We start from the raw sequence: 1,153,433 nt of genomic DNA, 5'->3' as shown, positions 1-1,153,433 counted from the left end.
GGCCTAAATGCATGCTGGTTGTCATGGATACCGAGTTTCAAGTTAAAAGTTTTACACCATGTGACCTGGAAAAATCAGTTTAACAATGTTGCACAGTGGTTGTTCACTTGACATGATGCTGCAAAATCGAAAGATGTAAAGGCTGTCACTGGTGTATGTTTAAAGGGATTGGAGGAAACGTAGGATGCAAATGAGTCTGACCAATCACTCTGTACTCCTGTACATGAAATAGGCCAGCAAGGCAGATATAAGGCAGGCAGAACCCATGAGAGGGCACTTGCCTGCACAACATGTCAGTCGATACCACTGCTGCTGTATTGTCTCCCTCTGGCACCATGTCAAGGACTGTGGAGAGGGCCCAGCCTTTCACCCAGGAGGAGAACGAGGCCCTGCTGGATGTGATCCTCCCACAGTACCCCATGCTGTATGGTCGACCAGGGGAGCGGGTGAGTGCTGACTCCAGTACCTTTGCCTGTGCACCTTTATTGTGTCTGTCACTTCTGGCATTGTGGCCAGGTGTGACAGACATGCAATGTTGGGTGGAGTGGGTCCGGGGGGGGGGGGGGATGGCTTATGTCTCTCATGCAGGGCTTGATGTAGTTCATGTGTGCACACTTGCATTGTGCTTACTGTGACATTCACTGCATAGTGCATGGCACATTCCGCCAGTCAAATCCTCTTGGGCATTCTTGTGCTATTGTCCTGCGGTGATTCAGTGGTCACCCCGGTGTGACAGGTGACTGCACCCACAGATGTGTGTGAGTTGAGTGGAGCTGTGGTGAGAGTGGTGAGGGTGTCCAAATGATGTGTACGCCCACTGGACATTGATGTGTGTGAATGTTTCTTGTCATGTGGATGAGTGTCTATGTGGAGTGTTGCACCACAGCTGCATGGAGGAGGCAACTGCTCAATCCATCTGATGTGTGAAGTAAGCCGTGCTGTGTGTCTGACTTGCTGAGCTAGCCCCACACCTGTGACACCACCCTGGCAAGTGGCACGTGTGCAGAGTGAGGTTTGCATCCGCTGTTGCCAATGGCAGGTGATTGATGTGTGCCTGTGTGTGTCTGTGTACTCTGCTGATGTTTCGTCAGTGGCCTGGCGCATGTGACTGCTTTGCTTTGCTGTCCATCAGCCTTGTGTTGCTTGGGATGCACAGTGTGTGCCATGATTCGGGCTTGGTTCGCACCCCTCATGCCACCTGTGTACTTACTATGCCATGTAGTGCATTGCTGCGTCCCGAGTGGAAAAAGTCCCTATGACTAAGGTGCTATTACTTGCCAGCATACTATGCCCTGTTCTACAAATCTAAGATGTTCAACTGTGTGTCTCTGTGACATGGTGCAGGTGTAGTGATGTTGTCCCACTTTGTCATCTACACAGGTATCCCCCTACCACAAGGGGAAGATCTGGAAGGACGCCGTCAAGGCCGTGCAACAGGCGGCGGGTCGCAATCGGCGCCTGCCACAAGTGAGGAAGAGATGGCAGGACATCCGGTGCTGGACCCGGAGGATCGCCCGGGTCATGCTGAAGGAGGAGGCTCCTCGCAAGCATGGCGGGCGCCGGCGCCTGACCCACCAGATGCGGCGTGTCCTGGCGGTGGTCTTCCCTGACCTGGATAGGCGGATACGGGAGTTACAGCAGCAGGAAGGGGGTAGGTACATGTGTGTTTGTTGTGTGTCGCCAGCTTTTGTTGCTGCTCATTCACCTGGAGGCACTGCCAGGGTATAAATGTGCAGTGCATATCCTGTTCCCCCACAGTCAACCTGTGCTGTTCTTCCTCCCTTCCCCTCCTTGACATGTGTTACCTGGTCTGTGTGTGATCACTATTGCACATGGTCATCTAGGCTGCCAGTTTATCAAGGTGCACACTGCTTTCAGCATCATGTGTTGGGGTGGTCTGCCTGTGCCCTGTCCTGTACAGTCATTAGGGGGTGCATATTTGTTGGCACTGATGCTGAGTCCCAACATAGGAGTGTGAGGTTTCAAATGAACAGACTTGCTGCATGCTTTACCGATGTTGTGGCCTCAGACATGATGTGCATGAGTGGGATATATGCATAGTGCCGGGACGGTTGCTCCTGTAACAGTCAGCTCATTCCAGGACCATGGAGCAGTGTGCACACTACAGTCCCCTGTCACAGCCTGCCCTCCTACTCATGTGTGTCATCCAACACTGTGCACATTCACTGTGGGTTCATAATGGCTCTGCCTCTGTGGCATTGTTCCCTGGCCTAGGTAGTAGTTTTCACATGTGTGATACATTTGCCCACTGGACAGGGATACAGCAGTTTGCTTGTGCATACTCACACTGGGCAGTGCCTGTGTGGCTATTCACAACAATCTGTTGATGTTTGTTTGTGACCAATATGTTTTGCCAGCCCTACAAGGTGATGTCGTGTTAATGAAGCTAGTTTTCAAGCACAGTTATTGTAACCCTGAATAAGAGCTCTCACTTCTTGATTGGTATCAGTCACATTGACTCAGGTATGGGTGGGTGTGCACGGGAGGGGCGTACATGTACAACCCTGATGTTTCATTGCCAGTTCTGACTTGTGTGTGATGATTCGCAGTACAGAAAGTCATCGTGCAGTGCCCCCGTGATGTTGGCCAGTGCTTGCTGTTGGTGCTTCATTGCCTGTATCAGTTCTTGGCAATCATGTATCCTGCTTGGACATTTTTGGCACCTGTGTGTGGTTCAGATGCTACACAGTTGTGACTTTGTGTGCTGACATCTGTGGGTACATTCTGGCTTGCCATGAGGGGTATCCCACAGTACAGATAGGCTTTTTTGCTAAACAATTGCAGGCCCATTAGCTTATGCATTGTCCTGGGTGTGGACATGTGTGCCCCTTCAGATGACAGTCAGTAGGTCATATGTGTAGCCAACTGTGTAATCAGGTGACGGATAGCCATGTGACAAATGACATTATTCAAGTTGTTACTCTGGGAAAATGTCCATTGGCACTCACTACACCTGTCAACATGTCTCAATGTTTCATATGCTTGACCTTGTTGTTTGGTTTTGAAGGACAATGATGTGCCTGCATGACAGATGTCTCCCAGGGAAGTGTACAAGACACCACCTTTACATTTTCCAGGGACACGCTGGCACATTTTAAAGTAATGCACAGTTTGGACAACACTTGTTTGGAGTTCATACATATACATGTTCCCACAGTGTGCTAGCATTTGGGTTAGTCCTTGGTTGTTGCTGATACCAAATTACGAGTGTCAAGTCATCCAGCCACCCTGGTGCCATGTATATGTACTTACTGCTACGCCATTTCTGCCTAACAGTGGCTGATTTGAATGAGTCTGGCAGATCAGACAATGACTGTGTACATGTAGTTTGGTGTGCAACTCTTTGTGTGACTTCTGCTATACAGACACATGTGTGTTGTGTTCACAGGGTGCCACATTCACACATGCTAGACATGTCCCTTTTGTAAAGGGTTGTGATTCTCCAGGAGTCACAATGTATTTCTTTGGGGTGTCAAAAGTACTCACAGGTCTCTGAGTGTGGGGACACCTTCTGCATTGGCATGTGGTATTTGGCCTTGGGTGTGACAATACTGTTTGTTTCCCAGTGGACAAGAGGTGGCATGCCTTCATAGTCTTGCTGTGTTCAACTGATCCCAGACACAAGCTTCTCATGATCTTGTGAATTCAAGTTATTTGCTGTTGTGTCCTAATTTTCATTGTTTGCAAGTGGCATGGTGCGTCAAACAACTGGGGAGTGCAGGGCTTACATATGTGGGGAGTATCCTAGATGTTACTCATGATGCCTTTCCTGATATGCACTGTTGCCTATTTTGTTTGGACTCATGTGTCAGATGTATACAGGTGACTGATTTTTTCCTGTCTCTTCACCTTGCCCACAGCATCATCGGAGGACACCGAGGGAGACACCGGCACAGACGTGGAGGAGGGATCGAGCAGTGGTGCCACCACTGCTGTGGAGTCGGTGGAATCTAGTGGCACGGAGGGCGAGGGGAGTGAGGCGGAGGACCTGCCCAGTACCAACACAGACTATGAGGCAGACGGGTCCGAGGCTGAGCTCCCAGAGGGGGCGGAGGCTGCTCCCAGCGCTGAAAGCAGCAGTACATCTCTCGCCGCCCCCTCCATTCCCATCACCGCCCTCCCACTTGCTCGGGTCCCTTCTGTCCGTGCTAGGCCACACCGTGTCTCCTTCGTGCCAGGCACCGCACCCCCTGCCCCTGTCCCCCTGCTGCCCTCACTGCCGAGTCTGTGGACATTCAGCGGCAGTTGCAAGTTGGGCAGACATCGATCCTGACTGTCCTCCATGGCCACACCAGACTGCTGACCCAGATGGTGTCGTACATGAAGGGCATGTCATCAGCGATGTCTGACCAACGGATGTTGCTGAGGTCCAGACGTAAAAAAAGCAGTGTTAACCGCGGTTAGCGCTGCTTTTTTTGTCTCTAACAGGGTTAGCGACATTCTTGATAATAGGAGAAATGTCGCTTAGCGACATTTCTCCTATTATTTTACTCTGGAACGCCCCCTTTGCATCTCATTAGAGATGCAAGGGGAAGCGTAGAGTAAAAGGGTGCTAACATGCAAATTTGCATGTTAGCATCCTGTTGTTGATAGGGCGCTAGTTTTATCTCTCCTTTTTTGGCTTTTAAAGCCAAAAAAGCAGAGATAAAGCCCATGTTGATATGCCCCTTAGTTTGTTGGGCAGTGACATGACTATACAGTCTTGTGGCATGATCTCAGTGTGTGTATTGTGCTGCATCTGCCAGGGGTGGGTATGCATGTGTTATTTGTCTTCACACCCACATGTGGTGTGTCATGCAGTGGGGGTAAGACCTCCTTCCTCCTGGGAGTGGGACAATGCTGTCAGTGATGTGTTGTCATGGCACTATCCTCATTGTCCTAAGTTAGGGTTACGTACATTCACCCATGGAGCTGTGGTCATCTGATAATGATGTACACCCCCCATGTCTCTGTCCACTGCTGGGAGTCCTCTGCACCCATCCCCATGTCTCTGTCCACTGCTGGGAGTCCTCTGCACCCACCCCTCATATGTCTGGGCACTGCTGGGAGTGATAGGCACCCAACCCTCATATGTCTGGGCACTGCTGGGAGTCCTCTGCACCCACCCCTCACATGTATGGATACTGCTGGGAGTGATAGGCACCCACCCTTCATATGTCTGGGCACTGCTGGGAGTGATAGGAACCCACCCCTCATATGTCTGGGCACTGCTGAGAGTGATAGGCACCCACCCCTCATATGTCTGGGCACTGCTGGGAGTCCTCTGCACCCACCCCTCACATGTATGGGCACTGCTGGGAGTGATAGGCACACACCCCTCATATGTCTGGGCACTGCTGGGAGTGATAGGCACCCACCCCTCATATGTCTGGGCACTGCTGGGAGTCCTCTGCACCCACCCATCCACCTGCGCCCTTGCTGTGGTACACTGCTGTCCTGGCCATGCACCACACCCAATTTACAGCTGATGTGCTGCACCAAGCCGTGGCGTGTGTACGCCTTGTATCCATCATGTATTGGGGCTGTAGGGGTATGTGTGTATGGCCCGTACCCACGCTCTGGGGCGTGGGTACGGTCCGTACTCCGTACACACGTACCCCTACATCACCACTGCAATGGTGGTACGGGCCGTACCCATGCTCTGGGGGCGTGGGTACGGGCCGTACCACCATTGTAGTGGTGATGTAGGGGTACGCGTGTACGGCCCGTACCCATGCTCTGGGGGCGTGGGTACGGGCCGTACCACCATTGTGGCGGTGACGTAGGGGTACGCGTGGTACGGCCCGTACCCACGCTCTGGGTGCGTTGGTACGGTGCGTACACGCGTACCCCTACGTCACCACTGCAATGGTGGTACGGCCCGTACCCATGCTCTGGGGGCGTGGGCACGGGCCGTACCACCATTGTGGCGGTGACGTAGGGGTACGCGTGGTACTGGCCGTACCCACGCTCTGGGGAGTGTGGGTACGGTCCGTACACGCGTACCCCTACATCACCACTACAATGGTGGTACGGGCCGTACCCACGCTCTGGGGGGCGTGGGTACGTCCCGTACCACCATTGTGGTGGTGACGGCTACGCGTCCACGTCCACTTCCGTTGTGGCGGGACGTGGGATTGGTGGACACGCCCCCCAAAGTGACCAGACCATGGAGGTAATTATTGTGCAGGATGTCTTAGTGATTTGTGGGGTGTGGGTTATGTTTCCTGCCCCTTGCACCCCCCCCCCCCTTTGCCCCTGGGGGTTGTTCTGACCTTCTGCGGTGCCTGCGTCAGTTTCTGTACACGAGGTGGTAGGCTATGAGGGCTGGGATGACGCGTAGGTTGGGGTCCATCGCTGTCCGTCGCGTACCGGGGCTCCTTGTTCGCGTCGTCCTCAATTTCCCGGCAGTTTTTGGCTCCCGTAAAAAATGCTGCGTGCGGAGTGACGTTGGCACGAATCGTACTTGCTGGTCCGTAGAACGCTGCCTGACTCCGTCCAGACGTTGCGTATGCTCCGTCCAGATTCAGATTTGTATGTATTTTTTTGCCGGTCGGTGTTTGTTACGACTCGTACGGTAATGGTATTTCTGTGCGAATCGTACTTGCGAGTTTGTAAGCTGTTTTCCCGGGTACGAGTCGGACGGAAAAAACGCTCCGTACGACCATTCGTACCCGGATTTTACTGGATCGGAATCGGCACCTTAATGTACTATAATTAAATTACTTCCCACCCTAATCCCCTATAAACCCACAACCCGCTACGGAATTAAATTACACAAAAATTAAATAACATAAATTTCATTACTTTAGAAATATTCAAACATACATTCCAAAATTAATACATACTTTTAACACATATACTAACACTTAAAACACTATAAAGAAATTCGATATTTTTAACAACTATATTGACTGTCGATATTACTTACTTCTATATTATTTAAATCGATATTTCTTACCTGATTTTCGATATTCTTCACCACTATATTTTGGCAATTCAATATTCTGTCCATTCTATATTAAAAACTCGATATTCTGTTCTGACGATAGATTTTAATTGATATTATGTCTGTTTACCATGTCTAGTAGGCAGACAAAAAAACAGACTTGTAATTGTGTGTAATGTGTGTGCTTACAAGTAGGATGTGAGTTTTTGTGAGAAAGATTGTATGTATGTTTGAGTGTGTGTTCGTATGTGTGAGTGAGTGTGTGTGTGAATGTGAGCAACAATGACAGGTAGTGAGTGAGAATGAGTATCAATGAGTATGAGTGAGTCAGACTGAGTGAGTCAGAGTGACTGCAGGTGAGAGTGGGTGAGCAAGATAAGAATGCCTAAGAACAGGTGGAGGGAGTTTAAGAAGGTGTGAATGAGAATAATTGTGAATGAGAATGAGTGTCAGTGAGTTTAACTAAGTGAAAATGAGGGTGTCAAAGCAAGTGAAAATAAGTGAGAATGAGTGGGTGAGCTTAAGAATTGGAAAGGATCAATGAGTGAGAGTAAGGGTGATTGTGAGGGAGTGTGAAGGAATGAGTGATTCGAAATGAGTAGAGTGAGTAAGAATGAGGGAGTGAGGGTAATGGTTTGTGCAAGTGGCAAATGAGTGTGTGAGAAAGTGTGAGTCAGTCAATAATAATGAGTGAATATGAATGATTAAGAGTAAGAGAGTGAGTGAGAATGAATGTCTGAGTGCAAGTGAGTGAGAATGAGTGACTGTGAGTGAATGAGTGACTGTGTGAATTTAAATGAGAATATGTGAGAAAGTGGTGTTTTGTTTGAGAGTCTAATGTTGGCCCTGTAATGCTGAAGGAAATTCTTGCTTTATAGAGGTACCCATGGCAGAACATTGATACTGGCTTATAGTAGCATAACAGGCAAGTGAGACAAAATATTGGCACTGGTATACTAGAGGTAATTTTTGACATGATGGGCACCAATGATACATCACTAGACCTGGCATACTAGAGGTAGATCTTGGTGCCCATGGAAAAAGGGTGATGCTGGCATAAGGAACACCCATGGCAAAATGCTGGTGCTAGCACATTGAAGATAGTTATTGGCATAAGGGAGGACAACTGTGGAAGATGGGGTGGGCAGCCATGACAAAAATGCTGACACTGACATACTGGAGGTAATCCTTGGCATAAGTCACCCATGGAACATGAAAGGCATAATGGCAAACTTATGGCACAGCCATGTATGTATCTTTTGGCATAGTGCCCCCTTAACAGAATACTGGCCTTGGGAAAATGAAGGATATTTTTGAGTATAGGGCACTCATAGCACATTTTTTGAAAAATGGGGTCTACTCCTGGGGAGTGTCAGGTTTCATTGGCTCAGCACATCATGAAAGGACTTCAATCTTTAATTAGTGCACTTTCAATGACGTTTTTCACATTCATGTAAAAACTGTGACTTAAAATGCACTGTTTGACCCCAGTTGGTTCAAACTTTACTCAGGGGTGCGACTCCCGCCACCCTCTTAGAAGAGGTCTGACTCACTTGCTATCATTCTTGGTAAGTATTAAGCTCCAGCACAGATCATGTTAGGACCCTAGAGTAGACTGTATCTAAAATAGACATTTCTCTGATGTAGTTATTACGGAACGTCCGCAATGTTGCTGCCAATCCCCGAAAGAGTAAAATTCAAGGCTCTTTGCATTGCCCATATGACTATGTGGGGAACTGACTCGGCCATCAACAGATTCCTAAAATCAGGACAAGAAGTGGAGGAAGATCCTTTTCATAAAATGTGGCAAAACTCTGGAATGCTCTTCCCCCGCACCTTCGCTTAGAACCCCACCACTTTCCGTTTCGTAAACTGCTAAAAACCTGGCTATTCCAACAGTCGGCCCTATAATTCCACCTGTCTCTCTGTTCAGTCGCTAGCACTGGGGTGCCCGAGGGTAGCTATGCGCTCTACAAATGCTGAATAATAATGTCAATTATTGTATTTTCATCATGGTTATGGTCATGTGACATCACTTTCTGGAAGATTCAGGGTCAAATGTCATTCAAAGGCCCTTCCTGTTATGTCATCAAAGTGTGTTTGCCATCACTTCTGCCACCTCTGGCATTTTGGTGAATCAGCTTCCATGGGTCTCGCAATGAAGGCAATAGGGACTGTTTTGGTAAACAGTCTCATGCAGAAGGTGTTAAGGCTACATTCTTGGATAGGAAACTGGTCTGTTCTTATTAAAATTATAGCAATAAGCTCTCGTTTTGACAGAACAAAGAGAGCAGGAAACACTTTGAATGTTTGCTTTTGTGTTAGATGACCTTTTTATAAGCCTACATATGAAATGTTGCCTTAATCCGCTGAGAAAGTAATTAAAGCCTGATTACTGTTGGGAAATTAGAAAGTTGAAGGTATTGGAGAAGAAAGTTCTTTAAAACGCAAATGTATTAGAAAACTTTGTATTAACTTCTAGATGTGAGTATTTATATAAAGATTAGTACTAATCGTTTATTCATGATCCCCAGGTAAATGCTCTCTCCTAGAGTTTACATTTTAATAGGAATTCTTGCATTTAGAAGTTTCCAAATCAAGTATTTTCTCCCGCCTAAAAAACAACAAAGCCTGCATGCTGCAGACTATCAGAGGAACTTCTAATGCACCTGAACTCATATTTTGGACATCATTGTAAATGGCTCTGCAATGTCGATTCAGGCACAAAGTGATGTTTGCTTCGAACTGGGATTATAATTAGTGTGATAGTAGCAAGCTCTTCTATTGCTCATATTTTGGCAAGCAAAACCAAGGTGCAGACCTCAGAATAGATAGGTAAGCTGGTAATTAACATACACGTTTGTTTAGGTGTTTACCTTGTGCGGTACTACCACCCCAAATACCAGGGTTCATGGAATAATGCCTTTTGTGGCCCATTTGCCAGAGCAAAAAAATGAGGTCAAATTCTGGTGTTGTTCTGGTTTCTCTTTTGTAGACATCCTTACATTTTAGAGAAAAATAACAATGTGTCCTTCCAGATTAGTGAATTTAATATCAGAGACGTATGTGTGATGAGACCAGCACAGAAAAGCAGATTTCTGAATACTACATAAGATGGACTTTTCGAGTTTTTTTTTTTTTTGAGAGATCATCATCATAGAACGGGTGGCACAGAGACACTTAGGGGCAGATCTATATTGGAGATGCGCCACTTTTACGCCGCCGTTGCGTCACTTTTGTGACGCAGCGGCGGTGTAAACCCTGCGTCACGTTGCGCCATATTTACATCGTGACGCATCTATGGAGATGCGTCACGATGTAAAGCCCTGCGCCACGTAAAACCTGCGTCAGGTTTCACGTGGGCGTGTCGACAGAGGGGGGGGCGTTCCGTCGCAGGAACGCCCCTGAAAAGTGACTCAGTCAAATCTATAAGATTTGACTGAGTCACTTTCCCAACGCTGATGCGCCAAAACCCTGCGCCTGCTTGAAGCAGGCGTAAGGCTTGACGCACCATGTTAGGGATAGGGTAGGTTGGAACAGTGCTGGAGTTGCGTCGCGCTTGCGACGCAACTGAAGCACTGCGCCAACCTTACGCCATCGGATGTGTCACGCATCTGTTTATTCCTGCGCCATGATGCGCCGCAATGCGGCGCATCATGTGTGGCGCAAGGGTAAACTTGCGTGACGCATCATTCCTGGCGCATCCTTGCTGATTTGCAGGGATGCGCCAGGAAACATAAATCTGCCCCTTACTTTTTACTGCCATTCTGATATGAGCACTCATTCAACATCTTCCCAACAGGACAGAAACATGTTGATTAATATTGATTCGCCCATCATCTTCACCCAACAAATCAATGCAGTTGGCAATGGATGAGTTCAACTCGCCCTCTTCTGAAAATTCACTGAGCTCCTGTAAGCTTAACAGCACGTTAAGCTTTTCACATGCCCTGCTCAGACCTAATTGGACAAGGCAACACATATCTCTTCACTCAACTGCATTGCAATATCAGGCAGCCAGGTGCATGTATGCAAATTATCCCACACTATGCCAGCTCAGGAGACTAGCCATTGGTTCCAGATAAAATTCATGATCAAGTTCAAAACTGTATGCATTATGCAAAAAACTGGCATGCGATTACTGAACAGGTTATGAGTCAGAAAACTGTCCTTCTTTTCAACAAGGACTCGTTTTAGAGACTTGAATAAGGTGGAAGATCTTTGGGGTCCAGAGTCTAAAATAGTGGTACAGTCTTAGCCAGGAGAGGCCTGTGCAGGTATGAGTGGTGTTGTGGTGGGGCCAGATTGGGGGGGATTCGACAGACGACCATGAGGGAATATTAAATAAATCATCAATTTTCCCTTGTCATTGTCTGTCGATATCCTCTCCCCCACCCGGCCTCACCACCCCACCGCTCTTACCCGCCGCGGCTGGTCTTAGCCCGACATCAAATGAAAGCTAGTTACCTTTGGCTTAGTAAATTTCTGAAAATCAATTTTTAAACAGGTTTTCAACTAAGTGCCACATGAGAGCATCAACAGAATGGCAGATCATAGTACGCCCTACTCTAATGTCCATGTATACTGAACTTCTCATTTCAATGTTTTTCTTTATGTTCTTTGCTCAATAGTGGCCTTTTGCCAAATGTAGCACATTCCGGCCTTCATTTACAAAAGAATGGTGCAGCGCAGTGCCGCAAGCAATTTTGCAGCGCCATGCTGCGTCATTCTAAAAGTGCAAGAATGTGCCATATTTACAAGAATACGGTGCCTTCCTGTACTGACCCCTGCACCGGCGCTAATAAAGCAGCCTAGCGCCCACACAGTCACCCTTGCGCCATGTTGCAAGGGTGCCTGCATTTCGGGGATGATTGATTTTGTGCCGTAAGAGACTCCTTTCTGCACAAAATCAATCAATGGAGGCTATTTCCTCCATCTATGTATGCCCAAGAATGCAGCACCCATAGGAAGAGGAAAAATGAGGAAAAGTAAGGATATTTCTCCTTGTTGCACCTCCCTAACACCACCCCTAGGGTGGCTTTAGAATCTGATGCATTCCTAGGTTTACGATTCCTTGTAAATCTGAGAATGCTTCAGATTCCATGGGTGTAGCGTTATAACAACCACACCAACAACCATGGAACGCCTCTTTCACATAATGTTCTTGGTGAAAGGGGCCCATATTTACAAGGCCATGAAAAGCCACGCAAAGTGGCTTTGCGTGGCCTTGTAAATATGCTGCGGCACATTGCGCCACCAGAGTGTCAAAAAAGTGAGGCTCTGGAGGTGCAAAAGTGCTGCTCGTGCCTCGTAGATGAGGCCCTCTGAATCTAAACACAACACGCGGTAGTAAATTGTGATGATTGGATGTGGTAATATTGTTACAGCATATTTTTACACATTACTTTTGGCAAGTTTCTAAATCTAGGAATTCCTTGAGGTCAGAAGTCACTGCTTCTTAGAATATCCTCTGCATTTTGTGCATCAGTGGGAAGTGGTGAGCCTGCTGAATCTCAGTGTCCCAATTCCAGCTTGCTAACTCAGGGAAGGCTCCTTTCAGTAAGTTTACCATTGAACATTATAAGGATATCGCAAGTCATGTAGTAGATCCTTGATCAGGTAGAGGAATGAGGCTGAAGGTTGAGTTCCTTTATAAGGTTATGGGACTACAAGGTGACTTGCATTATTCCTATCATTTATGGTGCGTGGTACTTTATTCCTTATAATAAATGTTCCCAGCATCACCTTTCCCACAATCCCCTCAAATCCTTGGAGCGTAGCTCTTTCATATGAAAAAGAGAGCATGTTTGCTACTTGAAGTGTAAAAATAGAATCTCTAGTGCAAATTTACACATCAACAATTTGGTATATATTTGTTGCAAAATAATATTAGAAACAGTTAAATAAAAGTCATTTAAAAAAAAAAAGGTGCAGCAGTTTGGAAGTCTAGAAGCATGCAAAAAGATTCTAACTTATTTATAGTTACCTAAGAAATGTAAAAAAATAAACATGTTGCCATAAATATCTCCTTTCTGCTTGCCACTATAGAAGTAGAAAAACAGAGCAGAGAAAGGCGAGATTTTATTGTGTTCCTTAAAGAGCTGCTTTAATTATGCTCCATGACCTGACCTGCCTTTCCCTTGGTTGCCAGCTCTGGCAGCAGAGACTGTGGCATCAGAACTATAATATCTTCTTAGAGTTGAGTTCTGAAGTAATTTCTTTATAAAAAATGACTAGGTGTGTTACATGTTGCCCATTATAAAGAAATTATGGACATGTTTGCAGAATCCGATGTATTATACTGAGGGAGCGGGGTTTTATATATCTCAGTTTTCAGGTATAATCATTAAATAACCTCAAATACTGGTTGTATGGACCTGTGTTGGTCAACAAAGGGAAATGAGGATGATTCATCTACATAACAATAAATCATTAATGACTTTCAATTTAGACAATAAAGAGAATTATTGTGAGTTAAAGGGATCTATTTTTCAAATCTTTATAGTCTTTCATCTTTTTATTTATTAGGTATCAATCTTTAGAATTCATGTATAATGTCACAAGGACAACCCTATGTGTCCGCGGGGACCAGGGTCAGTATACCTTATATGAACAGAGTCTACCCTGGGGCTCTTCGTGTGAAGCTGGAACCCTCTTTTGTAAATACGTGAAAATCCACACTCAACGTATTATTTAGCAGCCTAATGGTAAGTTCTCATTTGGGTTGCATAAAACAGATAATGAGACTGAAAAAGTTTCTGTTGCTGGCGTATGTCCTACACGACATACGTCTGACGTAGGGGATTCTGCAGGACCACAGCGAGGAGGAGGAGGGCAGCCCGGAGACACCACTATAAAGGTAAGTGTGTTTTATTTACTTTAATTTTAATTTTAATTTTATAAATATTTATTGAGGGGGGTTGGACACGCGGAGCAGAGCTCCGCTGAGTTTTTGTCCAACTCCATGGAGCTCCGCGTAGAGCACCTCCACCTGCTCCGCCCGGGGTTGATATTTACAAGCCCCTATCGCCACCATAACATCACTTTTTTGATGTTGTTGTAGCGATACAGGCTTCACCTTATTTACAAGGTAACGTGTACTCTGCTTTGTAAATAAAACCCCCTTTCACACTATATTTAGCTTGAAAGGTGTAGGCAATGGGTATTGCGGTGGGCATTCCGCCGCAACACCCATTGAATTTGACGCTGTCCCATATTTACACGTGTGATGTGCATATGGGGTAGTGCCAAAATTAAGACCAGGGAAAACCTGGTCATAACAAGACGCAGCGAGGAGAAATGCGTTATTTCTCCTCATTTTTACTGTTTTTATGTGTGCTGCATTGTGCCTTCCTGCACATAAGCAATCATTTTTAAAAGTTGCGACTTCTATGAGTGCTGCTTTGTTACAAATCGCCATTTAAGATTGTTTATGTGCAGGAAGGGACACCTTCCTGCACATGAACAATCATTCTCCACAACACAAGCACTCTTGCACTACGGTGCAAGGGTGCCTGCATTGGTGGTGGGGTGGGAAGCTACATTTAGCATCGGTGCAGGGTGAAATGCAAGGCTGCACCATATTGTTGTAAATACTGTGCAGCCCTGCATTTCAGAAGTTGTGCAACATTAAGCCAAGAAGGCTAACATCTTGCTCTGTCACTTCCTTGTACATATGCCCCAAAGTCTGGGGGATGGAAGAAAGGTGCTGTCCACAGAGAGCAACAAAGACAGCCCATTCACCCACATTTTTTACTCTCCTGTTATTTGTTTGTGGGACATGTTTATAAGCATTAACCCCTTCAGCGCTCATGACGGAGCCACTCCGTCATGAGCCACGGGTGCCGTGTGCTCATGACGGAGTGGTTCCATCATGGCGCGGCCGTTGGCCGCCGCTCCTCCCACGCTGCGCTGATTCCCCGCCTGTGCGGGCGATTAGCGCAGTGGGCGGAGTCATGACGGAACCACTCCGTCATGAGCACAGCTCAACCGTGGCTCATGACGGAGTGGCTCCGTCATGAGCACAGCGCCACCGCGCTGCCCCCAAACCCCCCCCAGCACTGCGGCGGAATTCCCGCCGCAGCGAAGGGGTTAAACCAGGGCCAAGATTTACAAACACTTTGCATCTGGTTTTCTTTACTTTTTTAACATAGACCCGAAGCAAATGTTTGGGTTGGTATTTATAATCCAACGCAAATCATATTTTGCACTATATTGTCACCCAAAGTAACACAACATAATGCACTATCATGCATTACTTTGCCTTATGGAGGAGTTCAACGGGTGGAGCACGGGCACTTCCATGTATACACCCATAGATTTTGACGCAAATCCATATCTACAAGGACATGCATTTGCACCAAAATCTTGCACCTCCCTGAAGCTGGTGTCACAAAGTGAAACATAGTTTTAACTCTTCTCATTCTTTCCACCTCCTCTATTTTCTGCATCATACAAGCAAAAAGAAAATTGTCTTTCAGCATAGTTTTTGTGAAGAAAGGGTCCCCTTCCTGCACAAAAACAACTATGCTGACCACATCACAGACACCCTTTTAACATGACACTGTTCTGCTCACTCTGGTTCACACAATGGAGTGCAGCAACTTCACTTGATGCACTGCCTTGTCTGAATTGTAAATCTGAGACCGGGTTTCCTGCAAAATCAACTCCTTAGAGGTTGAACTCAACCAGCTGCCCATCAGCGGATGCCACCAAGTTGGATTATGGGAAAATGGCAGAAAGTGACCTTCACAAAAATCCCTCAGAGAAGGGAAACAATACTCCAGTTTGGTTTGCAGTGATTTTCCACCTTTAAGGATACCCAGACTCCAACTGACAATTGACTGATGCTGACTCACAAGGACATGAAACTAAAAGAGTTGAAGCTTGCATCCAAACAAGACCTGCAGGGATCCTCGAGACAGAACTGTATGGATGCTGATGTTAATGGTAATTCCAGAACATGACACTACTAGAAACATGCCAGGAGAACATGCCAACATTTATGCTGGCTGGCCCTGCTGTTGCTGGCCTACCTTGCTTTACTGGAAGCCCTCAGCCAGCACAATGAGTCCAGATATGCAGATACAGCATAAAGTTCAGTAACAAAGATTTGTGCCTTCGATTATACTTTTGGTGATGAAGCTTGAGGACAAAAAATCATTGTAAACTTTCATGATGGGGCTTGCCAGTAGTTCCACAAAAGCCTTGTGGAACCAAACACTAAAGGCTTCAAGCCATGAGTCTTGTTGTTTGATAGCTGTGTAATAAAACCCTTAACCTTTTTAGTGGTGATTGGTTCTTAGAATGCCTCATAGTCTAGTGACTCCTTGACAGGGGTGAGTATTTTTTCAAGTACTGATCTTGGGAATCTGTATCTATGTAGGGAGAATGGAAAAAGTTAGCATAATAGGCATGAAAGGACTGTGCTATGCTACTAAGAGGCTGTAGTCATTGGCTCCAAGCAGTACGGCATGCCAAACCAATTTGCCTCTCACCATTTGACGTGCAGCCTTCAGGCTTCTATTCTCTCTCTGTACTCAATATTGAGATCCCTTGATCCAGCTTCTTCTGCCTCCCGCCTTCACAGGGTATTCACCACACTACTCTCTCTTTGCTTTAGTAGTCAGGCTACCTTTGGTGCAGGCCTCTTCTGGTTTCCTGCCCTCCTCTGAATCATTCGCCCTTGGCATCACTTCACTTTGCAACAGTTTCTATCTTTTGCCCCTTTTTGCGCTGGTCATTCTACTCTCTTGGGTTTACCCGGCTTTACAGTCGTTCCCCACACCTGCCTTCAAACATGGCCCAACAACAAAACTGCATCCATCACTCAGGGGGGAGTGGAGCCAGCGCAACCCGTACTGAAGTTGGAACTAGCTTGTATGTCCAACATCTTGGTACATGGTTCCTACAAATTAAGTAGGACTCGGCATCCGAACAACATAACTGTAAGAATATGGGGACTGATTCCACACATATTATCAGAGTATGTTGCCCCAATTCCTAGCTAGCTCACAGTGCACTATATGAATCCCCAGCCTTACCAGGGTACAAGATGTTATCTGCAACCTCAGAACATGACCACTCTAAACAGATCTACCCTTTTGTTGTTACTCACGCATACTCAAGGGAGACACAAGAAAGATACAAATTGGCTTTTAAAACATTTATTGAAACAATTATATTCTAGTGTAAAAAGCGTGAGCTGAAGTTACAAGTAGGATAAAACAAAGCATTGTAACCAGCATTACAAGAATGGTGAGCAAGATAAACAGTTCAACCATTATAACATTACAGTGTAACTATGATTATATTTATACTCCTATATAAATGCTACCTACACTATCAGGAGCTTAATGAGAGTACCCTCTGCCAGATTTCTTGGGACAACCCAACCCCCCATACATGTATGATGTATCAGGAAGCCGATCTGGTGTAGAGCAAGCTACCGTCCTTTGCAAGATGAAACTTAGTCTGCAGAGCAGCATCTCAGTCACAGCGCACAGCGTTCCAGGATAATCTACAGAAATGCTCCTCTGCCAAATTTAGCTCAGAGGCGGTTTAAAAAATAAAAGCATGGTTCCAATCGCACTGTGACAAAGGTGCAGCGCTGATGTGATTGTTTGTCTTGAGACCCTGAGCTGTCTCCAACCGGACAACCAAATGCAATGGGATCGTGTTCAATGTTCCTTAGCTTTGGACAAAGTGTAGAAATGACATGATAAAATACTTACTAAGATATGTTCTGCATGCAGAATAATCTCGAAGTATATTTTCGTATAAGTGCAAGGCATGTAAAAAGACACAGTTTAGAAAAAGATGCCAAGCTTAGACGCAAAACTAAAATGGAGACTTGTGCGTGAGCCCTGTTGAACCTCACAACAGTCTTTGGTGCTCCCCGCTGTCCCACCTCTGGTTAGGGACCCGTATCAAGGCTCTCTTAGAACACCCATAAGCTCAGCTTTTGGGGCAAAGGCAAGTAACAACCACTCTTGGCCCTTTCCACAATATTAAAAATTAAACGCAACAAGTAGGAAAGCCCAAGTCCAGCATTTAATACAAAATAGTAGGCAGCAAAGCAAAAATATCAAACACAATTGTCAATTTAACTGACTGGAACTCATGCTAGAAAAATGGTCAATTGGAGGAATGCCCTAAAACATGCAAAACATGATCTAGTTTAAATACATTTCGCTTAAAACAAACAATGAATTAGTTTCAACCGAAACTTATCTAACCTGCAGGTGTTTGGAACTTTTCCTTTGAGGAAGCACTTGAATGGCCTTGGAAGGAAGATAGCATTCATATCCATAAGTACTGACTCTATTCTTCCTGCAAACCCCCACTACCCGAGCCACATTTGAAAACGAGCTTATGCTTGCTAAAATAAGCAAGGTCCCACATGAGGCACAATGACTTCTGGGCCTGCCATGACCTGGAACAGTTGTCAGTAAACATTATACAGTATAAAACTATGAACCAGAAAGAAATAATGCACACAGGATATAGAGACAATGTAATGTAATATGTTTTCACACACTTCTTTGTATGAATGTACTGCATAAAATCCTTTCTCTTTACAAATATATTATGTGTAATGTAGCATAATAAAATATGTTTTTATAAGCAACTTTCCTCTTTGTGTAATGGGACGATTGCCCACTCTCCCTAACACCATTCATTTATGCTCTCCTTCACTGAACATCTTGGATTATGCTGCCAGCTTTTAAATTGAATATCTGTGCTCCCTTTCCATCAGGGAACAAACAGTCAGTCCAGGCAAATCCACAGTTCTTTCTCCACAAGAGTCAAGCTGTAATGATAGTTGCTTGATCGTAGTTGTCAGTCTGTCTCTCTCTGAATCATCTGCATGTCTGCACAGCAGGGGGCACGGATCAGTACAGTGGTACTTTTCAAAGTAGGAAAGGGTGTACAAGTCTCAAGTTCAGCGGTAAACATCACAGGTGGCAGTTAAACCTTTGGAGAACCACTTCTTGTTTGCAATGAGGTCCTCCCTTCAGGTTTGGCACACAAAAAGCAGGCAAGCCCCAGGAGCAACCCTAATAAAAGCACATCAGTTAACTTGAGTTCTCACCCTTGTTCTTTCAGCAGTTTTGGCAGAGGGCTTTGCTAGCAACAGTGGTAATTTGGGCTGAAGCACTTGTCTCCAGTCAAGGCCTCGCTCTACACATTAGGCAGTGGTCATCATAGTCATGATTTTTGAGTGGATCCAATTGTGTTCTATTAATGTCAAACATCCCTAATATCCCCAGGGCCTTTAGGATTCAACTAAGATTCAACTTTTAAATTCAACTCCAGCAAATTAAGTATTTAGAGCTGGAGTTCAGTTGTTTTCAGACAGAGTTGAACTTCCACTGTGTCCAAGCCTCTGACTCCTAATGACATCCTTCACAAGCATTACGATGTGGTTCATTCCTATAACGCTCCCTCTATCTCTCTCTCACCCGATGCATCCCCTTATTGTTTGATTGTCCCGAATCACTCCACGCAGAATCTATTTAATACCTGTCTGAATACTGTTCTGACTCCCTTCCCCGTCTTTGCTCACCCTCCATTAGCTGGATCGCCTTCCCCTGTCAAAAGTTACCCCATTACTGGGGGTCCCCCCCCCCAACTTTATTGCTCAGACTCTCAACAGCATAGAACGCAAACTTAATGCTCTGGGTACTGAATTAACACGGCTCAGAGGAGATCTCTCCATCCTTAACTCCAGGGCTTACCCCAAATCTCCTGATACTCGTCTGTCTTGCTCTCATAACCTCTCCCAACAAACCCAATGGCTGACCATACCCCTTTGCAGACGAGCTCTCATGCCTCGCCATGCTTTGTGCTCCCTCTCCACTTCTGCCCTAAATGACCTGTGCAATTCCTATCTCCCTAAGCCTCAGCTGACGGATCACCTCCCTTACTACACCATCCCAGTAATTTGGGGTGTTAACGGAGTCCCTTCCACTCCCCCCTCACCTAGACCTCTTGCACAATGCACCACCATCCACTCCCTTAAACCTACTAAGGATAACCTGAATCCCCTCTCTTGCATGCTTGTTAACTGCAGATCAGCAGTTCTTCATGTTACTGAGATTTCTGATACCATTCTCAGTGAGGATATTGACATTTCCTTCCTCACTGAAACTTGGCTCAATGACCACTTGATGGCTATTCTTGACTTACTCACCCCCACCCAGCTACTCCATCATTAGACAGGATAGACCTGGCAGAAAAGGGGGTGCCTTAATCCATACAACAGAGTTGCAACTCTCCCTTCTGAATAATACCAATCACTCAACATTTGAATACCTGGGTGTAAAACTCACAGTGAAAGGCACTCCTGCAATTAGATTACATAACATCTACCACCCTGCGGGTGAGCCCCTCCTCTTTGCTGAAGAATTATCTGACCTCCTCGCTCACTTCTCCCTTTCTGCCTCTAAAAATCTGTTTTTAGGAGATTTCAAAATCCATTGGAATAATGCCAATGATCCCACAGTTAGGCGCCTCACTAACCTTCACGAGATCAATGACCTTAAGCAACTATGTAACAAGCCTAAGGCCCCCCCTCCACCCGAGGCGCCACCTAACAAAATAAGTGCAGATGTAAGGCACACACATGCCCTAGGGGCATGTGTGTGCCACATGGCACTTTAAAAAATGCAGTTTTGTGCATTTTTCAAAGTATGCACATGGTTAACATCAACTTCAAATTGATGTTAATTAGCGTTTCCTAAATGTACAGTTTGCATTTAGGAAAGGCGTCTTGCATGTATATTATGGAATCACAAATTGCGATTCCCTATTTGCATTCACAATTTAGGTAATCGCAAGATATTGCGATTACCTAAATTGCGCAAACTTTCATGCATAGCAAAAGGCCATTTTGCAATCGCAAACGGCCGATTTTTGCGAATCGCACTGTTTGCAATCGCAAAATTGCTTGATGCATTTGCCCCTACATCCTCAGTTCCAGAGATCAGGGGATGTACAACCGGTGTGCCCCCTGAATATCGAAACCATAATATCAATGACACAATATCGAAGACATAATATTGTAAATAAAATATCAAAAGGTAAGTAAGCCTAGATTTTCGATACCTAACTCCAAATATATGAACTCACGCTGTACACAAATCTTCAGGGTATATACATGTGGTGTTGTGAATAGTAAATCTTTACTCCTCTAATGCACTTACTTTTTGATATTTTGAACCTCAATATTCTGCCCTTGATCTTCATATACCACAATGATATTGTTATTGATATTCAGTAGTAGAATCGAAATACCAAACTAACTTTTTCAGAATACTCTGTGTGATTGGGGTGGGGGTTTTGTATTATTCTTAACTTTAATAGCAGTGAAAAAGGCTTGTGACAAACGATCTTGAGCTGATTAATTTTTATCCAAGGAACAATGAGCAGAGTTGCTTCCGCATTTCTCTAGTCATGAAACCATTCACTTACTGGTTCCTCAATTACTCCAGTTGGCTCCTCAATTTTTTTTTTGAGTAAAGGAGAGGACAAACTCCCCTCACCACTGCAATGAACCATGTCCACTGTATTTAAAGCTCTACAGTGGGGTCATTTGAGACTTCTCCTTGTTTATTAAGAAAACAAACATCTAGGTAAGCATGAATAACCAAATAATATCCCTTAAAGTCTAAAACCCTGAAGTGGTGGAAACAGTAGGTTGTCTACAAAGATAGATAGGGTTGTACACTGATTTCCTGATTTATAAGAAATAATCACAAATCATGGTCCAGTCCAATACTGGAGGACATTAAATTGCTAGTAAAGCTGCAAGAGAGAGAATTTCTGATGAAATTCTGCAATTCGAACCTGCAGTTAAACATCCTAAAGCTCAACTATTATCGAAAAATCCCCTTCCAATACGAGATCATCCTGAATTGTGTAGTCACAATAGTCAAATCAGATTAATCCTATTTAGGCCTGACGCTTCCTGAGCAATGAATACATCCTCACATCCTGCCTTGAAAAGGAAGTGGCAGAATAGCTTTCCTTACGATCAATGAATCATACTGTTTTACAGCATCTCCCTTTGCATTGGATCTCTGAGTTGAGCCTTCGGAAAGAAAGAAGGACCTAGCAGACTCCAATTAAAAAAATATTATATATCAATGAGAAGCTATATCCTAAAACCATTTTTTGGGTAGATAATTCCTGACCCGGATCAAACCTATTTCCAACTTGGTATAATCAGGAGATCCCATTCATTTTCCTGTTTTTTTATTCCCTCAACCCAGAAAACAGGAAAGAGTAAAATGTGTCCTGACCACTCTCAGGCTTAAAGTGAGAAAAAAGTAAAGTTATGGTTTCAGTATTTATTCCACTCAAACTTCATCTTTTTTTATCCCCAAAATATCAATGTTGTTTATAACTGAAAAGCTGAGCATACAGGAATTTCCCATGAGTTTATCTCCACTAAAGGGATTTCCCAATGCCAGATTTTCTGAGCTTCTTTTGCCTTCCACTCCCTAAAAAATAGGTGAAGTCTAGTAGCTAATGAATGACATAGTTTTATAAAGTGTGCATTAACCGTAGGTGTCTTAGCGCTAAGGGTAGGACAACAAAACCAACCAGCCCGGGAGTACAGCCACTCTGACTGCAGCTTATCCCGCGGCTTTGGTAAAAAGCCAAGTTTTCAGCTGCTTCCTAAATTGCAACAGGGTAGGTTGGAGACATAAAGTAAGAGGAAGTGAGGTCCATAGTTTCCCAGCACAAATGGAAAATGCTCTTCCTCCACAACTTGCTTTGTTTATTCTGGGAATAGTGACTGTTCGTGAAGAGCTGGATCTTAAATTCTGATTAGGAGTATAACAAGAGAACTGTTAATGTTCCACTGGCAGCAACATCTAAAGTTCTTATAATATTAAAAGCAACATCAGAGAACCTTAGCTAGCATTTCCATGTGATTCAAAAGCTGTGTGCAGCCTTGCCCCTTAGGAAACATGAAACATACACTGCATAGGTCTCAGAGCACATTCATACATTTCAACCAGGGAAGGCTCCTCCAATACTCTCTCTGTTATATTTATGACTGGGTCAGATACAACAATGTTGATTGTTACAAAAATCAAAGGCACTCATTTTATCGCTCTCACAACGATGAGAGGCAGAAAAGACACACTGGGACTTGAACCTGTCCCTAAGAGGTCAAACAGAAGTTTCTGGAGTAAATGTATTAGACTGCTAAGTCTTCAGATCAACATCCTCTGACAAAACTGAAGGTAACTCACAAAGCCCACCTGAAAATTGGGAACCATTGTACATCTCAGGAGATGTAAACAACTTCCCCATGATTCATGTAGGCATTTGGTAGGGATTATACTATCTCCTATAATTTCTTCACTGCCATGAGGAACACCTAAGATCTCCTGAACAGTAGTAGGAGAAGGGTGGTTTTATCATGTGAGAATAATTGCCCACCTTCGCTCAAGCAGGAGTAACATAAACTAGGCAACACAGAAGCATTTATCCTTAAATAGAGAATTTCAGTCCTCATAATAGAGGACCAAAACACAATGACTTGCAATCCACCAGCATCAATAATATTTTTATCTTTTTCCTTATTATAGGCCTTACCTCTGGAGAAATAGCCAGAAATATAAAATGCATCCACACACTTTAACATAATACTTGCATAAAGCGCACAATAGTCACTTAAAACAGCTTGACATTAAAAAAATAAAATGTTAATTTTTGCTCAACTCAAACGCACTCACTCCATTTAACTCTATGGAGGAAAGGCTGAAAGGACCAGCCAGCCCTGAACGTAGTGATCATAAGGTCAAACATGAAATTGTGGTACAAGAGCATTAGCCATAGTGAGACTCCTGTTCCGTTTCATTTCTTTTTTTCCCAAAATTCTTCGAATGGAGAAAATGAATGGCCTTTTACTTATAACTATGAATATTGGGACCGTTTGTAATGGTCAAAGACAAGCATACATATGAGCAGGTTTGAACATTTGCCCTTCAAAACATGAGTCTTGTCCTTTAATCACTACACCAAAAATAAAACTCGCAAAAGGAGCATAAAAACAAATACAATCCCAGGTGATATTTCTCTGTACTTCTTCTGCCATTCACAGAAGGGCTGCCTCCCCAAAATAGAACCCCCCAAGACAAGCTTAGAGAACTTAAGGAGACGTCTCCGAATTGGCTGCATGAAATCTTACAAAGTGATTTTTTCTTGCTTTGCATTTTCAGGTGGAACCCATGTTTTTCTTCTCTGAAGCTGGGATCCTGCAATGCATCACTCTTTAAAAAACTAGTGATTTATTGATTTGGCAATTTATAAAGCGCAAACAAATGCCCGAAGGTTTCAAGGCGCTAATGCGGTTAGAATACTGGAGGGCAAGATCATAATCCCTGAGCTAAAGGGACATTACAGGGCAAAAAGCCAGATGCTCAATCCCTTAAGGAAAGGAAAACGGGCTTCCAGGAAGGGGATGGAGTGAGGGTGAGTATTCCAAAGCTTAGATGCAGCCACAGCAAAAGCTCTCCTTCCCCATCTTGACCTCCGAAACCTAGGAATAGGCAACAGATATTTTCCAAAAGAACGCAAGTGTAACATTCTGCTTAGTGAGTCTCTTCTTTATCTTCTCTTCCTCCTTATAGTAGTCTCTAGAAGGAACATATTGTTGAAAAGTATAGTGGAAAAACACAAGCAAAGAAGATGTGAGCCCCGGTGCTGCAACCAGCTCCTCCATGATATGGCAAGACAAGTTCCCTGTGACTCAGCAAGTGAGCACTAGTCAAAGAAAACAATGTGGGCCAGTGCACGTCCATTCCCCTTTAAACTAAGTGCAACTTGAGCTATGCCCAGGTAATGATAAGTTAAATATAAAAGAAGTGTACTTCTCCTAGCACAACAGAAGAATGCACAGTATGGGAGATGCCGACACAGCAGGAGAGTTCCAGTCACTGAAAACAATGCTAACCACTGCTATTCTTATTTAAACAAACAAAAAGCCAAAAACCCTGGGTACTAGCAGTCAGCTTATTCCTTCTTGGAATGTCATGGTGAGGAATGTTACAGGTGTAGTAAAGAATGTTAAATTGTGATGATTTGTCTTTGAGGAACGTTGGTGAAATAAGATGGAATAATTGGAAGTAGACGAGGTGTAGCATATGAATAATGCTTTATTAATCAGATGATAAGTATCAAGGGGGGACCCCACCAGGAGCAGCTCACTTGCTGCTCAGCCCGTCCTCAAGTGATTCCCACTTAGGCATTCCAACACTGCATTCTAACCATGCACCAACATTCCACTCTGGCTGAGCAGCAAGACCTACAATACTAGTCTACTACATCACCTTCCCCCTTTTAACAGAAACAAAATAATTTTGTAAATACAGTACAATATGAATCAACATAGGGGTAAAATTGTTAACAATGCATCTAAATGAAACAAAAAACATGCAATAATTCATACAAGAAAATACATTGCATTAATTAAGAGCAAAAAGACATAGCATGCCTCAACCCCATTAACGGAGCAAAGAAAAATAGAATAGCAAATGGTAGAAAAAAGGTAGGAAAAATCAAGCATTCCAAAAGAATATAAGGAAAGACTGTGAAGAAAAAATATATTATTCTTCCAGATCGTCGCCAGATGAAATAAGATGGAATAATTGGAAGTAGACGAGGTGTAGCATATGAATAATGCTTTATTAATCAGATGATAAGTATCAAGGGGGGACCCCACCAGGAGCAGCTCACTTGCTGCTCAGCCCGTCCTCAAGTGATTCCCACTCAGGCATTCCAACACTGCATTCTAACCATGCACCAACATTCCACTCTGGCTGAGCAGCAAGACCTACAATACTAGTCTACTACAGTTGGGGCAGAGTTATTGTGACACTGCCTGAGCAACCGGTGTATGTTGTATATTCTGGTGAGGATAGACCTACAATAACTCTTGAGTCAGAGAGGGAAACAGATTGCAGGCGAGAGCCTGAGGGGTACCACCAGGATTTTTTGCCTATTGACTTTTATATCACTCTGGAAGATGGAAATATGGCTATAAATGCAAGTAAGAGTGGTAAGGCCCCAGGCCCGGATGGGGTGCCAATCGACTTATTTAAGTCAACCCCCCAGTTGTGGTCCCCAATATTAACACAGGTTTTGCAAGCATCTTGTGATAAAGGATTCATAGATACATGGTCCGAATCGATAATTGTCCTAATTTTTAAGATGGAGGATTGGGAAACTCCCGCCTGCTACTGCCTGATTTCTTTATTAGATTCCCTTATGAAGGTAGCAGGAAGGATTGTTTTAGATTGGCTGCAAATATGAGCAGAAGAAAATACAATTTTAAGCGATGTACAGTACGGTTTTAGATTTGGTTTAGGAATCAAGGAGCAGGCTCTTAATCTCAGTATTCTAATTGGAAGGTATACGGAGGCTAAATCAGGGAAATGTTATTTGGCATTCGTCGACCTTACAGACGCATTTGATTGTGTTATACATAGCAAATTGTGGGGTATTCTGAGTGATCTTAAGGTCGACCCAATAATAATCCAGTTTTTAAGACAGCTATACTCTGGCGCTACAGCCAAAGTCTGTTATGGACTTAAGGGAGAGTGTGCTGCATTGTTCAAAGAGGAGAGGGGAGTGAGGCAAGGATGCATTTTGGCACCACTCCTGTTTACTCTCTATACCAACGCATTGGAACAGGAGTTGGTGTCAAAGGCCAGGGACCCGTCATATATAAATAAGCATCCGATAGTCTCCCTTCTCTACCCGGACGATGAAGTACTTATGGCACGTACTCAGATTGGCTTACAAAGGGCTCTCAATTTCTATACTAGTTTTATGGATAACCTGGGTTTAAAAATGAATGCAAAGAAAAGCTTTATAATGACCTGTGGGAGAGGGAACCAAAAGTATAGAAGCTTTCAAGCCGGGGGAAGCAGGGTAGAACTCATTAATTCTTTTACATATCTGGGTGTCTTATTTAACCGCACTGGGTCTTGGACCCAGGCGATCAAGACCAGGAGCCTTTTGTTCATGAAGTCCACTGCGGCATTAACCAATTTTACTAAAATCTGGGTAAAAGGCCCCCTGTAATTCTCCTGAAAATTTATCAGGCTAAATGCGTGAGCATAGCTATCTTTGGGGCGGGTATATGGGGATTCCATGACTGTGCACCAATTAAATACGTTGAAAACGCCTTCTTAAGATTTATCCTGGCAGTTCTTTCCAGAACCCCAGTTTTTAACTGTCACAGCGAGCTAGGAGTATCATACATTTCAGACTTAATTAAGGTACAACCAGTGTTGCTCTGGCATAGAATTTGGACCTCTACCAGCACAGGCCTAAATAAGGAAATCCTAACCGATGCAATGAAACTAGATCATGCCAGTAAGATCATTTGGTTAAAATATGTTTTAAAAAAATGACATTGGGCTCCCAAAGTATTTTTCCTTGCCTGAAGTGATGAATTCCATACATCGGAAGGGCTTCAAAAAAGTTTGTATGACTTTTTTGGAGGAGAACAGGCTAGCATTGGAAATGAACAAACCCAAGGTGGTTCAACATCAAATGATTACTATAACGTATAATATCCAACCGTACCTATTGTGTTGTATAGGGGGATACGATAGGTACGTGCTAACACGTTTTAGATTTAGGACCTTCCACCGCTTGATTAGTTACCCAGACATGAACAACTGGCCAAGGGAACTATGCCTGTGTCCCTGTGATAACATCTCCCTACAAACAACTATCCATGTAATTTTATTTTGTAAATTTTACGTAAACGAACAACGCAGATGGATTGTGTCTTTATTAAGTATCTTTATTAAAACAAGGTGGATGGAGGCAATGTCGCCCTGCCTTTCTGTATTTACAGATGCTGGATAATGAGTATTGTATTGGAACTATGGTGGGTTATCTAAAAAGTATACTGAGAGCAAGGAAAATTTTAAATGCTTAGACTTCTGATGAATGAATATGTATGGGAGTACTTAAATCTGAGATGGATTTTTTCTTAGTATAGATGCCAAATATTTTTACTTTTATGAATAAGAAACAGTTAAAGTAAAATGAATTGATTTTTGAACCTGTATATATTTATGTATTTTTAGAAGCGTGATGTGGTGTTTTAACCTGTTTGATTTCATGATTTTATATGCCTAAAATCGAATAAATCTCGTTTTGATTTGATTTGAACTGTTGAGTCATTCTTGAAAGGAAACCCTACAAAATTGGGAATGACAGGTTGTCTCACTGGAGGAAAGGACCATATGTGCTAGAAAAGCTGAAATCCTTTGAGTCAAAATATTCTACTTGAATCCTGTGCTCGTTGCTACAATTTCAGGTCAAGTAGTGTGGCGTCACCTTGTGGTGATTGTTGGGGCCGCATTCAGGCAGCTCTGGCACAGTTTTAGGGTTTTAAATGTGCTATCTAATTTCGGAGAGTTGAGCCACGAGCTGCTGCCTCGCTCTGTATTTACGCTGGCTGTACTGGACTGGTTTGCCACAAGACAGGTGACAGTGCTGCACATCTCCAGAGCATTACAAGAACCCAGATACTTCATCCTGCGTTATTGCGCTGACTCAGCTCATAAACGCCTGCAACATAAATATTGCATTCTTGAAGCAGCAGGGACGCTGACAGAGCAATTCCATTTGTAAGTGCAAACATAATTTGTCAGCCCACCACTAGTTTTTTGGATTCATGTGATGAGCTTTCCATGAGGTGGACTCAATGGAAGGAGTATTGATTTTAATTATACACAACCGTTGATAAAGGAAAAATCATGCAAACAATGTTGCCAGTGTGCACTCCTACTTGCCAAGTTAAATCGTTTTTTACAAATTCATACGCTCAAAAGTGCATCCACACCTGGTGCCTTGTCCAAAGGCATCGAAATCAAATGGAATACAAGTCTGTGGGAGGAAAACCTTCCCCCTGGCGACTGATGATCCCTGATGAAGGGTCTTGTTACTGACCCGAAATGCATTGGGTAGCTGATCTCATCATGTTATATATGATCATGAAATGAAATGAAATGATTTCATCGTTCATGAATCAATAAACCGTGAACAAACTTTCTTTGAGGAGTTTCAAGATTGTTTCATTGGACTATATTTTGAAAAATTTGCAGATAACAATCTTTTTTGTTATTGTTTTAGTGCTCCCACCAGTGGGAAGGCTTTCCTCCCACAGACTTGTATTCCAAAGGAAAAATCATGTCTGCTGAGCAAAGTCCTAGGATCCTCAAGGGATTAAAACTTATAACCAGATGTTTAAGGAAGATACAGCTGAAAATGCTAATGACTTCAATTCTGCTTTTCTCCATATTGATAATTACTTCTCTCCTGTATCAGAACTACTAAATACAAATTATTTCAGAGAAAACAAAACAAACAAGAGCCTATTCATGACTTTGACACTGTTCTCAAAAGACAGGCATTGGTTTGCAACAAGAGGAACTAATGAAGGACAAAGTGGTCATGCATGCATATAACTGTCTATTCAAGAGCAGTTGTAGGTAATGGTGACTCAAAATTGAAAGATATTTTAGTTAATTCACGTAAGGCTGAAATGTGGAGAAGATTAAAGAATGAATCTAAAATGTCTAGAAAACGAGGTAGTGACTAAAGTAAAAGATCAACATGAGAAATGGAAGGAAAAATCGGATACAAATAATGGATTACAGAAAGCAAAATTTAAAGATTCTACATAATATTACAGATGTAAGAGCAAGGAATATTTAGAGTAAAATTTGCCCTGCATTAAAAAAAATGCAGAAATTGTGGGGTACAAGGGCATTATGCCAAATTATGTCACAAAAAGAACCATAAAGTCAATTGTGTGGATGATAAAAAGGTGGTATCTAGAATGCATATACTGATCCAGACAATAATACTACGATTTGATGTTGAAACTTGGGTTTCAATGTGAGTGAGTTCCACAGAAAAACAAAATAAACCAGAATGTTGCATGACAATCAGCAAGGTTCCATTGACAATAGTTGCAGACTTTGGGGCTCCATACAACACTGTGAATGAAGATATGATGAAAGATGAATTTGTTGAAAACGTCCGCAACAAAATTTACTTCCAGACATGAAACAAGATTATCCTGTTATTATTTAAATTTAAAAACAAATGCACTATGGATAAACTATATATTGTTAAGAAGGGAAGGACCTTCATTTCTAGTCTGGGCAGATCAGGGTAATCTGCATATTGTACTAGACCCTAAAAGTCTCAAACAAGTATTGATGATAGACAAATAGGAGACAAATGATAAGGTTATCCTTAATACAAATCCAGATGTTTTAAGTGTTCAATTGGGAGAACAATGGGCTTTGAACACAAGATCTTATTAAAGATTAACATGCACTTGAAGGTGCATAAAGCAAGGAACAAATCAATGTTGTGATGGGAGGAGGTTTCTAAGAAACTAGAGAAATATTTGGCTTCGATATAATTGAACCAATTGAAGCATCTGAACAGATTTCCCCTTTGGTGATCGTCAAAATAAGATTTTATGTTGACCTTCGCCACGTAAATATTAACACCATAATTGATAGGTTTCCTTTACCTAAAATTGCTGAAATGTTAGCTATGGTGGAGGGTGCTAATGGGTTTTCAATTATGGATCTAGCCTCAGCCCGCCACTAGATTTTCCCCAGTTTCTGTAGCAGAAAAATTACTGCTTTCATAAACCCAGATGGCTGTTTCAAATTTAACCACATGCTATTTGGATTGGCTTCCTCCCCAGTCGTTTTCCACAACTGTTCAGAAAGGAAAAAGGAATCTTTTTTTTTTCAAGATGATATTATATTTCGCGGAAAAAACAAAGCAGAGCATGAAGAGATGAAGTGTTGAGTATTTTGCAATAAAATTGACCTAGTGTGGAGTATTCCAAGTGCAAATTTTCAGAGCGTAGTGTAACTGATTTAGGACATGCCATAGGAAAAGCTGATATTAAGCTTTCCTTGGTGGAAGCTAATGTATATCCTTCTGCTCCAAATTGCAAAAATGATGCAGGGTCCTTTTTAGGGCTTCTTTGTTTCCAGTTTTGCAGAAAAATTCTTTAATATTGGGCAGCTGTTATAGAACAAGGTAAAGTTTGAAAGGTCAAGGTCATGTCAGGATAGTTCTGAAACCATTGAAAATACTATTGTGAATACCACTCCCTTAAAGGGTTTCAATCCCACTGCAGCTTCGTAAAAATGGCTGTTGGTTACAAGGGTTTCTCAAATGAACAAAGAAAGGAAGAGGAAGAGTTATAGCTTATGCTTTTTTATTCATTTTTATCCACACAAGAGACATCCTCTGATTGAAGAGAAGCTCTGGTGTGTGCTTGAGCCTTAGAACATTTAGGGCTTAATTTCATTTGAAGCAAACCATTTACTCTGAGAGGTGATCAAGGCCTCTTATAAACAAACATGACAACAAAAGGAACTGTTAATGCCTCTGCAATGATTGCCAGATTGGCAATAAGAGTGCAAGATTCTGTGTACTAAATAGTACGCATTTTAGGAAAAGAAAACAAGGAGGCAGATTTTTTATCCAGAGTGCCTTTTCGATTTGTAGAATGTACGGATGAGGTCTGGAATGAAAATCAGTTTGTTTTTGTGTATAACAGTGGTTTCCCCACTATTAGTAAGGAAGTAAGGACGAATGGGTGTTTGGATGTGAGAAAGATGCTGCTTTAAAGCAGGTGATGTTGTGTGTGAGTAAGGGCCTGCCTTCTAAATATAAGCTAAACAACTCAGAACATTTTGGGAAGTGATATAAGAGTTATCTCGGAATTATAGTATGGTATTTAGAGGGGATTGAGTTGTGACACCAGAAGATTTGAGATGCCTAAATGTAAAATTGTGACATGAAGTTCTTTTGGGATTCTAAGAGCCAAACTATTAGTCAAGAGGTTATATTGGTGGCTTGGCATTGATATGGTTGTGGAAACCATCAGTTTTTCCCATAAGAGAAACTATCTTACTAGTTTTGCCACTCCAACCATCTAATACAGCAAATAAGGTGTTATCATTGGACTCAACAGGGGCCGTACTACAGAAGGTGCCCCGTGGGCGCAACAGGCGTTTGCACCCACTTTGTGCGCCCCTGGGGCACTTTGATATTACAGAAATTTCTGCGGACCCTTCTGTAATACTGGTAGTGCCAGCCCTACCTTCAGGAGGCATTCCCTCATTTGCATGGGGACATTAGCCATGCAAATGAGGGAATCCCTTTGCCTCTGTGCCTGCACCCGCACCTTGTTACTGATGCTGGTGCAGTGTCAAAGAAGCTGTCAGGAGATGCACTGACAGTGCGCTCCCTGAGATCAGCCCTCTGGAAGGGGGAAAAGGGGTGCCATGGACCCCCTACACATCCCCTTATGGGTGGGTTGCTGCCTGCACATTGAAACATGGGGCGGCTGCCTTGGGGGAAGCGCATTTTATGTAATAGAGCACACTTTCCCTGTTTGCGCCAGGCGCACCTGTTTAAGGTTGGCCAGGAGCAAATAGGGAAAGTGCACCCTAATTCATAAAATGGACCCAGATCTGCTTGCCAACTGCATAATCCTTCCAAAATTAATCTAAAGTTTGTGGACCACATGCAATATCCAATTGGCAGATATAGTTGACATACTGAGCCCAGTCTGTACTAGATGAGGGTTCTGTTACTACTCATGCATGGCATATTTCTCTATGAGCTAACAGCACCAAATAAAAAATCAATTTCATCCTGCCTTTACTATACAATATTTGCCCGGCTCTCTCCCAAATATCACTTCCTTTCTTCCAAAAGGGAGCCAACATCAGCCAATCTACAAACATATGAGTGTTGTCTGTAAGTGGGAACTCATACTTCGGGCACAGCAGTTCATAGGATGCAACCTTGGTCATCTTACGGGGAGACCAATAAGCCCTGTGGAGGGTGCAAAAAATGATTCTTCTTGAGAGTGGCGAATTTAACAGTTGCATAATAAATTTTCAAAGAAACTTGCCATTGGTCTTCGGACTCCATCTCTGACCAGTCATCTTTTCATATTCGATTCAGTCTTGGGCATTGGGCATCCATCAGGAGAAACATGGCAGTGGGCTGACGCCAGTCATGGGAGCGTAGAGAGTGGAGGATGGTTGCACAATGCTTCACTGCTAATTAATAATGCGCAAGAAATCACTGTTGCCACCATCACTCTTTTATTCATCATTTTGATATTTTGAACCCCCTTGATGACTTCCAGGTACCTGTTGTTCTCTTCTCCGAGTCTACTTGGATGTAAGGTGCTGGTTTGGATATGGGGTGCCCAAGCCATTGCGGCTCCGGTTCATGTGTGTCATTACATTGCATACCAATACCACGCGTGCCATTACAACGCGGGTATTACTACGCGATGTCAATGACAACGACATGCCATTACATCGCAAACTTTTACCACGAGTATGCTTTTACCACGCATGCCATTACAATGCAAAGACATGCGTGGTAAAGCTATACTAGTGGTTAAAGCTTGCAAGGTAAGTGACTCTACACTACCCCTGCACAACCCTCCCCCGACCCCCAGTCCTCTCCATACAATAACACTACACTACCCTGCACAACCCCCAACACTACCCTAAAACACTACACTACAGAAACACTACAACACTACATTAAACCCTAAACTACTACACTACACAAACACTACAACACTACCCTAAAACCTAAAACACTACACAACTACACTACACAAACACTACACTACCCTAAACCCTAAAACACTACACTACTCAAACACTACAACACTACCCTAAACCCTAAAACACTACACTACACAAACACTACAACACTACCCTAAAACCTAAAACACTACACTACACAAATACTACAACACTACCCTAAAACCTAAAACACTACATAAACACTACACAAACACTGCAACACTACCCTAAACCCTAAAATACTACACTACACAAACACTACAACACTACCCTAAACCCTAAAATACTACACTACACAAACACTACAACACTACCCTAAACCCTAAAACACTACACTACACAAACACTACAACACTACCCTAAAACCTAAAACACTACACAAACACTACAATATTAACCTAAACCCTAAAACACTACACAAACAAACACTACAACACTACCCTAAACACTACACACACTACAACACTACCCTAAACCCTAAAACACTACACTACACAAACACTACAACACTGCACTAAACCCTAAACCACTACACAACACAAACACTACAACACTACTCCTAGCACAACCCCCTACACTACCCAAACACCATTACACTACCCTAAATCCTGAAACAGTACGACACTACAACACTACCCTAAATCACTACCCACACTACTCCCACCCCTACGCTACCCTAAACCCTAAAACACTATGACATTACAACACTACCATAAACCACTACGCACACTACTCCCACCCCAAGCACAATCACCCTTACCTCTCTTTCCTTGTGGTTCTTCTCCAGCATCGCCGTCTCTGCTTCTGGTTCCTGCTTCACGTCGAGGGGCGGTGCACATCGTTGTGAGGAAACAGAAGAGCTTCTGTTTCCTCACAACGAGGTGGATCGGCATTACATCGCATGCGTTGTAACAGCGCATGCGATGTAAAAACATGGGTAGTAATGGCTACGCGTTGTTACATCGCATGCGTTGTTATGCTTGCGATGTAATGGCATTGCGGGGAAACAGCCACATTGTAATGGCTGTTTCCCCTCAGGTTAATCTTAGAGGAACAGCTGGCAGAGCCAGTACAAGCAGAGCTGCCGTTAGCAGGGGTGGAGCATCCCATAAGCTCACCTTGTGGAAGGGAGGTCAGGGAACATGCTTGGTGGTCAGGGAGCAGCTGGGAAGGCCAGAAAACTCTAGGTTTTGGATGTTAGTGGTACAAGAGGAGCAGCAGTGAAGAAAGCAGCAGCTTGTATCAACTTCTCAGGTACACACAAGCGATCCCGGTCGCAACATTGAGACAGCAGGGGGGCATTATATGGACAAGCAGCTATAAAAGAGCGACCCAAGCAAAAAAGCAGGCAACGAGCCAGAGCTAGGGGGAAGAGCGCCTAAGTTTAGCACTAAAATAGTGTTCAATATTTTAGACAACCAGCCCAGCAAAAACAGATATTAGCAGCGCTCAGCAGGTATAGAAGAGGCGCTGGGAAAGGGGGAAGATGCCACAAAGGATTTCAAAAGAGGGGCTGGCACTGCTAAGTGTGTGCCATTAAAAGCATTGAAGAGGCCTGTACCAAAGACAGAGTTGAGAGTTAAGAACCCAACCACCTCGTTAAACTCCTTTTTCTAAATTATGGAGAGCAGTAAGACAAATGGTCAATCCACTGAGCTAGTTGAGGATGGAGCAGAGAAGACAAGCTCGGAGTATCTCATTACTCTGCATGGGAGAGAAGCACTCCCTTATTGACCTTTAGGTCTTCTTGCTTTGAATAGGTTTGATGTATTGGTAGATACAGGAGAGTGGGATGTGGCTGAGAGGTTCATACAATCGGCACCCAGAATAAAGTGAATGGAGATGTAGGCTCAGATAAGATCATTGAATTGGGTTGAGCGGACACTTCAGTGGAGGGTATTTTGTTGGGACTTAAGTCCGAAACTGCGCAGAGATTTGCAACCTCACCAAGAAATCAAAAAGAAATACAAGGACTGTGTTGTGCCCTGGAGTCTAAGTTGGACAAACTGGCTGAACGCACATGGATTTTGGAAAAGAGCATGGACTGAATCAACGAATACTTGCAGTAAAACAGCATGGAGATAGAGGAGTTAAACATCAAAACAGGTCACTAAAGGCAGATGTAGAGAGGCTGGAAATGCATTCCAGGCGGAGCAATCTTCGGTTGTTGAATATTCTGGAAGGCCTGGAAGCTAATGATTTAAAGGGATTTGAAGTTAAATAACTGAGGACACGTACACTGCATGACAAGCTAGAAATCAGTCTAGAGGTAGAGTTCAAAGACTCCATAGGGACCCCTTTACAAAAAACCCCAATAAAAAAGGCAACCGGAGCATTCTAGCACATTTCTTTGACCTACACAGTGAAAGGGCAGTACTGAGGAACAAGTCCCTTACATATGAAAGCTGCTCATACTAGATCAGGTTTATATAGGTAAGATCACTGCACATAGACAATGGAACTTAGGCAGTATGATGAAGGAGCTGCAGAAGTTAGGAGTGAGGGTTCAAATGAGATTCCCTGCCACCTTAAGAATAATGAGGAAGAACAAAATGTGCCATGTGATTCTTGGGAACGTGTTGTCATTTATATTATGGGTCCTGTAGGTATCAATCAACAGTATCTCTCAGCTATGACTGATACTTTTTTGTGCTGGCCTGTAACTGTTTCAAAGTTTGAGGATTAAGCATTTTTAATTGAATGCATTCCAGCAGTCATTTTGAGTGATAATGGGGTTCAGTTTTTATCCCACAAGGTGAAGAGTTATTTAGTAAGGTTAGGTATGCAGCACAGAACTACTTCTTTATACAATACCACTAGCAATGAAATGATTGAAAAATTCAACCGAGTTATCATGGGTGTTATTCAATTTGCATCTCAGGGTACAGTGATTGGGAAATACATTTGGAGAAAGCTATTTAGGCATATGGTGTAACTGTTAACTATGCCACTGGCATATATCCTTCAATATCATGAGAGGTAGAACACCTAGGAATAAGTGGAATCCAGCATGGTTATTAAAGAATTAGCAAGTATACTCATTTTTTGATGACATAAGGAAAATAATTAAATAAGAACCCAAGGAAATATCAGAAACATTTTAACCTCAAAGATAGGGGCCTATTATGATGTGGCCTGTAAAGGCTCCAACCAATGGTTGAAGCCTTCCGGGCCGCATCATAATCAGCCCCTTGGTTTAGTTTCTGACCGCCACATTACAATGCTGGCAGTTGGAAACTAAACCAGCTGGCCATTTTGGCTGGCTTCCGATTGGCTGAAGGTGCCCGTCGTCCAGTCGGAGCTCGTTCGTAATCCCAAAGGGCAGGCAATCCCCCGTTGGGGTTATGATGCACGGTTTCCGACACGGTTTCAATGCCGGCCTGTCCGACATCGAAAACAAGTCTGAAAGCACGTTTGGGAGCCACTAGCAGGGCCCCCTTGGGTACACGCCTCTGGTTGTGGGGCCGAGGGGCATCTATGGTGCCTCCCTGTTGATACCTGCACTCCTTGGCAGGCACTCTGAGGTGCCTGCCACAGAGTACACGGATGAGCAGCACCTCCCATTACCCGATGGGAGAATGTATTACAGCCGGTTTACAACCGTAATTCATGCTCTCATAGGGAAATGTAGGAATGCGTCCTAACAGTGTTTGGTTGCATCCTAATAAGGCAGTCAGGACTGCTGACCAGAGGTCGGTCGGTCCCAGGACCGAGACGGTGTTGGGCAGACTAAAGTCTGCCCAACATCCTAATTAGCCCCGTGATGTCAGGAAGCTTAATTTGCATGTTGAACAACGAGTTAAAGTAAAGCAGCTGGGCAGGGTCACAAAAGGTGAAATTAAGTCTTTGATCCCATGGGAATTGTGGAAAGGTTGTGTAATTCTGTGAAACTGAGTGATGCCAAGGTGTGGTATCTTACCCGCATTGCAATTAGCTTTAAAGAAGGTTTGAGAGACCAGTATGAGAATGCTGATTATAAGAAGAGGAAATTGTTCGGTGATGGACTGGATAAATTGCAAACTTCTAGTGATAGACTGGATATGTTGCAACCTTCTGGAGCTGATGTTTTCGTGAGTACAGATGATGTAAGGCCACATGATGTATCTGAAGTAACTGTCACCTAGAGCCTAAGGTTGTTAGGAAAGAGGATTCATGTTAGCAAGATTCCACACTTTGGGGTAAGTAGAGTATCCCTTCTCCTGGTCATATTAGTACAAATATCCCTGCACATTTGGTTCCATTTGGCTGTGTTAGATACTAAGGAGGAGCATTAAACCTCCTGCATGATTAAAAGATATTGTATCTGCAGGTGGGGTGTAACTTCAACTGCTATTGTAATAAGACGTGTGTGGTACATTTTGCCTATGTTATTTTATTATTCTTTATTTTCTCTGGTTTTATTTTTATACATGGATTCTTTTATTCATTTGATAGAGCGGAGAATATGCACTGAATATGGTCCTTCTTGGAACGTCATGGTAAGGAATGTTAAAGGTGTAATAAAGAAAGTTAACTTGTGTTGATTTGTAATGGGTAAATATTGGGACAGGGTTGTTGGGACACTGCCTGAGCAACAAGTAAAGGTTGTATGCTCTGATGAGAATAATACAACCCTAGCGAAAGCACTAAAGCACTCTAAACAAGCTTAACATGAGCGATGTGTGGACCCATGCAGTGCTAATGTAAAAAAACACAAGTGTTTGTCACCCAACACAAAAAGAGATCATGAAGCCCGGCATTTGCTGGGCCACCTGGACTGGCATTCAAACAAACAATCCAGGGGGATATTTACAAAGAAATAGCGCATTGCAGAAGCTGCAAGCAATTTAGTAGCAAGGCGCCATTTTAAAACTGCAGGGTTACGGCTCACCCCTGTTTTTTTCCCTTGAGCTGGTGCTAAAAAAAGCTGTCTAGCGCCAACACAGACACAGACATCTTTTTGCCATGATACAAGGGTGCCTTCATTGCAGGTATGATTCTCTGCAACTCAGGCACACTTACGCCATGGTGCATGGGTGTCTCTGTTGCAGGGATGATTGTTTATGTGCAGAAATGGACACCTTCCTGCACATAAACAATCTTTCAAAGCGATTTGCTTTTTTTATGTGTGCTGCAGAATGCAGCACACATAGAAAGAGAAAAAAAAGGAGAAATATAAGTATTTCTCCTTGTTGCGCCAATCTAATGCCTGCTATTCAGTTGCGTTCCTTTTTGGTGCTGCCTCACATGTACATATCCTTTTAAATCTGGGCAGCATAAAAAAGCAATGGGTGTTGCGGCGGAAGGCCCACAGCAACACCCATTGCACGCCCCTTTCATGCAGATCCCTCTGTGAAAGAGTACGATATTTACAAAGCGTCATTAAGCCATGCAAAGTGGCTTAACACCGCTTTGTAAATAAGGGGTAGGGCATTGTGCAACCGGAACTTCCTAAAAAGTGACGCTCCGGTGGCACAATGCCCATGTAAATATGCCCCCCAGTGTGTTACTCGCAAATTAACTGTTGCGCAAAACAATCCCATGCACCGCTGAAATCAGTACATATAACTACAATAAATATATAAAGTAGAAAGTCGACAAAGCAACACTCAAATCTAGGTGAAAGCAGTACTCTGTAAGGGGCACAAGAAAAAAAAACAAGCATTTTTGGAATCTGTGGTATTTATAGGTGGATGACTGCAGTCAATTCAATTCAAAACTTTATTCGATATATTTACAACAACCATAAAAGTGTACATAAATAAAAAGCTGTATGTATTGCACATAAATAGCATGGTGGTTTATTAAAGATCATACAAAGCAACACTCAATATACAATATAAATGAGTTGAGCATATCTAAATGCACTGCAGACATCTATGGAAATGGAAAGCAGCCTAGAAATGAGTGTCCGTTTGGAAGCTAGAGGATAATAACTCTACCCTAGCGGTTCTTAGCCTGTGGTCCATGAACCCTTGGGGGTCAATGATGCTTATTCAGGGTGTCTGCGACTGTTTAGAAAATCACATAATATTGTCAAAATAATACAGTACATCTTCTTAAAAAAGCGAAATTGAAAATTGAAAGGTTTGAAATGCTCTTTAAGTGTCAAGGAATTTGAAACTGGAAATTAAAATTAAGTTTGTATTGTTATCTTTATTCGTGGGAGAAGTACAAGTACTGCAAACAGAATCTAGCATCCATCAACAACACTAGTGTGCACCGACAAAAAGCGGCCATGCATTCAGAGCAGGAAAGACAAAGTGATATGCTATAACCTACTGTCTTTCAGAAGTTAAACTACCATATGAAAAGGCCCAACCTTCCCCTTAAAATTTAAATTTAGATTTTCGCATTTTTTTGTTCGGAAGTTAAATACCATTTTAAAAATAGTGCATTTGTTTAATGTACACTCGTTTCTGTATTTTTACATATTTTTGGGAGATTCCAAATCATAGAAATTGCTTAGTCTGGCTTCCAGTAATGATGCAGTGGGGTCCACAGAAGTCAAAAGGTTAAGAACAGCTGAGCTTGCCATTACAGAGCACACATTTAGCTCAGAATCAATCCTAGTTAGTGCTTGAGCTGCAGACATCACAGCTAGGAAACAGGGGCCAGTGGTCACCTCTCTATGGGGCATATTATCAAGAAACGGCATTAAAATTATCGCCGCTTTAGCGGCAGAAAACTGCCGCTAAAGCGGAGATAATGGGCTTGATAATATGCCCTTGGGAATTCCCATAGAAGCCCATGTTCACACCAGAACATGGGCTTCTATGGAAATTCTCAAGGGCATATTATCAAGCCCATTATCGCCGCTGTAGCGGCAGTTTTCTGCCGCTAAAGCGGCGATAATTTTAACGCAGTTTCTTGATAATATGCCCCACGGTGCGTTCAGATTTGATGGAAGACCCTCAAATAACTCAAGAACGTCTGATGCCCACCAGACGGCTCACACGGGCAACAGCCATTTGCATAATTGCTGAAAATAAAACTGTTGCTGACGCGCTCTATTTTCGCTCGCCCAAGCCCTCACGTAAATATTTATTCCCTCACAAGCCCATAAATGTGGCTAGTGCTGACAGCCTGCCTACAATCCTGCTGAAAGGCAGAAATAGCATCCCGGTCTCGCAAGAGCCGTCTCCCCGAGAACAGATTAATTACAGGAATACTCACACGGGTTTCCCACGCAGTTAAGAATAAGATGGACTTGCAATGCGCTTCCTGTGTCTACGTTGGAAGAACGAGCCAAGCACTACGTAGTCAAAAACAACTGCAAAACATTCAAACAATAAAACAGAACGTGAGGCGATGCCCTAAAGATGCATTTTCGATGCAGTATGTTTTTAAAGTTAAATCACATAGGGGCATATTATCAACGGGCAGTGATAATTATCGCTGGCCGTACATAGCGATAGAAATATTAGCGCCGGCTATCGCTGAAAATTATCGCGATGATAACGCTATATTTACAACGCATAGCGCTATGGTGATCATTTTTCAGCGCTAGTGGTGTTTTCAATGGAACATCGCTGGATTTCCAGCGATGTTCCATTGAAAACAGCGATAACATTGCTGACACGACCCTGTGGTCGTATCAGCATAATCCATCTCCCATTAAAAGTATGCCTTAGTCAGGAATTTAACAGACGTTAAGGGGCAGATCAGCAACAACCGGCGATAATTATCGCTAAGGGCACTTAGCGCTAGGATAATTATCGCCGGCTAACGTGGATTTTTATCGCTGAGATAGCGTGCTATTAGCAACACTTATCTCAAAAGCGATAAAAATCCTCACGCTAACTGCCTAACGTGAGATTATTGCTGGAAACCCAGCTATAATCTCACGAAATGTGGCGTTAGCTTGTTGATAGGGCCTCACAAACTCAGCCATGATATCCACCTTCCATAGGATATCATGGCTAAGTCAGTCCTGAAGCAGGCGTAAGGAAAGTAGCGATAACAGGGGTTATCGCTACTTTTCTTGCCGCTATGCTTCATAGCGTGGGGCTTGATGATAGGAGAAATGTCGCTTAGCGACATTTCTCCTGTCATGTCAGGTCAGGAACGCCCACTTTGCATCTCATTAGAGATGCAAAGCTGGGCGTTAGGAATTTGTGCGCTAATGCAAGGTTTCATGTGTTAGCGTGACCTTGCTATTTAGGCGATAATTTTCTATAGCCGCGTTGTAGATATGCCCCCAGATTTCTGAGTTAAGGCTGAGGTAGCGCGATTTTTTTTATCGCTGCACCTCCTTGTTAATATCGCAAAGCTGCTTTCACGATATTAAAATGTGTTGTTTTCACAGCCACGCCTTCTTTGCATCTCATTAGCGAGGCGAGGCTGTGAAAAAACGGGTTCTACATCAAGGAAACACGCGCTAGCGTGTCCTTGATGATATTGCGATATAATTATCGCCGCTTTTCGCCCAAAAACGGACGCTAAAGCGGCGATAATTATATCGCCAGCCCTTGCTAATATGCCCCATAGTACTTTACCACAGGAAAACATCAGTTTCTCTTCAGTCAGTCCCTGCTGGTCAATTTGCACCACACAGACTACAACTTTCTTAGCGCTTTTTTTGCCTCCCATGCAGCATCCGTCTCAGTTCCACATGTATCGCGTGTTATGGCTGCTGTCATATCTCTGTAAAGCGCTCTGATACCTTCGGTGTAGTTTACACTATACAAAACTCAAAAAAAAAAAAAAAAAAAAAAAATTATGATGGTTATCCACTGTGTGCGATGGTAATAAATGGGCTTTTGAGGCAGAATCTGTGAATGTGAGGCAAATGTGCATGGCAATTAATGAGAAACTGTTGCTTGGGATGCAAAAAAAAAAAACAATAAAATGAGAAACAAATGTTTGGAAAGCAAACACATGTTTACTAAAAATGAAATCTGATGTTTAGAGGCCAAATTTGTATTTTTTTTCTGAAAATTAAAAGCCTTTGTTTAGTTGAATTAAGTATGTTTACTAAAATGTATAATTCTGTAATGAATCGAAAATGTGGGAATTATCTGACAACTCAGAAGCTAAAGCTGATGTTTAGTGACACTGCAGAATTTCTAAAATATATCTAAAGCTGGTAGATGAGTGACAATCCATGCTGATGTCACCTACTTGGTACCAATGATGCAGCGGAGATTACCAGCTCTATACATACATACTCACAACACTCATTTGGGCGCATATACATACATTCAATGAGCTGGCAATTATCCACTGGTCATCAATTTTATTTTACCCTAGGAAACCTTTACACCAGTATTCTTACCATTCCTGTCTCCTGAGTAAATGCACATTCGAAAGATCTAGTAGTAGATTAGAATAGGGAGGAAATAATATGATACATTTATCTTTTATTCAAAGAACCACAGACTCAGAAGGAGTTTTAAATGTGTATCTGAATTAACAATTTTGTGAGTCAAATCAAAATACACACAGATATACCAGAATTCTCCATCAGGAAAAATAGTACAGTTAGTTCATAATCAGTTTACATTATTTAAATCTTGCAATGACAGTACCTGAGGAGAGAAAGAATAGAGAGCAAGTACGGAGTATTTACCCCACAATTATATTTACCTATAATGGTGTGAGGACCCCGACATTCAGAGTGTCAAGGATTCGGGACCGGTTCGGGACCGGGAAGGTGACCTCCTCTAGTATAACACCAGCGTTACACCCCTCTCTTGTGCTACTCTCTCCGGCTCGGGCTCGTCTGTACCCCTTCCTAGTTGTGCCTCCTCTGTTGTTACGCAAATTTTCCCTAGTGTTGGATTCTTCAGTCAAGTTGCTTCAAAATCGGGCAGCATCTCAGCATAGCATCAGCATCTCAGCATCAAGTGTGTCTAACTATCTAGAACTTACCTCTGTTATACCAATTCAAATGTATGATCCACCCCCAAATGTTTCAATTTCATGTGCACCCGCAATTTGATTGGGCCAAACAGTTGGGTGAGAACATCACACCATACTAAGTGTAATATTTTTCTTTAGTCTATTGTTCAGCTCCCCGCCCCTTAATTTTAATACCCACCAGCTTTATTCCCACAAGCATTTCATATGTGGATCGATAAGTCGGTAATACAATGTTGCGTCTTCTTCCTCTCGTAGGGTCAAGAGTTGTTCTTCCCATGTCCTTGCTGGGCTTAGGGTTTGGCAGCCAGTCAATAACCTCATTTGTTTTAGGACAAGCAGACGTTGGGCATGCGTAGAAGCCCCAAGGAAACAGAGACATGGTCACCCTCCAAGCCCCAAATACAAACTATTAATAAAGTCAGAGAAGAACATGTTAGAATACAAACTTAAATTAATTTACTGTATACCACTTACTTCTAATCTAACCCCATTTACTTAATAAATCTTTTGCATTAATAGTTTAGTAAAACTTACATAGGTTATTTTCAGCACAGCATGTGCGTTAGTGCATTACTTTAACGCAGCCATATTAAAAGCTATTACGTAGCTGCAAAGATTTTCCCCCAAGCGACAGAAGATGTCATACTACGTAGATGTAGTAGACGCATGCACAGAAGAGTTCCCGCGTTTTTAGCAGCCTTTTTAGGACATTTGGGTTATTCATTATCGAAGCACATAGAAAAGCTTCCCCTAGATACAAAATGTAAAATGTGGTGGAAAATTAGTATTCACGGACAGGTTGGTTACAATGTTACAGGTTTTTCGAGAGGATTGCATAAGAGCAAGTTTCTTTTTATACGAAACCTTGCTCCATCAATCCCCTCTCCTCACTAAGGAGCATTCATATACTCTTTTTCCTGTGCACACAATTGCTATGCATCTGTGTATCATGTAATTGTTCTTCCCCGTATGTAACTCATGTAACTTCTATTCTGCCAACTATGTAAAGCGCTCTGAAACCTTCGAGTCAAGTTCGCACTATATAAAACTATTTAAATAAATAAAATAGATAAATAAATGGCACACTACATGCCTGAAATATCAGGCCATTTCCCATGTACAAACCCTTTGATTCAATAAATCACAGGCTTTACACAGAAGGGTAAGGACATATTGTGAGTCAGAAATGCATTTCTAACTGGCAAAAGTCCCTCTGTGATTGATTGGTAGGAGTTGAATGTGTGAAAGGTGACCCTCCGCCTCTGACCTTCTTGCGATGAAATATTGTAACAGTTTATGACTTCAATTGTGGTTGCAAACCATTGATTAGAGGCCGACTCCCTGAAGGATATGTATCCCATTCACAAAATGGAAGTAGGGATAACTTCAACTGAGTGAGGATTGTGTTCAGTTCAGTTCAGTGAACTTTATTCAGCAAAAGCCATAAAAGTCACAAAAAGAGTACAAAAGATATCTCTTAAAATTGTTAAAATACAGGATCTTCCATGACATCAATAACAGGTTTAAACAGAGATATTCATCATTAGATTGGTAACATGTCTCTTTATAGCTTGTCCTAGTTACTAACAGGAGAAACTTATAAAATTAATTAAAACTACACAGTGGATTTGTGATATAAAAGGTTTTTACAAGCGTACCATTTATAATATACAAGATGGTATAAAGTGTTGTGTGCTTTAGAATTCTATTTCGTTGCGGTATGGGAGAGTCGTACAAGCAATTTTAACAATTTTAAGGAATGACAAAGTGTATATTATTCAGATGTAGATTTCTGTGTAGCGTTTCCTAATCATCAAGGCTGACAATATAATTTAAATCTGTGTAGCAGATCTCCAATGTAGATAGTCTCTGAAAAAAATCCAGCCCTAATTCATGTTGTCTGATGTTTGATTGACGCAATACAGAAACCAGGAAAGATGGGGGCAGGGATTAATATAATGAACAAAACAATATAAAGTGACTTGTGCTATGTCTTGCAGGATTGTTACAATGCCATGGAGGTAGATCATACTGCCAATCATTTTTCAAAGGTAAAGCTACCTCAAAATGGAGATGGTTCAACCTGAAATGGGTGAGATAAAGTTGATGAATTGGATGAACAAGCCAAAATAAATATGGTTCAAGGGTCCTAGTAGTTGGCACCATTTAATAATACTGCTGTTTGCAACTCCTGAGCCTCTGCTAATCTCACTTCCATACACTGCTCAAGATAACATTTTTTAGCTCTCTTTACAATTGAGTTTAAGTTTTTGCAGATTAGTGAATGCTTCTGACATACCTAGTTTCCCAAACATTTTCTTCAAATATGCAAACCAGGTGATTGGCACCATCTAGGGCTAAGCAGTCAGTCATGCGAACATCTAGGGTTGCCTCCAGTTTCGCCCAGCACTTGGTCGTGGGGATGTCTATCCCCCAAAGTCGTTCACTGAACACTAAATGTTATTTTTTAAATGCTCACCTGATCTGTAATAGAGCCTATCAGTCACAGCTCATAATGAAGGTGCTGTGGTAAAGCAGTTGGTGTGCAATGCAAATAATACAAACTGCATTGCAACCCCACTTATAAACACAGAGCACAAAGTTGAAATTTAGGATGATATGGTATGTGCAGCCAATCTGCCAAGTCAGCCCCTACATGTGGGCAGGGGACCAGACAGTAGGTGAACTATGCTGGCCTGTGACGATGAGGTCATGATTGATGGTGCATTCAGGGTCCTTAGAAGGCATGCCTTTTAATTGGGATAGGGGAGACAGCGGTCTCTCAGGGCCCCCCAGGGGGTGCTTCCGGCAAGATGGCAAGGGTTAGGGAACCTTGTGGGCAGGCGGACCCCTGCGCAAGATCACTCTGGGAGGACCTCACAGGTGGACCAGTCATGATCTCACTCGTAGGGTCAATGCAGGATATGCAGGGACACTGACTAGTTATGGTAGGAATGGCAATGTTTTAGAGTCTTTGTGAAGGTTAGCCATCCAAAATTGTAAATAATACTGGATGGAGTGTTATGGGAGTTTCTGTGTATTAATGTGTACAAATTATATTTAAAGTTTAATGTTTGATGTGTTCTGTGGCCAGGGTTTAAGACCCAACCCAAAATGTTTCTAAGGATGTGTTTGTGTTTAATATGTGCCAAAGGGGGACGATGAGGATAAGGGGGCCCAGGGGTGAGAAGAGACACAAGGGGTGGATTGTTCTCAATTCAAGGTCTAGGGGCTGGGACTCGGCGATACCTGACCATATCAAATCAGAGTTTCTGTACAAATTGGACACTGTCCTGCAAATTTTGCACATATACTTTATTCCAGGCCTGGAGGAAATTGTGCACTCAAATCAGTGCTTCAAGAAAACACAATGCACCAGAAGTAGCCACAAATGAGGTTTTCACATGTTAACTCCAATTCCAAGGGGAAACACTCAGGGCCTGATTCCCAAAGGTAAGTTTTGTGCAAGTTTATTTTTTCATTGTGTTCAAACAAATCTGGTTACTAGTTATAATGGCCTTACACATAGGATGATAGGTCTGTCCTATCTTTTTTGTGCAGAATCTTCGCCCCAACTGTGGAGTCTCTGCAGTTGTAAGATAGATAGCTAGACAGATAGGGATACTTTTTTGAGAAGTTAATGAACATCCTTACAATAGAGTCCCATGTTCTTCAACAAGTGCTATATAAGCTTAAGTACTAACAGGAGAGAACTAAAAAGCAACATCAAAGACACTCAAAAAAGCAACAATTTAAAACAGAAAGGGCTAAGAACACCTGTTTTAAAAACCCTCTGCACCCAATCCCAAGACCTAAAGTGCTAGCTTTGGCCTCTAGTGTAAAGTGTGATTCTAAGGCCTGGGTAAAGTGCAATATTTTTTAGCAGCATGTTAAATTAAAAGGCCTGCATTGGCAATATTATTGTCTGACTTAATGTAAACCTACTATTAACTCATAGTTTGTGAATACCAAAAAAGTAAACTTACACCAAAGTGCAAGTTTACCTTTGTGAATCAAGCTCTCATACTCAGTTGGAAAAACTGACCAGATCCCATGGGCTAACAGTATTCCCAGTGGCAGATTCTGTGCCTCGTTTGTCCACAGCATTCAAAACAATCCAATACATTCGCTTTTTTAATAACATTTTGTAGTTATTTAATACTGGACTCATTCTATATATGAAACAATCCTATCAAATCTAAGCCGGCTTGGTAAGCTTCAGGGTGGATTTGTGCAAAGGCTGCAATGACCATTTGTGCTTGGTACTGCAGTCATAATTACAGATTGATTGAAGTTTCTATGATAAACTGCATTTAATTGCCACAAATCCCTAGCTATTTGTGAATTTTAGGTCGTTTATAAAAAAGCAATAATCTTGCGACCCAAGAGGCAGTTGAGTTCAGCTCAGCTGACTGAGTTGCGCCACATAATCAATAGTGAAGATCGTTTTAATTATCCTGTAAATTCTGAGTCCTAGGGGCATGTTACATAAATATTGTTCTGGTACACACATGAATCTACTCCTATTTGACACCCCTGTGGTGCCTACATAAGAGGGAATGGAGAAATTAGGTTGCTGATTTACTATCCGTTTCCTTCTGATAGCTCTAAAATTGCATTTTTAGCTCAAATGTGCCTGATGATTTCATCAATGCGTGAATCTATGTAAATATGGAGCTGCACATTTTTTTTACTGTACACGCAAAGCAGTACTACTGATTTTCATCAGCACTATATTGTCCAGCTTTTAATAAACGTGTGACCGGATTTGATCCAGTTGATCTTTCGTAAATCTTTTTTTTTTACCACATCAAAAAAAGGCATAAAGTAAATGTTGCATTTTCTCTCTGCTTACATGGCAAAAAATGGAACAAATAAAGTTGTGTCTACCTTGAAAATATGCGAGGCAAATTAATTTGTGAACACAGTGGGATTTACGCAAAATTTGGTTGCTCCTTTTCCCATTATTGAAATTGAAAGAATCCTTTTACATTCATTTTAGAAGATGTTAGTAAATATAATGTATTTTTTCTTTTTGTAAACATTGTTATGGTTTTAGTTAGCTACAACAATACATTTGACTTGATTTGAAATTGAAGGTAGTTCAAAAGTGTATTTCCTCCTAAATCTATACCAGTGCAAAGTTTATACAATCTGTCCTGGTCAGTTCTGGTCTGCATGTAAACAAATTACAGAAATGCATGTGTCTCTCTGTGGGTCAGTGGTCCTCTGCTCCCTCTCCCTGTTTGTAGCTTCAGGTCTCTCTTCCGACTCCTGCCATGTCCAGTCCTCTGTGGTGGATTACTTTATTGCCTCAGCCTGGAAGTGCCCCTCTCTCATTACCCGTTAGGATCCCTTTTGACTCTTGGTCTCTTATGTAAAGTTACAGCAAGTGTTCGACCTAGTCAAAGACAGCAAAGTTACCAGATTTTGCTTGACATTCCAGAAGACAATAATGGCTTCCACTGGCTAGTAAAGTCCCTAAATCTGGATGTCCCACCCACCATGGGTGTGGCATCCAGGAGCAGGGAATTGTGACACTGATTGCTACAGGCAAAGGGTATGTGTTGCCCAGTGTGACAATAGCTGGTGTTAGTCCTGAGAGGAGCGGTTCAGCGGCGCAACGGTGCCCCACCACAGTTCCACTAGCAGCCAGAACCAACAGTATGGCTATTTCTCTATCTTAAACATGGTTTGCATGCTTTGCAATTTAGAAGCTGGTGAAGTTTTTAAAGAATTATTAGAAATTGAGAGACTTCTTCTTTGCAGTTTTGCACAACCTTACCCTAACCCTTGTCCGCTTTTGCCTGCTTCCATTTCCGCACTGTGCCGATTCTGCCTTGCTTCCCAATGACAGCATCTGACTGCTTATCTCCCTCTGTGTGTTAGTGGCATGCGGGTGAATGGCATCTCTACATAAAACCTGTCACTCAATCAGAATGCTTAATAAATCCATCCCAACCAAATGAACAGCCAGTAACCCTGTAGCGAAAACTGCATGAAAAATGCGATCAGCTAGCCAGGGCCGGATTGGCCATAGCTGGCATTGGGCGTTTCCCCGGGAGGCTGGAAGGGTGGGGGGCCTTTTTTACAGTGGTGGGGGCTGGTTTTGATACTGGGGGACAGTTTTGCATCGGAGTTACAAAATCGGCTCCCCAGTAACAAAAGCAGCAGTGCTTTAAACTTTCAGCCCCCCCCCCCTTAAAGGGCTGGTCCAACACAATTGCCAGGGCTTCTATGGGTTCCCAGTCCGGCCCTGCGGCTAGCTGCTGTGTCCATGCAAAGTTACGAGATTACACACATTGTTCTGTTCACTCTCAGAAAAAGGCAAAAGACCACAATGGAAATCCTTCTGTCCTGCAAAGAACATGGCAAATCAACTCACGAAATGTTGATGAGCGACTGCCCCACTGCAACCCCGTGTCCAGATTTCCCAGCCCGTGAGTAGGAACATTGTAGTCTTCTCTTCTCTGGCTAGTGGCCCCTACACTTATGGGCTCTTTCACAGGCTTTGATATCCAGAATAGTCTATGAAGAGCTGTACACTGTCCTGCCTCTCATTGCTCTCCCACTAACATTTTCCCCATTCATTCTATGGAAGCTGCTCTGCTTCTTCTAAAACCCTGCTTATGGCCTTTTGCACCTTTCCACTTTCCCTGCAGGTTCTGAATCCCCAATCTGTGCACATTGTTCTTAGGAGCACTTCCCTGGCGCCCAGTTCAGCCCCTTGCATGTTCCTAAGAACCTTCATTTAAGCTCACACTAGTAGGGGCTAAATTCGCCAGCCGTGTCCCGGTACCCAAAAGACCTGCTCGCATATCGCTCTACTCATAAATTGCCTACCATCTCTCCCCACACTCTCCACTCACCTGCGTTCCACTGAACTCTTCAAACCCCCATCATGCCTCCACCGATAAACCTTATTGGTGCTTCAGTGCCAGGATGCCACCCTAGTGATATTAGAGAACCCTTGGAGCCTCCCTCTCCTAATTTCATGCATGCCTGTCATTTTCCACCTGCTGTGACAGAGAACTGGAATCATCTCCATAATACAACTTGGCGTGGGGGCTTGGACAGTTTCCTCCTTCAAATAGATTATGAACACATTTGCCTCCCATATTTGTAAATTATATTGACAGGTCCGTAGAACTATGTGGAATGCTGGCTTAAAGTAGATTATGGGCCCATTTGGAGGCTTAATTTGATATAAAGCTTTTTCTCAATGTATACTCAAGTTACAAATACAATTATAAACCAATGAGACAACTATCACCTTATTTCATCGCCAGAGTACACCATAATGAGTGTCCCATATGGCAGCTTAGTTGGCACTGTATATGAGCGAATGACCTACCAGATTTGGCTCGGATTCATCGGAATGATCCCCACTAATACTGACTGACTTTTCAGCTGCAGGATGCTACATATACTGCTGCTGGGACACGTGATGCCCACTTTGGAGATGCATGGGGCCCTACTATGTCCTCTGGACTTGAGGAGACTACACCAACTCACCTTCGGAGCCTCCCACCCACAAAGATTCTTTCTAAGTTGAATGTTCTATTACTGAGTACACCACAGTGGCTGACTGTAATTAATGCTCCTACTATATATGTAGTGTCAGGCATCGCATTTTCGCTGTGTCTCTTTTTTCTTTTTTCTTTCCAAGTTCACCATGTTTTAGTACAGGGCACAGATACTTCATGGGCAGAAGTATGGGGTGGAGGGAGTTGGGTGGGTCTTGTTGATGATTAGGGAAATGTTTTCTTATGCTACTAATGCCTTTTTCCCCTTAGGTTTTGGTTCAGTGAGCCTTCCAACATTGTGATACAAATGTTCAGACCTGCGAGTGAGAACCCTGCTGGGGGCAATTCTAACCCCTGTCGGGCTCGACTCACCAACATATCTTCCCACAACCTTCCTACATGATCACAGTTCTTTCCTGGAATGATAACTGCCTCTTAGACCGTATCAAGTGGTCGGCTGCCTTGGCCTATGTTAAAAGGTACACGCTGACTGTAGTTCTATTACAAGAAACCCACCTGTTGGGGACTCATTACCCCCTTCTTGGGCGATTTTGATATGATAGAGTGTTTCACTCAGGCTTCACAAGGGGCTCCAGGGGGGTAGCGCTCCTCCTTTATAGATCCCTTCCACTGATGGTAACTAAGGTACACACCGATACACGGGGGAGATACATTGGAATTGAGGGCCGCATGACTGCTAGACAATATAACTTTGTCTCCTGTTATGCCCCTCCACAATTGTTCAGTCCACCTTTCAGGTACTACGCTCCTTGCTGACTATGCTGCCCCCAAGGACCACTCTGGTGGGAAGAGATTTTAATAATGTCCCAGATCCTGAATGCAATACATCCCTGGCAGGAGGTCCTGATCTTCATGTCTCACAGCCTTGGCTGATTCAATAGGCCTATGCGATGTCTGGCATTCCTGGTACCTCTTCGACACGAGCTTACACTCACCGCTCAGCAGCCCGTAACACCGAAGCCCGGATTGACCTGCTGTGGCTACCAGTGAATGCTCTCCTATCACTGTGCTCTAGCCAACTTCTCCCATGCGGTATATCAGACCACACACCCCCCCTAGCAGAGTGGGGCACTCAGCCTACGATGCTGAGACCCATCTGACAATTTAGAGCATGGCACTTCAGAGCTCTTGAGTATACCTCTTTCATAGAAGACAAACTCCAAAACTACTTCCAGACTAACAACAGCTCAGTGTCATTCAAAAGTGACACTCTGGACTGTTTGCAAGCCCTCCAAAGGAGGACTGTTCAAAAGCTAAATTATATTAAGCTAAGTCCAGAGACAAGAAGTGGTGCAGCATTAACAGGTGACTACCTAGAAACTCAAATAGGAACTCTGGAACGTCAGGCCCGGCGGCCTGACTCGGGGGAGGCACAGTGTCTACTAGACCTTGCATTAATTAGGAAATTGTTTAAGTTCTATATGAGGTGTGGGTTCTTGTGTTTGATGGGGTAAAGGGTGAGAAGTTAATTAAATATAATTAATTTATTATTAGTTAATTGTTATTAAATATTCAATTGATAAACAATAATGTAAATTATGTAATTATGTGCACATTGTAGGGTTTGTAGGGATAAATGGCGGAAAGTTAAAGAAATATATATATTCTATTATTAGTTAAGTACAATTAATTGTTTAATTGATAATTCATTATTTAAATGTTTTAATTCTTATAATTTTAAGATATATTTTAGGTGTGTGTTGTTTACTTTGTAGAGGTATAGGGTATTGTGCAATCCAACATTTTTCCTACTGTTGCAGAGACTGAAGTGGGAGCAGTAATTTGTACCTCTCCTGAGTCCAACGCTTTTCCTACTGTTACACAGACTGAAGTGGGAATAGTAAATTTTACTCTTCTGCAATCCAACACTTCCCCTACTGTTGCACAGACTGGAATGGGAATAGTAAATTGTTACCCCTCCTGAATCCAACCTTTTCCCTACTGTTGCAATGACTGGAGCGGGAATAGTACATTTTACCCCTCCTGAGTCCAACGCTTCCCCTACTGTTGCACTGACTCGACTGGGAATAGTACATTTTACTCCTCCGCAATCCAAGACTTTACCTACTGTCGCAGTGATTGGAGTGGGAATAATAAAATTCTACCCCTCCTGAGTCCAACAATATCCCTGCTGTTGCACAGATTGAAGTGGGAATAGAAAATGTTACCCTCCCGTTATACAACACTTTCCCTAGTGTTCTATGAACTGACCATGGCAGTGGGACCACCAGCTTCAAGTTGACAGAAACTAAGGATTTGGGGTGCGTACACACCCCTTTCTTGTTCTTTCACTCACAGCATCATCTTCACCCCGAGGATTATGGCCGTTTGTGGCGATATACTGGTGAGTCCTTTTTGCACCATATATCTATTGCCTGGACAAGCCATATATGGGCCAGACTCCGGTAATGGGTAAGTGGCATTTTTCCACATGTATCATGCATATGTGTGCATCGGACACAAAAGCAGTCAAAATGCTCACACAGACATCGATACATATGGAAATGTAATCACCACTGCTGCGAAATTTCTGCAGCCACACCGTGGGCACCGCGGTAAACTCGTAATACAGCAGTCTAAGGACCGCTGGTGCTGCAGTCTCCTGGTGGCAGCGGTGTTTGGGAGGTCCGACTGCAAACATCGTAATAAGGCCCTTAACTACCATTACGTCGACAAATTTACCTTGTCCTACATTACCTTTATTTATTATGAGGTATATGATTGTCTTGATACCTCTTCATTATGACTTTTACTTTGTCACTCATATCTATGCCTATCTCTTACAAAAAAATATTTCGTTTCTTAGGTTATAATTCATTTAAAGTAAAATCAATAATATAGTCTAAGCCTAACCCCACTACTATGCCTGACGCCAAACCTAATGTATGCTAAATATGTTAAATATTGTATTATAACTTTTTTATATAATTTAAAATAATTCATTTCAATATCTTTTTACATGGTCAATCAATCAATCATTTGTAAAGCGCACTACATACCCGCGAGGGTCTCAAGGCGCTGGGGGGGGGAGCCACTACTGATCGAACAGCCAGGTCTTGAGTATCCTCCTGAAGGTCAGCAGGTCTGGGGTCTGTGGTAGGCTCAGTGGGAGGATGATCCATGTCTTGGCGGCGAGGTGGGAGAAGGATCTCCCGCCGGTGGTTGTTCTTCGGATGTGCGGAACGGTGGCGAGTGAGAGGTCGGCGGATCGTAGCTGGTGGTTGGGGATGTAGAAGGAGAGCCGTCTGTTGAGGTAGGCTGGGCCGGTCTTGTGGAGAGCTTTGTGTGTGTGGATGAGGAGCTTGAAGGATATCCTCTTGTTGACGGGGAGCCAGTGCAGGTTTCTCAAGTGGGGGGTGATGTGGCCGTGTCATGGTACGTCGAGGATCAGTCATGCCGAGGCGTTTTGGATGCGTTGTAGTCATTTGATGAGCTTGGTCGGGGCTCCTGCGTAGAGGGCGTTTCCGTAGTCGAGTCTGCTGCTGACGAGGGCCTGGGTGACTGTCTTTCTTGTAGTTGTCGGGATCCATCTGTAGATCTTGCGGAACATGCGGAGGGTGTTGAAGCAGGAGGAGACGGCATTGACTTGCTTGGTCATTGAGAGCGTTGAGTTGAGGATGATTCCCAGGTTGCGTGCATGGTCGGTGGGTGTCGGGGCTGCCCCCAGTGCCGTCGGCCACCAGGAGTCGTCCCAGGCTGAGGGGATTAAGCCGAGGATGAGGACCTCCGTCTTGTTCGAGTTCAGCTTCAGGCGGCTGATCTTCATCCAGTCGGCGACGGCCTTCATTCCTTTGTGGAGGTTGGCTTTGGCGATGATGGGGTCCTTGGTGAGGGAGAGGATCAGTTGAGTGTCGTCTGTGCAGGAGATTATGTTGAGGTCGTGCTGTCGGGCGATGTGTGCGAGCGGGGCCATGTAAATGTTGAACAGTGTCGGGCTGAGGGAGGATCCCTGGGGTACGCCACAGATGATCTCGGAGATTTGGGACAGAATGGAGGGAAGCGGGCGCTCTGGGTTCTACCGCAGAGGAAGGAGGTGGTCCATTCCAGAGCCTTGTCTTGGATCCCTGCGGCGTGGAGGCATGCACGTAGTGTGCGGTGGCAGACTGTGTCGAAAGCGGCGGAGAGGTCTAGGAGGATGAGTGCTGCAGTCTCACCGTTGTCCAGGAGGGTCCTGATGTCGTCGGTGGCGGCGATGAGGGCAGTCTTGGTGCTGTGGTTGTTGAGGAACCCTGACTGGGAAGGGTCCAGGATTCTGTTTTCTTCGAGGTATCGGGTTAGCTGTCTGTTGACAATTTTCTTGATGACCTTGGCCAGGAAGGGGAGCAGAGAGATGGGCCGGAAGTTCTTGAGGTCTCTTGGGTCTGCCTTAGGTTTTTTGAGTAGGGCGTTTATCTCGGCGTGTTTCCAGCTCTCTGGGAAGGTCGCGGTCTCGAGGGAGAGGTTGATGATGTTGCGCAGGTGGGGTGCGATGGAGCTGCTTGCTTTGTTGAAGACGTGGTGCGGGAATGGGTCTGACGGAGAGCCGGAGTGGATTGTGCTCATGGTCTTGATGGTGTCATCGACTCTCACGCTGGCCCAGGCTAGCAGGGGGTCGTGGTCGATGGTGTGCTGAGGGTCTGTTGTGTTGCTGTCTGTTGAGGCTGTCGTGGATGTCTGCTATCTTGCGGTGAAAGAAGGTGGCGAGGGAGTCGCACAGGGCTTGCGACGGCGGGATGTCGTTGGTGTTGGAGCTGGGGTTGGAGAGTTCCTTCACGATGTTGAAGAACTCCTTGCTATTGTGAGCGTTGTTGTCGAGGCGGTCTTTGAAGGAGGTCCTCTTGGCCGCCCTGATGAGGTGGTGGTGGTTGCGGGTGGCGTCCTTGTGTGCTGTGTGGCTATCCGGAGTTTGTTCACTGTGCCATGCCTTCTCTAGTTTCCGGCAGGCTTGCTTGGAGGCAAGGAATTCTGGGGTGAACCAGCTGGCCCTCTTGCTGGTGTCTCTGTGGGGGGGTTTCTTCAGCAGGGCGAGGGTGTTGGCGCAGTCCTCGAGCCAGCGTCTGAGGCTGTGGGCAGCGTCGTCAGTGTTGGAGGGTTCGGTGGGTGGGCTGAGGGCGAGGTTTGCATGTAGTTGGTCTTCTGTGATTTTGCTCCAGCAGCGGCGGGGAATCTGTTGGGTGCGGTGGTGTGTGGTGGGTTTCTGGAAGGGGAGGTGGATGCAGCGGTGGTCAGTCCAGAGGAGTTCAGTGGTGTGGCTGACGGAGACGTGCGGGTTTGAGGAGAAGACAGGCTCGAGCGTGTGGCCAGCGGAGTGGGTGGGCGTTGTGACGAGTTGCTTCAGTCCGAGGTTGGCGAGGTTATCGATCAGCGTTGTGGAGTTGTTGTCATTGTTGTTCTCAAGGTGAAAGTTCAGGTCTCCGAGGAGGATGTAGTCGGTGGAGGTCAGGGCGTGCGTGCTGATGAATTCGGCGATGGAGTCGCTGAACTGGGGACGGGGTCCGGGTGGTTGGTAGACGAGGATGCCTCTGAGAGTGGAGTTAGGGTCTGTGTGAATCTGGAAGTGCATGTGTTCGGCGGTGCTGAGCGCGTCGTCGGTGCTAGTCAAGACCCTGATGCTGTTCTTGTGGACGATGGCGATTCCTTCTCCGACTCCATTGGTGCGGTCTCTGCGGGTGATCTTGTAGCCGTCTGGGATGGCTATGGCGATGTCGGGTGCGTAGGAGTCGTTCAGCCAGGTCTCTGTCAGGAAGGCGACATGTTGAGCAGGTCCCAGAGCTCGACGGCGTGTTTGCGTGCGGAGCGGGTGCTCAGTAGTATGCATCGGAGGTGGTTGGGGTCTTTCATGGCGGGTGGTTTGTCGGCTCTGAGGCTGGTGTAGCTGCAGTACCGGCAGTACCGGCAGGTGAAGGGACCATGTGTGCGTTTCCGGGCGGCCTTGAAGCAGGTGTGGTTCCGTCCGTAGTTGAGAGCGTGCAGAGTGCTGGCATCGTAGTGGCGGCGGTCGTCATGGCAGGTGCGGGAGCCAGGGGTTCTGGCGCTGGGCGCGGTCCAGGCGCAGACGGACGCAGACGGGCTTGCCTTAGGCGCTCTTTCGGCGTGCCAGTGGCGCGGCCGGCTTATATGGGAAGGTGAGAGGGAGGAGCAGCTGGGAGGCGGGAGGCAGGGGCAGCGAATGGGCAGAGGGGTTGGGCCGCATAGGACGCAGCAGCGGGGGCGGTGAGGGACGATGAAGGGAACAGAAGGCAAAAGGGCCCAAAAAACGAGGGAAAACGAGTGTCACAGAGGGCAAGAGGGCACAGAAATACAGGAAAAACGAGTGTCACAGAAGGCAAAAAGGGCAGAGAAATAGAGGAAAAACGAGTGTCACAGAGGGCAAAAGGGACAGGGAAATACAGGAAAAACGAGTGTCACAGAAGGCAAAAAGGGCAGGAAAAATACAGGAAAAACAAGTGTCACAGAAGGCAAGAGGGCACAGAAATACAGGAAAAACGAGTGTCACAGAAGGCAAAAAGGGCAGGGAAATAAAGGAAAAACGAGTGGCACAGAAGGCAAAAAGGGCGGAGAAATACAGGAAAAACAAGTGTCACAAAAGGCAAGAGGGCAGAGAAATACAGGAAAAACGAGTGTCACAGAAGGCAAAAAGGGCAGAGAAATACAGGAAAAACGAGTGTCACAGAAGGCAAAAAGGGTAGAGAAATACAGGGAAAACGAGTGTCACAGAAGGCAAGAGAGCACAGAAATACAGGGGCAGATGAGAAACAGAAGGCAAAAACGGGCGGAGAGGCACGGGGTCAGCGAGGGATACAGAGGAAAAACCGGGCAGAGATACGGGGGCAGCGAGGGGTACAGAAGGAAAAACCGGGCAGAGACACGGGGCCAGCGAGGGGAACAGAGGGAGGAAAACGGACCACGAACCGGCAGCGGGGGAAGACAGAACAACAGCGGAAGATGAACAAACCTACGGCCTACCACTGGCCACCCGGGATGAGGTGCAGGTGGTAGCCTGCGGGTGGTGGAGGACCTCGAACTTCCTCAGCAGCAGCGGCAGCTGGGGCAGGGACACACCGGCGGGGCTGTGTGGAGGGGGAGCGACCTACCTGGTGGGGTCAAGGGTCGCTCTTTTCCTAATACTGTATTTCCATAACTCTTTCACACAAATGTAACCTCAATCATAGCAAATTTTAAGCTTTTAATAATTTGAATGAAATTAATTTACATTGATTTTTAGATAATGTGGAGCTTTTATCATAAACTATCATACTGATCATAACATAAATAATATTTAATAATGCATGCTATCAAGGAACTTTAATTTAATTATAGCAATTTAGTTTAATTTCCAAAAACAATGTTTTGGATAACCTGTGCCCTATTTATTCCTAACCTTTATATCACTAATGATAAACTTTTAAAATTGACTTAATTATAAATAATTAAATATATGTTAAGTATTATTTTTAATATTTACCCTTTCTCTAACGCTAATTCCATGCCAATGCCTAAATCTCACAACTGGTAATTATTGCATTATATATGTAAGGACAATCTGAAAGAGAACTACAGATGTAAAGGTGATAAAAGAGATAAACCTCACAGACATGAGAGAACCTATAGCATAGGCAGCCCCTCAAATAAATGGCATAACATGGACAACATGTTGTGGCAGCCATTTCAGGACATAGAGATATTGGGCCTCATGTAGGTAAATAAATTTTACCGGTTCTTAAATACCGAGCCGTACCGAATCGGTAAATTAGAATCGGTAAGTTATATGTAGGTAAAAATTCGGTAACAGTTACCGATTCGGTAACATTCGGTAAATACGAATCGGAATTCACCGATTCGGTAAATACCGAGGTGATAATTACCGAATCGGAAAATACCGAGGTGGTATCTACCGATTCGGAAAATACCGAGGTGGTATCTACCGAATCGGAAAATACCGAATCGGTATGTACGGATTCGGTAAATAACATCACATGACTTGACGAAACAGCTAATCCTGTGCAACGACAGCCCACCCAACCAGGAACTGCCCACACCCAGGCAGGTGTACACAATTAGCCGACGTGGCCACACCCAGGCAGGTGTACATAATTAGCCGACCCTGGAGAGGCTTGGAGTGCAGAGGAGAGGCAGGGAGCAGTTGCATGTGCGAGCGGGAAACGAACAGCATGTCCAGCCAGAGAACACAGAAAGACGGAGGGGAAAGGAGGAGGAAGCTCAAATTCAGCCCCAAGGAACTCCAGGTGCTGGTGGAGGAGGTGGTGAAGCAGCACCAGAAGCTGTTTGGGAGGCAATCCCTGCAAGTGCCTGAGGCCGAAAAGCGCAACATATGGCTGGCCATCCAGGCGCAGGTCAATGCTGTGGGAGTGACCCACAGGGACATTGAGGTCCTCAAAAAGCGCTGGTATGACCTGAGGATTGTGACCAAGAGGAAGATGGGCGACATCCAGAAGGAGGCCAGCCAGACCAGAGGTGGAACCAACAGGGCACCTGCCCTCACCGAACTGGAGGAGCTGGTGGCGGCCACAATCGAGCAAGAGAGCGTCGTGGGTCTTGGGGACGCCGACAGCTCTGCCAGAGCCGCAACACACCAAGGTAAGACGAAAGCACAGCAATGTAGCCTCCCCTACCCCTATCCCACATCCCCCATTGTGAAACGAGAATCACACTGCAGTCCACATGTGTCAGTGCAGACAGGCAATGCATTCCGGGAGATGTAGTCAGGGCAACACTAACCATGACGTAAATGTCACAGGGCAACAAGGCATGTCACGCACTCGAGGCACAAGGAGACAGAGGACAGATTGGAATGTGAAATGATTTATTGTGACGCTTGCAATGCAGCCCTTCGGGGACACTGAGCCAATGTTGTTTTTCTGTCCACAGATGTGACATCATGCAGCACAGGGCATGCTGCAGGGGAGACGGCACACTGGCCACAAAAATCACCTCTAGCCAGCATGAGTTCAGACCAGGGAGCAGGCCCACTGGCAGCCGAACCACCAACACAGCCAGCCTCGCCGCACACAGAGCCAGCATCACCTCACCGAGAGCCAGCATCACCACAACCACAGCCAGCATCGCCACTCATGTTCGAATCACCGGCCACATCTCCGCTTGCAGGTGTGAGAATGAGGAGGCGTCCAGCAGCCAGGCTACGAGCCTTCGACACCTCGTCAGACGACAGCATGGGCCCAGAAGACCGCACCGGGCACCAGGAAGGGAGCCATCCCACTGTGCCCCACACCTCACAGGCAGCACAGACGGGAGCAAGAGGGCGCCGCAGGTCACGTGTCCAGAGTCCACCAGCACCCACTGACGGCCATGGTGTCTTCTTGGGGCTCGAGGGCCAAATGTTGAAGCAACAGCGCCTGCAATCAAAGGCAGTTATGTCAGTCCAGAGGCACATGCGGGTGATGAAGACAAGCTTAGTCAACATGGACACAAACATTGGCGGCATGGCTGCGGGCATTCGGGACATGTCCCAGTCAATCCAGCAGTTGTGCAGCAAATTAGATGCTGACATCGAAGCACGGCGCCGGGAACGCCAGAGAAGGGACACTACCAGCAGGGCACTCAACCGTCTGGCAACTGCGACTTCCCTACTTTGCCGGCGCTCTGTGACGATGCAGGAGGGCCTAACACAGTGCTGCAGCGACCTGTCTCGGGGGATGGTGCAGGTGACAAGTGCACTAGGGGTGCTATTGACTAGTCAGGCGTCGACAACTGCTGCAGGGGATGCTGCGGAGAGCATCGACACCAGCAGCAGCATCACACCCCCCGTCCCCGAAGCACGCAGGAGCAGCAGGCGGCTTGGGGTTGGCTCTAGTGAGGATGCACAGGCCGTGCAATCCACCACTGCAGCGCGTATGCGCAAACATTGATGTGGCCCTGCTTAGCCACTTCCCATTGGGTGACGTAACCCTGGACATACTCCTTGTATAGATGGTATATTGCCAGATTGGCCTGTTCATTTGTTCATGGCGTGGTGCCACATTAAACTACGTCATGACTTCTCACAACTCGCTGTGTCCCCTCACTTACTCAGAAATAGTTGCATGTGATCTCTGCCCGTCTCTCTCTCCCATCGATTGCAGTTGGCACTCTAGCTGCGTTGCCCTGTGGCTGGCCTGACTCATCCTCGTTGTCCTCAAAATATGTTAGTTCCACATCTGTCCCTTTTTTCGTGGCAAGGTTGTGCAGCATTGCACAAGTGGCAATAATCTTGCAGCAGGTGATGGGTTTGTACTGGCGTGCGCCTCCGCTCTTGTGGAGGCAGCGGAACCTGCTCTTCAGTAGTCCAAACGTGCGCTCCACCACATTGCGTGTTGTTTTGTGGGCCACGTTGTATCGTCTCTCACTCTGGGTTGCTGGGTGTAGGTAGGGAGTGAGGATGAATGAACGGCATGCATATGCACTGTCGCCTGGATGAGTAGAAGGGAACCATCAGTTACATGCCTCTATACACTCTGATTTGCAGGTTTCAAGGGGCGTCACTGTTACTTACCCAGCAGGTATCCCTCTCCGAATTCTCCGGCACTCAGTCGTGTGTAGATCCCACTATTCTGGAAGATGTAAGAGTCGTGGGTGCTCCCAGGAAACTTTGCAACAATATCTGTGATGATGTTCCCTGCATCACAGATCACCTGCACATTGATGGAGTGGGTGGACTTCCTGTTCCTGTAGATGTGCTCTGTATCAGCTGGTGGACAGATTGGGATGTGTGTACCATCAATACAGCCGATGACATGGGGGAACTGTGCCATGTGATAAAAGTCTGTTTTTGTTTTCTGCAGTGCAGCCTGTGTGTTTGGGAAGCTTATGTAGTGGTGCATTCTCTGCATCATGGCATCCAGGAACTTCCTGAAGAAACGGGACAGGCAACTCTGGGATACACCACCCACCGCAGCTATCACCACCTGATAACTGCCGGATGCCAGTAGATGTAGGCTGCAGAGCACCTGCACATGTGGTGGTATGGCGTGCGCCCTTCTTGTTGGCTGGTCCAGGAGTGGGTGCAGGTCCCTTATCAGGTCCATGATGGTTTCGGGGTGTAGCCTGTACCTCTCATGTATCTCTGCATCAGTCAGCTGTAATAGTGTGATGCGCTGTCTGTAGATTTGTTCCTCCCGTCGCCACACCCTCAGTCCTGCTGCCTGTAGACGTAGGCGCCTTGCAATGACGTACATGGCGGCCATGTTGTCCACGCTGTTGCATTTTGGGATTGCTTATGTGCATTGTTGATGGTTACCACCTGCTTTCAATCCGTGTTAATTACCGACTCTTATTTACCGATTTTCCTGGATTTCTTAATTACCGACTGCTCCTACATGTCATTTTAAATTTTTACCACTTCATATTTACCACTTCATATTTACCGATTCGTTAATTATGTATTCGGTAAATATGAATCGGTATTTTAGAATTCGGTAACTATGAATCGGTATTTACCGCCTCATATTTACCGAAAAGTGGTTTTTGGACTCCTACATCTCACTTGTCTGAATACCGGTCGGTAACGGCATATTTACCGAAAATCGGCCGTTACCGACCGGTATTTCGCTACCTACATGAGGCCCTTAGTCCCTAATTGGAATGTATAATAGGGAACACATATGAATGGTGATAACAGCTTTTAGTCACAATATAAAACATGTGTTGGTGCTACCATTACAATTTTAGGAATTGTGTGTTCTAAGGTGATTTTACCCTGTGAACAATGCTGATCCTCTGCTAGGATTTGATACAACAAATATGAGAGAAAAAACATGCTTCTCTCATAAAGGTTATGGACGGTGCCCCACAAGCAAAAATGAAAACACATTTTCCATACGTTCCCAATATCTTCCTCAGCAATGTGAGACAACACTAAAAGTCGGGCAAAGAAGGGCTCTCTTCCTCTATCCTTCATGGGTCTCAGTTCTGCATTTGATCTGATTAACAGGGCGCAACTTTGGGCAGAGCTGGGATCCATGGGGGTGGATGAGTGTCTGGTTAACTTTCTCAGAGAACTTCACTGTGGACTGACAGCTTCAGTTCATTATGGTATCAATGGTGAATGCACCAATCACTTTGCACTTAGATGGAGGGTCCATCAGTGTTGTATTTTGGCCCCCTTTCTTTTTACTTTTTATGTCAATCACTCAGAAAAGGCACTTACTGTACAGGGTGAAGGTGTTCCAAGCGCCGGGGACAGATTGCTCCCGGCTCTTTTATAAGCTGATGATGCTGTTTTAATTGCTTGCACCGCAGGAAGTTTACGGCAGCTTTTAGATTTTTTTGTTGATTTTATGAGTAGCCTGTATTTGTGTACTAATTTTAACAAATCACATGTAACGATCCTAGGACTGACAAACACGAAAAGGGTACGTTTTTCAATGCAGGGTCACACTTTAAGTAAGGTTGACAATTTTACATATCTAGGTATTTTAATAGATTCTAAACTCAGTTGGCAACCTTTATATAAAAAAAGTTGGTAATTATATGAGAGCTTGTGCTGGGCCTATGAATTTTAATCTCATTTGGGTCAAAAGCCATTCAAAATGTTGGATGTTTATAAAGCTAAATACTTACCAATGTCAACCCTTGGCAGTGAAATCTGTGGCTATGTCTTTTTTGTTTATTGAGTGGATTTACGCATTACAATCGATGCAAAGATGAAAACAATTTCATTAAACAAATCAGTCCAATAGAACAATCCATACATGGATAAAGTGCAATAAAGATAAAGTGCTAACATTACAACTAGAAATACAGTGCAAATAACGCAAAACTAAGAAAAGAACAGCAGCCATTCTAAATTACATCGATGACAGAAACTTAAGCTTTGATCACACTCGAGTCGAGTAAAAAAAGAAAGTTCATATAAATACAAAAGATCAGTTCCCATCTGAAAGAGATAAGACATGCATTGTAGAAAAGATTAAGAACATTAGGGGTGAGAGTGCCACCAAGTGATCCTAGTATAGATTGTTAAAGAAACCTTGACCAGGTCGCTGCAAATCTACGAAAGGACCCGATACGTTTAGCGCATGCTTCTTCCCAGATATATGTCCTAGCCATCTTTTCGTGCCAATGATGAATCAAAGGGATCTTATCGGACTTCCAATTCTGGAGGATTAGGGACCTAGTCACTGATACAGCTAAAGAGAAAAAATATTGCTGGGACTTTGACAAGTGATGGAGCTCTATTGAAGAACCAAATAAGACCAATTTGAGAGAAGGGGTAATGTGGACCACTAGGGCTAACAATTGATTTATAATTTGAAGTACATCGGACCAAAATTGTTGTAGATAAGAGAATTAAACAAATTATGGTTCCAAGAACCTATCTTTAGATCCCCGCACCTAAAACAATACTCTGAGGAAGCCGGGAAAATCTTGTGCAATCTTTTTGGCTTATAGTAGGTTAGCTATCTTGACAAAAAGGCCATTCTTTTATAGTTGGCAGCTTGCAGCGCTCTATGCCCTACTTCACATAAGGTCTGCCATTCTTTTTTGCTGACACTGCACCCGGTTTCCTTTGATAGTTTAGAAAAAAGTTACCAATCTCTTTCTGCTCCCCTAGCTGTGATAACCAAGGATACCTATTGCCGACTCCAGTTAAGCCCTGAGCATATAGCTGGTTTAAGATCCTAGAAGCCGTATTATTGGTCATAGCTTAATTTGTTCATAAAAAGCTTGATATTTGATTAAAGCTAAAAGAAAGGGCTAAAAACTTAGGGCCCAGCTGCTGAGACAGCAGCTCCAAGTGATCAAGTTTGATAGATTGAAAAAAATCCCCCAAACGTTCAAAGCCCTCCTCCTTCCATAATTGCATGGTCCCCTGAGAGAGCTGTAAGCCGGAAGCCTGGCAGCCATACATTTTTAGATATGAATGATATCTAGGAATTTTATGTTATTTACAAAATATTTGTATGCGATAAATTAGATCTGAAATTGTCTTATATCTAGATTTTTCAGCAATTTTGGAGAACTAATAAAAGGTAATTTAGTTGCACTTTCAACCAACATCGTATTTAGCATGACATTTTCAAATTTAGATGATATAATTGGGAACTGAACAAAAACATTTAACAATGCTGCATAATAATAAAGCTCAAAATGTGGGAGGGCGAGTCCCCCCTGAGTTGGATCCAACTGTAATATTGCTAGTAAAGTTCTTGGCTGTTTATTTGCCCATATGAAATTCCGAATTAATTCATGTACATCACTAAAATAGGATTTAGGTATTTTAATAGAAAGGTGAATGAACAAAAATAAAAATAATGGTAAAATGGACATTTTAACCAAGGATACACGACCTATTAAAGTTAAAGGAAGAAGAGACCATCTGTCTAATAACCTCTTAGCTTTTTTAAGTGTCCTTCCATAGTTTAGCATGAATAATTGATCATAATGATTAGTCATGAATAAACCTAAATATCTAATAATTTTAGAGGCTGCCTGTTGAGGGAGAAAAGGAAGCATTACAGAGGAAGCAATAAGCCAGCTTACCTCAGACCTTGCTTGATTTAACCTGTACCCACCTATTCGTGTGAAAGCTATTATTTCATCAAATGTGTTGAAAATATTAGATGACTCTGCTGATAGGTAAAGAATAATATCATCTGTGAATAATTACGTTTTTGGCATTGCCATTAAAGGAGGTCCTCTCTGGGGTTTATTACGGATTTTTATAGCCACACGTTCTATAAAAAGTGAGAATAGAAGAGAGGACAGAGGGCATCTCTGTCTATTCCCACGCCTGATCCTAACTACGCCAACCTCTTTTTTATTTATAAAAATGTTAGACTCTGAACCTATATAAAGCTCTTTTAGCATTTTAACCAGCTGCTCAGGGAGACCACATTTTTGTAATATAAAAAACAAAGCCTGTCAGTCAACTAGGTCGAATGCTTTTTCTGCATCAAGCATTAAGATCGCTGCCTTGACCTTGTTGACTGACAGGCAATTGATTGCTTGTGTTAAGAAGCAGGTGTTAAAGGCCATAGATCTATTAGGTATAAAACCTGTCTGATCCGGATGGACCACCTGTTCTGGAGCCAGCCTTGACGCCCAACTTTTACTAAAGACTTTTTAATCTACGTTTAATAGACTAATGGGGCGATATGCACTAGAATCGCTAGTATCTTTATCTTTCTTATGAAAGCAAACCACCACTGCCTCTTCAAGGTTTTGGATATGGGCACACTATTTTTATCAGATTATAAAATGTAGTGAGAAAGGGCAAAAGCAGAGGCTCAATGGTCTTCAAATCTTCAATGGGGATGCCGTCATTGCCTGTGGCTTTTGCATTAGCTATAGTTTAATATATTACTAAATTCGTGTGAAAGCTATTATTTCATCAAATGTGTTGAAAATATTAGATGACTCTGCTGATAGGTAAAGAATAATATCATCTGTGAATAATTACGTTTTTGGCATTGCCATTAAAGGAGGTCCTCTCTGGGGTTTATTACGGATTTTTATAGCCACACGTTCTATAAAAAGTGAGAATAGAAGAGAGGACAGAGGGCATCTCTGTCTATTCCCACGCCTGATCCTAACTACGCCAACCTCTTTTTTATTTATAAAAATGTTAGACTCTGAACCTATATAAAGCTCTTTTAGCATTTTAACCAGCTGCTCAGGGAGACCACATTTTTGTAATATAAAAAACAAAGCCTGTCAGTCAACTAGGTCGAATGCTTTTTCTGCATCAAGCATTAAGATCGCTGCCTTGACCTTGTTGACTGACAGGCAATTGATTGCTTGTGTTAAGAAGCAGGTGTTAAAGGCCATAGATCTATTAGGTATAAAACCTGTCTGATCCGGATGGACCACCTGTTCTGGAGCCAGCCTTGACGCCCAACTTTTACTAAAGACTTTTTAATCTACGTTTAATAGACTAATGGGGCGATATGCACTAGAATCGCTAGTATCTTTATCTTTCTTATGAAAGCAAACCACCACTGCCTCTTCAAGGTTTTGGATATGGGCACACTATTTTTATCAGATTATAAAATGTAGTGAGAAAGGGCAAAAGCAGAGGCTCAATGGTCTTCAAATCTTCAATGGGGATGCCGTCATTGCCTGTGGCTTTTGCATTAGCTATAGTTTAATATATTACTAAATTCAGTTTGTGAGATAGGCTTATCGAGGGAGTCGTTCATGCTCTTTGAGATAGAAGGCAATTGTAGAGATTCAAAATATTGTATGAGTGAAGCTAGGCTAATTTCCTGTGTTTCCTCATAAATAGTTGCAAAATGTTGCAGAAAAACCTTGGCAATTTTATCCTTTGAGTCTTCTACTATACCCCTATCCGGATCCCTGATCTGAGTGACTACATTTTGACTATTCTGAATTTTTGTAGCCCAGGCCAAATATTGTCCTATATGTTGGCTTTCCACATAGAGTTTTTGTTTATAAGCCTTACTCCCCTTGATTGCCTGTAGATTAAAAAATTGCCTGAGCTTGTCTTTGGCTACTGCTAGGTCTTGGAGAGATGCCATTTTTGGGGATTCTGATCTAGCCTTACTTATGCTATCACTGGCTCTTTCGACCGCTGACTGTAGCAAGATCACCTCTTAGGATCGTTGTTTACTCGCTGCAGCCGTATATGCTATTACCTGGCCTCTGAAGGCTGCTTTAAAAACCTCCCACACAAAAAACACAGGGGCAGAATTCTCATTAATTTCAAAGAAGTTTTTAATGAAAAGCTGCATCTCAGCCATCCAATCCCCATCTTCAAGAAGGGATTTATCGAAAAACCACCACTTAATACTGCTAGACTAATTCATTCAGATGAATTATCATAGAAATAACTGAATGATCCGAAAAGGAGTTGGAAATGATGTCAGACTCCCCTCTGAATAGCAAGCTGCAATTTAAAAAAAAATCTATTCGAGAGGCAGTCTTGTACCTAGAGGAATAGCAAGTATAGTGTGACTACCCTGAATGGCTATGGCGCCACAGATCCAACAGAACAAAATCCTGTTTCATCCTGTTGATCAACTTGGTTGATTTGGGTTTTAATTGCTTCTTAGCAGGAGTTGAAGTGTCTAGGCGGATATCCTGAATATAGTTGAAGTCTCTTCCCCAAATTATAGAACCTTCAGAAGCAGCAAATAAATCACAGATTTGGAGCAGAGCCGAAGTGTCATCAAATAAAGGACCATAATAATTCAAGAGATTAAACAGTAAGCCTCTAAGCTTAATTCTTTAAAAAATCCATCAGCCTTGAACATCTCAACCAACTTTTAGTACTTCACAATTACAATTATTAGAAAATATAACAGCAACCCCACGAACAGACATACTTGCGGAAGCAAAATAAGCTTGTTTATACCCCTTAGGAAGAATCAATTTGGGTGTGTTTGACTTAAAATGAGTTTCCTTAATGAACAGAACCTGGGGAGAGAAAGACAGCAACCAAGTCAACATAGAGCTTGCTTTTCTAGAATTCAACAATCCATTCGCATTACACAAAATTATTTTGATGCTATCCATTTGTTATGAAAGTTATGGCTTTTCATAGCACCAAAGAAACGGGACCTTGAGCATTGGAAACAGACAAAATAAACACAAATAAACATGAAGAAAAAATAACATTTATCCACTTGTTTTTCTCTGCAACCCCAACTCAACCCACACCTGACCCACTCTGCCCATCCACGAAGCGGTAGTCCCTCTTGCATCCCGCCTCGTGGGATCCCTATCTGAAAGGTTGCCATGGAATTGCATCCTAAGCCTGTCGATATCTGCTCCCCCAACCACCCCCCCAGCCTCTGTCAACACCGCTGAGAAGGCACCCCCCCAAAAAAAAAGGTTACTTCAAATTCGAAATGCATGTTTAGTTTATGTTTGACTTTAGAAAATCCTGGGCTTCAGAAAGAATATTAAAGATCTTGAATTGTCCTTTCCAAAGAACCTTGAGTTTGGTGGATCGAACTTAGGAGGCCTGGGCACCTATCGACCTAAATTCAAAGGCTAATTCTGGAAAGGCCTTTCTCTGCCTAGCTGAGGCCACAGAAAGTTCGGAAAAAATCTTCAGAGAAGCGTTTTGAAGCACTGTAAACATTTTCTACTGAATTGCTCTTGAAAAAATGTGTTCCTTGATCCAGAAATCCAAAAAGTTGATCAAGATAGTTTGTGGATATTAAGCCCCTGGTGACTGATGGAAAGGAACTCTATGTGCCCACATAATTGTCAAATCCTCAGTTGGAGATGGTAAAATATGCTCTTTAATCAACATGTTGATGAGCTGAGGAACAAAATGTATTTCTTCTGGAATTCCTATGAACCTGAGATTGGAGCGTTCTGCATGATTCTCCAGAGATTCTAGTTTCATCTCCAATCCTGCGATTTTTGCAAACTCAGGTGTAGAACGAGACTGCAGAAGCGCCAGCTTATCTTCAATATCTGAAATTCTTTGCTTAGCTGCCTGTAGCTGTTTTGGAAGTGCCAGTAAGGTTTCCTCCATCTTAGTAAGCCTTTGATTTAATAACTCTGTATCCAAAGCTTGCTGTACCTTTAGCCCATGAATCTCCACCAAAATAGTATTGAGTACCTTTCGAACAGTCTCTGGTAGAAACTCCTGCGGAACGCTGGCATTTTTGATGCAGGATGCTTGCTAGGGAGCATTAGGCTCAAGAGTGGTAACCGCTTGAGAACTGAAACTCTGTACTGTAGAGGGCCCAGAAGGAAGATTATCCGAGGTCAAGAGGACAGCTGGAGCGCTACAGTTTGGCCTCTCTTTCTCATTTTGGGAGTCGCCCCCCTCAATTGTTAACAACGGCATTGAACCACCTGATGTCATGCTGCCATTGGAGTTGCCTGGTGATAACCCCATACTGGCATCAGCATGGCCCTCCATGCCGGCAGGCTTAAGCCCTATTTTTTGAAATAGTGGAAAGGTTTTAGCTGTAGGAGAAGGCCGCCTCTCTTCATTTTTATCATGCTCCGCGCTTGTAATTAGATAAGCTCGATAAGAAGTTAAGTTTACTGAGCCACTAGAAATTGAAAAGGAAGTGCGTGCTGCGTCTGCTCAAGCCTCTGCGATGCTTAACTTGTGCAGGAGTGAACCACCAGCTGCACCCTTGCCCCCCTCTTCCAACGTCTGAACCGGATTAAAAGAGAAAACCATAGCGCCTGACGGAGTCTCCATCTGTTTATCTCGCCATCTGCCAACTCGGCTTTGTGAGGCTTACTTACGTTATTTTGGAGGTATAGGAGGGACTGGAAAAGCAATTTTAATGCGAAGTTGTCGCATGACAGTAGGGCACATATAATGTTAATGAATACAAATCACCTAAGCCGCAGAATACTTCATGTCAGGCAAGACCCCCTTTAGGCCAGAACCAGCAAGGAACACATACCTTGAGGTTTGCCTTGCCGCCTCCTATTCCAGAAAACAGCCTTGTGTGCTCCTATACAATCCCATACAATCGGAGGTAAAAATCCTGATGGATGACAGAGAAGTCCGAACTCCGCAGCCTGCACAAAGACCGGAGTTGGCCAATCCTCTAGACAGCAACACGCAAGCAACACATGAGCGGCAGCTCCCGAGGCTCTTTCATCCGTACCACCGGCTCCTTCAGCTTTTCGGAGCCATCATCGCAGGAGCTCCGTGTGTAGTAGCGAACAGCAGCATCTGATGAAGGAAGAGGGTGGGGCAGAGGAGAGCCGATTCCTCAGGCGTCAGCAGCAGGACATGGGAGAGCCGCGGCCAATGCAAACTTGTGTTTTCAATCTGTGGCTATGTCAACATAGATTCTCTTGGGATTGCTGAGAACAAATATATCAGAGGGCTTTTGTGTTTGGGGCAATATATTCCTACAGAAATTTTACATGAAAAGTTAGGTATGAGTTATGTCATAGATTACATTTGGTTGCGACCGCTCTTGCTTTGGTGTAGTGTTTGGTTAAAAGCTGCTTTGAGTTTGAACAGATTAATCATACTTGACTGTATTAAATTAGATAATACATCTAGTATACCCTAGTTGGTGTATATCAGAGAATTTTTTTTACATCTCGGAAGACAAGAACTATATTTTAATCCATCCAGCATTACCAAACAAGATGTTGTCTGGTTAAAATGTATTATGGTTAAACAGTATCCGGGATAGAGCCACACTTACTCTACAATATGCCCACCCATCAGCGTCGACTATTGACTTTTTTTATTTAGATATTTTTCATCAGTTATTGTATCCCGAGGGAATTTGGCATAAGCACACTGATCCCCCATACTGTATCTGTAATTTTCCTAATGTGTGTGATACTTTGCACATTGTTATGATATGTCCTAGGTCCATCATAAGTCTTCATCTTCGTCATAAGTTTCTAAAACTGTTCTTTTTTACTTATGATTTCTATCAGGTTAGGCCTGCTTTTTTTTTTTTTTACAACTTTTGGCTTCCCAAGTAATTTGCCATAATGTGTCAATGTTTCTTCTGGGGGTTTATAAAGCTGTACGCTAGGGGACACTCTCAGAGATGTTGACTGATGAAATGTTTATGTCAAGCAAATGTTTTACTTTTATGTGCTTTACTGTGTTTTTGTAGTGATAATTGTTATGCACTAATGCTTTTTTATTGTAAAATAAAATAAAGTTTATGATGATGCTGATGATGTGAGACAAAACTCTGATATTCTGAGAAAAATGTGCTATCAACAACAGCAGCAGTCTGTCAGTTGATTTTATGGCAAGACAAGAGGCTAGCATTATGCATACAACTTTTATTCACTACCTTCTGAGCAGCAACCATTACAAGTTTCAATACCAGGACACAACTACATCACAAAGTAAAACAGAACTCTCAAGTCCATATAATTGCCCGTGACTCCTATGAACTTCCTCTTTTGTTTGCTGCTTTCGAGCAGATAAGTATCACTCATAACATTACGACTTTACTATTAGTGATTCTGTATTATTATTGGATTGTAGAATTGAATTTTAGATAGTATATATATGTGTATATGTAGTATTGTCTGATATAAACCCAATTTATGGATTTGGGGGTTTTGTTTTGTATAGAAATTTCTACAAGGCTTATTTAGATTTTTTTTCCATATTAGTCATAACTGCAGATTTGAAGCGATATAAATCATTTTAGAGAACCAAGCTTACTTGTCTGTTCTCTGTCTTTATCAGCTCACGGATCCGTCCTGGATCTGCTGCGGCCGCCCGTTGAGTGCGGAGAGCACTAGAATACTCTTCGTGATGTGCTGCCATATTGCCTGTGGCCGACGCATCAGGTGTAAGGGCTCAGCGTGTACTGAATCTTATTATTTTTTAAAGATGTTTGTGCTTGTGTACCTTTGGACGCTTACGCGTTAGAGTTAGTAGAGTGTCTCCCAGTGAGCTGTTCATTGCTAAGCAATGAGCATTGCCGGTGGATTATGAGCACGAAACGAGTGGCAGAAAGTGCACACAGGTATAAAAGAAATATTTGTGAGGTTATAGAAATTTTTCTGTTATCCTATATATTTAAAGAATGTTTAAAAAAAATGACAGAGCAGAAATCTGTACAGACTTCCCAGATTGAGACCATAAGAAAAGATGTGTCCCAGGAACTGCAACAGGCAGTTAGAGACATGGTTAGAGAAGTTTTCAAATCCAATTAATTTGGTGAAACTCAGGAGAATGAGGAATACTATTCAATTTTCTGATGAGGAGGAACAAACCCACAGGGGATGGTGAGAAATGAGTCAGCAGGAGAAAATACTTATCAAGTGATTTGGAGAGAGGAGTCCCTAGTGGCTCAAAGAGAAGGAAAGTCCGACTTGACAAACATGATAGGCAGTCTAGCACTCCAATGGATGGGGACAAACTACATGAGTTTGATCAAATCGATGAGTGTCATGATTATGTTGAATACATACTGGACTTGGATTATAAGGATCTGGACGATAGTTTCAATGCGAACCCAAGGAGAAGAGAGAAGGGAAAAACATGATGTTGGATCCCATGGGTGAAAAACTATTCAATCCAATCGAAATAAAACACCCTAGAAGTAAGGAATGGTGGTCTTTATATCATGTGGCTGACTAGATTAAGTAACAGCTAAGAAGACTATTAGTAAGGGAAGAAAGGAATGTCTTAAGGGCAAAATGCTCAAGACCCATAATTGATGAGAAAGTCACTATGACTCCAAATGTTGATCCGGAGATGATCACTTACCTATTCAAAGTGGAAAAGAACCCAAGGAAGGGCTTGAAGAAATCCCTTAAATCTTGTTAATACAAGATTCTCTACATCCTTCGTCCTCTGGCAAAGATTTTTTATCGAATTGAGGAAGCATACATTAAAGGAACAGAGGATGGTGCCAAAGGGCAATATGTTTTTTAGGTAACATATATGTGGGGCTGCTAGCTAAAAGAATGAAAACCATCCTCATGAGCATAATCCTAAACTGGCAGATGTTTGTGTTAAAGACTCCGGTGAGGAGGCGAAGGGCCTCTTATTCAGAGATGGTATGGTGAAGAGCACCGCTAAGTTTGTTCAAACCTTTAAGAACGTTGAGAAGGCACATTACTCCATGTAGAGGGTGTTTTCCAAGAACTGTTTATATGGTCAGGCTAAAATGAGAGGGCCACCTCCTAGCCGAGGGTTAAATCCCATTATCCAGGAAACCAAGGCAATGGATATCAAGGGGGACCTATTACAGGCAGCCTTCTGGCTTCAATCCTCAGAGAGGAAGAAGTATTAGACCTAGAGCATCAAGGGCCTTGGGTCAAGGCCAGAGCTCTTCAACATGTCAAGGTGAGTATGATGACAAATTTTTGTTCTACCCAAGTAAAGGTTGAGGGGAGGTTGAAGTTGTTCACAGAACAATGGGAACAAATAACAGGTGATCCATGGGTCATTTCAATGATGAAAGGTTATCTAATAGTTTTGAATACGTAAAACCATATGGAGAAACAACCAAAAGGATTCAGAGGATATTGTAACACAAGACGCGCCTCAGATATTAACAAAAAATGCAATAGTGGAAGTAGATGAGGACTGGACGGGTTACATCATACCCTTTTCTAGTGTAAAAAAGGACAAAAGGTGGAGACCCATGATAAATTTGAGAAGGGTCAACCAATTTCTGACATACAGATATTTCAAGATGGAGGGTATTTATCTGTTAAGGGACATGTTCTTGGAAAGAGACTGGATGGTCCAATTAGATCTCAAAGACACATACTTCACAACTCTAATTCATGGAGGGTCAATTGTACCTTTTGGCCTATCATCAGCCCCATGGTGTTTTACAAAGATATTGAGACCAATCATTGGTTATTTAAGAAAGAGGGCGTGGGATTGATAATTTATCTAGACGATATTTTGATAATTAATCAGAATGTAGAAGAATTGAAGAAACATCTTACAATGGTAAAAGGTCTGTTAGAGTAGTTAGGATTTATAATCAATATAGAGAAGTCTGTTTTTGTGACGAGTCAGTCATTAGTTTTTGGGTTTTATTGCAGACACTTTGGGAAATCAATTGCAGCTTTCTTTAAGTCTGATAAAGAAAATAAAGGAAGATATCAAAAAGTTATCAAAAAAGGGAACATAAATTTGAGGGCTTAAGCACGGGTGATTGGATATTTGTTGTCATCAATTTAAGCAGTTTTTCCTGGTCCCTTACATTACAGGGCTTCACAGACTAAAGAGAACTGTTTTGGCAAAAGACTTAAGGTATGGGGACAGAGTACATTAAATATGGAAACAAAGAAAGAATAAAGTTGGTGGATGGAAAATGTGGAAGCGTGGAAGGGGCATGCAATATTTGGGGCAAGACCAGATTTTGTTCTGGAGACTGATGCCAGTATGTCAGGATGGGGGCACATTGCTCAGATCAGGAGGCAGGTAGCATTTGGGATATATTGGAAAGGATGAAACATATCAATTATCTCGAATTGAGGGCAGGGTTGTTTGCCCTTCGCAGTTTCAAACAGTTGCAAGGGAAATCAGTTTGTTGAACATGGGCAATATGACAGCAGTAAAATATTTCAAAAAGTTAGTAGAGTGCAGATCAAAGTGATTAGCAGGGATTTCTGTTTTGAGCACAAAAGCAGAATATTTTACGGGCATGCACAATGTGGTGCCAGACTGGAATTCAAGGAACCTAACAGATTTTGGTGATTAGAAATTAGAGATTGGTTATTTCAAGAAAATACAGGGTTTGCTTGGCCCTCTGGATGTGGATCCAGGCTGACTTTCCATTACCAAATGAAGTCAAATGGAGACCGGATCCGGGAGCGATGGCAGTGGATGTATTCATGAAGGATTGGTCAGGGATGAAGTCCTATGCTTCTCCCCTTTCTCAGTGATACAAAGAGTTTAGTTCCAGTGCAGGAGACAGAAGTGTCAGATTGTCCTAGTGATGCTTTTTGGAGGACTCAGGAATAGTTCCAGAGTGCATTGGAATTAACTATGGAGAGCCCCTTTTTAATAAAATCCACAAAAGGTTTGATGGAAGGTGTGGAAGGGAGAGAGCATTGGTTAGTTTTATCGGGTTTGCTCAACCTTCTAGTTTGGAAAGTTTCAGGGGATCTGGAAGATTCACAGGAGATATGTCTACGTTTGCCGCAAATTCTATAAGGGATGTCATGGCAAGTAAAGCTTTTATGTCAGGTGGAAGGTTAGATGAAATTATGAAGGCAGCAGATTGGTCTAATGCAGATATATTTAGGAAATTCTATTTTAAAACTATAGACCATGCTTCATGCTGCGCTTTGAAACATTTTGAACATGCATAATGCTAGCCTCCTGACTTGCCATAAAAGGTCAATTTTTAAAGGTTCACTGTATAAAGAATCGTGATTTTATTAAAGACAAAGGAGGCTAGCATTATCCAACCACACTCTCCCAGGTAGTATGTAGGAAAGGAGACTGTTATAGATTGTTGATATTGTATATTGCATTAAATATTTTTTTGTATTAATGAGTACTGTTGGATTAAAAATTGGGAATTCGGATACACTTATGTTTGTATATATTTTTTCAGATCAGTGAAGAAATAATGTTTTGTGGCTACAGAAGAAGAGGATAGGTCAAAGAAGATAAACAAAAGAGGAAGATCATAGGAGTAACAGGCATTTATATGGACTTGAGAGTTCTGTTTTACTTTGTGATGTAGTTGTGTTCCGTTATTGGAGCTTTTAATGGTTGCTGCTCAGAAGGTGGTGATTAAAAGTTGTATGCATAATGCTAGCCTCCTTTATCTTTAATAAAATCGTGATTCTTTATAACTTTATACAGTAAACATTTAAGAATCAACATTCCCCAGTGTCCTACTGCCACCTCACCACAGTGGTCTCATGAACAATTGTAGTACGAGCATTCTGTACTTACATGGCAAAAGTGTGGAACACCTGAATTTCATCTTGATGGAATCAAAGCTGTAAGACTGAAAGCAATTCCTTTACAAAATAATGAAATGAGGGGACTCATTTTGTCATTGAAATTATGGTTAGGGAGCTACAAAGCTAAAATGAGAACACCTTTTCTATAAATTCTCAAATATCTTCCTTATAAATGTCAGAAGAAAACCTGGTATGCTGAGTGATACATGGGCTTCCAACACCAGAGGCAGTCTGCCAACTTGATGATGACGATCGCAAACGAGTAAAAATCCCGATGGGAAGTGGATTTTCCTCACTCGTGCTCGCCAACTTGACGTTGACGAACGCGAGCGAGGATAAAACCTCATTTTTTCGGAACGCCGCGATCTCCACGTAACGCAGAGTGTGGAACTCTCCCCAAACTCTGTGAGCGGACGGAGTTCACAGCGCAGACATACTAATATATTTCGAGCTGGATAACCAATCTTCACCAAACTCTCCAAAACATAGTTTGTCCACCTCAGTTTCTTCCTGGAAAGTGACGGGGTGATTTGTCTACTCAGGGACGAGAAAAATGTGTATTTCCCATAGGAATTTTTTTAAGTGATACAGAAAAAAGGGCTGAACATAATTACACCAAATTTGGCAGAAAGCTAGTTCTTTAGCCAGAAAGAGTGCTTTTTGTGATTTTGTGTTTTAATTTAATTAAGCAAACACGAGGAGAGGATGGACGGAAGGCTGAAACTTTTCAGACACTCACACCCAGTCACAGATCTGGGTTGAATCCATCATTGTTCTTTAGCTAACTTCGCCACCTCAGTTCAGACCGAGATATATGCAAATCAGTGTTGACCCTGTGCCTCATGGGAACAGTCCAGCCCGAACTTTTTGAACCATCATAGCAGGAATTAAAAAATAACATTCAACTGCAAGTCTGGGTGTTCTTTCATATAATAGTGTCACCAAATCACCCCATGTCCTTTTCTGAGCAATTTAATCAGTTAAATATAGACCAAATTACTTTTTATGCAAAACCCTTATAAATGAGAGAAACACAAATTGAGGTCTGAAATGCTTCATTTAATTTCAGCCTTTTATTCACTTTATGTAACTACAGATAGTGGTCAACCACACGCAAATCAATATCGGACAGCTTCAAAACAGACACAGCAGCCTACAATGTAAGACTGTTATATATTTCACTTCTTGGGACTCGACAGTCAGGTATAAAATATGTCATATGGAATTTTTAAATTATCATACAATATTAAGGTAATAATTTAAAAAAACTGTATAACAATTAAAATCATGTTTTTGGGTAATCTAGGCTGGTGATTGTGTGTGATAATCTGAATACCATGAGCATGTGTTCTACCCATGAAAGAACTGTGTCAGTAACACAGGGGTTAGGGGGCAACATTAGATCACTTCCTGTTTTTTCTACTTTCCCTCTTCTCATCTAAAAAATACATTCTTAACCTTCCTTCTTTATGGGTGTGGATTCTTTCTTGACCTGCATACATTAGGAGTGCTGCCAAAGGGTGCACGATGAACCATTTGAAGGTATATACATACAATATATGGGTGGAGGGAGAACACTGCCTCTCATCCCAGCACAGTTCACCCCATTGAATTCTGGTAAATGCAGTATGCTCACTTCAATGTTGCTATAGTCTTTCACCAAAGTCGGTGCAGGCAGTTATCTCTAGACACATGTTTCTGGATTTAGCCGTTCATCAGCAGAGAGCAGAAGTAGTATAGTACAGAGAAAAGTTATTTGGGGTGCTAAAATGCTGTCCAAGTATTCACAATGCACAGTATCACTCCAAAGGGACACTGGTGCATCCCGGGTAAGCTCGACAGCTTCTTGGCTCATGGGAACCTTTTAAACACAAGGGGGGAGGGAGCTCACTGCCTCTCATTCCAGCACAGTTCATCCATTGCATTTTGGTAAATGCAGTAGGCTTACTTTAAGGTTGCTGTAGTTTTACACCAAAGTTGGTGCAGGTAGTGCTGTTATCTCTGGACATGTGTTTCTGGGTTTAGCTGTTTATCAGTAGAGAACAGAAGTATTAGAGAGGAGAGAAAAGTAATATAAGATTGCTGAAATGTTGCCCAAGTCTTCACAGGTCATAGTACCACTCCACAGGCACACAGGTGCATCCCAGTTAAGCGTGTCAGCCAGTTGGCTCAAGAAAGACTTTTAAACACATGGTGAGGGGGGGCACACTGCCTTTCATCCCAGCACAGTTCGCCCATTGCATTCTGGTAAATGAAGTCGGTTTACTTCAAAGTTGCTGTATTGTTTCACAACAAATGAACAGAAGCTCAGGGGCAACACACCAGTACAGAGGAATGCACTGACAACAAGGACAGATATGACCGGTGTGGGGCCTCTTCGACTCTAATATAGATGGACGCCTGATGAAAGAAACCCGTCCAGTCCTCTTCTGTGATGATTTTCCAAATACAGCAGGATGATCTGGTGGTGATACGTCTGCAGTGGTGCAGGACAGAGGTGCTGAAACTGACAAGGACATGGTCTGTCCAGGTCATTGGTGATGGCTTGTCGAGTGTCATGGTGCTGATGGAGGTAAAAATCAGGTTCAAGAGGTGTGGCTGGGCCCAGTAACGTGCTATGTAAGGCTGAGGTTTCCAGGGTTTTATAGTAGAGCTGTAGAGTTTTGGTCAGTTTGATCTTCCAGTTGAAATTCAGGTCTCCGAGGAGGATGAAGGTGTTGGAGTCAGTGCTGAGATGTGCGATGTCGCTTGCAAAGTGGTGCGTGTTCCTGGTGGTCTATGTATGAGGGTTCTGCACAGGCTGAAGTTAGCTGTGATTTGTAGCTTGAATGTGAGGTATTCCATGTAGCTGGTGGATGTGTCTGTGGATGTGGTGTAGCAGATTGTATCTTTGAAAATGATGTCAACTCCACCTTCCAGCTTGTGCTGATAGTCATGCCTAGTAATCTTGCAGCCAGCGGGGTTGGCTGCAGTGATATCCGGTACAGAATCTGGGGTCAGTTATGTTTCATTGAGGAAGAGCAGGTCAGGGTGGTCACACAGCAGGTCCCATATCTCTGTGATGTGTTTATGAGTGAGCAGGTGTTGTGGAGCCTGCATTTGAGTGTTGCATGCTGTGTGGGCAGTTGGTGTAAGATTGAGCAATTGGGGTGCTGGGTGCTGTTGGTGTTCGAGTGGTGAGTGTAGGGTATGTGGGAGTGCGTGAGAACTTGCAGGAGGTGCAGGTGAAAGCTCTGTCTGTGTTGTGTGGTGCAGTTTGGCAGCATTGCAGCAAGTGGCGGCCATGGTTGGTTGAGAACATGGATAAACGCGGCAGTGTCGTGGTTGGTAGGGAAAGGATCAGGGTTGCAGCTCCTGGGTGCAGTCCAAGCATGGACAGACACAAATCTGTTTGCCTTTGGCAAGCCAGCTGTGCACTTGCTGTCAGCGTCTGCTGCAAGTCTGTGCTGTAGTCACAGTGAAGTAGGTCCTGGGAAGGGGGAGGAGTGCATGGGCAATGGGTGGGGCAGAGTGGGGCACAGGAATCAGGAGAGTGCTGGGTTAGAGAAATTTGTGCCAAACAAGGGCACAGGCATGGACAATGAGGCAAACAAAGATACAACGCAGAACTAAAAGAGGCAGAACGACAGGCAAAAAACTGAGAAAAATCACAAAGAAGAGGCTCGAAAGAGAGAGGGGTTGTGGAAAGGAGGCAAGTGAGGCAGGAGCCCCAGTTGCGCTATCTGTGTTTGGAAGGCCCAGGCACTTGTAAGTTCTAGGGTGCTAGGAAGCAGCTTCCTTCTAAAGAAGTATATTTGTTCCTAACATTCACTGTGTCTTTTCAGATTGCCACATCTCACAAGATAGAGTGAAGTGGAGACATTTGGTCTGAGAGACACAAATCTGGGAGGGTTATGGGCCTCATTTAGACCCTGACAGTTGTTCTGCCTTTCTGCCACGGGATAGAGGCCATAACCGCTGCCACTTCAGCAAAGGGCCGTCGGACCTATTGAAAGATGCACCATTGCCAGGCATCGACTTCTGTGCTGTAAATGGAGTCACCACTGTGGCTCAAATCAAAGCACTGACTATTTGTCAAGCAGGCACCATGTTTTAAACACCCCCTCCTCAAAATTATTTGCTGAGATAAAACGAATTCCCAACAAAAAATAAATGGCCCCAACATGGATGAAGTTTTTCCCTGCTTATGGCGACCCTTATTTATTTTCCCTGTTCATGCCTGCAGTGAATCATATGGCAGATACAGGAAGGAAAAATGAGTGAGACATAGCCCCACTCAATAGGATGGGATGAACATCACTGTGATCTGGATCTGGCAGTCCCTTCAGGAATGGCTGCCAAGCCAAAGGTTTAGGCCGGCAGAGCGAGAGGATGCTCTGCCAGTGAAAACACAGGGCTTCCCCTAACTCTAAATAGCAAGGAGAAGTGTGAGTCTGGAAAGGGAGATGCACTGCCAATTTATGGTGGTGCTTCTCCTCTTCCAAACTCTACAAGAGGCCTTAATTCTGTTGACTTCGACACTAGGAGACAGCAGAGGCATAGGATCAGACATAGAGAGGGAACAGAAGATACTTACTCCAGCATCCTGTTGAACTAGCGTTTGTTTTCAGAGCACTGTAAAACATCACATACAAATATTTCTAAGAGGATGGATTTACCGAATAACAGAATGACCTTCACGCATGTGTAGCTGATTGCACGTAATGTTGTCCCACCTGTGTCATGCTAGCGTACTGGTGTGCCGCAGAGTGTTTTTAGACTCCATCTTGTTACTAACCTTCACACATAGAGTGAGACTAAGCTACTGACCCTCTTTCTTTCATTTTGGGCATGTATGGTACACATAACCAAAAGACAAAGCCCACTTCATCCTCAGAAAATCATTGACTCCCTGTAGGCATCACGAGTGCCAAGATGGCTCAGGTACCCTCAAAACAAAAAGTAGAGGAATCAGCTAATAAAAAGTTGCCAAACAAAATTGGTGAACTCCACCAAATGTGACAAATAAAGGTTTGTCAGAAGGGTCTGAGGTGTCTAAGTGGTCCATGATAGGCCAGGGCCTTGAGTTAACACAAATGGTGAGATAAAATGTGTGCACCATGGCTAGGGGGCATCACCTGTTTGACTGGGGAACAACAAAGACATGTCTGATGAGTTCCAGCTCTTTTTAGTGGAGCTGTGCCGTAATTTTGAGACATTTAATGTAAAAATAGTTGCATTGGTAACTTCATATGCAAGTATTGGATTCTCCAGTGAAGGGATCTTTCTGAATACCAGAGCACTACAACGTATTTTGATTAGGTTGCTTGAGATCTCCTTCTAACAGTGAATAATTATTTAACCACGTCAAATGCTCAGCATTAAAATTTATATGTTGTTTATTTTTTAATATCTTATTCCTTAGTATTTTGGGAGAGGTCTGTAAAAATGTGGAATATGTGCTTCTGAATCAGATCAAGCATTAGCTTAAAAAGAGGATGTCTTGTGTATATTTGAGGCAACAACATGGCAAATGTAGTTCACTTATGTCACCCAGTTCTATTGGGCCCAAGATACAGACATAAAATATAGAAATACTCAAATATCTACTAATGTTACACCAAATGTAATAACGTAATGGCTGGTCTTTAATCTGTCCATCTTGTAGTTTTTATGTTTCTTTCAGTTCTGTTTCAGCCCTGTTCTACATTCAGGTTCTTCATTCCTGATACATAATTAGGCAGGACCTCTTGAGAAATGGCAGCCGGCGGGAATTTCACAACCTTGGAACCCATTCTACCGAAATTCACTTGCTAACCTAGTCATTTTTCACATGCAGCTATTAAATCAAATCTCACGTCGTCTCATCTCTTGCCAGTTAGCACAGGGTTTGGAATACAAATCAAAATATACTCTAGAAAGAAGGTTAACATATCTTATGTGTCCCCATTGGAAACATCTCCAGATGATGTTTTCTATATTTTTTTGTCTAAGAGGAATCAAAAAAACTCGCTAAGAGTCATGCTATGGACAGGTGTTGACTCACTGCAATCCATGTCAGAGGTGGCTTTTAAAACACCATATAAACATTGCTGTAATTTTTTTGTCACCTTAGTGAGCCAGGAGTGGCTCATTCCTTATGGACGTTGGGATCCGCCCATTTGAACAACACATAGCAGTCACCCTTACAAGAAAAAGAAAATCATCTTGCTACATAATGAAATGGCCCAACGTTAAGCAAACTATGGGGCATATCAACAAGCAGGTGATAAAAAATTATCGCTGCATTTGCGTCTGTTTTCGGACGAAAGGGGCGATAATTTTATCGCCTTATCAGGAAGGTCACGCTATTGCCTGAAACATTGCCTGATCGCCATTTCCCTTAACGCCCATCTTTGAAACTGACTTAGCCATGATATCCTATGGAAGGTGGATATCATGGCTAAGTATGTGAGGCCCTATCAGCAAGCTATCGCCAAAAGTTGTGTGATTATCGCTGGATTTCCAGCGATAATCTCACTTTTGGCTGTTAGCGCTCTGATAATTATCGCCGGCCCTTGCTGATATGTCCCTTAGTAACATTATGCGCTTTGCCTAAGTGCAGCCCCAATTTAAAATCGGTTCTGAAAAAGTCCATTTCATTTTTGTCTACTTTTCTTCCCAAATCTGCTGGGTCTTTTACTGAAGCAGCTCCTCTGCAAGTCATGCCCTTGCTAGGAAGATAGCTCAAGGGGTACAGCGCCTACTGCAAGACTCTGAAATCATACTCTACAGGAAGCTGTTACAGTAGAGGGTCAGAATTACAAGTTTGAAAGGAGTCAAGGGTTCAAAGTTGTAAGAGGCATACAGACTCCAAAGATTCTGATTGGAAAAAACTTGTGTGACAGTGCCGGTGATTACCCTCTGCCACTGCCAGGCAAATACGTTACAATTAAAAGTAAGGGAAGATGAGCTAAGGCTAATGAGGTGAGAGTACTACAGGTCATGCTCCCTCCTGGGTGCCACGCATTGGATTTTTTTTTTTTCGAGACATGCCTGATTTTTTTTTTGAGAGCTGCAAGTTATTCTAGGAAAATGCATTTTAAGTGTTAAATAGAAAGGAATCAATTCGCCAAGCCCACTGCATCCACCATCAAATGGCTGTCATGGCTTTTCTACACAATAGCATGTTGTTCCCCAGTTACCCAAGCCAACAGTCATGTCCTCAGACAGAGACATTGTGAGCTTCACCAGGCATAGCAAAGCCCTATACAATGGCACTACAATGGAATTCCTTCTCCACACTGCTAAAGCATTCACTATGAATGTGGATTACTGGACTGTGTTGAGCCATTCATTTGGTCATCAAACAATCAAATATTGGTGTCTGTAATACCAGCCAGTCAAGCCCAAAAAAGCAGTTGCATGTTTAGGTCTCGCTTAGGCAGCGTTTGCGCTGTCTCTTAGAGACATGCTGTATTCAGGTATGGCCTTGGAGCTCCGCCCATTTTCTGCCTATCTTTTCAATTGGCTCCTGTTTCTGTCCTTTCTAAATGGTTGCTTTTGATTCATGAATAGGCTTAGTAGTCCCTCCTTAGTACCACCCTGTCTGCATTTGTAACCTACCATTAAGACTCGCCTTTTCACTAGTATTGTTACTTGGGGTGATTTAATTGCAGACTATGAACACTATTTTCTTAACTGACTTTCTCATGCTCTCCCACAACCGTTTTTTTCTAACCAGAGGGGCTCACCTAACTAGATCTTAAGTGAACACAACATAATATTTTTTTTTATAAGCATCACAGCATGACGCACAGTTTTTTAATGTATTTTTTCAGCCACTGAGATTATTATGTTTTAAGTTCACCACTGAAAATATTATGCATTCATTTACAGTGTTAACAATAGCAGCCGCGGCTTGGCTTGCACAACTTGCTGGAAAATGAAAAAACGTGAACACACTGAGATTTGCGATGTTCCCATTAAATATGACATACCAAGGTACGGAATTTTCATTAACGTCCCCAATATATTAATCTAACTCAATTCATTGGATAACAAAATAAATCCCTTAAAATTAACCATGCCGAATTTAAGCACAGGCATATATGTACACTTCTGGGATACATGGATAATGAGGACATCGACAAAAATTCACACGCTGCCTTCATCCGACTGCCATGTTGGAAAGGACATTTCCCCTTTCGTTTGATAAGTAGGTTGCATTTTTCCGGCTTAAAATATGGTTCTGAAATATGAATATGCACATTTCCTGTGTTTCTACTCTTCTCTTTTCTCTATTCCAAATGTTAAATAATGAAGTTCTATTACCATTTTGGGTACCTGTTTTTATTTACTGTTTTCTGGCTCGGAAAATGAAAATGTACATCCCCTAGTTAAGTCCGCCTCCACTTTCTATGGCCATGAGTGTGTGCAATTCATTGAGTGTATACAACTAAGTTCCGTGACAAACGTGACCGCTAACATCTCAAACTACCCTGCCCCTCCTTCCTCGTCTCAATTAATGCCAGCGTGAACCAATCACAGTTTTCTATATTGTCAGATATGTCTTCACACACCCCGTGGGAGGAACGGGCAAGCAGAATTTAGAGGCCTTGAGGATTTTTTACACTCGATAAAGTGAGACCACTAAAAATGTTGTCTCACCAATTTCAGGAATGACAACTACATATAAACCCTGCATGCATTATTACAAACTGCGGCACAAAGGGCTCCTTGTAGTATATATACTGTGAATGTGGAACAGGGTGATAATTGCATGGTTGTTATTTTAGGCTTGTTCTCCCAGTGAAAATGAAGTGTGAAAATAAAAAAACAAGAAGACGGGCTGCTTCACACTGGTGTAAAGGATGTTCTCTCTAGTCAACAACATTACTGATGACTTTGCAACCCCTCTAGAATAGTCACCATTTCTTGTATTACCATTAGAAGGCACATATAAGAACTGCCAGTCCTCTGCAGAGGATGTGGTATGTTTGTCATCAACAGAAGATGCCTTCTACAATACTGTGGTATGCTGTAAAAGTTCTGGCCTATATTGAGGCTGAAAACAAAACAACAGTCATGTTTGTTTTGGAAAAGGCACAAAGTAAAACCCTGCCAAGATCAATTTAACACAAATTATTGCACACACAACCTAGCAAGCCTTCTTTGGAATTACATTCAGCTCCCTAAGAAAATTCATTTCTTGATAACTCAAGACACAGCTATTGACTGTAGTTGTGGAACGCTTTTCTTTGGTAGTACCATCGAGGCCGCTATCTACACCAACACGTGCACCAAGTTGGGCACTAACCCAATGAGATGCATGTGCCAACTCTCCTGTAAAAAACTAATGAAATGTTCATAACCCACCTGACAAGTTGATCTAGGATGACAGCCACTACAGATTGGCACAGAAAACCGAGCTAAAGAATTCCAGATACACACCCAGAAAGTCCAACAAACTCACCAGAATGAGACAACCAATCCCTCGGTAGCCACAGAAGATAAAGCAAACCCCACCCACACACACACAATAAGGTAAACTCAGAATTGCATCATCCAAAACTGCTAGCAAATAAAAAAAAGCCTAAAGGGATAATATGAATCTCATTTTTATACTACCAAAAACTTGGCAATCCCATACGAATGGCCAGTACCATTACAAATAACAATATGCACACTCCCACTGGATAGCACAGATAAAGACTCAAAACGAAATACATTTGTGCAGGATACTGAATTGGAAGCACAAAGCAAAATGAAGTGATGCTGGATGATGCATAGGAGCGACGCCATTCTTTTGGTTATTCATTTTTATAGACCTCTTTGTGTGGGGTCGACTGGGTTTCACCAATTGTATTACAGAGGCAGTATTCGCCTTATTTTTTAGTTTTCAGACTTGGAAAGACGCACTGAAACGTTTGACAAAATGAGTGCCCGTGACGCGAAGGCCTTAAATTTTGCAAGTCTCACCAACCCGTATGAACTCAGCCTTGTCATAACTTAAGAACGCAGCACGTTTCCAGATACTGAGCACACAAATTATGTTTCATAATTTTTAATCTTGGAAACACAATCCACATAAATACACTCTACACCATGCCACATAGTTCCAATCAACATCATTTCACTCAGCGCCACACACTTCTACGCCACACAATTCAACTCTTCACATTTCCATTCAACACCACAGAATTCAACAACAAACCACATGAATCAAAACGCCACTTACATCCAATCCACACAATTCCACATCATGCCACAAATTTCAACAGCTCACCGCATAATTAAACTCCACTACATACCACTCCACAACACACATTTTTCTCATAATTACACTCCATAACACATAATCCTACTCCACATAATTCAAGTACACTCCATACCACATAATTACTATCCACATAATTCCACTGCACACAATGCCACATAATTCTACTACACAAAAACCACTCCAGAAAATTCCAATCCAACCTACATTATTCCACTCCACTCTACATGTATCCACTCCAAACCAAAACACATGGGTAAAACACATTGTCATTTACAACACCAATAGCTCTAACTCACACATGCGAGAGCTATTGCATTGCAAATGCTTGTTTTAGTAGTTATCTAGCTTGATGTCCACTCAATCTATACCCTACATCTCTTCACTTTACCATTGGGCCATTTATTTCCTCCCTCTCTTTTCTTTGTTTGTCTCTCTTTCTCTCTACTTGTTTTTCTCTCTTCTTTTTTATTTCCCTTCTTTCTCTCTTTGTCTATTTCTTCCTTACGTATTTCTCTCTTACTCTTCTTTCTTCCCTCCTCATTCCTCCTTTGTTCTCTCCCTCCCTTACAGGGCTTGAAGTAAAAATATAGAAGTGCTGAAGTTCTTGATCCTAAACTAACTGATTGCCAATAAGGAGTTTCAGCACACTCCTTCCAAATTGAAGAGTAGTTAACCCAGTAAATCATTGCTTTCTTCCATGGTTTCATTCTATAACCGGCGAGATCTTTAGCCATTCCAGGCTTTCTTAGCAAACGTGCTCTGCGTTCTGCTATTCCTGAGCCCATGATGCAAATGGAAAACGTGAAACAAGTCCCAGAATATATAAGTTATTGCCTAAATATGGCAAACTAGCTAAAGGTGGCAACAATGAAAAGTGGCTTGTTGACAGCTGTGATTGAGTCCTAACTTCCGGATTAATAAAATAATCATTAGTATGGCTTTATTTAAATGTATTCAATTTTTCCACCTCAAAAGAGTGGAAGATTTAGTTGGCTCTGAGGGATTCAAGCCTGTGTTGGAAAGGTTGCAGGAGGCTATGACGCTGAGCTATGTTACTGAGAGTGAATTTGCTAGTTTTAGGTTGCAAGCATGTCTGTGTTGAGGTCACTTTTAATCCAAGAGCTGTCCCACAGGCAATATAATCTGTGAGTTTCAGAGTAAACGAGATCATGCAATAGGCACATTAACAACTTGAGAGCATATAAATTACTGATTTCAATGACATCTCTACAGCTGTCAATGTTACTAATGCTGAAACCAGCCATCCCCTGGTTACTTCTGTACTACGTTTTCCCATTCAAAGCACTGCCTCTAGGCATTTTGAAAAATAATAAAGCATGCTCTGATTTTTTCATAGTCTCCCCATAGTTCTTTAGCCAATTTCAAGGGAATTGTTCCCACAATATAATGTTTTTCAACCTTTCTTCCTAAGATTTCTTGTAGGTAGTGAGCTCCCACCACACGGTGATGGTAATGCTTCCCTACCGCACCAAGAAAATATTGGAACATTTCATAAGCACCCCTTCAAAAGCACTGGAATGTTAGTTAACTTAGGACAAAAATGTGGTGTAAAATGCAGCTGCCGGTGCTACTGGACTTGGGTGGTGGGCAGGGGCAGGGGATTGGGGGGCCAAAAAAAACTTTAAAAATAAACCACACCGGACGGACGGACAGCCACCACCTCTCCTCCGTCCTCTTCTTCCTGCTCCGGCCCTGCAGCAGGATACAGGAAGCAGCAGGTAGCACCCGGCTCCCAATAGCCAATCACAACACTGATTGGTCCGAACGCCGTAGATCAGCGCTCAGCGCTCAGCAAGGGGGGGGGGGGGGGGCCTGGGCATGTTCTCCATGCAGGTTGTAATGCAGCCTGCATGGAGAATATGGGAAGTGTGCATGACTGTTTTAGGCTGCCCGAGAGGAGTGACCAAATAGTCATGCGCACTTAGGAATGGGCAAGCCACTCCTCTCCTGCTCCTCTGTCCTCGGAGCAGCCCTGCCCCACCCAGAAAGCTGCAGCAGCAGAAAGAAACATAAAACAATAATAACGCGAGTTATTATCATTTTAGGTTTCCTGCTGCGGAGCAGGGGGTTACGCTCCTCCGCCTTAGCGGAGGAGCCGCCACTGGTAAAATTCTCCTTTTGTCCTCGTTTTTTTTCAAATAGTTTTGGAACCAACCAGGAGAAAGAACGGATTATTTTGTTTGAAATTGGGATGGGTATTTATGCCCCAACACTTTCGATACTCATCAGCACTAATTGGTTGCAACCCAGAGAAACCCACTTGTTGCGATGAAAGACACTTGAGATACTTAAAAGCTAAAAACGTGGATCAAAATATTAAATACTGAAATCGAGTTGCATGCCTTGGAAAACATCTCTGCCTCAGATGAACGCCTACTGCTCCATTTAAATGATAGAAGGAATGATTTGAATGCTATAGTTCCTGTACACAGATAATATCTTTTGTGGTCCTCGACGTTTCATTTTAATGCTAACATAATAGTCTGAATTTTGATTGGGGCTCACGTAGAGCTAAATACTCAGCATAGTTTTCTCTAATCAAAAAGAACCGAAATGAGCAATCCCATAGCTGATCACCTTCTCTAATTGTAGGCTCAGATAGTCACTGAGGCCCAGAATTACGAACACCATTACCATTAAAAGTGTTTTTCGAATGTACATAAGCCATCTAGCGAATCGGTAAAAGGTTACCGAATCGCTAAATGGGTTCAGCTAACCATACTGATTCACTATTTGCTAGGGGTGTAGGGCCAGACTGGCCGTAGCTGACACCGGGCAGTTCCCCGGTGGGCTGGGGAGGTGGGGGCCATTATTTTGCTCGTGGGTGCCTGTTTTATCACTGGGGGGGTGGATGGAGCAGCTGTGCTGCAATTTCGGCCCCCGTAACAAAAGAGGAAAGCGGGAGAGCGGTGCTTCTTGCTAGCACCCCCTGCTGGCACACACCCCCTCCCCTACTTCCCCCTGCTCCCAAGGCTGGTCGAGCAGCAATCTAGCAGTGCTGGTTGCTGTTCCCAGTCTAGCCCTGAAACAGCGTGTTTAGGACACCGCTTGAAAATAGCAGTTCTCAATTGAAAGTATTAATGTTTTGTGATCAAAATCAAGTTACAAAACATTACAATGTTTAACTGCCCCCTCAAAGAAGGTGGAAACCCATTAGCAAACTTGAAGAGATACTTACAGGATCCCTTTTTCTTTGTGACTATCGGCAAACATATTTTATGAGAGTGGGCAGTAGTCCCATGGAAAGGGGGATGCATTAAAAAGATTATTGCTTTATTTCTGACAACATGGTCTGCTGACCCCAGCAGCTACTACCCTGTGATGGCATCGAATTGTAGTGGGTTACAATTTGCAACCTACCTCATTAACATCAATGAGGTAGGTTGAATTTCATTCCACTACAATTCACTATTTTGAGAACCAACATAATAGTACATTAGTCGATTTAAAATACCATTGAATTCCCTAAGTGATGTTGCCCAAATTTCACTCATTTTTACTGAAACCAGTATATATACATCTAGCCACAAATTTACTCTCCAGATATCTCCTTGTTCAAATTTGATTCTAATCCATAGATGCAATCCTTTTTGGTTGTGTGCTTTGTACGAATTATGTTTTTTTAATTCTCCATTATTTTAATTGCCATAACTATTCATAACTATTACAAAAAGTAACTCCCCTCTGCTTATTGATTGGCAGCAAGTATTATTTGAAATCTGGGACACGATCTATACAGCATTTTTATATTTGCAAATGGTCTGACTTGCAGAATTGGGCTGCTTGCAACCGCATAAAGGTTTTTTGTTACATATGAAAGCCAAATTGCAAACAGTAACATGTTGTCGAATTGTAATTTGGATTTGCGTCCAAATTGGTATTTTGAAAGGACGTGTTTGGGGTGTCCATTCAAAATAGTGATTCTGAATGGGATGCATCTATGTCTCTCTCTCTCTATATATATATAAGGCAATGGGTCAGCCCACTTGAGCCATTGGTTAATTGTATTGTGAGTTATGGCATGCTGCCCTTTCACAACTAACACCTCTTCACACAGAGTAGTTCCCTTCTGTGGCAGGGACTACTTGGGTAATGAGTGCTTTATTTACACCAATAGCCAATAATTTTTTTGTTTGATTAGCAAGCTTCCTCAACATTAAGGTTTTGCAAAAAACATGAATTGTTAAGGTCTAAAGGCTGGCTGGCAACACCAGACCGACTGGCTTTGCCAAAGCTTGTTCTAGTAGTGCGATCTCTATGAATTACATTTTTGAAAGTTCACACTCACTAGTCCATCCCTGTCACAGTGGTTTCAACGACCAGACTCACATACATCTTAGCACTGTATTGAAAAAACAAATGTGAAATCTCCTGAAGTGCTGTTACTGTGCCCGGGCCTACCCATTTGGTCAGTGTGCCTAGGCGCTCTGCCAAACGCAGTGTCCTGGTGCACCCCGCTCCACATTCAACTGCCTAGAATTGTGTACCAGTCAACCCATGGCCACCTTGTTCCCTGTCACTATGTTTTGCTCCAGTCCCAATTTCCATTTACTCCCAGCACTTGTATTTTGCTCCACATTGAAGAATTGTGGATCTCTGAAGTGGAGAGGTCATCCATTGAAGCACACCCGGCTTCACCACCAGCTAAAACATTGAGGGTCATAGGCATGGGGTGATGGTTTACCCCTTTCCTGGTCAATTACGTGACAGCCACAGGCAATTTCTGTTTCAGCTGAGCAACATTTCTCACAAAAAAAAAATCTTGTTCACAAAAGACTCCCCATAGTGAGGGACAGAATTCTTATGGACAACGCTAAGCTAAACATCTAGGACTGATTAAAACAATAAAATATTGGGAACTCCATTGAAACAATGAAGCGACTCACAGATAATAATGGTTGAAATGCGCATTCTGTTCCAACATTCCAATGTTTGCCTTACTGTTTCTCCTTTTTGAATTCAGTGCATTCTATTCTTATTGGTGGAATGTTCTAATAGCCTTATAGCCCATGTACATCGGGCTATACTGGTTGTTAAAGGTTCTATTCATCATCGTAGGCCATAGCCTATGGCTCGGGCCTGTAATTTGGGTTCAGGGCCTTTAAAAACCTGCATAGTCCGCAGTAGCAAACTTTAAGGCTACACTTTTGCTCATCTCAGTGAAATTAGATACACTGAGTTGTTGTGAAATAAAACATGGGTTATCTTTATAAATTAATAAAAAATAAAAAATTGTGGTGATAGGACAGGTACATATTTTAAAAAGCAATCCCCATAGAGTGCACTCTGCACTACAAGTCAGAGACTATTTAAAAGAGTATTTCTAAGTATCGCCCTCTCCTGCAAATCAAGGACACCACATCATCTAAAGGTTCAGGAGACTTAGGTAGCCTTTGAGAAAAATAGGTTTTTTAATGTCTGCTGAAAGTGTCCTTTGAGGTTGCACATTTAAATGCACATTCAATGTAACCCGGAGAGGTCATAATACTGCCATAAGTAGCTCTTGGTTCTCTATAAGGAGCATTTATAAAGGGAGAGAAAATGAGGTTTCACGGCCTAATTAGGGAAATTTGCAGTGCTTCATACAGAGAGGCCAGGACCCAAGTCACAGCCTGAATTCACTGTGTGTGCTGCAAAGGGCACACATATTAAAACAGACAGGTACCAATGCATTCACAGAAATACAAATGTAAGAGGACATTTTAATAAAACAAATTATAGTCTCTGTGCTATTGGATTCTATGTTGGATAGCACAGATCATCAGATGCAACCATTGATCTTTTTTAGGTCTTGCTGAAGGGATTGTTCGCCTAGACCGCTCATGTTTAGAGCTGGAAAAAACCCTCAGGCTGCAACACTATTGCTACATTTGGAGGCGTGGTGTTATCATGGTGCATTATCTGAGGCCCTGACTCCGAGTTGCATGGTCCTGGGATGATTTTACCACACAGTAAAATTGCATGGAATTTTACCAATACTGTGTGGTAAAACTGCCCCAGTACAGGGGACTTGTGAGTTAGCCCCCTGGGAATGGAAATTACATTGCATGGCTGATATTTCTGACTGTAAAATCGCACAGATTTTGCCATTTTGTGGGGTTTTTCCACTTACGTTTACCACCTGCTCTGAATGTTGCCTGGTTAAAAAAAAAAACACAGAGCATCATTAGACTTGGATGGTGCTGTAGCCAAAGTCTCATGTGATAATTTTCGGATGGAAAAATTGGGTAAGATTCTTGAACACCCAGTGCAAGTGGGTACTGGACAACCCAACAACTACTAATCAGGCAGAAAGAAATTATCACATGAAAGAATGCTTTAATTTTGTTCCTCAGACTCATAATCAGGCCCAAAGTGTACAGCCAGTGCTTAATTTGTATAACAATGAGTACTGATGCCCAAAGCTCTGCTAAGGAGCTCATGCCAGTGCCATTAAATTTTGGCACACCAAGTGTCAAGGCTGCATAGACTTGAATCCACAGCATGCCTCTTTAATCCACCACCAGACACACCCTGCCTATTTATCTCACTCTTCCTTCGTGGTGTATTTCTACTTGTTTCTCCTTTTTGTTTTACCTCTATTGCTCTTGGTCAATGTCTGAAGGTGGAAAATAAGTACTGTAGCCCCCCACCAGCAACCACCAGCTCAAATTAAGTACAGCACGTGCTAATGTCACATTTGGTGTGCCACGTGTTCCCACCACAGTTGCTCCCATTGGCATCCATAGTAGACATAAAGGACACTTGTGAATAAATAACATATGAATCTATCAAATATGATGAAATGCCCAAAAGCAGTTGACATGACATCCAGGGTTGATGGCATGTCAATGGCTTTGCCTTGCACCATCCGATTAGGTCATTTCGTGATTTGGAGCAGGTCCCCGCTTGGTTTTGGCATGTGGTATTTTTTTTTAAGTAATTGAAGATAGTGATTAAATATGCCCTTGCAGTGGAGGGTTATGTAATTCTTTTTATTGCATATTTCACCATTTATTGTGGTGCTCTAAATGAAGGATTTAGTGGCATAAGTACAGGGCTACAGAGAAATGATCTTGACAAAAAAGCACCACTTAGTAAACTATAACTGCGTCTGTTATAGTTAGTGATGTGGAGATAACAGCTGACTCACTTCCACAAAAAATGCCTTTTGTCAAAAGCACCCCGCCTGCCCTCTGTCTCCTCCTCGCTCGCCATCTCCAATATAGGGGACCGGGACAGTTGCAGAAAAGTGCGTGTGTGTTTGTGTGTATGTGTGTGTGTACTGACACATTTGTTGCTGAATCTTTGTTCTGAGTTGAAAGAAAATGTATCCAGATTCTTCTATAAATGCATTTTTTCCTGCACATTATAGGGAATGTTACATGCTGATGTGTGTGTGGTACCTGTTTTGATGGTTGCACTTCCGCTGCCTGTGCTTTAGCTGCTCTGTATGTGTGCAGAATGGTGCAAGGATGATCTAGTACTGAGTCTGTTTTTTGTGTGTGTATGTGTGTGTTTGTGTACCTGTGAACACAGAATGCACACCATAACTCAAACCACCCAACATGTTTTGTTCTTGGCAGAGAGGTTTCTAGCACATGGCGTCCGCAAAGTGGTATTCTGAGCATGGTGTACGGCTTGAGATATGGTTTGTATTGTGTATTGTATACCATTACTGGTGAATTTTATGGTTTTTCCTTTTTATTTTCACTGAATCATACCAAACCTTAAACTGTGGCTTGTGAGTGGATTTCTTGGGTTATTACGTTGCACTGTATTTGCCTCCCATGTTCCCATTTCACACAGTGAATAAGTAGTAGAAAAATCTAAAAATACCTTTTAAATGTAAAGAACACCTCAATCATAACTACACAGTGAGAACCAACACTAGATACATGGAATAACTTGTGTTGCCCGCCATGTTGTTTCCTCGACCGCACTTTACTTTACTTTTGTCTGTAATGCTATGCACATAGGTATTGAGTCTGACAGTAGGCTCAAGTTATGGCTTGTGTTGTGTTTGTTGATAACCATAACTGATGAATTTCAGTAGTGCTACTCTTTTGAGCAAGAACCAGAAGTTCAGTTTTAACTATTTCTTTCAATGAATTCCTTTGGTTTTATTATGATATATTTAATTTCCATACGCTGCTGAGTATACTGCTATCCCTGCTGACTTCGCCGTTCAACCGAGACCATGGGCCCTGCGTTTAAACTGCTGTAGGAGGTCTACACCTACAGCACAGTTGTTGAACAGGTGCTGCAAGGATTGGGTGCAGAGCTTGCCTTGCCCAATCCACTCTGGATCTGAGCAGTAGCAGATGGTTGCCCAACACTAATGGATATACACCAAACCAACAAAATCAAGTTTGGTGTGGATCCATTCAGCCCTTCAGGCTGTATGTGTGAGCAAAATTTCCTAAAGGAGCCAAAATGGAAAAAAGACTCCTTTATTGACTCTCCCATGAACTTTTCCCCCCCGAAGGGATCTTCAAGAGACTTGGCATACCAAAACTTTGCTCACTTAGGGGGTGATTTAGAGTTCGGTGGATGGGTTACTCCGTTACCAATGGGACGGATATACCGTCCGTCGCATTACAAGTGCTGTTGGATATAATGAACACTAAATCAGGCCCATGGATAGTAAGTTGCCAAACTTCTTACAAATTCATCCACAAGGATTTTTTTCTTGTATTATCAGAGCTTAAATAAATTGGCTATTTAAAACTGATGGAAATAAGTGATACCAGTGTTTACAACAAATGCACGTTTCTGGTAGGGCTCACCCATGACATTACAGCACTATTGAAGAACTCATCTGATATTGACTTTATCAATTGTTTCTATTGAGGGATTTTGAATTTTTCAACAAGTATGTAATATCCATGAAAAATTGACATATTATAATGTATCCTATAAATATTATTACAAGTTTTTGTACTTGATCTATTGGTTGTAGATATGTCTGTCCTTTCTTTGCTTTTACGCAACTTGACACTTTACAGAATAGAGGTAGGACTACCTATTAACATTGTGAGAAACATTTCACACCGGAACAAAAACGCTTTGCTGTACAGTCCAAACTGCTGAAGATATTTACACAAAACTGGCATGAAAGTAGAACTCCACTCAGAAAACATGCTTTTGTTGATGTAGGTTAGTTGTAATGTAATCTGTGCAGTAGGTTTTGAGATATTATTGTTTGAAAAAGCACATCAAAGAGCAGGTGACAGACCGATTAGGCCATCATCCTTGTGTTGCATGTGGTCAATAAACTACCTGAGCACTGCACTCTGTACCTTCTTCTCAAACTGAGCAGTTTCCTGTAGAGATAAAAAAAATCCTTACTCTTTATTTATCACTGATGCAGACCTCTCCCTTTGGCCAATGTGTTCCCGGCCTCCTGTCTATCCACTCATACCTATTAACCACCCCTAATTTCCAGAGCATGCCCCTCCTTGATATAATCTTCCCTATGACAAAATGTAATATACCTCATCTAACTTCTGTGGAGTCTCCTCCAATGTCAAATCCTACTCATCATCCAAAAATATCTGCCCTCCATTGGTTTCAGTGAGATCACCCTTTACAAACAGGAGTTCGCCCCCTTTGTAACTCAGTATATGGAGAGGTATGCTTCCAAAGTACTGCACCTCTTTGCCGGCAAGCCCATGCCCATAGACAGAGGTGCGTGTTTCAGCCATTGAGTCAGATGTTCCCTCTCACTCTGAGGGCTTATGTAGCTGTTTCCCAGTAGCCACTCTAAACCTTCATGTTGCTCAGAAACTGCTATGGGTCTTTCCCCTGACAGAGGCCACTGGAACTCTGCCACTGTTTTGTTGTGCATGGAGGTGTGTAGAAAATACTAACTCCAGGAACACACAAAAAAGGAATAAAATCAAGTGTGGTGGTGGCGTTGGGGAGCAAGAGTTGTTATTAAGGATAGTGACTTCAATAACAGCAGACTCACTGCAAATCATCTTGTGGTCGGTCAGAACATATGCATTATTTTTACAAAAGCTGCTCCAAAAAAGATTCATAGCTATGTAAAAGGTTAGGAAAGCTGTTTAATGCACTTCCTGGCAAAATCGACGTGCATTCTCTGGTCCCATGCTTGAATTCTCCTAAACAGTGGTGGCTCCTCCGCAATGGTGGAGGAGTGTCACCCCACAGGCTCAAAGCCAACAGCTGAAAAATAAAAATGATATTTTATTATTGATTTAATTTTCAGCTGCTGGCTGAGCCAAGTGTGTGCAGGGAGGGGCGGGCTGGGCCATTGGAGGGAGGAGAAGTGGAATTCACTTATAAATGCGTATTGTCAGTTTGGCCGGTCGTCTTAGGGTGGCCAAACAGACATGCATAGTTAGGTTTCACTCACCCAGCTAGAATCCACAGCTGGGTGGAGAAATAGCACAGACTTCCTGTGCCTGAGCGAGCCTTAAACCAGCCAACTCAGGCCAATGTAGCACGAGAGTAGCGCAGGGATTGGATGGGGAGTCTCAGATGGTGTCCTACGGACTGCTGGGAGCAGGAAGCAGAGGAGCACCGAGGCACGAGGTGGCTAGCTGCCACTGGCATACTGAAACTTGAGGGGGCTCCCTGCAAGGTACGTGGAGGGGCACGCTCCGGACTTAATCAGGAGCTCTCCGGCCAGAGAACTGTGCTGCGGGGACCTCTGGAGCTTGGGGGCACCCAGCACTGTGGGGGCCTGTGTTACACCACTGCTGCCAGCATCAGGTACATTTTTCTTATTATTATTAATACCCCCCACTGGTACCCCGCTGCCTCACCACCTTTTATTGACAGGAGCCGTGACTGCTCCTAAAAGCATTAAATGCAATACACAGGCCACTCATTTTCATTCAATGTTACCTAGCACTATTGGTTAATAATGTTGTTACAGTAATTATTTAGAATTTACAGATCACAAATTACAATGATGGTAGAATAGATGAGTACATTAGTTGACAACATCTGCCTGTAACGTGCAAGACATAGCTTTCAATCCTTGCATGTTTCCAATCAATCTTTCATTATTCTAAAATTGTTGAAATATGTACCATTAGGTAGTAATTAACATTAATTATTAAGTACCACAAAATAATTACATTTGCATTGTGTGCTGCACAAATGGCCACAATTAGTATACTAGGGCCCAGGTTTTCAAAACAGTCACGGAATGCAGCGCAGCAGCCATAAATGTAGTGCTGCACTGCGTGACAGGGAGGGACCAGGAGAGCGCCATATCTATGGCAGTGGTCGAAGTGGGGAAAAAAAGTAGGGGAACTGTGGGCGGAGAATCAGAGGGCGGGATTAACCTGAGGATTGGATCAGTGGGCGGAGTTAGAGGTGGGGCCAGGATTGGCAAAACATCCCAATCTTTAGTATTTGTTTGGCATTTCACTGACTAGTTACAGCTTATTATGTTATGTAATTCAACCAATGGATACACACGATTATTTAACGATTAATATGAGTTATTGACATTAAAATAAATTCACAAAGTGGGATATGTTTCTAACCACAGAATGTCCCAAATATGCTTAAAAGTGGAAGCACAAGCCATTTGATTTGTTTCCGAGCCATGGATTTTCTGTCGTCAGCAATAGACACAGAGACAATCAATTTCACGTCTGTAAATCACTGTATGGGAATTGTTACATAAGACAAAAGACTACAAGGTGTAGGAGTCACATGACTACCATATTAGTAGGCAGTATAGTTTAATAGTGATTGATCTGGAGAAACACAAACTCAGAATTTAAAACTTAATACCATGTTTGGGGGTTCACTTTAATAATCATTATTGATTTCTATCCAAATGAACACTTTTTGCAACATTAGGATAATCAAAGGCTTAGGGAAAAAAACCATAATGCTCTAATTTATACCTTGCACTTTGTATGCAGCTCTTAGATGAAAGTTAATAGCTCACTGTTCTTTGTTAGGATTTTAACTTATAAACTGCAAGTAGCAAAAGGATCTTACTGACAAAAGCAGTAACCCACTGGCCTATTTACAATATGTGCACTTTGTGATGGGCATGGGACATGTTCTTAGCAGCAGGCACATTAACCCTATCTTTCCATGAGTCAAACCTTCCACTAGACAAAACTCCGATCTCGCTCTAGGAAGACGTTTATTCACCGGAGTTATCATGACATTTTTATTATTGCCGAAAATTGCTGTAGGCCAGGAAGGAGGCAGCAAGTGCTTTTAAACCCATAATATACAACGCCCCCACTCAAAGTCAGCACCCGTTGCGGTCACACCGTTTGCACTGCCCTATAGCCAGCTCTTCTCAGGGGTCCTGTGACCTCAGTGACAGAGTCACTGTTGCTCTAGGGTCTGCTACTTCATAGGCCTGCCTGCAAGACTGGAGGTGAACTTCAGCATAGATTGTGGAGGGCAAGTCTTCAAGGTGAACCCACACTTGCCACTGCTAGGGTCCACCTACTGGTGTTAAGACACCAGGGCTTTTCCGGATTTGCAGGGCCTTCTAAGGTCTAGCATGGGAATGTGCTCCCTCAGGAGAATGGTCTGGGGGGCTGGTCATATAGGCTGAACCTGGTTCCCCAGTTCTAAATTCTGCAGCTCTGCCCCCAGTTCTACATCCTCTCCCTCACTGAACACCATACCGCCCCACTGAGAGAAATTCACACTGCCTTCAACTACAATCCAATTTGACCTGCTATAAACAAGTGGATGCGACTCAATTCAAATTACGTACTAGGCAAGAGCAATATGCTGCCTAAAGGAACAAGCATTTGCAATGCAATAGGTCTCGCATTTGCAAGAGTTTAAGCTACTGGCACTGTAAATGACAATACTTATTATTTATGTTTTAAAAACCAACACATAAATAAAAGGCATTGTCATTTACAATGCCAAATAGCTCAAACTCTCGCAAATGTGAGACCCATTGCACTGCCACAGTGAAAGCGCGCATGGCGCTCTGGTCATACATAGAAGCAGCAACTAAGCTGCATTTGATTGCAAGCCCTGAAGTAATCAAGAGAAACTAAAGAGGACACAGAAAAGTTCCCCCTGTTTGGATGATAAAAGGACTGCCTCCAGAGATTAAACTTCCCCTCCTTCCTGGGTGCTGTCTAGGTCATTATCCCACTGGAAGGCGTAATACAGGCTCATACAGCCGCGTGTGTCGTACTTAAAGGATTGCCTCCGAAAAGCAGCCGAGTTGAGGGTCATTTCGAGAAATCTGGACGTACAATTCAAACACGACTGTCTACTACAAGCCGAGCCATTCTGACAATCATAAGTCAAAAAAAAAATCTTCATAGCATACTAATGCTATATTAAAATGTGAAAGACTAGTTTGTCAGGGCATGCATTGTCACTCTTTTTTTTGCTGTCTTGTACTACCTAAGAAGTTTAAAGGCGGGGTTTGGGGGGGGGGGGGCACTCTTAGCTTCAGCCTCTGTCCAGTGTGATTTTCAAGGTATGGCTTATAAATCAAAGCACCAACTTAATATGCATCCTTCTTGTCTTGAGTAATAAATGTGGTGGGGCAAAGACGAATATCGAACCCAGCATTGAACCAAAGTCACAAAAGCGAGTTTTAACTTAGAGTAATGTACTCGAATATTGAACAATAATGAAACAGATTGTACAATCATGTACGATCAGTACTGAACATCAGTTTTAAAACATTTATTGACCAACATCGACAGGTAGGCACTGCCCAAATCCGTGGAAATGGTTTTATATTCAGAGAATTCTGATTTCTTAATGAGTGCAGATTTTACAAATTCCTTGTACATTTTGGAAACTGCTCGCATATTCTGAATATTTTGGAAACTATTTTCAGATGTGTTTCTAGACCTGCACTTGCAGGCAAACAGAGCACCCAGAATCAGAAAGAAATGAGAAAATACTGAAACAGGGAGGGCGGGCTTCAGCTGGTATCATATGCTAGGAAAACTACTTGTAGCGATTGAGGCATTTGTTGTGCAGCAGCAAAGTTGAGTTGCAGGCTAACCTCAGGGGTCGTTACCTGAGGAGTCAATCTTGAGGAGAAACAGCCCCGTTCGCGGCGCTCAGTCTCCCAGCGGAGGCTCTCCCCTTACACTCGGGGCTTTCTCCCATGCATTTCAATGGTGGCATCTTGAGCACCCAGGCTCTAGCGCTGATATGCATGCAAAGGGATCCGGGGGGGATGTGGTAAGATGTGGGAGGGCCAAGAACCCTGACAGCATGCTTTGCCAATGCAGAATTTTAGGCTCTGCCAATTATTTTTACTGATGCTGCATCAACAAAAAGAGAAATGATTATTGCCAATGCTGAATAGCATTGGTGAAAAAAAAAGTCCAACAGTATGTAAGCTCACATGTCATCACACATATACACATAGGTGGCATGACGCTGCAGCGACTCACCATGAGTGTGTTTATGCTTTCATGCATCGACATGCATGTGTGCACTTAAGTTATGTAGGGTTGTTGCTATCACTGTTAAAGCAGGTGAAGTGGCACTGGGCCCCAAGGTCACAGCTCAAGCAATGGTGGGGGGGGGGGGTTCTTCCTTGCAATAAGACCCATGGCACACTGGCTACACCACTTAAGGAATGACAAAGCCGCCATTTATGTTTTCTTTGCAGTTCCAAGATGCTTCTTTGCCAATCTTGAAAGGGGTGAATAAAAAAATAAAAAAATAGGTTAAATATGCGCAAATGACCCTTTTCATAAATGAGTGACATAGCAGCATATTGCAGTTGCTGGATAGGGACAACATTTTAAAGGGATATGATGGGAAGGGATGGGGAGCAATGTTAGTTTGGGCTGGGTGGGTGAAACTAAACATTGCTGAGTGACGAGAGTAACAGGTGGTAGGTGAGGTGATTTCAAGCGCTAGATCGAAGCGCTGTAGAAAACTAATGTTGCCAGTTGTGGGTGTGCCGGCAGAGGAGGCTGGGTCTGCGCATGAAAGTGAGTGATCGCGATCGCGATCAAAGCGGCCGTGCGGCTGCGAAAGTGAAAGTAAGTGCGGCGCGCGCGCCCGCGCACATGCACTGTAGCTCTAGGCTTGCCTGGTAGCACTTTTTGGGGCCCACATACATAATGTCTCTTCGAGCCAGCGCATGCGCTGGGCTCAGCGAGATGCGCTGGGCTCAGCGAGACCTAAAAAAAGCGCTATGATGCAGCCAACACAGGCAACATCATAGCGCTATTTTGTGTTAGGAGAAGCAGGGAAATTAACTCACCTTGGGGGTGAAGAGACTCAGCTTTTGCTCAACATTCTGTGATTCTGGCCTTTCAATGACTTTCAGACATGATGAACAGCAGATGTGCTGATGGACAGCACCGCTAAAAGACATTCAAAATTGACGAGGAAAATAGCTCGGGCACTGCCAATTGGCTGGAGAACCCGCACGTGAACGAGTTTGCTGAAGATTTAGACTGCGCCTCCTTACAGGAAAGCCATTCATTTCCGAAGCCATCTTCCTTGATTGACTTAAGTGAGGGTCAGTTGTTAAAAGTGCTGCATGGATCACCAGTTTCCTTTAGGGACTCATTCAGGAAGCACTCACCTGAGGCTAGAGTGGAGCTCGCGGCTAATCACGGCGGCGCAAGGTCATTCCTGTGGGTGACTGACTTCACCGTAGTCTCCTCTCGCTGTCCCCCTCTTAAATCTTGTGAATTTGCAATGGATCGATTTACACAAGTGCTGCGTTCACAGCCAAAGCTCAACATATTGTGTATGCGCAACTGCTTTCCGAGAATGTAAACGCTAACCTGGGAAAACATGACTAAACCCCCACCGAGGCCATGGTTGCATTGTAGGGAGGAGACATTCTGAGGCTACAGCAGGGTGAGGGGTACACGGTTAAAGCGCTGCAGCTGAAGACGGCCTCTCCTAATCAAAAGCTCATGTGAGTTTATTTGGGAGGGATTCATGTCGGAAAGAAAAAAACATTCATGAAGGGCTGATGTGATTGGTAATCGAATATTAAATACAAGAAAAATAGCCTTTCTGTAACGAGGCCCGATTAATAACCCCCTGGTGGCCTGCACTTGTAAAACTGGTTTAATCTTCCTGAGTGTTTTTCACCAGATGTTAGCTTGATCGCGATCAAAGCGGCCGTGCGGCTGCGAAAGTGAAAGTAAGTGCGGCGCGCGCGCCCGCGCACATGCACTGTAGCTCTAGGCTTGCCTGGTAGCACTTTTTGGGGCCCACATACATAATGTCTCTTCGAGCCAGCGCATGCGCTGGGCTCAGCGAGACCTAAAAAGTAACAACATCCTGGAAAAAGTAAACACTCATAGGGAATGAAAGATTAAATAAAGCATGTGAAATGTAAGCAGAAACAACATGGTGAACTTAACGCTTTTACACTCACTATTCAGAAATCAGTGAGTGCTTCTGCCTGAAAACTACAGGGCCCAGAAAGGACCCATTTCAATGCCACTGCTTATATGCTTACAAAACGTAAGCAGTGTGGTTTAAAAAGACCACATTTGTGCACACAAAGCCGCCCTACACATTTTGTTTTCCAATCCACCCATCAACCAGGTATTGTAGTACCTCCAGGTTTGGCACACTTCCCAACCGGGGAAAAACAACGCTTCACTGGCAAACTCGGTAAAGTGACGCTAATGTTTTTCGGGTTTGAATAAAACCGATCTGGACACTTTAAGAACACTCGGTCTTGCTTTATTTAGTTATAGATGTTTTTTATTTCCTTGGCTGCACTTTGGAATAGAAAAATGGCAAAACTTCCAGCAAAAGTGTTTTTTTTTCTTGCATCCATTTCACAGGGGAAATGAACGACAGGAAGAAAGAGAGGGTGAGAACCATTTCTTGAGTCACGGTTTTCGGTAAGTGAGGAGGAGTTAGTCAGAGAGGGAATAAGAGTAAGAAAGAGAGGGGGGGCAGCTGCCAGCAGTAGAGCACAAGCAGACACCTACCTTGTCTTGTCTGGGTAGGAAGCAAGAGACAGAGACCTTATCCTTCTCTGCTCCCCGCCCGTCCCCGAACAGCCACAAATGCCGAGACTTCTCTGCAAACCTTGGATGTTTCTTATGTCCAGGGACGCATGTTCAAAATAAAAAAGTAGGGGAACGGAATTTATAGAATTAAAGAAGTAGGGGCACGCCATGCCCTGCTGTTCCCGCCCACTTCGACCACTGATCTACGGAGATATTGCTCTTTCCTCTCCCCTCCTAGCGCCGGCAGAGATTTTAGCTGCTGTGCACCATAGTGGAAGGGTGTGTGCATGAAGCTACCATAGGTGTTGCACTGGAAGGTTTCCCTTCTAGTACAAAATACTATGCTTGGACACACTAAAACTTGTCCTACTTTGTATGTGTGCTGCACAGTGCAGCATGCATGCAAAGTCGGAAAAGAAAGGAGAAATAAAAACATTTCTCCTTTTAACGCCTCCTTTCAAATAGCATTAACTTTTGGTACTAATCACTGTCTACTATTGTTTTTAGATAAGGTTTTGCGTCAAAGGCAAAGGTGGTTGCATGGGACCGCCCATGTGCCACCCATGTAACGCCCCCTTGGTGCTAAGTAATGCAAAGCAGTGCTACAAGCTGGTTTGCGTTACTGCCAGGGTACTTTCAAGCGCAAAACAAGTTTTGCGCTGAACTGTAAATTAGGAAAACTACATTTTATGCTGGTTAGCCTCACTTTTGTTATGTTAATCCAGAGTAAAAGGTTTATAAATCTACCACTAACAGTGACACAACTCCCGCTCCCACAGAACACGCATAGCTTCTCCACAGAGGCCGAGAGTTTGAGAAATCGAAAAAAAATTCAAATGGCCATTTACGTCTTACCATCTTGAGAAGTTACCAGCTGAGTGTTTCTATGTTTGTCCTGAAGCGGGGAGAGGGCCAATTTGGCTGTATATAGGGGGGGTCTGTCTGTTGTGGAACAACTTCTCACAGTAAGGACACAATCACAAAATAAAGTCATAACTCTCCAAGATACGAACTAGTTGCAGCCAGCTTGCCCATTGCCCTGTCGGCGACTAATCCCACATGTTTGCTCAGAGTGTACAGGTGCGCTGCTGGAATCGAGACACTGCACCGGGAGGATTCACTGGGGCTGGCCTTAAACCTGGATTCAACTCATAAAGAGTTCTGGAACCCGAATTGGGGCAGTTCCCACTCTGCTTCAAGAATGGCAACTAGGAACGGACTTCTCTATAGATCGGTGCATCATACTACAACATCAACTGCCTGGTGGCCAGCTGGCAGCATCAGTGACGTAGCTAGCCCTTTGGCCACCCGTGGAGGTCACTGCGTTTGCCGCCCCGTGGCAGCCGCATTGAAGAGTGGGGGAGGGGGTGCTGGCGAGATTACTCTGTTTCATTTCCCGCCCCGCGGCGGCCGATTGACGGGCAGCGGTGGGAGGTGGGGGGGGGGGGGGATTGCCACCCCGAGAAGACAGGTAAGAGCGGGGGGAGGCTATTGCCCTCAAAACTCGAGCCGCCCGGTGGGCTGACGGCCCCCCTTTGCTAGGCCACTTGGTGGCATGCCGGCCCTTTGGCACCCCCCCTAAAGTACCCTTGGCAGTGATGTAGGCTGTTTTCCAGCTCCGAGGCATCCCTGTAAGACATCAGGAAAAGAACAATGCATTTGGCACTGCTAAAGATAGGCATAGTTCAGAAATATCGAGGGTGGACTTTCGAGTGGCCACAATATTGTGACCAAACTATCAGGGACTGAAATATCAACGGTAAGTTTGTCTAGATGTTCTACACCTGAGAGAGAGAGATAGATAGATAGATAGATAGATAGATAGATAGATAGATAGATAGATAGATAGATAGATAGATAGATAGATAGATAGATAGATAGATAGATAGATAGATAGATGGATGGATGGATGGATGGATGGATGGATGGATGGATGGATGGATGGATGGATGGATGGATGGATGGATGGATGGATGGATGGATGGATGGATGGATGGATGGATGGATGGATGGATGGATGGATGGATGGATGGATGGATGGATGGATGGATGGATAGATAGATAGATAGATAGATAGATAGATAGATAGATAGATAGATAGATAGATAGATAGATAGATAGATAGATAGATAGATAGATAGATAGATAGATAGATAGATAGATAGATAGATAGATAGATAGATAGACTGACTTACCTTCTCGATTTTTTGGGCCTTTGATAGTTTGATAATGAAATTGTGGCCACTCCATATTCTATGCTCCATATTCCAGTCCACCTTCTTGAACAAGACTGTGTTAAATACGTGAAATAAATGTGTCATGTTCAAGGAATGGTGCCAAAATCATGTCTGTGCACCATTCTCGGAGCATTTTTGGAGGTTTGCTCTCATCAGGACTGTCCACAATTCAGATATTTTTTATATTGATTTACCAAGAAGGGTTAGGCACGTCGCTTTGCAAACAACAGTGTCCCTTTCAGCAAAGCTGTCATTTCAACAATAATTCGGTTATTTCATCATCAAGATGGATGCTTACGGCAGCAGGAAAACCCTGACATGCTAATTTAGTGAGCATCTGTGGAGAAGGATGTAAATAAAAAAACAACTTGGTTGCTGACACAAACTGTTTCTGTGATATAATGGGCCCGCCGACTGCGTACTCTGCGCTCGACTGTGAGACAACTGGTCCAAGTTCTTAAATGCAGCTCTTTTGCTCCTGAGCGTTGCATCCAACATGTAAAATGCAACAGTAAGCCATAACTCCAGTTTTTTTCTTTCTTGTTAATTCTGCGAGAGGCCTTGCACCACAGGGCAGGGGTGTTATAATAGTGTCAACTGATTTATTAAAACAGCGGCAGAGCAATTTTGTAAATCCCTAATGAAGGTTACTGGCGCAATTTAAGCCGGGAAACTGTACGCGGTCACGTGATCTCATACATTTTCCATTAGCGGAAAACATGTTCTCCTCAGTTTTCTCCCCAATTATAAAGTCGAATGCTTTCTGTTAAGTTGGGCTCTCCCAAAAGTGTTCTGCCAAACTTTTCGTGTTTTCTCTTCTCGTTTATTCCCTGGACTGTACCACTTTATGAGAAGCTGGCTCAGCAAAAAAATAGGGCTGTAGCCACGAGCTCCTGTTCACATGACAACCATGTGATGACTTATAGCAAAATATAAAAGAATTTCAACCCAATCACTGAACAAAAGTGTTGCAAATGCCTTGTTGTGTGTTTATGGTGCTCCGTGGTGGTGGTGGTGTGGGGGAGGGGTTGTAGGGGGGGTCACAGAGACATGGTCATCTCAGCATATGATAAGGATGAGAAGGCTATTATTTTTGCTGTTTAGTATATCAAAAGTTTGATCCATGGTCACTAAAAAGTACAATACTTTCACGGTGTTTGAAATCTAGCCTACTCTGTTTTACAAATTCGGTCTAAGTCACAGACGACAGGAACTTAGGGACATTGTAATGTGTTTGCTATTTGGTAGCCTGTGTAAATGCAAATATGTGTGAATAGGGCTGAAGAGGTAAGGTAGCTGGTGGTTGATGAGTCTGACAAGCACGAAATATAATGAAGCGCGCACTTAGGACTCGGCCCCCCGGGCGCCCGGGCACGCCCTCCTTGGTGGTCCTCATCGAAGAAGCAAACGGGACGGCAGCATCAACTATTTCCGGGTCAGCGTCATGACGTCACTTCCGGCCGGAGGGGGGAGGGGGCGAAGGCCTATTCAGGGCAACTGGCCCTTGTCCTCGCCCTCTCTTTCTTTCTGCGCCGGCCTTGGAATGCAGGGGGCTCCGTTAATCAGATTTGGATGCGAGGTGGGGCCTATGAGGAGGGGTAGTACAGTATAAAACCCCTCAAAAAATGTATTGTACTAATTGAATTTATTATTGGAGAAATCCACAGTAGTAGCGGGTTAACCCGCCTCTAAAAACTATGGAAATAGATTACATAGACTTCCTTCGAAAGCCACTGAGTCTTCAGCGGGGAGGTTTGCTTTGGGAGATTCTGGGGCCTCAAAACGTCTTCGGTATTATCAATGGGTATTTATCACGTACAGGCAGGCCTTATCCCCGATACAGGTAGATCAAAGTTTATAAGGGTTCTACCATTCTAAAACAGAGATATTCAAATCAGAATACATGGTGCCATGGCGCACCCGGGCCTCTTTGTCAGTAATTTCCGGTACACTTTGTTCTTTGATCGACGTGTGGTTGCTTGGCTATTTGACATGCATACGGTGTGGTTTTTGGAAACCAATCACGAGTCGGGAATTTATGCATCGAAGCCCAAGCCCGTTTGCTATAATGCAGCGTTTGCACTGAGCAGCGTTTAGGGGCGCTATGGTATCGGGTTTCCCATGTGGCTGCGCGGTGGTATTAGATATAAACGAAAGACAAACACGAAGATCTCCTGCTCTCGGGATTGTCACACAAGTGCGAGGCTTGTGGGCCCCGGGCTCTGCTAATGTTAGGGTATGGGGGGAGGGGCCTGGAAGCGACTAGCGTAATCTCAGTTTGCCCCTCCCCTGATATAACCACACAAATATGACACGCTGGCGTCCATAACTGCGGCAGCAGTGGGTTTATCATTGTCGGGAATCTGAACATCTGAGTATGGGGTATGGTGCTATCCTGCGTCCTGATGGAAACCGCTCCTTGACCAAAAATAGACATATAGGGATTTGTGGACGCACACATGGTTTCACACACGTGTGGGCTGCCATTTATTAAATTATAGGTTGATCCCGCCCTTGCGGGGGCCGTGGCGAATGCTATAAAAATGGTAAAGTACGTACTAATTTACAGTACTGGTTGGCGCCTTCGCTTGGTCCCTTCCCCCGTGGCAGCATGGCTCCCGTCAGGGGAGAATGTTCATGTGCGAGGGGTGGGTTTTTTGTGTGTACCTTACGCAGGTAGGTTCGTAGGACTGGCGGGAGAGGTCCGGTATTACGTCTTGGGTCGGGTCTCCATGACACTGGGCCCAACATGTGTCCCATTGGAGGCAGGGTACGGCCGGGACCTGGCTGGCAGACACTAGTGCTTCTAGATGTCTTGGTCAGGTACAGGGTTCACCTAAGAGCACCTCGGAATACGGGTGGGTCACGTACCTCTACAGGATACGCAGGGGCGAGGTGTTCGGAATCGCCGCCCTGGTAGGCAGCATGTAGCTGGTTTGAAGATTAGTCACACCTTATCAGGGGCTGGTAGTTGGGGCGCATCATTCAGCTGACTTCAGGCAAGAATCCTTCCCTTAGAGTAACACCGCACTAGATAGACTTGCAGGGGCACGTCCGTTATACGGTTTTGAGTATTGGGGCTCCCAATAACGCAGAGGGGCGGATGTTGTGTAAACCAGGCATAACACGTTGATGGTGTTCATCTATGACACGGCTGGAGCTCAGGTGCAGCGCGTATATCCCGTGGGTTCGAGGTTGCGCTGTGCAAGACTTGGGAAAGACGTTTGAAAGGTAGGGCCTTCAGCACACCGGCAATTAGAGGGCATCCCTATTTTCGCTGTGTCGCTCAGGTTGTCAGGTGACCCACCGGAGTTGAGGAGGAAGCCTGCCTAGATAGTTAGGTCAGAGGTAGTGGGCACTGATGGAGTTCACGAGGGGAGCCTGTATCTGGCGTATGGACGCAACGGGTGGTGGTCACTTTCAGGGCAAAACTTGGGGTAATTCCTTCCTGAGGATATGGTGTTAGCAAGAGGCGGGTGAGGGTTCCCCTACTTCAAGAGCAGTCATCTGATATCCTTACCTGATTTCTCGCAACACGGCGGGGGGGTAGGGCGCCGGTGGCGGCTCCCCCAGAGGAAGCTGACTGGTACTGGCATCGTGACTCAGGGCGGTGGGAGGCTGGAAATGCCCGGACACTGGGTTAGCCTAGGTAGGCAGCCCCCCTACCGACAGAAGTCTGTAACCGGAGCAAGTTAAGATCGGTTCTGAGGCGGCGGGGGGACGTGCAAAGGGGTATACATGGCCGTTGGGTATCACGACAAACTCGGGTAGAGTTGGTACATATCGCTTACAGGGTTATTTCCCGCAGCGGTCGGATTATGGTAGTGGGCCACAAGAGTCAGACTTGGACCCGTGACATGCACAGCAGGATAGATAATTCACTGGCCAGGGCTTAGGTAGGGTGGTTGAAGAGAGTAACTGTAATGGTTAAGGTCTGAGATGCTTACTCTCAATGTTACAGGTTAAATTCCCATTGATTCTGTGCAGACAGATATCTTTTCGACATGGCTGATCCTCAGAGCCCACACAGTGGCAGCGGGCGCAAGACGTCGTGTGGGACTCCTGTCCCCTGAGTGGGTTATCTTGCATTGCAGAGGTTACAAGACGAATCCGGCCATTTGAATCTGGCATGCTCTTGGCCTGGAGTTGATGAGAACTTAGGGGCCATATGTTGCGGTGGGGTGGGGAGGGCGAAGGGCCTCTGTTTTACAAATTCGGTCTAAGTCACGGACGACAGGAACTTAGGGACATTGTAATGTGTTTGCTATTTGGTAGCCTGTGTAAATGCAAATATGTGTGAATAGGGCTGAAGAGGTAAGGTAGCTGGTGGTTGATGAGTCTGATGCCTGACGCTCAAAGCACACCAGCTTACAGCAGCTCTAGGCGGGCTTGCGTCCTGCAAGGGTGTGTTACACGGACGCTTCAGGCCGCCTCCATCCCGTGAAGTTGGAGTGTAGCGGCAGGCGGCGTTCCATACAATGGGATTTGTTTGGCAGCGTCTGGTTTGTTGGTTGCTTGCCTCGTTTGTCCCACCCTGCCCTTGGGTTTGGGGCTAGGGCGGGGTACAGGCGAGCAAGGGACGTGGCTGTTCATGGCCGGCACAGTGTTCCGACAGTCCGGCTTATTCTTCATGGGGGTACAGTCGGCTCTGGGAGCTGATTCCACAGCCCGGAGATCGGGTGAGATGGTGTTTCCAAGCACGACTGACTACTTAGAAGTGTAGAAAAGGCCACTTTAATGAAACAGGTTTCCAACTTTTTAACAAAACCTTGGCTTTAAGCCTTACATACTAAAGTCAGTGTGGCCTCACTATACATCTTCATAACTATCCAAAACTCCTCCCCCTCCCCTAAGCAACCCTTCCCAATGAAACCTACCAAAATCCAATCACAACTCTCCTCACTCAAACTCCCCGCATCCAAATTTTCATGCTTAGAAGCACTGTAGCCATCTTAATCAATTCATAAACTCCCCTCTACCCCCGGAAACTTCAACTGGGTCTGAACATGAACAATGTTTCTTGAAATACCTTTTAAAGTTGTGTACCAATACCCCTAAAATGTTGCGGAAACCCCGCCCCGAGGCCAAACATGGAGTCTCTGTCGCCCCTATACCAGGCCCGCTTCTAGCGGGTGGGCCGGGTGGGCCAGGCCCACCCAAACATGAGCCTGGCCCACCCAAACAGGAGCCTTGGCCCTGGCAGTGAGGGCTTGAAGGCAGGTGCACAACGCACACCTCGTGTGTGTCAGCCCGGGCCGAGACAGCGTCGCCGGCGCGCACACACACAGACAGTTTTAGAGATTATCGCAACCGCACCCGAGTACTTCACAGGTCTTTAAAAGACCATTTACAAGTTAACGAGGCTTTGTTTATTTTTTCACCCCTTCATCTCCACATAGCAAAGGCCACAATGTTCTGCTGCGTGGATATTTCTTTTTCTATGCAGCGCAGGAGAAAATAAGTTTGTTTATTCCTTTCCTGACCCCTGCAGCTGCATATCAGATCAGGCTGTGACACAAAGTTTGACTAATGGAGTAGCTAAGAGATGTGTTACTATATGTTTTTCTTTTTAAAATCTGCACAGGCCCAGCAGGACACATACTTGGTGTGCGCTTCATTTAAACAGTTTTTATCATTATCGTGGCCGATGCAGGACAACAATAAGACAATAAAAGATGCCCAGGTAACGCTGGTGATTAATGATCCTGTTAGTAGTTTTTAAATGTAGATGAACTGTATTTTATGTGGAAGCTCAGTGGGTTACTGCCTTTGTCACATAGATCCTTGTGCTACTTGCAGTTCAGAAGTTACAATCCAAACATAGACCAGTGACCAATGAACTGTCATCAAAGAGCTGCATACAAACATGAATGGTATAGTTAGAACGTCGCTTTCTTTTTTTGTGATATGGTTAGAACTTCCCCAGTCTTTCATTAGTCTAATGTTGCTAAAATGAGTATGTTTGAGCAGATATACATTTTTATCAGTAAAGCTGACCCCCATGGAATACTCTTCAAATCCTAAGGTTGTGTTTCCCCAGATCAAACCCTCTTAAAATATCCGGCCCACCAGTATGGATGACGTGATTCATACACCTGGTAATCCTCATTGGCTTATGTGACATTCCCTGTAGACTGATTTATATACTTGTATGATTCATTGTCTCTGTATAATGTGTGCGTGGTGTAAAGTACTGACACACACTACACTGATATGAGTAGCGCTATACAACAAATGAAATGCATATGAGAGAGGGGCTACGTAAAGATGAGGGGCACTGTTGGAGGGTGGCAGTGAGGGAATCCGAGGAGGAGGTCAATAGCGGGAGGGGCTATGGAGCGATGAGGGGCACTGGTGGAGGGTGGCAGTGAGGGAATCCGAGAAAGAGGTCATGGGGTGGAGGGGGGAGCTAGAGAGAGATGAGGGGCACTGCTGGAGGGTGGCAGTGAGGGAGTCTGAGAAGGAGGTCATGAGGGGGATGGGCTACAGCGAGATGAGGGGCACTAGTGGAGGGTGGCAGTGAGAGAATCCGAGGAGGGGGTCAATAGGGGGGGTCCATCGAGGGATGAGGGGCACTGTTGGAAGGTGGTAGTAAAGGTTATTTACGGAGAAAGAGGTTATTGGTACGGCGCCAAAAAAGACTTTCGCATCAGCGCAGAAGCCGGCCCTGTCATGGCCTTTCTGTTTTTGTTTAATTAGCAGTCGGGTCATAAGGGCTACTGTGGAACATACTTTAAAGTGCGTGCTAATTATATTTACTGCTATATTCAATTTTTAAGTTTGAAGGTGATTTTACTAATGTTTTTACTGGGAAAAATGAAAGTGAAGCCCGATGGTGCCTGATATGGGGCTGGGGCCCAAGGTCAGCTGCAAGATAAGGTGCACTGGAGAGGAGTAGTGGATAATCAAGACTGTAAGGGAGTGCGCTGCAGAGTCAGGGGTTAGGTGAAGGAAGTAATGAGGGATTCTCCCTGAAGGCTCGCACAGAGGGAGCCTGTAAGGGAGTGCGTTGCAGAGTCCGGGGTCAGGTGGAGGTAGTAATGAAGAGGGATTCTCCATGAAGACTCGCACAGAGGGAGCCTGAGTAGTGTCACTTGCCTGATACTCCCACCTCAGAAACCTCCTCTTCCCATCAAAGGAACATTACATGAAAAAAACACTTTTTGAGAGTGATAATATTTAGAAAGAGATTTGGAAAAGAGTGCGTTTTACTGGGCCTTGTAAGACTAAGATGAGATAAAGGAGGGTCCTGAAGCAGGCCTGCCTAGACATATATGCGACAAATCGAGCCCGCAGTGGCCCACCCAAATGCACCCTTGGCCCACCCAAATAAAAATTCCTGGAGCCGGGCCTGCCCTATACCCTAATACCTACCCAAAAATTCTGGGAGAGTAGGGCATTCTGTAACACAACAAAACAACATTTAGAGAAGGGAGACATCTCGGAGAAAAAAGCAACAGGCAGGAGCCCCTGAAGAACCAGAGCCACTGTGCAGCAGAGTGTGGCGTGGAGCCAGGAGAAAGGGCGAAGAGCTGGGAAACATACAGGAAGCAGAGTTGAGAAAAGAGCTATTACCCCACTGGGTCTTGGAGCTTCCCAAGCTGAAACTGAGTCTGAATTTTTTGTTTTTTCCTGACCAGTTACCATTCATAGTGCGCCAGAGATCTCTAATTAGTAACAGTGCTTTACTCCTTACAGAGATATTGTCATCCCTTTGGCCCTATTGAGTGGTCATATTAGCACAGAATCCAGGTCTTTTGGAATGACAATAAAAAAACAACATCCCTGTAAAATAATCCCAAGGTGCTCACAGAGGGTATTTAATGACTACACCACACAAGGTTGCAAGGGGTGGCAACACCCAGCAGAGGAAGGGTTTAGTGCATGAATGCTTGTAGTCTTTAGACGGTATGCAACCAATTTCTCATTACTTAACTAGCAAACTGTTTATCACCAGCTTGAACTGAGAGGAAGCTGGTGCCACAGACAGCTCTCCGGCTAATTAATCACTAGGAGTGTGAGCCAATTAATCCTAACTCCCACTTGCGTCCCAAGGAGGGACCCAAGAATTGGGTGAGCGTGATAACAACAGTAGGGGCCATTGCGATGATCGAGATAAAAAACCCATTTATGGGGCTACTTAGTGCCAAGAGGGAGCTAGGGCATAGGATAAATTGGAGACCCTATGGCCGTTTGCTTCCTATTCCTTTCTTATCAGCCAATATACTTTCCCTGATGTACCAACAGTGACCAATACATTTTCTCCTAGCAAGCACGTCGCATCGGGTGGCCATAACCCTTTTAATATCCCAACTGGAGTGGGAATCTATTAGTGGGATAAAAATGGGCTTTCCGCCAGTATTCAATTATCAAACACCCCATTGATCCAATACTTATCTAATGCTATTGTTCTCAAGGGGGAGCATATTATTTCAGAATCACTGCTGGCCCTGCAAAGGATACTGACAACAATACTTGCCTGGCCGGAGAAACTTGTATTGGGCTCCAATTATGCTTCTCTGATCCTGTCAGAGATATTAAAAGCCTTGACCAGTAATGCAGGGGGAACTTGTGATGGGATTTACCCCCCAATAAAGAGGCAGCGTCTCAAACAGATGGAGTAACCACCTACATAAATTCTGCATTAAAGCCTAAACCTTCAAAGAAACTTCCAAGAAATCTGTTAGCCCAAATGGAATCATGTCAGAAAGGGCTGTCTGATTTGGAGAATGAAGAGATTGGAAACTCAACTTCAAATTGTGCTACAAACAACACATCGCATTACTACGAGACTACAAAAGGATCCAGTAAGAAAATGAAGGTGGCTGATGCAGTCTACTCTCTAAAACAATTGTTTAAAGAGGAGGGCGAGTCTGTGAGCAGAACAGGAATTGTGAGTACATGTTGCAAAGATCCATCTATATCGTCTACCAGCATTCTACAGAATGCCTTACCAGCAGATAAATACCCTATATTTGCCTGTGGAAATATACTTACACCTTGTGGTTGAAAAAAAAACATTAACACCACTAAAAGATGAAGCAAAGAAGGATTACTAGCAAGGGGCGAGGTAGTGTGAGGTGTGACTGTATTCAGGAAGAACAAGAAAATAAGGGTAATGAGTGGAGGGGCCAGATATGAACTCTACGCCAATAGGCGATGTTTGCACCCAAGCTGTGGGAGGGTTTGCAGACCCTACTTTATCTATCCCTTCTTAACCAACTACTTCCCTTACTCTCAGCCTCCCCACACTGACGGCCACCCGAGCACCTGGGATGCTGAATTTGCTGGCAGAGCCTTACTAACTATTTGCACAAAATGGGCCAACAAATTGCGAAAAAGACTGAAAGAACTCTTTGTGGCATAAATCTTGTGCAGGCTCTGAACCGATTTTTGACTCCCCTTGTTTGGACTTTATTGAGATATTCTGTGATGTTTCTGCCAGGTCACCTCTCAATAGATCACGTATATTAGAGATATCGTTTATCTGATTCCGCCATTGCAATGACTTATATCTGGTGATGTGATCTTTGAGAACTCTATGATCCAGGACAACACCTATGGTAATTATTTTACTTGTGTTGAATTTGGATCGCCGTAAGCGGCAAGAATGATTATGGTCAATGCAAAGAACTTCGGTATTGACGTAGTACTGTCCCAAATAGTGTCTGGGAATGCTTTTGTTGAACCTCGTCCAAGAGTCCATTATATCTTACAGCAAGCAGTCAAGAGCGATGCTAAGCAGCTGGTGGTCATGATGAATAAAGAAGAGAGGGTAGCGTATGATAGACCAAGAAGGAGCAATAATAAAGAATAAAGAGACTTGATTTCTCAGGGAACAACACTTGGGCATGGCTCCCAGCAGCTTTAACAAGCAGCACTGTTGCTTCTAAGGCAACTACTGCCCTGAAATATACGGGAGTGTTTAGCACATTGTCTCTTACCAGGCCACCCACTCAAAGGGAGAGATTAACAAGTGGGACAATGGGGAGAAAAGAATCTAACACACTAAGAATTATTAGTTGGAATGTATTCAGTTTATCGACCAAAACAGAGGATTCTGAGTGGCAAGCATTTATTTGATCAAATGACATCTGTTACTTTCAGCTATTTAATATCCCTTGGAGGATTATAACACGTACTATACTCCTGCAATCAAACAGAACATGGGTCGCCCGTCAGGTGGCCCAGGGATATAGGTGTCCTCTAAACTATCTAGTCTCATGAGCCGCATCGTCCCTATAAGTATATCTAGCAATGTATTGTCAATTGTATTTTTATTGTAGAGCTAATTAAAACCTTAGCAAACAAGCATCTCTATGCCAAGTAATCGGAGTAGCAATTAAACAAAAAAAAAATACAAAAACAATCAGTACAGTATAAAGTGTCTGATGCAGAGCAGATTTGTTTTAAAAAAAATTAAGTATATCATCACAATCAGTCAATAACTTTATTTTGGCCGTTGCGGCCATAAAAGTTCCACATGCATACAGTACAATACAGAAATAGTAAAACATTCAAATTTAAAATAGTAATCTGGAATGACATGAAGATTTTTCCTTTGAGAGGCCAGACTTCCTACTACTCCGAGGGATGAAAGAAGTCCATGAAAGTGCATGTATATTGAGTATAAGAAATTAATAACCATCATACAAAGCAGGTACCTAGGATTGATAAAATCAGCCTTATTGCCACTTATCAAATCAACGCATTAAAAGTGCCAGTGCCTAAAGTGCAAAGAGACCGAAATTTTATTACAAATTTTCAAAAGCTAGTTCAGCTCAGACCATCCAATGCAAATAATGAAAAGGACTTTAAAAAAGTCATAAAAACAGCTAAGATTATATCATAGAACTGTATCGGCAAAAGTCTATACAGAAAGATTTAACGGCATGACCCGTCATGCGTGTACAGTTCTAAGATTGGTTCAAAGCCAGTCAGATACATATATAAAATCATTTAAAAATATTAAAAAGCAGAAGAGCTACATCAATTGCATGGTCAATACGTACCTCCTACTGATCCACATTTTGCCTAGAAATTTAGTAACGGCACAGACAATTAATATGCTAGAATCAGATTTTAGGATACGTAATGCATCACTGTGACAGCATGTACCTGGCTGTCTACAAAGAGGAGCTATCCACCTAGATCTCAAATAGTGATACCTAGGACACACAAAAAGGATGTGACTGATGGACTCTGCTGCAAGAGAGCAGCCTGGACAGTGCTGGGATCTGGAAAAAGGCTGGCACCAGGAGGCAACGAAAGTGTTAACAGGAAGGGAACCAAATCTAAATTGCATGTAGAGTTTCCTATCCTGAGGATTTGTGATAACCTCCAAATATTTCTCGTAGGAGCCTTCTATCTTGAACTCCATAAAATCAAGTGTCAAGTGACCCCTGGATGGATGGAAAATGAGGGATTGCGCCACCCAATCCCAGTAATATTTCTTGAACTGGGCTTTTGTTGGAAAAGATTTTGGAGTATTGGTATCCCATGAGCCTCCCATTTCTGGAGTGGACAACAACAATTTCACCCTAGTTAGCCAGCCAATTTTCTTATAGCGGTCCAACGCACAGACCTCGTCCAAAGCAGCAGCATATAGGTGTAGATAAGGGGCGGTTTTTAAATACAGCCAAAAGAGCAGAGGACATAGCTGTGCTTTTTGTACAATCGCAAATCTGCCCATGACTAATCTCAGCAGTTGCACGGGGGTACTCTGTGGGAGGGAGCAAAGTGATCTCAAGAATTTATTTTTGGTCACTAAGAGTGAATCCAGCTTTTCAAACTCCCAGAGTTCCGCCTATAGACAACTGTTCTAACTGCTTTGTGATCATAAATGCATAGTGGTGCGGTTATTGGCTTGTTCGATGAAATCTTATGCTCTCTGATCAGAGCCCCTGCGATACGCCTTGTCTGAAGGTTCTGCCTCTTAACATGATGTCTCCTGGGAAGGTCGTCAGAGAGAGTGACACCCAGATAGTCAAAGGTACTCACTCTCTCTATAGGTTCCCCTCTAGAAACAACTTTCCCTTAAAGGATCGGTGAGGTTTAATCATTAAGAGCTTGGTCTTTGCGGTGTTAATCTCAAGACCTCTTAGCCCACAAAATAACTAGAATCTTTTTAGAAGGGATTACAGGTCACTCGGGGTCTTGGAAACTATCAGAGTGTCGTCTGCAAAAAGTAAGGTCATCATCTTAAGCCCCCCCCCCTCCAGAGTCGACGCATTTGATGGGCTCTCAGCGAGAAACTGTACAACGCCATTAGTAAAGAGGGAGAAGAGAGTGGGGGCCATTACACACCCGTGTCTGGCCCCTCGATCGACCCTAATCTGGTCTGACAGTTGGCCTTGGTTCCCCAGCGTTCCCTTGCATAGTTGTTCTCATGCAGGCGAACGGTCAGTGCTAAGATTTCAGGAGGGATGCCCATATCATTCAAGACACACTAAAGTTTGTGTCTGGGAATAAGGTCGAATTACATCATGACAATCATTTTAATGCCAGTAAAGGAGAACAAGGTGCAAAGGGCAATGGTGAAACATCCCAAAATTTGCCTCAGATATTGTCTCCTGTCTTTCCACAAATGCATTACACATTACCAGTAAAAGAGATAACATTTTCATTGGCTTCAAAGGCTGTCACAAAGTGCTCACAAAGTACATTTTAGGGACTACAATCATGCATGGAGAGTCCTAATGCAAGAAGCACATAACATGTATGCCAGGAAGAGTATAATGACATGTATTTGTAACGTGCTAAAAAGAAAAGTGCAGTGTACGAAAGCCAGTAAAGTAGTGTCCCCAGGTTACTGCGCATAACAAGAGTGACAAGTAGCATTGCAACTTTTGTTGTAAGCATGCACGGAAAAGAAAGTGCACTGTGCAATGAGTAAAAAAGGAGTATCTCTTGTGTGTGTCTCCTATCGTTTCGCAAAGTGCAATGTGCAGAGTCAGTGAAGCAATGTCCTATGGTTACTTAGGGTGTAAACTGCAAGACTACCTTCTGAGGATGCAGGCAAGCATAGAAAGTGCTGCTGTAGGCAGGGCACTTATCCCAGGATTAAATGGCAAAGGCAAGGAATGCCCCAAGGTTGCTTCAAGTATTGCCTCAGAGCGTAGAGCAGCAATGCATTAGGAGAATCCAAGCAAAGTACAGAAAGTGCTAGTTCGAGTGGCAGATTGCACCAAAATGTCATATAAAGGAAAACGTAGCAGAAATGGGCCAGCCAACCTTATTGACTTCAAAGCATTTAGAGAGGTCAAAAAGCGGTGCTGCCTGGCAGAGCTACAGTGTAGGAGAGATAAGTGTTCACGGACAGAAACACTTTTGAAAACAATTAATCAATCAATCAGGAAATTTGTAGAGTGCACTACTCACCCGTGAGGGTCTCAAGGCGCTAGGGGTGGGTGCTGCTACTGCTTGAATAGCCAGGTCTTGAGTAGCCTTCTGAAGGTTAGTAGGTCTTGGTTCTGCCGTAGGAGGATGGGGAGGGTGTTCCAGGTCTTGGCGGCGAGGTAGGAGAATGATCTGCCACTGGAGGTCGCTCTTCAGATGCGGGGGACGGTAGCGAGGGCGCGGTCGGCGGAGCGAAGCTGGCGGTTTGGGGTGTAGAAGGCGAGTCGTCTGTTGAGGTATGCTGGTCCGGTGTCGTGGAGTGCCTTGTGTGCGTGGATGAGGAGCTTGAAGGTGATCCTCTTGTTGACAGGCAGCCAGCGCAGGTCTCTCAGGTGGGGTGTGATGTGGCTGTGTCGAGGGATGTTGAGGATCATGCGGACAGAGGTGTTCTGTATGCGTTGCAATCGTTTGAGCAGTTTGGCTGGGGTTCCCGCGCAGAGGGGGTTTCCGTAATCCAGCCTGAATCTGATGAGGGCCTGGGTGACTGTTCTTCTTGTGTCGGTGGAGATCCACGTGTAGATCTTGCAGAGCATGCAAAGGGTGTTGAAGCAGGAGGATAAGACAGCGTTGACTTGCTTGGACATGGAGAGCTTTGAGTCGAGGATGAACCCCAGGTTGCATGCATGGTCGGTGGGTTTCGGTGCTGCTCTCAGGGCTGTCGGCCACCAGGAGTCGTCCCAGGCTGAGGGGGTGGAGCCGAGGATGAGGACCTCCATCTTGTCCGAGTTCAGCTTCAGATGGCTGTTCTTCATCCATTCGGCGACAGCTTTCATTCCTTCGTGGAGGTTGGTTTTAGCAGTGAGGGGTCCTTGGTGAGGGAGAGGATCAGCTGTGTGTCTTCGGCATAGCAGATGATGTTGAGGTCGTGCAGCCTGGCGACGTGGGCGAGCAGGGCCCTGTAGATGTTGAAAAAAGTCGGGCTGAGCGATGATCCTTGGGGTATGCTGCAGATGATCTTGGAGGCTTCGGAACGGAAGGGGGGGAGGTTGGGTTCGGCCGGAGAGGAAGGAGGTGGTCCATTCCAGAGCCTTATTTTGGATCCCTGCGTTGTGGAGACATGTGCGTAGGGTGCAGTGGCAGACTGTGTCGAAGGCAGCTGATAGGTCCAGGAGGATGAGGGCCGCAGTTTTGCCGCTGTCCAGCAGGGCCCTGATGTCATTGGTGTAGGCAATGAGGGAAGGTTCAGTGCTGTGGTTGCTGCTAAACCCGGATTGGGACGGGTCCAGGATGTTGTTCTCCTCGAGGTAGCGGGTCAGCTGTTTGTTGACAGTTTTCTCGATGACCTTCGCCGGAAATGGGAGCAGGGATAACAGCAAAATAATATACAAGCCACATACCTTCAACCGTGGCTGTAACCTACGCTTTTCACGCACTATCACTCTACTATCATTACTGTATAGTTCGCTCATTAATTACTCCGTATTATGTCTTACCTTTTAGATGTACTTATAACAATGCATTAATCTATGATGTAAATACTACCAGCTGTTATTACAATCCTTTTAGACTTTTAACCAATCAAATGTTTTTACCTATGACGCAATATGTATTGTATTTGTAAATGATTTTAGGTAATCATACAATAAAAAATTGTCACATATCACAGTGCCTCAGATATTGTACTGGTACAGTAGCTAAAATGACCAGATTGTAAAGATCAGGTTTTTGCAGCACAAATAGCCCAATTTAGCTGCGACAATCAGGAGGAACGTAACAGTATTAACATTTAGTATAGTATTGACAGGATTCAGATTAGCTATTACCGCCTGACAGCAAGTTCAAACTCATAGACGAACAAAATCATTGTGGATTAATATATTTTTCTTTGCTGCAGCAGGGAGGGGCAGATGCATTGAATTCTAATTCAGGTAGTTGGTGGAGGTTTGTACCCTCTTAATCCTGAGATGATTCTGGAGAATAATATCCAATGATTGTGTTCCTATAAACAGTGGTTGCTTCTTTTTTATTTTCTTAATTGCACATTGTTAATGCTGAAAAAAGACAAAAACAGCCGACACATGTTTCGCCTGGTGGCCGGTTGGCCGAGGGCTTTTTAAAGGCAGGATTCTTTAATAATGTTCAATGAAACAATCAATCAGGTTGTCAAACGTGCTCCTTTCCTTGACCACAGAGACCACATTTGACAACCTGGTGCGAGTATATAGCTGCTCTAGCAATATAGTACATATTAGATTGGGTATGAACCACCCAATGGAAGGGATCGTGGATGTTGTGAATGTCTATTTACCCCCAGTGAGGAAGGATAGAAGTAGACCTCTGTTGGATGCTCTTTAGGACTCAATCCTAAGGGCTTGATCGTGCCATAGTGAATTACCCCAACATACTATATCAATATGTGGAGATTTTACCACCTCATTGAGATGTCATTTAAAAGGGAGTGCTCTCCCTGAGGGAGATCTGTTGTGGGGAATACCTGAAGGAATTATGGTAAGTAACAGGGTGTGGAAGCCCTGGGGAGAAGGGTTTAGGTTGAGGTTAATGTTCATGGCCTGCAGCATAAGACAACTTAATGGCCCCACCACCTCTGACATCCCTGCAAATGTGATCTTCCATGGCAATAGAGGCTCATACATTATAGATTCTATTTTAGTCAATATTGAATCCTGGTCAGCAGTGAGGGATATGCGGGTAGCACCTCGCCCAGACAGTGATCATAACCCACTTGTCCAATCTCTCTGCGTTGGAACCAAACTGGAGGCTCCTACACCTTAAAGAGCATTTAAGGGACGACGGTTTAGAAGGGCTTTCCGGTGGAATCCTGAAAAATATAATCTTTTTGTGCAGGATTTTCCTAACTTTATTCCAGCCTAGCTTTGAGAAGCTGTTGAGGACAGGAGATGAAGAAATTGAAGATAAAACGGCATCAGTCCTATTTGAACAAACTATTGAGGTGATGTCACCTTTTATGACAATTACTAAAAGTGTGGAACATGTGAGTGGTAATAACTGCATTGGTAGCTGGTTTGACCATGAATGCTGGACAAGTAAGAAGGAGCTGTCTTATACCCTGGTGAGGCACCACAATAGCTTGAGATGAGACTTAAGATCTGGAACAAGATTAAACAGGAAGCCAGGGAAAAGAACTCCAGGGACTTTTGGTCATCACATGGGAGTATAATCAGGGTAGGAATAAGAAGGTTATGTGCATCGGGTGCAGGAATGGGTTACGCACTTTCCCAGTCTTTACACCACCACTTGGCTGGGGAATTGTCCCAGCCTACATCTATGCTTACTCAACCACCCCTGGGAGTGGGTGGATGGGATTTTTCTGAGTCTGAGGCCAAAGAGGCTAAACTATTACAACAACATTTTTAAAAAGCAGAGGGCCCTGATTGTGTTCCCATAGACTTCTACAAGACCAATATTTCACTATGGCTCCTGATACTTTCTAGGGTTTTTAATGCTTTACTGAGATCTGGAAACACACCTAAACCATGGAGTGGAGCGATAATTGTCCTGCTATTCAAAAATAGTACTCAAATGGATCCATTTAATTAATGCCTGAAATCACTATTAGACAAAGGCCGGAAAGAACTATGGGAGGGTGCTTTCCAACCACATACAAAATTGCATGCAAGACTACCAGCAGTGACCACCTCAATGCATCAAACAAGGTCACCAGCAATAATGCCAAAAAAGAGCTTTATCAATATTAATTTAGAATGCCTCTACATGTCACAGTAGTCATATATGAAATCTCCCCTTGCCCTTAAAAAAGGATATCAGAAATACGGCTACTCAATGAGCATGTATTATCATTTAAGAATTAGCCCCATATTTTGTATCAAACATCAGCTTATTCACTCTGAAAATACTAACATTTTACATTTAAACACTTCCTTTTAAAACAGATCGAATCCTACTAAACAAGCACTTTTTATTAGGTCGAGCATTTGAGACCTCCTGTATATACTTTAGTATATACTCGTTGGACCTGGCCCTTTTGGCCGGATGGTCCCTAAACTTTTCGCCTTCCACCTGTACTTTTTCTGACCTGTTGTTGGCTATTCTATGACTCTGGGCACTTTACCACTGCTGTTCAGTGCTAAAGTGCATATGCTCTCCCTATGTAAAAGGTATATGTTGGTTGGATTCCATGATTGGCTTATTTGGTTTACTGTCAGACCCCAGTAAAGTGCACCAGGAGTGCCCAGGGCTTGTAAATACAAATGCTGCTGGTGGGCTTGCAGCACTGGTTGTGCCACCCACAGAAGCGGCCTAGTAAAATGTGTCTAAGGTCTGCCATTGCAGAACCTGCGTGCAGTCTGGTACTGTCATGCTGACTGGGCAAGTGCACCCACTTCCCAGTCCCTAAACCTTCCCTTAACTTCATATTAGTCACCCCTATGGTAGGCCCAAGGGCAGGGTGCATTGTAAGCATAAGGTAGGACAAGCTCTGATGTGGGTGGCATGTCCCAATAGTGAATTACAGCCATTTTCGTTTTTCACTATTGTAAGGCTACCTGTTCTCCATAGGCCAGACTGGGCTGTTAGAATTGTTACATCCTATGATCCTAACAGACCCAGGGAACATGGTAGAAAATCGAGTTTAGTATGCCGGAACTCAGAATAATAAAATAGATCTTTTAGTAAAGGTTATTTTAACATTCTGTGTTTGCAAATACCACTTTTAGGAAGTTGGTATTTGCTTGCCTAACCATTTCAGCCTGCCTCTGCTATGATGTGTATCTGCCTGTCTGGTTTGTGTGAGTGACAGGGCTGGGGAAACCCAGAGGGGCAGGGCTAGGTAGCCTGGTGGTGAATAGAGAGATTGACATCCAGATGGGTGGGAGGAGTGCACCTGGACTCTGAATAGGGCTGTGCTCTGCAATCACAATGCTGGCTCCACCTCCTGTGGAGCGGCTGATGTCTCTGCACTGCACCCTGAATAGAAAGGCAGAGTCATGTCAACAAAGTGCTCAGGAACTGGTTTGGACTGGGCAAAGGCCCCTCTACCCCAGAGGAACAAAGGAATTAGGGGTATAAGTATTGGGACCCTGCTCCCAAGAAATTAGATCCTGCTTGACAAGAAGAACCTCTGCCTGAGGAGAAGGAACTGGGAAAGCTGTAAGGAGGAGTACTGTCCCTGACCTGGGGGATTGGCCTGCAGTGGTTGCCTTGCTGCTGAAAGGAGAGGAGAAAAGACTACAAAGACTTTAATTCAACTTGTGCTTAAACGATCTCCAAGGGCTTGTACTGAGCTTGCCCCCTGAACGAAGTCCCAGGAGCAGTGGACTGCACCCCCAGCTCCCCAGAGTCTTTTGGAAGTGCCTGCTGCTGTTGTTGGGCCTTCTGAGGGACTGTGTGTCGCAAGCAGCTGGAAGCGCGACTCGAGAAGGAGAAGCGTGCTGCCGTCGGAGCTGTTGTCGTCGCATCTCGCAAAGGGTGTCGCCGCTGCAGCATCGCATCGAGCGAAGCGTCTCGCATCATTCCGGAAGTGTCTCGCAACGCCGAAGAAGCGTGTCGCCATCGCAGCTATCGTAGCTGACGCATTGCACTGCATCAAGAGAAGAGTCTCGCATCGAGGAAGAAGCGTGTCGCCATCGCAGCCATCGTAGTTGTCGCATTGCACTGCATCAAGAAAAGCGCCTCGCATCCACGGAGAAGCATGCCGCCGTCGGAGCTGCTGTCGTCGCATCGCGTAAAGGGGTGACGCCGCTGCAGCATCGCATCGAGCGGAAGCGTCTTGCAAACGTCAGAGAAGAGTGCTGCTGTCAAGGCCGCTGTCGTCGCATCGCGTAAAGGGGTGACGCCGCTGCAGCCGACGCATCGAGACGAGTCTTCTCGCAATATCAGAGAAGCGTAACGCATCTGGAAGATCTTCACGTCTTTATTTCTTTGCACCAAAAACTTCATCGCATCTGCATCGTTGCAACACTTTCGTTGCCCTGTGTGTCGCATCTAAGGTACATTGACTTAAAGTGTCGCATTTAAGAACTTAAGAGAACTAAGCAAACTTCTACCATCTAAAGTAACAGTATTGTGTATTTTTGTCGTTTAATGGTCTTATGGTAACACTATATAAAGAATCCTTATTTTTAATATAAAAACCTGTGTGGTGTCCATTTGTAGTGTTGTCACTTGGTTACTGTATGTGTTCACAAATGCTTAACCTATAACGCTCTGAGATAAGCCTTGTCTGCTCACGCCAAGCTACCTAGAGGGTGAGCGGGGGTTATTTTAGGAGTGTAACCCCTTACCCTGACTAGAGGAAAGGTTCCCTGCTTGTCACAAGTACCTACCTGTGCCAACCAGAGAACCCAGATTCTAACAATACTTATATGTGTATGTACTTTGTGGGCTCTGGAGATCAGCCCCTGGACTTGTCTGCTTCCGCTTGGGGACTTTTTTCCTGTTCAACTGCTTCTATTTAACTGTCTTGAAAGAAAACGACCAGTAGAGGTCAGTAAAATAACAGAATTGCTTTCTTCTAGGGACTTTCTTTTTAAAAATTTTCTGGCAACTGCCTCTATTTAACGTTCTTGATAGAAAACGACCAGCAGAGGTCAGTAAAATACCAGAATCACTTTAGCATTCTCTAGATTCCAGTCCATAGAAATTGTCTTCCACGAGCACCCGTAGACAATAATATTTTTTTCAAATCTTGTACTTTGAGTGACATGACCACAGAAGGCCCTATTTTATATTAAAAACAGAGCTTTGGACTATACAATTTCCAGCTGAAAGGCAATATTTCTCTCCATGTGTTCCCATACCTGGCATGTCACGCAGTTTGGTGCTTACTTTCCCTCCATGTTAAAGAACAGTAGATGTTTCAGCACCCAGGCTAATGTGCTGTATAGCTAAATACATATAAGGTCCCAAAGGCAAGACCAATTGCATTGCAAATGTTAATTTAGTAAGTTGGGCTACATGTAGGGGAGCTACCAGTAACTCCAGATCTACTCATTGGAAAACCCTGCTCTAGCTGATCATGGTTAAAAGTAATGTGGAAGAATTCAAGGTTGCAAGGAATATGACCTTCAACCTAATCAAGTATAAAAGTAATTAATAACAATAAGCAACTTAATTTTACAATAACAATTGAATCTTGAATTACAAATGTATCCTTACTAGGCAAGCATCCATCCCAAACTCTGCTATGGCTAGCTGGCTATATAATGCACAGTGTTTAGAAATATAGAAATCATGGTTGCTTCCTGGAAACCCTGCTCAATATCAGTAATGGGACATGTGGCATTACTAACCACCTGGACATTTACGGAGTTTTGCATTTTTTTCAATTGCGATAGATATATTCTGATGGAGGACAAATGAGAATATGTCTAACATCTATATATCTAATTCTGTTTGGGAAAAGTGGAATAGAAAAACAAGCCTCATTTGTGGCTTGCTGCAGGGGTTAATGAAAATAAATATTAGCATTCATTTGTCAAGCATAGCATCAGTTAAATTCCATATTGTTACTGAAACAGCACTCTCGATATGCCCCAAGCAACTCTTACAGTGTGCTGATATTCCAAGATGCAAAGAGGTGAAGGCTACATAAATACTGAATAGATGGAGGGGTACTCTAATACAGAAGGGAGAGCAAGTTGCTGTTTGGATAAAGTGCTAATTTGCATTCATGTTAAATCCCCTCTATTTCAGATAAAAGAACCTCACCCATATTTTGTGACATGCTTCATCATTGGGCCTTTGTTCATCCACAATATTTTTGTCCGAAGGGCTTCTACCAAAATATGAGAGAGCTCTTGCTTTGACAATTATGGGTCTTAAATCAATTTATTTGTGATGTGGTGAAGTAAAAGTGTATAGAATAATCTGTTAATTGTATTGGTAGTTATTGTGTATAAGAATAAAAAACTTGAAAGAGATAGAAGGTTGTCGGACATTATTTTTCTTCCAGTTTATATATAGTCAACATGTTTCATCCTATAAGATTTGCCCCTCGGGATCAGTAGTCCTTCATGAGGACTAAGGAGATCCCTATTAATCCCTATATGAGTAATCATAAAGATGTGTATGTGTGTGCGTGTGTGTGTGTGTGTGTGCACGTGTGTAGGTGCAAAAATAAACATAAAACATGCAAAAAATTCCTATTTAGTTAAACATATAAGAAATATGAAAATAATTCATTTCATTTTTAAGTTTTCACAGCATGAAATAAGTGATACACCGCCACACATGGATACAGAACTGCACACTGCTGGTAGGGTGGGTTGTATACACTCTTGAATATCTGTGAGAAGTTACCGTATACTACGAAATTTTGTGCAACATGAAAGCATGAGAAAACATTTCCCCGTCGTCACACGCTGTGGGGAGGGAGGGGGGGGGGGGGGCATTCGATCTGGCATGAATTATATTTGTGGCTGAAAAATTTGTAAGAACTTTAAAAAGGCTCAGCTGGATCAGATAATGTCACGTACTTCCATTGGATCTACAGACCTTACTTCGTTAAGGGACCAATGTCGCCGGATCCTGTGTGCTTCTCATCTTCACAAAGATATCAGGTGTGAGAAGCTGCACTGTATATAAGGCCATAAAAGTGTTCTGATCCAGGGTCCGAGTCATGGTATTTTTGTAAAACATCACGACGTCAAGAATAAATGTTTTACATTTGTTTCGCCGCATGTGTTATGTGATGGGGAGGGAAGGCTTTGAATCTCTCTGTTCTTGATTCTCATAGTGGTGAATTCACTCTTAGAAATGGGTGGCGATCTTTCGAATTCAACAAGACTATGGCATATATTAATTAAAAGCCAACACATATGTATACACAAGATGAGCACAGTATGTGATAAATATATATGTGACATGTGTTGTTGTATATTGTTTTTTCCATCTGCTATGTTTGTAACACAGGGCCTGATTCACAGAACTAATCTGAGACAAAATCCTAAACTTACTACTTTTGGTAATCACAGAAGGCATTTAGTAGTAGTAAAGTTAGGTTTAGACTTAAGTTGGACTTAAGACAAACTTAAGACAGCCTTAAGACAGACTTAAGACAGACTTAAGACAAACTTAAGACAGACTTAAGACAGACTGAAGACAGACTTCAGATAAAATCCTAACTTTACAACTACTAAATGCCTTCTGTGAATACCAAAAGTAGTAAATTTAGGATTTTGTTTCAGATTAGTTCTGTGAATCGGGCCCTCAATGTGTATGTTCCAAGAGAAAAAGAAAGTGCCTTTGGATCCAAAATTTTCAGTTGTCATAGTGATGGTTAAAACACTATTGGGCATATTCTCAAGGATCTAACTCCGAGTTAGGGCACTTTATCGCCGCCAAAGTGGCGATAAATTCATCGCACTATTCACAAGCTGGTGCTAACAGCCGATATCACCAGTTTTCCGGTGATGGCAGCCGCAAAAAACATCGCCACAGATGACACCGGCAACTGACGCAAATGAGATGCAGAGTAGGCGTTCCCGTGCAAAAAGCCGCGACAACGCCACTTCGCAACATTCTCAACGACCAGTCAGATCGGCGATAAGTTCACAAAACATGCAATAAGGCACGTTAGCAGCAGGGATTTAACACCTGCACCTACCTGGTGTAAAGTCGGACGACAATCTGCACCATGAAGGGGAGCCCAGCCCAGAGCCACACCTGCAGAACGACAGATGCCATGGAGCCACTGATCATGCAGCTCCGAGCCCCGAGATGGCCACAACACCCATGGCAACCCCCCGGACAAAGAGATATCACATCAACTGTACGAAATCCGGAACAAAACAATTTGCCTGATGTCCCACAATCACAACAATCATGTGTGGTCAGAAAAAGGCAAATCAGTCAGTCATCTTTGAATTTCAAAACAAAACAATTTATTCAAATTAAACCAAATACAACTATGTGGAAGAGTCATGCCGTGTCTTCTCTGGACAATCTGTAAGTCACAGCCTGCACGACAAAATTTAAAGATAAGAAGGTGTGTCCTGCGCTCATCCAAGGACAGAGAAAGAAAGAGAGAGCGCATGAAAGGGAGAGAGAGAGAGTGAAAGGAAGAGAGAGAGAGAAAGAGAGAGAAAGAGAAAGAGAGAGAAAGAGAGAGAGAAAGAGCAAGAAAAAGAGCGAGAAAGAGAGAGAAAGAGAAGGAGAGTGAGAAAGAGAGCGAGAAAAAGAGCGAGAAAGAGAGAAAGAGAAGGAGAGCGAGAAGGAGAGAGAAAGAGAAGAGAGAGAAAGAGAGAGAGAAAGAGCGAGAAAGAGCTAGAAAGAGCGAGACAGCGAAAGGAGGAGAGGGAGAGAGTGTGCCGACACTGCGGACCCAGGCCTCACTGCTCACCTGCTCCCACTGGTATGTCTGCTACCATGTGCCGGTACACACTGCAGTCCACCAGGTTCCTTATCTGAAACAGATTACCAAATCATGAAAGGCGGAGTCTACATCATTGCACACGCCATCAGCGCTTGCCCGCACCTGCGCACACAGTCTGCTGCACACCAGCCTCTCCCGCCGCCCAGCGCAACCAGGCCTCACTGCTCACCTTCCACCAACGGTGTGTCTCCAAGAGGGCCCACCACGTGCCGGTGCAAGCTCCAAGCCCGGGTCCCGCGACCTTGTCAGCCTCCACATCATGCAGCCCCGCACCGTGTGCCACAAGGTCACACACCTGATTCTGGGTCTTGATTAAACAATGGCAGAGATCACATCAGTGAACAGGGCATCATCACAGCCTGCACACCCGCCCAGCTCTTTAGGTACCACCAACTCTGTGAACTGCGAGGCAACGCCACTTAGCGGAAGGCCCGTGCTGCCCCCTGGCTCAGGTCTACACTGCGGTCCCCCTGTCTCAGGTATACACTGCGGTCCAGCAGGGCTCACACAAATCCCTACCAGTCCGGACCGCCAGGACGGCGCATCATCACAGGCTGCACACCCGCTAAGCACTTACGGTGCCCCTACCTCATTGCACCGAAAGTCACCGTACCGTGGCGGTAGGCCCATGCAGGCCGCAGTGCATCTGGTGCCACCAACTCAGTGCAATGCAAGTCATGGACCCTCTATAATTGAGTCCCGTGATATGCCAGGCGGATGCAGCCATGTCACCTCCGGCAGTGGGGAAGAATTGGGACATGTAGGGACGTCGCCCCCGACCTTTATACGTAAGCCGAGTGGGCTGGGTCGGCGTATGCAGGCCAGGGTAGGGGTGTGAATAATTATCCCTGGGATCTGAGCGTGGTTCCTTTCTGGGATGGACAGGAAACCAACTGATGCGTGTGTCTCTGCCGCTGTGTCAGCGCCACACGGCCCTCAATCGACAATGTTGCAATTGAGTCTAGAACAAAGTATTGTTCCCGAGCACAAGAAAATAAATATTCAGACAAATAATATTGATGTCTCCAAGAGAATTCAGTCCATATAATCAGGCGATAGTCTTCTTTATTTTCTTATTTCTCAGGATCTCTCCTTATGGTCATAACATAAAAGTTCATGGTAACAGGTAAGCATAGATGTTGCAGCAAACACGTGTTTCGTCTTGGGTAAATGGCCCAACGACTTCCTCAGGGCTACAAAAATGATAAAAATTCTATTCAAACAATATATCATTTAAATTGTAAGCAGATGATACTTAGTGTGAGAATAATAATAAACCTTTTTATTATATCTAACATAAAAACCATCTCAAAAGGAAACCCGAAATATTCAAAATAAAGACTCATCAAAATTGCACCCAGTGACAAGAGACACAAATGAGACGGTGCAGCCAGAAAGTGAGAAAAAAACTAGAGTGAAACAGAAGACCACTAAGAAGTTAGTTAAGATAGAACCAAAATCAATTTGTGCGAAATAAAAGCAACAAAATTATATAACTTGACAGTATTGATATCACTCATCAAAGACAATCTTTAAAAGAGCAATACACCACACATTAGGTAATACCTGTATGTGGTCCTATATAGTATATGTCTAAATGTAGCTGGTATCCATCATAAGTCAGCAATGCAACATATGCAAATATCTAGAAAAAGAACACGAAATGGCATTAGCATATATATTATTGCTAAAGCGCCAAAATCAATGATTGGTTAAATTTATGAGAGAATAAATATCATCACACATGACTAAGTATACCACAATTGTGAACCTGAAAAGCACACCTGAACACTGAAGTGTACAGGAAGAACAATCTCAAAGAGCATAATAACAGCCTTCATTTTGATATATTATATCAAAGACATCAACTAGCATACAGTATTCTGTGCGCCAAAGTTAAAATTATATTTATTCTACAATAACTCTTATAAATTTAACCAATCGATGATTTTGGCGCTTTAGCAATAATATATATGCTAATGTCATTTCATGTTCTTTTTCTAGATATTTGCATATATTGTATTGCTGACTTATGGTGGATACCAGCTACATTTAGACATATACTATATGGGACCACATACAGGTTATACCTAATGTGTGGTGTATTGCTCTTTTAAAGATTGTCTTTGGTGAGTGATATCAATACTGTCAAGTTATATAATTTTGTTGCTTTTATTTCGCACAAATTGATTGTTTCTGTGGACACAGGTGTGATAACTGGTTGCACGTCTGCTTCAAATTGAATAGTAGTGGTTGTTTCTGTGGTGTATGCATACTTTACAAATAGGAAGGTGTAACTGGTTTTGATCAGTTCGAATAGACCTTTCAAGACATGGAGCCTGATTTTGGTTTTATCTTAACTAACTTCTTAGTGGTCTTCTGTTTCACTCTAGTTTTTTTCATTTTTTTCTCACTTTCTGGCTGCACCGTCTCATTTGTGTCTCTTGTTACTGGGTGCAATTTTGATGAGTCTTTATTTTGAATATTTCGGGTTTCCTTTTGAGATGGTTTTTATGTTAGATATAATAAAAAGGTTTATTATTATTCTCGCACTAAGTATCATCTGCTTACAATTTAAATGATGTATTGTTTGAATAGAATTTTTTAAATTTTATATCCCTGAGGAAGTCGTTGGGCCATTTACCCAAGACGAAACACGTGTTGGCTGCAACATCTATGCTTACCTGTTACCATGAACTTTTATGTTATGACCATAAGGAGAGATCCTGAGAAATAAGAAAATTAAGAAGACTATCGCCTGATTATATGGACTGAATTCTCTTTGACACATCAATATTATTTGTCTGAATATTTATTTTCTTGTGCTCGGGAACGATACTTTGTCCTAGTTTCAATCCTCTGTGTACCTGCAGTAACGGAGGATCATTGGGACGTAGGTGGCCGTTTCCCTTTCTGTTCCCTTGAGCAATTTTGTCCGTTCTTTACATAAAATCATTGGTTTTGCGCAAGATTAACCTAGCCACGCTCCTAAGTTTCACATGTTGCAATTGAGCATGCACCCGGAGGGCGGCCGTGCACAAAGGAATTGTACAAGGAGCGCAAGACCGCTCGGGCTTCTGGATCATACATGCCAACTGTTGTGTGTGTTTGGCCGGTGGCCCACCATAAGCCTAAGGCCTAGCCTCATTTCCAGCACGAAAGCAACATCACATTTCCAGAATGCAAGCAGTTGTCGGACTAACATTAGGGATGAAAGCACCTTTGTCTCAATACATAATGCGGAAGGACATCTGCACCTCCGAAATTGGTCTTGCATGCTGCCGGCAACTCCTGATAGAGATACCATAACAAATGATGTCGGCTCCCACAATATGCACAGCGCAAATGAAAGAGCAAGGTATCCACACCACAGATACAGAAGTCCTGGCTCGAGGTACTCCTGCATGGAATGCCCTTGACCCTTATGTACACAACTACCCATGCGTCCAAACATTGCACACACATCCGACTCATTGCTCCGAGCTGTGGCATGTCATCCACATAACTGCCGCATGTCAGAAGAGTGCCGGTACTACGAGAGCCACCAATGGCAGGACATCCCGGGCACATGCACAACGGCTGTCACGTGTAACTGTACCGTGACCGAATGCTGCCTGTTAGTGTCTCATGCATTGGTCTGCATGTTATGGCCCTTGTCCTGCCTGTAGTGACACCCACATGTAAAATAATTCTAAGCAACTTCACTAGTGTCCAATTGTGATGAGTGTTGATTAGAATGACAAATCATGTGCCTCAATGAGCATTATCTGTACACAGTGAGGGACTGACTGATGCATTTCACTATGGGGTGAGTCCCTATTGCCAGCTCCACCTCTGTGAGCCAGACATTGTGGTTGGGATAGTTGCTGAGAGACCTGTGCTCTTACGTGTCTTCAGCAATGTGAGCATGGTGTCCAACTTCTTGCCATGTGTATCAATGTGACCCATCACTTCAGGCTGTGCCTACCCATTTGAGTGTGAATATGTATGAGAAGAGATGTTCTATTGTCAAATGTGATGGGGGACACTACTTTAGGCCTGCCAACGACTTAGACATTACATACACAGCCCGATTCCTACCATTGCATGGGGCAAAGTTGTGAAAGTGCACAAGTGTTGTTTCTGTGCATTGAGGCCACAGCTAGTGCACACATTCCCAGTCATCTCACGGCCTATGTGTGTCACAGTCACACATGCGCACTGCTTTCATTTCCCAGGGTGTACCTTTTCGTTCAATCAATGTCCTTACATTCATCCATACTTTCAGACTTGATCGATTATGGACATGACACATCTGTGACATTTTGAATGGTTTATTCACATTTGTTGGGGTTGTCAGAGCTGAAGCAGTACATGGCCATGCAAACACCACATTACAATCTAGACCAGGGTTTGGCCAGCCAGAGTCATTTAGGGACTGACATGTACATCGGAAGAGGTAGAGAACAGTCCGCAGTGTGATTGCTGTGTCATTGTTGAGCAAACAGAATATGGCAGTCCATGTCGTGGTCCAAGGTGAGTGTTGCAGAGTGTTTCGGGGGACAGTGGGAGGTGTTGTTACAGGGCATGATGCAGAGGGCAGCAGCAATGAGACAAGGCATATGGCGGAAAGGATTACTACTGTCTCCTTCTTACTACTGCACAGGTGGAATCACCCGCATCTTCGTCCTCTATGTCATCTGTCTGACATGTGGGTGCTGATGTTTGGTCTGCAGCACTGTGTGCCACTGACACATCTGGGGCCGGAAATGTGTGTGTTGAAGTACCAGCAACATTCATCTGCGACTGCCTTAGTGGCAACAATGCCATGATGAGGATCTGCGGGGCATGGAAGATACCAACAACCTTTCGCTGGTGTGCATCCGTGGCAGCCATTCTTTCCACATGCATATGCTCCATGTTCTCCATTATCCTCATCATCTATGCAAACTCTCGTCTGACATTGCTGAGGCCACTCTGAGTAGGCAGTTGTTCTCCTCTCAGAGGCATGACTCCAGCGGTGTCGGGCATGGATTGTTGGACACCATTGTGCGAAATGTGGGTGTCCGTTAGTGAGTGTAAGTGGTCCCTGATGTGACTCAGACACCCACGTATGTCATTCAGTTTGGCTGTCATGTTGGTGAAGCCCACCCGCACATATTCAGTCACCTCCTTCTGGCAGTCTAACACATGGCCTTGGAAAGCCATGTGTTCTTGGGTGAGGTGCTGGGAGCCAGCCGTGGTGGTGGGTGCTTCCTGATGTGTGGTCTGTGCAGGGGGTGGGGTCACCTCGATGCAGCTGGCCTGCACTGCTCCTGGGGGCGGGGTGCGGAGGCTGTCCACGAGCCATTGGAGGGTGTCAGGGCAAATGTCCAGGGGGTCCTCTTCATCATCACTGAAGAGATGTCTGCTCTGCTCTGCAGGAGGTGTTGATTGTCCCTCTGCAATGTAAAGGGGAGATGCTGGTTGACAGTGTGTTCCATGTATGTTGAAGCATTGTACATGTTTACAATGTGCATTGTGACTGTTTGGGAGCAGCTGCCTATTTCATGCTGGACAGTGGACATTTTAACTACATCAGGTATATAAGGTTGTACACATACATTATCATCTCATAGTTTCCTGCTCTGCCAGATGTGATTGACCAGTTTGTACGCACAAGCGGAGCCAGTTGTGTCCTCTGTTCTGCAGGGAAAGTGGTGCACTTTGTACCACATTGTCGTCAATGTTGATGTGCTGATATTGCTATGTGTGCGTGCTGCATTGTGGGTAAGTCGCCCCTGCAGCTGTGATTTTGCTGCCCCTTACTCCTTTGGGGCGGTGTGCCTTTGACTTCTGTGCTCCTACAGTGCTGAGATGTTGCAGACTTGGCTGATTTGGGCTCTTGGGCTTGTTTTATCCGCAGATGTGTTGCTGCCAACAGGGGTTGTGTGTACACGTTTATGTGTCAGGGTGTGACCTGCTCATTTCCGGATGTGTTCCACACTCGGCCATCTCAGTGTCGTGGCGTGCAGCATGTCATGATAATTGGACTGCAGCCATGCTATTTGTCATGCAGTGTCACTTGAATTGTCAGTGTGGCTCACAGACACACAGATTTGCTGGTTTTCACACGTGTGTATAGGTTGGTTGTGGGATTGGTGGTGTGTGGGGGACACACCTTAATGCCCATAGTGGACGTGGGCCTACTTGCTGTTTTTATGTGTGCTGCAGTGTGCCAAGGGGATCAGGCACATGCTCTAGAGTCATTGTGGGTGTGCAGTGTGCTCTAATCAATTGTGCATGTGTGCCATGGTGCCCATCTCCCCCCGTCCCCCAGTCCCTGTTCGGTAGTCACCCTGGTGTTGTTGTGTAAGGTTATGTTGAGCAGTGTCCGGACCCCCAACTCCTGCCACCATCTCCCCACTGATGACTGTGGACACCGTTTCCTCCATCTCATCCAGCTCCTGGTGTTCCGCTGGACTGCCACCTCCAGTCTGCATTGCTGCCTGATGGTTGTCAGTGAGTTTCTTCTTGGTTTTGCACATCGCATCATTCCAGCGCCTCTTGACCTCTCCAATTGTCCTCTTCCTCACTCCGACTGCATTCACCTTGTCCAGGATGTCCTGCCATATTGCATTTTTGTTTCCCAATGGCGCGTTGGGGGTGACGAACAGTTGTTGGTGGTGTTCTATCACCTCCGTAATGATGATCTTGTTTTCCTGCGGACTGAACCTCGTCTTCCTGGTCTTCTTCCCCTTGCCCTTCCATGATCCCGAGGTCCCAGGTGGGTCTTCCTAGGGGCTTGTGGGGTTCTGGTCGTCCTCTGTTCTTGCTCCTGCTTCCTCCATGGTGCTACGCAGTTTGTATTATTTTGTTTGTGTTTTTCAGTGTTTTTCAGTGTTTTTATAGTGCATTTTGCCTCATGACGCGTGGGAATTGCAGGCCTGTCGCTGGTTATCGCTGATTGGCCACATCGCAACTTTTTCCGCATTCGTGTTTCACGTTGTTTTGGCCTCGCTTTTGTTTTAATGCGGTCATGTGGCACGTTATCATGAGACTATCGCATGGTGCTGCCGGGTTGATAATACAACGATAACACAGCGTTATTTTCCCGCGATAGACTGCGATGTGCAAAGTTGCATTAAGCAAATTTGACTATAGTTATCACGCGATCTTGAGAATATCCCCCTCTATTCATCCCTATTTATGTTGTCCTTGTTAGATACACAATATTTTAAACGTTTTGAGGGCAGATAAAAATGTATTGCTCATCTACACGACTGAAGTGTGTGGAGGGGTAGCTACACAACACTGGGTGGACCTTCCTAAAACAAGCTATAACTCAGAAATGAAACTTAAAATCACTTCCTTACTGGTAGCTACTACACACCTCATCTGTTTGCTCAACCAAAGTAAGATTTGGCCTACAAATCTTCTTCTTCTTCTACTCGTCTGCTGGGCTCCTCGTATGTACACCCATCTCACTGCAGTATAAGGCACTGCCTTTATGAATGATTTCAATGCATTTTGGGTGAGTTTTTATACCTTGTAGTTAGTTACCTACCTTATTCAACAAGATGATAATCTACATAAGCAATTTGCTGTTTTACCCATTTGCAAATTGTGTATGTTTATAATATTCAATTCCTGCAAAATGCAAAAAAGAGTGGCAACATAAAAAATTAGTAAATATTCAGTTTGCTGAGAATTGTTGTGAAACTACATTTTCCGACTCATGACCCATCAAACATTGCCTATTTAACTGCCACATACCATTTTGCAAATGGTTTATGATTCATCAAACATTCATACCCAAGTGCCTAAATTCCATGTTTCAAAAACAAGTTTGAACTTACAGCAATATTGATCGACTAAGTGCCTCCAAAGGGAGAGTTTTGAAGAGTCCTTGCAGGGTCAGATTTAGTGGCCAGCAGAATTTTGTGTTGCTTAGAAAACGGAATTTTTGAATTTGACATAATTTGTGTCCTTTTTTAATTATCTTTCCCAGAAAAACTTTTGCAAGTATTTTCACCTACTGGAGAGTAGATCGAGCACAAAAAATCTTGTGGGAATTGTAAAAATTGCATGTGGAGGGGTGACGGAGTGGTCAGGGGTATTTAATTGAAGAGCCGGTCTGCAGCTTTTTGCAGAATTCAAGAAGCAAGTGGGAGGGCCTAATGTTTAGAGGGAGGGCATTCCATGTTTTGGGTGCGATGTGTGGGAAGGCAAGGCCTCTGGTTTTGCTTTTGCAGATGCCGGGTTGGTGTGCGAGGGAGAGTGCATCAGAGCACAGGTGTCTTTTGGGTTGATGGTAGTATAGACTGCTGTTGAGGTATGCAGGTACTATGTTGAGCAGAGCCCTGTATGTGTGTGTGTGAGGAGTTTGAATTGGCAGTGTTTGTGTATTGGTAGCCAGTGAAGCTCTCTTAGGTGTCGGGGTGATGTGGGTGCAACGAAGGAGGTCCAGGATGAGTCTGGCTTCAGCATTCTGGATGGTCTGAAGTCAGTGGAGGAGGTGTTTGAAGCTTCCGGCATAGATTACATTCCCATAGTCTAGTCTGTTTGTGATGAGGGCTTGAGCGACAGTGCATCTGCTGTTCCTGGGGGCCTATTTGAAGATTCTTATGAACAGGTGGAGAATGTGGAAACAGCAGGAACTAACTGTGTTTACCTGGGCAGCAAAGCTGAGTTTACTGTTTAAAATAATTCCCAGGTTTCTTGTGTAGTTGGTAGGAGTTGGTTTGCGGCCAAACTCTGACGCCCACCATGTGGGACCCAGGGGGAGTCTCTGTTGCCGAAGATTAGCACTTCCGTTTTGTCAGAGTTTAGTTTTAGGCAGTTGTTTTTCATCAACTCTGCTATGCTGATCATAAATTCACTGAAGTTCAATCAATCAATCAGGGGTTTATAAAGTGCGCTACTCATCTGTGGTGGTCTCAAGGCGCTGGGGGGAGGGGGGTGCAGCTCCGGATCAGTCGAAGAGCCAGGTCTTGAGGCACTTTCTGAAGGTGTGCAGAGTGGGGGAGCTTCTGATGTTGACAAGTTGATTCTGTTGGAGGTGGATTTGTCACACACTGATAAGATGAGTTGAGTGTCATCAGTGTAGGAGACGATGGAGATGTAATATGCTCTTATGGCATCGGTGAGTGGCGTCAGTAAATGTTGAACAGGGTTTGGCTGAGAGATGAGCCCTGTGGAACTCTGCAGATCAGGTTCTTGGGTTCTGATGTATTGAATGGGAGTCTTACGCTCTGAGTTCTTCCTGTGAGGAAGAAGAATATCCATTTGAGACCTGGTCCTTGAAGACCTCTTTTGATGAAGCTTGAGTGTGGTGCTGTGTAGTGCCGTGTTGACTGTGTTTGAGAGGTCAAGTAGAATGAGGGTGGTGGTTTCTCCTCAGTCCAGCAGGGTGCGAATCTCATCTTTGGTGGCGATGAGTGCTGTGGCTGCTTTGAAAGCAGGGCTGGGCGAGAAGGTTATGAGAGTTCTAGGTGGCCGGTAAGTTGTTGGTTGATTGTTTTCTCTATCACATTGGCTGTGAGTGGGAGTAGGGAGATGAAGCAGAAGTTATTCAGTGTGCTGGGGTTGGCTGAAGGTTTCTTAAGGAGGGCTATGATTGCTGAATATTTCCAGTCTCTGGGAAGGTGATGGATTCAATTGAGGTTTTAATGATATGGGTGAGATTTGTGCTGATCAGGGGTACTCCCATATTGTAGATGTGATGGGGACACCATTCTGTGTGTGGTGGGATACTGTGTTGAATACTGTGGAGAGGTTGAGGAGGATCAGGGCTGCCGATTCTCCCTGGTTGAGGTGGGTGCGGATGTCATCAGTGGCAGCGATCTGGGCAGTCTTGGCTCTAAGGTTTGCCGGAACTGGATTGGGAGATGTCGAGAACTGTATCCCACACACACACATTAAGAGACTGCACCACATCAGGATCCAGGGAGACGCCCTCAGATGGATCGAATCAATCCTCACAGGACAAATTCAGGGAATCTGCCTACCTCCTTTCTCCTCGAAACCCAAGAGCACCATCTATGGAATCCCTCAAGGTTCATCTCTCAGGGGGAACAACCTTTACAACGCAACTTTTACAACGCACTACCATTACAACGCATTTTTTACAACGCATAATCCATTACAACGCATGACATTACAACGCATGACACTACAACGCATTTTTAAAAACTACCTTTACAACGCATTCCATTACAACGCATACTACCATTACAACGCATACCATTACAACGCATAATATTACACTATACTATCCAACACTTACCCTACTGATGCACCCCCTGGAGTTAGAATAGTAATTTTTACCCCTACACTATCCAACACTTACCCTACTGTTGCACCCCCTGGAGTTAGAATAGTAATTTTTACCCCTATACTATCCAACACTTACCCTACTGATGCACCCCCTGGAGTTAGAATAGTAATTTTTACCCCTATACTATCCAACACTTACCCTACTGATGCACCCCCTGGAGTTAGAATAGTAATTTTTACCCCTATACTATCCAACACTTACCCTACTGATGCACCCCCTGGAGTTAGAATAGTAATTTTTACCCCTATACTATCCAACACTTACCCTACTGATGCACCCCCTGGAGTTAGAATAGTAATTTTTACCCCTATACTATCCAACACTTACCCTACTGATGCACCCCCTGGAGTTAGAATAGTAATTTTTACCCCTATACTATCCAACACTTACCCTACTGTTGCACCCCCTGGAGTTAGAATAGTAATTTTTACCCCTACACTATCCAACACTTACCCTACTGTTGCACCCCCTGGAGATAGAATAGTAATTTTTACCCCTACACTATCCAACACTTACCCTACTGTTGCACCCCCTGGAGTTAGAATAGTAATTTTTACCCCTATACTATCCAACACTTACCCTACTGTTGCACCCCCTGGAGTTAGAATCGTAATTTTTACCCCTACACTATCCAACACTTACCCTACTGTTGCACCCCCTGGAGTTAGAATAGTAATTTTTACCCCTATACTATCTAATACTTACCTTAAATGTAATTTAATATTATGCGTTGTAATGGTATGCGTTGTAAAGGTAGTATGCGTTGTAATGGTAATGCGTTGTAAAGGTATTTTTTTAAAATGCGTTGTAGTGTCCTGCGTTGTAATGTCATGCGTTGTAATGGATTATGCGTTGTAAAAAATGCGTTGTAAGTGCATGCGTTGTAAAAGTGTGCGTTGTAACGTCATACATCCATCTCTCAGCCCTACGCTCTTCAACACCTACATGACACCTCTAGCTGACATCGTCAGAACCCATGATCTCAATTTGCCTACGACACCTAGCTCATCCCCTTGCTCTCAGCAGACCCCATCACCATGAAGACCAACTTCCACAAATGCATGAAGAATGTCGCTGACTGGATGAAGGTGAACTGTCTGAAACTCAACACTGACAAGACCAAATTGCTGATCTTTGGCAATAACGCCTCTCCTTGGAACAACATCTGGTGGCTTGCTGAAATCGGACCCACTCCCACACTGACAGACTAAGCCCGCAACCTTGGCATCATCCTGGACAGCAAACTCACAATGAAATGACATAGCAACGCAGTCTCCTCCACCTGCTTCCACAAACTTCGCATGCTCTGAAGAATCTTCAAATGGCTCCCCATCGGCACGAGAAAAACCTTCACTCAAGCCCTAATCACCATTTGGATGGACTACGGCCACACACTGTACGCAGGAACCACTACCGAACTCTTGATTAGACTCCAGACAATACAGAACTCAGCGGCCAGACTTCTCCTCAACCTGCCCATAGAGACCCATCTCACCCCACATCTTAGGAACCTCCACTGGCTCCCCTTCAGAAAAGATGCCAATTCAATATTGGGCAGTAACAAACTACAGGAGGTAGCCCGTAAACCCAGTAGATACCCGGGCAATGGTGCGTAACATACAACAATGTCTCATAGGGTATTATTTATCAGACAATTATAAGGGAGCACAAATAGTTGCGATGAGCACAGAAGGAGGACAGGGACACAATAATTTGTAGAGACAAAAACTTTGTTCACAGCTCCCCCCACCAGAGGCCCATACTCCATACACCCAGGTCGACCTGCAGCAATAGGACCTTCTAAACAAAATGCTCTACCATCCAATGGATATATGCTGACGCTTGCTCTCCTTCCGCTGCCCTCATCACACTCCCCACCTGGACTTACAACACCCAGTGGACCTAATCGGTGCACTACCACGGGATCTCCTTCTTCATCGCCCAGGAAACCCTCCAACTCCGCTGCGATCGCTTACTGTTACACTCCTATGTAATTATCTGTAACCTGGTCCTGATGATGGCCTAACATTGTATATAGGCCGAAGCGCCGTCGACTTTCTACAGCGATATCTACTGCGCCTCTTTTATATTTATCCAGTCAAATCACTCTGTATTCATTTACATTCACTGTATGGGTATTACTGCGAATACACCTTGTATGTAATTTGCTTTGTTGTGAGCCCCCTGCCCACTGTACATATTTCCTCATGTGTCACTTGCGCGGTTCACCATTTCACGAGCACTTGTGCACAATATAAACACAGGTTACATGTCATTTAATGGAACACAGTGATTTATTTGCCTTTAAATATATGATATCTTACACAGTAAGTTGTTTTGTCTCTGCAAATTATTGTCTCCCTTTTCTCCTTCTGCGCTCATGGCAACTATTGGTGCTCCCTTATAATTGTCTGACAAATAATACCCTATGAGACATTGTTGTATGTTACAATTCAAGATTGGGGGCATGATTTAGATTTAGGCGGATGGGTTACTCCATCACAATGGTGACGGACATCCTGTCCTCCAAACTATAAATCCCATGGGATATAATGGGATTTATATTTTGGTGGATGAGATATCTGTCACCGTGGTGACATAGTAACTCCTCCAATAAAATCTAAACCAGGCCCTTAGACACATGCCTACAAAGCCTTCCACAACCTAGGACAAGCATACATTAGCTACCGCCCGTACTTCCACCAACAATTCAGAGTGTTTCGCTCCGCCTCCCTCTACCACGCACAGAGACACTGCGCATTCGCTGAAGCTACAGCAGAAGCCGTTCCTTCTACTACCTCACCGCAAAATCCTGGAATGGCCTTACCCTCCACCTCTGGACATACGCCCCGCTTGCGGAATTCTAGAAGGGACTCAAGACATGGGTTTTCGACTGAGCTCAGCAAACCAAGAACCTGGACACCCTCGCGGGTTATTAGAAGATCTCTACAAATATTGATGGATTGACTCTGTAGGTGCCCCAGAGTAGACTGTTTTCATAATTGCTGTGGTCTTCCTCAGTGAGTGTTCTCGAGTTGGTTAGGTTGGTGCCTTGGTTGGTGATGACGTCCTTGGGGTTTGATTGTTTGAAGTTATTGTAGATCTTTTGAATGTTTCTGTGAAAGAAGTTGAAGAGTTTGCCGAAGAGCTCCTGTGAGGAAGTGATTGAGTTTGCTGTGTCCTCTGTGGTGATAAACTTCTTGATGATGGAGAAGATGTCTTTACCATTGTTTCAGCTGGCCTCCATCCTTTCAATGTGGACACTTTTCTTGGTTTCTCTCAGGAGATGGTGGTAGTGCCTGAGTGCTGCTTTGCAGGTAGATCTGGTGTTGGCTTCATGATCGGATCTCCATTTCCTTTCCAGCTAATTTCAGTATCTTTGGATTCCGGGAGTTCATCCCTGTACCAGGTGGAATGCCTCTTGGTCCGGTGGTGTTTTTGAGTTTTGATGGGAATGAGTGCGCCTGCGCAGGTTTTGGTCCATTTGTTAAAGATGGTGTTGAAGTCCAGGTTACCAGTGATGTTGGCTTGATTTGTTTAGAGGACATTGTGCCTGTTAGCTTCTGTTATTTGGTTCCATCTGGACAGGGTGATGTTGGTGGGTGCTTTGACTTGTAGTGTGATGTGGATATGTATTTAATGTTGCTCCCAGCAGCAAAGATAGGATCTAGAGTGTGTCCTGCAAAGTGTGTGAGATCTGAGACTAGCTAGGAGAATTTGATATTCAGGCTTTCCAGGAGGTCAGTAGAGGAGGGACCGTTGAGGTCTACCAAGTGGAGATTGAAGTCACAGAGTAGAAAGAAATCCTTGGATTTATTGGTGAGGGAAGCAATAAGGTCTGAGATGAGGTTACTGAAATAGTGGTCCGTAGTTCTGGGTGCCTTTCATGATGAAACTGTCGTGTTTATAGGATGAAGAGCATGAGTTTCCTGAAGAGGGTGTCTGTGTAAGTGGTGCATTTGATGGTGTCCTTGAATATGATTGTGTGTCCACCTCCTGGTTTTTGGTGATGATCTGGTTGTGTGATCTTGTATCTTTTTGAAATGGACAGAGTGATGTAGGGCGATGACGAACGGTCTAGCCATGTTTCATTCAGGAGGTCCCAGATTTCGATGGAGTGTTTCCTGAGAGAGCAGGAGTTGAGGAGCATGCATGACTGAATACCAAGTAGGAGTATGTTTGTTATATAATCACATAATATAATATTCACATAAACTGACAGGGGACATTAGGAACTGAGGATTCACAAATATAACCCCAGCGATCCAAGGAAAATATAAATGTAAACTAAACATAATATGTTCACTTCACACATTTGTTTGTCACAGCTTCCCAAAAAGTACTCACATAAAGATATTCTGCAATCTAACACAATCTCCATCCCACAAATATCATGTTGTCTAACATATGCTGAGAACCGCATAACAAATATGTGAATATTATATTAGGTCGTTATATAACAAATATACTACTACTTGATATTGTAGTTGCAGCTCCCTGCCTCCATTAGATCCTTGACGGATCTTTTGCAATTTAGAAAAGCCCCAAAAGTTGGCTCTTTCTTAAGTAATCCCTGTCTGTATTTTACCACACATTACACGTGACACCATTCTTAATGCAGCCTCCCCCCTTTTCTCCCCTCCAGAGTCCCAGTGAGTCTAGTTAGCACTGGGATACCATTATCGTCACAGTGAGTATTTAAGGTGATTGAATACATAATTTGTATATATCAAGAAGATGAGCTTTTTGAGTAATGATGGTTCAGTAATTTATTTATACTGTGTAATGAGATTTGATATATGTGGGTTGGAGAGGCATAAGAAATGTTGATGTTTTTATTTTTGTTTCTGGTGGTTTTAAGAAGGGATATCTATGCTTATTCACAGCCCTGATGAAGTCCTCCTGAAAGGATGAAATACGTTTCTTGGGCTAGAAACATGTTTGAAGAATAAAATTGTTGGGATTTAAATTAAGGCTCCAGTGTATTAATGGTCAGAATGAAGAATCACCTGTTCTGGTGGACTCCCTTGCACTATTTCGATACAAGTTACAATTAACTACAGACTGTTAATCCGATATTTTGCAGCACTCCCTATGTAGGTTGGAATTGATTTAAAAATGGTTAGGGTTCATGAGCAAAAGGACTTTATGAGGTGAAGCGCAACCATTTTGGATTGTTTGACTAATATCGATTATGCGGTACTGTGGGGCTATTACTGCTTTCTTTGGAGTTGTGAGTGAAAATTACCTTCCTCCTCCATTTTCCTAGCTCCAGTCCTCCTTCTAGGCTCCTGGTTGACAGAATTCACCCAGCGTCAAAAAACTCCCGACTAGTGCACCTCCCAACATAGTTGCACAGGAAGACTACCTCCTCTGTCTCAAATAGGAGGGACCTAGCCAGAAGTTTCCTGTTTTTCATTCTGCCTCTGATGGACACGGAAGTTGCCTGGTTCAGATTCCTTGTGTTATTATTTTTTATTGCCTTCCTATTGCAGTGCATGCTCTAGCGGTTGCACTGATTTATGCATGATACAACACCATGTCCTATTACTGCCATGCTACCTCCTCTGCATGATGATTAGGAGTTGGTCTCTGATGAAGTAAAGACTCTCTGTTACCAAGGGTAGCTACTGAATGTCAAGGGCTCTTTGCCAGAAGCTATTGTTCTGAGGATTTCTTCCTCTTTTACAATGTTTTGGCCTGCCTCCTGCCCAATTCAAGATAGCGGTGGTCCCCCAAGTTTACGCATGATCCCATGACCCATTACTTGGCAACTAGGTAGGCAAGAATTCTATTTCACATGTGCCTGCCACTCCATATTCTGCATAGCAGTAATCATGGAGTGGAAGCACCCTAAAAATAAGAGCACTGACACATAGTTTGCTTCTTCTGCTTCTGAGGAGGAGTCAGTGCCCTATGTTAATGCAGGTTCCTTGGCTGATTTTATCATTCTGCAACAGATGGTCACCAAAGCTGTTGAAGTAGTCTTTCCACTAGAAAGATTCTACCCCCTCTCCTGTCCCAGACTCCTAGGATTGTGGGGTCAGATGTTGAGTCTGGCCATTCGGAGGCTGAAAAGAGAGGAAGATATATTCAGGGATCTAAATTAAAGACTATCCTCTTGCATATAAAGCATCATTGTTTGTATCCAGATGCTTCTGATCTGCCCAAAAGGAGGATTTCTTCTCTCAGTGTAGAAGAAAGGAGTCAGAATCCTTGCCAGTTCACAAGGTGATCAGAGGCTTATTGTCCAGAGAATGGTCATGTGTTGAAAAGTTCACTTTTTCAAGATTTTTGGCCAAGTTCCAGCGTTTATAGGAGTTTACTGAAGACTTTCCTTTCTTAAAGTTGACTCTTTTATGGTCAGACTCGCTTCTAGTGGTTCGATCATTTCCAAGCAAGCTTTCCCTCTGGATCAGGTAGACAACAAAATGGAGGCAGCAATTAAGAAACCTTATTCAGCTGTCAATTCTGCTATCAGAGCAAGGGCACATACCATGCATTTGGTGCAATCTTTCATAGAGGGCTTTCATGCATTAGCAGAAGAACTGGATCAAGAAGAGGATATCAATTCTATTTTTTATATCATTATGTAGATTTTAGAGATACAAATATAGTGCAGCAATGATTTGTATAACAATAGCCACACAGCCGAGGCTGTAGGAACCAGTAGTGATGAACATGGAGTCTTCTTAAGGTTTATAGCAAACTCTTTATTTGAGTATAGCCTGCCAAAGCGTGATTCCCCTTTGCCAGCCAAATACCAACTGTCAAGCATGGAATCCTGCTCAGGCAAAGCACAAGGGAATATAGAATATAGGATTCAAAGGATCTATACCTTGACTTAAAGGGTTTTAAAGTATAAACTATTAATAGACGTCCCCTCCCGTTCAACTCAAAACCAAAAATGAAAAACAAGTAAAAAGAAGGGGAAAGGGAAAGACCACAATGTAGCATATACACCATGGACTCTGACTGTGAACATAAAACTCACAACAATGTGACATGAGGAATACTACCACATTACTCAATGCCCCTGTATGTAATCTTCCAAATATTGTGGCAGTCTATGGCATCTCTGAACATGTCCTTCACTACCACCAGATTGAGATGGATTCGCTCTACTATTTCTGATATCCCCACCACCATTTTCACCCCCCATCACACAGCTAATGGAGTTTCTGAACAATTCTGCTTCTTCCATCAACATGAAACTGCTAATCCCTGCCTGGTCACAATGTTCCACATTGTATATCACACCACCTTTCTGATACAAAGCCACCTTGAGATGGATGTATTTGTTTGCATTTTCCAACACTACATACCACTCAAACACCTGTTTCACTTCAAATGGACCCCAAAATTTGGACAAGCTCCCTCAATGACTCCTTTGGTCACCACACCAGGTTTACCAACCTTTTCACCATGATCACAATTTAATAACCATGCAGGGGTTATTTTGGTGCCTGGTTTCTTACCTCTCATGCTTTCAAATGGTGTCAACTAAGTCACTCTATTCTCTGCAGTGTCATGTGTCTACACTATGTAATTAACCATTTCCTCCTCATTAAACACCCCTTTTATCACCATCCAAAATCACTGCTTTGACCAAATGGATTGTCCTCTCTACAACACCAACGCATTGAGGAATCTACAGTGCCATGCAATGATATTTAATACCACAGCATTCCAAACCTTTTCTCATATCTTGAGAAGTGAGTTGGGTACCATTATCTGTATTAAGTAACTGTGGGAAACTCTCCTCCACAAACACCCTCCCCAGAACAGAAGTGGTACAATTAGTGGTCACTTCCTCATAAACTTGACCACCATTAATTTAGAGTGTACATCCACCAAAACCAAAACATTCTTTACTTCACCAGATAAAGGCCCAAAGAATTCCAAACACACCATGTTTGAAAGTCTTCACAGATCCTTAATGGGAGTTGGTACAGTTTGCACACCAGTTTTAAGTCTTTCTTTTACTTTCCTTACAAGCCATACAGTGTTCAACCCCAAATGTAATTTGGTTGTTCATCCCTGGCCACCAATGTTCCTTTACTCTGCTCTTGGTTAAAGTTTGTCCTAGATGCCTCTCATGTGCTATGCCAATTACCTTCCTCCTCAGACCTTCAGGTGGATTACATTTATCATTCCTCATTATAACATTCTGATCTCACAATGTCAACTCATCAAGCACATTTACATAAGACCTCACGGCAGGAATGACAGTGTTCTCCCTACGCCCTCCTTTAACAATCAGATGTTTAACAGCCTTCATAACCTCATCCACCTCCATACACTCACCCCACTCTCTTGAAGTGATTGCCCCACAACCACACTCCTTTATATCCAACATCCATGCCACAGTCCCCTCTTTCTCTTTTGCCAGCACTGCTCCTTTGCCAACTCCAGTCCACACTTCCGACATAAGTGACAGACAGTCTGTTTGAGCATTCCGCCAACCAGAAATGTACTCAATCTCATACCAATACTCTTGTAACCTAGGGGCAAGTGTCGCCAGTCTCACAGAACCATTTCCAGCCCCTTCTGGTGTTAGAACCTTGATTAAAGGTTTGTGATCCATGCAGAGTTGAAACCCAAAACCCCCTAAGTATTTTCTGATGTATTCAATGCCCCAGGCAGCAGCTAATGCCTCAAACTCTATGACTATATAATTGCTTTCACTATTGGTCAGATAGTGCTGACGCAAAAGCCACAGTCTTCTCCACTTCTTCATGTAACTGGGACAATACAGCACCCATGCCACAAGTACTTGTATCCACAGTCAAGATAGACTTCAAGTGGGTATCAAATGGTACTAAAATACCTGCCTCAAAATTCTTTCCGAATGTAATCAAAGAATTCTGGCTGGTCCTTTCCCCACTCAAATGCACAACCTTTTCTCAACAAATGCTTTAAACCCTCAGTCTTCTCAGCAACATTCTCCACAAATTTTGAGTAGTACTCAATGAGATACATGAAAGATCACAACTGGTCTTTATCTTGCGGTATGGGAGATGATCTAATAGGTCTATGCAAGTCCTACTTAGCTTTGACCCCCCCTCGCCCTGAATAGTGTGATCCAAGTATTCAATTTCCTCCAGAAATTTGCATTTGTCTTTCCATAGGGTGAATTTAGCATCCAGCAGCCTATTCAAGACTGATTTTAAAGCCCTACTATGTTCTTGCACAGTCTTACCGAATACCAGTATGTCATCCTGAAAATAGATAACAGTCTAAAGCTCCTTAAACACCTCAGCCATCATTGATTGAAAGATACTAGCAGTTGACGATAAACCAAAGGGCATTCTGGTAAACTGAAACGTGCCCTCAATCATAACAAATGCTGTCAAATTCTTAAATGTCTCATGCAAGTGGAACTGATGATATGCACTCTTAAGATCAAGTTTAGAGATAAACTTCTCTCCTTTAAACAATAAAATTAGTTCATTTTGTTAGGCAAAGCAAAAGTGTCAGTGACTATATTCTGGTGTACGATCCTGAAATCCACACAAAATCTCAACTGGCCATCAGCTTTTCCAGTTATTACTACAGGTGAGACCCAACTTGAAGCTTCCATGCATTCAATAATACCCTCCCTCATCATGTTCCCCAACATATTTTTTTACTTAATTCCTAATCACAACAGGAAACCTTCTCAGCCTGTGTTTTACTGGGATGGCTCCCTGTTTAATGATGATTTTGTGGCCATATCCCTTCAATTGACCCAATATTTCTCTAAACACATCTTTCACATCACCAAGCACATCATCGATGCCAAGGTCGTTCACCACCATAACATGATTAGGAGCATAAGAACTAATTACGATAAATAAATCATATTGATGCACCCAACCAAGTATTGGTGGTCCATCTTCTGCGACATACACTTTCCCTCAAGAACTTTATTGGGGCTTGGAAATATCCCAAGACATCAATTTTCTCCCCTTGATGTCCCCTGGAATCAAGGTTCTTGGCAGTCAACACCAAATGTGGACATTCCTTGACAAACATACTTTTCGGGATGATGGCATATAAGGACCCTGAATCTACCATCAATATCACATTCCTTTCCTTGACCATAAAGCTTGCTTTAAGTCTGATTCTTCTGCCTTCATTGTCTCCCTCCTGAGTCAAACTCAGTACACAATCTTCCTGCCTTTCTTCTCTCAGTGTGCCTGTTAGCACTACAGATAACGTATTGGTTTCTTTACACATACAGGGCAAAAAGGCCTTCACAATCAATTTTCCTTCACTCCCTATTGACAGCATGACATGTTTTAGAATCTCCAGAATGGAAGGTACGTCCACTCCTATAACACACTTTAGAGGAATTAAGGTTACCACTGCCCCCCTTCTGGAACTTGTTGACTGGTTTGTTGTTAGAGTGTATAACACAAGTGCTCTCTTAGATATCTTCCCTTTTGTCCACCTATTCTTCACCACTCGCTATATCTTTCTTACTCTTTCCCCTCATACACAATACAGATTCCTCTACTACTTAAGCTATGCTGAGAGCATCTTTCGAAGAAGGGCTTTTTTGCTTCCCAAAACTGTTCTTGTGTCTATTTGTTCAGAAATTTCACAATTAACTAGCCATGAATTAGTTCTTCAGTCATTTGGCCAAAGCGACACTTGCCAGAAAGTGCGCTCAAACTTGACACAAAGTCATCCATTGACTCTCCTGACTTTTATGGATGAGTATAAAATGTGTATCTTGACATGACTATGTTATTTTCTTTGGCAAATCTGCGCACAAAATGTAACTTTGCCTCTTTGTACACATCACAAATTGGTTGGTCATTAATTTCAAGCACTTTGGGAAGAAACGCAAAGATGTGATGACCTTCTTTTCCCAACGTACTTAACAATAGAGTTTTTTTCCTTTCAGGTATAAAGTCTTAATCATCCATTGCAATAAGTTAATTTCCAAATAAAGCTATCCAGTCCTCCCACTGAAAAAAGCGTCCCATGGTGTGGCAAAAAAGGAGGAGGAACTACAACTGAAGAGGATTCCATACTGGTAACTGTGTCAACTGTAGTGAAACTAAACAGTCCTCTTTTCATGTAGACTGTTTCTGAAGAACTGCACTTTCCTCTAATGGCCACGTCATTTCGCTGCCTCACCGATGTAAGGCTCATCTTTCTGTTATTCAAGATCGAGTGTGCGCACAGTACAATGTCCCTGTATGATCGAGTTACTGTCCAAAATCAACTTCAATCAGATAAGGAAGTAGAGATTCAATGTGCACACCTCCTCATAGTGAAGATACAATGTGAGCACCGCACTACGCACAAAGCTGCTTTAGCTCCTGCTACGGAACGAAGTGAACATGTGTGCATGAAAGGGAACAGGTTCATACTGAGCAGGGCTCGAGCATCTGCTGAATGCTGTGAGTGTCTCACACGGCGATACGCCTCAAAATCGCAGCTCGAGCTCCTGCTGAGCACTGCGGGTTTGTGATGTGGCAATAATCATAAAAGCCACAGGAGTGCATTGAGCTACTCACTACAGGTGCACAGTGTCGGACAGATGTCCACCTTCTCTTAGGTTATAGAGTCCTTGAGTATCACGTATTTCCCTTCCGAGCTGGAAACATAGAGTGGGTCTGACAATAACCTCACAGACTCTTTTTCTGGCCACTCATCCGCAAATATGTAGTGATGAACACGGAGTCTTCATTGAGGTTTACAGCAAACTCTTTATTTGAGTACAGCCTGACATAGCTGGATTCTCACTTGCTGGCCAAAGACCAACTATACTATCAAGCGTGAAATCCTGCTCAGGCAAAGCACAAAGGTATATAGAATATGTTAGAGTCGGGGATCTCTGGTTGGCGCAAGGTTGCCCTTGTGTCAAGCAGGAACCCTCTCCTCCACGTCAGGGCGCAGGATAACCCCTCGCGAATGACCCTTGCTCACCCTCTAGGTGCGTGGCGTGAGCAGCCAAGGCGATTCCTCAGGCGTTGTTGGTTAAGCACTTACAATCATACACACAGTAAATACAGTAATCCCCCCAGAAACGGACACCAGACTTGGATATATATAAAAATACGATTCTTTATGTAAAAATAAGGTATATATATCTCAGCAGACTTATCACAAGACCAATAACGTTTTCGCTATGCCACCAGGTTATACAGCAGGCAAATGTTCTTGGTTCGTAGTTTCAAATGGATAGTTTGTAGTCTCTTTACTTGTAGCTCCAGTACTCACAGAGATCGGCTCCTGCGAACGGGGAAATAAGGCATTGCGGGCCCCGAGCCCGATACTGGACTTCTTCCGTGATTAGGAGAGTCGGCACAGGTCGGTGCGACTCTCAGCTTGGGACGTGTTCTTGGGTCCTCAATCAGCAGGTGTGGGCAAGTAGGCAGGCGCGGCCCGCGATCCTTTAGCACGGCGGTGCAGGAGGGTCTCCACAGCGGGGGCGGCGCGGCCTGAGGTGTCCAGGGATAGCGAAGCGGGGTCGCAGGGCACGGTCAGTGCAGCTGGATGACCCGGCGTAGATCACAGTCGTCGGACGGCTTCCGGCAGGAGGGGTGATAGTGCGTTCAGCGCACTCCAATGGCAGGCGGTGACAGGGATGCAGGCGGCCTGGCCCGGGAACAGAGAGCGGCTCGGGACGGAGCGGGGCTCTCACGGGTTGGAGGCAGGCGAGCTTCTGAGTGTCACGGCCCTAGGAGGGACGATGAGGGGCGCAGTCTCTTTCCAGCGGGATGCACACACGGCTCGAATTGGAGGATGAGCAAGAAGCACAGAGAACCCACTGTTCCTGGGGTTCAGTTCAGGGGGCAAGCTCAGATCAAGCCCTTGGAGAATGTTCAAGCACAAAGTAGCAAAGTCTTTTCAGTAAGTCTCTTCCTCTCCTTTCTCAGCAAGGCAAGCAGCAGGCCAGCTCCTCCAGCGTCTTCTTCTCCTTCTAGTCGGGCAGAGGTTCTTTGTGGTAAACCGGATTCTGATTTCTTAGGAGCCAGGCTCCTACTTTTATACCATGATTCTTTTGTTCTTTAGCGCCAGGGGGCCTAGGCCTGGCTCAGTCCAGTTCTGGAGCACTTTGTTATGGTGACTCCGCTCTTTCCTTTCAGCAGCAGGGCAGAGACATCAGCCGCCCCACAGGGGGTGGCGCCGGCTTTGTGGTGGCAGAGCACAGGTCTATTCAAGAGTCAAGGTGTACTCCTCCCACCCATCCAGGTGTAATCTCTCTACCCACCACCTGGCAGCCAACCTGTCTCTGGGGATTCCCCAACCCTGCTCCTTACTGTTGCCAGGCAGAACACATACACACAGCAGAGGCAGACTGAGATGGTCAGGTCAGTAAATACTAACTTTCTAAAAGTAGTATTTACAAACCCAGGACATTAAAATAAACTTGACTACAAGAAGTATTTTATTATTCTGAGTTCAGGCATACTAAACTTGACATTCTACCATGCTCTCTGAGTCCACTGGGGTCACAGCGTTGGCGTGATCCCAGCAGCCCATTCTGGCCTATGGAGAGCAGGTAGCCTTCAATAGTGAAAAACGAAAAGGGCTGTAATTCACTACTAAGACATGCCACACACATCAGGGCATGTCCTACCTTATGCCTACAATGCACCCTGCCCTTGGGCCTACCAGAGGGGTGGCTAATATGTAGGTAAGGGAAGGTTTAGGGACTGGCAAGTGGGGGCACTTGCGCAGTCAGCGCGACGGTCCCGGACCGCGCACAGGGTCTGCGGTGGCAGACCCTAGACACATTTTACAAGGCCGCTTCCGTGGGTGGCGCAACCAGCGCTGCAAGCCCACCAGCAGCATTGGCATTCACAGCCCTGGCACCCCTGGTGCACTTTACTGGGGACTGACAGTGAATCCAATAAACCAATCATGAACATCAATTACAGGTACACTTTACTTAGGGAGCACTTGCACTGCGGCACGGATTAGCCGTGGCGCAGTGCCCTGAGCGGACAACACCAGCAAAACAGTCGAGGCACACCATCAAAAAGTGGAAGGGAAACTCACGCCAAGGTGCCAGGTCTAACACGTGTCCCCTCCAGCTGAAATGTGGGGAGAACTACCCTTGCCCAGGGGGTTCCTCGTCACTAAGGCGGAAATACCTGGACAGACCGTCAGCGTTGGCGTGATCTGTACCAGGACGGTGTTCCACCGTAAAGTCCATACCCTGTAGGGAGATGGACCACCTCAACAGCTTCGGGTTTTCACCCCTCATTTGCATCAACCATCTGAGGGGCCTGTGGTCCGTCTGAACCCGGAAGTGAGACCCAAACAAGTAGGGTCTTAGCTTCTTCAGCGCCCAGACCACAGCAAATGCTTCTCGCTCAATTGCACTCCACCTACTTTCCCGTGGAAGTAACCTCCTACTGATGAAGGCTACGGGTTGGTCCCAGCCCTCCTCAGTCATCTGTGAGAGAACAGCCCCTACACCATGCTCTGAAGCGTCTGTCTGTACTAGGAATTCCTTGGAGAAGTCAGGAGCCAGGAGCACGGGCGCCGTGCACATGGCAGTCTTCAGGGTGTCGAAAGCTTTCTGACAGGTGTCAGTCCAAATCACGTTCCTGGGCTGCTTCTTGGAAGTCAGCTCTGTCAAGGGGGCAACGATCGTTCCATAGCCCTTGACAAACCTCCTGTAGTACCCAGTGAGCCCCAGGAAGGCCCTCACTGCGGTCTGCGTCTTGGGGGGTTCCCAAGCCAGGATGGTCTCGATTTTGGGTTGCAAGGGTGCCACCTTGCCACTCCCCACTTGGTGTCCCAAGTACACCACGGAACCCTGCCCGATCTGGCACTTGCTTGCCTTGATCGTGAGGCCTGCTCGGCGCAGAGCCATCAACACTTCCCAGAGGTGGCGCAGGTGTTCGGGCCAGGTGGCACTGAACACTGCGATGTCATCCAGGTAGGCGGCACTGAACGCATCCAACCCAACCAGTACCTGGTTGACCAACCTCTGAAAGGTGGCAGGGGCATTCTTCATCCCAAATGGCATGACTCGGAACTGGAAGTGCCCATCTGGTGTAGAGAATGCGGACCTCTCTTTGGCCCCATCGGTCAAGGCGATCTGCCAGTACCCAGACGTTAAATCAAACGTACTGAGGAACCGGGCAGCCCCTAACCGATCGATGAGCTCGTCAGCTCTGGGGATGGGGTGCGCGTCAGTCTTCGTGACTGAATTGAGTCCTCTGTAGTCCACACAGAACCGGAGTTCAGGTGTGGCTCCCGGCGCAGCAGCCTTTGGGACCAAGACCACGGGGCTGGACCAAGGACTGCTGGAGGACTCAACCACCCCTAGCGCAAGCATTTTGGAGACCTCCTCCTTAATGCAAGCTCTGACCCGGTCAGTTACCCTGTAAGCCTTGTGCTTTACAGGTAAGCTGTCTCCTGTGTCCACATCATGGACGCACCAATCTGTGACACCAGGAACCAGGGAGAATCGGTCGGAAAACTGTCCCAGCAAGTGGCGGCAGTCTTCCTGTTGTTCGGGCGTCAGGGTGGGTGAGAGGTTGACTCCATCCACTGACCCATCTTTCTCAGAGGCCACTAAGAGGTCAGGAAGAGGCTCGGTCTCCTCTTCCATTCCATCATCAGTGGCCAGCAGCATGCCCACTTCGGTCCTCTCTAAGTGGGGCTTAAGGCGGGTAACATGTAGGACCCTCAAAGGGTTCCTGGGAGTCTGCATGTCCACCAAGTAGGTGATAGGACTTTTGCGCTCCACAACCTCAAATGGACCTGTCCACTTATCCTGAAGTGCACACGGCTCCACTGGGGCCAAGACCCACACCTTTTGTCCAGGTTGAAGCTCTACCAGAGTGGCATTCCGGTCGTACCACCGCTTCATCTCCTCCTGGCTGGCTTCCAGATTTGCCTCAGCAAGTTGCCTGAAACGCCGAGTCTGGTTTCGGAAGGCCAGCATGTAACTATATACATTCTGGGGAGGTTTCCTGGGAGATTGCTCCCAGCCTTCCTTTACCAAACTCAGAGGTCCTCTTACCGGGTGACCATACAGAAGCTCAAAGGGGCTGAACCCTAGAGACTTCTGCGGCACCTCTCGGTAAGCGAAGAGCAGGCATGGCAAGAGGACGTCCCACTTACGCCTCATTGGACCGTCCAGGCCCATGATCATGCCTTTGAGGGTTCGGTTGAATCTCTCAACCAACCCATTTCCTTGGGGATGGTAAGGAGTGGTGAACTTGTAAGTTACCCCACACTCCTTCCACAGGGATTTCATATATGTGGATATGAAATTGGTCCCCCTGTCGCTCACTACCTCTAGAGGGAATCCCACTCGGGAGAAAATTCCCATCAGTGCCCGTCCCACCACGGGGGCCGTCACTGTCCTCAGAGGGATGGCTTCAGGGTACCGGGTGGCATGGTCCACCAAGACCAGGATGAACCTGTTGCCCAGGGCTGTCTTGGGGTCCAGAGGCCCCACAATATCAATACCCACTCGTTGGAATGGCGTACCGACCACAGGGAAAGGTTGCAGAGGAGCCTTGTGCTTCCCTCCGCTCTTACCACTTGCCTGGCAAGTCTGACAGGTTCTGCAGTAGGAATCGGAATTCTTGTGCATTTGGGGCCAGTAAAAGTGGGTGACAAGCCTGTCATAGGTCTTGTCCATCCCCAAATGTCCTGCTAAAGGCACATCATGAGCCAGCCCCAGTAGGAAGGTTCTGAACTTCTGGGGTACCACCAGCACACGGGCTGACCCAGGTTCAGCAGCCTTAGGCTCGGAATACAGGAGGTCACTCTCCCAGTACACGTAGTGTGTTTTGGCCTGAACACCATTGGCCTGGTCTGCAGCCTGCTGCCGCATACCTACGAGAGAAGGGCATTCTTTCTGCTCCCTGCAGAATTCCTCCCTGGAGGGACCTCCTTCTTGCTGCCAATGGGTCAGCTCAGGCAGATCTCCCAGTTCGGCAATCTGTTCCCCGGTAGGCTCCAGAGTATCCCCCTCAGGGTCTACTTCCTCCTGGGCCGTGGGAACTTCGGGGGCCGGTTTCCCGCGCCTCCTGCGCCTTCTCCCTAAGGCCGGTTCCTGGACCTCTCCCTCAGGCTCCAGGACCCTCTCAACACCCCTACTGGCTGCCATGGACCGGGTGGTCACGCACGCCCAGTCGGGTAGACCCACCATCCTCAGATGCGTGGTCTTCTCCACCTTTTCCCAAGGGGAACTCTCCAGGTCGTTCCCTAGCAGACAGTCTACAGGCATGTCAGTTCTCACAGCGACTTGTAGAGTACCAGAGACCTCCCCCCACTCAAAGGGAACTTGAGCCATTGGACAACGACTCTCTATGTTGTCAGCATTGACAACCCTACAGTAGGCATTGGGTACAATTTGCTCTTGAGACACCAGGTGTTGCCTCACCGAGGTCACGCTGGCTCCTGTATCTCTAAGAGCCTCAACCTTCTTTCCATTGATGGTCACCACCTGCCCATATTTCTTAGTGTTAGAGGGCAGGTAGGTTACAGGGACCATCTCACTGTCTCCTAGCGAGACTAGGGTCATCTGCCCGGGACCCCCACCCTCCTGGACTGCTACCTCCTCCCCAAAGTTAACACTAGCTACTTGCCGGGGTGGAGCACCAGTGGGTGCGGTCTTACCAAACAGGCGACACTTAGGATCAGAGGCAATGTGACCCGGGTCACCACACTTATAACAATTGAAGGGCCCCTTTGGAACAGGTCTACCTGTCGGGGCCCCGTTCTGCTGCGGGGGTGGGGGAGGCTGAGAACCCTTCTGCTGGTTCCCTTGGGAATTACTTTGGGGGCCTTTTTGGAACCCCTTCTGTTTACCCTTGTCCCCCCCACTCTTCTGCTGGGGACCCTGCCCACCTTTGGCGGAGTCTCCCACTTGACCCTTGTGGACCCTGGTGCTGAGCCAGCGGTCCGCCTCCTCAGCAAGCTTCCTCGGGTTGGACAGCTTGCTATCTATCAGGTGCTGGCGTAGCTCAGGAAAACATTGACTGGACAAGTGCTCCCATGCAATTAAATCAAGCAGCCCTTGATAATCATTCACTTTGCTACCCTTCACCCAACCATCCAGCGCTCTGCAGAAAAAGGTCACATACTCCACATACGTACTCTCAGGGATCTTCTTGGTCTCCCTGAACCTCTGTCTATATAGCTCAGGAGTTAACCCATACCTGGTCATTAAAGCTTCCTTCATATGGGGGTATGAGGTCTGGACTTCTAAGGGCAAATCTAACAGTGTGTCCCGCCCTTCCGCAAGGAACCTTCCCCACAACCCCGCTCCCCAGTCTTTCTCAGGGACCCGGTGTGAGGACATGGCCACCTCGTAGGCTCTAAACCACTGCCCTATGTCATCCTTTCTAAAATACTCCTTTACTACATCTTTGGGGATGTACACCTTGGACTCTACCTGCGCTGGTGGAGTGCTGCCACCAGAAGGAGCGGTGTCCAAACTTTTCGCCTTCAGCTCCAACTCCTTCAATCTGATATCATGATCCATTTGGCGTTGTTGTGCCTCCAGGGCCAACTTCCGCTTTTCCATTTCCATTTGTCCTGCCAACTTTGCCATCTCCATTGCATGCGCCCTGTCTGCTGCCCTGTCTGCCAGCTCCTCTGGCGACCGGACTCTGCTGGGCTCCTCAAGGTTGTCGGGTGGAACGATGTCCCCCGCATTCCGTGGGTCTCGTGACTCCTTCCAGGCTCTCAGCGCCTTGGCGTACTGGGTTCTCCTCTTGAATCCAGCATGGGGGACTCGGAATTTTACACTGTAGCCTTTCAATTGCTCTATCGTGTAGCCTTCCAGTCTCTCCCAATCCACCTCATCGATTCCAGAAATCACAGAGAGTGCTCTCCCAGCGGAGTGTGAGCCAGGCATGGTTGCAGTAATGGCAGATGTCTCAACAAAGTTCAACAATTACAAACCTGTGGCTGCGTTATTTGGTCTGCTCTCACTATCTGGTGATTAATAATTCACTGTATGCAAATTACAAGTGCAAATCCGAAATCCCAACCGCTGCCAACAATGTTAGAGTCGGGGATCTCTGGTTGGCGCAAGGTTGCCCTTGTGTCAAGCAGGAACCCTCTCCTCCACGTCAGGGCGCAGGATAACCCCTCGCGAATGACCCTTGCTCACCCTCTAGGTGCGTGGCGTGAGCAGCCAAGGCGATTCCTCAGGCGTTGTTGGTTAAGCACTTACAATCATACACACAGTAAATACAGTAATCCCCCCAGAAACGGACACCAGACTTGGATATATATAAAAATACGATTCTTTATGTAAAAATAAGGTATATATATCTCAGCAGACTTATCACAAGACCAATAACGTTTTCGCTATGCCACCAGGTTATACAGCAGGCAAATGTTCTTGGTTCGTAGTTTCAAATGGATAGTTTGTAGTCTCTTTACTTGTAGCTCCAGTACTCACAGAGATCGGCTCCTGCGAACGGGGAAATAAGGCGTTGCGGGCCCCGAGCCCGATACTGGACTTCTTCCGTGATTAGGAGAGTCGGCACAGGTCGGTGCGACTCTCAGCTTGGGACGTGTTCTTGGGTCCTCAATCAGCAGGTGTGGGCAAGTAGGCAGGCGCGGCCCGCGATCCTTTAGCACGGCGGTGCAGGAGGGTCTCCACAGCGGGGGCGGCGCGGCCTGAGGTGTCCGGGGATAGCGAAGCGGGGTCGCAGGGCACGGTCAGTGCAGCTGGATGACCCGGCGTAGATCACAGTCGTCGGACGGCTTCCGGCAGGAGGGGTGATAGTGCGTTCAGCGCACTCCAATGGCAGGCGGTGACAGGGATGCAGGCGGCCTGGCCCGGGAACAGAGAGCGGCTCGGGACGGAGCGGGGCTCTCACGGGTTGGAGGCAGGCGAGCTTCTGAGTGTCACGGCCCTAGGAGGGACGATGAGGGGCGCAGTCTCTTTCCAGCGGGATGCACACACGGCTCGAATTGGAGGATGAGCAAGAAGCACAGAGAACCCACTGTTCCTGGGGTTCAGTTCAGGGGGCAAGCTCAGATCAAGCCCTTGGAGAATGTTCAAGCACAAAGTAGCAAAGTCTTTTCAGTAAGTCTCTTCCTCTCCTTTCTCAGCAAGGCAAGCAGCAGGCCAGCTCCTCCAGCGTCTTCTTCTCCTTCTAGTCGGGCAGAGGTTCTTTGTGGTAAACCGGATTCTGATTTCTTAGGAGCCAGGCTCCTACTTTTATACCATGATTCTTTTGTTCTTTAGCGCCAGGGGGCCTAGGCCTGGCTCAGTCCAGTTCTGGAGCACTTTGTTATGGTGACTCCGCTCTTTCCTTTCAGCAGCAGGGCAGAGACATCAGCCGCCCCACAGGGGGTGGCGCCGGCTTTGTGGTGGCAGAGCACAGGTCTATTCAAGAGTCAAGGTGTACTCCTCCCACCCATCCAGGTGTAATCTCTCTACCCACCACCTGGCAGCCAACCTGTCTCTGGGGATTCCCCAACCCTGCTCCTTACTGTTGCCAGGCAGAACACATACACACAGCAGAGGCGGACTGAGATGGTCAGGTCAGTAAATACTAACTTTCTAAAAGTAGTATTTACAAACCCAGGACATTAAAATAAACTTGACTACAAGAAGTATTTTATTATTCTGAGTTCAGGCATACTAAACTTGACATTCTACCATGCTCTCTGAGTCCACTGGGGTCACAGCGTTGGCGTGATCCCAGCAGCCCATTCTGGCCTATGGAGAGCAGGTAGCCTTCAATAGTGAAAAACGAAAAGGGCTGTAATTCACTACTAAGACATGCCACACACATCAGGGCATGTCCTACCTTATGCCTACAATGCACCCTGCCCTTGGGCCTACCAGAGGGGTGGCTAATATGTAGGTAAGGGAAGGTTTAGGGACTGGCAAGTGGGGGCACTTGCGCAGTCAGCGCGACGGTCCCGGACCGCGCACAGGGTCTGCGGTGGCAGACCCTAGACACATTTTACAAGGCCGCTTCCGTGGGTGGCGCAACCAGCGCTGCAAGCCCACCAGCAGCATTGGCATTCACAGCCCTGGCACCCCTGGTGCACTTTACTGGGGACTGACAGTGAATCCAATAAACCAATCATGAACATCAATTACAGGTACACTTTACTTAGGGAGCACTTGCACTGCGGCACGGATTAGCCGTGGCACAGTGCCCTGAGCGGACAACACCAGCAAAACAGTCGAGGCACACCATCAAAAAGTGGAAGGGAAACTCACGCCAAGGTGCCAGGTCTAACAGAATATAAGACAACAAAGGTTCTACACCATGACTTAAAGAGTCTTAAAGGGTTAAACTATTACAACAAATCAAAGACTGACAACAATATTCTGTGAAAGATAATGTTCTGGGGTGACCCGGCAGAAGAGGAAAGGGAGGAAGGGAAGGTGGAAGGTAGCACAGGAAAAGGGAGGGGGAGATGAAAATGGTGGGCTCAATATTGTGAATATTTGCATGGGGGATAAGGGCTGCATGCTGTGGTGCCAGCCACAGGTCCTGTAAACAATCCTTTGTGGTTGAGGCGCATGTTTTTCTCCCTATTGAATATTAATCATAGCCAATGCTCAGGTTCAGTTGGATGTCCTCATGCAGTGTCAAAATGGGAAGATTTTGTGCTGTGGCGCATGAAATGATCATAGTCAAACAGGACCAAGCATGGTCAGGCGGAAGCATTTAGGCATGGGGTACAAACCTCTACATAGCAAGTTTATCCAACAGGTTATAGATGAGCCTCTCATATGAGGTAATTTTAAACATCTTGGCCAGCCACTTCCCATGTGTGGGTTTATGTGGGGAGCACCAGTGACGAAGGATGCAGAGTTTAGTGGTGGTTAATTCCATATAAAGAAATCCTTATTCATTGTTGGTCAATGTGAGGGTGTCAGCAGTGTAATGAAGCAATATCATGTTTCAGGGCATCAGAAAAGGAATGTGAACAGATCTGCTTAATATGTCTCCCCTGGGAGCGGTAGGTCACAGATGTCCTGGCAATCATATAAGATGTGTAGAGTGTCATAACGAGGTTGTCTACGGTGCACAGACAAAATATCGAGATTTTAATATCGACCTACATTAATATCGAGTTCTAAAAATCATAGGGACAGATTATCGACAGCAAGAATATCGGTGACCAGAATATCGACCTGAAGGTAAGAAATATTGTTTTTGTTAATATCGAAGTTATTAATATTGATAGTAAAAATATCGATGGTAATAATATCGATGTTTATATTAGTGTTATGTATTTTAGTATGCATTTTATATGTATGTATTCTACATGTTTTGATATGTTTTGTATTATTTTTTTAAACATATGTATTAATTGTTTAGAAGTTAGTGATATTTTATAAAGTGAATTCTGTGTTTTAGTACCGTAGCGGGTTGTGGGTTTATAGGGGAATAGGGCGAGAAGTAATTTCATTGTAAGTAAGTAATTATTAATTTTTTTATTGGCATTGATATTTAATCTATTGTTAATTAATTATTAATTGGTAATGCATTTTTATTAATTGATTAATTGCTAATTATATTAATTGTATACATTTTGTATTGGAGCAGGTTATTTTAAACCCCTACGCTATCCAACACTTTTCCTACTGTTGCACTCTCTGGAGTGGGAGTAGTTATTTTTACCTCTATGCTAACCAACACTTTCCCTACTATTGCACTCTCTGGAGTGGGAACAGTCATTTTTACCCCTACGCTACCAACACTATCCCTACTGTTGCAATTTCTGGAGTTGGAATAGTAATTTTAATCCTTTTGCTATCCAACACTTTCCCTACTGTTGCACTCTCTGGAGTGGGAATAGTATTTTTTATCCCTATGCTATCCAACACTTTCCCTGCTGTTGCACTCTCTGGAGTTGGAATAGTAATTTTTACCCCTGCGCTATCCAACACTTTCCCTACTATTGCACTCTCTGGAGTGGGAACAGTCATTTTTACCCCTACGCTATCCAACACTATCCCTACTGTTGCACTTTCTGGAGTTGGAATAGTAATTTTAACCCTTGTGGTATCCAACACTTTCCTTACTGTTGCACTCTCTGGAGTGGGAATCGTCATTTTTACCCCTACGCTATCCAACACTGTCCCTACTGTTGAGCTCACTGGAGTGGGAATAGTAATTTTAACCCTTTTGGTATCCAACACTTTCCCTACTGTTGCACTCTCTGGAGTGGGAATCGTCATTTTTACCCCTACGCTATCCAACACTTTCCCTACTGTTGCGCTCAATGGAGTGGGAATAGTAATTTTAACCCTTTTGGTATCCAACACTTTCCCTACTGTTGCACTCTCTGGAGTTGGAATAGTCATTTTTACCCCTACGTTATCCAACACTTTCCCTACTGTTGCACTCTCAGGAGTGGAAATAGTCATTTTTACCCCTACGCTATCCAACACTTTCCCTACTGGTGCACTCTCTGGAGTGGGAATAGTAATTTTTACCCCCACGCCATCCAACACTTTCCCTACTGTTGCACTCTCTGGAGTTAGAATAGCAATTATAACCCCGAAGCTATCCAACACTTTCCCTACTGTTGCACTCTCTGGAGTTGGAATAGTAATTTTTACCTCTACGCTATCCAACGCTTTCCCTACTATTGCACTCACTGGAGTGGGAATAGTATTTTTACCCCTACGCTATCCAACACTTTCCCTACTGTTGCACTTACTGGAGTGGGAATAGTAATTTTAAACCTTTCGCTATCCAACACTTTCCCTACTGTTGCACTCTCTGGAGTGGGAATAGAAATTTTTACCCCTATGCTATCCAACACCTTCCCGACTGTTGCGCTCACTGGAGTGGGAATAGTAATTTTTAGCCTTACGCTATCCAACACTTTCTCTACTGTTGCCCTCAGTGGAGTAGGAATAGCAATATTAATCCTTTCGCTATCCAACACTTTCCCTACTGTTGCACTCTCTGGAGTTAGAATAGCAATTATAACCCCTAAGCTATCCAACACTTTCCCTACTGTTGCACTCTCGGGAGTTGGAATAGTAATTTTTACCTCTACGCTATCCAATGCTTTCCCTACTATTGCACTCACTGGAGTGGGAATAGTAATTTTTACCCCTACACTAGCCAACACTTTCCCTTCTGTTGCACTCTCCGGAGTTGGAACAGCAATTTTTATCCCTACGCTATCCAACACTTTTCCTACTGTTGCATTCTCTGGAGTTGGAATTGTAATTTTTACCCCTACGCTATCCAACACTTTCCCTGCTGTTGCACTCTCTGGAGTGGGAATAGTAATTTTTACCCCTACGCTATCCAACACTTTCCCTACTTTTGTACTCTCTGGAGTTGGAAGAGTAATTTTTACCCCTTTTGCTATCCAACACTTTCCATACTGTTGCACTCTCTGGAGTTGGAATAGTAATTTTTACCCCTTCTCTATCCAACACTTTCCCTACTGTTGCACTTTCTGGAGTGGGAATAGTAATTTTAACCCTTTCGCTATCCAATATTTTCCCTACTGTTGCACTCTCTGGAGTTGGAAGAGTAATTTTTACCCCTTTTGCTATCCAACACTTTCCTTACTGTTGCACTCTCTGGAGTTGGAATAGTAATTTTTACCCCTACTCTATCCAACACTTTCCCTACTGTTGCACTTACTGGAGTGGGAATAGTAATTTTAACCCTTTCGCTATCCAACATTTTCCCTACTGTTGCACTCTCTGGAGTGTGAATAGTAATTGTTACCCCTACGCTATCCAACACCTTCCCTAATGTTGCGCTCACTGGAGTGGGAATAGTAATTTTTACCCTTACGCTATCCAACACTTTCTCTACTGTTGCACTCAGTGGAGTAGGAATAGCAATTTTAATCCTTTCGCTATCCAACACTTTCCCTATTGTTGCACACTCTGGAGTAAGAATAGTATTTTTTACCCCTACGCTATCCAACACTTTCCCTTCTGTTGCACTCTCTGGAGTTGGAACAGCAATTTTTATCCCTACGCTATCCAAAAATTTTCCTACGGTTGCATTCTCTGGAGTTGGAATAGTAATTTTTACCCCTACACTATCCAACACTTTCCCTACTGTTGCACTCTCTGGAGTGGGAATAGTAATTTTTACCACTACGCTATCCAACACTTTCTCTACTATTGCACTCACTGGGGTGGGAATAGTAATTTTTACCCTTACGCTATCCAACACTTTCCCTACTGTTGCACTCACTGGAGTGGGAATAGTAATTTTAATTCTTTCGTTATCCAACACTTTCCCTACAGTTGCACACTCTGTATTGGGAATAATAATTTTTACCCCTTCGCTATCCAACACTTTCCATACTGTTGCACTCTCTGGAGTGGGAATAGTAACTTTTTACCTCTACCCTATCCAACACTTTCCCTACTATTGCGCTCACTGGAGTGGAAATAGTAACTTTTTTCCCTTACGCTATCCAACACATTCCCTAATGTTGCACTGACTGGAGTGGGAATAGTAATTTTAATCCTTTCGCTATCCAACACTTTCCCTACTGTTGCACTCTCTGGAGTGGGAATAGCATTTTTTTATCCCTACGCTATCCAACACTTTCCCTGCTCTGGAGTTGGAATTGTAATGTTTACCCCTATGCTATCCAACACTTTCCCTACTATTGTACTCTCTGGAGTGGGAGCAGTCAGTTTTTACCCCTACGCTATCCAACACTATCCCTACTGTTGCACTTTCTGGAGTTAGAATAGTAATTTTAGCCCTTTTGCTATCCAACACTTTCCTTACTGTTGCACTCTCTGGAGTGGGAATAGTAATTTTTACCCCTATGCTATCCAACACTTTCCCTACTGTTGCGCTCACTGGAGTGGGAATAGTAGTTTTTACCCTTACGCTATCCAACACTTTCCCTACTGTTGCACTCTCTGGAGTTGGAATAGTAATTTTTACCCCTGCGTTATCCAACAGTTTCCCTACTGTTGCACTCTCAGGAGTGGGAATAGTAAGTTTTTACCCCTACGCTATCCAACACTTTCCCTACTGTTGCACTCTCTGGACTTGGAACAGCAATTTTTATCCCTACGCTATCCAACACTTTTCCTACTGTTGCATTCTCTGGAGTTGGAATAGTAATTTTTACCCCTACACTATCCAACACTTTCCCTACTGTTGCACTCTCTGGAGCGGGACTAATAATTTTTACCCCTACGCTATCCAACACTTTCCCTACTGTTGCACTCTCTGGAGTTGGAAGAGTAATTTTTACCTCTATGCTATCCAACACTTTCCCTACTGTTGCACTCTTTGGAGTGGGAATAATAATTTTTACCACTACGCTATCCAACACTTTCTCTACTGTTGCGCTCAGTGGAGTAGGAATAGCAATTTTAATCCTTTCGCTATCCAACACTTTCCCTATTGTTGCACTCTCTGGAGTAAGAATAGTAATTTTTACCCCTACGCTATCCAACACTTTCCCTTCTGTTGCACTCTCTGGAGTTAGAACAGAAATTTTTATCCCTACGCTATCCAAAAATGTTCCTACTGTTGCATTCTCTGGAGTTGGAATAGTAATTTTTACCCCTACACTATCCAACACTTTCCCTACTGTTTCACTCTCTGGAGTGGGAATAGTAATTTTTACCACTACGCTATCCAACACTTTCCCTACTATTGCACTCACTGGGGTGGGAATAGTAATTTTTACCCTTACGCTATCCAACACTTTCCCTACTGTTGCACTCACTGGAGTGGGAATAGTAATTTTAATTCTTTCGTTATCCAACACTTTCACTACAGTTCCACACTCTGGAGTGGGAATAGTAATTTTTACCCCTTCGCTATCCAACACTTTCCCTACTGTTGCACTCTCTGGAGTGGGAATAGTAACTTTTTACCTCTACCCTATCCAACACTTTCCCTACTATTGCGCTCACTGGAGTGGGAATAGTAACTTTTTACCCTTACGCTATCCAACACATTCCCTAATGTTGCACTGACTGGAGTGGGAATAGTAATTTTAATCCTTTCGCTATCCAACACTTTCCCTACTGTTGCACTCTCTGGAGTGGGAATAGCATTTTTTTTATCCCTACGCTAGCCAACACTTTCCCTGCTCTGGAGTTGAAATTGAAATTTTACCCCTATGCTATCCAACACTTTCCCCACTATTGTACTCTCTGGAGTGGGAGCAGTCAGTTTTTACCCCTAAGGATCCAACACTATCCCTACTGTTGCACTTTCTGGAGTTGGAATAGTAATTTTAGCCCTTTTGCTATCCAACACTTTCCTTACTGTTGCACTCTCTGGAGTGGGAATAGTAATTTTTACCCCTACGCTATCCAACACTTTCCCTACTGTTGCGCTCACTGGAGTGGGAATAGTAATTTTTACCCTTACGCTATCCAACACTTTCCCTACTGTTGCACTCTCTGGAGTTGGAATAGTAATTTTTACCCCTACGTTATCCAACACTTTCCCTACTGTTGCACTCTCAGGAGTGGGAATAGTAATTTTTACCCCTACGCTATCCAACACTTTCCCTACTGTTGCACTCTCTGGAGTTGGAACAGCAATTTTTATCCCTACGCTATCCAACACTTTTCCTACTGTTGCATTCTCTGGAGTTGGAATAGTAATTTTTACCCCTACACTATCCAACACTTTCCCTACTGTTGCACTCTCTGGAGTGGGAATAGTAATTTTTACCCCTACACTATCCAACACTTTCCCTACTGTTGCACTCTCTGGAGTTGGAAGAGTAATTTTTACCTCTATGCTATCCAACACTTTCCCTACTGTTGCACTCTTTGGAGTGGGAATAGTAATTTTTACAACTACGCTATCCAACACTTTCCCTACTATTGCACTCACTGGGGTGGGAATAGTAATTTTTACCCTTTCGCTATCCAACACTTTCCCTACTGTTGCACTCACTGGAGTGGGAATAGTAATTTTAATTCTTTCGTTATCCAACACTTTCCCTACAGTTGCACTCTCTGGAGCGGGAATAGTAATTTTTACCCCTTCGCTATCCAACACTTTCCCTACTGTTGCACACTCTGGAGTGGGAATAGTAACTTTTTACCGCTACGCTATCCAACACTTTCCCTTCTATTGCGCTCACTGGAGTGGGAATAGTAATTTTTACCCTTACGCTATCCAACACATTCCCTAATGTTACACTGACTGGAGTGGGAATCGTAATTTTAATCCTTTTCGCTATCCAACACTTTTCCTACTGTTGCACTCTCTGGAGTGGGAATAGCATTTTTATCCCTACGCTATCCAACACTTTCCCTGCTCTGGAGTTGGAATTGTAATTTTTACCCCTATGCTATCCAACACTTTCCCTACTATTGCACTCTCTGGAGTGGGAACAGTCATTTTTACCCCTACGCTATCCAACACTATCCCTACTGTTGCACTTTCTGGAGTTGGAATAGTAATTTTAGCCCTTTTGCTATCCAACACTTTCCTTACTGTTGCACTCTCTGGAGCGGGAATAGTATTTTTTACCCCTACGCTATCCAACACTTTCCCTACTGTAGCGCTCACTGGAGTGGGAATAGTAATTTTTACCCTTACGCTATCCAACACTTTCCCTACTGTTGCACTCTCTGGAGTTGGAATAGTACTTTTTACCCCTACGTTATCCAACACTTTCCCTACTGTTGCACTCTCAGGAGTGGGAATAGTAATTTTTACCCCTACGCTATTCAACACTTTCACGACTGTTGCACTCTCTGGAGTGGGAATAGTAATTTTTACCCCCACGCCATCCAACACTTTCCCTACTGTTGCACTCTCTGGAGTTAGAATAGCAATTATAACCCCAACACTATCCAACACTTTCCCTACTGTTGCACTCTCTGGAGATGGAATAGTAATTTTTACCTCTTCGCTATACAACACTTTCCCTACTATTGCACTCACTGGAGTGGGAATAGTAATTTTTACCCCTATGCTATCCAACACTTTCCCTACTGTTGCACTTACTGGAGTGGGAATAGTAATTTTAACCCTTTCGCCATCCAACACTTTCCCTAATGTTGCACTCTCTGGAGTGGGAATAGTAATTTTTACCCTTACGCTATCCAACACTTTCTCTACTGTTGCACTCAGTGGAGTAGGAATAGCAACTTTAATCCTTTCGCTATGCAACACTTTCTCTAATGTTGGACTCTCTGGAGTGGGAATAGTAATATTTACCCCTACGCTATTCTACACTTTCCCTTCAGTTGCACTCTCCGGAGTAGGAATAGCAATTTTTACGCCTACGCTATCCAACACTTTTCCTATTGTTGCACTCTCTGGAGTTGGAATAGTAATTTTTACCCCTACGCTATCCAACACTTTCCCTACTGTTGCACTCTCTGGAGTGAGAATAGTAATTTTTACCCCTACGCTATCCAACACTTTCCCTACTGATGCACTCTCTGGAGTTGGAAGAGTAATTTTTACCCCTTTTGCTATCCAACACTTTCCCTACTGTTGCACTCTCTGGAGTTGGAATAGTAATTTTTACCCCTAGTCTATCCAACACTTTCCCTACTGTTGCACCTTCTGGAGTGGGAATAGTAACTTTTTACCTCTACGCTATCCAACACTTTCCCTTCTATTGCGCTCACTGGAGTGGGAATAGTAATTTTTACCCTTACGCTATCCAACACATTCCCTAATGTTGCACTGACTGGAGTGGGAATAGTAATTTTAATCCTTTCGCTATCCAACACTTTTCCTACTGTTGCACTCTCTGGAGTGGGAATAGCATTTTTATCCCTACGCTATCCAACACTTTCCCTGCTCTGGAGTTGGAATTGTAATTTTTACCCCTATGCTATCCAACACTTTCCCTACTATTGCACTCTCTGGAGTGAGAACAGTCATTTTTACCCCTACGCTATCCAACACTATCCCTACTGTTGCACTTTCTGGAGTTGGAATAGTAATTTTAGCCCTTTTGCTATCCAACACTTTCCTCACTGTTGCACTCTCTGGAGTGGGAATAGTAATTTTTACCCCTACGCTATCCAACACTTTCCCTACTGTTGCGCTCACTGGAGTGGGAATAGTAATTTTTACCCTTACGCTATCCAACACTTTCCCTACTGTTGCACTCTCTGGAGTTGGAATAGTACTTTTTACCCCTACGTTATCCAACACTTTCCCTACTGTTGCACTCTCAGGAGTGGGAATAGTAATTTTTACCCCTACGCCATCCAACACTTTCCCTACTGTTGCACTCTCTGGAGTTAGAATAGCAATTATAACCCCAGCACTATCCAACACTTTCCCTACTGTTGCACTCTCTGGAGATGGAATAGTAATTTTTACCTCTTCGCTATACAACACTTTCCCTACTATTGCACTCACTGGAGTGGGAATAGTAATTTTTACCCCTATGCTATCCAACACTTTCCCTACTGTTGCACTTACTGGAGTGGGAATAGTAATTTTAACCCTTTCGCTATCCAACACTTTCCCTACTGTTGCACTCTCTGGAGTGGGAATAGTAATTTTTACCCCTACGCTATCCAACACCTTCCCTACTGTTGCGCTCACTGAAGTGGGAATAGTAATTTTTATCCGTACGCTATCCAACACTTTCTCTACTGTTGCACTCAGTGGAGTAGGAATAGCAACTTTAATCCTTTCGCTATCCAACACTTTCTCTAATGTTGGACTCTCTGGAGTGGGAATAGTAATATTTACCCCTACGCTATTCTACACTTTCCCTTCAGTTGCACTCTCCGGAGTAGGAATAGCAATTTTTACGCCTACGCTATCCAACACTTTTCCTATTGTTGCACTCTCTGGAGTTGGAATAGTAATTTTTACCGCTACGCTATCCAACACTTTCCCTACTGTTGCACTCTCTGGAGTGGGAATAGTAATTTTTACCCCTACGCTATCCAACACTTTCCCTACTGTTGCACTCTCTGGAGTTGGAAGAGTAATTTTTACCCCTTTTGCTATCCAACACTTTCCCTACTGTTGCACTCTCTGGAGTTGGAATAGTAATTTTTACCCCTAGTCTATCCAACACTTTCCCTACTGTTGCACCTTCTGGAGTTAGAATAGCAATTAGAACCCCTACTCTATCCAACACTTTACCTACTGTTGCACCTTCTGGAGTTAGAATAGCAATTAAAACCCCTATGCTATCCAACACTTTCCCTACTGTTGCACTCTCTGGAGTGGGAATAGCATTTTTTTATCCCTACGCTAGCCAACACTTTCCCTGCTCTGGAGTTGAAATTGTAATTTTTACCCCTATGCTATCCAACACTTTCCCTACTATTGTACTCTCTGGAGTGGGAGCAGTCAGTTTTTACCCCTACGCTATCCAACACTATCCCTACTGTTGCACTTACTGGAGTGGGAATAGTAATTTTAACCCTTTCGCTATCCAACACTTTCCCTACTGTTGCACTCTCTGGAGTTGGAATAGTAATTTTTACCGCTACGCTATCCAACACTTTCCCTACTGTTGCACTCTCTGGAGTGGGAATAGTAATTTTTACCCCTACGCTATCCAACACTTTCCCTACTGTTGCACTCTCAGGAGTTGGAAGAGTAATTTTTACCCCTTTTGCTATCCAACACTTTCCCTACTGTTGCACTCTCTGGAGTTGGAATAGTAATTTTTACCCCTAGTCTATCCAACACTTTCCCTACTGTTGCACCTTCTGGAGTTAGAATAGCAATTAGAACCCCTACTCTATCCAACACTTTACCTACTGTTGCACCTTCTGGAGTTAGAATAGCAATTAAAACCCCTATGCTATCCAACACTTTCTCTACTGTTGCACTCTGTGGAGTGGGAATAGCATTTTTTTATCCCTACGCTAGCCAACACTTTCCCTGCTCTGGAGTTGAAATTGTAATTTTTACCCCTATGCTATCCAACACTTTCCCTACTATTGTACTCTCTGGAGTGGGAGCAGTCAGTTTTTACCCCTACGCTATCCAACACTATCCCTACTGTTGCACTTTCTGGAGTTGGAATAGTAATTTTAGCCCTTTTGCTATCCAACACTTTCCTTACTGTTGCACTCTCTGGAGTGGGAATAGTAATTTTTACCCCTACGCTATCCAACACTTTCCCTACTGTTGCGCTCACTGGAGTGGGAATAGTAATTTTTACCCTTACGCTATCCGACACTTTCCCTACTGTTGCACTCTCTGGAGTTGGAATAGTAATTTTTACCCCTACGTTATCCAACACTTTCCCTACTGTTGCACTCTCAGGAGTGCGAATAGTAATTTTTACCCCTACGCTATCCAACACTTTCCCTACTGTTGCACTCTCTGGAGTTGGAAGAGTAATTTTTACCCCTTTCGCTATCCAACACTTTCCCTACTGTTGCACTCTCTGGAGTTGGAATAGTAATTTTTACCCCTAGTCTATCCAACACTTTCCCTACTGTTGCACCTGCTGGAGTTAGAATAGCAATTAGAACCCCTACTCTATCCAACACTTTCCCTACTGTTGCACCTTCTGGAGTTAGAATAGCAATTAGAACCCCTATGCTATCCAACACTTTCCCTACTGTTGCACTCTCTGGAGTGGGAATAGTAATTTTTACCTCTACGTCATCCAACACTTTCCCTACTATTGCACTCACTGGAGTGGGAATAGTAATTTTTACCCTTACGCTATCCAACACTTTCCCTACTGTTGCACTCACTGGAGTGGGACTAGTAATTTTAATTCTTTCGTTATCCAACACTTTCCCTACTGTTGCACTCTCTAGAGTGGAAATAGTAATTTTTACCCCTTCGCTATCCAACACTTTCCCTACTGTTGCACTCTCTGGAGTGGGAATAGTAACTTTTTACCTCTACCCTATCCAACACTTTCCCTACTATTGCGCTCACTGGAGTGGGAATAGTAACTTTTTACCCTTACGCTATCCAACACATTCCCTAATGTTGCACTGACTGGAGTGGGAATAGTAATTTTAATCCTTTCGCTATCCAACACTTTCCCTACTGTTGCACTCTCTGGAGTGGGAATAGTATTTTTTTTATCCCTACGCTAGCCAACACTTTCCCTGCTCTGGAGTTGAAATTGTAATTTTACCCCTATGCTATCCAACACTTTCCCCACTATTGTACTCTCTGGAGTGGGAGCAGTCAGCTTTTACCCCTACGCTATCCAACACTATCCCTACTGTTGCACTTTCTGGAGTTGGAATAGTAATTTTAGCCCTTTTGCTATCCAACACTTTCCTTACTGTTGCACTCTCTGGAGTGGGAATAGTAATTTTTACCCCTACGCTATCCAACACTTTCCCTACTGTTGCGATCACTGGAGTGGGAATAGTAATTTTTACCCTTACGCTATCCAACACTTTCCCTACTGTTGCACTCTCTGGAGTTGGAATAGTAATTTTTACCCCTACGTTATCCAACACTTTCCCTACTGTTGCACTCTCAGGAGTGGGAATAGTAATTTTTACCCCTACGCTATCCAACACTTTCCCTACTGTTGCACTCTCTGGAGTTGGAACAGCAATTTTTATCCCTGCGCTATCCAACACTTTTCCTACTGTTGCATTCTCTGGAGTTGGAATAGTAATTTTTACCCCTACACTATCCAACACTTTCCCTACTGTTGCACTCTCTGGAGTGGGAATAGTAATTTTTACCCCTACACTATCCAACACTTTCCCTACTGTTGCACTCTCTGGAGTTGGAAGAGTAATTTTTACCTCTATGCTATCCAACACTTTCCCTACTGTTGCACTCTTTGGAGTGGGAATAGTAATTTTTACAACTACGCTATCCAACACTTTCCCTACTATTGCACTCACTGGGGTGGGAATAGTAATTTTTACCCTTTCGCTATCCAACACTTTCCCTACTGTTGCACTCACTGGAGTGGGAATAGTAATTTTAATTCTTTCGTTATCCAACACTTTCCCTACAGTTGCACTCTCTGGAGCGGGAATAGTAATTTTTACCCCTTCGCTATCCAACACTTTCCCTACTGTTGCACACTCTGGAGTGGGAATAGTAACTTTTTACCTCTACGCTATCCAACACTTTCCCTTCTATTGCGCTCACTGGAGTGGGAATAGTAATTTTTACCCTTACGCTATCCAACACATTCCCTAATGTTACACTGACTGGAGTGGGAATAGTAATTTTAATCCTTTCGCTATCCAACACTTTTCCTACTGTTGCACTCTCTGGAGTGGGAATAGCATTTTTATCAATACGCTATCCAACACTTTCCCTGCTCTGGAGTTGGAATTGTAATTTTTACCCCTATGCTATCCAACACTTTCCCTACTATTGCACTCTCTGGAGTGGGAACAGTCATTTTTACCCCTACGCTATCCAACACTATCCCTACTGTTGCACTTTCTGGAGTTGGAATAGTAATTTTAGCCCTTTTGCTATCCAACACTTTCCTTACTGTTGCACTCTCTGGAGTGGGAATAGTATTTTTTACCCCTACGCTATCCAACACTTTCCCTACTGTTGCGCTCACTGGAGTGGGAATAGTCATTTTTACCCTTACGCTATCCAACACTTTCCCTACTGTTGCACTCTCTGGAGTTGGAATAGTACTTTTTACCCCTACGTTATCCAACACTTTCCCTACTGTTGCACTCTCAGGAGTGGCAATAGTAATTTTTACCCCTACGCTATTCAACACTTTCACGACTGTTGCACTTCTGGTGTTGGAATAGTAATTTTTACCCCCACGCCATCCAACACTTTCCCTACTGTTGCACTCTCTGTAGTTAGAATAGCAATTATAACCCCAACACTATCCAACACTTTCCCTACTGTTGCACTCTCTGGAGATGGAATAGTAATTTTTACCTCTTCGCTATACAACACTTTCCCTACTATTGCACTCACTGGAGTGGGAATAGTAATTTTTACCCCTATGCTATCCAACACTTTCCCTACTGTTGCACTTACTGGAGTGGGAATAGTAATTTTAACCCTTTCGCTATCCAACACTTTCCCTAATGTTGCACTCTCTGGAGTGGGAATAGTAATTTTTACCCCTACGCTATCCAACACCTTCCCTACTGTTGCGCTCACTGAAGTGGGAATAGTAATTGTTATCCTTACGCTATCCAACACTTTCTCTACTGTTGCACTCAGTGGAGTAGGAATAGCAACTTTAATCCTTTCGCTATGCAACACTTTCTCTAATGTTGGACTCTCTGGAGTGGGAATAGTAATATTTACCCCTACGCTATTCTACACTTTCCCTTCAGTTGCACTCTCCGGAGTAGGAATAGCAATTTTTACGCCTACGCTATCCAACACTTTTCTTATTGTTGCACTCTCTGGAGTTGGAATAGTAATTTTTACCCCTTTTGCTATCCAACACTTTCCCTACTGTTGCACTCTCTGGAGTGGGAATAGTAATTTCTACCCCTAGTCTATCCAACACTTTCCCTACTGTTGCACCTTCTGGAGTGGGAATAGTAACTTTTTACCTCTACGCTATCCAACACTTTCCCTTCTATTGCGCTCACTGGAGTGGGAATAGTAATTTTTACCCTTACGCTATCCAACACATTCCCTAATGTTACACTGACTGGAGTGGGAATAGTAATTTTAATCCTTTCGCTATCCAACACTTTTCCCACTGTTGCACTCTCTGGAGTGGGAATAGCATTTTTATCCCTACGCTATCCAACACTTTCCCTGCTCTGGAGTTGGAATTGTAATTTTTACCCCTATGCTATCCAACACTTTCCCTACTATTGCACTCTCTGGAGTGGGAACAGTCATTTTTACCCCTACGCTATCCAACACTATCCCTACTGTTGCACTTTCTGGAGTTGGAATAGTAATTTTAGCCCTTTTGCTATCCAACACTTTCCTCACTGTTGCACTCTCTGGAGTGGGAATAGTAATTTTTACCCCTACGCTATCCAACACTTTCCCTACTGTTGCGCTCACTGGAGTGGGAATAGTAATTTTTACCCTTACGCTATCCAACACTTTCCCTACTGTTGCACTCTCTGGAGTTTGAATAGTACTTTTTACCCCTACGTTATCCAACACTTTACCTACTGTTGCACTCTCAGGAGTGGGAATAGTAATTTTTACCCCTACGCTATTCAACACTTTCACGACTGTTGCACTCTCTGGAGATGGAATAGTAATTTTTACCTCTTCGCTATACAACACTTTCCCTACTATTGCACTCACTGGGTGGGAATAGTAATTTTTACCCCTATGCTATCCAACACTTTCCCTACTGTTGCACTTACTGGAGTGGGAAAAGTAATTTTAACCCTTTCGCTATCCAACACTTTCCCTACTGTTGCACTCTCAGGACTGGGAATAGTAATTTTTACCCCTACGCTATCCAACACCTTCCCTACTGTTGCGCTCACTGAAGTGGGAATAGTAATTTTTATCCTTACGCTATCCAACACTTTCTCTACTGTTGCACTCAGTGGAGTAGGAATAGCAACTTTAATCCTTTCGCTATCCAACACTTTCTCTAATGTTGGACTCTCTGGAGTGGGAATAGTAATATTTACCCCTACGCTATTCTACACTTTCCCTTCAGTTGCAAACTCCGGAATAGGAATAGCAATTTTTACGCCTACGCTATCCAACACTTTTCCTATTCTTGCACTCTCTGGAGTTGGAATAGTAATTTTTACCGCTACGCTATCCAACACTTTCCCTACTGTTGCACTCTCTGGAGTGGGAATAGTAATTTTTACCCCTACGCTATCCAACACTTTCCCTACTGTTGCACTCTCTGGAGTTGGAAGAGTAATTTTTACCCCTTTTGCTATCCAACACTTTCCCTACTGTTGCACTCTCTGGAGTTGGAATAGTAATTTTTACCCCTAGTCTATCCAACACTTTCCCTCCTGTTGCACCTTCTGGAGTTAGAATAGTAATTTTTACCCCTACGCTATCCAACACTTTCCCTACTGTTGCACTCTCTGGAGTTGGAATAGTAATTTTAGCCCTTTTGCTATCCAACACTTTCCTTACTGTTGCACTCTCTGGAGTGGGAATAGTAATTTTTACCCCTACGCTATCCAACACTTTCCCTACTGTTGCGCTCACTGGAGTGGGAATAGTAATTTTTACCCTTATGCTATCCAACACTTTCCCTACTGTTGCACTCTCTGTAGTTGGAATAGTAATTTTTACCCCTACGTTATCCAACACTTTCCCTACTGTTGCACTCTCAGGAGTGCGAATAGTAATTTTTACCCCTACGCTATCCAACACTTTCCCTACTGTTGCACTCTCTGGAGTGGGAATAGTAATTTTTACCCCTACGCTATCCAACACTTTCCCTACTGTTGCACTCTCTGGAGTTGGAAGAGTAATTTTTACCCCTTTCGCTATCCAACACTTTCCCTACTGTTGCACTCTCTGGAGTTGGAATAGTAATTTTTACCTCTATGCTATCCAACACTTTCCCTACTGTTGCACTCTTTGGAGTGGGAATAGTAATTTTTACAACTACGCTATCCAACACTTTCCCTACTATTGCACTCACTGGGGTGGGAATAGTAATTTTTACCCTTTCGCTATCCAACACTTTCCCTACTGTTGCACTCACTGGAGTGGGAATAGTAATTTTAATTCTTTCGTTATCCAACACTTTCCCTACAGTTGCACTCTCTGGAGCGGGAATAGTAATTTTTACCCCTTCGCTATCCAACACTTTCCCTACTGTTGCACACTCTGGAGTGGGAATAGTAACTTTTTACCTCTACGCTATCCAACACTTTCCCTTCTATTGCGCTCACTGGAGTGGGAATAGTAATTTTTACCCTTACGCTATCCAACACATTCCCTAATGTTACACTGACTGGAGTGGGAATAGTAATTTTAATCCTTTCGCTATCCAACACTTTTCCTACTGTTGCACTCTCTGGAGTGGGAATAGCATTTTTATCAATACGCTATCCAACACTTTCCCTGCTCTGGAGTTGGAATTGTAATTTTTACCCCTATGCTATCCAACACTTTCCCTACTATTGCACTCTCTGGAGTGGGAGCAGTCATTTTTACCCCTACGCTATCCAACACTATCCCTACTGTTGCACTTTCTGGAGTTGGAATAGTAATTTTAGCCCTTTTGCTATCCAACACTTTCCTTACTGTTGCACTCTCTGGAGTGGGAATAGTATTTTTTACCCCTACGCTATCCAACACTTTCCCTACTGTTGCGCTCACTGGAGTGGGAATAGTCATTTTTACCCTTACGCTATCCAACACTTTCCCTACTGTTGCACTCTCTGGAGTTGGAATAGTACTTTTTACCCCTACGTTATCCAACACTTTCCCTACTGTTGCACTCTCAGGAGTGGCAATAGTAATTTTTACCCCTACGCTATTCAACACTTTCACGACTGTTGCACTTCTGGTGTTGGAATAGTAATTTTTACCCCCACGCCATCCAACACTTTCCCTACTGTTGCACTCTCTGGAGTTAGAATAGCAATTATAACCCCAACACTATCCAACACTTTCCCTACTGTTGCACTCTCTGGAGATGGAATAGTAATTTTTACCTCTTCGCTATACAACACTTTCCCTACTATTGCACTCACTGGAGTGGGAATAGTAATTTTTACCCCTATGCTATCCAACACTTTCCCTACTGTTGCACTTACTGGAGTGGGAATAGTAATTTTAACCCTTTCGCTATCCAACACTTTCCCTAATGTTGCACTCTCTGGAGTGGGAATAGTAATTTTTACCCCTACGCTATCCAACACCTTCCCTACTGTTGCGCTCACTGAAGTGGGAATAGTAATTGTTATCCTTACGCTATCCAACACTTTCTCTACTGTTGCACTCAGTGGAGTAGGAATAGCAACTTTAATCCTTTCGCTATGCAACACTTTCTCTAATGTTGGACTCTCTGGAGTGGGAATAGTAATATTTACCCCTACGCTATTCTACACTTTCCCTTCAGTTGCACTCTCCGGAGTAGGAATAGCAATTTTTACGCCTACGCTATCCAACACTTTTCTTATTGTTGCACTCTCTGGAGTTGGAATAGTAATTTTTACCCCTTTTGCTATCCAACACTTTCCCTACTGTTGCACTCTCTGGAGTGGGAATAGTAATTTCTACCCCTAGTCTATCCAACACTTTCCCTACTGTTGCACCTTCTGGAGTGGGAATAGTAACTTTTTACCTCTACGCTATCCAACACTTTCCCTTCTATTGCGCTCACTGGAGTGGGAATAGTAATTTTTACCCTTACGCTATCCAACACATTCCCTAATGTTACACTGACTGGAGTGGGAATAGTAATTTTAATCCTTTCGCTATCCAACACTTTTCCCACTGTTGCACTCTCTGGAGTGGGAATAGCATTTTTATCCCTACGCTATCCAACACTTTCCCTGCTCTGGAGTTGGAATTGTAATTTTTACCCCTATGCTATCCAACACTTTCCCTACTATTGCACTCTCTGGAGTGGGAACAGTCATTTTTACCCCTACGCTATCCAACACTATCCCTACTGTTGCACTTTCTGGAGTTGGAATAGTAATTTTAGCCCTTTTGCTATCCAACACTTTCCTCACTGTTGCACTCTCTGGAGTGGGAATAGTAATTTTTACCCCTACGCTATCCAACACTTTCCCTACTGTTGCGCTCACTGGAGTGGGAATAGTAATTTTTACCCTTACGCTATCCAACACTTTCCCTACTGTTGCACTCTCTGGAGTTTGAATAGTACTTTTTACCCCTACGTTATCCAACACTTTACCTACTGTTGCACTCTCAGGAGTGGGAATAGTAATTTTTACCCCTACGCTATTCAACACTTTCACGACTGTTGCACTCTCTGGAGATGGAATAGTAATTTTTACCTCTTCGCTATACAACACTTTCCCTACTATTGCACTCACTGGGTGGGAATAGTAATTTTTACCCCTATGCTATCCAACACTTTCCCTACTGTTGCACTTACTGGAGTGGGAAAAGTAATTTTAACCCTTTCGCTATCCAACACTTTCCCTACTGTTGCACTCTCAGGAGTGGGAATAGTAATTTTTACCCCTACGCTATCCAACACCTTCCCTACTGTTGCGCTCACTGAAGTGGGAATAGTAATTTTTATCCTTACGCTATCCAACACTTTCTCTACTGTTGCACTCAGTGGAGTAGGAATAGCAACTTTAATCCTTTCGCTATCCAACACTTTCTCTAATGTTGGACTCTCTGGAGTGGGAATAGTAATATTTACCCCTACGCTATTCTACACTTTCCCTTCAGTTGCAAACTCCGGAATAGGAATAGCAATTTTTACGCCTACGCTATCCAACACTTTTCCTATTCTTGCACTCTCTGGAGTTGGAATAGTAATTTTTACCGCTACGCTATCCAACACTTTCCCTACTGTTGCACTCTCTGGAGTGGGAATAGTAATTTTTACCCCTACGCTATCCAACACTTTCCCTACTGTTGCACTCTCTGGAGTTGGAAGAGTAATTTTTACCCCTTTTGCTATCCAACACTTTCCCTACTGTTGCACTCTCTGGAGTTGGAATAGTAATTTTTACCCCTAGTCTATCCAACACTTTCCCTCCTGTTGCACCTTCTGGAGTTAGAATAGTAATTTTTACCCCTACGCTATCCAACACTTTCCCTACTGTTGCACTCTCTGGAGTTGGAATAGTAATTTTAGCCCTTTTGCTATCCAACACTTTCCTTACTGTTGCACTCTCTGGAGTGGGAATAGTAATTTTTACCCCTACGCTATCCAACACTTTCCCTACTGTTGCGCTCACTGGAGTGGGAATAGTAATTTTTACCCTTATGCTATCCAACACTTTCCCTACTGTTGCACTCTCTGTAGTTGGAATAGTAATTTTTACCCCTACGTTATCCAACACTTTCCCTACTGTTGCACTCTCAGGAGTGCGAATAGTAATTTTTACCCCTACGCTATCCAACACTTTCCCTACTGTTGCACTCTCTGGAGTGGGAATAGTAATTTTTACCCCTACGCTATCCAACACTTTCCCTACTGTTGCACTCTCTGGAGTTGGAAGAGTAATTTTTACCCCTTTCGCTATCCAACACTTTCCCTACTGTTGCACTCTCTGGAGTTGGAATAGTAATTTTTACCCCTAGTCTATCCAACACTTTCCCTACTGTTGCACCTGCTGGAGTTAGAATAGCAATTAGAACCCCTACTCTATCCAACACTTTCCCTACTGTTGCACCATCTGGAGTTAGAATAGCAATTAGAACCCCTATGCTATCCAACACTTTCCCTACTGTTGCACTCTCTGGAGTGGGAATAGTAATTTTTACCTCTACGTCATCCAACACTTTCCCTACTATTGCACTCACTGGAGTGGGAATAGTAATTTTTACCCTTACGCTATCCAACACTTTCCCTACTGTTGCACTCACTGGAGTGGGACTAGTAATTTTAATTCTTTCGTTATCCAACACTTTCCCTACTGTTGCACTCTCTAGAGTGGGAATAGTAATTTTTACCCCTTCGCTATCCAACACTTTCCCTACTGTTGCACTCTCTAGAGTGGGAATAGTAATTTTTACATCTACGCTATCCAACACTTTACCTACTATTGCGCTCACTGGAGTGGGAATAGTAATTTTTACCCTTATGCTGTCCAACACTTTCCCTACTGTTGTACTCACTGGAGTGGGAATAGTAATTTTAATCCTTTCGCTATCCAACACTTTCCCTACTGTTGCACTCTCTGGAGTGGGAATAGTAATTTTGACCCCTTCGCTATCCAACACTTTCCCTACTGTTGCACTCTCTGGAGTGGGAAGAGCAATGTTTTTTTTCACTCGGCTATCCAATATTTTTCCGTATTGTTTTAGTTAATGTTGTGTATAATTTTTTTTTTTATGTCATTTTTTGATTTGTTAAATATATTTTAATTTTATTTAAAAATATTGTTTTTGTATGTGTATATGTATTTATAAATTATAAAAATGTTTCTAACAATGTATAAGTTATTAAAATAATTATTTATGAATATTATTAAGTAAGTATATATATTATGTTTTATATGTATATATTTAATTTAGTTTAACATTATACGTATCAGTTTTAAAAAAACATTTTTAAGTAATTTTAATCATGTTAATTTTAATTATATATATTATTTACTTTATTATCCATAATTTTTTTTACATTTATAAAAAACGATATTTTTCACAACGATATTTTTGACATCGATATTTTTTGTCTCAATATTTTTGTACTTACCATGATGTAGATAGGATGTCGATAATCTTGACTTTGATATTTTTGTCACAATATTTTTATACCTCGATATTTTTCGGTCTATATTTTGTCAGTGATTTGTTGCCTACATCACGAGCACTGTGAATTATACTGTAAGTCCGCATAATCAATATTTGTGGGGGCAAGTAACAATCCTGAATACTCTTGAAGGGACAACATTTCATCCTATCCTCCCTCAACCTCCGGTCCAAGTTCTCCAAGACCTCCACGAGTCATCTTCTGTATAGTCTGTTTGGAGACTATCCTGCTAAGTGCCTGTTAATTGCCTTGTCTGGGGCATGCTGTACCAGCATGTTATAGAAGCCAAACATTATCCCTTTAAAATGACCCCAACAGAAGAGTTAAGAGACTACCCAGGAGTACGGTATCACTAATGGTGGCATGCTCAGTTTGATGAAAAGGCAATGGCAGAGTTGTAGGTATCTCCACTTCTGATTTGGCGAGGTGGAATTCCTCCCTCATTTCCTCATAGGATTTGAGGGAATAGTGATTAATAACCTGGGACGAACACATGATGCCTGCCTGTTGCTGTAATGTCCAATTGAGCATTGCTCCTAAAATTTAGATGCCTCTGTTCTGCCAGATTGTTGCCTTGTCATGAATGTAGTCGTTGGTTGAGAGTAGATTATGGGTATGCTCCCAGTAGTAGACCATTGTCTCGATCATAGGATTCGGGATTGTGTCATGGTTGCACCATGTTTATAGAGCAAATGCAGTCCAGGAGGACTATGGGAGCGGTTTCTTTTGATCAGGACAAAGAGAGGGGGTTGGTGCATGTCGCTACATGTTGGTGAGTTGTGCAAAGAGTAGCACAAGACTGTAGTGCTCTACCATGAGGAGATGTAGACCACCGCATTTCCTGTGAGCTATCAGTTTGGAGATTGCTAATCGGGATTTCTCAGCACCCCTTTGATACCTTTGACATCTCTGTTTATCGAGCATAGTAGAAAAATAGAGATTGGGAGAGCAGAAGCATGCCCAGAACATACCTGACTCTACAGAGTGTCACCATTTTGATGGCTAGGGTCCTGCCCAGAGCGATAATTGAGATGTGACCACTTGGCATAGTCTGCCGTGGCACGCACTATAAGGGGCTCGAGTTTATCCAGTATCATGCACTCCAAGCCTCTGTTGATGTATAACCCTAGGTATTTGAGGTAGGATGGCTTCCATCTGAACTGATAGCCCAGTATAGATGCCTTCGCCATGGTCTTTGATATGGGAACGACTTCACTCTTGTCCTAGTTGACCTTATCCCCAACTGTTGCCGCAAATGCAGTGATAAGCCTCAGAAGGGCTGGGAGACAGGTGGGGAAGTGTCATCAGGGTGTCATCTGTGTGGAGTAGCAAGGAGGAGGGGCTTCCCAGCATGGTTAGACCCACAATATCTGTCAATTGGTGTATGACTGCGGATAAGGGCTCATGGGCAGGTAAATGGGGTAACGGTGAAAAGGGGTACCCCTGTTGCGTCCTCCGTCGCACCAGGAAGAGGTCTGATAAGAAACCCCGGCAACTCAGCTGAGCTGTGGAGCAGTCATATAGCCAACAGACCTTGGCGATAAAAATATCACTGAGTCTGAATTTGCAAAGACTCATGAAGAGGTACCTCCATTTAATGCAGTCAAATACCTTTTCAGTGGTGGCAGACATACCCACAGCCATGCTCTGCCACTAGGCAGCTGCTCCACCCGCACCCCACAATTCACCGCAGCTTTGTTTCTTCTTCTCCTCTGGGTCTGTTTGAAGCCTGGCATGACGCAGCTGCTGTGCTGACTTACGATCGCGGTCGGATTTCAAAGTAAGGAGGTGGCTCGTACATTCCCTCTGCGAAGCAGTCAGGAGTTGCCAGGCATAGAGCTTTATGGGCAATCCTGTTCTGGCTGCCTTTTGCCCCTTAAATGTTTTTTTTATTACTCTTTGGAGGTGTCTCGGAAGAGAGAGCTTTGGTCTTGCTTCCTTTTCAAGAGACAAAGAAGTTTATTTGGAATTCATTTCTACATCTGCCTTGATGGAACAGCTGTATTGAGGTGGTGGGACAGCTGGATTGAGGAAGTCGGTTGACCAGTCGCCATCCTGACTCTGAGGCCACTCTGAGGCAACAACTACAAAGGACGTTTGTAAGCACCTTGATAGCGTTTTCTTTTCTATTTTTTTTTTACGTTGAGGATTTCCACTGCAGTATTGAGGGCAACCAGGTTTCACACTAAGGGTAGCCATTTAAGGGTGCTATAACTAGAAGGACGCTCCGGTAGTGGTCACTGGGTTGGCCCCACCTCTTCAAAATCCATTCAAGCCTGCCCTAAGGTTTTCCATCTATTATAATGGGAAAACATCTCAAATTTTCGAACATTTTGATGAACTCGGATACTGCCGCGGCCTAAAAACCAAATAACGTACCGCTAAAATGAAGACTGCCTCAGCTACAGCAAGAGCAGAGCGTAGTCAAAAATCATGTTGTGGTTCCGCAGTTGCAGATAGCCCCTTAAGCTCAGAGGAAGATTTGGTGAATCAGGGACTGGTGGCCAGGAATACCTCATCAGCCTTCCACCATGTCTCGCAGTACCCAGCACAAGATGAACTATCCAATTTGTCCAATCCTGGTAGGATAGTAGGGGAAGGTAAAGAGATCATTAAATGTAGCCCTTAAATGGGAGGGAGAAAGAAAATATATTTCTTCTTCTGAGGCACGATTGGAAGATGATCTGGTCTTAACTCAAGAGAAGGGGAAAGAATAGCCACTTTTTTCTAAAACCAAAGTGACAACAGCTATGCTTCGGGGACCCTCCATAAATTAGCAATATGATCAATCTTCCATTTCGAGGTTCACTGCTCCCGCTGTATAACATGCTGTTCTCTAAGATGAAACTACTGCTCACTCAGCCCCTTCTCAACAGAATATCCTCAGGGACTTGCACTTGTACTCCCTGTCTCCTACAATAGATTCAAGGAGGGTGGCGACCCCACAAGAGTAATCTCAGGGTGCTACGGTAAGAAACTCTAAGATCCATCGCCCAAATCAGGTGTAGAGCAATGAGCAGTCTGTGCAATGGGACCTAAAAACTTTGCTAAACCTTATATGAGACAAAATAAGAGATCTAAAAGCATCACAAGCACCAGAGATTGCATCCCTGCATCTTTGCCTGATGAAAGTAAAGGAAGCAGTTGCAAGCTTTCGATTTAGGATGCAGGAGACTGAGACTAGGATATCACAGCTCAAGGACCAGATGACTATACTACTGCAGCAATCAGAACTAGTGGGAAAGATAAATTGTTGCTAGAAAATAAGATTGATGAACTGGAAAACCATTTGCGATGCTCCAACCTATGGCTGGTAGGTGTGCCCGAAGATTGTGAAGGGGCCCAAGTCGTTCAATGAGTTGAGACATTCACCAAGAAAAATGTGGTACCAGAAATTTCAGGGGATTTGACAATCATAAGAACTCACAGGGGACCCGCTCATCCATTTCCAAACTCAAATTTGCCAAGGACAATCCTAGTCAACTTTGCAGATTACCATACTAACAAACAAATTATTTATAGAGCTATACAAAGAAAAAAACTTTCCACCAATGAAGTACCCTGTTGGCGAATCTTCTCCGATATGTCTGCAGCAGCAGGATGGTGTTGAAAGGAGTTTGTGAAGATCCTATATTTATTTAAGGTCCATGGGAATGCAAAAGGCAGTAGAGCAGCAGTCAAAACTCCAGGTGTAAGTAAAAGGCAAATTCAACAGGCCCGATTCACAAAAGTAATCTGAGATGAAAGTCTAAACTTACGACTTTTGGTATTCACAGAAGGCACTTATGATTTTTGGTATTCACAGAAATCACTTACAACTCCTCTCTTTACGTCCGCACTCGGGACGGAATTTCCACACCGGGGCAGAATCTCCGCATCCAGACCAGAATACCCATATTCGAGCCAGATAATCATTATCCACAATGCTAAACACCTTTCCAAGTGCCTACCATCAAACACCATGCTCCAGCTAAAACACTGCAGCCCAACAGTCAATCCAAGCCATGCAGCACATATGAAAGCAGAGCAGACACACACAAATCTTCCAACATGTCGCTGAATTTGTTTGTTGCTCTGCCCCTTGCCGTGAAGACTTGAGGAGGAGGTGGAGAAGAGTAGAAAGGATATTCAGACAAAGGATAAACCTATTTGGAATGTCCAGCAAAGATGTCAGGGCCAGACACGTTTCCCTCCAGAAGTCATCTTGGAGATGGTATGTGAGTGGGAGCAGGAACTTGACTCTGTGACCTGCTGCTCCTATGCCATTCAAGCATATCTCAAGATACTTTCTGCCCTCCATTTCTTTCCAACGGAATGGTTCCAAAGGGTCTCCAGTGACCTTGTGGCCATCTCTCAGGCAAGCCAGATGCTGTGCTTGTATCAGGTACTGAGCTGCATCAATTCAAGAGCCCACCTCCACATACAAATGCTCCATACACTGGACAGGAGACAAAGGGCAGCTAGGAATTTCTATCTAATTTCTCGCTTCCCACATATGCTGAGTGCAATTGATTGTACCCATGTGGCTCTTCAGCCAACCCGCCACATTGCACACATATTCTGCAACAGATAATGATGGCATTCCATCAATGTGCAGGGTGTCTGTGATGTCAGTGGGAGATTCATTGATGTGCATGCAGTGTTTTCAGGCAGTACCCATGACAGCTTTGTATTTTGCATGTCACCTCTTGCCCACTGGATGGCTGCAGGAGAATTTGGCAACATGTGGCTACTGAGTAAGTACCGTAAGTACCAAGCACTAAAAATGAGGGTTATATGTAAATGAAATGTATGAATGCCACCTTACATTAACAAAAATTGTACAATAAGAATCATCAAGCCACATGCACGGTCGCAACAGACACTGTTTGTACCAAAGTATAAATCATGTTCAGTTTAAATTTAAGAGGAAGATGTAACCTATTGCCCTATCTTCCCTCCTCTTGCGATACTGGGTATGCACTCTACCCTCACCTCCTCAGACTGTACAGACATCCAACCACTGTACCTCAGCGTAGGTACAATAGGACACACATACGAACTCGAGCCATCATACAGCGCATGTTTGGTCTGTTAGTCGCAATTCACATGTCTTGACCGTACAGGGGGTGTGCTGATGTACTCCTCTGAAGTCGTGCACAAGATCATATTAGTCTGTTGTGTTTTGCACAACATAGCTTTAAGTCATGTCTTACACATACCTCTTGTACCACGGCTTGCTCTGAATCCAGGCAGTCGGCCCATTGCACATAACAGAGGTCTGAGTATGCAAGTCCGTGATCAGCTGGTTGCCACTTTTTTCACATGAGTAACCTGTTGTGTTATGGACAAAATGTGGTTTGCAGTCTGTTGTCAATTATGAAAGTTGGATTATTACGACTCTGTCCAAAACTCCCATCCTGAGACCACAGCTGTCGACAGGAGTCAAATGATTGACCGTGCATCAGGTCATGTGCTGATGCCAGCAATCAGTGTAATGGATGTCACTAAGGAATCTATTGACTCTGAGGATAAGATGTATATGTTCTGAGAGACCTTCCCAGACCTTTTGAGAATGGGTGTCTGAATCACAAAAGGGCCTAACTATTGCATTGTTGAGTTTTTGCCCCCAACAGATTGGACTCCCCCACAAATGATGGGCCCCCAACGTGAGTGATGATGTTCTGAGTAAATCTGGCACTATGTGTCTGGGATTCCCAGCACTGCTGCCCCCAAATTTAACGTAACACAACAGACAACTCTTGTGTTGAGCACTAAATATGGACTATATGTAGCAGAATGCAAAGATTAAAACTATCCTGGGGTGTGATGTTGTGTCAGCCACCCCACCCCCTTTTCCCAGCCCAAATCTCATGTAATGGTCTGTTCTACCTTTTGTCTAATGTCTATGATTTTCGCTTAAACTGTCATTTCAGGTTTCTCAGCAAAAGAACAATAGGATGACAGAGGATTTGATCTGTGATGGTGAATGAATCAGAATGAACACAAAATGGCTGTCAACAACTTCCTGTGATGTATTTCCTGTCTATCACTTCCTGTATGTCATTTCCTGTATGAAAGAATGGGTTCTGGTTTTTTTTGCAACTTCTGGCACAAATGCATGCTCTCTGTCCCTGGTGCGTAAACCTCATAGGCGGGCCCTACGCCTGCAATCATAAAGTACATACTCAGGCCAGAAGGTCCGAAAATGAACCAGAACCCATTCTTTCCTACAGTAAATGACATACAGGAAGTGGTAGACAGGAAATACCTCACAGGAAGTTGCTGACAGCCATTCTGTGCTCATTTTGAGTCATCCTCTCTCACAGATCAGATCCTCTGCCATCCTGCTGCTCAGTTCAACCTAATTACCCCCAAAATGGCTGAGGGTTATGAGGAGAAAGCACCCCGTTTCACTGAAAGGGAATTAGACATTTTAGCTGAGGGGGTGCTTAACAAATCTCCTCAGCTCTATGGGGGGCCAGAGGACCAGATGAGTAATGCAGCGCAGGCCTCACTATGGGCCAACATAGGGGAGCACTGCAGTGCAGTGGGCGTATACACCAGGACGGCCAGGGCATGCCGCAAGCGCTGGGAGGACCTAAAACGCTGGGCTGGCACAAGGTCGAGGAGCTATTGGACCAGTCTTCCCAGCACCATGTGCATCGTCCCCGCCTCTTGCCACTGTATAGGAGGGTCCTGCGTGTAGCTTGGCCGACCATCCATGCTCAGCTAGAGGAGCGTGAGCAGCAGAGACCCGGTAAGTGCATAATATGCAAGATGTGTCTGAACGTATGATGTGAGTGAAGACAGAGCTGTACCATCATGCGTCCCATGCCTCCATTTACCTATACAGTGTCTATGCAGCAGTCATCATGAAGCAAAAGGCTCACTGTAGCACACTGACTGCACAGGGCAGGGTGCATTCTGGGAGTGGTAGTTTAATTACAACTGGGGAATTCAGCCACACATGTGCATTTGTACAGAAATGTGCACTGCCAGCACCACTTACAGTGAACCAAGGGCATCATAACTGATGTGTGCATTGGATGAGGAATGGTACAGATGCTGTGAGGGACTATGTCTGGGTTATCGCCTAGGTGCAGGTTGGTGTGGTGCATGTGCCTGTACAGAATGAAGTTCATGTGCAGGGGCGGATGGTGTCTGTACAGTTGGTGTTTGTGAGTGCACTGGGGGTGGTTGTGCAGGTGGTGGTAGTGCCTGTTCAGGGGGTGGTGGTGGATGTGCAGGTGTGGGGAGTGACTGTTCAGGGGATGGTGGTAGATGTGCAGGTGGGGGAGTGCCTGGATAGAGAGTGGTGGTGGGTGTGTACCCTTGCTGTTGTTCTGTGCAGTTTGTGGTACAGGTGTGTGTGTGTGTGATGTGCTGCAGGCAGATGTGATGGCTCCCCTCCCTGTGTTGACTGTGAAGGGAGACTATGGATCACTTCCAGCATGCCCTCCATCATCTTCATGGCCAAGGCATGGTGTCTTGCACTCTCTTACCTGTGGATGGATATCATGTCTCTGATATTCTTGGAAATGTCTTGCCAAGATCTATCCATCCTATCCAGAACATGGGTCAGTCTATTTACCACCTGAGGGATTTGGCACATGTCCTGCAGGGCCTGAGACATGTCTGACAGGGTAGCCCCTATGGCACAAATGTCCTGCCTCACATCTGCCTGCTGTTGGAAGAAGTCCTGCTCCCACTGGCCACCATGGCCAGGTGAAGGCCCTCTCTGCAGGGGTCGGCCATGGATGGGACCGCCAGGTCCAATGGCAGGGGGGAGGTTGGCATGTGGAAGCGTATGAACAGGAGAATGGTGCCCAGGGGATACCTGCACCAAAACAGGGTTGGTACTTCCCTCCGATGGTGGAGAGTATGCCTGGGTTGCACTGTATAGGGAGGAGTTTGTAGGGGAATCACCACGTCTGTACTGGATGTGAGGGCTGTGAGGGAGTGATGTATGTGTTGGGATGCATGTGAGCTGTGGCTGGTTAGCTCTATGCTGAGCACAGGCAATCTTTCTTTGTAGAGGCTGAGGCACTTTGCCCGGAGGAGGGTTTGAGCCCTTGCCAAATTTGGCCGAAGTGGGAAATTTTCTGGCCATGGAATCTGAATTGTCATCCTCTGAGAGGATGGACAGATAGTCTTCATCATCATCAAATTCTTCAGCCTCCTCGGGTTCTTCATCCTCCTCCTCTTGCACAGTACTTGCAGCAGACATTACTATCTGCAGGAGCAGTGGATTTTCCCCTTTGATTGCCCGTCACCCAACACTGGTGGAAGGTCCATCCTCCTCACCATCTTCATCACATGGAACACAGAGGTTGCAACAGGATAAGTAATTGACCTAGTATAAGATGTGGTGCAACACAAGGGTTGGTTCTACTGTACTTCGCATCAACAGATGAAGCACATGTGGGCTGGTTTGGGTACTCCTAAACATGACAGCTCACACCATAGCACTGGGGAGATGAACGGAGATGTACAATGCACAATAAAATTCACCAGCTCCAGCCACAGCTTTGTATCCCTTTGAGATCCCCCTTGATGTCAGCTGCTGAACCTGGATCCTCATAGGTGTAGTTGATTAAACGGTCCCTGATCCAGCAGCTGGAGAAGGAAGTAAACCATACTCAATGATCTGCATTACTAATTTACAAACAGGCACATGTGACATTAATAAAAATGAAATGGTATGTATGTAACTTTGTAAACACCGATTGCAGATTCTATGCAGAAGGAGATTTGGATCTTTGTCATGGTTTTGGAATCTATGATAGGGAAACACTTCACGCCACACTTACCTGATGGACAGGTGCGAGAGGGTTTCACTGCTGCAGCCAGGATGTCTTGCATTCCCCGGGATGGTGTTGTACGGTGCACTGGTGTCATCCTGTCAGCAGCTGTGATGAAACATACATATCCATATTTCAGTACACCAGAAGTTAGCTATCAGCTAACATGTATGTGTCATTCTCAATGACCATTGATATGATATTCCTGGCCAATGTGCAGCATCTTTACCTCATGGACTTTACAAGTGGGCCCCTGCTCACATGCAGCAGCTGTCAGCTGTTACCTCCACACAGCAGTGACATCAATGAGATGACACATCAACGGATAAATGTGTATGAGAAGGTTACTGATATTTGAAGAAAGGGGATAAATAATCAGGACACCTCCACATTACATTGATTACACCTTCACCGTTAAGACCATCATGCCTCATGAGTGTGGTGTTGTCTGTTGACAAGTCGAAAGGTGTGTACATCACCAGGCTGACCAATTACACATTTGCACATCAGAACAAACATTGCATTACAGAGATCATATGTGAGATGTGCAATAGTCAGGTACATTTTGTGGCTCATTTGTGCTTTCCTACACATGAAGTCACAAAACTTGTTTTTGACTGAGAGATCACAAATTTGTTATGTCCATCCTTTCAGTGTCCTCTGTTTCCATAATCCATTTACAACATCATGGTAGTACTTAGCTGACAACGGATGATGTTTTGTACAGCAGACATCCTAACCTCATATATTATACACTCACTTATATAGGTGAATACAGTAGAAGAGGAGACAATCAAAATGCAACATTTGACTAGGATCCCACATTGTGGGTAAATTGAGAAACTTTGATGGTTTCCACCTACACTGGATTTGAGTTGTGCTTTTCAGCCAAAAGATTTGAAAATTTCACTTCCTCAATATTTATCTTAGCAGTCCATACATCCATCGCAAAAGTACACAATTAGCACCAGTGTGACCCTCATCCACACCAAATTCAATAGGATTTGTCCATTAATATTTTTCAAGAGAGTTGTCACATCATTGAATTACAATTAAGTTGTTTCTAGTACACTTCATATGACACTATATACTATTTTATGTCCAATCTGTACTCACTTGGCATACATTTTGTGTCATCCTTTCACTAACCACCATGGTGTGATCTGGTATGTGGTTAAATTCCATATGTAGGCATGTTGTGATGCAAGGCAACAGTGATGTAGAACACATACAACATACAGCGGAGATTAATGGCACATTTTATGAGCATGAGCATTCAGGTACATTATTCTTGGGTTTACTTACCATGGCATCGCAGCTTCCCAGTGTGTGGTCCCTGACCAGATGTCACAGCCAACCTTGTAGCATAAGTCAATGGGGGTACTGGAATCTGGAACAACATCGTTGGACCTACAATGATAAGTGTGTTTGCAACTTTACATTTCAGCTGCCACATGTGATGCACTCAATTCCAGGCACAAAGGATAAGAGCAAGCAGTGTGGGCACTACCGTTGCAGAAGTGTGTGGCACTAAATATAATGAGTGATCCCACATTCAACTTATAATGGCCCCACTGCCTAGAAGCAACATCTATCAAATTGACACCACAACTGTTCCTAAAGTAAGGTCCACTATTGAGTTTTGTTTATGGCCAAAAAACATGCCATCTGATGTTAACAAATATAACCAGCTAGGTTGACTGTACAATTTCATGCATTGAAAAAACATTATCATTTGAAACTCGACGCATTCTCAATACTCCTGACAATTGAATCTCACTTCTTGTTCATCATTGTTACATTTGTTAACATTGGAGTTCTAGATTTTGTCTACAAAAACAATTACAATATAGTGGAGACTCTTTTTTGACTTGTTGTGGCACTCATTTCCAGGATTGAGTTCACAGTTCTGGAACTGTTGATGGAATACATGTAATGTTCCAAAATCACAAAGTTATAATGAGCCTAGATATATTATTTCTTGTTGTTTGCTATTCACAAACGTAATTTGCTAAAGGTAAATGTCCTTTACTAATTCCAATATTTGTAAAGCTAGATTTTCATCTCCGGTTACCTTTGAGATTTGGGCCTATATGACCCTCTGTTGGCTACTGACAATGTCTGCATTTTGACCATCTGCTGACCAGTTTGACTTACTAGTTAGTGAGGGTGGTATGCCTTGCTCTGGATGATGTTGTTTCCTCCCAGAAAATGCAGGGACCTCTGCTACCGTGGTTGTCTGTATTCTGCTGAATGTGTCAATAGGTGAGAAGAGAGAAAAGTAACCAAATCTAAAATGTACATGTGTAACTTGTCTGACATTTCCTCATATCTTCTGTATGCTAACAGTATTGTGACTACTGCCGCGGCTGGTGCAGGTAGAGGCAGTGGGGCATTGGGGGTGTAATGGTGGGGCAGGGTGGGAAATAGACAACCAAAAGGAAGAAGGGTACGAAGTTCCTGGGTGCCTTAAAAATCTTGGCCAGAGACCTTGTTATAGTCACTTGTGGCAGGTACACCTGTCAGTCCAGTAGTGGGAGGAGAGGAATTCCTCCTTTTGGGTCTTTTAGGTCTACCACTCGGTTTCTACTTGAACCAGACACATATCTCTGAGGTGTCCAGAGCCCGCTGGAATTGATGAGGCACTTACTAAATAGCGATTAGGTTGCCCATTGAACTCTCGGGCACATTTCCCGCTGATCCCTGCTAGAATAAAGTTGATTACATAGGACCCCTGACCTGTTTTAATCATCCTACTCACTACTACATCCAAACACACTAGGGCCCTCACACCCGCGGCACCAAATGGCAAGGAACAAAAGATCTCCGATAAAGAGCCCCTTTATGGGTGCCCGTCTGGTATTGCAGCGTCGACCCGCCGAGGAGCAGGCCCATATGACGAAGCATGACACCTAGCTTGCTGGGTGTGTGAGGGCACCAGTTCTGAAAGGAGGAATTCCTCTCCACCCACTACTGGACTTACAGGTCAACCTGCCACAAGTGACTATAACTAGGTCTCTGACCAAGATTTTTAAGGCACGAAGGAACTTCGTACCCTTCTTCCTTTTGACAGTCTAGGGCATGTACGCTGGACCTTACCAAAGGCCCATTGTCCCCTCTCTTTGGAATAAATGGGAAATAGACAACGGAATAGTGGAAAGAAATGTCTTAGAATAAGGATTCACTCACCTTGTGCTCTGTGATGCGGCAAGCACAAGGTGAGTTAATTTTTGGATGATTTTTGTCATTATTTCCCTGTTCCGTTGTCTGTAGATTTTCCTCTGCACTGCACGCCCCACCCTGAAGTTCTTGGCTGATCTGGCCGCGTCTGGATAAGTGGAAGGGTCACTTTGTCTATTTTCACTTAACAGTGTTAGGTATATATGGCAGTAGTACTAAGCCCATGTTTTCAATAGTGGGAATGGGATTTGCTATTTCTAATCCAAAGGATTCTGATACTTGTGGTGCAACATACAGAGGGAAACACATTAGCCTCTGACTGACTATATTTTTATATAAACTTTGGACAACTTCCTTAATCACAATGGGGGTGCAACATAGACAGTCATTTTATATACTTGTTCTTGTCATCACATTTACCTGATACCACGTTGTGGACATCACTCACAGGAAGACCATGGAGCATGTGGGGGTGGATTGTAGTGAGGACATCCTTCTCAAGTGTGGTGAGACAGATGCAGGTTCCAGATTGTGGGCCAGGGAGAATTCTGACCAACTCAATCCTGGTGTGCTTCTCCTTCACCCTCCTCTTTTTGTCCTGCCACTTCTTCTTGATGTCACGGACTGTGTGCACATCCTCCCCCAATGCTGTGACAGCAGTGGCTAAATACTGCCATAGAGCTGCCTTCTGTGTGCCACTGGTGCAGTAAGGGGGAGACCATGTAGCCATTTGTGGTGCCTCACAAAGAACTCCAGAATCATGGTGGTCTCCTCATCTGTGAAGTTTTTCTTCCTCCTCAGTTGGTACATTTGATAGTAGTGATGCACAGAGAAGGAAAACAGGAACTCTTTGTGGCCAAACCTGTTCCTTGAATGTGTTCTGCTTTTATGTGGTTGGTGGTGCTGGTCTTGCTGTTGGTGTTAATTGACTTCCTCTGGCACAGGTGGAGGGATGGTAAGCCCTTAGACAGGTGTTTAGCATTGAAGAAAATGATCATCTGGCCCGAATGCAGGTATTCTGCCCCTGGTGCGGAAATTCCGCCCGGGTCCGGAAATTCTGGCCCGAGTGCAGACGTAAAGATAGGAGTCATAAGTCATTTCTGTGAATATCAAAAATCGTAAGTGCCTTCTGTGAATACCAAATGATGTAAATTTAGACTTTTGTCTCAGATTACTCTTGTGAATCAGGCCCCAAATGTTTACAAACTTAGAAGAGGCTCAAGAAATGTTGCAATCAATTTCTACCCAGAAAACTTTGAGGAAAGGGGGGAAAGAAAAAAACAAGGAAGAGATGCATTATCATGATTAATGATGGGAGGTGGGGGTGGGGGTGGGTCGTTCACTCAGGATGCTCCAACATGGCACCAAACTGGGGGCGCTAATTTTGGCGCTCTACTAGGGAGAATTGAGAGGGGTACTGCTGGCTATTCTCCTCCTTTCAGGGGTGGGGGGCAAGTTGAGAGAGGGTGTAGGTGGTGAAGAGCACAGGTATTAGAAAAGAGCAGAATCTTAGATTGGAAAGTAATTCAGGTAACGTTTTTGTTTATCAGGCTTCTACCTATGAGAAGGCGTTTTGGAAATGGGGGTTGATGTACAAATTATTTCAGTGAATGTTAATGGGCTATCAAATAAAAAAGTATGGGGCCTTACTTAGATGGCTTCCTTCCTTTTCACCCTAAATTTAGTTTTTTCAAGAAACTCATTTAACGTCGAATTTCCCGAAGTTGTTTGTTCACAAAGTCATATTTTGCTTCTGCAGGGTTGGCCATGAGGGGTGTTGCAATTTATTTTAGGCGAGGGTTAGCTTGGGATATTATGCAAGTCCAGAGGGACCTCCATGGCAGTTGTATTTGGATCACAGTCAGGGTAAATGGCCATATATGTGATCTTGTGAATTACTATACCCGATAATAGATGATCCAAAACCAATTACTTAAATCAATGATCTGATTAGAGGAGTGGCAGGTCTAATAATAGTAGGGGGTGTATTTTAACTTTAATCAGGTTCTAGCTAAGGATACCTCGAATAAAACAAAAAAAAATGCAGAAGCCGATTACTAAGAAGGTAATAGATGTCATAATCAAAGACGATCAACTGAGAGATCCATGGAGCAGAACCCATTCGTAAATGTCACAATATACTTATCATTCCCAACAATTTCATTCTGCCTTGTGTATAGAATAGTTCCTTATTTCTCATTCTCTTAGGTGTCCTGATTCTCAAATATGGGCAAACTCTTTTCAAACCATTCAGCCATTAGTGTCAAGATATAATTAGATGCAAGGCGAGGGGAAAGATCCAGGTGGCAGATGCATAGTCTCCTTCTCTTTAATCAGGAATGGCTGATAAACATTAATAAATGGATCAAAGAGTGTTTTCAGATTATTAAGGGCACCGCAACACTTTTTTCTGTTTGAGGTGCCTTTAAGCCATCTATCTGTGGGCCGATGGTTGCCTTTATGGCTGCTCAATCTAAAATGTGGAGGCTACGTATTTCGGAACTTCAACCTGCGGTTGATACCGCAGTGCAGATGAGGTCAAGTTTACCGACCGAGCAAACAGCAGTGGATCTGCGGCTGTCTACCGCTAAACAAGCGCTAAGGGAATTCTTTGCTCTTGATGAGATGAATAGCTCCTAGACGTTTCAACAATGAGTCTATGAAGAATGCCAGATGGTGGGCTGATTTTTGGCTTGGTCATCTAGGGTGAAGCAGGAAGCTGCTATAATTACAGAATTTCTGGAAACTGGATCGGGGTTCTGGCTTCTGAAAATGAAGAGATTGCGGAATACTTCCTTGCCCATTATAAGAAGCTATATGCGACTAAATATACGGTTTAACAAGAAGCTATACAGAATTGTCAAATATATCCAGGGAGACTAATTAGTGGCAGATATCACAGCACAAGAATCTTGTCAAGTTATAGCCTCAATGCCATTGGGAAAGGCCTGCAGCAATGATAGTCTTCCAATAAAGTTTTAAAAAGTCTTTCAGGAAGAATTAATAACGTTTTTAGTGGAGCTTTTTAATGCAGTGAAAAATGGCTGTGAGGACCCTCCAACATTTAAGGAATCGATTATTATTAGCTTTATTGAAAAGGGGAAGAATCCCCAGGATGTTAACTCATACAGACATATAAGTCTATGAAATTCTGATTACAAAATCTTGATGAAAGTCTGAGCTAACTGAATTATGCCTGTCACTCAGAAGGTTATTCATAAACATCAGACCGGCTTCTTGCCAAGAAGGCAAATGCCTTCCAATACAACCTTTTTAATGCATGCAAATTATTTTTTTAACACCTATCAGATACCCACACTTATTATGATGATAGATGCTGAAAAAAGCATTCGACCTTGTCAATTGGGATACACTTTTATTTGCTCTTAAAAGGGAGGGATTTTCTAGCTTAATCATCAATATGCTATAGAAGATATATCAGGGCGCATTGGCACAGATTTACTTGAACTCCAGCATAGCCGTAACTATAGATATAAATCAAAGAACCCATCAGGGTTGTCCCCTAACACCCGTACTTTTTACTGTTTTTATCGAACCATTGGCAGTCAGGATAAGGGCAAATCAGGGAATTGAAGCACCAATAGAAGGCATGCCCAAGCTCAAATTGTTTGCAGATTATATCATTTTGTATCTCAAACCTGAAGAGCAAACAATAGGAATATTATTGGTCGAGTTTGAGCAGTTTCAATCTATTGGTGGCTATAAAATCAACTATAATAAAACAGAAATACTGATGTTTAACACATTAGGCAATACTCTCCCCGGTAATTTTCAACGTTCTGTACCTTCATGTAATTCGATTCGATATTTAGGGGTTTATGTAACTAATTTCTCCGTTGAACTCTACAAATTTAACTATGAGGTGATGTTAAAAAAATATAGATTTACTGGATAGATGGTCCCTTCTCCCTCTTACTCTTATAAGCTGGGTTGCCCTTATTAAAATGTCAATCTTTCCTTTATTAATCTTTTTATTCATGAATGTCCCGATAAACATCAATATGGCATATTCTAAAGAGCATGATGTACTCTTTATACAGTTTGTCTGGAATAAAAAGGTACCCAGATTAAATTTCCAGTACTACAATTGGGAATAAATCAGGGGAGATTGGCATAGCCCCAGTTATGGATATATTGTTCTATCTCATCCTTGATAGCGTTGCCAGTAAGTAGTGATCGACACTTCACATTAAGTTGCGGGAAGTGAATGCCATTGAAGAACCCGTCTATTTGGGCGCCCTCAGTGATAGCCTCCAGGGTGTAGAGGTTTCCATAATACTCAGCAAATGTGTCCTCTATCCCTTGGGGTATCTGACAACTTGATCAGACCGGTTTCTGATGACTGGGATGGCCATCATCACTTCCTATTGCCTCAGCTGCACTGCAAGCAACCTTCCAGCTTTCTTGTCTGGCTCATAGTGACAGGCCTGGAGTCTGTGCCTCAGAGGTGAAAAGACCATTAAGATCCATTTTTGCCTTTTGGAGCCATCGTCTTAGGGCATCGAGGGATGGGCCAAGTATGGTCAAGTCAGATCCCAAATCGTGACCTCAAGGAAGACCTGTTGTGCCACTCTGTGCTTGTTTTGAGCGGTGCGCAGGAGTTGCCCACTGAAGGTGGCTTTTGCCACTGGCCACAGCATATGCGTGGACATGATGGATGGAATGTTATGGTTCAGGTATGTATTAATATGCAATTTAAGGATCTCTTTCTTCAAAGGCATCTTGTATTAAGAGGTGTTGAGGTGCCAGGGTTTATGAATTGGCCTTCTCAGCCCCAGATTGATCAGTAAGCATGTCAGGGATTGGTCTGAGACTGCACTTTCAAGTATCATGGCATCCTCAACCATTGCAGTTAGGGGGTGGGAGATGAGAAAGAAATCCAGTCTGGATTGGGTACTGTGAATGGGGGCGACATGTGTACTCCTGCTCAGCCAAGTGTAGAAGGTGCCAAGCACCTAGAAGTCCCCGGTCAGACAGAACGCCACATTTGCTCGCCATATCAGTGTTGTTGGCCATATTAATCGACCCTATGCGGTCCATAATAAAATCAAGGACCAGTTCCAGTCACCTCCGAGAAACATGAGTGTGATGCCTAGTTCAGTCAGAATACGGTTCAGTAGGAGCAATAATGTCTCTTTAGTCCCCACCGGGGTATAAACTGAGTCCATGCTCACTACTTTGTCATTTACTCTAAGGCGTGCAAAGCATGTTGATCTTCTGGGTCGTCCATGTTTTAAGCACCGTGGAAGGGATCGTTTTGCACAATAGAATGGTCACCCTGGACTCCCAAAGTATTTGAGCCCTTCCATCATCCGGCTGAGGTGTGTACCTGCTATAGATGACCTTAACCATCCGGTTCCATTTGAGTTTGTCTGTTTCTACACTGATGTGGTGGGTTTCCTGCAGGTGGGGAATGTCCACATGTCTGAAGTTCATATATACATGCAACTTCTTGTGCTTAATGTAGTGTGTGAGGCTATGTTCCACGACAGGACAGTCAAAGTCTTCATCACCATAACGTGGAGGGAATGTAAATAGCTGCAGATGAGTGGTGATGATAGGAGGTGTTGTCTGGTAGGCTAAGTGCAGACTAGCAGAAGTAGTATAATAGGGAGTACAGTGACATGGCAGAGAGGAAGGTGGGGGTAAGTTTGTGCCCTAGGGTCAAGTGGGGCTAAGAGTCCCACCAAAAGGTGGTGTCAAAACTCACTCAATCAGCGATTGAGAGGGAGCCTGTGTACCCATCCATATTAGGATGGTAGGGAAGAGAGATGATGAAGGGGGGGGTGATATGTGGTAGTGGAGGGGGGTAGAGGAAGTGGAAGGGGAGTGTGTATTATGGAAAAAGGGAAGAACGGGAGATAGAGGGAGTAGGAAGGTAGTCTGAGCTCCCTATATAGCATGAAAGGAGAAGAACTGTGCCGGCAGGTCGGAACCTCAGAGATGCCGGTAACCCAGAAGCCCACAAGGCCCATGGGAAGGGGAAAAATAACCAAAAACCTGCATCAGCGAGAGCCAAGTGGCATTGGTGCCAGGTAGTAAACTAAAGTAAACTGTACCTGACAGGGGGAATACCTAGAGGGGTAACCGATGTGGAAGAGCAGGGGAATGGTGCAAGACTACAAGCGTGTCTAAACACGAAGTGCGTCTCACCCCATGTCAGGTGAGGGGTAGGCAAAGAGTATCTTCTCCATGCAGGGCTAAATACCGGTCCCCACTCTCCTAGGGCACAAGAATAAGTGATGACAAGGGGACTCACTAAGCAGGTATGGGGTCAGGAAATAGGTGAATTAACAGGTGGACCGTATACCAAAGGGATCATGACCCAGCAGATCACATCTGACAAACGTCGTAACATTATAAACAGTAGATGGTGCAAAGAACAGAGACTACTCATCAATTAAATCAGGCTGCGGCCACAGTTAAAATCATTGCTCATCATTGCCATGTTCTTGATCTGGGCAAGACTTTAGCGGTGAAAGAGAGACATGTTTCGGCCTTAGGGCCAGATGTACGACCATTCATTTTTGCGAGTCGCAAAATGAATGTACGACAGTGTCTCAGATACTGTTTGCAATTCCAAATGAGGCTTCAAATTGCATGCCTCATTAATATTCATGAGGCTGTCGTAATTTGCGACCCCATTTGGAATGGCTCACACTCACTGGGATGGTGGCCTACTGGGGTCTGCACACCACCATGTCTGTGACTGCTTTTATAGTAAAGGAAAAGGGAATGCATTTAGAAAAAGAAAAATGAAAATTTTCAGTTTCAATTTTTAATGGCAGGCAGTGGTCCCTGAGACCACTTCCTGCTCTTAAAAAATTGTTTTCGCACCCATTCACAGAGGGGAAGGGGCCCCCTGTGGACCCCTTCCCATTTACGAGTGGCTTACCACCCTTTTGAAAAGGGTGGTAAACTGCAAGTTTTTTGTGACCGCTAATGCGGTTCCAAAACAATCTTACATGCCATTGCACTTGCTATTAGGAAGGGACGCCCTTGGCACAGCCCTTCCTAATAGCGAGTCGCAAACCATATTTTGAGAGTCGCAAATAGGTTAGTGACTCACAAAATATGGTTTGTACATGGGGCTGACCTTTTTTGCGGTTGAAAACCGGTGAATTCCTGTTTGCGACCGCAAAAAAGGGTTGCACATCTGCCCCTTAGTCCAGTGTAACATTCACTCCTTTACACTGACCTGCTCCCTGCTGACGAGAGGCAACTACCTCGAAACACGTGTCCAGGGATGGCTAACGCAACACATACTGTTCTTTATACATCGTGGCATAGGCGTACCCGCCGTCGCCACTACATTTACCACAGTCCTTTGGGGCTACTTGCTGGTGTGACGAGCAGTGTGCGACCAACCTTTGCATAATTTAACATTCACCACTGCCCTGATCACCCTATGCTTCCCACTTTGGGATTGCAATCCTCTGTCCTACAGGCAGCCCTTTTGGTGGGTCCTCCTTTCAACACTGGGCAGGGGGACACACTTACCAAAGGGGGGTAGGTGTTGTGTTCATATCACAATCTGGCAGACTGTCCAAGAAAGCATGAACATTCCCTGGCTCTAGAAAGTCCTTGGATTTGTCATCAAGTGTGATCCACATCTGTGTGAGCTGGAAAAGCTCATATTTTATATCCTATTTTCACATCACAGGTCAGAGTGAAGGGAAAGTTTGCTATTTCTCATTTGTCTGCAGAAGTCAGTTGATATGTGGATCGTGTGGCCTTCATAATCATAGGGTCCATGTTTGAGAGCTGCAGCAATGCTCTAGTGGGCTTGCCGTGCCTTAGGTAACATGTGATGATCCGTTGGGCTCTATCTCCATTAAAAGGCCTACGGGTGCGTATATGGTATGCCCTCTGTAGCTCTAGTGGCGCTGTGAAAGTCAAGCCAGTTATATATGGGATCAGGTCACAGAGGAAGCTTCCCACATCATCCAACTTCACCTGGTCAGGGAACCCAAAGAAACAGATATTGTCCCTACAACTCCTATCTTCCAGATTGACAACCTTGTTAACACCAGAGTTCCAAGTCCCAGGAGTCTGAATCGGCCTTCCGGTATTCAAGTGTAGTGAGACAATTATATATGCCATCCAATTGGCCCTGGAATGCTCCAATCTCAGCTCTGATGGATTTCGTGTCAATGGTGAGGTCTGTGATTTTATTGTCCATCATTTGCAGCCATTGCCCCATAACAGTAATCTCCTTAAGGATTAGATCCATTGTGATGTCTTTGTGTCCTGCCGCCGGCAGAGTGGCAGGGATGCTTTATGCCACATTACCTCGGTGAAGATCAGTTTCCAGGACGTCTTCTCGGACGTCATGAGTGTGTGTTGCAGCATAGGTCTCAGTAGGGGTTTCTGGCTGAGCGGAGTGTGCCCAAGGTGGTAGCAGCTATGCAGGCAGGGGCTAGAAACCCATTGGTGCAACATGGTAAAGCAGGTGGCGGTCTGCATCAGTATCCAGTGGTCCCCCTCACCATCAAATCACTCGCCACCAAGATGTTCAACTCAGACCCACGTGCCACCAGCTACCTACCTCATAGAACCTGACATTTCTAGTTCTGCTACGGGAGAAGGGTTAGTCTCCACACAACGATAATATGATTAGGTATCTCCTCAAAGGGTTTAGGGCTATAGAGGGCTTCTAGGGCCAGGCAATCCAATGTTGATGTTGGAGGTCAGTGTCTCCCAGCCTGGGGGTGGTATACTGTGACTGGTGTCTGACATGGACAGAACCCGCAAACCGAAGGCAGTCTCTCAGAGAGCCGCCGCCTGGGTGGTCGGGTCAGATGGGGGCCCTATGGAGATTATGCTCTGGGCAGGGAGGAGGCCGAGCTGAAGAAGATAGAGCCCATATGTATGGGAGCATCCCTAAATGGCAAGAAGCAAGTAGGCCCAGAGCCCATCCTGGCGTCAAAGTCATTTACCAGCATGGCCTCATCTCTTGGGGATGAAATTCCCCTCCGTCAACCACAGCAAGGTGCAGGCTTCAGTTCTAAGCATCAAATAGGACCAGGCACCTAGTGAAGATCGGTGGTAAGTGAGTCCAGGGTACCTCACTCCTCTATCCCAAAGCTTCTCCAAAGAACAGAAATAGGCCTCCTCAGCACCCCCTCTGGGCTACATTGGGTGATTGGGCTTGTGGTGGTGCTCCGGTTGTTTCCCTCTCCCAGTGGGGCTGGACATACCCCCACACCTGTGCTGTGTCTGCAACAAGCTGATGCATCACGCTCCTCAGTCCCCAGTAGGGAGGATCCATGAAGGCAGCCAGTATTGTGTGTTTCCTGCATGGTCCATTGTTGTTTTCCCTATGTCAGCCCAGTTGTGCACATTGCAGGCTTCATCTTCTTTTGCACGCGTTACTATAAAAACATGTTTGCTTTTGTGCCACATTGTATTTTCACACATAACCTGCATATGTTTTCGTGTTTTGATCTTTTCCTGGGATTTTGTCTGAACACCATAGACAAGGTCAAGCAATAATGCCCCTTGTTGTTCTCCCTGGTCAAACACTAGCACCTAGACATAACAAGAGAATTCAGCTGCTGCTTGTGAGCACACATTTCATATAACTTAGCATGAGTATTCTAAAAAATACACACTGAGCAAAGGTCCCGAGGCAAGATTACTGCGTCAGCTGGGATGTAGAACATCTATCTGTTTATGCTAAGGTACGGTGTTTGCCACTCATCCCAGAGATCTTTGATATATAATCATTTAAGTTCAGTAGGTATGGGAAGTTTAGGCTGATCTGTCTTATAACATGACAAGGTTTTTTATGGTATATGGTTGCATAACCATGCTAACTGTATTTTTGGTATGCATTTGTTGTCTACCTGTTGTGCAAATACTGCATATTAGAGCACGATAGTTAAAATAAACATTGTAAATTTTCTTTGTGTCTCTTATTTATCTTATTGTGGACAAGTACGAGTAAGAGAGAGCATAAGGGTGTGTCCTGTTACCGCAATCGCAGAGAGGGTCAGAAGTGTTGTTTTCTGAGGTGCCAATTCACTTGTCTCTAGTAGGTTAGTAGAGCAAGTGAAAAACTATAGCTAGTCGGAGTCGGGCTCATAGATACTGAGGTAGTATGGTGACTCAGTCCCTACATGCCGATGTTCTATGGTCCCAAGCATAGTTCTGTTCCTGAGCAGAATCCCTGCAACATGGTGCCTCCAAAGGTTTAGTCAAGAAAAATTCTTACAGGAATCCAAAGTAGTGCTTATGCTTGCCCAGAATACCCTCGCACCTTTTCACCAGGGACGTCTGTGGTGTTTGGGATCTTTCCTCCACAGTTTTCAGGTAGCACCTAGTTTTGTTGGTTTTTCAAGCTTGAATATTAAAAGGTTCTATACCCTAGTTGTGGTATGCTTTGAATCCATTATAGATTACTGATGGCGCAACCAGTTGCTATTACGGCTAACTTCCAACCAGCAGTCTATGCGCATCTCACATAGCATGGATTCCTAATGTGGGAGCTCCTTTTTGTAATATAAGCAGACACTGTATTTTGCTTTGAAGTTTTTTTATTCCTGTGTCACATTTCCGGCTGTGGACCCTAACACTGACACTTTTCATGAATACACTGTACAACAGGCACCTGCAGCATGCAGACCTAATGCACTTGTTGAAATTCCTCTTACAGTCCGCGAACACCAGACTTGGTTTAATGGCACTCTTCCCCATGTGCCGTGGCTAGTTCAAATGGGTCCTTTCAGTAATTGCCACTTGGATGGCATTAGCAGGATATACACCATATCCAGATTTAAGTAGTCCAAACCTGTGCTTTGTATAATGTTCTTATCGTCCTAAATTGACGTATGTCTCAGTTTATTTCACATATGTTGCTAGCTGATCCAGCTAGATTTGGCCTGCAAGCGCAAGCCCAGATGCTTACAGCTACTGTAATGAGCCCTGTAATTGTTCATTCAGCTATGGGCAAATGACCCACTCATCATGAGGAAATACCACTTTGGATTGCCCAAAAAAATCGACCAACTTGAAGCTGTGTTTCCCCTTACTGGACCACAAGACAAGCATCGAATTTTGACTGTGGGCTTACACACTGGACTGGTTCCCACTCTAGCTAACTGCAACACCAGGGGGCCAATTTTTGCCACAATCTCCACTCTTTGTCATGGCACTCCCTCAATGGCCGTTCTACCGAATGTCCTCAAACAAATTTAGAATGAGCATGGGGCAGGTCTTGCCCTCGATTTGGGGATGAAATTTATGGGTAATTTTCCCACTGTCTCTGAAATTATTTTTTCTTATGTGAAAGTTGAAGCAGCGTCTGTGGCTATTCACCAGCGGCTTGCCGCAGTGGCAGTAGCAGACCGTGAACATGAGCTGCTGTCATTATTGCTAATGTATATACATCTTTAGGCCTTAATAGTTTGGGAGCCAGACCTTCAGTACCACCTCTTGGCAAGCCAGACGCAGACAAGGATGCCAGACCCTCCTGTGAGTTTTCTAAAAAACCATGGGATAAATCTAAGCAACAATCAAAAGAAAGACCACGCGGAGGTTCTCCATCCCTGGAGTTCTCTGAAAGACGATGTGACTTTCGTGATCACACTTAAATAAAGCCTCCAGAAAGGTATCAAGTTCATGATGCAGTAGCTCATCGTTCCTTTCAGGAATCGTCTGACCAGCAGTACGACAGAGGAGCGCAATCTGAACACAGACAAGAAGAGTATGTGAAACCAAAAAGAGAGACACAATGCTCATCTGAAGTGAAGATAAAGAAGTAGGATAGGCCTCCTCCTTATAAAGCCCATTTTCAGGAGAAGAAAGTTGCAGCCTTAACTGTTAAATATGCCACAGACTGTGAGAACCCTCCTCCAGAACAGGAGTTGGGCGGTGACTCTCCTCGACAGCGCGGCAGAAGTCACCAAAGAACACCGGGCACTCCACCAGTTTAGTGAAAGCAACTGAAACATTTGTTGCAGTTGAGACCGCAGACACCCCGTATCCTCTTCAGATAGACCATATCACTGAGATATTCAAATTGAAGGTGATCTTAAACTTATCATAAACACAATACTCTGGGACAATTTAACAACGCCTTATGATATTTTACTGGTGGGGGTTGATTGGCCCCTGCCATTTGTGCTTGCATCACCCCCAGAAGAGGATGTAATTCTACCTTCTTTTTCACATTTTGCCCCTGCCGAAGTCAACCAAGCTTATGCATCCAAATGGGACCTGGCCTTGGCCTCGGCCCTTTATCGTAAACATGTTGGTTGGGATAAAAATTATCCTTTTTATATCATTCCTATAAGGTGTACCCAACCGGTACAACCACATATCCTACAAAAAGCGCCCGTTAAAGAAATTCTTTCCCAACAGGAATACCAGAGGATAATTGAGCCCTGTGCCTCTCCAATGATTAATCCTCTTTTTCTTGTTCTGAAACCAGATCATTCCCATCGCACAGTCTTAGATTACTGACATTTTAACAGTCACACAAGCAAATTTGCAGTGCAAAACACACACAAGTATGACACTCACTACTAATGTGGTTAGTAAAAAAATATAAAAACCACTTTGGACATTTCCGATGGTTTTTTCAGTCACAATTTGGCTCCTGAGAGCTGAGACTGGTCCACCTTTATCACATAGGGATTTCAATAGCACTATGCACAACTTCTTATGGGCAAAAGAGTAGCCCGGGAGTTTTTGCAGCACAAATTGTCTCAATTCTTCATGGTATTGTCCCTGATGCTCTGTCATACTCAGATGATATCTACCGGACAGACAATGAATTAAACTTCCATTTAGCCAGAGTAAATCGCATAATATTGGGATTTGCTGAACTTTAATACAAGTTCAACTTTAAAAAGTCTAAATAGCTTTTCATAGTGTCCTTTTCTTGGGATATAAACTAACGAATGAGGGAAAGAATCTTGCTTCTCATTTCTGGAAAAATATGCAAAAAATGTACAACCTACAAACACACTTAAAAAATTGCAATCTTTGCTAGGATTTTTTACTATTGGCAGAATATAAAGCCTCTTTATGCTTTGATACGCCCTGATTTTTTCACTTTCTCATCGGAACAAACAGACATACTCAGATCTCTACAATCTGACTTGCTTAAAACATGGCACTTGCATACACGTGTCAATACCACAAACCTGGCCATCTGAATTTTACCGGGTGAAATTGGATTTACATATATCATTTGCGAGCAGGATACTAAATTTGCAATACCCCCCCTTAGTTTAACCCCAATTAAGAAGTGGACCCAAAGGGCCATACAATTGAGCGCCCTAACATTGGAGCACAATTTAAGAGCTGTAAATGGTAGGATGCGCTCCGATCTGTGCGGGGCCAATACATATAATAGGCCCAGTTGTCCGTCAAGGATTGACTATATCCTGCTGGATATACGGCTCTGGCACGATCTAGCGGACATGGAAATTCTACCGTCCCAGGACAGTAACCACAACCCGCTATGCTTGCTTTTAAGTAATAATTGGACAGTTTCCAGGTCCCACAATGAAGCGAGACTGACAACAAAAGAAGTGGTGCCCTCTAACTGTAACCGACGCCTTAAATGGCATAGGGTCTCACAGGAGGAGGATAAACTGTGTAAAATAAGAGACCTCATAGAGCAGAAGTTTTTAGAGCTTGATCTGCTCAGAGAGTCCTTTGTGGGAGCACAGAACTCTCCCCTTCCAAATTTCTACCAAGAAATTATTGAAAAGTTGGGAATGTTCTTTACCATATCGGAGCCTTGCAAGCACAATAAAATCCCTAGGCCTTCCAACCCGTGGTATTCAAGTGCATGTAGAGAAAAGAGACGCATGTTAACTGTAGCCCTTCAAAGCAACAACACTTCTTCTGTCAGATCTGCCAGGAAAGAGTATGCTAGGACAATTGAGCAAGCCAAGCGCATTTGGGAAGATGCGCACTGGCAGGATCTTAAATCCGCCTCCCTTTTGAAAGATGCCACATTGTTCTGGGGACTCATCGACAAAGGTAGCCGAAAGGCGCTGATCCGATGCCCAATCACATCACGGAACAGCAGTGGCACACACATTTCCTTGGCCTGTATAGCAAGGGCGATAGTTTTTTATCTTCTAACCGCGAGAAGCTCCCTCTATTTCTGGAGGATCCCTCATTAGATGTGATCCCTGAGGCTGTTAGTCCATCCGATCTTTTTAAGTTTAACGAGGTCTCCCTTGTTATCACAGGGTTAGCTTCAGGAAAGGCGGCAGGCCCTGACTGCATCCCCGGTGATATCCTCCTCCAAGAACCAAAACTATGGGCTGATTTCATCTTGCTCATATTGAATTTAATTGCTAGAGGTCACCCTGTCCCGGACTCTTGGAAGGGTGCCGAAGTGGTAGCCATATTCAAAAAGGGGAACAGGGAGGATCCTGCCAATTACAGGCCGATAAGTTTAATCGGCGCAATACAGAAGGTGGTTGGCAGGGTCCTCCTTATGAGGGTAAGGTCGTGGATGGACGATGTCAGTGTGCTCTCGCACTTTCAGGCAGGTTTTAGACAGAGGGTGGGCACGATGGATCAGGTCTTTCGGTTCTACATGATCCATTGGAAAGTAGTGGTCATTGGGAAAGGCAGCCTATATTTGGCCTTCATGGATCTTAAGACCGCGTTTGACCTGGTCCCTCGTGCCAAACTCTGGCAGGTGCTGTCCGACTTGGGCTTTCCACCCTTGATTCTTGATATTATCAAGCGCCTCCACGAGGGGAACTACGCAAAAAATCAGGTGGGGCAATCAGGGCCAACTGACAGAAAGGGTGGCGGTGAATAAGGGAGTACGCCAGGGTTGTGTGCTGGCTCCAACCTTGTTTTCCCTCTTTATAAATGGGGTGGTTGACCATTTGAGGGAGGATCCATCAGATGCCCCAACCCTGGCAGGGGAGAAATCCCCTACCCTCCTCTTCGCCGATCACACCCTTTTGATGTCAAAAAGCCCAAGTGGCCTGCAAAAGCTGCTTGATAGGTTCAGCCAGTTTTGTGATGCACTGGGTTTAGTGATTAATGCCACCAAAACAAAATTAATGACACTATCCCCATCTAAACGTTTTAGGAATGGCATCACACTCAACGGCATGCCACTAGATACTGTAGAATCTTTTGATTATTTGGGCATCCGGATTAACAACACGATGAAATGGAACAGTCATTTAGCTAAAATGCTCTTTAACCATAAGAGGGTGGTGGGGGCAATTCTAAGAGAACAGCGGCTTTCCTTCAGTAGACCAGTAGTCCCGGCCCTTGTGGTCTACGATGGGAAAGCTCTACCCTCAGCACTATACGGGGCGGAGATTTGGGGGTTTGAGAATGTCAGTGACCTGGAGAAATCCGAGAACCATTTTTTTAGAGGACTGGTCTCTCTCCCATCTTCCACCCCCTGACACCACTTCGGAAGGATTTGGGCAAGCGCTCTATTAAGGACATAGCAAGATTGCGCCCGCTGCTCTTTTGGGTCCGCTTGAGACGCACCCCTGAACTGGCCAGCTATGCCGCTGCCCTGAATGAGATCATTAATCTAAATACAGGCAACAAGATCAAATGAATCTGTAAACTAAAGCAGTTGACCACAGAAATTGGATATGGGGAGGCATGGTCTAGCCAGACTCCACCCGCAAAGCAAATCATTAAAAAAGCCTATTGGGATTGGGTGAAGGGAGAGGAAGCTCGAAACCCCAACCGAGGGATCCTCACTGACCAGTTCCTAGAGCACAAGCTTGATGCAAAAACCGAGCAGTATCTCGATTTTATACAATCTCCACGAGACAGAATGCTCTACATCAGAGGTCTTCAAACTTTTGGATGCCGAGACCCCCCTGTCAACATTTTGAGGCGTAAGGACCCCCTCCTGACAAAAATGTCTAAACCTGTTGACTAAATTGCGTGGGATGAAAATGTAAATGAGGTTATGTGATGCCGCGTATTTTGGGATAGCATTGCTTCATTATTTTGATATTTGTTACACACAGTAACGCTGAGGAAAGATTTCACCCAATCAGTACCCATTTATAACCAAAATACAGCAATTATCATCAGAAAGATTTCAAGACAACCTTTGTGAAGGGCCTTCCACTCTGCAGCAATACGTGCTGCCACATTAGAAACTCACCTGGCCCTGACCGGAAGAAGCAGGGGTCCCTTAAAACCCTGGCGGTTTTGTGTAGAGTTAAGCCGTTTACCCATGCAGCTTTCCTCTCACCCTCTCCCTTCCATCCCTCTCTCCTCTCCTAACCCCGGATCCCTCTCTCACTTTGCAGGTCATTTTCTTTCACCCCTTTTTACAACTTCTGAACTCTCCCCATTCAACCTCTCACTTCACCTTTAATCACCTCTTGCCATTCTGTCCTTTCACTGCCCTCATCTCTAACAGTCTCTCACATTTATCTCATGGCCTCTCTGGCCCTGTCACCTCCCGTGCCCCTCAGCACTTCTCATTCACCTCGTCTCTTCATTCAAATTTTTGTCTATTTGTATCTTACACCTCTCCAGTCCCCCCATTCCTCTTTCACATCTCCCCTTTGTTCTAACAGAAGCCCGAACCTTTGGATCACACTCACTTCTTGCGTGTCCACACTTCTCTTCGGCAATTCACATTTCTCCTCATCCCTGACCTCTTCAATCAAATTCTCTCACTCCCTTGCTGTCCTCTCTCATTTTGGGTGCGGATGCAAGTTCAGAATGGGATGAATGAATGTATGATTACTGATGGGCTTGTTTGAGTGAGTTGCATATTGAGTAGTGAGGGGGACAGGTGAGTGAAGTGTCACATGAGTGCAGGATGAGTAGTGTACTCGTGTGACTGCAGGTTGAGGTATAGTGTGAGCAGGACAAGTGCATTTTGAGTGCAGAGTGATCACTGTGAGTGCAAGGTGAGCGGGTGAATGGTGCAAGTGCATGGTGATCAGTGGGAGTGCATTGTGATCACTGTGAGTGCAAGGTGAGCGTGACAATAAAGGGCGAGAATGAGGAATGAGTTGTCTGAATGCAGGGTGCATTCCCAGACCCATGAAGTAACTCAGCATGTTATTGACGGGGGCGTAGACTTTAAGATCTAAGTTAAACTATTGCGGCATTAATCGGGGATCGAGGGTGAAGGAAATAAATAATGTGCTGATCCTGCAACAAACTTCCAGTCCTATGGTTAGAGTTACCAGCAGATTATATTGATGGCCCAGTCGGTACAAAAAAAAGCAGTCACCTAAAGCGGTATTTTCAGCGCTTATCTGTGCATACTTCCCAGGGCCGGCTTTAGTGCTGGTGGTGCCCTGTGCGACAATGTTTGTTGGTGCCCCCCCAATGACCACCCCCACCACGGATTCTCTCACTAGCACCCTTTAACAGTGACCAAGTCTCCATAACCCCACACTCTCAGGTGCATTGAATTAGTCATATAGTGCCACTCATACCAGTGTAGGGTGTCCGAGCACTTTGCATCACACACACATTACACAGAGACAATCAATCATAAGTGTGTAAATCAGTGTATAGGAAATGTTACATAAGCCAAAGGACTAAAAGTATAGGAGTCACATGTCATCCATACTGGTAGGCAGTATAGTTCAAGAGTGCTTGGTGCGGAGAAGCACAAACGCAGAGTCGAAAACAGCATAGTTGGGAGTTTCCTTTAATAATAAGAATTGATTTCTAGCCAAATTAACCCTTTTTGCAACATTAATCAATGGTCTAATAATGTATTCTTTGTAGTGTGCATGCTGTTCTAGGATGAAAGTTAATAGCTCACTATCCTATATTAGGACTTTAAGTTATAAATTGCAAGTAACAAAAGGATGCCTCTTTTGAAAGCAGTAACCTGCTGATCTCTTCACATCATACGCACTCTGTAATCTACTTGGTACACGTTCTTTGCAGCAGGCATATTAACCCTCTGCACTAACTTCACCCAAGTCAAAACCTCAACTATACAAAATGCTGATCTCTCTCCAGGAAGATAATTAATCACACAAGTTATCTTGACATTTATGTGAGGCCTGGTAATTGCCGGGAAAGAAACGCTGCAGCAGGTGCTTCAAAAGCACAATAAACTTTCACTCACGGCGCCCCCAGGAAGCCAACTTTGTATTCCTTTCCATGAAATGCATTCTCACACTACGGCAGTGAATGTAAAATCCAAATGTAAGGAATAGGCACAGTGGGGACCCAGGGGGTACTGGAACCAGCAAAAAACCTAAGCCTCTGTAACCAGTTTACAAAGGCATGTTAAAATGCAAATGGTCTTTAAAGACCTGTGAAAAACACACGGGGGTGCCGGAGATAGGAATCCAGACACTGCCCAGCTGAGCCCCCAGCAGCTCAAGTTTCACTGCAGCAGCCCGGGCTGAGACACAGGACGGGGGAAGTGTGGGGGGGGGGGCTGAAGCCCTTGGGCCTGGGCAGAAGTGTGACTGGGAAGGCGCGACCCCCTTTGCATCACTCCACGGCCCCCCTGGGGGTCGCGCCCCACAGTTTGAAGACCCCTGCTCTACATGAAGCTTAGGTTTGGAACCCTCCCACTTAACACTTTGATAGCAGGTTGGAAAAACCAGAGCGCAACATCTGCCAACTGTCCCGGGTGCTCCACCCCCAATGAATCCATCCCCCATTTCCTCTTTGCATGCCCGGTTTATAGGGCGGCAAGGAGGAAATGGCTTAGTCCAATCTGCAGAAATTTGGGTTTTGTGGACTACAGGATGGCGCTACGTTTTATCTTAACCGATGCCTCTTCCCTTGCTCTGGTCTGTGGGGTAGCCTCATTTTTGGGGTGTGCCTGGTTGATACGTACCAAATTTTCAAGGCCTTGCAAGAGTTAGGCCTTTAGAGATATATGAGTATTTTGTTTTGTTACATCAGGAAGTGTTTTTTATGGTCTTTTATCTGTACATATTCCCTTTTTATAAACTACTTTTATATTGTTATATGCTGTATAATGATGGACTTTTATGATGAATCAATTTTGCTCGTACTTTTATGATATTTTATATCGAATAAAGTGATATACTAACATATCACCTTCAATTAAGGTGAAACACACGCTGTAGGGAATTCTCTGGCTGATGAAGTGACAAAATCAGAATCAGCTACAGCTAAAATAGCAGCAGTAATTCCCTCTAAAACTCATACTGATAATTATATTTTGTATGCTGTGAATAGACTTAAGACCAGCACTTATTTACCAAAGGACTTTCCAGCTTAACACTCTTATCACTTGAATGACCAGAATGTTCCTTTTGTAACTATTCCTTGAGTTGGCAATCATTTGATTCCCAATGAAGACCACAGACATGTTTTGATTGTCGCTGCACATGAAGGTGTAGCTTCCGCTCATGCAGGAGTGGCTGCCACTATGTCGCTGATGTAGTCTAACGGCTAGGGTGGTCGACCTTGAAGGTGGGGAAACAGTTTTGAGTCTCTGCAGGGGCGCTCAACATCCTGTGGTTATTTTGTTACACTCCTTTTTAATTGAGATGTGTGGAGTGAGTTGAATTACATCATACTCTTCACACAATCCCTTTTTAGAATTCACATCTTTCTTTTTGCACTGCACTTCTACTTTATCTGGTGGTCACAGTTTGTCACGTGTCTTCCTGACGTTTCTCTATCAACCCAAGGGAGCAATAGAGCCTTTAACTAACGAGGTAGTCTCTACGATCAAGAGACATACCTCTGCTTGAGTTGGATACCATGTGATATAAACTGATCATGAGAGGTGCCTTTGCTCTCACTATTTGTCTCATTGGTTGAGTAAGTTTGATGGTTATCCACGCTCTGCTCTGATAACGTATGGGTTTGATTTGACTCTACACACTTTTCTCCTTTTTCAATCTTTGTGCTGTCTACTATCAGACCCCCCATTCTGTTATGTTTGTATAGTCTTATTATGGGGATTAGAATGTGGGCAGGTCTTTAAATATCCTTTCCCTTAGACCCTGTTTCCAGGTGGTAGTTTTGATGTTTTTGAGCAGCTTTTTGGCTGCGGGTCTTGCTTTAGGATTATACTGCTGTCTGTAGGTAGTCCTGTTTTATCCATTGCAGATTTATTTAACTGCACAGCCTACAATTTTCTGTGTGTTCTTTCTCTTTAGTATTTAGCCCCTCTAATGTATCCCAAACTTAGTTTTGGTTACCATAAAGATGGCCGAGTTTAGCGGCTTGGCATACGATGATGCAATATACCAATCCATTCTAGACAACACACCCAGTATACTCGAGGGATCTAATGCCCCCCTCTTAGATACAGGCAATGATTGGGGCAGGGTCCTCGTTCTTAAGAAATCTCATTCACGCTCTTCCATACATGGCGCCATTATGGCGGAATATTTAAGAGCCAATTGTGCTCCCCCGGGGTTGATAGTAACCAATGCCCCTAGACTATTTTTGGATGATAAGGTGTTTCTAAAAGACTGGTCACTTATAGCATGGCGCTGTACGCGTGATTGGCTGATTTTAATTATCAGCACAGCCAAGAGGGTGGCTAATTCCATCCTTATAGAGATACAGGCCTTGGAAGCCCAAATTAAAATTACTATCACTGCCACCTTATTTAAAAAGAACTTGGACGAATCCAATAAGAACAACAAGGAGTTTAAAGACTCTATTCTTTTCACCAAAATCGAAAAATTTAAAAAAGATTTGGCCAAGTTCAAACACGAAAAGGTCTACCCTTACACCAGCGAAAATTATTCACCTCCAGAGTTTAGGAGCAATGGGAGAAGATACGGTTCTTCCTATTCAGGCTCCAGCTCAGATGAAACCTCTAGCGACACTGATGGACCTAACCACGCACTAGAGGCAGAGGTAGATACACTAGACCTTACCACCAAAGGGGCTATGGTACACCACAATTCCAACAGTGGTGGCCGCCCACTCCTTGGGGCTTCCCGCCACAAGCCTTTCCACCACCTATGACACCTTATCAACCAGAATATGACAACCAGTCTTTTTTAGGGTATGGCCCCCCAAGATCGCGAGGCAGACGAAGAAACGCACAGGCCCAAGTTCATTGGGATCTAGCCTCAGGCCCACCCTCAGGTCCCCATGCCGGGACACGGAGCAACACGAGGAAGAATTCGGCTCCACCCACGAGCAGTACAAACCTAACCTCGTAGTGAATTCGAGTAAACGCACCCTGTCAACAGATGAGCAGTCTGTCCTAAACAGAGGTCTTGGCTTCGTTACCACCTCCATAGGGGACCCTTTTCAGATCCAATGCGAATTGGCACAGTTTTTCAGAAAACTTAGGCTCCATCATTTTTTTAGGGACAAAACATTAGCCGATCCTGATGAAATAGAACAAAACACGGGCCTTAGAGTTAAGTCGACATTTAACCCCCCTACACACCTTGTTCCTCCTCAGGTTCTCACCTTTGAAAAAGCAGTTACGTGTGAGATTACTGCCCTGTGTAATACAAGGCACGAGAGATTTAGTAACTTACCACGCTGTGAACGACAGGCACTTACCTCCTTGTCGAAAGCAGAAGAGATCACCATCAAACCTGCAGATAAGGGTGGCTCGATCGTTATTCTGGACACTGTTGACTACAGAGCAGAATGCCTCCACCAATTGGGTGATCAGCAGTCTTACAGGATTCTCAGTCAAGATCCAACTGCGAGACTACTTCTATCCATCAGTGAAATCACCGAAGAAGCTCTCTGTGAAGGGTGGATTACTAACCGTGAAGCACAGTTCCTACAGACCAAGTTTCCTGTTATCCCCTACTTTTATGTACTGCCAAAAGTGCACAAGGCTCAGAGACCACCACCTGGGCGACCAATCATCTCGGGACAGGGTTCCCTTCTGGAACCACTGTCTATGTTTGTGGACCACTTCTTAAGACCTATCGTCCAGAAGATGCCGACGTATCTGCAGGATACCAAGGATGTCCTGCGTTTGCTTCCAACGGTAGAGTTCGACCCGGAGCGAGACTTTTTAGTCTCCTTCGACGTCGAATCTTTATATACATCTATTCCTCAAGATGAAACGCTGGATACAATATGCTCCATTCTAGAGGCGACTGATCTACAGTCTATTACACCTGTATCCTTCATCATGGCCTTGGCCAGAATGGCGATGAAAGAAAACTTTTTTAAGTTTGAGAATACCATCTATCTGCAAACGTCAGGGACCAGCATGGGCAGCGTTTTCGCGCCCAGCTTAGCGAATTTATATGTCCATGCGTTCGAGCAAGAACATGTCCTGGCTCCCACTAACCCTTTCTTTTCATCAATCCGCTTATGGAAGCGGTATATTGATGATGTCTTGGTGGTGTGGAGAGGAGATCAACAGTCTATTGGCCACTTCCATCAGTGGCTAAACACACGTAATGATTACCTGAAGTTCACGGTTGAAGTGAACAAGAGCCGTTTGGCTTTTCTGGACCTATCTATTTTTGTTACCTCTGAAGGTTTGGAAAGTGAACTATATCGCAAGCCCATGGCACGCAATTCGCTTTTGCGATATGACAGTCAGCACCCTAAGGCCCTAAGGGACAATTTACCCTATGGCCAGTTCCTTAGGGTGAGAAGGAACTGCTCTACAGCAGAGGGCTTTGCCAAACATGCCAATCTCCTAACGGAGCAACTTATGGAGAGACAATATCCACGTAAGCTAGTCAAACGGTCCCTCAAAAGAGCCTCAAATAACAATCGGGAAGCACTGTTGGAACCACCAGTACCGAAGCCACCTTTGGAACGTCTGACTTTAGTCAGCACTTTCTGCACACTATCTAATGACATCAAGAAAAGCATTAAAAAACATTGGCGGATATTGAATAGTTGCAAGGAGAAGATTGCCATGCCACTCTTTGCTTTTAAAAGATCAGGCAATATAAAGGACCGTTTGGTCCATACACGACCATCGAGCGGGCCCATTAGAACACTGGGCACTTTATGGGACCTACCAGCTGTGACAGGACATCACCCCTGCGGGGTGTGCTCGGTGTGTCCACAAACTACTCACAGTTCTTCAGTGGATATTGGGACCAACAGACCTTGGATGCAGACCCACTTTACCAACTGCAATAGCAGTAATGTCATCTATCTACTCACATGTCCTTGTCAAATCAGATATGTGGGTATGACCACCCGTAAGGTGAGGCTACGTATGTTAGAGCACAAGAGCACTTTTAGGTGCCGCAAGTCGAATACGAGACTCACCAGGCACTATGCAGAAGTCAATCATACTGCAGAGGAGTTCCACTGGACAATACTGGAGAAACCAATAATTCCACAACACATTAGCGATGTCTCCAGATTTTTGTTCATTAAAGAACAAAAATGGGTTCACAGGCTCTGTTCTGACACTTTGGGACTAAATGATGACATTCCCTGGACCAGTATCCAGAATTAGGCATTAGCTTACTTAAACTATGAGGTCAAGATTTCTTAAGTATTTTGATATTTTGGATATAGCGTTGACAGCGCATGCAACTTACTGATGTACCTGATGATGAATATGTTTATTTTCTTATTCTTTTGACTCTTAGTAATGCGAGAGAGTGATACAGGATTTATAACAAAACTCTAAAAATAAAAATAAAAAATAATAAATAAAAAATAAAAATTATAAAACAAGTGCTATTAAATTGTAAACCACTGCAGTACACCAGCATGTATAGAGCGCAACAGTACATACAATAAGTCATTGCAGCCACCATTAGATACAGCTTAGACATCGTATCATTTTTTGACATCAGCTGAAACTCAGCATTTGCAGCGTGTCTCCTGATTTATAGCTGTTTTATAGCTGCTCTGCACTAACATCAGATTGGACATGGCGCACAGTTGTAGTTTTAAAACACATAGAGGTGTCTGCTGACTCGGTACTGACTACATTACCCATGAGGTATCTAATATACAGGAGCCCTCCTCCCCCTGCAACGCTATAATACCGCTGTTTGGTGGTTTCGCAACATGCATGGTATTTCCTGGTCAGTCTTGTAATGGATTGGTTAACATCAATATTTGGAAAGGATTAGAAGGGGTTAACGCAGCAGTAACCTTGTACCACAAGCGTATTGGATGTTCCCCGACATTGCGCGTATTTTCTTTATGCACGTTTGCAAGCCGTGTTTTTGGAAGCTGATTACTACATTTCCCATGAGGCAGCTAACTTTTCTGTAGTTCTGTAAAACTTTCCATGGCGCCCTCCGTAGTGTCCGGTTACACAGCGTGAGGCGTGCCCTTCGAACTCACGGTATTTCAACACACCCCCTGATCCTGCACGCTGCCTCCCACCCTGCTCGGCAATTCCTGGGGCAACGACGGACAGGTGAGGGCTGCGAACCGAGTGTTCGTTTCTTTTTGGTTTGCTTTTCTCTTTTCCAGCAGATTTGGCTGAGATATGTTCAGGCGCCACCCGTATTCGTCTGAATAGGGGCGTCTGATGAGTGTAATTAGACAGACTGGCAGCCATTCTGTTGTATTTTGGAATTGCGAGATGCATATAATGACAAGCTAGATATTCATCCTTATGCCAGTCAGGGTCATTTATGATGGCCAAACCATGCACTTTTGTAATTGTAATTTTAATGGCACCACCTCTGAGAGTTGGGTTATTGGGATGGAGAATTATGTACTGATGGGGTGAGCCTACCATGAAAGCGCTAGGAGACTTTGCGTTTTATTTAACGCGAAAGAGTGATTGGGAGTGATTTTGGCTCTCCTTTGTCTCAAAACAATTTTTTTTTGTTCTTTTACCCACGATTTAGAGCGGGGCCTCCTTAACCTGAGCCAGGTTCCAGGGTAGGTGAGGTGAATTCCCTGATCACGCTGGGTAAGCATTGCGTAGATTTTTTCACAGCAATTTACCAGGCACACTTAATTAATTTGCCTGCTTGTAGATGGCACACTTTTTTGAATTGGTTTATTATGTGTGTTAATTGTCCTGTCTCCCCAGGTGATGCTCGCACCCTGTGATACAGAGGATTAGGACTACGTGAGGTAGTATTTATTACTACTTCTCTGTTTTGGTTTAGTTTCACATCTTATCACATGCACTATTTGAATTCCATCAACTGAATGCAGTAGCATAAAATTTATACAGGTCCTGAAGAAAGCCGTGGGCCACAAGCCCTTGATGGCTGAAACATGTCGACCCTCGTTTAGCAGCGACTAGTTAGCACTGCTGGTTATTTTGTTACACTCCTTTTTAATTGAGATGTGTGGAGTGAGTTGAATTACATCATACTCTTCACACAATCCCTTTTTAGAATTCACATCTTTCTTTTTGCACTGCACTTCTACTTTATCTGGTGGTCACAGTTTGTCACGTGTCTTCCTGACGTTTCTCTATCAACCCAAGGGAGCAATAGAGCCTTTAACTAACGAGGTAGTCTCTACGATCAGGAGACATACCTCTGCTTGAGTTGGATACCATGTGATATAAACTGATCATGAGAGGTGCCTTTGCTCTCACTATTTGTCTCATTGGTTGAGTAAGTTTGATGGTTATCCACGCTCTGCTCTGATAACGTATGGGTTTGATTTGACTCTACACACTTTTCTCCTTCTTCAATCTTTGTGCTGTCTACTATCAGACCCCCCATTCTGTTATGTTTGTATATTCTGAGCAAATCACTTAATCTCCCTGTGCATAACCACAAAAAAAAATGAATGTGTCCTAATGTGTGCAACTGATACTCGTGTAAAGCGCTCTGATACCTTCGGGTCTAGTTTGCGCTATGTAAAACAAACAAAAAACAGCGCTATTTGTGGCTGGGCTTATACTAACAGACTAAAAATTGAGTCCTCTGTTGCTACATTTGTCAGCAAATTAAGATTTCGACTGCGTCTCATCCACCACAGACACAGCTCTTAAATTCTAACAAGCTATTGGGCTGTATTTATCTTGATCATTGTGGTCCACTGATTTCAGATACTGTGTTCTAATTTATCTTAGTTGCAGTTCTCTAGGTTCCTCTGGGTTTGGCCACAGCGCTCGGCCGATGCTAGGACAGTTATTAAAGACTTGAAAGTCTTCTTCAGGACTTCTGCTTGTGGTGCATTCCATTCAGACCAGGGTTCGCCTCTAAAGCGTACCGTAATTCAATGACGTGCATGGATGTACAGGTGCATTCTTCTCCATATAGGCCCTAGGACAATTCTATTTTGAAAAGAATGAACCGTGACTTGAAGCAGTCTTTAAAGGCTAGAGTATTAGGTACAGGGTGTGGTTGGTTGAGCCATCTCTATGGGGTTCAATGAGGACTTAATAACCTCCCCAAAAGATCTCTGTGTGGGCGGACCCTGTATGAAGTGCTTTTTGGCATAAAGATGTATGTTCGTGACCTTGGCGGTCCAGACATTGTGGCAGCTGCCTCAACCTTTGAGGTAGGTAGAGAACAATTGTACTGGCTTACAGGCCTAAACGGAGCTCTCCCTAGTGAGGGTAACTGGGGCTGCGAGCTGCGTGTTACCAGAATGTGGTGACAATCTTTATACTAGCATCTTGAATGCACTTTGGAGCGATTTTATATTTGTTGTGTCTTCATCTTTGGGGGCTTTTAATAGCGTTAAGGGGAATTTTAAGCCAGGCACACTGACATTCTTACCATCTTGTGATTTCCTTTCACTTTGCACAGCCGCTTTTCAGCTGACACTCGGCGGCGGTGGGCGCCATCTTTGGTGAGGCTGGGGGAGCGCTCTAGTCGCGCCGTCCTCCCGCCCTCCTGGAATATTTAGTAGGGCTTCCCAGCGAGCTTGGTGCCTAAACGGAGCTCTCCCTAGTGAGGGTAACTGGGGCTGCGAGCTGCGTGTTACCAGAACGTGGTGACAATCTTTATACTAGCAACGATCTTGAATGCACTTTGGAGCGATTTTATATTTGTTGTGTCTTCATCTTTGGGGGCTTTTAATAGCGTTAAGGGGAATTTTAAGCCTGGCACACTGACATTCTTACCATCTTGTGATTTCCTTTCACTTTGCACAGCCGCTTTTCAGCTGACACTCGGCGGCGGTGGGCGCCATCTTTGGTGAGGCTGGGGGAGCGCTCTAGTCGCGCCGTCCTCCCGCCCTCCTGGAATATTTAGTAGGGCTTCCCAGCGAGCTCGGTGCCTAAACGGAGCTCTCCCTAGTGAGGGTAACTGGGGCTGCGAGCTGCGTGTTACCAGAACGTGGTGACAATCTTTATACTAGCAACGATCTTGAATGCACTTTGGAGCGATTTTATATTTGTTGCGTCTTCATCTTTGGGGGCTTTTAATAGCGTTAAGGGGAATTTTAAGCCAGGCACACTGACATTCTTACCATCTTGTGATTTCCTTTCACTTTGCACAGCCGCTTTTCAGCTGACACTCGGCGGCGGTGGGCGCCATCTTTGGTGAGGCTGGGGGAGCGCTCTAGTCGCGCTGTCCTCCCGCCCTACTTTCTCTCTATATAATGTGCAGACCGGCCAGACGGCGCAGCGGGCTGGCGCAGCGGGCCAAGAAACCGTCCGGTGAATGTCGCGCTTTATAAGTAATTTTTACATTACATTACATTACAGCGGGCGCGCCGGATGCGTGCCGAAGCCGCGCCTAAGCCAAGCCCGTCTGCGCCCGTCCGCGCCAGGATCGCGCCGGCCGCAGGGCACGCCAGGCAACAGCCACTCACCGTTAGGTACGACAATAGGGCATTATTAGCACTTCGTCCTAAGATGGGGGCTCTGTGTAAGGGTTGTCCCCCCACTGATTTTCTCTGGGGCCCCTTCTCATGTTTACATTGTAAATGGACTCCTCCCGGGACATCCCTAGAGATGCCCAAAAATTCTGTTCCCTCTATGCACGGCGGTAATAGCTTCAAGGGAGGTCTTATCAATGCCCGCTCTCTGTGTGGCCACAGCCAAGACATACACGATTTAATAATGTGTCATGATCTTGATGCCCTTTTTATAACAGAAACATGGCTCAACGACTCTTCCAATCCTGATTTGGTTACTGCCCTTCCTCCAGATTTCACTATCTTCAGGCAGGACAGACCAATTGGGCGAGGAGGGGGGGTTGCATTCATTGTTAAAAAGTCCTTCTTGTGTCATACATTTGATCTGGGCCTTCTCAAAGGAAGTGAGAGCATCGGCTTCTCGATTAAACTTAATGCCTCTACCTCCTTCTCGGGAGGCCTAATCTATCGCCCTCCAGGCAATGCCACCCCCTTTCTGGACTCCCTAGATGAAGTTCTCGGGTCACTCATGTTACGCTACCCCCACTTCACTCTATTAGGAGACATGAATATGCATCTGGAATCACGTGTCAACCCTCATGCTATTTGTTTCCAGCATACCCTGAATATTTTTGGACTGGCTCAACTAGTGACTGCACCTACCCACCTAGCCGGCCACACTCTTGATGGTATCTGCTCCAACTTAAGTACCATGACTACGTCCCCCCCCATTCCGCAAATTTGGACCGACCATAGTCTCATTCCCTTTGACATCAAGAAACAAGTTCTAGCTTCATTAACAACAAAGCGCCCTCAACCTTCCTTCTCGGTAAATTGGAGAAAGGTGATTGATCGTATTAAGCTGGACACCCAGCCATTGGCCCAGGCTCCTAAACTGATGGGAGACGTATCGGTCGATTCTCGCAACTTCCACGTCTGGATGGATCAGATTATTTCGGAAAATTCTGACTCCAAAGGCGATCGCGTGAACTGTCTTAAAAGGAAGTTAAGTGCCCCTTGGTACACCCAGGCCTTAACTGAAAGTCATCTACTTTGTAGAATAAAAGAAAGGAAGTGGAGGAAAACATACGACGAGGCCTCAAGAGCCCTTTATGTTCAGCAGAGGAAATCATACCTCTCTAGCATAAAGGTTGCCAAAAAGGTGTATTACACTAAAGCTATCAACGATGCCCACCAGAAGCAAAAAACCGTCTTCTCTATAGTTAAATCCTTTACTCACCCCAAAGCTCTTCAGCCCGAAATCCCGCCCTCCGAAACTCTGTGCAACCAAATTGCAGATTTCTTCGGGGAAAAAATTGCAAATATTCAAAAGTATTTCTCGCCTCCTTTGATCTCCTCCACTCTAAGTTCCCAAAAACATGTAGTCGACAATCGCCATTCCCTTTGTAGCTTCCAACCTGTCTCCCTTCAACAGACCCGCAAGGCGATCTTGGCTTGCAAATCAGGAGCACCAACCGACTCCTGTCCCCCTCGCATTTTGCATCATCTAATTGAGGTAGTCAATCCTACCATCATTATAAACGCATCCTTAGAATCAGGGATAGTGCCTAATGAATGGAAAAAGGCCATAGTGAAACCCCTGATGAAAAAGCAGAACAAATCTCCAACGGATCTGACGAACATGCGCCCCATCTCACTCCTGCCTGTTCTAGGAAAGATCACTGAACGGATAGTGCATTGGGAGCTAAAAGCATTTGTGGAGAACCATAACATCCTGCATCCCCAGCAATCTGGGTTTCGCCCTGGCCACTCCACCGAAACGGCCCTGATAGAACTCTCTGATTCCATCAAGTTCCTGCAGGATGAGGGAAGGCAAGCCGTCCTCATCCTGCTTGATCTAACAGCAGCTTTCGACACTATCTCTCACGTCATCTTGAGTGATAGGATGCGAGAGATTGGCGTGACAGACACAGCCTTGGCATGGGTAAAATCCTTCTTGTCCAATAGGTCCCAATCTATATCTTTGGGTCCCTACCTATCCAGTGAAAAAACCATTACATCGGGAGTACCGCAGGGGTCCATATTAAGTCCACTTCTTTTTAACATCTATATGGCACCCCTCCTCGCTGTGATAGAGTCTCATGGGATCCTCGTCACGTCATATGCTGACGACACCCAACTGGTCGTCTCTATCGACAAAAACCGCACGGATACAGAGCTGCGATTTCAGAATTGTCTCACGGAGGTATTTCAGTGGTTGAATAAAAACCACTTGAAGTGCAACAGTGGGAAAACTGAAATCATACCATTGGGCCAGGATTTACTCTTCTGCCCGAAGGACTGGTGGCCCAAAGACTCAGAGGCCCCACCTAGTGCTGTGTCTTCTGCGCGCAATCTGGGCGTGCAATTTGATGCAACCTTATCCTATGACGATCACGTCAGGATCACGGCCGGTTGCTGTTTCAGACTCATTAAATCTCTAAAGAAATTTTTTGACTTCCTCCCCGTTGCTTCTAGGAAATCGGTCGTGGTAGCACTGATACTCTCCCGACTAGATTACTGCAATGGGTTGATGGCAGGAGTGAAAAAGTCCACTCTGAAGAAGTTGCAAAGTGTACAGCACGCGGCGGCAAGACTAGTGTTAAAACTTCCCAGGAAATCTTCAGCTTCAACTGCATTAAATTCTCTTCACTAGTTGCCACTGCATAAGAGAATCCTTTTCAAACTCTTACTTACGGTTTTCAAATCCTTGAAAAACATAGGTCCCAAATACCTCGTTAATCGTTTCATTCATTATGATCCTGAACGATGCCTGCGATCCTCAGGGGCCAACCTTGCTAAGATCCCGAGGTACAAATACAAAACTAGGGGTGGAAAAACCTTCACAGTCCTAGCAGCAAGGGCTTGGAACAAACTGCCCGTAAATCTTAGACTGACCGAGACCGAGTGTCTCTTTAGGAAACAACTGAAGACCTGGGTTTATCAGCAATCTGATACCTATGTGTTGGCAGCTATTTAGATCTTTCACCACTTGTCCCCTATACGCATGCTCAGCGCCAAGATGCTCCCTTCAGAGCGAAAGATTGCGCTTTACAAATATCCAAATACAAATACAAATACAGGACCTACAAAAGTTCTGTGACCCTCAGTCAGGCAAACACTGGCCTAAACTGCTGACTTGGAGCTCTGAAGACCAAACTCCGGTTTCCAGCTGGCTTCCAAAAGTTGGAGATCTGGTTCAGTAAAAAGGTGGCAATCAAAAAGGAACCCAGCCCTAAGTACTGTGCTCCAGTCCTTGGCATAACAAGGTACACAAACTGTCATCTTGCCATCGCTTCCGGGCTCCAAAGGCAAAAACTTTGTCTCCATTGAACATGTCAAACTACACCATGTAGCCAATTCTCCATAGTATGCCACGGGTAGTCATATTCTTCCACAAGACTTTTCTTTGCAGTCCATGAGCTACCACCAATGCTGATTCTCCCCAGCTGAGGGGGGGGGGGGGTGACTGAGTCTTCCACCGACATCCTGGCAGAATTGATAACTGTTTCTACTAATGCATCTTCTATAACAGATGTCGTTTAAACTGATCCACCATTGGTAAATACTTCAGAATCAGATTTTTCTGGTCCTACTGAGGAATTATGGCCTCCAGTTTTCCAGTTGAGTGTCTCCGGGTACTATATGGGTCATGATTATTTTTCTTCAGACATTTCTTCCGTTTTGCATCCGCCTCCAGCACTGATTTGTGTTTTCATTTCATGGTTGAAATGCACTTATCTTGTCCCTCCATCGATATATGTCTGGATCATACTCTCCTTAGTTTTTTCTTCATGTAGATTGGATTTGTGACTGTTTTTATCCTGTTAATCAATGGCCATTACCTCCCGGAATGTTCTACCACGTAACTGGTAAACGGGGTTTTGGACCCTGTTTCTTCTTTACATAAACTGAACAGAGATTTGTCCCTAGGCAACATTTCAGCCATTCCACTGACTGATGCCCTAAGGAGACCCTGCAGATACAATATGTGTTCAAAGTTTCAATGGGGGATGTAATAGTAGCTCGGTTACATCTGGATTTTTAGGATAATGGTACTGTAAATTCTATGCTGTCAGAGCTACAATATTGTACGGTTATTGAATCAGAGGACTTGTATCTTACTTCTTCCAACTATGCCGATATGTTCTATTATCATCATCATGGACATCGTTTCCTGCACAGAAACAATAGTCAGCATATAATTTTAACTATACCCAATGGGAGCATTGTCCAACTCCTCCACCAGGGAGCTCCAAATAGCATAAAGAAAAATGTATGTATTTTACAAGATATGATACTTCAGACTCCACGTCCTATTATTTTGAATTGGTTTCTATCCTCCTAAAAAAATATATGCCGTCACAGACCAAGCTAATATATACAGCTTCATTTGTCAACCAATAGCTTTCAAAGGCTATGATTGTTGGAAGTACACCATTGACTTAAAATTGATTTGGGGAATAAAATCATGGCAGGTTCCGGGAAGGGAAACTTTGTTTTGTGCCTATTTAATTCCCACACAAATGATGTTTCTGCATGAAACAATCCAGCAGACTACATGTCTGGGAATGGCAAAAATAAAAGAGCTGAATGTCCTAACTATTCGCTCTATTACCCGCATTGATAATTAGCAAAGTTTGACAAATTAAGCAATTAAATCGGATGGTGCAGAATGGTACATTTAATCATCATTCTCAGGTCCTATAGGCTAGTTGTTGTGGCCAATAGACACTAATACTTGTCATGAACATTTTTTCAATTCCACACCTAGGTTCAAATCAAACAGACCTGATCCCCGATAACCTCAATCACCCCGTTTTGATATAGGTACCATCTATTTGGTGGGGAAATTGTGTCAACAATGGTTGGAACATTCCACACTGTTTGCAGTGAAACAACATCATTCTCTCCTGTCCAAAGACATGAATTTATCATATTTTCTTTTAGATCCCAAGTCCCCATGTACGAAAAGATTTATTTATGCTACTTATAATGAGATTTGGAAATTATCTCAGGTGGAAGCTGCTGCACATTTAAGACAAATCGACCAAGATAATTTGGATAAAGTGCTTGCTGTGGTTGATAATAGTATTAATACTTTGTCTTCTTTTATTTACAATTTGAATAACTTTGTTTCATCTGGTATGATATAGTGTAAAGTGGTATGTCAACATTGTATCATGGGCAAAGTCAACCTAAATCAACTATGAAGTTTAGCTGGACGCTTCAAACACTTACAAATTTGCACATAGCATGGCACTACTTGAATTGCAGTGATTTGTTCCTGCCTTTTATAACACGGAAACAACAACTGATGGCCATGAGAGACGCAACCTACACAATGCTGCATTTATAGAAATAAGAACAACTGCCATTTACTGTAGCTACAACTCCTTTGGCTGTGTGGTTAATACACAGTGTATTGCTCTGCCCATCTCGACATTTCAATTCACAGCTTGCATGAAACATTTCTCTGTGGGTAGATATAAACCCCTTAGAAGTAGCTTCATTCATCAATCAATCAATCATAGCATTTGTAAAGCGCACTACTTACCCGTGAGGGTCTCAAGGCGCTGGAGGGTGGGGAATGCTGCTACTGCTCGAAAAGCCAGGTCTTGAGGAGTCTTCTGAAGGTCAGCAGGTCTTGGGTCTGCCGTAGGTGGATGGGGAGGGTGTTCCAGGTCTTGGCGGCGAGGTGGGAGAACGATCTGCCGCCGGAGGTCGCTCTTCGGATGCGAGGGACTGTGGCGAGGGCGAGGTCGGCGGAGCGGAGCTGGCGGGTGGGGGTGTAGAAGCTGAGTTGTTTGTTGAGGTACGCTGGTCCGATGTTGCGGAGTGCCTTGTGTGCTTGGGTGTAGTTTGAAGGTTATCCTCTTGTTGACGGGGAGCCAGTGCAGGTCTCTCAGGTGGGGTGTGATGTGGCTGCGGCGAGGGATGTCGAGGATCAGGCGTGCAGAGGCATTCTGGCTGCGTTGAAGCCATTTCAGGAGTTTTGCCGAGGCTCCTGCATAGTGGGCGTTTCCGTAGACCAACCTGCTACTGATGAGGGCCTGGGTGACCGTTCTTCTCGCTTCGGTGGGGATCCACTTGTAGATCTTGTGGAGCATGCGGAGGGTGTTGAAGCAGGAGGAAGAGACGGCGTTGACCTGCTTAGTCATGGAAAGGGTGGAGTCGAGGATGATTCCTAGGTTGCGTGCGTGGTCGGAGGGTGTTGGAGCTGTTCCCAGTGCGGTCGGCCACCAGGAGTCGTCCCAGGCCGAAGGGGTGGATCCGAGGATGAGGACCTCTGTCTTGTCTGAGTTCAGCTTCAGTCGGCTGTTCCTCATCCATTTGGCGATGGCCTTCATTCCTTCGTGAAAGTTGGTTTTGGCGGTGTGGGGGTCCTTGGTGACGGAGATAATTCATGAATTATAGCCCCCCCTTTTACATATCATTGTCAAAGTGCCAATAGGGAAGGTTTTATTACAGGATAAGACCGTGACTCTACTATCGGTCATTCACTCATCTGTAAACGTGTTAAAATACACAGCACATGTAATATTTCAGTGCCCAATTCGGCCTGCTTTTTAAAAGGAATACCAGTTCCTGCAATGTTCACGTTTTTATGGTACTTTCTAACAGTAGTTATTTAATGCTTAGTGATCAAGATTGTTGTGGAATGAAAGCTGGAGTTCTGTATATTTTATCCGTTTCACAGTCAGTCACTTATGCTGCAATGTCGTGTTTCCCTTTCCGCAGGGGATCGTAGATAGCTCGTTGTGGTTTTCCATTCCAACTTTGAAGGCAGACTTCAACAAGGTAAGCAGACTCAAAGCATTATTGTTCCAACAAGAAGAAGCTATCACATCTGCTTGCGAGACCTTCGAATTGCAGATGGCTAGAACTTCTATTGAAATACAGTCATTATTAAATACTAACCTTCCACCGCATTTCAGAGCATTTGTACATCGCATTTTTTATGTCTGAGGTACAGTCGGCCTCGCCAACATTTTTTGAATAGTCGGTTCCAGCCTCGTTAGATCGTTCCAAACTATCTTTGGAATAATACCAGTTTTTATTCATTCCATTTTTTCCAGTGCATTCAGAAGATTCCCATTGTTGTTATTCTTCATTAGCGGTATTCTAATCCTGCTCCAACTTCTATGCAATGAATGTTCCTTTTTCAGACCCACTGGAACTGGAACCGCTCCCACACTACAGTAAGCGTATTTCTTCAGATCTTTGGAATGCTTCTACTGCAGGAGCTGGATCTTATTGGTCCTTTCCATTCCAGCCTGCCTGGTTTACCTGCGTGCAACCTGTGTTCCACTGCCTCCGGTGCCCCTTGGAATGGGGACTAGATAGTTGCCTGGCTTCGTGGACACTCGCTGCCTTGGACATTGGACTGCTGATGAGTTTCTTAGTGACCCATTTTCAGGACTGTCCTCTAGGTTTGCGACTTCTCCACAATGCGAGGTTTGAGCCACTCACTTTCGAGAAAGCATGTACATCGGCACATGAATCACAGGATACAGGCTCTACTAACACAGATGCAGGTTGCCCGGTAATTGCCTCAGCTGAGACCAAGGGTCATGTTTGTTCTTTGAAGCTCGTGGCTTGGCTGTTGACCAAACATCATTTACAGAGTCCGGCTCCTTCAAGGAGTCCTTGACCTTTTGTTTGGCGAGTGACACAATGGATTCCTCCGGAACACCATGATTTGATTATTTTTCCAAATTTGAAAATTCCTATACTTCTTTTTCAATTTTTCCTATTTTTAAAATGTGCTCTGGGTTTGCTTATTTTTCTCTCACATTTATACCACTTGATGATTTTCTATAGTGCTATTTTTCTGACCAAAGGGCAGGTGTTGTGTGTTTCCTGCATGGCCCAATGTAGTTTTTTTCTATTTTAGCCTAGTTGTGCATGTTGTAGACCTCATTTGCTTTTGCATACATTACTTTATAAACACTCATGCTGTTGTGCCCCGTTGTATTTTCACACAGAACCTGCATATGTTTTCGTGTTCTGTTCTTTTATTGGGATTTTGTCTGAACATCGTCAACAAGGTCAAATAACAATGCCCCTTGTTGTTCTCTCTGGTCATACACTAGAACCTAGACATAACAAGAGAATGCAGCTCCTGTTTGTGAGCACTCATGTCTTGTCATATAACTAGAGACAAGAGTTCTAAAAAAACACACACTGAGCGAAGGTCCTGAGGCAAGATTACTGCATCAGATGAAATGTAAAACATCCATCTGTGTGTGCTAAAGTACGGGGTCTGCCACTCATCCCAGAGATCTTTGATATATAATCACTTAGCTTCAGTAGCCATGGAAAGTTTAGGCTGATGTCTTATACCATGACAGGGTTTTTTATGGTATATTGTTGCATAACAATGCTAACAGTATTTTTGGTATGCATTTTTTTTCAAATTGTGGTGAAAATACTGCATAGTAAAGCACAATAGTTTAAATAAATATTATAAACTTCCTTTGTGTCTCTTATTTATCTTATTGTGGACATGCAGCACAAGTGAGAGAGCGAAAGGGTGTGTCCTATTACAGCGTTCCCTGAGAGAGTCGAGAGTGTTCTGTTCTGGGGTGCCAATTCACTTGTCTCTCTGGAAGGTTAGGAGGGTAAGTGAAGCACTATAGCTAGTCAGACCCAGGATCATAGATACAGAGGTAGAATGGTGACTCAGTCCCTTCATGCTGATGTTCTATGGTCCCAAGCATAGTTCTGTACCTGAGCATAATCCCTGCAAAACCAGGCTTGCTCTGTGAATTTATCCCCCCATCACTGGTATCCTGGAAGACAGCCATTGTCAAAAAAAAGCTGTCCACGTTCCTGAGGTCTCGCTGTGCTCCAGAGCCTCAGCGTTATGCGGGCATCTTTATCAGTGCCTTTACTCCTGCCCTAGAAATCAATACTAGATTGGCATTGATGGAACAGCAAGTCAGGTTCCTCTCCTATATTACTTTTACCTCTCTATCGGCCACAGCAGCTTCAGCTGGTCTCTCCATCTCAGCAAGACCTTATACCTGGATGAGATCCTAGAAGGCAAACAATGCTCAGAAAGCTCTATTAAGCCACTTTCCCTTCACTAGAACTAATTTATTTGGTTCTTAGTGATGGGAACCTGTGAAAAGATAGGCAGAGGACCATAAATTACTGGCTATCGTTAAGCCTTCTACTAGGGGTGGGGGTTTTGATATTGAAGAAGATTTGGACAATGTGCTTCTTCAAAAGAGGGAATAAGCCTTTAAGTCCTCACTTCTGGAGCAAGTGGGGGAAGGATTCAGGCTTCCGCAACAGTATGGAGAAAGAATGTGTCTGATGCTTGGGTCCTGGAATTGATTGGGAATGTTAACAAGATAGAATTTTTTTCTCTTCCTGAAGATTGTTTCATTTCTAATCCAACTTCGTAAACACGTGAAGCATCAAGCTCTAAAGAAGGGGATTCAGAACATGCTGGAGTAAGGTGCAGTGATCTCAGTGCCATTACTAGAAAGATGGAAAGGTTGCTATTCCATCATGTTCCTTGTCCAGAAGAGTTTAGGGGAATTCCATTCAGTCCTGAACTTAAAGAATGTCAACTAGTTTGCCTCACCAAAGGCTTTAAATGGTGAGTCTCAAAGTTATTTTGCCTCTCATGTTATCAGAGATATTTCTGGCCCCTATTAATTTAATAAATGCCTATTTACATATTCCTATGAGTCCCGGTTTGCAAAGGTTTCTAGGAGTCTTCACTCTGTGTCAGCATTATTAATTTTTGCATCATTCTGTTTGGCCTGGCCTCAGCTCCAAGAGTCTTTACTAAGCCTCTGGAACCATTAATAGTCAACTTTCATTCCCGGAGACTGTTGGTTTTCCTTTTTCTACGGGTCAAGAGCCAGTTCAGGTAATGTGTGACACTGTAACAGACCAGAGTTAGCTAAGCAACTTGGCAACATCTCATCTTGTGCCTTCCCAAGAGCTGCAATTTATGGGAGCCCTGTTTAAGACCAATATTGGGAAGGTCTTTCTGCCTCTATCACCAATAGAAGCTAAGGGGATGATTGAGGAATCTCATGGACCTTCATCAGGCTCCGGCACGGCAATGGTTGACAGTAAAAGAGGACATGCAGCAGTTCCGTTTTTTTTACTGTGATCCCGTCTCCGACTTTACCATTTGGAATATAAATTTCACTACTGCCATCCAGCTACCCTGAACTACGAGACTCTGGCACCAGACCTCTCAAATATCCACAAGCTCCAATGGTGGTTGGATACAAACAACCTGAACAGTAGGGTTCTTCTGTCTATCCCCTCCCCAGCCTGTGACAGTCACCATGAATGCAAGCTGTTTAGAGTGGAAGATGACTTTGGAGGATCAGTCAGTCCAGGGTATGTAGACAGCTTTGGAATTTCCCAGTTCTTGAATTGGAATGAGCTTGAGACAGTATACAGAGCATTACTAGCCTTTGCCCCCCACCCCCCCCTCGAATTGCGGCAAGTCTGTGTTGATTCGAACAGGGTCTCTCTTTTGGCTCAATTGGCAGAAAAGATCAGAGTTTGTTCAGAGACCATGTTAATCTCTTTTTCCTGGGCAGGGAGAATAGAAATGCAGATCTGAGCTGCACATTTCCCTCTTCAGTAACATTATCATGCCTCTTCTCTTACTGGATAAAATAGAGTGGTTTTGGGAATCTTGGCTGGATATGTTTGCCTCTCCTCAGGATGCTCAACTGCTGATGTTTAGCCCTTATTCCATCCAGTGAGACCTTGAAGGTGGACATAATGCTTTTTGTGACCCAGGTACTCTTATTTGCCTTTCCTTCCTTTCCCATTTAATTAATGTTCTAGCCAGGATAAAGAAGGGGAGAGCAGAGGTGCTACTGGTGGTTCCAACCTAAAGCCACCATCCTTGGCTCCCATTGCTCAGGCAGTTATCATCCAACCCACCTTAGATTTTCCCTCTGAATCCTTCCCCTTTCAGATTTCCATCCCTCCCAGGAAAGACTCTCCTCTATCTGTCCCTGTGGGCTTGGAGGTGAAAAGCTTTAGATTGGAGACATATGAAGTCAATCCAGACATTACTCTTTCAGTTCAGAACTCCAAAAGTGGTAGTAAACGGAGACTGTATGAGAGGCATTGGAAGCATTTTTCCAGAAGGTGCAAAAGGAATAACCTTAGAACTATTTTCTGTGAAAGAGGAAATATCCTAGAGTTCTTGGGATCTTCCTCTGGTCTTAAATATGCAACAGAATCCCCTTTCAAGCCACTCTCTTCCATTTTCATGCAGATCTTGACCTTAAAGGTATTTTTTCTTGTCGCAATAACTTTTGGAAAAAGGTTGGGCTGGTTAGGTGCTCTGTCATGACTATTTATTTGTTTCTTTCCGGACATAGTGATACTGCGTCCCCATCCTTGCTTCATTCCTAAGGTCTTTTCCTATCATTTATTGCAGGATAATGTCCTTCCTACAGTCTTTTCCTCCCCTCTCCTTCTTCTGACAAAGAGGCCCTTTTTAACATTTTAGACCTCTAGAGGGAGTTCTCTATTTATCTCTAGAGAATGGCTGCTTTTAGGAAAGTGATTACCTTTATGTTACCTTTGGACTTGCAGACAAGGTAATTGTCCGATGATTGCCACCTTAGGTTGTTGGATTCAAACCCTTATTTCTTTAGCCGACCAAAAGGCAGGACTTTCTCTTCCTCAAGGTGTCCATGGATGTTCCACCAGGTAATCTAGCTTTATCTTGGGCTGCCTTCAAGAGGTCTCAGAGAGACATTTGTGATGACATCAAATCGGAAATTCCCCACACTTTCATCACACATTATAAATTGAGAATGAGGGAGTTATTTCTTCTTCCTTTGGTTCTAAAGTAATTTGTGCAATTTCATAATATGTTGGTGCAAATATTTCAGAAAAAAATACACTGAGTGTTTTATACCACTTTCTGGGTATTTACAATTCGTTTTATGTTGTGCTTAGGTATACGCTCCAAAAGTGAGGACTGGAACAAGGAAGACAGAGAAGGAAGGAAATAACTCCATTTCCTACAGATAATCTTCATTACTCCCAGTCATGGTCTTCCTTTTTCCAGGCTTAACTTCCCTCCCTCCCTCACTGGTGATAAGGGAACTGGGTCAATCCCAAAAATTATTTTGTATCATTATTGCAATTCACTGTTGTCTTGGTATTTTCAGGAAGTTCCTGGCTAGGCCCCTCCTATCTGAGGCACAGGAGATAGTCTTCATTTAGAATTATAATGGAAGGAGCACGAGCCAGGAGTTTTTTTTAAGTGAGTAAATTCTATACACCAAGGAGACTAAGTAGTGGATAAGTGAGGATTGAGACAAGGAAGACTGACTTGGAGTAAGGAAGATTACAGGTAAGTAACCGAGTCATTATGTCACAGTGCTGACAACTCTAAGCTCCAGTGAAAGCAAAAGCAAACCAAGAAACTTTGCAAATATGGTGAAATATGGTGAAATCAAGATTTTTGCAAAGGTTTTCCCATGAAGAAAACTGGAGACTCTGATAATAAACCCCTAAGGTGATAGTAACATACACCGAGCTGAAATTCAATAACGCAGAAAACATGTGCATCCATTAACGTTTCAAGAAACAGATTTGCAGTTGTCTCTAGAGCCCTGTTTGTATATTATTCCCTGAGCCACAGAGGCTTATTAGAACGCAGACCTTTCCTTGTGTACGAAATTAGAACAGAAATCAAATTGCATTACATACTTACCTGGTAAATTTAGAGCCTCAGATGTAGTGGTTAGTTGATGTAGTGTTGCTTTATGCAGTACTCGGCAACCAACTATCATTCTGTTCAAGGGTTTGCTAGAGAGCTGACAAGCAAGATGGCCGCACTCCCATGAGGCTCCTATGGTCCAGGGCCTTGACCCAATGTCATCCTCCTCTAGACGGCATCATTGCACTATATAACTATGCGAGCCACCTGCTAGATGAAGCCAGGAGCAGTTGGATGCTGATTTCAGCCATGACATTGCTGCCTATATGCCACAAATACCCAGCGGAACCGTGCAGGCATGCTAATGCTGGATTGCGGTAATGGTGGTCATCGGAGCATCCGGTGCCTAAGGTGTGCCTGGATGCCGTGGAGGAATACGGAGTGGATGATGACCAAAGATCCAGAGACTATTTCACTGAGAATCTCACCTCTGGGGGGGACTGACAAATTTAGCGTCTGTAGCGTGGCTCACCCGTTTGAGTACAGCCAGGAGAATACCATGGTCATATTCGGTCTGCGCTCTGCTTGGTGGGCTGCTCTGGGAGCTCCCAATCTAGTTGGAGGGAGCAATCTGAAGTGGTGAACTGTGGCAGCCCCCAGCAACATCTCTTGGATCCCCTACATACCTGAGCAATCTGGGCCGCACTGCAGAGCGGAGTTTCTGTGGATGAGGGGGCTGGACTAAGTGCCAGTGTAGGGCACTACGAGTCGCGGAGGTGCGCTACAGTTGCAGTCTTGTGGCTGCACTGCATGTGGCCCTGGCACACATTTCATGACTCCTGGGCCCTTTGCGTCCCCAAGCAGAATCCATTGCCATGGGATAGAGCGGGCGACAGAGTGGGGCAGCCCCATTCTCGTTGGTGAGAGGTGTGGATTTCATCCCTGCCAAGAACAAAGATTTAGAAGCATGATCTCACAGGATCAATTTGCGGATTATGGATGTCCCGAAATCCACAAACACGGGAAGGATAGAGGACTTTGTTGAGTGCTTGCTGAACACACTCTTTGGTACTGAACCTTTTTCTAAAGTACTAATTGTAGAATGTGCTCATTGTGCGTTAACGGCCTGCCCACCGCCTGAAACAATCCAGAGACCCAATAACACTAGAATGCTAAACTACTGTGACAGGAATACAGCCCTCCACCTGGCACAGGAACAATGCACATTGCATTTTGAGGGTAATGTTGTGGCCCTCTACCCAGACTTGCCATCGAGGTTCAGGAGCCTCGGAACAAAATTAACATCCATCAAACGGAAACTAAAACTTGCTCATATTCCATATGCAATGCTCTATCCTGCTCGTCTTTCTATCAGGGCAAGGACAGCATCTTCACTACTCCACAAGAGGCCAGTGACTTCATTTGCAATAACACTGCATGCACCTCCCCGATGGGGCATCCATCGTCTATGACCAGGCCATCATCACTGCTGGCAGACCTCAACTAGCTATTCACTTAGTGGAGGTCCTTCTCCTAAGCAACAAAGCCCTGACATGCACTGTGCCACCTGGTGCACCGGGGGTGATGGTGGTTGGGGGGGGTCGCTGCAGCAAGTTCTGATGGCATGACTTGACAAGTAACACTCTCTCCCTTTTCTATCTGGCCCCCTCCATGCCTCCTTCTTCCTCCACACTTTCTGTTGCTACTACTATGGGTGCCCATGGCACCTAGCTCGTCTCTTTGGACACCCTTGTTTACTCGAGGTAGACCTGCGAGGCTCTCTAGTTGACCTCTCACAGGATACCCCTACATTCAGTCTCTGGATACTCATACTTTATCTATCACTGTCTCACTCTTAGATCTTTGTATTCATTCTCTACTTCTCTACACTATGACTCCTTGTTATACAATAAAAAATATATATTTCCTCGCTACCATCTACCCTCCTCATCTTATTTTCTTATTCCCTTATTTATTTACTTTTATTTTCTTCCTACTCTAACTACCTTTGTACTGACTGTTCATGCTCACTGGTACGCCAGATGACTTAAACTTCTCAGTTCCCAATGATTTTGATTACATGGATGGGCAGAGCATCCCTGGCGGGATTGGTCTGCGAGTGTGGGAGGAGGAACGGCTGAGGGTTGTTCTGTTTGAATTACTGTGCTCATCTTTGTATATTGAATTTGTCATATTTGATGACTCTTATAAGGATGGCTATAGATCCATGGCTTGGCACATCCGCAACTCAATGCTGTCCTGAAGATGATGGACATCGAACAGGTACAGAGTAATACAGCATGTGTTAAACATAACTGCATGACATGGAACATTAGGAGAATGGGGGACCCCCGCAAGAGACCGCACATAATAACCTTTCTGGATAGACATGGTATTCACATTGCCCTTTTACAGGAGTCCCAGTTAGTGGACTCCACATGCCCTTCCTTTGCAGCCTGCTGGGCCTCATAGGCAATTCTCTACTTACTCTTCATACTCGAAGGGCACTCTGACTCTAATCCACGAAGACACGCAGTGAACTCCACAAGGTTTTTTAAATGACACTCAGGGACATTATACACTGATGTGGGGTAGATTGGCCCATACACTAGTCACCATAGTTAATGGTTATTAGCCAAACACTGGTGTTGCCTCCTTTTTTTATAGACTGTGGGGGAAAATAGTTCACATTGGTTCCACCCATGTGCTCTGTGGGGGAGACTTTAACGTTGCATTGAACACGTCTCTAAAAATATTCTATGCCCTAGCAGCTCACCACAGCACCACTGTCGAGCATATTTTTTAATAATAGATGAACATACGCTATTGGACGCCTGGAGGACACTTCATTCTATGGTGAGAGAAGGAACTTACTTCTCTAGAGTTCATAACAGTCGGTCTAGGCTGGACTACAGGCTTATCTCTAGTGGTCTAGGTACATGGGTAAACAAGGTCTCACACTTAGTGCATACCTAATCAGACCATTCCCTGGTTTTACTGAAGATGTGCCCCCCCCCCGCAAAAATAACACCATATATTGAGTGGAGACTATCCTCTACAGTTTTGCTGGACACCGCATTCAGAAAGGAACTGAGACAGTAGCTGACTTTTTTGACAGGAACAAGGACTGGGTCCCAGAAATGGGAAATGTCTGGGAAGCATTCAAAGTTACAGTGTGCGGTTTGTGTATCACCAAAAGTGTACGTGTCACACATTCCATTAGAGACAACTTGTGTAAATTTGAGACAGAGAGATATCAAGTCTTTGGAGACCCGACTGGGCTTCTCAGACGACCGTGATGTGTCCAAAAAGATTAGAACAGCACTGACAGAATTCAAGGAGAGGGCTGAAAGAGAATGCTTGTACCGTGCCAAATGCAACAGGGCGTGGGCATATGGGGAGGGGGAATGCCCTTGGCACACACTGGCAACAATGACTTGTAACTCACATTTCACAAGTGATATACTCGAAAATTAAAGATCGAGAAGACATTAGAGACACCCCGGACATGTTTCATATCTTTTCTACCTTCTATGAAAACTTGTATCCATCGCCTCGGAAACGGGAAGTTGACATAGATAGTTATCTCGAGGAAGTGGCGTTGGGCTTGATAAGCGACAGCCAAAGAGAATTTCTAGCTACAGACATTGAAGACGATTAGATCAGAGAAGCAATTATGCAATTACAATCTGGTAAAGGCCTGTAGCCTGACGGCATCCCCACAGATGTTTATAAGATGTATATGACTGTCCTCCTGCCAATCCTAAACTCTGTCTTTCTGGAGGTGAAAAAATCAGGCATGCCCTCCCCTCCCCCATCCTTGAGAAAAGTAAAAACTATCACCCTGCTCAAACCAGGGAAAACCCCTGAAAATTGTGAGTCCTACTGGTCCTTTTCACTCATCAATTACAATGCCAAAATTCTTGCCAAAATAGTAGTGAATCACCTCAGTCTTCCAATGCAATTTCTGGTTAGACTGGACCAATCTGACTTTATTCCTGGGCGACCTACAACATACAATTTGCGCAGTTATTTGCGCTCCTACAAGATATAAATCTGAATGTTGCCATGGTGGCGACGTTCCTCAATGTCACCAAGGCATTTGATTTACTGGAATGGGATTATTTGATTACCGTCCTCCAGCACATGGGGTTCCCCTCGTCTTTCTTGGCATGGATTGCCCTTCTTTTTTCTGAGTGGACAGCTACGGTTCAGATCAGCAGTGCTATCTTGCCTCCATTCCTCATCACGCGGGGCACTCGGCAGGGGTGTCCTCTTTCGCCATTCCTCTTCACTCTGACGGTGGAGCCCCTCACTGCTAAGCTTCGACAGTATCACCGTGAATACGCGATGAGATATCCCACCAGACACTTGCTGGTATCATTATACGTGGATGATATCACATACTTGAGGGACCCACAGGACAGCTTGAATGGGCTACTGTGTGAGTTTGTACATTTTGGGGGACTGGCAGGCATTCAAATCAACTGGGAAAAATCCACTATATTTCACCTCACTCCGGCCTCAAGATGATTCCACCCTGACTTTCCTTTGGTATGATGTGTTACTGAGCTCCGATGCTTGGGTAAATTCGTGTCACGGGATAGGAAAAAGACCATTCGAGCCAATTATGGCACAGCTCTCTCCATTAAAACAGATAACATTGTTCACTGGATATCGTTCCCCCTTTCTCTTGGTCAGACGTGACTCCCTCATGAAAATGGTCATACTCCCTAAACTCTTACGTATATTTCTCAACATTCTTTATCTGCCAGGATGACATTTCTTTAAGGAATGGAATGGAATGGAATGGAATGAGATTTTTAAAGCGCATGGCTGCCCGAGAGCGTCCCAGCGCTGACATGCAACTAACATTACTGGCCTTGGCGGGGAGAGAGCCATGTCTCCATTGGGAAATGCTCACACAGTCCTTTTCTGAGGGGGGGCCTCGAAGAACATGATATGAAGCTTTACCACTTGTGTGCCCAAGCACACTACGCCATGCATTGGTACAGGCCTACCCCTTTTTTACCACACCTAGCTATAGAACAGGGATATATGGATCCGATACCTCCCTCTTCCTACTTGGTGACACGGGCAGCTCCCTCAGACTCAATGGTTGCCGGTACAACTGGGGCATGGAGCCAACTGGCTTGACACCTTGCAAAACCCATGCTTGATTCCCCGTTAACTCTTATACATTATCACACATCCTTTCCGCTAACACATGAAACAGCATGCAGACAGATGCTTCAAAATGTCGGGGTCTCCACATGGAGTGATGTCTACTTTGATGGCATATTTATTACCAGTGAACAATTATTTACAAAGGGATCACCAACCCCACTGGACCTAGCTCTTTACATCCAGTTAAGGCATACATCAAAGCTGCTACCCCTGGCTTCCCGCAGGAACCACCCACACTAAAAACTCTACACACGCTGCTTAAGACCTCCACCCAGAGACATTTAGTGTCCATCTTCTATCATACGGCTCAGCTTGAGGCACCAATGCTAGCTAGGTACTTATGCACTGGTTAGGATCTTGAGCTGAGTACACCCCACACAGATGAGCAATGTCAGGACAGCTGTATTCAGACAGGAAGAATTGCCTCTAGCAGTAGACTTTATTGTAAATATTTTACATACAATATATTACACACCAGTTAGGAGATGCAGATATCATCCCCATCCAGATGACAATTGCACCCACTGTGACGTGGTGGTGCGGATTTCAGTGGCGTAACAAGCACTTTGGCTACCCGTGGCGGTCCCAGTGTTTGCCGCCCCGCTGCGGCCCAATCAAAGATCAGCAGGATCTTCAAATGAAGAAGTCTTGTTCTGAAAGGTAACCTTATACAAACAAGGATGGAATTAGCCATAATGTGCATCAAGAGTGCAAAGAGCGGGCGAAGATCTAGGAATTCCTTCTGTCATTTAACAGTAGACTTAGAAACACCTTGAGATAAAAACAGTCTTGCACAAGACCAAAGTAGTTGTTTCTTGAGCTTGGCTGCATTTAAGACTTGTAATAGATCAGTGAATTTCAAAAATAAAAGAATTACTCCACTGGGTTTCAAAGGAGCAGATGAGGAAGATAGGCGCGGACCCAGTCTTTGTGCTAGTTGGATATTTAAATTGGTTGATGCAGGAAGGTCCAGAAGCTGTGTAAAAAAGGTAGTAAGCTAAGTAACAGAGTCGTCTCCCTCAATGCCCTCTGGAAGGCCATATTAATTAAGATTATTGTGCTGATTCCTATTTTCAATATCCTCAGCAGACTTTTTGAGTAAAAAAAATCCTCTCTCTCTAAAGAAGTAATTCTTGCAGATGAATCCTGTACGTCGCTGACCTGTTGTTCCACCAAGGGTAAACGAGAATCCATGGATGACCATTTATTGTCCAGAGTCTGTAGACAAATATTTGTTTCCTCAACAATTGTTACAAAACAATGTCCAAAGATACAGTGGACAGAGATTTAGGCGGAGAGAGGGAGGGTCCTGCTTGAGCCTTTTAATGGCAGAAGATGGTAATGTACTTTAGGGGCAGAAATTGGCAAAGCCGCAGGTTGAGATGAGGCAGACTAAGCTATTTCCCCAAAGGGACGTAGACGATTAATGGAAGGAACAGTATGAGTAGAACTGGAGAAGGGTTCACTAATGGCGTGTCTCTTGTTAGAGTGCTATAACTTTTGAGTTAAAAAACAATAATGGGCATAGAGCACTCAATAAGCAGCAAAATCCCTCTTAAAAACTATTCCTCCCCATGAAAAAGTACATCCAATATGGCAAAAATGAGAAGGAGAGTCAAATATAGTGCAACATTAATATCACTGATGTAAATTAGCCAAGCTTTGAGATGAAATCTTCAAGATGTGCAGAAACAAAATGGTGGCTGCTAGGCAGCCTTGACAGTCACCTGATAGGATTAGGGTCCAGCCTTGAGCATGGTAGCGAGGAGACAGCAGCTTCACATGCAGCAGGTATTCATATTTCAAAGGGCACCCATTTCAAAAGAAAAGAGGTGCGAAAACTGCAGTAATTACACCGGCGGCGCCCGAGGCAGCGCGGAGCTCCAGAGTCAGGTAGACATCTTGGGACGCGTTGCGCACGCCTCCTCCTACGTAGTAATTTATAATATTTAAAATATCTGACATTTTTATATTTATTGTTAACTTTGTAAAAATGTAAATTATTAAAAATTGTATGCATTCTGTGCAGAGTAATTGCAAATGTGAATATTATATGGATACTTATTGTTTCAATTTCTTATATTTGATTAAAAAAGATAAGTCATATGTGTATTTGATTAATATTGCTTCTAAGAGTATTGTAAAAAAAGTACATTCATTATTCAATGTTTTATGTGTAATGTAAACATTTTGTGGCATGTTCCTTTTGGAAAAAAGTACTTGAAAAAATCTTTTTTATTATTCATAGTTTTGTATATTTTTTCTTTACATTGGTTGTATATTGGTTACATACTTAGTTACTTTTCTGTCACTTTTTATTTAAATATGAGTGACGCAAAATGATTCAATACAAATCACATTTATTAAATAATTTATTAATTTTGTTTGTGTATACTTTATTATTATTGTATGTTTTGTTTTGTAAGATTTCAAAACAATATTTTTAATATAAAATATGTATGATTTTAATCTATTTCTTATGCTATCATTATTTAGTTATACCTTTTTGGGGAATGATTAATATATAATGTATTATATCTAGTGTTCAACACCTTCAAAAAATTAATTTCGATTGGACTGGAAATAAGTAATATGACCACTTTAGGGGCAAAACATTTTCCTTAAATGGTTTAGATTGGAATGGGAATAGTAAATGTCACCCTTTTAGTGTCCACGTCCTTCCCCCAAATAGTTTAGATTGAATTGAGAATAGTAAATGTGATCACTAAAGCACCTTACCCTAATTGGCTTGGATTGGAGTAGAAATTGTAAATGTCACCCCTTTAGTGTCCAACACCTTCTTCTAAATGGCTTTGATTGGAGTAGGAATAGCAAAAAGTGATCACTTTAGTGTCCAACAACTTCCCCTAAATAGCTTAGGGCCTGATTATGACTTTGGATCAGTTGCGCCGGCTCTCCACCGACACAGCTGTGCCAAAGCAGCGCAAGGACTGCCTGCCTCATTATGAGTTGAACTTGTGTAAGGCAGATGGGCCTTTACCTTTCCCATCGTGGTGCCTGGAAAACAGTAAAAAGGTTCCAGTCCAGTCCATGCCGTGCTGGAACTCTGGGGAATACAACCAGGGGGCACATATTGTGCCCCCCTGAATATATCCCCATGGCAGGGGGAATGGGGGCCCTGTAGATCCCCTATTGTTCCTCCACTGCCAACCTTTTCATTGCGGGGCTCCTACCATGAAATGGCTGGCGGTGGCAGAACTCATAATATGCTGAGCGGGACTGCGCCTGTCCCGCTCAGCATGTTACATTGTGGCGCAGCTCCACCACCGCCAGGGAACAGTCGGTGGTCCTACATTGCAATGACTTCTGAAGTCGTAATGCACGAGTCTGATAGTCTTGTGACAGCCAGACTCGTAATCAACCCCTAAGATTGGAGTGGAAATAGTAAATATGACCACTTTGGTGTACAGCACCTTCCCCTAAATGGTTTAGTTTGGAATGGCAATAGTAAATGTTGCCACTTTAGTGTCCAAACCCTTTCCCTACATGACTTAGATTGGAGTAGGAATAGTAAATTTGAACACTTTACTGACCAACACCTCCACTTAATGGCTTGCATTGGAGTGAGAATAGAAAACGTTACCCCTTTAGTGTCCAACACCTTCTCCTAAATGGCTTTGAGTGGGATAGGAAAAGTAAATGTGACCACTTTAGCTCCCAACACCTTCCCCTAAATAGCTTAGATTTCAATGGGAATAGTAAATGTCACTGGTTTAGTGTCCAAAACATCCCCTTAAATGCCTGTGATTTTAGAGGGACTAATAAATGTCACCCCTTTAGTGTCCAAGACCTTCCCCTAAATGGTTTAGATTGGAGTGGGAATAGCAAATGTGACCACTTTATTGTTCAACACCTTCCCGTCAATAACTGGATTGGAGCAAAAGTAGTAAATGTCACCTCTTTAGTGTCTAACACCTTCTCCTTGATGGGTTGGATTGGAGTAGGAATAGTAAATGCCACCTCTTTGGTGTTCAAAAGCTTCCCTCAAAATGGCTTGAACTGGAGGGCCTCATTGTGAGTTTTGAGGTGCGGAACGCCCAACTCCTGCACCACCAAACCCGTGGTTGAACCGCCTGCCAGATTAGCAGTTTTCTCCTGTGTGGCGGGCGGTTCTTTGGTGTTCCTACCGCAGTGTCTATAAGTTTATTTTTATTTGTTATTTAAAGTATAATAGAGTTATTATGTTATTTTGTAATATGTTGCTTTATTCTTTGGGATATCAGTGTAGTCTATATTGTGTGTTTTGATATTTTTGACTTTTTATATATTTATTTATAGTTAACAATATCTTTGTTCATGATATTTGTGGTTTAAATATCAGTACAAATAAATATTTTTCACTACAAAATTTTGGTGAGAGACATTTGTGGTGTTGGTATTTAAGTATAGGATGGCAATGTTTTTGTAAACAATGCATTTTTTCCAATATCTTTGGGAATCAGTATTGTTTTTATTTATATTATGTCATTGATCTCCTGCAGAACTACTGCCTGCCACCTCCAACTACATCTGTCAACAGCCCTCTCATCAGCTGAACAGTCAGCCAGGGTGGAAACAATGCATACCAGCCAGGAGACAGAGCAATAGTCCTACATTACTTTAATTGAGGTTCAGGGAATAAGGGTTGCAAACATAATGAAATGGCAAAGAATCACTGTCCTTCTTATACTTTTTGCTGTTTGTAAAGAAAAGAAGAACTACTCTGTTGTGTTTTCTGCTGAGACAGGAACCAGGACAGTGCAAACTGTCAGGTCCCCTGAAATAAGTGCCGGTGGAGTCCAAAAGCAAACATTAGCACAAATTAACCACTACGAATGCAAACAGTTGTACAGCTCAAATCCAGCGAAAGGACAACAGAGATCTATAGAGGGTGGAAGGCAGAGTTACAATCACAGATGGATCTTAAGGGGGATGCAGGGTTCTGAGAGGAGAGGTTTTAAATCATTGCATCACCACTCCGAGAATCATCCTTCACACAGTGTGGAGATTGGCATTTCTTTTACACCGTGTTCTTTAGTGCCATATGGTTTACAGACTAATAATTGACCGAGAATGGACATTAAATAATGAAAAGAGATTGTAGTAACAACACTGTCCAATATTGATCTTAGTTCCCTGCAGTGATGCTGAATTACTTAACATAGGGAACTTCAAGCCTAGAACTTAAAAAATTTAAGGATGCTTTGTTTGACCATGTGGCTCAGATGACTTACTTGCCTGATTTCGTTTATTGACTTTGGTGATTGCTTCACAACTACAGAGCTGCATCTATAGAATTGTAATGAAATAATTTGATTAACAATAAAGGTTTTTGACTTGACTTAACTTGACAACACTGTTAGGGCCCGATTACGAGTTTGGCGGTGCGGCGGCGGGAACGTCAAAGGAAGTTCCAACACAGCATGGACTGTGAATCTACATTTCGTACTAGAACTGGAGGTGCATGCACACAGGGGACACATGTTGTGCCACCCTGTACGCATCCACATGGAGTGAGGCACACCTTTCTTTCCTCACCACCATTTTCATGGAGGAATCAGTGGAGGTGGGGAAAGTTGTAATATGCTTAATGGGACTGCGGCGGTCCTGACAATTATATTAAAGCCGCAAGACCATCGTGCCTCCACCAGGGAACAGCGGTTCCATGGTCCAGTTGGCGGTTCCAGGGTGGCATGGCCGCCAAGGCCATAATGTGGCAGTTGGAAGACTGCCTCCTCGCCACAAGTCTGGCAGTCCGAGGACCGCCAGACTCGTAATTAGGCCCTTGGTGTTCACCAAATTTGGATTAGAAAATGAGCACATTGTCTCCAAGAAATTGCAATTTCGGACCAGATCAGAAACTCAAATAAAGCACACATTTGATTTGTATACCAAAATGTAAATTTCTCCCTTCTGCAACAAGACCCAACATTTTTAAAACCCAGACACAGTAAAAATGTTGTATTGTTGTTTGCTCCTTTCACTATAATGTACTTTGAGCAGACTTGCACAGGGTTTTCAATTGCTTTAATACGGCTCACGAACTGTTCAGCGGTTTGTTTTCCACTGTGTTCAAGAAAATCCTGCTTGTGCTTGCACCAGAGGGATTTTCTTTTTTTAAATCAGAGTTAGGCATGGGGGAGAATGCTTCCCTCCCATCTCAAGTATGATTTTTTAAATATTTGTTTTATTTACAGGCCAGCGCACATAGCAAGCTGATGACACATAAACAATAGTGAAAGAAGGCGGTGCAATCATGCATGGTCTGCTTACATTTTCATCAGTTCTAGGCGGGCATACGTCCACCCCTCAAGCACCCATCTCTGTGGTGCAACTACCAGTGATCCCCCCCCCCCCTTTGCAGCAGTACTTCTCCCAACTGGATCCTTGCATGTGTCATTTTGCACATGCATACATGCAGTGATGATCACCCCCAAGGAGGGATTCATCCACTAGATGCTGCTCAGGGAATTGTTTTTGGGGGAGTGCACAGCTCCCTTGTGTGTCTAATTTTCAGAAATATCGGGATTAGTAGGCTTTGTCTGGGAGGTAGCCACGCCTGGGCCCAAATACTACTGCTACCCACTGTTGGACTTCACCTTTTCTGCAGAGTCTCCTCAAAAGTTTTTGCCTTCACACTCCTATTTTCTGAAAACTTTTATCTGGCTTTTAGGACTCTGAGCACTTTATCACTGCTAACCAGTGCTAAAATGCTTGTGCTTTCTCCTTAAAAGTAGAATTGGCTTGAACCCAATTGGTATAGTCAATTTACTTGTAAGTCCCTAGTAAAGTGACACTATCTGTGGCCAGGGCCTATAAATTAAATGCTACTAGTGGGCCGGCAGCATGTATTTTGCCACCCACTTAACTAGGCCTTTATACATGTCTCGGGCCTGCCATTGCATCCTATGTGTGAAGTTTTTACTGTTATGTTGACTTGCCAAAATAAACCTTTTAACAGGCCCAAGCCTTCCTTTTCAACACATGTAAGTACCCCATAGGGTAGGCCTTGGACAGCACAGAGGGCAGGGTGCATTGTATTTAAAAGGTTGGACATGTCCTTTTTAGTTTTACATGTCCTGGTAGTGAAAAGCTCTAAAAATCCGTTTTTCTCTACTGTAAGGCCTACTCTCCCACAGCATAACACTTGAGTTACTGTATTATATGTAATATGCTGTAACTTCCAAATGGAAACAGGTAACCAGTTAAAGTTTAGTGTCTTTGGAATTGAAATGAAAAATCATCTCTTATGGTAAAGTAAGATTTTAAATTACAATTTTGAAAATGCCACTTTTAGAAAGTTGGCATTTTCCTACCCCAGCCATTCAGTACCTGCAGCCTGTCTCTGGGTCACATGACTAAGTTTAGATGACAGTTGGACTGTGTGTATTCTTTCTAGACAGCCTCACACAATAGAGAGCTTAGGTGTGCCTGGATGGGCCATGACTTGCAGGATGGGAGGATGGGGCTGGTCACAGACCTTCTTACCCTTAAATAGGCTGTGTCCTGCCTCTACACAAAGGGCTGCATACCCTCTACAGTTAGTCTGGAGCCAGGGCAGATGAAGCAAGTAACCTGTGCACTTCAAAGGGAAATCTCTAGAAGACTCTCACACTTCAGAAGATGCACCTGGCATAAATATTGGACCTCAGACATCAACTCTTCAGTACACTTCTGGACCTGTGGACCCTGCCAAAAAGAAGGACTGCTGTGCTGCTGAAAGGACTGCCACTCTACTGGACTGCCGCTCTGAGAAACTGCTGCTTTGCTGTGCTGATATGCTACCTGCTGCCCTCTTTCCTGGGTGAAAAGGACTGAACCTGTATCTTTTGAACCCAAAACCCCAGAGTGACTCCAATGGCTAGTTGGATGGACTCCTGACTAGAGCCTCAGAGACAGAAAGCTCCAACCAACTTGAACAAAGCACTTGGACACTGCCATCTGTGAGCCCTAACCTGCCAAGTGGTGCCACCCCAGTCCTGGGCCCTTGGAAGTGAGTATGAAAGTGCTCTGCCAGCCCATCTGTTGATTTAGCAGATCTGACGCGTCTCCTCTGCTGTACAGCGCAACACCAACCAGTACTAACGCATTGCCTCTGCTGCCAGGCTTATCCCATTGCAAGGCCTCTGCATCAGCCTAGCAGCCTGCGTCAGAACCGCTGCTCCATGATGTATCCCTGACGCAGGCCCTCGCATCACAAATCTCTTGTTGACGGCAGCCTCGATGATGAAGCAGGTTCTCACACCACAGCTTCAGAGCTCCTCAAAATCAACACATTGCTTCAGGTGTGCAACACATCCTCAGTGCCAGACGGTTCACTGATACAACATCGACTCCTAAAACATCGAACTACAAAAATATTGCGGGAAAAATATCGTATACAAAAATATCGACACACTATACATAAAAAATAAATTACACAAACATCGATTAAAAACATATCGTAAAAAAAATTATCGATGACAAAAATATCGACAACAAAAATAAAGCACACAAAAATATTGATATCATTAAAATTAAATGAAACACACCAAAATCATCGATATAAACAATATCGACAACACAAACATCAATAGAATACATATAAACTATATAGAAAATAACATTTAAACATACAAATATACTATTTACAATTATATAATTAAATTACATATACCAAATATTTAAAATAAACATTAAAAATAAATAAAAAATGAATAACATAGAATAAAACAAATACAATAACAATGCAAACACAAATAAACAAATAAATAAACAATACAACATTAACAATATATCACACCTACAGAAAATAAACTAACATTAATATATATCATATATATAAAAAAATGCATTAATTTACATATATATTTAAATACCAACAATAAACAAAATAAAAACAAATATTAAATATACATATTAAATATTAAACTAATTAAATTGTAACTTCTAAAAAAATCAAAAAGGCTATCTGGACCAATAAATGTAAACTAAACCAACACAAACCAATAGAAAATGCTAACTAATTAAATAAACACTAGAAAACCAATGAATTAATCAACACAAAATTAACCATAAATCGGACAAAGAAGGAGGAAGTGTGAAACTTTACAAGTGAGAGAGCACAGAACGAAAAACAACTACACAATCTATTCCAAAAATCCATCAATACAGGTAAGAACAAAACTTTATAACTAAATAAAAATAATTAACATTTTTTATGTAATTAACTAAAACTATTACAGTTTTGCTTTAATTATCACAGATTAAATTTCACTAAAAATCCACCTAAAAAATAAAAGACTAAGGTTTTCGTGCACAACAAAATTTAAATCAACATAATAAAAAATAAATGACAAAGTAAGTATATAACTTAACCAACAAATAAAGTCAAGTATTTAGAACTAATACATTTAATAAAAATACAAAACAAACCTAACAAATACTTTTCTTTTAACAGCTTTTACAAAACTCAACAAAACCACAACATCAACAAACACATTTCATCAACTAAAAAGAGTATATTTCATTTTACAAAAAGAATAAAAATAAAGACTAAATAATAAAAGTAATTAAATAAACTAAAACTATAAACTTTTCTTTTTTATTTCACAGATTACACTTCACTTTTTTTTTATTTCACAGATTACACTTCACTATACCTCCACCAAAAAACGTGAAAACAAACATTAACTTCGAAGAAAAGTACAAAACAAACATTAAAGGAAAAGATAAAAGTAAGTAATTATATAAAATGACTAACAAATAGAGCAAACTGATAAACGATAAATTAAATAAAAAAGTAAATATAACTAACAAATACTTTTCTCTTTACAGCTTCTACAAACGTCAACAACCAAAAACATCGAAGAAATAATCATCAACTACAATTAGGAAGTATTATTTGATTTTTCTACTAAAGGTCCGATTCCGATCTCGGTCGGAAGGGCACCGAATCGGGGTCGGCAGTAGCGGATCCGATTCGGAGGCTTATTTTCCGACCGAGTCATACACAGGTCCGGACATCCAAGTACGATGCGAACAAGCGCAAAATCACCGTCCGAATCGTTTCCGACTCCGAACCGCTCTGCACGACTTGGTCGCAAGCAAACCGTGCCGCGCAATAGAGACGTTTCACAACCGAGCTAGTACGATGCTTGATTCGGACAGCCGGATCGAATCGGAGCGTTCGGCTCACAAAAGCTCCCGGAGGTGGGCTTCGGAGGTCCACATGTCACCCGCAGCCTTACGACTCGGACACAGGGGGAGACCCATGGGTCTCCCCAACACAGGCATGTATGGTGCGGATGGCACCTACGTGTACCCACTGTAGGGGGTGCACTTGTGTGCGATGTACCCATTCAGTCAATGGGAGCCCATGTACACGTCGCACGACCGACTCCCATTGACTTCTATGGGAGACCGACCGAACCGAGTCCGACAGCATACGGCCACATCGTACTCGCTCGGTCAGACTGCAGGAGTCCGGCTCGGTCGGAAAACACTCCGGATCCGGCTCGGTCGGAGAGCTCTCCGACCCAGATCGGAATCGGCCCCTAAATAGAAAAAGATACTATAAAATCGAAATAATAAAAATATATCCAACATTTTAATAAAATTTACATTTTGCTTTCATACCAACAGTAAAAAAACTGTGAATAAACAACGACCATCAAAACATATCCATCAAGAATAGTAAAGCAACACTAATGTAAGTATATTTTCAAATATAATAATTATACTAACATGTTTACTATTCAAAATTGCATCATTAATAAATATATCTATACATATATTTACAGATAGACAAAAAAATGGCAGAAGGAGCAAAATTCATAACTTCGCAGAAGGGAAAACTACTTCTTTGCTACATGGGCTACACTTATACACAGGAAAAAGTAATTGAAAACAAAACACATTGGAAATGTAGAAAATAATACTGCAATTCTTCCAAGGTTGAATCTATGTTTTCGGCATTCGTTTGGGCAAAAAGGCCTCCTCGTATAGCAATCAATACTCTCTATGCGGATTTAGATCAAGGAGGACTCTCTCTGCCAAATATCAGAGATTATTACAATGCTTATTTTATACAGTATTTGTCGAGATTTGGGAATCAAACTCAAGGTCAAAACTTATTTGTTAATTGTTTTTTCGATTTAATTTGCTTTGAAAATGAGCTACCCCCCCCCCCCGCAGATTTTTAAATCTCCCAAATTAGTTTGTTATAAGATTCTTTTATGGTTTCTTAAAAAACGTACTGCTATGTTCCATAGAGATTCACTCCCACTATTTAACGCAACTACTCTACTGTCCAGTATTTTTCCACTGATGGGCATCAAAGGTGGATCTGACACAGTGGATAATTGGGCCAGAGCAGGATTTAGTATAACTGATTTTAAAAAAAATGGAGGCTGGATAACCCCTAGAGAGATGTCAAGTCTTATTCAGACAAACTTTTTGTTGGTTTTGTCATACAATATTATTTTTAAATTTTTGGGACAACTTGATATTGAACAGCTTAATCAACCAACGCAATTGGTTAAAGATCTCCTTATAAATGAATGTATAAAGAGACCAGGGGAGTGTAAACGTTGCTTAGCATACAGTAGGGAAACGGATTTAAGTCAAAAAGTAATTAAAAAATGGAAGGAACAAGAAAATCATGTATTATCTATGAATACTTGGAAGACCATTAACCATTTTAATTTTAATATACTTCGAGGAGCTAATTGGCGTAGAATGTTATTCTTGGGAAAATGGTTATTATATCGTACTCCTGCTGCGATTTCCAAAATGTTTTCAAACTATCCTTCAAATTGTTTTAGATGTATACAATATACTTCTGCCAACTGGTCTCATGTAAAGGCTCATTGTACCAACATAAGGGAATTTTGGGATGATATTTTTGGGTTTTGTCAGATTTATTTCAAAATTATGCTTCCTTTTAATGAAAAACTGATACTTTATGGTTTTGATTCAGATCTTAAAATACCGGCCCAATTGTCTAAACTGCTGTATATAGTAACGGCAGTTGCAAGATCTTTACTACTGCAAAACTGGCGGTCAAAACAGATTCCAAGTAAATTGGAGTGGATGCAGAAAATGAGAAGAGTAAGAAAGAGTGAACAAATCTATGCTCTGCGGGTAGGAGGAGGGGGAAAATTTGATAAAATTTGATAAAATTTGGGATTCTTGGTAGTTTTAAATCCGCTGGGCAGGGAGGCAGGGAGGAGGGAGGGGGGACAGGGACATCTTGGGAATGTTGGTTTGTGTTCTGTTCTAGGTTTAGCTACCACACATTGGCATACTTTGCAACTCAGACCGGTTAGAGATCCAGGGGGAGATGCGCGGAGACTACTACTTGCCACCACCATACATGACGAGGGAATCACATAATACCGCCCAAGAGGCCACAGTTAGCTCCACAGGGGAACAAGCACGGTGACACAGTCCCACACTTACAATTCTATCGTGGAACGTGAACGGGCTGGGAGATAAGATTAAACGTGGGCTTGTCTTACAGTATCTCAAGCGCAAGGGGCCGGCAGTGGCACTCCTACAAGAAACGCATCTGGTAGGCTCGACCACGAGAGCACTGGACAGATGGGGTTTTAAGATGGCGATACATTCTGAGTTCACGTCTGGGTCCCGCGGGGTTGGCATATTGGTAAACAAACGCTTTCCAATGATTTTAGTCGACTCCCGTAGGGAGGAACAGGGCCGATTCGCGGCGCTCACCTGCCAATGGGAGGGTAAAGTGTATAATTTGGTAACTGTGTACATCCCGCCAACACTCCACCAGGATACGCTCCGGGCATTGGGGGAATTCCTGCTGACATTACCACTGGGGAAACTCATTATGGGCGGGGATTTCAACGCAACTATGAACCCGCTACTGGACAGGTCATCATTCAGAGACCGCGGTGGCGCAACCCCCAAACTGCGAGAATTCACGGAGGCACTCGGCCTCATAGACACCTGGAGGGCTCAATGTCCTGAAGACCGACAATACACCTTTCACTCGGGGGCTCACAACACCCTTTCCCGCATAGACTATATCTTCGCGTCACCCATGGGGTTTAGGGGCATGACTGACGTTTCCCATCTGCCCAGGGGCATCTCGGACTATTCTCCGGTAGTGATCACATTTACACTTTCTACCCCACGTAACGGCAGGATATTCCCAATTTATCCGGGATACCTCAAAATCCCCAAAATTCGCAAAGCCCTTCAGGCGACGACCAAACATTATTTCGCTGAAAACAAGGACCCAGAGATAGGCCCTGCGACACTGTGGGAGGCGTACAAAACAGTCCTTCGCGGACAAGCAATCTCAATGATTACAGACTATAAGAGGACCCAGCAGCTTGAGGTGCATAGGCTCGAGCAGGGGGTGGCAGAGGCGGAGGCCAACCATGCCACGCACACCGACGGCGACACTGCACATAGTGCCCATATGGCGCGGCAGGAATATCGCTCCTATCTTTTAGAAGCCGCACGAGCCAAACAGACGGCTGCACGACATACTGTTTACGAACTGGGAGACAAGGCGGGCAAACAGTTGGCCTGGCTTGAGAGGCGGGAACGGGCCGCGCGCTGGGTGGCGCGGATCAGGCTGGATTCGGGAGACTACACGTCTGAGCCGCGGCAAATTGTAGAGGCCCTGGCGGCTCACTACAAGACGGTATATACGCCGGAGGCCTCGTCCACAGTGGCGGAAAATGAGGCCTTCCTCGGGGACATCGCGATGCCGCGACTGGCCCCGTCGGAAGTAGAGGCCCTAGAGGCAGACCTGAAGGCAGAAGAGCTCACGTTGGCAATACTCGCTCTCCGTGCCGGGAAGGCTATGGGCCCAAATGGAATTCCGGTAGAATTCTATAAATTGAACGCTGCCCACGTAGTCCCGCATCTATTGGCCATGTACAACGAAAGCCTGTCGACAGGGATACTCCCCCCGGACCAGAGAGTAGCTACCATAGTGGCAATTCCGAAACCTACTGAGCCGGCGCATGAGTGCGCCTCCTATCGCCCAATCTCATTGCTGAATGCGGAGTCAAAAATTCTGGCAAAGGTGCTGGCGACAAGACTGCAGCCCTACCTCACAACCCTAATACACCCGGACCAATCGGGATTTATGCCACGCCGGAATACCACCTTAAATCTACGGCGGCTCCACGGAATTCTTGCGCGCCGCACCTCGATAGAGGAGGACGCAGCCATCCTCTCGCTGGATGCACGAATGGCGTTTGACCGGGTGGAATGGCCGTTCCTCTTCGCTGTCCTTCGCCACGTAGGATTCGGCCCCAAGATGTGCGCATGGATTCAGCTTCTGTATACCGAGCCACTGGCACAGGTGGTGGTCAATGGCCATGTCCCAGACCCCTTTCCGTTGGGGCGGGGGACGCGACAGGGCTGTCCTCTTTCCCCGCTCCTTTTTGCTTTGGCTCTGGAGCCACTTGCGGCATGGCTGCGGCAGGACCCGGTGATCCGGGGACTAAGGTGGACAATGGGATGGGAGGATCGCATTTCCCTCTACGCTGACGACGTCCTGTTGTACTTAGCCTCCCCAGCCCGCTCGATCGCTTGTCTCCTGGATATCTGTGCGTCGTACGGGAGGGTATCGGGCTACGAGATAAACTGGGAAAAGTCCATTGTCTACATGCTCCGCGGCTCCCCGCCTCGGCTCCCGCGGGGTTGTGCAATTCGGGTGGTGACGGACGGGTTCAAATATCTGGGAATCTATGTGACAGCTGATAGGGAACGCTTTGTAGCTGAAAATCTAACGAAGCCACTGCTTCGGTTTCGAAGCGATGTCAAACATTGGCGCTCCTTGCCCTTGACATTGCTAGGAATGGCCGCCCTCTTCAAAATGATGGCTCTCCCTAGATTTCTGTATGTACTTCAAAATACCCCCTTCCCGGTGCCACCAACCTATTTCGCCGCCGTCACTGCGGAAGTCACCAGCCTACTATGGGAGGACAGGACGCCGTGGATAGCACTCCACAAGCTCACCAGGGGGTGGTATGACGGCGGGATAGCCCTCCCAGACATACGACTGTACTATTGGGCATCGCAGCTTACGGTGATAAACCAGTGGTTGCATGTGCCAGGGGAAGACCCGGCATATCGTATGGATCGGCACCTGCTGGGGGCTGAAGGGGTCATGGGGGCGCTCTACAACCACAAAAGGGGCCGATACCCCCCAGGCCCCACGACACACACCCTCCAGCTATGGTTTGCGGCGCAGCGGGCTCTGGGCTGGGCTGGGAAAATAACCCAAGCTACTCCGTTGTGGGAGGCAAAACAGTTGGGGGTACTACGCACCACCAAGGGGTTCCATCAATGGGACCTAATTGGCATCTCCAGGGTGGGTGACCTTTGGAGGAAGGGAGAAATGGTCACATTTACACAACTGCAAGCAGATTTCGACCTAGCTGCCACTGAAGGGTTCAGATACATGCAAATCCGCCACGCACTCCAGGCGGCGGTCCCGCCTGGGACCCGACTTCCGGAGTCGTCGCCGCTGGAGGACCGGCTCCTCACAGAACACCTGACACAGAGGGCGACCTCCCTAACGTACCGACACCTGATAAACAACCGGCCAGATCCTTTCGAAGCTCTTAAAACCCGATGGGAGGCTGAGCTGGGGGAGTTTGACGAAACGGACTGGCAGGAGGCGCTTTCCTCCCCTAGGGAGGTGGGCGTCTCATCCAGACTGCGACTGGTCCAACTTAAAATTCTGCACCGCACATACTACACTCGTACACTCCTGTTTAAACTTAACCGAACCGACTCCCCACTATGTCTTAGGCAGTGTGGGATGGAGGGAACCCTCCTACATACCCTGTGGGAATGCCCGGCCATAACTCAGTACTGGAAGGAAATTCTGCGCACACTCTCCCAAGTGACCAAGTTCCCGACACTCCCGGAGCCGCGGAGGTGTCTCCTCAACGTCTGGGAACCGACAGATCTCCACAGGGTCGCACAACTCTGGGTAACACTGGGACTTATGTTGGCGAAGCGCAATATAGCTCAAAGATGGGGCTCTAGCCAAGCTCCAACCCTCGCCCAACGGTCCCGGGATATGGACTCCACAATGGTGGTCGAAAAAACTGTCTATATTCACAGAGGCTGCCCCAAAAAATGGACCCAGGTCTGGGGTGGGTGGAATGCCTATAGAAGGAATATATGTAAACCCCCGAGCGACACCTCAGACTCAGACTTAAGTGATCACGAATAGACGATACGTACTTGGTCGACGCAATGTGATAAAAACTGTATTGCGACGCCAGAAGGCGCTCACTCATTTTCAAAATGTCATGAATGTTTCCTTACACTCGCACTGGACAATTACTCTACTGAACCTGATGCCAATGTGTACTGTTTTATGTTTAAATTCCAATAAAAATATTTACAAAAAAAACAAAAAACTTGGGGTTCTTTTTTTGATTCTGATTGATTATTACTTAGTGGACGATGTTAAACTTTATCATTTGATCATCTTTTAGTCTGAATCTGTTTTTTTACTGTATTTGATCCTGTGTATGTTTGATCAGCAATGTCTTTATTGTCACTAAAGTACTTCAATAAAAAAAAATAAAAAAAAAATACTGCAATTCCTGCCATGGGAGAGCTATAAACCAGTAGTTAGTACTAAAGAACACAACCATCTCCCCAATGTAACTGAAATTGAAGTCAGAGATGCCCTAGAAACAATAAGAGGAGCAAGCACAAGTTCCCAACAAACCAGTACCCGAATATTTAAAAATGTTTTAACTTGAGTTCCTGAACATGTCACAGGACAACTATTGTTGATCCCCACTATGAACAAGCATTTGCAATGCAATAGGTCTCAGATTTACGCAAGCTTGAGCTCTTGGCATTGTAAATGACAATGCCTTCTATTTTTGTTTTAAATAACAAAACATAAATAAAAGGTATTGTCATTTACAATGCCACCAGCTCAAACTTGTGTAAATGCGAGACCCATTGCATTGCAAATGCTTTTTAGAGTTATGCGTGATGCATATTTTGACTGAGTCTTCGACACCACAGAGCTGCATAATGAAAGGCCCCGGCCAGGCACAAGGGACGGACTAGACAGCAGCGCGAGTACTGATTGCAGAACTGAAAGTCATTGAAGACGGTGATAGACTGTCCAGGCCGAGTGGTTCATTAAAGAGTGATTTTGCCCGCCCTTTGCTCATCTGTTCCCCAGCACGGGGGGCAGATTGGCGGCCGGTATGTGTCCTGGCTGTCTTCAGCCCCATAGCCACTTCCTTTGTGCGCGCGGCCTCAGCACGGACAGGTCTGTCAGACAGCACAGCCGACGGCTATGGTCTGCAGACAATGCTGCTCTGTTATGCCTACTTATCAAGCAGGGAATCTGCCTTTGAAGGGGAGGGTTGGGGGCAGGGCGAGGGAGGGGGAGGGGGGTTGTGGGAGTGGGCCCTCTTCTGATTGATTTTGTATCCTGCTGCTTTGAATATCTGAAGGGGCTTCCACCCCGACTGGGCATATGGAGGTATCTGTTTATGATTATATATGACGTGAAGAGGCTGCCTGAGGGCACTGCCCCCTTCTGACATCACGGGCAAAAAATGTTGCTGAGGGAAAGTTCACAACAGCAGGGGCCTTCCGTGGAGCTACCACGAATGCATGCATACATAAAAAGAAATACATTGCACGGACTCCGCACACACCGTTGCACTGCAGACCTGTACATCAACAAAGCCCTGGACCTCACTAACACATGCCATACCTGCTGTGGCAGAGGAAGCTACTGTCCTGCTCACACAGAAACCAAACCGGCTTCTCAATCGGGTCACCAAAGCCATCATCAGCATCCTGGTGTACCCTGCGCAGCAGAGAAAACACACAGAACCGATGTCCTTCACAATTAATCGAAGACACAAGGACGGCCTCCAAAGAGGATGACAGAACAGAATAACGAAACCAACCCATGATTCCTTTAGGACGCCTGACAATGTAGGAGGAGCCGTGTCCTCTGCAGCGGCCATATTAAGGACGGTCAAAAATCGGCATTCTGTAGTCCTCGTCGCCTTATCCAAGCATTTCAATTAGGGTATTTCAGTAACGCCTGAATCTGCTCTATTTGCTTCATTTTTGCCCACGAAAATTGATTTGCATTACTGAATTGCCGTCATTGAAAACGAGTGGTGCGCGCGCGCGCACCACTGTGAGCCATATGTTTTCAATTATCGCGCCCGTGTCTGGGCACGATAATTGAAAACATATGGGCTTTGGTGCGCGTAACAGACACCAATAGGCCATGGGCGGAGCAATGCGCCCACCTTTGGCCTATTGCGTGCTCTGTTTTAAAAAACACGCACGCAAAGCCCAATTGCGGAACCCAAAAGGAAAAGCACACGCACGAGCATGTGCAATTCCAGGGTCCGTTTTGGAACCCTCCACAAAAGGGCTCTCGCAAGCGCGAGCAGTGCTGCCCACTGCATTGCTAGGGGCAAGCCCTAAAAAGACTTTGAACAAGCAATGATTCAGTCAATTTTTAAAATATAGCCACACACTGCAATACAAGGTTGCTATTACCTCTTCAACCCGAGTATCTGAAGACACCTACAAAAATCTACTCAGAGTATAGATTAATCCACCAATAGCAACTTTGCCTACCAAATAAAAAAATAATAGCCCTGGTCTATGTCCCAGCAACTGAAGTAGCCAACCATTATAACATATTTCTGGAAAGCCCATTCTATCAAGCAAACAAAAGTAAACTGACTCCCTTCCTAGACTACTTTGAAGACACTTGGGTGGAAGGCTACATAGGTCAGGGCACCGTAGACAACCAAAGTTCCAGATCCCCTGGTGGAAAGTCTACACCAGCACTGTAGCTCAAAAAGCTAAAACCGACAACGCAGTGGAAGGATGGCATAATGCCTTCCAAGCCACATTAGGAAGAGGACAACCAACACTACATAAAGTAATTGAAGCTATCAAAAAAGAAAAGAGCTATCAAGAGCTAAGGCTAGAGCAATCCCTAACTAAAATCACCCTTAAACTCAGTAAACAAACAAAAACAATGTACCTACAACACAAAACTCGACTATATTCAAACACCCAAGGTCTAAAATACCTAGACATTATTGCTAAATATATACTTAAAACAAAAAACAATACTAAACATCATAATGATCTTAAAACAACAAAACATTTAAACAACATAATTCTTTTTTAATTAATAATTATAATTATGTCATATAAAATTTAAAATCGAACACATAATTATATGACATAATATAATTATTAAAATAAACAAATCAAACAAACCAATGTAACAAAATACATTTCCCACCCAAAATAATTTTTTTTAATGTACAGTTATGACGCAGAAGACAATCCTCGAAAAAGATAAAATTCATAGCAGATAAATCAAAAGACGAATCCATTCGATAATAAAACCCCCCAAAAAATGCAAAAGTACAACAGTAGTAAAAAGGCGCCAATGCCGCAATCCTCTTAATTATGAAACCCTCAAAAACCTGAAAATTAGTTTGGAAAAAAAACGTTCCAACAAACCCCCAAAAAAAGGAAATGTGAAGTAATTTGTTTTAAAAAAAAATACATTTTCCTTTAAAAAAAATAATAAACGCATCGTCAGCTCCAACCGTTCACCAAAGAGAAAAGCTGTAAAACACCCGCATACAACAACAAATACAAACCCACAAGCATTAACATCAACATTAAATACAAGATAACAGAATTAAACAGCACATAACTAACACTACATAACACCGTAATTCTACCCAACACTACATCAAGCACATAAAACACTAAACTACCAAAACAACAACTAACTAAACCAAAAACAAACAAATAACGCCCTAACAAATTTAATTACACTACTACTACCTTGCCCCTGCCCTAAAACTAACCTAAAAGTATATAAAATTAAACTTAAACTGACGTAACACAGCATCCAACCCCTAGGTTCTGTCTTCCAAAATGAGCTAAAAACCAAACAGATAGACAGATAAGTGAGGAAATAGAAAAAAATGGCTGTGTAGTAAAAATAAAAAAAGACTAACTCCCCAAAGACAACAATGGAGAAATATTTAAAAAATGCAAAAAATGAAATGTATATTTTCATTGATTGTAATGTTTTTTTCAAATGTTAAAAAATATACAGAAATTTGTAAAATATACATTAAGGTGCCGATTCCGATCCTGTAAAACCCGGGTATGAATGGTCGTACGGAGCGTTTTCTCTGTACGACTCGTACCTGGGAAATCCTCCTTACAAACCAGCAAGTACGAATCGTACAGAAATACCATTTCCGTACGATTCGTACAAAAGTACGTGCGGCGAAAAAATACCCACAATTCCAATCCGGGACATCGCGTACGTGACGTCCGGACGGAGTCAGGCAGCGTTTTACGGACCAGCAAGTACGATTCGTGCCGTCACTCCGCACGGACCATATTTTACGGCAGCCAAAAACTGCTGGGAAATTGAGGACGAAGCGAAGAAGGAGCACCGGTACGCGCCGTACCCACGCGCTCAGAGCGTGGGTACGGCGCGTAAACCTCATTCACCACAACAATGGTGGTACGGGCCGTACCCACGCCCCCACAGCGTGGGTACAGCTTGTACCACCATTGAAGTGGTGATGGAGGGGTACGCGCCGTACCCACGCCCTCAGAACGTGGGTACGGCCCGTACCACCTTTGGAGTGGTGATGGAGAAGTACGCGCCGTACCCACGCCATCAGAGCGTGGGTACGGGCCGTACACCCTATGAATGCGGGGTTAGGGTTCGTCCCACCCGTACCCCTACGGCACCAGTACAGAATGTATACAAGGCGTACACACGCCACGCATGTTGGCATAGGGCCTGGTGCAGGATATAAGCAGTATGTTGGTGTGTGTGTATGCACAGGACAGCAGTGTACTGCACCAAGGGGGCGGGTGGGTGGCTGGGTGGGTGGCTGCAGAGGCCTCCCAGCAGTGCCCAGACATATGAGGGGTGGGTGCAGAGGCCTCCCAGCAGTGCCCAGACATATGAGGGGTGGGTGCCTATCACTTCCAGCAGTGCCCAGACATATGAGGGGTGGGTGCAGAGGCCTCCCAGCAGTGCCCAGACATATGAGGGGTGGGTGCATATCACTCCCAGCACTGCGCAGACATATGAGGGGTGGGTGCATATCACTCCCAGCAGTGCCCTGACATCTGAGGGGAGGGTGCAGAGGCCTCCCAGCAGTGCCCAGACATATGAGGGATGGGTGCATATCACTCCCAGTAGTGCCCAGACATATGAGGGGAGGGTGCAGAGGCCTCCCAGCAGTGGACAGACATATGAGGGGTGGGTGCATATCACTCCCAGCAGTGCCCAGACATATGAGGGGTGGGTGCGGAGGCCTCCCAGCAGTGCCCAGACATATGAGGGGTGGGTGCAGAGGCCTCCCAGCAGTGCCCAGACATATGAGGGGTGGGTGCATATCACTCCCAGCAGTGCCCAGACATATGAGGGGATGGGTGCATATCACTCCCAGCAGTGCCCAGACATATGAGGGGTGGGTGCAGAGGCCTCCCAGCAGTGGACAGACATATGAGGGGTGGGTGCATATCACTCCCAGCAGTGCCCAGACATATGAGGGGTGGGTGCGGAGGCCTCCCAGCAGTGCCCAGACATATGAGGGGTGGGTGCATATCACTCCCAGCAGTGCCCAGACATATGAGGGGTGGGTGCAGAGGCCTCCTAGCAGTGCCCAGACATATGAGGGGTGGGTGCAGAGGCCTCCCAGCAGTGCCCAGACATATGAGGGGTGGGCGCAGAGGCCTCCCAGCAGTGCTCAGACATATGAGGGGTGGGTGCAGAGGCCTCCCAGCAGTGCCCATGCATATGAGGGGTGGGTGCATATCACTCCCAGCAGTGCCCAGACATATGAGGGGTGGGTGCATATCACTCCCAGCAGTGCCCAGACATATGAGGGGTGGGTGCATATCACTCCCAGCAGTGCCCAGACATATGAGGGGTGGGTGCAGAGGCCTCGCAGCAGTGCCCAGACATATGAGGGGTGGGTGCATATCACTCCCAGCAGTGCCCAGACATATGAGGGGTTGGTGCAGAGGCCTCCCAGCAGTGCCCAGATATATGAGGGGTTGGTGCAGAGGCCTCCCAGCAGTGCCCAGACATATGAGGGGTGGGTGCATATCACTCCCAGCACTGCCCAGACATATGAGGGGTGGGTGCATATCACTCCCAGCAGTGCCCAGACATATGAGGGGAGGGTGCGGAGGCCTCCCAGCAGTGCCCAGACATATGAGGGATGGGTGCATATCACTCCCAGCAGTGCCCAGACATATGAGGGGTGGGTGCAGAGGCCTCCCAGCAGTGGACAGACATATGAGGGGTGGGTGCATATCACTCCCAGCAGTGCCCAGACATATGAGGGGTGGGTGCGGAGGCCTCCCAGCAGTGCCCAGACATATGAGGGGTGGGTGCAGAGGCCTCCCAGCAGTGCCCAGACATATGAGGGGTGGGTGCATATCACTCCCAGCAGTGCCCAGACATATGAGGGGAGGGTGCAGAGGCCTCCCAGCAGTGCCCAGACATATGAGGGATGGGTGCATATCACTCCCAGCAGTGCCCAGACATATGAGGGGTGGGTGCAGAGGCCTCCCAGCAGTGGACAGACATATGAGGGGTGGGTGCATATCACTCCCAGCAGTGCCCAGACATATGAGGGGTGGGTGCTGAGGCCTCCCAGCAGTGCCCAGACATATGAGGGGTGGGTGCATATCACTCCCAGCAGTGCCCAGACATATGAGGGGTGGGTGCAGAGGCCTCCTAGCAGTGCCCAGACATATGAGGGGTGGGTGCAGAGGCCTCCCAGCAGTGCCCAGACATATGAGGGGTGGGCGCAGAGGCCTCCCAGCAGTGCCCAGACATATGAGGGGTGGGTGCAGAGGCCTCCCAGCAGTGCACATGCATATGAGGGGTGGGTGCATATCACTCCCAGCAGTGCCCAGACATATGAGGGGTGGGTGCATATCACTCCCAGCAGTGCCCAGACATATGAGGGGTGGGTGCATATCACTCCCAGCAGTGCCCAGACATATGAGGGGTGGGTGCAGAGGCCTCGCAGCAGTGCCCAGACATATGAGGGGTGGGTGCATATCACTCCCAGCAGTGCCCAGACATATGAGGGGTGGGTGCAGAGGCCTCCCAGCAGTGGACAGACATATGAGGGGTGGGTGCATATCACTCCCAGCAGTGCCCAGACATATGAGGGGTGGGTGCATATCACTCCCAGAAGTGCCCAGACATATGAGGGGTGGGTGTAGAGGCCTCCCAGCAGTGCCCAGACATATGAGGGGTGGGTGCAGAGGCCTCCCAGCAGTGCCCAGACATTGGAGGGGTGGGTGCATATCGCTCCCAGCAGTGCCCAGACATATGAGGGGTGGGTGTAGAGGCCTCCCAGCAGTGCCCAGACATATGAGGGGTGGGTGCAGAGGCCTCCCAGCAGTGCCCAGACATATGAGGGGTGGGTGCAGAGGTCTCCCTGCAGTGCCCAGACATATGAGGGGTGGGTGCATATCACTTCCAGCAGTGCCCAGACATATGAGGGGTGGGTGCATATCACTCCCAGCAGTGCCCAGACATATGAGGGGTGGGTGCAGAGGCCTCCCAGCAGTGCCCAGACATATGAGGTGTGGGTGCACATCACTCCCAGCAGTGCCCAGACATATGAGGGGTGGGTGCAGAGGCCTCCCAGCAGTGCCCAGACATTGGAGGGGTGGGTGCATATCACTCCCAGCAGTGCCCAGACATATGAGGGGTGGGTGCATATCACTCCCAGTAGTGCCCAGACATATGAGGGGTGGGTGCATATCACAACCAGCAGTGCCCAGACATGTGAGGGGTGGGTGCAGAGGCCTCTCAGCAGTGCCCAGACATATGAGGGGTGGGTGCATATCACTCCCAGCAGTGCCCAGACATATGAGGGGTGGGTGCTGAGGCCTCCCAGCAGTGCCCAGACATATGAGGGGTGGGTGCAGAGGCCTCCCAGCAGTGCCCAGACATATGAGGGGTAGGTGCGGAGGCCTCCCAGCAGTGCCCAGACATATGAGGGGTGGGTGCAGAGGTCTCCCTGCAGTGCCCAGACATATGAGGGGTGGGTGCATATCACTTCCAGCAGTGCCCAGACATATGAAGGGTGGGTGCATATCACTCCCAGCAGTGCCCAGACATATGAGGGGTGGGTGCAGAGGCCTCCCAGCAGTGCCCAGACATATGAGGGGTGGGTGCATATCACTCCCAGCAGTGCCCGGACATATGAGGGGTGGGTGCAGAGGCCTCCCAGCAGTGGACAGACATATGAGGGGTGGGTGCATATCACTCCCAGCAGTGCCCAGACATATGAGGAGTGGGTGCATATCACTCCCAGCAGTGCCCAGACATATGAGGGGTGGGTGCAGAGGCCTCCCAGCAGTGCCCAGACATATGAGAGGTGGGTGCAGAGGCCTCCCAGCAGTGCCCAGACATATGAGGGGTGGGTGCAGAGGCCTCCCAGCCTCCCAGCAGTGCCCAGACATATGAGGGGTGGGTGCAGAGGCCTCCCAGCAGTGCCCAGACATATGAGGGGTGGGTGCAGAGGCCTCCCAGCAGTGCCCAGACATATGAGGGGTGGGTGCATCATCCTCAGATGACCACAACTCCATGGGTCCATGAACGCATCCCCAATGTGCGACTATGTTGAGAGTGCCATATCAACACATCACTGACAGCAGTGTCCCACTCCCATGAGGATGGATGTCATTCCCCCACTGCATGACACACCACATGTGGGTGCGATGACAAATGACACATGCATACCCACCCCTGGCAGATGCAGCACAATACACACACTGAGATCATGTCACAAGACTGTATAGTTATGTGAAACCCACTAAACTAAGAGAGCCAAAGGGAACACACACTGTCACGCACATTCCAGGACTGATAGGAATGTACAGGTGCTGGCACAGCCACCAAGTTGTTGTCTCCCATGGAAGGAATAGGGTGGACTTCCCACAGATACAATGCCCACAATTGTCAGCCAGGTGACCAAATACCCTGCAGAACAAGTACCATATGTGTGCTAGGCTGGGAGTACACACATGTATAGTGCGGAAAAGGGACCATTTCCCCATGGAGGCATGGCAACATACTCTATACACAAGTACAGTGACTACCAAGGATGGCACAGACGATGCAGCCAGATACATTGCTGAGCAGGCATGGACATTGTTGAAGGGATCCATCAGCCACCAAGGGAATGTAGACACAGGTCAGCACAACAATGGTGCAACTCCCTGCAGGGAAGATGTCAGGTGCCACAGAGGAAGGAACACTCCTTGGGACAATGTCTCAAAACACAAAGAGCATTGTCAAGAATTCCTGTCATGCGAGGGGAGGAAAACGGTAACCAGCGAAAACGGACTACATCTCCCAGGATGCTTAGCGGTTGAGAGGTTATGTAAACAGGAGAGCTGTTACATAACTCAAGGAAAACACGCCCTTATGTAAACAGGAGAGCTGTTACATAACTCAAGGAAAAACACGCCCTTATGTAAACAGGAGAGCTGTTACATAACTCAAGGAAAACACGCCCTATAAAGGGAGGAACCGGGAGGTACAACGCTGTCGGATATTGTGTTTACACCGACGTACCTGCTTAGTGAAGAGCAGTGTTCCGGAGTGGTGCTCTAGTAAGGCAAGAACGGAGGTAGGTCGAGTCGTTACTCCCTGGGCCGTGTCTTGCCCCATCGTCACCTGTGAAGGACCCGGAAGCTCTACCGGATAACCATTGAGCTTCGCTTTTTGACTCGGCTGAGTCAAAGCGCAGTGGCGCTTTTGCTGGTTGGAGTCGTAACTCCCAGCCCGACCAGAGATACAGGGACTGCCAGCTGTAACGCACACCAGGAGGTGTTTGCCGCGTTACAGACTCAGAGGTCCACGGGATCGATCGAGCGGCTGCTCTCGGTTCAGTCTTCTTTGCTTGTGATTGGGGTATCGGTGACGCATCACCAGGAGGTGACTCCGCGTCCCGGTGCAGTCTGAGGAAGAGGTTGAGCGGCTGCTCCCTTCAGGTAGAGACCCCGGCTGGGTGTTTCCCTGACTCCTCGATTCTCCCCAACACTCTTCGTGCCCCTCACAGCCTACCGATTGGCATTGTCGGCCATTTCATTTCTGCCCTCTGTTGGCATACGCCGGGATCGGCGTATATGCAGAGGACGGTTAGGACCATCCGTGCTGTGGGCTGGTAACGTACTTAGCCTGGAGGATTCCAGTGACTATAACCTTTGTTTATTCCTTGTATTATTTTTGCCTTCATTAAAATAACTAAACCTTCACAAGTGGTTGCGTTCTCATTATCGTGTCTGTTAAACGATCCTGAGACGTTCAGGGCGTTACAAAATATCCGACCTTAATAACACTAACTGTCTCCCGGTCGATAACAGACATGGCAACACTTGATGATGTGCTGGCTGCTTTAGCGACCGTGCAAATTGAATTGGCTGCCTCCAGGCAAGAAACAGCCGATGTAAAAGCCAGACTGGATGCTATCCAATTGGACCCGCTCACGCCCAGCACCTCCCTCACGAACCAGACCCCTGCGGTAGTAGTGGAAATGCCGGTAGCCGTCCCCTTGGCAACACCAGAGAGGTACAGTGGGGATCCTAACACAGTGCAGGTATTCCTCACACAAGTGGCGCTACATTTATCGGGCAAACCAAGGGCGTTCCCCACGAGTCAGGCTCGTGTGGCTTTCCTTATATCCTATTTGGCTGGAAACGCGGCACAATGGGCCGTACCTCTGGTGAGCAGGGACGACCCCATCTTATGTGATTGGGGTGCTTTTCGCGAGGAATTCCTGAAGGTCTTCGACAGAAGGGCTGACTCGTACACTGCGGACCGTGAAATGCTTGAGTTAAGACAGGGATCCAACGACCTGGTGCAGTATCTCAACGCGTTCCGAAGGCTGGTTGCGGAAACCAAGTGGCCTGTTGCTAAACAGACGGCGCTCTTCCATCACGGGCTGTGCGATGAGCTCAAGGACGCCGTGGCTCATATTGACCCACAACCCAAGACTTGTGATGGCCTTATCAACCTGGTATTACGGCTGGAACATAGGCTAAGTGAAAGAAAGGGGGATCATGGGAGAAAAGGAAAATCCCTTCCATCCTATGTGACAGTGGGAAGTCCTGAAACTGCCACCGCATCCAAGGGAGAACCCATGGACATCGGCGCAATACGAGCGAGCCTCACAGCCACGGAGAAAGAGTCACGCCGTAAACAAGGATTGTGCCTATATTGTGGCAAAAAAGGCCACTACGTACGTGAATGCCCTGCCAAACCGAAGACGTCACGTTATCGGGCCAACCGGTCGGTAACAGCCGTGGTGGACGTACCGGCGGAAAACTAGAGGACTCCCAGACCAAAGAAGGGGCATCTCGGAGTCACTCATCCATCCCTTCACTTTCCAACTCGGTCACTAAGGGACAACGACACCTGTTTCTCACGGTGCACGTGGGAGTGCATGACCAGTGGATACCCGTTGTGGCCATGGTGGATTCAGGGGCCACTGGCATGTTTATGGACCACAACGAGGCATGCAGGCTAGGGCTAGTGCTTCTTCCCAAAGCTGTACCGGAAGACGTCTATGCTGTAGACGGAAGGCGATTGGTGACGGGGCCCATCGGGCAGCACACGGGGGTCCTTCCGATGAGATGTGGGAGGAACCATTTGGAACAAATCGATTTTAACATCATCCGAGCGCCCCAATATGGCGTCATATTGGGATTGCCGTGGCTACAGAAACACAACCCCTCTGTGGATTGGCCAACACATCGCATCGAACTGACGTCACCGTATTGCATCCTGCATTGTGGAATAAGAACGGAATCCTTTGACGCAGATGAGAGCGGGAGTCAGACGGTGGCTACAGCGGCAGAAAAAGATGTGGCTCTCCCCCAGGCTTATCACAGTTTTGAGGATGTATTTGATGAGGTGAGGGCGGAAGTGCTACCACCACATAGACAGTTTGACTGACAGATCGACCTGGTGCCAGGGGCCAGCGTTCCCAGCGGCAGGCTGTATGCCCTGACGGAGCCTGAAAACGTGCATCTCCGGGGGTACCTGGATAAACTCCTCAAGCTAGGATTCATCCGCCCGTCCAAGTCTCCGGCCGCCTCGCCACTCATCTTCATCCCGAAGGCTAATGGGGAGCTGAGAGCCTGTGTGGACTTTAGGGCATTGAATGCGATAACCGTAAAGAATCGGTACCCCTTGCCTCTCATCAGTGTACTTCTGGAACAGGTCAAGAAAGCTTGTATCTACACCAAGTTGGATTTGAAAGGGGCATACCATCTGGTGCGCATGAGGGACGGAGACGAGTGGAAGACCGCCTTTAAGACCAGGTTCGGCCTTTTTGAGTACCTCGTCATGCCGTTCGGTCTGTGCAACGCCCCGGCAGCCTTTCAGTACTTTTTGAATGAGGTATTCAGAGAGGAGTTGGATATCTACGTGGTCGTATATATCGACGACATCCTCATCTATTCGTCCAGTGTGGAGGAGCACGTACACCACGTCAAAGCTGTGCTCCAAAAGCTGAGGGAAAACATGCTGTTTTGTAAACTCAGCAAGTGTGACTTCCACGTCACATCCGTGGAATTCCTCGGAGTGATGCTGAGTCCAGAGGGACAGGAGATGGCAGAACGAAAGATCAAGGCGGTGAAAGAATGGCCGGTGCCCCAAAGCGTGAAGGACGTCCAAAGTTTCATTGGCTTCGCCAACTTTTACAGGCGGTTTATAGATGGATTTTCAGGATTGGTGGCCCCAATCACACAGCTACTGAGGAAGTCCAAGGAGTTTGTCTGGTCTCCTGAAGCGAACACAGCCTTTGAGGCCCTGAAAAGCGCCTTTGGTAAGGCGCCGGTGTTGGCTCACCCCGATCCGGATCTCCCCTACGTGGTGGAAGCGGACGCATCGGATGTGGCGCTGGGGGCTATCTTGTCCCAACGCAACCACGACACAGGGGCACTTCATCCCCTGCAAGAGAGTCCCTACGGCCGGGTAATTGGCGTCACTACTCCTAAAGAATGTGGTACGACTGCATGGATTACCTGGGGTGATCGTGTCGGACCGGGGGTCGCAGTTTACTGCGCAATTCTGGAAGACTTGGTGCACTGCGCTGCATGTTAAGACCGCCCTGTCCACCAGCTACCACCCTCAAACGGACGGCCAAACCGAGCGCCTGAACCAAACGCTCAAACAGTATCTGCGATGTTTTGTGGACCAGGGCAGGGAAGAATGGGTCGACTTGCTATGGGTTGCAGAGATAGCCTATAACAACGCCACTCACAGCTCCACACAGTCATCTCCGTTCTATAGCAACTATGGCCAACATCCCAGGTTCTTGCCATTTCTACATCCGTTCAGAGAGGACAGGATTCCCGCCACAGCGGACAGGGTGGCACACATAAAAGACACGTTGATGCGCTCAAGGGCTGTCCTAATAGAGGCCAAGAGAAGATACAAGGCTGCGGCAGACAGGAAGAGAAGGCCCGGGCCACTGTACCGCACTGGAGACTACGTCTGGATATCCACAAGAAACATGAGGTTTCGAAAGAACAGTGTGTTCCATCCCAAGTACATGGGCCCCTATCGAATTACCAAGTGTATGGGTCCCGTGAACGTGAAGGTGTGCTTGCCCCAGTCATTGCGGATACACCCTGTCTTTCATGTATCATTGCTCAAACCAGCACCCTCCAAGCCGTCTGGGACACCTAGGCCGGTATGCGTGGTGTCGGAGGTGGAGTATGAAGTGTCGGGCATACGGGCGTCCAAATGGCGCAGGGGGAAGCTGTGGTACCTGGTTGCGTGGAAAGGCTATGGCCCGGAGGAGCAGTCATGGGAACCGGCTGAAGGGGTTCATGCTCCGCGCTTGGTCTCCTTGTTCCATCGGCGTTTTCCTGCCAGCGCTGGACCCGTGGGGAGCCGCTGAGAGGGAGGATGTACTGTCAAGTATTCCTGTCATGCGAGGGGAGGAAAACGGTAACCAGCGAAAACGGACTACATCTCCCAGGATGCTTAGCGGTTGAGAGGTTATGTAAACAGGAGAGCTGTTACATAACTCAAGGAAAACACGCCCTTATGTAAACAGGAGAGCTGTTACATAACTCAAGGAAAAACACGCCCTTATGTAAACAGGAGAGCTGTTACATAACTCAAGGAAAACACGCCCTTATGTAAACAGGAGAGCTGTTACATAACTCAAGGAAAACACGCTCTATAAAGGGAGGAACCGGGAGGTACAACGCTGTCGGATATTGTGTTTACACCGACGTACCTGCTTAGCGAAGAGCAGTGTTCCGGAGTGGTGCTCCAGTAAGGCAAGAACGGAGGTAGGTCGAGTCGTTACTCCCTGGGCCGTGTCTTGCCCCATCGTCACCTGTGAAGGACCCGGAAGCTCTACCGGATAACCATTGAGCTTCGCTTTTTGAGTCGGCTGAGTCAAAGCGCAGTGGCGCTTTTGCTGGTTGGAGTCGTAACTCCCAGCCCGACCAGAGATACAGGGACTGCCAGCTGTAACGCACACCAGGAGGTGTTTGCCGCGTTACAGACTCGGAAGTCCACGGGATCGATCGAGCGGCTGCTCTCGGTTCAGTCTTCTTTGCTTGTGATTGGGGTATCGGTGACGCATCACCAGGAGGTGACTCCGCGTCCCGGTGCAGTCTGAGGAAGAGGTTGAGCGGCTGCTCCCTTCAGGTAGAGACCCCGGCTGGGTGTTTCCCTGACTCCTCGATTCTCCCCAACACTCTTCGTGCCCCTCACAGCCTACCGATTGGCATTGTCGGCCATTTCATTTCTGCCCTCTGTTGGCATACGCCGGGATCGGCGTATATGCAGAGGACGGTTAGGACCATCCGTGCTGTGGGCTGGTAACGTACTTAGCCTGCAGGATTCCAGTGACTATAACCTTTGTTTATTCCTTGTATTATTTTTGCCTTCATTAAAATAACTAAACCTTCACAAGTGGTTGCGTTCTCATTATCGTGTCTGTTAAACGATCCTGAGACGTTCAGGGCGTTACAAGCATACACGACCAAAGAATCATTGCAGAGACCCTGTGATGCCACGCAGATACCAGGGTCCACCCCATGAGCAGCAGACTACTACATTTCCCAGATACCCAACACATGATCACCACCCCAACTCATGGAGCATCAGCACCAACATCAATACCTGAAAAGCAATCGTGTGCAAAGTAAAAACAAAATGCTTTATTCAGCATGAAAACAAAAAGTAGAAAAGGACACTATTTACAAAGGCCATAGGCCAGTCCAGACACGAAGTCCTGGGGGGGGGACACATGGCCACGCGTCTCCCCTAGCTTGCCTGCACATTAGATACCTCTGGTTGATCGACTGAGGTGGGGGCATCATGTGAGGAAGGACCAGGCACCGCAGGGACAGGAGGGGGTAGGGCAGGTGTTGGGGGTGCAGGGACGGATGACTCCACCACAGGGGGTGGGGCAGCGCCAAAGGTGGAGGTCAATATTGCGCTGCACACGTCCGCAAGCTCTTGCAGCGTCTCCCCTGCACCCGAAGGAACCACAGGCCCCAAGGAGGGGGGGGGCTCGGAGGGATGGTTTGCAGCGCTACTGGGGGAGGTGGTGGACAGGGAGGGGACTCAACTCCCCTACCCGTGGAGTGCCTTGCCCGTTTGCGCGCAGGTGAAACAGTGGGGCTGAGGCCCAGCAAAGCCAAGTAGGCCTCCTTCTCAGACTGTGGGGCAGGGGAGCCGAGGCGAGTGACATTGGAGGGACTGGGGAGTGAGGCATGCGGACTCCCACTGTGGCTGCGTGTCTGCCTGTGTGCCCTAGACCCAGTGGGTGTGCCTTCTTCCCCCCCCTGAGTGTGCGTGACAGGAGGTGTGCGCTTGCCCTTCCCTGTTGGTGTGCTGCCTGTGTCTGGTGTGCTGCCTGCCTGGGAAGGTGTGTGTGTGCTTGGGACAGGAATGGGAGTGGGAAGTGTGGATGGCGCAGGGGTAGGTGGGGGGAGCAAGCACTGCAGGACACTCACTGCTGCCATCAGTGACGAGTCCATGGACCTCAGCAACATTCGTTGGTCAGACATCACTGATGACATGCCCTCCATGTACGACACCATCTGTGTCAGCAGTCTGGTGTGGCCATGGAGGACAGTCAGGATCGATGTCTGCCCAACCTGCAACTGCCACTGCATGTCCACAGACTCGGCAGTGAGGGCAGCAGGGGAGACAGGGGCAGGGGGTGCTGTGCCTGGCACGAAGGAGACACGTTGTTGCCCTACACGGACAGAAGGGACCGGAGCAACTGGGAGTGCGGTGATGGGAATGGAGGGGGCGGTGACAGTTGTAGTGCTGCTGCCAGCTGTTGGAGCAGCCTCCGCCCCCTCAGGGAGTTCAGCCTCGGACCCGTCTGCGTCGTAGTCGGTGTTGGTACTACCCAGGTCCTCCGCCGCACTCCCCTCACCCTCCGTGCCACTTGATGCTGTCGACTCGCCAGGAGTGGTGGCACTGGTGCTGGATCCCTCCTCCACGTCCGTGCAGGTGTCTCCCTCGGTGTCCCCCGATGATGCTGTGGGCAAGGTGAAGAGACAGGAAATAATCAGTCACCTGTGTACATCTGACACATGAGTCCAAACTAAATAGGTCACAGTGCAAATCATGAAAAGCATCATGAGGAACATCTAGAATACCCAGCACATATGTAAGCCCTGCACTCCCCAGTTGGTTCACCCAACATGCCCCCTGAAATAATGAAAATCAGGACACCACAGCAAATAACTGGATATCCAATTATACAGAGAAGCTAGTGTCTGTGAACAGTGGAGCACAGGCAGACCATGACGGCATGCCACCTCCTGGTCACTGTGAACGAAATAGTATTGGTGCACCCAATGCCAAATAACAGACGCCAATGCTGAAGGGGTCCCCACACTCATAGACCCGTGAGTACTGTAGAAAAGCAAAAGTAATTCTATCTGATCCATTGGGAAGCACAAAACTTTACACAATTGACATATTTGGAATGTGTGAGTGTCCCACCTGTGGAACAGAACACACATGTGCATGAATATCAGAAGTCACACAAGGAGGTACACAAAAAACTACATTTACACAGTCCTTGTATGAGCTGCCCGCCTAATGCCAAGAAGCCAATGTTAAGAAGAAATGTGGTATCAGGAAGTACATATACATGGCACCACGGTGGTCGGGATGACTTGACACCGGTAAGTTGGCATCAGCAACAACCAAGGACTAACCCAAATGCTAACACACTGTGGGAACATGGATATGTATAATTCCTAAACAAATTTTGGACAGAAATGTGCCCATGTTCTAATTGTGCCAGCGTGTTCCACAAAAGTGTAAAAGTGGTACTTGTGCACTCCCTTGGGAGACATCTGTCATGCAGGCACATCATTGTCCTGCACAAAAATCAAAGTGAAGCATATAAACTATTGGGACATGTTGACAAGTGTAGTGAGTGCCAGGACACATGACTTCTTGAATAACAACTTAAAATATGCCACCTGTCACATGGCCATCCGTACCATGATGACACAGTTGGCAACACATCTGACACACTACCTGTCATGTGGAGTGGCACACATGTCCAGACACAGGACAATGCATTAGCAAATGGCCCTGAAATTGTGTTGGAATAAGGAGCACCTGCACTGAGGAGACACCCTGATGTGAACGAAGAATGTCCACACAGATGTCAGCACACACAGACCAAACCACATAGCATCTGGAGCACACACCCGTGCCAATAATTGATGAGCAGAAAACATGTTTTTAACTTGTGACACGTGCTGCAAAGCACAAACATGACACCCTGCACAACATGCCTGGGTCACTGCACGTTGAGTGCCTGTCCAGACAATCATCACACACTGGTCAGACCTGGCAAGGAGACATAACGTTTGGACATGTAGTCCTTGCCCACAAAAACACCCCATACCTGAGACAATGTGATTGAGACAGTTCAAGAAGTGACACCTCTCAATCTCGGTTTACTAAAAAGTGCATCAGGAAATCCTAAATGTACTCCACATCACCTCGTGAGGCTGCCAAAAGACCTCAACAGATTGTTGTACATAGACACACAGGCACTGGCCAGTGTGAGGATGCAGAAGCAAAATGGGGTCAGCCTGTACAATGGGCAAATGTAGCACACTTTAGATAAATACAAATGAGGCCAGGGAACAATGCCACAGAGGCAAAACTATGCTGAACACATTGAGAATGGGCACAGTGTTGGATGACACACATGATACCGAGGCAAGGGTGTCTTAGGGTACTGTAGTGGGCACACTGCTCCATGGTCCTGGAATTATCTGACTGTAACATGAGCTACCGTCCCGGCACTATGCATATCTCCCACTCCTGCACATCATGTCTGAGGCCACAACATCGGTCATGCATGCTGCAAGTCTGTTCATTTGAACACTCACACTCCTATGTTGAGACTCAGCATCAGTGCCAACTGATATGGACCCCCAAACTACTGAACAGGACAGGGCACAGGCAAGGTAACAACACATGTCTCCGACCCCACCCCCACATGATGCAGACAGTAATGTGCACTTGGATTAACTGCCAGCCTAGATGACCATGTGCAATAGTGATTACACACAGACCAGGGAACACATGTCAAGGAGGGGAAAGGAGGAAGAACAGCAGCGGATGACTTTGGGGAACAGAAAATGCAATGCACATATTAACCCTGGCAGTGTATCCATGCGACTGAGCACTTCCCAAAGGTGGTGACACACAACAAACACACATGTACCTACCCCCTTGCTGCTGCTGCTTCGCCTGTATCCGCCTATCCATGTCAGGGAAGACCACCGCCAGGACACGCTTCATTTGGTGGGTCAGGCGCCGGCGCCCGCGGTTCTTGCCTTCTGGTGAGTCCCCCAGCAGGACCAGGGCGATCCTCCTGGTCCAGCACCGGATGTCCTGCCAGCGTTTCCTCACCTGTGCCAGGCGCCGACTGCGACCCTCCACGGAGATCACGGCCCTGACGGCCCGCTTCCATATCTTCCCCTTCTCGTAGGCGGTTACCTGTGAGGATGTCAAAGTGAGAATAGATCACTACACCTGCTCCATGTCACAGAGACACACATTAGAACATCTTTGATTTGTTGAACAGGGCATAGTATGCTGCAAAATAATAACACCTTTGTCATAGGGACATTGGCCTCTGTGTAAGGCCCAATGCACTACAAGTGCGACACACTCCCTGATCATGGCACACACTGTACATCACAAGCAACACAAAGCTGATGGCCAGCACCTCCAAGCAGTCACATGCCCCAGGCCACTGACCCAACATCAGCAGACTACACAGACACACACAGGCACAGATAATTCACCTGCCAGTGGCAACAGCCGATACAAACCTCACTCTGCACATGTGCCACTTGCCTGGGAGGTGTCACAGGCGTGGGGCTAGCCCAGCAAGTCAGACACACAGCACGGATCACTTCTCACATCAGATGGGTAGAGCTGTTGCCTCCTCCATGCAGCTGTGGTGCAACACTCCACATAGACACTCACCCACATGACAAGGAACATTCACACACATCAATGTCCAGATCATTTGGACACTCTCACCACAGCTCCACTCAACTCACACACATCTGTGGGTACAGTCACCTGTCACACGGGAGGAACACTGAATCACCTCAGGACTATAGAACAAGAAGGGCCAAGAGGATTAGCTATGCTAATGTGCCATGCAGCATGCAGTGAATGTCACAGTAAGCACAATGCAAGTGAGGAGTGCACACATGAACCACATCATGCTCTGCATGACAGACATGAGCCATTCCCCCCCTGGGACCCACTCTAAACAACATTTCATGTCTGTCACACCTGGACACAATGCCAGAAGTGCCAGTCACAAAAAGAAGGGGCACAGTCAAAGGTAGCGGAGTCAGCACTCACATGCTCCCCTGGTCTCCCATACAGGCTGGTGTACTGTGGGAGGATGACATCCAGTAATACCTCATTCTCCTCCTGGGTGAATGGCTGGGCCCTCTCCACAGTCCGCGACATGGTGCCAGAGGACTCAAAAGCAGCAGCAGTGGTGTTGAATCAAAGGTTGTGCAGGCAAGTGCCCTCTCATGGGTTCTGGCTGACTTATATCTGCCTTGCTGGGTTATTTCAGTAACAGGAGTACAGAGTGATTGGTCAGACTCATTTGCATCCTACATTTCCTCCAATCCCTTTAAACATACACCAGTGACAGCATTAGCATTTTTTCAAATTTGCAGCATCATGTCAAGTCAACAACCACTTTGCAACAATGTATAATGTGGCCAACTGCTTTTTCCAGGCCACATGATGGAAACATTTGATCTTTAAACTGGGTATCCATGACAACCAGCATGCATGTAGGCCCTAATACCTGTCCCTTATGTGTCCCCATTGTAATTTTCAAATCCCCACACAGGTACGGTGCGTTTCACATGTACCCCTAGGGCACCACTACTCTAGTGATACGGCCCGTACCCGCGTGTGTACGGCCCGTAGCACTATGGCGTACGCCTACGCCAACACTACCATTGTGCTACGGGCCGTACACACGCGGGTATGGCCCATAGCACTATGGTGTACGCCTATGCCAACAATACCATAGTGCTACGGGCCGTACACACGTGGGTATGGCCCGTAGCACTATGGCGTATGCCTACGCCAACACTACCATAGTGCTACGGGCCGTACACACGCGTGTATGGCCCGTAGCACTATGGCGTACGCCTACGGCAACACTACCATAGTGCTACGGGCCGTACCCGTGTGTATACGGCCCGTAGCACTATGGTAGTGTTGGCGTAGGTGTACGCCATAGTGCTACGGGCCGTACCCGCGTGTGTACGGCCCGTAGCACTATGGTAGTGTTGGCGTAGGCGTACGCCATAGTGCTACGGGCCGTACTCACGCGGGTACGGCCCGTAGCACTATGGCGTACACCTACGCCAACACTACCATAGTGCTACGGGCCCTACACACGCGTGTACAGGCCGTATCTCTATGGCGTACGCCTACGCCGACACTCCCATAGGGATAGGACCAGTGTGTACACGTACGTGTGTACGGTCTGTACACACACACGTACTCCTACCCAAACCCCATATAGTGATACGACCATACACACGCCCTCAGAGCGTGTGTACAGTGCGTTTCACAGCTTACACTGGTGATAGGAGGCGCACAGGAAAGGAACGGAGGTGTCTGACTCGCACAAGGATGGACATCAAGTCATTGTGAGTGCAGTCCTTCATGTGTAGGGCCTAGGTGTGTCAGGCAGTGAAGTGGCACATGTCTCCTCATGTTTTAACCCAATAGTTGTGTGATGACCTGTGTACACAAGTCATGTGTGATGGGGCACTATGTGGCGCACTTCCCCTTCACACCTTTTACATGTGTGCATGTAGTTCAAACTTGTCAAGCACTGCATCACTGGCATGGCACAGTCACCAATACCCGCAACTGTCCCCTGATGCCAGGTACACGGATGATGACACCTGACATCTCACTACCAGCATGCCACGATGTGACTATGTCATGTGTGTGTCATGTGTTCCCATGATCTTGCTGTTGGTGTTCCGTCAACGGCATCTGCTGTAGCTGCATCCAACATGTGTCTGTGTGTAGATGCCCATGTCACACTATTACGCACACCAGGACACATGTGGAATAACACGTAACGTGTCTGTATGCATCGAACAGGGACTTGCAAGTTTAGGACATATCTGCGTAGTCTCAATGTCTGTGTGATCATTTTTGACATGTACCCCTTCATGGCAAGGTGTGTGGTCTGTCCTTTTTCCATGACATGACATGTGACCTGTGCGTCTAGCTTGCCGCCAGCTGTCTGTATGAGATAACATCCTTCAAATGCACATATGTGGATGTATGTCACTCCTGTAATGTGTCTGGCTGTTCACTCACACTGGCCCACAGCTACTTTCATGGCATGTCATGTAGACCTTGACAGTCCACGTTTGAAGCTGGCTCTTGGTAGGAGTATCGCCTGGCTGGCATACGTGTGCAGGATGTATTGCACAGGCCAGACTCTGTATGTAGCATATGTGTATTAGCTGTTGAACATGTGCTCAGTTCATTGACATTGGTGTAGTAATGTACTCAATCTTGGTTATTCCTTCCAAATTTCTTCAGGGCACCGCCTCTCCCCCGACCAATGCCAGACTTGGCTGCCATGAGGGAACGTGACTGCATACGCTGCTACAGATTCCCCAAACAGTTAATTGAGGATCTGACAAACAGGCTGGCACCACACCTCCAACCGCGACACAGTTATCCCACTGCGCTGACCCCCAAAATGAAGGTGATGTCAGCCCTACATTTCTTTGCCACCGGTACGTTTCAATTCACCATAGCTGATGTGGGTGGCATGTCCCAGACCATGTTCAGCCGTGTCCTGCATGATGTTTTAGAAGCCATGTTGGAGCACCTGGATGAATTCATCCATTTTCCAACTCGTGAACAGTTGACAGGTATCAAGGGTGAGTTCTATGCCCTGGGAGGGATGCCCCATGTAATTGGGTCCATTGATGGGACACATGTGGCTTTGGTAGCACCACAGGCACAGGAGGTAGCCTATAGAAACCGTAAACATTATCACTCTATTAATGCCCTTGTGATGTGTCTTGCTAACATGCTGATTTCCCATGTCTGTGCACATTTTCCAGGGTCAGCACACAATGCCTACATCATGAGGCATAGCAGGGTGCCAGAAATGATGCTGCAGCTGCACAACGAACGAGCATGTCTTGTTGGTGGGTAGACTCTGTTTGTCCAGTATTCAGCGGTATCTTAGTATGTGACGGCATCTCCTGACCCACTTCTTTACATGATGTTTCCATGTGGGGGACTCTGGCTATCCCAACATGCCATGGCTGGTGACGCCTCTCCGCAACCCGAGAACAGCTGCAGATCACCGTTACAACAATGCCCATGGGCAGACCAGGCGAGTGATTGAGAGGACGTTTGGCCTCCTGAAGAGCCGATTCCGTTGCCTCCACAAGACCGGCGGGTCCCTCCCATATGCACCGGTGAAGGTCTGCAAAATCTTCCTCGTGTGCTGCATGCTGCACAACATGGCAGTGGAGAAAGCTGTGCCACTGGATCCCGATGAGCAGGAACATCCACCCGTGGACGATGACGGCCTTGGTCACGAGGCAAGTGAGGAGGAGGAGGAGGACATCCGGAGTCAGCTCATACGCAACTTCTTCTCATAATGGTGAGTCCCTGGGTCTGAGTGTGCACGCTTGGAGCCTTGTGTGGCATGTGTTGCAATGTGTGTGTCCAGCTGACTGTATGCTAAGTGACTTTGAGGTGTGTGCTGATGTGTCACTCGAGTGCTGATGTAATTCCACACATTTTAGCTGACACACTCAATTGACAACTAGCATGGTGTCAACCTTATTCATGTAGAGTACATGACCATGCATGCGGATGACTATGTTTTTCCTGACTTCTTGTGTGTCTCTCATCCCCAGGTATTTGCGCATGCTGTCTGCTCGTGGCATCGTTGTGCTCCTGCTATTCCTCATGAGTAATGCAACGTGTGCTGAATCAGCGTTACATGCACGGACATGGTGAAAAGTCTCCTTTGGGTAAGGATTGCAGCAAGGCTTTTTGGGTGTGGTAGTTGTTTGTAATGTGTGGGCACTGCTCCTGTGCAGGTTTTGTTACTATGCATACATGTCAACTTACCATGGGGCACATGACATGTAGCATGACTCACATGAATTGATAGTCACACTTCGTGACAGTCATCTGTTATGGGATTGTGGATTTTGATGAAGGCATCAATGTGTGCACAACTTCCCTCTGAAACATACGGGAGGCTACGGGTTAACATATTGCGGGACATCCCCATAAGAGGCTCAATGGGGAATTGCAGCCTCTCCGTGTGCAGCAGGGGATGTTTGGCTCACCCCCTTCACTTGTGTGCCACTCCCATGGATTTACAGCATCTGTGGTGCGAAGGGGGTGTCCAGTGTAGGTCCCACATGTTAATCCAAAAGACCTGTGAGTCTGTTAATATTGATGCATTTCCATAGGTGTGAGCCTGAGTAATAAAGGTGTTCCTCAGCCTCCAAGGTGCCTCATCTCTGTCAATGCAGGTCTCTTGCCACTGTGCATGCGCCATCTCTGGCATGGTTGTCAAGGATTGTGCATATGAGTCTATGTGTAGATTAGCAACCTGCATGCTGTTCTACATGTATTTGATTCTCTATTGTGCATGAAGTCCATGGCTGTGTATGTGTTTTGGTATGTTGGTCCTCACAATGGGCCGTCAACACCTTCTGGGGTGTGTTTCCTGTGCGCAGCTTGGCCTTCAGTTTCATGATCCGGTGTCAGTCATCTTTGGGGATTATGCATCCTTTGTCTCTAGGTGTGCCTTTGAAAACCGGTCACTCCTTCCTTGACATACATCTGTTGCAGTAGTCCTTTCTGACATCCTAGTCTTTGTGTGGAAATTGTGGCATAGTTCCCAGGACATGCTGCCTGCTGTTGCAGCCACTGCAGTAAGGGCACATGAAGTTTCCTGATTTGGCAACACACACACATCAAAGATGCTCCTCCCTTCCTCCATCAACCCATTCATTTGGCTGTCATCAGCTTGTCTGTGCCACAGTGGCGGCCACGCGGTGCAAAAGGCTGGACCGTCTGCACATGCAACGTGCACATTGCACGAGCCTCATGTCCTTGCATGACCCACATCACACTACAGTCTGATGTTGCAGCCACCCTCCAAGCAATGTCCATCCACACATCTGCCGCCAGCTCTCAGGCATACACTAAGCGCACACACAACACCTTTGCATGATGAGTGTGCAACTCCGACTGCCTACACAGCGCTGCCATGCCTTCCAGGCCCTGTCACGCCCACCAGGTCATGTCCCTCCTACTCCCCACTGGCTCTGTACCCCGGCAAGGCCATGGGAGTGGGACTCAAGGCTTCTGCATGTAGTATGCTGTCGTTGTGAGGCACATGGCACAGGTATCATCTCTCAGCGTGTCAATCTACAATGTGTCCAGGACCCCCTCTCCACCATTACATGCGCACACAACCTCATCATCAACTCGTATGCCATTGACAGCCAGGTGCTCCTCACCCTCACCAAGGACGCAGAAATTGCCAGTTCCAATATTCTAGATTGCATGAGATCCATTGATGAATGGCAGAACAGCAGCCACCTGAGGCTGGACTTGTACAGGACTGAGGTCAACATCTGAGGATTGTCCCCTTACAGCTGGGTCAACTGCTTGTGTCCCACCCGCAGAAGCCCCGCACAAGCACCCAGTGTCCATGCACACAAGATGATGTGCATCATGGATTTCTTGCTCACATTTGCCATGGTAATCACCAGCATAAGTGCCTCAGACTGCACCACCCTCTGCATTATGCACATGAGCTCCAGATAGATCCACTCCAAGGAAAGACGGACCTTCCCCCAGGTCCACGACAACATCCGTGTCAAATACTGCCCTGCCCTCTACGGGGCAGCCACATCCAAACTCCCAGGACACTTGTCCACATCCAGGCTGCATCTGCACACCTCAGCTGCAACATCCCGCGCCCCAGCCACATCACCGTCTAGCAGAGATAGCTGCAATGGATCACTGTGTGCTGCAGGATGACCTTCAGACTCCCCACCCACACTCAGGAGGCAGGCCACAACCCCGACCCAACACCAACCTTGTACCACTGTCATCCGAGAACCCGTAGTGCCATCTCCGTGCATCCAACCTTGACCTGGCCACCATTCTTCAGATCCACCGTACTCCAGCATGCAGGACATAGTTCTCCCACCTGGGAACACATACCTGGGACTCCCTCCCCGGGAGCCTCCGAATGAGGCATGACCTCTACGCCTTAATGATACTCTTCCAAATAGGTCTGTCGGCACATTATTGCATGCACCCCCTGAGCAGCTTGAGGCCATCACAGGTGAGTATTGTGCTCCATGTCTGCATTGAATGATACATTGTGACCCATGTGTGTCCTGTACCAGACTCCGATCCCAGGGTATGAATGTGTGGAGTTAGTTCAACACTCAGGCATAGTTTGACATTTACACACACATATGTTGGGGAATAATGCCATATGACAGCAACATCTCATGACAAAATAAAGTATTTATTTTTGGTGGGGTAAGTCTTTTGGTAGATGAAGTAAGGTGCTCTACCGGGTGCATAGAATCCAAAGTTCACAGGGGGAGATGGCATCCTTGTCAGTTGGAGTCATCAGAGTCCAGACCACAGTGTTGGTCATCATTGGTCAGACTGTGACCAGCAAGTCCATGTGGCAGAGAATGTCATTGGATGAGGTGGTGCTGTTGCGCCAGAGGGCCAGGTGCCAGGCCAGGTGACCTGGGAGATGTGGATGGTCCGCTGACTCTCACGGTCTTTTCCGTGGATGACCCACCTTCCTGGGGGGACCCTCAGATGCAGGCCTTGACGATGTCTGTGATGCTGGTGGTGGTCTTCGCCTGGTGGCACAGGAAGGGTTGCCCATGTTGTCGGCAATCCGACGGAGTGAACGGCTCATGTCCGTTTGCACCGCCAGGAGCTCAGCCAGTCTTGCCTCCATCCGTCCTTGGTGTTGTTGTTGACTGGCATGTTGCTCGGCCTGCAGGTTCTTCATCTCGTCGAGGGTCCCCTTCATCTCTGTGAGGCTCGACACTACCTGGCTGATGCCCCTGGTGTCACGCCGGTATGTGTCCAGGATGTGCCGTATGTGTGGCATACCGGTTCCCTCAGCTGCCTGGTCAGGTTCTCGCCTCCGCCTGCCTCCACTCCCACCACCCCTGCCCACACGAGCCTGGCCTGCTGTTGTGGGAACATCGGGTCTACGGGATCCCTGAGGGATGGCATTAGCTGGGTTGTCTGCCTCCTTCTGGGTGCCCGGAGAACCTTGTCCCTCCTGGTCAGACTGGCTGTGTTGTTCAGTGCGAGCAGGGCTCCTGGGAGTCTCCTGGGATGTGGCAGGAATGGGGGTGGGGGTTGGCGCAGATGTACCTGATGCAGGTGCTGCAGGGGCTTGGGCACCAGAGGGGCCAGGTTGGTCGGGGTCATCCATGGAGTGGTGAGAGTCGTCGCTGCCGGTGGGATCATCTTCATGCTGAGCCTGGGACTGTGATTGTTCCCCCCCCATTGTTGGGGGGGGGTCGATGACGTTGCCCTGTTTGTGAGAGAGAGAGAATGTTAATGCTGTTTCATGCCACATCCATGTTTCATACATATTCAAGTTGCCACAGTTCTCCCAGGTAGTTGGATGTGCCTAGCATTCGTCTCAATGTACACTTGGGGATGGGTATGTTGCGGTGGACAGATTGATATGTTCTCCTGAGTGTTTGACCAGTAGATTTTAGGCTAGGATGCTTATTTGGCTATGGATTGGTCTTGTAGTGTCACATGTCCATTGTGGGAGTGGGTAGATCCGTTGCCTGCCCCGGGGGTGTGTGCTTGTGTGAGGGGGGTGTGTGACCGGGCCTGCTGTTGTGTGTAGTGTGATTTGTCATTGGGTCTCCCAGGTGATGTGTCTGTCCCCTCATGGTGCATGCTGGCATGACAGTGAGTGTGAGTTCCTGTGCTAGATATCTGAGCTTGTGGAGTTGGTGTTTGAGTGTACAGTGGTCACAGGAGGGCCTTGTGCTGCATACAGCAGGGCCAAGTGTAAGCTACCTTTTTCATCACTTTGCCAGTCCCTGTGCATTGGGCATGGTGCTTGGGTATGTACCTAGGCCATATGGGCTGTGTGCATTGGTGTCTGCTTCTGAGTTGCACAATGTGTTGTGTGAGCCCCACCCTCCCAGCATCCCGGACATCCAGTCTTGGGTTTGTGGTTGGTGTGGCCTGGGACATGGCATTGCCTTTATTTGTGAATGGGGCATGGAGACGTTAGAGGCATGAGCGTGGTTTTTGAGTGTGGTTGTGTGCGGTGAGGGCTTGGGGGAAGTTGCGTGCATTTGGTGTGTTTGTGGTGTGGATGGCATTCCCCCCATGTTACGTGAGTTGTTTGTGTACTCACCAGGCTCTGCGACGCCTTCGACTCCGTGTACTCCCACCGGCGGAAGCATGGCCATCACCTTCTCCTCCCAGGGATGGTAATGTAAGGGTCTGCGGGCAGCCCACCTCCAGTGATGTTACTCTGGGCGTATTCCTCGTTCATTTTCCTCTTGACTGCCCCGCGCAGATCGTACCACCTGGCTTGGCATTCATGCCTGGTCCTTCGGATGGGCGCAGCAGCATTCACCTTATCGACAATCCTCTGCCACAGGCTTGTTTTTTGGGCTATGCTGGTCTGTCTGACCAATGTTCCAAACAGCTGTGGCTCCACTCTGATGACTTCGTTGACGAGGAGGTCCAGCTCCGCCCTTGTGAACTTTGGATTCTTGTCTGTGGGCATGGTGTGGGGTGTGGGTGTGGATGGTTGTGGGTGTGTGGGTGTGAATGTGACGGTGTGTGTGTGAATGTGAATGAGGTTGTGTGAAGGTGTGTAAGTTAAGGTGTAGTTAAGGTGTAAGTAAGGTGCAGTTGTTTGTCTGTGGGGTCTGTCAGCAGTGGGTCTGTTGCAAAGGCTCATGGGTTGAGTGTGTGGGCCCTTTTTATTGGTCCATTTGTGGGTGTGGCTGGGTTTGAATTTGTGGTGGGTGTGTTATAAGAAGTGGTTGTGATTTAGGGCCTCTGTTTGCCTGTTTGGATGTTCCAGGTCAGTCATAGAGATGTATTTTGTCATGTTGACGTGTTTTGTGGTGTTGTGCGAGTCGAATTGACCCTCCTTGTGCTGTTTTACAGTGTCCTGGTTCTGTACGAGTCTTTTTCGCGTAGGTAAGGTCCGTACATACGCGATGCTGGGTGAGGGTGCTGGGGTACGGTGCGTACAGGTATGGGGCTGGGGTACGAGCCTGGGGTGCATCGCGTACAGGTGGGGGGCTGTGCTACGGTGTTGGGGTACAGTGTGTACAGGTGCGGGGCTGTGCTACGGTGATGGAGTACGGTGCGTACAGGTGCAGGGCTGTGCTACGGTGTTGGGGTACGGTGCATACAGGTGCGGGGCTGTGCTACGGTGTTGGGGTACGGTGCGTACTGGTGCAGGGATGTGCTACGGTGTTGGGGTACGGTGCATACAGGTGCGGGGATGTGCTAGGGTGTTGGGGTACGGTGCGTACAGGTGCGGGGCTGTGCTACGGTGTTTGGGTACAGTGCGTACTGGTGCGGGGATGTGCTAGGGTGTTGGGGTACGGTGCGTACAGTTGCGGGGATGTGCTAGGGTGTTGGGGTATGGTGCGTACAGGTGCGGGGCTGTGCTACGGTGTTGGGGTACGGTGTGTACAGGTGCGGGGATGTGCTAGGGTGTTGGGGTACGGTGCGTACAGATGCGGGGCTGTGCTACGGTGTTGGGGTACGGTGCGTAGAGGTACGGGGCTGGGCTACGGTGTTGGGGTATGGTGCGTACAGGTACGGAGCTGGGAGATGGGCCTGGGGTGCAGTGCGTACAGGTGGGGGGCTGGGGTACGGTCCTGGGGTATGGGGCGTACAGGTGCAGGGCTGGGAGACGGGCCTGGGGTGCGGCACGTACAGGTAGGGGGCTGGGGTACGGTCCTGGGGTACGGGGCGTACAGGTGCGGGGCTGGGAGACGGGCCTGGGGTGCAGCGCGTACAGGTGCGGGGCTGTGCTACGGTGTTGGGGTACGGTGCGGAGGGGGGGTACGGTGCTGACATACGGGGGTACGGTGCTGACATGTGCGGGGTGAGGGGGGCTGTACGACTCGTATCCGGGCACAAGTTTACCCGTGTACATGTGTGCTACAGCGTTCGCTCCGTACGGGGCCTTTTACATGCGGTTGTGTGTTCGGACGGGCGGTACGGATCGTACTTGCGCGCTCGGACTTTTGTTTTACGATTTGCACTTAAAAATTTCCGGCTCCCTATCGGACACGTTTTCCGACGCTATTCGGACGTAAAAATTTACGTCTCCCTCTTGGACCATTTTCCAGACGCAATTCGTATGTATTTTTCACGTACGAATCGTACTTCGCAGTTTGTACGGTACTTGTATGATTCGTACGTGAAAATATACGGATACGAGTCGTAGGCAAAATTCTTTACCCGGATTGGAATCGGCACCTAAATATTATATTAACAAAAAACTAAAAATATATTATTTGATATATATTAAAATATATGTTTGCTTCATGTACTGTAAATGTGCAAAAAATATGAAAATGTTGAAAAATATACATATGTCAACAAATATTTTTGTTAAATAATGTGTAAATTATTAAAATAATATTCAATATGCTAAATAATAAAATATACAAAACATAATTTCGTAACATACATATTATAACATTTTACAAAAAACAGAAAATTCTCTAAAATGTTTTAAAATAATGTAAACCAAAATGAATACAAATTATTTTTTTCATAAAAAATAATAAACAATAAAAATGAAACTGTTTATACTTAAAGAACTAAACATATGTTTCTTTACTATTACATGACTATGCTACAAAAAAGTAAACATTTTCAAAACTGTTAAAAAATGGATGTAAAAATATAATTTTCATTTTGCAATTGTACATGAAAAATGAATTTTGAAAATATATTATACTTTATAATAAAATCTGAATAACATCAAAATTTTTGATTTATGTTTTTAATATTATGATAGATTTTATAACAAAACTACATATAACAATGTAATTGTGAATAAAACAAATACATGTGTTTGCAAATAAAAATGTTTCCAATAAAAACTAACATAGGTGTTCTTTCTCATTTCAATATACATATAAACTGTAAAAAAAAAAATGAAAATATAATAAACAAGAAAAAATTTCTAACTTCAAAATAAACTAAACGAAAACAAATGCTGGATAATAACCCCCCGAATCATACCGTTCCAACTCCAAAACCAACTATACTCAGGGAAAGTGCTGGATAATAAAACAAAAAAAATACTATTCCAACTTCCAAACCAACTAAACTCAGGGAAAGTGCTGGATAATAAATCATAATAACTTATTATTCCAACTCCAAAACCAACTAACCTCAGGGAAAGTGCTGGATAATAAAACCCCCAAAAATCTACAGTCCTACTCCAAAACCAACTAACCTGAAGGAAAGAACTGGATAATAAGCCACAAGAAAATTCATATTTGTAACTCAAAATAATGTATTATTTAAAAAAAAAAACTGATAAATTTCCAAATTTTGAAAACTATATATTAATTTTAAAATATAAAATCATTTTTTTTTAATTATTAACTTTTTTCCCTCTGTTTAAAATTTATCAAAATTGTATTTTAATTAGTCACTCCATTTTTTTAAAATAAATTTAAAATAAAAACGTATTAACTAATATATTTATACAACAGATTATAAATGAAAATTTGAAACACCGCTTCTCACAACAAATAAAAATGATTATTATTACATTAGAAATTACAAATCAACTTAAATAATTATTAATTCAATATGATCCAGTTTTTTAACTCTTTTTGTACTAACAAGAATTTAAAAAATAATTTATATTATTAAATTAAAATTTTAAATATTTAACTAATATAATTTTAAATATATTTACATTTTTAAAAAGTAACAAACATTTGTTAAATTATAGACATCAAAATATTTGCTCCACAAAAAATAAATTTTGAAAAAATTTAATAATTTACATTTATTTTTACAATTATTTTTCATTTTTCTTTTTTTTAAATGTATACTTTTAACCAACAATCTTAAATTACTCCCCACCCTTATTCCATATAAACCCGGCACCCTGCTCCGAAAATGTTTAAAAAAATTGAAAAGTATTTACATTTTACACAATTTTTTTTTAATTACTCCACACCTTTCTCCCCTATAAACCCAACATCCTGCGCCTAAAAATTATTTTAAAATGAATAAAAATAAATATTTTAACATAAAAAAAGGAATTAAACATTATAAAATAACGAATACTAAATTACTAAAAAAAACAAGTAAACCAAAAATATTCGATATTATTTACAACTATATATTTGCAATCGATATTTACTAAATGGATATTTATACATTACACAAAAATCGATATTTATATCAACGACAAAAAGTTACCTCGATATTTTGCACCATTGATATTCTTGGTTCAATATTCTTGCAAGTCGAAATTTTGGAATCAATATTCTGTCTCTGCACCGTACCAGAATCCCTCATCAACAGGATCTCGCATCACAGCTTCGAAGCTCCCAGGGACCGACACTTTGCCTCAGCTGCATGAAACCTCCTCACGCATGACCTTGCAGTGCTCTGCAACCAGGATTTAAGGTACTCTTGTTCAGCTGACCTAACTGGGTCCCTGCAGCTGGCTCAGGCTCCGTTGCAGTCAACCTGAACTTGTGACTTTGTCCCTGTCTAGTGTAACCAGATAGCTACAGTTGGGGCTTTGTGCTTTTTGGTGCTAGTTTTACTGAGATGTTTAAACCTGAATATTTCTTGCTGTACTGACTGGATTTTTGTTATTTTGGTATTCATTTATTTATTAGAATTTACTCTATTTTTCTAATTAGGTCTGAGATTTTCCTTGTGTTGTGTGTACACTTTATTACTGTTTGAAGTGCTGCATAAATACTTTATACTTAGCCTCTAAGTTAAGCCTGCATGATCTGTGCCAAGCTACCAAAGGGTTGAGCACAGGTTAATTTGGGGTGTTCTTGTGACTTCAATCTGAGAATGATTGTGGGTCCTGCTAGAGCAGAGTTTCACCACCCCCCCCCCCTCCCCAACCAGTAACACAATTTCTAACACCCATATCCCCAAATAGGTTGAATATGATGGCAAAATGCAATGTCTCCATGTTTCAGTTTGGGGTCTTTCCTGTAACGCGGGTTAGGCCCAACCACACAAGTGCAGTACCTTTTTTATCAGGAGAGTAGAAACATTGTCTGGAAGGAATAGTGTGGATTCTGGAAGATTCCATAAATTTCTCTCCCAGAAAAGTGAAGAAAATATGTGATTTTAGCCAAAGTTTAAGGTTTGCAGTGCATTCTGTATACAAAACTGTAGTGGGATGCATGCAAGTGAGGAAGCTGAAAACTTTTAAGAAAACATTTACCACCTATTAATTAATATAGAATAGTTCCTTAACATTAACATATAAATGTGTAATAAAATAGATGTTAGGAAAATGTGCCTTTATTAAACGTGCAAAAGTGAAAATGCTGCTTATTTCTGCAGATAGCTCCGATCTCTAATGTTCTCACAATGCTAAGAACTCACTATCCTGTTATTCTTCTCTATCCCTTTAATAATATAAATGCTTTCGCAAAAGATGAATTAACCGAATTGTAGACCCTGGCCTCTTTATGAAGTGTACTGTTTCCTGAAAATGGTATTTCTCTTTTTCATAATACCATATGATGTCACTGAATTCTGATTGTTTCCTCTGCAACTTATCCATAATGACCAAGGTGCCAATTACGATCCGGTAAAAAATTTCTCCGTACGACTCGTATCCGGTCTTTTTACCGTACGAATCGTACAAGTGCCGTACAAACTGCCAATTACGATTCGCATGGGAAAAAGACCATACGATTCGCATTGGGAATTATTCCCCACACGTCCTCGTGTCAGAAAATGTGTCCGACACGTCCTCGGACGATTTACCGTACAAATGTGAAAGGTGAAGTCCGACCGCGGAATCACGATCCATCCCGTGCGTCCGATGTTACAACCGTATGGAAAAAACACCGTCCACACCGAACTCCCATAGCAACCATGGAGACATGTGCCCGCATACGCGCCCAACACTCCCCCCAGCCCCCGTACGTTTGAGTCGTACCCCCCCGTGTATGTACACCCCCACCCGTGTATGTACACCCGTGTACGTGTCGTACCCCCCCGTGTATGTACACCCGTGTACGTTCGAGTCGTACCCCCCCGTGTATGTACACCCGTGTACGTTCGAGTCGTACCCCCCCGTATGTACACCCGTGTACGTGTCGTACCCCGCGTGTACGTTCGTGTCGTACCCCCGGTATTTACACCCGTGTACGTTCGTGTCGTACCCCCCGTGTATGTACACCCGTGTACGTGTCGTACCCCCCGTGTATTAACACCCGTGTACGTGTCGTGCCCCCGTGTATGTACACCCGTGTACGTTAGAGTCGTACCCCCCGTGTATGTACACCCGTGTACGTTAGAGTCGTACCCCCGTGTATGTACACCCCCACCCGTGTATGTACACCCATGTACGTGTCGTACCCCCCGTGTATGTACACCCGTGTACGTGTCGTACCCCCCGTGTACGTTCGTGTCGTACCCCCCCCGGTATTTACACCCGTGTACGTTCGTGTCATACCCCCCGTGTATGTACACCCGTGTACGTGTCGTACCCCCGTGTATGTACACCTGTGTACGAGTCGTACCCCCCCTGTATGTACACCCGTGTACGTGTCGTACCCCCCGTGTATTTACACCCGTTTACGTTCGAGTCGTACCCCCCGTGTATGTACACCTGTGTACGAGTCGTACCCCCCCTGTATGTACACCCGTGTACGTGTCGTACCCCCCGTGTATTTACACCCGTGTACGTTCGAGTCGTACCCCCCGTGTATGTACACCCGTGTACGTTCGTGTCGTACCCCCAGTATTCACACCCGTGTACGTTCGTATCGTACCCCCGTGTATGTACACCCGTGTACGTGTCGTACCCCCCCCGTGTAAGTTCGTGTCGTACCTCCCCCGGTATTTACACCCGTGTACGTTCGTGTCGTACCCCCGTGTATGTACACCCGTGTACGTGTCGTACCCCCCGTGTATGTACACCCATGTACGTGTCGTACCCCCCCTGTATGTACACCCGTGTACGTGTTGTACCCCCCGTGTACGTTCGTGTCGTACCCCCGGTATTTACACCCGTGTACGTGTCGTACCCCCCCCGTGTAAGTTCGTGTCGTACCTCCCCCGGTATTTACACCCGTGTACGTTCGTGTCGTACCCCCGTGTATGTACACCCGTGTACGTGTCGTACCCCCCGTGTATGTACACCCATGTACGTGTCGTACCCCCCCTGTATGTACACCCGTGTACGTGTCGTACCCCCCGTGTACGTTCGTGTCGTACCCCCCCCCGGTATTTACACCCGTGTACGTTCGTGTCATACCCCCCGTGTATGTACACCCGTGTACGTGTCGTACCCCCGTGTATGTACACCTGTGTACGAGTCGTACCCCCCCTGTATGTACACCCGTGTACGTGTCGTACCCCCCCGTGTATTTACACCCGTTTACGTTCGAGTCGTACCCCCCCGTGTATGTACACCTGTGTACGAGTCGTACCCCCCCTGTATGTACACCCGTGTACGTGTCGTACCCCCCGTGTATTTACACCCGTGTACGTTCGAGTCGTACCCCCCGTGTATGTACACCCGTGTACGTTCGTGTCGTACCCCCAGTATTCACACCCGTGTACGTTCGTATCGTACCCCCGTGTATGTACACCCGTGTACGTGTCGTACCCCCCCCCGTGTAAGTTCGTGTCGTACCTCCCCCGGTATTTACACCCGTGTACGTTCGTGTCGTACCCCCGTGTAGGTACACCCGTGTACGTGTCGTACCCCCCGTGTATGTACACCCATGTACGTGTCGTACCCCCCCTGTATGTACACCCGTGTACGTGTTGTACCCCCCGTGTACGTTCGTGTCGTACCCCCGGTATTTACACCCGTGTACGTTTGTGTCGTACCCCCGTGTATGTACACCCGTGTACATGTCGTACCCCCCGTGTATGTACACCCGTGTACGTAAGAGTCGTACCCCCCCTGTATGTACACCCGTGTACGTGTCGTACCCCCGTGTATGTACACCCGTGTACGTTAGAGTCGTACCCCCACCTGCGTATGCATGGAGCGTACCCCCACCCCAACATTCTAAGTACGGAGCGCACCCCAGGCCCCAACATCACCACCTTCACACAAAATCGCGCATGTATGAGTCGTACCAAGCCACACACAAGGACAGCACTGTACAACAAAATGGCCCATGTACACACCGTACACACGCTAAAAACGCATGTACACAACCAGGACAAACCAAAACGACACAAGAATACACCCTTCGAATGGCACAAAGCCACAAAACATGTCCAACAACCACTAAAACAACACATTCACTGACCTGCAACTGCCAAAAACGAAAACAGAGGCCCAAAACACAACCACTCCTTATAACACACCCACCCAAAGTTCAAACACAGCCACACCCACCAATGGACCAATAAAAAGGCCCACACACACACACCATGAGCCTTTGCAACAGACTCACTGCTGCCAGACCCCACAGACAACCTACAGCACCATACTAGAAGCTTTACCACACCTTACACTTGCACACCTTCACACACACACCTTCACAAACACCCCCTCATCACATTCACACACACACCTGCACAACCACACCCACACACCCACAACCATCCACACCCCCCCACCATCCACACCCACACCCCTCACCATGCCCACTAACAAGAATCCAAAGTTCACTAGCCGAGAGTTGGAGGTCCTTGTCGATGAAATCCTCAGAGTTGAGCCACACCTCTTTGGAACATTGGTCAGACAGACCAGCACTTCAGCAAAAACAGCCATGTGGCAGACGATCGTCGATGCTGTGAATGCTGTTGCGGACACCAGAAGGAACAAGCAGGAATGCCAAGCCAGGTGGTACGATCTGCGGAGGAGGGTCCGAGCCAAGATGACCGATGAACACAACCAGGCCAACGTCACTGGAGGAGGGCCGGCCCGCAGACCCGTACACTACCATCCCTGGGAGGAGAGGGTGATGGCCATACTGCCGGTGGTGGCAGTGGACGGAGTAGATGGACTCTGAGAGTCGGGTGAGTACACAAACAACTCACCTCACATGGGGGGAACGTCATTCACAACCAAACTCACAAACAGGCACGCAACCACCCCAAGCTATCGCATGACTCAACCACACTCCATGAACACGCACATGCCACTCGCGCCACCATGCCCCATGCACCCAGCTGGACAATGTCAAGTCACAGGCCACAGAAGACACCAACACATGACACGGTAAGCCGGATGGCGGGAGGGTGGGCCCAAAAAATCACATAGTGCAACTCAGAAGCAGACAACAATGCCCCCTGCCCATATGGCCTAGGTCACAGCCAGACAAACAGTGTGTCCCAACACAGGAATGACTTGCCAGCAAATGGCGGACGCCTTGCATCAACACATGGGGGTGACGGCACGTTCTTGCACATGACAGCAGCTAATGAACAGCCAACACTGTGAAAGAGTGGCAGCACACACCACCACAGCAGCAGTGCAGACACAGACACTACACCCAATGGGTGCCTGGAGATCAGAAACAAACTCACATCAACAATCCAAGGGCCATTCAAAGATCTGCTAACAGTGTGTGCACAGTAAGCTGAGCTGAGGTGACAGAGGGTGACACACAGAGGGAGGGAGAGGGGGACAGAGAGGGAGGGAGACACAGGGACACGGACAGAGGGAGGAGGCTGACACACAGAGGGAGGGAGAGGGGGACAGAGAGGGAGGGAGACACAGGGACACGGACAGAGGGAGGAGGCTGACACACAGAGGGAGGGAGAGGGGGACAGAGAGGGAGGGAGACACAGGGAGACGGACAGAGGGAGGAGGCTGACACACAGAGGGAGGGAGAGGGGGACAGAGCGGGAGGGAGACACAGGGAGACGGACAGAGGGAGGAGGCTGACACACAGAGGGAGGGAGAGGGGGACAGAGAGGGAGGGAGACACAGGGAGAGCAAATCAGCCTTGTGGTGTGTGGGAATGTCTGCTAGTCAGCAGGTGGACTGCGTGCATGTAGACAAGGTTGGCCAATGCTAGAACCCCCCCTCTCCTCCATTGCAAAACACAGGGCCATGTCACAACCTGTGCACGAGCACAACGACAGCTACCTGCATCATATAAGTGTGTGGAACAACTCCATGTGCCCACGTACAGTGCTACACGGAAGGCGCCAATGCACGGCTCGCCACACCTGCCCACTCCACTGCTGACTGCAGTCATACTTGACGCAGCAAGTAAGACTGTGCCACACATAGGTAAAGTCGCCAAAGCTGTGCTCAAGGGACATCAATCAATCAATGTTTCTTTATTTTGATTGAATTTACAATCATAAAAAGTACATTTAAAACAGTACAACATTATAAAAATCGGTTTGCTCATTGACTGCTATGAAAGGCAGGCATTTTATATATAAGCACTAACACTCTAAGTACAAAGATAATAACACAGTAGTCAGTAAAAATGTAGAAATTCGGTTTGCTCAGTGGCTGTTAAGGAAAGCAGGCATTTAGAAGTAAACGCTAACACTCTATATACAAGAATAATAACAGAATAGTCAATAAAATCTTAGGGAACAGTTGCCAATAGTAGGGAATGAATTTTCAAGCAGGCTTTGAGAAAGCAGGCTACGGTTTTGGCGACGTACGGGGTATCTAGGTATTGAAGTGCCAAAAGAGCCGGTCTGCATCTTCTCAGTCCTAAGTGTCGGAGCAATGGAACCAGCCATCGTTTCCGCGGGGACTTATAGAAACCGCAGAAAAAGGTTACATGCAGAGTTGACTGGCGAGTAAGACCGTCACAGGGACAGTTTGTTGGTTCCCGTGACCAGTCTAAGGGTACAGGCAATAAGACAAGGCGATAAAACACATCAAACCGAAATCTAGTTAAAACATACCTCTCATAGTTTGACAGAAAAAATGACAAATAAAGTTGAATGCCATGCGGAAATTGGACCATCGTTAAATGAGCATTTGACTCTTTGACGAGTTCAGAACACAAACGAAGATTGCTTAAGTGGTCAGCACATAGCTTTTTCAAGGATTTTCTAGATATATCCGATAAGGATTCAGGGTCAGTAAAATAAGCAGGGTGATTCAAATCTGTCAAAAATCTTGAAACATATAGCAGCCAAGGAATCTTTTTCCAATGGGACAAAGTGAGACAGTCAGATATTAATGACCTAGTTAGATGACATTGCTCCTGAGTCCATATACGGTGCCATAGTAGAATCGGCTGGTAGCTAATGATATCAGTCAGATACTCCCGACCGAGTTCCACATGTGTGCCGAATGTAGGAGCACTACGGGGGAGGGCTAATATGTATTTCAGAAAGTAGTTTTCTATAATTTGTAACTCATCTGTAGACACATAGCCCCAGACTCCGGCACCATATGTAGCCACACTCATGCATTTAGCTTGATAGATCTGCAAAAGCACAGTAGGAGCGGGCTTACCCAGTTTCCTAGAGAACGAAGTCAGTGCAGAAGTGGTGCGTTGAAACTGCAGTTTTTTGCTGGATATAGCAGATTTCCAGGACAGATGGTTATCAATAAGAATACCTAGATAGGGGTAGGTAGTGGCAGTTTCTAGTCTGGTCTTCTCAATAAAGAGTGATTTACATTTTTGGGCTCTCTTCCCGATATTCATTACAAAAGTCTTAGATTTATTGACTTTGAGACCAAGAGAAGACATAAATTCGCAATATTTTTCTAGTTGGATCTGAAGTTGATTGGGTGTCCTTGCTAGGATAACTGAATCGTCTGCATACAATAATGCAGGGATAGGGCGGGAGCTTATGCAGGGTAGATCTTTACTATCAACCAACATCGCTTGCTCCAGTCCGTTAGTATAGATGTTGAATAGGAATGGAGCAAGGACGCATCCCTGCCTTACGCCTTTTTCGATATTAAAGGGTTCGGTAAGCTCCCCTTTGGTACCGTATCTCACACAAGCTTTTGCATCCGAGTATAGCTCTCGGAGAAAATTCAGAAGTGCGAGATCTATGCCCAGATTTTTCAAAATCGCCCATAGCTTGGAATGGATTACGCAATCGAATGCGGAACTCAAATCCACATAGACTAGATGAAGTTTACCGCCTTTGGCCCCAACGTATTTGCCTATGAGTAAAGTCAGGTTTAAGGCCTGTTCCACAGTGCCCAGGCCCTCCTGAAACCCAAACTGTAAGTCAGTTAAGATCTTATTCTCTGTAGCCCAGTCCCTTAATCGCTCCAGAATTAATCTGCCAGCTACCTTGCCTAGGGAATCCAAAAGGGAGATGGGCCTGTAACAGGCTGGATTGTCCCGATCTCCCTTTTTGAAAATGGGCAGGAGCACAGAGGTAGACCAAGAATCAATAAGGCCGATCTGGGTAACTGCAGACATGACCTGTGTGACAATTGGAGACCAAAGATCTATATTGCTCACAAATATGTCTAAAGGGACCCCGTCTGGACCGGGCGCCTTACCGGTCTTTGAAGCAGTCAGTGCTGCGATTATCTCCTCTAAATCGAAGTGGAGATCAATGGGGAAGATGTTATTACTAGTAGGAGCTTCCACATCTGGTCTGGGAACCTCCGTTGTCAAAGAGTTATCCGCAAAGATCTGCGAGTAGTGTGCTACCCATTTATCAGCAGGTACTGCCACATCTAGATGCTGTATCGCAGTTTCATCAGCTAGAAAAGGGGCCTTAACTGTTCTCCAGAACATAGTGGAGTCCTTGGTTAGAGTACTCTGGTGTAGTTGGGCCCAGAGATTCTTTTTTATTTCCCGTTTACGGGATTGCTGTGCCATCTTGTAGTGATTCCTCAGGGAGGCAATTTGGGGCTGGTCCCTAGTCTGTTTGCGTAGAGCATTTTTCAATGCACGCTGCGCTTTACGGCAACGGAAATCAAACCACCCTCTTGAATCCTTATCATTGTCACGGGTCCTGTGGGGACGGGTGAGCTCTTGTCTGATAACTTCTAATATCTTAATGAAGCTGGAGAGGATCAGTTTGGGGGAAGATGACGTCTCCAAACAATGGTGGATAAAAGGAAGAGTTTTTTGGATGATCTTACTAGTGATGTCTGTGGGATTGGTCATCGTCCATTTGACAGTATAACCGTTGATTTTATTCATCTCCAGAGAGTGCTGCGCTAAGAGGCTTGTTTTTGGGCAGGCTGAGGATGGAGTATTTAATACTATTGTTATGCTATTTGAGTAGTGGTCGCTTGAGGGGTCGGTGCCAGTTATAAATTGCTTCAATCGGTTTTTTAAGGGTTGAGAGCATAAGATAAAATCGATGGTTGTAGTAGCACCTCTACCATGAAAAGTCGTCTTGAACTCTACAGCAGGACATACTAAAATGTTCGCAAATTCAAGTTCTAGTGCGAAGATACAGGTGTTTAGTGCATGACCCACTGCACTGTGGGTGAAGTGGGCCAGGGGGACATCATGCTTGTCTAAAAGCCCACAAATACCTTTGCCATGATTGTTACACAGATACACATTGAAATCCCCACCCCATACAATATGACAATTTAACTCTTGACTCATAGCTTTTTGGTCTTGTAAATACGAAGTAATTTCCGACAGAGATTTTACACAGTCGTTGGGTGGAGAGTTATTATACATATTGATGAGATAATAACAGGAGTTATTGTCTGGAACTATTTTAAGGATTTGAAAAATTGACGAAACTGACTGAACTTCCGTGATCGTAAAAGGAATTAAATTGGAAACATAGATGGCTAAGCCGCCCTTAGGTCTCCCATGAGTGGACGGTAACGAAGGAAGGTGAAATGTTTTAAAACCCTGAATATGAATAGGGTCAATTGCCCAAGTTTCTTCTAGGCAGATTAACTTAAATTTGTTAGTTACTTCCACCCAGGACTGAAGATGGATTTTCGATCTTAGGCCAGCTACGTTCCAGAATATAATTGGAAGGTCCTGGGTTGATAGTAAAGTAGAATTTAGAGGCTGAGGTTCAGCAGAGGGATGTGGGAGTTGGGACAGGGGCTGAGTGGTTATAGCAGAAAGAGGAGGGTTGGGTTTAAACTCACTGGGTTGGGGGGTAGTAGATTGTAGATTTGGGAGCGGGTCTGCGGGGGTAGCTGACATGGTGTAACACGTGACCTGGTGAGGAGAAGATGACTGCTGGTGGATCGGGGTATACTGGGGAGGGGAAGAGTCAGACTGGGTACCATACGAAGATGACGAGAAGGAGCCGGCCGCCCGAATGATCTTACAGGGGTCTTTTGGGTTAGGGAAGACGCTGTTGTAGCTGCTGCCTATCATGGGTAGAGATGGTAGTCAATCCACCATATCCAGGCAATCATATCGATTGGATAGTAGTGGACCTCTCCAGTTACTAAAGTGGCCTGGTGGTGGGTTGCTAAAGCCATACCCCGACCACTGGTTTCGGTCTCTGATTCCGCCCCAGTTTCCTACCCTCGTCCAGGACCACGGAGGGCCTGCGTTACGTCGTGTTTTAGGGGGATAGAAGTACGACAAATTATGGGTAGCTATCCCTTCGGTAGAGGTTTGATCACCCCAAGAGCAGACATGCTCGACTGTATTAGGATTTTCAAAATTTACTATTATACAGTCACCCTGAATGTTTTTTGGTTGGTTGCCTAACCAAGGCACTCTACGCACTGTAGTAACTCTGTTGTCCATAAAGATTGGAAGCGGTCTATTGTTTGACAACCAGAAGATTACTTTATTTTTTAGGGACCAAATCGGTTCGTCCTGATTTGGGGGGAGTTCCGGAACCCCAGTCATTATTACTACATATGGAGAGGCCTCGGGTGGAAGATGGATGGGGGGAATCTTTCTATTACGATTATTAGGAATGGTGTTGAATCCAGTAGCAATATTGGAGTGGGCAGGAGCGGGAGTGGGGCCTATTGAGGTGGAAAGGGAAGAAGGAGGGTTTGATAGGGAAAGTACTGTTGATTTAGGATTGGTTACGGGGCGGGGTGGTAAAGGATTAGAGGATTTAGGAGGTGTTTGCGGCTTGTTTATGGATGTTAGGGAATGATTTTGAGTAGGCTTCTCGGAAAGTTTCTGTTTATTAGAATTGGGGTTCTGCGCGAAGGTGCCTGGTTTTGATGCTTTGGCGTTTGGAGTGTTTGAAGTAATGGGCCTGCCTTTCACCAAGTTGGAATCCTTCTTTTTACCTGTACTTTGGGATAGTACAAGGGACAGCTGGGTAAGTTGAGACTGCACCATATGTAAAGCCTTTTCTATGGGTTCCAAGTGAAATTTAAATAGATCACCAATTCTGGTGAGCAATAGGCTATCGTTGGTACATGCATTGGTTGTAAGATTGCCATGCACCATGTCACCTCCACTGTAAATGCTACTTGAGCTGGTGGAGCTAATGTTCAAATTAGCAGGAATAGAGTCCTCTTTTTGAACATTTGACAGTGAAGGAGAATGATGGAGGGATGAAGGGTTAGGGTTTTGCGGAGGAGAATTAGAGGCAAGAGGAGTTACAGGGATGGTTGTAACGGAAGGAATAGTGGAACGAGGAAGCTTAGTGGTTGTCTTCCTCTTTGATTTTTTAGGGATAGCTCCTTCTCGTATACCTCTAGCCATTGAGGAGGAGGGGGTGTTATCTGGTTGGGTAGCAAAAATAACAGGAGATTTTTCCAGGGATAGATGGGAATCAGACAAGACCAAAGATGCAGAAAGGTCCACTGTGCAGGGAACGGTGTGCGTTTCTGCATGCACTGTCACTGGAGGGGGTAGAACAACAGGACGTAAGGGGGTTTTTGCAGTGCCCAGTAGGCCCATCGAAGAGCGTCTGGCAATCGTCAGGTCCTGTGAAATCCTTCGATCCAGTAAGATAATGCCTTGCTCAATAGCATCGTTGGCTTTAGTTATAAATTGGTCAATTGGGCCAATAACCTCACCAGCGGATTGAGCCTGTTTTTTAACTGTGTTCCTAGTGGTTCTCGGAGACATTGTATCATGAACAGTTATTACGATATTAAGGAACAATGAATATTCTCAAGCCAATATTAATAAAATCAATATAAAATATCAATGGCAGGATATTAAAACACCAACTGTAAATGGGGTGGCCCAGTCCAGTCCTGCCCGGTCTTGAACGGGCTTAAACGGGCCCGCCCTTGGCCCGGGCTTGGCCCGCGCTTCTCCCCGCGCGCGTCCCGCGTTGCGTTTGGAGCTGGTCAATTTATAATAAGACAATTAGGGGGCGTGGCCACCGGGGGAAGAGGCACCAGCTGTTAGATGTAGGGGCTGCTGGTCCTCGCAGTCCCCCGGTAAAGGCAACAGGTAGCCCTGGAGTCAAGTGCACGCTGGGAGCGTGCAGGCTGTCCGCCGAATGCGGAGAAGCTCCCACCAGCGGCACGACCCTGCTTAGCGGAACAAATAGCAGTGCGTCCTCTGTTGGCAGCGTTTCCTGGACCTTCCTAATGGCAGAGAGAGTGATTTCAAGATGAGCGGCACCCGCGAAGCGGGTGTCGCGAAATGTAAGTAGGCGGCTGAGGGGGGCGTGGCCACCGGGGGAAGAGGCACCAGCTGTTAGATGTAGGGGCTGCTGGTCCTCGCAGTTCCCCGGTAAAGGCAACAGGTAGCCCTGGAGTCAAGTGCACGCTGGGAGCGTGCAGGCTGTCCGCCGAATGCGGAGAAGCTCCCACCAGCGGCACGACCCTGCTTAGCGGAACAAATAGCAGTGCGTCCTCTGTTGGCAGCGTTTCCTGGACCTTCCTAATGGCAGAGAGAGTGATTTCAAGATGAGCGGCACCATGCACAAGTGCACTGTGAGTGGAATGCAAGACATAACCAAATTCCCAGAGGAAATGTTCAAACTTTGAAACGAATGAAACATGGATGTTGCATGGAACAAAATTAACATTGTCCCTCTCACACACAGGTCAACGTCGTGGATCACCCCCCAACACTGGGGGGGAAGACTCACAGGACCCGGCTCGGCGGGATGAAGGAGCCACCGGCAGCGACGACTCTCACCACTCTGTGGACGAACCCGACCCCGACCAACCTGGCCCCTCTGGTGTCCAACGACCTGCAGCACCTGCGTCAGGTACAACCGGGCCAACCACCACCCCCACTCCTGCCACATCCCAGGAGACACCCAGGATCCCTGCCCCACCACCACAAAGCAGCCAGGCTGGCCAGGAGGGACACGGTGTCCCGGGCACCCAGGAGGAGGCAGGCGACAACGCCAATGCCACCCCTCAGGGGTCCCGGAGACCCGATGTGCCCACAAGGGCATGCCAGGTGCAAGTGGGCAGGGGTGGTGGGAGTGGAGGACGGCGGAGGCGCCAGCCTGACCAGTTGGCTGGGGAACCGGTATATTCCTATGTCCGAAACATCCTGGACACATACCGGCAGGACACCACGGGCATGGCCCAGGTTGTGTCCATCCTCGAGGAGATCAAGACCCAGCAGGCCCAGCAACATGCGGAGCAACATGCCTGTCTACAGCAACACCAACGGCGGATGGAGGACAGACAGGCTGAGCTCGTGATGGTGTTCACGGGAATTCACAGTACACTCCGTCGGATGGCCGACAACATGGGCAACCCTCCCTGTGCCAGCAGGCGTAGAACATCACCACCCACAGGGAGGGATCAGGAGGAGGAGGAGGAAACATCCGATGGAGCATCCCAAACATCGTCACGGCCTGCTTCTGAGGGTCCCCGCAGGAGGGCGGGTTGTCCACGTAAAAGACCGTGAGGGTCGGCGCTACAGCACCATCTCCCAGGACACCTGGCCTGGCACCTGGCCCACTGGAGCAACAGCAGCACAGCATCAAAAGACATTCTCTGCCACATGGCCTTGCTGGTCACTGTCTGACCAATGTTGACAAAGACTGTGGCATGGACTCTGAGGATTTCAAATGGCAAGGACACCAACTCCCCTAGTGAACTTTGGATTCCACACACCCGGAAAGCCCCTCATGTCAACCCCCCCCCCCCCCACTAAAATAAAAAGTCACACCATGAAGAGAAGATGCCTACTGGTTGCATTATTACCTTACATGTGTCTTGTAAAGTCTAACCATGCCTGAGTTCTCATTTGACTTCAACCATCCACACCCTGGGGCCTGAGTCTGGCACAGGACACACGGGTCACTGTGTATTAGGCAAGACAGACATGGAGCACCATACACACCCGTGATGGGCCCAACCAGCTGAGGGGGGGGCCGCACAACCGTGCCGACAGACATATTGAGTACAGCAACAGCCATGCGCAGAGGTCAGGGATCATGTGGAGTGTCCTGGGGGGCACCCAGGTATGTGTGGACAGGTGGCAGAACCATGTCCTGCAAGCTTGAGTCAGGTGGATGCAGAGAATGGTGGCCTGGCCAACGTTGGATGCATGGGGATGGCACATGTCACAATACCCACACAGTCATGGACATCATGCACCATACACAGTCTAATCCCACACAAACAGCTTGCATCTTGCTACTCTACACATAGACACATAGCCACTATCACGGTAAACCATGCCAGACATGCCGTATGCCCCATGGCAACACACCAGCATTGACTGAGAAGAGGCACCTTGGAGGCATAGGGACACCTTTAATAGTCATGTATTCGGGATTGCAGAGGCAACTCGGAGTACACATGAACAGGTCATGTGGAGTAACATGTGGGTCCAACACTGGCACCCCCCTTCTGCACCACAAATGCGTGATATCCATGGAACTGGCACACAAGTGTCGGCTAACAGCTAAACACCCCCTGCTGCTCACGGAGAGCCTGCCATACACCATTGAACCACTGATGTGGAAGTCCCACACCATGTCAAGCCAATGCAAACCGTATGTGTCCGAGGGCAGTGTAACACACATTGATGCCATCATCACATTCCACAATCCCATCACTGATGACTGTCAACAAGTCTGACCATCTATTCAGGTGTACCCATCTGCATGTCATGTGTACCATGGTGATGCGACATGTCTGCAGAGGAACCAAACATCGACAGGGGCAGTGTGCATACATCGTGAACAACTGCCACACCCAATACACCCCTGATGCATCCCTTACCCTAAGGAGACTTCCAAACTTGTCCGTGCGTGTAACGCTGAGTCAGCACACGATGACGTGTCCATGAGGAATAGCAGTGCCACAACAATGCAAGCAGCAGACGGCATGCACAAGTACCTGGGGAAGAGAGACACACAAGAAGTCAGCCACAAAAAGCACAGCCACTTGCATGTGCATGTACTCGACACATGTATGGATGACAACATGCTAGGTCACAATTATGACTGGGGAAATACACTCATCGCTGGCACCATCACTCCAGTGACACATCCACACACACCTCTGACTCATGTGGCATACATGCAGATGGACACACACATCGCAACACATGCCACACGGGGACCAATGCGTGCACACTCAGACACTGGTACTCACCACTAAGCAAAGAAGTCGCGTATGAGCCGAGTCCGGATGTCCTCTTGCGGCTCCACATCCTCCACATCACTAGCCCCGTTGCCAAGCCCTTCGTCCTCCACGGGTGGATGGTCCTGATCATCTTGATCCAGGATGAGTGGCACAGCTTTCTCAACTGCCATGTTGTGCAGCATGCAGCAGACCATGAAGATTTTGAAGACCTTCGCCGGGGCATATGGGAGGGCGCCGCCGGTCTTGTGGAGGCATCGGAAGTGGCTCTTCAGGAGGCCAAATGTCCTCTCTATCACTCGCCTTGTCCGGCCATGGGCGGTGTTGTAGCGGAGCTGGGCTGGTGTGATGGGGTTGCGGAGAGGGGTGATCAGCCATGGCATGTTTGGATAGCCAGCGTCCCCTACATGGAAAGCACATGGACATAAGTAGGACAGGAGAAGCGGTCGTGCTGGAAGTCTACGCAAAATACAGGACAGACAGAGTGTACCCACCAACAACACATGCTCGTTCGTTGCGCAGCTGCGTCATCATTTCAGGCACCCTGCTACGCCTCATGATGTAGGCATCGTGTGATGATCCTGGAAAACGAGCACAGACATGTGAAATCACCATGTTGGATAGACACACCACAAGGGCATTGATGGAGTGGTAGTGCTTGCGATTCCTGTACGCTACCTCCTGTGCCTGTGGTGGTACCAAAGCCACATGTGTCCCATCTATGGACCCAATGACATGGGGCATCCCTCCCAGGGCATAGAATCCACGCTTGACCCCAGTCACCATTTCAGGGATTGGGAAATGGATGAAGTCACCCAGGTGAAGCAACATGGCCTCTAAGAAATCATGCAGCACACGGCAGAACATGCTCTGGGACATGCCACCAACATGAGCTATGGTATTTTGAAAGGTACCCGTGGCCAGAAAATGTAGGGCTGCCATTACCTTCAGCTTGGGTGTCAGTGCCGTAGGATACCTGTGCAGCGGTTGCAGGTGTGGTGCCAGTCTCGCCGTCAACTCCAGAATCAACCGTTGGGGGAAGCGGTAGCACCGGATACAGTCATTCTCCCGCATGGCAGCCAAGTCCGGAATTGGTCGGGGAAGAGGCGGCGCTCTGCAGTAATTTGGAAGTGACAAGGAAGAGTGAGTGCACTACAACAACAATTTATATGTACTGAGCACATGTTAATCTGTCAATACACATATGCTACATACGGAGTCAGGTATGTGCTACATGCCCTGGACACGTATGGCTGCCAGGTGACACTCCTACCAAGACCCAGCTACACACGGAGATTGTGAACCTCCACATGCCATGGCATGGGACTAGCTGTGTCCCAGTGTAAGTGAACAGCCAGACGCAAGACAGGAGTGACATACATCCACACATCAGCAGAAGTAGGATGTCGATTGCAGAGACTGGTAGCGGAACACTAGAGCCACAGGTCACATGACATTACACTAGAACAGGCCACACACCTTGCCATGAAGGTGTACATGTGATGACTCACCACACATTCATAAAGAGGATGGAGACATGTCCTTGTTACGCTACTCTGTGTCCCATGCATACATACGCACCTCACATTGTGTACCACATGTGGCCTGGTGTGCGGAACAGTGTGCCATGTCAATCTACACACAGACACATGTTGGTTGCTGCAACAGCTGATGCTTTTGAGAGAGCACCAACATCAACCCAATGTGAACCCCCCACACATACATGACATAGTCACAAGGTGCACCGTGGGTAGTGACCTGTCTGGTGTGGTAACCCCTGTAGCGGGCATCAGGGGAAACTTGTGTGTGTTGTTGACCGTGCCATGCCAGTGACGCTCATCCCAAGTGTGCAGTACGACATGCACACATGTCAAAGGAGTCAAGGGCATGCCCGGCACACATTGCACCGTCACACATAACATCTGTACACATCTCATCATACATCTGGTGCCTTCTCGACTCAGGAGTGAGTTGCCACATCACAGCCTTTCACACCTGTGCCCCACACATGTAGTACTGCCCAGACAATGGCTTGATGTCCATCCATGGACAAGTATGTCAGCCCTATTCCTTCCTGTGTGCTGCCTGTCACCACTGTGATGTGTGAAAGGCACCGTACTTTCGCAAAGAGGGCCTGTGTACATTCCCTATCACTATGGGAGTGCTGCCGTATGTGTACCCATAGTGATAGTGAGCGTACGAAGGCGTGTACGGGCCGTACCACTATGGGTGTTCTCGCGTATGCGTACTCATAGTGATAGTGAGCGTACAGGCGTGTGTCCGGTCCGTACCACTATGAGTACGCATATGCGAGAATACCCATAGTGATAGTGAGCGTACAGTCGTGTGTACGGGCCGTACCACTATGAGTACGCATACGCAAGAACACCCATAGTGATAGTGAGCGTACAGGCGTGTGTACGGGCCGTACCACTATGGGTGTTCTCGCGTATGCGTACTCATAGTGGTACGGCCCATACACACGCCTGTACGCTCACTATCACTATGGGTGTTCTCGCGTATGCGTACTCATAGTGGTACGGACCGTACACACGCCTGTGCGCTCACTATCACTATGGGTGTTCTCGCGTATGCGTACTCATAGTGGTACGGCCCGTACACACGCCTGTACGCTCACTATCACTATGGGTGTTCTCGGGTATGCGTACTCATAGTGGTACGGACCGGACACACGCCTGTACACTCACTATCACTATGGGTGTTCTTGCGTATGCGTACTCATAGTGGTACGGCCCGTACACACGCCTGTACGCTCACTATCACTATGGGTGTTCTCGCGTATGCGTACTCATAGTGGTACGGACCGGACACACGCCTGTACGCTCACTATCACTATGAGTACGCATACGCGAGAACACCCATAGTGATAGTGAGCGTACAGGCGTGTGTACGGTCCGTACCACTATGAGTACGCATACGTGAGAACACCCATAGTGATAGTGAGCATACAGGCGTGTGTACGGGCCGTACCACTATGAGTACGCATACGCGAGAACACCCATAGTGATACGGAGCGTACACACGCCTGTACGGGCCGTTGCTATGCATTTGTGGTGCCCTAGGGCCCCGGAACGCACCGTACCTGTGTGTGAAGCTCAAAATTACATAGGGGACACATGAGGGACAAGTATAAAGGCCTACATGCATGCTGGTTGTCATGGAGACCAAGTTTAAAGTTTGAATATTTGGAAGCAGGTGCACAGCAGTAGTCAGTTTGAATGAATCTACTTTGTTGCAATGTGCTTCAGGAGTTGACATCATGCTGAAGAAAAAAACCACAAGGAGAACCCACTGACTGTGCTAGGTTTGAAGGGATTGGAGGAAACATAGGATGCAAATGTGAGTGACCAATCACTCTGTACTCCTGTGCATGAAACAGGCCAGCAAGGCAGAAATAAGGCAGCCAGGTCCCATGAGGGAGCACTTGCCTGCACATCTTTGTATTCCACGACCCAGCTGCTGCTACTGATTCCCTGGAACCATGTCAAGGTCTGTGGAGAGGTCACAGCCCTTCACCCTGGAAGAGAACCTGGCTTTGCTGGATGTGATCCTCCCACAGTACCCCATGCTGTATGGGCAACCAGGGTATCAGGTGAGTGCAGAGTCCACCAGCACAGACTGTGTCCCTTTTTTGTGAGTGTGACTTCTGGCATTGTGTCCAGGTGTGGCACACATGCTATGTACTGTAGGGGGGGTCCCGGGGGGGGAATGCCTGATGTCTCCCAGCCAGTGCATGCTGTGGTGCATGTCTGCCGTCCTCACTTGCATTGTGTTTACTGTGACAATCACTGCATGGTGCATGCCACATTCTGCCTGTCTTGTCCTCCTGGGAATGTAGCCTCTACAGTCCTCATGTGATTATGTGGTCAGCCCAGTGTGACAGGTGACTGTACCCACAGATGTGTGTTAGTTCTGTGTACCTGTGCTGAGAGTGTCCACATGATGTGTTCGTACCCTGGACATTGGTGTGTGTGTAAGTCCCCTGTCATGTGGGTGGGTGCATATGTGGAGTGTGGCACCCGGGCTGCATGAGGGATGGATATACCCTGCCCATGTGATGTGAGCAGGGAGCAGTGCTGTGTGTCTGACGTGCAGAGCCAGCCCCACACCTGTGAGCCCCCCCCGTCTAGTGGCACATGTGCAGAGTGAGGTTTGTCGCTGCATTTGGCAATGGCAGGTGAATGTCCTGTGCCTGTGTGTGTCTGTGTACTCTGCTGCGGTAGCGTCAGTGGCCTGTGGCATTTGACTGCTTAGAGGTGCTGCACATTATCCTGGTGTACCTTCTGATGCACAGTGTGAGCCTGGATCATTGATTGTGTGGTTGCCCTCATTCCACCTGTGTACTTTCAATGGCACGTACTGCTTTAGCCCTTCCCCAGAGGATCATGTCCCTATGACAAAGGTGCAATGCGTTGGATGCATACTATGCCTTGTTGTAAACAGCAAGATTGTTCAAATATGTATCTCTGTGTCATGTGCCTGGTGTATTGATGTAGTGTCACTTGTTCATCCTCACAGGTAGGCGCCTCTGCCAAGAAGCAGATATGGCTGACCGCCGTCAGTGCCGTGAGGAGTGCGGATGGTCGCAAGCGGCGCCTGCCCCAGGTGAGGAAATGCTGGCAGGATATCCGGTGCTGGACGCGGAGGATCGCACGGGTCCTGCTGGGGGACTCACCTGAGACCCATAAGAACCGCGGGCACCGCCGTCTGACCCACATCCACAAGCGTGTGCTGGCGGTGGTCTTTCCAGACTTGGACAGGCGCTTACAGGAGAAGCAGCAGCAGGAAGGGGGTAGGTACATGTGTGTTTGTTGTGTGTCACCAGCATTTGTAAGTGCACAGTTGCATGGATACACTGCCAGGGTTTAAAAGTGCTGTGCAGATCCGGTTACCCACAGTATAGCGGTGCTCTCCTGCCTCCCTTCCCCTCCTTGCAATGTGTTCCCTGGTCTGTGTGTAGGCACTCTTTCACAAGGTTATCTAGGCTGGCACTTGATCCACGTGAACAATGCCTGTAGCATCATGTGTGGGGGTGGTGTGTAACAGGTTTTGGGACCTTGCCTGTGCCCTGTCCAGTTCAGTACATGTGGGTTCCATGTCAGTTGGCACTGATGCTGAGTCCAGACATGGGAGTTAGTCTCTCAAGTGTAATGCCTTACAGCGCGCATGTCCTATGTTGTGGCCTGTGACATGATGTGCATGAGTGTGCGATACGCATGGTGCAGGGATGGTGGCGTGTGTTGCAGTCATTCCCATTCAGGACCATGGAGTTGTGTGGCCACTACTGTCCCCTGGGTCATATTTTCCTAGGTGTCGTGTGTCATCACAAAACGTGGACACTCTCAGTGTCTACAGCATAGGTTGTGCTCTGTGCCATTGTCCCCTGGCGCCATGTATAATGACGTAAAATGTAGTACAAGTGTCCGCTGTACAGCCTGACCTGATTTTCCTTGTTCATACTCACGGTGGCCAGTGCCTGTGTGTCTTGTTACAATCATCTGATGGTGGCCAATTGTACATGATTATTTGGACAGGCGCACCTTGGGTATTTGGCGTCCAATCTTGCATTTATGCAGCCCCTGTGTATTTCACCCAGACTAAGAGATGTAAGTGCCACCTGTGTCTCAACAAATTGACTCATGTAGGGGGTGGTTGGTGCGGGCAAAGCCTACATGTCAAAACCAGAGTTCTCCTTGCTAGGTCTGGCCAGTGTGCGATGTTTGTCTGGACATACACTCAAGGTGCAGTGAGCCAGTCATGGTGGGCATGTTTTCAGTATTACCTATGCAGCATGTGCCTCAAGTTCATGGATATGGTCGCTCCTCATCCCTACTTTCGGCAACGCTGTGTGGTGCAGATGCAGTGCTGGATTGTCCCCAGGGCCTGGCTCCTATGTCAAACTCCATTTTATGTCATTTACTATTGTGTCATGCTCTCCATGGATTCTCATTGGCATGGTGGGTCAACCAACTGTGTGTTGCATGCCCTACATCTGTACCTTGTTTTGTAGGTGTTACTGATCTTTCTTTGCAGGCTATGCACTGTAACCTATGTAGATTGGACTCATGTGACATATGTATACAGGTGTGTGATTAATTGCTGTCTCTTCACCTTGCCCACAGCATCGTCGGGGGACACGGAGGGAGACATGAGCACAGACGGAGCGGAGGGACCGAGCACCAGTGCCAGCGTTGACATCGTGCCTGGCACATTGAGTGGTACAGAGGCGGAGGAGAGTGAGGCCGAGGACCTGTCCACTGGCACAACTGAATATGAAGCTGACGGGTCTGAGGATGATCTCTCCGAGTGGGCGGAGGCTGCACCAGCAGCTGACAGCGGCACAACATCGCACCCCGCCCCCTCCATTGCCATCAGCCGCCTCCCACTTGCTTGTGTCCCTTCCCAGCGTGCCCGGTCACCACATGTCTCCTTCCTGCCAGGCACCGCACCCCCTGCCCCTGTCTCCACTGCTGCCTCCAATGCTGAGTCTGTGGACATCCAGCGGCAGTTGCAGGTTGGTCAGGCTGCGATCCTTAATGTCCTCCATGGCCACAGCCAAGTGCTGCACAACATGGAGGCATACTTGGAGGGCATTTTTTCATCGCAGGCTGACCAACGCCAGTTGCTGAGGTCCATAGACTCAACACTGACTGCAGCAGTGGGTCTCCTGCAGCGCTACGTCCCACCCCCTACCCCTGCCCCATCCACACTTCCCACTCCCATGCCTGTCCCACGTACACCCAGACGTCAGCATGCACCCACCCCACCAGACACAGGCACCACACCAGCAGGGAAGGCAAAGCGCACACCTCCTGGCACGCACACACAGGGTGAAGTAGGCACACCCACTGGGTCGGGGGGCAAACGCAAGTCATGCAGCCAGAGTGGGAGTCCGCATTCCACCCAATCCACTCCCTCCAAATCCCCTCCCCTCAGCTCTCCTGGCCACATATCCGGCAAGGACTCCTTCATGGCCGCTCTGTCCCAGAGCCCCACTGTGACACCACCCCGCAAGCGGTCAAGAGAGTCCCCGGTCAGGGTGGTTGAGTCCCCCCCCCTCTCCACACCCTCCCCCAGTGGCGATGCGACCCATCCCTCCGCCCCCCCCCTCCTTGGGGCCTGTGGTTACTTCGGGTGCAGGGGAGACGCTGGAGGACCTTGCTAAGGTGTGGAGCGAGATCCTGGCCTCCGCCTTTGGCCCTGCCCCACCCCCTGTGGTGGAGTCCTCCATCCCTGCACCCACGATGCCTACCCTTTGCCCTCATGTCCCTGCGGTGCCTGGTACTTCCCCCCCACATGATGCACTCCCTGTGCTGTGGAAGACGAAGGAGTCTGACTGTGCAGGCAAGCTAGGGGACACGCGTCCCACTGTGTCCCCCATCCAGCTGTGACTCATGGACTGCCCTATGGGCTTTGTAAATATTGAACTTTATCCACTCACAAATTTTTTCGTAATGCTGAATAAAGCCAATTTTTTTTCCTTAGATCACTACAGCTTTTGTGGTATTGCTGTTGGTGGGGCTGCTACATGATTTTGGGTGGTGAACATGTGTTGGGTGTGTGGGAAATTTAGTAGTGTGCTGGTCATAGTGGGGACCCTGGTATCTGTGTGCCATCACAAGGTGTTAGCTAAGTGTCTTTGTTCATGTAAGCAGTTACTGCATGGTGAAATTGTCCCAAGGTGTGTTCCTTCCTCTGTGTACCCTGACATCTTCCCTGCAGGGTGTTTCCACTATGTGGTGCTGAGCTGTGTCTACATCAGCTGGGGGTGTGACGGACTCCTTCAACTTTGCACAGGCATGCAGAGCGATGTCTCCACCTGCATCATTCGTGGCATCCTTGGTGATCACTGTACTTGTGTATGTAGTCTGTTGACATGACTTCATGTGGACATGTTCCCTTTTAGGCTGTATGCATGTGTATACTCCCAGCCTCGCACACATGTGGTACATGTACTGCAGGATCTTTGTGCACCTGACTGACATTTGTGGGCATAGGATCTGTGGGTACTCCACCCTTTTCTTTGCAGGGGCACTGCTGTGAGTGTTAGGCACCCACCACTCTTGTGACTGGGCACTGCTGGGAGGACTCTGCACCCACCCCTCCTGTGTCTGGGCACTGCTGGGAGTGATGGGCACCCACCCCTCCTGTGTCTGGGCACTGCTGGGAGGACTCTGCACCCACCTCTCCTGTGTCTGGGCACTGCTGGGAGTGATGGGCACCCACCCCTCCTGTCTCTGGGCACTGCTGGGAGTGTTAGGCACCCACCCCTCCTGTATCTGGGCACTGCTGGGAAGACTCTGCACCCACCCCTCCTGTGTCTGGGCACTGCTGGGAGGACTCTGCACCCACCCCTCCTATGTCTGGGCACTGCTGGGAGTGATGGGCACCCACCCCTCCTGTGTCTGGGCACTGCTGGGAGGACTCTGCACCCACCCCTCCTGTGTCTGGGCACTGCTGGGAGTGATGGGCACCCACCCCTCCTGTCTCTGGGCACTGCTGGGAGTGTTAGGCACCCACCCCTCCTGTCTCTGGGCACTGCTGGGAGTGTTAGGCACCCACCCCTCCTGTGTCTGGGCACTGCTGGGAGGACTCTACACCCACCCCTTCTGCATCTGGGCACTGCTGGGAGGACTCTGCACACACCCCTCCTGTGTCTGGGCACTGCTGGGAGGACTCTGCACACACCCCTCCTGTCTCTGGGCACTGCTGGGAGGACTCTGCACCCACCCCTCCTGTCTCTGGGCACTGCTGGGAGTGATAGGCACCCACCCCTCCTATGTCTGGGCACTGCTGGGAGGACTCTCCACCCACCCCTCCTGTGTCTGGGCACTGCTGGGAGGACTCTACACCCACCCCTCCTGCGTCTGGGCACTGCTGGGAGGACTCTGCACACACCCCATCTGTGTCTGGGCACTGCTGGGAATGATAGGCACACACCCCTCCTGTGTCTGGGCACTGCTGCGAGGACTCTGCACCCACCCCTCCTGTGTCTGGGCACTGCTGGGAGGACTCTGCACCCACCCCTCCTATGTCTGGGCACTGCTGGGAGGACTCTGCACACACCCCTCCTGTCTCTGGGCACTGCTGGGAGGACTCTGCACCCACCCCTCCTGTCTCTGGGCACTGCTGGGAGTGATAGGCACCCACCCCTCCTATGTCTGGGCACTGCTGGGAGGACTCTGCACACACCCCTCCTGTCTCTGGGCACTGCTGGGAGGACTCTGCACCCACCCCTCCTGTGTCTGGGCACTGCTGGGAGGACTCTGCACCCACCCCTCCTATTTCACGATATGTACGCTTAGAACATACACAGGTGTGGGTTAGCTCCATGCATACGAGGTGGGGGTACGTGTCGTACATACACTGTTGCGGTGGGGGTACGCTCCATGCATACGCGGGTGAGGGTACGGGTCGTACTTACACTGTTGCGGTGGGGGTACGCACCATACGTACGCGGGTGAGGGTACAGGTCGTACTTACACTGTTGGGGTGGGGGTACGCTCCATACCTACGCGGGTGAGGGTACGGGTTGTACTTACACTGTTGGGGTGGGGGTACGCTCCATACGTACGCGGGTGAGGGTACGGGTCGTACTTACACTGTTGGGGTGGGGGTACGCTCCATACGTACGCGGGTGAGGGTACGGGTCGTACTTACACTGTTGCGGTGGGGGGTACGCTCCATACGTCCGCGGGTGAGGGTACGGGTCATACTTACACTGTTGGGGTGGGGGGTACGCTCCATGCATACGGGGGTGGGGGTATGGTCCGTACATATCCTTCCCCACGCTATGTGATGCTTGTGCGGGCCGTACCCAGGCCTTTGCCACGTGGGTACAGCCTTCCCGCCATTGTTGGGATGACGTAGGTGTGGGCGGGGTACGACTCGTACCCACGCTCTTAAGGCGTGGGTACGGGACGTACCTGTATTGTTGTGTTGCCGGTTCGCGTCGTCAAGCACTTCCGTTGTGGCGGACGATGGCTTTGCTGGACACGCCCCCACCCCCTCGTAGTGACCAGGGCCTGGGGGTCAGGTATGTCCAGGGCATGTGTGCTGTGTGACTTTGGTGGGGGTTTTGTGGCCTGCCCCTGGTCCTGCCCCCCCTCTCCCCCCTCCCTTTGTTGTTCTGACCTTCTGCGGCGTCTGCGTCCGAACCTGTAGAGGAGGTCGACTGCTATGAGGGCCGGGATGACACGTAGGTTCGGGTCCATGTCTGTCCGTTGCGTACAGGTACTCCTTGTTCGCGTCGTCCTGATTTCCCGGCAGTTTTTGGCAGCCGGAAAATATTCACCGTGCGGGATGACGTCGGTGCGAATCGTAATTCCTGGTTCGTGAATGGCAGGCTGCGTGCGTCCCGACGTCACGTCGGCGCTTTCCCGGATCGCATTTGTATGTTTATTTTCGTCGGTCGGGGTTTTGTACGAATCGTACGGAAATGGAGTTTCCGTGCGATTCGTAATTCCATGTTTGTAAGTTTTGACGACCGGGTACGCGTCAGACGGAGAATATGCTCCGTCCGACGGTTCGTACCCGGTTTTTACAGGATCGTGATCGGCACCCAAGCGTGTTAGTGAAAGAAAATACTTTCTGCAGCTTAAATTTCGTGATCTAACTAGGATATACTAGATGTAAATATTTCACTGCATAGAGCAGCTAAATGTTATGTTCTATCTAGTAAGTGTTTCTAGCTAGAGAATCAAGGCATTATATGCACTCCTACCCTGCCAGGCACCTTAGCACTTTATGGTGCTGGCTCGAATTACCAGAAGCTATTACTAACGGTGATTTTCTTTGATTATCCTTGCTCTAAGTGAGGAGACATTCTATCCCTATGACAATCATAGCTATTGCTGTGGTTATTTCCTTCTGTCTTAACGGTTGCTACTGCAGCTGTTTGGAGAACTCGTCTGAGTCTCTGGAACTACTCTTTATGGGGATGTATACCTTTCTTAGTTATCTGACTTTGCAGAATTGACTCGCTCTTTTCCAAAGGAAGCTCTTTACGGGTTCTCCTTAGGATAGGATAGTTCTTTTAGTTCAGAAAAGGGACTAAATTCTGAAGGGAACACACTGTTATTTTCTAAGCATGTTCTAACTTAACTTGTTTTTGATCATTTCTGTAATTTGACTAATCTGAATAAAAAGAGAAAAAGTACCGAATAATCTCTTAACGAGAAAACAAACTTTATAAACTTCACCAAACCTCTCTATGTGCTGAACATCAAATGCAAATAATGTTGACTATTTTGTGTGATGGTCCATTCTAATATGGTGGCGAAGATTCATCGACTTAGGAAGGAGTGGAAATTCCAGGTTCTTTAAGTAAGTTTTAAGGTGATGTTACTTATGGACATTTTTATACAATTTCCGTGCTCACACATGTCACACCACCCTGTACTCACTGGGAGCGTATTTTCCAGAAATGTCTGCGCTTAATACATTTCCCTAGGGGGCGGCTGGACCCAGACCCAAATTCTAGGCTACCCACGTCACCCAAAAATTTTGAAGCCTTTACTGTCATGGGGGATAAGCCCACCCATACAAGTAGGGTGCCAAATTTATTAGGAGATTTGGGGAAACTGACCGGTAGGAACTTTGTGGATTCCCACAGATGATGGAACTTTCCCTCACAGAAATATGAGGGAAATTAGGGGCTCATTACGATGGCGGACGGACTTTAGTCCATCCGCCATCGTCCGGGGGCTTGGGACCATCTGCCTATATGGCGGCAGTCCAGCACATGGAATTACAATGCGACCACCACTGTGGTGGTCGCATTGTGCAATTTTACCATTGCGGAGGGTGCTGCTGGCTGCAGCACTAGCCGCAATGGTAAAAATGCAAGTTTTGCATTTCCCTGCACTAAGTGGCAGGCACGATGCGGTGCCTGCCACATGGTGCAGGAAAAGTTGGGGGGCACCATAGGTGCCCCCCAAGTACAAAACTTGAGTGCTCCTGCTGAAGGGGGTCCCGCTACGGGCCCCCAAAATACATCCCAGCCAGCCTGTGAATGGCGGTTGAACCGCCATACAAAGGCTGACGGGGATGCAGCATCCTAATCTGGAGGACGGTGCCTGTTAGACACCGCCACCATTTTAGAGATGCTTGGTGAGTCCACCAGGCAATGGTAATGATTGCCTGTGGCGGACTCATGGCGGACGGACATTGCGTCCGCCAGCACACTGCCTGCCATCGTAATATGGCGGGCAGAGAAGTGCTTCGAGGTGGCAGTAAAAACGTCAACGGCAGGCTGCCAGTGGTGGTTTCACCCCCATCGTAATGAGCCCCTTAGTAATTTTAGCCAAAGTTTAGGGTTTGCAGGGCATTTTGAATAAAAAAAATAATGGAGTTCATGCAAGACACACCATCCTGAGCTCACCTGAGTATCTATTTTTCAAAAAGTTCTAGGTGTAGTAGGCTTCCATTGTTGGCGGCCGAGCTCAGACCATATTTAGCCAGCTACCAACATCGGCTAATAGGTCATATTTTGTGATGAAAATTTGATGTCTCTATGTTGTGTTTGTGACTTTCCCGTCACAGGCACTAGGCCCACCCACGCAAGTGGGGTACCGTTTTATTAGGAGAAGTGTGGGAACACTGCGAATAGTTAAGCATTTGCTATTTTCAATTGAATGTATCTCCATTTGTGGCTTTTAAATGTAAGTCAGTGTGCAAGGAAGAATATACAATGCAAAATGCCCTCTGAATCGCATGATAGTATAGGTAACTACAAATTCAGAGTTGTACAAATAACCAATATTTCTAAACTCAGTATCTAAAGCCTGGGTCTGAATGAGATAGGAAATAGGCACGGGCCCCTAAATGACTATTAGAGAATCCGATAGCTAAACAATTGGCCCACATTTGCAGATCAGACCTGCAGTATAGGTATTTAGGAGACTGCATGCATTTGCAGCCGCGGTCGGTAGTAGGAGGACCTGCAGGGCGGTGACGTGGGGAGGGGGAGGGGCAGGGTGGGGGGTAGTAAACTATGGATTACGGAGGTTTACAGGTAAGTAAACATATAAATTAATAAAAACGAATTTTGTTGCGTGCACTGCATCCCCAAATGCGATGCAGTGCACGCAACGAAATTCGTTTTATTAATTTATATGTTAATTTACCTGTAAACTTCCGTTATCCATAGTTTCCTACCCCCACCCTGCTCCTCCCCTTCCCACGTCACCGCCCTGCAGGTCCTCCTACTACCGACCGCGGCTGTGCATTTGTGATTAATGTAGGCAATGTTTGCAGCAATATCAGTGAAATGAACAGTAAAAACCGGCCCACCAGATCATATAACAGACCCACAAACAGTAACAAAAAAATGGTTTATAAACTGGCCTATCAGACCAGCCCCTCTGACAGTGCCAGATAGCCCAATAGGCAAGTCGTACTCTGTACAGGGCACATTTCAGAAGTTAATAGGTTTTCTTTATTCACATTTTTATTCATTAGATCTTACCATATGAATTGTTATATGAATTGTTATGGTTGGTACACAGTAAAAAATCACTACAAGCTAGCTGTAGCTCTGCTGTTGGCTCTGGTTATTGTGTGTTTTTGGAACACCAAAAAACACTAAATATAGTTGCAACCAGAAGGGTCTGACGGACGAGATAGTATTTTGCTTTTGTAAAGCATGCATCAGGCCTAAAAATTACAGATGAAAACGTTGTCACTTCTTTCCTTTTTACCTATTTCTACCACAAACTGCAAGTAGGTTGAAACAACAAAAATATCAAAAAAGGACAACAAATTATAAAAATGCAAAAACTGCGGTAATTTTTGAAACTCTGCTTGTTCCTGAAAGCTGGGAAATTGATGATCTTAGCACAACAAACCTTTCCTTGATGTCATTTTTAGGGGGTAACCCCTTTCTTGTACCACATTTTTCACTTCAAAAAAAAAAAAAGCAATTTTTTAGATATACTGTCGGTCCCTCCAGGACAGACCAGAAACCCAGAGAAGCTGTAGAATCCTCAACGTATGGGTAAAAAGGACGCAAATTTGGCCTGTTACCCTTTGTGGAAAAAAGTTATGAAGGGTTAAACATAAAGGGGCCTATTACGATGTCGGTGAAACAGGACACACCGAACTCTGGTAGGCGGTCACAACCACCTCATTATGATGCAACGCCACCTTGTGAGGTCGCATTCCAACATTTCCCTATAGGAGCATGTGTTACGCCCATAAACCAGCCATAGTACATGCTCCCATGGGGAAATGTGAGGTTGTGTTAATCCCTGCACCCTGTGGCAGGCACCTCAAGGGGCCAGCCATGGGGTGCAGCGCTTAACAGGGGGGGCACCATAGGTGCTTCCTCGGCTACCAACCGGAGGACGCAACGGAAAGGGGGCCCTGCTAAGGGTCCCCAAACACGCTTTCCAACAGAATTTCCATGTCGAAAAGGCCTGCATGGAAACCATGTCGTAAACAATGCATCGTAATCCTGACGGCGCAAACCGCTGTCCATTTAAAATACGGGGCTGTTCCAACTGGCCAACGGACCGACGGGCTAAGCCAGCCGGAATGACCGGCCGGTTTCAATTGCTACCGGCTGAATCAAAATCAGCCTGTCGGAATTGAAACTGATGATGTTGGTCGTAAGGCTTCCGACCTGGGGTCGGAGGCCTTAAGACCAACATCGTAATAGGCCCCCAAGTGTTCCAAGCATCAAACAAGGGCATACCACGGGAGTGTGAAAAGTCTCAGCAAGAGGGGAGCCGTCGAACAATCTACTGAGAAGTCCTCACGTTGTGTGACTGCTGAATATAATGCAAGTTATAAGTGAAGCTGCTCTGCTTTTCAACATCAGCTTTCTTATCTATAGACCTCCAGATACTTAAAACTGGCGAGGCATGGACTGCCCATAGCGTCCCATGACAAAAGCGTGCAGGGCTGAGCTAAGGATGAGCCTTCCGCATCTGGATTTCTGAGAGGCCCTTTGTCTCCTGGGCTCCTGGTTTAGACTGTTGACGGCACCAGCTGTTTCTCTTCACACTCCAGTTCATTGCCGACTGTTCATCAATTTATAGTTTATATAACATACAACTTTTTTTTTCAAGAAGGAAGAGTTGTTTTATTTCCTTTGGAATAATGTTTGATTTTGTATTTCGTCGCAAGGGAGGTTATGAAAGATAATAATGCACATTGTGGATATACTATTAAGGATCAGATGAAAGCATGTTAGAACAAAGGTATATTTGTGCGTGTGTTTTAGTGTTACTTTTCGTCAAATAGTCATCAAAGTCATGACATCAACTCTACTTTATTTGGGATGGCATGGGATTGCATGGTATCAACTCTTGCCTGCTGACTAGAGAAGTCAAACACACAAGACAAATCTTTGAGGCTAAGACACACACACACACACACACAAACACACAAAATACATCTACAACTCCATGTGGATCCAAAATCATTACCCATGCCTTTTAATGATTTCATCATTTAAAGGTTGTTCAAAATATGCTTTCAAGCCAGACATTTTGGCTGGGCATTTAGAGCAAAGTGCTTCCAGACATGTTCACATTTTCAAAATATAAAAAGAAAAATACACTATTGCGTACTCCTATGCATGTAAACATACGAAACAGGCCCATCTAGTATACAATTTCAGAAAATGCAATATTCCAGTGCAGAAGAGAGCACTCTTGGGAAAATAATCAACACTGATTAACACGAGACGCTACAAAAGCTAAAATCAATCATTGTTAAAATACAAAATTGTCTGAACTCAGAAAAAAATCCATAAATCTAGGCAATTAAATCATCAAACCTATATTGGGTCACATGATACTACAATTTGTCACTCGTGCTGTCTTATGCTGATACTCTCCATTGCGCTGGGAAAGATGCATAAATTGCCTTGACATCTTTTTATGAAAAAAATTGTATGCCATCACATTTTTTCAGATTTTTTACATCTAGTGCTCTATTATTTTGCAAAAATAACAGTGAGCGGCAAAGCTCGCCTTCATAGTACTGGCCATAATGTAAACCTCTGCGCCAATGTAAACCCCAAGGCCTCCTTGGCTTTAAGGATAGTGCTGAGGATGGAGACATGCAGCCCCAGGCCTTGGAATGATCTCAGTGTGACCTGCGGGTTGTATAAACAACCATGAAGTGAACAAAGCTTTACTGAAAACTTACCACTATCTAGCATTCTGTTACAACTGTAGCAGTTAACAACAGCTTCTGCTACTTACATGTTTTTATAGGACAGTCTTTATACTGTGCCACCTTCTATTTCTTCAAAATATTTGATTTTTAAAATATATTAGCCAAGAAACTTAAAATTCTAGCCACAGGAAAATATAAAACGTACTACCACACGTAAATGATGGGTTACGTTTTAGTCTCTTTTACCTTTCCTTTTCTTCTTTTTGGGATTGTGCAGCTAACCTGTGACTTGCAGTAGCGGTCTGTGGAGGGAGTTCGGTGGGGCAGTGAGGCCGGGGCGAGGGAGGGGCAGGGTGGGGAAATGTAAACACCGGAATATGGATGAACGGAGTTAAGTACACATTTAAATAAATAAAACAAATTCCTTTGCGCGCGCTGCATCGCAAAATGCGATGCAGCGCACGCAACGAAATTCGTTTTATTTATTTAAATGTGTACTTACCTCCGTTCATCCATATTCCGGTGTTTACATTTCCCCACTCTGCCCCTCCCTCGCCCCCGCCTCACTGCCCCACCAAACTCCCTCCACGGACCGCTACTGGTGACTTGGTGGCCTTTTCTATGGCAGTTCTGGCGCTTTCAAGCAGTCAGTTTAGGCCTATCTGTGGAGCCCTGTCTCCTGATTGGGTCCCTATGGCAAGATGCAACGGGATAAAAAACACTAAGGGCCTCCTTTATGAAAATCTGCGCTCTCCTTGCGACACCATGGATCCGCCGTATTTACTGTTTGGCGCTCCATGTCGCAAGGATTGACAGATGCGTCAGGAATCATGACGTATCTGACAGCGCAAAACTAAGGCATTGCTGGAGTTGCGTTGGAAGCATGAGGCAACTCCAGCAATGCATGAGGGAGGCCTATACCTATTGCACTGCTTCACCATTACACCTGCTATGAGGCAGGTGTAAGGTTTTGACACAGTGGCATTCACGAAGTGGCTCAGTGAAATCTCATAGATTTCACTGTACCACCACTACGAGGCTTTCTTGTGGAGTAATGCTCACCCTGCATACATTATATGGCGCAGGGGTTTACAAAGTGATGCATTTGCCTAGATGCGTCACTCTGTAAATATGGCGTAACGTGGTGCATTAATTACGGCGCCTCGGCGTCGCAAAAAATAACGGGCAGTGGAACAAAATAGTTGCAAGGGGCTCATAAATAAGCCCCTACGTAAAGTATACAAATACCTCCTACAATAAAAGTGGCACCTTAAAATACAAAAAAACTAACAACAAGCATTGGCAAAGCCAATAGGGATAATTCACTCACCCACATGTATTATCAAGCATGCACATGAATGTTTAATGAAGCTACGGCAGCCACAGGTATCACTTTGCAGGTGCATACATAAAGAAAATGCTGCAGCCATTTTTTTGGGTTTAATTTACCATTCTTACAGGGTGGACTCCCATTGTGGAACAGAATATTTTTTTAAAAAACTATAAAGTGGGCCAAAGCACGTTTTTATTATTTGTTTTTGGAAAGGAGAGACCCAGCAGCAAATTGCAGCTGCTGGGCCAGCAAAAAAGAAAATAATTATAATTATAATTATTATAATATTAATAATGCTAATAATAATAAGAAGAACAAGAAGAAGAAGAACAAGAACAAGAAGAACAAGAACAAGAAGAAGAAGAAGAAGAAGAAGAAGAAAAAGAAGAAGAAGAAGAAGAAGAAGAAGTAGAAGAAGACGACGAGTAATAAAATAGTGGAGGAGGTGGGAAAGAGTAAGTGCTAGCAAGTGGTGAGAGAAGTGGGGAAACAGGGGGGAGTGTATTAATTTAAAACAACAAGCAGGACAGGGAGGGATTGGATAGTGACAGGGAGTGGTGGGAAAGCACAGATTTTCTGAGGAGAGCAGAGCAACTTGGAGATCATGGGAGGCTGGGATTTAAGTGGAGAGCAGCCATCAACAGAGAAAGAGAGCACAAAAAAACATGCATTACCATGGAGTGCTAAAAAAAATGAAAAATGTAATTCTCTGAATTTAAGCATTGGAAGGATACAATTCATCAAAAGGATGGTGCAGAAACTATGCTCTTTGGAAGGACAAACACAAGAAGAGAAAGGAAAGTCATTAAATAAGAAGCAATCAAATGAACCGTACAAGATGGCCAAACAATGGTAAGCAAAAGTCTGACTCAAAGCCCACTGTAGATATTGGTACTGTTTACAATAGGTTTTCACCAACTTTTAGCTTTTAGCCATCTGTAGGTGAGACTTAAAAAGTATACAGAAAGTCATATTTTTTTTTTTTAATAATTGGGGTTGAGCTTGATGAATACCGGACAAGTGTTCTGATCGCCTCAACTGTACCAATGAGAGGCATTAAGCAGAGATTAATTTTGGATCTGACCTAATCGCCTCTCCTGAGGTAAAGTTATGGAGGTGAAGACAGCCTTGTAAAGCGGGTCCATCCAGGGCATTCATTGATAACTCATTGGAGCCAAATCACTGCTCCAATAGAGACACATTTTATTTTGCAAGCTTCTAACAGTAGTTTTATAGAGTAGCTATCCAACTTTTTGCTAGGTAAATCTAAACATAGTGTTTGCTACAGATGTAGTGACGTTTTTTCTCATCCGTGTAATCTGTTTGAGGCTTTGAGGTTGGGTGGAAAAGAGACCATGTTTGAAAAGCTTTGTTCCAAATAGCCCTGATTTATAATTTGATGTTGCTTTGTGGCACCTTTCATATCTTTTGGAGGAGACTGGATTGGTTCAACTTGCCCCTGGAACTACTCCCCAAGAGGTCAATCTACCTCACATGGTTGTATTTGGATGAAAATCCAGGGAGTTGTAGAGAATAAAAGGACGGCTACACAAGCGGGGCGGTGAGGCGGGGCGGGGGTAGTAAACTTCAGAATATGGCCGAACGGAGTTGAGTAAATAAATAAATAAATAAAACAAATTACATTGAGTGTGCTGCAACACCAAATCTGCGATGCAGCGCGCAATGTAATTTATGCGCTTTATTTAATTATGTATTTACTCAACTCTGTTCGGCCGTATTCCGAAGTTTACTACCCCCCACGCTGCCCCTCCCCGCCCTGCCCCACCGCCCTGCAGCACTCCCTCGAGTAGCTGCCACTGGGTGCCGCCCTCTTAATGGTATACAAATTGCTCAGTGATTTAATCCTTTGAAGAGGCTCCAATTTAAATGGAATTGCAACCCCTTCAGTCCACTTCAGTAGAATCATTAAGACTAGAACTGGGGCTTACACTTATCAGTATTTGGTCAAATGTGTACTGTCATTATTCACTACCATTTTAACATCAATGGATCAACAGTGAAGGTCTCTTTGGGGGAAGTTGAAGGATTGAAATTAGTGGTTTGAGAAACTCGCTTGGTTTGCTGTAGCGTAATTACGTGAAATTACTGCAAAATTACATGAGATGACATTGAAATTACATGCGTGAAAGGCATCTTGCACTAAAAAAGTTAAATGTCATTTTGAGTTCATTTGCTAGTTGCTCTGGTTCAAAACAGTGTAGCTCTTATTTGAATTTGAAAAATTTCACTCAAAAATTACCCAAACAGTCAGCTCAAGTAAAAAAAATTGCCTGAAATGTTTCATCACCACCCACATTAAAGAAAAAGCTGCTTGCGTCAAAACACTGCAGCTCACTTTTGGATTTGGGTTTTTACGCTCAAAAATTGTCTCAACAGTCCGCTTCAGTAAAAAGTCTGACTGAAATACCGCTCAAATTCAAAAATTACCCAAATGGTACATCTTGCGTTAAAATATCTCCATGAAATTACAGGAAGTAGTAATGTTGCCTAGATTTTGTTAAGCAAAATCTGAAAAATTACGCCAATTTAAAGTCTGCGTAACTAACATTTCACCAAGGTCTAATTTAAATATAGAATGTCATCAACAGAACAGAAAGATGTTCTTTGTCTCTGACACAGAGTGTCCACACATAGAATATGCTACCAGTTGAGGAATTCCATTGTATAGAAGGTATTGGAGGCAATGATGGTGCAGTCAAGTACAGTGGAGGGCGACGGGGGAGGTCTCCACCTAAAAGCATTAGTTTTTGTCATTTTCATTTTTTATTTTATTTATACAGCACACACCACAAAGTTAATTGACTCTTGGCATTTTAGAAGCAAGGGCATTTGCTGAATTAATTCTATATTATTGGGGGGAGGGAATATATGAAATTTTGCCCAGGGACAAAAAATTAGATGTGCTTGTACCTTGGGTATAAAGTTCCATGAAGTTGCACCACACGGATGACATTCGATGCAATCACATTGTACCTGCTCAAAGACCCAGGAAGCCTTGTGTAACCAGATAATGGCTGGGCCTATGAAGGTTTTAAATGGCTGGTCCTGCAGTGAGTCGTGTAGTGGCATTTTTAAGCACTTCAGTGAAAAAAATCAACAAATTATAGGAATTAATTCCTTTTTACTTTTGACTCCACCTCCTTTGCTTCTGGGTTTGTACTTGCTTCTTGTGCTTGGCACACAATCGTCATTCACACGTTCTTTTCAGATTACATTTTTTTGTATATATTTGAATTGTCTTGATTTTTTTTTAGATGTAATTCAATGCTTTAAATGCATTGTTGCTCGTGTGATGCAGTGCATGGTTGAGGCTCTGTCATGTTTTAACACACGGTTTTCGGCCCACACTTGATCACTGAAAAGGGTTCAAGGAACTGTCTGGGAAAATTCCTGTTAACTGATTACAATTGATTTCACTGGACTTAATTGCTGGCTCAGGGGTTCTTAAACATTTATGAATCTGCTACGTAAAAATGTTTGTTAATTCCCGGTGCAACCGGAATGTGATTATTGTAGTGTAAATGTGTATATTTTAATTTCTTGTTTGGCCCATAGTGGTGATTACGTATGTTAATCTTTTTTCAAAAAATGTAATTCAGATTATTTGCAGTTTGGCTGGCACTGAGAAAGATTTGTGTTACAATGGATTGGTTTTATTTTTTTATTTTTAATTAAGCATAGGCCTGTGTGCAAAAATGTATATTGTGCAGCTGGATGCAGTATGGACTCTATGTAACTAACTGGTCAAGAGGAGTCTCCAGCAGGGATGGGTGGTCAGCCCTCTTCAACGACTCCACGATAACTCAGGGCACCTGGAATTAAGCCTCTCTTCTGATTTTTCTGCATAAACATTGATGTGATTTACTTGCCACATAATTTATCGTCTGCGGCATAGTTTGCAAATTTCGTCAAACAATGTTTCAAGTGCGAACGGATTAAAAATTACACAAAAAAGCTCACACGATGCGACACAGTGAAAATCCCTTTTTAAAAGCTGCACAGTGGAAATCTCTTTGTAAAAGTTAATGGGTCATTTTCAGTTGCTGATTCGTGTGTAAAGGTCTTTATGTGATACACGAGGTGAAACGTTTGATCTAGACATTATTAATGTGCGCCAAAATGGCAAATTAGTGAAACAGTACTGCTACTGAATGTGCCACATATTGCCATATAATTTGCATTTTCGTGCTGCAATTTTTAGTCAGCTCTGACTCATAATTTAGTCTTCTAGTGCCACATAGTTTCATACGCCCTGCGTTTATTCATGACCCCGCCTATGCCAAGATTGGTCTTTGAGACATAAAAAGATACTCTCCCAAAATAACTAAAAAGTATAAGAAAGAATGTGGGTTATCTGATCAAAAAGACAAGATAGGACTTCTGTACATTTACATAAATGTGGAAACGCCTAAAGGGTACCCTTTATGGCTTTATTGAAATGAATTTCGATGAAGTCTATTAAGTTGAGCGATTGCTGATCTCAAAATAATATTTAACTCTCCAAGATATATTTAGAAGATAATTGGATTTATCCCTAGAAAGAAGTTGTGCGCCTTTGTGTATGTACTCCCCGCCTGCCCGTGGGAGAGAAGGGATTCCCTACGCTTTGTTTCTCTTGCAAGTGATGGTTCAAGCGCTCGCACAGCGTGCAGACTCCACATGCTTTTGGCGCTAATCGCCTCAGCCTGTGATGGGAGCGCACAGATTTCACTCTCGCACTTACTCCGTGAAAGGGAGAGTGTGGGGACGTTTTCCAGGCACGTGAAACACGCTGGCTCCCCCAACTTGATTAGAAACCATGCACGAGCCAATGATGACATAAAATGGACCTGGAACTGAGACAACATTGCATCTATGTCTTTCTTGCGAAGTTGAATGTGCGGAGTTCTGCCCTTAGCTGTATGTTACCGCCGTAACTGATGAAAGTAACAAGGCGTCTAAAAACGGAACAAAGCGGACGATTTTACTGTGCGCTCCGAGGAGACTCGCGGTTTTGGCCGAGGTTAGGGTTCCACGTGGTGAGTATTTAAAAGGGCGCTTTGTAGCTTCGTCTCCTCCCGAGAGCATGATGAACTCATTTCATCTTCACACACAGGAGGAACGGCCGCGTCAACAGGGTGGCGCACCCTCAGCCATCGAGTCACGTTTGTTTCTTCCGTGGGCACAGCGTGCCGTTTGCCGCGATGTGTTGATTCCTGCACCTCTTTCAATATCGTCGGCTGAGGGATGATGGTGCTGGTGTCTGGGGCGCAGGTGGACGCGTTCCTGTCCAACCTCTGCCAGTGCCCCCTTCTCGCCCTTGCATTCCGGTGCCCGGGCACAAGACATGAGGCGGGGAGGTCTGTTGTGTTGCTTGAACCCACCACACACAGTCCCTTCTCCATCCACCCCATACGCGGTGAGGTGGATAGGGCGCTGCCCCGCCCCCTGTGAAGAGCTGCTCCTCGGCACGCCCCCACCGCTCGCACCCTCAGCTGTCAGAGCCCTTCCCTGTGCATCTTCTCACGCGTCCTCCTGACAGCTCCGCTTCCTCCGCCCTCTCGCACGCAGCGCCCTCTGGAGGCTGCTCTCCGCCTCCGCGGCTGCCTCTGACTTGGGGAAAGTGCGGTGCGCGCTACTTTCGTCCCTCGTCGGACAGGGAGCAGGAAGCACCGGGGGCAGGGAGTGGAGCCGCAACCGGGAAGGAGGCAGCGCCGGGAGTAGGGAGAGGAGCTGGACTGCAGGAGGGAACGGGGAGTGGAGCATCTATCGCCGCCGGAGCGCAGAACCGGAGAACGGCTGCTGGTCTGTGTGGCGCAGCGCGCATCCCGAGCGGAGACCCTCGCTGGAGAAGAGAGGGCTCTGGGTGCCACCGGGGTCTGCGGGAGGCGCTGCCGGTGCCTGGAGTTTGGAGCGTGGAGCGGCGGCTGCTGCTGCTGCCGGTAGCCGCCGCTGGAGATGTGCAGAGCGGCCGGAGCGGTGCTGGTGTGGGGCCACGGGGGCAGCTACCGGTCGGCCCCCATATGGATCCTGCTGCTGGCGGTGGGAGGCGCCCTGCGGACCCGGGCCAGCCAGGGAAGTCAAGGTAAGATAATGTGGCTGAGAGTGGAGAGGTGAGGGGGTGGATTTGCACACCTGGGCACCCCGCGCAGTGCACTGAGCCCGGGATGCTCAGATCATGCACGCCTCCTTGTGCGCCGGCTCGGGTCCGTAGGCAGTGGCGTGCAGGTGCTCGGTGCTTCTTGGATGCTCTGCGCTCTTCTTGCGGCTGCGTTTGGCAACTCGCGCCTGACTGTGATGGGGCAGGTGGAACAGCGGTGTCGCCGTGCCACCTGCCCTGGCTCTTGGAAGACGTGGTCCTCTGCGGGGTGAGCGCTCCCGCCTGACTCTTGGCTTCTCGTTTCGACTTCCTTCCCAGGTGGCGAGTGCACCTCTGACCCGGCCAGAACGCCCACCCCCACAGTTCGGAGTGACATTGGACCAACAGGGCAAGCCACTGGGGGTTCAGGTGGTTTGTTTTGCGCCACGCGCCAGGACTCCCTTCCCACGCTGTCACCTATAGCTGTGCGCCTGGTCTGGGTGGGTACCCGCTGGACCCAGTGCCGCCGTGCTCTGCCCAGTCTAGGGCCGGGAGCCCTGACAGCTGGCACCAGCAGCAGGAGTCCCTTGTCTACCCAGCGTATTTTCCCGGTTATCCAGCAGTGCGGACAGATTGCCCTGGGATGGATTCTTAAAGAGGCCGAGAAGACGCGGCCCCTCCGCTGGGAGTCGGCTCCTCGTTGTGAATATTAAGAGCGTAGCTGTGTGGTCCGTCCGGTCCCTCTCCGCCCTCCTCATTTTATGACTCTACGAATGAACTCCATCTAACCGTTTGGAATTTGCGTAATTGCGCAGCTCGGGGGACGCCAAATGAACGCTGCCTGCCCTCTTGGGGTCGGGCACTGGCTGCTGGCCGGGGAAGGAGGGTCACAGATTCAGTCGTGGCCCCCTTTGGTCAGCCGGCAGAGGAGCGCTGCTTTGGGGATACCTCGGACTCAGCGCTGCCTCCCTGCATCCAAGTATCCGCGGCCTGAGCGCATCCCTCTACACTCCCTCACTCGTTTGCAAGCCTCACGATTCAAACAATCCTTACAGCGCGATCCCCTCCTCTCGCCATGCCCTCAACCCTCCTTGTATACTTCTTTTGTATACTTTAGAGTGTCACGTCACCCTAGGTGGGAAGGGTATGCCCAGACATTGGTCCCTGCGCACTGTGTCACTGGAACCAAGACGTACCGGCTGACGAGCCCTAAAAGTGACCGTGGGCTGCTTGAGTTTCGTTTCAGGGAGGCCCTGGCCTGGGAGGTTGGACTGGGCTGCTCCCACCAGAGCGGGGTCAAGACTGATATGCATATGCCTGGGTCCAACCCAGGTGGCATGGTGTGCAGTTTAAGTATGGACTGGGGTGGGTCTGAGTGATTATCAGTGGCTGAGATTAATTCAAGCGTTCCATCCATCACTTTTGTGTATGTATACTCGTCCTTGCGGACTATCACTCCGGTACTCACTCGTATCCCTCGAAACCCCCGGGACACCGGCGTAATCAGCTCGGGCTTCCAACGCCCTCTCTCGGGTGTCCCTGTCACCCCTTAGCTCCGGTGCTCAGCTGACCCCTGCAGTCCCTCTTTCGACCCAGCTAGGTCTTTACCTACACATACTCAGCTCACTCCTTCAGCATACCTGCTCCGGCGCACAGCTGTCTCGCGCGCCCTTCACCCCACTGGCTGGCCGGCAGGATATTGCGTGCCCACTGTCGATGACTCCCACCTTCGGCCAGGGAGCCCTGGTGCCTAGGGGAGGTGGGGGCTGGCACCGACGCGCCCTGATTCTGATCGGTTTTTGGGGGGCCGATGCCCTGATGTGTCCGAGCCCGGGTTGTCAGCCCTACACACTGTGGCATGGTGCCACCGGTCATACATGGTGGAAGATTATTTTTCCGATTAACAGTATTATTACCAAAGTACATATATGCCCATGCATAACAGAATTCGGGAATAACCCCTTAAAATTGAGGCTTTGGAACCGGAAGCGGAAATGTACCCATTGACTTGAACCAGGGACATCCCAGGGTAGAGAACGTTTAAAAAAGAAAAGTAACGCCTGCCCTTCTTCTTCCTGTGGGTGTGTTGGCATGCATGCATGCATGGTGCGCCCTTAGATGTGGAGCCCGACATGTTAGGGCAGGCCGCTCAATGAAGTTGCACCATATGTTCCGTAGAAGCGCCAACATACACTGGATGAGGAGCTATAGATGATACAGAAAATGCATTGATAGGTCAGCACTCGTTTAATCTGGGCCTTCACGTAGTCATGCGCCCTTGAAGAAAACCGCCCCATGACACACACACACGTGTGCAGCCTTTTGTTGCTGTGATGTTTTCATTCCTCTTATTACAAGCTGTTCTTGTAGTGCTTATAGCGCTAAAATCATGTTTGCTGCAACGATAAGAGGTAGGAGGAGCCTTCTTAACTGTTCAGTTGTATAGCTCTTATTGTAGCGCTACTAAATCCCAGTGAGTTTCAGGGCGCTTTTAAAAAGTGCACCAGAGAATAATTGCGTACAAAGATGGCATAAGGAGAGAGTAGTGAACATACTGTGTATTTGCATCAGTATGTAGGTACTGCACATGACACATACAACATTAGTAAATGTTTATTAGCGAGACTGCAAACCACATCGGTGTGTGAAAATACTGGCCCGTGTATCTAGTGTTTTTTCACTTCATCCGTATTTGAACAAAACTCTCTCTCGCTGTCGGAATTGCGCAGACCATCTGGGCAGTTTGTCTTCCGGTGACAGGGGTGAGTTCTGACCTTTCTTAGCACTGGCCAAGAACTCTTATCGTTCGGAACATGGCCTGTAAATGCCCATCTGTTTCACATCGAGCTTTGTACAGTGCACAGCCTTTTACTCAGCTGCCCCGTTTTTGCAGATAAGGGACCCACGACGCAGGCGACTTGCCCAGGATCACACTGGGCTAGCGGATAATGAATTGTTGTACATCAGATCTCCGATGCCACACTCAGCACCTGGGACACTCATAATACTGATACAATCTGATGCTGTCCCGTGCCGGCTTCTCTTTGCTATTATTCTGTCCCCTGCCCTAAGATGGGCAGGGCATGCGTTGTTTGCGCACAGAAGACCCGCGCCGGCTGCTCCGCGGGCTGCCTTCTGCGGATGAGAGATAAACAGAGGTGAGCTCCCCCAAGACACGGGAGCTGGTGTGAGGGGCATCTCTGCCTCCCAGAGCAGCTTCAGAGCCAGGAATCCCTTATCTGCCCTGCGCACAGGCCCCCGCCGTGCCAGCGCTTGGCTGCCAGAGATGCGGGCTCACGGCTTTGACCTGTCCGTCTTTACCGAGAGCAGCCAGGGGCAGCTACACGGAGCTGCTAATTAGGGGAGCCTCCAATACCACTGTGACCTTGGGCTGAGCAGTCCCCATCCCTGCGTTTTTCTACAGCGCCGCGAAGTCTCTGTTTGTGGAGCACTGTGATTAACAGCTGCTACACTTATGTAGCTAATTCCTGCGCATGCTTCGGTCTCTTTTTGCTGATAGCAGGTGTCAATTATTACCTGCTTGGATGGTACTCATTTAATCGACCCTAGAAGGATGAAAGTTTGAGATTATGCACTGGGACTCTGATCGGTGACCTTCAGTTACGCATAGATCTCCCCAAGAGATGCTTTATTTCGCTGAGGTATCTCACTGATTCCCTGCACGTGCTCTCCTTGTGCAGCTTCACCCGCACCATGGCGCCCAAGCTTCCCCTGTACGTCTTTAATCAGAGCTCATGTCTTGTGCACAAAGCCAAATAATGCGCTTGCAAGCAAAGCGGCGCCGGAGTCCAAGGAGGTGGTGGACGCTGTAAGAGAGTGAGTAGAACAGGAGTGGAGCGCGCACACCTTACCCTTGGTGAGGCCCTGGCCTTGCCATCTCTCTCATCGCCGCCATTTTGAAGACAGGGTTGCAGTGGTATGGGAGCATGACGTGCATAGAAGGACACCTTGTTATGACTGACTTTTAGCCTCTAAGCGGCAGGAGGCCACGTGTGGATCATTTCCACTTTACACAAATGTAACATAGTACAATACAACAAAAGACAGGAACACCACGAGCCACGTTGTGACACAATCCAACGTGTTTCCTCTCCAGTCCTGCACCGTGACCTTTGACCAGAGTGCGCGTGAAAGGATGCTTGTGACCAGGGGGAGCAGTGGCTTTCCTGGCTTTTTCATGGATGCAGTGCTGTTGACGGTTATTTCCACTATTATCTTTTCAGACGAGACTGTTCTGTACATGGAAAAAAATACACCAGCAATTTTACATAAACATCACTTGTGTTTTTTTCCCTGAGTGGGGGATTAGAACCTCTTTTTTCTACCCAGCGCTACAAGAGACAGTTTTAATGTTAACTAATTTGAAGAGGTTATCCAACACCTACTCTTCCCGTATTTTATAGCAGTGATTCACGATGTGCGCCCACAAGTGTAATAATAAACGTCAAGGAGTCCGGCCCTTTGTCGTACTGGACGTATTACCACAATGCACTCACATTGTCTTCTGGAGACCACGTTCCTCCCCTTGCCGACACACAGCAGCAATGTGTGTGTGGCTAGGAGGCCGGCCTCCCGCGTGAGCGCTGTGCACGCGCTTGTGATGGAAGCGCGCGCGCTCCTGCGTGTGTGCGTGTTGGGGGTGGTGTGGGGTTTATTAACATTCGAGCTGATGATAAACCGTGACACTTTTAAGACGTACATTCACTTTCTAGTTTCTTCTCAGTGTTGACGGCACCGTTTCCAAGAACAGCGTTCTGTGGTCATTATTGCACATTAAAGTGTGATTTGTTGCGCTTGTTCATTAACGGTTTATGGTAATATTCAGCTTTCCTTGTTATAGGCTGTTCGGGTGTGGTGAAATGGTGTGCAGTACAGCCGCCCAGCTCTCAATAAGGTCACACGCACGCGCAAACATTACGGGGCATTCATTTTAATACTAGCCCAGCTTGGGTCCCTGCAGGGAGTCGCCATTATCACCCAGTCACGGTACACTTTAGCAAAGACCACTGAATTTATGTGGTAAGGACACTTTAGCAAAGACAACTGAACGTATGTGGTAAGGGTGGACCAAGTTAAGTAGGTAGGTTGACCAAGTTATACAACAGGGACTAGCAAATTATGTGGCAGGATTATTTCACTATTTTGTCATTTTAACACACATTAACACTATCTGGGAAAAAGTATCAGCTATAATACCAGTTTGACACCTGAATACAGGAGCCTGGAATTTAAAGGTAACCAAGATATATCAGTCACTGCCCAGACCACACGTGGCAACTTTTTATGTAACTTTTCTTGCATGTGAGTTTATGTTGGAATCCGCAATTATGCAGCCAGCGATGGATTACATGATAGGCATGACAAATTCATAATTATGTGGAAACTGCTGTTGCCGCAGAATATTTTACGTCTGGTGGCTTTGATTACGACATAACTCAGCATACGTCTGTGCTGTCGGTGTACACACTTCCAAAGTGGACCTCAGTAAAGGTGCCAATGCCCTGGCATCTGGAAGCAGAAAGGCTGCTAAGACAGAAGGATCCACAAATTGCAGCTGAACCTAGACCTGCAAGAGTGGGACAGATATCTATTGTACATGTTTCAATTATCTTGCTTTCTAAACTTAGGGGGCTATTAAAAAAGCAAAAAAAAAAAAACAAGTGTTGTTTGGGGGTATTTTTCACTTGGTTTGCATTGGCCCATGAAACATAAATTGGATTTCTGACAGTCATTTGAGCTATTTTTTTCCTCCTCGTCCTGTAACCATTTTTAAATAGCATCGCATGTATTCGCACATTGTTGTATAGATTTGGACCTTTTCTACTTATCCCGACATTTTAACTGGGCTGTTGCTCACAGGGTCGCCACTGAAGTTAATTGGATTTACTTCAATTTTTCTTCTGAAAGTTTAGCCCAGCGGGCTACGGGGTCAGTGTATTTTTCCTAAACCACTTCCAGCACGATAACAGTGCCCCGTCTCCGAATTGTACACACGGCTACAATATAAACAGAGATCAATCATCGTTTGGTCTGAAATATGGAAGCAATTAGTGCGGACATGGCAGCCTGTTGACACGAGCTGTGCAAAAGAGTGACCACACGCAAGTAAAGAGGAAAAAAGTGTTTTGACGTGTTTTATTTTTTTAAGATGCCCGACAGCCCTGCAGTGCTGAAAGAAGAAAAGCATGCAATATTTAGTAAAGAGTGCACACTGTACGGATGTGTGCAATGTGGCTATTAATCAACCGTAAACAATGGGGAAAAAGTTCAGTGGGGATGTAAATCACAAACATATAGCCAGTTTCTCGCAGACTCCTTAGGGTCAGTTTTCCTCCTAAGAGACCACGGATGTTTACAGTAAGGGCAACATGAATGTGAATATATTAGATTATGGAGCTGTGGGACAAAGCTTGAACGTGATTGGCCAATTTCTAAGAGCTGCAGCGTTGATAGGAAATTGAACAGGGACAGTGGGAAATAAACTATTTACCCAGGAGTACGCAGTGCAGTACAGCGTGAAAGCCAGGGTTAGATTTTACGTCACCTGGCCCGCTTAATCAGCATTTAGCCACTAGCCCACACCACTTCAAGCCCAGAACTGGCAGGAAAGGAACACTTGATCTGAGGCCTTCGCCACATCATATTATCGGAATGCCCTTTGTGAGAAGTGTCTGCAGGATAAAAGGGCAAAGGCGCAGAACGCACCAACACGGTGACGGTAATAGGTCTAAATAACACGAGGAGGCCCTGCCCTCAGGGGCTCAAAGCACGAGCCACACACGATACTGTTTAACCTGGAAATCATTGGGCGCGCGGCGGCTGCGTGGCCCGTGACCCCGGACGTTACGTCTGACCCCAGCTCGTGTACGCTGCTGGGTCAGAATTGATTGCTGTTTATTGCAGATTTAGTGTGATGGGTATCCGTCGTCGCATGCTGGAGATGGGTGTATGTGTGAGGGAGAGGGTCTCACAGAAGCAGATTTCCAGAGTAGGGCCTGCGATGGCAAATAGGAACGCGGCGTCTCGCGAAGAGTATGTGGCAACATTGTGGGCACTCTGTGAAAGATGTGCCTGCCTCGAGCAGCCAGCCCTCAGAACCAGTGCAAGGCAAATCGCATTGCTATCCCTAGCTCTTCTGAGGACTATTTTGATTATTTAATTTTTAAATTGTTTCGAGTTAATATAGTAGAACCGGACCTGGGCCAAGGACATTACAGCACTTTACAGGAGAACCAGCTTCCATTTTACATTTTTAGGTACTGGAAGATAGAGCGATTTACCCAGAATTACAGGCTGTCAATGCCTGAAATGGAAAACTAGAAGTGCAGGTGCTCTATAGCAGAGTGCCTGCTTGTTTCTGAGAAGTGCCGGTACTCTCCAAATAAAAGTATTTCGCTTACTTTGAGAAGTGCAGGTACTCTCCTTCTCAAAATAAAAAAGTGCAGGTACTCAGTACCAGCCAGTACCGGCCCATTTAAAGCACTGCAGTCTGGTGAGCTGAGGCTGTGAGTAGAACCTGGTTCTCCAGTTCAAAACTCTGCCCGCTAGACCATGGTTATGCTGCACAGTGACCTTAAAACTGACACATTGACTTTCTGTGGAAGGTGTTTCTGGGTGTCACACAAGAACACTGCCTGAAAATGAGGTCCTTTAAATCACCTATGTTCTCAACCCTCTTTCCAGCAGTGACATCATCGAGGGGACACTCGCCCTGAAGGTGCCTCCCTTTGGCACTAGTGTAGGGACAGAATTGCTCTTGTGGTAGTGGAGCACCACTAACTGATGTCCATCTATTGTCACACAGTGGGTGTAGTGACAAGCTACCCCAGTGCCTTGAGACCCTCACGGGTGAATAGTTGTGCTTTACCAACCGTGATTAATTGATTGTTTACACAGAGGACGGTCAAGGGTACTTAGGACTCTTTTTCACGCTCAAAACACACCAAAAGAGTCCTATAGACTTCAACGGTGCCACCAGTCCCGCAAATCTCTCTCACTTCCCAAAAAAATGCACCTCTCCATGGACTCCGAAGGGATCACCCACCACAAGCCTCTGACTTCACACTCATTGGAAATCACTGGTGTAAAAGTGCAAGTCATTCCAAAGATTTGCAAAGCCCTGGGACGTGTCCACCTGGATGGTCATTTCAGCAAGTATTGCCCCTGCTATTGGCAAGCAAGCAGTAGCGTTTGTCTAACAGGAACGTTTCTTGGTGTTTGGTTCTGAAGCCTGGGTACAGAAAAGGTAGAAGATTTTCCAGTGGTCTAGCTTAATGTGAACCAATATTGTTCCTGGGTGCTTGTGCTATGTTCACCAAAATTGCATCTTGGCGTAAATGGTGAAAAAAAGGGTAGCTAGCTGAAACCATAACAGTATAAATGAGTTTTGAGAGCTCCCTCGAAGGGGAAAAATCCGTGATCAGTCGTGAGTGTACAAACTGCTTATTCTCCAGCTTGGGGCATATGATACAAAGGCAGACATTGAAGTAAAAATACAGTAATAGGCTCCATTTTTGTACGAATATTACTGGTTGGAAGAACCCATTTCACATCCTTTGTACAGCTTCAAAAGGTTTAATTTGCTTGGCTAATTGTAAGACTACTTCAAATTTTCGAAGGCAACTTATATATCCCAGTCATCTGGGAACTTGGCCCTGCCTGCGTGGAGGCATTTTCTTATGACTAAATAGGCTTAGAGATTCCCACAGACGTCCAGAAGATGCTCTTGAAAATAACGTGGTTCACTAAAAGTTAATGTTCAAAATCAGCCATTCCCGCCACTGCCTGCTGCTTGAGGGGGAAGGACAGGGTGTAAGGAAACAGACTAAATTGGAGAAGTTAGACTGGCAGGGCAAGATTGGCACAGGCAGGAGTGTGAGATGAATCCAACCCTCCTTATAATACTGTATGAGAACTATGCCATCTCTGCCTATAGTGTAACGCTACTGAAAATGGTATACTTTGTGTGGGGATATGTCAGTCAGTCAGTAAATTCTTTATTACAGCACATAGCCATAAAAGAATAAATACAATCATATTACATTACAATAAATAAAAACAAGACAACTTACACAACATGCCAGTGCATGAATTCCTTCATCCAATATTAACCAAGCACTGATGTATGTCCATCCTTGTGAACGCTCACTGTACACTTTTCAGTAAGGTGTTTAAAAAAAAAAAACTTTTTGATTAAAACACGTTTTTATTTTCGAATTATGAAGCGAAGCCTTGGAAACTATGCTCAGAGCAAAAGCACAAACACTGTTTTTCTGCCCAGACAAGGGTGTGTGTTTATACAATGTTATGAGAGCTGATTTAGGGAGCATCGCACACTAAATTGCTAGCAGTAGCCTTTAGGTAAACCTGCTAGAAACATTAACCCAGACAGCAATAGCATAAAACCAGAAATACTGGTGCGCATAGATGAGTCTGGAGTTACTTGCTGTAGGCTAGAAGACTGATTTCAATGGAAATACAAGATGGAAGGGGCTACACAATGATGCGCCCAGGAGACCGAGACCGCATCCCTGCATATGAGAGCATTTAGCATGCAAGGGTTGTGATTGGTCGGATGAGGAATAGTGCCACAGAGACATTCAAGATCACTGCCGCACACTCATTCGAATGTCAGAGCATGTAAAGGCCTCTCAGGAAGGGAGTGAAATTGAGTGAGAACCTGTGTCTGTTGAGAACACACTCCCTATACGATCTCGCAGTGAACCTTCTATCTGCAGATAAGGTAACCAGCAAGAAATGAGAAAGTTACCATTTTAAATCATTTGTTTGACATTTTGGTATTTGTTGGAATTATAGAGCTGGCTAATAATTTGATATTAATGCTCTAGAACTGTTTGATATAGAAGTGGCTAGTGTTTTGCTGCAGATTTGCATTATTTAATTGGTTGGTAATTTGGAACAGGGAGGTATGTTGGAAAATGATGGTATTTTGTAATTGGTGAGGTGTTTTGGAAAATTATGCTACTTTGGAACTAGCACGCATTTGGAGCTGGAGTTTGAAATTAGGTGGCATTTTGTAATTAAACTGCTAAATGGGATAGTGTGAAAAAAAGTTCCCTACTTGGCCACAGCCTGTAGGATAAAGGTCAGTGCTTGTCCTCCCAAACTTTAATACCAGTGGACAAGAATGGAATGCAATCCTAATTATGTGAAATAAAATGTTATTGTGAAATTGAAAGTTGTAAAACTATAATTGATGTTCATAATCTCATGTCAGTGGCCCTTTGATGTTTATTTATGACCCTTTTACACCTCCTAATCTTATTTAATGGTCAGAATACCCGAAACCGTAGATTAGTACCAGGACACACTTACCAGGGAGCTTTTCGTGTCATATAAATCTCATTCATTCATTATTCATTCATTCATTTATTCATTCATTTCCAACTTGGTTCGCACTATAAAAATAGCAGTACATACATATCATATGTTCTGTACGATAACACTGCAGTAGGCCCAGCTTTTTTATTTCTCACAGGATTTGTGTCTCCAAGCTGGTCTTTGTTTTAGCATCCGTGCAATCGTTCCTCAGCCAAGGCTTAGCTGGAAAACACTATGCACAGTATGCAGGTGAACTTTACGGTATTTTAACCCTCCGATGTCCTGTGTACATTTTGTCACCTTACGTCTCTAGTTTAATTTTAGTTGCAGTGATGGGGTCTTTGGTGTAAAGCACGTGGCGAGTCACATCACAAACAGACAGAAGGGATGTAGCTGGCATTTCTTCCCAGGCATCTCTTTGTCAAGTTTGGATGTTGGGCCTTAGAACTGCTGCAGATCTCTTAAGAGCTCTCTAGACTTTTAGGTCTGGCCCTGAGACAGATTTAACTGTCTCACCAGTATCATGATGTTACAAAAATCATAAATATTACAAATATACATAGGGTGGCTTTGGGTCAGCCCTTTTCATCCTTTGGCCATTCACATTTTTCTCCTGCCCACCACAGCATACAGCACCGGGAAATGAATCAGCCCACTTCAGGGCTGGCTCTCTCACTCTGTGAGTGACGCATTTAGCCTGATCACATGTGCACATCTCCCTAAAAGGGCATACACTTCAGGTCCATGTATGGTGGCCAAAACTTTACTTTGTCAATGCGTTTTTTCTTTCATTTTTACTGCCCATAATATTTTTCATTTATGGTAGTCTTCCCTGTGTGTTTAAACCATGTCTGTAGGTTACAGTAATTCAAAGTCAATAGTTTATTTTTGTTTATACCACTAAGAGCCATATTTTCCTGTGATGTACATTAGAACTAAAAATAGTTTCCGAAACTTTTCAAAATCCTGAACACTAGCAAGCACATCACTGTACTAATACAACTATTGTTGTAATGTAATTGATTTATTATAATTACATGGCCAACAGGTATAGGGGTGACTTTTTTGTTTCTCCTTTTTAGTTTTATGTCAAGTGTTTGTGAAAAATAAATTAGCAATCGCATCATTTTGACAGGGCCATAAGTGTTGGCTTTGCCAGTGCTAGTTTACTTTTGATGTTTTTTCCTTCAGCTTTAGCTTTTCAGAAACTTTTTTTTATATATGCATAATGAGAACTTTCTTGTGATTTTCTCCATGTTTCTCTTCCACATTGATTTCTTTTTTTACCTTCCCTTATTGCAGCTAATGGTATTCATTTTCAATAGCTTTGCACATAGGCCCTCCTCACACTTTACAATTTTTCCCTGGCATTTGTTTTGCATTGCATTGTTTACTCCAGGAAAGGCCCTTCCCACAGTGAATGTGTTCAGTGTGTTTGCCATCCGTTTGTTCACAAACATCACCTGTTCAGCGTGCTGACAAGTTCAAATACTTGGGGCTGTCGCGACGGTTTTCACATAGGCACTGCACATCTGCAAAACTCACCTTTCTCTATACTGCTGTATTTTCTGTTTATTTTTCTACATACTGGCACTGAATAACAATGTCGGGCGCCTGTACAGTTACATGCTTGTAGAAAGTAAACACACATAAAGTATCAGAATATATGCAAGCAAAAACGTGCTGTTTGTGCCAGAAATTCCAGGTGCACATTAACGACCAGTTACCCATGATCATGCTACCAAACGATCACACCTGAAACCAGTTGACACAATAGGTATCAGTGGTTCTCCTCACAAAATTAATATTGTTTTTTCCCACTATGTACCACATTTTGCCAGTGGTGTTGGAACAATTTTTCAGAGTAGGGTGCTCTGCTATCAATATTATATCACTGAAGTCATAGGGATTGTGAAAAATCCATGTGTTACTCAAAGAACAAGTGTAGCCAATGAGCCACGACCTTTCAGCGGGAGAGTGGTACGGGTGTGGTAAGTGTCTTTCTTGGCAAAACCAAAGGGGATGAAGGACGGAGTGCTGAACATTGCAAGCACTCACCCCCAGTCAATTGATCTGGGTATAATCCACCATCATTCTTTAGCTCACTCCGCCACCCCAGTTCAGACATGGCCATATGCAAATCAGTCTGACCCTGTGCCTCATGGGAACAGTCCAGCCCAAACTGCCAAGCCATGTCTTCCCTGGACCGGAAACAAGCATCCTGGGACCGGTTTCTGGTAAATCAGCCATCATCAGCCAGGCTTGCTTGAATCCAGTGGCAAAGTGAGCAAGGGATTCACGTCTGAGCATACCCTGCCACCTTAGGGCGAACAAAGCAAAACCAAAGGGGATGATGGACGGAGTGTTGAACATTGCAAGCACTCACCCCCAGTCAATTGATCTGGGTTTAATCCATCCTCATTCTTTAGCTCACTCCGCCACCCTAGCTCAGACATGGCCATATGCAAATCAGTCTGACCCTGTGCCTCATGGGAACAGTCCAACCCGAACTGCCAAGCCATGTCTTCCCTGGACTGGAAACAAGCATCCTGGGACCGGTTGCTTGCAATGTTCAACACTCTGTCCATCATCCCCTTTGGTTTTGCTTTGTTCGCCCTAAATTGGCAGGGTATGCCCAGACGTGGGTCCCTTGCTCACTTTGCCACTGGATTCAAGCTAGCCTGGCTGATGACAGCTGATTAGTCAGACATCGGTCCCAGGATGCTTGTTTCCGGTCCAGGGAAGACATGGCTTGGCAGTTTGGGCTGGACTGTTCCCATGAGGCACAGGGTCAGACTGATTTGCATATGACCACGTCTGAACTGGGGTGGCGGAGTGAGCTAAACAATGATGATGGATTAAACCCAGATCAGTTGACTGGAGGTGAGTGCTTGCAATGTTCAACACTCTGTCCATCATCCCCTTTGGTTTTGAAGTGTCTTTCTTGCTCATTTACCTTCTGAACTCTAGCATTGTTATTTTCGAGAAGCTGGGAGGTGCTAGTGTGAAGCACTGCTGCAGCTTTTGTTACTGGGTAATCACAAAACAATGGGGTAACCAAAAATTAACCCGAAGGACCTGGGTAACTTATGATACAGACAAACAATGGTCCGATCGGAAAAAGCAACAAGAGGCATAGGAGAACTGAATATATCAAAAGATCTCCTACCACTATATGGAAAAGAAGAAAAATAGTCTTGTAGATTCAATCAATAGTTACGAGGTTAGGGCAGCAGACATGATTTCAACATTAACAGATTAAGACACATACACATAATTGCATTTCTGAAAGTTTAGTTACATATAAGTCAGTCCCAAACAACATTCTTATTTACACATTATATCGAAAACTCTTAAATCCACAAATGGATTTTGTTACGGGGGCCGATAATGAAGCACCGCTGCAAAATCGGCCCCCACCACTCTAAAACCGTCCCCCATCCTTCCGGCCCAACAGGGAAAATGCCCAGTGCCCGCTGCGGCCAGTCCGGCTGTGTTCCCCCACTACCAGCGTCTCACACTATTTTTGTCAGCCATTTACCAGAGATTCTGAGAAATGTCCAGAGATTACAGATAGGAATAAAGCTGGAGACAGGGTGAACATATTTTAGAAACCAAACCCTGGACATTTCACAAACATAGAATCAGGCTGACAATTTTGCATTATCAAGGGCCTGGGAATGACTTAATTGATGGCGCTGCCAGCATGGAAACAGAGACTTTGAGGCACTTAGAGGTAATTAAATGAAACATTTGAACAGTGTTATCTTTGTTAAGCAAACTCCTATCTGCTAAGGGGTAAAATTCCCTCCCTTTTTGTTCAGTCAACCCTTCAAAAGCAGAGACGTGCTAAATTTACTGAAATTTTCCGGGACATACAGTGAAAATCTGGGACACGAGAGCCTGATTTAAAGTTTGGCAGATGGAGGATACTCTGATGTGATGGCGTAGTACATTATCTCTGCCATCTCGAGGGACCTCCCGCCTGTTTAGAGTTGTCTGCTGGCTTTGCTGACAACTGAGGTGTTTCCTGTTAATGTAGGAAAAGTTTGACTGGCCCTGCCACCAGCCATGACTGCCTTCTGTCATAATTTTCATAATTTTTTTGTTTTTCAAAAATTCCCAAAGTGGGAGTTTGGTTTTTAAAATATATATTTTTTAAACAAATGATCTCACACCCTAGGAGTTTTCTCCCAGGTTGTGGGGGTCATTATTGTGTTTCTCCTCTCCCTTACCACCTGGTTTTTCCTGATGGTGACAGAGAAGGGGAAAAAAGCCCATAACACATTCCATCCTAAATAGGCTGGACAATGTAAAGTCCTTCCTCCAACAGCCAGTACTCCATTGGGCCACTAGAAGAAGTGTTCCTTTAATGGAGCCGACGCGGCCTACAGCAACGAAATATTGATGCGCCGCCTGGCACTAAAGGAGGTGGGCAGATCGTGAGTTTGGCGGACAGGGTCTCCATTGCATCAGGCCCTTGGTCTTCCTAGCTTGACAGGTGATTAGCACAGCACCAACCCAATCTATAATGCAGCTTAAAAAAAACACCTAGGGTGATAACCAGCGGGTGGCTTCATCACATAAGCCGAATTATTTTACTTGGGCTATGAGCGAGAGAGACAAAATACTGCTTTTCACAGGGTAATACTAATTCAAATCCTATCTCTGGCCTTGTTTTACAAGCAACTGTAAGGAAGCAGTGTGTTGCCCAAAAGTGAAAGATGTGCAACTAAAGACCAGCAAAACAGTTTAACGCTTTGTCATCTTGATGTTTGGCTTACAACTCTCACAAAATGTGCGCAATTATGGCCGTAGATTTAGCTCAGTCAAGTTTGGGGATGTGGCTTAACAGCTAGAGCGGCCGACTTTGAAGCCTAGAGTGGCCAACTTTGAAGCTGGGGAACCGGGTTCGAATCTGGAGGGACAAACGCCCTGTCATTCTAGGCAAATCACTTAATCTCCCCATGCATAAAAATGAATGTGTCCCTCTGGAATGCAATTGGTGCCCATGCAAAGTGCTCTGATTCCTTAGGGTCGAGTTCGCGCTATATAAAACTGCAAAAAATGTTAAAATGATCCAGAGGGACGAGTACAATATCCGGACTTTAGGGCACCGCCTGGCAGTTTTTATGTCAGAATAGATTCCATGGCTACCAAAGCATTCCATCTAAATTAGTTTATAATCGTAAACTGAAAGCCAGGGTCTTCACTGTTGATGTTGTTCCAATGCGGTTGCCTTTCTTCCCTCCATAGTGGGTACTTTTATTACCATTACATTATGTTGTAGTGCACATTGCAAGTCATCCTGTCATGACGTGTGGCTAGCGGATAATGCCACATTTCTTATATCGCTGTGGTCGGGGGGTGTACTGCCTGAGCCAGGGTCAAAAACCAGTCCTGACATCAGGCAAGCAACAGAACATAGGGACTGCAGAAGCCCACTGGCCCATACAGACAAGCAAGGCCTCCCTGAAGCCAGCAGAGTGACAACTGTCTAATATTCAGAGTGTGTGTGGATTGCCATAATGCTCACCTCGGCACCTCTAAAATCTAAGCACACTGTTGGCACACTAGTAAGAGAGGGTGAGATAGAGAACTGGGAAGTGGAGCGGTAGGGACAGGCACACAATTGAGTTTCTTCTCCTTGTTCCATGTTGGGGGTGGGGAGAGGGGGCTAATGGGGCGGGTAATCAGGGGCAGGGGTTTAAGGAAGACAATTGTTCAACTACATGCAATTTCTAGGCTACAAGGGTAACTGCTGTGAAGATTGACTCTTCCAATCAGCAGTCACACAAATTTAGACTTGAACAGTGGTGGCTCCTCCGCTAAGGTGGAGGAGCGTCAACCCACTGCTATTATCTGAGCAGGGCAAAAATAAAAATTAAATGATAATAACAATACGTTAGTATAATTTTATTTTTTTCCGTGTGGGACTGGAGGCAAGTCGGGGCAGGGCTAAGCAAAGTGAGGAGTGGTTTGCACAGTGGTGTAGCAAGGGGGATGGTGGTCCGCCCAGGGCGGTATGAGTTTTTGGGGCGGTGGCCTCCCCCGCAGCTGTCGCCAGAATCTAGTGGCACAGTGTCTAGCTGCACCACTGGGTTTGCTCTCCCTAAGTGTGCATGAATGTTTAGCCGGCCCTCTTGGGCAGACCAAACATTCATGGACATTTAGCATATTCTCCACCTGGCTGTGTTGCACAGCCCAATGAAGAGCATACCCAGGGTCCCAGGCACTGCCTGAGAGGCCAAACAGGCCGCTCAGACTAATCACGATGCTGCTGAAGCAGTGTTATGATCGGCTGGGAAAGTCTGCTTCTGGTGCTGCCAGTTCAGAGGAAGAGGATGGACGAGAGGCGTGTGGTGGCTGCGGCAAAGGGAAGGGAAGTTTATTTTAAAAGCATTTTTTTATCCGTCTCACCAGGGCCGGACTGGGAACCAAAATCGGCCCTGGCAAAGTGCTCAGCCGCCCCCCCGGGGGCTGGGGGTGCCGCCGAGCTCTTTGCCAGGGCCGGTTTTCGGCCGATTTTGTTACAGGGCTGATTTTGCAGCTACGCTTCAAAAACGGCCCCCATGGGCCCAAAACCGGCCCCCACCCGTGCGGTGCACCAGGGGATTGCCCAGTGCCTTCTACGGCCAGTCCGGCCCTGCGTCTCACCACCCCCGTTCCAAGGCAGCCGCCACTGGACTTGAACTGCCCTGTGGCAGCGATTCATGTAATGAGGATAATTCACTAAGATTTTCCACAAATTTAAGATGAACATACGTGTGAAAAAAGTTGTATCTATGTTTGGAACTAGAGTATCCTAAGTGGCAAAATTAGGATTTTTATGTGTGCGATGAGTCCCAAGCCCCTAGTCACAGCTAAACGCTGAGTTTTTATATATACATGGGTATAAATTACACCTCTTTTGGGCCCATTTTCATCCTAAAAAAGTTGACATTCAGAAGAAACAGTAATAGAACACACATAGGACTTTAAAAAAATCTACTTTAATGCATTTTATGAGCTTTTTAATATTTTAACCAACCCCCTCATCAGGATATTTCGAGTGTAATTTACATATGCAGAGAATATGTGAAATGCATTTGCACTTGTTTGTGAATACCCACCAACTTACAACCGGGTGCGTTTTCATTACTTCTGTAGTAATAGTGTTTACTGTATAATTACTTAACATCATTACAAAGCAACGTCGGCATTGCAACATTAAAACCAAATAAATAAATTCACATTTTTGTGGTGTAAAACCGGAGGTAAAAACTCAAAGGGAGTCAGGCTGATCGCATATGGTGTTAATGGACGTGCAGTGTCACGCTAGGTGCAGTAGGCCATAGTGCGTAAGATTGGGCCATGCTTTATCGTGCCAGCCATCGAGAAATGTGTAATCTGCTACTTTATTAGGCAAAGTTTGAAACCCCACAATATATCGCCCTAATCGCTCATAGTTAGCGGAGCATACAGTGCGTGCTTAAGAGCAGTGTGATCTGATGCGTAAAATAGGGCCATGCCCTATCATACTCTTGTTTTGGTGGGCATGCAGATTGTCATAGAGCAACACCCCTAAGAGAGGGCTTTGCCAATGCTTAGGTGTCGCGTTCTAGGTCATAAAGTGCAAAACATCATGAGTGCCAATAAAGTGTTTTTCATTGTTTATGCACGGGGTTTCCCTGACCAACCTTCTTTCGGACCCCTGGGCACGCCCACAAGTCTCACACACATACAAGTTATGTAGACCCTCATATTTGGCAGACATTTAACTGTAGGTACAACTTTGTAAATAAACCACACTTTTTTCTAGAACTATTTCTGAGGTTCATCTTGAAAACATCTTGATAACCTAGAGCCGTTGGGTTTTCTTTTATGAGTGTTATATATTTTAAGACACAATGGTGCACACCACCACAGATGGTCGCTTGGTACTGGTCTTAAAAGGACCAGTTACCATACTATCCGTACTTCAGCTTTTTCTAGAAGACAGTAAGTTGGGTGGGCTGTCCTAGGTCAGTTGGAAGACTATTCCAGAAGCAAGCGTCTTGGACTGAAAAGGAACAACCCTTCTTGTTGCAAGTTAAAATGTTGAAGCCTCTATCAAATGCCGATTTTTTTACGTAGAGTTCTCTGACGTGTACGCACTGCTTGTGTTTGGCTGATATATATGCCAGGCTAAATTGATTTAGGCATTTGAAGGCCAAAGAACCTATTTCAAATTAATTTTTGCTGCCCTGTTTTGTCATGGAAGTCACTTCTGGCTGTCCGACACCAGGTCTTGCTTTCGCGGTCCAATAACTGACCTGAATCTGCATTCTGCACTAGTTGTGACTGGTCTATCAGACATGCTAGGATGCCTGCATATTGGACATTGTAGTATTCCAGGCATTTGTTTACTAATGCTCCCATCAGTACTGCTCTCTCAGTTGCAGAAAGCAACTCATGAGCACTGATTTAATTTGTAGAGGCAGGGGCATATCTGCATCGAACTTGAAGCCCAGGGTTTTACCTCTAACATCAGACTATAGATCATGTGCCAAAAACTGTCTGAATGCTGAAGGAGGACGTGGTCCGCTTTTATCTCCCAAGGTGATCATTTCAGTTTTAAGTGTTGTGTTGGAGAGCATTGGAAGTCATTCATAGTTTGATCTTATTTAGCAGGGGCTCAGTAGGGTGGTGGTATCAGAGTTTCTCGACAACTTGATACACGGCTCAGTGTCATCGGCATAGGAGTGAGCATAGATCCACACGTCTGGAAGAGTTTAAAGAGCAGACAAAGGTGGACGTTGTATAAAACTGGCGAGGGGGATCTCTGAGGCACCCCACAGCTATCGTTGCCCATTCTTGAGAGAAACAGACCAAGTTTGGCTTGTTGGTTCAGCTGATGATGGAGGGTAAAGCCTTTGATTAGGAGGACAGGCAGTTTAATAAAATGCTATGTTCCACCATGTGGAAAGCTGTTGACAGGTCCAGCTTGGCCAGGAGCACTGTCGCTCCTTCGTTAAAAAATTAGTCAGTCATCGCAGAAACCTTGCAGGGCTCTGTCAGTACCATGCCCATGTCTAAAGCCTCACTTCATTGGGAATAGAAGATGGTGGAAGTCAAGATAATTAAGGAGGTGTTGGGTAGTCAATTTTGTCTGTGACTTTTGCTACAATTGCCAAGTTAGTAATGGGTAAATACCATGACATTTATAATCGGGATAGGTGAGGTTTCTTTATAGTTTAACTATTTGTTGTTTTATTAGCACAAACGAAACCCACTGGGACAGCAACGCACTTCACACAGGAAATACTATTCGTAGTATTTCCTGTGTGAAGTGCTTTGCTGTCCTGGTGGGACTAAATGGTTACAGTATGGCATCAGAGATGCAATATAGTATAGGTGTGTTTATAGTATAGTAACTATGACATAACACTTATTGCAGTCAGAGTAACAGTTTCCATATATCCAAATAAATCGAGTTTCATTGTTGAGAAATGTCTGTCCCTGTGAGAGGAGCCTGGACCCTACGGACCCTCAGCTAAATTGCAAACTTTTGAAATGTGGCAATCTCATAACAAATTACTCGAACAGGGCTCTGAGGGCACAGCTACCGTATGTGAAAGCGGGTCTGCATAACGCTTAAACAACCAGATGACTGCGAGTAGAAGACAGCTATATGACTCTTTAAAATCTGGAACTCTGGTATTTTGCACAAATCGAAATAAAACTTCACTTGTCACCTTCACGCCGATAACACTTTCTAACAACTCAGTTGAAAGTTATTGATTATTTATTTGAACAAAACTTAATAATAACACCTGAGTTGCTAAATTATTTTATTATTTCACATTGTTGGTATAAAGTGAACGTTTAAGAAGTCGACAAACTAGAAAAAGTAACTATGAAGTATTTTATCCAAAACAGTTTTATTATTTTGTATTATCTGTAAAATATTGTGATCGTTTGTATCCACTTATAACAATATAAAATGAAATTGAAATGTGTCTGTCCCAGTCAACCTCTGTGCCCAGAACATACATTTCCATATCTCTATCTAGCTGAAAGATATCTTAGAGAAAGGTTTATCACAGTTACAGTGTTTTTTAACTTTGCAAACTTTTTTAAGTTCATAAAGATTGCAGAGTTTTACAACAACATTTACAAACATGTAGAAGAAAACCCATACAACTGTGCACACTCCTTATTTATTACTAGTGTGGACTACTTCCTGATAAGAAATTGGATTGTGTAGTTTGAATGTTGATGTGTTATCCCTGTGTTTGATTTTCGGTATTAGCCCACAGGGTTCACCTTTTTTTCACTTCTGAGGCTTCCACTGCAAAATTTTCCAACATCTTGAGTTACTAACGCTCCCTCAACGATAAGTCCTAAGTGACTGGCAGAGCACATTTCACAGAAAAGAGCCCTATATACTGAGGAATCTAACTTGGTGCCTTTGCTGATTGTACCTATCACCAACACCTATTAAGACATAAGTCCGCCCAACACCAACAAAGAAGCAAGACCACCCGACTAGGAGTCGGAGGTCCTGGTGGCCGCATTACGATGCTACCGCCCTCATGGCGGTCGCAATCTGCATATTTTGTATTGCAGCGTGTGCTACGTGTTGCAGCACACACTGCAATACAAAAAAAACATATTGAAAACATACCTGCACTATGTGGCAGGCACTATGCGGTGTCTGCAGATGATGCAGGGATGATTAGGCGGGCACCATAGGTGTCCCCCAGAGCCCATAGCGGAGGGCCATGGGGGAAGGGGGCCTGCTAGGGGCCCCCAAAGTCACTTTCCGCCTGCCTTTTCAAGGCAGGCTAACCGCCATGAAACTGCCGTCGGAAAGGCACATTCATATCTCCATGGAGGTGCCTGGGCAGGCACCGCCCCATTGACTGACCGGATCGTTGATCCTATTAGACCCTCTGTCTTTCCCCCTGCCAGTGGCGATCCGACCAGCTGCATCCTAATGCGGCTGTCGGATCCAATGGGCTGGATGGTGGAGGGACCACCACAAGAGCGCCTGAGGATGGCAGTCCCACCGCCATCATAATCAGGCCCTAAGTATCTAAGAAAGTTTTGTTTTTAATTCGGGGTAAATGTAGTGAATGGAATCTGTGGTATTAACTCTGTGATTTATTTTAGAATTGGAGCACAATTTGAGCTTTGTGTTTGTACCCTGATTGTGAAATGACTTCAAAAACTCTTTAATGCTTTTTATACCCTCTGGTGGCATATCTTTCATTGTTGCACATATTCATGGTTGTGGAATGCCTGTAAACAGAAACAAAGATATCCTTTTCCCCTCTGTCGTTGAGGTGTTGTCATCTTCCAATTGTTAGTGTGAGGGATTTGACTGTCTTTTAAAACATTTTAATACTGCTAGCACGTCATATAATTCGTTCCAAATGACTATATATACTGATTCATATAAGTTTTCTTCACAAACGTTTTTTCCATGTATAAGTGTGACATGCATTACACTGCAGGAGAACCTCACTGGAGGTTCAGAAAGTCGGTGTTGCATGTGTGGGTGCCATCTCCGTGTGCACAGATGTTACACAAAGCACGCAGCACTTCAGAGTTGCAAGTATGTCCTAGATGCACAGAAGCAGGTATCGCCTGGTAATGCCATTAGCACGGCTAGGGCAAAGCAATTCAATGAAATAAGCAAACACACACACAGTCATAACTTTGAGGATCTTCACACGTGTTTCAACACCATTCCTACAACTCTTTTTATTTCCTGTCTTACACCTAAAATATCTAAGTCCAAGTGGTAGAGCAAGTGTGCGAAACTGCACCACTTTTCCCTATTTTCGCAGTGGTTATGGAATGACTTTTCGTGGAAAGTTGTTGCATGCAAAAAAGAGAATTAGATGATGTTCTTAAAATAATTCCAGTGTCCTCACCTTGCTCTAAATGCGGTACCTCTGCAGAGGAAGGGTCAGGGAGCACAGGAAATCCTGAAATGTCTTGTACACAAGTTCCTGGATCATTTGTAACTTCCGCCCGCGCCTGGTCATTTTGTGAACAAGGGAAGCAGTCCTAAAGCTTCACAGTGCAATGGTGTATGCTGTGCAACTGGGGACCTGAGCTGTTCTTAGAGAGGGAGATCCTCAGTATTCTGAAGAGGTTAAAATAATAATAACACCAATCAAGACACGTTTGGATGTTTCACTATCACGTAATTAATTACCTTAATTTAATTTGCTGTTATTTCAAGAAATATTTTTCTGAAGTTGTTTAACAGAGACAGTGCCTCGTGTGAATTCACATCAGTGCTTAATTTGTAACAAAATAAGTGCCTGGGCACTCGTTAGGAGGCCGCTGCCGCTTGCACAACCGCTTACCCGTGCCAGCGCTGCCAATGAGAGTACCAACACAACTCCTAACCATCACACTCCTACAAGTGTGACAATTCAGACTATTTCATGCCTGCAAAACTTTACGAATGGCTTGGGAGGCAGGTATTAGTCACTTTTAATGTATAATGAATGAATAAAGAACAGTTGTTGTGCTCATCTCGAAAGTAGAAAAACGGCTTCACCATGTGGCAGGCTGTCATAAGTGCCAGTGCTGACAATTTAGTCCCGGTGCCGAGCACTGGAAAGCACCACCTCAAATTAAGTTCCTGAATTCACTACAATTTGTGTACTTCTTGTTCTAGGAAATGCAATTTACTGCAGTGTTCTCCTGAACATTTAATTTGCAGTGCTTCCTATCAAATGTCTAACATTTCTTATGCTATAATCAGGGCAATAAAAATTATGCGATCCTACGGCTGCTTCATTTTTCACATAATTATGGATTTGCTGCCCTTGCCACATAATCTATCATTATCTGCATAATTTGCAGATTTAAACAACAAAAATATTTTCCAGCTCAAACGGATCTAAAAATGCCAACACGAGCGCTGCTGCATAGTGGCTGGCCTTTTGCCACAGACTCAGGCCACCTTTCACTTGATGACTGATGTGTTTTGGTATTAAACTAGAATTAACTAAGTGAAACCTTTCTCCATAGTGTTAATGCGTAAAAATGCCAAAATAGTGAAGTAACAGTGCTTTAAAGTGCGCCACATAATGTGACCTAATTTGCCTTTTCTTGCCACATTGTTTATTCAACCCTGCTGCATAATTTAGTCCTCTCAGGCTGCATATTTCCTATGATTACTGATTCATGAATGACTACCATTTTCCAAAGCTTTGGAATCATTCTCCCCTGTGATGTGACTCCGGAGTCTTGGAATGTGAATGTAAGGGAATTTAGGGAACTCACCTGGAAGAGGCAGAGTTCACAATGTGATGTAAGCAGGCACTGAGATCCAGTAGAGCCTGATCGAGGAGCAGCTACAGGATGAATAAAGTGGTCCACCACCTAGGGCTATTCTTTGTCTTCCCTTCGATAGAGTGACACGAGTGACATGAGTGCCAAGGCTAACTGTAGGAAAGTAGTATCTGCTTTTATGGTTACCCCCACTTCTTGCTTGCTGTAATGCTGTTTATGACTAGTCTGACTGGGACCCTGCTAATCAGGACCCCCGTCTCTCTGCTTTCTCCCCTAAATTGTTATGGTAAGTACCTAGGTACATCCCAGATTGGATACTGGGGAACCCTTATCAGTCCCTAGTTTATGGTACTAAGGAACCCAGGGCATAGATACCCCAGAGGCCCCCCATAGGCTGAATCATGTATAATGCCACCTATGGGAGACCATTCAAACTATCCCTACAGGCCTGCCATTGCAACCTGTGTAAGCTGGTGCTAGCACCACTTACAAAAGATATAGGTTTCCCTAAATCTAAGATCACTGCACTTAAAACCTATAAGTCACCCCTACAGCAGGCCTTTTTAATCCTGAAGGCAGGGTGCTTGGTTCTAAGTGTAGGGGTGCCACTGCATGAGCAGGATACTCCTACAGCCTTCGGAGTCCATTTTCCTGGGTTATAAGTGAGACAGCCATATAACATATAGAGAGGCACCGCATGATTACGCGATGACCCTCTTGAAACTGGCTGTAACAAACCCTATTGTGTTTGGTATCAAACATGTTGGAATCATACCTCCCACACCATAAACGGTGTGGGAGGTATGATTCCAAGCATTGTAAAGGCTCTCCGTTAGGTCCTCAGTGCTCACAGTACCATTCTTCTAGACCCAGAGAGCACAACATGGCTGCTGCCGACCAGAGACACGATTCTGGCCTCCTGCTGCTGAGCCAAGCTCGAGCAGGGAAAGGCAGAACAATAGGCATCCTGTCACAGGGAGGTGTGACCACCTCCCAGACAGTGTTTAGTGTATTGGGGCAGGGTGGGAGCACTTGTCAGCACCACATAATCTGCGTGCAGGGCACATTTGGTGCCCTCCATGCATAGTCCAGTTCAAACCAGTTCAGGGAGCTGTTGGCTCCCGCTGTGGCGTGAAACTGGACTAAGGACAGGGAAGTATCTTCCCTCTTGTCCAGCCCCCTGTATCATCCCAGCCCTTTCCTTAGGGTATTTAAGGGCTTACCGGTGGGCGGGTCCCTAGATTTGCCATGGGACACAGTACAATTCAGACACCACTTCAACTTCGACCATCTGGGCACTCTGGACTTTGTTCTGGGCATCAAGGCTGCAACCCGGGAAGACTCCTGCAGCTCCTGATCTCTTTGCCCTGCTTGTCTGCTGCAACGTCCATGTCTGTGCCCTATACAGGAACCCGTCCATGGCCTGTGGACATCTAAGACACCTGAAGGAATCTCCCTTAAAGTGAAGAAGTCACTTCCCTGCATTTGCAGGCACCGCAACCAAACTGACTGGTCTGCTTAACCTGGGCTCCTACGGACTCCGAAAGGCTCAGCAACACAGGTGGTGGTTCTTCATATCCCTCAAGGTCTACCCTGTCCTCTCACCAAGTTTGAGGCCAGTATCTCTCTCCGGAGCCGCAGGAACCGGACCCTTGTGCAGCTGGTTGACATGCAATTGCAAAGGCTTGATGGCTTTCTTCCACAAAGATCTTCAGACTTCAAGTAGCCCCAACCTCAAGCATCTCCAGTGACCAAGATTTTCATCCTCATCGTATCACTTGCACCGCGGGCCTGCATCTTTGGTGAGCTGCTTGAGGTCCTCTACGACTCCAGTGCCGTCGGCCTGTGGGTCCTCTTGAGGGTCACTTTTGAATTATTTTGGGCCCCCCTGATTGCTCGGGGCCTGCCCTGACTCCCCTGCTAGTGGTGATTCTCTTGGACCCTGCTGGTCCCGACATTGCACCTTCTTCTACTTCCATGTAGTTTGCAGTTGCCAAGGCTTGTTGGTGCTCTCGCCGGACACCGACCCCTCAACTCTCAACCTCCGACATGGGACATGGGACAGCTCGTGAATGGCTCCTGGTCTTCCACAGCATCGCCTGGTACTTACCGCTGCTGTTCCAAGGTCACTGTCATCTTTCCTGGAGCACTCAACATCAGTGGGCATTCGTCTTCCGTGCCTTCTGGTCACTTCCAAGTGGCATACACTCTGTCTCCTCTGCTTTCAGGTACTTCTCGACTTGAATCCACATTTGGGTTCCATTGGATACTTTCACCTTCTCCAGCAGCGTCATCTTCCTGAAGTCCTCCATTGGGTTTGACAGTGGTTTCCGATGCCACTTTACACCTATGCACCCGGCTTCCCAGGGCAGGTACCCTGGTTCCTAAGGTATCCACGGCAGGGGTGGCTCTTCAACCTTCTGTCTTCCACAAGGTTTCTTCAGGGTCCACTGGGAAGGGTCCTTTGTCTCTAAAATTGCAACACAACTTACACTTTGATATGTACGGAGTACGCATTCGTGTTCTTATACTGCACACGACCTCCGTGGGGTCCTAGATACTCACCTTGGGTCCCTGGCACTTCTATGTCCTCGACTATTGTCTTGACTCGAGTCGTGGTTCGCATACCACTATTTTAGTATATGGTTTGGTCCCCCCCCCCCGGTGACCACTGTGTTTTCTGTGCTACTTACCTGTTTCTATTGCAAAGTATTGTGTGCATTGGGTATATCTCTGGCTAGGAGATATCTGTATGTGTTAGTGGGTGTCTTATAATAAATACATATTTTTATAAATACACTGTGTGGTTCTCTTTCACTTAATCTATACCTATAAGATTGTTTTCTTGTAAAACAAGCTGCTTTACACTCCTTCTGGACTAAGCCTGAAGGTAGCTCTCCACAGCTGCCACTTAGCTTTTTAAGGTTTTCTAAGACCACTAAAATCATCATACGGGTTGTCTGGATCAGTGCAAGGTGTCCACATACATAACTGTACATCATATACTGAGCCAGCCTCCCACACTGTCCCACTGACAGATATGCATGGGTGGTGCTTATAAAATCCGTTCCGATATTATTCGTTCTGTGCTTATTTGAAAAATGGTGGCCGGTGGTCTATCAACTCACTTCTTTGAAGCACTTTAATTGAAGTATTTTCTTTGGATTGCACATATAATCTGCAGCATCAGACAGAGAAAAGAGCTGGGAACTGTCAGAAATTGGACTCTTACCAGGAGCCAGTGGTTAATTTGTACCAAAAAAAGTGCTGGGGCTCTCGCCAGGAGGTAGCTTGCACCAGCCCATTACTCCTGTTAGCGCTGTCTCAAACAGAACCAACTACCAACCATGAAAGTGGGGAGAGGATGTGGCGTAATGGCCAAAGCTGCAGCCTTTGGAGCAGGGGCACCATGTTCAAGTCTCAGTGTCGGCTCAACTGCCTACGATTCTGGGCAAATCACTTAAGCTCCCCATAAATAAATGTGTCCTTAACTGGTGCTCATGAAAAGCAGCAGTGTTGATGATGAAGTGCTGGTGCTGAGAAAGCACTGGCTGAAGTTAAGCAGGACCTGGAGGCTTAGTGTTTGCAAACTGTCCGTCAGAATATGGTGCACACAAATGTTTGGGTTGGAATGGGTAGGAAAACAGGCCCAGGCTCCAAAATAGAAGTGACCTCTGCCAATGAATTAGAAAGCTAAATAAGTAACCCATGTCTCCAAATTGTGATAGCTTTGAACTTGTAAAGATACGCAGTATAAGTGTCTTGTTATTCTTTTTTTTTTTTTACAGAGTTTTATATAGCGCAAACTTGACCCAAAGGTATCGGGTATCAGAGCACTTTACATAGCACCAGTGGCGTTACATGAGGACACATTCATTTTTGTTAGGCACGGGGAGATTAAGTAAGTTGCCCAGAATCACAGAATGTTCAGCGCCATTGTCGAGACTTGAACTCAGTTCCCCAGATTTGAGGTCGACTGCCCTAGCCATTAGGCAATATATACATATTTATATCAAGAAATATGCATATCTAGATACATACATATAATCCAATTAAATGTATACATCGGGATATGCTGTACATTTGTGTTTGAGTATGGTGAAAAGAGCCAAATCTTGAGTAGTCTTCTGAAGATAAGATAGTTATCTGTGGATCTTATGTTTAGGGGTAATGAATTCCATAGTTTGGCTGCTTGAACAGAGAAAGATGTGCCTCCTAAGGTTTTTTTCTTGTATGGTTGGATTTTGAGGCGAAGAGCTAATCTGTAGTGAGGTTCTTTTGTTAAATGTATTTGGTGATTTTGTTCCTGATGAAAAGCGGTCCTGTTCCATGTATTGCTTTGTGGGTGATACAAAGCAGCTTGAATATGGATCTTCGGGAAACCGGTAACCAATGTAGGGCCCTCAAGGTTGGGAAGATGTGGGCTTGTGGCTTTGCATGTAGGAGTAGTCTGGCAGCAGAGTTCTGAATCCGTTGCAGTCTTTTAATTGCTGATAAAGATGATCTGTGGTAGAGGGCATTGGCGTAATCAAGTTTAGACAGTACAAGAGAGATAGTGGCTTGGGCCTTGTATGGAAATCTCAGGTGGGGAAGATGCATCGCAGAGTTTTCCTAGTAGTGAAGCTTGGTCTTGCTAATTTGTTCACTTGGGCATTCATTGATAACTTGGAGTCCATGGTAAGTCCAAGGTTTCTTACTTCCTTAGATATTTTAGGAGGTGGTCCCAGATCGGCAGGCAAAGCACAACGATAGTCATAATTTTTCCATTCGCCACATGTGAGTATTTCCATTTTGGAAGCATTCAATTTGAGATGGCTCCATGTCATCCACTGATCAATGGCTCTGAGGCAACAGAAGATTTGTGAGTTTCCAGTGTCTTTGGGGCTTTCCAGTTTAAGGCGTATTTGTGTGTCATCTGCATAGTTATTTTTTTAATTTCAAATATTTTTTATTGAAGAACCAAAAACAATACAATAACTCTTCCGTGCACCAAGATCAGTACAGTCATGTCATATGTACAAATACAAAAAATGAAAATGAATGACAAAACGATAAATAAAGAATAAAACCCCAATCCAGCTCGCATCATCAAATACCAATACAGTCTATTACATTGCTTCATGTGTGGCGCGCAGCGCCCCGGGACTCGTTGGATCAAACACGCTGCACCCAACCACAACCCCACTCCGAGGAAACAAGCAAAATATACCTCTCAGGGTGGGTCATAATGAAAGGAGGATGCATCCAATGCCCTCCAGAGCTTTTTGTTTGAGGGGCTCCAGGTAGAAGCTTGAAGCGCCGGATTACTTGACCCCCTCAGGAAAGACAACCACTCCTGCCAGATTTTAAAGCTCACTTCAGACGCATTTTTCCATTTGCAAAGAATCACTTTACATGCCATTGTTAACATTAAGTCCATCAATTGGCGATCTTGGTCAGTTGTTATTTGTGGGTCCAGTGCCCCCAGAATGACGTAAATAAATTCCTGTACAGGTTTTATCTTAAAGACATGGGAAATGCAATCAAATACTCTCCCCCAATAATCCTTTAATGAAGAACAGGAGAAAAGCATATGCGCAAGATCCCCGGTGCCTAGCTGACAGTTCCAGCACACAGGCGAATCTCTTAATTTACATCTGAACAGCCTGTCGGGAGTCCAATAGGCCCTGTTGAGAAGCATATACTTCGTCTGAAATAGAATGGGTGAGACTTTATGTGTAAGGGCTAACTTATGAATCACCTCCCAGTCAAAGGATATGCCCGATAGATTTGGCTCCGCTTCCCATACGCTTTCCACTCTTTTGTGTTTTTTCATGGGTAGGGGCAACAACAATTTATATACTTTCGATACAAAGTGACCCTCGTGTATTAGTCGTGGGATCTGCTGTATAAGCCAAGGGACATACGGAGAGAAGCTGTTTGCTGTCAGAATCGATTTAAGTTTAAGAAAATCATAAAAATCCATCGGACTAAGATCATGCCTGCTCTGTAAGGTCGAGAATGGCAGAGGAGCCCCATCCTCATACAAGTCCTTCACTAAGTTAATGCCCTTCTTGGACCATGACTCCCAAAATATAGTCCTACCCTTAATCTTAAGATGTGCATTCCTCCACAAGGACATATACGAGGACCTGGCGACTGTCAGGTTTGTTTTATGTGTTTGATCGAATCTAAGTAAGGCCCTTCTAGTATTAAGCATGATGTACTTGGAGTGAGGAAGGTGTGACAGGTTCATCGTAAGGAGGGCCTCCAAAGGCGCGTGATCTACCAAAGCCTCCTCTATATTTATCCATAATGGTGTGTAAGTAGGGGATTTCAACAGCCACTGTGCGCCCTGTTTGCACAGAAACGCCGTCTGATAGCTCCTGAAGGAGGGGAGACCGAGTCCGCCTTTATCCTTTGCTAATTGTAACTTCTTCAGAGAGACTCTGGCCTTCTTACCCTGCCACAGAAAATTCCCAAACACATGATCTACCTTAGTAAGAAAAGCATTAGAGAACGTCATAGGGAGCATGCTTGCCAAATAATTGACCAACGGAGTCGACATCATTTTAAGCGTCTCTGCTCTACCCCACCAAGAGAGAAACTTTGGTGACCAACCATCAAGCAGTGTAGAAATCTTTTTCAAGGTCAAGTCTTCATTTACTTTCAGCGTGGAAATCAGGTCCTTGTCAAAATCCAGCCCAAGATACTTAAAGCATCGAGGTTGCCACGTAAGCCCGGAATCTCCAATAATCCCCTTATCCCCAACACTGTTCAAAAGTTTGACCTCCGTTTTATCTTTGTTAAGTTTGTATCCAGATACTCTGGAAAAATCTTCAATGTCAGCCATGAGAGCCGGAATTGCTTCGTCCGCTCTTTCCGACATTATCAGGACATCATCCGCATAGGCCGTTAGTTTTATAGTGCAATCACCAAATGGTATACCGGCTATATTCGGATCATGCCGTATATGGTATAAGAACGGTTCAATCGCCAACAGAAAGAGTGAAGGAGACAGGGGGCAACCCTGTCTCGTACCTTGTTTTAAGTGGAAGGGAGAGGAAAAGGATCCACCAGCCCTAACACGTGCAGTCGGGCAACAGTAGAGGGACATTACCAGTTTAGTGAATGACTCTCCTAGATTGAACTTACAGAGAACAGCTCGCAGAAAGGACCAATCCACCTTATCGAACGCTTTTTCAGCATCCAGTGTTATCGCTGCAGTCGGCGTGTCTAAGAGTTTCGCCTTTTCTAATACATGCGCCAGAATTCTTGTGTTGTCACTGGACAAACGGTTCTTAAGGAATCCGGCTTGAGATGGGTGGATCAGCTTCGGAAGAACCCCCTGCAGGCGAGCAGAAAGTATCATGGCCAGGAGTTTGCAATCAATATTAATCAGTGAGATCGGTCTATAATTTTTCGGTAGCGAGGGGTCTTTCCCATCTTTAGGAAGTACCGCTATTATGGCCTCAGCCAAAGTACCTCTCACTTCACCAGAGTCATTAATACCTTTGAATAGTTGGAGGAGGGGGCCAACCAAAAGGGAGGGGAAAGTTTTATAAAATTTTGCCGTAAATCCGTCAGGGCCAGGGGCTTTCCCAACCTTTAAACGTTTAATCGCAGCCTCTATTTCTACAGAGCTGATTGGACCATTCAGATTGATCCGATCTTCCTCCGAAAGCTGTGGGAGATCACACGCATCTAAGTATTCCTTAATTTTAGGTTCCTCTACCGCCTCATTTTTGGCGTAGAGGTCCTCATAAAAAACTCTAAACACCTCCGTTATTTTATCAGGATCCGAGTACGAGTGCCCAGAAGCATCCTTAATGACACTAATCGAGTTCTTCTGGACCTTGAACTTCAAGTATGAGGCGAGGGACTTACCCGCCTTATTAGACTCACAAAGCTTAAATCTCCTGCCCTTGTCGAGCCAGACTCCCGCCCTCTCACTAACTATTTTATTATACTCATATTTTTATTCGCCAATGCAGCAAGAGACATCTCATCCCTATCTTTTAAATGTTTGATCTCTAAGTTCCTAATGTCCATCTCCAAAGCTTCTAACTTCTCATTGTAAGATTTATTCATTTCTGACCTAAGTTTGATACACACTCCCCTTATAGTACTTTTTAGAGCCTCCCACCTAATGAGATCGGACGTGTCCCCTTGCTTGTTAATCTGAAGATATGATGTTATAGCCTCCTGTACTGTGGCCCGGTGTTTGTCACTAGCTAGGATTTCATCATTCAGCCTCCAAGCTGTCTGACGAGAGGATGGTTTAACATTAGTGAGTGTTAAGGAAATGCATGAATGATCCGATAAAACCCTGGGCTCAATGGTTGTGGAATCCAATCTAGGGACGCCATTTTGTGTGATAAAGAGGAAGTCAATCCGTGAGTATGAGTCGTGTGGTGGAGAATAGAAAGTATAATCTCTCTCCGTGGGGTTCTGGAGTCTCCATGTGTCTATCAAGTGGAAACGCTTACACATACTAAGAAAAGCTTTATGGGCTTTCGTAGATTTAAAGACACAGCGTGAATCCCTATCCAAAATTGCATCTATAGGGAGATTGAAATCCCCAGCTACTATGTGCAACGCAGTATCCGGAATAGTTTCAAGGTGTTTATTTAGTTTGTCCCAAAAGACCAGATCGCTAGTGTTGGGTGCGTACACGCTGGTGACATAGAACTCTGTATTATCCTTACTCATCTTGGCCGTGACCCATCTACCATCTGCACTAACTTCGGACGATAAAACCTCCACCTTCGATTTCTTTGCAACAAGTATCAGGACACCATTCTTTTTATTTACAGCCTCTGCACCCACCACCTCATTATAGAATTTATTTCTCATGTGGTAAAACTGCTTTGCCTCAAGCTTCGTCTCCTGGAGCAAGACGATATCACCCTTCAGTCTTTTAACATAATCTAATATCTTCTGTCTCTTCACAGGCTGGTTCAGGCCCTTAACGTTAAGCGACAGTACCTTTAGTCTGTCTAAATTACATGCTCCCACCGGCGAGCCAAATGAGCTATTTATCATCAGGAGGTTGCAACAACATCACAACAAACACATATTTCACGGTGAAATCGTATTTAAATCCGCAGTAAAGCCCAGTACCCCTCACACCCACAAGAAGCAAAAAGATGAGGACCATGCAAGCCGGAGTAAACAACAATAAAAGTAAAAAACAAAGAACACATACCCCTACCCAACAAACCCCCTGCCCCCCACCCTTCCCACCCCAACTGAACAAGATAGACATGGTGACTGGAAGGAGAATGCGTCGGAACTCCCCCGTGCATACCTGTAAACTGAGAGAAAGCACCATGGACTTGAGGAACTATCCCTCTTAGATTAAGGCCTGATACAACCCATTAGGCAACAACACCCCCCCACCAGCATAACCCACTTGTACCTCATCAATCAATCCGGACCAGTAATTTAAAGTCCCCAACAATCCCTACCAACCCCCGTAATAAACCTGTAAAACACTACGCATGACCGTTAACTATGTTGGCCCAGTAAACTGAAACTCCTCTATACAGAAGGTTATAACTCTAAGACATCACACATGGCTAGATACCCTGTGCATCAACCACTGCGTACTGCCAAAAACACTGTTTTGGAGAAAGCCCGGAGACAGAAAATATGCCCTAGGCAGCCTGGCCCCCAGACAGCATTAGAACGTACAAAGCTATGTTCACCCATAACCTGAGGCTGAGGCCTGTGCCGCCGTCCCCAATGAGGCACTTGTGTCCATGTCCTGATCATCCGGGCCCTCCAGCATGCGTTTCAGTTTCAAAGGATCAGAGAAGAAATTAGGGGACCCTTGGATCAAAACACGGTACTTTGCAGGGCCAGCGAACCCATATTGAAAGCCCCTTTTCTTTAGCATTGGTCGCAGCGCCAAGAACGCCTTCCTAAGCTCCACCGTCTCTTTACTGTAATCCTGGGAAATGTACACCTTGGCTGATTTCCATAAGATATGATTGTTTTTCCTCATGAAACCAAGAATCTGTTCCACGTGTTGATAACGTAATGGCTTGCACACAATTGCTCTGGGCCCTTTCTGGTTTTTATTTATCTGGCCTGGTACTCTATGAGCCCTATCGAACTCCAGTGGATGGTGGAAGGACAGATTAGTAGCCTGGGAGAACCAAGACTCCAGGAAAGCTCCGCAACTAGCATGCTGATCCTCCGACCCCTCCGGAAGGCCAAAAATGCGTAGGTTCCCCCGTCTGTTCCTGTCCTCCAACTCCGCCAGTTTCCGCATAGTGAGATCCGATGAAATGCACAAGCGGGTGATGGCTGCACACGACTTTACTTCGAGATCCTCAAGCCTGCTGATCCTCGACTCTGCCTCCACCAATTTTGCATTGGTTTCACGATTATCCTGCCTGATAGCCGCCACCTCATCTTTAGTAGCCTTAGCCAGTTCCCTAACTTCCTCCAGCTTATTGAGAATCAGATCCGTCGAATCGGGATTACCTTTCGCCCCTTTGCTGGGTGAACTAGGATTTGATTGGTCAGATTTGAGCCTCTTCGTGCTCTTCATCGATTCTTTGCTATCCGCCATGGTAGACCACCGAAAAGACACCTCTGCCAGATAGAAAGATTCAAATTACATCAACCTGCTCCAGTGGAGTGACTCTTGATAGGCGTTCACTCTGCCGTCCGAAATGGCGTCTTCCCTTCTTCTAGCAATGTGATTGGAGGAACTCAGAACATGGCGCTGATCACGACATGGAGACCAGTGTAGATGGACAGGAAATGGCCGCACCACCACGTATCGAAACCATGGTGCCAGGCAAAAGATCGCAGGCGAGATCACCCAGTGGCCAGGAAGTCATGCAGGCTCAGAGCAACCCAGTCGCGGACAAGAAGTAGAGCTCCGGATTCACCCAGTAGGCCTAGCTCCACCCTGGAGGGAGCCGTTTATTCCATGCGCTCCGCCACAATGACATACACGCCGTAATCATTTGTACACAGGCCGTACTGAAGGTAGTAGAATCGGTCTCACAACTCCACAGCCCACATCTTCAGGGTAGGCACACATCCCTCGCAGAACGCAGATAACTCAAAATACTCAAGCGCCCCATAGACTCTACAAGAGAAGCACGAGGGTTCTCCTTCCATGTCGCGGTATCCGCCATTTTGTCAATGCGACATACATCAACGACTGTTTATCGCGCTGCGCAGCTCCTCCATATCACCATAAGTGCGCTCCAGCACCTACAACGGCTGAGATCCGATAGCCTTCACACTTGATCTCGCTCCACTTCGGCGACCGCCCAGCCGCCGACACCTCTCCGGTCACGCGGTCCCGTAGTCTGCCGAAGTCCTCACAGGCATCGATCGGATCGCTTAAGGTCGTGGCCGGGCCGCTTCCCAGCAGCAAAACGGCTCCAAATTTCTCCTCTCAGGCCTCCTCACCTTCCGCTCACATCTTCCGCCCTCCGTTGCTGGAGAAGAGCGGTGAGGCCCGTTCCTCTGCCCTCATTCGTGTATCGCACGGGCAGAGAGAATCACCGAGCCGCCATCTCCTTCGGCGTCCAAACCACGCCCCCTGTCATCTGCATAGTTATAGCATGTGAGCTGAAATTCATTGATCATTGCCAGAAATGACTTCATGTAGATGTTGAAAAGCAAGGGTGAGATGATAGAGTCTTGAGGAATACCTTCTTTTGTGAAGTATGGTTTGGTTGAGAAAGGTGGAGAATGGATGACAATTGTTCTGTTTTGAAGGTAGGATGTGATCCTGTCGAGGTCAGTACCCTCTATGCCGGCTTCGTAGAGTCTTTGGATTAGAGTGTCATGGTCAATTGTGTGAAGGCAGCTGAGAGGTCCAAAAGAAGTAGTGCAGCAACCCCATTGCAGTCTACTGTGTTCTTAATGTCATCCTAGATGGCGATGAGGGCGGAGTCTGTGCCTCTTCCTGCACAGAATCCTGTTTGGAAGTCAGAAAGGATTGAGTTATCTTCAATGAACTTTGACATCTGAGCGAATGCTGCTCTTTCAATCAGTTTGCCCAGGAAAGGTCTATTTGTAATCAGTCTGTGGCTGTCGGGGTCAAGCAGGTCCAGGTTAGTTTTCTTAAATAATGGACATTTGTATGCCTTTTTTAGGTCTTCTGGAAAGATTCTTGGAGTTACGAAATTATTGATGAGTCTTCTTACTGGTGTGGCAGCAGAGGTAGTTAGAAACATTTTCTTAAATATTTGTAGTGGGCAAGGGTCAGAAGGGCTGCCGGCAGGCCTGCTTGCTTTGACCAGACCCATAAATTCACTTTGTGATATTTGTTTGAAGGAATGGAGAGGCTGAGTTAGCTTACACTTGGAGGGTATTTTTGGAAATGGGTTGGTGCTGGTGGTTTTGCTTTGTTTTAAATAGGAGTCCAATGTGCCTGCTTTGGTGATGTAATGATTTGCCAGCTTGTTCGTGAACTCTTGAGTAATGGGATGAGTTCTGTCTATGCATTTAGGTTTACGAAATTCTGTGGGAATTTTGTAAAATTCTTTATTTGCACATTTAGCATTTTGAATTCTGCATGGAAGACTGCATGGATTGGCGCTTGCTGCATACAAAAGTTTTTAATACCAGGGAAATCAACAGTGAAAACCGGCCCAGCATATCATAAAACATGCCCACAAATAGACATAAAACTGGACCATGCACTGACTTGTCAGGCCATCTCTTCAGGCATTGCCTGAATGCCCTATAGGCAGGGACACCGGAATGATGAGATTTTGCTGCCTTGACGGTTTCTACATAAATATGTATTTGCCGCATTTGTAACATAAGCCACCATCTGTTGCATAATCTGCAGTTTTCAGCAGAATCATTTGTTTCTAGCTCAAAAGAATGTTACGAAAAATGTGGCAACATGTATTGTCGTGCAGTGGAAGTCCCTTCGCAAAGATTGACTGGTCACCTTTCTGTTGCTTATTTCTGTATTTGAGTTTCAAAGTGATACCTTTTCCCAGAAAGGGTTAACATGTATAAAAAAAGCGAAAATAATGAGACAATTCTAACAAAACATGTGCTGCATTACGCTGCTTAATTTGCTTTTTCTTGCCACATAATCTAGTCAACCCTGCTGCATTATTTGGCCCTCCTCTGCTGCATAATTCCAGTAGCTCCGTTTATAGGCCTGTCTGCACCTACAGATGTTGCTGCTGGTACTTCATTGATGACTATATCCTCCAGGAAAGCTATAAGGCTGATAATTTTGAAACGTTGCTGAGATACCACACTTCCTAGGTCATATTCAAATTGACAGAGTTGAATTTCAACAATGTGCTTCTTTGAAATTGTGAACCATTATTTTTTTTACTGTTAAAAAGGTTTTTTTTGTCACTGTGATTTTCCACTTCCTTCTCACTCTCCTACCCTCTCTTTCTCTATCTCTCACCGCTCTCTTCTCTCTGGGCCTTATTCACCAAGGCAAACTTACACTTTGTGTATGTTTGTTATTTATTTGCTTTTCACCAACTCAGATTTAAGGGAAAAGTTTGAGTGCTGCGGCACTGGCGACCGTAAAGATTTTGAACAGGTGCAGCAGCAAGCCTGGGATAGTACACCGCCTGGTGAGAGCATGGCTTTTAGAAGAGGGTGCTGCTGCCTGTGTGCCTGCCTAAAGCATATTTCCTTGGGCTGTGGCTGGGCTGCTCCAAATAACACTGGCCTATGATTTAACAGCAACCTCTTTGAATACAAACTGCAGGGGGTTGGAGGTGGTGAGGGCTGGTTTTGTGCCCGTGGGGGGCGGTTTTGTCCCTGGGGGCTGGTTTGGTAGCAATGCTGCAGTATCAGTATCGACCCCCTGTAACAAAAGCAGGAGCGGTGCTTCTTCCAACCCCGTCCACCCCACCCCTCCGCTCCCAGGGTCCGTCAAGCAGCAATCTGCCAGAGCTGGTTGCTGTTCCCAGCCCGGCCCTGGCTGCAGCAGCACTTTCAGGATGCTGTCTTGAAATAGCACCTATACAAGAATAATGTCAGAATTTTCATATTCACTAATTCATTCAGCTATAAATTCATCTGAGTAACTTAAGTACCCACTTCAGAAATCTGTCTGTAGCCTATATGTCACTCATGCCATAGCTGTTCATGTTCTGTGAGCGAGAGAAGCTTGCTTTGTTACTTCCTCACTTTCCCTGTTCTGTGAGGCAGTAAAGCTTGTGCTGCGCTCCCTGACATGTAACTATTCTGTGACGGGAAAGGTTTGTGCTGATGTAGCCCTAGCTGTACCTGTCTTCTGAAGTTGGAAAGCTTGCACTGCTTCTGCCGAAGGTGCACCTGTTCTATGAAGAGGGTTGCTTAAAATTCTGCTGCCCTATCATCTAACCTCTCTGTGCCCATGACGAGATGGTCTCGTCATGGAGCACAGTCGCGCTGTGCCCATGACGAGACTATCTCGTCATGACACCCACCCACTAGGGAAGCGCCAGGCACAGGAGGGGAAAAGGCCTGGCACCCAAGGGGCTAAAAACACAATGTATATTTTGCATGCACTTGCATATTAAGCGCAGGCCATCCAGGGCACACACTAGTTGCAGAGCCCTGACTCCGAGGATCTGGTTTCAGTCACAGCTGCCCAGATTGACCAAACCATGTGGCTCTGTGAAATCACATTTCTTCCATCTACCTCCTTTTTCTATGGTCTTCACATTTGAGAGCACTTTCAAATAATTCAGTTCAGGATGTGCACTGTCAAAAGCCTCTCTCATATACGGTATATGAGACCATAATGTCACTTCATCAGGAACAATAATAAAGGTCTCGTATAGGTGGCACTCAACAACATTTAATTCATTCATTCACTAATAAAACTGTCATTAAGGCATAAGAATGTGATGTCCATTCTGGATCGGAAACTGCACAATGTCTAATCAGTAAACCTGGTTTAAATCCTGGTGTCCAAGCTTGACCAAACAGGTTGACCCTAGGTGATTACTTTTCTTTCCTGTGCCTTGTTTTTCATGATCACCACATATATGGGCACTTTCCAATAATTCACTTGTACAACAATTTCTCTTGTATATGGTTTAATAGGCCCTAATGTTTCCCCATAGACAACTGACATGCCTCTTGAGTCATTAATAAATCTGTCACGGCAGAAGTGGTGTAGTTCACTACTTCTAATAAAGGCCACTCAGTATAGTGATATATCTAAAGTGCTAAAGTGAAACAATAAAAAAAACACGTTTTTTAATGTAACTGTTCACACCTCTGCTATAAGGAAAGTGGCTGTCTGTGATACTTGCAGCATGGGATGTCCAGGATGAGTTAAGAGCTGCTCTCCCCAGGCTCCACTGCTCTGATTTTCCAGACAGGAAGCAACACAGATGGGGCTTCTCAGAATTATGGGACCTGCCCGTCACTGTCCCACTACCACTTTTAAAACGGTACAGCTGGCAAGCAGGAGATGCTTTGGTGTTTGGCATGTGGTTCATTGTCTCAAGGCCTATTGTTAGAAATTGGGTCTTTAGTTGGCAGAGTGTGCACCCTGTTCAATTAGGGAACACCATCCTAGTCAGGTTGAGTCAGATACACAACCTAAAGAAGAGGTCTTCAAACTTTTGATGCTGAGACCCCCTTGTCAAAGTTTTTTAGGTGCAAGGACCCCCTTCTGACAAAAATTTCTAGAACCTTCTCCTCATCATCGACAACCATAAATCCCCCAATTCCCACAGCAAATAATTTTTACGGTGGGGAAATAATATTAAACGGTGTTTAGCAAACCAAACGGTCAGTGGGCGTGGCGGTGTAGTCAAAGGTTTAGCTAAAAACGAAGGGCCTTGTTTATGAGGAATTGGCGTAGGGCAGTGTTGCAAGTCTTCTTACGGCGCTGCCCTATGCCAATGTGAAAGGGGAGGAATGCACCATATTTATGAAATACAGTGCATTCTTATCCTTTTCTCCTGCGTTGGTACACAAATTGCTGCCTAACACCAACATAGGCAGGGTTGTTTCTGTGCAGGAAGGGGCACCTTTCTTAACACAAACAATCCTGAGAGACGTTTCCTCTTTCTATGTCAGTTGCAAAATGCAGCGCACATGGAAAGAGGAAAAACGAGGAGAAAAGAAAACATTTCTCCTCGTTAAGCCTCCACTGGGGAGGAGTCTGTTTTTGGCGCTGCCCCAGGTTTATGTGTTTTTGTAAATATGGGGCAGCATCAAAATCTATGGGCGTTGCATGGGACCCCATGAAAAGCCCATGGAACACCTCCTTGACGCAGAAAAAGGCAACGCAGTGGCTTGCGCTGCTATGTCTTACTCCATATCTATGAGGCCATGCAAAGCCATGCAGGGTGACTTTCCACTGCCTCATAGGTATGGTTGAGACACTTGCGCCACCGGAGCGTCAAAAAAAGTAATGCTCTTGTGATGCAAGCCTCTCATAAACATGCAACAAAATATTCTGTAGGTTTTTTAGGTCTTTCACAATTGGCTATCTACATATTAAATAATGGGCAGCGTAAATGAAAAATAAATAAAAAAGTTGTTAGTGGGAAATGCACTGCAGTACATTATGAAACCTCTAATAGTTAATGCATTGCAGAGGTCTGTGTATAACCAGAGAGCCACAGAATTAAATCTTGATTGGTGCAGTGGATAATAGTGATGTGTATTTTTAGTGCACTGAGGTCCCAGCCTGTGACAGAAAGCTCTGTAAATATGCGAGTCATTATTTTATACTTGCATTAGACACAGTGTATGATAGAATGCTGCAAAACGTGCAAATAGTTTTATTATAAAACGGTGCTTCCAAAATGTAGATTTTAGTAATATTAGAGGGTATGTCATGCAATAGTTCACCATAAACTCACCGCCCTTAATTTACCCTAAATGTTGATGAACTACGACACATTAGGGTGATTTTGTATAGCCTTTGACAGTGGTTATGGTATCCAATGACAAAGTTTAATGTCTCCAAATAACTCTTGTGTTGTGTTTTTAAATAATTTTTGGGGGTATATTGTCATTTAATATGATGTTCTCTGAGGGAAAAGGATTTTTCTATTTCTCTCCCTGTATGAAATATTTTTACATTTTGTATTAGGTTTTACATAAATTGATTACATTAATGTATAACTTGCAGGTTTTGTGCCAATATATGGATTTTTGGTTCCAACAGTGACCCACCTGGTTGAATGATTAATGCTTGTTGGCCGCAAGAGGACTTTGTTTTTGGTGGAAGAGTTTGAAGTCTGGTTTAATTACTCCCAGAGGACGTTCCTTTTAGAGTTTCTGCGTGAATCCTAGTCCTTTGGGTTCCAAAGCAGCCCTCTCTTTTTTAAGAAGGAATACTAGAGGGTGTGTAATGCAATAGTTTTTTTTTTACATAGTGGTCCCTTTAACACCTCTTTAGGGGTACTAAGAGCTATGTAAATGCAGTTAAAATTAAAAGCAAGCACTTCCTAGCCCAATTGTTAACTCTTTGCACTTCCACTCAAAGATTTGTTTTTTTGTCATCACAAACCTTGGCAGTATTTGATCAATTAAAGCCAGAACTACTCGTCCTTTACACTTGCAGATTAACTGATTTACATTTCATTCAGGCAAGCAGCTGATAACCATCTAAATTAGCTGTCCCAGGACGGCTGTCTTTTTCCAAAAGGAAAGCAAACCTTACAGGAACCCGTCCATGGCAAACCTGCAGGGACTAGTGAAGCTGGGGAATGCGCAACCCCCTTTCCAGGACTCCAGGGCCCCCCTGGGGTCGTGCCCCACAGATTGTAGACCTCTGACCTAAAGTAACCTGTGCGCACCCTCTGGTAGCTTGGCTCAGAGCTGTTAGGCTTAACGTAAGAGGCAATGTGTAAAGTATTTGTTCAACACGTCCTTTACAGTAACACAGTTAAAACACCACAAAAAGACTCCACAGCAGTTTAGAAAAATAGTGAATATTTATTTGAGTAAAACAAGACACAAAAGACAAAAATTCAATAAGTAGAAGTCGAGATATGAATGTTTAAAGATAAAATCCAAAAACAGTTCTTCGAAGTCAACAGCGCTAAAAGGAAACTTGAGGTCGTGCTAGATCAAGGTAAATCCAAAGTTCCAGGCCAACTGTGATGGAGAGCAGACCGGCTACAGGACCCATGCAGGGCCTGCAGAAAAAGTACCATGGATGGAGCAAGCATTGGCGCTAAATACTCTATATGTCAGTTCTGATTCACGCAGTCGGGGCGATGCGTAGAAGTCGAGCCTTGCAGTCGGTGTTGAACGATTGGCCATGCGTCGAAGTCGAGCTTTGCAGCAGTGTCTTTTGATTGGCACTGCGACTTCATTGAGGTTTGCAGTTGGGACCCGCTTCATCATTGAATCAGCACTGCATTGGCTTCAGAGGTCACTGTGTCGATTCCGATTGGTGCAAATGCGCCAGTGCATCAATTTTTTTAGAAAATAGCTGCAGATGCCACTTCTGAGGCTCAGGACTTGCGTGGGCATCTCAGGTAAGGGAAGAGTACAGCAGCACCAATAGAAGAAGTCTTTTATGATCCTGATACTTCAGAAAACAGGAGTCAAGCCGGCAAGCCCTTGGAGAAACTTAGGTTCAAGGATATAGAGAACAGGTCCAGTTCTTCTCACTCAAAGGCAAGAAGCATCAGGCCAACACAGCAGAGCAGGTAGCAAAGTGGCAGTACCTCCTACAGCAAAGCAGGCAGCAGGCCAACACAGCAATGTAGTTAGCAAAGTGGCAGTCTATTCAAGATTGGTTAAAACCGATTCAGTTAACTACACTAGGAACAATCCAACGAGATAACTTAGAGGCTGAAATAACACACCAAGAAGTTACAAAGGCACTTTTAGAATGTAAAAAAGGTATAGCTGCTGGGCCATATGGCCATGCCGCTGAACTTTATAAAAAACTAGGGGATGCAATAATTCCTGTCATGTCTGAGGTATTTAATAAAATTCTAATTGATGGAGTTCAACCACCCACTACATGGGGAGAAGCAAATATCATTTTAATTTTAAAATCTGATAAACCCCCTACAAAATGTGGGTCATATAGACCTATTTCCTTGTAAAATTCAGACTACAAGGCATTTTCTAAAATATTGGCAGACAGATTAGGGGCAGTAGTGGGGGATTTACTGCATACTGATCAAAAGGGTTTTGTAAAAGGCAGGAACCTTTTTGACCTTAAACATGATTTTATTGGTGCGATAGACTTTGCTTCTAATTTTTCTCTCCCCTTGGCGGCAATGACGCTAGATGCAATCAAGGCATTTGACAGAGTTAACTGGAAGTATCTCACGGCAGTTCTTGAGAAGTTGAATCTCGGGCCAAGATTTTGTCAAACCATTCGCCTTATATACAGTGAGCCTTCGGCCAGGCTGGCGGTAAGTGAACAGATCGTTTAAAATCAAAAGAGGAACTAGACAGGGCTGCCCCGTCTCCCCTCTTCTTTTTGACCTATATATAGAGCCGTTTGCTCAGCGTCTTAGGGATGAGGCAGCTATTTCACCATTTAAGAGCGGTTCATGGGAAAGGAAGGTAGCCCTGTATGCCGACGATATTCTTATCCTCTCGTCGGACTTAGAATCTTCTTTTCCTCAGGTCATTAATCTAGCGCGAGATTTCGGCCATATCTCTGGCTATGAGATCAACGCAGATAAAACGGAGATTATGACTTGGAACTTGCCGGAGTGCCGATACCAAACTAAAAGTGAGATGCGTTACTTAGGAGTTAAAATATTCCGAGAGATAGACAAGATAGCTAAAGTAAACCTTGGGAATATCTTAAAAGAGAGTCAAAAACTTATGAAATGCTGGGTTCATTTTCCATTGTCTATTCTGGGAAGAGTGAATCTGATAAAAATGACAATTTTACCAAAATTAACGTTCTTATTTAATACTATCCCACTAAATTTTGAGAAACAATTGATAGATAAGTTCCAGCAAGCTATCAATGTGTTTGTGTGGGTCTATAAATCTTCTAGAATATCGTGGAAAAAGCTACGACGGAGAAGGGAGAAAGGAGGTCTTACTCTCCCCGATATTCAGTATTATGCTTGGGCCTTTCAGCTAGTACACTCTAGAATGCTGCTAAAATCCCCAGATTCTCCAGGAGAGGTAAAATGTTTTTAGCTATGTTACAACAATCGGGGCTTCCATATGAAGGTTTTCTATTCAAATATGGGGACACATTTTTTTTAAGACGGTTAGACTGAAAGTCCTAAGCTGTGCAGCTCAGATTTGGGCCAGAATTAAAAAACTAATGGGCCTCGAATATTACTCAAGGCTAGCTCCTTTGTGGGATAGTCCAGGAACTCCTAATTGTCTTAAAGATTTGTTGGCTGTCCCTTTAATAACAGCTGGGCTATTAGTATGGGGAGATCTAGCGGTAGATGGATCGCTTTTACTTTGTGCGGAACTAAATGACAAACAGGAGGACGGTATGTCTAGATTTAAATACTTGCAGCTAAAAAGCTGGTCCGAGAATCTAAAAAGTCCGATAGGGCTGGGGAACCCCTTGGAAGAACATCTGGTTAATAAACCAGCAGGGAAGAAAGAGATCTCATTCTTTTATTGAGCAATCGAAGAAGCCATTGATGGAGATTTCAAGTTAGCCGGAGAGCTGTGGGAGGAATCCATCCCAGAGACAGACTGGGTGGATCTGTGGCAAACTTCTTATAACACTCTCTTCTCGGTTGTCAAACCAGCTTGACTGAGGAGGAACCAGTAGTTCACCACACACAGAGCCTATCTTTCCCCGGCGAGGCTCTTCAAAATGTCTAAAGGCCCACCTGCTAGATGTAAAAAATGTAATTTGGAGAGTGTTCCAGATGTACATATGTTTTGGGCTTGCCCATCTCTTTCTGTATTTTGGGAAGGAGTTGGAGACTCCTTAACATCTATTTTGGGTCACCCAATACAAATTTCCCTTAAGCTCATTATTTTTGGCATATTAAGTGACATCACTGGCTGTAATAGAGGTTTTCTATTTTTTGCTATACTATTAGCCAGACGGGAAATATGTAATAGATGGGTCGAGACTATACCCCCAACACATTCGGACTGGTTATCCGCCCTATATAAAACATCAAAGACAGACCTGGCCAGATTGAAGAACTCTAAGAAGAGAGGTATCTGGGACTGTTTGTTAAATTGAACTTCAGTTTAATTAGCCTTCTTTTTGTTTTTGTTTTTGTGTACAATACATTATCATTTTTTGTTTTTATCTTTTGTCCTATGATTAACCCTAAGGGAAGCTCTCAGACTGTGCTCAATTGTGCTATTACCCTATGGTCCCCAGTTTTCGATCAAAGGTAGGCCACCAGCATCAGCCGTCGGTTCTAAGAAACTTGTAGAGAGTATGACCACCCTCTCATTAACAACGGAGGTCAGTAACTGGAAGGAAGTCGGTACACTACTGGTAGGTGGGGGACGAAAGGGCGTGAATGATCACCCCAAGGCCTACTTCTCTTAATAGAGGAACAGTGGCGACCTTCTGATCTCAAGTTAGCTGGGGTCGGAGGCGAATGAGAAAAAAAAAGTGGCAGTCCTCCCTACTGCACAGCAGCTCTTATTCCAGGTAGAATGTCTTTGTTTCCAGAAAAATTCTGATTTGGTGGTGTCAGGGTCCAGTACATATACCCAAATGTGCCTTTGAAGTGAGGGAAACTTTAAAGATGCATTTGAAGATCACAAGGTCCCTGCTTTTCCTGCCCTGGCTCCAGACTCTCTACAGGGAGGGGTGTATGCAGCTGTTTGAGTGGGCACAGGTACAGCACTATTCAGGTGTCAGCTCCTCTCTCCCACTCTACCTTAGGAAGGCCCATCAGCCTGGTGATGGGCCATCAGGATGCAAATGTCACACCCCAGCTCCCTTTGTGTGACTGTCTAGAGGGGATGCATAAAGCCTAGCTGTCATCTAACCCAGACATGTATTTAGAGACAGGCAGAGACACAGGTTGGTTAAACAAAGAATATGCCAAAACCGGTCCAGGGAGGAACTGGCCTGGCAGTTTGGGCTGGATTGTTCCCATTGGACGCATGGTCAAGACTGATTTGCATATGGCTGGGTCAAACTGGAATGGCATGGGGAGCAAAAAAACGATGGATTTAGGACCAGATCTCTGTACTGGGGTGAATGTATGACATTGGCCTGCATTCTGTCCATCAATTGTTCTTTTTGCACTTTCTAAAAATGGCTTTATCAAACTTACAATTTAAAATCCAACTTCACCATAAACTGTGATTTTAAATTGTGAGTCAAGAGACACCAAACTCTAAATTTCTATCTTTCCCAATTAGAAATTACACTAAAAAGATGCTTTAAGGCACTCCCAATGTTAACCTGAGGGAGAGTTAGGCCTTGCAGTAGGGAAAAACTAATTTACCAGTTTTTTGCTACCAGAAAATGAAAAACTCAAATGTGCATGCCCTACCTTTTAAATATACAGACACACAAGGGAGTCTCATAGGAACATTAACCCACCCAATAGTGGGGGGGGACATACTATTCTATTATAGATTATAACACACACTATGTGCATGGATAGGTATAAAAGGCAGGAACCGACAAAGTGAAGATGGAGCAGTGCACTGTTAGGACGAGAACTCTCACTCACCCTTAGGTGACATGCTTCATCATTGGGATCCCTCCTCACACTGGGACCGCAAGGAACCCAATGTGGGCTACAACTCCTCAAGGGGAGGAGCGGAGATGTTTTCTTATAAAGACGAGCAATGTTAATGTATAGGAGTGAGCACCAAAACATGTAGATGGAAAAGAGAAGTTGGATCCAGTGCTCTGCCCTCCTGTTTTTATTTTTGTGGCAGGGAGACACAAGTAAACAACATATTAGCTCACCCGCATAGAATCTTAATACAAGTCTAACAGTGTACCAAAGGGAGAACATAAATGTTGACATATGTGACATAACCACACCCAAACTAAGGAACCAATGGCTAGGAGACTGTACAAACAGTAAACAGTAATACTCATGAATGTGTAAGATATGAAGCTCACTAAGGGAGAGTACCATGCTAGTTAGGTGAGGGTTAATCGTCCTTTATGAGTCATGAATGTAAGTTAGTTCTATAAGAGGTTTGGCTGTTTCTTACAGATCTTTTGCACTTCATTTATGTTTATGGAAATTGCACAACAGCCCTTTAACAGTCCTTGTGCCTGTCCTGTATGTGTGAGAGAATTGTGTTATTATTTAAGTTAGAGAAGGCTGTGCTGCTGCTATCCATGTTGTACCTTTAGTGTGTTCTGAGCACGCAGAAGAAAAAAAAGATGAAAATGCCAGTGCTTGTTTAAATGCATGATGTGAGTGAAAGTGTAAACTAATAAAATATGTGAGCAGAGTTTACTTTTCAATTTAGGTGTGAGACAAGCTTTTTTTGAATGGAGTAGTCAGACAGGAAGAATAATGTCCTGTCAACACTCTTCTTAAAACCTCCTTGGCCTAGAACATGGTGGGATTAAAGTAGCAAGTTTACAGCACTACAGTGACGTCCCCTGCGCTTAAGACGTGCAGCACGGGCTGTAGGTGCTGCCCTGCCGCCAGTGCACTGTGGAGACTCCGCAAATGGGCAGTCGGGGGCAAAGTCTCCTTAGTCATAAACTTACTATTAAATTGGAGATTGTGAATAGAAAAAATAGTTAACTTACACAAAAGTGTAAGTTTACCTTTGTGAATCAGGCCCATTTTCTTGGTCTCTATCTCTCTCTCGCTCACTCTCTTTTTCTTTCTCTCTTGCTTCCATTTTCTCTCACTTTCAAATGTTTTCTCTTTCACCCTCTTTCTTTCTTTCTCTCTCTTTCCTTATCTCACCTTCTCTTCCATCAGTCTGTTCTCATGTTTTTTCCAGTTTCATTAATGACAGGCTTTACTGTTGTATACATAGGTTGGCTCGGAGAAATTTGCTTCTTCGTGTGTACTAAACTCTTCTGTTTATACCGTTTAATACATTTACTAACATTAAAAACGGGTACGCGCAAAATGACAGACTTTAAGAAAAAAAAAAGTTCCCAAAATTCGATAGATAAAGATTAACAAAAAACATTTCTCAGTTCCTTACCTATGTTCTTTTTTGTGATGTTTGTTGTTTATAAAGGAAGCTAACTCGTTTATTCTTTTCATTGCAGTTAATTTATTGGACTCCCGATCTGTCATGGGTGAATTGGAATGGATAGCCCACCCGAAAAGTGGGGTAAGTTTTTTCCCGCTTGATTTATTTGTCACTGGATATATGATGCTCTAGCTTTAGCGTGACAGCCATTTTACTGCCGCAACAGAATTCCAAAGCTGGGCCCGTAGATCAAAGATACGTATTAATGTAGCTTTTTAAGGGTACTGTCATTCATTAGCGTGTTGGCAACTTAAAATTTGTCACACTTAGTAACATCCTAAAATTAAGATTTTTTATTGACTTTATTTGCGCTTTTTTGGCAAGTAGAATGCTACTCTGGAACTCATAAATGATTAGTGGTGAATTAGTATAGTTAAATATGAAAGTAATTTTAGTGGTGGATATGTTAGTCCGTTATTTGGATTGAGAAGGGTAGTGGAGGGATAGAAGAGGAAAAAGGCTTGCATTTATACTGCGCTTGCTACCCCTGAAGAGGTGTTGGAGTGATTTTCGGTGAGTAGTACACTACTCCGGAACCCAAACAGGATTAGTGAGAATTAGCATAGGGAAATATGCAATTATTTTGAGTGGTGGATATATTTGTCTGTTATTTGGATTGAAAAGGAATAGTGGAGGGATAAAAGAGTGAAGGGTAAATTTTTGTTTTATAGTTTATAGCCGTACGAGGGGTTTGGGATGAGTAAAGGGGAGGAGGTAGAGGGGCGTTAGTATAGGGAAATATCATATTAATTTTGAGTGGTGGACATGTTTGTCTGTTATTTGGATTGAAAAGGAATAGTGGAGGGATAGAAGAGGGAAGGGCCTAGAATTTGTATTATTATTATTTTTGGGGAGTTCATAGCAGTAGGAGGGGGTTTGTAATGAGTAATGAGGAGGTGGAGGGGGAAGAGTCAAAGGTAAGGGTTTAGAAGGGCTTGTTTGGGGGATCTGAATCGGAAGAGTCTGGAAAGGGTTATTTTGGGGATCATAGTTGTGGTATGGGGTTTGAGTAAATGAGAGAGTGGGGGTATGATATAGTTGCCTATGATGTACATGTGAAATTAATATTGGTGTAGGTGCAAACAGTAGCATGCAAGTGAGGGAATGTTTGTATACCTTTAAATAGAGCTCCGAACATACCTAATTTCATTTCTGGCCACAGTCATTCAAGGAGCAATGATCACAGCAACTCAGACCACAAAAATGTGTACTGCACAAATGTCGACATCAAAATAGCTGCGGCTGTCATCTTGCCTTGCCCTTAATATGTAAATCTCATATGAACAGTATGTCAAGGACCTGGAAACCCCTCAACAGCCACTTATATCAGGAATAGATTAATTTAATGTTCTAAATCCAGTATTTGCATACTTGAAGTCAAGTGATCGACTGCAGGTTGACCAGTTCTGTGCAAGTCAAAATGTTGGTATTTAAGAATAACTGCAGAAGATAGTGGTGGAATTTCTATTAGTGTTGTAGATATTTGGGGATCAGAATTATGAATGGATATCCAGCACATTGCTCCTACCATATGTGCATTGGCATCTCACTGTTTCCTGTGTTGGTGCATTTCCTCATTGTTGTAAAATCTGCACACTTAATTGTACGCCAGGGAGTAGCAAATGTGCCAAAGGCCCTAGAGCAAGCAAGGAAAACGGGCAATCATGACTGCTGTTTTGGTTGTTAAACAGAGCAATAATCCGGGTTTGGTGGGCCCCTCAGGCCCCATTGATAGCTAGGCTTTTGATTGTACATGCAGGCCCATACTGAGAACCAAAAGCAGTCATGACAAAAAAACACTGCTCCCTTCCTCCTCTTACATCTCTCTCTGTCTGCTAAAATCTCCTTGCGCAGTAGTTACGTGGAGAATCTGAAGGTGCTAGCAGCGAACCCCTGCCTTAAAAAATGGCTGCCGCGGAATTGCCTGGTGGGAAAAAAGGGGCAGGATGGGGCTGTGTACGCGTTGGCTGTGTCTTTGTGGCTCACTTTGTCCCATTGTTTGGAATGTTATTCTGAATTGTGATCATTGAGACCTTTCCACACTAGGGGTGAACTCACAAGGAATGTGCAAGTCGGCGACATGCTGATGGAAATCCCTGTGTCAGTTTTTCAGGGAAATAGTGCACTGATCTTTTGCCAGGTCATAGAGTATCACAGGGCATTCACAGTGCGGCTTAGTGAAATCCAAAGGCATTCTTGTTTTCTTCACTCTGGGGCATTTAGAGTGAATCTCTGAATAGAAGCTGATTGTGAGGCATTAATAGTAACTCTTCCAAATAGTTGCCAAAGAATGGCCTACAATACATTTATTTAGAACATTTTTAAGTAGACATCATGGTCTTCAAACCTAGCATCCCTCTCAAATGGTGATCTCTCTTATACTTATTGTTATTTTTACATGGCAATTTCTTTTTGTACATCTCCAATAGCTGTATGTTGATGAGAACAAGAAAATATTGTCTGCTTCAACAATTAATATTCCGAATACAAATTACAGGGTAAATCTAGCCCAATTTTACACTCTAATTCATCTTCTGAATATTTGTTTATCATTTTCTTGAGACTGCTTTGGCTGTGATTGGCAGGCGGGTGAATTTATAATTGACCCCACATTGGTGTGATTCATGTTCAGGTTTCTTAGCCTTCTCTAACTTTAAATAACCTTTCTGACTATTACTTATGCTGCCACCTTATGTATTCATGGAACATTCAATGACATCACATGCCGGATCTATTGGAAGGTGGTTCACTCAGCCCTCGCAACATATCTGGACAGTACCTGCTCTGAAGAATGCATGCTTGAAGTTTTAAGGTTTACCAACAGCACATCACTGGGATGTAACACTCAGCACCTGTCTGTGTGACTGTGGGTTCGGGAGTGTGTCACAGCTGTGTGTAACAACTTGAAGCATATTCTTATCCATCAACCACAAGGCGAGTGCCGTGCACAATGGACCGCATTAGCAGTTCTAGTGGCCATTTCTTCAATAATCAGTGACTGTTTCTCAGTGGTCAAGAGTGTTGGTGCTCTGCGGGGGAGGATCGTGAGGATTGAGAATGGTTGTGCTACAGACGTGAACGGGGCTGTTGTGCCTATGATAATAATGGAAACGCGAAAGTACCAAAGGTTTGCGCCAGCTATGGTACCACACCTTCCAGTGGTTAATGCTTGCTGTCAGCAGCAGGTTACTATTAGAATAAGGAGAAAGTACCTTGCCCATTTCTTCTGTTGAACTACTTCCTTATATCTGGTTGCAGGCTGTGCAAGGGACACAGGACACCGATATTACCGACCCCCCCACCTGTAGTTCATGGCACCTCACTTTGCATTGGCACCCCCTGTCTCAGTGGCGTAGCAAGGGGACACTGGCTCTTATGAAAGTAAGGTTGGGTAAAATGGGCCTCCCAGTCCCCTCTGCCCCAATGTCACTGCATCTGTTGCACCGTGGGCGGCTACACCTCTAACCTGTCTATATATGTGTCATAAAGACAGAATGACCAGTGCTAGATGCAATGTACATTGTACCAGTAGGGGCAGGCGGTGTCAGTTTGTCTCCTCTATTTAAATATGCAATACTCTGGGAATCGCAGTCTGCCAGACAGAATGGCTCACCCCAAATCTGCATCTGTCCTGCTGGGGGAACACGGTGATAGAGGTGCGCTGCTGACACTTGATTTTTTGGGGGCAAGACACACTCAATGCCTGCACTGCCCGTGCTGGGCCCGGTCTACCCAAAACCCCCTCTTAGACCCCGCAGCCTGAGGCTGAGACTGCAGAGTATCACCAGAGCTGCAGGCCCGGCCAGCCCCCCTACACTGCCGAGATGTAAACAGACACATGGACCCACTCCTCCCTCTGACTTCCTAAATCTGGTGCCACCTGACGCTCAGGGTCCCTCCTGCTAGGCCTCTCTCCAATGCCAGTGACCCATGCCGTGCTGGGGGATCTAGGTTGCACCTTTGGAACTCCTGGTTAGTGTGCCATCAGTGTTTGGATTTCACACCTCACACTGGCCTCATCTATACCTACTTGGGGTCCGACCCCGGGGGATGCGACGAGGCCTTTTCCAGGTTCTGTGGTGCAGCATCCTGGGGCATAGGCACACCTGCAGCTTTCTTAGTGTCGCTGTGCCACTGCCTGAGAGCGAGGTGTGCCCCCGCCAGCACCAGTGGCCTATCTCGCACCCCCCGGGCACCCTGCAGTGGCCTTGCCACTCTGAACACATATGCGTGGCCATCTCTGAACACGTATTGGACTCTGTCCAGGCCTGCTGGGGGGTGCAGCTGGGCCAGGCCTGGGATCTAGTGCCCAGGACTGGAGGCTGTTGGTGGGTATGGGTGGATGCCGTTGCCCTTTAAGGAGTAGGGTTGCTGGGGGAAGCACCTGGTGCCCCCTGGTGGCTTCTCAGAGCTCATTCCAACTTCCCGATACTGCCGGTGCCCAACAGTGCCTACACACAACATTTTGGTGCTCTCTGCCTTGAGTCTCACCAAATAGCATGCATGCACTTCTGTGTGTCCTTCTACACCGGAGGGGACCCTCATAGTGGTGCTGTGGGCATGCACAGCCCACTGTGACAACCGCGTACACACATCGATCCACGCACTGGGTCCTCCCTTTGTGCACTTTTGCCGCTTATAATGATGGGTAGAGGACACCTGAAACAGCGTAAGCTCCTATTGGAGCACACCAAGCCTCCGAAGCATGGGTTGTCGCAGTCTGACACTGACGAGCCCCCAGGCAAGTCAACAGGCTTTGTGCTGTTTTGTGATAGGGATTCGCTGGATGGAGACCCATCTGTTATGAGTGTGGGGGGGGGGGGGGTTGGGAACAAATTGTTTCAGTCATTTCACGTTGTGTTTGTTCTAAATTGCAATATGAGTACCAGTGACAATGCAGAGCTTCATGGCCCCCCATTTTATATTTGATCGTCCCGTATACTCATTCATGACAATCGTAGGGTAATTACGGCTCAGGGTTGCATTGGGGAAAGAGGCGTGGAGGAATTCTACTCCATCATATGCAGAGCCCTTCATCTGTTGCAGTTTATAAAAATATCCCCTACTAATCTACAGTCATCAAATTGACCACTATACAATCTCCCCTTATTGATTTGGGAGCCATGCCCACCCATCCGATTCTCCTTACCATGAGTATATGTCTGTTAAGAGCATAGTCCTTCCTTGTAAATCTGGTCAAACAGTGTAAGACTTAGCCATAAGCTAACCTGTAGTCTCGCTCTGCGATTGACTTAACTCAGGGACATTTGCCAAGATTGAAACATACAAGCAAGCTGCAGGGGGAAGGTCTAGTTTCTGTACCCTATTTTCCTCATAACTCTTTTGTATATCAGTACCTCTTTGACCCAGTATAACACTGTGACTTATCCCTTTATCAGTGCCTTTCTTATCTCAGGGCCTAACAACTTCCTGGGTCACTAGACCATCTAACTCTGTAGTACCTTGCCTCTGTGAGGTATGAGGTTGCTGAATAGACCTTAAGGTATCTCTATGGCCAACCGCTTGTGTGGTTTGAGTGTTAAGTTCCACCTCCCTTCTATCACCATCCAAAGCATTAATTTCCCTAGGCTGCTGGGCAAAGAAGTGGAATTTTCCATTACCACAGGCCCACCACCTGTTCTCAAGACACTTGATGTTAGGGTGGTACATTAAGAGGATGCGCTTTTCCATCTCCCAGCGTACCCCCAAGTGTTAGACTAGCCCTAACATAAGAATCTGCCATAGGGCATGAAGGGGGTTAATCAGCTCCCCTGGGGCAGGGGTCATTGCTCTTCGATGTGGTGGGGAATCCTTTTTGCCTTATCTGAATGGCGGAGTCCAAGGTAGCCATAGTTTGGGGAGTTACATTGATGTCCATACCACTCCTAACCTCCTCTAAGGAGAGAGTCCTTTCAGTTAGCTCAATCTCCTTTGTTAGGATGTTAGTGGCCCGCACCAAAAAGGAATCATGGTCATGGGTGGTTATTATTTCACCCCAGGCTTCGATTGTTTAGTTTTTCTTTTACCCATGTTCCTTCAGGCACTTAATCATGAAACCTAAATACTTAGAGGGGGAGCCCCGCCTCTCTCAGGCACTGACGGGCGTGAATGAGTCCGCCCTTGGGCCGGGCGTGCCCACACATGCGTCCCACGCCGCGAGATTGTGTCGCTCTTATGAGTGCTTGATGGGCTTTCAGGGGAAGCTAAGGAGTCTACTTTCCTCCCGCGATGCACTCGGGCTCCACAGACATGGCTTTTTTCCTGTTCCTTTCTCCAGCAGTAGCCACATCAATTCACTATCATGCTCTCTTTCTCTCACAAATATGCACTGAATGACATGAGGAGTAGTGACATTAATAGAACCATGAGGCACTATATCTCCGTACAATTGGTCCAATAGGGAACAATCCATGTAAGTCTAAACTGAACTACAGTGTCCTATCTCTCAACTGAAGCTATTGTTACATCTCTCAACTGGAGCTGAGTAAACCAACCTTGAAGTGGGTCCGCACTGTCCTTAGCAAACATTGTTGCTTTTGTACCAATTTGATGTGCAATGAAGATAGTAAAACATATTTGATCTTACCTCCGAATATAGCATTATCTTTTTATGTTTTATCTGCTAAAAATAGGCATTTACAAATGAATTAAAACCAAACCTTGTAGTAATAGATGCTCATCTGTAATGTGCATGCCCTCACTCACTTCCAGAATGGGCAGGTCATGTTTGACTAGAATGTGTTCTGACATTATTTGAGAGCAATTGTCTGAATGCTGTGAAAGGGAACTCTGACACATGCGCTAAACAATCAATTGCAACAGACAAATCTGTGGAAATGTTGGGCAGAACTCATGGACTTTCACGGAGTTACATAAAAGCACCACGAGATTTCTCTGAGTTCTGGGAACAGGCAGAATTTGCCACCCTGCGCTGATTTTAAGCACTGGGAGCTTGTTCTATGCTGTAAACTCAGCCAGAGGGCGTTGCTTCGTTCTGTCACTCGAGTAGAGTTTCTACTCGAGTCGCAGCTTTCTCAGCGCGAACGGTTGCAACCTGCTGCAAGTGTTCTAGCACCTGAAAATCATGATAGGTGACGCAAATTCTCGCTTGCTCTCTTCAACTTAACATTGGCGAGCCACGTGTGAGAAAAAACTCCTTGTCGTAACTCCGCATTACAGGCAGGCTGTGACAAAACTCTGCGAATGCAGCCGGCGGAGAAGAATTTTCACCCACCTCTTGTCAAAAAGTGCTTCTAACCTGCACGTGGTACCAGTTATAATATGGAACTGATGAGGGAGTTGCACAGAGTGAACTTTGAAACTCTCTGACCCGACATGAGCAAATCTGCATAAGTCATTGAATAAGTCAAGTCATTACGAAGGTCATATACACTGCACAACATTTGTACAACTACAACATCTCAAACACTTGCAGCGGAAACTCCCCATTTCAGGCAAAATCGCACTCGTGAAACATAATTCTGCAGGAGCTTGTAGCTTGGGAGGGCTGATGCTAATGTGCCAACTCAGCCATTTGTATTTCTGCAGCAGATAAAGCGAGGGCCATTGTAACTGGATCACATGTGTATGTAGCTTGTCAGTAAAGCATCCGGACATCTTTCCAACCGTGTAACGCTCTCAATAAACACTGCATTGTTAATATGCACCCAGATCCGCTGCCTGCCCGCCAAAAGGGCATTTTTGATGGAATTTTGCCATTTGCTACTTTCCAGAGAAAACTTGTCAGACTGCAATAAGCCGAAGGCAGCCAACCCTTGCTGCTTTCCCCGTGCACGTTTTCAGGTTGGGCCTGAATGTCTCATATTGTGGCGAGGGCATTGGAGCTCAGATGCCAAGGTCTGAATAGATCTGGGTTGAAAACGCGAGAGAGCTAAAGGTGTTTGCAATAGAGGCAACACTCAAAGCCGCCGTTAAAACAATAATTCTCTGCAAGGTACAAGGACAAAAGAGGACTGGTATTTCCTCAATGGTATTACGTTTTCCCTTATTGGCCAATTGCATAATTACTGCCATGTGCCCTGAGTTTTGATAGACCCATGTACCCACTTTAAAATGTATTGTCGAGACTGGTTTCTGGAAATGCTGCATGTCTACACTGTCAATCCACAGTGGGATGAATTCTGTCTTATAATGTGTTTTGAAGAGTGAACGTCATTGTTATCTGTTACTGTTATTGGTCACAGATCGGGGGTAGTAAGGGTATTGAGGTCTGTTCAGACAGGTCAGAATTTGTATGAGTATAATGCTTCCTCATAGGAATAAAGTTGGTGTCTTTTTTATTTACTTTGAAGGTAAAAGAGGAGTTGAGTTTCTCTAATTACTTTGAACAATTTTGATGGGTACAGCAAGGTGGATTTTGGTGTACAGCAAAAAATGATGCCACTTTGCTTGGGTAACTAGCTTAAAATGACCTCATTTATACTGGTTCTACCAGTTCTTGTGGGTCAGTGAAGTAAAAAATACTTTTGTAGATTTATATAGTGTGGCTTATCATGCCAAGACTCGAACACGGATCCCCTGTTCCCGAGTCAGCAGCTGTGGCCGCTACACCATATCCTCTCCGGTGACAGGCTCAGCCTTTCATTTTCAGAAGGAGTACTATTATGTTGGGTATCATTCACCATACATTATCTGGCAGCAACAAGACCCCTCCTATGGAGGGAAGCCTATTGTCTTGTGCTGTTACTGACTGTTAGCACAAACTGTCATTGCTGGAAGGTGAGAGCGATGAGGAGTCAGCAGTTGTAACACTGTGTTTCAAGGGCTTAGTTCACGACAGTGCAGTGATGGTCTAGTTTCAATGGCCTCTAGGCAGTCTTTTAAGTGTACCCAGTGCTTGTTACTGATAGTGTATTAATGAACTGTGTTGCCCAGTGGCGGCTCCTAATGAATAGTACTAGAGGGGTGGCAGGGCGACTGAGGGGGGGATTTGAATCTTTTTTTTTTACTTACCTGCCGCCGCCTCTTCTCCGTCCTTCTGTCGACGAAGCAGGAAGCACACAGGCTCCAGACTCCCCTAGCAAATCACAACGCTGCTGTCACCAGCATGACAGCAGAGTCATGATTGGTCCGGGCACCCTGGTTCGTTGCTTAGACAGGGAGTGGGAGCCTGCGAATGTTCTTCACCCAGGATGTGCAATCCAACCAGGTGGAGAAATGCTAAATGCGCATGACTGTTTGGCTTGCCCAAGACACCCGGCCAAACCATCATGTGCACTTATAAAGTGCCCACCACTCCTCCCCACTCCTGGCTGTGACGACAGTCCAGCCCCGCCACGTACTGCACCTAAAATGCAACTGAACTGAGCCAGTGCAGAAAGATAAAATGATAATAACATTGTGTTATTATCTTTTTATTTTTATTTTTTGCACTGCTCAGAGAGCTTTAGGGGAGGAACTGCTGCTGGTGATGCCTTAGTTGTTAATCTTAGCTCTAGGAAGCATGGTGCAAGAGTCAGAGAGGACAGATATAAGAATGACCCTTGAACTTAGAGTTTGTCTAGCTGAGAGAAGTGTTGTAAGGAGTAGACTTTGTCATGGTCTCTGGATGATACCTTCGTAGGCAATCCAGAGAACCCCATGGTCCAGACACAACAACCTTTACTAAAGAAATGTTTCAGGTATAACAAACACTACCCCACAGGACAAATTGCCCGCTCCCCCCCACATGCTTGGTGACCGGGTTTACAGACTTCAAGGCTTTTTTTCATTCGGTTGCTCATGCCTTGGTTTTTCTCATTCACTGTTATAATTGTGGTAATGATAGGAGATCAATTTCCAAACAAGTAGTTAAGGGTATTCTCCTTTCTTGATGTCATGGTGGGATGATGTGTACTGCAGTTTTGGAGCACCACAAGAAGTTTAAGTAAATCAATATCTCACTCCCACTTCCCCTACAAATATGTGTGGGCCTGCACAGACCCAAGCTCGGGGTAGTCCCTTGCATCACATACAATATGTTTTCACTATAGACCAATTGAGAAAGGTGGCTGCAGGTCATTCGTTTAGTTGTTGTCATCTGAACAAGGTAACAAAGGACAGCTCCGCCCTTTCTCAGGTCCTAGCTGATGTAATAGTCATTCCACTCCTGTCATATGCGTTCCCTAAATTCAACTCCTCCATCTCCTTGTGGCACATATGTAGTGCATCATTTGTGCCATTGTTAGCAGGTGTTGGGCATCAACACTCATTTTTGCGAGCTTGTTTTTCATCATTAGACTGTAACCAGGAGCATAAGAGAGAAAGGCAGAAAAAGGGGGAAGAGTATGGTGGGAAAACAGTGACACGGCGAGAAAGCAAGGATCAAAAAGAAGGTGCTTCAGTGAGGCACAAAAATAGGCGGTGTAGAATGGTGTTAGAAAGAGGTATGAGATGGAACCAAGATGAGGCAGCCTTAGTATTCTGCAACCATAGCATTCGGCATCACCACCTGTAGGCTTCTAAGAAAATCTATAACACTCTTAAGAGTGAGGTTCCATGAGAAATGCATCATGGGGCTAATACAAATCGCATGGCCTCTACATCTTGTACAGTTAATGCATCCTCCCTGAAGGTCAGGTGCGGCCTGTGCAGGTAGGAGCGGTGGGGCAGGGGGATGTTAGGTGAGTCGACAGAGGATGACGAGGTACACTTAAATTTAAAAAAAACAAAAAACTACTTACCTTGCGCTCGCCCCATCGCCGACTCGGCAATGCAGCGAGCATAAGGTATGTGGTTTTCATTTTTTAAAATGCATGTTTACCTCGTCGTCGTCTATCGACTCCCCCCCCCCCCCCCCGCCTCACCGCTCTTACCTACATGGGTCACGCCTGCTGAAGGTAGATGATGTACCATTACCTCTTGCGTATTAGGCTTAAGTGGTCTGTATTTTTCAGTGCGGAGGGAATCTAAGCCGCTGGGAGGTAGTATCACACAACATGGCACTGTGACATTGGTAGGGTCGACATTGGCATGTATCACATGTAGGTTAAATGTTCTTTTCTTGTGAGTTCTGGTATCCTATCAAAAGACATCATGGACACATGGGGAAAATCAAATTTCAACAGGTATCAAACCAAATCAAAATGTATTGTTTAGTGAATTAAAGCCATAACAATCATTTACCGCAATAAAACATAAAACACGATAAAAAGAGTTAATTGTGAAGAAAAGATTGACAATGTTAAAACCATGCAGCTTATAGTGGTTAAAGCATGCCGGCTTCATTGTTAGCAATGAGTAAAGCTTTAAACAGGAAATTAAGAGAGTAGTCTCGGATTGGTTCCTTTTTTGATTCAGAAGGGTCGCACATTGATTGACAAGCCTACAACATCCCTCTTCAAGTACATCATAGAAGATGTGCGTAGGGAAGTCTTAAATATTTATATTTTCTGGGACTTCACCGATATCAATTAAAGTCTGGCCAATGCTGAATTTCTCTTCACAAACTTATGTTTCATACATTTGGTAATATCCAGAAGGAAGCAGTCTCTGTGGGGTTGCATGACTTGGTGCTTTAGTTGCCGTGGTCAAGTAGCTTACCCGGGTGTAGTGAAGACCACTGGCGTAGTCTTCAGAAGTTCATTCTGCTGGGGTGGGCTTGTATCAAATTTCAACACAGGGTTGCACTGATAGTCAAGCCAAGAGCAGCCCTCCTCCCCAAAAGCATCATGGTAGATGTAGTTCAGAACAGTGTATTTACTCGTATTTTTCATAATATTCACTGAGCACTTCAAGCTCAGGCAGTGCTGAATAGCTCTTTTCATGGGGAAAATCAATCGCAGGCTGAACTACCGTTACTGGGTAGGTACCAGGTCTTTTTTCGACTGCACCACAAAAAAAGCCAGTAAGTGTAAGCTTAAAAAGCCAAGGAAATCAGAGGAAAAGCTTATTGTATAACCAACACTGGAACACAAGCTCTGCATCTGCAAGATCCGTTCATGCTACGCGTGCATTTTGTTTACTTTTTATTTTCATTTTTTTCTATGCAGAAATCAATAAAAAAAATATTAGAAGAAAAAAATGTTGTTTTAGAACAGAGTATGAGCACTAACCATAAGGCCGAAGAATAAAAAGTGGCAATCGGTTCAATGCCATTTGCATCGAGATATCATTCACTGGCGATCTATCATGAAAAGAAGGAACCTATGCATTTCATTTTGGAATTCTTAGTTTATTGTAAATGTTCATCTCTAACGTTTTGTATGAAGACAACTAGTTTTATGTTCTCTCCTACCGTGACAGCTCACATTAGAGATGTACTGTGTGTTTGTGGTGTGCTTGTAAATAAATGAGATGTTACTTTTACTCTCTGTGTTTTTTCCTCTGGGTCTTTGGGGCCAGACATCCTTATTCATCACTCGGGTCCCCTGTGTTGCACTTCTGGTCGATGCACTCTGCAGATGGTTCTTTATGACACATCCTGGCCCCAAGCCTGCAGCATGCATTGCGAAAGAGGGAGTGTTTTCAAAGACCCGACCTCTCTAAAATGGCGGCAAAGCTGTGTATTGTCATGTGGAGCTGCTGTGAGGTGGCATAACCCTGGATATCCAGCACCCTGCAGAAGGGAATATGACCAGGAATTCCTCGCTGTGTCCCTGAGTGCAAAATATCTTTACACAGTAAATTAGGTTTGTAGAAGCAGTAGTTTGTGAGAGAAAACTCCACATCCTCTTTCACAAATTCAGGGCTGGCGGAATTTTCCATGACTAAATTGCAATATCAGTGCGGGAGATTTTCATAATTTGTAGATTGGTGTAATTAGAGACATTCACGTAGGAATGGTGACCCCACATGTTCCAACGAAAAGCTACAAACAAACTTGTTTCACCAGACCAGTGAAAAAGACGCGAAAGTGCCTTCCTATGGTGGGAAAAGAGAGGTACCCACCCCGTAAAGGCAAAAGGGTTAGAGACAAGAAGAAATCATTTTCCTTAATAGACAAAAAAATAGTTGTCCAATAGCACCTTTGTTCTTCATTTACTCATGCAGGATTTGCCCTTTTCTAAAAATTCTACATAAGGACATTTTGCACTTTGGTGTATCCTTGAAAACCCACAACTGTTATAGGTTTCCAGAAGGTCTCAGAGGTTTAATAAAACTTTCAAAATACCTCCAAATTTATGTGCAACTGTACAGGAATACATTTCCAACTTGTGCAGCTATTACTTTGTGAATCAGAAACCGATTCCTTGAAAGACATTTTCACTCTTTATCAAGTGGATGTGAAGGCTGTTATTTCTTACACTGCAACACAGTTCAATGCAACCTCACATCCATGAGAACATGCCAGTTCACTGTCTTACAACTAGATCAACAGCATTTTCCACTATGATATCCTAATTATGTTACCACCTTGATTTTCAACTCATGTGAGAAAAAAGGTTCATCTAAACTCAATAATACGGTTAGCAGTGTTTATCCTTTCTCTAAAAGGTACATTGTGGAATGTGTAGGTTCTAACAACGGCATTCTAAAGCAAAGTCTTGTCATCAAAGTACTGATAGTACCCTTCTCACAAATCTTGAAATGTATAGGGAGCATTTGACACAAACCGGTGTGTTTGGGGGTTGCTGGCCTTCTTTCCTGAACATGTTCTCCATCGAAATCACAATTTTTATAGACATTAAGAGCTTGATTCACAAACTGCATTTTGTAGTACATAAAATAGTACTACTGTAGTACTAACAAATGCTATCCACATACTTACAGCCAAAGTCCTCAGCTGCTGCCTCACCTATCTTTTCTGTGCAGAGCTCTCCGTCCAGATGGCAGAAATCTCTATACACGTTGGTATGTTTTTGAAATAAATGTGTAAGGGATAAGGGGGACTTTCTGCAAAACGGAGAAATACTTTATTAGCAAATCGGAGGGGTGTCAGAGACTAAGGGAGGGGTTTAAGGAGGGCAATGCTTATATAGACACACAACAGAGTCAGATAATTAAAGTTAAACTATAATCCTAAAGTTACTACAACCCTAAACCTGTCGGCTACTAACCCTAGATGTAAACCTGCACTCCGAAATGGTGAATAGCAAAATACTGTAGAGTTATACCAAGGAGTGGTAGTTAATTTACATGTGTGTAAACATACAGATGTATATTTACCTTTATGAATTGGGACCACAGTCTGTAATGTTGATTTAACGCTTCTCATTGTGTACACAACTACGTCTGGCTGAGTTGTTCCACCAAACTTTATCTTATTTTAAAAAAAACAAAGGTATTTATTTGGGATGATTTCTGCAGCATAGGCATGCAACTATGGATGAAGCTTTGCATGCATTTCAACAATGTATACATTTAAGGACAAGACACGTATAAAAAAAAAGCAAGAAGATGCTTGGTTGGGCAATGCTACATATTTGAACACAGGTAACAAGATGGCCTGGGCAAATTCTTGTTTTTTCTTCATTGTGAAGCTTTGCTGCTGAATTCCTACATGAGGCAAAGTATTTTCCTTCATTTCCTGCAATGGAGGTACTTCATTTTTAACTCTGGGCGGCTGCACATTTCTTTGACTTCTGGAGAACCGCTGTCATGTCTAGACCTTTTATGTTTTGCTTGGCAGATATTTGTAGTAATTACTTATTCTTATGTTTCCTTTTGTTAATGGTAGTGTGTATTTGCTGCGCTATGTACGACTTTCCAGTGTAAGGCCATAATGCTATATTCCTGTAGCAGCTAAAGACCCTTGTACCAAGAGACGTGCAATACCACTCTGAATATTATAGAAGCTTTACAACCACATTCCAATCTACATCCTGGTCTATAATACCACGCATTGTACCTTTTCCCATCTGCTTCTAATTGTTGCAACATCCATGTAGAATTTCTAGTTCCAAAGCTAGCCAACTTGGTAATGCTTATAAATAAATACCAGTATTGCTGACTTAGAAGATGGCAGCAAAACATTCCAGATGGCGAGGCATTTCAAAATTATTTGTAGTATTTTTAATGGTATTAAGTCTTAAGATTTGATTAAAGGCTATTGCTGCTAGTTTTCTCATTAGTCATTATATCATTAATACGTAACTTGAATGATATTTTGTATCAATAGAATGGGAGGGATTGCGCAATCTTTTCCTTCTGATGGAATTTAGCTGAAATATTCTTGACTGTGTAAGATGTTAATACATCTACAAAAACAGAAGATTACACAGACTAGAACTCACTAAGCCTCTGCAAGATTCATGGCGAGTTTTATGGTAAGGGAAAAATAGGTATTTTTTTATTTGTATTTTTGCAATTTTATATAGAGCGGACATGGCCCGAAGGCATCAGAGCGCTTTACAATAGCATGATACAAGGGAACAGCAGGTTAAAGTTACAATAATTACATTCAGACATATTGCATTGGTAGCTGCGACCAGGACAAAAGCAGCCATTGAACAGGGATGTACACGATTCAAGCATTGATTAAAATGGTTGGGAGACACAATGACTGTAGTTCCTCTCCTGTAAAGAGTGCTTAGGTATGATCAAGGGCACTTAACCTAGGTGTCTGTCAAATAGGAGGAGCTTGAGGTCCTTTTTGAAGGTGGCTATGCAGGTTGTTAGGCGAAGGGAGGGAGGTAAGGAGTTCCAGATTCTTGTGGCACTACCAGAGAAGACTGGCTCATGTATCGTTCTCAACTGATGGTGGTGGGTTCCAGGAGCAGGGATTGGACATTTCTGGAACTCCTATTTGTTCCAGAGATTTTCAGTGTATCACTTAGATAGGGGGGTGAAGAGGGGTGCAGAGCTATGTGGGTAAAGCCGGCAGTTTTGAATTGGGCCTAAGCTTTAATGGTAAGCCATCGGAGGGTTAGCAGGGCCGGGGAAATATGGTCACATTTCTTGAGACCTGACACGAAGCGCACTGCTGCATGTAGAGTCGCTCTCAGTGTGCCTAGATGAACTTTGGGAATACCTGAGAGAAGGGCATTTCCGTAATCTAGTCTGGAGAGGACGAGAGACTGCTTCACTGTTTTGAGGTCTTGTTCCAGTATCAATTGTCTGACGCCCCACAGCTGCCTGAGTTGGTATGGTGCGCTTTTGTCCATGTCTGTGGTGTGGCTGTGGAGGTTTAGATGATTGTCAAGGGTGATACCCAGGGATCTAGCACTCTGGACAATGGCAGGGAAGCCATCCAGGACGGGAAAGTTGGCCATCCATTCCTATACTGGGGTTTTTGTTTTCAGAGGTGAGATCAAAAGAAATTCAGTTTTAGTTGGGTTGAGTTTTAGATGATGGTTATACATCCAGTTTTGAATCTTGAGAAGCGAGATTGAAACGAGGGCAAGGTCTTCAGGGGAAGAGATTTTCGTGTATATTTGAGTGTCGTCAGCATAGAGATGGAAGGGAATCGCAGCATTTCTGAGAATCACACATAGTGGGTTTAGGTACAGGTTGAAGAGGGTTGGGGAGAGGATCAAGCATTGAGGAATCCCTTGATGTACACTGACTGGTCTTGAGAACGCATTGCCATTTTTCACAATTTGGGAGCGGTTGATTAGGTAAGAGGAGAACCAATTGAGGACTATTCCTCCACAGCCCATGCGTTGTTCAAGAGTGTGAAGGAGGTCCAGATGGTTGACAATATCGAATGCAGCAGACAAGTCCAGGAGGTAGGAGTTTCCGGAGTCGAGGATTCTAAGAGAGTCGTCCACTATTTGTAGGATTGTAGTTTCTGTACTGTGGCCCTGGTGGGAACCTGATTGGAGAGAGTCTAGGAGATTGTTCGAATGTGTGAAGTGAGCTGGGTAGCAACGCAACTTTCAATGACTTTGCCAAAAAAAGGAAGTGTGGAGACTGGGCGGTAGTTGTTCATGTTCTCTGAGTCAAGAGATTGTTTTTTCAAGAGAGGAGAGACTTAACCCTTCTAGAATGATGGCAGCAGTGGTGTGAAGCCATCCACACAAGCAGAAGATGCCACATGTTCTGCAAGGAAAAATTGCATAGACTGGACCTGCGCAAGTATTTATGAAGGGAACCAGAAGCCCACATTGCCTCCGAATTTTACCTCGGATGTCCCGTTAAGGTAGTATTGGCTGACTATGAGCTACAAAATGAGATTGTGCTGTACCTTTGTGGGCAGTAATGGGTCTTCAAGTCCCTTTGCTCACTTGCTAGTTTTATTACTGTCAGCTCTTCAGGGGAGTTGTGTTGGGAATCGCTTTGCCAAGTACAATTGAGGTGTTTTAGTTAGCCCTCCAACTGAGTGGTCTTCTAGCTCCCTTTTCCCTGGGCCAGCAGGTTTCCATGGATTCTGCCAAGCCTGTGAAGCCTGTGAGATTTCCTGGAGATTAACCCCTATCTCCAACAAAAAGCAAATAGGGCAACACCTGCAAACGACTGGCCTTGCTCTGGGCAGTTGTGAGCCTCACGCTGATGTCTGCATGATCCCCAAGGGGTCACATTGTTGGCAGGGGCCACTGATGGGGATGGTTCCTCAACAAACTCCCTTATGTAATGTTTGTTATGTTACTGGCCAATCATATGGCTATGTTTATGGTATGAATAGCTCATCTGTTTACCCATACTTGAGCTAAGAGGATTATCCCTCCATTTTGGGTATTTTTTTATTGTAAACCTCTTCACTACATGGACATATTTACCTTAAGCCATTGTAAGATCGTGCACCAAACTTAAAAAATTGTTTACTGGACCAGTGATGATTTTTTCACGTTACAAGCGTCTGGGGTGCTCATTACATCTAGGTATACAGTTGTATCAACACAGTTGCATTAGCACAAACTGATTTTTGTCTCATTGATTGTAATTGTATTGTAATGAAAATGCCGAATTCCCACTTTAATCTAAGTTACTGCATTATTCTGATGGGAGCACAAGTTTTTTAAGAGGTATCTAACATAGTTTATGTCACATGATTTTTTTATAGTGCAAAGTTCCCAATTGCTGTGTTGTTTTAGCACTGGCAGGTGTATTGGGTCCTGTGGTAGTAATCCTTTCTCAATGGTGGGCAAAGCCCTAGGGCTTCCAGTCTTCCTCCCACAAACATGTATGTGAGTGTCCTTGACATGAGTGTTAATGATGTTCCCAGTTCTATAAGGCATGTTGTGTCTCAGAATCGTCCACTGAGGTAATACATCCTTGCTATACCTGTTTTTCAGTTGCATTATTAGGGTATGCTGTCTTCTACTTTAATGAGTACTATTCTGGATTTCTCTGCAGGGGCTGGGTGGCATTGCACCAATATATGCCTACAGGATTTATGGGTCATGTTTCTGATTAATGGTATGGTAGCCATCCTCGTCTTACTCCATAGGTGGATTGTTGTGCATGTCATTGTCTGCAAGTCCATGGGCGGTGTCTAGCAGTTTTCCCAGTGCTCTCAGTGTGCCTCTCGACTTGGTAATGTCACCCCATTGGCCTGGTCCAGGGTTTTTTTTAGGAACCACTGAGTTCTTCATCATGTAGGAACAAAGGTGAATGGAGAGAGGAGAAGGTTTTGGACTGGAAAAAAGGAGGGATTTGTTGGACTGATGATGACATCTGTAAAAAAAGATTGCCTTGTTGGGAAGTGGAGCCAGTGGACTGCTGAGATAGTGGACAGTGAAGGAATGTGTAAGTGTAACTCCGTAAGGGTAACAATAAGCCAGAGGAAGATGGACTACTGCATGCTGGACACACAGGTCTGGGAGACGAAGGAAGATTTGGTGATATCCACATGTTTATAAGAGTGAGTGTAATTTCCTTCCTTATGGAACCTTCCCAAATAATACTTTATTTTAGATGACAAATGTACAGATCATTACATAAGGATTTTGTCCTGGACTTCAAAGGTACACATTAAAACTAGCTGTCCAGTCCAGTTTTATAACTTTGCCCATTTTAGATTAAGGGGGTCGTTTAAAGTCAAACCCCGCTGTAAATCATAAAATTCGCAGTTCACCTGTCTCATTTAGAGAAGGGCCAAGCACATAGTTCCCATGTCAGAGCTTCAGTTGGATCTACAGGTGAGAACCCTTGATCTGATGTCCTGTCTGCCATTGGAGCTTGCACAAGACGTGTTGTTTCGGGAAAGGGACATTGAATCAATGGCTTCAGTGCACAGGGAGAAGACTTCCTGAGTATTAGGCCCCTGATTGATTGTTTGTCAAGGTTGTATGATGGAACCACAACCCTCTAAACCACCCACGCCTTAGGAACGCAGTTTCCTTCTCTACACAAAGATTAAAAAAAATAACCACATACAATTCTAGGGAATAAATGTTTGTGTCTCATTCGCTGCTTTTGACTCAAAGATTAAACACACTTTTCTTTCTACGTGATGAATGCAGAAAATGTCCAGTGGAAAGGGCAAGGGGAACATAATATGCTAAGTCCCTTAAATCCAACATTAAAACATGCCAGAATTTAGAGTAATACAGGTACAATTACCACTCTTATACAGACCCCTTCTGTTCCCTTTCTCCCTGTGATCTCCTTCTTTATTCCTCCTCATCTTCAAACTTATGCGATACCAAAGGGGATGATGGATGGAGCGTTTGAGCAAATCAAACACTCACCCCCAGTCAACTGATCTGGGTTTAATCCATCATCATTATTTAGCTCACTCCGCCACCCCAGTTCAGACATGGCCATATGCAAATCAGTCTGACCCTGTGCCTTATGGGAACAGTCCAGCCCGAACTGCCAAGCCATGTCTTCCCTGGACCGGAAACAAGCATCCTGGGACTGGTTTCGGGTTCATAACCCTCATCAGCCAGGCTATCTTGAATCCAGTGGCAAAGTGAGCAAGGGACCCACGTCTGGGCATACCCTGCCAACTTAGGGCGAACAAAGCGATACCAAAGCTTGCAATGTTCAACATCATCCCCTTTGGTTTTGCCATCTTCAAACTTATGTCCTCCAGCTTTCATTGTGGCTTTCTCCAATTAAGAAACAAGAATCGCTGAAGTCTTATGATCTTCCTACTGAAGCTCTGCAGAGAGAGTCAAACAGGCTTGACCCACTTCATGAATATTAATGAGGTGGGCATGTTACAACACTTCGAGGTGATGCCCCGAAACCGGTCCCAGGAAGCTTGTTTCCGATCCAGAGAGGACCTGGCTTGGCAGTTCGGGCTGGACTGTTCCCATGAGGGACAGGGTCAAGACTGATTTGCATATGGCGTGCTGAGCAAAAGAAAGATGGATTCATCCCAGATCTTTGTGACTGGGGGTGAATGTTTGCATTGTTCAGCATTCCGTTAATCTTTTGTACCTTTTGCAAACACTGTACACGGCAATTTTGTGTAGCACCAGTAAATGCAGAGCAACACAGTACGGTCACATTGATTCCATAAGACAATACTCATTTGTGCATATGTCTGAAAAGAATATGAGGGAGAGTACATGACTTAAACAACCTGCATAAGAAGTTATTTGTAGTCTTGGGTCAAGAATTCCCTAGGATCAAGAATTTAATGGCGCACCCACCTAATCCTGCAATATATTAAATTAGGAGAATTTGTGATGAAGGGCAAATGATTGTACTTCTGATTATCTACACCAACAATAACGTGGAAGACTAATATTGAGGACAGAATATCGAGGGAATAAATATCTATCGAAAGGTAAGTGGATATAGGGAAGGATAGATTTACTATTCCTAACTCCATATCTACGTACCTGAAAGATATATGTACCACATGGGTACATATAAGTGGAGATAGATATAGAAGATCTAGACTTACTTACCTTTTGATATTTTATTTTTGATCTTTTGTCCCATCGATATCGTCGATTCGATATTCAGGGTTGCACGTACCTGGGAAATGACTTAATCGCCACATGCCTTGTTCTTTTTTAAAGAACTCTAATGCCCTCAGACCAAGATTGTGCTATAAAAAAAGGAAAAAATAGTATTCTAAATGACATGCAGTAGCAATCATATTATGCATTATTTAATTTAAAAATAGAAATACAAGGCATGTGAGAGCCTTTCTGCATTTATGCACATTATTGTTGAGCATTAGATGTCTTTATGAGAGCAGGCAGTCCCAGTTGCCTGTTTTGAGTTTACTTAAACTTCTGCTTAATATTTAATGCCCAAAGCCACTTCCATTTGTTATGCATGCCTAATCGTTTTACAAGCTGATGCATATAGTTTATTAAAATACTCTGCTCTAGCCACAATAGAGATTTAAATGAAGATGTCAGTGACCATGATTTATTCTGAGATGTGAAGAGAGACAACATTCAGTCGGTATTCTTAGTTTGTGTTTCACTGGCTCTCTGTACTTCTGAGGTCACTTGGGGTCATGCGGCGGCGCAAAGCCAGGCTGGAAATATGGTCTCCTTACTGAGTGGCCGACCTTAGCACTTTTTCAGTGCTTTAGAACTTGACAACATATTGTGTGGATCAGTATCTCTACCTGAGCCCCAAATAATATATTTTTTTAATAAAGCTGTGGAAATTCCCACTAGACTGCATACTGCCTGCACAGTAACACTATATGTCCCCACCCCTCACCTAATCACATTCTTTTTCTCGTAATTGGTTGTTGTGTGGACATTACACACCATGATTGACACCCAGTGCTGACAGTAATTCACTGGCAGGCAGTAGAATGGACCTAGGGAGCCATTTTTGCTGACATAGGCACAGAAGCATGGAGATGCAAAGGGGCGCTAACATCCCTTACACCCAAAGGGTTGTGGTGGTTTTTCTCTAACACCCACTGCTCTCTTGGTTTTGTCCCACATTTGCTTCTTTAGACACCATTTTAGGTTTCAATAATGTTTTATTCATTATTTCCTAGTATAAAACGTATGGCTTCCATGAACAAGCATTTCCTGCATGCATCCACCCTCCCCGTAACCCCCCTCCCCCGAAGTGACACCGTCGCTAAGGTACATTTCACTATGCCCGACACCCTACACAATTTTAGAACCTCTTTTGTTCTGGGTGGTATTGATTTGATTTTTATAAAACGCAAACAATTACCCGGAGGTCTCTCTGCGCTAAAGGGGGGAGGACAGAGAGAATGCAATAGAAAGAGCTGTTTACTGAGGTCAACGATTGGGTACCAGAATGAACCTCCCCCAAAAATGCCTAACTGACCTAATGAGGTTCAAACACGAGCAACCCCTCGAGCAACCTCTTGGATGCACAAAAGTAGCTACCAAAATGACAATCAAAGTTGGTGGTAATAGTTCTGCCTCTGGTACAGCCGCAATGACTCTTTATGTTTGGAAGTTACTTTGGTTAGAGGACCGAGGAGTCACTGCTACATTTTATTATATGTTATACATTCAAACATATGCTGGGCTGGTTAGGAACGTATAGCATTAAAAACACGTTACATTAAATTGTACGAAAATGATTAGCCAAGAGCAAAGCCTAAAACAAATTCTACGAAAATGTAAATCAATCTAAAAGAAAAAATGTAAGCAGCAAACCCACCATGCATCACAATGTACAAATGTACAGTATATATGTATTTTTAAATACCACTCACCCACAACCTCCACCAGTCTTAATGCCCACTATCAACAGTCAAAAACTAAAACATACAAACGCACCAAGAGGAGGAGAAAAACAAATAAAAAGGCACTGTACACCCAAGAAGAACTCAGTTTAAGCAACCCAGTGAACTGACATCAATAGTTAGTTACTGTTCTGCTTGTCATCTATTCTGTTGAAGGCAGAAAGTCAATTACACATCCTTTCAATATTGAACAGAAGGGCACCGTTTTTTTTTACACCTGGTGTGCAATCTAACATATTTTTTAATTTGTTAAATTTGCATTCTTAGCATACAATTTTGTATATTGTGGGGTTGGGAAAAAATGTAACACTTTTGGTTAATTAAGAAATCTGAAAATCAAGATTCTGTTGCTGCAATCTGTAATATTGTATGAATATCAAAGCAAATCAACAGTTGTGTATCATCAACTCTTACATCATTGTGCACAGCATATCTGATGCGTGCATCATGCTTCTGTCACAGTCTACACTTGAGCATAGTCGCGTCGCATGGTGAATTTGTGTTATAATCCAGAAAGGGCAGTGGGTGATCTTTCAGACTGACTGACTACAGGAACCCATGTTGTCAATATACCCATGTATGTTTTTGCAATTCGTTTTTTTCTTTGGAAGCAGGACGTGAGCAACTGTTCAATTTGTCGGCGTGGATCATGATGGAGAAGTCATTGTGCGTCCGCTTGGGTCTGACATACATTTGTATGCATTCGATAGTTGGGTTTCCAGCTCTAATTGCTGTGTAAAGATTTTCTGGAACATTGTCCTCCAGGGAGTGCAGAAAGGAGGAAACAGGAGCATTCTGGTCTCATTGAATGATGTCAGCTTGATCTGATTGTGTCTGGCATTTTCAGGGCACCGCAGCTAAGAACCTCTTTTATCCATTCTCGCCTTCGGCATCCAAACCATGACTAAAATAGGCATGAAGTGAAACACATTGGAAAACATAAACTGCCCCGTTCATAGGATGAGGTGATTAAATGATCAGATGAGCCAATTGGAGGTCCGATTCTAGATGAAATGATTATCTCTAGCCTACATCTTAACCCTTTCCGGGATAATGAAAATCTAAAGGAAGATTGATCATAGGCGGGTCCGACCAACAAACTTCAATGGTTCTGTTTGCGATAAAAACTTTTAGAAGACAGTTTTTACCATAAGGAACTAGGCACACATTTTAGGATCGCAATTAGAGTGCAAAAAGAAAGTGATTCCTTCATTCGTTACAAAATCAAGAAGATTTCAAATGATTCTCTTTTTTTATAACTTTGTGAGTCTGCTCACAGGGTTGTTTGCTTGTGAAAAAGGTATTCCCCAGCAACACATGTTCTGGACAAGGCAGGCAGCGAACATCAGCCATAGTCTCAGTAGTGTCCAAAAGATGATTTCAAATGTCTTTAAAAATGGATGGATGAGATCATAGTGACCAATTAAGGACATGTTGCATGGACAGAAATATATAAATGAATGCCAGTTACAAGCACCTGCCCCCTCCCTCCTCTAGTTCACTCAAATACCTACCTGTCTACTCCTTCCACAGCGCCTCTCCTGAAGATGTAAGGAAACAGAGACATTTTCCCTACTAGATGTGTCTTTCCTGTCAGTTTTTGCCTTTAATATCCACACCAAATTTCCAACTTCATTGCTCCTGATCCTTGTAAAGATACATGGGTAAGGAGATAGAAAGGGAGACCAGCGGGGTAAGCCTCAATTCCTCCTCGCACATTGTATTGCTCAGGAAGAATAGTGCAGGAAATTAGAAATAACTGCAGCGCAAGAAGCAATGGCAATGCAAGCTAGGCAACACTTTGGTGTTTGCCAGAAATTATCTTGTGTTTGGTGTGACATAAACTACATAAAGGAGCCTGGACAAGTTGCATGGTGGTCTAAAAAGCAGTAGTGTAAACAAGCACTGGCAAATCCAATAGGTCTGTCATTGGGTGCTACTTTTTGGCTCTATTAATGCTTGTTTTGTTGTGTCATGGTTTTTGTAATACTTTATTTTTGGGGTAGCTGTCATGCCCTTAACAATATTTAAAAAAAATAGCTGAAAGCAAAAATCCAAATACAAATAATTTGAATTGCACAATTAATTAAAATCATTGCAATTCTTACAAAACGATGTTAAAAGCAATTTCTGTTCTCTGTTAAAAAAGAGTTTGTGTCTGGCATGGCTAAAATTCATCACGATCATCTACAGGTAAAATAGATTTAATTTCAGACATTAATTTTACAAAACGGGCAGCCATCTGAGCACAGTCACCCTTCATGCACTCCTAGGGCCTTTTGGTATGTCCACACATTGAGGATGCGCCAGATTGGACACAGCCAAAAAATTCGCAAGGGGCGCAGGGTCTTACAAATGCATAAAACCTGGATTAAAGTTTCTTCCCCATTGCAGTAGAAATGGCATTGAGAGGACGTATCTTCCTTATACCTCTGGCCATACTTATACGCCATCAGGGGGATTAGGCCAAAACGTAGTCTCATTAAGTGGTGTTTCACGAATGGCTTCATGGGGGATGATAAATAGTGTGGTAGGGTTTCACGATCGTAGAGTTTTGACGCCCAGCTACCATGGAAGATATTTTTCATGGCAAGTGCATCATGTTCCTCTGACAACATATTTGCTTGTTTGGTCAACACTTTTGCGGCCACACCTATGGGTAGCGAGCTAGACCATAAATCATGGGCTTCCTGTGCATCCAAACAGTGTGTTAAAAATTCACTCCAAGTGGTTCTAGGGTTATTTAGCAGGGACCAGATGTGACTCTTTAATATGAGGTCGCTGGCCTTTTTAGTTCTTAAGTAGTAGGCAATAAATCTTGCTTTCATGCTCCAATGTTGAGATGGCAGGCTAAACTCCAAGCTGGTTTGGGCATGGGAGGTCGAGTTTGGTAGATGGAACACTCTCCGAAAACAGACTTATTGCGCTCTGTCAGGCCAAGTGAACATTTTGTCTTTAAAAGTTAGCGCACCAAAGGCTAAAGTCGATAAAGGTTTGGCACCTATCACATACATTAACGGCGAGAGAGCCGAAGAGTGGAGGGCTTTCTTAGTTCTTAAGAAGGCCCCCTCCAGGCAGCGGTCCAATCCTTGCATTGCGGATATATGTGGTGCCGGTCTTCCTCTATGATCTCTCCAGACTCCCAGGTACTTATTTGCAGCCACTATACCAGAAGCGCTTTCTTGCTCGTTGTCGCAATACCATCATCATCATATCCTCATATGCTAAAACAGAGTGACAGGAACATTACCCGTCCCCCACCGTCTCGAAATTAAAACTAGAATGCAAACCTTTAAAACTTCTCTGCAAAGAGCATTCTACGAGCAAAACATAGCTGGGATTTAACCTACTACCACACGCCCCTTTAGTTGACGTCACACGTAGACGCACGCATTTACGATCACGTGCCACACGTAAATGCGATCACCTGATTGGTTAGCGCTAGTATTTCTTCCGCTTTCGCTCTGCACTCACCAATATCCGGGCCGAGCAGGACGAAGCCAGGTATTCCACGGGAGTGTGCGAGCATGGAAGTAAGTGGATATTTCTTTCCCCCGTCATCCATTCGGTCCCAGAGAGGTCCACCTGTGAGTACCTAGACAATTCAGTTTCTTCTGTTTTTACCCTCACAGATACTATAGCTCACTACCCCCCTCTCGGACCCATGACGCTAACAATACCTTTGTACTGAGTAAGAGTTCAGCCCCGTTTTTCCATGTTGTTGTTGTTTTTACCAACTTTATTTGTAGTCATGCACTGGAGCAACGGCGCCTGGCAAACACTATGTGCGCTCGTTTCAGCATGCACTCCACTTGAACGAGTCAGCTATTTTTCGGCATACACAATGGCTAAATAGCCCCTGTCGACTGCATATCGCTGGTCGACCAGTCAATACAGTTCTATTTGAACTTTTTCACAGACACAAATAGTGCTAAGTATCGTAATGAAAGACACCTATAAATGTATAGGTCCTCTTAGCCCTTAAGGAGCACCGCACCCTACTGTGGGAGTTTTTTATAACCACATAATGTTATTTAACACAGACTCCCGCGTCACAGCATGGGCCCACCATTTGTGTTCACCTGAATCACATAAAGTATAAGCAATTCAAGTGACACAAAGTGTCTGTCTTTATATATCTTTATGTGTGTTATGTCTGTTTTTGTCTGTTTTTTCTTTACAGGCGTTACTAGCCCCTGAATTATAGGATGGCTTTTTGCGGTATAAGAGTAAGTTGTACCGTATAATAACACCACTGGTTAGGGTGCACCTTAGCGTGTGCATACCGCCGTGGTGCTCCCCATGGTCCTGACGAATGCTTAGCCAACTAGGCATGTTAAGCAGAAACATGTTGACCTATCCATAATTAGGACGAGCCTTGTCCCACCTAATAGGCCGGCTCTTGTCCGACTCACTTGCTTTTATCCGGTTTTTGGTTTGCCAGAATTAAATTGGTTATTGGTTAAAACCATTTACCTTTTAAACTTTCACCTTCCGTTCTATCACAACCAGCTCCGCTGTAATTCAGGCGTTGCAGCACACCAGAGAGGCATTCGGCCTCTCTGGTGGGAACCCGATGATGAAGCATGTCACCAACTAGGTTGGTGAGTGAGGGTTCTTTTAAAACACTATTTTGGTTTTTGCCCACGCCTTTTCTCTTGGTTTGCTCCTTACCTAACTCACTCTTTTGTTGTTGATTTATTATTAACCAGGGGGATCAAGAGTGATTTTCCCTCACCCTCTTGTTGTTATTGTGATATTTGGCAGCGCACAGCTGCGAGGGTATTTTTCCCTACGTTTTGCCTTTTATTAGCGACTCCTCAACACAGCATCATGGATAATCTGGGCCTCTCTTACTCGAATGAGGAAGTGGATGCCCTTCTGGCAGATCCCTCACTTTTTTCCGATCCCTCTATCGCTCAGACTATCTCACAAACTACCGAGTGGGATAAGTTAAGTGAGCAGAAAAGAGGGCGGATACGCACCATCCTTCACGGCACGATTCTCACTGAATATCTCCGCAATAATATAGCACCCAAGGGTCTACTAGTTACCAATGCCCCTCGCATTTTCCTAGATGATGCTCAGTTTAGGAAGGAATGGGCCCAAATCGCTTGGCACTGCACCAGGGATTGGTTGGTGCTGATAATAAAAACGGCACTTAGGCTCTCGGAGGCCATAATGGTAGAAATCCAACTAACGGAAACCCATTTCAAATCAACACTAGTTGGCTACAAGAAACGGCTTGATGAACTCAACAAAGAGATGAATGAATATAAGGAGTCTCTCACCCATTCCAAAGCCCAAAAATTCCAGAAAGATCTGGCTAAATGGTCCTATGTGCGAGCCTACCCTTATACTAGCCCAGATTACACCCCACCGACCAAGAATGACTTTGGCACTGACAGCTCACTTGATGGTTCAACGGGAAGTGATTCAAGCAGCGGCAGCTATAAAGCTCGGCAGCGGGGAAGAGGGAGGAACAGACGACAACACAACAATCAGTCTTGGCTCCCCTACCAACAACCCCCATTTCAACCACCCCCGTTCCACCCGATGATGGGTTGGAACCCCGGTTTCTTTCCACCTCCACAGTTCCAACAGAACCAATATCGCCCCCCTTTTTTAGAGAGGGGCAGGAGAGGCCGTGGCAGAAGAAGAGGTTCCACCCAAGTCCACTGGCAACAAGACGAAGCAGTGGGGGACAACACGAGAAGCAAGACCCAACGAGCAGGCCCCAGCAATCAATGAGTCTCATCACGAACCTCTCAACCGTTACACTCACGTCAGAAGAAACTTCAGTACTGGAAAAAGGGCTTGGTTTTATACCCACAGCCAACTTTGATCGTTTCAAATTGAGATGCGAACTCTCCAACTTTTTCAGGAAACTCAAGCTCAGGAGCTTTTTTGAGAAACTACCTTTGGACAACACCGATTCTTCACCGAGTGACACAGGATTTAAGGTCAAATCTACCTTTACTCCTCCTCCTCACTCTATTCCGCCCGAAATTACAGCATTTGAGCAGGCGGTATCTAATGACGTTGAAGCCTTCATTGAACCCAACCGTTTCAAGAACATGACGGCGGGCGAATTCCAAGCACTAATGTCTCTACAATCAAACACGGATATCGTGATCAAATCAGCAGACAAGGGTGGGGGAGTAGTCATTCAGGATTCCACTGCCTATGACAGGGAATGCAGACGTCTCCTAGATGACCCTATCAGCTACACACTCCTGACTACGGACCCATCCCTGGAACTTCAAGGTATCATTCACGATTTGGTTCAGGGTGCTGAAGCTGATGGCAGTATCACCAAACAGGAAGCGACTTTCCTCACTACCAGTGAAGGGAAGATCCCGTATTTTTACACCCTGCCCAAAACACATAAGAACAAAACACCTCCTCCCGGCCGACCCATTGTGTCTGGTATCGGTTCATTGCTGGAACCCCTGTCACGTTATTGTGATTTCTTTCTGAAACCACTGATTCAATCAACCAGCACCTACCTAAAAGACACTAAGAGTCTGCTAGCAATACTTCAAAGGATTGTTCTCCCAGAGGGAGCACTTTTTCTGGTGACAATGGATATTGAAAGTTTATATACTTGTATCCCCCAGGATGATACCATCAATGTTGTAAGGAGCACTCTTGAGTCCAGTGACTGGAACTACACCACCCCGCGAGAATTCATTGTAAGCTGTGCTACTCTCGCACTGAAGAGGAATTTCTTTGAATACAAGGGTGACTTGTTCCAGCAAACCAAAGGAACTTCAATGGGCAGCACTTTTGCGCCTTCGGTAGCCGGGTTATACGTATTCAATTTTGAATGCAAGTTCATTCTAGCTCAACATAACCCTTTTCTGCCAAATCTTTTCTTTTGGAAAAGGTACATTGATGACGTGCTTATCATTTGGCAGGGCTCTGAGGAGCGCCTCCAGGATTTCTTTAGATGGGTAAATACTTGCGATCCCCATCTTAAATTTACCTACACACACAGTAAGGACGAGATGATTTTCCTGGATGTGGTCATCACCAGAACCGGCGATACCTTAGTAACCGAAACTCATCACAAGCCCACGGCGAAAAATAATTTGCTACACTTCTCGAGTTACCATCCTCGCCCACTGAGGGAAAACCTCCCCTTTGGGCAGTATCTGCGTTTACGCCGGAATTGTAGCGAATTGTCTGTTTACAAGAAACAGGCACAAGAACTCACCTGGAAACTGAAATCCCGTGGTTACCCTGATAAGATCCTCTCTAAAAGTAATAAGCGGGCCCGTAACCAAAATCGTGATGCTCTACTAGAAGACCATGTAAGAGACGATCAAGACACCATACCTCTCACGTGTGTGACCACTTTCAATGCAGCATCAAACGCAGTCAGTAAATCCATAAAAAAACATTGGAACATCCTGACGAGCAACAAACACAACTGGGAAAAGCCCTTATTCTCTTACAAAAGAGCAAGAAGTCTGAAGGATGCTTTGGTTCATACTCGCCCGAGGCCACAAGACAGAGAACAGACTGTGTCCATCACCAGCGCATGGGGCCTCCCTCCCATTGTGGGCCACTACCCGTGCGGCTCATGTAGTGTTTGCCACCTGACTTCCCCTTCAAAATATCTTGAACTAGAACCAGGGAAACGATGGGAGCAGATGACACACACTAACTGCAACTCCACAGACGTGGTTTACCTGATTACCTGTCCCTGCGGATTGAGATATGTCGGGATGACCGGCAGGAAGATAAAACAGCGCATCTGCGAACATCGCAGCACCATTCGCTGTCGGAAATTGAGTACTAAACTAACAGAGCATTTTCTTGTGGCCAATCACACAACCAACGACATGGCCTGGTCAGTCATTGAGAAACTGAAACCTGGACAAAATACTCAGCAACGACTCTTCGAAAAGGAGCAGAGATGGGTGTATCGCCTTTCGACTCACCTTACAGGTCTGAATGACACCATCCCATGGAACTCTATCTTCAAGAATTAATGTATTGGATATTTGCCCACAAAACACAGGATGACACCTTGTTGGCCTCCGTGTAGCATAGCTTATGATGCCTTTAAATACCCCTTTACTTTTGATCCATCGCACTGATCAAAAGGGTAGTTTTAAATAAGTGTGTACCCAATCGAGCCTCGCACTGACATGACCTCTCAGGCGGCTGCGACTTTGGAGACCCACACATTAACATAGAATCACTGTAAAGGTTTTTAGACACTACTTACTTTCTTGTAGCCAACAACCAGCAGCTTACCGCAATTCCTAACCAACAAACTATGAGATAATTTCAGCATATGAATGCACGCAAATGCCGATTGTGTCTTCATATGCTAGCTATTTTATTCTCGAGCATTAGCCGTCACCCGCTCTTGAATATGAGACTAGTTTGCCACCTTTATCTTTACTAAAATAACCACTCACGATGAATTGACATCTAGGAGTTCGTCCGCTGCCACACGCATCTACCATTCGCAAGCTTTTAAGGATGGAACACATTTCTTGCAGTTAGAATGCACGCATACGATTTATGATTCCTCATATCCTCATATGCTAAAACAGAGTGACAGGAACATTACCCGTCCCCCACCGTCTCGAAATTAAAACTAGAATGCAAACCTTTAAAACTTCTCTGCAAAGAGCATTCTACGAGCAAAACATAGCTGGGATTTAACCTACTACCACACGCCCCTTTAGTTGACGTCACACGTAGACGCACGCATTTACGATCACGTGCCACACGTAAATGCGATCACCTGATTGGTTAGCGCTAGTATTTCTTCCGCTTTCGCTCTGCACTCACCAATATCCGGGCCGAGCAGGACGAAGCCAGGTATTCCACGGGAGTGTGCGAGCATGGAAGTAAGTGGATATTTCTTTCCCCCGTCATCCATTCGGTCCCAGAGAGGTCCACCTGTGAGTACCTAGACAATTCAGTTTCTTCTGTTTTTACCCTCACAGATACTATAGCTCACTACCCCCCTCTCGGACCCATGACGCTAACAATACCTTTGTACTGAGTAAGAGTTCAGCCCCGTTTTTCCATGTTGTTGTTGTTTTTACCAACTTTATTTGTAGTCATGCACTGGAGCAACGGCGCCTGGCAAACACTATGTGCGCTCGTTTCAGCATGCACTCCACTTGAACGAGTCAGCTATTTTTCGGCATACACAATGGCTAAATAGCCCCTGTCGACTGCATATCGCTGGTCGACCAGTCAATACAGTTCTATTTGAACTTTTTCACAGACACAAATAGTGCTAAGTATCGTAATGAAAGACACCTATAAATGTATAGGTCCTCTTAGCCCTTAAGGAGCACCGCACCCTACTGTGGGAGTTTTTTATAACCACATAATGTTATTTAACACAGACTCCCGCGTCACAGCATGGGCCCACCATTTGTGTTCACCTGAATCACATAAAGTATAAGCAATTCAAGTGACACAAAGTGTCTGTCTTTATATATCTTTATGTGTGTTATGTCTGTTTTTGTCTGTTTTTTCTTTACAGGCGTTACTAGCCCCTGAATTATAGGATGGCTTTTTGCGGTATAAGAGTAAGTTGTACCGTATAATAACACCACTGGTTAGGGTGCACCTTAGCGTGTGCATACCGCCGTGGTGCTCCCCATGGTCCTGACGAATGCTTAGCCAACTAGGCATGTTAAGCAGAAACATGTTGACCTATCCATAATTAGGACGAGCCTTGTCCCACCTAATAGGCCGGCTCTTGTCCGACTCACTTGCTTTTATCCGGTTTTTGGTTTGCCAGAATTAAATTGGTTATTGGTTAAAACCATTTACCTTTTAAACTTTCACCTTCCGTTCTATCACAACCAGCTCCGCTGTAATTCAGGCGTTGCAGCACACCAGAGAGGCATTCGGCCTCTCTGGTGGGAACCCGATGATGAAGCATGTCACCAACTAGGTTGGTGAGTGAGGGTTCTTTTAAAACACTATTTTGGTTTTTGCCCACGCCTTTTCTCTTGGTTTGCTCCTTACCTAACTCACTCTTTTGTTGTTGATTTATTATTAACCAGGGGGATCAAGAGTGATTTTCCCTCACCCTCTTGTTGTTATTGCAATACCATCATCACCTTTGTTTTGGCGATGTTGATCTCTAAAGCTTTTGTTTTGCAGTACGACGACAATGAGTCAAAGAGCCTCTGGAGCCCACCTGGGTTTGATCAAGGAGAACTGTATCGTCTGCATATTGCATTGAATGAATTTTGTTGGATGCGATTTTGGGCGGAAATGCTCGAGAGAGAGCCAGCCACCCACGCAGGTCTCTAAGGTACAGATTAAAGACTAGTGGGGCCAATATGCATCCTTGCTTTAAGCCTCTGTTGGTCATGATTTTATTGGTTGTTGACCATCCAGAAGAAACTTATTTTTACCCAGGTGTCAGTGTGCAGAGCAATGAGAGCATTCAATAGGGATTGCAAGATGCCCCAGTTCTTTAATTTCTCCAACAATCTGGGACGAACAACGTTGTCAAAAGTTGGGTGGAAGTCGATGAACCCCAGCAATAGCAACTTTCCTTTTGTAGCGAGCATGCCCTCCATCATGTGAGCTAGACAGATCAAGTTGTCTTCAATGTGGCAGCCCTTTTGGAGGCCGGTTTGAGTGTAGGGTATCAGTTTGCGGTCTTCCACCAAGGTTGTCAATTCTCGAAGTAGAGTACTTGCATAGGCCTTACCTTTGACATCAAGGAGAGCGATCATCCAGTAGTTGTCAGGGCTAAACTGAGGACCTTTTTTGTGGATAGGGACAAGAAGAGAGCCTCTCCAGCAGTCAGGAATAGGCCCGCTCATTCTGCTTGCCACTAATAGGGTAGCCAAGAGTACAGCCAACTTGTGCGTCGAGACTTTGTACACCTTTGTTGGTATGCCATTTGGGCTGGGCGCCTCTCCTGGGTGCATTTTTTAAATAATAAATGCGACTTGGGCTGGCGTGATCTTAATGGTGGGCTCCGGCCCTATGTGAGGGTTGATGTGGTTAGAGCTGTGGTGGCCTAGCCAATTGTTGCTAATGGGTTCTACGTAGTGTTTCAATGTGAGCCTTCCATTCAGCAGCAGCAATATTTGTTACGGTTGATGGTTGGGCGTATGTGGCACCCTTGTTTACCCAGCTCCATTATCTTCTTTGGTCCTTTGATTTTATTATTTCATGAGCGGTTGCCCAGAGGTGTTCTTCTTTCGTCTTCAGGTAGGTGTATCTTGCTTTCCTGTACACCTTGCGAGTGATCGATATCTTCTCGCGAAGAAACTTGTGTTCAGTGTCATCATAGGCACGACTGCGCACTAAGTTGTTTAATTTGCGTTTAATTTTCATTTGTTTTGCTTGTGTTCAGTAAAGTGAAGGGTTTTTGTAGTGGGTTTGTTTGTCCTTTTAGTTGTCTTTGTGGCTAAGTTTTCTCTAAGGTCTTCCATTGCCATTTCCCACGATGTTGCAGTCAGTTGATCGTTGGACTCTGGATTCAGTTTGTCTAGGAAATGGTCCACCCTCTTTTCAATTATAGCCTGAAAGTCTAAGGTCCAACGTACCTTTCCTACAGGTTCCAAGTTGCCTTCTTTCCCAATCAGCTGGGTTACTGTCCGGAGGCACTGCGGGAATGACACTTTGCACGTGAGAATGGTATAATCACTTTCCATGAGGGAGTTACCACGAATTCCTGCACTAGATGAAAGTGATCGATCGAAGTCCAAATGTAGGCCAGAGTGGCCATTTTAGAGAAAGATACGTGCTTGTAAGCGGCAGGCAAATCTGATTCGAGTCTTCCATTTAGTATACGGAGGCCTAGTTGGTTTAGGTAAGCTGCTACTTTTGTGCTGCGTCCATCCTTCCATTGGTACTGATGCCTTATGTCCGGAATGGCCCACATTTGATCGTCCAGTGAAGTTAGGGAAGAGGAGTCCAAGACTGTCTCCATTAGGTTTGCATTGAAGTCTCCCATTATTAGCCACATGTCGTTAGGAAAGTGAGAGAAAAGGTCTCTCACAGCAGGGAGCATTTTGCTCAGGGTTTTCCTCTCGCTTGATTTTAGAAGGATGTAAGTAAATGCAGCCAAGGATCACTGTTTGTTGTTTGGAGTTGTGATCTTACAATTGCTGGGTCTGAGTTTTAAGGAAAATGTAATCTCCATGCCCTTTACATGGTAAGGAAACCTGTAAAGCCAGGTTGTTCTTCACAGAGATTGACACCCCTCCTGATGCATGGCGACCTGCTTGGGATGCTATTGCATAGGATTCATAAGCGGTGAAGTCCTCCCAGGAGATAGTTGCAAGGACCAAATTTCTTGTAGAGCGATGATGTCGCACCTCTTCAAGTGGGAGGTTGTTGTCCTTTCAGCTTTTTCCTTGGTTAGTCCTCGAATGTTCCAGGAACAGATTTTAAGGTGGTAAGCAGCCTCCTTATTAGTTTTTTTTTCAGCCGAGATGCTAGGTTCTCACCCTAGGGCCTGGGTAAGCCAGGACCAGTTTTGAAAGCAAAAAGATTTTTGAAGATTCAGAAATCACACATTTCCATAGCGGAGCCTGGCACTAATGGAACTACTTTGTGTTTGCATATGCTCCTTGTGAAAGTGCAGAATACCACCCTCACACTGAAGTTAACCAATGGCTGATGTGGTTGACCCATTTCTCCTTTCTCTATGTTGCAGTGGGCAGAAGAGAACTATGAATGACACAACAGACCATTGGATGGAAAGGGCTGGTTGAAAGTCCCTGTAGAAAGTACGTTATATGCATTTTTGTAGTAAAACCAAGTCGTGACTGATACCAGACCAAAAAAGAGATAAAATTGCCCCTTTAATGGGCATTAATGAGTTCATGGTTTGGGAAAAACTATTTTCCATTGCTTACCTTCTAAAGACCTGAATCTGCTGATTAACAAATGTGCGTTCTGTTGGCTTCAAACTAGTGCGGGGTCTCCCTTTTATGCAGACTGAAGCTAATGTGTTATTGAGGCCATGTTTTCCCAGTTATTGTGGAGTTTTCACTGAGTGACCAGCCTTAGGAATATGTAGTTGGAACTGGTTCAGATACAGGAAAGACTAAAAGTGTAAGGTTTTTTAAAATTATTACCTATTAGTAGGGAAGCTATGAAGTGGATACATGTAAGTGCTATTTCCTTTGCACAGATGTTTTTTGTAACTGCTACGGCCTGAAGTAAAGTGGTTTATTTTTGTCACCACTGTACCTTAAAGGCACAAGGAGAGGAGAGGCAACAGCCAGGGTTGGATTGGAATCGAAAATCGGCCAGGGCACACTAAAAAAATGTGGCTCACATTTGCGTATTGCCCTTTACGCAAAACACTGCTTCAGCAAAGTTTTATGAAAAGAAAGGGGGTGGGGGGCATGCTTTATTAACTTCACTTAGATAAAAAAAATGCACAGATTAGTTCACACTGCTGAGCCGCACATGAATGCAAGTGATACCACTTCTGCTCAGGCCCCCTGCCCCCGCTCAGTCAGCATACATTATACAGCATACACTAATGGGCCGGCCCAGCGAGAGAAAGGGAGTGATACCTCTGCCCATCTACCTCTAGAAAGGCCACTCAGACACCCACTGGAGGGCGCTCTGAGGCTGTTGCCAAGAGCCTCAGAGTGCCCTCCAGTGTTAGTGCCAAATGGCAACAAGGCTAGAGAAGTTGCCTTTTTACCTGTGTTTGAGGCCCATGCCAGCAAGCAATATGCTATTTTGCCTCAAGGACTGGAAAACGTTGCACCGCTCCTAGGGCCATATGTAGGTAGCATCACATTTACCGATTCATAAATACAGAATTTTACCGATTCGGTATTTATGAATCGGTAAATGTGATGTAGGTAATGATTCTGTAAATTTTACCGAATCGGAAAAATTAGGTAAATATGAATCGGTATTTACCGATTCGGTAATAGGGCATACCTTCCCATTGATTCCTATGGGCCTGGAGGCCCATAGGAATCAATGGGAAGCCAGTCACCATTACCGATTCGGTAAATACCGATTCGGTAATGGGGGGAGTATATACAAGGGTGGCAGGGTGTCACATTGACACCCTGTTGCACCCCTGATTCTTGCATGTGTGCACATGTGGCGCACATACTGCCACATGGCACTCTTACATCTGCAAAATATTGCGTTTTGCAAGGTATTCGTTATTTATCACCAACCTGTATTTGGTGGTAAATAACGAATTCTTAATACTAATTTGCACTCTTTAGAGTGCTCCCTACATTCAGGATTCGGTATTTACCGATTAGGTATTTTACCGATTCGGTAATTTACTGAATCCTGAATTATGCCTCCTACATCCCAAATAGCTAAATACCGGTCGGTAACGGGATATTTACCGAATTTCGGCCGTTACCGACCGGTATTTAGCTACCTACATGAGGCCCCTAGAGTCCCTTGAAAGCATCCCCAGAGCAGATAGCTTCTGGAAAGGCCTGTGCCTTAGAGACGCTTACGTGAAGATTAGCACCTTCCTGTCAAAGTGTATTTCACAGTAATTCTGCGTATTTCAGAGTTTAATTTCTGCAACGTGGGACTCCGGTTCATGCTTCAGAGCAAAGCTCTGCATAAGGGTGTTTATTTCCCTCAAATGAAGAATGTTCTGTTCTCCCGGGTAAACAGAGGCTTTGACTAAATGAACTGTCGGAAGCGCGCCAGTAAATATTGGCATTCCACCACACACAGTCATAGCTGCATGATCGCATGTGGGGGCACCTTTGGAATGATGACAGGAACTGCGACGCCTCTCCTGCGCGCGCGCGGGATTCTGAACGCCTCGCACTTCATGACTAGATATCGCGTCGCAACATGTCACACGTTCAGGCTCAAAACGTCGAAACCGAAAATACCTGAAGAACAGAAGAAAAAAAACGAGCCTGCTGCTTGTGATAAATAATTTAGCTGATTAGCAGCTGAAAATAAGCCTGCAAATCACGGCCACTGCCATCATTACGTATAATGCACGCTCATTTACTTTGTCACAAATCCTTCTGACTGCACACTTAAAGCCGTAATCAGAAGTGTAATCCTCTGGGATTAAGTTTTTTAATTATACGGGCTCCTGCGGATTACTCTTCGCTATATTTACATGCTAAATTGAAAACTGCTTTTTCTTGTGTATGAGAAGGTAAACACCACTACAGCCGCGTCATTCGTCTCTCCATGAAATGGGAACTGCGCGATTAAGAGGCCTTTAGGGGTACTTGCATTGAATGAGTAACAGAGGAACGAAGATTAGCCACGACCAAAAGGTACCCACATTGCACGGATCGGTGACTAGAACGGGGACCCATGGTGGCTCACAAAAGCCCGTTTGAGCCTTGAAGAAGCCTCAGTCCTGCACCCTACCAAGGGAATTCCAGATTAGCAGAATGGCCTGACAGGCCCTAATGAGAAATCGCTTCCCTCTAACTCTTGGGTACTCACAAACATTTCCCTGGGGGCCGCAAGTACGGTCTGTGGCATGCCCGAGGGCCACACTGATGCAAGCAGGGCAAGGGTCTGTGGGTGATGAAAGGTGGCTACAGGGGGGACTCGAAACAGATTGATGGTGTGGACAACAAACAGCCTTCACGTGAAGTTTGTCTGCCACCAACGCTCTATTGGCATGCACTAAAAATTAAAGTCAAAGCTCATGCATGTTAAAAAAAAATATATATATTTTTTAAGTTTGCCCAGAGTTTGTCATGTTTTTACACGTTTAGTGCAAGATGTCTTCTTTTCCATTACTTTAGTTAGCATGTAAATAAAAGAAACCCATTTCTTTCACAGTTTTCAGAATGTTCCTGCTCGGTCAAGTGACCAGCAGCCCAGTGCTGCTATTCACTAGGGGCCGCAATTAAAGGTCAGGAAGGCCGCATGCGGCCCCCGGGCCGTACTTTGAGTATCCCTGCTCTAACTCGTAGCGCCTTGATGGCGCGTAAAAAACTACCCGAGCAACCGACCGACCATAGCGTAACACCTGAATGGAAGATTCACAACAACTTGCAGCTTGCTTTAATGCAGTGCTTAATTTGTGCCGGTGGTGGGCACCAGCACTCATTTTTAGAGAGCAGGACCATTTTTAAATCATCGGAAATTGATCTAGAGAAAAGAAAAAGGAAGGAAGAAAAGGGAGACAGAAGGGGAGAAAAAGGAAAACAGTGAAATAGTGAGAATGCAAGGAAAAAAAAGAACATGCAAGAGTCAGATACGAAGGAAGCATAGAGTGGTGTAAGAATTTCTCTGTAATTAAGCACTGACAAAGACCAGCCTTTTGAAAAGGTACAGATACTATTGGACGGGACTGTGACACGTGGACCTGCTCCCCATCATACCACAGTCCGATGAAACGAAATATCCAGAGTTCAATTAACTATCCCCAAGCAAGTTTCTTTGTTTAGGAACAACAGCTATAAGCTGCACACTGTGCCAAATCCAGAATGAAAGCAGCTATAGTCGGCCTGACTAAAAAAAAGATGTTTAAAACATAACCCAGTGCTCAAAAAGACTTGTTTGATGCAGGAGGTGATGCTGCATCTTACTGCAAAAAGGCGAAAATGCAAACAGACAAGCAGCATCTTTTAGTACCCATTTCATATTGTTGAAAAAAAAGAAATGGGCACAGAGCTCAGAAAATGCTGTGTTAAATCTCAATGGAGTCAACATCTGTGCTCTTCATAGATCCCAGTATTCCTCATTCTGTTGGACTCCTTGGTCTGGTATACTCTCCACAGGGTGTCTCTGCCTGAGTACTCTTTTTTTCCAAAGTGGACCTGGAGGTGCCTCCATATAATCAAAGTAGTTTTGAATAGATCTCAAGTGCTCCTGGTGTGCTAGCGTTAAAAAACAATTCTTTACTCTAATTTGACTGTTCTGCTGTTTCTTTTTGTTGTTGTTGTTGATTTGACATCCATTTATGTACTGCTGGATTAATTATATTGTCTGCTGCCTGCTGTGATGGTATGTCATTGCTGATATTCCTGTTTCACTCTATGGATTTTCTGATAGGTGACCTCAGCGCACTTCTAAATATATAGCACACAATATAGGGTTAACTGGCACAAACTCTCGTCCTGGTTCAGTTCCTTCCTGTGTAACGACAATCAGCATTTGAGCCTCAACACAGTTTTATATACCCTTGGGTCAGTATGATTTTGAGTTGTTCCACGGCCAAGTGAAGCAAGACAATTAGCACCCACTATGGATTCTTAACCTATGTCCTTGCCATTCACAGGTCTATTCTAGCTTGCAGGATGGAGAGTGGGGGCGTCTTTTATTTTTGGGCGAGAGATTTTTCCCCTAGTAGACTGGTGGTAACTCTAAGAGAAGCTAATCTGTCCCAGCTTTCTCAATTGACCACAATTGTACCACAGGTGCCCAAAGTAGAGCATTTTCCAGAATGCTTCTGTTGGTCTTGTGCAAGTTTGAATTATGGAAATTTAGCCAAAGTTTTAGGAATCACATGAACGCGCCATTGCACATTCTGTTTTTTTGCTCAAGTAACTGGTTTGAACAGAAACTGTCTTGTTAAAAACCATTGTGAGTAGAAAGCATGTCCATGGCTTAATTTGAGCCGGTGGTTTCCAGTACTTGCCACCGGACCTTAATACTTAACACCGGCATTAATGACGGTCCGCCACATGTTGGCGCTGTTGGTCTAATTTTGACATGAGCACAACAACAGGGTGTAATAATTCAATATACATTGAAAAATGAAGAATACCTAATGCCTACATCATTCTAATGACATTGGGTGGCCTGTAATAGTCTTAATTGTCACACTTTTAGGAATGTGATGGTACTGTCATTGGCAGCTCTGGCAGGGGCAGTGGGTGATGCAAGCTGCAGTGGCCTCCTGAGAAGGGCCCTGTCACTTACATTTTCACAAATTAAGTAATGAATATGCCACAGGCGACATTTTCTCCTTGAACCAGTCCCGTGGCGGCATCTCATGTGACTTTTACATACAAGCTTTGCCCTTGCACAGAGTTCTCACTTGAAATACCCAGAAGTGTATTTTGTGAAAGGTATGCTTACACTCGTGCTGGCATGTGAGTATTTTAAAACAGTTCAACCCTTGACTTACAAAAGTGGTCTACAACTCTGTGCCTTGATCTTCTTCAGGTGGACTGGATCTTTGCCACCGTTTTAGAATGAAGCATAAATCAGTATCAAATTCCAACTCCACTTATTATGTTAAGTCAATATCGAGAGTTCAGATGAATTTTAAAAGATTTATTTATCTTTTAAAGTTTAGTAGTTTGAGTTTTAATCTCTTTATTCAGATTTAAATTTAATTAAATCTGTTTACAAAATTATCAAAAGAATAATGATTAGTAGCCAACACAAAATATTACAGCGTGTTATATAAAGGAAATTTGCCTAAGTCCCCATTAGATTCCAAAATCACAATCCATGAAGAGTACTTTTAGAAAAGAATGAGAATTTTAAGGAGCATTAAGAAAATAATTTAGATTTTAGTTGATCTCCTCAAACAGTAGTTACGGAAAACTCGTCGGAGTCTTCTCTCAATCAGGAGTTAGTCACAGCAGTGACTCTTAAAGAAATTTAGAAGACACCATCAGCAGTAGCTCACAGTGTAAAAGACAAAAGGATAGTCACAGAGCAATTAGCCTGGACCAGTCTGAAGAGCATAAAGCTCTCAGTGAGTGCTCCAAGCAAAAGGTGGTGGAAGATCTTCTGAAGTCTCCTAACTAGGAACACATAAATTAAACACACAAACATATGTATCCATCTTCTTAGGAGCTACCTCATCTTTAGCCAATGGTGAATGGATCTTCCGATGGTCTGCTACCTCCGTCTTCATTCCCACGGTAACATATGAGAACAGCAAACATTATCTACAAGCAGCCTACAAAGTTGCAAATGCCTAAGTACATTTAGTTTCACATTGAGTTCTCACGAGAATCCTCCAGCCTACTCTATTAGCTATTTAGAACTTCACTGTGTGACAATGAAGTAGTCTAAAGCGAAACATTCTAGTTGTAACTTCTATGGATTTACATCATGAGCTTCACATTTTCCTACATACACTATTGTTTCAATATACTGTTGTTTTTCATTATTATGAACAAGTGACAGCTAAAATGAGAACATGCAGCTTAGGAAGGAAAGAATAATTTTTTATAAAATTAGCACATTGTACGACAATGACGTGTCTAATAAGGCTCATGTGAATTATTTATTTAATACTGCACCGTGCCACATTCTGTTAAAACAGATGTTTATTTAGGAAAAGATAAAATAAAGCTGATACAGAAAATAGAGAATAAATGCGGCCTAGCTGGACTTGACAATGAAAATACGATAGAAATGGATGCTTACTACAAAACAAATTCAGGCTAAACATCTTACGTGTTAATTTGCACGTTAAGAGAAAGGCACATTTTCATTTTTCTGTTTCTTTAAGCATTACTCATGTTAATGTTTTACAAGCTGATCACATTATTTTAAGCTACATTTTCTTGCTTTCTCATTCGCCTAATTCTCCAAAACGTTTGCATAATTTTGTTTTTAAATGTTGGATTTCATGTATCTCTGACTTAAATGTAATGACACCATTGTTCCTTATTGTTTCAATATCCTCAGGAAAGAAAGTGAGGAGGTGATGCCAGTAAGACAGAAATGCTTTATTTAGTATGGATATACAGAGCACTGTTGGCTGCTTTCTCCGCCAACCGTCCACTCACCCGCTTGCACACTCTCCCTCACGTGCTACCGCCTTAACATTCTACTACACACCCATTCTATGTTGCGGGGTGCAGCAGCGGAGTGCCGACAGCCAACACAACACTCATCACCATGTGACTCTAGCAAACCCACCAGAATCAGTTGTGATTTTTAACCTTCCATTTGATCATTCAAAGGCATCTTTCGATTGCCTGGGTTGAGCATGTAAGACCAAGGCCTTTTCTGCTTTCTGCCAGTGATCTGCTAGGAGAGAAAATTGTTATAGTTTGGCAACTATCCAATACTTGCAGACCAGTGACCAGTGACCATGACTATCAGAAATATAGAAAATGCACAACAGCAAACCTGCACCTTTCCCTGTCTTGGAAACTATTAATACTGAGCCTGCATCATTCTGATAAGTTCTGGTCACTTTGTGACAAAAGCGAATATATTTTTGCCTATCACATATTCTTCCCATCAAGGGAGGAACCAGAAAAATAAAATACCCACGACTTTGAACCTTGCCCCAAATAGCTCCGAGTGAGTGGGTGAGGTACGCAAGTCTGGCATTTGTTTGGACGATTTGATCTCTCTTAGGGAATTCTGAAGTTCTTAAATTTCCTTTCTTTCTATTGTCCATTATTTATTTCAGTCCTTTTTATTACTTTCTCTTCGTCTTTTATTTACTTTCCATTCTGTCCATCCTATTTTCTGCCTTTTCCATTCTTCCTTTCTTCTTTCCGTCTTTGTATCCATCCATCCTTCTCATGCTATCCCTCATCCATCCTTCTCACTTGCCACTCTTCCATCCACCAATCTCACCTTCCATCTTTCACTCGATATATTTCTCCATCTCCATCCATCCATCCATCCATCCATCCATCCATCCATCCATCCATCCATCCATCCATCCATCCATCCATCCATCCATCCATCCATGTCTTAATTCATACTTCTTTATAGCTATTCTTGATCCATCCTTTGTTCACTACATCCATCTTTGTCTATTAATCCCTCCGTCCAGGGGCTTTGCTATCTGAGGGGCAGCAGCTGCAGTGACACTGGAGGTCAAGAGTGAAGGAGGGGGCCAAGTTCTTCCTTTCATTGGTGGCAGTTAATTTATCTGGCCTGCCTGTGTTGTATTTGCGAGAGCCTCTGTCTAGGCCTGCCTCAGTGTTTGCTTTTTCCCTGCAGGAGTTTTGGTCTGAGGTGGAGGGAGATGTAACAGAGCAAAGAATGGAGAATAGAGGAGGAGGGGGAGAATGTGAAAGGCAGCAAGAAAAAGACGCAGTGAAAAAAAAGTGAAGTTGGTAAGGACGAAAAAGATATAAACGATGGGAGATAAATCAAGAAAAAGTTTAAGCAGAGCAGCAAAGGGGGAAAATAGGATGTGGGTGAGACCAGGAGGAAGGAGGGGAAAGGGAGAGAAATAAATAACACAATGTAAATGGGATGGAAGGTATGGAAAGCATAGAGAAGATGGGAGGTGCGGGAGACAAAATGGTAGGATGCAGAAAAGAGGGCAGAATGAGGAAGACGTAAGGGAGGGTAAAATGTGGGAGTGGGTAAATAGCAATGAGGAGAAAAAAGTGTGAATGGGTGGTAGGATATAAGGACAACTGAGAAAGATGGCCAAGAGAGAGAAAGAATGGAAAGAGAGAACAGAGAAAATGAAAGAAAGGAAGGAATTGAAAGGAGACAGATGAGAATAGCTATTGCTAGTGCAGTGGGCCCTGTGGCACCGGTGCTTGAGTCTACAAGGGGTTCCCTGCACCCCAATCAGAGCTATCTTTTAATATGGACCCAGTGGAAGAGGGAGCACATTTTTCTGGCATGCATTAGAGCCCTTTGGAGCTTTGCTATGCCACTAACTCCTCTCTATAGCTTCTGCTTTACATTCGTCCACCCATCCTCTCTCTGTCCTTCTCATATCTTTCCTTCTCTCCGACCCTTCTACCCTCTCTTCCCTTTACTGCAAGAGGTCGTTTTTAAAAGCTTCTTGCAGACTGGTGTCTCTAATTAAAGTCAAAGGAGCCATAAACAGCAACTTCAATATTTTATGTTGTACAAAACTGTCCAGTGACACTTACCCCATCTGAAGCTGCAAAGTGGGGTGGGGATTGGAGGTTAATGACACCCCCTGGTGCCCATCTTCCAAACTAAATGGGCTGCCATGCAACACTTGTAGAAATGAAGGCTCTTAATTCACTAAAATACCAAGGGTGAGAAGAAGACATTATGCACCTCTGGATCTCAGGGTTGCCCCTTTGTCCCACTTTTAGCGGCTCAAATGCCTCGATGTTGCTGCTGAAGGACTACAGGAAGTGCAAGATGTGGCCACCAAAGACTGCCGACATTTGTGGTTGTCCACACCATTTTCTTCCTCATCCCCTCCACAGCTGCCATGCCCAGAGATAAGGGGTCGCGAGGGCCACTGCGACCCTTGGCTCCAGCGGCGTAATGCAATATGATGAGGCCCCTGCAGAGTGTGATTAGGGCCTCTTAAGTCTCCCATATCTCACAAATAATAATTGGTCTTAGGTTGAATGAGGGGGCCCCACTGCACCGCAGTGACTGCAGGGGCTTTCGTTACGCCTCTGCTTGGGCAGGGCCAGACTAGGAACCCAAAGCAAACTGGTAATTTTGTCAGCCTTGTGGGGTGGAGGACGCAAGTGTGAAGCACTGCTGCTTTTGGTACTTGGGACCGATATTACAGCATCGCTGCAAAACTGGCCCACAGTAACATAAAAACAGCCCCCACTGCTGCAAAACCCACCCCTACCTTTCCAGCCTCCCAAGGAAATGCCAGAACCCGCTACGGCCGGTCCGGTCCTGTGCTTGACTCCCCCTAATCAATTTCTCTAACGCAATGAAGTTAACATTGTGTAATGCTGCAACAGAAATGGCAGACTCTCTTTGTAAAGCTGATCTGTTATGCTCCCCAGTTTGCCTCAACATTTGCTTCTCAGTGATTCCAAGAAAATTAATCAATCAATCAATCAGTAGATTTGTACAGCGCTACTTTTCACCTGTGAGGGTATCCAGGCACTGGCAGGGTCCAGTTGATTACCCAAATAGTAAGGTCTTCAGGGACTTTCAAAACAGAGGCAATGGCGAGAAGAGCAGCGGTAAAGTAAAGCTTCCAGGCACTGTAATGCTAGCAAAGAAAATGACCAACCTGGCCCTCCAATATGGTGATGCATCTTTGAAAAATGTGGTGGGGGCTCTAATAATTGAACTACGCTGCCCTTTTCACAGGCATGCAAAGGCTGTGTCCATGTGGGATTTAAGACTTGAGCGAAAAGGGCTCTCCTTCACTCCAAAGACCAATAATACACCTCTGAATGCCCCCGTAAAAAAGCAGATCAAACTCCATTTCAAAGCCATTTTCCTGCTCATGAAGTAGGGAAAAAACTGCTTCCCAGAATCGGCTCCACACTGCTTAAATTCGTGAGTTCACTGCACCTGACAGGTAAGAGAAGGCAATTTGTTTCTTACCTCTGTTTGTGTGCCTACTCGCTGGTTTATGTTTTCCTAATGACTTCATTTTTCACTCTGCTCTGTCTAATAGTTTGCTGGGAACAGGGCCTGTGTGCTGCGCTGCAGGAAGGGTTGTCAGAGCACATACAGTTTTATGCTGACTTAATAAAGCTGTCGGTTCTGTGGCGCGCGTTGTTCAGACAGCGGGGTTTCTTCGCTGTAATGTAGCAATTGCTCTGCAGTGCGCCCTATTACGACCCACTAATTGTAAAACGCAGCACTTGCACGCAAGAGCGTTTGACCAAATGATGTGTTAACATAGACTATACAGGGTGAGAACCTTCAGGGGCATTACAAAACTTGAGGGGGCCCCTTGCAAAGTACAGGGAGGGGCCCTCCCTCAGGACTCACTCAGGAGTTCTCAGGCCAGGGTACTGTGCTGAGGGGGACCCTGGAGCACGGCCTCCCGCACTGTGGGGAACTTTGTTACGTCACTGATAACCTTATATTGTTTTGGTGGTCTGTCTGTCGGTTTGCAGTTTGTGACAGTTGTAGGAAGGTCTGGACTGGTCATATGCAGGGCCGGACTGGCCGTAGCGGGCACTGGGCATTTCCCCAGTGGGCCGGAGGGGTGGGGACCGGTTTTGTTCCTGTGGGGGCTGGTTTTGTTACCGGGGGCCAGTTTTGCAGCAGTGCTGCAATATCGCCCCCCTATAACAAAAGTGGGAGCGGTGCTTCTCACTAGCACCCATCCCCCACCCCCCATCCCCCCCACCCACTCCCGGGGCTGGTCGAGCAGCAATCTGCCAGGGCTGGTTGCTGTTCCCAGTCCGGTCCTGGTCATATGGGACACAGGGAAAATCATCCCCAGTAGGCTGAGGACAGTGCGCTTCTTTCATTGTGGTTGAGTTGGGGGTTCCTCTGCCCATTCAGCTTCGAAGACTGCCCTGAGGGAACAGCACACAATTTCCTACAAAGACATGCACAATTTTGATGTTGTGGAGAAATACATCTCTGGGTCCTAGGTAAGATTCTGACGTACTTTAATATTTAACAAGATTACTTCAGCCTTTAGTTTGGAATTAAGTTTGGTTAAAATAAACAAAGTGCATCCAGTGTCACAACTGAAACCCATTTCGATTTTTGTTGCGCTGAGACCAAGTGACCGTTGACCCTCTGTGGTTTATCAGTCAGTGGGTGCTGTCACTCGAGACTGAAGAACTGAAGGTGTAATGAAATATGGTGAAGCTTAAAAAACCTGAAATACAGTCTGAAACACTCTACTCCTTGCTGTGATAAGAGTGGGCATTCCATCTCTATACCAAAGGCCCCCCCCTCTCTTAGGAAGTTTCCCGCCTCAGTTGTCCAGGGTAGAGCAAGTGTCATCATTTTGAACGTGGCCAGAAGAGCTCAAGAGTACTCTGAGAGAGGGGAGGGAGGCGAGGTGAGAGGTGGGAGCAAGGGTCAACACTAAGGTTTGTGGCGAATGATGATTGGTCTGGTTTTCCCATCAGAGGCGCTCAGCACTTAAACTCCCGGTGGACCCTGGTATACATTATCCCGCAATTGACTGAGAAACCTTAACGTTGAAGCAGCAGAACTGTCATTGGTTGTCAACAACTTACTCAACAGTGATCCTGGTTTCCCTGAAAATATTGTGTTCACGATAATAGTTGGTGACAGTGCCTGACCATGGCCAATCATACTTTGATGATTCCCCTGAGGCTCATCTTACTATCCGAAGGATGCTGTGCTTAATTTGTAAAATAATAAGTGCCAGGGCCCTGACCAGCTATTTGAGAATCGCAAAATGCTTTTTTGATACATCTAGCTCTAAGTGCCTAATTTAAAGTTTAGCAGATGGTTATTCCATCCTAAACATGATGAATAGCCTGTCTGCCTTATTACAAGTGCATTACATCCGTTGGCACTTGTAATAAGGCGGACAGGATAGACTTCACGTTCGCTGTGGTGCACCTGTCTGACAAACTCTAAATCCGGCCCTCAGGGCCTTACAAATGTAAGCGTATACACCATGCTTTGATCCTATGCTGGCCACAATTACCAGTGAGAGGCTGCATTCACTTTTTTCTGTAATGAGCAGTAATTTACAAAATTCATGTCATCCAGGTTGTAGTGTCGAGTCACTTGAGGGAATCTGTGCTCACAAAATGCTTTTTGGTTGCCACTGTGTTCTTTGGTATCTTTCTGTTCTTTTGTCATGTACGTAACAGCTTCTCTGTTGATAGCGACAAATTCCATAACATGTTGGAAGCCTCAGTGCTTTATCTGTCAATAGCACATAACTGAAAATGTGTCCTGGCCTCTCTATCCCTCCAACGCCAATGGTGTGAATAGCAAGGCGAAGAAAAGTATCCATGGCTCGGAATGCTAGCAAAGAAAATCCCTATTCCAGCCTCCATTTGTGTATCAGGGTATTGGGCACACTCACATCCATGGGACCTGGTGCCACTGTACGTGCTGACTTAACTACACCCACAACCAGGGCTTTAAGTGCTGAGCACCTGCAGTTTTTTTTAAAGGGGGCCGCGAAACTGGTCACTATAGGGCTCTGTTTTGTGCCCTGGCACAGGCGGTCCGTTTTTTTCCGGACTGCAGTGACAGCAGGCACCTCGATATGCGCGTGCTCACACTGCTCACTTCTCACTAGTGGAGAAGGTACGTCATGACGTCATGCCAGGTGAGCTTTGTAGGGGAAGGGAAATCCTTTAAAGAGAGTCATTTTCTCTCTGGGTTTCCCTTCTATTTTTGAAACGCAGGAGCAGCAACATCGTTGTGGTGTCACCAGGGCTTTAATTTGAAGTTTTTTCAATATAATATACAACAAGCCATAGTTGCTGCTTATTTATATTATGCAACTAACAACCGTTGACAAAGCCAATAGTCCTGACTTATTGTGAGTTAGATGTTACTTGTTGTATCATATATATGGATGCAATGACAGAAACAGCAAAATACAAGTCCGGCGACGCACTATGCTAAGCACAGATGTTTACCCTATGTGTTTTTAAGCCACACCCTTAATTACATAAGCCACGCCCCTTTGAGCCCCCCCCCAACCCCCCAGTTTTTTCATCCCTCTTAAAGCCCTGCCTACAGCCAGTTTCCCAGCCCCTTACATCCGCCCCAGACACTCGCTGCCTCATTATCTCACCCGTGCAGGTTCTTCCTCGCTCTTTCACAGATTTTCCATCTTGCTCTTTCTCCTGCTTTCTTTCTTTTGTGTTTTTTCCCTTTCACCCTGGGTCAAAGTCTAGCGAGGAAAACGAAGGGCCCAAAAATGAGTGCCAATGGGCCACACCTGCAACCACCGGCTCAAATTAAGCACAGGGCTGTAGCGAGAAAGTGAAGCAGCAAATCAGAGTGGTGGCCCCGCTAGTGACAGCGGCGGCGTTGACGGCCCAGAGTCTGCGATTCCACAGAGGGGCATTAATGCAGCTCACGCCACCCACACAGAAAGGTCTACGGTGTTTATTAGGGGGAATGTAATCATTTAAGCCCGATTAGGTTTCCAGGCCCTAATGTGGCTGTTTGGCCAACCGAAATGAGATGTAAATTTGTGCTGAATAGCCCCTGATTACAGAAGGATGATTAATGCAAGATTTGAGATTGATTTATGGGTGCCGTTGTCAGGATTTAAGCCATGAATGTAATATTATCTGTGGGGAAAGCTTTGCGCAGATTAGAGCCCTGGGAGCTGGGCTAAAATACTGAATTCCCCGCACGGTCCAGTGCATTTCATCGGCTGGCGGTAATCCGCTGCTGAAAATAGTCAACTATGACATTTTGTTTTGACAGGCTGGCACGCGGCGAGTTTTATCCACCTGGCTTGAAGCACAAAGACCCTTAAAGGTTGCTGGGATTGGTTTATTGTGTGAGGCGCAATATTGGTCAAGCAGTGCCTTCCCTTTCACTGATCCCCCGGGACTTGCTTTCTCATTCGTGGCAGAAGGACAGGATTGCCATTTTCTATGTGTGACTGGCAGATTCGGCGATAAAAAGCACTTTGTAAAAAAGGAGACTTTGCGGCTCTAAGTGTAAATGTTTTTTATTTTACTCTCCTCTTTGCCGTAGATTCCAGATGCAAGCAAAGCCTGCAATCCATTTATTTTCTGATTTCAGGTGGTCGTCCCCTATTCTCTGAAGGCATCCGCATAAAAAACACGTGAATCATATTCGGAGCTGTGGGGGTGATTGAAAGCAGGCGCGCAACACCCATTGGGCTCACCGGGCTTCGCCCCCCCCCCCCCCCCCCTTCCCCCCGTCATGTGTGTCAGCCCGGCTGAGACAGCCTCGCGGGCTGGCGTCCGTCTAATTGCAGCTGGACCCGAGTACTTCACAGGTCTTTAAAAGACCATTTACTCGTTAATGAGGCTTTTGTTGTGTTCTCACTCTGCCTATGGCTGGAAGACTTAGCCCCCCTCCTCCCCAAAATCTTTTTCAGCCCCCCCCCGAAATTTGGCTCTAGTTGCCCGCCTGATTGAAAGTGCTTTGTATTTGAATGTTTTATCCATGCCAGCGCCTGGTATCTGCCAACCTTCACCTCCTCAACCACCACCCCTTCCACTGCGCATAGTTTCAACTTCAGTGGCTCCACCTTCTGGCTAAAGCCCACTGGATGGCCCCTGACCCCACTTCAGGGCTTCCTTCACCCTGGCCCCCATTAACCCGTTCCCTGCTCATGACGGAACCACTCCCTCATGAGCCACGGGTGCAGTGTGCTCATGACGGAGTGGTTCCGTCATGCTGCGGCCGTTGGCGGCCGCTCCGCCCACGCGGCACTGATTCCCCGCCTGTGCGGGCGATCAATGCAAGTGGGCGGAGTCATGACGGAACCACGCCGTCATGAGCACAGCTCGCCCGTGACTCATGACGGCGTGGTTCCGTCATGAGCATGGCGGCGCCGCGCTGACCCCAAACCCCCCCAAGCTCCGTGGCAGAATTCGTTCCGCGGCGAAGGGGTTAAGGTCTCACTTTCTTCTGACCACGGCTGATTGTGAATTTCACCTACCCTGATTAGCTCAACTCTTCTTACTTTGGCCCGTGCAGGTAAGAGAGGTGGGGTGGTAGGGCCAGGTAGGTGGGATTTAGACAGACGAGCACGAGGAAAAATTAATTACTTATTTAATTTTCCCTCGTGGTCGTCTGTTGAAATCCCCCCAAACCGGCCCTACCGCCCCACCGCTCTTACCTGCACGGGGCGCAGCTGCTTTGGCGCCAACTTTCTTCCTGCGGCCTCCCCATCACACCCACCCCTGCTCCCTCATATTGTATAATATGTAAATCTGTATCATATGCATTGTTTGAATTATTTATTATTCAGCACTCTTGACACAGTAATCAATGTCTGCGTCAACACCAGTGCAAACTTGTCATCATGTGCTGTTGGATTTATGTGTATAGCATTAACTGTCAAAATGCTTCTTTTGTTCCAATAAATGAAAAAACAAATACAGGCATACATAAATTAAAAAACATATTGCATTATGTTTTGGCTAGCAGAGTTAACAGCTCTCATGGGGAAGAAATCTTAGCTATGACTGCACAAAGAAAATATTCTTCTTAGGCATTTTACACAGCTTTCTCCACATTTGGTGAATATTGTTAGTTATTTTAATCTGTATTTTGTTGCTACTGGTATGTTAATTTTCCCAAAGCGACATACCTCAATGAGTTCTTTTTACGTTTGGTTTTGGGACTGCTTCAGTTTTTCTCCAGCCTAATGTAATAAAAAAAATCATATTACTGCATACGCCAATACATACATAGTGGGGCTTTGGGTCAGCTGTCTTCATCGATTGGTCTGTTTAGCTGTCATTTACATATTGCTTCCACCAACCAAAACATACAACATATGGCAATGAGTCACTCCACCTCAGCCATTGGTTTTTTGCACTTTTAGTGCTGGCATTCAGCCTTATCACAAGTGCACATCTCCCTTCAAAGAACTCCTTACTTTGTCATCCAGTACTTTTTTCACTGCATTCTGTATTTTTGTTAAAAACATTTTTAGTGGTTCTTATACATCTAAATATGTTTTTAGATTATAGTAATTTAATTCCAGTATTACTTTTCCTTCGTGGCAATAGGAATTATATGTTCTTTAAGCCCGCTACTCTTCAATGTCTATATGGCCCCCCTTATTACTCTGATTAACGCTTTCGGGATTGAGGTTATGTCATACGCAGATGACACTCAAATGATTATCTCTTTGGAGAATGATTCCACACAGGCTGAAATCAATTATAAACTCTGTCTGACTGCGGCCCTTCAATGGATGCTGAACAATCATTTGAAATGTAACACTGATAAAACGGAGATTCTCCCTATAGGGGCGGATGTCCTTTTCCAGCCATCCAAATGGTGGCCTGATAGAGCGATTCCACCGCCTGAGGTTACGAAGGTCATTAGGAATTTAGGAGTACAATTCGATAACTCTCTCTCATCCCTACCTCACACCAAAGCGGTAGCAGGCATGTGTTTTGGTTTAATCAAAACCTTCATTTTTGTTTTCAAGTTTCTCCCTTTATCTGCAAGAAAGTCTGTTGCTGTGGCTCTGAACTCTCTCGCATTGACTATTGTAATGGCCTTCAGGCCGGAGTTAACAGGTCAGTCCTAAAGAAGCTTCAGGTGGTACAACATGCCGCAGCCCGCCTGGTGCTTAAACTTCCTAGAAAGTCCTCAGCCTCTGCAGCCTTGAATAGACTTCATTGGCTTCCGGTTCCCAAAAGAATCCTTTTTAAGATTCTTCTTATTACGTTTAGGGCAAAAATGAATGTTGGCCCTAAATTTTTGTCGGCACGCTTTACTCCATACACTACCACCAGGTTGCTCAGGTCCTCTTCAGCTAACCTCCTTAAATTGCCCAACTTCAGATATAAATTAAAGGGCGCAAGAACCCTGGCCTTTCTGGGTGCCAGAGCCTGGAATAAGCTCCCAGCCCAGATTAAACTTTGCAACACTGAACTCCTATTCAGGAAAGCCCTTAAAACCTGGATCTATGGCCTTACGGAGAATTGTTGTCTTGATTTGATCTAATGTTCTGAGCGGGTTAAGTTCTTTTCTTTTTTCATCACCATATGACGTCAGCGCCAAGATACTCCTCGCGGAGTGATAGCTGTGCATTACAAATACAATCTCAAATCAAATCAAAATTCTGATGATGTGCATTACAACTGCAAACGGTTTCTAGATCTGTTCTTAGCATACATGGTCCACTTTTATAGATCGATTTTTTAAAAATTTGCCTCCAGTTTAAGGTAGTGGCTTTTTTAAAACAAAATTTGTGGTACATGCTTGCAGTAAAAAATGAGCTGTGTTCGAGCCTGTCAAGGCCCAACCTGCTAATGCTTGTTGGTTATACTTTGACTATAAATAGTTTCGAAAGAGGAATAGAGATGAGTAAAATTGCTTTCTTTCAATCCAAACCTTATAATTCTAAATATTTATTGCTGCACAGGCAAGTGCCTGTGTGCAGTCGTATGAATCTCTGCAGAGGTCAAGCTTGCTGCCATGAAGGGCACCTGTGCTAATTGCCATTCTGTTAACAGTGGGCATGGGAGCCTTAACTGCATCAGCCTGATCACTGCCCCTGCCTCGCAGCCAAGCTCTCCATCCTATGACCCTCTGGGGGAGGGGCAGGCAGAGAAGGGGTGTTTGAAAAAAGAGAGGGGGAGGCAGGAGCTGACTGTAGAATATTAGAATATTCAGAGCAGAGGAGCGGCGCTCATCTGTGCGTTTGAGCCCCATTTCGTAGAATTGAAAAGCCCCTTTATTTGGGGCATTCATCATAGTCCATCTCTAATTGCTTCTGAACCTGCTCTTAGAGCCTGCACTGAGCCAATAGGTGGCAGGATCTGCATGTTAAAGAAGACTGGGGCCGTACTGAAGAAAGGGCCCCAGGGGCGCACTGGGTGTTTGTGCCCCTTCTTACAGCCCGGGGTGACTGTGCTATAATCGAATAATCGAATGGACATCAGCTGCTTCTGTAATATGGATAGATGTGCGGCGTTCAATCACGAGGCGGCTGTAACCCCATGCAAATGAGGGACCCCTTTGTCACTGCACCTGTGGCGTATTATGAATGAAGACATCGGGGCAAAGAAGTTGTTAGGAGGTGAACTAGCTGTGCGCCGCACAGAGGCAGCATAAAGTCAGAATCCTCCTTGGGGACCCCCGGCATCCCCACATAAGCAGGTCCCTCCTGCAGGGGGATGCCGGCTCACATTCTGAAGTGAGTCTGGTTCACCCCAAGTGAAATACTAGCTGTAGTCCTGTTCACGGCCCTGCCATTCACTGAGGTGATCCCCTCACCGAATTTGTGACCTGTCAGAGTTCGCTCCTGATTTGAGGATAGCGTATTTATTTGTAATAAGGCACTCTGCCTCTGCCTGTGTCTGGAACATGTTGGGGCATATTAGCAATACCGGCCATGAAATTATCGCCGTTTTAGTGGCAGGAAACTGCCGCTAAAACGGCAATAATGGGCTTTATAATATGTCTTGGGTGACCAACTTGCATTGGTGCAAATTCAGACCGGTGAGTGTAAAAATTCAGGACAAAGGGTCAAAATTCAGGACACAAATTCAGGACAGGAGGCCAAAATTCAGGACAAAACTTAAGGAAAATAGGTAAGTTTTACAGACACATCAGAGGAGGTCGCACAATAGTATATAAGTAAGTCCAGCCATATCCAAACATATTCAACCATTTGCAAACCTATCCATCATGTATCCTTCCATCTATCATTTCACTCATCCATCTCTTCATCCAATCTTTCACTCATTGATCCATTATCCATCCATCCACCCTTTCACCCTATCCATCTGTACAATTATCCATCCACTCTTCTACCCACCCATCCATCTACTCATCCACTCACTCATCCATCCATTGTCCCTATCAATCATCCATCCTTTCTCTCATCCATCTATCCTTTCACTCCTTCACTCATCTATTCATCCTTTTGTCCATCTACCCTCCCTTTCACTCACTCATCCATCCCTACATCCACCCTTTCACTCATCCGTCCATCCATTCACCCCTGCACTTATCTATTCATCAATCCATCCATCATTTCACTCATCCATCCACCCACTCACTCATCATCCACCTTTTCACTCATCCATCCACCCTTTTACCCATCCAGCTACCCTTCCACCCATACATTCAGCTATTTACCTTTTCTCTCACCCATCCTTCCACTCACTCATCAATCCATCCATCCTCTCTCATCCATCTATTCAATCTTTCATTCATCCATTCACCCTTTCAATAATTCATCCAGCCATCCCTTCACTTACTCACTCGCCCAACTTTTCTTATTAATTTTGAGCTGAACCTTTTGAGAAGAGGCCCATCAAGAACTTCACCCTCGCTGCAGGAGCCATTCCAGGACTGGGACAGAAGTCACCCAGGGCGGAGACGGGATCTACCACAGGGGGGGACAGGAGCCATCACAGGCGGGGGGGCAGGAGCCACCACACGGCGGGACAGGAGCCATCACTGGGGGGGGCAGGAGCCATCACAGGAGGGGGAACAGGATACACCAGGGTGGGCACAGGGGTGGGCATGCAGTATTCTAGTATCATCTTGGTCTCTTCCAGGGTGGTATAGGGCTCCTCACCCCCTCCTGGACAGGACAACGAGAAGACAGACTCTCTTTCCAAAATGTTAGTTTTGCCATCCCCCACTGTGATGTACAGTACTTAAAGGAGATACTCTAAGAGAACTGATTTAAATGATTGTCCTCCATACTTTGTTAATCAGTGTGGGTGCGATTGTGCCATTTCTTTTTTTTAAATTACATTATAGACTGCATGTTTGAAGAACCAAGGTTTGCTTACACTTTAGTGACAGTAATTAAGCTCTATGAAGAGAACCACGTGCTGCCTCGGTGTAATCAGGGCCGGTTCTAGGATATTTGGGGCTCTGGGCAGAAAGGGAATGTGTGAGGCCCCTCTAAATTGCAGAGACATGACGCATTCAGGGCTGTTTGCATCTGAATAGATGCCCCTGCTCCTGAAGCTGCAGCCCCTCCCTCTCAGTCACCTTCAAGCACCTCTTAACAGCTCATCAAGGGCTGAAGGTGTGAGGGTTGCCATCCCGCTGTGCCTCTCCAATGCTGCTGGGTATCTGAGCTTTGGTACTGCATTGGAGTCTGTTACACTTGACCTCAACAGCATCGGAGTCAAAGGGAGGTGTGTGGAAGCTGTGCCGGCTAAGGGTGGTGCGACCGGTGCCCGGTTAAAATTACGGACAAATGGCATCCGTTAAAGAATCCTTCACGGACAACGGACAGACGGCCGAAATTACGGACTGTCCGTGAAATTTACGGACGGTTGGTCACCCTAAATATACCGTAGAGAATTCCAATAGAAGCCCAGGTTAGATGTGCAGGACATCTAACCTGGGCTTCTATTGGAATTCTATAACGCATATTAGCAAGCCCATTATCGCCGTTTTAGCAGCAGTTTCCTGCCGCTAAAACGGCGATAATTGCATCGCTGGTCTTGCTAATATGCCCCGTTGTTCGGGTTTACAATGGCGCAAACAGGGGGTGAGCGCCCAATAGAAAATACGGGCTGTGATGTTCTAACATCTTAAAGAGCATAACAGAGTTTTTCTTCAATCTGATTTAAATAGCTCATTTCAAATAAAAAAGCCCTGTAATGGATAACCCACTTCAGCAGTTCACAGTCATCAGAAGGTGAGACTAGCAGATTGAAGTGATCTACCCAGAGAGTACTGTTGAATTTGTTTGCCTCATGCAAGAAAGGTAACGCTCCCTTAAAATTGTTTGGACACACATTTGCCACCTGCAGTTGTTAATAGGAGGGCCGCACAAGCATCTGCAACCCCTTCTGTAGTTTGAAAGTACTCGAACCCCAGTTCTTTGGTATTTATAATGGTCAGAAGATTCTTTACTTCTTTATCACGGGTGCTGGTTGCCTGCATTGTTAACTGTCATAGTATGCCATGTAAGGCACTTCCAGTAGAGGCCACTCTTTTAATTTGGGGAAATGCCACCACTGTTTCATCAAATGCTGTGGTGGCCAGCACCACTTGAGGGAGCGGGGCGGGCACGGGGGGTGGGGGGTGGGCTGGGTTTAGAGGAAGCACAGGTTACAATAAAAAAAACACTTACCTTCCAGCCGGGTCCTGCGTCTTCTCTGCTCCTGCTCCCGTCTTCCAGGAACAGGAAGCACCCAGCACACAGGCTACCCAGACCAATCACAACACTGCAATGCAGTGTTGTGATTGGTCTGAGCGCCGTGATAAGGCACTCAGCCAGGCGCTGGAGGGGTGGGCATGTTCTCCATGCAGGCTGTATTACAGCCTGCATGGAGTACACTGAAAGTGCGCAAGACTGTTTTGGGCGGCCCGAGAGTGCAGACCAAAGAGTCATTGCACACTTAGGAGGGTTGTACCCTCCTCCCCTGTTCTTCAGTCCTGCCCCACCCCCTCACGCACGCTGACATTATGTTATTATCATTGTATTTTTTCCTTTCTTTTCCTACTAGAAGGCAGTGGGGTGACTCTCCTCCGCCGGTTCACAATGAGTTGGCTTTGAGTAGGTGTGACTTATTCTTGTAGTACGTCTGACTTAATACAGAATTCCAGGAATATGCTACAAGGGTAAATCACAACTAAATATTTGTGAATACGCCCAATAGAGTGTGGGCCTACGGAGAATGTATTTTGGAAAGAACACATTGCCAACACAGTATATAGAGCAGCAGAGGCCGCTGCAGGTAAGAGCACTGGGGCCAGGTGAGGGGGATTTCGAGAGATGACCTCAAGGGAAAAATATTTATTTATTTAATATTTCCTTATGGACAGCTCTCAAAATTCCCCCTCACCTGGCCCCACCGTTCACCGCTCTAACCTGCAGTGGCTACAGTAGAGGATTCGTTTGAATAGTCTGTGGGTTCTCGTGCAGCACCGCCAAACCTCTTTCCCCATTGGTCTTTTGGCTCCTATAACCCTGCGTGGAAGTGTCTGCAAATGTAGAGCAGTTGGATTGTGCACCGTGACCTGGATTGTGTCTTTCCACAGCTTTCTTCATGGTTCCAGGTATCCAATGGAGAGCTTTATATTCTGAGTGTGAATAGAAGTGAATACACTTTTCCACACAGTTCTTACATTTAATTATTTTTGTTCTATGATGTTGTGCTGTGAAGAAGAGTAACACTTTATAGAGACCAATTTTATTGCATCAGGAGTATCTCAAACTTGAGGTGCTAAAATGGAACAAGACAGTGTGGGGTCTTGTTGAAAAAAAAGAGGATGTGATGTGATTTGAGGGATGGAAACATGCAATGGGAACATTATGGGATGGTGCACCATACATTGTATTTTTACATCTATATAGAGCATATATTTGGACTCTTCGGACATTATACACTTCTCCGATCCACTTGATCTTATGCACGTCGAAGTCATTTTTTCAGAATTGAAGTCATGATCAGAAACATGGACTCGCTGGTACAAGATTGCAACGCAGCCACATCTCCTAAATTAGTTAATTAACCTCACTTCAACATAAATAATCCTTCGCTTGCTTTGCAGAAAGCAGATACTTGTTAGGTGATTTATTTAGCTGTCTGTTCCAATTTCAGCTAGATTCATCAATAGTATGGGTAACTACCAAGATGAGATTTAAGACATTAGCACTTTAAGCCTTTTTTCTTCGTGCTATTTTACAATGTTAATTAAATGCAAACAAGACCAGTTTCAGGATGTCTCTCAATAATATATCCTATCCTGTATCAAATGGAACCAAAATAGTCAGTGAAGTTGTCATGAACATTGTAAACATCATCCGTTCCTGAAGAAGCCTTCAGAACATTTTCAAAGGGGTCAAAATAAGAAAACTTATTTAAATTGCATCTTTGTGCAGAATGCTGATAATGATTTCAGTCTTACAGTTGGGTCTGTGTTCTTATACCAGCTCCAACAGTAACCAGACTTCTGCTTTTAGGCATCACATTCTTTTTCAGCAGAGCATGGGGTAAATATTTTTGCAGGTTCTGTACAGATCACAAAGGTTCAACAGTACATGGCAACTGTGTTGTCCTACTTGGATATAAATCACCTGACTATTAAAAATGGCGGACACTGTTTTGAGCAATAACAGGTACTTTTAGGGACAGGAGGCTATGTATTCCAGAAGACAGAGACATGGCTGTAGGTATGTTTGTCTCATTGGTGCTAAAGCATATTTTGATATTTGTGAAATAGTTCTTGAGAACCGTAGACAAGTGACACCCCTTCTTGAATAAATGTTATTCAGATGTAGTACTGCCACAATTTTTTTTCGTAATCCTGTGTAACTTATCATTGATTTATGCTCTGCATGGTTTTCTTACTTAAAAGTAAGGACAAGGTTGTAGTAAAAAGCAATGAGTTGCAATAGTCCTATAGGACCAAAATCAGCCAATGTCATCTTGTTTTATTTTCCTTTAGTTGTTCGCATTGATGCGCTGAAGGCGGCAGTAAAAAGTTCCTTATTTACAGAATTTTAAGCAAAGTCAAATATAGATATCATATTGTGGTCTATTACTGTGAGTACCAAGCCAAAACCCATTTATAAGTTAGTTGGGCATTTAAAAAAAAACAACAAATATATATATATACATATATGTATCAGAGTAGCAATTCTCTCAAAAGAGTCCCAAAAGGTTGTACCCGGTAAGGCAAGGTTGCAAAAAATGGCGTGTTCTCAGACACTGCTGATTAAAATTGTTTCTGTTTAAGCCGTGGGAGAGATTAAAGCTTTAGTTATGCTTTGTTCTCGTCGCAGGTCAGACCCTTCTCTGATTACCCATGCTGGAGAGGGCCAGCACTTTCTTCTGGGGAGATTACTCTAACCGCCAGCCAGGTAGAAATCCTGCTTGGATTATGGCTCTGACAACTCGCATTGCTCAGGCAAGCGATCAAAGTGCCAGCAACAGCTTTTCTCTGGCGGCAGCTTCTGAGTGCGCATCATGTGATGAAGAATCACAGGGCACGGCGAAGGATACAGCAAACGTTATCCCCACGCATCGTCTGTCCTTGAAATACAGGAAAACAGGCCAAATGACTGGCAATTCTCATGGTCATAGAATTGAGGAACAACATTATCAGGCCAAATACATCACACCAGATCAAAACTCTGCCTAAACAAATGCTTACCATTGAGAATTGATCAAATAAGGTATTTCCCTAATTGGTTTCATTGGTGTGTTTGCCTCTCCGCGCTTCTCTTTTCTGATTTATGCTGTATTGGAAGGTGGGGCGGATCCAAATTCTCAGAGAGCTTTAGTGGAAGGGGAGTTATAGAAAAGCTGCTGTGCTGTGTCTTATGAGGAGCTTGAAACTGTCATATCGTGTTTTGCCGGATGAGTGGCCACAAGGTAGATGCAAAGACACATACCTGTAATTTAGCCTCTCCTGAAGCTGAAAGAATGCACTGCTGTTGTGGCAGAAAATTGTTTTGTTTTGATTTTAATGTCAGTCAATGTGATAGCCTATAGGTCAGTGTTTGAAAGTTACCAGTCTGACATGAGCCTCAAAGACGTGGGCTTCAGGAGAATTCACAAAGTTTTGAAATTACCTTACTATACTCAGAGGAACACCCAATTTACACATGAATAGAGAAAGTAGACATTTGTGTGAATATTGAGGTGAAGTGCACTAATAATTTTAAAAGTCAAAGCGGGGTGATGGAGCTGGCTAGGCTCAAAGATGTAATTCTAAAAAGAAAACCCCAGTTAAGTTAAGTTCAAGTAACTCTCCACTGAAGAAAAACAAAGTGTTTTCTTATAAAGCCCTCACCCGCCAGGGTTACCCCTTGGTGGCATGCTTCATCATCGGGTCCACCCCGTTCGGCTGCGGATCGGGGCGTGCTACAACCTACGACCTACTTGGGAGCACTCTGTTGTTATATACAATGATAAATAATTTGTTCTAAAAAGGAAAGGGAGTGGGGATTGTTGATGTATAGTTAAAAATGCCCGGTTAGTAGGCGTCCCCTAATTTGTTTAACTTCTAGTCGGTATGGTTAAAAAATAGGGGGAATTTTAGGATAAGAGATGTGTAATGGATCTATTCTCCTAAAAGGTCGACATGTTTTGAGCCGTGCCCCTAGTTGGCTCTTCTTCAGGAGCTCGGGAAGCTAGTTCCCTGGTACCACTCCTGTCAGTTCACACTGGACGCACACTATTTGTGCGCAGAAAATATGAACATATATATATGCCTATGTATATGTATACGTGTTGAAAAAACAGTGTGATTATTTATCATTTCCTGTGATGCTGGAGTGATCACTTTTTTCTTTCACCTTGAGGTACTCACACAAGAAAAATTAAAATCACTCAATATCAAATGAATGAAATACGTATACAGCCATAGGCTGGTACACCTAACTCTCCATTTGTATTCCCACAGATTATCAAACAATGAACGCCTAATAGGTGGTAACTGTATATATATTTTCATATTTTCTGCATGCAAATGTTTTAACCATACCGACTAGAGGTTAAAATAAATGCAGTGGCACCTACTAGCCAGGTATTTTTAACTATACACCAACAATCCCCACTCCCCTTCCGTTTTAGAACAACTTCTTTATCATTGTATATAACAACAGAAAGTGCTCCCATGCAGGTCGTAGGACGACTCGATCTGCAGCGGAATGAGATAAACCCAATGATGAAGCATGCCACCAAGGGGTAACCCTGGTGGGTGAGGGTTTTACAAGAAAAACCTTTTTTTTCAGTAGAGATTTATTTGAACTTAACTGAACAGGGTTTTTCTTTATGGCATTAGTTGTGGGTAGAGGAGACAAAACCCAGTGTATCCTCTCCCCCCCCCCTTTTTTCTTGGTACATAGACTCAAAGATGGCCACAGTTTTTTTGGCCTCTGCAGGCACCTGAACTGTTGTGTCTGTTCCGCAGGCCTGCAAGGGATAGCAGAACCAGGCTTTCTGGCGAGTGAAGATTCGAGGAACCTGGTGATTCATTCCGAGCTGGTGAAGGGCTCATTATCTGGGTACCCAGTCTCCTGCCCCTTCTCTGAGATCCATATGGAGAGTAAGATGGAGATGGTAGAGGGCAGAAAGGTAACCAGCATATAGAGGTGGGTGACTTCAGGAGGTTAGATTGATGTGATGGGGCAAGGTGATGGGATCAGCGGCATAATCGGAGCCACAAGAAGATATTCCAGCTCCTTTAGGGTGGACAGCACTCAAAAAATGACAAGATGTGGTACTGATTTGGCATCCTTGGAAATTTGGTCCAGGCCTATGAGGAGTCTGTGGTCCCGACAAATGTAGCTGCTGCAGTGAGATCGTAACATACACTGCTCCGTTGCCTGTTCCCCGCAGGGATAGTGAGTGACTGAGAGACGTATATTCAGACAGTGTGATCCATCAGGTGTCGTTAAGTGTGGGTCTAGTAATTATGATTGTACCACCCACGCGGACAGAGAAAGTATCCTAAAGGTAAGGGTGCATCACAGGGACCTAGCTTAGGCTTGCATAAAGTCTGTTTTTCCTGACCTCAGTCCCACAACATTTGGGGTAAAACCTATCCTGTTGCGGATTCAAAATGAGTGCCAACATTTAGGCCTGCAATCAACTGTTAGTTACCATGCCAGACTAAAGGTGTTACACCATGGTAAGAAGGGGGTATACGTTTGATTTTATGCAGGAGGTGCGTGAGAGCCTTGCTGGCTTGCAAAAATAAAGTGAAAATAAAATTGGGCGCTTGCTTTCTCTGACTGTAAAGATATTGTGTTCATAGTAAGGCTGCTGGTTGTCAGACCTGAATTAGTCATTAGTCAACTTCCTTGGATTAAAATAAATAAATTGCAAAGTAAGGTTGGAATGTTTGCACATGTTATATTGCAGATGAGGTGCAGTGGAAATTATGTCTTCTTAATGACATGAGGATCTTCTCCAGAGTACATACCAGAGAAACTTTGGGTAAATTATGTATGATTGTTTTCATTTTTACTTTTATTGACAACACCTAATAGCATTCCATTCTAGCCCTCATTGCAACAAGGACAAACATGCTCTGGGAATTAATGGAAGCAGTGAATTTATTTCATTTTTTGTTAATCCTAATTCGGACCTTAGAGTCACAACTCTGCTACTGTAACAACCTCTTATTAGGAAAAAGCACAATCCATGGCTTAATTAATACTATGAAGATTACAAAAAATTATGGTTGGAATGCTATAATTAATCTAAGCCACTGGTAATTACTTGGGGCCGCATCACAGTCCATTATGTTTTTGACCACCCTGGCACCTCAGATTAGACCCAACCATATGCAAATCGTTGAGTGTGTCTGTGTGTTCGTGTGTGTAGACCTGATAGTGGGTACTATATTCCTTGGCTGTGTGGTATATCTAGGCCATGTTGGATATGTATTAGCAGATCTGCCCATTGTGTTTGTATTGGATATCAGTGTGTGGTGTGCTGTGTTGGAAGGGCTTTTTTGAAGACAGTTTTAGCCAATTGTATAGTCTATCTTTGCTGTGTTGAATGTATGTGGCTGCCATAGGTTACTGTTTAGTGTCAGGCGTTTAGGTTTTTGTTTGTTTGCCCATTGGCATTTACATAATGCAAACCGAGCCAGAGAGTTAGTGGTGTTCTTTACTTTTTTTCATGTTTACCATTCAATCTATAGCTGTCTGGGGCGCTTGATTGAAATACATGTATTTTGGACGCACTCCAGCAAACCTTTCGGTTGTGCTACTTGAATTAATTAACCCTTCTTCTACTTCTGGCTTCTTATGTTTATATGTTGTGCAGTTTATCGGTTGCATCAAAACTCCATGAAGTCCGTTGCTTGACAGCCTAAATTCTGCAAGCCCACTGCATTATGGTCGTTGTAGTCAATTATTTATATTTATACCACCTCCCATTTTACTTCTCTTTACTGTCATTTTATGTGTTCATCTGTTCCGATTTTCATCAGTTGTTACAACCAGAGTGTGTGAGGCAGACGCTTTCCGACAACAGAACTAGAGGAGGGTGCTTAATTGCAGGTTTCTCGAGATTATACCCCTGCAGATGGCATGCTACAGAAAAAACATCACGTTAAAAACAAACTTTTCATTTTATTAAAAGGAGCTGAAATGTAAACTGATGGGTTTGGGAGAGCATCAAGATATTCTGGAATGGCAGCAGAAATATTAACAATGTGGAAATATATCTTTAAGGCCTTTCTCCACACTGGTGCCAAGCTCAGCCATAAAAAGCAGTAGCCCTGAGCAGGCCCCTTTAAATAACGAATACACAAAACTAACTGTAATAGTTTCAGGTCTGAAAAAGATTTATTGACCAGAGAACGGATTAAGAGATAATGAATGAATAAACCACTTCGCATTCATTATCCTTGACATTTCTCGTATCTGATTAAGCTCGCATTAAAAAGAAGACTTTTTTTCCTGAAGGAAACTTCTAGTAGTTTCAAAAAGGAAGTGAGTGTTGAATGTGACAGAGAAAAAAACCTTTATACATATCGTAGGACAAGCTAAAATATGTTGTTCCTTCTTTAGAGATGCGTGCATGGTCATGTAAATACTTCACACACCAATAATGGGTGTGATAAATGCTGGCTAAATGACTACTTCTACAGAGTGGTGGGTGCAGACACAATAGTCCAACACAGAAACCAACCAGATCCTGTTATGCAAATCTGCCAATCCACGTTTTAAGGCCTGTTGCCAGACAATGATGTGAGCACCACTAGAGGGCGACTTTGGCTCTGCCCACATTGGTACCCAGGAGTACATGTTTTTATCTGGAAGAAGTTGTGTGCTTCCACACAAAAAAGTGCTTGCCTTCCACAGAGCTGTGATCCTTTTGTTAATTTATCCAGCTTCCTGAGCTTGAATTTTCAGGGGCACACACATGACCCTGTAAAGCTACTGAAGTGCCTTAGATTACTGGATAATGGATGGTATTTTTCTCTTGCAGCAGCACTGATGGAAGGAGGGAAGTCATTAAACTAGATCTACCTTGACTGTGCTACTGAGACCCGGCCATTTAACCAACACCAATATTATTCTTTGCTTCCACACAAATACATATCCATTCCCGCGCTATCTGCTTCTAATGCTTCACAATACCATGCACCATTCCTTTAAAGCCAGACCTACTGGCATTGCCAGTGCTTGTTACAAGATGGCGTACGTAGGGAGGCATGCCAGTGAAGCATACATTGTTGTTAAAAAAAAATCAACAGCTCCCTGATAACTTATAGCTGCAAGATTTTCTTCTACCAAGTACCATAAAATACACATGAGTACACAGCACACAATAAAAATAAAATCCAAAAAGGGGTTAGTAGATAAACGTGAGGGAGCAGTCAAGTCTGGTGGAGTAGTGTTCCTAGGAGGCCTAGTGGTCTAACACAGTAGAATAAAGTTTAATGTGGAAGGTTAATGGAAAGAGGATGTGGCCTAACGGCTAGAGCGGTGAACCTCGAAGGTGGGGACCCAGGTTCGAGTCTCGGCAGGGACACTCAACATCCTGTGTTTCTGGGCAAATCACATAATCTCCCTGTGCCTTACAAAATAAATGAATGTGCCAGTCCTTAACACAACTGGTGCTCATGTAAAGCGCTCGGATACCTTTGAGTCTAGTTTGTGCTATATAAAACTCCCCCCCATAAAATGTGGTAGAAGGCAACACAGTTTGGTGGAATAAATGACCGTGGGTTCTGTGGCAGGGTAGTGGCCCTATGATGTAGTGCAGTCAGGTGGGCAACTAGAGCCAAATTGGGGGAAGGGGGCTGAAAAAGATTTCGGAGGAGGGGGGGGGGGCTAATTCTTCCAGCCATAGGCAGAGTGGCTCTAAGAAGGGGTGAAAAAAGAACTGTTGATGGACAGAATGCAGAAAAATGTCATACATTCGCCCCAGTACAGAGATCTGGGGCTAAATCCATCGTTTTTTTGCTCACCATGCCATTCCAGTTTGGACCCATCCATATGCTAATCAGTCTTGACCCTGTGCCCCATGGGAACAGTCCAGCCCGAACTGCCAGGTCAGGTCCTCCCTGGACTGGAAACAAGCATCCTAGGACCGGTTTCGGGGTTTCACCCCTCTTCAGCCAGGATAGCTTGATTCCAGTGGCATGGAGAGCACGGGACTCACATCTGAGCATACCCGTCCCACTCGGGGTGACAAATGCAGAAAGAACTGTTGATGGACAGAATGCAGAACAATGTCATACATTCACCCCAGTACAGAGATCTAGGCCTAAATCCATCGTTTTTTTGCTCACCATGCCATTCCAGTTTGGACCCAGCCATATGCAAATCAGTCTTGACCCTGTGCCCCATGGGAACAGTCCAGCCCGAACTGCCAGGCCCTCCCTGGACTGGAAACAAGCATGGGGAATAAATGACCATGGGTTCTGTGGCAGGGTAGTGGCCCTATGATGTAGTGCAGTCAGGCGGGCAACTAGAGCCAAAATTGGGTGGGGGAGGCTGAAAAAGATTTCGGAGGGGGGGGCTAATTCTTCCAGCCATAGGCAGAGTGGGCCTAAGAAGGGGTGAAAACACAACAAAAGCCTCATTAACAAGTAAATGGTCTTTTAAAGACCTGTGAAGTACTCGGGTGCGACTGCAATTAGAACAATCTCCAGCCCGTGAAGCTGTCTCAGACCGGGCTGACACACACGACGAAGCGGGGGCTGAAGCCCGGTGAGCCCAATGGGTGTTGCGCGCCTGAGTGCAGTCTACTGCATTAGTGTCCCTTGGAAGTAGTACAGTGTTCTGTGTTAGTGTCCCTAGGTTGTAGCACAGTGCCTTGTGTTAGACTCCCTCGAATTTCTTATGGTGTGCTGTGTTAACGTGATAAGGATACAGTGGAATGTGATGAGTTAGTGCCCCTAGGATGCAGTAGAACACTAGGGGGCACAATCCCTAGGATGGAGTGCAGTGGGGCCGATTAGCTCATTTGGATTCAAGGCAGTATGGTGACCCCAGGGCCTAACACACACCTACATAACAAAAGGCTCAAGGTTTTATGGCTACCGAGTAAATGGTAGCCAGAGATATAACCTAATATTGCAACATTCAGTCTGTCAGCCATCTTGCTGGTAAGTGAAGATTGAAGGTAAACCAGACCCCCATAACAACTCTCTCTTGCAGCCATGTGCATATGTGCTTGCCTAATGCTCTTTCTGTTGTACATGCTTTGTGCTGGCGGCGAGAGCTCAAGCTCCCTTCGGCAAGAACTAAAAAGTGGGAAATGTTTCGGAAGACAGAGAGGTGCTATGCCTAGCAATCTATCAGCTGGAGGGATGTCTCCGCTTTTGATACATTTGTTCATCGGTGTGCGACTGCCTTTTAAAGCACATACAGACCACTCAATCTTGTTCTGAATTGTGTGTTTGAAGAGCATGAAAGAAATACTTTGCTTTCATTATCCATGCCTCTTTCAGGCAGCAGCCTACAACAGAAGGTCAGACGTGGCCGCAAAGAATACTAATTCAGTAGAGGCAGAGAAGGCGATTTTTTAAAAAGGAAATTTTAATCCCAGCATGCTGCCTGCCTGTCACAAATACCATTTTAGGGCAGTTTACATGCCAGGCTCTGCTTCTGGGTACATATGGAGCTGCAAGGTTAAAATGCTGGACCTATTGTCATTCAAATCCACAATGATCATGCAATTTTGATATTGGGGAGTAGTGTACTCCGTGTTCTTCGCCACTGTACGTAAGATTATATCATTCAGAAATCATTCATAACATCATGTATGACATCATTGACTTCTAGAAAGAGGAAGCCATTTTAGTCCCATGGGGTACTCCTCCATGCCAGGATGTCAACCTGTGCACGTTTGGTGGTGTTTCCTTTCAAAAATCTACTTCAAGAAAGAATGCGTAATACATTACATATTATAAACAAATGGAAGGTGCTAAGTTACTATGGGTACCTTTTCTGAAGTTTTCCTGAATGTCAGTTTAAATGATCAGTAACAAAAGATCCTCCCATCTATGCTTCTGTACAGTGTGTTCCCAAAACACGTAACTGGTGACCTGGGCTCCACATTGCAAATACGTGGGCCCTTTTGTTCGTAATTTGTCACTGCGCCAAGACTTTAATTGGTCTGTTGGGTGGTAATTCCTAGAAAGCAATGGAAGTGGAAGTGATTCACCATCATGGTAAGTGGAAACTGCTCTACTGGGCAGGACGCAGCCATATGTTGCCTCCCTCCCTCCTGAGGATGGGTGTCTCTTGTCTCTCCTGGAAGATGCAAGTTGTCCTCCCACCCACCCATATTCCACCAGATCATCTGGAGATCCTCCAGTGAGCTTCGCAAACTTGGCCAAGGATTAAGTGAACAAAAGATTGGTCCAATCCTGGGTATTTTTTGACTGTTACTTCTGCCAGTGTAATTCCAAATTGGTATCGGTATCCAGCAGTTATGAGGGGTGGCTGCATTTGCATAAGGTATGCCACCAGGCAGTATAGGCCACAAGCATCACATCGACTAACATTGATAGCCAGAGATTTCTCCCAGTAGTTTTTTCCACTCAGAGGAGCCTCTGCCCTATACTGCCTGTTTACGTGTAATTTTATTCCATAGCACCTGGCTGTAGTTGGAGCTACTACTCAGCGGAATGGCCTGTTTCCATACAGAGTTCCAGAGTCTTCTGAAACCCTGGTACCCAGTCCAAGGCGAGATGTGACCAACGACCTCCCCTCATGCTTGCCAATTGAAGCAGCAAATGGTACTTGAGTTCTCTTACAATAAGCAAAGAAGTGCCAGGAAAAGGTGCAGGTGCCCTTAAACTTTTCAACCATCTATAGGGAAAAGAACCAGGTGAGGTGCCTGGGGCTGGCAGGCTGACAAGAGTGGCTGCATCCCGCCTGCTTTCTCCGGTATTTTGAAAGTGATTGAAATGTTAAACCTCCTCCCTAGATGATCAGAGTAGACCTTCAAAAGGACTTTTCAGGATGTACTTCAAGTGCCCAAAATGTACACCTACAAAGCGAGTTTGGTTCTTTCTTTAAGCAATAAAAGGTGTCCTTTGCCTAAAGGATCTCAATCTAGCACTGGCGGAGATGAAACACAGTTTTAAGAAGATTTTTCAGAGCTTTGCATTTACTTCCGGTTAAATCAAATGTCTCAGTGCCTTTAATATTTTATGAGATGCTACAGCATTCAAGCCTCTGAATTTTTGACCACGGCCTGCTTTCAGGAATAATTTTTTATGAACCCCCAGTCTGTCAATGCTCTTATTGCATCGCCTAAAGATCCGCTTCATGTATATCAAAGGAATGCAGAACAATACCTAAAGTCGCTCTTATAAGCTGAGCCCTGGGGATTTTTCTGAAAATGTCGCGCACAAATATAAATATATATAATATATATTGAGCCTTCTAGGTTCACATTCCTGTAGACCATATTTATGGTTATTGAACTGCCTCCCAAGTGACTGCAGTTTGTTTTCAAGAATTATTTTCATTAAATCTAAAAAACGTTAATATATTATAAAAACACTACTCTTTACAAATTTGCCTTTCCTCTGTTAACTGTCTTCTGAGTGTATGGACAGCCAGGCGAACATTGGGAGCAAATAATTTTTATTTTTCTGCACAATTAACATAAATCTCCAAGATGTCACAGTGAACCAACATGCTGCTGCACAGAGGAGCCTTCTCCTCGTTTCTTGAATTCCGCAAGAAGCTGAAGACCGGGCTTTTTGAGTAGTCCCACTAGGCCCTAGATTTGGTTAGATTCACACCTGCTCAGCACCAGGACACCCACCTGGGTGATAGAGCATTCTTGAAAATCGGCATAACATAATAGAAACTGTTACTTTTTAGGGGAACGTGCTTGCCCAGATTATCTTGCAATTGAGGGAAAAATTAAAAAAAACACTGCCTGACCCCTCTCCACCCAGCCTGCAGTGCACCCTGGACAAGATTCTAGGGGCCCCTGAAGAATCGAAGTCCACCCTTTAACAGGAAATAGGGAAGGTATCAGTTGAAATAGGCCTGCTTCTCGCTGACCACTAGAAGTTGACTGCTAGGGGGAAAGACAATGAATCCGCCTTAGCAAGCCATGAAAGCCCAAAATCACTTAGAGGGGTGGTTCCTTGTCTGGTTGGGTCGTGCATAGAGTAGGGGCGCCCCAATTACTCACCTAGTGTCGACAGGGGGAATGGTCATGTTCCAGCCGAAACAAATAAATGATGCATTCAGGTCTTACTAGGTGTCCCTCTATCGTCTGCCAGAGTTGGGCCCTCCAACAGCATTGGAATACTTTGTGGGGGACTCCCAACTCGGTCCCTCCCACAGGTGGAAAAAGAATCACTAGGGGGCATATGTATCAACCGAATTTTTAATCGCAAACGCTGCGATTCGCAAAAAACAACGTTTGCGATTAAAAATTCGCAAAACGGGATGTATGAGGCAAATTCTCATCACAAATTTAAGGAATCGCTAATTTAGCGATTTCTTAAGTTTGTGTAAGCATTTAAGAAATCGCAAATTGCGATTTCTTAAATGATATGTACCACGCACCAAAGCATTGCGAATTATCCTTAAGAAATCGCAAATTACCACCAACTTCTAGTTGGTGGTAATTTGCGATTTCTGTTAAAAATTCACTTTTTGTAATCTTACAAAGTGCCACGTGGCGCACATACATGCCCTTAGGGCATGTATGTGCGCCATATGCACACACATGCTCATTTCAGGGGTGCATCAGGGTGTCATCATGACACCCTTGCACCTTTGAAATTATTCTCAAATTGCGATTAGCAAATTGCGAATCGCAATTTGAGAATTACTTCCTATTCATTCCTATGGGTCTCCTGGCCCATAGAAATGAATAGGAAGGTATTCCTTAATTGCGATTTCGCAATTTTCTAATCGCAATTAAGGAATTTTAAGAAATCGCTAAAGTTTTGCGATTTTTTAAATACATACCGTTTTGCAATTCTCAAATAGCGATTCTTTAAAAATCGCTATTTGAGAATCGCAAATGGAGATGTTGATACATATTCCCCCCGGTGCCTTAGTGTCAGACGTGGAGGTAAAAATGCCATTAAAGATATGGCAATAGGTAAGACGCCTGGTGAAGATGAGCTCCCCTTGGAGTTTTACAAGGTGTTAGTGTACGAACTGGCACCCAAGTTGGCAGAAATGTATGCGTAGGTCTATGAAACGAGTATCCTCCCAGCAATGACGAGGAAAGCACTGGTGGTGCCCCTGCCCAAAACTAAATCGCGGGATTATGGAGCCCTCAGACTACCGCCTTCTCTCTGTGTTGAACTCTGATTTCAAGATTCTCAGTAAGGTATTACCATCACAGCTGTTACCCCATATGCCGGCCGTGATTCATGAAGACCAAAATGATTTTATACCAACCCGTAACATTTCTCACAACCTCCGTAGATTTTACTCAATTCTGTATGCCCATGTGCAGCCACCAGATCTTGCTGCAGCGATTGAGTTGGTGGATCTCAAGAAGGCCTATGACACAGTGACTTCTTGGAGGACACTATGTATTGTATTGGACTCAGTGCTAATTGGATAAAATGGGTTGGACTACCCTACACTCACCAAATGGCTAGGATTAAAACAGGGTGCATGATTTCAGAAGCCTATGAAATATTTAGGAGAACTCAACAGGGTTGCCCCCTGTCACCCCTCTTGCTTGCCCTGGCTGTGGAGCCACTGGCAGAAAGGTTTCGCAAGGAAGGTATGGATTGGGGCAATAAACTAGATGACTCTGTTCATGAAATTTAATTATTTGCAGATGACCTGCTTATTTTCCGCCGGCATGGCGTGAATGATATCCCCAGGCTCTGCGGCTCCTGGAGGAATTTGGAAGGTGCTCAAGCCTCTGGGTAAACCGTAGTAAAACGTGTGTGTTTCCGGTGGTTGTTGGGTTGGATCGCCCTATTTCTTGCCCACCTGATATACTTTAGGCTCTGCAAACCTTTAAATATTTGGGCATCTAGGTCTACCATGACCTGGACGACCTCCTTGAGGGGAATTTGGGGGGGGGGGGCTATGAGGGGAATTTGGTTTCTGAAGTCCTATGTCTCCTTTTGGCACACCCTCAAACTAACAACAATGGAATGTATTATGCTCTCTAAAATGGCCATGCTCTGAGGCTTCTTTAGTTTTTTGTCAGCCTCTAGGTTAAAATCCCATTGTACTGGTTTCAGAAGCTTGACACACTCCTACTGAAACTGATTTGGGATGGCGGGCGCCAGAGAGTTGTATTAGCTACCCTCCACCGCCCTCCACTTGGGAGTCGCCTGACAGTACCAGATTTTGAATTGTACTTTCTTGCGGCCCAGCTTCAGTGGATCCCAAAATGGCTTGATGGTTTGAGTTTATCAGAACTTTGTCAATTGGGCACTGAACCCAATCAAGTTAGTGAAGCTGTTGCGCCCGGCACTTCTGATTCCCGCCCGGGTGTCCTTTATCTACTGCCCTAAGCTGCTGGTGACGTGGGCTGCGGTGTACTTGTGTGGCGATCCCCTATGCCCCTAATCTCCTGTTGGTGGGCCTACCCCACAGCAACCTAATGACTTTCTTTAGTTCAAGGCAAATGGGCTCCTGGACCGAGATGGGATTGGTGACTCTGGGAGACGGCTTCCTGACGAATGTCTTAATTCCGTTTGGAGAGCTGATGGAACAGAATTACAGAAGGGTGAATTCAGGTTCCTTGGCACACACTAAATTATCCACACTATTTCGAAAAGACCCTCAAGTAATGCAGTGCTTTAAAGGGGATGATTTATTTTTTATTTATTTATTTTTATTTAATGCGATTTTATATAGCGCAAACATTGCCCGAAGGTGTCAGAGCTCTTTACAAAAGAACCAGTTGCAATACATAAGGATTTAGGATTACATGAGTTACATAATAGATACAAACAGAAAAAATTGCAAATGTACAAGCTGTAAAGTCACACAAGGAAGAGATACAAACAGAAAAAATTGCAAATGTACAAGTTGTAAAGTCACTCAAGGAAGAGATACAAACGGATAAACTGTAAGAATCACATAGGAATGGTAGTGAGTACAAAGGTCTACCACATATACTAGTGGTTAGAGTTATATATATATATGTATACAAATAGTAGATTTTCTCAGGATTACATTTTACCAGCGATTAGGCTTGGATAAGTATATATTACATTTTAACAGAGTGAACGGAGAAATAAAAAATCAAAAGGGGTAGAGAGCGGTAGGTGGGGGAGAAGAGTCGGAGGCTGAGATTGGTGAGAGGAGAGAGGGAGACCTGAGGGGGAGAAAGAGATAAGGCAGTCCAGCAAAAGAAAAATGTCTGAAGGTAGGCAGGATGGAATCCAATGGACCAAAGGAAAGGACAAGAATCAACAAAATGGCGGACCCGGGTCATGGGCATCGATGGAAACCATCTCAAAATGGCAAGATGCACCCAGGTCAAGACCCAAAAAACAGGAGAGCAGAGTTCCATTAAGTGGAGTCGGAGGGGGGACACAGTCACAGCACCAAGGGAGGGCGGAGGGCAGTAGAATGTCTGCTGTTTGCGTGCACAGGCACAGTACCACAAGGGCATCAGGCTGACGACCAGCGCATCAAGGAGATCAGAGAACTGGAGCGAGCTTCTGAATAGCTAGGGACCACAGAGACCGAAATAGAAGAGTGTCCCGCACGTTGCCTGCCCCTCTGAGAACAGTGATGAATTCAGGCCAAAATCCAGGTGGAGGGAAGCCGGAGCCACCGTTAAACAGCAAGCGCTGCCGAGGAGCACTCCACCGTCTTGTGCTCAGCAAGCGCGCATCTGACCTAGAGAGTTTAAGGCCGGTGGGGGGACAGGTCATCGGAGCCCCCCACCGTCAATACCAGAACATTTAGGGGAACCCAGGGTGATCAGCAGTGCCCCCGCTCACCGTCTACCATCCTGCGGTGCGTGACAGCAGACTGTTGGGATCCCATGCATCCAGCGCTGCGCTCTCCCATCAAGAAGCACATCGACAGCCGCCAACTCCTCTCCGATCTCCCGCACCGCGAGTGGCTAGGCGAGGCTCGCTGGAGTTATGTGTAATGTGGGGAGGTGCCGGCAGCCGCGGGCAGTGGATCAGACTCGGCAGCAGTGATGGCGCAGCTCCGCTGATACCATCTGCGGCTCCTCTTCATCACCGGCGGGGACGGCAGCCAGGTGGCACTGGAGAATCGCGGTGCTGCAGCCAACCGATCCCTAGGTGTGTTGGAGTCGAGATGGGCCACTTTCAGGGATATTTTGCCAAAAAGGCGATCCCTAGCCCGGGAGCTCCTGGCCGGAGCTCCCTACTCATCAGCCATCTTGGACTCCACCCATGATGCCTGGTGGAACAGGCAGGCCTGCCTGTGGGACAATTTCTGACCTATGAAGCGCTTACTCATGCTCAACGGGACCTGTGCGGGGGATGCAGGAGCGGAATTTCCCACATGTGCAGTCACTCAACTATTGTTGATACTGGGATCATGTTCTCACCTAGGCTAATGGTGTTATAATGCTTTAAATGGACCAGTAACAAAACCTTTGGATACACTGCAGGCTTGCTGGACTGCTGACGTGGAACGGGACATGTCTAACACTGAATGGAGGAAGGTGCTTGCATATCCACAGAAAGTCTCTCACAACAGGTGTCTTAAATACGTACAATTTCATTACACTCATAGGATGTACCTTTATCCTAATAGGATTCAGACTATCTATGGCAGGGAGCCTAGAGGGTGCCCTCGCTGTGCTACTTTGGACGCTGACTTTAAGCACATGACTTAGGGTTGTCCTGGGCTTGCAGGGTTCTGGGGGGGAGGTAATTTTAAATTTAAATAAGACCCTATCTAGGTCATTTGCTAAAACACCTGCTGTTTGTTTGCTGGGCCTCTTCTGCGGGCTGGGCCCCAAGAAGGCGGGGAACAGATTTGTAGTCTTGGCCCCGGCTCTGTCCAAGCAAAGAGTGGCCACGGCCTGGGAATTGCCCAGGGGACTTAATGTGGGAACATGGGTGTCTGACGTCACATGCTGAGCAGAGACTGAGGAAAGGGCGCTTCAGAGAGAGGAAGCGAGGGGTGTCCATAATAGACCTATTGAACTGCTGTGGAGGGAAGTAGTTGACAAGTGGGAGTCACCTGGGGCTGGGACATCAGTTGATCCTGAGTAGTGGCGGACTGTGGGGTCGAGTCCTGGCAGCAAAATGTGAACCCAGACACTTTTAAAATGTATTTTTATTTTACTTGCATCGCACTCACTACATAACTCAAGCGCTTCAGATGGTGCATTATATCGTTATACATGGTGAAAAAATAAACTTTCTTGTAGTGGTGGACTCTTAGTTTTGGAGGGCATTGACCATTTGCAGTTGGTGTGGGGGGTTGCAAGTTGTGTGTGAACAGGCTGGATTGTGGTACCGTGCTGTGGATCCTGTCTGTTTGGTGGCATGCCTGGGTGTCCAATAGGCATTAGCACAACATATTAGACACTATAAATTTGATGCAGAGTGTGGCCAGATCATGGCTCTAGATGGTTTCAATCAATCTTAGAAGGCGTGTGCCAACATGTGAAACTCGACTGCTTCTATCTGAAAGTTAAAAACTGTGGAGTGCCACAGGGTTGATTCCCATCATCCACCCTTTTTAACATATATCTGCACGCACTTATTAACCTCTTCTCGCAATGTCTGGTGGTTGTTCAATCTTATTATGGCGGCACCAAGTATACGTTAGGTTCCCTCCTGCCCCACTGCCTGGAAGTTCTGCTCTATAATATTCATAGCTGGAAGAATACTAATTATACTTACCATACCAGTGCAAGTTGAGATCTTTGAGGAACAGGGTGGTTCTTCACTTCGCTATATTAGCCCTTGCAGTATCTTTGGCTTAAATCTGCAGGTAGCAGATAAAGTAAAGAATTTCGGTGTTTGATGCTGAGGCCTCTTCTAAACCCCAAGTCAATGCAGCCATCAAGAACTGTTATTTTCAGCTGAGGAATAAGAAACCTGTCCCCCCTACCCTCACAACGCAATTGACAAACATGTGTGCTGTAGTGAAAGGGTTTGCAGTGAAGTCACAGTTAGAAAACAGCAATGCTGTTTATTGCAGCATTCCCAAGAGCCTGTGGAGTAAGCTTCAGAGAGTGCAGAATTCAGACATCTTGGCCATAGCATATATATAAGCAGGCGAGACCTTGACTCAGATGCACGTAGAGCACTCAACTGGCTCCCATGATCAGAGTACATTTGCTTGACATTTGCTTGCTTTATATTCAGGTGTTTAAGGCAGTACCACTTATTTAGCTCATTTGTAAAATATCACATCATACTAGAGCTGGACTGACAACACAAACCAGCCCTGGCAATTAAGTTGGACCGGCGGGGGGGATTAAAGGGGGGTGCTGGTGGGAAACACTGCTACTGCTTTTGTTACAGGGGAGCGATATTGCAGCACAGCTGCAAAACAGGCCCCCACTGGTCCAAACTGGGTCCCCACTTTTCAGGCCCACCGGGAATATGCCAGGTGCCTGCTACGACCAGTCCGGCCCTGCCTCATACTAAATTACCAGCTAGCAGAGCAAAAATTAAGCTCCACTGAGAGTTCTAATATTAAGTCTTTCCACTGGGTGAATGCTCCTTCTAGGTTTAAGTCCGCATTACTTGGATTTCATTACCATCAGACATAAAATTGTCCTTCTCACCTACAAAGTAGAAGAAAAATCTGAAGAATTGCCTTTTTTTGCATAGGCTGCTTATATTACTCGCACCAAGCGATGCAATTGAATGAGTGTATTTGAAAGTTTTCAGTCAGAATGTGGAGGACAGTCATTGTGTTAGAATAAGCGTGCCTCACTTTTCTATCTGTAATATATTGAACATAGCTAATTTTAATGGGCTGGTAATACTACCTTGATATGCAGTGTAGTTCATTTGTAATGCTACTGCCATTTATTAATGCAGAGTAAGTATTACATAGCTAGAAGTTACTGAACAAGGACTGCCCAGGATTAAGTAAACCTTTTGGATGACCTAGTGATGGAATAAAAATAAATCAAGGTGGAATTATCCAGAGTATTGTACTTATGCTTGTAATCAACGTGTGGCAATCTGTTAGTGTCCAGTTCCTCATCTAATTCCTGATGCAGTTCATCAGAAGCTGGGAGGAGGATCTACTCTCTAGAGAGAAATTATTATTGTAGTGGAGTATGGGATTCACTGTGTGAGTTTGAAAATATCGGACTGCCCCTTTACTGTTAGGAGAGCCTATGAGATAATACAAAAATTGTGCTTGTGATGGTGGGGGTGCTAATTGCCCCTGCATCACCTGGAACAAGTAGATTCCATACTCTCATATATTCTGGGGTATAGGACTTGCGTAGCCCGGCACCACAAACCTTCTGCACTGAACCCCTCCACTGCATATTGAATTCCAATCTTCCTTAAAGGGAAACAGCCAATGTCAATGTACTTGGAGGTGAAAAAACAATTTTTCAAGGCAAATATATTCAAATTCATTCGTAGATTTTGCCTGTCAAATTCAGTCATTATATCAAGAGGATCAAATATCAAAACTCCCCCCTTGTGAGGCATAAGGGGAGGTCTTAGCATACATCGGCTCCTAGTATGGGCTCTGTGGTGGCTGTTTGCTATCTATGATGAACTGAAATGTAATAAACTGAACAGAAGATTAAAGTTGAAGTACACCATCTTGGGATTTCCATTTTGAATATTATTTGTTTTATTATTACTCTGGGGTTAACTTGATTAAAGGAAGATCCCATACTCCACTACCCCAAAAAGTACTCTCTGTTAATACAGGGAGCCCAGTACCACTGGTCTATTCCCTGGGGAGTGAGGTTGGCCGATGATGAAGCATGACACCCAGGAGGGTGGTGTGTGAGGCCTTACTTTACAATTTGTATGAATCCTTGGTCCTTACATAAGGGGAAGCATACCATACATTTAGGTTTCCAGAAATAATCTGAAAAAAGGTCCTTAGGTGAAAACCCATGATGGTCTTGACAGATTGGTCTTGTCTGCTTTTTTGGTAGCTTAGACTGTGGTGTGGGAGAACGTAGACGAGGACCACCCAGTGTTGCCTCTCGTTACCTCTATTCTAGCATTGGGATCATATAGTTTAGGACAAAGTAAGTACTTCCTTCAGCAGTCCCTAAAAGTACTCCTTAGAGACGCTGAAGTGTATGTTTCATGTGCATCAAGAACAACACTCGTCAACTGTTGCATTTGCAGGCAGTTTCGAACAGTTTTACTAGTTAATTATTTTACATTGCACAAAATTCATGCTACTCAATTAATTCCCAAGCCTTATGACAAACTATGTAGAAAGCTATCCAGAAAGACGACTTCCAGTTGAAATAAACTCCCCACAACAATTCCTCATTTTTATTATTCCTTTCCTCATCATTTTAGGTGGCTTGTCACCTCTGCTGAGATGCCACAACTCAGTTGTCATAGCTTTAAAGATAAAACCTGTCCCGAATTGCCCCTAGTCATCCAGAGTCTTACAGGAGTAAATTGTGAGTGGTTGTACTCCTGGCCTGTAATGCTGTTGCATTAAAACTCATTATCACACCTCTCTAAACAGTAGATACATGAACATAAGTAAGTGGGCATACACTGGGTTCTCTTGAAAATCAGGGGCTTAAAATATTGTTAATGAGTGATCGTGTGCAAACCCTGCCGCATAATTTGGTACTCTTCTGCCGCATAATTCCGGTGGTCCTGGTATGTATATATATATATATATATATATATATATATATATATATATATATATATATTATTTAGGGTATCCTTTATCAGCCACTTCACTGCATCCTTCAGGTGTCCTCAAGATCAAGCTGTGGGCTCTCAACTCTATACTTTATGGACATCGATACATAGAGACTTTCCCTACTTTTGTGATTTTTTTTTTTAATAATCCTCCATAAACGCCTCATTGCCTGTACTGTGGCATCCACTATGTTGTAACAGAAGTTTGTAACAGAGATACAAAAAAACTTTGGGCAACAACACGGGCCTGTCATTTTCTTCCCAAGGGAAATATCGAGGCAGTTAGACCCAGAATTACCAATTTCCAAGTAAATCCTAAATTTCTTTGGAAATATTCAGAGTTCGACCCACAAACTCTGTTACTTCCTCACTGCTGGCATTAAGGGGACGCCTACTGCAGTTAATCCAAGGTATACTGAATTCACACGCCCCCCCCCCCCCAACTAGGCACTGGAACACTAGTGAAGAGGCCTGTGGTACTTAATAAAACAGATGCACTTTTCACCCAACTCGATGACGTCAGAAGACTGAGAATCTGAACCTCTGACCTGCAGATAACAGGGAAACATCTGCGGTGTCTACAACACGACGAAAAAAAGAGCTCTCAAAACCTGCGATGAACCACTTTATACATTGTGAAATGCTATGTTGCTGCAGAGATTCCATAATTTGCGGAAATGAGTGGGAAAGGTGGAAATCCGTCAGATTTGCTCGTTTCTGGTGTTCTGGGGGCTTGAATTCTTCATTCACCCGTCCCAGGGATGGAGCACACACTTGAATGCGTTCTATTCTGCGCGCCTTCCGCAGACATAGCCACGGTAAACCTGGTAGACATGTCCTTCTTTTTTTCCCCTCTGATACAGAAATAGGTCTTCCATAAATGATTCAACACTCTGCAGTTGCAATGCATTCGTGCTCGTTTCCTTAAGGCTGTTAAAGGCACAGAGAAAACCATTTTATCAGCAACATAATGTGCACTTGTTCGTGTTATCGCCGGATTGCTGACAGCAAATCGTTGTGCCTCGGGTACAGGGTGTGCACGGAGTGATGCACCATTTTATGTTGTTTAATATTCCTTCTTCTCAGAGAATGCGCGGGCACGGCTTCCATAGCAGTCCCCTGTCTTCACTGACGCAGACCTGAACACAACCGCAGTGTTACTAACGTGGCGATACCAAAGGGGATGATGGTTGGAGCGCTTGAGCAAATCAAACACTCACCCCTAGTCAACTGATCTGGGTTTAATCCATCATCATTCTTTAGCTCACTCCGCCACCCCAGTTCAGACATGGCCATATGCAAATCAGTCTGACCCTGTGCCTCATGGGAACAGTCCAGCCCGAACTGCCAAGCCATGTCTTCCCTGGACCGGAAACAAGCATCCTGGGACCGGTTTTGGTTTCATAATCCTCATCAGCTAGGCTATCTTGAATCCAGTGGCAAAGTGAGCAAAGGACCCACGTCTGGGCATACCCTGCCAACTTAGGGCGAACAAAGCGATACCAAAGGAGATGAGGTACAGAGCGCTGTTACTAACATGGCCACTTTCTGCACGTTCCGGTATTCTCACTTCCATTTAAGACAGAACTTCCTGCTTCTTTCTATGCCTTTAAATTGCCTTGGTGAGAGTTTACTGAGTTGTGTGATCCAAACATGCACATGGCTAATCCTTCTAAGAGAAATATCCCCAACAGGAGTACTATACATGCATGCTTCACATTATACGCTTGCTTCACACACACTCAATCCCCTTATCTCACGGACGAGAGAACACAGACAGACACTCTCTCAGGTGCACTCTCACACAAACATAGAAATACACTGTCTTTCACACAAACACACACACAAGCGCACCCACCAGTGCTCAATTTGAGCCGGTGGTTGCTGATGCTTGAAACCTGCACTTAATTGTCAACCCCGGTGCTTATTACAGTCTGCCATGTAGTGGCGCTGTTTATCTAATTTACGGATGAGCTTAACAGTTGTTTATTAACTAAATAAACAGTAAAATGGCTAATACCTGCCGCCGAAGCCGTTCATATTGCTTTGGGGGCCTGGCATAGTGTGTGCTGGCACACTTTTAGGAGTGTGATGAATAGTTGTGTTGGTTTTGTCATTTGCAAAACTGTCACTGGCAATGGGTGGTGAAAGCTGCAGCGGCCTCCTGACAAGGGCCCTGACACTTATTATTTTTTACAAATTAAGCACTGGCATACACACACACAAACTCTCTCTTCCAACAAAAATGGAATATGTGGTGAATGTTTATGTTATGGTTGGTCCACTAGCACGTGATATAGGGAAGAAGCTGGGTGCCCAGGGAGCACAACTAATTCATTTGCAGTTGGTGGTTGCAGGCAGGACCCATGGGCACTAATTTTCAGGGATCAGCACTTATTTTCCCTCTCCGAGAGCACCAGAGGATAAAAACACTCAACACTGAAAGAAGGAGGAAAAGAAAAGAAAGACCTAAAAAGGGAGAAATCATTCAAGAATGAGAAACACGGGCAGGGAGTGTCTTGATGTGAATTAAAGATACATGAAATGGAATAAGGACTATGCAGCCTTGGTATTCATCACACTAACATTAAAGAGCACTGGAAGGGGTCTTCTGAGCAAATCCTTGGACCCTGGCATTTATGTTTTTTACAAGTTTAGCACGGAGCAGGAACCATATATAGTACACCCATTCACCTTGTCCCCACAAAGGTTATTTTATATCTGCTTTGTAGTATTTCCTGCCAAGGGAGCAGGAGGCAAATAGATTGTAAACATGCTCTACACTTTGCTGTAGATAACCTCAAGTCAAGTGAGTTATCTCTTTCTACAATAAATATAATATCAGGCAACAGGAGAGAGATTTGCGATTTCTTAATGCACTGTGGGGTCTATTTACCAAATGCTTGCGTAGCGAAGCAGGCACAAATGCTGTGCTTGTTGCTTGAGAGCACCATATCTACAGAGATATGGCACTCTCCTCCCCTCTCCCTAGCATTGGCACACAACCCGGCTGCGGAGCGCCACACACACACCTTTGAACCACAGCACAAGGGTGACTGTGTGAGTCTAGCATAGGCTTGTACCTCAAGAATACCCTTCCAGTACAAAACACTATGGCTTAGACTTTAATTTTAAAACGTTTCACACTTGGTATGTATGCTGTGCAGTGCAGCACACATGCAAAGTCAGAAAATAAATGAGAAATTAAAGCATTTCTTCTTGATAGGAACTATTTGAAATGGGTATTATTTTTTGATGCAAAACCCTGTCTACTTTTTTAGTAGATAGGGTTTTCGTCTAAAACCATGAGTGGTTCCATGGGAGCACCCATGAAACACCCCCTTGGCGCTGAGTGATGCAAAGCAACACTATGTGCTGCTTTGCATTACTTTGAAGTGAACTTCCAGCAAAGAGCAAGTTTTGCACTGGGAAGTAAATTGGGGTAAAAACATTTTGCATCGATTTTCATCATTTTTGTGATGCAAAGAGGGGATCATCTTAGTAAATTTAGCCCAGTAAATAGTGTGATTAGAAGTAAAAGTGTTATATCTTGTGGCTACAGTCACAGCCTTTTATATTTTGCAATATGAGTACTCTTTATGGAGCCCAATTAATTATTTTTTGGATTCATGTAAATTAATTGGAAACTACTTGTGCTAACTTCGTAACAACTATGTGAAGCATGATTTCTATTCACAGACAAAAAAATAAAATAAGTATCATTCTTATGTGAGTACCTTAGAGTACCACACTCACTACTGACAACTGACTGCAAAAAAGGCACCTTGGTTTTCAGTGATCCTAATGCTCTTGTCTCATTGATTCATTCTGTGAAAGGAAGTACAGCCCCCGGATGACTTTTAGAAACCTTACTACAGACCTACCAACGTATAATTATTTTTCTCCGTATGAGGAGTGGAAGCAAACTTGGCAGGGGCTGGGTATTTTACCAAGCACTGTTGTGAGGCACTTCTACCCTCTCCCACCTTCCCTCACAAAATGGAAAATGTTAGACCTGGCATCTTTTGGCATGGTTTCCCCAGACTTTTTTTTTTCGACCTCTTGTTTTGACTGTGTGCTAAACTTCGTTTTTGCTGGCTTTAGGACTCTGTGCACTTTTTAACTGCTGACCAGTGCTAAAGTGCAGGTGCTCTGTGTCTAAAATGCAATGGCATTTGGTTTCTCCATGGTTGGCATATTTGATGTACTGTTAAATCCCTAGTACAGTGCACTACAGGTGCCCAGGGCCTGTAAATCAAATGCTACTAGTAGGCCTTCAGCACTGACTGTGCCATGCACATGAGTTGCCTTCAAACATGTCACAGGCCTGCCACCGCAGAGCTTGTGTGTGCAGTTTTCAACTACCATGTCGACCTGGCAAGTTAACCTACTTGCTTGGTCCAAACCTTCTCTTTATTTACATGTAAATCACCCATAAGGTAGCCCAATAGGTAGCCCCATGGGCAGGGTGCAGTGTATTTAAAAGGTAGGACATGTTGAGTTTCACATGTCCTGTTAGTGAAAAACTGCTAAATGTGTTTCTCACTACAGGAAGGCCTATCTCTCCCATATGAAGGCATTGGAGCTGCCCTGTAACTCTTTACAAGTGTAACTTCCAATTGAGAAAAGATAGGAAAAGTAAATTTGATGTCTCTGGACTCGCCATTTAAAAACACATCCTTTAGTGAAGTTGGTTTTTAAATTGCTGGCCAGAAAATGCCACTTTTAGAAAGTTGGAATTTTTTTCTTTAACCATTCTGTGCCTCTGCCTGTCTCTGGGATACATGTCTGGGATGGGTGGCTGCTGGGCTTTGTGCATTCCCTCATAACAGTCACACACAAAGGGAACTGAAGTGTGCCCTGCATATCCTGATGGCCCATCTCCATGCTGATGGGTCATTCTGAGCTAGAGGGAGGAGCTGACATTTGCACCTGAATAGGGCTGTGTCCTTTCCCACACAAAGTGTTGCACCCCCCCCCCCTGTATTGGGTTCGGGGCCAGGACGAGAATGGACAGGAATGGGCAGGGTCTTGCGCACTACAAAGACCTTTCTTTGAAGCTTCCCTACTTCAAAGGCAAAAATAGGTAGAAGTACTAGATCTCTGACTCCAAATACTCAGAACACTTCTGGAACTGAGGACATTCTACCAGGAAGAAGAGCTGTTGTGCTGCCAGGAGAGACTGCCACTTTGCTGCTTGCTTTGCTTTGATGGCATTCTGCCTGATGCTTCTTGCCTGGGAGTGAGAGGACTAGACTTGACTCGCTACATTCTGCATTTCTGAAGGTTCCCGCAGGGCTTGCTGGGCTTATGAATTTTCAGGGATATCAAAGTCTTCACCTGCATCTTGCTCTGCTGCGAATCCAGTCCTGGGCCTTTGGAAGTGAGTGTTTGGTGCTTCAGCCCAAGAAATCAATGCAGCGACACCGAAGCGTTGATCGGAACAAGCACATTTCAGTGTAATATAGCTGCATCACCATTGCCTGTACCAAAGCCATGGACACAGCTCAACAACTGCACACCGCAACGATCTCAACTTATATCTCAGCTCCAACTTTGCCGAAGCAGCACCTCGAAATCACCACTGCTGAGTGAGTCTCGGACACCACATCGCTGCCGTCTGCAATGTACCATACCCGGCCCCAGCACTTCTTCGCGCCAACTCATCTCCTACAGTCCAGCGGTCCGATACACAGCGGTCTGATGCACAGTGCTCTTGACATCGACGCATCAATGATGTTGCCCAACTTCGGAAACAACGCATCGCTTTCAACAGCGATGCATCTCCTTCTTTGCTTAACGCATTGTCCCCATACTTTGACACATCCATGGTACTGTCAGTGGGTCTGCGTGACTCCTGTATCCGGCCCCTGAAAACGTGTTGGATGTAATGACAGTGTGCTATCACACCATGCATACTTTACTCTGTGCCACTCCACTCTACTCTGCACCACCCATGCCACTGCACTCTACTCTGCACCGCTCCACTTTCCACCACTGCTCTCTATGCCACTTTACTCTATTCCACTCCACTCTAGTCTGTACCACTCTACTCTACACCACTGTAGTCTGGGATACTTCACTCCACTCTATGCAACTGCACTCTACGCCAGTGTGCTCAACACGGTACCACTCCACTCTTCACCCCTGCACTCTATGCTAATCCACTGTATGCCACACTGATCTACTCTGCACCACTGCACTCTACACCACTTTACGTCATTACTCTATGCCACTCTACCCTGTACCACTCCACTCTACTATGAAACAATCTACTCTACGACACAGCACTCTATGATACTCTGCACCACTATACTCTACTCTGCACCACTCTACACTACTCTACACTGTACTACTGTATGCCACTGCACTCTGCTCCACTCTACTGTACTGTGCACCAGTGTGCTCTATGCCACTGTATTTGACACCACTGCATTCTGTGAGGCTCTATTTTGCACCACTCCATTCATATTCTTAGCCACTATTCTCTACTATGCACCACTCTAATGTATGCCACTGCATTCTACAATGCTGAATTCTATGCCACTGCACTCTACACCATTGCACTCTACTTTGCAACACTCTACACCAATGCAGTCTACACCAGTTTGCTCTGTGTCACTCCACTCCACTCTACACAACTGTACTCTATGCCACTCTCCTCTACTCTGCGCCACTGCACTCTATGACATTGCACTCTATGCCACTGCACTCTACCTCACTCTACTCTGCACTACTGCATTCTATGTCAATCCAATTTACGCCACTCTGCTCTGCATCACTCTACTCTGTGCCACTCTACTCTGCATCACTCTACTCTACATCAATCAATAGGGAAGGAAGAGGTGAGGATTATGGGTTCACTTTGTCTCCAATGCCAGCATAAATAATCAAAAGAAGTGAACCTCAATAAAAAAAAATGAGGTGCAAGAAAATCGTGAAGTACTCAGTTGAAAACCCTCATCCATGTATTCAACCTCAAATGTGATGTATTTTCTCCTTTATGGTGATGTCGTGGTTTGCATCATCATAGGGTCCTATCTCACTGAGTGTCCTGTTCTCCAGGTGAAAAACTCCTCTTCCTGAAGGTAAACAGTCTTTGTTAGGACAGATGTGATGTGTTGGTGAATTAAAATAATCTCCAATCCCAAGAAGTATATTTAATAAAGATTAAAAAGGGGATAGGGATAAGGTTAAAAGAAAGGCAATTCCGTTAGGAAGAATTACTGATCCTACACATCTAGTGCATCAGGTCGACATGTTTCAGCCGCTGGCAGCTCGAACGGGTCAGCGTCTTTCATCAGGACCAGGTGAGTGAACGTTGGTTCCAGATTATGAGCAACCTAGGGAAGTGCTTTTAATTTACATACATGTTGTCCAGAGGGCCATTCCATTTGGACGTAACACAGTTGGGGCCTAATCAAGTAGCCTAAAAATTAAAGAAAAGGCACAAAGGTAAATGGAAAAGGGTGGTATACAAAACATCCTTCTTCAAAGATCTTATATTGTGTCTTTTCCTCATTTCATTTGATAACTTTATTTCGGTCAGAAGACCATAAAAGCGTACAAACATACATCCTCAATTACATATACACGATAAGACAATAAATAACATTCAAAGTTAAAAATCCTGTTTTTTTAAAAAGAGATTAAACTTGAAGTCATCAATATGAGAGTAGTTAAGTTAAGAACGTTAGTCTCCTTCGCCACATGCTGTAGTGATAGCGGGATACAGCGAAGACAATTTTTGGGTCGGTGTCATAAACTAGAATCCTGTAGGCCTGCTTAAAATGGCGAGGACCCAGATTCCTACAAATGGGGATCAGCCAACTTTTCCTGATTAAGTGATACGCGGGGCAAAAGAACAGAGCGTGTAAAACAGACTCAGATTTATGGTTACAAGCGGGACAGCTTTCCAAATTTTGTGCCTGCCACTTGGAAGTAAGAGACCTAACCGGTAAGGTACCATACCTTAGCTGGATGTACAGTTTGCGGGCAAGTGGGGGTTCTATTTGGTCCATGAATTCCTCGAGTTTGGAGTCTTGTTTAACCAGGAGGAATTCCAAGGTCAACCTACCCGTAATTGAGGAACTCTGGTGTGGGGAAGAGTTTTCCAAGGACACCAAAGAAAGAATTTCCTTCTTTGATATCGCAGGGCAACTTTCCTCCGGACTCGCCCACATTTCCAGAAGTCCTAATGAAGTACAAACTTTATTAATATACAAAAGCCAAGGGATCTTTTCATTTATACCCTATGAACAATGTGGCAACAACCACCTGCAAAAAATGTATAACACAGAAGGCAAAATGAACCTTACTAATGCTTGTGTATTAACAGCAAAGGTAGACACATATTAAAGAGGGGTATAATTGGCCTGCTTGTATTATAGCACAGGCTGGTAACAGTGTAGTGAGGTACTTATAGAGAGTTATCATAGTGGGCTATTGCTAGGGCCACTGGAATTATGTGATTGTGCGACCGCTGCCATTTTCACATAGTTATAGATTTGCTGCATTTGCCATCTAATCCATCATCTGCAGCATAATCTGCAAATTAAAACAAAATAAATTGTTTCTTGCTCAAATGGTTAAAAAGTTACGAAAATGTGACAACGTTTGTTGCCGCGCAGTGGAAGGACCTTTGCAAACATGGGCTGGTCACCTTTCTGTTGCCTATTGATATATTTGAGTGTTAAATTTGTATTACTGTAATGCAACCCAAGGCCCAGAAAGTGTACCAAGTTTAAAAACAAGCATTTGCAATGTAATAGGTCTCACATTTACGAGAGTTTGAGCTATTGGCAATGTAATAGCTTAAACTCTTGCAAATGCGAATGCGAGACCTATTGCATTGCAAATTACTAGCGCCCATGTGGCGCTTTCACATTCATGGAGGCCGCGACCCAGGTCTTCTCTGAACTGAAAACAAGCGTCCAGAGACCGGTTTTGGGGTTACACCCCTTATCAGCCAGGCTAGCTTGAGTCCAGTGGCAAAGGGAGCAAGGGACCCACATTTGGGCATACCCTGCCAATCGCCTTGTTTTTGCTTTGTTCGCCCTAAGTTGGCAGGGTATGCCCGGAGGTGGGCCCCTTGCTCACTTTGCCACTGGATTCTAGCTAGCCTGGCTGATGAGGGGTGTTACCCCGAAATCGGTCGCAGGATGCTTGTTTCCAGTTCAGGGAATACCTTGCTTGGCAGTTCGGGCTGGACTGTTCCCATGAGGCACAGGGTCAAGACTGATGTGCATATAGCTGGGTCTGAACTGTGGTAGCGAAGAGAGCTAAAGAAGGATGTTGGATTCAACCCAGATTTGTGACTGGGGTGAGTGTCTGAAACGCTTCAGCGCTCCATCTATCATCTATCATCTCCTTGTGTTTGCTAGATATCTGTGTCGGCAGGGGCACATGATCATATAGATCACATGTGTGGAATTACAGTTTGTATGTTCCCTTAAAGACCATTTCAGGTGATCGTTCATTTGCAGGTCTTTTCTTGCTTTCGTTAGATGGCATACACTGCACTCTATGCCACTCCTCTCTGCAGCACTCCACTCTACGCCACTGCACTCTATGGTGCTATACACTACTCTGCACCACTCTGTGCCACTCTACTCAGCACCACTCTACGCCATTGCCCTCTATGCCACTCTACTCTACTTTGCACCACTCCACTCTGTGCCACTCCACGCAACTGAACTCTACGCCACTGTATTCTACTATGCAACACTTTAATCATACTCCAATGCTGCATTGTACTCCAGTGAATTCTATGCTGCTGCTCTTTATGCCACTATACCTTGCAACTCTATGCCAATGCACTCTAAACCTCTCCACTCGACTCTATGCCTCTTCACTGTATACCACTCTACGTGACTCCTCTCTATGCCACTCCAGTACACAAAACTCTATGCCATGCCACTCAACTTCACTCTCCGCTATTCCACTCTACGACACTCAACATCACACTCCTCTATGCAACTAACCGTAAAATCATGCTGAACAGCAGCCACACTGGTGTACAACATGGCTTAAAAACATTGGCAAAGCCAATAGCTCTTGCATAGGTGAGATCTATCGGCTTTTCCAATGCTTATTTATTTCTGTTCCACATTTGGCCCAAAATCTGGTCAGAGTGAAAAATGAATAAATAATAGGACAACGCGCCTATTAACATTCAGAATAAGAGGCCAATGACAAAATAATACCTACTCCCAGCAAGCAAAATGTAGAGGTTCCTAATAGATTTCATAAATCTAGTTTCACATCGAAATTTCCCTGCAATTCTGATCAAATTGTGGGCTGCAAGCAGACAGCTACAAACCCACCAGAATAAATGAAATATACCTTTCCTTTCACAAAGAAGTGTCATGTTCTCAGCTGAACAAGTTGTTTTGGCAGGTAAGTCCTGTATTATTTTTGGCGGCTCGTTTTCTTTCAGCAAGGTGTCAGCTTTTGAAAGCATTCTGCAATTTTTGACAAATAATGTGAAACTTATCAGGGGCTGGATATAAAATGCCACTTGAGTCATTCTCTGTTTCTGTGAAAAAAACAGAACGAAACTCTCTACTAACTTGAGGTACGAAAAAATGTAACTATATTGTGATTTTACCTCACCGTGTTTGTTTGTGGTTGGCAATTTTATACTGGTTATTTTGCAAAACTCTTTTTGGCAACATTGTGTGTGAAACTGTCATTTGTGTAATGTACCTATTTCTTTGTGGAGGTAAATGGCTTTTACTTCAGTGAATTTAAATGTGGAAGACATAGTTTGGTCTTAAATCATTTTATTGGGCATTACAGTTCAATGTACATGTGATTTTCCTCTTTCTACTTCTTTACTGCTACCTTTAATATGGAAGGACATAGTTATATATATTATTCGTGTGCCTTTTCTATGAACCAAGCCCCAGCTTAATGTCTTAATGATTAAATGCAAGGCATACTCATTCTTCTTATTCTTGACGTAAGCCATACCACTGGGACACCCTCAGCTTTTATATACAACCTTCTCAGGTACTATTCATCAGTACATCCCTCTGTGCCATGCCTGGAACCCTTAGCTCCTCCTGTTCATGTGTAATATCTCTTGGTGCGATCATAATCTCGATGAAATAATATCTGACTATACAAAGCCATGGGCGGTGGCAGAGCCCTCTCTTTCTTTCTCAGTACCGCGGATACCTCTGTGCTTACTTGCTCCTAAAATGCTTGAATCAGAATGTAACCAATGTTTTGTGTATATAAATTCACCTGTAATAAAATGACATATTTTCTCAACTGTAATAGGTATTACATTTGAGTTCTGAAATCATGATTGCCTGCTGCTCGAACCAGCAGTGACAGTGACAGGCTAGTCACAGAGCATTATTAAAGCTGCTTGAAATAAGCAAAACACACATGCTTATCGTTCTTGTGATGTGTTTTTTCTGAAATGAACAGTGATCAGCAGAAAGGTGATATTTCTGGTAACAGCTTTAGTTTTTGCATGCTACAGTTCATTACAGGAAATATTAAATTTGTCTGCATGCTACTCATTCTGGGGTACAGCATTTTTAAATCTGACTTACATTCAAACTGATTCTGACATTTGTTTTTAACAAATTGCTCACTGCTTTTCAATATGTTTAATTTCATTCCATATATTCGCTTTTATTCTTAATTTCTGTAACAATAATACTTATTTTTTATGGAAAATCAAGACTCCAATGATTTAAGGAGTTTGTCAGAAGGGTGGGGGTGTTACCATATATTATACGAAATAAAGTACTCCTTGCCGCACATTAATGAATGTTACAAGTCATCTTGGATTTCCATGGCCTTATAAATAAACTCTTCGTTTGGCCTCTTTCTTCTATGTGGTTACAGAATTTCTCTGTGATTTGAGATATCCTTCCAGTGTATAGCAGGATGTACTTTATCTCATATATTAATATTTTAAATTGTACCAGCTTCAGAGTTGCTGTAAGACCACCAATCAGCAGTGTTTTAGGCGCATATCACCAGGTTCTATTTGTTGAATTCCCAGTGAATCAGATCTGTCCATTTTGCTATAGTAAAGCTTGACAGCACTGTGGATTTATCACCAGACAAGCAAAGAGTCAGTGGGTTTATTGGGATTGCAATTTACTTTTCTGTGGTCATTTAGTTAGTAAACCCCACAACATCATGGAATTTTATAGGAAATAATTTGACTACATCCCATTCTGATTTAGTGCCAAAGACATATTTTGCTATTACTTCAGTGTGTTGCCATCTAGATCTGTGGTGAGAGAGGTTTCTCATGTGAGTTCTTTGTTGAGTAACTCTCTGTCGCCAGACCAACGTGCGGTTTTCCAAAATGGTTCCACCTCCAATAAGAGTTTTACTATTTGGCTTGTTTTCTTATGAGCGAAAAAAGGTGAGCTTTTCCACTGACAATAACTGGAATGTCTTCTTGAGACATCTGGAAAATCTGCTTAAATGTTTCAACTGCAGCATATGCGTGGAGTTCATTGCTCTATGGAGGCACTCAAAGGTGATGTGCGATGCTCTATAGAACTACTTGATAAATAAATTGTACTGATGAAATATCGGCACCTCCTGAGATTCCCTGTGACTTGGGCAAGTCTAATCACAACCCTCCTAGGCCAAGGAATCCTCGGGATTTCAGCTTTGAGAACAGAGTACAGAGTCTAAAGAATACTCCTCCGTTGAAGACCAACATCTCCAACAGCTTCTTTGTGGAATGCCAGTTCATTTGGCACTGACCTGCTTGTAAAAGCATATTTAGATACATCTTTTCCTCTTCAATCGATCAATAAATCAAGGGTATCAAGGCACTGGGGGGAGGGGGGATTTCGGGCAGCTCCGGCTGATCCGAAGTGCCAGGTCTTGAGGCTCTTCCGGAATGCTTACAGAGTGGGGGTTCATCTGATGCTGAAGCGGAGTTCCAGGTCTTGGCTGCCATGTAGGAGGATCTTCCTCCCTTTCTGGCTCTGCGGATACGTGGGATTTTGGCCAGGGCAAGATCGGTGGAGCGGAGGTTCCTCTTGGGGGCATAGAAGGAGATTCGTTTGTTGAGGTATTGGGCTCCGGTGTTGTGGAGAACTTTGTAGGCGTGTGTGAGCAGCTTGAAAGTCACTCTATTTTCAACAGGGAGCCAGTGGAGATCTTGAAGGAGCTGGGTGATGTGGTCTTGTTGAGGGATTCTGAGGACGAGTCTGGCTGCGGTGTTCTGGACGGTCTGGAGTTTATGGAGTAGAGATTTGTTGATTCTGGCATAGAGGTCGTTCCCGTAGTCCAGTCTGCGAGTTATGAGTGAGTGGGTGACATTCTTTTTGGACTCGGTGGGGATCCATTTGAAGGTCTTGCTGAGTATGCAGAGGGTGTTGCAACACATGGAGGATTCAGCGTTGAACTGTCGGTTCATGGTGAGGCGAGTCGAGGATGATGCCGAAATTGCGGGCATGGTCCATGGGTGTGGGAGGGTTGCCAAGGGCAGAGGGCCACCAGGTGTTATCCCACACGGAGAGGGTGGATCAGAGGACGAGGACTTCTGTTTTCCCCGAGTTAAACTTGAGGCAGCTGCTGCTCATCCAGGATGCAACATCCTTCATACTTTACTGGAAACTGTGTCTGGTGATGTCAGGTACCTTGGTGAGGGAGAGGATGAGCTGGGTGTCGTCGGAGTAGTATACTATACTGAGTCTGTGTTTTCTGACGATGGTTGCGAGTGGGGCCATGTAGATGTTCAAGAGACTGGGGCTGAGGGAGGATCCTTGGGGTACTCCGCATCTGATCTCTGTGAGTTCGGAGAGGAAAGGCAGGAGTCTGATTGTTTGAGTTTGGCCGGTGAGGAAGGAGTGGATCCAGTCTAGGACATTTCCATGTATGACGGCGTCGTGGAGTCTGGTGGCTAGTGTGTGGTGGGAGACAGTGTTGAATGCTGCTGAGAGGTCTAGTAGAATGAGGGCTGTTGTCTGGCCTTGGTCGAGGAGAATGCGTATGTCATCACTAGCAGCTTGGAGGGCGGTCTCTGTGCTGTGGTTGCTGCGGAATCCGGATTGAGAAGTGTTTTAGGATCGAGTTGGATTCTATGAAGTGTGTGAGCTGGTTGTTGACGATCTTTTCTGTCACTTTGGCAGCGAAGGGGAGGAGAGAGCTGGGTCTGTAGTTCTTGAGGTCTATCGGGTCTGCGGAGGGCTTCTTAAGGAGGGGTTTGACTTCTTCACATTTCCAGTCGTCGGGGAAAGTGCCTGTTTCGAGTGTGCATTTGATAATACGTCATTTGATAGTACGTCATAGTTCAGGTGCTATGGTGGAGGTGGCCCTGTGGAAGATGGGCGGCGGGCAGGGGTCGGTGGGAGCTCTGGAGGGTATGCTCCGCTTTGTCTTTGCGGTCTCTTAAGTACCTTCAGTAGAAAATCTGTTCTTTGTGTTACAGTATTGTTGGTTAAGGAAGCTCATTAATTCATCCTTGCTTACACTTGTATGAAGAATTGCTAAAACAATTGGGGACCGCTGAAGACGTACCTCCTCCAGAGTCTATGTCAGACTCGCACACATTTGTTGAATCTGATCAGTTAGACTGTGTTAGCCAATTGTGAGTCACAGTTCAGATATTTAATTGCTGAACCTGTAGATTAATATTTAATTCATGGGTGTGATGTGGTAGCCAGTTTAGAGGATATATTTAGAGAGGTATATGGTGAGACAGAGTAGTGCATTGGAGAGGAGTAGGAGTAAAGCCATGAATATATAGATACTTAACTACTTAGAAAGGGTATAGATGTATAATGAAGATAATATATAAAGATTTAAAGTTATATTGTACAAACTCAGACTTTCAAGTGTTGTTGTACTTGAAGCTAATTTATATTTGTATTTTCATAACTATTTTGTTTATTTGATATTTTCCTCAATTTTTTAATGTTGAAGCACTTGTAGTGTTCTTCTTTGCGTTTTATTGATGGATAGCAGTTTACATGTCAGCGTAATCTGCCCCTAGAGAGAGTGTGTCTGTGATTATTTGTATCCAATGGATAAGTGAAGAATATTCTTGCTGTGGAGTCATCCCTGTGATTGTCATTCCGACTTGACCCGATGGTGTATTGTTTTAGCTGATTGTGCATGGTTCTTTTTTCCTCTGTCTTTGCCACAGTGTCTCCTTCTCATTATTCACCTAAATCCGATTGAAATGGCCTTTACTAGTTCAAGAAGTGTATGGATTGTAGAATTAATTCACTATGTTGCTATTCACAATGTAATTCTGTTGGAGTGAAGAGCCATGTTTTGACAGTCTCTCTAAAAGCCATTGTCCTACATTGAACAAATTTGAGAGCAAGATTCCACAGATCAGGTTTATGGACAGAAGTATTTCCAACCAATTATTGTTTTTCTGAAAGCGGACGGGGGAACTTAGTGGGCTCAACTTAATCTTAAAGTGTGCGGTCAAGGTATTTGAATTCCTCTTTCTGGAGGTATTCTAGCCCTCATCACATGTGCTATATATGTAATGCAGAGGGCCTTGAATGTGGTCAAGTTGATTAACGGATGCCAGGGAGATGCGCAATGTGGAGGGAACATGCCCTATCTGTCTGATATGTAGGAGGACCTTGGTTACTGTGTTTTGGACCTTCTGTGATCTTTAAGTGAGGTAAGTCAGTCGCCTTGTGAAGAGTCCGTTTGGAGAGTTCATATGCAGCAGGATCTTCGAGACTGCCTTTAGATGTATGCCAGGTATGGTTTGAATTGCAATAATGTTTGTGTGTGAAAGAAACATGTCTACCATACCTTGTTGATGCTCTTGTTAATGGTAAGAGCATACAATTTCATTTTGTATTTTTACCATGGATTGGGGGGACTTATTGGCTGGCTTGTGCAGCAGAAGTGGGCCAACCACTAGGCTGATACATATGACATTTTCAGATTTAGGCTGAATGTGGTACAGGTGGTTTACTGCCACTCACAAGTTGAAATGTTTGCTTAAAGGCCACGAGAATATGATCTTCTCCAAGAGTCTCACAAATTCATCCCTGTGTGTAAAGCACAGTTACGCATTTATGGGTAGTTTCATACAGAAGCTTTTTTCCTGCATAAGTAAGACTTCAATGCCATTCCTGGTTCCTGCTTCTTTCAGATTAGGCTAACGCCTCATTTAACTCAGAAAAATTAGACTCCGAAACTTCCCAAAGTTGCATTATGTTTCCAGTCAATTGCATGTATAAGGCTGATTCTGCACCCAGTTGATGAACACGATGTGCTTTGCTAGCTTTCATAACACACGAATGTAAATTTATCATGAGTGGCAGTTGGCCAAGGAATGGAATTGAAAATCTTTTTATCATAGAACAGGAATTTACTTTTGGAAAGTAGCAAATTATTGTACTGTTCAGTTGCCTCTACATAAACATTATTCTTATGCTTATTTACAATTTCTTGGTGAGCACAATGGTGTCATTTAGCATAACTGTAAACCCTACAATTGTGGTAAAAGACATGATGATTTCTCTGAATTCAGCGAACGATGAGGATGCTCACGTCACAACAATTACACGCAAAAAAATTTAAATGTAGAAAATGTGTGAGAAGCGTGGCCAAGAACCCAGCTGAGCCAAAATCAGAGTAAGTTGCCTATGAGTCACTAGGCACTTGATCCGGCGTGAAGATCCACTTTGTGCAATGCAGCGCATAGAACATAAGAGCCAACGGTATGAAAGAGATGGCTCCGTAAGTGAGATTCATGGCTGTCAGAACTGCACTGGTAGGTGGATAACTGCTGTCGAAAGCATCAACCTCGAACATCTCTGTGAGCCTAATGTTCCGTTCCCACTTGGCTTTAGCCGTTCATGGAAGGTACGATGAATACCAATTGAGTTGGAGTGAGCGCTGTGCTCAGCGGGCTGCAGAACACCCCGAGGTCTTGGGAGAGAAGATGCTGTGCACATGTAAAGGACAAATAATGGGTGGCTGAGGGGGTCGGTTTGTTCAATTTGTATCATTTTCTATGAAATCCTTAACAGAATGCTACAAAATTGATACATTGGTCCCACTGAATATTTTTTGCTATGTATGGCTTCAAATGGAAACAATCAGAGCGAATAACAGATCGAAATCCGGTTATTCACTGCTATGATATAACAAGGGTGGGAAGCAAAAGATGTAATCGATTCCTCAGTGCTCCACTGCCTCGTCCGGGTCTCTAGAGACTCAAGCACGGCAATGGAATGGCATCTAGTGGGCTCACCTGACTTCCATTGCCTCTCGTGCTTCTCCACAGTCCTCAGGAAGGCAGGAGAAGGTGTCATCTGGAACACTGCATGCAACAATTGCCACAAATTCCTATCAGCGTAGGTCTCTGCAGACACATGCTCACAGGGAAAAACATCCTGTGCAGCGGGGTGCCAGCTCGCTCCACTCTGAATGTGATAGTGAAGAGCAAAGCTTTGGGAGGTAGGGGAGGGCTGGCACATATGAGAGTGCGGTCTGAGTGGCAGGTGGGTAGTTTTTTCTTACATTTGGGCAGGGAGGGGGAGGGTAAATATAAAGGTAAGTTGGGTTGGGTGGCTGGAGCCCAGGTATTTTTTTCAATTTGGGTTTGGAGAGGGAAAATGTAGAGGGTGCTAGTGGTGGGTGCCAAGTGGCCAGGTATTTGTTTCTTAATTAGGCAGCTGGGGAGTGTCAAATAATTGGGCTGTGGATAGGTGCCAAGAGACTAGGTGTTTTCTTTATCTTTAGGAGGGGGAGGCATGTTATGTATGAGTCCCCCATTACTCCTCTGTTCCTGTGTAGGTGATGAAAACAGGGGCAGGTAATTCAAGGGGGCATACCTAACATAACATTGCAGGTGGGTAAGTAGTGAATAACATGGGTGCTTTTCAACGTCTTGTTCTGAGAGGCATAATAAGCAACAAGATCTTCCCTCCAACTTTCTATTTGATGTCACTTAGAACCCCTCAGTGAAAAACATTCCCTTTATCCACGGTTACCCATAAATAGTTCTACATAGAGCGACATATGGTTGTGGTTAAGCAGCTTTAGGTGCGGAAGTAGAAGAAGTGAACTAAGAAGAGGGGGTACAATGTAAAGAAATTACCTAAAAGGAAGATACATTGTTTTTTGTTATGCTATCTGCTTTCGTGTAACACACATTCATCCAGTGGTATAATCTTGCTGCCCTTTCGGCAGTGTAGATAATTTCCATGGTTCAAAGGGTAGCAATGCATACTGGATTCTGATTCCGCTTGTGATGTTGTATTCCGGGTATTGTGTTCTGTAGGCCTGGGCTAAAATTCCGTTCCGCTCGCGGAAATTGTGATAATTTGACATTTTCGCGTTCCGCGGAGAGCGCAAAAATGTCAAAATTTCCGCAATCCGCATCTTATCGGAAATTTTTTTCTTGCTCGCGCTGTAAAAAAATACATTCTCGCGTGCGCGCGATCGCCTTACCTGAATCCCCCCGTTCGCTGACAAGTTTTCCGATCCGGTCGCGTTCTCCACGAGATGTTGGATTGTTGGTAGCCATTTGCGCTGTCTCGCGACAGTTTGTGTCTGCATTAACGTCATTTGTCGCGCGATCACGTCATTCATCGCGCGATCATTTCTTTCTTCTCGCGATCATGCACCGCGAGAGTATGAGATGATTGAGATCTTGAACACATCATTCTCCCGTGAGCAACCGCATGGGTAAGTTGGAGAGCTGCGATCACGCAGAAAATACAGCGAACGGGCGGGAAAAAAACTTCTGCGTCTTCGCGATATTTCCGCGTGTTTGCGGAGATTTTTAACATTTTCGCGATAGTTTGCGAAAGTGAATTTTGCAAATTCCGCCCACCCCTAGTGTTCTGGTTATATTCCGGGTTAGGTGGCTATATCTTATTCTTTGGGACGTGGCTAGGTTTATGATTTTAACAAGAAAGATTGAAAGAATTAGAAAGATAGAGAATCATTAAAGTGGCTCTTCTTAAAAACCAGTAATTAACCACAGTGTCAGGTTTCATGTATATGTGTTTGCTGTGGGAGGTGGCCAAATGCTGAAAAAAACTGGGATTACCTTCTACAAATTAAACTATTTCAGATCCCTACATCTAAATTAGAACGGAAGGAGCCCTGCAGCGAGTGAAATGCATGTGTAATGAATTCATAGAGCAACACTGCACGCGCACAGGTTTCTGACAACTAGAATTATATGCTACTACACCGAGCAAAGCGGAAAGCCAAATTGTTCAACCACGCCGCCCCTCCATTAGTCTCTGCTCAACCCAGCCAAGAGCGCTTGTGCCAGCTAGCATATATTACACACTAAGGCCTGATTACAAGTTGTACGGAATGGAATTTCCATGTGGAATTCCACTGTGCACAATAATAAGTGGGCCGGTGTCCCACCGGTGTGACTGGCCAGTGTTCCTGCCAGTGTGACTGGGATCAGCAGGTCTAATTTTAATGGCTGGAAATTCCAGGTAGTAAAATCACTTGGCAAAGGGCTGCTTTGCAGCCCAGTCCCGTTCCATGGCCCCCGCCCTAACCTCAGCTGAGGCAAATGCTCAGCCAAGGCCCCTCCACCAGACAACATCTTATTCTTCAACCCCCCCATGCTTCTTCCTCACCCTACACCACACAGGAGCCCTCAGAGATATTGTCAATCTGCTGAAGAGCAGCTGATAAATATCTGCATTAAACCCCTCTCATTGAGAATACCATACAGAATGTCAACTGGAAAATCTTGGTCTGAACAGTTATTCCCCATTTTGCAGGTCTAACTCGTAATTACAGGGATTCCAGGAAGGCACTCCGCCCGTATCAGGATTGGTATACAATAGAACCCACAACTGCCTTTCAAACAGAAAACAATCCAGGTGCATGCATAGAAGGTTGTGGTAGAATAGTGTTTTGAGAACTAGAATATAGGCTAATGAGACCATTGGCAAACTGAAAATAGGAGGTCGGTGGGAAATACATATATAATGCTAATAGGAGAGCTAGTCAAGGGTTTAAAAAGGTTAGTAATGGAGAATTTATATATCATACAATCTGCTAGCTACAATCTGAAGTTACCTGAAATAATTGAGATAGGAGTTGTGATGGTTAGGTCTATGAAATTAAGAAAAATGCACAAATAATTAGTTTCTTTTCTTGCAGCTATGTTCTACTTGTCTGTAGGGTGTGGGAATTGTGAGAGCAATGTCTGCTGAAGTTATGAGAGAAAGTAGAAAACTAGGTTGAGGTTTCTGCTTTTGCTTTAGTAACAATGTGCTTGTTTATTCTTTTTCTGCACAGTGGGAGGAAATTGGTGAGGTGGATGAAAATTATGCTCCGATACACACCTATCAAGTGTGCAAAGTGATGGACCTCAACCAGAACAATTGGCTTTTGACCAGTTGGATCTCAAACGAAGGTGCGGCCAGGATCTTCATCGAGCTAAAATTCACTCTTCGGGACTGTAACAGCCTTCCTGGGGGGCTCGGGACCTGCAAGGAAACATTTAATATGTACTATTTTGAATCCGATGATGAGGATGGGAGGAATATCAGAGAAAACCAGTACATCAAGATTGATACTATTGCAGCCGATGAGAGTTTTACTGAGCTCGATTTAGGAGACCGTGTCATGAAGCTCAACACAGAAGTAAGAGATGTGGGACCTCTGACCAAGAAAGGATTTTACCTAGCTTTTCAAGATGTCGGGGCTTGCATTGCACTGGTGTCTGTGCGGGTGTACTATAAAAAGTGCCCCTCCGTGGTACGGAACCTGGCAATTTTTCCAGACACAATTACAGGGTCTGACTCTTCGCAACTGCTGGAAGTATCCGGATTATGCGTGAACAACTCAGTAACGGATGAGCCTCCCAGAATGCACTGCAGCGCTGAGGGAGAGTGGCTAGTTCCAATTGGAAAATGCTTGTGCCAGCCAGGGTATGAAGAGAAAAACGGCACTTGTCAAGGTAAGAATCAAAGTTAGGGCGATCAACCCATCTAGAAAATTTGCTACTTGCACAAATGCTGCATTTACTTTAATATCTTAACATCTGTAGACCAGGCTCATTTTGTTTATGTTATTTACCTGTTGCTGTTTCACTTTAAAAAGATGTTGAAATACTTTAACTAGTATTTATACTGCCTGATTGCATTGACTATGATGAAGACTCATATCTCTCAGTATTGAGAAGCCTTGTTGTTTGCTAGTGTCTTCACAACTAAGTCTAAGATGAGCAATAATAGAAAATTCTTCGACTTGAAGGAGAATCTGCTGGTGCTATTTCCTCCTCTAGATGAATAGTGTGATTAAGGAAATTTCATCAGTGAGCTCTCCTCTAGATTTGGCACTCAGTGTTGAAATTGAAGGATTTTTCATTACCGCCCAAGTTTAGGTGAGGCCGCTAGCAATGAAATGCGAATGACGATCACAAACGACCGCCAGCTCCCTCACAGATTCATATTATTGCTGCCAACAGGCCACAATGTTCTTGCATTGCATTTACGCCAGTATGCTCAGTCACTGAAAACATTCAAACACTTCAAACACATGTGCTTCCGTGTTTGTCATGGTAGCTGAGAAGGCTACGCTTTGTGCGTTACTAGTGGAATTAACATATTTTGGAAGACTTTCTGAATAGCTTAATGGAGCAAATGGCTGACTCCTAAAGCAACCATAGTAAAGCCTGTCTTTTGCTGTGACTCTATATGTTTATTTGTATTAATTTGCAACCAGAAGCAAGAACTATTTATATCCAATATCAAATGAAAATCAATCAATCTATCTATCTATCTATCTATCTATCTATCTATCTATCTATCTATCTATCTATCTATCTATCTATCTATCTATCTATCTATCTATCTATCTATCTATCTATCTATCTATCCATCCATCCATCCATCCATCCATCCATCCATCCATCCATCCATCCATCCATCCATCCATCCATCCATCCATCCATCCATCCATCCATCCATCCATCCATCCATTTTGTTGTTTTATACTTCACCAATTAGACATGTTTATTTTCTTTCCACAAATGTGATCTCATTTAGCTAAAGGTAAGTCGTTCTAGCATGTTTTGTGTAAGCTGTGCACATTACTACAACTCCCACCAGGTCTTTCACTTCAGGATTAATAACAAGGGAATTTCAGTTTAGAGTTTCTTAAACTCTCCATATAGAGGGAGACAGGAAGTAACACTGCGTTGGCGCATGAGCATTACAAATACCTACAATTCGAAGGATGCTCACTGCTACCTTGATGTCTCATTGAACTTCTTTGGGGGTTTGATGTAACCAAACAATTAGAAGACAGAGAAGCTCAGATTCGTGCATGGTGTTAATCAATTACCATCATCATCAATCAACTTTATTTCGGTTTACTGTACCATAAAAGTGCATAATACAAGATAATAAATATACCAAAACACATTATATTACCAATTTCAACTCATTGCAGTATAAATATGTCGAACAATGATACTACATCAATTGTCAGACAGCTACCACAATACTCAGACAATGGAACACAAACTTCAAAAAAAGTCCTTAACCCATTAAGGGTCTGCTATGTCACCCCGAATTATCTGAGTTATTGCCTAGTGTGGGGAGCTCAGATATACTCAATGAGATAGATAAGATAAAACTCTGCGCTATGATAATGGATGAAGTATAATTTGTAATTCAATTACTTATACTTAAAGAAAGTGTTTCCCTTTGATTTCATTAATGCTGTAACTTAATCCTCCTAGAGTAAGCTGTTGTATTATTGTAGTATTTGTAGAGTAGTTTGTACCCCTGATGAGGCCATGAAGTGCTCCGACTGCAGTGGATTCCTTGATCCCTTTAAAAGTGCATGTTTGATAGGGTGCTGAATGTAGCTTGGCCGTGGGATTTCTGGCGCGATTCAAAGACGTGGTTCAAAGATGGGGTGGCAAACATCATTCAGCATAAGCATCAGGTGTTGTGGATAGTGTGAGAATAGGTGCGTGCCTACCATTTTAGGAGTGATCAGTATCCCAAAGTTGAGACCTGCATAAAGTACATAGGACATGTAGAGGTGGAGCCCACCCGGGAGTCTGTTGTATGGGGAACACCCGTAAGTGACAGTGCCCCAACCCCTGGTAGTAGCCAGGCTACGGGGTTCCCACAGAATAGACTGCAGCACAATTCCATGGGATCAGATAAACTAACAAAGTATGTACACCATGTGGCAGTCACATAGTGAGACGGGCATAACTCTTGGAGACACTGGTTAAACACCCCATGAGCTTCCCTTCTAGACGCAGGGTCACAACCCAAGAATGGTTAGGCACCCAGGGTATGTAAGATTACAGTAAATGGAATAGGGTTTTTGTTGCAAATTTAACCCTCAGGTACCAAGTGGAAGAGCAACTAAACTTGCCTACTTGAATAGAAAATACACTACATTTTAAAAGTGCAAACTCCTCCCAGAGGTCAAATTTTGAGGAGGGGCTCATGCCTCAAAACCTCTGTGTACTTTAAAGGGATGTGCCCTCGTACTGGATTACCTAAATTCACTGGGTGGGGCTAATTTGCATAGGGGATACCATTTAGCACCATATTACATATTGTAGGACGCTGGTATTTTGCACAATTTATTTTTTGCAGCAGTAAGTGCTGTTTAGCAGCAACAAATAATAATGTTTGGGTTCTGATTCAAAATATTACCACATGGCCAAATTCACAATTTTTGTTTGTGAACTGAGTAGAAATCAGGTGCACAAAAAATCAACAGAGTGAAGATGCCCTAATTCTGAATCAGAGAATCAGAAACAACAAACATTTGCATATGATAATGTGTGTCAGAACTGCAGACAATCCGATAGTAAGGGATCTTGCTCACAGCAATAAAATTGAGCCGTCGGGGTTGGAAAACGGCAACATGCGCTGATCACACACAATCTAAAAAGTGTGTGGATAGTCACAAACATTTTATGGATTCATGCCTGCACTGAAAACGCATGTAAATATATTCTTGTAATACGTAGACGGTGTAAGTGCTTTTCCAGGTTGGGAAAGTGATGGAAACCCTCGCTTATTGCATAGTGGTGTGGTTAATGAGACAGCCTTGGAGGGAAACTATTTCCCCTATGGATATAAAGAAAAAATTGAGTAATGCAGATCTCGGCCAGGAATATTTTAGCCGATTATCTAGTTTGGGAAAATTCCCAGGAGATTTTGGGATTTATTTACTAAGACAATGCTAAATCTTTTTTTTCAACTATTTACTTACCAGCGTGAAACCTGTTTTATGCTGGATAATTACTTGAAAGTAATGCAAAGCAGTGCGTAGCGATGCTCTGCATTACTTGGCGCCAAGGGGGCATACCATGGATGGGGCATGGGCATTCGCATGCCACCACCCAAGGGTTGGAAGTATCACCACACTTTAACATACCTAATTGAAGACAATTAAGCCTTGAAAAAGTTGTGTGTATATGTAAACAGAAGGGACGAAACACGTGTTGGCTTTCGATCTGAGGTACAACTAGCATGTGAACACTCTACATAAAAATAATAAAAGATTCAAGAAACAACTGTGAACTTTGTATATACTTGTGTTGACATACAAAAGCTACTGCTGTCATTTTCTGTGTGACTGATTTTTACGTGTGCTAGCAATCTCAAAATACTAAAGTTATAGCTTTGGCCGCAGGATTTGGGGAGGCAGGTGGTTCTCTCCACCCTTTAGCACCGTACCAATATAGAGAGAGTACTTATACTTAGTGAATATATCCTGTGGGCGCCTTTTCCCTATAAACAATACCACCGATGCTTTTTTTTGATTTCTTACTTGGTCCAGTTACTCTGGATCCATAGTAAGTCAGGCCCCGGGACATCAGGAGTAAAAAGCCTCCACCCCAACTGTCGAGCCCAGTAAACCAAAAGGGGTTTTGATAGTGAGGTTTTTTTAAACTATAAAGTTTGAAAATGTTTTATTTCATATTGTTCAGATCCAAATTGCTACTGGGAAAATCAGCTTCAGGTTTTGTTTTTAGCCTTTGAATGCTTACCGAGGCAGAGATTTCCATAGATCCATACCGACCTTTGAGTCTACCTGTTCCTCCACAGACCGCGGCTTCTTTGTATGCGCTGTATTCCCTTCAGAGACTTCTAAATAAATTACATATGGCGTTTATCAACTGATGGAACGTGCTGTAATTTGCAGTGTAATTGTTAGTGCATTGTCGCGCTCTAATTTGCACTTCAATTTTAAATTTCTTAAAAGGCAGCGCGCTAGAAGACATAAATAGAGATAACGCAGAGACTGAAAGGTCATTTTCAGCAATCTGCACTGGCTGGTGCTATTTCGAACTCTCACTTTAATTGAAAGTTAATCATGCGAACATCCTTATAATTTAAAAATATTGTTTTCACAACCACTGTGAGCCAACGTGCCATTTTCCACTTGAGCATTTGTCAATGAAGTTTCTGGGAAATAAGTTTTAACTCAAATGAACCGTCCAAGTCTTCCTGATTCTGGAGGGAGGGATTTGATGAGGAGGCTAACCGGAAGTTTTAAATGCACAGCAATGTTTGTGGATCGCATTACTCTTTTTTTGGAGCATTTCAAGTGTAATTTTCAGGAAGCATCTACTGCTCCTTTTACATTATTTTTCTTTTCTAATCACTTGAATGGAAAATTTCAATGTATGCGTAAACATTTTTCTTTAGACCTCCTCAGCCTCTCTTAGTGTTTCTGGGGGAGCATCAAAATGAAATGGCCCCAGTGGAAATCTTATTTCCTCAATTACATATCCATACTTGAAGAGGACTCTGAGGAAGAATGTTCAGCAAGAAGGAAACAGAAGATTTTATTACACATGTTAGGGGTAGAGGAACTAAGAATTTATGATCAAATGGATAAAAAAAAACAGGTCTGCGGATTACGCTGATGTGCTTGCACATGCACTAGAAGATTTAGACAGTTATTTCACACCATCAGTATGTATTTCTGTGGACATAGCTAATGTTTTTTTAAAGCCATCAGGGGGCTCAGAAATCTATAGATGACTTTGTTGCAGATTGAAAATGATTGTCAATTCCCTGCGAATTTAAACCTTGCATGATGAGTTGATAAGGGATCAGATTGTCATGCACGCTAACGATTCCAATGTACAGAAACAGCTGTGGGCTAACAGAGAAACAACTTTGAAGGAAGCATTGCTAGTGCAAAAAAAGCAGAACTTTCTAAACGATGTGCCAAAGCCGCTCTAAAGACCACAAGCAAAGAGAATTCCGTGCGTGCTGTTAAGTCATCTGGTGTTTCTGGTAATGAACGCAAGAAATATAGGGGGAATCCTGCAGGAAATAGCATAAAATATTGAAACCTGAGGAAACCCAATCAATCACTAAGACATGTTATAGATGTGGGAGCAAAGACAATCTAGCATACTTTACATGTTGTCGAACCCTGAAATAACATTGTTCCACATGTGGTATAATGGGACACTGTGCCACAATGTGTCGTAAGAAGGGAGCATCTGCCTCAGTGAAGTTTGTGGTAAACTCTGATTTGTCAGGCGGGGTGGATGTTAACACATTATGTGCTCTTTGGATAGATTATGATTAGGGCTCCCGGTTATATGGTATTTATTTTTTCAACATTTCCATCTTTATTTATCCATATTTATTTTTTGCTCATTTTTTCTGCATTTATCCATTTTTATTTTGTGTTTAATGTAGAAATGAAGCGGCAATAGGTATTTTTCCACATTAATTTAAAGTGTAAATGTATACTCGCATTTGAATGTCCTAATGGTTTCAACGGTATACAGTTCAATCGCTTTGTCTGAAAACACTTGCATTGTAGAATAGCATAAATAACTGTAGAACTGCTCTTAATTAAGAAATCGGTACAACTACTGACCTGGCACTCATGATCGACAGTAGAAAAAACTCATCCAAGAAGGCCTATTTTCCGTATTTATCTATATTTAAAAATAAATACAGACAGGAATATAAATAGTTTTCTGTCTGTATTTATCTGTAAAAATCAGTAAAAACGGAAAATAGGGAGCCCTATTTATGATTAAGGCTCTCTGTTTTCCGTTTTTACAGATTTTTACAGATAAATACAGGCAGAAAACTATTTATTTTCTTGTCTGTATTTATTTTTAAATGAGGATAAAAACGGAAATTGGATAGCTTTTTAAGTGATTCTAAATACACTCTGCCATGACTTCAGGCCAATAGCTGTGTGGATTGCTAGGTAAGGGAGTTAAAACAGAAAGAAATGTTAGCAAAGAGACTTAAACAGCAGTAGATATGCGCAAGGTTGATACTGAAATGTGCATGTATTTTCATATAAGTGCATTGATTTATCTTCTGCGGGCGTTCATATCACTGTAACCTGGCAGGCTTTGGCATTCAAGCATGAGTGCATATTTATCGGTGAAATAAATGTGGAAATATACCAGTTTCACCTTCATTTTTTTCACAGGAATTATACAGATACAATTAGAAAAAAATAAATATGGCAATGCAGACAGAAATGTAAAAAAAAAATACCTTAGAACCGGGATCCCAAATTATGATGTACTAGGCCTTTATAATGATGGTAAGAAAAAAAACCTTCTTGTTCTATTTCACTAAGAGGGATTCCTATTGAGGTTATGACTGCTTCAGGCTCACCTTTCACCATCATAAATCGCACAGTATGGGAAGATAAGTTCCAAACAATTCTGGGCAGTGTTTTGGTACCAACCGATGTAACCTGTAAGCTTCACAGGCAAACCCATACCCATGGTGGGGTATTCTAAACTAAGGACCTGATTCACAAAAGGGCTCCGCACTCGTGGCGGAGGCCCCGCAGTCGTGGGGGAGTCTCCACACTCAGAGCTCGTCTCTCTGGTACCCCTAAATTCCTGATGAAGAAATTATTCTCCATTGGTCTGTGCTCACTATGGAGCACTATCACCTTGCTGGCAATATCTCTCCCCTAGGTCTCGCATTACTGAAAGTTTGAGCTAGTGACGTTACATTATTATTAGCAACATCAATAGTTCAAACTTCAGTAATGCAAGACGTATTGCATTGCAAATGCTTGTTCAATTTATAGCCTGTCTATATTTTGTATGTGTCATTTGGCTAATGCTTGATGTAATGTGCATCATTGATTTGTGTTTCCCCAAAATAGTTTTTGGTTTGCTTATCGTTGTAAAACTGTCAGTAAACACACTGTAGCAGCATTCTGACAGTCCTGACGTACTGTCCTTGCTCCATAAACTGCAAATAAGTTATATAAAATGAAATAACACTGAGGCGTTTGCCATTGTACATTGCCTCTGCAGCAACCCTGTGGCTTTGCCCTTCAATACAATATTGCAGTGTTGGGGAGGTTGGCTTCAATGGTGACTTGGCTCACTAATGGAGTGGTTGTAGGCTGTGAGCTCTCTTCTGCTTACTGATAAAACACTTGTTCTCAACACTGTCATCTTCTATGCTATCATTACCATTCTACGCTTCTTCCGCCATTAATAAAAGTCCTAAGGTTTGACTGTGTTCAACCAACAGAACTTCAGAATCCCCAAACACAATTTTCTTGTCTAACCATTGTCTACGGGTAGTTACCCTGCACCCAATTCGCTTGTGGCGCTCATGAGATACTTCTTTCCTTATTTGGTCATCAGGCGATATGAATAGTTGGTCCCTTTAATATTCGAGCGCCGTAGAGTTAAAGTTCTTTAAAACCTTTACCTGCATAATCCTCTCTTCGAACATATCAAACGAATTTGCACCATACATTACTGACTGATAAGCCCCAAGTTTAATTCAACATTGAAATAATCTGTTGGTTCCTGGATTTGCCAGTTGGGATAGTTTTCGTCCCTGTAGGGAACAATAAGCCAACAGTTAAATTCAGAAGGCTTAAATATGAAAAGAAAGGCAGCTCCAGTGAGCTTCTCTCACATTTCCTAGACATGCACACCACTTATGTGTGGGAGAGAGGCATGCAGTATCAGTATGACTCTTCAAGACAAGAATGTGTAATGACTAAAATCAGGTTTTTAAAAGCTGCTATCAAAGTGAAGACCTAAACTGAAGACCAACACTCTTTCAAGCAAATACCAGTGCACTTGCTTTCAGGTAAAAACTGCTTTTAGAGTATACAGCAAATGTTAATAGGCATCCTCCCAATAGGCTGTTGAGAGAAGTCCGATGGGTAAGGTGCCATGCATGCGCTCTTGATGACACCAAAGCTGTTCTGTGACCCTATGGAAATGTGAGTTTAAGGGACTTTTTGGGAAACGTTTATGGTGCATGCTTGGGTGACATAATTTCTGAAACATGTCACTCAGTAGTAATTATTTTTTACAGTGACTGGAAAATCTGGGTGTTGCAAATATCTAGATACATTATATTGAATATGACAGTGCTCTAAAAGGCATTTAGGAGATCTTGTACTGTATCGGTAATGAGAAAATAACATTCATTTCTGGCTATCTCTCTGGCACCACTACCATTGATTGTAAATGTCAAACGAAAAACAAATTGGCAAACACTTTAGGGACTAGTTTACTACTACTAAATTGACCAGGCGCTGGAAACCATGAAAACAACATTCACTTGAAACTGGCACTCGTTCGGGAGAATAGATACCAGGTGGTAAAAGCTCACTAATTCCTGTACAACTAAACAAAACAAGAACCGCTTCAGATTACCACTCCACGTCAGTATTTCTCTAAAGCCCTTCACCAGCCTGTAGTCATCAAAACATAGGCCCAGATTGTGAAAACTGACATGGAATGCAGCGCAGCACTCAAAGAGGCTGCGCTGTATTGCGTGAAAGGGAGAGGGCAGGAGAGCACCATATTCACTGTGATATGGCACTCTTCTCCCCTCTTCCTAGAGCTGGCGCTGATTTCAAATGCAGTGCACCAGGCATACACCTTAGCTCCATGGTGCTAGGGTGCTTGCCAGAGTCTAGCATAGGTTTTATACAGGAAGGGAACGCTTGCTGAACAAAATACTATGCCTAAACACACTTCATGCTTTTTCCTACTTTGTGTGTGTGCTTCACAGTGCAGAATGCATGCAAGTCAGAAAATAAAGGAGAAATGAAATTATTTCTCCTTTAAACGCCTGCTTTACAGCAGTGTTAATTTTTTTACGCTAAACCCTGTCCACTGATATTAGTAGATTGGGTTTAGTGTCAAAAAGCATGGGTGGTTGCTTGGGAATGCCCATGTACCACCCATGTAACGCCCCCTTAACTTAAAGTAAGGCAAAGCAGCGTTTGGGGCTGCTTTGAGTAACTTTTCTATACAAACCAACGCTATACTGATTAGCGTTGGTTTGCTAATCCTCAAGTAGGTTTAGTGTCGGGTTAGCATTACAAAAGTAACGTTATCCCGTTGCTTAACCTTTGTGAATCTGGGCCATAGTGACTTGTGAATTCATAATTGAGGCCCATTATGTATGTCAATCTGCAAATAACTACCCTTTCTAAGGGACTTCAGCAAATGATTATGTGAATAAGACCTGCCCATGAAATTTAAAAAATCATCTTCACAGATAAAAATGTCAATTTACCACAGCTGATGGCTCACCTGCATCTTGCAAAAGTGCCACCATTTAAATTCGGATGTGAAATTGTTTTACTGGATCTTGTGGATTCAAGAATCAATCTCAAGATTCCCTGAATCTTCCATGAAACCTACTGCACCAACGAGTAGGTTTGTAGAAACTAGCGTTCGACTATTGACCTAACAGGAGCCTGGACTCAGCAGCTGAACATGTGTTTACCTATTCAGCTTTTAAATCGCTGAAATGGAAAGGTAGGACCCTGGGACTCTACATGTCCAAACTGTGAAATATTTTGAACTTAAGCCTAATGGCAGAATCAAACTGCATGTGCTTCATGTAAAGAATGTAAACAACAACTGAATTGCACAGAAATGGTTATCATGATTGCAGAAAGTTGGCTTGTGATCATCCCTTTACCATTTGGACATTTTGGACTACGTTTCTGGCCCTACGATATATCCTTTCACAACCACAGCACTCTGAAGTGACAGAAAGATTACATTCAATCTTCATAAAACTAATTAATAAAAAGGAAATAAACTGAGCCATTGTACACCTATGATTGTCTAAAAGAAATGTTCAAATCTTCATTCCCACTTGATATGTCCTCCCTATCTGAGAAATCCTCTTTAGCAAACCAAGAACACACTTAAGACTAAGAGGCAGTTGTTTGTTCTCTCTCATAAACATGACCTGAAAACTGGACCATAGTACACTCCTCTGATCACTAACAATGCAAACACCCAGTCAACCCCATTTAAACTCCTTTTCCCTATGGTGTTTTAACTTATTTAGCAGTGCTACAAAAGTGTTGTTTTTCTAAATTTGCAACTCACTATAATGCTTCTGTTGACGGTCTGCCATTCTCCTAAATGCATATTGCCAATCACTGGCGTCAAAATTGCTCCACTTCAATACCCATAGAACATCCTGATACGACACTTGTTACTTTTTTAATTCCAGAGCCTTTTCAGTTCATTTTGTCCATTTTAAAAACCTTATATCACAACCTTGACAACAAAATATGGAACTAACTGATTCCATTCATATGCTGCCATTCCCTTTTCTAATCAAAGATCATTTGTCAGGGAAAACGGCAGACCCCGTCACATTGACCAATGCACTTGATCTGAAAAATTTAACTATGGAGCGCTTTTGTTCCACCATGGCCTAAACTTCTGCTGCATGAACCAAACTGGCTTCTGTTAAGGTTCTAGCTCTCCTATTCCAATAGTGACCTGGTACTTTAGATCTCATTAGTACTTAAAAAATAATTTCTCTGTAGACATACACCAAAGAATTCAAGAAACCTCAATACAAGGACATAATGGATACCAGAAGAGTCAAATTATTTGTAAAGGACGGAAAAAGAAGCAGTTGTGCCCTAGTTATCAGCTCTCCTGCACCAGGATGAATGACATTGACCTCTCGACTAAGCAGTGCTTTTTTCTCTTTAACATTCCATCACTCTGAGAGGAAGGCCCTTTTATTCGTCCTTTTGCCCAAAGAGCTTTCTCAAAATTATTGATTAACTTTAGAAATATGATTTGTTTCAATGGGCCATATCTGTATTTGCCTAAGTGGTCTTCCAGAGAGCAGTCCAATGAGCTAGCAATCCATCAACCGTCAGCTACCTCTAGGCTATTTTATGACTAAGGTCCTTCTGTAGACCAGGAGATGGCAGTGATGAAAAACCATGCACTATCTCTGGTACATACTGAATTTACTGGTTCCAGGGCAGTGCCACGGATGCCCGCTCACAGAGAAGAGATGTTATTCACCCTTCAGGCAATCTCTAATTCTCTGTGACTGGAATCTCATGCTGCCAAACCTCAATGTGCGGCCAGTGCTATCAAACGTGTTATGGAGGCAGTTTACATTGCTTTGCTTAAATCGGAAGCATACATGTTTCTCTTTTGGTTAGGTTACTTTTGATGGTACATGAGATGATCCAGTATTGTTAATGTCCACGTCACAATTGTGTGTAAAAGCCTTTGTCAGTGAGATGGAATAGGTTAGAGGTGTAGCTACCATTAGTGCAGCAGGTGCAGTTGCATCAGGGCCCCAAGGCCTAAGGGGTCTATTGAACCCTGATAATTGCTGTATTTTACTACTCCAACAGCATTCAAAGTGGTCAACCATCTTGTTTGTACCAGGGCCTAAGGCATCCTTACCATACTACAGGAAAAGCTCAATGCTCAGGCCATTCTTAGCACGTAGGTAGTTTGGGTCTGTTCTCCAGCTTGTAATCAGTCATGGCTATGGCCCCGATGAGACGAAAGCCGTGCAACCGTCTAGTACAGGCCTCTATTGGCCATGTAGTGGTTTGCGAGTTTCTTCAGGCATTCTGGACCTTTGGCTCAGTAGCCCTAGTAGATGGTGCAAAGGACTATGAACTTCATCCTAGCATCAAGCAAGAGGCAATTAAGCTATTTCAATGGTCGATTTATATGGTGGTGCCAGCACCGGAATGGCCGTAGCAGGCACCGGGCGTTTCCCCGGTGGTCCGCCAGGACAATAAGTTCCGGCACGTTCTGGCTTCCTGCTTTTGGAGCATTGGCAGTCCATTGACGAGTTTCTTCGGTAAATCTCGGTGTAAACTTTGTTTTAAAGACTTAACAGTTTTGGATTCAGGAGAGTGCTTAAGGCGCTTGCTTTTAAAATCATTCATTCATTAAAAGGATGGCAGAGGTCGTCCTTTGAATGTATGTTGTTATGTGTTTATTTGTGTCTAGGCCACCAGTGAGATACATTCATGCTTATTGGCTAGCTTGAATTCGGTCAACAATTAAGTGTACAACATTTTCTATAAAATAACTGCTGGATTCATTAAAGCCAGCTGCGATTTACAGTGTAGCCAGCAAACTATCATATTATAGGAGGGTGGCATACCACTGAACACACACCTCCTGGAGCGCCATTTTAAAGCAAGCAAAAGCCAGTTTATGGTGGCACAGCGTTCTCTTGACAGCGCCCTTTGTACTCCAAGACTCTGGCATTTTAATTGCTGTTTTCAGAGGGAGAACAACCACTGTGTTGTTAACATAATCACAGAGTTGGGTTGGCTAAGCGCGCATCCATGGGAAAGGACAGCAGGCCATTCAAGAATGCTGGAGTCCGTTTGGAACTCCCTGGTTAAAGTTGTGAAATAGCAGCGCGTATCGAAAAGTCACCACTCCAAAGAAACGAGAACGGTAATTATAAAATGAGTGTTTAAAAGAAAAAATAAAGAAAGACGCTTGCGTTTTTATAACTATGTTAAATCGGACACTTCTTTGGCAGAATAAAACTTTTAGAAACTTAGCTTCAGGGATTATATTTCCATGCCTGCTGCAGATTTTTAACATTTCACCATTTTTATGCACAGGTTGGTTGCTCAGATGTAATTGCATTTTGGAAATACCTTGAAACTTTCTTCCTCCTTTTTTGTGCAGTAGTTTATAAATGTTTATATTGTCGTGGTGTTGACTTAATATGTTACATTAGATGTATGTAATGATTTTTTATTTTATTCTATATAGATTCATGCATTTTTATGTTTCAAAATATTGAATCACTGAAAGACTTTTAACGCGTGACAGAGCCTTTCATGTACATTTCAGCATTCTTGGTGGTGTGTACGGGCCTGTGTGTTCAGGGAGAGAGACCACATGTCCACAGTCGCATCTGGTGCCGCAATCTTCTCTTATTCATTAATTTTACAACATCCATCGATTCTAGTGTGTCCTCAACGTAGAAGATGTGCTAGAAAGACTAGCTCCATAATCACATGAAGTGACCTAAATAAAACTGAATAAACATTATAATCAAATCTGCACTTCATTAAGCATGGTGCTGGTGATTAACTCGTTTTTTTTTCAAATAAAGATAGCAAACAGAATTAGAAAGGAGGCAAGACCAAAAAGAGGACCCCTAAAAAGAGGGAAATGGAGCACTGAAACAAAAATAGAGATATCTGTGAAAGCAAACGACCTTAATCAAAGGAGGGAGTGTAGTATGAAAACCTCGTGTAAACCTCGGTCCTAAGGAGGTAGAATACATTTCAGAATTCATTGTAGAGAACACAGTTACACGAGATAAATTCTAAAGTAAAATCGGTGTCTTTTTTAAAAGTACATTAATAGCCTCATAGTAGGAACAAGTCTTCTAATATTCATCCTAAAATATGTCCAGAACCATGTTTCAAAAGTGTTCTGATTGAACATAACATTGTTGTGGGGTTAGTTGATTTCTGCACCAAACATGTACAAAACAGCTTTATTTGTTAGAATATGTGCTCATAAATAGCACAGAACACTACCAATGTTGGTTAATTGTTGCTAATGTGTGAACAAGCCAGCAAGTTATGTAGGGATGGTGCAACGTTAGGGTCAGAGGACTCTGTCTTTTAGTGCCACCACAATTGAACAGAGCAAATGACTAAAAAACAGCCATAACTAACTGTGACAAAGAAAGCACCCAAACAGCAACATATTGTTTGCCCAGTGACTCCAAATATCCTTTCATTTTAGCCAAAGTTACAGTAGGTAATTCATACATAGTTTACAGGTTTCGTTCTCATTTGCAGTGTGAGAATACTTTTATGTTCTTTTTGCCAATTTGTGCTCCTAGCCTTTGGTTTGATAGACCTTCCTTTCAGCTCATCTTATAGAAAAAATAGCAGCATCCATGTGAAATGTTGACGTCGGGTAGGAGGTTTAGGCTCATTATGCTCTGAATTCCCTCGGATCCACAAAAGGAGGTAGAATTCGCCCACTCAAGTGTGTGAGGGTTCAAGCTGCATGTTTGTTTCTGTCCCCGGCCCTCACTTGGCTAAGTTAGGAAGTGGAAGGTGCAGCCAACAGCTCTGATCACTTTGTCACTGGCAGTCTCCACTTCACAGACTTACCTTCGAGAAAGACTCCATGGTTTTCAATTAGAGGTTCTGGTCTTCACCAGGGGTGTGAATGACAGTGTCTACAGGGAGATCTAGGGGTCTGGTCAAGATGAGATATTAAAGTAGGCAGGCAGAACTTGGACCTCGGTGTTTTAGGCACAGTAAGGGACACTCACATAGGCCCATCTGCAGGAAAGTTAGACAATGATGTTCTGAATTCCAATCAGTGCCTTTAGGGGAAAACATCCTGGAATATTGACACCTGGAGATTCTGGTGGGGGATAAAGGAAATATAGACATAATCTAATTTAGGAGTCATATTTCCCTTTGGGTTGTTGAGATGCGGATGAAGGAGGCTCACCAACTACTCCAGAAGCTACTAGACAAGCCTCCATGTGCATTGGTATTCATGCCAGTTGAAGAAAAGACAAAACGCAAAAGCTGCAGGAAAGCCTCCGCTGGGTGAGGTGGTCATGATGTGGATAACAGCAGGCACGTTGTCATGAATGGTATATGATCAAGGCTGGATTCTTGTCCTGAGAAGAGGCATACATCAGTGTTAAAGGTTCATCAGAACTTATATGTCTCAGAGCTTTCACCAAATGTGACTGTCCTGAGAGGCCACCTTGTGAAGTAGATGCCAGTAAAACGGATATTTTAGTGGTAAGGAAACAACCTTCCATCTGGTCCTCGAGTTGGTGGCCCAGTATGTTGGGATCTCCACCCTCTCTGAGCCACAAAGTCAAACTCTTGTAGTTTGGTTTGACTCCACACTATCCTTTTCTGACCAATATTCCACCGTCAAAGGTACCTGTTTTGGGATTCTTAAAATACTTTAGAAAGTCCTAGGGCTCATCCCGGTCTGTGCCAAAAAGACGGCGGTCCAGGCCCTGGTGACATCCAGATTAAACTACTGTTATTTTATCTATCTGGGGCATCGAAAAGGAGCATACATATGCTCCAATGAGTGCAAAAAGCGGCAGCTCAGGTGCTGTTAAATATTCTCAGATTTGCACCCACTGGCTGTGCCCTGGAAATTCTCCACTGGCTTCCTATTGAGGAAAGGATCTCCTTCAAAGCCCTGTGTTATGCCCACAGAATACTACAGGGTAAAGGCCCGAAATATCTCCGTCCTATGATACATTGGTATCACCCCACGCGCTGCCTGAGATCGGCTGGAACTGGACTGGTTAGCATTCCTAAATACAACAGAAAATGCTTCGGTGGCATCTCTTTCAGGCACCTGGCTGCCAAGCAGTGGAACTCTCTGCCTCTGTACCTCAGACTGGAAAAATCAGAATCAGCTTTTAGGAAACATCTTAAAAGTTGGCTGTTTAGGAAAAATCTTAATCCTTAGTAATACTTAGCCCAGTCGTCTTTTAATGAGCTCAGCCTTGTTGGAATCCAGTGCGGGGACACCCTGTAATGGAGTAACGAAGCGCTTTACAAGCTGCAAAGAATTTGTACAAAAAGTACTTTAATTTCAAACCATAGGATGTTATAAAGGGGACTAGTGGTGGAGTGGCGATAACATGTTATCCCGACTGTGGCATAGGCGCCAAGTATGGATAATACTGTGAAATACTGAGTCACATGCCACCTGTACGGAGAGAGATTATGCAGAAAATGAGATGGTACCTCCGACTCAATTGATTTAATAATGTGTTGTGGGATTACTTCATTAATGCATTTAAAACACTATAAAACCTTGTATCTTTGGAGCACAAACTGAACACATTTCTAAGGATGTTGAATGCGAGCAACAGAATGTTTCTGAAGTCGGCATAGCATGACACAACTCTCTTAGCAGCAAGGCATCTCAAGACATGAAGAAAACCAATGATTTGCATGTATTTGCATATATTTATTGAAAAGGCTGGTACTCATGGCCTTGTGCTGATGAGATGGAAGAAAATAAAAGAACGGTTAGATAAAATTAGTTAAGCATCTCTTTCATCTAATATAGATTCCGGGGCTGAATTCTGGACTGCCCTCCGTGAGTACCAGGCGCAGCAGGTTCAGCTAAGAGCGGTGGTGAGTTGACAGGTGACGGAATAGGGAAAATATATTTTTTTATACCACTTACCTTGCGCTCACCGCATCGCCGACTTAGCGATGCGGCTAGCGCAAGGTAAGTGGCTGTATTTATTTTATTTTCCCTATTCCGTTGTCTGTTTACTCCCCCCGGCCCCATCGCTCTTACCTGAACCTGCCACGTCTGGTGAGTACCAACAGTGACAAAAACCCTAAGCCCTACTGAGGGTACCAGCAACGTTTATTAGGTGATGGATGTAAATTGTAACTACATATTTTTTTCCTAACAGCGCCTACCGTAGATCTTTGCAGTTTGTTGCATAATATTTTCTAGATGCACGTAAGAAGCCTCTACAGTAGGTGGTCCGTGCTAGCCCTTCAACAGTTCATGCATGTTCTCACAAATATTAATTTAGCAGGTGATGAGAAAAACTAGTTGTTCCAGGTACTATGAACCCTGTTATCACAAGGAGGCTCTTTCTAACAAGCAATAAACTGACAACACACAGGTGCGACCAGGTTGAGATTAGGGAGATCAAGTTGTTACTGTGTTGTATCTGCATGAAAGGAGCCCCCAACCACAGTGAGAAGAAATGTCCGGCTATGCTGACTGTGATGTCTGTTTATTTCCCCCAGTTTTACAAGACCTGCAGCATACAGCACTCTCTAGTTTCCCTATTCCACACACAAGAAGCTAATCCAGTACTTGGCTAAAACCGGTATTAGACTGGCCTGTTGTGTTTGGTTTTGTTCCATGGACCGGACCGTGACGGGACCAAAACACAGCCCATGCAATGGTCCTTTCCAGCAGGCCCATTCAGCAGTGCCAGGCTTGCCAGAAAGGCCGGTCCAACACCGGCTAAGATCTAGTGTAGTATCTCTTCGACCTTGGGGTCAGGGTCTGCAGTAAACACAAGAAAGGGGCTATTCAATGGGAGGTTCCACCTTTCTTCTTGGCTGCACTCTGCCAGGTAGCGCCACAATCCCGCATAACAGGTGGTATTATGCACAACATCTAGTGTTTTTTTTTTTTTTTTAAAACAAGTCCTTGCAATGGAATGAAAAGAAGGCCCCGAAAAATCCTGGGCTGGATGACTTATTTAAAAGTAGACCAACAAACTCGCAAGCTCTATTCCTATGGCCCCCGTGGTCCTGCTCCGAAGCTTTACTTTCACCCTTCTCCGTCTCAGAGAATGTCACTTAAAAGCTTTCCCCCCACTCTGCTCCACCAGACCGACCTAAATTATTTATTTATTTTTCAGACTTTTCAGAATGGCTCCTACATTTATTTTGCTCTCAGAGTTCAAGCATGATTTAATACGTCAACACTCGTTTGCTTAACTGGCCCTGATTGTCTGACATACTTTTTGCCTGCAAACGGGGGCACTCATGCTTTCAGGCGCGCTGCCATCCAGACAAATGAAGTGTCACAACAGTTCGAAGTTTAGCCCGTATTGTGACAGCGGCGGCTTCCCCTGACAAAGCCGGCGACAGGGAAGTTAGACGGCGGTAATACCAACAGAGACATATCTGAGGGCTGCGCAGTGTGGGCCCACACACGCTCCCGCGGGGGCGCAGAGTAGCTTATGCTTCAAAGGCTCCGTTGACCGTTCATGTGGAAGAGCCGGCCATTGCAGTGGGTTCTGTCTGCGCAGGAACTACGCAGACGCACTCTCGCCGCGCGCCGGCCAATCACTCCACATTAGCTCCAGTGTTGCGAGGGGGAAAACGCGAGAGAGGTTTGGATACGTACTACGCATGCTGCGTGTAAAGCATAACCTTATGTGACTCAAGAAACGTACTCATCACATCCAAGTTGTGTTTAGAGAGCAGGGTCAGTGCTAGAAATGGAAACAGTTAACTCCTCAAGCCAACAAATAGGGGTCTAGCTGTGTCCGCCTAAAGGGGGTAGGGTCACGAGGAATTGAACCTTAAATAGCAGATTCTGAAAGTTCATTTAGAGATTTCAAAAAATAAACTGTGCCGAAAAGAAATTGGCAACAAGAACAAATGTGAGAGTAAGTCGATTCTGGCTTACTTAATTGGTCACATTAGAAAATATCTTACTTGGTGAAGGGACCGCAGAGATTTTTGTTTGCCCATCAATTTTCATGGGATAATAATAACGGTCAGGGCCGACTGGTGCGACCACACTGGGCGCTGACCTGAAAGGGTGCGCTACAATAATTTAAAATTTGAAAGCACCTGCTGAACAGGTCCTGTGGGTCCAGCTTTCAGGCAGCAATATAAATGTCAAGATTACTAATGTTGAATGTTCCTACTAGAGAGAGAGAGAGATCAGAGTTTTGTGTAGTAACAGTTTTGACTCAAAGGAGTGAAAAGGGTTAATATGCCTGCTGCAAAGAACAGTTCTGCATTTTATGAGGATAGCTGAGGGGGTTAGGAAAGCCAGCGCTTCAAATCAAATGAAATGTATGTGAGAGAGGGGCTATGGAGAGATGAGGGGTACTTTTGCAGGTTGGTAATGAGGGTATCCGAGGAGGAGGTCATGGGCGCGGGGGGCGCCAGAAAAGATTGTCACTGGGTGCCACCAGCGCTAAAGCCGGCTCTATAACATTGTTGCTAAATGCCCTCCCTGACGAGATCTATGTTTTGCCCAGTCACAGTGTGGATTCGTACTGTATATCACACATTTGTTTTTTAAATAGATAGGCAAGTGGGTTACTGCTTGTGACACAAGGCTCATTTAGATACTTGCACTTCATAAGTGCAATCCTTATAACATGGCACAGTGATCTATGGGCCAGCGTCAAGGCGCTGCATGTAAACTGCAAGGCATGTGTGAAGAACCAAATTGTTGTTTCTATCTCAATCTCTCATTCTTCTAAGGTTGCTGAAAAACGGGCCTGTCAAGTAGTTACAAAGACTTATTATTACAGACAACCCCAACCACTGCGTTAAGTTTTAAAACCTGACTTTATCTTTCTCCGCATCTTGCACTCTTAACATATAATGCCTACCAGTATGGGTATGGACAATATGCGACACCTATACTTTGTATCCCTCATTGCCTTATGTAAAATTTTCAGTACAGTGATTTACACACTTATCTGATTTATTGTTTCTGTATGATATGTTTCTGTGATGTAAAGTGCTTGGACACCTACATTGGATGAGTAGCGTTTTAGAAAAAGTCAATAAAAAAATAAATATATATTTGCTGTTTAAACTGGATTTAATATAGCTACTCATAAAGACATGTATATCTAACATTCTTGCAGTGTGCGCCTATCCTGATGTAAAGTGCTTGGACACCTTCCTTGGATGAGTAGCGCTTTAGAAAAAGTAATTACAAAAATAAATATATATGTTATATATATATATATATATACAAATATATATATATATATATATATATATATATATATATATATATATATATATATATATATATATATATATATATACTCATAAAAAACCAATGAAATTCCCCCGTTATAGTTACTGCAGGCAACTATAACTCACACGACCGTAATCCTCTGCTGATGCTAATACTGTATTTAGACACTTATTTACCCATGTCTTCTTCCATTAATCTTTAGCTATACATATATTACAAATATTTATTTTTCAGAAAGACACATATGTCATCAGTGATGTAATATCTGACGTCATCAGCAGAGGATTGCGGTCGCGTGAGTTATAGTTGCCTGCAGTAACTATAACGGGGGAATTTCATTGTTTTTTTATGAGTGAAATGTCCAGCTAACTATAACATGTGTGAAACCTATGGTTTTTTAAGTGAATTTGCAAGGTTTTTTAAATGCTAATTCCTAACTATAACGTGTGTGAAACCTATGTTTTTTTCAGTGAATTTGTACGGTTTTTTAAATGCTAATTTATTTATGTATTATTTTTTTTATATATTTATTTTACAATAAACTACGTATTAAAAATTATTCTTTTTTTTTTTTTGGGTTTTCACCCCGCGAATTATTATTTTTTTTTGTAAAATGTTTTTTTTTTTTTTTGTGTTTTTCAGGGTGCGCGCACTGTGCGCGCACCCCCGCGATTTAAAAAAAAAAAAATTTTTTGCCTTCGGGGTCCTTCAGGGACCCCCTGACAAAGGCTAGGGGGTCAGGAACTCTCTACCCTGCCCCCTTTTCACGTTCGCCACCTTCCTTTTTCACTCTCGCACTGAAAACAAACAAAATGGCGGCCGACACTTCCTGATTTCGACCGATTCGAACGTTGACTAACATGTAACCACCAATCAGAATTACGCTCGCGCACGTTAGGGTGCTCGCACGGTGCTCGCACGGTGCGCGCACCCTGTGCGCATATAGATATATATATGCTTTTAAATGCTATTTTCTCCGGAAATACTGAACAGATTTACACCAGACCTGCAAAAGGCACTTCCTTGACCTTATGGCTACCTCTCTGCCAAATTTCAAGTAATTCTGTTCAGCCGTTCGGGCTGTAGCTGTGTCTAAAGGTCCTATGGAAAAATGCATGGGAAAAACGCGTTTTGGGACCCCCCTTTTATCTCAGCCCCTGCTTGACGAATCCCCCCGAGACTTTCAGGGTAGGAGCGGAGCGTAGCGCCCCACCTATTTTGAAAAATTTGCGAGGATTCGTCGACCGGCGCCAAAGTTATTTAAAATAGAATGTTGCGGATTTCCTATGGAAACGTGGTCCTAACTATAACTACCTACTGGCGACCGCCAGTAGGTAATATATATATATATATATATAAATATATATATATATATATACTGGTTTTAATATAGCTACTCATACAGACATGTATATCTAACATACTTGCAGCTTGTGTCTATCCCTTACATACAGGGATTGAACAAAGTCAAAAACTTCCCTCCAAATAATAGTTGCTCCTAAGTATTAGTATTTGTGAAGTGATAACAAGTTGTGTGCCTTTGTTTCCCTCCATTGCAATTGCATCTAGGTGTTAGGCTGCAGATTGCTCCCAGACAGGATAATATTTGAACTAAAGAAGGGCTAATGGCTCCTTAATTCGTCTCTTTGTTTTAGGCCCAGCTGGAAGCAAGAATAAGAAAGCCCTTGATCGCCTACAGCTTGTTACTCCAAGCGGAAAGCAGACAACAATCAGGCTCTGCTGAATGTGTCCCAGTATCGCCACCAGTCAAATTTAGCATATTTCAGTGGATCACGCTCAGATCTTTCATCCAGTTTAACTTTAGGTGTTGGATCTGGGATCTGGCTGCACTCCCCTCATTTCGTGCACTGATCAGGGTAAAATGTATTGTATTGAGGGTGATGGGGTTAGCCCCCTCAAAGGAAACATCATGCATACTGTCTCTCGTAATCAACTTCGACATCATACACCCACACTTGGAACCTGATAGAGACATGCCACCCTTAAGATATTTTGCCCTGTGTGATAATCTAGAAAAGGAGGAATAGCCTTGGTAAGGGAGCGGGAAAATGGGGAGTGGGACTTTGGATTTCCGTCATTGTCTAAAGAGCCACCAGCGACCCACGCAACCTATCCACCACGGCAAGAATTAACTCTACTGTAACCACCTCCCATGTCCTGGGGAGGTTTTAAGTGGTGTTGTGCCGTGCAAATCATTCACACCAGAGCGGGGAACCTATTCTAAGAAATAGTTTCCAGTTCATTTGGCTCTCACCCAGTCAAGTGTGATGAGACATGAAACCGTGTGTCACACAACAGCACCATGTGGGTTGACATGCCTGCATTTGCATGAATTTGTAGTGGTACAGAGCAGATTTTCACGCACATCTGTACTGACTGACCAATGGAAAAATTACATTTGAATTGATGGGCTGACACATAATTGACATTTGCACTGCCCTACACAAAAATATAATTTTTGCTGTTATCATTTTGTGAATATAATGCTTCTGATCCCATCGTTTGATGGAAACTCCAGTACCAAATCGTACTGTTCCGATGCATTTTTCCATTACATGGAGCCCAGGCTTCAATAGCAGAAGTATGTGCAAATTGCAGCATACTTTAGCCACATTAGAGGGAAAGACCTAGGGGCAGATTTACAAGCCCCTTGCGCCACTTTTGCGTCACTTTTAACATGGGAAAAGTGACACAAAAGTGGCACAAGGGTCTTGTAAATCTGCCCCCTAGTTTGATGTAAGCATCTTTTGACTACGATGCCAGATTTTCAGGATGAAAGGCTAAATTATTTCCATTTGGATGTTTGTATGAGAAGTTTACTTTGCTGGATACCTTGAAAATCTGGCATGGTTCAGGCATTTCTGGGCCTACGATGGACACCCATGGCTGTTCTAGAATCTCAAAATCCATTTTTATCACACACCTTCATTCTAATAGAAACATGTTTGCAGTTTGTGGCCACCTCCCCTACCTTGTTATCAGATCGGAGGAGTCATAAGATTTAAAAGTGTGCTTTTCTGGTTGGCATGTTTCACAGAAACGAGAGCAACAACAGTGGCAAAACTTGTGTATCTAAAGCCATGCTGCATTTTGCTTGCATCTCCTTGAGGAGCAGTAAGCCCTCTATGGGGCTCCCAAGAATTATTTGTTTTCTTTTTTTGTCAATTATTTAATTGCGGTTATTTATGTATTATATCTTGAGCTGTTCCTAAAATCATTTTGTTTGTCATAGCAGAGCAGTCAGGAGTAACTTTAACATAACAAACAATGGCAAAGCCAATAGGTGTGGATTTAATGTGCTAGCATGCAGTGTTAACAAATTAGAGATAGACACACAAGAGGGAGCTATCAGAAGCAGAGATAGCTGTGGATATTACACAGTCTCCAATGCAGTTCAATGCAAACATTCAAGTAGAGGTGAGAGGATACACCCGAGCAGCTACTAGTATTAGGTGAGAGATGAATACTCCGCTGGACTGAGCTAAGAAGTGTCGGACAAAGGGTCAAGCCAATGGCTGGAAGAGGTAGACCGAAGAAAGGGGTGGAAACAAAGCCCACTTTGTATATTGTTAGCTGTAGGGATGTTCAACAGTTACAGTGTCAAAAGCAAGAGCTAAAAATAACATTACCTGACTTCCCTTACATTTAACTTTCTACCTCTCTTTCTCTCTCTCTCTCTCTCTCTCTCTCTCTCTCTCTCTCTCTCTCTCTCTCTCTCTCTCTCCCTCTCTCTCTCTCTCTATATATATATATATATATATATATATATATATATTACCTACTGGCGATAGCCAGTAGGTAGTTATAGTTAGGACCACGTTTCCATAGGAAAACCTCAACATTCTATTTTGAATAACTTTGGCGCCGGTCGACGAATCCTCGCAAATTTTTCAAAATAGGTGGGGCGCTACGCTCCGCTCCTACCGTGAAAGTCTCGGGGGGATCCGTCAAGCGGGGGCTGAGATAAAAGGGGGGTCCCAAAACGCGTTTTTCCCATGCATTTTTCCATAGGACCTTTAGAACGAGCTACAGCCCGAACGGCTGAACAGAATTACTCAAAATTTGGCAGAGAGGTAGTCCCTAGGTCAAGGAAGTGCCTTTTGTAGGTTTGGTGTAAATCTGTTCAGTAGATTCTGAGAAAATAGCCTTTAAATCAATATATATATCTGAGCCAGCTTACGGTACGCTTACCGTACGCTTACGGTAAGCGTACGGTGGCGTGCGCAAGCGCGATTCTGATTGGCTCTTAGATCTTAGTAAACATTCGAATCGGCCGAAACCAGGAAGCGGCGGCCGCCATTTTGTCTCTCGCACTGAGAGTGATTTTTAAAATATCAAGCCCAAAAACATGTAAAGGGGCTGTTTTGACAACTCCCTCCCACATAGTCATGTTGAGGGAGTCCCCAAACATCCCCCAAGTGCAAAAACGGTTTTATTTTTTTTTCGGCAATTTCGCGGGGTACGCTTACCGTACGCTTACCGTAAGCGTACGGTAAAAAAATAAAAATAAAAAAACCACTATCCACACTTACCCCACCCCCTGTGCTTTTGGTGGCCGAAGGCCACCAAAAGCACAGGGCTTATGTTAAGGGCAAAAAACACTATCCACACTTACCCCACCCCCTGTGCTTTTGGTGGCCGAAGGCCACCAAATGTACAGGGCTTATTATAAGGGAAAAAAACTTAGCATTTAAAAAACCGTACTAATTCACTGAAAAAACCATAGGTTTCACACACGTTATAGTTAGGAATTAGCATTTAAAAAACCTTGCAAATTCACTGAAAAAACCATAGGTTTCACACATGTTATAGTTAGCGGAAATTTTACTGATAAAAAACCAGTGAAATTCCCCCGTTATAGTTAGCGCAGGCAACTATAACTCACGCGACTGCAATCTTCTGCTGATGACATATGTGTCTTTATGAAAAAAAAATATTTGTAATATATGTATAGCTAAAAATGTATGGAAGAAGACATGGGCAAATAAGTGTCTAAATACAGTATTAGCATCAGCAGAGGATTGCAGTCGCGTGAGTTATAGTTGCCTGCGCTAACTATAACGGGGGAATTTCACTGGTTTTTTATCAGTAAAATTTCCGCTAACTATAACATGTGTGAAACCTATGGTTTTTTCAGTGAATATATATATATATATATATATATATATATATATATATATATATATATATATATATATATATATTACCTACTGGCGGTCGCCAGTAGGTAGTTATAGTTAGGACCACGTTTCCATAGGAAAACCTCAACATTCTATTTTGAATAACTTTGGCGCCGGTTGACGAATCCTCGCGAATTTCTCAAAATAGGTGGGGCGCTACGCTCCGCTCCTACCCTGAAAGTCTCGGGGGGATCCGTCAAGCGGGGGCTGAGATAAAAGGGGGGTCCCAAAACGCGTTTTTCCCATGCATTTTTCCATAGGACCTTTAGAACGAGCTACAGCCCGAACGGCTGAACAGAATTACTCAAAATTTGGCAGAGAGGTAGTCCCTAGGTCAAGGAAGTGCCTTTTGTAGGTTTGGTGTAAATCTGTTCAGTAGATTCTGAGAAAATAGCCTTTAAATCAATATATATATCTGAGCCCGCTTACGGTACGCTTACCGTACGCTTACGGTAAGCGTACGGTGGCGTGCGCGAGCGCGATTCTGATTGGCTCTTAGATCTTAGTAAACATTCGAATCGGTCGAAACCAGGAAGCGGCGGCCGCCATTTTGTGTATTTCACTCTGAAAAAAAAGAGTGAAAACAAGGAAAGGGGGCAATGAGGAGAGTTACAGACCCCCTAACATTTGTAAGGGGGTCAAAGAAGGACAGAAAAGTACAAAAAAAACATTTATTGATTTTAAAAAAAAACACGGGGTACGCGTACGGTAAGCTTACGGTAAGCGTACGGTAAAAAAAAATAAAAATAAATAAATGAAAAGCAGATTTAAGAGTTTAGATATTAGGGAGCTCTAAAAAGAGCTGTTGTGTTTATGAAGTCATTTTTTTAGTGGTAAATATTTTTTCAGTGAGTATGGTAAGTCAATAATAATAATTGTAGTCTCTCAAGGACAATGTAATGTGATAAATGATTTTTAGTGTTTTTAAAAAAAAAAAAAAAAAAAGTACGCGCACCGTACGCGTACGGTAAAAAAAAAATAAAAAAAAGTTTTTAAAAACATATGTAAAAAAAAGATGAAAGATAAGGTTGGCTCTTAAAAGAACCGTTGTGTTCATGCAGGGACAGAGGAAAGGAAGCATGGGAAAATTATTCAAAGCGACAAATGTGCTGATCTATTTTGTTGTTCACTAGGGAAACACTGGTCTCCCTATGGCAAATTAGATCTTTACAAAATGTGCAATGAATATCAACCTTCCGAAATCGAGGGTTCATTTCCAGAGGGCCAGCAAAAGGAGATTCGCCCCCCACAGATGAAGGGCTCACCTGACCTGCAGAAGAAGGAGTCAGCCCTGCAGATGATGGTTCAGGCTGAGCTACTGTGGATGTACTGGCTCGTCTTTCTGAAGAGTTACCTCCAAAAAGATGACCATGTGTCCTTCTGTGTACATCCTGGAGGTGTCTCTTCATGGTGTGATTCCCAAAGGAATACTTCCTGTTAGGATTACCTCTAGAAAGTACACGCTTACACAGCTTACAAGTCACTAAGGGTGCATTTACCTTTTGCTGGCCTTCAGGAAAAGTAAAATAATCCCATACATAAGAGGGCTTTTGTTTCCTCGATCTCTGCCTCAAGACAGTGCTGCTAGTGCTAGCCTCACTCTCAGAAGAGCTCTGCTGTTCTGCCATTGTATCCCAAAGACAAACCAGCTCCTTCTCCCAAGGGATCACAAGCAGAAATGAGGGGAATGGGTGTGGTGTAGGAGAGTTCTAGAACTGAAAGTAGTTTCAACCAATCAAAAGTTGTGTTTCATGATCACATGACCTACCGTACGCCCAGCTCCTTCTCCCAAGGGATCACAAGCAGAAATGAGGGGAATGGGTGTGGTGTAGGAGAGTTCTAGAACTGAAAGTAGTTTCAACCAATCAAAAGTTGTGTTTCATGATCACATGACCTACCGTACGCTTACGGTACGCTTACGGTACGCTTACGGCAAAAAGTACGCATGCGCGTAAAAAAGACACGCGCTTGCGCGCATGCGCATAACAGTCACTACCCGACACTTCCGCGTAACGTGCGCGTGTGGCGTAAGCGCGCACGCGTCCCACACGCAGTACGCGCGGCTACGCAAAGTGCGTAACTATACGCAAGCAGCGTAGATAGATTACGGACGTTGCGTAAACCGTACGCTTACCGTGAGCTTACGGTACGCGTACTAAAAAAATATTTTTTTTTTAAAAAAAAGTACTGCAAATAAATTTTACATGTTTATTTTAAAAAATATATTTAAAAAAACATATTAAAGAATTTTAAAAATTTAATCATAGTCTTTATAAAAGGTAAGATAATTAAATTAAAAATATGTTAGAAAAAAAAAAAAAAAAAAATTAGCATTTAAAAAACCTTGCAAATTCACTGAAAAAACCATGGGTTTCACACACGTTATAGTTAGGAATTAGCATTTAAAAAACCTTAGAAATTCAGTGAAAAAACCATAGGTTTCACACACGTTATAGTTAGGAATTAGCATTTAAAAAACCTTAGAAATTCAGTGAAAAAACCATAGGTTTCACACATGTTATAGTTAGCTGGACATTTTACTCGTAAAAAACCAATGAAATTGCCCCGTTATAGTTAGTTCAGCTAACTATAACTCGCGCGCCCGCAATGCACTGCTGATGACGTCACATATTACATCACTCATGACATGGTCAGTGACATCACTGATGACATCTCAAATGACATCTCAAATGACATCACTGATGACATCACTGATGACATCATCCTTGTGATAGAGTGGTAGACCTCCTCTCACCCTAATATAACCTTTGACACACACATTCAAAAATAGAGACTAAAATTTTCAAAACAATGGACATACCAATACCAGTTACAACAACCTCTTCAGTAATTCTAAGATCCACATACACATCCACTCATTCACCAACAGTCCAATACAGTCACTCATACATGTACTCACTCATCATATGTACTCATACACCTATACATCCTGTTACACAATGCCACTCATGCATAGAGTTACTCACACACATAGTCACTCGTGCTAATAAAGAATCAAACATACATTTACTTGCATATACAGTTATACACACACCACCATACTTACTTCTACGGAAACTTACACATACTTAGTCTTTTAAACAATCACTTATAGAAACACATACTTATTCATACAGGAACTCTTCCAATCTCTCACCCTTGCATATACTCACATATATACACCAATAGTCACATATACTAGTTTTAAACATATGTAGTTACTCATAAAGACACTATTGAGACAGTCATTCACTCACTAACACACCCATACACACACTCATCCACCCATGCAGTCCTGCACACATGGTCTGTTCAACACATACAAACAGTGAGTCACTCATTCATGCACCTATGCACTACGTAATACCCCCCACCGAACCATGCAGACACTCAGACTGATACTCAAAAAACCAACTAATAACCTATATAGACACCCATGTAGCTACTCACCAACCCATGCAGCCACTTATACACAAAGTGAGAGACTGATACAGATATATACATATTTAAACATTACTCACTAAGCCATGTATTCACTAAGATACACTTAATCAGTCAGTTAAACAATCAATTTTTCAAAAACAAATCATCCTTTTACACACTTATATACCCATTTATTCTTCCATCGACCTTGAGATATACATATATAAAACATATTTAATTTTCAGAAAAACACACATTCACTGGATGATGTCATCAGTGATGTCATTTGAGATGTCATCAGTGATGTCATGAGTGATGTCACTGACCATGTCATGAGTGATGTAATATGTGACGTCATCAGCAGTGCATTGCGGGCGCGCGAGTTATAGTTAGCTGAACTAACTATAACGGGGCAATTTCATTGGTTTTTTACGAGTAAAATGTCCAGCTAACTATAACATGTGTGAAACCTATGGTTTTTTCACTGAATTTCTAAGGTTTTTTAAATGCTAATTCCTAACTATATCGTGTGTGAAACTTATGGTTTTTTCACTGAATATATATATATATATATATATATATAAAACAAAGTACTGAGATATCATCAGAAGCTACAATTCACAATACTTCTTCTTGATTGGTTTTATAAGTTGTTTTTATTCTTTCTTCAAGGTCATTTTTCATGTCAATACATCTACAACAGTCTTAAATACTGTAAGCAGTCAGACAAAAGCCAACAAGTGTTTCGCGCTCCACTGTGCTTCTTCAGGGCTTTAAGTTCTGTTCTTGGAACTTATTATTCACTCACTTCCATGCTCCAATTATTAAATAAATATCTTCATCCATTATTATTCTCTCCTTCTTTTCTTTAAGACATGTAGTAATTCATTTCATAAATCCACAAAGGTTTAAATCCTTCTGACATGAAAACCTCAGTTCCCCCTTGATAAGGGTCGACGATAGGCTGGAGGCCTCCAATCCATCTCCTTCAAACCACAATTGTTTCCATTTGTGCATTCCTCCCGACAGCCATAAACCCAGCAAGGCTGAGCACCCTTCTGCATAAATCTGCATTTCGATGGCCGGCTTGGGCCGATGGGAGGAAAGGGAGCTCACACTAGGCTATCAAGGAGTAATGACCTGATCCCACACAAATGACTGGTGATCCCCATAGATAACCTGGCAGACAAGACTGGCTTGAAAGGGGTGCTTTTGCACTTCAAACACCCTCTTTGACGTTTCCCCCACATCAAAGGCACATTTGGGTTTAAGTACTGGCTCTCTGACCCTACCAAATCAGACACTTCTAGACTTACACTGAAACTCAGTCAGAAGAACTGCAGTGCTGCTTAAAGGACTCAACTGGACTGTTTTTCTGGAAGGACTGCTTTCCTGCTTGTTGCTCTGCTGCCTGCTGCTCTCTGACTCTGCTGGAAGGAAATCTGGGCTCTGCCTTCTCTCCAAACTGATCTCCAAGGGCTTGTTAGCTTAACTCCTGTTTTCGAAGTCTCAGGGACACAAAAGACTTCCTGCAATTCTGCTTGATTCTTCCTTTTGTGAGCCCTACATTTGCCTGAGGTGTGCCCTCCAAGTTCTGGGCCTCAGAAGTGGGTTCTGCTGCTGAGTTTCTGCCAATTCCGAAGCACGCAGCACAAAGCCCCACAAAGCCTCTCCGCACAGCTGACAGCTCTCGGAACCACCGCCGGATGATGGGAAGCCTCGCTGCACAGCCTCTCGGAACCGATACCGGATGACATAAAGCCTCACCACAGAGATTGCACCCCAGGATTCAAGGTGGGTCCCTGTAGGTGGCACATGCTCCATCATGGCCGACCTGAACTTTGGATTTCCACTGGTCCCTTGTAACCTGAAGTCAATCGCTTTATTGCATTTATTTGTTCAACATCCAATATTTCGACTTCTACTTAATGGATTTTTATTGTTTTGGTCTTGTTTTACTAGGATTAATATTCTCTATTTTTCCAGGCTTTTGTGTGGTGTATTTACAGTGTTGTTGTATGGGTTATTGCACAAATACTTTACACATTGCCTTCTAAGTTAATCCTGCCTGCTCTGTGCCAAACTACCAGGAGGTGAGCACATGATAATTTGGTATTGTGTTGTGACGTACCCTGACTAGGTTTGTGGTCCGTACTTGGACAGGGTGCATACCTATACCAACTCAAGACCCGATTTCTAACATGTATGTTGAGTCTGTTTGATTTGATTGAGGCCGAGTAAGTGCATTTGTTGGACTCTGGCAATTCATGAAATAACTGGGCTTAAATCTCAGCTTCTTTTCTTGGCCAAATTGTGTGATCCAAGGCAAATAGCTTCACCTCACTATGCATCATTTTCCTTCCATTCAGGATCTGTACTCTTCGAAAAACTTAGTTGTATTAGTTTACTATATAATAATCTTGCTTCGCATTTAATATTTTAGGACACTGTTGTATCCCTTTAATTGTGTATTCTATCTTCTATATTCCCATTCTGTATTCTATATTCCATCTCCATTGTGCTGCTGCTGTCCGGGCCATTCTTATCTGGAAACTGGACCGGACAACAGCTTCACTGGAGATCCTGCTGCCCTCCGTGGGTGTTTACTCTATGGAGTTATTTACCAATAAACTCCTTCTCTAATTCAACTTGTTTCCTCCATAATGTTGTGACTATAATACAACAGACACCTAAAAGGTAAACACGACAAGTTGACACATATTGGTTAACTTGTGGCAACGTCTGCAGGTCATGGGTTGTTTCTAGAATGTTTCAGGTTTACAAACACAGACTTTCAATAAATCTGACACACCTTAGTCATATAATCATATGTACCTAATTGAGAAACTCAGAAATGTTATCAAAATACTCTTTTTATTATCAGTCTTTCACATATTTTTTCACAATATTTGTTGCCTGAATTACATCCTGAACCTTTTGATGGCTCAGCTTGTGATTTGGCTCCTAGAGCCAAACCAGACCCCGGCTCTGGCTCGGCTCTCTCTTTGAATGTGATGGCTTGCTCACCTATAGTTGTAATTGAACATTTCTGGGCAGCCAAGTCCGAGACACCCTTGATCAATAATAAGATGATGCAGATATCACAGTTAATTGAATGGCCAGGGAGACCTACACACGTAAAAGCTGTTTCCCAGAGGGTAAAACATGAATCAACAAGCATTTGAAGACTAGGAATCAATCAAATATGAGAACATTGGATGGCAACGTTGTCTTACTTTATGGATGAAGGCAGACTCCTTGAACTAAACTGAAATCTTTTTTATTTATGTTAAGCGACCAGCTCAAACCTCTCTTTTTGTTTTCTATATTCCATATTCCATTTTCAATTTAACATTATTTATTTCCTTGTACATGCAATAAACCCATTTTATTTATTTCCTTATACATGCATTAAACCCATTTCATTTTATTGCCTGAGAGTCCGTGCCGACAGCCTGTCTACATGTATTAGCTTTTCTTTTGATTCCGGCAGAGATGGTGGGTGATATAGACTCATGGACCTTTCAGTTGCCCTTATATGCACATACAAGGCGATATAAAGGAGCCCAGAGAATCTTGTCAGTAGAGGCTGACAGTCCCAGGGAGCCAAGAAAATGTACTGTAAACACAAGCGTACATGAGTCAGTGAGCCTGGGGGTGGGAGCCATTCATTTCCAATCACTGAGGTGCGCCCAACGAGAAAAATCAGGTGACCCGTGCATGTGGGGAGCTGGTAAGTGATTCCAGAGTTCAGAATACGCTATGTAAACTGTTGGGCAGACAGTGGCGTAGCTAGGCCTCAGGCCACCCATGGCACTCCCTGCATTTGCCACCTGCGGCGGCCTGATCGAAGAGCGGGGGTGGGGGAGGGGAGTTCAGGGGGTGCCGCCAATTCTTGCAGTCGCGTCGGCTGCAGGTAAGAGCTGGGGAGGGGGGCCGGACGCCGACCCCAAAACTCGTGCAGCCTGGGGCGGACCGCCCCACCTGCTCTCTTAGCTACGCCACTGTGGGCAGATAGCCTCCCCCAATCCCAGTGAGGTAGCTCCCGGGGCTCTGTGTAGGCGGCAGTGATATGTGTGCATGTATAAATGTGTAACCTGCAGAACACACTTTCTAATGGCTGTAGGAGAGAGGGGTGGTTTCATGCACTTGCTGCGCAAGTCAGTTTCTAAATAAATGTGTACGCGGTGTGTGTGTATATGTAGGTGTGTGTTTGCGCATGCACTCATGCGTAACACCTCAAGATCTTTTTTATTTTTTCTTAATAGTGTGAACCCAAGTCCAAAAAGTAGCAGAGAACTTTACGGAGGACCTGTTCAGTAGAAACGTCTCACACTTAAGGTGCTGCATATAGAACAGTGCACTGGGTTGTGCTGCAAGCAAACTACAAAACACAGATTGCAAAGTGGAGGTGAAAGATGGCAGCATAGTAGAGGAGTAGCTATCAGTGGTGGAGCAGGTGCAGTGGCACCAGGGCTCAAAGGCCTGAGGAGTCCACTGAACCCCGATACTCATATGCTTTCACTACCCAAACTAAAGTAAGTGGGTCAATTTTCCTTCTTTGCACTAGGGCCCATGGCACTCTTACTACACCACTACAAAGTGGTATTGGGGCATTACTACACAATACAGAATGTTTTTTTAGAAGTTAAAAAAGAGCTGTAACATTTACACATTTGGTAGGGGTGAAAGTCAGGTTGTCTTACTAAGGAGGGGCTGCTGGCAACTATAAACAGATTTGGAGGACAAATCCCTCGATTTTATGATAAAAATACCAAAATTGATAGGATTCCAGTGTACTTGTGGTCTACTCATCCATGCCACCTCAGCCTCCCCTCAGAAAAGATGGCAAACAGCTGTTGAAGAGAGGCACATTGATATTCTCGGGCCGAAAGGCCTCTGTGCGTTATTTTCTCTTGCCTTGTGGTGCGCGGTAAGGTGAGGAAGGTTCATTTAAAGATAGAGTTTGCTGATCCCAGAAGAAACCCAACACATCCACTGCCTCAGTCCACTCAGAGCCAATCCCCATCCGAATCTAAATCCAAATGTGCTCTATTAGCTCGAGAGGTGACACCAATGAGCAGGACCCCCCAAAATGGCAGGTGATCCACGCAGTGCTTAGGCCCGCACGTGGATATGTTTGAAAGTTACTGGTCCAAACGTACGTGGTTAGTCACCTGCTCAGAAGTTGTCTCCAAACGTCTGAAGTTCAAATTCGGCTCTTGTCGGTTAGGGATTGAGTCTGAGTCAAGCGGCCATACAAAACATTTTTACTGCTTCGGATCCATTCCTGAAAGAAAATTTAGTATAGTCCATATTGGAAAAATCATCATCATAATTGGCAGCAGTTGATGGCAGTATCATATGAAAGCCAATGGTCAAGTGGGTACCAAATGGTAGCACTAATTTCCTTTGGGGTATCTTCTCTTGCCAGAATCTACATTGTACTTATATTGGGATCTGCCAACCATGGAAAAGCTTTCAACGAGTGAATGAGTAGGGGCTTTTAAGGGGTGTTGTCCAGTGAAGGGATGGGGTTCGGCCTTTTAGTGTCTGGGCAGCTGCAGAAGAGCCTTGGGACAAGGAGGGCTGTGGAGGGGGCTCGAAACTGGCTGAGTCTCAGTCACTTCTTCTTTCCAGATGAACACAAATGCTTCTGATACAACCTCCCAAGGCCTGGAGGAGGGTTTACAAAACAAAAAGGGGTTATGTAATGGATCTCAGCTATGTAGAGCCTTCACAGGTCATCTGCTCTGCATAGGGGTTTCCAGTTCACCTTTTATTCACCATGTGCTCTGCATGTTGTGTGCGGAAGTGTGACTTTCACCTTTCAGTGCTTTTGTGTCTGTCACATTCTACCTCCGACCTTCCACTGTCAATGTTTCTGAAAAAGAAAGAAAAGCGCATTCCAAAATCTACAGGCAATCGATGTTCTCTTTTTGTTTTCTTGCGTGCCACTTCCATTCAGTGCCAGCCATTTTTTCCTAAACAAGTCAGCTTTCCTCGCTCCAGTGTATCATTTCCAAGTGCCACAAGGAAGAAACATGGGTCATATTCAAATTAGGCTAATTGTTCCGTAATTTCATACCAGAGTATCAGACTAATTAGTACCAAAGACATAGGCCCTACCATCCCATCTAAATTAATTGCGCACCCCCTCCTTTGATCCTTAGCGGCCAGCATGGTCCTACTATAGGGTGCTGTAGGGATGTTGACGTTTGTGTCCCTAGTGCTAATAGGATTTAAATTAGTCAAAGTTAGGTTCGGTATGATCTCTGCTGTCAGTGCTACAGCCGGTGCCTCTATAGAGGAACCCCACCTCTGAGTCCCTTTCAATAGGGCCTCCGTTGTGAGATGGAGGTCCTTTAGTTGCAACTCCAGGCCGCATATTTTGCGGTCCATCTGCTTTAGCGTCTCCATTATTGGTTTTAACAGGGACGAAACTAGGGACTCTATTCTTAGCCATGACACTTCATCCAAACCATGGTTCAAGCCCTAGTTTACTGATTTTTTACATTTTATGCCTTCCCGCCCTGCCCCCTGTGGCATCTCCACCTCGCCCTCCCCCCGCCCTCCCCCCCACCCAATCCCGTACCTTTTCTTATAGCGAGGTAAGGAGAGGGCTGGAAGCATGTAGTTTGGCCAAAGCACCTGGGACTGACGGCGTGGCCATAGACATATTCCGGGAAAACTTAGATCTATGGTCACCACTTTTGACGAACGCCATGAACAGTATTACCCGGGTTGGCCCCCCTTATCTTGGTCTTCGGGGGTGATCATCCCTATCTATCAGAAAGGAGACAGGTCTGACCCGAATAACTACAGACCAATCTACCTGATGGACACAACATCTAAACTAATGGGCCGACTCCTATTGTCAAGGCTAGAAGCCTGGGCAGGGGAACATAACATCTTAATTCAAGCCCAATATGGATTGCTGCAGGGGAGAGGAACGGTGGATCAAGCTTTAAACCTAGGCATGACAATAGATAAATATACACATATAAAGGAAGGCAAACTATACATGGCGTTCATGGACCTGAGCGCAGCTTTTGACTGCGTGGTCCATGATAACCTATGGAGCATAATGTGGTTGATGGGGGTGGACAGGGCTATATTAAATTTTTTAAGGCAGTTATATGCCAACGCAACGGCGTCAGTTCGCTTCACAAAAAACGGAGATTGCACTCGCCCTTTTAAAATCAACAGGGGAGTGCGACAGGGCTGTGTACTGACCCCGTTCCTTTTCCCCCTGTACACCAATGGCGTAGAAAACCCCCTCTTAGCGGCAACTGATGATGTACCTAGCTTTGGGAACCAAAGATTGCCACTGTTGGCATATGCAGATGACGCCGTTTTAATAGCCAGAACGGGACTGGGTCTACAGAGATTAATAACGGCATACGTCTCTTTTATGGGCTCACTGCGAAAGAAAGGGAACCACACAAAATCCTTCGTAATTGTGGCAGGGGCCCAAAAAAGAGATAAAATGCGGTGCTTTCATGCGGAAGGGAACAAAATCAAACTGGTAGACTCTTTTCCCTACTTGGGGATCCTCTTCGATAAAGATCTTTCAGGGAGGAAACTCGTGCAAGGTAGAAAAAGGGTCATGGAGAGGGGTCTTACAGCCTTAAAATCTTTTGCAAAAAAACTGGGGGCAAAACCATTACCTACGTTCAAAAATATATCCGGGCACGGGTAAAAGCAGCAGTAACCTATGGAGCAGGAGTATGGGGGGTGGCGAATCCATCTATCCTGCAGATTACAGAGAATATATTTTTCAAATCTGTGGTAGGTCCCCCCCCCTCCCTTATGAATTGTATATTACATATGTAGTTGGACCTCCCCCATATTGCAGAACAGATACATTTGGCACCATTACTTTTATGGCACTCTCAATGGAGGAGGGAATCTGTACCGCTTACCCAACTAATAACAAAGAGCTGTTTAGATATGGATTATTGGAAGAATTCCAGGTGGTTAAGATATGTGGAGCAGACCTTAAGTGAGATTGGCCTTCCAGAACTTTTTAAGTATCCGACAACATGCAAGGTTATCATGAAGCAGAAACTAACGAATAGGTTTTGCAAGATGGCCGAGTATAAGAGGAATGAATTGGCTAAAGGCAAATAAACTTTTAAGTTATACTGTGAAAACACCCCAGTCACTGAGGGTCGGTTCTCCTACTTAGCCGCATCTAACATGCCACAACATCGATACATTCTAGTAAGGCTTAGAAAAAACCTCATCCCGTGTATGTTGGGTTATCCCGATAAAACCTACAGTATTAATGAGTAATGCACTTGCCCATGTGACAATGCATCAGAACAATCCGAGATGCATTTAATTCTTTTTTGTACCTTATATAAAAAAGAAAGGGAAACTTATCTAAAGCCACTGTTAAAGAAAGCTAGATTCACACAGTTTCGGGTGGCTTTATACGTTTTAAAGTCTTTACCAGACCCGTTTGTTTGTTTTTCAATGGCTTCTGTTTTTATGGGCATGCTGGAGGAAGAGAAAGGGGATGGTTGTCAGATTAGTATCTTGAGTTTTATAATATTAATTGATGTATATATTGTGAGGTTTTCTCTTTTTTAATTGGGGTGATTTATGAGAGAATTCTAATGGTTTTAGATTGTGATTTTAATGCATTGGGGATTAAAAGTGTATTTTAATGAATTGCGGAATTAAATTGTATTGTAATAATGGGAAGCTAAGACATTTTATGTATTTATTCTTTTATGGTCAATTTTTAGTTTTGATCGAATAAAGACTGCATTGAGCATTCCAAAATCTACAGGCAATCGATGTTCTCTTTTTGTTTTCTTGCGTGCCACTTCCATTCAGTGCCAGCCATTTTTTCCTAACCAAGTCAGCTTTCCTCGCTCCAGTGTATCATTTCCAAATGCCACAAGGAAGAAACCTGGGTCATATTCAAATTAGCCTCATTGTTCCGTAATTTCATACCAGAGTATCAGGCTAATTAGTACCAAAGGCGACATGCATTATTCATCGGCTTCAGCCCATTTTTATTCTGCTGGCTTTTTTTTTCTCAGACGAAGCTTGTTTCACTTTTAATAATCAAGCCTCCATACAACAGTACCATATTACATTTTTCAGGCTCCTGCTTGGTGTCTTTTGAATTACTGGCAATTTCTATCTGCCAAATATTACAAGATTTACATTTCTGAGGTTGCAGTTAATACAGCTCACTTGGTCTGAACCTCCTAATACTGAATACCTCAAGAGTCTGTCCAACCCATTAACTGGCACCCCATATCCTTTTATTTCTCCACTGTCACCTTCTTACGAAAGTTATAGGGACAGTGGTTTTAGTTGAATTCAGTGATTTCACTACTGAATATAGACCCTGAGAATACTGTGTTACAAGAATATCCAGAAAAGTCAAATTTATGCGTCAAAATGCGCCTGAATATTCCGACAGCTCACCATCGTAGCTTGACACTAAAAGAGCACCATTGCCTTCCAGTGACCAAAAGAAAAGCACTCAAATGAGATTGAGCAACATGAGGCACATGGCTAAAGCAATCAAATAAATGGGCCCCAAATTCTGGAATGCCTTGAGCCCACATCTGAGGAGCTAAACAAGTCTGCCTTGCTTTAAGAGAACCATAAAGAAAAGACTCTTTGAGCAGCTTCTCTGCATACATTAGTGGGCTGATTATGAGTTTGGCAGTGCAGGAGCAGACTGCCATGCCAGCGGCCCGCTCCAGAGCCACCAAACGTGTGGACCCACCGCCCGCCAGATTATGAGTTTCCTCGTGTCGGACATAGTCCCACAGCAGTGTCTCTGGAAAAGGGCACCGCAATGGCAACTCCAAAAAGAAGTTCCTGCTGTGCAGGGACTTGGGTGCATGCACACAGGGGGGCACATTTTGTGCTCCCCTGCATGCATTCCCATGCACATGTGCAACAGGGGGCCCTGTAGGGTCCCCTTTGTTTCAGGCCCCCCAACCTTTTCATGGAGGAAAGACCTCCATGACACTTCCGGCGGTCCTAAAGCTTGTAATATGCATGGTGGTGCCGCAGCGGCACCACAAGCATATTACTGAGGCCCTTACAGCCGCGCCACTGCCAGGTAACGGTGGTTCCTTGGTGGCTGCAGAGATGCAAAGTTGGTCCGGCTGCCCAACTCATAATGGAGCGGTCGGACCACTGGTGCAGCTTTAGCTTGACTGCCACTGCCGTGCCCTCGCGAGTCTTGGACCACCAGACTCGTAATTAGGCTTTTAGTTGTCAGCAGGGACATGCCTCCTGCTTAAATGGGCAGAGCCACCAACAATAGAAATGGGAGCCACTTAATTCACCAACTGCATTCCTGCCATAGAAGTGCTCTGTCAAGGCTCTGCTTGCCTCCTTGCCCAACTGAAGGTGTCCAGATAGGTCCCACAACCAACAGCCGTGAAGAGGTCATAAGGCAGGAAGATTGACCTTTTCTGGAACAACACCCTGTCTTATTCACCTCTCATCTCAGAAGCTCCAACAACGAACGAGCACAGAACCGATAGTGCTGGCAGGCCATGACAAGCATGGCACCACAACTGTATCAATCATGCATAGTATATTTTGAGGCAAAGGCTAATTTCTAGTGAGAAAACCTGATGATATTGTGGATAGCACAAAGGTGCACCTAAAAATGCGATGACTGGGAAAAAAAACAAAGGCAAATCAATGCGCAACGAGAACTGTCGAAGCCTCTTATTGAATCAGCCTTCTCCTCCCCTTAGTGCTATTGTTTCATTCCCTTATTATATTTACCTGGCAGTTCTCCACTCTCCATTTTCCCCAAATTACATTCCTGTGTAACTTTCTCCTGAAATTTCAATTTTTAAGTATTGACAAAAAACATCTGCCTTAGCTATCTCTATCCCTATCCTTAGACCACTGCAAACACTCACTGTGGGCTCATAGCTCACTACTCTCTTTCTGTTTGAAAACAAGAACAGTTGTTTTGCTAGCTGATTAATTCTTGCTTAGAGACAGCTTTCACTTCTAGCCTCATGTAACCAAAATAAATTGTGAATATAAAATCCGTATCTATAAACATACTTAGTTGGCTTTTGGTTCAGTGCTCTTTGTTCATAGGCCCATTTGGCTTCTATGCTTATTTTGCTCCTGGCTGGCGCAGCACACAGCATGGGGCAGTGGGTTAGCAGACTTAAGCTGCTGGCTCTCTTGCGCTGTGAGAGACGGTGTACTGCCTTCTCACAAGTGCACAACTGCCTATAGAGAAGTACATTTCAGTTTCAGAGCGTTTAAGGGCCTTATTATTATGCAGTCCATGCCGTGCAGGTACTTGGGTGCATGCACGCAGGGGGGGCACATCATGTGCCCCCATGAATGCACCCCATGGTGCAGAGGCACAAGGGGGCACTGTAGGACCCCCTTTGTTTCTTCATTGCCATACTTTTCATGTTGCTCGCACCGCCGTGAAAAGTTTGGCGTGCGGAAACTCGTAATATGCTTCGTGGGGCCACAAGACTGCCGTGCCACTGCCTGGAATCTCTGATCACTGGAGGTTGTGGTGGTCCCAGGGCGGCCCGACCACAGTGGTCGTAATTGGGTGGTCAGAAGACTGCAACTGCCGCGCCCCCACAAGTCTATCAGTCCGTGGACCGCCAGACTCGTAATGAGGCCCTAAGCCTCTTCTTCAATTCTCTATGCTTTCTTTTATCTTTTTAGTCATTCTTGGGTATTTGTAATATGTGTTTAGGTTATAAGGATTCAAATCCACTAGTCCATTTTTTTTTTGCACCACCAATAATCATATTTTCCTGTGATGTGTATTGAAATGAAAAAGGGGTACTAGCTCTCTTCTAAGCACACTTGCCTGCCAGGAAGCACTCATAATGTGTGATTAAAATTGTATGCAATGGTTAATACACTTTCTTTTTTACCTTTGTATTGTATTGGAAGCAGGCGGCCACCACATTTAGGGAGCTGTGTATTTTCTTTTTTTGTGATTAAAAATGAATACATTACAACCGCACCACCTTGCCAAGGCTAGACCAGTAGACTTTGCCAATGCCTTATGTGTACATTTCCTGCCCTTTTGACCAGATAAGAACAGGGAATGTGACCAAGGAGAGAACAGCAGCAGTTGCATAGTTTTAGAGTAGATGTTCTGCTTTTCAGTAGGCAAAAAGGAATGCAAGGTACATTAATTAATACTTCTATTTGTTCTTCCATCCTTATAAAAGCGGCTTACATATATTGTTACCAGTGTAAAAATGTCAACGTTTATATCTCACAGCAAATCCCAATTTAATTATGAGTTTAATCGGACAGCATTTTTACACGAGTATGTTTTATGAATGTGATTTGTCTAAAAAGCCTCTATAGTAAAGCCTCCAGCGTTTTTAGGAAATTTGTCACCTTCTGTTTTTCCTTTATTGCATTGTCATTGGCAGCCCTTCAATTAACAGCATTCTAAAGCAAGGCTTGCTTACAGTTCACAATTAATTTGTAACATTGCATGTCACCAATAAGTGACTATAAGCGTTGAGGGTCGGTCTGGGACAAAAAATAGGCAAATGAACCAAAATAAAAGCTGCCTCCATTAGCGAACCAGATAGCGAAAAAAGTGGCCTACATAAGCCAATCAGACCAGTTTTTAAATGGTAAAGACATGCTGAATGGGTATTTTGCAGGACACAGGAGACTGTATTTATTTGTGTTTGCTGCACGCCATTTTTAGGGTAATATCCAGTGGGGTAGCTAGCCCTTTGGCCGCCCAAGCTGTCCCTGCATTTGCCACTCTGCATCGGCCGCATTGAAGAGTGGAAGGGGTGGGTTCTGGCGAGAATCCTCTGTTTCGCTTGCCGCCCGTGGCGAGCGATTGAAGGACAGGGGGAGTATTGCCTTCATGAGACAGCAGGTAAAAGCGGGGGGAAACCGCTGCCCCCAAAACTCTTTCCCTGGTAATATCGGGGGCATCAATTGTAAAAAGCTGCCCACCTGGCCATCAACTGGGCTCACACACTCATCTGACAGGGCAGCCCATGGGGTAGAACCTGATTACCCTATAGTCCTGTCCGACCCTGTAAGTGTCAGCATAATGAGCTAACATTCTGTTTGGTGGGAAATATCGATAATAAGTTAGAGATCTTGATAATGTAGAATTGCTGTCAGCAGTAAATTACAGCCTATCAAAGTTTGTGCTCCGCCGCAATTACCATCCAGCAGAAATTGAATTATTATTTTTGCACCAATTATACTGCCTGGTGCTAAAAAACACAAGTACTACTAGAGCATATATATTCCAAGCATGTCACAGCATAGAACTACTGTCTGGGGAACATGTACTATTAGGAGTTAAAGATACAACTGGCCAACAAATGTATTTTTTTATCAAACCGATAGGGACAGGGACGTGGCTAATGTAATCTCCTTTGGTTTTGCTAATGTAAGAAAAAACATAGTGTGTGCCTAAGCTTAGAAGACGATTGGTGGCCAACCTGTTTTAAGGCCAGCTCAGAAAATATTGTACGTTGTGGGTAGATTCTAATAGTTACGGCATTGTTTTCTGCTACAATGGGATATGCCAACAACTTGCAGTCAGTCTATTCCTTGTCCTTGCCTACCTAGCATACGGTATTTTTGTTCTAATGGATAGACTTTTCAGTTTATTGATATTTACACATTAGTTCTAGCAGAATTCCTACTGTGTTTTGTAAGATGGTATAATATGCCTAAATAATCATGTTCATGTCTTATATGAACTAAGTAGGAAATGAGGCATAGCAAAGAAAAAGAAAGCGGGAATAATGTATGAGTAAAGAAAAGACAACAGGCCTTGTGCTACTACCTGATGATTTAGAATTCCATCCCAATCCGGGTCTAACAAATTTGGTTCACAGTTTACTTCTGGACCGAACTGCAGGGCCATATCTTCAAGCAACGTAAATTCCTGGTTTGGAAGGGCCTCGGAAGGTGCTGTCTCTTGCCCCCACCTGAAGAGCACAGGCCCCCAATGCATCTACCTACATACATTTTCTGGTTCAGAAGGTGCTGTCCCCTGCCCCACCTAAAGACCACAGGCCCCCACAGTATCTACCTACATCAATTTACTGGTTCGAAAGGGTGTCGGAAGGGACTGTCCCGTGCCCCTGCGTGAAGAGCACAGGCCGCTACAGTATCTACCTACATCGATTCCCAGGTTCGGAAGATGCTGTCCCTTACCCCCGACTGAAGATCACAGGCCCCCACAGTATCTACCGACATCAATTTCCTGGTTCGGAAGGGCGTCGGAAGGTGCTGTCCCTTGTCCCCGCCTGAAGAGCACAGGCCCCCACAGTATCTACCTACATCAATTTCCTGGTTCGGAAGGGCGTCGGAATGTGCTGTCCTTTGCCCCCACCTGAAGAGTACAGGCCCCTACAGAATCTACCTACATCATCATTTTCCTGGTTCGGAAGGGCCTCGGAAGGTGCTGTCCCCTGCCCCACCTGAAGACCACGGGCCCTCACAGTATCTTCCTACATCAATTTCCTGGTTCGGGAGATGCTGTCCCTTACCCTCGCCTGAGGAGCACAGGCCCCCACAGCATCTTTCTACATCAATTTCCTGGTTCGGGAGATGCTGTCCCTTACCCTCGCCTGAGGAGCACAGGCCCCCACAGCATCTTTCTACATCAATATCCTGGTTTGGAAGGGCGCTGGAAGGTCCTGTCCCCGCCTGGAGTGCACAGGCCCCCAGAGCATCTACCTTGCCTCCTGGTGGGTATTGTGTTTTGTGCTTGAATGCTGCCACTTCTGAAAACTGAAAATGGAAGGCGTTGCTATTGTAAGTGTGTTGAATAACAGGTGTTAGCATTGCCAAGCTTAAAGGTACCTAAAAAGGAGGTAGCCTGGATCAGCCTTTCAGGTATTCAAGCTCGGTACTTTCAAATGGCTGCAAAGCCCAGCGGGGAGCACTGAACTCCCTGAGACATCTTGCTGCCTTCGAGGATCACCCGTTCAAAGCCAGCGAATCCCATCTTCTTTCTTTTATCGTCATTACGGATTTGCTGCCGCTCCCTTTCAATGCAAATGTTTCCCGTCTATCATCTTCTGAAGTAGAACCCCGGGGTGCCCGTGTGGAGTCCGGGGAGCCCTCGGCAGCCGGTAGGTGTTTATGCAGAAGGCCTCTCAGACACCGCGCAGGCAGGCAGGGCGGCATGTCGGTGCTCCTGCTGGGCCGCGAACGCCATCTTTCCTCAGCCTCTAAAACTGGTAATTAGCATACTTCAACCTGTCACCACAGTACAACTTTATGAATCAGCCAGAAGCAGGCTCTGCCTTTTTTTTTTTTTTTATCGCTGCCCACGCAATAATTCGTTCCCCAGAGGCTAGAAATTTTCCCTCAGCGTTGTGTAATCCTCGCCGGTCGGGAACCAGCGCCAGCTCGTGGCCTTGATTTTTCAGCTTTATGTCGCGCGCCGCGGCGCGGGTCTCGTCGAAAATAGATGGTTTTGAGGATAACGCTTGGCAGATTTTTTTTTCTTTATATGTCATTTCTTTTTTTTTTTTAGTTCTTGACATTTTTCCTGATCTTTCGGAAGTGTGCTTTAGGCTGGGGGAGACGGACAGGAATTGATAAGGGAGATAAAAAGCAAGCTGCAGACGCTCTTAAATATGGCTGGAAAAGAATAACACCTGCACCTCCATTGGCTTCAGCCCCCCTTGGTATTCGTGGACACCTTAGGAAGCTTGCTACCCTCACCTTGATCCGAATTCGAAGCGGTGACTTGCAAACTGCACACAGAAATATCCTGCAGAGGCATTCATCTACTGGTTTACATCACCAGATCTGTGTAAAAAAACAGTGAACAGATATGCAGGTGTACATACACATGCGTGTTCTCTTAATTTAGGAGAGAAACTCCCGATTTTCTACGGGGAAAAAAAAGCTGTGCGAAAATTGCCATTTTTTGTGAAATACGTGTAATTTTCTCGAAATTAGGCGAAAAACGCAAAACATATTTAGCCAGTGTGTGGGCTAACTGTTCTCTGCGGGAGCATGCCTCGTACAGTAAAGTCATGTGAGGTTCCAGCTGGAAACTAATTCCAGGAGAAGTCTCGTTTCAGGTGAAAGAGCCCTACAGCGAGAGAATTTCTACTCAAAGCAGTCTCGTCTGAACAAAAATCACACAACATTTTCACGTTTTATAAAATGGCAAACGTTTTGCACATTTCACTTAAAAAGTAATTAAGGAATTGAGCAAGATTACACCAGTGCAACAAAAAGTTCATCCAGGCCTAGAAAAATTAGGTTTTTTTCTGCCTCTGAAAACGTCCTGCAGCACAATACACTTTAACAGGGAAAATAAAATACCCCAATTATTTTTTCCAAATTCACCTTAATTGAGATGTTCCTCAATGTGGACATAATTGATCTGAACAGTGCTGGCCGGCACAATGAAGAGATGGAGGGGTGGGTGGCGGACGTGTGGGGGTGTTTAGTAATAAAAACAAAGATGAAAAACCCACATACCTGGAGCTGCGGCCGCCTTGCCTATCCGTGCTCTCTTCCTGGTCCCAGGCTCCCAGCATACACAGGGACAGACTCCTTCTGCAATCCCCACACTGCCAGTATTGTTCTGAGCGGGCTGAAAAGACACTCTGCTCAGACCAGGAAGTCTGTGGGGTTTCTTCAGCCCAGCTGTCCAATGAAGCTGGGCTGGAGAAACCTAAGTGCGCATGTGTGTTTGGCCAGCCTAAGACGGCCGACCAAACACATATGCACACTTAGAGAGTGCACATAGCACTCCTCCTCCCCCCTCCCAGGCCTCAGCCTCAACCCTCACTGAACGCACTGTCTCAGAGCCGGCAAATGAAAAATAAAGCGATTTAGGTAATCATTTTATTTTTCACCTGCTGGCTCGGAGCCAGTGGGTACGACGCTCCTCCGCCATTGCAGAAGAGCCGCCCCTGTATCTGAATGTTCTTGTTTAATCACAATAACTGTAGAAACCTTAAACTTAAGCCAGTTTTTTTAAAGATTAGCATGCTCACTTTCTGTTTATATATATATATATATTTTTTCCCTCTGATTGTGAGTGGGGTCTTCAGGAGGGCAAGCCAGTAAATACAAACAGAGATCCGAGTCAGCAGAGAGCCAGAGGTTTGGCCTGGCCCTACGACTCAAAATTAAAAAAAAAACAAGTTATGTTTTTTAACGTGAGTGTTCCACTTTAAAAAAATTTAATTATACAAGTGTGTTGGGCGCATTGATTGCATTTATGAAGTAACAGTTTCTAAACAAAACTGCCTTAGAGTGGAAAAAGGTAGTGCCTGGGGTTCTTGACCTGGTTGACCTGGCCCTGTTTTGGTTTGCCATTTCCCATAGGCAAGAGCTGAGACAGAGTCAGTCATTTTGACTGATCTAGGCCCGATCCGTACTTACTTGCCCACCTTCAGAGAACCAACTTCAAAGACAGGACTGGACTGTACATAAAAACTGCTAAGCTTTAATATAGCAGCGACAGTGGAGGCGTGTGCAAAATGGCCAACCCGATGAAGATGTAAGTTTCTAGATTGAGGCAGCCATCTTTGAAAATGGCCGTCACAGAGCAATCTGTCCAGTGTTGGAACATTAGAAGTGAACTGATAAATCTTAAATGGCAAAAGGAGTTTAATCGTATATTTGTTTACTAATGACCCTGTTTCTCCATAGTGCATGGTCTCCATCAAGTTTTTGTTGGCACAGTAACCACCCCCTTCCCTCCTGACTGGCGCCCTCTTGTGGCTATTTGTGTTGGCACTAGAAGATAACTGTTCGGTACTTGCCTTAATGAAGCACCAATCCTCCCAGTCGGACTGGAATTTCTAAAAACTAGTACGTTTGCCACTGATAACACCATTTCCATTTTTGGAGATGACCTTAATCGTGAACCACGGCTGTTGTTGTGGCAACACCTTTGTGAATGTTAAGGTCTGCAGCCCTTTGAAGGACCAACTGACGCACACGGCGCCACTGATGGAGGGATTCAGGACAAAGAGGCATTGTCACTCGCATCCATGTAGGAGCATTTTGGGAGCTTTGGGTATATGATTACAATGTAATTTCGCTGCTGCAATTGTGCATAACAATGTGCTACTGTACATTACCTGCATTGCAGGGGTTAACGCGGTAGGTATTGCGTGGAGGGACACAATCTGCCCCGCAAAGCATTTCGTTGTCTGCAGGGAAGGTGTTCTCAATGCCAGGGAAAGCAAAAAAAAGGGAAAAAACACTTTCTACTGATTGCCAGTTCATACTGTAGGTGAACTAATGAGCTTGTTAATTTAAGAATACTGCCTGAAGTCAGCGGAGTCTGGATAATTCCAATCTTTGAAACTGTTAAAATGAAAACAATTATGTTTACTATACTACTCTGAATTCCTACATCCATTGTTTGTGCATGCTATTTTTGGGTTTCTGCACTTGGACGTACGCCCTCCATACTTTGCTTCATTACTGGGCGTGTGTTGCATGAACATAGAAAGCATTGTCACCTACAAACCAGAAGAAACCTCCTGTCATTTCCCTGTCATAATCTATCACTATAATCTAACAGGGTTTTACTTGATTGTTGGATTGGAAATCATTGACCCACTCACACTGTGCCACCCTTCTCCTCGTCTCATCATTTTCTGATGTACCAAGTGTGTTCCTGTTATGTGCGGTATATGATTTTGTAATTTGGTGGCTTACCAGCAAAGTACTCAACTCTGCTGGAGATATGGTGCTCACAAAGGGCACTCCTTTCAGCACTGGTGACAACTGACATAATTCCCAGGCCATAACACAACTACTATTTGTTGGAAGATGATGGTAGAGAAGTGTGGTGCAGGCCTTTGTTCTTGCCCCTCTGGTTGGAGTGACTGAATGTAGTCTGGCATCTCCCGAAACCTTAGAAATAATATGCTTCCCCTTGGGGTCAAATCAAGATATTCTCACAAGATTAAAATCTCCTATAATCCAATCTCATGTGTTCGCACCTACATACAATCCGAAGAACATACTCATATGCCACCAAGTTAGAAAATTAACATCATAGACTTTAATTAAAAATATCTTTTTAAAGAAGAAGACATTTTTCAATACATCTAATGCATGACATTCAAACATTAAAAATGTTCACATCGCCCAGAGATGGGTTCTTAGGATGACTGATAAATACATTATGTTTTGGAGTACCTGAGATTGAGTCCTCCCAGTATACGTGTATGCCGAAGAAGGCTGATTGTCATAATAGGCAGGAACTGGAATAGCTATCTCCCCGTTCCGCATAATTTCTCCATCCTCCTTCTCTCTGCCCAGACCCATGTAGCCAGGTTGTTGCGTATCTTGTTCTAATTCACAAATCTCAAATCAATATAAGAGGGAATGGTCCTTTGTACTTACCTAGCGGTGAATACCAATTTGAGGAGGGTAGCCTGGAAGGAAGCCTGTGCTCAAGGGTAAGACCTTCCGAAGGAACGATATGTGCTGAATGACCATCCCTTCCCCTGTGGTGAGCTCTGGCCGAACAGGACTGAAGCCACGAAATATGTCTGTGAGACTTTCTCAGCTAATGCTTCCCAGCACCATAGGAATAATACTTTGAGAACATTGTGGGATGTGTGTGTTTTAGAAGCCTAACTACTGTCTGAGCAAGATGCACTTACACACCATTGGATTTCTCCCAAAAATGCAAGTGCTGCACCAGAAATGAGCAGCTCTTTGGGTCCCCCCAACTCCCAGTGTGTGAGGGTAAAAGCTGGCCCTGTGAGCCAAGACAGTGTGTTCGCCTTGACTGCCAGGCCAGCCAGGTAGAGATTGCGCCAGGGACAGGAAGGTTGGGTGAACCATAAGTAAGACCTGATAAAAGGAATGTGGTGAAAGCTTGCATCACTGTTAACTGGATGGGAAAAATAGGTAGACTTCTCAACTGAGGGTCTTATTAGGGTAAAGAGCCAGGCATGAAGAGCAGAGTCCCGCCAAGTTAAGAGACCTCATTACTGCTCTGTCCTTCCCAAAGAAGGCTATTGCCTAGTCCAGTGCTTTCGTCACCCTTTGGTATGAGACCAAAGATGCTTTGGACCTGCCAAAGTATCATTTCACCCATCTGAGACCAGCATGCTGTTTCTGTGCTGAACTCATGAAGGCTGCCCAAATGCCCCTCTGCAGATAATGTCTCACCACGTACAGTGACCACCCCCCTTCACGTGATAACCACCACCGTTCCCAGCCCTGAACTTTCAACTACAATTCAATTTTTTCTGCTGTGTTAGCCTACTTAGATCAATGGAAGCAAAACGACTACAGCACCCAGAATGCACTAGACCATCACACAGAAATCCAGCACTGAAAATGGTGTCTGTAATGACCTGGTAAGTGAAAGTCACCCAAGCACCGTACCACCCTTTTGCGAAATGACATCAAGTTCAGAAGTGCCTTCCGGCACTGCAGGACCTCTATCACAGGAATTCCAGAAGGACACAGACACTTTCTCCAACAAGCTACCAGCTGGTTGCATTGTACCTGCCCATCTGCTGTCGAGAGAGAGCCTATGTACACCTGAAACAGACTTGGCTTCCTAGGACACCGAACAGGCAGATAGACCTCCAGAAAAAGACAGTAGGACACACAACCCTCCTGCACAAGCATCTGCTCAACTGTTCTGTTACAGCTAGCCTTTCACTCATAAATGCTGGGTTCATGTCCACAGTGTCACCATTAGCTTCTTGGAAAGCCAGATTGTCCACATTACTCTATTGAATGTAATTATGTGGCTAACAAAAACATTTTTATCCATTGTGCGAGACTTTATTTTGAATTAAAGGTCTATACATTTTAACAGAGCTATAGCACTACTAACATATTAATTTTTTCTGCCAGGTTAGTAACTTAACAAGTGTATTTTAGTGCACATTCACCTCCATGGGCCTCTTGACAGAACATGGATGTTTATTGCTACCCAGTTCAGTGGTTCATTTTGACTGCTCTTGAAGAATGAAAGGGCCCATCGGGATTCAAACCTGTGATGACCAGAGTACCAACAATTCCTTTTTCCTTGATGCCTTACTCTACTGAGCCACCAAACCCTGTTCTGTTGGAGAGAGCTCCCCCATGAGAGTCAAAGGCTGTAGAGAAAGGTTATGGCAGTCAGTGCCTTCACAGTAGTACCTGGTTCCAGAAATTCAAAGTCAACAAGCAGTGCTTGTTACATGGATGTGTGGGGGGGATGGGTGATTGGTCGTGAGGGAAGGGGGGTCGCATGGGGAGGGGGGGTTTAAATAATCATTTAAAAAAATTAAACATACCTTTCCCTGGTCCCTCATCTTCACTGCTCGGTCCGCTCCTGCTTTCCTGCCTCTGGCAGGAACAGGAAGCAGGCAGCCTCCCTCCCCTCCCCTAAGCCAATCACAATGCTGCAATGGCAGCGTTGTGATTGGTCGTGATTGCAGCCAGCCAGGTGTCTATGGGGAGGCCATTTTTTCCATGTAGTGGAGAAAAGGCAGAGTGCGCATGACTGGTTTGGTCGGCCCCGAGGGCCGACCAAACAGTCAGCACCCTCAGCAGTGGGCAAGCCACTCCTTCCCTGCCCTAGAGCAGACCCGCCCACCTGCCCGCCCCTAACCAGACCCTTCTGCTTTCTCGCAGTTTTACCATTTTATGTTTCTGCTTCTCCCACTGCCAGAAAGCAGTGGGGCGACGCTCCTCTGCCTTGGTGGAGGAGCTGCCCCTGGTTCTTCAGCCATGGATACCTCGTAAAATATTTTTTCGTTAAATTGAATCTCTTCTGCAGAATTCTGAGCTTTCACTAGGAGATGTGTACCCTCCCAGAAGGCTCTGTGGAGCTTCTATACATACAATATAAGCTATTGAACGAAGAGAAGGAGTCTCAAAGGAAGTCAGAAAGGCAAAAGACACCAGTATAATTGCAAAAAGGACCTGAGGGACTGAGTGTGATGAGAGGCACATTAAGAGTTGCGTGCTGTGGGGGCAATTAGACCCAGATGAATTCAGTAAAGTGATGATGGCCTCTTCCTGCCTTTTGGGCTCTTTATCATAGTGAGGGGGGTGGTTTTCAAGCTAGGGCATTATAGGACCAATATAATCAACGCCAAGATTGATGGCTTGCACGCCGTCCTTTTTGCAGGGAATATGTTCTAGCAATAGGTTGGTTATGGTCTTTTGAGTGCTAAGTGACACTGCATGATTAAACGATGGAGTCTCAGAACCTGTCTGGTGCCAGTTGCAGTGCGTAATATGTGCTGCTGGTCACAGGAGGCCAATTAAGTTTTTTTATTTGGGAGTCAGGAACATTTGTAGAGAGCGGTTATTTAGGTGTCTGTGGAGCTCTTGATCAGATGGGAAATAAGCCACAGAAACTGACGTCATCTGGGTTGTATGACGGAACAACGTAGGGAAATACTCTGCATGCCTTTACCATGCATTTTTTACCCCTCAATTTTTTAGATTGCATATTCTTTTACAATGCATGCCTTCACCACGCATTGTCTATGTATATATTTATATATATAAACAATGTGATTGTGGGGGGAGAACCCCAAACCCCCCAAAACTTACCTTAAATGCATAGTAAAGGAAAACGTTGCAAAAGCAAATGCGTTCTAAAAACATGCGTGGTAAAAAATGCGTGGTAAAGGTACAACATGGTGAAATCCTTGTTGTAAAGGCTGTTTCCCGTCATCTGTTCACTTAAGAAGGTCTACATTGATTCGTATTTGTTCCTGTACATCTTGACACGCATATGTTGTCCATTACAATCTTCGTCTTCCTACCTACTGAAGCATGATATGAATGCTCCCGATTTATGTGAAAAGAGTTATTTGTGACCTTTTCGACCTTGACCACAGCCGGCAGGTTACATACTAAACATGCATCACAGCTTGCATCAGTAGCTTTGAAACAAATTGAGTGCAACTGTACTGCCCACGGTGGATCCAGGAGGACCAGATCCAAGGCCAGAATTTCAGTTTAATATAAGAAGTTTATGGGGGAATATTTGGATTGATCTCCACTTAGGTCATTAATTACTCCAGACATCTTACAAGTCTACGATTTTTTTGCCCATTGCCCCACTCCAGGTAAGAACCATCCTCATGCAAATCAGTCCTGGGCATGCTGCAGTAGAAACAGCCTCACCCAAACTGCCATGCCCGCAATCTCTGACCGGTTTCCACCGGTTTGGATTTTGTCCGTGCACCTTGAGTCTTATGCAGTGAGCAAGACTTGCATGTCTGGACATGAACATCTAGTTCTACACATTGATGAAAACAAAAAGGTGATGGGTGGAATTCAAGCAGTCACCCCTTCACGTTGTTGCAAAGAGTGTGTCCAGATATCGGTCCTGTGCTCATTGTGCCACAAGAATCAAGGGATTCTACACCGTTAGGATCTAAGTAGGCTGAAAATGTTCTGGGATTGCTTGCGCTCCTGTCTAGAGGGGACCTTGTCTAGCTTGAGCTGGATTGATCCTACTACAGTAGGACCAATGCTGATTTGCATATGGCCGCTCTCTGTCAGAGGGCATAAATGATGAACTCCATGCGTACCAAATGATTTCCGGCGGCTGAGTTTAATTCAAGTATTACTTCCATCACTCTACTATTTTTTGCAGTTGATACCCGACGTGCAATGGGTATACCTGGTTATGGGCCCGGTGTACAAGATTCAATCTATACCTCATAGATGAGGCCAAAGCAGGCAAAAACCAGGCTGGGTTGCTTGTGTTCTTATCTAGAGGGAACTGGGCCTAGCAATTCAGGCTTGAATGTCCCTACTGGAGCAGCATCCAGGCTGATTTATGTATGAATGGTGTATGTCTAGAGTGGGACAGTGGGCAACAAATCATGGACTGGAATGAAGCAGGAAGCGATTGGCAGTCACTAAGATTCATTCACTCATTCCTCCTGTCACTTTTTTGTTTGGTGTAGAACCTTTGAATGGCCACACACGACAGATTTACGTACACTGAATCTGAACAAAACCAATTTACTTAGCCAGTTTTATTCTGAAAATGTGGAATAGAGCCAATTCCCACAGACTTACACTAAATACCCCTGAAGGTTAATGCTATAAACTTCTTGGCTCCAGAAAAGCAAGACCGTTATTAGAAAGGATTTCCAAAAGCAGAGTTTACTTTCTGAATTTTACTGTAAAGAGAAGCTTACTAGAATCTCGAAATAAACTTTATTTGAAGTTGTATAAACTAAACAGTGGTTTAAAAGCTTTGAATGTAGCTCCTGGACTCTGGCTCTAGTGAGCTGCGGAAAACACACCTGGCAGCAGTGCAGCATTGGTAGCGCATGAACAATGTGATTGAATGTCCCGCACACACTACAGTTTTGGGGTTTTCTCAAATGTTATCCTAAAACGAGGGTGGATGGATCCACTAGCCCTGAACCCCAGTATCATTTCGCCTCCTGTGCTGGTGATCGCTTCTCTTCTGACACCTAAAAATCAACCATACTTTCTCTGGTGGGATCCTCTCTTATTCTTTAGCCAACTATCATAAGTTTGGTATGAATTTTCGTATAGCACAGGTGTGGGGTCATATTTGTTGTGAAGCTTTATGTTTCTCTGCCTTGAGATCCATCTCTTGGTTAAGGATGTAACCCACTACTTCCTCCTTTGTAAAGTGAGGATCCCTTTCCCGACTTCAGACAATCTTCTAATTGTGTGAAATAAAATTAATCACTATGCGCGGTAATTTCATACATGATGGCGACTGAGGCAGTGTCTGAATGCCAACGAGGCCCAAGTGAAATCCATTTTGCTGGTGTATTCTTCCACATTTTTGCGAATTTCTCCTCAAACTTATCACACAAAATTGATAAAATTATGCTTTTTCACCACGTGGATTAATTACTGCGTGGTCAATTTTTGGCATGCGAACAATTCAAACAACAGACGGCGGGTAGCTATTTTTCATGACACTTGTGTATTTTGCACTTTGTTTAACACAAAAAGCGTCCTCATGTCCAAAATGGACACACACATGGATTTTGATCTAAACTACAGTGCTAAGTGGTGGTTTTCCACCTCATGAAATTTCACAATATTTTTGTGGCATTTTTCGTAATTACGCAAAAGCAAATCACGCGAATTTCGCGTACCCTTCAGCCCATCATGGCCACAGCACAGACCCGCTGGGGCTAGAAGGCACAGGTGTGTACCCTCGCTCTCATAACACTGACACTGGACATGTGGCCCTGTTTCTCATTTTTCTTCCTCACAGTCTTTCTGAAAATATTTCCCTCTGAAAGGAAGCCTGCATTCCTCCGGGGAAGATGTTCACATTATCATATTTCTGGTCAAGCAAGTTTGCATCACTGCGCCGACGTGTTCAAGGAACGACATCTCCTGCTGCAGCCCTCATATCTCATCCCAGCCTATGGCCACAGGTAATCTCTCGTCCTGTGACTCCGCACGTGCTGGCCATTAATGGAGGGATCGCTGCTCTCTCGCTCGCGCCACAAACGGCTAATTGAAACCCCCCAGGCTTCAAGTAGCTGTCGGTAGCAGCGTGCACACAAATAATAAATACATTAATAGGAATCTGTCTGAGGCTGATATATTTTTACAGGCATAAAGTGGGCAACTGTTTCCAACTTCATTTTGTATCCTGTGGCAATGTTGCTAGACGAGCATTTCCGTTCAAGGGGAAACAAAGACTTCTTACGGTTCTTGCATAAAGGCATTGCTTTTACAATGGCTATATGCTGGGTTACTGCAACAAGCAGGCACCGGATAGTAGGGTGGGCCGAAATTCGTGCTTAATTTGTAAAAAAGAATTAGGTGCCGGGACCCCCTTCCGGAGGCCACCGCAGTTTGCACCGCACATTGCCACTGTACTAACACAGCTACTAACCATCACACTGCTACAAGTGACAGTCCAGACTGTCCGAGGCTGCCAAAGCTTTAAGAATAGCTTTGGTGGCAGGTATTGGTTGTTTGTAATGTATATTAAATTAGCAAACAACTGTTTTTCGGCTCATCTTTAAATTGCACAAACAGCGCTATCATGTGGCAGCTGTCATAATTGCTGGTTTCAGCAAGTAAGTGCTGGTGCCGAGCACTGGAAACCATCAGCTCAAATTAAGCACTGATGGAAATGTTTGCGCTTAGCCATAACTGCAGTGGTGGTACTTCCTTTTCTGTACACCACATTGTGTGTGTGTTAGACAGTTCTTCAGAAGTTGTTTTGTGGCTGAAGTTTGGCCATTCTAGTTTAAATTCATGAAACAGTCGTACGTCAGCATTCCGTTTCTTGTTTTCATGCTGAAATGTTATTCTCTCGTTCAGCATAACAGTATAAAACCTGTAGTTTGCAATTTGAGGATTTTCCTGGTTAACCTCATAAAAAAGTGTTGCACCTCGGCATCAAAATAGTATAATTTATGTCGAAGTACAAATGTTTTCCAAATTCCAAAGTGAACTCTTGTACCCACCAATTTTTAAGAAGTTGCTGGTGTGCACATTTTGTACACTTTTATCTCTATGAATTTCCTGCTGTGCACAAATATTTTCACGCTGCATGTAATCCAGCCCTAACTATCTCAAGAAACTCAGTCAGGCAACAAAACCAATCAAATTAACAATTCGGCCAGCTCTGACTATCAAAGTGGTTTATAGTTTGGTCTAGCCTTGGTGACTGAGCATTGTTGCACTAGTATCTGAACGATTTTGCACCGGAATTCGTATCAATCGATCAGTGCAAAAAGAAGACCTAATTTAGAGTTTAGTGGACTGGTACCCCATCACAAATGTGACGGACATCCTGTCCACCATATTATGTGTGCCATAGGATATAATGCACTTGTAATAATGTAGCCAGGATATTGCTCACGTCTCTGTCAGAGTAACTCATCCACCAAACTCTAAATCAGGCCTTTAATTTTAATTTGGTGCAAATATCATCCTGTGCTGGTCAGTCAGTGCAAATTTCGTTTCTTTTATGGTGATTTTGTGTACGAATAAAGATTTATTGATTGATTGATTCAGTGTAAATTTCCTTTTGCACTGGTCACTGAGTGTGATTTCCTGTGAAATATTGCCCGGTCATGAGTGTAAATTTGCTTGTCACCCCTGCTGTGCCTGGGAGTCTGTCAGCTGACCAGCTCCTATTGCACTGCAGTATTTACAGTTCCGCACTGCATTCGGACACAAAACGCCTGCTCACTGAAGCTCCATGCGGCAGCAATGGATTTTGCTGCTGGGCTTCTGCTTTAATATATTCAGGTTTCATCATTTTCTGAGACATTGAGGCTGTTAACTTTGTGATAAATCACCCAGAAGTGGAAAAACAAGTGCTTTCTATCACAGGCTGGATGTGCTGAAACATTAAATATTGATGAATCAATTAAAGAACACTGTAGCATTCTAATGAAAAAATATGATGATCCATGAGGGTCCTCCTAGACTAAAATATGGAGGGAATTGAGCGGGGGTTTTACAAAAGGTGAATTTATGGATAATGCCGCACGGGTTCTCCGCTTCTGATTTTGTCATATGGCTGCTGCAGAGTGGAAGTGATAGAAGGAGGGCTGGGATTGCAGATGGAAGTCAGAGAGAGAGAGAGATAAACAGAATAAATTTTAAAAAAACGAAAGAAAAGGAGGGAATAAGACAAGAATGGGGTGAGAGATTGAATCAGAGATCCAGCGAGACACAAAGAGAGAAAAGGAATGGTTGAAAGAAAGACATGATAAGACAGTAAGAAATAGAGAGTAAAAAAAAGAATGAAGGACCTATTTCTTGATTAATGCAAGGAGAACTCAGCTCCATTTTTCACTGAGGTATGAATAACATTTAAAATGTAGTAATATTGTACATGCAGTCATTCAAGATTCAAGGTATTGCTATCCAAATACTCAGAGAAGAACAAAGACATCAACATTTGAAAGCAAAAATTGACTGCATTTATTTAATGTGTTGATACTAATGTGCATATCAATATCTGGCAGCTCTTTCCTGGTAGTGTGGGCACTCTATTTTGTATATCATGAGGATGAACAACAGGCCCAATGCCCCCAGGGCCCTGCTAGGTGCTATCCAGGAAGCCGAAGAGCCAGTTCCACCCTCTCGGACACTCACACCAGCAGAGCGAGCTGCGGGTCATTGGACACTTCCAAGTCCCTCCTTTTCCAGTAGAAAGCTAAGTGCATATGGCTGGTGGTTCCACCCAACAGGAGCCAATGAACCCAAGACCAGGGCTTTAAATGGAAGGAAAAAACTGGGGGGGAGGTGTCTCAAAGGGGCGTGGCCAATGTAATTAAGGGCGTGGTTTAAAAACATGTAAGCTTAGCATAGTGTGCCGCCCGACCTGTATTTTGCTGTTTCTGTCATTGTATCCAGATATATGATACAACAAGTAACATCATAACTACAACAAGTCAGGACTATTGGCTTTGTCAATGGTTGCTAGTTGCATAAGATAACTAAGCAGCAACTATGGCTTCTATATAATATTGAAAAAGCTTCCACTTAAAGCCCTGGTAACACCACAACAATGTTGCTGCTCCTCAGTTCCAAAAAGAGGGGGAAATCCAGAGAGAAAATGACTCTTTAAAGGATTTCCCTTCTCCTACAACGCTGACCTGGAATGACGTCATGCCGTAACTTCTCCACTAGTGAGTGAGAAGTGAGCAGTGTGAGCAGCGCACATTGATGAGCCTTCTGTCACTGCAGTCTGGAAAAAAACAGACATCCTGTGCCAGGGCACAAAACAGAGCCCGATAGAGACCTGTTACGAGGCCCCCTTTAAAAAACTGCCAGTGCTCAGCACCGGTGAGACCCGGCCCACTTAAAGCCCTGACCAAGACTACACCCCAGCAACACCTTATAGACACATTTAATTTTTTTATGGGAGAAAAAAGGTAGAGAGCTGGTGGGGTGGATGGATCTGAATAAGCAACCAATGCTTATTTTGCTATTGTCCATTCTGGAGCAATGCCCTGCAGTGATGAGCCCTCTGACTCCCACACATGCTGTAACCACTGTCTTCTGCAGAGGGAAGGGATCAGTGGCTTGGTGGTAGTTGCACCTCCTTTCCCGTTGCACCTCTTTTCCTGCTTAAGGGTCATGGTTGGCATATTTCCACCACAACCATTGCTGAAAAATCACATTTATGGGTTCCGGAGTAGCGTGCTACTCGCCGAAAAACCACTTTGATGCCTTGTCAGTGGTAGTAAGCACTTTATAAATGCAATTACAATACAATACAATCTCTCTGCATCATAATAAAAGTATAAAAAGTCCTGAAAACATGACGTGATAATCTTTTTTTTAAAAATTGTTTTTTACAGAGTTTTATATAGCACAAACTTGACCCGAATTGGGTATCAGAGCGCTTTACATAGCACCAGATGCATTACATGAAGACACATTCTTTTGTAAAAAAATTTTTAGGCACTAGGAGATTAAGTGATTTGCCAAGAATCACAGGATGTTCAGAGTCATTGCCGAGACTTGAACACAGTTCCCCAGATTTGATGTCGACCGCCCTAGCTTTTAGGCCAACTCCTCACCCTCTAATCTTTGGGGGAAAAAATTGCTAACCAAATTGAATGAATGGGAAATCCTCAGCAAGGAATGATGTTTCTGAATTCTGGTTTGCCTACTCATGTGCTCTACATGTAAGAGATTCTTCCAAGGGAATAATAAAGTTCAGAAAGGTCTTTGTTGGGAATAGAAATTTGTAGCGGCTTCAAGGAGATGATCCTGGATGTAAGCACAAACCTTGAAAAGGAGAAAGACACTTTGCCCATCATTCGAAGATGGTTGTAAGTATAGAGATGGACGTAAATTCTATTTGCGTCTGAGTCCATATTTAGAGTCCCTTGAAATGTGCTCGTAGATCCAGAGGTTATCCCTGCACAAATCCCCCAGATATTCCATGGGGGAATTATCTTGGTACAACGTATTGTTCTACCATGCAGTAAAAGCGCAAACACGCTCTATTCCCCATATGGACCGGGAAAAATCTGAATTGGTTGTGAAACTGATCAAGGAAAAAACTGCAATGTATGCAAACAGTATTTCGTCAGGGAAATTTTATTTCACCACAATTTCTGCAGGACTCCGAATGAGCCTCTATATGGTAAGGTGCAATTTGTAAACACATTTAAAACCTTTTTGGATCAATATTTCATAAAACGCCCATCTGATAAAAACTCATATTCCAATATTTGCTTAGAGTCTTATTCCATGGAGAGTAATGAACCAATCACAAATTGTTCCTTTTGAAGTCAGTCCTTTCTTTAGCTTCCTTAGCCTGACACAGGGAGGTGTGCGGTGGAGCGGCAACCAGCACACTTCACAAACAGCATCACAAGTGTGCTCTCTCCTCAGAGGTATCTTCTCGCTGGTGTCAATTTCCGAATTGATGGCTCTTTGTCTTGAGGCACATTTGCTAGACGCTGCTCTAATTTCACTAGTTTTGTTACACAAAGAAAGACTTGGATGATGCTGGGTCTGGTTGTCACTGTCTGTCCTCTTCTTTTGATCCGTGGATCGATTTCACGTTTACTAGTCATTATTCTTCATAAGGCACAGAATATTAAATTTAATCTGAATGTGTGAGCAGGATTTTAGTTTCTCAAATAACTAATTCGTTCATTTGTAGGTTTCTAAAAAGTTAAGAAATGCGAAATAAATTTAATTCAATCGGAATTTTTAACTATTCTCCCTTCCATCTCTCATACTTGGTTGATTCTCTTCGACCAGTTGAGGTTCAGCATAGCTACAGCTTTTCAGTGACTCAGCAAGAGTTCCTACCTTATATCATGGTGTTCACTGTTTCAGGAACTGTACCCATTTCTGACTTTGCAAAAATAATGAAAAATAATAACCCAGCGTATGCTGTTAAACTCGACTAGGAGATCATACTAAAGAAAAAGGACGAATGTGCTGAGTAACCCGCATGGGGACTTCAGTTGTTCCGTCTGGGGCATCAGGTAACCTAAACCCTAGAAATTCTTAGAAGACCCATTGTTATGGGTGCACCTTGCCGGAAGCGCTGGTGAGACCGTCAGTTCTTTGAAATACCCATGTAAAATATTCCTAACTGAATTCTAGAGCGCTGTAAAGACCATACAATACATTTTGTTAAAGTGAATAATTGAAGCACTAAACTAGAAGCTGTGCTAGAAATAAGGTTACAATCACAGATATAGCTGCAAACCTGAAACCTTTTGATGACTTGTCGTTTTGCTTGCATCCCTCCCTTATATGTGTACCCATTTGTCACAAAAAAGTAAAGAAACTTGAAATGAATTGCAAAATTTAAATAAATGACTAGTTCAGTACTTTTTAGTATAGTAACCCTAAAAACACATAAAAAATCAAATCCTGTTGCAAATCTATTTTGATGATATACTGCATTTTACTTAAATTAAAGATAATGGGCATATTTGCTTTTTTCTGCATGTGAGTGGTATTCAATATTCACATTAAATGTATTAATTACAGGGGACGGAGCCTAACCAGGTAGCAAGATGGCTGCTCTTTAGAGAGCTCTGCCGGTCGATGGCAGAATCCCACAGGCATCCTTGTTCAGCCTGAACCACAGCCCCCAACCACAATGGCAACCCACATAGATCCAAAGTGAGGACGCAGGTGCCATTGGTGAGCCTCCAGGATGCCTGTGACACCCACACTGCTCCAGGTCACATTGTGGCTCTGGACTCAGCCTGTCACTTGGGACTGCTGCACTGGCTGCGCCCATATGGGCAGCGGCTGCTTGGAGCCCCCGGAGGAGCTGTGCAGTGCAGCACCCTTGGAGCACCCCTGGAGGCTGTGTTGAGCCCCAAGACTCTGGTGAGGCCTTGGACAGCCGGCGTGCCCCACTCATCTAGGCCTGTTGTTGGGGCCGGGGGGGGGGGGGGAGGGGGAGCGGAGCAGCGAACTAGGAGATTGCTGCCTCCCGCTGCTCATCAACGACTGGCCTGAACTGAGACGCGGTGTTCCGGAGTGAGGTCCGTACTGTAATCATAGGCTACTTCAGTAATAATATAGGATCGATGAAATCTCCATCGACTCTTTGAGAGGCCTTAAAAGTGGTAGCCCCTGGTACTTGCATTGCAAAACAATCAGGCATTCTCTGGGCAATGCGAGAGCAACTAACCATACTGGAACGGAGCCTCTGGTCCCTGCAGCTGGGATACTATACTTCCATCATCCAACCACCATGGCAGCTATTTGGGTGAAACTCTCCAAATTCGAAGAAGAGGCCCTACGTGAGACAAATTATCTAGGCTGTAAGGTGGCCTGCATACCGATATGAGGAGTGTGACTGGGTAAGATAAAAGCCAGTATGCTGTACAAACCCTGGGCCTCCATCTATGTGGTGAAGCTCCTAGACGAGCGGCAGGAAAGACAGTCCACTCCTGCTGGGCTTCTCTTTCTACTCCAGGCTCTACAATGCAATACCGATGCCTGATACGTAGGAGCATGCTGCTTACCTAGACTTGATCCAGCTGCTTTGGCTGGGCCGGGCTCATCGTTTGTATCTAGATTCCCCCTTCTCGGCGGAGGAGTTCATACAGGTCATTCAGAACCTTACCAGTGATAAGGCTGGATGGATGGACTTACTGCCTTATTCTACGAAGAATATGCGGCCTTACTAGCTCCTCACTTACTAGCGATCTATGAGGATTCTCAAGAGTCCTGGGTGCTGCTGCTATCCCTGTGAGAAGCAGTTATAGTCTCACTTCTAAAACCTGACAAGCCAGCATACGGTTGCAACTCATACTAGCTTTTCTCTATGATAAACATAGACAATAACATTTTTGCAAAACTGCTTGTGAACTGATTCCTCCCCCTGCTGCCTGTTATTGTGCACTTGGATCAGTCTGAGTTTGTGCCAGGCCGGTCCTCCTCACACAATCTCTGCACAATGTTTGCACTCATCTACATTATTGACCCTGAGTTTGCCTCCGCACCACTGGATGCCATGAAGATATTCGAATCCTTGAAATGGGCGCACCTATTCCAGCTACTTTCCAACTCGGCATCAGCCTGCACTTTATCCGCTTGATCCATCTTCTATACACATCCCCTACGGTCCACCTTTGACTTAACTGTATGCAGTCTGAGCCTTTCCAGATTACCCGCAGGACTCACCAGGGGTGCTTGCTGTCTCCGATCCTATTCGCCATGGCGATGGAGCCCCCTGTGTCCCAGCTCCGGAAACACCACGCCTACAGAGCCCTTGGTTTCGTGGCCAGGGGCTTAGTGGTATTCATTTATGCGTATGATGTGACGTTATACATTTGAAAACCCCAGGAGAACTTAGCGCCAGTTATTCGCGAGGTCATACGCTTTGGTGGATACTCCAGTATTCATGTCAACTGGGATAAGTCGGCACTATTCCCTCTCACTGAGTGCACACAACCGTTTATCTCTGAATACCGCCTGCAATGAGCCTCTGAATTGGTCTGCTATCTGGGCATCTGGCTCATCCGGGACCAAGATGAACTCCGGAAAGCCAACCTTGGCTGTTCTGTGGCGTGGCTGGAAGAGAGGATTCTGGTATTGACCTACTTACCATTATCTGTGATGAGACGGATAACCATTGCAAACAATGGTTGTCCGGCCTAAGTAGTTTACCTATTCATAAATATACCGATCCCACTTACGGCACATTTCCTACGGCAGCTGCACTCCAATCTCGTTGCCTTGATTTGGGATAGCAAGCAACTGAAGATCTCTTGGGACACGCTCACTTTACCTTTCCAACAAGGGGGTTTGGGGGTGCCCGATATGTCTCTTTATGAACTCAGTGCCCAGACTCAATACATTCATTTTTGACTCTACTCCACGCAATTTCAACCACTCACGGCTATTGTGGTGGAAAATGTGGCACCCTTCCGCCTAGTCACGGTCCTTTACAAGCCATGCAATCCTCAGCATAATGAGATTGATACGGTGGAGTGCGTGCTTTGGGCGTGGGATGGCATGCAACAATGTGTCAGACTCCCCTGTCTGTACGTACCCTCCATTACCAATGCGCACAACCCTCTACTGCAGCCACTGCAGAACGAAGGCTAAAGAACGGTGATGGATCAAACCCAGATCTGTTGACTGGGTGTGAGTGTTTGATTGAATGCCAGAAACCGGTCCTAGGAAGCTTGTTTCCAGTCCAGGGAAGGCATGACTTGACAGTTCGGGCTGGACTGTTCCCATGAGGCACAGGGTCAGACTGATTTGCATATCGCCATGTCTGAACTGGGGTGGCAGAGTGGGCTAAAGAACGGTGATGGATCAAACCCAGATCTGTTGACTGGGTGTGACTGTTTGGTTGGTTCTGATGCTCCATCCATCACCACCCCCTTTTGTACGCACTGCAGAACGAAAGTGCGCTGACGAGGTCTCACAACCTACGCTGATCTATATCCAGATGACTACTTTCTACTCCCGTTTGTACCCTCTGGACCCTCACACTCCTGGGTGCTTGAGATCCTCCTTTATCATCAGCTCCAAGCCTCTTGTTGAGTTGTCATGTGGTACATACCATCTTCCCTGCCCCTTCATGCTGCAAGCCCCTTAACACATACTTACCAACCCATCACATCGCAGACTGGTCAGTCATCTTTACTCCATTATGCAAGAAATTGCACCTGTGCTAGTCCTGGCAGCCGGCACGGCCTGGGAAAAGGACACTAATCCCCCTATCACTGATGCCCAGTAGTCTTTTTGCTGTGGTCAAACGTCAGCCCTCTCCGGATTGCATCTCATCCATGTCAAATTCCTCTGTTGACTTTATTGCACCCCGATGCAGCTCCACCGCATGGGACTGGTGGTGGACACGCACTGATTACGGTGTGATGCCCCTCAGGCCTCCTGTCTCCAGGTTGCAGACTACTGGACTGGGGTTTTTCTGCTCTTCTCACTATAATGGGTCACTTCCCCCTCAGACTCACCTGATTGGCCTCCTGGGATACGGGATATGTCAAGGACGTCCCCCCCTGGGTTCCGGAACCTAACTCCTATGCTCCATCTCCTGGCCAAATGGCGGGTGCCCATGCGAGATGGCTTGCTCCCACAACGGAGGCATGGTTTCAAAACGAGACCTACTGCCAGGAACAACTCTGCACCTTCTGGGAGGTTATACCACCGTGCTCACGCCCCAAAGACATCTGGGAACCATTGCTAATATATCTAAGACTGAGAGACTCGCCCCCCGGCTGGATGTGGAAAGCCCCTCCCTGAGCAATGACCCTTAGCTTCTCCAAGCACCGAACACGAACATCCCTGATGCCATGCCCTCACCCGCTCACTCACCCCCTTGATGTCTGAATGTTGGGAGCCTGGAGAACCCAAGATCCTCTCCCAATTTTGCCCTGGTTAGACTGCATTTATTGTGGGCAATGCTATGCTAAAACTGTGCATGTGCTCCTCCACTGGTGGGTCAATGTGATGATTCTACATGTACTTTAACATGCTCACATGACATGCCCGCTCCCTCTTTTCCCTATTTCTCTCCCTGATGTTGCTGGATTGTTGTTCTCTCTCAAAATGCCAATAAAGAAATACAAAAATGATTAATTCCATTTTATGGTGCATTTATTGAAATCAAAAAAATGTCATTCAAAATCATCACTAAACTAATTTCTCCCCAGAATATCTACTGCATATTTCAAACTGTTAACAGAAATCATCTTTTCAAACTAACACTGCCCACTCGTGCAGTTACTTCCACAGTTTTAGGCACAGTTCTCCTATGGGCTGATGAATTGCAAAACCAAATAATTCCTGTCAATTTAAATTTTTGATGCTCAATTTGCTGAATTTGACCCATGCTAGGACACTTGCCTTTTCAATAGCAGTAGGCAAAAAATTCCGCTCCACTGGCGGAGTTCGCAGAGATTTGTCCACTTGCGTTATGCTTAAAGCACAGAGTTTCGGCAAAATTTCACCAACCTCCGCATGGCGGAGTTTTTTCTGGCTGGCGCCTCCCCAATGTAAAGTTAACAAGTGAGAATTTACACCACAGTATGATTTTCGGATGCTAGAATGGCACCCAGAGAGATTATCTCAACACGGGAGATCGCGAGCAGTCGCGACCATTCACGGTGAGAAAGCAGTGTCTAAAGTAGAAAATCTCGAGCGGAAGCAAAGAAACAGGGCAGTCTGACGCGTCGCATGGTGCCGTTCACACTGACTTTGCAGCACAGAACAATCGGCCAGTGCTAAAAATCCATTCAAGCAGTGTGACATACTGATTTCTGACCGCTGGCGGAACTCCGTGGAATCTCCCGGAGTTTTTATGTAACTCAGTGGAATTCTGTGGAGTGAAACTCTGAAAGTTCTGCCCACCCCTACTTTTCAATCCAATTGTATTCCCCAAATTTGGGGGAAATGAAGTGGGTAACTGAATGCAGTTACACAGTTTGTTTTGATTTTCAAAGACTTGGAGTCAATCAAAGTTTATTATTTTAATTGAAGGCTCTAGTTAATTATCTCAGAAACAAAAAGCTTTGAATTCAAAATTATTTATTGCCACATTAATTGAGTAAAAGTACTTTAAAAAGAGGGATCACAATTTGAAATATGCTAATGCACAAATTTTGTTTCAGGAAACTCCCCTTAGAACGCATTTAGAACTATTCAGAAAAGGTTTGCTTACATTTGAATGGGAAGCTCAAATTCATATTGCTTCAGATGATGCCTCTACGAAGGAAGTCACCGTTTTGTTTGCAAAGGATAGCCATGTTCTTGTTAGGGCATGACAGAAGGACTCCAGAAACAGATCAAAAAAATGCTGCTTAATTTGTGTTTTTTCTGTTCATTTAGTCCCATGTTAGTAGCTGGCTAGAAAGGAACATTGAATATGTTATGGATTTTTATAGCCAAAATCCTTATTCAAAATTAGATAGATTAAGTTTATATGGGAGAAAAGTGGATCCTAAAAACTCCTTTCGGCTTTTTCAGTCCTGTTGGACTCTTAATTGAAAACTCATTTGCCAAGTGTGGCTTTGTTATTGAAAGCGAAGGTGACGTTTTATTCATCCGTTTTAGAAGCAGTCACTGGAATTGGGGTTCTTATTACATATTTAAGTCCATGGTCCGTATTCACAAAAAGACTTTAAAGTACAGGTACAGAAGTACATCTCAGTCTGAATGTAGTTTTACTTTTTTTTTCAGTTCAGAAACATTTCCGCAGTCGCGGCTCGCAATTCTTGTGGGTGGGGAGACCGGGTTCGTGCGGGGGTTACCGCGAGGGAGGAATGGGGGGGAGTAAAATAAAAACAAAAGCGTACCTGACTGGTCCCGCGCCGCCTCTGCTCCTGGGCCGGGTCCGTGTTTTCCTGCTCCTGAACAGGAAGAGGCATGCTCCATCCCCTCCTATAAGCCAATCACAACAATGCAATGGCAGCATTATGATTGGTGCGGAGTCCCGGACATCTCCCAGCCGGGCACCGGTAGGGAGGCCATTTTCTCTATGTAGGTGCAGCCTACATAGAGAAAATCTAGAGTGCGCATGACTGCTTTGGTTGGCCCCAGGGCCGACCAAACAGTCAGGGTACTCAGAGTGGTGCAAGCCACTCCTCCCCGACCCGCCCGCCCCCAACCAGGCATATCCTCCCGCCCGCCCCCAATCAGGCATACCCCTGCCTTCTGCTTTCTCGCAGCGAGAGAAGTAGAAAATAAAATGGTATTTAAAATACCATTTTATTTTCTGCTTCTCGCGCTGCGAGAAAGCAGTGGGGCGGCGCTCCTGTGCCCTAATGGAGGAGCTATCCCTGCATTTCCGGAAGAACGCCTGAATAGCTGCACCAGACACTGTGAACTGGGAATGTCATGTGACACATTCCCCAGACTCCAAGAAAATTACACACACGGGTGGGGATGTGGCCCATTATGCAAATGAACTCTTTTTTTCTTAATGGAGAACATTATCCCCATGGAGAAAGCCTTTTTCCCATGTTCCTAGCAAATCTGAGTAATCCGTTCCCCTTCCCACCCTGAAAGGGGAGAAGTAACTTTCTAGATTAGATTAGATTAGAAGTTTGTAAATGGCATGGTTACTCCAACGGGGTGTCCCTGCGCTAAGAATTCTTCCTCCTCGTCAGTAAGAAGCCCCCCTCAGCTGCCTCCCTGCTAATCGGCCAGTTCTGTCCATTTCCATGACTGGACAGGGTTGCCTCAAAGTTTGTAAATGAACTCAAATTTACATGTTGGTGTTCGCATACTTAGGCCCATTCCCGTCTGCTTGAATGAGGTTGACCATCACAGATTTCTCCATGCTTGTGGTGGAGAAATTCCTAGTAGTGAATGCACTTAGACCTGCCAAGAATGCTTTTGTGAATCCCTAGCAGTCATAAAGTAGGTATTTTCAGCAGAAAATAGTGTTATGAATAGCACCCCATGTATAAAATCAAAGGGATAATATGACAACAACTCTCGACAAAAGAAAATGACGTATTCTATTCATAAATCCCTTGCCATTAACTGGAAAAAAACTTTCATAGAAGGATGCTAAGATACCACAGTAAACGGCACTGAAATTGATGGTCATGGGTTTCCAGCTGTTTTTCGGTGACTACCTTAACTGGTAAATACCGATAATTTCGAGACTGTGTAATTTTTAACAATATTTTTTAGCAAATACCATTTATTTGTCTATGAATAGAGAGTGAAGGTCAGTGAGTTAAGGGTTGTGCACCGAACAGGCCAGTCAAATCTAAACGAGACTGATAAAATAATTAATTAATTAGCATTGGCGATCAAGCTGCTTCTAAAGCAGTCTACAGTCAGCTCCTTTTCGGTTGGAATATAGAAATGTATTTGTCCCAGTTCCAATTTGATCAACATGAACAATCTGCTAGGACACCTTTTGTATATGTAGGCCCTTCACTAGATAGCTACACTTGGTATGTGCTGGGGAATGAGGTGGATGAGAGTAAGAAACACTAACTGAAGTTCTGTTGCACTATTCCCAGAAACACTCTAGGGTTTGGGTGCAGTCATTCATATCAGATATGTGCATCTCAAATACCAGTAGATCAGACTCGCCTCCAAGTTCCACATATCAAAAGCATCTATGAGGACAAAGCCTGTCCTATGTCAGTTTCACCTCCAACAGGCCAGTATAAATGGGACAGGTTTGGTCACCTTTGCAGCTGGTGTCTCTGAACAAGTCCTAGGGATAGGATCAGAGCTGACCTCATGCCAGGTTAGGGCCTATGAAAAGTAGGCAGAAATAGTGTCCAGTTAATCACATGTTAGCCAGGACCCCAAAAACTCTCCGATATCGCACAGAGCATGTCAGAAAAAGTTCTGAGAAATATTTAAATAACACTTGTAGAATTAACGCATTCCCAAAATGTCTGTTTAATTTTCACCAATGGGGGACCGGTTTGTTCAGAAAGGATCTCACCAAGTGATATTTTCTGCTCAAATCAGCCTGCTGCAAGCATCTTGCATTAATTAATCTCACATGAAGTATGGTTTACATGAATAAGTCAACAAGGCACTGGCACACCACATCTCTCTCAAAATAAACGTATATTCAGGACAATTTTTTTTAAATATCTCAAAGCTTCACAAACGAAAACTGAATCATTCCGTACATACCTAGTCAGGCTGGTGCCTACATGAAGTCAATGTCTTTGGAAGGCCAGTGATCCTGTGGCAGTGTAGTGTATGTCAGTGCAGTACCTCCAGGGCAAAGTGTATCAAGATCGCAGTGACTTACATCTTAAATTTGTGATTTGGAATTGAAGACGGTCGGAGATTTAGTCAGTTACAAACCTATCTTATGTCATTTAGAGGTTGGCAAGCCAAAGGCCATAACAAGGTTGAGCCATCTGAGAAGCTGTGTGGAGCATGGGATCACTCACTTGTCACTAGTCCCTCCTTTAAATATTGAAATTCAGTAGGGCTGAGTAGAGGACCAATCCCATATCAAGAGGTTCTATTTAGGGTATGCCTGCTTATCACATTAAGGCTAATGCATCTGAGTAGTTGGTAGGGCTGTTGTATAGTCAGATACATTTGGACATGGACCAAGGGATCGGTTGAAGACACTCATATTTGAGCTCAGCTCATAATAATTTGAGCCTAGTGAGTTAGGTATCAGGATGGAAGGCTACAGCCCCCACTTCTCTGCACACAAACTGGATGGAATGGAAGTATTAGTCACAACATCAAACTCAGAAAAGTCATGAAATGCACCAATGAAGGAGCCAGGCAATCATAATTCCCCAAACATGCAAATATGCATTACTGAGAAAAATATATATGTCAGCACTTATGACACTGACATTACCAATGACCTCAAACATAGCAGTGACTTCCTCCATAATATCTTTGATTATATATGACTTTAATTCTGCAGCTAATTAACTGTGGTTCACAGGAGCTTACTGATGCGCATCTTACCATTTGATGTGCCACAGTACGGGTCTTTACCTCAGCATGCAAGTAAATGCTGTATGAGATACAAGATGCCAAAAGTTTCACTCCCCCTCCAAACACAAGTGAAGAGTAGATCCTTTCCTGTGCCTGCAGCTTACAAATGAAATCACTGAACCTGTCCTGTACTCATGACTTAAGTGCTAAGAAAAAGCCACAGCTGAAGTGCTTCCTTTTGAAACTTGGTAAGAGAAATGTCAAAAGAGAAAGGATACAAAAAAATTGTAACTCTGACAATTTACCCAAGAGATCCTGTTGTCAGTTCTCCTTTGTGTCGCGACATGAACTAAGGTGAACTGCGCAGTGGATAGCTTGTATCTTTTTTCCCCCAAAATCTATATTTTGTTATCTTTTGTTGTTGGTGTAGTTAGGATTGCACAGAATTTTTTCATGAGTCTTGTCTTAAATGTGTCATTCGTTATATGGTCCTAGAAGTGGAAAAAATTATTTGATGTGGCAATCTAAAAGCAATTTACAAGTGAATATGTACAGATCCTGTCACATACAGCAAGGTGCACTACTCAAGCCTATACGGTGCAATACTGTTTTTTGAAAATGTTTTTTGTGCACGAATTCAAATTTCTAACAATTGCTACTTGCCCTGTACATACATTATAAAACAATGTAATTACATATTACTAATGAACCAAAAGAAAAAGCAAAAGAAAGTGACAAAAACAACAGGAATCAATTTTCAGATCAACCTTTCGTTGATGTCATTTTATGCTGTACAATTATTTTTTATTTCACATTTAATGTGTCACGTTTAACAAATACTTTTTTGTGCCGAGTTCCCAATGCATTTCGGGAATCCCTTCATCAGGGGAAATCTACAATAACAAATTATACAAAGTTTATAATTTCCCTGTTAATCAATTCAATACTTTTGTATCAGAGCTTCTGAGGTGAATACCCTTCACCAGGCAAATGGTGCGTAAATCCATGCCTTCAATTCATGCTGTTGCTCACAAGCCAATGCTTACCTCTTGAGTATAAAAAAAACCCAAAAAAATTAAAATCAAGTGAATCATCCCTTAATCTCATGCACTATACTCCATGGTAACCCTGAATCATGTGCCTCTTCAATAAACTCTTCACCATCGTAAAGTGAAGATGAGCTATGCACCCTTAAATTGTGTGTTACCATGACTAACTCAAGAAACGTCAGAACAACTGACACCTACCCGGTCCTGAGTCAACCTTGACGACCAATATGGGAAGTATTGCTATAAATTTAAACATATGTGCGACTTAAAATACTATCTTATGGTGCGGTCAGGTTCTGGGAGCAATAGACTGCGGGACAGTTACTGATGTAACTTGTTTCCTCTTTTAGATTTCGAAACACTTAACTACTTGGACATGACTGGCGGTACCACGTCTTTCAAAGACATTGGCAAGAAGCGTTTGGAAGTTTAAATCAAGCACGTTTTTGCCTGCATTGGCCGCAACATAAGATAGTATTTTAATTCGCACATGCGTTTACATTTATAGCAATACTTCCCACATTGGTCGTCAAGGTTGACTCAGGACCAGGTAGGTGTCAGTTGTTCTGACGTTTCTTGAGTTAGATCTGTACACATTCACTTGTAGATATTTCAGCCTGACAGGAGCAGGTCAGGAGACAAGGTAGCACACTCTTTAAAAAACTTGATTAATAATTTACCTATTGTTATTCACTTTGAAACAAAGTAGGTGTGCAGGTTATACCCAAACTTAAAATCTAAATTCAATCACAGAAAAAGTCAGCAAGAAATATGAGTATAATTTATTAATATTGAATTGTTGAGGCAGTATTAAAATTGTGCAGCTCCTTAGCTAGTGCATTGTCTGACTTTAGTCATTTATTGTATTAATATATTGAGCTCACTGTATGGCTAGGTTATTCTTGCATAGTTATGGTAGTACAAGAAAGCTTACTGAATAGAGCTCCCAACACAGTAGAGGACTCTACAAAATGCAGAGGAACTTTTCCTTGGAGAGTAATGTGGCAGGAGTGAACTAGAATGGACCCCTGTGGACCACTTTATCCCAGCCTTTTGGAAATAAAGGAATCTATTTTAAAATTATTCTACTCCTTGCTGTTATACACACTAATACTTGGGCCTGCATCTCAAAAAACATTTTTGGCCGGTGCTTGTTCATGTGTTTGGTGGTAAGTAAGGCAATGCTTGGTACAAACTGTATTATGGAAGATGGTTTGGGAAAGCGACTAGAGTTCTTGCACATATTTTAGCAAACAAACTACATTGGAGCAGCACCACGACACCTTATAAAAAAAACACACTGTAACAACAGCACTACAGCTCAACAATAACACAGCAATTCAATGCAATGCAGCTCAAAAAAATCAACAAATATGCAACACAATGAATACACAAAAACACAACTTAACACTAAGGCTATACTCAAATTCAACATAGCCTACCTAAACAACACAACAGCACAACACCAACATGTAATAATACCCAATGCAAAACATAACAGCAGCACAAATTTATAATTGTGTTAGGGTGTGTTTTTTTGTCTTCCAGGCTGTAACGTGGTGTTACTGTGCTGCGTTGGGGTGATGGTTTTCTATTTTGTTGTGTTGTGCCCTGTTGCATTTTTGTTGTACTGTTTTGCTTTGCTTTATGGGGTGTTGTGCTCTGTAGCTACTTTACTGACAGCAACAAATTTTCTGATGCTTCCATCATGAACCAATACATCTGTTTATAATTCCAGTGACAAACATTTACCATTGGTAACATACTTCTTTTCCAGATGTTCAGATATGTAAGACACCTGTCAGCACAAAACTCCTGCAGAGACCTTGTCTTAAATTAGCACTCCCAGTGCTCACTTTATGCAATACATCTCATGGTTTAATGCTCTTTATGACCACTGGCAAAAACAGAAATGGATTTGATATAAAACAGACTTTTTAAAAGTACTGACTAACCTTAAATCAGTGTGATTGGCATCATGTTACGGGTAATGATTTACTTGTATGTGCATAGATTTTCTAGGCACCTCTTTCCCCATTGTGTTTTATTGTGAAATGTATAGATGTGTGGTTTATAATGCTGTATTATGAGAAAAACAGTATTATACTGAAAGAGAACCTCTGCACTTTCAAGTCTCACTGAAGGAAAAGAAACTATAAGTTGAAGGTGTTTACATGTGGCTTTTCAGCAATGCATTCTGACTAATGCTTCTCACCTTTTTGGGAAGAGCTTATGCAGCAGGACTCAGTCAAACTTATAATTGCTCAGTATTAATTTGCAATAAATCAAGGTCGCAGATAGGGTGTGTGCACAAGTGTAGACCTATATGTGTCATGCTGCTGTCACTCTGCATGTTTAAAATGACAAGTACTCTGGAGTATCACAGCTTGATTTGATTTGATTTGAGATTGTATTTGTAGAGCGCGCTATACCGGCCGCTCCTGATAATAAGGGTATGCGGAAAAAAAATTCTCCAAAAAGGTTTTTGAATTTCCCAATTGTTACACTTTGAGAAGTTTGCAAGATTTCCTGGTTTAAACTTGTCTTTAACCATGCTCAGTTTTCTGCACATTGGGAAATAACTGTCCGTTTAATCAACCTCAGACAAATTGGAAACTGTATACACATTACACACTTTTTCCTTGGAGAGTTTTCTTTGAGCACAGTTTTTCTATATAAAGTGGAAGTTTGGGTTGCTTTTATAAAAAAAAAGCATTTTTTTGTCAACTTGACAAACAAATGCCTTTTTTTGTAAAAGCGCCCCATACCGCCCTTTCACATTATTGGCGGCAGCACCCCTTTTTTTAGATGCGGCTCGTCTAAAGAAAGATGCGCAACCGTCATTAAAGTGAAAGGGCAGCATGGGGCGCTTTTAATAAAGAAAAAGTATTTGCAATGTAATAGGTCTCGCATTTGCGAGACTTTAAGCTATTGTAATTTACAATGCCAATAGCTCAAACTCTTGTAAATGGGAGACCTATTGCATTGCAAATGCTTGTATTAAGAATGGAAAAAAGACCAAAATCCGGTTTTTAGGTCTCGCGCCTAGCGTTGCAGTGCGCAGAAATGCTCGCGCAGCGAGAGACCTCTTGTAGGGGGTTTCAAAACTGACCTAGGAATTGCACACGCTCGTGCGTGTGCTTTTTCTTTTGGGACACACTATTGGCCTTTGCGCGCGTCTTTTTAACAAAGACAGCACGCAATTGGCCAAAGGTGGGCACATTGCTCCGCCCATGGCCTATTGGTGTCGGCTACCCGCACCGCCTCCATGTGGTTTCAATTATCGCGCCCAGACACGGGCGCGTTAATTGAAACCACATGTCTCGCTGTGGCGCACGCGCGCACCGTTTTTTCCTTAGTTGGGCACGAGACTCAGGCGAGAGCAAAGGCCTACAAGGGCGACAGAAGTGGCGAGAGGTTGAGGAAGAAACCACTACCAAACGTTAATCATAGTGCTAATTTCTCCAGGTGAGGCTAATGAATTAAAATATTGCCTTTCTCAATTAATCCACCATGGCTTGACTAGTGAAAAGTTAATTGCTCTTAATGAGTAGAGAGCATTATGCTGAATGTTGAGGACTGCAGTGTTTCGTTTCCTGCTGTGAAGCAAAATTGAATACTTTACGGGACGCACCCCCCCCACGCCATGCACAGCTCTGAGCTCTAAGACCCACACGAGGTGCACCTCCCTCCTTCCCCCATCGTCCCCTCACAGCCTTAAGCAGCGTTGACTCAATTCTGCTTTCGGCACCTCTGCCTTGCTTTCCTGCCATTTCTTTTTCCTGTTTATGTTTATACAATATTTCGACAGTGCTGCTGAGGATAGCCAGCCTCAGGTAAGTACCTCACACCCCCTTAGGATGAGCCACCCTTGGTCGCCTGCATGAGATTATTATATTATTTTCCTAATTCTGTTCAAACATAAGCCACATGTGGGAGCACGGAAAAAGTTTGGATTCTGGCACAGTAATGTATTTGGAGTCAGGCTGCGCGGAGGCAATAAGAGCTATAGGATATTTCCTAACCAATGCTTCTACCACGTGGCTTACAGCACCTCGAAGTACCATGAATTGTGAGCATTTTTATCTGTCAAGACTAATGGTAATCATTTAATTGAACTCAAGAAGTTGAAAAGTAGCCACGAGTAGAGCTGGCACCTGTTGCATAATGGTAGCGTTTGGATGCTAGTGCTTTTAAGCGTGTTGATCCATTCATGCACAGATCTCAGTAGCATAAATCCCATGGTACAATTTCCTTGGTTCTTCGCGATAAAACGTACTTGCATTATATTTGGGCATCACACGACAGGGAGCTCAATGGTATCAATTTACACACTAATCATCCCCTTTTAGTGAATCTGAAGAGAACAGGAATCTGTGCAGCACAGATAATACGCTGTACAAACCGTTTTGGAAAGACGGAGATCTAAGAATGCCACCCAGTTTAAAATAAGTCTCTTTTCTACCTTGTAGTGGAGGAATGAAGGAACCGCCCCTTCCCCAGCTCTGAGCCCTAATGTGCACTGCCAACAACACTCAAAGAGGTCTCTATTAAATGAGTGATATGCGGCCAATTCTTTTTCATTTTAAAGATTTTCTTTGTAATGCTTTATTCGTTGAAAAATCCAGCGTTGTAATGCCTGCGTCGAAATATGTTGTAAAGCCTTGTCGTTCTTAAGCCTTCGTTGTAAAGGACGTATCCCAATGGATATATCTTCTAAAGGATTCGTAGTCACAACTTTTACAATACTACTGTTTTTGGGAAGACAACCAAAAATTAAATAATGCCATTGGCAGTCTGTGGTGTAACCTTAGGTGCTATAGAGACGCCTCTACCAAGCAAGGTAGAGGAGTGCCCCCCACCCCTTCAGATTTGGATTCTTCTCTATCTTCTGCAGTGATGGACCGGTTAGGAATACGCATGGAGAAGACCACTTCAAGCGCAGCCATCCCCTGCTCCTGTAGCTGCGACGGCATGGAGGTATTATCGCTTGTGGCAATGAGCAGTTCCTCATGGTCTCCTCCACCTCCTTGGACATAATGCTGATTAGCACCAAGTAGGTGAGGGGGCTTCAGAGACTTTGAATTCTCCCTCCCAACTTCTGGCCTTGTTGGGCTCTATAAAACAAGCATTGGCATAGCCAATAGGTCATGCCTTTCGGACCTTATAAGTGTTTAGCCATGCAACAGTTGATGCTGTTGTACCAATGATATTGTGCTGCATACTTATAAGGTCCCAAAGGCGAGACCTATTGTTTTAACAGGCATTTGCAATGCAATAGGTCTCGCATTTACGCGAGTTTGAGCTATTCGCATTGTAAATTGCAATATCTTTTATTTATGTTTTGGTTTTTAAAACAAATATAAGGCATTGTTATTTGCAATGCTAGTAGCTTAAACTCTCGCAAATGCGAGACCTATTGCATTGCAAATGCTTGTTTTATGATTGTCTCTGCATGCTGTCAGTCATGAACGCTTGGCCAATGGCTGTGCATAGTGGCAGCAGCAGAAGTCGTAAAAAGGATAGATTACATGAAGAACCTTAAATAGCAGCAGATGTGAACGTGTGATAGAGTTACAGTAATAATATTTTCACGTGAGTCTTTTTTTAATCATATACGGCTACTTAGATCCAAACATCCAAGCGTGTCTCCGCTTACCAGTGAAATACATGTGGAGATATACTAGTTGCTATTTCAATTTTCACAAACCAAACATATAAATGGATAGGTACGAATAAGATGAGAAATAAATTAGAATGGATATATATAGACGGAAATATCCTAAATCTAAATACCATAAAACAGGGAGCCATAATTATTACCCACTTTATTAGTGCCCATTTGTTGACCTAGAAGGGTTGAAATGCTGAGCTGGCGATGCTGTCATTCAAATGTGCAGCCCAGTGACTCATGTGTGGCAGTGAGCACGAACACTCCTTCTAGAGGACTGTGAGTTACTTCTCACAATCAGACTTTGCCCTAGAGCAACAGAGAGAAAAAAAAGACAAGTGAAAACGAAAGATGACAAAGACAGAAACACAGTGACAAAGTTAGAAAGTAGGAATGCACTTGTAAGAGAGCAAAAAGGATACAGGATGTGTATAGTGGTGGAATGAGGGGCTAGGAAGGGAGTCTGGGCTATTTGCAATGATAGCATTTCGTAACACCAGCGGAAGGGCTTCCAAGAAAAGCATTGAGCCACTGTATTTGTTATTTTTAAAATGTTTGCAAATGAAGTAGTGGTGTGACCACCGGCTGACACACAGATCTGATCAGCAAGCCCTTCATTCACTGAGCTATTTGTGCGACTTTAGCCAGGAATCCCTGAAGAACGCAGCAGTTCAAGCTAAGGTTAGAAACCCGTGCTTTGCCTTTCAAACTTTGAATGTTTGACTTTCTCCCCAGATCCGGACATTTGTCTGAAGTCGGGGAGTGGAGGTTTGAGGAGAAATGCTGAAACGTGTTTCTTCAGAGGATTGTTGTATGTATTGCAAAGAGCGGCTGTGTGACAGCGGGAAGAAGCGCTGGAGGAGGGGGTTAGGCGCTACAAAGTCAGTATTGGATTTTATCAGTGGTGAGGCATGGAGAAGAAAGGTTAACCACTGGGGTTTGAAAACACGTTGAATGCAGCAAACCCTACACGCCCACAGACCCGACAGAGCTGGGCGACTTCCGGTTTTTGAAGCCCACAATGGCATTATCATGGCTGTCTTCCGCATAACATTGCCTCTGCTTCTATAAATCAAAGGAGAAATACATTCCCTCCGAATTTTGTCATCTCCCACTTTCATATTCCAAAATGTTGCCCTGTATGGCAAACATTTTGCAATCACATTACAAACCCTTCTTCGTGTTTTTGCCTGCCATTAAAGTTATTGCATCGAAGCCTCACGTTTAATGTTTTTTTTGTTTCCCTTCTTATTTGGTTTCCCTGCACCTGAAGAACTTCGTTTTCAATGTCCATTTTCTATAGCATGCGCTTTTAAACACTGCTGGTTACAGCAAATCACTAAAGTCGTTTTTAGGAAGCAGCATTCAATGCCTTTCCTTATTAACAGTACAGCTCTTCCTGTCATATTTCCTCAGACAAATGTGAAATTCTAAATTCAGCTCATTGTATTTTAACCCGTCTGCTCTTTATCACGGTTTAGGTAGGAAGGAGCTAATAGCAACGCAGCATTCTATTTACACAAACGTTATTAGTAGATCCAAGATGTTTGTTTAACTATTTGTAGAAACAAATGCTAAAATAACCGTATTTTACTTAAAAATACCCCGACTGATACACAAGCACATGGGCTATATACCAGCAGCTTATTTATTGTAATTATGGCGCGGATGATACAGGGTTTCCGGTTTTCGTTTGAGAGTATTACTGTTTTATTTTATGTTTCACTGTTTTGCTTTACTTCTGTTTAATTATTTGAGCTGTGCAGTAGACGAAATGATGGTGATCTACTCCATATTTGTAAATGCTGCCTAATATTCTACTCGACAGAATACGGTAAAATAGAAAAGTTGGAGTGCATTAAAGATAGTTTTGTTTTACTGAATATTGGTCGTTGTAATGTAAAATGTAAATGTGCTGTACTTGTATAGCGCACTGTTACCCTGGGGTGTCCTGGCACTGTACTCATACCGCTGTGGAACCCTTCCTGTCTTTTCCCTGTGAAATGTCCTCTCGTGGCCACCCCCAAGGTGAAGCCAGACATCCCAGCGCTGTTGGGGCTGTTGTGGAGATTAAGCAAGCTATTGCCCAGAGTTGCACCCATGATTAGAATAGGCACCAAGGCGAGAATTAACAGGTCCGAGGAAATTGAGCCCAAGTCCCGCCGAGGTGGGAATTGAACCCTGGTCCCCGGCCAGACCTCTGCATCAGGGTCTGCCGCTCTAACCATTGAGCCACACTTCTCCACATGCCCATAAGAAAGACTGGCGGCCAAATGGTACTAACAGAGACATTCAAAACAGAGCCAGAAAAATACTTTGAGTGCACCTTTCAGTGTTAAGAGGACCGATGCTTACTGCAGAGACACAAAGTAGGTTTGCCAGCTTCATTCAGTCTGTGTATTTAGTTTTCACCTACAGGTCAATTACAATAGCCATCAGAAGATGTTCAGAGCCAGAACTTATGAGCAAAATGGATCTTCTGTGTTAACAGGTCTGGTTAATGAAACAAGCATTGACAAAGCCTACCAGTCTGCTCTTCAAAAGCCTGCAATTTGCAAACATATGCATTAAGGATCAAACGAGAAAAAGTAAAAAAAATAAATATATATCACTGTCTAAAGTTGGCGTGCATATGTTTGCAAAAAATAAATAATGACCCATCAAAAAATAAATTAAATAAAAAACACGAAAAAAAAGCAAAAATGAAATCGAAGATTGGCCTAACAGCCCTGGCACTGAGATGGACTATATGTTTGGCAGATGTACATGTGGATAAGGTAAAATGTTGTCTCATAGTCAAGAACCATTGGCTAAAATGGACTGACCCATTTCCCCAAGCTGTGTGCTGTGGTGCCAAGAAGCAAAATGCGAATGACACTTGAACAGAAATATTTTCCATATTTGTGGAAAGAACATCATAATGACAGCCTTTGCCAAGCTTCAAAAATCTCTGTGATAAGGAAATTATCATAGTTTTAATTAGTAGTCTATTTGTGAATGCTAATGAAAGCCTAAACATTATAAGTGCACGGATCTTTTTTGGAAAAAGAAAATCAAAGTGACAGAGAGATAAGAAACACAAGTTACAAACAGTAAAATACTCCACAGAGCTGGACAGCCTGGCCAGGAATAGCAGGAGTGTCCAAAAATGAGTCCGCCAAATTTTAAAGATACCCAATTGAAACAAAGTTCATGTAGGCAGTATAAAGGTGAAACACTTACAATTCAAGGGTGCCCAGAGCAGTTCCCAAAGAGCCAAATACAGTTCAGATTTTCATGATGTTGGCATACAATACATATACGTGAAATTAATTAAAAACATAATCATTTCCATCAAGAGGGTTTGATTTAACCCACATTTTAAAGATCACCACTATGTAAGTGAGTTTGTGCAAGATGTATTGTAAATAAATGTATGTTACAAAGACACTCTGAAAATGAGACCTAGATGTGGCCCAGGGGTTGGCATCAGATTTATGTAGCCAACAGTTGCCACAAAATCTGGTATGAAGTGGCTTTTACAGACCAATGTTAGGCACCCAACCAAGAACCAGATTCTTCTTAACTTGTAACTAATCTCATCATCATCATCATTCGGTTTGTTTGTACAAAACCATCAAAGTACACAAAAAATAAAAACATTGTCAATTTACAGTTTTAAAAATATAAAAACAGTTACATTTTCAGGTAGCTTATTAAAAAGAACACTAAAAGATGGCAAGCCGAATATACATCAGTATACATTAAGAAACAGCTAAGGGGCATGCTTCTTGATGAAATGAGGGGAATGTTCCTAAAGTGCACAATGCATAGGTACATATTTTGCAGAACAATTGATAATACGGTGCAATTTATCATTAAAATTTCTGGCGGATTATCCAGTAGACAAATAAAAAGCGACTGACAGAAAAAACTATCAGTTCTGATACATCTGATTTTAAAATTCTGTACGCAATCTGATACTGCCTAGCTCCTAGATTAAGGCAGATTGGTTTTATCCACCTCCTGTGTATCTGCTGGTATCTAGGGGAGAAAAGCAAAGTGTGTTCTTCAGTTTCTCTGACAGTAGTACAGGAAGGATATAAATCCAATACTAGGCCAGACGCTTCCTTACTAGGAAATTTTAGGAGCAGATTGACGTATCTGAATCTCACATATAGACTTCTTGCAAGAGGGGGAGAGATTCAATCCAGAAAGGGTTCAAATTGTTGGTGTGACTTTACAGCTAAAAATTTAGATGTTAACTGACCATTGGTCAAATTATTAGTATAGTTGAAGTATAGTTGACAGCCACCACCTCCCAGTATCTGGCTTTTAATCTCAGTAAATCGTCTCTTATAGCCCTATCCGGATGTTCCCACAGGTCCTTCATACTCAATGACTTGGACCAGTCTGCAATGTGTTTAAATCATGGTAAACTTGAAGCACCATTGATCATCATAACCTCCCAAAGATAATTTAGATAATCGATACGTTGGGGGGTTATGCATAGGCGCAGCCAGTAGGTTAAAGGATTCAGAGCAGCCAGATCCCCAATTCTCTTCAGCCCAAGGTCACAGAAGAGGGGAATGAGAAGAGTTATAATCGGTAACAAGATCAGGGATCTAACAAAGATGTTTTCACAAATCGTCAGCTTATTGGCGTTGGTGTAGCCCCAGATCTCGGCTTTGTACAGGGCTCCACTTTGGGCTTTTGCACAATAAATTTCCAGTGCTGGGGATAGGGGTTGAGTGTAAGGTTGTTTATTAAATCTTAAAATAGATTTAAGCCTTTGGTAACTAATCTACCTGAAGCTGGTTTTTATCCTAAAACATCTTGAAATGCATAGAACTACATGAACTCTTCACTCAAAAATATCTAAGTGGTCAAATTAGGCATGAATGACAATTCTGCAAAAAAAAAAATGTGCTGACAATTTCAGGAGCATGGTACATAAAACATGCATTGGCAAAGCAAATCTGTCTGGCTTTCAACTAGTAAAGGCATGCAAAGGCTGACGTACAAATGCTGTTGTGATGGTAATCGGTGGGGGTGATAATGCAAATGTTGTTTATAATAGTCTTAATCATCTTAGTGGTGATGGTGGTAGTCGGGGTGGTTATTGCTCTTACTTGTGTTCTGACAAAATTGGTTTTTTTAAATGACTACAGTAATATGTACAAAACAAGCATTGGCAAGGCCATTATAACTGGTGTGGGCTGCCAGCCATTTGACTTTGCACATGCTCCCGTTGTTGTGTCATTGCTTTTTTAAGATGTTATTGTTGGGGTTGTTTGCCGGGCCACAACTAAAATAAAATAAAAAATGCCTAAGAGCAAAATATTTTTTTGGTATCAAAAAGCACTCTTTGGTAATGACTTTATAGAAACTATTTTGTATGTGGATGTTCTCCTTGTGAAAGAACGGAATGATTTCACTCACAGTCAAAGTTAGCCAATGGCTTGAGTGGGCTGCCTTTTGCCCCATGCTGGATGTTGTAGTGAGCAGAAGCAAAACAAATGTGAATGCCACAACAACAAACCATTGGATGAAGAGGGCTGGCTGAAAGTATCCATCCATCCACCCATCCATCAATCCGTGTAGATAAATGTCGTTATCTTAAAAATCTCTCATTGATCCACCCTCCAGGACCGACATTGGAGAACCCTGATTTAGATGATGCAAAGCTACACATATTTCTACAAAAGGCGCCTTCCAAATGTATTCTCTTTGACATGCCCGGAAAGCAGGCTGGCATGTGCAGTAACTGAATGGTGTTACCTTTAGATTGAATAAGTATGTAAATGGCTTCCAAAGAGTGTGTACACCTGTTTGCAGTGTTAGTGCTATGTTACTTCCTTTGTGGGTAGAATAACTCCCTTTGTGTGAGCTCTGCTTTGTTTTTAATGGGGGTGAGTGGAGGGGTGGTAATTTGATTCATGCAACCTACATAGAGCCAGATATTTCTATCCCACTGCTCCAGGTTGGAATGTCAGAACAATTTATTTTCCTTACTGAGCAGAGATTTAAGCGATATATAACTGTACTTTTCGCTCACTTAGTATTGGTACTGGTTTAAGAATTAGAGACATGCATTATTTTCCTTATTAATTCTTGTCCCTACTGTGTGTTAAATATTTCAGCAACATTCCACTTATCTAAATTAATATTTTAAACAAGGCACTGAGCTGGGAGGGATAATAATTCAAGGCAGTATTTGTTAGGGCACATTAATGTTCTTAGTTAACGTGATTTATAGTTTTTGTTTAAAACACGAGTAAAATATTGCATTGTGCAAATTCGTTCACCTTGTACGCATTTAATTTTTAAATGTACTAAAGATTTTAATGTAAATGTGTTATTTATTATAACATACTTTTCGAAGATGTATGTCCGTTTCTATTGTGTGCAATTTATGTTTTGACACATCAATAAGTGGTGAGGTTTTCTAATTTGATCTACTTCAGTCAAATGCCTATTTACATTTTCTTTATTTTTGAATGAAGAGGCACCCTGACGAAGTTTTGGGAAGCTGAGAGTAGGGGTGACCGAAACTTGCGTAATTTGACTTACATGAAAACTTAGTGAGATTCCGCAGAGTTCCGCCAACGGGCGGATATAGGCATGTTGCCCTGCTCGGACTGTGATTTGACTGGGAGCGTGATCCATGCTAAAAAATCAGCGCAGTCAGCACCATGTGATGCACCAAAGTGCACATCTACTCCAGTGGATTTTGCTGTCGCTCAAGTAGATTTTCGACCTGAACAGCAGCCTTCTGACTGCAAATGGTCCTGACCGCAAATGACCAGTCGCGTTAGAAAAATCTCACCGGATGTCCTCCTAGCAACTGGAAATTTCTTTAGGGGAGGCCAGATCTGGCTTGCACTGCAGCTTACCATTCTGGAGCCGTGGCCGAGAATTAATTCCACCACATGGCGATCGACGGAATTTGTTCTTAACTCCCCGTTAGAAGAGTAATAACGAGATGACTAAATCCCACCAGTTCCATGGGCGGAATGGAAGATTTCACCCACCCCTAGCTGAGAGTATGGTGTGAAGTGACAGAGAACCCATTGCCATAGAATGAGACCTTTTTATTGGGAATAATAATAAAATTCAAATATTTATGCTCAAAATGATCTAAAAAATTATTTTTTATGACTACTACAGGCAGTGGCAGGCCGATTACATACATTCTGAAGTCAGTGGTACTGATTAACATGAATGCTCAAAACCATCCTTTTGAAAATCAAAGTTTCCTTCTCTCGTGTCTGGTTGAATATCCAAGAGGATTTTAAGGAGACAAGGGTGGTATTTAACCTTTTCTCCCCATGGTCAACACTAATTATGTGTTACAGTGGTGGGCTGCCATCACTGCAGTCAGGAACTACTTGTAGTGGTAAGTTTGAGAGCCCAGCTTTTTATACCTGCGAGCAAAGGTTTGCATAAAGGTTTATAGACAAAATAATGGTAATGTCATATGCTCTCACTAAATGAGGCAATAATGATAACATGGTAGGGTCACAATCAATTCTTGATGGCACTCATTGGTGTCCCTTTCAGTCGCTCATTTGCCTATAAATAAACCCACCAATCCCTCAATTTCCTCAGGACCTCCCAGAGTGCATACAACCAATGAGAAGGAGTCACTGAGATCCCGTATTCTGTCATTGTCGTGGGATGAGGGAGTATGGCAGCATTCCCCGTTGGAAATTCAACTTTTACAGAATCGGGATTGAGAGAATTTTGTCAAAGTAGCATTAATTTACTAGCAGTGCACATCTTACTTAAGAAGCAAGCATGCAAACACTTTAGGCTGATTAATGACCTCGTATTTGTTTCTGTGTACTTTTCACCCAAAGTGGAAAGAGAAGAAGAGAAGAAATGGGCTTGTGAAGCGCTTGGATATGCAATAATACTTTGTAGTGACTTCAATGCAAGGATGCGAGAACATTAACCGTGTGTCTCTTGGCTACAGGAGAATGGAATGGCATTTATAATATTCCAAACATAGGGGCCAATTACGATGGCAGACGGACATCGTGGTGGTGACCTGGACCATCCTCAATACATGCGGAGGTCCCGCACAACCAATTAGGATGGCCCTACCACCATGGCCGTCGAATTTTGCACTTTAACATTGTGGCGGGTGCTGCTGCACCCGCCACAATGTCCAAAATGCATGTTGTGTATTTCACTGCACTACGTGGCAGGCACCATATGGTGCCTGTCACTTGGTGCAGTGAAATGTAGAGGGGTACCCCCCTAGTGCACCCACACCTCCCCCCAACACAAAGGGGGCCCGCAACAGGCCCCCGAAACCAATCCCCACCAGCCTTTCCATGGCGGTGAAAGGCTGCCTGAAGACAGCATCTTAATTTGGCGGACGGTGCCTGCTAGGCACCACCACCATTTTAGCCTATCTGAACCGTCCTCCAGGCAATTGTAACGATTGCCTGTGTCGGTTCCATGGTGGACGGTCTTTGCGTCCGCCACTGTCACAGTCTAAATCGCAGTCCGATGGCGGAAGGCCCGCCACCGAACGGCTGGTGATGGTCCTTCCGCCATCGCAATGAGCCCCATAGTGTTTATGAGTCTTACTATAAATACTAGAGGTTTAGCATAACTTTCCCCTTTGTGTATTGTAATTATTTTAAAGATTTAATCATGAACGTTGGTATCTCTGCTGGTACAGTGTGCAGAGTTTCCTGTCTATCACTGTTAACTTCTTGTCTAACATATTATGCATTTCTTGGTGAAAATTGGAAATTGGTTTCAACTGATATTTAGATTATCTTTCATTGATCAAATAATGATGATTTCACTCATTGTCTGATTTGGAGTATGATTTAGCCTCAGGTAATTTTGAAGTAAGTAAGAAAGTTAGAGCCGGATCAATGAAATTGGTCCTCAATTTAAATTTACTGGGTAGGGTAATTAATTCAGAAGAATTTAAATGATTCCAGAGGTCACTGCTATCTATGATTGTTATTATAAAATTGTATCGAAAAGCTTTGAAGACATTAATTACTTACAAAGTGATCTTTGACCCGGTAGGTAATCAACCTTCTGATGGTGACCCGGTCTGGGTCCCCACTAGACCCTTGTCCAGTATCAGTGATTAAAAGCTCCCCAGATGTTATTGTCTCCACCCTTACGCCACTGTTTAATATCATTATGGGGTCAGGCTGGTACCCAAAATCCTGGAAATCAGCCTCTATACTTCCACTGATAAAAAAACCTAACCTGGACCCTAGTGATCCTAACAACTATAGACCCATCTCACGACTCCCTGTGCTGGCAAAACTGATAGAGAAGGCTATTAATGTGCAATTGAGCACGTTCCTTCAAAGCAACAATGTGCTTGATCCGACGCAGTTTGGCTTCCGTGCAGGACACAGCACGGAGCAAGCCCTAATCAAAGCCACAGAGAAGGTTCGAGAGGCGGTGGACTAGGGAGGCGTAGCGATTCTGATTATGCTGGATTTGTCAGTGGCCTTCGACATGGTCCATCACGAAATTCTGATGGACCGTCTGTCAATGGCTGGGGTACAAGGCAGGGCCTGGAAATTCCTGAATTTTTTCCTGACCGAGAGAACGCAAACTGTGGACTTGGGGAGGGATAGGTCAAAGCCTTTTTCCCTTCCTTGTGGGGTGCCACAAGGGTCCTCCCTTAGTCCCACGCTTCTTAACATATATGTCAGCCCGCTGGCAGCCCTGATAAGATGATTCGGGCTGCAAGCTACATCCTACGCGGACGACACTCAAATTGTGTTGTCCTTACAGCGAGGCAAAGAAGCTGAAACGACCTCAAGATGCCACGATTGTATGAAATCAATAACTGGGTAGATGGCCGCGAACTGTCTGAAACTTAATGCTGGCAAAACAGAGGTTGTTATATTTGGGAATAAACCCAACCTCTGGACGCAAGACTTGTGGCTCGTCAAAATGGGTAAGCCTCCAGGACCATCGGTGAAAGCCAATAATCTGTGGGTGACTATGGACAATAAACTCACCTTCGGCGATCAGGTCAGTGGGGTGGTTTCGACGTGTTTTTTCCTCCTCAGAATCCTGAGGAAAATAAAATTCTTCCTACCAGAGGACAGCTTTAGGACTGCAGTCTCAGCCATTATTTTATCACGGCTGGACTATTGCAACAGTCTGTACTTGAACCTTCAAAAGAAGCACTTGTACAGACTCCAGCTGGCACAAAATATGGCAGCAACACTGCTAACAGGCACGCCTAGGTTTGTTTCTGTTAGAAACTGACTTTGTCACCTGCACTGGCTTCCAGTTAAACAGCGTGCACAATTTAAATCACTTTGCACAGTTTTTAAGTCTTTGATGGGCACTGGCCCAGAATATCTGAGAAGTCGCATTAAATGGAATGTCCCTGGAAGAACGTTGCGCTCCTCTGTAGGAAAACAAGTGATCATCCCCCAAGTGAAAAGAGTGAACGGTGGCGGCAGCGGTTTCATAGTTGGTGCCGCAAAAGCCTGGAACAACCTACCACTGCAGGTCAGGAACTCCACTGAGCTCCTTTCCTTCAGGAAGGGGTTAAAAACGTGGCTGTTCTCTGAATAACCCTACGTATCCATTGAAACCAGTTAGACAGTGCTCAGCACCAGGACACCCTTGGGTATAAGCGCTCTTTAGAAGCTTTAATAACATAACATAACATCTAGAAGAGCCTTGGGTAAATCACAAAATCCACAAATAAATGTGAACTGGCAAAAAGACTGTGCTTGATTTGATGTGGAGACTAGATTGAAATGCAATGAGGTAATGTTATAAGAAACTAACCTGACATAAATCTAGGTACCTTCAAGTGAAAACAGACACTTAGCTATTAATATAATTATGAAAAACACAGTCAATACCAGAGGCTATTGGATAATCACTAATATACCCAAAAAACTGAAAAAGATGACAATTTCTTGAAGATGGTAGCTGGAAGACGAGACACAATTTCTTATATTAATTGCTCCTATGGGGTTAAGCAGTATTATTTAAACGAGCATTTAAACCAACCCTGCTTATCTCTTTAATATGGAGGTAAGCAATGAGACCTGCTCATGATCGTCTGACAAATTCTAATGAGTATACGATTATGAAATAGATGAAAAATTAATGTTTTCTTTGACCAGATGGAGGTCCAGAGCATCCCCGTTTGAGCACCACAAGTGATAGCTGAGCTACTCAAAATGGTATGTATTATGTGTATTGGAAAATGCGATTTTCCAAGCATGTTGAGTGGTCCCCAGTTTGCTAAGAGTTTTCAAAAAAGGTGACCAAATGGATACAGGTGTCTGGAAGCTCTTGAGTATGTCATCCTTTTCAAGTAAGGGTTTGGTACAAGCACGGTACCTGCATTTTGTTAAGTGGCCTGCTGTGGCCTGCTGATAAGACAGTGCTTCTTCTAGCTCATATTGTCTTTTCGGTCTAAATGTGCCATGGTACACTATTATATAGAGCTGACTCAACCACTTTATCCTCCCTTTGTAGATTTTAAATCTGTTTTTGACTCCAGTGATCGGAACCTTATGGACAAACTTAAAATCACTTGATATTCATGAGTTTTTAGTGTATTCTTCTAAACTTGTCTTTTGAGTCACAGACTTGAATCCCAAAGATATAAGGACTCCTCAGAGGGTTCAACCTGGCCATTAAGCTGAACAGGAGTGCATTCAGGCACCGCAATCATTTACATACAGGATTGTATAGTGTAGCTTGGCTGTTCAATAATCTTTCACCCAAATGTGGATTACCTAGTTCCTGAGTGGGGTTCTAATAACTTGTTGTCAAATGAGAGTCACTGATTACCCTTACAATTTTATATAAAGAACATCAATAATCAGTTAGGGTGGGGGTTCAGTAAATTAAAGGTAGATGACTTGATTTCAATCAACTTGAATTAGTTTATTCCATCTCTACCCCATTTTATTAATAGACAATTGCCTCCAGTGGAAATTTCATCAGGTGAATAAAGGCCCAGGCAATTTTGATCATGTATACTTTCCATTTCTTTAGCAAAAGACATGGTGGATATCAGTACATATACTTAAACTAACAAGTCGAGTCAAAATTGATCCATTCTTAACATATATATATATATATATATATATATATATATATATATATATATATATATATATATATATATATATATATATATATATATATATATATATATATAAAAAAGTTCACCAGTCCTGTATCACTGCACAGCTTCACAAATTTAACAGGTACAGACCACAAAGTGCGCCGTAGAGAATTTCGTGCTTGTTTATTCTTCCATAGTCAGCATGACGCGTTTCGGCTGTGAACCCACAGCCTTGATCACATGACCCTCCGGTGAAACACATGATTTATGTAAGGTGACACATTGGATGTTCAAATTACGTTACGTGACGGTTGAAGCAAGGAACTAAACAAAATACTTATATTCACACAAGTATATGTTAAATTCATAAATATATAAATAACTTAATAAATAAATTATTATCAAAGTTAAATATATAAAATGTAGAAATACGTAATGTATAAAACAAATTTAGTATTTAAATAAATAAGCTGTTCTTTAAAAGCCTAAATCCTGAGTCTAATTTTAGCCTAGTGACTAAAATAATAGCTCCATTTTATTAATTTTGTCCATGTACACATTCCCTTTCACGTTTGTAACTTAAAACCTGATAAAGTGCTGGTGCTAAAATAATATGGTGTCGCAAAATTAGTGCAAATAATAATTTTCATTCTTTAAAATGATATTAAATTCATATCACATCCAATATGCCAATTATCATAAAAAAAAGAGATAATGGCAAGTAAAAACATTACAGATTAAATAAATGTAAACAATATAATGATCGATGCTTCAAATTATCAGTTCCTAGATTAAAGTATGTGTTGTAATATTAAGATTAAGATGTATAAACATAATACTCTTAAAAATATTATAATCACATAATAATTCATCCAAAATTACAGAAATTAGCCCCCATAAATTCATAATACTCTAATGGATTTGAATTATAGTATAGAGATGCGTAAATGCACATTAAGACTAAAGATCATAACACATAATTGAAACAGCGAAGAATTATAACATTATAAGAAGTTATGGACATCCTCTCCTGTATTGAGTCCCTTCGGAATTCTGGTATATAACAAAAGAATGTATTTAGACTCCAATTGTCTTAACTGCTTTTCTCTGTTGCCGCCTCTTATGTTCTTTTTTACAGAGTCAATGACATAGTAGCACACGTCATTTAGGTTTTTGTTGTGAACCAATTTAAAGTGCCGTGCTACTGGGTAACTATCGTCTGCATTGACTATTGCTCTAAGATGTTGTAGGATGCGATTGAAAACCTGTAATTTAGTACTTCCCACATACTTCAATTTGCAGGTACATTCCAATACGTATAATGCATAGTCTGTGCGGCATGTAAAAAGATTTTGAATTTTGATAGGGCTATTCTCAAATACACTCCAATATTCTGTAGTATTTATGCCAAATTTGCAGGCCCTGCATGAAATGCATTTGTGGAAACCTGTTTTAGTGGATAGCCAGTTGCTAGAATTAATCACCTCAGGATTAGATTTGACCAGAGCATCTCTCATTGAGGGAGCTCTTCTAAAAGTAATAAGTGGTTTCTCAGGCAGAAGAGGGGCTAAAGTTATATCGGTTTTTAATAAAGGCCAATGTTTAACTATAATCCCCCTAATTTTCTTTTCTTCTACACTAAAAGTAGTTATAAGCCTGGTTCCTCCTTGATTATCTTTAGGATCATCACCTAAGTTTTTAGTTCTAGATTGAGCAGTGGTATTTAGGCACTCCTCTCTCGTATGACTGTTCGCCTTAATTCTGGCCTGTTTCAACTCTTTCAAACAATATCCACGAGCAAGAAATCTTTTTAGGGAATCTTCTTGACACTTTTCTAAATCTGAATCGGAACTACAGATTCTGCGCATACGTAAAAATTCTCCATAAGGTATGCTTTTGATGAGATGACCAGGGTGGGCACTACTCGCATGTAAAATAGCATTACCAGCTGTTTTCTTTCTATGTAATCTGGTTTGAATTACATTGTTGTCAATATAAATTTCAACGTCCAAAAATTGGACAGAAGATTTGCTAATGTCGGCAGTAAATTGTAAATTTAAACTATTGTTGTTAATAGTGTTAAGATATATCCATATATATATATATATATATATATATATATAAATATTTGAAAAAACAACCTTTCCATTTAGAATCCTGGTGAATTCTTCTTTGCCCCGTTGGAATTGCAATAAAAAACAATTAATTATGTGCATAAACGGGGTATGCTGTCATAAAGTAGAAGTCGTTGTGCTCAAAATCAAAACGTTGAATCCATCATCAAAAAGAACAGTGCGTTTTGTGCAACTGACTAATAATTTCAAATTTTAAAACGGTGATGTAGAAATGCGTGAAATGGATGTCCAGTTATGCAACGCTCAAAACAAACAACAGGTCTGTGATACACACACCACAAAATATATTCTCTTTATCCCTGTAGGTGCACGCTTCTCGTTAGAGGATTAATTTGTGTGATATGGTTTTAGAAATCTGTCGAAAATATCACTTATTATAATTAGTCTCCTGTCATTCTCATTCCGACCGTCGCGTAAAAAATGTCCGCCAGCAGCAGAATAGCAAAGACAATATTGCGGATTGACGTGGCTGGCATTGCTAACTGGCAGATGTGTGCAGACACTTTTATGCAGTGGGGTCACAAACACCCTGCCCCACTGCTGTGAATCAAATTGGAGTGCTGCTGCGCTGTCTCTCGGGATTTCAGTCAGTCGGTTAGGAAAATTACTTGAAAATAGCTGAGCATTCTTCATGGAAGCCCCAATCAGCTTCCCTTTATTATCATTTTGATTACCGCCTCCGCAAACAGTTTTGTTGCGACTTTTTTCTGCTGTGCTCTTGAAAAAAAAAAGTTTGCCTTACTCTTGTGCAAGTGCAAGTTGCATGGCAAAAAATAAATTATTTCGCTCTTCAAGGAGTGTGGAGTGACAGTTATTCCAGGAAATAGCATTGGTTTAGGTTTGGAAAATGAAAAAAAAACATTATAGGTTTTACGACGCTGGATGTACCTTGAATGCTTTCCCATAATCACTTAAGCAGACATGCGATGGCTGCCTCGGCATGCCCCCAACCCTTGAAAAATGATTTAAAAACCCATCTCAGAGCAAGTCTCCAGATCAGTTGGGACTGAGTTCTTTAGTTATTCAGCATTAAATGCTGTCAACCTGTGACCCCATAAGACTCTAGATTATAGACTGAATAAGTGTGCATGTCTCATCTGTGTCAATAAAGCATGTGTTTCACACTGGCATTTTGGATCATGTGATATTATGGTATGTTGTAGAGATTTCTACACTGCAATCTGTTGTTAGTAAGGTCTTGAAGTGTTGTCTTCATGCCCTGGTCATAAGGATACCATCACAAAGCAGAGTTGTTTGAGTTCTAATTTAGTATATCACTATTTCTATTTGTGGGTTTTGTCAAACACCAATGACCACTTCACGGTGGACTCTGAGCACTTTTTGGTACAGCACAATTAAGACGAGCTGACAGGCTTTATCATAAAACATTTTCAAAAACCAGTTGCGGGGAGCAAGTCGACCATCTAGCAATCTAGTACCTAAAGTTAACCCTTCGTCGAATAGGTTAGCAGCCAGAGCATAGCGCATGAGTCCTGTGAGTCTGGGTGAAGAGGCCAATTTGGTCTTAGACATTTGACCAGACATAAATAATTATTAATTTGACAATATGCTATTTTTCTTTGCATGTTTAGTTGTTTGTGTTTTATAGTATTTAGTACTGTATTAGCTGGAGGACTTTATCAATTTTGATACATGCTATTTAAGAAAACTGGTATGTGCATTTCCTTGCTTTAAGTATGTGTATGAGGTAATTAAAAGTATGGTGTCCTGTCAGCAACAACTGTATTCTATAATGTGACTAACTGTAGGGTGACGGGAGGTGTTCGTTTATTGTGTTATGTGTTGCTGTGGAGTCGTATTCTGTTTATGATGACTGGGGAATTGTTGTGAGCTTGGTGAGATCCAACTATATGGTGTCTCTGGCCTATGTTGCAAGTAGGTGTTCTGTTGAAACTGTGATTTTTGTGTAATATGGTCAGTTCTGTTGTGAGTCCAGCAGTACCCAACTTTGTGAAATAGCCGAACTGTGGTGGATGTCAATCAATCAATCAAGCATTTATATAGCGCACTACTCACCCAGAGGGTCTCAAGGCGCTAGGGGAGGGGGGTCCGCTACTGCTCGAACAGCCAGGTCTTGAGTTGCTTCCTGAAGGCGAGGTGGTCCTGGGTCAGGCGCAGGTGGGTCGGGAGGGAGTTCCACGTCCTGGCGGCGAGGAAGGAGAAGGACCGTCCCCCTGTGGTGGCTCTTCGGATGCGGGGGACGGTGACGAGGGCGTGGCCTGTCGATCGAAGCTGGCGTTTGGGAGCGTAGAAGTTGAGGCGGCTGTTGAGGTATCCTGGGCCTTGGTTGTGTAGGGCTTTGTGTGCGTGGGTGAGGAGACGGAAGGTGATTCTCTTGGTGACCGGGAGCCAGTGCAGGTCTCTCAGGTGTCCGGAGATGTGGCTGCAACGGGGGATGTCCAGGATGAGTCGTGCTGAGGCGTTCTGGATCCGCTGAAGTCTTTTCTGGAGTTTGGCGGTGGTTCCGGCGTAGAGGGAGTTGCCGTAGTCCAGAAGGCTGGTGACGAGGGCCTGGTGACCGTCTTCCTGGTCTCGGTGGGGATCCACCGGAAGATCTTTCGTAGCATGCGCAGGATGTTGAAGCACGATGAGGAGACGGCGTTGACTTGTCTGGTCATGGAGAGGGTGGAGTCCAGGATGAAGCCCAGGTTGCGTGCGTGGTCTGTTGGTTTGGGTGCGCTGCCTAGGGCGGGGGGCCACCAGGAGTCGTCCCAGGCGGAGGGTGAGGATCCCAGGATGAGGACTTCCGTCTTGTCCGAGTTCAGTTTCAGGCGGCTGTTCTTCATCCATTCGGCTACCTCTTTCATCCCTTCGTGGACGTTGGTTCTGGCGGTGGCGGGGTCGTTGGTGAGGGAGAGAATCAGCTGGGTGTCGTCGGCGTAGGAGATGATGTTGAGGTTGTGCTGGCGTGCGATGTCTGCGAGGGGGCTCATGTACACGTTGAAGAGGGTTGGACTGAGCGAGGAGCCTTGAGGAACGCCGCAGATGACTTCGGTGGCTTCAGATCTGAACGGGGGTGGCGGACTCTCTGTGTCCTTCCGGCGAGGAAGGAGATGATCCACTCCAGTGCCTTCTCCTGGATTCCGACGTTGCTGAGTCGCTGCACTAGTGTACGGTCGCAGACAGTGTCGAAGGCCGTGGAGAGGTCTAGGAGGATGAGGGCCACTGTTTCTCCGTTGTCAAGCAGAGCTCGGATGTCATCGGTGGCTGCGATCAGGGCGGTCTCGGTGCTGTGGTTGGCCCGGAAGCCAGACTGCGAGAGGTCGAGGGATCCGTTCGTCTCGAGGAAGGCGGCCAGCTGCTTGTTGACGGTCTTCTCGATGACTTTTGCAGGAAACGGGAGCAGCGAGATGGGGCGGTAGTTCTTGAGGTCGGTGGGGTCGGCTGATGGCTTCTTTAGTAGAGCGCTGAGTTCGGCGTGCTTCCAGCTCTCCGGGAAGGTAGCGGTGTCAAAGGAGGTGTTGATGATGTCCCGCAGGTGGGGTGCGATGACAGCGTCGGCCTTGTTGAAGACGTGGTGAGGGCAGGGGTCGGTAGGAGATCCGGAGTGGATGGAGTTCATCGTGCGGACGGTGTCTTCGGTGCTGATCGGTGTCCAGGCGCGGAGGGTGGTGGTGGGGGGCGGTGGTTCGGTCGTGGCGTGCGTCGGTTGAGTGCTGAAGCTGTTGTGTATGTCCGCGATCTTGTTGTGGAAGTAGGAGGCGAGGGAGTTGCAGAGGTCTTGCGAAGGGGTGATGTCGTTGTTACCGGGTTGGGGTTGGTGAGCTCTTTGACGATGTTGAAGAGTTCCTTGCTATTGTGTGCATTGTTGTCCAGTCGTTCCTTGAATGCGGTTTTCTTGGTGGCGTGGATGAGTTGGTGGTGTTTTCGGGTGGCGAGCTTGAGGGCAGTCATGTTGTCCGGTGTTGGGTCTCTGCGCCAGGTTCTCTCGAGGGCTCGGCAGTTCTTCTTGGAGCTCTTGAGTTCGTCGGTGAACCATGGGGCTTTCTTGCTACCGGGTCTGCTAGTCAGGGTCTTCAGAGGGGTGAGGTCGTCTGCGCAGTCGCTGATCCACTTTGTGAGGTTGGTGGCCGCTTGGCTTGGGTTTGTTGTGCTGGTGGGTGGGTTCTTGCTCAGGGCGGTCGCGAGCTGGTCGGCTGTGATCTTGTTCCAGCTTCTGCGTGCAACCTGTTGCTGGTGGTGGTGGATCGTGGTCCTTCTGAAGCTGAAGTGGACGCAGCTGTGGTCCGTCCAGTGGAGTCCGGTGGCGTGGCTGAAGGCGATGTCCTTGCTGGATGAGAAGACGGGGTCGAGTGTGTGTCCGGCGTAGTGGGTGGGGGTGGTGACCAGCTGCTTGAGTCCGAGGTTGGCGAGGTTGTCCAGCAGGGTGGTGGTGTTGCGGTCGTTGTTGTTCTCCAGGTGGAAGTTGAGGTCCCCGAGGAGGATGTAGTCAGCGGAGGGGAGGGCGTGCGGGCTGATGAAGTCGGCGATGTCTTCGCTGAATTGTGTGCGTGGTCCCGGGGGTCTGTAGATGAGGGTGCCTCTGAGGGTGGTCTTGGGGTTGATGTGGACCTGGAAGTGCAGGTGCTCGGCGGGTGCGAGGGTGTCGTCGGTGTTGGTCGTGATGCGGATGGTGTTCCTGTGGATGATGGCGATGCCTCCTCCGGTGTGGTTGATGCGGTCCCTTCGGATGATCTTGTAGCCGTCTGGGATGGCGATGGCAATGTCGGGCGTTGAGGAGGCGTTCATCCAGGTTTCCGTGAGGAAGGCGACGTCTGGGGCTGTGGTGTCGAGCAGGTTCCAGAGCTTGACGGCGTGTCTGTGGACGGAGCGGGTGTTGAGCAGGATGCATTTCAGGTGGCTGCTGCTGTTGCTCGTCTTGGTCTTGGTTGGTGCTGGAGTAGTGCAGGTCCGGATGCAGGTGAACTTGCAGGAGTTGCAGCAGAAGGGTCCGTGGGTGCGTCTCGGGGTGGCTCGGTAGCATCCTGGGCTTCGGCCGGCGTTGAGTGCGTTGAGGGTGGCGGCGTCGTACGTCCGGCGGGTGGGCTGGGGTCCGCGGGGGCCAGGAGTCCTGGCGCTGGGCGCGGGCCAGGCGCGAACGGGCGCAGACGGGCTTACCTTTGGCACACCTTCGGCGCTCAATCGGTGCTCCCGCTGCGCGCGTCCGCTGCGCGGTCGCTCTCGGGGCGTCATAAGAAGGGGGACGGGAGGGCGGGTCAGCTGGGCTGGGCGAGCGGGGCGGCCAATGGGCCGGTGGTGGGCGGGGCCGCAGGGGGCCCGCGGCGGGAAAAAGTGGCGAGCGGGCGGCTCAGCGGTGGCTGGGCCGCTCGGGGGACTGCGGGGCCGACGGTTGCGGCGGCAAGGAGGCTGGCAAGGAGGCTGGCTGGCGTGGGCAGGAGCCGGAGGCGGTGGGAGCAAGGGGGTGACCCGGCCTTGTGAGAGGCACAGCAGTCACAGCGGATGTGTGTCAGCGTCCTATCTAAAGATACTAAATAAAGATTTTCAAAGTTTGAACAATGAGCAACATTTACTTATGGGAAGAGGATTTTCTTTGAGAGCATGTGTGATGTTGCTTTGTTTTTCTCATGACCCAAGATGTGTTCAGATGAAGAGTTGGTTCTCTTGCTGAGCCAAGTCAGTGATGTGGTAGTGTGCATACCATTGCTTCAGCTCTGCCGCCTAGTTGTACATGACATACAAGGCATTTACCTACGCTTTTTTCTAGCTGCTTTGGGAGGTTTGAGACAGGACATTAATCTATAATCTGCTGCATAATATGCAGATTATAACAACAACAACACATTTCTACCTCAAACGGATCAAAAATTACTAAAAACATGGTGACATGTGTTCCTGCACAGTGGAAGGCCCTTCACAAACGTTGACCAGTCATCTTTTTGTTGCTTTTGTATGTATTTGGGTGTTAAACTGGTGACATCTTTCCCCAGATAGTGTTTACTTGTTCAAAAATGACAAAATAATGAAGTAATCATCGCTAAAGACGCAGAAGAATGGCGTACTATTAAACAGACTAGGACCTTACTCTACCAAAGAATCTGTTCCCTAACTCGGCTTCGACAATCTAATTTTTCTAGTCTTGCGCAAAAAAAATTAAATGAGGCCAAACGTGAACTAAGTACGCTTTTTGCTACACAGAGTGAACAGCAATTACTTATACAATCTCAAAGGAGCTATGAGGACAGTAATTTTTCTGGCAAACTCCTTGCGTGGCAGGCTAAGGAGCAAGCAGCTGCAAATTTAATTCGTACTTTGAAGTCTCCTATCACCTTGATAGACACATCACAGCCTGATGTTATTGGTACTATAATGCTTTCTCACTATAAACAGATATATAGTCATCATCAGGAAATAGACCATTCTAGGCTCTTAAATTTTTTAGCAAGATATGATATGCCTTCTCTATCTCAGGCAGACAGTGGAGCAATGATGAGTTTATTTTCAAAGTCAGAACTGGAATTAGTGGTAAAGAACCTCCCAATTGGTAAGGCCTGTGGCCCGGATGGCCTCCCCGCTGAATTTTTTAAGGTTTTCTTCTGCGCCTTTTCTGATTTTTTACTACAATAAGTTAATTATATGTTAATGGGTGGGCAAGTTCCAGATTCTTTTGGGGAGGGCACAGTTGTTAGTTTTCTCAAAAAAGGCAAAGATCCCAAAGATCCCAATTCATATAGGCCTATTACATTACTTAACACTGATTATAAGATCCTTACTAAATTATTATCAATACGTTTTAATCACATTGCCAAGGATCTTATTCACCCGGATCAGAATGGCTTTGTGGCAGGCCGACAATTAGCTACAAATACACATTTTCTTACTGAGGCTTTAGATTATTTTCAGATAAATAAAATTTCCGCTTTAATTTTATTATTAGACGCGGAAAAAGCTTTTGATTTAGTGGTATGGACAACTTTATTTGTTATTTTAAACCACTTTGGAATTCCTCCACAGATTATTAGCTTAATTCAAAATTTGTACACGGGTGCCAAAGCCAATATAATTATTAATTCAGTTATGGTTGGCAAAGTATCGGTCCAACGGGGCACCAGGCAAGGTTGCCCCTTGTCCCCTATTCTTTTTGCATTTTTTATTGAACCATTAGCCACTGCTATTCGGGAATCCGTAAATATCTCCCCTCCTATTCCTTCTATGGCAAAAATCAAACTATATGCCGATGATATTTTGTTACTGATTAAGTCGGATATTCAATCTCAAACTGCCGCTCTTCAGCTTTTTGAGGAATTCGAACATCTGGGTGGTTATCGAATTAATAAAAAAAAAACTGAAATATTAGTTTGTGGTGGGGGTGAGGTTGAGCTACACACCGATTTACTCGGATGTATTAATTCAAGACCGAAGAGGTATTTAGGAGTTATGTATTCTGTTTTGGTTTCCGATTTAGTTATGTTGAATTTTGATCCTCTTCTACGCAAGGTTCAATCTTTATTTAATAGATGGGACTCGTTGCCATTTTCCATCCTAGGGCGAGTGGCACTTATAAAAATGTCTATTCTTCCGTTATTTAATTTTTTATTTTCTGCCATTCCCTGTTTTTTGCCCAGTGGTTTCTTCTCAAAAGTACAATCATTATTCACAGGGTTTATATGGGCAAAAAAAAGTCCCAGGATAGCAATGCGGATTCTTTACGCCGATACGGAATTGGGAGGTTTAGCCGTACCCAATATTAAAGATTACTATAGCGCATATTTTGCCCAATATTTAGAGCGGTTTAAATCTGGAATGCAGACCCCAACTGTGTTTATTAATTTTCTTTTTAATAGAATTTGTCATGAGGTTCAGATTCCTTCTCCGTTACATATTTCTAAATTACCGAAACTTACTCGTTATAAGACGATGCTTTGGTTCTTTAAGCGTCAGGATGTCTTTCTCAAAAGATATTCTCTCCCGCAATTTAATATTAGAACCCCCTTAAGAAATGCTCTCCTTTTTTTGGGAATGAAAATTGGAGTCGACATTGCACTACAATGGGCACTTTTGGGATTTCATTCTTTGTTAGATTTCTTGAGGGAGGGGACATGGCTGCTACCTGGAGAGATGCAGCTTATTATTCCAGGGAATTTTATGTTACTTGGTTCGTATGTTTCAATCTTTAAAACGTTGGTACAAGTTGAACCAATAAGCATTGGTTCCTCCAATCAGCTATGGGACGATTTGTTTATGACTTCTAGGACGAGGAAGCCAGGGGTATGGAAACGTGTTTTAGCACAATATACTGCGGACGATCTTAGCCAAAAAGCAATTAAAAAATGGCAAGAACAGGAGAATCATGTACTTACTATTAATACTTGGAAAATTATAAATAAACTGAATTTTAGTGTTCTTCGAGGATCTAATTGGAGAAGAATGCTATTCTTCAGTAAATGGCTTCTGTATCGTACTCCTGCTGCCATTGCTAAAATGTTTCCTAACACTACTGCCACCTGTTTTAGATGCCAGCAATATACTCCTGCAAACTGGTCCCACACTATAGCTAACTGTGTTAAAATTATGCCTTTTTGGAATGAGATATTCGAATACTTGCAAAAGTATTGTGGGATTCTGATTACTTATAATGTTAAATTAATATTGTATGGATACGATTCTGATCTTGGTTTGACAGAACAGAGGGTTAAACTATTATTTATTGCAATGGCAGTTGCAAGGTCATTAGTCCTGCAGAACTGGAAGTCAACTCAAGTTCCTCTTTTTAGTGCCTGGCTGCAAAAAATTAGGAATGTTAGAAAGACTGAAATGCGATATGCACAGCGAATAGGTGGGATTATGAAGTTCGATAGAATTTGGAGTCTTTACTTTATGTAATGGTCGATTTTCGTATTTCGTAAATTATTTTCTCCATGTTATTCTGTATTTTTATTTTCTGCTTGCCAATTTATATCTTTATTCTCTGTTCGCCAACTTATGTTATTGTCAAATTGTAACTCTGACACAAGATTTTCAATAAAAAAAAATAAAAAATAAAAAAAAATAATGAAGTAATACTATTACAAAATGTGCCACATTATGCATAATTTGCCCATTGTTGTCGCATAATTTAGATAATGCAGCTGCATAATTTGGTCCTCCTCTGCTGCATAATTTCATTAGCCCTGCTCATGGTCTATCTTAAATACATGGAGCATCCTTAAATGTAATCCTTTGACAGAGAGCACGACTTTAAGTTACATCAGCTGTAATATCGGTAGGGGGTTAGGCAAGTGAATGTTCTTTAGACACCACCACGAGTCCCAAGAGATGTAGGAAACACACTCTACTGTGCAGTGGCGTAGGAAGAGGGGTGCGGTGGATGCGGGCCGCCCCAGGTGTCATCACTGAGGGGGGTGACAAAAATATGTGTTTTTACACACATATTTTTTCCATTTTGTCAAACCGCGGGTGACAAGAAATCACTGAGGGGGTGACAAAAGAGAAAAAATATGTATTTTAAACATATTTTTGCCATTTTGTCAACAAAATGGCACAAAATGACTCAAAATTTTCCGCATCGGGTACCACCTGACCTTGCTACACCACTGCTACAGTGGACGGCACGGGACTGGAGTAATAATTAGCTAAATGAAAATGTGGCAGCAGTGATACATGGTAATGAAGTGGAAGCTAAAAATGTGGCCTTTGATGTGTCTTGCTTTCATGCTCCTTGCAGGATAAATGCCCATAATAGTGGATATTAAATAGAGTGCTGGTACGAGACTGAAATATCTAGTGGACAGAGAATGTCATATTGAACGACTCCATATCTGTTCCCTCAGACCATGCAGATATCTTCATCAGGGTTTTCAAACCGATTTACACTATGCCCAGAGTCAGGGAGAGGTGCAGTGGTGGCTTCTAAATGTGTAGGTGGGGTACAAAGCCATACACTGTGCTTCCCAAGCCCAGTGTCCAATGCCTCCCACCTCACTGGCTTTCAAATGGACCACCAAACACACACACCAGCGCTCTAGCATCCAGAGACAGTCACTCAGAAATACTCATACACTCCCTGGCACACACAAGACACACTCATACAAACACTTATCTTGCCTGCTCCTCTTCGACATGAGTGTGCATGGTGCTTGATTCCTGACTCCTCCATCTCCTTACTCCTGCAGTGACGTAACACAGGCCCGCGCAGCCCCTGCCATGCGGGGGGCCCAGCGGGCCCCCTCAGCACATTACTCTGGCCGGAGAGCTCATGATTGAGCCCGGAGGAGGCCCCTCCACGTGCCTTTCAGGGGGGTCCCCTCAAGTTTCGTTATGCCAGTGTACTCCAGCCTAGCTAGTAGAGCACCAATACCATGAGCACAAGTTTATAGCCAATCCGCGTCCGGAATAGAGTTGAAAGTACTGAGGTAGACCTTTTTTCTCTATTCCGATTTCTGATTGGGTAAGAGGACTTTTGCTTTACAAGCCCTAAAATTCCATTAGCTGCCTGACGCTAGTGCAGTGTGTCAGATACGTATTGTGTCTGTGTGAGGCCAGGCTGTACCAGCCTCCGCCTGGCATGTGCAATACTGCAGTGGAGCCTTCTTCTGCAGCTAAGGGTATATTACAGCTTTTGATTGCAAACAAATGGACTGTTTTTTTCATGCAAAAGCTGTAACTTGCCAAGCAGTTAGTGGAAGAGAGTGAGGCAGTGGGCTGACGTCAAGATGCCCTCTATAGGTGAGCCGCCAATGGAGAGGCGGACTATAGGAATAGTACATACAGGATGTCCCCCTGGTTAACGAACGTGCATGTCCATATGAACGTACTTGAAAATAACGACTTCTCGTAAAATGTGGTGGCTTAAGAGCGTTGATGTCTTCAGTGCTCTGCTACTTGTAGGAGCAGATCCAGGACAGCATGAAAGTTTCCGCTCAGCGGAAAATGTGCAGCCTCTATGCCCTACAAATAGCATCTGAACCGAGTGAGATGTTGGATTGGTCCCATGCTCATTCCATCACCGCCAACTCTACCAAGACTTGAGGGAGCGGTGACAAGTGCGATTGCAGCTTCACTACCCCACGCGCATCTCAAGTGGAACCACTGATTCACTTTTTACTTGCAAGTGGGCAACTGTTTGAATGCCTTGTACTGCGGCCAGCACAAACTTTGCACACATTTCAACCAATTACGTAAAGCTGAAAGGCTTTCTAACCCCGTGCCATGCCCTGGTGCCATCCAGCGCCTGTTACCAATTCCCAAAATACCTACATCATGAATAAATTATAATACTAATGATACCAGTAATGAGAAAGTAAACAAAAAAAGTGGCCAACATCTTGCTCATTTTGGCAATAAACACTTAGGTTTCTGAATCATCCACTCGTTTTCTCCAGATCATCCCGGTGGGAGAATATACATAACAAATTGGCTTCTTTATTTCTGTTGCTCAATTAGGTCTAATGTAATCCATTCCTTTTTAATATTCCTAAATTCTGTTTGCTTACCCTGTAGAGAAATAACTTGGGCACGCTGCCTGGTGAGGAAAGCCCTGAATACCTGAGATAAGCATTTCTCCAGAAATTATTGATATCCTCTTCATTGCCTGAGCCAAATAACTACCTAATGACTCTGTAATTATGCTATTGTTTGCTGATTGCACGGCAATTATACTTAGATCTTAGTATGTAATTTATTGCATTTAAAATGATGCACAAACCCTCTGCACAGAAATAACATGGCCATACACTTCATTTAGTTGTGTACGGTAGTGATCACTGCTCCAGAAGTAGAAAAAAATAAATGCACACATCATACACTGGGATTGCGGAGATTTTACGTATCCCACATGAATACAACAGCTAAATCGTCAAAGTTTTTGGAGCTTATACTGATGTTGTGAAAGAAATTCCTTAACCGTACAAGAATTTACAATATAATATGTTTTGTTACTAGAACGTAAAGAGGAAAGGTGTGAGCAGTGCCAGTGCTCCAGGCAAAAGTTCTGTGCTTGATTTGAGCCGGTGGTTTCTGGTGCTTAGCACTGGCTCTTAATTGTCAACACCAGCACTTGTCATAGTCCACCACATGGTGGCACTGTTGTTCTAATTTTGAGATGAGCACAACAGTTGTTGAATTATTCAACAAAATATGACTAGTACCTGCCGCTTAGGCCATTCGACTAGCTTTGGGTGGCATAGAATAGTCTGAATTGTCACACTTGTAGGAGCGTGGTGGTTACTAGGTGTGTTGGCACTATCATTAGCAGTGCTGGCAGGGGTGGTGCAAGCCACAGAAGCCTCCTGACAGGGACCCTGGCACTCCTTTCTCTATGTTTTTTTTTTAGGTTTTTTTTACAAATTAAGCACTGGGCAAATTAGAATTTTGGGTCATATTCAGTCATTTGACACCATTTAAAGGCGGTGTATTGGTGACCTTATAAAAACGTGAATAAACGTCAACACCTGTTTCACACAATTTTTGTATCAACTTTACAGTTATCTCTCAGGACTCCAAATTTGATCCTCAGGTATTGGGAAGGGTATCAACAACAGCACATCTCTGTTGTAGTTGGCATCATTTCAGCAAAAGAAAATCACCAAGACATGGTGATGTCACAAACTCTGCCAGTTGGTGTTTGCAGACTCGCAAAACCTGAGTCTTGCTTTACTCAGAATTTCTTTCTGTACAAATTAAGCCTGCTGTCTCTCAAGTGGGTGCTTGATGACACCTTTTTTCAATATTGTGCTCTTAGGTGTATTTTTCAAGTGCAGTCCTCGATGATTGCTGGGAAGGCCTAAATTGGTTGCAGTTGTATATCTACATGGCTTATTTCTTTCATCACGGAGCCTTTGGAATAGTGCATACTTCTTGACATTGAGATGCGATGTCTGTGGATGGTAATTAGTGGCATAAAACAAAGTATACGGCCCCTGAGTCTTGCATATCTCATAGATAATCATTTGTCTTGTGCTGAGTTGGATCCCCCTGGTGGGGTTGGGACCCACCTTCTCCATAGGGGCTGAAGGGGCCTTTGTTATGCCCCTGCTGGTAACCAATTATCTGCTTCATGCATCTAGGAGCAGTGCATATGAGGTCTGATTGGATGTAGGTGGGTTGGTGGGCCTCAGGTAAGGGTATGTGTGGCCCTACATGCCCCAAAGGTCTAGCGCCCTAGTCAATAGTTTCTATGGGCCCACTTTCTGAAGAATTGAAAGAAAACATCAATGTCAATTAGAGGCAGCAGGGTACAAGAGCTGCAATCTAGTGTGTGATCTCCCCGGCAGTACCCCTGGTAAACCTGGTCTCTGTGGTCATGAAGAAAATATCTGGGACATAAAGTAAATATGGTCCTGAGTGCCCTATTTCCTGTATCCTCTCTTTGACCTTCAACGAGACCCAAAATAGCAAATAGAGGATGTTAAAGGATGAAGCGCAGCACAATAGGTCAACACAGTTAGGTCATCAAGAGTGAAAGTGCACGTGATCTCACTTCCTCTACCGGTTGCATTTTGTTGAATAGAGGTGCATGGAAAAAAGGACCAAGCGGGATACCATGTGCTCTACGGTGCCAAGTTTACCAATAGAACAGTCTGGGATGCTCTGAGTGACGAGAGAGGAATACATTATAAAAAGTGAAGCATCATAAAAGTGAACTACGCCCGCCATACATTCTGGTCCAACTGCTGGGAGCACGTGGACATGCTATATGGCTGGTGCTCTGTGCTGGTTGTCACATTATTTTACCTCTTCCTGTGCGGTGTCAGTATTTTGCTATTATTTTACTTTGTATCTTTTCGTCTTGTTGAGGGATGTTCATGGACATCATTAAGGGGTTGCCAGAGGTCGCAGCTGTGACCCCTGGCTTGCCCTTTGCTCCCCCTGGCACTGCCTTTGAGGCCCCTGGCCTCAGAGTGGCAAAATCAGTGCCTGGAACCCAGGAGCTATTGGTTGTCATTTGGAGCGCCATTTTTTTCTGGTTTTCTGTCAATTTTCTTTATTACACAAATAGTGAATAATATTATTCACTATTAGTGTAGTAAAAAATGGAGTATAATGAGAATTTGCTTTGAAAAATATGCTATTAAGTGTTGCTGTATGCATGGTTGCAGGTGAGTGTGTTTATCTAAGAGAGTGTGTAAATGTTTGTGTGTGTTTAAGCATGTGTGTGTCTGTGAGTCAACGTAAAGGCCAAATGCTGTGTGATGTCCCTCCCGCTACCCCTGGCATTTTGGTGAATTGTCGCTCATGGGGATGTCTCCAGGCGCGCTGGGGAAGCCGCTGTTCGTGGGAAAGAATCCGATGGACTACTCAATCCGTCTCCACGAGGCAGGTTTCCGGGATGTTGTGTGCTGCCCTTCCTGTTGGCTAAAAAAAGTTTTATGAACAATGCTTTGCCTTATTTCTTTTTTATCTGTGACACAATGAAATGATAAATCAAGACCAGAGATATCAAGATCCCGTGCGAGTTAACATTCATTCATTATCATGAATGGAGACTTATGGCCAGTGAAATGTCCCTTGTCAAGATCATACTTTTGCCCATAGCAGAACGCATCCCCCAGTGCTTGATTGTTTATTTATCCACTTATTGATTTATTAAACAAAGCCTGTTTGGGATAATATTTTGCCATATACACTAATCAATTTCTGGAAATATTGCAGATCAAGAAATCTACATTTTATTCATTATAATGGCCCTGAATTTCATTGCAGTTCATTACAAGTACAAGGTCTTTGTTTCGGCGCAAGAAATGTCACAATATTATCAGTACACTCGCGAAAAAATATTCACTAATCCATCAATACTTAATTTTACAAAACTGTCCTCAAATTTAAAATTAGCCGAGCTTTTTCTTTAAAGGGTTCTAATTTCCTCAGACTCGAAGGTTTCTTATTCAGATAGTCTGGCATGTTTCAACCCATTGAAGAAAGAGTTATTATATTCCTTTCAAATCAATTTGGTACAAGTAACTCTATGATTTGGTGTTTCCTGTTGCTTAGATCTCTGAGATCCCCTGTGAGTCAGACCTTGCGGGAACACAATAGCGTCAAATAAGTAGATCTAGCCATGTATCCTCGATCAGATACTTGTCTTACAGGTATGTCAATCGTAAACCTTGCCTACAGCAATGCACATATTCCTCATACTGAGCCATACTCATTCTTGGGCATAGCCAACATTACGTATATGTCCTTCTAAAGAATCAATGTAAACTCAATGTCCTTGTGTTGCGCTGAAGATCCCCCTTGCAGATGGAGTCGTGGGAAATAGAGAAGGTCTCCAGTAGAAAGCGATCACAGCAGCCGCCTCATTGCCTTCTTTTTATTTATCACTGCAAGAGGAAAGGACAATGGGGCGGAACCTGGAATCACATCATACAGTGTTAAAAACCTGGCTTTTCTAGGTTTAAGCTCCTATTTTTTTCTCCAACGCCAGTGCCAGGACTCCTTTGGGCACGTGCATGCTTTGTAACCCTGATATAAACATCGGTAGTGCCAATGGTAGTGATTAATTTGTAAAACAATAAGTGCCAGGGCCCTCAACAGGAGACAACTGCAGCTTGCGACTCCTATTGCCCCTGCTAGCGCTGTCAATGACAGTACCAACATAACTGCTAACCATCACACTGTTACAAGTGTGACAAATCAGACTATTCCATGCCCCCAATGCTAGAAGAATGGCTTGGACGGCAGGTATTAGTCATTTTCATGTTATATTGAACAAATAAACAACTGTTCACGTCCTGATCTCTAAATGAGATATACAGCACCACCATGTGGCAGACTGTCAAAAGTTCCAGTGCTGGCAATTAAGTGCCGGTGCCGAGCACCAGAAACCACAGGCTCAAATTAAGCACTGACCAATGACACTGCCGACCTGTATTCCAAATTCTCTGGAGCAATACAGCTCAGAGCTTGTGGGAGCCCCAAGTCTAATATGAATGGCACTGGTTCTTTACACATAGACTTTGATGCCACATGGGTCCTCTTGTAATTAAATGATTGTGATTATGATATTAAGGTGTGTCCCTTTTATTTAGTGGAGGTTGCCCAAGCCCTGCAAATAAATAAATGCCAATCTTTAATAAACTGACTTCTCTGGAATTAAGATATGGTGATCACATGAAGATATTGATAATTTCTCTATAAATGTGTAAGAGGTCAGTTGTTGTGTTTGACTTATAAATCTCCCCTGAAAAGGCTTATCTTTGACAGTCAGCTGGTCTGCCACTCCTACGTCATATGTATATCTGTATGAATTTGTTTTTTGCTGAGCAGCCAACACAGTCTCACTGTTCTCCAAACAGTATGTGAAAATGGATTGGTGGTGCCCGTAGGGGTGCCCGTATGCCTAAATCTGGCTTGCATAATGAGAAGATGGCCAATGGCAGTAAAGCTGATGAACAGCATTTTGCTGGGTGGGCTGGCCTTTAAACAGACTTGGGAAAGTGATGATTTTTTCCACTTGAAATGCAGATAATGTTTGTGAAATTTACATGTTTGTCTGTGTGAAAACTGTATCTAAAGTATGGTCTTGTATACACAAGTTCTGTGAGATCCCTGCGCAATATATTTGCATATCTTGTTCAATAGTTCCTTCAAGACATTTTCTGCTCAACCCAGTCTACTCAAAAAGCATTAAGTGCGAAAAAATATAGGAAACGCAATAATCGGGATTTCAACAAGAATGCGTTTGCATACTAAAAATTTGAGCTGGAACTAGTGTCAACAATTCCCAAATGTATCTAACTGAACAATTGAAGACAATGATTGGTCAGGTGTTTTTATGCATCATTGACATTCACAGAGAGTGCAACTCCTACCACTGAAAATAAATGATAGAGAAACAGTGTACACATGAGACCCATGAGATGCTGCCATATTTAAGGAATACCAGCAAGATGGAATGCCACCCAAATAATTACAGTGCAAAAACACAAGACGTAACCAAAACTAGGCAGGATTTTGCAAAGTCAGCATTTTTGGTATTGGCTGGCAACCTGTTGCCTTTGCAAATGCTTATTTTGTGTTATCATGTTTTTTGTAAAAACTTACTGTTGGGGATCTGCAGATCCCCAGCTCATATAGATAAGTTGGCTAAAAGCAACAATATTTTTTTGCTCTTAAAAAACACATTGTCATAATAGATTGTGGTACTGAAGGGTACCAAATGTGCTCTTGTGAAAAAGAGGAATGCTGTCAGTCACAGTGAAGTTAGCCAATGCCTGAAGTGGGCCAAGCCATTACCCAATGCTATATGCTGAGGTGGGCAGAAAAGATATGTGAATGGCACAAGTACAGACCAATAGATGAAGAGTGATGGCTGAAGCCCCCTATAAATAGGTATATGCTATATATTTATGTGTATATTGTTAATAAAATTAAAAGGTTTTAGCTAAACACAGACGGTAAAAATGTGACAGTGACAGAAATAAAGCTCTGTAGTAAAGGCCAATATTAAAGCTTTTGTTACTTCGGTTATTCAAAGAACACAAGAAAGATGCGATTGGTGTGAGCAGAGAAAACATTTATTTAATTCCCCCTGTTTACGTTTTTGGTTTTATTGCAAAACATGATCAATCATCAGAGACAAAGAGAAAGAGTCATTGCTTTTTCAGCAAAACATTGGATGGCGGCCATCTTTGTAAGTGCTATTTATATAGAGCTATCTGTGCACTGTGACAGCAGACATCCAATACAGGAAACCGTATTAGGCGCTGCATTCCACCCTGAACCCCACACCCACATTAGGGTTCTGCAAAGTGTTTACCTAAGCTCTCAAGTAGATCCCTATTGTTGTGGTACCCATAGTTCATACAGTGTTCTATCCATTCTATATTTGCTACCTTGTGCTTTTTTCCCCCACAACTGGCCATATTCCTGCAGGAAAGCTAGTTGATCCTGAAAATGGATGAGCCTTTTCCTCACAAGATGACAGTACAGAACTGTTTCACTCACGACTTTGAAACATGGCGGATGTTTTGAAAGTTTATTTTTCTGGAAGAAACTTTAAAGAAGTGTTCTAATTCGGTTTTTTTAAGTGAAAATGCTTATACTGAAATCGTTGGAACTGGAGGTAGTTACATTAGTATTTTCAAGAATCAGGTTGAAGTTTGTGTGTTAAAAACTAAACAAAATGAGTCTAAACCATACTTGAAAATAATTCCCTAATTCTAAATCCTCGGGTTTATTCGTTTTGCTTCACCACATTACACGGAAATTGTTTTAAAATGTTAAGGGTTCTTGGGCCTTGAATGAACTTTTCAAATGAGATCCTAATGCCTGCGACATAACAGAGATTGCACCTATATAAGGTTTATACGTCCGTCTAAGAACACACCAAAGGCCTGAAGGCTTGAATAAAGCATCTGTATTTGTCTGTCGACACTGAGAAGCACACCTGGCTGTTATGGGAGTACGGATTTTGAGTATGGAAAGGAAGTGGAGAAGAGTGTACCGCATAAAGCTTAATTTTCGTTATTCATATAGAAACAACGTTGGCATTAACGCTGGTTCTGAATGGCCAGGACAACAAACTGTTGGTGTTCGTGTGTTCCATTGATTACAATGACTAGAGCGGCACCGAAAATGCACTCACGCAGCTTTCATCAATCTTCCTTATCCTCTTCACAACAACAGGAAATGTCGGGTTTTTTTCGTTGAACATTGTATAGTATCTAAGTGTTCACTTTTCATTTCCGAATCCATATCTCTGTTTGTGAGGGAAGTTACAAGCATAAAAAAGTTGCGTGGGGGCTCTGAGACATGACTCGGTGACCGAACATTCCATGGAGAAAGCGAATGTGCCTCTGTGTATGCACTATACAAAAGCCAACCCCATTGGCTTTGCCAATGCCTGCATTGAAAGACTGATTTCTTAGGCAAAGTGTTGCTAGTTCGTTTAGAGCAGTGATACTCAAAGTATGGCCCAGGGTCTCATGCGGCCCCCCTGACCTTTACATGCGGCCCCTTGATCAACACCAGCACCACTCGACTCAGCATTATCATTAAAAAATCTGTTAAATGTACATTATATAAAGGTTACTTGAAGTTAAATAAAGGACCTAGCTAGGTTGTCCTGCACCACTTAACTTTAGAAACACCTTCATTTTCAAAGCCATCTTGCACCAAAAATACCCCCGGCCCTGGATCACCACCCTCCTAGCATCGATGCTACCCTCAGTCACATCACTGACCAAACTTTGTGGCCCTTGCGAAAATGTTTGTGAGTACCAATGGTTTAGAGAGTATCACCTCAGATGGATAGAAGGAATGGCCTTCAGGTCTATGATTCAAACTCCTACGCTTCAGATCGCTGCATTTATCAGCAGACCACGTCCGGCTCACTGAGCTATCCCGCCATCATTAATCAGGCGAAAATAGTTACCACCAATCCCTTGCTCAGGCCTATTCCACCTAATTTAAACATCTCCTATCCTGCCAACCCTGGAGTGAGGCAGGTGCTAAAAACGCTTATTTCAAATTCACTTTTAAGATGAAGTGTGTAACTTTCATCGGTTTGCTTTATCTTCAACTTTTCAGCAAAATATATGTCAGCCATCAATATTCAATGAAGAGGCATTTGGATCACGCATCAGTATGCAGACATGGCCAGGTCCCCTGTTTAAATATTGATGCCTTGACATATATTTTGCTGAAACCTGAAGATTAATTGTTAGCGTTCTTTTCGGGAAAAACACACCAAGCAACACATGTAAATAGCAGTACATTTGCTCTTATCCTCAAAAAGTCTCCTAGTGCATTGAGAAGCGGAAAAGGCCTGATCTGTCTCCACAAAATATTCCGCACTAGTGTCTGGAACATAGAAGCATCAGATGATGGTGCAAGGGTCTCCTTTGCTAAAATCCACCTGTGATTCAAGGAGAATTTGAAGTGAAGCCCTACATTTATTTTGGTGCTGAATTGCATTTAAGAATCCGATTCCTGCTGCTTGTTCGAATTTTATTTTCGTATGGAAAGTGGTTGCTCCCGCTCAGAGATTCCTGTAGCCTATCAGTAGCAGAAGTACAGCCATTTGTAAAATTAAATTAACTGACAGGATTGGGACTCTTCTGTGCCCTGCCATTTCAAAGCCCCCTTCTGATCCAGCAATTTGAGCTCGTATACGGTGGTTTCCTCTAATTTTTTCTTGTTGGTCTATGTTTGAGAGCTTCATCTTACAAAATGGCAGCCAAAATGGCAGCTTAGAGCTGAAACCCAGACGTACTAAGCTTAGTACATTTGCTTTGATTTTAATGAGATTTTGGGTGACTTTGTACAATTTAAACTAACACCTCAGTATTGTGATTTTCAATGATGTTACGGGTCAGGCATACGCCTCGTGCGAGTAAAGTGAAAGCTAAGGGTGCCTGCACGCGACACACAAAGTCATTCTATTATTTTTGCAAGTGTTCTATTTTTGTATTTTCAACAATGCGTGGTGGACAGTGATCCATAGTTAGTTTAAAATTATTACGTACATTTTGAAATAAGAGATGCGCTATATCCACTGCGTCGCCTTTCTCTGTTCCCAGGAAGGAGAACAATGACCTCAAGTGTTCAAGACGTCACATCTGAAAACGAGGCCCGAGGCAGACACACGGATGCTTTTCACATATGTTCAGTTTTGACATTCAGAATCCAAGTATCCAGCAGCGATATTGAATACATGAGGAACAGTGAGGCACTAATGTTGCGGAAGATGTCCAAAATGCTACTACTTTTATTTACATTCCAGTGGGTGAGAACGAGATGGTGTCCCTTTTTTGTCACCTTTTCCCAAAAACTCTTCTAGTTCCCTACCTTAGATAAGGTATTACGTAGACCTTAATTTGTAAAAAAAAAAAAAAGCACAGGTTCACCGGGCCAGAGTTTTCCTAAGGAGCCCTCTGCTGGCACTGCTAAACACCACCTTATCCATCTTTCTTCCACCACCCTACACTTTTTGTTTATTTATTTCAATCTGCAGGTTATTTTTTTAACACTGCTCACTACATATGTCACTGTTTTATTTTTCTCTCTGGTTCATAGTCTAATGATGAAAGTAAGGCCCTTGGCCCCAAAAATGGGTGCCATTATTTATTACCCGCAGCCACCTGCACAAACTATTGTCAGGTATTTTTCAAGACATATCTGCATCGGCAGCATTTGCATAACTGACCAGTGTTAAAAAATAAATTGTGTACTTTTTATTTGGTGCAAATGTCGGTTCACGACACCTGCAAATGTGTGTTGTATTCGCACACAATTGTGCCACCCAGGTCCAGTTCGGCGCCTCATTCACAATCCCACCCAAAATGTGGATCATAGTTTGTGAAATGTGTCTTTCCTTCTTTCCAGGAGTAGGAGCCGCCCTCCCTAGCTTGACCATTGGTGCTCAAAGCCCTGCCCTTGCCAACCCTGGGCTCTGCTAAGGGTCAAGAAGGTAGTGGTAGGACGAGAAATAGACCATTCCAAGCCATATTGACTTTCTGTGAGTTTCATTCCTTGCCCTCCCCCGAGTCCCTTTGAAACAAGGGGAACCATGTTAAAACCATGAACGACAGCACAAAGGGTTAACCCTCTGATATCATAAGTGGTCAAATGGGGCATGACGTCACTTTTATTCAGGGTGACCAGACATCCCGAATTTTCCCGGACAGTCCTGGTTTTCAAAGGACTGTCCCGGTGTCCCGACGCTTTCCTTAATAATTTTAAGCCTATGTCCCCGTTTTTGGGACAAAGGTCAAGTCGTACTGACAGGTGTGCTCTCCTTAACTAAATTGTTTGTTTATTTAAGGCAGCGAATAAGGTCGGCTGCAGCAGATGGGTAGACACAGTGGGGATGGAAGGCCGGGGGCTCAGGGTACTCAGGGTATACAGGTTGTGGCATAGCTAATGTAGTATGTGTGTATATGTGTGTGTATACATATATATGTATGTGCATATATATATGTATGTGCATATACATATGCGTGCATATGTATACATGCATGTGCATATATATATATATATATATATATATATATATATATATATATATATATTCACTGAAAAAACCATAGGTTCCAGGCCTGATCCTAACTATATCTACCTACTGGCGACCACCAGTAGGTAATATATATATATATATATGTATGTGCATATATATATGCATGTGCATATTACCTACTGGCGATAGCCAGTAGGTAGTTATAGTTAGGACCACGTTTCCATAGGAAAACCTCAACATTCTATTTTGAATAACTTTGGCGCCGGTCGACGAATCCTCGCGAATTTCTCAAAATAGGTGGGGCGCTACGCTCCGCTCCTACCCTGAAAGTCTCGGGGGGATTCATCAAGCGGGGGCTGAGATAAAAGGGGGGTCCCAAAACGCGTTTTTCCCATGCATTTTTCCATAGGACCTTTAGAACGAGCTACAGCCCGAATGGCTGAACAGAATTACTCAAAATTTGGCAGAGAGGTAGTCCCTAGGTCAAGGAAGTGCCTTTTGTAGGTTTGGTGTAAATCTGTTCAGTAGATTCTGAGAAAATAGCCTTTAAATCAATATATATATCTGAGCCAGCTTACGGTACGCTTACCGTACGCTTACGGTAAGCGTACGGTGGCGTGCGCGATTCTGATTGGCTCTTAGATCTTAGTAAACATTCGAATCGGCCGAAACCAGGAAGCGGCGGCCGCCATTTTGTCTCTCGCACTGAGAGAGATTTTTAAAATCGGAAGCCCAAAAACATGTAAAGGGGCTGTTTTGACAACTCCCTCCCACATAGTCATGTTGAGGGAGTCCCCAAACATCCCCCAAGTGCAAAAACGGTTTTATTTTTTTTTCGGCAATTTCGCGGGGTACGCTTACCGTACGCTTACGGTAAGCGTACGGTAAAAAAAAAAAAAAAAAAAAACACTATCCACACTTACCCCACCCCCTGTGCTTTTGGTGGCCGAAGGCCACCAAATGTGCTGGGCTTATTACAATGGAAAAAAACACTATCCACACTTACCCCACCCCCTGTGCTTTTGGTGGCCGTAGGCCACCAAATGTACAGGGCTTATTATAAGGGAAAAAAACTTAGCATTTAAAAAACCGTACTAATTCACTGAAAAAACCATAGGTTTCACACACGTTATAGTTAGGAATTAGCATTTAAAAAACCTTGCAAATTCACTGAAAAAACCATAGGTTTCACACATGTTATAGTTAGTGGAAATTTTACTGATAAAAAACCAATGAAATTGCCCCGTTATAGTTAGCGCAGGCAACTATAACTCACGCGACCGCAATCCTCTGCTGATGACATATGTGTCTTTATGAAAAAAAAATATTTGTAATATATGTATAGCTAAAAATGTATGGAAGAAGACATGGGCAAATAAGTGTCTAAATACAGTATTAGCATCAGCAGAGGATTGCGGTCGCGTGAGTTATAGTTGCCTGCGCTAACTATAACGGGGCAATTTCATTGGTTTTTTATCAGTAAAATTTCCACTAACTATAACATGTGTGAAACCTATGGTTTTTTCAGTGAATTTGCAAGGTTTTTTAAATGCTAATTCCTAACTATAACGTGTGTGAAACCTATGGTTTTTTCAGTGAATATATATATGTATGTGCATATATATGCATGTGCATATATATATATATATATATATATATATATATATATATATATATATATATATGTGTGCATATATATATGTGTATATATGTGTGTTTGTGTGTGTATATATATATATATATATCACTGAAAAAACCATAGGTTTCACACACGTTATAGTTAGGAATTAGCATTTAAAAAACCTTGCAAATTCACTGAAAAAACCATAGGTTTCACACATGTTATAGTTAGCTGGACATTTTACTGATAAAAAACCAATGAAATTCCCCCGTTATAGTTAGTGCAGGCAACTATAACTCACGCAACCGCAATCCTCTGCTGATGCTAATACTGTATTTAGACACTTATTTGCCCATGTCTTCTTCCATTAAATTTTAGCTATACATATATTACAAATATATTTTTTTCATAAAGACACATATGTCATCAGCAGAGGATTGCGGTTGCGTGAGTTATAGTTGCCTGCACTAACTATAACGGGGGAATTTCATTGGTTTTTTATCAGTAAAATGTCCAGCTAACTATAACATGTGTGAAAACTATGTTTTTTTCAGTGAATGTGCAAGGTTTTTTAAATGCTAATTCCTAACTATAACGTGTGTGAAACCTATGGTTTTTTCAGTGAATTTGTACGTTTTTTTAAATGCTAAGTTACTTTACGCCATTCGTGGCGTGCGCGCCCAGTTAACGCAGTTCGTTCCGTGCGCGCACGGTGCGCTTCGCGCACCGCGCGCCCACTTTATGCAGTTAGTGCCGTGCACGCACGGTGGTCACGCGGTGCGCTGCGCGCACCGCGTGCCCACGTTACACGGGATGGGCCATGTACGCACGATGCGCTTCGCGCACCGTGCGCACATGGAGGACATATTATGCGCTTCGTTGTGAAAGTTATTCTTTCATATTTTATGCAAAAATATATGCCATGCACAAATGGTGCCCTGCGGGCACAATTTGCACACAGGGTGGGGATAGTGTGGATAGTTTTTTTTTTTTTAATTTTTTTTTACCGTACGCGTACGGTTAGCGTAATCGGCGATTTTTCGAAGAAAAAAAATTTGAATTTTTGGCCTTGGGGGTTCTTTGGGGACACATACATCAATGCTAGGTGGTTAGTAACTAAATACACTGCCCCTTTAGATGTTTTTTGACTTTGTTTTTGCTGCCCCACTCAGAGTGCGATGGAGAAAATGGCGGCCGCCGCTTCCTGGTTTCGTCCGATTCGAATGTTTACTTAGATCAAACAGCCAATCAGAATCGCGCTCGCGCACGGCACCGTACGCGTACGGTAAGCTTACCGTAAGCGCACGGTAAGCGCACCGTAAGCTGGCTCAGATATATATATTGATTTAAATGCTATTTTCTCAGGATCTACTGAACAGATTTACACCAAACCTACAAAAGGCACTTCCTTGACCTGACGACTACCTCTCTGCCAAATTTCAAGTAACTCTGTTCAGCCGTTCGGGCTGTAGCTGTGTCTAAAGGTCCTATGGAAAAATGCATGGGAAAAACGTGTTTTGGGATCCCCCTTTTTTCTCAGCCCCCGCTTGACGAATCCCCCCGAGACTTTCAGGGTAGGAGCGGAGCGTAGCGCCCCACCTATTTTGAAAATTTCGCGAGGATTCGTCGACCGGCGCCAAAGTTATTCCAAATAGAATGTTGCGGATTTCCTATGGAAACAGGGTCCTAACCATAACTATCTACTGGCGACCGCCAGTAGATAATATATATATATATATATATATATATTACCTACTGGCGGTCGCCAGTAGGTAGTTATAGTTAGGACCCCTTTTCCATAGGAAATCCGCAACATTCTATTTTGAATAACTTTGTCGCCGGTCGATGAATCCTCGCGAATTTCTCAAAATAGGTGGGGCGCTACGCTCCGCTCCTACCCTGAAAGTCTCAGGGGGATTCGTCAAGCGGGGGCTGAGATAAAAGGGGGGTCCCAAAACGCGTTTTTCCCATGCATTTTTCCATAGGACCTTTAGAACGAGCTACAGCCCGAACGGCTGAACAGAATTACTAGAAATTTGGCAGAGAGGTAGCCATAAGGTCAAGGAAGTGCCTTTTGCAGGTCTGGTGTAAATCTGTTCAGTATTTCCTGAGTAAATAGCATTTAAAAGCATATATATATGTGGGCGGAGCCTAACCACACATCTCATCCTGAGATCTGATTGGCTGTCAGCACTTCATCCAAGAAGTGTTGGCAGCCATCTTGGGACAAATATACATGATAGCACCTCATTAAAAAGCATTGCAGTCAATAGAAGGTTTTAAGACTTTAGTTACATTATAAATCATTTGTTGATGGTACCATACTCATTTTAGGAATTGTGGTATGTTCTAAGGTGATTTCACCATGTGAAAAAGCCTTCTGCTGGGATATCATGATTGAGAGAAAAATATTTTCTCATGCTTTTACCACAGAGGTTTGGAAGGTGATCTATAGGCTAAACTGAGAGCTTATTTTTTGTAAATTCACATTATCTTTCTCAGTCATGTGAGAATGAAGTCTGATATTCTCAGTAAAACATGTACATCCAACAAGGGCAGAGACTGTCAGTTGATTCCTTTGTGTTCTACTGCAGCTTCCCAGAGTGTTCCAAAGAACTACTAGAGCGCTAACAGTCCTACTTATGATAAACGTATGGCACACCTGAAGCCATCTTGCTTGGATTAAAGTGGTAACTCTTAAAACATTTAATTTAAAAAGGAACAAAATGAGGGGGTTCATTTTTCCATAAAAAGTATGATTAGTGCTGCAGAAAGAAAAATTAGGGCACATTTTGAGTGACTTCTCAAATCCTCTTCTATTTCATTAAAAAATTCTGACATGCAGACTGAAACATGCACTTTCAATACCAGCAGCAGTTTTCCCTGGTGAGCAGTAGCTTTACTACAGTGATCTAATGAGCAAAAAGAGTGCTAACATTCTGAATTTATGGCAAATGTGTGACACATCTGAATGCCTTCTTGATGGAATCAAAGTAAAAAACTGAAAGTATTTCCTACTGAGGAGACTGCAGTAAATGAGGAAATTAGGAAACTTCATAACAAATAAGTCTCCCAAGATGGCCACCAGAGACAAAAGAGCCCAAATGTAGCCCAAAAATCACCCAGATGTAGCCCAAGTATAGCCCAATGACAGAATGTCCCAGAATGTTCTTAAAAACAACTAGAGCGCTTACTGTCTTCATTATGACAAAAGTATGGCACACCTGAAGCCATCTTGATTGGAATAAACTGGTAACACTTAAAACATTTAATTTAAAAAGGAACACAATGAGGAGGTTCATTTTGCCATAGAAATTATGATTAATACTGAAGAAAGAAAATGAGGGCACATTTTGAGTGACTTCTCAAATCCTCTTCTATTTCATTAAAAAATTCTGACATGCAGACTGAAACATGCACTTTTAATACCAGGAGCAGACTTCCATGGTGGAGTAGTTTTACTACAGTGATCTAATGAGCAACTAGAGTGCTAACATTCAGAATTTATGGCAAATGTGTGACATATCTGAATACCTTCATGATGGAATCAAAGTAAAAAACTGAAAGCATTTCCTACTGAGGAGACTGCAGTACATGAGGAAATTAGGAAACTTCATAACAAATAAATCTCCCAAGATGGCCACCGGAGACAAAAGAGCCCAAATGTAGCCCAAAATCAACCAGATGTAGCCCAAATATAGCCCAATGACAGAAGTGTGCAAAACACTTATTATTTTGTGTTTTTGCAGTGTTATATAGTGCAGACTTGTCAGGTATTGGAGTGCTTTACATGAGCATTGGTTACATCACACAAGAACAAATTCATTTTGGTTGTAGACATGGGGAGACTAAGTGATTTGACCAGAATCACAGAATGTCGAGCTGAAGCAGAAACTTCAACCTGGTTCCCCAGTTGCAAAGTCTGCAGTTCTGGAAGTAACACCACATCCTCTCCCCTAAGTGCAACATTTAATCAAGTGGTCAACTGGATAAAAAAACATAAAGATAACAAATAATTTAAAAGTGCTTTGTCGCTATTTGAAAACTCAGAAAATATGTCTTTATTTTAGTCTTTTAGAGCACTAACCATAATTTTGATGCCAATAAGACCCTCTCATATATGTAATTTCTAAAGGAAATGCTCTAGGTATTACAGTTTTGATTACATCAAGATGATGTCAGGCGTTCCACACTTTTGTAATAAATATAGAATGTTAGCAATCTAGTTGTTCATTAGGATACTGTTGAGAGGCAGAGGCCAGGGGCACGGACTCTGAAAATTGAAGGCAGGTAGGAGGGTGCAAAGGCAACAATTTAACCACACCGAGCAGGCAGGAAGGGCCGTGGAAGCACAACAGACTATGGAGGGCAGTGGAAAGGGGGGCAGGGGCAACAAACCAACAATACAGGACTTGCAAGAGAGGCTGTTGGAGGGAAGATCTATTACGGGTCAAGGAAGCTAGGGGCGGTCCCCAGATCCCCGGGAGCCACCACAGAACTGAGCAGGAGAGTGAGTCAGGGACAAAAGGGGCACCTTAATTTGAGCCGGGGTGCCTAGGAACACTTGCTCCAAAAATGAAGAAAACAGACATATGAGACATGGAATTGGAGGCAGAATACAATGGCAGTTTAATGAGAAGATGCAACTTCAAAGAAACCGCAGAATAGAGACATAAAGTACAAAAAACAGAATCCAGATAATCATACAGCTGTCATAATATTCTCTGTATCTCAATTAATGTACTGACAGAGAGAGAGAGAAAACACATCTATAAATGCATCATGAGAAACAAGTTACACCAAGGAAAATGTTACCTAGGAACACTCACGTTTACTCTTAGAGCAAGCATTCCTGCAATTACAATACAAAATCTTTTAAATGCAAAAGTAAAGAGAACAATGGTTAAACATAACATGACATTTCATATAGGTAAAATAGAATAAGATACTTCAAGCAAAGCAGAGCAAGACATTTTAAGCAAAGGAAGACAAGAGCTCCCAGCTCTTGGGGAAAACCTGCACTGCCTGTTAACCTACATACAGACGGCGAGGTAGTCCGTCGATATCTGTGGGTGCTCCCTTTTTATATCATTTTGTGGGCTCCTTTGCACGCTACATCTACCTACGTATGCTACCCAAAAGCTTCGACTGCAGATTTTACCAGACATTTCGTCATTTACCCACTTAATGCTGACAATGGACTGGGTGAAAAGGTCAGTCTCTCAGGCCAATCGCTTATCGTAAGTTCCATAGAGCAAGCAGAAAATAATGGGTATTGTACGGGAATTCAATATATTCATGTATAAAATCTCCTCAGTTCTCCTAACTTGACGCTCTGCGGTTGCCACTTCCTTAAAAGCGGGAAACCTGCCCAGGAAGCAAGTACCAGTCCAGGATGCAGCCTACTGTATGTCGACAGCTTCAGGGGGATGTTGAACTTTGATACCGAGCACGGAGCACTCGGGTAGGGTGGGGGCTACTAGTTTGGATCAGAAGGCCTCGCAGACCTGCCTTCAGACTGCTATACACTAAAATTGCAGAGCTATGGTCAATTTAACAAAGAGGCCTACATATTGAACAGAAGGGCCTACACAGGGGTTTTATGCTGGCTGAGTGGTAAGGATGTCTCAGGATAATTATATAGCAATACAGGACCCGCTGGTCAAATTAATACGGCCTACAAATGCAGCTGGCAGGGCAAGGACAAGGGTCTCATACTTCAGGTGTGGACAGAACGGGCCAGGGGCCCCCCTGTGATACAAAATCTACCCTCCTTCAAGGCTGTGGCAATGTAATAGACCATTGTGGGCAGAAGGAAGAGGCAATGGTAGTACAACCATACATGCCAACAGACCCGATTCAGCCAGGAAACGTCCAATGTTTTTAAGCTCAAATGGGCTTTATTTGATCTGTCTCCTGTCTACAATATCCTCTTTTTCAATGTAACTCAAAGGGGAAAATCAATACCCCAGTTTTTTTTCAAAATCTCCCTCTTACCAAGTTCAAAATGTTCGCAAGTATGGTACATTGGATCATGGAAGGAAATGGGATAGGGACATGGACTTGGATAACAGAGGACAGGAGGGACATGGAGAGGTGCACCAAACTGACCCTGCAGGGCAGGCATCAGGGTTTGCAGCAGCACAATACACCACACAGGGCATGCAGGACGGGAGTGCAGCACAACAATCCATAGAAAGCAAGAGGGAGGGGACAGGACCATGCACATGGACAACAGAGAACAGAGGGGCAAGAGGCAATGGTAGCTAGCTGACCATAATGGACAGACAGGAGAGAAAGCTGCAGCATAACAGACCATAAAGGGCAGGAGGGACGGATCAGGGGCATTACAATGGAACAGACAAGCCAGGAGGGAGGGAGTAGGGCTGGGGGCAAGGGGGCAGGGCAGGAGCAGCAAGATAGCCATGGAGGTCAGGCAGGATGGGCACTAGAAGCAAGACACACCATGAAGAGCAACAGTGAGACTGTGATGGCATACACACAGACCATGGAGGGAAGGTGGGAGGGGGTCAGGGGCAGCTAACTGACCACACAGGGAAGGTGGGAGGGGCCATGGCAGCACAGAAGACCATGCATGGCAAGTGGGAGGGTTAGTGGCAGCACAATGGCTATGATGGGCAAGAAGGAGGGTGGAGGGGCATGCACAAAGGACAATGGAGGATAGAAGGGAGGGTCAGGACCTGTGCACAGACAAGAAAGTTCAGGGGAAGGGACCTCACAACAGACCACACGGGGCAGGCAGGAGGAGCAGTTGCAGCACAACAGACCAGGGAGGGCAGAAGGGTGTGGCAGTACAATGGACCATGTAGGACAGGAGGAAGAGGATAGGGGCATGGCATGTGGACAGGCAGGGTGGAGGTGGCAGGGACAGGTTACAGTCATCTGACAATGCTAGGCAGGTGGGAGGGGAGTGGCAGCTCAACAGAACACTCAGAGTAGATAGGAGTGGCAGGTCCATGGGACATGGTGGGCAAAAAGGATGGAGCAGGGGCATGCACAAAGACATCGGAGGGCAGGGGGAAGGAGAATAGGGGCAGCAAGCTAAGCACAGAGTTTAAGCAGGAGGTCAATGATGGGGCATAGAATTGGGCAATGGAGGGCAGGAGGACTGGACTGGTACATCATACTAAATTGAGGGCAGTGGCAGCACATCAGACCATGCATGGCAGGAGGGAGGAGGCTAGTCCATGGATTCACACAACAGAGGATAGGGAGGAAGGGGATGGGGCAGCAAGCTAACTGTTCAGAGAAGGCGGGTATTAGGAACTTTATTGTTTTTAAAACATTGTGTCTGTGCGAACTACTTAAAATATGAACAAGTATGCAGCATAATCTCACTTTTATTCAGGAAGAAGAGGACGTTTGTGACTGTGACTCCGGGCTCACTTGGCAGAAACACCCCCTGACCCTCCACCCCCTATCGCAAAATGTAATGCCCGTGAAAAGGGTAGGTGAACACAGTGTTATATAGAACATAGTCCTGAGAGCACGATTGAAAATGAAAACTAGATATAGTGTATGGTATAAACTATGCACCAAAAAGTGTGATATAAGATGAACCGGGCGTGAAATATAATTTGCAATACATTGTGCGCAATGACAGATTCATTGGAGAGCGCGAGATAGCACAGGCACTAGCGCGTGCTATGCGATATGCGCCTTGGAGTGTAATATGCACAGGGCAGTGTTGTGTAACCTAACTAGTCTCTAAAGTTGTAATATAAAATATGTGCTGGGGAGTGTAACGTTGCATATGCACTGTGACAAATATATGGATCCCAGATTGTAATATGTATGGCATAGCACTGTGCGTTATAACATAGGCATCGAGAAAGGCACGTTAGATGGGGCAATATAACCCGTGCGAAGACAAGTGTGGCATGACATATTCACGGGGTGGTGTTACAGTGCACATGGGCTAGAGAGTGTCATAGCATATGCACTAGCTAGTGGAATACAACACAGAGGTGTGTGGCACTCGGCAGGCAATGGTGGGTGTAACACAGCATTGGGCTCTGTCAGGAGCACGCTGTGACTCTCAAGTGATGTTCGTCCCCTTTCCAGAGAGTAAAATAAAAAGTATTACACATCCGGCAGTGGATGTGTGTTTTATTAACCGTGAGGGGGGTTTCTTGCATAGTTTTGGTCGAATTTTTGTCGAATCCCCTTTGAATGGCTTGGTGTGCATGTGTATTAAATGTGCCCGTCAATAGCTACCCATGTTTGTATAAATAAACGACACGGGTGTCTACCAGGATTAGGCACGGTAGGGCATCAGACATGTCAGAGCTTCACTAGTGGTGTAAATACATTCCACGTGGATTCATTGCATGCATAGTCGCCTTTTAATGAATATCACGCAAATCATCATGGTGATAGGTACGTACGGTTTGTCCAGCATGTCCTAGGTGTGTCTATAAATATATATTTTTTAAAAATAATAAAAAACAGTGGCCGGCCCTGGGGATTGGGGTCAAAAAAATATAATTAGGAGACTGGCCCTGGGGGATGGGGTCATCAGGGCCAATAAATTAGAATAAGAAGGGGAACCAAACAGCCCCCCTTCTTAAAAAACTAAAATAAATAAAAGACTGGCATCGTGCCGGAGGCCATGCCCCCTCCGTGCAGCACTCTGCAAACGCGCCCCCAACAGGCATCTCCAGTATGCGCCAGGGAGCTGCGCTGCAGCCAGGTGTTCTGAGGCCAAGCCCCTTTTTACACCTCTCTGCAACGCAGCTCTGTGGCGCTTACTGGAGGTACCTAGTGGTCTAGTTTGACCCTAGGGACCCTTAGGATTCAGGGGGACTCTCAACTTAGAACAGCCACAGGGCGCGTTTACACAGTGGTGAAGGGAGGGGACGGGGCCTGAGGTGACGTGTGCAAACACGCACTATGGCATGTTTTAAATTGGGGATATAATTTCCCTTCAATACTGAGGGCCCCTGGGGGCTAACTAGCCCACCAAGTGCTTCCAGTAAGCGCCACTGAGCTGCATTGCAGAGAGGTGGTCCAGGCCGTGCCACTTTTTACACCTCTCTGCAACGCAGCTCTGTGGCACTTACTGGAGGTACCTAGTGGGCTAGTTGGACCCTAGGGACCCTCAGGATTCAAATGAACTTAATCTCCCAACTAAAAATGGACACAGGGCGTGTTTACACAGTGGTGAAGGGAGGGGACGGGGCCTGAGTTAATGTGTGCAAAAACGCCCTGTGGCCTGTTTTAAGAGGTAGATTTAATCCCCATGCCCTATTATACACTAGGGGCTTACAGAGGAGGTCATGCTAATCACAGGGGGACCCCAACGCATAATGTTCCCTAGTGTATGTAGGTGTTTTCACTGTATTCTAAGTGTCTTTTAACATAGCACTGGCTCTAGGACTGGTTAGTCAGACTCAGTTACCACCAGTATCCGTCTGAAAAAGTTGAGGGTACAGGATGATTTTGCAACAAGGCTTCTTTCTGCTCTTCTTTTTGTTCTTTCTGCACGTTATCCTTCTTCCTGCACTTATCTTCGTATTTGAGGACTTCTGTTGCTTCTTTCTGCACTTCTTTTGTTTCTTTCTGTGCATTTTTTCTTCTTTCTTCACATGTCCTATCTCTGTAGGCATAGTTAGAAATTAGCATTTAAAAAACCTTTGAAATTCACTGAAAAAACCATGGGTTTCACACACGTTATAGTTAGGAATTAGCATTTAAAAAACCTTAGAAATTCAATGAAAAAACCAAAGGTTTCACACATGTTATAGTTAGCTGGACATTTCACTCGTAAAAAACCATTGAAATTCCCCCGTTATAGTTAGTTCAGCTAACTATAACTCGCGCGCCCGCAATGCACTACTGATGACGTCACATATTACATCACTCATGACATGGTCACTGACATCACTCATGACATCACTGATGACATCTCAAATGACATCACTGATGACATCACTGATGACATCATCCAGTGATTGTGTGTTTTTATGAAAATTATATATTTTTTATATTTATGTATATCTCAAGGTCAAAGGAAGAATAAATGGGTATATAAGTGTCTAAATGGATACTTTTTTTTGGAATTTTTTTTGTGTAACTGACTGTTTAAGTGTATCATAGTGAATACATGGCTTACTGAGTAATCTTTAAATATTTAAATATCTGTATCAGTTTCTTACTTTGTGTATAAGTGGCTGCATGGGTTGGTGAGTAGCTACATGAGTGTCTATATAGGTTATTTGTTGGTTTTTTATCACTATGAGTGTCTGAGTTTCTGTATGGTTCGGTGGGGGGTATTACTTAGTGCATAGGTGCATGAATGAGTGACTCACTGTTTGTATGTGTTGAATACAGCATTTGTGCAGGACTGTATGGGTGGATGAGTGTGTGCATGGGTGTGTTAGTGAGTGAATGACTGTCTCAATAGTGTCTTTATGAGTAACTACATATGTTTTAAACTAGTATATATGACTATTGGTGTATATAAGTGAGTATATGTGAGAGTGAGAGATTGGAAGAGTTCCTGTATGAATAAGTATGTGTTTCTATAAGTGATTTTTAAAAGAGTAAGTATATGTAAGTTTCTGTAGAAGTAAGTGTGGTGGTGTGTGTATAACTGTATATGCAAGTAAATGGATGATTGATTCTTTATTAGCATGAGTGACTATGTGTGTGAGTTACTCTATGGATGAGTGGCATTGTGTAACGGGATGTACAGGTGTATGAGTTCATATGATGAGTGAGTACATGTATGAGTGACTGTAGAGGACTGTTGGTGAATTACTGTATGTGTATGTGGTTCTTAGAATTACTGAATAGGTTGTTGTAACTGATATTGATATGTTCATTATTTTGAACATTTTAGTTTCTATTTTTGAATGTGTGTTTCAATGGTTATATTAGGGGGAGAGGAGGTCTGCCACTCTATCACAAGGATGATGTCATCAGTGATGTCATCAGTGATGTCATTTGAGATGTCATCAGTGATGTCATGAGTGATGTCAGTGACCATGTCATGAGTGATGTAATATGTGACGTCATCAGTAGTGCATTGCGGGCGCGCGAGTTATAGTTAGCTGAACTAACTATAACGGGGGAATTTCAATGGTTTTTTACGAGTGAAATGTCCAGCTAACTATAACATGTGTGAAACCTTTGGTTTTTTCATTGAATATATATATATATATATATATATCTTGCTTCCGAACCATCAGGATTTCTCCAAACATGGAGAAAATATTTATATAATGTGCGTGTATGTGTTGTGTGTACACGTTTACAAAGCTACGCAAAATCGGGCCACGCCAGACAAAAAAATTAAGACTAAAGTCCTACTTTTATGTCTGGCTTGTCCCGGTTTTCCCTTCAAAAAATCTGGTCACCCTACTTTTATTGCTCCTGGCATTTTGGTGAATTAACGTCCACGTGAAAACCTCCTTTAAATAACTGAACTCACAGATCACAGTAACACTGGTCTAATGTATAAAAACCCTATATTTTTCGCAACAGCTTTCAAACGTGGAACTAAAGGTCGCTTGAAGGTTGTCACTGTAAATTGCCTTGACAAATCGCTTTTGCACAACAGAGGAGTCTGGCTTATGTCTCTTCTAATATCCTGTTTATGAAACCTCCGTTTCTCAAATATTTCTTTTCCAATATCCCCACATCCCTGATAGCTGGGATGCATTTTTATAAGATTTCAGTGCTTGTTATTACTTTGCAGCTCCCAGATAACTAAAATAATGCAAGATATACAAGGAATATGAGAAAGCGAAATCTCATTTGGGAGATAAATATACGCAAAGATTTTTATGAGGAATAGAAAAAGTGTAAAACTTAGTAAATGTAAAGTTTATATTATGGTAGGTAACGCCAGTGGAATTCTACTGTGCAGTCTATAGACATAATGCCGACATGTTGGGTTTGTGAAATGCGTTTTCAGTCTACCGAACATCCCTTTAAGCATATATGTATTGCTATGATGGTGGAGTAGCAAGATTAGGAACTTTAGTACGTGGTTATTTACCAATACCATGCAAATTGTTAGTGCTTGAAAGCGGGAGAACTGCGGTGTGAAGCACTATATCATAAATAAGGCTCCTATTTTTCCATTTTTACTGATTTTTACAAATACGTACAGACAGAAAACGATGTGTTTCCTGTCTGCATTTATTTCTAAAAACGGAAAAATACTGAAAATTGTGGTTCTTGTGAGAATCTCCATGTGGCCTTTCATGAACACCAGGCAGATAGACAGCACCAGATAGAGCGCACGGGGAGTTAAAAACCAGGATGAGATTTCCTTAAATACAGGCGTATGTTAACATACTAATAGTATAATGCTAATATGCAGCTGTGAATGTAGTGTTTTATTATATATGGCTACTTAATTTGCTAAAACATGACAGGCATCCACATATGAAGGCACGTCTAAGAGTTAAATAAATGTGGAAATATACCATTTTATGACTCCATTCATCTCAAAACACAAAATAAATATGGATAAATACCAATAAGATGTCCCAAAAATAAATATGGATGAATACAGACAGAAATTAAAATAAAATTAAATACCATAAAACCGGGAGCCCTAATCATAAGCAAGGTATTTTACGGGCTCAGTCAGTATTTTGCAGCCTATTGGCATGATGTCTGTCTGAACCTATGTGGGCAGCACCTCTGATGCTATCCACTTTGCAACTGTAATGGCACAAGAAGGGGTGGGAGGAAAAACAAGAAATTGGGTATTTTTGCACTTGACTCTTGTTTATTGCAATTCCCACTCTCCTACTCAAAACTGACTCCTGCTTTGACTAACCAAACACGTTGTTGAAAGGAACTAAGATGAAGGTGCTCAGGGGACATGACAGAGATGGATTTGAGTCTCTAAATGATGCCTTTTTATTTGATGCCCAATCACTGAAGCAATTTGTATTTCCTTCTTTATCAACTGGAGGTTCAAGGTCCACACTTGTTGGTAAAGGAGAGAAAAGCAAGCACTTCAAGAAAGTGCTACCATTTGCTCTTGAGGCTAGTTTCTGTACATACGGCATTTAATACATATACCACCATGATGTGCTAAATATCTTTAGATGTAGCTGGAAATGTCTGGAGGATGAAGCACTGTGTGGTCTGCATGTTTAGAATTGTAGGTGCTGATTGTTATGCTTACAAGGAACTTTCATATATTCACTGAAAAAAAGGTTGCACAGTTTTGTCATCAATGATGTCATTTCAAATGTTGCAGTCAAATCATCAATAATGTTATAGAACATATCATTAGGGATGTAATATGTGGGATAATTAACTGTGCATGGTGAAGGTGCGAGTTATAGTTACCCGAATTATGCTTACTAGAGATAAAATAACTGGTTAATTTCAATGTTTTCTTCCTGTTTAAAATGTTACGTTGTCAATGAAAGTTTCACTTAACCATAACGACACTTTAACCTTTATTTTTTCAAGTGAATTTTTAGGGCTTGTTTTAACGTAAAGTAATATTTTATCGCTATACGTAAAGCCAACCCCCCGCTGCACATAGCTTTTGTCCAGCGTGTCAGGGGGTTGGCCACTGTGGCCAAACGCTCACAGGCAAGCAACTACAGAACTACCTAAGCATGAGGTTGGCCACAGGGCGTGGCCTACAACCAGGCTCTGCATCCAGCCCCCCGTGGGAATCCAACCCCATGCCGTGCAGGGCCTTCAGGCATGCTCAGCATGCAGTTGGTCTCGCAGATCCTGGCCACACTCAGGCAGGCCCCGTCTCTCAGGGCCAATCTGTAAAAAAGAAAATGGGACAGGGGGCACACAGTTCCCCTTCCTGGGCCGTTGTAGGCCACTGGGACCCCATCCCCTGGGGATGTATCTTTTTGATTTAGGGGAGGGGGACACGCAGCTCCTCTCCCTGAGCCTTTACAGGCTTGGGAACCTCCTTCCACTGTTCTCTTCTTGTTTTAAGGGAGGGTTTGTGTGCCACCCGTCCCTGATCTGTTATGGGCCCCAGAGACCATATCCCTGGGGCCTTTAATTTTTATTAAAAACACACCCTCCCATAATTTGGAAGTTGGCACCGGGGGATGGGGACCCTGGGACACAAGAATGGCTCAGGAATCCCGCAGGAGTCCTGAGAGACTCCTGCTGGATAGTAGCAAAAATGTAGATTTAAAAGAAATAATTGGCCTGGCAGGGATGGGGAGGGGCAAGGTATCCCTACCCTGCCCTCTTATGTTTTTTTTTAAGCTATATTCAGGACACAGGACTAAGTCCCCTGAGTCGTGTAATGGCTACAGCAACATTTTCTATCATGTCGGGCAAGCCAATAAGAGCACTGCTCTTGCGGGTGCCTCACTCTCCTGGTAGCAAGATGGCCCAAGGGATATAAAACCCCCTCGGCCAATCAGAAGAATCTATGTTTTTTTATTGATTTCAAGGGACTAATACTCAAAATGCACTCAGTAATGTCAATAAATCAATGTCCTGTCAAATACTTGCTTTTATATAAACATGAAGTGTTTTATTTCTAACTCTATGCACTGAAAGAAATAACAACATTTGTAAGCAACAACACAATCTCCTTGAGTTCGGGGCTCTAGTGGTTGTCTGGCACTTCCGTGTCCCACCCTCTTCCTTGCAATGTGGTCAGAGTTATTCCCCATTCACTGGTGGCCGCATCCTGGAATACGACTTGGAATTAGTCCTAAGTGTCTGTGATGTTGCAGCACTTTCAGCAGTGAGTCTCCTGGGGCTGATTCAAGTCTTACTCTCTCCTGCAGCACGGAAGTGTTTAGCGGGTTCTCTGACCACTGGCACTTGCAAGCTCTTGTCCTGTTTTTGAAAAGTCAGACTACTCGCGGTACATGTGATAGCAGGCGCAGGCTGTCTCCGGAGCAGCACTACTAGCTTTCCCAAGTGATTGGAGATGCTGCCAGCCTGCAAAAATGCGGTATGGCAGTCTTCCCCAGACAGGGAAAGAGAGGATTCGATCTTGCAGCTCCTGACGGGAGCCCAACGATGATGCAATGTCTTCCTCAGTGTCCTCCACAGTCCTCGGGGTCAATCAGGGGCAGATCTCTATGCGCAAGCTCAACCCGCTGATCGCATCCTCTTTCTTTTCCCAGATAACGTTCCAATTTCTTCTCAAAGTTAACACCGGCAGCCCCTCCTGGCATAAGGGGCTGCCACTGCAGTTAACTGGACACAACACAGACACGTTCAGTGCAATCGCTCACACCTCCTGGAATACGGAGTCACCGAAAAGGTGGTCAAAAGTCTTTGGTGCGCTTGTCTCACAATCATTTCAACAATGGTCCCCCTCTGGCATACGGGGTTACCGCAATGAGTTGCTATGGGATTCTCACTCCCCACATGGCGTTTGAGGCACTTTGATTTATGAGTTGTGTTCACTAACCTGCATCTATGCCTCCCCCCCCCTCCAAGGTGCTTGGCCCAGTTGCTCAGGATCCATTGTAGATTGGGCACCAAGACATCAGGAATAAAAGGCCTCAACCACCACAGTTGGGATCAGTAACCCCTGTGTGCCCTGTGGCCCTCTGAAAGGGGTTCTGGCCGCTAGGAGGTAATAGGCGTGGAAGCTCTGTATTCTGGTGTGCATCGATGTACAGGTTTTCAGGTTTTAAAGATGATCTGATGAATAAAACACACCCATCGTCTCATATTGCCATTGCACATGTGGGTGGTGCCATGCAGTTTCATTTTATTTTACTTGGATTATAATTTCCCTTCAAAGCCAAGCACATTTTTGCTTTTTGTACACTGCAGGCCTTACTTGATTTGCTGGGATTGTCTGGACTTTGTAAAAGAGACCAATTAAGAAGAGGGCCATTTTAGATTGTCTTGGAAGCGAAAGATGGGCGTGTGTTTCAAGATGGGCATGTGTTTCGCTCTAACCCAGTGTTTCCCAAACTGGGGTCCGAGGACCCCCAGGGGTCCGTGGCACATTCCCAGGGGGTCCTCAGCCAGCAATTTTAAAAGCATGTCAAAGTTCTTTGTGAAATTAGCAGTTTTTCGAGCAACTATAAAAGTGTCAAGAAAATGCCAGTGATTAATGTATCTGCTGGAGAGAGATGAGAGTTTTGTCCAGTGGCAGCTTTGACTTATCTAATGTGACAGAGAGTTAATATGCCTACTGCAAAGAACGTGTACAATGCATTTTAAAAAACAGTATTTTATGTGCATAGGTCAATGGGTTACTGATTTTGTCACAGACATTCTTTCGTCACTGTGCAATTCATAAGGGACAATCGTAATCTAGCACAGTGTCCTATAAACTGTCAAAGAGCTGCTTGCAAACTGCATGGTAAAAGTTAGCAACATATGTTTATTCCCAGTCTATCATTATCCTGATGCTGCTATGTTCCCACTTCCTGCACATGAACAATTTTGTAATGCTGCTTTGTCACTTCTATGTGTGCTGCCTAATGCAGCACACATGGAAGTTACAAAACTTCATTTTTATTAAAGATTGTTTATGTGCAGGAAGGGTCACCTTCCTGAACATAAACAATCAAAGGTGTTTTGCTTTTTCCGTTGGAAAAAGCAAAAACGAGGAGAAATAAGGCATTTCTCCTCATTTCGCAAAGTTAAGACCAGGTTTTTCATGGTCTTAATTCTGGTGTTGTCTCCTATTTAAGCTGACCTTGTAAATAGAGGGCAGCATCAAAATCAATGGGTGTCGGAGTGAAACGCCCACTGCAACTCCCACTACCCATCTTTTTCACGCTAAGCATTGCGTGAAAGGGGGCCTTATTTACAAGGCAGCGTTAAGCCACAATAAGTGGCTTAACGAGGCGAAGCCCCTATTGCCACAGGAACATTGCTAAAAGTGACGTTCCCATGGTGATAGGGACTTGTAAATATGCCCCTGAAATCCTTAGTAATACGAGTATTTGTTTTGTGTGCACACGTGTTTTTATTTTTTTTTAATTACAGTTTTAATGTTTGAAATTTAAATCCTACAAATTGCTTGGGGGTCCCCGGCTTTCAGTGGTGACTCAATGGGGGTCCTCAGGAGTCAAAAGTTTGAGAACCACTGCTCTAACCGACAGATCCTATGGCTCATTGTTCTTAGGCTGACAGCAGGCATTGCTTTACCTTGCATGAGATAAAGCGAGCTCTTTGTCGCGGCATCTGCAGACGCTGCTACTCCATTGAATTCCTGCCTTTGTGTTTGTGTGTGTTCAGCATCACTGCTTTGGAAGCATCTGGGGTTGAGGCCTAACAAAGATGCCACAGTTTAAGGTCCTTAACCTTTCCCCATTGAAAATCCTAATTTACACTTCTGCTAACTAATCTGGAGGAAAAAAAGTTCTCCCATGCTAAGACTTGGCAGACACACTTGCCTTGACTTATGAAAAATTACTCTGCAACTTTGCAGATGTTTGAGTTTGTCTTGTCTTGCTCGGGGGCAAGGACCGGGGGCTAATTGGCTCCACAATGAAGTTTCGAAAGCATGGTTTGCAAAACTTTTGGAGACTCTGGAGAGTGGTGTGGCCAAATCTCTCTGTGGACAAACATTCTTTCCGTGAACTGAGGTGAGCCCCAGTCTAAGGAGTATTTTTTTAACCCTCTGAAGAAATTCACATTCGAAGCACACTTTGTGAGTTCTGTGCAGAAGTCAGAACATGCCTCAAGAGACTAAAATAATTTATTTCAATAAACACTATTTGATGTGTAGTTTGAGGCACGAACAGCGTTTAAGGGGCTATAGCAGTGTCGCTGATCACAGGGCACAGGAAGAGATGGAGTTGTAGCTAATGCACGTCAGCCGGCAGTGGAAAAAACACTTGAAACAGTTTTTTAGCCCAGCGGAGGGAAATCTGAGGTAAAGCCCCACAGATACGATGTGATTGGTATATATGAACCACAGTCCCCAGAGAGGAACGGTAGGAGAATACACGCGTGCCACGATGGATTACACAGGTATCGCTTTTACATATCATTCCTTGGAGCAGAAACGCAATGTCAAATTAACATCCTGGTTGAAATGGAAACAAAACTGCGCCAAACAGAGAGCGCAAAACGGATTGGGCCGTGATCAGGACATGGACTATCAGACGTGGCACTATGGCCCAGGTTTACCACCACTTTGTGCCTTGCACAAATTGTAAAAATGAGATTTAGTTTCCAGCCCAAAGCTTGTTTTGTGTTGGCAAGTAGTCCTAAGGGAGGCGCTATGTGCTACTTTGCACTAGTTATGCGCTATTTTGCGTCAAGCAGGTGTCCTATGGTTGGTACATGGGCGTTCTCACACTACCACCCATGGATTTTGACACAAAGCCATATCTACTGAAAAAGGTATGCAGGTCTTTGCACCAAAAATGTAGGCCTCTTCGAGGCAGGCGTACGGTTGCAAAAAACTTCTCTTTTCTCCAAACATATCCAAATTTGTAAGTGTGCTGCACTGCACTGCCCACATGCAAACTTGGAAATGTTTTAAAGTATGTGCATGAATAGTATTTTGAACTGGAACTGTACAGCTGCGGCCCGTGCAGGTAAGAGCGGTGGGGTGGTAGGGCCGGGTGGGTGGGGATTTCGACAGACGACAAGGGAAAATTAATTATTTATTTAATTTTCCCTCATGGTTGTCTGTCGAAATCCCCCCCACCAGGCCCTACCGCCCCACCGCTCTTACCTGCACAGGCCGCGGCTGGAAGTGTACCCTTCCAGTACAAAATGTATGCTAGCCGTCACGCACATACCCTTGTACTAAGGTGCAAGGGTGTGTGCATGGGGCAAGATTGCCTAAAGTATTTCAGTGCAGGAGAGAAAAACAGCTCCTGCCTTTTGACGGAACACTAGTTGCTGCACTGCATTGCATTAAATATAATTGAATCTAGCTTCGTTCGTGTTCAAATTAATGGACCAGGTATATGATCATTACGCTTTAAACAGGTTGCCATTTTTAGGTCTCGCCTGACCCAGCGCATGCGCTAGTCTGGCGAGACTTATTGAGAGGGCTCCAAAAAGTGCTACCAGGCCAGGCTAGAGCTACAGTGCAGGTGCGCGGGCGCGCGCGCCACGCTTTGCCGCGATTTACTTTCACTTTCGCGGCCGCCTGGCCGCTTTGATGTATTTAGTTATGCAACTGTTGCATGGCTAAACACTTATAAGGTCCCAAAGGTGAGACCTATTGGCTATGCCAATGCTTGATTAGCTTTGCCGTAATTGCATCTGCCTTATTGGAGAGTGCAATTCTATTTATTTTTGTGTAGTTGTTATTTGTTCAATTTCGTCACTCAAATAGCAGTTCACAGCATAGTTAATGGGGAGGAACGTCACTAGAGACATGTACAGTTCAGAAGAGGAGGGCATTAAAATGCACAGGTACAGAAAACCTATGGAGTCTTGGGGCTGCCTCACATAAACAGTTTGTATCAGCAGCTTTTGAGACTGTTGTTGACACTGGCCCCATCCCATATGAAGAGCAGTGATGCAAGGATGGTGATTGAATTTGTCAGTGGTAAAAGATGTCAGCTGTATATTTATTGGTTGTGCAAAGTGGGATGTGTGGACATACCACACGCAGCAATGTAATATACATTATAGGATGCACAATGGTGCTATGGGGCTAAGCTCAAGCACAGAGCTTTGTACTTCTGACAAATTAAAGTACCTCCTACAGGTGACACATTCAATTACTGCAGACAATAAACTGTCTACATTATGCAGTCATTACCTCTGACAAATTGAAATACACAGACAGATAACTGTTTTGGTGATGCAGCCCTCGGTGTTGATGCATGGCGGAGATTTCAGTGCAAATGATGGCACGCGCTACTCGCAAAATCTGGAAAAGAAGATTCACGAGGAAATTGGGCTTTTTTTCACGGTATAATCCCTTTTAGTGCTTGCTGGTATATTTCATTAGCTTGACACTCAGCACCTCCATCTAGAACCGCGTGCTAACTAATCAATTAATGTCAGCTGTCATATGCTGCAATTACGCCACCTCTGAAAGTGCACGGAGAATAATTTGAAAGAAGCTGGGATGCGAGCAGACTCCTGGAAGAATTTAGTGTGGAGCATAGAGTCTTCAAAAAGCTGCCTTCTGATTTTACCGGTAGTATTTGATCATGCTTCATGTGAGAGATTTTCCGCTTGACTCAAATCCCACATAGGGAAGCAGTGGAGACAAGCTTGAGAAACCTGTTGGACTTGAGTAATGGGCTCTGCGAGGAAACGCACCTAATCGTAAAAGTGTCACTTATGCTGAAGGTCAATTGAGCAGCATAAGTAGCACATTGTGGTACTATTCCTGACCATTGACACTTTGTCATAATCATCCATTTTAGGTGGGTCACTGTAATGGCTCTGAGGTAGCGTCAAAATATACCATGAGAAAAGAAGCCCAATTTCCTCTTGAAACTCCTTTTTCAGAACTTGCGAGAAGCATGAGCCCTCATTTGTACTAAAATCTCAGCAAGCATCAATACCAAAGTCATTTCTCAACTCCAACTGGTTTCGCAAGCGATTCTCCACAGCTTACATTTGTAGGATTTGACCCTAGTAGAACATCTTCATCGTGAAGCCAGATAAAATGCTCCTACAATGAAACAACCTACCATGCTAAATCCTTATCAGATGCAGAATGGTAAAGATTGTCTTGCCGGGGGATGCCAAGATGCTGGCTCTAATGTGTCATAGGGTTCATTGTTTGAAGTGACCTGACCTAAACCATCACAGACAGGGCACACGAGATTCCATTCAATAGGGTGTTTCTATAGCCAATTGATAACTAAGTTCTCAACTGTTGTGGCCCATTTGGCAAACTCACAGCTGGGTGGAACATCATGACTATGTTTTAGGTCAGGGAGGGCGTTCTAGTGTGCGCCTGTTTTTCAATGGTTAATGGTGCCATACATTTTCCCTTGTTCATCGGAGTCTTTATTAACCCGTTCCGTGCTCATGACGGAACCACTCCGTCATGAGCCACGGGCGCCGTGTGCTCATGACGGAGTGGTTCCGTCATGCTGCGGCCGTTGGCGGCCGCTCCGCCCACGCGGCGCTAATTCCCCGCCTGTGCGGGCGATTAGCGCCGTGGGCGGAGTCATGACGGAACCACTCCGCCATGAGCACAGCTCACCCGTGACTCATGACGGCGTGGTTCCGTCATGAGCACGGCGCCGCCGCTGTGCCCCCAAACCCCCCCCCCAGCGCCGCGGCGGAATTCCTGCCGCGGCGAAGGGGTTAATAGTTTTGGTATGAAAGTCTATGGAAGGGTGCGGTCCCCGAGGCTCTCTGAATGCATTAATGTTGTTGTAAACATATCTGATTTTACTCTCTGAAATATTTGTGTCGTTTCCTCTGTGGTGTTCAGGACATTTGAAAAGGGGATTCGGTTGTCAGGGTGAAGTAGTGGCTTTGAGTCAAAATAATATCTTTCACTCACTGGGTTTTTTAGAACACTGGTCACAAATCTTTGAGCGGCCAGCTATGCTGCTAGCAGCCTGGAAAGATGACTTCGATCGTCTGATTTGTGCTTAATTCAGATTAAATGAATTGTTTGACTTGGCGATCGAGCCGTTCACATTCTTGAAAAAACTTGCAATGCCATTCTGCTAGGGATGAGAAGAAGAGAATGAGGAAAACTGCAACCCTGCTTTTTTTCAGGAAAAAAAAATCTTCCTTGTTTTTCAGTCTGAGTGTTAGGTCGGTTGCCATTTTGATTTAGTGTCCTTCTTTTGCTAAAAAAGAGCTACTCTTGATGTGCAAAGGAGCTACTCATGATGTTATTACACTTTAGCAGATACATTACCACCAGCTTTCTTTCCTGCTCTTAATGTTGAAAGTAAAAGCTACCTACCAGTTTTAAATTTTGACTTCCTGACAGGCACTGAACAACTTCTACGGATAACCGGTTCATAGAGTCTACCTCACTTCACGTCACGTCTTAGCACTTCACTTAATTCCGCCTCACTTCAGTTTAATTTACTTCACCTATGTGCACAATCTGAGACAAACCCTCTTGATGCCCGGTCTGCAAGGAGGTGGACTGTGGTGCAGCCCGTGTGAAGCGTTGCTACTAAGGTCTCTTAACAAGATGATCAACAGGAGGTTTCAGTTTATATAGGATACCTCTGGAAATGCACTGAGGAGACATGCCAGCGTTATTGGCATGACTTCATCTTTAAAGCATGGCTCAAACTGTGTTTGGTATTACCTCGTGTACAATTTTTACACAATGGGATACCTGTCATGAAAAAAGAGACAGGTCAAAAAATGTCTCACAGTGAGCTAAAAGGAAAATTGCGTTACACAAATTGTCCTAACTCTAAATGTATTGTATTGTAATTGCATTTATATAGCACTTACTACCCCTGACGAGGCGTCAAAGCTCTTTTTCATCGAGTACTCCGGAGCCCATAAAGGATTAGTAGTGAATTAGCATAGTGAAATATGAAATTAATTTGAGTGGTGGATATGTTAATTATTTGGATTGAGACGGATAATGAAGGGATAAAATAGGGAAAAGGGTTTGCATTTATATAGCGCTTTCTACCCCTGATGGGGTGTGTGCATTTTCTTTCAAATTTCACAAGTGTAATTAGAAAGTCTACACAGACCTACCTCCTAGTACCCCCAAATATACCTTAGAGGTATTTGTCGTAAGCTCTACTCTGACTAAACTGCTACTTTTCCTCCAGGAAACAGAACAGTCGCTACGTGATGCGCCATCTGCCCTTCCTTCCTGGCCTAGCGCCTCCTGCGTCGCTTCCCTCCAACCCCTTAAGAAGGTCAGGGCGCCGGACCTTCCTTGAATTCTAACGAGGCGCGAGCGCCTCTCGAGCGCGGCAACTTCTAATCTCGTCCGCCGCGAGACAGCAAAACAGACCAGAAAATGATCTGATTTTCCGATTTCATGGCCAAGGTTACCCCGGGAAGTGCCGAAAGTGGCATTTAAATCCCGTTACCAAGGTGGCATGTCGGGCTACGCACTAATAACAGGGCAATCGTGTGGAAAGACATCGCGCTAACAATTTTGCCGTCGCTAAGTGTGGAAATTGAACTGTGGCCAAGCTCTTGAAATCAGCGGCGAACGCTTCAGGGACCTTGGCATCGACAGGGAAAAAGGACCCCTGCGGACACAGACCAGCGAGCCACCGTACGCTCGCGGCTTGCTACAGCATGATTGGAACACAAGTGAAGTTTATGCTTTTTCCCCCTCGAGAAATAAAACAACTGATTGGCTCTCCCATGAGGGAAGAAAGGAAGGTAAATGTGTAAATAAATTATATTGAAGCACAGGGATGTTTCATAGGTATTCCAATTATGCCGCTATTCAACTAAGTCAAGTGCTGCCGGTATTCTGTGTTTGGGGACCAGCATATTTAACCACTCTGTAAGGTGAACTATTGTGTTTAGAAAAAAAAAGATATGAAAAATGTTAGAGGTGTTCAGAAATGTATCAATTAGCAATCGTCAAGCAACTCCATGAATTTCAGAAAATATCTATGGACCATAGCAATTCACTTTGTTTTTTACCTGAGGCACTGGTGATATAGTAATGATCAAATGTGCCTGGGTGAGAAAAACATAAACTTTTTTCAAACACAAACTTCGACAGACTAACCAACCTTGAAAATCATTTTACCCCGCGAGAGTGGGGGGAGTCTGAACAGGGCTTTGAACCCGCCACGACTTGAACTGCCACCGAGGGCCTCAGGTTGAGGGTCCAAGGAGAGGGGGCAGGGCTTGGATCGGAACCTCAATGAGGGGACACTATAGGTTCACCCTAAAATGCTTACAAAGGCTCATGTCCTGGGGAGATTCTAAAACCCCAAAAGGACGTCAGCTTTGCAAAACTTTCATGCATGAGCTCGAAATCCACTTTCTGTCGCTATTTTCAGCTCACCTGGCATTTCGCCATGTGCCATTGGGTCTTCACCGTTGGACAGTGTTACAAAAGCAGTTATTGTGTGGCACACTCTGGGATCGTGTGAGTTGGCAGCTTCTGTCACAAAATTATGTGTTGTGTGTGCCCTTGTGTATGTGTGTCCGTGCATGCACCTTCCTTTGTGTGTTTCTGCATACCTGTCAACTCACACGGTGCCACCGCGTGGCACACAATATCGGCTCCAATCACACGGACTCCTGGTGAGGAGCCGATACCACATGGTGGCAGGAAAAAACAAACTGAAAACCACTGTAAATAGTGGGTTTTCCAGCTCATTTTCCGAGGCTTTGAACTGCCAACGTCCATTAAGGGGTGTGAAAACACACCAGGACATTGGCACCAGGCTCAGCACGTTGTTTTTTCTGGAGGAGAGGGCTTGGGGTCGAGGTGGGGTTCAAAACCGCCTCGTAGGTACTTCTCGGTACCAGGCCCCGCCTCCTCCTCACACGGTGAGATTGCTCTTCAAGTTGGCAGGTATGTTTCTGTGTGCATATGCATGCAGTTGCTAAACAGTGCAAAACATGTGGGTGGTGCACATTGTAGCTGGAGGGGGCTTGGGGGCGGGGTGGGGTTCAAAAGAGCCTCATAGGTATTTTTCGGCACAAGGCCCACCCCCTTCAAGGCCCCTCCCTCCTCACACTGTGAGATTGTTCTTTAAGCTGGCTGGTATGTTTCTGTGTGCATATACATGCAGTTGCTAAACAGTGCAAAACATGTGTGTGGTGCACATTGCAGCCGTGTAACATTCTAATGTTTGCTATTACATTCGATGGGCCTCGTTGCAGGCAGCAACAAAAGAATTAGATGCCAAAGACATTTGAATAATCCAGTTCCCGGGCTGTACACCGATAGGGTGCATGGACGCCAGTTGAAACCTGGAGGTTGAGGTGCAAACATTTGTTGCCTCTTCTCTCTTCTAGACTCAATGAAAATTGAGCAGCGACATTGAGGGGGAAGCAGCATTGTGAAAGTGATGGGCTAAATGATTGCTGTTAAACTGGAGTGTGATTCTGCATGCCTGGTAAAGATCCAAGAACCTGAAGAAATATACTACATTGTAACCTGAGAATAGGCTTGCACATATGTTTGTGTTGATTTATAGGCACGGCCTCAGGAATTATGCGGCAAGGGAGGACAAAATTAAGCAGCAGGGTTATCTAAAGCTAGCAAAAGAAGACCAATTTTGCAGCATATTTTGGGATAGTATTACTTCAGTATTTTATCAATTTTGCACTTGTTAGCACTGCTGGGGCATAGGCATTGGTTGCACCTCTATAGTATCAGTTTAACACCCAAATATTGCAATCACTAACAGAAAGCTGAGCAGTCAACCTTTGCATAGGGCCTTACACTGTGCGGCAACACATGTAGCACCGATTTTAGTAATTTATCATCCTTTATTTTGTTACTAAAATCTGCAGATTATTCAGCAGATGATGGATTACGTGGTCATATGGACAATCTATAATTATGCTGAAAACACTACAGACGCAAAATCACATAATTCCAGTGGCCCTGCTTATTGTGAAGATCTGCACAGGAACTGCCTTGAAGTGACATGCATGCTTAGTCAGAGTAATGGTAAACATCACATTTATAGGTCTGGCCTAGAAATAGCTTTTTGAAGCCGATCATAATGGGAATATATCTATATATACATACATTGAGGGGCCTTGGGCAAGACCTTTTTATCTATGTGTATAGGCAGCTAACATTCACTCTATGCTTGCATCCACAACCTCGTACAGCCCGCTGACTCTCCTTACACCATGATATCCTGCGTAGCCATTGGCATTACTCTAAAGCTTTCCCAAATTTTAAGTCCCTGAATCTGTCACTGTTATGTATTATGATTACATCACTGCTCATTTGCATGAAGTGTGGTGATGCTTCTTCTGTCATGTCATTCAGGTTCTAGAATCTGAGCTGAGATATGACAGTTTGCGTGGGATCAGCCAGGGGTCAGTTGTACAGTAATTTGCTCCTAAATAAATCTTCCCACATCCTTCCTGAAGGGAGCTTCTTCCTAAAAGTCACCAACTACACGTCCTGAAGATTGTTTGTTTTAGCACTCAGAGAGTATCCCAGAATTCAAAAGTATGGCCGGATCTTTCCTTCTGAGCAGAGTTTGACACCTTTCCAGTCCCTAAGTGTTTCATGCACGGTGATCATCAAGTGTGTTGACACCCAAAAACGTCAAATGCAAAGTAGCACTGTTTGCAGATTGTGTCTCGATGGAACATATTTGTTGAGCTTAAGGGGGACATCCAGTGTAGAGAAAAAAGAGTTCTCTTGACCTGGCACTGCATCACTAATAGTCACCAATAGACATTCCGGAATGCTGTTGTGACTGATGAAGTCTGCTTGGCTTTGTCAACCTATTGTGACACCTTTCACTAGGATCCCCCATTAGGCCTCACCCATCTCCTCCACTCACTTTTCAAACTCCCATACATGTTCAGTCCCACAAGCTACCACCAATGTATAACAAAAATAATGTGCCAGTGGGGGCCGCCTTCCCACCCCACTGCTCCTCATTGCTGGCTTTTGGGCTTCAATGATGGTCTTGTTTAAGATGAAAGACATTCCTGCTGCCTCTGGTCACCTGCCTAGCTGTCCCGCCCTCCCTACAGCAATAGCCATATTTCCAGTTTGTAGCTCCAGTCGGCATCCCAAGCTTTTTTTCAATAGTATTTTCAATGCTTCATCAATGGCTACTCCTCATGCTGTCCTATTGACATGTGTTCCCCTATTCCAGAGAGATCTACTGTACTTTGTAATTGCTAGAATATTCAGAAGAGTAGAATATTGACTCATCTAAAATACGGTTGATATGGACACAGTTCACCAATAGAGTTATCAGCATTTAGTTTCCTTTGCTAATGCAGTGGCAGGCACCATGTGGGCACAAGTGTATTGTACTATGGGAACGATCTTCTAATGTCTGATTGTTGACAGTAGTGTAGCTTAGTCAATGAAACTCATGGGGTGTGAATCTCAAATTTCCTAACTAAAAAGCAGTGAGCCCCAGGGTGAAGGGGTGAGATGATCAAGATTCCCAATGAATAGTTCCCACAAGGGGCAGGGGCAGTACTGATCCACATTGGGTGGGCCTCTGTCTAAAGTGGCACAGTGAACAAAATAAGATTGGTTAAAATGCCTCTTGAGCTACTGCAAGTGGTCAGACTGTTTGCAAGCATTCCTCCCATCACCTTTTGTATGGTTTATAGGGATGTGCAAAATTCGCCTAATTTGCTTTAGCATAATTACGTGAAATTTCGACAAAATTTCATTACATTACATCTAATTACGCAAAATGCAAATCTATCATTTTGTGCTGAAAGACAGTGCAAACAGAAGCACCATGAACAACAGCCACAGGCATTATGTTGTTCCCATGCATTCACTATCCATTTGTACTGCAAATGGCACTTCTGAGTGCATTTCTACTGTGAATAGCACATACCTACGCGAAGTGGTTAAAGCACTTCATTTCAGGAATTCCACTTAACTATTGTACCATGAATCTCCTTAAATTACAAGAAGTACACCAGCTTAATTTAAATTCCACCCAGGCCTAGTGTTTGACTGCCAGTAGTATGTCTGGAAACCTGAGTTTGGCTCATCTTTCCAAGCCTACCACTGCCAAAGTTTGTGAATTGTAAAAGGCACAACATTTTCAACCATTGAAGTATGTCTGGGGGTTCCAATGTACTACTTTTTTTGGTAAACCAGCCACTATATATATTTATATCCCATCCCACAACCTGAGCAATTTAAAACCTCTTAGTGAAATTAAGATGGCAAGAAAATCCAACACAGACACAACTCATTGCCCTTTAACCCAAATCGAAGTCAAGAATACATTTATTTGGGGGGGTCTCAGACCCCAAACAGCCCCCTTCCCAGAAGCTACTCCTCTGATTGTTGAAGGTGAAGCAGGGGACATGGTATTTTGAGGTTTGATGTGTTAGTTCTAAGAATTTATTTTACATAGTTTCCTTGTTGATATAATTATGGATATTTTTTCAACAGGACTGTTCTTTTTCTTCAGTGGGTCTTGCTGTTGAAGGTATGATGAAGATGGCATTGAGCAGATGACAAATTCTGGAATTTGCTTGTCTTTTGGGTCCTGTCCAAGGAAATTGCAATCACATTCAAATGAGTCCCAAAAAATTGTTAGGCTCAAATACTACAGCCATCTGTTGTGTCTACACTTACAATAGATAGGTTGTTCCCATATTTGTTTGCTGATCTCCAATTGTTTCTACCCATAACAGAAAGAGGTGATGTGTCCCATATATTTTTCTGTATTTGATGTGAGGAGGTTTCCTTCCCCATCACCTGTGTCATGATTGGAAAATTTAGGAAACTAGCATTTTTTGTATCCCTTTCTGCTGACGCTTATTCTCATACCTGGACAGCACCCAGACCATAACACCAGCTCCTCTATTTTTCCCACCGGAGCTACTGTTTTGACAGCACGTGTGTAGAAACCACGACCCAACCTCAGGGAAGCAGCAGGAGGAGGCCGTGCTACTGACTCCTCCGTCGACCGCATTCTTCCATTTTGCTGGCGGTGCGAGATGGCAACTGATCCTCACCCTTCATAGTGTCCTCTGATTAGCGATGGTGTTGTTGCCCTGATCCTTCCTTGGTGCAGCCCACAAAGGTTGAACCAAAGTAGGATCCTGGCACTTCCAGTTCTCCATGTTGGGTACGCCTGGTTTTCTCAATCAAGTTACATGTGTGACTTTCTCTCTTTCCAAATCCCTTTTCAGTCTGCGCCTGTGGTGACATCCTTCTAGTTTGTAATGTCACATAATGGAAGACTTGTGCTTGACCTCTGGACTACAGTACTGGCCTGGTGGGCCCTGGAAAGTTTAAAGGAGGCAGATAAGAGTGGGACATCCTGTCACAGTAACAACAGATGCACTTTATTGTACATCTCCTCTTTCAATTAAAAAAACTAACTTGGATCAGATTTAGGCCCATTTTAGCCTTGTCATAAAAGGCATTAATCAACCATGGATGACCGTGGGTTAATTTGTTAGCAACCACACATTTAGCCGAGGTAGACCTCCCTCTCTTCTATTGTTTTTTTTAAAAAAAAATCTCTAGTTAAGTGCCTTCAGATTCAACTCTTTGGTAGGATTCGCTAAATCAAATTTTTTCATATTCAGCATTTTGGTTTTCTCTCTTTTCATGTCATTGGTGACCAAAGATTCAGCTCATCCTCGTTGGCCCACTTTGCTTTCCACATCAGGCTTGTCCAAATGTGGGCTTATGGCAAATTCACGAGAACAATATGATCCTGTTAGTGCGTGTTAACAGGAATGTACCGCTCGTGGTCATACGTGGGATCGTGCCCACACTGCAGTAATGGTGCAATTTCCGCACGCACCAATAGCGTCTCGCTCTGGGCCACAAACAGAAACGGCGACTTCAAATAAAAGAAACCTTCAGCAGCAATGCGGGTGATCTTAGCCTCGCTGTTAAAAACACTTCCAGAAGGGCAGGCCCTGTTGACCACAGAAGGAGTCTATCAGCTCTCATTTCCACCCATGAGGGAATATATCCATTTCATGGCACACAGAGCGTTTTTGTTCCCCTCTTCCAGACCTTGTTATAGCCTGTGATTGCCTTGCCACCCAGCAACAGCCCAATAACAAGCGACTTCTGATGGTTGTCATTCTGCAGGGGAAGTGAATGAAGGCAGATGACAGTGATAAATTGCTTGCCGTGTTTATTTCAGAAGGGGTTAGAACAGGGCAATTGTCTGCCTAGGGCTGTGTGGAGCAGGTGCACACCCACCTTTCCACGCCAAATGGGAGAATATTGCATTGCTATTCACATCACAGCCAATATGCATTAATATTTATTATATGGCCATGAGAAGCTCGCAGCTGATGGACCTGTACGCGCGACATTAAATTCAATGATAAATTCATAAGGCCTCTTTCACAGTGTGCAGGCCAAATAGGACCCCCAAAAAACACCTCAGGGATACATCGGTACCACATGGTATTAGATTGGATTTTGCGCCCAACTATGGTTTGCCAGCTGGTAATAATGAATAACAAGCATTAGGGGTCTTTAGGGCTAGTATCAAAGTGCATGGCAATGTACGGCTGTATTCCCCCATGCCACACTATTTTGGCCGTATTCAATTTTAGCTGGTGGAAATTTCAGTGGTAAAAACAAAGAACCCAGCATAATTTGCACAACTCCCATAATTTGCAATGAGGTGCAAACGTCATTTGCGCAAAATTTCAAAGTCTGCATTATTGAGAATGAGGAAGGTAATTGAGCTCTGTTTGTGGTGAGATGTTGGTAAAATAGTTTTTAAAGGGCTTAATCATATTTTCATCCCTTTCCATGCCACCAGAGTTCAACTCTTGTAGTTTTCAACATAAATGTGAATATAAGAGACTACATTTTTTGAATCGCAATGAGATATACCTACCCTAGGTGCTCTTTAGTTGGGGAAATGTTGGGATATTTAAAAAAGGTTAAAGGTCGAGCATGTGTAATGTATATTAATGCTCCAACTAGGGGTGTAACGCAGGCCCCTGCAGCCCCTGAGGGTCCCCCGACCCTTCTGATGTCCCTAAACATTCAAGGGGAACCCCATGGAGCCCAAGGCCTATGAATATGTGGGAGATATTGGAGGCTCTGGGGCCCCTCATCACATTCTGTAGGGGGCCTCATCATTTTGTGCTATGCCCTGGCTCTAACAGGCATATCTATTTTACTGAATAACGTGATTTTAAAACTGGTGTAGAATTTATTTGATTTCTTTTTACATTTTTATATATTTTGATAGTAATGCTTTCACAAAAGTCATATACGATTTTCGAATCATACATATGAAATTTCGAAACATTTTCTTGGACTGGGAGAAGGGTAAATATATTGTGAAACAGAGAAAGAATACAATGACAAAAAGCAGAAAAAATGGGACAAAGGTTTGCGCAGTTCTAAGGAGCCTCCCAACCCCTTGCTGTTACACTTTTTTTCTTGTTCGACAAAAGAGCGGAAGCTGCGGGCAGTGTGGTCATTTATAGCAGAGACTGTTCAACTTCCTCCTTTTATTACAGATTTTCCTCGTGAATCATGCGCCACTGGTGCTTAAATATGATGGTTGCAGTTGCGTAGTCTTTAGCGCAAAATACATGAAAGAACATGACATATAAATGCTATATAGTGCAGATTATGGAACCAAAAACATGGGTCTAATCTTGACTTGGCTATTGTCTTCTTAGGAAAATATTTTTATTTTATTGTGTCTACATCTTCCAGGCCTGGGAAAGCTTAGAAAGAGACTGAACACCCAGGCTAAGTGTTATCATTAAAAAAGTGGACTATTCTATTCAGGTTGGAAGTGCATAGATTGGATATAGTTAGCAGTTTATACTATAAATAATACATGTATTAAATGGGATCAGGAGAAGGCAAAGCAGTGGGTCGGTAAGCATTAGCATGTTGGCCTGGTATGTACAAAGAGTGTTAATGACCATCAGGTTTAATAGTAATAATCCATATTTGTAGGGTGACCAGGTGTCCCGGATTTGCCCGGACAGTCCTGGTTTCCAGCCAGCTGTCCGTGCAGATTTCAAGAAATTAAGCTCATGTCCCGGTTTTTAGAGAGGGTCGGCTGAAAACGGTGGGAGGTATCTTTTTATGTTTTGCAAAGCAGGGATAGTTAGCAGCTCCTATAAGAGAACAATTTAATTAACAGGCATGCTACTGGCTTTAAAATTGGCATTTTATGTCTGTTCTTACGGCCTCTTCTGTAATTCTCTGCTAAGGAGGCTGTCATTCGCACAGAATGACAGCTAGGTTGAAGGGAAATTGTAGTCCTTCTTCTATTTTTTGGGGAAATGTCCCGGTTTTTGGCTTTAAACTTCAGGTCACCCTACATATTTGTAAAGTGTGAGCATTTCACCCCTTAAGGTTTAAAGGCGCTGGGGGCCGTTGGGGAGATTAAGTGAGCTACTGCCCAGAGTCACATGGTGCTGAGCTGAGCTGCCGCCGGCGATCGAACCGTGAGCCCCACGTTCCGGAGTCAGCCTCTCTGGCCTCTGTGCCACACCTCTCCCTTTCAAACATCACAGAGGCTGTATAGCTCCTTTTTGTTGATAACTTCCCAAACAGTAAGTACCCTTAGGAAAAACTGCTGTGTGGGCAATGAGTAATGCAGGTTAATAATAATAAACCACAAACAATCACCCATAAGGGTCTCTAGGCGCTGGGTGCTGTCGGGAAGATTAAGCAAGCTATTGCCCAGAGTCACATGGTGCTGGGCTAATCTGCCTCCGGCGCCGGGGATCGAACCGTGATCCCCAGATTCCGGAGTCAGTCACCCTGGCCGCGGCACCACACCTCTTCCCTTGGTTACAGTGAACAAGCTATCCTGTAGATTCTTACTGTCTTCTTCATGCTCCAGCTTAGTCTGTGTGGTGTGTCTTTGAAATTTGTGTGTGTGTTAGTGCGCTATGCAAGCGTGCTTTGGAGTCCAACAGCACATACACTACTTGATTCTACCAGCTGAGCAGTGTAGCCCTGATTAAAAAATGTTGATTTTGAATAGGTTCACACAAGTCTTGCTAGATCTTTCATTTGGTACACACCCTTTTCAACACAATCACTATTGGATCATACCTTTCTCGGGATCTCTCCTTTGCCAGAGTTCAACTTTTGTCCACGATCTCTGCAAAACTATGCTTTCTAGGCCTTTAAATGTTGAGAGTATGTAAGAAGCAATACGCAAATTAGCAAAAACTATTCGAAATAAGGTATTATACACTCATTTGCATGCATGGATTTAAAATGGCGACCACGCTGTGCTCATTGCTCATTGCCTTTGAAGCAACATGATGAGGTCAACTCTTTGGCTGGGACAGGCAGCTCTCGCGCCATCAAAGAACAGCTTAATCATGTCACGTCTGGCCTTTTCAGGGTATGCAGTGTTTTGGGTATAATTTCACAGTTAGAAATCTATCTTGACTAAAGCAGAAACAAACTATGGCACTTGCTGATTAATCAGACTAATCCGGGTTCTGTTCAGTAAAAGCCTGCTGTGCGAAGAAGGGTCATGCGAAGGTTTAACGAGCTGGCTATCGCAGTGGATGAACACCCGCTCAATTGCCCGTCAACTCTGGGATGGAAAGATGGCTGGACACAAGACTCTCATTTACCACCTAGTAAATCTACTTTAATAAGATATTTTCAACGATGGCACATTCTAAATATATAGTAGGTAATAAACAAATGTATAGAAAGAGATAGGTAAGATGCCGAAGCTTGGAGTAGGCCTACTCAAGTATTTCCCTATTCAAGTGCATTCCCATCTATCTTAGGGTGTCTTACCATTATAGGTTAGCAAGCTTGCAAATTTATAAGGATAGTCATCCCCGAGGTTTGTCTGACGTAGTCCTAAGAACCAAGCCAGAACCAAGCAATCGAAAATCCAGTCCTATTAATCATGCAGCAATTAACATTTAAAATAATTTTTTATTTTCAATGAAAAAAAGTCTATTTTGTAAATTTTAAGTGTACAAGTTAAATACATTAGGATATATCACTGCAGTGAGTGGTGTTTATTTAGGTGATTCCTAAAACTAAATTAAACAAGTTTTAAGAGAATCCCCTTAGACTACTCACCTGATGCCATTTCTATCACCAGCACTATAAATGAGTCAGAGTGAGATCTGTACTATATGAGGGGCAATGTTATCATTTGTGGAGCAGTATTGCCATCCATCAAACCACAGGGGTGGTTTCATAGATAGAATATCATCCTGAGAACAGATTCATATCATCCTGAGAACGGATTCATATCTAGAGACTCCCAATAAGGCGCGGTGAAGAGATTTATCAAGGATCAAACAACTAGGAAACTCGGTACTTGAGTCTCTACCATCTTTCTGTATCCAGTTTTACATGAAAGAACATGATTGTAGTTAAAGTTGTCTTTAAAGAAACACACAAAGTCACTGTGTTCAATAATGTTAACCTGCAAAGTACAGAAATCATGCGAGAAATCATTCATGCACTATATAGACATCTTCCTTGAAAGAAGTTAAGCGAAACAGCCCATGCATGTTATCCTTTGTAACTTCATGGCAGGTCAACTCTAATATGGCTCGGTAGTCTCATGTGACCAGGAGGCAAGTCAGTACCAGAGCTTAGGGCTGGGCCAGGCTTCAACCAAGTATATGTGTCATACATTTATATATATGGAATTATGGTTCAACAGTGACTTACTTACGTTTCCCTCTCCCTAAATGAGCTTGATGTATGAAACTCCTAAATGATGGATGCATGGGATTAGGATGATTATGGAATTATGACTTTTTTTATCAATGCCTGCCGAATAACAATTACTTAAAGTACATGGCACATCGGCCTGCATGATCCTTGAAAAAACTGGACATACTGGTGCAATTCGCTGCTGTGGGTGGATAAGTTTTGGTTGCGGATAGGTTCTCAGATAGTTGCAGCAAGTGTGTTAATTGTGTTTGTGAGTGCTCAAGAAGTTGCTAGTTGGAGAGTGGTTTAAAAAATGTGTATTACTTGTCCATAAAAATCTGACAAACCCTGGTTGTACCCTTATTTCAAATTGTCTAGATTTCCACGTGTGTGTGTCTATCTACATGCATTATGCACATGTGTCATGCACTACGGCGCTTCCATTTCATTCCCTTATACTTTAGTGAATCATGAGCAAGGCTCCTGGAACTATGCAATTCTAAGGCTGCTGCATTTTCCACATAATGATGGACTTGATGCATTTGCCATTTAACCTATTATCAGCTGCATAATCTGCATATTTTAACAACAAAAGAGTTTTCTAGTTCAAACGGATCAAAAGTTGCTGAAATTGCGGCAACCAGTCTTGCCACACAATGGAAGGCCCTATGCAAAGGTTGACTGGTCATCTTTATTACTGTATTCTGATGTGAAACTGGTACTAATTAGGTGAAATCTTTGCCCAGACAATTTTAACATGTGACAAAATGACAAAATAGTGAAGTAATACGATCACAAAATGTGCCACAATAGGTTGCATAACTTACTTTTTCTTGCTGCATAATTTAGTAAACCCTACTGCATAATACAGTACTCCCCTGCTGCATAATTCTAGTGGCCCTAACCAAGAGTAAATAGCTTTTCTATAAAATATGATTTTTGTTTTCTGGCGTATTACGAATTTCTTCTAGGGAAATTTAGCTTACTTTCCAAGCATGGCAGGGCAATCAAATGACTTCTGTATTGCGTGCATCACAGATGTGCAATTTTCTCTGGCAACAAGCATATCCTTTATCCAGAAATTGCACCAGAGTGTTGTGCAGGCTGAGGTAGCAGTGGAGGAGATGTGCAGCATGAGCGTCAATGCTGGCAAACTATATGCTAAATGTATGTGGTGGATTGCTGACATCCCCCACCCGATGAGGAACAGGTCCCAATGATGAAGCATGCCACCTAAGTGGGGGTGGGACCCCAAGATCCCAATACAGGATGCTCTGTAATTATGGGCTCATGCAATTCCAGGGACGTCACTCTTAATTCTTATTGCTTTATGGATTGAGAGGTCATATGACGGACCTACCAACCACTCCTCCCCTCTTTATACAAATGAATTGTTAACATCCACTGACCTACACCCCTCTCGCCAACAGGATGCTGAAGAATATTCCAAGATGGCCATAAAGAGCATGCAAAGGATTTCATTTCTACCCCCAAGAACTCACTAGAAGTCAAATCAGGGAATTCTACGCCCATGCAGTGCATAATAATGAGTGTTCAGGTCGGTGAAATACACACTGGCCAAACATGTCTCCTGGCTGCATAATTTATTAAAATCAGTCTTGTGCATGCATGTCCTCGGGACCACGCGCCTATCCACATGCCATGAAGAAATTCGGCATCATTGACTTGACTTGACCTGATAGTGGATGGCACTAATGTTATCTATGATGTGCTTTTGTAAAGCGCTCTGATACCTTTGGGTCTAGCTAGCGCTATATAAAACTCTCAAATAAGTAGTTAAATAAATATGTGCATGCAGCCTTAGATGTGTACACATGAAGGGCCTTTTATGCAAACCACACATTACATTGTGCCTCCACACCAGTGGAAAATGTGCATATTTCCAACCTTTGCAAGGTTGGAGGGAAGAGTAGTGGATCTGATGTTTGTGTTACAACCTGACTGCAGTCAACATAACTTTGTTGCCATTTGATGAGATTGACCTTTCCAGGCCACAGCACATTACCTCTGGTCTTTGTGGGGTGACTCAAAGGTCAGCACACTGACAGCAGTTTTCCAATCACTTTAAATTGGCCTGAAATGCCGTTTTAGGCTGGATTACTGCACAGAATGAATAAAAAAAAGTTTTGTTTGGAAATAGGGAGAGGCACACAGGAGTAAATCAGAGTGTTATTAATGAGCAGATTGGACAGCAGGAGGTGCGATTACTGCCCTGCTGCGCATCCTTGGAAAATCAGAATTTGTTTTGTCATCTCACCCTTTAAAGCGATCTGGATTACTGCTCAAGCAGAATTATTATATTATCAGGCGGATATATTTGTATTTTCTGTGAAATTGGACCACGAAGTGGACTCAGGTCAGGAATGCCCATGAAGCACCCATGCCACAATGCCCACTTTCTCCTATTGAGTGATCCTTTAAACATGAGGTGGTCTTGCTCCTGTAGTACAGCAAAAAAAAAAATTTTGTTGGAACTGATGATAGTGCATTAATGAAGCTAATGCAAACATATGAAACAATTTCATAAAGGATACCAGCGTCAGGACAAAGGTTGGTGTTACCACAGGGCTGCAGCCGAGCATCCATGCTTCCAAGATTCATCTCTGCCAAGTGAGGAGCATAACTTGTTATTTGGAAAATTACAGTGTAGGCAACGTTACAAAACCAGAGCTAGATTGTGATTGTGAACATTCTAAATTTGAGCAATTGAGATCTCCTCTTCAAATTCCCTGCTTTCTGCAGTTTCCGAGATCTGCGTGGACAGTGGGCAGTCTCCATATACTGGTATCTAAAAGAACAGCCGAAAGAGTTAGTGGGTCGGCAGTGTCTGATCAGTATGATGCGATACTGGAAATTTCGCTGTAAGAACTATGATGAGAATGCACCTGTTTTTCCACTATCGAGTGTTCAATACAGTAGGTGTCGTGATTGACAAATATCTTGTGATAGTAGTCAGGATAGAAAAAAATATAATATTCATTTTTTTTCCGCAAATCAATTTCTTTGGTCAAAAAATCATTTCTTTTATATTACGAACTGGTTTGCTGTCTTTTTCACATCTTGCTTTTGAATACAAACTATATCCTTTTCTCACAACTTGATTTTAATAGTCTTAGAACAAGTAAATTGTTTGTTTCAGAATTATGTTTGTAATACTGCAAATAATTAATATTGCAATAAAATGTATTTATTTCTAAATTCAGTTATGCATAGCATACCATGGAATAATAAATACATCCTTGAAACTGATATTAGTTAAAAAAAAACTTCTAGACCACTAGAGTGCAATTCATCATTAGATGGATAACTAATTACGATTGCGAGATGACAGTTATGGGTACAACTTAAATGATTTTAGTTAGCCTTTTTCTTTAAAAGCCTGGTTTCTAAAAATATTTGACCACAGAAAGCTAGGTCTTTATATCTAGGAAGCTTTTGCAGCTATTCCGAACATTCGTCTGGCGTGGCCACCCTATGTTGATTCAAAATTGGTACTATCCAAGTTTTTGTAAAATGGGTATGCTAATAGCAAAAAAAGATGTATCTCAACCTGATGAGAAGAATCATCACATGAGCAATAATTACTATTGTTTCTTCTGTTCCATTTAGAAGTATGTCTCAGGGAGAATTCCAAGTTTTAGTTTAACAGAAAGGGTGATTGGGAAAGCTAGAGATGTCCATTCTAAAAACAACTCTTTACTGAGAAAATGTGAAAATGACATGAATTGCAGGGCAGGCGAGTTATTTTATCCTACTTTCATGTTGTCAAGTTTTTATCAGAATGTGCCTCGTTTTGTCACAGTTGGGTGTGTTTTTTCCTTAAGATCCTTTTGTTTTTGTCTTACACAACTAGTTCGTATAACCACTTTGTTCATTTTTAAATATTTGCTCAAAACTGTTACACCATAACAGTGGATTTAACTCTTCAATTACTGTCTCCCTTTTTTTCTCTGTTGAAATGATTCGATCTACCAAGTCTTAAGAGGAGATACTAGGTAGTTGTAGAAGACATACAGTACTTCCCGTTTGTACATATACAATTCATGTTTCTTCACATGACAGAAAATATATCCATTCATTTAAATTACTTTAGGGTAAATGTTCAACCTATTAATAGGCCTGAATGCACATTTTCAGGTTTACCAGCTTCAACAAACAGAGAACAATGAGTTTCCTACTTTTTCACAGTTCTATAATGTAATCTAGTGGTTTTGTTTGAATAATTAACAATGAGTTTTCTTGACACATGTTTGGCTATGTGAGCTTACATATATTTGGCTTCTACATTAAGATAGGGCCGAGCAGTATAACTGCATTGTGTGTAAAAATGGACATTGGGTAGCAATATTTTTCCGCAAAGATTTGTGAACTTGACAGCATTTGTTCTTGATGAAAATTGCAAAAGTATGTCAACTCTACAAAACTTTGCATTCGGGTGAAACGTTTTGCAAAACAACGGTTCACTGAAATGTTAGTAGCAAAAACGTTTTGCTCAAGATTTCTTCTAAGTGCTTTTTCGTTTTTCGTTTTAACCCAATTTAGTCGACATTTTTCACTCGAATTCAGCTAACCACCCATCAAAATACTTCATGAAGGCTGCATAGCTTTGGAAATAGTTCCTCAAATTTTGAGAGGCGAGACCTTTGTCACTGTGTACATCTCTAGCACATTATTCTACAACAGGGATAAAAAAAATGTATCAGGAAAATTACTGTATTTTATCATATTGTCTGTCTATAAATTACTTTTTAACTGTATTTCTATTGCTTTCACTCTTGTATGGCCACCTTGGCCGAATAAAGCTTTTACTGACTGACTGACTGAAGTCTTAACCTTTCATGTGTAGTCCAGTTTTTCAGGTTATAATTTCACTCCATTAGTGGAAAGGAAAAGTAGATTCTCTGTTGGTGTGCACTAAAAATAACTTAAAATGTGTTCTGATATCTAAAAGCTGAAAGGTGGGCAGAATTTTCCAAATATACAATTTTATTATTGGCCTCACTGCTTAAAAAGACATGTTTAATCGGATTGTTAGAGAAAAGATGAGTTCCTTGGAATTGTGGGGGTTGTAGTCTCTCTCTCTCACACAGATGCGCAATACTATTTATGAATTTATGAATTTTCCTAAATTAAAAAACTAAATAAATAGTACTTTGCGACTTGCTTCCATTTGTGGAAGGAAAACTCTAAAAAGTTACATCGAATTCTCTGACAATAATTTGTTTGGCGGTGGCAGCACACAACCCTACCCCATGTGTATTTGTAGAACAGTCAATATTAAAAACGTTCTTCTCACTCATGGGGCACACCTTTAGTGTAATATGTATTAGGAAGTTCTGCCTTTCAAAATACCAGTCTCTCACACTATTTATGAGTTTGAAAATCATAATTTCTTCTATTTGCTAATTCAAATTATTATTAGGCATGTCTTTACCATATTGATAATGCTGTCATATAGACAATGTTGGTAGAAAGGGAGTTGCTTTTACTGACCACCCACACTGGAGCTGCTCAGGCATACGCTAACCCTTAAACCATACCCCTTAACCTAACCTCTGTAGGGCTGAATGCTTGTGACCAACGGCATTATGTGAAAAATAAGAAATCACTTTAATAGACCCTTGTGAATAAGCTCATTATTTGCAAAATTGAATGAACAAAAGTGAAAAACACAGAAGTTGTATTTTGAGTAATAATGGTGAAAATGCATTTAATATTTGAAATATCTGTGTTTTTGTTTAATAAATTCAGCTTTATGAAGTTAGAGTCGGTGTTAGGATTAGCAATATTAAATAATATACATAATGGTAAAGTTGCTTGAAGCTTTACAGTTATGTTTTGGTTATATTAAATGTTAGCTTAAAATATGGGGGTTTGTGATCAAATTTTTGTTTATTTCGTTTGTTGCCTGGGTTATATTTATGTTTGGGCTTAGAGAACTTAAGGTAAGGTTTACGGTAAGGTTAGATGCTGGATGAGAGCTCTAGTTAGTATGAGATTTAGGATGTTATTTAGAAATAGAGTTTTGGACTGGTTTTGGGTTATTGGGAGGATTTGGTTTGTCAAGGATGTTTTTGATTATGGTATTCTTTGTTGTCTTTTTCCAATAGTTTCCAAGAAATGTCAAATGCATTTTTTATATTCGGTCGGGACACAGGCTCCCATTGAAGTCAATGTGAGTCTGTCCAAACGATGTCTAAAAGCATCTTAATTGCTCGGTTGGACTCGCAGAACCCGATTTGTTAAGAAATGATTCCAGAACCGATTCAGTTGGACTGCTTTCTGGACGACATCGTAATCGGGCCCTAAGTTGTTGAAGCTGTGTCTAAATTAGTAGTAAAAACCGCTTTATAGATTTGGGTGATAATACTAAAACTATTTGTTGTGAAGGTCTTTGTCATGGTAGTTTTTAAGTTTAAATCCGTTTTATTGAAAAATATGGTAACAGGCATAATAATACAATTGTCACAATAAAGGCTCCAAATATACCCATTGTTAAAAAGGTGCTGCCCATCAATATATAGTTAGTACTTTAATGTTTATAGATATCCACCATCTCAAAAAGTCAAGGCTCTTAAAACTCCATAAAGGGGGTCACAAATGTTCAGCCGCGGCCCGTGGAGGGTGTTCTGTGGGGCGGAAAGGCGGGACGGGGGAGGGGCAGGGTGGGGGGGTACTAAAAACCGGAATATGGATAATTGGAGGTAAGTAAACAATTAAATAAATAAAACGAATTTCGTAGCGCGCGCTGCATCGCAATTTGCGATGCAGGGCGCGCTACGAAATTCGTTTTATTTATTTAATTGTTTACTTACCTCCAATTATCCATATTCCGGTTTTTAGTACCCCCCGCCCTGCCTTTCTGCCCCACGGAACACCCTCCACGGGCCGCGGCTGCAAATGTTAATGATTAATACACCTTGTTTTGGAACAAAGGAAGTATTGAGATAGGTTATAATTTAGTCCAGAAGTCTTCAAACCTTGTAATGCTGAGACCCCCCTGAGAAAAATGCTTTAAGTTGGGCACCTCAAATCTGTCCTGTCATTGCCCCAACTTTTCCATCACTGTCCACTTTTCACCGTCATTGTCACATCTTTATTGTCATAGTCCATCTCCAGCCGCGGCCCGTGCAGGTAAGAGCGGTGGGGCCAGGTGTGTGAGGATTTCGACAGACGCCAACGAGGGAAAATTAATTATTTATTTAATTTTCCCTCGTGGTCGTCTGTCAAATCCCCCTCAACCCAGCCCCACCTCCTCACCGCTCTTACATGCATGGGCCGCTCCTGTCCATCTCTCCTCTCATGTTCTCGTCTCTTGTTAGAAGTCCCCTGTGACTATCCCCTTTCCTGTCAGATCCCCCCTCACTGTCCCTCAAAGTTTTAGAGATGCCATACTACAGCATTCAGTCCCTAGCATTGCCATCTGCTGGCGGAGCTCTAAAACGGTTTATACTTCACACACACCTGCCTTGGAAAAAAGCAAAAAAAAAGTGCAATCCAGACAATGGCTGTGACATAGTCATTGTGGGGGTTGTTTTTTTTTGTAGCTTTATATAGCACAAGTTTTGCCCGAAGGCATTAGCGCACTATACATGAGAACCAGATTACCGTCACACATTTAGGTTTTTTTACGCACAAGGAAATTAAGCAATTTGTCCAGAACCACTGGATGTTAAGCAGAGGCCAGGATTTGCACCTGGCTCCCCAGTTCCAAAGCTATGGAATGCCTCATCCCCTCCTTTGGTCTTGTTTTAGGCAGATGTCCTTGTTCACAGAGAATGTGAAAAGAAGGAAAGAGACCCAAATGTTGAACAAGCGGCTCCATAGAAATAACACAGAGCCTCCACTGGGGGCAGAACCCCCAGTTGGAAAGAACTCTAGATTGGACCTTGTTTGTGCTTCTTACCAAGCCGGATTTCCCAACGTGCAGCAAGTAGGACCACCGTTATAGTACTGCACAGCTTGAAGAAAGGCCTACATATCAGTCATCGATCACATCTAACACAGCACCACTACCCAAGCGTATTAGATCACAACGTGCCCATTTCACTGTCCTGCTTCTCACATCTTTAATCTTCCTCTCACTCTGCGCACTATAATATTTTGAAATCTTGCTATATTTTCACAAATTAGTGAACCTCTTGTAATATAATTAATGCATTTAAATGTCCGGTGTTGTTCTCAGCCTTTATCTATACAGTAAGTTCTGTGGTTCTCTTTCAGACATACCTGATGTGTCAATATTTTCAATGTATTTGTCTTATGCTAAGGAAATTGGAAGATAATGGCCAGAAAGCTCAGGCCTTAACCTATAACATAGAAAGTAGATACTCATTTGGCACATTTTCAGAGGGCCTAACTTGCATGTGGAAGGCAATACTGTTTTGCGACAAGAAATATATTTTGTTGTTTAGTTTCGTACTTTCATTTCACTCATGCCTTAAATTATGCAAAACATTTATGGATGGGTTAGCTGCTCTGAAATAATAAAAATGCTATTGGTTCTAATAAAAAAAAATAACAAAGGCAAAAATCATAACAGAAGCAGCAGCAACAATAATAATAATAATAATAATAATTACAACAATAATATTAAAAACAATAATAATTGATAATAATTATTATTACTATAAGGATTCGAACCTCAAATTCTTTCAATACCAGGTAATATGGTTTATTTCTATCAACTTAACAACGCATGTTTTGTCATCATCGGAAGAATGAAAGACCGAATCAGCCCAGTCAGAATATTAACCTACAGGCTTCTTACTGGCAGTAGGGGTTCCTGGAGGGAGTGCTGCGGAGCGGTGGGGCGGGGGATTTGGGGCAGGGGGGGGGTAGTAAACTCCAGCTCACGGCCGACCAGAGTAATGCAAACAAATAAATAAATAAAACGAATTTCATTGCGCGCGCTGCATCGCCATTTGGCGTTTCATTGCGCGCGCTGCATCGCCATTTGGCGTTTCAGCGCGCGCAATGAAATTCGTTTCATTTATATATTTATTTACATTACTCCGGTCGGACGTGAGCCGGAGTTTACTACCCACCACCCTGCCCCTCCCCCGCCCCACCGCCCCACAGCACTCCCTCCAGGAGCTGCTACTGCTTACTGGCAAACGCTGTACCTCATAGGATTGTTTTTTAATTGAGAAGAGCTATCTGCTTTAAGACTTAATGTAGCAGCATAGTCACCGTTTAGGCGTGAAAGCTGTGATGCTACGTCTAATGCCCATCAAGCATATTTTTGCTAAAACAACACGTTTTATGGGGACAATTTTTGCATTCCCACATTTAAATGTGACATTAGTCATACTTTTTAATTTTGAATTATTTATGATTATTTCTAATTAGGTGGTATGGACTTGTATCGTAAACGTTTATAGAAAATGTGACTAGGTATTTATGGCAAGCATTCATTTAGATTTAGAAATACAACAGGATTACCTGTGTGACTCAAAAGTAACTCTATAGGAAGATCTATTCATAATTATACACGTCGACTCTTGAAAGAAGGGCAGGGCACACTTACAACTCAGAGAGATGATGAAACTCTCTCTAAGGGGCATATATACTAAAAAATGTCGAAGCTCAGTGTTATGCCAAATTTGGCAACACCGCACTCTGACTTTTTTCAAACAAAGGCATGCGCCGTATTCACAAGAATACAGTGCACTCCTGCATTTCCCCTAGCGCTAAAAAAGCTGCCTAGTGCCAGCGCAGGCTCCCTGCCGCCATTTCGCAGTGTGCCTGCACTGCAGGGGCGATTGTTGATGTGCAGGAAGGGACAACGTCCAGCACATAAACAATTATTTAAAGCGATTTGCTCTTTCTATGTGTGCTGCATAATGTTTCCCTGATAGCAGAAAATAGATATTTGATAGAACATTGTAACATGCACTGCGGCTAAGAGATTGTACCGCACCTAGAGATGGAAGGATTACAGTGCGCACGAAGACCTGAACTTGAGTGGGTACTCAATCCTGAATCTTATCACTTTAAGGAAGTGCTTACTTGCTGGGATTTAAAAAGAATCTTATAGCACATAGTTGCATTGGTATCTACCCCTTTCTATATACTATGAAATGGCTGCAAGAGAACAAAAGAACTGATACAAAGCCAGCGCGATGGCAGCCATGTCCTGGTGGAAACCATTGCTCATGCTCAGCATCCAATCAAAACTTGTTTTCATGCTAAATACAGTTCTCACATGCTTGGTTGAATGTGAGTGCCGTTCCACGGGATGTCCAGCTAAAATTAGGCCCCTCCGCCCCCTACGATTTAAAACTGAAACAGGAAGCCAGTATTCTAGATAAAGGTGTCAAAAAAGACTCCATCAAGCCTGCCCCTGTATTTTAACCCTAACTCTCACCAGAAGAAAAGGTGAATTTGAATTCCTGTGCCTTGTCAGTCACTGGACCCAAATTCTGCAAAATATCAGGACTCCAACTTCCCCCCTAAATGCTTAAGTGTCCTTAAACTCTGCACCACCTTTTTTGGAACGGTTGCCCGACTCACTGTGACTAGGCCATGCCTGGAATGTTGCAGCTGATGTCAAAGTCTTCATCACCGGTCAACACTTTAAGAGGGACAAATCTTGTCTGTTCAAGCAAGCCGTGGTTTCTGGTGCTCAGCACTGGCACTTAATCATCAACACCGGCACTGTTCATGAGCAGCATTTAAGGAGACTTTCATTTATGGTAGGCACAGGGAGATCAAGTGATTTGCACAGCAGCACAACACGTTGAGCCCACGCAGAGCCTAGAACTTGGCTCCCCAGTTCTGAAGTCGGCAGCTCTGGCCATTGCGGCATATCGTCTCCTTACTTTCACGGTTAGTAGTTGGTTCTGTTTTAGGAAGCGCTAACAGGAGAAATGGCCTGGTGCAGGCAGCCCCCTGACGAGAGCACCGGCACTTGTTTTTGTTACAAATTATCCACTGCTTTAATGAATTCCTATCTGGCCTCTTTCTTCTTCTATCCTTTTGCCTTTTCTCCCTCCTCTTTAACCAACAGAGGCTATGCTAGAGTCCTCTTTTGTGTAACACAGCCCCGAGATTTTGGAACAACCTCCCAACCATTATGAAATTCGAAATCATTTTCTCTGAAAACCCATAAATGTGTGAAAGTGTCGAAGAGGAAAGGGTGTGGAGACACGAGGGATGGGATCATGAAAAGTAGATTGCCTGCTGCAAAGCGCATCGTGTAACATGCAGATCACAGATTGGTATTTTATGAAGATAGTTAAACGGGTTACTGTTCTTGAAACAGAGATCCTTTTATAATTGGTCAGTCCTTCTAATATAGCTCAGTTAGCTATGCACCGGCATCAAGGAGCTACATGCAAACAGCAGGACATGGGTTTTAGATCCTTATTGTTTTTTTCTCATTCTGTTATTATTCTATGTTTGCAAATAAAGGTTCCTTTGGGTAGTAATAATGAGCCCCTTAGTAAAGACCATCTAAATCATTATTTGTGTGATTACTCATATACGCAGATACCTCTGGCATTCTTAAAGTGCATGCATTTCTCTTACATAGAGGGGTTTTACAAAGTCAAAAACCTGCTTCCAAATCATGGTTTCTCTTAACTACTTGTGTAGTTATAAGCTGTGTGCCTTTGTTTCCAGCAAAGCATTGATATCTAGGTGTTAGGCTCAAGAGAGCGTCCAGCCAGGAAGATACTGGCACAAAAAAGGGCTGTAGGACTTTTTATTTGTGTGTCTTCATATCATGTGTGTAGAAGAAACCAATTGCACTGTGTAGTTTACAAAGAATGAACTGTATATTTCTTCACGAAAATATATTTTTTTTAACCTTGTGTATATTTTAAATTTGTAATTTTTATTGAATAAAAACCCTCTTTTACACTGTAAATATTCTTGCCTTAGTGCATACCTCAATACCTAAATAATCTTGCATTGTTCAATCCTTCGATTGCTCTGTGTAGTCATTGTAACATATGAATATGATGTAGATTTTGGTACTGTACATAGCACATGATCCACATAAAGTTATCCCCCTGTGTAGAGAATACTTTGTTCTAGACAACTTTGGTCTTGACTAGGGACTTTTTGTGTTTTCTAATTTTCGGACCTTCATGTCAGCCCTTTGTTTTGTACCCATCTAGAAGTGAAAATAAGAAAGCACCCTCACCAACTGTAGGCCACTGCTTTTAACAGGAAGCAGACAATGTGTGAGTTTTGGCAAACGTCTAAGTGAGCGGGACAAAGTTGGCATATTTTAGGAAAGTCAGATGTTTCTTAGATCAGCCTATGAAATAGGTGCCAGTACCAAGCCCTTGCGGGATTCCCCTCATTTCCTGCACTTCTGCCGACTGCTCACTTTTATAGCACACCTCTGCCACAGAAGTGGACTCACAGCACTCTTTCCTTGTCCGGTTGGTGGAATGCCAGAATACCTTGTCCAGTGGGTTGAACGCTAGAGCCTGCATGTCTCGGCTTGTTGGTTGGAGGTCAGACAGCATACATGGCTCGAATATCTTAGCAGTGATAAAGCAATGAACGAAAACCAATATTTGAAACATGCTTACTTTTATACTTAGGTGTCCCTTCCTGCACATAAACAATCCTGAAATGCCATTTTGTGACGTTCATGTGTGCTGCTTCATGCAGCACACATGAAAGTCACAAAAAGGCATTTTTTCTAGATTGTTTATGTACAGTAAGGGGGACCTTCCTGTACATAAACAATCCATGGCATTTTGCTTTTGCCATGTATGTTGCACAGAGCAGCACATATGGAAAAAGCAAAAACGAGGAGAAATAATGCATTTCTCCTTGTTTCACCAACTTAAGACCAGGTTTTACCTGGCCTTAATTATGGCTCCGCCTCCTATGTACGCTGCCTTTGTACATAGGAGGCAGCATAAAAATAATGGTGGAACGCCCAACACAACACCCACTGCCTACCCATTTCACGCTAACCATAGCATGAAAGGGGGCCTTATTTACAAGGCAGCGTTAAGGCACATTAAGTGGCTTAGCCCTTCCTTGTAAATAAGGGTAATCCCCTATCGTTACTACAACGTCGATAAAAGTGACATTGTGGTAGTGGATATGCACCAGAGTGTGAGCAAAGTTTTTTTCTCATACTCTTTTTGAAGTTTTATGGTAATCTTCGCAAATTCACAAAATTGAAAAGTGTTTTGCATTTTCCACATTTGTGTGAATGTTACCCTATCATGTGCAGGAAAACTTGCACAAGCAATAGCGTACTTAAACCAGGACTCAATGTATACTTTGCAATTGCCCAAAATCGGGCACTTTCACAGCGTGAAAAACATTTATCACATCCATAAAAAAGACTAGATTCACCTATTCATCATTCTTATTTTGGTACCTCAAAGATGCTGTTTCCCAGCGCGAGGAGAGCCTTTTTTCCTGGCAATTTGATTGTTCATTGGCCATACAATTCTCATGAATTCCCACTCAATCCCTTCTTGGTGGAAGGAATAATGAGAGGCCCCATGATTAATTTGAGCCGGGGGTTTCCGGTTCTTGGCACCGGTACTTAATTCTCACCACTGTCACTTATGACACAGTCTGCCACATGATGGCACTGTTTGTCTAATGTAAAGTTAAGCACAATTACAATTGTTTATTTAGTCAATATACATTAGAAATTATTAATACCTGCCACCCAAACCACTCCTATATCTTTGGGGGCCTGAATCATCTGAATTGTCACGCTTGTAGGAGTGTGATGGTTAGTAGCTGTGTCGGTACTGTCATTGCTAGTGCTGGCAGGGGCAATGGGTGCTGCAAGATGCAATGGCCTCCTGACGAGGACCCTGGCACTTATTATTTTTTTTACTAATTAAGCACTGGAGAGGCCAGAAGCCGAATGTTTCATTCATAGGCATTAAGTTGTATTCAGTCTGATTGCACTCTGCTCACTTCTGCGACAGCAGATGCCGAGTTCCAGATAGCGCTGTTGGGAGCAGGCATAGCTGTCAAAGGAACTTGACGGCTTTTCCCTCACTAAGCGACTTAAAAGAGTCATTCTGCTCTTTGCCCTACTCGATTCCTCTCGATATAGCGTGGGCGTCGTTAAAGGAGCAGTAGCGTCTTCCTCAAGGTGGCCATAAGCAATATTCCTTCATTACCATATGCTTCATTTGGACAGCGTGCGCCCAATGAGCGCGCATCATGACTTATTCAACGTGTAAAAATGGGCTCTTAGATATATAAAATACTCTAGAATTACTTCTTGGATCGCTACGACTCACGGTTTAATGAGCGTGCCATGGGTATATCATCCAAATGATCATTCCTCACTTGGCCCTGTGGATGGGAGGTTAATTGAAACTGCAAGTCTCCTGGACTACCGGGTGACTCGAAGCAGAGTCCGTTCGCCGGTGTCGGGACAGTGGCATATTAATTCACACTGACAGTGCCTGGGCTCTACTTAAATCAGCCACAGTGCCCACAAGAGAGATTTAAGAGCGCGGATTAGCGCGCGCCTTTTGCTCTCTGCTCCAAGCCCCTTTATTAGCAGGACCAGGATGTGACCGGAATTCAGATTACAACATGGCGGTGCTTCCGGAAAGAAAAAAAACACAGCCAACAAATGGGAATTAGGCCAGCTCAGGGTTTCCAACTTGCGATGTATCTCTTTTGACAAGTATATATGTAAATTGCTAATTATTCCAAAGTATTCATTTCCCCTGAAGGAACTGAAGGATTCAACATTAAAGGCTCGACGTAATGAGTGAAAGTCTTGACTCTCTCCCCATAGGGTTCATTTTAGTTGAAGGGAAAACCGGAGCTTCTGTGAAGTGCGTAGGCAAACAGAAATGAGGGCATTGCGGGGTCATTCACTCACCTTTCACAGATTCTTGAATCCGGATGACTGCGGGAACGTATTTTGAAAAAAACAAACCTGGGCTTTCAACACACACAACAGTAGGACTATAATTTTATACCAACGGAGGAGCACAGATTAGCTCCATTGACAGACCCGTCACCGCCATTTCAGGAAACGCAGGCAATGAGGTACTAAGGTTGCTAAATGCAACTTTTACACCCAGTGTCATCTTTGTTAACTTAATTGCTTTCTGGCAGAGCTTGCTAACGCTGGAATACATGGACATTTTGATTCCTCAGTAGACTCTCTATAGACTGGGACAGGTGCTAAATCTACTGAAATGTGTTGGGACAGATGGTGAAAAACTGCAACTGTCCCAGCAAATGCAGGATGCCTGATCACTCTCATATACCATGACTCCTTTCGCAGGGGCGGCTTCTCTGTAATGGCGGAGGAGCGTTGCCCCACTCGTCAGTCACAGAAAAATAAAATTATAATAAAAAGGGTTTTTTTCTGTGGCTGCCTTAGGCAGGGTGGGACTGGGAGGAGTGGTGGGCACTTAGAAGTGAGCATGTAAGTTTGGCCAGCCATGCTAGGCTCGCCAAACAGACATGCACACTTCTATTTCTCCAACCCAGCCGTGTTCACAGCCGGGTTAGGAGAAAAGACGCAGGCTATAAAGCAGTGTGTGAGCGGCAAAGCAGGCCGCTCAGACCAATCCTGGGGCTGCTCTCATAGCATGAGAGTAGCATCTGGATTGGCTAGGTAGCCTCTACCTTCCCAGAGACTGCTGGGAGAGAACTGAAGCAGCCATCTGCGTCAGAGGCAGCAGCGAAAGGTATGTTTTAAAATATTATTTTGTCTCCCCCCATCTGCCCGACCGTTCCCCACCACCCCTACCACCGTTGTGTGGTGGCGGCTGCCACTGCAAGGGGGATATGAGATGCATCCTTCAAAGAGATCTGTTCATCGTGTGTAGCCACAAAAGCATTTGTAGAATTGTGAAAAATGCACTAAAATGAATAAAGGTAACTTGAAAAGCATGGACATTTTGAGGCAACATGCATCAGAGTATCAGGTAAGTAAATACGCATACCAGAAGGTTCAAAAGTAACCTGCCTCCAGATCACCTCAAAGCATGCCACCAACAGAGGCACATCCCCACAGGCCATCCATTTTTTAAACAACAGCACTGACAACAACTACTCTTCAAAACCCCTTGGGTGAATATGAAATGAGCACACAGGGATACGCAAATAACTGGGAACCGAACAATAGGGAAAGCCAGGTTCCTAATCCACATGATCAACAAACTAACCAAGCAGTATGTAGTCGTAAAGAGCCACATACACACAAGTTTAGCATCGATACACACACATCACAAACTGCAGACACAGACATGTAGGAGCCAGCGGCATGCCTGATAATATATCAAAAGAGTGGCGTTGGCTGAGAGCATATGCAGCTGAATGCACATATTTCATGCAGAGAAAAGGGTAGGACAGTAAACACAAGTAGTAAAATGTGCAGAGGTATATGCCGGTGGGGGCAAGCAACTATCCCACTTGAGCCTAATCTTGCCTAAACTTGACTTGACGAGTGGTCACCATAGAAATTGGGGGTGCCGTAGAACCCGGTGAAAGGCAGTGTGGATGGTGTGGTGCTTTGTTAAAAGCCTTTGAGTGAGATTGTTTAACCTTGCAGTCATAGCCCTATATAATTGTGTAGTATACCATACAACTATGCTATTAAAGTACTTTCTTTTACTAAATAAATATTCTCTGTGCTGAACAGTGATTTATTTTGTCTATTGTTTGACTGTTGAGTTTTTTGTTTCTGCCCCTGCCACTACCGCCCTGAGAGGCTGTTAACAGCTCCTCCTCTTCGGGGTCAGCTGCTTGCTTTAGAAATTTTTTGTATTGTATTGTATCCTCACTACCCTGAGAGTAAAGTGTGTAAAGGTTGTATTTGGCCCAGTTTCCAGTAGAATTGTATGATGTACATCAAGACACCAGTGGAAAATGACTCCAACTACATGTATTTTACTGCTATTTTTGCATGTTTTGCACGCTTTTATGGCTGTTCACAGCTGAATAAAGCGAATTCTCATTCTGGCTCCAACCACTGTGGTTTTGACCCAATAACTCGTGCCTGCCCAGTGGTCCACCTCAAATGGTGTCCGGTAGCATGCATAATCTTTAACTTTAAAGTTCTCCTCTTGCCTTTCCCCAGGGCCAGTGTGAAGCACCGCCCGAGCACTGCCGACTACCCTACTTTCCCACAGGAGAGGAAGATGCATTCTGTGTACGCAGAGGCTGGCAAGAGAACCAGCCACAGGAGCTATCGCCATTGTTCCTGCTCACACAGAGAGCAAACTAGAAAAGGCAAGGAAACATTAAGTGGTACAACTCTGACCAGAAGAGAAGAGGAATGTTGACTCCTTTGAGGGTCCAGATTTATTTATTCGCCATCCCCTACAAAGTTGGGGAAGGCTGAAGTCCCCATCTGAGCATCATGGGACCACAGCAATGATGTGGAGAGATTCATGCAGACATGGAACTCTGGGGGTGCACTTGTCACTAGCTACTCCCCCTTTGTTGTTGTCAGTTCTTTGGGAAAGGCTTCAGCCTTCATGGTGCCACCACTTCCCGCCATTCGCTGCATGACCAACACAGCAAACTTTTCCTTCTATACACAAGACTTATGCAGTTCTGCACGTTTGCGCTGCTCCCTACCAAACTATGGTTGTCCATTGATTATTCATGGCTGTCCATGGATTACCACACACACGAAAATATAGACGCACAAAAAAACAGGCACACCCTGAAAAACAGCAGTTCAACCTTCACACTCATTTTCGCTCACACGCGCAACATAGAAGAGCCGTAGCACAGGCAGGAGCCACTCCACTGTAGCTATAGCTGTTCTTGGTGAGGGAGAATACACTGCTCATGTACCTACCATGTCTGGTCTTTGTGTGTGCTGGAAGCTTGCACTGCAGCACATTTTGACCTGGTCTGTGAGTGAGTGCTAAGGAAATCTGTCCTGCTGCTGCCCATGAAGTGCCCGTTTTGTATGCGAGCAATGAAAGCTGGCACCGGTGCTACTGCCTGTGCTGTTCTTGTCCTCTGTGTTGCTGTCATACTCTTCTTATTCTAGGTGCATTAATGATGCTTGAGAAACCCTTCTCATTATAGTAAGGACGAAACCTTTTACTTTATCAGTATTGATGTGACTATGTGTCAGCTTCTATGTGGGCTGTTTGTACTCATATATCCTCATTAGCTCTTGCTAAAGACAGATAGCTTTTTGAGGGACCGCATGTTAGCAATACTTTAAACAGTTTACATATAAGAAGTAGTGCAGAGTGGGTTTGAGGGAAGCCCCCTTCAGCCATAGGCTCTCAGCTAGGGCTCATGGTGCACTATTGTTTGGGTGGGATGTCCTTTGCACAAATGGCATTTTATGGAAGGCTTCATTGTCCTGTTACTGTACCCACTCGGGTTTGGCGATACAGGACTTCAAATTGTCCTTGCCCCCAGTGTCTCGCACGTTGTTTACTTGTCTTCCTTGTTCATTCCTGCTCCATGTGTCATCACCCTCACTACCTGTCATCCAGCTCCCCTCCATCACTCCTCAACTTCTCTTCAACTCCTTTCTCCTCATTGCTCCAGTATTCATCCTCCAGTGCTTGGTTCTTTTCAACTCCATTCACATTTACTGCTCTCGTCTTTCCTTCACCACTCACAAACTGGTTTTAGGCCTAAACATAGGAACCAAACCTGCCCTTTTAGCGGTGGTGGAGGAAGCGAAAAAGAGACTTGATGACAGGACCTCAGTAGCAATTATTCTTTCGGACCGTAACGCTGGACTATTCCACTGTTTTAGAGAGAATTAGCAAAGCCGGCGTTGGAGGGAGAGCTCTGGATTGGAAAGGCTCCTTCCTAACGGATAGATCCTTCCAGGTTTTTTGATAAGACTTGTTCCTCTGCAATTCGACCAGTCACTTGTGGAGTGCCGCACGGATTCTCTCTTAGCCCTACATTGTCAACATGTACATGCAATTCCTGGCGGATATTTTAACTCCCTTTGGGATCTCCATCATCACCTACTAGACGATACGCAGCTGATTTTTTTCTCTTGCCCCAGACATGGACCAGTCAGCGACCACCTTAGGACCATGTCTGGACAGGTAGCCAGCTGGATGAACAAGTCCTGCCTTAAACTGAATGGAGCCAAGACAGAGGTTATGATTCTGGAGAGTAATTCCCAGCCCCAAAGGGCCCTTGATTGGTCGGTCTGTCTTGGTCCTTTTCCCGCTCCTAAACCAACCATAAAAAGCCTGGGTGTATGGCTGGAAAAAAACCCTGAGCATGGAACACCAAGCTACTAGACTCTCAACCTCCTGCTTTGGAATCATGCTCATGTTGCGCAAGATTCTGCCTCTTCTTCCATAGTCCTCCACTGAGGCTGGTATTCTAGGCTCTGATCCTCTCTCACCTGGATTACGGCAATTTGGTTGTAGGATTACCTAGGTTCTCCCAAGGCAGTGAATCGCAAGGCAGTGACTCCAGGTCATGCAGAATGCGGCTGCAGGACTGTTCTTGGGTATTCCTAGGCATAATTCAACTAGACAAGGTCTGATTGACCTCCAATGGCTGCCCATCGCGCAAAGGACTGAGTTTAAATCTCTTTGCATGGTGCACAGAGCCTCCAATCTCTCGCCAACTGGCCACCCCTTATTCCCCTAAAAGTCTTCTTAGATCCTTCAGTTTATTTATAGTAACCGTCCCCACTGTCAGAAGGGCTCAAATATGGCCAAGCTGTGGAATGCTCTCCCTCTGGCCATTCACTCTATGAACAGTAAGCTGAGCTTCCAAAAATTTCGAAAGACTTGTTTTTTTAGGAACCGATCCATAGGTATCTCTTCTGGCCTTGGTGTAGTGGTATTTCCGTCCGCCAGCACTGGAATGGCTTCGGATCGCCATTTGTTTTATAAATCCAATAGCATAGAATCGTCCCTGACGTCTCACCCCACAGCATTCTTCTCTCGACCTTGCCCTCCTTCTGTCTATGTCATATCTAGTTGACTGCTTCCTTGCTTAGCCCCCATCATCCATGTCCCCACATCACAGCTGCCATTGTCATACCCAGTTCTCTCCTGCATGCAGTGTCATTTTAGGCATTTTCGTGATCCTGGGCAAGGCGTTCTTCAGGGGCCCTGTTTTGAATCACTTTCTATTTTATTACCTATTTTCTGCTAATTCAAGCACCATGATTCCAAATATTATACAATAATACATTAAAGGATAAGATGGAGAAATAGAAAGTTCACCTCCCCCGGGGGACCCCTTGGAAAGTGGGGGTCTAGGGCAATAGCCCACATTGCCCATGCCTTAAAAGGTCTCTGCCCATATGCTCAGTTCCCCCTTGCTCCTAATTCACGTCACATTGGTGGATCCTGTCTTGCTCATTGTAGCAAATATCTAGAGTTGTTCCTTATGGAGAATACAGGTAGTTTTTAATTAAAATTGAGTGGTACTCAATATAAGTATTAGGGTGACTTCTTGAAAAACATTCAGGGGGTGAGGTGAGAGCCTCCATATGATTGTTGCCATCAGAACCCAGCAATGGGTTCAGTATTCAGGCTATAGAAAAAAAGCAAAAATCATTACACTTACAAAAGTGAACAGGCAAATGCACGTGCTGCAGCCACCTGGAGGCATGCTCATTATAAAAAATAAGTAAATATTATTTGTAATGGGTCCTACTGTCAGAAAAAGAAGCATCTGGTGTTTCATAATGATCTGCTCTCCAGAGTTGGAGGGTCAGAGGTGAAAGCCTGCTGGACCTCTAGCAACGACTGATGGTACTGCAGTCTGCCACAGCAAGCATGTATGTCTGCCTCACGGGACATCTATCTCCATCATGTCTAGCTTAGGCTCAGTGGCATAGGGAACCCCGACTTATGCAGCTTAAGCGGGGGTTACCACTGGGCCCCATGGACTGCTGACTGTTTTGGACTAAAACTATAATTTGTTGTTTAAAAGCCTCTTCTGTCTTCAGGCTTGCAGACAAAATACTCATAAATAACACAGCTAGGAACACAAGAACGAAGGAGTGTGGGAGGTAGAACAACAGGGAAAGAGAAATTATGAAAATAGAGCAAAACACAGAGAGGGGGACAAATAGAAAACGTGAGCACGAGGAATGTGAGAAAGAAAAGTAAGGATTCACGACAGAATATGGATAGATGGGTAAATAAATAGGAAAAGGGAAATAAAAAAGAACAGAAGGGTATAAGGAAGGAAACCTGAAAGGAATAAAGAAAGAAAAGATGAAATGCATATGGGAGGTAGAAAGGAAGGATAAATAAAGGGTGAAAGGACAAATGGTTGGATATATATGGATATACTGATGGATGGATGAGTGAAAGAATGGAAATGGACAGGTGAATGGATGAAGAGGTGGAAGCGTGGAAGGAAGATAAGAGAGGGAAAGGAACTCTTCTAACGAGGTTCAGGTTTCACCACTTTCTACGCTCAGTGTGAATAGAAGTAGGATTCAAGTGCGGGTTAATTTAGGTTTTTAGGCTGATCCCTTGCTTAGGATACATGTCCTGCTGTATTGGGCTATTAGGTTGTTATGATTGACATGTTCTAAGAGTAATGAAGCTTTAGAAGCTAGTATCAAACAATTTAAAAGTGAGAGTGAGGAAAACAAGCATAAACTTTCCCGGGAGAAACATAGGGGCCAAATCATTCAGCTTATACCTCGTGAAAGATGGAGTTACCCAATAAAACATTTCCTGTAAGGATGCATTAAGGGTACATGAGTCACAAAAGAAATGTATAGGAACAATCACGCACGCGTTCGGGATATGCATAATGAAAACCCCACATCTTGAAAACACAAACACCTCAGTCGGCACTCCCGACCTGCAGGCCACACCAGGTGCAAGCAGCAGGTGTTTAACTAGCTGGGCAATAGAACAGATTTCATAACAAATGCAAAATAAATGTATGCAAGTATGCAATTTTTGTCTTAAAGCCCCTCATTTTTTTTATTTTCAATGAAATATCAAAATGTTGAAATGAAAAAAGAGTCACCTGAGTCAAAAACGTGCAGTGGCAGCTAGCACAGGTAAGAGCGATAGGGGGGAATGGCTCAAAGGGGCATTGCGCCACTATAATGTCACTTTTACGGCGTTCCGGTGGCGCAGTGTTGTGCTCCATATTTACAAAGTTGCGTTAAGCCACTTTTTGTGGCTTCACATTGCTTTCTAAATATGGTACCCTTGCACGCAGGTATCTGCATGAAAGGGGCGTGCAATGGGTGTTGCTGTGGGCGTTCCATAGCAACACCCATTGCTTTTTGACACCGCCCCAGATTTACAAGGAGGGGTAAATATGAGGCAGCGCCAAATACTAACGCCATGCAAAAGCAGGCGTCAGATTGGCGCAACGGGGAGAAATATTTTATTTCTCCTTGATTTTGCTTTTTCTGTGTGTGCTTCTGCAGCACCCATAGAAAGAGCAAAAGGCCATTAATGATTGCTTTTCTGCATGAAGGTGTCTCTCATGTATGAGCAAAAATACTCATTAAATAATGGTGATTTGCTACTTCTATGTGTGCTGCACAATGCAGACCACATAGAAGTAGCAACATGCCATTATTGATTGTTTACCTTCCTGCACATAAACAATCATCCCTGCAACGCAGGCACCCTTGCACTATGGCACAAGAGTGTCTGTGTTGGCGCTAGGCAGCTATTTTTAACACCAGTTCTAGGGAACATACAGGGGTGTGCCATATTTGCGTAAATACTGTGCACCCCCGTGTTTTGCAAATGGCACCACACAGCGCTGCAAAATATGCCTTAACGCCACTCTGCACCATTTCCTTGTACATATGCCCCAAAAGCCTGGTTTCAACAAATGCAGCAAATAGAGAATTTACATGAATCAAGGAGTCGGTGAAAGATAGGTCCGTCTTAAAGGTGTTCATCGATCTCGGATATATGATCACTTGTGGTGTTTACATGACCATATGGATTGCTTCTATCATGAAATGCAGAGAGTGCTTTTCATACTTTGAATTACAAAGTAGTGTTGAAGAGGAGTGGTGTACCCAGTGCTTGAAATGGAAAAATAGAAGTGCATGTACTCTGTACCAGAGTACCTGATTGTTTTTGAGAAGTGCCGGTGTTCTCCAATTAAAAGTATTACGTCACTCTTGAGAAGTGCCGGTACTCCTCCTCTTAAAATAAAAAAGTGCCGGTACCAGCCCATTTAAAGCACTGGGTGTACCATATTTCACAAGTGGTAGATTGTTTCAAACATCAGTCAGGGTAACAGAGACTTTTGCCTGTCTGCTTCTGAAATATACACGTGTGTTTTAGCGTGGGATTCAGTGTCTGCTATTTTGCCCCGAGTGTGACTGGTGCAAAGAGGAGGAGGCATGCATGCAGTTTTCCCAGATGACATTTGCATAGTGTCCTTATATACATGACAACATATCTGTAGTCATATAAAATAAAATAAAAACGTATTTTCCTCTCCAGGTCTTGTCAGTTAGTGAAATACCATAAACTAACAATTACTTGAGCAAAGTGCATCCATAGGTTTTTTTTAGCATTCCAGTGCAGCTCGTTGCTCCCTGCGTTGGAGCAGTAATCTCATCAGTGACTAGCACAAACATGTCCAATGTTGTGGGTGTAAACAAATGCAAAATATGTCTAATTATCTTTGGCAGGTTTACTGGATCGTCAGAAGAGGGGCCAAGGTTTGAACCGTGAACCTCCCAATCAGCCCAGATTCCAAAATAAATGATGCATTAATCAACTGAGCCACCATTGCACTGCAAAGCATGCATTGCAGAAAGGAGATTGTTAGCATATCTTTTTCCCCTGATTTCCCAAGGTTCATAGCTCATGTAAAGTAAATTGCATTTTGTGCTGAGTAGACAAAGTATACATAAGGAACACGGTTGAAAGTGAGGTCTTCAAGGTCCTGAAATTGCTCCTAACACTGTTCGGAGCTGCATTGCTAGAAGACATCCTCACACTGGGGACGCCATCTTTGAGTTTACCATACTCACTCCAAAAGAACTGGGCCTGTCCTAATGGCTCATATTGTGTGATGCTTTCACTCTGCCTTAGTACTTTGACACCCATCCAAGGCACATCTCGGTCATTGGCTGACCCTTGGACACACCTCGCAGCTCTTCCTCATTTGGAGGGTGCCTCCCTCCTTCAGCCCATCTTCACACTCCAAGGCCATGATTATGAGCGGGATGGTACTGGGTGTTACGGTGCAGTAACTCAGTCCCAGTCCCATCCAATTCTAAGTTAAGTCCCACGGAAATGGGAATTACCATGTGAAACCTGTTTTTACGGTCATAAAACCACATGGAATTCTCCATTCAGTCCATGCATTCATCACCTGCTGTAATCACATAGTAAATGTAAGGCTCAGCCTCTGGATGGGGTGGTTATTGAGGGAGGTGGGATGTAGAGAGTTGAGGGGAAGGGAAACTAAAATTCTGGCAGGGTGAAGCATTGTATCATCCTGTTAGAAATGGGATTTCTGGTTGGCTAAGGCTTGCGCCAAAGTCAGGCAGAAACCACCACTCTAGTCAGGGCAAGGAAGTTACACGCCAAAGATAACCCCTGCTCACCCCCTTGGTAGCTTGGCACGAGCAGTCAGGCTTATCCCTGAGGCGATGTGTAAAGCGTTTGCGCGCGCACCCAGCAACAACACCCAAGGCCCACCACAAAGGAAACTCCACACAAGGTATTCTATAAAAATAGCCTTTGTATTATACACAACACATCAGATAAAAACACACACTTTACAATGTGCCAACAGGCACGGGCAGAATTTACAAGGGATTATATATACAGGGGACAGGGCCACATGGACCACTGTCAGGAATTAGCACTTAGAACCTAGCACAAATCACCAATGGTAAACGTAGAACATAACACAAAGTAACTGTAGAGCACAACCAGTCTCTACTGGCGCAACAATGACCTCAGCGTCATCACACTAGCATCAGGTATAAAACCTATCCTGTATCTATCACAGGGGCATAAATCACATTATGCAATTCTCATTGGTCTAACTCATTAGACCTAACCACCTAGCTATAACTATACTAGGGGCGCACATCGCACAGGGAAGTACATTCTCCCTACCATCAACCTAAGCAGGTAAAACAACCTTCTAGGCAGAAATAACCACATTTAGAGGTATCAGACACAGGGTGCGCAAAACATGCTATATACAATACATTTCCTAGCACCCAAAAGCACATTAGCATGAATCGCAATAACACCTCAATCACATTAGAGTCCAGGACGCACCAGAACCTAAACGTAGCAGCTGCCCACTACTTGCTGGGCAGCTGGGGACAAAGCAGGGCCTAAACGCTGCAGCTGGCACTAAGTGCTGCGCAGCTGTGGAAGGTAAATAGGGGCCTGGGCTCTCAAATGGCCCATGACACAATGTCACAACGTGGGAGCCCTCTAGGCTCTAGAAACAACATGTCCCCAAGTCCCCCTGGGACTTCTAAATATCAAATGGCCCCCTGAAACGTAGAGCGCACGGGCGCTTTAAACTAAGCATGTCCCCAAGTCCCCCTGGGACTTCTAAATATCAAATGGCCCCCTGAAACGTAGAGCGCACGGGCGCTTTAAACTAAGCATGTCCCCAAATTGGAGCCTCTCTGGGCTCTAGAATAATCATGTTCCCACACGAGGAACTGGCACCCGTCGTTGGAGCGCAGGAGCGCTCTAAAACAAATCAGTCCCCCACGTTGGAGCGGCCCGCTGCGCAAACGGGGCCGCTCTGACCGTGTGCCTCTGCCAGGCACCCTTGAATGCGAGCCCAGCTCACCTGGGCTCTTCAGCGGCAGGACTCCGGTCTCCGCTCTTCACACGCGGTGGGGGCAGGCACCGGCAATGTGCCTCGAGCCCCCTCCGCCTTCAGTCTCCACTTGCTGGTGCCCGCGGGGCTCTCCCTCAGCCATGGGAGCCCCGCACAGGCAGGCACCTTCACCTTCACTCCGGGCAGCTTCTCAGGCGGCGGCGTGCGCGGGACTTCCTTCGCAAAACCGGAAGTCCCGCCCGCCGCCAGGCACATTCTCGCCTGACTTCCGTTTTTGGCCGCGACTCGGGCCGCAGCGGTGATCTTCAAGAATCGCGGGGTGGGCACCCGCAATAAAACAAAGCAGTTCAGCGGGGTGGGCACCCGAAATAATATGAACATAAGTGGGGTGGCACCCGCGTTGGCTCACAACTAGCGGGGTGGGCACCCGTGACAGGACACGACGAGGGGGAATCCCTACGCCGGGGATTCCCTCCAAGGACTTCGCAGCACCGCAGGCGGCAGAGGGGCGCTCGGGGAAACCAGGGAAGCGCTCCTCCATAATCATAAGCGCTCCTCAGCAGTTTGGAGACACAGCGCTCCCCAAGCGCTAGGCAGGCTGTAACAAGCCTTGGCAAAGGGATAAGTTGTAAGCAGTCCTGGGCATCAGAAGCTGGAGCACAGCAGCTCCCAGCAAAGGAAAAAGGTCCAGTAAGTCCATCTGGCATCCAGGGGCTGGGCAGGGCCCAGGGAGGCAAGCCTTCCCCTGGGCCCCAGCAGCAGCACGCCCCTGGTAGATTCGAGTTAGAACAAGAACATTTTGTAAGGGGACACAGCCCCTTTTTATACACCACATCCCTTTGTTCTGGGCTCAGGGTGAGGGGGAAAACCAGTCGCAGCTGGTTGGGGAGCACCCTTGATGTGCTCAGCCCCTCACTCTATTCATTGGCAGGGCTAGGGTCGTCAGTCGCACCGCAGGGGGCGGGGCCAGCATTGTGTGTGGAAAACCCTGTCCTATTCAGGACCCAGGTGTACTCCTCCCACCCATCTAGCTGTTGATCTCCCCATTCACCACTGGGTGACTCATCCTGACTCTGGGGAATTCCCTAGTCCGTCACCTGACCTCACCAGCCAATCGCCAGACAAGCCACACATTTCAGACTGTACACTGAAGTGCCCACTTCTAGAAGTGGCACTTCCACACCAGGTACATGCACGCCGCACACATCAACGCGCAGCATTCACTCACACGAGTCCGCACATACCAAACACGGGCCTGCACACCCCACGCATCAGGAACTACCGGGACACATACATTCCCCCATGCATTCCTATGGGAGGGCAGGCCAACCTCAACACACGCACGCACTTTACCCTGGGACACAGCGGTAAAGTGCGCAGAAACCCCAAAATCACTACACCATGTCATCAATAAAAGCAAAAAAAAGTTCAGGGGTGAACCTGCCAGAAGGGCCAAGTCCAACACAACCCCCTTCCAGCCAAAACGCAGGGCAGACCAATCACCACCGTGATGGTCTTCCCTGCTTGGGGCGATAGAACACGGACGCAGGCCCGCACTGCAGGGACACTCTCCGGTTCTACGCCATTCTCAATCAACAGGGTTCCAAAAAAAACAACCGAAAAGAACTCAGGCCCAACTAGGCTACCCCACTGGTACTACCTAGTTGTCCACGGCCAGGACCAGGCCCTAGGCCACCCAGATACCACTGGTCCTTGCCAAGCCCAGAGTGGGGGGTAGTAACCCCTGGCATACAAGCCATTCTCCACTCTCCCTCTCAGTGTAGCTCCCAACTACCACTGATCCTTCAACCTAGGGTCCGCACCCTCAGGCTGACCAGAGGTCACGGGCAAGAATGCCCCACCCTACCTCTACTTCTGGGGTTCCGCACCCTCCCAGGGAAGCACCCACCAGAACACAACTCTCCCACCAGTTCAGGACCTCTCTCCACCAACTGGTCTACCACCTGGGATCCAAGTTCGCCGGCTGCACCGGGGTCAGAGGCGAGGCTGCCCTCCCTCTGCACCCCCTTCCAGAGTTCCGCACCCTCCCAACTGGAGTGGTACCCCTAGAAGGCAAACCGGCCAGGACACTGACTACAGTCGTCCTTACGTCCAGATCCGGAAACACCGGCTACTGGCTCCCCAACCGAGGGACGTACCCTTTGGTCAGATGCCTGGCGGACCAGGACTTCCTAAGGGTGACACATACCTAGCGTGTCGTGTGACAGTCTGCCTGGCGCAGAGCTCACGACCTCCTGTCCCTCTGACAGTGCGTGAAGATGCCCCAGCAACCTGGCGCAGAGCTCACGACCTCCTGTCCCTCCGACAGTGCGTGAAGATGCCCCAGCAACCTGGCGCAGAGCTCACAACCTCCTGTCCCTCCGACAGTGCGTGAAGATGCCCCAGGACAGAAGTGGCGTCACCATGGTCACTCCTTGGTGGCTCAGCCCATCTGGCCGGCCCCCTGACCCACTGGTTCCCACTGGGGACTTCTCCCCCTCTCACCCCTCACAACTGTACCTCACCTGCTATCAGGGGGGTATCACCTCACAATTGCCCGGAGAACCAGGACTTCCTGGGAGTACATATACCCTCCCGAGGGTGACACATACCTAGCGTGTCGTGTGACAGTCTGCCTGGCGCAGAGCTCACGACCTCCTGTCCCTCTGACAGTGCGTGAAGATGCCCCAGGACAGAAGTGGCAACACCACGGTCACTCAGTGGCGACTCAGCCCTCCTGGCTGGTCCCTGACCTACTGGTTCCCACTGGGGAATCCCTCCCCCTCTCACCCCTCACTCTGGACTTCTGCACCCTCCCAACTGGAGCGGTACCGCCAGACACCAGGACTACTGGAGCTCTGATTACAGACACTCCACGTCCTCTAAACACTGGGAGATCCTCCTCAAATGACCTATTGGTACAGCCTAGGCCCCCGACCTGATGTTCCCTAAAGAAACAATCCAGGCCCTGACACTGGGTTTCGGGCACCTGGAGACACGCAGTCCCACCCACTCCTTCTCCGCAGAGACAGGACGTGAGCCCCTACACCGAGACCTAGCTGGGCTACTCTGAACCTCTTCCACCACGCTGGGCTGGAAGACACCTCAGCCACTACTTTTGGAATCACTCCCCAATGCAAGTTCCCTATCCCAGAGAACTCACACCCAATCAACCAGCAAGCTCCTTATTTCAGAGAACTCACACCATTCATCCACACTCACACCCCCCAGACTAGTAAGACAGTTTCTACCGCCCCTGATTTCTCAACCTGACCACCACGTGACACAGGTACTATCACTCTGGGAACTGGGAATGGGACATTCACATTCATCCAGCGCATTACACATTCATCCCCAAACCCCTCCCAAGACTGGTAAGACAGTTTCTACCGCCCCTGATTTCTCAACCTGACCACCACGTGACACAGGTACCACTACCCCGGGAACTGGGAATGGGAATACATGCACTGGACACACATCTGCTGCCACCACTGGATCCCACCCTCTGGTGAATCCAGAAAACACAATGCACTAAGGGGGATGATCTACCCTCCCGAGCTAGGGACACCTAACTCACAGTGCACAAGAACATATTTCCAAAGAAATGACATTTAAAAGCAAACTTTAAAACAATAATCCCTATACCATGTGATTTATCTAATGCAGAGTTTTGTGGTGTAGCCAGTCGCTGCTGCGGTACAGCGCAAACGCAAGTCCAAATCCCACCGCTGCCACCAATGTTAGAAATGGGATTTCTGGTTGGCTAAGGCTTGCGCCAAAGTCAGGCAGAAACCACCACTCTAGTCAGGGCAAGGAAGTTACACGCCAAAGATAACCCCTGCTCACCCCCTTGGTAGCTTGGCACGAGCAGTCAGGCTTATCCCTGAGGCGATGTGTAAAGCGTTTGCGCGCGCACCCAGCAACAACACCCAAGGCCCACCACAAAGGAAACTCCACACAAGGTATTCTATAAAAATAGCCTTTGTATTATACACAACACATCAGATAAAAACACACACTTTACAATGTGCCAACAGGCACGGGCAGAATTTACAAGGGATTATATATACAGGGGACAGGGCCACATGGACCACTGTCAGGAATTAGCACTTAGAACCTAGCACAAATCACCAATGGTAAACGTAGAACATAACACAAAGTAACTGTAGAGCACAACCAGTCTCTACTGGCGCAACAATGACCTCAGCGTCATCACACTAGCATCAGGTATAAAACCTATCCTGTATCTATCACAGGGGCATAAATCACATTATGCAATTCTCATTGGTCTAACTCATTAGACCTAACCACCTAGCTATAACTATACTAGGGGCGCACATCGCACAGGGAAGTACATTCTCCCTACCATCAACCTAAGCAGGTAAAACAACCTTCTAGGCAGAAATAACCACATTTAGAGGTATCAGACACAGGGTGCGCAAAACATGCTATATACAATACATTTCCTAGCACCCAAAAGCACATTAGCATGAATCGCAATAACACCTCAATCACATTAGAGTCCAGGACGCACCAGAACCTAAACGTAGCAGCTGCCCACTACTTGCTGGGCAGCTGGGGACAAAGCAGGGCCTAAACGCTGCAGCTGGCACTAAGTGCTGCGCAGCTGTGGAAGGTAAATAGGGGCCTGGGCTCTCAAATGGCCCATGACACAATGTCACAACGTGGGAGCCCTCTAGGCTCTAGAAACAACATGTCCCCAAGTCCCCCTGGGACTTCTAAATATCAAATGGCCCCCTGAAACGTAGAGCGCACGGGCGCTTTAAACTAAGCATGTCCCCAAGTCCCCCTGGGACTTCTAAATATCAAATGGCCCCCTGAAACGTAGAGCGCACGGGCGCTTTAAACTAAGCATGTCCCCAAATTGGAGCCTCTCTTGGCTCTAGAATAATCATGTTCCCACACGAGGAACTGGCACCCGTCGTTGGAGCGCAGGAGCGCTCTAAAACAAATCAGTCCCCCACGTTGGAGCGGCCCGCTGCGCAAACGGGGCCGCTCTGACCGTGTGCCTCTGCCAGGCACCCTTGAATGCGAGCCCAGCTCACCTGGGCTCTTCAGCGGCAGGACTCCGGTCTCCGCTCTTCACACGCGGTGGGGGCAGGCACCGGCAATGTGCCTCGAGCCCCCTCCGCCTTCAGTCTCCACTTGCTGGTGCCCGCGGGGCTCTCCCTCAGCCATGGGAGCCCCGCACAGGCAGGCACCTTCACCTTCACTCCGGGCAGCTTCTCAGGCGGCGGCGTGCGCGGGACTTCCTTCGCAAAACCGGAAGTCCCGCCCGCCGCCAGGCACATTCTCGCCTGACTTCCGTTTTTGGCCGCGACTCGGGCCGCAGCGGTGATCTTCAAGAATCGCGGGGTGGGCACCCGCAATAAAACAAAGCAGTTCAGCGGGGTGGGCACCCGAAATAATATGAACATAAGTGGGGTGGCACCCGCGTTGGCTCACAACTAGCGGGGTGGGCACCCGTGACAGGACACGACGAGGGGGAATCCCTACGCCGGGGATTCCCTCCAAGGACTTCGCAGCACCGCAGGCGGCAGAGGGGCGCTCGGGGAAACCAGGGAAGCGCTCCTCCATAATCATAAGCGCTCCTCAGCAGTTTGGAGACACAGCGCTCCCCGAGCGCTAGGCAGGCTGTAACAAGCCTTGGCAAAGGGATAAGTTGTAAGCAGTCCTGGGCATCAGAAGCTGGAGCACAGCAGCTCCCAGCAAAGGAAAAAGGTCCAGTAAGTCCATCTGGCATCCAGGGGCTGGGCAGGGCCCAGGGAGGCAAGCCTTCCCCTGGGCCCCAGCAGCAGCACGCCCCTGGTAGATTCGAGTTAGAACAAGAACATTTTGTAAGGGGACACAGCCCCTTTTTATACACCACATCCCTTTGTTCTGGGCTCAGGGTGAGGGGGAAAACCAGTCGCAGCTGGTTGGGGAGCACCCTTGATGTGCTCAGCCCCTCACTCTATTCATTGGCAGGGCTAGGGTCGTCAGTCGCACCGCAGGGGGCGGGGCCAGCATTGTGTGTGGAAAACCATGTCCTATTCAGGACCCAGGTGTACTCCTCCCACCCATCTAGCTGTTGATCTCCCCATTCACCACTGGGTGACTCATCCTGACTCTGGGGAATTCCCTAGTCCGTCACCTGACCTCACCAGCCAATCGCCAGACAAGCCACACATTTCAGACTGTACACTGAAGTGCCCACTTCTAGAAGTGGCACTTCCACACCAGGTACATGCACGCCGCACACATCAACGCGCAGCATTCACTCACACGAGTCCGCACATACCAAACACGGGCCTGCACACCCCACGCATCAGGAACTACCGGGACACATACATTCCCCCATGCATTCCTATGGGAGGGCAGGCCAACCTCAACACACGCACGCACTTTACCCTGGGACACAGCGGTAAAGTGCGCAGAAACCCCAAAATCACTACACCATGTCATCAATAAAAGCAAAAAAAAGTTCAGGGGTGAACCTGCCAGAAGGGCCAAGTCCAACACATCCCCTGTCAGAAAACAAACCAGAGCAATAGGATAGTCTGCTGCTGCAACCAAATCTTATGCGACTTTTGTGTCCGGAGTCTGGTTTTCAAACAATCAGAAAATACAGACGCGGTAAGACCAGTCCACTCTGAATTGCAGAGTGGAATTCCATATGGAAATTCTGCTCCACCTGACCCAAAATCTGAACCTAAATATGTAAAATACCAGTGGTGGCTCCTCCACTAAGGCGAAGGAGCGATGCCTCACTGCCTTCAAGCAGGAAAAGAAAGGAAAAATTAAAATGATAATAACGTAATGTTATTATCATTTTAATTTGTCCTCCTGCTGCAGCAGCTTGCTTGAGGGGGCGGGGCTAAAGAGCAGGGGAGGAGGGTACAATTCTCCTAAGTGCGCAATGACTGTTCGGTCGGCCCTCTCGGGCCGCCCAAAACAGTCATGCTCATTTTCCGTTTCCCATGCAGGCTGCATTAAAGCCTGCATGGAGAACATGCCCACCCCTACAGCCCCTGGCTGAGCGCTGTGTCACGGTGCTCAGACCAATCACAGTGCTGCATTGCAGCGCTGTGATTGTTCAGGGGAGCCAGTGTGCCCGGTGCTTCCTGTTCTTGAAAGACAAGAGCAGGAGCAGAGACGCGGGCCGCGAATGGAAAGTAAGTATTTTTTTTTAAATTGTGCCCCGCGTGCCCCGCTATCACCCTCCCGTGCTCGCCTACCCCCCATGCCCACCCTGCCACCCGCGAGCTGTGCGTCTGCCACTGCAAAGTACCCACTGTAGACTTCAAGTTTTTCATCCACCCTGAAATCCTTCTTCACCCTGCAAAAAATAAGCATCTGCATCGATTTCTGTTGGCTCTCCCTCCCAAACAACTCCTTAGAAAGGCCATAGATGGAGCACTGAGCCTCTAGCTTGCTTCAGACCATGTCTGTGGCTCAGTCATAGGATTTCTGAAGGCACTCTAGAGATGACACAACCTTACTGAGATAGGATGAAAGATTTTTAAAGCCAGACAAACGAGAAGGGACACAGACATAGAAATAGGACTATAGTTTGCCAGAGCTTTTGATAATTTGGCGCCCAAATGTTGTAATGTTTGTGCATTTTATTTAACAGCGAGATACAGACTTACCAAGTAACAACCACCTTGATCTAATCAGAGAAAATTAAATGCTATACTTAGGGCATGCGGCCTCCTCTAGGACAGGTACTTATAATCATGGCTGATTTTAACTTTATGCAACTGATTGTTGTATTCTGAGACAGCTGTTCGGTAACAGAATATGGTCCTGCCCCACAATGTTGACTTCGAGAAGGAAGAGAGGGCAAGCACCACGGATTTTCCTTCTGCGTTCCTTTCATTTTTTTTGCACAGCACCGGAAGTTGATAACGTTTAAGAAAGCAAACAGAAGTCTGTGTTTTTGCAGACTTGTGAACTTGGCTCTCAGCACACAAATAAAAGAACATTCTAAGGTCAAGTCATTTACTGGAGCTACTCGCATATTTTAGACGTGAAAGGAAACAGCCTCCTGTCATTAGCCAAGTTTATTGCAATATTTGATTTTATCGTTACATGCGGCCTTTTTTTTTCTCGTGTTGGAACTTCTTTTATCTCTGCACTTTATGTCTTCACATTTTTATGAGCAGTTTTAAATAAAACAAAGTTTTTGAGTCAGATTTATTAAAAACAAAGAGTTTTTGAGAAAAATTCTGAAACACTGTTTTGCTGTCGCTGACATCTATTTGTTTTATGCAGCGCTGTGTCACTATAGCTTCTGGCTAAGAATGCTGGTTTTGTTCCCCATCCTCAATATGTGAGGGATTAACTGTTAGCCCAGACTGACAGCCACTGAGGGGCGGCTCGGTGAGCCAAATTCCTGAACCGCGGTGCGCCGAGAAGAGCGATAAAGAGCGTGTCGAGGAGCAGGCAACCCAGAATTACAGCAGGACTCCCACAGAGGCTCTTCAGCAAATGTCAACAACCTCCATTTGCATCATCCTAAATTGTTCCAGTCATTTTTGTCGAATGCGTTAGACGTGTGGCAGATGTACAAGCCTTGGCCCCTTGCCTGTGCAGCACAGGTCACTGGCGGACAAGGCAGTGAGGCTAAGGGATCAAAGAACAGGCTGATATTTCAAGCAATTTCCTGTGCATCCCAAGTGGGCTCTATTTCAACAATAAGTATACATACTCAGAGCATCTGTATATAGTTTGGGATATTTAGGGAACTCAAAAGTAGGTACTTGAGGGACATTGTTGTGTTACTGTATCCCATTCTTCTTGTTTACTTCGGCTCCAACGAGCATATTCCGAGTTGCCATTTCACTGCCCTTTTCTTGGCGGAGAACCCACTGTGAAAAGGGTGGCGTAATGCACATAGATTTCGGCCTGGGGGTGCATGCGGTTGGGGGGGCACATGTAACGACCCCTAAATTTTCATGAAGGGGCATGCACGGTGTGGCATATGTGCTTCACCCTGCAGGAAAGTGCAGTGGGCGCTCTGACCGCAGCGGTCTGCATGATAAGCTCTTCTATGAGCCTAGCAGACTGCCGCTATCACACCACCACAGGACCACCCGTCAAACAAGGATTTAACTTCTAATCTGGCCGGCGGTCCCACCACGGCTTTGGTGGTCCTACAGCAGATAAAATCACCGAAGTCATAATAAGGGTCTTATTACGACCTTGGCGGTCCTACAGCGGATGGTGGCATGAGCTGTCCGCTGTAGGACCGATAAAGCCGTGGTGTGACCACCTGCCAGATTAGGAGTTAAGGAGCTTCCTTTGTGTGTGACTGTCCGGAGTGAATTCACAAAGCCCAACTTTCATCCAATCCAGACATGTATTCTAAGGAGAGGGAGAGGCACAGAATGGTTAAAATAAGAAAATGTCAACTTTCTAAAAGTGGCATTTTCAGGCCTGCAATATAAAAAACAACTTCACTATAAGATGTGTTTTTTAAATTGTGAGTCCAGAGACACCAAGCTCCAATTTTCAATCTGTTCCCAATTGGAAGATACACTTATAAATTGTCCAATGCTAACCTATGGGAGAGATAGGCCTTGCTTTAGTGAAAAACGCATTTAGCAGTTTTTCAGTTCCAGGATATGTAAAACTATAAACCACATGTCCTACCTTTTAAATACTCTGCACCCTGACCATGGGGCTACCTAGGGCCCGCCTTAGGGGTGCCTTACATGTAATCAAAGGGAAGGTTTGGGCCTGGCAATTAGGTGTACTTGCCAGGTCGACATTGCATTTAAAAAATGCACACAGGCTCAGCAGTGGCAGGTTTGAGATATGTTTGAATGGCTACTTATGTGGGTGGCACAATCAGTGCTGCAGTCCCACTAGTAGAATTTGATTTACAGGCCCTGGGCACATGTAGTGCACTGTACTAAGGACATATCAGTAAATCAAATATGCCAATCATGGAGAAACCAAATGGCATACATTTTAGACACAGAGCATATGCACTTAGCACTGGTCAGCCGTACTACAGTGCCCAGAGTCCTAAAACCACCAAAAACGATGTTCAGCACACAGTCAAAAACAGGAAGTCAGAAGCAAAAAAACTGGGGAAACCATGCCAAAAGATGCCAGGTCCAACATATTATTAGAATATAATATTACCGTACAGAAGTGCCTTGGCACATGGCTGATCATGAGGATAATCTGCAATGAGCCTCGTAATGTGATTGATTATGTTCTGCACTTTTTGGAATTTCATCCTCAATGGAAGTGGAATTTCCAAATACGATTATATCCATAGTTCCAATGTGTTTTCCAAAAGGCATGCAAAAAAGATGTGGCCGCAAAATATATCTCTCCTTAATTTCAAGTTTATTCAGAAGAAGAAATATGGAAAAAGGAAAATCAAAAAGCACAATGTTTGGAAAAGAAGAGAAACTGGACTTTAAAATACCTCCCAAATTGATGAAGTCAGGTTGCATGTTTCACCCTACTTCTCCCGCTGTAAGTAAAAGTTTCTTATGGTGGAAAGAGGCAGGCGATTTTGAGCCTGTGCATCCAGCATCACAGATGATATTCTTTTTAGACAATCGCCGTAGCATAATTTTTTAGCGACTTCACTGTTTGCTTTCACATCATCATACGTTTGGTTGAATTTACAGTTTGACATTCAGAGTGAGGTTGTGAAGATATAGTCATGTTGAAGACAATTTGGGAAGGTATGTCTACTACCATTTTGTCGAACACCACAGTAATGGAGGTTTAGCAGTACGTAATTGGCTGGCTTATTTGTAGATTGTCATTTATCTTCTGTTTGTAACATTGTGTTTTTTCATGTGCATTATATGACTCACCTTCTGCCACTAAAGGTGACTGTTGTTAGTAAACCAGCATCTTATGGATGTGAAATTACTCACGTGCAATATACATGCATATAGGTCAACTCTATACGTATTGTGTCTTCTGCTGGTTTGCAGATGGTGAATTGTCCCTTTGTGAGATCCACTCTTGACCCTTTGATCACATACACTTCAACTTCAGAGCTTATTTAATACAGTTGAAATACCTTACCGCATGGAGATCTCTGTTCCCCGAAGGTAGTTCGAAGTAGCTTATCCCTGGGTACATAAACATCACTCCAATATTTAGATTGTGTAAAGACATGGGATGGTGCACCACCAACTAGCATAATTTGCATGTTGGCCCCATGGGAAATATGTAATCTTCAGCAACACAGAAGATCTCTTTTGTCCTCCTGGACATTTCAGCTGAAAATGGCTGGGAGCTCCATGCAAAGGTATGGGAAAATGAATTACTTGGGAATCAAATACAGAATTATCAATTCACCTGTTAATTCCTCATTTCTTGGAGGGTTCAACTTGTAAAGGGCCAGATTTTTTACTACCCCCAGATGTTCTGGTATTGATAAGACCAGGATTGGGGAAAATCCGGGTCATTAACTATGCCTCTTGTAGTGCCCATAGCAGGCCAATAGGAAAACAGTAACACGCGGTGGTGTTGGGCGCGCAAGCAAATCTGAATTATGAAAGAGATGCCTTATTAAACTATTGAGCTTCTCAACACTTGTCATTGTTTTTCCTTCTCTTTGTTTTCCACAGTGGCTTAATGTTCATCACATACTGTATTTTTCGCCTTCTACTTTCTGACATTATAAATGAACTGGACAGATACCTACTTACATTTACATCTTAATTTGATTTTTTCTTCTTTAAGCATTTTTGCGAAATATGTGGCACATCACAGGTTTTGACAGAGTTGTTTGTTTATTGTAAAATGTAAGAAATTAACAACATCTCTTCTTCCATCGTTTTTTAAAGGATATTTAGCTGTAGTGGTTAATTGCCTGCTACAAAAAAACTAAAGTCTGCTCACTTTTACAGAATTTACCTCTATGTGCTATTCTGGGATGCAGATGCATTTAGGCCGAGCAGAAGTAATGCCACCTAATAGTTTCAGGATCCAGCCTTCATAAATCAAGCTCTGACAGCTCCAAATCTGAGCAACATGGAGACGGCCAGAACAGCTGCTGCGGAGCCGGCTTCAGGCTACCTCTTTATGACATGTTGAAGTTAGGAGGAGGAAGACTGATTTGCCAGGAAGGAAGCGGTAGTTAAGTTGTGCAAGCAGAAAAAGTGGTTGATGGTGTGATTGCTACTGAAGCTTTTATTGCTTGTCCTACAAATTTCAGTAAGAGCCGCATCTGTTACATGGCAGGAATAACCAAAGGGTATCCATAAGAAAAACATGTTTCCATAACAAGTCTAAAAGGAAAGGAGGCGCATCTTGGAAGGAGATAAAACAAGCATTGACATAGCCAATAGGTCTCGCTTTTGGGACCTTATAAGTATTTAGTTATGCAGCACAATATCCTTGGTGCAACAACATTAACTGTTGCATGGTTAAACACTTATAAGGTCTGAAAGGCAAGACCTATTGGCTATGCCAATGCTTGTTTTGTCATTGGATCCAGATATATAATACAATAAGTAACATTCCACCTACAACAAGCCAGAACTATTGGCTATTTCCAGTCCTTTAATTTGATTTCACTGCTTAATGCATTCTTGGAAAAGGCTGGAGTTGAACCAGTTGGAGTGAAGTACATGTTTAAATTAGTTTACAAAGGAAAAGCCATTACAGGACGTTTGGGAGTCCCCGGGAGATGGTGTCTTCTGGTAACAAATATTTACTAGCGACATCTGACTTTAGAAATAGTCCATGTAAGAAAATAAGGTATAGGTTATACAAGTGTTACAGGGCATTCATGTACTGTTGAACAATTTCATAGCACACATCACACACCCATTTGCTAATTAGCACTTAAATATTATGTGCTATGAGAACTCACCTCAATGGCTTTATTATAACCACTCTGTCAGGATTGGCCTGCGCCGATTGAGTATCAATGACAGCATTTTGTATTGAAACGCTATAGCGTCTCAATAAATACATAAAAAATACAAGTTACACTAATTTTATCGTCCTTAATGGGATGAACGGTAGAGCGCTCGTCACAAAATAACGTAAAACACAAATAACCACAAGTGGTGTGCAGGAATCTGAAGTACTTTACCTGCGAGGATATACCCAACAGGTGCTCCAGCGATGCCATCACAACATACCATTGAACCTGTTGCTGGTGGCGGTTCGATGAGCATTGTCAGGCCCACTGTTCTGTGGGTCAGGAATTCGGACAAAAAACCCTTTGCAAAGTCAACAAACCTGAAGCCAACACTCGGAAAACCCATTAGATAAGAAAAATGGTCATACTCAGGCGACAAATATGCCCTTCAAGGATTACGAATAGCCCCAAAATCTGTAATTGCCACACTAGCACATTGCTAACTGAAAAAAGAAAATGATGCATTCGGCATGTGGAAAAAAAGTGCAGAACTGTCTAACAACTGTGTCACTGCTGCCTTGCTGCGTTTGCGATGTGTAAAGTTGTGTGCTTGGATGGGGTTACTGCTACCCCTTTGCACTCGAAACAGAGGCACAATATCGAGTACATCCGTGGGAAAAAAAAGCTACTGACATTTAATTAATAATTAGGAAGACAGAAGGAGGCGCACTTTTATTTTCAGATTGTGTTCATGGGTTTCTCCACCAGTCGCAGTCCTCATGTCAAAAGGCAACATTTAAATAGCAACCTGCTCTGTTTTTCTCGTGGACTACTGCTGCTGTGATCCAGGACGCTCGCATATCGATTTACTAGTCAGCCCATGGCCTGCAGCTGGTCTTTGAAAGTGACCTAGATTTAACTACTTCTGGCATTTGGTAAATTTTGGTACATTGGTACATTTGGTAAAGTTTTTACGAAATAGGTGTAAGAACAGCCCGCATTGGTGTGATAATTATCGCCTGTTCATTGTAGTTAAAAACAGACATAATGTGAAATCAAACATAAAACATAATTTTATGGCACTGTGGTTGCATGTTTAACTTAAAGGAAGTTATGGGATATTTGTTAATCGGCTAGAAGTCTGATCATGTTCGGGAGGACAGCATTTAACGTATGGGGGAACCTGGTGTAAAAGAAACCGGAGACGAAGGACAACAGTACGCGCTTGAAGGTAGCGTGTGAGCGAGAGCAGGGAGATTGCAAATTGCTCAAGGGTAGCGTGTGAGCGAGAGCAGGGAGATTAAACATCAAAGTATGCTTAAAGTCAACTTAATCGTAACGGCGCGCGGCCGGTCAAGAACAGGAAAGTGGCTAATAGGGATGCAATAAACAGTCGTAATGGGTCAAATTATTACGCGTATGGACAGCGCAGCAGCAGGCCAAGGTATGCACTGAAATGGTAGCGTGTAAAGTAAAAAGTAAAAGTAACTACCAGAGTTAGCTAAAAGGTTTCATATTAGCAAGCATGCACGACTGGTCTAAGCGGAAGAAAGACGGCTTTGAATAGTGAGGCAGGACTTACTTGGCGGTCGTTTAGGAGAAAAGCTCAGGTAAATCCTCGATAACACAGAGAGTGAGAGAGCCGCGCGGCCGTGAAAGTGATCGCGCTCTGTGGTGGGGAGGAGTGGAGCGAGGTGCTTGGGAGAGCAAGCGAAAGGAAAGCCAGATAGCGCCTGATCGCGTGCTGTAAGGGTGCCACGAGGAAAGCCAGATGGCGGCTGTGCACGTGCCCGCGCGCGTAACCGCAAGCTTTAGGCCACAAGCAAAAGCTTGTGGTCGGATTTCTGAAGCCCACTAACTAAATGTCTCGCCAGACCAGCGCATGCGCTGGCTCAGGAGAGACCTAAAAAACCAAAGGGGGAGTCCAAAAAAACATTGGAAGGAAGAGTGAAATTCTGAAAACCTGCGAAGTTAAGGCATTTTATAAGTAAAGTCATTGAACCAACCAATGGCATCATTCTGAGGGCCTCTGTATTTCTAGTGAGGCTGTTTTATAAAGAGCAAATTTTACAGAAAAGGATCTTGTCTTGGAATAACCATAAATGAAACAGTATTGATATAACTATAAATGATTTCACACACTCTCATTAAACGCAGACAACATACGTTTGTATATGCATGATGTGAAGGTGTGAGGACCATTGATTCTACGAGTACTAAAAACATTTGCAAACACCTCTGGGCTTATGATAATCAATAAAACCAAATCTTGTTCCTGTTTACTAAACGTGGTAAAATGGTTATACACTGAAAAGATGCGGGTGTATTAGCCCTATAAAAGACACAATTAAATAGCTCTGGATCAGGGTGTACAGAGAATCAGCAGATATATTATCTGGGTACCTTAGCAGAGCACTGACCTCGAGTAAAATGTTTGCTGTCGTCTGACAGAAGCTACCACTTTTGATGATCGGTCACTTAGTTCTCTACAAAATGGTTCTAATGCCAACTATGCTATATTATTTTCCAAGCGTATCACTGAGGCTCACCAGGCATTTTCATAAGGCCCTGAATACATTATTCACAGAGATAATTTGGGGAACAGGCTGACTTAGAACGTCACTTGAAAAACTGTACTCACCCATCGATGAGGGGGTATTAGGGATACCTGGTTTTGAATCCTATAATTTAGCAGCTCTGCTCCAATGGATGCCAACTCAGCTTTATATGGTGGATGTGTCCAAAATAAACTGCATTCATAGAAAATTAGCAACCATCTAAATTGTAAAATACATACAGGCCAAGCCAGGTCAGTCCTCCTCATGACAAACAATAACAACCAGCCCTCCCCCATGCAGGGTTGGGCTCAGGGCTTGGGCGAAGCCACCCCCATCTCCTCATTTTCATGCTAGGGGAGGGGGGGGCACCCAAGACTGGTTGTGCATAGGTCCTGGCTACAGGTCATGCCCTGAGGCCAACTACTATTGTGCAAGGCCAGAGGCAAAGATGCAGCTGGGGTTGGCCGGCCATGGCAGGTTGGGTTCACGGCCTGGCGAGGTTTGGCATGCATAGAGCTTTTGGGTGCTGCAGGCTTATCGACCAACAGCTGCTGTGCAATACAGATTACTGTTTGTAGCAGGGGTTGACCTACTGTAGTGATTTGGGCGCAAGATCTGGCATTCAGCTAGTTATGGCGTATGCTAAAACAGAAGAATTTCAGTAGTTTTAGTTTTGTCATCAGTGATGTCATTTAACCTCATGAGCGATGTAATATGTGAGTCCATAAGCAGTGCGTGGTAGGGGTGCCATTTATAGCTACCTCAGTAGACTATAACTAGTGTGCATTAGTATGTGTTTGTTTTTTAAACAGGCGAAACGCGTCTCTTCTTTTACCTCATGGGTTGAGGGTGTCCTGAATGATTAAATTGATGCCGTATCCATACAGCCTCGTGTCCGTACCTTCTTCTATGGAGTTTTCTGTGGGAGCTGGATGGAGTTTTCACATATATGTATATTTACTTAAAAAACCATAGGTTTCACACATGTTATAGTTAGGTGGACATTTCACTCGTAAAAAACCAATGAAATTCCACCGTTATAGTTAGTTCAGATAACTATAACTCGCGCGCCCGCAATCCAGTGCTCATGACGTCACATATTTCATCACTCATGACATGGTCAGTGGCATCACTCATGACATCACTGATGACATCATCCTTGTGATAGAGTGGCGGGCGCGCGAGTTATAGTTATCTGAACTAACTATAACGGTGGAATTTCATTGGTTTTTTACGAGTGAAATGTCCACCTAACTATAACATGTGTGAAACCTATGGGTTTTTAAGTGAATTTGCAAGGTTTTTTAAATGCTAATTCCTAACCATATTTTTTAATGGTTTTTCAACGTGCGCGCACCGTGCGCGCACCCCCGATTTAAAAAAAAAAAAATTTTTTTTCACCCTTTGGGGTCCTTTAGGGACCCCCTGACAAAGGCTAGGGGGTCAGGAACTCTCTACCCTGCCCCCTTTTCACGTTCGCCAACTCTCTTTTTTACTCTCGCACCCACAACAAACAAAATGGCGGCCGACACTTCCTGATTTCGACCGATTCGAACGTTGACTGACATGTAACCACCAATCAGAATTACGCTCGCGCACGTTAGGCTATAGATATGTATGTGCTTTTAAATGCAATTTTCTCAGGAACTACTGAACAGATTGACTCCATATATGCAAAAGGCTCTTCCCTGACCTGAGGACTACCTCTCTGCCAAATTTCAAGTAATTCTGTTCAGCCGTTCGGGCTGTACCTTCGACTAAAGGTCATATGGGAAAATGCATGGGGAAAATGCGTTTTTGGACCCCCTTTTTTCTCGGCCCCCGCTTGACGAATCACCCCGAGAATTTCAGGGTAGGAGCTGAGCGGAGTGCCCCATTAGTTTTGAAAATTTCGCGAGGATTCGTCAACCGGCGCAAAAGTTATTCAAAATAGAATTTTCAGATTTCCTATGGAAACACGGTCCTAACTATAACTATCTACTGGCGACCGCCAGTATATATATATTGCACTCGGTAAACAGCAAAGCAAGTCAAGTCTTGCCAAAATCGACATTGAAAACCAATAAAGAAAGGTAAAGGGCGGTTATGAAGCATTTTGGGAGCTGTAGTCCAATTAATTTTGAGAATAAAAACAAATGAATTTTTCAACGAGGGAACATATGTACTGCAGAACTATTTGGGGGTTAACTGAATAACCTGAAGTATGACATTGTACTCACCCTCGCTGCATTGGCAATATTTGCATAAGCCACGACCTGAAAGATTAACAACTGACTGTCCCTTTAAATCAAGATTGGAAGAATAGACGTTTGTCCTTTTTCAATGTCCTATGAGTTACGTTTTAAAAGCTAACGAACCCACTGATGTAACAGCGTGGCATATGATTAAGAGTCGTTAGACTCGAAACGCGTAATGCCTATTGGTTTGGCATTAAAGAATTTTCATTTAAAGCATCGTTGGTGTGGCCTGTATTACGTTGCTGTAAGAGCGCATGTTGCTGTGGATGTTAAAGAGGTGTCTGACACACCTGAAAACGGGCCCCGATCCGTGAGGAAGTGGCGCTCCCATCTGTCAGGATGTTGTGCTGAAGCTTGGAGCTTTTTTTGAAAGGAGTGCCCTCCGGCTGGGATATTGTGCAGGAACGAAGTTTTGACGGAAGGGCCACGTTGAGAGGCCCGCCTCAACTTGGGGAATAAACTTTACACCAGCTAGGATTTGCGAGTGGATTGTCCCTGCGCACTTCATGCTTGAAATAATCACCTTTAAAGGCAAACTATAAGCTGTAAAAGGACTCGGTGGTAGCGGGACTGTCCTGTGGAACACTGTGACCGAGTAATGGATTATCCTTTTGAAGCAAGTTTTGCACTCGGAAAACAACAAAGCAAGTCAAGTCTTGCCAAAATCGACATTGAAAACCAATAAAGAAAGGTAAAGGGCGGTTATGAAGCATTTTGGGAGCTGTAGTCCAATTAATTTTGAGAATAAAAACAAATGAATTTTTCAACGAGGGAACCTATGTACTGCAGAACTATTTGGGGGTTAACTGAATAACCTGAAGTATGACATTGTACTCACCCTCGCTGCATTAGCAATATTTGCATAAGCCACGACCTGAAAGATTAACAACTGACTGTCCCTTTAAATCAAGATTGGAAGAATAGACGTTTGTCCTTTTTCAATGTCCTATGAGTTACGTTTTAAAAGCTAACGAACCCACTGATGTAACAGCGTGGCATATGATTAAGAGTCGTTAGACTCGAAACGCGTAATGCCTATTGGTTTGGCATTAAAGAATTTTCATTTAAAGCATCGTTGGTGTGGCCTGTATTACGTTGCTGTAAGAGCGCGTGTTGCTGTGGATGTTAAAGAGGTGACTGACACACCTGAAAACGGGCCCCGATCCGTGAGGAAGTGGCGCTCCCATCTGTCAGGATGTTGTGCTGAAGCTTGGAGCTTTTTTTGAAAGGAGTGCCCTCCGGCTGGGATATTGTGCAGGAACGAAGATTTGACGGAAGGGCCACGTTGAGAGGCCCGCCTCAACTTGGGGAATAAACTTTACACCAGCTAGGATTTGCGAGTGGATTGTCCCTGCGCACTTCATGCTTGAAATAATCACCTTTAAAGGCAAACTATAAGCTGTAAAAGGACTCGGTGGTAGCGGGACTGTCCTGTGGAACACTGTGACCGAGTAATGGATTATCCTTTTGAAGCAAGTTTTGCACTCGGAAAACAGCAAAGCAAGTCAAGTCTTGCCAAAATCGACATTGAAAACCAATAAAGAAAGGTAAAGGGCGGTTATGAAGCATTTTGGGAGCTGTAGTCCAATTAATTTTGAGAATAAAAACAAATGAATTTTTCAATGAGGGAACATATGTACTGCAGAACTATTTGGGGGTTAACTGAATAATCTGAAGTATGACATTGTACTCACCCTCGCTGCATTGGCAATATTTGCATAAGCCACGACCTGAAAGATTAACAACTGACTGTCCCTTTAAATCAAGATTGGAAGAATAGACGTTTGTCCTTTTTCAATGTCCTATGAGTTACGTTTTAAAAGCTAACGAACCCACTGATGTAACAGCGTGGCATATGATTAAGAGTCGTTAGACTCGAAACGCGTAATGCCTATTGGTTTGGCATTAAAGAATTTTCATTTAAAGCATCGTTGGTGTGGCCTGTATTACGTTGCTGTAAGAGCGCGTGAATATATATTCAGTGAAAAAACCATAGGTTTCACACATGTTATAGTTAGCTGGACATTTCACTCGTAAAAAACCAATGAAATTCCCCCGTTATAGTTAGTGCAGGCAACTATAACTCACGTGACCGCAATCCTCTGCTGATGACATATGTGTCTTTATGAAAAAAAAATATTTGTAATATATGTATAGCTAAAATTTAATGGAAGAAGACATGGGCAAATAAGTGTCTAAATACAGTATTAGCATCAGCAGAAGATTGCGGTCACGTGAGTTATAGTTGCCTGCACTAACTATAACGGGGGAATTTCATTGGTTTTTTACGAGTGAAATGTCCAGCTAACTATAACATGTGTGAAACCTATGGTTTTTTCACTGAATTTGCAAGGTTTTTTAAATGCTAATTCCTAACTATAACGTGTGTGAAAACTATGTTTTTTTCAGTGAATTTGTACGGTTTTTTAAATGCTAAGTTACTTTACGCCATTCGTGGCGTGCGCGCCCACTTAACGCAGTTCGTTCCGTGCGCGCACGGTGCGCTTCGCGCACCGTGCGCGCACAGGGAGCACGCGGTGCGCTTCGCGCACCGCGCGCCCACTTTACGCAGTTAGTGCCGTGCACGCACGGTGGGCCACGTTACGCTAGATGGGCCATGTACGCACGATGCGCTTCGCGCACCGTGCGCACATGGAGGACATATGATGCGCTTCGTTGTGAAAGGTAATATTAATTTTTTTAACAGCTGTGATAAGCCATGCACAAAGGGTGCCCTTCGGGCACCATTTGCACATGGGGTGGGGAGAGTATGGATATTTTTTTTTTTTTATTAATTTTTACCGTAAGCGTAATCGGCGAAATTATCGAAAAATTTAAAATTCCGGTTTTGACCTTGGGGGATCTTTGAGGACTCCCTCAACATGGCTAGGTGCTTAGGAGCTGTCGAAACAGCCCCTTTACATGTTTTTGGACTTTGTTCTTTAACCCCCTCTCAGAGTGCGAGAGAGAAAATGGCGGCCGCTATTTCCTGGTTTCGACCGATTCGAATGTTTACTAAGATCTAACAGCCAATCAGAATCGCGCTCGCGCACGTCACCGTACGCGTACGGTAAGCGCACCGTAAGCGCACCGTAAGCTGGCTCAGATATATATATTGATTTAAAGGCTATTTTTTCAGAATCTACTGAACAGATTTACACCAAACCTACAAAAGGCACTTCCTTGACCTGTAGACTACCTCTCTGCCAAATTTCAAGGAACTCTGTTCAGCCGTTCGGGCTGTAGCTGTGTCTAAAGGTCCTAACGTACGCGTTTTGGGACCCCCCTTTTATCTCAGCCCCCGCTTGACGAATCCCCCCGAGACTTTCAGGGTAGGAGCGGAGCGGAGCGCCCCATTAGTTTTGAAAATTTGGCGAGGATTCGTCGACCGGCGCCAAAGTTATTCAAAATAGAATGTTGCGGTTTTCCTATGGAAACAGGGTCCTAACTATAACTACCTACTGGCGACCGCCAGTAGGTAATACATATATATATATATATATTATGTAGTAAGTTTCGCCCTTCCTGGGAGCTCCGCACGTAGATCGGTGGCGCGTGAAGCCAGTAAGGCACAGCTGGCAAAATGTAATCCAATCCAAAATGCAATAGATACGCGCTCTCAGAAGTCCAAGGAGGATATTTAATTAAGGTACAGGTTACGCGTTTCGGAAGTCAAACTTCCTTGATCACACGAAGTGTACATTCTACTGCTATTTCCTCATAGTGAAAGGTATAATGGCAGATAAAGGGATAAAATGATAATAGCCAAGTGGCTTAACGCATCTAAGTGAGAGCCCTCAATCTATGCCACTAATGTACCAGAAAGTGGAATAAACATGATTGAAATCAGAATCAAAGCTGATAGCCTATACTGGCGCCAAGTGGCATTTTATCCCTTTATCTGCCATTATACCTTTCACTATGAGGAAATAGCAGTAGAATGTACACGGCTAATGTAAACTAGGACCTCTCCTATGTTTTTCTTGTGCACTATGCACTTACTTGTATTTATGCCAGTCATAACAACTTTATACATGTTTGTACCTGTGGACATTACAAGATGGCCGACACACTTCAAGCACGGAAGTATACTCTCTGTAACGCTGTCCTATGTCTATGTTTAGTACCCTCCACTATGTAATGGGTGTTGTGTATTCGGCACTTCGTGTGATCAAGGAAGTTTGACTTCCGAAACGCGTAACCTGTACCTTAATTAAATATCCTCCTTGGACTTCTGAGAGCGCGTATTTATTGCATTTTGGATTGGATATATATATATATATATATAAAATAACATCACTGCAACATTTGAAACAACATAATTGATGACAAGGCTGTGCATGTTGGGGGCGCGAATTATAGATACTGAAATTTTCACCTAACCTTTCTTTTTGTTAGTGAACATATATATAAAATATATCTATATAGTGTTGTATATTGTGTATTTACATAACCTAAAAATACAATTTAAAGAATCCATTGTGTATTGTATTTGGATATTGTGTTTTGTTTTGCATTGTGAAAGTAGGCATGTATCAGTAAGTATTGTTTTACTATTATTAACTTTAAATAAATGTACGGTGATGACATATATACAATCAAGATGCATAGATGCGAAAATATGATATAAAAACTTCAATGTTCGGACATGGAACCTTTATTATTAGCAAAAGGCCAAGCAAGAGGCACCGCAGAGTTTAGATACACATATGAGAGATCACAGGGTCTAGACCAGAGGTCTCCGACTTTTTCTATAACAAGAGCTACTCATGTTTTATAAGAATCTTTCAGAGTTACTAATATTATAATCGTTGAATAGACAACATTACATTAGTGACCACTGCATGCAAGACTGCTTGCGGTGATTTCCTTAGTGCACCAGGCAGGGTTGCCAGTAGTAATGCAAGAAAGGTTTTATCAACTTGGAATGTAAGTATAATTTGGAAATTCAATCCTTTTTCTCCAAACATCAGCTTACGAGCTCGGAATATACACACCTTTTCATTTTCACTACGCATTTTTGAATTCTGGAATACATATGTTAATTCATCCAAGCAATAACCTCTAATTTAGTAGTCCGGGCTGCACGTAGGAGGCCTACCAGTAGCTCACAAACTACTTGTTGGAGATGCCTGGTCTAGACACTGGACATGAAGATAAGCCCAGGGACTGGAATAGTCACACAATAACGAAAAACAAATGTAAATCAAATACAATAAATAATATATAATCAGGGAGTGGAGGCCACGAATCATCAGGCACAAATATCAGAGAAATGGCTAGTGAACAGAGTAATGGGATAACAATTCATAGGGTCGAAACTTTGCTTTTGTAATTTGTTTTCAGTTAATGGTTAAGTGTTAATGGCTAAGTCTTAACAGCTTTATGGGGTTGGCAAACCCTTCCTACTCTCATATGCTTTCATCGTCACTCATGTTTTGATGACTATGTGACTGTGAAACCCAGGAGTCTGAAATGTGCAAGTTATGAAATTGACCTAAAAGAAGGATGTACAAATGTAATAGGCTGATCCCATGCTAATTAGATCCCTCCACTCAAAATACTGTTCTTTAGACGACATCTTGTGTTTGAGTTGTTCATGCGACCACCTTTTGATCTCTATAAAGTACCCCATTACTCCTGGAACTAGGTAATCCATGCATAAGAATAGGGTTTGCTCATTGTGCAGTTGTGAAAATGATGAAAATAAAGAACGACAACTGTATTCCCTCAAAGAACTACTGAAGGGGCTTTGTTTTGGGAATGTCGACAGGGTAAAGCAGCAACACATGGCAGGCATCACAAAAAGCAACCATTCCGAATGTCAGATTTTGTGACCGCACTTGACTGCAATTTCCCGAGCCGCCGCATAACTCGCGAGACATTCGCTGCTCGCAGGCACGAGGCCAGGTTTTCCTGACAGCTCTGATCGCAGGGTTAACCTCCCCTGTAACAGGGCGAGCTCAAGCATCTGGTTCCAGGCAGCTTGTCACGTTCTCATGATCCTTTGGCAACTGATTGATTTCCTGTGCACCATGTCTGTAATGCAGGAGGTAGGGTCGCACGTGACAAAATATGATGCTGGCTGGGTATGTAAAAAGTGCATGAAAGGACCCATGAACTTCAATTAGTCACACATGCTTTAGGAAAGTAGGTGACCTGTCAGTGATCTGCCCTGCCTCCATATGCATTCTCTACCAACCATCCCAGGGCCATAGGCAAAGGCAACCTTCTTCCTAACCAAAGACAATGGAAGTCTCAGGGCCTCATCACAGTTTTGGCGAAAGAGATGCTCCGTCATAGCATATAAGGCACTTGCAATACAGGGTACAGGACATCCATCATGGTTGCGATGAGGCATTCCATCTACTAAACTCAAAGGGCCTTATTTATGAAGCCCTGTGTCACATTTACGCCGCCGTTGCGTCACTTTTTGTGATGCTGCGGCGGCATAAATAACGCGCCACGTTGCACCATATTTACGAAGTGACGCATCTAGGCAGATGCGTCACTTCGTAAACCCCTGCTCTACATTATACCGGCATCAGTTAAAATGTATGCATAGTGGGTGTTCCCTCGCATCAAGACCTCATAGAAATGGCGCATTGAAATCTATAAGATTTCAGTGCGCCACTTCTAGGACGCCACTGCGTCAAATCCTTACACCTGCCTCACAGCAGGCGTAAGAACTGACAGAGGCCCTTTCACATGGGGCTTGCCCCACGTTAAAGGATACATCTCTGGAGTTGCGCCTGTTTTCAGACAGACCCCCAGCAATCCATCACTTGTGCGGCTACAGATAGGGAGATTATCTGCATTTCTCAAGAAAAACACAATATTTTTTATTGGAAAGTACTTGCACTTCTCAGAACCAAGCAGGTACTCTGGGACAGAGTACCTGCACTTCTATTTTCCATTTCAAGCACTCACGAGTACCAGGTCTCCTCCTATATTTCCTACCTCCCCAACCCCCCAAGTATTACTAACCTGAAATATTTCTGCATAATTTTGCCTAAGTCCTGAATGAAGTACTCTGTCTTCCCTGGCTACCCGAGAGTATGCCATTGAAAGCCCATCTGCATTTGTTCAAACTGTGCACCCACTTTCCTCTGCTAAATTTAATGTTGGTGTTACAAGGGCATGTGTAGGACCTTGTAAATCCATTCAGGAATCTATCCCCTTCCAACTCTCCATGACCGACACGTGGCACCACTGGCCATCCGTATGCATGTTTGTATGTATGTGGTATATGTGTAGTGCACACCGAGCCAAAAGGCAGCAAATTCTGTTCTATGTCAAAGGTCAAGATACAGGAGTGAATTTCAGGGACAGCTGGGTTCTCACAGTGGAAGAAAAATTGATGTTGGATGTTCATTGTATGGTCAAGGTCAGAGAGATTCGTCTGAAAACGATGAAGGGCCCGTCCGATCCATCCAGCATTGTCACCTCAGGAAATGATGCAACACAAGAAAGAGTGACAGGAAGTACCTGCACGCTCAACTTTGGCTTTTGATATGGTGGCCACATTGGACAGCAGTCAAAGTTAAGGAGATCATTGACATATACATTGGAACTCGAGAAGAGGGCTTGACTAAATTAGTTAATAGGTCCAGGGCCTGCAGGACCACACTCCCAATACATGAATAAGACCACATAAAAAAAGTGAAAATGAGTTATGAAAAGCAGGATCTTTCCTCAGTGAGATCCCAGAGGACAGCATCGGCATGGGTGTGCTCTTCATAATAACCTTAGCTCATTCGGATAGTTATGGATTGAGTGCAAGCTCATGATTGTGCCAAAACTGGGATTCTAATGTGGGCCCTAATTGCACACTCCATCCAATTTTACTCGCTCAAATTTTTGCCTGGCAAATCTGGTGCAAATAGCTCAGGTGTGTAGCATACCTTTGACGTTTTCCTATCTTGGAAAGAGGAAGACACGCGAAATTAGTACATTTTTCTCCATTGTACTGAGAATGAATGGCAATTTGCTAAACCACAAAATACCTTGCCACACAGTATCAGCATTTACTGGGTCTCAGCTTGCATCCAGAATTGCATGTCACCGGAAATGTTTCAGGGATCCAAGCATGAATTACTCATTTCCCTTTTGCCTCCATTGTTACAGCGATCAGTTAGTTTTAAGGGAACTTATATGGACGTTCAGGGTCCATTTCTAACAGCCATTTTGAATTGTTCTAAAGGAACTGATGCGATTGCTTCGCTTTCCTGTTTGTTAGTTTTTTTGGGGATAAAATCTAGTGAAGCATCTGTTTCACGTTGCTTTGTTTATTAGAATGGCGATCTCAACACATTTGTTTTTCATCAAGTTCTTAATCGCTCTCACAAATAAAGCCCGAAATAGCATCGCTTGTTCAGTCAATTCCCTATTAAAAAAGGTTACCGAAGAATCACAACAACATAAATATTTTTGTTCTTGTACTGTATTCCCGTTAACGATAAGTTCTGCAAGTTGCGAAATGATGAACAGAACATACCCCATCCTGAGTCCGAGCATGGAAGGATACTCTTCTGCTGACACCAAGCAGTATACTAGTTCCTTTTTGCATTGAGTTCCAGATCATGCATCGTGTTAGGGGTAATGTAGGATTTTCTTTTTCCGCTTTTTCGCTTCTGTGGTTGAACCTATCAATAGGTCTGAACATTGATTCCATCCACCTTATGGATGAGTTTTGCATACCTGCCAACTTACAAAATATTTTCATTGTGTGAGGAGCGGGCGGGGCATTTGAAGGAGCGGGGCCTGGTGCTGAGAGTTAACGAAAAGGCACTCTGCCCTCCACCAAGACCCCATCCCCTCCAAAACAACCAAACAAGCATTTGCAATGCAATAGGTATCGCATTTACTAGAGTTTGAGCTGTTGGCATTGTAAATGACAATGCCTTTTATTTGTGTGTTGTTTTTAAAACAGATAAATTGAAACAGTTAAATGAAAAGCCAGGTCTTCAGCTACTTGCGGAATTCAAAAAGATTGGAGGGGGAAGCCGTTCCATGCTACAAGAGAGATTTTAGAGAATGCCCGTCCTCCTGATCTGTTTCTGTGTATGTGTGGGATGTGTGCGATTAGGAGTTCTGTGGGGCACAGGTGTGTAAGTGGTTGGTGGAAGGAGGTGCGATTATTCAGGTAGGTGGATCCTAAGTTCTCTAGTGCCTTGAATGTGTTTCTAAGGAGTTTGAATTCAATGCGTTTGTACATTTGGAGTTGATGGAGCTCCCTGCAGTGTGGTGTGTTGTGAGTTCTGTGTGGGAGGTTGAGCATAAGTCTGGGTGCAGAGTTCTGGATGATTTGTACTCTTCCAGTGACTTGCTAGGTGATCCCGGTGTAGAGGATGCTCCTAGAGTCTTACTTGCTGTTGACTAGGGTGTGAGTGACAGTTTTTCTAATGTTGTTTGGGAACCATTTGAAGATCTTTCTCAGTATCATCAGGATGTTAAAGCAGAATGCAGTGATGGCACTGACTTGTGCAGTCATGTCCAGTTTGCTGTCAAGGATTGTAATGAGGTTCCTGGGATGGGTTTTAGGTGTAGCTCTAGGTTCAGTTGGCCACCAGTTGGAGTCCCATGGTGAGGTGTTTTTGCCAACGATCTCTACTTCTGTTTTGTCGTTGATGAGCTTTAGAGAGTTGACTTACATTCATTCCCAACTTCGGTCATTGCTTGTGGTGAATTAATTTCTTTTGTTTGGGGTTTTGTCCGAGAGGGAGATTATGTCATTGGCGTAGGTGAGGATCTTGATGTTATGTGTACGAATGACATTGACCAGAGGGATCATGTATGTGTTGAAGAGAGTGGGAGGTGGTCGTTGTGGTGTTGGTTGATTAGTTTCTCTAAGACCTGTACTAGGTATGGTCGGAGAGAGATGGGTCTTTAGTTGGAAAGCTTGTCTGAACTACATTTCTTTTGTGCACTGTCCTTGTTGCACTGTGGCTTACTCTCAACTAGATTAGGCCGGTGCATAAATAGGCAGTGGACACAATTTCACACAAAAGTGCACTGTTCTTAGCACAGGTACAAACTCTGATGGTTTGCAGCTGCATTGAGAATAGTATAGTAAAAGACAAGGTCACTGTTTGAAGCTGCGACTCAGTCTTTCACTGGAGACAAACCAACCTCACTTTGGAGGATGATCAAGGTTCCCCTCTAAGTAGGTGCAGTGCATTAATGCACATGTCTTGAGGGGGAGTGCCTGTGTGATCCCTAGCACCACCATGACCCCGTCATATGAAACCTACCTCAGGGTGCACTGATTGTGCAATACCTTTATGTTGGGTACAATCAGTGCTCTTCTTGATGGTTTCTTTGCCATTTCTCCTGCATATGTAATAATGTGTGGGTGCAAATCCAAGGGGTTCCCTCATTTGCATGGGCCTTACCCCCATGTAAATGAGGGAGCACCCTCTTATGATCAAACCGGAGCAAAATGTACGCTTGTGTGATCTATATTTTGGAAGGGGCTGCACAAGCATCTGCAGTCCCTTCTATCATACCAAAGTGCCCCAGGGACAGAAGAACTAGGTGCAAATAACAATTGCGCTCTCTGGGTATTTTCTGTAGTTCAGCCCCCAGTCTTTTTACCAGCACTGGTATATTTTACCCTGGTACCTGATGTCTCCTAGCATTGATTAGTTCACCAAAAATGTACTTTGAAGGTACAGACCCAAAGAAGAAAAACTGTCAAACAGTTGTAAAAATGTAGTGCACATGTGCACTCAGGTAAGAAAAGGACATTTACATTTCTTTTCTAAGATCTTGACTAAATCTCAGGCTCAAGAAGAATAGACTCAATACATTCCTTTTTGGGTCCTTCACACAAGTTATCTTCTTCTCCAGGAGGCCTCAGTGCTAAAGGCTGCCTTTATTATGTGGCTGCAGGTGGCGGGCACTGGCACTGTTTTTTGGGTACTGGGACTTATTTTTATGGTTTGCCTGCACAGTGTTTGCACTGTGCTTGCGAAATTTCTTGTAAAGAAAAAAATCTTAAAGGGGGCTTATAGCTCGGCCATACTTACTTTTACTTACTGTTGGCTGGCTCCCATTTCACTCTTGTTTCCTTGCTTCCTATTGCTCAGTACCTCCTTCTTGCCTCTGGCTTCATCATGGGCGTCAGTCTTTGCCCCTGCAATGGAGCATTGACCAAGTACAGCTTCCTGTGGCCAGTGTCTTTCCACTAGCTGCAGGCTCCTGCAGGTACAGCTTTTAAATTTTTTGGCATGCACTCTTAGAGACTGCATTCACCTGCAGTCCCTCTCCTTCACCCCTGCCTTCCTCTTGCTCCCTGTGGTTTCACTCTCCACCTCACCCTCCTCCAGTTCCACGTAGTGTCATCCTCTCACACCCCATGGTGTCACCCGCCCTCCTCCCGCTTCCTGTGAATTCACCCAAACTTCTGTCTCCCTGCCCTGCTACTGCCCTCCAATGTCTCTCCCATCCCCCTCCCCTTGTTACTCAAATCCCACTCTGTTCTTTTTACATGTTTGCCACCCCCCTGTGGTCCCCCCCCGCCTACCTCTCACACTTTAAGGTGTCACCTCCTGCCACCCTCCTCCAGCTCCCATTGGTTTCACTCAACCTTCCCACCCCCACTCTCCAATATATTTCCCACCCTCCCCCCTTGTGTTGCTTAACCCTCCACTCCAACAAACCTCCCGCACTGTTTTTGACATGTTGCACAGCAGCACAGGCTGCTGTGCATCATGGCTTAAAGTAAAAAAAAGGCACTATGAGGCGGTCAATGCTGGCCGCAACATATTATTATTTTTTACTTTAAGACGTGTTGCGCACCAGCCTGCGCTGCCGTGCAACATGTAAAAAAACATTTACAAAGCCAATAGATTTCACATAGATGAAACCTACTGGCTCTGCCAGTGCTTGTTTATTACGTACTTAATGACCCAACGCAAGAGAGAGGAAGGCAGGAAGGAGAAATGGAACGATAGGAAAACAGTAACAAAGAGATATCGGATATGAAAAAGAACCAGCAAGAGTGAGATAAAAGAGGGGACGCAGGGGAAGAAACAGACATGAGATGGAAACAAGACAACCATGTTATTTGTCAAACCCAGCAGTCGGCAGTACCTGCGACGGGTTCCTAAGGAAAACTTTGTGCTCCTGGGCTTATAATTTTTACAAATTAAGCACTGCTCCATTCCTCCCATTTTCTATGGCGTCTCCCCCTACATCTTCATGTTTCCTGCAATTACACTGGCGACGGGTCTGCACAATGCCTTATTCGTAGATTGTCGAATTTGCAAAATGGCTGCCTCTATGCAAACCTCTGCATGTTTTTAGTGATACAAAGCCATCAAAATAAAGCCGTGTCTGCTGCTGAATTGCTGCAGGTTTGTGGACGCTCAGCCCAGTGATGTCAGCGCTCAGCAGCACACTGAGAACCAAAGGAATGTGAAAAGCTTGTAACACTTTGAACAAAGCCAGCTCCATGCCTCCAATGTAGGACTGTCAGCTGGGGAGAAGATGCTCCGGGAGATTTCATCCCTCGAGAGAAGAATCTATTTTTAACCATTTGCATACAAAAATAAAATATGCTTGGACACTGACTAACAGGATATTGGGAAGTGAGGTGCTGTATACTGCATTTTGGAAGCTAAGCCCTGTGCTGACTATCAGTGTTACAAATTCCATTCTTGTTGCAGTGTTTGTTCACACTGTGCCAACGCAATATTATAAGAATTTGTTGTGTTAAATACGACTTTGTGTATTTTGCTTATTTTCAGTCTGAAAACTTGAAATAAGAGGTATCCTCCCAACCGGTAAATACCACATGTCAGGGTAATTCTATACCGGGAGTGGTAAATATTCCACCCTGTTCCGCATAACTTGTAATCAGTGCACATGAGTACACCTCCATCATGTGTTGGCATTTAGGCCAATCAACATGCAGCACTAGACCTGTTGTAGAACGTGTCCGCTGCGGCAACAAGGGACAATGAGCTCTCCATCAGTACGCTGTATATGGGTGTGTCTACATACTCGCTGACGTAGCTGTGGAAGTATTGTAGAATGCAGCTGCTCGATAAAACAACAAGGCACAATGAGCACAACTCTGTCAATGGACTTCTTCTTGGCGCATCTGCTGATTCTGCAGTGGCGGTAATATAGGATGTGGCTGCTCGCTACAGCAACAGCGGACGGTCAGCAGATCTCCATCAGCGGTCTCCATCTTGGCCCATTATCATTATCGCTGATGCAGCCGGATGGTTGGCAGAATGTGGCTATTGGCAACAGCAAGAACGGATTATGAGGGGATCCACATCAGCTCTCTACACCTTGGTCAATCACCATTGCCCCTGCAGTGTAATGCTATTTTAGGATGTGGCTGCTTGCTACAAGGGACTATGTGGTGTGGAGCACATCTCCATTAACAGTCAGCATCTAGTCTTATAGTCATTATTCCATGATCATGCAACTGGTGGTGGTGTTGCATGAGGCCGTTGATTATGGAAACAAACGGCAATGAGCACATCCATATAAGATGTGTACATCTTGCCTGATCACCATTATTAGTGCAACAGCTGGCAGCGTTCTAGGTGCGGTTGCTATGGTTTCTAGCTACATCAACGAGGAGCTCATGGCACCTCTCCAGTCACAGTCTCCATCCTGTTCTATTTTCATTATCGTGGATGCAGCTGTGTGGTTTGTAAGACGTGGTTTCTCGCAAAAGCAAGAAGGGACTATGAGTACATCTCCATCGGCTGTCTGCATCTTGGCAAATCACCATTATCCCTGCAGTAGCTAAAGATATTGTGGGATGTAGCTCCTCACTACCTTAGCAAAGGACTATGTTGTTTGCAGCACCAGCGGCGTAGCGTGGTTTGCCAGTGCCCGAGGCAAGGCAAGTATTGTACCCCCTAACCCTAGGCAAGTATTGTGCCCCCCTAACCCGGTCCATGGGTTAGGGGGCGCAATACTTGCCTTGCCACAGGTATAATAAAAAAAATTTAAGAGAATTTTAGGCCCATAAGAATTTTTTTACCCGGGGCAACTGTCCCTGTGGCCCCACCCTCGCTACGCCACTGTGTAGCACATCTCCATCAACAAACTACTTCTAGGCTACTATTCAGTATTGCTGATGCATCTGGGGGGGTTGTGGAATGTAGGAGTGCGCAACAGTAACAAGGGACAATGTGCACATCTCATCAGATGTCTGCTTCTTGTTTGTTCTTCATTATGTGAGCGGCAGCTGGCGGTGTTCTAGGTGTGGCTGCTCGCTTCATTAATAGGGGACTATGAAGACATCCCCATCCACGGTCTGCATCTAGGTCTAAATTCCATCTCGCTGATGCAACTGGTGGTGTTATAGGATTTTTCTTTGATTCGGGAAACACTCCAACTCCAAGCGTTTGTCATGACCGTACACGGCCTCAGATGCGAGGTTCGATAGAGGTATATTTAAAGGTTGGACAGTTGATTCGAGCTAGTGCACACATGTACGATGAAGTAAGATTTTGACCAGACCAATGTGGGACATCACGCCACAAGAAGATATGTCATTTGTGAGAAGTAGCCAGTCCTACTATGCCCTGAAGAAGCCCGAATTGACGGCGAAATGCGTTGGCTGTGCAGAATTGCCCATGTCTTATGACAAAGAATGAATAAAAGAAGCACAAGACTATAAAAAGAACAAAGACCTCTCACATCGTACTTATGTTATTGATAACGACATTGACTGTGTTTATTGTCATCACGTCTCGCCTGTCCTTGATGAGCTGCTGTGATCCCCAATGAGCAGCTCTAGCCCTTTGTGCCACAGACTGGGTTTCACACATCTTCCTGGGAGGGCACAAATTGTTTTCAAGCTGCCATTCCCAGTGGTGGTGAAACTGACCACTCCAACGCAAAAAACATAACGAGGCGCAAAGGCAACTGGACCCTCCCAAATATAGGCACAGTTATGGCTATGAGCTACATCCTACAGACGACAGGGAAGTACAGTAGGCGGGAAAGCCTGCATGCAAGAACTTTACTTGCGAAATTCCTTCACAGACGTAGAGATGTGGTCATCAACATTTTAAAGCATGGCAGACATTTAAAAAGCTGCTTGCTTCACGAATTACCTAAGCCTCAATAAGGGACCTAGAGTAGCCAAGCGTTAATGTGCCATAAATCGTTTCTGCATGTGGTACATACATCCCTTCCAGTCACACTCGGTGCGATCTGGGGGTCTGTTTAAAGGTTCATTGCTCTTAACAAATGAGTTTCCCATCAGTTTCCATCATTGCTGATTTCGTCAATAAACCCTTGTGACTGTGCCTTTGATCACTAACTCTTCGAAATTAGCTTTTTCCATTTCCCCCATTTAACAAGGCAGTTTTTAAAGGTCTTAAAGGTTAGCAGTCTCGCCTAGAAACTAGAACAAGTAATGTCGTTATTGCTTGATTTGTCAAATATTTGAAAAAATAAAGGAGGACTTCTAAATGGACACTTGAACTATTGTCATTTCATTGCACTTGGAGTGTGCTCACTTCCACATCTGAATTAAACAAGAACAAGTAGCTGGAGGCACACTTAGTGGTGGTGGCATCCCATATTTTGCAATTATATGCTTTCTTCACTTGTGGCCAGTGATGTTACTGCATTATTAGGGCTGTTCTCTGACTTTGTACTATTAGTTAATGAGAAGGAAGGGCGTGGCCTCAGCATGTTCGTGACCACAATCCTTCTTCAGAAAATGGCGGGGAATTGTTCAAAGTTTGTTCTGTATCCTTTGATATTGCAAAGTCTTCGGCCCATATTTACAAAAGTTTTGCGTGTGAACCTGCACGATGTAAAAGATAGTGCCCGTTGACCTACCATTCTAAATGCGTGATCAGCGCCAAATTGCATTGCATTGCGCAAGTTCCCACGCACATTTTAATAATGGTGGGCTTTGGTTTGATGTAGTACAAATTTTAGAAAGCAGGGGTGGAATTCAGGGTCCTGCACAGTGGTGTAGCAAGGGGGTGGAGGGGTTCAACCCCGGGTGGCATGAGTTTTGGTGGTGGTATACCCCCCTCGGCTCTTGCCTGATTCTGTCGCGTGTGGTAAATGCAGGGACCGTCATCAACCCCCCCCCCCCCCCCCCAGCTCACACCTGCGGCCGTCAAGGGGCGGCAAATGCCCCAACCGCCATGGGCATCAATAGTTCTAGCTATGCCACTGGTCCTGCAGCCCTTCAGAGGGGCCCATTCAGCCCAAGGTCAATGAATATCTGTGTGATATGGGAAGACTCTGGGGTACTTCTTCACATACTGGGGGGCGGGGTCATCTTGCATTGCGACCCTGTCAGAAACTTGACAGAGGCTTTTATTTCTCTTGACCCATCATCAGCAAATGAACACTACTCGACTTCTTTAAGCTGAGGTTGAAAGATATACCGATTAATTACAGAAAATCAACAAAACGGTCACGTTTTCAAGAAAATAATACTCGGAGCAAACCATTTTCTCAATTTCAACAATTCTTCCGTCCTGGATTAGCTGCACCTTCAAGTTTAGAGCAGGTTTACTTCCTCACAGGGAGAAAGAATTATGACAGGGTGAGGAATTTACCAATCTTACCCCTCACTGGCTTCCAGACATCGTAATCATAGGAAGGTTTTGTTAATTCCTTGTTTCTTAACGTGGACTTGTACAATTCTGCAATTACCGAAGGTTTTGCCTTTGTGGGACGGTATTATTTTTTCATTCTTATTTTGCATTGTGGAGAAACCTCCTCCTGGATTTTGTCCGCTGTTTTTTTCTATGTGCTGGTGTTCTATAGTTTAATAACGCCTGATCCCTGCACCCTCTTCTAGTTGTTTTAGAGTGATATAAATATTACTTGTAATTCTTCTTAACTAAATTGGTTCGGAAATTCTAACAAGGTATTTCTTAACTGTTACATTGTTTTAGTGTTGCAATTTATGTACAACATGCAATATTTTCTTAGAAAGGCCTTGATGCTTGTGGCGAGCTACCTAGGGTAAGACCAGGCTCCATCAAATAGACATGTTTACGCATTATGAACCAGATCGGGTTGACTGTATGGGAGCCGAGCCGCAGTTCATACCAAGACTGAGACCCCTCTTCCCCCATGGTGTGCATTCTGTTTTTCTCTACTGAATGTGCTCCAGTATGTCCTCCTGAGAGGTAAGTCCTTTGCCACGCATTCTCCACACATGACCCATTGAGCTTGGTTCTCACCTCCACTGAAGTATGTGCAACACCACGGCTGTATTACGCCTCTTTTCAAAATAATTTTGATATAGAACCAGCAGTGTCTTGTTAATTGCACCAGGAAGATGGTGATGCAGCCCATCATCTACGCCAATGCACTCTATGCCAGCGCCTCCACAGAACGCATACAAATACTCCAGAAAATCCAGAACGCAGCAGCCAGACGGATCCTCAACCTGCCCCAGAGGACACACATCACCCAGCACCTGAAAGACCTCCACTGGTTACTCCACTGGCTCCCTGTAAAGCAGAGATGCCAGTTCAAGCTCCTGACCCACGCCTACAAAGCACTTCACAACCAAAGACCAGACGACATGAACCACTGCCTGACCTTCCACCAATCCAGCAGAAACCTCACCTCCGCACACCTTGCCATCGCTCAGACTCATTGTATCCACTGCAGTTGCACCAGAATACGCTCCTTCTCCCACCTTGCCACCAAAGTCTATTACTACCACCCCCTCCACCTCCGCACCTCACCCTCACTGAACCTGGCTCTTCAACTTATACCTGAAGCAAAGTGCCTGAATGCCCCTCGGGGTGTTTAGCCACGCTATACAAATAAATACTTTCTCAAGGCTCTCTAAGTTATCATTTTCCATTTGTAGGTGTGCCTCCTGAGTGCAATAGTAAATCCAGGCTAGAATGTATTAGTGATGCATATAGTGTGATGACACAGTTTCTCAGTTTTCTGCTGGTTATATGCTATCTGTGCACTCTAATATGTTATTAGCTCAAGGGTGCTCACAAACTTTTTTTTGCTGCTACCAAAAATACTGATTGGTGTTTAATAGATGGCCTAATTGACCCCTAATGACTGCCCAGCACTACTGCACCAATAAAGAGGCATTGAAGAGGCCATTTGGCGTGGAATTGGCTGCAAAGCTTTTGAAGTTGTCAGTGTTTAGTTATTTCATGGTTTTTGAGAAATATTATTGTTGGGGAAGCTGCAGGGCCCTCACCAGTATAAAAAAAAGCAAACATTGGTTAAAGGCAAAAAATCTTTTTGTCTCAGAAAACACATACTGCCATAGCAGGCCATGGCCCTGAAGGGAACTACTTTGGGTGCGGTGGTGCTCCTCGTGAAAGAATAAAACGCAGTCACCCACAGTGAAGTTAGCCAATGAATAACTTGGGCACAATACTGTAGTGGGCGAAAGAAGAATGTGAATGACACAAAAATAGAAGATTTGGGTGAAAGCCCCGAATAAATCTTATATATTATCTACTGGCGGTCGCCAGTAGATAGTTATAGTTAGGACCACGTTTCCATAGGAAATCCACAACATTCTATTTTGAATAACTTTGGCGCCGGTTGACGAATCCTCGCGAATTTTTCAAAATAGGTGGGGCGCTACGCTCCGCTCCTACCCTGAAAGTCTCGGTGGGATTTGTCAAGCGGGGGCTGAGATAAAAGGGGGGTCCCAAAACGCGTTTTTCCCATGCATTTTTCCATAGGACCTTTAGACACAGCTACAGCCCGAACGGCTGAACAGAATTACTTGAAATTTGGCAGAGAGGTAGTCCTCAGGTCAAGGAAGTGCCTTTTGTAGGTTTGGTGTAAATCTGTTCAGTAGATTCTGAGAAAATAGCCTTTAAATCAATATATATATCTGTGGCAGCTTACGGTGCGCTTACGGTGCGCTTACCGTAAGCTTACCGTACGCGTACGGTGACGTGCGCGAGCGCGATTCTGATTGGCCCTTAGATCTTAGTAAACATTCGAATCGGTCGAAACCAGGAAGCGGCGGCCGCCATTTTCTCTCTCGCACTCTGACAGGGGGTTGGAAAACAAAGTCCCAAAACATGTAAAGGGGCTGTTTAGACAGCTCCCAAGCACCTAGCCATGTCCAGGGAGTCCCCAACGATCCCCCAAGTGAAAAAAGGCAATTTAAATTTTTTCGAAAATTTCGCCGATTACGCTTACCGTACGCGTACGGTAAGAAATAAAAAAAAAAATTAAATAAATTTCCACATTCTCCCCACCCCGTGTGCAAAAGGTGGCCGAAGGGCACATTTTGTGCATGGCTTATTAGAGCAAAACCTAACATATATTTTACCTATCACAGCGATGCTCATCATATGTCCTCCATGTGCGCACGGTGCGCGAAGCGCATCGTGCGTTCATGGCCCATGTAGCGAAACGTGGGCACGCGGTGTGCGAAGCGCACCGCGTGCTCACTGTGCGCGCACGGTGCGCGAAGCGCACCGTGCGCGCACGGAACAAACTGTGTTAAGTGGGCGCGCACGCCACAAATGGCGTAAAGTAACTTAGCATTTAAAAAACCGTACAAATTCACTGAAAAAACCATAGGTTTCACACACGTTATAGTTAGGAATTAGCATTTAAAAAACCTTGCAAATTCACTGAAAAAAACATAGGTTTCACACATGTTATAGTTAGCTGGACATTTTACTGATAAAAAACCAATGAAATTCCCCCGTTATAGTTACTGTAGGCAACTATAACTCACGCGACCGTAATCCTCTGCTGATGACATATGTGTCTTTATGAAAAAAAAATATTTGTAATATATGTATAGCTAAAATTTAATGGAAGAAGACATGGGCAAATAAGTGTCTAAATACAGTATTAGCATCAGCAGAGGATTACGGTCGCGTGAGTTATAGTTGCCTACAGTAACTATAACGGGGGAATTTCATTGGTTTTTTATCAGTAAAATGTCCAGCTAACTATAACATGTGTGAAACCTATGTTTTTTTCAGTGAATATATATATATATATATATATATATATATATATATATATATATATATATATATATATACATATATATTACCTACTGGCGGTCGCCAGTAGGTAGTTATAGTTAGGACCCTGTTTCCATAGGAAATCCGCAACATTCTATTTGGAATAACTTTGGCGCCGGTCGACGAATCCTCGCAAAAGTTTCAAAATAGGTGGGGCGCTATGCTCCGCTCCTACCCTGAAAGTCTCGGGGGGATTCGTCAAGCGGGGGCTGAGAAATAAGGGGGGTCCCAAAACGCGTTTTTCCCATGCATTTTTCCATAGGACCTTTAGACACAGCTACAGCCCGAACGGCTGAACAGAGTTACTTGAAATTTGGCAGAGAGGTAGTCCTCAGGTCAAGGAAGTGCCTTTTGTAGGTCTGGTGTAAATCTGTTCAGTAGTTCCTGAGAAAATAGCATTTAAATCAATATATATATCTGTGGCAGCTTACGGTGCGCTTACCGTGTGCTTACGGTAAGCTTACCGTACGCGTACGGTGACGTGCGCGAACGCGATTCTGATTGGATGTTAGATCTTAGTAAACATTCGAATCGGTCGAAACCAGGAAGCGGCGGCCGCCATTTTCTTTCTCGCACTCTGAGTGGGGATTAAAAAACAAAGGACCAAAACATGTAAAGGGGCTGTTTAGACAGCTCCTAAGCACCTAGCCATGTTGGGGGAGTCCCCAAAGATCCCCCAAGGCCAAAAACGGAATTTTAATTTTTTCGATAATTTCGCCGATTACGCTTACCGTACGCGTACGGTAAAAAAATGTTTTTTTTAAAAATTATCCATACTCTCCCCACCCCATGTGCAAATGGTGCCCGAAGTGCACCATTTGTGCATGGCATATCACAGATGTGAAAAATTAAAATATTACCTTTCACAACGAAGCGCATCATATGTCCTCCATGTGCGCACGGTGCGCGAAGCGCATCGTGCGTACATGGCCCATCTAGCGTAACGTGGGCACGCGGTGCGCGTAGCGCACCGCGTGCCCACCGTGCGTGCACGGCACTAACTGCGTAAAGTGGGCGCGCGGTGCGCAAAGCGCACCGCGTGCTCACTGTGCGCGCACGGTGCACGAAGCGCACTGTGCGCGCACGGAACGAACTGCGTTAAGTGGGCGCGCACGCCACGAATGGGCGCGCACGCCGCGAAGCGCATCGTGCGTACATGGCCCATCTAGCGTAACGTGGGCACGCGGTGCGCATAGCGCACCGCGTGCCCACTGTGCGTGCACGGCACTAACTGCGTAAAGTGGGCGCACGGTGCGCGAAGCGCACCGCGTGCTCACTGTGCGCGCACGGAGCGCGAAGCGCACCGTGCGCGCACGGAACGAACTGCGTTAAGTGGGCACGCACGCCACGAATGGCGTAAAGTAACTTAGCATTTAAAAAACCGTACAAATTCACTGAAAAAACCATAGGTTTCACACACGTTATAGTTAGGAATTAGCATTTAAAAAACCTTGCAAATTCACTGAAAAAACCATAGGTTTCACACATGTTATAGTTAGCGGAAATTTTACTGATAAAAAAACCAATGAAATTCCCCCGTTATAGTTAGTGCAGGCAACTATAACTCACGCGACCGCAATCTTCTGCTGATGACATATGTGTCTTTATGAAAAAAAAATATTTGTAATATATGTATAGCTAAAAATTTATGGAAGAAGACATGGGCAAATAAGTGTCTAAATACAGTATTAGCATCAGCAGAGGATTGCGGTCGCGTGAGTTATAGTTGCCTGCACTAACTATAACGGGGGAATTTCATTGGTTTTTTATCAGTAAAATTTCCGCTAACTATAACATGTGTGAAACCTATGGATTTTTCAGTGAATATATATATATATATATATATATCTATATATATATATATATATTTACTCGGCTTTGTTGGACACTATTCGATGAAGGAGAGTTCTTGCTTATATATATATTCACTGAAAAAACCATAGGTTTCACACACGTTATAGTTAGGAATTAGCATTTAAAAAACCTTGCAAATTCACTGAAAAAACCATAGGTTTCACACATGTTATAGTTAGCTGGACATTTTATTGATAAAAAACCAATGAAATTCCCCCGTTATAGTTAGTGCAGGCAACTATAACTCACGCGACCGCAATCCTCTGCTGATGCTAATACTGTATTTAGACACTTATTTGCCCATGTCTTCTTCCATTAAATTTTAGCTATACATATATTACAAATATTTTTTTTTCATAAAGACACATATGTCATCAGCAGAAGATTGCGGTTGCGTGAGTTATAGTTGCCTGCACTAACTATAACGGGGGAATTTCATTGGTTTTTTATCAATAAAATGTCCAGCTAACTATAACATGTGTGAAACCTATGGTTTTTTCAGTGAATTTGCAAGGTTTTTTAAATGCTAATTCCTAACTATAACGTGTGTGAAACCTATGGTTTTTTCAGTGAATTTGTACGGTTTTTTAAATGCTAAGTTACTTTACGCCATTCGTGGCGTGCGCGCCCAGTTAACGCAGTTCGTTCCGTGCGCGCACGGTGCGCTTCGCGCACCGTGCGCGCACAGTGAGCCCACTTTACGCAGTTAGTGCCGTGCACGCACGGTGGTCACGCGGTGCGCTGCGCGCACCGCGTGCCCACGTTATGCGGGATGGGCCATGTACGCACGATGCGCTTCGCGCACCGTGCGCACATGGGGGACATATTATGCGCATCTTTGTGAAATGTATTCTTTGTTTATTTCTTACCTGTACTAAGCCATGCACAAATGGTGCCCTTCGAGGAACCATTTGCACACGGGGTGGGGAGGATGTGGATAATTTTTTTTTTTTTACTTTTTTACCGTACGCGTACGGTAAGCGTAATCGGCGATTTTCCGAAAAAAAAAAATTTTTTTTTTGGGCTCGGGGGTTGTTTGGGGACCCCTATATCAATGCTGGGTGGTTAGGATCTCAAGAAACTGCCTCTTTAGACATTTTTTGGCATCGTTTTTGCTGCCCAACTCAGAGAGCGAGAGAGAAAATGGCGGCCGCCGCTTCCTGGTTTCGACCGATTCGAATGTTTACTAAGATCTAACAGCCAATCAAAATCGCGCTCGCGCACGCCACCGTACGCGTACGGTAAGCGCACCGTAAGCGCACCGTAAGCTGGCTCAGATATATATATTGATTTAAAGGCTATTTTCTCTGAATCTACTGAACAGATTTACACCAAACCTACAAAAGGCACTTCCTTGACCTGAGGACTACCTCTCTGCCAAATTTCAAGTAATTCTGTTCAGCCGTTCGGGCTGTAGCTGTGTCTAAAGGTCCTATGGAAAAATGCATGGGAAAAACGCGTTTTGGGACCCCCCTTTTATCTCAGCCCCCGCTTGACGAATCCCCCCGAGACTTTCAGGGTAGGAACGGAGCGTAGCGCCCCACCTATTTTGAAAAATTCGCGAGGATTCATCGACCGGCGCCAAAGTTATTCAAAATAGAATGTTGCGGATTTCCTATGGAAACGTGGTCCTAACTATAACTACCTACTGGCGACCGCCAGTAGGTAATATATATATGAATATATGTATATTCAGTGAAAAAACCAAAGGTTTCACACATGTTATAGTTAGCTGGACATTTCACTCGTAAAAAACCAATGAAATTCCCCCGTTATAGTTAGTTCAGCTAACTATAACTCGCGCGCCCGCAATGCACTGCTGATGACGTCACATATTACATCACTCATGACATGGTCACTGACATCACTCATGACATCACTGATGACATCTCAAATGACATCACTGACATCACTGATGACATCATCCAGTGAATGTGTGTTTTTCTGAAAATTAAATATGTTTTATATATGTATATCTCAAGGTCAATGGAAGAATAAATGGGTATATAAGTGTCTAAATGGATGCTTTGTTTTTGAAAAATTTATTGTGTTACTGACTGATTAAGTGTATCATAGTGAATACATGGCTTACTGAGTAATGTTTAAATATGAAAATATCTGTATCAGTCTCTCACTTTGTGTATAAGTGGCTGCATGGGTTGGTGAGTAGCTTCATGGGTGTCTATATAGGTTATTAGTTGTTTTTTTGAGTATCAGTCTGAGTGTCTGTATGGTTCGGTGGGGGGTATTATGTAGTGCATAGGTGCATGAATGAGTGATTCACTCTTTGTATGTGTTGAAGACAGCATGTGTGCAGGACTGTATGGGTGGATGAGTGTGTGAATGGTTGTGTTAGTGAGTGAATGACTCTCTCAATAGTGTCTTTATGAGTAACTACATATGTTTTAAACTAGTATATGTGACTATTGGTGTATATAAGTGAGTATATGTGAGAGTGAGAGATTGAAAGATTTCCTGTATGAATAAGTATGTGTTTCTATAAGTGATTGTTTATAAGACTAAGTATGTGTAAGTTTCCGTAGAAGTAAGTGTGGTGGTGTGTGTATAACTGTATAAGCTAATAAATGTATGTTTGTTTCTTTATTAGCATGAGTGAGTATGTGTGAGTAACTCTATGGATGAGTGGCATTGTGTAACAGGATGTATAGGTGTATGAGTACATATGATGAGTGAGTGCATGTATGAGTGACTGTATAGGACTGTTGGTGAATGAGTGGATGTGTATGTGGTTCTTAGAATTACTTAAGAGGTTCTTGTAACTGGTATTGGAATGTCCATTGTTTTGAAAATTTCAGTCTCTATTTTTGAATGTGTGTATCAAAGGTTATATTAGGGGAAGAGGAGGTCTGCCACTCTATCACAAGGATGATGTCATCAGTGATGTCATCAGTGATGTCATTTGAGATGTCATCAGTGATGTCATGAGTGATGTCAGTGACCATGTCATGAGTGATGTAATATGTGACGTCATCAGCAGTGCATTGCGGGCGCGCGAGTTATAGTTAGCTGAACTAACTATAACGGGGGAATTTCATTGGTTTTTTACGAGTGAAATGTCCAGCTAACTATAACATGTGTGAAACCTTTGGTTTTTTCACTGAATATATATATATATATACATATATATATATAATTTTAATAAAATCAAGATGTTGAAAAAAGATGTCTCCATTTAAATCACTGTAGTGTTCTCAACACATCATTTGTTGTTCTTAATGTAGCGGTCGGCACATTTGAAAGTTAATGGAAGTGCATTAGTCCCATACCATTACCAAAGACACTAAATTAGTTAAAGACCACCTTGCAGACAGATCGTGGTGTTCTTCATAAAGAATTATTGGAAAGAGTAGTGCCAAATGATCCTTTTAATAGGCTTTCATAGGAGTTTGGAGTGTTCGCTGAACTAATTGTTGCTATAAACAATGCCACACTTTGCATTTTGAAGAACATTGGATAAGTATCTTTTGTCAATCCTCCACTATTTTAAGAAAAATAGTTTAAAATTGTGCATTTTGAAACTTTCAGCCAGTAACACAGAGAATAAAAAGATGGAGTTTAAAAAACAAATTACACAGGATTTTGAGTTCTCAATCAAGGATATTTTCAGAAAACTATTGTAACTGTGCATTTTCAAACACCCTGGCAAGTAACATCCATTAAGATGTAATGTGATTTTAAAGATAAAGCTGGTTTTGCCAATTTTCATGTGCCCAATTGAAATCAATGCCATTCTCCGCATGTACACCAACACATATAATTTACCTGCATTTGCCAAGCAGCCGATAGTTCCAGTCTTCACATGTCGAGCAACAAGTGTGATCATACCCACATGCCTACCAACAGCTAGGATAATAGTAATGGAAGTCTCAATATTTTTATTATTATAACTGTATCAGCTTTTGATACAGCGCTCAAAAGCAGAGAGAGGTGAGAGAACACTTTAGAACGAAAGGTTCTGGCTAGGGACAGGACAAACGTATCTAAAACAAGTGAATTTGGTCACAACAAAAGATCGTATGTGCAAGAGGAGGGCACAGAAAAATATACATACAAGTGTACTGAAAACAAACTATACAAAAAAACAAGTATAGAAATAAGACAAGATAAATTTTAAAAAAACATACAGACGTCCTTAATGAGGAGCGCTCAGAGGCAATGTGATGTAAGGCAGCCATTTTGGAAATAAAATAAAATGATAAACAAACGCTAGTCAGTAGGTCACCAGTGAGGAACTTTCTTAAACATGTCTAGGTGTAGTATGTTACACCAAGCCGGCTCATCAACAGATGTGGCTAACCTCCCCATGTTCAGAAACATGTATTTTGAGTCTCCACAACCCAGTAACTAGCATGGAAAGTCTCCAGTTGTCCAGCAACATGTATATCCAGTCTCCACATACTAAGGAACATGTATTATCAGCCTCCACAGGCAAGGCAGCATGGTTTACCAGCCTTCACATGCCTCTGAACATGCTTGATCAATCTCAACATTCCTAGAATCAGTTGTTACCTGCCTCAGCATGACCACTAACAGGTAACGCCAACATCCATGGTACTTAATGGCAGGTTCCATTAATACAAACTAGCAACGCATTTCATGAGGGAGAAAGGTTTCCAGGTGTATTACTGAGGTGAAGAACAATATGTTATTGCAGCTCAAGAACATTAACATTTTATTGTTTTCAACTTTGTATGTTGGCATCATAGCCACCCAATAAAGATCAATATTCTGATGCCATACCCTTGAAGGAGTATTGTTAGGTGAGAAAACTGTGCAAGTTGCCAAATACATATTATATTCTCTGCCATAAAGTTGCTTCACTGACTGCAGGTCACAGACAGGACTGCATGTAAATGCCTGTACTTTGTGTTTAAAACATGTCATGGTGTTTCCTTGGGATGAGGATAAATAAACGCCAACCTAGCATTAAACTGGGATCAGCATGTTTGGGAGTTTTGTTGGTTCCTCTTGTTAAAAAGCTGTCTATTGACTTTGAAGACCTTTAGTTTGGAGCCCACTGTTGTGAAAGTGACTGTCTTCTGCATCTTACTTAGACTCAGATCACACAGAAGTCCAGTTATTCGTTGGACCTAAACTTTGCCATCCGTTCTCTGGCTGTTTCCATGCATACATATTTGCTTTACATTTCATTCTGTTCCCCTTAGTCTTTGGCACATCATAACACTGAAAACTCACCTGGCTGAATTTTTGATAGTTTAAGCTCACTCACTCACTCACTCGCTCGCTCACTCACTCACCCACCCACATGCTCGTTCAGCTCTCCACTCCCTCAATAACTTACCCTTTCACTCACTCACTCATCTTCTTATTCACTCATTCAGTTATCCACTCACTCAATGACTTGCTCACTCTTTGGCTCATTGTCTCACTCACCCCTCTTTACTCCCCCCACCTCACTTATCCAGTTTGACTTTCAGGCCAATTAAAAGTAACACAAAGGTGAACATAGTAGTATATGGTGGTTTGCAGGGAACATCGGCACCACTTTCACTGCTTGCGTGTTAGCGGGATTTGGTGTTTGTGCCGTGCACAATTTGATCTCTTTTAATCACTTTCCTAACCATAAGATCCATAATTCTTCAAGTAAAACATTCCTGAACTTTGTTGTGGTACTAGAAACTGACTGCAATTTCATGTGCAATATAATGCTGCGTCAAAGACAAGTGTTATCTCCTGTTTTGTGTGCAAAGATGCTGTATTATGGACAGGGACAGATTTTGGCATGGCTGAGGAGGGCCCAGTCTTCAGAAGGGTTCCTGCAACAGCATTTTCCCACTACCTTGGCTCCAATAATTCAGTTTTATGTACCTCTAATCATTTTTATCGTCTCTTACACGCGGTTTTTAACACCCTATGAGCCCTTATCCTTGCTCTACCAGCTACCTCTTACCCCCTGCCACCACATACCAACATCCCCTCCAGACCCACAGCAAAAATGTTTTTCACTATCCTAATGGAGCTATGCTGTTGGCAGAACGCAAGTCCTAAAAAAAAAGTTGGGGGGACTAACCAAGTTAGACAGTATGCAAGTGACATCATGGCGCATGATACCACGGCGGTTGACATCGCACATGGCATCACAGGAAGTAAAATCACAGGAAGTGGCATAAACAACCCATGACCTCATAGGAAGTGACATCACAAGAAGTGACATCTGATCTTAACACCTTAGACGTATGTTTAGCAGTTCTATCATGTGCATATTCAAGCATATTACTAGATTTAATTAGAGAGATTCTGAGTCGGATTGTGCAAAAAAGTGACACAACCCCAACACAGAATCTGGGCCTCAAATGAATCATTTTTTTTTTTAATCTACGCCACAATGAAATTGGCAGCAAGGAGAAATGTGGCAGTAAGGGTTAAGGCACCTGCTGCCGATACCTTTGTGTGCCCAGTAAATCTCAGGGAATAATAGTGGTAAGATAACTCTAGAGGTTAATACATTTGCTGGAGACATATGTGTCTTGTCTAGTTCCAGTTATGAATCAAATTAGCATAGTAGTTTAATAGGTCTCCTGCAAAACACATTATGTAAAATGCAGATGAGAGATTTGTATTTTATGTAGCTAGGTAAATCGGTTACTGCTTTTAACACAAAGATCCTTTTGTTACTTGCAATTCATAAATTGTAACCCTTCTAATATAGCACAGTGAGCTATGAAAGATATGTGACTCCTATACCTTGTAACCCTCACTGTCTTATGTAACACACCCAGTACATTGATTTATACATACATGCTTTATTGTCAATATATAATGTTTACATGTGATGTAAGGTGCTCTGACACCTTGCATAGGGATGATTAGCCCTGTAAAAGAAATAAAACAAAATGGTGGTATTTAAATTGTTATGTGTGTCAATAATGGGACAGACCACCACATCTGGCATTGTTACAGTGCATACGTATCTTTTAAATACAGGGACAGAACAAAGTCAAAAGCAAGCCTCTTATAGGTACCTGTCAATTGATAAGCTGTGTGCCTTTGTTACCCCTCCATTGCAGTTAGGTATGAGACTCCAGATAAGTCTTATCCAAGATTATCGAACAAAAGGAGGCCTGATGCCCCCTTAACTTCTGCCTTTGTTTTGAGCCAGCTGGAATTTAAAATAGGAATCCCCCCCACCCCCGCCTACACGTTGCTGCTCAGAACGAAAGCAGATAATGTGCAACTGCTGTTAAAAGTGTCCAGGTGTCTGAAATCTGCACTAAGATGAATTCAGCTTATTTTAGTGGGGCCCAACTTCATGGGTGGATGGACGGCGTCTCCACCCGGTTTAAATAGTGGGTGGATGGCGTCTACCGACCTGTAGCCCCCGACTTGTGCCTTGGCTGTTGGTGATTCAGGTGAGTTGAGAAAAGTGCAGAGATGTTTGTGCTCAGAGGCAAGTCACTGCTTTGATGTAGCAAACCAGGGGCTGACCTATGAAAAGGGGCCTCCTGCTCCCTCACATATTCACCAGCGGCAGCAAGCATGGCAAATTTCTTCCTATCCAGGGCGCTGTCCCCTCTGATTGGGAAAAGCACTCCAGCTAGCCAGAAACCCGCTGGAACACTCTTGCTAGGCGGGAACTAGCCACTTGTTAAAATTCAAGGGTTGTGTTGACATTGGTTTTGATTTAGTGCTGTTTAACTCTTAAAATTGTCCTCTGAATCATGGAACAGCAACAATATCTACATCACCCTTTGTTGCAATGTCCCTACAGGCCTCCAAGAATAGGGGCTAGTAAATATCTTTAGAACGTGGGTTTAGCCTAGCTTTAGTAGCAGAGATTAAAGCGCCCCGTGCCTCCTATCTCCCCCATTTCATTCTGCCACCACCTCTTGATTCTCCTCTCGCCTCACAGTGACTTCTGGCTGCACTCCCCCCCATCCAAGGGCGCTTTGTTGTTAGCCAACAACACTAATAGTTTCCGACCTTCAGCAAGGATCTATAATTTCATAAACAAATTGAACTATTTTGTGTGCCTAAGCAGTTCTTTATTTGTGTCAGCGTTGGAAGGCTTAGGCAGTCATTTTTTGGGGTACAGGACTTCTGTGTGCGCAACAATTAGCAGTGCATAGTTACATCAGAGCTCCCCCCCCCCAACACCACCACCATCCCACGGAACTCAAAGCTCGCCCCACATCCCCCGGAACCCATTTTGTGAAGTGAATTGTTTTCAGGCAGCTGCGGCCCGTTCAATCTATACGTCGCTGCACGTGCGGGACTAAGTGCTTTCGAGTCGCGTGTGGGTGGAAAGCGTTCGGTAAACCACTAATGCTGTTATTATTGCCATGGGAAACTGTGACGGGTCGCGGACTCCCCGCGCGCACAGCCGCACACGTCCCATACAGACACCAGCACATGGTCTCTCTCCGGAAAGGCAGGCACGCGCGTGTACAGTGTCCCCTGTTAGCTTCTCTACACAAAGCAGCCTCACAAGCGGCGCTTGGCCCATTATGCTTTGCTCTCTTATTTGATGAGACGTAATGAGATTAATTCGGAACCCCTTTTGAAGGCTAATTACATTTGTACATCCTCATATTTGCTGCGTGTGTGACATATTCGACGCATTCACTTTCATTTTTTTTTCTCTGCCCTCCTCTCTGAGCCTGTTAGTAAAATTTGTTCCTGCCTTTGAGAAATATAAAGTGGGTAGAGATCAATGCGGTGGCAGCCATTTCACAGCGCTGTCAGCTGGTGCAGAACGCATCAATTAAGGCCGCCATGGAAGCCTAGAGAGGTCCAACTAAGAAAGGACATTCGTTCACAGAAGATGTCGGGTCGAAGAAGGCTGGTGCATTGTGGAGTCCGCCAGTACCGTTCTAAGAACCTCCTTCTCAGTTTAGGATGAAGAGATTTAGGGAGAAGGGAATTTATTGTTGTGGCCTTTGTCTCCCTCCTCCTAAATCCAGACCCTTACGAGATAAAGTCCCAGAACTGTGAATAAACAGGTAAGCTGAAATTACTGGGGCCTTTCACGCCGGTTTTCACCGAGTGTGTGGAATTTCCCTCTCACATATATCATCTGCTCTGAACAAGAGGGCGCTGTAGTGGCCACAGAGGGTAAACGGCGTTTACTTAGCATGCGTTACTTCGCATGCCATTACTACGCGGACGTTAGTACGCACGCGTTGTTACTTAGAAAACCTTTACTACGCAAGTCGGAACAGCGACTTGCGTTAGGAGGGGGAAGGTGCTGGTTTTAAAATCCAACACCTTCCCTAGTGTCCGCATAGACTGGAGTTGGAATAGTAAATTATACTATTCCAACATCCAGCACCCCCTACTGCAATTCGTTGTTCCAAATTGCGTAGGAAAGGTATACGAACTAAAAACGCGGTCGTACTAACGACCGTGTAGTAATGGCATGCGTACTAAACGCAGGCGAAGTAACGTCATATATTCGCCACAGAGGTCCTGGTGAAGGTGGTGAGCGTGTTGCGGACAGAGAATGCTCCAGGGTTGCTAGGGGAGCATAGATTGAGCCTCTCTTCTCTGGCCCAGTGTTTTCAGTGCGGGCTTTAGCGCTGATGGCGCCCTGTGCGACAATCACTTTTGGCGACCCCACATCCCATGACCACCTCTTCGGATTCGCTCACTACCACCTGCAAAAATGCCACTTATATCTCCCATCATAAGATATTGCTAAACACAGCGCCCCCCTGAGGTCACAGCGCCCCCCTCCACAGGTCAGCACCCAGTGCGACCGCACCAGTCGCACTGCCCCAAAGCCGGCCCTGAGAGTTTTTACCAGCTGCGTTTTTTCACTAGGTTAAAGTTGGGCCTGGCTTTCCTACACCTGGTGTTTTCAGGTGCAGATTCTAGCCCCCCCGGCTCCCTTCCACCAGCTGCTCCATCCAACCGATATTGGATCCCTCAGTATTACATTCAATCATGGGATCCCTCAGTATTACATTCAATCATGAGCTCTGTCACTGTCTAAAGGGAACCTGGAGCTTGAGATATTTTTTTGAAGTTACTCTTTTCAATCACCAAGAAAGATGCCATGGACGTCATTTAGGGGTTGACAAGGGTCACAGATGCGACTCCTGGCTTGCACATTGCAATCACTAACCATGGCTTTGCGACCCCTGGCCTCAGAGGTGGCAAAATCAGTGGCAAGAACACACGGGTGGCTACGCATTCCATACTTTCAACACATTTTACTTTACACAATAGTGAATAATATTCTATTATTCACTATTAGTGTAATAAAACATGGAGCACACTTAGTTCACCCGGAATCTTTGATGGCAACTGTAGCAGGTAAAAATATTTTTAAATGAAAGTTGTGTGCGTGCTTGAAATGAGTGTGTTTATGTGAGATAAGAGTGTGTGTATGTGTGAACATGTGTCTGTATGTGCAAGAATATGTATGTGACTAAAAGTGAGTGAAAGTCAGTGATAGGTAGTGAGTGAGATTATTTGAAATTGAGGCACAAATTTAGTGTTCTTTGCAAGGTAACGATTCACCAAAGATGCTGTTCTGCCTTACGTCAAGGGGAAGATACAAGTGCACCATATTTACTAAGATGCAGGACATTGTTTCTCGTCCTGTGTTCTGGTGCACTTTTGGCAGCCACGCACCAACACACAAACCCTTCTTCAAATAGGTGGTAACGCAATAGCAAATGGGAAGAGGTTCCCAGGGGACCCCTTCCCCTTTGCAAATGCATGCGAAAATAGTTTTTTAAGGGCAGGCAGTGGTCCCAGGGACCAATGCATGCCCTTAAAAAATAAAACAACAACGTTTTTTTTTTTTTTTTTTAAATGCATCACATTTTCCTTTAAGGAAAACGGGCTGCATTTCAAAAAAGTTTTTTATTTAAAAGCAGTCCCAGACATGGTGGGCTGCTGAGCCCAGCAGGCCACCATCCCTGAGAGGGCCAAACATTCCCAATGGGGTCGCAAAATGCGAGTGCCTCATTAATAATAATGAGCTTTGCATGTGCGACCCCATAATAAATTGAGACTCGCAATTCGCTACTCGCAATCGAGTGCAAATTGCGAGTCGCAATTTACTATGGTCGTACATCTGACCCTTCCTTGTTTACATATGGTCACATATATGATATCAAGACACTACACAGCTGGCCTGAATAGCCAACCTTATTTTAAGAGTAACTTTATTTTGTGAAACACTGGTTGTCGTAATATATATAAAGGCAGTATATTCAGCCTCATGATAAATTGCGAACTCCTAACGGAGAATGTACCTGAGCGAAAAATCAATAATATTGAATCACCTTCATCATTATTATCAATATATCAAACTTATCAAAAGTATAATTATCTTAAAGTCCCCATTCAGTGAACTGTAAAAAGGACGTGCCTCATAAATCTTTATTTGGATTAACAAGAATCCATAAAAGAATAAAAACAAAGTAAAAATACAATACATTTTTCATAACACATTGTCGCGATATATATTTGTAGATCAGCATCATGTCTTTTTCGACACAACAATCTTGTGTGTAAAAATTGTAAAAATACATAAGATCATTAAAACGTTTTCTAGCACCATCATCTTGTCAACTTCATATGATGACCTTGTCAAGCTCAATTACACAATAAGAAAATATAGTGCAAAAGCTGTCCTATGAACAAAGTCACAGAAATTAGAGATACACTATAAAAGTGGAAAGTGCATTTAGGGATAGGAGAATATAAGAAGATCATGTGAGTGATAAGGTATTAAACATAGAAGATGCAAGGACAGGCTGGACGTTTCTTTATTCAACCTCATATATTAAACATTCTTGCTGTGAATAAGATTTCCTTCTCTTAATATCAGACAAAATGTATGAGGAAACTGTGTAACATGTACCAGCCTCATCCAATTTACATAAAAAGTTAAAAGTATTCTGATGGTAGATTCATTTTAATGGCAGAAATAATGGCTGTAGAAAAAATTTCCTTATATCTCTATAGAACTTACAGAATAAGATAAAATGCAATGTAGATTGTGTGGTTTTCCCATCGCATGGGCATTTAAGTAATTTTTCATCCCATGCCCCCATTTTGGGGAACGCCATCATAAAGTGCAAAAAGCTTACCTGTAATCTTGTGAGATAAAATCTATTTTGCACATTTGTTACAGCTATCACATATCCTTGGATGTCTTGTTATACGTATCCCGAGCTATATCTAAAAAACAACAGGTTTAGATCTCTCTCTAATGTCCATTTTGCCTTCTCTTTTCCCTATGAGGACCTTTTTCAGTTCCTTTTTGCTATAATGCAGAATACATATTGGGTTGTCTACACTAATGTTATCATTGGTCTCCTTTAAGGGGTTATTCACGTATGCCAACCAAAGAATGTTTGTCACTGTACTCAAGTGTTAGGCAGCCTTCTATGATTTCCTTGGTGAACCTGGTACCTTTCTTACTGCAAATACTATGCCAAATTATGGTCAGACGTATCCGAATTACATCTTCTAGATAAGTGTTGGAAAACGAGGCAGTATCTGTGAGGCCTGCACAAATAACATGACTACATTTGTCCATTACTGGGAACCAAACACCCCCTTGTAGCGCTTGACTCTCATAGGGTAGCATTGCAGAGCAGCCTAAGGCTTACCCAAGGCAGGTGGTGTGGGATAGTAATCGCCATTTACCAGTACGCAGAAATAACACTCAATAATTGATTGACCAGTCTGTACTTTGCAAAAGGAAGAGTACATTTATTAAACACACACACTACTCAATACTATGCAACAATTTACAAACAAACATAAGCTGTTGAAATTACTTTGTGACATTGCATAACGCTTCCACCCCTCCCGCAGGTGTGGGGGGTCTAGTACCACCACTCCCATGTATGCACGTCATCTTACCCTCTAATGCAGTGGGTTGAACATAACCTGTAGTGAGGGCCTTGCCCACTGGCACCATCCCTGTGGCGACCCACCCACTTATCTCAACAAGCATTTAAAATGGGCACACCTGCCATGGTGACACATAACCCTGACTGAGCATCTCATACTGACCATACAGTATACACCCTTGAATCACAATGGCGGACAGTCTGGGTTGCTCTTCACCTAACGCAGCAGCAAGAATACATGTTTAGGCATCACTTAAATTGACAGTACTTATCATAGCTGATAATAACACATTGCTATTAAAGCCCCTAAAAGGCTTCACAGTTATAAACCCAGGATTAAACATTAACAGCCAGACACCCTGGCAGGAATGTCCAGCAACATAACCCCACCTTGTTTATGAGTTCACATTAAACAAGTGACTTTCAGTCCCTCAACAGAAATAACATTAGGTAAATGCACTTCTCGTGCAATTGCACCTCTCCACCTCCAGGGGATGCCCTTCACCAGACATCCCCAGCGCAGCTTTTCCCATCTTGGGGCAGTCCCTTGCGCACCCCCTGCTGAAGAACAAAAGTTCCAGCCACAGGATGCTATTGACGCCTGGCTGAGCCCTTGAGGGGTTGTTTCTTTCTAGTCCCCCAGAGACCAGTGGGGCCACTGCACGCAGAGAACATGCTGCTTGTCCTTGCAGGCCTGTCTGGGCCTACAAGGCATTATGGGGCGCTTTTCCTGAGGCCTGTGAATAATGTAGGAGAACAGCGCTGCCCTCGTGGGCAGCCTCACACCACTTCTGCTCTCCGTTGGGGGCCCGGTCCCACCCGGACCCTTACTTCGGGTAGGTTGGAGGGCAGCTCGAGGAACCCACCCCCGGCTGTCCTCGCCGGCTCCCTGACTGGCCAGCACACTCGCGTGCTGCTGCGGGAGCCGACCTTTCATTCTGGTCTGCCCGCTCCTGCAGGCAGACACGGAGGCTGTTCCCGGCCTGGCGGGTCCTCAGGGAGTGCAACGGCACTCCCCTCGCCTTCCCGCTGCTGCGGGGGAATGTGGAAGCACTCCCCCTCCTCCTCCACCACACCGGGACCTGGAGTTGGGGATCCGAGGTCCCCAAGGCAATCTTCACGGGGAGCGTGGCGCGCTCCCCGGCTTGGCTTCCTGGTATCGGGGCCCGGAGTTGGGATCCTGGGTCCCCTGGGCAATCTTTCCCCGAGTTGGCTTTCTCCGCCCGGAGGGTAGTGATACGGCAATGCCCCCTCCTCCGCGCCACAGACACCGGGGCACAGAGTTGGGGATTCAGGGCCCGAAGATCTCTTCGAGGGGGGCGCAATGGCACTCCTCCTCCTCCGGTGGCTTCAGGGGTCTAGGGTGGGTTCTTGGGACCCCCCTTGGGTGAAATTTCACAGGCAGCGTGACGGCACTCCCCAAATTCCTCTTCTTCTGGGGGCAGCCCCGGGACCTGACCCATCCTGGGGGCACATCTAGGACCGGCGGCGGAGCCCCACACGCTTCATCGTCGGTCCTCGCAGAGGTCAAAGGTCACCTACCTTCTGGGGGGGCATATCTCGCCCCCAGGAAGCAGTTTCTCGCCCCCAGGTGCCCAATTTGCACCATTTTGTTGCTCCTGATGACCAGCTCTACCCTTCTGGAGCACTTTCCTTCGCCCTCCTGGCCTCCAAGAGGGTGAACTCAGCAGGGAGCTGTCTTTACTGGCTTCTTGCGCCAGCCTTTCACTTGGCTCTCCTCTTGGGCCTCTCCTCTCCTTGCGCAGTGGCCCAGGCTCCTGCGCACTGGTCCTGGACTCCCCTTTTGGCGCAATTCAGGGTCCTGGGACAGTCAGGGGGTTCTTCCTTCCAAGTGCCCATGGTGCCAGGCTCCAGCACCAGTCTTCCTCAGCAAACCACACCCCAGAGAGAGCTCCTGTTCCTGTTCAAGACCTTTTAAAAGAATTTGGAGGGGGCTGGCAGGGAGGCTCTGCTGCCCTATCCGGCAGCGACACATCACATCTCGGCCCCTGCTCCCTCTTTCCTGCCCAGGCCCCTGGGATAGTTCAAAATGGCGTCGTTCAGGGGTCTCATGCCACATGGTCTCTGAAAAGCCCCCTTCCCCCTTGCTGCCTTCTCTCCAGAGCAGCTTTTTGCCTGGCACCAGGTGACAGCTGCCGATGAATAACCTGCAGCTCCACCCACCTTCTCTCCCTCTTGGAGAGGAGACCTTCACCCTTGGAATGCTTGGCATGAAGGGCTAGGTCTCTGCTGCTACAGCTTGGGGAGGAAGGTCATTAATCCAGCCTGGCAGGGTCACACCCAGCCAGGGTCTGGTTATGAGCTGAGTCAGGGGAATATGACATTTCTGGATGACCCATAAGCAGTACAGATATGGCTTTGGACTCAGCAGAATACTTCTTCTCACATAAGTTACAGTGTACTTTGGTGCGTGTCTGGCCCTAGGGAAGTGAAACAACCCATGTGATCCCCATCGTCATAGGAGAATAATAGTGTTCCTTCAGAGAAAACAGTAAAGCACACTGACTTTCCCTTACACGTTTCTTCCCATAGTATAAAGCCTATTCCATGTCACCACCCAGCTCTGCATAATTCCTGCCATACCATTCTATCTGTACCAGCTCCTGGGCTGCACACGCCAGGAATCTCCCCGCGCAGCCCCTACACATGTGCACACGCATGTACACACATGTCTGCATGTAACCAGCCTGGTGCCCCTTACTCCGGCTGCAGCGCAGCGGCCTACTCTCACCAGGGGGACACCAGTAATATCCACATGCAGTCTCTTTCATCATGAGTTCACTGTGGGTGAGTCCCAACTTATGAGGATCCCACAGTAAAAGCTCAGCAATTAGGTGTTCAAAAAGCGAAAAATCTGTGCGGCTCAGATGGTCAGAACCACCTTCTAACACTAAGGTACATCTAGTTCATTGTCAAGACGTTGAGCATGGCACTACCTGGAATCTACACAAAAAGAGATACTTCTGCATCTGTAGAATCGTACTGTTTGCCAGGCCCCACAAGGGAGCCTCATAAGAAGAACCTGATAAGCATTTGCTTTTGTATAATTGCAACATTTCTCTTATGAGTTTATTAACAATTTTAGTGGCAAACCTAAAAAGGGCTTCAGTTGACCTTAGAAATTTCAGTTTCGCAATTCTCTGCTTGAGAGAAGTGTATACCCAAGTATGTAAAATTGTGTATTTCTGCTAATTTATGTCCTTTGACGTAATGGGTATTCTTTTTTGGTTTTCCCTTCCCACATACCATTATAGAGGTTTTCATTGAATTGAGTTTCAAATCTCTCCTCCAAACAAGTGACTAAGTTATCTATGAGATGCTGCAGACCGTTAGCAGTTCTAGATAGCAGCATTGCAATGTCTGTGAATAGGAGGACAGGGGTCGGTCACTTACCGACTCTCAGGGCATTGGCATTTACCCGTTGCAATATCTTATGCACCCCCTTTATGTAAAGCGAAAACAAAAAAGGGGCAAGAATTCACCCCTTTCTGATGAATCTTGTAACACTGAAGCTTGATGTACATTCTTCGTTTGTTCCATACCATAGTCGAGCAGTCAAGGGGTTATACAGCCAAGTGTGAGATAATGTCTACAGGGGTGCCCATTTTTGCCAAGGTCTATCACAACTTGGCATGATTTACAAGATCTAACGCAGTACTCAAGTCTGTAAAACAATGATGGATATGACCTTTCTTGGCTATGGTATATTTACTGATAAAGGGGTTTAGATTTATACATTGTTCCACCATGCCAATATCTCTCCTGAACCCATACTGGAAATCAATAAGCACCTGATTATCTGTTGCGCAGGTTTCCAACCTCTCCAAGATAATTCTTTGTAGTATCCTGCCCATGTTAATGTTATGCCATTTTCACCACCTGCTCAGCTAGTGTGTTTGTGCTGTGTGATGCATGGAATGTTGGAGTGATGATGCGCTTCGGAATGTTGGGAGCCTGTGAGGTGAGTGACAGTTGGAGAATGGGCTCAGCAGCAGGCAGGCTGCTCCTGGTGGGGCTGCTCTACAGAACTCAACTACCTGCTTCACAGGAACATATCTACATGTAACAGACTTCAATAAACCATCTTGAACTACATCCTACCTGCATGGACCTCATTACTACATTCTTCCTATTAGTTTAGTGGTTGATTCAAGAAGGGATATTGGGTTGTAACACCTTGGGGGAAGCAAACTTGGGCTGCAGCGTTACATACCTGAGTCAAGATAGGTGCCCAGAGTGTAATGTGGGATTTACATGCATCTAAATGAACCACGTCAGGGGGTGCCTTCCCGTTAGCACACTTTTCAATTGCAGTGATTACTTCTTCAATGCTGATAGGTTTTAGGTGTAATGGGCCTGAAGGATATATACCAGCTGTAGACAACTCTACACTTTCATTGTTGAGATTAAAGATCCCACGAAAGTGACTGATCCAATCTGCTTGGGGAACAAGTGTCCCGGCCTTTGGGGCTGAAATATCCTTAAGGAATGGCATATTAATTGTTCTCCAACACAATACAGTATCTCTAGTTTTGGCTGCCTGTTCCAAACAGGCCCAGGCCCGCTCTTTTAGATTTTATTTCCTCCACCCAATGCTTGCTTTTAAATAAGCCTTAAAGTTTTAACCTCCTCCATATATCTTGGTGTAGACTGCAGGGCTTTCTTAATTTTCTGGCTCGCATGTGTGCAGTGATGGTCAAACCAATTAGTGTTCTCTTTTGTTGGAACCCTTATTTGTGACTCTTAAGTTGTCAGCAATTTCAGAAGTTATTTTACCAAAAGCGGCTAATATCTTGCATGGGGTGGCAGCCCCTTCTGTGCAAATGATGAATTTGTCAAAGTTATCTTTTACTATTCTTTCTAGAAAGGTAGATTCATTTATCCTCGTCCACTTGAGACTTGCACCGTTGTTACCCTCTGTTTTGATGTGTGCTGCTAGTTGCGGCCTCTCCTTATGTTTTGTTTTAATGTTAAGGGCGAGTATTGATGGGGAATAGTCACTAAAGATGCTTGATTCAAACTCAACGATTCAAACAGCTCCAATCCATTTTCTGATAATAAAATATGGTCAATGGTCGAACTGTGGCCATTCCATTGAAAGGTTGGTAGTGGGACCTTTTCACTATCAGGTCTTTGCCCCAGCAGTTCTAGATTATGTTTGAAAATCATCTAATTTATGATCTCCCCATATGGATTGTATAAGAAATGTGGCTGGCCACATGCTGTTTCTTCCATATACCTGCAAGCCTCTCTATCTGTGAGCTGACATTTACTTATATTAAAGTTCCCCGCCCAGATAAAAACACAATCTGCCTCGAAACCACTCACAAAATCTGGCAGCTCATTCTCAAGATCTACTATTACCCTACTTCTTATAATATTAAATACATTATTATAGAAATATATCAGTGCACTATTTAGATTCTCTTCAGTCTGTAGGTGTAAGATCTGAAAATAGGGTGATCTGGTGTAGGCTTTCTTTAGGGTTAATGGGCATGTAGTTGAAATTAATACAGATAATCCTCCCTTTGCCCGCCTTTTATTTCAGGATATGTCAGGTGTGATTATAGAGGCATAGCCTTCAACATTAAAACCTCACACTTGCCAAGTTTCCTTCAAGCATTCAAGCTGTGAAGTCTTTATAGTGTTCAACCATTCTTTATTCTCTATTTTATTTTTAATACCAGCAACATTCCATGATCTAATAGCTAGCCCTTTTTTTCGATATTACTGATATCTCACCCCTTATTTATTGCTGCTCCTTTGTATCCTCCAGCACCCTTTGATCGATCTCAGGCCTAAGTGTCCTCTGTTGTCAATCCTGTTCACCACAGCTGCTGAGTATTGCAAATCTGTTGAAATGTGTCGGGGCATACCCATTCTGAGCCTACATAAGTGGTGCAGAGGTGAGAACCCATGATGAAGTGGATTTTTGACAGGGGTATATCCACATTTCCACATTTGTAAACCGCGAACAATCACCCGTAAGGGTCTCTAGGCGCTGGGGGCCGTCAGGAAGATTAAGCAAGCTATTGCCCAGAGTCACATGGTGCTGGGCTTATCTGCCGCCGGCACCGGGGGTTGAACCGTGATCCCTAGATTCCGGAGCCAGTCGCCCTGGCCGCGGCGCCACACGTCGGGTATTTCTAAAAGAAACCTACTGTTACAGCTGTAATCCTCCTGTGAGTGTTATCCATAAGCTGTTGCCTACAATAGAGATCTGATAGGAGGGATTTTACCACAGCTGGATGTCGGAAGTTAACTATAATACAATCACCCTAAACGACTTTTCTAGAGTGCCCAACTCAGTTCACCCTTCTCACCATTGAGAGCGCGGAAATCTCAGAACAGTTTATAAATAGCTCCGCCATCTAAAGGACCTAACCTACCTTAGTGAGCACCGTGAAGAGTTCTATTTGAAAATAGCAAATACATTTTAGGAGCAAAAGACTAATAGCTTAGAAAATCAAACTGCCCATAAAGAGTAGTTCTGGAAACTCAGCCGAGTTCCCTATCAGTTCCAGTAGCAACCTTTAAAACAGGTAAAGGAATTAGATCACAGCAGTAGCTAGGATCAGCATCAAGATAAAATCCTCACAAAGGGTAAGGAAAATAACAAAGAAATCACTGGGAAACATCGTTTACATCGCATTCAGTACACCGCGATGCTGTTACATCGCGGTCGTTACAACGAACGCATGTAACCACGCGATGCCATTACAACGCAAGTCTGTACATCGACTTGCGCTAGATGGCGTGCTAACATTACAAATAGTGTAGTTTACTATACCAACACCTTCCCTACTGTTAAGTGGACTGGAGTTGGAATAGTAAATTACGCTTTTCTAATGTTAGCACGCCATCTAGCGCAAGTCGATGTAAAGACTTGCGTTGTAATTGCATAGCGTAGTAACATCGGAGTCGTTGTAACGACCGCGATGTAACTGCACGCGTTGTAATGACTCGCGTTGTTACGTCATACATCCAAATCACCATCAGCAGTAGCTTACGGCAATTCCTGCTAGCATAACAAAGTACTAAGGGGCATGGCAGGGCAGGGCAGGGTAGGGGTGCCCAGACCTCTACCTAGGAACGCATAGTAGTTAGAAAGCACAAAACATGTTGGAAACTATGAATGTTGAATAATTTCTAACCAATAGAGTGCATCTTCCAATGGTCTGTCTTCTTCTGTAGCAATTTCCACTATAAACATCCATGTTGACATGTAGGTTTTTGAATGTGGCTACAGCTTATTATAAAAAAAATACATCTGGGAAAGGTTCTCATAAGAACTTTTGCAGGCCTACTCAGTTAGTTGTTAGTTGTTCGGTGTTCCATTGTGTAAGAATGGACTGCTCTATGAAGTGAAACATTAATATCTAGCATGTCCTGTTTAGATCATGGAATTTTAATAAACAGTAAGCATTCTCTTTCATCAATGTACTTGTTCATTATAAGCCTGTGGCAGAGGAAACCATCTAAAATATGGTCATATGGTGTGAGGAAGGAAATAAATACATTGTACAGCAAACAGCACGTTTCACAGAGATGTCAAGTTCTGCAGCTCAATGATAACATTAAATCAGCATTTACAAAAAGGCATTTATTTTCTTAAAGGGACAGGAAAGAATCAAGAAAACATTGAGGCCTAGGCAGTGAAAGAACAATAGAAATTAGAGCTTTCTGCAGAAATAAGCAGCATTTTCACTTTTTGTACGTTCAATAAAAGCACATTTTCCTAACCACTATATTAACACACATTTTCTTCGTTAACATGAAGGCACATTTCTATATGAATTTGAGGTTCAATGTAATTAAAAAATTTCAACCTCCACACACCAGTATGATTTCATGGTATAAATGGTTAATATCACAGATCGGATCTGATATCCAATGTAGAACTTTGTTTTGTTTTTTAGGGCACTCCAGATCTCTGTTCTATGTGAGTCTAGTTTGGGAACATCCTTCAAAATAATTACATAGGGAGTAGCATCCATTAATAGATGCAGTGTCTGTTGCAGTTACCAAAAGTCCTTTGTTAGCTTCACCGTGAGGTCGAGCGGTTCTCACTTCTTGAGATGTAGGTGGAATAGGGTGCCCCTCCCGTATACCTTTCGTAGTGCATGTACTAAGTGGCCTAGTGAATAATGGCCCATTGACTGTCCTCTTTAATACTGGATGCTCAGATTCTGCAACATCTTTGATAGAAGCATTCCTGGATTTAGTTTGAGGCTTGTCACCATTCTGATTTAAGCCAGAGAATTTTTGAACAGCCTGTTCATGTGTAATAACTCTTTCCTTTACTTCTCTTATTTCAAGTAGGAGCTAACATTCAATGTTATCCTGTTTAGCATGGACTCTTTTAATCATCACCTCCAAATTCTTAGATATAGGCCATTTCTGCTGTGGGAAGCATCCATTACAACGCAGTCATTACATTGCACTGCTTTTACAACGCAACTGCCTTTACATCGCATGCTATTACAACGCATGCCATTACAATGCATTATAAGGTAAGTAATTGAGATTTTTTAGAGTGGGTATGGGTTTTGGGGTGGTTGGGAATAGTAATTTTTACCCGTACGCTATCCAACACTTTCCCTACTGTTGTACTCACTGGAGTGGGAATAGTAATTTTTACCCCTACTCTATCCAACACTTTTCCTACTGTTGCACTCACTGGAGTGGGAATAGTAATTTTTACACTCCCGCTATCCAACACTTTCCCTACTGTTGCACTCACTGGAGTGGGAATAGTATTTTCTACCCCTACGCTATCCAACACTTTCCCTACTGTTGCACTCAATGGAGTGGGAATATTATTTTTTACCCCTACACTATCCCACACTTACCCTACTGTTGCACTAAAAGTATTATGCATTGTAACGGTATGCGTTGTAATGGAATGCGTTGTAATGGTAGTTCTTAAAAAAGCGTTGCAATGGCATGTGTTGTAAAAACATGTGATGTAATGGTAGTTGTGATGTAAAAACCGTGTTGTACAAGTATGCGTTGTAATTGTTTGCATTGTAACGCCATATATTCCATGCTGTATGTCAGGACCTCTAGAATTACTACCTTTTCCACAGGTCCCTATTGTCCGAGTGGGTTTCTTAAGTCTAGTGCCCAGAGTCTCTATCAGCTGTCTGCTTTTTTTAGTTGGAGGAGATATCAGCTCGTTATTGGGAGAGAGTTTTGTTATTTCGAGTGCATATTTGAGACACATGTGCCTGATCAGAATTTGATGTATTCAATACTGCTTGGGCAGCATAAGATAGATTTTGAGTCCCGATAGTTGACAAAGTTACCTCACCTGTGAATTCCACAATGCCACTACCTAAATTCTCATTTGCTGCACTATAAGACGCAGCCATTCATTTTCTGTGTTGATGATTTAATAAATTCTTAAACCCATTGCTCCAGTAAGGTAATTGGTTATAGAACTGGTAATTTTTCGACATGTAGAGCATTTCCCAACAGGGCCTTGGGCTAGTTTCCACTTATCCATGGTTGGTTTTCCTCTAAGGACAAGCCCAATCACTTTTACCATAAATATTAAATAAGAAAGGGAAAGTTCTTACCAGGGTTACTTTAATCCGGTAAAAAGTCTTGGGCCAAGAAAGAGGGCCCGGTCCAGCCTTGTACGGATGTGAACAGGTACAGGCGGGCCCGCTCTTGGCTCAGTCTTTTCCCGGACAACCACCCGGGCGCGTCCCATGCTGCGGGAGTTTGAACATGCTTTTAAGCTCTGCTGCTGTATTTCGAGTACAAGCGGCCCCACCTCCAAGTAAGTGCCATGGGTGTTGCTGGGGGGACACAGTCCCACCCCAGCCAGGTACAACACCAGAGTCCGGTCAGGTAGCCCTGTGCAGCGGGAGTTTGAATGCCCTTTTAAGCAATGCTGCAGCATTTACAGGGCAAGTGGCCCCGCCTCCAAGTAAGTGCGAAGGGTGATGCTGGGGGACCCCCAGCCAGGCACAACACCAAACAGGTCAGGTAATTTGGGAGGCAAGCCTAGGTCTAGCTCTAAAGTTGTCTTTGTTATGTTGCAGATGCAGGGAAATTGCGTAGGCTGATAAATTGGAACTCAGAAAAAGTAGTCTACTTGGTCACGCGCCCATGTGGACTCTGCTATGTGGACATGACTTGTAGGAAGGTGGAAACCAGAATCTGCAAGAATTGCAGTAACATAAGATGTGAAAGAGAAACCAGCAAAGTTGCTGTACATTTCATTAGACATCCACACATGCTCAATGACTTGAACTGGGTTGTACTGGACCTATTTGAAAACAGCAGCAACTCAGAGATAATCCTCTTTGAAAGAGAATAATGTTGGGTGTACCGACTACAGACACATAATACAGACCTTCGGACGAGATCCCTCGGACCGCATTCAGCTTAAAGGGCTAATTGGACACACTGCCACCAGAGATGCTCAGCATTGTCATTAAAGACAGGCGATAAAAACATTCTGCTGCTTCAATCACTTTTGTTCATTTGTATCCATCTTTGTACTCCCACTATCAGCAATGTGCCAGGGGGTCGTAGTGTCACTTAGTTATACCCCTGAATAGTCATAACCATATTAGCTGCCATCCAATTCATCAGGGAATTCTTGAAGCACGTGTATGTTATAGATGTTTGACTATTTTGAATATTTTTAATTTTTCAGGTAATAACAGACTATGAAATAACTGTACTCGTCCCTTTTTTACATCTTATCCATGTTTCACCATCTTACACTGCTGCACTGCAATGATTGAGCGTATGAATAATCTCTTTATTTGCGGGCCGCCAGTGAACTAGGAAATAGTCCCACTACAGGCGACCATCTCGGCAGGTGCGTGGGCTGGTTTTGACCAGCACTTACCCGGAAGCCTGTCTGTTTTGGCCTGAGGATGCGAGACTGCATTTAAACTCTGGCAGGCCTTGCAATCACTAACATTCAGGCTCCGGGTTCAGATGCTAGGTATTGGGCCAAGTGGGGACCAATGATGAGTACACAAGTTTGTTTTACCTGAAGCTGCCGGGGTGAGTACTAGTTTGACTGGCTAAGGCGTAACTATTATAATACCAATTTTACCAACAGTGTGTGAATACTGGGCACGCTAACCTCCGGTGATCCCTATGGGGCATCAGACGTCCTCTAATGCAGTGGGCGTTTAATTCATTTTACCATCTTGAATAGATGGGGGCATATATGTAGGTTTGCATGTGTTTGCAGTGTTACCAGCACGTTTGTACTGGCATAGGATACACTGACACACGCATCTGCTCCTGAGATAACGCTATTGTTTCACTGTACACACAGAACCTATCTGCTTTTTCCACTTTTATAGATCCCACCATAATTGTTTATGGACTATAACCACAGTCCGCTGCTCAATTAATGTGTTTTATTATCCTTTGGTGGACATACTTCCATGAACTGTATTACAGTACTATACTGAGTGTGTGTGCATGGCATGGTATGAATGATCACTAGATAGCCTGCCATCTCGTCACAAAGGTTATTACTAGGGTCTCACAAATCTCGGCAAAAGCCACTGTGGCAGAAATAAGTTGGTCAAATTTAGTGCTAAGGAGGGATAGTAACTTCATTTAACCCGTCTTTCCCAGTTTTTAGGTCTGGCCAAGGCAACACTTGCGCTGTCTCTTCAAGACATACTGTATTCAGAATATCAGCTTTAAGCTCCGCCCATGTTTTTAATTGGCTCCTTTGACTGTATTTTGTAAATGCTTCTTGTTCATTGGTTAGTTTGTTTCTCCTGTTGTAACCTTCCATGAGCACTGCCCCTGTTACGTATAATCTATGTTTTATTTACAGTTTGTCAGCACTCTTTTGTTAATTACTTTTTTATAGCTGATGTTGCAAGCTGTTTGTGTGATTTTGTTTCTGTTACATTACCGTGCGCTGCTCTGTAAAAGTGCGTACAAGGCAACATTCCATTTTATATATTTTTTAACAATGGTGGCCACGCGTCTTTTGTTTTGTTGTGCGTGGCTCACCCAACTCTATTTTTGTAACGTGCAAGGCAACATTCTATTTCCTTCTCTGCTTCATCTTTAACAATGGAGACCGTGCGACTTTTGTTTTGTTGTGCGCGGCTCACCCAACTCAATTTGATCAACATTCAGTGTCACTTGCAAAACACCATAGCCCTCAGTCTTGTGCACTGTTGCGGCTGTTAACACTTTGGAAGCACCCTTCATTTGCTGTCTGTTGTGCCCAAGAGATAGACAAGGCTCCAGCAAAGTAAATGCACCTTCTCATATCCTAGCAAACCAGCCCCCACCTATAATTGCACTTGTGCATCAGACACCTGGCATAGGTGCACTATTGCTGGTTGCTGTTCCATAGGCAAAATAAGAGTCTGGCCTGGCAGGGAACAGGTAAGTAAAAAACGTTCTCATTTACAACGCTAATAGCTCTAACTTTCACCAATGCGAGACCTAGTGCATTGCAAATGTTTGTTAACCTTGCTAGACAGACCCCGGAAGAGACACTGTTATTGGCACTGCCTAGACAGTTTTAACATTCACTTCATTTATATCCCACGCCCTTTTTCCTTAAAAAGTGCTATCTTGCAAGAAAAAAGGCTGTAGCATACCCCGATCCTCAGAGGATCGGGAAGAACTCGATGATGAACCAATTCACTGAACAACATTCAGTAAGTGAGAGTACCTTTTAAGAAAAAGGTTTTTCTCCTAAAACCCGTGGGCTCCCATCACATGATCGAAGGTTGACTTTCTTTTGATTACTGTGTTGTATATTGGGTGAGTTCTCAACCTCCTGTTTCACTCTTTCCTCCCTGTCTTGATATGTATACTCCCTGAAAATGCATACTCCCTTAAAATTGATACGCCACGGTACACTACGTACAGAAGGAGACCTTTCTCTCACCCTTGACTTATTTTTGTTTTTTCACTCTGTAATAGCCTCTGTGCTCTTTGAATATGTCTGTCCCTCTTAGGGCTGTTCTCATACTACCTCTACCCATACCCTCATCCGCCACCTGCGTGTGCCCTCTTTGGAAGTGCTTACTCTATCTGCAAAGCTATTGCAGTCCTCCCTACACCTAATCCTCCACAATCAGTAATATGTACACCTCTTTTAAATCTCCTATTTCCATTTTTTTATATTTCTTTGATCTCATTACGTCTAACAGTGCTTCCTGATGAATGCCTTGCCTTCTTGCCATAGCTATTTCCATCTAAATATCTCTCATCAGTATCCACACTTTCCCGAGTGCCTGTTTCCTCCAAATCTCTGTACCTCTGGTATTGTGTCCTCTATTGCGGGAGGTCCCCTGAGTTAGCCCTGTTCACAAGCATATATGTGCAACTTTGTGAAAAGTTACATGAGCAAATGAAGGCATAAAAAGGACAAACCCCTATTCCCAAAATTGAGAATGGTGGCTTTTTAATATTGTACTTTGGTCTCACTTACACCTCTAACATGGAATTGCAATGTGGTGAAGTCTGTTCGTAATGACAGATTTGTGGGCGTGTCAGATTGTGTCCACTTTATATGTTGAGGAATACCCACAAACAAACCTATTTGAATCTATTCACCAAGCCTTTCTAGGTAGTGTGCCATGCAAATACATTTCCTGCTATCACTCTCATACAATTCATTGGGTTGTATTGGGGGTGTAGGATAAGGGTTCTTTCCACTAGAAAGTCATCCCCCTTTTGGGATTCATTTCCATATGCAGAAATTGAAATTTGTGCATTTAAAGAGCTTGATTCAGAAAGGTAAACTTACACTTTTCCGTACGTTTACAATTGTTTGCTACTCACAAAGGTATTTTACTAGTAGTATCTTTACCACTGCTGAGTCTCAGTACATAAAAAGATAGGACAGTCCTGTCTTTATATGTGTGGAGACTCCACACTCGTAAAAGTACTGCTGGTAAAAAATACTTTAACAGCAACAATCGTAAACTTATACAAAAGTGTAACTTTACCTTTGTGAATCAAGCCCTTAATGTAATAATGGATACACAGTCCCGAGAATCCATGGCATTTGCAGATACCCAGGATTATTCTTTAAGAATTTCATAAAAAGTGGAAATGTGCTCCAAACTTACCTTTAACCCTAGCAGAGTATGTTTACTACTTTCACTAGGGAACGTTTGTGAATCACATCTATGTCAGTCTGTATGTCCGTCTGTCTATCTTGACTGCTCAAAGCACTAGCAAGTGACTAACAGGTACAATGTGACCACTTTATTAAAGACTGAAAATAAATGTATTTGAAACAGAAGCTGATAAATGCTGCACGGGCGAATTTCATAATCTTTTGCTCTGCGTTTTTCAAAGGTTTACCAGTGTTTGCCGAGTTTAAAAATTAGACGGCCGTTTCACCTAACATGGCTGAGATTGAAATCCCATTAAATCTCACATAGCCATATGTCATTGTGGAGTATGTATCACAGAGATGCAAAATCTATATAAAGTCATCTTTATTAATAATGTTCTGTAATTCGCTTTTAAATCAAACTTGAATGAACTCGGCTCTTGCCCGGTGAGGTTGAGAGCGTCTTAATTATTTCTCTCACGCCGCCGTCGTCTTCTGACAGGTCACAGAAGGCCTAGTATTATGACTGCCATTTTGTGTGAAATTACACTCTTAGCACAACTCGCTTGAAAGGCAGCGTGGACAGAGGTTATAGCCGAGCTTGAAGGACGCTCGGTCGTTCGGTTAAGGATCCCCAGCCTTTGCGTTTGAACACAACAAAAGAGATCAAACTGAGAGGCGACGCTCGCCGCTGGATCCTGTCAGGGCCGTCATACATATGCATTACCGCCAGAGGAAATGTGCTGCGCGCAGAGCGTGCTGGTCCAAGGCGCGCGCACAACGCCGGCTGTCAAGAGTTCCGCATTCGCCGGAAGAATCCTGTGGGAAAAGTCTCGTCTCGGCTGTCTCCCCTAACCCTGGGTGTTACTATTTTAATTTCGAAGGCATATTGGAAAGCCACTGCATGCGGCGCGTGCTGCATTATTAAGAAGCGTCTTAAGAGGGTTTGGAGAGGATGAACACGATCTATAAAGGAGGCAGTTGTAATGTCCTTCAAATATATACATTTCAGTGTGACCTGAGATGAGTTCTCCTCATGCGCCTTAAGACCTTTGGGCTTAGAAGTGCGAGGCTGAAAATTAAAATCTCAATAAAGCAACAGCCCTAGGACATGAATGGCAGTCTGTCTCCTTTCGGGTTTGCACACATGTTGGAATGATTAAAGCAAATATACAACATCTCTTCTGTACATAGAGTTTGCGCATATCATTTAGAACACCTCCTACATCCAAAAAAACGTAGATCGACACATATACAACGAATTGCGCCTGGGAATATTGGATTGCCAGCTCTGATAATGCTGAGTATATCATCAAGAATATACTTAAGCAAAAACATTTTGAGAAAATGCAAAACTATTTGTACACCTATGGAATTTGTGAATTTCAAAGGTCTGGAATTCCACACAATTTACACAATTTATATAGTGGGAAACTGAGTTGGACAGAAAATAATACGTTTTATCGTAAAACCAGTCCCCTGGCTTGTATCTCGTGACTTTTCAACAAATGGCATACCCTCGCATTGGATTTTCATGCAAGATACCTTTAAATTTACTTTTGTAAAATGTTGCATAATTTTAAAATGATTTTTGCAATCTCTTTCACTTAAAGGGGCAGCACTTTGAGAACAACAGCTAATGTGAATTCACCTGTCACTGGCATTCCAAGCAGCCCCTAAAAAGTTCAAATCAGTGTTTATTTATGTGCTGAAGACTTTCTTTGCTGAGGTTCTACCTCAAGGGCAGTGAATGACACATCATAACCAAACCATTTTATTATATGTCATTTCAGGTGAGTGTTGCCTTTCCTAATAGAACAACCATATAATGGCGCGTTCAGGACGTAGGAGCACCATGCTCGCCCTTTTATCTGACAAAGAGGCACTCTCGCTACAGACGCATATGAAACCAACATTGAACTCTCACTGATGGACTGCTGCACCTTGGAGTAGACATGAACCTCCAGGGACCAATAGTCATGACTTTGAGTGTGTGAGTAAAATATCACCACTCATCCCTGCTGCGCATCTTAGCCAATGCATTGCACATTGTGCCCACGTTGGACTGAATTAGTGGATTTCTGTCAGCATCAGAAAGGATATGGCGCTTCTTTACTCCGATAAGCGCGGCAATTCCAGTGCGGAATAGCTCAAATTTGATGTAGGACAGCGAATGTGCAGTATATTGCTGACCCTCATTGCTATTATCAATAACAAGCTTAAATATTGATACTACATATCTGTTTGTGGGAAACGCCCAATACCTCTAAAACCCTATTTCTGAGTGATAATGGGGATGTGAGTAGGAAGTGCTATTTTTCTGCGTATGTTTTGCCTTACATATCTATATTTTTTTACACCATCAGTGCCCTTTATTTAACATGTTATCACTGCAGCGTAAAAGGTTAACTACCTACCACTGCATAACGAGGATTATGCCGGCCGCATTGCCACTTTGATTTAAAATATCATCCTGCACTATTTGTATTATGACCGTTTTCGATTTTTCAATTATTTATTATTTGGTCCTGTCGGTATTTCCATTTGATGAAGCCACCACAATTGATTCAGTTCTATTCTTTCAGTTTGATATTTACTGTTGTACTTCACTTTTGTTCCCTAGGGAGCATTTATTTGTGCTCATTTTATATATTTGCACAAAGATAAAGGTCAGTTGGTACCCAAGGGCGAAAGCTCTAAACAGTTACCGGGCCATTTTTCAAGACGAGCAGCGGATAGACTGACGGTGAAGCAGGGATGCTACTGGACGAGGGAGGCTGTTCACATTGTTGCAGATGTTCCACCTTACTATTATATTTTTTTTGTATTTCAATATCTATTTTTTATATGGGGCCCTCAATTTCAATTGGCAGGCAAGATAGCCAGAGTATAAGAAAATACAATATATAGTCTATATTAACATATAAATAATTCATAAAGAACAACAGTGTAATATGGTAGGTCTGTTGCTTCTAGAGGTTCTTGTAACATCATAAATCACAAGGCTGAAGGTCAAATGGTTTGTAAATGTCACCAGAACCCTGAGATGACAAAATGGAACCCTATTACTCATGTTACCATTATGGCTTCTTTATATTACATGTTTATTGCGGGTAGTTAGCTTGGAAGAGTTGTTTCCTTCAAAGCGCAGTTATCAATCGCACTGATTGGAATAAAAATGTTTAGACTTTGTTTACCATTCATGATTAAATTATTCATAAAATAACAGACTTGGTGAGGGCCAGTGAAAGAATGCAGTTCTGTGGCTGCAGCTTTTACGCATAGTTATGGATTTATCACGTTTGCCAAATAATTGTATGATTTTCAGATTTAAAAAAAAATATCTGTTTCTAGCTCAAATGAATGCAAATAAATAATGCAGCCAGAAAATGTGCTACATAATTTGCCATATTTTTTGTGCTGCATAATTTAGATAAACTGGTGACATATTTTGTTTCTCTATGTTGAATAATCCTATTAGGCTTGCCAATGGTAAAGGTTTGAATGATGATGATGAAATGCATAATATACAATATTTGATATATATAGACCCACACAAACACCCAGCCACCCACCCACTCACCCCCTGGAACACAATATTTACCCTGCCATCATTCTGATGCCCCCTCCAAATGCACTAAGGGCCTGAGTACGAGGCAGACGCTGCTCCCCCCATGCCCTTCCCTTTCCTCCACTACCGTTCCGTCCCCCCTGCCTCCAACTCATCCTAAGGGGTGCCACTGCTCCTGTTTACCACCTACTCAGAGCAGGTGGAAATTCTGTGTCTGCAAAGATATTCCCCATTCCGAGTGGCTTCATAATAGGTGGAATTCCATATATTGGTACTAGCTGTAATTGATAATTGTGGATGGAGGAAATCTCTGCATGGACTTCAGCCTAACTTGGAGTCAGGGCCGGAACATTGGCATCCAGTCTACCGGCATGATTATAAATGCAATTGTTTCATGCAGTAGATTCAGCATTTGAAGTGCCACCACCATCCAGCAATTGAAGAAGTTGTATACACTGTCATAAAAGGATTTCTAAGCGGTATGTGTGGTCACTCAGTTGTGAAACCATGGCATGATCTTCTGGAACTATTCGTTTGATGTACTTCTCTGCTTTTCAGAAATTGTTGAAAAATGTATATATCCTAATTGGGTGCACCGTTTAATCACAGATGTTTCCATTTCCTGGATATTATGCAATTTTTAGTTTCATTTTTCGCGATTTTTACTGTCCCCATGTCTAGTTCAGTGCAGTTTGTAATATTTCTTGTTTTAGAGAATATATTTGATCCCAAAATTATTTTGACAAGTTGTATTTTCTTTTATAGGATTCTGTTTTTGGTTTCCTTAAAAAATTAGCTGATATTAGTGACGCCAAAAATATTTCGAAACGAATGCTTATGAAATGTGCAGTGGGCTGATTGTTGCATTGCTTTGGTGGCAGCTGGATTAGAACAACTGAAGCGCTAACCCAGGTTTCTAATTGTCTTTTTGCAGTCTGCAAACCTGGATTCTTCAAGGCCTCGGCTCAAAGCCCGACCTGCAGCAAATGCCCACCTCACAGTTATACCCACGAGGTAGGGTCCATCACCTGCCTCTGCGAAGAGAGCTATTTTAGAAGGGAGTCCGATCCGCCTTCCATGGCATGCACAAGTAAGTACTGGGAAGTTCATGAAATCTAATATCTGGTATATTCTCCATTTTTTTTTTTTTTTAATATTTTTATTAAATTTGTCCGTCAGCACATCAAAACCAACAACATATAAAAGACTCAACCCTCAGTGTACATGCCAGGAGAAATCCGTACTACCCACGCTTCCTCCCTAAGGCCCCAACCCTCCAATCTGGTATATTCTACATGCTATCAAAATATTGAGTTTTTTGTGTCCACCTGTAGTTACATGGAGGCCACAATATTGCCAACAAATTGTCAAGATAAATAGAAGCAGAGTTAAGAATAGTAAATCTGATTCGCTGTGTTTTTGAGTACCCAATGTTATGTTGATAGCCAATATTCTGTAGTTGATATATGTCCAGGGTGATATTCTTGACCTCAGTAGTTTTTTTATATTGCTCTCTAGTTATAAGCATATCTATGTAAGTTAAGAGCTGACTCTCACAAAATCTTACAAAGTATGAATAGGTTCACTGCTTGGAAAGGGGTCAGCTCTGTGGGCACTGGGCTTTTTTCAATTCACGCTGGAAGGCCATGATGTTGTGGGAGCCCAAACCTAAAATTTTACTGCAACCCAATGTATTGATCACCCCAAAGTTTACCTCTGGCAGCTCAGCTCAGCGACATCGGGCCCCATAAATAATCTTAGCAGATCAATAAAACTAGTGACTGGGACCACTCAATAACTGAGGTCTAGATCAACAAAAGATTTTGATTACAAAATCTCAAAATAAGCATTACAGAGAAAGGCAAAATATATACCAGAAAGGTTCAGATACAGTGTACATAGTTAGAAATCAAAAAAATTCTAAGCTAAGTCCCAATAAGCAACAAAATCATAAATGGAATGGACACAGATCCTGATTGAAAAGGGAAATCATCAAAATACTCAGAGTGCTATGAGGATTTGGGAAGTCATCTAAATTCTATGTCAGATTCACAAGAAACACAGAAAGCATCTCTAGGAATAAAAAAGCAAGGATCTCAAAATTCGACAGAACAGGGAAGTCATCAAACCTACAGAATCCCTAGTAGAACAGGAAATGCCTTTGGCTCACCCCAAAAACCAAGGGTTTTTAATACACATTTTATGAATAAGTAATACGCGAAAACAGCAAATTGAGCATGGCATGACTGATGATAACACATGCTAGGCAGATCAGAATAGAGATTGTCACAATAATAATTATAACACTGACCCCATTCTCAGATAAAGGAAATCTTGCATTAGCTTCCTCAGCAACAGTGCAGTCCAGAGATATACAACACAATATAAAACATTTTTAAACAAAGACTTATATAACAGTGTGTTAGCTAGCCTGTGTCAGAACGTCCTGCGGAAGTGTCCTTCATAATAGTATATTAGGTACGTGACAAAAGTTTAATTCACTGTACATGTGCTTTAAGGAAAATAAGCAATTGCTTCACAGTATTTTGTGCTTCCCAAAAACTGTGAGGAGAGAAGACACACAGGGGGACATTGATTATGAGAGGCAATGGGCAGGAGCAAGATTTACAGACCACCAAAAACAACATCCATTTGTTTAAAATAGTGGCTCCACAAAAATGTGGCACAACTAAACCACATTATTCTATATGTGCCCAGATGGGAGTCATCTGCAGGAACGAGTCTTGGTCTCAGAATATGCCCATTTAGAATCACTGCCAGTTATTAACATTTCCTGTCTTCCTTTCTCTAAGTTTGCAATTTTCTTGTATTGTAAATTGTTGATATTTGTATGGGCTCCAGAAAATAAGATTTAAAATGCTGGTAAGGATTTTGAAAAGAGTCTATAGCATGAACATAGGAGTGTTCTCGAATTAAGGATGTTTACCCTAAGTTATAATGAAAAAAGAATGGATAGCAATCATATCTACAGTGGCCAACATTAGATTTCCTAAAAAAGAGAATTGGTTGCATCAAAACTTATTAGAGTGTGCTTAATGTTTGTGTTGTTTAGAAGGTTTTTGGGCTTCAGCCTAAATAAATAAATACAAATAAATAGATAAAAGAAACATTTCACCACTATCTGTAACTTGTTTTAGAGACGACAATATGTAAAAAAAAAACAGGGATACTGTTAAGTTTCGCTCGGAAGTTGCCAATTACTGTCCTTGTGGACATCTGCTCCATTGAACATTCACCAGCTTCTTTTCCCTCTGTGTTCATAGCGTGGGCACTCGAGAAATATTTAAACGTTTGCTTGGAACAGTAGAAATTTAGAGTCTTACTCAAGACTTCCTAGGGACATGGGAGTTCCCAATAATCACAAAAAATAAAAAATAAATAGATGTACACATGTAAAGCACAGTGCTGCAGGTTGAAATGACTTGGCACAATGCAAATTTGGTAGCAACACTGTTCTGTGGCTCAAACGCAGTGCTCCTTTTGAAAAATAAAAGGCTGAGTAGGTGATGTTTCGCGATCCTAACTCTGAAATGCCCCCTTCTGATATTTCGAATAAAAAGGGCACCCTTTTCTATATTACACAATTCCATTAGATGTCCATTTCCCACACAGGAGTCAATCCAGTGATGAAGCATGCCACATGGTGTTGGTGAGGGTTTGATGTCCTTTTAACTTTAATCATTATGACATAGCCATACAACACCATATATTATATGGGGCACTTTATGAGCCATGGGTAGAAGTGCGTAAAGTTAGTTATATTCACTGGTATATCAAGTACGCTAAAGTCACCCAAAGCATTTTCAGTTTGTGGTAGATCTGTGTGTCATCTACATAAAAGTTTCAGCTGATAAGGTGGTCTTCTGATACAGGCCAATGTCCTCTATGAATACAAATAGAGCCGCAAGATAGCTGAGGAGGGATGAGAACCGGCCTAAGGCCATTGCACTAATTTACACTTGAATCGAGGCATTTGATCACATACTGCTGAATATCTAGTAGAATCAGCATGCATACCCTGCCTTGATCCCTAGTGAGTTACTAACCTGATGTTTGTAGTTCAATCCAGTGCTCCTAGTGGGCTAAAGACTGGTGGTCACTCACCATTCTCTTGATCTCAAGATGAGAAATAAAGTGAATGGGGGCCTCTGTTCCTCTTGTCTATGTGATGAAAGGTTAGCCCAAAGTGGATTGTGTATTTGAGTTTATGCAGAATCTCGCCCTTGAATGCAAATACATTGAGGAGATTGATCATGACAGGGGCCTAGGAGCAAATGATCCTAGGGTGGTCACTTGGCATATTAGGTGTGTGTGGGAGGGATTGGTTTATGAAAGGATCAGAGAAGCATCTTAACAACCTACTCTAGGCCCAGGGTGAACTCACAGAAAGACATTTCTTGCTTAGTATATTAGACTTTTATGTTATTATACTATGGTAGTATAGTAAAGTATTTTTATTGACCTGATTATAACAGTACACTGGACTCTCATGAGACATTTACATGGCTGTTATCTACCTGTAATTAGGAAGCAATTAAATAACTTACCTCTGGTGCTTCGTTCATACTTCACTATCTGGAGAACTAGAGATTATTTTCTCTTTCAAGGATCTAATCTAGAAAGAATAAAGTTTTTCAAATATGTTAGAGCCATGTCTCAGGTGAATTTGCAGTGTCTAACTTTTTATCCTGACTGAAGTAGAGACTTTTAAATGCTTTGGATGTCACCTTTCTATATACCTGTACTAACCATCTTCCCAGGGGTGCTGTTACAAAACTTAGTAAAGAAGTTAAACTGGACAAGGGCATTAACTGGTTAACACTCTACATGTAGCAGTAGACTGCCTAAACAAATAGTAAAAAAACACGGGCTAAGTGCAAACGATGGCTTGTCTTATGGGCAGACCCTTCTGCCTGTTGGGTAAAAACATCAACACATATATTAAGCTCTCCTAATATGGAAATGCTTCCTGAAGCTGTTCACAAGACTACTGAATCTGTCAAAAATAAAGTGTTATACCCTGATGGCCAATATACAGCCATGACTTGAGTGGTGGAATCTACTTAAGTCACATTGTTTCGCATTCAAATGTATGAAGCTGGTCAACACAGTAGTTGGAGCTTCTTAATGCTGGGGTATGGTTTTAAGAGGAGAGTCTTAACACTGTCTCCTCCTTTACCTACAATATTCTGACAGAGAGATTTTAAGCTGGGAAGAAGGATTTTGGTAACAGTTTTTAGACAGTGAAATCAGTGAAGTTTGTCATTAGAGGATTGTAAACACCAAACATGGTAATAATCTGCCTTACCTCATCATGTACAAATATTTTGTGGTGTTTGATAATAAGGAGTTATCACACAGTGTAAGACCTAATTTGAGCTGGTTGTTTCTCAGCATCTGTTTTGCCAAGTCCACTTTCCATTTGACAATGAGCAAGGTATTATATGCCTCTCCATTGAGTAACTGATCAGGTTGATTCTACGTCAATGTGCAGTCCAACACATTCAGGTAGAGCCAGCATGACTATATTGCCCACCTCATTTTAAAATGCCCCTTCTCTAGTTTGTCACAATATCTTTGTGTGCGGTACATCTTCCTTTTCAGGTATAAAGTTTGGTTCTGGTCCCCCTCTATCTGCTGCCTTAAGACTTCCCAGCACCAGTCCCTGAAACTTTGAGAGAGGCAGAGTGTCTCCTCGTTTGCATGGGGGCCACATCTCCATGCACATGAGGAAACATGCCTTGATATTGTGTTGGTGAACATGTGGAACCGGCATGATCTGTATTCCAGAAGGGGCCACACAGGTATCAGCCATGGGGATCAAAAAAATTGTTCACATGCCCGTTGCATCCTCGGGGAACTTTGTGTAAAATGGCCCTACTGTTTGAGATATTACCTGGTCTCTTCTGGCTCTTGTAGCAGGTCTGTGCACAAATAAACTAGAAGCATCTGCTGGCTCAAATGGTGACATTCAATTGTTTAAAAGGTCATCAATCTGTTACTGCAACATTGCTCAAACTTTGCAACATGATTAAAGTCCCATAGAGGCCGAAAAAGATTAGCAAATAAGCTGGAAAAAATGGAGGCAGTGCTTTAATAAACTTTGCTCAAAGAGTAATCAGTGAATAATATTTCAGAATTTTCAGCCTTGAATCTTCTAACATATAGCTGTTGAATTCCAGTGACTTAAGAAATGCTTCCAACAAAATTATATCATCCACAATTTTTCCCCCTCAGCTGTACTCTCAAAGTGATGCTAGGGCTTTGGATGTAGGTGGTTCTGCTATGTACCTTCACATTACTCAACCAGGACAAAGTAATGGGATATTATGTCACCCAGAAATACGAATTTTGTAGTCACTTTGCTTCATTTTGTTTTGTTTCTGAAGCATCATTTGGATTTTAAATATATCAGCAAATGTGATTCATGTATTTTAAGATATTTAGACAATAATTTCAATTGTGTGAATTTGTTAATTAATGCGTGTCTTGTTTTTTTTGGCAGTATGGTGTTTTTAAGAAAGTGGTACTTCTTCTTGTGAATTGGAAGATTGAATCTTTAATGGTCCTAGCACTTGTAGTTTGTTTGAAGTCAGGAATAGTGGTGATTTGTTGGATCATAGCACACTTTAAAAACATACTTCTCTCTGTAAACTAGGGCCCCCAACAGCTCCCCGGAATGCCATCTCCAATATTAACGAGACCAGTGTCTTTCTGGAATGGATCCCGCCAGCTGACACAGGTGGAAGGAAAGACGTGGCTTACAACATTGTGTGCAAAATGTGCACTGCTCACTCAAGCCAGTGCGAGGAGTGTGGCAGCCATGTACGATATCTTCCCATGCAAAGCAGCTTGAAAAACACCTCTGTGATGGTAGTGGATTTGTTGGCCCACACAAACTACACCTTTGAGATTGAAGCAGAGAATGGAGTGTCAGAACTAAGCCCTGGGGGAAGGCAATTTGTGTCTCTAAATGTGACCACCAATCAGGCTGGTAAGTTGAACTTTCGATATATGCTTTTCTATGATCTGCTTTTCTAAATTTCTGAAAGTTGATCTTTAACTGAAAAAGTTTACAAATCATTTTGGGATTTAGCTATTGATGATAATGTCCTTATCGTAATGTTGTCTAAATAGTAGCAAATAAACAAACATAGGGATGCAGCAATGTTCTTCTTATCATCAAAACAGATTGTAGTGGATCACATTTGGATATACAAATCTGGGAGGTTATCACTAAAGGCCACATTTAGATTTTGGTGGGCATGGCATTCCATTAAAATGTGGCTGCAGTGTCATCTGTGGTACTAAGCATACCATTGACCATAATACACTTATAATGTGGTGGACGGGACATTTGCTAACATTTTCATGGTGTATCCTAGTACTTTAAAAGGACAGGTCGTGCCCACTGAGTGCCTGCACTTCTTTCATTTGAAAGGAATAGCACCTGTAGTTCTCAGCCCTACTGTAGTACATTTAATGGGGTGTACCTGCACGTTTTAGGAGCAAACAGTTCCCGTGGATAGTGAGAACCGGTAAAGTTTCCTTTTGCAAAAATAAGAGAGGAGTATATAGGTTAGGCATTTTCCCATGTGTGACATAAGCACTAAGTGCTGACTAGAGCCAAGCCAAACTCACTGCTCTTATTACCTTCAATGCCATTTTTGTGAAGGTGCTCACAAGTCTTTTCGCATGGGTTCAAAATGAGAATTCTGTGAGATTCTGGATTATTACCGCAGCTCATTTCATGAGAATATGTCTACTTGCCCTATCAAAGGATACCACATTTGTTTCAAAACAGCAGGATGGGCAGATGGACGTATTTAGTAGACATATTGCTCAGTCACCAAATGGTTATATTGATGAATGCACATATTAATGGGTGCAGTTGCAGATTATTGTGGCATAGATTGAGATAGATAGATAGACAGACAGACAGACAGACAGACAGGCAGGCAGGCAGGCAGGCAGGCAGGCAGGCAGACAGACAGACAGGCAGACAGACAGACAGACAGACAGACAGATAGAAGATAGATAGATAGATAGATAGATAGATAGATAGATAGATAGATAGATAGATAGATAGATAGATAGATAGATAGATAGATATTATCAAGCCACGCTTATATATACAAAAAGCAAGATTGCAGAAACCCATCACTTTATTTTTATTTCACCATATGAAGAAATTATGTTCCTTTCATTCATGGCAGAGAGAGGCACTGTCTTTACTCCTGTGATTTAGACATAAGACTGCAAGTCTTCTCTGGGATGTCAAACACTTTGGGTCCGGTTCACAAATGTAAACTTACACTTTTGTGTAAGTTTACTCTTTTTCTGTATTCACAAATAAATGATTTATTTGTAACTTTATGACTGTGGAGAACCCGCAGTCAGGGTTGATAGATCAGATATTTTAAAACCACATTGCATGACACTTTACCAATTAAGACACAAAAATCTGATTGTGTGCATTGCACAAAATACACAATGTAATACAGCAATAGAGCCAAGTGAAGTAACAGCACCATAAAAGCGTGCTTAAAAGAGTTAGAAAAGTTCAGTTCAAAAGCTTTCTTTCGACCCTATGGCCATAAAAGCACATCAAAAAGACAATACAATACATTAGATACGTTAGAAAAGGAGAAAATACATTGCTAACTAATTATAATACATATTTTCATAACAAGATTACTTATAAAATTATGTTTTATTATTCACATACTGATGAAAACGAATGAATCTAAAGATGAGGCCTAACAGTTCTATTGCCTTTCATTTCAAATGTATTACAATTATATTGTGGTGCTAATTATGAGAAGAAAATTAGCTACGATGTTGAAACTTACAGAGATGGCAGTAGAGACCTTATTGTTTTTAAAAATGTAGAAGCAATTTTGGTAAAATGGGTTTTAAGAATAATTTACATGTATGAATGCTGAAAATTTGTGGCAGTAGATCATAGCTAACCCTAATCATTTATTATTATTCTCTTATTATGAAATAATGATTTGATGAATCATGTTTGATTTCAATTAATATAGTTCATTTAGAGCTGATGTATGCATTTTAAGCTTTAAACGTGTTCTTTCTTGAGCTCCAAATTTCCCTTAGCAAGCATAATAATTCATTGACAGTTTTGCAAATGTTGCCTCATTTGTTTTGTGCATGTTTCAGTATACATACAAAGAACATTCTTTCTAAGTTCATGGTGGAATGGCTTGGTGGGAAAATCAACTCATATATGATGCCATAGTCTGTTACATTGTATATTTTTTACCGTTGATTAACCTGTGATGCCCAGAAAGCCAAGTGGTTCACATGAAGAGATTGGGAAAGAATGCAGGAGTAATTAAATTAATTTTGTGACAACATATGTAAACTAATCATACAATGGAATGACTAGTCACGAATAGTCACGACGTCATTAAGGTGTCATAAGGACTATAAAAGAAGCAACCCCAAAGAAGGGACCACAACATACTTTCTTTTCCTCTGGTGCTACGCATTGCCAAACCTTTTTCCCTTCTGACAAGCCATTGCTATAGATTTTTCTTTGGGACAGTGCATTGTTTTATTTTCCGTTCTTTGAGAGAAAATGGACTCATTTCCTATAAATTTATAATCATCCTTTAAATCCTATCTTGGACTGCCATTTTGCTAAAGCTGTTGAATTCATGTAGTCAATCTGGAACCCTTCTTTGCTGAATTAATAGATTTTTGCTTCTTTTTGCTAATGTTTATGGATTCGCCTTTAGAGGACTTGAAAATTGATTCTTTTACCCCTTTGCTTTGAATTTTAGATAAAAACCGAACTATTTTTCTGCCACTAATGATGGTAGAAGCCTATAATCTTGTATCTGATGTTTGTTTGAAACCATCCTCTTTAGATTTGAACTTCTGACTAAGTGTGTGGTCTAGTTGCACATGCTTAAATATTCTTGACTGAGAAGCTTCAGAAATTTCTTATTTGTATACATTTTGGAACATTAATACAATAATTAACCCTTGAAATTATCTGAGTCTATTGTGCTCTGATGTTCTTTGTTCGAAACTATATTGAACCACTCTCTTTATCTAAATGCGTTGTAGGGAGAATCAACAAATCCTTTCAGAATATCAAGCTCTGCTTCTTCTAGTCTGTGTCATAGTAGCAGAGCTTCTAGTTTGTATCATTCTAGTTAGATTTAATTTATTTAGAAGATTGGGACTCCTCATTGCGATACTTTATTTTTACAGCATGGTCCTGAGAGTAGTGTATTTGAAACTAATTTCAAACATGTGAGTTTGTCACCGATTAATGGTCCTCATTGGGTGGCTAATATTGAGGTTTTGGACATCCTAATCTCCACCCTTCCTATCGATGAAGAAAGAGCCATCAGAGGACCATTCACCTCTGTGGTGAGGATAATGCTGAAATTCATCTAACTGTCAGGGACCCAGTGCAGTCAGAGGGATAGATGAGTAAGTAGTGAAGTGGAAATTAACTTTAAAATATTTATACCGCTTACACTGGATCAAAATGGAGAACTTCACAAATAAAAAGGCCTATCTTTTATGTGTGGCATTGTTTGCCCAGACTGTAAAGTCTCCGAAGTCGTAAACGTACTATTTAATCATATGTTTGTGAATACCGAAAAAGAGTAAACATACACAAGAGTGTAAGTTTATCTATGTGAATCAGGCCCATAACCTATATTTATATGTAATTTATTTTTGTTACCTCAATCGACCCCCAGATATTGCTACCTCTAGTAGAGAGGGGGCCTTTTCTAAGATCACTTAAAATTGTAGTTCTTACGTACAATAACTGTTAATGGAACAACATGTAGATAAATATTGTGTACTTAGTAACAGTGGTTCTGGTCAGTAGCACTGCTATGTGTCATGGGCCCTGGTGCAAGAATGGAAATGGGTCCCCTGGCTTAGGATTCAGTGAGCCCCTTAGCCCTTTAGACCCTGGTGTCACTGCACCTGCTGCACCAATGGAAGCTACGCCTGAGGTTCTCGTCTGGTATTCACTCAATGAGTCATGGATCAACATTGCACAAGGCATGGATTAGCAAACTTACAACTGTCGATTTTTTTGTGTCGGGCTATATAGCAGTGCAAATAAGCTTTTTTGTGGTTACTATTTTATACATGCAAGGGCGGCTCTGGGTGTTTTATTGAAGGCATAAGGGGCTGGTTGTACTAAGCATTTTAACAGTTGGAAATGCTCCATTTGACACAGTAAAATGTTTCCAATATATCAAGCCTATTGTAGGAGACAGAATGTATGTATCAATGAATGTGTCAATCACTGAAAACAGAGACCTCAAAGGAGGTAGAAAGGTGTTTTCAAAAGGGAAGCAGCCCCCTAGGCTACCCTTCCACTTTGTGAATGTAAAAAAAGTTTGTTGAAGAGTAGACAGTGTTCCAGTGGCCCACTTCAAACCTTTAACCCCTTGCGTGCTCATGACGGAACCACTCCGTCATGAGCCACGGGCGGCGTGTGCTCATGACGGTGTGGTTCCGTCATGCTGCGGCCGCTCCTCCCACGCGGCACCGATTCCCCGCCTGTGCGGGCAAAATAGAGAGTGGGCGGAGTCGTGACGGAACCACTCCGTCATGAGCACAGCTCGCCCGTGACTCATGACGGAGTGGTTCCGTCACGTGCATGGTGGCGCCGCGCTCACCCCGCACCCCCCCCAGCGCCGCGGCAGAATTCGCGCCGCGGCGAAGGGGTTAAACAAACTGACATGGTGATCTGTTGATTCGAATGACTACCATCCTGGTGATGGCTTCCAATAGGAAAGAATGGCAATTTGCAACATATCTCATGAATATTGATGGGAAAGGATGTTTTGCAACCCATTAGAATTTTGAATTTTCAAATTAGCCTATTTGTACATGGGTTGGCTCAGTAAATTCTTTACTGGCCACCAAAATACTGGTTGAAATTGCCTTCAGCATTTTGCAAGCAGTAAATAGTACATGTGGCCCTTGGACAAGTGATAAATGCTGCAATTTTGCAAAATCTAAACACTGTCTTTTGTTAATCCTTATGATGGCCACATTAGTGGAAGTATTGGCCAAGTGGGCAACAGACTAGGGTTCTTTCTCATTCATTGCCTTCAGATCCCACAGAAGCAGTGTATAGAGAGTGATGTTACGTGCCAAACATTTTGTTTAGAATGGCAAAAGACACGTGTAAACAGCAAACCTGTATCAGTTTCACCAAGCACAGCACAAACTGTGGCGTGGAGAAGCGCTGCTGTTTCAGGGCACATGCTGTGCAAAATAGATTGTAACTGCAGTATGCACAGTACTTTATGTAAACAGCATTGATTTGATATTAAGTTCTAACAAGGTCATTGTCTGAATTTTATAGCAGACTCGTTTCTTAAGGGAATGTAACTGATGTGTTAAATGTTTCTGCAGAATTAAAAAGCACCTTGGGAAATTCACCGAATTACTCCGACTGAATGACTGTCGAATTACTTCAGCTGTCGGGATGGTCCAAGTTGTAAATGCTTAATTTAATATGTTAATTGTGAATTTAGTGTACTTGTAAGATGCCAGATTGGCAGTGCTGGAAGCAAAAAAAAAAATTCCCTCGTTTATCCACAGGCGGTGCCTAGTGCAGGCATTGTCTGTGAGCTTCCCCGCGCGCGCGCCCCGCCAGCATGTCTCTACCAGCCGTGGAGGGGGGGCCGCCTCTGGGAACTCACAGGCTGGATCAGTTTCATGTCCAATCTGTTCTTACGTTTTTTTGCTGAGCTCGACAGCTAAGTACCAATTGGTATGAATTGTGATCATGATTTTCATGTCATGGATACCTCTCTAATGGGTATTGAACTTATACCAGCAATTCTGTTTCACAAAAAGCGCAGAGACCTTTTGTATCGACCATGTACACGTCGGTATTTCCATGGAACTGGAATTTAGAGGATGGAGGGTTTCATACGAAAGATCGAAGTGGGCAGGGCAACGGGGGAATGACGTTCCCAAATTGTATTAATTTGATCAAAACCGTTGCCATACTTTCAATGTGAAAACAAGCATTGGCATAGCCAATAGGTCTTGCCTTTGGGACCTTATAAGTGTTTAGCCACGCAACAGTTGCATAACTAAATACTTATAAGGTCCCAAAAGCGAGACCTATTGGCTTTTCAAAGCGGCCGCTAAAGTGAATGTAATCGCGGTAAAGCGCGGCGCGCGCGCCCGCGCACATGCACTGTAGCTCCAGGCTGGCCTGGTAGCACTTTTTGGAGCCCTCTCAATAAGTCTCGCCAGACCAGCGCATGCGCTGGGTCAGGCGAGACCTAAACAACCCTTCCTGAATGTTTGAGATGCCAGGTGAGAATAAGGGACTCCTCTGTCAGGAGAAATAAGAACTAGGTGAAAGTGAAACAAGCCTTCGCTCTGGGAGGCCTACTACCTGAAAGAAATATAAATGTGGGCAACTGGTTGATGGCAAATCAAAATGGTGCCTGGGAGCCAACAGAGGCTTTAATTGCTAGAATCTGGAATGTGTCCTTTTAATCGAAATATATAAAAAAGGTATTACTAAAACATTAATGATTACAAGCACTGTAAACATTTAAACAAAATAGTTTTTGCACATATTGGGCCAGCTTAGTTACACTGTGTGTTATCCGTGTTTTAAACTAATGACTTATTCACAGTGCTTTCTGTCATAAGCTTTGACCTCTTGGCTCTAATACACATCACTATTTCTCCAGTGCACCGGACACGATTCAAATCAGTGGCCATCCTATTACACCCTCATACATCTGAAGTGATCACATTAACCAACCAAGCTGTCCTACAAGAAAAATGCATTTCCCAAAAATACGTTTATTTTTAATTTAAGGTACGAGCATTATATTTTATATGTGGTTACATGCAGATGAAAGGCCAACTAAAAAGTTGCAGAATAGTTTGTTATTTTTAGCCACCTCTTTGAACCCTTCCCCACATCGGCTGACACCGCCCCACCGTGCCCAGGATCATAGTTTCAGTGTTGCCCTTAATGCACTCCGACCACTGGTTTCGTATTAATTTTTTGCCTGCTGTGTAAAAAAGCACTGTATGCTTGAATTAGCCAGTCACATGCATCATTGAGGTTGCAAACAGTGCATAATTTGAGCCGGTGGTGGCTGGTGGAGGCCACCAGCACCTATTTTTGAGGACCTGCACTTATTTTTCCGCACCAGATTTTTGCCGAGTGCAAGAGAGGGAAAAACACATAGATCAGAAAGATGGAGGAAGAGAAAAATGATACAACCGTCTCAAACGGAGAAAACAGGAACCTGCAAGAATAAGATAAAGTGGCAGTGAGTGTCTTGTAGTGAATTAAAGACTACCAGCCATGGTATTCAGCGCACTGATGTTTATTTGCAACGGCATCTGGCTTCTGAGCAGAGCTTCGGGCATCAGCACCCTTTCTTTCACAAATTAAAAACAGAATACTGATATGACCTCTAGTTATTGCTTATGGTAAAGGGAAACCTTGGATTAAGCAAAATATTTAATATGATAAAAAAAAACATCCATTTCATAGTCCTTTAAGGAGGTACATGAGAGATAAAATGAAAATAGTTCCTAATTAGTAATTCAGATAGCATCAGCCTTTCCTACCGTCTGTCATATACTGAGAGGAACAAATGCACTCGCCATCCACCATTCATCAGCCCATCTCATCTTGTTGCAGAATACTAGAAAATTAAGGTCTGACGGCCACAGTACAGCGGCGGCTGGCACGACTTGCGGGTTTTATTGGATTCGCGGGGGGCAGCGGGGCAGTTCGCGGGTGTGTATATATATACGTTTTTTAAAAGCTCCGCTTAGCCTTATGGGTCCTGCATCTTCTCTGCTCCTTCTCTCCTGCCTCCGACAAGAACAGGGAGCAGGCAGCCTGGCTCCCTCCCTTAAGCCAATTACAATGCTGCAATGGCAGCATTGTGATTGGTCTGAGTGCCGTGACACGGCGCTCAGCCAAGGGCTGGAGGGGTGGGCATGTTCTCCATGCAGGCTGTAATGCAGCCTGAACATGGAAGTGCGCATGACTGGTATGGGCGGCCCGAGAGGGCTGACCAAACAGCCATTGCGCACTTTGGAGTGGGCAAACCACTCCGCCCCTGCCCTGTTCGGAGAGCAGAGCAGCCCCGCCCATCGGCCCGCTGCAAAGCAGCAGGACAGGCCAGGAAGCATAAAATGATAATAACTTAAATGTATTATTATTTTATGTTTCTCTTCTTTACACTGCTTAAAAGCAGTGGGGTGACGCTTCTCCGCCATGGCAGAGGAGCCGCCCTTGCCACAGTATTTTGCTGTAATACTCGGAGAGAATGCCCCGTTGACACTGGTAACATTTTCCTGTAATGAAAAGGCAGTCCAATCTAAGGACTATCCACAAACACAGACTGTGCTTATACTGTTTAGATTAAGCTTTTTACCACAAACACATTTTCTATTGGTTGCAGTAAATATGGGTTAGACATGTTTCACTGTGCTGCCGCCTAGCTCTCTCATTGAAGCTGTTTCTCGCTAGACGCAATGTCGAAGGGAAGAAAGATTAAGGACAGTGCCACATCTGGAAGGACACAGTGCTAAATCTGGATTTTGTGGTCTAATAAAGTCATGAGATAATTTGGTGGCAGAACTATAAGGTGTAAATGCAATGGAATGTGGGTGAATTTGGGGGCTCAAAGAATGACCTAATTTTCCAAGGTTCGCTAGGTCGTCTATTTTATTGTTTTATGTGGAAAGCCAGATTCCACTACAGTTTAGCTATAATTTCCTTGAAGTGCAGGGATCACATTGCTAATAAGACTGTACATAGGATCTGTGGTTAATCTGTAAAAAAATAAGTGCCAGGGCTCTTGACAGGGGGCAGCTTGCGCCAGCCCGTTTCTCCTGCTGCGCCGTCTAAAACTACTAACCGAGAAAGTGGGGAGAGGATGTGGTGCAACGGCCAGAATTGCTGACTTCAGAACTGGGTAACCAGGTTCAAGTCTCTTTGTCTCCTCAACATCCTGTGATTCTGGGCAAATCACTTAATCTGCTTGTAAATAAACGTGCCCTTAACTGGTGCGCAGGAAAAGCGCTGGTGTTGATGATTAAGTTCCGGTGCTGAGCACCGGAAACCACTGACTCAAATTAAGCACTGAATAGGATTCACCTCAATAACTGTCACCACGACCCTGCTTTCCGCATCAATCTTTGAAACATAATAGGAGGACCATCACTTGCAGTGCCAAAGGTAGTCTTTCTTTTAAGGAAATAAAGTCAACTTTATTGACAGTAAAAGGACTATCAGCTGCAATGTAAAAGACAGTCCTTTTGCTCTGTTTAGCAATGGGCAAGTGGAACCACCTGGTACTGCCTCAGACTAGAAACAAGCGGTTTGCTTTGTGCAGGCTGACTCATTCCCCTAGGGTTGAAATTTATTTAATATAGGCAAGGTTTTTCAGGGCCACACTCATCAAAATTAAGTGACCCAAAATGTACCTCCAGATATTCCTTGGCATCCCTGAATTTGAAGGAATCACTGCTAAATATTTGAGGGTAAATTTAAAAAAACATACTGAGGGTAGTAACATGAGACGTGTTAACATTTTCATTTAATTTCACTTTACTGGGATTATTTTGCGTAATAATGAGAGGCCACCAAGGTCACGTGGTTTCCAGCATAGATCAGTAACATGTAAACAATTTGAAATCCAAACACCTGACATTTGCAAAGTACAATTCTGGCCATTTGTCGGCTCACAATCTTTTCCTCTAGTTCGAAAATCTATACAAACACGCCAGCAAATGCCACGTTGGTTTATAAGGCTAGGATCGTTTACCAAATGTGAGCAAAATTGTTCTAGAGACCTATTATGGGCTTTTGAAAATCAAATACGCGAAGTTTAATACATTTAGTGACACACCGTTTTACTTGAAACACTAATAATCTACAAAATCATCCCATGGTATATTTGGCAGGGGTTTATTCTAAATGAACCGAGAGGCTTCCTGAAGTATCTTAGATTGCTCTGGCAAGTCGTTAGGTCCACTAGTTGAAATAATTTTATTTTGTCGTTTTAAGTTTATGCTTTAGCACTCTAGTGCTAACAAATAATTACGTTTGAATCAGTTATAATCAAGTAAACCTACTGGATGGGGTCATTGTATTGCATGTGATATATCACAAGACAAAAATATTACATGCACTACATTGACACCCACTAGAATGTCAATGTAAGTATATCTGAAATTAAGAATAGTAAATATAAAATGAGTTTGACGGTGTGGTAAATGTGGTTATTTTTTCACTTCAAAATTGTTGACCTTGATATAGAGACAACCATCCTGAACGGGAGACAGTGTTTACAATGCTGTTTTTACCACGACCGCATTGTTACCACGCGTGGCATTACATCGCAAGATGTTTCAATGACTTGCGCTAGGTGGCGTGCAACACCAAGGAATGTGTTGGATTTTATATCCAACACCTTCCCTGCTGTTGCGCTAACTGGAGTAGGAATAGTAATTTATACTATTACTAAGTCCAGCGCACCACCTAGCGTAAGTCGTAGAAACGACTTGTGATGTAAAGTCACGCGTGGTAATAACACGGTTGTTGTAACGACCGCGTTGTAACCTACTGCGTGGTAATAGCACGCGTTGTAATGTGCTATATTCATCCTGAACATACCTCATACTCTGTGTTTAAATTGTACTTGTTTTGTTAGACCTACTTCTTGATTTCTCCCATCACATAATATATCTGGGTAATATTTTTCCAGGTCTTTCTTACTGAAAGATAGAAGGGTGTAGCCAGGTTAAAAGAAAACTTTATCAATTTAATAAATGTGTTTATCTTACAAGTTGAAGCACTTTCAAGTTATTCCTTTAGGTGTTTTTCTTAGCACTCCTGGTCCAGATAAATGGCTTGATCTTCTGGTTTTGAGCTCACTGTTTCCATGTTTTATGCTCCTGAAGAAGTCAATTCTCCCAGTGAGGGTTCCCACACTAACCTTGGGGAAGTGTTATCCAAACCAACCGAATGGCTGCTGACAGTTTGACTAAAGTGTCTCATCCGTTCCTGTATTTGTGATGAATTCAACATTGGTTGCACTAGAGACTCAGCTGTAGTCAGTGCTTCATTTGTGTAGGACGATGCCGGTTCAGGGCACTGCTGTAAGCCAAGTTTCGGGGCAGACGTATTTTTCATATATCAGACTTTGACCCAGAGCAAGGGAGGGAAACGAAGGGGAGAAAGAAAAAGGAAGTGACAGAAGAATAAATCAGGAATGAGAATAAAAGATAGGAGGTTGAGGGTGCTGGAAGAAAGAGCCATGAGATGGAACCACGATTAGGCATTCTAGGTATTTGACAACCAAGTTATTCGGCAGTGCCAGCATCAGACTCCTCTGAAAACTTTGCGCCCTTCAACGAGTTTTAGAGTACTGTCTCTAGCCTCCTATTGTAGAGGCTCCAGTTTCAAGTGCCACATTTGCAACGACTGACACCCTGTAAAATACTGAATGTTTTAAAGCAGGAGAACAGTCTACGCCAGCTAATTGTATCTGTTACCGGGGTGAGGCCCGAAAAACCCACACCCCAAGATAATGAGCCGAATCTCAGCAAATGAAGGACCACCAGAATCATTAGTTCCTTTGCCCTATACAGATACTAGCGAATTCAATATTGTGCCCTTTAAAAGAAAGTTTAATGGGTCGTGGTCACTTTTTCCGGCCATAGAGTGACTTAAAAATCGACTATCTCGGGCCAGATTTCAAGATTGATGAAAAGTTAATCCTGATGGCTACAATAAGAACGTCTTCGAAATGTGTTGAAAAGTCTACTATCAGAGGGAGAGCGCCCATTGCATGTCCTAATTCCGTATGATAGATTGATATCGATCACCTGTCACACCCCAATAGGCATTCTCCTCCTTTCAGAACTCAGCCAGTTGATGAGAGGGTTCGAAGCAGACATTAAAGTTGCCAATAAGTAGAATATACTTGCTATTTTTTGATGACTTCAAAAAGTTATTTTAAAAAAACAAGGTTGGAGAGTCTCTGCTTGTGCCAACAGGTCTATTATATACATTGATCACTACCAACTCTTCACCATGGCATAAGGCAATGTTTAAAATTAAAATATCTTGGGTCGCACAAGGGATTCATTTAACTGACCCCTGGATAGAAGTCCTAACCCAGGAGCATAGCCCTCTCACATCCTGGCCCGCCAATACACAATTTGCCATGACCTGATAGCAGCTATAACCTGTACTAAAGGCATGGATAGTCATCTAGGTTTCCTGGAACATACAAATGTCGAAATTATCAATAAAGGTGCTCCAGTTATTTTCCGATAGTTTTGGTTTCAGTCCAGCCATGTTCCAAAAAATGATTGTCATGCGTTGGGGGTTCTAGTTCTCCAAGCTGGGTAGAAATATAATTGTTATCTGGTAGAGATCAACACAGTTCATGGGGACTCGAAGGTAAGGTGGGCTCCCTTGGCAATCAGTCCTAACACCAGAAGAAGACGTTTCTGGGTCAACATGAGCATCCTCGTGGTTAAGGAGAGGAGCTTCAATACATTCATGATAACTCAAGACAGGTAAGGATCTCAAACTACAGCCAGTTGGACTGCCGAGGCAATGATGGCGCTCAGATTGCTTCCATGGACTTCTTATACTATAGTTAGTTGTTGGTTTGCGTTCATAGTGTCCACTGTATTCAATTATAGAGTACTTAGATAGGGTTTCCCATTTTCCAGATGTATGGAGTCCTTTGAAACAGAGCTCAGAGGCGGCGCAGATTTAAATTGAACCTCACTCCCAGATGGGGTTCTGATCTTAGACCCAGGGCCAGGAGCCCATCTGCTATAGAGGCACTGTTCAAAGTAATTTTTATTTTTGTAATCCCATTTTGTACCAGATGCAGAATAGCATTTGCCACAAACTATATCATCCCAAATTACCAAGTAGCACTACTAATCCAGTGGGTCACTTTGTTAAGGAGTGATTCCCTGGTTTCCCATGATCGTTGGACTGGAGCAATCCTAGGGACATTAACCATAAATATCTCGCTAGTTGGGGTGAAAACCAAGTGGGATATGTATACTCCAGAAACCAATGTTTGAAAAGTGGACAACCTTTGTGGCTCAAAAAACAAGTCAGAAGCGGGGCACTGTCTAGTGCTGGTAGTTTGCCAATTTAGACGCATGTTGTTAAATAGTGCTTCTTGCTGACTTGCTAGTCTGAGAGAAGAATTTCTCAACATATTTGGATTGGAACTTGTAAAGTTAATAGGCCTAGGAGGAATTAAAGAAGGTAAATCCAGATTTAGTAAAGGTCGTAAGGCCACTTCAGGGGCAGAAGTCGACTCTAGATAAGAGTTCCTGAGGTTGCAGGAAGCACTAGAAGAGGGAGCTTGAGTTTGTACTAATTTTGGCTCCAGGGGGTGAGATAAGTGGCAATTGCTAAATGTCTTCAATATATCAAAAAGCCCAAGGACCACTTGCTTTAAGTCTTTAACTTCCAATTGTAGCTGTTGGACCAAAGAGACATTGGTTCCGAGAAAATCAGAGCAACGGTACTCTACCGCTCCATCTGTTTGAGTTTGCATGTCCCTTGATAATAGTTTATCAGGGTGGCATTGCAGGCTGGTACTACAACTTCGAGCGTAACAAATCTACTGCTGCAGGGAATCTGGGAAATCATCTGGGCTTCTATAATCTCCGGCCCATCTGGGTCATCAGGAGCCGGAGGTTTAGGATACTGATTATGGTCCCCGCTTCGAGGAAGAATTTTGCCCTACCTTGCTACCTGCAAGGATCTCTACCATTCAAAATGCATTCAAAATAGTTCACCAACCTTTGGGGCAGATGGCAGTTTGTCTCCGAGTAGTGTTTCCACTTCTTCTATTAAGTTTTCTAAATCGGAGATCACGCAGTTTTCAGCTAAATGTTTCACTGCTCTCTTGTGGCCCCTCCCTCTGTTTGGGCTAATTGTCACCTTCCTCTTGCCCATTTCTGTGAAGAGGCTACTCAATCCGTCAGTACAGCACCAAAACAAATGATCAGCTGTCAAAATTCCTCACTCGCAAAAGGAGAGTGTGGCTAAGCTAGTAAGAATCAGTGGCGGCTCCTCCGCTGAGGTGGAGGAGCGTCTCCCCACTGCGTTGCAGCAGTGAAGGGAAGGAAAAATTAAATGATAATAACATGATGTTATTATCATTCAATTTGTTACTCCTGTGACAACATGAGGGTGGGCGTGCTGCTCTGCTCACAGAGCAGGGCAGGGGAGGAGTGGTGCGCACACTGAAGTCCGCTTAACGCTTCAGCTGGCCGTCTCGGACCTGCCAAACAGTCATGCACAATTAGCATATTCCCACCTCAGGCTGCATTACAGCCTGGGTGGAGAACATGCCCAAGCCCCCAGCCCCCGTTTTTATGATTTACGACGCTCACACCAATCACAACGCTGCATTGCAGTGTTGTGATTGGCTCAGGGGAGCCTGGCTGCTTCTTGTTTGGCTGCTAGAGGAGAGAGGATGTGGGACATAGCGGCGAGGTGGTAAGTGTAATTTTATTTTTTTACACTCCCTTGCCCCCACGCCCCCTGCCCACCACCCCAGATCCGTGCCGCCTGCCCGCCACTGAAAAGAACATGGAGAATAGCAAATACTAGAGGCAAAAGATGTTTAAAGTTCCTAGCCTGAAGTGGGGATGCTGGTACAAATGAGATCTCACCAGACCAGGGGCCAAGAGGGATGGCCCGGCTCAGCCTCTTCTTGACCCAGACACGTTCCATGGCACGTCCCGGGTGCTTCCCACGTCATTTGCTATTGGGAGCCTTTAAATATCCGTGCTGATCAAAGACACCTGTGCCTGCCTGCCGCAATATCTCCTGGTGTTCATAGTTGCAGTTATGAGCCCAGGCACGGCAGAGATGACAAAATGCCCCATTAACGAGATGCTATTGAGCCAGCAAAAGTCAAACCTCTGACTCCCAAGTGAAAGGACCCTCTTTTCTGTTTATCACTGCCAGGGAAAAGCTGGTGGTGACAAATAGAAAAATTAAAATAATTGCCCCCACACCAAGGGAAAGGTCCCATGTTGTGGAGGTCACTCTTTATTTGTTTCTCAAAAATAGACTCCCACTTTGAGAGTTTTTGTTTTGAAAAACAACCAGTTTGTTTGAAGGGTGTCAGAACCAATGGTGTTCCTCCACCTAACATTTGGTACCTTCAAAGGAACGACAGTGCCCATGGTTCCTCTGAAAATACGGAGATCACTGCTGGGCAGGAGGTGACCGCCAAACTCTAAATCAGGCCTTAAGGTAGCCTCTCTAAATGTGCCTGGTAGCATTTCAAACCTATGGATGGTTGATAAAGATACATGTCCAGAACATTCTTCCTATCCATTAGGGCTGTGCAAAATTTACACTCCTGAAATTCATGAAATTTCATGTTGTGTGAAATATACATATTTTCATAAATTATGCAAGTGTGAAATATATGCACTGTTTTGTGGTAGCAGCCTAGTGCTAGAAGATGATGTATCACGGGAGACTAGTTTGAGCAAAAAATATTTTGCAGAAGACATTTTATCTTCGAGACAGTGCCATTACTCATACCTCAAGTGACTTTTAAATGTGAGGCATACAGTACAAGGAATTTGGTGTCATGTTCCCCAAATTTCTGATAAAAATGTATCCTTGCAAACTTTACCTGGTAACATAGAAAACCTAAAGAAAGCAAATACCTGTCCAGAGAATTCCACCCATCCTCAATTCTTACATAGCCCCTCTAACTTTACTTGGTAGGATTGAAAACCTGTCCCCTCATACCAATCATGACCTGTCTCTCATACCAATAATGTCCAAAAGCATGTCCAATCATACCAAAAATGCACAACTTTAGATACTGACTGTATATGACTCACATCTTTGGAGGAGTATTTTGACATTTTGTATCTGCATACAGTGCACACAATGGGCCTCATTTACAATGAGGCTGCGCCACCAGAGCATCACTTTTTGTGCAGCTCTGGTGCCGCAGGGGTCTGCTCCATATTTAACAGGCAGCACTAAGCCACTTTGTGTGGCTTAATGCGGCCATGTAAATATTGTTGCCTTTAACACTGTTTTCTACATGAAAGGGGCATGTAGTGGGTATTGCTGTGGGCGTTCCCAGCATCAGCCATTGGCTTTATGACACTGCCCCAGATTTACGAGGAATTGTAACTCTGAGGCGATGACAAAAATGTATGCCTCCCGAGGGACGGTGTAAGGGAGGTGCAGTGAGGAGAAATGCCTTTATTTCTTCTCGTTTTTCCTTTTTCTATGTCTACTGCATTCTACAGCACACATACAAAGAGGAAAAAGCCTCTTGTGATTTTTGTTTGTGCAGGAAGGTTTCCCTTCCTGCCCAAAAACAATCATCCCTGCAACGCAGGCACCCTTGCACCATGGCACAAAGGTGTCTACGTTGGGGCATGGCAACCCATTGGACATGATATGGTGCTTTCCTGCCCTTTTCTTTTGCATTAGGGCAGCGCTGCAGGAAGGCCTGCGGCGCTGCCCTACAGCACAATCTTGTAAATAAGGGCCCAAAGTTTTTCTGCATGCGTTGTTTTCTCAATATACATTTTAGAAGGCTGTGTGAATATTTTGATGGCAAGGATTCTTGTTTGGAAAAATTGTAACCCGGATACCCTTGAGGGTTAGTGCACTTCATAAATACACATAACCTCACTTCAATTAGTCTAGAGCATGTGTCCAATGTAGGTTCAGCAGGGCCACTGGATGACAGATGTATGGTATAACCACTAATTACGCAAATACATTCTATTTAGAACAACTGCATGCACATATATGATATGCAGCTATATCCTCCACATCTGGTGTGGATCTGATCCTTCTTTGGACTCCCAGGTCTACTGCATTCCTATGTTACATTTCCATGTTACATGAAGTTTCATTAAAAAAACACACACTTAACACTAGAAAAATACAATTACTCCTGTTACTCATGTGAATGACCCTTAATGACCTTGGGACATCACCTTTGCGGATTTCTTAGAATAGACGTGCGTGTTAGACTGCGGTGGGTCTTGGCTTAATATCTTAAGTTTGAGTCCTGTGTCCAGCCTTTAGCTCCCCTGTGGAACTCAGGGCAGCCACAGGTTACACTTGCCTGAAGTCAGCTTCTGATTTTGGACCTGGGGAACCAGGCTTGAGTACCCGCCTAGGTTAAAAATCCTGAGATTTTGAACAAATCCCTTAAAAAGGAATAGTGTAATACGGTGCTGATGTAAAGATCTCTAAGCACCAAAGTTTTCCTACCAGGATTAATCACTGAATTTTCTCCTTACTATTGAGTGCAACCGTACATCTTATTCCATTAAGATCTCTAATGCCCTCGGGCCACGGTCCTGCTATCCAAGACTGCAAATATAAAAATATAAAATCATGACGCGACACGTGCATGCTCAAAGAGCGCGAGGCTGCAGCAACTCATTGTGTCAACTAAACAGATATCTACAGAGTCTGTAGCATAACGCAGCGGGATGCTGAAGGTCAAATGGAACCATCCCAAGGGGTCAACGTCAGTGGTCAGAAGCCGTCTGGCAGGCTACGCAGCGGGATGCTGAAGGTCAAATGGAACCATCCCAAGGGGTCAACGTCAGTGGTCAGAAGCCGTCTGGCAGGCTAATTTCTTGCACAGACTAGCCCTCAGAGGGAGCGTGTCCCTGCACAGATGGCTAGATGTCTGCTACTGGATGAATTATGAATCCGATAAATATTTCATTGGTTTATTTATAAGTCCCCAGTTGGCAATTGCTTCAGTCTCTGAGTTTGTTATTAGTACTCACCAAACAATTAGAAGGGGGGAAATATGTCAGTTATTTTAACATGGAAAAAACGTGCTGTGGAGCTTAAAGGGTCTTGTATAGAATATCGCCGTATTTTTGTAAAAGTTGCAACTCATTTTAAGATATTTAATCTTGTTTTCAAGCTATAAAACACATGATAGAGGAACTGTGGGGCATATTATCAAGAAACGGCGTTAAAATTATCGCCGCTTTAGCGGCAGGAAACTGCCGCTAAAGCGGCGATAATGGGCTTGATAATATGCCCTTGAGAATTCCAATAGAAGCCCATGTGTCAACATGGGCTTTCTATGGGAATTCTCTGCGGCATAATATCAAGCCCATTATCGCTGCTTTAGCGGCAGTTTTCTGCCGCTAAAGCGGCGATAATTTTAACGCCTTGCTTGATAATGTGCCCCTGTATGTTTTAGTCATCTTAATTTAGTTCAGGTTTTGAAACAGACTTAAAGAATGACACAGAGCTGCAAAGTTGAACGCAAGACACTGTAGCCAAGCGCAAACCTTTGTGACATGCGTCAAACACCCAGACATCTGTTCCTCCTGAGCCACACCAGCACAGGGGAAAGGCAGGGATGTGCTGTATTGGCTTAAATACCCCACATTCCTGCCCTTTCCCTGTCAGGTAGTGCAGAGCAGCAAAGTGTCTTTCTCCGCTGCGCTGCGTTGCGCTGCGCTGCACTACAGTGCCTGACTTGGCCATAAATACGGCCCACACTGTCTTTACCCAATTTGGACACAGATTACTACTACGAAACTCCTAAGTGGCAATATGATTGGTAGCTGGGGGTGTTCAACCAAGTCCAACTATTTTTCCTTTTGTTCAATTTTAGTTTTTCAGTCGCATCACTCATTTCTGTTACCACATCTCTACTGTCATACTAATAAAACAAGACCCATCCATGCGTTAAAGTATACCATAGTAACATAACATGTGCATTTGTAAAGCACACGATTACCTCATAGGGGTCTTGGCGCTGAATAACAGATGTTTATTGTTACCCAACGGTACCCATTTTATCAACCTCAGATGTTATTGTTACCCAACTCAATGGTACTCATTTTATCAACCTCAGATGGATGAAAGGCTGAGTGGACCCACCAGGATTTGAACCTGTGACCATGAGGTTGAACTTAGGCGCCTGCAGTGGCTGCTTTAGTCCACTGAGCCACCAGACCTGGCAGTGAGCATGTTTGCTACAGACGCAAGTTACTTAAATGGTTCACATACGCCGGTAATACAGGACCCCACTAGAAACTAATGCTTTGGCTAATGAGGACCTTTCCAACAGAGACTGGTGGAACCAGGTAAAGAGAACATGCTACACTTTGACAATACTTTCCATGCATCAACACATTCTACGCACCGTGGAACACATAGGATACCTCACTACTCCAGAGACCTGTGTGCTGTACATAAATACCCATGTTCATAGTAAAACTTCCATCCCTACAGCACTACAAATGTGTACACTGGTTGACTGCCACATTTGTTGATATGATTTTTCAGGTAAGCTGATTATAGGATGTTTCAGTGTGTTAGTGTAATTGCATTTATAGCACTTAAAACCCTGACAGGTCATTGAAGCACTTTGGGGCAAGTAGCACTCTTCTCCCAAACCCATCATTAGTGGGTAATCCAGTGGCTATAAGTTATTGTTGGTTATTGAGACTAGTCCTGTGTTCGCTGGAAAGATACCTATGAATTTACTTCAGTTGGATGTTTTAGAATAGATTAACAGGAGTCAAGTGTAATTATTTGTCGCGTATGTGACTTCATGCAGATGGTTAGTTGTATGAATCGATAATCTAGAGGAGAATGAATATTGTTAAGATGCAGGGATATGATTTCAAAGAAGGAGTAGTTACTACTGTGAAATGAGTTATTGCCAAAAACACAAAGAAAACATGGCAGACGGTCATGCAAACTAAAGTAGGAAGTACTAGGAGAGAGGAGGAATGTAAAGGAAGAAACATAAGGAGACAGTCATTTAATCGAAAGAAAGGATAGGAAAACAATTGGTTTAAATTGGGGCAATTTTCCATGCAGGGATTTAGGAATATAATAGGATGAGGGTTTTTGAGATAGCATGTAATCTGAAGGAGTGACACTGTAGAAAGAAACATTGGGGCACATTAACAAGGGCTCTATCTCCGCTTTTTTGGCTTTAAAAGCCAAAGAAGCGGAGATAAAAATATCGCCCTATCAACAACAGGGTGCTAACATCCAAAATCGCATGTTAGCACCCTTTTTCACTACGCTTCCCTTTGCATCTCTAATGAGATGCAAAGTGGGTGTTCCGGAGCAAAATAATAGGAGAAATGTCGCAAAGTGACACTTCTCCTATTATCAAGCTTCTCGCTAACCCTGTTAGAGACAAAAAAGGCAGCGCTAACCACGGTTAACGCTGCTTTTTTACGTCTGCTAATTTTCAGACTTAGCCATGTAATCCAATGGGAGATGGATTACATGGCTAAATCCACCATGGGCTATCAACAAGGATATCCCTATCCTTGTAGTTTTATCGCTGCATTGCCAGCGATAACCTCACAAAATGCCACCAGGCGATATTATCCAGCGATAGCGGGCGTTACAAAAATGAACGCTCAGCGCCCTTAGGGTTAATTTTCCCTGTTCCTTGTTAATATGCCCCATTATTATGTGAATGTGAGGTAGTTTATTGTATAGTAGCAAGTGTATATTACATACTACCCCAGAGTGGTGTGCTGAGGCTCTTATCCACTGGGATAGCCCACTGCACCACATTTTCTTTGAGGCAAATTCACTAAAGTGGTTAAATGAGTGCCTTTGATTGCGTCTGGTGGTTGTATGAAGCAACATCAAGGCCGATAACATAGACCCACATTAATATCACATCCACTGCATCCCCAACCAACATGTCTACAAGATAAGTATATAATTACTATTCTTATGTCGACACCTACTTACATAGACTTACCTAGCAAAGCACTGGCTAGGTCTACGTAATTGATGCAATATTTATGACATTCAGTGTGCAATGTATGCGATGTACTGGGGTATACCAATATGCTGAGCAATGTGGTGGACTTCAATTCAGTGTTTCTGTAGACAATACAATCTCAAGGCTCTTCTGGAGTGAAGCTAACACCTGTTTTTCCCAAACAGTGTTTTTTCTGTGGCATATTTTCCTCTGTCCAATGCTCATGGTTCTAGAAGGAATACCGGTCCTACTATTGTGTTGCATACATTTTACTGAGGGATGGGGTTTTATCCTTGATACAGGTCAATGTTTTTATGTGATTATTTACTCAACGTATTCTCCTGAAACATAGGAACATACAATATGCTCCATTTTTGTACTTGACTATAAAAAACACTGTTGTCAATTAATGTAGTCATTTCAACACACAGGTAATATCTAAGCCTGTGCTTGCAAAAATGCCACAATGGGATTTATATTTTGTGATAATGTTTTACATTCTATTTTCTAAAACCTTGTTGCTGGACTCTTTTTCCAGTGAAGTTATTATTGGCTTGTCCTGAGAAAAGTAAAAATTGTACCGTTATATTGGTAGAAAAGACCTTTCTGACCCCATATATAAAGTCATTAAGTTGGCGGATAGCAGAAATTCAGCAATAAATTCAGAAAACATGGTCAGGACTTTTTTTTAATATCACAACAAATTAGGATGGTGGGAAATGCGTTTTCGCTCAGTCGCTCCAAGGTTATTTCGAACCGCGCCTGTCTCGCTGAGGTTGCGGTTCCTCGGGATGGTAATAATGCTTTGGGGCCTGCTCTGGTGCTGAGGTAAATGGGCACGCATTAAAATCATTCCATTTGTCTTGAAGGCTTACATGCAACAGCACCTTTCATTAAAGCTCCTCTGAGTGTCCCAAATGTGTAGCACAATTATGAATAGCGTATAGCTTATTATGTACTTAGAGCTTTTGATATGCGGGTGTAATCCTATGTGATACATTGAGGAAAACACACACTGAATTACATCCCCCTTCCTGTGCCCTTGTTTGGTTTTTGATAAGAAAACAAGAAGGACCAAGCGAGGTCAACGAAAGTGTGCCCCTGAAGCTGAAATCGGCCTGGACAGCCCCCTCCCTGATTAAGTCATGGCCGGGCCCCATGGAATGGGGTCCCTGGGGCCTTTTGACCCTGATGCTCATTTTCCCAGTCAAGTGTCAGCACTTTAACATAGCAGGTGTGGAAACGGCCTTTACAATGCGGGCTGAGCCATGCATCCCATTTCCACACAAGCGGGACAGCACTTTCCTAAACCACACATCAGTCTTAATCACGCATATGCCTTAACCAATTTACCATGCATATCCCTTTAGCAATCATGTCTTTACACCGAAATTCATTGTAAAGGATTGTTTGGTAAATGCATGCATGATAAAGACACAGTTGTGGTTCAGACCGCGTTGTTTAGGCATGCATGGTTATATCATACAACCTAGCAGGTGCCCCCACTGAAGCTCCATTTCTGTAAAGGACATATGATCCTAACTCCTGGGCTTAGCAAAGACAAAGCAAGTGTGTTTTCTTTGCAATTTTTATATTGAAAAGTGATCTGGAATGCTTTGTGTAGGTGAATGCTTCGTTGATCTATTGGTGCGCAATCTGTATGTGACTGTGATTAGTGTGTTCTTTCTTGTCCTGTCCTGTTGGGAGCAGAGTCCATGGTTCTCCCTTTAAATAACTATGAGTACAGAAATGTGTCAATCACTAGGAAGCGTTGCCCTTTTCGTCCCGCCCACCTTAGCATTATGCAAAGGACTTCCTGCCTTTTGCCAGGATGATGGACAGCTTCACAAGCACCACCCAACGTTTATCCCCCTGATTTTGGTGAGTTCTTGAAGCCGAGGAATATGAGGACATCTCCACCAAACAAAGAAGCATTTACTTCATATAGTTAAGAGGAAGGACCCTTGTTTGGTGGAGATTTACCTCTTTGTACTCTTGTCGTCTTCTCTATAGGAAGATTCATGTTATCACAAATTTCTAGATAAAGATGCACAAGGAACAATCACATTCCCAAAACGCACACAAGGTCACTGGTGACATATCTTCGTGCTCCATTATGTAGCTGTAGTGCAGAATATGTACTGGACATTTACCCATGGAGATAGCACTTAGGAATTAACCAGTAGAAAGTACTCCACTTGGGTAGATATTTTGTGCAAAACTTTGCACTCTTTTTGGCTTAAGGGGCAGGTGCAGTTGCTTTGTGGCTCAGTCACTGACACAGCTACTGACACATCCACACAGACACTTAGATGCCCACTCAGACACTCAGGCATTCAGACATCCACTGACCGCCCCACTCAGACACTGACACACCCACTCGCAGAGCAACTCAGACACTCACACTAACACTCACAGACCTACTCAGACACTTTCACATGCACTCACATACCCAATTAGACACTTATGCACCCACTCACAGACTCTCATACTCTAAAAACCCATTCACTCAGTCCCCCACAACCACTCACTGACTCATGCACTCACTCACATACTGATTCACACACTCATGGAGGCACTCACAAACCCACTCAGACACTCACACCCACTCACAGACCCATCCAGACACTCATGCACCCACGCACAGACCCACTCAGACACTCATGCACCCACTTACAGACTCACTCTTACTCTCTCACACTGATTCACAGACCCACTCAGACTCAGACACCCACTGACCGCCCCACTCAGACACTGATACACCCACTCGCAGAGCAACTCAGACACTCACACTAACACTCACAGACCTACTCAGACACTTTCACATGCACTCACATACCCAATTAGACACTTATGCACCCACTCACAGACTCTCATACTCTAAAAACCCATTCACTCATTCCCCCACAACCACTCACTGACTCATGCACTCACTCGCAGACTGATTCACACACACATGGAGGCACTCACAAACCCACTCAGTCACTCACACCCATTCACAGACCCATCCAGACACTCATGCACCCTCTCACAGACCCACTCAGACATGTACACCCACTCACAGAACCACTCAGACACTCATGCACTCACTTACAGACTCACTCATACTCTCTCACACCCACTCACAGACTCACTCAGAGACTCACACACTAACTCACAGACTCATGCACTCACTCACAGACTGATTCACACACACATGGAGGCACTCACAAACCCACTCAGACACTCTCACACCCACCTACAGACTCACTCAGACACTCATGCACCCACTCAGACACCCACTCAGATACTCAGGTGCCCACACACAGACCCACTCAGACACTCATGCACCCACTCAGACACCCACTCAGATACTCAGGTGCCCACTCAGACCCACTCAGACACTCACGCACCCACTCGCTCACCCTTTGAGACACGTATGCAGCCACTCCTAAGCACACTCACCCTTTAGGACACACACACACTTACTCACACACCCACTAAGACACCCAGGCACTCACTCACACACTCACTCTCAAAGGTTGCAGATTACAGTTAGGAAATCAAATTAAAAACCCTTACAAATTCACTCAAAAAAACTGAAGGTTACAGGAATGTTGTAGTTAGGAAATAGAATTTTTTTAAACCTTGGAAATTCACTGAAAAAAGTAAAGGGACATTATAGTCAATCTCAGATTTCATGCGTACAAAACCAAAAAAATTCAGCAGTTATAGTTACGTGAGCTAACTATAGCGTATGCCCCTGCAATGCACAGCGTATAACCTCAAATATTACATCACTCATGACATGGTCAGTGACATCATTGATCACATCTCAAATGACATCATTGATGACATCACTGGTGACATTATTTACAGAACTTCCCTCACATCCCATAGAACCTCTCATACATCCACACAACCCCTCACATACACATTCACAGACCCATACCAGTACTAGCCCAACGAATCACTCATCCATAGAGCCACTCACTCACACACTCACTCACTTATGCAGCCACTCACATACACACTAACTCACCCATAGAGTCACTCATGCACCCACTCACTCACCAATACTGCCACTCACATATCCAGTCATACAGACATATGGACACTTACACACCCATTCCTAAACCCTTATAGCCACTCACAGCCAGTCACTCACCCATACAGATACCCACTCACTCACACACTCACCCATACAGCCACTCACACTGCCATTTACTCACCAACACAGCATTTGTGAAACAATTTCCCTCACTGGATGATGTCATCAGTGATGTTATCAGTGATGTCACTGACCATGTAATGAGTGATGTAACATGTGAGGTTATAAGCAGTGCATTGCAGTAAGTTATAGTCAGTTCACGTAACTATAACTGCTGAATTCCTATGGTTTTGTATGAGTGAAGTCTGAGCCTAACTATAATGCCCCTGTAACCGTTGTTTTCAGTGAATATATAAATATATATGTATTACCTACTGGCGGTCGCCAGTAGGTAGTTATAGTTAGGACCCCTTTTCCATAGGAAAACCTCAACATTCTATTTTGAATAACTTTGGCGCCGGTCGACGAATCCTCGCGATTTTCTCAAAATAGGTGGGGCGCTACGCTCCGCTCCTACCCTGAAAGTCTCGGGGGGATTCGTCAAGCGGGGGCTGAGATAAAAGGGGGGTCCCAAAACGCGTTTTTCCCATGCATTTTTCCATAGGACCTTTAGAACGAGCTACAGCCCGAACGGCTGAACAGAATTACTAGAAATTTGGCAGAGAGGTAGTCCCTAGGTCAAGGAAGTGCCTTTTGTAGGTTTGGTGTAAATCTGTTCAGTAGATTCTGAGAAAATAGCCTTTAAATCAATATATATATCTGAGCCCGCTTACGGTACGCTTACCGTACGCTTACCGTAAGCGTACGGTGGCGTGCGCGAGCGCGATTCTGATTGGCTCTTAGATCTTAGTAAACATTCGAATCGGCCGAAACCAGGAAGCGGCGTCCGCCATTTTGTCTCTCGCACTGAGTGTTGTTTATCAAACATGATGGCCAAAAACATGTTACGGGGCTGTTTTGACAACTCCCTCCCACATAGTCATGTTGAGGGAGTCCCCAAACATCCCCCAAGAGCAAAAACGGTTTTATTTTTTTTCGGCAATTTCGCGGGGTACGCTTACCGTACGCTTACCGTACGCTTACGGTAAAAAAATAAAAATAAAAAAAACACTATCCACACTTACCCCACCCCCTGTGCTTTTGGTGGCCGCAGGCCACCAAATGTGCAGGGCTTATTAATAGAGAAAAAAAACGTAATTTTGGCAACATGAAATTATAAAATCGAAATAAAAAAAACACTATCCACATTGACCTCACCCCCTGTGCTTTTGGTGGCCGAAGGCCACCAAATGTACAGGGCTTATTAAAGTTGATAAAAACCGTGCACGGAACGAACTGCGTTAAGTGGGCGCGCACGCCACAAATGGCGTAAAGTAACTTAGCATTTAAAAAAACGTACAAATTCACTGAAAAAACCATAGGTTTCACACACGTTATAGTTAGGAAATAGCATTTAAAAAACCTTGCTAATTCACTGAAAAAACCATAGGTTTCACACATGTTATAGTTAGCTGGACATTTTACTGATAAAAAACCAATGAAATTCCCCCGTTATAGTTACTGTAGGCAACTATAACTCACGCGACCGTAATCCTCTGCTGATGACATATGTGTCTTTATGAAAAAAAAATATTTGTAATATATGTATAGCTAAAATTTAATGGAAGAAGACATGGGCAAATAAGTGTCTAAATACAGTATTAGCATCAGCAGAGGATTACGGTCGCGTGAGTTATAGTTGCCTACAGTAACTATAACGGGGGAATTTCATTGGTTTTTTATCAGTAAAATGTCCAGCTAACTATAACATGTGTGAAACCTATGGTTTTTTCAGTGAATTAGCAAGGTTTTTTAAATGCTATTTCCTAACTATAACGTGTGTGAAACCTATGGTTTTTTCAGTGAATATATATATACATACACACACACATATATATATATATACACACACACATATATATGCAAAGTTTCTTCAATATTATTTTCGTTATGATCTTTACTGCATTAGATGGCCATCATGAATGATCCACTCGATTCATCTCTCCTCACTTAGTGACCCTTGGAACATATAGGGTACCGGATTGTATTGAAATGTATCTTAGAGCCAGACAGTAACCATAGTTACTGACCTTTATGTAGTGTCCAGCAGATATGAGGAGTGAGAGTGCAGACTGAAATTAGAGTACCTGTGGAATTCAAGTAGAATGGGCCCAGTTTTTACCTGCATTTTGCTGCTCCTATTCTGTGCAGTTGTATGTGGGTGGTGGTGATTGTGGTGATGGGGGGTTAATAGGCATCTGCCAGAGTTTAACCAGGATGTTTATGTTCTTACACAAATAATTGCCCAATGACAGCAGACAGGAACAATTAAGTTGAGCAAACTTGACCATGTGACACACACAGAAGTTACACCGCCCCTTACCACGTTTACAGAATACTTAGGAGCAGTTGGGTCTATACTCAGGAAATAATGTTTTTTTTTGTTTTTAGTAGTTTTTTTTTTTTTTAAAACAGCATATGACATTTAAACATTTAATATATCGCTTACATATAACATATAACATGTACTCTGCATCGCTTGTTGTTACAGGGCAGCCCACATTGACTGTGTTAATTGTAGCACAGTTTGCCTATTTTGGCTGCCCCCCAACCACTGTCCTCGTATGGTTCAGAGAAAGCAAAGAGAGGGACAGGGAGAGGGACAAGAGCGGAGAGAGATATCGCATATAGGGAGAATTAGCCTACTCGCTATTGTCTAATGAGGGTTGCTAATCTAGTAGTTATACTAGGCCTTTTCAGGGCGGGTCATAAGGGTCTAGATACTTCTCTAGGGATGCCCACATTTTTCTGCAGGGCTGTCCCCACGGTGAGTCTCGTAGGGCCACTGTATCCGCTCGTTTTATTAGTCTAAATGCGCATGGTTCAAGTTTAAAAGAGGTTCCATGCTTTTCGTTCGCCTCCAGTGTCTCCACAGGCGTTCGCGAGCTGGAGGATGTAAGATTTCACAGTTGAAATTTCAGCCTACAGAAATATCGCATCCACAGACAGGACAGACTACCCCTATATTTGTGAAGGTCAGTAGAGATTGGTCTAGGATTAAGAAATGTGCACTGCCCTATATGTACCTACCTTCACAGTATAGGAGTAGTGGATACTGTGCATGGGATGTTTCATATTTGCACCACGTGAAATAAAACTTTCTGCAGGATATAAGCATTGAACTAGGGCTGCAGTTTGAAAAGGATTATCATGGCCACCTGCCCGTCCTCTTTAACCAGGCATGTAAAACATCAACAATAAATGTTACAAATCATAGACATAGAAGAAAAAACATAGCTGCTAGCGGTCTAAAACTGTAGTAATTATTGTGTAAAATCTCTATATTGCATAAATCTTGCAGCCCAAGTGTTTGACCACAATGTAAATCAGTGCAACCGTCTTGACTGATCACGTGTCTGCACTCAACTGTGTATCATAAAATGTATTTATTTAACATTTTGATGTAGTGCTGCAGCACCAAAAAGCATTAGAGCGTTTTACACGAAGTTTTAGAAAATGCATAGTAAAGCTGGAAGGGGTTGGGAGGTAGGGGAAGAGATGAACAGCAATTTGTGAACTGAAACAGAAGGAAATACATATAAAAGTAGCTTATTCTATATACCACTTACTACCATAGTTTTGTAGTTTCTCCATGCGTTACAACTACAGAATTTGTAAAAAGTATTCGGTAACCTACTTCTGAAGGATGAAAAGCTGCATCTGTTCTGCTAGAACATTAAACATTTGTTTGACTTGTAGGCTGCACGGTGTCAGCAGCAAGTTCTTAACTCTCTGAGCTATCTTACCAGCCTCGGTGCATCTCTTCTGCAATATACCGTTTATGTGGTCCAGGGAATTAGTCATAGGTTTTGACTGCCAGACATTTGTTAAAGAAGGCGTTTACAAGAGTGGGATTTTAACCTAAAGGTGTATTGGGCTGAATGTCTGACTTACTTGTATGATCAGTTCATTAAATCAAGTGCAAATGGAGGTTGCAGTGACAATAGGAGAGAAGTGTTAATAACAACGTAGAAAGGAATGCGGAAGAAGGGACGGGAGGTGCGCAGGGACCTTTAGCAGCAGTTTTGCATCATTAGTGGAGTTAAGTATCACCGACAGCTCTCTGAGGAGGCCGGTGCCTACTAACAGAGACTGATGGAAGAGGAAATTGGTGCTGGTTTTCTGCCTCATGAATAATATGTAGCAGAGGATGAAAGTGCTTCAAGTGTATCTATGACACAAAGAGCCGCCATGTTGGCTCTGTCGCTGAAGGCGCTGCGCAATAATAGAGCTGTTCTGAAGCCTACCTTAGCCTGTCTCCTCGGCTAAAGGCGCTCGGGTGCCACTTTTAGCTTCAAAGGGGAGCACAGCTTCAAATGCGCACATAAGTGAGCTGTGAACCTCGAGCTGGCGTTCGACCAAAAAAAATGTAAATTTTATGTGACAATCCCTGCGTGTCTTTCTTGTGTTTTGACAACATTATTTTAGACTATTCCTGCAAATATCAGCAGACTTCAGTTCGGAAAAGGGGCTGGTAAAGCCTGGATCTTTTGCAAATCCTCTCTCGTGAGCAGTGAATGAAATTAATTCTGAGGGACCTGTCAGTAATAAATACCGGGCACTGAACTCACAGGCAAGCCTAGGCTTAATAAAACAAAGCATCTAAGCTCGTGATTTCAGGGATAAAAGACGGGTCCATCGACCGTTACAGCTTAAGTATCAACATTGTTAAATGTATTAAAATAAATACATTAGATTAAAATAAATACATGTCAGTGTGGAGGGTGGCATATATTTTCGTAGCAGGCCACCGCCGGTGCTGCCAAAGTCCAGGGTTGCCCAATGCTAATTTAGCTTACTTTTTCTTGCAACTCAATACTACTTTTTTCCACCACTCTACACTTTCTGTTTCTTTTTAGCACTCTTGCTTTTTAACTTATTCTTTTCTTTATTTCAATAGCACACACAGCTCAGCCAACGCGTTTCGTTCCAACAGTAGAAACTTCATCAGGGCTTAAATAACAGTAATCTCGAATTCCTTAAGCCTCGATATTCAATGTAGTTTCTCCAGTTTATTGCGCTGGATGAAGTGGGAATTCCCGTACACGATAATCTTATCAACTAACCTTTCCGTTCAGCATCCATACATTGACACGTGGACGCTGAACGGAAACCCTTACATGGAAGCCATTTGGTTGGTGGGAGCATATATAACCAATGGAGATGTGTCCTTGTATAGCAAGTAAAGACTGGATCCAGAATTAAGTGATATTGCAAAAGGAAAACACATCTTGTTCAATTTCCACCTAAGGTTCTATATCGCTGACTCAACTTGTATCAGCTGATGGATCATGAAAAAACATTTTTTGAGGCAAAATATTTGTAATGAAGATGTCCAGTAGCTGAGATGTAATTCAAGAAGGTTTATTTAGTCTTAGTTGCAGGTTGGAAAGTTCATGTAGAGCAGCCCCACCAGGAGCAGCCTGCCAGCTGCTCAGCCCATACTCCAACTGTCACACCTCACCTCACAGGCACCCAAACATTCCATTCATCACCACCACACCAACATTCCACGCAGCACATTCACATTGACTGAGCAGCTAGGGATAAAGCAACAGGATAAATACATATACAGGATACTACAATATTCTTGTACAATCATTTGTAAAAACAAGTGTAGATTACCAAGTCTGATATAGCTCGTATTTTATGTCTCGAATAAATGTATTTTTCATGTGGTGACTTATCCCTCTCCTGCAATAAGCAGGGCCACTCGCACAACGTTGGCTGAAAGGCTGACACTGCGTTGTTGCGGGACAGGCGCAGTTTATCATTTTTTCCTTGACTTTGGTAATATGTGCAAAAAAATACGGTTTCTCTAGAAAACAATGGAAAAAACAGTCTCCTGTGTCCTGTTTCGATTCAGGTTTAATCCAGAGGAGCACATTGTTCCTTTCTGAAATTGTACAAGAAATGCATGCATTAAGGAACAGTTGAGAAAAAGCAGCAAGGTATGAGAACCCATGGTGGTGTGTATTTATTCTTATAAAAGGCCAGTCGCACACTCGTTTTACAGTGCCTCTTCCAATTTGCTTATTAAACGAGAGCAGCACATTCTTCTTTTCTAAAGCCTGTGAGTTGATAATTTGCATTTTGCCATTTTTACCCAAGCTGCAGCAGCATAATTAGGCCTGCCTGCTTAACAGTGAGGCATAAAAAGGCCTGCTGCATTCTAGGCATTCACGTCTGTGATGAGGTTTCAGCTCAGAATAAGGAGTCTGGTGCGTGGGTGGGTGCGTGAAAGGTTGATGTCTTTATGTAAGTTAAGCAGGCTGGTTGCCTACCTTGAATATGCATTGAAGATGAGAGGCGGAGATAATGTCAAGAATGTGGTTTTTGGCCCTTCTCTTTAGCGCAGATTGCTTTGTAAGTATGGCGTCTCGACAGCGCACGCGCCGCTGAGACGAGAGATTGCTTTGTAAGTACGGCGTCTCAACAGCGCATGCTCCGCCATCTTCATTCACGCGTGAGGATAGTTTGGTTCTAGCGGGTCAGACTAGGCACAACCCTCATAGCTTGAGGCTTTAGGGTTCATAAGCCATATCATTAGCACCCGGGTCCAGCTGAGCCTATTCAAGCAAGAGGGGGTTGAGGGCTTCACAGTGCGAGGGAGCGATTTATTGCGGAATGTTACCGACTGTATGAGTTACTTATTTACAGATACCTCTACCAGCATAGCGGCTTGGGTACTCTCTAGCGTAAAACTCAACCCGTGCAGAATTTACCACCATAACTGTGAACTTTCCGGACTTCAAGCCCCTCCTCAAGGAAACCCTATACCAAGGAGGATAAAAAAATGCTGGGTGGGGGGGAGGTGAGTGTTGATGTTCAGTTTGGCGAATTTTAAAGAAGAAAACTTTGTGCTCCCACTTAGGGACCGGACTATAAGTATATGCACGGTGGGCGGCAGTCATGTATAGAGATATTGTATTCTGGTATGTATAAGACAGCGATACCCGACCTCCGGGATGTGGGAAACGCTGAGACATGCAATGATTATTGGATGCAAAGCAGCCGGCCCTAAGGGTTGTAAACGAGTAGATGTGTACGCCACCTTGATTATTCACCCTAAAATAAATAATAAAAAAAAATGCTGGGTGGCTCCCAGACTGTCACAGTATCACTGTTGTGAGCATTGCTATCTGTTAGTAAGCTACGTTTGACAGTAGGATAGTGTGTCTGTTGTTGACCCTCAATTACATTGCTATATTGTTGTTGAGTCAATCACAAATTAAGTTGGTATACATCGAAGTACGCCATTTGTCATTTATTTTGTGTAATTTATCATTTGATTTTATGCATCATTTGTACTGTTATTTGCTACTTCAAGCAAGGTACGGGGGTGGGAATTCTTACCTCATCCTAAGAAACAAGTACCTAAAACTGAAGTTTTTCTTCAGGAGACATTGTGTACAGTATATGAACCACACACACAGAATCATGTCCTCTGGTAAGTTACTGCGTCAGCCATTTTGCATAAACACACATATAGTACCCCACAAATTTTCCTGACAGGAACAGACACGTATTGTTCCTCCCATTGCCCAACCCAAGCCATTTCTAAACTGGATTTCTGCTGCAAAGCATTGATACAGCTCATACCAATTGGTATTTGGAAGGGTCACTTACCGCACACCCAGGTGGTTAGCGCACTTCTAGCGATATTTATGCAAAGTCTCCGGTCATAGGTTTGCATGATCATAAAATGACTCAGAGGGTTAATGGGTCTGCTGCAAAAAATTGCACGTAAAGTAAGCTCACGGATTGGTATTTTATGCAAGATAGTTTAAAGGGTTAATGCTTTTGTTGCAGAGACGAGTGTATAACTTGCAGACCTCAAGGTGCAATCCTGACAAAACAACCCTCTGAGGTATGCATCCCCAGCAAAAAGCGTCTGGTAACTCACAATGCCTTTACTTGAATCTGCGTAGGCTTTGCCTCAATCTTTTGTTATTCTAAGTTTTGTAAAACTGTTCAGCGGCATAAAAACTCACTCAAGAAACGACTGGGGAGAGGATGTGGCGTAACGGCTAGAGCGGCCGACCTTGAAGCTGGGGGACCAGGTTCGAGGCTGCCCAGATCAACATCCTGTAGTTCTGGACAAAGCAGTCAATCTTACTGTGCCTAAAAAATAATTAAAAGATAATGTATCTGTCTGTAATGCAATATGTGCGCATGCAAAGCGCTATGATACGGTCAGTTCGCGCTATACAAAACTGAAAAACAAATAGCTGTATGCACGTTTCAATATAGGCACTGCCACCGGGGTTGCAAAAGCAACATGTGGTAGTAACTGCTACTGTTCGTTAATTATGATTGATGTCCGCCCCTTATTTGGGAGAAAGAAAATTAATGTGGACTGACAGTCTCTTCAGTTCACTTTAATTGTCCAAAATATGCCCTCTTGGCTGCGCTCCACAGGCTGGACTAGCTGCGTACATCAACCTGAAAAGGGAAATGGCTGCCAGCAGTACCTGTTTACAATCTCTGCCCCCCAAATGCAGCCTCGGTATCGCCTCAGGAAATGCCCCCCCCCCCCCCAACAAAAAGTCGGTTATCTAGCATCCCCCGGCATGCAATATTCATGCCGCGCGCTCTGTGTTTAGGAAGTTGGCTCCAGGGTCGAGAAATTCATCAACAACATTGATTGCAGTTTCATGTAGACTGGCAGGCTTGGCACAGAAGGACGTTTCCCACACAGCCTTAAAAACAGGCACATGCGCTTGGTGTGTTTATTAATGTTTGGGTGCAATGCCAGCTGAGAGACGGGCACCGCGCTTCCCCCCCCCAGAGGATTTCAGGCAGTGGGAGGAAGCGGGTGGGGGAGCTGCATTTCCTCTGCTTCATTCTCTTACCACAGATTTTAAAAAAAATGTAAATTGTATGTTTTGTTCTTAAGGATATTGTGTTAAAATTCAAGCACGCTGCCAGCTCCCTATCAACATTGTTAAGCAGGCTTGCTTGAGGTGGGCCAAGTGCCTGCAAAATACTGTAGGGTTCAGTTTTCAAACGTGATAGCCTACTGCTGATGGCTAATTGGTCATTAAAGTCCCTAAACCTGAGTTATAGGGCACTGAGGCGAGGGAGAGGGCCTTTAATAATCAGTTTAGCCCGAGAGGGAATGGCAATGGTGCTATTAGAACATTTCTCCCAAAGAGGTGGGTGCTTGAAATTAAACAGAAAGTAACACAAAGAACAGCATCGAATGTTGGAGCAGAAAGACGATTCCTGTCAAGTTTGCCCCTCTGCCCCTTGATTGCCTTCCATAGAGGCCCCCAACACTGCAATGCTTTATTTATTTATTTTATTTTATTTTATTTAAGATTCTAGTATAGGGCTTCTCCAGCCACAGAGTGTTAGAGTGCTTTACAAATAACAATTTACCCTGTGAGTCCATATAACATGTAAAGAAACAATAAAAGTACATCTTAACAGTGAACCATATTCCAGTAAGTGCGCCTAGGTTGTAACAGGCGTTTATGTCTGCTTCTTGTTCCCCTGGGATAGTATAGAAGGGGCTGCAGATGCTTGCGCAATACCTTCTATAATATAGATTGCACCAATGCTCATTTTGCACCTGCGCGATCACCAGGGGTTGTTCTCTCATTTGCATTGGGATGTGGTCTCATGCAAATGAGGGGAAAATGTGCGTTGAACCCGCGTCGGATTACAAATACATGCACAGAATAAGAGAGGCCGTCCAGAGGTGCATTGATTATGTATACATAGAGCTGGTGCACACTTAGGGGCCTATTACGACCTTTCAGCGGAGCGGTGCCACAGCGGTGCAAACCGCCGGTGCAAACCGCCGTGCCACCGCTTGGCCGAGGGTCGCCCCACCTGCCTGCCAGATTATGACTAACACGTATTCTGGAAGGTGGGCGGCGTGATGGACCCATGGAGGTGCCTCTTTTAAAGATAGCAATGCCATTAAAAGAGGCGTCACAATGGGACCGCACTACAATGTTCTTGCATGGCATGGACTTGAAAGTCCATGCCATGCAGGAACCTATGTGCATGCACACAGGGGGCCACATGTTTTGCCCCCCTGTGTGCATCCAGATATGTTTAAAGCACAGCGGCGCCCTGTAGGGCCTGCTTCCTCTCCGCCAGGGTTTTTGTTTTATGGTGGTGGAACCGCCATGTAAACCCTAGCAGAAGGAAAACTCGTAATATACTTGGCGGGACCACGGCAGTCCCGCCAAGGATGTTGCGGCTTCTGACCACCACTCCAATGCCAGGGAACGGCGGTTCTCTGGCAGAGCCAGTAGTCCCTGAGTGTTCTGACTGCCGTTGTGGCGGTGGCTGGGTCCGCCACAACCGTGCCACCACGAGTCTGGCGGTCCTCGGACCGCCAGGCTCGTAATATGGCCCTTAGTGTGCCCTCTCAAGGGCGTTCCTTTGAAGAGCTTAAAAGGTCCTCTGGACTGCTCAGACAGGCTTCTATATGTGGGTACAGTCCCTGACTGCACCCATCTTCAGGGACATGTCTGCCCCATTTCAAACACAGGCTGGGTTGGAGCTTGCACAATGGAAGGCAGGCCTGCAGCTGGAGAGCATTCACTGCAATAGGACGCACTAAGGGAAACTAATTTAAACTGTGCCGCTGTACAAAAAAAGGGACAGTGCACCCTATATGTAATACAAGTCCAGAAGCTTGAGCAATGCGGCCACAAAGGGGGGAAGGGTTAGTAAGGGAACGGCGGGGGACTGGGTGAGTACAAAAGATATCATAGAAGAATTTAAAGAAGTAAGTGTTGCTTAAAAGGGAAGGCTTTTAGTTTTTTTTTAAACAGCTTAATAGGAATTAAGGAATGATGCCACTTATGAAGAAACACTCAATTGTATGACTACATAACGCAATACACATAAACTGAGATTCATTTTGTGGGTGCGCCTTAATTTTTTTTTCTCCGTAGGCCACCTCTAAAGAATTTGGGGCCTCAATAAGAGTTTCCAAGTGACATGATGCAGCAATGCCGCATGCGACATTACACATAGAGCGAGGTTGTTTTTTCCCCCAATTGTATGCTGGCAACATAACAGATATCTAGGTCGGAAATGGGAAATAAGAGTTCTCCCTGCTCGTTTTTTTTTTTTTTTCCTTTTTGCGGCTGCAAAACTCGAATTATTACAGTTTTTCTTCACCTAAATGTCACCAGGAGTTACCAGGTGTCTGTGCAATATTTTCATAGAAGTTGCGATCCTGATTCAGGCTCATTTCATTTGGACCCAAATGCGGATTGTTGGCGCAAGAGCATGACCACATATGGACCGTCTTCTAAAACAAGAGGTATCAGAGATTTTAAAGGGGCACTGCCCACTAGATTGTTTCTTGATTGATGCACAACTAAACTCCCTCCTCTAGGCTCTTCGCTCCAAAATAATATTGGGCATTCCTCAGATTTTATTGAATGAGATGTACCTAAGTTATTGGCTACAAAACGAAGTTGCAATGATAATTACCGACTTGGTACAATTGTGTGATCTTGGGCACACTTCACACTTCTTTCTCTGTATTTCTGCAAATTATGTGCAAAAGTGAAGGCTAAGATGATGCTATACACAATTATTAGAAGCTATACGAAAGTGTGCCATCTACATTTGTGTTATGCAAATGTACCTTAAAAAAACAGCGGATGACTAATTAGCAAAGATAATGTAAAAGGTCAATGCACCATGATAAAATATGGAGTGGTGTTATAGGGAGTTATGTTACAGCCCTATCATACCCCTCACTTTAAGAGGGATGGCCTATTTTACATTTAGGGGCCGATTCCGATGTCAGACGGACCGGAGTCCATCCGACATCGCTCTGGAAATGGTACCGAACGACCTCCTGTCGTCAGTTCTAGTCCAGCAATTAGGATGCTACCAAGCCCTGTTCGGTCACAATCCTATACTTTGCTACGGGAGTATGCATTCCAAACGGAATGAATGCTCTCATAGTAAAATGCTAGGTTACAGTTCATCTCTGCACCCCATGGCAGGCACCTCAAGATTCCTGCCACCGGGTGCAGGGATCAACAAGGGGGCACCATAGGTGCCCCCTTAGGCCGCCATTCAGTGGCCTTGCACAAAAAGGCATTGGGAAACTGCCATCGTAATCCCTCGGCCGGAAAGAGCCGGCCGGGGGATTACTGCACGCATTCCGAATGGCGAACGGGCTCTCTGAGCCCGTCTTCAGCCATTCGGAACTTCCTTGTGTACTAATTTCCGACCGACTCCATCAAAATGGGTTGGTCATAAATTATTACTAACAGGTGATTTCGATGCGGTTAGGATGGCTCCGACCCTCGCATCATAATCAGGCCCTTAGTGTTGAGACACAATGTTGGCTATACAGAATGCATGAATGTAAATGTATGTATACATTGTATTTATGCATACCTAAACCACACGTGCGTGTTTGTCCATAAATGCAAAAGAGTGAATTTTTTGGCAGTATACAAACCTGTGTAAAGAATAATGCATGAATATATAAACTATGCAATCATTTGTATATTGTGAAGTAATAAAGAAACATAGGACCTGGCATGCTAACATTAAGAAATGCAAAGAATGCTTAATCATGTATAGCTCCAACCAATCATATTGATGTCAAGGCTAGCAAAGGAAATCAAATGCAATTCTTTTTGATAACATTAAGAAAGGGACATTGTGCAATAGGGATTGTGATCATGCAATGTTATAAGTGAGCTCTGAAGTGACCTTGTGGCTGTATGCGCGCTTTAAACAAACAGATATCCTGATATACATGTTTAGTAAAAAGTAAACATTTTATTTCAGCTTTTCTTTTTGTAAATTACTTTTATGTTTTCCACATGTATAGGAGTTACTAAGCTCAGACGTAGAATAGCATCAAAGTATGATCGGCGGTAACATATAAAAATGATACTTTTCACTGAGTTAGTATAAAGTGCTTGGTGTATTTGTTTCGTGTTCATGCCTATGGAATGAAAGCAGTCGCGGCTGGTAGGGGAACGGTGGCAAGGGGGTGGGGAAAAATAAAAGAAAACTTACCTGGAGGTCGCAGCCGCAGTGTCTTCTCCAGCAAGAGGCACGCAGCCTCCCAGAATCCCCTGACCAAATACAATGTTGCCTTAAGCAACATTGTGATTGGTCTGAGTGCCATGGTTCGGCGCTCAGGCAAGGGCTTGGAGGTTAGGCATGTTCTCTACTAAGGCTGTATAATACAGCTTGTGGAGAACATGCACAGTACGTATGCTGGTATGGCCGTCCCAAGACCCCCGGCCAAACCACCACTCCTCCTCCAGCCTCAACGTCAGGGGAGGCCGCCCCGCCCCGCCCTATCAACAAGGCTGATTTGCAGTGAAACTGCAATAGTAAAAATAAAATGCTAATAATGGACAGCCTCATTATCATTTTATTTTTACTTTGCACTGATTTAAAGCAGTGGGTCGACCTGAATGATTGGAAGTGAAGGCAAGTGGCGTTTAAATACCCGCTGCCTGCACACAGACATCCTCGTAACTTGATACAAAAAGCATATCTCAGCACACACAAAGGTAAGACAAAGGAGAAAAAACAGAAGCTCCAAACCCACCGGTACCTGTACTAAGCATGGGACCCAACAGGGCCGACCAAACCAGTCATGCGCACTCTGCTCTTTCTCTATGTAGGCTGCATGCAGCCTACATAGAGAAAATGGCCTCCCCATAGGCGCCCGGGTCGGCACTGTCCCCACCAATCGCAACGCTGCCATTGCAGCATTGTGATTGGCTTAGGGGAGGGAGGCTGCCTGCTTCCTGTTCCTGCTGGAGGCAGGAGAGCAGGAAAGCAGCAGGAAAACTCGGGACCCGGCCAGGAGAGGAGGTGGAGTGGGACCCGGTATGGTAAGTTTTTTTAAAATCCCCCTGTGTGCAAACACCCGCGCGACCCCCCCATCTGTCCCCCACCCGCGAGTTATGCAAGCCCTGAGTAGCCATAAAATATTATGCCCAATGTCAGTTGAACAGATGCGTTTCATTCTACAGGGATGCAAAGGAGGGCCTCATACTAGTCAAAGTTTCAGTAGAACCACTGCTGAATTAAATGATTTGTATTTAGATTCGTTGTATGCAAATGTAGTTGACATGAATAGCCTTTAAATCTGGTATGAACAGAACCTTCCTAACCGATGTTGGACACCCCTGCCCTATTGTCTCGGTTGGGACGGATATATTTTTTAGAAGTCACTAGTTGAATTTATCAGGAGTGTACAAACTCATAATTTAAAAACACTTTCTACAAAACTTTAGGAAATTTACTAGCTAGTATCTTGGGTGAAAATTGAAAGCGAGAGCATATCTTTAGTTAAAAAGTAATGTTAAATACTAGCATGATGGTATCTTGAGAAGAAAATCTCTTTGTGCTCAAAACAATCTCCCACAGTGATAAAATATGCACAATTTTGTGCTCATCAAAAATAATTCTCTCAGGCCCATTCACAGGGGTTTATTAAATGAAATGTATTCCCTTTACCTGAATATCTAGTCAACAAGAAATGGCCTATAGTTTTTACTATGTTTAAGAGGATGAAGCAGGACATTCTAATAGTGTTGTTCTGAGCAAGCACAGTAAAAAATGAAAGGGATTCCCACATTTTTCTCCCCATCTCTTTAGAAGGTATGTGAATGTTAATCACTGAGACCAAATTTACAAATCTTTTTCTGTGCCTCAGTGGCCAAATGTTAGCTGGAGGGATGAATTCCAGATGCTGCAGTTTTTTGTGAATGCTGCTGTTGAGCAAAGCGAGTTCCCGTCCTCACAGTGGACTACAGCACCCGTCCTGAGTTCGGAGCTTTTGGTGGGAGTGTGAAGCAAATATATATACATATATATATATATATGTATATACACATCTAAATATATATATATATATATTCACTTAAAAAACCATAGGTTTCACACATGTTATAGTTAGCTGGACATTTCCCTCGGAAAAAACCAATGAAATTCCCCCGTTATAGTTAGTGCAGGCAACTATAACTCACGCGACCGCAATCCTCTGCTGATGACGTCAGATATTACATCACTGATTAAATATGTGTCTTTCTGAAAAATAAATATTTGTAATATATGTATAGCTAAAGATTAATGGAAGAAGACATGGGTAAATAGGTGTCTAAATACAGTGATGTAATATCTGACGTCATCAGCAGAGGATTGCGGTCGCGTGAGTTATAGTTGCCTGCACTAACTATAACGGGGGAATTTCATTGTTTTTTTCCGAGGGAAATGTCCAGCTAGCTATAACGTGTGAAACCTATGGTTTTTTAAGTGAATTTGCAAGGTTTTTTAAATGCTAATTCCTAACTTTAACGTGTGTGAAACCTATGGTTTTTTAAGTGAATTTGTACGGTTTTTTAAATGCTAAGTTATGTATTTATTAATATATATATATTTTTCAGGTTCTTCACCTTGCGCGCCCCGTGCGCGCGCTGTTGGCGCTCGGTGCGCTTCGCGCACCGAGCGCCCGCGATGCGTTGTGCGTGCCGTGCGCGCACAGTGCGCGCACCCCGTACATTTTCGGAAAAAAAATAAATAGTTTTTTCATCCTTGGGGGTCCTTCAGTGACCCCCTGACAAAGGCTAGGGGGTCAGGAACTGTCCACCCTGCCCCCTTTTCACATTTTCCACCTTTGTTTTTCACTGCCTCAGACTGCGAGAGACAAAATGGCGGCCGACACTTCCTGATTTCGACCGACTGGAATGTTTACTGTCATGTAACCACCAATCAGAATTACACGGTATGCTTACCGTACGCGCACGGTGCGCGCCTATAGATATATATGTACTTTTAACTGAAATTTTCTCAGGAACTACTGAACAGATTGACTCCAGATATTCAAAAGGCACATCCCTGACCTGAGGACTTTCTCTTTGCCAAATTTCAAATAATTCTGTTCAGCCGTTCGGGCTGTACCTTGGACTAAAGGTCCCTATGGAAAAATGCATGGGGAAAACGCATTTTGGGACCCCCCTTTTTTCTCGGCCCCCGCTTGACTAATCACCCCGAGACTTTTAGGGTAGGAGCGGAGCGGAGCGCCCCACCTATTTTGAAAAATTCGCGAGGATTCGTCAACCGGCGCCAAAGTTATTCAAAATAGAATTTTCAGATTTCCTATGGAAACACGGTCCTAACTATAACTATCTACTGGCGACCGCCAGTAGATAATATATATATATACCTTCAAGGTACGTAGATGTGAAGTTTAGACTAGTAAATGTACACTTCCTTACATACCCTCATCTCAATATTTTGTTCCTCAATATTTTAACTATGATATTGAGATATTATGATATTCCCTACTCAGTATTTCGGGTACAACCCATGAAGCTCATCTGCCTGGTGATTGTAATATGTGTAATGAACATTCAGGTCCTATAGGTAAACAATATCAAAGCCACACCAAGCATTGTGTAGAAATGCACACATGTTGTAGCCATATCTCACCCTCTAGCAGGAATCAGTCGGGAATGGTTGCCAAGATATGTTCTGTCAATCAATCAATCAGTCAAGTCGTACTTGTGGAGCGCAGCTTGTCACCCAAGAAGGTAGCCATGAGCCTGCTGCAGGTCTCAGTCAAAGACTGCTTCAAGGCAGAATAAATGTTCCTGGTTCTGTAGACCCATAGGATTGGGTTGGAGACAGATTCCAGCACCTCATGACACTAAGGACACTCAGGACTATTTAGCCATCATGTGGGTTGCTGATCCAGCACTCAGCACATTAAAAAAAGGGCATGATATACCTAAGCACAGGTCACATTCTGTATTTCTTTTTTTATTTGTTGTGGCTAAAGATAAACCTTTCAAATGATAACAATGAAAAAATATATCACATAGTCCATATCAAATTTCAAACTCAATAAAAGCCATATAACATTTATAGCCAAATATTACTCCTTTTAAATATAATGTTAATTGTTGTCTTCATACACAAGATCTCAAATTCTTTAAATAATATAGCTAAATAATGTCAGATTAATCTGTTATTTCCTTTAACAATGATCAAGGTAAATATTGCCTCCCAGCTGTTAAAAAATATGCTAAAACCAATTAATCGTTTAAACCTGTCAACTCAAAATTCAAATGACAATGCTACATGTGGATTTACAGAAAGGATCTTCAGGGAAAGTTACTTAGAATTATTTAGGCTATCCTGCTTTAGGTTTAAACCTATAATCAATGATAACACCACACTGAAAGGAAATAGGCCTCATAAGTGTAAACATAAGCACTGATACAAACCTGCACAACCTGAAACTAAAATGCCATTCAAAGAAAGGAAAGTGAGAAGAGAATGAATAATTGTTATGTCTTGCTGAAGCAGCCAACACAATGCAACTTTATCAAGGTAGCAGCAAAAAAAGACTGTTCTAAGATTATTCTGCTTGAGTTTTGTTGTTTATGGATGTCACTAAAATATTGTTTCTTCTTCATTTTGCTTCATCCAGTTTGTGTGCTTGAATTAAAGGTTCAGGGTTTAGAAGCTTGGTTTGTGTCTGTTCTAATCATTGTATACACCGTAGAAAATCTATGAATATTAAAATCATATTTGATGTTCTGAGAGTGTTTGATTCTTTCACTGATTAGTAAAATGGCTGGTTCATAAAAATCTTGGCCAAAATGTACTATCATATTTACACACATATACAGAATGGGTAAAACCTTTTGATACATCAACCCCCTTTTTCAAGTCAGTATTGATAGCAGGTCAACTGCCAAACACCTCAGGCTTTAAATATTCAATGCATGGTGTAGTGGCAGGTACCTGTGAAAAGAGCGCTATCATCATGCACATGAATACTGGTGATAACATGACACAAGACTTTTCACGTACCAACAAAATTCATAGCTACAAGGTGTCCCTTTGTTATGTGTGATGCTGTCATCTGATCCTGGCTTTATACCCAACTGCACTTTTACGGCTGGGGTAAGCCCATAGTTACAATGTCAACAGCAAAATTTCAAGTCCCATAATACAACTTGATGTCTATTAAAAGGGTCCAGACTGACTTCAATGAGACATTTGCCATGCGGATGCTTGACAGCTATGTATGCCCACACAATAGCAGCACCACCTTAATGTAGTCAGACAAAGAGTGAGGAAATGCAGTGGCAAGCATACTTAAAACATGAAGTTTCAGGTGCCTTGGAATGGTGGTTTTCAAACTAATCTAATTTAAGTCAAACTTTTGGAAGTTTCACAAGTTCTTATGTTGTAGGCTGAGTTGACCACCCCAACAATGTAATAATATTCAGTAAGTAGTCAGTGAATGAGCCCCAAATATGTCCAGGAATTTGTTTATTAAAATATTTGAATATAGCACTCTTACTTTCTAAATCCATTTATAGTCCTGTAAACCAGTCAGAGTCCTGACAAAGGGAATATGAGACTCAAGAGAGGGTAATGAGATGTGAGTTTGAGTGTAATACACAGACTTTCTAAGCTTAAAGCAGTCTAAGAGAAGTCTATCGGACACACTGCCAGTGGGTATTAACTACATACCCTGCACTACTTCTCCTTTAAATTAAGTATGTGCTTTAAATCAGTCACTAAAAAAAAAGGCATTCTTCGTGAACACTGTAAAACACAGCTTTTGTTCATGTCCAGGGCTAGGCAGCTAAATAAACATTGATAAGGGCTGATTTCTAAATGTTAGGAAAACTCCGATAAAACACAACTGAAATCCACACGAAATAAACACATTTAGGCAGCCTAGAATTATTATATATACTATTATATAAGTGAATGTCATAGAGAAGGAGACTTGAAGTCAAGAGGGAGGGAGGGAGGGAAACAAATGAACAGTAAGGCCTATTTCAATATAAACAAAATGCATTTAATTAGAGCATTTAAGGAAAAACCTGTAGATATTTAATGTTTCTCCTGATAGGATTATGCCATTAAATAAAATGTTAATATCTAACTTTGGGGAGTAAAGCTCTCTCAACTCTGTAATTTAGGAGTGTGGGAAATGTCATTAATTTCAATAGAAAAATGTGCAATTACTCTTTTTAGGCAAAAGGCGGTTTGCAGATATTTCACATTATTTTTTTTCACAAGAGCATGCACATTGCATAAAACAGCCATATGAGACACTGGTAGGAGACTGACTCAAGCAAAAAATATCTGATCATGAGACATTTTTTGTGTGACTGTACCTCCTTCATGTATACAATTACACAAAATAGCGTATCACGAAATTCTGACATTACCTTGTATTTACCTGTATATTAAAATTTTGCCAAGGCTTACTATGCATCTCTGATCTTCATAACTCCATTGCAGTTTTCAGAATACTTGACAAAAGTTATCCACTCAAGCAAAAACATTTTCCATATTCATCCTAAGAAAGCATTTAAGCACCCGTCAATAAAATGCCAATAATATAGAATATTTTCCACATCCTAAATATTACCACATTTCCAAAGAGACTGGCCACACAATGTTAGCAACAGTGCCACAATGCTACCTGCTGAAACAATATCATTTGGGTGTTGCTAATCTTTAATGCATTCAAACCAGTTTTAGGAATCCTTTCCATATATTATGTACTAGTAGTGGTAGTATAATATGTTCTTTTAATTAATATATCCTTCCAATAACATAGTTTTGTATTCATCTTATCTTTGGAGGTACACATGTTTCAGAATTTATTGCATATGCCGGTCTGTACAATTATGAGTAAGTGAATTAAAAAAATATAAACACCGTGAATTAATGCCATCAAGTATACACAGAAAGAATAGAGATGGGGATAGGGAAAGAAATTATGGGGCATATCAGCAACAACCGGCGATAGTTATCGCTAAGCGCACTTAGCGCTAGGATAATTATCGCCTGCTAGTGTGGATTTTTATCGCTGAGATAGCGTGCTATTAGCAACGCTTATCTCAAAAGCGATAAAAATCCTCGCGCTAATTGCCTAACGTGAGATTATCGCTGGAAACCCAGCGATAATCTCACGCAATGTGGCGTTAGCTTGTTGATAGGGCCCCACAAACTTAGCCATGATATCCACCTTCCATAGGATATCATAGCTAAGTCAGTCCTGAAACAGGCGTAAGGAAAGTAGCGATAACAGGGGTTATCGCTACTTTTCTTGCCGCTATGCTTCATAGCGTGGGGCTTGATGATAGGAGAAATGTCGCTTAGCGACATTTCTCCTGTCATGTCAGGTCAGGAACGCCCACTTTGCATCTCATTAGAGATGCAAAGCTGGGCGTTAGGAATTCCTGCGCTAACGCAAGTTTTCACGCATTAGCGTGAGCTTGCTAATTAGGCGATAAAATTATCGCCGCTTTTCGGCCGAAAACGGCCGCAAAAGCGGCGATAATTCTATCGCCTCGCCTTGCTGATATGCCCCTATATTAGTTGTTAACTGCAGCAGGCACCCAAGCTGCTAAACTGACTTCAGGGTTAGTTTTTATGGCAATGTAGCCTGCTGCTTAGGGCTATATGGCTTTGGCCTATAAAGAGGCAGAGGGCCTTTACCAACCGGTACAGCCTGAGGCAGAAGGGCTATAAGGCTTTGCGTGGGATTCTTCAAACCCTGTATAAAAACCTGTCTCTAATTTCTTTGTAAGTGGCGACTTGTGACACACCCAGTCACGATTATAAAGAAATGACGTCAAAACTCAACAGTAAAAACGTATTACAGTTGAGTTCCTACATCACATTGCATGCTGCTAGTGCCAGGATCCTTGGGGAAAGGCAGGTCAGGTCACAGACAGAAATTAAAGCAGTTCTTTAAAAGAACAAAAACCAAACGTTGCTTTTCTTTCTGCTGCTTTGTTTTTCTAGGTTCCTTCACAATAAGAAAGGAGATATTTATGGCAACATGTTTATTTTTCTCACTCCTTGAGTAATTATAGAAACATTCGGCTATTTCTGCATGTTTCTACTGCACCTTTTAAAAATAAAACTTGCAATAAACTGCTTCTAGTAACTTTTTGCAGCAAATTTCTAAGAGTTTTTTTGATGTGTTAAATTTTGCAATACAGATTCCATTTGTATTCTTCATGTTTACAATCATGCTCTCTCTTTCATGTGAAAGAGCAATTCACCAAGGGTTTAAGTCGTTTTCAGGAAAGGTAATAGTGTGACCGTGTCTTATAAGGAATTTGGGGGCATATCAGCAAGGGCCCGCGATAATTATCGTTCAGCGCTCTTAGCGTGAGGATAATTATCGCCGGCCAACTCTGAATTTTATCGCGGAGATAGCGTGCTATTAGCAACGCTTATCTCCAAAGCGATAAAATTCAGAGCGTTAACAGCCAAATGTGCGATTATTGCTGGAAATCCAACGATAATCACACAACTTTTGGTGAAAGCTTGCTGATAGGGCCTCACATACTTAGCCATGATATCCACCTTACATAGGATATCATGGCTACGTCAGTTTCAAAGCAGGCGTAAGGAAAGTAGCGATAACAGAGATTATCGCTACTTTTCTTGTCGCTATGCTGCTTTGAGTAAGGCTTGATAATAGGAGAAATGTCGCTTAGCGACATTTCTCTGGTTATCCTGGGCAGAAACGCCCACTTTGCATCTCATTAGAGATGCAAAGATGGGCGTTAAGGGAAATGGCGATCAGGCAAGGTTTCACGCGCTAGCGTGACCTTCCTGATAAGGCGATAAAATTATCGCCGCTTTTCGTCCAAAAACGGACGCAAAAGCGGCGATAATCTTTTATCGCCTGCTTGTTGATATGCCCCAAAGTATGCCCGGCTGTACATTCAGGCCTCATTTCTCTATATGGTCATGGAGCTCCTCGATGACTTTCAATATCCTTAAAATACATGGCAGGGGCTACTTTATCCCATATATAACAATTCACCTACTGGGGGTTAAATGTTCTAAATAAAAAAGGTAGAAAGTGAAAGACAAACATTGTAATGTTAGAGTTACACATTCCGTAGGACTATTATTGGCTCAGAGCCCTTTTACTGTCTTCAATGGTGCTCTCAACATTCCCATGAATTAATAAAGCTCACAATCGATATGTGACACTTATTTGTATTTCATTACAGATTGTGACACCTATGCTCCTATCTAGAACTTCAAGGTGCATTTGAAGCGTCAACTTCAAACACGGCTTCGTGTTAAATGTCTTCGAACTGATTGCTAGTCCTACAGCTAGTCCCAAGACAGTGGACACAAAAAGATCTGGATATTTCCCTAAAGTGGTATCATGGGAAACTAGCAGAAAAGAAAAAATATATATATTTATATATATATATATATATGGTCAGAAGTCGACGATTATAAATAACATATATATATACTGCCCATTCAAATTCAAATGTGATAAAACTTTTGAAGAGTTATCAGAAGACGCAATGAATTATTGAAACATTGCAATTTACTTTATTGAGTTTCAGAAATTAATTTCTGAAGTCTTACCTCAATAGTACAGGAACAAGGCCACCATACAAATCTATAGTTACTGAAATAGTTTTCAATACAAACAAATATTTAGATTTTATCATCCTGACAAACTTATGCAATTGAATACACTTATGTGGGTCAAAAGGGAGTCAAATTAAAGGCAAAACACACAGATAACAGAAGTCAATGTATTTATTGCCATTTTTCTACTGCTCAATGTAAGGATGCCATATCTGGTATTCCTCTTTACCATGCAGGTCGTAGGGGGTCTGCAAACGCTTGTTTGTTAATGAGTGGCCAACTCCCAAAAAATGTGCTTGCACAAAATATATGCCAAATAAGATCTATGCAAGCCTATGAAAATGTTTCATTCCAGGCCACCATGTAGGTATCGATTTAAATTAAAAGTTGTACGAAACACATTTGACTGTCAGATTAAAACACAAACTCAGACATTTTCTCAGCTCTAGGGTGCCTCCCCTCCAGGTCATTACAGACGCAGGGGCAAATTATCAAGGTTTTGCGTGGCCCTTGCACCACTCAGGAGGAAGTAAGGGCAACACAAAACCTAAATGTAATTTATCAAGCCAAGCAAGGCCAACTTGCGTGTCCCTGTGCGGCTTGATAAATCTAGAGAAACACAAGACATTGCAAATCACTGCCTTGTGTTACTCTGCCCCAGAGAGGCGTGCCATGGGTGGAGTGTGGGTGTTTCCCACGCATCCACCCATGGATTCTGAAACATTCCCAGATTTACCAAGGTTGGTAGACCTGGGAATGCCTCAGGATTGTACTCCTCCCCACCAGAGGCACAACAAGGAGAAATATCTATATTTCTCCTCATTGTTTTCTCTTTACGAGTGTGCTACATTCTACAGCACACCTTTAAATGAGGAAAATGCCTGTGAGGATTGATTTTGTGCAGGGAAGAGTACCTTCCTGCACAAAAACACTCCTGCCTGCAACCTCGTTGCACAGAAATAATCCTGCCTGCAGGCACCCTTGCACCATAGTGCAAGGTAGCCTGTGTTGGCGCTAGGCAGCCAAAAGTGCACCTGTGCTAGGAAAGAACAGGAATACACCTTATAATGGTAAATAAGGTGCATCACTGCCCTTTATCTATCATGCAGCACAGCACATCAAAGGGGCTTGCTGTGTTGCGTGAATTCTTAATAAATATGGCCCACTGTTTCCAGTCCTGTCTTTTTATGGGTAACCTAATACATTCTAGGTGTTGTAGTGTAATTTTGTTTCCATTGATCTAGCTAGTCTAAAGCACCCTAAATTAAGGTTTGTAGATTACATTTTCAGTACTGGAGACATTGTCCATAATCACCTGAAGCGAGGTGGTCACAATACTCGGCTCTCTCATTACCTCTCTCATCATCTATTTGTCTTTCAGCCCGTTTGTTTGGTTGTGGTGGCATATTATTAGCATTGTTTCCCAGAATTAGTACAAGATACAGTAAAGGAAGACTTTAAGGACCTCTAGCAAAAGAGAGTGCCAACCTCCCAATGCAGCCATTTTTATGTATTTAAAATAAATGAATGTGTACATAGATATTAAAAAAATATAGGTTATTGAAATAATATACATTTTACATTGTAACAGAGGTATTCTAAAATAGGCAAGGTGCTGGAAATTCATACATTACAAAAATAAGGTGATGCTTTGAAAAATGTAGTCCAGTGACAATACTCTTTTCTACTACCTGGGTTCACCAGAAGATTTCATCAGAATTTATGTTGAAGATAATGCGGTTTGTTTGGTATCTTGGCACATTAGCTGGATTTTCCTTGGATGGCAATCGAACAAACAGATTATGGTCCAGATCTGTGGAGCATTTGCGATTTGGTAAATAGTTGTAAACTGTTTAGCGACCAACAATATTGGCATTAGCTATGGACAAAAGCCCATTCATACAGAAATGTTTGAGAACCGAACAAACTGATATCGTTACCTTTCCTATTTTGAATAACTATTCCTTATTTGCAATTTCCAAATATTAAATCACTATGTAGATGTATTAAGGATTCACAATTATCAAATGATTGCAAAAAGGACTATGCAGTTTACAACCAAGTGGAAGAAGTGGAAATCAGTCTCAATCACTATAAATGACCCCAGAATGCAACAGCTTCTTCCACAATGGCTGCTCAGAATACAAAGGTGAGGAGCACGGGAATAGTGTCTGCGCACCCAAGGAACGGACGAAGACAAGGAAGGATTTTTTTTAGGGTTAGGATTACACTGACTAGACAGAGGAGATGAGTTTTTTTTATAGGTCTATGCTCAGTAGTGTGGTTATTCTGGAGCAGATTGATGGGCTACCCTCAAAGCTAAAGTGAGGCACAGTCAGAAGCCAGGCCACGCCCACATTTGTTTGAGTACTGTACTCACTGCATCTCCTAACCTCTGGTAGTTACCAGGGTGATATTGATACACCTGGTGGATATTTCATTTGTGCCTTTCCTATGTTTTGTTTTTGCAAATGTTCTAGTTCCAATGGTGACTAAAATTAACAATCACATGGTATTTTCCAACACTCCAGGACCTTACAGACTACAACATTAGAATATTCCCCTATTTGCTGTTGTGTGTTGATGGAACAGGCACACTGATATGTCCACCAGCCACAAATTAATATTTGTTTTATAACAGAATAAAGTCATCATTCTCTCAACATTCAAGTGGTCTGTGACGCAGGGTGTCTGATCACAGACGCTGCTGCACGTTTTCCCTGCAATACCCACAACTCCTACATGCTTCGGCATGGTGGGATTTACAAATGTTTAGCAAATGGAGACTGTGCTGATGGTTTTTACTTGGTAAATGAAACAAAACACACTCATGTGCCCTTAAATATATGCAGAACATATAAATATTCAGTTTTGTAGGTGGCAGCGCCCATGCCCATTGGCCATGGATACTGACTCCATACATAATTGTCAGCGCAGACATAGCAATGCTCACAAGAGACGCTGTTCTGTAGATTAATGCGTCTTTGAGCTTCAAAGGGAAGAGTCTGATGTAACCATGAAAGTGGGTTGTATGTCAAATATCAACTCCAGAAATATCATGCTGCCAATATCATGTCCAAAATAATCAGGAACAAAAAAATATTGAGAAGGTAACAGCAAAGAGTTAGGCATAGATTTTACTATACTTAAAAACACATCTATGTATGTTGAATGCATATATAATCCTGGTAATTTGAGTTAAGTGAAGAAAATCTATACTTGCTTATACCTGTGCTATTTTCCACACTACTGCAACATGGAAAGAATTACCCTTCAATACACTGATTGAGATGATGACGATGAACTACTTCCTCCCCAGACCAAGGCAGCAGAAGAAGGGACACAACAAACCAACACAACAAACAGTAATTTTTAACCTAATTATTTCATATTGCTATACCAAGTTAACTACACAGTAAAATGGTCTGATGCTTAAAACAGTTATTTTATTTTAAGGCATGGTTCAAAAATATAAATCTTAAATATCACAGTTCTGGGGTGTTTCCAATAATGCAATAAAATGAGGATGCACCATGTACATAACTAAGACTTTATGTAAAAAACTATTGTAACAACTTGAAGTGAATCAGTGTTTTCTCTTCCGTTGGCTTACAGTGGCCCACTTAGATATTGGACCGACAGCAGCTCCTGACTGATCATCACGTGGAACGTGGTTCCGACTGTGCCGTCCACTTAGTGCTTTGTGGGTAGAAATGCTGCTGAGGCTTGAAGTATTTTATTTGCCTGTTAATTGCTGGTCTTTATCCCCCTCTTCCAATTTGTCTGGTCTGCATATCTTCAGGGATGTGATTCATCCTGAAGCTTGCCCTGAGCAACATCATCACTATAATAAAGCCTCATGTCCACTTTGTAATTTGGCTGAATGACTTGATGCTATCACAGTTGTATTTGTAGGTGATTGACAGGCCTATCAAATGCATCTAAGGGGGGAAGGTATACATGTTGCCTCCATCACTGTATAATTGATTCTTCCTGAATTACACAGCAAAGATTGCTTGCCGCGTCTTTCATAATTTCTAATTTGTCGCCCTCGTCTCTGTTCCCTTCATTTATTGTACGAGACACTTCCTGGTATCCATCTTTTATAGCTTTCATTATGCCCAGTAATGACGTGTTTATGTCTTTCAGTATTTTATATCGGAAGCACTGCTCATTTAACAAGGATGACTCCAAGGCCTGGAAATTGCCTAGTGCTGAAACCTTACATTAGCAGGAACTGGTGTGGTTGCTTGTTCTCTGTAACTGCCTAGGCGTGACTGCTGGCTGGTCCTTTATTGTTGATGTTTCATGGTCTTCAGACTCTCTTTTTTTTTCTTCTCTTGAGTTTTATATAGCGCGAACTTGACCCAAAGGTATAGGGTATCAGGGCGCTTTACATGAACACCAGTTGCTTACACAAGGACACATTCATTTTTGGGAGGCAGGGGGAGATTAAGTGATTTTACCCAGAATCAGGAGATGTTGAGCGTCATTGCCGAGACTGGACCCCAGTTCCCCAGATTTGAGATCGACCGCCCTAGCCGTTAGGCTACATCCTCTCCAAGTATGTCTTAGCAAAATGTTAAGACAAATGTGTTTTTATTGTAATGTGTTTAATATTTAATTAATAGGAAAAGTCATTTTTTTTAAAGAAACAGCAGGAAAATAAAATACATCAACAAAAATAATAATACTACAGGAATGTCTGATAATGCAAATGTCAGGGTGTCTCTGCTTAAGTAAATGTAGGATCTTAGTATTCCTGTGACTGTAATTCCTAGAATGTACTATTACATATATTGCAAACGTGAAGCACAAGTAGCTGGCCCCTCTATTTGCACTTGCCGACTAACACTATCACAAAACTCAAACACACATCCAGAGTTGATTTAGATGCCTGCCTTAACCTGACTAGTCAGCTGCCTTGCTCACCTACCTCTGGTAGTTGAGGACGGTGTTGTGGTGTCTCTGTCTGTGACTCGAGTCAGTGCTCTGGGCTGACATTTTGAATCTATCCACTCTGCAATGGAACAGGTGGTGGTTGTGTCGGTAGGTCTTGTTCTGTGCCACTCCCTCACTCAAACGACTAGCTACTTTCTCCTTCTTTCTGCATCAGAGATCATACCATCTTTTGTAGATTTCTTCTCTCCACAACACTTGAATACTGAGCCAGATGTTGTCCTCTTGCGCAGGCGCAGTCACTGAAGATGTACCAAAGTGTTCATCACTGTGTGCTACACATTCTTCAGGAAGTATTTCCAGTTTTTATTTTGCTCTGAAATTACGTTTCCTCCTTCTGCCCCGTTTGTCTCTTGGCATCCTGGCTTTCTAGTTTAGGTTTTATTTTGGGTGGATGATTTTGGATTAAATAAAATGGTGCAAGATTTCATAAATCCTGCCTTCCTCTGCTCTCCAGGCGTCTATAGGCACATGAAAAGGCATTTCCTGTTTTTGAAGTCATCATTCACTACCTTCTTGCGACATTCTCTGTTTGTGAATCCTACCAATTCCTTATTATTGTTTCAGGATTTTGGGAACACAAAACATACCAAGTGGTTATTCATAAAAGGCACATGGCGGTACATAAGACGTAGCGATTCTCAATTTGCGATTATTTAACATTCTCTAATTAGCGAAGTGCTATTAGTATGTTTTGTACATCTGGACCTATACCTGGTAGCTATTCCGTGAACTTCGAGTTGACCAACAAATTTCATATTATTATACTTGGTGGAGGCAAACAAGAAAACATTTTGAACATTTTGTGAATTAATATGAGAAGCATTGGCAGAATCTGAGTGTAAATTTAATGCACGTGTACATCATCTAAAAATATATTTTTAATTAAATTCTAACAAATATTGAAAGAATTTCTAACATATGTGCAGTCATGCACTCACTAAGAGGAGGGGTGTTTGGAGCATAACAATAGACTTAAAGACCAGTCAGTTTCTAGGTGCAGCACAATAAACACAAGATATTCGTAAAAAGGTGTACAATACTGGGAAATCTTTTTCAGTTATTCGTTAAAAAACAGAGCACGGTAGTAGCATAACAACTGGTTCAAAACAACATGGAAAAAAAGAAAACTCAACAACCTCTGATTTATTGCTTGTTTGCTTCACTTTTTGAGAGATCAATCGAGCAAATTATTTCAAGTTGTGCTTTAAAGCCACCATGTGTACATTAAACTGCCAGTAGCAAAGTCCCTGGGAACAATTTGCCGGTTAACTAATTTCATTTGATAGCATATTTTAATCCACCTAATAACAATAGGAGCTCAGATTCACAGCCCTGGCAGTTTCTACGTGTGGATTATTTGCTTATCAGATATCTGGCATTGCTAGTTACAAGATAAAGCTGAATATAATAAAGGTTCTCTAATCCATATTTTAGAGTCAGATATCCTCTCAGATGTTGAATATGCATTGAGATAGTCTGTGAAACTCAATGGATCACGCACTTATGTATCTATTTTATACTTCGTTTTAGCAGTTCTTTTGTCTTCTTCCTCTCCAACTTCAGATATCCATGTATTGGTATTAGTTTCATAAGCGTGGTAATACACAAATTATATTTTAATAAATCTGCATAAAAACAACAGAACATGAAAAAAAACTTTTGAAAACCGTCAGTACCTGGCCCAGTGCTTTGCAATACTATTTGTGTTTTGCTAGTAAAATAATATTTGTTCTTTATATCGCTCAAACCCAGTCGTGGCCGGTGCAGATACGCGCGTTGGGGCGGTTAAGTGGGGCAGGGGGGAAGTCGACAGACGATGGGATTGGCTTCTATTTATTTCTTTAATTTTACCTATTCCGTCTGTCGACTCCCCCGCCATCCCCACCACCACCACCACCTCATCATGCTTACCTGCGCCGGCCACCACTGGTCACACCACAAATGAAAAATAGCTTAGGCACTTGATAATGTTATCACCCAATTTAAGGATACTCATTTTATCAATTTGAGAAGGATGGAAGTGTGAATTAACCTTTCAGTATATGATCCTGTGCATTGCAGGTGCAAAGGTCGGCACTCAACCAAGTGACCTTTTCTATTGGCTCTGATGTAGTGGTAGTGCATTTGTGGTGTCGATATTAGGGCGCATCAATGCTTCTGACCTCTATATTATGACACACAAACTTATTAATCCCATTATACATTGGGCTCAGGTTATTTGTTCTGGGAGAAGTGACACCTAATTAGACTGCTATATACTTTTCAGTGGAAGCTACCATTCCTCTGCCAGTCCCCACTGAGTCTCCACTCATCTCATTGAGGATCTGATCGCCTAGGTGCTGGTCAGAAAGTGGTATCCACTGGTCCCTGCCAATCAATACAGGATCTTTACATTTTCATTCTCAGTTTACAGACAACTCTCAGAATTCTTAGAATCCAATCATCTGCTACACCCTTCTCAATTTCGCTTCTGAACACGTCACAGTACCGAAACAGCATTGCTTGAAAATTTTTTGTCGCTAATAATTTCATTGGATAAAGGACAAAGAGCCACTCTCATTCTCTTAGACTTGTTGGTGGCATTCACTGTCGCCCATGACGTTCTTCTGTAATTCCTATTCAACAATATCGGAAGATTGCCCCGTTTTTATGAGGTCATAAGCAACACTGTTTAGTGCTTAGAAACTTGCACTTTGTCTAGTGCCCTGAAACGTTGCACGATATGCTCCCTTATATGCCTCAAGCTTGAGAATGATTTGAAAATGCTTCACTTCACTTTTTGACATATACTTGTCTGCTTTGTTTCTGCCAGCTTTATGTTGTGTTCTCCAAGCTGACAGAACAATATCGGAAGATTGCCCCATTTTTACGAGGTCAAAAGCAACAAAGTTCGGTTTTGCTTTTCTGATCTCGCGATCTTTTTAATTTATATCACTTGATTGTTTTTTAAAATGCATCGGTAATATCCATGCAGGCGTTTACCGGGAGAACGCCTCAGTTATTTATTGAGTGGGTGTCGATTTTCATACATAGAATCCAGCACCTTTCCTGAATCATTGTTTAAAGATACAACCACACGAGGGATAGGAAGTTGTTGTCACAAATATGGCACCACTATTTTTCCGTCCTCAGAGTACCCTATGTGATAGTCTTAAGAGTATGTAATTTTAACACAATGGAAATCACTCATAGGCATGTGTATGCATAATACAGTTTTCTGTATGGTATGTGACTAGTATTGCCCTTCTGTTTTCTCTGTCTTTATATCTTTATAGATACACACGATTTTCAGTAATCCTGAAGACGGTCCCAGAAACCGTGAGTTATTCCGGTTCATTATCCTCCACAGGTTAGGGTGTGCCTTAGGGTGCGCATACCGCTGTGGAGTTTATTGATTCAGACGAATGCCCAGCCAGAAGCATACAGAGGCAGAAACATGTTGATCATTTTTACTTCTCACCTTCTTTTCACCTTAGGATACACCTGGTAGAACGAGCCAGTTAATTATCCTTCACAATTGTTTTTATTAAATGCCAGGTTTTCCGCCAATAAAGTTCTTTAAATAAAACCGTGGCATTTTTTAAATCACCTCTTTGCACACACTTTTAGCAGATACACTTCACCAAAAACCAGCTCTGCTTTAAACGGGCATAGTAGCACACCAGGGAGGCATTCGGCCTCTCTGGTCGGAACCCAATGATGAAGCATGTCACCAACTAGGTTGGTGAGTGAGGGCTCTTTTAACATCTCAGAGTGATTTCCCTTTTCTTCTTTTTCTTTTTTTTGCATTTTATCGCTCTCTTTTGTTGTTTATATAATATTCAATTATGGTACCAGGGGACTGACCTTGGAGTGGCTGACTTCTTTCCTAATAGAAAGAAAACAATCGGTCTGGACAAGACCTCACTTGCCCAAGGCCAAACCACTTAAATGTCGAGTACCCCAAGCCTCCTCATTAAGCACAACATTATTTAATGTTTACTTGTCCACTCGTTTCACTCTGGTGGAGTCTTTTGACTTCACTATCGTCTCATATGCCAACGACACACAGCTGGTGTTATCTTATGAGGGCAACTCAGACACAAGCAAAGAACCTTTCTCTAATTGCATGAGGGCAGTCCTAGGCTGGCGTAAAGAAAGCCAACTACAATGCAACCCAGATAACACCAAAACGCCAATGTTAGGGTCCAACCCCAATCCGGGCTAGTCTGGCTTAGCCAAGGACCAGACCTACTCTACCTCCGCCTGAGCATTCAACAAGAAATCTGGGAGTAACTTTCAATGACAACCTATCCTTCAAAACAGAGATCCATTTAGTTGCCAGAAACAGTATATGGATCCTTTGGGCTCTCAGAAAATTTCTACCCCTTCTCCCATGAAAGACTCGCAAAAGGGTAGTTTTAGCCACGATTCTCTCCAGACTGGATGAAGTGAACACCTTATACTTTGGTCTACCTACATATCTAATTTGCCATCTCCCAGTAGTCCAAAACACTGCAGGCTGTCTGCTCTATAATCTTCAAAAGGGTACCTCCACCTCACCTTTGCTTGCCAAACTGCACTGGCTCCCAGGCTGCAAAATAATCCCCTTCAAAGCACTCACTTTACCACACCGTGCTCTGCATAAATCAGACCCCCATCTACCTGAACAAAAGATTCAAAAAGTACCAGCCAAGTAGAAATCTACGGTCTTGTAAGGCTGACTTGATATCCACCCCCCATTTCAAAAGAACTAGATGTGTCTGTGCCTCCTTCCCAGTATCCACAGCAAAATTATGAAACCGCCTCCCACTATAGCTCAGAAGTGCAGAAAATTAAACTGCCTTACACAAATCCCTAAAGACCTATCTCTTCAATCAGTAATGCCCTCTTTTTACCTCCTTTCGTTACTCAAGCTGAGGTGCCGGGACACTCTATGTGAGTAGCTGTTTAACTATACAAACATTGTCATTCATTCAGTTTTCATTCAACACTGTGCCATCATGCAGTGCAGAGATTGGCTGCTGTGAGCTGTTTTTTCTTTTCATAATGTCCCTGACATGCTTTATATACTTATCTGTTAAGTTCACTTGTTTGTGTTAGGGAAAAAGACACACAATCTATACAGAGTGCAACGCAATACATGAGCTGTTTCTTCCTAAAGATCCCTTTGGATGGTATAAAATAGTGCATGACTTACCAGATAAACTGAAGGTTTCCTGTGATTTTATCAAATGTAAGAGTTTAGTTTTTCTCAGGATAAAACAGACAATTTAGAACATTTATCTACATTTAATGGTGATGGTTGCTCAAATAGCTAAGAAAATGGGTTCCAATCTTTTTTTATTTTTTTCATTTGTCCTTAGTTCTTGCAGCAGTTATCATACAACCCTCAACTTCTGTGAATATAAAATTATACATGCCAAAAAACAAACTATTTCTTGCGGAAAGAGTGCCTCAAGTTATTTTTATGATCTTAACAAAGTAGTTCTCTGAAGAAACAGCAAGGATGACTTCTAAAAACAATTATGCATTCCGCTCCTGTTCTTTCTGTCGGGAATAAGTACCAGAACGTACAACTGTTTTCAAAATCCAGGTCAATTCTTTGCTCCTTTAGGAGTCAGAATATAGACAGTGCCAATATGAAAGAATTTCCCAGAGACACTATTTCACTTGTGAACGGGCGAGCCCTACTGTGTTCATCTTCATGAAACATAGGCTGCAATTTCATGCACCACTTTAACTTGAAATGTGATAAGCTGCCCTCCCGCTATCCAAATTCACAACCTTGTTTTACTTGGGGTTCTGCAGGAACCTCAGTATTACAGAATGTTTCCCTTGCAGGAGCCCATGGACTCACCAAGATGGTTCAATCTTAATATACACCCACTTACAAATCTCACCGTGGAGAATCCTTGCTGCTACGGAGCGGTCGACGGAACTTTTCCACTATAAGCGAATCAGAGCTCTTTCAAAATAATCAAAACATCAATGACATTTAGATTTGGTGATCAGTCAATGATAGGAGGTTGGTGAAGGTTTCAAAAACTTTTATTTATCATGAAGTTGGAATCTCTAAATATATTTTATTAAGTTTAGTAAGTTTACAGAAATATAAAATCAAATTTGTTAGAAGTCAGCATTTATAAAAATATGCAGTGTTCCATAATGAAACCCTGTAAGCGAACTAAGGGCCCTATTCTAAAATAGAACCCATGAAGAGTTCCTATGGAGAAGAGCAAGTAAGAAATGAACTTCTCATAAAGAGTAGTTATGGAAACTCAGCCGAGTTCCCTATGGCTGCAGTACCAACTGTAAATAAAAGTGCGATCCTTGCAGTAGCATAGATCACTAATAATCCCAAATGATCAAAAATGAAAAAGAATCAGTCACCCCAGGGAAATAGCTAAAGAGGTCAACTCCCTATAAAGAAGTGTCTCAGGACAGGGAAATTCCAGCAGCAGGACCACCAGAAAGGTTGAAAAGATTCAGAGGCAAGGAGGTGTAGGACAAAAAGAGTGTGTCTAGAACACTCATTGATATAGATTCATACCTTCGTAACAATTCTGTGGGCATCCTCTGGCAATATCCAATGAGAATAGTTCACGAGATGGTCTCATCAGTTATACGATGCTCCTTCTTCCGATGCCCACAGTCTGTACTCTCATTGACATGATTGATACAATTTGTTACCGCATTAGTTACATGAAGGAAGGTTCTCATGAGAACCCTCTTGCCTAAGTTAAAAGATGCTCTATGAGCGCGATGTGTGCACAATGGGTAGTCAGTAATATGAAAGCATCTATGAATGTTTTTCTGTAACATCATTCATAAAAGTCTTGAAGTCATCATTTAACATAAGCAGTTTAATAAGCTCTTTGTATTCTAGCAGATGATCTAACATGGAGTGAAGAGCTGAACGAACACGATGCTATAGTCAGCGCATTTCTCAACGATGTCCCTAATGCCAAGCAGTTTTACTAACTGTGTTATTCATGTAACTTATGAGCAAAGAGTCAAGTAAAAAGACTTTTGGGCCTTGTTAATATACATGTTAAGAAATGGTTGCCTGGCACATCCATTTTTGAAACAGGCATTAATTTACAAACAATCTAAGGACATTCTCAATCCTACATATGATCAACTAATGAATCCTGATATATTATTTACTAGGATTCTAAACATTTTGTGTTTACACTTATTCTTGTGAGCCATTTTCTAACGTAAACACTTCTACAACATTTAAAGCATTTTTAAAGTGCAATTCAAACTCAGTGCGTAAGTTGTTTTTCTAAATTTGTGCTAATGTCTTCCAACTTCACTTCATCTACTGGTCGGAAATTGATAGACCATGGAATTCACAAGTACTGTGTCATCACATCTGTTTATGGGCATTCCAATTGTTCAAATTAGATGTTTTCTCGTTCCTGGTTTTTTTTTTTCTCCCCTTGGGGACTACTGAACATGGGCTTAATATGTGAATGCTTATTTTCTGGGTGTTGGAGGTGTCTCTGTCTCACATATGTGTTGGTACGATAATGGTCAGCACTAGTGGATTTTGAACCAAAATGACGGCTACACTTTGGTTGTCTCTGTTATTTAATCAAAGTGACCTAAATAAATTGATAGTTTGTCTTATATAATTATGAGAAACATTTACCTTTTTTCTTAATCATTGGAGTATGACCTCCCTGTTTGATATATGCCATCATTGTCCAGATTGTAAAAAATGACTTCTTATTGCTGGATTGATTTGATTAAAACTGTCTTTCCAGCCCTTTTCTCTTAGTTAAATAGGTTAAGATATATGATTAATCTGCAAATTCAACGAATCATTGTATTTATTGAAATAGAACATACCCATTTCCCTTCGCATACGAGGAATAATTTAGCAAAGTTGTGCTTTATGCTGCAAGATTTTGTCAAGATTCAATACCCTGCTATTCTGTCAGCTGACTGGGTACTAGAACATCTTCTGCAATATGTTGTACTACGTGCCACTTGGAAGTCGGCTAAACGAGATGAGTACGCAACCTCCACAGTAGGCATCATAAGGTGATCAGTGGTCTGTGAACATACTCAGAATTGTCAATAAGAGGTCTGGCAGAGACTGTGCTCACTAGTACCTTTTTCATGCCAGCCTAGTCTAGGGGAACGTTTCCTGGTCCTGTAGCCATACTAGCTCCAGAGAGTCAGCCTCACTCTTGTGCAAAAGAACACAATAGTCGTAGCCTATCACACCTCTAAAACTCCTTGGTCATGTCATCAGCAGTACTCTACACACAATGAGTTGATTATCTGGATGTAAAAAGATATTATTCATAGAGGTAGACAATACCCCGCTGTGCCTAAGGGGAACGCGGGCCACAATGTCAACCGTGTTCCTAAATTGAAGTGATTAGCGGACAGTTGTATGCAGCAGCTTTCTGAGCGCTTGTAGATGTTACTACCAATGCCACCACTCCACCTAATGCTGGCCTGCTTGGAATCTCAGCAAGTGCCAATATGCCCACTGTTCTGATCCTTGCTCTCATCATGCTTCACCGGTGGTCATTAGGGCACGGTTGTTTACCAGGATGCACAGACACAAAATTGATTGTATGAAAGTGCAATATTATTGTCCGCAGCTATTATTACTGCTACAAATGCAAGGGCATTAATGCTGAGAGTTGCAAGGGGCCTATTGCATCCCTATTATGGTTGCATTCTTACTCCCCGAGGGGGAAGCAGGGTCACTCATTTTCAATGCTTTCACAAAGGCCCAAAACACACTTGCTAGGTCATTGCAGACGTTCGTAACTTTAGAGTACTTAATTTTTGTTTGTTAATCATGACACAGTTAATTAAAACCTTTACATGATAGGAAAAGTGCAAATTGTGCATATAAAAACAAATAAAAGGCTTGTGCGCAGACAAAGACACTTTTAAAATATGTATGGAAATATTGTATACCATCAGGATTTTCTGAAGTCTTGATTCAAAATGTACGCCCCAATGCCAATGGTCCATTTCAATATTGTCCTTAGTAGTGCACAAATGAGCATAGTAACAGTTCATAAAAAGTGCAAATGACACATATGGAGGCAGATAAAAAGCTTGTGCACAGTCAAAGGGCACTTTTCAATACATATATAAGAAGCATTGGTAATGCAGCGGTTTCGCCTATGTGATGAATAAAGTACTGTTTTTATCAATTATCGTCCGGGAGAAGGCAAGAGCTCCCTGAAAAATAAAACTGGAGTGGAGAGGATGTAGTGTAGTGGCCAGAGCTGCTGACTCGAGAGCTGGGGATCACGGTTTGAGTCTTGGCGGCAGCAACATCCTGTGATTCTATGTAAATCACTTAATCTCTCTGGTGATAAATTGTTATATAAATATGCTGCAAGAGTAAAAAGCGAAAATAGGCAAAACTGTAGGAAAAATAGCTCCACAAAGTGGATGTTAACAGTATTTTGTCTAAGGGAAACTGATAAGAGAAGCAGACAGGAACAAGCATTGGTAAATGCAGGAAAATATGCTACAGCCAACAGAAATGGAGGGAAAGTAAGTAGCATGCACATGAACCAATGAGAAGCCAGGAAAGAGAGAAGGTGGGATCGAAGTCCCTTTTACGTTTATATTAAAAACAATACATTTCCCAAGCACAGCGCAAGCACTGTGCCGGTGAAACCTAAAAAGCTGTGCGTTATCGGAGTCATCCATGTCATCAATTAGCGCTACACTCAAATGCCGATGGTCCATTTCAACACTGACCATGATAATGCGAAATAAATTATTAGGGCCCTGTAGTACTTAGTGTCTCTATAAAGAGCACTGAATAGTAACTGTGGAATACGTAAAATAATTTTGAAGCGACATTTATTGGGCATTTCTGTCCGCAAACTGTTCGCCGGTTTATTTATTCCAGGATGCCACTCAGGTAGCTAGTTTCTAGTGCTCCCACATCCCTGGCTTTCATTTCCTTCACCTCAAATTCAATTTGCCAATCAGCTTCTGGCGCACAAGTGAGGAGAAAATGCCAATGCGTTGAAGCTGTAAATCTTGCGAGACCAGCATGTTTACAAACAACTCGTGAGAACGTTGGCTAAGAAGAGCCCGCGGGGCTCTTCAGAGCAGGCAAACGTCCAGGATTAAGAAATGCACAGCATTCGTGCTACTTCTTGTTTCATTTTCTGTTTTGACACTAAATTAATTATATTTACTTCAGAATCTACATTTTGCTCAATTCCTGAGAAAATGTTTTTTTTAAGCACAATTGTCCCCCTGCTCACCCGTATTTCAAATGTTAAATTAACGAAGAAAGGAAAAACTATTCTGGACATTTATGTTTCAATGTAGATATTATTAAAATAAACATTTATTGCATGACGAATCACTAGCATTGAAAAACTTCACAAACATGGCCTTCATATGTTTTCCTCTCCTTCTCTCGAAAATATTCGAGCGGTTGCAGCATATGCTCTACTCCATCCTTGTCACAATAAATCCCTAGTATGTCACCTAAGGGACCCAATTCACAAATAAGTAATTGCACACCTACGTAGTATATTTTGCAAATACACAATTGCATTTTCATTACATTCATGTAATCTCTTCTCTGAGATTATTTCTGACATTTTTAATTGCATTTGAGACATCAAGGGAGAGTTCACAAGCATTACATTTGGAGAACAAATTATCATTTGTTTGACTGTTGTGCGAATTCTGGACTGAGGAGCTAATCATAACTGGTGAATGTCAATATTTTTTAGGTTTTGTTTTGTAACATAATTTCATTTTAATTCTTACATTTTCTGTGCATTTCAGAGGTTTTTAAACGTGTTAAGGTGTCATACCCAATCTAAACCACAATTTAATGTGTAATCTCTTCAGTGGAAAAAGTATCTCTCTGTCTATCTATCTATCTATCTATCTATCTATCTATCTATCTATCTATCTATCTATCTATCTATCTATCTATCTATCTATCTATCTATCTATCTATATATCTATCTATCTCATAGATATAAATTATATATACAATATGTTCCTAGAGTTACACCAAAGATGAGAAGCCCTGCCGGTTGGATTTGCTAGCCAACAGGAATCTGGTGGTTGCTAAAGTGAGGCATCTCCTTGTTCTTTGCACCACACCTGTTGTTTCCTAGATTTAATTGAAGAAATGGCACCTTTTTTGAACAACAAGTTCATTGGCCAATAGTTTTGCAGTAAGCTGCAATTGACATTGGCATGAAAGTAGTATATATCAGAGTCAGTGGAGGGTTTATTTTGTGTTGAATCGATTGACTGGCGGGCCCTATTTTACTCACCCTCCCCCCCCCCCCCCCCAGCTCCTTTGTTTTTTAAATGAAGGGTTAGCCATCAACAAATTGAATACTGCAGCCAGCAATCAGCTGATGTGACCTGGCCAATGTCAATAACAAATATAAATAGAGAACACACAACAGACAGCACAAAAACAGTTTACGTGATCAGCCCCATAGACTGAAGAGAGGGATACTGTATGTGAGACAAAGTGTTTAAATTATGGAAGCTGGTACTACTTTGTATTTCAAGGACACGCCCTCGCTCTCGTTTCAGGAGCCAGGCAACTCCAAGGGGGATTTGATTCCATGAAAAAAGGAAAAGCACCTTCTTCTCATGGCATGCAGTTTCACGCCTTCACGTACATGATTGATGTTGTTTAGGGTTATTAGATGACTCCATGAAACCAGAGCCCAAGCACTCCAGTGCTGACCTTCCTTTGAACAGCCCACTGCATCGTGGTAATTGTGGTCTCCAGTCACACGCATTAAGGTAGCTGCACAGACATAAGCCTTTCAATGGTCTTTTGAGGCAGAGTGTGCTACCGATGTTCTTTGCTGCTTGTGATGTTTGAGGAGAAGGCACATATTCAGCCCTGGCACCGAAGGCTTCCTGAGAAAGCGAAGAGGGCAGAGGTAGCAGGCAAGCAAGATAAAGAGTAAGAAAGATGGAGGCATATAGGATTGCATACATGGTATGGGCTGGCTGGACAGCACAGCAATCACCAGACAATTATGTGAGCATCACTAGAGGGGGGTTTAACTCCACCCACATGTAGGGAGCCAGGAGTACACATTATGATTGGACGGAAGTTGTGGGCTTCCACAAAAAAAGTGGTTGCTCTCCACACAACTGTGAACATTTTGTTTATATATATATCCAGATGCCTAAGCTATTATAGTGTGAAATTCTATTATTGTGTCTTAGATAACTAGATAATGTATGTTGTTTTTCTCTGGCAACAGCACAGGTGGGAGTCAGGCAGTCATTACCCACCAAGCACTTCTCCTTCCATCCTTTCCTTTCCCTTCACACGTCTTCAACACCTGCAACAATAACAGAGGTGCCTCATAACATTGGATAGATGCAAAGAAATAACCGTCCAAAAAGGTCACAAAAGGCTTTATGAAATAAAACAAAAACACAAAAAAAAATACCTAGGTATACGTTTCCTGCATGATGCTTATTCAAAAAATGCACCATCACATTCATAAAAAAGAATTTCGGTTTTGTAATAAAAGGATAATAGCATTGCGCACACGATGACCTTTGGGAGTCAGGTTTTAATGCTCTTTCCCATCTCTTTGTGGCCACGGAGCACAGGATCTAGTTGCAGGCTTTTAAGATGGGAGTGATTGTGGGCTTTGTCTGGCTGCGGTGATTGAATTACGTTTCGTGCGGCAAAGCGGACGCTAAAATACCTCTCCCTCCCCTCCTTCGGGGCAGACCATTCTAACGCAGATGTGTCCGAGATGCAAAGACTCTATCAAGGCGGTTCCACGGGGGTCAATTGAATGCACTTAATTGCTCTTTACCTCACGGTTACAGTTTAACACGTCTACTAAAGACCGTTCAAAAGAGGGATACAGTTACTGCCATTGTCGTTGGCTCTGGGAGTTTTGCTGCGCATTTCCTAATCTTTTCTCTTTGTATATCCGCTCTGTATCGCCTGGGTGCCGTTGTGTGCGCCATGAATGGAGGGCGGATTGTGTCTCTTTCGACGGGGAAACCAAAGGCATGCGGGACGTGTTTTTTCAACGGTAGCTGCTGAATAAGGGATCAAACCATTTAAAGAACATGGGGTGGAGAGTAGATTATAGTCCATTCCATGGAAGTAAAATGGCACCCGGTCAATAACACACCGTGTGGTATCAGTGTATACCAGGCGCGCAACACCCATTGGACTCACAGGGCTTCAGCCCCCCCCCCCCCCCCCTCGTGTGTGGCAGCCCGGAATGAGAACCGCAGGTTTATTAATATCAATAATGATTATTAATAACAATATTAATAACATACTGGTTGTACAATCTTCATTTGCGAACTTTAACCATAAATCATGCACATCACATTACAGTTTATGACACCTTCCCCTGGTACAGGTGTCTGTCTCTCGTGCACCCATCAGTTCGTAAATGGCACTTGTGTACAACCAGTTCTTAATCAGTTTCTTGGTGTTCCGGTAGTTGGTTGGCCACACCCCCTTTTGGGTGTCATGGAGGGGAGCTTCTTTGCCTGGAGTTAGGTCCCCAGCTCGCTACCATTTACGCCCTGCCGTCCGGCCGGGTCTGGGCCGCGAGTGCCGTCTCCGTCTTTTCCTCCCCTCCTTTGTGCGGCCACGTCACCCTGCCGTGCGGCATTGAAAAGTGAGTGGCCCTCCTCCTACACACCGCCCACCGGTGTGTTTGGTTAGCCAACGATTGTAGGATTTCCGCCACGCCGCAGGGAGGCTCACGTCTTTCTGCGGCTCCCCCCTTTTGCCCCTTGGTTCGTGGCTACCTACATTCCCCCTTCTCTTGCTCCTTTTTTAACGACAACCCGCGAGCGTCATTGCGCCCCACAAGTTGCCCCAGAACACCACCATTCCCTTGTCGGACAGATGCACCCCATCTTGTCCATATAGCTCTGGGCGGCCTGGGTGGATGAGGCCGTGCCGGATTGATTCCAGGCCGTTGGTTGAGCAAAACTTGTGCATGGCGGTATTTAACTTGCGCCTTGCGTTATCCACCGCTTTGTTGGAGTCGGCACCCCCCCAGTGCCTCCTGCTGATCATCTCCGACCAAACCACTGTCGTGGTCCTCAGCCATGCCGCCGCTTTGGCGATGTCCTTCTGGATGGCTTGGCCCACCGCCTTGCGGCCCAACCGCGTTAGGTCGTTCCCTCCTAGATGTATGATCAGCACGTCCGGCAGCCAGGCTGAGTCTGCCATGAGGTCGTCCAGGGTCGGTAGCAACTGCTCCCATCTCATGCCGGGCCGTCCGATCCAGCGGATGTATGTCGCCTTGGGTCCGCTTTCCTTGTGCCCCACTCGCCTCCACCAGGACTCCATTCTGGATATGAATGAGTGTCCCACGACCCATACCAGTTGCGGGCGTCCTCCTGTCGAGAGAAAATGCTCCATTAGGGTGGCTTTCTGCACACCGGGTGTGGACGAGGGAGGGGGCAATAAACCCTGCCGTGCGGCATCCCAAGGCGGCTGCTCCCCCCCCCCCCACTACCCCTCCCCCTTTTCTGTTTCTTTTTTTTTTTTTTTTTTTTTTTTTATATGAGATGCGGGCGTATGTAAGACTTGTAGGCCCTGGACCGCCATCTGCCCACGGCCTGGATCCTGTCCTCTGGCATGCCATACTGCGATGCCGAGGTCGCCGCCCCGATCCTGAAGGAGTGCGGGGCAAATGATGTTGCCTGGAGCCCCGCCTTACTGAGGCCCTGGCGCATTACGGCCGTGAACTGGAACCTGCTCAAGTTCCTTCCATCTTGGTGTACAAAGAGGGGGCCATCCCCCGCCGGGCGGACCGCCATGTATTGAAACAGCCAGCACACTGCGCAGCGCCCCACCTCTGGAATACAATGTAGGCGTATCGTCGCCCCTTTTCGGGCCCTATCCGTTTTGGATTGCCTAAGCGTGAGCTCCACAGCTTTTACCATCGGCTGGATGTCCCTTGCCTGCAAGCAGCGCTGTGCCAGGCCTGACCTGTTGGGGGCCACTATTTCGCTTACCCGAAATGCCCCAAAGAAAGCCGTGGTGAACGCGGCCCCGAAGAGTAGCCGTTCATACCTGTCTGCAATGATGCTGGTTAGGGCGCTAAGTAGCTGACCCAGCTTGTCATAATCAATGGGGCGTCTGGCGTCCTTCTTGGTCCCCTCCATTTTCCGCCAGCCTTTCAGGGCTGCCTTCAGGTAGACAGTTGCCGTGGGGTCCTCGCCTGTGTGGAGCCTGGCAAAGTATGCAATGGCGGCCAGGTGCGCCTGTGCCCAAGACCTTGTTTTCTTAGCGTCGAATGCCCATTGCACGAATTTCTCCACCGCTGTGCGCACCTTTGCTTTGTCTTCCAGCGACTCTATGCCCCCGATTCTCATTACTGTGGCCGCGTATTTCCTGTATCTCCTGTGTGCCTCAGAGGTGAGCGAGTGCCCTATTAATCTGGACAAGTCAACCCCCCCAGGTCCCACAGGTATGGTGGAAAGGGGGTCATCACCTCGTCCGCACCGGGTAGAAGTTGTTTGAACCGTGTCATCTGGGACCGGGATAGCGCATCGGCGACCGTGTTCTCCGTCCCCGGCACGTGTCGAGCCTTCAGCTCCAGGTTCTCCTCGAGCTGCAATTTAACCAACTCTCGCATTAGCCTCAACATGCCCGGGCATCTTGCTGCGCCTCTGTTAATGGTCTGCACCACCCCCAAGTTATCCGACCACAAGGTGAGCTTTAGGTTCCTTATCTGTTTTTTCCATACCGTCAGAGCCACTACTATTGGGAATAGTTCGAGGAACGTGATGTTTTTCGTGAGCCCCTGCGCATGCCACCTGTCTGGCCACTGGCTGGCACACCATCTGTCCCCCAGGACCGCCCCAAATCCCAGGCTCCCGGCTGCGTCTGTGTATAGGGATAGCTGATCCGCTGTTACCCAACCCTTTTTCCAGATCAGCACACCATTGAAATCCTGCAGGAATTCGTCCCATACCTGTAGATCCTGCCTTACACCCGTGCTCAGCCGGATGTGGTGGTGCTTGTGGGTAACGCCAGCCGTTAGCGCGGTGAGGCGCCTGGAAAAGACCCTGGCGGGCGGGATGACCCTCGCCGCAAAGTTCAGCCTGCCTACCACCCCCTGGATATCCCTGAGGGTGGCTTTGCGCCGGCCCCGTAGTTTGGCTATTTCTTCCCTGAACTCCTGCACCTTCTCCGGGGGGAGCCTGGCGGTCCCCGCCGTGGAGTCAAGCTCAATGCCCAAGAACGTCAGTCTAGTCGTTGGACCTGTCGTCTTCTCTTTCGCTAAGGGGACTCCGAGTGTTTCGGTCAGGTCCTCGAACGCCGCCAATGTATTGGCGCACGTCGAGGATCCCGCCGGTCCCGTGAACAGGAAATCGTCCAGGTAGTGCAGCTTCCCGCCCCCTTGATGCCTGTCGTGAAGGGCCCATTCCAGAAAGGTAGCGAATTGTTCAAAATAGGCACAAGATATGGCACATCCCATGGGCATGGCTTTGTCGACGTACGTGTCCCCTTCCCATTGGAAGCCCAGCAGGTGGAAGCTGGTCGGATGTACCGGTAATAAGCGAAAGGCAGATTCGATGTCCGCCTTGGCCATGAGGGCCCCCTTCCCTGACGCTTTGACTAGTGCGATCGCGTCATCCACTGACGCGTAACCCACCGAGCATGCTTCCTGGTCGATGCCATCGTTTACGGACCCCCCCTCGGGGTATGACAAGTGGTGTATTAGCCTGAATTGGCCCTTTTCCTTTTTCGGAACCACTCCTAGTGGGGAGATGACTATTCCTTCGCACAATTCCAGAGGGAGGGGGCCCTCGATTCTACCCAGGCTCTTCTCCTTTTCTATCTTCGCGCTCACCACCCGGGGATGCTGCCTCGCTGACTGTAAGTTATTCGCTCCCGTTAATGGCAGTGGGCCTTGAAACGGGATAATGAAGCCTTCTTCGAAACCCTCAACCAGCGTCCTGGCGTCTGTTTTGTTTGGATACCTGTTTGCTAAACTGCGCAGCTGTTGAGTATTAATGGGGGACCTAGCCAGCTGGCACTGTTGAATGTCTACTAGTGTCCTGCCCCCACTAGCCTTCAGGCTAGTGCTTCTTGTGTTTCTCTTTCTTTTCGCTCTTTGCTTCCCGCTTGGAGCCTTTGCATGTTGCTGCAGCGTGTTTCCCCCCGCAGCTTGAGCATGCATGTTGGAATTTGCACGAGGAGCCCCATGAGCAGTCCCCCGCATCGTATCTCCAGCATATGGCCTTGGTCGCGGGGGGGGGGGAGTTGGACCGCCCAGAGGAATGTTTCTGGTAACTTTTGTTCTTCCCCTTGTGGGACGAACTCCGAAAGGACTGGTCGTATTTCCCCGTCCAGGCTCTCACTTCTTTGGCAGCGAGCATTTTATGAATAAAACCTGAAACGTCCTCCTCGTTCCACTCCATCTCTGGGTGCCTCTGCATCTTTAACCTGAAGCCCTTATCATATTCCAACCATGCGTCCCCGGGGAATTGCCTCTGCGCAGAATGTATGTTAGCCTCATACAGCCATAGGTCAGCTGCGCAATGGGGGAACCTCTCTACTATGATACACGCCATGATCCTGAAAGCGTCTAGCCAATTCTCGAAGTTCCGCTCCTTTCTAGCCCCTCGCCTCTCCCTTTTTTCATCCTCTCTCCTGTCACACGTGGTCAGGTCGAGGCCCTCTAGCTGTATTTCTAGGAGCGAGAATATATCGATGAACTCCTTGCGCCATATCCTCTCTTTCACTGCGAGAGGAATAAGGCACGCGAGCCCCGTGGCTTTCGTCGTCAAGGAGGCGGGGCCGGGGGATGGTCTGGCGTACAGGTCACTGCCTAGCCCCCCCGACCCCGGGCTCCCGGACCCAGTATTATACCCCCACCCGGGTAATGGGGAAACCTGATCCCCCTGCGGGGACAGGCCCGCCTGCTCCTGCACCCTTGACTGCCGGGCCCACCCCGGATCCATCATATGCCACGTTAAGCCCCCTGTCTCGTCGGTGCGTTGTTCCCTGGGCCCAGCCGCCCCCTGCCCTGAGCTGTTCAGTAACGCCGGAGCGAGCGATTTCAAGCATTCTTTTACAATGGTACTAATATGCTCACCATTAACCGCTCTGCCGTTCGTCTCGCCCTGTTTGCTGTCGTCTGACCTCAGCGGCGGGAGCTTCTGGCGCACTTTCTTTGGGGGATTCCTCTTGGACGTCTTCTTCCTCGGCGTGCTCTTAGGCTTCTTGGGTGCTGACGGGCCTGCTTCCTCCTCCGCCTGGCCGTCCGGCCTATTCTCCTTCCCTTTGGCCAAATGGGGTTGGAGCCATTCGTCTCCGTGTACCGCCGATATCTCGCGGATTTTCTTCAGCACTTCCGCCATTTCTCCTGGCTGATCTTCCGCCATGTTGTCCCCAAGGCCCAGGTCTGCTTTCTGCGGGCTGTTCTGCGCCGCTGGGTCGGAAGGAATTCCGGAACCGCCTTTGAACTTCCTTGCACGTGCGTGCTGTTCGTCTGATGAAGCGGCTCAATGCGCGCTCCAAAAATGGACAATTGCTTACCGCGCTGGAGCTTGGCAAGGCCGCCGAGCTCGTCGTCTTTTTCCGTCGCTTCGGGTTCCCGGGGAGCTGGGTGGAGAACTTGACCGGCGCGCCGCTCTGTGGGGTCGTCCTTCTGCTTCGGCCGTCCCTCGCCGCCTCCTGCCGCAGTCGGTCCTCTTCAAACGATGTCGTTGTCGCGCCGCTCTCCCAGCTCCTTCGAAGACGTTGTGCTTCTGGTTGGGGAGCGGCGGTGCTTAAATCCCCTTGAGCCCCCTAAGGGCTTCAGGCGAACCCCCTTTGATTGGGGGGTTCAAAGGTAGCAAGGTTGGCCATTGGTCGCCCCCCATGGGCGCCAAGGTCACAAGGTCATTTCCTGTCGGGGTGGCTGGTGCGCACCCCGTTTCCGCTGGTCCTGGCCGCTTCGGGGCGCCCAGGACCAGTTCCATCCCCCTGTTGGCACCGCGTGGGTTATGGCGCCGGCCCTTGAGCCTCCCCCACCCTGCGGGTGGATGCGGCGGCCTCTGCCATTACGTTTCGTGCGGCAAAGCGGACGCTAAAATACCTCTCCCTCCCCTCCTTCGGGGCAGACCATTCTAACGCAGATGTGTCCGAGATGCAAAGACGCTCTATCAAGGCGGTTCCACGGGGGTCAATTGAATGCACTTAATTGCTCTTTACCTCACGGTTACAGTTTAACACGTCTACTAAAGACCGTTCAAAAGAGGGATACAGTTACTGCCATTGTCGTTGGCTCTGGGAGTTTTGCTGCGCATTTCCTAATCTTTTCTCTTTGTATATCCGCTCTGTATCGCCTGGGTGCCGTTGTGTGCGCCATGAATGGAGGGCGGATTGTGTCTCTTTCGACGGGGAAACCAAAGGCATGCGGGACGTGTTTTTTCAACGGTAGCTGCTGAATAAGGGATCAAACCATTTAAAGAACATGGGGTGGAGAGTAGATTATAGTCCATTCCATGGAAGTAAAATGGCACCCGGTCAATAACACACCGTGTGGTATCAGTGTATACCAGGCGCGCAACACCCATTGGACTCACAGGGCTTCAGCCCCCCCCCCCCCCCCCCCCCCGTCGTGTGTGGCAGCCCGGAATGAGACACCTTCCCGGGCAAAAAAGCAGCCGCACCCGAGCACTTCAGAGGTCTTTAAAAGACCATTTGCATGTTAATGAGGCCTCGCTGTTGTTACACCCCTTCTAAGAGCCCCTGCAGCTCCACTCTGCCTATTGCTTAAAGTTCAGCCCCCCCCCCCCGAAATTCGTATTCAGCCCCCCCCCCCCGAAATTTTTGCTCAGCCCCCCCCCCGAAATTTGGCTCTAGTTGCGCCTCTGGTGTATACTGGGTGTGGTATTACCACCCTCAATACCGGTGCACCATAAGGTCGAAGGTATGTTAACAGCCCAAAATTGCCAGTTTATGTATCCTTCGATGCTGTAAGATACAAATAGTGTATCGCCTTCTGCATGTAGTTGTGTAGACATAGTTTAATCTTGCCCGTGACGTATTTCATGAGTCAGGAGTAGATTTGAGGGATTAGGTCACATAACTTTGATTTTTTCTATAGACCATACAATCAAAGTGCGGAATAGGGGTGGTCCAGAGCTCAACTAAAGCTAAAATGCGAAAATATTAAGACCCATTTTTATATAGGATGCTGAAGAACCAATTAGGAATGTCTTTCCTACACTGAATCCAAATGTGAGGGGGGCTAGCATTCTTTAAATGAGATCCATGTGTTTCTACTCAGTCATGTATCCTAAATATATTTACCTACACAGTGTCAAAATGCACATTTTCGACACTTTTAATGTATTTATATACATGTTGTAATAGTCTTTACATTCCTGCTTTTGTATATACTGAGTTTCTACCAGCAGAATCCTAAAGTCAGCCCGACATATGTTTTGCTCTGTTGCGAAGACACCCATGAGCCACATCAAGGCGTGTATACTGGCTTAAGTCTTGTACATGAAGTAGCATGAATCATATTAATACAGAGGGTCCACATACTCATGTCCCTCTATGTCTATTAAGCATGTGACAATTGTAGCGGAATTTCCAATATGTACATCTGCATATTGATAAGTGTCAGGCATATGTGGCACTATATTCTTGGAAGTCTCTTCATTAGTCTTACATTTATGCTGAAGAAGCAAAGGTTTCTATTACAGCTCTGAAAGGACCTTTAAGTAATAATGCTCTGTAAATGTCACTAAGAGCCTGATTCATAAAAATTGTCACGCACATTTGTGATGAGCTCTCTGGTGCTGGTGTCCATCAGGGGTTTGCAACTTTCCTACTATCTAGGACATGGTAGCAGTGCTGGAAGCATATTCTGATGCTTTGAGAGAGGATAGGAGAATTTCCTCAGGGTGTGCTGGCAGGGCCGGACTGGGAACCGAAACCAGCCCTGGCAAACTGCTCGGCCAGCCCGCTGGAGGGAAGGGGGGAGCGGTCGAACCATTTGCTAGGGCCGGTTTCCGCTGATTTTGTTACAGGGGCCGATATTGCCGACTCCCGGTAACAAAAACGGCCCCCCAGGGTCCGAAAACTGGCCCCCACCCTAGCGGCCCGCCGGGGAAACGCCCAGTGCCTGCTACGACCAGTCCGGACCTGTGTGCTGGGCTCCAAGTCCCAGCCACTTTCCTTGGTGCTGTCCTCTCAAAAACCTCCTAAGCCAAATGTTTTAGCAAACGTGACGTTCACGCAGTCTCATATTCAAAACCAGGACTTGTGGGCAGGGGGAGACGGGTAGAAGTAAAAGGGTGGCATACCTGCCAACCTTAAAAATATTTTTACTGTGTGAGAAAATAGGATGGGCCTTGGAGGGGTAACATCTGGAGACAGAGCACAGCTTTGACCCTATCACTGCCCTTCTAGTCCCGGTGGAGGATTCTGAGGGGACGGCACCAAGGAAAGCGAGTGAGACTGGGAGACTGTCTTGTCTTGTCTTGTGGAAATGCTCTTTCTCAATGCATTATAATAGGCTTCCAACGATGCTGTGGCATTCTAGATACCAGGGAGGTTGCAAAGCCTCTGATGGACATCAGGACCATAGAGCCTCCACGCATAAACTACAAGCTCACTCGATGCAGTCGCTTCCAGGTCACCTTGGGACCACCGTGTGATATCCTTGTGAATGGAGCCAGTATAGATGCAACATGGTGGCACCACCTATGTTGGCGGGCCTGATGTCAGCATGGACCAGGTCTTCCAGGCACATAGTCATGGGGATGCATAGCGCTGGAAATCATGCTGTGCATAATATTTGGTCTTTTTGGTTAGGCATTCTTCCCCTGTCCAAAACCTGTCTCAGGTCTTGACTCACCCAAAGAATGTGAGGCCAACAAAGAGCCCTAAGCAGAAGGCCTTTTCTCTGTCAACGAGAGAACGATTTGGCACATGATATATTATCATGTGCGCAAAATGCAATTTTTCCAGTTTGAAAAAACGCTTTTGAATTTGCAACTTATATTCCCACTTAAATATGCATTTTATGATTAGGAAGCAATCAGCCCTAGAAATCTGTAATGTCTTTTCTAAGGTATTGGTATAGTATGTGTCTCTTTTTATATGTCTTTTCTAAAGTATCCACTTTGTATGTGTCTCTTTTTATGTGTCTTTTCTAAAGTATGTGTCTCTTTTCATGTCTTTTCTAAAGTAACCGTATAGTACAGGGGTACTCATAGTACGGCCCGCGGGCCGCCAGCGGCCCGGCAAGCCTTTCTTGGCGGCCCGCGGACCTTGCAGACATCGTACCGGTGTTTTTTGGTTTTTTTAACAGTGTCAGCAAACACAGACTCTGCTCTGTGGGGTCCGGGGATTCAAGCGATAGTCCGAGTGGAGCTGCTGGGGCGCTAAGAGGTGAAATACAACAAAGCCGAATTATCATGCAAATGGTCTCTTAAAGACCTGTGAAGTACTCAGGTCGGGCTGTGTGTGTGCCCTGGAAGGGAAGCTGCCTCAGCTGCCACACAAGCGGAGGTGGGGTGGGAGGAGAGGTGACAAAGAATGACAAGAGAACAGCAGGGTGTGAGAGTCGGGTAAGGGGACAGAGGGTGACAGAGGGCAGTAGGGAAAGACAGAAACAGACAGAGACAGATAGAGATAGAGACTAACAGAGACAGGGACAGACAGAGACAGCTAGGCAGAGACAGGGACAGACAGATAGAGGCAGAGACAGACAGAGAGGCAAAGAGACAGACGGAGAGGGAGACGGAGAGGGAGGGCGACAGAGAGAGAGGGAGACGGAGAGAGAGATGGAGGGAGACGGGGAGAGAGAGGGAGACGGGGAGAGGGAGGGAGACGGGGAGGGAGGGAGACGGAGAGGGAGGGAGATGGGGAGAGGGAGGGAGACGGGGAGAGGGAGGGAGACGGAGAGGGAGGGAGACTGAGAGGGAGGGAGACAGAGGGAGGGAGACTGAGAGGGAGGGAGACTGAGAGGGAGGGAGACTGAGAGGGAGGGAGACAGGGAGAGGGAGGGAGACGGAGAGGGAGGGAGAGAGGGTAAGTGGGGAGAGGGGGAGGGAGGGAGGGAGACGGAGAGGGAGGGAGACGGAGAGGAAGAGAGAGAGAGGGGGAGAGAGGGAGAGAGGGAGAGAGAGAGGGAGGGAGAGAGGGAGGGAGAGAGGGAGGGGGAGAGGGAGGGAGGCAGGGAGGGAGGGAGACAGAGGGGGGAGACAGAGAGGGGGAGACAGAGGGAGATGGAGAGGGAGGGAGACGGAGAGGGAGGGAGAGAGACAGAGAGGGAGGGAGAGAGACAGAGAGGGAGGGAGAGAGAGAGTGGGAGGGAGACGGAGGAGGGAGGGAGACGGAGGAGGGAGGGAGAGGGAGAGAGAGAGGGGGAGAGAGAGGGAGGGAGACAGGGAGGGAGGGAGACAGAGGGGGAGACAGAGAGGGGGAGACAGAGGGAGACGGAGAGGGAGGGAGACGGAGAGGGAGAGGGAGGGAGAGAGACAGAGAGGGAGGGAGAGAGACAGAGAGGGAGGGGGAGAGAGAGAGAGGGAGGGGGAGAGAGAGAGGGAGGGAGACGGAGGAGGGAGAGAGACGGAGGAGGGAGGGAGACGGAGGAGGGAGGGAGATGGAGGAGGGAGGGAGATGGAGGGAGAGGGAGGGAGACGGAGGGAGAGGAAGGGAGACGGAGGATGGAGGGAGACGGAGGTCGGAGGGAGACGGAGGAGGGAGGGAGACGGAGGAGTGAGGGAGGGAGATAGAGAGAGGGAGAGAGAGAGATATGTGTATGCCGGGTCCGGTGGCTCAGTGGACGAAGGCGTCCGCTGCAGGGACCTGTGTTCCACCTCATGGTCACAGTTTTTTTTTGTTGCTCTAGCCCCGCCCCCTCCCCAATGACCCCGCCCCCAAAGTGCGGCCCTCGGCCACAAACCACACTGTAAATTTAGCCCCCAAGAGAAAGTTTGTGAGTACCCCTGGTATAGTATGTGTCTCTTTTTATGTCTTTTCTAAAGTATACATTTTGTATGCATCTTGTTTTATATGTCTTTTATAAAGTATCCATATAGTATGTGTCTCTTTTTGTATATGTTAATAGTTTGATCAGCTACAAGGATGCCTGCTTGAAAAAAAGACAAAAGCATAGTGCTCTGACCGCTTATGTACACCAAGCTGTGTTCTTAATGGCGAGCTGCAGGAAACCAAACCATATTTGCAACAGGCATATCACCCACCAGGGTGACTGGTCATGTGGTTGAATAAAATTGGACTGTTCCCATTGGGCGCAGTATTAAGACTGATTTGCATATGGCTGGGTTCAAACTGGAATTTCATGGGGAGCAAACAAATGATGGATTTAGGCCCAGATCTCTGTACTGGGGTGAATGTATGACATTGTTCTGCATTCTGAACCATCAACTATTGTTTTTGCATTTATCACCCCGAGTGGGACAGGTATGCCCAGACGTGGGTCCCGTGCTCTCCATGCCACTGGAATCAAGCTATCCTGGCTGAAGAGGGGTGAAACCCCAAACCGGTCCTAGGATGCTTGTTTCCAGTCCAGGGAGGACCTGGCTTGGCAGTTCAGGCTGGACTGTTCCCATGAGGCACAGGGTTAAGACTGATTTGCATATGGCTGGGTTGAAACTGGAATGGCATGGTGAGCAAAAAAACGATGGATTTAGGCCCAGATCTCTGTACTGGGGTGAATGTATGAGGTTGTTCTGCATTCTGTCCATCAACTGTGTTTTTGTTGTTGTTTTTTAAAATAAAATATAGCATAGCTCCAAAGAAGGGACATTTATGTTTGGTTTCTTATGAAGGACTAGATGAACTTTGAGCAGGCCTGTGAGGGTTGTACAATCATGTATTACTTAGATCTTGGATACACTCAACAAATGATCATGAGGTATATCGCAGCAAAATTGATTCTCTGTGTGCCTCTCTTTGTTTGCATTGAGCTGGAAAGAGGTGAATTTTTGTGGTGCTTTCTATCTCAGTCTTGGAATTATTGATGTGGAGTGAATGAGTGACTGAGTGAGTGCACATAAACGAATTCTCCTTTAGGAATTTGAGTGATTTAAAATGTAGTGCCCTTGAAAGGTTACAGACTAAGAGCACTGAAGAGTTAAAAAATCCCCCAAAATAGCTTCCTAACAGTGACTGTGAACGAAAATCAACTTTAAAGGCATTATTTTTATGGTAATGCCAGAGAATTGTATGGAAGCAGGCAAAAAAGGCTGGGAAGATCTTTAATTATGGTCATGAAATTTGCGAATTTTAAATTGCAGCAAATTTCCCAAAATTTTGCATTATGAATAAATATTTACTTGCTGGAGACCGGTAAAGCAGATATTTTTTACTTGAAATATTTGCTGACTGGTATCTCGTGTGACTTTTGACTTGTGTACATGAGGTATGTCCTCAGATTAAACCATTTGTTTAATTTTGCAATATTTTTATGGGATTTGGAAGAAAAAATGTAGGAGATATAATATTGCATACCCTGGTGACAACTCAATTCACGCAAGCAACCCCAAAAAAATCACGCATTAAGATATAGCTTAAACAGTAAATGGCCCTGTTGACTAACAATCCCTCATTTATTGGTGCTTGCTCCCTTGATTCTTGTCTCCTAAATGCCGAGCAATCCTGCCATACATACATGTGTACTTCAAGAAGGCCACCTCCTCTCCCATAGTTCTTGTGAGGCATGTGCTCTGAAAGAGCTGACAAATCTGTTTCTGTACAATTAGAGTTATCGAATAAACGCTAGCTTGCAAATGACACAATTGTGTAATGTGTGGATTTAGTCAGGGCACGAGTCGGAGGTACACGCGGTTGAATGGCGTCCATCCACTGTTTTCAAAGGGTGAACGCCATGTCCACCCACTGTTTTCAAAGGGTGAACGCCATCCACCCTGCCAAGAATTTGGGCCCCACTGAATAATGTGCTGAACTCGTCCCGATGTAATTTCCAAACACCGGGACACTTTCAGCAGCGCCTGCACGTTGTCTGCTTTTCATCTGCAACAAGCAACAACGTGCAGGCGGGGACTCCTGCTGGGCCCATAACAAAGGCCAAATTTGAGGGGTCTTCGGGCCTCCTTTTGTTTGGAGTCTCTTGGCTGGGAGCAGTCAGGAACCTCACACCTGATGAAATGAAGTGGAGGGGAAACAAAGGCTCACCCCTTGTTAGCAAGTCACACATGCTTAAGAAAGGCAGCTTTTCACTTTGTTCAGTCCCTGTTTAGGAGATATGCATGCACTGTAAGAATGTCAGATGTGTTGGTCTTTCCCAGTATTTTACACAAAGCAAATTGCATTTATGTAGAGCTTACTACACTTGAGGAGGCGTCGAAATAATTAAAGTACCACTATTTCTTCTTGTATAGCCCTACTCATCCCAATGCAGGGTGTCAGAGCGCTTTACATCAACACGTGCATATTACATGTACAATAAATGATATACTTTTGTAAATGAATGTACAGGATGTGTTACATAAAACTGGGGGATTGCAATGTGTAGAAGTCACATATCATCTTCCATAGCTCACTGTGCTATTATCCTCGCAATGCGCTCAAACGTACGTACACATGATAGACCTGCTAAACATATATGTGAGGACTTTAGATCTGATGTCACTTTTTGTGATGCCACTTGCTGTAAAGTCGTGGCTTGTGATGCCACTTTCTATGATGTCCATTCCTGTGATGTCATGCTCCATGAGGTTGTGCGCCTTGTTGTCACTTGCATACTGCCTAAATCAGTTAGTCCCCCCACTTCTTTTTATAGGGCTTGTGCCCTTGATTTAGTACGTTTACAAAGGGAATGTCTGGCATTTAGAGCATATCTCCTGTAATGGTATGACCTGAAAGTGCCCCGCGTTTAGAGTATGCTTACGCTAATGGTATGGCCTGGAAATCTCTGGCATTTCAAACGTACTTCCTGCAATGGTAGGGCCTGGAATGTCTCGCATTTAGAGTGTACTTTCCGTAATAAGTATGCCCTGGACGTTTCTGACGTTTAGAGGCTTTTGCAGTAATGGCATGGACTGGAAAGACTGGCATTTAGGGCCTACTTCTTGTAATGGTATTACCCGAAAGTAACTGGCATTTAGAGCATGCTTTCTTGAATGGTATGACCCGGAAGTGTCTAGCATTTAATGTATTCCTCCTGGAATGGTGTGACCCGGAAGTGTCTGACATTAAGACCATGCTTCCTATAATAGTATTGCTGAAAAACTGAGCACCAAGGGGCTTATTTACAAGCCCCTTGCGCCGCCGGTACGTCACTTTTCCCCATGTTAAAAGTGACGCACCGGCGGCGCAAAGGTCTTGTAAATAAACCCCCAAGTTTGTATACCGCTTAGACTTCCCGACCATACTCTACTAAATAGCACAGGCAGCTCGTCTTCTCCCAGGTTACCTCTCTGAAATGTCAGTTATGAAAATAATTAAAAAGCCCTGTCTCTTGGAGATACAGTTGTGAATTCCAGGTCCTAGTCAATGACACAAAAAGGACAAAGAGGAGAGCAGTGGAATTAATGTACAGGCAAGAAATAGCTGACTGAAAGGGTAGGTTTTTCACACTTTGCTGAGTCTCATAATTGGGTTCACGTTTTATGAGGGTCATTTTTCGCCGGCCCGTGTCAAACCATTCAGAGATCATTCCGTACCCGAGAACAAAGTCGTAATCCAAGGGGCTCGTTTGTTGATATAGCGTTTTAGCCAAAGGAAAAAAAAAAGTTTCTAAAAAATGTGTAACAATTACTCCCATTAGAGACATATCATTGCTATGTGGAAAACATTGAAGGTTCAGAAAGACGATAATAACATAAAAATGTGCCATGTTAGGTTGAGTGAAAAAGTGAGAAAATATAGACTGCTGGACACACAATTTTTTGTGGACCCGAGTTTTACTTAGGATTGTAAAACAGCACTATATGAATGTAAAATCCTATACCAGATTCCCAGAGACAGGAACAGAGGCTTTCCAAGCTGGTAATTCTCCCCGGATAGCGGCCTTGTTGCATTTCTTTGTTTGCAGATTTATATAGCGAAACTCGACCAGAAGGTATTGGAGCACTTTACATGAGCACCAGTTAGGCTACACAAGGACACATTCTTTTTTTTTGGTAGGCAAGAGGAGATTAAGTGATTTGCCCAGAGCACAGGATGTGTAGTCGACCGGAGGCTCGAACCTTGGTTTCCCAGCTCCAAAGTCGGCAGTCTAGCCGTTAGACCACATCCTCTCCCGTTGGCAAGTTTAGGTTTGTGTATTCCAGGGTGTGACACAGTGCAAAAGTTGGATTCACACACATAATATTGTGAGCCTGTGAGTATTTACATACCTGTAAGGCGGTTTCCACAGCGTAACTGGTAGCTTAAAGTCTCCATCCGAGCTCTCCACTAAGATCCAGAACCATCTTACCACCTCTTTTCCACGGGTTCCTTCAGATTTTATTGAATATTCTAATTGATTAGAAAGTCCAATACCTATCCCATCAGTGAGCCGCCAACTCTTTATTTGGATATACTTGAATCTTGACAGTTGCCAATTAGTCATCTCCGGGGCCTCCTCCCAAGAGATTAATACTCCGTCTACCATCAATTGACCCCAGGTTGTTATCCCTGCGTCTTTTAATGGACAAACCAAACAGTCCTTAGACCACTCCGGAGATCCAGGAGAGTCCCAGATAGGTGCTAATCCTCTATAGTAGTTAATGTTAGATTCCCTCCTGATTTTATGACAAGTTATTGCAAAGCCTTGCAGGGCCTTAAGCTATACTTTTTTAAAGAAGCGTGGGTCACCATATTTATGTACAAAATCATACTCGCCCCTTTGCACATTGGATACCATAGCTTTAAACATTTTGCGGGTATCAGAACAATCTGGTTTGCTTAGTAAACATTTCCCTCCCTTTAATGGAAAAACCCAGGCGTAATCAGATAAATCCGGCAATCATAGGCCCCCCTTGTCATATTGCCTTCTAAGCTTTTTACAAGCAATTCTAGTACCTTTTGCGGCCCAGACAAAGCTAGTAAACTTTGATTGGTCCTTTTTAAGCCATTCTTCTTTAAAGGTCATAGGGATATTCTGAAACAGAAAAGTGAACTTGGGGAGGATTGCCATCTTTACAAGATTTACTCTGCCATAAATAGTTAGAGGGAAGTGAGACCAGCTAAGTAGGAGTTTCCCCATTGCCCTATTGATCTTTTGAAAATTAGTTTCTGGAATTTGTTCTATCCTCTGAACAATTTTGGTGCCTAAGTACCTCTTTTCTTCCTTAACACAGCTCAGTTCCGAACTAATGTTCCATGTCATTACAACCCTTTGGACACCTTTGCCTGCTCCCCTATAGATGTTAAACGTGTTTGAGATGTTTCCATTCACCAAAATCCTAGCTGTGGGATTCTTATATAAGAGTGCTATTGCCCTGCAGAAGTTCTCCCCTAGATTAGATAATCGCAAAATTTCCTGAAGGAAAGACCAACTGACCCGGTCGAAGGCCTTAGTCGCATCCACGGCAATAACTGCCAGTGGCACTTTGAATGTAGGTGCCATATCGATAGCACCAATTTAATTATAGATTAGTTCTTTGATCCCCCTACCACGCACAAAGCCCTTCTGATCTTCATGTAATAGTACTTTCAACGCCCCACTCAACGCCCCACTCAGCCTATCTGCTAGAATTTTAGTTAAGATCTTATAATCCGAGTTAAGCAATGAGATACGCCTGTAGGAGTCACAGCAATTAGGTGGTTTATCTATTCTAAGTATCAGAGTGACAATGGCATCATTCCAAGAAGGAGGGATCTCACAACCACATTAAAAAATCTCAGTGAACAGCCTGGCCATTACCGGGACTAGATATTTCTCCAACTTTTTATAAACTTCGACAGGAAGACCGTCTGGTCCTGTAGCCTTGTTCGATTTTCCTGTTTTAATAGCACTTCTAATTTCGGCTTCTGTGATTGGGCTATTAATTACTTCCCTTTGATATTCAGACACTTTGTATGGGGCTTCTTGACCCAGCAAATCTTCCACCTCCTCTCACAGTGTGGATAGATTTTCAGAATAAACTTCCCAAAATGATTTAATCAAGCCTTTTCAATGCCCTCTCTCGTCCTAGTTAGGCATCCTGTCCCACCACATTTTAGTTCTTTTATAAAGCATTTTACTTGGTCGTTTTTTACTTTCCATGCAAGTAGCTTGCCACAACCTTCTCCATAATTAAAATGGGTCAGTTTACTCACTTGCCACCTTTCCTGCAGTCTTCTTTCTAATACGCCTACTAGCTCCATTTTAAGAGCCTCAATAGATGCTACCCCGGACTCCTGTACTATCTCTTTATCCTGTATCTGTTGCTCAAGCCCCTTGATCTGATCTTCAATATTAGCTATTTATGCCCTTCGTTGCTTATTTTTGTAAGATTGGATAGATGTTATTTTCCCCCTTAAGAAGGCCTTATAGGCATCCATACTATACCTATTGAGGCACTATCTAAGTTATACTAAAAAAAACTCTTGAGATTCCAGCCCCAATTTTTCCATCGTGTCTTCCTCAGAGAGTATAGTGCGATCAATAGTCCATCTCCTTTGGATCACCGTGTTAGGAGGGGCCAAAAGTATAGATATGGCAGAGTGATCAGACAAGTGAGATCCCACATGACTGGCGTCCCTAACGTGACCCTTCAAGGATTGATCAATGAAGAATAGATCAGTTCTTGATTGATGTCCCTATTTTGTATTATTAAAGGTAAAGCTTTTTAGGGGCCCTTTCCTCTCCCTCCAGATATCGCACCAACCTAAATTCTTTATTGAATTTATTATTAGAGAACGTGATTTATTATGTGTAGTCACTCTTCTTTTGGTGGATCGGTCTAAGCTATCATCTAGAACCACATTAAAATCACCTGCCATTATGACGGGGTCCGCAAATTCCAAGAGTTCCAAGAGTAGATTGCCAAACGGAGTAGGATCACCTAAGTTGGGGCCATAGTAGCCAACCGAGGTATAAGCCTGGTTGTAAGACCTCACTTTAGCAATAACCCATCTACCAGCCTTATCTACTCTAGTCTCCTCTATTACAATCTGTGGATTCGTTTTTACAAGAATCGCCACTCCTCTTATAGTGAGTTGATGGTCCGTATAAATCACTCTCTGAAGGCATCTTCTAGAATTAAAAATCTCAATCATTTCACTGCCGGTTAGATGAGTCTCTTGGAGAATTATGATTTGGGCTGGAGCATCTCTTAAATACTGTAGGATCTTTTCCCTTCTTTGCTTTACTCTAAGGCCATTAACGTTCCATGATAACAGCTCTATCTGAGCCTTCTGGCTGGTAGTCATTTGGTGTTCCTTCCTCTCACTAGCCCATTAAGACCAGAGTTCCAGATCATTTGTTGAGGACAAGCTTTTTTTTGTATTCTCTTGTGGTTATTTATGTTGGTACCAAAAGGCAGCTGTCTGCAGTGTCCCTGCACCAGGCATACATACCTACTCCTGGATTTGCAGGCGTAATACACACAGAAAAACAATCTTTGTTAATTGGGCCTAAATTCTGCCCAGGAAGTCATATTGTGAGATCCTAACAGATCGACAGAACCTCCTCAGCTTTAGGTTGCCAAAATGTTTCACTGATGCCTGGTTCTTTCATCTCCCAAAATAAGTTTAGATAAAAATGCTATAGAAACATGAACAGTAAAGCGGCAACAAAATAGCTCAGCGAGTTAAGCCCTTGCTGCTGTCATTTTCCTGTGATTTGCAGGGCACTAGTCTGAATTTCGAGAAGGCACATACCTCCTTCCATTCTCTAAAGTCAGCAAATTGAAAACATTCAATTGGATAAATGGAATTAGGTTACCGTAATCCAATCCTTATTATTTACAGGACTTCAAAACAACGGAAATGCTCTATAAAATGCTATAGAAAAAGAGGTTATTATAACTCGGGCTTCAGACAATGTGTAAAATACGGACATTGACTGCAAATCCTTAGAAATATTGGTCATTAGATTGAGCAGTGGAAAGAGTCATTCGATCGCATTCTAAGGGTGCTGCTGTGCGGATATGTCAATTACAGCTTTCTGAGTTGGTAGGTGTGGGCAGCTATTGTGTACAGTGATGCGCTGCTCTGAGGCGACCATAACCTTCGACCTATGTCTATCCTCCATTTAGGTCTGATTCAGAAGTTGACACTACGCTCCCCTCTGCCTCGCGCCTTTTCATGTTTTTTCTGTTCTCGTGCCATCACTGCACTATATTTCGGTTTCCTCTTTGCCAATTTTAAATTTGTACAGCATTTCGTGGAGCTACCTATATAACACAGTAAACACAAATGCATAATTATTAGCTGGTGACTGCATTTTGTTTTGTGTATTTCAAATTTGATCAAAAAAGTTCACCCTTTAAAAGTGATATTGTTATTAATTTTGTACAGCTCCTTTACCCACCTGGGCCTTGTTTGTCTTTTAGAAGATTCGCTGTGAATTAATACATATCACACTCTGTGTGGTTGGAGTTTTCTGGTTGCAAATTTACTTGTCTCCATACAACACATTACATTGTCAAGGTGTAGACTTGACTTAGCCTATGATCTGTGCATGCCCTTAGCCTGACCACCAGGGGCCTCTGCTACGGAGATGCGAGCTTGCCTTTAGCGAAATGATAATTTTTTGTGTGTTTTGCAATCTTTCTCTTGTAGTTTTTATGTCAAGCACAACTGAGGTAGGGCACTGGTGCAAATGCTTTTGCTTAATCTCCAAATGCTCATGTTTGAGCCAATGTACGTGTAAATTGAACCGTTTGGAATTTATACCAAGTGCTTTATCCACCCCCCTCTAGTTGCAGGAATGGACAACAGCAATTCTTTTTAGGTCGAACCTCGGCAGCGCATGCGCTGCGAGGCATGCTGTATTCGAGTATGGAGTTGAAGCTCCGCCCTCTCTCCACCCATATTTGTTATTGGGTTGTGTCATTGTCCTTTGTAAATGCTGGCTTCTGATTTGTTAATAGGCTTGTTAGTCCCTCATTACTACCGCCTTGTCTTCATTTGTAACCTCCCATGAGGACTGGCCCTTTTACTTCTGTTGTTACACGGTATGTCTTATTTAGACGATAAGCAAAATTTTCTTTAATGAGTTTCTCCTACTGCAGTCACAACATGCTTTCCTGCAGCATTCACTGTGCCATGCGTGTTTCACTTTCCAAGCAGCCCGGGACAATGGTGGCCGCTTCTTTGAAATAAAATAGGTCTCGCATTTACAAGAGTTTCAGCTATTGGCATTGTCAATGACCATGCCTTTAATGTATGTGTTAATTATCAAAAGAGATAAATGAAAGGCATTGTCATTTACAATTACAACATCTTAAACTCTCGCAAATATGAGACCTATTGCATTGCAAATGCTTGTTGAAGATGGGACTTATTTTTCATTATTTGGCTTAGCCCCAGAGGAACAAAAAGGGCAAGAAGCAAGAAAGGTAGATGAAGAGAAACATAGGAAAACAGCTACAGTGTGCAGAACCAGGAGTAAACAAACACTGGCAAAGCCAATCGGTCTGGCATTGGCAATTCTTGTTTTGTTCTGTCAAAGTTTGTGTAAAGCCTTATTGTTGGGGAGCAGCAGGGCCATCAATATAAAATCACTGGCTATTGGAAAAATATTTTTGGGTTTCAGAAATCCACATATTACCATCACAGTTTCTGTGGATGCGCTCCTTGTGAAGGCTATACCTGGCTGATGAGCCTGCTTGGGTTCCATTTCAGGGAGGACCTGGCCTGGCAGCTGGGGCAGGACTGTTCCCATTGGAGCAGGCTCAAGACTGATTTGCATTTGTCTGGGTCCAAATTGAGGTGGCATGTTACTCAGAATGACGATGGACTGGGATGTGGTCCAGACTAATTACCAGTGGCTGAGATTAATTCAAGCATTCCATCCATCACTTTTCTCTATGCTCACTTGTGAAAGGGTATCCTCCTGTAACTCAAATTGAAATCAGCCAGTGGCTGAAGTGTGCTAACCCACTCCCCCAAAATGCATGCTGCAGTGGCTGATAAAATGTGAATGACACCACAATATACTAATGGATGAAGTCTGGTAGAAAACCCTTATGTTATACACATAACTTTAAAAATAATCAAAGGACTTGGCTAACCCCAGACCTTAAAAAAATAATTGGTTTGCCATTGGTTGCCAGCCTTTTGCCTTTCTATTGCTTTTTTTGTAATATTTTTGTAAATCATTCTTACAAACAGACAGAGAGGCTTGTACAGACAGACAGAGGATTGTACAGATACATGGAGAGGCTTGCACAGATAGGCAGGCTTGCACAGAGAGACAGACAGTGAGGCTTAGGCAGACCAACAGAGAGGCATGCACAGGCAGACAGAAAAAGAGACTTAGTAGACAGACAGAGGCATGCACAGAGAGACAGAAAGAGAGACTTAGCAGACAGACAGAGGCGTGCACAGAGAGACAGAAAGACATGTACAGACAGACAGGCTAGCACAGACAGACATACAGACGGACAAGCTTGACCAGACTAGCTTGCACTGACAAACAGACAGACAGACAGAGAGGCTTGCACAGGCAGTCTTGTACCATCAGACAGACAGAGAGGCTTGCACAGACACACAGGAGGACAGAGACTTGCTCAGACAGACAAGCTTGTCCAGACAGAGGTTTGCACAGACAGGCAAACAAACTAGCACAGACAGACAGAGGGTTTCACATGCAGACAGATTTGCAAAGGTAGGTAGAGTTGTAAGAAAGAAAGACGGATATGAATGCAATGGTAGATGGGCAGACAGGCAGATAGACAGTTCCACAGGTAAATGGACATACATATAGATAGGGTTGCACAGGCAGATGGACAGACAGACAGATAGAGTTACAAAGGTGGATAGATAGATAGATAGATAGATAGATAGATAGATAGATAGATAGATAGATAGATAGATAGATAGATAGATAGATAGATAGATAGATAGATAGATAGATAGATAGATAGATAGATAGATAGATAGATAGATAGATAGATAGATAGATTGGAATAAGTGGCAAAGTTAAAATTAGTACTATAATAGTTAAATGTCTATATAAGCAGGGCATACAAGAGCACTGAAAGCATGCTAGAAAGCCGTACAAGCCGGACAAACAGACAAAATTGGTTTACAAATATACACCATACAAGACGACTGAAAGCAAACTAGAAAGCCATTTGAACAGGACATATGGACTAAATTGGTTTACAAACATAACTGTAGCCCTCAATTAAAATACATACCAGAATGGAGGGGGCCAAGGGCCAGGATCCCTAAATCTCATCAGTAAGACAGACTGGAGTTCTCTTCTAAACAACTCCTTGTATTTCGTCCGGCTTGTCTGAAAGCCTGTTCGGCCTCCTTGGACCCGCAGGTATGCCTGCTAAATTGCCCCCAGTGCAATTCTATTGCTGAGTTCCGGAATAACGCTTACATGACTTGCCAGGAAGCACAACACATTCCGACAATCTGCCAAGTAGCAAGGCAAGCAAATCAAGGAGTATCAAAGGGAGGGAATTCTAACTTTACAGTATTAATTGCCGATCTCTCATCAAACATCAGCAGCACATATATAATTTTCTGCTGGACAATGATGCGGAGGCCGTGTTTCTAGCTAAAACACGGCTTCCTGACGTATCCTTACCTGAGGTTATCACCAATCTTCCATCCAATAATGCCATTTCCAGAAGGGAGGAGGTGGGATCACCATCATTTTTAAGAATGCATTCCATTGAAAAACACACGAGCTACCCATCCCTGACTTCGAAGTTCTGATTTTCTCATTAGGTCTTACTCAGAAATATACCAAATCTTGTGCCTTAATTTACCAGCCGCCAGGATATGCAAGGACATTGTGTTTAATTGTTACTGACATACTTGCCCCTCAAATTTTGAATTGCACGCACTTTACACTTATAGGTGATTTGAAATCCAGCTTGAAGCCCCCAGGAGTAATTTGGTGATGACTTTTATAGAGGATCTGAGTGCGCTGAATCTAGATTTGGTCAACTTAGCACCCACCCATGAGGCCGGACACCTCCTCGATCCTATCTTTCCTAATATTAAGGATCTCACTAGGAAACCCCTGGTGCTTTTACCCTGATCAGACCATCTGGTCATGCCTTTTTCCATTGGGAATCAGGACACTCCTTTCATAAAACCTGCCTCTTCTCTGGGCAATTTACGAAATTGAGCGAGATTGGATGTATCTGATTAGAATGCACAATTGCTTTGCACGACACCGGATCTGGAACAGATACTAGATCTAGATCAACCCTTGATGGATCAGTGGATTATGAACTTTTTGGAAACAACTTTGCCAGCAACACTGAGGTCCTCACAGAGAATCTATCCCCCTGCCACATGGTTCAATGAAGCCCTGCGGCCGTAGAAAAAACATTTCAAGATCTTAGAAAGAGACTGGAGGAAGTCATACAATGAGGATCAAAAGGCAGAGTGCAAATTGGAACATTATCATGAGCTCTTTAAGGCCACGGGAGCAACATTTTACTCAGAGACAATTGCTAACTCCCAGAACTGCATTAAGACTTTTTTCAATGTGGTTAAGGAACTTTAGGACCCTAACAAAATAGCTCCTGCACCCTTACCATCTTGAAACCATTGCCAAGAATTGGCTAACTTCTTTGTTAAAAAGGTGGCCGATATTCAGTCTCATCTCGCAAAGGTTCCTACGCTAGACAAGCCTTATTTTTTTTAAATCAAAACGTCTTGGCTAACACCAGACCTAAAAAGAACCTGAGGACTGTTCGGTCATGGAAAAAAACAGACATTAGGTGGAATCAAAACTCGGCCACCTAGTTATTCGGCAGCTCCGCCGGTGACTACCTCTTAATGAAAGTGTTAGGCCTATACATTTTTATTTTGCAAAAATAAGCAGTGTTAATACCTGATTTTTTGGTGAACTGTGCCCTACTCATACATTCAAGAGTGTATAGCTCCGACTTCATCGCTTCATCACCCACAACTTTTTCATTCTCATTAAAACACAGATGATACTATTCACGAGTGATACTTTTAAAAAGTAATTTTCAAACGTGTACGGAGATGCATTGCATACTTTACATTTTTTTTATTGAAGTATCAAAGACAAGAAAATTGGCAACACTAGCTCTACAACATCAATAGTAAATAATAACAATTACAGTACAAAATAATGAAATAGTGCTCAGGATGAAAGAGAGCAATATAAGTCAATAAATATATAAAAAGTATTTTTTATATTATGAAATGTAAAAGGGGGAAGAAGAAAGAAAAAAAAAAGAGATAAAGGAAAATATGGTATCTAAGATATCGGTGAGTGAGCAGAAAGATACTTAGTGAAAGATATCCAGAATTGTTCAGATGTAATTTTCTTAGACATTGAAAATGTAGAAACAGTAGCTATTCTATGTTTATCACAAATAAAATTCCACCATTTTAATGTAGATTTTTTAGAGCTGTCTTATGCATTGCATACTTAACTCTGTACAAGCTAATAGTGTAGCTCGTACGCATGCGAGTCACAGTGGAAAACCCCACAATGTGAAAGAAAAAAAAAAACTGGAGCTTTTACAATATCCATAAAACATTTTCCGCATACATTCTATTTTTATGCCTTTTTTAATTACAGACCTTTTGGACACCAGTATTACCTCTGCGACTGTTCCTCACAACCTCTTTGACTACTCGACTTCTTTTTTTTCTCACAGCGTGCTCTTCACAACTCAATTGCAGTAGATGGCTTAATTAAATTTATAGTTCTGTTCTACAGTATGTCTATAATTATGTTCGCGGTACAACATAAAGTGTGCCATAAGTTAAAGTTGAGGCAGCTCGTGATTACAGAGGCATAAGCGCCTCGTTCATTATCCTGAGAAGGTGAGACGAGAGAGGCCGCCGCCGGGGCCATATTTAACGCTCTCTGACAGCAATCCCGGGAGGCTTTCTGAGGCACATGGAGTACTATTCAGTTTACACCTGGAAGTATTTGTGAGCTCAAGAGAACAAGGGGAAGGCAAGCTGGTGTCTAATTTTTTTTGCCTTTTTGAGATTCACAAAACGAGGTATGAGAGGAACTATTTTCAGCTGGGCATGCTGTGTGTTTCCCCCACTAATCCGACATTTTGGAACATTCTTGCTCAGTTTGCATGGGATCCCTGGAAAAGCCCCGATACACAGCATTTTCCACTTGCTGTTGTGTCTTACTCCTCACTTAACTTGCGTGTGACTTACTCCTAGCCACAGTGCAAGACATTTCAGAACCTCTGCAAAATTAGATTTTGCTGTTCAAGTATTCACCATTCACCTGCCAACTAAGGGCCTCATTTACAAATAAATTGCTTTATGGCAGTGTCGCAAGTCTTTTTGCTGAGCTGACCTACGCTAATTTGAAAGGCCGGGACTTCACCGTATTTATTGTACCGTATTTATGAGATACAGTGCATTCCTGTCCTTTCAGCCAGTGCACAATTGCCAGCGTTTGAGTTGTTGGCAGGATTTGCCACGTTCTATGTGTGCTGCGTAATGCAGCACACATAGAAAGAGGAAGAAGCGAGGCAAAATTAAAATATTTCTTCTCGTAATGCCTGCTCTGGGGAGGCATAAGGTTTTCGCACTCCCTCAGGTTTAAGTGATCATGTAAATCTGGGGCACTGTCAAAATCCATTGGTGTTGCGGGGGAACATCCACTGCAACGCCCATGGAACGCCTTCTTCACGCAGAGTTAGGCAAGGCAGTACTTTGCGCTGCCGTGCCTTACTCCATATCGATGAGGCCATGCAAAACATATGATTGAGAGGCGTGCGCCACCGCAATGTCAAAAAAAAAAAAGTGATGCACGTGTGATGCAGGCCTCTTGTAAATAAGCCCCTCAGTCTTTTCTTTTCAATGCTATTCATTGCCTTTTGTCGCCCTCTTGTGGTTAGTTATGTTGTAAGGCAGGCTGTATGCAATGGCCTCGGTGTAGCTGCAGCTATGCTTACTCCTGGATTTGCTGATGTAATACTCAGAGGAAGAAAACTGTGAATCGGGCCCAAAGTCTTCAAGGAAGTCACTTTGAGAGAATCAAACAGCTGGACTAAGCCTGCTCATCCTCCAGGTGCCAAAAATGTCCCTATGGTCATTTCATTTTCCAACATACATTTTGAGAAAAGATTATAAAGCAAGCACAAAGAGGCCAAGCGACAGAATAGTTCATTTCCAAGTTTCACAAAGCACGTGTATCACACCACTTTATTTATCTAATCAAAGAGAATAACACCTCTTGGGAAAGTATTTTTGTTAATGAAGTCTAAAGCCCTTTTTACCTGGAAATGACATTAATATTTGATGAGAACAATCTCTCTTAATACAAATTTAACTCCTGAACAGTTTTCCTTAATTCATTAAAACAACCGCTTATAGTTTAGTGATCGCAGCTGATATCTGGTGTGATGTGTAGATTCTGAGATAAAATCCTTGCAGGGCAAACTCTCCCTTTCATCCTGCAGTGGTTGTTGAATTGAATACCAAGAAATGTGCTTAGAAATTAGAAAGCTCTGTTGAAAAATGTACTGTTATCACGATGGAGGGACGTGAACTGTGCACAATTAGTCCTGTTTCTCATTTCAGCTAATTGAATATTAATGTAGTTTAGAAAACGTGATTTTCTTTTGTTTATTTTGTGAATGTATCACTGTCATTTATAAAACAGACTCCGTTTCTGGATGTTCAGCAGCAGCAGTAATTGCTGTCAATGCAATTGGAGACCAACTGGAATTCACACAATTAAAGCTTTACCACCACAGGTAGACAGTCAGACCTCAACTTTGAAATTCTCTGCCTGACCCTCAGATGAATTAGTTATGTGAAAGCCAGCATCCCAATGGTATAAGCATTAGCTTAATATCCATCCCACTTTGAGCCAGAGTTCCAACAAATATAAAATTACTTCAGCAAGGAAAATTTCACATTTATTATGTGTTTATTAAAAAATGTACAAAAAATGCATGATTGAAATTTTCCCCTGACCATGTGTGGGTGTGCATCCACAAATGCCTAATCATATGTGCCACATGTGCATTTGCAGAGAAAAAAGATATCCCTCCATGCGGGGGCGCCAACTTATGCTGGGCACAGGGGGTCTGGCCCAGCAATATTTCAAATGCAGGCCTGCCAAGCCGTGTGTCATACGATATTGGCTCTCTTGACAGGGTCACACGGTGAGGAGCTGATATCACTCTGTGGCGGGGAAAACAAACTGAAAACCGCTCTAAACAGGGAACTTCCAGCTCATTTTAGGAGGTTTTGGACTACCAAGGCCCTTTAAGCCTCTTGGGAACTCTTCATCACTACGCCCCGCCCCCCTGCAAGGCCCTGCCCCCTGCTCACACTGTGACATTTTTAGGTCGAGCCTAGCGGAGTGCGCTTGCGCTGCTCAATGGGAGGCTTCTTGTGAGTACTCCAAACTTCTCCGTGTGGGTCTCACTCCTCCCACATATTGGATTGACCTTTGCGTGTGTCTCTCAATAATGAAAGCACGCAAATGGCCAAAGGCGGGTGCATGTCCCACCTCCTTCCAATGAGTCACTCCCACAGCGTTTTGCTCTCGGGAGCGAGCAGCGGCGCGCATGGCGGCAGCTGTATTCCTCGTGGGTCAGGTTACCGTGCTTTCTCTTTCCCTTCTTGTTCGTCGCAGTTAACAGGCAATGCGGCTCTCGGGGGCAGCTGCTGCAGATAAGCTATCTATGCTTGAGGATCGGCTTTTTTTTTTCCAGAACGCGCCACACCGCGCTTTATCTTTAACATGGTGTCTCCTGCGTTTCTTTTGTATTGCACTTGGCTCCAAAACATTTTTTATTTAAATAACTGCATACCTCCGCAAATAATTTTCTTCCGCTCGCCAGCCGGGAACTCTTCAGAGCTCAACCCGGGGGGGTCAGAAAACATTTTTTATGTAAATAACTGCAGAAGTCCGCAAATAATTTTGTTCCGCTCACCATCCAGGAACTCTTCAGAGCTCAGCCCGGGGGCGGTCAGAATTTGTTTTTTAATGTAAATAACTGCAGACGTCCGCAAATAATTTTCTTCTGCTCGCCAGCCGGGAACTCTTCTGAGCAAGCGGCATGCGATGCAACACTGTGCACAGCACCACTTCCAATGCTTAAAGCAGGTAGCATCAAGAGGGGCACCAGACATGTTTAATTGAAGCTCTCTTCGGTCCTCTCCCCCGCACCTAGTCGCTCAAATTCAAATTATTTTGTTCCGCTCACCGGGCAGGGACTCTTCAGAGCCCATCCCACAGGCTCTCGGAGCAGGCGGCATGCAAGGAAATGGGCAACATGCACAGCACCCCTTCCTAATAACATGCACAGCCCAGCTGCCAGCAACTTTCATTTGTTCTGCACCCATACAATTTTTAAATTAACACATTCAACGAATTTTCATTCTGCGATCGTCACTTTAATTTTTAGTCCTTCCAGAAATTCAGCTAATTTGTGCCGGGGAGGCTTATGATTTGTGCCTTCCTTCCTCGTGTCCTCAAATTGCTTTGTTCCCTTGCCACCCCAGGGGTGCTTACAGCAAGCGGCATGCTGTCCCCACGCCTAGTCTGTGTGCCCTTACATCTGTTGTGTTCTATTGAATATATTGTTAGAGTGCATCCCCACGCGCAGTACTTATGTTTTTGTTATTTCTGTGTCTGCAGCAGAAAGAAGCTGCTGCGCTCTATAGTTACATGCTAGCATTCAATAACACAAGAACGCGTTTTTACATTTTTCTACAATGATACTGCCTATCTGTACGATACTCGGAGTTTTGCATGCCACTCAACCGAAGGGCACTCATACGAATGACGCCCGAAAAACATGCACTTGATTCTATTCCCTTGTGTGTGTGTGTGTGTCGATGTGTTGTGTGTGTGCTCGCGCTGTATAGCTTTACAGAGGTAGTTCAGCAGCGTGCCCTCTTGGTATGTACTACTGGGATAGGATAAGAAGAGCACCACACACTCAACTGAATAACCACAAAGATTGAACAAATGAACTTCACTTGCTGTGTCTGTGTATGCTGCTGATATATGGATCTCTTACAACTGCTAAAAGTAAAGATGGGAAAAAAGGCAAGATGGGGCAGTGTTGTAGTGCTTGAGAGACAGAGGGGTGCTGTAAACGAAGTGCATCACACACTGTTCAATACTCTAGTGAAGCCGTTGCACATAGAATGTTATAGTGCTGTTGACTTGCATCGAGGGACTTGTCTTTCTGTCTGTGCGGTAAAAACTCTTGGAAGGTATTAATAAATGTTTCCTGAGGCAAGCATGTGTTCCTGAATTGGACTGCATGATCCAGTGTGTAGTCATTGTATGACTCTTCAGTCTGGTGGTACAGCAACTAGGATAATGTGCTGCATGGCTAAACACTTATGAGGTCCAGAAGGCGAGACCTATTGGCTATGCCAATGCTTTTTGTCTTAGTTGGCAGGTCTACAACTGAGGGGCTCCACTTTGGTAGAGGCAACTCTAGCAAATCTCACATGCAGCACATGCATGGGCATGTCAAATAAGAACCTCACCAGAAGCACTTGAAAGCGCACAAAGGTTTTCTTGTTTCCGTTTAGCTGCTGGTCCTATGCTGCCATGACCATAGTAGGGGTGTCGGTGTCACGTGACGCGCACCTCAGCAAACTGTCCCTGTGATAGGCAGTAAGATATATATTAGCCACCACTGTTTGTGTCTGTCAGCCTGTTAGTACTTGGACACACTGAGGCAACTCCCTATTGTGCAGATGATTGGGTCTGTCAGATAGTCCCTGTGATAAACACGATGCTATCACTGTATAGCTTAAAGATAGAATCTGAGCAACTTGTCTTTTTTTAAAGCGTAATCAGTGGTTAGCGGGTCTTGGTATTTATTGAAAACTTCCAATAAGGCTGCTAGCAATGTCTTTATTGGATTGGAACTGCCAAGTTCTGTGTACTTGCACTTTGTTTTATTAAGATGGTGAGTACCAACACGTCTCAACAACTATGCAATACTTTGAGTTGGAGAGTACCAGCACTTCACAGAAGCAAACACGTCCCCTAGAATAGGGTACTTGCAGCTATATTTTTCCATCTCAAGCACTAGCTGCTAGTGGCGTAGCAAGGGTAAGGTGGTCCGGCCCTGGTGGCATCAGTGTTGGGGCGGCAGCGTCCTCCCCCTGCTTTTACCTCTTTACCGGGGCGGCAGACGCAGGAGTCGATCGCCAGCATCCCCCACCCCTACTTGCTCTTACGGCTGCTGCAAGGCTGCAAAGGCTGGGACCACCACAGGCGGCAAACTGACCCACTAATAATGTTGTGAACCTGGCTCCTTTTCCTGCATGGGTGGTACACAGAGGCAGCACATCTCTTAAACACACATTGTGCAGATCTACCAACTCACAACAGCCGCCAGGTGTCACACTGTATCAGCAAACATCACACAGCCCCTCCCCCGGTGAGGAGACTTCATCGCAAAGCAAATTCTAAGGACAGCCTGAAACCCTGTTTCCCACTCGTTTGTTCTAGGTTGTGTTCTCTTAGAGACCACTCCATATTTTTCAACCACTCCTGGGCTTGGGACAAGGCCTCCGGAAGCTTTGTTTGTATGTTGGGAGCTTAGGTGTGGCTCAGCTGCCCAGGCAATGGGATTGCTCCAAACACCAACCCACATTTCCAGAACCCTGTCGCCTTTCCAGAACCAGACCCCCCGCCCCTCCCCCCCTCCAAAGACTTCTTCTCGTGCTCTCACCACAGCATCTTGCTGTGGAAAATATTCTAAGGTTGGCAAGTCCTGGAAGGCCTCTGTGGCTTCAAGCTGTTGTTGCAGCAAGTGGGAAGTGCAACGTGTGCCTCGATCATTACCAGGCTGACAGTGTATTACAGCTAATGTCATTACATTATTTGTCATGAATGTATTTGCATTTATGGGCGTAACACTGGATTTAACTCCATTGAAGTAATGGATTGAACGCACCTCAAGGGACCTTCCTCTGCGTTTGAGCTCCATTGTCACGCGCAGGCCTCTGCCCCTCCCTCTACATGGATGGTGGGCGCTGATCCACATATAAGGAGTGGGTGTGCTCTTTTGTAATTGAAACATGTTGAAATAATACAATTTATTGGAATTTCATCTTTGTAAAACACAGGGCCTCTAATTTTGTCTGGTTTGTTGGCTTGCAGGTTTGTCAAAAGTGTGTTGACATCTATACGGGGGTGCATTTGTGATTATGCGAATGTGGCTATAGCGTCCTTTCCACATTATCCTTGTCCCAGTGTTAGAGCTCCAGTGTCAGTGCCTTTGTACCGGGATCTGTGTCCCAGAGTCAGGATCTAGTTCTTGTGCTTGCCTTCTGAGGGTTAATATCTCTGTTTTTGACTAAAAGGTATTTTTTTCTGTGCTCTTGGAAAGAAATCCTAGACTATAAGTGGAAAGTAATGTGTGTGTGTGGTTTATAAGGGAAGCAGGGCGGGCATGGCTAATGCAAATGTATTAGGCGGGTCCCCTCTGCTTGCATTCCCTGCTATTTTAAGAACTAGTAAAGCTTGAGTGGGAGCACATTCTAACGAAAGGATGGAAACATTGTGTAAATTTTGTGAGTGTGTTGGCCGTGGATAACTATTGGCTTCACATAGTATAGTGGTTGTAAATCTGGTGCCGAATGTGACTTCATCAGAGGGCTGAGAGGGCGTTTTAGAGGGTTTATGGACAGATGGTAGACATTTTCTAAGGAGAGTAAAGGTGAAGGACTGCGAATAGAATAGAGATAGGTGAGGATTGATGGTGAAAGTAAATGATGTTTATATTGTGTGCAAAAATCACTAATGTTGAGTCTTGTGTGTTGTCGTGTCTTTACACTATATTGCCATGCTCCGTATGAACCAGTTACCCTCCTGGCATGGATCTTTGGGCGTATCCAGCATTCATTCTGCTTTATCAGCGGGCTCTTTAACCCATGGTGTAAGTCAGGTCACCGTTCGTCCTACAGTGATTTTCATGTCTTATGCTACCCACATCCAATGCTTGACTCAAAAGAGTTAGAACCTCCGTTAGAGTGCAGAGAAGCTCCAACAAGGGTGCAGCATAGTAGTTAGGTTATGTGTATCTGTAAAGTGCACTATCACCCATGATGGTATCCTTACCTGAGCAGGTGTGTGTGTCTACATCTGCCTGGGATAGGTTGACTAATTGAAAAGCCAGGTCTTCAGCTTCTTACGGGATTCAAGAAGAGAGGAGGATACTCTGGTCTGAGGTGGGATTTTGTCCATTCTTTATAAGTGATGTAAAATAATCCCCATCCTCCCAATCTGGTTCTGCATAAATGTGGGATGGGTGAAAGGAGTTTAAAATGAGTGTGTTTGTGTTTCAGGAGATGATGCGTTGTCTGAACGGCAACCAGTGAAGTTTCCTGATGGCACCTCTAGCTGATACACATTTGGGGATTTTTAAAGAAAGCGTGCTGCTGAATTCTGCAAGGTCTGAAGCTTCTTCAGTGAGCCAACAGAGAGACTGAGATAGGCGCTATAGCAGTAGTCAAGAAATGACTACTGTCTTCAAGAGCTCGAACAAAATATATTTCTCTATTTTTGATTAGTCTTAAGGAGCAAAAAGAGGCAGAGGTGACCTTGTTAACTGCAGCATGTGAGTTGTAGGCATGTCACTTTGTTTCATGTATCATGGCATCCAGTGCAGGTATGCTGAGGAGATGACAGCAGATGGTATAAGCTAGAGTGTACTCCCAATTGTTGACAAGGTGTGTTTTTCATGGCTATGTCTCAGCAACTGAACTGACAAAGGATTGGGAAGTTGTAGTCTTTAAAGAGGTTCACTTACAGCCACTTACAGCCACTTTTTGCAGGATTTTAGGAAACCAAGATGATAGATTGAGGCAGGGGAATGAGACATTCTATTCAGGAGAGGGAGATGATGGCTTACTTAAAGGTGATATGGATTACCCCTGAGGAAAATAAATGCTTGATCAGCCCTCCTGCAGGGAGGTTGGGATAGGATCTCAAGAGGCATGGAGAAGACGACGGGAAGGGCTGGTGGTGGTGAAGAGAGTTTCTGTCATCTAGAGTTAAGTGATGATAGTATGAAGTCAGTGGCTGAAGCTGAGGTACCTTGGTTGTCCGGTATGATCAATTGCATTTCATTGATTTTGCTTAGATTGTACTATAAATATTATGGTTTGGGGGCATTTGTTGAAAGTCATCTTAAGGGAGTTTTGCATGTTTTTGAAGACCTCTCTTTGTTTTTTGAGGGTAGATGATTTCTTAGTGTTGAAGAATTGTTTTAATGAATTTTGGTTCAGAAGTAATCGGGCTGAGCTATTTTCAACTTGACCATGTCATGTTTACGTTTAAATTGGCACTCTGGTGACACCTCTGCATGATTTTACTAAGAAGACCAGAAAGCCAGCCTCAGATAATAGTAGAACCTTGTTTGAGTAACCACCTTCTGTCTTCTGTTTCTTCTTGACCTTTCTGCAGCCTTTGACACTGTTAATCACAAAACTCTCCTAACCACTTTAAAACAGAGAATGGGCTTGGAAGTCACAGTGCTTAAATGGTTTGCTTCATTCCTCTTGGACAGATCTCAAGTGATTAAAATAGCGAACAGCCTTTCGTCTTCAATGGCGGTAGGTCAAGACGTCCCTCAAGGATCTATACTTGCACCCACTCTTTTCAATCTTTACTTGGAACCATTGGGTAATCTATTAAGGAAATCTGGGATACTTTATCACCTCTATGCTGATGACACCCAAATCTACCTTAAGGTGTCTTCCTCACACGACATCTCAATCCTCAACCTACTCTAAATTCTATTCAAAACTGGATGTTAGCTCATCAACTCATTCTGAATTGCTCCTCCTCTCTACCTCACTCTCCACTCCTCCTGTTCAATCTTGGATGAATAACCTGAATTTACTGAACAACAAACCTATCGTTGTCGATAGCGCTAAATCCCTTGGTGTTATTCTTGACAAAAAGTTCAATCTACACTCACACATCAATTCTATTGCAAAGAATGCACATTACCAACTGCGCCTTCTCTGGGGGATTCGATGTTTCCTTCCGGAGCAAGACCTAAAAACCTTGGTCCAATCTCTGGTTCTCTCTAGATTGGACTATTGCAATTCTCTGCTTGCTGGCCTCCCCAAATCTCACCTTTCCCTTCTCAAATCCGTCCTCCATTCAGTGGCTCGTTTTGTCTTTGGGGCGAAAAGAAGTGACCACATCACACCCATACCTTTTTCTCTTCAATGGCTTCCCATTGAAGCAAGATCAATCTACAAGCTTGCCTGTATCACCCACAAAGCCCTGCACACTTCCTATCCTCGATACATGGCAAATAAACTTAAAATCTCAGGAGGCTCTGGACCTTCACGTAATGCGGAAAAATTACTGCTTGAGCCCCCCACCTTCAAAAGGGAAAGATCGATGGCTCAATCCTTCTCAGGCAATGCTGTCAGAATCTGGAACTCGCTTTCTCCACTACTCCATACCACCACCTCTACCCGGACTTTCAAAGCTGGCCTCAAATCTCTTCTCTTCCAAAGACACTTCCAGAATTAATGCTTCCCTTTTCATGCCCCTCAAGGAAGTTCTTACAATGTTGTAAATATGTAATCTATGCCTGTATGATCCGAATCCTATTGTGTTTTTGATTTTTGTGTGACTACCATCTATTGTTTAATTTTACTTTTTCATCTATCTCGTTTGTCTTTGTAATGTGTAAGTATGTAAATTTCCTCATGTAATGGCCTTGGTTCTGTTGTGAAGCGCTCTGACACCTTTGGGTAAAGTCTGCGCTATATAAAACTACATTAAATTAAATAAAATTAAAATAAAATAAAAACCTTTAATTTATGTACGCCTATTAGAGATCAGTTTAACTCACTCATGCCTTGCACCGTCACCATGGCTGTGCAACAAAATACAAGATGAGGCAACATTCTTTGTTTGAGGAGGAAGTTTCATAGTGATAATGTGAAAACATTAGCAAGAAATAACAAGAGATGTAAAGTTTAATGGAAGAATGGCGGAACACGAGAGTGCGCAGTGAGCATCAGTGATGCTACGTTGAATGGAAATAAATTGTGAATTCATAGTTTGTGCACTGTATATAGAGGAGGTGAATTTGAAACATTGACTGAATTCTTAAGTAACATTGTTTGTGTCTTTTTTCCAGCACCATCCCCAATCAGCCTGGTGAAGAAAGGCAAGATAGCTAAAAACAGCATTTCTCTGTCATGGCAAGAACCCGACCGCCCCAATGGTATCATCCTGGAGTACGAGATCAAATATTTTGAGAAGGTATGATTTCTTGTTATGTGTCTTGGCTGTCTTTTGTCAGGACCTCTCATTTTTACAAATGTTGGGGTGGGAATTCATTGATTTCGATATTAGCAGATAGCCTGTTGGGGAAATATCTTTTGACATAGCTACGTGCTCTAAAAATAATCGACAGTGATTTGCATTGAACGAGATAATGTAAAATTTTAGCAGGTGATTCTAGTGTCACCATGTAAAACATAATAACAATTGTAAGCCTCAGAAAAAGTTTGTAGTTGAGATAGGCTTTGTGGACCTGGTCAAGAGGGCAAAACTGAAACCCGAAATTGTTGCAGCGTCTAACCCTTGCCCTTCATGACATAATCCTAGCTAACAGGCCCACATTGGACCAGGAACGACGTAGAAAGTTGGAGAAGTCTACCTAGCTGGTAAGAGGGTTATGATGAACAAGCAGGCGGCCATTTTGTCTGCCACTACTAAGCAGCCACCAAGACCAAATTCAGATTCATACAGAATCAGGTGACATACTCGATTCAGAAAATTAATTATAAACCCCACAATATGACGTGAATTTTACATTTATGAGGGAAGTGTTCACAGGTGTGAAGTCCAAGAAAAATCGGACACCATGAACTCGATTTTCTTCTAAGAGCAGTTCACAGAGATAAAAGGCCTGCTTGCAGTGTTATTTTTTAATACTTAAAAAAAATTCTTTTGGCTTGACTCATATAGAATCAAAACGAAATAGGAAAATTATATAGCTGCAACCCGATTACTGTGTATAAATGCTTTAGCTGGCAAGGACTTCGTACCTGAGGGCTTTTTCACGCCCCTGCTTTTGATTTCCAACAATAACTTTGCAGCTGAAAGAATATTTCCAGTACCTAGGAACAGCGTCGGTCAAAGCACTGTTTTCTATTTTGTCACGGCTAATCATATATGCACGTTGGAAACTGATCTTTGAGATTCTGGCTATCAGTAAGGGGGGTTCAAGGCACCCATTTCTTTTTCAGATTCTTTGGGTAAATTGATATTGATCATTCGGTATAGATCGAGCAGGACACCATGTGACCCTAGTGAAAAGTATAGGGACATCTCATGTGTAACCTACAACGTCACGCATACATATCTAGGGTTCTACTTCGCTCCTTTTTCATCACAGCTCCAGATTTCCAGTCCTGGGTTTTACTTCTACACATCATTAGTTAATTAAAATTTCACGCCACAACTCCCAAAATGCAATACGCTGCAAAACAATAGCACAGGACTGGAAACTTTGTGCCCAGTCAATATGGAATGAAGTGGTTACCCTACGGACAGCTTAGGTGAGGCAACGCAAAAAGTAAACATCTGCAAGAATCACATTGATCAGGGCTCTGTTGTTGTCTCACTCCACTTATGTCTTGCACTGAAAGAAGTTTGCTTCTTAGATTAAATTTCCTGGTAGGAGCAAGACAAAATCCCTTGTAACAAAATAATACCACTCTCTCCAAAAAAGTGGCCTAACTTTCATGAACACTTCGAGACCCACGACTTTGAACCGTTGAAGTCTTTAAATGTACCCTATCCTGTGTACACTACCGCCACAGTGGGTAATTCATTCCTTTTTTTACTTATATGTACACGAATGATCATGTGACCAGTACATTATATATTTTTTGTTACACTATGCGTATATGATTGACCTGTGCAATTCAAGGGAGAGCTGTGCACCTGCTAACTGTACACATTTAATGGGTGATCTTCCATCGAGGTGATCATATTTCTGTTGGCGTGAAGCCCACCTGAGAGCCTTCATGATGTGACAGCCAGATGTGGTTCGCCCATCAGGGAACACTGCCTCCACCTGCACTTTGAGAGAGGATGGCAGAAGGCAGATGTAGGCGGATTGACCCCCACACTTTATAGGCAGGTGTTATATTGCTGCCTATTGAAGGCTGGAATCCACACTGCTGCCTCCACACACAACATGCCAAACTCCTGCTGTGTTTGACATGGGGACAGTACATGTAGATGGATTATAATACGGCAATAGGGAGCCAGAATGGCAGTGGGATGGTGGTGGTACTGGCAAGCCCTAAACTCATGGTAGCCCGCCATATTTACCTGTCTAGGGCTCAATGAGTTGCCTGGGTTTCTTCCTGGACCCCGGTGCATCAGCATCAACAACAGAGGCTTCCCATATCCTGCAGTGAAGGGCACGGATATCGTCACTGCTCGGTGGCCCTAATGCAACCTTTTCTTTCAAACCCAGTGCCATGCATGCCAACAAGGGAATTCCTAGGATTGGCTTTTGCCAGCTGGTACTTGAATGCCATGGAAATGGTAATCATAGGGTTACTTCCAGTTGCTGCCAGTGCAGGTAAGCACGGTAGGTCGGGGTCGACAGATGACGGAATAGGGATGATAAAATAAATAAATAAAATCGTTGTCTTTCGACTCTGCCCCCGCCAACCCCCCCCCCGCCTCCCTGTCTGCCCCCACCCCACCGTGCTTATCTGTACCGTGACTGGTTATTTCCTACCTCCTCCTCAAGATTCACCCATACGCTTGCTTAAAGTATTCTGCTGACATTGTGGCATGCGATCTCTTGTTAACATAATGACACAATACATATTCTGCATGCCATGAGCTCTGATTGCGTAAGAATAACTGTTTTACTTGCAAGTTAAAGTAAAGAGAAGATTTGTCTTGCTTCTTTTTCGAAGAATCCAGGTTTCCTCTCCTTTTTAACCGTTAGGTCTGCTATTACATAAAAAAAACATTTTAATAGCTCCATTTTATTTTTGTTTGTATTTTTATTTATTTTGTATCCCACTCCATGGTGCTCAAGAGTGTCCTCGGCTCACTCAAAGCAATGACCTAGAATAACTCTGTCCTCAAGCGTGATCCGATCTCAGCGATTCCACCTGTAGAATTCAATCAGACTAATATTTATTCATCAGCTGATTCATTTTCATGCCTGATTCAAGGCTCTTTCCCTTACATTAGTTTCATTAAAACTCTTAAGCCTCATGATATTTTATTAGAATGAAAATATTCTGCTAATATAGGAGCCTTATCAAGAGAGATTACAGAGTTATTTGAAACTACTTGAAAGAATGAATTTCATTATTTAGTTTGCTTAAATAGAGGGATTTGCTCAAACGCATGGAGAGCTTGTAGGAGAAGATTGTAAGATTGGTTTCTTCCTCAAGGAGAGTGTACTTTGGATCCGGCAAACTGTACTGTTCTGGGTGATTCAATTTATGCATTCGTTAAAGGCTGGTAAACCGACGGAGTTGGACTTTACAAAAAGACAAGAAAAATTGTTGAGAGGGAGTGCTGCTTAGGGATACCTACTTTTTTTACCATAAAGTAAAGCTTTACCAACAGCATCTCTCATGCAGATGCAATGTGCAATAAACTAAGTGCAGTCGTTGAGCAGAAGAAAATACTATGACCACATTTAACAGTTAATCATCAGTTTATGTAATCTAAGATGGAGGCTAGGATTCTCAGAATTGTGTAAAATTATCCTGTGCGTAATAATTTGGGCAAAGACAACAAGATGATGGACGGAGTGCCATATCTATATACAAATCAGTCTTGACCACTCTCTAATGGGAACAGTCCAGAACTGCCAGGCCTTCCCTGGACCAGAAACAAGCATCCTGGGACCGGTTTTGGGGCATCACCCCTCATCAGCCACGCTTGCTTGACTCCAGTGGCACAGCGAGCAAGGGACCCATGTCTGGGCATACCCTTGGCCACTTAGGGCGAACATAGCAAACACAACAAGATGATGGACGAAGTGCTGAAAATCTCAACCATTCACCCACAGTCACGAGATCTGGGTTGAATACATCGTGCTTTTGCTCACTATGCCACCCCAGTTTGGACCCAGCCATATACAAATCTTGACCATGCTCTAATGGGAACAGTCCAGAACTGTCAGGCAAGGTCTTCCCTGGACCAGAAACAAGCATCCTAGGACCGATTTTGGGGCATCACCCCTCATCAGTCACACTTGCTTGACTCCAGTGGCAAAGCGAGCAAGGGACCCATGTCTGGGCATACCCTTGGCCGCTTAGAGCCAACATAGCAAACACAACCAGATGATGGACGAAGTGCTGAAACTTTTCAACCACTCACCCCTAGTCAAGGGATCTCTTTTTTTTAATAAGTAGGGTTCCCAAATCTCTGTTTTTATGCATATTTTTTACAAATAATTAGGAAAAACAATGTGTTTTCATGTCTGGATTTATTTAAAAGGAAAGTTATTGAACGTGGATCTTTTTTGAGTGGCTCTCTGTACTATTCATCATGACTCTCACCCCAAAATCTGTGCAGATTGTCCGGACGGGAAGCCAATGAAAGGATAGCATTTGCTCAAATAACTGAAGATGTTCACTTATGTTTTCCTACAATGCTGTTCTTTCCATATGAGTGAATTATACTATGGAAAACTGCTCATATGAATAAACCTGATAAGTGTTCAAGTGCGAGTGCTCTATTATCAGTTAAAGAAATGTGAAACTACACCAGTTGCAACTTTATTTTTCACAGAAAGGATAAATACAGGTAAGAGGAGCAACATTAAATATTGAACAACACAAACAGAAATATTAAGGAAATAAATACCATAAAAAACGAGAGCCCTAATAATAATGTGCCAGTCACAAAGTATAATGAAAGCGCTCAGTGGGTTATTCTGTGATTATGCGCATCACTCTGTTACACGTAGGGTAGTGACAGCTGTTGGAAAGATGGACACCCCTTTGTATTATAACCATCAGCATTTATCCTTGCATACAGCTTGGAAGTTGACACACCCACAGTGTGCAGTTTGATGGTCTGCTTGTCTCTTTGGTGGTTGTTTCCTGATGCTGATCCAGGGGCAGAGGCCCTGCACTACCATGGCTTGCTGTTTGCAGTGGTCAGGCGCAACCTAGAGGATGTGGCTTAAGGGCTAGAGAGGCCGACTTTGAAGCTGGGGAACCAGGTATGAGTCAGGCGGGAGGCTCAAGCATACTGTGATTCTGGACAAATCACTTAATCTCCCCATACCTAAAACGAATGTGTGCATCTGTAATGCAACCGGTGCTGCTGTAAAGCGCTCTGATACCTTCGGGTCGAGTTTGCGCTATGTAAAACTGCAAATAAATAAATAAAAGCTTCCAATGAGATGTAGACTACTATGAGCCGAATAAGGAGCATCCTTGGCACCGCGTGCCATAGTGGTCAATAAAGGGAGTCCTTCTTCCAACAGAAGCCTTGCAGCATTTGACATTTTTTTCTTTATTCTTAAATTGATCATAACCTTGAGGTCAGAATTCCCTTCCTTTGCCAACTAATCTCCTGTGGTCTCAGTTCATCAACATGCTCTCTGTAACACTGGAGGCACAGCCCATTCTTTCGTTTAAAGTGCATGCAGGACTTAAAAAGACAATCACAAACATCTGTATAACCAGGTGTTGGATCTATTGAAAGTTGTAAAACAGAAAAAATATGGATCAGATGTAAAATAGTGAAGTTTTAAATACTTAGCACTATTTGCATTTCAAAGCCACATCCAACTGTTGCATCAAAAAATGCGGTGGTACCAATTAACTGGGTTGAATATCCTAATATGTCAACTCCAGCAAAAAGCTGGTTCTAACATAATGATCAACAATATGTGATAACTTCTTGTAGCTCCTCTATAGTTTGGTGTGGCTCCTGCCCTGCCATTAAGAGGAGGGAGAAACGTTGGTTGTGTGTTCGCGGAGCCTGTGTCGGTTCCCCAGATACAGTCTTTGGAGACCGCTTCTCCACCGCAAGTAGACGGTTCTTAGTGCTTCAGGGGTGTCTGTCTACCTTATGTTTAGGGAGGAAATTGTAGGGGAGATTTTCTCTTCATGGCTCCCCAATGCAATGTATGGCTGGGATCCCTCAAAGTAGCAGAGGCCCTTCCGCCGGCCTAGCCGCTCGCTAGCCCTGGGCGGTAAGCTCCGTTCTGCTCGCGGAATTTGCGGAATTTGGGTTATTTCGCGTTCCGCAGAGAACGCAGAATTGGCAAAAAGTCAGCGGCATTGCGGAATTTTTTGCTTGTTCGCACTTTCAAAATGCGTGTTCGCGAGATATTTCCCCCCGAGAATGCAAACAACGTTCGCGAACAGGAAAAAAGCATCCCGAACGGGTGGAACAAGCAATTCCGCGTGTTCGCGGAACTCTGCGTGCTCGCGGAGATTTTTTACCATTTTGTGGAGCTTTGCATAGCACGACTACGCAAATTCCGCCCACCCCTACCGCTCGGCCTCCGGGGTCTATACAGTGTTCCCCATTTAATGTTAAATTCACTGTAATATCATGATCACCATTTGCAGTGACCTCATCACAGAATCATAGTATTACTGAAAAATAGCTGACAGATTCTGAACGATCCTATTGTGGATTAGTTTTTAGGCTGTATTTGCAAAAAACTGCCAAAGGCAGCATGTGCCTGGGTCAGAAACAAGGTGTAGCCTGGACAGCAATTGCTGAACTGGGGCCCAGGGGGCTTAACACTTAAGACAAAAGTAAAGGTATGCCATTTAGAGGACGAAAAAGAAGGATGAGACAATATCACAGAGAAAACAAAAGCTTGAACTTTTCATTAGTTTTATAAATTGTTTGCCACCGGTTTGCAAGCTCGACAGCTTAGTACAAAAGCCTGCAGAAAGAAGTGCAGATATTAAAAAAGGAGCCCGGAACGTCCGTCTTTGGAGATAATTATTCATATTTGATGGTTTATCAGCTCCGCTTGTATAACCGTGGGCTGTTTATAGCATAGACAACAGACAAGCTGCGATGTGAATATAAATTGATTCCGGCGCTCCTTTCCTCTCTGGAAGTACATTAGCAACACGCTGGCTGCTGTAGCTTATTTGTCAACCCCAAAATGCGTTAGTCTACAATGGCCCCAATTAGGAGTTACACAGTACTGAGGCGATTTTCCCGCACAATCAAATATCATGCAATTGTACTGTTTACATGTAATACAATTGCCCCAGTACAACGTAATTATGTGAAAAAACAATCCCTGGAATGGTGAAGTTGGATGAGAACAGGGGAGGGACAGAGAAGGTTTTTTTAAATTAATTTTTTTTTTGCAGGAAAAAAAAGTGGGACGTGACAATTGCAAGTTTGGTGGTCCTCCCGCAGCACCGCCACTGCTGAGCTGCCAGGAGGACCGCTAAGCCAGTAGTGCACCCGCCCGCTAGATCCTGAGTCTCACTGCGACAGCTGTGTTAGGCTCATAGGAAAGCCCAACCCTAACAGCAGACCGCCACCGTGACAGCACCTGCAGCACGTTCCTGCATGGTGTAGCATGCACCATATCATATGTGCCATACTGTGCAGGAACAAGGTGCAATTCCAGGGGGGCGAAACATATGCACAACCAGGACCAGAAGCGCCGAGTGGCATTTCTGCCACCCACTTCATGGCGGGCTCACCGCCATGAAACGGGCGGTGGAAATACAACTCAGAATATGCTTGGTGGTGCATCAGCACATTCCTGCCCCTTTTCGTTGCGCCACCACTGTGGGATCCTGTATTCCGGTAGGGGCAGTGGTCCTGTGGTTGTCTGACCGCCACTCTCTAAATAATTTGGGCAGACCCACAATGGTGGCGGAGGTCAGACTGCCACCGCCAATACGGCGGTCCTGTGGACCACCGTACCTGTAATTAGGTCTAAAGTCTTGTGCAAATTTTCTCGGAGAAAACACCTGGTCAGTTTCTTCCAAACCCAGTAAATCCAGATGCGGAAAAACCCAACTACTAATAATTATGCAGAACAAAATGAATGCGTTAAGTTTGTTCCCCCCGACTTGTAATCAGGTGAAACAAGGTAATCAGAATACGGGAACTCATTAGGGAACAAAGGTAGATTTTTATTATTAATTGTGATTTTTCCAAAGACTGATGTGAGACTCTTTGAAAAGACATTAACGCGTGTGGTACTGAAGAAACATAGGATGCTTATAAGTAGCTGATTATTCAGTATTGTGCATTGAAAAATATGTCAGGAACCAATGACCTAGACATTCCTTCTCGAGTGAGTGAAAACCTATTTGTTTAGACTGGTCTTTTGTCAAAGAAAGCAGCATATGTGCAATGGACAGTTCAACGATAGAGTGCGTGCATGGTGTACGGTTTGCATAATAAAATGTGTATTTTCAAAGTAATTTATATGATAAAGTGAAAATCAAGATTTTGGGACGCCCTCAGGCACTGTTAACATCCTCGAATTCTCTGATGAGGATGTGCAGCACTGTAGCTGCTGTGACTTGAGGCCATATGTACAAATCTTTTTTGAGGCCACAAACGACCCGATTTGCAGAATTGGGCTGTTTGCAACCGCAAAAAAGCATTTTTTTAATTTACAAATGCCAAATTGCAATTCAGTAAGTTGTTACTGAATCACAACTTGATTATGCGATTCGGTATTTGGAAGGGGCGTGTTTAGGGTGTCCATTCCAAATACCAAAGCCGTGTGATATATATTAATATTTTGCAACTGAATTCCTTTGGCAAAACATTAATATTTTACCACCTCCTTCAAGGAAGTGGTAACCCATTCGTAAATTGGAAAGGGTTCCCCACAGAACACCTTCCCCTTTGCGAATGTAAACAAAAATATTTTTTTAAGAGCAGAGCAGCATAAGCCTGTGCTTAAAAAATGAAACCTTAAGAATTCATTTTCTTTTGTTTAAACACATTCCTTTTTCCTTTAATGTAAATTGGCTGCATTTAAAAAAATAAAAAATAAATATTGCTTTATGTAAAAGCAATCACTGAAATGGTGGTCCGCTGACCCCTGCAGGCCACCATCCCTGTGATGGCTATCATTCCCAATGGGCTGCAAACTGCGACCTACCTCAATAATATTCATAAGAGCAACCCACTAGGATTCGCTATATAATCGTACTAAGTTTTCATACATTAGGAATTGCGATTTGGTAAGAATCTCAATTTGTCAATAACAATTCCTAATTTTTGTACATTTGACCCTAAATATCTGTGACCTGTAGATGCTCGCACTCAAAAAAAGAGGCAAAGACATACAATAAAAAAAAAATAAAAGCAAAAAGACCAATATTTCATGTTCACTATGAAGCTATAAAAGAAATGCCAAGAAAACGTTATGTCAGCTGTAGGGGTCCCTGCCTGTGTGGGAATGAGTGTGCGCATACTTGTACTAGGAGTCTTCTACATGTGTACTCACTAGGAGCGTGGTTCCTTGGGTGGTAGTCCTGGACATGGCCTCGTTGAGGTGGTATTATTGCTGGGTGTTAACTAGGGAGGCTGTGGCACATGTGGGGGAGGAACAACTAGTCTCTCTGGGTAGGGCTTGACAGTTAACAAAACTTAAATGGGTGTGTGGTTGGCCAAGTGGACAGAGGAGAGTGTCGGCAGCCCTCCTGAGCCACACTGGTCGAGAGTTTGTGAGAAGGGCAAAGTGAGTTGTAATAGAAAGCATGCCTAGTGGTTGACTTCCTATCTGGTGCACCCTGGGTGAAGTCCTTGACCTCAAAAGGGGACTTACAGGATTGGATAGGAGCTGCATATATAGCAAGCCTATCCTGAGCAGCTAGCAGGTGATTCTTCAGTGTGACCAGATCCAAATTGAACCATCGCTATGAAAGACATGCCTCTGGTCCTGAAGGGCATCCCAGTACTGAAGGATGGACAGAGACCAGGTAGATGGCCAGACATATAGGTCACAATTAGAGCCACCATGTGAACAGGTGATGCACTAGATCAGTTTTTTACATGTTTGACATAATGAGTGTTTCTAATTCTGTGTTGTTCTGTTGTCAACATAATATGCCAGGGGTTAGCCCATACATCCAAATCGGGGGCATTAACAGCCACGTTGTAAGAATCGATATCTTGATGAAATGTAGATAATCTTCAAGAAGCATAAAAAACATCCGACTAACTAGCATTACAGAAGTCTACGAAAGCCATATGGAGGATCCTCAGATGATTAGGGTCAGACTGTAGAGTTAAACATTAATTATCATCACCCTATTAACAGTATTGGATCAAACCAAAGGCCACACATTGTTATGTATTAGCTCTACTCCTAAGGGCTTGTTAGAGGGACCATGAGGAAACACAAGAGATGCTACCTGTCCACTAGTATCCCTGGTATCAGCAGACACACAAAGAACGGCAAAAGTGAGTAAACAAGCACTCAATGGATATTTATTCATCCCAATGGCTAGAAATGTACAAGGAAGCACAGTGTGTAACGATGCCATCTCAAGAAAAATATAGGGGACCACTCTGTCATTCCCATGTGGTTACCTATGCACAATCTGACTGCAATCATAGTCACTTCACATATGTTTGGGTAAATCAAGTTTACAACATGTGATAACACTGGATTTCTTCTTGGTGTTTTTACTTGATATTAAGTCTTGTGCCAAGCATGTGGCATGTGCAGAACATTGGGCATTTGGAAACATGCTTTTATAAGCAAGGTACCATACTGCATCATCACGTGCAATGCAATTTTGACTTGCCCCAGATAATACCTCAATTCCCCACAGTTATAGTTTTCAATAGGGATGTCATGTTGGTGTGAACGTGGAGTATATGTATTAAAGCATTTGTAGCTGGAAAAATAAAAATATATTAGACCATACTCACTGCCATAAACAGAATCCTTGGGTGAGCCAAAACTGACAGCATGGGATGGCATTGGTTTTCTTCATGCTATTCACATTATACTTTAAGCTTAGTGGCAGCTGTCTAATTCGTATCATAGCGAACATTTGTAAAACAAAAGTTTAACTTTAGGATTACAGTATCATCAAAACATGCCACACATCACACATATGCAAGCACACACCAACACACACACAGCACGAAAAAAACAAAGGTTAAAGTGAGAGTTATAGTTAGCTAATAAAAAACCTTAGAAATTCACTGAAAAACCAAGGGCTAAAGTAACATTATAGTTAGGTGACAATGCCAGTTGCAACATAGTATTTCAAACTACAAAAAAATACTGAATTTCACAAGATATAGTTAACTGAAGTAATTATAACTCACACCCTGCCATTCACAGTGTTGTCATAAATGATGTATTTTTAGATGTTATCAGCGGTGTTATCAATACTGCCATTGATTATATCATGAGTGATGTACAATGTGAGAGTATAAGCAGTGCATGGTAAGGCAAGTTATAGTTACTCAAGGCTTTCTTCAGGGTTACTGAGTTCCCAAGACCTAAAATGGCCAATGCCCCATCTTTGTTCATGTGGTGGTACCCAATAATCTCATCTTTAGATCTGTCAACTCTGTGGATCCTCAGTGGTATGAAATATACATACATTTTGAACCTTAATTTCTCAAAACCTTCTGAACGGATTTACACCAAATCACAAAAGCACACTTTCTGGACCAAGATCTAGCTTTCTCCAAAATAAGGTGTAGTTTCAGTCATCCGTTTTTGCGGTGTTGCAGTTCAATATTCCTATGGAAAATTTCCTGGGCAAAACACATTTTGGGATCCTTCCCTTTTTCTTGGCCCCTGCTTGATGGATTACCTGGAAACTTTTCAGGAAGTTCCAGGGGTGGATAAGACTTTTGGGGAGAAAGTTTCATGAAAATTTGTCAAACGCCACCAAAGTTATAAGCACACTAAAAATCTATTTCCTATGGAAATGTGGTCCTAACTATAGCTACCCAGTGGCAAGCACCGCTGGGTAATATATGCATATACATACATATGCTTACAATAGGTGTGAAAAAAGGAGCAACCTCCTTTAATAGGCTGCATTCAATTTATATATATAAGCAAAAAATGGGCCTCATTTAACTTGCATGCCAAATTATTCACCCCCATAGTTTAAAAAAGACAGGGGTATGTGCGTGTCTGGCACTGCTGTCTGTGCTGTTAGACTAGTGTTCATGGCATCTGTGTTGGTTCATAGTGAAAAAGTGTTGGAATTTTAGAGGCAGGTTAATGATCTGCCTATTCAGAAGTAGGCATTTTCGTGGACACCTGATTCTTCCACTAAGATAGGTTAGCCTGGCCTAATGTAGGTGCGGTGCAACATCAGGTTAGTGTGAATAAACCGAAGAGTGCCAAAGGTATTCTCAAAAGTTGTATTCCACTTATCATGGATGAATACTGCTCCAATGACCAAGTCATGAGATAATCAATGGTTGGTGGCAGCTGAGTAATAGTTGTGGGATGTAGGACGTTTTACCTTGCCAGAACAGAGACTGCCTGCTGGGTTCTTACAGTGTAAATCAGTGCAGCATGGATTGTCATGACTGATGATTTCCATTGTATATATATTTTTGTGTGAGTAGTCCTGAGGTATACAAGAGGTGGTGATTGGGATCCCCTGTGTCCGGGAAACATCCATTACAACACAGTCATTACAACAACCTACCTTTACAACGCAACTGTTACAACGCAACTGCCTTTACATCGCATGCCATTACAATGCATGCCATCACAACGCATGTCACTATAATGCATGCCATCACAATGCATACCATTACAACGCATGCCATTACAACACATTATAAGGTAAGTAATGGAGGTTTATTTGGTATTAGGGTGGGTATGGGTTTTGGGGTACATGGGAATAGTAATTTTTACCCCTATACTATACAACACTTAGTAATTTTTACCCCTACACTATCCAACACTTACCCTGCTGTTGCACTCACTGGAGTGGGAATAGTAATTTTTACCCCTGCACTTGCCAACACACCCTTCTGTTTGCCCTAAAAGTATTAAGCGTTGTAATGGTATGCGTTGTAATGGAACGCGTTGTAATGGTAGTTTTTAAAAATGCATTACAATGGCATGCGTTGTAAAATCATGCAATGTAATGGCAGTAGAGATGTAAAGACTGCGTTGTAAAATTATGTGTTGTAATTGCATGGGTTAAAAGGTCATATTTTCACAGTGTCCCTGTGTCACATTGCAGTATGGTTGCTGATAGTCAAAGCTTCTTCCTCCTATTCCCTATCCTCTCTCTAAGATGCACATTTATGTTACTCCATCCCTGCTGTAAACCACAATAAAGTCAAGTGTATGAGCTTAGATCGAATTCACCTCCACTTGAGTAGAACAGAAAGAATCTGTTGTGTTCAGCTTTCTTGGAGTAAGCCATTTAGAGCAGGCCAATTTTTGGCCTGAAGAAACATTAGGATCAAACAATGTTGCCGAGGGCATGGGCCACATTTGCCCATATTAGACAAAGTCCGTTCACCCTCCACATCCTCTGCCATGTTCTGCTGGAGAAGCCAAGATTCATCCCATCAGCATCTGATTCAACAAAGGTTATCTGCTTTCCTGCCCACAACCTGAGAGTGACAGTTCCCCTGATAGCTAGATGCCCTGGAACTGTGGCACTCCCTGCAACGAATGAACTTTTAACTGATTGGTCTTCCACAAACATTTGGGTTCAAATTCAGATTTTATTGCAGTGTAGGATGGATCCAAAGTGCAATTTACTGAATACAAGTTGACCCCTTCGTCCTATCCAGTGTTCACTCTTAACTTGGAAGAGCTTACACACCTGTGAAGAGGGAAAATGGAATGTAAGGCAGAACCATTGAATGTCGCTTCTGGATGGGTAGAATATACGCCAGGACTGAGGAGCTAAGGAAGTAAAGGAATTAGATGGCCTGCTGGGTAACGGATATGGCTGCCTTTAGACAAGAGTAGAGTCCAGTGATACAGGGTTTTTCTGAAAAGGTTTCGGAAGGGCAGAGACTACAAAGGCCAGCCCCTCCCCCAACTGTCTGATCTGTGATTCTCCTGCAATTAACATCAACCCAGTGAGAAGTCCGGTGTGCACCTGATCTGCGAGCAACAGTGGCCCTCAGTATGACGCCCCTGTGCCTTGGCACTCATCACTGCACCATTAATGTTTGAGAGCAACATCAACCCCCCATATGCCTCAAAGGGGCAGAGTAAAGCCAACTGAAGTTTTGTTGGGTGGGAGAGAGATGGGCCATGTGTTGGGAGAGCCTGCCTGGGGGCTTTCCTAATCCTGATCTGACCCTCAGAACGGGTAAAAGACTGTTTGTTTCTGGTGTGATGGGCAAGATGAGCCCTGTAGCAAAGGGACTGACATCCCAATCAATGATCTTGTTGATTTGTAGGCTTACCCCTCCGCTGGGCAGGGTAGATCATGGGAATGTCCACAGGGAGGTGAAAGGCTGTTGTAGGGTATGGAGTGGGTGGAATTAGCCCCTCTGCCTAGATGGCACACTTCATCCTGGTGCATGGTGTCTTTCCCTCCAATGGGTTCCAGGTCAGAAAAGGGTTACCAGTGAAGGACCTTTTCCTGCCACTAGTGACCTTTTTCCTTACCTCGGAGTGAGTGCAAATGAGGAATAACACCTGATGGTCCTTCAGGCGGTGGTAAAGACAAACAATGGCTGATGGAAATGGGAATGGTCGCCTTTGTACTTGGGGGGGTGGTGGGGGTAGAGGGGGGCTCCCTGTTCCATCACTGGTGGTTTATTAAGAGATCACTGCTTTGAAGATTTTGCGAGGCAGGAATCCTTTTGGAAGAGGCAAAGTAGGAAAAGGAGAGACTTCCCTTTCCAAAATTGTATTTCCCATCTAGTTAGGTGCTCAGGCCCAGTGTTAAACTGTCTGGGCCTGTTCTGCTCTTAGCTTTCTCACCCACTTACCTGCAGAGACTGGCTTCAGCTGACCCTGATGTTGTCAGCATGCTGGCATGGTGCTGCCATTATCATAGAGCTACTGGTAGGAAACATAGAGAAGTAGCAGAAGGGACTGTGTTGCTATCCCAAGTAGAGAGAATGAAGGATATCCTCCCAGCAGAGATTTCGAGTTCTTTCACCACTAGGAAGTGAGGTTCCCTCGTTAGCTCTATAGAGATAGTGTTGAGGACACGCCTACCATATTCTGAGCGCTTGCATGGTTAAAATGCTAAGTGGAAATTTCTGATCAGCATGCATGCAAATTAAACATGCACATGTTCACTTCAAAAAGTAGAAATAAAATCAATAATGTTACATTAAAAGACATTCTTTTCAAAAGAGATTAGCCAAAAAGAAAGCTGGTATATTTGTCATCATGCACAAATATGTTCACTTGAAAGGCATTCTTAGTACGCCAAAGAAAGCTGTTCATGTCAGTAATCATGTTCACATGTCAAATTAAAAGGAAGTCTTCTGAAAAGAGAGAACTTCAAAGGAAAGCTGTTTACATCTTTAGCTATGCACAAATATATTAAATCCTTAGTACGTCAAAGAAAGTTGTTTATGTCTGTAATCATGCACAGGTTTGTTAAATCAAGAGGCACTCTTCTTAGGAGACAGCACCCTAAAAGAAAGCTGTTTATCTCACCAGGCACTACGGCCATGCCAAAGACTTGGTAAAAGAGGGAATACTGAAACCAAGTGATGTCACATAGTGGCGCCGTTCTTCGCTTTTCCAAATGGAGAAAACAGTCAACGTCTTAATGGGGTAAAAACTGGGCTAAAGTTGGGAAAATGTGGATCTCGAGTCTCGCAACCTGTCGCAGATTTACAAGAGTGACAGAGGTAGTCTTCACCAAGGACTTCTTGGTCACAAAGCTGCATGGCTTGGCTAACAGGTGAATTGCACAAGTCTTCACAAAAAGAGGTAGCGACTGCAGTCATAGCACAACAGAGTCATACAGTTTGCCCATAGATTGGACATGTGACTCTACCGTCAGCCATGTAATCAATCAATCAATCAGGGTTTGTATAGAGCGACTACTCACCCATAAGGGTCTCAAGGCGCTGGCGGGGGAGGGGGAATCTGCAGTTTAGTCGAAGAGCCAGGTCTTGAGGTCCTTCCTGAATTGAGGCAGTGACCGTGATTGCCTGAGGTACAGGCGTTTATTGATAGAAATTATAGAGAATTATAAAATACTCTGAAATAAAGTCTGACACAGAATCAATCAAATCATCCTTCTGGACTTCATAAATGGGATCACAACTCTTCTGACATTCAGACCACCAGAACAACCTTGTTTATCACCAACTTATCTGGCAAGTCATTTCCATCTTCCCAGCTCGGACGAGGTTTACCCACCATGAAAAGGCAGACGGAAAGGGACATTGGGGGCCCGTAGCGGGCCTCCTTCCTCCCAGGCCCTCCAACATGGCACATGGGGGGCACTTATGGTGCCCTCCAACATATCCCTGCACCATGTGGCAGGCGCCCTATGGTGACATAGTGCAGGGATATGCACAAAGTGTATGGTTTGTACTGCGGTGTGTGCTGCAGCCCGCAGCACACGCCGCAATACAAAAAATACACTTTGCGGCTGCCTTGAAGGCGGTCACATTGTAATTCCAGTGGCGGGACATCTGACAGAATGTTGGGCGGTCAAATCCCCGATATGATGGTGGTAGGACAAAAGTCCCACCGTCTTCATAATGAAGTCCCAAGTAGCATGAAAAAGTGCTATTTTTAACTATAATTCTTTTCAATTAATTTAAAAAGAGGACTGTGGGTGGGCAATGAAGGAGCCTTTGAGGGCAAGAAGCAATGAGGAGAGGAAGGGGAGGGGATAAACAGCACACAAGGGAGAGAAAGACGGCAGATGTGGGGAGAAGCGCACAAACGAGCAAGAGCAAAATGGAGTCTGAGTGTAGGATAGAAGCACGCAGGTGAGAGAGAACATGGAGCAAGGGAGACAACTCAAAACACATTCACTGTCATGGAGCGATTAAGCTAAAAGAAAAGAAAAACGTAGTTCCCTAAAAGTGAACAATGAAGTGGCACAAAGAAAGAAGCTACCCTCAAGGGGCGGGATAAACACATCATGGACAAGCCAAGCAATTGAATAAGAAGCAAGCAATTGAGAGTGACAATAAAGCCAGTGGTAAGCTGGGGGCATGCTTTATACCCAATTTAAGTTCTTAGTAAGCTGACAATTGGTCTTTCACAGTCAGACAGGTCTGCATTCTGGTAGGCTCGACGTAAAAAAAAGCCTGTGATGATAATAATGTATTTTATATAGTGCTTGAGGACACACTTCTGCCATTTCAGCGCTGTACATTGTGAGCTTACTATTGTCCAATTTATTTGTACTGCCGACCTGGGAAAGATAGAATGCTGAGTAGGCCTTGCAAAGGATTTAAATTTACGACTTGCAACTCATAGCAGAAACCAGCAATGAGTGTTTAACTCACCGACCCATCACACCATCTTTATTGGCAATTTTTAGCTATGCCTATCCCATAACATGTTCAGTGTACATGCTATGTGGGTGGAAATGCTCTCTATGGATATGGTGAATCCTGCCTTCTGGATAGTAGCTCTGGGGAAAGGACAGAGGCCCTGATATGAATAAGTTGCCCCAGCGAAAATATAAAGGCCATGACTCCCTCATCTGTTATTTTTAGCTTCTAATATTGTCTTTAGATGGCTGTGGTGCAGTTTTCAATTTTATTTTAATTTGAATGTTCCCCAAGTGTTTCCCTCGCGGATTGCTGTAAAAGGAAAAAAGACAAAAAAAGGAGATCAAATACAGGCAACATTTGATGGCACATGTTTTTAGCTCTTTTATGTTTTCCCAATAAATATTTTATTAGTATGAGCGAGAATGCCCAGTTTTATGCAAAATATGTAAGTTTATAAGAAAAATGTATTAGTGTTTTGCCAAAGCACAAGCTGCAACCTACAGGCATTCTATAAAAATCAATTTGTGCTATTTTTGTAAGCTAAATTTTACATAAGGCGTATTTACTGAGTATATAAAGCATTGAGCAAGAAAACTCCCCCTTCCCTCTGGATTGATACTTTGTGACAGCACTCAAAAATGGCCCCGTGAACGTCTTTAAAGGAAGGTTAAATCACTGCTAGTTATTCCCGACAGTAAACTCACAAGAAAGATATGTTTGTTTCCCAAAGTACAATCAAATAATCTGTTCTCGCAACTATAACACTTTTTTTCTGTCTGGCTTAACAAAATCTAAATTTAGTTTTCCTGCAAGAACATGAACAGTCAAACATAAACAGTTAAAAAGCATCACTAAATAATATACATTAAAATTGGAACAGACCATCAATACAAGTAATGCATCCTAAAATATAAGCATCAAAAAACAAACAGTAGAGTGTAATAGACAGCAACAGAATGAGAATGGTATGTAAAAAAAAGCTGTAGTGTCCTCTCAATTGCTGTAAAAAGGATGTATAAAAGCCATTGGATCTAAGGTGGAGGGATACAACTCTCTCTTCTGACGCGTCTCATATGAAAGGGCCAGAATTAGGATTGAACATTTGTTGAAGTCCGCATCTTGCTAGGGCCCATCTGTCTTGAGCTTCATGGATGTGCTTGCCTCGTGGGCAATGTATGTGGATCTGGCGCCATTGGTGGTAGTCAAGATCACCTCTTCTGTTGCATTCCTGAGGCTTGGATGGTAGGAAGGAGTGACTTTGTGTTTTGTGCTGGCACTGGGAGGCAACATTCATAGAATAAGGTCCTGGGATGTGTGGAGCAGCTCCTGGCATCACTGTCAGCGCTGAAAGTCTTCAGCCCTTGGTGGTTTTTGCATGAGTACTTCTGCCAGCTCTGCGGTATCAGTGGTGCATCCTGGGATGGTTGATGTCTAGCAGCTAGTGATTCCCTTGTTTGTTTGGCCTGCCTTTCCGTTTCGGGTATGACTGCCTGCATGTGAGTGTGTGTGTGCATGTGTGTTTGGAACTAGCATTGTGTCTTAGGAAACAGGTGATGAAGTTGGTTGGGCATGAACTCAGGTGTTGACTCCTGATTGTGGACAGGGCCATGGCAAGTGTCCCTACTGAGCGGCCATTGTCCCCTTTTTAGGTCTCGCCTACGCAGCGCGCATGCACCGCATAGGAGACCTTTAGCCATTGTGGAGCTCTTTTTCGAAGCACATACTCGTGCTTGTGGCGGCATACACCTTGCGGGAACGTGCAGGGGCGCACCACAAGCACGAGTATTTGCTTCCAAAAAGAGCAAACAGCTGCTGCTTAGCGCGCGCGCACATGCACTCCCCCCACCCCTCTCACTTGTTTACTTCTTGAAGCCTCAAGGCTCAAGACCGCCCAGCTGCAAGAGTTGTCTCCTGTGTGTGCGCATGTGCACTCCCCCCACCCCTCCCACTTGTTTACTTCTTCAAGCCTCAAGGCTCAATCCCGCCAAGCTGCAAGAGTTGTCTCCTGTACCGATATTCCATTTTGCAACTTACATCATTGTGCTATGTGCTGCGAAATGGTTTACGCAAAATAATTAACTACAGAAATATACTTAAACAGCAAGTTGTTAAGTCTTCTATTCCAGGACCAAATGGCTCAGTGTTTTTTAAAATGCACTATTTCCCGGTAAAGGACCCTCCAGGCTGTGTATTGTTCCAGTCCAGAACAGTAAAGGGACTGCCCACGGGTAATTCTTACTAGGATCTAAAGATGCCTGTGCCCACCTTCTTCGAAAGAGTATCCCAATGCCCCTTCCGCTCACCCCCCTTTCCCACCCGAAGTTTGGTTTTAGCTGCGCATCTGATGACTTTAATTCCATTCCAGAATTAAAACGCAGCTGCTTTGCAACATGTAACACTTCAAAAATGTAAACATTTCTTCTATGGCGTTTTAGAGATGAGATGATGCTCGACCGTGACTCAGTAAGGTGGGCTCCGAGAGGTGTCTCTTCTCCGATCCTCTGGTCCAACTCCACCCTGCTTTAACTCTTCTCCAGCCGCATTTCTTTCTCCACCCTTCCCTTTCTTCTCCCCCTCATCTCTGCTCTCCACTCCCCTTTAATGGGCTTCTTTTTCGTCCACCCCTTTCTTTCCCTCTTATGTTTGTTTGCCTTTTCAAAACCCGTACCACTTCTCTTGCCTGCAGGGCCTTAATTAGGGCAGTTTAGGTGTTAGTGGTGTCTTCCGGGAGATTGTGCCGTGGGCGTGACCGAGGAACAAACCAGCCGGGGGGAGAGGAAGCAGACGGGCGGACTTTTGGCAACTGCGAAACATTAAACTGTTGCATGGCTAATAGAATTTTGTTGTGCTACTTACAGTGAGCCTATTCTCTAGAACATGGCACATTCTTGATGCTCATTTGGCTTTTCCTCCTTCACGTGGCCCATATTTACGTGCATTGAGCTTGATATGGTGAATTTTAATACTTCCTCCTTTATGGCCCATAATTAACGCATATTGATTTCACTTCCTCAATCATTAGTGGACCTACTTATTGTGAGGCGATTTCTACATGCAGTGATTCTCATATGGCGCTTCTTTACTTGTAGAATCCACCATCCCTTAGTGGATCCTCCGAGCAACTACCTGGGTGGCTCACCCTTGGCTCCCTTTATTTTTGCGTACTTCCTACCTCTTGGTGAGACCCTATACCATTTCCTGGACCCGTACACACACGTGCTTCCTCCACCCTCTCTCATTCACTTCCTCCACCCTCTCTCGCTCTACCTCTCTCTCTCTCTTGCTCCACCCTCTCTCATTCTCTTCCTCCACCCTCTCTCGCTCTACGTCTCTCTCTCTACCTCTCTCTCTCTCTTGCTCCACCCTCTCTCTCTCTACCTCTCTCTCTCTACCTCTCTCTCTCTCCCTCTCTCTCTCTACCTCTCTCTCTCTCCCTCTCTCTGTCTCTCTACTGCTCTACCTCTCTCTCTCTACCTCTCTCTCTCTACCTCACTCTACCTCTCTACCTCTCTCTCTCTACCTCTACCTCACTCTCTCTACCTCTCTCTCTACCTCTCTCTCTCCCTCTCTCTCTCTCTACCTCTCGCTCTACCTCTACCTCTCTCTACCTCTATCTCCTAAACTCTCTCTACCTCTCTCTACCTCTCTCTCTCTACTTCTCTACCTCTCTCCCTCTACCTCTCCCTCTCTCTACCTATCTCTACCTCTCTACCTCTCTCTCTACCTCTCTCTCTACTTCTCTCTCTACCTCTCTCTGTCTCTACCTCTCTACCTATCTCTACCTCTCTCTCTCTACCTCTCACTCTACCTCTCTCTACCTCTCTCTCGCTACCTCTCTACCTCTCCCTCTACTTATCTCTACCTCTCTCTCTACCTCTCTCTCTACTTCTCTCTACCTCTCTCTACCTCTCTACCTCTCTCTCTACCTCTCTCTCTACCTCTCTATACCTCTCTTCCTCTACCTCTCTACCTCTCTCTCTCTCTACCTATCTCTACCTCTCTCTACCTCTCTCTACCTCTCTCTCTACCTCTCTCTCTACTTCTCTCTCTACCTCTCTACCTCTCTCTCTACCTCTCTCTCTACTTTTCTCTCTACCTCTCTGTCTCTACCTCTCTACCTATCTCTACCTCTCTCTCTCTACCTCTCACTCTACCTCTCTCTACCTCTCTCTCGCTACCTCTCTACCTCTCCCTCTACTTATCTCTACCTCTCTACCTCTCTCTCTACCTCTCTCTCTACTTCTCTCTACCTCTCTACCTCTCTCTACCTCTCTACCTCTCTCTCTACCTCTCTCTCTACCTCTCTCTCTACCTCTCTCTACCTCTCTTCCTCTACCTCTCTACCTCTCTCTCTCTCTACCTATCTCTACCTCTCGCTACCTCTCTCTACCTCTCTCTCTACCTATCTCTCTACCTCTCTCTCTACTTCTCTCTCTACCTCTCTCTCTCTACCTCTCTCTCTCTACCTCTCTTTCTACCTCTCTCTACCTCTCTCTCTCTCTACCTCTCTTTACCTCTCTCTACCTCTCTCTCTCTACCTCTCTACCTCTCTACCACTCTCTCTCTACCTCTCTACCTCTCTCTCTACCTCTCTACCTCTCTCTCTACCTCGCTCTACCTCTCTCTCTACCTCTCTCTACCTCTCTCTACCTCTCTACCTCTCTCTACCTCTCTACCTCTCTCTACCTCTCTGTCTACGTCTCTACCTCTCTACCACGCTACACCTCTCTCTCTACATCCCTCTCTCTACACCCCTCTCTCTACACCTCTCTCTACACCTCTCTGTACCCCTCTCTCTACCCCTCTTTCTACCCCTCTCTCTACCCCTTGCTCTACCCACCTCTCTCTACCCACCTCTCTCTACACACCTCTCTCTAGCCACCTCTCTCTACACACCTCTCTCTCTCTACCTCTAAGTGGCAGCCGGAGCCTGATAGCACTGCTTGTCTTTAAAAAAAAAAACAAGCATTGGCATAGCCAATAGGTCTCGCCTTTGGGGCCTTATAAGTGTTTAACCATGCAACAGTTAATGTTGTTGCACCAAGGATATTGTGCTGCATAACTAAATACTTATAAGGTCCCAAAAGCGAGATCTATTGGCTATGCCAATGCTTGTTTAGGATGGGGACGTCTAATTCTCGGAGAGTGTCACATTCCGAATTATAGTCACTGGGCCTGCATTTCACAAGGTGTCGGGTTACTGTTGTTTGCAGGAGTGTTGCACAGCACTCTAGTTCAGTGATCTGTAAGGTGATGGGAAAATAAGGGGAAATTGTTGTTAACAGGTATTGTGGTATACTTCACAGGATGGGTAGCGTTGAAAATGTTTTGTAATGTCCCAAAAGTGTGGGGGTTTTAATAGCTCATCCATACAATGCTTGTATGCTTCACCTTCAACTGGTCTGAATATGTGCCCCAAGTTCTAAATTAAGTCTACCATATAAGGTGCCCCGGATGTCTAGTCTGACTCAATAATGGAATTTACATCTTTTCTTTTTTTAAGTATTTATTTCTGGTAACTTGTGGATTGTATGGAATGGTGTGTCTTGTGCGTACCCAATGCTTTATTGACTGTGATTGGTCTAGTGCTTGTGGGATATGACTCACAGCTGAAGTTCTTTTGAATAACTTTTTTTGTCTTATTGCTGAACTTTACCATGGATACTAGAAAAGTATGTAACTCAGTCTCATATTTATTGTATTATAGAATTCATACCTTACAGTGAAGCAATAATTAACTGCTTTACATCCTGGTGATGAGAAATAAGTCATTCTAAGGCCACTCACCAATATATATATTTTGTAATATGTATATATATATATATATATATATATATATATATATATATATATATAACATTTTTTAATAATATATGCAGTTTAATTCAATCATAACATATGTGTGTATGTTCATATGTGTGTGTGCATTTGTGTATGTATAGATATATATATACATCTCTACTCAATTGTCCAGTCGGTGCCCACGTCGAGACCAGGACAAAGTCTCGCAAGTTTAGTTCTTCACAAAAATAATAGCGCGGCACTACTCTTGGTGGTTAGATGTTGTTTATTTCAAATCGTGTCTTTCTGGATGGAGAAGGACACGATTTGAAATATACAACATCTAACCACCAAGAGGAGTGCCGCGCTATTATTTTTGTGAATAAATATATATATATAGATTTTTATATAAATATATATCGAAACAACTAATAAGAAAATAAAATGGGTTGTTTAGGTTTTACATTCCTCTACTGCGTTATACTTTGCTCTCACAGTTTGTTATTAAACGTATCATGAGAAATGCATGTTAATATCAATTTATATTCATCATCAGAATAACAAAAATAGGAAATCTGCCTTGAGTGCGTTAAATGCTTCTGTTTGAATAACACAGCTTTTCAATTTCACGGATATTTGTTGCACCTATGTGCGCCATAATAACTCGCATTTTTTTCTCTCTTCTCTTACTTTGGGGCACAAGGACCATGAAACCAGCTACACGATGATCAAGTCCAGAGAGACCGAGATGACAGCCGATGGGCTGAAACCAGCTTCGGTGTACATTTTCCAAATCCGAGCCCGCACAGCGGCCGGCTACGGTGGCTTCAGCCGGCGGTTTGAGTTCGAAACGAGCCCAGTGTGTAAGTGATTTTAATTACTGTCATCTCATGTCCTTGTAACGGTTAGCGGCGGATCGATACCCTTTCAGGGCGCTCTGTCCGTCTGACTCCCGCGCTCTGTCTCCCAGGCCTGATCCCTTGAGCTAAGAAGCCTTGCACCTGTCACCAGGTTGACAGGTTAACACATCTGCCCCTGCTCGTCACTGCACTTCGTCCAGCAGCAGAGGAAACATCCGGGCGTTTTGGAGACAATTGCGCGCGGTCGCCATTTTGGAATTCTGCTTATGGCGTGCATGCTCTGATTGATTTGCTGTTGCTTACCACTTACTGGTTGTTTTACAAAAGCTGCATATATTTCATGGCAGTTTGTCTGAGGGCGCTGTGCTCCTGCCAGTTCTTCAGAGACTAAAGGCGCCTTTAGCAGACTACTTGCCCCACCCTGGGACATCTTAAGGATTTTGTGGGCCGTTTGGAAGAGTTTTGATTGATGCTCATGTTTCAGCTCTTTCAGGTCCTCTTTGACCATGTCCCTGACACACTGGTCCAAATTCTAAATGTGTTTCCATCTAATATTCAGGGATAGTGACAATGGTTTCAATATTGTAACCGGGCAGCAGTTCACTAATATGACTGCAGATAATCTCTGTGCCCTCTTTCGACCTAAAAGAAACTTTTTTTATGGACGTTGCATGTCGTTCAAAAACATAAACACAACATTTCTCTGAAAAATGTCTGCAATAGACTCCCACACGTTACCCGTATTAAAAATAAATTAAAGGTAAACAGGATTTAAAACCATCTATGTTTAAGAATCATTCAAATTCATCCGGGCAAGACGTTCTGCAGAACAAAGCTGGCTCTATCAGGGGGCCCCCTGAAAGGCTGGGGCCCTGGGCCAGAGCCCACTTTGACCATGCCTTAAAACGTGTCTGGCCGTACCGCATGGTTCTACACTGTCACCATACTTTTTTTTTTTTTTTTTTAAAGCACTGCTTACCTTACACGGCCTGCACTCAGGACCTCTTCTATCTAGAGTGCGTGGCTGCGGGCATGAGTAAACTTCCTTGCCCAATCCTGGCGCTGCTCAATATGCAGCATGTGAGCAGCACCCTGATTGGAGGGAACGACCTCAATCAGCGCTCCACAGTGCACTAGAGGCCTGCACTTACTCTCAGCCAAGCTGTCTTAAGACATCTGAGTGGAGCGGTTTAAAATACGCATGTCTGACTGGCTGTCCCAAGACAGCCGACCAAAGAGACATAAACAGTGCAAAGGCAGCCCTCTGACCACCACTTCTCCATACTGTCACTCACCAGGCCCCGTCCTGTCCTGATGTTCAGTTCAGGACAGGATGATGAAAAATAAAATGGCAATGAATTACCATTTTAATTTTCATCTTGGGGGTGTTTAGGGGGCATTTAAGAGGGGCGACGCTCTTCCGCTCCAATGGACGAGCCAGCCCTGGGGTTGCCACATGTTACTTTAATGCTAATGCAGTATAAAGGCAGGGGAACAATGTGTGTAGGTCACACAAAGGTCTAGCCCAGCTTTCAGGACCCCCTGATCCTGACACTGTCTAACATCTTGAGTGGGGGGCGTTCGATATCCAGAAAGATATCTGTGCTTCCCGGTCGAGTGTGCCGTAGGCTCATCTAAATGAGCATTTCCCTCTTAAGAATATATGGTAAACAATGGTCAGCAATATTGTGTAGTACTTTGTTGCCTGCACATTACGATAAGCCAGACATGGTGCTTAATTTGTACCTGTGATTGCAGATGATGGGTACACAGTTTTGGGGGTCCATGACTTTTTTTTTCATTATTGAACTGTAACCCAGATCCAGAGAGAGACAGGCAAACATGGAGGACGAGAAGGAAGAGAAAGATGAGAAAATAGTGACAAAGAGAGAAAGGAAGATTATAAAGAACCTGAGGAGTTAGTGAAAGAGACATGCAGTGTAGAGTGATGGAAGAAAGAGGAATGAAGTGGGTGGTGGCTAGCCAGACATTTGGTAATGCTGGCAGTGGGCTCATAAGAAAATTTTTGGGTCCCTGCACTCATATATTTTTTTAAAAAGTTAGAAAGTAGGCACTGGTCGGGAACAGATTATTTCTGACAATCAGTACTCTTGGCAGCATAGGGGGGCATAATTTTGATCTCCTGACCGCAGATAGCAATGAAAATGAGACGAGTACCAGGTTTCGCATGATTTGAGGCCCTCAATAGCAGTTTATGACTGGGCTCAACACTGAAGAATTGTCTTCGCAGTCATCCAATTCATAAGTTTTTAGGCAAGGCGACTACTTTCAGGATGACTGGAGGTTCTAAAGAAAAATGCAAAAAAATGTTTTCTTTTTTTCATAAGTCCAGCAAGGCATTTCCCTTTCTCCGCTTTTTTTAATGAGCATGTGTGCTCACTTGCCAAGGCTACGACGCTCAACCACCTTGCCGAACACTTGGGCACAGAGAAGCTGCAGTGGCAAGGCAGCTCAGAGAGGGTCTGCAATGAGAAGGGTAACACATAGTGACAGCAGGGTAGGGCAGAGCGGCACAAAGGCGGGCTACATGGTGCTTTATATAGAGATGCTGCTGGTGGATGGTAGCTGAATGCAAGTGACATGCGGTAAAGGGACCAATGGGGGTCCATAGATATGGCAGACATGGACAGTCATGCACAAGGAGTGGGAGCAGCATCACTAGGCACCGGTGCACCAGGTCTACAGATTCTGCAGGAAGAAAGAACTGTCAAATGTGTGTGGAAAGTGGTGGTGTTGCAGTAGGCTGGAAGGCATGGGCACTAGCCTCCTGCAGGTCAGTGAGGCGAAGTTCACACTGATGGCCCTTATCCAGGTACTGAACAGCAGCAGGAACGCCGATGTTCCCTCCTCGCTTGACCTTCTTTAAACATCTGCCATCTTTTAAAGTGCAGAGATCCTCTGCACTTCTATGATGATGTGAGCTCATCCTAGTCAGAGCTTCACAGGGATCACAATCAGTTACTGGGATGTTCTCTAAGGGGTTAGTTGTGTGCGGAACCAAAAACATGGGACATATTTGTGCAGGGGCAATAGACAGGAAGTATTTTTTTAAAGCAAGGAAACAAGTACCGTAACAAATACCATTCCATCAGTTTGCAGTGAGAACACTTGAGTCTCTCTAATCAACCATAACACTCGCCTTCACAGCTTCGCAAAGTGTTTTAGAAATATTCATGTGACTACTTATTGTGAATTTTACAAAACTCAAATACGCAGGTTACAGAAATATTAGGTATGCCTTAAATGTTTTATAAAAAATATACAGTCATATTTGTAACATTTTGCACTGTTTAATTACAGTGAGCATTTTCAATGACTCCATGTCTATATCAACATAAGAAACCATTCTTTCAAATTTTCTTCAATATGAAGGATCCACGACACAAAATGGACTCTCCTCAGACGCACACTGACCTGAAGTCCTTTAAAATTAATGTGTAAGAGCAGAAAAATCATCCAGCCAAGTGCTGCCCCTTCCAAATACTATGGGCCTGATTTAAAGTTTGGCGGATAGGTTACTCCGCCACAAACGTGACAGATATCCCGTCCACTATATTAAGAGCGCAGTCGGACATAATGTACATGTAAAACGGCAGACAGGATATCCATCATGTTTGTGACAGAGTGTCTCATCTGCCAAACTTTAGATCAGTCCTTAAGTTGCCTCCAGAATAGGCCTGTGTGAAATTTAAATTATCCTGGCAAAGTTTGCGAATTTCATGTTGGCGAAATACATGAAATTGACAAAATTTTACATTACGCACCTATGCGTCACTATTTTGCTCAGGGGAGACTGGTTGAAGCAGAAAATGTCTCGGTGGGATATATTTTCTGCTCAGACCTGTTTCTTGCCATTGGTTTGCGTTTTATGTGCAACTTACTAACCACCTCTTTCTTGGAGGCTCTAGTGAAGATGACTGAAGCTTGTACTTGCTCCAGGTGGACTATTTTCATGAAACAATTGATGTGAGACAGAAGGCACAGCCTATTGCAATCGAGTTTGAAAGAAAAATCCTGAAAATGAGTATAATTTTATTCACAAATCCAATTTAAATATGATTTATAGCATGGCTGCTGGCAATCCCTACCACCATTTGTGCCTTAGGAAAGGTCTTTCCTGAGGGGCGAATTAATGCACGGGGAGGTACGGGAGGCCCCTCTTAAATAATTATGAGCACTGCATGAGGTGCTGAGTGCAATTAATCTAACCAATTAAGAAATCGAATTAACATCTTAAATGAATAAATCAGATGACAGGTTTATTGCTTGTCTTCCATTACATTGTGGAATCTTGTAAAAAGATGGATTGCAATTAATGAACTCCGGATTGCCCCACACATTTTAGGAAAACCTCTACACTTGCGCTAAATATTCTCAATTGGGACCCTATTTCCGAAGCTGATGTTCCACTTAGGTGAATGTGAACTCATTTAAATGGATGAAATCCCAGTCTCACCTCTTTGAATGTTGAATTATGGGACTTCCCCATTAAAAATTGGATCCGATCAAATAGAAATTTCTCCTGCTTTTGTAGATTTATGTGTGAACAAATTTGCGTTAAGTAGAGTTTGTAAGCGTACACAGGTGAGCGAGTGAGATCATCCGCAAAAGCTGGTAAACACTTGACTCACCTGTATGACAGTAAATAGCCACCAATGTTTTAAAAACGTTTGCAAATGTACTCCTCTCGAGGGCAGGAGTACTGAGTATACATGCCCGTGCACCCGGGATTCTGCGACTGTACGGATCTCCACCATCGGTCACTGAGTTCTTTAAGAGGTTTTAAAAACTGAGAAAATGTGTTCCAAATGTAAATATATGCATACCAGTGCACATCATCTATGCAGTCTCACTATAGGTGGCACCAGCTGGTTTCCGCGGGCAGCATTGTTTTCCATACTTAAAGATGGGCTTTTGCCATCCCCTTGCTCATGATTGGACGGCTTTCTTGTCTATCTCAGTTCTTTGTTCCTTATTCAATAGCTTTTCTCCTTATAAAAATAATACACTGGATAAGGCCCATCGATTTATATGGCAGTAGGATAAAAACACTACACAGCTATGCCTGCCCTGCAAAAAGAAACCCCCTTTAGGGTGTTTTACGGACTCTCACCCCCAGATTGTTTATAGAATGGTGCATCATTGACTTCCTCTTCCAGAATGATGCTACAACTGGACAGGCTCTACCCTCCTGAGGGTGCTGTAAAGGAAGGTTGAGCCTGTCCTGAAGTACCAGTCATCATAACGGGTTAGTAACCCCATGCCCCAAAAATCATCATGACATCCAATATATTGCATTAATTTTTCTCGTAGTTTTTTATAGTGCGAACTTGACCCGTAGGTATCAGAGCGCTTTACATGAAGACCAATTGTGTTACACAAGGACACATTCATTTTTTGTAGGTACGGGGAGATTACGTGATTTGCCCAGAATGACAAGATGTTGAGCGTCATTGCAGAGACTCATACCCGGTTCTCCAGATTGGAGATCGACCGCCCTAGCCTTAAGGCCACATCCTTTCCCAGATGGCTTTCTGGAAGATGATAAAGTCTTCTTACATTCTTTTGTATCCCTCAAATGTAATAACATATATTTGTTAAACACCTGTAGTGTTGGTTTCTTATTGGGTGAGTTGTATCCTTCCAGCAATGATGTGAAGAAATTATTGCATTATTTCTCAAGTTCCCATTACATTTCATTTTTAGAACTCCATGGGAGCACATCAATTTCCTCACTCTCTTTTCTTTTCTCCCTAACCAACCAGCTCTCCTTCTCTTCCTGTTTGCCATCCCTACTTGTCCAATGCTCTTCCATCCTCCCTTCCTGTCCCCGTTCCTTGCTCTTTTCTTCAATTTTTTGTGATCAGGTTCAGGCACCTACACACTGCCATCGGGCCTCTCTCTTTTACACATTTATGCAGCATCTCAGATTTAACATTTGAGACTGGCTCCCTGCCTGCCATGTTGAAAAGGTGAATTAATAATTAAGTATGAGAAAAAAAATATATATTGTTGCTGATGCATTAGCACCAATAAGTACGCATGCACAGGTGGCCATTTTGGAATGCTTAGTATTGTTCCTATTCCAAGATGGATGGGCGGGTCATTTGGTATGGTCTTGTCATGAAGAAAAACTGAAAGCAATCCAATATTTCTGCACATTTGTTCGCATTCATATGCATACTTTCTGATGCACTAGCAGACATTTTTACTTTTCTTAGCATACTATTTTATTAATTTGCCATTCTAAGATGGTCATTTACAAATGTCAAATAAAAAAATAGACTATATGTGGTGCTAAAGCAAAGAACCATTAGCAAAGACAATAGCTCTGCACCCGAGTTTTACATGCAATACTGCCTGGCTTTATCAATTCTTTCTTATTATTCAGGTTTTGTAACTGAATCATTAAGTTGTAATTAATCAGGTAAAAAACATGAGATGATGGACAGAGCGCCGAAGACCTGGATTGGCAGTTCGGTCTGGACAGTTCCCATGAGGCACAGGGTCAAAACTGATTTGCATATGGCTGTGTCTGAACTGGGGTGGCGAAGTGAGCTAAAGAACGATGATGAATTCAACCCAGATCTGTCACTGGGGGTGAGTGTCTGAAAAATATCAGTGCTTCGTCCATCATCTCCTTGTGTTTGCTTTGTTTGCCCTAAGTTGGCAGGGTACGCCCAGACATGGGTCCCTTGCTCACTTTGCCACTGGATTCAAGCTAGCCTGGCTAATGAGGGGTGTTGCCATGAAACCTGTCCCGGGATGCTTGTTTCCGGACCAGGGAAGACCTGGCTTGGCAGTTCGGTCTGGACTGTTCCCTTGAGGCACAGAGTCAAGACCGATTTGCATCCGGCTGGGTCTGAACTGGGTTGGGGAAGTGAGATAAAAAATGATGATGGATTCAACCCAGATCTCTGACTGGGTGTTAGTGTCTGAAAAGTTACAGCGCTCCGCCCATCATCTCCCTGTGTTTGCTTTGAATGAATTATGTAGTCATCAATATAAATGTTTTGCTGACATACTAAGAAAACAAAATATAGATGGGTCGCAATATTACTTGACCCAACCTACCAGTAATATGTATTAATTCCAGAATATAATAAACCAAAGGGCATTATGTTCACACAGGAGCGCTTCACAAAAGCAATACAAAATGCCTGTAGCTATATAATACATACTAAAACAAGCATTGGCATAGCCAATAGGTCTCGCCTTTGGGACCTTATAAGTATTTAGTTATGTAACACAATATCATTGGTGCAACAACATCAACTGTTGCATGGCTAAACACTTATAAGGTCCCAAAGGCATGACCTATTGGCTATGCCAATGCTTGTTCTGTTTCAGTGATCAGATACTACTGTCATGTAACATGTCTGTCGGACCATGACAGTGACTGGATACTGCTGTTGTGTAACATGCTTCAGCTGCCCATGGGAGTGACCAGACGCTGCTGTCATGTGACACGCATCACATGATGGCTCCGGGTCCATGACATTGACTGGACACTGCTGCCATGTACCATGCCACACCAGCAGTCTCTCGGCCCATTACAGTGACCGTGCATTGCGGTCATACAACGTATCTCACCGCGTCATCTGGACCCATGACAGTGACCGATCATGTAACAAGCCTTACCTGGAGCCTCTCTGCCATGACAGTGACTGGACATTGCAGTCAGGTAACAGGCTTCACCAGCAGTCTCTTGGCCCAAGACAGAACGCGGACACTGCTGTCATGTAACATGCCTCACTTCATGCCTCTCAGCCCATGACTGCGAGTGAACGCTGCTGTCATGTAACATGTCTTACCTGCTTTTTTTCCAAGACTTGTGGTTGTGGTATTAACAGATTGCTATATGTTAATGTTGTGGGCACAGTATCCCGCTCACATGAGCAGTCCCACTGATGAAACATGTTAGAACTGTGAATAGAAGCCCTGAGAAGCCAGCAGAGCGCAGACCTCCAGACATGGAAGATTATAAAAAGTGATGCTGTGAGACCTCTATGTAATACCTGGACCCCTTGGAGCTTTTCCATGCACCATATGTGGACTGTACGTGGAAACACCATGCCCAGTATAGAGAGGGCGCTCTTGTGCTGGACGCTGTGTTTCCCTGCCCTTGTACACTGAAAGGAGAGGTGGCTCATTGGCAGTGTTTCATTTGAACCGGAGGCTTCCAGTGCTCGGAACCGGCACTTATCACCGCACTTATGACACTCTGCCACATGGTGGCGCTGCTCATCTAGTTTAGAGTTGGGCAGAACTAGGTTGCTTATGTATATGATATACATTAGAAAAAACTAACGCATCCCTCTCCAGCCATTCCTAGATCTGGGGGCCTGCAATAATCTGACCTGTTGCACCTTGCAGACGAGAGAGATGGTTAGTAGTTGTTTTGGCAGCAATGACAATTACAGGGATGATGGGGGGGGGGGGGGGGCTGCAAGCTGCCATGGCCTCCTGGTCAGCGCCCTGGCACTTATTATTTTACAAATTAAGCACTGGTCATTGCGCCCTGACAGCCAAACACTGACGAGCGGGAGGTGTTTTAGGGTGTTCTGGGGGTCTTTCCTGTTGACATTTTGGGGCGTTTGATCCTCCAAAGCCTTGTCGGCCCTTCTGATGGGGGTCCTGGTAGGCTTCCTGCTGCACCATTATTTACATGGTGCCTCGTACCGAGAAAGTCCTGCTTTTAAACGCTGGAATAATGACGGTTCTCTCAACTCGGTGGCACTTCTATCGACCTGAGGGATGAAAGTGTGAGCATGCCCATGTGTCTGGAATATATAGGCATCAGCCCGTGGCATCGCTGCAGGCAGCACCCAGCCGACTGAGCCATAAACCCACTGCCACCGCTGAGTATGAGCTTTAGATGCACAGCCCCGGCACAAGTTAAACTGCACCGAATCCAAGTGGCACAATGCCATTGTGCCATAAACGACAATGGCCTGTGGGTGACCCCCAGGGGCCCTTCTTGTTCTCCAGTGACGCTCTCTTCCTGGGCAACAGAGCCAGGAACGTCTCTCAAGCAAGAGACCATTTGCACAAACACGGGCACACACCATATGGCTGAAAATGGGCACGACCAACTTACACACAAGAGTTCAACGTCGCTGCTGGCTCCCGTGCCACCTGCCAGACCAGCTCTACGGGAATAGGAAACTGGCATGGGGCAGAGCTCAAGAGAACAGCCCTCTGCGTCATCCATGCCCACAAACTCAAGCGGAGGGGTGCCATCATGGAAGCCGCATGCACTCTTTAGTGTGCACACTGCAGCCAATGAGAAAGTGGCATTAAAATACAGAATCGATCATTTTACAAAAGTAGACAGACAGACAGGTAGCCAAATAGACAGATTACAGATCTCATGACCCTGTAGAGCACTGCGTCGGTAACCAGGTTACATCGAACGAGAACGGAGAACAGAACAGCCCGGGGCTCCCTGCAGCCTGCTCATGTCCTCTGCCACCTTTCACCTAACACAGGGCTTGGCAGGTTAATCTTGTTCGAATTCCTTGCACTGCACACCGAATCAGCCCCCCCTCCCCTCCACCCCATCACCACACACAACACAGCTGGACTTCGCGCGTGACTCCATCCTCTGCTCCGTGCTCTACATGTCTGAATGATTGATACCTGTGCGTCGAAGCGCTGTATGCACTTGTTTAACCAGGCCTGCAGGTCCCACTTACAAGTAATGCTCGAGCAGACGCGTGTGATGCAATGGTCACCTGTGCTTCAAAGCGCTGTGTGCACTATAAACAGGCCCGCAGGTCCCCACAACAAGCACTGTACGCGTAGACGCGTGTGACACAATATCACGGGTCACCTGTGCGTCGAAGCGCTGTGTGCACTGTAACCAGGCGCGCAAGTCCCCACCACAAGTCCTGCACGTACAGACGCAAGTGCACGAGCTCTTGGTGCAGCCACCCCTGAATACTTAAGAAATGAGAGACCAGAGACATAAGGCATCCTGACCTGCTGGCAGCTGGGGTCCTGGCACAGGCATTCTGCAACCTCATTAAAATCCAAACATTTGTTTAGCACGACAATTTCTAAATACTGTGAATTCAGGCCTACTACTCAAGCTAACAAATGCGCCATGTTATTTGCAGTGATTCTTACATGGTGCCTTAGCATGGGCCTATGTTAACACGCCTAATTTAAACACTTCACTTGAACATAAACTCATAAATGCACATGACATGTCAATGCACCACATTACTATGAATTCTATGTAACTATGGGTTACTCTTGTTGCACATCTTCTCTACAACCTACAACCAAACATTGATCTTTACATTGAATCGATTCATTTTTCATGCACATACATCAATTGGGTATATTTTCCTACCATCTAATTCACTACGGACAATGAATAATATGTGTCTGCGGACTACAATGATTATACTATACCCCTAACTGGTACCCCAGATAGGATACAAACTTTCCACTCTATCAACAGCAATAAGCCACAACTACTCAAGGAAAAATATTTGTCAATTACCCTTATGTTTTTTGATGTGTACACCACAAATAACTTGAAAGGATGCATTAAACTGACCTGTGTGGTACACCACCACACCAGTCACTTTAATGCATCCTTTCAAGTTATTTTGACATGCTCGTGAACGATTTTCTGAGATTTTTTCAGCTTGACCAGCATACATTTGTTTGCAACTACAGGTCAAAGTATGTGGTAGAGCTGTGCTTCACTGCACCCCAAGGCTCATTGCCTGAGGACTAATTTTCTGTACTATCTGACTTGTGAACGAAGTAGTAATGATATTGCAGTTGCATTGAAATTCCAGTATGTTTATTAGATATAGGAGACCGATTCCACCCAGCGCCCACACAACCAGGCACAGTCCCAACTGCCAATCCCCACATACAAAGCCTAGAACCCTCCTATGTCATTCATAGAATGTTCCCATGTCACATAAATCTCAGCCTGGCTGCGTTTGGATACGGAGAGTATGACACTGTCTCTGGGTGGATCACGGGAGCATGAACGGCAAGTGCTAAAGCTTTTGATGTTTTCGGAAACCAATTGCATGGCTGACCTTGCACCCTAGATTCGCCCCTCCATTATAAACCTCCTCATATGCTGTCACCTGTCATTTGCAGCAGATCCTTCTGGACTATTGGATTGGTGAGAAACTCATTGCTGCACATGGGTAAACCTATGGTTAAACATGTGGCTCACTGAGGCCACAAATGTCAACTATGGGTAGACAGCAGTTACTCCTGCTATGTTGGCTTGTAGCTTGGTACCCTAGCAATTCCCTGCTACCCTTGATTTCATGGATCGTAAAGACAGCACCAGGAACAGAGCAATGTGAGCTATGTTTAGCTACTACGCTGTAAATAGGAGGCTATGGAAGGGCTATGTGGGACAGGGCATCAACCTTGTGACACCATCAGAGGTTAAGGGTGTGTGATGTCACTTCCACCTCCATTGACATTTCAATTAATTGAAATCTATGCCCAGAATTTGCACTGGGGACTGAGCAAATGTGCTCCAGGGTAAAGCATATTGATGTATGCAACTCCGTCCACATGACAGAAAAGTCAATAACTTCTAATTACAGCTGACTGTATCCCCTCACGCTTGATCAGCAGCATTCATTTGGGGCCCTCAAAATCTATTTTTCGTGACCATACTAATTTTTGAGAAGGGCCAATCTCGATTTCCATGATTTTCGTAATGTAACAAGTGTAATTGTTTGTGATGTGTTCTTGCCACAGTAAAGATGTAACTAGGACGTTCTTTAGCTCAATGCATAGAGGTGGACTAGCCACTGAAAGCTCGAGCCAGGGTCACGCCAAATGCCTGACTTTGGCTTAGCTCGAGGTCCTCCTGGAATCTCGAGCCCAACGCGACCCAATCTTTCACAGCAGGCAATGTGGCCTGGTGGCTACAGCTGCGGACCGTGCATCACAGACAGCTAGGGTTGAATCTGGCCTTGGCCGTGACTCCTAGCAAATCTCCCTGTGCTCAAAACAAAACATGTAAGTAGTCTGTATCTGTCGTCAAGCCCTAGGGCAAGGTCCCCACTAGTATTACCTCTTGATGACAGATGGACATACCAGTCGAGTGGCTGAATTACAGTTTCAAACAGAGAACTTGGGATCAGTCCCAGCGTCCCTGCTTTACCAAAATCTCTTATCCTAAGTGAATACTTTATTTTAGAACGCATCTTTTTTTCATGATCACATATAAGAGCACCTTAAAATCAGTTTGTGTGCCCTACAAAAAACCTGTCTTGTGTTCGATTTAATAGCCTTTAAAATGTGAGCATCTATAAAAAATAATATAGACCACATTGTATACATGAGAACTCACTTGATTCTAATTCATTAATAGCATTGTCATCGGGGTAGAAGCAGGTACGTTTCTCACATCATGTTGATAAAGTTCCAATTTTAATAAATACTTTTCAATTAAACCTATGTCCTAAGGTGAAAGGCTTCCCTGTGTTAAAGAAATACACTTCGGTGAATTCTGAAGTCAACATACCATACTCAAACGTGATATTTGTTGATTGTGTGCCAGCTATTTTCAGGGCTGGGCAGGTGCACAAGTTCTTAACTCGTCCCTGGCTCTGCTCTCCCTGTTAATTTCTTGGCTCCCGCTCTCTAGCCGTGTACCAGGCACACGTCCCACATTTATATGGACTGCTCCATTCAGCTAGTAGTAGGGTGTAAAATGCGTATGTCCTGCAGTTGTACCTTGGCCGGCCCGGAAGGCGTGTGTCTTCAACTTTAGCGCAAGATTAACAGCCTGTTCGCTCTTGGTGCTGTCCTCTACGCAGGGCTCGCCTCCAGCCGTGGGATTTCCTGCGAGAAGCTGAACTGATAAATCACGAGGAACGAAGACATATGCCGAATGAAAAGCTCATAGCTCACTGTCTCTGAAAAGCCCAGCAGACCACCTGGTTACCTCAAGGGGGTCTCTCGCATGATATTACCATTAGCGCATCGACAGTTTAGAAATCACTGTCGAGAGGACGGCCAATTCAAAAAGAACACACAATTAATATCCGATGGAAGGAGGGGGGCAGCCATGTTGGCTCGAGCCGCGCATGTTTCTGTGTGACTCAGCTGAAAGGCCGCGCGCCCGCGGACTCACCACTCAATTTACGAACAAGTCGTTTTTGTGCGTGCGTGTGTGTCCAAGCAAGATGCACCCTCAGGGATTGAGCACGCGTGCAGAGGTATTTTGTGGCGTTCGGATGCAGAGTATATATTTTATGTCCCTCTTTCTTGCGTCGTGAGCCGCCTCATTCTAGCCTAAAGTGCCTGCTCACCTAGACATTGTGTGGAAAATGTGTATAACCTAGATAAACGAAAAATCTTTGGGGCATATTTACAATAACTGGTGCATCCCTGCATATCAGCAGGGATGCACCAGTTATTGTGCGCCACAGCTCCGCCACCATGGATGCGCCGCATTTCCATTGCGGCGCACCATGGGGCAAAAACGGCACAGATGCGTGACGCATCTGTGCCGTAAAAGTGGCGCATTGCTGGAGTTGCGTCGCAAGTGCGACGCAGCTCCAGCAATGGTCTGGGGGGCCCAATCTTGCTAATGCTGCGTCAATCCTTACGCCTGCTTCAGGCAGGCGCAGGGTTTTGACGCAGCATGGGTCTAAAAGTGACTAAGTGAAATCTTGTAGATTTCACTCAGCCACTCTTAGGAGGCGTTCCTGCATCGGAACGCCCCCCCCTAGCAGGAACGCCTACATTTGGCTCAGGGCTTTACAACGTGACACATCTCCCCGATGCGTCACGTTGTAAGTACCCCGCACCATGGCGCAGGATTTGCGCCGCCGCTGCGTCACAAAAGTGACGCAACGGCGGCGTAAATGAGGCGCAAGGGGCTTGTAAATCTGCCCCTTTGTTTTTTCCATTCCAACACACTGGAAAAAATTAAAGGCATGTTTGAGGCTTCACATTTCTAAAACCATGAAACACTTTTTTCCATTGTAAGACTGTGATGCCTGTATTATGCAAGTACCAGTGCTTTATATCGACCAGCAATGTCAGGCAATGAGTACCAGCACTTCTCGGCAGAGGTGCAATACTTTTAATTGGAGAGTTCCAGCACTTCCGAAAAGCGAGTAGGAACTCAGATATAGGTTACCTGCACTTACTTTTTCTATTCCAAGCTCTGGCAAGTACAATATCCACACACCCTATGAAGCTCCTGTGAAGCCTGCACTAGAACGCATGCCGCCTGCCTCAATAGGTGGTAAATAACTCCTAAAAGCAGTGCTTTAAATGGGCTGGTACTCACCCACTTCTCATTTTTTTTCACCCTGAGTACCGGCACTTCTCTACGGCCGTGGAGAGTACCGGTACTCATGGAAGGTAGGCGCATTGGCCTCTAGTGGTAGTGGCCTGTCTATTTAACTGCCAGATCACTTTTATAGCCCTGAGCTGAGCCCCCCCGCTGACCTATTCAGCGTGGGCTCATTTGCATGATATCCGGGCGTTCGTCCTCATGCTGTGTTGCAAGGAATCGAGGCAGCCCAGTGGGAGCACAATGGGGAAAACCATGGGAGGTTAAAAGGGCATTAATCCCACCTGATTCTTTTGTGTGAATGTCTGTTTATGTGTGTCTGTTTGCCTGCTTGTGTGTGCGTGTTTATGTGAGAGAAATGTTACAAAATAAGGATGTGTTAAAATATCACTGTTTGACTTTCAATTTGTTTAACTAATTAACAGCAGCGGCCCGTGGAGGGAGTTCCGTGGGGCGGAAAGGCGGGGCGGGGGAGGGGCAGAGTGGGGGATACTAAAAACCGGAATATGGATAATTGGAGGTAAGTAAACAATTAAATAAATAAAACGCAACTCGTAGCGCGCCCTGAATCGCAAATTGCGATGCAGCACGCGCTACGAAATTCGTTTTATTTATCTAATTGTTTACTTACCTCCAATTATTCATATTCCGGTTTTTAGTACCCCCCACCCTGCCCCTCCCCCGCCCCGCCTTTCCGCCCCACGGAACTCCCTCCACGGGCCGCTGCTGCTAATTAACCTGATTGGTTTATAGAAAGACATTTCTCGTATGTGCTGCAACTAGTATATAAGCCAATAAACTTCACATGTCTTGCCTTTAACCCTGCCCCTAGCCCCGCCCACTAGCCACATTTAAATGAGTACCTGCACTATTTTCTTCCCATTTAAAGCACTGCTTAAAAGTAGTGATGCAAAGCTGAATAGATTACATAAAGATTCACTTTCTGCCCAATCTTTAGGGAGACCGGCTGAACGTCCAGTTACACTGCTTCATACGCCTTCATTTTCAGTTTGCAGTCATTGGACACTAATGAAGAAATGTGTCCTAGACAGAGGGGAGCCATGTGGTGGTATCAATATGAGGGCTTCACTGTGGCCTCCCAAGGGTGGCAGGAGTCCACCACTTCTTCCTCACAGCCAGCAGGTTTCAGTGAGGTGCTCCATAATGACTGCACACTTCACCCAGATTTAGACCAGCACATAGCTGGTCTCTTTTGGATCTGTGTAGGCCCCATCGCAACCGACTATATAGGTCAGTTCAACATTAGCAGTTGCCAGTGGCACATGTGTATCTGATTTGCAAGAGGGCACCCCAGTGTACTAGCAGATTCTGCATGCCTGGTGGTGGTGGTGGTTGGTGGGGGCTTTCACTTGGAATCCTGCATGAATCATTTCCAAGTATGACATAATTAAAAGTGCGTCCCTCCAGTGGTTGTTGTACCTGCTGCTGTTGTTTTTTTGCGTGTTAATATATGGGTAGACTGGAAATGGAAGCCTAGAGCTGAGTGTTGTGCAAAAAAAGATTATAGGGGTGGGCACATCTCATGTAATTCTGTGAAGGGTGATCACGGAAAACGACTGCAAAATTATGCCTAAGTATGTGAAATGAATCTTGCACTAAAAAAATTGGCCAGGTAAAAATTCAACTCAAAAATGTAATTTGAATTGATTTCTGGTTGCTCACATTTGGATTTGTAGTTTTGTGCTAAGAAAATGACATGAATAGTCTGAATGGGTATAAAAATCCACCTGAAATGTTTGTTGACCACCCATGGTAAAGGAACTGCTGCTCACTTTCAAAACACTGCTGTTCACATTTTGATTTGCAGTTTTGTGCAGAAAAATTACCCAAACAGTCCGCTCAAGTAAAAAAAGTACCTGAAATGCCACTCGCATTAAAAAATTACTCAAGCAGTACACCCTGTGCTAAATTTTCTCCCTAAAATTACGCAATGTAGGATAATCTCTGTAATTTCACATAAATTATGTCACATGAAAGTACCATAATTACACAAGCGTGATTAAAATTTCGACCAGGCTTAAAAATGAATACCCTCTCCTTAACCAACTAATATTATTGTGTGCTGTTTTTTTTAATGTAAGGATGGGATCCTTTCACTCACATCTAGAAAGATAACAAAAGAATATTAGTGATGTTTTGGTATGCATGCTGTTGTCTTTAAAGAACTGTTTGTTATATTTGACTCATGTGAAACCCACACTTGAGCTAGTCAACTCTCGGTTGAGTGAAGGAGGGTCAGTAATCAAACTAGGCACACCCCAGGCAAATGAACACTGATTAAAGGTTTAGTTACATATCTGCTTCCCATATGACTGACGTAATGTTGTTCCTACATTTATCGCGTACCTTTGGTAATGCCATCCTCATACTCTTCGTCTGCAAAATGCACCACCAACATTGCCTTCCAAAATGTATGATATCAGTCTCCTTATAGTTGGCATGCACTCCTTCCTCTCGAAGGGTAGTGGGACTCTGCTTTGCGACTCCATGGTGTCGATTACATCTAGCAACTACGAATAAAACATTCAATTTGAGGAAATACTGCGAGTTTATGCAGCTTCTGATGCTTCTTGTGGAATCCTGAATTTATTCTACCTCTGGTAGCCTCTGCCCAGCACATAATGCCTACTGACACTCCAAAAAGGCACTATCACATTGCACAAGACCAATACTGCTTAGTACGTTTTGTAGCATAAGGTAGTCTTAACGACCCAGGGAGAGGCCCAGGTTATCAAACATCAAATACATAAATCACATAATCCGGGCAGGGCTTAATTTGTACCAGTGGTGCCCCCTCTGGGCACCACCGACTCTTATTTCTGGAGACCGTCATTCTTTGCCACTTCATACACAGTCCTGATTCTGATCTGAAGCTGCTATAATGTACAGAGAACTTGGAGAAAGCAGAGTCCTTTTCTGTTTCCACCTTGAGCCACTGGAAATAGGATTGGCAATATATTGATCCTTCATTTTCAGTGTATTAGTAGCCCCTCTATTTCCACAAACAATTCATATAAAACAAGGAGTCTTGGACACCTCCTAGATAGTGTTCATGCAGCTTACCAGGTAGTCAGGGCGACTGTTAATCTGACAAGCACGCTGCTAGCAGAGGTGGTAGGCATTTCCGGGCAATAGTGGCACTGTAGCTGGAGGAAAAGCCTGCCTGACTGGCATGCAACACCTCCTCGGAAAACGTTGGGGAATGGGGATCATCAGTTATTATTTTACAAATTAATAATTGAGTCCATGCAAGAACTTAGGTCTACATTTCCAACTATATTGTATCGTCCTTGACGGTTTATGAGACATGCATGTAACTTCTCTTCCTGAGGGGATGACTCAAATTATATCAGACTACGTGCACCTTCTATGGCTTTCCAAAACATATATTTGTTTGTTACGAGAGCTGCAGAGCACCACATGGCCAACTTCACTTTCCTCCTGTTTACAGCACTGTGTAAATACAAGTTAAAAAGTAAAGGCACAATTTACTGAGGCAGCCCTTTGTAACGCCATTGTCACTATTTCTGCACGATCACCTTTTCCTTTGAAATCAGGGACAGTTGCCAGCAGAATACAAAGACCAAAAAATGGAAATTACTATAAAAATATTAATAGTTAAGGTCACTTGCCACCTATGTCTCACACACTGCTTCCCATATTCAGAACTAGTGGCTTAGATATTGAGACAGACCACATACATATGGGAGGTCCATTATCCACATACATCGCTATCTGCACAGTGTTTACGCGGCAAGCCACAGTTTTTCAACCACGTTACAGTGTGAAGGACATCTAACACGGGCTTCAATTGGAATTCCATAGAGCATATAATCAAGCCCATTATCGCCGTTTTAGCGGCAGTTTTCTGCCGCTAAAGCGGTGATAATTTTATCGCCTGTCTTGATAATATGCCCCTCAGTTTGCTTGGGGAACACATATTCCCTTTTTTCAGTTAGAGTGAATGAGCTTCTCAAAATATTCCATCCATGTGGATTCATCAGGTGCAGAAGTGCTGCTGACAATGTCAATGCCAACCTGTGCACACTCATACACACACACACACCTCCCCCCGAACCTTTCGATATTGTTTGTTTTCTGGTGATGTTATCTGCTCAGTTTTGCTACAACCCACCCCCTTTATCCCTAGGCAGCTAATAAGCTAGTTTATTTCTAAACTGAGAGGGATGCACTATTGTATTGCTATTTACAGTGCATTTGTTTTCAAGCATGTCTGATGCTCCACAGAGGTATCGTTTTCAGTAATGCACTCTGAGTTAATTGTCGTGTGAATAAGCTCAGTATGGGATTCACGCTCTTCCTGTCCTTCAATTACTTCCAAAGGTCTCCGAATTATTCCCCGTCATTATCTCAATTGCTACCTTTGATTTCGCCCCGAGCCGGCCGGCCAATGATGAATAAATTAAGCCACTCCAGTACATTTGCCTTGGTTTCCACCGCAAGAAAGCATTCAAAGCCATTGCAGAAGCCACTTCAGCGCCATGTTGATTTGGGCCAATTTAGGGCAATCATTACTGCGATGCTCGGCAAGGAATATACAAAATGGAAGGCAGTGTTCTCCAGGAACAAAGTGAATATCCAAGAATGGGCAAGTCCGGCATTTGTTCGTCAGCTCAAATCCAGTATGATGCATTTGTTGAAATGTGTTAAAAAATTGAACCTGTTTGGTCATGATAATTTTCTGCCCAATCCTCGTACATGCAGGTCGTAAACCATCAGTAAACTGATTTTGACATCCATCAAAATGATGAGCCCATTCATGGATTTCAATTAGAATTTAGAGGCTGAGAAAAATATTCATGTATCTCACATGAATTCAAGGTTCCTTTTGGAGTATTTTGTTGTACAAATCTGTATTTGTGTTTGTATTAGTCCACTTCAGTCATTGGCTAACTTCACTGTGAGTGAAAGCATTAATCTTTTTCACAAGGATCACATTCACACACAAAGTAGTTCCTTTCAGTGACAGGTACGACTTTGGCAATGTGTGCTTTTTGAGACAGAAATAATTTTTTTCTTTTTTTCAACCTGTTTTATTGGAGTCCGTGCCCTTTTTTTTGCTATTTGAACACAAACTCCTTGAGGAGGCTCTTGAGCTATTGCAAAGGAAGGAGAATGAGAAGATTTCCATGGCAGTATGGCAGTAACCAATATAGTTCAAACTAACTTCCCTACCCTCATCCTAAAGTTATGTGAGGAACTGATCTCTTTTAACTCTCTCAAATTTTTTTTTGTTTTTAGCCTGAGACCCATTGGCCCATGTTTTATGTATCTTATCATTGGTATGTACCCTATGTAGTATCATTCTTGAAAATAATTGTTTTATCCCCGGATGTGCCCTGAATCTTGCAATGCTGCTCTATTTATTCATGATTTCTTTTTATTATTGGTACTTTTATGGCCGCATTTGGCTGAATAAATGTTATGTGACTGACTATATTGGAGTGGACCTAGCAGCTCCCACAGCAATGTTTTTTCTTTTTTCTTTAATTTCAATAAGATTTTATTGAGATTTTTGTCATATAAAAGCAATACAGAAACACAGCAATGTTTTAATGTTTTATAAAAACCGTGGCAAAACAAAATGAACATTGGAAAGCCAAAGGACTGGCAGCCAACCCAGAACAATTGGTTTTGTCAATGCTTGTGTTTTAATGGAATCATGTACAGTCTCAACTCAATCTGCTTTAGTGGGATAAGAAAAAATAATTGCACACAGGAGTTTGGCCTAATGTTGTACAACCAACCTATTCAACCACATTGCCATACCTTTTGGTTCCAAAAACTCTTACTAAGATTTTTGACCTGTTTAATGGCAGTCTAATTGCCATTTTGTGAATTTATGTAAGCCTGTAATAACCCTCGAAGCTGTTTCAGCTCTAATTTTAAAGCTCATTTTAGAGACCTGTAAACATTTAGCGACTGTCTTTGTTATCACTGTCCTCTAAAGATAGTCGAAGAAGTTTGACGCATGGTACGCGTGCTAGAGGCATCACCTAACAGTACAATTGTATTCTGACCCTACGCATCCATCATCAGGAATCCAGTACACTTGCCCCTAGCTATACTTGTACTGGCTTTTGCAGGTGCGCCTGCACCTACACATAATTCGGTGGAACGTACATTTGACAATGAGCCTGCATTGCTAAGCGATGTCCACAAATTAATCCCCATGAATTAGGTCCACAATTTGAACAATGCTGATTACGCAATGTCAAATCAGTAGTTGAAGTGAACTTTCTCTATCACCCAAAGTCATTTCCATTCCTCCATCTAGCCTTTCGGTCCAACCATCTGCCTGTCTGTCAAAAAGCGTGTTCATCCTTCCATCACAACCTCTCACCAATGGAAATATTCATGAATTTGCTGGAGATCATAAAACAAAAAATAACTGCACGTATTGATTGATGACTAAAGGTAAGCATGATTAAAAAAAGGGCCCAATTCACTAAGGTTTTGCTATGAGTAGGTGTGACTCACTCTTGTAGCACTCATACCATGAATTTCAAATTATCCAGGTGCACTCATGGTTTACCGCTGATTTACTTCTGGTACTGAGATGTAATCCAGGACGACAGACATGTGTCCCAGAAAAAACTTTGTGAGTTAGGACTGACGAGCATACGTTTTTGAGTTTTTTGAGCTCATGAATATGCCATGTAGTAGTTGCTTTATATCACTCATATTTCTGTACGGTATTGGCTGTTGAATGGCCCTGACCCGCTCCATTTTGGAAAGTAGAGCACTGGATTCTGGCAGCATTTTCCATCTGAGCGGAACATTGCATGGAATATGCAAACAAGTTCCTCAACAAACCGCCTCCTGATTGATACACAAGTTTTTGCACCTTGTCCTTCACCTTTTGGTGAACTATTATGTTTTTTGGACAGTGAGATTGGCAGATATGTCCACCACTGGCATAAGCCTCGACATTCTGTCACACAAAACATAATAAAGAAAAAGAAATATGTCTTAGTGAAGGTAATGACGCTGAACATCCTGTGATTCTGGGCAAATCGCTTAATTTCCCCGTGTCTAACAAAAATGAATGTGTCCTCGTGTAACACTACTGGTGCTATGTAAAGTGCTCTGATACCCGATTCGGGTCAAGTTCCCATGACTTCACTCAAAAGCTGCCATATGGCAACATGACAATGAGATCTCCCTTTTGATCCTAAATGTATATTGTAGAACACTACCTGCCCCACATAAGCGCTCCAGTACTGCCTTAGGGGTATGAAACACTGTAGAAATGCAAAAAAGGGGAAAATCAATGTTCCTTCCAATCCTACTTTCACCTCTTTAAAAATACAAAAATAATTTAAGATTTCAGCAGAATACTGACTGCTACAATAATAGGAATGTACATTGTGCATCAGCGGGTGAGAGAAGGTGATGATCTTGCATCCGTGGATGCTCAGATACAAACACCATCAGTTGAGATTCATAGTGATTCGAGGGAAAATACAAGAACTGGCAAAGCCAAAAGGTCTCACCTTTCAAAAGACTAAGAGCCTTTTTACTACTACGGCGGTTCATTGGACCACTGCAGTCATGGTAGCAGTCCGTGGACCACCAGACAGGCAGTCTGCCCATCATAATTCGACTTTGGAGGTTGGACCGCCACAAAACCAATGCCACCGCCAGGGATCCATGATCCCTGGCAGTCTTGCAGCTGTGTGAGGCTGGTAATATGCTGGTGGTGCTTCTGCAACACCGCCAAGCATATTACTAGTTTCTTCACTGCCACAGTTGTCATGGCGGTCACACCGCAATGAAAAGTGTGGCAGTGAAGAAATAAAGGGGGGCCTACAGGGCCCCTCTTACCTCTGCGTCAGGGGAGTACCTTTGTGCCCTCTGGTCTGCATGCACCCCCAGTTCCTGCAGGTCATGGACCTAACAGTCCATGCTCTGCAGGAACCTGCAATTGTGTTCCCATTGTAATGCCTGATACGGCTCTCCTATGAGCCTTTAAACAGGCACCACAGTGGGCCAGCAACCGCAGGACTGCGCGACCTGGAATCCAGTCAGAATCCGACATGTGGTCTAATTATGGCTTTGGCGGTGCAGGAGCAGGGTGCTGGTGAGGCGGCCCTCTCCAGCACTGCCAAAGTCATAATAAGGCCCTTAGCCAAATGTAGGGTTTCCAATGCTTGTTGCTGGCTCTAACCAGAATCAGTCAAAATAGAAAATGCTTGTTGCATATGCTGAACTGCATCAGAAAACAAAGAGACAAAATGCCGCCCTTAGTTTGTGGATGCATGTATACATTATGACACTGCAGCAGCCATTGTCTCTTTTTTAATTTACTGTTCCAAAATTGTGGATGCCCGTCTTAGAGCAGTGAATTAAAACAAAAAAAGTGGGGTGTAAGCACTTTAAAAGTAAAGGAGCATCCCAGCACCAAATTGCATCTGCCAGGTCCTCCAAAAAGTAAGCAAAAAAGAATGGTGAGCAAAAACACTAAGCCAGAAGGGATGGGGAAGCAGTGCAGGAGCTGGGGAGGGTGTCTTTTGAAACAACAGTAAAAAAAGATGAGCAGGATGGGGACGGATGGAAGAAGCAACGAACAAGTGGGGGAGAGGAAAAGAAACATGGAGGTTTTGGGTAGCGGGGATGTCAGCTGTAGAAGAAGCACATGAAGAAAGAGTAAGAAAATGCATGCTGAAAGACTAAGAAAAAATAGATCCCTGAATTTAAACCACAGAAGAATACAAGTCGTCCAATCGATAGGACGGTAAACAAACTATGCTACAAAGGAGGAACAAACTCCGAAATAGGAAGGCAAGCCATTGAATAAAAGCAAATTAGATTGTCAAGAATACAGCACCCATATACCCCTAGGGGTGATTGCGTTGTGCTATATGAATCCTCATTGATTGATTGAAGAAAGCCAACCAGTCATGAGCAATGGGATGACCAAAGCCCACTCTTCATCTTGTACACAGAAGGCCTTTCAGCAACAGCTAAAATCTGTTAGTAGTCCAGACCTAATAAGTCCCATGTAACCTGTACATTTCTCTTCTTGAACAAACCTCAATAACCTGCAGCTTTAAGTAGCCTGTGCCCAAGTGTTGCTGTGCATACATTCTTCACTTTCATTTCCGTACGCCACATTTACATATAATGTAAACCAACATCCAGATTTTCCAAGGGCCCTCTTGTCAAGGAGAAACCACTTTAAAGGGAGAACATTGCAGAAGTCAGCACTCGTTGAACATTGTCATGCGACATCTTCCAAGTGCACTCCAAACTGTACCTTCATATAAACGAGTTAAAAGCATTCAAAAGTGTGTACTCAGATAATAGTAAAGATGTTGAATAGGGTGAAACTTGAAAATAATGTATCTAAGAGGGCTGTCAAAGTACTCCATAAATGTAAATGAAATTATTTTTCGTGGATATAAAATGCAAATCCGTTTTTCTGCTGTTTTGTGTTCTATAGCACAGGCAAGCCACAAATAGGTGTCACAAAACTTCCCATAGTCAATAAGAAAACATGAACTGATTTATTTACAGCCAGTAAAAAACTAAAAAAAGAAAAAATGCATCTTCAAATGTGAATAGGAAACTATAAAAGCATGACCACCTGCAAAGCAGGGGTGCTGTATATAGAGTGTTTTAGGATAATGCTCTTTACAGAATGCTCCAACACTACAAAAATGCCAATACTGATACCATTCACTACGTTAATTCAAGCAATCACGCGTGACACTCATGGTGATTGAAAAAGATTAGATAATCAATAATTTATTTCTTTTATATTCGATTTTTACTTTTCAAAATTTGTTAATTAATGAATCATTAGAAAAGCACTCCAAACAATGAGCAGACCATACAAAAACAATACAATATTTACAATTTCACAATAACACAAACATTGTATTAGTCAACAAATTACACTAAATACACCTAATTTGAGCTCGATCAAATTCCCTCAAAATTAAGAAAAAGAGAAAAGGAAAAGAAAGAAAACCCCAAGGGGATGTTTTAAGAATTCACACAATATAAAAGAAATACAACACTATCCCAGGGAATGTTGGCCAAACAGTACGGTGTTCAGGTTGCGCAACCTAAAATTCAATTAATAGTACATTGTTTGTCAACCTAACACCTCTCAATTGTTATCTATACTTATTTGGACACAAAATCAAGGTCTACGCGTTTCAAACCCAGTCTTAATTTGCGAGTTATCCTCAGGACCTGGAAAATGAGCTGCAAAAAAATAAAAACAAAAAGTGTATGTGTTCCACAATTATACCTTTCAAGCACTCTCAAACACCTCTTTTCAAGTAAAGACAATCTCTACCTTTTTCATTCTCTGTGAGGGTACCCATGAGCTGCAAAAAAATAAAAAATAAAAAAAAAGTGTATGTGTTTACACACTTATACCTTTCAAGCACTCTCAAACACCTCTATTCAAGTAAAGACAATCTCTACCTTATTCATTCTATGTGAAGGCACCCATACATAGCTGGTATTTACTCCACAGACGTTAATTCTGTTGAAACCCTAAAATACATGAAACGACCAGCACAATGTGAGAACAATGAGAAATAAGACACAGTTGCATCTAGAAGAGAGGAAGGTATAAGTACCAAAAGATTCAAAATGGCAGCTAAGTGGTGCATGTACAATAATGGCAGAGCCTAGATTTCTGGAAGATTGCAGCATTTAGAGCTAAAGTCCAATGAATACGAGAGATTAATAAATGTAGTGAAAAGACTCATCTGAAAACAGAAAAAAATGGGAAAGGACAATATTGAAGTGTTCCCACCATAGAAATACTTATTAGGCATCTTAAATCTTCTTCCACGCACAAAACCATATGTTAGCAATATGCTCAAGTGAGAGGAGTTCTGTTTTCTGGGCGAATAGCTGGAGAAAGGCGAGGCTATTTTATGTTGTTTTTTAAATGCTGCATGCCCCCCCAAAAAAGCATTTCTGAACTCCAAAGGGATTGGGGACCCTTTGAAATTTTCAATTTGTTTTCCAGATACTGGAAAGAATCAGCATTTTACTCCACTCTACCCTACTTTTTAGATTTATCCCCAGGAGTGTTTTTGAATTACTGTGACGGCAGGAATGCTTGCTCGAAAGAGAGAGGACTGTGGGGAAAGATGTAAAAATTAGTACTTACTTGCTTTTAAAATCATATTTCTACTTTTGTAAAAAAGAAAAAGTGAGCAGCACAGTTTACTGCGTGGAATTGTTGTTTCTGTGCCTCTGTTGAGAAGGGTGTTAAAGTTATCTAAAACACGCTGAGAGTTTTTTGGGATATATATCAAGAACTAAATCCCCAAGTTCCTCATTAAAAACCAAAACATTTTCGCACTCCACTCTATGCCACTCTATGCTACTCCACTCTACGCCACTCTAAGCCACTTGATCCTACTCCCTTCTATGCCACTCCACTCTATGACACTCCATGCCACTCTACACTTAGCTCTAGGTCATTCTACTCCACTCCACAACACACTATGCCACTCCACGATACTCTACTCCACTGTACAACACTCTACTCCACTCTATGGCACTCCACTCACCAACACACTACTCCTCTCTGCTCCACTCCATGCCCCTCAACTCAGTCTCCCTCCACTCCATAGCCCTGCACTCTACAACACTCAACTCTACAACACTCTACTCCACTCTAAGCCATTCCGCGACACTGTACTCCACTCCATACCACTCAACTCTATGACACTTTACTCCACTCTAAGCAATTCCTCTACGCCATTCCACTCCACTCAACTCCACTCCACTCTACAGCACACTACTCCACTTTATTCCATTACTCCAATGTACACCACCCCACTCTACTCCATTCTACTCTCTTCCACTCTACGCCCCTCTACTCTACCCCTCCACTCTACTCCTCCAGTCTACATCTCTGCACACCACTCTACACAACTCTGCTCCACTCTGCTCCATGACTATTCACTTCATCACACTCCACTCTACGACACTCCACTCTCTGCCACTCCACTCTACGACACTCCACTCTATGCCACTCCACAAAACTCCATGCCACTCCACAACACTATACGCCACTACACTCTAAGACACTCTACTCCACACTATGACACTCCACTTTATAAAACTCTACTCCCCTCCATGCCACTCTACTCTATGCCACTAACTTGTTGCCAGGCTGATCAGCAGCCACACTGGTGTACAATACGGATAACACACATTGGCAAAGCCAAAAGCTCTTGCATATGTGAGGCCTATTTTCCTTTGCCACTGCTTGTTTTGGATGCACTTAGCTTTATCTGTGGCCAGTGGAGTGTGATAAGAGCAGGGGTGATGTGTTCATAATGTTGTCCCCAGTAACAAAGCTAGTTGAAACAGGGAAGACAGCTGTTGAAAGGGAAGGGGGTAATAATTCCTGTGAGTATAGTGTTTCTATAATCTCCTTTATACACATACATAGAACAGACTGAAATTCTGACTTTTATGAAAAAACATATTTAGAGAATGCTTACAAAGTGCTAATACTGAATAATGCCACAAAGAACACTGATAAAGAACTGTCCTTACTGACAGTATATGAAGATAAAACACAATATAACTAATGTCATCGACACCAGCAAAATGCGCAAAGGTACGCACATGCTCTAAATTAATTCCATTCGATCCACCAAATTATGGTATCATGATCTTGAGGGAAAGTCTAAGTAGTCTTCCATAATGTCACGTAATGTCAAATGTGAAACTGTGCATGACGCGCGCGATCTGTGAAGATTTGAGAGGAGCTAGGTTCGCATTCCGCCCTGGAGCACAGCTTTGACGGATTTTAAAAATCAGATTGAAACCCTGAATGCAAGGGTTCACTTGGCGTGCCACTGTAACATGATGATTGTCCAACAATGAGGCACACTGGCCAGTTCCTTATTAGATTTTGAATCTATTCCAGTAAGATACATTTACACACTGTGGTACTCATTTACGAGTCCTCTTGCAGCACTTTTGTGTCAGCGGAGCATCACTGTTTTGACTCTCCCATGGCGTAATGTGCGGCAGCATATTTACAAGGCCACGCAAAGCCACTTTGCATGGTTTTTCATTGCTTTGAAAATATGTGCCCCGGAACAATGCATGAAAGGAACGTTCCATTGGTGTCGCTGTGGGTTTTCCCACGCACCACCCATGGAATCTGAAGCATTCCCAGATTAACAAGGATTGCCTAAACCAGGGAATGTGTCAGATTCTAACACCACTCTAGAGGTGCCGTTAGAGAGGCACAATGAGGAGAAATATCCTTATTTCTCCTTGTTTTTCCCCTTTCTATGTGTCCTGACGTATCTGTCTTTCCTTGAGACCTGGAGCGCCGTACAATAAATACAGCGCATTCATTGTGTCGCAAGGAGGGCGCAAACAGGAAAACTGTTGCATCGCTGTTTTGTCGCAGCGATGTGACCGTTTTCATAAATACGCCCCTCAATCCTTATCCTGAAATTCTGGCCTAGATGCGGTCCTCCAAAATAAAAGTTGGACACTTCTGCTTTCAGCTTTAAAGGCACATCAACTGCTGTTTTGTTATAAATTGTGAAGCGTTTTGAAAAGTAGAACTCAAAATACGGTACAGTTTGAGTCGATACACCAATGCATTGCTGTAAGTAAGTTTGACTCACTTCAAGCTTAGTTGTGACTTACTCCTGAATCTTTAGGAGCAATCGTAATCTGGCTCACTGTTTCTAACCCTTACTGTTACTTTGGCAAAATGTGATCTCCTAAGAGAGAGAGAGAATGTGAAAGTAATCTCTGTGTCTCTCCTCAGCAGTCGCGGCATCACGTGACCAGAGCCAGATCCCAATCATTGCTGTGTCCGTCACCGTGGGTGTTATCCTGCTGGCTGTTGTCGTGGGTTTCCTGCTCAGCGGAAGGTAAGGTGCCAGATCAGCATTGTATCTCCATGCATCTCTAGACCAGGGCTTTAAGTGGGCCGGGTCTCACCAGTGCTGAGCACCGGCACTTTTTTTTTAAAGAGGCCTCGAAACGGGTCTCTATCGGGCTCTGTTTTGTTTTTTCCTGACTACAGTGACATCAGGCACCTCGATGTAAGCGTGCTCACACTCCTCACTACTCACTAGTGGAGAAGTTACAGCATGACATCATGCCAGGTGAGCGTTGTAGTGGAAGGGAAATCCTTTAAAGAGTCCCCTTCTCTCTCTGGATTTCCCTTCTCTCTTTGACACCCAGGAGCAGCAACATTGTCGTGGTGTCACCAGGGCTTTAAGTGGAAGCTTTTTCAATGTTGTATACAAGCCATAGTTGCTGCTTATTTAACTAATGCAACTAACAACCATCGACAAAGCCAATAGTCCTGAATTGTTGTAGGTATGGTGTTTCTTGTTGTATCATATATCTGGATGCAATGACAGACACAGCAAAATACAAGTCCGGCATCACACTATGCTAAGCAGAGATTTTTAGCTACGTGTTTTTAAGCCACCCCCTTAATTACACTGACCACGCCCCTTTGCGAGACCCTCCAGCTTTTTAATCCCATTTAAAGCCCTGCTCTAGACGTTCAATAAACATGTCATTGATATTGACCTATTATTAAATGTCTGAAGGGTCTGCGCTTCCTGAAGGCGAGGTGAGGCAGTCATCTTATGTGACCAGCAGATGGCGATTGGAGGCATGACATTGCGTTTGGGAGCTGTAAAGTTTATGCATGCTGGCAGGGGCACACATTTAGCAAAATGATCTTTTGCCTGATGCGCCAAATTCTTTGTACCATGTCTTGATGTCTAGGTGAGAATCACGTTATGTAGCGCACATACGCTTACGAAATTTCATGCATAGACCACACTTCGGGCTATACCACAGATACTATAGTAATACAGATATACTGTAGAGTATGAAATAAACAAAAGAAAAACAAATATGCCCGTCACTCCAAATGCACAAGGGTAAAAAGTGTAGGATGTTAATTCTTTAATCCATTTTTTTTGCAGTTTTATATAGCGCTAACTCGACCCTAAGGTATCAGAGCGCTTTACATGAGCACCAGTTTCATTAAAGATGAACACATTCATTTTTAGGCAGGGGGAGATTAAGTGATTTACCCAGAACACAAGATGTTTGTGCCTCCTGCCAGACTCGAACCCAGTTCCAAAGTCGGTCGCTCTAGCCGTTAAGCCACAACTGGTGAAACTCTAAAAGGCTGCTGTGTGTTGGGGTTGCTTGTGTTTATGTGGCAAGCGGATGTGACAATCCCGGAGTGACTCTTCATTTAACCACAGGACCGATATTGATTTATATGAAGTTGGCCCTCTTTTGTCATGGCATACTATGCCTAGCATTCCATTCCGTCATTCTATTGCGCAATAGAATGACGGAATGGAAGGCATAGTAATAACTATGGGTTAAGGTAAATTCGAGCTTCCCCTCATTCACTTTTTGTGTCAATTGAACTACGAGTTGAGACTAGTATTTTTGTTCGCCTACCTCTAGAAGATAAAACTTCCTGAATCTAGCAACCTTAAGGGTCAGAAAGTAGGGTACGCTCTCTGAAGTGGCCACTTATATGTACATAGGAGGCCCGATCAGAGTTTTGGATTGTAGTGGGGCTATCTCAGCTTTTAATTCTTCTGAGGTCGGGGCCAGCTAATGACAGCAGTGGAAAAAATACAGATACGATTTAAAGTTCGATTTCCGCTTTTAAAGCTCGAACTGGCAGACAGAAGAAATCAAATGAAAGTCTGTCAAACTTCTTCAACAACAACATACCCATTAGTGTGAGTTGTGTTGTTAGTAAGAGACCCATTTCAGAATTGTGCATTTTCCCTGTCTTTACAGGTTCCCAGCATAAAACACCAACCCAATTCCACGATCTTAGAATGCAAAGCATGCATGAGAAAAAAAAATGCACATGACTCAAAACCACTCTGACACTTCAAAAACTGCGATTGTCAACCCAAATTAAAAACCAAGCAACGCGACCGCAAGGAATAAGTACACGCTGAGCATTTTCCCATGCATTTGCATACATTGTGGGTCGCATCAGAATGCTCCTTAGCAATTTTGGTGCACAGACCAAGCTTATTTGCAACCACAGCTTCAAAATATGTTTTCAATTTTAGAAAATACGAATTGCCACCTCACCTAGAAAACGTTACAGATGAGCCTGGAGGCAGGCTGCATGCTGAGACCTAACCGTACTTACTTTATATGATGCCCACCTACAGAATCTTTACTGTATCTGCTGGTTAGAAAAAGTTGGCAAGAGCTCATTACTGAGCGCGTGAATATCTAAACAGCAGTGACCTGACATCAATTATTTTTCTATTATTTACATATTTGTAGAGCCAGTCTTATCACCCAAAGGCCTCTTTGCACTAGGACATAAGTACTCGCAAACATTTTCCCAGGGGCCAAAAAGTTTTGTCTGTGATGTGACCAAGGGCCGTATTGATGGCAACAGTGGCTTCGGGCAGGGGAAGGGTGTGGGGGGGCTGGGGGTGCTGGTAAAGTGGGTGTGGTGGAAGTGAAGTATATCCATCTAGTGGCTGAACTCCAGGAAGAGAAACCAGAAAACCTGAGATTAATCCCGGCTTCCCCACTTTACCAATTTGTGTGATCTGCACAATTGATTTATTTCACCCCTCCTCCGTTTTCTTCATTATCATATATAGGATGACCTTGAAATACATAACTTCAGGATGTGCGTTGTACAAAATATTTTCTTGTGTTTGACTTAATAAAGTATAATGTTGTTCATGTGTAATAGGAACCCGGGCTGCCCAAAGAGTGCACATAACAGCAGACACACATCTACAAGTACTCACTCCCCGCACAACCAGGTCTACTCTCAGCACTACCCAGCCATGACAATGGCATAAGTGTGCTGCACAAAAACCAAGAATAAAAAAGAATGGTTTATGTACAAAATCATTGTGGTGTCTATGAAGATGGGACTTGGGAATGAACATGGGGTGGAGAACTACCTCAGCTCCTCTGACCTATATTCTAATATGTGGGGGTATTCTCAGAGCCACTGGAATATTATGCAGCACAGGAGGACCAAATTAGGTGGCAGGGTTTACTAAATGATGTTGCAATAGAAGACAAATTAAGTGGCACAATGTGACGTATTTTATGATTATATTACTTCCTAATTTTGTCATTTTTTACTAAGATTAACACTGAGCAAAGATTGCATCTTATTTGTACCGGTTTAATATCTAAATACAGCAAAAAGCAATGAAAAGGGGACCAGTCAACCTTTGTAAAGCTTTGTCTGCTTTGTCACTGTATTTTTAGTAATTTTGGATCAATTTGAGCTAGAAACAAATTTGTTTTTATTAAAATCTGCAGATTGTGCAGCAGATGATAAATTATGTGGCAAATGCGACAAATCCACAACTATGCGGAAAACACCACATGCGAAAAAATCGCATAATTCCAGCAACCCTTGGGCCGATTCCCAGAACTAATCTGAGATAAAATCCTAAACTCACTACTTTTGGGATTCACAGAAGGCATTTAGTAGTAGTAAAGTTAGGACTGAGACAAAATCCTAGCTTTACGACTTTCAGTATTCACAAAAGGCATTTAGTAGTAGTAAAGTTAGGACTAACTTTACTTCTACTAAATGCCTTTGTGAATACCAAAAGTCGTAAAGTTAGGATTTTGTCTCAGTTTAGTTGTAGTAAAGTTAGGAGTCCTAACTTTACTGCTACTAAATGCCGTCTGTGAATGCCAAAAGTACTAAGTTTAGGATTTTATCTCAGATTAGTTCTGTGAATCGGCCCCCCTCTGTTTACTCACAGTAAGGTGTGATGGTTGCATATTCTGCACATTGGAGGCTCGTTGCCTTTAGTACCAATGGCGAGTGGGCATTATTGTACAGCTGTGTGCAGGTGCGGTAGAGGAAAGGCAAACGGAGGAAGCTTATGGAAATAGTGCTGATTTGCTGCCTCCTCCTGCATCAAGAGAGAAAAAATGGACAACATGGTTCCAGAGCGTAGACCATGTATCTTTCTTTCGACAGTCACAGTAGTGCTTAATCTGTGCCCATGCCTGCAGGTGTTGCTGCACAGCACTCATTTTGGAGACTGCAGCTTAGTTTACTAGTCAGACTTTGACCCAGAGCAAGGAGGAGAACAGTAAAAAAAAAGGAATAAATATGTAGAGAAAGATAGGAAAATAGTGACACAGGAGAAAGCAGGGATGAAAAGGAACATAGAAGAGGGTGATTGGGTACTTATTCATTTAGAAGTTTGAGGTAAGGAGGGAAGTTTGATCAGGTAATCTAAAGCGTGATGTGGCACGAGTCAGTAAATAGAAGATTGCTGTGTTTGTTTTCAGTAGATCCATCAGAACTCACAAGTTTAAAAGAAATACTACTTTGTATTTCTGTGATCAGAGAACCTTTACACATGTAGCAGCTTCAGTCAAAAAGGACAGTTATAAATTTAGAAATCTTTTACTCGATCATCTGGATGAGAATTAAATGGGCTTTGCGTTGTGGGAGTCACCCTGTTTGCGTCCCACTTTATTTTGACTTTACAACATGCAAAGAACAGTAATACCAGGTTTAGCTGTCATAAACATAAATATCTTGTAAAGCATGTGTTCACCTTAAGGAGCATCTTGGTGCTGGATAATAGATGTTTCTTGCTACCCAGCTCACTAGCGCTCATTTTGTCGACTTAGTAATGATGAACGGCTGAGTGGACCCTCCTAAATTTGATCCTATGGCCTTGAGTTCTAACAGCTTCCTGCAGTAGAAGCAATAGCTCACTGAACCACCACAGCTGACACGTGGAGCCAGTGCAGTGCACTGAAGTCCACTGCAACCCAGTTATAGCTGTTTTTTTCACAACCCAGCCTGCAGGCTGGCGCGGGCACTCTCTGTTGTTGCATTAGGTCAGTGATACTCAAAGTATGGCCCAGGGGCAGCATGCAACCCTCCTGACCCTGACCTTCACAAGCAGACCCCTGGTCAACAGCAGCGCCGGGCTGCTGTTTACTCGACTCAGCATTAACAATAAAAATGCTGACGAAAGAGGCAAACATTTATTTAAAGGTTAAGTAAAGTTAAAAAGGAAGTAACTAGGGTGTCTTGCACCACAACGTTAGGAACACCTCCATTTTAAAGACATCTTGCAACAAACTTGTAAAAATATGATAGCATCTTTCAAATGTAAAAAGTGTATTTCATGAACATGCAGAACCATTTATCTTAAGTACATGAGACAATGTCAGTGCATTGAGAAGTATAACTTTAAAAGTGATCTCTTTCAAACATGAATTTAGAAATAGTGCTTAACCTACATCCTGACAATGGCAATAGTGAACTAAGAGGCAAGTCTGTTGTTATGTGCACTCTTTGGGTGGGCTGGGTTCCTATTCTACATGAACAACACTATAGTCTATTAAATTAAACACAGGAGAAGGATTTTTACAGAGCACAAACTCAAGACATGTATTTCAAGGTTCTTTTATATGTAACAATGATAAACAAGCATTGGCATAGCCAATAGGTCTCGTCTTTGGGACCTTATAAGTATTTAGTTATGCAGCAGGTACCAAAGGCGAGACCTATTGGCTATGCCAATGCTTGTTAGTAATAGTAGTGCACTATTTCTATTTTTGCATTGGTGGTGTACTGTAAGAATTTTCTCTGTTTTTTTTAGCACTTTGCTCACTTTCTGAAGACGTGGATATTGGCATCTGGCTAGAGAAGCAAGAAAATTGGCCACAAATCTCAGAAAATACTAAATGCCAATAACAAATACCTGTGACGCATCCACAGCCACTGCCCCAAGTTAAAAGACATGCACTTTATCTGTCGGCACTAGTCTCTCGAAAATCCGAAGCACAATTTAGACCAGTGTTCAAATTAAATTTTTCTTTCAACAAATCGCCTGGCCGTTCCAATTATGTGTAGTAGGTGTTCTTGCATTTTGGAGAAAGACAACGCGCGCTTCATTACTGAGGGCTGCTTTTTATCTTTCTGTTTCCCAATCTTTGCTGTTTTTCTCATACAGTCGATAACACACAAGAGGATAACTGACAAGTGACCCCTTGAACAGTGAAAGACCACGGGAGGAGAGACGAGCGTCTGTAGCATTAGTGGTGGCGGCTAGGGAATGGTGACGGGAGGGGGGAGGAGTGTTAGAATAAAAGAAAAGACGACTTGCATGCTTGTCGCTTAACGCCATGTCGCCTCTGTCACTGCTGAGAAACTCAAAATTGGCATATTATAAGTTATTTATTAAAACTTCACCCAGGCCAAATCACTGCCTTGCTGAGTCTAAATTGAGAGGGCTCGCGGGCAGTTCAAGAGTAACGCAAGACAGGAAGTGTGTGGCGTGGCATCGAATTGAAAGGCAACTGACATGGCCACACAGCGTTTCCCTTGCGGGAGCGAGCAGGTGCACCATCTGTTTGCAAGATAATTACAAACAGATATCGCCAAAGCTTGCTCCTGCAAGGAAAACGCCAAACGTGCATGCTTTACAATAGAAAGCAATGCAAAACGTGCACGTTTTTGGCCAAAAAGCTGATCGATTCCAAGCAAGGCCGGACTGGGAACCAAAATCGGCCCTAGCAAAGTGCTCGGCCGCCCCCCCGGGGCTTGGGGGTGCCGCCGAGCTCTTTGCCAGGGCCGGTTTTCGGCCGATTTTGTTACAGGGCCGATTTTGCAGCTATGCTGCAAAAACGGCCCTGTAATAAAAACGGCCCCCAGGGGCCCAAAACCGGCCCCCACCCGTGCGGCGCACCGGGGGATTGCCCGGTGCCCGCTACGGCCAGTACGGCCCTGATTCCAAGAGGTCCCCTCCTATGCAGTGCATGCGCACTGCGTAGGCAAGACCTAAAAGGGGAGGAAGTGAAATAAAAAAAATTGCCATGGATCACACAATTTGGTAAAGTGGGGAAGCTGTGAATAATCCCAGGTTTTCTGGTTTCACATTGTGCAGTTAAGCCACTATAGATATATGTGTTTTGCTTCCCCTATACCCAACATACCATCAACACCACCTACCCCCAAGCAAACACCATCCCACCCATCCCTCACCAGACCACGCCCTGCTGGCATCAATGCGGCCCTCCTCACTCCACCAGACCAAATGGTTTGGCATCTGGGAAAATGTTTGTGAGTACCCATGCATTAGGGCATTAGCACCCTTGCTTCACCACTGGCCGACATACTTGGTAGTGCCCGCGCCAGGTGGAAGCCGTCTCATTTCCCAGGCCTCCAAGTGCTTCCACAATCTAGCCAAGACTGTAATGAAAGAACAAAGAAGACGCGGTGTTGCATAAAGGATTGAAAAGCCAGGCTCAGAAAGGATTGAGCCATGCTGCGTCCTCCTGGTTTGGATTTCAGGATTAAGCGTACTGCTACAGTCATGCTGGGGCAGAATTAAACCAGCGCCATGTCATGATCTGCACGCGCTCTTTTAGAAAGTACTAGAATGTCTTGCCTGCTTGTTTCATTTCCGGTTAGCAGGTGCCGCTGTGAAGTTAGCTTCAGCCTTTGATTTGAGGCGCAGGGCTCATTTTCTGTGTTTCTTGTGTCACAAATATATACCCCTTACAAGGTGCTACTTGCTTGCTTAATGTGTTCATCTCATTTGATATTTAGTATTATAAACTGTAGCAAACCAACGTACAACATTGTGGCTTGTCTCTGCACATTTATAGCTTGTGATATTTTTAACGGCCTGACACACTCTATAAAACGTGCTCGGAATAAAGACAGACAAGAAATAGAAGGGGGTGTTTTCAGAGAGAACACCATATATTCCTGGATTTAGTTGTGGTATAAATTCACCAAAATTGTCGGGGGTGGCAGAAGTGACCTAATACGCCTTTTGAGCCGTTTAAGCTGCTGATGTCTCAGGAAGTGACATGGGCTGTTTTCTTCTTTTTTTTACCACTGGTGAGGTGTCTTAGGTACTTAAAAAAAAAAATTAATTAAAAGCCACAGGCTGCAGCATGTTCATAAATTACACCGGGTGAAATTTTAATTTCGCCAGCAGAATTCTCTAAATTCCTACATTTGTTATTACCCGAAATTTACAAAATTACTTAAAATGTAAAATTATGCTATTTTGCAGAACATTTTTTAAACAAGTGCGTTCACATGAACAATCATTGCCTGATACCAGCAGGAGACTGGTTACAAAAAAATATCTTGCCGAGGGATATTTTCTGCTCAGACCAATGTCCTGCCAGTATAAAAAGGTGCAAGCTCACTTAAAAAACATCACACAAGACACCTGAAAGTATTTGAACCTTAACACCTAATTTTGTGGAATTTCATGAAAAAAGTATGCAATTTCGCATGTTAGTCCTGCATTTATAGTGAGGAGAAAAAAAACTACAAGTTCTAGAATGCAGAGAAACTGTAGAACTTAATAAAGTATCACTACAGTTGTACAGTAATTTAACATTTGCTAACATGTCACAAAAACACAGAACGTTTTTCATATTTAGAAAAGAATTTGCATTTGGAGTTATATTGGGTCAGCTTTTTACTACTGAGACCTTCACTGCCTGGCTGGCTGCTGTCCTGCCCGACCTTGTCTACCTCGCTTCTGTTTCTGCTTCGTAAAATGTGCCAACAGGGAGCCCTTTTATATTCATTGGCCAGGCCTTAGCTGATCACTCAAACTTCCAAACTCCTCCCCCACCCGTACCTGAATCCCTCTCCGTTCAGCTTATTTCTGCAGGCACCACATTGTAGGTGAGGGACTAATGGGGTGGGGTTGGAAGAAGTGTGGCGCAGCAGCCAGGGCGCTTGACTCCGGAGCTGCGGGGGCTCATGGTTCGATCGCCGGCGGCAGGTCAGCCCAGCAGCAAGTGACTCTGGGCAATAGCTCGCCTAATCTTCCCAACGGCCCCCGCGCCTTGACCCCCTCGTGTACTTGTTCGCGCTTTACAAATACTGGATTTCATTTAATTTCATAGGAAGGAGACGGGGCGGAGAGAGGATTTTATGCAGTTCACTGTGGCTTGCAGTAGCAGCCCGTGGAGGGAGTTCGGTGAATTTCGTTGCGCGCGCTGCATCGCATTTTGCGATGCAGCGCTCGCAAAGGAATTTGTTTTATTTATTTAAATGTGTACTTACCTCTGTTCATCCATATTCCGGTGTTTACATTTCCCCAACCTGCCCCTCCCCCGCCTCACTGCCCCACTGAACTCCCTCCAGGGGCCGCTACTGGTGGCTTGTATAAGAAAAAAAGAATGATTAAATGCAGGTTGGGTTGAATCACTGGAAGCAGGTCAGTGGGAGACTGCTACACGGTCTGTGTGCAGACAGCACCACAAGGACCTTTAAAGGTCGGCACTCTGGGTGTTGGCCCAGTTTACCCTTGCGATCAACCGACTCTACCTCTGTTCATTAATAGCGACTGGTGACAGATAATCAGCAACTAAGACTACAGGCATCCTTGCGAGAGAGATCAACAATCTGATCGGTCAACATCAGCAACGTAAGGGCAGCAATTGCAATCACTAGCAATCAGTGATGCTCCTAAGAAGGAGTGAGAGGTTTAATGCGCAATTAAAGGCGAGAGTAAATGAGTCATTAAAGATCTTGCTCCAGGCTCATACTCACATGATGCTAAATGGAGCGCCTGTCTCGGCTGACCAGGAGCGCCTGCATTTCTATGCATCAGGGAACACTTAGAGGGGATACTCCTAAATAGACAAGGAGATGATGACTTACTATTCTTTTTCCCATCCTCGAATATTTAGGGAAAGTGTTAGTGAGCAGTGCAATACCCTGGGCTGTAAGTGGGATTCAAAAGTGTGCTGGGGAGGGGATCTCTAAAAGGGACCTGGCCTTAGAAGAATAAATAGCATCCCTTTCCAAGAGACATGGCATATGCAATTTAGAGTGTGGCTTAAAATATGTAAACTAAAAACCTGTGCTCTCCAAAGTGTGCCACCTGAACAGTAGGTTGATGCCTCGCTGTGAGCTTTCTGCTATTGCATCCAAGTAGATCTCACAGTAATGGACATGTACCTAAAACCTTCACCAATTCCCGTTAGCAGTATCAAGCAAATTTATAATACCATTGATTTTATTGTGAATAATTAGAAGTGAAATGTTCCATTTCTGAAGATATGAGTCTGTGGATTAAACATTACTACGGTCAGTGGAGGCAGCAGTGGTCTTCAGAGTGTCTCAACCACTCCTGTTCTTCCCTTTCTTAACTCTTTTCTCTACATTCTCTCTATTAGACATGTACACCCTTTTCTCACGCATCTTTCTGAAATCCTCCATCTGCGTATCTCACTCCTCACCTCTTTCCTCTTCATCACCGTCTTTGCACTGTCCTGCATGATCTTCCTTGCAGCTCCTTAATTTTATCATCTCCCACGCACTCTGCTCAATCATTCACCTTCAAGAACAGCATTTTCTTTTACTTTCTCCCTGACAATATGTTGACAGTTGTGTACCTCCTGCCAAAACTTTCACATAAAACCACAATTGGCACACGTGGCTTTTGCTCTCTGTGATCGGCAGAAAGGCCAAGGATTGGATGTGCATGTACTCTAGGTACTGTGGCAAACTGATACTGCGACTAGCCTTAGCGCCAGAGCTCGTAATCATGGCCTTTATAAACATCCACCCACAACCAGAACCCACACAGGCACATACAAATGACTGAGTTCACTGTACGCACGATATAAGAGTCATATTCTGCACGAAAAAACCTATAGAAAAAAGCACTCTTAACCGCTTCAGTGCCCATGACGAGATGGTCTCGTCATGGAGCGCGGTTGCGCTGTGCCCATGACGAGACTATCTCGTCATGAACCCCGCCCGCTAATGCAACGGCCGGCACAGTGCGGGGAAAGGGCGTGGCACTGAAGGGGTTAAAGAATGTAAGATGAAGTAAAACGTGAAACGTAAACAGGAACTACGTCACTGACATCAATTTACCTTAATGGTTTTTGTAGACATTTTTTATAAATCAATCAGTGTCGTTACCTGTAAAGTTAAGTATATGAAAATAAAGTCCAATCTGGCTCTGTAATTAATTGCTGGCAGGTTTGTGCCCTGGAGGGACCCGTCCTTCTTAAAGCCCTGTTCGTACTTATGGCAAACATGGGGGCATATTATCAAGAAACGGCGTTAAAATTATCGTGGCTTTAGCGGCAGAAAACTGCCGCTAAAGCGGCGATAATGGGCTTGATAATATGCCCTGGAGAATTCCAATAGAAACCCATGTTCTGGTGTCAACATGGGCTTCTATTGGCATTCTCACCGACATATTATCAAGCCCATTATCGCCGCTGTAGCGGCAGTTTTCTGCCGCTAAAGCGGCGATAATTTTAATGCCGTGCTTGATAATATGCCCCATGGAGAGTAAAAATACCTCCCAGTCCGTGCACATGCGTAAAATGCTCTCACATGCACACTGAAGACCATAAGCGCTGGAAGTAGGGGTGTGTGGCCTGCTGCCACATCCCCAAAATAGTCAAGCTAGAGTTCGGAAGGTGAATTAGCACTAAAGATAAATGTTGATTTCATCTTCTAACATCTACTATGCGTTTAATGACAGTGGTCAAATGCCGGGTTATATCTTCTGTCATATTGCTGATTATTCTTTTAACATAGAGGTTGGTGTCTTCTTCCCTGCCTGCAAAGTGAGAGCGTTTTGGAAAGTGAATTATCTAATAATCCTGCTGTGGTTCAAGGAGTGTGAAAGAAAAGGCCCTGGGATGTCATTTTTTTTAACACACAACAACATTTAAATACATGTAGATCAGGCACGGCCCGTGCAGGGCGTGCTACCGGGGCGGTGACGTAGGGTGGGGGAGGGGCAGGGTGTGGGGTTGTAAAATGCAGCATACGGCCGAATTCAGGTAAGTACCGGAAAAAAAAAAACGAATTTCGTTGCGCGCACTGCATCGTCAAATGCGATGCAGCGCGCGCAACAAAATTCTTGTTTTCTTAGGCCCTTAGTATGATTTTGGTGGTCCGCTATCCGCCGATACCGTGGTGGCGGTCTGCAGACCACCAGACTGCCTGTCCGCCTGCTGCATTAGGACTGTGGTGGTTGGACTGCCACAGGATCACTGCTGCTGCCAGAGATCCATTATCCCTGGCGGGGGCGCAGCAGTCTAAGGCCCCTAATATGCTGCGGTGCCACCAAGCATATTAGGAGTTTCCCCAGTGCGACCGCCATGAAAACTGTGGCTGTGAGGAAACAAAGCTCTGCCCATGTACATGCAGGGGGGGGCGTGTTGTGCCCCCCCTATGTATATGCACCCCCATTTCCTGCAGGGCATGGCCTTAACAGGCCATGCCCTGCAGGAACTGCCTTTGACGCTCCCATTACAGTGCCTTGTTCAAAGGCACCACAGTGGGACCACCATAGAACCACCCACCAGAGTGAAAATAAATTGTACTCTGGCAGACGGTCTTTAATGGCTTTGGCCGTCTCGGAGCAGGGCGGCCCCACTCCGAGACCGCTAAAGTCATAATAAGGCCCATAAAGTGTTCTGTTTGGCTACCATCATTGTGGATGTCAACCTATGCCAGACGTGGTATTGCAGATTCTACAGTGCAGTCTTTCAGCATAGCATATTCAGAGTTCTTTGCCAGGCATTACCCGCTATGAAAGATCTGTTCGGGCATTTAAATGTTCCCTAAAAATGTGTCTTTCATTGAGAAGCTTAGATTTCCTCTCAATTCACGTTTCTCCTTCTTGAGGTCACTGATATAGTGCTTACAATTTCACTCTTTGACTATCTTTGATTTCTCCTCGTTGTTTCCTTTTTTCTCACATTGGCTTAGTGTCAAGAAACCTGCAGTGGTCGTGCGATTTACAAATATTTTTACATAACGTTAACATCAGTGCTAATTCCTTATTGGCGCAGCTGCAAGTGTCACAAGACATTCTGGAATATGTGGTCTTTTTTTTGCGCAATAGTCTTAGGGCGCCAGTGGCTGGTGCCACAGTGACTTTCTAAAATCCTTAACTTTTGAACTATTTTGCACTTCCAACACTCCGTAGTAATTGCATGGAAAATGTCTTATGCGAATTTCATGCTCATTAGCAATCATCAGAGAAAAATATTAAAACCTTCGCCAATGTGAAAGTGCTGGTGTGCTGTACTTTCAGTCACTTTTGGACCAATGGCATCACAAAACAAGGTGCATCTCCACAGTGCCCAGACAATCCAACTAGGTTGAAGGCATCTCAGAGACTGTCAGCACACTCTTTCGACCTATCTACTCTAGTTCTTTAGGAGGCTTAGCTGTAAATGTCTCCAAGCGATTAAAAATGTTTCTACCCTTGAAAAGTTGTAGTGGATGGGTGCATCAGTTGTTCTCAGGACAGCTTTTTTCAGCATTTGTTCCAACACTGACAATATTGGGTCTGAGAGCTAATTGACAACATTCATCACCAAAGGATATGGGTCACTTTGCCTATGGCCGCGATATATTTGAAGTATGTCCGACAAGAATCTCACACACATAACGTAGGAGTTTTCAGCCAATTTACAATTTTTGGGCCTAGACCAAGTGTTGGCATAGAATAAAAAGGAAATATCATTTTATCAGATGCCTTCCTGGTATCTTGGGTGAGAATGATTTCAGTCCAACCTTCCTGTAAATATGCAAAAATGAACAATTGATTCCCATTGATGAATGCCCAGGAACAAAACCATTTTGGGAGTTGTGAAGGAGTTTGAGGATGAACCTCTGCATTGGCTTAGTAAGAACTTTAGCTACCAAAATAATGCTGGAGTTGATAGGAAGAATGGATCAGACTTTCTCACGCCTTTTCATTTGGGCATATGACTGCAATCAGGGCTTTATTGAATTCTGGGAGAATGCTTTATTTGTGTTCAGACTCTTGAAACTCTGGTGTGGCTCAAGTTCCTGTAAATAATGGACTTTTGTGTTCCCAGGATATCTTTAAAAATACATTGCAAAGAGAAACTCTAGGTGACATGTCCTTAAAATTCTTTCTGACTTCATGAGCGTGTATAGGATCTGCTAATAAGTATCTCTCTTCTCCTTCAACATGCGGTACTCAGTGGCATAATACAGGCCTGCAGCCCGCTCACCACAGTACTATGGCCTGAGAGCTCAAGATTAATTGCGAAGCGGGGGGCCCTCCATGCACTATGCAGGGGACCCCCTCAAGCTTTGTTACGCTACTAGCGGTACTTGACCCTGTGAGTCATTGATGCCCAGATGTGATTCACAAGTGTATAGGGATCTCCAATAAAAGTGTGCAATGAATATGACCTTTCCCGATTGTCTTTTAAGATATGGTATTTCCTATTGGTCAGCCTATTATGTTAACTGTACTGCACAATCTCCCTACTGGTTCTCATAAAATGTAACCAATTGTATATGCATTATGGTAAGGCCATCCCTAGCTTTGGTCAGTTAGTAGGCAGTATCCTGAATGATTGGTAATATGTATGCAATGGTAAGGTCCCTCACAGTCCTCACTAGTCTTGCCTGTTCAGCTGGACTCTTACTCTTCGTGAGGAATGCCTCATTAATAAAAGGTGTCAAATATTGGCCCAGGAGAACCCGAGGCACACCAGATTTTAAAAATCTTTATACAAAGTGAGTTTACATGCAGTGAATTTAAATAGAACATATTTATGTTGTCAGTGGTTTTTGTGCCGTGGCACACAGTATGTAGGTAAAGTCCACCAGGGTAGGATGAGTGATTGGCTAGGGTTCTATCAGATCATGTACTAGTATTATTACTGCAGGAAATTGAGTTACTGGATTGGGTTACTGGTTAAGGGGGGGTGAAACCCCACTGAAGCAGCAATCACAATCTCTGTCAGGATGAAACTCAAGCAAACTCATAATTAACCTGTGCTTAATCCGCAGGTAGCTTGGCACCAAAGCGGTTAGGTTTAACTTAGAGGCAATGTGTAAGGTATTTATTCAGCACTTCAAACAGTAATGAAATGAAAACACAACACAAGAAAAATCCCACAGCAATTTAGAAAACTAGAGTTAAATCTAAGAAATTGAGTCCAAAGCGACAAAAATCCAATCGGTAGAACTGGAGATATGCAATTTTAAAGATTTAAGTGAAAATAGTGCCTAGAAGCACAAAGTGTCAACATGGTTATCTAGTCACACCAGACCAGCACAAAGTCACAAGTTCAGGCTGACCGCGATGAAACAAGGGCTGAATACAGGGACCAAGTGAGGTCCACTGAGCAAAGTACCTTAAATCCTTGTTACGGAATATTGCAAGGTTCTACATCGAGGATGCATCACCCAGCGGGGGTTCCGAGGTAGCTGTTGTTCTGCGATGTGGAGTCCTGCATTGTCGTTGAAGATGCTGTTGATGAGGGACTTGTTGTGCGAAGACCTGCGTTGAGGATGCGTTGTGCAGCGGCAGGTCTGAGGAAGCTGCCGGACTGTGATCAGAAGTCATGTGTTGTCATTGAGGATGTCATCAACGAGGAGCTTGCGATGCAAAGGCCTGTGTTGAGGATGCATCACGCAGCTGTGGTTGCACAAAATCTGTGGGCTGTGATGCGAAGTCCTCCGTTGGGGAAGCATTGCGCAGCAGTGTTTGTGGCTGTGAAGAGATGTGTCATGCTCCGTCGGTTCTGCTCACAGGACCACGGCAGGGCTGTCAGAGCACCTACAGACCCACTTCCAAGGGTCCAGGACTGGAGTGACACCATTTGGGGGGTAGGACTCACAGCAGAGAGAGTCCAAGTGCTGGGTTTAAGGTGGTTGGAGCCTTTTCTGTCCCTGAGACTCTGATGAGGAGGCCAGTCAAGTAGCCCTTGGAGTCACTATGGTGGTCCTGGGTTCAAGATACAGGGCCAGTCCTTCTCACTCAGTCAGCAGGGCAACAAAGTAGCCGCCCTTCTTGCAGAACAGCACAGCAGTCCTTATGAGTCTTCCACCGGTCCAGAGGTGTACAGAAGAGTTGGGTCTAATGGTCCATAATTTATTCCTGGTGCCCGCTTTGAAGTCGGAGAAGTTTTCTAGAAGCTTCCACCCACAAGGGGTGCTTATAATTCCCTGCCTCCATGCCCTTGTCTCAGCTAGTCTTGGGTCACAAAAGATTTGTGTCAAACTCTTTGTCAGTGTGCTCAGACAGAGCCTTTGTGATGTGCACGTGTGGTAGGTGACAGCTCCTCCCCTTATCAAGATAGACAGGGTCCATCCTGCCAGCACCAATTCCTCATTTGTCTCACTGTCTGGGAGCAATACACAAAGACCAACTGCCATCTGCACCTAGTCATGGGACCCAGGATACAGCCTGCAGTCCCCAAATGGTTCGGACAAGAAAATGCCAGCTTTCTAAAAGTGACATTTTCAGAATTGTGACTTAAGTCTGAGTTTTCCATTTAAAAGTGTTTTAAATTGCAATTCTTTACACACCAAACTTGGCATTCCTACTTTCTCCCAATTAAAAGTTCGCATTCAATAAATGTAATAAGGTTATCCTGTGGGAGAGGCAGACCTTGCAGTAGTGGAAAACTGATTCAAGAGTTTGTCACTACCAGGACATGTAAAAGTTAAAAATACATGTCCAACTTTTTAAATACACCACACCCTGCCCTATGGTCTGTTTAGGGCCACCCGCAGGGGTGACATATATGTATATAAAAGGAATGTTTTAGCCTTGGAAAAGATTTATTTTAGCTGGATGAAATTGCAGTTTTAAACTGCACACAGAGGCATCAATGGCAGACATTAGACATGTTCAGAAGTCTATTTAAATGGGTGGTACATTCAGTACTGCAGGCTCATTAGTAGCATTTAATTTACATGAAGTACTAATTTAATAGGAACTTACAGGTAAATTAAATGTGCCAATTGGGTGTAAGCCAATTTTACCATTTGTAAAAGGAGAGAGCACAAGCGCCTTAGCACTGGTTAGCAATGGTAAGTTATGCAAAGTCCAAAAGCCAGCAAAATCGTAGTCAACAAAAAATAGGAGGGTGGAAGGGGAAAAGTTGGGTGGAAACCACGCCAAGGATTTCAGGTCCAACAATTACTTTCTGTACTCTATGCCTACATGGGAGGATATCTGTCCACCAGAAGTATGAATCATTTTCCGCAGCCATAGAAATTGTCAAAAGGTTCTGTGGTTTAATGTCAATAGCATCTTATTGTCAGGTGACAGAGGAAAGAAGTTACACATGTCGGGGAGTTACCCAGGGTAATCATACAGCATCATCCATACGCAAAGTGACATTTCATGTGGGTGTACCAGAGCCTTATTAGTCATCTTCCATGAGTACCGGCCTCCAGTTGCAATGAATATGTATGGGCCTGGGAAATATAATTTGAGCATAGTGCCACAGTTAAAGCTTGAGGGACCGGAACACAAAGCATTTTAACTGGTGCTGTTTCATGTCCATGGTGGTAAATAAATGCATTATTTGGTGAAAAACACCCTTTACCACATTTTATGAAATGAGGCTTTTTGTGGCATTCATGTGTGACAAGAATGTTTGTGCAAATCTGTTATGGGCCATTTTGTTTGGGAATGATGTGTTCGGTAGTGTTTTTATGTGATGCTGTGTTTTTTGTGCTGCGTCAGTGCAGTTTCATGTTTTGTTGTATAGTACCTGTTGTATTGTGCTGTGTTCTAAGTGATTTGTTTTGCTGTACCCCATTATGTTTTAATTGTGTAGGTTATGTTGCTTTGCGTATGTTACTATGTTCTGTTTTTTTCACTTTAGACATGTCACAAAAAATCTGCTACATTTCCATTCAGAAGCAGCATATGCCTTTAAGTTAAATATGCATAAATATTTCGTTTCGTTTCCATGAGTTCTCCCTTAATGTAGGACATGGGGCCATTTATTGTGAGCTGTTCGAAAGGGTCGAGGCGGGAACTCCTTTACGGTTTGGGATGTGATATTTACTACAGCCGAAGCCCAGCCGCCTCGTGCAGGCTGGTTCTCATTTGCTGTGAGCTCCAAAGACGGATTTACCATTTGGTACCTGCTCAAGAAACAGATATATTCTCAGGACAACGTCAGGCCGTCACTATGAGAAACGGCGATCGGATTATTGCAATTCCAGATGTTTCCCCTCACTAAGCGGAGCGCGTTCCGAAGGCATGCGGCCTCCATCGTGCCTCTGACCCCGGCTTCAACACAGGGCCTTGGGGCTGCCCCCTGTGGCTGGAGCGGCACAACGCAGGCCAACAGCGCCAGCAGAAACCACAGGAAGTGCTGCACCCGAGGCCAGCTGGAGGTCACGCATTTTCTTAACTTTCCCATTTTTTATGGTGTTTATCAATTTGTTACATTTTCCAAATGTAATTTTAACTTATGTTATTCTTATCTATTTTTAGTAGTTGAAAAATAAGTTACAGCTAGTATTTTTACCCATTTATTTTGTATTTTTTTTATATATTTCTTTATTTCTTTATTTTACGGAGTTTTATTTAGAGAGAACTTGACCCGATTTCGCTGACAAATGTACGATTTATTATTTTGGGGATTTGGTGAACTGGGTATCTGTACACAAAATCCAGCTCTGAATTTGTAGTGCTACCACATGTTCGCATCTGCTGCAATTTAAGCTTCATTAAGAAATCTCACCTTTTGTTTAATTGCCTCTGAATGCTGTCAGTATGCAATGCTGTTGCCTGGCAGCCCTGACTGTAAAATTAAAGAGAGTCTTAAAATGAAGTGCTAACTTATGCTATTTGCATTTATAAAAAAATAACTTCAGACAGGGAAAAGATAAGTTTGTCTCTCTAGTTTTATATAAAACTTTTGGAAACTATGAACTTACTTATTAATTGAGTGGCACTTCCTCCTATTAATTATGTTGGCGTCCTGTCGAGTCACTCGTGAAGGGACATATTTATAATGCTCCTGTGGCACTTTTACACCACTGGAGCGTCACTTTTGTGACGCTCCGGAGGCTCAGTGCGTGGCTTTTCATGGCCTTGTAAATTTGGAGTAAGGCGATGCCTTACTCTGCGTGGAATGGGCATTCCATGGGTGTTGCTGTGTTAAGAACATGCAAGGATTGTTGGAAATACTTGTGTTCTGTTGTACCTGTTACATGTTTAAGAACAAGCATTGGCATAGCCAATAGGTCTCGCTTTTGGGACCTTATAAGTGTTTAGCCACGCAACAGTTACATAACTAAATACTTATAAGGTCCCAAAAGCGAGACCTATTGTCTATGTCAATGCTAGTTTCTGTTTATTACTCCTCTAGTAATGGCGGCGCACGGGTGCCACCATTACTACATAGAAGTAATAAACAGGAGAAAAAAAAACTGGCTCACGGAGAACATCAAAGCGGCCGTGTGGCCGCGAAAGAGAAAGTGATCGCGGTCGCGATCAAACATCAAAGCGGCAGTGCGGCTGCGAAAGTGAGGCCCGCGCACATGCACTGTAGCTCTAGGCTACTGTGGTAGCACTTTTTTGAGCCCTCACAAAATGTCTCGCCAGACCAGCGCATGCGCTAGGTCAGGCAAGACCTAAAAAACAATTAAACCAATTAAACTGAGCATGGTACTATAGGATGCTTTTACTTGTAATTTTAACCATGAAGCAGTATATTGTTAACATGAAAACTAACACAATTCACGCATTACTAATGTGAACCAACACACAAATATTTGTGCAGTTCTCTGCATTGCTCTGCTTAAGAGTCCAATCAAAGAAGATCCTTATGGACACCCGAAAGCACAGCATGAGATGTCAGACTCCTTGGGGTGGTTCTGGTTCCCATTAAACGCAGCATTAGAAACTATATAAAGTTAAAATATGTTTTGAAACTCTGAAAGGAAACCCAAAGTTTTCTAAGTATGTGCATTCGTGTTTTGTCTTGCCCCGAACACTACTTCCAAGAATAACTGCTACATTTAAATTATTAAAGTGGTGATTCTATTATGGAAAGCATTTTGTCGAACATTTGGTTTAGGTTAAACAGAACAAAACTAAAAACTTTTCCATTCCAACATGGTGTCTAAGTTTCTGAGCTTTTCCACTTGAACTCAGCTGTCTTACCCGAAATTACATTGACAGTTGACTTATGTTTATTTTTTTCTTCATGTGGTATTGTAAAGTTTGTGTTTTAAAACCCTGCCCCTCAGTCCACACCCATAGCTCTTCTCCGTTCATTCTTGGCTATCTTGCTAATGAAAGCAGACGTAGGTGCTAGTTACATTCTGCAAGTACTTTTTATTGTTGGTGTTTTTTGGGCTGTAGATTACTAATTGGACAAATAAAACTGTCTTGCATAATCTTCCTCGTGCACATTCCTTACTCTTTTTGATATACCTGTTTGACACGCTAACAGCGCCCTATCTGGCTGTAACCTGTGTGTGTTTCAGCCTCACTCTCCTGGTGCTTGCTGAATGCGGAGTGTCAGTGACTACTGTCCAATCAGGTTACAAGGCCACTTTCATTTCTGGTGCTTTAGAGCAATTTTAAGATCCTCTTCGAGATTTGCCTTGCTCAAATAGGTGTAATATCTGATAATTATATGTTTCCCTGGTCTTCATTGCTTGATTTTACTTGCGAGGAAGTGTCACTCATAGTCGTTGAAATGTCACTCATAATAATTACACTGAAATTATGAAAATGTCAAACATAGCAAACTGAAACCTTGGCAGCTATGCCGAATCAAAAGATTCATACTTACGGGTGAAAGAGATGTGGCCTAATGACAGAGTTACCGACTTTGGAACTGGGAAGCAGAGCGAAGCCAAGTTTGCACTATATAAAAGAGCAAAAAAAAAAAACTTCTTGTGTTCATCGTAGCTTTCTTCTCGTCATCTCTCTTTTCGCCCTTTACACAAAAGAGTGTGCCGCCTTGAGCACTTCAACGTGGCAGCTACGTAGTCAGAGTGCCTTACTTAACACCTGAATCTCCAGACGACCACATCAAAAAGTCGTAATGCAAGCAGTCAAGCTTTCTCGAGCTAATTTAATTCAGAATGAAAATTACAGAAGGTGCAGCCAATTCTAGCCTGTGTAGTGTTTCGCGGGGCAAGGGCTAACAGGCGACGTGAAGTTGACAGCCGGCACATCAGACGTAGGGAGCCGTACGGTCAAACATGCCCCTTTATTTAACAGTTTGAGGCATGTTACATCGGAATCGGGGGGGGGGGGGGTATGGTGAGTGGGCGGCCCACTACATCCATGTAAAAAAACTGAAACGAAGACTTACTTTATAAAACATATGCCTTCCAACATAGTCTCTTTGTATACCGTAACAAAGAGGCTATGACTGTCTGTACTTGCTTGTAAGTCCGTTTTCAGTGTCAGTGTTGTAATACTGTCTCTACTGGTGTGTTTACAGTGGCGTTGTCAAGTGATCTCTCTTGGGCGGGTCGTGAGTCACATGAGTTTTTGGGTTTGTTTCAGTGTTACTTTCCTATGTACCGACTGTCCAAGCTCTTTGCTGTGCTGTAGGGACGAAGGTTCTATTGCCGTGTGCGCTTGTTTCCTCGCCTTCTACTGTGCAGGTGCTCAGGATGTGCCCCCGGTAAGTGTGTATATGGGATTGTTCAGAGCACCCCCAAGTGCAAGATTATGTCTGCTCTTTGACCTGCACCTCAGTAGAAGACTATTTTATCTCGATCGCATTAGTAGCCTCTTAGCCTAGACTGTTTTCCTTCTCAAAGAAACTCCTATTTGTTCTAGCTTTATTGAGATTATGAAAGCGCCTGACGTTGGGTCCTGAATAAATATGAGTGTATAGAAACTTGCTTAAAATTGTGCTTCTTTTTTTAATAGTGATTTCCTAATAGTTCAGAAAGCTCTAAAATACATTTAAGTCCATAACTCCTTTATTTACTGTTGTAAGTATATTTATAAATGCGTAAAAATACAGGCTTTTGGTGATTTCACAATTTTTTCTGGGGTTGACATGAAAATACTGGTTATGTTGGTTAAACACTGCCACCCGGCAACCAGAAAAATGAAGCACTGCACATAAGCAAAAACAAGCGCGGTCCCGAAAGTGAAAGAGGACCGCGCTGCAGCCGATCTCTTCTCTTTATGGGACCATGTGTTTAAACACATGACCCCATAAAGATAAGATATAGCTTACGACAGAAGGAAAGCAGGCGAGCCAGTCCAAGTGGGCCGGCACAAAAAGCTAAAGGGAGGCAACATAGATAGCTCATTTCCAATGGCTGACCACCGTTTAGCATAAACGGTGACACCCGCCAATGGAAATGAGGGGCGGGGCTTAAAGCCTTCTTCTGAAAACCCTCTCCTACAAAATCTCTCGCGGAGGCGGAGCAGGACTCTGCCCTGCAACGCACGCGAGACCTAAAAAGAGCTTAACAACACTGCATGAGTACAAGCTTCAGTGTGAAAAAATGCTATATGTGAGTATATGCAAGTTAGGTTCTCAAATGCTGCACGACCTGTCAGTTTATTACGGTGCTTTTTCAAGAGTGCATCAATTTGTTTGCTATTTTCTTTCTGGTCCTGTGAATATGTGCCTATTTTTAGGACATCGATGTAAATAAGGATTAACAATGACAATAGATCTGGCCTTGGGATTCTGGTGAAATGGTTGGATTTGTTTTTGTTTTCTATTGCAAATATATGCCACAGAAATAAAAAGAAGTAAAAACATAAATGGAAACACGTTGCTGTCTAAATATGGAGGCCAAATGCTGGCAATACAAAAAATTAAATAAAAAAATAGCATATAATTTTAGTATAACAGAACAGGTGCTTCTTAACAAGCAGTTGTACTTTGAGGAGGGATAGAAACCTTTTTTATTTTTTAAAGTTCATCATAGGCAACTTTGATTCTTATTGGAGCAATGAAAAAGTACAGTTAGCTTTGAACTACTGTAAGCTAAAAACAAAGTATAAACACACAAGGATGACTAAAAATAATACGAAATCTTACAGGATTGAAAAGAAAAAAAGTATTAGCAAAGTAAAATACTGGTCAATCAACGCTGGCACTAAAATGCACTTCATTTTAAGCATATGTGCTCAAGTGATCAGGATACAAACTGTCACTCACAGTGCAAAATAGCCAATGGCTGAAGTGGACTGAATTTGTGCCAAATTCGATCTGGTGTGGAAGCAAAATGTGAATGACAAGTAAACACACCAATGGATGAAGAGGACTGAAGCAAAGGCCTTCATTGTATGTATATATAGATGCATTTTTTTTTTTATTTATGATTGTTTTTGTTTCCATGAGGATCATGAGACTATTAACCCCTTGCGTGCGGGTTTATTTCCCCCGCTGTGCGGGAGAAATAAACGGTGGGTGGGATTACGACGGCTCCCGGCCGTCGTGCGCACACGCCCACCGTAATGCATGACGGCCGGGAGCCGACGTGCACACACAAGGGGTTAAAGTTGCCTCTAGGCCAGACCTTAAAGCAAGGTCCACTATAAATCAATTTTCATTGGAGATGGCTGTAAGAATGTAAACAACCCTCTGTGTTGATGCCCAGCTATTTCTGCCTTTGAAAACGTATTACATGTAATATGGCGGTCTGGTCTTCTGTCTCAGGGTCAGAAGTTAGGAGCTCAGTGTTTTTCAGTCCCACTTTTCTACTGAGCACACCTTGGACCACAAACAAGTAAATTTATCTCCCTGGAGCCGGGTAATCAAAACCAATGTCATTTGTTTGGCTCTTAAAATTTGCCTCTATTAGTGAGTGACATGGCACTAAAATCTTCAATTAATTTTTGTTTAATTGAAATAGGTTTTTCCCATTACTGGTGTAAAATAAAGCGCGCGGTGGAAGGTGGAATCCCTAGCGCTTGGCCTCCAGGCGATATCCAGGTCCTTGAGCTCTGTGAAATTTAGTGGGTTGACTTGCATGAAAGTAAATTTGGAAATACATAATTAAGCAGACTATGATTAGAGACTTGGTGTTATTCCTTGCAGTCATTACATTAACTAATTAGGGAAACTGTATATGAAGTAGTAAGACTTATTTCCCCTGATGCAGTCTTGAAATGTCTGCTGCAGACAGGGAATGCATCAGAAGGGTAATTTTCCTTTCAGTATCTTATTACCTATATCATGTGGGTTATAGGTCAAAGCAAGAAAGGCTGGCCATAGGAAGACTTTAAAAAACGAGTTTGTTTTCTGCATCTGCACTTTTAGGTCTCATTGCAGAAAGTTTAGCCCCTCTGGTTACCCTTAATGTGGTAAAACAGTACACATAAGAAGTACTGCTAGAGAGTGGCTTTTAAGTTAGGCCCTTTCAGTCATTGGCTCTTGCCATTGGTATGATGGGCTATCTGTCAAGCCCATGGTACTTCACGGATGGCTGTGTTGTGCCATTTGTGTTCCAATTAGGTTTCGGTGAAGGCATTAAAGTAGTCCTTTTGTTGAACTGCGGATGCAATATGAAGTGTAGCTTGTAAATCAAAGTCAATGTGCGTTTTTTGATGTATTTACTTTACTGATATGATGACATTTTAATTGCTGGTGTATCACTTTTTTGTTTAGTAATGGTGCCATGTTTCTAATCACCCTTGCATGTTCATTTGCTGCTCGACATAGGAACTCTACGCCTAGCTTACATTTTGTTGTGGCCCAAGAGCTTTCCTTTCTAGGATAGCTTGAAGCAACTAAATCAATATCTCCCAATTATTACAAAGCCATTCTCTTAGCAAACATCCAGACATTTTGGCTTGACCAATGCTGACTAAAAAAAGTGACACATGGGCTTTGCTAATGCTTGTTAACACATACTTGCAAATAGATTCCCCAGCTGTGGATGTTTTAAGCTTCATATGCTTCTCTGGGTGCCTGCAGTGAAAAAACACATCCCTCAAATTAACACCAGGAGGACAGCAAGCCATCACCATACCACATACACCTGCATCTCAAAGAAAAGGGAACGTGCCTTGGATTTCCGGGGTGCTGTCTCTTTCAGTTCTCCTGAGTGGATCTGCCTTTGATTTCACGATTTTCTGCTCAAATGTTTATTGCATCAATTATTTTTCAAAGGCTTGTGTAACATTTTTAAATTCTTATTTTTAATCCTTTGTGTGCATGCATTTTGTCTTTGTGAGAACAACAACCTGGGAAAACTAGCTTGCATGTCAGTGACAGATTTAGCAAACACGCTTTGGACTGTCATTTGTTTCAAAAAGGCATACACTGAAAAGAATTTAGGTCCTATATTTTTGACCCGGTTTGCGTCGCTCTTGCTCCATGCAAAGTCGTGCATGAGAGATGGAAACTTTAAGTCATATTTTTGAAGCCGCGCATAGGCACTTTACATGGCTCCAAAAATATGGAGTAAGGCAACACAGAGCAAATCACTTTGTTGCATTACTCTGCCCTGGGTAGGCATTGCATGGGCGTTGCGTGAGTGTTCCCATGCAACTCCCTTAGTTTTAGATGCATTCTTATATTTGCAAGACCTTGTAAACCTGGGAATGCGCCAAAGAGATACGCATCTCCAGGAGCGGCGTAACGAGGAGAAACATGTTTATTTCTCATTGTTTTTTCCTCTTTCTATGTGTGCTGCATTCTGCACAAAAACAATCCTGCCTATGACACAGACACCATAGCGCGAGGGTGCCTGCATTGTTGATGCTAGGCTGCCAAAATGGCATAGGTGCAAGGGGAAAAGACAGGAATGCACTGTATTGGATAAAAATGGTGCATCCCTACCCCTTCCCTGTGACTTGCTGAGCTGCCCCTGCACCCCTAAACTTGTAACTGTGGCCTTTAAAATATAGCAACAACAGTTCTTGGAATTAATATAGCTCCCTGCCTTTTATGTAATCAGCGCACTGAATTTGAATTTGAAAAAAAAGTGTAAATTATAATATTAAATATTCGTGGGTTTATTGTCAGGGTGGCCTTATAGATGTGTTTGGAGCAGCCAGATCATCGATGTGGGGGTGGAACTGGAGGAGTGGGGGCAGATGGAGGCGCCAGCAAAATGAATGCTCCCATTTTTCATATACTGTTGAGGGAAAAGACCAAAAGTAGATAAGAGAGCACATTTATGAGAAAAGAAAATATGGTGTTTTCTCGGGTTCCTGTCGTGTTTTGTGTGATATTCATTGCCGCTCTCTCCAGGCTGCGCCCGACTGCAGAGGAAGGCAGCCTCCATTTTGCCACAAGCCATCGCTGGCCTAATGATGAGTATTTCATTGGTTCGGAGCTTGGACAACCAACCCCCTCAGGACTGGTAAACGTTATTACTTTTTCGAATCCGCAGATTAGACACCAGCTCCTTTCCTCTTCTGGCTCCCGCTTCTCGGGGCAAAAGGAAGATTGATTAAAATCTCGCACATCAACCTACCCTGGAACAAAATATCATGTTTGTGCATTCGCCGTTAAAGGGCCAGAGCCCTCGAAAGAGCGCCTCCATAGCTGATAGTTCCTTTTTCACTTTCTTGGTGTTTTTTCACTCTTTAGCCTTGCCGCTTTTTTAGCATAATTTCTGGGTAACATAGAGGGGCCTGTTCACCAAAAAGTAGGATATCTGCACTTCGGGATTTACATTTAAGTAGGAGTGTAGATATTCAATTTTTTTTAAATCACGAACATCTTTAGAAATCTGCCCACTCTCTGTATGCTTTAACAAATTGGCATAAATAGGCTTTCCAGACATCTGGGCTGTCTTGACAGATATCAGTCAGTAGAAGCTCGGTAGAAGGCACATTCAAAATTCATTGCCAAAAACATCCGTTCATATTCTAAAGTCGGAGTCACAAAAGCTTGAAATGAAAGTCCGAATTTTGCTTCTGTGGCCCTAACCTACATTTGGAAGAAAACCCCCGAACTTTTACGGAATTAACAAAGAATCCCAGGAGCAGTGCTTAATTTGTAAAAAAAAAAACAAAGTATCGGTGCCCTCGTCAGGAAGCCACAGCAGCATGCGTTGCCCATTGCCCCTGCCAGCGCTGCTAATGACTGTACCAGCACAACTACTAACCATCTCACTCCTAAAGGTCTGCAGCACGGACTATTCCAGGCTACTAAAAGCTACAGGAAAGGCACAGGCAGCAGGCATTTTTAATGTATATTAAACAACTGTTGTTGTGCTCATTTCAAAAGTAACAAACAGCACCCCCATGTGGACGACTGCCATAAGAGCCGGTGCTGAGCACCGGAAACCACTGGCACAAATTAAGCAATGCCCAGAAGTTGTGATTAAATGCATAACCATTACTACATTCAGACTTGTGAGCAGATGTACTATTCCACAAGTATAAGTAGCGCGCCCTGCATTGCATTTTGCGATGCAGGGCGCGCAACGAAATTCGTTTTATTTATTTTATTGTTTACTTACCTGCAATTATCCATATTCCGGTTTTTAGAACCCTCCACCCTGCCCCTCCCCCGCCCCGCCTTTCCGCCCCACGGAACTCCCACCACGGGCCGCGGCTGCTGGTCTATGCCTTTCTGCCTCTGGATCTGTGCTCCACCCCTGATGTTTTTCTGGGTGTGAGTTCTTACTCCCATTATGGCACAGGTGCTTCTTTAGGTAGCATTACTGTGTGTGTATTCTTCTTGACGTTCTCCATTTTGGTAGACGGTGTTGGTCTTTGGCGTTGTAGGCTTTTGGTGCAAGGCTTCTGTCTGTGCCTTCTTTCTGTCCTTTATGGGCAGTGTTGTGCTCTATGTTTCTGCTCTCTCACGGGAGACCGGAATTCTTTTCCCTCGGGGACCTGTTATTTTTTTCTGCATTCTTAACTGTTATGCAGCACACCGGTGCCGCTTGCATTACTCCCCTATTTAGGATTTAGTCTCTCCACATACGTGTGTCGACATTCCTGTCTCTTGTGTGTATGTCGTGGATTCTACATGCCACTGGGATGCTCGCATACTAAGTCTTTTTTGCCTTAGTGTCAGACATTCTTGCTTACTCTTTCCTTCGGGATGGTGTCCTCTGTGTGTTAATAGCCTTGAAGGTTATCCACTCACAGTGGTGCCTTTAAACTTGTTTGGCTGCATGCCTACCTCCTGAGCATTTGCTCAAATGGTGGCTCCTCTGTCTCTGTTGGCACTAGGCACTGGGCTCGGCCCTGCCACTGGTGTCACATGTCCTAGGCCGTACACATTAAGGTGTTCCAACTGTCCCCTGTTTCTTGTGGCTTCCACTGTGGTGTGTGTTCAGGCGGTATGCTCTACCGTTGTCATGTTGTTTTGACCCTTGGTACTTCGTTCCTCTTGGGTTATAGGGACCGATGCCTAGATCCTTCTTTGAAGGTCTGGCTGCATTGTTTCTTACGTTGGCACGGACCTTTCTAGTTCTCTTTTCCTTTCGTCTGAGTCTGGGCGAGAGAGGTCTCACGCCGTCCCTCGTCAGATTTGGTGTCTTTACCATCCCTTGTTCATGCTCCCTTAGGTGGGTCATGGGTCTGATGCCTGTTGTCCTGGCGTTGCCGTTTCCACCGTTTTTTCGTCAGCCTCTTGACGAATTTGTTCTCCTGGAACTTGGTGGTTGTTTCGCAGACCCTCCTCCTATGGGGTATGGCTTTGGTATTTATTCTAAAGTTAAGGAATCTGCGGCTAGATGTCTCTATCAGATGGAAGAGTTACTTACCTTCGGTAACAAAATATCTGGTAGAGACACAGTCTAGCCGCAGATTCCTTAATGCCCGCCCATCCTCCCCACTTTACGAAGACCTTTTCATATGGTGTCTTTCCACCTAGCCTCCCTCTTTCTGGTGGCTTTGGTCTTCCGGAGGTGTACTCTTGCACTTCACTCTAGGGTAGAGTGTGTTGTTCTACGTGGGGCCCTTTGGACTCCTCTCCATCCTAGTGTTTGGTCGGTGGCGTGTTCTCTCCCCTTCCTTTGGCAGCTTTCGAGCCCTATGGCTCTCCACTCCGTCCACATTTTAAGGTGGTTCAGGTCTATACTTTTTACTACCTTTTCATGTTTTTTCCTCCTGTGCTACTCACGCGTGGGATTATTCTGTTTTTAATTCCTTCCCACCGCCCACACCTATGCCTTCTCCTTTCTCTGGCAGTCGGTTGGATTGGGTTCTCTTGGTGCTACAGTTCTTCAGTCTCTGGAGTGTGTATATGGTGAACTTTCTGGTGGTCGTTCACTTCTAGTGACTTGTCTTGCTACATGTTGCTTCAATATTGTGGTTCTTTTGATTTCCCTCCTGTGATGACAAGCTGTGCCTCGCTTGTCATATCCTTTGTACCGCAGTCGTTGTCCCCTCGAGGTGGGTCACGGCTTGGCAATTTGTTGGGCCCTTACTCGCAGCAAGTACTCTGTGAGCTCTCTTCAGTCCCTTCGGGTACTGGGTGCTTTTTCAATGATTTTGTTCTTTTTTAACACACACTGTTCCTATGCTATCGCAGTTTTTTGCACGGCTCCACGTTGGTGCGCGGAAAAGTTTCCTGTAGAAAACTGACGTCAGCACGCCAGGAGGGGCTTATATGGCTCCACTGACGTCACTTCAGTGGTCGACGTCAGGACGGAGCCGGGCGACGCCACCTCCCGGCATGCAGAGGTATTGCTGGGAAAAAGGACATTCCGGATCCAGTCTGGCGCCTGAGTGATATTCTAAGTTAAGGAATCTGCAGCTAGACTGTGTCTCTGCAAGATATATCATTACCGAAGGTAAGTAACTCTTCAGTTTGTGCGTGTTCACCAACATTACATGCCAACTCACCCAGAAATGCCTACAAACCCACCCCACAACATGCACTTGCAAAATCAGCAATTCCATAACAATGGCAGAACCTCCATATGTGCAAATTCCATGTCCTGTGGCAAAGGTCCACTGTATCTGCTCTGTGAATCAGGAATGAGATTTTAGAATTGCAAATGTTATTTTCCACATATAAGCTGAAATCAGATGCAAAAAATCCATTATCTCTATATTCAGAGGTAACCAGTACATTTCTATAGCACTTAGGTTAAAGACCAGCCGATGAGTCAGTCACGCCTATTAACTTATAGATGTTTGAATGAGCAACATACCTCTCTCTGCCACAGGATTGTTAACCATTAATAATAAAAACATTGAACATTTAAGGTAACTTACACTGCAATTTAAATTATTTAGTATTCACAATCATTGTGGTTTTTCACAGCACCATAAAATGTAACAACAATGTGGTGAGAGTTTTTTATAGAGTTGTTACCGCTCTGTGGGCCTGATTCACAAAGGGTCTCTGCACTCCTGGCGGAGGCCCTGCAGTCATGGGGGAGTCTCCGCACTCCTGGCAGAGGCCCCGCAGTCATGGGGTAGTCTCCCTGCATTCCTGGCAGAGGCCCCACAGTCATGGGGGAGTCTCTGAATTTGGGGCAGAATCTCCGCAATGAGAATTCGCCCTGAGTGCGGAGATTTCTCCACGACTGCGGGGCCACCGCCTCGAATAAGGAGTCCCTTTGTGAATCACTCCCTACATATTCAATGCTTGTCTTTCTGGGTCGTTGATGTTTTGGGGGGATGAATGACTGTCTGTCACATGTTTCATAATAAAGCCTGCAGCTCAAGATATGGGAGGATAATATGAAACAAATCACCGTGAAGTATTTTCTCATCAAGAGCAGTACCTAATAAGGCCATTTCAGAATGTCTAGGCACACAGCAGACCTCTTTGGGAGAGTGCATAAATCATGACGCGCCTTGTGCTTTAAAGCCAATGACAAATAATTGAAGTACAAGAATGTTCTGTGCTTCCATCATCAATAAGCACTAGGAGCTTCCTCTAATGCATCTTAGAAGTGGCATACTTTGTTATAACTGTTATATTGTTTGACAGAGATGAGTTCAGCTATACACACTGGTGTAGTTTAGCAGTCACACATGTATTTATTTATGTAGTTTGTGTTTGCTTGTTTGTTTGTTTTGCAAAGCACTGGTTTCTCGCTTTCATGCGTTGCATTTCTATCAAGGAACACGGAAACCAGACCCTCTTTAAATCTCTCAACAACTGCGAACATAGGACTGTGGAAATTCACAGGTTGGCGATAACACTGGTCTTTTCCTTAGTCCTAAGGGGGCCATGTATTTTCTAATATATCAGACTGGTCCCCTCATGAAGGGTATGGTGGTCCATGTGGGCTGAATTATCATATCTGTCTTAGGCAAAGGTCAAAGAGGGGCCCTGAATGTGCTTACATGGGACTTGCTCCCCTCTTTAGAGGGATCCAGTGAGGTCAAACTGTGATTTCTTTTGAAGACTGCTGGACTTAGCTGATTCCACCAGTCTGGGCTCACTGAGTTCCAGAGTCGTGACCCCAGAATATAATTAGCCCTCCCTTTGCATGGTTGGGGTTGGATTGGGTACTCAGCATTTGCTTTATCTGACCTAAGACGATGGCCAGGGTGTAGAACAAAAAAATTGTAGGCCTGGGCGTGAAATCCCACTCTCCTTGTGGAGTTTGCTGAGTTCTTCTCACTCAGCACTCTGCGTAGCATGCGGAGCTATGCGGAGCGGAGTTTTTTCCTCGCTCGTGCTCGCCAGGGTTAAGTTAGCCAGTGCGAGCGAGGGAAAATCTTACTCCAGACCAACTCCTAGCGAGATTTCTCAATGCGGATGGTTGTGGATGGCCGCTACCCCTCACATTGAGAAACCTTCCGCTCGCGTTGACGAAGCTGCCACTTGAGTAGAACATCTACTCAAGTGGCAGAAAGATGCAGGGCCCTCTTGCACTGCACATGGTGCTGTTCATGCTCTTTTTCCAGCACGTACAAACACCCGTCGCTAAAAATCAACGTAAACGGCACGACCTAATGCACTCTGTGTAGCGCGGCAGAGTTTTTGGTCATCACAAAGTTTTCCCAGGCCTTAAAAATCCTTCTCAGAACATTTTATTACGTCTTGGTATCGTATCGTTTAAAACAATATGGCTCCTTTGGAATAAATAATAGAAAATCGATGCCCAGTGGGGGGAATTTTTTTTTAAATGATATTTAGGAAATAATATTAATGTCAGGCGGTATTTCTGCACACATTATTTTTCCACTGATGTCCATGATTCTGTATAGGAGTCAGCTTCAATAGTTTTTTTTTAAATATCCTAAAATGCTGTTTGAAAACAGTAGAATCTTTTGAACGGCAATCTTGATGTCACACAAAGCCAGTGTAGCCCTTGGTGTGTCGATGTGTTGTGGACTGATTTCTTTAATTTCAAACAGAGGCTGACTCCTTGATACATTAACAGTGAAACTGATGAAAGGAAAGCTACTGTATGTCAGTTTGTAGCTTTCACACAAGTTGAGTCGACCAGCATGCACCGTGCTGTGCCATGCCTTTCCTCTGTCAATGTATAAGCTTCCAAAGGGAGTGCAGTGCAATGATCCTCCAAGGATGGGCAGCAAAACCTGCTGCATGCAGGAATCTTCCAGCGTACATTAAAGCAGAATTTCACAGAGTAGTGCATACCAACATTACAATTTGGAAATTTCAGGATTAACAACTTGCAAGTTCCTTGGTTCCATTTGTAGAGCATGGATTTGGTGTACAGGAAGGGTGAAGAAGAGATCACAGTGATCAGAAATCCTATACGACCACATCAGCTACATCAACCTATCAAACAACAAACAGCAACACTGCTGCACATATTTTCAAATGGGCGTTCAAATGATAAACACAAACATACATTGGTCGCAAACTATAAGTTTTATGAGAATAGTGCCAGTTAGGCCAACAGTGAGGGTGGATTACAGTTAAGGCTCCCTGTTTTCCGTTTTTACTGATTTTTACAGATAAATACAGGCAGAAAACATTCATTTTCTTGTCTGTATTTATTTTTAAATGTAGATAAAAACGGAAATTGGGTTGCTTTGTGAGTAATTCTAAATACTGCCTGCCCTGACTGCCAGGTCAATAGATGTGTGGATTGATAGATAAGGGGGTCAAAAAAGAAAGGAATTTTAGTAAGGAGGCTTTAAACAGCAGTAGATATGCACAAGGTGGATACTGAAATGCGCATATTTTCATATAAGTCCACTGATTTATCTTCTGTGGGTGTTCACAGCACTGAAACCTGGCACACATTCAAGCATGAGTGCATATTTATCGGTTAAATAAATGTGGAAATATACTAATTTCAGCTTAGTTTTTCCACAAAACCCAAAATAAATATGGATAAATACAGATAAAATTAGTAAAACATAAACATGGATAAATACAGACGGAAATGACAAAAAAATAAATACCATATAACCGGGAGCCCTAACACAGTGCAGTACACCCCAGACCAATGGAACTGAAGTAAGAACATCAGCGCATTTCACATATGTCCCTAAACAAAAACTTAAAGTCAGTGAATGATGAGTCTTTCCTACACCAGCTATGAGTCAGTCAGTTAGCGGACAGAGAGGTGCAAACCTGAACTGCGAATTTAAGCACCCCACTTCCACACAAGCAGCATTTTCCCCCTCTAAAGGCAACGGTAGCGGTAAAATAGCTGAATATATGCTCAGAGCCCCCCAAGGCTCACCATAGGTTTTTTGTGGAAAATGATGTTCACATAAAGGATATTTATGATTTTTCAATGGTTAGATCCGATATCGCATTGAAATGAATTGTTTTTTCAAAATAGTGTTTTCTGAATTTATCTTTCAAGATCTGTTTTGTTCTTCCACGGCTGGACAGAAGAGACACATGTTCAGGAATAATGAGACTGCCTACAATTGTGTGGCTGTCAGGCCTTTGGATTAAGTGTCCTTATCTGTCAATTAAGCCTGTGGGATCATTACTTCAACACAATAACCGTCGCGGAATATCTAGGCCACATTAGTGTCATCTTAACATTTGCACTTCACAGACAGCCAAGACTAGCGATAAGGGATATAATAAATGAATAGCGATGACCGGTAAAAGTCCCTCATTTTATCCCGGATTACCAACTCAAAGCCGCGGCTCAGAAACAGAAGTATTAAAGAATCAATCCTATTTCCATCAACTCTGTCACCAAAACCTCAGTCGGACCATGCACCAAAAATTTGCTAAGTGTGATTTAGCTCCTCAGTGAAGCTCTTTATTATGGAGAGAATTACATTGTTGCATAATGATGCAAATGTATACAAAGCAGTATTTCAGCTTTGTCCCCAAAACCTCCATTACCAGACAAATCTCCTCCTCCCAGAATCAATTTACAAGTTGCAGCTGCCAAGTCTTTGTGTCTTGGTCAGCAATGAAACCCTTAGAGGCTGTTAGTTAAGCAGCATATTTACATTTACAATATGCCTACATTCAGTTAGTTTAGCTGTCACCAATACACATTGTACATTTTCTTTTGGTCTTCCAGGTACTACGTTGGCTCTTTGCATGTTACAGTTTTAACATATCCAAGCACCCAAGCTCCCAGGTATTCTACCAACTTTTAGATTAGGCTCGAGAATGCTTTTAGATCAAAATATATATATCTATAAATATTTATATATTCACACACACACACACATATACATTTTCAGGCTTAGAGTTTTGATTAAATTATGCAAAAAAGAAAGCAAGAATCTATGAGTGGTTTTCAAGTTTAGGCGGAGAGCAGCTCCTATGTAGAGCACCTCACAACACCACCGACACTTTAAATCTGCTCATCTCAAATGTCTGTTTTTCTAGCAAAGTTTATAGGCATAAGATTAGCACAGAGAAATCCACACTGAGCTGGAAAGGGACAGTCTTTTCCCATTTTTACAGCAAAGTGGTTAAGCAAAGCATTAGCTAGTGCCATTCATGCCGAGCTCAAAAATGACAAAAGCCTTTTACTACTTCAGGCACTGTATTACAGTTTTGGATTAGTAAATTACCATCCAAGCCAACCTGAAATGAATAAAAGCAACATCTGACACGTGTTTCACTCTTGTTATGAGCTCTTCAAAGAGGTATAGTTTCATCCAGACACAAGGGAGCACCCAGTATAAGTCAAAACAATATCCTTTTAGGCTTAGAGTGCCTCATACATTATGCAAAAAAGGAAGCAAGGAACTCTGGGTAATTTCCAAAATTAGGTGGAGAGCAGCTTCTATACAGAACACCCTACAACACCAACGATACTCTGCATCTGCTCACCTCAAATGTCTGTTTTTCTAGAAAAGTTTTTAGGCACAGGATAAGTGCTGTGCCATTCCCACTGAGTTAGAAATCGACAAAGTTGTTTTCCATTATCACAGCAAAACCTTTAAGAATAGGATTAGCTAGTGCCATCCATGCTGAGCTGAAAAAAGGAAAGTGCTTTTTACCACATTTTAGGGGGGAAATATTATATATATTTATATATATATATATACATATATATATATGATCAAGACTCTTTAGTCGAAATGCGTTGGTGATGGTGTGTTAGATAAATAAATCCTCTACAAAGAGAAACTCCTGGAGTACGGCGTATAATTCTTTGGTGAAAGATATATATATATATATATACACACACACACACACACACACATATATATATATATATATACATATATATTTTCAAAGAAATTGCATTTAACCACTTTCCTAAGAAAGAGGTCTGTTTGTTATTGTATGCATTCTTTCTCATTTCATAGATTCATAGAAATCTACATATTACAAAGAGTGCTAGAGCAGTCTGTTCTATTTCTCCGCTTGCTGTAACAACAAATACTAGACTTTGAGTCTGATTTAGAGCTTGGTGGATGGGCTAGCCCTTCACAGACTTGGCAGATATCCTGTGTGCCTTATTAAAAGTGTTATAGAATATAATTAACTTATAATAAGACATTTATTACATGTATGATGGAGTAAGCCATCCACTAAAGTCAAAATCAGGACCTAAGTCTACTTCCCTCTTTGCATGTCCCATTCTTTCAATTGTTTAATGTTATTGTCCCCAGTCCCAGTCTATAAGACAGTTCTAGACATTCATTTCTCTTTCTGTAAAAAAAATGTCCTTAGGATATTCTGCTTTTGCCCTCAAAAAAGTTTCCTTTGCTGAACCCCTTGTAAAGACACACCTCTTCAGGACTGCCTTCACAGTCTCCTCTATATTTAAATCCCTGAGGTATCATAGGCGGTCTAGGATATTGTGGAATTGATTGAAACATTTTCCAATATGGAAAGGGCATTGTGCAGCACACTATGCCATTTTAGGCAGCACCTTTGAAGCATTTGTGTTTACTCCCTACTTTTGCTACACACCACTGGCGTAACGAAACTTGAGGAGGCCCCCTTAAAAGGTACATGGAAGCCCCCCTGACTTAGTGAGGACCTCTCAGGCCCCGAGCACCATGGGCGTAGGAAGTGTGGGGGACACATGGGACATATCCCCCCCAGATTTTGGAGTGGGGGACACAGGGGACAAAGGTGGGGGGAACGAGAAGACAGAAGAATTTTTCTTTCTTCTTTAATTTACAGGGCCTTTAGCGTGCAAAAGCGCTACCTTTAATGGCCCTGCAGGTAGAGCCCGCCTTTGCTATGATAGCACCCTGGGCGAGAGACAGTTGGCGCCCTTGCTCATGGTAGTGAATTGAATGAGGCAGCTGAGGGTTACTTTTGTGTACACTCTTCAGTGTAGGGCAGGGACTCGCACTTGAACACAAACATCCCGGACCTCCCGGAGCTCACCTAAATCACATCTAGCTTAGCTGTCCAGGCAAATGATGGGTTTGATGATATGTGCCAGCAGGGGTCAGAGGGTGAAGGGAGGTGTAAGGAAGGGGGCTAAAGGGGTGTTAAAAACATCACCCGCCATATGATAAAGAAGTTCTAAATACACTTTAAATTGGCAAATCAGACAGAAACAAATAGGCAGGGACAAGGACAAGGCTGTAGCAATGAGAGAAGGGCCCTGCTGTTGGCATAACCATAATGCACACAGCTCCATGCGCCTCTCAGAAAATTGGTGACCAGGGCCTGGGCCAAGCCCGAAAGACCGGCCCTGACTGCACATGACCTGTGACCAGCCTCCAGTTACCTGTGACCAATCTGACAGTCACAGAGGCCACCCGCTCCCTACACTTTTGTTTCACTGTAACCCTCCAGGAATTGTTTAAAATCTCAGCCACAGCTGCCTGCAGTCTGCACTTCTGCGAACAAAGGGATTGAGGTCCTTTGTTGATTGCTGTCTGATACTGCCCCTCCTCAGCCTTACCCTACCTGCTGCCTTGAAGACCCAGGCCTGAAGGCAGCAGTAAGATTTGAAGAAGTAAAGTAAGGAGATTTGGGAAAATACAACATTTGCCTAGGTGCTTCACCACTCATGCAGCGAGCATCCAGAAAACACACACACATGCATGCCGACACACACGCGCACACACACGGGCACACACTTAGGCACATAAACAGGCACACACACACACACGCGCAAAGTTGTCTGTGTCCCCCCAGAAATGTCTCTCCTACGCCCCTGCCGAGCACAATGCCTGAGGGGGCCCCCTGGATCTCGGAGCCCCCTTGCACCGCGGGGGCTGTGGGGTGGCCACTACTGCACACATACCAAGTAACCCTGATACACTAGGACACCAAAACTAGAGCCGGGGCACTCCTTTATCACGTTATTGTTATCAGGTCTCTCTCACTCTCTCTCTCTCTCTCTCTCTTTCTCTCCTCTCTCTCTCTCTCTCTCTCTCCACCTGAGCTTTTTGTAATGTTGGATATTGGGATGAGTTATGACACTGTGTTGAATTCATGTAATAAATCATTCAAACGGAAAACTCACATCACTCAAATTCCAAATAAAAAATGGTCTTTGGACATGCAATAAGAAAAAAAGAGGTGAGTCGGTCAATTTACTAGAAAAAGATGGCAAATATAATGCATCCCTGCCACTTTGACCTTCTCTCCTAAATGCACACATACTTGACATTTTTCCCTCACACCGCCCAAAACAATCCCTTAACAGGTATACTGTCCCCTAATCTTGCAGCTGGCTTCCTGCCTTTCCGGCACTGCAAACTTATCTGGCACTCTCACCTATCTTCACCTAAAGAAAATATTGTCCATATTTCACGGCTCCCTGTAAAATTGGGGTTTTGTACTTCTGCATTTTGTCAAATGAAATCACCCAAATATGAGGTATAGGTACATTTATTGTTTTCTGGAGTTATGTGGGCTATGGGTTCTGACAAAAGGTGTGGTCACTAATGTCCGTGAGTGGGCAAATACATCTATTGCTTTATCGGCATCTTCACCTCTGGCGAATGGATACATTTTTTTCATGTCATTTTCTCCCGATGTTGGAAAGAGCAGGGGCTATTTTCTTGTTTACCTTTGCAGTATTTGGAGAAAAAAAATTGCATGGCAACTTCATTTTCCTAGTAGCGACGCACGACAGCATTTCGAAATACTCGTCTTCAGGAATAACAACATTCAAACACACCTCATAGGGTCGCTAAGGGTCGCTATTGTGGCAAAACCACAAAAAAAATGTACACACCCAATCAGATAAACACCAGCATAATTTTCTGCCCATAGTTGGTGTTACAAAACATGTTTAAACGTAAATATGAAGAACAAGATTTTCAACTCATAAAAGCAGTAAGATGTTTGACTTTCTTTAAAAGCGAAACAGTCAAAAATGATTGCATTTTACTTTTTACAAGCACGGTACTGATAGTTGCTATCCATGGTGCATCAGATGCCCAGCTCTTTTCCTTCCAGATAGCTTTTTCTTCTTTAGGTAAAATTGTATCTGTCCAAAACGGTAAAGGCACATAATTCATGCCAAGACTGGCACATATAGATTGCGTCAGGTCTGGTTGGCTACGGTTTTGCATCTGGAGGGGCTATAGTCGATAATGTTTAATGAACAGCCGCGTGCCACGCTTTGTCGGTCACGTGCACAGAGCCTCTCTCTGAGGGCCTGCCAGCTGCAGTTCTGCTCGGCGGATCTCGCAGAGGCGCGCGCTTTTGGCGCGCTTTGGTGGGTCTCGAAACTTAATTTCGTATGCTAATGGGACATGCTGCTGGACGTAATGCGGCGCTCCCCAGATGCCCACAGTCAAAAATAACTCCTTTGCAGTGCTCTTTTGAAACTCACCCCAGGTAATAAGATGTGAACCGCATTGCAAAGAGGTACACTTTGATCACTGTTTATAAGGCGTTGTAAGATTTTATTTCCATTTTTATAGAGGAATATTGTAGTGAAACCAATGAGGGAGGCGAAACAGGGATTTTGTGCTTCTGAACATTTATTGTGTGTATTCCCAAAGATACGGCCCACGAGGAGCAGCGGAAGAGAAAACCGCCGGCTCGCGTCCTCGCGCTCTTCTTGCCTGCCTACCCGCCCCCCGACGTCACAGCCATCCTCGACACTGGATTGGCCAGTGACGTCAGGCGCGTGCGAGCAGAAACAGGACTACGGGTTTGCCTGCCGTCTAGTACGTTACATCACGTACGACATCTCCCTTTCTTAACAAAATAGAGAACTTTACATAACAGTCATCTCATAACAAAATCTTCGAACCTTTTTGGTGCCCTGATATGCCTTGTAGGTCTGCGGGGAGTGATTTGCAGATTGGCCCCCGCGCTGCGGTTGCCCGTACCACCTTGGCTTGCACACATCACATTGCGACTGTCATTCCTCAGCATCCGCTAGACCATGGCACACACTCGTACCATCCTCAGTGGTCCCGTCAATGTCTTCTTGCACCTGCCACTCGTACATACTATCATCGACCTCATTCTCATGCACCTGGCTGCCTCTCATGATAATCTCCTCTTGACCTGCCTTGAGCCTGACAATGTCGTCCTTGCTCCGCCATCCCCCACCTTCCAGACAGACAGCTCCCTTAGTCACTCCTTGCACTCGTGCAGGGGTCTGGAAAACAGACTCTCCCTTCAACACTCTGGTTGGTTTCTTCACCAACACCCAATCCCCCTGCGCTACCTCTTTGACTTTGGCTCTATTCACCACATCAGCGTACCGCTTGTTGCTTTCCTGTTTGGCCACAATCCTTTCTTTGACCCTCAGCCTCTCATCGGATACATCTTCAGGTTCCTCCCTCATGTCATACCACCTATCAAGTTTGGGAGTAAGCTCGCTCATACACCTTCTCCCTCTCATCAGGTAGAACGGAGTGTGCCCCGTGACAGCATTGGGCGTGTTGTGAAATGTGTGTACCTTGTCCGCCAGAAATGCCTTTACATCCAAATTGGAGGCAATTGCCTGCTGCACGCCCTCCTTCAGGAACCTATTCATGCGCTCGACCTGCCCATTGCTCTTAGGGCTGTAGAGCGGGGTTTTCTCCTGCTTGATCCCCAATCTGGACAGGAAGTCCTTCATCTGCCTGGAGACCAGCTGTGTGCCGTTGTCGGACATCAAAATCTTCGGCTGTCCTTCACTAGCGAAGACCCTCTTCAGCTCCGTGATCACTCGTTCAGTGGTAACCTCCCTGACGAATTTGTAGTGGATCCATTTGGAGAAGTAATCCGTAAGGACAATGAGATGTCTGCAATCGTCAGGCAGCAGGGTAAACGGGCCCGCGAAATCAATAGCGACTTTGATCCAAGGACCAGCAGGAATGTCCACCAGCTGCAGCGCACTTTTCGCCGTCTTCCAGTGCTTGTCGGCCCTCAAGCATGGTCCGCATCGGTCGATAAAACTGCTGACATCGCCGCACATCCCTGGCCACCAGTAGTATTGTTTGAGTAAGTTCCCTGTGGCGGTAGCGCCCGGGTGACCTTTGTGAGCTAACCGGATTAGTTTATCTCTCAACCCTTCCGGCGGCACAAACAGCTCATGTCTTTTCACGAAACCGCCCTCGATGGAGAGTTCGGGGCTAACCTGCTGGAAACTCCTGAGCGCACCGTTCAAGTTCCGGATCGGGGGCCAGCGAGCCATCATGTGATCCATCACCCTACGCATAGTCGTGTCTTTCTCTTGGGCCGCCATCCATTCCTCCTCCGAAATGGATCCTTCGCAGATGGCCGTAGCGTCCACCAGCGCCACTACGCACTCCGTATCATCCATGGATCCGTCCCCCTCGCCGCTGACCGGCAAGCGCGACAAGCAATCCGCCCTGCAATTGAGGCCGCCCTTGATGTGTCTAATGGTGAAATGATACTCCTGCAGCCTGGACATCAGCCGCAAAAGCCTTGAGCTGGCCTTCCCGTTGCCGCGGCCTTCGCCGTCCATCATGTAGATTAAAGGCTTGTGGTCCGTGACCAGTTCGAACTCCATGCCCCACAAATAGTTCCTCAGTTTCTCCACGGCCCATACGCATGCAAGCGTCTCCCTCTCAATGGTGCTGTAATGCTTCTCAGCGTCACTCAGTGACCGGGAAATGAAAGCGACCGTGTTCTCCGTCTTCCCATGGAACTGGCAAAACACTGCACCGATACCCTTGGCGCTTGCGTCGACTGTGATCACATTCCGGAATGCCCTGTTGGATGGCTGTAGCACGGGAGCAGCCACGATGGCCTGCTTGACTGCATCAAAAGCAGCTTGTTGGGCATGCGCCCATGTGAATTTTTCGTTCTTCCTCAGTAGCTTCCTTAGGGGCTCCACGATGGTCGCATATCCCTGCATGAATTTGGAATAGTATTCGCTGAGCCCCAGGAACGATCGTAGGGCGTCTTTGTCTCCGGGACACGGGGCATCACGTATGGCCCTCACCAAATCATCTTTAGGCGCAATGCCTTCCGCGGTCAGCACGTGTCCCAAGTAGTCGATCCTGCCCTCCATGAACTTGCACTTGTCCTTGGAGACTGTCATCCCTTTGTCGCGCAGCACCCCCAGCACTTCTCCCAGCAGCTCCAGGTGCTCCTCTTCACCCGCCGTGTGGACTAGAATGTCGTCCTGGAAGGCTTCCACCCCCTTCATGTCGCCGAAGAGCAAATCCATCAACCTTTGGAAGACGCCGGAAGCTGAGGCGAGACCGAACGGAAGGCGGACGTACCTGTAGGCTCCGAACGGGGTAACAAAGGTGGTAAGTGCCTTGGACTCCTCCGTGAGGCATACCTGGTGGTATGCGGACTTCAGATCTATCAAGGTGAAAAATCGCGACCCAGATGTAGAAGACAGGATCTCTTGGATGTTGGGTAGAGGGTGGCAATTCACCAGAATGTTTCTGTTCAAAGATCGCAGGTCCACACATAGCCGAATGTCCCCTGTCCTCTTTTTCTTGGACACCACGATTGCGGACACCCACTCTGATGCGCCTGCTTCCTCTATCACTCCCTCCGACTTCAACCTATCTAGAACAGCCTTTAGCTCCCCCCTGACAGAGAGGGGCACAGACCTGACCTTGTGTTTTATCGGCACGGCATCCTCCTTCAGTCGTATAGCGTGCACGAACCCTCTCACGCGCCCTACCTTGTTTTCAAACACAGACTCAAATTTGCCGATGACCTCAGCTAGGCCCTCCTGTAAATCATCTGGCTGCACGTAGCCGACCCAATCATCCCTCAGGACTATGGGATCATCCGCCCCCGGGACTAGCATCACCCCCAGCTTGGCCAGATCCTTCCACCCCACCAGGCTCCTCCCTTTCTCAGCCACATAGATCTTCGTTCTCACTGTTCGCCCCCTGAAGGTGAGGAAGTCCCAGAAGTACCCCATCATCTCTATGTCTTTCTCCCCAAACGCCTTCGGGTTCACATCCGTCTCATGCAATTCCACACCTTGCCACTTCAACTCATACGTGGTGTCAGAAATCAGGGTAATGGGGGAACCAGAATCGGCCGTAAATGGTAGCTCAACTGCACCAATCAGAACGGAGCCAATAGGCCCCTTCACTCTCCCATCTTCCGCATCAATGGACAATACAATGTCCGCATCAGTATCAGCATCGCAGTCGCTCACCGAGCTCACTTTCATGCCCCCACCAGGTCTCCTGGCTTTGCATACTGCCGCGAAGTGGCCCATTTTCCTGCACTTAGAACAACTTTTGGACAGCGCCGGGCATGTCCTGCTATCCGCCAGGTGATCCCTTGACCCACACCTAAAACAAGCGAGTGGCTTCCTGCCCCCCCCTTTCTCGCTTGCCACCCTTTCTGGGGTTCTAGATGCACCTCTATGTTTGTCCTGCACAAAGAACACATTAGAAGCCTGGCTCGTGCTCGCAAGTTCTTTCGTGGACACCATGGAACGTTCAACGGCCTTCGCAATGGCCACCACATCCTTCAGCGACGGATTCCTGCAAGAAAGCAACCGTTCCTGCACCTTTTTGGAATGGCAGTAGAACACCACCTGGTCCCTGAGGTAAGTATCAGTCATCTCCCCGAATTCACAGTCTTGTGCCAACACACGTAGACAGGCAATATACTCCTCGATAGTCTCACCTTCCTCCTGCTTCCGCAAAGCGATTTTATGGCGCCCCACCATGATATTACCCTCCTCAGAGTATTGCAGCTCGAGCCGCTTGACCGCCTCCTGGTACACGTCTAGAGGGGCAAGGGCCCCCGGAGGGTCCGTATAGACGGGCAAACTGTCAAAAACCTCCTGGCCTGCTTTCCCCAACAGTCCGAATAGAAGCGACTTCTTGCGTGCAGCACTATATCCCTCGCCGTCAATGGAGACGATGTAATTCTCAAATGCGCGCAGCCACCCCTTCCACTTCATACATGGCTTACCAGGGGAGTCCAGAAAGAGGGGCGGCACACATATGTTGATGGTTTGCGCCATAGCAGGAGAGCAGGCACACGTGGGACAGCGGCGAAGATCCTGGGCAATCCCCACCAAGCTCGGAAGGACACCACGGTCGCAGGGAGGCAGGAGTCGGGCGCCGCAGCAATCAACGCAGCCTCAGGAAAGTGGAAGTTTATATCATCAGCAGAGAAAGCGCCCCCTCCACAGCAGCTCACCAGTGCAGCTCACGGCGTCTTCGGGGCGAGACAGCACCACAGGACAGCAGGCAGCACTCAGCAGGACACCAGCAGGGCCTCGGGGCAGGAGGCAAAGGCAGGCAGCAGTAATCATCAGCAGGGAATCTTGAGCCTGGGAATCAGCGAGGCGAGACCAGCGTGTAGAATCTGCACACGGGGACCTCAGGCAGCAATCAAATCACTCGCGGGCCGTAACGGTCGTTTTAACCCTCGTCGCCATTTGTAGTGAAACCAATGAGGGAGGCGAAACAGGGATTTTGTGCTTCTGAACATTTATTGTGTGTATTCCCAAAGATACGGCCCACGAGGAGCAGCGGAAGAGAAAACCGCCGGCTCGCGTCCTCGCGCTCTTCTTGCCTGCCTACCCGCCCCCCGACGTCACAGCCATCCTCGACACTGGATTGGCCAGTGACGTCAGGCGCGTGCGAGCAGAAACAGGACTACGGGTTTGCCTGCCGTCTAGTACGTTACATCACGTACGACAAATATCTGCGCGTGTTTCAGTTCTTCACAAGCGAATCAAGGAGCAAAGATAACAGTATGGAGCAGGACTGGTGTATATGGAATATTGAGACAGAGAATTATGTTTGTTTTGAATAGCGAAATGGTTCTTTTTGGCGCTTTGGGAGGTAGAATCCTTTCGCTGTTATCACAGCTTTGCTCGCTTGAAAAGTACAAAATATATTTATATTTGATGCAGAAATCTCTTGGACTGAAGCCACAAGTGACAGAGACCACCTGCCACCCTCAAGCGCACAACCGCATAAAGTTGGCACAGAGCTGTCAATTCAACAGCACTCCCTGCACACTGCACCAGTTCAAATAAAGTAAGCTTAAAAATACCAAACCATCAAGCGCACAATAACACATCATAGCTGTTTAACTTCCTGGTGAAGCTTCTTCCTAGGCTCCTTTAACAATGGCATATTTTATTGCCTGCTTCCTGCAATATTTGTCTCTTATTTGCTAGAAAATGAAGCATTGGCAAAGCCAGTAGGTCTCGTGTGCGCGAGAGTTAGAGCTATTGGCATGGTAAATGACAATTTCTTTTACCCATGTGTTTTGGTTTGGAGTGGATGTATGTGGTGTGGAGAGGAATTATTTAGGTTGGATTGGAATTCTTAGTTGTAGAATTGTGTGGTGTGGAGTGGATTTGTGTAGTGGAATTATGTGGCATGGCGAATAGCTAGGGTGAGAGCTGCACAGAATAGATTGCCCATGTCAGGATGTCTAAACACCAATATATACTGATGTCAAGATATGCTGACATCAAGATACACCAATATTAAGATATGCGGATGTCAATATAAGCTGACATCAAAATATGCCGATTTCAAGAAACGCTGTTGTAAAGATATGCTGATTTCAGAATACAACAACTACATAATATGCTGATGTCAGAATCTGAAAAGGTTGTAGTGCTGGTTCCAGAATGCACTAATTACAACTAGACGTCTGTGTGCGTGTGTGTGTGTGTGTGTGCACGTCCCTGGTTGTGTATGAGTGTGTTTAGTTATATTGTTGATACCTATATTTAAATGTATAATATTTAGCAAATATAGTGCATGCATGTCACCTATCTTTAATATCCATTAGGTACATATGTATATTTGCATATTATACACCTGCACGGGAAATAGATGGATGGACGGAGGTGGGTGTTGGAAAGACAGTGGGTGGGTAAATGGACGAACGGACGGATGTAAATGGTTGTTAGAAGGACAGTGCGTGGGTCGGCCAATGGAGTAAGTTGTGTGTTTGAACGACAGTGGGAGGGTGGATGGGCAGACGGACAGAGGTGTTTATTGGAAGTTCAATGAGTGGGTGTACGGATGGGCGGAGTTGGGCATTGGAAGGACAGAGGGTGGGTGGATGAATGAGTGGGCAAATAGATGGATAACAAAGTCTGCAAATTCTAACATAAAGCGTGTGTGTGTGTCTCAATATATACATTACTGGGAAAGTAAGTGCCAATTTGACACTCTTTAGTTGCAAGATAGAGCATGTACTGCCTGTATTTCACATCCATGAGTTATCGCACCTGCTTCTTGAGCTAGTATGGTCCCTACCGACAATAGTATGTGCACTATATATATAAGATGCTGGGAGGAGAAGGTATTTATGATTTATTAATCCAATCAGTACCGCTTGCCTCCCTAGAATCTGAGGGATCCACCACCGGTGTGCTGACTCTGCGGGCTCCTTGCTGCAGCAAGTGGAGATGTGCGTTCTGTGTGCACATATTGCAACGGAAAATGCCAGTCAGTCTTCAGGTCTATCTGATCCATGGCGTGGACCTTATAAGCCACTGAAGAAGCCTATCTGCTGTACTGTCACTTGCTAAGCATCTACGTGCATTGTACCAAAGTGTTCGGGAACAAGATGGCATAACTTCACAAATGTATAGAGAAAGGTACAAAAAAAAGAGAGGAGAATTAGACACAAAAGTAAATATATAATGAGAAAATAACGGGAACATATACAAAAATACTAGGGGTTTTGAGATGGATAACAATTGAGTGTTAGAAAAAAGTCAAATGAAGTCAAAAAGAAAGGTGTGCACATAGAAAATGGGAAAAGTTGGTTGTAGTAAAGTGTGTTTCTGTTGCAGTAACCCCACCACTTTATGCCAGATTTCTGATGCACTTTGATTGAGTGTGCACTGGGTCCCTGCCAGTCAGGTTCGCAGTGCCTGTGTCCTTTCCCTAAACTGTACCATTGTTTCCAAAATCGGCACACCTCTGGCCCACCTCTAAGTTTATTTATTTATTTATTTTTAGCATTTATTAAGCGCAAACAATTGCCCGCAGGCGTCTCGGCGCTGTACTTTTGTTACTCTCCTGAATGATCTTATGAATTTTTCAGAGGTTAAATAACCATGTCTTCAGTTTCTTCCTAAAGGACATGAGATTTGGGCAGGATCTTATGGTTTGCGGGAGTGTATTCCATAGTCTTGGGGCGACAACTAGGAAACGTCTGTCTCCCCAGTTGACCAGCCTAGTCCGTGGCACTACCAGGTCATTCAGTCTTGCTGATCGTAACGTTCGAGTGGGAATGTATGAGACAAGATGGTCGCACAAGAATTGAGGCGCTTGATGGTGTAGTGACTTGTAAACGATGCATAATGTTTTGAATTTAATTCTATTCCTAACAGGAAGCCAGTGGAGACTCCTTAAGGTCTCAGCTATTGGCTTGAATTTAGGGATGTTAAGGAGAAGTCTGGCTGCTGCATTTTAGATTGTCTGCATTTTCTTGATAATCCTGACTTGAGCATTAGCGAACAAGCCATTGCAGTAATCCAATGCTGATAGGACCAAAGCGCTGACCAATGTCTTTCCCACATTTTTGGGAAGAAAAGAAAGAATCTTCCTGACCAGTCGTAACTTATAGAAGGCAGTGGAGGCCGTCTGATTGGCATGAGCCATGAAATTTAGATTGTCATCAAAGATGACACCCAAATTTCTCACTTTCGTGACTGGTTTGGGTACAGCTCCAAAGGAAGAAGGTCACCAAGTTGGGGACCAGCTAGGGTTGAGATGGCCAAAAGTGACCACCTCGGTTTTATCGGAATTTAATTTCAGACAGTTTGCTGACATCCATTTGCCTATGGCCAGCATACCTGTTTTGAAACTTTCCACCACTGTTTCCCCATCATTTCTGACAGCCAGTATCAGCTGTGTATCATCTGCATATGAGGTGAGGTTCATCCCATGCGCTTTGATGGTTTTTGCGTGGTCCGACACGTATATATTAAATAGTGTCGGACTAAGGGATGAACCTTGAGGTACCCCACATGGCAGTGATAACTCAGCAGATTCAAACTGGCCCAGTATAACTGCCTGGGATCTCTCTGCCAGAAAAGACGCCAGTAGATCTTTTGCTAGGTCTTGCACGCCCATCTTTTCGACACGGTTGACTAAGATCTTATGGTCAACCGTGTCGAAAGCAGCCGATAAATCTAGAAGCACCAATAGTGCTGTGCCACCTTGGTCTCTGATTAATCGGATATCGTCCGCCGCTTTAATGAGCGCTGTTTCCGTTCCATGAAACTTGCGGAATCCGAATTGTGTTTCGTCGAGCAGATGATATTGCTCGATGAATTCCGCAAGTTGGGTGTTCATGGCTTTTTCGACTATCTTAGCAAGAAAGGGTAAGTTCGCGATGGGCCTGTAATTTTTAAGTTCTGCTTTATCTAAGCCGGGTTTTTTCAGGAGGGGTTTAAGTAAGGTCTTTTTTAACTGGTTAGGGAAGATGCCTGTGCGAAACATTAGATTGCTTATTTGGGTAATAACTGGAATGACGGTGTCCATTAGTGAACGAAGGGTATTTAGAGGACAGGGATCCAGAGCTGATCCAGATTTAATAGTTTTAATAATATCCTGGATTTGATCTTCAGTGACCTCTGCAAAGCAAGAAAAATTATTGCTTGAAGATGGTATATTTATTTTTTCAATGCATTGGTTATCACCTAGGTTGAATGCTGAAAATATGTCATTCACCTTGGTGAAAAAGAAGGATGCCAATGAATCACAGAAATCTTGTGAGCAAGGGGGGTTAAGGTCTGGGACACATCCCGCGAGATGTTTGGTTATTTCAAAGAGCTTTTTATTCGAATTTTTAGCGCTTTCGATTTGCTCAGTGTAGTACTTCTTTTTTGTCTCTGTGATCAAAAGTTTATATTGAGTTAACAATTCCTTATACACTTTCCTATTTTCATTATCATACTTTTTCCTCCAGTTTCTCTCTTTGTTTCTGCATTGCTGTTTTAGTTTCTTAAGCTCCTCGGTGTACCATGGTGCTGAAGGGGAGCTTCTGTTCCTGGACATTATTTTTACTGGTACCAGTTTATTAGCAGCCTGGCCCACCCATATGTGGTATTGCTCAATAGCAGTTTCTGGGTCGGTAGCCCATATGGGTGTTGAATTATGCAACGCCTCCTTGAAACAGGGAATGTTGATGTCTTTCCAGACCTTGAACAATTCTCGTTTGGGGGAGGATGTTGTGGCGGTAGATGTTTTATTAATTTGTATTGTAGCCAGTACCAGGTGGTGGTCGGACCAAGTCATTGGCAAGACATCGGTCACTAGGATATTTTCCAAATTAGTGAAGATACCATCTAGGGTATGGCCTGCAGTATGAGTAGGTCCTTTCACCAACTGCGATAGACCAAAAACCTCCATTTCGGATTGCAGAGATATAGTGTCCTTGTCTTCACTACAGTCCAAATGGAAATTGAAATCACCTAACAGTGTTACAGATTTATCAGTAACTGAGGTTTCTAGAATGGTGAGATTTTCTGTGAGGAATTCCGGCCGGGTTTCTGGTCTTCTATATAATAGTACGCCTTTAAAGTTGTATGAGGGGGACAGATAGATATCAAATTGAAGCGCCTCGCATGTCGTAGAAGGAATTGCAGTAGTACGAATTTTAAAAGAGTCACGGGCAATTATAGCAATCCCACCGCCTCTTTTACCAGTTCTGTCTAGTCTATAGCATTTGAATCCTTGAGGAACGGCTATCACGAGGTCTGGGTCGGTAGCTTTATCCAACCAAGTCTCCGTCAGGAACATTATGTCTATGTTCCTGTCTGTGAGTACATCGGCTATTTCTTGCCTGTGCTTGGCTAATGAGCGCACATTAATGAGGGCTATGGTAAACATTTGCTTTATCTGGTTAGAATTATCACTACCTACCCTTTTATTTAATAGGGGGATGGACGTTTGACAGTGTTTACAATCCAGAGCCGTTTTATATGATATGGAGTCAGGACTATACCTTGTGCATTTTTCCATAGTTTGTGGGCGGAGGTCAATCAGCGCAGAGCGCGGGTATGATGTGAGGCATGCGAGAGCAGTCTGACCAGGGGGGGTGGCCATAGGCCCGTGTCCGGCGCGGACGGGCGCAGACGGGCTTGCCTTTTGCGCGCCTTCGGTCCCTTGTAAAAGGTGCCAATGGTGCCAAGGGCCTTGTGATCAGACAGGGTCCCTTAGGGATGTGGCATAGAGTGTGCCACCCTACAGGACCCCACACCAAACACATCCACACAGCCATTGCAGGAATTATATTGTGGTATAGCTAAACTAAAATAATCAACATGGCACATATTCCTCGGTGCCATGCCTATACACCACTGTCTGTGGCATAGGTAAGACACCCCTCTGGCAGGCCTTTCAGCCCTAAGGCAGAGTGCACTATACCCCAAGTGAGGGCATAGCTGCATGAGTAGTATGCCCCTACAGTTTCTGAGTCCATTCTTGGACACTGTTAGTGCAGTGAAGCCACTTTGAGTACATGGACTGAGAGTTTGTCAACACAAGCTCCACAGCTCCATGTTGGCTTTTCTGAAGACTGAGAAGTTTGGTATCAAACTGCTCAGCATAATAAACCCACACTGATGCCAGTGTTGGATTTATTATAATATGCACTCAGAGGGCATCTTAGAGATGCCCCCTGAAAAACGACCAACTTCTAGTGTATTGTCTGACTGGTCCCCTCCAGCCAGCCACCACTAGACATGTTGCTGACCTCATGAGATGAGAGCATTTATGCTCTCAAAGGTCAGAAACAAAGCCTTCTCTGGGTGGAGGTGCTTCACAACTCCCTCTTTAAGGAACAGCAGCACTTGGGGGTGAGCCTCAAAGGCTCCCACCTTGTTGTTATGCTGATTTGGGCAGCTCCAACTAGTGGAGATGCCCGCCCCCCCCTGCCTCAGCCCCACTTTTTAGGGGCCGGGCAGGCGGTAAAGTTAGTAAGCTGAGTAGGAGTGTCCACCTTGGCCTGGCACACCCCTCGGGTGACCAGGACCTGAGGTGAATCCCTCTCATCAAAATCCTTCATCTTGGTTTGGAGAATTAGGACCAATAGGGATAAGGATGTGCCCCCCTCCCCAAAGGGAAGAGGCACCTAAAGGGTGTAGTCACCCTAGGGGACAGTAGCTATTGGCTACTGCCCCCAAACTCAGTAACACCCTTAACTTTAGCATTTAAGGGCTCCCTTGAACCTTTTCCCTCATATGCGACAACCTACAAAGAAGAAGGACCAAAGAGCTGTGCAGCAGTGACAGCAGTGAAGAAGATGAAAACTGACTTGGCCCCGGCCCCGGCCCTACCAAGCTGTCTCCTCCTCCAGAGATCCTGTTCCAAGAAACTGGCGTGGCCCGCAGCCAGCAATCTTCAAGAACCCTGAGGACCTGCGCTGTCTTCAACAAAGACTCTTGTCTCTCGTGTACACCGGATTTGTCCAGCAAGAAAGTAAGTCAAAGACTTCGGATCCAGGCGGATCCATGGCACTTTCACCACTCTGCACCCAAAGCTCGTGGCCTCAGTCCAGGTGACCCACAGACCCAGTGAAGTCTCCCTCAGCAATACTGACCTGGGATCCAGTGCTGGACGACCACTCCTGACCTCCCCATCGATGCCAGCAGCCTCAACCTGAGGGGCCCCTGAACTGTGACCAGATCTGGTGAGAAAACCTGATGCCTAAAGACACCCCTGCACCGGCATCCCCCAGGCCTTGGCGTTCTCAACCAATGGTGTCCCAGCATCCCCCCACTATCCAACTTACCTCTCAAGTCGTGGGACTTCTTCATCCAGACTTTGGAATCAAGCCTGCAGTCATTTTCCTCAACCGAGGATATCCTTTTGTTTCAACAGGGCACCCGATACCTCCTTTGCACTCTGCACCCGGCTTCCCCTGTGCCGCGGCCGGTACAGTTTCAGTGCTCTTTGGTGGCCCCTCCAGTGCCTATCTTAACCCCCAGGACCTGTGTCCCTGAACCGCTGGTACTTACCTGTAACCGGTGCCTCTTCGAGGTGCCCCTAGCCTCCATAGGATAATATTGGTCCCAGTGACCTCTGCATCCGGCCTCCGCAGTGCCCCTGGTGGTGCAGTACCTACCTTGGTCCGACCAAAACTGTTTACGTACCTGTGAGTTATTCACCTGTCTTTCCTCCCATAGGATTGTATTAATCTCTCACTGTATTGTACTAAGTGTGATTCTGAATACCAAGTATCTTTTACTGCACTGAAAAGCAATCCACGCATATGTAAAGCATTGTATGATGCTATACAAACCTTCTGCCAGTAACTTGAAAGTATTGCACAATAGTCTTCTTACCTGTAAGTTCAACTCGATTCCTAGAAATAAAAGTAACTAAAGTAAAAAAAAAAGCACAAACATTGGCTTGGAGCCAGTCCTTGAGCGTGTTCCTTCCTTGTATGAGTATGTACATCAAATGTATTCACACTACCCTCTGATAAGCCTAGCTGCTCAGCCCAGCTACCACTAAATTGAGAGTAAGGTATTATCTACTTTAATGTCTGCCATATTTTTGGGGAATCACTCGACTCTGTGCACACTAAGCCTCTTTTTGGTATAGTATATACAGAGCCAGCTTCCTACAATGGGTAAAACGGTAAAGGAAACAGAGTACTCAAGTGTCGCAAAAGGTAGGTAGAAAAGGATCGTAAATGAGAATAGACAGACAGGAAGCAAAGGTAGCAAGGGAGACACACAGATACAAAAATTAAAATGACAGCAATGAGACAGTTACAGTGAGCAAAGGCTAAAGTGCAGACAAACATAGAAAAACATGCAGGAGGTGGGGAAAGCAGTGGTGGCAGCAGGAAGTCTCGTGTTCACCAAATAAAGCCAGACCTAAAGTGAAAGGAGTAAGAGCACAGGCAAGATGCATGAGGAGGTGGAGGTGGGGACTGTCTGTGAAGCAAGTAGATCATGGCCCGGCAAACAGTTCAGGAATGAGTGGGAGCAAGGAAAGCAACATAACACGGGGAGGTGTGTAAGGGGAGGGGGCAACAACTGCAATGCAGGAGGATGGCAGGCAGGACCCCGAATCGCATGTCAGATTTGGTGGCGTTCGGAAACACACAGACTCTTAACCAGCTGATGCACTCACTCTACGCTTATATGGGACATAGCAGAGGACTGCCCTATGTTCCAGTTTTTTCAGCCTGGTTAAGTGCACCTCTTAAACAATTCACAACGCTGGCTTGCAATTGACCATTCAACTAGCCCAAACCTGTCAAATCGCCTCTATCTGGCACGAAGGGCTGTGCTGCAACCCATTGTACTTGCTTGAAGCGCTGCAGTGAAAGTTTACTTAAGGTGTTTTAGAAAGACGAAAGAGAGCTTCATTTAGTTCTCTAAGAGTAATGATTTTAGAATAAATAAAAAAAGGAAAGGTGTTGGATTTTTGTGCACTTTTTCTGGCCCATTTTTCTTGAAAAACAGAGATCTAGTTGAACAAAGGTTTAGCGCGCGGACTCTACCGTGTTGTATTTACAGCACCTCAACTCATTCTATAATCTACAAATGTTATACCACTGTAGTGTTGCACTAGGTGTGTGCAGACAACAAAACACAGGCAGTATATCCGTACCAGCCGAAAACAGTGACAACAGAAGTAGTGCCAGAGTATTTTGCACAGAAACACATCAACATGAGCCTAACCACCAGCATCAGACACAGAACAACGGGTGAAAGGTCCAGCGTTACCTACTGAAACACTGACAGTGCCAGTATTAACTTTATCCAGCATGCAGAACACTGCTGCAATGGCAGTGTTACCTGCACCCAGTGTGCAGAACAGTGCAGCAACTGCAACACTACCAGCACAGAGCAGCACGATTAATGCATTGCAAACCAAAAGAAATAGCATATCTACCCTGTGGATCTAGAGACACCACCAAGCAACTTAACAGCTGTACCTCCAGGCACAGTTGAATATCAACAACAGTCAGTGAACTAAAAAGATCTGAGAGCTCTCAGATGTATTGGGCTACAAGTGGCGAAGGACTACTGTGAACACAAATCTTTGACCAGAGTGAAGCTGGGTCATTTCAAATGAAATACATCATGTGCCACATTGCATGGACACCCTCCAAACAGTCAGTAAGTATACAGTAAATGTTTCACATTGCGAAAAACTTAAGCAAGGGACACATCTGACTAAAGTTTCTAAAATAATAATTACAAAGCCCTAATCCTGTATTGGTCTGCCTAGGTTTGCTACAAACATGCTTCCACTCAAACCCCTCATTTTAGGATTATATTCTTTATAGTTTTTTTTACAAGGGATTGACATTTTACTGTGAGGTTCTTATTTGAAGATTCAGACAACTGGTAGGAGAAAGAACCAATAGGACGACTTCTTAGACTAGATGTTAGAAACGTGGCAAAGAGTAAACCAGCGGACGGTAATTACCACAACACAGGGAAGACCCAATGACTTCCGGTGATTATTATAAATATATTTTCTAATCACAAAAGCATAAGTAGAAGCAGGCACTAAGGATTTCTAGTTGCCTTTCAGTGCGGCGATGCAGGAACATGCACTGGAATGCTTTTTTTTTGCAATTTCAATTCTCCTGTAGAAAAGGGCCTGAATGTTCCCTCTTTCTGAAATAATGACACGGGTGGCCATAGTGCAGCGGTTGTTTTTTAGCAAACATAGAAGTGAAGAGTCCAACTCCATTATTTTAATTTATTGAATCAGGTGGCCAAGTGGTGCAGTGGAGTAATTACTACTATAACTCAATTGTTTTTCATGAAGGAAGTGCTCGGTTGAAAGAAAGCCCGGTGGTCTTGAGCCAGGTTGAGTGGAAAGAGGTTCCTGAGGAGCGCGATGGCCAATTATCAAATGAAACAAAGGAAAGGCTCAGAAAGCACAGCCACGGACGCTGCGAGAATGAAGCCCAAAAACACAAACACTTGAGAGAAATGCACGTTGAGCCAGGATCATAATAATTAAAACACGCACGTTGCAATGTCTCCGATCAGGGAGATGTGTGGTGAAGGGCAGCAGAGGAAAAAGAGTTCCCCCAAAGCAATAAATAAAGAAATGCCAGCGTAAGGAAACCGTACTTGGCCGGTGCTCCTCTGCGAACCAAGTAAGGAGGCAGCAAAAAAGAGCTAGCAGCAGGCAGGAATAAAGTTATTTTTGTGAATACAGCAGGTCTTGCAGACAGCACATGTGCACTGCCTAGGCTCGACCTAAGAAGTGCTTAAAAGATGTATGAATATGAATTTAGAGGAGTAAGAGAAAACCATATAATTGAAAAATAAGGGCAATTTAATTGTAAACCGAGTTTCACACCTCATAAATCATCCATAGTTGGACAGAGATAACTTCTTTTATGAGATTTTGGCCCTGTTTTCTTATTGGTTTCTACCCTGTTTACTGAAATCCATTTCCGAGTTACAATTCTATTGCACACAGAACATTTCACAACTTCTGTGAGAAATTAAGCTCTATCTCAGGTCATATTGTCAGAATGGCTGACTCTCACCAAAAATAACATCATGGTTTTTGCACTCCTTACACCTCAAAGTCTACAATAGATACAATCTTCCACACTAAGGGCGGCAATGGTAGAGGCAAGTGATGAAATGAACGATGCACCTCGCACTCAACCTTGTCCGGTCCCTAGGGTTGATGTCAAGGGCCAGTGTTGCACGCTGGCCTGTCATCAAATGAGGTCTATCAAGGACAGCAGCGATACCATGGTGATGTTCCAATGACCAACACCCAAATGCTGCTTCAAAGCACACATCCATGGTGACATAAACAAGTAGATATATCAGAATTTAGAAAAAACGTTTCTCACTTATTAGCTTGAACAACACTTTTCTAACATTTCTACAAAGTACATTTTTTCAGTTGATTGGCATGATAACTCAACGGGAGAAGCACCTGTTGTTACGAGTATCCCTATGCTACATGAAAATCACGGCAACAGAATCTCAGTAGGTTTGCACAGCTTCTCATGTTCATATGTTCAATAAAATGTGCCTTTGGTTTAGGTGACCATATTGCCAGTAATGCACATTGTGTAACATATGGAGCTTGTTGCATCATTTTAATATGTTGTTCATTTGGTTTTTCCTTCCAATTCCCTTGACCACAAAGTCAAATGTAATCAAAAGGCTGCTTTGCAGCTAACAAAATACCACACATTTTTTAACTTAAATATTTATAAACTTTTTAAATATTTTGTATTCACATTTGTTATACTACAGAATTAATGAGAATCTGTTATAAATTATAGTTCACATGCCAGTCATGTACTTTATTGTATTATATTAGCATTCATATAGCTCTTTCCCGAAATACATTTGGGATGGTTGCGTAACTACCTCGTTTGTTATGCAAAATTCTGAGAGTGTTGTTTCTTAAAGAAGTCGATGCCGACATACACCCTCCAAAGATGGCATCACGCAGTGTTCATAGACAAGGAAGGAATGTAATCAACACTGTAAGGTCAAAAAGACAACCGGCTACTGCAGGTCAAGTAGGGTGTGATACAAATTTGGTAGAATTTGGTTAGCGGGGTAGATGATAAAGTTATTGCATTTATATTGTTTGAATTCTTTCCTTTAAAAGCCTACGATCTGAGCAACAGGGATTATTTCCCTTTTTTCCCCAGGAAAATGGAGTTGAAGGCTCCCATAATACTGCACGCATGACACAAAATACTTTGCTACAGAAAAAGATCAACATAAGATCATTTTTCTGCAGGCGATTCTTCCAAGATTTACTGTGTTGTCTCTGGATGCTCCTATTAAATTCATTTTTATCTGAGTGGTCTGATATAAGCAAGTTCCAAACCAGAGCAACTCAACCAGAACCAAGGCCCAGTATAAGACAACCACCACATTTTACAGAATGGTGTAGAGTAAAGTCCATTGTAGAGGAATCTCTTTTTTCCCACATAGGTAACAATCACCAGCAGGAGACATTCCAGAACGTTCCATTGTCTGATGATATCATCCTGGGGATTGAGACCTATTTCAGCATTCACTGGATGCCCTCATTAACATCACCCTTGAATCCTGAAGAACTCTTCATTGTAAATTATTTAACAACAAGCTTTTGAACAATTAGATTCAGATTGCTGCTGTCTTCGATGAGGCAAGTTGTTATTGCACAACTGCCACAGTGCGCGAACTGTGTATATGTGTAGAAGGGTCCCAGCAGAGCTGCACTGCAGTTGAACCCATGATAATGTGTTGCAAGTGCTTTTCAGATCACATCTCATGTGCTTATCTTTGGCTCCATGTATGTAACACACATGAATCTTCTATTCTGCCGGGGCTGGTGTTGGCTCTTTGGCCTCTTGCTCTATTTACTGACTTTGTGATGCCCCCTCAAAGAGCTCTTTGAAGCCAGCCATTTCATTCATAGTTTGCGAGTCATGTCTTTTCTGACACAGCTTTTTGGATGAAGCACAAAATGAGTTCAGCTCGATAACTAATGCCTCGTATTCCGTTCCAGGCGCTGCGGCTACAGCAAAGCGAAGCAAGACCCAGAGGAAGAAAAGATGCACTTCCACAATGGCCACAGTAAGAGCCATACAACATGGTTTGAAATGTTAATTTCCAGTTCAGAAGAAAATTAACTGTAGCACCTGAGCAATAACTATAACCCCAATGGCATTCTGTTTGCAAAATGGCCGGTTGATATTAAAAGAAAGTAGAACCTGTGTCTTATATTAACGTGGACTTTGTCATCCGCTGGTTTATTTGTTCTTGGTATTCACTCAGTGTTTTGTCTGCATTATCCTGTCACCATTTTGTACATAGTTTGGTGCAAAGCATTAAAATAACCAATTGCGATTCTTTAATTGCGATTTTTAAGGAATCGCAATTAAAGAATCGCAATTGCCTATGGTTGTAGGAATTGCAAAAAAATGTGCGATTCCTACACATTTCTTAATTGCGACTCGCAAATTGCAAGTCACAATTAAGGAATTGCTACCCATTCATTCCAATGGGCCTAGAGGCCCATTGGAACGAATAGGAATTGCATACACAATTTGTGAGTACCCAATAGGTGCTCATAAATTGCGCATGCAATTTCAAGAGTGCCAAAAGAACACCCTGTTGCACCTCTGAAATTTCAATTTCACCACCTGTTGTGCACGCACATGTCCCAAGGGCATATGTGTGTAACATGGGACTTTAAAAAATGCACTTTAGTGCATTTTTCAAAGAAATCGTAAATTACCATCAAATTGAGATTGACGGTAATTTGCGATTCCTATTTGTGAAATCGCAATTTTTTTGCAAATTGCAATTTGCGATTTTTACATTTGGAATGATGCATACCAAATGCAAAAATACTGGTCGCAAAGGGGCAGATTCTGCGAATCTGCCCGTTTGCAACCGTTTTTTTAGTTGATGCATGTAGCCATTTATGTTTTAATCTGTTATGGTGTGGGGTATAAAATTATTTTTATTCTTAAAGTTGCCTTTAGAAGCTAGAGCACTTCTAGAGCAACACGAGACAGTGACCTACAGCAAAATACAACACTCAGACAAATATTTCAACAGCTCCTAGTACTTACTCTTCCAAAACATCTAACGTTTTTTAGAAAAACATCGGATGTACTGGATGGCACACTGGTCTGTAAGATAATGGTTGTATAAAGTACGTGAGTAAAAGGATTTGCTAATCTGCTGTAGGAAATGGGTTTTCTAGCTCCACCTCAGTGTCCAAAATCATCTAAAATAATGATTCCCATGTGAGGAATCCATTAGGGGATTCCTCCACTTTCACTCACTAAGGTGACTTATTCGGATTTTACCGAGTTCCTATACAAGCACTGGTCTATGCACTTGATAAATGAAACTTGGCAGGTCTTTTTTAAATTACAAGCTGCCATCTTTAAGTGCTCATACATTTCAAAGTAACAATACATTACTCCAGTGAATTGTATTTTTTCCAAGCCATCACACATTTCCCCAAGAACATGTATACGCATAGCAAATTTTTCAAACTGGTTCATTTCTAAATTTCCCATTTTCTGGGTAATTTTCTACATTTTGCTAAACTAAAACGAACCAAGGAAGCAAAAATGAAACAGTTTCAAGTTCAATTTGCCCTAAAACCTCAGTGATTATTTCTTCCTCTAGGAATCACAGAGGTAATTTGTAACTTTAGAGAATGTAACTTTTAGGTAGTAATATAGATGCAAAGTCAAGGATGAATCATGCACACCTAGATTTACGCCTGGGCGCCCAGTTTAAAAAGCTTCCAGGCATTTGTGCTTGTATTTTACATACCTTACCTAGCATGCATCTAGTTCCCTAATATCAAAAGCGGGGAGCGTCCACCTAAGAAAAAGTGAAATTTAAAAATAAAAAAACACTTCAAGGGGTAAATATATTTTCATGTACTAACTTTTGTTGCTACCCTCCTGCTGCAAAAATGGGGCATAATGATGCATTTCCTAACACTTTCTGTACGATTAATGCTTGGTTTGTTACAAATGTTTGTGGCTGCTTGTCAGATTTACACTGCACTTATCTGGCTACTTCCCTGTTACTTTTCTTGTGGTACCTAGTTGTACACATCTTTGTGTCACTGACAAATTCAGATCTTCTGCATTCTTTCGGGGAATTCTTCTGTATAGATAACGCCTCTATGTGTGCATTTCAACCCTGTCATCCTTTGTCCATCATTTCTTAGTTACACATCCGTGAGTTATTACCTTTATGTCTATAGGTCAGACTTCTGCATCTATACATTTTAGCAATCGGGCCCTCTATTCACAAAGTGGTAAATCTGTCCGGAGTGCCCTGGTGGCTCTTGTGTTCAGGGATGTTTAGAGTCACAATAAAGTTGTCTTTTCTAGGACAGACTCCGGGTGTAGTGTCAATGTGCCACAAATACACAATGCAGGAAGACTGTGATCGCAACGGCACATGGCTTCAGGCATGGCAGGCTACTAAGAAGCTTTTGCAGTTCTGAGCTGTGTAACAGTGGCAGCTGCTCCCGGGTAGCAGCAGTGTGGTGGGAAGGGGAGAAGTGGATGAGGAGGGAGGGGTTAAAAAAAATCACTTACCTGCCGGCCGGCCGGCCGACATGCACCTCTCCTCCGTCCTCTCCGTCCTTTTCCTGGCTTCTCCTGTGCAAACAGGAAGCAGGAAGCACCCAGGCTCCCCATAGCCAGTGCAATGTTGTGATTGGTCTGAGCACCATGGTTCTGCACGCAGCCAAGGAAGGGAAGCCTGGGCTTGTTCTCTACCCAGGCTGTAATGTAGCCTGGATGGAAAGCATGTAAAGTGCTCATGACTTTTTGGCAGGCCTGAAAGGCCCGGCCAAACTTTCATGCGCACTTACATAGTGCTCACCACTCCCCCCCTGCTCTGAGAGCAGAGCAGACCTGCCCACCCGCCAAGACATTCGCAGCAGGAACAAATAGAATGATAATAACGTCCAGTTATTATAATTTTATTTTTTACTTTTGCACTACAAAAAGCAGTGGGGCGACGCTCCTCCGCCTTAGCAGAGGAGCCGCCACTGCTGTGCAGCCTAAAGCACATTCACCATGTGCATTTTCAGTGTAGGCTTTTTAATGTTACTTAGCAAGTCTTGTTCTATCCACACCCTATGAGGAGGGCAGGCTTTGCAAAACAGGAAGATGTTGAGATATTTAGATTAGATCTGCCCCAAAATCACTAAAATGCTTATGAATCGATGTGTGCTTTTCTTATTTTCCAAGACTGAGCTTTAGCTTTTTATAAGCAAAATATATATTTAAACTGTATATGTAAAATCCATGAAAATACATGAAACGCAGGAGCAGGTTACAGATTCAGTGGTGTATCAGCAGCCGCTTTGATCACATTTTCCTTATTTCCCCATTACATGGTTACAAAGCTCACTGTTAATTTTAATCTGCAGCACTAGAAAAAGAAAATGCATTCTGTAGTAAATGTTGCTTCCTACTTGGTATATCTAGCTGTCTTTTTCTTCCTACCGCTTTGCCACAATGGTCACAAATACATCCATGCATCCATTCAGCCAATTTATCCATCCATCTGTCCACCTACCCATATCAAACCTACCCCATCCATCTATCCATCCATCTAATCAGGGCACAAGTCCTAAAAAAAGAAGTGGAGGGACTATCCTAATTAATCAGTATGCAAGTGGTATCACGGCACGTTACATCACGGCACGTGACATCGCAGCGCGTGAGGCGTGTGACATCACAGCGCATGACATCACAGGAAGTGGCATCACAAGAAGTGACATCAGATCTTAAGCCCTCACATATAAGTTTAGCAGGTCTATCATGAGTGCATTTGAGCACATTTCGAGCATACAGGGAAACTATCATGATTTAGGCAGAAGAGTAATACTTTTGTAAGTTACATGTAAAGTTGCCTTATGTCAGCGTACACTTCCACTACCCATAGTGCTTTAAAAGAAAAAAAAGTGATATTTAAATTATTACAACGCCTCCTCAGGGGTGGTATGAGCTTATATAAATGCTATTTTTTTGTACAAATACTGAGAAAGATCAACACATCTGACGTTCTTACAGTGCATGTGTATCTCCTAAACAGAGCCAGAACAAAGTGAAAAGCTGCCTCCCTTAAGTACGTGTGAAGTGCTAACAAGGTGTGAGTCTTTGTCTCCCCTCTGCTGCATTTGCTTCTAGGTGTGAGGCTCCTGACTGCTGCCAGGCAGGAGACTCGAACAAAAGGAAGCCTGATGACACCTCAAATTCGGCCTTTGTTAAGGCCCAGCAAGAGTCAGAAATAAGAGAGCTCCATCCCGTCCCCACCTGCACGCTGCTGCAGATTGAAAGCAAATAACAGCGTGCAGGCGCTGCCGAAAGTGTCCCGGTGTTTGGAAATTACACCGGGACGAATTCAGCATCTTTTTCAATGGGGCCCAACTTCTTGTCAGGGTGGACAGTGTCCACCCTGTAAAAAAAGTGGATGGACGCAGTCCACCCGCGTGTACCCCCGACTCGTGCCCTGCATCCAATCAACCACCATCTAACCCTTCCATCCATCTGTCCATCTATCTATCCCTCAACACACCCCATCCATCCTATTCATCCTCGCACCTACACATCTATTGAATAGACTCAGCCGATTCATTCATCTACCTTCTTAATCCTCCATCCATCCGTCCATCCATCGCTGATCTATTGCTCTGTCTCTCTACATCCATTCACCAATCCATTCATGAATCATCCATCCACTCCACTGTTCATTTGTGTGTCCACTTGTACATCTGTTCATCCATTAAGTGTTTGTATACTGCTAATTCATCAATGTCACTATGCGATGATTCATAAGAGCAGTAATGTCAGCAACATGTGATATTTACTTCATATATTTTTACAGTTAAACTGCCTGGAGTAAAAACGTATATCGATCCACATACATATGAGGACCCCAGTCAAGCTGTCCATGAATTTGCCAAGGAAATAGACGCATCATGTATATCGATTGAGCGAGTTATTGGAGCTGGTATGTCTTATATTTAGCATAAATATTACATTATTTGCAAGTATCTATCAGTTATGCGTGTTTGAATGTCAAAAGAGTTAGGGCCTGAATTATATTTAGGCGAATTGGATACTCCATCAAAAACATGAGGGATATCCCGCCCACCATATTGCAAGTGCATTATATCCAGGGCACATGTAATACAGCGGACGAGATATCTGTAATTTTTCTGATGGAGTATACTGTCTGCTGAAATATAATTCAGGCCCAAAGTTATTAACAGTCCAACATAATATACAATAGATATGCTTATGGCATGCAAACTATGTCTTATGGAGTGTCTGTGCCCTCAGCTTCTAGCGAGTGTGCCTATTTGAGACATTTCAATGATATTTGAAGTTCTAAGACTATTCTCTTAAATTCGGTTGACAAATCCCCATTTAAAGAAACAGAAACCTCTCTCCCAAAGGCTTCTTCATGTTTTTGCAGTCGAGTTGTAACCTTTCAGTGATTCACAGAAATCCTTAGGCCTCTCACCCTTTACTTAGTTATATAAGTTCTCCAATATGCGACAATCTACTTGATGAAGAGTTGCAGAAATGTAGGTTTCTATATTTGACTCTTTTTTATTTTAAAGAAAAACATGCACAGATCACAATACTCTTTTCCTCTTTCAAACCCCCTTTTCAAGTCATATAATCCAGCACAACCTTTCCCCACCCTCTTTAAATTTCAGCAGCTTATCCCCTATTAAACATATATTTTTAATATGCATACATCCAATTGGAAAGTCTTTTAACCTTCCAGAAATTCTACTTGATTTTCACAATTCATCAAAGTATTTGGCAGATTTGGACATCAAGAAGTCTTTTTCATTCCACCAAAAATGACCATAAATAAATCCACTAACCACTTTACATAAACTTTGGTCCTGATTTGGAGTTTGATGGACAGGTTACTCCATCATAAATTGGACGGATAGCATGTCCACCTTAATACAAGTGCATGATATTCTCTGGCTCTTGTAATAAGGCAGATACGATATCCATCAGGTTTGTGTTGGAGTAACCTTCCGCCAAACTCTAAATCAGGTCCATAGTCTGGCCTACTGGATTGCATTAGTGGATTTTCCAGTTGGGAATGCCTCTTGCAAGCATCTACATTAGGTACTGTTTAGCATCCCAGCTACCAGTAAAGAATGGACTGGCCATAGCAAACACAGGGCAGCCCTTATTCTCCCAGTAGGTTGACAGGAATGCTCTCAGAGTTTGGGTATAGATAACCCTTCTACCACTCGAAGTTTGAGAGAGTAACATACATTTCTCAGAGAGGCACATTTGTTGCTGAAGTGAAATAATGCTCCTATGGTTGCCCCAGGCACTTAAGTTTTGGAACATTTCCTAACGTTCTCTTTAGAATTGCTATTAGGGCCTGCAATTTCTGTTCAAAATATTTGAATAAATGATCTGTATATTGAATCGCTCGACCTGGACTTTGCAGGCGACATAGTCCTACTCTCCCATATCCATCTGCAGATGCAAAAGAAGACAGACATTGTGGCAGCCACATCAGCACAGCTTGGCCTCAAAACCCACAGGGGAAAAACCAAGGTCCTAAAGACTAACTTGGCCAGTACAACTGCAGTCACTCTTGCAGGTGATGCACGGGAAGATGTTGAGGCCTTCACCTACTCGGGCAGTGTCATAAACAACAGATGTTGACGTCAAGGCAAGAATCAGCAAAGCAAGGGCTGCCTTCATTCAGATAAAGAAGATCTGGAGCTCCAAGGACCTAATCCTGCAAATCAAGTGCCTTTTAACAGCAATGTTAAACTGGTCATACTGTACAGAGCAGAAACTTTGAGGACAACAGTTACCAACCAACCAGACCTTCAACAACACCTGTCTGAGGAAAATCCTTCAAATCTGCTGACCAAAACCCAACAGCAGCAATGATCTAAGGCAGCAGACTTTCTAACTCCCTGCTCATGACAGAATCATAAAACAACACTGGGGCTGGATGGGTCACACCTGCATCAAACACCACCAGGCAACTCCTTACAGGGATCCCTCAAGGGAGAAGGAAAAGAGGAAGGCCTCGAAGCTGACTGAAAGGAGATGTGTTACACCTTGAGTCACGTCGAAAGGAAAGCGCAGGACAGAGATTGCTGGAGAGTCCTGGTAAAGGGCCTGTACCCCAGGAGGGGTACTGGGCATAAGTAAGTAAGTAAAGTGAATCGTTTAGCTCAATTCTTTAAAAAGAAATCTTGCAGGATAATGGACAAATGCCTGGGAAGGTGAATTTGTGTCACACAGCCTGGGCAATATGGGTTTGTATTAAAGTATTTTCAAGGGATGTTTTTAGCTCCCAGTCCAACTCTCTAACTATCCGTAGAAAACAAAAACCATAACTATAGTCAGAAAAGAAAATCCCCAAAATAATCACAGTGATGCCTTTAGAGTAGAACATATTTAAAGCAAAAGTGCTTAATGAGTTTTGATAAACTGCGAGGATTCAGAATTATTCCTCACTGTCATTACATTTGAAATAGAAATATGTATATGAATAACTGATGATTTTATTCATACAGATGCTTCACTTTAATTGTATCTAGGTGAGTTTGGAGAAGTTTGTAGTGGGCGTTCCAAACTGCCTGGGAAGCGGGAGTGCCCAGTAGCCATTAAAACCCTCAAAGTTGGCTATACGGAAAAACAGCGCAGAGAGTTTCTTGGGGAAGCAAGCATCATGGGGCAGTTCGACCATCCCAACATCATTCACCTGGAGGGTGTTGTCACAAAGAGTAAGTGCCAGATAAAAGTTGCAAAGTTTCGATTTCTGTAATGATGCTTGTAAAGTTGACGTATGTTACTGAACGTAGCCATTCTAAGTAACTGCTCTCTTTATGTTTTGCGCGTATTGCTAGTAGCCTGTCACAAAAAACCTTACACTTCCTTTTCTGCAATGTAATTAACAACATAGATGCATGTAAAACAACCTCTTTTGGCGATCCTACAATCTTCTGCGGCTCTTGAGTCTGCGGTTATTCAAGCCATGGGGCAGGCATTCAGGCAGTTGTAGGTACCACAGCAAGTCTCACCTAGAAATGTAACCAACAATTGGATGCCATACAGCTCAATGACTCTTACCACTTTAAATGGAAGACATGGATACATTACTTGAATTTTGATTTCTCATATTGTTAATAATTAACACCATATTACCCCTAATCCATACTGTCTCTGATGATGATGATGATGAGAATGATGGTGATGACGATAGATTCTTATAAAGGCTGTACAGTTACTAAACAAGGGTGTCGTGGTGCTGAGTGTTCTGGTAGAATCATATTTAATAGAAAATGCCCTTACAGAACGTAAGTAGTCAATTTCTGACTGAAGATGAAAAGGCAGGGCATTCCACAGCGTAGGGTCCAAGAAGGTGCAAGCTCTCCCCCTTCTCGAGGTCAAGATTGTGGTGGACTGTTAGTAATAGCGCTTCGGCAGAACATAGTTTCCTGTAAGGAATATGAAGGTGGATCCTTGGTTGAATGAATGAAGAACCTTGTTTGTGACATGCCCTATGACCAATGCGAGGTTTTAAGGAACAGGTATTGCTGCAAGGACAACCAGTGTAGATCCTTGACATGAGATGAAATGGAGCTTTGCCATGGCAGACCGAGCAATGCTCTTCCTCAAGGTTTTAGATTAGTTGCTAGATTGATTTCCTAGTGAGTGCTAAATATAAGGAATTACAGTAATCAGTGTGATAAAAGATGGGAGCTCGCACTACTGTACAGCAGGAGTCCAAAGGAAACAGAGAAATGTTTGCAGTAGAATCCACAAGAAGTAGAAACAAGACGAAATGAGAGTTTTGTGATTGTAAGTCATACATCCATAATTATTTCTAGATTTTTAGCCAATTCATTTAGTATCAGGGCAGAGGCCAGTTCAGGGGGGCACAATGAAGGACACTAGATTGGTGGAGGGGGCATTTTATAAACCAACATCTCATTCTTATCATACAATTTAAGAGAGTGCCCTTTCATCCAAAATGCTGGTGCCATTAGAAAATAGTTTACATTATTTTCGAAGGCAATGGATCTGTCAGCAGCCAGACAACAATCGGTGTGCTTTCTGCATTAGACATCAGAGAAAACCCCAAACAGCTAATTAAACTGTTTAATGGCATAAGAAAAAAATTGAGGAGTGTGCGACTATGGGGATCATTACTATGGCGGTTGGATTTACTTCGGCCGCCACCGTAGCGGAGATTGGGTCCGACTGTCAAGCGTGCGGCGGTCCCGCTCATCCAATTATGATGGGCCCGCCACCGCTGCGGTCGGATTCCGCACAGTTAACATTGAGGCGGACGGTGCTGGCAGCAGCACCGCCGCAATACAAAAAAGAGCATTTTGTGCATTTCACTGCACTACGTGGCAGGCACTACACAGTGCCTGCCACTTGGTGCAGTGAAATGGGTACCCCCCCAATGCACCCAACACAAGGGGGGCCCGCAACAGGCAGCCTTTCAATGGCGGTTCAACCGCCATGGAACGGCTGGCTTCCGCCGGCATCCTTATATGGCGGACTGTGCCTGGCAGGCAATCGTAACGATTGCTACCAGCAGAAAAGCGGCGGACGGACTTTCCCTCCGCCGCGGTACCCACCGCCATCATAATGTGGCGGGGAGTTTTTCACGTTACGATGGTGGGCCCTCTATGGCAATCGTTCCGCCATCGTAATGAGCCCCTTAGTGAGGAGCTGTGTGGTACCCCCAAAGAAGCTCCCCCAGTTGCATATAAGGAGAGAAACTCCACTTGAGAGGCATCAAGAATAATATTACACTCCATAATGAGAGGTGAATGCCACCCTCTCTTTCCAGAATCTTAGAAGAAGGGAAACGAGTGATTAATCAGTAACTGCTCAGAACAGAAGGGTCAACTGTAGGCTTACTTAATAAAGGACCAACTCCTTCCTTCCTTCCTTCCTTCCTTCCTTCCTTCCCTCCCTCCCTCCCTCCGTCCCTTCCTTCCTTCCTTCCTTCCTTCCTTCCTTCCTTCCTTCCTTCCTTCCTTCCTTCCTTCCTTCCTTCCTTCCTTCCTTCCTTCCTTCCTTCCTTCCTTCCTTCCTTCCTTCCTTCCTTCCTTCCTTTCCTCCTTCCCAAACAGCATTCCAAGAGAGGCAGTACAGAAGGAAAGAAGCTGTGGTGCTCATGTGTCACAATCTGTATAGAAAATGGGCGCAGAACAAGAGTTAGTAGGGGAGCCTAACTTGATCCTACTAACACATGATTTAATTGAATCAATTTATAATGACCAAAATTGCAGAAGAGTAGGCATAGCATTATCAGAGTTGACTTCTCTACCTGAAATTGTCAACATAAGTATTTTCTCAAAATAAGCAGATATCGAGTCATGTAGGTCAGATCTGGAGGCAGCAAATGGAAACAGGGCTTTTGGAGGGCTCTATCACCTTTTTACCACCTACCTTGAGTATCCGCAAGACGACCAACTGACAAGCGGACAGGCATTTCGCTTTTCGATTTTCCTTGTTGTATGGCTGCAGCTCACTCCTAGCTATTCTTTCTACTTTACATGCGCGGTATCTTCCCCAAAATGATTGGCAGTTTTTATTTTCAATTTTTCTATACCTCTTGTGAGCAAACAGAAATTGATCCATGCTCCTAGGAGGTTTCACTGCAATTACAAATGCAAAAGTTAGGCCCATTAATTTTAGTTATGTCATCGCAGCAGACTGGCGAGAAACGAGATATAAAAGGAGAAGGAAAACTATATTTAATTGCTTTTAAAATGACTCAGGCATAAAAAATAATCAAGTTGGTTTTAGAGAACATTATTATTCTTGTCAACAACAGAAAGCAATACCTTCGTGTGATTTATCTGCCAGGGAAACGTTAGGTTGATGGACTCAGGAAGAAATTCTATTTTTTCATTTTTTTTTTGCTGGAGATGCTTCAAAGGGGAAATCTAATATCTCTTCAGTTCATTCAGTCTTTGTTATGTTTCTTAATATTTTGTGCATCATTTATGATGTAAATCCGTTCTGTATGATAGAAGGATTTGCTTTTTATATGAACTTTGAAATTCTCCAGTAGTTTAGGGGCATATTATCAAGCCAGGCGATAAAATTATTGCCGCTTTAGCGGCAGAAAACTACCGCAAAAACGGCGATAATGGGCTTGATAATATGCTGTATGGAATTCCAATTGAAGCCCATGTTAGACGTCCTTCACATCTAACATGGGCTTCAATTGGAATTCCATAGAGCATATTATCAAGCCCATTATCGCTGTTTTAGCGGCAGTATTCTGCCGCTAAAGCGGCGATAATTTTATCGCCTGGCTTGATAATATGACCCTCAGTGTCATAAAGGTTTGGAAATGTAGGCTCCAGAACAGCGCAACAGGAGCACAAAAAATATTTTCACTTTACACCTTTTTACATAAAGGCCAATATGAGCGATTGAACGTGAGTGAGTCCCTCGACAAGCGAATGAGTTAGTGAATGAGTGAGCAACTGAGGGGCATATCTACAAGGCGGGGATATAAAATTATTGCCGCTTTTGCGGCAGTTTTCGGCCGAAAAGCGGCAATCATGTTATCGCTATATCAGCAAGGTCACGCTATCGCGTGAAACCTTGCCTTAGCGCCTTAATTCCTAACGCCCATCTTTGCATCTCTAGTGAGATGCAAAGTGGGCGTTCCTCCCCAGGATAATGGGAGAAATGTCGCTAAGCGACATTTCTCCTATTATCAAGCCTCAGGCAAAGCAGCATAGCGACAAGAAAAGTAGCGATAACCTCTGTTATCGCTACTTTCCTTACGCCTGCTTTGAAACTGACTTAGCCATGATATCCTATGTAAGGTGGATATCATGGCTAAGTATGTGAGGTCCTATCAGCAAGCTATTGCCAAACTTCGTGGGATTATCTCTGGGTTTCCATGGATAATCTCCCGTTTGGCAGTTAGCGCTAGGATTTTTACTGCTTTTGAGATAAGCGTTGCTAATAGCAGGCTATCTCAGCGATAAAAATCCACGCTAGCCGGCGATAATTATCCGAGCGCTAAGTGCACTTAGCGATAATTATCGCCGGTTGTTGCTGATATGCCCCTTAGTTTTTATGACTTACTAAAACTTGAATTGAACAGAGTCAACATCATTAGGAACATCAAGGAAAAGAATTATTAATTTTCTAAGTTTACTTAAAATTTTCAACAGAAGATTTGTTTTCTTAGGAAACCTGCAAGGAGATGGCTCTCTTACCGGTGCTCAAGATATTCTCATCTTTCCTGAATGCTCATTTCATCAGGCGTGAAATCACCCAGAGAAAGGCACTACCCCGCCTACCTAAAATTATTTCTCAAGAGGTTTTTAACTGTGAGTTCTTCTACAAAAGGAGCCTGAACATGGACATATGTTGATTTTTTCTGCGTCCTTGGAAGACACACAGTTATGTGAAGGTTCTGGCCATGCCTGGGTTCTGTCAAGATGGACCAGTCAGTCTTCCTGTCTTGAACTAGGGAATCCTAGTTTCAGTGCAGAGTTTGTTTTAAAAAATGAGAGCCGAGGCCAAAAGGTTTTTAAAAATCCCTCCATAGATACTGCTGAATGCCAGGGTTGCTGAACAACAAGGGGCGGATTTATTAACATTTGATGCAGTATAATGCACAAAGACAACTTGCTGCGCTGCGTCAAATGGAGAGGGCAGGCATGCAAGATATGATGCTTTCCTGCCCTCTCTTTGTGCTTGCACACTAATGGCTGCTAAGAGCTGAGCCTGTGTTGCAAGCAGGATTATTTTTGTGCATGAAGGGACGCCCCCCTGGGAAGGCATAGGTTTTTTACACATTCCCAGGTTTGTAATTGTTAGTAAATCTGGGAATGCACCAAAAACCATGTGTGGATGCGTGGGAATACCCACGCTGCACCCAGGGAACACCTTCCCAGGACAAACTAACGCAGGCAACAACTTGAGCTGCCTTGCATTGCTTCAGATTTACTATGCACCACAGAGCTGTGGGTCTACGTGGCATAGTAAATCTCAATTAAGGGCTTGCTGTGCCCTTGCGTCACCTTGCCTGACACAAGGGCAATGCAAACCCTTAGTAAATCTGGGCCCAAATCTGCCTACTCTTCGTTCCAGCTATGCCTCTTTCTTCCACCAGCCTACAGTTCCTGAGTTAGATCTCAGTCTTGTTAGCTTCTGTATCTTCCATGTTTTCTCCCTTTGACACTGTTTTCCTATCTTTCTCTTCATCGTTCTTAGACACTTTCACATTGTCTGCTTCAAAGTCTGATGAAGAAAAATAAGTCCTAGTCCCCAAAAGTCAGTGCCAATGCCCACCACGTGTATTACTGGCATAATATTAGGAACAGCTTAGCTGTTAGTCACCACATGTTCTCCCCCTTGAGACACTCTAGCAGTGCTTGTCTGAGCCTATCACTCACGTGCAGATATTAGAACTATTGATTAAAGTCAAATCAGGAACTCCTTCTAATTTCTGTACTCCATCTATAATGACTGCCTTGTCCACTCTTCTCACTTCCACTATTACATCACTCTGCAGTCTCCCGCTAACCCTAGCTGCTGTGCCTCAAGAGTGGAAATCTGCAGGTCACACCTATCTTAAAGTAATCTAACGCTGATCCAAAGGAGCCTGCCAAATACAATGCAATCTCTTTCCTCCCTGTGTTAGGCAAAGTTCTTGAGTCACATGTTAACAAGCAAAGTTCTTTCTATCTGGAGGACCACCATCTTTTGAACCCCTCACAGTCTGGCTTAGAGCCTTCCATAGCATTGAAACCGCTCTGATGGCAATAGTTAATTCTATCAGACTATTCTTAGATGTCAGAACACCGGCAATGCCGGTTTCCTTCGTCACCCGTCAGCGGCATTCCATACCGCCTCACATTCCATCTTGATTCACCGGCTCTACAAGATAGGTATCCAGGGACTAGCCCTTGACTGGTTCAAAGACTTTTTGAACAACATCACCCAAATGGACTCTTTTGGCACCTTTCATTCAAAGATCCTTCCTTTGGGTTCAATGATCTCCCTTGAGCCCCACTCTTTTTAACATCTTTGTGGGCCCACATGCCCTTGCCCAGATAGTCAAGTCCTGTGGTTAAGACTAAGGTGTTCATGCCCAATTAGTTACTGGTGAAATGTTTTACTCCTAATCTCTCTCTTCACAATGCAGAACATTCCTTCCATTTGGGGAGCATGGGCTCTAGCGATAAAAGAAGTTCTGTTTTTTATATTCGGACCTGTTTATAATGCTAACCTAAGGAAAGTGTTAGCTTAAAATGACTATTCTGAGCTAGAACTGGGGAAAAGGTGGATATCCTCAGGATAAAGATTCACACGTGTGAATCCTGGACTGAGTAAGAATAATGGATTTTGTATTGTTCCTCCTTGTTTGATATGCTTAACATCCTGTAGCCGTAGGAGTGTCATGGATGAAATAGAACAGAGCAGCATATCTGCCTTCCCAGTGAAGGGCGTACGTACCATATGTACATTTTTGAACAGGACACTAATCATGTGATCACTCATGAGCACTTATGTTACAGTGAGGAGGAGACAATTGATTGCACTGTGTCATTCTGCCCACCTATCTTTCTATCACATCCTTGGAATCGCACATTCATTTCATGGTCCATTACCTAGGTTTTCCATAAAGCCAACTACAGGTCTTCTACCTGCATTGTTGCACCTGCTGTAAAAGACAAGGGTTGTTATCCATTAGGAACCATAAAACATAACCCAATCCACCCTCTCTGCAATCAGCACCTCCATTGTCAACGATATAAGGCACTTTCTAGTGATCAAACGTTTCCTAGGAGTGCACTAATGGCACTGCCAAATGCTGAGGGGAATGAACACCAAGGCTGCCTAGTCTTGATTCCACCTTATGACTCTTTCCTCCACCACCTCACACTTCCTATCTGTTTATCTCATCCCGATAGATTGTTTTTAAACTTTCCTTTGTCTCTATGTCATTGTTTCCTATCTTTCTTTTCCTCCTTCTATCTCCCATTTCTGCCTCTCACTCTATTACTCTGTGTCCAAATTTAATAATGAAAAATTATTCATGGTCTTAAAAAATGACTGCCAGCATCCACCACCCCACAGTTACCTTCAGAAGTCAAGCATCAGTAATTTCCATCAAGAGGCCTGTATCATCTACTAAAGTGTGGGAATGGATACCCTCTTTGAAGAAAATACCCAACTGCTGGCTCCTCTTGGTGTCAAATAAAAGAGGCTTCACAGAAGGATTATAAAGCGTTCTGCATTGATCCATTAAGGCAGCTGCTGCAAAGTATCCACGATCAACCCGCACTATCCAGAACCTTAAACTAATACAATGTGCCCAAAGAAAAAAAAATTTCACAATTTACTGTTTCTAAAGTCTCAGAAAATTAATAGCATATATATTAACAAATAGATTACATCTATCACTGTTCAACTGATGGCTACCAGCAGTGTTCAAACTCTTGAGGAGTAAAGGGTAGGACTGCTGAGATCCTCCACCTCGAAGAGGGTCTGCTATTGCCCTGTCAACTCACTTTCCAAAATTCTGGACAGCTACGAAAGTAGACAGTCATGTAGTAGTCATCAAGAAACTGTGAGTGCATTGTAAGTGTTTTGGGTGAAAAGTTCCTCTTCTTCAAGTACGGAGATCTTAACAATAGTTGATCAAGAGGGATGCAGCCTTTCCATGCTCTGTGAGGAGATGATGGCCCACTAGAAATCTCATTACTTATGAGAGAGCAGAGATTCTATACAAATCAATTATCGCTTCTCAATATTTATGTGTATAGGTTTCAGGCATTTTATTGAAGAAAGTTTAAGCACCTGCTTATATAGTTGCCAGAACGAATCCCCATTTAATACCAACAAACAAGGATATCAGAGCAAGTATATCTGCTTGATTTATTCAAAGTCTTATACAAATTTATGCCATAAATGTGCAACTAGATAAATGCTAAAACATCCTGCCACTAATCACTCAGCATGCATGTAGTCTCCACCAAGCAATCTAATGAAAGAAAGTAAGAGAGCCCTCCTTCTCCATAACAGACAAGGCCCCACCCAGAAAGTGTCCTGATACCCCACTCGCAAAGTTATCCTCAATATTGTAGGCCTACAACTTGTAGTCAGACTGATTTTAGTTAGGCAGTGACCAGCTGCATCAGATGGTCAATCACTGAGTGCCAAATAGAAGCAAAATGGTGATGTTTTCACAGTATGTCATAACTTATATTAATGTCACGTAAGATAGGCGGAGTCTGGTTGTCTCCAGGCTGCTGCTATGAGCTGCTCTCCGGCAAGCAACATGTGTCCTGCTAGAAATCATTCTGTCCCTGCCTGACACAGCATCTGCCTCCAGGCCCCGGGATGAAACCCGGGGCTCTCACAGAGAGGTATTACTCTCTGTGAGAGGGTTGCCCAGTGTTCAATTAATTTTACTCATGGTTTCCTTCTAAAAGTTTTTTAGAATTAGACAAGACCATCTTGTATGGAGGTTAGTACTTGTCTCTGTTTCACACCTCCTACATACATCAGAGACTCCCAGGTCCAACCTATTCAGTTACGGTGGCTTCAGATACCAATTATACATCAACTGCTAGCATTGTTCCCTATGCTTAACTTTTATAAAAATGTGTGGAGCTGTTCTCAGTGCCCCCTAAAGTGTGTCTACCTAGTGCTCTCTCCCGTGCCATCCAAAAGAACTGTGTATTCCCTCTCCACCCTTCAACAGTTTGTAGAGAGATAAAATAGCTCATATGGAGGAAACACATTACCACAAAGGTTAAAAGTTTACTTAGGCCTCTGCATGCAGACTCTTTCTAACTGGATTGCATGATCAATTGTCTTGTCTGAGTGTAAGAAGCTCTACAGCCTCTGTTTGTTCAAATATTGTTTACTTTGGGTGATCATATCCTGAATGGTCATGCTCTCATCCTCCCTCCACCTCCAAAACGTTACTGCCTTCAATGCAGGGCTAAACTCAGGGTTGCATTTATGATCAATCAATCAATCAATCATAGCATTTGTATAGCGCGCTACTCACCCGGAAGGGTCTCAAGGCACTGGGGGAGAGGGGTCTGTTACTGCTCGAAGAGCCAGGTCTTGAGTTGCTTCCTGAAGGAGGGATGGGCCTGGGTCAGCCGAAGGTGGATGGGGAGGGAGTTCCATGTCTTGGCTGCCAGGTAGGAGAAGGATCTTCCTCCGGCGGTGGCTCTGCGGATGCGTGGAACGGCAGCGAGGGCGAGGCTGGACGATTGTAGCTGGCGGGTGGGCGTGTAGAACGTCAGGCGGTTGTTGAGGTACTTGGGGCCCAGGTTGTGAAGAGCCTTGTGTGCGTGGGTGAGGAGCCTGAACGTGATCCTCTTGCTGACGGGGAGCCAGTGCAGGTCTCTCAGGTGGCCGGAGATGTGGCTGTGTCGGGGGAGGTCCAGGATGAGTCGTGCGGAGGCGTTCTGGATGCGTTGGAGTCTTTTCTGAAGTTTGGCTGTAGTTCCGGCGTAGAGGGTGTTCCCGTAGTCCAGTCGGCTGGTGACGAGTGCCTGGGCGACCATCTTCCTGGTTTCGGTGGGGATCCATCGGAAGATCTTACGGAACATGCGCAGGGTGTTGAAGCATGATGATGAGACAGCGTTGACTTGTCTGGTCATCGAGAGGGAGGAGTCCAGGATGAAGCCCAGGTTGCGTGCGTGGTCCGTTGGCTTGGGAGTGGCGCCCAGGGCAGGGGGCTACCAGGAGTCGTTTCATGACCAGCATCTGACTGTTCACTGAGGTACCATGGCCACAGGAGTTTGCATGTAATGAGGTTAAGGTATGCATTTTTGAGGCCTGAGATGTTTTGGGATCCACAAGAGTTTCCAGAATTCTCTATCCACTACCAGCCTGCCCATATGGACCCATGTTTTATCTGTCTTTCTCACTGTCCTTGATTGCAAAAGCTGTAGACGGCAGCCAGTAGCATCACCACAGATCTAGTCTGGCCAGTCCTCTCTTTCAATTAGCCATCATGCTTTTTTCTAGGAACCTCACACTTTTTCCACCACAGATAAATTATTCAATCTTTCTCCTCAAACCAAAAATGGCTTCAGTGGGGCTAGGGGTTGGAGGGACTTGGAAGCGATTTAGGAGACTTGTATGTGCATCTTTACCACTGCAACTCTACCCAACCATGCCAAAGGAGCATACACCTTTTATGCATGTCAGCTTGTACTCCTAATTTGAGGGGTATTAGTATGGGCTAAACCATTTGGTCAATGAGTTAGTGTTAATGGCACCCATATAGAGGAGAGATGGAAATATCCATCTAAAGGGACATGCCTGATTTTTAACTGATCAACACCAAAGGTTAGTCCTGCTATGTCAGGGCACTGCCAAAAAGAAGCTGCAAGCAGCTCTATTGTGAAGACAAGAAGAGGTGAGGAGAGGGAGTATCCCTGTCGTGTACCGCTTTTTAGCTTGAAGCTACTGGTCCTGACTCCGTTCACTAGCATCCCTGCTGATGGCTCTTTATAAACCAAGAACCCCCAGTTGCTAAAAGTGCTGAACAAAGCCTACCTGCTTGCGTACCCTCTGAAGGAACTTCAAGTTAAGCGGTCAAATCCCTTTTTAGCATTATTTATAATGATTTATTTGTCAGGCTTATTTGTGATCAACTTGTCTGATTCAGGTACAGACGTGCTGTACAATCGTAAAGTCTACATGGAGATCTGTCAGGCACAATACTAGGTAGAGTTGGCAGCATTTGGGTTCTGCTAAGGACTTGGATTTTTAAAAAATAATAAAACATATTGCATTTTACCAAAAAAAACATAATGCCATAGCTGAGTCAACGATCAAATCTTGGTTGAACTCTCTAACCATGTGTTGAGTAGAGAGGGAACAAACACAGGCTCCTAAATATTTGATTGCCTCAGTGGATAGAATGGATATAGTTCCCACTTGGGATATGAACGAAAAAATGCCCCATGGGAATAGTAACCACCTCGCAACAGTGAATGAATGTACCAGTCCGAAAAATACATTTCTAAAAATGCATACCAACATTATGTACTATATATCTACTATTCATGTCTATTGCTACCACCTACTACAGCTAGTGTATCAGTCTAGACACATGTCTACATCACTTAAATAATACATCCTTGAGGCAAACATTGGCATGGCTATTATTTTTAAACTAATAAACCCCGGGTGTGAGGTGTATCTATCATTAGTCCTTGTAGTGAGAGTTAGTGAGTTATTATCATGGCCCTTGGAATTATGTGATGTGACTGCTGTGGCATGATCCGCATAATTATGGATTCATCGTTCTTGTCACAATCCACCATGCACTACATATTTTTCACATTTCATCATAAAATGTTTGTAGGTCAAACTGATCAAAATTTACTAAAAAGGGTAAATCTCCACATGTGGTGCTGCACAGTTGTAGACCCTTTGCACAGCTTAACTAGTCACATATAACTTGTTGATTGCTGTGTTCAGGTGTTAATCTGCACCTTTGCACAGACAGTGACAATATCTGTAGGAAGGACAAAATAGCAAAATAATACTGCCAGAAAATGTACTGCTCAATGCACCATACTTTTGCCTTTTGCTAGATGTATAATCGAGTCTGTCCTGTCACATACATTGGTCTTACTTTACCCCATAGCTCCTATGGCAATGTCTATAATCTGTAATTGGTGTATAGAAATTATTTATTTTCTGCAGGGTCACATTATAGAAACTCTGCACTGGTGCAAACCAACACTGCAAGCATTTTGAACTATGTTTCCTGCTTGTGTTCCGAAAGCAGCAACAAGTATTTGCACTAGGAAAAATGTAAAATAAGGGGTCTGTGTTTAAGCCAAAGTAGAATGTTGCCTTTATTACAATTTAAGTAGCAAAAATAGTGCAAAGCCTAGTTGCTGTTGTTTTTTAAGGTGTATTCATAGATCCGGATGTGGTAAAACATCTAAACAGTAAATGTGTTAAACATGGTATCCCAGTGTTGCCTACATTTTGTTTTACTATTTGTGCCCTATTTAAAATATCTGCCACAGATATGTGTTGGGAAAAAATCTGTTTTCTCAATTCAATATTAGAGTTGCAACAAAAAGTGGATTCATCCAGTATTTTTGGGGGATCAGTGCAAAGTTTCTGTGATATTGTGTGTTGTGTTCTCCGTGTTTGTACGACACTTTAAAATTAATTATGGCCCAGAATAACAGTGATGGTTTTTGTTAGACCTGACATCATTAGTGTGGGTTTTCCCTGTATTTTTTGCCTTTACCTCCTGTTATTTTGCTGTGTGTTGGACTTCGCTTTTTGCTGGTCTAGATGCTTTGGGCACTTTGCCACTGCTGTTCAGTGCCAAAGTGCAAGTGCTCCCTGTAAATTGTTGTTATGGATTGGTGATTCCATGATTGGCATATTTGATGTACAGTCCCTAGTGCAGTGCACTGTGTGTGCCCAGGGCCTGGTAATCAAATGCTGCTAGTGGGCATACGGCACTCATTGTGCCACCCACATAAGCTGCCTGTAAATTTAACTCAGACCTGCCACTGCAGTGTCTGTGCACAGATTGGTACTGCCATGTCGACCTGGCACATGCACCCACTTGCCAGGCCCGAACCTTCCTTTTTCTTACATGTTAGTTACCCCTAAGGTAGGCCCAAGGTACCTCTGTGGGCAGGGTGCAGTGTATGTGAAAGGTAGGACATGCCCTGATGTGTGTGGCATGTCCTGAAATACTGCCAATTTCGTTTTTCACTATTGAAAGGCTATCTGTCCCATAGGATAGAATTGGGAGTTGGCATATATCATTTTATAAGCATAACTGCCAATGGGAACAAGATAGGAAAATAAAGTTTGATATACCTGGACTCAGAATGTTTAGATGCATCTTTTAGTGAGGGTGATTTTTACATTCTGGGTTTGAAAATACCACTTTTAGAAAGTAGGAATTTTATTGCCTAACCATCCAGTCTGTCACTGCTAGGTTGTGTATTGAGTGTGTGGCTTTGGAGTGGCAGGGGCTGGGGATGTGCATTCTGTCCAGACAGCTAGTGGGGGGGGGGGTGTAGGTGTGTCCTGCCTCTCCAGGGTGAGTCAGAGTTGGGCTGAGTAGTTCTGGGCTGCATTCAAAGTAGGTGAGGAGGATTCTTTCACACATGAATGGGCCTGTCCTGCCTTAGACAATGCTGTCTCCACCTCTTGCCAGTTAGCTGCACCAGAGAGGACAGAGCTGGTTTGGGTTGGGCAAAGAGCTTCTCTGCCACAGAGAACAAAGGATGTTGTATTATAAACAGAGGGGCCCAGACCCCAGACTTTTAGATCCTTCTGGAAATCAAGAGGATCCTTTGCCAAGAGAAGAGCAGGAGAAACTGAGGCGAAGTGCTGCCACTTTGCTGTGTGCTGTCTGGGGTTGGCCTGCAGTGGCTGTTTCTGCCAAGGAAAGGAGATAGGACTTTGCTCTGTGCTGTGTCCCGTGTTTGAAGAAGATCTCCAAGGGCTTAAAAGTAGAGCTTGCCTCCTGTTCTGATGTCTCAGGGACACAAAGACTTCACCACCATCTTCCCTGAACTTCCTTGCTGTTTTGAACCTCTGGTGGCTGGAAAAGTTGCGGAACTTTGAGAAGCGCGTGCATCGATCTCCAAAGTCTGAAATTACCGCACCGATTCCGACGCAGGTACTACGGTGCAGCTGCAATAACCAATGCATCGCGGCTGGAGAGACCCACGCAGTGTCGTTGCCGCTGCATTGAGAACTGATGCATCCCCGAACCTCATGCATCGCATCTGGGTGCCACGCCGGCAAGAACACTGGAGACGCAGTAAGGTACCGACGCATCACCTCCCCTGAAGTAAGGAACAGATATATCACCTTTTCTGGGCTTAAGGAACCGATGGATCACCTTCCCTGTGACAGTTTGTGTGCGCGATGCATCCAAGGTACTTTGTGTGAAAAGTGTTGCATCTGCAGTTGGCTTTGAACTGAACTATTTTTACCATTTGAAAGTCATCTTTTTTATTACTGTATTGTGGATTTTTGTCATTTTGGTCTTGTTTGGTTTAGATAAAGATTACTTATTTTTCTAAACTGGTCCATTTATAGTGTTTTCACTGTATTACAGTATGTGTGCACAAATACTTTACACACTGCTTCTGAGATAAGCCTGTCTGCTCGTGCCAAGCTACCAAGGTGGTGAGGAGGTGTTATTTTAGAAGTGTATCCCCCTTACCCTGACTAGGAAGAAGGGTCCCTACTTGGACAACGGTGCAAACCATTGCCAACTGGAAACCCCCATTTCTAACATTTTTTAAACTTTATTTACTTGGACTCATAAATTCAATCTCATTATGAAGAACTAGGTAATTCCAATTTGGCAGATTACGTGAGTTACACATAATAGGAGATTTGCTTCCATGCAAAGTCTGGTTCAATAAGCGCCTTCCGGTGAATCTTTAGTTCCAACTAAGGCAGGCATAAAATTCAACACATTTAAATAATCTGAATCACATTTGGCCCCACTAGAAAGACAAAGGGTGCTTAAGTTCAAAATCATGAAGGCTTAGTAAAAGATTTGCAAAGTTACAACTCAAATCATCACTATTAATTTCAATTTAATAGGCAATACATGAATGTATTAGTCAATATATTCAAAACAATTCAAAATCATTTGAGCAAAGACTAACAGTTATAAATTTGCCTCAAAAAGAATAGAGAAATTCAGTCCAATACTGCTATGCCCGGGAAAAATCATGGACACTTTGGGAAGGAGTCAGGATAAAAGAATTCTGCCAGAATGCCTCTGAGAGGCACTGGCAGACAGCGGCTCACAGGAAGTGGGAAAGGGGAATATTTCAGGCAAAGAAGCTTCTTCAAACCTATGGAAAAGGGTATCTGAATCTGCGTCTACATTGCATTAACTTAAATCACACATTTGCTAGCATTTCGCTACACCTACATATTCCCATGAAAAGAACCAATCAGGTTAAAGTACAAACAGATTATTATTGGCTTCTAAAGCTAAGGCATACTAAACGTCCTTCAAACTAACAGTTATGTAAATGTATGTGTCTTGTAAAGCGCACTGCTGCCCTGAGGCGTCCTGGCGCTGTAGACCGCTGGGGAACCCGTCCTGGCTATCCCTGTGAGATGGTCCCTCCAGGGTATCTCCAAGGTGAAACCAGGCATCCCCAGCAAATGTAGGGGGCCGTTGTGGAGATGAGGCAAGCTAATGCCCAGAGTTGCCGAGTGTGATCCCTGGTTAGAGTAGGCACCGAGGCAAGAATTATCGAGTCCGCTGGCCCTGGTCCACGACCCTGCCGCGTCGGGAATTGAACCCTGGTCCCGGGCCGTCCTCTGCTTCCGGGTCTGCTGCCTCTAACCAGTGAGCCACACCACTCCACATAATGAGATACTTTCGTTCTAAATTGTTCTTGACAGGTTCTCATTACTTCATGCTACAAGAATTGCATAAGCATAAATATTCTTATGAGAACAGAAAATAACTGATACATTGTTTGAAACTGACTGCTAGATCAGCTTCTTCAGAAAGAAAGCGACATACACAACATGGAAGAAATGGCTTCAGATGATAGCCAACTTAAAATGAGGCCTATATAAATAATGGCTAACTCAAATGTTAAGACACGCAGTAAATGCATTTGCCCCTGTGCACGTCAATGTAGATATTGAAGCTAATTTAATTATGAAAAAAGTGTCACCACAGGCCTCATTTGGAGTTAGGAGAACTGGCTTAACTTTGCTGGTCTAGAATCTTTCACCTGGAGATCATGGTGGCCAAAAACAGGTTGAGTTTCTAGGTTAAACTCTTGGAGGAAATGAGAGTTGAGGAATGGCCAGGGTAGTGATGATTGATACAGAGTCACCTAGTAATGACTAATTTCTCGCTAGATCCTTGGGATCGCACATGTAAGACGTGGGAACTCTGCCCCGGTCTGGGCCGGACTGGGAACCAAAACCGGCCCTGGCAAAGTGCTTGGCTGCCGCCCCCCCCCCCCCCCCCGGTGGGGGTGCCGACGAGCTCTTTGCCTGGGCCGGTTTTCGGCCGATTTTGTTACAGGGCCCTGGTCCATGAGTTACTGATGTCCCGGTCTTGGCAAATCTGGGGCAGAGTTGCAATGTACAGCTATGGGACATTCGTTATGAGAGATTGTGTACTTAACTGTGTCTTTCGTATATGTCCTGCTGGTGAATCACATAGAGGAAGGGGTGTGTTGCACTAAAGTGTAATTGAATCAGAAAATGAGATGAGCAGCAATAAGCACAAAGAAGCAGTCTACTTTCTTGCTTTTTTTGAAATAATACCCTAATCAAATCTTTGTTCTTTTTATTAGGTAAACCAGTAATGATTGTGACGGAATATATGGAGAATGGGTCTCTGGATACGTTTTTGAAGGTAATGTTTTTTGCAGTTACTGATCTCCGCAGCAAATAATGTATGCCAAAGCACACCCACCTCACTGCTTCCATTATGTGTGCTCTTAGCTTAGCGTTATATTTTTAGGCCTTTCGTTAGCCCAGGCCCTATACTTTAGAGGCTTTCCATCAGCCCTATTCCTTCAATGGCCTGTTATTGTGTCATTGGCATTCTTTTCTACCCCCCTACAGCATACAGCATGGGGCAGGTAGTCAGCCCACTTCTATCATTGTATAATTTCACTGTGACTGGCGGTATTCTGTCCTTTCACATGGTGCACATCCACCCACAAAGTAGTTCCTTTCCATGCCAGGAACTGCTAAGGCAATGTGTGATATTTGAGACTAAAAACATTATAGTTTTTAGCTTTTTTTTGGATTGATAAGTGTCTGGCAGCTTTCCCAACAATAAAGATTTGCAAAAAACAATGACAAAATAAAGAAACAATTACACAGCCAAAAGTCTAAAGTATACATAAAGTGATGGATGGAATGTAAGAAATAATCATTCGGGCTAGAGGGTTCCCTTTGAAGCAGGGTCAAAACTTATTTGCATATGGTTGAGTCTAACCTGAGATGGCATGGTGTGCAAAATAACAATGGACTGGGATTTGATCCTGAGAAATTACCAGTGGGTGAGATTAATTCAAGATTTCTATCTATCACTTTTGTGTATACTTTAGTGTGTCACCCTAAATGGGATGGGTATGCCCAGATGTGGGGCCTGTGCACACTGTAGAATCAAGCTATACCTGGCTGATGGGCAAAACCCGTTCTGGGTTGCTTATATTCCAGTTCAGGGAGGACCTGGCCCGGCAATGCAGACTGAAATGCTCCCGTTGGAACTGGGTGAAGACTGGTTTGCATATGGCTGGGTTCAACCTCAGGTGGCATGGTGTGCAAAATAACGATGGACTGGGATGTGGCCCGAGTAATTACCAGTGGCTGAGATTAATTCAAGCATTCCATCCATCACTGTTTTGTATACTTTAGTGTAAAGTCAAAAGACTCTCATCCAAAGTCAGGCATTGTGACTTTTCCAATGCTAATTTAAGTAGGATTCCATAAGACATTAATTCCAAAAGCCTGTTTTTTTATTTTTATTACTGTGATGTAATTGTTTAATTAAAAGATTTAAAAATGTACTTAATGTGGATGATGATGTATTTTTCAGTGGGCCACATTTTTCCATAATTGGGGATTTGCTGTGCTTGACACATCGTCTGCATAGTTTCAGATTTTACAGATTTTAAAAGCAAAAAAATATTAGTTCTAGTTTAAACTGATCAAAAAGTTACTAAAAATGATATCACACATGGTGCTGCACAGTGGCTGCCCCTTTAGTGGAGAGCGACAGATTACCTTTCTTTTGGTGATTGCTGCACTTAGGTGTTACACTAATACTAATGTGGTGCAACTCTGCCTAGATTATATTAACATTGTAAACATAACAAAATATTGAAGTATTACCATCACAAAATGTGCTGCATTATGCTGCTTTTTTCACCTGTGGCCCTGATTGCTCACCTTCCATAAGGGACTACAGGCCCTTTCTCCACAGTTAGGTTCACACTATGAAAATACCAAAACATGTATAGCTTCTCCAAAGTTACCTTTTTGTGTAATTTTATGTCACCTGGATGCATGGATCATGGAAGAATTGTGCAAGCAATCTGTGTGTGCTCTCCTAAAAGTCAATATGTTGTTTCTTCTTATGGAGGTGATAGGATAGCTGTGTTTCATGCCCGTCTAGTGGATGACAGAGCTCACAATATTATAGAAGAGCTAAAATTACATGTGTTTTATAAAACTGTCCATCATTGTTTGATTCAAAATTAACTGATTTTAACTTGTCATATTTTATGAAATTGACTGAGACTTGAGTAAATTATTATTTTTTTTCTCCAGAAAAATGATGGTCAGTTTACAGTAATTCAGTTGGTAGGGATGCTGCGTGGAATCGCATCTGGCATGAAGTATCTTTCCGACATGGGTTACGTACACCGAGATCTGGCTGCTAGAAATATCCTGATCAATAGCAACCTGGTGTGCAAGGTGTCTGACTTCGGACTGTCGCGAGTGCTGGAAGACGACCCTGAAGCAGCTTATACAACAAGAGTGAGTTATGATCCAGACTCATAAATAATTAGAAGGGTACTTGACTATCTCTAAGTGTCCTGCCTACAGCACACTTTGTTGTGGTTGATACTACTGATAAAAGTTATTGAGGTACATGGCAGCATTTAAGAGCATAAACCACCAATGGATCTACACAAGAATAACACCAAAATATACAAATATTAATTTACTTACATACATTTTTAAAAGTGTGGTTCAAATTTGCTAGTTATAGAACTGATCTATTCTCTTTACAAACAGATGTGCCAACTCTCTCTCGGAATGGAAGATACCTGGTTTATATGTATTGTATGTTTTCCGGATGAGTTCTCTAAAGTTGTATGCATCTTCTAAAATTGAGATGTAAAATAGAATCCGTCTGCCTAAAAATCAAAATTGCTATGGAGTCCCTTCACATGGTCGAGGCTTCCAAATATATGCATATGTAGAAATCATCCCCTGAGACTTATTCATGTGTCATGTACAGGCAATCAAAAATCAGTGTCTGACGTCTGGTAACTGTGTGTCTCGTTGGCAATGCACCAATCTGAGCTATATGGATACACACTGTGTAAATCACAAAAAAATGCCATATCAAGCACTTCCATAACGACGTTTCCTGCTTGGTGGTGACGTCTCTTCAAATGGCCAGCTAGGCACCTTAAACTTCCCAGAGATCAGTTTACACTGCACCATCCTCCCTGAAAAATGTTCACAAAGTCTCAAAAATCCCCTTTGATATTTTAGGAATAAGGATTGATTAGGGTACAATCTGTAGTATAATTTAGATATTTTATCACTCCAGATTATTCTAATCTGAGATCTGTGCCTTCTTTCCTTTCAGCGATATAGCATGCATCTGAAATGACCTATTAAAACTGCTAATATTACTGCTTGTGGCTCCTTCCATTTCATCACGCGCTTTCAGGTTACATTCAGGCACTAGCGAGACTCCTAATTTCTTGGTTTTTGGAATTGAGAGATTGTTTTTATTATGGCTGTGTAGCTGATGATTTTATATTGTGTGATTTTAATTAATCAAGCAATAAAGATTTGAATTGAATTGAATTCAAAGAATAGCTGTTACTGTCTTCTTCTGGATTTCAGACTGAGATACTATTCCCTTGTTTACTTTGTAGATTTTTAGAGTGCATCCTTCTTTGTTAGTGTTGCCTTTTATTGGCTGGAGGCTAGTTCTAGCCCTTCTGAATCTGGCCCTGCACCAAACCACACGCTTGGAGTTGTGAACCATGTGTGATGGCATGTGTGGAATCATAGAAAATGATTCAAGTCTCTACAATTACAATTACCCTTATGCCAGTGACAATCACAAAATCGTGTCCTTTTTACCATGGGCTGCTACCTGCTCTTTTGTCCTGAGTAAGACCCGCTTAAATTATATTGGGGTTGAAATGTCAACGGTTTTGGCTTGGCCATACATACATTGCAGAGAACTTACCTCTGGACACCCTTCTTGTCAGGATGTCAAATTAACCACACTTGCGACCAAGGCAATTTTTCCTTTCCACTTATCACTCTGTCACTTTTCATTCACTTGGATCACCTATTACCATACTGTTTAAGTTGGCTCATTGAATGTTGTATTGCCCTAAATATATGTCCTTTTAACATTCTACGCATTTTTATTTACTTGAATGAAAGGTCAGAGAAGGGCAATGAAATTAAGATGATAGGTTGAACACAATTAGAAATACTCGAAAATATTATTATTATATTTTTAATCTATAGATACGTACCATTTTACAACGTCTATTCAAGGGGAAACAGCTTTTACAACAAGGTTTTTACCACGTTGTACCTTTTACCATGCATTTTTTACCACGCAAGTTTTTAGAACGCAAATGCTTTTACAACGTATGCCTTTACCATGCATTTCAGGTAAGTTTGGGAGTGTGATAGGTCTCCCCCCACAAATACATTGTTTATATGTATAAATATATATGTAAACAATGCGTGTTAAAGGCATACATTGTAAAAACATCAGCGTTCTAAAAAAATGAGAGGTAAAAAATGCTTGGTAAAGGCATGCAGTGTATTTCCCTGCGTTGTTCCATCATGCAACCTATTCAAAATGGAAGTCATGACGTGCCTTTGGTGACGTAGGCCGGCAAGAGTTAATGCTTTACAATCTGAAAACAATCTGATTTGATGTTAAGAAAAATGTGTCTAACTTTCGGAGTGTATACCTGCTGGGGTAGCTCCTATGGGAAAAGCTTAGAGCAGGTTGTTGAAAAATCTGATGTAGGATATCGATTCCAGTTCTGCAGCTCTGTGACTGCAGGGCTGTCAAAGCATTTTAAGAAAAGACACTATCACGGAGTGTCCTCTATTTGCATTCAAGCTTGTGAATCTGTAATTGGGAGCAATCCTGGAAAAAATGCAGTTACAGAAAAGTAACTTCGAGCCTGTCTGTTAGTCCCACTAGAAAGTCTGGATTTTGATTTCCCCAAAGATTGGCTAAATTCTTTAAGTGAAACTGTTTTAGCCACAGCAAGATCTTTATTGTTTTTAGCTGAAATGTGAACGAACTAAATGCCAATTCATTTTAATCTGAAATTATAGCAAGCATGAAAAGGCTGAATTAATGTTGAATGGATTCCAGAATTGTATTATATTCTATTACCCAACCTGAGACTTAGGATGGAAAATATAACTAGATAGAAAAGCAAGCCAGATCATTTTGTTGTATTTTTTATAAAAATACAGTCGAGTAAAATCTTTGTCTCCAGACATACTGTCCACCCAGGCAAGATCCTAGAGCAAGTTTGCTTTTAAGTGTTCAAGATTGTTCGACTGCCCTAAGCCTATGGGCACGAGCATGCACTCTGCATGCATTTGTTCTCCTGTGTCTGCTGTCAGCATCCAGAGGAGACTGCCGGATTGATTGCTTAACTAGTGCAGCCTTCTCCTGGCCTTCTGCCTGCATCAGCCAGTGAAGGATAACTGAGATGTGGAGCCTCCTTCTGCTCTAGTTTCATGACTGCATTTAGAAGAGAAACCTTCAGGCAGCCAATTAGCAGCTGTATGAGTGCTTATGGGTTGGCATGTGAGGAAACAGGGCGCGTGCTGTCAAACTCACTTACTTGAAAATCCAGCTTCTTTCAAGAAAGGAAGCAGCATCCCTAGACACTTCTAGAGATATCTTTTTTTTCATGTCTTCCAGGGAGGAAAGATTCCCATCCGATGGACGGCGCCCGAAGCGATTGCATTCCGCAAGTTTACGTCGGCCAGCGACGTATGGAGCTATGGAATAGTAATGTGGGAGGTGATGTCTTACGGCGAGCGGCCCTACTGGGAGATGACCAATCAAGATGTAAGTGCTTTCTTAAAGATAACTGTTGGCAGGCCTACTGCACATTCAAAAGGCAAAGACCAAGTCTGTGCTAAGGTCTCAGTAAGAGAAATCACTGCTGTTAAAAAGCACTCCCGAAAAGGCTGGCCTTTTCCCCTAGCTTTGTGATATTTTTGTAGTATTCATAGATCCAACAAGAGTTGGCCAGAGGGATAACAATATTGATCAGAGTAAACACCAGCTACGGCCCGTGCAGGTAAGAGCAGTAGGGCGGTGGGGCCGGGTGGGTGGAGATTACAACAGGCAACGACGAGGGAAAATCAATTATTTATTTAATTTTCCCTTGTGGTCGTCTGCTGCATCATCCCCCCAACCCGGCCCACCGCCCCATCTCTCCTACATGCATGGGTCGTGACTGGTAAACACTTACAAGTTGTATAACTAGACACTGTAAGCACTCAAAGAGAGGCCTCCTTTGTGTCAAACATTTCTTATGTTTTGGCCATGCCGACTAAACTCCATGGTTTAGCATACACAAATGTGTTTAATGCATCACATAGTGCCTTGGAGCACGACATATTTATAATATGTGTTTTTTTGTATGCCTCTTTTATGGTACTTTACCGAAATAAAGAGTATTGAACTGAACTGAACTGTAATATGAACATGTCGGCTGACTGAGCTATGAGGTTCAGATACAGTCTTGCCCGAGAAGTTTATAAATCGCTTTAAACTAGTAATCGTGCAATTATTTCCTGTGCTTGTTGATCAGACCTTCTATGTCCCCAGAATCTTCTAATCCCTAACGCAAATACAAATTCTAAGTTATTGACATGAATTTGTAGTGCATTTTAGAGCGCTGGCTTTCTAGTCCCTCATCCACCAGGTACACGTTCTTTCCTGAATGACGTTTTCACCCAGACTAACAGCATTGTGGTTTTAAAGTGCGCAAACTGTCCTTTAGCCCTTTGTCCGGTTATGTGGGACTTTGGAGAAAAACGCACTTAAGTAAACCCATTCTGGAGAAACTGTCTGCACAACCGTTTCCCCAAGATGCCAAGTCTGCAGTCCTTTTTTCAAGGGTCTCATGGATACCTTGTTTCTGTTTCAGCTCTTCATACCCCCATTCATCTTACTTTCTCTCGCCTCTCTTGTTGTCTTGTGCAAACCTAAACACAAACCTCTCCTGTTTCACCCCTCTTTGTGCCCCTCTTTCTATATCTTAGTTCCTTTTTTCTTTAACTTGCTATACACTAGTACCCCTACTCCTGCCTGTACCTTAGTACCTCTGCAAATACCCTAATGTCTCCATTCCTACCTATACCCTATTACCTCTTCTGAGACCCTGCTACCCATACCCACACCCAAGTACCTATAAACCTACCAATACACTAGTATGTCTACCAATACCCTAGTACCTCCATCTCCAGTATCCAAGTACCTCTATCCCTACCAAAAGTCAGTAGATATACCCATCCATACACTAGCATTGTCTCAAAACCATAGTACTTTAATACCTACATTTACCATGCACTATATGCTAGTAACTCTATTCCCATCTACACTGTAGTAACTCTAGTACGTCTTCGCCTTCCGTTAGTCCTGCGCCTTTTTCTCCTTAGCTCTATTCTTGTGCTCATTTTGTCTCCTTTTTCTTGTCTTTTTAGAGCCATACAGCAGAGCCATAATCTGGAACATGTAATTTGTAAATCATAGTTTATCTCACCTTAAAATTGTCTTTGTAGTCAGAGAGAGCGAGCCTGGTGGATATGTGATGCAGTTGAATGCTTTTGCCCTCCCAAGCTCACAGACCACAAGTTACACTTGCCTTCTTCGTATTTCACAAATAGTTGTCATTTACATTTCCATATAAGTTATGCCCTCTTGATTAAAAACTGTGCCCTTGGCTTTTTTTTTATTTATTTAGTTTCCTTATATAGTCCACCTAGATTGAGAGGTAATGGGGCACTTCACATAAAAGCTGAACAATACTTAAACAACCAGAGTGAATCAATAATGAGCAGTAACCTGAAACTGTAAATCACAATAACTAACCCTACTCCTTGCATCCCCTACAATAATGTATTTTCTTTCCTTTCTTTGCATCCAAAATATCCAGCAATTTGTCATCAAGGTGGCTGGCCCAAAACCTTGATAAAATGAAGTTACCAATTAACAACTTCACTTTCCTTTCTACAACTAATCCAAAAAATAGCATTCTACCCAGGACCACCATTCAACTATGTAAATATGCTGCTGTTCTGGGAACAGGGTTACATTCCTGAATACAAATACTCCCTTCTGTGGAAAATGTTTTTTTATAAATATCCCTACCAGGTCAAAAAATTATTCTATCAATAAATATTGAAAGCTTACCTGTTCTCAACAATGAGATGCTTCTTTATTGAGTAAGTAAGTAACGTAAAGTGTTTTAATTTGTTATGCTGTGCTTCACCAGCCTCTCACTTCTGTATGCATTTAGTATATCTGCTCCCATATTAGTGGCAAGAAAACCTAGAGAGACAAAAACCCATGCTACCCTGTAAAGATCACACAGGCTGCCAGCAACTTAAGTGGTTCATTAGGCCCTTCAATATTTAAGAAAAATACCCACAATATTGAATCAAAAGGGGCCTTCGATGTAAACCCAACCAGACATGTGTGACCTTTAATTCTGATGGGACTGTTATCCAAAGATATAGGGCCCATCGAAATGATGATTTAGACTCAAACACCCCCTGTCACATTCCACTCCCCACCACACTACAAATACCTTCACACTTCACCGACCTATTTTCAGTTAGTCCTTTCAGCATCAACAAACCCCTCTTCCTCCTCTGCTACAACTCCTCTCATCTCTCACACTACATACCACCTCATGTAATGACCCCTGCCCACTCCACCTTGCACCCTTCCCCCCTCGATCTACTACACAAAGACTCCCCTCTCCTACTGAATCCCCACTTATACGACCATGCCCCCTCATCACCGTCCTGACACCCACACACCTGAATGAGCTATCTCACTGACAGCTGCCTAGCTCCAACTATGCATGTACCCCCTGCTTCACTCAGACTACATTTCCTTGTCTATCACTAAGTCTCCTCCTTCTCCCCACATGATATTGACACACAGCAACTGCCACCCATCCCCAATTCCTACAACCACCACTACGAAGGCTATTTTCCGCAACCACACTGAGGGCACACGCAGCCGCGCCACTGCATGAAAGAGCGGTGGGGCCGGTTGAGAGGGGATCTACGAGGGAAAATTGAATATCTTTTATGGTCTATGACCGAAATAAAGATTACTTTGATTGATTGATAAATAATTAATTTTCCCTCATGGTCGTCTCTCGAAATCCCCACTCACCCGGCCCCACCACCCCACTGCTCTTACCTGCATGGTCTGCCGCTGGACACACATTACACATCACCTCACTCCTATACACTGCACCATACTCTCCTTTCCACCTCACTCACTCACCCTTAGACAACTCCAACCAACCCAGAATTCTGGCTATTTCCTTGAGTCGTCCCACGACCAGATCACCCAAAGCATTCGCCGGCTTATAGGAGCATTATTCCTATCATAACCAAAACCTCTGGTACCCCTCACACCAAATCATTGCAGATCAGCAATAAAGCAAATTTCATACACCGTTGCTCTCTTAATTCTTACTGGGACCTGGTTCAATGGCACAGCCCACAGAACTTCTGATCTTCTACTTCCTCCTAATTGCTCCATCATCAAAAAGGACCGAGTAGGCAGTCAGGGGAGGTATTGCAACTATCTTCAGAGACTCATTACAGTGCAGGGCGAAACCCAATGACTCTTCCTCAACATTCCAATGCCTCACTCTGGATGTATGTGATCAACACAATTCCCCTTGCAGAATACATGCAATCTACCATCCACAAGGTGATAACACAGCCTTTGACGAGGAATGTGTCAACCTTGTTAATGACCAAACAACACAAGGCAACAGAGTGATCTTTCTGGAAAACTTTAAATGTCACTGATCATCACAGAAAAGTCTATAGTGAACCACTTTTCCTCTACTCACTCCATAAACTATCTGATTCAACATAACCTAAAACCCATTCATACAAAAGGTTCCATACTAGATCTATTTATTTCCAAAGTAGACCTGCTCTTAGTGGACAAACTCATACTGGTAGATTGGTCCGATCAGTTCCTTATTCCCATCACCTTACAATTCTCTCATACTGTGACAATGTGGCAACTGAAAAGTGATAATTAGCCAACCTGGGGCACACATCAAATAAATAAACGGATGAGTTCCGTACAGTAGTAATTATTGATTCAAACAGTAGCATAGACAATAAAGTGTAGCTTCTTATGAATAATGCTAACATCCAAATATTTGACGTCAGCAGAGATTTTTTATTTTTAGATCTTGTTCGCTGTTCACGCGATAATATTGGATGACTTCTCATCACCTAAAACTGAACCCTTCCAAAACTTGAAATCCTCCTCATATCCCCTTCCAAACTAACAATTGTCATTACAATATTGGATGGACACATCCTACACTAGAAGCTTCACATGTAGTCTCAAATCATCATCATGGCTAGAAAGGCGTGCCATCAACTGCATCTTTGCTAGGGAATCTGCCTCTACATTCCAGAACCAGAGCTGAAATCTCTTGCTCATACATTGGTGCTCTCCTCAATCGGCTATTGTAACTCTCCCTCGATTAGTCTTCCCAAAAACCATCTCACCCCCTGAAATCATTTTGACATTTAGCAGAACGCTTTGTCTATGAGGTCAAAAGGAGTGACCATTTTACACCTATGCTGGTCTCTCTCCACTGGTTGCCCATTGAAGCCCTGGCTGTATACAAGACTGCTTGCATCACCCATAATGCCCTACACACATTCACTCACCATTACATGGGAGACAAACTCAAGCTTTCAGGAGGTTTGACACCATCGCGAAACATTGAAGCATTGTGATAGAACGCCTGACCTTTAAAAAGTAACGCCTCCTGGCACAATCCTTCTAGGGTAACGCAACCAGAATTTGGAGCTCACTACCTCCAAACCTTTGGACTACCACCTCTCTGGCGACCTTCAAAATGAAACTGAAAGCCCTCCTCCTTCAACAATATTTTAGCTAAGTCATTGCAACTTATCTTCTCCATTGACAGCATGTTCCCTCACCTCCTGGACTCACTCCTGGCACAGAACTTCACTACCTCCACTTCATCAGGTGCTTACATGTTTTTCACTGCTATACATTCCTATTGAATAACTTATGTCCTCATTCTATAACGACTTACCATTGTAATTCTAGAGCTTATGTAGCTTTATTTGATATTCTTGAACCCTCTTGCCTATCCATGTAACGACATATGTGTGCTGTAAAGTGCTCTGGCACCTTTGGGGAATGTTCATGCTATGTAAAAATACATACATAACTAAACACAGCAGATCCATTTCGTTTCATCCTGCAGATGTCGCTGCTTAAAGCACTCAAAATCTCAGTGTTAAACTCTGGGGCAAAATGAGGAATTTCTGGAGGAATTGGACCCAGAATTATCAGTTCCCCAGGTAATTTGTAAGGGTTCAGTCCCACTTGTATCACCTGAGGGTTACTGGGGCACTCCTCATGAGGTCCTCAGAAAAGCACAGTTCTATGATTTCACAAGGGCTCATTCCTTGTTCTCAGCACGTAGAGCAAGCTGCAAAACCAACATGTCGCCAATCGAAAAACGTTGCCTGGCACAGCATTGGTCAATTTACACAGAGAACTGTTTAACATGCACGATAAAAAAAAGAAAATATTTGCTGATCTGGCAGGAGAAGCACACAATTGTGTTGTTTGTACTAAACTGCAGATGTAAGGGGTACTTAAGGGGAATAGAGCCAGATGTACTAAAATGAGCGGACACCAAAAGTAATTTTATTTAGTGATGGAGGGAGCCCAGAGAGGCCGGAGAATGGGAAGGTATGAGAGAGGATGTTACAGTGGAAATCCTCTTAAAACATCAAGGTAAAAGGATTGTGGACAGGGAGAGAGATACCACACTCAAGCCCAAAATAGCACTGTTGTAGAAAGTAATGATATGAATGTTAGAATCCCATTTCATTCATAGTTTAATATTGAACTTAACAAACTATGTGTAAATCTATGGAATGGCCAACACTGCTACACACTTACAGAAGGTCCGTAAAACCATGGTGTTTGAGTAGTTTTACATCAATATGCCTTAAACGGTGTCCGTTGCGCCACAGAGGTTTAAGGATCCAGGTGAATCATGGATGTGCCATCATCTTGTCCCAGAGAAATACCAAAACTAGGCATTCCCTAAGACTTTGCAGTAATTTTGCCAGCGTAGTCTGTAGTACCATTGGTGGAGGGCGTTGCCAAGCTTCCAGCACAATCACATGGTTTGTGTGACTTCCTGAGGAGGCAGGTGAATCACTGAGTTCCATTCATATTCCTTCAAACTCATACAACAAGTTTTTAGTGCTAAGAGGTAAATAAAATGGAACCTCGTTTTGTGACCCTACAGTAGTGCAGACAAATTTCACTTCATTCAATAAGCCCTGGACTCAAAGGGTGTTAATGAATTCTCGTGTTTTGCTGTATCTGTGCATGCAATGATCTATTTGGTCTCCTTATTAGTGTGTGGGTACTCCTGAAGAGGCTACAACATATCCACGGAAACACCGCACATCTGGAGTACTTTTTTCACCTGGACATTTCATCTTCTGCATACAGGAATCGGTGTGATATTCTGTTTCAGTCTGTCAGTCATTCAATGCAGGGAAATCTATTATAATTTTTCCAATCATTTTCCCAATTTCTCACAAGACAAGCACTTTCCTTCTTCTATCTCCTTGATGTTTATCTACAAACAAGAGATCAAAAAGGGGAGACAAGGAGCAGATTAAACAGGTCCAGCACCCAGGCTCCCACCTGGACAGTCTAGCACAAAGAAGAGTGCAGTTTCTCACAGGAAGGGAGAGAAAATGATAGGGCTGTCAGGGAGATCTGTCAAGCTTACCAGAAGGATCTGAGAGGGGGGGATCCGAGTGATCAGATCTGAATGCCCTCACACATCCAAAGGGGTGTCATGTTTCATCATTGGGCTGCTCCTCGTTGTGCCGGTGCTGCAGTGCCCGGCAGGCCCCTCAAAGGGGACCCTTTAGCTGAGATATTTTGATCGCAGCCTTATGGTGAATGCGAATGGGGGAGTATGTGTAGGGTGGTGCACAGGAGATTAAAATCGCCTAGGGGGCACCGGGGAGAGATTTATTAATGAGGTAGTCCCCTTGACAAAATAAAAACAATGTAGCTATCTTTGGAAGTAATGTACCAAGATAGCTGCAACAAGGGTGAATAGAGGGCAACATGTTTCATGCCTCAATGCGTAGAGGGTCAGTGGCATTTCCTCAGAACCAGGTAAGAATAGCTACCCTATAACAGATGGGAACCAGAGTAGCTGAGTGAGAGTATCCAATCAAAAATAGTTCTACTGCACTTTCTGTGGTGTCGGAAAAGTGAGATCCAACCCTATAGTAGAGCTAATAATGCCCCTTAAGTACGACAGAGGACCGCGCCTAGCTGCGGGAAAAAGTGGACCACGCGGTTACTGACCCAGCACCTACCTTCCTCTGTAGGTCAGCAGTAATGGTTTCTTTTTTGCTCCTGGTTAGCTTAGAAGGATTTTAACTGTAATCAGTTCCACTCCTGCTCCACCTCTGAGCATTCTCACTTTTTCCTCTGGTAGCTACTGCACACCCTTCCAGTACATCCTTGGTATACATTAACCACTAGTTGAATGTTTAATTTTATTCATGTATGCTTTAGCAGTTAACATATTGCATTATTGTGAACAGTGAGTGAATGATATATGGAGAACTCAATACACATAAAATAATAAACATTACAGAATGGATCTGGCTAGAGTAACCTTCGAGTTCTGCATTTAGTAGCTGAACCCACTCTAGTCAAACCCCATCTGTTGACTTTGAGTTCTTTGAATGTCAGCATGACCTGACTCAAACCAGTTCTGGATCAAAGTCCAAAAATCAAGAACCTTGGAACGAGCAGATGGGTGTTAAACTCAGGAAAACACAGATGCTGTGATGGACTTGGCTGAAAATATTAACACTGCCTCACATTAGGGCATGAAATGTTGCACGTGCTCATGCGGTAGCAGGGTCAACAGGGGCTACATCATAAGCACAATATCCAAGGATCATCAAGTCAGATACAGCACAATACTGGTCAATGCTTCATCCAGATTTTTTTTCTGCCCGACAAACTGCACAGTTGCATACTGGGCATCTGTGTGTCACTCTCTCTTGTGGCCACAGAAGCGTTACCGCAACCGCGGCCGGCACAGGTAAACGAAATGGGACGTGGCAGGGTCAGCCGACAGACAACAGAATCGGTATAATTAAATAAATAAATGATACCTATTCCGTCGTCTGTCGGCTTCCCCCCCTGCTGCTCCCTGCCCCTGCCCCAGCCACCGCCCCACCGCGATTACCTGTGCCCGCTGCCGCTATGTTACAGTAGGCAGGAATTAAGGCGGCAAGTGTTTGCTCATAGTGTCTGGGTGCAACTCTGTCCATATTGTTAACAAATTCATGTACAAGTTTCATTTTCTGTCATTTCCCTCACACACCTTTTGTTTTCCATGAATTGTGTGTCAGTGGACCTTAGTTTCCCTAATGTTTTAAGGTTTTGAGTAGTGTGGTTGGGAAAATAAAAAGAGAAACAGAGTCAGTGGAAGAGAGGAAGAGAGAATGTAATCCAAGAAAAATACATTCTCATATAGAGCTAAACTGGAATATTCAAATGGAGACATAGAGAAAAATGAAATGTCACACTCTACTCAATGACAGAGTATCCCCTACAAGAAAATATGCCCATATTGGAGAGTCCAGAACACAGGCAACTAATGACCAAGTACAGGGTCAGCGATCACAGATCAGAGACAGCAGCAGAGCTGTACACACGGATCTGGAATGTCAGAAGGGACCTGTCAGCAATGATGTCACCTGTAACTCATAGAAAAGCATACCTTGTCATAATAATGAAGATGGATGCACTACTGCTGTGGGGACTTCAGTCATGGGAGGCTGGTCTTCTCCCAAGTCACAGATAGGAAGAACCGCTGGACTCATTTGTGCAACATCATTTCCAATCCCCCCGCTGTGGGAGAAGTGATCCTCTGCGGACAGGGCAGGGCAAATGTTTTGTATCTTGGGTTGCCCTTGGGAACTACATATATTCAGAGCATAGCTATCAGACTTGTTTTCAAAATATGTAAGTTTGATCATATGTCTGAAACTCACCAACACTTCTGATGTATGCAAGCATGTATGTATCTGATATTTCTATGGCGCAAACCTGGCTAATAGGCCGCGGAGTGCTGTACATGGTCAAAGGCAAGCTTAAAGTCAATGAGTAATAGGAGAGAAAGAGGAGTTGTCTCTTGTAATCTCAGCACCTAAATGCCTTCGGATGGAGCCGCGGTTGCAAGTTCTTTAATTTATTTACAGATAAGAACAATATCTGTATTCTATTTGGATATGATCCAGAGTGGATAGAAAAGGCAGCGGAATACTCATCAACATGTGACACCATCAGAAACACCAGAATTTAGAAGTAGAACAACGGCTACACTCATGACTCCCTAGACATTTGCAAATGCTTGCAAACATATAAGCAGGGACCCAAGAATAATGCGACAAGGGACACCAAATTATGCAGCAGGCTTGACTAAATTATGTGACAAGAAACACTAATTATGTGGTGTAACACAGCACTTTTTGTGACAGTATACTGCATTATTTTGTATTTTTTTACACATGCCAACAGTGTCCATGCAAAGGTTCCACCTCCTGAGAAATAGTTTAACACATAAATAAAGCAATAGGCACTGGAAAGGTGACCAATCGACTTTTATGAAGGGTCCTCCAATGCACGGCAACACCCGTCACTGCATTTTTAGTAAATTTTGATACATTTGAGCTGGAAAATGTTGGGTTTTTTATAATAGCTGCAAATTATGCAGCAGATGGTGTGATGTGGCAAATGCGGCAATTCCATAATTATGCTGAAAATGCAGTGGTAGAAGAATCGCATAATTCCAGTGGCACTGCATTTAAGAAATTGACCCTGCATATGAGAAATACTGAAATAAACTGATTTAAAAAAAAAAAAAAAAATTAAATAGACAGAGACAGGTGTGTGTGTGTGTGTGTGTGTCAGTGTGTGAGTGCCTAAATATAAAGCCTGCTTCATAATCTTGTTTTTAAAAGCAATTATTATCATCATTCTGCGCTCCAGCATTAGGACAGCAAAATACTGTCTGAATATTGATCTGAGCTGAAGTTTAAAACCCTCTAGATATTCCTGGCAATAGCTCAGGGTTCTGATCCATGATCCATGTGTTTGGTGGAAACCATTTCCTCTACTTTGTCTCCATTAGGTGATCAAAGCTGTTGAGGAGGGGTACCGCTTGCCAAGTCCCATGGACTGCCCTGCTGCTCTTTACCAGCTCATGCTGGACTGCTGGCAGAAAGACCGGAACTGCAGGCCCAAGTTCGAGGAAATTGTCAGCCTGCTGGACAAGCTCATCCGGAACCCCAGCAGCTTGAAGATACTGGTTAATGCATCCAACAGGTACCTCTCTCCCCGCCAAGCCACCCTTCATTATGATTGATGCTGTGATCCTTCGCATTAGGCACATCTGGGCTGTTTAGTTAGGGATGCTTCACCCAACATCGCTTCCACTGTTTCACAACACACATTCTCAAATCGGCCTTGCACAGGTGGCTCTGATATTAGTAACAAGTTGGGCTCCCGGGTTTTTGGGTATTTATTTTTTCCACATTTCCGTCTGTATTTATCCATATTTATTTTTCGCTAAATTTATCTGTATTTATCAAAATTTATTTAGGGTTTGTGATAAAACAAAGCTGAAACGTGTATTATTTCCACGTTTATTTAACTACAAAATTTATATACCTACTAGAATGGCAGCCAAGTTTCAATGATATATTTACTACCCACAGATGATAGATCAGTACGCTTATATGAAGACGCACAAAATTTTATATCGACCTAGTGCTTATATATTGTTGTTTGAGTCTCATTACTAAAATGTCTTTCTTTTTTTAACCCTCTTACCTGTCAAATCGCACAGCTATTGGCCTGGCAGTTATGAGTGACCGCATTCATAATCAGCAAAAAAAGGAACCTAATTTCCGTTTTTATCCACATTTAAAAATAAATACAGACTGGAAAATAATGTTTTTCTGTCTGTATTTATCTGTATAAATCAGTAAAAACGGAAAAACAATCTGCGAAGGTACATACTGGTATTTTGCGTTCAATTAGCAGACATTTTAGTGCAGCCCACTGCATCACAGACCTTTTGAAAAGTGTATGTTTATGTGACTTAAAAAGTGCCATACCTTCGGATATTGTGTAAGGTTGCAACTGCATCTTAGCCACCTACAGTGTTGTAGTCTTAATGCATGTTGAAAATGCCACATTTTCGGTTTCTTTTTAAGAAATAAAATGTTTTTTTCATTAAATATCCAGAATGTATATCCTTGTGGTAATGTATACTTACTTTTCTTTTGGTTGCATTTTTTCGACATGTTTGTATGTGCTGAAAAGAATGGAAACTGAACAGAAAATTGTGTAAAATACTCTTTGCTTCCTTTTTTGTTATGAGTTATTGTTTCTCCATATAATCTGAGACTGTGCGTCTGTTTTTCATTATTGAAGGCAGGTTACTGAGCCACCTAGCGTTACTATTGCTAGTTAGTGTGAACTTAAGACATTTTTTGCTTGCTACTTAATTTAAATTTTAAAAATGGGTCTGCTTTGTGGACACATCTGTTGCCATAGTCATGAAGGCATGTTATCAATGGATATTTTTTGTCATGGAGGCATTAGCCAGATGCATTCCAGATGGCTGTGACACAGAGATGTTATGTCTATTTTGTTCACAGTCTGTTAACTGAAATTGCATCCATTGATGGAAGGGTGGGAGCTCCAATCAAGGCAGCAGAGTGGCAGACAGCCAATAAAGGCTGGTGTAGGCCTTCGTTAATTCGAAAGTTTGTCTTTCTGTTTCTCTGTTTATTTTAGAACATTCCGCTCTCTGAGCGTGCAATGTTCTGAATGAATTATAACCCTTCTGCCTCGTGCTATATCAGTTGTTAAGTGCCCTCTCCTTCATTACAGGCCCTCACAAGCTGCTTGGGTCTCTCATCCAGGTAGAGATCCATTAATGACCGCCAATATAGCAGTGGGCAGTGGGTTATATCACTGGTATAGAACCTCTGTTTCAACTTTCCACTGTTTGTGCTTCTGTTTCTACCAACTTAATTTAGAACTTTCTACCTACAGTGCAAGGAATGCTCTAATAAGATTAGAACCCTTCTGCTTCAGGCCATTTTGGTTGCCGAAGACCCTACTGCTCATAAGCTCAGATACACAGCTTTTAGAGAGCACTATAGCTAGGGCCACTGCAATTATGCGATTTTTTAGATTTCCGCATAATTGAGGATTTGCTGCTTCACCACCTAACCCACCCTCTGCTGCATAATCTGCAGATTTTAAAAAACACGATTTTTTTTCTAGCTCAAATGGATCAAAAGTTAATAAAAATGCAGCAACGCTTATTCGTGTACATACCCTTTGCAGAGGTTGATTGTTCACCTATCAGTTGGTTATTGCTGTATTTGGGTGTCCAACTGGTACAAGTAAGGTGAAACCTTTGCCCAGATAGTGTTAACATGATTAAAAAAAGACAAAATATTAAGGTGATAATATCACAAAATATGCAGCATTATGCCCCATAATTTGCCTTCCCCCCCCCCCCATTATGTAGTCAGCCCTGCCACATAATTTGGTCCTCTCCTGCCGCATAATTCCAGTGGCCTTTGGCATAGCCCTCTGCAGGCAGCAGGCTGTTATGGTATATTACGATACTAGTGCCGTTTTGGACTGAATTCTTAACATTTTGGTTGTGTCTTTTCCTTTGAATAAAGCTTTTGTAGTACTTCCTAAGTCTCTGTGAAAATATGGTCACCATGTGGTGACCATACCCTTATGTTGCATCTGTTAGCATCATTTTATAGTCCAACTTCAGCATTGTGGCTGCATATCTAAGAAGCCTGACTTATTTCCTTTGTACTGCATGTTGATTGCTCGGTCTTGCATTCGTGCATAAAAGACACAGGCATTGTGCACCTCTGATGAACTCATGTGCAGTGCCTAATTTGAGCCGGTGGTTTCCGATGCTCAGCACCCAAACTTAATATTGCAGCACCAGCGCTTGTGCCAGCCTGCCACAAGGTGGCGATGTCTAGCTAATTTAGAGATTGCCACAACAACAGTTAATTATTAATGCTATATTCATTAAAAATGACTATTACCTTCCACTCAAGCCAATCTTATAGCTTTGGAGGTCTGAAATAGTCCAAATTGTCTCACTTGTAGGAGTGAGATGGTTAGTAGTTGTGGTGTTACTATCAGTGGCAGCATAGAAGGGGCAATGTGTGGTACAAGCTGCAATGGCCCCCTGGCGAGAGCCCTGGCACTTATTTTGTTACAAATTAAGCACTGCTCATGTGTTAACAAACTGTGCACAAATTGGCATCCTCAGTCATGCCACAGAAATTGAGCCCTGAAAGCCTTCTGCCCCCAGTCCCAGAGGCAACCACACATCTCGAGTAATTATGCACTTACATCGTTTCCGGTACTTTCTCTTCAGAAGAATCTGGAATCAGCATCACAATGTGTGCATCTGGTTGTCATCTTGTCAGCATTGTTCAAAAATAGCTCACAATTCCAATAATGCCGCTGTCTGTTTCTAAACAAGTCTGCCACTTCTGTTCAAATGTTCTCTTGGCCGGGCACCAAAGCCATGCGAAGCAGAGAGCTGTAAAACTCAAGGCTGAGCTTTCAACTTAGACAATTAAACCTTCCAGTGCACAAAAGATTAATTTTTATGGCGCGCAACTCGATTTTTATCATTAGGTTGTACATTTTATATTGTAGGCTGTATATTCAAAAATATCAAGCCGTTACTCCTTAATACCTGGTTTGGCCCTAATGAAATTACAAACTGAGACACCACACGGTGCATCAAAATACACGTCCTTTCAACATCATGCACTTTTCTTCAAAGAAGACAACAAGCGAGGTCGTAGCAGGTAAAAGAGTCTGGGGGCACATTTAGGCTTTCTACTCTCCAACAGAAATATTCCATCTCTGCATCCTTCTTTAGTGCAGATGTTCCATCCTTGAAACCCTGCCAGAACGCCATGCCGCGTGTGTGTGAGTGTGCACATGATCACTGCTTCCAAGCCTCTTTTCAGAGCAAGTCTGTCCTCTGAAATGGAGCCACCCTATACTGGACTTAGAATATTTGGTACAAGCGCGCAGAGGGTTAACGCACCATCTGCGTAATTATATTTGTAAACCCTGCAATTCATATGTGATAATACTTTTTTGGTTGTATTCAGCCATTCATCCTTAAATCACTCAGTAAACTAGGGCTAGTTAATGTAACAACTGTGAACATGGCGCTTAGAAGCAGGCTTTTTCGTAGACAGAGCTTTATAAAAATATGGAAGTATTTAATGTAATAAAGGTTGAAATAATGCAAAACCTACATAGAACATTGTTATTAGGCTCCAGACCTGTATTCTAGTTCACCCGGTACCAGTGATCTATGCACTGATCCAAATCCAGAACACACCTCTCTATGCTTTTGATCCAGGAGGAAGCACGGAGGGTGGGACATCATATGTTATAAGGAATAAAATACCCCAATCCTACAAGTCTTCTTGGGGATCAATTGTCTTACAAAGACAAGATGGTGCTATCTAATGCATTTTGGGGGCTTGGGAAAGACATATTTTGGGAACCCCTTTGAGGAACAACTGGGAATCTACTGTACATTGTGAGCTAATTCAGGTCCTCATGAATGCAAACACCATTGAATTATATGTTAAACTTGAGAAACAGGGTTCATCAAAACATGCAATTTTTTTAAGCGGCTAGGTGTCGACTAGCCAAAGAGTAAAAACAACAATTGATGGACAGAATGCAGAACAATTCTCATACATTCACCCCAGTACAGAGACCTGGGCCTAATCCATCGTTTTTTTACTCACCATGCCATTCCAGTTTGAACCCAGCCATATGCAAATTAGTCTTGACCTTGTGCCCCATGGTAACAGTCCAGCCCGAACTGCCAGGCCAGGTCCTCCCTGGACTGGAAACAAGCATCCTAGGACCAGTTTCACCCCTCTTCAGCCAAGATAGCTTGACTCCAGTGGCATGGAGAGTATGGGACCCACGTCTGGGCAGACCCATCCCACTCGGGGTGACAAATGCAAAAACAACAATTGATGGACAGAATGCAGAACAATGTCATACATTCACCCCACTACAGAGATCTGGGCCTAATCCATTGTTTTTTCTGCTCACCATGCCATTCCAGTTTGAACCCAGCCATATGCAAATCAGTCTTGACCCTGTGCCCCTTGGGAACAGTCCAGCCCGAACTGCCAGGCCAGGTCCTCCCTGGACTGGAAACAAGCATCCTAGGACCGGTTTCGGGGTTTCACCCCTCTTCAGCCAGGTTAGCTTGACTCTAGTGGCATGGAGAGCACGGGACCCACGTCTGGGCATACCCATCCCACTCGGGGTGACAAATGCAAAAACAACAATTGATGGACAGAATGCAGAACAATGTCATACATTTACCCCAGTACGGAGATCTGGGCCTAATCCATCGTTTTTTTGCTCACCATGCCATTCCAGTTTGAACCCAGGCATATGCAAATCAGTCTTGACCATGTGCCCCATGGGAACAGTCCACCCCGAACTGCCAGGCCAGGTCCTCCCTAGACTGGAAACAAGCATCCTAGGACCAGTTTCGGGGTTTTACCCCTCTTCAGCCAGGATAGCTTGACTCCAGTGGCTTGGGGAGCACGGGACCCACATCTGGGCATACCTGTCCCACTCTGGGTGACAAATGCAAAAACAACAATTGATTAACAGAATGCAGAACAATGTCATACATTCACCCCAGTACAGAGATCTGGGCCTAATCCTTAGTTTTGTTTGCATGACTGGGGGTGAGTGTTTGAAAAGTGTTTGAAAAGTTTCAGCACTCTGTCCATCATCTCTTTGCGTTTGCTTCGTTCGCCCTAAGTTGGCAGGGTATGCCCAGACGTGGGTCCCTCGCTCACTTTACCACTGGATTCAAGCTAGCCTGGCTGAAGAGAGCTGTTATCCCGCAACCGGTCCCAGGATGCTTGTTTCCTGTCCAGGGAAGACATGGCTTGGCAGTTCAGGCTGAACTGTTCCCATGAGGCACAGGGTCAAGACTGATTTGCATATAGCTGTGTCTGAACTGGGGTGGCAAAGTGAGCTAAAGAATGATGATGGATTCAACCCAGAACTGTGACTGGGGGTGAGTGTTTGAAAAGTTTCAGCACTCCGTCCATCATCTCTTTGTGTTTTCTTTGGCTAGCTGAAAGCTTAAACAATCAGTAATAAAGCCATTTCTTTTTGAGCCTACATTTAGATTTTTGTCTTTTGCCTTAACAGTCTGATCCTTCTGCTATAGGAAAGACAAGAAAAAGGTATCTTGCCAGATGGGCAGTGGGCGAGTGTAAGGTCGTAGTGAGGCACCTGCTATCTCAGCTTCAGCAGAGGTACCACTGGACAAATTCAGTAGGTGTTAATGAGTCATCCTAACTTGGATGCGTGACTCGCAGGTCACAGGACAGAAGCAGCAGCTAATAAAGTATAATGCAAGAAATAAGATACCATGACACAGATGTGGAGCCAAGGAGTGGCAGTGGAACCAAGCATGCGAGAGAAAGAGGAAGGATAAAAAGAATGCAAAGAAAAGAAAAGTGAGGGGCAAGTGAAAGGACAGCGTAAAAGAACGTTGGAAAGAATAATGCAAAGGAGGAAGAAAATGAGCAGGATGGAAATATGGACAGAACGAAGGAGAGAAAAATGCAAGGAAAGAATGTTGGAAAGGAGAAAAGGAAACAAAGAGTGGAAATTGGAAGGCAGAAACTTTGTTCACGAGAACAGTTCCGACGAGCCATCCTAAAATGGCCGGTTTCAATCACTCACGTAGTGCTATATGGTTCAAAGTGGGGGGTATTTTATCCTTCTGACTGCTCCCTTGGGTGAGTGCAAAATATTAAAATAAGACATATGAACATGGCACCTGAAACTGTGCATTAAATTCCCGGGAATTGATATATTAATAAATAAATTTCCCTTTTCAACTTATATTCTCACTGCAACAAGAGAAATCAAATCATTGATCCCGGGATTTTCCCATAGCCATCAGGTGGAATGTGATAGTTTTCACCTTCTTTCTTTTCCATCAGCCTTTTCCCACCTCTCCCTTTTCTATATGGCTATATAACATGTGCATTTGTAAAGGCCATGTCACATAGAAGGGCGTCTTGGTGCTGAATAACAGCTGTTCACTGTTGCCCAACTCAATGGTACTCATTTTATCAACCTCAGAAGGATGAAAGACTGAGTGGACCCGTCAGGATTTGAACCTGCGACCATGAGGTCAAACACAGGCCCCTGCAGTGGACACATAAGTCTACTAAGCCTCCAGATCCACCTCATAGATTTACCTCTGGCTTTCCCCAGTAAGAGAATGGGAGGATGCAGAACAGGGCCAGAGAGGTAAACTGGCAAAGTGCATGTTATAGCGAGAGACATGAAGTACAGGGAGAAAGAAAGAAAGATGAGGCAGAGTAATAGGTGAGGTAGAAAGAGAGGCATAAGGTAAAGAGAAAACAATGGAGTAACCCAAAACATAGGTACCGAGAGATATATAGAGGAAGAGGAGGCTTGAAAAAGGGAGATTGAAAGACAGACAAGGTTTTAGAGTATGGTACAAAGGCATAAAGTCTTAGAGATGGGTTATGATATTGAGGTGATGAGAGAGAGGTGAGGTAGAAAGTGCGGTGATTTAGAGAGAGATAGAGGTAGACAGGTAGAGAGGCAAATTAGGAAGAGAAGGAGTAGGAGAGGCAAGGAAAGAAGAGTGAGTGTAGAGTAGAAAGAGAGATGAAGCAAAAATACAAAAGAGGTCAAGTAGAGATATGGAGGCCAGGTAAGGAAAGTAAGATGAGGCTGATAAAGCGGTTGCAAGACTGGGTGGGGGAAAGGGAAAGAGTGGTGAGGTAGAGAAAGGTAAAATACAGAAAGGTCGTGTAGAGAGATGTATAAAGAAAGACAGGTAGAGAAAGAAGTCAGTTATTGAGGGTGAGCTAAAATAGAGAAGGTGGTACTTTGAAGAGGTGAGAGATAACATAAGACCCATTGCAGGTCATAGGAGATGAAGATTAATAGGCATATGTAGGGGGAAAAAGGTTGTGAGAAAAGTATAGGGTAGTGAGAGAGCTGATGTACAGGGAACAGAGGTAGAAATGTGGAGAGGAGAGGTAGCGAATGAAAGATGAGGTGAATTGGGAGATTAGGCAGAAAGAAAGGAAATGAGCGATATGGGGCAGACAGAGATGAGGTCATTACAAAGACGGAGGGAAAGAAATGAGATGGTGAGAGATGTGAAGGAGAGAGTGGTGAAGTAGTGAGAGATGGTTGTGAAAGAGGTAGAAAAAGGTGAGGTATATAGAGATAAAGAGAGAGCTAGAGATTTGATGTGAACAGAGTCGAGGTTGAGAGAGAGGTGAAGCACATGAGGGAGAAACTGTAAGGTGAGAGGGAAACAGAGCAGTGAGGTGCAAAGATAGCGGTTAAGTAGAGAGACGTGGGATAGAGACAGGGAGTAGAGGGGCACAGAGGTAGAGGTAGGTACAGAGAGTGGAAGAGAGAGAGATGAAGTCAAGTGAAATATAAAGTGAGGTGGAGTAGAGGAAAGCGTACTCAAAGGGAGGTGACCTATATCAAGGAGAGGCAGAGCTTGTAGAGGTAAAGATGGGGTCGGCTTATAGACATGGTGTAATAGGCAGAGAGACAGAGGTAGAGAGAGAGTGTTGAGGTGAAAACAGTAAGGTGAAGTAAGGAGAGAGACCAAAGACTGAAATATGCGGAGACAGAGATAACAGGGTAGAATGTGGTAGAGAGAGATGACAGAGACAGTCAGAAAATCTGGTAAAGAGTGAAGGAATGTAAACAGATAGACAGAGATGTTGTGCTTAGTGAGGTACATAGAGACAAGAGAAAGCAAAATAGAGGTGTAGGGAGAGAGATGAAGTAGGGAAAGATGAAGTTGCAAGAAGGGAGCTGCAAGGTAGACACAGGCAGATCATAGTAAGTTGGAAAGAGGTATCCAGAGAAGTAGATAGAGAGGTAAAAAGGAGTGAGACAGGTGGGAAGCAAAAGATAGATGAGGCAAAGAAAGAGAATAGGTAGAAATGTGTTGAGTTTTCAGGCAGGATTAGGTAGGAGAGCGAGTCAGATGTAGAGGTTGGCATATGGAGGTAGAACAAGTTGTATGGACAGAGGGGAATACAGAGAGTGGTTGGGAGAGAGAATAAAGAGTCTTCTGGTTGTCCCACTCATATTACCAAGGGACCCTTGGAAGATGGGGCCATGTGCAGCTTTACACTTTGCCTATCCCTAAATATCTCTGTGACCAGGCCGGATTGGCCATTCCACCTCTCTGGCACCTCCCCGGCAGGCTGCAGGCTAGGGGGCTGCTTTTAAAGCAGAATGGTCAGCCTAGCCTGACCATGGCTCCATGCTCCCATCCTAGCGGTGGTTTCCTGCGGTCTGGAGCTTGTTTGAATGTTTTTGCCAGGGATGATTTTGGTTTACAATCTAACAGTAACACTCAACCTTGACTCTTTCTTTGTCAATAAACTCCTTAATGACTTATTCCAAAATACCTATCCTCTCTAAGTGATCAGATTTCCACTCCATTATAGTGTTACCTTTTATTTCTTTGGAAATAAAACTGGCTTAAATTGAAATGTATGTACCATGACTTGTTAAGTTAGGCTATGAAGGTATTATTTTCTCATACTGTGGACAGTCACATGTTCTCGGAGACCCGGGGTCTGGATCAGTTGCTCTGCTTGTTGTGGTGCATGTGTTAGCGTACTGCTGTATATGGTAGGAGGTGAAGCCTGAGGAAGATTCTTGGGGTAGAAGGCATGTTTGAACTTGCCACCAATCCGCGTGCAGCATTAGAGACCTGGCACAGATGTCAAGACTTCAATTTTCTTTGTCACCAATGTATTGGTTATAGTAGTTGCACCAGTGCACAAGGCCATCCCTTTTATGGCTGTGCAGCTCATCTAGACTTTTACATCCCTTTTACGGCTGCCCAGCTGATCTAGCATTTACATCACTTTTACGGCTGTGCAGCTCTAGACGTTACATCCCTTTTGCTGCTGTGCAGCTGATCTAGACGTTTATGTCCATTTTATGACTGTGCAGCTAATCTAGACATTTACATCCCTTTTACGGCTGTGTAGCTGATCTAGCGTTTACATCCCTCTTACGGCTGTGCAGCCGATCTAGACATTTACATCCCTTTTATGTCTGTGCAGCTGATCTAGACTTTTGCATCCCTTTTACGGCTGTGCAGCTCTAGACGTTTACATCCCTTTTGCCATTGTGCAGCTGATCTAGACTTTCACATCCCTTTTACGGCTGTGCAGCTGATCTAGTGTTTACCTCCCTTTTGCTGCTGTGCAGCTGATCTAGACTTTTTCATCCCTTTTACGGCTGTGCAGCCGATCTAGGCATTTACATCCCTTTTACGGCTGTGAAGCTGATCTAGTGTTTACATCCCTTTTACGGCTGTGCAGCTCTAGAAGTTTACATCCCTTTTACGGCTGTGCAGCTGATCTAGACATTTACATCCCTTTTATGACTGTGTAGCTGATCTAGACATTTACATCACTTTTACTGCTGTGCAGCTTATCTAGACATTTACATTCTTTTTTGCTGCTGTTCAGCTGATCTAGACTTTACATCCCTTTTACGACTGTGCAGCTGAACTAGACATTTACATCCCTTTTGCTGCTGTGCAGCTGATCCTGGCATTTACATCCCTTGTATGACTGTGCAGCTGATCTAGATATTACATCCCTTTTACGGCTGTGGAGCTGATCTAGACGTTTACATCCCTTTTACAGCTGTGCAGCTGATCCTGGCGTTTACATCCCTTTTACGGCTGTGCAACTGATCTAGAATTTGAGGTCTCCAGACGTGTTCAAATGGATATTCTAAATAACTTAGAAAGGGCTGTTCTACAGGACAAGCTAAGATCTTTGACCGAGGGTTTGCTGTTCCCTGCTCCACACGCTGGAAGTTGGTTACTCACAGCTCTCTGCTGCCCTGCTGAAGCTTCCAAGACACTTGACGCTTTTCAGGAGCATCCCTGTGAGCGGGAAAGAAACCCCGAAAACAGTGTCATCCAGACCTTCATCAAGTGGTCAATGGGCCATCGCGAAAAGTCAAAAAAGCGATTTAATGTCTACAACTAGAAATAATAAGAGGTGTGGTTAGGCAGATAACCTGCTGACGTTGTAACCCGGGGACAGGGTTGTAATGCTGGCTGCTGCACATGACTAAACTCATGTGATCCTGAGCATATCACTTGATCGCTCTGTGTTTACAGTTTCGTATATGTGTTAAGTGTAATGCAATTCTAAACATGTGAAATGTGATACTGTTGAGTATTTCAAGTCTGAAATCCCCAATGATACATACGATGTTGGGATATCTTCCAGCACTCCCTTTTATTGGTATACAGTTAAAGTTCATACTCTCAATATACCAGCACATACAATACAGAGCTTAGCACATGCCCCGCCTCCATCCTGCTGCCGTAGGAAATCGACGACCTGTAAACTAGGATAGAGGTCTACATTCTGGGATGCATGGAGTTAACGTAGACATCTGTAGTAAGGGCATTGTCACTGTCCCGCAGTAATGGGCTTTATTCACATTATACAACAAGCAAACTTTGAGGTGATCTCACAAATGTAGTGATTTGGATATGCAAATTAGGCAGTGTGTAGTATATCTCGATATAGTGTATTTCTGCTTGATCATTCACATTAATTCTCTTTCCAAGTCATATATGAACAAATATATATATATGATATAGCATGAATATATATATATATATATATATATATATATATATATATATATATATATATATATATTTCCTATCTGATCATATATATCATGAATAAATCATATATAATCTTCACCTTAAAGTAAATTGTATTTTCATACATTGGAGAGTGGTACTTGATTGAATCTGTCTATACTTTGTGTATCTGGGCATGTGTAGGTGGTAGGAAAAATTTAAAATTAGCCTCAATTATGTGTGTACGTTGCATGTTAAGGACATACTGCGACTTTTCCCGCCATTATGCAAGGAAAAAAAGCTTTGTGCACTTTCACATTGTCCTTTTAATAAAAATACTAACATGGCATGCAATTCTGAGTGAGAGTGTGTACATTAATTCATACATGGGTGGATCCCGTCTTTCTCAAAGTATTTTTCTTTTTCTATGTTGCTGCACCAGAAACACTCCAGTTGCAGTACTGGGTTAAAAAAAAAAACACACAAGTCCAAGGGAGGTGAGGGAACTGCTTGGAAGGTTCGAGAAGCATTACTGAGCTCTGAAAATAAATAGCCCCTCCGCAGAGCAGAGTTTTCCTAGCAGGAAGGAAATCACACCAACTGTTACATGACAACACTTAGGCCTCGCTCTAGGATGAAGCTGGCGCGCGCGGAAAAGGTTATGCCAGGGCTAAAAGCCCACTCATGTTTACTGAGGTAGATGGCATTTCCAGCACACAGTCGGCGTGAATCTTTAGGCCCTCTGCAGGCATCATTAGCTTCCCGAATCAACAACTGGCGCACAGATAGTGTTAACAATTAGCTTAAATGTCATTGCAGGCAAATCTAGCTGAGCGCGAGGCAAGCCTCGTGCACCGCCCCCATTCCGCCGACTACATTGTTGTACAGAGCAAACAGGCAATTTCAGTTTGCTAATGCGCACTGTCAACCCCGCCAGTCCTCAGGTTCCCTACAACACGAGCCCATGCAGAGGAAAAATGAGATGATTCAATAAACCGTTTGTCCAATCTGGCGGCCATTTTATTAGCATTTTAATGGGATTTGTTGATTCCAAGGGCTGTCAGGGCCGTGCGGGGTAAACGGGTTTCCTGAGTGACAGCTGTCTGGTTGATCCCATGGAGCTGATTGCACCCCAGAGATTGGCATCTTGCAGTTGCAGTCTCCTCGTCTGTCAGCAGGCTTTGCATTATTTGAAGACAGAAATTGATGCAGATGGCGAGCATGGAGGGTTTCTATACCTAATCCTTAAAATTACACTCATATCATATCTACCAACTGCATTGTGTGATGTTGCATTATTGGCCCCGCTTAGGATGCACGAATGATGGTGAGCTTTTTAAAATTCTAATGATATTAGTTTTTTAACCTTTCAGGTGAATGAAACGATGATTAAAAAGTTGGCAAACATGATAACTCGAGATTCTGCGCCAGCCTAAGTCTTTTTATTTTGAAGGCGGTGCCATTGCTGTCAGACCACTCACTCCTACCTTCCAATATCTGCCCCAAAAAACTTTCAGGAATGACCCTCAAAAATATCTGGTAAACTTAAAAAATCTTGGTAGTGGTAGTAAAGTCCTGGCAGCCTGAGTGGCCTTTGATGTCTGAATGTACTTATAACTACAACACAGGCAGAGATCGTGGATAAGTAAACTACGAGCACAGTCATTTCTCTCTCTAGGTATTTCCTCACAGTGAGACATTGGCTTCGAACATTGTTTTAGCATCTTCTTTTTAAAATTTTTAATTAAATGGGAACATGAAGTACCCCGCAAAATAGCATCGTTCATGTGATGTTTTGCAGATTTGCATGCTCGGTGGAATGTTGTCTTCTGTTTGGTGGGGATCCTAGATCATAATTAGCAGAAAGAGGTTTGAGCCTTTTAATAAGATAGGGAGGTGAAGTATGTTCTCTTCCGGCAGAGTTGACATTGAGAGGACGCTGAGGCCTCGTCAGGTTTTACATTCTACAAGAAAGGGCAGGGACCTACTTGACAGCCGCCACCATGTTTCATACCATGGTGACCCTCACTAAGAAACACCCTAGCTTGACCCCCTGCTTCTCTTTGTTGGACCCGGAGCTGTTGGTTCAGGTATGTATATGGGCTATGTGTGACTATGAAAAGCTCTAATATCTACTGGGGCTACAAAAAGTGGCAACAAGAATAACCCTAAGCCTTGGAGCAAAAACAGACCCAACTACAAGTACAGGGTTTACTCGGAAACCAAAGACTACAAGAAACTGAAGAAGGAAGAACCTGACTATTTGGCACAAACCCCACCCCAATAATATGTCCAAAGGATTATAGACTTCTACAATCAGATTCACACAAATCCTTCTGAATATTTCTTCTGCTTTGTGATTGGTTAATTGATGTAAATTGCATTTGCTTGATTTAATCCAAGCCATATTTGTCAAATATGATAAACTGCTCCTCATATGGGGTGTATATATTGAATTAATATACACAATGTGAATAAAAGTATAGGGACCCTTAGCACCCACTTACTGCTCATGAGAGATGCTGTAGCGGCTCAGCCTTTGGTGCCTTTATTTGTCCTTACTCTACCATAAATGCCTAAATAGCCTTCCTTCTTAAGGCACATTTGTTCCAAGTACAAGACGTTTTACTGGTTGTTTAAATGCTTTATTCAGGGTATTTAATCAGGAAAAATAAAAGAGCGCTAAAACTGTTTTGGTTTCCACTTTACACTTTAGGCCTCTCACATAAGCGTTCGAGGGATGGGTTGAAGGCAGGCGTAGAATGTTGAGTTCTGACTTACACGCAGCGGAATAAAGACGTGTAAAACTACTCTCTCTTTGTGGCTTGGTTATTGACAAGTAACTGGGTTGGTAAGAAGCTACAACTGGTGACGAGATAGAGTATACGAAGCCCATACATTGAAAGAGCTCTTCCAGAGAGATTGTCGTGAACCAGCAAACTGCTCATGCGTGCCATGTGTGCCACAGTCGAAGTATGGACGCTGGAACTGATGGAGTCTCAGAGCATTGCCATCATGTGTAAAATGCTTGAAGATAAAGAAAGCTACATTGAAAGTCTACATGTTGGTGGCCAGAAAATCAATGAGATGGCCACAAATAAAAGGTACTGCTCCATTATCCAAATTAATGCCATACACTATATGGAGTAAGAACGCTAAAGGCAGATGTAACCAGGTTACGAAAGCAAAATGCAGCCATACTTCAGTACAACTCAAACTGAAATTCATGTGCTGTGAAGTAGAGATTAACCATGTGTTTGTAAAGAAACACTGAAGCACAAAGCCAACCACATATAATTCCATTATCTGCTTTCATGGACTAGTAGTATACAAGATTTATGTACTTACTGAAGCGGCTATAGAGAGTAGACAGAACACAGCATGCTGCGGAGCAGCCCCAAACAGAGGGTCAGCGGTTGTGCAAGCCGAGTTGTCCCTGAATGAAGCGGCCCACCTCCAAAGCTGCCAGGTAGGGGTTCAGAACAACTCCCTAGACCGCCATTAAGTTAAAAGATCCATTGGAAAGCCAGGGCAAGATCTAAGGTCCAAAAGTCATTAAGGCTGACCCTGAAGCTAGCACATCATAAGTCGCTAGAGAAGTTCTGCCTGTTCAAGTTCCACATGAAGCAACTGAGCGGCCACAACTGTCCACAAATATATATATGGCGACTGCATTCTTAAAACTGCCATCTGCATTTGATTCTGCCAAAAAACACAATATTGGCAATGGATGGACTGCATGGCTAGAAAATGTTGAAGATTTCATAGATGCAATAGATGAAAAAGATTATCAAAAGATTATTAAGTACCTGCGAAACATGGCTGGTGAAGAAGTGAAAGAAGTCATGAAAACGATACCACCAGAAGGTAAAGTGACACACGATCAAATCAAAACAGCCTTGAATTTCAAGCTTAACCCCTTCCCTGCTCATGACGGAACCGTTCCGTCATGAGCCACGGTTGCCGTGTGCTCATGACAGAACGGTTCCGTCATGACACGCCCGTTGGTGGCCGCTCCGCCTGCGCGGCGCTGTTTCCCCGCCTGTGCGGGGGGACAACGCAAATGGGCGGAGTCATGACGGAACCGTTCCGTCATGAGCACAGCCCAACCGTGGCTCATGACGGAGCGGCTCCGTCATGAGCACAGCGCCACCGCGCTGCCCCCCCGCACCACCCAGCACCGCGGCGGAATTCCCGCCGCGGTGAAAGGGTTAATCAAGTTCTTAATATAGATTATAAAAGATACATATTCTGTCAGTAAAATCAAAGACCAGGTGAAACCGTCGATGAGTTTGTCGAGATACTGGATGTTCTGGAGAAACACTGTAACTTCAATTAATTTAATGATGAGGAAGCTACCTGCCTCAGAGTAATCAATGGATGTCTGCCAGATTCCTTTTGGTGATGAATGCTGAAGGAAACTCTGAGCTCAGACCAAGTCGAGCCTGCTCACGCTGAAGAGCGTGCTGGTCATCAAGTGACTAACATGGAGGCCAGAGGCACCCAAGTGCGTCAGTCATGAGCATGAAAAGTAAGCCAAAGAACAAGGCAGAGGGACACAAAGTGATGTCTCCACAGAAAAAGAAAATTTGTCACAGATGTGGGCTGTCATTTCCACATGAAGGTAAATGTCTCACCATGGAACAGATATGCATCGGCTGTGGTAAAACAAACCATTTCGTGACAACTTACAAGGCATGCTCCCACAGGCCAAGCAGTCATATCAAATGAGGCAAATCAACACCAAACGTAGTTGATCATCATCTAAATCATCGACAGAGTTCCTAAGTATCAGTTTTCAGTGAAAGTGACAATGACAATTGTGCAATGTTGATGTTTACTTCAGAAAGGCATGCACATGTGGGACTAGTTGAATGTGAGAAAAAACTCACAGTGAAGAAAAATTGATATGAAAAAGCACCAAAAACATTCAACCATTGTCTGAAGATCACCCTAAAGATAAATGGGTGTTCGATACCAATCATAATTGACAGCAGTGAGTCAATAAATATCATGCCTGAGGAGAAGTATAAAGAATTATCTCTCTTAGCATAACTTATGAAGCCAAATACTAAAGTATACACATGGGTTGCCTCGTTGCCCTTAAAAAGTTACACCTTCCTTCTCAGGAATGAAGGCTGCACACTTCCACTGTCTGAGGTCTATGTAACAACCTCCATTTTGCCAGGGGCAATCCAAAATGAATGCCACTGATAACAGCATAGATATGATACTGGCAAACAATATGGAGTCCTGCTACCTTACACTCTATGTGCACATGCATTCAAATTGACACAAGGATGTCCACTCAGGGTTTAGTCATAACATGTTAGAGAAAATGTACTTGAATGGGCCTGTAGGTGTCGTGTTCAATCCTTGAACAGGTACAAAGTCCTGTTCAGCTACTGCTTTCTAAAAACTTGATATGCTGCCACCACCACTCACCATACATGACCATGAACAGAAATGCCAGTCTGGTGTCCAGCCAAGTCTATGTCTTCAGTGTCCCTACAAGACCTCAGACACAGGCTCTGGACCTTAGTGTCAAATCTGGGTGCACACAGCATGTGTGTGTGTATTGAGGCAAAAAAAGTCAAGATACCAAATTTACTTGCATTTAGGTCACTCGGGGAGAGGTATGCATCCTTTATCATGAAGGGGAATAACCGTCCCAAAATAGGTCAATGAGTATAACATTCATTGAGGGTCAGAACTCTTCCAGTTTACTAAGCATGTTTGTAAGAGTTTATTTTATTGCTGAATTCACCCCACTGGATATTCCTGCAGCTGCATGTATGTATTATGCACGCTTTTGTGGGGACACTGAATTGGTGCCCCTACTGAAAGTATTGATCAGATATGGGATGCACTGTGGGGCTGCTACTGTGTGTGGGAAGTAATGTCCCGTATTCCAAAATGTTGCTAAATTACTTTACATCAAAGCAATCCCTATGTAACGGTTTCCCAAATGTATGCTACAATCAACTGTAAGTAACATTACTGCCATGGGAACTGTATTTGCATTGGCTATAAGGCAAACCCAATGCCCAGTGCTGAAGTATTCAAAAGAACAATTAAAAAAAAAAAGTGATTAGAGTATCCTGTTGGATGCCCTGTTCTTACATTGTGTACCAAACTAACGGGGATTTAGGAGGGCCCGTGTATGGCTATGATTTTAGGCGTTCATTTCAAGAGCTCCAACAATATGATGCAGTAATGTCACACAGAGAATTACCTGGACTGTGGAATTCGGTCTTTCAGAGGTTTTGTACTATCACACCAGCACAACGTCTGCAGGCTGGGTGGGTGGATAATGTGATAACATGGACATATTTACCTTTCGAGCTGCAAAACTCAGAGTATAGTGTTTTCCCCACATAGATTTTGCAAGGTTTTAATTAGAGAAATTTGTGCAGCAAAAAAACACCAACTCTGAGAGTTTGAGCATGACTAATTCACCTCATTAAGGTGAAATCTCTCATTGACGCATGATTTGAGATTAGCACAAAACTCAAAGTGCGGGTCCTAGAGTTTCTGTCCTTCTGTCCTGGAAAGCTGCTTTGACTGTGGAAATTACTTAAACTAGAAGGCTGAATTAGATTAGTGGGCGCCAAATGTGTCCTCAATTGTAACATTTGCTACAACTCTGCACATCCTTTATTTCAGTGGAGTACAGCATCAGGTGTGTTGAGATCAAGCAGTGTGATCACAATTGCTGAATCAAACTCCTCCAAACATTTAATTATCCTACCACAGTTGATGCGCTTTTCCATTTCTATCCAATTGAAATCTATCCTGGATCAGTAAGCTTTGGTCGAATAAATGGCGAGAATCCCTTTTAATGCTGTGCTCATAGCTTGGGTGCTAGGGGGAGGATCCAGCACTGATTTCTGAGAGACCATATCATAGCAGCAGATTGCTACATGTAAATCTGTGATATTTTGAGAGACTCAACGGGGAAGGGTTTACAAAAATGTAAATACATATCACGTGCAGAATGCAACAGAGATAATTAAGAGCATATTTGCATTTTTATCATCTAAGTAGTTAGAAAAATTGACATAAATTTGCATTGGTAGCCTTCATTTTCAGGGCTGAATGGTAATGTGTTTGCAATGCTACAGGCAGATGGAAAATATTGTCAGTGAGAATAATGAAAGATTCAAAACATAACTTCTTAGTAAACCCATGCATGTTTTCAGTTGAATGCCTGAAATCACACAGAAACGCAACACAATGGTTGGAATACTTTTGCCTTTTTCCTAACAATAGTAGCCCTCTTGGTTTAAGATTTTATTATGACTCACATCATACTTATATTTGTAGTTATGGCCAATTAGTGTCAGTTTCACAATGAAAGGACGAACCTAATGAAAAGAAAAACCCGCAAGAGCTAACTTCCTACTGATTTCCAGCACATGAATTGTGCTGCATATTTCTTACAAATCCTCATTTTTCCTCAGCAGCATGCTGTCTGTCTTTATGGGGTGTGCAGTGGCTGTCTTCTCCATTATATGATTTGCCTTGGCTTGAAAGTGGTACTAGAGCACTTGGCTTCAGAATTTATCTTCAGAAGCCCCCTATAGTCTGCTCTCAGAATCAGATGAGTGATAGAAGGAAGCAGACGACTAACAAAGGGGAAGGCGGATAAGATGAGAGTGACTTGTGTGCAGCCTAGATTACTGATTCGTTTTTTGATCAATATCTTCTCTTTCTGCCATAGAGAAGAAAAATGTAGACTAAATTTAAGAAAAAAGGACTATGGTGATCAAGATATAGTTGTAAAAAATAATGGTTTGGGGTTTTGATGTTGATGATCTTCAGACTATATATATAAAGTTGTGTAAGTGTACGTAGTAGGGGAGTGAAAAGTTCTTGCCCTTTTTATAAGGATTTAAATTGCCAGATACCATTAATGCCTCGATAATATGTGTAAGAAATTGATTTATTATTTGGGTTCGATGGTTGCCCACTTTAAGGAATAATGACACTAACTTGTCAGGATGAATCCCAAAGTTATTAAATTAATCTTAGTTCAACCCCTTGGTAGCTATGACACACTGCAGGCAGGCTGAACTTAGGGCAATGTGTAAAGTATTTATTCAGTACCAAAACAGTAATAAAGTAAAAGCACCGAAGAAAACAAATCTCAAACTGAAAGAAAATAGAGTAAACTTTAATAAATTAAATGACACCAAAGGAACAAAAAGCTAATAAGGGGAACAGGAAATATGAGCTTTTAATATTTCATGAAAAAATAGCGCCAAAAAGTGCTTATGATTGTTTATAGAAGTGGTAGATCGAGACCTAGGCATGATTTCAGGCTAACCATAATGGAGCATAGGTCAGATGCATGAAATGGGTTTGTCCCAGTCAAAGACTTTACCTTCAGACCTCGGACCCAATTATGACTACGGCAGTCCATCCACTGTGGTGGTGTGGGCACCGCTGCACCAGCAGTCCAACCGCCTTATTACAATTTGGGTGGTAGGACCGCCATGGGATTGACACAACCTCCAGGAATCGGCGGTGTTGCAGTGGCTTGAGGCTTCAATATGCTTGGCGGTGGTGCTGCTGCAGCACTGCCAAGCATATTACGAGTTTCCTCTTCACCAGGGTTTTCATGGTGGTGAGCCCCCCATGAAACCTGTGGTAGAGAGGAAACAAAGGGGGCCCTATAGGGCCCTTTTGCCTCAGGGCCATGGGTAAATGCAGTTGTGCCCCCCTGTGTGCATGCACCCCGATTTTTGTATGCCATGGACTGCACCAGTCCATGCTGTGCAGGAACTGTCTTTGATGCTCCGATTTAGGTGCCTTTTTCATAGGCACCACCGTGGGACCGCCAAAGAACCGCCTGCCAGAGAGTAAAAAAGTAATATTCTGGCAGGTGGGGTCAGTACGGCTTTAGCGTTATTGGAGCGGGGCCGCAGCATGGGGCATTTTACTTTAGCAGTTTGCATTAATAAAACAAAAATAGCATGTCATGTGGTTGGTTGCTTTTTCTTTTCATTAAACTTAGAGATAGACTGCCATAATAAAAATAATTTTTACAATTGCTAAATTAACATTAGCTTTAGGATCCTGCACCAAATAAAGAAATTGGTTCTGCATATTATGACTGTCTAGGCTCTCCCCAATAATTCTGAGATAATTGTCTGCTATGGAAACACTATTATCTAAGAAAATAAGCACAGGGTTCTTGTAGACCACTTCTGTGTGCTATTCATATAGCTCCCTTATCAACAGAAGTAAGTAAAGGCTTGCAAAAATATGGGATAACACATTCAATACTAAGAGGAAGTAAAGGTCTTGTAAGCAAACATTTTACAGATCCACCAAGTCTACAGATTTTTCCAGGAGGTTATGAGGTTTGGAATATCTTTTAGTTAGGTAAAGCCTTTCAGAGGAAGGCACCATGCACAGTACATATTCTGTCTTTGTCAATGGACATATTGAATATAAGCATTGCAATTCTGCAATGAACTACAAAGAAGTCTTTGGCTGGATAAGAAAAAGACCCCTTATTTGCAATGTTAAGAGACATATGTGCTATCTCTCTGACATTATTCAATGAGCCCAAAACCCATCTAGGACTGTGTGCTGTTTTATGTTAAGAGGATTTGGTCAGACCGCTTTTCTTTGTGCTGAAGCTGAACAGATTTGCATTGAACTTGTTAGCTTCTGTAATGGTGGCATAAGCTCATGAGCATTTCCATCACATTTTATGCTCTGTCTCAAGTTACAAAGTATCAGTTTTAGATCAATGTTAAGTTGGTAAGCACCCAAAATAACTTAACCAAGGAATTCCTATACAGTGGGCAATTGTGGATATGCTGAGGGTATGTGGCTGGCAGGAGTTTAAAACAAGACAACATACCCATTAAGCGGCTAAAATGCGTACCTTCTTACACCAACCACCCCAAGTATTCTAGCAAGCTCACAAACCCCTGGCATCACTGTTGACTTTTTCTTTTTTTTCTTTCAGAGTATCCAATTTGTTGGGGGAACATAATCACCTCGGAATCAGTGCCTACAGATCAGTGGGTGAATGGCTGGAGGCCATTAAAATGGGGAGGTATACACAAACGTTTTTGGAAAATGGCTACAGCTCAATGGATGCAGTGACTCAGGTGACCTTGGAGTAAGTAACCTTTCCAAATTGGCATGGATAGCATCAGTTTTTCTGCAAGGTCTACAAAGTGAACCACTAGTGGACATTCCTTTGTTCCTTTGAAATTCTGCTTTTATTCCTAGTATTCACAAGCCTTTTGACTGCTTGTTTGAATTTTAAGGCTACAAAATGTCATGCCTTTCTAAAATTCTGAACTGTAGATGCAGCAAGCTTGGGCCTGTAATACTCTTATGTGCAACCAATACCAGATTTAACCTCCACCAACACGCTCACATTAAATTTAAAAACATTGGATTCATGTGCTGTAGGTGCCATGAGATGTGATCAGTTTCCAACAGGGCCACTGAGAACTTACACAGAATGTCTACGTCCCAAGGTTGAGACCCAGATTTATATGTGGCAGCCATGCAAATGTCATGGTATTATAGAGAAGTCAGCAACTTCAGACGTTGAGTCTTCCTGGTACCATCAGTTTCCGTAAGGTAAATGTGGCAATCCCTTCAACGCAAACATAAAATAATAGTAATCTTTTCACAGAACCCATCTGTCCAAAGCTGATTTCACCCATTCGAGCTACTAATTTTTCCATTATAATTAAGCCTGGGCAAAGCACTACACTACGCTCACGTAGTTTGCGAAGTTTGCGCTACTTCGCACTTCGCGAACTGCACGTAGCACAGTGCAAACACGCGTAGCGTTGCGTAGTGCAGCAGTCATTTTTTGCTTGCTCGCGGTCCTCAACGTCAAGTTGGCGACCGCGAGTAAGCAAAATGACATCCCGGCGAGACTTTTTCCTCGTTCGCGATCAGCAACATCAAGTTGGCGATCGCGAGCGTGGAAAATAAACCTCCCGGCGAGATTCTTAACGCGGGGAGGTCAGGTTTCTCATTGCAAGTGGTCGCGCATGCTCGCGACCGCTCGCAATGAGAAACTACCAGTCCGCGTTGAGAAAGCTGCCGCTCGAGTAAAAATCTACTCGAGCGGCAGAAAACTACAGCTCGCACTGTGCAAGATGCCGTTTTGCACAGTGGGAACAGGATACTATGCAGTTCGTGAAGTGCTACGCGTAGCTCGCGTAGTGCGAAGTGCACTTTGCGTAGCTTCACGTAGCACTACTTCGCGAACTACACCCAGGGTTAATTATAATATATTTAACCAGGATATATGTTTTCAGGATTCGAATTGGGAGAGAATTGTATACCTGTTCAAATGTAGGCTCCTAAGCACCTGCCCATGTACTCCTCTTTTAGTTTTCCAGTGTGTCGGATTATTGGCACATCCAAACACTTTTTTCTCTCTTGTGGTTTATTTTGTTGTCTCGCCTTAGTTAACCTTAAAAAATTGGTATTTTTTAAAAATATCTCTAACTTGGTCGAAGCATGGCATTGAGAGAACGTCCATAGAGGTTTTATGTTATTTCTTCAAAAACTGAACACACAGACCTTTTTTGCAGTTAAAAAGAAATCAGTTCCACATTGTATGACAAAGTGATAAAGGAAACAGTTCTCATCTTAACAAATTACAATTATTTGTTGTTTTAGTGAAATGTTACTCTAGCTTCATATGCAGCCATTATCATATGTTTAATAAAAGCACCAAGAAAAGTATAATTGGGAATATAGCGCTACAGATGCCCAGGGTTGGCCTCCTGACTAGAATGTGAAACCATCACCAACTAAACGCGTTTGCACATAGCCATTGCTAAATATAGTTCAGGCTTTCCTATTTATATTTTTATAGTTTTGCACCACATTTACTCTCAGCGGGCGCATGTTTTACTCTGTTTTGTGTGTTTTTTCAAGGTTAAAACAACAGTAACAGCAGTAATACATTTTCTAATTCCTCAAGTCTCACAATGTGAATGGTTTACTTTTTTTTTTTTTTTTTTAGCTTTTTCTGCTTCGGTGCAGTTCACTCATTGCTCCATATTGTTTAAAGAGATTATACCTGTATTTTACAAAACTGTATTTGTGTCATTGAAAATATGGACAAGCTGAAGAGAAAGCAGTTCACCACAAAACATTCATTTGATTTATTTGTACCTCCATTTAGCCATTGTAAACCATATTGGCATACCATTTTCTCTTTTTTATCTTCCAAACTCTGTTTAAGTGAACCTTTTTTATTTGCATTTGTCTGTTTCTTCTCGCAGTTCCCTGTTTTGCGTGTGGTATTTGAGACTGATTGTAAATTGCTGTGTGATTGTAAATTGCTGTGTGATTGTATTTGTGGTTCATATATTACAACTTTGTCAAGTTAAATGTAGGCTAATGAGTGGCAAATTGAATGACACTTAACCTTTTGCGCTAACCCCACTTTTTGGTCACTTTAGTAAATTGCAGCGTTTAACTGCCTTTAAGTAGCCCTAATTTGTTGTCATAACCCACCCTGCTGTCATGTTTTAAAATTGATCTTTACTACCCTTTTGTCAATTGTGGCTTCCATGGTAAACCTGTGTATTTAGGCAGCACGATGGCAGCCAAGCACAAAGCATATAATGCTGGCGTCGATATGTTCTCCTTTATTTTAAGAAGCCCAACATAAGAGTTAGTGGGAAAATAATTTCATCTTCAGCTCCTAAAAACACATACATTCTAAATACCCTTAAAATATATTTTTAATGTGGTGTGTCACTCAACAGAGTATTGATGCTAACCTGGATTAGCTTTCCAGATATTCAAGTTTGACACACTCTTCTGCTGTGCTCAGGTAGAAGCAAAAATGGGAATATCTGCAAATTATATTCCTGTCTAAGATTAGCATAGATATTCTTCATTTTTCTCCATTCACAAAATCCCTAAGGCTATTCTTTTTTTATTAAAATACGACTTCTGTCTTAGGTTTCCAGGCATACTCCTGCATTCCTAAACATAATGATGTAGGTTGACTGCAGAGTAGATGGCGACTAGTGAATGTTTGTGGAGAAGCCACCTCCTGAAAATGTGGAGGAGTTGGTGACACTTTCCTTTCCTGCTTGCACACATTTAGGGCCTCATCATGAGTTTTGTGGTATGGCAGTGGGCCGCCATGCCAGCTGCCTGCTGACACACTGCCAAAGCCATAATACGACCGCCTGCTGGATTCCGACAAGAATCCAGGTCAGGTGGTCCTGCAGCGGCTGGAACATGGCGATGCAGTGATAAGGCTCATGTATGAGCCTTAGCAAGGCACAGCGATGGAAATGCCATAGGCATTCCTGCAGGGTATGCAGACAGGGGGCACACGATGTGCCCCTCCTGCTTTCATCCTCTGGCGCAGAGGAATCGGGGGGCCCTGCATGGCTCCCTTCAGTAGCGGTCCGTGGAGGGAGTTCGGTGGGGCAGTGAGGCGGGGCGGGGCGGGGGAGGGAAATGTAAACACCGGAATATGGATCAACGGAGGTAAGTACACATTTAAATAAATAAAACAAATTCCTTTGTGCGTGCTGCATCGCAAAATGCGATGCAGCGCGCCCAACGAAATTCGTTTTACTTATTTAAATTATGTGTACTTACCTCCGTTCATCCATATTCCGGTGTTTACATTTCCCCACGCTGCCCCTCCCCTGTCCCGCCTCACTGCCCACCGAACTCCCTCCACGGACCGCTACTGGCTCCCTTTGTTTCCTCACCACCACTATGCCGTGATGGAACTTTCTTGCTGTTCCCATTGCGGTGCCTGTTTTCCAGGCATGCCATGGAAAAGGCAAAAGACTGTCCGCCTTACATGAGTTCAACTCATAATAAGGCGGGCGGTCTTTGCGCAGCTTTGGCAGTGCTGTGTCTGCGGAGAGCTGGCGCAGCACCGCCAAACTCGTAATCGCCCCCTAAGTTCTTTGAATGAGAGAAACAAATTGTTCATGAGAGCAAGCAAGGGGAAAAACATTATAGAAGAGAACCAAGCACATGATAAAAAGTGGTTGTGAGCTGCCAGACCATAGAAAATCAATTTTTATCTGGAATAATAGCATTTCATTTTCAACGGACAATATAAAAAAATACATTCAATCCAAAAGATTATTAAAAAAAATCAAGGCTCGGTATTTTTGTAGCATTCGCCTTCAATTTTTTTACCCCAATGAACAGCTTGAGTCGTTCAAACAACACAATTATGAGGCTTCTAGTGTGGCAGGGTGCACCAGTTCTGCATATCCTCCCCCCCAAAGAAAGTGAAGGAAAACGATTTACAAACATGAGGCCAAATCAAACACAAAGATTCTTAAGAACAAATTAAAAACAAGCATTGGCATAGCCAATAGGTCTCGCCTTTGGGACCTTATAAGTGTTTAGCCATGCAACAGTTGCATAACTAAATACTTATATGGTCCCAAAAGCGAGACCTATTGGCTATGCAAAGCGGCCGTGTGGCCGCGAAAGTGAAAGTAATCGCGGTAAAGCGCGGCACGCGCGCCCGCGCACATGCACTGTAGCTCTAGGCTAGCCCTGGTAGCACTTTTTGGAGCCCTCTCAATAAGTCTCGCCAGACCAGCGCATGCGCTGGGTCAGGCGAGACCTAATGACCCCATCCTCTTTTTGTTTTGCCTCAAACACAGCTGCTGCAATATACAAAACAGCTACTTCTGTACATGTATTAACGTTGTGGGGGATCATTCTGTACAGCTTCATGAGCACTGCAGAGTAATGGAAGCCATCTTTATTTCCTTCTCCTTCACAGGGATTTAAGAAGGTTCGGCGTGACCCTCGCTGGGCACCAGAAGAAAATTTTGAGCAGCATCCAAGAGATGAGGGTCCAGCTGGTGAATGGGATGGTGCCGTTGTAACCATTGCCAAGCGCCACTTCGTGAAGCAAGCAATCCTGCACTTTGTTGAACAACCCTGAGATTTTTATTTCGGGGGAGGGGCGGAGGGAGGGTGGGAACTTGGGGAGATGAATATGGAAAACAGAGTTACCACGACAAACGGACCTACCTAGCCTCAGCCACTATATTTCTAATCAGTGTTTTCTAAGAGAACCATCCTCTTCTTCATTTATGTGTGTTCATTTTCATGAAGTAAATGTATTATGCATGGAAGATGGAAACGGACAGGCCCTACACGCGGTTGCCCGTTTCCTGATGCTTCTGCAGTGAGAGTTCCCACCACACTTTTGTCTGTACATCAAATGTATATAGCACCTTGATATACCGAATTACAGCAGCACATGTTAATACTTCCAAGCTTCCAAGGACTTACTTGAAATGGAAAAGGGTTTTGGAGCCACTTCCGGCTGCAAAAGCTGCAGTTTACTGACGTCTTCTTCAAGTCCTGCCTGTCTACAGAAGTGTATTGAAGAGCAATATAATTAGATGATTTGTTGATAGATAACTTGTTTTGTAAATTAAAAGTGCTGTTACACAGTACAGAATACTAGAGACTAGTGTAAAAAAAAATCGTTGCTTGGTCAATTGCAAATACAATATATTTATTTTTTGTGTTATAAGGTTGCTCTTAGTTTGCTCTTTTTGTGAAATCGATGCATATGCTGTAACTCATTGATATGTAAATAATGTACAGTTTACTACACACCCAGGTACAGGTTTTGTGCTACCCCTTTGGCTTGTATTTTTGTTGTTGTTCGGCCCTAACAACATACAAAGAGATTTTAAACACGTGACAAGAAACTAAAGAACTTTTTCAATAAATGGACATTTCTCTGTCTCTGCTCCATGTGACTGGATTGAAGCTTTCTACCCGATCAAATGTAATTTGTAAGAGGTAGAATAGCTCCGCGGATTGAGCTCTCACGCTTGAGATCTGCGTGAGGGCTGCAGATACAGGTGAAAATCTTGCCAAGTTTCACTCAACATTTTATCCTTCCCAGGTTGTTAAAATGAGGAACCATTTTGATGGCTAATAATAATTGTATATAAATTATCTTATGTAATGCACTTTGGTGACAGCACTATATGAATAACTCATTTTGACTCTATTTTCTTTAGGATTTTGAATGTTACCTATCTACTCTCTTCTGTCAGGCAATTGATAGGGCTTTTCAAAAGACCTCTGCTACTACAAGCACACTAGGATTCACACAAGGAGGTTCCTCACGTATAAATATCACAACAGGTATAGGTTTTTGCCCCTTGAAATATACAGTCATCAGCCCACCACTCAAGACCTTCACAAATTATGCAGGAACCCTGTCCAACCACTGCCTTCTGGTCACCCAAAACTCTAGAACAAGAAGCTACCAGGCAACTGCATGCACTTGGAAATACACAGTCTACCATTGGGCATGTTTTTGACCTTGGAGAAGAACAGAAATTATCTCAGGTACATCTATAAATAAGTTTCTCTACTACGCCTAAATGATTAGGCCCTGCTTAATTTCTTGGATAATCTTTGAAACAATAGACCATCATCTACTTCTAAAACATAAGTGTTGAGGGCTCACACTTCCTTGGATGTCTTCAAGATAGGCAATTTGATTTTGAGAGTTTAGAAGCTGGGGTTTGTTCCAAACCTACTATCCAATCTTCCTTTCATGTACATGGCACCTCTGGCCAAGTTGAATGCAGGCCATTATCCAGTATGGTAACCAGATTAAACTCAAATCACACTGCAACATGCCTGCATTTAGAAATTTGAGTGGGGAATTACAGCATGCTGAAACAAGAGCCCGAACAGAAAGAAATTGGTTCTGCCATAATGAAAATGAGGCAAGAAAACATCTTCTGGAGAACTTTACCAGCGTGTTCCACTGCTTTCCATGTGTCCACCATCAGGCCCCCTTGTGATCTGGTGGAAACAATACATAATCTGGCAGTAATTTTCATTCACCAAATAATGATCCAGAGGCGGTGAAAGCAGCATGATTCCAGCTATAGGATTTCTTAACATTCCTCACCTTCTTCACAAAAGCCATCAAGCAGAAATCTTGATCAATGGTACCATAAACTGAAAGACAGCTCCTACACTAGCAACACTATATTCCTACTGCTCTCTAATGAAAAAAATCTACACATAGTAGAACTCGTGCAAAACCCAGTTGTATCAGATTAAAATAAAATCAACATGTGGCCAAAAAAAGGATCACAGAATTATTGAAATTCTGTCTCCTTATCATAGGCGAGTGCTACCTCAAAAATGTGGTAGCGGGTGAAATTTCTTCCAGTGTTATTGAGACTTTGAACAACCCAGCACTCAAACTAAGACACACCACAAACTAGAGTTGCCTCTGAAGGAAGCTTACCTCCCCGTACTGGAATCGCATTCTTCATCATTCTAAGGACCAGTGTTAGTGTTTCTCTTGTTTGCCTCCTGTGCCATGAAAATGACTTAAATTGTTATATTTTCTCTTTTTAACCCATATGTTAATTTATAACAGGTTAAAGTTCATACATTGGCCAGTAGTAAGCATGAGCAGCAGTTGAGTAGCTATCAGCAGCTAGTACTATAGCAAACCATTTAAATAATGCTCCCATCCTTTTTTCATTTACATTTTTTTATTTGTTTTCTTCCCCCTTTAAACTGGGTGGCCTGAGGATGCCAAGTTAAGAGGGCTGCCCAGTTTGAGGGGAAAATCAAATTAAAAAAATGAATTAAAATAAAACTAGTTCTGCTACATGTATGAGACTTCCTCTGGAATTAGCACAGTGAAAATGCTGATTGGCGGTAATATTACCCAGCACGAATGAAAAAAAACTATCTAATTCAAACAGTGATAGTGGTCTGAGCCACAAAACAACCTTAGGGTGCTTTCTGAAAAAATGTGTTCCCTAAGATTGTAGAAGACTCTTATTATGTATTTATTACTTCTAATCCTTCGGTGTTCTCACCACTAGATATCGAAAACGTCAAAACATTCACATTTTCAATTGATTTCTTAGCGCTCTTCTTTTCAATGTAATAATTTTGTTACTAAATGTAGATGTAGGTCTCTACAAAAAGTGTGGATCCCATGTGTGCACCATATTTGCCTTGTTTGCTCACACACCATGAATTGCAACACGGCCACAAATGTTTATTGCATTTCTTCTCTTGTTTGGGGTGGTACAAACTACCTTGCGCTAGTCTCGGAGCTGGTATTTGGCCATATGCATTGCAAACGTTGTGTGGACCAAACATGGGCAGATCAGCCAAGACACGCAGTGGCACCGCTTGTAACACAATATCAGCTCTCTTCTTGCAGTCACCCATTGAAGACCTGATCTCATGGAGAAACAAAAGATCAGTTGGAAACCCCTGCAGAGACTGAGTCTCGAGCTCCTTTGTTGGGGTGCTGCTCAGCTGATGTTCACGGGGGGCATCGTAATGTCTCCAGGACTTTGACGACAGACTCAGAAGCTTATTTTTTGGGGGTAAGGAGTGACACTCAGGCGGTGCTCAACACAAAGCCACACTACCTTCTTATGACATTGGTTCCTCTGAAGCCCCCCCCCCAATAGCTTGGGATAGTTAGGCACTGAGTGGCTTATTTATGATCCCCTTGCAACAGTTTTGCGCCGCATTTGCATAACTTCCCATGACGCTGTGGCAGCGTAAATAATGCGCCACGATGCACCATTTTTACAAAGTAACGCATCTAGGCAGATCCGTCACTCTGTACCCCTGCGCCACATTATACCTGCGTCAGGTACAATGTATGCAGGGAGGGTGTTTCCCCAGAAGAAAGCCTCGTAGAAGTGGCGCAGTGAAATCTGTCCGATTTCACTGCGGCACTGCTAGGATGCCACTGCGTCAAAACCTTGGCGTAAGGGTGACGCAGTGCAATAGTTTTAGGCCTCCCCGTGCATTGCTGGAGTTGCATCATGCTTAGGACACAACTCCAGCAATGCGTGAGTTTTGCGCCGACAGATACTCAGTATTCCTGACACATCTGTCAATCCTTGCAACATGGAGCACTGTACAGTAAATCCGGCGCATCCATGGTGTCGCAAGGGGGGCAGTGAAAAGTATTGCATCGCTGTTTTACCGCAGTGATACAACACTTTTCATAAATGAGGCCCTAAAGGCCTCAAGGTCCTGCCCTCTTCATTTTTTCAGAGTTGGCAGGTTTGCATTGGATAGATTGTTATAACTGAAAAAGCAGTATTGTGTGTTGAGCTGATGAAAGCTCTCCATGTCTGATGGTAGAAAAATTATAGTTTTTTGAGAAGGGTCAAATGAGTCAAACGCTGGCCCAAGATAAATGTGCCCCCAATGACCATTTTTAGACATCTTACCATCCAGCATGAGCAGGCTGACGTGGGTTTTCCCTTCCCTGTGTTGACATTTTAATGAACCAGTACAGATTTCATTTTCAGTTTTACTGCCCATCATACCCTAAACTGGAAGAAATGTTGGCATTTTATGGCATGTAGATGAAGTGGTATATGTGTTTTTTACCCGTGTGCCTGTACCTTAACATCACAAAATCTTAAAGTACCGCCACTGAAAATTCATGGAAATGTGGTGTGTGTTAGAAACCATAGTCCTTAAATGGTGGTAACAGCTAGGGCAGCCGACTTTGAAGCTGGGGAACCAGGTTCGAGTCTTGGCAGGAGGCTCAAACAGCCTGTGATTCTGGGCAAATCATTTAATCTTCCCGTGCCTGAAAAACAAATGAAAGTGTTCGTCTGTAATGCAACTGGTGCTCATGTAAAGTGCTCTGATACCTTCAGGTCAAGTTTGCGCTATATAAATATACAGCAACAAAAATTGCCTATTCTATACTTTCATACAGCCATGCCAAATGTAGTGAGAAGCGTAGATTGAAAAGGAAGTGAAAAATGGAACATCTGATATGAAGACATTGCAAAATGTAAGATTCTAGTGCAAGACTCTCTACTTTCTTCCGACTGCCTGCCTAGTAGTCGCACTTTTGGAGTATTATAAGCACACCAGAGGAAAATTTGCAGTTGAAGATCTGCCAGTTGGTAAACCTACTGCTAGTTGGCTCCATTGGAATAGCCAGACTGTCATTTGGGGATGCCCTGCAATGTTGGAAGAAGAGACCAGTACCGGCAATGTTGGCTGGGAAATAGTCAATGTTGACATGTGGACCTACATATGATCGTCATGCCCGGAATACAGGTCCATGTCTCAGAGGACAGGGATGGGGTAGAAGATGCTGCATTATCAGCACTGAGGTGGTGGCAGCTACATATAACGTCAGTCGCCTCATTGGCCGTAGGTCTTAATTCTTTCGAGCCACCATATATGGAATTTGGGGGCATATCAGCAACAACTGGCGATAATTATCGCGAAGCGCACTTAGCGCTAGGATAATTATCGCCGGCTAGCGTGGATTTTTATCGCTGAGATAGCGTGCTATTAGCAATGCTTATCTCAAAAGCGATAAAAATCCTAGCGCTAACTGCCTAACGTGAGATTATCGCTGGAAACCCAGCGATAATCTCATGAAATGTGGCATTAGCTTGTTGATAGGGACTCACAAACTTAGCCATGATATCCACCTTCCATAGGATATCATGGCTAAATCAGTCCTGAAGCAGGCATAAGGAAAGTAGCGATAACAGGGGTTATCGCTACTTTTCCTGCGGCTATGCTTCATAGCGTGGGGCTTGATGATAGGAGAAATGTCGCTTAGACATTTCTCCTGTCATGTCAGGTCAGGAACACTCACTTTGCATCTCATTAGAGATGCAAAGCTGGGCGTTAAGAATAGGCGCGCTAATGCAAGGTTTCACGCGTTAGCGTGACCTTGCTAATTAGGCGATAAAATTATCGCCGCTTTTTGGCCGAAACGGCCACAAAAGCGGCGATAATTTTCTATCGACGCCTTGTAAATATGCCCCTTGGAGATTTGAAGGTTGGGACAGAGGAACATCAAGGAGAGGTGGGCATACCTCCACAAGAGCTGTGGTAGGTGAAGGTACTGTTTATTCTGGTATTGTGTGGACTGACCTGCCTGGACAGGTAGAAGCAACAATCTCATATTTTCCAGGTAAAAAAGATGGGACATTCTCACCAAAAGAGATCCAAGTACCAACGAGAGAATATGGGACGTGGGCAAGGTTAAAACATAGATCACTTATTACAATGTTTCACACAAATAAATTGGCTTTATATCTTATGAACATGCTCTGCAGAATGCAAACTATACAATTCAAATTCCTCAAACAGATTCTACATTCGTGTCTACAGATTCGCTGCTTTATTAAATGTATCAGCTCAATAGTGAATTTGCCTAAAACATCAAGCTCTGTAAACTAATTTAATGTAATTTGTGTGGAAAATACACACACATTTTTCCATACTGACATCTATTGGCGATAATTTCACGCTTTCCGTTATGATGTTGATCATTTTGTTGAATTGTGTGATGAATGTCTAGTATTCATATGCAGTCTCTGCTGGTGTCTTTAAATGTTCTACTTTTAGTTTACAGTGCTTGACTGACATGACTTCCTTACACTGTCAGAATCGTTTTAGGAGGTGAACTTGTATATAAAACAAATGCTTCCGCTGCAGCACAAAATCCATACCACCAAAATGATCTAACTCGATGCCAACATAAGTAGCACTTGTTAAGAAACTACGTTTTGATTGCACGGTATATTTAATATTACTTCTGCAGTTTGGGGGTTTTCATAAGAGTATTTTTTTTGTATTTCGTGAACATTTTAATTAATTTTCTTTGCCAAAGACGTTGTAATGTAAGTGAAGTTAATGGTGAGGACATGTTAACTTATGCACATAGTTAAAAAAAAATATGCCCCTGCACGTCATATTTCATAAAATAATTTAGGGGCATATTATCAACGTGCCAGCGATAATTATCACTGGCCGTACATAGCGATGGAAATATTATCGCCGGCTATCGCTGAATATTATCGCCATGATAACACTATATTTACAACGCATAGCGCTATGGCGATAATATTTCAGCGATAGCGGTGTTTTCAATGGAACATCGCTGGTTTTCCAGCGATGTTCCATTGAGAACAGAGATAACATTGCTGATACGACCCTGTGGTCCTATCAGCATAATCCATCTCCCATTAAAAGTACGCCTTAGTCAGGAATTTAACAGACATTACATTTCTGAGTTAAGGCTGAGGTAGCACGATTTTTTTTATCGCTGCACCTCCTTGTTAATATCGCGAAGATGCCTTCACGATATTAACATGTGTTGTTTTCACAGCCACGCCTTCTTTGCATCTCATTAGCGATGCGAGGCGAGGCTGTGAAAAAACGGGATCTACATCAAGGAAACACGCGCTAGCGTGTCCTTGATGATATTGCGATATAATTATCGCCGCTTTTCGCCCAAAAACGGATGCTAAAGCGACGATAATTATATCTCCAGCCCTTGCTAATATGCCCCCAAATAGGAGGGTGAGATTTACCATTCACCCCACTCTGCAGCATGTACTAACTTACTAGGGGGCATATTATCAAGACAGGCGATAAAATTATCGCCGCTTTAGCGGCAGAAAACTGCCGCTAAAACTGCGATAATGGGCTTGATAATATGTTCTATGGAATTCCAATTGAAGCCCATGTTAGATGTGAAGGACGTCTAACCTGAGCTTCAATTGAAATTCCATAGAGCATATTATCAAGCCCATTATCGCCGTTTTAGCGGCAGTTTTCTGCCGCTAAAGCGGCGATAATTTTATCGCCTGTCTTGATAATATCCCCCTACATTGGTAAACATGGCGTCACAGGACCCTTCGCAAAATGGTGGAGATGCAAGTACAGGGAATTCTATACTTTCTGGAAGATTCAACCAGTGTAAGGTGTGGATTCTATGTTTTGCATCTAAATCAAACAATTAGAAGAATGTAGCGATTCATTTACTATTACAGAATAAAAATTGATGTAATGTTCCCAATGAGAATCCTAGCACTTTGTCAGTGGATATTGATTAGTCCACAGAAAAAAATAGTGCTTCAGTGTTTATTTTGCTGAGTAATAAAAAGTCTGAAGTATAGATTACTTAAAGTCTGTGGGGCCTATTTACAAGAATGTCACACAGCGCAGCAAGTCACCCTCCTGCGTTGTGTGACAGGGAAAGGGTAGGAATGCCCCACATTTAAAAGAATACAGCGCAATCCTACTTTTTCTCCTACTATGGTGCCCTTTTGGCAGCCTAGCGCCAATGAAGGCCCCCTTGCATCGTGGTGCGAAGTTGTCTAAATTGCATGCAGGATTGTTTTTATGCAGGCAGGGAAACCTTCCTGCACCCAAAAATATCCTGAGAGGCAAAATGCAGCACACATAGAAAGAGGAAGTAACAAGGATACTTCTCCTTATTACACCTTAGCTGGGAAGGTGTATCATTTTGGCACATTCCCAGGTTTACCAGTTCTGGTAAAGTGGGAATGCATCACAAACATGGGCAGTGCATGGAAACACCCACGCAACACCATTGGAACACCTTCCCAAAGCAGAGCAAGCCAACGCTGCGATTTACGCTGCATTGCCTTACTCTAGAGTTATGGAACCACTCAGGGCCACGCAAAGTGGCCTTGCGTGGCTTCATAAATCACATGTAAGGTTTGCGTTGCTCTTGCTTGGTGCAAGAGTGATGCAAACGGTTTCATAAATAGGCCCCATAAGACCTTTGAGCCAAATACCAACATATCAGTAATTTATCAATCTTTTCACTCTGAAGCGGCTGGGGACACATTATCTGTGTTATTATAAGGTTATTAGGCCCCTAAATTGTTTTGAAAATTTTGCAAAATGTCACACTGTGCCCTTTTGTGCCAGTTTTTTTTCTTACAGGAGGCTTTTTTTTTTTTTTTTTTTGTAAACTTTATTTATAGGTTAAAGTTGTACATAGTAACACCATATCATGCAATCAACAGTTTAAGGATGTCTCGTAGAGGTCGATAAGTGAAACAAGACATATTGCAATTCTCGTGGTCACTGTCACAGAGTCATGAATCACAACCATATTATAGTCAAAACATCCGTTGACAAACAGCCTATCTGAATCAGCATGCAGGCCTCCGCTAGGCGAAGCAGTAGTTCCAGAACACCCGCCTCCTCACCAGACCCCCCAACTCTCTGCGGATCCCTGCCACCCGGAGCATTCCCTCCATCCGCCCTGTGGTGCATGTTCATGTCTCAGCAACTGACACTGCCCTGCCATCCTGCTCCAGTCCCGCCTCCGACACCTCTCCCACTGCCGTTGGTACCCCAGTGCTATGTGAAAGTAGGTAGAAATCTTACAGGAGGCTATTTTGTGCAGAAAATATCTGCTCGAATGACAATCCTGCCTGCAATTTTGCATGCCTTTGTTATGTGAGGTGTGCCCTTTCATGAACTTTTCACGCAAGGCACTGGTAACCACATTTTGTGGTATTCCTGTAACTTTTATGAAATTTCATAACCTACTATACCTAGTTACAGTACAGGTACAAATAGTGGATACACAAATTGTGGCTAGGTTGTAAATTGCGCAAAATCAAAATAAAGTATATCACAAATCAAAAGGTCATAGAGAGAGTGCTCAAGGGAACAGGGGGAAGCAACCACAAAGAATCCCCAGATCTTCAATTAAACAAATTAATTGACGATAAACATGTAAAACGAGGTTTGTTCCCGAGCATAGGTAAAGTCAAATTGTCCAGTGTAGGTGAAACAATTGACAAAATCAAGTCCAATCCTTTTGTGTGAGGATTTATCTGTTCTTTATTTTCTTAGTTGTCCTGATCACATATTCAACAGCATCACGCCAAAGGTGCATGCGGCCAACACGTGTTTCGTCTTGGGGTAATACACCCCCACGACTTCCTCAGGGCCTATAAGTGTAATGATCAATTCACAGTCAACGAGTACGATGCAAATGTCAATCAGCAAAAGAATACTATTAGTGCGTTTCCGGAACCTCCGTTATAGTACGATCAGCACAGTTCCAAGAGGAAAGTGTCACTCTGCAACTATTTTTCTCTGTCTAGGAGAGTACTCCGTCAGTATTTGGGGTCCTGGTGTGTATGGACCCCAAATACTGACGGAGTACTCTCCTAGACAGAGAAAAATAGTTGCAGAGTGACACTTTCCTCTTGGAACTGTGCTGATCGTACTATAACGGAGGTTCCGGAAACGCACTAATAGTATTCTTTTGCTGATTGACATTTGCATCGTACTCGTTGACTGTGAATTGATCATTACACTTATAGGCCCTGAGGAAGTCGTGGGGGTGTATTACCCCAAGACGAAACACGTGTTAGCCGCATGCACCTTTGGCGTGATGCTGTTGAATATGTGATCAGGACAACTAAGAAAATAAAGAACAGATAAATCCTCACACAAAAGGATTGGACTTGATTTTGTCAATTGTTTCACCTACACTGGACAATTTGACTTTACCTATGCTCGGGAACAAACCTTGTTTTACAGGTACAAATAGTGCCTGGTACTCGAAACAGCAATAACTCTTGTAATGGTTCTATTCTTTCTTGGCATCAGGCAAAGATGCAGAAATCTCAAATAAATCCATCTATTCTGATTAATATTTTTACCAACACTGAGCCGATTCTAAAGTTTTAGATGGCTCTTTCATCACAATTGTTCTCCAATGTTGATTGCAGCTAATTTCTATGGAGCCCAATGGGCGAAGTTGATGGCCAAAGTTGATGTACGGTACTATCAGTTGCTCCTTGCCTTTGCAGTGGGGCGAGATAATGAACCCACAGTCGTTCTAATGAAGGTTTAACTTTAGGTCAGCATTGACTCCCCGTAAACCTGAGAAATACTACATACAGGTAGTAGAGTAGTGAGTTTTTGTGGAATGCTAGTGTAGTAGTGCTGCTGTTGCTTGAGGTTTACAACTCAGGAAATGCCACATATAGCACCTCCTTTCAGCCATTGTTTCCACCTCTAAGGGGCATATTTACAAGCTGGCGATAAAAAATGATCGCCGCTTTTGCGGCCGTTTTCGTCCGAAAAGCAGCGATAATTTTATCGCCTAATTAGCAAGGCCACGCTAACCCGTTAAACCTTGCTTTAGCGTGGGGATTCCTAACGCCCAGCTTTGCATCTCTAATGAGATACAAAGTGGGCGTTCCTGACCTAACATGACAGGAGAAATGTCGCTAAGCGACATTTCTCCTATCATCAAGCCCCACGCTATGAAGCATAGCGTCAGGAAAAGTAGCGATAACCCCTGTTATCGCTACTTTCCTTACGCCTGCTTCAGGACTGACTTAGCCATGATATCCTATGGAAGGTGGATATCATGGCTAAGTTTGTGAGTCCCTATCAGCAGTTAGCGTGAGGATTTTTATCGCTGAGGAGATAAGCGTTGCTAATAGCACGCTATCTCAGTGATAAAAATACACGTTACCCGGCGATAATTATCCTCAGACTAAGAGCGCTGAGCGATAATTATCGCCGGTTGTTGCTGATATGCCCCTAAATTCTTTATTCGATGTGTCAATCGTTGCTGAAGAAAACGCATTTCAACAGCATTCATCTGTTATAAAAATATTTTACACACCTGTTCCAATGACATCTGTAGAAAGAAATGCTAATTTGTAAATGTTTGTCATTGCTCACAGTTGAAACATGGCAAGGGATGTTGGGAGGACTGGTGCAAAGAACTTTGCCACACCCAAGCAATGTGAAAATTTGCACCTCAATGCCAGGAAAAAATGCTTTCTGTTGGAGCAATCTGGCATTCTTTGATGGCAGAAATCAGGCTAGCCTCCTGGTCCTGATAAGCCTTAGAACCAGACCTTTGGGCTGGTGCTACATAATCTTATACTCATTGTGATTGTTGAAATCTTGTTCACTGTTGTGAAATATTGCTAGTGAAGGTAGCCCACAACATACGTCATCCATGTGCAAAAATAATATTTAAGGGAGTTTGACAGAAGGAGTTAATGTTCAATTTTATTTTGTTCTAAATTGGAAAAGGTTTTCAGTTTACTGCTGTAAGTCATTTCTCTGATTTATTGGCTATATGTTTAAGTGACGGAATCTATTAAGGATAAGGCAAGTTACCATCCTGCTGATGATTAAGAGATTGTGTTTTTGTGGAAATATGAATAAGCGCGTGTCTGTGGCCACCATACAGTTTATGCACCTATTGAGAGCATCAGTTTCCTACAGACAAAAACCGGAGCATGGGAGTTTCCAGTAAGTGGTTTACTTAAGTTCTATGGGGCATATTTACAAGGAGCTATCGCTGCCGCAGTGTCATTTTGCTTGACGCAGAGGCATTGCAATCATTGTTTCACACCTCTCCATGTTTACAAATGTACGCATTGGGCCCAGAGCGTCAGTTTGTAGAGGCCTGCTTCACATTATACCTGTGCACAGTATAATGTTCGCAATGTAGATGTTCCTACATTAAAAGCCATGCAGAACTGATGCAGGGAAATTTACATTACACTACAATTTTACCGCATCAAAATCCCTTTGCCTTCTCAAACCAGGCATAAGGATTGATGCAGGGCTTTTAAAATAGGGCTAGCCTCTGTTTCTGATGCATTGCTGGAGTTGTGTCAGTCTTACTATTAACTACACCAATGCATCACTTTAGCGCGACAGATGCATCAGAATTTCTCGCGTGTCCGTGGATCCTTGTACCATGGAGCACTGTATTGTAACTACAGCACATCTGTGTCATTGTTAGGGCATTTGCAGCAGGCAAAAGAAATCTGACGAACCGATGCTGATGCGTCAGTTCTTCTAAATATGCCCCTAAATGTAAAAATAATGCTGCTTCCCTGCATAAAAAACAATTATAATTTGTAGTAGTCTCCAGTAATGCCTATTAAAGAATTACATTTAGTGTTGTCAGAAGTGGCTTCTCCAATAATAAGCAGTCCTATAGTTATTTGGCATAAGAAGATTACCTGGTTATTAACCCTAGATTTGCTCTGTTGTATAGTTACGCCACGCTTTATACACAAGCCTGGTTATCCCTGTGCATACTCATATTGAAGATTTTAAATACTGACACCAGATGGCATGTATAAGAGCAAGAGACTTCTTATGGTGTGGGAAGTGTCGGAAAATTGACGATATTCCAGATGCTGGCTGTTGATCCACAGGAAATAGTCTGCCTACAGTATGGAAGAATGCATGTTCTCTGGAAGCATCCTTTCTCCACAGGACCCAGCCTAAACAGTTGGAAGCAAGATGAGATCAAGCACAAATGTACAAAACAGCCACAAGGCCTGACCGAAGCTACTACAAAAACAGCCAGCCCAGTGGGGTGGAGAAGAGCAATCATTCGTCAAATGTTGAGCCTCTGTTTCTTCTGACATTCCAAATTCAATTTTGACAGTTCTTAAATCGTTGGACTACTTTCACGTACACTGCTTGAACACCCTACACTGGATCCCTGCCATGAAACCTTTGCAGTGTTAGTCGGGTGAGTTAGTACCTGTCTCATTTCACAAATTCTACCTGGTGTTCCTTTTGCAGCAGGTCTGGCCACCTAGTGCACATCTGCGATTTTGTGAAGATTCCTTTACGCTTTCTCTGTCGTGTCTGTAGTCTTAACTTCATTATTACTCAGTGTTTTCAGCCATTCATTGGCAGTGCCATTCCCTAAGCCCACATCTGAGAGACTGAAGCCTACTGGCTCCTGACTCAGTTTTTATTGGTTCATAAAAAATCATTCTCATAAACTGCATGGCACTGCCTATCTGAATAGCCGCATTCACTTCCATCAACCTTCCGGACACCTCCACTCTGCTGGTCTCTCACTAGCACACAACCCGTGCATACATAAAAGCAGAGCAGGGGGCCGCACCTTCTCGTACCTGGCCCCTAAAGCCTGGAACAACCTCCCACAATGCATGAGATCCTCCTCCGCTCTTCTTGACTTTTACAAGAAGCTGAAGACATGCCTTTTCAGGTAACCTCCAGGGCTAGCCTCAACTACCTGCTACAAAGCGCCTGGATACCCTCATGGGTGATTAGCGTGCTATAAAAATACTGATAATATAATATAACATGGTCACTTTAAAGCAACACATTGCCCCTGTTCTGAAAACATATACTCATGCACTATAGTGGTAAGCAAAGCACCCCTCATTGATCAGGTGCACAGGCAAGGGTAATGCTTTGGCATGCCACCATTTTGCTATCCTTGCCTCTGGATGAACAGGCCTAAAATTTATTTTGTTCTTTTCAGTCAATCTTAATGACAAAAAAAGATATGGGCATTACGCCATAGAGAAGTAGTACCCCAAAAAACTGGCATGCAAAGCACACAACTGTAGTGTGGGTCACCACACAGAGAAATAACACGCAAAATGTGCTGCAGACAGTCCACAACAGAGACAGCAAGAAACTTGCCAGCATTCTACCCACAAATTCTGTTTTTGCTGTGGAACAGTTAATTCTACACTATCCCCACACCCCCTGGTTAATTCCTTTTGTTTTGAAGTAACTATTCGTAGGTTACAACTTACATATTTACTAATATTCCACACTTGTTTCCATCATTAAATTAAATATTTTACATTTTGATATTTAGTTCGAGGTACTTGTTAATGTATTTACAATCGTTCATGACCTCACCTGAGGTCTATAATCCACATCAGAAAACCAAGACAAAGCGCACTCCACCGTAATGAGTCAGTGGATATCATAGATGACATCACTAATATACTCATGAACTCTTTTTATTAGAAATTAGGTAAAAAAACATGTTAACAATTTATAAACTTTAAAACAAGTACATTCATTCAGCAGATTTTTTAGCAGCTCCATCACAGCTTGACATGTGCCCTGATTGCATCTCTTTATCAGCAGCAATAAATATTTGGTCATAACCTCTTGTAATGTCGAGCATAATTGCAAAACATAGAACATAGTTTGAGTTCCTATTAGCAGAGGTCATAAACAGAAGATTTTCGGGAGTTCTTATTCCATTTCTCCAAAACTGTGTTTAGTGGGACATTTCCAAAGCACAGGCCCTAATAAAATGTCTACTACTATGTGGAGATCTTAAAACATAAATATGAACGAGTCAATCCGAAAGAAATTTCATTACATAATATATTAAACAGTTTCAAGGGGGCACAATGAACCTTATCCAGCATAAAACTAAGGCGCAAACATTATGATCTGAGAAACAATCAGAGATGCCTTGGCGACCATTCCTTTAATAATATGGTATTACACTCGAAATATTCCATAGCTCTATGAAAAGGTAGTTATTCATTCTTTGAACTTCATTTTTTGATCAGGTAGTTGAAGGTAGCTATTTTTTGGATTTTAAGGTGTGACATGTTCTATGCAGTTTAACTCAAAGCGAGTGAATGTTTTTCTCTCTGCACTTTTGTGGCAGGTCTGTCGCTAAAATACTTTTCTGTATGCCACACATTAACCCCTTCGGTGCTCATGACGGAACGGTTCCGTCATGAGCCACGGTTGAGCTGTGCTCATGACGGAACCGTTCCGTCATGACCACGCCCGCGCAAGAAACCGTCAGCACAGCGGCGGAATTTGCGCAGCATGGAAGGGGTTAAACACTATTTATTCCTCCACAGTGCTTTTTCTGTATTTCCCATTTTGGTGTTTGCAGCTAGTGCCCAGCATCTGTTTTAGGGCAAGAGCAGGCTAGCTAGAGGAAGGGCTCTAGCAGTTGAAGCCAGATTACCCCCAAAGAAGAATGTGGTTGTCAATATGTCGGGTAATATATCACGTTGAATAGTGTAAGCAAATCCTACCGGTCTTCCACCAAACTTGAAGCATACAATTGCTTCCTACTCACTACGTTGGCTCAAAGAATACAAATGTCTACCATTAACGCGGTCCTTATCAGTGCAAGCAGAATGCGGGAAAGGTATTGTCCAAATCTTGACAATTTTTGTTATGTTGTATGTTTACCTGTACCGTTACATGTGCTGCGGTCCCTTTTTTAGTACTTCTGTCAGACAATGCACTTGATAGAAATGCTTATCACACCTTAAAAAAATGGTTTTCAATATTCTGTGCAATTTTTGTCTTCTATGCAATTTTTGGAACTTCTTTGTGAAAGAGGAGTTTGCTTTCACCTTTGGATTAACATAGGTGTTATTTCTCCCTATGGGTGAGCTCCTTCGCAGTCCTAGGACGGGTGATTGTGACACATTTACACAACATTTGATTGTTTCTCGAGATTTTCTGTCCTAACAACCATGTGGCTTAAAAACCCTACCACCGAGGAGCATTTTGCCCATCAACATCTTGCCTATCACCCATAGCGCCTACAACTATGTTATGTTAGCAGATTTGTAGAGCATTGTGTCTCATTTCTGTTGGGGTTAGATACCTTCACACTGAGTTCTTGGGAAACCAGAGTCTGTGTTCTGTTGAAGCAACCACTGGAGAGGAAGCATATATAGAGATGGTGAAAAACCTCAAAATGTCTTCTGCTCTTAGCTTGCATCTCTAGAGAAACACAATCATAAAATCAAAACTGAAAATATCTGAACGAAAATCTTGTGACCAACGGTTCACCAACCCATTCCCACCTTTTATCCAGCTGACAAATGAGATACATTTTTTATCATTTCCACTTCCATTGTCCCTTCAAAGATGTAGAAACTCTAACATGATAAACAATAGAGCGGGTCTCACTACCAACCGTGCCGTATACAGAACCTATTGGTTGCATTTCCGTGTATTTCTTTCTCATAAGAATACTTTCTGAGAGAGCATTTTGTCAATCAAAGGCCCAGGATGGCAAGGTATATACACAAATCTTTAGGACCTCTACATATAAAACAGTTACATGCAATGTATATAATTGGATATATTTACATACTCTATTGATCACCCAGCTTCGGTGCACAGATTGTTTGTGGAAAATGACAGATTGCCATTTTGGTACTCTTCCTCAATTAAGAGACCATCTTAAGTTCATGTGTTGCAATTTGGTGGCCTCTTGCTATGGCATCATATGACAGCTGCCTGCAGTGCCTTTATTTACAATAGTGTGGTCATCTGAAAATCTGACCTGAAGCCAGGCTATGTCTTGGTAAACGTGCAAATAAATGAACTACAATTTAATGCATACCATGCTTGCTACAAATGTTGACCGTTCACGGTTCTGTTTGTAAATTGCAAAACAACCTGAGACACAGGCTCGACTCTTCCCTACTTTATGACACTATGGCAACATTTATAAATTTCAATAAGAAACTGCTGTTCTATCAGTTTTTTAAGAGAGTTATGTCCATTGTGCCCACATCATCTCATCAAATCTGTTTGGACAGGCCTTGGTGCATCATGAGGAATTCAGCACACTCCTTTTGATATGTATATGCTTTTTTTTTTAGTTCACAGTCACTTGTTTTCCTTTTCTATAGGGATCAACAAGAATAGTGGCATGTCCAGTACTGGTCTATTCTGAAACATATATTGCAGACAGATAAAGCACCTGACATGGTTTTGGCCAATCATCGAAGCTCCTTGGAAACTAACAACAACCTGTAGTTTGCTTGACAGAGATACCATGCTGAATGTACTGCTAGCCAAAAAGAGTGCATAAAAGGGACTCATATAAAGGTTGCATTAACCTCTTCAATGCCCATGACGAGATAGTCTCGTCATGGAGCACGGTTGCGCTGTGCCCATGACGAGACTATCTCGTCATGGACCCCGCCCACTAATGAAAGGCCCGGCACAGGAGGGGGAAAGGGCGGGGCACTGAAGGGGTTAAAGGCTGGGCGCAAAACAAAACAAAAAAACAAAGCCAATAATATGTGCTCCAAGTGTCAACTGAGCTTTTCATCCTGAGATGCACATAACAATAAATAATAAGGGATAACAAGAACGAATGTTATTGTGCTGGTTGCTCACACAAGAGTACTGTTTTTCAAATCGTGCTTGATCTTACTACCAGATCAAAACTGGTGATGAGAATAAACACAGAGGAGCATATTTACAAGGGGATTGCACCACTGGAACTTCACTTTTACCAATGTTTCTGTGTTGCATTGCCCTGCTCCATATTTACTGCCTTGTAAATATGGTACCCTTTAATGCAGTTTTCTGCTTGAAAGAATCGCAGAACCGGTGTTGCTGTGGGCGTTCCACCGCAACACCCATTGCTTTTTGACGCTGCCCCAGACTTACAAGGATGTGTAAATCTAACGCCTTGTAATAGCAGGCGTTAAATAAAGCAACAACGAGAAATACCTCATTTTTGATTTTTTATGTGTGCTGCAGGACAAATAGAAACAGCAAAGCGCCATTAAGGATTGGTTATGTTCAGGAAGGTGTCCCTCCCTGCACATAAACAACCATTAAATAATAATGATTTGTTACTTCTATGTGTGCTGCAGAATGCTAAATCATTAATGTTGTTTTGCTCTTTCTAACTTTTAGAAACACTCAAAATCACTGGATAATGTCACCAATGATGTCATCAGTAATGTCATTTGAGATGTCATCAGTGATGTCATTTGAGATGTCACTAACTATGTCATGAGTGATGTAATATGTGAGGTCATAAGCAGTGCATTGCGGGGGCATCAGTTATAGTTAGCTCAGGTAACTATAACTGCTGAATTTCTCTGGTTTTGTACGAGTGAAATGTCAGCCTAACTATAACTGCCCTGTAACCTTTATTTTTTGCAGTGAATTTATAAGTTTTTTTAAATTCTATTTCCTAACTATAACAGCCCTGTAGTCTTTGGTTTTGTCAGTGGATTTCTATGTATTTTTGAAAAATGTATTTCCTGACTCTAATTAGTTGAGGTTTCATTTCTATGAAATGAACATCTGTGTATTTATCCTGCAAGTGGCCACCGTTTTGTGCAACACCTCTGCCCAACTGGAGTACTTTCTACTAATTAGTAAGTGCTACCTTGTTTGGTAAATGTATAGTGCATATCCTACACTACAGCTGTGTGAAGGACAGCGAGGAAATCTCTCCAGTGGACTTGTGTGTCTATAACTTTGCCAATTAAATCGATTTTTGAGTGACTTCAACAAATAACTTTACAATGTGGAACTGCAGAGAAAACACACTTGGATGATTTGTACTTTACAGAAGTTAGTGATTCTTTGTTTGGTAGAGCTGTGATTATATTCCTAGGCATCAAGACCCTGTCTCCAAAAACGCGGGAAACACACTTGGGCTGCCTTTTAGTAGGCTGTCTATTATCCTGGGATGCGGGAAGACGTTACATATTGCTAATGTATATGGAGGGGGGGACCAAACGCTCAGGGCTTCTAGGCATGTTTACATATTTCTAGTTTTAAAAGTTTAGAACACAATCTGTGGTCTCAGCAGCAGATGACAAGAAAGAACTCCCTCATCACAGGCACTACATGAGATTTTACACTAGAGAAAATCAAGTATGCAAACACCCCATCATGGATCACAGAAATATTTTCAGTGCAAAGGCAGAGAAAACATGCTTGCTTTGCCTTTGCCATGCACACTCAGATAGGATGATTAGTACTATACAGAAGTGGAGCTTCAACTCAGGCACCTGCTTTGTTTATATCTGTAAGTACTTCCCGTTGAGGGTTCATTACTGTGGCATGAGCATCGTACCAGAATCAATCCTACCCTGCGTATTTATCCAAGAAGAGGTCACCGTTTTGTCCAACACCTCTACCCAAGTACTACTGGTTAATTAGTAAGTCCTGCCACATTGGGTAAATGTATAGTGTGTCTCCTACACTACAGCTGCATAAGGGATGCCAAGGAAATGTCTCCAGTGGCCTTGTGTGTCTGTAACTTTGCCAGTGCAATTGTTCCTCGAGTGCCTTCACCAGATAACTTTACAAAGTGGAACTGCAGAGAAAACACACTTGGATGATTTATACTTTGCAGAAGTGAGTGCTTCTTTGTTTGGTGGAGATGTGATCATACTCCTAGGCATGAGGCACATGTCTCCAAAATCGGCAGGAAATGCACTGGTGGGGCCTTTTAGTAAGCTGTCCATCATTCTGGGAAAAGGGCAGGATGACAGTGCATACGGCTAATGTATATAGGGCAGGGCTTCTAGGCAATTTACATACTTCTAGTTTTTAAATGTTTAGAACACGATCTCTGCAACAGATGACAAGAGAGAACCCACTCCCAGGGCCGATATCTGCCCTGGGGACCCCACCCCCAAGGGCCCAGTCTTTAATGTTAATTTTTTTCATAGGGGAGGAAGGCTGTACAGCCTCCCTCCCTTCACTGATTTCAGCCCGAGGGCCCCATCCCCATTACACTATGGCCCCCCCCTTCCTGGGCTGATTTTGGGCCCGGGGGCCCCATCGCCCGGGGCCAGATCTCTTTATTCTGTATACCCAGTGAACTGTGTTGGGGACCTTAGGGGGAGCCTACGGTCTTGCTGCGGGTGCTGGCTTGCTGCGGGAGCTGGCATTGCTGTGACAGACAGGGAGCTGCTGAAAGGCAGCCCCCTGTCTGTCAGAGCAATGTTTTCATCTGTTTCTCTGCACGCATGTTTGCGTGTAGTAAAACAGAGGAAAACTCTGCTTTCTGCAAGATGTAACTGTTTGACAGCTCCAGCTTGCAGAAAATGGAGTTGTGTTTGCTTTTGCTTGGTGGGAGTTGTCACCTTCCACAAAGCTAAAACACACAGCTACCTCCCGAGGGTGGGCACCTTCGAAAGTAGCAAGGGCCGGCTTTAGAGGGTGGCAGTCCCCAGGACCATATATGGCTTCACTAGAGGGGCCGTGAGGACACCCTCCATCTAAAATATTTGCCCTGTGGAGGTGGGGGTCCCAGGGCCTGTGGGGGGGGTCATGCATGATCCCCATATTTATTTAATTACTTTTGCCCCGGGGAGGTGGCCATCCCTGGGGTGCGGGTGGGCCGAGTGGGCTAGTCTGTATACATAAAAAGCAGTGCCCCAGGGAAGTCGTGGTGGTCCCCAGGGCTGCGGAGGGGCCATGCACACCCCTGCCTTCATTAAATTACTTTTGCCCTGGGGAGGTGGAGGTTGCCAGTAATTTCATCAGTGATGTCAACTGTGATGTCATCAGTGATGTATGAGTAATGTCACTGACCATGTCATGAGTGATGTAATATGTGAGATCAAAAACACTGCATTGCAGGGGCATTAAGTTATAGATAGCTCAGCTAATTATAACTGCTAAATTTCTCTGGTTTTGTGCAAGTCAAACGTCACCCTAACTATAATGTCCCTGTAACCTTTTTTTATTTTAGAGAATATATATATATATATATATATATATATATATTCACTGAAAAAACCATAGGTTTCAGGGGTGTTATAGTTAGCTGGACTTTTCACTTGTACAAAACCATTGAAATTCCCCCGTTATAGTTAGTTCAGCTAACTATAACTCGCGCGCCCGCAATGCACTGCTGATGACGTCACATATTACATCACTCATGACATGGTCAGTGACATCACTCATGACATCATTGATGACATCTCAAATGACATCACTGATGACATCACTGATGACATCATCCAGTGAATGTGTGTGTTTCTGAAAATTAAATATGTTTTATATATGTATATCTCAAGGTCGATGGAAGAATAAATGGGTATATAAGTGTCTAAATGGATGATTTGTTTTTGAAAAATTGATTGTGTAACTGACTGATTAAGTGTTTCATAGTGAATACATGGCTTAGTGAGTAATGTTTAAATATGTAAATATCTGTATCAGTCTCTCACTTTGTGTATAAGTGGCTGCATGGGTTGGTGAGTAGCTACATGGGTGTTTATATAGGTTATTAGTTGGTTTTATGAGTATCAGTCTGAGTGTCTGCATGGTTCGGTGGGGGTATTACGTAGTGCATAGGTGCATGAATGAATGACTCACTCTTTGTATGTGTTGAAGACAGCATGTGTGCAGGACTCTATGGGTGGATGAGTGAGTGTATGGGTGTGTTAGTGAGTGAATGACTGTCTCAATAGTGTCTTTATGAGTAACTACATATGTTTTAAACTAGTATATGTGACTATTGGTGTATATAAGCGAGTATATGTGACAGTGAGAGATTGAAAGAGTTCCTATATGAATAAGTATGTGTTTCTATAAGTGATTGTTTAAAAGACTAAGTATGTGTAAGTTTCCGTAGAAGTAAGTGTGGTGGTGTGTGTATAACTGTATATGCAAGTAAATGTATGTTTGATTCTTTATTAGCATGAGTGACTATGTGTGTGAGTACCTCTATGGATGAGTGGCATTGTGTAACAGGATGTATAGGTGTATGAGTACATATGATGAGTGAGTACATGTATGAGTGACTGTATAGGACTGTTGGTGAATGAGTGGATGTGTATGTGGATCTTAGAATTACTGTATAGGTTGTTGTAACTGGTATTGGTATGTCCATTGTTTTTAAAATTTTAATTTCTATTTTTGAATGTGTGTATCAAAGGTTATATTAGGGGAAGAGGAGGTCTGCCACTCTATCACAAGGATGATGTCATCAGTGATGTCATCAGTGATGTCATTTGAGATGTCATCAGTGATGTCATGAGTGATGTCACTGACCATGTCATGAGTGATGTAATATGTGACGTCATCAGCAGTGCATTGCGGGCGCGCGAGTTATAGTTAGCTGAACTAACTATAACGGGGGAATTTCAATGGTTTTGTACAAGTGAAAAGTCCAGCTAACTATAACACCCCTGAAACCTATGGTTTTTTCAGTGAATTTCTGAGGTTTTTTAAATGCTAATTCCTAACTATAACGTGCCTGAAACCTATGGTTTTTTCTGTGAATTTCAAAGGTTTTTTAAATGCTAATTTCTAACTATGCCTACAGAGATAGGACATGTGAAGAAAGAAGAAAAAATGCACAGAAAGAAACAAAAGAAGTGCAGAAAGAAGCAACAGAAGTCCTCAAATACGAAGATAAGTGCAGGAAGAAGGATAACGTGCAGAAAGAACAAAAAGAAGAGCAGAAAGAAGCCTTGTTGCAAAATCATCCTGTACCCTCAACTTTTTCAGACGGATACTGGTGGTAACTGAGTCTGACTAACCAGTCCTAGAGCCAGTGCTATGTTAAAAGACACTTAGAATACAGTGAAAACACCTACATACACTAGGGAACATTATGCGTTGGGGTCCCCCTGTGATTAGCATGACCTCCTCTGTAAGCCCCTAGTGTATAATAGGGCATGGGGATTAAAACTACCTCTTAAAACAGGCCACAGGGCGTTTTTGCACACGTTAACTCAGGCCTCGTCCCCTCCCTTCACCACTGTGTAAACACGCCCTGTGTCCATTTTTAGTTGGGAGATTAAGTTCATTTGAATCCTGAGGGTCCCTAGGGTCCAACTAGCCCACTAGGTACCTCCAGTAAGTGCCACAGAGCTGCGTTGCAGAGAGGTGTAAAAAGTGGCACGGCCTGGACCACCTCTCTGCAATGCAGCTCAGTGGCGCTTACTGGAAGCACTTGGTGGGCTAGTTAGCCCCCAGGGGCCCTCAGTATTGAAGGGAAATTATATCCCCAATTTAAAACGTGCCATAGTGCGTGTTTGCACACGTCACCTCAGGCCCCGTCCCCTCCCTTCACCACTGTGTAAACGCGCCCTGTGGCTGTTCTAAGTTGAGAGATTAAGTCCCCCTGAATCCTAAGGGTCCCTAGGGTCAAACTAGACCACTAGGTACCTCCAGTAAGCGCCACAGAGCTGCGTTGCAGAGAGGTGTAAAAAAGGGCTTGGCCTCAGAACACCTGGCTGCAGCGCAGCTCCCTGGCGCATACTGGAGATGCCTGTTGGGGGCGCGTTTGCAGAGTGCTGCACGGAGGGGGCATGGCCTCCGGCACGATGCCAGTCTTTTATTTATTTTAGTTTTTTAAGAAGGGGGGCTGTTTGGTTCCCCTTCTTATTCTAATTTATTGGCCCTGATGACCCCATCCCCCAGGGCCAGTCTCCTAATTATATTTTTTTGACCCCAATCCCCAGGGCCGGCCACTGTTTTTTATTATTTTAAAAAAATATATATTTATAGACACACCTAGGACATGCTGGACAAACCGTACGTACCTATCACCATGACGATTTGCGTGATATTCATTAAAAGGCGACTATGCATGCAATGAATCCACGTGGAATGTATTTACACCACTAGTGAAGCTCTGACATGTCTGATGCCCTACCGTGCCTAATCCTGGTAGACACCCTTGTCGTTTATTTATACAAACATGGGTAGCTATTGACGGGCACATTTAATACACATGCACACCAAGCCATTCAAAGGGGATTCGACAAAAATTCGACCAAAACTATGCAAGAAACCCCCCTCACGGTTAATAAAACACACATCCACTGCCGGATGTGTAATACTTTTTATTTTACTCTCTGAAAAGGGGACGAACATCACTTGAGAGTCACAGCGTGCTCCTGACAGAGCCCAATGCTGTGTTACACCCACCATTGCCTGCCGAGTGCCACACACCTCTGTGTTGTATTCCACTAGCTAGTGCATATGCTATGACACTCTCTAGCCCATGTGCACTGTAACACCACCCCGTGAATATGTCATGCCACACTTGTCTTCGCACGGGTTATATTGCCCCATCTAACGTGCCTTTCTCGATGCCTATGTTATAACGCACAGTGCTATGCCATACATATTACAATCTGGGATCCATATCTTTGTCACAGTGCATATGCAACGTTACACTCCCCAGCACATATTTTATATTAGAACTTTAGAGACTAGTTAGGTTACACAACACTGCCCTGTGCATATTACACTCCAAGGCGCATATCGCATAGCACGCGCTAGTGCCTGTGCTATCTCGCGCTCTCCCATGAATCTGTCATTGCGCACAATGTATTGCATATTATATTTCACGCCCGGTTCATCTTATATCACACTTTTTGGTGCATAGTTTATACCATACACTATATCTAGTTTTCATTTTCAATCGTGCTCTCAGGACTATGTTCTATATAACACTGTGTTCACCTACCCTTTTCACGGGCATTACATTTTGCGATAGGGGGTGGAGGGTCAGGGGGTGTTTCTGCCAAGTGAGCCCGGAGTCACAGTCACAAACGTCCTCTTCTTCCTGAATAAAAGTGAGATTATGCTGCATACTTGTTCATATTTTAAGTAGTTCGCACAGACACAATGTTTTAAAAACAATAAAGTTCCTAATACCCGCCTTCTCTGAACAGTTAGCTTGCTGCCCCATCCCCTTCCTCCCTATCCTCTGTTGTGTGAATCCATGGACTAGCCTCCTCCCTCCTGCCATGCATGGTCTGATGTGCTGCCACTGCCCTCAATTTAGTATGATGTACCAGTCCACTCCTCCTGCCCTCCATTGCCCAATTCTATGCCCCATCATTGACCTCCTGCTTAAACTCTGTGCTTAGCTTGCTGCCCCTATTCTCCTTCCCCCTGCCCTCCGATGTCTTTGTGCATGCCCCTGCTCCATCCTTTTTGCCCACCATGTCCCATGGACCTGCCACTCCTATCTACTCTGAGTGTTCTGTTGAGCTGCCACTCCCCTCCCACCTGCCTAGCATTGTCAGATGACTGTAACCTGTCCCTGCCACCTCCACCCTGCCTGTCCACATGCCATGCCCCTATCCTCTTCCTCCTGTCCTACATGGTCCATTGTACTGCCACACCCTTCTGCCCTCCCTGGTCTGTTGTGCTGCAACTGCTCCTCCTGCCTGCCCCGTGTGGTCTGTTGTGAGGTCCCTTCCCCTGAACTTTCTTGTCTGTGCACAGGTCCTGACCCTTCCTTCTATCCTCCATCGTCCTTTGTGCATGCCCCTCCACCCTCCTTCTTGCCCATCATAGCCATTGTGCTGCCACTAACCCTCCCACTTGCCATGCATGGTCTTCTGTGCTGCCATGGCCCCTCCCACCTTCCCTGTGTGGTCAGTTAGCTGCCCCTGACCCCCTCCTACCTTCCCTCCATGGTCTGTGTGTATGCCATCACAGTCTCACTGTTGCTCTTCATGGTGTGTCTTGCTTCTAGTGCCCATCCTGCCTGACCTCCATGGCTATCTTGCTGCTCCTGCCCTGCCCCCTTGCCCCCAGCCCTACTCCCTCCCTCCTGGCTTGTCTGTTCCATTGTAATGCCCCTGATCCGTCCATCCTGCCCTTTATGGTCTGTTATACTGCAGCTTTCTCTCCTGTCTGTCCATTATGGTCAGCTAGCTACCATTGCCTCTTGCCCCTCTGTTCTCTGTTGTCCATGTGCATGGTCCTGTCCCCTCCCTCTTGCTTTCTATGGATTGTTGTGCTGCACTCCCGTCCTGCATGCCCTGTGTGGTGTATTGTGCTGCTGCAAACCCTGATGCCTGCCCTGCAGGGTCAGTTTGGTGCACCTCTCCATGTCCCTCCTGTCCTCTGTTATCCAAGTCCATGTCCCTATCCCATTTCCTTCCATGATCCAATGTACCATACTTGCGAACATTTTGAACTTGGTAAGAGGGAGATTTTGAAAAAAAACTGGGGTATTGATTTTCCCCTTTGAGTTATATTGAAAAAGAGGATATTGTAGACAGGAGACAGATCAAATAAAGCCCATTTGAGCTTAAAAACATTGGACGTTTCCTGGCTGAATCGGGTCTGTTGGCATGTATGGTTGTACTACCATTGCCTCTTCCTTCTGCCCACAATGGTCTATTACATTGCCACAGCCTTGAAGGAGGGTAGATTTTGTATCACAGGGGGCCCCTGGCCCGTTCTGTCCACACCTGAAGTATGAGACCCTTGTCCTTGCCCTGCCAGCTGCATTTGTAGGCCGTATTAAATTGACCAGCGGGTCCTGTGTTGCTATATAATTATCCTGAGACATCCTTACCACTCAGCCAGCATAAAACCCCTGTGTAGGCCCTTCTGTTCAATATGTAGGCCTCTTTGTTAAATTGACCATAGCTCTGCAATTTTAGTGTATAGCAGTCTGAAGGCAGGTCTGCGAGGCCTTCTGATCCAAACTAGTAGCCCCCACCCTACCCGAGTGCTCCGTGCTCGGTATCAAAGTTCAACATCCCCCTGAAGCTGTCGACATACAGTAGGCTGCATCCTGGACTGGTACTTGCTTCCTGGGCAGGTTTCCCGCTTTTAAGGAAGTGGCAACCGCAGAGCGTCAAGTTAGGAGAACTGAGGAGATTTTATACATGAATATATTGAATTCCCGTACAATACCCATTATTTTCTGCTTGCTCTATGGAACTTACGATAAGCGATTGGCCTGAGAGACTGACCTTTTCACCCAGTCCATTGTCAGCATTAAGTGGGTAAATGACGAAATGTCTGGTAAAATCTGCAGACGAAGCTTTTGGGTAGCATACGTAGGTAGATGTAGCGTGCAAAGGAGCCCACAAAATGATATAAAAAGGGAGCACCCACAGATATCGACGGACTACCTCGCCGTCTGTATGTAGGTTAACAGGCAGTGCAGGTTTTCCCCAAGAGCTGGGAGCTCTTGTCTTCCTTTGCTTAAAATGTCTTGCTCTGCTTTGCTTGAAGTATCTTATTCTATTTTACCTATATGAAATGTCATGTTATGTTTAACCATTGTTCTCTTTACTTTTGCATTTAAAAGATTTTGTATTGTAATTGCAGGAATGCTTGCTCTAAGAGTAAACGTGAGTGTTCCTAGGTAACATTTTCGTTGGTGTAACTTGTTTCTCATGATGCATTTATAGATGTGTTTTCTCTCTCTCTCTGTCAGTACATTAATTGAGATACAGAGAATATTATGACAGCTGTATGATTATCTGGATTCTGTATTTTGTACTTTATGTCTCTATTCTGCGGTTTCTTTGAAGTTGCATCTTCTCATTAAACTGCCATTGTATTCTGCCTCCAATTCCATGTCTCATATGTCTGTTTTCTTCATTTTTGGAGCAAGCGTTCCTAGGCACCCCGGCTCAAATTAAGGTGCCCCTTTTGTCCCTGACTCACTCTCCTGCTCAGTTCTGTGGTGGCTCCCGGGGATCTGGGGACCGCCCCTAGCTTCCTTGACCCGTAATAGATCTTCCCTCCAACAGCCTCTCTTGCAAGTCCTGTATTGTTGGTTTGTTGCCCCTGCCCCCCTTTCCACTGCCCTCCATAGTCTGTTGTGCTTCCACGGCCCTTCCTGCCTGCTCAGTGTGGTTAAATTGTTGCCTTTGCACCCTCCTACCTGCCTTCAATTTTCAGAGTCCGTGCCCCTGGCCTCTGCCTCTCAACAGTATCCTAATGAACAACTAGATTGCTAACATTCTATATTTATTACAAAAGTGTGGAACGCCTGACATCATCTTGATGTAATCAAAACTGTAATACCTAGAGCATTTCCTTTAGAAATTACATATATGAGAGGGTCTTATTGGCATCAAAATTATGGTTAGTGCTCTAAAAGACTAAAATAAGGACATATTTTCTGAGTTTTCAAATAGCGACAAAGCACTTTTAAATTATTTGTTATCTTTATGTTTTTTTATCCAGTTGACCACTTGATTAAATGTTGCACTTAGGGGAGAGGATGTGGTGTTACTTCCAGAACTGCAGACTTTGCAACTGGGGAACCAGGTTGAAGTTTCTGCTTCAGCTCGACATTCTGTGATTCTGGTCAAATCACTTAGTCTCCCCATGTCTACAACCAAAATGAATGTGTTCTTGTGTGATGTAACCAATGCTCATGTAAAGCACTCCAATACCTGACAAGTCTGCACTATATAACACTGCAAAAACACAAAATAATAAGTGTTTTGCACACTTCTGTCATTGGGCTATATTTGGGCTACATCTGGGTGATTTTGGGCTACATTTGGGCTCTTTTGTCTCCGGTGGCCATCTTGGGAGATTTATTTGTTATGAAGTTTCCTAATTTCCTCATGTACTGCAGTCTCCTCAGTAGGAAATGCTTTCAGTTTTTTACTTTGATTCCATCATGAAGGTATTCAGATATGTCACACATTTGCCATAAATTCTGAATGTTAGCACTCTAGTTGCTCATTAGATCACTGTAGTAAAACTACTGCACCATGGAAGTCTGCTCCTGGTATTAAAAGTGCATGTTTCAGTCTGCATGTCAGAATTTTTTAATGAAATAGAAGAGGATTTGAGAAGTCACTCAAAATGTGCCCTCATTTTCTTTCTTCAGCATTAATCATAATTTCTATGGCAAAATGAACCTCCTCATTGTGTTCCTTTTTAAATTAAATGTTTTAAGTGTTACCAGTTTATTCCAATCAAGATGGCTTCAGGTGTGCCTTACTTTTGTCATAATGAAGACAGTAAGCGCTCTAGTTGTTTTTAAGAACATTCTGGGACATTCTGTCATTGGGCTATACTTGGGCTACATCTGGGTGATATTTGGGCTACATTTGGGCTCTTTTGTCTCTGGTGGCCATCTTGGGAGACTTATTTGTTTTGAAGTTTCCTAATTTCCTCATTTACTGCAGTCTCCTCAGTAGGAAATACTTTCAGTTATTTACTTTGATTCCATCAAGAAGGCATTCAGATGTGTCACACATTTGCCATAAATTCAGAATGTTAGCACTCTTTTTTCTCATTAGATCACTGTAGTAAAGCTACTGCTCACCAGGGAAAACTGCTGCTGGTATTGAAAGTGCATGTTTCAGTCTGCATGTCAGAATTTTTTAATGAAATAGAAGAGGATTTGAGAAGTCACTCAAAATGTGCCCTAATTTTTCTTTCTGCAGCACTAATCATACTTTTTATGGAAAAATGAACCCCCTCATTTTGTTCCTTTTTAAATTAAATGTTTTAAGAGTTACCACTTTAATCCAAGCAAGATGGCTTAAGGTGTGCCATACGTTTATCATAAGTAGGACTGTTAGCGCTCTAGTAGTTCTTTGGAACACTCTGGGAAGCTGCAGTAGAACACAAAGGAATCAACTGACAGTCTCTGCCCTTGTTGGATGTACATGTTTTACTGAGAATGTCAGATTTCATTCTCACATGACTGAGAAAGATAATGTGAATTTACAGAAAATAAGCTCTCAGTTTAGCCTATAGATCACCTTCCAAACCTCTGTGGTAAAAGCATGAGAAAATATTTTTCTCTCAATCATGATATCCCAGCAGAAGGCTTTTTCACATGGTGAAATCACCTTAGAACATACCACAATTCCTAAAATGAGTATGGTACCATCAACAAATGATTTATAATGTAACTAAAGTCTTAAAACCTTCTATTAACTGCAATGCTTTTTAATGAGGTGCTATCATGTATATTGGTCCCAAGATGGCTGCCAACACTTCTTGGATGAAGTGCTGACAGCCAATCAGATCTCAGGATGAGATGTGTGGTTAGGCTCCGCCCACATATATATATGCTTTTAAATGCTATTTTCTCAGGAAATACTGAACAGATTTACACCAGACCTGCAAAAGGCACTTCCTTGACCTTATGGCTACCTCTCTGCCAAATTTCAAGTAATTCTGTTCAGCCGTTCGGGCTGTAGCTGTGTCTAAAGGTCCTATGGAAAAATGCATGGGGAAAACGCGTTTTGGGACCCCCCTTTTTTCTCGGCCCCTGCTTGACGAATCCCCCCGAGACTTTCAGGGTAGGAGCGGAGCGTAGCGCCCCACCTATTTTGAAAATTTCGCGAGGATTCGTCGACCGGCGCCAAAGTTATTCCAAATAGAATGTTGCGGATTTCCTATGGAAACAGGGTCCTAACTATATCTACCTACTGGCGACCGCCAGTAGGTAATATATATATATATATATATTCAATGAAAAAACCAAAGGTTTCACACATGTTATAGTTAGCTGGACATTTCACTCGTAAAAAACCAATGAAATTCCCCCGTTATAGTTAGTTCAGCTAACTATAACTCGCGCGCCCGCAATGCACTACTGATGACGTCACATATTACATCACTCATGACATGGTCAGTGACATCACTCATGCCATCACTGATGACATCTCAAATGACATCACTGATGACATCATCCAGTGAATGTGTGTTTTTCTGAAAATTAAATATGTTTTATATATGTATATCTCAAGGTCGATGGAAGAATAAATGAGTATATAAGTGTCTAAATTGATGATTTGTTTCTGAAAAATTGATTGTATAACTGACTGATTAAGTGTATCTTTTTGAATACATGGCTTAGTGAGTAATGTTTAAATGTGTAAATACCTGTATCAGTCTCTCACTTTGTATATAAGTGGCTGCATGGGTTGGTGAGTAGCTACATGAGTGTCTATATAGGTTAATAGTTGGTTTTTTGAGTATCAGTATGAGTGTCTGAGTGTCTTCATGGTGCGGTGGGGGGTATTACGTAGTGCATAGATGCATGAATGAGTGACTCACTGTTTGTATGTGTTGAAGACAGCATGTGTGCAGGACTGTATGGGTGGATGAGTGTGTGCATGGGTGTGTTAGTGAGTGAATGACTGTCTCAATAGTGTCTTCATAAGTAACTACATATGTTTTAAACTAGTATATGTGACTATTGTTGTTTATAAGTGAGTATATGTGAGAGTGAGAGATTGGAAGAGTTCCTGTATGAATAAGTATGTGTTTCTATAAGTGATTGTTAAAAAGACTAAGTATGTGTAAGTTTCTGTAAAAGTAAGTGTGCTGGTGTGTGTATAACTGTATATGCAAGTAAATGGATGTTTGATTCTTTATTAGCATGAGTGACTATGTGTGTGACTAACTCTATGGATGAGTGGGATTGTGTTACAGGATGTTTAGGTGTATGAGTACATATGATGTGTGAGTACATGTATGAGTGACTGTATAGGATTGTTGGTGGATGAGTGTATGTGTATGTGGATCTTAGAATTACTGAATAGGTTGTTGTAACTGTTATTGGTATGTCCATTGTTTTGAAAATTTTAGTGTCTATTTTTGAATGTTTGTATCAAAGGTTATATTAGGGTGAGAGGAGGTCTACCACTCTGTCACAAGGATAATGTCATCAGTGATGTCATTTGAGATGTCATCAGTGATGTCATGAGTGATGTCACTGACCATGTCATGAGTGATGTAATATGTGACGTCATCAGTAGTGCATTGCGGGCGCGCGAGTTATAGTTAGCTGAACTAACTATAACGGGGGAATTTCATTGGTTTTTTACGAGTGAAATGTCCAGCTAACTATAACATGTGTGAAACCTTTGGTTTTTTCATTGAATTTCTAAGGTTTTTTAAATGCTAATTCCTAACTATAACGTGTGTGAAACCCATGGTTTTTTCAGTGAATTTCAAAGGTTTTTTAAATGCTAATTCCTAACTATAACGTGTGTGAAACCCATGGTTTTTTCAGTGAATTTGCAAGGTTTTTTAAATGCTATTTTTTTTTTTTCTTCTATTTTTTTTTACATATTTTTATTTTAATTTTCTATCCTTTTTTAAAGACTATGGTTAAATTTTTAAAATTCTATAATATGTTTTTTTAAATATATTTTATAAAATAAACAGGTAAAATTTATTAGCAATACATTTTTTCCTTTTTTTTAAATTTTTTTTTTAGTACGCGTACCGTAAGCTTACGGTAAGCGTACGGTTTACGCAATGTCCGTAATTTATCTACGCTGTTTGCGTATAGTTACGCAATTTGCGTAGCCGCGCGTACTCCGCGTGGGGCGCGTACGCGTGTACGCTACACGCGCACGTTACGCGGAAGTGTCGGGGAGTGACTGTTATGCGCATGCGCGCAAGCGCGTGTCTTTTTTACGCGCATGCGTACTTTTGCCGTAAGCGTACCGTAAGCGTACGGTAGGTCATGTGATCATGAAACACAACTTTTGATTGGTTGAAACTACTTTCAGTTCTAGAACTCTCCTACACCACACCCATTCCCCTCATTTCTGCTTGTGATCCCTTAGGAGAAGGAGCTGGGTTGTCTTTGTGATACGATGGCAGAACAGCAGAGCTCTTCTGAGAGTGAGGCTAGCAGCACTACCTTGAGGCAGAGAGCGGGGAAACAAAAGACCTCTTACGTATGGGAGTATTTTACTTTTCCAGAAGGCCAGCAAAAGGTAAATGCACCCTTAGTGACTTGCAAGCTGTGTAAGCGTGTACTTTTAAGAGGTAATCCTGACAGGAAGTATTCCTTTGGGAATCACACCATGATGAGACACCTTAAGGATGTACACAGAAGGACACATGCTCGACTTACTGAAGGTAACCCTTCAGTAAATCAACCAAGCACATCCACAGCAGCTCAGCCTGGACCATCATCTGCAGAGCCGAGTCCTTCTTCTGCAGGTCAGGTGAGCCCTTCATCTGTGGGGGGAGCATCTCCTTTTTCTGGTCCTCTGGAAATTAACCCTCGGTTTGCGAGGGTTGAAGTACGGTGCGCCCATTGTCACAATCTAATTACTTATAGGGAGACCAGTGTTTCCCTAGTGAACAGTAAAATAGATCAGCACACTTGTCGTACCGTCTAATATTCCCAATCTTTCTTTCCTCTGTCCCTGCATGAACACAACGGCTCTTTTAAGAGCCAACCTTACCTTTCATCTATTTTTTATATATTTTTTTTAAAACTTTTTTTTTTTACCGTACGCGTACGGTACGCGTAATTTTTTTTTTTTTTTTTAAAAAACACTAAAAATCAATTATCACGTTACAAGGTCCTTGAGAGACTACAATTAAAAACTGCAAATGTGATTGTAGAGAAGTGGAAAAAAGGGACCATGACATTATTGACTTACCATACCCACTCAAAAAAAGATTTATTCATTTAATTTATTTTTAATTGCTTTTAAAATGGTTATAGTTTTCGAAAATGTTCTATCTCAATCTGAAAAAAAAGAAAAAAGTATTAATATTTAATAAAACATTTAATAATACAGTACACATATTTACATATTTTTCAAAAAATATTTTTGCCTTTTTTTTGCTGTTTTCAGAAAATATTGCATTTCACTATAAATTGTGAAAGCAATTGCATTCATCATTTAACAGCAGGCAAAAATAAATTAACAATCTCAAAGATTGTTTTTAAAAAAGCCCAGAATCTCTTTTTTCATAAACATAACTTTAAAGAAATGCATAATATTCTAAAAAAATATCATCTAATATCTATACTTATTTCTTTAAAATACCGTCTGATATTTTTGTTTCAGAAGTATAATCACAATAATATATGTCAAATAACTCCACAATACATCTGGTTCCATTTCCTTTAGGCCAAATAGTAATTTTTAAATTCTTTTTTTGTTTAATTTCCAATGGTAATCCAATAAAAAACAAAAGTTTAAATTGTACAGATGTCACCGTTTCTCTGTAACATTTTGGTTTCCGAAAGATTAATTAATAATTAAATAAGTCCACAATAGAATTGTTTACTTTTCCGCATGGCCAAATAGTAATTTTTAAAATCTTTTTTGAAAAAATTTCCAATGGCAATCCAATAACATTCCAAAATTTAAATTGTGCAGATGTTACCGATTTTTTCTAAATTTTTGGTTTTCCAAAGTTTTCTTAAAAAATGGAAAAATTCCACATTACAATTGGTTACCTTTCCATTAGGCCAAATGATAATTTGTTAAATCTTTTTATTTGTAAATTCCAAATGGTAATCCAATAAAATGGTAAAATTGTTTTCTCCAGATGTTGTCAAATCTCTCTAAAATTTAGGTTTCAGGAAGATTAGATAGGAATTTGCTAAATCAAAAGGCAAACGTTGCTTAAAAATCAATTGGGAATCATTACACAGTGTCCAGCCTTTTTCACATTTAAGATAAACTGTGTAATGACCAGAAGTTACAGTAGGTCCATCATGGAAAATTATTGCAACTGTTACAAAAGTTTTTCCTGAAATTGATAATTGCTGTCCTGTAAACTTCTTTATTAAAGTATCCAATTTTGAACCATCAGCTCTACATCGTTGCATCATTAAAATTACATACTGTCTGTATTCCTTTAAAATTAATGTTGAAAACATGTCAGATTTACACTCACTGCATTGCATGCTATGATTAGCATCTTTAACTAATTTAGCAAAAGTGACTGTTTTACTCTCTGGCAATGTTAAATAAATAAACCTTTCAGAATCAACATTAGAGCCACATATATTATAACAGTTTTCACAACTATGTTCCCATTTATAAGAGAGACCAAATACATTTTCAATGTTAACCCCTTCTTCTTCCAGTACCTGAAGAAAATAAATCAAGAATTCCTGTGCGTCTTGCTGTACATTTTGAGAAAACTGTGTTCGTCCTGAACATACATCTAAAACTTTTCTAATTTCAGTAGCACTTTCTATTTGAGTTTTATCATTACTCAGCTTTTCAAAAAGGAGACTCAGCACAGTACAGAATCTTTTTCCCTGATTTACTATTATCTGCTCTTGCAAACTTTCCAGATAAAATGCAACATTCAGCACTACATTAGCGTAGCAGTTGACACCAGAGCTATTTTGAAAATAACATCCTACAACCTGTTCTTCATTTTCCTTATTCTTTTTGCTTGCAATTACATCACTCCTCTTTTTTTTCCTCCTCTCTACATCTTCATCACAGATATTCTCATTTCTCCTTTTACGAGAAACTACACGTTTCTCCAACACAGGATACTGACCTAAATGAGGAGCATAGCTTCTTCTTAATCTATTATACTCCTTTACACAGTTTGTATCAGCACTAACTTTTGAATCATCAAAGTCTATCATGAATAAACCTGATAATGTTTTCACTCGTGACAAAGCAACATATGCCATACCTTCTTTGAACACAGTTGAACCAATGTTCACAAATGCACAATCTACAGTCAATCCTTGAGACTTGTGAATAGTTACAGCATATGCTAGAGAAAACGGAAACTGCTTCCTACGTACATATAAGTCTTTCACAAGCATGAAACGAACTGTACAACGACAAATATCTTTAATTTCTTCTATCTGATCAAATTTTATTTTTAAACATTCAATTCCATCTTTTTTCTGATAATTAATAAAACCCACAACTCTTCCCATAGCTCCATTAACTAAACCTTTTTCAACATCCAAATTTCTCCTTAAAAATACTCTACAGTTCATGCAAACATATAGATTTTTTTCTAATCCAGCTGTTTTGGAAATCTTCTTCTCCAGTGAATCCAATTTATTTTTCAGTGTGCCTGTTAATGTGACAGTAATTCTTCCATCCTCAATTTTGTCCACTGCTTCCAATTTCCTGATATCTTCCTTTTCCAATTTCAAAAGCTCCTCATTGAATATTGAGCATTCACGTAGAGTTGGCATTAAGCAGATGACACTTTTGTTTTCTGCAATGTTCTTGTATATCTTCTCTGCAACTATTTCTTCCTTTGGAAATAAATTATGTAGCAGCCGAGTCTGTAATGCTTTTTTGCCAGCTTCTGTGAGTAGTCCAATCCTGATATCTTTCAGAATACTTCCATATTCTTCATCGTTTGCTTGCCTCATATTAGTTGTAAGTTCCTTGTACTCAAAGAAGGACCAAATATTTGTATTACCGATGCTTCCCAATGACTTCTTCGTGTCTTCATGTGTCACAGTATTAAACACTGGTTGTCCTTTAACTGGAGTAAGTTGCAAAAGATCGCAAAAAACTATGACGTGTTTTCCTCCAAATAACACGTCATAGTCTGACTTCAGAATTTGCTGCATTCTTAAATGCACAAAGGCAAGCATTAAGTTCGATACCATGCTCACCTCATCAATAATGAGAACTTGCATCTTCTTCAATACTCTTGAAACTTCCAAGCATGCTTCTCCAGTTAGCTTGTTGTATTGTATTTTGTTCTCATGCTCCACTGGTAACATTAGCAAACGATGTAAAGTGATTCCTTTTATGTTATATGCTGCTAACCCAGTTGGAGCAGTAACCACACAAGACAAAGTAGAATCCGTTTTTTGCTGTAGGTAGCTTCTGATGACTTTTATTAGGAAACTTTTTCCAGTTCCAGCTTGTCCGCTTACATACATCCTGATTGGATGAAATGATGTGCATGAGCACTCTTTTTTTTCATGTAGAAATCCGTGATCAATTTTGTTTCTGATCTCTTCATAAATTTGTTGCTGCTCTTGATTCAGTTGTCTTTCCAAATTTTGTAAGTCTGTAAATTCTTCTTGAGCTTGATTCATACCTGTTTCCACTTCATTCATGGCTATTGATGCTTCATTTTCAACGATTGGTTGTCCTAGGGGATCTTGACTGAGTGTTCCTGAACTTTGGCTGTCCTGAGAACTGTCTCTAGCTATTTCTGCTGCAATTGTAGTTTCCTGTTCAATTTCTTCATTTAACATTTGTAGATAAGTTGTGAATGTTCTACATTGTATGCTGTCTTTGCAAGCATTAAATGAATCTTCATAGCTTTGAAATTCTCCCAGTAGTTCATCCTCTGTACGCCATGGTTTAAACAGCTGTAAAAGAGCCAAGTAGTAAAATTCCTTTTTGTCAGTAGTGTCGCAACTCAGCTTCCGGTGATTTATCAAACTTCCTTTTGTTTGCTTCACCAAACATCCTTCCTCACCAATGACTTTATATTTTCCGTTGTTGATGTCTTCTGCGGCTTTCCGTGAATAAATGTAGTTCTGCAGCACTTCATAGAGACACATGTTCTCCAGATGATGACTTCTCTTTGGGTAATATGTATCCAACATGTTTGATTTCAAAATATCTGTACTTTCTGGGTCATTCTCGGCCAAATATTCAATTTCTCCAACAGATTTCAGTACCCGATTTCTCATTGCTGCAAGGCCTAAACTTGCCCAAATTATTCTTCTTGATTTCGAGTAGAGACTTGCAGAAGATAACCTATCTGAACATTCGTAGGATCCAATTTCTCGATGCGATAACACCTTCAAACTGAAACTGTACAGCTTCTTACTGACAGTTTTCTCGTGAGAAATCTCTTCCCACATTTCCTTCAATTCTGTTTTTTCTGATTTCGTAATGTAAGACGTTACATATCGAGCAACAGCAATGGAATTGTCAGCTACATACTGTATATCCATGTTAGCGTTCCACATGGATAAAATCACTGGGTTGTAGTCATTTATATTTTTTGATTCTTCTTTTCTTTTAAGGTTGTAGGTATTCTTAGGTGATTTTCTTGTGATAGTATGTCTCACAGATGACATAAAACTGTTAACTCTTCCATTTGAAAGAACAGGTCTAGGAAATCCAAATCGACATTTAGTGTAGTATTTATCTTTGCTCTTGTATTTCCGTCGACAGTATTTTCCACACCGATGACTTTGGAAACGTAAAACTTGCTCCTTTAACTTTTTCTCTTCTGTGCTTTTTGGTATAGCACATGTTGCATATTCTTCAATGTAAGATAACACTGCTTCATCAGTATCTGTTCCAAACTTTGGGGCATCCTTGATCCACAACAGCATATGAATATGAGGAGCACCTCTTGCCTGGTACTCTTTTCTCCAAAAGAAATCCACTACTTCTCCTAGAGGTGGATTTTTTTTATTGCAGATGAAGGACATCATAGCCTCAAATCTATGATTGAAATATCTGCAAAAATTAACCGGATCCAATGAGCACAGTTCTCCTGCTGTCTTGTATTCGATGTTTTTAATGTTTGAATTTGCCTCTCGTAGAAAATCCAGTAAATCATCCCAAGCGTACTCGGCACAGCTTAGGGTAAGGAACCATGTTGGAGTTCCTAAATTCCGTAACATGCATTTTAATTCACCATGGCGTCGGTACCAATATTCATTTGTCCCATGCTGACAAGCCATCAGATTGATCAGTTGTGTTTCCAAATGATCATCTCGGTGCTGCACTTTCTCCATAAAATCCTTAGCAGACACATTTTGTAAATGTACTCCACTTTTTAAAATGTGATTTACTGCATAAGACAGTGCAGACAAGTCGCTTTCAAATAAAAGATGGAACAAATAAGGAATACTTTGTCGAAATCTGGGATCTTCAGCATATAGTCTTGTAGTCCGATACTCAGAAGCTGGAATCTGTTCCGGACATTCATCGTATCGTCCTCCTTTTCCTTTAGGAAACAGCTGGGGAAAACATCGAGCTTCCAAGCTCTCCTCCCATACACTCACGGGAGTTCCTTTTGCTTTCTTCATCTGAAATAGATCAATATTGTCTCCCATAACTTCTTTTGAATGAAGAGGATGTATGCTAAAATGTTCATAAATTTCTTCTTCCTTTGACTTGTCCACTTTTTCAATTTGTCCAGTTGGTGTTTCTGTGTCTTCTTGTAAATCTTCTTCTTCTTCTTCTTCTATATAAATTGATTCATACCATTTGTTATTCCTTTTCAAATACAAATTTGCTCTTTGTACTTTCCGTACATCTACCAGCTCCTGCCAAATCTTCTTATTCTTTGTAGGTACACCATTAACCAGAATAATTAATGGTTCAGTTTCCAAAGTATCCGCATCAATAGTTTCCATATTTTTTTTCAAATCCAAGGGCAAATACACCACTCTACCTTTTAAACCTCTCAGTAAATCTGAAGGAGGTAATTTACCAGTTTTGGGCTCCATACGTACTATGGTCTGGAACGGATGAACACATTGAATGAGTATAGACTCATATGTATTTAATTCAGAAAGTTCAGCAGGAATAGCATCCAATTCTAAATTATTATGTACAGCTCTGGTCGGCATTCTATTTTCCTCTAACTTGTTGTAACAGTATTTACAAATACGCTGAACTTCACCCAATTCAAAACAATTTTCAAGAAATATATAGGTGGCAAAATCCTTCCACTTATAATTATCTTCATTTTCACTCTTTCTGTAGAGATCAACATACCTGGTTTGTTTTCTATAATGAGTTCTGCGGCAACAAATACAAGTAATATTTGGTCTTTCATTAGAGATTATTGCAAATTTTGTTATGTGATCATTAAATGTCTTACTTACAGAGGGTTCTACATTTTCTTCCACTTCTTCCTCATTTACTGTGTCCTTCTCTGCACTGTTTTGTTCAGGACCAAAGTAACAAAACTGAATTTCATCAACAACCTTCTCTACATCTGATACCGTTCCACGGAACAGAGCCCTATTCAATTCATCTAACTTTATTGCTGGACTTTTAGCAAAATACAACCGTCTCACAAACTTTCTCATTTCAGTATGATGAACAGCCAGCATCCTAAAATGATGGAAAACACTATTACACACTTTTCTAGATAGACAAGCCAGAGAATGACCCTGCAAACCAGTATTCTCTCTCACTCTGCATGGATCTAGACTTTGAAGCACCTTAATCTTCTGTTTCACACTTTTTTTGCTATATTCTCTTAGAAACTCACGAAATTTATCAATAGATTCCTGACGCACAGTGCAAATACTACTACAATTCCAAGTGTACACTGGGGCTTTAGGACGTCTCCCCATAGCCTCATCCGCCATCACTTGTACCTCATCTCTTGGAACCATTATCTCCTTCTCCATTATGCAACCATTTTTCACTTCATAAGCACGACCTCTGGTGTCAACTGCATGCAGCAAACTATTACTTTGAAAATAACTCTCTTCATTAAAAAAAGGTTCACTACTTGAACTATGCATCCATTTTCCTAAAAACACTTTACAAAAGTTTGTTCTGTTCACTACTCTTTTCCTTTTGCTCTGTGATTTCAGTACATTAACCATTTTGTCTAATGTACGCATCCTATTCAAAATTAAAATGAATAGTTTCCTTTTTAATTCTAATGCCTTTGCTGCAATGGCTTCAATTTCTTTTTTTCTCTTATAAAACTTTGCCTTTTGCTTATATTTCTTCACATCCTTTATCAAATTGGACATAACTCTCCTCTGAAACATTTTTCTACGTATCTCTTTAAACGCTGTTTTTCTGTTTAAGTTTATCTTTTTAGTTGCAGAAGGTATATTTGCATTAACTAAATTCTCAATTTTTTCCTGTCCTTTTTGATTGAAATCATTCTTTCCAGTACAGACATTTTGTACATTTTTCCTTTTTTTGAATATGTTCCTTAGAAAATCTTTTGTTTGCTTACCAGAAGATTTTTTCTTCTTGCCAACATGAGCATCTTCAACTAACTTAGGTCCTCCAGTTGTCTTCAAATATAGGTTTTTTTTTTGCTCTTTTTTTGCTCTGGATTTTGTAGGCATCTTAAATTTTGTTCACTGCTCTTCAGCAATACCTGAAAAAAACTAAAAAAAAATTCCTTTATTTTATTTAAATATATTACTACATTTGTTTTCACATTAGTCACAAAACGAAATTTCTTTGCCAATTTGAAAGCACACTTACTGCTCTTTTTTTTGGCAAGTGATAAACACTTTTACAGACTGACACATTATGAATCCACTTTTCAGATTTTTTAAAAAGCACATGTCCAAACTGCTTTTTCAGACCAGCATCATTTGTAACCTGGGTGTCTGCCTACACTCCAGCAAGGGCAACCAGCCTTAGTGATGCTGAATGTATTTGCATTACTGACTGAAACCTCAAACCCCACTCGCTTGTGAATACTGTGCATGATTCCACATGGTAAGCAGCTACCTGTGTGCTAAGAGTCTGCTTCTGCACCAAAAAATGGCTCCCCCTTTCCATCTAATGCAACTGTGAAATCACCAGAGCAATACGCAATAAATCTCTGCCTGTAATTCCTATTTGCACACAGAGTCATGTTTTCACATTAGTCACAAAACGAAATTTCTTTGCCAATTTGAAAGCACACTTACTGCTCTTTTTTTTGGCAAGTGATAAACACTTTTACAGACTGACACATTATGAATCCACTTTTCAGATTTTTTAAAAAGCACATGTCCAAACTGCTTTTTCAGACCAGCACCATTTGTAACCTGGGTGTCTGCCTACACTCCAGCAAGGGCAACCAGCCTTAGTGATGCTGAATGTATTTGCATTACTGACTGAAACCTCAAACCCCACTCGCTTGTGAATACTGTGCATGATTCCACATGGTAAGTAGCTGGCTGTGTGCTAAGAGTCTGCTTCTGCACCAAAAAATGGCTCCCCCTTTCCATCTAATGCAACTGTGAAATCACCAGAGCAATACGCAATAAATCTCTGCCTGTAATTCCTATTTGGACACAGAGTCATGTTTTCACATTAGTCACAAAACGAAATTTCTTTGCCAATTTGAAAGCACACTTACTGCTCTTTTTTTTGGCAAGTAATAAACACTTTTACAGACTGACACATTATGAATCCACTTTTCAGATTTTTTACAAAGCACATGTCCAAACTGCTTTTTCAGACCAGCATCATTTGTAACCTGGGTGTCTGCCTACACTCCAGCAAGGGCAACCAGCCTTAGTGATGCTGAATGTATTTGCATTACTGACTGAAACCTCAAACCCCACTCGCTTGTGAATACTGTGCATGATTCCACATGGTAAGCAGCTACCTGTGTGCTAAGAGTCAGCTTCTCCACCAAAAAAAGGCTCCCCCTTTCCTTCTAATGCAACTGTGAAATCACCAGAGCAATACGCAATAAATCTCTGCCTGGTAATTCCTATTTGCACACAGAGTCATGTTTTCACATTAGTCACAAAACGAAATTTCTTTGCCAATTTGAAAGCCCACTTACTGCTCTTTTTTTTGGCAAGTAATAAACACTTTTACAGACTGACACATTATGAATCCACTTTTCAGATTTTTTACAAAGCACATGTCCAAACTGCTTTTTCAGACCAGCATCATTTGTAACCTGGGTGTCTGCCTACACTCCAGCAAGGGCAACCAGCCTTAGTGATGCTGAATGTATTTGCATTACTGACTGAAACCTCAAACCCCACTCGCTTGTGAATACTGTGCATGATTCCACATGGTAAGCAGCTACCTGTGTGCTAAGAGTCAGCTTCTGCACCAAAAAAAGGCTCCCCCTTTCCATCTAATGCAACTGTGAAATCACCAGAGCAATACGCAATAAATCTCTGCCTGTAATTCCTATTTGCACACAGAGTCATGTTTTCACATTAGTCACAAAACGAAATTTCTTTGCCAATTTGAAAGCACACTTACTGCTCTTTTTTTTGGCAAGTAATAAACACTTTTACAGACTGACACATTATGAATCCACTTTTCAGATTTTTTACAAAGCACATGTCCAAACTGCTTTTTCAGACCAGCATCATTTGTAACCTGGGTGTCTGCCTACACTCCAGAAAGGGCAACCAGCCTTAGTGATGCTGAATGTATTTGCATTACTGACTGAAACCTCAAACCCCACTCGCTTGTGAATACTGTGCATGATTCCACATGGTAAGCAGCTACCTGTGTGCTAAGAGTCAGCTTCTGCACCAAAACAGGCTCCCCCTTTCCTTCTAATGCAACTGTGAAATCACCAGAGCAATACGCAATAAATCTCTGCCTGTAATTCCTATTTGCACACAGAGTCATGTTTTCACATTAGTCACAAAACGAAATTTCTTTGCCAATTTGAAAGCACACTTACTGCTCTTTTTTTTGGCAAGTAATAAACACTTTTACAGACTGACACATTATGAATCCACTTTTCAGATTTTTTACAAAGCACATGTCCAAACTGCTTTTTCAGACCAGCATCATTTGTAACCTGGGTGTCTGCCTACACTCCAGCAAGGGCAACCAGCCTTAGTGATGCTGAATGTATTTGCATTACTGACTGAAACCTCAAACCCCACTCGCTTGTGAATACTGTGCATGATTCCACATGGTAAGCAGCTACCTGTGTGCTAAGAGTCTGCTTCTGCACCAAAAAATGTCTCCCCCTTTCCATCTAATGCAACTGTGAAATCAGAGCAATACGCAATAAATCTCTGCCTGTAATTCCTATTTGCACACAGAGTCATGTTTTCACATTAGTCACAAAACGAAATTTCTTTGCCAATTTGAAAGCACACTTACTGCTCTTTTTTTTGGCAAGTAATAAACACTTTTACAGACTGACACATTATGAATCCACTTTTCAGATTTTTTACAAAGCACATGTCCAAACTGCTTTTTCAGACCAGCATCATTTGTAACCTGGGTGTCTGCCTACACTCCAGCAAGGGCAACCAGCCTTAGTGATGCTGAATGTATTTGCATTACTGACTGAAACCTCAAACCCCACTCGCTTGTGAATACTGTGCATGATTCCACATGGTAAGCAGCTACCTGTGTGCTAAGAGTCTGCTTCTGCACCAAAAAATGTCTCCCCCTTTCCATCTAATGCAACTGTGAAATCACCAGAGCAATACGCAATAAATCTCTGCCTGTAATTCCTATTTGCACACAGAGTCATGTTTTCACATTAGTCACAAAACGAAATTTCTTTGCCAATTTGAAAGCACACTTACTGCTCTTTTTTTTGGCAAGTAATAAACACTTTTACAGACTGACACATTATGGATCCACTTTTCAGATTTTTTACAAAGCACATGTCCAAACTGCTTTTTCAGACCAGCATCATTTGTAACCTGGGTGTCTGCCTACACTCCAGCAAGGGCAACCAGCCTTAGTGATGCTGAATGTATTTGCATTACTGACTGAAACCTCAAACCCCACTCGCTTGTGAATACTGTGCATGATTCCACATGGTAAGCAGCTACCTGTGTGCTAAGAGTCTGCTTCTGCACCAAAAAATGTCTCCCCCTTTCCATCTAATGCAACTGTGAAATCACCAGAGCAATACGCAATAAATCTCTGCCTGTAATTCCTATTTGCACACAGAGTCATGTTTTCACATTAGTCACAAAACGAAATTTCTTTGCCAATTTGAAAGCACACTTACTGCTCTTTTTTTTGGCAAGTGATAAACACTTTTACAGACTGACACATTATGAATCCACTTTTCAGATTTTTTACAAAGCACATGTCCAAACTGCTTTTTCAGACCAGCATCATTTGTAACCTGGGTGTCTGCCTACACTCCAGCAAGGGCAACCAGCCTTAGTGATGCTGAATGTATTTGCATTACTGACTGAAACCTCAAACCCCACTCGCTTGTGAATACTGTGCATGATTCCACATGGTAAGCAGCTACCTGTGTGCTAAGAGTCTGCTTCTGCACCAAAAAATGTCTCCCCCTTTCCATCTAATGCAACTGTGAAATCACCAGAGCAATATGCAATAAATCTCTGCCTGTAATTCCTATTTGCACACAGAGTCATGTTTTCACATTAGTCACAAAACGAAATTTCTTTGCCAATTTGAAAGCACACTTACTGCTCTTTTTTATGGCAAGTAATAAACACTTTTACAGACTGACACATTATGAATCCACTTTTCAGATTTTTTACAAAGCACATGTCCAAACTGCTTTTTCAGACCAGCATCATTTGTAACCTGGGTGTCTGCCTACACTCCAGCAAGGGCAACCAGCCTTAGTGATGCTGAATGTATTTGCATTACTGACTGAAACCTCAAACCCCACTCGCTTGTGAATACTGTGCATGATTCCACATGGTAAGCAGCTACCTGTGTGCTAAGAGTCTGCTTCTGCACCAAAAAATGTCTCCCCCTTTCCATCTAATGCAACTGTGAAATCACCAGAGCAATACGCAATAAATCTCTGCCTGTAATTCCTATTTGCACACAGAGTCATGTTTTCACATTAGTCACAAAACGAAATTTCTTTGCCAATTTGAAAGCACACTTACTGCTCTTTTTTTTGGCAAGTAATAAACACTTTTACAGACTGACACATTATGAATCCACTTTTCAGATTTTTTACAAAGCACATGTCCAAACTGCTTTTTCAGACCAGCATCATTTGTAACCTGGGTGTCTGCCTACACTCCAGCAAGGGCAACCAGCCTTAGTGATGCTGAATGTATTTGCATTACTGACTGAAACCTCAAACCCCACTCGCTTGTGAATACTGTGCATGATTCCACATGGTAAGCAGCTACCTGTGTGCTAAGAGTCTGCTTCTGCACCAAAAAATGTCTCCCCCTTTCCATCTAATGCAACTGTAAAATCACCAGAGCAATACGCAATAAATCTCTGCCTGTAATTCCTATTTGCACACAGAGTCATGTTTTCACATTACTCACAAAACCAAATTTCTTTGCCAATTTGAAAGCACACTTACTGCTCTTTTTTTTGGCAAGTAATAAACACTTTTATAGACTGACACATTATGAATCCACTTTTCAGATTTTTTACAAAGCACATGTCCAAACTGCTTTTTCAGACCAGCATCATTTGTAACCTGGGTGTCTGCCTACACTCCAGCAAGGGCAACCAGCCTTAGTGATGCTGAATGTATTTGCATTACTGAGTCCAAACTCAAACCCTTAAACTATTCTTTTATTATACCAGTACACCTTAATTTATTGTGAAAACATAGTCCATATTATTTTACATGTTCCTCACATTTAAATTTCTCCCAAAACAGAAAATAATAAACACAACTTCAACAAAAAGAATTGCATTTCTATTATTCATTTCTTAATTTACCATATACATCCCCTCTCAGACTCTAAACTCACCTTTAAAATTAGTTAGTTGTGAAAGAAATGTGGCACTCAAACAGCAGATTATCAGAGCCAGGATCTCTGTTCTCTACACCTCTCTCCTCTCAGCAGAACCAGATAATGGCAAACTTTCCCTCTCTTTTTCCACACATATACATGTTAGTTTCAAATCTCAGTGCTTGCCCCTTTTTTTCAAATGTAATCACACATTTCTATTGGTTGAAAACCAACCCTTTCCCAAAAGTACCCTTCCCCCAACTTGACTTCTGCCTAGTACCCTTCCCCCAACTTGACTTCTGCCTGCTACCATAGCAACAGCTCATGGAACACTGCTGTGTGGAGTCAGGTCAGAAGTTCGCCAAACAATGTTTCAATTCCACAGAGCAAGAGTGCTTGACTTTTCAAACCTAACAGCAAATCCATAGTACTGTTCTTTGGTAACACATTTTTCTGTACCAATACAAAACATGCTTCTATTAATTTACACATACAGCCTAGTTTTTATTCTAGAATGGTATGAAACAGCCAATCAGTTCTTTTTTTTTTGAAAAAAATATGTATGCCTCCATTTCCAAACTGTCTTTCTTTTCATATTGCCATTCTACTGAAAGACACCTCCTGAGTGCATCCAGTTCTCCTTTGAAGATGTTCACAGTGTGGATTGTAGGGCACAGCTATGTCTTCTGGAGTGAAAAGTATGCAGAGAAAACAGATATGGTGAGAGACCTTGCTTTGCCAAATGTAGACATTAAATGGATTGGTCAGAGAGGGTTAAAGTGGCACCAATTAATGCCATTGGTGAAATCCTTCATGCACATCCAACACCCTGACCTCATAATAGTGCACTGTGGTGGCAATGACCTAGGCACTTTGACTGGGGTAGGTCTGGAAATGCTTATGAAGGAGACCTTTGCACAACTGTTTTCACTTTTCCCTAAAACTGCCTTTGTGTTTTCTAACATATGCCAAAGGCAAAAATGGAACTGGTCCAATCATTTCTGTCCGCAGATTGACAAAGCGAGAAAGCACGTCAACAAATCTGTTTCTGCTTTCCTCCGTGACTATGGTATGGGTTCCATTTACCACAACAACTTGCGTTATGACATGCAAGACATTTATAGAGGAGATGGTGTACACTTCAATGATGAAGGGAACAGAGTCTTCCTCTTGAACCTTAGACTCTGCATCGGTACTTACTTGTAGGTACCACAAAAAAATCACTTCATAAACACAACGGCTCTTTTTAGAGCCCCCTAATATCTAAACACTTAAATCTGATTTTTTTTTTTTTTTTTTTTACCGTACGCTTACCGTACGCGTACCCCGTGATTTTTTTTAAAATCAATAAATGTTTTCTTTGTACTTTTCTGTCCTTCTTTGACCCCCTTACAAATGTTAGGGGGTCTGTAACTCTCCTCCTTGCCCCCTTTTCTTGTTATCACTCTTTTTTTTCTGAGTGAAACACACGAAATGGTGGCCGCCGCTTCCTGGTTCCGACCGATTCGAATGTTTACTAAGATCTAAGAGCCAATCAGAATCGCGCTCGCGCACGCCACCGTACGCGTACGGTAAGCGTACCGTAAGCGCACCGTAAGCTGGCTCAGATATATATATTGATTTAAAGGCTATTTTCTCAGAATCTACTGAACAGATTTACACCAAACCTACAAAAGGCACTTCCTTGACCTGAGGACTACCTCTCTGCCAAATTTCTAGTAATTCTGTTCAGCCGTTCGGGCTGTAGCCCTGTCTAAAGGTCCTATGGAAAAATGCATGGGAAAAACGCGTTTTGGGACCCCCCTTTTATCTCAGCCCCCGCTTCACGAATCCCCCCGAGACTTTCAGGGTAGGAGCGGAGCGTAGCGCCTCACCTATTTTGAAAAATTCGCGAGGATTCGTCGACCGGTGCCAAAGTTATTCAAAATAGAATGTTGCGGATTTCCTATGGAAACGTGGTCCTAACTATACCTACCTACTGGCGACCGCCAGTAGGTAATATATATATATATATATATATATTCACTGAAAAAACCATAGGTTTCAGGGGTGTTATAGTTAGCTGGACTTTTCACTTGTACAAAACCATTGAAATTCCCCCCGTTATAGTTAGTTCAGCTAACTATAACTCGCGCGCCCGCAATGCACTGCTGATGACGTCACATATTACATCACTCATGACATGGTCAGTGACATCACTCATGACATCACTGATGACATCTCAAATGACATCACTGATGACATCACTGATGACATCATCCAGTGAATGTGTGTTATTCTGAAAATTAAATATGTTTTATATATGTATATCTCAAGGTCGATGGAAGAATAAATGGGTATATAAGTGTCTAAATGGATGATTTGTTTTTGAAAAATTGATTGTGTAACTGACTGATTAAGTGTATCATAGTGAATACATGGCTTAGTGAGTAATGTTTAAATATGTAAATATCTGTATCAGTCTCTCACTTTGTGTATAAGTGGCTGCATGGGTTGGTGAGTAGCTACATGGGTGTCTATATAGGTTATTAGTTGGTTTTTTGAGTATCAGTCTGAGTGTCTGCATGGTTCGGTGGGGGTATTACGTAGTGCATAGGTGCATGAATGAGTGACTCACTGTTTGTATGTGTTGAACACAGTATGTGTGCAGGACTGTATGGGTGGATGAGTGTGTGTATGGGTGTGTTAGTGAGTGAATGACTGTCTCAATAGTGTCTTTATGATTAACTACATATGTTTTAAACTAGTATATGTGACTATTGGTGTATATATGTGAGTATATGTGAGAGTGAGAGATTGAAAGAGTTCCTGTATGAATAAGTATGTGTTTCTATAAGTGATTGTTTAAAAGACTAAGTATGTGTAAGTTTTTGTAGAAGTAAGTGTGGTGGTGTGTGTATAACTGTATATGCAAGTAAATGTATGTTTGATTCTTTATTAGCATGAGTGACTATGTGTGTGAGTAACTATGGATGAGTGGCATTGTGTAACAGGATGTATAGGTGTATGAGTACATATGATGAGTGAGTACATGTATGAGTGACCGTATTGGACTGTTGGTGAATGAGTGGATGTGTATGTGGATCTTAGAATTACTGAAGAGGTTGTTGTAACTGGTATTGGTATGTCCATTGTTTTGAAAATTTTAGTCTCTATTTTTGAATGTGTGTATCAAAGGTTATATTAGGGTGAGAGGAGGTCTGCCACTCTATCACAAGGATGATGTCATCAGTGATGTCATCAGTGATGTCATTTGAGATGTCATCAGTGATGTCATGAGTGATGTCACTGACCATGTCATGAGTGATGTAATATGTGACGTCATCAGCAGTGCATTGCGGGCGCGCGAGTTATAGTTAGCTGAACTAACTATAACGGGGGAATTTCAATGGTTTTGTACAAGTGAAAAGTCCAGCTAACTATAACACCCCTGAAACCTATGGTTTTTTCAGTGAATTTCTGAGGTTTTTTAAATGCTAATTCCTAACTATAACGTGCCTGAAACCTATGGTTTTTTCTGTTAATTTCAAAGGTTTTTTAAATGCTAATTTCTAACTATGCCTACAGAGATAGGACATGTGAAGAAAGAAGAAAAAATGCACAGAAAGAAACAAAAGAAGTGCAGAAAGAAGCAACAGAAGTCCTCAAATACGAAGATAAGTGCAGGAAGAAGGATAACGTGCAGAAAGAACACAAAGAAGAGCAGAAAGAAGCCTTGTTGCAAAATCATCCTGTACCCTCAACTTTTTCAGACGGATACTGGTGGTAACTGAGTCTGACTAACCAGTCCTAGAGCCAGTGCTATGTTAAAAGACACTTAGAATACAGTGAAAACACCTACATACACTAGGGAACATTATGCGTTGGGGTCCCCCTGTGATTAGCCTTACCTCCTCTATAAGCCCCTAGTATATAATAGGGCATGGGGATTAAAACTACCTCTTAAAACAGGCCACAGGGCGTTTTTGCACACGTTAACTCAGGCCCCGTCCCCTCCTTTCACCATTGTGTAAACACGCCCTGTGTCCGTTTTTAGTTGGGAGATTAAGTTCATTTGAGTCCTGAGGGTCCCTAGGGTCCAACTAGCCCACTAGGTACCTCCAGTAAGTGCCACAGAGCTGCGTTGCAGAGAGGTGTAAAAAGTGGCACGGCCTGGACCACCTCTCTGCAATGCAGCTCAGTGGCGCTTACTGGAAGCACTTGGTGGGCTAGTTAGCCCCCAGGGGCCCTCAGTATTGAAGGGAAATTATATCCCCAATTTAAAACGTGCCATGGTGCGTGTTTGCACACGTCACCTCAGGCCCCGTCCCCTCCCTTCACCACTGTGTAAACGCGCCCTGTGGCTGTTCTAAGTTGAGAGATTAAGTCCCCTTGAATCCTAAGGGTCCCTAGGGTCACACTAGACCACTAGGTACCTCCAGTAAGCGCCACAGAGCTGCGTTGCAGAGAGGTGTAAAAAGGGGCTTGGCCTCAGAACACCTGTCTGCAGCGCAGCTCCCTGGCGCATACTGGAGATGCCTGTTGGGGGCGCGTTTGCAGAGTGCTGCATGGAGGGGGCATGGTCCCCGGCACGATGCCAGTCTTTTATTTATTTAAATTTTTTAAGAAGGGGGGCTGTGTGGTTCCCCTTCTTATTCTAATTTATTGGCCCTGATGACCCCATCCCCCAGGGCCTGTCTCCTAATTATATTTTTTTGACCCCAATCCCCAGGGCCGGCCACTGTTTTTTATTATTTTTAAAAAATATATATTTATAGACACACCTAGGACATGCTGGACAAACCGTACGTACCTATCACCATGACGATTTGCGTGATATTCATTAAAAGGCGACTATGCATGCAATGAATCCACGTGGAATGTATTTACACCACTAGTGAAGCTCTGACATGTCTGATGCCCTACCGTGCCTAATCCCGGTAGACACCCTTGTCGTTTATTTATACAAACATGGGTAGCTATTGACGGGCACGTTTAATACACATGCACACCAAGCCATTCAAAGGGGATTCGACAAACATTCGACCAAAACTATTCAGGAAACCCCCCTCACGGTTAATAAAACACACATCCACTGCCGGATGTGTAATACTTTTTATTTTACTCTCTGGAAAGGGGACGAACATCACTTGAGAGTCACAGCGCGCTCCTGACAGAGCCCAATGCTGTGTTACACCCACCATTGCCTGCCGAGTGCCACACACCTCTGTGATGTATTCCACTAGCTAGAGCATATGCTATGACACTCTCTAGCCCATGTGCACTGTAACACCACCCCGTGAATATGTCATGCCACACTTGTCTTCGCACGGGTTATGTTGCCCCATCTAACGTGCCTTCCTCGATGCCTATGTTATAACGCACAGTGCTATGCCATACATATTACAATCTGGGATCCATATCTTTGTCACAGTGCATATGCAACGTTACACTCCCCAGCACATATTTTATATTACAACTTTATCCAAGTCCATGTCCCTATCCCATTTCCTTCCATGATCCAATGTACCATTCTTGCGAACATTTTGAACTTGGTAAGAGGGAGATTTTGAAAAAAAACTGGGGTATTGATTTTCCCCTTTGAGTTACATTGAAAAAGAGGATATTGTAGACAGGAGACAGATCAAATAAAGCCCATTTGAGCTTAAAAACATTGGACGTTTCCTGGCTGAATCGGGTCTGTTGGCATGTATGGTTGTACTACCATTGCCTCTTCCTTCTGCCCACAATGGTCTATTACATTGCCACAGCCTTGAAGGAGGGTAGATTTTGTATCACAGGGGGCCCCTGGCCCGTTCTGTCCACACCTGAAGTATGAGACCCTTGTCCTTGCCCTGCCAGCCGCATTTGTAGGCCGTATTAAATTGACCAGCGGGTCCTGTGTTGCTATATAATTATCCTGAGACATCCTTACCACTCAGCCAGCATAAAACCCCTGTGTAGGCCCTTCTGTTCAATATGTAGGCCTCTTTGTTAAATTGACCATAGCTCTGCAATTTTAGTGTATAGCAGTCTGAAGGCAGGTCTGCGAGGCCTTCTGCTCCAAACTAGTAGCCCCCACCCTACCCGAGTGCTCCGTGCTCGGTATCAAAGTTCAACATCCCCCTGAAGCTGTCGACATACAGTAGGCTGCATCCTGGACTGGTACTTGCTTCCTGGGCAGGTTTCCCGCTTTTAAGGAAGTGGCAACCGCAGAGCGTCAAGTTAGGAGAACTGAGGAGATTTTATACATGAATATATTGAATTCCTGTACAATACCCATTATTTTCTGCTTGCTCTATGGAACTTACGATAAGCGATTGGCCTGAGAGACTGACCTTTTCACCCAGTCCATTGTCAGCATTAAGTGGGTAAATGACGAAATGTCTGGTAAAATCTGCAGACGAAGCTTTTCGGTAGCATACGGTGGTAGATGTAGCGTGCAAAGGAGCCCACAAAATGATATAAAAAGGGAGCACCCACAGATATCGACGGACAACCTCGCCGTCTGTATGTAGGTTAACAGGCTGTGCAGGTTTTCCCCAAGAACTGGGAGCTCTTGTCTTCCTTTGCTTAAAATGTCTTGCTCGGCTTTACTTGAAGTATCTTATTCTATTTTACCTATATGAAATGTCATGTTATGTTTAACCATTGTTCTCTTTACTTTTGCATTTAAAAGATGTTGTATTGTAATTGCAGGAATGCTTGCTCTAAGAGTAAATGTGAGTGTCCCTAGGTAACATTTTCCTTGGTGTAACTTGTTTCTCATGATGCATTTATAGATGTGTTTTCTCTCTCTCTCTGTCAGTCCATTAATTGAGATACAGAGAATATCATGACAGCTGTATGATTATCTGGATTCTGTATTTTGTACTTTAGGTCTCTATTCTGCGGTTTCTTTGAAGTTGCATCTTCTCATTAAACTGCCATTGTATTCTGCCTCCAATTCCATGTCTCATATGTCTGTTTTCTTCATTTTTGGAGCAAGCGTTCCTAGGCACCCCGGCTCAAATTAAGGTGCCCCTTTTGTCCCTGACTCACTCTCCTGCTCAGTTCTGTGGTGGCTCCCGGGGCTCTGGGGACCGCCCCTAGCTTCCTTGACCCGTAATAGATCTTCCCTCCAACAGCCTCTCTTGCAAGTCCTGTATTGTTGGTTTGTTGCCCCTGCCCCCCTTTCCACTGCCCTCCATAGTCTGTTGTGCTTCCACGGCCCTTCCTGCCTGCTCAGTGTGGTTAAATTGTTGCCTTTGCACCCTCCTACCTGCCTTCAATTTTCAGAGTCCGTGCCCCTGGCCTCTGCCTCTCAACAGTATCCTAATGAACAACTAGATTGCTAACATTCTATATTTATTACAAAAGTGTGGAGCGCCTGACATCATCTTGATGTAATCAAAACTGTAATACCTAGAGCATTTCCTTTAGAAATTACATATATGAGAGGGTCTTATTGGCATCAAAATTATGGTTAGTGCTCTAAAAGACTAAAATAAGGACATATTTTCTGAGTTTTCAAATAGCGACAAAGCACTTTTAAATTATTTGTTATCTTTATGTTTTTTTATCTAGTTGACAACTTGATTAAATGTTGCACTTAGGGGAGAGGATGTGGTGTTACTTCCAGAACTGCAGACTTTGCAACTGGGGAACCAGGTTGAAGTTTCTGCTTCAGCTCGACATTCTGTGATTCTGGTCAAATCACTTAGTCTCCCCATGTCTACAACCAAAATGAATTTGTTCTTGTGTGATGTAACCAATGCTCATGTAAAGCACTCCAATACCTGACAAGTCTGCACTATATAACACTGCAAAAACACAAAATAATAAGTGTTTTGCACACTTCTGTCATTGGGCTATATTTGGGCTATATCTGGGTGATTTTGGGCTACATTTGGGCTCTTTTGTCTCCGGTGGCCATCTTGGGAGATTTATTTGTTATGAAGTTTCCTAATTTCCTCATGTACTGCAGTCTCCTCAGTCGGAAATGCTTTCAGTTTTTTACTTTGATTCCATCATGAAGGTATTCAGATATGTCACACATTTGCCATGAATTCTGAATGTTAGCACTCTAGTTGCTCATTAGATCACTGTAGTAAAACTACTGCTCACCATGGAAGTCTGCTCCTGGTATTAAAAGTGCATGTTTCAGTCTGCATGTCAGAATTTTTTAATGAAATAGAAGAGGATTTGAGAAGTCACTCAAAATGTGCCCTCATTTTCTTTCTTCAGCATTAATCATAATTTCTATGGCAAAATGAACCCCCTCATTGTGTTCCTTTTTAAATTAAATGTTTTAAGTGTTACCAGTTTATTCCAATCAAGATGGCTTCAGGTGTGCCATACTTTTGTCATAATGAAGACAGTAAGTGCTCTAGTTGTTTTTAAGAACATTCTTGGACATTCTGTCATTGGGCTATACTTGGGCTACATCTGGGTGATATTTGGGCTACATTTGGGCTCTTTTGTCTCTGGTGGCCATCTTGGGAGACTTATTTGTTATGACGTTTCCTAATTTCCTCATTTACTGCAGTCTCCTCAGTAGGAAATACTTTCAGTTTTTTACTTTGATTCCATCAAGAAGGCATTCAAATGTGTCACACATTTGCCATAAAATCAGAATGTTAGCACTCTTTTTGCTCATTAGATCACTGTAGTAAAGCTACTGCTCACCAGGGAAAACTGCTGCTGGTATTGAAAGTGCATGTTTCAGTCTGCATGCCAGGATTTGAGAAGTCACTCAAAATGTGCCCTAATTTTTCTTTATGCAGCACTAATCATACTTTTTATGGAAAAATGAACCACCTCATTTTGTTCCTTTTTAAATTAAATGTTTTAAGAGTTACCACTTTAATCCAAGCAAGATGGCTTCAGGTGTGCCATACATTTATCATAAGTAGGACGGTTAGCGCTCTAGTAGTTCTTTGGAACACTCTGGAAAGCTGCAGTAGAACACAAAGGAATCAACTGACAGTCTCTGCCCTTGTTGGATGTACATGTTTTACTGAGAATGTCAGACTTCATTCTCACATGACTGAGAAAGATAATGTGAATTTACAGAAAATAAGCTCTCAGTTTAGCTTATAGATCACCTTCCAAACCTCTGTGGTAAAAGCATGAGAAAATATTTTTCTCTCAATCATGATATCCCAGCAGAAGGCTTTTTCACATGGTGAAATCACCTTAGAACATACCACAATTCCTAAAATGAGTATGGTACCATCAACAAATGATTTATAATGTAACTAAAGTCTTAAAATCTTCTATTAACTGCAATGCTTTTTAATGAGGTGCTATCATGTATATTGGTCCCAAGATGGCTGCCAACACTTCTTGGATGAAGTGCTGACAGCCAATCAGATCTCAGGATGAGATGTGTGGTTAGGCTCCGCCCACATATATATATTGATTTAAATGCTATTTTCTCAGGAACTACTGAACAGATTTACACCAGACCTACAAAAGGCACTTCCTTGACCTGAGGACTACCTCTCTGCCAAATTTCAAGTAACTCTGTTCAGCCGTTCGGGCTGTAGCTGTGTCTAAAGGTCCTATGGAAAAATGCATGGGAAAAACGCGTTTTGGGACCCCCCTTTTTTCTCAGCCCCCGCTTGACGAATCCCCCCGAGACTTTCAGGGTAGGAGCGTAGCGTAGCGCCCCACCTATTTTGAAAATTTCGCGAGGATTCATCGACCGGCGCCAAAGTTATTCCAAATAGAATGTTGCGGATTTCCTATGGAAACAGGGTCCTAACTATAACTATCTACTGGCGACCGCCAGTAGATAATATATATATATATATATATATATATATATATATATATATATATATATATATATATATATATATATATATATATATATATATATATATGTATATATATATACATATATAAATATAAATACATATATGTATATATAAATACATATGTATATATATATGAATATTTATATATATATATGTAGTGAGATCATAAGCAGTGCATTGTGGGGGATGTGAGTTATAGGTAGCTCAGCTAACTATAACTGCTGAATTTCACTGGTTTTGTACGAGTGAAACCTGTGCCTAACTATAACGTCCCTGTAACCTTTGGTCTTTTCAATGAATTTCTAAGGTTTTTTAAATGCTAATTCCTAACTATAACATCTCTGTACGGCAACTGGACAACCCCCATGTAATTTTCAAAATACCCCTGGGAGGTTGTGGTCTCCGGAGCTGTAATGCTCCAAGGAGGAGGGCCCAGTGTGCTCCCCTCCTAAGTATTATAAACTTGCCCCCGGGACCTGGGTCACCTGGGGGCCAATTTCAAATGAAGCTCACCCTTCATTTTTTAATTATTTTTGACTGGATTCACGAATCCAGCATGACTCCCTCCGAAAATAAAAATAAAATGCTTTTTTGCCCCCCTCCAAGAGGCCTAAAGCATCAGGGTGTTTGCACCTTTCTCCCTTATCTTTTTTCTGTGACTTTGTTCCAACACTTCCCGTTTTGAAGTGTGGGCAGCCAATCAAATCTCAGCACGAGATCGGGAGGGGTAGCACATCCACTGCGTCCCTATATATATCTACAATTGGAAATGTCTTTACATTTCTCCTCAACTACTGAACAGATTTACACCAAATCATAAAAAGGCACTTCCTTGGGCCAACATCTACCTTCCTGCCAAATTTGGTGTAACTCCATACAGCAGTTTGGTCTGTAGCTGTGTCTAAATGTCCTATTGGAATTAATTTGGGGAAAACCTGCTTTTAAGCACCCCCTGAGTTTCATATCAGTTTTAAGCATTTCGTGAAGATTAGTCCAACAGCGCCAAAGTTATTGGCAAATGAGAAAAAGCTCTTCCTATGGAAACTAGGTCCTAACTATAACTACCTACTGTTGACCGCCAGTCAGTAATATATATATATATTATACCTGAGCTGGCTATAACTTACACCCACGCAATGCACTGCTTATGACCTCACATAGTACATCACTCATGACATGGTCAGTGACATCACTGATGACATCACTGAAGACATCATCCAGTATGTGTGTTTTGCAAAAGTTTCTGAGAGTTAAAGATATATACAAAGCTACTGCATAAGTTAAATTAATATTCTTTTTGTATTACTAACGAGTGATATTGTTTCTATAAATGCCATCTGAGTGGCACTGTGGCTGTTTGTATCAGTGTGGCAGTGGGTGTCTGAGTGGCTATATGGCTGTGTGGGTGGGTTTGTGAGTGGCTGTATGGGGGAATAAGTGGGTGTGTGAGTAGCTATATGGGTGAGTGAGCGACTGTGTGAGTGGGTGTAAGGGTAAGTGAGTGGGTGTGAATGGCGGTTTTGCACAGTAAGTATTTGTGTGAGTGGTTGTATAGATGGGTGAGTGGGTACATGAGTGATGGTATTGATGAATGAATGGGTATGTAAATGGATTTTGTGTATGAGTGAATGGGTGTGTGAGTGGCTGCATGGGTGACTGAGTACCTCTGTTAGTAGATGTTTGTGTTTGTGAGGGCATGTGTGAGTGGCTGTATAGGTAAGTAAGTGGTTGTGTGAGTGGCTGTGTGAATGGGTATGTGAGTGGTTGTATGGGTGAGTGAGTAGCAGTGGCAGCCGTCACAAGCAAAGGGTGTTGGGGTAGGTGTAGGGAACGCAGGAGGGGGGCACATGGGTATTAGAATATAAAAAAGAAAAATAACATGCCTGTAATCACTGGCTGCTTCCTGCATCATGCTTACTCTTCTATTCCTGGTCCTGGCAGCCCCTGTGACAGACTCCCATCCAATACTCATGCTGCTCTCCTGAGAGCAGGACACGGATTGGCCTGAGCGGGCTGAAAAGACACTCTGCTCAGGCCAGGGAGTCTATGGGGGTTTCTTCAGCCCAGCTGTTCAATACAGCTGGGCTGGAGAAACCTAAGTGTGCTTGTGTGTTTGGTCAGCCTATGCACTTAAGGAGTAAACATAACACTCTTCCTCACATGCCCCACCCCACTCCTCCCTGCACAAGCTGGCTCAGAGCCGGCAAATAAAAAATAAAATGATGTTAGAACATCATCTTATTTTTCATTTGCCGGCTCTGAGACAGGCAGTGGGGCGATGCTCCACCATTGTAGAGGAGCTGCCACTGGTGAGTGGCTATATAGGTCTGTGTGTGTGGGTGATGAGTGGTTTTGTGGGTATGTAAGTAGTTGTATTGGTCTGTGAGTGCTTGTGTGAGTGACTGTATGGGTGAGTGAGTGGTTGTGTTAGTGGTTGTATGAGTGAGTGAGTGTGTGCATCAGTAGTTGTATGGGTCTGTGAATGGCCATGTGAGTGGTTGTGTGGGTATGTGAGTGGGTTTATGAGAGGTTGTATGGGGGTGTGAGTGGGTGTGTGATTGGTTCTGTGGATGATGTCATCACTAATGTAATTGAGATGCCATCAATAATGTCATGAGTGATGTCAGTGCATTGTAGTGGTGTAAGTTTTAGTTAGCTCAGGTAGCTATGACTGCTTAATTTCAATGGTTTTGTACAATTGAAATCGGAACCTAACTATAACATCCCTATAACCTTTGTTTTTTTCCGTGAATTTCTCTGTTTCTTAAATTCTATTTCCTAACTATAACATCCCTGTAAATTTATTTTTTTCAGTGAATTTCTACGTTTTTTAAATTATATTTCCTATCTGTAACTTGTAACCTTTGAGAGTGGGTATGTGAGTGGCCGTAGAGGTAGGTGAGCGGGTGTGTGAGTGGTTGTATGAGTCTCTGAATGGGTGTGTCAGTGGGTTTATGGGTGTATGAGTGGGTGTATGGGTATGTGTGTGTGTGTGTGAGTGACTGCATGAATGTGTACATGGGTGTATAAATAGGTGTAGGAGTGATTGTGTGGACCTGTGAGTGGGTGTGTGAGTGTCTGAGTGGGTGTATGAGTGTCTTTGAAGGTCTTTGAGTAGATGGACAAGTTTCTGAGTGAGTGTGTGAGTAAGTTTGTGGGTGTATGAGTAGCTGTATGGGTCTGTGAGTGGGTGTATGGGTGACTATATGGGTGTGTACATGACTGTGTAAATGGGTGTAGGAGTGTCTGAGTGGGTCAGTGAGTGGCTGTGTGAATATTTCAGTGGCTCTGTAAGTGGATAACTGAGTATCAGAGTGGGTCAGTCAATGGGTGTGTAAGTCCGTGTGTGGGTCAGTGAGTGGGTGCATGAGTGTCACAGTGGATCTGTGTGTGGGTGCGTGAGTGTCTGAGCTGGTCAGTGAGTGGGTGTGTGAGTCTCTGAATAGGTCTGTGAGTGGCTGCATCAGTGTGTGTGTAGGTATGTGAGTCTCTCAATGGGCCTATGAGTGGGTGAATGAGTGCTTGAATGGATCTGTGAGTGGGTGTACGAGTGTCTGAGTATGTCAGTGGGTGAATAAGTCTCTCAGTGGGCCTGTGAGTGGGTCTGTGAGCGGGCACATGAGTGTGTGATTGGGTTTGTCAGTGGGTTCACGCAAAATAGTAGGGGGCACACAGGAGCAGTTCCTCATGCCAGCTCCCTCTGTGACAGTCCTCCTGTCCAGCTTGTCTGCCGTCTGCTACCCTCTGGTGCCTTTGGTTTTCTGCTACTTTTTCTGCGTCTTCTCTGCTCACTCCTGCACTCTATGTTGCCTGTATTTGCTCATTCTTCATGTTATTTTGCCTCTTTTTGCTCGCTCCTGACCTGTATTCTGCCTCTTTCTGCTCACTCCTGACCTTTCTTTTGCCTCTTTCTGCCTGTTTCTTACCTTTATTTTGCCTCTTCCTGCTCGTTTCTGACATTTATTCTGCCTCTTTATGCTCCTTTCTGACCTGTATTCTGCCTCTTTTTGCTCGTTTCTGACCTTTATTCTGCCTCTTTATGCTTGTTTCTGACCTTCATTCTGCCTCTTTCTGCTTGTTTTTTACCTTTATTTTGCCTCTTTCTGCTCTTTGCTGACCTTTATTATGCCTCTTTCTGCTAATGTCTGACCTTTATTCTGCGAATTTCTGCTAATTTCTCACCTTTTTCTTGCCTCTTTCTAGTTGTTTCTGATCCGATCCCCCAGGGCCCAGTCTCCTGGGTCACCCACAGGGCAACCAGTGCGCAGAATGGGGACTGCGGGGAGCCTCAAGGTCCACGTTGTCCCAGCCAATTTCCTGTTGGAGCTGGCACTGCTTTCACAGACAGAGAGCTGCTAAACATGCAGCTCCCTGTCTGTGAGAGACACTTGAAAGTGGGCAGAGAAACAAACAATAACTCTGCTCTCCCCAAGCGGGGGCGGCTTCACAGCTCTGAGCGGAGTTCTTGTTTCATCTGACTTGGCAGGAGCTGTCAAAGCTCCTTCCGAGTCAGAGCAAACAGCTATGTTCAGGGGTGGGCTACCTGGGACATAGAAGGAGCGGGCCCTGAAGGGTGGCGGTTTCCTGTGGCATTATTGGCTCCAGAAGTAGGGCTGTGCTGCCCCCTCCTGTCTTCTTCATGGACAGGCCTCGGGGAGGCGGTGGTCCCGGGGCCATATATAGCCTGGGGGTTATTTTTTGAAACCGTGGAGGTGGTGGTCCCTGGGGGGGTCCTTGTGGCCCCCAAATTGTGTTTACTGCCCCGGGGAGGTGATGGCGTTAGGACTTCTACATGCCCAGGAGGGGGGTATGTGAGACCCCCTTCCTTTATTAAAATTAAAGTCCCAGGAGGTGGTGGCCCCCAGGGCTTCTAGTAGCCCAAGAGGGGGGTCCGGATAGCCCCCCTCCATTATTGAAAAGAAAGTCTCAGAAGGTGGTGGTCCCCATGGTTCAAAGAGCCTCAGGAGGGACGAGGGGGGTGTGCACCCTTCTCCTTTTAAAAAACAAAATGCCCCGGGACCTGGCCACCCGGGAGCTTCATTTCAAAACAAGCACGGGAGCCTGCGCCTGTGTTTTTTTTTTAAAGAGAATTGTGGCCAGAGTAACAGATCCACTGTGATTTTTGGCAATTAAAAAAAAATAATAATGCTTTTTGCCCTTTTGGGTTCCTAGCGGGACCCCACAACCAGAACAAGGGGTCAGGGTATTCCTACCCTGCCCCCTTTTCATTTCTTTAATCATTTTCCGTGCTACTCGGCTGAAGCCAATGCCGAAGATGGCTACCTACGCTTCCTGGTTGAAGTGTTGGCACCTAGTTCAAAACAAAGAGGGAGAGGCCCCATTCACCAAGAGACAGGGTACCAAATACAGTCAATGTAAAAGGAAGGGTTTCTCTTGGGTAATAAATCACAAAAGGTCAAACTGCACTACATCCAGTCATACAACCATATAAAAAACATAGAATATTCAAGTGTTCTAGATCCACTTGAGATTCGTGACCAATAAATCAATTATAAACACACAAAGCAAACGTTTTTGGATATCACAAAAAATTCATTTATTAAAACTACAATTCATTAAAACCGATAAACGACAGTTAAAAATGTATATCAACAAATGTATACATGTAACAAAAATAAGAAATTATATCAATGTGTACGAGAGACAGAAAACAAGTGAAACACTAAGAATCATCATAACTGTTGTTTATCGGTTTTTATGAATTGTCGTTTTAATAACTGCATTTTTTGTGATATCCCAAAAAGTTTGCTTTGTGTATTTATAATTGATTTATGGGTCTTTTGTCTTTATGAAATAAATCAACCTTACCTTATCGAGAGGGCTCGTGAATTTGTTACGTTCAGCATCCAGTTCGAGTGGAATATATATATATAAACATATTCACATTGAATTATACGTACTTTTCAAAATGTTAAAAAAGATTATACTGGGTAATGCTTTCATGAATTTACACAGTATGGTAGGTTAAGCAGGGAAATATGCACAGGAAATGTCATAGCTCACTTGAAACTCCCTTGCGCAGCAATGAATGTATCACACATCACTCAGCAATGAAATTAAAATTCAAATCTCAAATATACCAGCTTCCTGTATGTAGTATGAGCCACAGACAAAACATTCCATTTTTAGAATAGAAGTATGATGCAGTTACAATTCCTGCCATTCCTAGAAATGCAATGGTTACAGTGAAATTCAATTTTTGCATCTCACATTGTATTGGGAGAACTTGCTTTCTTTTCTACATGCATAATTCCAAAGAATGGGTGTTCAGCATATGTGCAGAGTTGCTGAATTTCCCTAAAACGGCCAGATCTCACAACATAAAATCCAAAGTGCAATCCACAACATTGGCATCATTTTAGGCGATTAACTGAGCAGTTAAGCAATTGTTTTCGCAAACCTACAGGAAGTGACAGACAATGCTCATTCTATTGAAACTACCACAGAAGGCCTCATTTCGACTTCTGCATCCAGCTATTTGTTCTTGCACTAAGGAACACAACAGCCACACCTTACACAACTGATCACAATCTCGAGCAGTTGGTTTCACAAACTTAATAATACATATTTCAAAAGTTCCCTCGTGAAACACATGGGAGGAAAGATGGATGTGTTGCTGAAAATATTTGTTGAGTGGAAGTTTAGAAAACATGAAAAACTGTTAAATTCGGTAACCGGCGATTTTTTAAAAATCTTTCTAGAAATACATTCTTCGTGTTAGAAAATCATCTTTGCAGTTAAAACAAGCAGCCGCGCTTTTATTTCAAGGCCCTCCTTCAGAATTTGGTGCTAGATTCGTGGTCATCTCTGTGGTGCATTTATTAGTCTACCACAGTCAGGATTTCCAATATTATTGCTTATTTTGTTTTTTACCCATAAATAGGGAAGAGCTGGTGTTACACATGCATCTGTCAGTTTCCAGCATTTAATGTAAAAGTGCTAATCCCAGCATTTTATCTATCTGCTGTTTGTTAACCTGCACATTGTTTTTTGTACACCTGTGGTATAATTTAATTTCAATAACATATTAACCCATTGGTCTAAATGAGCAGTGCTTGTTCAATGCAATTGAACAACATATAAAGCTGCAATGCAGCATTCCATGCAATGCATGTAGGGCTGAACCCTGCATGCATATAAATGACCCTGCTGTGTCTTACCTCTATTAAACTCAAAATACTCCTGTAGTTGTTTCCTTTCCTTCCTTTGCTTTCATTACCTCTGAAACAGGCAAGTAATGGGGCAAGTTTAGCTGGCTGGGCAAGGAACAGTGCTCCTGCCATCTTATTGTTGCGAACAAAAACAATTACATTACTGCCAGCAGAAATAAAAACAACTCCTGTTTTTTGGTCTTGCCTAGGCAGTGCATGCGATGTCTCTTCAAGACATGCTGTATTCAGAATATGTGCTTGGAGGACCACCCATATTTTTAATTTGTTCCTCTTTCTGTCCTTTGGAAATGCTGAGTGTTGTATGTTGGATACGCTCAGTAGTCCCTCCTTCTAGACTTTTGTATCCTCTCATGAGGACTGCCCATGTTACATGTTTTCTTACTCATGATGCTGTGCAGAGAGCTTCAAGAGCACTCTTTTTTTCTTTGTTGGCCTGCCTCTGCTGTTACGTGTTCTGTGTACTTAGCTTTGGCAGCTTCATTTGCCCTGCCTTCACTTAATCTCTCTATACTGGCCCCTTATCTCTCCCACAACACTACTTGCCCATTGAGGTCGCTGCTTGTTTCTGTCTTTTGTTTAGTTTACATTACTGCTTCTCACACTTAATCTCCCTGTGCCATATCTCCCCACCCCCTCACCCCTCCCACAACACTACTTAGAAACCCCCCCTCCAAGATCGCTGCTTTTTTTGACTAATTTAAATTAGTAGAATTATTTTTTTCGTCTAATTTAAATTAGTAGAATACAGAGCAGGCACGGGGGAGATTAAATGATTTGCCCAGATTCACAGGACGTTGAGCTGACACCGAGGCCCAAACACAGATCCCCAGCTCACAAGTCAGCAGCTCTTACCACTGCGCCACATCCTCTCCCTACCCTTTACCCACTATCAAAAACTAAAGTCTGCCATCAAGTCAGTACACAAGCTGTAACCCAGTCACACAATGCATTTGTGTCACAATCAGAAGCTGCACACTGGAAAAGACACTGAAGGCAGACAGTACTGACTACAGGGGTCTTTTAAGATTTGGGGAACTCTGTTCTCAACTGCCTCCACCTACGCTTATCCCCCATTTAATTTCCACTGGTGAACTCTGGCTGATTGGCTGCAAACTCGTTCCCCTGGGTCATAGTAATGTGCCCTTGGACACTGTACCATGGGGCAGATCTATATCGGAGATGCGCCACTTTTACGCCGCCGTTGCGTCACTTTTGTGACGCAGCGGCGGTGTAAACCCTGCGCCACGTTGCGCCATATGTACATCGTGACGCATCTATGGAGATGCATCATGATGTAAAGCCCTGCGCCACGTAAAACCTGCGTCAGGTTTCACGTGGGCGTGTCGACAGAGGGGGGGGGGCGTTCCGTCGCAGGAACGCCCCTGAAAAGTGACTCAGTCAAATCTATAAGATTTGACTGAGTCACTTTCCCAACGCTGATGCGCCAAAACCCTGCGCCTGCTTGAAGCAGGCGTAAGGCTTGACGCACCATGTTAGGGATAGGGTAGGTTGGCGCAGTGCTGGAGTTGCGTCGCGTTTGCGACGCAACTGAAGCACTGCGCCAACCTAAAGCCTTCGGATGCGTCACGCATCTGTTTATTCCTGCGCCATGACGCGCAGCATTGTAAATGCGGCGCATCATGTGTGGCGCAAGGGTAAACTTGCGTGGCGCATCTTTCCTGGCGCATCCTTGCTGATTTGCAGGGATGCGCCAGGAAACATAAATCTGCCCCTCAATATGTTACAAAACAAGGTAGGCTTCACTGTTAAAAAAGTACTAACTATAAACAATAAATATAAAGAACCAATTCTTAAGATGCAAATGGAATTTCTCTGCGGCGGTTCTACCACCCTGCTTGCATTTAATGCACATTCTGTCATGTATTATTTCCATGTAGTGTTTTTCACATCATGTATCGCTGCCAAATGATGTCATCCACCATGCCACATTAGGAATAACTGAGTCATTAATGTGGCTGTATGAAAGAAAACATAGTGCACTCTAGCCTGTTTTAACGTGAAATCACCCTGGTATAGTACTGGGTGGGCTAATTAGCAAAAGAATCTCTGCTATTATATAACTGGCCCACGCTACAGGGAAAAAACATTGAAAGTGTTTTCATGCGGTAAGTGTGATTCTGCCTAAAAAGAATAGGAGGCATGGCTACACTAAGAGCAGCCCCTTGTTATAGTTTATATTACTTAATTTTCTTTGGTCCTTCTTTTGTTTTCATAGCCTATTTTGTAGCAGTAGTGGTTTTCATTTTCCAGGTAGTTTGTTCTGCCCCTGCACGTTTTTTCCATGGAATCTATCTATTCCCGGTGTGCCTAGTATTGCGATATGTGGGGTACGTTGGAGGTGGCCGACCCGGCCGGGCTTCATAAGCATTCAACAAGATGGGGGCCGCCATGTTCTTCAGTTGCACTTTCATTGCCTTCGGATCCGCCTTCTTTCTTTTCATGCTGATGGTTGCTAGGGATCCGCTCAGGATATTTATTCTGGTGACAGGGTGAGTGCCATGGAGGGGAGGTGTGCTTTCTTTTTTATGGTGGTCCCTCAAAGAGAGTGGGTTTCGAGGTTGTCATCTTATGAAGGCAGAGAAGGAATACCGGGGTGTAGACGTACGAATACAGCTAGCGATTTGGTGTTGCAGATACAAATGATTGTGTTAACAGTATGAAGGTGTTGTGATAATGTGCTATGTTTACGTTGTGGTATCTTGTCCTTAGTGTCATAAGGTGGAATGTGATACATGGAGGAAAGGGGTAAAGTGAATGTGGATCTTAGCTGTGTGTCTTGTAATCTGGATGTCCCAAAGGGCTACTTTTCAATATCTTACAGCTTGGTAAGTTTTTCTAAGGCTGAAGTGATGCTGTGATTTGTTGTGTTGAGGAATTCAGGTAGCATGTTCTGTATGTATTTTGGTGTGTTCTGATCTGGTGTACGGTGTAGTATACGTTGTCGAGGATGACTGCAGATCATCGAGTGTGACGGATTGTCTGCTTTAAATAAAGGACGTGGGTTAAGGAGATTACATTAATGTGGTCATGTACATGAGAGTGAGGGCAGGTGAATGTACAGCACTTTGGAGGAAGTTTGGGATAATGCTAAAACCTTATTTTATTGCTCAGCACCCATCCGACATTATTCAAACTCTCTATTGACTGTAATGTAGTTCCTTACACTTCTACCCAAGATCAGAATCGAAACAGGCTTTAGAAAATGTCCCAGCCTTTGTTTGCTTTCAATCAATGCTTTTTGGCTATATCTTTGGATGTTTCCTGATCTGTTCTATGAGACCAGTGTGGCACACCCTGCAGAGAGATCTGGATTTGGTTCACTATAAATGCAAAACATCATCCAGAGAACCTACTCTTCAGAATGCTTTCTTTAATCTCATTTCTATATAGAATGGTGGTAAAAAAAATGCTGTATAACGAAAATATCTTCAGTGCACAGCTTCAAGATGGCCGGATGCAGAATTTTATAGTGTTGTTGACTTGCATCGAGGCACTTATCTTTCTGTCTGTGCCTTCAAAAGCCTTTAAATGTGTCCATGAATGTTTCCGGAGGCAAGCATCTATCCCTAAATCAGACCCAGTGTGTAGTAATTCTATAGCACTTAAATCCCTGGCGGCACAGCACCCAGAATAATGTGCTTCATGGCCAAACACAGATAAGGCCCCAAAGGCAAGACCTATTCGCTATTGTTGTTTTTATTCTGTGTCTGGGAATTCGAGTTGCCCTTATGCTGCAGGAGGGAGAAGGGAGAACTGTGGGGTTTAGCAGAGGACTGGTGTATGCAGGAGGCTCAGTTACAAAGCAAAGGCATGGAGCACCAGAGCTCCAAGAAAGCAGTTGTGAGACCACTGGGACCGATGCTGTCCATACAGCATGGCTGTACCTAGAAGGCAGTTCTTCAGCAAGAAGTACTGTTTCTGTGGGAATAAACCCACTGGCCTTTTTAAAGGTTTTCAAATAATTGAACCTCATGGTCCTATCCATTACCTTTTCATTAACCAGAGTGCATTGGAGCGAGTGGCTTTCTTTAATCTCTAGTCACTTCATTCCATTTCAGGCCATTTGATTGTTTCAGACTTCCTGCACTCCCAACCACAGCCCTAACTCTCTCATGTTCCATGTTGTACCCCAGGCACTCCTTATTCCCCATGCAGCTGCAACCCTCTCCCTCCCCTCTTATTGAAGCACCTCGTAGGCCACCTAGTGGCTTCTAAGTGCCTTCATCCTCCATTTGGTTCAGCTAGGACCTCCCTTTATGACCCATTGAGCTCCCATTTTTCTTTCCTCGTTTATTTCTGTAAAGCTAATTAGACATTCAGGTTAATGCACTTTTGATTCTACCTTTCTAGCCAATACATTCCCTTTGTTTTTCAGATATCGAGACCGGGCTGGTCGACCCTCTGTGGTTTCACAGATGATTTTCCCTGCAGACACAAACATTTAACCCATTTCCCTTGTAATTGTTCCAGCCTCGCATTTTATAATGGTCAAGTAAATTGAACCTGTTTTTTTCCTTTTTTTATTTGTCTCTTTAAAAAACAGCATGGCCTTTTTAGAGCCCTGTTTCCCTTCCCCGCATCCCGGTGGAGCCGCTACTGGCCCCCAGCTGCAGACAATGTGCTGCATGGCTAAACACTTATGAGACCCCAAAGACAAAACCGATTGCATTGCAAATGCTTGTTTTCCAGGTTGACATGTTTTAAAACTCAATGGAGTAACCAAACGCCCATATTATGTTTTCAGAAACATTGGTTGCTAACTGCCATAAAACATTTCACGAGTGCTGGCAGGTAACCGTGGTCTTTTTTACATGATCAAATGTTTCCTCCACTCTTCTGTAGACTTTTGCAAGCATTTCTCGGCAGCATCATGCTGAGTTCAGCATAAGTGCAAAGACACACGGGTCAACGTTTACCACTGCTGTCGTTATGCATAAGCCTGTTTCAAAATGGCAGCCACATTTTCTTCCAGACAAAATGGAAATCAGGGTAAACAAATGTTGTCTATATTATTTTGTGGAAATTATTTCTAGGGCGACAATCTGTTAATATTAAAACTGCTTAAATTTAAAAATGAGCTAATCACTAAAATACTGAAACTATAATTCATGTGGATCAATGAAGACTTAGGGGTAGATTTTCAAACATTTTGCGCTCGGTTAGCAGCACAAAAGTGACGCTATCGAGCATAAAATGTTTTTACCAATTAACTTTCCAGCACAAAACTTGTTTTACATTGGAAAGTACCCTACAATTAGAGCAAAGCAGCGTGAATCATTGCTTTGCGTTACGCAGCGCCAAGGGGGTGCAGTACGCGTGCAAAGTAGGAAAAGAAAGGAGAAATTAAAACATTTTAGATGACGTTGTCTTTTGGCACTAAACCCTGTCTACAATTGTTTCTAAATAGGGTTTTACATCAAAAGGCATGTGTGGTTGCATGGGAATGCCGATGTACCACCCATGTAACATGCCCGTGGTGCTAAATAGCACTAAGTGATGCTTCACACTGCTTTGAGCTACTATTAGGGTACTTTTCAATGCAAAACAAGTTTTGCGCTGGAAAGTAAATTGCCCCAAAAATGAAGTGACGCTAACCCTGTGCAAAATGTTTGAATATCTACCCCTTGGTCTTGCTTTAAAATGTCAAAGGGGGAACAGCCAGCAACCACATCTAGACGCATTCAAAAGCTTAATCCTGATATATTTCTTTCATTTTTTCTTTTAAAGCATTTTGGGCGGGTGCAGTGCATGCTTTTGTAGCGTAAGGTGTGAAATGTTATATTCCTCAAATAAAGCAAAATTGTTCCATCAAGTAATTTTTGTGATTTGAAATGTGATAATCACGAGGACTGGCAATAAGACTGCAAATCGATATTGTTGACTGCAAAGCATAACAATGGCCACTGAAGAAACATCTCCACGCACCCAGGATCGGTGTAAATGTCCATAAAGAAGTGGAGAATCCATTTAAGGAGCTTTTTTCAAAATCTAGGTTATGTGATCAGGTAAACAAAATGGAAAATTAATTCCCTGGCACAAGCTGTCCTGTCCATCCTCCTCAACCAATAGACCTAACTGTATACTCAGACAACACAGTGATACAGCCAGTTATTTTAATTTTTATTTTTTTGCATAATTATATAGCGCAAACTCGACCCGAAGGTATTGGAGCGCTTTACATGAGCACCGTATTTACATTACACATTCAGGCACGAGGAGATTAAGTGATTTGCCCAGAATCACAGGATGTGGACGCGACCCCGAGGCTCGAACCCTGGTTTCCAGCACCAAAGTCGGCAGTCTAGCCGACGGACCACCTTCGCCATTATGGACACTACCTAGAGTCTTGAACTTTTCGCCTGCCAATTATTGTTTTCAGGTGAGTAAATCTAATTAGTTCAATGGAAGCCAGTTATGTGAAACATTGTGGATTCATTAGGTTATCAAACGAAAGTCCAGAACACTACACAGTGTCCATTATGACCATGAAGACTCCAATTTTGCAGCATGGGGGGGAGGTGGAGGGTGCCTCACTGCCTCACACTGGTCACTGTGCACAACATATAATCTTTAAAATGTTGATTATGGCTCCTTTAACTTTGATCGGAAACACTGGTCTGCAAACATTATGGCTTCTTTGACTTTGATCAGAAACACTGGTCTCCAAACATAAATACCACAGCAGGAAAATAATATGATCTAGCTGCATGGGGTTTGGATCAAATGAAACAAGGAAGCATGCCAAACCAGGTCCTCACTGGTTTGGAAACAAGCATCCTGGGACCCATGAGGAGCAGGGTCAAGACTGATTTGCCTATGGCTGGATCCAAACTGGGGTGACATGGTGAACAAAATAATGATTGATTCAACCCAGATCTCTTGAGTGGTTGAAAAGTTTCAGCAGTCCTTCCATCATCTTGTTGTGTTTGCTATGTCCGCCCTATGTGGCCAAGTGTATGCCCAGACATGTGTCGCTTGCTCACTGTGCCACTGGATTCAAGCTAGCCTGGTTGATGAGGGGTGATACTCCCAAGCTGGTTTCAGGATGCTTGTTTTCAGTCCAGGGAGGATCTGACCTGGTAGTTTGGGTTGAATTGTTCCCATGAGGTGTAGGGTCAAGACTAGTTTGCATATGGCTGGGTCAAACTGGGGTGGCATGGTGAGTAAAAGAACGATGAAGTCAACCCTGATCTCTTGACTGTGGGTGAGTGGTTTAAAAGATTCAGCACTCCATCCATTATTTTGTTGGATTTGCTATGTTTGCCCAAAGTAGCCAAGGATATCCCCCCAGTCATTGCTATTAATAAAGAGATAAGGATAGCAGCATACACAGATCATATAGAAATTTACACCAGGCCGTCATAATTGACTTACCATTTAGGGAAGCCATTGTTTTTGGCCATTTTTCTGGTTATCAGCTCAGTGCCAAAAGAGACCGGTCATGGGTACAATGCGGATCACAGCAAATTTATCTGGTGGTAAATTACTCCTTTATATCTATCTGTTCAAGGCGACATTTGAATATACATATGAGATATACTGTTTATCCAAAATTTGTGCTGGCGTAATCACCGCACTTTCAATTACCTAGTTAAAAACACTGTGGAAAACCATCACTCATTTCATCCAGCTGGCAAAATGTTGCTGCTTTTTTGGAAGGGCATTGTTTATCCAGTTTGTAAGTGCAGATTACCCTGTACAACCAGTTTTTTTTTGCATATTTCATAACTAGCCAAGAGTAATAAATACAAATTTCCTCTGAAATATCTCAACAAATGAGTCATGCAATTGTTTGCATAAATGTAAAAAATAATGAAGGCAAAGCTTAACTTAATGCTTTGTGCAAATATCGTAAGACAATTCCATTAGTTCCTCCAAGAAAGATGTCAATGTTGGACAGCTTACAAACATGATGATCATCTACTGCAGGGACATTGCATTTCTTGGAAGTAAGCACCATATTTTTCCCCATTTTGGTTAGTTTTTGAGGGGACATTGTATTCTAGGCAAACTAATACTTCTTTTATAGTGCACCAGAACTGACTGACAAATTGAGAACTGAAATGTAGCTGTAACTTCCTTTCTTCTGCAGCACAAAGTGCATTGTACCATTTTGGGAAGCCCGTTATCCTTTCACTAGTGTCTTGAATCTCCATTTCCAAATCCCCAAAGTCTTGTTGATTCTAGTTTTGAATGACACACCTGGAAGATCCCTGCAAGAATTTAAACCAGTCATATATCCAGCATTTGTTTCTAACTGCATATTTTATTTATATATTTATTTTAAAGGTTTTACATAGCGTGAACATTACCTATGTGGGTATCATAGCACTTTACAAATGTTCAGAGAGCAGAGACAAAAATAATCATTCATAGTCAAGAACAATACAGGATACGGCAACTCCACAGATATGGGAGGGATCACCACAATGTCAGGACCCGTAGAACAAAAACAATAACATGAGTGTAACTGTTGTGTCTGGAAGGGTACGGAGAGAGGAGATCCTAGGATCTAGAGCAGAGATTTGTTCCAAAGAAGTACTTTATCTTCCTTTTAGAAAGATTCAGTTGAGGGATTCAGTCTGATTTCAGAGGGCAACGAGTTCCAGATTCTCAGGGCAATCCTGAAAAAGCTTGGTAGGAGGGTTTCTTTTTAAAGAAATCCTCGTGGTTTCAGCAATAAGTTGCTGGAGCTTCTAGAGGATCTGCAGCCGCCAGAAAGACTCTTGGAAAGCTGCAGAGGGCTTGCATTGCAGATTTGAAGTCATTGAGTGGGGCATGGTTTTAATTTTCTTAAGAATTTAATTTGGAGGTTCACTCCTTTGGTGGCAGCTCAGATGTGCTTCTGCATGTGAAGGTCCTTGTCGAGAGTTATTCCCAGTGATCTTCCTGAATCAATAACTTGAAGCAAGGAGTTGAAGGCAGTTAGTTATTTTATCCATTTCTCAATGATGAGTCATTGGTTGGGTGGAACGATTAGTAGGAATTTCATTTTGAGAGTGTTTAGTTTGAAGTTGTTGCCTGCCAGCCAACTTTGGATTTTCTGTAGAGTTAAGCTGAGGGATATGATGTTTTCGGGGTAGGAGACATTCAGGTACAATTAGATGTCATCAGCGTACATGTGATATTGTATGTTGGATAAACTCAGAATTTTTGTTAAAGGCTTCATGATCTAGTTAAAGAGAGTGGGTGAGAGGGAGCCCTAGCGTGACAGGAGTGGTCTACGATAGGGACTAATTAACCTTGAATCTTTGAGTTCTGTTTTCGAGAAACTAGGTGAACCAGTTTAGGACGGACCCTGATAACCCCATTATATGTTCTAGTAAGTCTAGTAGGTTGTCGTGCTTCACCGTATCAAATGCCGAAGATAGGTCCAGGAGTATTAGAAGGCAAGATTATTTTGGTTCCAACATTTTTAGCGCATCGTCCACTATGTGTGTAACAACTGATTCGGTGCAATGCCCTAGATGGAAGTCGGATTGGATTTGGTCTAAAAGGAACAATTGTTCAATGTGGTTACAGAGTTGGATGTGTACACATTTTTCAAGGAGCTTCACCAGAGTTGAAATGTTGGAGATAGGTTGGAAGTTGTTGAGATCAGGGTGATCTGCTGTTGGTTTTTTAGGATGGGGAAAACCTGCCCAGACTTTAGGCAGCTGAAGATAGTTCCTTGAAGTAGAGAGGCATTTAGAATCTTGGCTCAAAGTGGGAGTATCGGTGGTTTGATCCCATTGACGAAATCGGGGGGTTGAGGGCTGTTGAAGTGGTTTGAGGGTTTCAGTGCTGCTAGAATTTTGAGAAAGGCACTTTCCTAAAAGGTTTTGAAAGAAATCCAAGAGGAGTTATTTTTGCAGATGTGCCCAGGTAGACATGAGGGTACACCAATCCGGGAAGGGGAGAGGCTAGAGTGAGGCAAGAGAGGACGATGCTCCAAGTCCATCTGCAAATCATTTCTCATGTTTTCAAGGAAGAAGGAGGCAAATTCTTTGCAGTTTGTAGCAGACTGGATCCAGCTAGGGAAGGGTTGGGTAGGCCATTTGATTGAAGTTAACAAGTTCAAATATTTTTGGTTGGTTTCTAGCTTGATATAGTTGGTTTCTAAAACATTTGCTTTCAAACTTCAGATGCTTTTGTAATATGTGTTCCTCAGTGTTCTCAAATGCTTGAGGTGTTTAAGGGACAATGAGGATCTCCACTGTCGTTAAGCTAGTCTCAGGTAATGGGTTTCTGTATGTGGCTATCATTGCACCATGGTTTAGAATCTTTGGAGGATAATATATTATTGCTGTAATGGTGCAATCGAGTCTAGACTATTCTTCATGGAACTAGTGCAGTGGTTTGTAAGAACATGGACATCTGACATACTCCAGTAGAAGGCAGGATGTTATTACTGAGAGATGTCAGTACATTGAGGTTAATGTTTTGCATGCTCCTTTTCCAGAGTTCGGGTTTCGTTAGTTAAGCTGTAATTGTTTTCACAGATCCAATAATGAGGAAAGTGATGCAGTGGTGGTCAGACCAATCACAGGGGAGAATAGATTCAAGTTGAATGGAGTTTGTCTTCGCAATGATAAGATCTAGGTTAGCTCTCTTGTTGTGTGTGGGGCTGTTGCAGATTTGGATCAGGTTAAGGTCAGCAAGAAAAGTTTTAAGTCTGTTCATTCAAAGACAGGGTCATTCAACTCATTCCAGTGGAGGTTGAAGTCTCAGAGGAAGATTTGGGTACAGTACTGTTTCATATTTGTTGTGATGATTTCCATAATTTGTTCTATGAAAGAAGGAGGATGGTTTATCGTGTGCAGTGTGCTCAGGGTCCTGTTATTGCATGTGATATTGATGCATAAGTATTCACATGAGGATAGAACAGGGGATTGTGACTGTTTAGCTGGTAGGCTGTTACGGTGCATGCAGGCAATGCCTCCACCTGGTCTGCTGGATCTATCTAGTCTAGTGATATCATGGTTAGGAGAGACTAGAATGTTAAGGATATGTGTAGAGAAATCATTTAGCCAAGTTTCAGTCAGGATTAGGAGGTCAAGAACATGGGCGAAGATAAGGTCATCAATATCTATTGCTTCTTGCCGCCGATCTGCAATTGAGTAGCATGCATTTCAGAAGGGGTTTGGAATTAGCTGGGGTAGTCTGTATGAGGGTAATTTGCCTAAGGATGTGCTTGTTTAGGGCTCTGTGGTTGAGCCTTAGTTCTTTGTGTTGGGTCAATGGAATGGATTATGAGTTATATGATAGGAGGAGGGAGTGGAGCTCAAATTTAGGCGGAGGAGAGCTCAAGAGATGGGAGAGTGGGAGTGCTGGCGATAAGTCACTGGGTGTAGTTGTGGGTTTAGACTTTGGGAATGGCATTGGTTGAGGCATGGGGGTCAGAGATATAGTTGGGGTGATGGTGTAAATTCAATGGCTATGTAACTCTGGAGTAGCTGCTCTGGATGTGGGTGAGGCTAAAGTCTGGTATGGTGATTGACAGAGGGGGGCTTGGACCCGTCAGGTGATGGTGATGAGTTGGTGTTGCACGCAGAGTTAGAAAGGCCTTGAGCACGGGTGTATTCAGTACTCATTGCAGCTTTTTTTGATGAGAGGGAAAATATCCTCAAATATTTCTAGATTGAGGTTTGATGACTAGATGAGGATAATCCCATTGTTGTAAATGGTGATGGTTGCTTCTGCTCCGTAAACTGATGAGGGGGCTACCAAGAGTCTTAGACCATGAGGAGTTTTCCTGGATATAGAGATCAAGAGCAATGAGAACAGGGCTTTCCTCCATTGTGCTCATCTAGTCGTATAAGGATACGGTCACTTATTATAACTCCTTTATTCACACAGAAGTAGGGGTCAGAAACCAAGGTTTCTGAGTGAGATTTAAGGAGTCTAGTTTTTAAGCTTTTGGATTTTTTTTTGTTAGATTGAGGGGTAATTAATTTTATAAGCATAGCGGCCCAATGGTTTGAGTTTGGTGTTAATTATTCTTAGTGTATCCATGTCAAAAACAAGCTGCAAGTAAGCTAGAGGAAGAGTGGAGGATGTAAGCAGGAGGGGATGTAGGATCAGGGCTTGATCATGTAGCTGTGTGTGGAGTCCATTACGGGTGTACAGTTGACTTACTACGGGCTTTAAATATGCTTTAATCAAAGACAAGGCACTAGAACTGGTGGATTTGGAGTCATATAGAGTTGATGTCAGCAAAAGGTGCATCCAGGGAAGGTCTGGTGAGTGTGAGGGAGATGTGGTTCACCTGAGGAAACCATAAGAAAATCGCAGCTTAATGGAAGATCTGAGGAATAGGGATCTCACAACTTATAATAATTTAGGTGAGATATCCAGAGGCTTTCATTTATTTAGTAGTGAGTGAGGGAGATTGGGAGGATAAGCTGAAAAATGCAGTGTTATGAGTGGCAATGAAGATGTATCCAACTTAGGGCGAACAGAGATTCAATGCATCTCATAAGAAAAAGGCAATATCAAAAAGGAGAGGAGGTTTTCAGCTTATGGAGAGCAGAAGTTCATAGGAGACAGCGAGAACTAAAACAACTCCAAGATGGGTGCAATTAGATGAGCAGAGGCAGAGAGTTCTTCTTCCATAAAATTGTAGCAAGGCAAATGGCTGATAAGTGCTTCTTTACGTCTACGTATCAATGTGGTTAGAGACCTTTGATGATTTTAATTTGATGAGGAGCAGGGTGCCATTTTGTAGACGATGGCAATGGGGGTGAGGGGCCCACAAAATGGAGTGAAGGCTCAGCAAGCCTTCTTTAAACATATAATGCACAGAAACAGAAACTGCTGATTTTCAGGTAAGCGGGAGCACACAACAATGCCTTGCAGTTATGCGAACAATCAGGCACTCCTTGAGCGTCCGGTCGTGCTGGGTCCTGACAGGTACCGACTGTGGGGGCCAAGGCAGGATATACCACCTAGGTCAAGCAAAGGGTCAGCAGACTGCCATGAAAAAGCAGCGATGGTTCCCAGAAATTTGCCCCGGACCTTAGACCTGACCCTCCTTTGTGTCGCCCTGAAACGGCAGTCGGAAGCAACAGGGGATAGAAGCGAGAAACAGAAGTCCCCAGATAGCCACAGTATGGCCTCGATAACCGCCTTGCCTCTAGCCCACTGCACAAGTCAGCGAGGGGAAGAGAGCTGTTCCTTGGGGTACAGGCGAGGTGGATGATGGTCAGGTCAGGCACCACCACTGCACCGCATGGCAGCCTTAGATTGCTCTTCGAAGCTGATGAAGGCAGCTCTGCATGGCTGCTAGCAACCACAAGGTGAAGAGAGCAGAACCCTAGGAGAACAGGCCAGGTAGACAGCAGGCAGGTCAAGCAGTGGCATGCAGGTTGAACAGCAAGAGCGGATCCCTAAATGAAACCACAACAATACTACATCAAGTCGACTAAATACCTGGGCAGCCGGCAGGGCGATCCAGTTTAGAGGCAGTCTAGTTGGAAGCTGAGTCTAGTCATTCAGGGTTGAGGTTGATGAGTCGAATGGACGATGGGCGGGTGTCAGCAGCCCAGAAGGAGTTGTCAGATATTTTAGTATATGCTGTTTCACACCCATTAAATACTAGGGCATCCTGCAGGTCTGCATCGTTCTGAAGATGCAAAAAAGAGTCACTTCAATGGAGAGAGAGAAGTATCTTCAGAATTCGATGCTGTGAGTAGAAGCCACAATTTGGCAGGTGTACATCAATTAACTAGCATTCCTTGTTGTCCTGCTGTTCATATAGTTGGTGGATGGCATGGTATAAGGCAGGATATTTAGAGATTAATGATCCCAATCCTGGGTTCTTCCTTTTGGTGCTCCTGTTGGATGGCCATGATGTATGGTGTTCCAGGGTTGCAGACCGATGTGATCTGTCAAGTCACCCAAGTGTAATATTCCAGCATATTATAATGGTGTGCTTAGTTGGTCCTTCATAATCTAGAGATTTCCAAATAAGAGCCATTCTATTATTTTACAGTATACTCAACCTGGAACTGAAATTGTCCCATACCCTTGCTTACATATAGCATTTTTAAGTGAACCTTCATGAAAAATGTTTGCACTCCAGATTTGTATAAAAAGCACTCTCTCCTAACATTGCTTGGAAAATGACTCCCTCGCTCATTAATCTGGGAAAGAGATTAACATCCTGCAACAACAACACAACATATCTAGAGCAACAACACATCTAAACAACACATCGAGACATTGCAGATGCCCTCTCTAGCTTTTTCCTAAGTTTTTTTCATGACAACTTGATTCCTTTGAAACACCCATATAAAGCTACTTGAATTATTTTGAAGTTTGGATATATAATTTGCTATGTTATGTGTATTTGTAGAGCGCATGACTCACCCGGAAGGGTATCATGGTGCTGTAAAGCAAGAGCTGTGTGGGCCCACCCAGGGCCAAGATTGGGTGCAGAGTCATGTCTTCAGTTTCCTGCGGAATTCAAGAACTGAGGAGGCAAATTTATTGTGCAGGGGTAGGTCATTCCAGCCTTTGGGAGTGAAGTAGGAGAATGCCCGGCCAGATCTGATTCTGCATATGTGGAGCACGTCAGCGAGTAGGGGTCAGGTTGAGTGGAGGTGTCGGGTAAGTATGTTGTAGTTAATGCGATTGTTGAGGTAGATGAAGACAATGTTGTGCTTCGTTGAGTCTGTGCGCGCAAATGATACTGGTGAGTGGGGCCATGTAGTCATTGAATAGAGTAGGACTGAGTAAGAAACCTTGTGGTACTCCGCAGATGAGAGTTTGGCCATGGCCAAGGTGAAAGGAGTCAGGCTGACCGACTGAGATCAGCTTGAAGGGAAAGAGAAGATCCAGTGAAGCACTGATCCCTGAATGTTGTTTTTGTGTAGGTGTTGAATGGGAACGGGGTGGGATATAGTAATGAATGCAGCAGATAGATCTGTAAGGATGAGGGTGGTGGTGTCGCCTCTGTACATGATCATTCAGATGTTGTCCATTGCTGCAATGAGGTGGTGTCAGTGCTGTTCTTGGGTATTAAGCTGTAATGGGTGGTGTCGAAGAAGGTGTTGAAATGGATGTGGGTGGCTAGATGTTTGTTCATGATATTCTCTATGACTTTCATTGGAAAGGGTAGAAGGGAGATGGGATGGTAGTAGGCTAGAGTTTTAGGGTTTGCTGAGGGTTACTATAGGAGAGGGAAAACTGTGTCTTGTTTCCAGGCATAGGGAAAGGTGGCTGTGTAGGTCGAGTCATTCAGTATTGGTGTGAGGGTGGAGATGAAGTGGTCCAGTCCTTTAGTGAATATGTGATGAGGGCAGGGGTCCAATGGTGCTCTGGAGTGTATGGTGTGCATTGTTGCTGCGGTTTCTTGAATGGTGATGATAGGCCAGGACAGTCCTCTGGGGATTGGCAGTGATGGGTAGAGTTACTGCAAGGGTGAAGAGGTGCGGTTGGGGCTCAAAGCTGTCATAGATGGTGGAAGTCTTATGGCTGAAGAAGAGATACTGCTAGGTGCAGAGTTCTTGTGAAGAAGTGGTCCTGATGGAGCTTGCTATTAGCAGGGGTGTAACACAGGCCCCGGCAGCCCCCTCGGTGCGGGGGGGCCCCAAGCTCCATGGGGCCCCCTCGGCACTGCACTCTGGCTGGAGAGATCCTGATTGAGCCCGGAGGGGGCCCCTCAATGTACCATGCAGGGAGGCCCCCTCAGTTTTTGTTATGCCAGTGGCTATTAGTGAGGCAACTCTTTCACAATAGTAAAGATTTCCTGTTGGTCCTGCTTTCAGTGCACTTGGTAAGGGTGGAGCATTTAGTGACCCTGATTTGTTGGTGGCATAATCTGAGAGAGGACCTGTAGTTGCTCTTGTTGCTGTTATCCTGGCTTTGTCTCTGTCTGTGTTTTAGCTGCTTTCAGTGGCACTAGGTGAATTGGAGCTTTTCTGTGTACATGATCTGGTTCTGGTGACCTTGGTGGTCTTGAATAGGGCCATGGAGTATGCACAGGAGGTGCAAGTTTGTGTTGTATATTTACATTGTTCAATGAAAACTATAAAGAAAGGCCTCCTTCCACCTGACTGCTTGCTATGTCAGCACTTTATATTTAGTTCTGTCACCAATAGCTGCCAGTGTAAAACTGAAAGCTAGATCGAAAGAATGTCACTGTTTTTTCAGCGGTATAATTAATTAATGCAATAACATTGAGAAATGTATCTCAGGACCATGCCACTGTACTTTTTTAAACTTGCGAAATCCTCTTGGCTATAATTTTGACAAGTTTGATGAAATGATACGTTAATTATGTCTGTCTTTTAATGCATTGTCTTTTATGTATTTATATATGTATTTACGTATGATAATTAATGTGTGTTTCTTTGTGTTGGGTTGCTTATTTGAACGCTTAAGACTTTTTGTTGTTTAATAAGGTTATTTTCCCTTTTTCTACTACTTTGTTTTCTTCGCTGTTCAATATTCATATTCAGCTGCTTTATGCCCTTCACTAGCTGTTCTCAAAGGGCCCTCTCTGTCTTCTGTTTAGAGGTATCACCAATAGCAAAGGTGAGGAGATGTGTGTTGAAAACTGTATACACTAGAAATATAAAAGTTCAGTGCTATGTATTTTTCTTCATTGCACTATTGGAGGCAAACTGAGATCCTGATGAGGAGGGTTTTTTCAGTCAAAAATCCTTGTTAGCAATCATGGTTATGGAAAAATGGTGGGCCTTATTATGATTTTGGTGGTGCCGGAGAGCGACTGCCCTGCTCCTACACCGCCAAACCCACCGCAATGGGAACGTCAAAATCAGTACCTGCACGGCATGGATTGCTGTAGTCCATGCTGTGCAAGAACTGGGGTGCTGTCATGTGGCCCATAGGGACATTGTCGGCTTCACTAACTTAGCATGAGCACACTGCAGCTTGCTTTCTGCTTTTGCGCACGTTACTACACGTCTTTATTTTTACAATAATTTCAATGACTATTTTCACATGAGAACTCATCGCTGTGTTCACTCTCTGCATGGTCCTGGGATTTTGACTGAACATTATGTGCAAGGTCGAACAACAATTCCCCTTGTTATTTTGTTCTGGCCAGGTCTTAGCCCTTAGACAAAACATACCAATGCAGCTGTTGTTTGGACAAACGTACTTTGGCTTTATTAGAATACATGAATAGGTAGCACACATTTGGAGAGGGACATTTCCAGGGAGAAGAGCGAAACAGCACCTATGATGTAGATCAATCTACCATTTATAGGCTAAGGTATGGGGTCAGCTGACAAAGCCAAGATATCTTCTAATATATAATAATACTGCTTCTTAGCAAGGTGAGGGTGGTTAGGCTCTATTGTCTTTTCATGATAACATCTCCCTTCGTGATTTATGGACTAGCTGCTATGCTGACGGTATTTGTACTATGCATTTTCCTACTTGTTGTGGCATGTAGACTGCATGTTAGGGCACATTAGTTAAAAGAAATATTTTAAACTGTTCCGATCTCTGTCAGATTGTATTGTGGACAAGTACAAGAGTGCGAGCGAAAGGATGTGTCTTTTTACCGTGATTTCTGAGAGATCTGGGAGTATTGTGGTCTGGGGTGTCTAATCATTTGTTTCTCTGTGAGTGAGTAGGAGAGCAAGTGAGGCACTATAGCTAGTCGGTCCTGGGCTTGTGGGTACTAAGGTGGTAAGAAGACTCAGTCCCTATACACTAAGGTCCCAAAATCCTGCGCATAGTTCTCTGTTTGTACAGAATCCCTGCAACTGTGCATGCACACAGGAGGGCACAACATGTGCCCCCCTGCATGCACCTGGTGGCGCAGAGACACAAGGGGGCCCTGTAAGGCCCCTGTGTTTTCTCACTGCCACACTATGAATGGTGGTCACACCGCCATGTAAAGTGTGCTGGTGAGGAAACTCGTAATATGCTTGGCGGGGCGGCATCGGCCCTTCCAAGCATATTGCTGCCTCAAGACCGCCCTATTCATAATAGCTGCTTCCCGTGAGTCTGGCAGTCCGGGGACCGCCAGCGTCGTAATAAGGCCCCTAGTCATGAGGGATACATTCCATGAGAGGGGTATCATTTTGGGGAGCCCAGTGATAACTAAGGGCACTGTGACCTGTTCTTGGACAACTTCAAATGTTATCTTTCTCAGACACTGGAGATAACGACATTAGCACTTTGGCAAGAAGCACCCTACTTTGTGCAGAAGCACCAATCAATGTGTGAGTCAATGAGTGGGATGCAGTCAGTGCCACTGCCAGGGTACTAAAGCAGGCAAAGAAGCGGTTCCCCATACCTTGGTGTAGTAGTTTAAAATGCTATAAGTGTAGCGCTGTGGCACCCCAGGCCCGGGGGCCCAGATTCTACTGCATAAGTTGAACTATTGACAGCTATGTCTTTGAATGCAGTAGTCAAATAATACTCCTGCTTCAGTGATGCCCAAGAGTGCAGGTGGTTCCAAGCATCTCTCTGTGAAGGTGCCCACTAAAGCCAGGCCGTCTCCATTGACAAGCGGCAGGCCCCTATGACTTCTCAGCCGTTGCTCAGCTTCTGTATTACATAAGGGGTCATGCTCTATGAACAAATTCCAGTATGGAGATGTTCAATATACTAAAGCCACCACGCCAATTGGCATTGATTGGCACACGTCTTAGCAATCTCAGTCACATGGCCAATATATAGATGAACTTTGATTTTGAATGGGCCTATACACAGAGGCATTTTGGGGTAATTAAAACTGTACTGCTGTAGTGCTCTTATACATACTATTACATTCCATTATAAACATATAACATGGGAACAACACAGGATTATTCAGGGAATATTCATTTACAGATAGTACCCATGGAAATTGCTGTGCACTAATGCACTTTTACTAATTGCACTTTTCAGGCAGCTTTATGTAAGACTATGTTAAATATTATTCCTGTAGTTCTAATTCCTATACTGGTAAGTAGTTTTGGGAACTGTGCAAAAAGTTTATTTAGACATCTGCCATAATCCTGGACTGTCCAATTTCATCATTGTATTTTTTGGTAGAGAGACATTTAACTTCATGTGTAGGAATTCCAGCCTTTTCTCCTGCTATCAGACAGGAGAGCATGCTTCCTTTAATGAGATCTTTGCACTCCATATTTTCTCACATTGCACAAGGAGCTTGCTAATTTTTGGGAGTTTTTTGTTTTGCATTAATGTGCAATCCCCTTTGATTTGCTTTAATATAGATTATTCTCAGAGTGGATAATTAAAAATAAAATGCTTGGGGCCCTACATTGTTGGCAGATTATCACCAAGTTCTGTACTATTAATTGTTAATGTTATTTGGCAAACACAGCAAACATTCTGCACTTTCTGTATGCCTATGTCATTTAAAAAAGAGATGCTGTTTATACAGAATAAAATGCATGCTCAAAACAGAGCACCTATGTTGGTATAGAGAACACAGCTTTAATTCCTCATGTTTACGGTTCTTCATCTAAGTAGCAGAAGCTGAGAACATACGTTGTAGAGGTATGTAATGTGTCTACTGAGATATAAACCAGTGAAGGAGAGGAAATTTCATAAAGCAACAATGTGCTCATTAGATTGGTTTAATAGTGGTTATGATCCACAAGGATATAGTCAGGGGAACAGCCATTACAACGCGGTTATTACCACGCTGTGCAGTTACATCGCATGCGTTACAACGCATGCGATGTTACAACGCTATGCCATTAGAATGCAAGTCTGTACATCGACTTGCGCTAGATGGCGTGCTAACATTACAAATAGTGTAGTTTACTATCCCAACACCTTCCCTACTGTTAAGTGGACTGGACTTGGAATAGTAAATTACACTTTTTTAATGTCAGCACGCCATCTAGCGCAAGTCGATGTAAAGACTTGCGTTCTAATGGCATAGCGTTGTAACATCGCATGCGTTGTAACGCATGCGATGTAACTGCACGCGTGGTAAAAACCCACGTTGTAATATCATACATCCATATAGTCATGCTCATATACAATGGCGTAGGCAACACCCCCCCCCCCCCCCCCCCCACTCTAGAAGCTTAAGTGGGGGCTGCCTCTTGGCTCGATGAGCTTGTTAATTGCGTCCCACTAGAAAATTCAGTTGTTATTTGTGAACAGACAGAATTCTCATAAATGGGGAAAAAGTATGGATAAAAAGAAGGGTAAATAGAGGTGAAAAAGAATGGCAGGAGTAAGGAAGGTTGAAAGGAAGAAAAGAAAACATGAAAGGAAAGAAAAAAGAAAAGGAGAAAGGTATAATTGAAGGATGCAAAGAGCAATAAGTGAAAGGGAGAAAAGATGGAAGGTTAAAATTAAGGGGCATATCAGCAACAACCGGCGATAATTATCGCTAAGCGCACTTAGCGCTAGGATAATTATCGCCGGCTAGCGTGGATTTTTATCGCTGAGATAGCGTGCTATTAGCAATGCTTATCTCAAAAGCGATAAAAATCCTCGCGCTAACTGCCTAACGTTAGATTATCGCTGGAAACACAGCGATAATCTCACGCAATGTGGCGTTAGCTTGTTGATAGGGCCCCACAAACTTAGCCATGATATCCACCTTCCATAGGATATCATGGCTAAGTCAGTCCTGAAGCAGGCGTAAGGAAAGTAGCGATAACAGGGGTTATCGCTACTTTTCTTGCCGCTATGCTTCATAGTGTGGGGCTTGATGATAGGAGAAATGTCGCTTAACGACATTTCTCCTGTCATGTCAGGTCAGGAACGCCCACTTTGCATCTTATTAGAGATGCAAAGCTGGGCGTTAGGAATTCGTGCGCAAATGCAAGGTTTCACACGTTAGCGTGACCTTGCTAATTAGGCGATGAAATTATAGCCGCTTTTCGGCCGAAAACAGCCGAAAAAGCGGCGATAATTGTATCGCCTCGCCTTACTGATATGCCCCTAAGAGTATATGGAAGGGTGAACGGAAGGATGGTAGAGAGAAAGGATCGCTAGGTGAAAAGGTGAATGAATGAATAAAAAGATTGGAAGATGTGCGAAATGATGGATGAAGGGATAGTGAAAGGATGGATGGCTGAAATGTTGGATTGACGGATTAATGAATATATTGATGAGTGGACTGTTAAAATGCAGAACGTGTACATGAAAGGGTGACAGGATGGGTGAATGGAAGAAAGTATGGTTGGATGCGTGAATGAAAAGGTGAAGGGAAGGACAGGTGGAATAGATGGAAATTATTAGTTGGGAGTGGGAAAGGTTGCATGGCTGGAAGTATGAAGGGAATTCCTCTGAGGACGGTCAGGTTTGCCCACTTCACATTCTTTATGATTAGAGGTATGACTCATGCTTCAAGTGGGGGTATTTTAATGTTCTGGCTTCTCCCTTGTTCATATACGTGCTCAATATTGAGTTGGTGTCACCTAAAGAAATAAGCTGTTTTATGATCTCACAGTTATATGTCCTTACACCCAGTTGCACCACAATGCTTCCATTATGTAATGCAATGCCCCACCCATCTAAAGCCTTGCTCTTGTACATCAAAACTTACCAACATATCAATGACTATCAGCACACCTTTTCCATCTTACCCTCTTGCACTCCACACCCTGCCTAACACACGCTTTTATATATAAATTTACTATACCCAGCTCAACAGACAGTACGACTCTTAACATGCTGCTCATCATTTCCCCATTCGTATATCTGCGCCACATGCATTACAGTACACCATTCTAAATCTATCTGCAGCATGCCTTACTTCACACCTTCCTCAAGGAGCCATAACACATCACTCTCCAACACTCTTCATTGATTTACACTATCACAGCCCCACACATTTCACACAGACTCTGACTTTAAATTAAACTGTATTTGGCTCAACATGAATGGATACACCTACTCCCAACACATTACCCAGCATCCCATATCGACCCACCTTCACAAAATCCTTTATATTAGATTTCCTCTTGCTCAACAACTTAACCAGTCCTTCACTCGGTAACTGATAAAATCCATTGTATTTGTCCCAGTCAACCACAAAGAATGAACATCTACTCAGCTCTAATAATCTCTTTTACACATACACAATGACTAACCTACATCACATAGCACATTATTCGACTTTGGCTTCCTTGTGAATGGCAGCACATACCCTCATGCTGTGCTTTGATGCACTGAAAATACCACATTCACTCACTAAAGTACCTAATAACAAATCAAACAGCAACATATATAACCATATGCCATCACGACACAATCTTTCAGTAGTTCCCAGCACAACCCTAAATAACTCTCAACTCAGCTGCAGAACAACCCCGAATTAATTTTCACAATCACAGAAACAACAACATGCTGCATCATGTTTATACACCACTGGTCTCAGATAAATCAGCTCATCAAAGTCAAATTACACAGCCATCAATGAGACTCTCATCTAAGACCCTCACCCTATTCATGGTGGTGCGTCGAATTTAAAAAAGCATTACCTTTTGATTAACTGATGACAATTTTGACAATCAGAAACCTCAAGTAGTTTGCGGTTACCGCAACCTTTCATTACAAGGTGACACAGACATATCCAAGACATTATACTTCGAGAGCCCCAATGCACCTAGATATTCAACTCAACCACTGCAACCTTTCAGTATCATTCAACAGTGGCATGTGTAAGGTGACATAGCCAAGGTAAAATTAGTTACTGGCTGTGAAGTGACCCAAAGAAACCAAGGTGCCACAACAACAGGACACACAACACAAGTAATCCTTAAACGTACAATATTTGCTGCATTCTACCTCACAGATGTCAAACATTGACCTAATGAATCAGCTATATGTTCTAAATCAGCAAAAAACACACATTTCCAATAAAATAGATTTATCAAAGTCCCTTCACACTGTTGAACCACCACAACGTGTATCACTGGTGTTAGAATTGGGGATCTCTGGTTGGCACAGGTAAGTACTTGTGACAAGCAGGGACCCTCTCCTCTAGTCAGGGTAAGGGGTTACACTCCTAAAATAACCTCTGCTCACCCTCTAGGTAGCTTGGCGCGAGCAGACAAGGCTTATCTCAGAGCGTTATATGTTAAGCATTTGTGACCACATACAGTAACTCAGTGACAACACCACAAATGGACACCACACTAGATTTATATAAAAAATAGTGATCTTTTATATAAAGACTTAGCACAAGAAGAAATAACGACAAGAATGACATACACAGTTCAAGAATATTCTTTCAGAAACAGTTCTTAGGTTAGTGACAAAATCATTCACCTTAGCGTCCGTTTTAACCCACAGTACCTTATGAGGCGATAAAAAGTTCCTAGCGGCACTCCAGCGTTGAAAATCAAGGTGTAGCTTATCCGGTAGAAATTTACTCGCTAAGGCACAATGCGACAAAATTCGGCCCACTAACGAGCAGGGCGACAATTTCATCAGCGGTTATCTTGGTTGGGTCTGCGACGATTTTCGCAGCGATAAAATTACTCACGCTAACAAGCGGTGCGATGATCTTGGCTTGTTCTGAGACGATTTCACACAGCAGCGGCAGGCTCTGCGACGAAGTTCGCAGCGATAGAATTCTTCCCGCTAACAGGCGAAGCGCGGCTCTTGGGCTGGTAGCGATCAAATTCGGTCTGCTAACTAGCGGGGCGACGATTTTCCCAGCGCTGATCGGGCTCAGCTGCAGCAGGCTCTGCGACGATGTTCGCAGCGATAGAATTCTGCCTGCTAACGAGCGGTGCGACGGAAATTTTCTCGCTAAGCCGGCTGTGCGTAAAAAAGTTGAGATCTTTGGTTTCTTTCTTCTTGGCCAGCTTCCCAACAGCGGGCACAGCTCCCAGAGGCCCCAAAACTGGTTCCAGCACTCTAGGAGGGGCAGAACTCACACAGCAGAGTTCAGGGGGAAGCTGGGGGTGAAGTCCTTTTGTTCCTGGGACTTCTTAACAGGAGGCCAGCTCTACTCAGGCCCTTGGAGATCTTTTTAAGCACAAGCTGAAATAAAGTCTGTTGTAGTCTTTCTCCTCTCCTTCAGCAGCAAGGTAACCACTGCAGGTCAATCCCCCAGGTCAGGGACAGTACTCCTCCTTACAGCTTTCCCAGTTCCTTCTCCTCAGGCAGAGGTTCTTCTTGTCAAGCAGGAGCTAATTTCTTGGGAGCAGGGTCCCAATACTTATACCCCTAATTCCTTTGTTCCTCTGGGGTAGAGGAGCCTTTGCCCAGCCAGAACCAGTTCCTGAGTACTTTGTTGACATGACTCTGACTTTCTATTCAGGGTGCAGGGCAGAGACATCAGCCGCTCCACAGGAGGTGGAGCCAGCATTGTGGTGGCAGAGCACATCCCTATTCAGAGTCCAGGTGCACTCCTCCCACCCATCTGGATGTCAATCTCTCTATTCACCACCAGGCTGCCCAGCCTGTCTCCTGGAATTCCCCAGCCCTGTCACTCACAGAAACCAGACAGCAGATACACATCCTAGCAGAGGCGGGCTGAAATGGTTAGGCAAGCAAATACCAGCTTTCTAAAGGTGCCATTTGCAAACACAGAATATTAAAATAAACTTTACTAAAAGATGTATTTTATTATTCTGAGTTCAGGCATACTAAACTCGATTTTCTACCATGTTTCCTGGGTCTGTTAGGATCATAGAATGTAACAATTCTAACAGCCCATTCTGGCCTATGGAGAACAGGTAGCATTACAATAGTGAAAAACGAAATTGGCTGTAATTCACTATTAGGACATGCCCCACACGTCAGGGCTTGTCCTACCTTATGCTTACAATGCACCCTGCCTTTGGGCCTACCATAGGGGTGACTCACATGAAGTAAAGGGAAGGGTTAGGGACTGGCAAGTGGGTGCACTTGCCCAGTCAGCATGACAGTACCAGACTGCATGCAGGTTCTGCAATGGCAGACCTTAGACACATTTTACTAGGCCGCTTCTGTGGGTGGCACAACCAGTGCTGCAAGCCCACCAGCAGCATTTGTATTTACAAGCCCTGGGCACTACTGGTGCACTTTACTGGGGTCTGACAGTAAACCAAATAAGCCAATCATGGAATCCAACCAACATATACATTTTACCATAGGGAGAGCATATGCACTTTAGCACTGATCAGCAGTGGTAAAGTGCCCAGAGTCATAGAACAGCCAACAACAGGTCAGAAAAAATATAGGAGGAAGGTAAAAATGTCAGGGATGACCTTGCAAAAAGGGCCAAGTCCAACAACTAGTATGGTAACTAAACACTAGGCATCAGTCCGCACTGTTTGCACAAAAAAGGGAAATGGCCACTGCCTAGTTAGGCCCCAAGATCTACACGACATCCCCAGTAATCCGTAGTGTAATCCGCTGACAGACGACAGCCTGAAGCACTAATTAAGGCGTCGGAAACCTCGAGGCACCGACCGATCCTGCAGCAAGCCCCAGACAACGGACCACAATGAACCTGCACCGTGTTTGGTGGGCGCAGCCAGTGATGTGCGCCAAAGCCGGGGCCTTGCGTGAAATAAGGGCCGAACACCGGTGCACCTGTGAGATCCGAACCCGCCGGGCGGAAGTGAGCCATTGCGCAGCGCCCACAGCAACATGTACGGAGCAGGTCAGTCTCCTGAGCGCTGTGCCAGTTGCGCTGAATTTGGATCCTGCGCAGTGGATTGGGACGCCGTGGAGAGCGGCTTCCGGAGAGATGTTACGCTGCTTTCGTGCCATCCATAACCCGAATGAGCAGACCATTGCCAGAAGCCTAGCTCTGGAGGACAGAGGCGGCATCGTGAGTGCGTGTCCTCCAACACATGAGACCACGGCAGTGCCTTCTCCCATAGTGGCGTTTCCCAGGACACAACCACCTCATTAGTTCCCATTGTAGGGACGCGCCTCACTCCTCTGGGGCTGTGTCAGTCTCAGTAGCGTCGCACTGCCCACGGGTCAAAGACCCGATAGCTGGAGAAGAGCGAATACGGCCCTCTGGCTCTTGCAGTTTTCCCCCATCAACGGCGCCCACTACTACCTTCAGGTCACAGGCCGCCCACAGTCAGTAGAGCCAGGGGTGAGGCGTGGGCAACATTACATCATTGGGTGACTAAAGACAATTTGTGAGTGGACGTATCGGCTGGAGTACTTACGGTCTGCGCCTATACCAAAGGTCTTGAAGAGGCTCTATAGCCAGCCCATTGTCAGACATCAGCTGAGGTGCTCATCAATTCCAGCGCAAGGGACCATCGGCAGGAAACCCGAAAGGCCGCACGGGCGAGTAGTCACATAGGCAGGCAGCGGCGAATACTGCCACACACCCGTCCTACTCCACGAGACGCCATGGTGGACTGGTGACGATGGGGGGCCGGGGCCAGCGCACCACTCAACACCCGAAATTGGACAAATATGCCTGCAAGAAAGATCCGCCAGAACTGACAGACTTAAATGCCACGCGCGGGGAGAGCCCCATGACCAAGGAACCGGCGGAGGTCACGTTGCAAGATAATATGACCACCCTAAACAAGGTCCAAGCCTCGGTGGGTTCAATCTCCACGGACATCTCGCTCATACATGCAGACTTCCAGAAAATGGCCACGAGAGTGACAGAGGTCGAAACTATAATGACAGCTCTCTCCACAGATACGACTGCCCTGCAAAGGCAGGTACGTCACCTAGAAGCAGAGAATAAGCTTATGACGGCCAAACTGGATGACCAAGAAGGCCGCTCGAGACGCAATAATGTCTGAATTATTGGTGTGCCAGATGGAACGGGGGCCCTGCACTGGAGCTGTTTGTTGAGGACCTCATCAAGAACCAGTTACAACCCCAGATTGCTAACCTATTTTTAGTTTCATTTGAGCACAGCGCTTAGCGCATACAGCGCGTTTGGTGATTGGAACTGTTGGTTATTGGCTTTTTAAATTCCCTCGTTCTATATTTAATTAAAATTTACGTTTAGAATTACACCCTGTTTTTAAACATCGGTCCCTTGCCTGCACTATAATTCTGTGACTCACCGCTGTTGGGCGGGCCCACTTCCCTGTTTTACTTAGGACGTTAGGCGGCCATATTGGGAGTGTTCCGTGACGCCTGCCGGCGCCAGCGTGTAGGCCGGACGCTCTAGCTGTCCGAAGGACGATAGACGTCTTTAAAAGGGAGGTAAATTGTTCGCTCTCCATTGCTAACCTATTTTTAGTTTCATTTGAGCACAGCGCTTAGCGCGTACAGCGCGTTTGGTGATTGGAACTGTTGGTTATTGGCTTTTTAAATTCCCTCGTTCTATATTTAATTAAAATTTACGTTTAGAATTATACCCTGTTTTTAAACATCGGTCCCTTGCCTGCACTATAATTCTGTGACTCACCGCTGTTGGGTGGGCCCACTTCCCTGTTTTACTTAGGACGTTAGGCGGCCATATTGGGAGTTTTCCGTGACGCCTGCCGGCGCCAGCGTGTAGGCCGGACGCTCTAGCTGTCCGAAGGACGATAGACGTCTTTAAAAGGGAGGTAAATTGTTCGCTCTCCATTGCTAACCTATTTTTAGTTTCATTTGAGCACAGCGCTTAGCGCGTACAGCACGTTTAGTGATTGGAACTGTTGGTTATTGGCTTTTTAAATTCCTTCGTTCTATATTTAATTAAAATTTACGTTTAGAATTATACCCTGTTTTTAAACATCGGTCCCTTGCCTGCACTATAATTCTGTGACTCACCGCTGTTGGGCGGGCCCACTTCCCTGTTTTACTTAGGACATTAGGCGGCCATATTGGGAGTGTTCCGTGACGCCTGCCGGCGCCAGCGTGTAGGCCGGACGCTCTAGCTGTCCGAAGGACGATAGACGTCCTTATAAGGGAGTCATGCAGATGCGCAGCGGATTCGCGCAGCGGGGTCGCCGTACTTCCGCCGGAGTTACGCCTGAGTTCAGCCCGTCTGCGCCCGTCCGCGCTGAGGACGGGCTGTTGGTCGGGCCGGACCCGGGTACCCCTCAACACTTCCAACATGTAGTGAGGGAATATTGCCTACGGGAGATGCTAGCTCTTAGACCATTGCCTTTAGCGTGTCACCTTTGCTTGTCTCCGGAGGACTTGCGACGTTCTTCTATCTGTCTTACTTGTGGGGCGGTGTTTTGTCCTTCTTCCTCTTGTAGGACGACACCTAAAACCGCTCCATTATTGCAGACTGCTACTCAACCTAGAAAGGGTTTCCTGATTAATGCTAGGTCGCTCATTAAGAATAACATAGCGCTCCATGAGTTTGTGAACGATAGCAACCTGATTGGGTATTCGTGACGGAAACTTGGGCATCCGACTCTTCTGGTCATGACTTAATATTGGCGATACCTGAGGGTTTTACGCTATATAGACAGGACAGATTAGGACATAGAGGGGGAGGGTTGGCAATTCTTTGTAAAGTTTCATTTTTCTGTTCTATAAAAACCCTGTCTGAGCCCTCGGACTCCTTTGAGGCTCTGTATTTTTGCATTTCGTGTTCTTCCACAGTCTCTTTTACTGGCATTCTTGTTTATAGACCGCCTGGTCCTAGAGCCAGCTTTTGCTCCGAGCTATTTCGAATCCTGGAGCCCTATTTTGGCAAATCACATATTACCATTCTTGGGGACCTAAATTTCCATTTGGACGATCTGGGAGCCAAGGACACCTCTCAGTTGATGGACTCGCTGGAAGCCTGTGAGTTCATTCAGCTGGTAAAAAGTTCAACTCATCGGGCTGGTCATATATTGGATGGGGTGTTCACCAACGACTCTAGACTCTCTGTTGGTTCCCCCATGCCTTTGGCCTGGTCGGACCATTTGGCAGTACCCCTAGAATTTGCATCTTCTGCTGAAGAGCCCCGTAATTTTGCCACCAGTAATAGAGGTCTGAAAAGAAGATATAGGAATATCACTAATCAAGCCCTTGTTCCTTTTTTAAGAGGCTTTGAGACTTCGTCTTTGCGAGATGCGGATGAGGCGGCTCAACAACTTGCCAATTCTATTACCATAGCGGTTGATGCGCTAGCCCCTGCCTCTTTGCGGTATGTGGCTCGGCGGAAACCCTCAGCGCCTTGGTTCACGGAGCCTTTAAGACTCTTAAGACAAACTTGTAGAACTAAGGAGAGAAAATGGCGTAAGTCGTGGGATCCCTCTGATAGAAAGGATCATAAACTGATGCTACGAGAGTATAGAGTTAGAGTGTGAGACCGGCCTCACGGCGTAGGCCCTCCAGATCATCCAGCCAACCTGCAACCACCCCAAGACACGGCATCTCCGACTCCGGACGCCCCAGCCACGCAGACCCGAGGGCCGGCCAGAGCCCCCGCCAGACTCGACACCCTACCACGCATGTCCGACCAAGGGAGCGGGAACCCCCCGAGCCAGACCAAGAGGCGCCAGCCCAGTCACACCTCGGATCGCCTTCCCCCGGGAGGGCTCGATCGGCCACCAGGCCACTGTGGCGCAGGCGCCTCGCCTGCCGAGCGTCTGGGGTCCCTCCCAGACCCACCTGAAAAGACCAAAGGAACGAGCGGCAGGAAATCCCGCCGAACCCCCTCAGTCACCAAAGGCCCCTCTCTGCGAGGACTCCGGACTTCAAAGGGCAGGGGGAGTATAATAGGGGGTGCCGGAGGGACGAATGGCAGAGAAGACCTGGAACCACCGGAGCCCTGCTGACGCTGTCGCGGCTCCCGAACCACCTGGGCCTGCTGAGTGACTCGCGGACTCCAGCCATTGCACCATCTGAGCCCTGCTGACGCGGTCGCGGCTCCCGAACTCCGAACCACCTGTGCCTGCTGAGTGACTCGCGGCCCCCGACCATTGAACCACCTGAGCCCTGCTGACGAGGTCGCGGCTCCCGAACTCCGAACTACCTGTGCCTGCTGAGTGACTTGCGGCTCTCCCCTCGAGGAAGAATTGGCAAGAGATCGCCAAGAGAAACAACACCCTCCAGCTCGAGGATTGTGAGCTGTCCGCAGGGTACTTCGCAGAGACACTATATTCAAAGACTGTCCCGCTACCCCCATTCCCCTACCACCGATTTGTAGTCTCTTGTGGCACTGATGTACTACTTGCAACTTGGATCATAAAGATCCCTTGAACCCTTTGATAAAAGAACCTATCGTCTTACGAAGAAATACGTGTGGTGTCCCTCTGTTCGTAGTGTAAGCTCAGGGTGGGCGCGCCTGGTTCGGCCTACTTGGGAGAGGTGGGTCAAAGGGGTGGGCAAGACGTGTATCGTACCCCTCTCCGGCGAACGCCTTTCCAACATTTGGTGGCAGACGACGGGATAAGAGCCGACACCGAAAGAGAGCGTGCAGTGAACGACTGACGCACTACCAAACAGAGATGGAAGGAGAAACCTCCCTGGGTGCCGCAGGTACCGAAATGAGCTCGACGTTCCGAGAGGATCAATTGGACTATTATACGCATAGAGAATTAAAACAATTTTGCAAAGACCTTGGAATCGCTACCACCGGATTAAGCACAAAGGAAGACTTCCAGAAAGTATTGAAGACCTGAGTCGAGACAGGGGCGTCCCCGACCCAAACAGAAGGAGATTCCGCCCAGGAACCACGACGCATCCCGGTGAGAAACAGCGGGCCAGAGGGGAACCTGTCCCCCGAAGAACTAGCAGACCGTGATCAAAGAGAAGCAGGAGTTTTTCTCGAACCTGACGACCTCTCTTTCCTCGTCTAAAGAGCTGTTTAAGATCGTGGATTCTCTATGCTCCCTTCAGGTACCCGATCCAGTTGTGGGCTCACAGGAGCTATGTAATAACATCTCCGAGTTCTTTTATAAGAAAATCTCGGACATATACCTTGCCTTAGAAACTCAGAGGAATACGTTAGATGATCTCTCCCTTCTCGATATTAAGGTCTCAGAATCATGGATGAGAAATCCAAATAAGACTCTCACCCACTTTCCGCTGCTTTCCCTGGAGGGGCTTAATCTCCTGTTAGACAGGACTAAGTCTGCCTCTCCTGTAGATCCCTGTCCCCTGAAAGTTCTAAAGGACTGCAGGGATATCCTCTTGCCTCCGTTGCTGGAAGTGATGAATGGGGCAGTGGCCCAGGGTATTTTCCCCTCGGCCTGGAAAAAGGCCATAGTGAAGCCTCTTCTTAAAAAATCTTCCCTCGATCCTGGAGTGTTGAAGAATTTTAGACCTATATCCCTGTTACCTGCTCCCGCAAAGATGCTTGAAGCCCACCTAAACCTCCACCTATCCACTTTTCTTGATTCCTCTGAGTTCCTGGATAGTTCTCAGCATGGATTCAGGAAATCTCATAGCACAGAATATGCCCTGACTATGGTGGTTAACAACATCCGTCGTAAGGTTGATCTTGGTCAGACAACTATTTTGGTCCTGCTGGATCTCACTGCAGCGTTCGATACCCTGTCTCCCTCTACTTTAACATCTTGGTTAAGGGAGGCAGGGGTGGTAGGACCGGCTTTAAGTCTTCTTGACTCTTTTTTACATCTCAGAGAGCAAAGAGTCATGCTTGGAGAGTTCCTCTCCCCTGCTAAATCTTTGCAATGCGGGGTACCCCAGGGGTCGGCCTTAAGTCCGACTCTATTCAACATTTATGTGGCCCCCCTTGCTAGATTAGTAAGATCGCAGGGGATGGAGGTAGTGTCCTACGCCGATGACACGCAAATCATGGTGTCCTTAGCCCACTCTGTTAGTGTATCTGCGTCTGGCTTCAGGTCCTGCATGCAGATGGTGGCGGAGTGGATGATTCTAAACTCCCTAAAACTGAATGCCGACAAAACAGAGGTCCTGGTCTTCGGTAAGGACCAGGACATTTGGTCTAGTGAGTGGTGGCCTATATCTTTAGGAACTTGCCCCACTCCTTCCCAATCGGCTAGGAATCTCGGCGTCATTTTTGATACCTCGCTCCGCTCTCGATTATTTAGTGGAATGTAAATGGCCTCTATGATAAGATAAAGAGAGGGCTTTTCCTCCAATACCTTAGAAGGAGAGCACCAGCAGTGGTTCTCATCCAAGAATCGCATTTAGTAGGCTCAACTTGTAAGGCCCTGGATAGGTGGGGGTTTAAAATGGTGGGAGAATTCACGTTCACGGGGGGGGGGGGTTCCTGGTACGAAAACACTTCCAGTTTGTCGTCAATGGGTCGTCGACAGACGATCAGGGACAATTCGCAGCCATTTCATGCCAATGGGAAGGAAGAACATATAATTTAGTTTCGGTGTATATTCCACCGGCTCTCCATCAGGTAGCCTTTCCAGCACTAGGCAACCTCCTACTCACACTCCCACAGGGTGAATTGATAATAGGGGGTGTCTTTAACTCCACACTCGATGCTGCGTTGGATCGACAACCTCCCAGGGAACAATGCGGTACAAACCTCCGATTGGCAGAATTTCTCGACGCCTTTGGTCTTAAAGATGTCTGGCGCACATGCTTCCCGCAGGAATGGCAATACACTTTCCACTCAGGCGCACATAATAGCCTCTCGAGAATAGATTAAATCCTCACATTGTTGAATGGGCTAGAGAAGGTACAGGAGGTATCACACTTGCCCAGGGGTATCGCTGACCACTCCCCTGTTCTCTTTAAATGTATATCTCATACTCTGGGAAGGCGTGGTGTATTTCCCATTTATCCAGGATTTTTGAAAAGCTCCAAGATTTGGAAAGGGTTAAATACAACCATGAGACAGTACTTTACTGAAAACGAATGCTCAGTAACGTCCCAGACAACTCTATGAGAAGCCTATAAGACAGTGCTGCGTGGCCAAGCAATTTCCTTAATTACATGTCATAAACAAGACAAAGTACGGCAGTTGTAGACCCTTGAGCAAGCGGTGGGCCAAGCTGAGGGAGAACACTCCGTAGATCCTAATGATACCACAACACATAAACTGAACCTGGCAAAGCAGGAATATAGAGACTATATGTGGGAGGAGGCAAAGACCAGACTCACCAAAACTCAACACACTGTTTATGAGGTGGGCGATAAGGCGGGCAAGCTTCTAGCCTGGTTGGATAAAAGGGAGCAGGCTAATCGATGGGTGGCACAATTACATTTAGACACCAGAGCTAACATCACAGACTCAAAACAAATAATAGACGCTTTTGCAATCCGCAATGAGACAATTTACACCCCTGCAGCCACGAGCACGCTAGACGACAATCTAGCATTTCTCAAAGATATTAAGATGCCCACATTGGAGCCTAGTGGTGTTAAGGAGCTGGAGGCAGACTTGACATCAGAAGAGCTGACGCTAGCCATAGGTGCAAAGCAAACTGGGAAAGCCCTGGGACCCAATGGCATACCTATCGAACTCTACAAAAAAGCTGCACTCACACTCATGCTGCACTTACTCAAAATGTACGAGGCCAGCCTGGAAATAGGCGAACTCCCCAGGGATCAGCGTTTAGCGACAATAATAGCGATTCCTAAACCGGATAAGCCACCGCATGAGTACACATCTTATCGGCCAATATCGCTGCTAAATGCGGAAGCCAAAATTCTAGCAAAAGCACTGGCCACTAGATCACAACCATACCTCACAATGCTAGTGCACCTGGATCAATCCGGCTTCATGCCGGGCCGCAATACAGCACTCAATCTGAGACGACTGAACAGTGTAATGGCCCGCATTCCTATCATCCAGGAAGACGCCGTTATTCTCTCTGTAGATGCGCATGTGGCCTTTGACTTAGCCGAATGGCATACCTATCGAACTCTACAAAAAGCTGCACTCACACTCATGCCGCACTTACTCAAAATGTACGAGGCCAGCCTGGAAATAGGCGAACTCACCAGGGATCAGCATTTAGCAACAATAATAGCGATTCCTAAACCGGATAAGCCACCGCATGAGTACACATCTTATCGGCCAATATCGCTACTAAATGCAGAAGCCAAAATACTAGCAAAAGCACTGGCCACTAGATTACAACCATACCTCACAACGCTAGTGCACCCAGATCAATCCGGCTTCATGCCTGTCCGCAATACAGCACTCTATCTGAGATGACTGAACAGTGTAATGGCCCACATTCCTACCATCCAGCAAGACGCCGTTATTCTCTCCTTAGATGCATGTATGGCCTTTGACTTAACTGAATGGCCCTTTCTTTTTGCTGTCCTGAGACACATGGGTTTTGGCCCCATGTTTTGTGCCTGGGTCCAGCTTTTATACACAAAACCACTGGCACATGTGGTGGTAAATGGGCACACCTCGGCCGATTTTCCTCTGGGTCGTGAGACAAGACAAGTCTGTCCTCTGTCCTCTGTCCCCCCTCCTATTCGCTTTGGTGCTCGAGCCATTGGCAGCCTGGATAAGGAGGGATCCAATAATACGGGGGCTAAGGTGGCCAGATGGCAGGGAAGATTGCATTTCACTGTATGTGGATGATGTCCTGCTCTACATGGCATCCCCTAGCCGTTTGCTTAGCAGACTTCTAGATATATGTGCTACATATGGTAGAGTCTCAGGATATACTATTAATTGGGCCAAATCTGTGCTGTGTGTGCTCAGTTGCTCCCCTCCCCAACTACTGCGAGATTGTGTGATACAGATCGCAGATGGAGGGTTCAAATACCTAGGATTGCACATTACACCTCAGCCCACGCACGTTAGCGGGAAAAACCTCCTGGAGCCTCTCAAAAGACTCCGTCGTGATGTTAAGCATTGGCAGTCCCTACCACTGACACTATTAGGATGAGCTGCCTTGTTCAAAATGATTGCGCTCCCTAGATTCCTCTATGCTCTACACAACACTCCATTTCCGGTCCCCCCACCTATTTTAAAGCGATCGACGAAGAAGTGAGTAACCTCCTCTGGGGTGGGAAACCTGCCCGCATAGCCATGCAGAAACTGGTGAAGAGATGGTATGATGGCAGAATTGCCCTGCCGAATATAAAAACATATTACAGGGCATCCCAGCTCATCGTGATAAATCAATGGCTTCAGGCCCCACAAGAGGACTCGGCGTTCTGCATGGATAGGTACGTCCTTGGCGAAGAAGGCATTCTGGGTACACTTCACAATAAATCCCGGACGAACAACCTTAGTGGGCCGACTGCACACACCGTAAATATATGGTTTACTGCAGTTCGCGCGCTTGGCTGGGAAGGGGTTTTAACACAATCCACACCTCTCTGGTAAACCCGAAAACTGGGTAAGCTTCGCAACAGTAAAGGTTTCATGCAATGGGACCTCATAGGCATCTCAAGGGTGGGGGACCTGTGGAGTAAAGGTGGGGTCATTGGATTCGCCCAGATCCAAGACACATATGAGATGGCATCAACTGAACTTTTCCGGTACATGCAGATCAAACATGCACTTACAAAGGCTATTCCATCGGTAACAGAGCTCCCTGAGGCCTCACCGTTAGAAGACAGACTGTTGACAAACCACATGACTAAAAAAGCCATTTCCCTAACCTATCGTAAAATTGTAAATAATCAACTGGACCCCACTAAAACGCTGCGAGAGAAGTGGCAGATAGAGATAGGGGAGATGGACGAGACAGACTGGCAGGAGGCACTCGCATCCCCGCGGGAAGTAGCAATACCCTCCAAATTAAAATTAGTGCAACTTAAGATCCTACACCGCATCTATTACACAGACTGATTATGAATAAAATGGGTAAAACTGACACACCACTCTGCTTGAGGCACTGTGGGGCGCCGGGTACTTTTTACCATACACTGTGGGAATGCACACAGATTAGGCATTATTGGGAAACTATTATGGGTACAATCTCACAAGTTAGTGGAGCCAGTGTCATCCCAGAACCCAAGAAATGTCTCCTCAATATCTGCGAGCCCACAGATCTTAACCACGCAGCTCAGGACTGGGCGACATTAGGTGTGATGATAGCGAAAAGAAACATTGCTCAACACTGGGGAGCACAGACAATTCCCCTCATTGTCAGTGTTGTGGTGATATGGATGGCGCAATGGTAGCGGAAAAAGCGGTCTATATCCAAAGAGAGTGCCCTAAAAAATGGTCACGGGTGTGGGGAAGATGGAATGCCTTTCGAGGGAATATATGTGCCCTGCCGCCGGATGAGTCAGATGTGGATCTTAGTGACTAGTGGACACGGTCAAGGGTGTTATGAGACATTTTTATCAATATGAATCCGATGCCATTGCTTGTGGGGAGGGTCTGAGATAGGCAGCAGGATTGTGTCAATAATAATTGTTTGTTCAATCAATGTAATTTGTACATACCCTCCTTGGCATATCTTTGTAATCAGTACCAACCAATGCAAAATGATAATAAAAAAAGTAAAGAAAAATAAAAATATAACTTAACCAAACAGCGCTCCAAGCAACTTGTGGATAAGAACATGCTTTGCTTCACCATGTCATAAACAACCTCCTCTCCTCCAAGACCTCAATATTTTTAAGAAACAATATAGGTTTGCATACATCTTAGCTCTCTTTCTTTATGACGAAATTGTACAGTGATGCAAAATTGCTTTAAAAAACACAGACAACACCACTGAGCACTGGGGCTTGTTCTCACCCACATGGTAATCTGTGAGAATCCATGGAGCAAAATGACTGTCAAAAGGTTTTAACAAAGTGTAATAATAATCCAAATTTGTGGCTCACAATATTTAAAAAGAAATATTTTGGTGGCATACCTTTTTCTAGTATTCAGCAACCTTACAAACAAAATCATTTGCCACTGATAAAACAACATCTTCCAGGCCCGATGGACACCTGTGTAGTTTGGAAAAATACACTACACACATTCTTGAGATAAGTGCAATGGCACACATCTTTAGAGCTATGCTTGCAACCCCAGAGTGAGTTAAACCACTTCTAAGTGGGTCATCCCTACATTCTACACTGGTCAACAATCTGCAATACCTCAAAATCTTTCACAAAGTTCTGGAAGTAAATATGCACATCTTATAACTATCATTATTACATAGAATTTGTCTATTACACTGTATGGCAACTTTTTACCATGAGCTCATGCCTAGGCATCCATTTATAAATAGTCTATTTTCAACAGAATCTTTGGCTTTTCTGATAGATTTTGTGCTACAGGCTTTGGTTTTTGGACACAACCTACTTTGAAACATGCCTCTGCAATCCACATCAGGTGTGCTCAGCCTTCGCCTTGTTTAATGTGGAGTACTACATGCACCCCAAACGTTACTGGTTTATAAACAGTGCACCATAATAACGTGCACAACTACACTTGCCTTTAAGGCTTATGCTATTTCCATTCTATTCACCCACATATGTACACACACTAACTTTAAGCCGTGTATGACTAAAAGCCCATTACTAACCACCTTCTTTTTTTAAATTGATGTAAGGGTTAACGGAGTAATGTGAATAGCAGCGGCATGGACAATGTTATTAGTGTTTTATATATAATTTTTTATACATTGATTGACATTTAGTAACCTGTATATTAATTTAAAATATTACTTTCTTTACCATAAAAAATAACTTTGTTTATTAGCTAGGTTAAGTAAGTAAAGTCTTTATTGTCTGATCATAAACAAATAAATAAATAAATAAATAAAACAAATACAGCCATATGCACAGTAGTTCTTAAAATTGGTTTAAGAAAAAAATATTGTAGAAATAAATAAATAAAATAAGGAGAGCCTACGAAAATGTCATCAATTTCAACAAACATGCTACTTATAGTGTGATAATTTAGGGATAACATGCCATACTAAAAATACTGATATAACATAAGCACACTATAAAAATAGCATTTCATTTGTCAATAATCATTATATCTCCATGGTTACACATCTTCATTATGTTATTCCACTATTTTAGATCCAAAGCAATAAAGTGACTCTGTGCTTAGTTCACTTATGATACATCGTTAAAATCCCTTTTTTTAATAAAAATTAAACGATGGCCATTGTAATTAGTGTTGAATTATTAAGACATATCTGAGTCAGTAAAGTGACTACGTATATGTCTTGGTACTGCACCAAGCTGTAAGCATTATTATTCTATGGGCAGGCGAGAGATCAATAAAGTGCATCCATGTAATCAAGTCAATACTCTCCATTTGATTTTGAATTTAATTTTGTATCTACTATAAGGATAAACTTAACAAACTGTCTAATTAGTTGAATTGATTTACTGGAAAGGCAAAGAATTATTTCTTGACGACACGTCCTCACCCCATTTTCAATGAATTTGGGTCTCAACAATGCTTGCCATTCCTGTAGTAGACAATGGCAAATACATACAGTATCTATTAACGTTTCATTGGAAAGAACACAGAGTAGACAATTTGGCTTTGGCCAATTGCGCATCCATCTCGAGGTTCCATCCTTTGTCGGGTATTGACCAAATCTGAACTTTAAGAATGTATCCCTCATAACTGGCTGTAGGTGGGAAAGTAAGTAAGATTGGGGCTCTATTTTATTAAATAAATAAATGATCGACCAAGCATGCTTTTTTACTGAAATAGCCTTCTTGTCAAACAATTGGGATAAAAAGTTTGTTGATTGATTTAAGAGATGTTTAAAGGTGGTTTTGTTTCTATCCCTGTGGTCAAAAAGCTGGAGGTTAAAAGCTTTTAAACTCTCAGTTATGTAGAACCTCCACCCGCTTGCATAGTCAGATTTTATAAGTTCTTGCCAACACACGTTTGCAAGGCTACCAGGATCGGATAGAAAAAAAGAATATAAGCATTTTAAAAATGCCGATTGTCTAACTAGATATGGGCTGGACATGCCGAACTCTAATCGGACGTTTGCATGTCCAATATTTTTCGGAATCCCATAAAGTAGATTTAAAAATCTAAGGGGCATATCAACAACAACCGACGATAATTATCGCTAAGCGCACTTAGCGCTAGGATAATTATCGCCGGCTAGCGTTGATTTTTATCGCTGAGATAGCGTGCTATTAGCAACGCTTATCTCAATAGCGATAAAAATCCTCACGCTAAGTGGCTAACGTGAGATTATCGCTGGAAACCCAGCGATAATCTCACGTTAGCTTGTTGATAGGGACAGACAAACTTAGCCATGATATCCTCCTTCCATAGGATATCATGGCTAAGTCAGAAAAATACCACGTAAAAAAGCAGCGTTAACCACGGTTAGCGCTGCTTTTTTTGTCTCTAACAGGGTTAGCGATATTCTTGATAATAGGAGAAATGTCGCTTAGCGACATTTCTCCTATTATTTTACTCTGGAACGCCCCCTTTGCATCTCATTAGAGATGCAAGGGGAAGCGTAGAGTAAATGGGTGCTAACATGCAAATTTGCATGTTAGCACCCTGTTGTTGATAGGGTGCTAGTTTTATCTCTGCTTTTTTGGCGTTTAAAGTAAAAAAAGCAGAGATAAAGCCCTTGTTGATATGCCCCTTAATTTCCAAATTTTTCAGAATTTTGGAGTTTTTACCTCGGAAGATTAAAGAGCCATAGGCTAAATAGGTTAGGAAAATTGCTTTTTTAGTCATGTGGTCTGTCTTCTAACGGTGAGGCCTCTGGGAGCTCTGTACCCAATGGGATAGCCTTTGTAAGTGCATATTTGATCTGCATGTACCGGAAAAGTTCAGTTGATGCCATCTCATATGTGTCTTGGAGCTGGGCGAATCCAATGACCCCACCTTTACTCCACAGGTCCCCCACCCCTGAGATGCCTATGAGGTCCCATTGCTTTAAACGTTTACGGTTGCGAAGCTTACCCAGTTTTCAGGTTTATCAGAGAGGTGTGGATTGTGTTAAAACCCCTTCCCAGCCAAGCGCGCGAATTGCAGTAAACCATATATGTACGGTGTGTGCGGTTGGCCCACTAAGGTCGTTCCTCCAGGATTTATTGTGAAGTGTACCCAGAATGCCTTCTTCGCCAAGGACGTACCTATCCATGCAGAACTCTCCCAGATAGATCTCACAAATGTTCATAATATTAACTTTGTTGCCATACATTGTGAACTTATGGAAGAATTAAAGCCATGTTTTATGAGAGAAAAGAGGAAAGGGGCATCTAAAAGAAGAATGCCATCTTGGTTTAATAAAAACCTGCCGTTTAGGCAAAACCCATTTATTTAGAGCCGTTAAAAAGGGTTCAAGACCAGATATCATAAAGGCTAGGAACTGCTATAAAGTTCTATCACTTAGAGCCAGAAGGGAATGGGAAGAGAACCAATGGTCGATAATTGCTGAAACATTAGAGAAGGGAGACCACAAAAGCTTTTGGAAATTATTATCTCTTAACCCATCTATTGCCAACCATCTAGATCCGATAGATAAACCTGACACTTGGGTTACCCACTTTAGTAGTCTGTATATTGGTATACAGCAACAAAATATTATACAGAGCCTTTCCTTAGATGGGGCTTGTGGCCACGTGGAAACACAAAATGAGAACAGCGATTCTGGCACAGTTGAAGCCCAGTTTACCTTTTCTTTAGTTGAAACTTATCAAGCAGTGAATTTAGCAAAAAAAAGAAAGGCACCAGGAATGGATGGCATTCCTGGTGACCTTTTTCTCTCCCAGCCCGATATCTGGTCTCCATATCTGAATGCCCTGTTCAACAGCATTTTAAAAGGCAATCCAATTCCCTCAACATGGCACAGTGCTGTCATTATACCTATCAACAAAAAAAATGAAAGAACAAACTCCTCCAATTATAGACCCATATGCCTGATAGATTGCACACAAAAAGAGTTTTGCAGGCAGGTCCTGCTTAAACTGAATACATGGATAGAATAGAACAACATCCTTGATGAGGTGCAAGCAGGGTTTAGAACAAAGACTAGCACATTGGACTTTCAAGGTGATAACTTGAAACTATGTCACCTTGAAGAGTGACCATCTATATGTCAATTTCATCGACTTGAGAGCGGTATTCAACCTGGTTCCAAGAAAACCACTCTGGGAAGTATTGGATGGGTATGGCATCCCTTCAGACTTATTAAGTATATTGAAAGTGCTCCATGCTAACACATATGTATGGTGAGATGGAATAACGCAGGGTATTCGACGGAAAGGATAGAGATTAAACAAGGGGTCAGACAAGGGTGTGTCCTTGCCCCATCACTCTTTAGCTTATATATCAATGGAGCAGTGAGGAAACTGGAGGAATGCAAGCATGATGCCCCTAAACTAGCTAGAATGCCAACTCCAATTCTGATGCTTGCAGATGACACCCTGTTAATTTCACAAAAGCCCGTGGGGCTGCAATCAGAATTGAATGCCTTTGTCACTTTCTGTGAGGAAAGAGGACTAGAATTAAATCCATTCAAATCCAAAGTCATGATTATAGATCCCCATAAAAAATACAGAGGTAATGTGACCATCGAGGGACTTCCTCTTGAAAAAGTCTCACATTTTGACCACCTTGGTGTGAGGCTAAGTGACAACCAAACATAGGGTCCACAGTTGGAAAAAAGTAAAGCCATTCTCCAACAGAAAGCCACAGCAATAGGGAGAAAATACAGGGCAGCTTCGGGAGGGGTTGTGTCCCCAGTCCTTACCGTATATAGGGGAATATTCTCAAGGACTTATCGCCGATTTATCGGCACTTTAACGCCATAAAAGTGGCGATAGATTTATCGCCCTGTTCTCAAGGTGGTGAAAAATGCCGATATCTCCAGTTTTCCAGCGACAGCTGCCGCAAAAAACATTGCCACGGATGAGAGCGACAACTAACGCTAATGATATGCAAAGTAGGCGTTCCCGTGCAAAAACACACAAAAACACCACTTTGCGATATTCTCAACGACCAGCCAGATCTGCGATCCAAAAACAGGTGATAAGACACGTTAGCAGCAGGGATTTAACGCCTGCCTTTTACTGGTGTTAAGCAGGATGACAACCTGCAGTATGAAAGGGAGCCCAGCCCAGAGCCACATCTGAAGACCAACACATGTCATGGAGCTACTGATCATGCAGCTTGGAGACCCAAGAGGGCCACAACACCCACCGCCACCATCCCCAGGACCCCCCCGGATCAGCCCCCCGACTATCACAGGGCATGGAAGAACCCAGCTACCTCTTGCTGGTGTGCAGCCGTGGCAGCCATTCTTTCCGTCTGCGTCCGCTCCATGTTCTCCATGATCCTCCACATGTGTCCCAACTCCCGGATGACATTGCTGGAGCCACTCTGACTAGACAGTTGTTCTTGTCTCAGAGTCAGGACTCTAGTGATGTCAGCCATGGATCGTTGGAGAGCATGGAGAGGACTGTGGGTGTCCGTTAGGGACTGTGAGTGGTCCCTGATGTGACTTAGACACCCACATATGGCATCTAGTTTAGCTGCCATGAGGTTGAACCCCACCCGCACCTGATCAGCCATCTTCTCCTGGCACCCCAAAACACGGCATTGGAAGGCCATGTGTTGTTTGTGGGGGTCCTGGGAGGCAGCCGTGGTGGTGGGTGCTTTCTGCTGTATGGTCTGTGCAGGGGGTGAGGTCTCCTCGATGCAGCTGTGCTGCCCTGCTCCTGGAGGTGGGGTGCCGAAGCTGTCCATGAGCTTTTGGAGGGCATTGTTGTAGTAGGTGTGGAAGTTCTCTTCGTCATCAGTGAAGAGATGTTCGGTCTGCTCTGCAGGAGGTGTTGATGTTCCCTCTTCAATGTGAAGGGGAGATGCAGTTTAACATTGTGTTTACATGTATGTTGCGCATTGTACAAGTTTACATACAGACTGCATGACAATGTACATTGTGACTGTTTGGGAGGAGCTGCCTATTTGATGCGGGACAGTGGACATTTTGACAACATCACGGATGTGTGTTTGTACTTGTACATTATCCGCTCACATTTCCCTGCAATGTCAAATGTGATTGGCCAGTTTCTACAGACAAGTGGCACCAGTTGTGTCCTCTGTTCTGTTGTGAACGTGTTGCAGTTTGTACCACATTGTTGTCAATGTTGATGTGCTCTGAATGTTATGTGTGTGTGCTGCATTTTGGGAGAGTCACCCCTGCAGCTCTGATTTTGCTGCCCCTTATCCCTTTCAGGCGGTGTGCCTTTGTCTTCTGTGCTTATACAGTGCTGAGATGTTGCATACTTGGGTACATTGGGCTCTTGGTGGAAGTTGGGAGTCTGGGACATGGTTTGTCCTCAGATGTGTTGTTGGCATCAGGGGTTGTTTGTGCACGTGAATGTGTCAGAGTGTGACCTGCTCCTTTACGGATGTGGTCCACACTCAGCCACCTCAGTGTCGTGCAGCATGTCATGATATATTGACTGCAGTCATGCTATTCGTCATGCAGTGTCGCTTGCATTGTCAGTGTGGCTCACAGACACGCCGCTTTGCTGGGTTTGGCACATGTGCATGGGTTTGTTGTGAGATTGGTGATGTGTGGGAAGGGCCCCCTCTGGGCATATAGTTGATGGGGGCCTACTTGCTGTTTCTAGGTGTGCTACAGTGTGCCAAGGGGGTCAGAGACATGATCCAGAGTCATTGTGGGTGTGCACTGTGCTATACTTAATTGTGTGTGTGCCATTGTGCCCATCATTACCCGTCCCACCAGTCCCTGGTCGTTACTCACCCTGTTGCTGTTGTGCCAGGTCACGTTGAGCAGTGTCTGGTCCCCCAACTCCTGCCACCGTCTCCACACTGATGACTGTGGACACCACTTCCTCCATCTCATCCAGCTCCTTCTGTGCCGCTGGATTCCCACCTCCAGTATGCAGTGCTGCCTTCTGGTTGTTGCAGAGTTTCTGCTTGGTTTTGTGCTTCACATCATTCCAGCGCCTATTGACCTCTTCTATTGTCCTTCTCAGCACTCCGACTGCATTTACCTTGTCCGCGATAGACTGCCATATTCCATTTGTTGTTGCGAATGATACAGTGGAGGTGATGGTGTTGTACCACCTCCGTTATCAGGGTCCTGTTTTCCTAAGGACTGAACCGCGTCTTCCTCTTCTTCTTCTCCTTGCCCTTCCCTGACCCCTAGGTCCCAGGCTGGTCCTCCGTGGGGCTTGTGGGGTTCTGGTTGTCCTCTGTACTTGCTACGGCTACCTCCATTGTACTTCACAGTTGTTTTGGTTTTGTTTGCGTTTTTTTTTCTGCTTTAATAGTGATTTTTCTCGCCTGACGTGTATGAATTGCAGGCCTGGCGCAGATTATTGCTGATTTTTATCGCGGATGGGCCCATCGACACTTTTTTCACGTTCGGCTTTGGATTTTTATCGCCGTCACGGTAATTTTATCGCGGACATTTGACGCGTTATCGGGAAACTATCGCATGTTACCTCCGTGTTGTAAATACGATGTTAACAAGGCATTATTTTCCTGCGATAGACGGCGATATGAAAAAATTGCATTAGCCTATTTTGGCGATGATTATCGCACGTTCTTGAGAATATCCCCCATAGAGCAGAGCGGTAACATCAGTGATATACGGAGCAGAGATATGGGGCTATCTACAACAGAGTCTTTAACCAAAATTGAAAATAAATTAATTAAGGCCTTATTTTAACTCCCCCAAGCTTGCCCATCACACCATTGCTACTAGACCAAGCCCTTAACCCTATACCCCTAACAGTTCTATTAAATACTCTCTTATATTGGGTTAGATTATGGTCCAAGCAAGAACTAGGAATATGTAGAGGTTGTGTAAAAGACCTGCTAGGCCTTGACAGGGCCCTGTGCACTCCATGGTTGAAGAACATTAAAGAAACATCACATAGAATAGGTATGGATGAAATATGGAGATGCAGATAAAGTGAAACAGCTATATTGGGAGAAGTCCTGTTGCAAACGTGGGAAAGTTATCAGGACAGTAGCCTTACAGGCCAGTTTCTGAATCACAAGTGTGTTCCAAGTCTCAAGCCCTATATGGACAGAATTTATCCATTTCAGTCCAAATGTGTATATGTGCAATTTAGAAATGGGCCACTACCCCTGAGAATTCATACCTCGAAATGAGCCAACGCACCTTCTCATTCTAAATTTTGCCCAAATTACCCTAATATTGAAGAATAGGCGGATCAGTTAATGTTTTACTGGCCCTTATATAGGTATGTGCGAAAGAAATTATTGTTAGCGGTGTGCAAACTTATGTTTTTGAGACATTATAGGGGCGTCACAAGACTTATCAAGAGTGACACCAGTGAACAACTAGCTTTTGTGGTATCTCAGTACCTGCACTGTGTTTGCAAACAAAGGAAGAAGGCCTTAGACAATTAGTAAACCTGACAGCTAAATTGCCAGAGAAAGCCCAAACAGGCCGCTTAATGTCCTCTTTTTTTTAAGCTGTTGATTGAAGCTATATGTTTATGAACTGCTTTTAGATTGCTATTTGCACAAGTGTTATATATAACCACATGAACTTTCTTTTAGACTGCTTTTTGCACTAGAGGATATAATTCTATTTAAAATAGAAATAGAACTACTATATAGCAGTGACATAGACATGAACTGTAATGTTAATACCTATCTGCTAGTTGTGCCACCTTCTTTTAAAAAAAATAATTTCATCTGTATGTTTGCATGTGAAAAAATCTTGTATGTATGATAATTGCTGCTATTGGATTTTATGTATGCAAACTTTTTATGGCTAGGTTGCCGAAATAAAAGATATTATAATTACATATTCTCACCCTTACAACGGAAGTCACTACAATGCATGTAACATTGCAATGCAGGTAAGAATAATTATATATATATATCAATAATCTTTGTACTCTGTACTGAAGTATGGAAGGCTGAAGGAGGAAAAAGGCATATATATTATAGGATTGCCTAGTTTACATAAGCACTAGCACTTTAAATTCAAGATTGTGTGATGACATCAATCGCCAAGAATATTGTTCTTATAATTTTTAGGTTCCCTCTTTTATTAAGTGCATAAATATTTGGGTTTTTTTTATAAATAGAAGACCATGATATGTTATATTTATTGGACATTTGCACTTTTTTGAATTGATTGGAAGTCCCAAATTATCGGTATGACTCCAAAGTAGGGAAATTGCTTAATTTGCACATTTGCACTAGCACTTTGAATTGCCAAGTTTTGCACCCAATGTGAGAAGACACTTGCCAGAGTAAAATGTTGAAACTGAGCTTCAATGAAATTGCTTGCACTTGCACTTTAAATGATGTGCACTTTGATTAGATTTTGAATGCGATCGATCATAATTGGTTGATAGAAAAAAATGCAAGGAACGGAATTCCTGCAAACTATAAAAATCTATTTTGTTTGATCGCTCTGAATTTTATAGATGCACATCGTTATTTTATTTGAATTCTGTGAATGAGGATTTCAAAAAGCAATAGAAGAAGAGAAAAACATGTTTAATGATAAAAAACGAACATGTTAAAAAATGGCTGCCAAATTCCAAGCAGTAGAGCTTTGAATGTAATGTGTTGAGTCCTTTGTCAATGTTGTTCACCACTTTTTGTGTATTTTATTGACAAAAAAATGGCGCTCAGGCATCGTGAACAAGGCAGCGTGAGTCTGATGAAACGCGTAGATGTTAAACTTCGTCTTAATAAAATAGACCGAGTGTCAAAATTCACCCTGGAGTGCCGGATGATCATTTCAGAGAAGAAGTGTAATCTTATAATGGATATATAGATATATATATATATATGTATATTCACTGAAAAAACCATAGGTTTCACACACGTTATAGTTAGGAAATAGCATTTAAAAAACCTTGCAAATTCACTGAAAAAACCATAGGTTTCACACATGTTATAGTTAGCTGGACATTTTACTCGTAAAAAACCAATGAAATTCCCCCGTTATAGTTAGTTCAGCTAACTATAACTCGCGCGCCCGCAATCCACTGCTGATGACGTCACATATTACATCACTCATGACATGGCATGACATGGTCAGTGACATCACTCATGACATCACTGATGACATCTCAAATGACATCACTGATGACATCACTGATGACGTCATCCATTGAGTATGTGTTTCTGAACAATTTTAATATGTTTAATATATATAGGGAAAGGCCTGTTGAAGTATGAGTGGCTGTACAAGTGTGTAAATGGATTATTTTCTGTGGTGCGTAACATGATTCTATAAGTGAGTCATTAAATGTATCTGACTAGTAACTAAACTGTGTAAATGTCTGTATGTGTCTGTATGTTGGTGTATAAGTGGCTGCATGGTTTTGAGAATAGCTATATAAGTGTCTATATGAGTTATTGATTTCTTGTCTCAGTATCTGTATGGGTTCCTGAGTGTTTGTGTGGGTAGGTTGTGTGTGACTCTATGCATAAATGTGTGAGTGGGTGATTCTATGGGTGCATGGTTTTAAGAGTGCATCTGTGATGGACTGTATGGTTGAGTGAGTGTATGTATGGGTGTGTTAGGGATTGAATGTATATCTCAGTGGTACATTTGTGACTAACTACATATGTGAAAGGCAGTATATATGCGTGTAAGAGTATATAAGTGGGTAGATGTGAGAGTGTGCGATTGTGAGAGTGATTGTATGGATGAGTGTGTGCTTGTATCAATGATTCTATAAGAGCGTAAGAATGTGGTACTATTTTTATGACTAAGTGAACTTGAGTGTGTATAACCGCATAGGTGAGTAAATGGGAGTGTGATTATTTGCATGACTGACTAGGTGTGAGAGTACCTCTATGGATGATTGGTGGTGTGTGAGTGTCTATATAGGTGTATAAATGCATACGATAGTTTTGTATGGAGTGACTGTAAGTATGAGTGACTGTACAGGTAAATGAGTGGAGGTGTATGTAGACCTAAAAGTTAATAAGTGGGTATGTAGTTATTGGTATTGCAGTATGTATGGTTTTGAGAATGGAACTCTTAAATTTTGAGTTGGTGTATCAAAGGTTATATTAGGGTGTGAGAAGATGCGCTAATTTATCACATGGATGACATCATCAGTGATGTCATCAGTGATGTCATTTGAGATGTCATCAGTGATGTCATGAGTGATGTCACTGACCATGTCATGAGTGATGTAATATGTGACGTCATCAGCAGTGGATTGCGGGCGCGCGAGTTATAGTTAGCTGAACTAACTATAACGGGGGAATTTCATTGGTTTTTTTACGAGTAAAATGTCCAGCTAACTATAACATGTGTGAAACCTATGTTTTTTTCAGTGAATTTGCAAGGTTTTTTAAATGCTATTTCCTAACTATAACGTGTGTGAAACCTATGTTTTTTTCAGTGAATTTGCAAGGTTTTTTAAATGCTAATTCCTAACTATAACGTGTGTGAAACCTATGGTTTTTTTCAGTGAATTTCAAAGGTTTTTTAAATGCTAATTTTAGAATTTTTTAATATATTTTTTATATATTTCTTTTACAAAAATTTCCCTATGTATACATTTATAAATTATCTGTATCCTTTAATTTGGTGTGGCTAATTTTTTTTTTACTTTGAATTTGGATAAAGTTGAACAGCATTGTTAATATGTTCTATTAACTTATGTCCACTTTATTTCTTATTTTTTTCTATAAATTTTTAGGGTGCGCGCACTGAACGCGCACCTAGTACGCATGCGTACGTTTTTCATGTACGCCTGCGTACGTTATCTACGTACGCATACATACGTTTTAGTGCGCGCTCGCAGCGCGCACCTAGTACGCATGCGTACGTTTTTTGTGTACGCATGCGTACGTTATATACGTACGCATACGTACGTTTTAGTACGCGCTCGCAGCGCGCACCCAGTACGCATGCGTACGTACGCTTGCGTGCGTCGTACGTGCTCCGCGCGCTACACTCGCGCATACGCGCGGAGTACGCGCGCTGATGTTTGCGCATGCGCGCATGCTGCGTATGCGCGTTACGTACGTGCATAATACTTATGCGCATGCACGCGTACACGTTTGCGCATGCGTAATTGCACCGTGCGCGCTCTGAGCTTGCTCCGTGAGCGCACCTCGGGTTATGTGATTAATAAAACAACACTTTTAATTGGTTTTCATTACTTTCACTTTCAGATTGTTTTAACACCACACCCAATCCCCTCATGGCAAGTCATGTGATCAAGAAACATCACTTTTCATTGGTTCAAAGTACTTTCAGTTCCAGATTCTTCCAAAATCACACCCACTCCCCTCATTGTTAGTTCTGATTCCATTGGAGAAGGAGCTACTCTGTTTTTGTGAGACAATGGCAGAGCACCAGCCACCTTCTGAGAGTGAACAGGACACTCTTGAGAGACAGAGGCAGAGGAAGCAGAAAGACTCCTTTATATGGCAGTTTTTCACTTTTCCTGAGGGACAAAAGAAGGTGAATGCATCAAAAGTCACCTGCATTCTTTGTCAGCGCACCTTATCATGTGGGAATGCTAATAAGAAGTACTCTTTTAGTATTCACACAATGTTGAGGCACATTGAGAAAATGCATCCTGTGACTTTTCGTCAAGCTTCTGGAGCAAACCCTCCACCTGCTCAGCCGACGACATCTGCAGCAGCTCAGCCGAGCACATCTTTGGCAGCTCAGCCGAGCCTTCTTACACTCCTCTGGATATTCGTCCTTGTTTTGGGAGGATGATTACACGCTGCATGGATTGTGGTACTCTTATTACTATGGGTGAGAGCAGTGTTGATCTCATTCAGAGAAAATTTGAGGAGCACTTTTGCAGTGGGCCATAGTTTTCTTATTTTTTTTTTCGTTTTTCTCTTCCTCTGTCCCTACATTAACTCAAGGGCTCTTTTTAGAGCCACCTAAAATCTAAACACAAAATCTTGTTTTTTGAATCTATTTGTCAATTTTTTTTTGGGGTGCGCGCACTGCGCGCACCCAATGATGTTTTAAAAAAAAAAAAAAACATTTTTTTCAACTTTAGTAAACCTTCAGGGACTCCCTGACAAAGAGAGGGGAGTGGCAAAGTAATTAAAAAAGAGATGGTGTACATTTCACAGATGAAGGGAAGAGACTCTTCCTATTAAATTTTAAACTCTGCATCAGTACTTACGTATAGGTACTCTAAACCTATCAAAAAAGATTACAGCTCATTTTAGTGCTTCGTTTGAATTGGCTGTATTTACAAGGAGAGGAAAAGACACACAGAGTGGCTTATCCTCTCCTTGTAAATATGGAGGAGCACTCTGCGCCACTAGTACGTCAAGAAAAGTGACATAGTGGTGGTGCAGGTAGCTTGTAAATCTGCCCCAGAGATGTTAAGGAAGTTAAGGATAAAACAGACAAACAGAGAGTGACAAATACAGAGACAGAAAGCAAACAACTGAGAAGGAGTAAGGCAGTTACAAAGACTAAGACATATGGATACAAAGAAAGAAACATGGATGAAAAATTAGTGATGGAGGTAGTAAAGGTAGGGGAGTAGTAGAGAAGGAGTGAGGGAGTTACAAAAGAGTAGTAAAGCAGGAAGAGAGAGTGAGAAGAGAAATGAGAAAAGCAGAGTAAGGAGAGGTGAAGAAAAGGAAGCATGAAACGAAAGCAGTGACACATACAGATATTTTAAACTTACCTGACCATCAAAGTAACTTATTATAAATGTTTTTATTTAATTGCAAGGAAACTGAATTACATTTTCTAAATTTTCTTTCTAGTTCTGAAAAAAAGAAAAAAAGTATTAATATTCAACAAGACATTTTATTAAACAGTACATGTTTTTTCATATTTAGCAAAGCAATTTTTTGCCCTTTTTTTGCTGTTTTCAGAATGTTTTGATTTTCACTGAAAATAGTGAAATCAATTGTATTCATCATTTAACAGCGGGCAAAAAAAAAACAATCTGAAAGATTGTTTAAAAAAGCCCCAAATGTATCCTCACTAAAACATACCTTAATAGAAATGTCAAAAATACCTTTTAAGTACAATAGCAATTTTCAAGAAATAACGTCTGTAAACCTTGTTGCAAAAGAACATTTTCCAACATAATATCTGTCAAAGAAGTCCACAATTGTTTGTTTTACCTTTCCTTGAGGCCAAATGGTAAGTTTAAAATCCTTTTTGAGTGAAATATTCAATTTTAATCCTTTAAAATTTAAATAATGCTTTCTTCAGATGCTGAATTTAGTATTTAAAATTTGGGTTTCAGAAAAATTAAGTAACAATTGGGTAAACACGATTTCGGTATGGAAGGAAAACATGGATTGGTGCATGTTCCGAGAAAAGGTGGTGTATGTGGCGAGAGGCAAGCCTGGGAAGTGGGTAAAGGTGTGGGGCCCCTGGAACTCCTATCGCGGCGGGATTTGTACCCCACCACTGATGCCCGACTTGGCGGCGGCCCTGACTCCCTAGTCTGCGCGTTCCTTTTATTCTGTTATTGTGACCACTTTGTCTCTGCCCCTGCCCCTCTCTCCCTCCTATTCTCGTATGTTGGTAGGACCCTCCCGAGGGGAGCACATAATGTTGCCTAGACTTTTGCCGCCTTGTGGGTTTGTTTTTTCTTTTTCGTTTAAAATGAAACCGCCAATTGCGATGATTGGGCAATGTAGCCGCAAGTGCTATCTTTGATCGGTGGGACCCTTACTGCTTGCCTCTTGTATTTATACATGTGTTTTATGGTCTCACTGTTTACTAGCGGCCGGCCTTAAGGTTGTAGGCCCATACTTGTATATTTATTGAACTGTGTAATAAAGGTTTAAAAAAAAAAACAAAAAAAACAATTGGGTAAATCATAAGGCAAACGTTGCTTGAAAATCAATTGAGAATCATTACACAGTGTCCATCCTTTTTCACATTTAAGATAAACTGTGTAATGACCAGAAGTTATAGAAGGACCGTCATGAAAAATTATTGCAACTGCTACAAAAGTTTTTCCAGATATAGATAATTGATTACCAACAAACTTCTTTTGTAAAGTTTCCAATTTTGTTCCATCAGCTCTACAACGTTGTACCATTAAAATTACATACTGTCCCTATTTCTTTAAAAATAACGTTAACAACATTTCAGATTTACATTCAGAACATTCCATGATGTGATTAGCATCTTTAACTAATTTACTAAAAGTCACTGTTTTACTTTCTGGTAATGGTAAATATATGAACCTTTCAGAATCAACATTAGTACTGCTTGTGTTCATACAGTTATCACAACAATGTTCCCATTTATAAGAGACACCAAATAAATGTTCTACTTCTACCCCTTCATCTTCCAGTACCATCAGGATATACATCAAGAATTCCTGTGCATCTTGCTGGACATTTTGTGTAAACTGTGTACATCCAGAACATACATCTAAAAGATTTCTAACATCAGAAACACTTTCTATTTTATTTTTATCATTACTCAGCTTCTCATAAAGGAGACTCAGCAAAGAACAGAATCTTTTTTCATGATTTAGTATTATCTGCTCTTGCAAACTTTCAAGATAAAATACAACATTCAGCACTACATTTGCGTAGCAGTTGACACCAGAGCTATTTTCAAAATGACAACCAACAACCTCTTCCACACTGTCCTTTTTCTTTTTGCTTGCAGTCACATCACTGTCTTTTTGTTTTCTCTTCTGTACATCCTCATTACAGATATTCTCAAATCTCCTTTTCCGACAAACAACATGTTTTTCAAACACAGGATACTGACCTAAATGAGGAGCATAGCTTCTTCTTAATCTATTATACTCCTTTACACAGTTTGCATCAGCACTTACTTTTGAGTCATCAAAGTCTATCATGAATAAACCAGATAATTTTTTCACGCATGATAAAGCAACATATGCCATACCTTCTTTAAACACAGTAGATCCAATGTTTACAAAAGCACTATCAACAGTTAATCCTTGAGACTTGTGAATAGTTACAGCATATGCTAGAGAAATCGGAAACTGCTTCCTACGTACATATAAGTCTTTCACTAGCAAAAAACGAAATGAACAACGACTAATGGCTTTAACCTCTTCAATCTGATCAAATTTTATTTTTAAGAATTCAATTCCATCTTTTTTCTGGTACTTTACAAAACCCACAACTTTACCCATAGCTCCATTCACTAAACCTTTTTCTACATCCAAATTACGTCTTAAAATTACTCTACAGTTCATACACACATAAAGATTCTTTTCCAAACCAGCTGTTTTTGAAATGTGTTTCTCCAGAGAATCCAATTTAGTAGCCAATTTGCCTGTCAATATAATAGTTATTCGTTCATGTTGAATTTTATCCACAGCTTCCAGTTTTATGATCTCTTCATTTTCCAATTTCAAAAGTTCTTGATTGAATACAGAGCATTCATGTAGTGGTGGCATTAAGCAGATTACAGTATTTTTTTCAGCAATTTTCTTGTATATTTTCTCTGGAACTATTTCTTCTGTTGTAAACAAATTACTCAGCAATCGACTCTGTAATACTTTTTTGCCATGTTCTGTGAGTAGTCCAATTCTTATATCTTTCAGAATACTTGCATAGTCCTCATCATTGGCTTGCCTCATATTGGTAATGAGTTCCTTAAACTCAAAATATGTCCAAATATTTACATTGCCTATACTTCCTAACGACTTTGTCGTGTCTTCATGTGTAAGTGTATGGAATACCGGTTGTCCTTTAACTGGAGTAAGTTGCAAAAGATCCCCAAAAACTATGACGTGTTTTCCTCCAAATAACACGTCATAGTCTGTCTTCAGAATTTGCTGCATTCTTAAATGCACAAAGGCAAGCATTAAGTTTGATACCATGCTTACCTCATCAATAATGAGTACTTTCATTTTCTTCAATACTCTTGAAACTTCCTTGCATGCTTCTCCTGCTAGTTTGTGGTACTGTATTTTGTTCTCATGCTCTACTGGTAACATTAGCAAACGAAGTAAGGTAACTCCTTTTATGTTATACGCTGCTAACCCAGTTGGAGCAGTAACAACACAAGACAAAATGGAATCCATTTTCTTCTGTAGGTAGCTTCTAATTACATTAATTAAGAAACTTTTTCCAGTTCCTGCTTGTCCACTTACATACATTCTCATTGGTTCAAAAGGTGTGCATGAGCACTCTTTATTTTCATGTAGTAATCCGTGATCAATTTTTTTCCTGACTTCTTCATAAATTTGTTTTTGTTCTTCATTCAGTTGCTGCTCCAAATATGTTAAGTCTACTAAATCTTCCTGAGCTTGATTCATAGCTGTTTCCACTTCAGTCATGGCTATTGCTGCTTCATTTTCTACGATTGGTTGTCCTAGAGGATCTTGACTGAATGTCCCAGAACTTTGACTGTCTGGAGAACTGTCTCTAGCTACTTCAGCCGCAATTGTTGCTTCTTGTTCAATTTCTTCATTTAACATTTGAACATAAGTTGTGAAAGTACTGCATTCTATGCTGTCTTTGCTAGCATTGAAGGAATCTTCATAACTCTGGAATTCTCCAAGTAGTTCGTCCTCTGAACGCCATGGTTTAAACAGCTGCAAAAGTGCCAAGTAGTAAAATTCCTTTTTGTCAGGAGTGTCGCAACTCAGCTTCCGGTGATTTATCAAACTTCCTTTTGTTTGCTTCACCAAACATCCTTCCTCACCACTGACTTTATATTTTCCATTGTTGATATCTTCTGTGGCATTCCGTTTAAAAATGAAGTTCTGCAGCACTTCATAGAGACACATGTTCTCAAGGTGATGACTTCTTTGTGGGTAATATGTGTCCAACATGTTTGTTCTTAAAATGTCTGTACTTTCTGGTTCGAACTCTGCTAAATATTCAATTTCTCAAATAGATTTCAGTACCCGATTTCGCATTCCTGCAAGGCCTAAACTTACCCAAATTATTCTTCTGGATTTCGAGTACAGACTTGCAGATGATAATCTATCTGAGCATTCGTAGGATCCAATTTCTCGATGCGATAACATCTTTAAACTGAAACTGTATAGCTTCTTACTGACAGTCTTCTCGTGAGAAATCTCTTCCCACATTTCCTTCAATTCCGTTTTCTCAGATTTAGTGATGTAAGATGTGACATACCGAGCAACAGCAATAGAATTGTCAGCCACATACTGTATATCCATGTTAGCATTCCACATGGATAAAATGACTGGGTTGTAGTCATTTATATATTTTGACTCTTCTTTTCTTCTTAGGTTGTAGGTATTCTTAGGCGATTTTCTTGTAATAGTATGTCGCACAGCTGACATAAAACTGTTTACTTTTCCTTTTGAAAGAACAGGTCGTGGAAATCCAAATCGACATTTTGTGTAGAATTTATCTTTACTCTTGTACTTTCGTCGACAGTATTTTCCACATCGATGCCTTTGGAAACGTAAAACTTTCTCTTTTAAGTTTTTCTCTTCTGTGCTTTTAGGTATAGCACATGTTGCATATCCTTCAATGAAAGATAAAACTGCTTCATCAGCATCTGTTCCAAATTTTGGGGCATTCTTGATCCACAACAGCATATGAATGTGAGGAGCACCTCTTGCTTGGTACTCTTTTCTCCAAAAGAAATCCACAACTTCTCCAAGAGGTGGATTTTTTTTTTTGCAGATGAAGGACATCATAGCCTCAAATCTATGATTAAAATATCTGCAAACATTAACCGGATCCAATGAGCACAATTCTCCTGCTGTCTTGTATTGTATGTTTTTAATGTTTGAATTTGCCTCTCGAAGAAAATCTAGAAGATCATCCCAAGCGTACTCAGCACAGCTTAGGGTAAGGAACCATGTAGGAGTTCCTAAATTCCGTAACATTCACTTCAATTCTCCTTGGCGTCGGTACCAATATTCATTAGTCCCACGCTGACAAACCATCAAATTGATCAATTGAGATTCCAAATGATCATCTCGCTGTTGCACTTTGTTGATAAAGTCCTTTGCTGACACATTATGTAGATGTACTCCAGTTTTCAAAATGTGATTTACTGCATAAGATAGTGCAGACAAGTCACTTTCAAATAAAAGATGGAACAAATAAGGAATACTTTGACGAAATCTGGGATCTTCTGCATATAATCTTGTAGTCCGATATTCCGAAGCAGGAATCTGTACTGGACGTTCATCATATCGTCCACCTTCTCCTGTAGGAAACAGTTGGTCAAAAAAACGAGCTTCCAAGCTCTCCTCCCATACACTCACAGGAGTTCCTTTTGCTTTCTTCATCTGAAACAGATCAATAGCGTTTCCGATAACTTCTTTAGAATGAAGAGGATGTATGCTGAAATGTTCATAAATTTCTTCTTCTTTTGACTTATCCACTTTTTCAATTTGCCCAGTTGGTATTCCTGTGTCTTCTAGTATTTCTTCTTCATCTTCATCCATATAAATGGCTTCATACCATTTTTTTTTTTTTTTCAAATACAAATTTGCTCTTTGTACTTTTCGTACATCCACCAGCTCCTGCCAAATGTTCTTATTCTTTCTAGGTACACCATTAACCAGAATACCTAATGGTTCAGTTTCCAAATTATCTGCATCAATTGTAGGCCTGGGCGAAAATTTCGTTCCGTTCGCGGAAATTGCGGTAATTTGACATTTTCGCGTTCCGCGGAGAGCGCGAAAATGTCAAAATTTCCGGTTTCCGCAGCTTGGCGATAATTTGTTTCTTGCTCGCGCTGTAAAATAATACATTCTCACGCGCGCGCGATCGCCTTACCTGAATCCCTGCGTTTGCCGACAAGTTTTCTTGATCCGGTCGCGTTCTCCATGAGATGTTGTATTGTTTTTAGACATTTGCGCTGTCTCGTGACAGTTCGCGCCCGCAGTGACGTCATGCGTCGCGCGATCACGTCTTTCTTCTCGCGATCATGCACCGCGAGACAACTCAAAACAAGATGGCTGCGCCCGCAAGCAACCACATGGGTAAGTTGGCGACCCGCAACCATGCAGAAAATCTCGCGAACATGCAGAATAACTTCTGCATCTTCGCGATATTTCCGCTTGTTTGCGATAATTTTAAACATTTTCGCGATAATTTGCGAAAGTTAATTTCGCAAATTCCGCCCACTCCTAATCAATTGTTTCCATATTTTTTTTCAAATCCAATGGCAAATAGACAACTCTTCCTTTTAAACCTCTTTGTAAATCCGAAGGAGGTAATTTACCTGTTTTTGGCTCCATACGCACTATGGTCTGAAACGGATGGACACATTGAATGAGTATAGACTCATACGTATTTAAATCAGAAAGTTCTGGAGGAATATCAACCAATTCTAATTTATTATGTACAGCTCTTGCTGGCATTCTATTTTCTTCTAACTTGTTATAACAGTTTTTACAAATACGCTGATCTTCACCCAATTCAAAACAATTTTCCAGAAATATATATGTTGCAAAATCTTTCCACTTATAATTATCTTCATTTTCACTATTTTTATACAGATCAACATTCCTTGTTTGAATTTTATAATGGCTTCTCCGGCAACAAATACAAGTAATATTTGGTCTTTCATTAGAGATGATAGTAAGTTTTGTCATTTCATCTTCAAAACTTTTACTAACAGTGAGTTCTACATTCTCTTCAACATTTTCATCAATAACGGTGTCATTTTCTGCACTTTCTTGTTCTGGACCAAAGTAACAAAACTGAATCTCATCAGTAACCTTCACTACATCTGATACAGATCCACGGAACAGAGCATTATGCAACTCATTTAACTTTAGTGCTGGACTTTTAGCAAAATACAATGTTCTCACAAACTTTCTCATTTCAGTATGATGAACAGCCAGCATCCTAAAATGGTGAAAAACACTTTGACACACTTTCCTAGATAGACAAGCCAGAGAATGTCCTTGCAAACCAGTATTCTCTCTCACTCTGCATGGATCTAGTCTTTGAAGCACCTTAATCTTCTGTTTAACACTCTTTTTACTATATTCTCTTAGAAAGTCACGTAATTTATCAATAGATTCCTGACGCACAGTACAAATACTACTACAATTCCAAGTGTACACTGGGGCTTTAGGACGTCTCCCCATAACCTCATCAGCCATCACTTCTGCCTCATTTCTTGGAACCATTTTCTCCTTTTCCATTACACAACCATCCTTAACTTCATATGTTCTACCATTGGTGTCAACTGCATGCAACAAACTATTACTTTGAAGATAACTCTCTTCATTAAAAAATGGTTCAGTACTTGAACTATGCTTCCATTCTCCTAAGAACACTTTACAAAAGGTATTTTTTTTACTTCTCTTTTCCTTTTGCTTTGTGACTTCATTGCATTGACTAATTTATCTAATCTACGCATCCTGTTCAAAATTAAAATGAATAGTTTTTTTTTATTTCTAAAGCCTTCGTAACAATACTTTCAATAAATTTCTTTTTTTTATAAAATTTGGTTTTCTTCTTATATTTTTACACATCCTTTAGCAAATTTAACATCACTCTGCTCTCAAACATTTTTCGACGAATGTTTTTAAAATCTATTTTTCGTGTTAAGTCACTCTTTCTTACTTCTGAGTCTACATTAGCATTTTGTTTTTGCTGTCGACTCTGTTGTTGTTTTGTACTTGAAACACTGTTTGAATTTATCTTTCGATCATCTTTTTTTTTTTGAAGATATTTTTAAAAAATTCTTTAGTCTGCTTACCAGAAGACTTTTTTTGTTTTCCAACACGAGCTTCTCCTCCTATTTTTTTTTTACCAGTTGTCTTCAAATATAGTTGTTGTTGCTTTTCTTTTCTCTTTCTTGACTTTATAGGCATCTTTAAATTTTTTCACTGTTGCTCAGCAATACCTGCAAGAAACTAAAAAAAAATACCTTTATGTAATTTTAATTCATTACAATTTTTTTTGAGCTTTTCAAATCCTATCACATGAGCTGACCCTTTCCTACGAGTCCAAGTCTTACAAAACAAGAGAAACATGAATTAAATCTCTGACCACAATTCCTGTGTGCACACAGACTCATGGTGTGATTCTAGGCAGAAAACGATATTTGATTGGCAATTTGAAAGCACATTTACTACTGTGGAGGAGCAAATGATAATTACTGTGACAGCCTGACACATTTTTCTTATATTTTAGAGAAGCAGAAAAGAGCACATGTCCTTACAGCTATTTGAGACCATGACCATGTGTTACAGGGTGAGTGATTAGACTAGAGCACAGGAAATGAGCCTTGGTGACATTGAATCTGTTTGTGTTACACACTGCTATCTGAAACACCACATACAGCTGAGTAGTACGCACAGGAGTGTACGAGAAGCTGCTGCGTGTGTGCAAAAAGTGTGTTTCTGGAGACTGTGTATTGTCAGTTGCAAGAGAGATCTGCATGGAAACTTGCACAACTGCATGAAGAGTGCAGACATGTGTATAAGAGTAGATGTGTGGTAAGGGTTAATTGGACTTTTGAACATGTAGGAACAACCTCAGCCATTGCAAGATTTGATGGAAAATCTACCTTGTTGATTTGAAGTGTGTTAGCATTTGCCTCTCATTTTTGAGATAGTGATTTCTGCTGAGTGCTAACCAACACATTCGAAGAAAACAAGCTGGCCCTCTACTGAAAGTGCAAGTTTTACAGAACAGCAACACAAATTAAATCTCTGACAACAATTCCTGTGTGCACACAGACTCATGGTGTGATTCTAGGCAGAAAGCGATATTTCCTTTGGCAATTTGAAAGCACATTTAGTACTGTGGAGGAGCAAGTGATAATTACTGTGACAGCCTGACACATTTTCCTTATATTTTAGACAAGCAAAAAAGAGCACATGTCCTAACAGCTCCTTGAGACCATGACCATGTGTTACAGGGTGAGTGATTAGACTACAGCAAAGGAAATGAGCCTTGATGACGTTGAATGTGTTTGCGTTACACACTGCTATCTGAAACACAACACAGAGCTGAGTATTACGCATGGGAGTGTAGGAGAAGCTGCTGCATGTGTTCAAAGAGTGTGTTTCTGGAGACTGTGTATTGTCAGTTGCAAGAGAGATCTGCATGGAGACTTGCACAACTGCATGAACACTGCAGATATGTGTGTAAGAGTACATGTGTGGTAAGGGTTAATTGGAGTTTTGAACATGTAGGAACTACCTCACCCATTACAAGATTGGAGGGAAAATCTACCTTGTTGATTTGAAATGTGTTAGCATTTGCCTCTCATTTTTGAGATAGTGATTTCTGCTGAGTGCTAACCAACACATTCGAAGAAAACAAGCTGGCCCTCTACTGAAAGTGCAAGTTTTACAGAACAGCAACACAAATTAAATCTCTGACAACAATTCCTGTGTGCACACAGACTCATGGTGTGATTCTAGGCAGAAAGCGATATTTCCTTTGGCAATTTGAAAGCACATTTAGTACTGTGGAGGAGCAAGTGATAATTACTGTGACAGCCTGACACATTTTCCTTATATTTTAGACAAGCAAAAAAGAGCACATGTCCTAACAGCTCCTTGAGACCATGACCATGTGTTACAGGGTGAGTGATTAGACTACAGCAAAGGAAATGAGCCTTGATGACGTTGAATGTGTTTGCGTTACACACTGATATCTGAAACACAACACAGAGCTGAGTATTACGCATGGGAGTGTAGGAGAAGCTGCTGCATGTGTTCAAAGAGTGTGTTTCTGGAGACTGTGTATTGTCAGTTGCAAGAGAGATCTGCATGGAGACTTGCACAACTGCATGAACACTGCAGATATGTGTGTAAGAGTACATGTGTGGTAAGGGTTAATTGGAGTTTTGAACATGTAGGAACTACCTCACCCATTACAAGATTGGAGGGAAAATCTACCTTGTTGATTTGAAATGTGTTAGCATTTGCCTCTCATTTTTGAGATAGTGATTTCTGCTGAGTGCTAACCAACACATTTGAAGAAAACAAGCTGGCCCTTTCCTGAAAGTGCAAGTTTTACAGATCAACAGCAACACAAATTAAATCTCTGACAACAATTCCTGTGTGCACACAGACTCATGGTGTGATTCTAGGCAGAAAGCGATATTTCCTTTAGCAATTTGAAAGCACATTTAGTACTGTGGAGGAGCAAGTGATAATTACTGTGACAGCCTGACACATTTTCCTTATATTTTAGACAAGCAAAAAAGAGCACATGTCCTAACAGCTCCTTGAGACCATGACCATGTGTTACAGGGTGAGTGATTAGACTTCTGCAAAGGAAATGAGCCTTGATGACGTTGAATGTGTTTGCATTATACACTGCTATCTGAAACACAACACAGAGCTGAGTATTATGCATGGGAGTGTAGGAGAAGCTGCTGCATGTGTGCAAAGAGTGTGTTTCTGGAGACTGTGTATTGTCAGTTGCAAGAGAGATCTGCATGGAGACTTTTACAACTGCATGAAGACTGCAGATATGTGTGTAAGAGTTCATGTTTGGTAAAGGTTAATTGGAGTTTTGTACATGTAGGAACTACCTCACCCATTACAAGATTGGAAGGAAAATCTACCCTGTTGATTTCAAATGTGTTAGCATTTGCCTCTCATTTGTGAGATCATGATTTCTGCTGAGTGCTAGCCATCACACTTTAAGAAAACAAGCTGCCCTTTTCCTGCGAGTGCAAGTTTTACAGAACAACAGCAGCACAAATTAAATCTCTGACAACAATTCCTGTGTGCACACTGTCTCATGGTGTGATTCTAGGCACAAAACAGTATTCCGGGGTGATACCAGGCCCTTTCCTGAAAGTGCAAGTTTTACAGAACAACAGCAACACAAATTAAATCTCTGACAACAATTCCTGTGTGCACACTGTCTCATGGTGTGATTCTAGGCAGAAAACAGTATTCCTGGGTGATACCAGTACACCTTAACTTATAGTGAAGACATACTCCATAATATCTAACATGTTCAAGGCACTTAAATATCTTCCTTAACATAAAATGTAAAACACAACTTTTAAAGTGGTAGGAAAATGTTCCATGCTATTTTCAAATGTGTTTGCATTTGCCTCTTATTTTTGAGATAGTGATTTCTGCTGAGTGCTAACCAGCACAGTTGAAGAAAAGAAGCTGGCCCTTTCTTAAAAGTGCAAGTTTTAGAAAACAACAGCAACACAAATTAAATCTCTGACAACAATTCCTGTGTGCACACAGACTCATGGTGTGATTCTAAGCACAAAGCGATACTTTCTTTGGCAATTTGAAAGCACATTTAGTACTGTGGTGGAGCAAGTGATAATTACTGTGACAGCCTGACACATTTTTCTTATATTTTACACAAGCAGAAAAGAGCACATGTCCTAACAGCTCCTTGAGACGATGGCCATGTGTTACAAAAAACAAGCTGCCCCTTTCCTGCGAGTGCAAGGGTAATAGAGCAAGACCAACACAAATTAAATCTCTGATAACAATTCCTGTGTGCACACTGTCTCATGGTGTGATTCTAGGCAGAAAACAGTATTCCTGGGTGATACCAGTACACCTTAACTTATAGTGAAGACAATTGAATTGAATTGAATTGAAATTGAATTGAAATTCAAGGCACTTAAATATCTTCCTTAACATAAAATGTAAAACACAACTTTTAAAGTGGTAGGAAAATGTACCATGCTATTTTCAAATGTGTTTGCATTTGCCTCTCATTAGTGAGTAACTGATTTCTGCTGAATGCTAACCATCACACTTTAAGAAAACAAACTGCCCCTTTTCTGCGAGTGCAAGGCTAACAGAACAAGAGCAACACAAATTAAATCTCTGCCAACAAATCCTGTGTGCAGACAGACTCATGATGTGATTCTAGGCACAAAACAGTATTCCTCAGTGATACCACTACACCTTAACTTACAGTGAAGACATACTCCATAATATCTTACAAGTTCAAGACAGTTAAATATCTCCTAAAACACAAAATGTAAAACACAACTTTAAAAGAAGAATGACAATTCTAATATTTATATAAAAAATCACCACATACATCCCCTCTCAAACTCATGACTCACCTTTAAAAGTAGTTAGTTGAGAAAGAAATGTGGCACTCACTCAGCAGATTATCAGAGCCAGAATCTCTGAGGTGTACACCTCTCTCCTCTCACCAGAACCAGTAAATGGCAAATTTTCCCTCTCTTTTTTCACACATATACATGTTAATGTAAAATCACAGTCCTTCCCACATTTTTTCAAATGGAATCACACATTTCTATTGGTTGCAACTTTCAACCCCTTTCCAAATCATCCCTTCCCCCAACATGACTTCTGCCTGCTACCATAGCAACAGCTCATGGAACACTGGTGTGAGCAGAGAGGTCAGAAGGTAAGCACACAATGTTTCAAATCCAAAGAGCAAGAGCGCTTGACTTTTCAAACCTAACAGCAAATCCAAAGTAATGTTCAGTGGGAACACATTTTTCTGTACCAATCTAAAACATGCTTTTAAAAATGTAAACATACAGCCTAGTTTTAACTGTAAAATGGTTTGAATCAGCCAATGAGTTCTTTTTATTAAAAAAAAGTATGTATGCCTCCATTTTTCAACGGTCTTTCTTTTCATATTGCCATTCTACTGAAAGACACCTCCTGAGTGCATCCTGTTCTCCTTGAAAGATGTTCACAGTGTGGATTGTAGGTCATAGCTATGTCTTCTGGAGTGAAAAATTTGCAGATAAAAGAGGTATTGTAAAAGACCTTGCTTTGCCAAATGTAGACATTAAATGGATTGGTCAGAGAGGATTAAAGTGGCACCAATTAATGCCTTTGGTGAAAACCTTTCTACATCTCCCACAGCCTAACCTTATTATTGTGCACTGTGGTGGAAATGACCTAGGCACTTTAACTGGGGTAGGTCTGGAAATGCTTATTAAGGACACCTTTCTGCAATTGATGTCAATTTTTCCACAAACTGCCTTTGTATATTCTAATATATGCCAAAGGCAAAAGTGGAACTGGTCCAACCAATTTTGTCCGCAGATTGACAAAGCAAGAAAGCACGTCAATAAGTCTGTTTCTGCTTTCCTCAGAGACTATGGTATGGGTTCTATATACCACAACAACTTACGTTACAACAAGCAAGACATTTATAGAGGAGACGGTGTACATTTCAATGATGAAGGGAACAGAGTCTTCCTCTTGAACTTTAGACTCTGCATCGGTACTTACTTGTAGGTACCGAAAAACACTCAATAAACACAAGGGCTCTTTTTAGAGCCACCTAATATCTAAACACTTAAACTTGATTTTTATTTCTATTTTTTTAAATGTTTTTTTTCGGGTGCGCGCAGAGTGCGCGCACCTCGCGATGTTTTTAAAAAAAATTAAAATCTTTTTTTTTTGCCCTTCGTGGTCCTACTGTGACCCCCTGACAATGGCTAGGGGGTCAAGAACTCCCTACTCTGCCCCCTATTCACGTTCTCCACCTTTCCTTTTCAGTGCGACAGACAAAATGGCGGCCGACACTTCCTGATTTCGACCGATTCGAATGTTTACTGACATCTAACAACCAATCAGAATTACGCTCGCGCACGGCAGGGTGCGCGCACAGGGCTTGCACAGTGCGCGCACCCTGCGCACTTATAGATATTGATATGCTTTTAAATGCTATTTTCTCAGGAAATACTGAACAGATTTACACCAGACCTGCGAAAAGCACTTCCTTGACCTTATAGCTACCTCTCTGCCAAATTTCATGTAATTCTGTTCAGCCGTTTGGGCTGTAGCTGTGACTAAAGGTCCTATGGAAAAATGCATGGGGAAAACGCGTTTTGGGACCCCCCCTTTTTCTCAGCCCCCGCTTGACGAATCACCCCGAGACTTTCAGGGTAGGAGCTGAGCGGAGCGCCCCATTAGTTTTGAAAATTTTGCGAGGATTCGTCAACCGGCGCCTAAGTTATTCAAAATAGAATTTTGAGATTTCCTATGGAAACTCGGTCCTAACTATAACTATCTACTGGCGACCGCCAGTAGATAGATAATATATATATATATATATATATATATATATATATATATATATATATATATATATATATATATATACATATTCACTGAAAAATCCATAGGTTTCAGGGGCGTTATAGTTAGCTGGACATTTCACTCGTACAAAACCTTTGAAATTCCCCCGTTTTATTTAGTTCAGCTAACTATAACTCGCGCACCCGCAATGCACTGCTGATGACGTCACATATTACATCACTCATGACATGGTCAGCTACATCACTCATGACATCACTGATGACATCTCAAATGACATCACTGATGACATCATCCTTGTGATAGAGTGGCAGACCTCCTCTCACCCTAATATAACCTTTGATACACACACTCAAAAATAGAAACTAACATTTTATGGCCGTAAGTTGGCAGGGTATGCTCAGACGTGACGTCCCTTGCTCACTTTGCCACTGGATTCAAGCAAGCCTGGCTGAAGACGGCTAAAATGCCAGAAACCGGTCCTAGGAAGCTTGTTTCCGGTCCAGGGAAGGCATGACTTGGCAGTTCGGGCTGGACTGTTCCCATGAGGCACGGGGTCAGACTGATTTGCATATGGCCATGTCTGAACTGGGGTGGCAGAGTGGGCTAAAGAATGGTGATGGATCAAACCCATATCTGTTGACTGGGTATGAGTGTTTGATTGGTTCTGATGCTCCATCCATCACCACCCCCTTTTGTACCGCTCTGTTTGCCATAAGTTGGCAGGGTATTCTCAGACGTGAGTCCCTTGCTCACTTTGCCACTGGATTCAAGCAAGCCTGGCTGAAGACGGCTGAAATGCCAGAAACCGGTCCTAGGAAGCTTGTTTCCGGTCCAGGGAAGGCATGGCTTGGCAGTTCGGGCTGGACTATTCCCATGAGGCACGGGGTCAGACTGATTTACATATGGCCATGTCTGAACTGGGGTGGCAGAGTGGGCTAAAGAATGGTGATGGATCAAACCCAGATCTGTTGATTAGGTGTGAGTGTTTGATTGGTTATGATGCTTCGTCCATCACCACCCCCTTTTGTACCAATTCCTAACTTTAACGCCCCTGAAACCTATGATTTTTTCAGTGAATTTCAAAGGTTTTTTTAATTCTTATTCCTAACTATATCAGGCCTGAAACCTATGGTTTTTTCAGTGAATTTCAAAGGTTTTGTAAATGACAATTTTGAAAGTATTAATTGTTATACTGATTTTTTTTATACTGATTTACTACATTTTTTAAACTATTTATTTTTAGATATATTTGTTTTAATTACATTATGCATTACAATACAAAATATACTTTCTCAGAATGAATTACTTTAGTTTAACTACTTGGCAAATAGGCAACAGACTATCAAGTACAGTAGTTACAGTTGTTGCAATGGGCAACACAATTTCAAACACAAAGCAACATTGAGCTCAATGTGAATTTCTATTTAAATGCAATTAGTTACTGCATGGAATACTTTTCTAACCACAGGACTGGATCCTAGATTCAGTCCTTGGACATCTCCTGTAAACCGTTGAGTAAAAGCGCTTTGGTTACAGTAGTAATTTTTAAGGAATATTATTGTATTTTAAAACTTGACACTTAGAAACATTTTCCCATAGAATCATCAATGTTATCCTATGGCAGAAAATTCACTTAGCAGGTAAGTAGTGTTATCGTTACTTTTTCTTACTCAGTGGTGGATCCTGGATCCAGCACTGGCCAACCTCCTGTAAACAGTTGAAAGAATGTGTTTAAGTCATACAGACGATTTTTTAGGAATATTTTTAGTTTGTGAAAATAGAAACTTAGAAACTTTTCTGGTGAAAACCACACAATGGATTCCTATGGAAGAAAATACAAGTTGCTGGTAAGTACGCTTAGAATTACTTTTCAGAGTCTTTGCTGGGCTAAAAGATGCAGCATTGGGTTCTCTCTTGATTACAGGTGAGTAAATTGGAATTCGTAGTTCGGCTTATTTTAGAGATATATTTGTACGTTTCAAAAATGGACACTTAGAACATTTTCTGGTGAAAACCATACAATGGATTCCTATGGAAGGAAATACAAGTTACTGGTAAGTACGCTTAGAATTACTTTTCAGGGTCTGTGCTGGGCTAAAAGATGCAGCGCTGGGTTCTCTCCTGATTACAGGTGAGTAAATCGGAATTCGTAGTTCGGCTGATTTTAGAGGAATATTTGTACAATGGTGAAGGAAGGGGGAGGGGCCTGAGGTGACGTGTGCAAACACGCCCTGTGGCGCGTTTTAAGTTGGGGAATGAATTCCTCTTCAATCCTGAGGTTCCCTGGGGGCCAACTAGCCCACCAGGTACCTCCAGTATGCGCCAGGGAGCTGCATTGCAGAGAGGTATTCAGAGGCCACACCCCTTTTTACAACACTCTGCAACACAGCTCCATGGCGCTTACTGGAGGTACCTGGTGGGCTAGTTGGTCCCCAGGGACCCTCAGGATTGAAGAGGAATTAATTCCCCAACTTAAAACGAGCCACAGTGCGTGTTTGCACAGATCTCACCTCAGGCCCCACCCCCTACCTTCACCACTGTGCAAACGCGCCCCGTGGGGTGTTTTAAGTTGGGGGATTAAGTCCCCTTGAATCCTGAGGTCCCCTGGCGGCCAACTAGCCCATCAGGTACCTCCAGTATGCGCCAGGGAGCTGCGTTGCAGAGAGGTGTTCAGAGGCCACACCCCTTTTTACAACACTCTGCAACGCAGCTCCGTGGCACTTAGTGGAGGTACCTGGTGGGCTAGTTGTCCACTAGGGGACCTCTGGATTGAAGAGGAATGAATTCCCCAACTTAAAACGCGCCAAAGGGCGTGTTTGCAAAGTATCACCTCAGGCCCCGCCCCCTACCTTCACCACTGTGCAAACGCGCCCCCTGGCACATTGTAAGTTGGGAGATTGAGTCCCCTTGAATCCTGAGGTCCCGTGGCGGCCAACTAGCCCACCAGGTACCTCCAGTAAGTGCCAGGGAGCTGCGTTGCAGAGGTGTAAAAAGGGGCGTGGCCTCATTACACCTCTCTGCAACTCAGCCCCCTGGCGCCTACTGGAGGTTCCTGGTGGGCTAGTTGGCCCCCAGGGACCCCCAGTATTGAAGGGGAATTCGTTCCCCCTCTGCAAACGCGCTAGGCGCGTTTGTAGAGTGATGAAAGGAGGGGGCGTGGCCTCCTCCCCGATCCCATTTTTTTTTACATTTTTCTGTTTAAGAAGGGGGGCTGTGTAGCCCCCCCCCTTCTTTTTCTTATTTTTTGGCCCTGGGGACCCCATCCCCCAGGGTCTGCCCCCAATTTGTATTATATTATTAAAAAAAAAAACGGGAAGGGGGCCGCGTGGCCCCCCTCCCGAGGCCATAATTTGCCCCGGGGACCCCATCCCCCGGGGCATGGCCTTTTTTTTTATTTTGGAGGGGGGCTGCCTTTTGGCCCCGGGGACCCCATTCCCTGGAGCCGTTTTTTAAATTATTTATTTTTAGGAAGGGGGGGCCGCGTGGCCCTCCTCCCGGGCCATCCCCCGGGGCCTGGCCATCTCGTTGGGGACCGTTGGGGGGTCCCAATCCCCCCACGGTCCCAGCCAGCTCCCTGCTTCCTGCGGGAGCCGGCATTGCTTTTCCACATGGGGAGCAGCTAACATGCTGCTCCCCATGTGGAAAAGCAATCGTCTTTGCTTCATTGAAGCGAGAGCAGGTTTCCCTGCTCTCGCTTCAATGAAGCAAAGCTGTTTGCAATGGCAGGGTGGGAGCCGCGAGGCTCCCGTCCTGACCATTGCAAATAGCAGTGTCCCGGGGGTGGGCACCCCGGGACACTGCAGGAGCCGGCCCTGGGGGGTGGCGGTCCCCAGGGCCATCTTTGGCTCCAGGAGGGGGGCCGCGCGGCCCCCCTCCCACTTAATTTTAAGCCCCGGGGGGTGGTGGTCCCCGGGGCTTGGGGGTCCGTAACGGACCCCCTATTTTAAATAATTAGTGCCCTGGGGAGATGGGGGTCCCCGGGGCGTGTGGGGGGGTGCTTGAGCCCCCCCACACAGGTTTTTTTTTTTAAACAAACAAGCCCCGGGGGGTGGTGGTCCCCGGGGCTGCGGGGGGGGCATGAGCCCCCCGCATACATTAAATTAAAGCCCCGGGGGGTGGCAGTCCCCGGGGCTGGGGGGCCCCTCTGGGCCCCCCATTATGATAAAGATAATGCCCCCGGGACTTGGCCACCCGGGGCTAAATAAAAATGAAGCGCGGGAGGCCGCGCTTCGGTTTTTTTTCCGGCAGCGGGATGCGCTGTCCCTACACGCATCCCGCGATTTAAAAAAACATTTTTTTTTGGAGCCTTGGGGGTCCTTGTGGGACCCCCTGAGCAGGCCTAGGGGGTCTGGGTGTTTCTACCCTGCCCCCTTGTCGCGTTTTGCGCCTTTTTTTTTGGTTTTCTTGTGCCTTTGTTCTACCAAGGCACAAGATGACTGCCAGCACTTCCTGATCTGGAGTGTTGACAGCCAATTAGCATTCAGCTCATGCGCGGCAGGGTGCGCGCTGGGTGCGGGGAGGGTCCGCGGATCCTCCCCGGACATAGATATCACTAACTTTCAACTCTAATTTTCTCAGGAACTACTGAACGGATTTACACCATTTAAGCAAAAGGCACGAGTCTGAACTGAGGACTACCTCTTTGCCAAATTTGGTGTAATTCCGTTCAGCAGTTCGGGCTGTAGCTGCGACAACAGGTCCTATGGGAAATTGCATGGCGAAAACGTGTTTTGGGATCTCCCTTTTTTATCAGCCCCCACTTGACGAATCACCGCGAAACTTTCAGGATAGGAGCGGAGTGCAGCTGGCCAAAAGTGTGGAAAATTTCGCAAAGATTCGTTAATCGGCAGCAGACTTATTGGGAATAGAATGTTGCGGATTTCCTATGGAAAATAGGTCCTAACTACATCTATCTACAGGCGCCAGCCAGTAGATAATACATATATATATATATATATATATATATATATATATATATATATATATATATATATATATATATATATATATATATATATATATATATATATATATTCACTGAAAAAACCATAGGTTTCACACATGTTATAGTTAGCTGGACATTTTACTGATAAAAAACCAATGAAATTCCCCCGTTATAGTTACTGTAGGCAACTATAACTCACGCGACCGTAATCCTCTGCTGATGACATATGTGTCTTTATGAAAAAAAAATATTTGTAATATATGTATAGCTAAAATTTAATGGAAGAAGACATGGGCAAATAAGTGTCTAAATACAGTATTAGCATCAGCAGAGGATTACGGTCGCGTGAGTTATAGTTGCCTACAGTAACTATAACGGGGGAATTTCATTGGTTTTTTATCAGTAAAATGTCCAGCTAACTATAACATGTGTGAAACCTATGGTTTTTTCAGTGAATTTGTACGGTTTTTTAAATGCTAAGTTACTTTACGCCATTTGTGGCGTGCGCGCCCACTTAACGCAGTTCGTTCCATGCGCGCACGGTGCGCGAAGCGCACCGTGCGCGCATGGAGCATTACGCTAGATGGGCCATGAACGCACGTTGCGCTTCGCGCACCGTGCGCACATGGAGGACATATGATGAGCATCGTTGTGACAGGTAAGATTTATGTTTTGACGAATAATGCTAAGCCATGCACAAAAGGTGCCCTGCGGGCACCTTTTGTACACGGGGTGGGGAGAATGTCGATATATTTTTTTTTATTTTATAATTTTTTACCGTACGCGTACGGTAAGCGTAATCGGCGAAATTTTCGAAAAAATTAAAATTGCCTTTTTTCACTTGGGGGGTCGTTGGGGACTCCCTCGACATGGCAAGGTGCTTGGGAGCTGTGTAAACAGCCCCCTTACGTGTTTTTGCACTTGGTTGATCAAACCCCCTGTCAGAGTGCGAGAGAGAAAATGGCGGCCGCCGCTTCCTGGTTTCGACCGATTCGAATGTTTACTAAGATCTAAGTGCCAATCAGAATCGCGCTCGCGCACGCCACCGTACGCGTACGGTAAGCGCACCGTAAGCGCACCGTAAGCTGGCTCAGATATATATATTGATTTAAAGGCTATTTTCTCAGAATCTACTGAACAGATTTACACCAAACCTACAAAAGGCACTTCATTGACCTGAGGACTACCTCTCTGCCAAATTTCAAGTAATTCTGTTCAGCCGTTCGGGCTGTAGCTGTGTCTAAAGGTCCTATGGAAAAATGCATGGGAAAAACGCGTTTTGGGACCCCCCTTTTATCTCAGCCCCCGCTTGATGAATCCCCCCGAGACTTTCAGGGTAGGAGCGGAGCGTAGCGCCCCACCTATTTTGAAAAATTCGCGAGGATTCGTCAACCGGCGCCAAAGTTATTCAAAATAGAATGTTGCGGATTTCCTATGGAAACGTGGTCCTAACTATAACTACCTACTGGCGACCGCCAGTAGGTAATATATATATATATATATATATATATATATATATATATACATACATACATACATACATACATACATACATATATATATATTTATATATATTCACTGAAAAAACCATAGGTTTCAGGGGTGTTATAGTTAGCTGGACTTTTCACTTGTACAAAACCATTGAAATTCCCCCGTTATAGTTAGTTCAGCTAACTATAACTCGGGCGCCCGCAATGCACTGCTGATGACGTCACATATTACATCACTCATGACATGGTCAGTGACATCACTCATGACATCACTGATGACATCTCAAATGACATCACTGATGACATCACTGATGACATCATCCAGTGAATGTGTGTTTTTCTGAAAATTAAATATGTTTTATATATGTATATCTCAAGGTCGATGGAAGAATAAATGGGTATATAAGTGTCTAAATGGATGATTTGTTTTTGAAAAATTGATTGTGTAACTGACTGATTAAGTGTATCATAGTGAATACATGGCTTAGTGAGTAATGTTTAAATATGTAAATATCTGTATCAGTCTCTCACTTTGTGTATAAGTGGCTGCATGGGTTGGTGAGTAGCTACATGGGTGTCTATATAGGTTATTAGTTGGTTTTTTGAGTATCAGTCTGAGTGTCTGCATGGTTCGGTGCGGGGTATTACGTAGTGCATAGGTGCATGAATGAGTGACTCACTGTTTGTATGTGTTGAACACAGCATGTGTGCAGGACTGTATGGGTGGATGAGTGTGTGTATGGGTGTGTTAGTGAGTGAATGACTGTCTCAATAGTGTCTTTATGAGTAACTACATATGTTTTAAACTAGTATATGTGACTATTGGTGTATATATGTGAGTATATGTGAGAGTGAGAGATTGAAAGAGTTCCTGTATGAATAAGTATGTGTTTCTATAAGTGATTGTTTAAAAGACTAAGTATGTGTAAGTTTCCGTAGAAGTAAGTGTGCTGGTGTGTGTATAAATGTATATGCAAGTAAATGTATGTTTGATTCTTTATTAGCATGAGTGACTATGTGTGTGAGTAACTCTATGGATGAGTGGCATTGTGTAACAGGATGTATAGGTGTATGAGTACATATGATGAGTGAGTACATGTATGAGTGACTGTATAGGACTGTTGGTGAATGAGTGGATGTGTATGTGGATCTTAGAATTACTGAAGAGGTTGTTGTAACTGGTATTGGTATGTCCATTGTTTTGAAAATTTTAGTCTCTATTTTTGAATGTGTGTATCAAAGGTTATATTAGGGTGAGAGGAGGTCTGCCACTCTATCACAAGGATGATGTCATCAGTGATGTCATCAGTGATGTCATTTGAGATGTCATCAGTGATGTCATGAGTGATGTCACTGACCATGTCATGAGTGATGTAATATGTGACGTCATCAGCAGTGCATTGCGGGCGCCCGAGTTATAGTTAGCTGAACTAACTATAACGGGGAATTTCAATGGTTTTGTACAAGTGAAAAGTCCAGCTAACTATAACACCCCTGAAACCTATGGTTTTTTCAGTGAATTTCTGAGGTTTTTTAAATGCTAATTCCTAACTATAACGTGCCTGAAACCTATGGTTTTTTCAGTGAATTTCAAAGGTTTTTTAAATGCTAATTTCTAACTATGCCTACAGAGATAGGACATGTGAAGAAAGAAGAAAAAATGCACAGAAAGAAACAAAAGAATTGCAGAAAGAAGCAACAGAAGTCCTCAAATACGAAGATAAGTGCAGGAAGAAGGATAACGTGCAGAAAGAACAAAAAGAAGAGCAGAAAGAAGCCTTGTTGCAAAATCATCCTGTACCCTCAACTTTTTCAGACGGATACTGGTGGTAACTGAGCCTGACTAACCAGTCCTAGAGCCAGTGCTATGTTAAAAGACACTTAGAATACAGTGAAAACACCTACATACACTAGGGAACATTATGCGTTGGGGTCCCCCTGTGATTAGCATGACCTCCTCTGTAAGCCCCTAGTATATAAGAGGGCATGGGGATTAAAACTACCTCTTAAAACAGGCCACAGGGCGTTTTTGCACACGTTAACTCAGGCCCCGTCCCCTCCCTTCACCACTGTGTAAACACGCCCTGTGTCCATTTTTAGTTGGGAGATTAAGTTCATTTGAATCCTGAGGGTCCCTGGGGTCCAACTAGCCCACTAGGTACCTCCAGTAAGTGCCACAGAGCTGCGTTGCAGAGAGGTGTAAAAAGTGGCACGGCCTGGACCACCTCTCTGCAATGCAGCTCAGTGGCGCTTACTGGAAGCACTTGGTGGGCTAGTTAGCCCCCAGGGGCCCTCAGTATTGAAGGGAAATTATATCCCCAATTTAAAACGTGCCATAGTGCGTGTTTGCAAACGTCACCTCAGGCCCCGTCCCCTCCCTTCACCACTGTGTAAACGCGCCCTGTGGCTGTTCTAAGTTGAGAGATTAAGTCCCCTTGAATCCTAAGGGTCCCTAGGGTCAAACTAGACCACTAGGTACCTCCAGTAAGCGCCACAGAGCTGCGTTGCAGAGAGGTGTAAAAAGGGGCTTGGCCTCAGAACACCTGGCTGCAGCGCAGCTCCCTGGCGCATACTGGAGATACCTGTTGGGGGCGCGTTTGCAGAGTGCTGCACGGAGGGGGCATGGCCTCCGGCACGATGCCAGTCTTTTATTTATTTTAGTTTTTTAAGAAGGGGGGCTGTTTGGTTCCCCTTCTTATTCTAATTTATTGGCCCTGATGACCCCATCCCCCAGGGCCAGTCTCCTAATTATATTTTTTTGACCCCAATCCCCAGGGCCGGCCACTGTTTTTTAATTTTTTTTTTAAATATATATTTATAGACACACCTAGGACATGCTGGACAAACCGTACGTACCTATCACCATGACGATTTGCGTGATATTCATTAAAAGGCGACTATGCATGCAATGAATCCACGTGGAATGTATTTACACCACTAGTGAAGCTCTGACATGTCTGATGCCCTACCGTGCCTAATCCCGGTAGACACCCTTGTCGTTTATTTATACAAACTTGGGTAGCTATTGACGGGCACATTTAATACACATGCACACCAAGCCATTCAAAGGGGATTCGACAAAAATTCGACCAAAACTATGCAAGAAACCCCCCTCACGGTTAATAAAACACACATCCACTGCCGGATGTGTAATACTTTTTATTTTACTCTCTGGAAAGGGGACGAACATCACTTGAGAGTCACAGTGCGCTCCTGACAGAGCCCAATGCTGTGTTACACCCACCATTGCCTGCCGTGTGCCACACACCTCTGTGTTGTATTCCACTAGCTAGTGCATATGCTATGACACTCTCTAGCCCATGTGCACTGTAACACCACCCCGTGAATATGTCATGCCACACTTGTCTTCGCACGGGTTATATTGCCCCATCTAACGTGCCTTTCTCGATGCCTATGTTATAACGCACAGTGCTATGCCATACATATTACAATCTGGGATCCATATCTTTGTCACAGTGCATATGCAACCTTACACTCCCCAGCACATATTTTATATTACAACTTTAGAGACTAGTTAGGTTACACAACACTGCCCTGTGCATATTACACTCCAAGGCGCATATCGCATAGCACGCGCTAGTGCCTGTGCTATCTCGCGCTCTCCAATGAATCTGTCATTGCGCACAATGTATTGCATATTATATTTCACGCCCGGTTCATCTTATATCACACTTTTTGGTGCATAGTTTATACCATACACTATATCTAGTTTTCATTTTCAATCGTGCTCTCAGGACTATGAGCCCAGAGTCACAGTCACAAACGTCCTCTTCTTCCTGAATAAAAGTGAGATTATGCTGCATACTTGTTCATATTTTAAGTAGTTCGCACAGACACAATGTTTTAAAAACAATAAAGTTCCTAATACCCGCCTTCTCTGAACAGTTAGCTTGCTGCCCCATCCCCTTCCTCCCTATCCTCTGTTGTGTGAATCCATGGACTAGCCTCCTCCCTCCTGCCATGCATGGTCTGATGTGCTGCCACTGCCCTCAGTATGATGTACCAGTCCACTCCTCCTGCCCTCCATTGCCCAATTCTATGCCCCATCATTGACCTCCTGCTTAAACTCTGTGCTTAGCTTGCTGCCCCTATTCTCCTTCCCCCTGCCCTCCGATGTCTTTGTGCATGCCCCTGCTCGATCCTTTTTGCCCACCATGTCCCATGGACCTGCCACTCCTATCTACTCTGAGTGTTCTGTTGAGCTGCCACTCCCCTCCCACCTGCCTAGCATTGTCAGATGACTGTAACCTGTCCCTGCCACCTCCACCCTGCCTGTCCACATGCCATGCCCCTATCCTCTTCCTCCTGTCCTACATGGTCCATTTTACTGCCACACCCTTCTGCTCTCCCTGGTCTGTTGTGCTGCAGCTGCTCCTCCTGCCTGCCCCGTGTGGTCTGTTGTGAGGTCCCTTCCCCTGAACTTTCTTGTCTGTGCACAGGTCCTGACCCTCCCTTCTATCCTCCATCGTCCTTTGTGCATGCCCCTCCACCCTCCTTCTTGCCCATCATAGCCATTGTGCTGCCACTAACCCTCCCACTTGCCATGCATGGTCTTCTGTGCTGCCATGGCCCCTCCCACCTTCCCTGTGTGGTCAGTTAGCTGCCCCTGACCCCCTCCCACCTTCCCTCCATGGTCTGTGTGTATGCCATCACAGTCTCACTGTTGCTCTTCATGGTGTGTCTTGCTTCTAGTGCCCATCCTGCCTGACCTCCATGGCTATCTTGCTGCTCCTGCCCTGCCCCCTTGCCCCCAGCCCTACTCCCTCCCTCCTGGCTTGTCTGTTCCATTGTAATGCCCCTGATCCGTCCCTCCTGCCCTTTATGGTCTGTTATGCTGCAGCTTTCTCTCCTGTCTGTCCATTATGGTCAGCTAGCTACCATTGCCTCTTGCCCCTCTGTTCTCTGTTGTCCATGTGCATGGTCCTGTCCCCTCCCTCTTGCTTTCTATGGATTGTTGTGCTGCACTCCCGTCCTGCATGCCCTGTGTGGTGTATTGTGCTGCTGCAAACCCTGATGCCTGCCCTGCAGGGTCAGTTTGGTGCACCTCTCCATGTCCCTCCTGTCCTCTGTTATCCAAGTCCATGTCCCTATCCCATTTCCTTCCATGATCCAATGTACCATTCTTGCGAACATTTTGAACTTGGTAAGAGGGAGATTTTGAAAAAAAACTGGGGTATTGATTTTCCCCTTTGAGTTACATTGAAAAAGAGGATATTGTAGACAGGAGACAGATCAAATAAAGCCCATTTGAGCTTAAAAACATTGGACGTTTCCTGGCTGAATCGGGTCTGTTGGCATGTATGGTTGTACTACCATTGCCTCTTCCTTCTGCCCACAATGTTCTATTACATTGCCACAGGCTTGAAGGAGGGTAGATTTTGTATCACAGGGGGCCCCTGGCCCGTTCTGTCCACACCTGAAGTATGAGACCCTTGTCCTTGCCCTGCCAGCTGCATTTGTAGGCCGTATTAAATTGACCAGCGGGTCCTGTGTTGCTATATAATTATCCTGAGACATCCTTACCACTCAGCCAGTATAAAACCCCTGTGTAGGCCCTTCTGTTCAATATGTAGGCCTCTTTGTTAAATTGACCATAGCTCTGCAATTTTAGTGTATAGCAGTCTGAAGGCAGGTCTGCGAGGCCTTCTGCTCCAAACCAGTAGCCCCCACCCTACCCGAGTGCTCCGTGCTCGGTATCAAAGCTCAACATCCCCCTGAAGCTGTCGACATACAGTAGGCTGCATCCTGGACTGGTACTTGCTTCCTGGGCAGGTTTCCCGCTTTTAAGGAAGTGGCAACCACAGAGCGTCAAGTTAGGAGAACTGAGGAGATTTTATACATGAATATATTGAATTCCCGTACAATACCCATTATTTTCTGCTTGCTCTATGGAACTTACGATAAGCGATTGGCCTGAGAGACTGACCTTTTCACCCAGTCCATTGTCAGCATTAAGTGGGTAAATGACGAAATGTCTGGTAAAATCTGCAGACAAAGCTTTTGGGTAGCATACGTAGGTAGATGTAGCGTGCAAAGGAGCCCACAAAATGATATAAAAAGGGAGCACCCACAGATATCGACGGACTACCTCGCCGTCTGTATGTAGGTTAACAGGCAGTGCAGGTTTTCCCCAAGAGCTGGGAGCTCTTGTCTTCCTTTGCTTAAAATGTCTTGCTCTGCTTTGCTTGAAGTATCTTATTCTATTTTACCTATATGAAATGTCATGTTATGTTTAACCATTGTTCTCTTTACTTTTGCATTTAAAAGATTTTGTATTGTAATTGCAGGAATGCTTGCTCTAAGAGTAAACGTGAGTGTTCCTAGGTAACATTTTCCTTGGTGTAACTTGTTTCTCATGATGCATTTATAGATGTGTTTTCTCTCTCTCTCTGTCAGTACATTAATTGAGATACAGAGAATATCATGACAGCTGTATGATTATCTGGAGTCTGTATTTTGTACTTTATGTCTCTATTCTGCGGTTTCTTTGAAGTTGCATCTTCTCATTAAACTGCCATTGTATTCTGCCTCCAATTCCATGTCTCATATGTCTGTTTTCTTCATTTTTGGAGCAAGCGTTCCTAGGCACCCCGGCTCAAATTAAGGTGCCCCTTTTGTCCCTGACTCACTCTCCTGCTCAGTTCTGTGGTGGCTCCCGGGGATCTGGGGACCGCCCCTAGCTTCCTTGACCCGTAATAGATCTTACCTCCAACAGCCTCTCTTGCAAGTCCTGTATTGTTGGTTTGTTGCCCCTGCCCCCCTTTCCACTGCCCTCCATAGTCTGTTGTGCTTCCACGGCCCTTCCTGCCTGCTCAGTGTGGTTAAATTGTTGCCTTTGCACCCTCCTACCTGCCTTCAATTTTCAGAGTCCGTGCCCCTGGCCTCTGCCTCTCAACAGTATCCTAATGAACAACTAGATTGCTAACATTCTATATTTATTACAAAAGTGTGGAACGCCTGACATCATCTTGATGTAATCAAAACTGTAATACCTAGAGCATTTCCTTTAGAAATTACATATATGAGAGGGTCTTATTGCCATCAAAATTATGGTTAGTGCTCTAAAAGGCTAAAATAAGGACATATTTTCTGAGTTTTCAAATAGCGACAAAGCACTTTTAAATTATTTGTTATCTTTATGTTTTTTTATCCAGTTGACCACTTGATTAAATGTTGCACTTAGGGGAGATGATGTGGTGTTACTTCCAGAACTGCAGACTTTGCAACTGGGGAACCAGGTTGAAGTTTCTGCTTTAGCTCGACATTCTGTGATTCTGGTCAAATCACTTAGTCTCCCCATGTCTACAACCAAAATGAATGTGTTCTTGTGTGATGTAACCAATGCTCATGTAAAGCACTCCAATACCTGACAAGTCTGCACTATATAACACTGCAAAAACACAAAATAATAAGTGTTTTGCACACTTCTGTCATTGGGCTATATTTGGGCTACATCTGGGTGATTTTGGGCTACATTTGGGCTCTTTTGTCTCCGGTGGCCATCTTGGGAGATTTATTTGTTATGAAGTTTCCTAATTTCCTCATGTACTGCAGTCTCCTCAGTAGGAAATGCTTTCAGTTTTTTACTTTGATTCCATCATGAAGGTATTCAGATATGTCACACATTTTCCATAAATTCTGAATGTTAGCACTCTAGTTGCTCATTAGATCACTGTAGTAAAACTACTGCACCATGGAAGTCTGCTCCTGGTATTAAAAGTGCATGTTTCAGTCTGCATGTCAGAATTTTTTAATGAAATAGAAGAGGATTTGAGAAGTCACTCAAAATGTGCCCTCATTTTCTTTCTTCAGCATTAATCATAATTTCTATGGCAAAATGAACCTCCTCATTGTGTTCCTTTTTAAATTAAATGTTTTAAGTGTTACCAGTTTATTCCAATCAAGATGGCTTCAGGTGTGCCATACTTTTGTCATAATGAAGACAGTAAGCGCTCTAGTTGTTTTTAAGAACATTCTGGGACATTCTGTCATTGGGCTATACTTGGGCTACATCTGGGTGATATTTTGGCTACATTTGGGCTCTTTTGTCTCTGGTGGCCATCTTGGGAGACTTATTTGTTATGAAGTTTCCTAATTTCCTCATTTACTGCAGTCTCCTCAGTAGGAAATACTTTCAGTTTTTTACTTTGATTCCATCAAGAAGGCATTCAGATGTGTCACACATTTGCCATACTTTTTATTGAAAAATGAACCCCCTCATTTTGTTCCTTTTTAAATTAAATGTTTTAAGAGTTACCACTTTAATCCAAGCAAGATGGCTTCAGGTGTGCCATACGTTTATCATAAGTAGGACTGTTAGCGCTCTAGTAGTTCTTTGGAACACTCTGGGAAGCTGCAGTAGAACACAAAGGAATCAACTGACAGTCTCTGCCCTTGTTGGATGTACATGTTTTACTGAGAATGTCAGACTTCATTCTCACATGACTGAGAAAGATAATGTGAATTTACAGAAAATAAGCTCTCAGTTTAGCCTATAGATCACCTTCCAAACCTCTGTGGTAAAAGCATGAGAAAATATTTTTCTCTCAATCATGATATCCCAGCAGAAGGCTTTTTCACATGGTGAAATCACCTTAGAACATGCCACAATTCCTAAAATGAGTATGGTACCATCAACAAATGATTTATAATGTAACTAAAGTCTTAAAACCTTCTATTAACTGCAATGCTTTTTAATGAGGTGCTATCATGTATATTGGTCCCAAGATGGCTGCCAACACTTCTTGGATGAAGTGCTGACAGCCAATCAGATCTCAGGATGAGATGTGTGGTTAGGCTCCGCCCACATATATATATGCTTTTAAATGCTATTTCTCAGGATCTACTGAACAGATTTACACCAAACCTACAAAAGGCACTTCCTTGACCTGAGGACTACCTCTCTGCCAAATTTCAAGTAATTCTGTTCTGCCGTTCGGGCTGTAGCTGTGTCTAAAGGTCCTATGGAAAAATGCATGGGAAAAACGCGTTTTGGGACCCCCCTTTTATCTCAGCCCCCGCTTGACAAATCCCCCCGAGACTTTCAGGGTAGGAGCGGAGCATAGCGCCCCACCTATTTTGAAAAATTCGCGAGGATTCGTCAACCGGCGCCAAAGTTATTCAAAATAGAATGTTGCGGATTTCCTATGGAAACGTGGTCCTAACTATAACTACCTACTGGCGACCGCCAGTAGGTAATATACACATATATATATCGCCAATACCTCCTCCTCTCGGACAGAGCAGAGGCCACACAGGGGTAAGCCAAGGAAACACTTTATTGCGACGAATGCATTTCGGCCTGTCAGCCTTCTTCAGCGCCATGAACAATATTCAGGAGGTTTAAATGCACTGCTTGATGTAAGTCCCGCTTCGTTGTCATTGGTCAACACCAGCTCCACCCCCAAACAAGTGTGTCAGCTCACCCAATTACAGTTCACATATTTCTTCTGAACTGCAAGTCCCAGAATGCAGTATGGTTCCAGGTAGGTAGTGCAGGGGGGTATTGTGAATCCAAATGGTTATGCTTGGTGCAGGACAGTGCGTAGTGCTAATAAAACCAATATTAATATTAATATATATATCTATATATATATAAAAAAAATGGATCACTCCTTAACCAGAGGACACAGTGGGGATACGTTTGAGAGTTGCTTTAATGACACTTGCTCGGCATAATGCATTTCGGCTTCTGTGTGCCTTCCTCAGATGCCACTTGCAGTCAAAGAATCCATTTGCCTCCTCCCTTGAAATACTATGGCCCTACCTTTGGTAGGAGGTCTGCTGGCTCCACTTGATTGGATGCAGCTGCAGTCTGATGTTGGGGACTGCAACTACCATTATTCCATGTTTCTGTAAGTACCACCAGTGGAGTCTGGAGTCCGCTTGCATAAGCTCTGCTGTGCCTTGCATGGGAGGGGGCTTGATGTTATAAAGGAAACCCATGAATTATAGTCCAGGACTCCTGGACTATATACATAATGAAAAAAAGAAAGGTTAATGTGATATTATAGTTAGGAATTGTAATACTATGCTACTTTAAATTTTTTCTAAATCCTGAGAAATTCGCTGAATATAAAACCAAAGGTTAAAGGTATGTTCAAGTTAGGTGAAAATGTCATATAAAACACACCATTTAAAATTTTTAGAGAAGCACTGAATTTCACCAGTTATAATTATCTCAAGAAACTATAACTCATGACCTAAAGTAATTATAACTCGCACCTCCATCATGCACAGTTTTGTCATCAATTATGTCATTTCAGATGTTGCAGTGATGTATCAATGATGTCATAGAGCATGTCAGGAGTGATGTAATAGGTGCGGTTATAATCAGTGCATGGTGAGGGTGCAGTTATAGTTATTTTAGGGAATGAGTTACAGTTAATTCAGTTTTCGTTAATATAGGCAATTTTGTTTCTTTTTTTTTGGTACCAGGATACTTTCCCTGTACCAGCCCCATGTGGCAAGTGGCAACCCCCAGTACCATGAGAATATATAAGTTTCAGGTCGACCGCAATTTGTACATTTTTTAGAAAGCGTTGAGAAACAAGAACAGATCTCAGAATGAACACTGCATTGCATGCACATCCTTCTTCGGCTGAACTACACCTCGGGTCTTATTTACAAGCCCCTTGCGCTGCCCGTACGTCACGTCTTCCCATATTAAAAGTGACGCATCGGCGGCACAAGGAGCTTGTAAATAGGTCCCTTGGTATCTCAATTGAATTCGAAGGTCTGCCTTCATCTGGTTAATAGAGAAAATTACAGAGCCGCTTTCTGGCATCAATTGGTTGCCTTTTGGTAACAAATAAATACAAGCCCTGCAAAGCAGCATCTCTGCTATTTAGCGATGGCGTCAAGGTTAAGAGTCCTTTCAGCTTGCCTGGGGTTTTTGGGATGCTGCGCGAGACCCGCTCCACAATTACTTTCTACAACCCCTCATTACTGAGACCTCGTGCACTCCGTCATACAGCAAGTGCAGCTGCAGAAAATGGGATACAGGTACACAGTGCTCATCAACTCATCATGGGATGCAAATAGTCGCAATTATAAGAAAAATAACATGGCCAGAGATAATATGTAACAACACCCTTTGGCAGCCGCACAACGGAGCACAATTTGCATATACTGTACCCAGAGGCGCAACTAGAGCCACATTTCGGGGGGGCTAAAAAAACATTTTGGGGGGGCTAATTCTTCCAGCAATAGGCAGAGTGGAGATGCTGGGGCTCTAAGAAGGGGTGAAAAAACAACAAAGCCTCATTAACAAGCAAATGGTCTTTTAAAGACCTCTGAAGTACTCGGGTGCGGCTGTGTGTGTGCCTGGGAAGCTGTCTCGGCCGGGGCAGCCACAAATGACGGGGGCTGAAGCCCTTTGAGCCCAATAGGTGTTGCACGTCTGACTGTACCATTTTCTTTCACCCCATAGTTTTATATGGCGTGAACATGACCCTTGAAGGTTTCAGAGCGCTTTACATGAGCACCAGATGCATTGCAGACGGACGCATTAATATTTTTGGGCACGGGGCGATTAAGTGATTTGCCCAGAATCACAGGATGTTGAGCGTCCCTGCTGCGACTCGAACCCGGTTTCCCAGCTTCAAGGTCGACTGCTCTAGCCGTAAGGCCACATCCTGCTTTGTCACAAATCTAGCTGTAAATCTAGTCTAAAATCAATTGCTCAGCCCAGGGTTTACGGGGATGGAAAAAAAAGAATTACAATATAGTGGACATTGCTGCAGTACATTTGATTCTTGTTTCAGTTTTCAGTGCCGTGGTCCAATCAGAGCATTACTACCACTGAATAGACTGCATATAGGTTGGATGGAAAACATCCATTACAACGCAACGATTACAATGCAATGCCTTTACAACGCGATCAATACAACACAGGATACATTACAAAGCATGCCATTACAACGCATATCCCTCAACGACCAGCACCTTCCCTGAGGTAAGCACCCAGCTGTGTTAGAATAGTAATTTTCATTGTATTGGAATATGCGTCGTAATGGCTTGCGCTGAGATCGCATGCTTTGTAAAGGAAGCTGCGTTGTATTGACCGCAGTGTAATGGTATGCATTGTAATAGTTTGCGTTGTAATGTCATATATTCAGGTTAGATAACATAGACTACAGTGGTTTCTGGAAATTTTATGACGAAACTGGATACTTGTGCTGATGCGTATCTATCCTACTTACATTTTATAGCAGCTGCGGAAACAACAATAAACTACATTCCCCCTCAGTCTGTGATTCCTCACTAGAGAAGACAAATGGCAAGTAAAACCAATTGTCAGATAATAGCACAGATTACATAATGGCCCATCATCCTAACGTCTTAAACTCATCCTATTTTTTTGCTGTTCATCCCTGACGAGTATTTCATTTTTCTTTATTCATTAAACGCAAATTAGTATTTTTTTTTTGCATAGTCTAACATGTAAATATTGTGTATGAATAAAGCAGTGGTTGCATGGGACCCTGAAGTCTCCAGTGCCTGGGGCTTCCAGATATGTATGTAGCTTATTTATGGGTTCTGTGAGAAAATTGGATTATTAGTTGGGGAGGATAGTAGTCCACCGCAGGTAATAAGATAGCTATTCTTTTGAGGTCCAGTAAAGTTTAAATTTTTTTGAACATGAGCTCAACCCCCATTAGCTATGGCATTAGCTAAGGCATGAAGCAGATAGAAAATGTGTAAAGCATTAGAAGTAGCAAAACAGATAAATAGTCGAAAACACAACACATTAAAAATCCCACTTAACTTTATAAAAATAAAAAATAATTTACTGAATACCATGACACCAAAAGGAGAAAATCTAATAAGGGGATCAGGAAATAAAACATTTTAAATAAGAATAGCAACAAAAAAAGTGAAGAGGAAATCACGATCATTTGGTTGTGGGACCTAAATGCGAATTAAGAGCAACCATGGTGGTGACAGAAACAAGTTTGTCCTGGTCAGAAGTTTTAGCTTCTGAATTCGTCTCTGAAATGGAAGTCAAAAATCCTCAGCGGTGAAAGGCAGCAGTGTGTGGCTGAGAAGGGCTCCTCGAGGCTGGATAGCTGTCGGATAAGGTCCTGTTAAAGACACTGACTTTTGGTGCACTGCCTTGCATCACAGGCAAAGGGCAGGAATGCACCATATTTATCCAATAGGATGCATTCCTGTCCTTTCCCCTTGTGCCGGTCTCCGATTTAGCAGCCAAGCGCCACAGGCACCCTTACACCATGGTGCAAGGGTGCCTGGAAGGGTGCCTGTGTTTGAGGCAGTATTGTTTTTCTGCAGAAAGGGGCATCATCCTGAACAACAACAACACTTAGAGGTGTTTTCCTCTTTCTATGTGTACTGCAGAATACAGCACGCATAGAAAGAGGAACAAAATGAGGAGAAATAAACACATTTCTCCTCATTACGCCTGTATCTTTTTGGTGCATTCTCAGGTTTGCAAGGTCTTACAAATCTGGGAATGGGTCAAAAGCCATAGGAGTTGCATGGGAACACCCACGCAATGCCCATGGAACATGTACCCAGGACCGAGTAATGCAATGCAGCAATTTACGCTGCGTTTCTTTACTACAGCTTTAAAGAGACACTCAAAGCCACGCAAAGTGGCTTTAAAAATCTGACTTAAGGTTTGTATCACTCTTGCACCATGTTGTGTGTGAAAGAGGGATGCAAACTGGGTAATAAATATGGCCCTAAATTAATAAATAAAGGAAAGTCCTTGCATGCTGGATAAATTTCGCACCTCCTCCCAGTAGAGATTTCTACGTTTGGACTAAGTAGCTTTTTTTGAGCTGAGATTCTTCCAGCGGGGCAAGGCTACAAGAGACCAGATACCATCTCTACGACCATTGGTGCTCATGCATCTGGGCCTTCAGAGGCTTTAGGTAGTGAAAAGGTAGCTTTCTAAAAGTACCTTTCCCTTAACAATTATGATAAATTCAATTTTACCATTAAATTGAATTTGAAATAACTATTAAAAAGACTCTTTGAATTACATTTCTCAACATATTAGCATTATTTATTGTAATTTAGTGGTTTTCTGTAGAAAAGCCAGCCTTCCTACACTAAAAATAGCTTTTGGGGACAAGCGTTACATTAAATTTATTTTAAATACCATGCACCCTGCTTTAGGGCTTATAAGGCCAGTGACATATTAATATTTGAAAGAAAGGTTTTGTCCTTTCAAAAGGGTTTATTGTGGCAGGTCGAATTGCAGTTTTAAACCAACACAGCCAGGCTACAGAGGTAGGCCTAGAGCCAGGTTTCACATTGTAACATTAATGGTGGCACAATAGGTGCTGCAATTCACTAGTAGCATTTAATGTACAGGCCCTGGGTACACCTTTTACCATTTACTAGGGACCTATAGGTAAGTTAAATATCTCAATTAAGAAACAACCGCAATGGAGCGCACACCGCTAGCTCCTCCTCCGGGTCGCCCCATGGGAAGCTGGTACATGAAGTTCTTGAGTGGTTCACCCCAGTGGGTGCAAGTAAGTACTTGTTGAACTGATGATCTCTAGACCCGATACATGTCCCGGGTTTTAAAATATCGCCCGAGACATGGCTCGGGTTTCAGGATAACTTCCCTCCTCAGTAGAGAAAATAGTTAGGGGTGGAAGAGAGGGCCGCCAATCTCAATTAAGAGTATACCTTATTATGACATGTACTTGGGCCCTATTTAGGAGAGTCCCAGTGCATAGTCAAAACACCAGCAGCATCATTCTACACAAAATGAGGGGCACATGCAAGTAGCAGCATTTTTCTATAGGCTCAGGGTTTCCACTGGTGATAAACTGGGTATAGAAACTTAACTTGAAAAGCAACTTAAGAGGAAATTGTGATAAAGAATATCTGGATTTCGGTCACAGGCATCAGAACTGGGCTACATGTAAACCTATATCTACTATTTATTTTGTGTAACAAGAAATCTCAGAATAGTCATGAGAAAATACAGTTTGTTTTGTTTCCTGAGGGTGAAAACTCCAGAACCTCTGGCAAAAGTCCTACAAACCAGCCTCCCCCTTCTTCTGCTGATAAAGACAGTGCCTCACACATGTCAGTGGGTTATTCTATCTCAGACGAATAGGCCAGTATTTTTACCACGAGAAGACCATGCGAACAAATCAAAACAGCCGTGAATGTCAAGTTTAATCCAGTGCAAAATGCAGTTTACAAAAGATACATATTCAGTCAAGAACGCCAGAGACCAGGTAAAACCATTAATTCATTTGTTGAGAGACTGGATGTTCAAGTGAAGCACTGTATATTCAATGAGTTTAACGATGAGCGAGCTACTCATCTCAGTAATAGACGAATGTCTGTCAGATTCCTTTCTGGTGATGAATGCTTAAGGAAACTCTGAGCTTAGAGCAAGTCCTCAAGGAAGCTCATGCTGAAGAGCGTGCTGATCATCAAGCAAATGACATGGAGGCCAGAGGCGCACAAAGTGCGTCAGCCATGAGCATGAAAGTAAGCCAAGGTGCAAGGCTGAAAGACACAAGGCTATGTCTCCACAGAAAAAGAGAATGTGTTACTGATGTGGATTGTCATTTCCACAAGAAGGTAAATGTCCTGCCATTGGACTAACAAGCCCTGCCTGTGGGAAAGCAGACCATTTCATGACAACTTACAGGGCGAAGAGAAAAGGAACTGCATCACAGCGTAAAGACAAAATAATGAAGCACCAAAAACAATCAATCATTGTCCGAAGATCACTCTAAAAAAAATAATGGATGGTCTATAAATTCATAATTGACAGTGGTGCGTTGATAAATATCATGCCTGAAGAGAAGTATCAAGAACTGTCTACATTGCCACAACTCACTAAGTCTACATTGCCACAACTCACTAAGTCAAAGACAAAAGTATGCACATGGGCTGCTTTGACGCCCTTAAACAGTCAAGGATCCTTTATAGCCACAATGAAATACAAGAAAAATGTGGTGCAAGCGCCTATTCATGTACTTCAAGGAATAGCTTCAAGTGCCTGTTTGCTGAGTTTTAAAAATGCGGCTGATATGGGACTGATATCAGTGAACTACAAGATGATTATTTCATGGGCTAGAAACACTCAAACAATGAAAGTAAAGTTACACATACATGAGGATGTTCATCCTGTTCCTCTAAGACAAAGACAAGTTGCGTTTAACTTGCAAGATGCTGTTGGAAAGGAACTTAATTTGTTACCCAAACATGAAATTAAATGAAATGAAATTTTGTACTTGTATAGCGCACTGCTGCCCCAGCGACGGGGCGCCCTGGCGCTGTACTCATACCGCTGTGGAACCCTTCCTGGCTTTCCCTGTGAAATGTCCACTCCTGGGCACCCCCAAGGTGAAGCCAGGCATCCCCAGCGCTGTTGGGGCCGACATCATTGAATGCGCCACTTGTCTGACACCATAGGCTTCTCCCATTGTAGTGCCCAAAAGAGACAATGAAGGAGCTGTATGCATATGCGTTGACATGCATCAGGCCAGCAAGGTCATTGAGAGAGATAGAATATCCTGGTCTGCACATTGCTGATATGATAACTCAACTGAATGGTGTAAAGTTTTTCTCCCGACTCAGTTTAAAAAAAGGATATCGCCAGTTGGAGTTTGAATTAAAATCCAGGTGCATTAAGACTTTTCTACACATACCGGTTTGTTTTGCTATAAGCATTTGAGTTGTGGTGTATCCTCTGCTGCAGATCGTTTCGACGTACCATACAGCCTGTAGTAAATGCATTTAATTATAGTGATGACTTATTCGTTTTCAGAGCCATACAGAAAGAACATAACAAGGTTTTCTTGCAAGTATGTTGTTAGTTGAGCAATGCAGGCTAACCTCTGAATACGGACAAATGTGAAATCCACAAGAAAAGCTTGAAATTCTCTGGCCATGTCTTTTCTGATGGGAGTGGAACCCAATTCAGCAAAAGTGCAAGCATTGTCTACAGCAAATCGCCCACAAAGCATTTCTATGTTACGATCCTTTCTTAGATGGGCCAGTTACTGTTTGAGATACACAGGGGACTTTGCTACAGTCAGTGCTCTGTTATAAGAATTAACAAAAAAAGAACGAACCTTTTCGTTGGTCACGAGAGTGTGAGAAGAGCTTCCAACATGTCAAGCAAGCCATTGAGAGTGCCACTGAAACGGCCTAATTTGAACCTAAACAACATACAGAGGTTATAGTTGATGCTAGCCCTGTCAGGTTGGGCGCAATCCTTGCTCAGGACAACGGACAGCCAAATGCCTGGAGACATTTCGTGGCATATGCCAGTAAGAGCCTGTCAGAAACAGAATGGACTGACTCGCAACCTGAGAAAGAAAGCTTGGCAGTGATCTGGGCTTTTGGATATTTGCATGCTTTCTTGTTCGGAAAGCCTTTCACCGTAGTAGCTCATCATCAAGCAATGTTAACAATATTTGACAATCTGAAAGCCAAAATGCCTCCTCGACTTGAATGTTGGGTTTTGAGGTTACAAGAAAACAACTATGGTGCCGATTCCGATCCTGGAAAAACCGTGTACGAACCGTCGGTCGGAGGGTTTTCTCCGTCCGACTCGTACCCGGTTGTAAAACTTTACAAACATGCAAGTACGATTCGCACGGAAACACTATTTCTGTACGATTCGTACAAAACACCAACCGAGGAAAATAAACATACAAATGACATCCGGAAAAGCGCCGACGTGACGTCGGGATGTATGCAGCCTGCGTTCCACGAACCAGGAAGTACGATTCGAACCGACAGCAGTCCGGACGGCAATATTTTTACGGCACCGAAAAAGTGCCGGAAAAGCGAAGTACGCCGAGAAACGACCAGATGAGGGGGCCCGGTACGCGCCGTACCCCCCCCCCAGCCCCCATGAGTACGCGCCGACCCCCCCAGCCCCCGTGAGTACGCGCCGACCCCCCCAGCCCCCGTGTACATACGAGTCGAACCCCCCGTGTATGTACACCCGTGTACGTACGAGTCGAACCCCCCCGTGTATGTACACCCGTGTACGTACGAGTCGTACCCCCACCCGTGTATGTACGGTGCGTACCCCCAGCGTGCCACCTTTCAATAATCGAGAATTTAAAGACTTTCTAAATCACCTCAATATATAGCATCATAAAAGCTTTCCTCTTTGGCCTCAGGCCAAAGGCCTGGTAGAACAATTTATGAGTACTCTAAAGAAAACTGGTCAGCATGCTGCATTGGAGAAGCTAGACCTCAAAGCTGTTTTAAACACAACTCTTTGAGTTTACTGTTTGACCTCCACACTCAAAAACAGGTGAAAGCCCTGCTACTCTTGTGTTTGGAGGAGCCATGACGTCCAAGCTGCCCCAATACACTGATCTCAGAGCTAAGAATGAGGAAAACATTCACTCTACGGACTTAGGTCACAAATAGAAGATACAAATATATGCTGACCAACGATGTCATGCAAAGGACATCACATTTACAAGAGGAGATCGAGTGCTGGTTAAACAATATAGAAGAAGGAAATCTGATGCTCCTTTTCAGGTTGAATTATTTATTATCT

General features: G+C 43.8%; 1 protein-coding gene and 1 pseudogene across 3 annotated transcripts; both read left to right on the top strand.

Moving 5' to 3' along the window:
- The first annotated feature begins 325,959 nt into the window (after positions 1-325,959).
- On the top strand, positions 325,960-1,001,429 carry EPHA5 (EPH receptor A5). 3 transcript variants are annotated; one of them, XM_085636504.1, is made up of 17 exons: positions 325,960-326,401; positions 374,136-374,200; positions 472,827-473,490; positions 717,675-717,830; positions 723,420-723,755; positions 824,393-824,517; positions 848,159-848,318; positions 876,473-876,578; positions 933,627-933,694; positions 938,501-938,626; positions 941,220-941,405; positions 958,002-958,063; positions 959,992-960,201; positions 963,386-963,535; positions 973,992-974,185; positions 995,641-995,796; positions 1,000,441-1,001,429. In XM_085636504.1, the coding sequence occupies exons 1-17, from the start codon at positions 326,275-326,277 to the stop codon at positions 1,000,544-1,000,546; spliced, it is 2,997 nt and encodes a 998-aa protein (XP_085492630.1). In that variant the 5' UTR covers positions 325,960-326,274; the 3' UTR covers positions 1,000,547-1,001,429. The 3 variants fall into 3 exon arrangements, with proteins under 3 accessions (XP_085492630.1, XP_085492631.1, XP_085492632.1); XM_085636505.1 differs by having other exon boundaries at positions 326,131-326,401; positions 876,476-876,578; XM_085636506.1 differs by lacking the exon at positions 1,000,441-1,001,429 and having other exon boundaries at positions 326,131-326,401; positions 995,641-995,800.
- On the top strand, positions 987,659-987,942 carry LOC146866443 (cytochrome c oxidase subunit FA4 pseudogene; annotated as a pseudogene).
- Positions 1,001,430-1,153,433: the final 152,004 nt, after the last annotated feature.

The sequence above is a fragment of the Triturus cristatus genome, chromosome 2_1 (assembly GCF_964204655.1).
Source record: "Triturus cristatus chromosome 2_1, aTriCri1.1, whole genome shotgun sequence".
NCBI lineage: Eukaryota > Metazoa > Chordata > Amphibia > Caudata > Salamandridae > Triturus > Triturus cristatus.
The sequence above is the reverse complement of the archived record's forward strand: the minus strand, read 5'-3'. Positions and strand labels throughout refer to the sequence as shown.

Excerpts from the sequence above, each read along its gene's own strand:
- EPHA5 (XM_085636504.1), top strand. The coding sequence starts at position 326,275 with ATGTGCAGAGCGGCCGGAGCGGTGCTGGTGTGGGGCCACGGGGGCAGC. Across the intron at positions 848,319-876,472 it reads GTTCGAAACGAGCCCAGTGT|CAGTCGCGGCATCACGTGAC; the intron begins GTAAGTGATTTT and ends GTCTCTCCTCAG. Across the intron at positions 963,536-973,991 it reads GGGAGATGACCAATCAAGAT|GTGATCAAAGCTGTTGAGGA; the intron begins GTAAGTGCTTTC and ends TGTCTCCATTAG.